Consider the following 953,234-nt stretch of genomic DNA (forward strand, 5'->3'; position numbering starts at 1 on the left):
CTTTGAGCTCCCATGAATTTTAGCAACAGTGAGGGAAATGTAATTCAATCTTTTCAGCCTGGGTAATATGTATTCCCGTCAGTGGCTTTAAGATAAGGAAAAGACTAAGGGATGAAACTTTTGATGAATAACCCAGAATGCAATGAATAATATACAAACATTTCTCTCATCTCGCTCAAAATAATTCTAGGTCTTTTTTCATTTTAATCCTTGTCCTGTTCGAAAACCTTTTATACTTTAAAGAAAAAAAATCATGAGTGTGTCTCTATGTTGAGGGGTGCATATTTTTGACAGAAAGCAGTCTTACATGCAATGCATTCACTCTTTTATAGTTAAAGGCCTATCATAAAACCATTTGGAAGGGATCCCAAAAATTGTCTAGTCCAATCTCCTGCTCATTCAGCAAACCTCTTATGGCAGCATATCTACTGGTATGTCTCTAATAAACTGCAACAGAGGTTTGATGCAGTAAAGCATATCTTATTAGCTATTATGGTGATAGTGATGCTATAGAAAAATCCAATTGTCAACTTATTTATGTAGTGGTATTTTTTCCCCAAATTTCATTCAGATTCATATCAGAATCTGATATAATAAACAGCAAATAATATTTCCTGTTTTGGGGAGATATTTGGATGAATATATTCAGTGCCACTTCTCATCAAGGCCCTTCCTTGTAACTGCTTTTTCTTCTTCCCATCAACTTGCTTTTATCTCTTGGCACACTTTGTATCAAATTGTGGGAGGGAGAGGGGAAATGGTGCAGTGGTTATTGTTATTTTCCCTCTACCTCTCATTGCTTGCTCACTTGCAGAAAACCAAACATTTATAGAAAAAAATAACAACACAAAACAATAGAGCCAATATGGAATTTGATTGGTTTCCTTCTTGATCTACATAGGCTTGAACCATACTGTTAAGTTCGGGCAATGAAGAGGCAGGAGACCAACGAGTGGCAACAGCTCTTTAGTTTATTGTGACCCAGCGAAAAACAAACGGCAAAAACCCCTCTTTAAATACTCTTTTGGCTGAGGCTTCAACCAATCAGCAACGTGCAATTTTCCCGCCCAAAATTCCCTCTCGAAGTTCAAAATACATTACACTCCTTCCCTCCCAGAATGCTTTGTACCTCTATTTACATAATATTTACATGCTATCTCTCTACGTAGTCATGCAGGTAGACAGGGCATCTCCTAACTCTTTCTGACCTGCGCAGTTCATTTTCTGGGAGAGAGTCAAGCTGGTCGGAGGGACTGTTTGTTCCTCCCCGCTCCTCCTCTAGGCCGTCCGGCCCTGGATTATTGGCTGAATCGTTCCTGTTGCCTTCAGGAGGAACCGGTTGGCGTCGCTGGACTTCATCGGAATCAGATAAGTCCTCCGCTCGCCTCGGGTTTGAGTCAGCTGCAGATTCAAACAATTGGTAGTCAGGGCCTGGTTGTTTGGTTTCTAGTTTGTTTGGTATACGTTTTCTTAACTGGTCTATGTGGCGTTTCCATACCCGGCCGTCCTCCATGTCTACTACGTATGATTTGGGTCCGGTTATGCCCAGAATTTCCCCCTTTAACCATGTTGGGCCCTCGCTATAGTTGTGTGCCCATACTAGGTCACCCACTGTCATTTCCCTGGTTTTTCCTTGAATACCCTTGTACCCGTCTGGGGTATAAGTTGGGTTTAGTCGGTCTAGCGGGCACCTGAGTTTCCTGCCCATTAAAAGTTCTGCTGGGCTGCGGCCAGTTGTTACACAAGGGGTCCTATGTTGGACGGCCAGGAAAGTGTCTATTTTCGTTTGCCAGTCGCCTGGACTTATCCTAGATAGCGCTTCCTTGGTGCTCCGAACGAAACGTTCTGCAAGTCCGTTCGTCGCCGGGTGGAAAGGCGCCGAGAGGACATGTCTGATACCCTCTCCCGCTAGATACCCCTTAAACTGATTTGCCGTGAATTGCGGGCTGTTGTCAGAGACTAGGGTGTCGGGCAGGCCGTGTGTTATTAAGCGTTGCTAAGCGTTGCTTTGTAGTCAGTGCAAATTCGTACCGAGCGTACAATTCGTACAAAGCGTTGCTTTGTAGTCAGTGCAAATTCGTACCAAACCGTCCGGTTTGACTAGGGTTACTATGGGTGTCTCCCATTTTGCATGGTCGACGGGGACTAATATTCCCTGGCTTACTAACTTGTCCAATTCTCGGTCAATTTTAGGTTTTAGGGTGAATGGGACCCTCCTAGCCTTTAACCGGATAGGGGCGACTTGGGGGTCGAGGTTGAAAGAAATAGGGGTCCCCACGTACTTGCCCAGGCAATCCCTGAATACGTTCTCAAACTCCTTTAGTAGTTCGTCTCTGAGGATGATGTCGCTCCTGTGGACCCCGGTCACTCCCATACCCAAAGCTCGGAACCAGTCCAACCCTAGCAAACTCGGTAGAGTTCCGTTTACTATGGTGATTGGCAGGGTCTTTGCGAATTGTCCATATTTGACTTGGACGGATGTGGCTCCTCGAACAGGGATCCGATTCCCCTGGTAGTCCTGCACCCTCCGCTTCTGGGTTTGTAGCTGACGTTTAGCGATCGCAGGCAAGTCTCTCACGATGGTGTCCCAGGACATAATTGTGATTGACGACCCAGTGTCTACTTCCATGGGACACGGCACCCCTTCAACGTAGACTTGGGTAAATATCTTCTTCTCTAGTCGTGTCGATGCGTGGCCCACTCTCACAGTGGTCTGGTTTAACTTCGCGCCCTTTTTAAATGGACCAATCCCTGGCCGCTTCGCTGCTCCCGCGCTCTGATTGGTCGGTTTGAATTTTTGGCGGGAAGGTTGGGGGGCTCGGCAGGCCCGAGCTATGTGTCCTTTTTTTTCACACCGCCGACAAACCGCATCCTTGAATCTGCAGTTTTGCCATTGGTGTTGCCCCCCACAACTCACACATTCGTCCCGGTCACCTCTCTCCAGCCTCCCAGTGTGGAACACCTCTTCCTCTTCCTCACCTTCCGATTCGGCCTGGACTTCCTCGCTGTGGACCGGTGTAGTCTTTGTCCCGGCACTCTGCGTGTTTGGCTTTTGCAAGGTCTCCGCCGCCTTGGTGGACATCTCATGAGCCCTGGCTTCGTCCAGGGCTATCGCTAGAGTCAGGTTGCTTTTAGACAGCAGCCGCCTTTGTAGTCTGATGTCTCTGACCCCACAAATGAGCTGTTCGAGTAAGGAGTCCTCCAAATCTCTGTACTCGCAGTGGTTTGCGGCTTTCCTCAATGCGGCCATGTACACACTTATTGATTCGCCTTCTCGCTGTACCCGTTGCCTCAATTCGAAACGTTGGACGAACTTTGAGGGTACCGGTGCGTAGTGCGCTCGAAGTGTTGTTTGTAGTGTCTGCCACAGTACCGATTGTACCGGCGTTGGTTCTGAGAGTGACTCCGCTGTATTGAAGACCTCTGGACCGCAGTGGCTCAGGAAGTATGCTCGCTTCCGAGACTCCCTGTAGTTCGTTCGCTTCGAGGAAACACTCGAAACGAGCCATGTACGACCCCCATTTTTCTTTGGCTGGGTCGAATGGCGCTGGCGGCGTGTAGCTGGACATCGCTATTCTCCGCCTTCGCAAACTGGCTGGGTTAATGAATTCCTGGTTCCTTCAGCTCTTCCTTTTGATCTCACTGCCTCAACATCCCATCCTCGTCGCCAATGTTAAGTTCGGGCAATGAAGAGGCAGGAGACCAACGAGTGGCAACAGCTCTTTAGTTTATTGTGACCCAGCAAAAAACAAACGGCAAAAACCCCTCTTTAAATACTCTTTTGGCTGAGGCTTCAACCAATCAGCAACGTGCAATTTTCCCGCCCAAAATTCCCTCTCGAAGTTCAAAATACATTACACATACAATCACCTTCTCACATGTTTGCTTGAATACATGAGATCTCTAAATAATATGGCTCAGTCTTCTTCAAACTGACATTCTCTAGATATGTATGATTTATATTCCCATAATCGGATTTGCCTTCTGGCTTTTATAAGAGCTGAAATCCAATGCTTCAAGACACTTGGCTGAAAAAATCTCAGACATGGTGCCAGCCTGCAGTTTCCAGTTTCTGTTCTATGAGTATTCAAAGGACTACAAGTAAATCTCTTCAGATCTTGACAACCAATGTGGCAAGGGCTAAACTGAGGCAGTGGACTGCCTGCTCAGGAAGGACATTGATGGCAGCTTTAGTTCAGGCCATATGCTTAACATAACGTCCTTTGGTCTTTGTAACTTTCCTCTTATGATATTGTGGGGGTGGCTGGGGGTATTCTGACTCATACAGAGTAATGGATCTTTTACTATTTCTTTTGCATGATTTACATCTTTCTAAACTGTTTCCTACCTTTAGAAACACACTGAGAACTGTGTAGATGCTAACATTCTTTAGAAACTGTCTTTCACACACACCCTGTGATAAGTTTCATAAAAAGTATGCATTTTGCTAATTAAAAAATGCCAAGTTTGGCCTCTCATTAGGAAGAACTATTCAATTGCTTCAAGCTGCTCATTTTGGATAGTCTGCAAAGACGGCAAACCGTTCGTTATTTATTATTGTTGGGTTTTTTTATTGCTAGAAAAGAGGAAAGACTTGTAAGTGTTGCAGGATCATTAAACACTTTAAAGGACAACATTTTATCTGTATTTTACTCTTTCCTGCTTCTTAAAACCTACAAACATCTCTAATTAGGAATCACTGAGCATTACAAATTCTGTTGTCTCAGGGAATGCAACATAATGAGCCATAGAGCAGATTTGAGTTTCTCTCCCCATATTTGCCAAGGAGATGGATTTGACCATTTGGAAGCTAGGAACTAGTTGTGAAGGGAAATGATATTTTAATTATTCCTCACCTGTTTGCTATGGATGTTTCAGGCACACTAAGAAGACAACCAGTCTCTTTGTGACTGATATCCTTTATGTCACCAGAGTACTCAAAGTAAGTAAGATAAATGCAATTGTTTTTAAGATGGCCTGACCTGAGCTACTTTGTTTCTTGAGGCAAAGATCGGAATGGCACTTCTATTCAAGGTCTTTAGTTCATGGTACTGATTTTTCTTCTAATGTTGTCAAAATAATATAATTATCTGTTTCATCTGAATGCAGCTCTTTAGCTCAATATAAAGCAGACTTTATGCCTATAACCTCCATCACTTCCCAATGTCATCTGAGGCAGGATGTCATCCATTCTTCACCATGCCCTGGGGGTTTGAGCATCATTCTGTGTTAATTTATTTTCTTCCAACTATTGTTTTACACTGGAGCAAAAGAAGGATTTCATGAGAGAAAAAAAATATCAAATGCTTTTCTTTTAGATATTTAGCTCAGACGTGACTCTTTTTTTTACAAAGAGATGGGAGACCAAAAAAAAAAAAATAGACTCCTAATTATTTACAAATGAAAAATTAGCTTGCTAAAAGCCATTCTGTGCTGAAAATGAGCAGTGAGGGATAAACAGTGCCTTATTTATCAGCTGTTACTTCATCCTAACTAATTTGACAGTCTGATCTTTAAAAAATGAGCCAAGCATACAGAGGAAAATTACAGAGATCTCTGTATTTTTTATTTATTTTTTATTTATTTATTTATTGTTGGGTTTTTTTATTGCTAGAAAAGAGGAAAGACTTGTAAGTGTTGCAGGATCATTAAACACTTTAAAGGACAACATTTTATCTGTATTTTACTCTTTCCTGCTTCTTAAAACCTACAAACATCTCTAATTAGGAATCACTGAGCATTACAAATTCTGTTGTCTCAGGGAATGCAACATAATGAGCCATAGAGCAGATTTGAGTTTCTCTCCTCATATTTGCCAAGGAGATGGATTTGACCATTTGGAAGCTAGGAACTAGTTGTGAAGGGAAATGATATTTTAATTATTCCTCACCTGTTTGCTATGGATGTTTCAGGCACACTAAGAAGACAACCAGGCTCTTTGTGACTGATATCCTTTATGTCACCAGAGTACTCAAAGTAAGTAAGATAAATGCAATTGTTTTTAAGATGGCCTGACCTGAGCTACTTTGTTTCTTGAGGCAAAGATCGGAATGGCACTTCTATTCAAGGTCTTTAGTTCATGGTACTGATTTTTCCTCTAATGTTGTCAAAATAATATAATTATCTGTTTCATCTGAATGCAGCTCTTTAGTTCAATATAAAGCAGACTTTATGCCTATAACCTCCATCACTTCCCAATGTCATCTGAGGCAGGATGTCATCCATTCTTCACCATGCCCTGGGGGTTTGAGCATCATTCTGTGTTAATTTATTTTCTTCCAACTATTGTTTTACACTGGAGCAAAAGAAGGATTTCATGAGAGAAAAAAAATATCAAATGCTTTTCTTTTAGATATTTAGCTCAGACGTGACTCTTTTTTTTACAAAGAGATGGGAGACCAAAAAAAAATAGACTCCTAATTATTTACAAATGAAAAATTAGCTTGCTAAAAGCCATTCTGTGCTGAAAATGAGCAGTGAGGGATAAACAGTGCCTTATTTATCAGCTGTTACTTCATCCTAACTAATTTGACAATCTGATCTTTAAAAAATGAACCAAGCATACAGAGGAAAATTACAGAGATCTCTGTATTTTTTATTTATTTTTTATTTATTTATTTATTTTTTCACAACAGTATATATAAGCACAAGCATGAAATAACTATACAATATATAAGCAATTATATAAGCATAAGTATGTAATAACTATATTAATTGGATATAATGGAGAGAAACAATAGGACAGGAATGGTAGGCACACTTGTGCTCTTATGCACACTGTACTATGTAGTTTGCAGCTTAATGATTACTAAAGTTAGACTAGTTTAATTAATTGTGTATATGTGTGAGCTAGAATATTTTCCTTTAGAAGACCTATTGACATGAAAGTGAAGCAATCATATTACTAAAGTTTAAAAATTGCTGTTGTTAAAACAGTTGAAATAGATTTTATTTCTAAATCTATATTGATTCATTAAATTGTGTTTAGTCAATTAAGTTGTTAGGCTAAACAATTGATTCAAGGAGCAATTAAATTGATTCAAGGAGCAATTAAATAATTTCAATTTTTTATTATGTAATTTTTATTGTATTTAATAACAGCAACTGTCCATCAGTGAAAAATACAAGTACAAATTTTAAATTAATAAAATTATATTGCTTTCTTTCTACTAAGGAAATCAGTTGATCAATTGGAACAATATCAGCAAAATTAAATCCAGAGAACAAAAATATGACTGACCACTAGCTGACAACAGATATGGAAATGTGAACTTTTTGCTTCCATTTAATAGGCATTCCGATTTTGTAACCCAGATCTGATCAATTTCCTACAATGCTATAGGAAATACAATAGCTGGGGGTTTGCAGCAAAATTTACTTGAGAATGTTTATTTACAATTGTGCAAATCTACTAGCATAAACTTTTGTTATATTTTGATTGTGCCATTGGTTCTATTCATATAGCTTTCTTCCATATACAATTCCAACATACCAAATAAATTATAACTATAGATCAGTGATAGTGAACCTATGACACATGTGTCAAAGGTGATAGGCCACCATGTTTGGGGACACACCAGTGTTCATGAACTCTTCTCAAAAGCATGTGCTGTTCTTGCATGATTGGGATGGGGGGTAGCAGAGGCCACAAAAGAATGGAATCTGTTCTCATACTGCCTCTAGACTGAAGGTTCACCAGAAGGCCATGATCTCATGCAGCCCCCAGAGTCTTTGAAAATTGTATGAAAACGGGCATGTTTTTGTGTGAATTTTCAGAGTCTACAGAGGCCATATAAGAGCATTCTCCAAAGCCAGTTCAAGAATGGCTTTGGCCAACCCAGAGTTGCCTCAGATAGTTTGCAACGGACTGTCAGCAGAAAGAGAACTTTACCTGAAGATAAGTGACACGCTACAGATCTTGCTGATTACACAAATATTTGTAACATTTGTATACACATGATCAGTAACTAAATGAATATGTAAAGAATTAATACTCTTTTGTTTCAGGACAGGGTAACACTCCAGCAAAGTTTAGTTAACCATTTAAAAAAAAAATTGACATGCTGAGATCAAAAAGTTTGCTATTATTGCTATAGATCAGGGGTAGTCAACCTTTTTATACCTACCGCCCACTTTTGTATCTCTGTTAGTAGTAAAATTTTCTAACCGCCCGCACAGTAATGCGCCATGTATCATTGTCTGCACATGCCTCTCACACATCGTGGATTGGGTTTGGGGGGCGGCGCCGGCTACCAGCTCTGTTTTTCTGTTACAGCTGGGTGGTATGTGGGGAGATGCGTGACCTATTCTGGGACGAGGCTCTTTTGTTTGCAGTCGCACTATAGCACCATTTAGTTTCACTTACGTGATGTGAACTAAACTTATGCGTGGGGATATAAATACTATATTTTCAGAAATTTAAATTGTCACTGAGAATTTTATGAAAACCTATTGAAAATGTTTTTAAATAATAGTATGAAAATTTTTAAAAAAGTCAATTAAATTAAAAAAAAGTAAAGTGCTTTAGTATCGGACAAAACCCCTACCAACCACTATGAAAGCTGGAACGCACACTAGTGGGCGGTAGGGACCAGGTTGACTACCACTGCTATAGATCATAGTCCATAATTTATAGTTAATGCTTAGGGTCCTATAGAAATATAGTGCTTTCTTACTATAATTGCTACTGCCAGCTTACTTTTTCTTTTAATGATGCATTTTTTACATATAGTGAAATGTGATCCTCATTTATAAATAAAAAAAACTATTATCAGTAAAGGGAGAACTAAGAAAGAAGATTGAAATTATTGAAGGAGAAAGATTTCTACTATGAAAAGCAGACAAAGTAATCTAGGAAGTTTAGTTTAGTAATCTAAACTAATGCAGTTTATTTACAATGGTTAAATATATAAACAGTCTAGAATTGCTTATAGAAAATCTCAGCTTTTTTGTAAATAAAATTTACAAAATTTTGTAATTACAGTGAATTTCTGTCACAAGACATAGCAAAATTGAAGACAAAATTACCTTGTTTCAAAACATGTAAAGCTAGCTTGTACTGAATCAGACAACTGGAGATGACAGAGATGTATCTAGGAATATCTGCACGCAATACTGAGTTAAAAATGTCAATTGTGAACAAAATTACTATTTTCAATAGAAACATTAGCTATACAGATATATAAACAGAATAATTTCAGTGAATCAATACTGAATTCAGTGATCCCTTTTTTCTTGCAGAAAGCCAGTGTTTTATTATTTCTCATGCTCACGCTGTTGTCTTGAACTGCTTGCTGTAGGTTAAGGAGCCTTAAAGGCAATAAAACCAATCAGCTGTTCCTGGATAACTCAGACTCTTCCCATTTCTTCTGAATGTCAGCTGTCACTGAAGACTCTGTCTTCTCACTCATCAGTTAATTTTGTTCTTTCTCTCCTCCATGGATGTGACCTTCTTCCTGTGGCTTAGTATGTGAAAAAAAATTTTTTCTCCTCTATGTACTCAGGTTACTCTCCTCCATCTCAGACAAATGTAAGATAGATTCCTTATCTCCTTAGGCTATCTTTCTTTACTTTCTTCTTCTTTTCCTAGCCATATTGACTATTGACATCTAAAACCCTTGCTGATATTTCTCTCTGTGCCATCACCTAATGTATCTTTTCATGTACCCATGGTTCAATTTGTTTTATAGCCTTCAAATTCTTCACTCATTCCTTCCTAAAGTTGATGTCCCTAACTTTATTTCTTTCACTGGCAGCGCTCTCTCCCTTCCTCCTTCCCTCCCTCCCGCCTCTCTCTCTCTGTCTTTCTCTCTCTCTCATACACACAAATACACACACCTTTTTCTCTATCTCTCTGTCTCTCTATCATCTCTCTCTCTACAATACATTCTATCTTTAAAATTCCTATTTCGTACCAAATTATATTTTTTATTTATTTTTTATTTATTTATTTTGTCACAACATTATATATAAACACATATAATGAAAGAAAAACAATAGGACAGGAACGGTAGGCACTTTTGTGCACTAATGCACGCCCCTTATGGTCCTCTTAGGAATGGGATGAGGTCAATGGTAGACAGTTTTTGGGAGTTTGAGAAGAGACCACACAGTCAGGTAGTGTGTTCCAAGCGATAACAATTCTGTTACAAAAGTCATATTTTCTGCAATCAAGATTGAAGCGGTTAACATTAAGTTTGAATCTATTGTTTGCTCTTGTATTATTGTGATTGAAGCTGAAGCTCTTTAATGGGAAGGACATTGCAATAGAGGATTCTGTGTGTTAAACACAGGTCATGTCTGAGTCGGCAGTTTTCTAAATTTTCTAATCCCAGGAATTCAAGTCTGGAGGTATAAGGTATTTTGTTGTTTACAGAGGAGTGGAGGACTCTTCTTGTAAAATATTTCTGGACTCGTTCAATTGTATTAATGTCAGAGATGTGGTATGGGTTCCAGACAGGTGAGCTGTATTCAAGAATGGGCCTTGCAAATGTTTTGTATGTTTTTGGAAAAGAAGCTATGCAAAATTAGGTTTACAACTCTTAGAGCTTTTTTTGCTATGTAGTTGCAATGGGCTTTGGCACTTAGATCATTTGATATGAAAACTTTAAGGTCTTTTACAGGGTGGGGGTCATCAGTAAGGTAATATCCATCAAGCTTGTACTTAGTGTTTGCGTTCTTTTTTCCAATATGTAAGACTGAGCATTTGCTAGTTGAGATTTGGAGTTGCCAAGTTTTAGACCAGTCGGATACAAAGTCAAGGTCTTTTTGAAGGGTAGTAGTATTGTTGGTGGTGTTAAATAGTTTAACATCATCAGCAAAGAGAACACAATAACTTGAGATATGGTCACAGAGATCATTTATGTATAGTATGAAGAGTGTTGGTCCAAGAACGCTGCCTTGAGGAACGCCACTTTTGACAGGAACAGGATTTGATAAAGCATTGCCAATTTTGACCATTTGTTGTCTGTTTGATAGGAAAGCAGTTATCCATTGTGAAGAGGTCCTGAAATGCCGTAGGATTTTAGTTTTAGGAGAAGTTTATCGTGTACTACTGAGTCAAAAGCTTTGCAGAAGTCTATGTAGATTGCATCTATTGTTTTGCCTTGATCAAGATTAGTAGTCCATATATTTTTGCAGTGAAGTTGTAAGTTACATGATAATTTTTTCCTGAAAACAAATTGTTTATTAGAGAGTAGGTTGTTTGTTTCAAGTTGGAGGGTAATGGATTGATTGATGATAGATTCCATTATTTTGCAGGTGACACAGCATAGAGAGATTGGTCTATAGTTTTCAACTAGGCTGGGATCTCCTTTTTACATAACCTACAGAAACCTATACCAGATTGTTCATTCCTTGGGTAAACAAAAACAATGCTAGATATGGACATCTGGAAAAACTGGGCCTCTTTAAGGACTCTTGGTTGAGGAACCATGGCTAGCAGGATTATTGGAAGAAAAGCTGCTTACCTATCACAAATATACAAAGACTGAAAACAAAGCAAGAACAATTTCTTATTACAAATCAAGCCCAATGAGAAGAGAATATTTGTAAAGAATGCATCAGTTCTGGAAAGAACAATATCCAGAATAAAATAATAGAACAGTGTCTAGCAGGACAGTTGTTGATTTATAACATGAAATAAAGTATTCACAGAATAGAGCTGGAAGAACTTCAAAGGTTTACCACGGATCCCCCCAAAAAACCACCCTTTGCAAGATGTAGCTCAGGCAGTTGAGCCAAGCAAGGGAATCAGTAGTACAGGAAGTTCAACAGTGCTATTGAATCATTCTCATTCCCAAACCAGGCACTCTTTTTCTACCTTATCCTTAAAAAGAACAAAACCCCTTAATTGGAAAACAAGAGGAACTGCAACAAATAATAACTGAGCATCTGGAACAAAACCAACAGAATAAAGTTGCCTGCATTGTTGAAGCTAGTTACAGAAAACAACCCAACAAAAATATTAAAAGATGCCAATACTGTAATATCAAGGATAAGTCCTATATCAATACAAGAAACAAACCAGCTGATATACAGCACAGTTGCAGTTATAACTGAAAATATTAGATGAAAAATCAACAAACAAGAAAAAAAGTAGTGAATGAATAACAGCAGTGAAGAAAATTTCACAGACAAATCAGCAGCTGAAATACCAAGTTGTTTAACATCTAGGCAATTCTAGTCATTCCATATATACTTGGAATAACAAATTGAACTAACCAGAACTAAATATCCTGGATAGGAAGACCAGAAAAATAACAACAATGAATCATACCCTTCATCTATTGCAGCATTGTTAACAGACTGTCTTTACCAAGAAGCATAGATAGCCATGAAATGCTGCTAATACAGTAGGCAACTGAAGAAGAAGAAAATACATTGGAAGAATATTTGAAGTACAAAGAAGAGGATGCACTGAAGCTACTATATCATGAATATCAAAGAGACTAACCTAGCTTATAAAAAAGACCAAATGAAGAATAGAGACATGACAAGGCAAACTATTACATGTCCAGTGCATTAATAAGCTGGCAGGCAAAGCAGAAAGCAAGAAGACCCGACAATGGCTAAGAGCAGGAAAGTTAAAAAAAGAGACAGAGGGGCTAATTATGGCTGTATAACATTATGCCTTAGGAACAAATGAATATAATGCTGGAATTGAGAAGACAGCAACACACAGCAAATGCCAACTGCAAAAAATACCATTTGCCTGCAAGCAAGAACTGGTGGGATCACAAAATAGACAAAGTAATATAAAACTAAAGTGCTCTGGGATTTTAGAATTCCAACAGCCAAGAATCTGCCATGCAACACTTTGGACTTAATTGGTAAAAAGAAAGAAAAAAGTGTCTAGATAGTGGACATGGCAGTACCTAGAATCAGCAAAATAGAAAAGAGCAAGTTGGAGAAAATCACAAAATACAAAAATATGCAAATAGAAGTGGAATGATTATTGCAAAAGGAAATAAAGATAGTGCCAATAGCAATAGATATTTTGGCTGCCATTCCAAAACATCTGGAGCAACACATCAAAAGCAGTGGATTTGACAAAATCATCCATCAATTGCAAAAGGCAGTTTTCTTGGAACAGCTTACATCTTGTGACAATATCTTTAATAGTATATTTTTAATAGTATTAAACAACAACACCTGTCTTTCCCAAGTCCTAAATAGGTGTACCAAATGCCAAATCCAGTCTAACTATCTGGCTGATTACATAGGTGACCACAATATATTAAATGTATATTTTTCAAGCAAGTTCAAGCAAGAAAAACTTTCCTTAGTAGCAACCAAGGGAGGTGGGGTTACAAGAGATAGAAAAGTCTGCCTATGGGGCCTTTACCTAAGCACATGCTAAATTTTAATAATAATTCTGGTTTATCTGCTCCATCAGAGTAAACTAATTAGAAATGAATTGTTGGAACTGAAAGTACTTTAAAATGATAGATTTTTAGTAGTTGGGGCTAAAGATCTGTTTGAATAACAGAATTATAGGCTGTTATCCATACCTCTGGAGGTTATAGTGCAGATGAAATTGTACAACACCTACAGGTAATGTACTAGGGCAATTTCTGTAAAAGATCTAAAAGAACTTTTTATGAAGTGGCCAGATTTTAATCTCACTAAAATACCAGAGAAGGAGGAGGTGTAGCTCAAAGAATAACAATATGACAATTGCACCATATTTCTTAAATATGTCCTTAAATTTCTTCATTCTTTCATTTCTTTCCATACTGTTGAATTTCTCAAGGAAGCATTTTCTTAAGTCAGATAAAAATCAACAATATTGCCCTGGCAATGAATAGATGGAGTCTATTCTAAATTATGAGATTTATAGATTATTCTAAACTTTAAGACAATACATAGAGAAAATACTTCTCTATTTAAAAATGAACATTTTTTAGGCTATTAATATGTACCAGATGATAGCTCTGTCATTTAAAATGGAACAAAAATAAATTCTGGAAGGTTATGTATGCAGAATTCCATAGGCTAAAAGTCAATGGGCCCTTAATTTATTCCAAACATCTGGCCATTAAAATGTATAGTCTGACATGTCTCATTTAAAATTCATTGCTAATTGGGAAATCCATTAAAGTATTCTTGTTTTTCATTGTTTTCAAACAAACATCTGGACTCTAAAATGGAGATTAGCTTCCCTTCTTTTTTTCATATCAGTCCTCTGTAACATGACGCCTCCAGAGACACTGGAAATTCCTAGTATATTCCTAGTAAAAGAGAAGTAGCCAGTGATAATGAAAATGAAACATATCAATAAAACTAAATTTTATATAATATAATTGGCTTAGGACTCAATTCTGATAGACTGTCTGAAAAAGCCAGGTCCTTGCAACTTTCAGGAAAGTATTAAGAAGAGGAGTTATCCTTTCCTCAACTCTTTTATAAGTCTTGTACCTCCTGATAGCTGGAGTGTTGAGCATCCTCTGATTATTCTAAGTTTTTCTTAAGGAAACATTATCACTTAGATTCCCATACTCCAAGTCCCTATTTTGGCCAATTTAACTGAATAACATTTTCAGTATTGGATTATCACTTTAGATAAAACAAATATTCATAACCAATACCCTTGTTTGTCTCCTTTCCAAAATATAAATTCTTAGATGAACATTAACTTGTACAAATTATGGAACTACATTTCAATGGGTGATAATATTAATAGAAATGATGCAGAGACAATTTTCATAGTTTTCTGCCAAATGTTAGCTTTGTTCCTGAATTTGTACTGGAGAAAAAGAAATTGTACCTGTGGCAGTTACTAACAGTTCTCGAATTAGCAATCATATTTTTGTGTGATGTTAACTAAGAGATTCCTTTTTTCATCATGACAGTGTATGTTTCCTGCACTCACTCTTTGGGTTTTATAGATTTTTATAGATTTTTTGTGTGTGTACCATCAAAACTGATAAAAATTTAGTTCATCACTGACTTGAAATAATGATTATAGTTTAGCGGGCAATCAAACCCATTCTAAATTTTGAGCTAGTAGTTGGTTGCACTTAGTAAAATATGTTAAAATTGCATCCTTTCAAAAGACATCAATAAAATACCCTTGCATTAAATGTTCTTCCTAGTTTAGAATAGGAAATTCTAAAAGTGTGTTTCTTACACAATGAGTAAGATGTGCAAATGAAATATAAGACCATCGACATAGCACAAGTTATAGCCATTTCTATATCAATTCTTAAAATAAGGTTCAATTTTGGCCCTGCTACACAAAGTTACTTATTGCTAGGGTGACCACCTCTGGAGCCACTGAATACATATTACCATAGTTTGTGTGACTTTTATTATTATTTCTCTGCTTTTCTCTTATATTTTATTTTTAAAAATATTATGTTTTATAATATTGTTTATAAAGCAACATTATAAAATTTTGCACTGAGTATTTCTGTCTTTACATCTTGAATTTTCAACTATCACTCAAGTTATAATGTACCAAAATTAATCAGTAGAGAATCACACTCAGCAGATATATTGTAGTAGTCCAATAGCATTTTCTTAATGCATATTATTGAATGGAGAAAAATATGAAGCAAAAAAGAATGGAGAAAAGGAAATTGCTTCCACAAAGTACATATAAAATCTTGTACTGAATCTGAATTTCACTCTCTGCTGCACATCCTAAGGCTCAGTCTCTTGAGACTAAAAAAACTATAAGCAATAGACTACGGAAAAATGATTATTTTAAAAATATGTTACTGAACCTAAGGAATATTTACATTAATTTTTTTAACCATTTTGGTCCATAGAGATACAAAATTGAAGGACTAATACCATTAATAGAATGTGCAAGTGTTTGGGTTCTCTGTGATATTTATTCAGATTTCAGCCTTTCCCCCTCTATTTCTTGTTCCCATAACAGCAGCTGAAAAAAGAGTGTTCTGGATTATGAATGGTGCATATCAACCGACCAACCAATTAGTCATCGATCAATTAATCAGTCTTTATTTGGTCATAGAGCAGCAGATGCTGCATACCTTTTTGTATGGACTTAATAAAGCATTGTCTAAGTTGTCCTTTAGATTGGATTTAAAAGATTTTTTTCTTCTGTTACATCAGTATTATTTATTTATTTATTTATTTATTCGTATTTCTATACCGCCCTATCTCCCTAAGGACTGATTATGTTCACTTTTTTATGTTCCCTTAAAGATATTAACCATCTAGGTTGCATTCTACTTATGGTACATAGGAAGTGTTCATGCAATCTGAAAAGGTCTGTACATTTTAAGGATCCAATTCCATCCACTTAAGAGGCACAATTTCACTTTTCTGACCCTAGCCCAGCTACTAAGGAAAATGACTCATTTTCTTTTTAATATGAGAACTGTGATTCTTCATTGTCTTTGCTCTTCTAGGTCTCTGCCAGGCTATTGGGGGTAGGGTTAGTGATAGAGTAGAGCACCATGATATGACTAATACTCTCTAAACATTTAGATACTGTCTTCTTCTCAATATTAAAATAAACATTCATCTTATGCTTTTAATTTTGTAAAACTGCAAAATGTGATTTTTATTATATTATTATGAAAAAGTTGTGGAAAATTAGAAAACTTCCACATCTTTTCGTATTAATTTCAATGGTACCAATAGGCTACAATATAGGAATAATTTTGAATAAATTCATGTATCACCATATGCAATAAATTTTGTGAAAGCATCAGTGGAACAATGGAATAAAATATTAAGTTGGTGTAATTTTTTGATGGATATTCCAAATGCTTTTCTCCAAAATGTGCAACACATATGACTTTGACAGCATGACATCCAGAAGAAGTTAGTGATGTCGAAGACTTATTGTAGTAAAAATTGCTACTTTTCTTTAAAGCTGTTCTCCAAAGAGCCCATGTCAAGGAAAAACATAAAAGCAGGGTACATTTTATGTAGCATTTGAACTGCTGCCCAAAGAAGAAAAATACTATACCATGAATTCTTGCTTTATATGACAGCTACTAAAATAATGTAAATCAACAGCTATGATGTACAAAAATACATTTATTCTCAACAATTTCAAAATCACTGCCTTTTTTTTACAGTAGAAATATTCAAATGCAACAATAAAACCAATACAGTATATATTTTTATGTATATGTATATTTATATCTTTCATGCATTTGTCTTATTTATTTTTTACGTATTGCAGTTGTCTGACTCATTTAAACCTTAGAAGGAGAAACACATGAACATCAGTGTGTCTGAGTTGAAATCACTGTAGGTGTCTATGAAAAGATAGTTACTATGTTTATGGCAATCTGATAGTTTTAAAATTGGGCAGACTTGTTTTGTAAGCATTCAATAAAGATGCTTTACTTTACATATGTGAACCACACATAGCATTCAACTATGTGAGCACTTCCAACAGCCTATTCCCAATAATCCCACAGAAATTGTAAACTAGAGGGATGTGCATTGCAGCATCAGCTTCTTGGAGTTTTAGCTTGCCACAGTGGGGTGATTACAAGAGAACTTTAAGAAACTCCTTCTGAGGGCATCTCACTTTTTTATATGCAAGTAGGCTGTTGAAGGGAGTGCTTGATATGGATGGTTGGATAGTTGCAATGTAGAGGTAATAAATGCATCAGGAAAATGGAGGATAATGCACAAAGGTCTGAGAAAAAAGCAAGAACCTAAGAGGCTGTACCTTCACTGTTAAGAGAACAGTGATGGTGACTTCTTGAACGTGAAACCCCTCCTTTTTTATGTCAGATCAGTTACTAGCAAAACCTTTCTTATCCAGAATTTAATCCCCAATGAAAGGATTGTTCTGCTATAAATTACAGAGACCTGGCTACAGAAGAGCAAAGAATTTATCTTTCTGATCTTTGACTACCAGGCTACTATGTGGTATTGCAGAAGGACAGGAGATGGAATGGCTGACCAGATAGTCCACAGAAACAGTGCACCAATGGTGAATGTATGCTATCACATTTCACTGTCTAAACATATAAATCCCTGGCCAATTTTAGTCTTTGCAAGGATGGAGAATTGGTTAAAATAATCTGGCTCATAAATGCCTTATGGAGCCAGTTGGTTCTCCAAATGTCCTTGAGGAATTTCCCACTTCACCCACATGCTTGTGAAATATACTGTGGAATATTGTAGAGTAGCTTAATTGTCCCAAGTTAACTCTTCCCTCATGGAGAGCAATATCTATCCTATTTACTAGGAAGGTGAGATGTACAAAGTAGATGGCTTGCCAGCTGCTATTTAAATGAAATAATTCTTGGACAGATTAGAATATATAGAGAATATATTCTCTATAAGTACATGTAAGAATATATATGGAGTGAGGCTCATCTGAACTGCAACAATGAAATGGTTGCCATCCGAACTGCATGTGAATTGCAACAATGAAATGTTTGTCGTGGATGATTAGGTTTTTGCATCCACTGCCTCCACCCAGAACAAGTCAACATTGCTCTTCTATGATATGTGGCATCTTCATGACCAGGTGGGGAGAGAGCTACAACAGTTGATGGTGTACTATGAAGAAGTTGTATTGTTTTGGAGAAAATTGAAGCCCCTCACACACATCTCCCCCAAAAGAACAGTTTTTCAGACATGGTGCTGTTTTATTCAGAGTTATCACTGGATTAGCAGATGAAGATGTTGTGAAGAGTACCTCCATACATTTATATTTAGTACTCTAACAGCAAGCTTTCCTGGCTAATTTTTATTTTGGTGATAGTTATCTATGTCTTGTTACATCCTGTATTTACTACTCATATCAATCAGGATGGGTTAGTGGTATTAGACTGATGAAGGCAACAGTATGGAATTGCAGCACAAGCCAAATACCTTTTGTGTCTGCTGTGCAACAATCTGATACAGCTTTTGTCATTCTAATGAAAGGTCCTAGTTTCTATGGATGCCATTGCTGCAATGACAATGGAGCTACTTTTGAATAGTGTACAGAAGATGCAATTGGTACATTAGCAAGTAGCATTTATTCCATCCCTTAGCACTTTACCTCACTCTCTGGGTGGTTTACATTACTTGCAGATTGCCCACAACAATCTGGACCCTGATCTTAGTGACTTCAGAAGGATGAAAGACTGAGCCAATCCTGAGTCCCATCAGGAGCAAATTCAAGACTGTGGGCCTACAATGCTGTGCTTTAACCACTGAGCCATTAAGCATTTACAGCAATCATGCTGCTAATTGATGCAAGGACCAGGGAGTATTTTTCCTGTAACAAAAATTGCACTAGTTGCTTATGAAGTATAATCTAGGGCAGGGGTCTGCAAACTTGGCTTTTTTAAGACTTGTAGACTTCAACTCCCAACTGGAAGTTGAAGTCCACAAGTCTTAAAAGAGCCAAGTTTGCAGTCTCCTGATCTAAGGCAATGGTATTAAAGCTCTAAAAGACTTAGACCATAACTATTTAAATACCATTTTTTTCCTGTTACAAATCTTATCACTTGTTAAGATTTATATGGAAGTTCTCATAAAGGCTGTGAACATCTTTCTGGTACATGAAAGAAATTCTTCCAAATTGCTTGTAGTGACCATACTCATACAGGAAATGCATTGGACCCCAACTCTCTCATTGTTTAATAATTTGTAAAGAATCCAGACTTCTTGCAGTCTTTTGTTAGAAATTTTAGAGTATTTTTGTTTGAAACTTTTGAGCAATCTTTGATCCTGGTTTAGTGTACTGTCTGGCTTCTTGCTCATAGAGAAAGAATAATTAAATTTCATAATAAATTGTGATAAACCTGACTTTCTACAGATTTTATGTAATTTGTATAAATACGTTCAAGAATACTCCCACAGCTACTTGCATCCTCTCAATTCTTTATAAAGCTTATAATAAACTGCAAAAAACAAATAATTCTTATAACCCCTATGCTCAGAAAAATAAAAATTCCACTCCCCAAGACACATCACTAGTAATGTCACTTCATCACTGCACATATCTCCTAAAATCTTATATATGTTTTAAAAATGTAGACATTGGCTGAAAATATATTGCCTATCTCTATGGTAGAAGCGAACATTAAGAATATTATTGACAGAGGTAGGATAATTAGATGTAAGACTACTTATGAGAAGTCCTTATTTCCAAGCACCTAAATAGAACTATATTGTTGCCAATTATTGTATTAAATTCAATCTGTACATCATGCCTCTCAAGATCAATCTGTACATCATGCCTCTCAAGATATCCACTCTCTTAAAGTAAATAAATAAAAGAGCAGAAATAATTTAATTACATTTCTCCTGCCATCTCCCACAGGCCATTCAAGTCTCATTAAAATGTTAAGTGGCACAATTTTGGCATCTGGATATCATTTTGCTCTCCTCCATAGAATTCCATTGGCCTAGTACTATCCTATGCTCTTAAATTCTAAGAGATTTCAGCTGAGGTAAAAGTGGGGCTTTACAGACTGCATTTTTAAGACCTGGAAAGAAAGATGTCAAATAACCCACAGTATAAACAAATAAAGCAATTTAGTCTTAAGTATTTCACCAATACTAACAAAAGAACATGATTTACTTTTTTCTTAACATTTTGAGACTGACACTGCAGGCACAGGCTTGCTTGCTGAATTAATTGTTGTTGCTCCCCGCACCCCACCCCACACTTTCCCATTTCTTCCCCTTTATTTTTTTTTAAACACAAATCCCTAGAATAAACATTTTGTATAGATTGGAGTTGTCATTACCTGGACAAACAACATTCAAGATTTGAAATGAAAACTGAATCCAATGATCTGAGAAGAGCTGTGGGGGATGTATGGAATTTATTGGAAGGATGAAGAGAGGGTCAATCATGCTTTATGCAGAGATTAATGATTAATTTTCACTTTTTTTGCATATAGCATGATATACAAACACACTTTTTCTTAATCACCTGTTAACTAGTTTGCTGAGCATAAATTAAAAGAAACTCCGACATTAATCTAACATTGTCTCTCAGCTTAATTTATCTTGGAGGGCTATGAAACAGGACAGGACCACGTATAGCTAGCTTGAATTCCTTAGATGAAGAATTGGAATAAGGGAGGACTGGAATTCTCTGTAATTGTATTTTGTGCTGCTTATGTAATACGTTTATTGATTGGGAACATCACGATTTCCACAGTTCCTGAGGCATAGTAATCACGAAAAAGGAAGATATTCTTTACATTTTGGAGGTTACTGTATAAACATAAACCTAAGAAATCACTAAGGGTTTTTTTAGTGACCAGCACTCCAGCAAAATACATTATTAATAAAAAGTATATTAATACATATTTATCTGAATACAGGAACAGTCTCTATCTGAAATGACACTCTCAGTAGAACAGTTTGCATATAATACCTTGTTCATGTTTTTCATGTTAAACTGTGGATTTGTGATATCTCCAATTTTAATATTTGCTTTGTAGAGAGAGACATTTTAGAATGTTTCACAAGATCTAAAAGGACTGCACCAGCTTTTAAACTGATCCCTCTGAAGTTTTTATTTTACTCAGAGCTATAATCTTTTCCCCCCCTCTTTGACAGATTCTTTTTTCTGGATGTTAAAATAATAAAATCTGTTGATTGACAATAATTAGTTTCAGACTTCTTTTTCCATTGCTGATTTATCAACTAGTGAGCATGAAATTTCTGACACTTTTGCTGATCCTAGTCATCAGGAAAATAAGAGCCAAAAGATATCCACCCATCATTAGGCGACCATAAAATATGGATCTTTTAACTGCACAGATATGATCTCAGAATACTTAACCAATCAAGAATAGTATTGCTAATTAAGATCATTTAACTATGCTTCTCAACAAATAAAATTGTCATATAATTCATTATAAAGCAAAAGTCTATGATTGTATATTAGCCTACTATATTCTCAGTGAAAATAATAATGTTGTAGAAGAGATTTTGCCAATCTGGGGATCTTTGAGAACTTATTTTGGAAGGTTCTTAAAACATGGCTGTGTCAGTAGATTTAGAGAGTCTCACAGAAATGTTGATCTAATGAGATGGCTGCATTGCTTTTAACATCAATCTTCTTTACTGTCTTCCTATAACAAGTTTGTTGAGGGTTTTTTTATTGTACTTGTTTTAATGTTTTTATTTTTCTATTGTTTTTATTGCCATCTTTCTGAGTTATATAAATGTGATTAATATATAAAATAAAATTCTAGAATTTTGAGTCAACATGGCAATAGCTGATTGTAGCACCTAATATTTCTATTTCTATTAAAAGCAGTTTAAAACAGTGGAATCAAAAAACAATCTTAGATAACCTATTTAACTTTACCCACATGATCATATCAGATGAGCTGGAAGCAAAATACAAAGTAAAATTATATGTGCTGAAAAGAGTATAGAGGAAAAAGTGAAAGAGTTGAGATTAAAATGTTAAAATAAAAATAACAAAGTCCCAGATAGTGGCCATCACTACAGGTTAAAAGTCACTTGGACTTATTATTTAGCTTCCTTGTGGTGAAGAATATTTCCCCATGCAGCTAACTAATTCAAATGGGGATATTAGGGATTCATATTTCAGAGTTTTGCAGCTAAGCCTATTAGAGGGTATAATTAGTATCCTTCTTCTCACAATCTTCCTGTAAGGAAGAGAAAACTGACTTAACTTAACTGTGTTCTGAAACATGCCTAAACCAGTACATGTTTTCTTCTTTAGGGGATTCCTTGGCACGGTACTGTTAAAATAAGGCAACAGATTTAAATAGGACAGACAACTGATATACATTTAGATCCCACATGTGACACAGTTGCTCACTGCAGGCTTCCATTTAACAGTTTTGCTTCTGATATCAATGTAAACATGTGTGCTGTGTGTATGTCTGTGTGTGGCTTATTTATTTTAAATTTATCTTTTGCTAAACATTAAATTATTTCTCAAGAAATAAAAATATATTTACATGGTAAGTATCTACATTATACCATCAGTATGAACATGCACCAGTGACAGCCTCTTCAGAAATTTGGTCAATATTGGTTGGGCCATTTTGGATATCCCATCCACCTTCATTGGGATCTAAGAATATTATTCAGAAGGGACATCACAGAAAGAGTTTTCAAGATTTGCCGGATAACACCAGTTATCTGAATCAGAATCTGAAAGCACTGGACACAGACAAGTCTGGTAAGAGCCATTAAATAGCCTTTTGAGATTGCCATTGGCAAAAAAAACCCATCATAATTCTTTCAATTGAAATTTAGGATCTTACACCATGATTTCATTCAGCTATATATCATATTGTGATACGGTTTGCCAAATGCTCACTTTATAAATGTCCCCTGAAAAAGAAAAATGAAAAAAAGTCCACACCATTAATATTAATAATAATAACAAGAATTTCCCTTCATCTAATCATAATATTAATTACAAAATAAAAACTGGGAAATGTTGTTGTCAAAACGGACTCCTGGTGTTAAACACTAGTGCAGTTCGGTATTTCCTTTGTGCTTTCACTGTTGGAGATCGTTGAGATGCTTCCTAAGCAGAAGGAGAAAGGGAGAGAGAGTAAATTTGTTCATTGCATCTTGATTTTCATTCTGAAATTGTTTTAATTTAAGCAAACATTTTTCTTTTTCCTGACAGGTAAATGGTATGTAGAAATTGATGCACAAACAATAAAACTGCTTTTCCATCTATGGTTTGGCTAAGAATCTAAGAAATTTGTCTATGTAAAATAAGGATGCTATACACTAGACATCAGAAAGCATCAAATTATGGAAAAGAGTGATGGATAGCGTGACAGTAGAAGATGGAAGTCAAATGAAAAAGAGTTAAGCAGACATTCAAACACTGAAGTGGAAGTGGTCACTTCATTTTTGTCCAATGAACCATCACTGGGCTGTCTGCTCCAATTTCTCATTCAATCTTCTGTATTGAAACATAATTTATGTGTTCCAATGGTGGCCCTCTAATGCTTTATTATTTTTTCAAGAGTTGAAAAATTTCCAGGAAAAAAACATTGCAATATTATCCAGAAGATAATACATGTATGAATTAATTCTCACAAAACAGGGTAACAGAATCTGTCTACTGCAAATATAAGGAGTGGATGGCTTTCCCACACAAAAGAAGGGGCCAATCAATCAGGTCCATGACAGGAAAAAAAGAGCTGCAGAAGAATTTGAATACTTTGCTTGCTCTTGAAACAGTAGTTACTAGAATTCTATTATTATAAACTACTGATTTTTCTTTAATAAATATTATTTATCTTAATGTCTTGGTGTGAATTTGCCTAAGTTATTACAGTCCTGTCTTTTGGTTATACTTGATAACCTATTTCTTATCTTTTCTATTAATGTATTTTATCTGAGAAATATTTACATTCATCAATGTAGGAAAATGAGAAGCAAAAATTTTTCTATATGTTTAAAGTTGGTACATTATATTGGTGTTTGGCTAACACTTATAAGTGTTTGGCTAACAGTGTTTGAATTCTCAGTCAGGATAAAATAAAATGTTGAGGTTGGGGTGGCACATCAGAAACTAAAACTGATTTAATTTGAATCATATTATTAATATAATATGAATTAATTACACAAAACATTATGATCACTTTTCTCCTCCTTTCACACTGACCATTCAGGTCCTTAGGTTGGGCATATCTGATTAAGGGATGAAGACTATCACTGTCATTGAATGGATGCCCATGCTGTTTACCTATAACCCGTGCATCCAACTCTTTGTCCATGAGTTCTTCAGGGTCTGTGAATTCACTAAGTGTAATTTTGGGTGCATTTTCATTTTGGCTGACAGAACCAATCATCTCCTGTTCTTTGTCATGTTGCACCTGAGCATAAATGTTGATCCATGGAATTTTCCTGCATATAAAAGAAACAGATTCTCAGTTAGGTAACTATTCTAAATAACAAAGATACTGGTCTTCTTAATAGTAATAATGATTTATTATTTAGCTAAGTTGTATCACAAAAATAAGAGAGAAAAAAGAAGGAATATAATTTTCTTTTTTAAAAATAAAAGTGTTAGGACTAATTTCAGTATGAATGTAGGAGAAAGTATTCAATGTGTTAGAAAACATTCACAAGAGAGATCTGGAAGTCAGAAAACTTAAATATTCAGTTTATGAAACCTTACACTCATAGGCATTTAATACAAACCATAGGAAGGAAGGAAGGAAGGAAGGAAGATTCTATATACAGCACAATATTACAAAACAAGCCTTCATGTTTTTTTATTTGGACCCTGACTAGAGAAAAAATTCCACTAGATCACATTTTTGTAGCATTTGCATGCTTCTAACCCAGTAAAATCCTAGTTAATGAAGCAATTGTGGGATGAGATGGCTTCATGGAGCATTGGAATGGAAAAAATGAATTGACTTGTCTAATCTGAACCTAACCAAAATCCTCTGGATATTTTGAGAAGACTCTTGGTGAGATAAGGTATTTTTCCATCCCATAATGAAGACTGGTTCTGGCACATTGAGTGACAAAAAACTAATCAACAGTGCAACAGTCAAGAAAGCCGGTCAAACAGACATGGTAGTAGAACATTAAGAGCATGAGAAGATATTTGAACTTCCTTGTCATTCACTGCAGAAAAGAGGCCTCCAGTTATAATGATTCTCTGTGCTACTGGATTACTGAGAGAATGGCCGCTGCTCCACATAGAACTCCATTGCACAGAAATTTCCGTTAATTCAGCTTCATCAACAGCTCACCTGCAAATCCTCTCGGGTCAAACCTAATTTGTTGAGTCCTGTGGCAAAGGGGAAGTAGTAAAGTGGAGGTGACCCCTGGCAATTATAATCACAAACTGACAGAACCTAGATTGTCAGAATGTAGACATAGCACTGGTGAGCCCTGTGCTATGAAGCTTCCATTATCTTTGAAGATAGGGACCAACAAAAACTGACAAAAAACTATGAACGACATCATACAATAAAACCCACAGTTACAATAGACTTCCAGTGCTCCCATTGTGCTTTACCCCACTGTGCTAGACTCTGCTGGACTGCAGAACCACCTGCATGTAAACAGAGTGTCTTCTTCAAACCCGGATGAGATACATTCTCACTTTTGTCTTTAAATTGGTGTTTTTGGTAGTCACTTCAACCTACAAGCTCTATAACAAACAGGAAATAGTGTAATTTTCTACTGAATATTATATGTCTGTGATGCCAGAGGTGGCATGCAGAGCCCTCTCTGTGGGCACACGTGTTGTTGCCAACTGCTCTTCTGTTTTTTGGCATGCACAGGCATGCCAGCCAGCTGATCTTCGTACATGCTGGAGCCCCAGAAACCAAAATACCAGGTGGCTATGGCTGGTGCGCACATGTGCATAGGCCAACTGGTCTTTGAGTTTACAGGGCTTCGTTTGAGCACTCAGTGCCAAAAAGGTTCACTATCACTGGTATATGTGATATAATGAAGACTTGATATCAACTAATAAATTCAGAGTCAGAGAACCTGATTAAACAATAGTGATAGTAACTGAAACAAACACATCAAGGAAAATGAATCCTGAACAACAAAAATGATATTTTTAAATAAGGAGCTTACTTGTACCAAGAATTATCAAAAAGAGAAAAATGGTAATGTATACCTTGATTGCTTTTCCAGGCAATTACTGCTATCATGACCTTTTTACAAAATAAATATTGTGTGACTCTTCCTTTATTCACCTCCTTTTGACATCCTTTTAAATGACTGCTAAGTGGCTGGGAGGAAAAATAGTCAACACTTCGGCTTAATCTTATTTTCTCTAGGGCAAGGTTATCAGGTACCTTTGATCTTTTCCTATGATTTATCTTTTAAGACGTTTTATGATTGTCCTAACAGCCTTGCAGATTATGAGCCAAGCTCATTTAGCTTTGGTGCATGCTTGCCTGATTTTATATATCTTAATTAGGTCATTAATAACTCATATAAATATGTCATTATTTCTTGGAAAGCTCGCCTGGTTTCTTTTCTACTTCTGACCCTAGTATCTGTACTGACTGTTCTGCCTTTTACACTTAAATGGATTTTATGTTTTCTCTTCTCTGTCATATTACAATAGATAAGGGGGGAATCATATTCTCAACTTAATCCAAATTTTATTACCATGTGACATGAATCACCTAAGTGAAAACATTTTCAAAGCAATGTATGGGAAATTCATATGGAAGTGTTCAGAGCTTAATGAATAGAATGCCTCATGTCAGAAATTTCTTCATTCTTTTGATTAAACTTGGATAGGTATAGAAGGGGATGCAGGATAGGCTCACCCCAGTATGATGCTTTATGCTGAAGAAGCAATGTATTCTATCTTGAATCTTCAATTAGAAGCACAAAGGCAGGGCTGAGCTGTCTTAAACAGCCATTTTACTTTGATAAAAGTGGCTTCCGCACATATGCAGAAGCCATTTTTCTTGCTCACTTTGCTGCTGAGAAATAGGAAGGTCTTCACTTTGTCAAATTCCTTGAAGCTATGCTTCAACAGTACTTTCATCAAGACAAAAAGCACTCCTGTACAGATCTAGATATCATACTAATGAAAGAACTGAATTTCCTGAACTCATTAAATCTCTTCTTCTCTGTACATGGTAGACCAAAAGAAAACTAAAAAGACAGTCTGAATACCGCTAGAATTATAAAACAAATTTGGGTCAGTTAAGGCAGTCCAGACTTCTTGACATTAAATATTCTACTTTTTTCTCCAAATATGCCTGTCTGTTTTAAGCATGATTTTAAGACTATATTAAAATATCATTTTTAAAAAATCCTATGATTCTTTTAGGAGTGGCAGCATGGTCATCTTCAGACAGATCAAAAAGGGAAATTAGGATATGATGAATGAATGTTAGAATCATAAAGTAGACATTGATCCAATGTGCATAAAGTGTTTTATACTGTAGTATTGATCTACTGTTTTCTTAATGGAAATGTTATATGCTTTTTTCTACCCTAATGGGGATTTTCTTTTAAATTCTCCTCAAGTCCAAATATATTCATACAATTTTTATTTTCAATTTTGAAATGTTGTAAGACAGTTCTTGCCTTATGATCACAACTGAGCCCAACATTTCTGCTGCTAAGTGAGACATTTATTGAGCTTTGCCCCATTGATGACTTTTCTTGCCACAGTTTTAGGTGAAACTGCACATATTAAATTACTAACAGGATTGTTAAGTGACTGGCATTCCCATTGACTTTGCTTATCAGAAGGTTGCAAAATGTGATCACATGACTCCAGTAGATTTTAACCATCATAAAAATGAGTCAATTGCCAAGTGGACTGAATTTTGATTACATGACCATGGGGTTGCTGTAATGGTTATAAGTGTGAAAAATGGTCATAAATCACTTTTTTCAGTGTTGTTGTAAATTCAAATGGTCATTAAATAAACTGCTGTAAGTCAAGGAATACCTGTAGTAATTTTGGAGACAAGTAGCAGCTTGCTCATCATTCTAAAATAGTAATGAACTATTGTCATTATGCTAAATCTCTATTGAGATTCAGTCCTAAAAAACAAAGACTAACTACCATCATGCTTTCCATCTTACTTCAGCTTTCCTTTTTTATAGATCTGTTGAGGTCACAAATGTGAGCATTAGGCACCAAGTTAAATTTTCATTGTTGTTATAACAGTGAATGGTTAGAAAATAAGGTAGTCATCACACAGATGAGGTAGTCATCACACAGGATTATCTGTATATGTAACTTTAAGGTGGATCTAGGAAAGGATAATTTTTTTCTGCCCTGTACACACAACAAAGAAGCTGAACCAATTTTTTTACATGCCATGCTGAAGAAATATAGACTCTCCTCAGTCTGTTTTAGATTGTGTGTGCAGAAGCTCCCTAAGGGTATACACACAAACATTAATTTTGAAAGAACATATAACACAATTAATATTTTTCTGATATCATCATTTTGTTCACAGTAAGATACTTTTTATTCCTCCCAGTTTTCTTCCATGTGCCCATATCCAATAGCATCTCTTGCTTTATGCAGGCCTTTAATAAACCTCCCGCATATGTGTCAGCAGAGTGCCAATTGTAGCAATTTATAACATTAAAAATTGATGCAGACACATGTTTCCCCTATCTCGGCTAAATAAAAACCAATATTCTAGCTGGAATTCTATCTCATCACAAAAATGCACATTGCTTTCCTGATGAGATAAAATCCAAATAATCATAACAGACTAGGCTGCAGATTCTTCAGTCCTAAATATGATGTTCTTTGAAACAGTATTATAAAAATTTTAAAGGAGTTTTGCTGGACCAGGCCAACGCCTCATCCAGCAAAGTATATTGCAAAGGAATCAACAGATGTATTTACAAAACTGAAATATATATATATGCTTTCACACCCAGAAGTTAAAAGTTAAGCTACTAAATAGCCATCAATATTATGAGAGATTGAGAGTTCTGTCCCCCATGTCTAGTCCAATTCCCTTTACAAAAAATCCCATCAACATCTAATGGTAGTGAACTCCCTAGTTTAACACTGCTATCAGGCATAATTATCTTTGTTGGAGGCAGCACATATTATTTGTTGGAGGCAGCACATACTACAAAAAAGTAGGTACTTCTACAAGAGGGTAAGTTTATGTCCAATTCCAAGAAAGACTGAGAGATGCAACTTAAGGAGCCATTGGCAAATTCATGTCTCTAATATAAGCCCCCTTGAATTATTTGACTGAACATAAAAAGAGATGCAACTGAATGCATGCGTATGTGTGAAAGAGGGGCCATCAATGCATGCATGCCTACCACTTCACACCTGACTACACTGGGTTTTTTTAAGGGTTCATAATTTTCAAGAAAGTTTTGTTCATGTTCAAATTATCATAACTAGAGTTCCTGCTCAGAATGTTCTGCCCCTGGACTTTAATTTCACATCCAGCAATGAGGAAGATTAACTAGCTGGGTTGTGAGATTTGTATTACTGTTTATGAATTGACTGTTCTCTGCAAATGGTTAAGACTACTTGAATAAAATGTATATTTTTGTTTCAAATTTCAAATTTGTATCCTCAAAATTATCAAGCCTGCCCTATCTCATTCAGCATCCTATCAAGTATTCACTATGATCTATGGTGTTCTGGCATTATTTGTTCCATGTAGGGTTGAGAAAGGTTAGGTGAATATTCTGCTTATGAAGAAACAATCTCTCCCCATTTTATCAGCCATAAAATTAATGAAGTATATCTGGATTCATACTTTAGTATCTCTAATTTAAACTCATGTTTGGCACAGATAAAGTTTTTTTGTTACATTCTCATTTGGAGCTGTGCATTACTAGCAGAATTTATTTATACTCTTCAGCAGCATAAAAAAAAATGGAAACACACAGGTTTAAGTTATATCACTTAAATGCCTGATTCCCCTGTTCCGCCTCATCTTTCTTTCAGAGTAAGTAGGTATTCTATAATCTTCCCTTCTGTCATATTTTCTGCTGGCAGTTGGGTAGAGGTTGCTAAGATTATTGCAGAATCTTGGTAGCCAAATGAAATAATTAAAAAAACAACCCTGAAGTATATTACATCCATCTTTAATGTTCTTGCCCAAAGGTTAGTGTGGTTTCACCTTCCACTCGGAAGGTTGAAAGTTTAATCCTAGATAGTGACAGAAATTTCTTTCTTAGGGTGCAAAGAAAAAAATATCTGCTGAGAACTCCGTGGAGTTCAGGAAGGGCATCCAGTCACTATTCATTGACTAGGCTTAGGGTTAGAGTTTATTTGTAAATTAGCAATACAACTAATCTAATCTAACAATGACGAAGAGTTATGAAACATTTTACCCATTACACATGTACTATGAATGAATAAGCAAAGTATCATTGCATCAGATAATTAAATAGAAACAGTATAGAAAGACTGTGTGAAGCTTTCAGCCCCATTATCTTCACTGTAAAGACTGTTATTGATGGCATGAATCATTATGATAAAAATAAAAAAATATGGTTAGGTTTGTGATGAATAACTTCATTATTTCAAATGTGGCAGATCCTTGTAAAGTTGCAGGAAGATTTGATAACCTTCTGCAAGTGCATTTTTCATAACTAAGATAATAATGTCTGTTCTCAGGCATTTTGGCTTACTGACCTACTGAAGCATTAAGTATATCATTGTTTCATCCTGGAAAACACTTGAAAATAGAATTAAATAGGTATGAAACTCATATTTTCCTAAGAAACTCAGAATGTAGCTATAATTGATTTGCTTCAACGAATAAAATATTGCAATTTACATACTTTCCCCTACATATTGATAAACAATAGTTAGATATAAAATCTGTATGCATGTATACAAATTCTTCTACTATCTTTACTTCAAGCCCTAAGATTTCTTGAAGTTCTAAAACAGTAGTCATTTATGTAGTTATAATTATATAAGTTTCCCAAAATATACCGTCTGAAATATTACTAAAACAACATGGGGATACTCTGTTAATTTTTTGGACAAATGACAAATATTTTGCTTCCTGAAATGGCAATACTGGAGTCAATCCAGTCTATCAGTTAATCCATCATGCTTTCAGCTAGCAAAAATTGTGCTGCTTTTGAGAACAGAGAAAATTCAGTTCCTTATTGATAGATATTTCAATAGAAAAAGCAATCAGCTGCATTGACCTTCTTTCATTTTAGTGGACAGGATATTGCGATGTAGATAATGATAACAAATCAGTAATAACACTGATTTTTAGTCATCTATCAAAATGTATATAAATTCCAAGAGACAATATATATAAAACGTTTTATAACTGTTTTTTAAAAAATAAACAACACTATAAAACCAGGAAAATGTAGATAAAAGCAGTCTTTAAAAAAAGTATGCAATAATGTTATGCAAACTGACTTCTGCTTGTGCAATATAAATATATCTTCCTCATTTGCAGAGCAGGCTGGGAAAAGAGAAGTGTTTGATGTCAATAGAAAATCCAATCCATTAGCTAATGGACATAACTGTATATGACCCAGAGGGGTTAAAAACAAGTTCAACTCTTACCATATCTTTCCAAATTTATAATTATGCTCTGTATAAATGGCTCCGTTACTTACATTTTATGTGCTAGTTCTTAGACTCTGGGTATTTAGCAACCTGTATACCAGTTAAATCTGATGACAGAAACCACTGAATGAAACTTATAGATTTAGAAGTTTATGCATTTAAAATTATTATTGCTAATTTTCATGATGTAGATATGAAAATTAGGGGTACTAATAATGAAATAATAACCAAGGACTAAATGAGCAGCAGCTACTAATCAGAAGCGCAACCAGATTTATTGGTTAGTAATAAACAATATTGTTTATACTGTATCTGAAGAATGCAAGAAAAACTGAAAAATGCTTATCCCCTTGAAGTTACTGTGTTGGCACTCATTATTGTCCTTATTTTGTAAAGAGGCAATTTTGTTCAGCATAACTCTATGAACTGAGGAAAATTGGCTTCACCGATAATGGCTTCACCGATTAATTCAGAATGTGTACATTACTGTTTTCTAAGTTTATAGCGTTAGTTAAGTCGTAACTTCATTATCTCAGTATACAAAACTGATGCCCATACTTGTAATGAATGCCTTGAACTCATCTTTGCTTCCCTTCCTTGAGTAAAATATCTTCAATACTCTTTTCCATATTTTCCTGAATTCTTAAATTGATTCATAGGAAAGCCAGCTGCATTGTTTTGTTTTGTTTTGCTTTGCTTTGTTTTAGCAGATTTTCTGTGAATAGCAGAAAGGAGTACCATCATACCTTTTAAACTTGTAGATCAAAAAAACAGCCAAGCCAACAAAGACCACTGAGAGCAACATCAGCATTGCAGAGCTGCTGTGTCCAGTACCAGAATCAACCAGAGGTGCTGAGGGGTAGAAAAAGATCATATTATACATAAGATGAAGTCATTAAATGTATAGATGGCAGGATGTATCAGTCTCATGCCTTTGCTGCTGCTAGGTTATTATCATTAACAAGGTGTGTGTGTGTGTGTGTATGGATATTTGCATGTGTCTCTCTGTTTCTGTGCTGTAGTCAGAGGTCTGGTGAGGAATCAGTATACTCCCTTGGAACCCTCAAGGTTCCAAGTAGCTCCATAATGAAAAAGAAACAGCAGGTTGCCTAGTAACTAAACCATTTCATTCATACCATATGCTCTTTTTGTATCTGCTCCCTGTTTAGTGTTTTCCATTTGATATATTACAACTATGCTGGAGACAGCTGCTAATCGGGAATAGTGTTTGCAAAAGACTCAAGTCAATCCTTTTTAGACATGACTTTATCATAATGTTGGCTGTAGTTTTTAATGCTATGCAGAAAACAAATCCTTCATTCTTTTCTCATTTTTCATCAATTTGATGAAGGAGAATTGCTTTCAATTATCAAGTATCCTTTTAGTTTTGAAAAGCCAACTTAGCCAAGAACTAATCACTTCCTATTCTCCCCACTTAATTTTAATATGAAGTCACCAGGAGTTGAGATCTACTTGAAGAAAAAATTATAGTTTATATACTATAAAATTATAGTATATAGTTGTCATGATTGCTTCTTAAGGGAGGAAAACTAAATAAAATTCCAGTCTTTTCTGTTCTTCTTGTACTAGGTTAAAAAAATAAAAGTATGGCTAGGACAAAGAACTGAAGAACCAAATCTCTTGTTATATGCCATAGTTATGTTTTTATAAATCTGAATAGATTATTTCATTCCTATTGAACATCAATCAGTACCAGATTAAGCCTTTTCAGAAATAACTCTTCCTCTCTTTGAATTGGGTATCTCAACTGTTCTATCCCCAATTAAACCTGGATTTATGAGTAGGGGTTTCTCAAGCACCTTTCTTTTCATTTTATTTCAACTGAAACATATTTAAATGGATCCTACTTAGATCAGCTTTCACTCACCTAGTGCCATTAAGAGGTATCTGGACAGCTCCCAGAATATCTAACAAGCTTTTCTGAATGTTTGCTAAAAGTGCAGTACCAGTTTATCCAAGAATACTGCCTGGAATCAATATGATAGATTTCTTTAATGTTTATTTTCCTTTGAGAAAATATAAGATAATAATAAGATATTACATTGTGTTCCCTAGATCTTTTCTTCTGTGCCAACTTACCTAATGTTAATTGAGTGACGTAAACTATTATTTCCACACCGGGCTTCAACTCAAATTGAACCAGGTTCTGATTTAGAGCACTGAAGAGGATTTCAACAGCCTGAGGAAGGGTAGAAGAAAACACAATTAAATATTGATAAACAACAGCAATTAATAATAATTCTCGCTGGCATATGTGCATTAACATCAAAGTAATTCACCACAAGTTAGTTCTTTCTAAAAGCTGAATTATTATATCAACCACACATAAAAAGAATCCTTTTGAGTGTCAGACTAATTCCAAAATATGAAGAAGAGGGGGGGCAAAAACTTCTGGAAGTAATGCTGTTGGAATTGAGAGTGAAGTGGCAGAAAAATGCATTTCATAGCAATTACATTGCATTTTTTAATTACTAAGTTATTGCTGTTACATTATTTATCAGTCACAGAAATATATTTTTAAGGTTGCATTTGGAAAAACTAGAGCTGCAGCAGATTTAGTTCCAACTCTCTCTTTCTCTTTTTCTCCACTCATGCACGCTTACTTACATGTGTGTCTATGCGCGTGCACGCACGCACACGCATACACACACACACACACACACACACACACAGAAAAGAATATGGCTTGTTGTGCTTGGTTTTGCTTTCAGAAAAACTTAAGTTCAATGCCTAATTGAATTAAGTTCAATGCCATTTTATAGAGAGCTAAAAAATCTACAGAAAAGTATGAATTTGTCAATAGGGATTTTGGTAAGTTTATAACTTTTGAATTACCCATTAGGTCTGGTGGGTTCACCTAACTAAATGACAGAAATTTAATAGCCTTCTTAGGGGGTCAAGGGCATTTTAACCACTGTAAAGCAGGGGTTAAGGTATAATATGAAGACATAATGTGAAAATGTCCCTAAAGCTACATTTAAATTTTTTAAAATTATAACACAGCATTATTTCTTTGACAACTGGGTGTCAGAGAAATGGCAGGTGTCAGAGAAATGGCAGCTGCCAAAAGGGAACACAGTTTCTTCTGCAATGACCTTGGTAGTAGAATGAAAACATTATGAAACAAAAGCTCCCTCTTCCCAAATCACATCCATTTCACTTTATCATAAGTTTTCATTTGAAATCTTTCAGCTCAACACTTATATGAACAATTGTAGTATATATGCTATGGATTGTTAGACACCCATGCCTATTTAGCAGGCTATCAACAAGGGTAATGAAATTTGCTGTAAGTTCCTGTTAAAAGACTTGCTCCTTGGAAATTTCAAAAATAATATCTCAGATTACTAGAATGGTGAACTAAAACACAGAACAGATTAAAAACTGAGCAGAGAAGATGTTTTTCACTTGAAATCAAAGAGACAATATGACAGATAAAGTACAATAATGTCATAGAAAAGTCCTTTTCCTCAGTAAACTTCCTGAAAGGAAAAAACTCAAAAGTCTGGATTAGAGCATAAAGGCAGTCAGTTAGTTTCTCTTTGTCCCATGTTAGGACAGGTTTAAAGATTAAATCTGTCATGTTGAAGTTGGTTAGAACAAATGAAATTAATCTGGAAAAGCACTAATGTGTAAGGCAAGAAAATCTTTAAAAAATTAAAGTGCCCTATGCATTTAGTTGTTTTCTGGAAGAAAGATTTTGACAGGTATAAACTAAATGCAGCATACAAAGACTGGGAAAACTGCACCTGCTGAAATATTGTATTCTACATAATTATTCCAAATTCAGTGTTTTCCATTAAATTTTGATTATATTAATTACAGTAATTGCCAGAAGAGAATATTGATATAGTTGGCATGTCAGAAATTTGCTGGAAGTGTGAAAATCACTTTGATACCATTATCAAATTTGTCTATAGAAAGGACAGAGACAGTTGTATACTGTGACGGCATTCTATATTTCAAAGAATTCAAAACATGATTAAAATGGAAAGGAGGAAAAAAAGAAAGGGGAAAAATGGAAGGAAGTTAAATACCTGCAATTCCTTTTAAATTGGCTAAGTCAAAGGTCTTCAAAGTTGGCAGCTTTAAGATTTGTGGACTTCAACTCCCAGCTATGCTGGCTGGAGAATTCTGGGAGTTGAAGTCCACAAGTCTTAAAGCTGCCAAGCTTGAAGACCTCTGGGCTAAATAATAGAGAGTTATACCGGCAAAAAATAATTGGGCTTTGGAAAAAAATTATTGAGCAAACAACAAGAGAGCTTTTATTTAATCCAGACTTGGGCTACCTCTTTCATTGTTATTCACTGATCATGATTGATTGATTGATTGATTGACTGATTTTGTCAAACACAACAATATATATAAGCATGAAATAACCACACAAAGGGAACATTAGGACAGGAACGGTAGGCATGCTGTTGCTCTTATGCATGCCCCTTACAGACCTCTTAGGAATGGGGTGAGGTCAATTGATTGTTGGAAATCAATTGAAACACTATCTATTTTGGTAAAGGAAAAAACAAAAACAAGTAAACATGAAATTTTAGTGTTAAGCAAAAAGGAAAACGGATTATAGTCTCTTGCTCATTTGGAAATAAATTTTCTTGAAACGAGATAAGCGTACTTTTCAGGCCATACAAACTTTTAGTGTATGTAGCAAAAAGGAAAACTTTAGCATTCCTATTTTATCATGAGGCCACAACCACTTTGGGGCCACCCCACTGCCAGGGGTGAAATGCTACCGGTCCAGACAGGTTCTCCCGAACTAGTAATAGTAAAGAAAAGCTACTGGTTTGGGCAAATCAGAATTTCCAACAATCAGTTGGGTGACGATCGGGTGTGACGCGTGATTATATTAGCTAGAATCATTGGATTTTCCTGCTTTCTAGCTAATGTAAAACATGTGGGACAACGAATTCCCCCCCTTGCTGTTCTACTTACGTTTGCAGACTCAGAAGGCTTCAAAATGTTCCTTTTTTAGTGCTGCGTGGGTGTGCCTCAGGTGTCATGTGTGCAAAGAACGCATGTGCACACAAAGCACGCTCTCGGTAGCAGATTCACAGAACCGCTAGCAGACTTCAGAGGATTTCACCGCTGGTCCTGCCCTGCCTAGCCTCAGCCTCAGCGTCCTGAAAAAATTAACTCCCAGAAGAAGACTTAGGGGAATTACAGCATTACTATACATACTGCTTTCTACAGCTATTACCATTTGTCTTCTATCCCACTCAGTCCGTTGATACGGTACAAAAAGAACTTGAATGTTTTGTTGCAGCTCAAAAAGCAATCTTGAATTGGTTGCCTATTGCTTTAGGATATGTTTTGCACTGTTATTTAGCTACTGCCTATCTAATCAAGTTCATATTGATTAATAGTGTAACTTTATACACATCTACTGAAAAGTATGCTTATTTGAGTTCAAGAAAATTTCCTTCCAGATGAGCAAGAGATTGTAATCAAAATTCAATGCAGAAAGGACTCATGAAGTTATCAGCTAAACCACATGCAGTTTTTTGATGTGCTTTGTGTTAATAGTTTGTATGTACAAAACTGAAGGATTAAAACCAGAAAAAAATGATCAACAGTTTGGAATCATGTTGAAGTAATTTGCATTTGATGCAAAGTAGGATGGAGCAAACATATGATGCAAAGATCCTTGTCCTCAGATTAATACAAGCCATGTCAAAGGCATACGGCGTAGGATACAACCATCAATACTCTTTAATTCGCCGTGTCATGTTGCCATCATGTGACATTTTGTGTCAGTTTTCTGATTCATGCAGCTGGGGTGGGCATGGCCTACACACTATGCAGCAGGCTTGCAAGCCACCAGGTTGACAACCCTCTATAGTCCCTATCTCCTAGTACTTTCATTTGTGCAAGTAGGGTATTGGATTTCTTTTCCTCAAGCTTCCAATCTCTTTAATAAATCTCTTTAGTAATTTTCTATTTACTTAGTACTATCTTTGCAGAGAGAACCAATTTAGTGCAATGGTTAAGGCATCAGGGTAAAAACTGGGAATCCATGACTTTTAGTCCTGTCTTAGGCACAAAGCCAGCTGAGTGACCTTGTGTGAGTCACCTTCTCTCAAACCGAGGAAGCAGGCAATGGCAAATCATTTCTGAAATCTTACCAAGAAATCTGTAGGACCTAAGAGTCAAAACCAAAACCAAAGGGACCAAAAAAAAAAATATTTACAGAAGTATGCTATCTCATTATGTATTTTAGTTTTTTTGTTGTCATATCAATTTTTATTGCTTCTACTGCATGTTTTTGTGTTATACTATATTTTAAAGTTGACTTAAATTCTTAGATCCAGGTTTTAAAGTACTGTGTTTTAATTTATTACAAATGCATATCTCACATCTCATGACATGTCTATCAAAATGTTTTATAAATTGTTTTAATAAGTCAACCCTCCACAAATAAATATTTCAAAAAGAAAAGAAAAGAAAAGAAAAAGAAATCATATACTCAGAAAATCTACTTGATGATTTCCCTTTTTGGGTGACTGTCAATCACCCAATATCAATATTTATACAGAAAGTTTGACAAGATTAAACATTCTAAAACAGTGTTTCTCAATTTTGGCTACTTGAAGATGTGTGGATTTCAATTCCCATAATGTCCAAGCCAGTGATGCTTCTGAGAATTGAAGCCCACACATCTTCAAATGGCCATGATTGAGAAACACCGCCCTAGATTATAGTACTTTGAAATTATCTTTAGTTCAGATCCTGTTTAACAGTTGGAGGAGTTCATAACCACCTGAACAAAGGAAAACCTCACCTGCTCCAAATCATCTTCACTATCTTTCCTTCTCTCTGATATGTTTTGATGTGGTAAGATGAAGAGCTCTGCAGAGGTAGGCAATCCAGGGAATACTGCTACAAGAATTTGTTCCTTGGGTATACCAGTCACCTAAGCAAAATGAGAGAAGAAAAAGAAACACCAGAGGATTCTTTAATACATGCTATTGCTATCACCATAGTTTGTAAGTTATTTAACTCTCAACAAACTCTAAGCAATGGTATAAAAAAATGAAATTGTGAGCCAAATATACACCTAGTGTATTTATAGTGGGTAAACATTACCTAAAATCAAACCTTCAAATATTTTCATATTTGAAATAATTTCAGAATTCTTGCTTTGTAATGTGTAATGTTATCATAAGTGATGCGAATAATGATGTGATTTTGCTATATGGTGTTCTTGGAAGACTTGTGCATGGTAAGTTAGGAAGATAGAATGACAACTTAATGTTCCTTAACTTAGCAATGTTAAGAGTACCAAAATCACTCCCCTTTTTGAGAAGCAGCGGGAAATGATGTAGAAAAGGTGATAATATTAAATTAAAAAGGGGACATATTTCTACACTGATCGCAAATGCATGTATGCAAATTAACAGTGAAGTGCAAGTACTAAGTCACAAGTTGTTCAATAAGTAAGTCATATTGTATTGCCATACGTCATCTACTTCCCAAACTCATGCTAAGACAATGCTTAGCACTGTTTTATGGAAAGCATATGGCTATGGAGATCTCTGAACAACTTTTTGTCCAAAGTGCATGAGGAAATAAAAATTTGAAAATAATATTTTTTTAATGTGCAGGAATCTGTTTTTTTAAAAAAGTGTTGTCTTTCCCATGTCATTCTCAGTGTATACATTTGTTTTATTAAAAGAGGACTACAGATACTATAAATGGTCTTTCTAACATAACTTAGCACTTGATACAAGAAGGGAATGCATAACAATATATGTTTGTAGATTTTTTTAAAATCCCTTTTTATTGTACTAAGAGAGTTGTTTTCATTTCATTCACAATTTATGAAAGAAAACATTTAATGTAATAGTTCTATATATAAAATACATCTCCAAAACAATAGATTATATTAATGTTAATAAAATACAAACTATTTGACTAAATCTACATGTAAATGTGTATTGAATACTATTCTTTTGTCTTATTTAGAATAAATTGAATCAATAATTTAAACTATATCTGACAGGTGCTATAAAATATTCTGAATTTGTGAATATTTGAGATCCATTTTTAGGCCAAATAACATTACTGAACATGTAATGGGCCCACAGTGGTCCCACTAGTGTACCTCAACAATGTATCCCTTCTTTCCTGCTTTGGATTTGATAAAACTATTTTAGTCACACAAAATACTCTTTTTGAAGCTAAAATTAGGAATTCAAACAATATTAACATTTTGCTCTGATCATGGTAGTTTGCAAACTTCAATTTCCTGAAAATTGCAATTCCCTAAAGCTCAAATTTAGAAAAAGTGGTAGGAGAAAATTAAGAATTTTGGAAAGCCATATTTTATGATTTTGTGATTATCTACCCTGCCAGCCTGCCTGCCTCTCTCTCATATATATCTCTCTCTCATATATAGCCATGCTAATCAGGATTAATCCATACTGGATTGAAAGATATATAAATTCCATTGATACATTTCAACCCCAGATGCCTTGATGTCTGTCTGTCTGTATGACTTTCTCTCTCTCTCTCCCTCTTCCTCCCTCCCTCTCGCTTCCCTTCTCTCTCTCACACACAATAAATTTTATTCTAACAGATAGAATAAACTGAAACTCATTAAATAGAATCCTAATTATTATCCATGCAAAATCCTTCTGCTTTTTAAAAAAAAAAAATACATAAAAATGCATGGCTTCGGCTATATATAACTATTAAAAAGAGAGTACATTTTTCACAAAAATGTTTATTGACTGCAAAAATCAGTATTCTCTTAAAAGAAAATATGATAATAAGCTCTCTTTAATAAATAGAATTCATAATTTCTCTCTTTTTATTTTGTTTATCTAATTCTTAGGAGAACAGGAATTTTCTAGTATAGATTTACATTGTACATGGAAATTATATTTCATTCTGTTTTATATTTTAATATGGCTGTCAATCATTTTGTAATTTGCCTTAAAAAGAAGTATCAAGTAGGTTTGAAGAACACACTGAATAAATCTAGGACACAGTATACTGTTTGAAACAATGCTGAAAACATCTAAAAATCAAGCTTGAGCTGTCTGCTTCACAATAACAGCTTTGATATCAGCCACAGAAGTCAACCAAGAACATATCTGTCCTGCCCCCATCCACAACCAGCTTCTTATGTTTTGAAAGAGTATAAAGAAAGAATAGAGAACAAGATGTTCATAGTAGCCTAAGATAGGATTTCTAAGCAAGCTAGATTTTAGTCACCACAACACACTGGGCTAAGGAGAAGAATTTCTGAACTGGCTATAGAAACAGTAAATCTCAATTTTGATATGAAGACAGAAACTGGAGGGAGCCCAGAAATCAAAGAAGGGTAAAGATAAGTGGTCTTGGTTTAGGAGAATTTCTGGGTATTGATAATTTCCACACAGATCTCTCTTTCCCTGGGACTTATCGTCACACATTATCAGCTGTTTATCCTGCCAAAGGTGAGATGAGAAAAAAAAAATGTTTACTGCCTTATGGAGTGATTATGGCTGAGGTTATGGTTGTGGAAACCTTTGATCAATACACTGGAGGCAGATGTTTCTAAAACAACAGAAACAAGTTTACAAAAAGAAATGCTCTTTCATATTCTTTTGTAATGTAGCAAGAAAAAAAGTAGTTTTCAAAGCTCCTCTATTTTCTGTTGGGAAAAGCCAGAGAATGCTTTTCTTTATCTTCTTTTGCAATACTGAACTTTTTAATCAGGATTTCATTGTAAATCTTTTAAGTAGAACAGCAGAGTAATTTTTTAAAAAGTCATGTGGAAGATTAGGTGCAATATAATATTTATTTGTTTATTAAAAGCTTGTATAATAATTGCAAAAAATAATGAAAAGGATTTTAAAAATCAATGATTTTATCTCTGATGAATTAAAAACAGACACCTTGTACTGCAATATTTCTATAATATTTGCTAAGGTGGAAGACATAGAACGTAATTATGGAAATGAACAGAAATGAACATAAAGATAGCATCATTGTGTTAGTCAATTAAGCTGCACTGATCATGAAGACAGATAATATATCCATCTTGAATAACAGATATACAAGCACAGACTCAGCAATCATGGATTCACTGGAAAAATGGTATATTATAATTAATCCCCTCCTAATATTTTATCTACAAAATGATTATATCTTCTTATCATCAGAAGTTGCACAGATAACACTTCAAGGACTGCAAAACATTCTAGTACTAAGAAAACAATTAAAAAGTAGAACAAAATAAACATACTTTAAAAAAAAAAACAAGTCTGGATTTGTTGGGTGCTGAAAATGCTATACAATATTTATCTAGGTAATTGCATATGTGTATCAGAATGATAAACCTAGCTTTATCAAAGTTGCAGTGTGTAATTGAAAATTATAATCTCCTTTCCTGAATTGTGCTTGTACAGACTGTTCAAACTTTAAGAAAATTATACTTATTATTTGGTAGATTTCCCTAGGTACTCACATGCACCAAAGCTGCTTTGATGACTCGGCCAATGTCTTCTCTCCACTCTGGGATATCAGGATTGTGATAATCCAAATTGGGTGAGAACGATAACAATTGAGACTGAAAATATTCTGCAAAGAAAGAGTGTCACACTAAAATTCCAGTATGAACTATTATGGCTGTTTACATTGGAAAGGTTAAAATGCATTCATTAGAATAGAATAGAACAGAATTTTATTGGCCAAGTGTGATTGGACACACAAGGAATTTGTCTTGGTGCATATGCTCTCAGTGTACATAAAAGAAAAGATACGTTCATCAAGGTACAACATTTACAACACAATTGATGATCAATATATCAATATAAATCATAAGGATTGCCAGCAACAAGTTATAGTCATACAGTCATAAGTGGAAAGAGATTGGTGATGGGAACTATGAAACGATTAATAGTAGTGCAGATTCAGTAAATAGTCTGACAGTGTTGAGGGAATTATTTGTTTAGCAGAGTGATGGCCTTCGGGAAAAAACTGTTCTTGTGTCTAGTTGTTCTGGTGTGCAGTGCTCTATAGCGTCGTTTTGAGGGTAGGAGTTGAAACAGTTTATGTCCAGGATGCGAGGGATCTGCAAATATTTTCACGGCCCTCTTCTTGATTCGTGCAGTATACAGGTCCTCAATGGAAGGCAAGTTGGTAGCAATTATTTTTTCTGCAGTTCTAATTATCCTCTGAAGTCTGAGTTTTTCTTGTTGGGTTGCAGAACCGAACCAGACAGTTATAGAGGTGCAAATGACAGACTCAATAATTCCTCTGTAGAATTGGATCAGCAGCTCCTTGGGCAGTTTGAGCTTACTGAGTTGGCGCAGAAAGAACATTCGTTGTTGTCCTTTTTTAATGATGTTTTTGATGTTAGCTGTCCATTTGAGATCTTATAAAGTCATACGACAAAATTCTACATATAGGAAAAAAAACCCATAGAACCTTATATTCTCAGAAATGCAAAACATATCAAATATCTTGTATGTTTATTTGTATGTACATATATAAACATACATGTATATATGAGTGCTGTGTATGTACTGCGGAATTCTGAAAATCATTCTTGCTTTAGAGAAAATTTCCATTTCTCTCTGATGCTGAAAGTTGTTTCCAGTATGTCAAGCATCCACATAATACATCTAATTTATATTGTATAATTTATACAATATAAATTACTATGTATTTAATAAAAATGTATCTGATCTCCCTTTAAATTTCCAGTGAATTACGTGTCTCTATATGTTCTCCATATATAGAGAAGAAGATTCTATCCAGTATAAAAATCATTTATAGATAAACTCACAATCTTTCAAACAAAAGAATTTTAATCACATTCCATACAAAAAAAGTAGTGACGAATAATATTCATAAATAAATACAGGCATTTTCACATTAGCGTTCTTTGAACTTCACTTGGACTTCACCTGTGGATTTGACTAATCTCACAATGTTGTTTTCTTTGGAGTTGGCTTTCCTTGTTTCCAGCTCTGTTCCTGTTTCATTTCCTTGATGCAATTTTACAATGTGATTGATGATTCATTTTTCTATGGATAGGTTCTCACCAGTGGTGGGTTTCAAATTTTTTTACTACCAGTTCTGTGGGTGTGGCTTGGTAGGCGTGGTAGGGGAAGGATACTGTAAAATCTCCATTCCCTCCCCACTCTGGGGGAAGGTTACTGTAAAATCCCCATTTCCTCCCAATTATCTGGGACTTGGGAGGGAGAGAATAGATGGGGGCAGGGCCAGTCAGAAGTTTTACTACCGATTCTCTGAACTACTCAAAATTTCCACTACCGGTTCTCCAGAACTGGTCAGAACCTGCTGAAACCCACCTCTGGTTTTCACCTCATTTCAGGTCCCAGGTTCTGGGGTGAAGCCATTACTGCTCTTCTCTCCCCTGCTGTTCCTACAACTTATGTCCTCTTGTATGCGTGAGCTAGAATTTATTTCTGATCATCTAATCCAACTGTCACAACTACAGGAAAAAATGCAGAGGCCACTGTTGTGAGAGTACTACTTGTCTAAATTGTCAGCATGCTACCATCTCATTTTCAAAACTCATAGGATTTTTAATCCAATAGAGGAAAGTGGTCAGGAAAACTAGGATAGTAGTAAGTGGTTTAGCTGACATTCCCTTGCATACTTTCCTATAATGCTCAGATGATATTCTTTGCTCTCTCCAAACAATTCCATTGGAATTGTGGTTTTTTCTGCATTTTAATAGCAGCATAAGTGAATATAACTAGGGACGTGGTGGCTTAGTGGCTAAGACGCTGAGTTTGTCGATTGAAAGGTCGGCAGTTCAGCGGTTTGAATCCCTAGTGCCGCGTAATGGGGTGAGCTCTCGTTACTTGTCCCAGCTTCTGCCAACCTAGCAGTTTGAAAGCACATAAAAAATGCAAGTAGAAAAAATAGGGACTACCTTTGGTGGGAAGGTAACAGTGTTCTGTGCACCTTTGGCATTGAGTCATACTGGTCACATGACCACGGAGACGTCTTCGGACATCTCTTTGGCTTTGAAATGGAGATGAGCATTGCCTCCTAGAGTCGGGAACAACTGGCATGTATGTGCAAGGGGAACCTTTGCCTTTTTAAGTGAATGTAATGTAGTATGGTTTCAGGCTGTTTTGTGAGGCACTGGTATGGAAACAAAAGCTTTGGGATACCTTGAACATAGGACTGCACCCTTTATCCCAGGAGGATTCTGAGAGGGAGTCAATTGAAAAAGAGAGAAAAAGGAAAACAAATCTAAAACTTAAATGACAGACATAAATTGACAGGATATTTTTAAAAAAATAATTTCGCTAAGAAACTAAAAGAAAGGTTGAAATAGAATGCAGGAAGTTAATCAGATAATGATATAAATGATATAAATCTTTGTGTGACATGTGTCTCTTGCCTAGCATTCTAAACTGTTTTGGTTTCATCAATATTGTTCCGCAGTTAAACAGGACCAAGAGTAAAATGAGCAGCAGTTCCATAAACTAGTGTTTTCTTCTGTTATATTTGACATACTTTGTGCTCCACTGAGCACATCCTTAGTACTAGTAATCTGTTTTCCAAAAGCAAAGAGATACCTGTTTGTTAGCCTTATGTGCTGCCATGACTACATAATGTAGAACAAATCAGATTAAGGTAGCGACAGACAAATCAGGGTACAGCAATTCATGAGACATGAAGAAATCACTCCCAAATTAAATCCTTGCAGTAGAGCAAGGCTAATTTAAGTGGTAGACAAGTTTTATGTCTCATAAATGGACCACTTCTCTGACAAAAGGTTTCTTTGGCTTTTAGTAAGCTTCTTGCCTTATTTGTTTGCTTTATTCTTCATTTTTGCTGATAGTTCTGCTCTTCCTTATCATCTCCTATTTTTCTCCAATACTTCACTGTCTTTCTTCATTTTTGAAGATGTTTTTATTTGTTTTTATGTTTTCATGTTAACCCTAATTTGGACTTTAGAAGCAGAGATCCTGTGGCCTGACCTGACACTAATGATTTAGTTCAGAGAAGCAAAACTGGGACCTACAAGTACTCCAAACTTTGAGTACAGGCCCCAAAGATTTATCACCAAATTGAATGTTTTAACAGGACAAACAAAGTAAACTATTACATATATAGCTGGTGAATAAATCAGTTGAATTATATTTAAGTAAGTAATTTTAATTATGAGAGAGAAATGAAATTTAATTTCTCTAAAAGATGTGCGTCAAATGTACTTAGCCTGTGAGATAGTGCATACCCCTTAAATTGCTCAGATATGGCATGCTCTATATTTATCAATTCTAAGTGCGGATGGGGTGGGAGCAAAAGGTAATTTAATGCATATAGAAATGAATTGTGTCTCACTGCAGAAAGGAAAATGTTTGATCATATTAGGCTGGTATACATAAACAGAAATACATGCAATATACATGTACTTAGTCATCAGAATATTCTCTGTATAGTGGTATATATCATTTTGAGTCTAATTGTTTACTTGATACCAGTAACATAATGTAAACATCTCCTTTGTGTGTCTGCATGTACATATGCATGCATGATTGGCCCAAGGTCACCAAGTTGGCTTCATGTCTACGGTGAGAGTAGAACTCATGGTCCTCTATTTTCTAGCCTAGTGCTTTAACCATTGTGCCAAACTGGTTCTCAAAGCTTTCCCACTTATACACAATTTCCTAAAAGCATTCTTCCCCAGATTCTTTATAATTTATTTGGGTTGCATCTCTGAGCTTTCTTTATTGTTCAGAAGTGTCAGAAGATGCTGTGTTGGTGATACTACTATTTCCTATAACTCTTTCCATCACTCTGAATCCTTTCTAACTTCTGAATCAAAAAACAACAACAAAAAAACAACCCATGGACTGTCTGCAGAATGTCTTCTTTTGGAATTTAATAAAACTTGAAGATTACAGACAGCTGAAAAAAATGGACAATGAAACACTCATCTCTTTTCATCAGCAACCTTGTGATTAAGGTAAGTACCATAACACTGTCCTTCACTAATGTAAGTCTTATATTTTTTTTCTTTTCAAAGAAACTTTTAAAAGTCTTTCAAGATGATGAAAAAGATGATGAAAATGCAGAGTGAGTATGTATTATCTGTATGTATATGTATATTCATAAATATACTTTATATGTGTGCGTATTTGTACAAATGTGTGTGTTATGTTCATGTATATGAATGTATGATGTGCACTCATACTAAAACTGTTCCAGCTCAGCTTATATATTCCAGCCTTCAAAAGTGAATCTTTTATAAAACAGCACAGCATGAAAATTTGATCCAGAGTTTCTACTGGAATGAAAAATACTTTTACATGCAGTTTTTCCATACTATTAACTCCTTATATATGCCTAACTTGATTTATGCCCTGAACATTATCAAGTAATTTGGGGTTGCCACATTCTAAATGTGGGTGAATTTTCATAATTTTTACTTCCAAAAGCCATCAAAAGCATCAGTGTCCTTTTATGATATACATTGTGATTGCACCTCCATTCAGAAACACACATGTGCTCCAAATAATGTGGCACATACGATAGATTCAGAAATATACGTAGAGAGTGGTGTTAGTGCTCAAATCACAAAAATAGTATCACATTGTGATACAACTCTACCACTTTCTTTCATATTTCTGATATCACAGCATACATATAAAAGGGGAAGACACCAGAAACGTCGCAGCGAGAAGGACGGGGAAAAGCGAGCTCTGCCGAGCTTTGCAAATCCCTGGACCAACTAACCGCTGATTGAGGGGTCTTCAGACCGGAGCTGTCCTGTAGGGATGGTGAAAAAAAAGACGCATCTCGGACGGCCGAGAGGAACTGGCAAGTTCCTCGGAGGTTGGAGGAAATCTCTTTGACTCAGTGGTGAGGGAGATGGCTGCCCTCACTAAGCTGGGGCAACTGGACCAAGTTATTGAGCAGGAGAGTGAATTAGATGAAATATCGAAGCCGGGTGACCGAATACCAACTCACAAAAAAAAACACAACACTCTAAATTTGACATTTGCGAAAAAAAATTGGCAGTGGAATAGCGGCTAAATTAAGAAGGACTGCAAATATTGCAAAACAAAAGAAATGGAAGCAGTACCCAAAGACTCGAGAGAAATTTGACTTTTAAAATTGAAGTAGAGACCCCTCAAATAAAAAAGGAAAAATAAGGGAACCCCTAATCAAAGCTGGAAAATTTGGAAAATTTGGAAACTTAAAATTGGTTACAGACTACAAAAATGAAAAAATGAAAAAATGGAGGATTTAAAACCACAACGTGGTGGAATATCTCTGATTTTCTTTTTCCTCAATGAATTTGAACTAAGTAAATTGGGATATGGATTTTAAACGGGACTAATTGGAAAAATAAAAAGTTAAAGCAAAACAAGGTGCGGCTCTAAGTAAAGGAAACAAAATGGATACCTTTGCTAATTGTGGTTTAGAACTGTGGATTGGAAAGTGACACCCTTAGGCAGAAGAGAAAATTATGTGGACTAACATTTATTGTGGAAAACTTTTCTACGGCAGTGATAAGGCTGGTGAGAACCGAAAGGGGGGACTTTGTCAATAAACTGTTTGACTTTGATAATAAGAACTCCAACTTTAAAAAAATAGCACAGGGAATAATTGAAATGATGAAAAAGATGCATATGACTTTTAAGCAAGAAATAAAAGAAATAATCACAAGACCATATGGAAAACAGGATCCAGAAGAAACAAGAGCTGCTCAGGAAGTGACAGTAAACAAAGAATCCATGAAGCAAGAAAGGACGTTGGTAGAGGAAGAAAAAAATACCGATGATGAACTATTAAGTGATTATATAATTTTAAAACAGTTTAAGGGGAGAGGTGAAAGAATTTCTAGAAAGGGGGAAAATAAAAGAGGAAATAGCACAAAGAAGCTGATGAAAGTAAATGAAAAAATACTGAAAACAAGAAGGCAGGAAAAAGAACAAGGTGGGAAGGAAGGAACAAGGGAAGAAAGACAGGAAGGGAAAAAATACAAAGTCAAAGGACTACATAGGGATTAATAGAGAGAAACAAAAAATTGGTGAAGAGGAAAAAAAGGAGATTGGATAGAAATATAATGCTGTACAATGTAAAATGCTGTACAATCAGGCCAGAAATGCACTAACAAGGGAGATAAGAGCAGCAAAAAGAAGCTACTCTGAAAAGCTAAAGAATCAATTTTCAGCAAATGAACCAGCAAACATGTGGAAAACTCTTAAAAATATCACCGGCTATGGCAAACCTCCTTCCCAGGCTGAAGGTAATCAACAACTGGCAGATGACCTGAATGAGTTTTACTGCAGGTTTGAAAGGAAACTACAGCCACTTATCTCCACAACCCCCATCTCAGACACACCAACAACAGCCAAGCCTCCTACAACTGACCCCATTTCATTGGGTTCACAACCCCTAGTGATCACAGAAAAGGAAGTGCAGGACCTATTTCACAGACAAAAGCCAGGAAAAGCTCCAGGCCCAGACAAGATAACTCCTTCTTGCTTAAAAGTCTGTGCTGACCAATTGGCCCCCATCTTCACCCATATTTTCAATAAATCACTAGAGATGTGCTATGTTCCTTCTTGCTTCAAACGCTCTACCATCATCCCAGTGCCGAAGAAGCCCACCATCAAGGAACTGAATGACTACAGACCAGTTGCTCTAACATCTGTAGTCATGAAAACCTTTGAAAGGCTAGTGCTTTCCTACCTGAAAACCATCACGAATCCGCTCTTAGACCCCTTGCAATTTGCATACCGAGCAAATAGATCAACAGATGATGCTGTTAATATGGCTCTGCACTACATCCTACAACATCTTGAGTCTCCAAAGACCTATGCAAGGGTCCTTTTTGTAGACTTTAGTTCAGCATTCAATACCATCATTCCAGACATTCTTCTAACTAAGCTAAAACCAGCTACAGGTACCGGAACAGACTTGTAAGTGGATCACAAGCTTCCTAACAAACAGGAAGCAGCAGGTGAAGCTAAGCAAGATCACATCGAATACCTGTACAATTAGCACAGGGGCGCCCCAAGGCTGTGTGCTCTCCCCACTTCTCTTCTCTCTGTATACCAATGACTGCATCTCCAATGATCCATTTGTTAAGCTACTGAAGTTCGCAGATGACACAACAGTGATTGGTCTCATTCGAGACAATGACGAATCCGCATATAGACGAGAGGTCGAACGACTAGCCTTGTGGTGCAACCAAAACAATCTGGAACTGAACACACTCAAAACCGTAGAAATGGTGGTAGACTTTAGGAAAAACCCTTCCATACTTCCACCTCTCACAATACTTGACAACACAGTATCAACAGTAGAAACCTTCAAATTTCTGGGTTCTATCATATCGCAAGATCTCAAATGGACAGCTAACATCAAAAAAATCATTAAAAAAGGACAACAAAGAATGTTCTTTCTGCGCCAACTCAGTAAGCTCAAACTGCCCAAGGAGCTGCTGATCCAATTCTACAGAGGAATTATTGAGTCTGTCATTTGCACCTCTATAACTGTCTGGTTCGGTTCTGCAACCCAACAAGAAAAACACAGACTTCAGAGGATAATTAGAACTGCAGAAAAAATAATTGCTACCAACTTGCCTTCCATTGAGGACCTGTATACTGCACGAATCAAGAAGAGGGCCGTGAAAATATTTGCAGATCCCTCGCATCCTGGACATAAACTGTTTCAACTCCTACCCTCAAAACGACGCTATAGAGCACTGCACACCAGAACAACTAGACACAAGAACAGTTTTTTCCCGAAGGCCATCACTCTGCTAAACAAATAATTCCCTCAACACTGTCAGACTATTTACTGAATCTGCACTACTATTAATCGTTTCATAGTTCCCATCACCAATCTCTTTCCACTTATGACTGTATGACTATAACTTGTTGCTGGCAATCCTTATGATTTATATTGATATATTGATCATCAATTGTGTTGTAAATGTTGTACCTTGATGAACGTATCTTTTCTTTTATGTACACTGAGAGCATATGCACCAAGACAAATTCCTTGTGTGTCCAATCACACTTGGCCAATAAAATTCTATTCTACTCTATTCTATATAAGACAAGCAAAGAGAGCAAGAAATTTTAAGAAAAAAAGAGAAGGGAATTGAAATAAATTAAAGGTTGAAATATTAATGAGATGGGAATATATAAATATTAGACTCTTTGAAATGATGGAAATGCCTGCTTGTTTTTTATTTTCTCTATAAGATTATGAATAATAATTTTAAAACTGTTATTGAAATGTAAAGAGATGAATGATGCTGATGCTATGGAGATTGAAAAGAAAGAAATTAGATAGATAGAAGGGATAGATTTGGCTAAAGATTAAAATTGGGGATGGAGGGTTAGATTAGAATTTTTAAGAGAAATGCAAATAGGGAAATAAAAAAGGGGAATGAAAATATATTGATAAAAGCATATAAGAGGTGTTGGAAAAAATGGGTACCTGGCTGATATTTTGTTCAGAAAAGATACATTGTATGTTGTTGTTTGTGTGTAAAAAAAATTCTCAAAAAAATACATATAAAAGGGGTATAACTTGCATACAATGGCTGCTTTGGTCATCTACCTTCCCTTGATCCATTCTGCAAATGGCTCTGATTTACAGAATGTGCTTCAATAACTGAGATACATTAGAATAAATAATTCACATCATAATTGATTCAATTTCAAATTTAAGATTTTATTTCCAACAAAACCAGAAATATAAGATGGCATGATTAACACAAGCATATGTCTTGCACACTGATTCAAATATTCCTAGTACTGTATAACTTAAAAGATGGATTGTTAATATTCAGGAAGCCAAAAGCTAATTTTCAATGTGATTTTTCCCCAATAAAACAGGATAGATGCATGGCTATGACTATGACCTTACTATGATACTATACTATCCAATCATTAAAATAATTTGTTTTGAAGTATTTCTGAAAAATGTAGTGAGTCTGAGTGCTGAGCGCTCAGCTGAGTGCTGAGTTCCTTCTTTCTCATATCTCTTTCCTTAAAAAATTATTATCAAATATGTTTTAATTCTACCTTGAAAGTATAGTTTAGACCTCTTCGTCAGATCTTCCATTTCAAAACTTAGATTTGAGGAAAGCAGGTATACAAACCTCTTCAACTGCCTTTTGTCAACTCACCATGCACAGCAATGTTTCTGGTGTCCTGGATAAGGATGTTGCCAGCTGAGACTTGCACTGTGATAGTATTCAGTCCTTCACTGGTAAAGATATAAGAGATGCTGCTATCCAAGGTGATGAATGGCTGTAAAAGTGACATGCAGTTAGCAACAATTCATTAATTTATTCATAGTCATTTCATTAACTATTGCCCCCAAGATTTCAGAATTGTGAGACAAAAAACACTAGTATAAATGTAGATATACCATTAAATCTGTATTTTTGATGGGTAAGCAGTACAAATGAGACCAGTACCTAAGATAGCTAAAACCAGCTTAGGCAATCTTCTGCATCCCATTGCTTTTATAATAGAACAAATCAGTGGTGATTGAAAGCTGAATCCATTTCTACAGAAATTGGCATCTATATAAGGCTAATCTGGCCGGGATACAATTTTTTAGAATGAACCAGCTAAAGAAATGTTCTATCTTTTTCTTTTCATTCCAAGTAAATCCATTGTCAAGGCAATATGAGATCTTTCCCTTGGAAAAAAAAATACAGCTATTGTTCACTAGCAGTAATGATTGTACAATTGCAGGGTGATTACCAATTACTCTTTGTAGCACAATGTGAAGGATGCTGTGAACTGTGAGATTTCCATAGGAGTATTTGTACAACTGCAATGGTCAGCCATTGCAATCTTTTTACATGTCTTTCCCATCTAATCTTGCTATATTGTAAGTTTTCTACTGCTCTTTGAAGAAGGATTCCTGACAGAGCGATATGCATTTGGGGAATGCCCATGGAAGTTCACTGATCTTTTTCCCCCAAAAAGTGCTCATTATCAACACTTGTCCTTGATATCTTTTTCGTGTGATTATTTAGAAATTATCTCCTCCAGGTAAACTTCTCTCACGCTTCTTTGCTTATATCAGAATTCCTGAGATAGAGCTTGCCTGGCTCTGTGTTTATGTGCTATAATATTATTTTTGATGCTATCAAAAAATCCAGTTTTCTTTTGAAAAATTTACCTTCTTGGTAGTTGTTCCATTATCATGGCTGTTTTCACCTTCATCATAGAAGTTTAACATTCTGTTCGTTCCTTCAATTTAATTCCAGCACTGAGGTCTGGAAACTAGCTCTAAATTAAATCAAGGAGTTTAAGGTTCATTTGTTCAAAACCTATTAGATATCCAGATTCATTTATTAAACTGAGATGATTCTATTCCAAGCAAATTAGCCTTTTGGTATATTGCAAAAATAGTGGACTATCACTTCACTACAACAATCCTATTTAAATAAATGAATGGGTAAATAAAATCATGGTCTGAAATTGTACTGTATAATTACACAGATACTTTTAATATAGGATGGTTCAATGAAGCTAAACAGAGACTAAAATCTCGTTTGCACCAGTCACTTCATGGCTTTAGTTGAATCAGAAACTGACTGAACTAGACTAATCCAAAGAAGGTTGAAAAATACAATGTCTTCAGTTAAGGAAGAATTGGCCCAGGTTTTTTTTCCCTGACTGCTTTTACTACTATTCAGTTTGGAATTTGTTATGTATCATGGGGGTGGGGGGAATCCTTGGTGCTATATGAAGGATCATTCTTAGTTTATCATTGGTTAGCCAGATAGCAAGAAGGGAAGAATACAGATTCATAAGTTTATTTTTTTATTTTATTTGCCAAGAAAGTATTAGGTAATATATATAAGTATAAGCATGGATTATGGGAACATTAGGACAGGGAAGGTAAGCATGCTTGTGGTCTTATGCATGCCCCTTACAGATCTCTTAGGAATGAGGTGAGGTCAGCAGTAGATAGTCTTAGGTTAAAATTTTGGGGGTTTTGAGATGAAACCACAGAGTCAGGTAGTGCATTCCAGGCATTGACCACTCTGTTGCTGAAGTCATATTTTCTGCAATCGAGTTTGGAGTGGTTCACTTTAAGTTTGTAGCTATTGTGTGCTCATGTATTGTGGTTGAAGCTGAAGTAGTCACTGACAGGTTGTTGTAATGGAGAGCCAGATTGGTGTGGTTGTTAAAGCAAAAGACTAGAAACCAGGAGATCGTGAGTTCTAGTACTGCCTTGGACATAAAGCCAGCTGGGTCACCTTGGGCCAGTCAGTGTCTCTTAGCCCTAGAAAGGAGCCAGGACAAATTAGTTCTGAAAAACCTTGCTGAGAAAACAGCAGGAAGCAAAAAATCAGGAAGCTTCTAAGAATCAAACTGATTAAGTGGAAGAGAAAAAGACAGAGAAAGAAAAATCAAGTACACAGCACAACTATTTCTGATATGTGAACTGAGCACTTTCTCAAAGACAGGTAAAAAAAAAATCTTCATATTTTACTCTGATAGTTGTTGCCAGCTATAGGGGGTGGTGCCCATGTCCATTTCATGGCCCTTGAGTCAGTTTGTCCAAAGACATTTCCATGTTCATGTGGCTAGTATGATATCACAGAGCACTGTTACATACGTACCAGAGTGGTACCTATTTATCTACTTGCATATGCATTCTTTGGAACTTGTAGATTGGCAGGACCTGGGGCAAGGACCAGGAGGTCACCCTGTCATATGGCACTCGAGTTCTTGAACCTGGGTTGCTGACTTTCCAGCCAACAAGCCCAGTGTTATAACTGCTGAGCCACTGCACCTCAATAGCAGAACTTGATGAAATGCATTCTATATTCTTTGAAAACAGAAAAGGGGCTGGTAAAATGAGAAATTACTTGTCAGCAACCTTAACATTTGTATGTAAAGCAAAAATACAATATTTTGCCAGTCTGAATGACAAAACAAATTCACTAGAGTGGGACTACTTCCAATGACTTACATTTTTTATCAGCATGATCTTTTTATAGTACAAAGAAACCAAAAAGTTTAAAATTCACAAAGTTGTTTGTACTTGGTTAATTGCATTGCTGGTTTGCAATCTGTCTGCAGACAAAAATCTCCAGCCCTGCAATCAGAATTTCCAATGTGCTCATACAATGTGCAGAAACTATTTTGCATTTCGTTTTTTTTATTTCTTTTTGTCACAACAGTATACACAAACAATTGTCATAGATAAAACAACATATCTTGAAGAATATATATATATATATATGTAAAAAAAATATGCATCAACTATATTAATTTGATATAATGAAAGGAACAATAGGACAGGAACGGTAGGCACTTTTGTGCTCTTATGCACACCCCTTTATAGTTTTAAACAAGGATATTTACATAAAGTGGGTTTCTTCTTTTTACTAATAGTATTTTTCTGCAGATCATTGGAGTTCGTATAAAGAACGCTGAGATCCTTCTCCAAATCTCATGAGCTCCTGGCACTCGAGACAATAGTCCCTAAAGTAATGCTTGTAGAGAGTGCATAAATAGAAGTCAGAGAGTGATAACAACTAGTGGACCCCTGAAGAGTCAACAAAGCACAAAAGCCCAGGGAGCTTTTGAGCCCAACAGCAGTTCTTCTGCAGCTGTTTTAAATCCATGTTGTGAATAAATGGATTTTTATCAGTGGAAAATTATGAAACAGGCTGGCTATATGGCAGTCCTATTTAGTTTTTAATTCTATCATCCTATGATTATCATCACTTTGTAAAACCAAATATTCTTCCAGCTTTAAATTTTGGTGATATTTTGGATTCACAATTTGATGTTTATTGGTGATGCATATATAAAATTTAAAATGCAGATACAAACTTTGTTTCCCAGATACTGATACAATAATGCTAAAGAAATATCCATTTGGAACTAAAAAAAAAACATTATAAACTTATACACCAATTGTCCATACAAATTTATGTTTAAAAGAATCTGAAAACACTCCTATGCCCTTTGAAGAAAGTGATAGATACAGGCAGTGGTGGAATTCAATTTTTTTTTTACTACCGGTTCTGTGGGCGGCAGGGGAAGGATACTGCAAAATCTCCATTTTCACTCCACTCCAGGGGAAGGATGCTGTAAAACTTCCATTCCCTCCCCACTCCAGGGGAATGATACTACAAAATCCCCATTCCCTCCCCATTCCTGGGGGAAAGATATTGCAAAATCTTCATTCCCACTGGACTCTGGGGCCAGCCAGAAGTGGTATTTCCGGTTCTCCGAACTACTCAAAATTTCTGCTACCGGTTCTCCAGAACCTGTCAGAACCTGCTGAATTTCAACCCTGGATATAGGTCTGTCTTTAAGCTAAGGCCAAGATGGCACTGGCTTAAGGGTATCAAATTTTAGGGACCACCAAAACTAACAAGATTCTGAAAACACTATAAAAAAGCAAGTAATAGCGTACTCTGAGTCAGCATTGCCACTTGAAGGTTAAATGTACTTTGTTGCCATATGTAAAAAATATGCATCAACTATATTAATTTGATATAATGAAGGGAACAATAGGACAGGAACGGTAGGCACTTTTGTGCTCTTATGCACACCCCTTTATAGTTTTAGGATATTTACAAGGATATTTACATAAAGTGGGTTTCTTCTTTTTACTAATAGTATTTTTCTGCAAATTATTGGAGTTCGTATAAAGAACGCTGAGAACCTTCTCCAAATCTCATGAGCTCCTGGCACTCGAGACAATAGTCCCTAAAGTAATGCTTATAGAGAGTGCATAAATAGAAGTCAGAGAGTGATAACAACTAGTGGACCCCTGAAGAGTCAACAAAGCACAAAAGCCCAGGGAGCTTTTGAGCCCAACAGCAGTTCTTCTGCAGCTGTTTTAAATCCATGTTGTGAATAAATGGATTTTTATCAGTGGAAAATTATGAAACAGGCTGGCTATATGGCAGCCCTATTTAGTTTTTAGTTCTATCATCCTATGATTATCATCACTTTGTAAAACCAAATATTCTTCCAGCTTTAAATTTTGGTGATATTTTGGATTCACAATTTGATGTTTATTGGTGATGCATATATAAAATTTAAAATGCAGATACAAACTTTGTTTCCCAGATACTGATACAATAATGCTAAAGAAATATCCATTTGGAACTAAAAAAAACCATTAGGTTTGACCTTCTGTTTCCCTTTCCTGATAAACTTATACACCAATTGTCCATACAAATTTATGTTTAAAAGAATCTGAAAACACTCCTATGCCCTTTGAAGAAAGTGATAGATACAGGCAGTGGTGGAATTCAATTTTTTTTTACTACCGGTTCTGTGGGCGGCAGGGGAAGGATACTGCAAAATCTCCATTTTCACTCCACTCCAGGGGAAGGATGCTGCAAAACTTCCATTCCCTCCCCACTCCAGGGGAATGATACTACAAAATCTCCATTCCCTCCCCATTCCTGGGGGAAAGATATTGCAAAATCTTCATTCCCACCCCACTCTGGGGCCAGCCAGAGGTGGTATTTGCCGGTTCTCCGAACTACTCAAAATTTCTGCTACCGGTTCTCCAAAACCTGTCAGAACCTGCTGAATTTCAACCCTGGATACAGGTCTGGCTTTAAGCTAAGGCCAAGATGGCACTGGCTTAAGGGTACCAAATTTTAGGGACCACCAAAACTAAAAAGATTCTGAAAACACTATAAAAAAGCAAGTAATAGCGTACTCTGAGTCAGCATTGCCACTTGAAGGTTAAATGTACTTTGTTGCCATATGTAAAAAATGGGTGCTGATGTAATTAAAATTACTTAATGTGTAAATAGGTGACAATGCCTGAGAAAATAACAGTCATTAAGTGTCTATGGGAAAGGAAGCATATTTGGGACAAACAGAATGCCTATCTATGTCTAGCTGCATGCCATGAGTTTGTGAAAATGGACATGTATGAAGGATGAAATATGTGAAACCCTTCCTAAGATCAAAAATGGCGAATGTTTATTCAACAAGATTTATTTCTCAACCTGAAGACGATGATGGTTTCAAATCAAAGACAGCAAGGTACCAGACATAGTTTTCACAATATAGCATGGCTTATAACAGATAAGCTGGATGAGGCAAAGACACTCTGTTAGAAAAAGTCCCTGGAGATCTGATAAAAATAATAAAATGAGACTGGCCAAATTTTGGTCCTATCTTGCTTCTTCTGGAAGTCCAATCTAGCATTTAAATTGCACAATTATGCATGAATGATTTAAATGTGTAAATGACTGGCCATTATTAATTCAGAAACTGAAAACAGGTGTAAACAGAAAATAAAAAATCCATTTGTTTCTACATTTCTTTCTGAAGCTCCAATAAAACAAGCCAAAGAACTACAAATAGTACTGGAAATATTTTTCAGCCTTCAGGTGCTTGAATTTTTTAAAGAATATTTTAGAATATGACTCTGGCAAAGTGACTCTTTTAAATATTGCAATGGCTATAACTTTTTAAACAATTAGTCTCCTATAGGAAAACCAGGCAATTAGCATTCTTCCAAGTTTTATAGTATAATTTAAAAAGAGGCTTTACTTAATTACACAACATACATTTTGCTGTTAGATTCACAGATCTAATACTAACATCTCCAGATATAGCTGGGAAATTTTTCTCTCATTTCCTAGGAATTGTTGCCAGTTACTGCAGATAATATTGACCTAGAAAAAATAGTAAATTGGCTTGCTGTAAAGAAGATCCAATAGTATTTATCACTAGGTATTACTGTCATGATTCTTTAAATTTTCCAGTTTTATTCTGCCAAGGAAATACTTGCCTTCTTTTCCATCAATTTCCTGAACATGTACTATAGACTCTTTCATATTTTAGTAGATTTCAGGAATTCTTGGACTCAAGTGTATTGTCAGGCAAGGGTCTGAATTTAAAATATATATCACGATGGGAATATCAGTAGGTGGCAAATAATGTTTCATAGGAGCTTGTGTCTAGTATACATTTCAAAACCTATTAGGGTTCCAAAAAACTTCAGTGAGCAGCTTAAAACAACTGTATATTCATGTGCTTAAAACAAGCCAAAATTTTTTTGGATTTGTTGAACAATCTTACTGAAGTATACATTTATCATCTACAAAGAGTATCAGACTCAGCAATCATCAAAACCATTTTTTTCCCCAAATTTAGCTTCAGAAATACACTAGCTAATAATTGTATATGTAACTAGTAACTGTCATTGAGCATTCATGTAGACCTTTGACATGTGTCCAAAGACAGGAACACACAGCATGGGCAGACAAGTGCAGAGTTGTTCAGAGTTGTTTAGCTTGAATTCACAGAGACCAAAAGTGATTTGATTCCCAATGGCTTTAAAATATGAGTCAGATTCTTAAATTCTATGCATAAGCAATCTCTTGTTAGGAACACTGTTTAGTTGATCACCAGCCATTTTTAAATGCTGAGCAGAAACCCAGAATTATCCACTATATACAATGGGGTATAATTTTGAATTCTACTAGTAATAATAGCTTCTAAACATAATGTTCCAATAACAGACAACTGCACATTGCAAAGACTCCTGAAAACAACCGCACGAGATAGGATAAAAGGGGAAAAAAAGAAAAGAAAGAAAAGAAAGTTTGGAAAGCGAAGAAGCTGTTTTGACAGTAATAGAAAATTATACTGCTTTATTGCAGTTCCAGGTGGCATTCTCTTTTCAGAATCAGGATGAATCAATATTTAATCCTGCCAGAGAAAATAAATATATTTCTAATAAATGGAACAAACCTTGCTATTGTTACCAAACCACCAGAAGTAAGTGAGGGTGCCTGACTGATTTGGCCAAACTATAGCCGTGAGATTGACTTCCTTATTTCTGATGGCCACAAAAGGGACACTCAGGTGGACACGTTCCACTGGACCTGTAGAAGGATAATAACACACATCACAGACCTGTTTTTATTCATATCTTAGGGGGGGTTAAAAGAAAAATAAAATTAAGCAAAAGAACAGGTAACAACCCCTTTTTCTTCTTGGCACGTCTATCTGGTTAAATATACAGTGCTAACTATTTAAAAATAACAAAGATGTCACATCTGAAGGAAAGCAAGCTGAGGAAGGCTATTGCAATGACTGCTATTGCATTGTGATTGTACCAAACTGTGATCAATGTAAACAGCTATAAATTAGTTTGAAGTTTGAAACACCCACTAGCAATAACAACTACCTCAAACCAGAATTCCCCCCCAAGCTTTTGGAGAACTGCTGAAATACAAATTAACCCTGGAAAAAGAGGTGAAGTCCCAGATAACTACAGGGCAGCATTCCGTCTGTATCTTCAAAAAGATAGGAGAAAGAAAGAAGATCCAGAAAAGTACAGATGGATCATCCTGATATATTGTAGAACCCTTTATAAACAGAGTTTTTAAGAGTTTTTTAAAAAAACCTGATAGGTAAAGTGGTAAAGTCAGCATGGATTTTTCTGGAATATATCTTATCAGATTTGATCTGTTAATTTCCTTCCACAAACTGCTGGAACATTTTAAATGCCATATTTCATCATTTCAACAAAACTGAAATGAAAATATCCCGATATTTTTCTTAACAAAATAGGTAACAGTGAGTTGGATTGTATGCTTTCTCAATTAAGTGACTACAGAACTAGGACATTTGCATATTGCAAAACTAAATGGACAGAAATATTAATAACTCAGAAAACAGAAATACACTTCAAAACAATGGTAAAAAGCAAGAGAAATATGAAGAAAGTAATAGTGAACTTCATTTAACATGGTAAGTGATGTGGTTATTCAAAAAATAAAAACCAATGCACAGATGTAGGTTGAGGAACACCTGAGTAGGGGTAATGGTACATACATACAGGTATTTATATTGATGTATGTATATAGGTAAATATTTGTATAGATCTATAGCTATATTGTTTATATGGTAACTTTAATCCCAGTAATGGATCATAATTTTTATGCTCTGAATGGGCTTAGTAGACCTGACAGGATTTCTTTCTAAAAGTGTCTTTCAGTACTACCAACCATGGTATCCTTCTGCAGCAAATTTGGGCTGGGGATTGGGGGTACTATGTCGGAGTATCAAAAGTCATTTACATTGTCATAAAATTCTCTTGTTAGAGAAAATAATTCAGATATTGTGATGGAAATGCAGCCCTTCTCTCCTGGGAATCTGGACTAAATTCTACTGCAAGTATTTTTAAAATAAAAATATATTGGCAGAGAAAAATGCATGACTTGTTGGTAAGCAATTTGCTCCGGTGCCCCTAGTGCAATGCAGCAGATGGCTATTTAAGCTTTGATATGAAGAAATTAGTCATTTACTTCGTGACCAATAAGGGGACAAAAAGAGACAGAAAAGGGATAAAAACAGTTGGAAAAGAGTGAAGTTTTAGCTGCAATATAATCTATCTATCCATCTGGTTTTCCTTCTTTAGTTTTTTCATTAACATTCACAGGCTGAAGTTAATTTTTATTTGCCCCTGTTGTACATCAGGCATGTTTGGAATAACGGATAGCTTCTTGCAGTTGTTTGGGTTGTTTGGGTAGATTAAATGCTCTAATTGTGAGCAGGTGAGAACTTGCAATTAGTCATCATAGCTATTGTCCAGGTCAGTTCAAATATAAGGAAGGTTTTGCATTTAGGAGGGATTTTTTGAATTATTCTTTAAAAAAGAAGGGAGGAGAAGGGAGAAGGCACAAAGAAGGAGGAGGAGGAGGAGGAGGAGGAGGAGGTGGTGGTGGTGCTGGAGGAAGAGGTGGAAATCAATAAGGCACACATGGATATGGAAAAGAAAACTATAGTATGAAAGTAAGAAATAATTAGTGGAAAACCAATTATATCTTGCCAGTGTAATAAATAAATATGCACACAAATATGTATTCATATATTTGCATGCACAAGAATTAGAATAACATGATGGAACTTTGACCACTGAATGTGACAAGCAAACAGAGTGTTTTCAAGAGTACCATAGACATCAGAGAATACAAAAAGTTGAAGAAAGGGCAGTCAAACACAATTTAGGGATTGTGAGGGCTACTGTTTCTTAAAAAAAGATAAATGTGTCCTCTTAAAAAAAATAATAGCAGAATCACATATCGTAGCAATAGGTTTCACATTCTAAAAAAGAAAATCACAATAAAAAGAAAAATGAAAATCAGCCCAAGAGTATCACAGTTTATAAATCTCCCTATAAGATATTGCAAAACAAGTTACCCAATAATAGGTATATAATAGGTTGTTTCTTCAGGACAAGAGTTTAATACATCAACAGTTGTAGACAATTAATTGCTGTTTTGGTGAAGAGCTAGAGATTAAACAAATGAGATTAGGTCTGGGTGGAAACAGGCAACTGAAAGAGGGGACTCACATTTTATTATTTGTTGGCTTGTTCTTAACTTCTCTTGATCTTTGTTCTTTCAGAAGTACAATTCTTCCTATTTCTAAGCATGTATGATAAGGATCATGAACTTGATTAGGAACTGACTGGAAGGATTAAAAAATTGTTTTGCTGAGAATCCCTATAAAAATATTGTTATGTATTCTTGTATGTTCCTTTAAATATTTGAGCGGGAAATCAGCACGTTGCTGATTGGACGAAGCCTCCAGTAGAACTGTATAAAAGGAGAGGTTTTTCCCCCAGCCTGTTGCTGGGTTCACCCTATATTAAAGAGCTGTTGTCACTACCCTGGTCTCCAGCCTCGTTACTTCCAGAACCTAACACTGGCGACGAAGGTGGGATTTCGAGGCTAGGAGAACCAGAACCGAGCTGAAGCACGACAGAACCGAACCCAGCAAACACAGGGCAGAAAAGCGGAGATGGCCAGTTACACTCCGCCCGCACCGTTTGACCCGGCTAAAGAGAAATGGGGAACGTATATGACCCGTTTCGAAAGCTTTCTAGAAGCCAACGAACTGCAAGGAGTTCCAGATAACCGAAAAAGGGCTTATTTCTTAAGCCACTGTGGTCCGGAGGTCATCGATATCACGGAAGCCCTGGCAGAGCCAACGCCGATACAATCGGTATCGTGGCCAACTCTGCAAACCCTACTAAAAACCATTTCGCGCGCCGTCCAAATCGTGCGGCGGTTTGAATTCGGAGGCGAAGACAGATGGAGGCGAATCCGCCGGTGACTACATGGCCGCCCTAAGGAAAGCGTCCAAGGACTGCGGATACCGCGACCTGGGCGAGGTGCTCCTCGAGCAACTCATCCGAGGTCGAGACATCCGTTTGCGGCGGCGGCTGCTAGCAAAGAGCAACCTGCGCTGGCCAGCGCTCTGGGCGAAGCCAGAGCACATGAAATGTCCACCAAGCGGCGGAGACACTGCAAAAGCCGGTCCCACCAAAGGCAAGCGAAGGCAACCCCAGTGCACCAGGAGGAGGTTCAGACCGAATCCGGCGGTGAAGATGAGGAAGGGTCTGCAGAACTGAGAAAGCGACAAAGGGGACCGAGACGAATCACGGAAGCTGCGGTGGTCAACACCAGCGCCAACGCTGCAAATTTAAGGACGCGACATGTCGGTGCGGAAGAAGGGCACCTAGCTCAAGTTTGTCGAGCGGCCCAACCTTCCCGCCGAAAATTCAAATCGGCCAATCAGGCGGAATCGGCAAGGCGACCAGCGATTGGCTCAAACAAAAAGCGCGGATTCAAACCAAACGACTGTGGTCATAGGCGGCGCCTCGACCAGTGGAGAAGAAGATCTTCACCAGACCAAAATAGAGAATGCGGTGCCGGCTCGAAGTAGACACGGGATCAGCGATCACCATCATGTCCTGGGACACTTTGGCGAAGTCACTGCCGTCAGTCGCGGCGCCACCTGCAAGCACAACGGCTGCGAGTCCATGACTACCAGGGAATCGCATCCCTGTTCGAGGACCACCTCCGTCCGAGTCGAGCACGGCCACACAAGAAGACCCTGCCCATCACGATCGTCGAAGGACCCTGCCCAGTCTGTTGGGACTAGACTGGTTTCGTGCCCTGGGCATGGGAGTGACTGGCATCTACAGAAGTGACTGTAACCTGAAAGACATTCTCTTTAACGAGTTCGAAGATGTCTTCAAGGACTGCCTGGGCAAGTACAAGGGACCCCTATTTCCTTCAACTTAGACCCCAGGTAGCCCCATTAGGCTTAAGGCGAGGAGAGTCCTTTGCCCTAAAACCAAAATCGATAAGGAGCTAGATAAGCTCATAAATCAGGGATTTTGGTGCCAGTCGATCACGCAAAGTGGGAGGCGTAATCGTCACCCAATAAAACCAGACGGGTCAATTAGAATTTGCGCTGACTACAAGGCGGCAACAAAGCCTTACAGAAAAGCGCTTACCGGTTCCGTGGTGCAACACTTACTGCACTCTTTGGGGCGAGGCAAGTCTTTGCAAAGTTAGACTTGGCCCAAGCCTACCAACAACTGCCCGTGAGCGCCCGCACAGCGAAGCCCAAGCGATTGTAACGCACAGGGGGCCTTCAAGTGCACCGATTGCAATTTGGGGTGAGTGTGGCACCAGGGCTGTTCCAAAACCTAATGGAACGACTTCTGCAGGGCTCCCAGGGTAGTTCCCTACTTGATGATGTCCTAATTTCAGGGAAAACAGAGGAATTGGGGAGCGTTTAAGAAAGGTTTGGGCATTTTCGGACAGCGGTTAAAGTCAAGGTAAACAAATGCCAGATAGGGGTCGAATCCGTCGATTTCTTGGGCTACGGATAGACAAGAAAATTCACCCTACTGAGAGCAAGGTCAAGGCAATTAGAGAGGCTCAGCGCCCAAAAACAAAGCAGAGCTGCAGGCATTCCTGGGGTTAGTGAATTTTTACGGTCTTTTAAAGAACAAAGCGACCGTTGCTGAACCGCTGCATAGGCTCTTAGGAAAAATACTGTTTGGTCTTGGGAAAGTCGGAAAATAGGGCTTTGAGCAGTAAAGAACCTGCTCTCAAGTGATAGCCTGCTCATCCAATATCACAACTCATTGCCCCTAGTGCTGGTTTGCGATGCCTCCCCTTATGGGGTGGGGCTGTACTCAGCCATAGACTTCAAAGCGGCACAGAAGCCCCTATAGCTTTTACTCTAGAGCGATGTCCTCCCCAGAGAGAAACTACAGCCAATTAGATAAAGAAGCACTAGCCATTGTGTCAGGGGTTAAAAATTCCACGAATATGTCTTTGGGCGGATTTTGAAATCGTGACTGACCACAGACCGCTACTAGGGATACTGGCTGGCGACCGCCCAACGCCTGTGGCACTTTCGCCACGCTTGACCCGATGGACTATTTTCTTGGCCGCTTATTCTTACAAGCTGCAGCATCGACCAGGAAAGAAGTGGGGCATGCAGGCGCGTTAAGCAGATGCCCACTGCCAGGGGCCATCGAAGACCCCACTCCGGGGCGCCATCCTGCTTATTGACTCTTTGGACTCTGGCCCAGTCACATCTAAGGAAGTGGCTCGGGCATCATGCGGGACATTATGTTAAGGACTGTACTCGGTTGGGTACAAGAGGGTGGCCGCTGCGCGGCGAGCGTTTTAAGGAATTTGTTAAAAAGCGGATGAGCTCTCGGCTCAAGGGGTGCCTGTTATGGGGTGATCGGGTAATCCCGATAAATTAAGGGAAAGGTACTGGACCTCCTCCACGAGGGCCACCCAGGGATCGTCCGATGAAGGGGCTAGCAAGAAGCTATGTGTGGTGGCCACTCATGGATTCAGAGATTGCTGAGAGGGTAGGGAAATGCCAGGCTTGCCAAGAGTCCAGACCCCTACCTCCAACGGCCCCAGTCAGGGAATGGGAAAAACCCCAAGGGCCCTGGTCAAGAATCCACATTGATTTTGCTGGCCCTTTCCATGGCCAAACTTTTCTAGTGGTTGTCGACGCATTCTCTAAATGGTTGGAGATCATACTAATGAAATCCACTACGGCCGAGGCAGTAATCGCAGCCCTCGCCACCTATTCGCAACCCACGGGTTGCCTGACACTCTGGTGTCCGACAATGAGCCCAATTCACGGCAGCCCAGTTTGAAGAATACCTGGCAGAGGAGGGCATCCGACATGCCCTCTCTGCGCCTTTCCACCCTGCGTCGAATGGCCTTGCAGGCGTTCCGTCCGGGCGCTAAGGAGGCATTGTCAGGCTCAAGCCAGGTGACTGGCAAACAAAGATAGACTTCTTTCTGGCCGTTCAGCACAGAACCCCAAGCACTGCTACAGGCAGAAGCCCAGCCGAACTATTGATGGGGCGGAAACTCCGGTGCCCACTTGACCGTTTGAGTCCCATTACACACCAGAGGGTTACAAGGGAAATAGACAAAACAAGGAATTGGGCATAGGCGACGGTGTGGGCCCGCAACTACGGGACGGCCCGAGTTGGCTCAGGGACAAATAATAAAAGCAACCGGCCCAAAGTCATACTTGGTGAATTACAAGACAACCGAGTATGGGCGCCACATAGATCAGATAAGGAGGCGAATAACTGAACAACCTAAGCCACAAGAAATAAATTATGACCTCCTTATTTGAACCCACAGCTGACAATGACCGGGGAGGCGCAAGACTTAGCTGAGGTCCCGGATGTCCAGCGACGCCATCTGGTTCCAGAGAAACAACAGGAAAATTACAAAAAATAATCCAGGGCGGATGGCCAAGAAAAGAATCTGCCAATAATCCAGGGCCCGATGGCTTAGAGAAAGAGCTGGGAGGAGAAAACAGACCCTCGAACAGCTCAAAACACCACCAGAACTGAACCGCGCAGGTCTGAAAGAACTAGGAGACGCCCAGGTTATTTGCGTGACTACGTCGAAAAATAACATGTAAATAAAATGTAAATAGAGGCAAAGTGTTTTCTGGGAGGGGAGGAGTGTTATGTATTCTTGTATGTTCCTTTAAATATTTGAGCGGGAAATCAGCACGTTGCTGATTGGACGAAGCCTCCAGCAGAAATGTATAAAAGGAGAGGTTTGTTCCCCAGCCTGTTGCTGGGTTCACCCTATATTAAAGAGCTGTTGTCACTACCCTGGTCTCCAGCCTCGTTACTTCCAGAACCTAACAAATATGAATCATGGACCATGAAAATCCATGATTTTACAGGGATTATGAAATTAATTAGATTGATTAAAGTTCAATTTGTTGTTAAACACTGCTTCTATAAGCAGAGAAAATAAACTGCAGATTAAAAAAAATGTTTGGAAGACCATCTGGATGATTCAGTTGGTCTAGAAAGCAATGGCATGGCACTGACAAGCATGCCTCCGTATGCCCTTGTAACATCTTTGCTTTATGAGCTACGCTGGTTGCCGATTTTCTTCTGAGTTCAATTCAAGGCTTGGGTTGTTACTTTACTGTATGTCCTATATTGCATAGTTACCTGAGAGACTGTCTTCTCCCAGAATACCAACCTAGCTAATCTGATCTATAACAGAATAACAGAGTTGGAAAGGACCTTGGAGTTCTTCTAGTCCAATCCTCTGCTGAAGTAGGAAATCCTATAATACTTCAGACAAATGGTTGCACAAGCTCTTCTTTAAAACCTCCAGTGTTGGAGTACCCAACATTCCTCCAGAAGTTGTACTACTGATTAATTGTTCTGTAAGGAAATTTCTCCTTAGTTCTAGGTGGTTCTCTCCTTAATTAGTTTCTGTTAATTGCTTCTTGTCCTGCCTTCAGGTGCATTGGAGAATAGATTGACACAAGCTTCTTTGTGGCAGCTCCTTGGATATTGGAACACTGCTATCATGTCACCCCTAGTCCTGATAGCAGTGTTCCAATAGCTAAGGGTTTGCCACAAAGAAGCAGTAGTCAATCTATTTTCCAATCTAGTAGAACTGATGTATCCCAGGTTCTATTAATTGATCAATGCCATCTGTTTAGACCCTTGAAGCACACCTTCTCTGCTACTTTTATTTCTTTTTTGCTTTACGTTCTTTTCTTGTCTAAAATGTTTTTAACAATTCATAAAGAACTCAGAATTGCTGGCAGTCATGCAGAATATAAATGTAGTATATTATGGTTGGTCACACAGTCATCCTGACATTTAAACTAGATTTGACAATTTTGTCCATCTTTTGTCCTTCCCAAGAAACTGATGTAATGATAATTATCTTAAATTGCAAAATTAAATGCAATCTAACTAAAAAAGGTTAAAACTGGATCCACTGAGAGCAGTTTGTAAAATCTATTAGCTCTCTTTATAAATAAAGCTATCTTGCCTCTTTTTAGCCAATCTCCTCTAAGGTTCTTGATTATACATAAAATACGTTTGCCCTATGCTATACTATGCTATACTATGCTATGCTATGCTATGCTATTCTGTGCTGTGCTGTGCTGTGCTGTGCTGTGCTGTGCTGTGCTGTGCTGTGCTGTGCTGTGCTGTGCTGTGCTGTCCTGTCCTATCCTATCCTATCCTATCCTATCCTATCCTATCCTATCCTATCCTATCCTATCTTTGCTATCTTCTATCCTTTCATCCATTGAGCAACATGCTATTGAATATTATTGCAGTATTTTTTAAGTATGGTTCGCTAACTTCAAATATTCCAATCATATTATAATACTCACCAGTCCCTAAGAAGGGCAAGCTATTGCATGCCTGAAAGACTCACTGAGTTCAATAGACTTATTATACAGGCAGTGTATAATATAGAATAACAGCCTCCATCAACATTGTTTCCAAGGTTAACAGACCAGCATGATTTACTGAAGTACTGCACTTCACATTAACTCTGTATGTTTACAAATCTAAAAAGAACATTATGACATATTCAGGGCACCAAATTCCACAGTTATGCCAAACTAACACCCACTTCTGTATTTATCAGACTAAAAGAATTCTAATCAATGTACAAGTCTATTATAAAAAGTACAAAATGTCACAATGTGCACCTAAAAAGTACACGCAGTACATAAAGTTGCAAGATGACACAATCCAATAGCTGAATTTCCATACAGATATTTTTCATATGACAAAATACTGGTCATTGTTTTTGTACTAAAGAAAGAATTCTTCCATTAAAATATGAATGTTTTCCATCTCAGGTAAATATGGAAATTACTCATGTTTCTTCTAAAAGTACAAAAGAATAGCAATTTTGAGAACACACCATCAAACTTATGTTTCTCTTGAATATGATAAAGATGCCTAAAACAGAGATCCAATTAGATAATTATAACAAGAATATTCTTAAACTATTCTTAGGATATTCTACTATTCTTAGAATAAATAGTAATTTAAATTTAAAAAATTAAATATGATATAAATATTTGCAACTTTCTCCTTTACACTGTATATGTTATTTGAATTTGAACAAAACGTGGAACTAATTGGAAAAACAGTATGAAAATCTATCATGCTTCTGCAATTGTCTTATTGGGAGTAGAATCTATTAACATTTGTACCAGTAGGTCCAAGTAGCACCCTATTAATAGGAAATATTTGAACTTTTCAATGTTTAAAAATATAGAGGTGAATGAGCTAAAATGGTAATCAGATTATAGAAATTGGATTTAAGAGGCAAGTCTTCCAGAGCTATGAGCTCTGCATTCAATCAAACCAAAACACTTTTCAGAGTCCATCTACTTACAAACCACATGCAGGAAAAGTGCTGCCAAATCAGAACCCAAATTATTTTCTGCATAAGCTGTCACATGGAAGATTCCAGTGCTTTTATAAACATGCCGGATTCCATCTTCTATAGGACTGAAATTAGCATAGGATACAGCAGTACCATCCCCAAAATCCAATTGGATATTTGTCCTCTGGAGGTCACCCTGCAAGAAGGAATACTGTTGTTTATTCGTGTAGCTGATAAAGTCCATTTATATTACAGAGGAGAGATTGCCAAATATAGTTTCGGTTTACTTCTGCTGACTGCCGTCTGCCTATAATTTGGCAGTTCGAATCTTACCAGGCTCAAGGTTGACTCAGCCTTCCATCCTTCCAATATCGGTAAAATCAGCAACCAGATTATTGGGGGCAATATGTTGACTCTGTAAACTGCTTAGAGAGGGTTGTAAAGCACTGTGAAATGGTATATAAGTCTAAATGCTGTTGCTATGCTAATGGTATGCATGAATAAATTTCTAGGTAGTACAGTGTATTGTATAATTCCAAGTTATAGGTAAGTTGTGACTCTTTAAAAATAGTATTTCTTAGGCACTAATTAGTAATGTTATAATAGTAGTAATATTACTACTACTAGTAGTAATACTAATAACACTAATACTAATAATATGTCTATGGAGATTCTCAGTCATCCAGGTCATGGTTGTCCCAAAGGTGCTTTTTCAAGAGGCAACTAGATTTTCTGGTTTTTCTTTGAATACGTTTCATTTCTCATACAAGAAGCATCCAAGTTCACATTTTGGGCAGAGAGGACCGCTAGTTTGAAAGAGGGGTTAAAGAGGCCATCTATGTAAAAATTGAACAGCCCTCTCTCAACAGAGGGGAGGGATATGACATCATCCATCTCGTCTACAACACAGTCCTTTCAACAGTTCCAAGAAGGCTCCATATCTATTTGCATTGCTCAGGAAACCCTGACGATGCAGATAAAGCTGGCCTCAACAACTTATTAAAAGAATGCAAATGACCAGCTATCTGCAAGGAGTATAAATCCTTCCATCCCCACCCCTTCTTCAGTCTGAGTTAAAGAAGCTTTTTGGATGAGAAACGAAATGTCTTCAAAGAAAAACCAGAAAGTCCAGTTGCCTCTCAAAAAAGCATCTTTGGAACTAATAGCATTAATAACAACACAACTAGCAAGAGAGAAGGAAATTTCAACTGAGCTGTTGGATTCCAATGTTAAAATAATTTTTTTTTCTTTCCAGGAGATCCTTCTATGAGGAATTTATACTAAGTTATATACCAGTTATACTAAATACTATATATACTATATATAATATATTCTGCAAACTCCAGACCCTCCCAAAATGAAATCTATATTATATCTATGCTTCATTTTCTCATCAATTTCTAGAGTAGAAGTGCAAAGATAAACATACTATTCCCGTTCTATTGCAGAATATATAAGTTCTGGAAATTGAAAGAAGGATTTGCTTCATAAATTTATCAACTACCCTGCTACCCTAATATTTGACATCATGAGTTCTTCATCCCTAAAATAATCTATGTTTTTTTCCCAAATATGTGAGTTACCAAAACAACAACAAAAACTCCAGCCAGAAATATGGATGTAGGTAATAATGAGAAAATAGTGGCTTGGTTGTCAGCCAATCAAAATGAAAAATATGAGGCTAGAGATGACCAGCAGGGCTTGAAGGCAAAGACTAGTTGCAACATCCCAGTTTCATAATTTCAGATCCCAAGGTACTGTATATAAAATAAAGTTGAGAAAAAGAACTGCTAGTTCAAATTTCTTTTTTTTAAATCAAGTTTAGGCAATTACGTTGACTATCATATTTGAATTGCAAAGAATCAACATGACTTCAATATAAAGGAAAAGAGTTAAATTTTGCCATACCTCTGCTGGCATCAGGTAATCATCTTAGTTTTTCTATCAAAGTGTAATCTCTGGCAAGCAGAGGAAAGGCCTTTGGTTTGTCAGTAGTATAGAGACTGGTTTTAAATGATTGAATTTATTGGGTGTAAATATATAACAGGGATGAAAAAAAAGAGAAAGTAACAAGGCAATTTATTCTCTAATGGAAGAGATGTGTTGGAGCACACTGCTTCTCAAATGTTCTAATGGTGTCAGGACTGATTAGCCTAGTGTTCTGCCTTTCTTTAATAAGGGCAATCCTCTACTTGCAGCTGCTCTTTGAAACCTGGCCTAAGCCTGGTTTTAGGATAAAGAACTAGGAGAAAGATAGGACTTTGAAATTATCCAACAATAGCAAGTTGAACACATGCACAAGTCTGTTACTCTTCCCCTTTATGGAGAAGTATATTAAATAATATATGTATGTATGTATGTATGTATGTATGTATGTATGTATGTATGTATGTATATTTGGCTTTTTGGTCTTTTGAGAAAAGCAGTGATACATAAGTGACCATTTGGCCTCTGTATAATAAATCTACTGTCATTTGGTAAATGCAGTAAACTAATATGCATAGCACCAAAGGTGCTGCTCTGTTAAAGGCATTTAGACCTTACATAACTTAGCCTTATTTACCTCATGACTTTTACCCTTGCATTTATTAGGCAGTGGTAGCCTGTAAAAAAGTAAATTGTGCTTCTAAACTTTTTTCCAAGTCCCTAAATTGTCTACATCTTCAGAAGAAGAAATGAAGCTATCAAGAAGACAGAAGTATTATATGCTGGACAGTTGAGAAGACTGGATTTCAAGATTGGAACTGCTGTATCTTAGATTATGTGTTTTCACAGTAGAGGCTAACTGCCAGCCAAAAGAAGAAATGCCAAAAACAGCCTAAGCATCTTTCTCTCTTATCTAATCTAGGAACACTGAATATGGGTGTCCTACAAAGGTTGCTGAAATACAAATTCAACAACCCCAAACCCACATGGGTAGTGATAAGATTTACTGTCACAGTTTGAAGAATTATCAGAGTTCTGGGAAAGCATAAATCTAAGGTATCTTATCATTGCTGTATAATAACAGGCAAAGGTGATTTCCTCATAGCCGTAACAGAAACTAAACACTACTTTTTCAGCCCAGCATGAATGATGGTGTTTCCTTCGATGAAATACAGTCCTCAAAACACAGAAAACTCAGACCAAAAAAACCTGAGAAAGAACAAAGGGTCCTAAAGGAGTTTCCCACTACTCTTTGATTATCTTTTTAAACCAGACGTTTTAAATAAACCACCTAGAAATTAAATGGAATGCCTCTCTTCAATCAAGGATCAGTAAATCAAGAATTATGTTCTTGACAATAGATTATTTTTTTAAGTAATAGTCAGGCAGATCTTTGTGAATGATTATTAATTTAAACTTGAGAATGTTCTAGTCACCATACCATTTTTCTGTGGCATTTTTGTGTTTAAACACAAAAGAATTGTGTCCTTATATCTAAATAGTGACAGAATTTATTTCATCTTTTTACTAGCTTTTTCCGCATTGCAGTGATCTCCTAATCCCTTTTCTTTAACTATGTTTCCAGTATATAAAATAGTAAAATGTGTATCAGTCACCACACATGCTATGTCAGCTGTCTCAGGTTTATGAATATAAATTGCAATGGAAATGAAGTGGAGACATTTCAAATGGATAACTATCACAATTCTCTGGATATATTCAACAGACCCCTATTTTAGATGGTGTAGGTCATATAAAATATCAATTGGGAATGTGATAATGTATGCCAAAAAGTCTGGAAACTGAATATAGTTGAAACCAGATAGCTAGTACATGACAAAGCTGTGTTACTTACAAGGCACAATGAAAAATCAAAAGGGTAGCAGCCCCATGTAATAAATAAGCACCTTTGTGCTTCCTATAAGTGTAACCCCAGTGATGTAGACATTCAATATAGGAGCCAAGCCTTTAATAATTCACAAGCATTTCCTCCATGTACCTGCACAGCTTTAATAAGCAATTCATAAAACATAAAATAATTATTTATCCATATGAATATAAACGCTATTATTTCTATATATTACAGAGAAATGGCTACTTATTATAAAAACTACTTTACAGTAATTTTCCATTTAGACATTTATGAGATTAGTCAATATATACACACATTCAGAGCTAGGCTTCAAGAGTTACAAACTTACAAATCTGGTATAATTTCGTAGGTGTTTTATTTACACACACAATGCTGAAAGGTATTGGAGCTTATTATGTGTGTCTGAATAGTTGATTTGCTTCTCCCCACTTCCATGCTAATATTCAACCTGCACCCATAACTTACACACACACATCAACAGAGACATAATTACATCAGCTAATGTGCCACAACTTTTGACTCATGCTTTTTCTGGGGCTTAATAAAACAAGGTGGCATATCAATTTGTCTGGAGTTTTCAGAATTATTTATAACAGGATGCTTCCTACATAAACCTGAGGTCAATCAACATGCACATGAATGTAATAACAATAATAGTAAAACAAAAACCTGGTGCCTCAACAAATATTCTTCAATATCAATAGACCTCAGTTTAAACCCAATCATTCAACAACCATTCAAACTTATGGAGACACTGAATAAAGGAAATTACGACCGGTGCTCAGAGTTCCAATTGTAGGCACTTCCCTATGAGCACACGATCACCATCAAAGTGCTTAGCACCAAGCTCACATTATTTCCTAGCCTCCTACAGTCACATGACCATGACTTCCATGATGTTCTCTGCTGGCTTCCCACAGTCAATGGGGAAGCCAACTGGAAGTTGAATGTCATGGTTACTTGAGGTGCTTACTTAATACCCATGCTTAACAACAGCAACAGGGAATATCAGAATGACATCAGTAAGTAGAGGAGTCATGTGACATCACGTTTTATTACTGTGCTGCTTAGCAATGGCAATTTTTATTCCAATTGCTGTCATAATTTGAGGACTACCCATACAACCAACAATACAGTCCCCAGATTATATTCCCTGTTTGGGGGAAAAACTCAGCTCTTCATGGCTTTCTGAAAGACTAAAGGGGTGGAGGCTTACAGAGTCCCAGAAACAAAAATGCTCAAAAGGCTGAAGTTACTACAAAAAAGGCACACTTCCTAGGTCCTGCTAGATGATAACATTTGATAGAAAGAACCTGGAACATGTCTCCTTATCTGACTTGATGGAACAGGCAAATACCCAGGCATTCTGGCAAATAATAGCAGGTTTGCTGCTGGAGCAAATAGCAATGAATGTCCAGGAGACAGAAGTAAGAGATGTGTCAATCCAGACTTCCCATAAACCAAATTCCTAATCCCAATTGCCATTTTCTTAGCCTTACAAACCATACAGAAGCACTCTCTTTACTGAGTAGTTTGTTTCTAAAATTAAAGCAGACAGTTGACAAGATCAGTGAGGCAAAAATCAACCTCAATCTTCTAATAGCTGGTTCACTTTTACAAGAAAATAAACACAAACAAACCCCTTTTTAAAATAAAACAAGCAAATGAACAAGTAGCAGAGTGCAATAATCCATGCAGCATACAGGGAAGCAGCCACTGATTTGATAGGAGACACCAAATTTGAGAAAATAAGGCCATTTCCTCCCTGGTGACGTAGCTCTACACATCAGCTATCATTAAGACAAAATAAATTCTATTATTGGGGTTGTAAATTCAGCAAAAAATGACTGTGGAAAATGCTCCAAGTCAGTGATGGCAAACCTTTTCGGTACTGAGTGCCCAAAGCAGAACGTGTGTACATGCATATATGCGTGTGCGCCAAATTGCTGGAAACCTGAAGACCAGGTGGCCAGCATGCATATGCACACCTGCCAGCTGGGCTTTGGGCTTCCAGTGCTCTAGCACGTGCAAAGACCAGCTGGCCGGCACGCATGCACACAGAGAGATCTCTGCATGCCATCTCTGGCACACATGCCATAGGGAAATGGCTAACCAATCTTAAAGCCATTCATGATACACATATTCCAGCAAAGAGCACTGAAAGCAATTGAAGCCATATTCCTGTCTCCTTTACCCTGCAGTTTCCTCAGGCACAATTCATGCTTCAGCTTTCTATCCATCCTTGTTCATCTGTTTTGTTTGCCTCACCTGTTTTTGTGTTTTGTTCATTATATGTGAAAGTCTTTAAAAGACTTAGAAAGCCATTGACTTTCTAATTTGTATATTGCATCGGCTCTTTTCTGAATTCCTAACATAGAAAGTTTTGCACCATAGATGGATATAGAGAAGTAACATTGCATTGATAGAATAGCTGCTGCTGACATTCTCTTAATTTAAATTAGAAGTTATATTTTGAACTTTCAGATCAGCAGTTCTATTGCAAAAGGAATTAAGCAACTTCTGGTTTTATTTTTCTGCTTTCTTTTCTATATACAGTATATCTACCCCCTCTCCACCTCAGTTGTGTTACCAATAAACATCTACACATTTATAAAACACAGAAAAGGGACATCCATTAAAAGTTGTATTCTTATAGTTTGGTTTGATTTTTGTGGCAATTAAAAATGTTTTCAAAAACAGAAGAGTCCTTGCACTAGGGCAATTATTTTACTGGATATGCCATTATTAATATTCGGCATTAGCTTACCTCTTCCATAAGAATTATGAATGTAGTGTTGTAGCCTTGTTCTGTAACCAACTTGCCAGTGGATGTGAGAATATGTAACCCATGGGGAGCTTTTCCTGGACACTGTTCAGGCTTGGCTGCATATTTTTCTTGCAAACCATCCGTGCAGTTATTAGAAACAATCCTCCGATACCTGTTGAATGTTATAACTCATATTTTAAAATTTCACAAATCTCAAGTTTCATAGTTTATGTATTCAGTTGAAGAAATGGAAAGGAAACTTTTATTGTTTGGAAACATCCATATCAAACATCTGAAAAGTAACTTGAAGGTGCTATTCAAGTAGCAAAATTCATTAAGCTGTAGTTCATTGCATGTTTACCTATTTTCATGTCACTTATTCCCTTGTTATGATGTCATCTCACCACATCTTTAGTGAAGTGTTACTTTTATAAATTATGCTGTTTCCCTTACACCAGCGTGTCTCCATTTGAACTAAATGTCAGCAGTCTGTGACATCATGTTGGTCACATGACTGTGGAGATGTCTTTAGAAAGTCCTGGCTCAATGGCTTTGAAATGAAGGTGAGCACCACCCTCTATAGCCAGTGACAACTAGCAGAATAAAATCCATAGGGATTCCTTTACCCTTTTTAAAAACTCCATTTGAACTAAATCTGGGACAAATATGCATCTATTTTATTTTACATCTCCATGTGGTTGCCCTCATCTTGACCCTAATCATGGTAAAACAGATGTAACATATTCTTAGGTTAACTGGTATTAAAAGAGTATTTTCCCTTTTAGCCAACAGCATCCAATGTTATGCTTCACCAGTCATAATGCTAGAAGCAAAATCAAGTGATGAGTGGAATCATAAAGGCATTTATTGGCTATTTGAGATTAATGCAGGTATATGCCTACAGTCTGGTTCCTGATTTTCCTTCTATACCATCTTTCTGCTTATGTCTCCCTAAAAAGCTGAACACAGAATCTCGGTGTGGATGGCTCTGGATTTCTATAAAGCAGACAAATTAGATAGATGGGGGGGTGTTCATAATATGGGGATTCCTTTTGCGTTCCATTGACAGCCCTATTCTAACTATGTGAAACAGGTTCCTGCTACAAGCTCATATCTACTCACTATATGAATAATAGATGTCAACATTTTACATCCTCTGTGGAATGTTGAAAGCCATCAGCAGCCAGAAAATTTAATAAGTGGTCTATCAGTATTGGGCAATAACGCCGGTCTGCTCATTTGCAGTAAAGCATTCAGTAAAGCAGTAAGTGTTTAAGATTTATGGCCCATTGGAAATTTAGCACAAAGCTGAAATAGCATAACAGTGGAGCCACAGTATGAATCTGCTTCTCTATGCCCTCTGAACAGAATACAGAGGAAGTTGGCATATGTCCTTTTTATAAAGAAAGGAATGGTTTTGAAACAATTCTTAAATAAAAGAATTCTACCTCACATATTTATTTTATGTATCTTAAAATAAACAGATATAAAAAAATAGTTTCCAAACAGATCTTTCTTATTTTTGCTTGTATTACCCTGTTGTGTTGTGCTGTTAACTTCCATCTGGAGAGTATTTAATTTAGCTTTACTTTCTCTAGCACCATTTATGTCAAAATCGTGCAATTTCCCTGAAGTTGCATGTAGTCCCTAGGAAATTAAGATGCCGGTACCAGTAGCTCTATAAAAGGTTTCTTGAATTGTAATTTTAATGTGACAGAAGGGAGGAATATTAATTACATGGGATAAATCATGTTAATAATTTAACTTAATTAAAATTAAATTGAAATATAATCTAAAGTAAAACAAATTTAGTCTGTGTCTTGGTCTTGCTCTTTATCTTGCCCTCGTCTTTCTTTTGACCTGCATTCTTCAATATGATACTTAAAGGCAAAATGCAGACCACAACCAGAATCTGAATGCATCTATTTAATCCCCATTCTTCTTTTTTTTTCTTATTTGCAGAATTTTTGCAAAAGATAGACTAAATACCAGCTGTAAGCTCTATCAAAGGAAGTTTCTACTTACCCAGTGCTGTTCAAGTAGCTCTGGCCAAGACTACATTCTTTCATCCGAGAGGATGGGTTGAACCAGAATGCTGGGATGCACTGATTATTACTGTGTCTTTCATAACCATAGTCACTAATAAAATAATTTTAAAAATACATATACATTTATCTCATCTTCCTACCACAGAGAAAAGAGAAATACATAAAGATTGTTGTTCTCACAAGAACTTTGTGAAGTGGGATTAAGAAAAGATTTGCCAAAGGCTATGGCATGAGTTTGTTACTTCAACAGGGATTAGCATCAAGGCTTCTGGGTCCATATCTAATGCGAGAGGAAACACATAATATGTCTAAGCCAGATGTACAGAAATAGTGCACAGGTAAGAAAAGAAGGAATAGGGAATATGCTTCCATCCTATTTTCTGATTTACATTTGTCTATGGGTTTCATTTCACCTTACTAAAAATTCTACTTCTGTTAAGGAAGATAGTTAGAACAGGCAAATATTTTGAGAGGAAAACCATTTCTAACCACTAACTTCTGTCTAGTGTTTCTAACCAGAATCATTCATAATATTGATAACATTTAAACTAAAATCTGATGCTTCGAGAACCACAGCAAAAGTAGGATAGAATGGCATTCCCTTAAAAAAAAAGACACATTATTTGCAATATTTTAATAATAATAACAACAGAGTTGGAAGGGACCTTGGAGGCCTTCTAGTCCAACCCCCTGCCCAGGCAGGAAACCTTACATCATCTCAGACAGATGGTTATCCAACATTTTCTTAAAAATTTCCAGTGTTGGAGCATTCACAACTTCTGCAGCCCCTGAGATATTGGAACACTGCTATCATGTCTCCCCTAGTCCTTCTTTTCATTAAACTAGACATTCCGAGTTCCTGCAACCGTTCTTCATATGTTTTAGCCTCCAGTCCCCTAATCATCTTTGTTGCTCTTCTCTGCACTCTTTCTAGAGTCTCAACATCTTTTTTACATCGTGGTGACCAAAACTGAATGCAGTATTCCAAGTGTGGCCTTTTCTTTAAGATGAAGTAGTGGGTTAACTACACATGGTATATTTTCTACTTTTTCATGACATGTTGAAGACTAAGCAGATCTTCAACACAATTCAAGAAGGACTAAGTGAACAAACAATACACAGGCACTTTCCAAAGCAACTTGAGGCCTCATATATAGCAGCAAACCAACAGCTGGATGCTGTTCACCTAGCTCTTTTGCAGCTTGTTCCTGCACCTGCAGATCTTGGGACATCTGCACAGGTATTGCAGATATCTAGAACCTTAATCCTGATTTTGCAAGTAGTGGAGGACTCTATAGGTTGGCTATGAATGCAAAGCTCTTTGTCACACTGAATCCAAGCTGCCTCACACAAGCCTGATAACATCTTGGTATGTTTACTATTAACACGAAGAAACCATCCTTCCTTTACAGCAGGATAGGGAATAGGAGTTTTTCTATTTTTATCCCAGATTGGATGTTCCTACTCATTCACAGAATTCATAGGATAACTCTGGATATTCCTCCCCCACAAACTCCCTTATTGGGTTGTTTTTCTGGAGAAAGACAATGAGAGAACCCCAAGTAACAATACTAAATTCTCAGAGAAAAAGTTCTCAGAAAAAAGACACTATAAGTGCAGCAATAGTTACGCTAAATGGCTATAACAGCATCATACACTACCCCAAAGAATATCTTATCCTTTCAAAGGAACTTTGAAAGCAATTTTTCTTACATCAAATTTAATGAGAAATGATAACAGAAGTATAATTCTTTTCATCAAAGCACTAATACTAAGAAAATTTGCCTTCTCTCTCTCTTTCTCTCCCTCCCTCCCTCTCTCTCTGTGCACATGTGTGCGTGCATGTGTGTGTGTTTGTGTGAGAGAGAGAGAAGGAGAGAGAGGGCGAAAGACAGAGAAAGAGAGAGGGAGAGAGAGAGAGAGAAGTAATTGGGCCTATGAACTTAGTTGCCTCTTTTCAAGTTCTCATATTCACAGAATCTGCTGTATCTATATAAAAGATCTGTCTGAAATTGATATGAACTATATATTTTTAAATCACCCAAAGAAGTGGTGTTTTTAAATCCACTTTCTGGTTATTTTTGGATTGAAGTTGTAATTTTTTTCTGTTTGTGCTTTTGCTATTTACTGGTGGATGGTATAATGGTGATTATTATGTTGTAATTTTACAACAGTGAACTCTGATACCTAAACAAATGAATACATTTCTATCTAAAAATATTCAGTGAAATAGTCATTGGAGCTATTCTGTAAAGAGGTAATCCACAACTACTTCATGAAGTAGAACAATATTGATGCATTATCTAATTACGCAAAGTATTTGGAGAAGGATTAAATCAGATTAGTTTTTCATAACAGCCCTTCCACTGATGGCAAGAAACTAACAAAGGATCATGGATTATCTCACACAGGTATGTGAACCATGGTAGACATTGTAGTTAAAATAATTGTTAAATTTCTGGAATGCTTTTAATGTTTAGGGGTTTTTGACGTTCAAATTTAATCATTCTCAGTAGGTCACCATTGCACATTTTAAGTATGCCTTGTAGTAACTTAGTAATTAAAATTGTTCATGAGGGGGTCACATGTTGCCTCAAAGAACGGAAGAGCTGCATTAATATTAAATAATATTAACGACAACATAACTGAAGGCCCTGAAGGCTGCAGACTTGTTCATTAACTTCTGGTAAATGTATATTAAAAACTCACATACTGCCCACCTTCGCACTTGAAAGCCCTGGGGTTTGTATGTTAAAAATTACTGAGTCCAGCTGCTGCTCCAACTTATTGGAAAAGGCTTCCCTGACAAGGGTAAATAAAGTACTAAAGGGAAAATGAAAACTTCAAGCAAGAAGTGTAGAAAGATTTCATGATTCATTTTTCTGTGAAGCTTGAAAATGAAATCTGGATTATTTTCTGATGTTATGTAATTGTACGATCATTTAGAAGTTATTTTCTCCTCCAACTCACTCCTCAAGAGAGAAGTGGATATTGAGAAGATATCTTCTGGAGAGGCAGAAGGGAGTAATTAAGATTTCTTTTCGAGTATAAAATGTAACTTATTTTGCCAATTAATGGTAGAATGTATTCAGACTGGGGAAAAGTCTGTGAAAGCATTCCTATGAAAAAGGAAACAAGTAGTAATAGACAACCTTCTGATACAATACACCAAAGAAAACAATTCCCTGACTTATTTTGCAAAGTCCAATTTGAGGGAGAATAAATCACAAAACTCAATTGGAACAGGGTTATTCACACTCTTTGCTGCATAGTATTTTTGTGCTAAGTCAGGCTGTGCAATATTCATTCATTCATTTTCATTCATTTATTTGATTTTTATACCGCCCTTCTCCCGAAGGACTCAGGGCGGTGTACAGGCAAATAAAAAACAAACAAGACACTATATATAAAATGTAAAATTAAAAAACTTATTATAATTTGCCTAAAAATTTAAAAATATATAGAAACTAAAACCCCGTTTAAAATTAATAATAAAAACTATAAAATCCATAAAATTTAAGCCAGCCCCGCGCAAATAAAAAGATGTGTCTTCAGTTCGCGGCGAAAGGTCCAAAGGTCAGGTATTTGGCGTAAACCCGGGGGAAGTTCGTTCCAGAGTGTGGGAGCCCCCACAGAGAAGGACCTTCCCCTGGGGGCCGCCAGCCGACATTGCTTGGCGGACGGCACCCTGAGAAGTCCCTCTCTGTGAGAGCGTACGGGTCGGTGGGAGGCATATGGTAACAGTAGGCGGTCCCGTAAGTACCCAGGCCCTAAGCCATGGAGCGCTTTAAAGGTCATAACCAAAACCTTAAAGTGCACCCGAAAAGCCACAGGTAGCCAGTGCAGTCTGCGCAGGAGGGGTGTTACATGGGAGGTATGCGACACTCCCTCTATCACCCGCGCAGCTGCATTCTGGACTAGCTGAAGCCTTCGAGTGCACCTCAAGGGGAGCCCCATGTAGAGAGCATTACAATAATCCAAGCGAGAGGTAACGAGTGCGTGAGTGACTGTGCACAAGGCATCCCGATCAAGGAAGGGGCGCAACTGCCGAACCAGGCGGACCTGGTTCATATAGGTTTGATAATATAAGTATAAGTGCAGTTTGATGCCAAGCATGTAAAATTTATTTATTTATTTATTTATTTATTTAATTTATATACCGCCCTTCTCCCAAAGGACTCAGGGCGGTTTACAGCCAAGTAAAAAACAGATTCCACAAAAATTAAAAACATTTTAGAAAGCTAATTTGATTCGGCCGAGATAGACTAAAACTATAATAAAACCCATATTAAAACTACATTAAGCCAGCCCTGCACGATAGAACAAAAAGGTCTTTTGCTTGCATCGAAAGGTCCGGAGGTCAGGGAGTTGTCATATCCCTGGAGGCAGCTCATTCCAGAGGCCAGGAGCCCCCACAGAGAAGGCCCTCCCCCTGGGGGTCGCCATTGTTTGACTGACAGCACCCTGAGGAGACCCTCCCTATGGGAGCGCATGGGTCGATGGGAGGCTAATGGTAGCAGCAGACGGTCTCGTAAATAACCTGGTCCTATGCCATGGAGCGCTTTAAAGGTGGTAACCAACACCTTGAATTGCACCCGGAAGACCACCGGAAGCCAGTGCAGCTTGCGCAGGAGAGGGAGCCTCAAGTTACTCCCTCTATTACCCGCGCAGCCACATTCTGGACCAGTTGGAGCCTCCTGGTGCTCTTTAAGGGGAGCCCCATGTAGAGAGCATTACAGTAGTCCAGGCGGGAAGTGACGAGGGCGTGAGTGACCGTGCATAGGGAAACTCGGTCTAGGAAGGGACGCAACTAGCGTATCAGGCAAACCTATAAATAAATAAAAGGATTCTAAGAAAAGTTTATAATATAGCTAGCTAAGGTCACTCATGTCTTAATTACTGTCTAGCCAGACTACTGTAATGTGCTTTATTTGGTGCTGCCCTTAAAGAATATTTGGAAAGTACAATTTATCCCAAATGCAATAGTTCGTATCCTTTGGGACTTCCAGCACTAAAAGCACAATTTTTGCAGATCCTACATTGGATGTGAATTGGTTTCTGGATCTAATTTTTAAGGTGCTGGTGTTGCCCTGTAAATTGTTTATGGCTTGGTGCCCGGGTACCTCCAGGATCATCTACTTAATCAATAATTGGCTCAACTAATTTGATCTCTCATGGAGAAATTGCTTTGATGAGGATCTGAGGTAAGATGGCATGCTTCTCTGCGGCAGAGTGAATATTGCAAAATAGTCCCATTGTGGACATCAGACTGGTTCTATCTTTCTTGGTTCTTTAGATGCTTTTAAAAATTGAATTGTTTCAGAAAGTTTCCTTCTAATATGAATATTACGGTGTTTAGTTTTATTTAACTTATTTACATTTATTGCTACACATTTTAAATAAGTTTGTAATTGTGTTATTCCTACTGTGGATATTTTATTTTTATTTTAGTTTGTCTTCATTCTATTTAAGCTGCTGAGACTCTCTTTGGATTGTGATGGCATACAAATATGTTTAATTGTTAAATCTTACCATTCAAAGTCCCACTCAGCACAGATGCATGGTTCTGAAACCACCGTTCTTGAGTAATCTCTAGATAATGCGCACCATGCCCCTGATTTACGTTTCTTATAGATCTTCCTTTCTCCCATGACACAAGGTTCGCCCTTCAATGCAAAAGAATATTGAGTTGGAATAACATGCACTCTTGTGTACAGGTTCATTATACAAAGTGTACAGATGCTCCATACTAGAGCTTCTATAAAAGTTGAGTCCTCACATTATCATTATTATAGAAATAAGAACCAAGTACAGTTATGTGGGAACTGAAAGTATAATGAAATACAAGGATAATGGGAAAACACACTGTTTATTTTCTGATGAAATTTTCCCTATTGTCAGTCTTCAAAGCAGCCCACAATGAGAAACAGCAAGATTGTTTTGAATTTCTTTATCACAATTCCATTTTTCTCAGTAATATTTCTGGCAAGTCTCCCCTTAATATCTCATTCTTTCCTTCCCAAGATCAGTTGTACATTTGTCTACAATTTGGCTATAAACTGAATGCAGAACCAACTCCTTCAACCAACTTTAAATTTTCCTTTTAAACTAGTTTTAAAAATTGTACTAATTGTTTTTACTTTGGCTGTAAACCGCCCTGAGTCCTTTGGGAGAAGGGCGGTATAGAAATTGAAACAATAAATAAATAAATAAATAAATAAATAAATAAATAAATAAATAAATAAATAATTTTTCTTCTTCCCTGTAGTTCCATTTCATTTATGTGGCAACTTCTGAAACTCTGTCACTCATAACTTTGTTTTTCTGATCATATCAGTCCACTTAGATAACTAAAGCAATTATTTATCTGACATTTTGTGAGTGGCTATAGTTACTTTTATATTATATAGTATACAGCTGTGCATTGTTTCTCATCTTTCAATTTAACTAAATCCTGTAATTTACAATCATTAATCATAACACTTGCAGCTAGGAATAGTAGTTCATCTGGGAGACAGAAACAATAGTAGTTCATGTATTCCTACCTGATTGTGTAAATGCCATGACTGGAAATCATCCTTGGTACATCTTCTGCTAAATATGGATTTATAATCCACTTTTACTAGTTGCCATTCAGAACGGAGATTGAGATGGCCAAAGATTCTGAATATTGGTGAAAGATTAAAGAAAAGTAAAAGAGAGAGAGAGAGAGGAAGAAGAATATATACATAGATTAATGCCAGCTAACAATTTTCCATACACAAAACATGTATTTGAAAATAGTTTTGTAACTTAAAATTATAGAAAGAAAGAAAGAAAGAAAAAGAAAGAAAGAGAAAGAAATAAGGAAGGAAGGAAGGAAGGAAGGAAGGAAGGAAGGAAGGAAGGAAGGAAGGAAGGAAGGAAGGAAGGAAAAAGTCCTAATTTTTTGTATCTTCAAATTTAGAAGAATAACTGAATTATATTTTTCTACTTTATTTATTACTCTATAGACATCCTTTGATCCAGTCCTGAAAATTCATCTTTTTTATAAAAGTGTTGATCTATGACTTTTGGAAATTTCATTCATTATGGCCTATACTTATAGTGCTAAGAAAAATATAGTCTAGATTGTAAAAGAAAGACTAGATTTGTTTAAATCTTGACATATTTTATTCTCCTCACAAAAATATTATGTCCTCAGGCAACTTAAACCATGAGTTTATTTTGATTTTAATGAAGATGAGGAAATTATAGCTGCTTGATAGATATATATTTTTTTGCTAATAAGATTATTAGAAATGATAAAATATCTCAATTCCAGGTAATCCTCCCTAACTATATATGTTTTATTATATTTGGAAACTGAAAACAATTGGATTAAATTTTGCTTTATATCCCTAATTGTGATGGCTAGATAATAAGCATAATTTCCTGATAGATAACCAGGAACTCTTCATTAGGATATTAAATAAACAGTTAACATTAATAGAAAGATAAATTTGGCTGGATGAATTGCAAATGTTCTTTTAGCTATTTGATATTATAAGATTAGAAGCAAAGGGCACTTGTGAAATGTTTATTATTATTAGTTAGATGATATAGTTAGAAAAAACTTGGGGGAAATTCTTTCACTTTGGAATTTGGATTATGTGAGAATAATTCAAAGAACATCATAAATGAAAATAAGTAGTGGATAGTAATAGGAATGCACATCTCAAGAGTATCTCTATTCACTTTCCTCTCCATCTAATAATTACATAAATGCAGATAATTGGAGCTGCATTAAAATGTCTGTGCAATGCTTTTCAAAAGAATAACTGCCCCGGCTATGTGTGAAAGGGGAAAATGGATGTGTTCCCATTTCTCTTACTCTCCCTAGTATGTAGAACATTTTGTTTACAGACAGTGTTGTCATCACATAGCCAAATCTCATTAGCTTCTTGGCAAAATGACTTCATAATCTTAATTAAATAATCTTTGTTGGAACAACATGCCCTTCAACAAATGAGAACAATTGAGGGGGGTGTATCTTCAATGAAAGTCACAGAACAATGAATATGGCAGATATGAAAAACATGCAAAAATATTAAGTTGCTTTCAGATCCCTGAAATAGCAAATTTATGGTGAATGTGAGCACCACTACTTTTTAAAGCAATAAAACAAGTGATAAAACTCTCTAAAGTACAAAATATAAGTTTACACTTTTCTACATTTATCTCAACTTTATTATTTTTATAAATATATCAAGATAGAAAATATACCTAATATTCCTTACTCCTCTAATTTCTACAGAACAACAAGCCTGGGAAGCAGACTGATGGAGAGCACAGTTGGCCCAAATTCACCCAACTGGCTATCATGCCTAAAAAAAGTAATATAATTCATAATTTCCTGGTTTCTATCATGGTGCCTTAACCACAATCCTACACATAAAATCCTATATTGCATCATGATTTGTTGTTTAACCATGGTTCTGCCACCCTAACCCTTCACATGAAGTCAACATGCTTCAGTCCCAACCATTAACAAGTGTCATCTGATGGATTCCCAGAAGTGTGCCTTCTCTGTTTTAGCACTGATCCTCTGAAGTAGTTTCCTTGGTGATTTGAATAATTTCTATTTCATTCTTCTTTCATGTGAGCCTTGAAGATCTGACTTTACTCCTAAGTCTTCTGCTTGGATGAGTGCAGGGTTCCTTTGGATCGTTGTATGTGTATGAAGTCACTTGTGGATTGTTCTGTTTTGAACTATTGTTTTCTCATATTCTTTTTCTATTATTTTTCACCTCACATAGTTACTTGGAGTTGGCAAGCCTTACAAATACAAAAAACTCAGAAAAAAATTACTCACTGGCTATATAGATATATATAAGCTTACTTCACAAATAACTTCCCTGTTACACTGGCTTTTATTCACATTTTACTTTAATAAACATTCAAATCTTTGCAATTATAGATTCAAAACCTATAATATTTTTAAAATTATTATTTCAATTAATTCACAGCCAAAATTTACAAATATATTCTAAAATTTGGTATTGAATAAGAGAAGTAAATTATTTAATAAATGTTATATAATACACCTAAAATCACAACTCACTGATGTGCTATTAAAAATGTAGCTTTAATAGCCATAATTTTAAATCTATGTTTTTAATAACCATAGTTAAAAATCTGGTGTAAAACCTCTGTAATTTTAGGATTGTCATTCTACAAGCAAAATTTTAACAAAGAGATACTCAAAAGATTCTTCTTCTGGTTTTGATTTAAAACAGGCCAAATAAATTCCTGCCAAAAACTCTTATAACATTCACAAAACAATAAACTATGAACCACCATTTCAAGATTGAGATTGTTAAGAGGACAAAATCTTTGATATGTGGGGATTTGAAATCTACCATACAGCTCAGGGATGTCCAAACCATGGCCCTAAACAATTCCCACAAGATGCAGCCCCACAATGCAGCCCCACAAGATTGTAAACTTTCAACATTATTAGAAAATTTTATATTATAAAACTATATTAAATATTTTATATGTGGCCCAAGACAATTTCTTTTCATTCAATGCAGCTCAGGCAAATCAAAAGTTTAGACAACTTTGTTATAGCATATTCAACAGCAACACATTTAATCCAGCTAGTTTGCATTTACTTAAATATAAATTATTCCGATATCTTAGGGAAATGAAAAGTATATCTGTAATTAATTCTAAAAGTTATAGGTAAACACAAAACTGTCATCTGAGCCATCAATTCCTTTCTGAATTAACTCATAATTTTTCTTCAATACAAGAAATTCTAATGTCATACCCCTAGAAAATAAATAATACCAGTAGGAATCAATGCCAATCCAACTAAACTTTGGCTCATCTCTTTAAATCAGATATAACAACAAAATATTCATTTTGAATTTCCTAAAGCAATTATTTCTTGGTTTTAAAAATATATATTTGCAAACAAAAGTTAATAATGGTTAGTCAACCCTTCGTTTTTAAAACAAAGAAAAAGCCCTGGTGGCTCAGTGGTTAGAATGAAGCATTGCGGGCTAATTCTGCTGACTGCCAGCAGTTTGATTTTGGCTCAAGGTTGACACAGCCTTCCATCCTTCCAAGGGAGTAAAATGAGGACTCAGATTGTTGGGGACACTATGCTGACTCTGTAGACGGCTTACAGAGGGCTGTAAAGCACTGTGAAACAGTATATAAGTCTATGTGCTATTACTATTCTCCAGTTTCCAGGAGAATAACAGAATTTGGAACACTTAAAAGAGAACTTTAAAATTTCACCTGCACTTGGGCTACCTTGTTATTTGGAAATATAATCCAAATTGGAGCCTCATATAAAATTTGAAATTCAATTTTTGCATAAAATCATGTATTGCTGAATGAACAAATCCTTCCATTTTTGAATGAACATATTGAAGCAAGCCATCATAGTAGATTTTTGTTTTCAAAAATACTGCCTTTAATGATATTGCCAGGATAGAGCATAATTCAATAAAGCCCCCAAATAATTAAAATTCTCTATTTGTTTTATCACATGAGTATGAATTTTCTGGTGTACTTTTTAAATAATTTTCAAAAACCAACATTTTAAGTTTTATTAAAGCTAATTTAGCTCAGAATTTGGTTCTATTTACATAATAAATAGCTACCTTAAAAACAGCAAATAATTTACCTTCAGGGAAATACAATACTTTCCTGCTAGATAGGCTAATATAAAACACTGGTTGATCGTTGACCTGCCTTTTCTAAAAGCAGCAGTTAATTAAAGCAAAGTGTTTCTCAAGCTAAAAGATTAATTTTTCATTTAAATTATTTCTCATTATTGCATGAAATTTCCTAGGACTGATAGCAAAATATTGGCCTATAACTGACAAAGTCTTCTGTTTCTCCCTCGTTATAATCCTATTCCATTCAAAGGAATTAAATTGGATCTATTGCAGGCCATTAATAAAAAACCCCACCAATTTAGATTTTCTTTAAGGAGTTGGTTATAATGGTTATAATATTCTGGCTGGGAGCCTTATTAGATTTTATTTTTGAAATAAGTTCAACAATATCTCCTCCTGACACTGGTTCCCTTTGTGGAAGGGTCAATAACTTTGACCTGATCTTATTTGCTATATTTACAATAAGCTTTCCCTGCTTCATAATAATTATTTTTATTTATTTATTTATTTATTAAATTTTTATACCGCCCTTCTCCCGAAGAACTCAGGGCGGTGTACAGCCAAAGATAAAAAGTTGATATACATACAATTTAAAACCAAGATTTAAAACTAAGCAAATTACAAAAGGCCAATATTAAAATTTAAAAATTTAAAAAACCCGAAAACAATAAAAACCAATTTAAAATTAATAACACTATTATGCCAGTCCCGCTTGAATAAATAGATGTGTTTTCAGCTCACGGCGAAAGGTCCGAAGATCAGGTACTTGGCGTAAACCAGGAGGAAGTTCATTCCAGAGTGTCGGGGCTCCAACAGAGAAGGCCCTGCTCCTGGGGGCCGCCAGCCGACATTGTTTGGCAGACGGCACCCTGAGAAGACCCTCTCTGTGGGAGCGTATGGGTCGGTGGGAGGCATAAGGTAACAGCAGGCGGTCTCGTAAGTACCCGGGTCCCAAGCCATTAGATTAGAAATATTTTTCCAGATATGTTGCAATCTGGGACTGAGGGAGCAATGAAAGTTCTGGAAGGTAAATTCTGAAAGATTTTAGAGACTTTGTACAAAGAAATATTTATTAATACTGACCAGGAGTTTCCCTCTGCTTTCTATTTCTTCTGGTGTATCAGTGTTAATTTTTCTTCAATTCATACAATCTTAAATGGGGCTGTTTTAAATTAAATTTACCATTTGTTGTTGCTGTTAGTTGCGAAGTTGTGTCTGGTCCATTGTGACCCCGTGGACAACGTTCTTCCAGGCCTTCCTCTCCTCTACCATTCTCTGGAGTCCATTTAAGCTCACGCCTACTGCTTCAGTGACTCCATCCAGCCACCTCATTCTCTGTCGTCCCATTCTTCTTTTTCCTTCAATCTTTCCCAGCATTAGGCTCTTCTCCAGTGAGTCCTTCCTTCTCATTAAGTGGCCAAAGTATTTCAGTTTCATCTTCAGAAGCTGACCTTCTAAGGAGCAGTCAGGGTTGATCTCCTCTATGACTGACTTGTTTGTTCACCTTGCAGTCCATGGGACTCTCAGGAGTCTTCTCCAGCATCATAGTTCAAAGGCCTCAATTCTTTGACGCTCAGCCTTTCTTATAGACCAACTTTCACAGCCATACATTGCAACTGGGAAAACAGTAGCCTTGACTGCACACTCTTTTGTTTTCAGGGTGATGTCTCTGCTTTTTAGTGCGCTGTCTAGATTTGCCCTAGCTTTCCTCCCAGGAGCAAGTGTCTTTTAATTTCTTGGTTGCAGTCCCCATCTGCGGTGATCTTGGAGCCCAGAAAAATAAAATCTGTCACTATCTCCATTTTCCCCCCATCTATTTGCCAGGAATTGAGAGGGATGGATGCCATGATTTTAGTTTTCTTAATGTTGAGTTTCAAGCCAACTTTTGCACTCCCCTTTACCCGCAGCAAGAGGCTCTTTAGTTCCTCTTCACTTTCTGCCATTAGAGTGGTATCATTTACATATCTGAGGTTGTTGATATTTTTCCCAGCAATCTTAATTCCAACTTTTGATTCATCTAGCCCTGCCTTTCTAATGATGTGCTCTGCATATAAGTTAAATAGGCAGGGTGATAGTATACAGCCTTGCTATACTCCTTTCCCAATTTTGAACCAATCAGTGATTCCGTGTCCAGTTCTCATTGCTGCTTCTTGACCTGCATACAGGTTTCTCAAGAGACAAATAAGATGGTCTGGTACTCCCATCTCTTTAAGAACTTGCCACAATTTGTTGTGATCCACACAATCAAAGGCTTTAGCATAGTCAATGAAGCAGAAGTAGATGGTTTTCATGTTTTTCAGGAACTCCCTAGCTTTCTCCATGATCCAGTGTATTTTGGCAATTTGATCTCTAGTTCCTCTGCTTCTTCGAAATCCTGCCTGTATTTCTGGTAGCTCTCGATCCACATACTGGAGCCTTTACCATACTTTATGCTATACTTGACCATACTTTATGCTGAACATAAAACTTAATTTCTTCCAAGCAGTGGAACAATCCATATCAAACCATCTGGAAGTAATACTCAGCTAAGTATTTCTTTGATTTGATGTAAGTGGATGCTTCAGATACTAATTTTTTATTGATTAAAGTTGTTAGAATATTAAAAGATTTTTTTCTGTAAAATCCCATTTTTAATTATACAGTTTGAATAGAGTTTAAAACTGAAGACAAATACTTATTCAAACGTTCTGCCAAAAAATCCTGCAATGTAATTTACTTTCATGATTAATGTCTGTGGAATAAAACTGGTTCAGACTTAGATTTTTAATCATTAGTTCGCAGACTTAAAATCATAGGTTGGTGGTCACCATCTGATCTAAAGATGATATTAAATAATTTGATGAAGGGAAATCTTTGAAATAATACATTCATAACCCATTGCTAAAATCTTTTGATCATTAAAGAATTCCAGTTATTCGGGCAAACATTCTGTTATTTTTTAGATTATAAGTAACTAAAAGTCGCAAATTTATAATTTATAATATTCCATTCTCCACAACAACTTTGAAAAGTGAGGTGGGCTATGAGACACTAACTGCCCCAAAGACATCTAGTCAGCTTTCATTGGAAGTCCAATCTTTTGACTTTCCTGGGCTGCATTGAGCAAAGAAGAATTATCTTGGGCCACATACAATATTTACAATATAGTTAATGTATATAAATAATAATGTTAAAGATTTATGATCTTGTAGGCTGCATTACTAGCTATCCAGGGCCACATGTGGCCCACAGGCCATGGGATGGACATATCTAGAGTGAGGGTATGAAACCAGTGTTCTATTTAGTACATTATTTTAGGCATTGGTATAAAAATTTGGGTTTCAGTGAATCATATACTATTATTTCTAATCAGACCAACTAAGTTACAAAAATAGAGAACTTCACAGTGTGATTTTAATTGTTAGAAAAAATTTTAAAAAGGAATTTTTCCCTTGTGTAATACATCATTTGATCATATAAAAATAGCCCAAGAAATAAAAAGGAAATTGAAATATAAATAAGATATCATTTAATAGCAAAATAATATAACATAAGGCCATCACTGAGCTGTGAATAAGAACGGATGTTAGGATCTTAAAAGAGCGTTAGTTTTACTGTTTGCTCAACCCAATTATTATCTAGTCCTTCATCTTTAGCAGCTGTAGGGTGATGTCTCAAGAACTACCTTAACTAGTCCGATGGTTTAATTATAGTTTTCTTTTATGAAGAGGATCAGTATTTCATTTCTCATTCTTTTTCTTATAGTCTATTCCAAAAAATTATATTCAAGACAAGACATCATTATTTCTTTTGACTACCCCTTTTTCTTTTCTTTTTTCAGTTAATATTCTTTCTCCTTATACAAATATAATGTTCCTTTAGCTTTCATTTTCATTCCAACATTGTATAACATATATACAAATGATCATCCAGTCCCTGACAACGCAATTCTATTCGTCTCTGTGGACGATACAGCAGTGGCTACACAAGGATCAACTCTGGATGAGGTAGCTGGGAAAGTTGTGGTAGCACTTGAAGAATTAGGATGTTATTACACATCAACTATTTAATGCCCAACCCAAATAAGACCCAAGTGTGTGCTTGCATCTCCGAAATTGAAATGCAATGGAAGAATTGTATATTATGTGGCATTGTGGCCATGAAACCAACTACAGTAAGGTGACCAGTTTTCAGCGAATGCAAAGCAGGACACCATTGACCGGGGGGGGGGTTTGCGCATACGCGCTGGTCTCGCCACTTGGCTGAAGGAGGAGGAGCGGCTGCTGCACTACTTCTCGGGTCTTCCAGGCAGGCTCGGGTCTCCTCTCGGCTCTTCCAGGCACCTTCTCGGCTCTTCCAGGCAGCCTCCGGCGGGCGAAGTCAAGCGGCATCTCTCCTCTGCAGCCGATCTCGCGAGAGCGGGCGGAGGAGAGATGCCACTTGACGTCTGTAACACCCACTTCCCCGCCTCCGCCTCGTCCTCCTCCTCTTGGGTTGCCGCCTCCCATTTTCAGAATGGGAGTGAATGGAGTCTACGTCTGAAGGTGGGACTTTTTTAAAAAAATATTTTTTTAAAAAATCGGGACTTTTTTGAAATGTCGCAGGATGCGGGACAAATTATTAAAAAGCGGGACTGTCCCGCCAAAAGCAGGACATCTGGTCACCTTAAACTACAGTACTGTCCAACACTAAAGTAGCTTGGTATGACACTCAACAGGATGCTCTCTTTTAAACAGCATTACCTGGACACTAAGGCTAAGGTCAGCTCATGGAACAATATCATCAGGAAATTGATAAACTACAACTGGGCAGCTCAACCATCTACGTTGCACACATCAGTTTTGGCCTGGAACGTCTCTGCAGCAGAATATGCTGCCCCAGTGTGGGGCACGTTTGCACACATGAAGCAAAGCTGATTGATATCGCTATCAATGAAGCTATCAAAACCTAAACTAGTGTAGGTTTAATGAAACCTGTCAATAATGACAGGTTGTCTTAAACCTACACTAATTGAGAAAATGTATCCTCTTGCTGGCATTGCTCCACTTAAAATCAGGAGAGAAGTAGCAGCAGGTGCTGAGAGAATAAATAAGAGAAAGATCATTCTCTGAATGGATATATGTCCCAAGACCGCCAACTCAGATAGAAGAATCACTTTTTTTCAAGAATCTCTTTCCAGCCAACTCCTTCTAATAGATTGGGCATGCTGCAAATCCCATCAGCTGAAGAGTGTCAACTGGTGGGAACTGGAAGATAGGCTTGTTTTGCTGAAGCTCCTGCCTTAAGGAATGTTCTCCTCTCAAAGAGTAGAATGGTCCCAAACGTTCTGGCCTTTTGCAAGGCTTTAAAAACTTGATGTACCTAGACCTGGACTTGGAAGGTTCTAAGGGCCCCATTTCTTGGTGTTGTTATTTAATTTAATTAATTAATTATTTCAAAAGTTTGTATTTTTAGACGTTTTTATTGTTTTAATTATTTTAATTGTTTTATAATTTTAAAATTTTAAGCCACCCAGAGTCACTTGGTTGAGTTGGGCAGCTATAGAAATTGAATAAATGAATAAATAAAAACATTTAAAATAAAATATTAATGTTGATGACTGAAAGAAAGAGAATAGTCTCATACCATTATCTGGGAATTTGTATATCTAAGTATGAACACTGATGGATCCCCTGCCCAGATAGAGCAACATTTTCAAACAAAATGATAAAATGTAAAATATTTGTCTCAGTGAAAAGGAATATATCATCATAAAACAGAGTTTTAGCTATTCTTTAATGAAATGATTTAAAAGAACTATGTAGCTAATATGTATAATTTAGACAGAAACAATACTTCAGTAAATGTAATTCAAGCAGTACAGATTAAAAAGATTAAAGATGAAAATAATTATTTCTCTAACATACATGAATGACAAAAAATATATGTACAGGAACAGGGATAGTCCCTCCAAGAAAAAGGGTACAATAAAATAAAAGCCACCATTACAAAATAATAACAAAAGTAATTTTAAAAGTGAAAGTAAGCCTGCTAAGAATAAAACATCCAAGCATAACTCAAAGTTGGGGTTCTAAATTCTGCTGTATTTTCTTCTCAGCTTTCTAAAAATTAAGACTAATACCTGTTCTCAAACACAACAGTATGGGGGCTAATATTAGTTGACAAAGTATTCCAAAGAAATGGGATTGCAAGGACGGAAGATATGATTCTTTTGGTCCAACCAAAGGCAATCTATAAAGAAAGGCTCCTAGAATAAATAACACTTTGCTCAATTTATTGATTCATCAGAAGCTGATGGCAGTAGATACCCCATGGATATACAGGATATTACTGGATATTATCCAAAGGAAGGCTTGAAATTGATTTGTAGTGCCTTTTCTACTACCCCTTGCAGTATTATGTAGGGAGTAATCCCAGAAGAGCTTGCATCTTTGAGAAGGAAATTGGTGGATTGGACTGTTGGAAATCAAATCTTGAAGGTAGGAAGTATTCTATATATTCTTCTTGTTTAAGTCCTGCTGGCTTGAGCACACTGTACCTTTTTAGAAAGAAGGTGTTCCACAGATATAAATATATCCAGTGGTGGAATAAAATGCATAAAGATTTCATAAATATATCTTTGGTTTATATGCTCTTAAAACTGAGAATATTAACTGACCACAGGAATTAATGATATTCAATTTATACCGGGGGTGGAAATCCAGCAGGTTCTGACAGGTTCTGGAGAACCAGTAGCGGAAATTTTGAGTAATTCAGAGAACCGGCAAATACCACCTCTGGCTGGTGGGAATAGAGATTTTACAATATCCTTCCCCCATGAGTGGGGAGGGAATGGGGATTTTGCAGTATTCTTCCCCTGGAGTGTGGTGGGAATTGAGATTTTGCAGTATCCTTCCCCTGCCACGCCCACCAAGCCAGGGGTGAAATCTAAAAATTTTCCCTACCAGTTCTGTGGGCATGGCTTAATTGGTGGGCGTGGCTTGGTGGTCAGATGGCTGGGTGGGCGTGGCCAATAACAATAAATAATAAAAATAATAAACAAAGTATAAAAAAACAATAAGAGGTACCAAAACCCAACTTTCACACTTTACAGACACACAACACAACACAACTGACTCACACACAATGTAAAAGCAGCTGCACTTCACATTTCACATAGCCACAAAAAGCTCACAAACCAACTTTCACACTTTACACATACACAACACAACACAACTGACTCTCACACAATGTAAAAGCAGCTGCACTTCACACTTCACATAGCCACAAAAAGCTCAAAAACCAACTTTCACACTTTACACACACACAACACAACGCAACACAACTGACTCACACACAATGTAAAAGCAGCTGCACTTCATACTTCACACAGCCACAAAAAGCTCAAAAACCAACTTTCATACTTTACACACACACACACACACACACACAATATGCCACATACAGCTTTCTGAGATTTTGTGTGTTTGTGTAGTTAGAGTGAAACACTGCAGAAACACACCAAATCTCAGAAAGCTGCACAAATATTTTATTTTTATTTATTTTATTTATTTATTATTTAAATTTTTATACCGCCCTTCTCCCGAAGGACTCAGGGCGGTTCACAGCCAGATAAAAAATACACAATAATACAATATAAATACAATTAAAATACAATTAAAAAACTTATTAAATTGGCCAAGATTAAAAATTTAGGATAAAAACCCATTAAAAACGCATAAATTTAAAACTAACCCAGTCCAGCGCAGATGAATAAGTGAGTTTTAAGCTCGCGACGAAAGGTTCGGAGGTCCGAAAGTTGACGGAGTCCTGGGGGGAGTTCGTTCCAGAGGGCGGGAGCCCCCACAGAGAAGGCCCTTCCCCTGGGCGTCGCCAGACGACACTGTCGCGCCGACGGCACCCTGAGGAGTCCCTCTCTGTGAGAGCACACGGGTCGGTGAGAGGTATTCGGTAGCAGCAGGCGGTCCCGTAAATAGCCCGGCCCTATGCCATTTTATTATTTTATTATTTTATTTTATTTTATTTTATTTTATTTTATTTTATTTTATTTTATTTTATTTTATTTTATTTTATTTTATTTTATTTTATTTTATTTTATTTTATTTTATTTTATTTTATTTTATTATTTTATTTTATTTTATTTTATTTTATTATTTTATTTTATTGTGGACTTCAAATCCCAGAGTTCCTCAGCCAGCAAAACCAGCCAGTTGATCACCGAGGAAATAGATTAGCTGAGTGATTGATTCTGTCTGGCTGAAACTGAAACTGCTTTCAGGCTGTGGCCATGCGTTCATCAGTAATCAGATAAGTGCCTTAGAATCTCTACTCTTATTTGTAGAAAAAATGTTTTCTACAAGTAAGAGTACAAGTAAGGTTCTGCTGATGAGGAACTCAGGTGAGATCGCCAGAGGAGACTTTAATTTTTTTTTTTTTTAAAGTTTAAAGTCTCTGCTGATCTCAACTGAGGGGCGGGATCCTCAAAGGCTTTTTTTTTTTACTTTTAAAGGCCTGTTTCGGCTGAAGCAAAACCGGCTTTTAAAAGTAAAAAAAAAAAACCCTCTGCAGATGATGCGGCTCAGCAGAGGCAGGGGGGTGGGGCCAGGGATTTTTGCTACCAGTCCTCCGAACCAGCAGCCACCATCGCTACCGGATCGCGCGATGCGGTCCGATCCGGGAGCATTTCACCCCTGCACCAAGCCACACCCACAGGACCAGTAGTAAAAAAAAATTGGATTTCACCACTGATTTATACTAATGGTTGAAGGGACACTGTATTAGGCCAGTGATATGATTTTTGATCTTTCTGTCAAGATTTTATTTGCTGGATTGCTAGAACCAGAGAACCAGATTAGTCTTGTCTAAGTCTTGTCAAGTCATATGCATCCAAGACAAAACTCTTAAGAGCTGAAAAAGATGCAGTGAGAATATATGATATTTGTGGAAGGGAATAAATGTTTGATCATGTCCTTTTGGATTAACTGCATAAGAATAATGATATAAGCCTGTATTGAAGGAACTCTCTGACCTGCATGTTAAAACCCCCTTTTTAAGAAGAGATTGGACAACCATTTGTCTAAAATGGTATAGGATTTCTTGCCTGGGCAGGGGTTGGACTAGAAGACCTCTAAGATCCCTTCCAACTCTTCTCTTCTCTTCTCTTCTCTTCTCTTCTCTTCTCTTCTCTTCTCTTCTCTTCTCTTCTCTTCTCTTCTTTATTATGCTTCTTAGTAATAAAGTGATTCAAAAAGCTGCTGTAAAGCTTTAGTGGATATTTTTGAGAAATCCTGGATTTGTGGTTTAATATGAATAACTAAACCGTATAGTTCTTTCGCAATGGGGTGGTAACACCCTGCATTAGTGCATTAGCCTTGTTTGGCATGCATGGAAGGAGATAGTGGACCATTTTACTTTGAAAAGTCTCCTTGAAGATATTAATTTTTGTTTGGAAGAGATGATGTAGAGAAGGCAGAAATAACTGATTGCTAGGAGAGATTGCTCTATAAGAAGCCAAGGTAATATTGAGAAAGGTATGCGGGAACCTTTAACAGATAAAAAAAACCAGTAAACAGCTCAGTCTTGTGAAAGGTGAGTGCATGAGAAAGAGACAGAAAATAACCCTACTTTGATTCTGTATCACATGAGAAGGGACAGAAGGAAATTCTGGCAGGCTTTTAAGATTTTGTTGACAATAAAGTGGGGTTTCTAATTTGGCCTATCTTGAAAGGCTTATAATTGTCTTGTCCTTGTCTTTTGATTGTCACAATGAAATAATTACTGCTTTTTCTAACAAATTCACTATTATTGCTGTACAAATTTGAACTGCCTGTCTCTTGCTCTTATCTGAGAATCAGGCTGAAAATAATAACAATAACAATACCCCTTCACAAATTAGGCACTCTTGAGCTATATATAGACCAACTTCCAGACTTTTGAACCGACTATTCCTAAGAATTATGAAACTAGACATCTACACGTTGGAGGAATAGTTGGTTATCAATCATGGTATAATTTTCTTGAAATTCTAAGGTCAGTATTTATTTTTGCTTCCAATATATCTGAATGTATTAATTCATACCTGTGTTGATTTGATCAAAGCCAGCTTGAGCACATTAAAAAACTTAGTTTGAGAAACGCTATTCTTTATATAATCAATTATATAGTAAGGCTAGAATCCTATTGACAACTTTTAAGAGTTGTTTTGTCATTGGTAGAATAGAGCAGACATGTGTTCACACCAATAGTCTGAAAAGTCAATAACAAAAGTCACTAATTCATTTCTTAGTTGAGCAGGACTGAATTGAAACTACAGAAGAACGGTAAATATGGAAGTCCAGCCAGATTTGGACAGTAATACCTTCCAGAATATGTACTTTTGGAACTGACTGTTATATTACTGTTAAATTCTATCAACATTCAATATAAATTATGAAAATTCATTAGCTGCTTGAGCAGAAAGCACATATGTTCATCCTTTTACAAAAACAAGTCAAGGATGGATGCCACTAATTTATGAGCATTTTTTAAAAAAAAAATTAACCTGGAAAAACATGAATTGTTTGCAGATTTATGAGCAAGTCATTTCAAAAAGGTCAGCAGCTATCCTGCTGTAATTAAATCTTTCATTAATGTTTAAAATACACAATAATTTATAAGTATTATATAAAATATCATCAGATTAGCCTGGTGGAGTAAGAATTTAGCATGTTGTTTTATCTTATGCCATAATCCATATGAATTAGAGAAAAGTGCTAATTCTTCCATTATTTCTCTAGTGAGAAGAATTGATTAATGTGGTAGATTACCAAGTTATTTATGATTTGTACAATAAATTTGCTCACGAAATCACAACCCAGAAATTTTAATGAAAGAAATGTTCAAACAAAAAGGCATTTACCATTTCCTCACTGTTAGCTTCATTCCAATCTGTGAAGGCTCAAGATATAAATCTAGCAGTAAAAAAATAATAATCATTCATTTCAAATTATAACTTCCAGTCACCTTTCATTCAACTTTGAATAAATCAAAGTCTTAGCTCATCATTAGGTTAGGGCTAGGCCGCTTGCCTCATATGATAGATTTCAGTTTATATAAGATTGCAATATTTTGCTATTTAAAACCATTCATTGTAACATGCATACAACAGTTTGGAGTTTATGCTCTAAGTGCAACAGTCTTTTTGAAGCTAAAAATGCTTCCTTTTAGCGAAGCCATTTTTCTTATATGAATGATGCACAGGAATGATCCTTTCTAAGAAAATATGGAATTGGACTACTTTTAATAGTTTTATCCTAGCACCATTTTCATTTGCTCTTGTTTTAATTGCATTCCAACAACTGGCCTCCAAAAGAGAAATCTTCTCTAATACAGAATTAGAGACAAATGTGATCTTCGCACTTCACTCTATTTTTTTTTCCACTCACTTACAATGAAATTTGAAAAATAATGACCATTAAAAATATAAAAAAATGGAACAAGAGTACCAAAAAATAGAGGTAAATACAAGATAATGAGAACCAGATCAAACTATGGGTAGCTAGCATAAATTATATTTACTTATAAACAGTAATTTTTTTCAAACAAGTAAAGTTCCTAAAGTAATTGTAATTAAAGTAAGAATAGCAACACTAAAACAATTGTCACTGCACCTAGCCATCATTGATTGAGTATAAGGGTGATAGAACCTTTAGCCCAAACCAGCAAAAATACATCAAGTTGATAAAGGTTGCAGTGAGTAAAAAAATTAAAGCTCTAAAAAGAATAGTAATGCTCATTTTAACAGAGGTCAACCACATCACATACCACACACTATGTATTTTTCTAATAAATGTATATCCAAATGGTGTAGTAGTTAAGGCATCAGGCTAGGAATCTGGGAATTATAACTTCTAGCCCCACCTTAGATACAAAGCCAGCTAAATAACTTTGGGACAGTCACTCTCTCTCTCACCCCTTAGGAAGGAGGCAATGGCAAACCACTTGTGAAAACTTGCCGAGAAGAAAACTTGCCAAGAAAACTCAGATACTTGTCTCTGGGAGTCAACACTAACTTGAGGGAACAAAAAATAAATAAAGTAAAGTAAAATAAAAATAGGTCCCAATTATTCTTGATTAATTTGGGAAATCTATGAGCCTTTGAAAAGCAGATAGAAGACTGTCAATCCCTCTGACATAGCTCTGGCCAATCAAATGTGGCTTTTATTTATTTTTAAAGTTCCTATTCTAAGCAGGGGGCTATTGATACTGTCAATATTATTTATTTTATTTATTTATTTATTGGATTTATAAACCGCCCTTCTCCCGAAGGACAACTTATGGTTGGTTTATTACAAATTCCAACTGTAATCTGCAACATCCAACTGACTATTCCAGGCTAACTTAAACAATCAAACAAATAAATAAATATTGGGGAGAGTTAGTCTAGGGAAGTAAGGCTTATAGTTTATTTTATTTATTTATTCAATTTTGATAGATGCCCATGTCAAAAAATGACTCTGGGTGACTTACAATTCAAAATTAATTACAATTCAATTAAAAGACTAAAAAGCTGTTGAAACAATAAAAAGCAATAAAAATATCCAAAATAAGCAGCAACCAAGATACTTGTGCAGTAAGTAATAAAGCCAGGAGACGGGGTCCTTAAGACATTCAGTACCCCAGGTTCAAGAGCAGAGCCAGATTTTCAGGGCTTTACAAAAGGCTAATGGTTTATTCCATTCTATTTTCCAAAAAGAGGATAGTCCATTGAGCAGCAGCCACTGCAGCAAAAAATCCATCTTCTATTCCTGAGAGCTAATATTTTTGATGGTCCCAAACCATGTAGGCCTTTACAGATAACAACCAGCACATTGAATTGAAACTAGAAACATACCAGAAACTATCACTTCAGCTTATGCAGAAGTTATGTAACATGTGCCATATATCTGGCACTATTTACTATTTGCACAGCTGCACTCTACACCAGTTGAAGTTTCAAAATGTTCTTCAGGGGCAGGCCCATGTAGGGCATGTTGCAGTAATTAGTTGCATTAGTCCATTAGTTGGCCAGGGCAGGCTGATAGTTATTCTCTTTCTATGTTCAGATCTGTGATTTACAAAAAATCTATCAGCACAGCATATAATGACAAAACATACCACTGAATTCAAAGGCTACAGTGCTGGTGTAAGAATCCATCAGCATGCGTATACTGTCCATTTTCATATAGTTCACATAGTTGCATTTTATATTTGACTATAATTTAATTTAAAATTTCACTGAAGATTACAGAAATACTACACTTTTAAATATAGGATTATTATTGTTTGTATTCATGGATGGCCTACAATATTTCAGGAATAGAATAAGAAAGCTATAATTCTTTATTAGTCTTCTCTTCCCCCATCAAATTGTCAGCCCTAGGAGATAGCAGGCAGCCAACCATTTGAGTATGACATAAGGACAAATCAGCAAGAATAACTGAGTTGAATTATGAAGAGTCAGAACTCTGCACTTGTTGACATTTTTTAGAGCAAAGCAAACTTGACCTATTTGACTCCTCAAGAAGCAAACATATCAACATCCTTAACTAAGCCACTTCCTTAGACAACCTATTTAGTAATAACAGCCAGAGATTGGCCTTCATGAAAAATAACTCTTCAATATTGGATTGATAGTTCTGTGTTATTGTTTCCTACCCTTCTCTTTGACTCTTGAAAATTAGACCTCAACTCGTGAAACTCTCTGGTTCTTAACTCTTGTATGCTCATGCCCCTCACTTGTTCTCTATTGCTGCATTGCTCCATTTTTTGGATCTATGCTATGTTCAATGTTAGCGATGGTCACGTATAGCCAACAGTCAAGATCTTGCTTCCTTCTATTTTTCCAGAAGACATGTATATATGCTTAGTTAGCTCTCTGCCTGCCTTTATATTAGCTTTTAGCACTACACTTTAGTAAACCTCTTGTAACTTACTCCAGCAAGTTTGCTCATCCTGAAAAGAGAGGAATTTTCAGAAGCTTTTAGTATTATCATTAATATTTTGCAGTAATGTTTACTACAAACATTAATTTGCCATCCAGAGTTGATTTGATATATGTACAGCTACATAAGCTTATTAAATTAAAAAAATTTTAAAAATAAAAAAAATAAAATTAGTGTTTGCTGGATGGATCACTTCGTGGGGGCTGGTTCCTATGGATATTGTTTTGCAGTGATTTAAATCCTTTCTCAGAAAGAGAGGAGTACTGTTGATCCTAATGCAAACAATGGTTCCCTCAGTGTCACCTTCTCAATCTATTGTAATATTTAAATTATGTTGAATTCTACTTTTCTTTCCCATTTCCTTCCAGGAAATTGGTGTCCTTGAAAACTTTCTATGTTTGACAATGAGTAGATGAGAATTTCTGCGCTGATCAGACATATCTGATAATTAACTTTTGTTAAAAGCTTATGAAAGAAGGTACTGCTAAAAAAATTCACTTGGTATAAAACATGATAACTAACCTGCTAACTGATGTAAAGGTAATGAAACAGATTCATATCATTTTGGAAAGACCTGTGCTTGAAATAGCTGTGATCAGCTTGCTACATATGATTATTTTTTTCTGGCTGTATTTGCAAGTTAAGCTCAATATTAAAGATCTGCCGGTTATATATTAGAATAACTACTGTAATACAGATAATAAACAATAGAGAAACACACAAACATTCACAGTTTGGGCCAACAAGCTTGCCTTTATGAATGGATAGAAAGGTAGAACATGAATAAAATATGAATTGTAACTGTAACATTGAAGCCAACCTAATGGACTGTACAACCTCATGATTGTTTTCTATTAGGGTATAAATAAAATTAGTGTTCAAGGAAGTCATCAGTTCTATAGAAATTGAATGTAAGACAGTCAGTTCAAGAACCAGGATCTAATTGATGCAGACATAGATCAAGAATTGGAAGAGGAGCCAGAGTTCAGTTAACTAATCACTGACAAGATAATGCACATGGAAGAAAAGATAAAAATAAAAGAGGCATAAAAGATGAAAAAAGACAGCTTAAAGGAAGATCTGCTACCTTAACCCTTTAGTAACAATTATTGTTACTAAACAATAATTGAAGGCGGAGACGACTTCCGGTGTCCAGCGGCAACGGACGTCTGGAAGGCTTCTCCTGCCTCCAGCGCCCGAATCCGGCCGCCGCCGAGGCCCTCAGGGGCCAGGTGTTCCGAAAAGGACACCTGCCGCACGGACGGCTCGCCAGGGGTCTCCCAGCCGACATACAGGACTGTGGGGACCGATGCTGGCGCGTCCTAGGCTTGGCGGGGTTTGGAGGCCACAGGCCGCGGCCATTATCTTGGTCGTCGCCTGGGCGCTGTGCCCGTGACACCGGGCATTGGATTTATAACTGCAGCAGCCTGGTGGTGAACAGGGCGGAGAAGAATTGAGGAGGAGAAGGAAGGGAATATCGGTGGCGTGGTGGAGTGCTCCGGAGTGCGGGGGTTTTCTCCCCTGCGGTTGGAAGGAGCACGAGTTATTCTGGAGAGAGGAGAACTTAAAATAAGAAGATTACGGTTTTGTGGAGCTCTGGAGAAGAGGTGATGGAGAAATTTAGGAGGGAAGGTTTGAGGCCCCCTCCTTCTGGGGAACAGTGGTGGCGTCCAGCTTCCGCCTTCACTATGAGAATTTTGATGACATCACTTCCCTTGACTTCCTGGTTGACTAACTGTACTCTGGACTCGTTGCTCCTGTGAGTGCCCCTGGTGGATCCGGAGGAAATTACAAGGATACTGTGCCTGCCTGAGGATTTTGTATTTTTTTTTCCTTAATGGCAAAGGTCAGAGACCAACTGCTGGAGAGATGGAGAGAATTTTGGAAAAGTTATCTAATATGGACAAGAATTGGATGAAATAAGAGCAGAAATTGTGACTATCCAAAAGGATTTAAAGGATACTCAACAAGTTTCAGCAGAAAACAAGCAGAAAGTGGAAGGTTTGGAGGGTGAGATGCGGGCAGTGCAGAAAAGAGAGGAGGCGACAGGCAATGCTGTGCTTGGACTACAGATGGATAAAATGTCTTATTTCCTTAGGTTTCAAAATTTGGAAGAAGTGGACCAAGAAGACTTGAGAGATGTTGTGACTAAATTGTTGGGAGAATTTCTTGGGAGAGGTGTTGATTTCATGAATTGGGATGTGGATCGAGTTTATAGAGTTAATTCGCAATATGCACGCACGCATGCAGTTCCCAGAGAGGTTCATGTCAAATTTGTGAGAAGAGAGACGAGAGATGAAATTCTTAGAAAACATAGGAGTGGGGCACTGATTTACAGGGGCAGGAGATAGCCATTCTGAGGCAGATTCCCAGACAGGTACGTGAAAAAGAAAGAAATATTATTTTTGTCAAGCAAATTGTACCAGAAGGAGTGGGCTTCAGATGGCTGATGCCAGAGGGATTGATGATTTTCCGGGAGGGCATTACGAAAAAATCAGTACAATTGCGGAGGCTACGGCCTATGTGGAGGAACACAAAGCCCTCCTGGAATCAGATGACCCAGGAATTGAAGAAGGGAGGTTATAGATCATGGGGCTGAGCGGCTGCCGCTGTTGCGGCCCTGGAGTTGGGTCAGGCTGAACCCAGAGTTCTGAGATCCAAAACTAGGAAGTGATAAAGATATTTGGGATTGTGTTGGTTTTCCTTATTCTCTTTGTACGATATTCTGTTTTATTCTTGACCCTTCTTTATTACGTATTTAAAATTTGTAAACTTAGCTACTGTGTCACCTGCTTGCCATATGGCTGTTGTATGTGTTAAAAAATTTGAGTAAAATTCTTATTTTAGATAAGAAAAATGAAAATTTACCATACCTGATATGTATTTGTATAAACCTTTTTTGACTAATAAAAACTTTTTGAATAAAAAAAAAAAAAAAAACAATAATTGAAGGCTTGGAAGGATTTTTTAGAAACTTTCAATCAGTTCATTCATTTAGAGCAGGGGGTGTCAAACTTAAGGTCCTGGGGCTGGATCTGGCCTGTGCGGTGCTTAGATCTGGCCCACAGGGCTACCCTGGAAACGGCAAAGGACTGGCTCCCAGTACCTTTGCCAGGCAAAACGGAGAGATGCATGCGGCTCTCCCAAACTCTGTTTCCACTGGCAGAAGGTTGCAGGTAGTTGTCACGGCCGAAAACAGAGCTCAGGAGTCCGTTTTTTCTGACAGAGCGCTCAGGCCACCACAGATGTGAGTGACATCAAGCTGGCCACCCTGGCCATGCCCTCTAGCCCCCTAAAGTCAAACACAACCCTGATGCAGCCCTCCATGAAATTGAGTTTGACACCCCTGATTTAGAAGTATAGTCCTTAGTGGTTTCCTGTATATTCCAACAATATAAATAAGTAAACAATTATGGGAGACATACAAGGATTCATAAACTGATATATAAAACTAAAAATTAAGCATGCTTCCAACAGTAATACATTCAATCCAGGACAAAGTATAAAAACCAGGAGACTTAAACTGGCCAAAATCAAGCTTCTGTGAAAGAATTTGGAGGTTTATTTTTAAGAAAGGGAATGCTAGTGATCCCCCACACAATCCATTTTACTACTCATTCTTAAAAATTCCCATTTCACTTTCCCATATACCACAGAAGGCCAAAACATACAACTCCTGGGTATCTCAGCACATCAAATAGCAATTAGAGGTTACATATATGAGTTACATCATTATAACAGTTTCCCTAAAAGGCTTGTTAAGCCTTGTATCATTAAAAATCTCTAGCTGAAATCCTCTTGGACCATCTCAGCTTCAAAGGTAGCAGAAAGAACTCCTAAAAGGAAATTACTAAATAAACCCAGGGGAAAATGTTCAATTATACAAAAACCATGGCAACATACAGAGATTTTGTAAAACAAACACTGCCTTCAGTATAATACTCAACATCTCTAAAAATAAATCTTCTGTTTTATTTTATTTTAACACTGGGATTTAGGAACTATGGAACAGAATATATTAGAATATTTAATTGCCTAAATAAAAATATCCTAGATTAGTCCAGATAGTAGAGTCCAGGTTTTTCAATTTTGGCAACATTAAAATGTGTGGATTTCAACTCCCAGATTTTCTCAGCCAGCATGCTGGGAGTGAACACATCTTATAATTGCTAAGGTTGACAATCTCTAGTCTCTAGTACAACTTAAAATTCTTTGTTATTAGGAGCTTAAATCTAACACATCTGGATAATGTAAAAGCTGTCTATTTTTTTCTCTGTAGTTCCAGTATTTTAAGACAACCTGTTTGTCAAAAGAATAATGAACATAGGTATTATCTAAGAAAAATTAAGAAATGTTCAAGCATATGAAATCTATTTAGTCTAAGGATGTACTTATACCACATGCATATTCATAGTCAGGTATAGTTTATTCAATTAACATAATTTTACAGGTTCATATGACATACTGAACATAAACTAATCAAATAAGCTGAATTCATTCCACAGACTATGCTAAAAAGAAGTTTTTATGCCAACTTGGAAATAAACCTAGATGCAATATAAATTAATAACTTCAATTAATTGAGGCTAAACTATGGAAAAATAGGAAGTGGAAAAATTTCAGAGCAGAAGAAAAATGAAAGATAGATAACTAAATCAAATTCATATTTATGAGTGACACTGAAAAGATTTATAATGGGATACTTTATTTTATTTTATTTTAACACTGGGATTTAGGAACTATGGAACAGAATATATTAGAATATTTAATTGCCTAAATAAAAATATCCTAGATTAGTCCAGATAGTAGAGTCCAGGTTTTTCAATTTTGGCAACATTAAAATGTGTGGATTTCAACTCCCAGATTTTCTCAGCCAGCATGCTGGGAGTGAACACATCTTATAATTGCTAAGGTTGACAATCTCTAGTCTCTAGTACAACTTAAAATTCTTTGTTATTAGGAGCTTAAATCTAACACATCTGGATAATGTAAAAGCTGTCTATTTTTTTCTCTGTAGTTCCAGTATTTTAAGACAACCTGTTTGTCAAAAGAATAATGAACATAGGTATTATCTAAGAAAAATTAAGAAATGTTCAAGCATATGAAATCTATTTAGTCTAAGGATGTACTTATACCACATGCATATTCATAGTCAGGTATAGTTTATTCAATTAACATAATTTTACAGGTTCATATGACATACTGAACATAAACTAATCAAATAAGCTGAATTCATTCCACAGACTATGCTAAAAAGAAGTTTTTATGCCAACTTGGAAATAAACCTAGATGCAATATAAATTAATAACTTCAATTAATTGAGGCTAAACTATGGAAAAATAGGAAGTGGAAAAATTTCAGAGCAGAAGAAAAATGAAAGATAGATAACTAAATCAAATTCATATTTATGAGTGACACTGAAAAGATTTATAATGGGATACTTTATTTTTTATTTTTATTTACTCATTTATTTTGTCAAACACATACTAACAATATATATAAGTATAAGCATGAAATAAACACACCAAATGAATACAACCAAAAGGTACATTAGACAGGAATGGTAGGCACGCTGGTGCTCTTATGTACGCCCCTTACAGACCTCTTAGGAATAGGGTGAGGTCAACAGTAGACAGTCTTAGGTTAAAGTTTTGGGGATTTTGGGATGAGACCACAGAGTCAGGTAGTGCATTACAGGAATTAACAACTCTGTTACTGAAGTCATATTTTCTACAGTCAAGATTGGAGCGGCTCACTTTAAGTTTGAATCTATTGTGTGCTCGTGTATTGTTGTGGTTGAAGCTGAAGCAGTCTTCAGCAGGAAGGATATTGTAGCAGATGATTTTATGAGTTATGTTCAGGTCATGCTGAAGGCGGCATAGTTCTAAATTTTCTAAACCCAGAATTTCAAATCTGGTGGCATAAGATATTTTGTTGCAATAAAATATACTATTTTAATCCACTTCATTCACTGATCCTAACTACTAAAGAAGGAGTAAAATAAGAACGAATAGGAAGACTACTGTATATATTTGCAAATAAGCCAAGAATCTTAGGTGTCAAAATGCACCTAAAAGTTGGATTTAACTTATCTGTAGATGGGCTTATCTATGAGTAGATACAGTAGTACTTATTAAAGTACCTTTAAGCTGCTCAGGGTTGCATTTTTCGTGAGAAAGGCAGCATATACAGTAAATTAAAAAAAATAATAAACTCATGGATAAGCCCATTCATGGGTAAACTAATCCTTCAATTTTTAATCAAATGAATTATCCAGATATAAGGGAATTGTGAAAATGTAAAACTGTAAAAAATTTTGAGAGGTCAGCTTATCTGTGGATGGTACATTTTTCATAGTATTTTGGTTAAAAATTCTCAGTTCTTCAGGTGCTTTCTTGCTGAAAATAGTTCTCCACTAGTGGACCTGTTTGGCTTCACATTACTGGTTCCTCTTGGCATTGTCCTATAGACCAGGGGTCTCCAACCTTGGTCCCTTTAAAACTTGTGGACTTCAACTCCCAGAGTCCCTCAGCCAGCTTAGCTGAGGGACTCTGGGAGTTGAAGTCCACAAGTCTTAAAGGGACCAAGGTTGGAGACCCCTGCTATAGACAGGTCTTAGGTGTCAATCTTGGGATTGGATCTTTTGGACTCAATGGCTCCGGCATATGAAAAATATTGTTTCTTTGAGCATTCTCATCCTAAGAATGAGAATAGCCAAAGACATACTAAGACACTTTGCTACAGGCTTCATTAAAGAATTTTATTCTTTATTGAAGCCCAATTTTAATTGCATATATACCAAAGTTCTTCCTAATTTATATCTTCCAGATATCTTTGTGTTATCTGTTAACTGATTTATGATCAAGATAATAAAGAATGGATCAGTTATCACAGCAAACAAGAGGAAAACCTAATACACACTAAATCCACCCGGGGCCTTCTACAATTTTGTAACCAAAAAACTCAAGATCCATCCCACCAACCTCTTCAACACATTCTTTGGTTCACTCTTTGTAAACAGCAATGGCTCATGCACCTCATTTCCCAATCGTACCACTATTCACATCAATCCACAACATGTCGATTTCACAGAAGATGCTGTTGAAAAGGCACTACGCAACCTAAAACTATATCAATTGGCCCTAATGGATTATGCACCTACTTCCTAAAGAAGCTCTCAACCACCATAGCAGACCCACTTAGCATAATTTCCTTACCTAATTTATGATCACTAGCCAAGGTTATCCCTATCTTAAAAAAGGGTGTCCCCAGCCTAATTGATAATTACAGACTAATCTCATTATGTTATGTCACCTGCAAAGTCATGGAATCAATCATTACCCTCTACTTAGAAACTAACAACCTACTCTCTAACAAGCAATTTGGCTTTAGAGAAAAAATGTCCTGCAACTTACAACTATTACACTGCAAAAACATATGGACTTCAAACCTCAACTAGGGTAAATGCAATTTATATAGACATCTATAAAGTCTTTGATTCAGTGGTATATGACAAGTTACTTCTAAAACTAAAATCTTATGGCATTTCTGGATTCCTGCATAAGTGGATAGCTGCGTTCCTATCAAACAGGCAGCAAGTAGTCAAAATAAGGAATGCCTTATCTAACTCTGCATCTGTTAACAGAGGTGTCCCCCCAAGGCAGCGTTTTAGGATCCACACTCTTTATACTTCATTTAAATGACCTTTGCGATCATATTATAAGCAACTGTGCTCTCTTTGTGGATGATGTAAAACTATAAAAATCGAAATAAATAAATAAATAAATAAATAAATATTCAACATCACTGACAATGCTGCTACTCTACAAAAAGACCTTGATTATGTGTCAGAATGGTCAAACAATTGGCAACTCCCAATCTCAACCAACAAATTCTCTGCCTTACACATTGGCAAAAAAAATCAGAACAGAAAATATCAGCTGGATGGATAGACGACCCTCACTCTGTAAAAGACCTTGGAGTACTTACCTCAAATGATCTAAGTGCCAGAACTCACTGTAACAGCATTGCTGAAAAAGCATTAAGAGTTGTTAACCTAATCTTGTGTAGCTTCTTCTCCGGTAATATTGAACTGCAAACCAGGGCATACAAAACTTTTGAATACAAATCATCTGTCTAGAATCTGCACTGCATATCAGACATTAATACAATTGAACTAGTCCAGAGATATTTCACAAGAAGAGTCCTCCACTCCTCTGCTCGCAACAAAATATGTTATGCCACCAAACTCGAAATTTTGGGCTTAGACAACTTAGAACTTCACTGTCTTCGGTCTGACCTAAGCATAGTACATAAAATCATCTGCTACAATGTCCTACCAGCCAATGAATACTTCAGCTTCAACCAAAACAATACAAGAGCACACAATAGAGACAACTCATGGTAAACCGATCATAACTAGACTGCAGAAAATACGACTTGAGCAACAGAGTGGTAAATGCCTGGAATGCACTGCCTGACTCTGTGGTTTCTTCACCAAATCCCCAAAACTTTTACCTTAGACTGTCTACTGTAGACCTCACCCCATTCCTAAGAGGTCTGTAAGGGGCAGACCTTGCATAAGTGCACCAGCGTGCCTACTGTCCTTGTCCTAATGTTTTTTTATTTATACCCTTTACATGTGTTTCTAATTATGTTTACACTTGTATCCATCATAAAATACATGCTTGATGAAAATAAATAAAAAAATAAATAAATTTCATTTGTAATAATAATTACATGGTTGTTGCTGCTCAATCCAGTGCAGGAACATATAGAAATTTTGTGTGTATCCTTATTTTTTTTAAAAAAATGGTAAGGCATATGGATTATTTCACAGTGTTTTGTGTGATTTTTGATTTAGGTTTCTTTCAAAACCAAACTGGAATTTTTAAAACTGGAATTCTGCACTGAAGAGAGAAGGTTATACATTGTCTAGAATCTCAGGAAAGATTTCCCATTTAATTACTAAATATCATAAGAAGTCATGTAGTCACATAATCATTACGGATTGAAGACAGCTCCACAGAAAGCTGTGTAATGAAGAGCTGATGAGTTGACTGGCTGGTTATAATTCCTCTCTATAAAAGGAAAGGATGACACAGAAGTGTTCCACCCAATCTTTTTTCCTGATTGCGGTTCAACTACTTCCAAGGGTTTCAGCCTCTGGAAGATGTGGGAATAGCAATCTTGCTTACACTATGGTCAGCACCATTAAAAGGGCAATAAGTTTCCCTACTTACTTTTCTAATCACTTTTGGATATTGCTTATTAACTGCCTTTCAATTACTAGGAACATTTGGATCAACAAATTACAACTGTAAGTTGCCTTCAATTCTTAGTGAAAGAAGTTTTAAATACAAATTTAAGGACTTTTTTTCTGGAATAAATGAGACAATATAATTAAAAGTTTCATTTTAGAAAATTACAAATGAACCAGCGGTCTTGATAAATTTAAAATAAGATTTTGGAATGAATTATAAAGACTCCTTATCGGAAAATGCTTTTGTTTTGATTTAAACAAGAATAATTTAATTTAACCTAGACAGAACTAGAAAAACTAATAATTAGAATTAAAATAGAAGAACACTCAAACTTGAGTTACAAATACAGAATTAAGAAAAATATTTTAATGTTGGTATTTTGAAAAATATTTTTGAACAATTGCTAGAGAAGTTAAAGTGTGCATGCTTTTATACTGTAGATAGAATGTGGTTCAAAGTATTTTGCTGATACCAAGATTGAAATTATGAGGATTTATAAATTTATAGTAAGAGATGGAAAATGTGAAGGAAAGATCATTTGCTGCTTTTTAAGAGAAAGAGTGATAACTTACTAAATTGTTCATACTTTTAAAAAAGGAAGAAAATGTGTCTTTACATATTTATTTTCTTTTTGTTTTTTACTATAACCTTATCTTTTCTTTCATTTCTATTTCTATTTATCTTTCTACTTTCTTTTTTTCTTGCCGTAATCTTCTATTTCTTTTTCTTTTTATTCTTTTATTTCTTTAGTTTACATTAGTTTTTACAATTGTAAATAGCAATCTTTAATAAGATTATTTTAAAAAAAATAATTCTTAAGCTTAAAATTATTCTTTTTCTTTTGTTCAGACTGGAAGATAAACTCGCCCAGTGAATTTTCAGACTTGCTTTTCCAAAGGTCTCAAATAGCTTTAAAATAATTAATTGCCAATTTATGAATATGATTTAAAAATGAGGCTTGCAAATTAAGCTTCTTTTAAAAACATGGTTGTGAGCAAGATGGCTAATCCTTTTATCTCCCAGCCTTTGGAAAAACTACTATTCTGTAGTCTTCTTGCAAAGATCAGTCACCAAATCTCTCATCCTCTCCTTATTTGGAGAGGTTCCAAGAAGTCAGTGCACTCAACCAGTTCCTTGGTCCTTGCTGCAGTCATCAACTCTGCTTTTGTGAATACATCTTCTGTTCAGCATCCCTCCCCCAAATGCCCAGAATAGCTTTATTTCCAATTAAGGAATTTTTTCCAGCTGTCTCAGTGAAAAGTTTAAAAATGCATGAGGAAAGAATTGGCATCTATTGGTGACCTCTCAAAAAGAACAAGAACGAAATGGACAATAACCATAAACCACTGAATGCTAATTTATTTTAGTGGTTACAATGAGAATCTTAGATTTTTTAGAAAGTAGTCATTCAGCTGCTTAACAATGTAACAGGCACTTTCCTTAAAAGGTTGGCACAAATCTGGAAACACAGCAAATGGTATGCCAAGGAGCAATCTCTGAGCTACTGCATGATGCCAAGTGCAATTAGGGAAGTAAGCTGCTGAACATATAATTACTAGGGGAGGGGGAATTTCTGTTCAGGATGGATTTACAAATTAGTCAGATGGTTATACTTGTGAGGAGAATGTGGAAAAACATGAATGGGATATTAACATATGCATTTGCAAAATTACAAATCAAAGCTTTTTTTAAAAAAACCTGTTAAAGTTTTCCCATTGATTTCATGTGACATTTGCTTCTAAAATATGTAAAATAAAATAGCTCTGAAGAAGTAGAAGGAGGGAAAAGTTGGTCATTAATATTTAATGATAGGTATTTGTTGTTTTGTCTTTGTTTTACCCAAGCATTAATTTCTTTTCTTAACTTATTTTTTGCTAAACAACAACAACAGATGCTCCGGCTTCAGCACATATTTGTTTTTATCGTTATTTTAAACAAAATTAACTACAACACTATCTTAAAAAAAAAACCAGTTTGCCAGCTCTGCTACGTATAATTTCCTACAGTTTTCAGTTCATTCCCAAGGTCAGAGTGATCAAATATGTCAGTGAAATTACACCATATAGATGTAGGTTAGTCTGGAAACAGGTTTCCCAATGAGCTCTATTTTATTGATGCAGGTATCACAACTTAATTTTGAAAGCCTGGCAGAGACTTTCTCTTCTCCTCTATAACCAAGAGACTCAAGGAGGAAGTCTCTTGAGTCTCTTTTTCACTCTCTACCAGTAAATACCACTTCTGGTATTTACCTAATGGCTTCTGAAATTCTTCTATGAGGCTATCTCCATACAGAATACTCAGTTGGTCTGATTTCTTTACCTGGGCATAATATCAGTAAAATCAAAGGAACTTAGTATATAATAAATACACATAGGATTATAGGGATAGCTTCTGAAGTTTATACCAGGCATTAATTGAAAGTGTCTAGTCTTATTTACTTTAAAAAAGAAAAGTGAGCAGTTATCTAGTTTAGTTCTGTCAGAGTATATTCAAAATATCATTATGCAAATGTTTTGGGAACAGAAACTGCTTATAAGATTATTCTTAGAAAATCTGAGACCTGAGCCTTTGGACTAGAGCTAGATATTTCCTTATCCAACTCCAGGATTAGGAAACTGATCATAATTAGGTTTGAAAAGGATGACTGTGAAATTTCATGAGCGATTAAATATGTGATTAGCTGATTAATTATATATGTAAATGTGCATGAGTTTAAAAGGTTGTAAAAATTTGATGTGTTTTTAATATTTTGTATTGCTGCTTTACTGAATGTCACTGTGCATGCCATTTATTAATGTATTTTAATTGTATTAAAAATACAAATTAATTTTGGATGTAGTCTATAAAGCAGGACTATATAATCAGTATCTAGTTATACTGTAGATATTACAAGAAATAATGGACTCATAAAGTAGCTCTTAAAAGTCTTAAAATGGAACCTGGGTGGTTATTGCTAATTATTACTTAATCTGTTTTATTCTTTAATACATATCTTGACCTTTGAAATAGTCAAGTTCTCCTGATCCAGACAAACCTTTGCCCCCTTTGCCCCTCCCACAACCACTTATGATTCTGTACCCAACTGGGATATCAATAAAATCATATATTCTAATTCTGTGGACCCTGCATATGTGCAGCTGTTTTTCTCAGATGGTGGTCACAAAGAATATTTATATAATGTGCCCTTCACCTAATTACAACCACTCACAAATAATTCCTCAAGATTTTGTTGTTGTTGTTGCTTTGTATGGGCAATGCTGATGAAATGCTCATAAGTATTTTAAAATGGACACATGGAAGATATCAAGGTTTGCAATCCTTATCTCATCAGATATTTATACCAAGAGATAATCCACACTCTCTACAATAAAGGAAGTATAAATATTGGCAAATTATAGGCAGTGTAATATCCAGTGTTTCCATCATACCAAACTAGTTATCTGATGAAATCAAATCTAGCCATATTTTTACAACTATATTTCACATGGTCCACCTATATATTTTATATTTTCATGAAAATCTGAATTCTTAGGCACATATTTTCCAAACAGATGCATTTTACTATATACTTTTTTGTAGGTTTGGACAACTATATCGTAAAATTCAAAGACTTGTCTTTTCAAAGATTAATCATTTTGATTGCATACTGTAAATGCAGAATTAGGTACACATATACTGTACAAAAATGGGACATGGTGGCTCAGTGGCTAAGATGCTGAGTTTGTCAATTGAAAGGTCACCAGTTCAGCAGTTCGAATCCCTAGTGCCACGTAGTGGGGTGAGTTCCCATTACTTGTCCCAGTTTCTGCCAAACTAGCAGTTCGAAAGCATGTAAAATGTACAAGTAGAAAAATAAGGACAGCCTTTGGTGGGACGGTAACAGTGCTCCGTGAGCCTTTTGCCTTTTAGTGAGCCTTTTAGTCATGCCGGCCACATGACCACGGAGACCTCTTCAGACAGCGCTGGCTCTTTGACTTTGAAATATTTATTTATTTATTTATTTATTTTATCACATTTATATACCGCCCTATCTCCCAGGGGACTCAGGGCGGTTCACAGGCAAGTAAAAAGCACATATAAATACAGACTAAAATAACAGTTAAAAAACTTATTCTACATGGCCGAATTATTAAAAGCAATATAAATAATAAAACCCATTTAAAACCAGTATAAATTTAAAATCTAATCCAGTCCTGCGCAGATGAATAAATGTGTTTTAAGCTCGCGACGGAAGGTTCGGAGGTCCGGAAGTTGACGAAGTCCTGGGAGGAGTTCGTTCCAGAGGGTGGGAGCCCCCACAGAGAAGGCCCTTCCCCTGGGTGTCGCCAGACGGCACTGCCTAGCCGACGGCACCCTGAGGAGTCCCTCTCTGTGAGAGCGCATGGGTCGGTGAGAGGTATTCGGTAGCAGTAGGCGGTCCCGTAAGTAACCCGGCTCTATGCCATGGAGCGCTTTAAAGATGGTTACCAAAACCTTGAAGCGCACCCGGAAGGCCACAGGTAGCCAGTGCAGTCTGCGCAGGATAGGTGTCACACGGGAGCCATGAGGGGCTCCCTCTATCACCCGTGCAGCCACATTCTGAACTAACTGAAGCCTCCGGATGCCCCTCAAGGGGAGCCCCATGTAGAGACCATTGCAGTAATCCAGACGAGACGTCACGAGGGCATGAGTGACCGTGCATAAGGCATCCCGGTCTAGAAAGGGGCGCAACTGGCGCACCAGGCGAACCTGGTAGAAAGCTCTCCTGGAGACGGCCGTCAAATGATCTTCAAAAGACAGCCGTTCATCCAGGAGAACGCCCAAGTTGCGCACCCTTTCCATCGGGGCCAATGACTCGCCCCCAACAGTCAGCCGTGGACTCAGCTGACTGTACCGGGATGCCGGCATCCACAGCCACTCTGTCTTGGAGGGATTGAGCTTGAGCCTGTTTCTCCCCATCCAGACCCGTACGACTTCCAAACACCGGGACAGCACTTTTATAGCTTCGTTGGGGTGGCCCGGTGTGGAAAAGTACAGCTGGGTGTCATCAGCGTACAGCTGGTACCTCACACCGAAGCCACTGATGATCTCACCCAACGGCTTCATATAGATGTTGAACAGAAGGGGCGAGAGAATCGACCCCTGCGGCACCCCACAAGTGAGGCGCCTCGGGGCCGACCTCTGCCCCCCCGTCAACACCGTCTGCGACCGATCGGACAGATAGGAGGAGAACCACCGATAAACGGTGCCTCCCACTCCCAATCCCTCCAACCGGCGCAGCAGGATACCATGGTCGATGGTATCAAAAGCCGCTGAGAGGTCTAATAGGACCAGGGCAGAGGAACAACCCCTATCCCTGGCCCTCCAGAGATCATCCACCAACGCGACCAAAGCCGTCTCAGTGCTGTAACCGGGCCGGAAACCGGACTGGAATGGGTCTAGATAGACAGTTTCATCCAGGTGTAGGGGAAACTGATATGCCACCATACTCTCTACAACCTTCGCCGCGAAGCGAAGGTTGGAGACCGGACGATAATTACCTAAAACAGCCGGGTCCAGGGAAGGCTTCTTGAGGAGGGGCCTCACCACCGCCTCTTTCAAGGCGGCCGGAAAGACTCCCTCCAACAAAGAAGCGCTTGTAATCGCCTGGAGCCAGCCTCGTGTCACCTCGAGTGGCCAGCACCAACCAGGAGGGGCACGGGTCCAGTAAACACGTGGTGGCATTCAACCTACCCAACAACCTGTCCATGTCCTCGGGAGCCACAGGGTCAAACTCATCCCAAACAATGTCACCAAGACCACCCTCAGACGTCCCACCTGAATCACCGCAATTTTGGTCCAGACCGTCCCGAAGCTGAACGATTTTATCGTATAGATAACCGTTAAACTCCTCAGCACGTCCCTGTAACGGGTCATCCCGCTCCCCCTGGTGAAGGAGGGAACGAGTCACCCGAAACAGGGCGGCTGGGCGGTTATCTGCCGACACAATGAGGGAGGAGGCGTAGCCACTAGGTAGGTCCTATTATAGGACCTCACTACTGTCCGATCAGCCTCTGAACGGCTAGACCTCCAGGAACTCTCTAGGCGTCTTCTCCGGCGTTTCATCCCCCTCAGCTCCTCGGAGAACCAAGGAGCCAGTTGGGACCTGCGCCGGGTCAGAGGCCGCAAGGGCACGACACGGTCTAAGGCCCCCGCCACGGCCCGTTCCCAAGCCGCGACAAGTTCCTCAGCCGTGCCGTGAGCCAGACCCTCAGGAAATGGCCCAAGCTCCGTCTGGAACCTCTCCAGGTCCATCAGGCGCCTGGGACGGAATGAACATATTGGCTCCGTCTCCCTGCAGTGTTGAATGGCGGTCAGAAAGTCCAGGCGAAGGAGAGAGTGATCTGACCATGACAAAGGTTCAGTGACTATTTCCTTCAAGTCCAGATCCTTCAACCACTGACCAGAGATAAAAATCAAGTCCAGTGTGCCACCCCCAATGTGAGTAGGGCCATCAACTACTTGAGTCAGGTCCAAGGTCATCATGGAAGCCGTGAACTCCCGAGCTGCTGTCGATGATGAGCCGGAAGATGGCAAGTTAAAGTCCCCCATGACTAAAAGTCTGGGGGTCTCTACTGCCACCCCAGCAAGCACCTCCAGGAGCTCGGGCAGGGCAGCTGTCACGCAGCAAGGAGCCAGGTACGCGATCAGCAAGCCCATCTGACACCTATGACCCCATCTCACAAAGAGGGATTCACACCCGGCAATCTGAGGTACAGTGGTCTCCCTCAGCTCCAGGCTCTCTCTAATCACAACTGCCACCCCCCCACCCCTACCCTGAGCCCTCGGCTGATGGAGTGCACGGAAACCCGGTGGGCACATTTCAACAAGGGGCACGCCCCCTTCAGTGCCCAACCAGGTTTCCGTAACGCCTATAAGATCCGCGGCGCCCCCCTGAATAGAGATGAGTACTGCCCATTAGAGTCGGGAACAACTAGCACATATGTGTGAGGGGAACCTTTATCTTTATCTTTATACTATACAAAATACAAATTAAAAAAAAATCTATTTAAATTCCATTATGCCCAAATAAAAACTTTGCTTGCATATAACACTTTATATTTACATTATAGAGAAGGACAGAGAGACTAAAAAATCCATATGATTTATACTGTAATTGATTGTTTCCTGATTGCTTAATTGTAGCCTATAACTAACATTAAATGTATCATTAAGTGTTAAATTTGTACTTTATGACTATCATTAAGTGTTGTAAGTGTTGTACCTTGATGAAGGTATCTTATCTTTTATGTACACTGAGATCATATGCACCAAGACAAATCCCTTGTGTGTCCAATCACACTTGGCTAATAAAAAATTATATTCTATTCTCTATAATTCTTTTTAAAAAACTAATAATTGAGCATTTTTTTAAATCTAGCTTTTTATATACCTGATATTATCCAATGGTCAAAACTGAAACGACACTAAGAAATATAAGCAAACACACTTTCTTAAATATGAAAGAGCCAAAGAAATATTCAATGGCTTGTCATATAAAAATAAGCTGCTTGGACCATGTTTGCAGAATGAGACATTCTCTCTCTTTGAAGAGAAACTGGGTTAGACTAGAAATGTATTAAATCCTGTCCCTGATGTATTAGAAGAGAGTTCCTGTAGAGGAAATGAGTCATACTTACACATGCTTAATGGTCTCCTGTTATTTAATATGAATTCTTTTTAGAGTCAGTGTGTATGAGAGCAACAATATATCAGTATAAAGGAAATCACCTGGAAAGCTGTTATAGGTAGTAAGTAACACCTGCAGCAGATATATAGGCAGTCCCTAGGTTAAGTACATCAAATTTAAGGACAAGATTTAAGGACAAATCTTAAATTGTTATGATTGTTACTACTGTTAAAAATGGTGGATAGTGTTCGCCTTCCTTGAGCCAATGAACCACTGAAGACATGCAATGCAGGGGTGAAATTCAGCCGGTTCTATCCGGCTTGGGCAAACCGGTAGCGGCGGCTGTGGGAGGCTCCACCCACCCATGTGAACATCATGATGTCACTTTTTGCAACATTTTAAGCCTCTGTGTATGCGCAGAAGGCTTTGAGCATGTGAAGATATGGCATGCGCAAGCGGAGTGAGCATGTGTGCAATTTGCACACATTTGCAAACCAATAGGGAAGGTAAGTGAATTTCACCCCTGATGAAATGCTTTCAGGAACCACTGAAATCAGAGGGTTTTTTTAAAATATACAGCCTGCTTGTATTAGCTTTCAATGATTCCTAAAGTATTGCATGGCTTCAGCAGTTTGTTGGTTCTAGGAATGAAAGCACAGTCTGCCATTTTCAGTAATAGGAAGACCGTTTGTATGGATGAGTTCCAACTGACGTAGAAATTCAAGTTAAAGGCAGAATTAGGAATGGAACTCACTCTTAACCACTCTTAACTCAGTAACAGGGAAGGCTTTGTACCACTAGTACTTGCTAAGACCAGTAGGCTTAAAGTTCAAAATGTAAACTTTGTCACTTTAAAAAGACAACCCCAACCTCTGGCAACCTCTTCCCCTCACCCCAAAACAAAAATACAAGCCATCTGAGTATCTTCTGTATATAAAAAGGAATTTCTTAGCCACTTGTACTTATCCTGATCCATACTTCAAATATCAGAAACCATAAGCCAGCGGTTATTTCCCAAAACTTTAAAAAAGGAAGAAGTAGTGATAATAAGAAGCAAAGCATCTTCAAACATTAGTTTGATAATTTAATAGGCAGCTAGATATATAAATCAAACAAATGATCAAGATTGTTTTCTCTTTAAAAGGAACATTTGATATCGTTTGGCTTTTTTCTGCCTTAAGATAAGATGAGAAGTGATCTCCTATTTAAAGAGGATAAGTGGCAATGAAACATGAAATGAAAAAAGTACAAGGTTCAAGTCGCACCTGGAGCCTTGTACCGTTGTTTGCAGGCCTTCATTTACTTCGGATACCCAGATACATAATAGTTAGATTTATAGTCCACTTAATTTTCAAGGTGAGTAGTTACAAAAGAAGATTGAGTTTTACTGAAATATTCCTTTAAAGACAGAATTATTAGGGCATTTATGAATGAACTGTGGCGTTGAAAACACTCATATCATCTGAGTCTTGACAAAAAGAAATACTTGTTTTTTTTCTGATTAAAAAGAAACATCTGGAAATACTTTTCATTCCACATATATTTTAATTTGTAAATTTAAATGGTTATCTTATCAATAAGATTAATTGTGAGTATCATACTTTAAGGTATGATACTAATAATCACACTAATAATCACACTTTAGTGACAAAGTATGATAATTATACTTTAGTATTATACTTTAATGTATACCAATTAATATCATACTTTAAACATGGGCATGATAACATAGATTAATTTGGCAAAAAGAAGATATATGTTAGGATTACCAGATTGGGGCTGCAAAAATCTCAACTTCTCCTGTTTTGGAAGCCGTATTCTATGCATTATTTAGATCTTATCTCCTTACAGAGATTTATCTTAATTATCCCAAATGACATAAGTCAGTCTTAGAAAAATGTTAAACCTTGTTAAGCTGCGCCTGGATAACAAGAGTAAAGGCAATCTAAAGAAATGGTCTGCTCTCATTTTACATGAATATATGAAGATGAGAATATCCAGTATGATCAGGTTGCTTAACTGGTATACATAAAACAGAATTCTGAGTCTAACTGCTACTAGCTCAGTAAGTATTAGTTGCTTCTTTTAGTACCACATATATTTAAATTAAAGCTGCAATGGAAATTTACAACAGAAGCATACCATCAAAGCTGCAAGAATAACTAGATAGAGTTGATATACTAGCATAGAATTTCAGACTTTAGAGAGCAACCCTGGAACAAACCTGACATTCTGTTTGATGGATGGCCTAAATGGCTCATCTCTACTGTCTCACAAGGCATCTTGTTTAAGTCTCCAACTTACGTCATTATCTCAGTTTCTATGCCTGGCTCCACTAGGGACCCATCCACGAAGAGCGGTGCTGATGTGAAGCCATATTTATTCCAGGTCCTTCCTTCATCGAAACTCACCCTGAGATTGAAAGAGATAAATATACATGAAAATGTTTCACTGGAGTCATTTCCAAAGTAATTAAATGTCTTTGGCTGATGAGAGAGAGAGAGAGAGAGGCAGAAAGAGAGAGAGAGAGAGAGAATAGTTGGAGTTATAAATAGGCATCAATCTTCACAATCTTCCATATTATTAATACTCTGATTCAACATGCTTTGAAGTGGTAATACAGCACAATTATTAAAGTAAGTAAGAGCTGTGTTTGAGAAAAATGATTGCTCTAATTAGAGGAAAATGGAAGATCATATAAAATAACTGCACAGTGAATTATTGTCTTTCCTTCTGGAGGTAGGTTTCCTCATTCAGGTCTGGTGGTATTTACAAAATTCAACTATACTTCTTTTTAGAGTGACCATGAAAAATTCTTGTGGAAAAAATATGTATTAAATACAAACAAGAACTTTAATGAGTGCAAATGCAGTTGTCCCATAAAATAAACATTTTCACATTTGTAACCCTAAATAAAATATGCATCAAAGTGAGTGATAACGTGTCTGAGGATTTCTACATGTCTGTAGCATCTTTAAATAGCATATGTGGACAACTCTTAATTCTTAATTGTAAGCCACCCAGACTCATTGATTGAGATGGGTAACCAAAGAAAATGTATGCCTTTTGCATGAATGAATGAATGAATGAATGAATGAATGAATGAATTCTTATGTGAGATCTATTCAAATAATGCCAAAATGTCATGAGATTTGCAGCAGGAACAATGCCCACTACCCCCTCCTTTTTTTTTTACATTCCTGGGTATGATCTTAAATATGGAATCTATGATATTTCTCCATGAGATGGAGAAATCTCATAGATTTAATTATACTGGGTTGTTGCTTATATAGTGTTATGATTTCATTGTGAAAGTTTTTACAATGGTGACCAGCAAATAAAAAAAATATGCAGCTTTGATCCAATACACACTTCTTTTAAGAAGTTGGAAAAACATTTCCACTGAATAAAAGATGCTTTTGACACTGTTCTTTATGAAATCTGATTTGCACCTCATGAACTAATCTACACACTGAAACTTAATCATTTACACTTCAAAAATGTCCTGATGCAACTCTTTGTTTAAAATGCATTTCAAAATAAATAACTTGAGGAAAATAGGCATAGTAAATATGTATTTTGAGAGAAAATATTTTTAAATCATATGATTTAAAAGTTCTGTATAGCAGATTTTTCTCTTAAATTGGTCCTTTAATATCCAAATAATCAGAAGTGACTGAGTAAAAAAACAACAACCACCCAAACACCATAGTACTACTTTTAGAACTTTGGGGGTAACAAATTATTGCCTAGTACAATTATTCAAATTAGAGCAGTCTTGACAGATGTTTATCTTGAACTGTCCAACCCACCATTGTATAGATATTTAGTCTCACTATTGCATTGGTCTATAAAGAAAGTGTTTTTCTAATGTTCAATCTGCTTTCCTGTATATTAAATTATTCCATGTTATGGTCTCCAGAACAATGGGGAAACAAGTGTTGAGCTTGTTTGATATGTCTTTTTATTTTTTTTACCTCACAGTGCAGACTAACTCATTCTTGCTTAAAAGTCTGTGCTGACCAATCGGCCCCCATCTTCACCCATATTTTCAATAAATCACTAGAGATGTGCTATGTTCCTTCTTGCTTCAAATGCTCTACCATCATCCCAGTGCCGAAGAAGCCCACCATCAAGGAACTGAATGACTACAGACCAGTTGCTTTAACATCGGTAGTCATGTGCTTTCCTACTTGAAAACCATTACGGATCTGCTATTAGACCCCTTGCAATTTGCATACCAAGCAAATAGATCAACAGATGATGCTGTTAATATGGCTATGCACTACATCCTACAACATCTTGGGTCTCCAAAGACCTATGCAAGGGTCCTCTTTGTGGACTTTAGTTCAGCATTCAATACCATCATTCCAGACACTCTTCTAACTAAGCTAAATCAGCTACAGGTACCGGAACAGACTTGTAAGTGGATCACAAGCTACCTAACAAACAGGAAGCAGCAGGTGAACAAACAGGAAGCAGCAGGTGAAGCTAAGCAAGAACACATCAAATACCTGCACAATTAGCACAGGGGCCCCCCAAGGCGATGTGCTCTCCCCACTTCTCTTCTGTCTGTATACCAATGACTGCATCTCCAACAATCCATCTGTTAAGCTACTGAAGTTTGCAGATGACACAACAGTGATTGGTCTCATTCGAAACAATGACAAATCTGCATATAGACGAGAGGTTGAACGACTAGCCTTATGGTGTGACCGAAACAATCTGGAACTGAACACACTCAAAACCGTAGAAATGGTGGTAGACTTTAGGAGAAACCCTTCCATACTTCCACCTCTCACAATACTAGACAACACAGTATCAACAGTAGAAACCTTTAAATTTCTAGGTTCTATCATATCGCAAGATCTAAAATGGACAGCTAACATCAAAAACATCATCAAAAAAGGACAACAAAGAATGTTCTTTCTGCGCCAACTCAGTAAGCTCAAACTGCACAAGGACTTGCTGATTCAGTTCTACAGAGGAATTATTGAGTCTGTTATTTGCACCTCTATAACTGTCTGGTTTGGTTCTGCAACCCAACAAGAAAGACACAGACTTCAGAGGATAATTAGAACGGCAGAAAAAATAATTGCTACCAACCTGCCTTCTATTGAGAACCTGTATACTGCACGAATCAAGAAGAGGTCCGTGAAAATATTTACAGATCCCTCACATCCTGGACATAAACTGTTTCAACTCCTACCCTCAAAACGACGCTATAGAGCACTGCACACCAGAACAACTAGACACAGGAACAGTTTTTTCCCGAAGGCCATCACTCTGCTAAACAAATATTTCCCTCAACACTGTCAAACTATTTACTAAATCTGCACTACTATTAATCGTCTCATCGTTCCCATCACCAATCTCTTTCCACTTATGTCTGTATGACTATAACTTGTTGCTGGCAATCCTTATGATTTATATTGATGTATTGACCATCATTTGTGTTGTAAATGTTGTACCTTGATGAAGGTATCTTTTATTTTATGTACACTGAGAGCATATGCACCAAGACAAATTCCTTGTATGTCCAATCACACTTGGCCAATAAAAAATTCTATTCTATTCTATTCTATTCTATTCTATTCTATTCTATTCTATTCAATTCAATTTCATCTGTAGCTAACTGTTCACTAGGTTAAATAAAAAGTTCAGTTGTCAGCCACAACCCCATTCATCAATCCAGAAAATGTGAAAAAAGTCTACCACTAGGTAGCAATAATCCAATCCAATTCTATTAGGCCATGGAAAGTTATACAAATAATCCATTTGAAATCCAAAAAGTCTAATGAGGGAGACATATGATAACAAGCCAAACTTAATACAAACTTAACTATTGCTATAACGTCAAGTAAATTTATTAAACAGCTCTGCTAATTTTACATATTGAAATTCCATTTCATCACCATAGCAAAGATAATCCTACTTCATCAGATAAACCAAAGAATGTTTTCTTAATTAGATATATGCCTGAGATGTATTTCTGCTTTATAATTTCTTCTGATGACATATGTTCATTGCATAATCAATTTAGATTCCAGTCCTGGGTCTGAATATTAGCTTCACAAGCTCAATATGACTTATTTATGTTTTGAATTTTTGTTGTTGTTGTTATTGACATTTTAAAAATTGTGCTGGGAATCTTTTAAAGGACAGGCTGTAATTCAAGTAAATAAAAAGTCAAATACACAAGCAGGATTGTAGTTTGAGAGTTGGATAAGAATGTGTTCTTTGTATATTGCTTTAGTTGATTTAACATGCAGGTGGATTTCTATGCTGCTCACTGTTTTCTACATTTCCTTGTTTCAGAAAGGCTGTTCATAAAAACTGTGATATATAATAGAATGAAATAATAAGATAGCCTTAAGCAAATCATCATCATTTGTCCTTCCGCTAGTCTCCCTTTCTTATAATCATATGCTGACATTTAAATAAAATGTCTGTGAGAGTGTGGAAATAAGGGAAGACTTCCTGAGAAAAAACATGACAAACCTGTTGTAGTCATATATATATGTTTATATATACATATTGTATATGTTTTATACATATTATTCTATGTATCATAAAAAGGGCAATTATGAAATCAGATGGGTTGAAAGGTTTCCCCTGTCCAATCATTTCTGACTCTAGGATACAGTACTCTTATCCGTTTCTTAGCCGAGGGAACCAGCATTGTCCAAAGACATTTTCTGTGATCATGTAGCCATTATGACTATACAATGAAGCACATAGAATGCTGTTACCTTCTCACCAAAGTAGTACCTATTTATCTACTTGCATTTGCATGTTATTGAACTGCTAGGCAAATAGGAACTAATGCAATAACAGGAGCTCACCCCATCTTGCAGCACTCAGGTCTCAAACCTGGGCTTTCAGCTTTCCAGCTAACAAATTCAGAGTCTTTAACTGCTGAGCCATCGTACCATCTTACTGCAAAGTAAAGTATTTTGTTATAATGCTGCTTCTTCTCTAAGTCTATTAACACATTCCAGTATAATCTATGACTTTTTTTAAAAAAAATCATGATTGTATATGTACTGCTATGATTCTGATGGGCATTTGAAAATGGGATTGCTTGCTATTCTGCTTTCTGGTATTATATAATTTTTTTCAGGTGTCTTTGTCAGACTTTGAGATAGATCAGGCTAGGATAACAAATATTCTAATATTAATACCATCTTTTTATAGGATTGTAGTAGCGGACATAATCTTGCCATGTGGCTCCCCTGTACCTGTCTTTATCTATAAGGGGGTCAAGGTAATTTGGGAGGATCAAGTCTACAATGTTTTCTCAAATTACATTTCTGCTTTGGACTCAGATTTCATTTAAATGAAAACTGTGGCTCTTCCTCCTGTTCCACAAGGTTACTCTGACAGCCCATGACACTTTTCTAGTTTATTTGCTATTCTAAGTTCTTTGTAAACCTCTGAAAAATGTTCAATAAAAGAAAAAAAGAATCCATTCAAAAGAAACATGGATGCCTGTGAAAAATACACCTGAATTATATTTTTTTAATTATTACTATCAGCAGCAAACAATCATCTAGTGATTACTTTTGGATAAGCCAGCAACAGAATCCTTTATTCAGCAAAAAGTATAGTAGAAGTGAAAAGAAACTCACCACAGATGTCGAATAGGCATTGATGTGTGTTTCATGGCCACAAGTGCTCCACCCCAATCAAGGAACCATACATTGTATTCTTCCTCGAAGATCTACAAATCAGAAAGGCATAGTATGAACTGTGCATTCCTTCCAAGAAATGTGAAATAAATATATTACAGAAAAACTGTTTATTGAGCCTGATGAAAAAATTACCTGTCTCCAGGAATTTCCACCATCTGAAGAAACAAACATGCCAATCTCAGTGTATGACAATTCTGTACCCACATTGCCTGAAATGCAAGAAGATAAATACAAATAAGCTTCTATGTGGCTTAAGAAGAATGACATATTTCACTAGCAGAAAAACAGTTGAAAAATTGTATCTAAAAATTTCTATTGTGTTAATTTGGATAATATTGCAAAACCAGGATGGGATAAATAAAAGGAATGAGTACATATAAATGTAGAGCTACCTAACTGAAAGATTTGTCTCATAGATTTATGTTTGCACTGAGTAATTCCAGGGTTTATTTGCAATGGGGTTACGCTAGTCTTAAAGGGCTTCATTATTTTTTTGGAACAAAGCACACCTTCAAAACTTTGACTTAAATTCTTTGTTAAACAGATCAAGTGTGTCTTTTATTTGGATCTCATTCATTTACATATTCCTGTTCCATCAAAGATAAAATATGGAATATACTCAGATCTAGGTGGTCCTAACACGCACAGAACTTCAATTTAATTGAATAGGAGACAATTTAGCCCTACCCAAACTTCAGTTAGTTCCTATCTGAACCAGATACTACAACAGAATGTCAACAGCCTCTCCTGGTTGGCCTATAGTTAAACCATATAACTGGGTATCATTCGTATATTATTTATACTGAACCCCAAACTGATAAATGATGTCACACAGTTGTTTAATGTAGATGTTGCAAGTTGCAATCTTTCCCTGCACCCATTTCCAAATTTGGCCTCAGAGGAAGAAATAGAACTACCATAAGAAAATGATCTCTATTTTCAACCCCCAAAGTGAACCCTACATGATGCATGGTCAATCGTATCAAAAATAGCTGAGATATCAAAGATCACAAGGGTGAGAAACTAACTCTATCCCAACTCTACCATTGGTCATTTAAAAACATGTTAAAGCTGTATCTATCCTGGACTGAAATTAGTTTAGATAATCTGCTTTCACATTCTCAGAAAATTATTAAAAAAAGAACCAAGGAAACTATCTGCAACTCAATTTAAATAAAGTTTCCTAAATTATATGTCTGATGGGAAAACCAACTTTTGGAAGTTATTACTTCACCATAAGAAAATATGGCTAAATGAAAACTAGCTTCTTCTGTTTTGTTTTATATTAAAAATGAAAGAAAGATAAAGTCAACTCCCAACTTTTATCACTTCAGAGCAGGCAAAACAAATACACACTAATGAAAATGTTAATTGAGCATCTGACATTTAATGTTGGAAAATGAAGAATGAAACCCAGATGCAGCTTGACACATTCCTACTAGTGAGTAAAAGGTACAGCATGCCAACTTGCAAAAATACATAATATTGCACAAAAAAAATAATCTGAAATTTAAGGGTTATGATTGATACAAAAAGTCATATGAAAAGTTCTTGATAGAAACTATTAAACTGCATCATTTCATTATTTTAATGAATAAACTTCAAGAATTGTTACTTGCATAAAAATTTAGCAGGGACTATTAGAGGCTTCTGAATGTACTGCTTTTTTAATAGAATATATTTTTTTATTGGCCAAATATGATTGGACACGCAAGGAATTTGTCTTGGAGCATATGCTCTCAGAGTACATAAAACAAAAGATACCTTCATCAAGGTACAACACTTACAACACTTAATGATAGTTATAGGGTACAAATTTAACCCTCAAGTTGGCCATTATAGGTAGGAAGCTGTAAGCAATTCATTCATTGTGAGTCTGAATCTTTGGTATACCTCTATCAAATATGCTCTTATTTAGAGAGAAAATTTATTCCTAGTAAATAAGAGTTCTGTTCATTATGGATTTCATTACTAATTTAGTGATTGCTTAATAAAAAGTATCACTAACCTTTTCCCTCTGGAATTCTTGAATAAAGAAGACACTCTTATACTTTATAAATTATGCAAAGAGAAGCTTATTTATGGTGCATACCATGTATTTTATTTCAATAACTGTCTAAAACTGTCTGAACTGTCTGTTCAGTTGAGTCTGCTGATAATTTTGAAAGTGTTTTCAAGTGTACAATCCCTTTTGCATCCCTCTAAGAAATACCACATTGCACATAGAATGCAGATAACCAAAGTTTTTTTCTGATACATATGTAGACAAGAAGTTCTTCCTAATGTTAACTTCTGCCTATCTTCATAAGCAAAGGGCAGTTTTCTTGTTTGGAAAGAAGAACATAACAAATGGATGAGTGTAAGGAGAAGTTCTTTTTCGAGGTTTGATTCAGCTGTGATTGTAGATCAAATTACAGATTTTTTTCTGTGTATTTCCATAGTTCAGAGGATTACATTTTAATAAATACACAATTTAAATTGATTCCAATTTCTCACTATATGTCAAATCTAACAAATCTCACTATGTGTCAAATCTATTGTATTGTATTGTACCAACCTGTCTTCCATTGAGGATCTATATACTGAATGAGTCAGAAAGAGTGCTATGAAAATATTTACAGACCCCTCGCATCCTGGACATAAATTGTTTCAACTCCTACCCTCAAAAAATGACACTATAGAGCACTGCAAGCCAGAACAACTAGACCCAAGAAGTTTTTACCTGAATGCCATCACCCTGCTAAATAAATAATTCCCTCAACACTGTCAAACTATTACTAAGTCTGCATTACTATTAATCTTACTATCACTCATCTCCTCCCACTTATGACTGTATGACTAACTTTGTTGCATGCATCCTTATAATTTATATTGATTGTTTCCTAGTATGATTTGATTCCTTATTTGTACCCAATGACTATCATTAAGTGTTGTACTTTAGGATTATTGATGAATGTATATTTTCTTTTTATGTACACTGAAAGCATATGCACCAAAGACAAATTCCTTGTGTGTCCAATCACACTTGGCCAATAAAGAATTGTATTCTATTATATTTTATTGTATAGAGAACTTTGTAGCTTGTAGGTATCTTGTCTTTTTAAATTCAGATTATATTTATAAATTATTAATATTTTTAAATATAGATTACTGGTATAAGGGAAACATGGACAACAGATAATATTATCATCATCATTCTAGCCATTGTCTATCCACTGAAGGCTTCTTCTGCATGTTTCCAACCAATGAGGTCTTGAGCTTACTTTTGCCAGTTGGACATCATATACTTGCTGATGTCATTGCTCCATCTTACATTAGGTCTCTTTTTTGGACATTTTATCAAGTGGAATTCATTCTATGACTGCCTTAGCCCACCTGCCATTAATTAATTGTAGTTGTATAATTATATAACGTAATATAGTACAGTTATATAATGCATCGTCATCCAGAAAATATCATATTAGAAAGCCAATCTGGTAATACTAGTTGGTTTGAGAAATCTATCATCTTATCAATCCATTGCTACTTCTTAGATTGAGCATTATACTACTACCTTGTTGCTGCCCAATCTAGTAAAAAACACTTGTTTACACTTTAAGCCTGAGCATGGAACAGCTATATGCAAATTTATTGTGGGCATTAATGTAATAGGATAATAACTGAGGCTCCTATAAACAGCAATATGCCAGCTGTCTGACATTTCTGGGGAATTGCAGAAGACATGCCAAGGTATAAATATAAGTTATCTATAGTGACAATAATTCAACAATTTTTTATAACCTTGGACATTTCTTGCTGAACTAAACATGCTGGGTACCCTGCATCAAGCTGGTTGATGATGGCCACCCTGATGAGAGAGCCTACTGTGAGCAGGCAAGTGCAGATATACAGGTGCTATGATGGCTATCAGGTTAATTATTAAGGCCTGGGCACTGCGGGCATTTTAACGTTATTACAGAATGTTATTAGAATCATGTGATCAGTTAAAGATAGGCTTTATTGAAAAGCACAGAACATTAAATACATGGCAATGAAGTGTTTCCAAGTTCTTTTTGATAAGGGAAAAAGCAGTCCATCAATTATGAGTAATAACTCTTAAGTTCCAGTCATGTGTACTGTACAACTATTGCTAATTCCCTTGCCATGCAGCTTTATTGTAAGAGAATGTCCCAAAGTATGCACAATAGTTGCCAGTCACGCCATTTCCAAACCATAACAAACCTAGTACAAAGTTTACATAATATTGATTAAGAATAGGAACACATTACACCACAGCAATCCTCCTTAGCACATGGTGGTGCTTCTAAGAAACTATGCTACTGAATAATAGCAATAGCACTTAGACTTATATACTGCTTCACAATGCTTTTACTGCCCTCTCTAAGTAGTTTACAGAGTCAGCATATTGTCCCCAACAACCTGGGTTCTCATTTTACCCACCTCAGAAGTCAATCTTGAGCAGCTGGGACTTGAACTGCCAAACTGCTAGCAATCAGCAGTCAGCAGAAGTAGCCTGCAGTACTGCACTCTAACCATTGCTCCACCACAGCTCTAATAATAGTCTGAGGGGGAGATTTTCTTTCTGTATTCTGTAAATTTACATGATTTCAAAAGAAATAATGATAATATCATAATCCAACATATGTGTATTATAAAAATGTATTGTTTCAAAATAGCCGTTTGCACAAACACCTGGTTATATTTATTGCTTTTTTATTATCCCTGTATATCCCTATATATCACTTTTCCAGGATTTACCTCCAATTTTCAATATGACACTGGTGATTTAGTATGAAGTCAGTGCAGGCCAATAGGCTAAAGTAAGAGTACAAGAGTGTGGAGGAGTGCATATAAAGATCAGTCTGATGCATGGATTGATGCTATTTCACAGATAACAATGGTCTACAAATTTTGGGAAATTATCGACCTCCGAGATAAAATGTATTTTGATTAGATGGATTAGAAAACAGTTGATAAAGGTGCTGGTTGGCTAAAGTTTTCAAAATATTTCTCAATAAAGATTTATACACAGGTGAGTATATTTGCTTACAAGGGAGGGAGGTGTCTAATGATCATGATGCCTTATAACCTTGACAAGGTACGGTAGAACAATAAAAATGGTACCACGCGGAAATTTATAAATTTATCTTAACAGACATATATATACATTTAGTTTAAAATATAATTTAGTATATAACAACAGAGTTGGAAGGGACCTTGGAGGCCTTGGAGGCCTTCTAGTCCAACCCCCTGCCCAGGCAGGAAACCCTACACCCTCTCAGATAGTTATCCAACATTTTCTTAAAAATTTCCAGTGTTGGAGCATTCACAACTTCTGCAGGCAAGTCGTTCCACTTATTAATTGTTCTAACTGTCAGGAAATTTCTCCTTAGTTCTAAGTTGCTTCTTTCCTTGATCAGTTTCCACCCATTGCTTCTTGTTCTACCCTCAGGTGCTTTGGAGAACAGCCCGACTCCCACTTCTCTGTGGCAGCCCCTGAGATATTGGAACACAGCTATCATGTCTCCCCTAGTCCTTCTTTTTTATTAAACTAGACATACCGAGTTCCTGCAACCGTTCTTCATATGTTTTAGCGTCCAGTCCCCTAATCATCTTTGTTGCTCTTCTCTGCACTCTTTCTAGAGTCTCAGCATCTTTTTTACATCGTGGCCACCAAAACTGAATGCAGTATTCCAAGTGTGCCCCTACCAAGGCATTATAAAGTGGCACTAACACTTCACGTGATCTTGATTCTATTCCTCTGTTTATGCAGCCCAGAACTGTGTTGGCTTTTTTAGCAGCTGCTGCACACTGCTGGCTCATATCTAAATGGTTATCCACTAGGACTCCGAGATCCCTCTCACAGGTACTACTATTGAGCAAGGTACCACATATATGGTACCTGTGCATTTTGTTTTTTGTTTTTTGCCTAAATGTAGAACCTTACTTTTTTCACTGTTAAATTTCATTTTGTTAGATAGCGCCCAATGTTCTAGTCTGTCAAGATCCTTCTGTAACTCTAGCCTATCTTCTGGAGTGTTGGCTATTCCTGCCAGCTTGGTGTCATCTACAAATTTGATGAGTTCCCCATCTATCCCCTTGTCCAAGTCATTGATGAAAATGTTGAAGAGTACTGGGCCTAAAACAGAGCCTTGGGGTATACTGCATACTTCCCTCCATGTGGATGTAGTTCCATTGAGGACTACACGTTGAGTGCGGTTGGTCAGCCAGTTACGAATCCATCTGGTGGTGGTGCTGTCTAACCCACATTTTTCTACTTTATCTAGTAGTAGGTTATGGTCTACTTTTATCAAATGCTTTACTGAAGTCCAAGTAAATTATATTGACAGCATTCCTCTGGTCTACTAACTTTGTCACTTTGTCAAAGAATGCAATAAGATTAGTCTGGCATGATCTGTTTTTGACAAACCCACGTTGGCTTTTGGTTATTACTTTGTTTGCTTCTAGGTGTTTGGTGATTCGTTGCTTGGTTATCTTTTCCAGAATCTTCCATGGTATTGAGGTCAGGCTGATAGGTCTGTAGTTTCCTGGATCTGTTTTTTTCCTTTTTTGAAGATGGGAACTACATCAGCTCTTTTCCAGTCCTCTGGCAGTTCCCCTGTGCTCCAGGATCTTTGAAAGATATAGTTCGTCTGCCAGTTCCTTCAGAACCTTGGGGTGTAATCCATCCGGTCCTTGTGATTTGAACTCGTCTAGAATAGACAGATGTTCACTTACCATTTTCTTCCCTATTTTAACTTGTGTTCCTAATCTGTTTTTTGTGATGCTGTTTTTGATAGGTTGGATTGTTTTTTCCTTTTGTGTTTTTTTTGTATTCAAGGAATATGTGTTCCTTGATTAGATTCCAGGAATATGAACAGCAAAAAATGAACAAAACTCTCAAATATAGACTAAAGCCATAGCAAGCAGGTAGAGGTTAAACATACAGCAGTCTAAAAAATTTTCAGATTAAAATACCCAGAATAAATCATCATAACTTGGGACCAAAATACTATGAAACAGGTACCAAGAACATCTCTATAGGCTGGACATTTCATACTTGAGTGACAAAATTGACCAAACCTCAAACTTTATTGCTATATAGTGTATTTATAATACATAAATTCTTTGTAGAAGAGCTTTAGCAGAATTCCAGTTATGGATAGGCTGGGGAAAGACCCTCCTGGTATTCAAAGCAGGAATTTTGGAGGAAATACCAATAGAGAGTGAGTGAGTGAATGTATGTGTGTATGAGTGAATTAAATAGTCTGGAAATGTAGCCATATAAAGATTGGAGATCTCCAATGGAGATGGTGAGTTGTAGTCCTGTTGTAGGAACAAAGCCAACTGGATGACCTTGGGCCAGCCACTCTCTTTCAACCCTAGAAAGAAGGCCCTGGAAAATCGCTTCCAAAATCTTGCAAGAAAACTCCAGAGACTTGTCCAGATCATCACCAAAAGTAAAAAAAAAAGAACAAATCTGACTTGAAGGCACTCAATAATTAAATAAATTAATAAAGAAATAATAAATAAACAAAGCTCTGCCTATAGCTGTTCTTCCCCAGAAATGTTCAAATGCAGCTAACATTATTCTGTCAGCTATACTTGGGAAGCAGGCATATATTTGAAAAGAACAGGAACAACTAAATAAAGCCATTTTATTTACCTGTAGCAACCAGAAGTCCAGGGACTGTCTCTTTGCTTGAAATGCTGCCTGAAGTATAAGGGTTTTCAGGGACTTGCAAATGTAAGTGCAAGGAACAGAAAGGCTGAAAAAATTGAGAAATTGTAATATATTGTTGTTGATAAATCGACCTTGAGAATATAGACTAATCTATCCTCTTGATATCAAAGTTCAAATTTTCTTCATTCAAAAATAGTATTATCCACAACAGCAACAGCAACAGCAACAATTCATTTCCAAAAATAAATTATTATTGCTGCTTATGTGGGTTTACGCATGAAGGTAACATGAAAGGCATTCTGGTTTCTGAATATATTATGGAAATAATTCCAAAAATCTCCTTCTCTACAAACTTGCTAGACATCCAGTATTATTCAAGAGCTTTCTTTTCATGGATTTTTAGTTGCAACGCAGATAGCAGTTCAGATCATATGGTATAATTTGTTTCCGGTTTGACTTTAGAAAAATAAAATTACTAAATCACTTTGCTTTCTATAGTTGGAAACATAGCACTGTATAATTAAAAATTTTTCAGGCCCTCTTTCTGTAGAAAGCAATGAAATTTAAGATAAATTCACAGCCTGTTATTAAATGTCCGTAATGTTTCCTTGAATAATTTTTTTGGGGGGAACAGAGAACCATTAACTGTACAGGGTTGAATTTCAAGGAAATATTCCTTAGACATCAATAAATTTTCTATTTGGGCTTGGGAAATTGACCCAAAAAATTAGAGCTTGGAAATTTTCCATCACTGACCAGCAGACAATGAATGGGATCCCCTGTAAGGTCAGAATCTGGAGCCTGTAGCAAACGCCAGTCTCTTCCTTTGTTATAGGTGATGAATGTTTTTATTTGGTCTTCTACTTTTTTGTTAGCCAGCAATATGCCTTTGATCCCTGCTACCTAGGAAAAATGATAAGAAATGAAAAACCATATTGCATGATTAGGTAAAGACAAGACACAGCTAAGTAGTGCATAAGCATTTATTAAAAGTCTAAAGAATTGCTTAAAGCAAATGGATTCAACACAAGCAACCAAAAACTTTTAAAAAAAAATTTCTGAAAGCTATTTTTCAAAATGAAAATGTCCCTTGGATGCTCTATGTATTGCACAATCAATGGTATCAGAAAAATTCAAAACTTTGGGAGTTAAACAAGCAAAACAAGAGATAAACATATATAATACATCTATTATTCAAAGGGTAGCTTTCCATCCATTGTGGGCATCTAAATGTCAATATAATCATCTGGCAGACAACGGCAAATATCTGTCCTCTAGCAGGAACGCTTTCAGGTCATAAAGAAATCATATGAATTTTTTAAAATAAAATTTGAAAGGAATATCAATTGACTCATTTTTTCTTGGCAATATATTTTACTGGAAAACCATTTCATTCAGGAAACTTGCTAAATAAAATTAAAAGCTTTACATAGTCTGAAGCCAATTAATTCAGAATTACATCTCTACTGCATAACCTCAAACTCCATCTAATCCAGAATTAACTAACGTAGGGACCACAGACTTCCTGAAAATGTTTGCGTGAAAAGCACTGTCCGTGAAACCTCAGATATTCTTGTCCAATTGACGAGCAGTTGATCATAATGATCAAGAGGTAATGCAGCATTGATTTTAAGAAGGAAAAAATATATCATCTATCATGAATCAGATGATTACAGAGTTTACCACCATTAACAATGAAAAACAAGCAACATTAGTCAGATTTAAAAGGATAGAAAATACTTTCCCTTTTGCAATAAATCTGCTGATTTATTTATTTATTTATTTATTTATTTATTTATTTATTTATTTATTTATTTATTTATTTATTTAGTATTTGGCATATCATACATATCATAGCACTATATATTAACATTTCATTTAGATTAGTAAAACACTATTAAACATTAAAAAGATCTATGTTCAAATACCAATATCTAGGTCATCTAAGCATTGAAATGCAGCATTGGTTATGTTAAAAATAATAATCAGATACTGGACTATGCCCTCAGCTTATAGCCAGTCACGACTTTGTTTGAATTTGCAGCAGTCCAACTAGCACACAAGTAAATAATTCAACAGGATTCATGTAAAAAAAGAAAGAAACTTCTTTATATACAGTAATATAAAGCATGATGCATGTATACAATAACCATGCAGCAGAAGCCAGAACCAGAATCCAGAAGCACAGAAGCAATAGAATCACAGAAGCAGTCTTATATATATTGTATACAGATTAACAAACTTAATGACTCGAGATCTATCCCACCACTAAAAGAATCTAACAGCAAAGAAAATAATGATGAAAAAAGTTAAAGCAAACCTCTTTAACACATTCTTTGGTTCAGTCTTTGTTAACAGTAATGGCTCATACCCAACATTCCCCAACCACACCAACAACGACCTAACATATATAGATTTCACTGAAGAAAATGTTGAAAAAGCTCTTCGCAAACTGAAACCATCCCTATCTATAGGACCTGATGGACTATGTGCATACTTCTTAAAAAAGCTTTCCACTAATATAGCAGAACCCCTAAGCATAATCTTTGGAAAAGTCTTCATGACCAGTTCCCTTCCCAAACTTTGGTCACTAGCCACAGTCATCCCTGTCTTCAAAAAAGGAGACCCCAGCTTAGTTGAAAATTACAGACCAATCTCTCTATGCTGTGTTACCTGTAAAGTTAGGGAATCTATCATCAACCAATCCATTATCCTCCACCTACAAACAAACAATCTATTCTCTAATAAACAATTTGGTTTCAGAAAAAAATTATTATGTAACTTACAACTTCTTCACTGCAAAAACATATGGACTACAAATCTTGATCAAGGCAAAACAATAGATGCAATTTACATAGACTTCTGTAAAGCTTTTGACTCAGTGGTACATGACAAACTTCTCCTAAAACTAAAATCCTAGAGCATCTCCGGACCCCTCCACAATTGGATAACAGCGTTCCTGTCAAACAGACAACAAGTGGTCAAAATAGGCAGTGCCCTATCAAATCCTGTTCCTGTCAATAGTGGCGTTTCCCAAGGCAGTGTTCTTGGACCAACACTCTTCATATTATACATTAATGATCTCTGTGACCATATTAAAAGTAATTGTGTTCTCTTCGCTGACGATGTCAAAATATTTAACATTACCAACAATACAGCTACCCTTCAAAAAGACCTTGACTTTGTGGCAGAATGGTCAAAAACTTGGCAAATCCAAATCTCAACCAGCAAATGCTCTGTCTTACACATTGGAAAAAAGAATCAGAACACTAAATACAAGCTTGATGGACATGACCTTGTAGATGACCCTCACTCCATCAAAGACCTTGGAGTTTTCATATCAAATGATCTAAGTGCCAAAGCCCACCGCAACTACATCGCAAAAAAGGCTTTAAGAGTTGTAAGCCTAATCTTACATAGCTTCTTCTCCAGAAACACTACACTACTAACCAGAGCTTATAAAACATTTGCTAGACCACCAATCTGGAACCCATACCGCATCTCTGACATTAATACAATTGAACACGTCCAGAAATATTTTACAAGAAGAGTTCTCCACTCCTCTGAATACAACAAAATACCTTATACTTGAAATCTTGAGTTTAGAAAACTTAGAACTCCGCCGCCTTTGACAGGACCTTTGTTTAACTCGTATAATCATCTATTGCAATGTCTTTCCTATTGAAGACTATTTCAGCTTCAATCACAACAATACAAGAGCAAACAATAGATTTAAACTTAATGTTAACCGGTTCAATCTTGATTGCAGAAAATATGACTTCTGTAACAGAGTTGTTAATGCTTGGAACACACTACCTGACTCTGTGGTCTCTTCCCATAATCCCAAAAGCTTTAACCAAAAACTTTCTACTATTGACCTCACCCCATTCCTAAGAGGGTCTGTAGCCCTCACCACAGGGAGATGGAGCCAGTTCGGTGGTTCAGTCCCAGGCGCCTGATGGAACCGAGTAGGTTCCTGATGGAGCTTGGGCTGATTCCTGAGGAACTGGCCCACGAGTCGGCTGAAGAACTCATTGCCGCCTGGGAAAGGGCGGCGGCAGGGGCTTTGGACCGCATCGTGCCTATGCGGCCTCTGCCCCGGCGCTGCTCTCGACCGGCACCTTGGTTTACTGAAGAGCTGAGAGAGATGAAGCACCGGAAAAGACGCCTTGAGAGCGCTTGGAGAGCCAGCCGTTCCGAATCTGACCGAACACTAGTGCCACATATTCAGGCCTATCTAGTGGCAATAGGGACGGCAAAGCATGAATACTTTTCTGCCCTTATAGCTTCGGCAGATAATCACCCAGTCAACCTGTTTAGGGTGACGCGCTCCCTTCTGTTTCAGGGGGCGCGGGAGGACCCCTTACAGGGCCGAGCTGAGGAATTTGGAAGTTATCTGCAAGATAAAATCACTCAGATTCGGGACGAGTTGGGCACTGATTGGGTGGATCTAGGCGGGATGACGCAGGCACGTCTTGAGAACATTGTTTGAGCTGAGTTTGACTCTGTGACTCCCGATAACATGGACAGGATACTGGGGAGGCTGAATGCCACCACATGTTTATTGGACCCGTGTCCCTCCTGCCTGGTACTGGCCACCCAGGAGGTTACACGAGGCTGGCTCCAGAGAATTACCAGCACTTTTCAGATGGAGGGAGTCTTCCCTGCCACCTTGAAAGAGGCGGTGGTGAGGCCCCTCCTCAAGAAGCCCTCCCTGGACCCAGCTATTTTGGCTAATTATCGTCCTGTCTCCAACCTCCGCTTTCTGGCGAAGGTTGTTGAGAGTGTGGTGGCTTGGCAGCTCCCCTGGTACCTGGAGGAAACTGTTTATCTAGACCCGTGCCAGTCCTGCTTCAGGCCTGGGTACAGCACAGAGACGGCTTTGGTCGTGTTGGTTGATGATCTCTGGAGGGCACGGGATAGAGGTTGTCCTCTGTTCTTGTCCTGTTAGATTTGTCAGCGGCGTTCGATACCATCGACCATGGTATCTTGCTGCAGCGGTTGGGGGGTTTGGGAGTGGGAGGCACTGTTTTACAGTGGTTCTCCTCCTACCTATCCGACCATTCGCAGACGGTGTTGACAGGAGAGCAGAGATCGACCGCTAGGCAACTCACGTGTGGGGTGCCGCAGGGGTCAATTCTCTCACCCCTCCTGTTCAACATTTATATGAAGCCGCTGGGAGAGGTCATTCGTGGTTTTGGGGTGAGTTGTCAGCTGTATGCCGATGACACTCAGCTGTACATCTCCATCCCGAACCACCCCAACGAAGCCGTCGATGTGATGACTCGGTGTCTTGAAGCCATTCGGGTCTGGATGGGGACGAACAGGCTCTGACTCAACCCATCCAAGACGGAGTGGCTGTGGATGCCGGCAGCCCGGCACAGTCAGCTTACCCCATTGCTGACTGTGGGGGGCGAATCGTTGACCCCCAGGGAATCGGTGCACAATTTAGGTATTCTCCTGGACGTACGGCTGTCCTTAGAAGACCATTTGACGGCCGTCGCCAGGGGAGCTTTTTATCAGGGTTGCCTGATTCGCAATTGCGCCCTTTCCTGGACCAGGACTCGTTATGCACAGTCACTCATGCCCTTCGTCACTTCCCACCTGGATTACTGCAATACTCTCTACATGGGGCTCCCCTTGAAGAGCATCCAGAGGCTTCAACTGGTACAGAATGCGGCCGTGCGGGGGATTGAGGGAGCTCCTCGTAGCTCCCATGTAACACCTCTCCTGCGCGGGCTGCATTGGTTGCCGGTGGTCTTCCGGGTGCGCTTCAAGGTGTTGGTTATCACCTTTAAAGCGCTCCATGGCATCGGACCGGGATATTTACGGGACCGCCTGCTGCCGCCAGTTCCCTCGCATTGTCCGGTGCGTCCAGTACGCTCTCACAGGGAGGGCCTCCTTAGAGTGCCGTCAGCCAACCAATGGGAAGAACGTTCTTTGTGGGGGCCCCGGCTCTGTGGAATGAGCTGCTGGTGGGACTCCATCTTCTCCCTGATCTTCAGACATTTAAACGCAAGCTCAAGACTTTCTTTTTTCACCAATAATTGGGGATTTTAGCGGGTTTTTAACAGGGGTTTTATCTTTGTATTTTTATCTAATAGTTTTAAGTATACAGCAGTTTAATTAGATTTTTAATTTTGTTATGGTATTTTAAATGGTTTTTTGTATTATTGTCGTTTTATTTGCTGTACACCGCCCTGAGTCTTCGGAGAAGGGCGGTATAAAAATGTGAATAATAAATAAATAAATAAATAAGGGGCGTGCATAAGAGCACAAACATGCCTACTGTTCCTGTCCTATTGTGTCCTTTCATTATATCCAATTAATATAGTTATTACATACTTATGCTTATATATATGCTTATATATTATATAGTTACTTTCATGCTTATGCTTATATATACTATTGTGACTAAATAAATAAATAAATAAATAAATAAATAAATAAATAAATCAGTCAAGCTAAGCCACACCCAGGCTCCGAGCTACCTCACATGGCTCTCAGTCACCAAACAGTTCCCATTGGCTGACTTGTCGTTATGGCTATCCCAGCTCATAATTACACTGACAGACTTGATCTACTGTTTGACATGGGACCCTGCAGTCATACTGAGTCACATTGCTGGCAGCCAGATTACTCTGTAGATTTTCCTGGCTCTCAAAATACATGGCAATGAATCTGCTGAAAATCACCCATTTTACTGCAGTGAGGAGTCATATAAGCAGAGTTGCTAGGATTGCTAATCTTTGTGTTACTCCAAGAAATAGTATTCAAAATTGCTGAGGGAGAGAGAACTAAGAAGGGGAAGAGATTAATATATATATGAAGGTCTGAAGGGTGCATATGTGCATCAGTGTGTAGGTGCACAGTCGCAAGTCTTTGATCTAGCAGCTAGGGAAGATAGCCATTTATTTAGTGATGGCCACTATCAACTGAGCAGCTAATTTTGTAGCATAAAGGCAGGTCACTGTTTAATTTGACAATAGAATATCAGAATGATTACACATGTTTTCATATACTCTCATGTCATCTTACTGTTCAGAAGAGCAATACAATTGGATAATGCATTCTTTAGGATTCTTTACATAGATATAAATATGAACTGAAAAATGAGAATTCCAGAAATGAAACAATTTTTAACATATTGCAATATAGATTGGAGACACATGTGATATTTATGCAAGGAAAAAATGGAATTGTGAGAACTATACTGAAATATTGGTGTTTCTCCCAATAATGAAATTTTAAAAATCATTTAAATTAAAGGAAACACATAAGTCTTATATAAAGTTATTATCTTTTTAGTTAAGAGCTAACATACTCAATCTTGAAATATCTATGAAACATTCACAAAATTGCAAAAACATGCAAAAATATCCTAATATTTAAGAAAAAAAAATGTTACTGAGACTTGAGATACTACTGATCATCTGCTTGTTGTTGATTGCGGAATGGTTACAACAAGTGTAATTTATTTAGTAGTGGTAATTCTTTCACTTAGTGGCTGGGGTTATAGCAATTGTGTTCAGGGTGTTTCTGATCTTGGAGTTTATATTTTGAGACAACTGGTTGCCATAAAGATGCAAGCAGTGGAAGCAGGATCAGATCAATGACATAGCTGGATGCTGACTTGAGCAGAGCTCATTTTTTGTAGATCATGCACTACAATCAAAACTGCAAACAATATGAATTTTTAGTTATTTTCTTTCCTAACTGACTGTTGGTTTTAAGCTGCACTCATCTAAGCTACTAGATAAATTTATGCCTGTGGAAACTACCATCTGTAATTGAAAGGACTGTGGATTTTGAAATCTGGATTTAGAGAATTTCTATTTATTCTAGTCTTGAATAAGGTAACACTTTCTCAAAAAAATAAATAAATAAATAAAACAAAACAAAAAACAATAAAATCCAGGGAGCCTTTTAGATTCATGACTAGTACTCAAAGATAAGATTAGGGGCCGCGGTGTGGCTCAGGCTGTAAGACAGCCTGTTATTAAACACAGCTGCTTGCAATTACTGCAGGCTCAAGTCCCACCAGGCCCAAGGTTGACTCAGCCTTCCATCCTTTATAAGGTAGGTAAAATGAGGACCCAGATTGTTGGGGGGGGGCAATAAGTTGACTTTGTATATAAATATACAAATAGGATGAGACTATTGCCTTACACAATGTAAGCCGCCCTGAGTCTTCGGAGAAGGGCGGGATATAAATGTAAATAAATAAAAAAAAAAGATTGGGACCACAGCTTGCAGAATCTTTGAGAAATCCATCTTGTCTGCAAATTGCATCATTTCCTAGATCAGGAGGCCCTGATCACTGTCACACATATTTTGGTTGTATGTATCACTTCTTTTCTGTACTACTGCAATGTGGTCTATATGGTGCTGCCATTGAAGACCACCAGAAGCTGTAGCTGGTCAACTATATAGTGGATAACTAGTTATGGACATAGATTGGTGCACCCATACAACATCTCTACTTCATGATCTGTATTGATTACCAATGGGCTTCTGGGTACAATTCAAGGTGCTGGTATCTCCTTTAAAGTCCCTTGTGGCATACGGTCATGTTACTTTTGGGGCTCACCATCTCCTATCAGTTTTTCTCATCCAATAAGATCCAACAGGGTCAGAATACTCTGGCTCATGTCTCTTAAAAATGCCCTCTTCTGGTCATGCCTTCTCTGTTGCTGTGTTTCTACTATGGAATAGCATTCCTTCTTAGATATGGATGGCCCTGGCCCTGACTCTGCTTGCTTTAAAGAGCTGGCTTATTCCCCAAGAATCAGAGTCAAAAATTCATGACAATTGGTGGTGGGTTTTGGTACGTTTTAATTGTATTTTATAGTATCAACAATAATGAGTAATTTGGGGGCCAGGGATATTCTATATAAATCAAATAACCAAATGTTTGTTATTTATGTGACTTTTATAGCTGCAAATAAATAAATATATTTTTCATTTTGCATCTTGCTGAGATAGTTAACTGGCATATGAATTTTGAGGGGGGGAGCTAGGCCATTCTCCCCACCCCTCCACCCAAGCCCGGTGTTCAAAACAAACAAATACAGCTTTTTCAAGTCAAAATGTTCTGTCCAAATCTATAAGGTTAGGAGTAGGGTTAGAATTATAATAATAAGATATGGAATTGTTTGTTTTAATACTACCAAAGAAAAAGTGTGACCTGAACTTCCACATTTGCAATAGTTTCTCAGCACTCTGGTAAATCTCAAATTCTATACACTGTCAGTGTCCTGGAATTTTTGAAATGTTTCAAGGTTGACTAATCCATCCTTTATCAACCTGATGATCTGCAGATATACTGGGTGTTCAGTTTTCAGAAGTCCCAGTCTGCAGAATAACCATTAATATATTACTAGAGGTTCTGGGGGTACTAATACCTATATTTTCAGGACATCTAGTTAGGGAAGACTGGATCAGGGATTGCATTTAATTTTTCAGACATCCAATAAAAGAATATCAAAGATGAATTGTAACTGATGTGTCTACTTTTAGATCCCTCCCTTCCACCAACTTGCCCCAATTTAGCTCATTCTAAGAGAAAAAAATGTAATTTATTCCACAAATCAACCCACTGAATTACCTTTCACACTGGCAGAAAAATGAGAAAACATCTCAGAAAAAGGGCTTTTTTAAAAAAAGAAAAGAAAATGAATGTAATTTTAAGTACAGCAAATGTTTCTCACAAAGGCTTCTATCATTGCCCAACTATAGATAGAGACCTATTTTGGAAATTCACCAGGGAAGTGAGTGCAAAATATCCTATCAAAAAACAAATTGCTTTTTAAGAGCGCATAAGAGAACTTTAATCTCATCTCCAGAGAAATTCCTTCTTGGCAGCAGAACTCCTAAAACCTTTGCTTCCCCCCGCCCCCACAACATAGGAATTTCACAATCCCATTTTATTCTTCTTTATTGTACAGAAATTGCTGTTTCTGCTATAACTCTGATTCTGAATTGTGCTCCTAATAAAAAGGAAGAGATATTTATTACAAAAAAAAATCCAGCTCTTGTAAATCTTGATTAGATCTTAATATCCCCTCCATTCTTGAATGTGCATGTGTACACGTGTGTGCATGTGTGTATAAAGATTTGTTTATTTAAAATATTATATACCATCCTTCAAAATTAGAAAAATATCTGAAACTAAAGCTTAGTTCCATACTTAGGCAGCATGATCCCTTTCCTTTCCTTTCCTTTCCTTTCCTTTCCTTTCCTTTCCTTTCCTTTCCTTTCCTTTCCTTTCCTTCCCTTCCCTTCCCTTCCCTTCCCTTCCCTAGCCTATGTTAGTTCCTAGCCTAGCCTAGCCTATGTTACAATAGGTTATCTCTGTGTGTGTGTGTGTATGTGTGTGCATGCACAATATACAGTATGAGATTGAAGAGGATTTATATAGTATAAGTGTATGTATGCATACACGTATATGGATGTATATATGCGTCTGTGTATATGGTTTTTCTTTTTCTCATTAGACTAGGAAGTGGGGAGAGGAAGGACTGAATCCTCTGCTCCCTTGCCTCTAAGCTATATAACCAAGTAACAATGCAGACATTATTTTAACTTTTGCATTATTTACTTTTAACTGTCAGAAAGACATAATCTGTTGCAAGAGACTTATTTTTTTTACACAGGGGAGTTAGGCGGAATATGCAAGGTGGGACATTCCTGAAAGATAAAATCTACTAAGCTGCTATCCATAAGCATAGGGAAAATTCAGGATTTGATGACTCAGAAAAAAAGGAGTTTTGAGACTGCAGCCCTTTCAGAGTTCAGCTATTCCACTAGGGATATAAGAGGACAAGTTGTCTCATTATGACTTTGGGTGCATACCTCATAAAGGTCAATGATAACATTCCCTTCTAGTCCTCGGTTGCTCTTAACATTCTCCAAGGCTAGTGTGAAGTAGACTCCACGAGCATCAGAAATGTAGAGATTGTATGTGTCATTTTGGTTCCATTCCTGAACTGCAGCAAACACCTGATTCTCATCTGTGCTGATAATATGCATGTCCTGTTAAGGAAGATAAAAGACTTATTATTTCCAATCTTTATATTTCTTTGCCCTTTGGGACACAAAGCAATTATCATGCCTTATGCCACTGCAGGGGAAAGATCATGAGTTATGAGTGATGTTAAACAATTTTCCATTAGACCAAGCCAATAAATTATGACATTCAGGTATTCTTATTTGTATGTTTCTTAATTTTAAATTGGCTGCAGGGTGGTCAGTGGGGAAGAAGAAGACAGATTCCAGAATCTTTAAAGAAGTTCATCCTACTTCATTTTTTATTTATACACTTGCACGTTTTTATTGCTCTTCAAAGATTTGTAGCTTCAGAGCCTAAAGGTTTCCTTTGGCCTACAAGAGACAAAGCACAGCTGTCAAGCTAACAGAGACACTGAGCCTGAGCCTAGTTTTTGGTAACAGTAACAAAGGTGATCAATTTTTAATACATCCAATGCCTAAATTTAGAGCCGCTATCAACGTAACTCTTAGCTGTAGATTTATTTAGTAAAGAGAAGGGCTACCAAAGCCAAATGTCTCCAGTAAAAACGCCACTTCCTGTGGGTATAATATTACTACTCATAGAAAAATTTCAGTAGAAAATCACAAACGCACTGGATCCATTTCCAGTTGCTTTCAAGCACAATCAACCAGTTGTATGCTCGTTGCCAAGATGAAATGAAAAAATAATGTTATTAGCATAACATTAAAGCAGCTTATCAACCATGTAGCCAATAAGCTTTGGTAGACATGCCCATTTTATTGCATAGGGTAAAGAAAGCCCAGATTCTCAAGCATTTGGATGGTGAATCACATATCAGCGGTCTAGCCGTAATTTATTAATCATAGAAATTATAGAAATGTAACAAATCAATTTATAATATGTATAATACTCAGAATCAAATACGTCATTCTTATTTTTGTAGTTGTTGAGATACATTTACCTTTGGTAGTGAATATTTGGGTAATTTTATCTGAGTAAAGGGTTCCCTTTTGTAAGATACATAGTAATTTGCTCTTCCACGAGAAGTTACCTGGATATAGATACAAAGGGATACAATTAATATTCATTTAACATATAACTTATTATTCCATAAGTAAAACTAAAGCATTTTGTAACTGTAAACCAAAATTGCAAACCAACATTATTTTATAAAGACATTTAAGATTCTATAAATATCTGTAGAACACCAAGTTAAATTATTAACTTAAAATTACATGGCTCCAGCGTTTCATTCTTCTAAATTTGACATGATTTTATCTACAGAGGTTCCAAAGAAAGATTTAGCAAAGTTGGGTATGGGGTTAGAAGGCTGTTGCACCAAACCCAACTGACTGTTAAGAAAAATCCTTTTCCCCTGAATTAGTTCTAGAAAGATTGCTTTGTAAATTGTTCTAACAACTATTGAAGCCAGATTAAACTGGGGAACTATTTGTTAGATCAAATTATAAAGCAATCAGTTTCTAATCTTGGAAACTACTTGCTGCCAGCTTGGTTTTCTTAAGAACAAGACATACCAAGTCAGTCTGATCTCTCTTTTTGAGAGCAGCCATTCTAGACATGTCCCTAAGCACATATCAAACCCTGATGTTAAGATAAACCCAAATTACAGACATGGTACCACTTTGTAAATGGTTCCATGTTGACTTAAATCCCAAATTATGTATCCTTTTCACATTTGAAGTTATTTTAGACATCAAGGCATACTCCCAAAACGTGATTTGCCATTTTTGTGCATAAGGAATTTATTTATTAAATTTATATACTGCATGGCTCCCAAGGACACTGAGTGGCTGTGGCTATTTCCAGTGAGAAGCATAAACATTCATTGTAACAGTAATCATATGCAAAAGCTAATGCAATATACTTTGTAGGAATGTAAGATTTATTCATATTCAACAGAAACATGATGGAAGGTTGAAATAAAACTCAACATTTAGAATGTGTATTGTTCTCTTAAAAAAAGCATTGTCCAAAATTGTTGAGTTTAATAGCATTGCCACCCAGATATAGAAGAATGATCCTACTTGATGAACTGAACTCCTTTTTAGTAAGTCAGGATAGGAGGGTACCCATCCTTTATTTCCTTATCAGTTATTCTAAGGAGAAGTATGTAAGTGAGTTTGCTTGTTCGTTCTTTTAAATCTTAGGACTGGATTACGTCATTCTCTTAGGGTGATTTTGTTTTGTCTACATTAGACTAAGTGAATGGGAGTTCATTAGCTAAATCGTATTGGAAGATAATGTAGGAAGAAAGAATAGCAAGTGAACAGTGAGGTGGCCAAGAGATAATTAGACATCTTTTCAGATCTTTGAGGTCAAACTCTTGAGATTGAACCAAATTGTACACTAAAGCAGTGAGGCTTGAAAGTCAGTGATTTGTCGTGCTTTCCCATAGCTTTAAATACATAGCTAGCTGCAGTAGTGGGTTTCAGTTTTGGTCGCTATTGGTCACTCGCAGGCACGGGCACGCTCTCACACACACACACGATGCTTCTGCACATGCGCAGAGATGTCTGGGCAGGTGGGCAGAGCCTCCCTCTGCCGCCACTACCAGTTTGCCTGAACCGGGGCGAACCAGTAGAAACCCACCACTGGCTGGCAGAACTGGCTTTAGTCAGGAGCAAGAGCCATTTATTCAAGTTAGCGAGCTAGGAAAGGACTGCTGGCTTTATTATGTCCCGTATACTTAAGCTTTTTATTATAGCAGATCTTTTTATATTAACAAGGAAATATGCCCTAATTAACATAAATTTCTGCCTTCCTTTTTTCTTATTTCTAGTATCACTGCAAGCAAAGTAGACTCTTATTCTATATTCCTTGGGGAAAAAGTTACTGTACTAAATATAAAAAATGCCTGTTATAAATAGAGAATAATGACTCATATATATCAATAATACACTAAGAATACTAAAAAAAATTTGTTTAGAAAAACATATTAAAATATTTTCATTTTTGTCATATTTGTCAAATGGATAGTGCACTATGTGTCAGTACTCTATAAGAAATACAAAAGGTTTTGTAAAAATAATAAAATTACACTTTATCTTTAATAAAGCTAATCAAACAGCAGTTTTTCTGATTAACTGAATCACAATTTACATTTTACTTTTTTTTTCTGAATCCAAACAAAATACCACAAGATTGGGCCTCTTGCCATATGAAACTTTACCTAAATATATAACAATTGTCAATCTCACATTTCTTCCTTCAAAAAAAATTCCATTGTAATTTAATTAAAATAATATTCAGGAATTCAAAGCAATTTATAACATAAAAATACAACTGAAAATTATAATTATAATAATAGAACCTATAACAGAACCATCAATAATAACAGAACATAACAGCTGCCTCTAAAGACCACTCAGAAATGGCATTTTGTGCAAAATCCACCTAGAAACAAACAACCTACTCTCTAATAAACTATTTGGTTTCAGAAAAAAATTATCCTGTAATTTACAACTTCCTCACTGCAAAAACATATGAACTACAAATCTTGATCAAGGCAAAGCAATAGATGCAATTTACATTGACTTTTGTAAAGCTTTTGACTCAGTGGTACATGACAAACTTCTCCTAAAACTAAAATCCTATGGCATCTCCGGACCCCTCCATAATTGGATAACAGCGTTCCTGTCAAACAGACAACAAGTGGTCAAAATAGGCAGTGCCCTATCAAATCCTGCTCCTGTCGATAGTGGTGTTCCCCAAGGCAGTGTTCTTGGACCAACACTCTTCATATTATACATTAACGACCTCTGTGACCATATTATAAGTAATTGTGTTCTCTTCGCTGATGATGTTAAACTATTTAACACCACCAACAATATGGCTACCCTTCAAAAAGAACTTTTTATCAGAATGGTCAAAAATTTGGCAACTCCAAATCTTAACCAGCAAATGCTCTGTCTTACACATTGGTAAAAAGAATCAGAACACTAAATACAAACTCGATGGACATTACCTTGTAGATGACACTCACCCCGTTAAAGACCTTGGAGTTTTCATATCAAATGATCTAAGTACCAAAGCCCACTGCAACTACATTACCAAAAAGGCTTTAAGAGTTTTAAACTTAATCTTGCGTAGCTTCTTCTCCAGAAAGATAGTACTGGGAAGTGGCTCACCAGGCTAATGCAGCCTGTTATTAACACACAGCTGCCTGCAATTACAATTACTGCAGGCTCGAGTCCCACCAGGCCCAAGGTTGACTCAGCCTTCCATCCTTTATAAGGTAGGTAAAATGAGGACCCAGATTGTTGTGGGGCAATAAGTTGACTTTGTATATAAATATACAAATAGAATGAGACTATTGCCTTACACAATGTAAGTCGCCCTGAGTCTTCGGAGAAGGGCGGGATATAAATTCAAACAAACAAACAAAAAACACTACTAACTAAAGCATACAAAACATTTGCTAGACCAATTCTTGAATACAGCTCTCCTGTCTGGAACCCACACCTTATTTCGGACATTAATACAATTGAGCGTGTCCAGAAATATTTTACAAGAATAGTTCTCCACTCCTCTGATCACAACAAAATACCTTATGCCACCAGACTTGAAATCCTGGGTTTAGAAAATTTAGAACTCCACCGCCTTCGGCACGACCTGAGTTTAACTCATAGAATCAACTGTTACAATGTCCTTCCTGTTGAAGACTACCGCAACCGCAACAATACACGAGCACACTATAGATTTAAACTTAAAGTGAACCGCTCCAATCTTTTTTTTTTGTCTTTCTTTCTTTTTCTTTTTTTTTTCCAAAATTTTTTATTTTCCATAATAATTCCCACAATTTAACCAGTGAATTGGTTAAATTAATACAATCACTTATCCAACAATCAATCCTATACTCAGATTATGCTCAATCAGGCCTTCTTGGCCGCCACTCCCTTCCTTAATCCTTTCTACCCTTCTCATCCTTCTTCTACTTTCTCCACCATCCTTCTCCTCGCTTTCCTACTTCCCCTCCTCTTTCCCACTTATCACTTCCATCCTTTCTAACCCTCTATCTTCCCCTCCTTCTTTTCCTCCTATCCTTTCTTCTCCCTCCCTTCTTTCCTACCTACCTACCTACCTACCTACTTTCTTCTTTCTTTACTCCTCTTTCCTTACCCTTTCCCTTCCGGAGTGGTTACCGAGCAGTCCCAACTTTACACCATTCCAACTTGTTTAATTCTACCATTATTCCTGTACAATGGCAATCAATCAATTTATAATCTTCCCCTTCCCCCCCCCATTTCCCCCCCCCAAGACTTCCCAGAACAGAATTTATTTATTCATTTATTGATTCAAATTTATATACCGCCCTATCTCCCGAAGGACTCAGGGTATAGTAACTAACAAACATAATCTAAAATATAACATAAAACATATTCCATTTCACACCATCACACTATCAATTCCCTTCTTTCTTAAACTCTAATACATAGCAATTCCTAACTTCACTCAAAAACTAATTGGTATTTTTTAATCTGATATTTATTTTGAATATAATCGATCCACTTTCTCCATTCCAAAATATATTTTTCTTGTGTATAGTCTTTCAAGTAGGCAGAAATTTTTGCCATTTCTGCTAAATTTGATACTTTACTAATCCATTCTCCAACTGTAGGTAAGTCTTCTTTCTTCCAATATTTTGCAATCAATAGTCTTGCAGCAGTTATTAAATTCAAAATCAGTTTTGTCTCTATAACAGTGCAATCTGGAATTATTCCTAATAAAAAGAACTGTGGAACAAACTTGATCTTCTTTTTCAAAATGTTCTGCATAATCCACCATATTTTAACTTTTTTGCAAGTCCACCATATATGATAGTAAGTAGCATCCTCACAATCACATCTCCAACACTTTGCTTTCACATTTGGATACATACATGACAGTTTTTTAGGATCTAAATGCCATCTATAAAACATTTTATAAAAATTTTCTCTTAAATTTTGTGCTTGCGTAAATTTAACATTCCTCACCCAAATTTTTCCCCATGTTTCTAACATTATAGGTTGTTGGAAAATTTTGTGCCCATTTTACCATACAATCTTTAACCAACTCCATTTCTGAATCAATTTCAACCAATACATTATATAATCTCTTTATATGCTGTTGACCTTGATCTTTTATTTTTTTTATCAAGTTATCATCACTTTGCCTAATACCAATTTTCTGATCTATTTTCCATCTAGATTGCAATTGTCCATACTGGAACCACGTATAATTCTCCCTTCATCCCTCAATTTCTCCCTAGATTTTCTCCCTGTCTCCCTGTGACTCTCAAGGACGTGGACAGGTTACTGGGGAGGCTGCATACTACGACATGTTTACTGGACCCGTGCCCTTCCTGGCTGGTGCTGGCCTCCCGGGAAGTGACACGAGGCTGGCTCCAGGGGATTACCAACGCTTCTTTGTTGGAGGGCGTTTTCCCTGCTGCCTTGAAGGAGGCAGTGGTGAGACCCCTCGTCAAGCCTTCCTGGACCCAACTATTTTAAACCGTCTCCGGTCTCCAACGTTCGCTTCACTGCGAAGGTTGTAGGGAGTGCTGTGGCGCGACAGCTACCCCAATACCTGGATGAAGCCGTCTATCTAGACCCGTTCCAGTCCGGTTTCCGACCCGGATACAGCACGGAGACAGCTTTGGTCGCGTTGGTGGATGATCTCTGGAGGGCCAGAGACAGGGGTTATTCCTCTGCTCTGGTCCTATTAGACCTCTCAGCGGCTTTCGATACCATCGACCATGGTATCCTGCTGCGCCGGTTGGAGGGATTGGGAGTGGGAGGCACCGTTTATCGGTGGTTCTCCTCCTATCTCTCCGATGCATGAGCGTGTTGACAGGGGGCAGGACCGCGAGACACCTCACTTGTGGGGTGCCGCGGGTCGATTCTCTCACCCTCCTGTTCAACATCTATATGAAGCCGTTAGGTGAGATCATCAGTGGCTTTGGGGTGAGATATCAACTGTGCGCTGATGATACTCAGCTGTACTTTTCACCCGGGCCACCCCAAGCGAAGCTGTCGAAGTGCTGTCCCGGTGTTTGGAAGCCGACGGGTCTGGATGGGAGGAACAGGCTCAAGCTCAATCCCTCCAAGACGGAGTGGCTGTGGATGCGGCACCCGATACAGTCAGCTGCAGCCGCGCAGCTGACTGTTGGGAGCGAGTTATTGGCCCCAAAGGAGGAGTGCGCAGCTTGGGTGTTCTCCTGGATGCACGGCTGTCGTTTGAAGATCATTTGGCGGCCGTCTCCAGGAGAGCCTTTCACCAGGTTCGCCTGGTGCACCAGTTGCGCCCCTTCCTTGATCGGGATGCCCTATGCACAGTCACTCACGCTCTGGTTACCTCCCGCCTGGATTATTGCAATGCTCTCTACATGGGGCTCCCTTGAGATGCACTCGAGGCTTCAGTTGGTCCAGAATGCAGCTGCGCGGGTGATAGAGGAGTCACACGTAGCTCCCATGTGACACCTCTCCTGCGCAGACTGCACTGGCTTCCTGTTGCCTTTGGCCCTGACAGGTTACTGGGGAGGCCGGATTCGGGCTGTTTAGGCAGGAGAAGCCTTCCAGACGTCCGTTGCTGGCCTGGAAGTGACGAGGCTCTCTTGCTAGACCAATTCTTGAATACAGCCTCTGTCTGGAACCCTTAAGGAGGCAGGTGAGATTAATACAATTGAGCGTGTCCTAAATATTTTACAAGAATAGTTCTCCTCTGATCACATACCTTATGCCACCAGACTTGAAATCCTGGGTTTAGAAAATTTAGAACCCACCGCCCTGCACGACCTGGTTTAACTCATAGAATCAACTGTTACAATGTCCTTCCTGTTGAAGACTACCGGCATACAGCAACAATACAGCTTTGGTCGCAATAGATCTTAAACTTAAACTGGCCTCAATCTTTTTTTTTGTCTTTCTTTTCTTTTCTTTTTTCCAAAATTTTTATTTTCCATAATAATTCCAACAATTTGACCAGTGTACAGTACAATCACTTATCCAACAATCGATCCTATACTCAAATTATGTTCAATCAGGCCTTCTTGGCACCTCACTCCTTAATCCTTTCTACCCTTCTCATCCTTCTTCTACTTTCTCCACCATCCTTCTCCCTCGCTTCATCAGTCTTTCCCTATATCAACTCCATCCTTTCTAACCTCTATCTTCCCCTCCTTCCCACCATCCTTCTTCTGTCCCTTTTCCTACCTACCTACCTGCCTACCTACTTTCTTCCTTCTTTACTCTTTCTTACAGTCCTTTCCTTCCGGAGCTGTGTTAGCGAGTTAGTCCCAACTTTACACCATTCCAACTTATTTAATTCTACCATTATTCCTGTACAATGGCAATCAATCAATTTATAATTCGCCTTCCCCCATTTCCCCCAAGACTTCCCAGAACAGAATTTATTTATTCATTAATTGATTCAATTTTATATACCGCCCTATCTCCCGAAGGACTCAGGGTATAGTATCTAACAAACATAATCTAAAATATAACATAAAACATAATCAATTTCACACCATCACACTATCAATTCCCTTCTTTCTTAATCTCTAATACATAGCAAATCCTAACTTCACTCAAAAACTAATTGGTATTTTTTAATCTGATATTTATTTTGAATATAATTGATCCACTTTTTCCATTCCAAAATATATTTTTCTTGTTATAGTCTTTCAAGTAGGCAGAAATTTTTGCCATTTCTGCTAAATTTGATACTTTACTAATCCATTCTCCAATTGTAGGTAAATCTTCTTTCTTCCAATATTGTGCAATCAATAATCTCGCAGCATTTATTAAGTTCAAAATCAATTTTGTCTCTATAACAGTGCAATCTGGAATTATTCCTAATAAAAAGAACTGTGGAACAAACTTGATCTTCTTTTTCAAGATGTTCTGCGTAATCCACCATATTTTAATCCAAAAAGCTTTAACTTTTTTGCAAGTCCACCATATATGATAATAAGTAGCATCCTCACAATCACATCTCCAACATTTTGCTTTCACATTTGGATACATACACGACAGTTTTTTTGGATCTAAATGCCATCTATAAAACATTTTATAAAAATTTTCTCTTTAATTTTGTGCTTGCGTAAATTTAACATTACTCACCCAAATTTTTTCCCATGTTTCTAACATTATAGGTTGTTGAAAATTTTGTGCCCATCTTACCATGCAATCTTTAACCAACTCCGTTTCTGAATCAATTTCTACCACTACATTATATAATCTCTTTATATGCTGTTGACCTTGATCTTTTATTTTTTTTATCAAGTTATCATCACTTTGCCTAATACCAATTTTCTGATCTATTTTCCATCTAGATTGCAATTGTCCATACTGGAACCACGTATAATTCTCCCTTCATCCCTCAATTTCTCCCTAGATTTTCTCCCTGTCTCCCTGTGACTCTCAAGGACGTGGACAGGTTACTGGGGAGGCTGCATACTACGACATGTTTACTGGACCCGTGCCCTTCCTGGCTGGTGCTGGCCTCCCGGGAAGTGACACGAGGCTGGCTCCAGGGGATTACCAACGCTTCTTTGTTGGAGGGCGTTTTCCCTGCTGCCTTGAAGGAGGCAGTGGTGAGACCCCTCCTCAAGAAGCCTTCCCTGGACCCAGCTATTTTAGGTAATTACCGTCCGGTCTCCAACCTTCGCTTCACTGCGAAGGTTGTAGAGAGTGCTGTGGCGCGACAGCTACCCCAATACCTGGATGAAGCCGTCTATCTAGACCCGTTCCAGTCCGGTTTCCGACCCGGATACAGCACGGAGACAGCTTTGGTCGCGTTGGTGGATGATCTCTGGAGGGCCAGAGACAGGGGTTATTCCTCTGCTCTGGTCCTATTAGACCTCTCAGCGGCTTTCGATACCATCGACCATGGTATCCTGCTGCGCCCGGTTGGAGGGATTGGGAGTGGGAGGCTTATCGGTGGTTCTCCTCCTATCTCTCCGACCATGAGCCGGTGTTGACAGGGCAGAGGTGACCGCGAGACACCTCACTTGTGGGGTGCCGCGGGTCGATTCTCTCACCCTCCTGTTCAACATCTATATGAAGCTGGGTGAGATCATCAGTGGCTTTGGGGTGAGATATCAACTGTGCGCTGATGATACTCAGCTGTACTTTCACCCAGGCCACCCCAAAAGCTGTCAGTGCTGTCCCGTGTTTGGAAGTCGACGGTCTGGATGGGGAGGAACAGGCTCAAGCTCAATCCTCCAAGACGGGTGGCTGTGGATGCGGCACCCATACAGTCAGCTGCAGCCGCGGCAGCTGACTGTTGAGCGAGTTATTGGCCCCAAAGGAGGAGTGCGCAGCTTGGGTGTTCTCCTGGATGCACGGCTGTCGTTTGAAGATCATTTGGCGGCCGTCTCAGGAGAACCTTTCACCAGGTTCGCCTGGTGCACCAGTTTCTTCCTTGATCGGGATGCCCTATGCACAGTCACTCACGCTCTGGTTACCTCCCGCCTGGATTATTGCAATGCTCTCTACATGGGGCTCCCTTGAGATGCACTCGAGGCTTCAGTTGGTCCAGAATGCAGCTGCGCGGGTGATAGAGGAGTCACACGTAGCTCACATGTGACACCTCTCCTGCGCAGACTGCACTGGCTTCCTGTTGCCTTGGTGCATTTCAAGGTCTTGGTAACCACCTTTAAAAGCTCCATGGCTTGGGACCTGGGTACGGGACCGCCTTGTTACCTCATGCCTCCCACCGACCCGTGCCTTTCGCACAGAGAGGGCCTTCTCAAGGTGCTCCGCCAGACAATGTCGGCTGGCGGCCCCAGAGGAAGATCCTTCTCTGTGGGGCCCCCTACTCTTTGAACGAACTCCCCTGGTTTACGTCAAATTCTGACCTTCGGACTTTTCGCCGCGAACTGAAAACATATTTGTTTGTTCGTGCGGGGCTTTCTTAAATTGTTTAATTTTAAATTTTAAATTTTTTTCTGGTTTTAATTGGGGTTTTTAGATTCTTAATTCTTAATTATTTCGGCCATACTGTATAATAAGTTTTTTAATTGTATTTTAACTGTATATTGTTCTTTTTATCCTCTGTAAGAAGTCCTTTAGAATTTATCAATAAATAATAATAATAAAATAATAGATTTTAACTGTAATTCCCCTTTTTCCATAATCAAAAGCTCTTTGTAAGTGATAACCTCCATTTTTTGTAATATATTTATATTCTCTATCATATGTCTGGGGATAGTCCATATTGGTATCTTTCCATCTAACTTATATTGATATTTTTTCCAAACCCTCAACAAAGCACTTCTGATCATATTATTCTTAAATATCTTATCAATTTACTTGTCATATAATACATATGCATGCCAACCATATAACAAACCATAACCTTCTATATTCAAAACCCTTCCCTCTGTTAAATTAATCCAATCAGAAATTAAAGCTAAAGCAACTGCATCATAGTACAATTTCAAGTTAGGCATTTTTAAACCTCCTCTTTTCCTAATGTCTTGCATTATTTTTAACTTTATTCTCGGTTTTTTACCCTTCCATACAAAATTACTAATCCCTTTTTGCCATTCCTGTAAATTTGCATCTTTCTTCAATATTGGAATCATTTGAAACAAAAATAAAAATCTAGGCAAAACATTCATTTTTATAGCTGCCACTCTTCCCAAAAATGATAATTGTAACTTCTTCCAATTTTCCATTTCTTTAATTACTTGTCCCCACAATACCTCATAATTATTTTTATATAACTTTACATTCAATGCTGTAATATATACTCCTAGGTATTTGACCTTTTTAACTACTTCATATCCAGTTATTCTTTCTAGTTCTTCTTTCTGATGTATTCATATTTTTAATTATCATTTTTTTTCTTCTGTTGATTCACTTTAAACCCAGATACCTTACTATACTGATCAATTGTCTCCTTAGATATACGGCTGAATGTATTGGTTGAGATAAAGTAACAACCAGATCATCTGCAAACGCTCTTAATTTATAATCTTGATTTTTAATTCTAATTCCTTTTATTCGATCTGAACCACGTATATTACTCAATAATATTTCCAAAGTTAGAATGAATAATAACGGTGACAAGGGACATCCTTGTCTAGTCCCTTTCTCAATTTTGAAGGATTCTGTTAATCCACCATATTTTAATCCAAAAGGCTTTAACTTTTTTGTAAGTCCACCATATATGATATGATAGCATCCTCACAATCACATCTCCAACATTTTGCTTTCACATTTGGATACATACATGACAGTTTTTAGGATCTAAATGCCATCTATAAAACATTTTATAAAAATTTTCTCTTAAATTTTGTGCTTGCGTAAATTTAACATTCCTCACCCAAATTTTTTCCCATGTTTCTAACATTATAGGTTGTTGAAAATGTTGTGCCCATTTTACCATACAATCTTTAACCAACTCCATTTCTGAATCAATTTCAACCAATACATTATATAATCTTTTTATATGCTGTTGACCTTAATCTTTTATTTGTTTTACCAAATTATCATCACTTTGCCTTACACCAATTTTCTGATCTATTTTCCATCTAGATTGCAATTGTCCATACTGGAACCATGTATAATTTCTCCCTTCATCCCTCAATTTCTCCTAGATTTTCTTGTTTTATTCAAATTATAATATATCTAATGTTTATATCTTTGGCTATCTCTAATACAAACCTAAATTCCATTCTTTGTTCTTTTCTCCTTAAACATGGTAATCTCAAAAGTTCTAATATTTATATTATGTCTCAATTGCTTCTCAATTGTAAAATCTTTAAAGCTCAATACCTATAAATCTATCTAGTTAGTCCTTTAAATAAAAAAAATTTTAATTATATATGATTCTACCACATTATTTTTTTTATTATTCTTGATAGACATTATTCTTAAAATTATACATTTATTTTCCTTATTTATTTAATACACAATTAAATATTTATATTCTCTATCTGTTCAACATCTATTAAATATTTAGATCATTCTTTTAATATCACTGTCTGATGACTCAGCTGTATTTACACACATTATCTTCTTTTAAGCCATTCTATAGAACACTCAGCTCAATCCTCCAAAATCTGTATGCATTATACATATTCCATGACTGTTGAATTAAAGGAATACTTTCTCCTATCTTCTTTGAAGATCATTTCTATCCAAATTTACCATCTGGTCCAGTTTCTATATGTATCACAGATCATCAGCTTACATTGATTAATTTCTCCCTTAGATGCACTACTTATTAAATCAGCTCTTATAATCAACTCATTTATCTCCTAATGCACTCTTCTGTTCTTTTGGTTTTCAAAGTCTTGAACCACAAAATCCATGGCTTACCTTATTTAGTTCTGTTATTGCCTCCCACCATTTTACAGATTCTATATCAAGACAATGTCTCAAGATTTTCTGTATCTTAAATTTTTTCTAAATTCTGACCTTACTTTTTAACTGAAAACATATTTGTTTGTTGAATGATTTCAATTTTAATTTTAAATTTTAAATTTTTTTCTGGTTTTAATTGGGGTTTTAGATTCTTAATTTTAATTATTTCCATACTTATAATAAGTTTTTAATTGTATTTTAACTGTATATTGTTCTTTTTTTATCCTCTGTTATCCTTTAAAATTTATCTCAATAAATAATAATAATAAAATAATCCCAAATTGCATTTTTCTATTACTTTAACAAAACTGTAATCAATATCAAAATTTATCCAAAAAGAAATGCTTTGAGATAGCTGTTTCTTAAATATTCAAGTAAATTTATAATTTGTCTCATATTATATCTCATCTGTCTCCCCTTAATAAATCCTGTTTGATCATTATGTATTAATTGAGTCATCAGTGGCATCAATCTATTTGTTAATATCTTACCAAATATCTTATAATCAGTATTTAAAAGTGATATTGGCCTATAATTCTCTGGTTTAACATCATCTCGATCTTCTTTAGGTATTAATGAAATAAAAGCTGTCCTCCATGAGGGAGGAGCTTCTCCTCCCCTTTGTATTCTGTTAAATAACTCCTTAAGTGGTACAATCATCTCATTTTGTAAATTTATAATAAGTAGTTTTCAAACCATCTGTACCTGGTGCTTTATTCACTTTAAGCTGCTTAATTGCAAACACTATTTCCTCTGAAGAAATTAATTGATTCAACTCTTCCCTTTGATCTACTGTAATTTCTAAGATACCGTGATCCTGTAAATATCTATCTATATCTTTATCATTAATCACATCTCTAGAATATAACTTAGTATAATGGGGATTTTAAATATGTGGATGCTTCGAAACGGCGTGGTGGATATGTGGAGAGAGGTCAAAGGAATTGAAAGAGTATATACTTTTTTCTCTAAGATATATAATACATATTCTAGAATTGATTATATTTTTCTTTCTAAAGATTTGTTGAACAATGTGGATAAGGTAGATGTAGAATTTTAAAGATTCTGATCATGCAGAAGTTATGGTGGATTTAGATTTTAATTTTGAGAAAAAAAGCTATTGGAGATATGAGGAGAAACTGTATAAAATGAAAAGGATAAAAATGGATACTTAAAAATTGGAGGAAAGTTGGAGATTAAATGATAATGGGGAGGTTAAATTTGAAATTGTTTGGGATGCGATGAAAGCGGTGTTTAGAGAGAGTATTAAATTATCAAGTAGGAAATATAAAAATTATAAAATTAAAATGGAAAGAGATAAAAACCAGATTAAAGAATTGGAAAATCAATTTTTGCTTACTAAAGAAAAAAAAATCCTTGAGGAGCTTAATATATTAAGAAATAAAATGATAGAAGAGGATACAGAGTTAGTAAAAGAAATTTGAGATATTTAAATTGTTTAATTTTAAATTTTAAATTTTAAATTTTAAATTTTAAATTTTAAATTTTAAATTTTAAATTTTAAATTTTAAATAATTTTAAATTTTAAATTTTAAATTTTAAATTTTAAATTTTTTTCAGAATCTATATTCAAAACCCTTCCCTCTGTTAAATTAATCCAATCAGAAATTAAAGCTAAAGCAACTGCATCATAGTACAATTTCAAGTTAGGCATTTTTAAACCTCCTCTTTTCCTAATGTCTTGCATTATTTTTAACTTTATTCTCGGTTTTTTACCCTTCCATACAAAATTACTAATCCCTTTTTGCCATTCCTGTAAATTTGCATCTTTCTTCAATATTGGAATCATTTGAAACAAAAATAAAAATCTAGGCAAAACATTCATTTTTATAGCTGCCACTCTTCCCAAAAATGATAATTGTAACTTCTTCCAATTTTCCATTTCTTTAATTACTTGTCCCCACAATACCTCATAATTATTTTTATATAACTTTACATTCAATGCTGTAATATATACTCCTAGGTATTTGACCTTTTTAACTACTTCATATCCAGTTATTCTTTCTAGTTCTTCTTTCTGATGTGTATTCATATTTTTAATTATCATTTTTTTTCTTCTGTTGATTCACTTTAAACCCAGATACCTTACTATACTGATCAATTGTCTCCTTAAGATATACGGCTGAATGTATTGGTTGAGATAAAGTAACAACCAGATCATCTGCAAACGCTCTTAATTTATAATCTTGATTTTTAATTCTAATTCCTTTTATTCGATCTGAACCACGTATATTACTCAATAATATTTCCAAAGTTAGAATGAATAATAACGGTGACAAGGGACATCCTTGTCTAGTCCCTTTCTCAATCTTGAAGGATTCTGTTAATCCACCATTTACTATTATTTGAGCTGTTTGCTTTCGATATATAGCCTTAATTGCTTGAATAAAATAATCCCCAAATTGCATTTTTTCTATTACTTTAAACAAAAACTGCCAATCCAATCTATCAAAAGCTTTTTCCGCATCCAAAAAGAAGAGTGCTTCTGAGACCTGGCTGTTTCTTTCCAAATATTCAAGTAAATTTATAATTTGTCTCATATTATATCTCATCTGTCTCCCCTTAATAAATCCTGTTTGATCATTATGTATTAATTGAGTCATCAGTGGCATCAATCTATTCGCTAATATCTTAGCAAATATCTTATAATCAGTATTTAAAAGTGATATTGGCCTATAATTCTCTGGTTTAACATCATCTCGATCTTCTTTAGGTATTAATGAAATAAAAGCTGTCCTCCATGAGGGAGGAGCTTCTCCTCCCCTTTGTATTCTGTTAAATAACTCCTTAAGTGGTACAATCATCTCATTTTGTAAATTTTTATAATAAGTAGTTTTCAAACCATCTGTACCTGGTGCTTTATTCACTTTAAGCTGCTTAATTGCAAACACTATTTCCTCTGAAGAAATTAATTGATTCAACTCTTCCCTTTGATCTACTGTAATTTCTAAGATACCGTGATCCTGTAAATATCTATCTATATCTTTATCATTAATCACATCTCTAGAATATAACTTAGTATAATGGGGATTTTAAATATGTGGATGCTTCGAAACGGCGTGGTGGATATGTGGAGAGAGGTCAAAGGAATTGAAAGAGTATATACTTTTTTCTCTAAGATATATAATACATATTCTAGAATTGATTATATTTTTCTTTCTAAAGATTTGTTGAACAATGTGGATAAGGTAGATGTGGGAATTTTTAAAGATTCTGATCATGCAGAAGTTATGGTGGATTTAGATTTTAATTTTGAGAAAAAAAGAAGTTATTGGAGATATGAGGAGAAACTGTATAAAAATGAAAAGGATAAAAAATGGATACTTAAAAAATTGGAGGAAAGTTGGAGATTAAATGATAATGGGGAGGTTAAATTTGAAATTGGTTGGGATGCGATGAAAGCGGTGTTTAGAGGGGAGAGTATTAAATTATCAAGTAGGAAATATAAAAATTATAAAATTAAAATGGAAAGAGATAAAAACCAGATTAAAGAATTGGAAAATCAATTTTTGCTTACTAAAGAAAAAAAAATTCTTCAGGAGCTTAATATGTTAAGAAATAAAATGATAGAAGAGGATACAGAGTTGGTAAAAAGAAATTTGAGATATTTAAATAGGAATTTTTTTGAATTTAGTAACAGAAATTCTAAGTTATTGGCAAAGATGGCGAAAAATAAGAGAGAAGAGAGAAATTGGAGTTTTGATAGATGACAGAGGTATAAGATGTTATAAAAAATTAGAGAAATGTGAAGTGGTTAGAAATTTTTTTCAGAATCTATATTCAAAGAAACCAGTTAATCGGGGAAAATTGCAAAGCTATTTAGAAAAATATGTGGTGAAAATTGATCAAACATATAAGGAATTGATGGAAGAAGATATAACACAAGATGAGATTAATGGAATTATACAAAAAATAAAATTAGGGAAAGCTCCAGGTGAGGATGGATTACCTGCTGAGTTCTATAAAGAATTTAAAGAATTAATAATACCAAGATTGCAAAAATTATTTAATGGAATATTACATGGTGGAGAAGTACCTTTGTCATGGAATAGAATGGTGATATCCCTAATTCCTAAGCCAGATAAAGATTTAGAAAGGATTGAGTCCTATCGGCCCATTTCTTTAATTAATCAGGATGCAAAGATATTTACTGCTATTATAAGTAATAGATTAAATAGATTTATAGATAGATATATAAGTTACAACCAAGTAGGTTTCGTGAAGGGTAGATACATGAGTGATATTGTTAGAAGAGTATTAAATATTATAGATGTAGCTGAACATAATGGTGATAAAATTGGTATAGTATCATTGGATATTTTTAAAGCTTTTGATTCCGTACAATGGGAAACTATTAAAGTAATTGTGGAGGCTTTAGGCTTTGGTAATAAGTTTATACATGTTATTTCAAAATTGTATCAAAAAAGTAGTGCAAGAGTGAAGGTGAATGGAATATTAACTGAAGAGATAAAATTAGAAGCAGGTACGAGACAAGGATGTCCCTTGTCCCCAACATTATTTTTATTGGCTATGGAAATCTTGACAAAAATGATAGAAAAAGATGAAGAATTAGAAGGATATAAGGGGTATAAGATAAATTTGTATGCGGATGATACTTTAATTATTTTGAAAAATGTAGAGAAAGACCTAAAAAAGATATATAAGCATTTGAAAGAATTTGAAGAAATGACAGGTCTGAAAGTAAATTGGTCAAAGTCAGAATTATTGATGGACAGTAATGGTAATGAGTGTGAGAATATGCAAGAGCAATTTGGGATAAGGATTAAAAATACATTGAAATATTTGGGTATAGTGCTTTCACTCAAGGTTAAAGAATTGAAAAAACTTAATTATGATGTGGTGATTAATGAAATTGAGAAGAAGATAGACAAATATAAAATGTTAAAGTTGTCTTGGTTTGGTAGAATTGCAATGTGTAAGATGATGTTGCTGCCCAAGTTTAACTTTTTATTCGAGATGCTACCGCTAAATTTGACAGAGAAAGATATTGAAGGATATCAGAAAAAATTGGACAAATTTTGTAATGGTGGGAAAAGACCTAGATTAGTGAAGAAAATGTGGTATCAAAATCAAAAGGAAGGTGGATTAGGAATCCCCAAATTATTAATTATTACTGTGCGTATGGTATCCGGATAGTGGTAAAAATATTTAAAGGTGAAGATAACTATTGGAGAAACTTAGAGTTAAGGGATATAGAGAAATTTGGATCAAGGTGGTTTTTAGATAAAGCAAACTCAAAATGTGTAATTAGAAGTTATTGGTTAAAGGGATTAAGTAAAATGTGGAATAAATTTGTTAAAATTTTAATTCCGGATATAATCTTTTTGGGGGAGACAATTGGAAATTGGCCGATTAAAAATAATATAAAACGTAATGAAGTGATTAAAGAGGAAAATATAGAAATTATTAGAGATTGGATAAAAGTTATGGAAAATGAAAGGAGGAATAAAGAAATTATTGAAAAATTAGGGTTAAGTTGGTTTGAAAAAATACAGATAGAAAAATGGACAAAAAAATTAAGGGAAAACTATTCGATAAATAGATGTGAAACTGAATTTGAATATTTAGTATCTCGGATTATAAAAGATGAAATTGGGCTAAAGGGACTCGTTAGTAGGGTTTATAAGATTATAAACTCTGACGAAAAATTACAAAGAGTGATGAGGACAAATTGGGAAAAAGATCTTAATATTGAAATACCAGAGTCAGATTGGAATGTGAATTGGAATAGTAGAATTATGAGAACTTTATCTATAAGGATTAAAGAGCATAATTATAAAGTTGTTTGGAAATGGTATTTGACTCCAGTAAGATTGTCACAAATGGATAAAAAATTAGTAAAAATGTTGGAGATGTGAGATGGAATTGGGGACTTATGAACATATGTGGTATAAATGTGATAAGGTTAAAAGTTTTGGCAACAATTGGAGAAAATGATATTTGAAATGATGGGGAAAGTAATAATATTGAGAGTGGAAACTATATTATTGTTGGTAATTAAGGAAATAGAATTAACAAAATATGAAAAAGAATTGATTAGAATTATGATTATAATAGGTAGAATTATAATAGCTAGATATTGGAAATTAGATGTGATTTTTAGAATAGAAGAGTGGAATTCTGAAATGTGGAAATTAGCCTTAAATGATAAAATGACATGTGATATTAAAATTAGAAGTGGTGTGTATAAAGAAGATATTTTCTGGAAGACTTGGAAACCATTCATGGACTATGCGCTTGGAAAATTGGATGCTTCGGTACCTGTACCTCGAGAACGTGGATTTTGGCAATCATGAGGATATATCCGAAGACCCAAATCTTCCTTTTTTTTGTATAGCACAAGGGTGTAATAATGTATTTTCTTTTTTGTTTGTTGGAAAAAAGTAATAAAAAAATTAAAAAAATATATATAACTTAGTATAATATTCTAAAAAAGCTTTTTTAATCAAGTTTTGTTGATATACTTCCTTACCTCTATATTCTATTTTATCAATTATATGTCGTTTCTGTTTCTTTCTTAATAAATATGCTAACCACCTTCCAGGTTTATTAGTATTATTAAACAAATTATGCTTTGCATATTGTAAATTAGTTGCCACCTGATCTGCCATTAACATATTAAATTGACCTCTTAATATATTTATTGACTCTTTTATTTTACTATCTCCTGGATTACATACCAATAACTGCTCCTTCTTTTAATTTCCTCTTCTAATTCTTTTCGCTTTTTCTGCAATCTATTGTCAGGCCTGGAAACCATACTAGGCCTTAGGGTTCCAGACGCTGCCACATTTTTCCCCTGAGGGGAAGAAGGGGGGTTGAGGGGTATGGTAATGTTCTTCAAGCGGTCAAGGTCGGATGGTGTTCACATCTGCAGGAGGAGTGGCGGGAAGATAGTCGAATGAACTGGGAGAACGTGGGACCATGTGACCAGCAAAGGGGTTAGGGGGGTAGGACTCTTGGGGTTTGTATAACTGGGAAAAGAATCCGGAAGTTCAGTTTTGGAATTTCACTCATCAGTTTCCTTATGCTAGTAAAGAACTCTGAAAGACAGTGGCTTCTGAGGTTTTTTTATGCAGAAGAGGTTTTTCTGGAACCATGACATCTATTTCTATATTTATTATTCATTTCCAATAAAATTCCCCTCATATAAGCCTTGCTGGAGTCCCAAACTATTTCTATAGGTGTCCCCTTATCCATATTCAAAGAAAAAAATTCCTTCATTTGAGTTTTACATTCATTTACATTTTGTTCATATTTAAACAAATTCTCATTCATCCTCCATGACCTCCTGGCCTCCTTTTCCCAATCTAGCTCAATCCAAACCGGGCTATGATCAGACAAAGTTCTAGAACAAATTTTTGTCTTCTTCACTCTGAAAAACAAATCATTAGTTTTCTATTCCACTAATCATTAGTGGAATAGTTCTCCACTCCTCTGATCACAACAAAATACCTTATTCCACCAGACTTGAAATCCTGGGTTTAGAAAATTTAGAACTCCACCGCCTTCGGCACGACCTGAGTTTAACTCACAGAATCAACTGTTACAATGTCCTTCCTGTTGAAGACTACTGCAGCTTCAACCGCAACAATACACGAGCACACAATAGATTTAAACTTAAAGTGAACTGCTCCAATCTTGATTGCAGAAAATATGATTTCAGTAATAGAGTTGTTAATGCCTGGAATGCACTACCTGACTCTGTGGTGTCTTTCCAAAATCCCCAAAGCATTAACCAAAAACTATCTACTATTGACCTCACCCCATTCCTAAGAGGTCTGTAAGGGGCGTGCATAAGAGCACCAGCGTGCCTACTGTTCCTGTCCTAGTGTTACCTTTGATTGTATCAAATTCGTATAGTTATTTCATGCTTATGCTTATATATACTGTTGTGACAAATTAATTAATTAATTAAAAAAATGCAGCAGACCATATATTAGTCGATAGCTACCACTTTGCCTATTGTTTTATGGTAATTATGTATTTTTATTTTGTTTCTTCCATGTTTTATATTTTATAATATGAAATGCAAGAATTCCTTTTTGACCTACTATTATATAAAAACAATAAATAAATAAGCAAGCAAAGAAATACATATTTAAGCAACAAAAAAACAAACAAAGAAATTGAAACTGCAGAACCCTCACTTCAACTACTTTTAAGCTAAATTGTGCAAATTAAATACTGAAGATTACAAAAATCAGTTGACTGTTGTCATCATATTAAAAATCCTAGATTGTTTTTCTTTGTTTTAAACATTTAACTCTCCAAAGAATTAATTTCAAAATAAACTATAGATAGAAGTGATGAAAAAAGTGCTATGTAATAATTGACAAAGTAATATAAAATTTGCATTGAATCAATGTTGATTTTTAGTGACTCCATGAACATACTTGTTACTTGCTAATTATACAGATTTTATTCCCTCTGATAGACAAAAATAAATATTTATGATAACATCAAGCCCAAACCATTTTTATGTTCAATAAATCAGCTAGGGTTTCAGTAGACTTGCCAAAGTTGAAGTGGGATAATCATCTCTCGATTTTATCCTTTTAACTAGTGTTTATTCCTGCAAAAGTATATAGCAGTTGCAAACCTAACAATTACATGTGAGTGAAAACGGAGTTAGAGAGAACTCTTTCATTTTCAGATTGCTGGCTCCAGATAAACAGAATACCAAATTATGTTTGTAAAGATCAGATACCACTTGGGACAGGCCTACAGTCATCATAGCAGAAATTAAATTCTGAATTATCTGATCACAGATATGGAAATCTCCAGGACAAAACAACTAAAATAGTCCATTATCACTTCAGAAATCACTCCAGTAAGAGAAATATCCATTCAAAAGGGTGGTGAGTATGTCATGGTATCTCTATACCATTCCTGCTATCGTATTAGAAAATATTCAAAATTGAGCTGGTCAGCTCTCTATCCCACCTTTTAGCTCTGGCCTGTTGTATCATAGAGCCCAATACGTAGAGGTGGTCCTGATTTTCTCCTTCATTTTCCTTTATTTTATATATTTATTTATTTTGTCAAGTACATATTAGATAATATATATAAATATAAGCATGAATTGAATACATACAATGAATACAATTAAAGGGAACATTGGGACAGGGACAGTAGGCATGCTGGTGCTCAATTGTATTAATGTCCGATATGCAGTGTGGGTTCCAGACAGATGAGCTGTATTGGAAAATTGGTCTAGCAAATGTTTTGTGTGTTCTGGTTAATATTACTGGAGAAGAAGCTACGCAAAATTAGGTTTACAACTCTTAATGTCTTTTTGGCAATGTTGTTACAGTGGGCTTTGGCACTTAGATCATTTGATATGAATACTCCAAGATCCTTTACAGAGTGAGGGGCATCTACAAGGTCATGTCCACTTAGCTGGTATTTTGTGTTCTGATTCTTTTTGCCAATGTGTTAAAACAGAGCATTTGCTGGTTGAGATTTGGAGTTGCCAATTTTTTGACCATACTGACACGAAGTCAAGGTCTTTTTGAAGGGTAGCACCATTGTTGGTAGTGTTAAATAGTTCAACATCATCAGGAAAGAGAACGCACTTACTTAAAATATGATCACAAAGGTCATTTATGTATAGTATGAAGAGTGTTGGTTCTAGAACGCTTCCTTGGGGGACACTGCTATTAACAGGTGCAGGATTTGATAGGGCGCTCCCTATTTTGACCACTTGTTGTCTGTTTGACAGAAACACAGTTATCCAATTATGAAGGGGTCCGGAGATGCTGTAGGATTTTAGTTTTAGAAGTAGTTTGTCATGTACCACTGAATCAAAGGCTTTACAGAAGTCTATGTAAATTGTAAATCATGGATAATATTTTTTTATCAGTAGCTGACCTGGCAATAAGAGTGGCTTTTTAAATTGGGAAGCCCAATACAATTTGCTTGTATTAGATTACAACCAAAAAGAAAGGAAGCCAAATAATAGTCTGTTCTCTTTTTTCTGCAAGGACCAGGTTGCACCCTCCCATTTTATTTTTCTCAGTCACTTGTTACATCAGTACTTATTGTATTCATGTTCTATTCCTCCTAACCCAAGAGACAGCAATTCTACAATGGAAGAGTGGTTATTCTGAAAGTCCTAATAGAAAAATATACCGGGAGACAGCAACATCTTTTATACTTTGCTTTCATTGACTAAAATCAGCCTTCAGTTCCATTCCAAGAGATTGACTTTGATGGAAGCTCGCTGTTACATCTATTGACTGATGTCCACTTTTACTAATCAAGATGCTGCGTGAAAACACAGCCATGCAAGTTGAGTTCAATAAACATGGCTATCTTACTGCTGATACTCCAGTCAGCTGAGAAATGAAACAGAGGTGTGTTTTAGCTTCTCTACTGTATAATATTTATACAAATTAAATGGTTTCCACTCTTACCAAAAGAAGAATTTTATCATACTAAGCTTAAGCAAATATTTGGCAATGCTGTTTTGTTGTTTACTAAGACAAAGGAGAAGTTTGCAAATTTTACAATTGTGTAAAAAGGAAGATCTTACAATTAATTATTCTAGGACACAGAAAAGCCCTATAAACATCATAAACATCAATGGCAAATAAAAACTAGCAAAATAGAACAAGTTCCAACCTTTGAATATTTAAAAGTATTTTTTTAAGACTCTGAAACTTTACAGGAACAGTTTAGAGTTTTCTATGCCAAAGGCAGAAATAATGCCAAGGCAATCTTGGCCTTTTTTCATTTTAAGGAAAGTCGACACATTCCTGCAACCATCAAGCTGTTTAAAGCTAAATCTACATTCCAATAATGTACAGTGTATAGAGATATGTCCCTATAGTGATCTAAAGTTCTTGGATGCTATCAAAACTAACATTTTTTAAGCACTCCTCCAGGTTCTAAACATTCTAATTTTCATGGAAACAAGAATGTTACCTTTCTAAGGAGATTCTCAATCATGCAGGTCATGGTTGTCTCAAAGGTGCTTTTCGAAAAGACAACTGGACTTTCTTGTTCTTTTTTTCCTTGAAAACATTTTGCTTCTCATCCAAGAACTGAAGAAGCTTCCTGGATGAGAAGCAAAATGTTTTCAAGAAAGGAAAAAAGGAAGAAAGTTTAGTTGCCTTTTGGAAAATCATCTTTGGCATAAAAATATTACCTCTGTCATCTGTCTTACCGGCTCAAACTTCTGTTTTCCATTAGACCATTGGCCTTACTAATTCTCCCTAATGACTTCATGTCACTAATTCTCCCTGATGACTTGGGATCAAGATGGAAAATAAAAAATAATAGATGACCTGCATTACTGCAGCCTTTCTATCCACCCTTTGCTAGCACTAAGCCTAGAGAAAGTGGCAGCTAAGAGATTTGCTAAAGGTTGTTCAATATTGCATGTCAGAGAGACTTTAAACATTATAGACCATGATGGCAACCCTTTTTGGCATTGCATGTTGCGCTCCTTTGTGCTGGCATAATGCAATGCACACCACCATTTGTGCATGCATGCACAATACCCCCCACACGCTCCCCCTATGCATGCGCCCCACACTGTGCATGTGCATGCCACCCTCTAGAGCCACTCCAAACCCCACAGCCGTGACCAGGGCAGAAGAAGATAAAAGCCCCTCTTTTCAGTTCCCCATCAGGCTGGCTCCACCAAAGGCTGCCTCCTAGTCTCGCAGCCAGTTCCCTCCTGAAGTTTCAAGGGCCACCATATGATTTGAACTTGAACTGAGTAGAGCTGCGGCACTGGGCAGGGTGAAGGCGGTGGCTCCTGGTTTTCCCGGCCACCAAGCACTCACTTACAGAAGAGCAGCTGGGAAAGCAGGCAAGGCGCGGAGACAGTGGCAGCAGGCAGGTGTCGGGGAAGCGCCTAGGGCAGCACACACATCCAGGATGCCCCTCTTTGGGCTTTCCACTTAGCAGCCAGTCCCCGTCCCCACCTGCTCGGCCTGCAGCTCCCAGTGGAAAGTAGCCGGGCAAGCCAGGCATTTAGAGCTTCTCTGGAGGGGCCAAGAGCAAAGCCATCAGCCAGGGAATGGTGGCTCCCAGTGGGAAGGAGCCCTGGCAAGATGAATGTTTGGAGCTTCCCGGGCGATGCCGAGAGTATGGCCATCAGCCAGGAAATGGCAGTCCCCAGTGAGAAGGAGCCCAGGCAAGCCGCACATTTGGAGCTTCCCCGGCGGTGCCAAGAGCTCAGCCATCAGCCAGGGAATGGCAGTCCCCAGTGCGAAGGAGCCCAGGTAAGCCATACATTCAGAGCTTCCCTAGTGGTGCCAAAAGCACAGCCATCAGCCAGGGAATGGCGGCTCCCAGCTGGGAGAGGACCAAGCCACAGGGTCAACTGCGCAAGCAGCCCACCACCACCCCACCCTCACCGACTGCTGGTCCAGTCTTCCAGGGGCTGTGCAAGAAGCCCATGCGGGCAGGGAGGAAGGGAAGTCTCGACTTACCTTGCTCTGCTCCCTTAGGAGAGACCACCAGGATCCCCTCTCCACGTCTTTTGGCACACATGCCTGTTGCTGGTCTTAGCATGTGCATGCATGCCAGAAATCAGACAAGCTAGCCAGTGTGCATGCATACTCTGGAAGCAGGAAGATCATCTTCCTGGAGTGCGCATGCGCAATGGGCAGCTGCTCTTCCAGTTTCTGGCCTGGCATGAAACCCAGCTGGCTGGTGCACCAGAACCCAGAAGAGCAATGGGCGACGGCTCCGCGAGCCTGGAGAAATGGTTTTATGTGCCATTTCCAGCATGCATGCCGTAAGTTCGCCATCCCGGTTATAGACAATCCACAAGGGTGGGTTAATTTTGGGAAACCTTTAAGATCTGTTAAGAATCTGGTTTGCTCAGCACATTATTTTTGAACTACTTTAATATTCTATCCTCCATAGTAGTGGATGGAAGGTTTCATAAAACCCCATTTAATGAAAGAAATTGCCTCTGTGGCCAGAATGAACCTGGAACCTTGTACACATATTTCTTCCTGGTTCTTTCTTCAAGAACCTACATACTGGTATGTCTATACCAACTCCTAGTAGAAATTAAACCTTCAGCGAAGGACAGGTGGTTTATTTTCTGCTCTCAGATTGGAACTCTGCTATTACAAACAGTGTCTCTAAGCTTATTTGCAGCAATTACTATTGGAAGGCTTAGAATGTCCTCTATTCTGTTTTGCTTTATTATATTTCATTCTCTCTTCTTTACTTCTTCTATGTGTAAAAATGTATTTTGAACCAGCAGAATCCATACGGTAGTTTTATCATTCTTATTTTATTTGAGTTTGCTTTTATGTGTTGTTTTAGGGCTGTAGCTATTTTGTGCCTATTGACTATAAATATTTTTTTCCTTTTCTATTCTTCCAATTGTCAGGTTCCAAACTGATCAAAAATTGAAGGACACACAAAACCAGGTTTGCTGCTGGCACTTTATTCTTGGTACTCACTGACAGTCCTAGAAGGAATTATTGTTAGGGCTGCCTGCCCGGGATTCCCATCACCTTTTATACAATACACCAGTGAACCCAGCCCTCATTATCCAATCCCCAACACCTACCCTGCCCACGTGACCCAGAAGCATGGTTAATGTGTTCTACTCTAACTGTAAGTATGACAGTCAGTCCCTTAAGGGGGAAGTTCTACTCCAGTAACTGTAATTATTAAAGTCAGTTTCTTAAGGGGGAAGTTCTACTCTAGTCACTATAATTATTAAAGCCAATCTTTTAATGGGGAAGTGTTTGTGTGGGTTTTTTTGGAATGTGCTGCTCAATCCTGGCTTTGAGCCTAACAGCCGGCTCTGGGATCGAAAGAGAACAGCAGGGGGAGTCGTGATGAAGTGTTGTCGCTCTCTTCCTGATGGAATGACTCCTTGCCCTCCATCCCGAGTCCTCAGCAGCTGGCAAAGTAGCGTGCTGAGTCCCATCCTCTGTGGCTGTAGTGACGGCCGTTTCCCCCCAAATGGCAGCTCCGGGCCGTTGGGCACGCCGGAGATGACACCAATCTTCCTCATCTCTAGGCCATACCATGAATGAAACTACAAAACTGAAGCACATTCTTCCTTTGGAGCAGAAGTGGGGAATGATGGGGGCTGGGAGTTGCAGTCCACGAATCACAAAAGGACCATTGTTCCCCACTCTTGCTTTAAAGCCTCAATACTTCTTGGAATAATGCAAAACAGTGCAAACTCCACTCCTACAGTCATCTGTAAAGCTTGGCCTATATAAAAAAGGGAAAAGGAAAAGAAAGAAATACAAAGTGACCCTTTTACCCTTTCAGAAACACCTTAGAGTTACCTTTTCACTGGTAACTTTGCTAGGCCAAGCTAGCAATTTTTATGCCAGTCAGCAGTTGATGAAAACTCTGTAGCCTGACTAAGGGGCTCAGTGGCTAAGATACTGAGCTCATTGATCAGAAAGGTCAGCAGTTTGGCGGTTCGAATCCGTAATACAGGTCTCCTGTGTGAACAGGGGCTTGGACTAGATGACCCCCAAGGTCCCTTCCAGCTCTGTAACTGTTACTGTTAAATTCTGCAAGTTGATTTCAATTGCATGCAATTTAACCAGACCTGGTCCTGGAAGAGCAGTTTTTATCTTCCCTGCTTCTTTCATGCAGTTTTCTATTATAATTTCTTCATTTTATAAAATAAACATGCAGGCAAATGAGATATTACCCCAATCTCATCAGCAAATAGAAGAAAAAAAGTTTTCCTACCAAAAATAAATAACCACAAAACGGTTTCAAAAAGTTAGAAAACTTTGAGGACTTGCATCACTATGAAAACTGACAACTATTTTCAGAGTTCGCTTATAGGAATTTTTAAGTGACTGTTTTCAATTATCTAGCTTAAAGACAGTTTAAAAAGCAACAACACCTAATAGAATACAATGATTGGATTTTGCCTGAACAGCCATGAAAAGGCATTGTTTTAAGGGAATGAAGAAAAATCCATAATCTTGAAAATGAATATCAAAATCAGATTTTTTTCATAAATTTGTTTACTTATACTGAAGAACTTTTTAGATATTGGCTACATGAAATTTGGCAGGGGAGATTATTCTAAATATAAAATTCTTATCTTTCTAAATTTTGGTATCTTTGAAATAAGATACAGTAAAATCTAATTATGTGACAAAAATATTTATATATTTCTGAATGCTTTCCTTCCATTTGATTATTTTCATTAAATTGAAAGAAAAAAATCTCAGAAATGAATTACAGCATTTCTGCATTTCTGTTGGTATGTATTAACAACCCTATTTTCACAGGGAAATCATCTCTCTGGTGCGCTGCAGTTTTCCTGGCTTCTCATATTTTAGATTATCAATAAATTAATCCCATGAAGCTTTTTCAAATCAGGAAGAAGGAACAGCCAGAAAAGCTGAAGAAAGATGAATAAACAAGAAACACAAGATCAGCACATTTTCCCGTGTTTAGCAATAAAATAAAGTCAAATTTAATATTCCACCCTATATATAATATTCCTGAAGAAATTAAAATGTTCTGAGAACAAGGTAGAAAAACAGATCTTCTTGAGAAGTAAAAGTAATAATGGGAAATCAGACTTCTACAACCTAATGTCCTCCAGATCAATTGTATTCACAACATAGTACTTGATGAGATCATGCCTCCTAAAAATTCTGAAAATTTTAGTCCTAGCATAACTCAGGGGAACCAGGTTGGGGAAAACCAGAAAAATGAATCCAGGTCTGGTTGCTTAAACTCATCCTTCCCTAACTTGGTTCGAAACAAACAACCACAAACCTTATTGCTGATGGATGGATCCAAAGGTTTGAATTATGACTAGAAATACAGCATTTTATATTTTGTATGTTTCATATGATACCATTTTATTAGATTAGTTTTTTGAATGGACCATGAGAACATTCAACATAAACATTCCAAGCACCAAATTTTTCATTCTGTAGTACTTACTTTAAGAAGTATGCATGGTTTATGAAAGGACAACAAAGCAAAATTCTCTATTATATCAAACCTTTTCTGCCTTTTAAGATTTCCAATAAAGCACAAAGAAAATATCTGTGCAGATAAGGGTTTTTCTCAAAAATTCAGTCTGTTGTACTACTATAGCATCAATAACACACTCAGCCATCGTATTATCTCTAGACAAGTGGCTCATATCTATAGATAAACTATTGTTCAAAGGTGCCACTGAGACTCTCCATAATGCTACCTTTCACAGAAGGAGTGAAAAAAGATTCTCCTTTCAGAGCCAAGTTTTTGGAACTACAAACATTTTATCGTTAAAGCTGCATTGAACCTCATTTTAATAAAGACATGTAGAAGTAAATTGTTTTGTTTTGTCTTGAATTGTTTTGTCTCGAACTAGCAGTAGATACAAGAACAAAATCTGTCTGAAGACTTGAGCACCAATCCTGCATTGCCAGGATAAAAAATAGCCCTATTTTCTTCGGTGACTGCTGTGTTATAAATCAGGGCATTTTTTTCCCAAAGGCAAGAGAGGGAGAAGTATCAAGTCCTACATTGCATCAGAAACCCCCTTCTCTTCAGTTTTCCTGAGCGACTTTTACTCCCTAACCACCACCACCCATTCTGCACCATTCTAATCTTTTACAAAGTGAAAGACCTTGCAAAATAGCACATCTTGGAGAAGATTTAGATTACTACAGGGTAAAGACTTGAGGAGGCTTTATCCACTTACTTCTCCACCCAATTTGCAAATGTGACCTTTTGCTCAATGTTCCCTACAGGGATAAAATTCCTACTGTGGAGAGATAAAACAATCATGTAGACATTATGTTAGAAGATTGTTTAGATTATAAAGCCAATACTAACACTGAACATAAGAAGAAAGGTTGAGTCTGACTGGGATTCCAAGCTCCAGTCAGACGACAATTAAGATAATCCAAGCTGAGAAGTCAATTGTTCTTTTTTTGGAATAATTGCAAAGGGTGATCCTACAGTCCTCTAACGCCTTTAAAGAAACGTGGATTGGGAAGATTCCATATAAATACTATGATTTTTCTGCCAGCCAGCTTAAAAAAAAAAAGAACATTCTCTATGCTGAGATTTTTTTTTTCTCTAGCTAAAGTCACTGAAAAATAATCTGTACCAACTAGATGACTTGCTCTGATCATTTCTTTCCTTGAAAACTTCTGCTTATTCCAGCAATTTGTCTGACATTTTGAAGTTCAAATCTCTTTAATGGAGAAGTCATTATGACCACTTAACAAGCTTAGATCTGTTGGAATTCTTCTTGCAGTTTCAGTCCAGTGGAAGCTGATGGGTCTTCCCAAAATTGAAATTAGCCTCTTTCAGGTTGTTAGAAAAATAACCTTCTTTAGACCCCCAAACTGAAGCTAGTGTATTCAGAAAATGAAGTTACACTTTCCACTGATAAGGGTGCCCCTTTCTCACTCTGCAAATAGTCCTATAACCAATTTTCATGAGTTAGAATGATAAGATGTAAATGTATTCTTGACATCTATTCTCTCCCTCAGTCCCTTGTCAATTATTTATGTGTATATACAAATTGTTTTTCAGCCCCATTTTCCTTTTTGTCATTTCTCTTTTTTATTTATTATTATTCTCATTTGTTATTTAAAGTCCCTCTTTTTCTCTCCTTTCTCCTGCTTCTGTTTCCCTTTCCCCATTTCAGTGTCAAAAAAGGCTTATACTCAGCATATATTGGAACCTTTATTTACCCTAAAAATTGCATTATACATGCTGTTCTATTGTCAGCCTCCAAGGACTGCTCATTGCTATTCCCTCAACACTTCTTAAATGCTACTTCCCTACTGAGTGGCATTTGCCCAATGATTGTTACTTTGCCCTTATTGCCATTTCACTTTAACTGTTAATACATCCCACTGAGACTTCATGAACTTTTTTCATGTTTTCATTGCTATTCCCTCAGTACTGCTTATGTTTGAAACACTATTTTCTCATGGAATACTACTTCTCCAGTGACTAGTATTTTCTCTTTCACTCTCATTTCCCATTGAAATACTTTTTATTGTGTTTTCCCTCAATAAAAACAACTGCATTTTCTAAGTTTTATTTGGTCACCATTTTTGAAGTCCATAATTGGAAGGTAGTTATTAAGTTCTCTTTGGATAAAAGATCTCACTTGTATGCTACTCTCTGTTAGGTGATCCCTATACAAGAGAATAGCAAAGAATATACACAAGTTTGAATCCATTACTAAATAATATTTCATGACCACTTCAGTATATGTGAGGAAATAGCAATCACAAAGATACTATCCTGTTTGCAATATAACCACACAGTAGATGCCCATGCATAAAAGTATTTATTTCTGCCCTTCCTGAAAGCTCTCAAATATTGTTTGGTCAATGAGCTTGGTGATCCCATGATGTTTTACTTTGTTGGCATTCTGCCACTTTTCTTTTTGTCTTGCTTTTGTTTAATTTAAATTATGATTTTAATAGTTTATCTACTTTGTTTTTGTTCTGTATATTGTTTACTTTATTGCCACTATAAAGTGAAATTGCTGTCTATACAAGAATGATAATCAAACAATCAACAAATAAACAAAATAAAATAAAATAAAAGGCGTGAACTTGCATTAGTAATCAACGACAGCAAATCAGGATTATTTCATTTATTTGTTAAATTTATTTGCTACCTATCTCACCTGGGGTTTACTCTAGGTAGCTTACAACAAAGGAAGAAATGAAACGAATGCAAATAGAATAGAAGTAAAATAACAGAGAAATAAAATAACAATGAAATAGAACACAATAATACATCACTATGATAACCATACATCAATATGATTGACAGTAAAAGGCAGAAAAGTGAAAAAGTGATTTTGATGAAATTTTTCAAAAAGCAAAATTAGGTGAAAAAGGTCAAACCAAGAGTCCCTAGCAGTTTGGCTAGAATTAAAAAAAATTAATAACAGATTTGGGATGAAGCAAAAGGTATTCATTTGTTGAGAAGACAATTTAGATTTGATTATTAATGATGAGAGCCAGTTTGGTGTTATGATTAAGCATCAGGCTATAAATTGGGAAACTGAACTATAGTTCTGCCTTAGGACAAAGTCAGCTAGATGACCTTTAACCAGTCACTCTCTCTCAATTCTAGGAAGAAGCTTAGCAAATCATTATTAAACAACTTGTTAAGAAAACTGTAGGGACTGCAGTTGCCAGAAGGCAACATTGATTCAAAGACATGTACACGTGCACACACACAAACACACAAATTAATAATATGTCAAAAACAGATTTATAATTTATGCTAGAGAACATATTGTTCAAGTGAAACTTGTTGAAAAGGATATCACAAATACTGCAATTGAACTGAAAAAAATGGCAACTCTGCAGATATAGACCGATTAACTGGAAAAATGTTAAAATATGGATGTAGTTTATTTATATGGAGTGACTATGAAATTTGTTCAATTTATACCTAGATTGCATTTTTGCCTGATGATCAGAAATATGCCATTATTGTTCCCCATGCAGAAAGAAACATAACAAAAAAAATGTAAAAAACCCAAAAACTTGTAGAAAGGTGTTAAGCAATCCATCATTTAAAGAACTGACAATGAATAAAATAAGGAAGTGTGGTGAGGCATACTTGAGATATTTATTTATTTTTATTTTTATTTATTTATTTATTTTTCACAATGGTATATGTAAGCTTAAGCATGAAATAACTATACGATATATAAGCATATATATATAAGCATAATTATAAAAAAAGAAAAACTATACGAATTGGATACAATCAAAGGGAACATTAGGACAGGAACGGTAGGTATGTTTGTGCTCTTATGCACGCCCCTTACAGACCTCTTGGGAATGGGGTGAGGTCAATAGTAGATAGTTTTTGGTTAAAGTTTTGGGGATTTTGGGAAGAGACCACAGAGTCAGGTAGTGAATTCCAGGCATTAACAACTCTATTACCGAAATCATATTTTCTGCAGTCAAGATTGGAGCGGTTCACATTAAGTTTAAATCTATTGTGTGCTTGTGTAATGTTGCGGTTGAAGCTGAAGTAGTCTGCAACAGGAAGGATATTGTAACAGATTATGCTATGAGTTAAACTCAGGTCATATCAAAGGTGGCGGAGTTCTAAATTTTCTAAACACAGTATTTCTAGTCTGGTGGTATAAGGTATTTTATTGTATTCAGAGGAGTGGAGAACTCTTCTTGTAAAATATTTTTGGACTCGCTCAATTGTATTAATGTCCGAAATGAGGTATGGGTTCCAGACAGGTGAGCTGTATTCAAGAATTGGTCTAGCAAATGTTTTATGTGCTTTGGTTAGTAGTGTAATGTTTTTGGGGTAGTAAACATTAGGGGATAATGGGTCAAATAGGGGGACATGGGTCAAATTTTTGCTCTTTACCAGGTTACTGAAAAATGTATAAATGTGAGAAGGAAACTGTTGCCTTGTTTATTGATGTAGTCCAAGTTTATGATAAATATCCTGATATAGGAATGTTTTGTGTGAGACATAATTGAAGATTAGTTGCTGAATACATGAAAATAAACAGTGATTTGTGGATAAGCTTAGTGAGTTGTTCAAAACCATGCAGAGTCTAAGACAAGGATGTGTATTGTCTTCTCAGTTGCTTAACATATATATTGAAACTGGTATAATGAATTCTTGTAGTGACATTAGAGGAATTTATTGATTGGAGATGTGAATGCATGTGTATTTTTGTACTCAGAAAATGCCATGTTGTTGGCTGAGAAATAAAATAAATTGCACAATAAAAAATAAATTGTAGAACAAAGTAAATTGTTGTAACATTAGAAATTTGTTGATTGAGAAAGTAAATTAATATAAATTTATATGATGTTTGCGTATTGTATTTGAAATGGTGGATTGACATTTTTTCTGTCAAACTCAAGATAGAAAATGGAAGGATTAGGAAGATGATGTGAACAAATGCCCACTAAATATACATGGCAAAAAGCTAGTGAAAATAGATGAAGTTATATGCTTTGTAGAATATTTATTAAAATATATTAAAATATTTATTAAAATATAATACACAGTGAATGCAGGACTTTTTTGACAGCAGACAAAAACAAAGTTAGTGGATAGTATGATCTGTTGGGGAAAAAAAGATATTTGATCAAAAAGCAACAATATTAAAAAATGCTTCTGCTCACTTTGTTTTAAGAAAATTGTAATTGGATATATCAGGACAAATATATAAATTAAATTAAATGAAACTGTGTTAGGTTATTTAAAAAGAGATCATTTCAAGAATGAATGAATTATTAAAGGCATACAGATAGAAGAGAAAAATAAATGAACCATGTGGTTTGGTCATACAAAAATAGAGAATGAGGGGTCAAGTAGCAGAAAAAAAATATCTGAAGGAAGAGGACACTGAAAGGAGGACTGAGCATCATTAGATATAATTGATGAGATACTAAGAATGTGAGAAGTGGGCATTTTAAAGGCAATATGTGTATGTATGGTGTATGATGGAAATGGTTTGGAAATATAGAAAGATGTGAAAAAGTGTAGTGAATATGTAGATTTTGTTATACTTTCTTTTTCTCCACTTCTGCTTTTATTTTGCTTACTATTTCTTCATTTTAGTGTTTCATGCTGTGAAAATGAATAAAGCAATGGGCATGTGTACTGTATATGTTTAATATCCTGCCTTTCAACTAACAACTGAAAGGAGAGGAACTGGAAGTCTTTCCTTATTTAATCCTCACCATAAAAATCCAGCAAAACATGATAGCTTGAGAAATAATGACTGGTCCAGTCTCTTTCACAATAAAGTGATGATTTGAACCTCAGTGTCTCTAGCCAACTTCTTAATCCTCACTCATATTGTCTCTCTGATTCCTTAATCCTCTTTCCTTCTATGCCAAGTTATCCTGTTACAATGACCATAAAGTAGGAAAAAAGCAACTGAAGGCGGGACAAAATGTCTGAAAGCAAAATGTGGGTCTGCAGGTCCTGGTGATCTAAAAATTATCAAGAGCTACAGATTTTTCACATCTGCTTTATAAGAAGTAACATGTGCTCAATTTACAGAGCTGCAATTATTCCAAATTCCCTATTTCCAACCAATGCTACTGGAACATATTGCATCTCATCTTTGTATGTAGCAAAACATATAAATGATTATAAAGCATGCGGATCATTCTTAAGATTCAGGGAGGAAAAAACCTGACCAAATCAACTATGGACTTAGCCAAGAGTTTCATCCAGGGAGTAAAGTAAAGCTTTAGCTGATAGGGCCAATTTGGTGCTTGTCTCAGCAAGGAAATAAAGTAGCCTTTGCATGATTGACCTCCATGGTAATATATATTACAGGAAATTATCAAAAACTTCATTAAAGCTCTCTGGTTAGTAATGGAGTTGGGAAGAATCACTTTTAATTTATTTTAATGAAGTTTTCCTATAAGCAAACTTGCCTACACTGAATTCTGGATATTATTGCAGCTCCCAGCCCCCTACCCTTTATTTCATATTTGATTAATGTCATTTAATTATTTCCCCTGTGCTCATTCATCATGCTTAACCCAAAATTAGCTGGGTTTGTGTTCTCTTTTTCTTTCCCTCTGCTTACTGATGGGCTCATTAATCTGTAAGAATGTATGGGGGGGGGGGAGCGACTGTTGACATTCCATTTAATGAGTTTAATTGGGAATTTGGCCAATTGACACCATTCTTTTTTCAAAGTGTGTTTGTCATCTTTCTTGTTCCCTCCAACACACACACTCCCCATTTCTCTTGTCCATCTCCATATCATGCCATGTTTATGCTGTACTTTATTGTTCATAAAAATGAACCCTTCCTAATCAATAGAAAATCAAACACAAACATCATATATAACTATATAAACTATATAGTTTATAGTTACTTTAACAATATTTATAGAACAGTACAATTTAGACAGAATAAACCGAGAAGAATATCTCAAGGAGAGTCACATTAATCATCAAGGATGTATCCAAAACTGAAGAATACTTCAATAGGGTTGAGTGATTTACATGACAATTATGACATGAGCCAAAACAGGTGAAGTAGTTAGAATATTTATTAGTAGTTAGAAATTTAGTTTTCAAGTGTATTTAGAGTATATAATCCATGTTGATTCTTAATGGAATAACTCACTTTAAACAGTTGGGGAAAAGAAAGAAATGCACAGAAGACTTCTGCTAGAAATCATTTGGCAGCAAAAACCTAAATATGTGCACAACTGTTTTGAGGGTAAAAAGAATCTTCAAAAATTTAGCCATATCCTGCTTGGAATAGACCAAATCTAAATTCTGTTCCATTTCATATTTATTTAAATGAAAATTTATATATATATTAAATTAACAAGTTAATTGCAATTCAAAATCATATTTAGAAGTCAACTTCAGCCATTAGGATGCAGATTTGGCTTTTGCAACCTCAAGTTGTGTACTTCTTCTTTAAAGGGAGTGCTAATTAACATAACATAACATAACATAACATCAGAGTTGGAAGGGACCTTGGAGGCCTTCTAGTCCAACCCCCTGCCCAGGCAGGAAACCCTACACCATCTCAGTCAGATGGTTATCCAACATTTTCTTAAAAATTTCCAGTGTTGGAGCATTCACAACTTCTGAAGGCAAGTCGTTCCACTTATTAATTGTTCTAACTGTCAGGAAATTTCTCCTTAGTTCTAAGTTGCTTCTTTCTTTGATCAGTTTCCACCCATTGCTTCTTGTTCTACCCTCAGGTGCTTTGGAGAACAGCCCGACTCCCTCTTCTTTGTGGCAGCCCCTGAGATATTGGAACACAGCTATCATGTCTCCCCTAGTCCTTCTTTTTGTTAAACTAGACATACCCAGTTCCTGCAACCGTTCTTCATATGTTTTAGCCTCCAGTCCCCTAATCATCTTTGTTGCTCTTCTCTGCACTCTTTCTAGAGTCTCAACATCTTTTTTACATCGTGGCGACCAAAACTGGATGCAATATTCCAAGTGTGGCCTTACCAAGGCATTATAAAGTGGTACTAACACTTCACGTGATCTTGATTCTATCCCTCTGTTTATGCAGCCCAGAACTGTGTTGGCTTTTTTAACAGCTGCTGCACACTGCTGGCTCATATCTAAATGGTTATCCACTAGGACTCCAAGATCCCTCTCACAGGTACTACTATTGAGCAAGGTACCACATATACGGTACTGGTGCATTTTGTTTTTTTGGCCTAAATGTAGAACCTTACTTTTTTCACTGTTGAATTTCATTTTGTTAGATAGCGCCCAATGTTCAAGTCTGTCAAGATCTTTCTGTAACTTGAGCCTATCTTCTGGAGTGTTGGCTATTCCTACCAGCTTGGTGTCATCTGCAAATTTGATGAGTTCCCCATCTATCCCCTCGTCCAAGTCATTGATGAAGATGTTGAAGAGTACTGGGCCTAAAACAGAGCCTTGGGGCACTACACTGCATACTTCCCTCCATTGATCAAAATAGAACTGTATTTTGAGATGGGATTATATAATCAATAAAATGCAATAGTCTTCAAACACACCTGCTCTGCTTAAGAAGTTTCAGGTAGTCCTTGACTTACAATCATTATTCAGTGACCATTTTGAAGGTACAGTGGTTCTGAATGAAGGGACTTACAACCTGGGTCTGAAGTTATGACCATTGCAGAGCCCCTATGGTGATATGATCAAAATTTAGGTGTTTGGCAATCTCCTTGCACTTATGGCCACCTCAGGGCTGCTTCAACTCTCCCACCCAACTATTTCCTGCTCCCATTATTTCCTTTTGGCTCCCTGCCGCCATCTTCTTGTTCCCACTGTAGATGAGGCCTACCCGATCTTACTACAGAGCCAGGCTGAGATTGGTTTTGCACTGCAAAAAGAAAAGAAAAGAAAGAAAAGAAAAGCTGCAGCACTTCAAAAGCCCCTTTGCAAAAAGCTCTTGGTGAATCTAGGCTTCTAGTATATATATATGAATCTAGGCTTCTAGTATATATATATTTTAAAAAGGAGAACAGCAAAGGGCATACCTCACTGTAGAAGCAAAAAGATGGTGAAGATCAGCTGGTGCAGCACAGGGTGGCAGGGGTGTCCAAGGGCAGAGTGTTGAGGATAAATGCACCTGGAACTGGGCTAGACAGCAATTGCCAGAACACGGCAAACAACCCCAGAGCTGCATGGTTTCTCAATAAGATAAGAGGATTCCAATTCTCCCCCAGCCAACTATTTCCTCCCATCTCTGCTTTTTAGGCCACCCTGCCCAAGGTGGAAGGACTTAGAAGCAACTTACCTTACTCAGGATTAAGCCCAAAATGGCATATTGAGGTGGGTATTTATTTAAACAACCTGTGATTCTTAGTTAATATTAACAATGTAGGCAGTGGCATCTCAGTTTATGACCTACTCACCTAGTAATGGAAATTCTGGATTCAATTGTGGTTGTAATTCAAGGAGTACCAGTAATGTTATTTAATAAACAAGCTTCTTATGTGCCCATTGACTAATTAAGCAACATTCTTATCTTTTCTTCCCAATGGTTACTGCTGCCCTAAACAATACTACACAGCCATAGAAAGAAATCAGAAGTGAAACTTTCATTACAGCACCCACACAAAAAAATTACATCTGTTTTTTTACAGCAGAAAGCTGTTTACATTTAATCATTTTTATGAAAAATGTCAGGAAGAGAACAATGTAGGCTTTTGGGGTAGTTTTATATCACTTTACATTGTAAGCCGCCCTGAGTCTTCGGAGAAGGGCGGGGTATAAATGTAAAAAAAAAAACTTTATGCATATATTTTCTCTCTATCAAACAAAATAGAAGAAGGAGAGGAAGATAGTAAAAGGAAGACAGAGTACAAAACAAAAGCAGAAATAAAAGCCCCCAGAAGCAGGAGAACTTAAAGTTAACACATTTTTGCCAGCAGATGTTTTGCTTCAGGACCAAATCCAATAATACTTGGCTTAGTTTAGAACAAACAGTGATAGAGACTGGGGAATTTGCACAAAAGCAAATAAAAGAGTATCTGTTTGAATATTGTTCATATATCTTTAAAGTATCTTTGCTTTAAAAATAAGCTTCTGTTTGCATAATCTCAAGTCTCACTGGAATTTAGAGAAAAGGAGCAATGCATTTCTCTCTTTCCATAATATGTAGATCAACATTGTCAGTCATTATTTGCCAATAAAATAGCTGACATCATGTTCATCCCAGAAATGTATTCATCCTATTACTTTCATTATACGCTTTTAATGATTGGTTCAATAAAAATCTCAGGGAGCTGACCCCTGCAGTGCTGCCAGAGATTCCTTGTCAGCATTGATCACAAAGATAAAAGTCAATTGGCACTAAGGAGGAAGAAGTTAAAAATAAATGAGTGGTTCAATTTATATTAAAACATAATGGCTCTGAGTTAAGCTATATATATGAAGGCACATATAAGCACATGTACTGAGACAATACAAAATTTTATATCCGGTTGAAAATGTTCAACAGTATTAAATAAATTTAAGAAAGTTATACAATATTTATGTATGTTCCACATAATTTCTATTTTGTATCTAAATATATTATAGTTAATACAGTTGAACATCATGGATCTGATCTATAATGCAGATCCAACATATGCACAAGGTTAAGTGAAACAAAGGAGCCTATATTCATTTTTTAAAGCTAAAATGGGGAAGCAGTTGGGTCAGACTTTATTGATTTGATCTTTTCAAGGCTGTCTTTAGAAAACATGACTCATGATAAAGGGTAGATATCTAGATATTGGTGAATAACAAATTCCAGTAGGCTTCATCAGTGGCTAATATCCCTTTCTTTTCTCTTCTTTTCCCAGCAGGCAAGTAAGTGGTTGCTGCTGAGTGGAAGAGAAAACAAGGGATTGCAAGAATGGCTGGGAAACTGTCACAGAATGTTCAAAATGATCAACATGCAGCAATAGCAGCAGCAGCCCAGCAATGCTTAAGCAGCCAGAATTTCCTAAATTTCATTTCTTCAACAGTCATGGCTCTTGAATTTTGGATGCATTATGTAAGCTAGCCCATTTGAGGTACCATGATTCAAAAATTGTTGCCATGTAATGCATTGTTTTAAAAGTTATAGGATTAGAGTTTTAGTAGTATGGAGCTAATGGGAGGTGGGAGAGACAAGAAAGGTAGCGAGACAGACAGCATAAACAATCAAGAAGGCAAAGATTCTTCATTCCACAGCCCTCATTTACCTTTCTTATTATATGTTTCCGGAATCTGAGTAAATGCTTTATATGAGAAAAAAATGAAAACAATGTTTCTAGACCAGATTTCTATATAATAATATTTATTATGCCCACATTACACCAGTTTTTGGCTAATAGTGCCCAATTTAAAGCAGAAATGGAGTGAAGCCACATGCAGAAGCCAATCTCACTTCTATTTAAGGTAAAAGGAATAGCGGATATTTTAAAACATCCATAAGATTTAAACATTAGGCATTTGTGACACTCAGAAGAACTTACAAATTCTCAGATAGATGTCATAATCACAACCTTTAATTGTGAACATCAGTGTTCCTGCAAACCATGTTTTACAGTTGAAAAAATGAATGCATAATGTCACAAATTTTCAAAAAATTGTGTAAATTTTTGATATTTCAGTGTTTAATATCCTCCACGTTATTTAAGCAAAAACAATTTATATCCTTACTTTATTTGGATTGGATAATTCACTTGAATTTGGTCCAACAAGATCAAGATTTTTCATTATTCCCTCACCTTCAAGAACGTTCCCTCATCTATTCCAGGATTTCATTGACTGCTCTGTCCTGAATTCTTCAAAGTAAATATTTGTAACTTTAACTAAGATCTACTTTTGCAAGACTTGATGGAGGTAGGTGGGGTGGAAATAACATTTTGTGGGACAGCTAAAAATTCATTAATTGCACACTTGTGGGATTTCATTTTATATCCTGAGAGAGAAGTATTTCATCTAGGAGAAAATTTTGATTCAACAATATAGTTAAACATTATAAACCAGAAGCATTCATAAATTACCTAAGTATTTTCTACTGAATGTCAATATTATTGTCACCAGTATTGTGGAAAATTACACATATTATCCTAGGAGTAAATCTGATTGACCATGGGTCTTTTTTTCCAGTTAAAAAGGGATTGCATTGTATCTATATATCCAAAATTAACTAAACTGATAGGTCATGCATTTGTAATGTACTCTATGTCTAATATGGTCTTTGGAATTAAATGGCTGATTTATGTTAATGGATGTGATTTGATTCATTGTGAAATATTTCAGTTGAAAATCATCTTGTGTGTTCCAAGACTTACTTTATTTACTGTATAAATATGATTGATTGATCATTTGACAGCTACAGAACTATGGAACTTCAAAGATTTGGAATGCTCTATCACTTTATTTATTTACAAGAAAAGAGTTGAATTTGACTATGGTCAACTATCAGTCTGCTAAGGATTACAAGCAAACTTTTGTATAAGATATCACTTCGAAAAACTTCCAAATTGGATAGAACAAAAAAGTATTGTGACGGAGGAACTGGGTCTTATTAATAAGAGGGTATTAATGAGAAAGAGGATGTACATTAATGTCAAGTTTTACCGTATCACTCAGCTAAGAAATTTTTCTAGTGCCCCAAGAGCCTCTTTATATTTTCGTGGACTTAAAAATTTCATTTAATTCCTAGAGGTAGGTTACGGAAGAAGTTATAAGAATCCTACTTTGATAGGTGGATATTGTTTTAATTAAATTAAGTCATAATAGCACCCTATGTACATTATATATTAAAGTGCCAAACTGATAATTTGTGTGAATGAAGCATTGAATGAAGTTTGTCCATAAAACTGCATCACAAAGCAAATGTGGTCCTCTTGCTTTATAACACTTTATTGCTGGCCCATTTTTGAGATGCCTAATCTGTCTGCACATTCTTTGACAGTGTCAGGACCAGAATCTCTGGTGCATATCACAGCTTTGCAACTTCCTTCAAAGAGTTTCCTTGAAGCATATGCACTGAAAGTCTTCCAGACTGTATAGCTTCAAGGACACTTAGCCTGAACACTCGTGCAGAGCTGAGGAGTGTAGTAACCAGCCAGCCCTAGTGGAAAACTTCCAGATTAGGCAATGTCAGCAAATGCTATTACATGCCTGCAGTTTTCTTATTCTATATATGCTGAAATTCTTCCAGATTAGACAGGTCTACCAAATATCTTCAATATACTCAAACCAATGTGTGTGGCTGTGAGAGGACAAGGATAGAAGTATCTTTCCTCCACAGTGCTATAGCAGAGCCATTGAAGGTTTTCAAAACTGAATGGATTCAAGAAAGACTTCAGCCAATTCCCTAGGTTGCTAAGGAGTATAGTACCCACATAATATTCAGAATGAATGCAAACATTGCAGGGGTTGCCCACAATGTGTTCTGAAGTCACTTACTTTGGATCTCCTTGACCATAACATGTTGGAACACTTGCAGACTGAAGAACTTCATCAAACACTGAGGGCAATTCCAAGAAGATAGCCAATATCAAAGGTGAAGACAAAAACAGGTCTTTCTTTCTTCCTTCCTTCCTTCCTTCCTTCCTTCCTTCCTTCCTTCCTTCCTTCCTTCCTTTCTTCCTTTTATCTCTTTCTTTTCTTTCACATGCTTCCACATCATCTCCAATTTGACTGAAGATATCTGATGCTACCTAAGTGGTTTCACTGAGATGAATTAGGTGGTCTTATTTTGGAGAAGTAAATCAATTCAATTTTGCCTAATAATCATCTCAAAGCTTTGTTTGATCTGATTCCTACCAAAAAAAGGATCAAGCTAGACTGCATATTAGCTTTCTTTTTGTTCAATATTTATGTTAACTTTGTGGCATAATCCTTAACCAATAAAGAACTTTATGCTTGTAAGCTGACCATAAGAAACTTGACCTATAGTCAAGTTTCTGCATACTGATGATATGGCAGTCTTTTTGACAGGTTTGGTAGATTTATAAGAGGGCTTCAAATTTTTCCTTTTATTATGTTGAGGAAAGCCTAACCATAAATTATGGAAAAATAAAGATCATATCTTTTCAAAAAGATGTAGAATAGATGAGAGATTAATGGAAATTACATAGAATAGTCCAAGACCTTTAAATATCTTGGGAGCATCTTCCATGCTTTAGGCACCTGGAGTATGAAAGGAAAATCAGCAGCAGAAAGGGCACAAAAAGAAGTGAAGCTATCTCTTCTCTCTCTGTCTCTGTCTCTATCTATCTATCTATCTATCTATCTATCTATCTATCTATCTATCTATCTATCATCTATCTATCTATCTATCTATCTATCTATCTATCTATCTATCTATCTATCTATCTATCTATCTATCTCCAAGAGGCAGTGATTTCAAATTCAATACACATAAGGTATTCAAAGCTAACTTTTTTTTTACCTTTTAATTGCTCAATCTTTACATAGAACTTAAATCTGTGTCTAAAAGACCACCAACTGCTTTGGATTGTATAGGGAACTTTATTAAGACCTCTCTTTAGGATCAAGAGCTGAGCGGATCAAGAGACCACAAAATCCTTGGTGTTTTTGTACACCTAAATAAAGACATTAACTGAAAATGCCAATTAAGGCCAAATGAAAATGGCAAGACCCCAAATACACCATCATGCTATTAATTAAAGATAAGTTTGATAAAAGTTGATTCATTCATCATTCAAAGGCTTTTGTTTAATTAGGAATTTGCACAAAAAATCTTACCCAAGTACTTGCTACGTCTCTACTGATATTTCCTTTCAGAAAGGGGTGAAAAAAGGCTGCATTCTGGCCTTTCTTGTCCTTAATATTTATGCGAAGTCTGTCATCATATTTACCAAAGCAGAATCCCACACTGCTAAATTCTGAAATTTGGCATGAATAAATTAAAATCTATTTCTGACAGGGTCAGCAAAAATGCCAGGGAAATACTAGGCTTCTTTCATACAAAAAGAAAGCAGGCAAGAATATATCTGGTACTACAAAATTCTGTGACTTCCCAAAATTTAACTTTATTCATTTTATCCTTTTATCTGCTTCCATAAAGACCAGAGGAGTGAGACCAGCTAAATGCCAGGGAGATGACTGTTTCAAAGAGCATATAATGACTGTTTGTTCAGTCCAGATTCATAAAAGTGCTTTTCCAAATATCTTGCTGTATCTGGAATCCAACACTTTATTTAGAGATTGGCATGATCCCACTGGAATCTAGTGTCTGCATATGCTGTCTGATTCAAGGTTTGATAAAACCCTTGACCATCATGATCCTTCTAGTTATTTTTACTTCTTTCTGGAAAACCAACATCCAGAAGGATCATGTCAGTGAGGCTTCTAATGTACAGCTCTAGAGTTGCAATCTGATAGCAGGCATTTGATACCCCCTCTCAGGACAAACTAGGAAATCTATATTGCCAGGATATACACAGGAAACCCTTCAGACCAACTAATTAACTCTTCAATGTTAACTGTCAAAAACTGTTTCTTAGTTTGCTTTAATGTCTTGCCCTATGAATATTGAAGTTATAACAATATTCCTTTTAAAGTGCAAACTTTTCCCCATGAGCTGAAAGAATCTACGATTCTAGCCCACATGCTCCTTTGTTATCCTTTCTACAGCAATGTGCAGCCTACCCTCATAACTTTGCTTGCAATGAGTTTAAACTCTTCCATGGTGAGTTTCTTCAGAAGAGTTGCGTGATTTCCTTCAGCTGCCACAGCTTTACAAAGGAAATATTCTTCTGAATTTAAAATCTTATAAATATGTAAACTATTTTTATGATTTCTATGCTATGTCTTTCTGTTACATCTCACTGGTCAGAACCGCAACAAAGTAAATGCACCCATACACATATTTATTCATTTAGTAGTTTAATAATTGTAATATTTTAGTATTTTATTCGCAAAGTATTTTATTCACAAAGGGGCCTCTGTGACTCAGACTGCTAATGCAGTCTGTTATTAACAGCAGCTGCCTGCAATTACTGGAGGTTCTAGTCCCACCAGGCCCAAGGTTGACTCAGCCTTCCATCCTTTATAAGGTAAGTAAAATGAGGACCCAGATTGTTGGGACCAATAAGTTGACTTTGTATATAAATATACAAATAGAATGAAGACTATTGCTAACATGGTGTAAGCTGCCCTGAGTCTTTGGAGAATAACTCCGAATATAAATGCAAATTTTAAAAAAAGTAGTTTTATAATTTAGTTGTTGTCAATCAAAAGGTCAGCAGTTCAGCGGTTCAAATCCCTAGTGCCACGTAACGGGGTGAGCTCCCATTACTTTTCCCAGCTTCTGCCAACCTAGCAGTTCAAAAGCACATAAAAAATGCAAGCAGAAAAATAGGGACCACCTTTGGTGGGAAGGTAACAGTGTTCCGTGCATCTTTGGCATTTAGTCATGCTCGCCACATGACCACAGAGATGTCACCAGACAGCGCTGACTCTTCAGCTTTGAAATGGAGATGAGCACCACCCCTAGAGTCGGGAACAACTAGCATATATGTGAAAGGGGAACCTTTACCTTTACCTTACTCTACTACTTTGTACTTACAGTGCCTTGCAGTTTGAAGCATTTTATTTCTATTAATATTATTAAATATTCTATTTATAAGTATTATTTAGATATCGCTATATCTAAATTTGAGCTTTGCAAAAATTACAAATATATAAATATATAAAATGCTAGTTAATAAATCCATTACTGCTCCATAATAGTTCTTGAAATGTACTCAACTCCTATACCTTTGTTCTGAATAAAAAAATATAGCAGGGGAAAAAACTGTGAGTGATAGCTTTTCTATAATATCCAACATTTTAAAAATATTGTAGTCTATATCATGCATAGGCAACATTTCTTGTTCTAAGAAGTGTGCCAGTTGTGTAGTTGGATTCAGGAAAGAATACTCACATATATCATGTGCATACCACATCCATTTTTTTTTTACTACCAGTTCTGTGGGCATGGCTTGGTGGGCATGGCAGGGAAAGGGATATTGCAAAATCTCCATTCCCATCCCACTCCTGTGGGAAGGATATTGCAAAATCTCCATTTCCACCCCACTCTGGGGCCAACCAGAGGTGATATTTGCCAGTTCTCTGAACTACTCAAAATTTCTGCTATCAGTTCTCTGAACTGCTCAAAATTTCTGCTACTGGTTCTTCAGAACCTGTCAGAACCTATTGGATTTCACCCCTAGTGCATACTATTCTTTTTGTAGAAAGATTGCTTGGAGATATAAAGAAACCCTGATAATATTATTTATTTATTTATTTATTTATTTATTTATTATTTTATTTTATTTGATTTTTATACCGCCCTTCTCCCGAAGGACTCAGGGCGGTGTACAGGCATAATAAAACCAACAATACAATATACAAATTTAAAATACAATTTAAAAAACTTATTTTAAATTAGCCCAATAATTAAAATTTACCATACTAAAAAAACCCCGTTTAAAATTAATAAATTTAAACAATAATTAAATAGCCCAATAATTAAAATTTACCATACTAAAAAACCCCGTTTAAAATTAATAAATTTAAACAATAAAATCCCATTTTAAGCCAGCCCCGCGCGGATAAAAAGATGAGTCTTGAGTTCGCGACGAAATGTCCGAAGGTCGGGTATTTGGCGTAAACCCGGGGGAAGCTCGTTCCAGAGTGTGGGAGCCCCCACAGAGAAGGCCCTTCCCCTGGGGGCCGCCAGCCGACATTGTTTGGCGGACAGCACCCTGAGAAGTCCCTCTCTATGGGAGCGTACGGGTCGGTGGGAGGCATGTGGTAACAGCAGGCGGTCCCGTAAGTACCCAGGTCCTAAGCCATGGAGCGATTTAAAGGTCATAACCAACACCTTAAAGTGCACCTGAAAGGCCACAGGCAGCCAGTGCAGTCTGCGCAGGAGCGGTGTTACATGGGAGCTACGCGTAGCTCCCTCTATAACCCACGCAGCTGCATTCTGGACTAACTGAAGCCTCCGAGCGCACTTCAAGGGGAGCCCCATGTAGAGAGCATTACAGTAATCCAAGCGAGAGGTAACGAGCGCATGAGTGACTGTGCATAAGGCATCCCGATCAAGGAAGGGGCGCAACTGCCGAACCAGGCGAACCTGGTGGAAGGCCTTCCTGGAGACGGCCGTCAAATGGTCTTCAAACGACAGCCGATCATCCAGGAGGACCCCCAAGTTGCGCACCCTATCCTTTGGGGCCAGTAACTCGCCTCCAACAGCCAGCCGCGGCTGCAGCTGACTGAATCGGGGTGCCGGCATCCACAGCCACTCCGTCTTGGAGGGATTAAGCTTGAGCCTGTTTCTCCCCATCCAGACCCGTACAGCTTCCAAACACCGGGACAGCACTTCGACAACTTCATTGGGGTGGTCTGGGGTGGAAAAGTACAGCTGGGTGTCGTCAGCGTACTGCTGGTATCTCACCCCGAAACCACTGATGATCTCACCCAACGGCTTCATGTAGATGTTGAACAGCAGGGCGAGAGAATCGACCCCTGTGGGACCCCACAAGTGAGGCCCCTCGCGGTCGACCTCTGCCCCCTGTCAACACCGTCTGCGACGGTCAGAGATAGGAGGAGAACCACCGATATACGGTGCCTCCCACTCCCAATCCCCCAACCGCGCAGCAGGATACCATGATCGATGGTATCGAACGCCGCTGAGAGGTCTAATAGGACCAGGGCAGAGGAATATCCCTGTCCCTGGCCCTCCAGAGATCATCCACCAATGCGACCAAAGCTGTCTCCGTGCTGTATCCGGGTCGGAAGCCGGACTGGAACGGGTCTAGATAGACATCTTCATCCAGGTGTTGGGGCAGCTGTCGCGCCACGGCACTCTCTACAACCTTCGCAACAAAGCGAAGGTTGAGACTGGACGATAATTACCCAAAATAGCTGGGTCCAAAGAGGGCTTCTTAAGGAGGGTCTCACCACCGCCTCTTTCAAGGCGGCAGGAAAACCCGTCCAACAAAGCGTTGATAATCCTCTGGAGCCAGCCTCGTGTCACCGCCTGAGTGGCCAGTACCAGCCAGGAAGGACACGGGTCCAGTAAACATGTCGTGCCGTGAAGCCTCCCCAACAACCTGTCCACGTCCTCGGAGCCACAGGGTCAAACTCATCCCAAATGTGCTCAACAAGGCGTGCCTCCTCTCCTCGCTTGGATCATCCCAAATTCGGTCCAGACCGTCCCTCAGCTGAGCGATTTTATCGTATAGATAACCACTAAACTCCTCGGCTCGTCCTGCAAAGGTCATCCCGCACCTCCTGATGTAGGAGAGCGGGTCACCAAACAGGGCGGCCGGGCGGTTATCTGCCGGCGCAATGAGGGTGGGCGTGGGCGCCTCGCTTCCCTCATTGCCACTAGGTAGGTCCTAGAATAGGTCCTAACTAGTGTCCAATCAGCTTCGGAGCGACTGGACCTCCAGGTGCTCTCTAGGCGTCTTCTCCGGCGTTTCATCTCCCTCAGCCCCTCGGAGAACCAAGGGGCCGGGCGAGATCTACGCCGGGTCAGAGGCCGCAAAGGCGCGACACGGTCCAGGGCCCCGGCCGCGGCCCGCTCCCAGGCCACGACCAGTTCCTCAGTCGTGCCGTGGGCCAGATCCTCAGGGAATGGCCCAAGCTCCGTCTGGAACCTCTCAGGGTCCATCAGGCGCCTGGGACGGAACCACCGTATAGGTTCCGTCTCCCTGCGGTGGTGAATGGCGGTTCGGAAGTCTAGGCGAAGGAGAAAATGATCCGACCATGACATTGGTTCTGTTACTAAATCGTCTAATACCATGGAAGAAAGAGGGATCAAGTGGCCAGTGAAAAACTTAGATAAATTTTTACAGGTCTCCAAAAGCTGCATCAAGACATGACTATTTCTTGAAATTTGCATGGTAATTGCAGGCAGTATGACTATATAAAACTGTGAGTTGACAATTTGTGTATTAGAAGCATTGATGCTTTCATGTAATCCATTCTCATCATATGCTACTTAGATTCTTATAGTCTAATACAGAGGGGAAATCTATGACCCTCCATATATTTTTGGATGACACATCCCATAAACTCTGACTTTTAGTTGTGCTGGCTAAATTTGACAGGAATTATGTTCAACAATATCTGCAGGGGTGTGGATTATCTTCCTCTGTCCTTGTAGATGCTTTTGAACACTAAGGAATCTACTTTTTGCAGGTATGTGAACTCTTCTACAGAGCATACACTGACATTCCAAGATTATCTTCAAGTTTTACTCTGATTCAAATAAAACTGAATTTCTGGTTGAATATAATATTTCATACTTTTCTCATGAACCATACAAGCAAGGGGATAACATGCCTTTTTTGGCATAGAAAAGTGAATGAATTGTCTGAGTTTTGTAAATTTTAAAATCTGAACTTTAATGTTCCAAACAACAGATACAAAAATTTTCTATAACAGTAACTGAAAAACAATAGTACAAAACTTCGATGCATTGCTTTTTAAAAAATAGCAGCAATGATTTTGAGCCCCAAGCTTTTTGTTTCTGATGAATGCCAACCAGTGCAAATGAATGATTATCCTGTCAATCTGGTGCAAAGTGTCTGATATTTGTTGATTAACTTCAGAATGAAAAATAGGACCTGTCTTTAGAAGGTTTCACCTATCTTCTAGAAATAATGACTGGGATTACAGTAGTTGAAGGGGATCAACATAATGGAGAATGCTGCTTTAGACAATCTTGTGTTCTAAGTGTGTCAAAAAGTTCTACAATTCTTTGTTGAATTGCTTCTGTCGTATCCTCCATCTATCCTACCTTGCTATTTCCAGAAAGTACTACTAGTCAAATTCATAAGATCACTGCAAATAAACACCTGTACACTCCGTAAACAAATCAAGGGCCAGGATGGCCAATACTGAAAACTCTGAGATCTGTAGTTTAGCAATTGGATGGTCACCAATGTTTTACAGTGAGTTACAAATTGGTGGCGAACGTATATAATCGATTATGATTTTGATAGCATTCAAAAGGCTTATAATTTAAGGACATTGATGCATTAAATATAGCTATTATGTAAAAGAAATAACATTTATATTTTGCCTTTTTTAAAAAAAAAATTATTATTAAATTCATTTGATATCCATCTTGCTACAGGGACTCTTTAACTGTATATGCATGCTGCAACCTTTGAACTAATCTTTATTCTTACCAGTGTACATCACAACATTTATGTTACATCCATTGGTTAGCCTTTTCTCCAGAAATTCATAGCAACTTACATAGGGAGTTTCCATTCATGTTTCCTACCATTAGAAAGCTGTGAAGTTGGATGTATTCAGAAGAGAAGCTAATATCAGTCAGTGAGTTTCCATAAATGAGGATGTATCAGCAAATGAATTCCAGTCTGCCCATGAAAAGAAAGTTTTCACTTTCTTCTGAAAGAGGACCATTTCAAAAATAGTTCAATTGTTTCCTGAAAATAAATCTTTTGGACCAGGAATCAGTTCAAAGTGTTCTGGAGCCAAACTACAATTGGAACCCTGAAAACTATTTTCTGTTCAAAAAAAAAATCTTTTTAGACATTCCTGGAGTCAGTAGATTAGAAATTGTGGTGACACAGTGTTTATAGTGCAGTATTGCAGTCTAACTCTGTTCACAACTAGGAGTTTGATCCTGACTGGCTCAAGGTTTAATCAGCCTTTTCTTCTTCCAAGGTTGGTAAAATAAGAACCCAGATTTGGGAGAAATATGCTGACTTTGTAAACTGCTTAGAGAGTGCTGTAAAGCACTATGAAGTGGCATATAAATCTAAGTGCTATAGGTATTGCTAGATAAGTGCATAATTGAGAAAAAAATGATTTTGAATATCCCTACTTATAGCATATTTTAAAAAACTGGATATATTTTATTTCATTTCCTCAATTTTATTTTTTCTTCACATATGTCATAATTATACTACAGTCTATAATAATGGAACATGTAACCTGTACACACCTGCTCTCCCATATCTAAAGACACTCTGTCAATTGAATAGTCACTGAATGTCCATTTTTCTGAATGTAAAGATGGACATCCTTTATATTTAACATTCTATTAGCTTGATATTTTATATTTAATAATAAATGAACAATACAATTATCATAAATATCTATTTATTTTGTTTGGAGAGTTATCAGGGGAGTATTGTTATAACCTTGAAAAAGGAATGAAACAGCAATTAAATAAACATCAGCTGAACTCTGAATAAGAAAAAGAGGTCAGAAAGATACTCTAGATAACCTCCCTGAATTCATTTTACTCCAAGAAGAAACAGGGGAAATGCTGTCAGGCTTTTCAGATTCTGATAATATATCCTACAACAATGAAACAGAATTCTAGTAGTCTTTTCAGTGTATGTTTTTAACCTAACCTGGCATAATTTAAGAGACTGATCATTACATTACCCACAACTAAAGAAAACATGGATGTAACAGAAAATATTTTTTAAAAATGGGAAAAGGGAAAACCAATAATAGTAGTGTACCACATTCATTTTGCACAGAGAAATAAACAGAGAAATAAAAATATTAGATATATTGAGGTATAGATAATTTAGTTCTCGATATTAAGATAAGCATTTTAAGAATATATTAGACGTTCCTTTATTAAAAACAGGGAAAACAACTCTTTTGTTTTGAAAATATGATCAATATTCGTGATTCTTTAACAAAGAGGATTTCCAAAAAAAAAGGGGTATCATTTTGATAACTGAGAGGCAATTCTCTCATAAAAATATGCCAAGATGTATAGACATACCTGAATAAAGATATATTCATCCTGGACAACAAGTGAGCTTGTATCAATGGAGTGCAAAAAAGGTCCATTCCTGGTGGTCTCTGAACATTCTTGAATCCTACAAGTTATATAATGGGCATCTGTATGGGAAAGATAACTTTGTATGAAAAAAGGTTGACCGACAGTTTGTTATGGATTAAGTAAAGCAAATATTCATCTTTTGCCACGGCCAACTTCATATTCCTTATATTTTCATGTTGACCATGCCATTCTATTGCCTATTTCTGAAATCACTGTTTTCTTTCTTCTGCTTTTAAGCTCCCAATTAGGTGTTGCCTAAGCAATACATCCATATCATTTTTTAAAATTTTCATTTTTAGGTGAAGGTGAAAAGTAAACTCCCAGCTCTTTTGTTAATTAAAAAATCTTACTGAAATTTTGCCGGATAAGGCCTGGGAATAGAATTAGGATTGATTTGCTTTAACTGGTAAATGAGGTGGTGAGAGATTCTTTTTTCCTCTTCACTGAACAGTGACAGATTTTGGCGCACTTAAGCATAAGCATTTATTTAAATATTTTTATCTTGCAAGAACTATAAAGAGTTCCAAAGCAGTCTAAGAAACTCCAGAAGGTAATCCTTTTTCTGATGCCACTTTAAGCAAGCCAAACTACTTTACTATGCCCACTGTATTCATCTGCTAAAGCCTGTTACTTATGATAGGTTAACAGGACTTCATTCTGTCTGATCTTCCCCAAAATCCAATAGGAGCAAAATTCACTCTTTTATTCACATTGCAATTTTGGGTGCATTTCGTTTCAGTTCCTATTCCCAATCATTCAGCATTTTGTTTTGTCCTCAGTTAAGATACAATGCAGTGTTACAATGCAATTACTGCATTTTTCAGAGTATAAAATGTGCCGGACTATAATATGCACCTTAGTTTTTGGGGAGGAAAATAAGAAAAAAGTTGATTGGTAGGTGGATTGGCCTCCTGGAATCCCCCCAAACAGCTGTTCCCAGCCGTGAATTTTAGCAACAAGTTCCTTGGTTGTGAGCTCTGTGCCTTGCTTTTTTTGGCTTTTTTTTTCTGCCCCTGAAAGCTTCTGAAACAGCTTCAGAAAAAAAGCCTCTGAAGCTCTGTTTGGGGCTTCTTTTCTGAAGCTTGATTTCTGATTCTTTTTTCAGCCTCTGAAACCTGAGAAGCTGGGTGGGGCTACATTCCGAATATAAGACACACCCAGATTTTCACCCTCTTTTGGGGGGAAAAAGGTGCATCTTACATTCCGAAAAATATGGTAATGATTTTTCATGTATTTCATTTATGCTGAATATCTAAGCTTCTTATCCACAAAAGCAAAATTTTTGTCTATATAGTTTTCCACTGATTTTAGAGACTTTCCATCTTCCAGGAAACAAAACTTCCTGGATATTTCTAACTCCACCTATACATTGTAGTGCCTATCAAAGATACTATAGCAAGATTTAACACCATCATTCTGACTGACTTATTATTCTAAAATGCTAACGATAAACATATTTTTAAATTGCATTAGTTGTCAGCAATTTGTTGAGTTCAGCTATACAGATTATGATTTTCCTGAGGAATCTAGCTACATAATCATAAAAGTCTGAGCAGCAAACATACACAGTTTAATTATATGATTAAAAATAGTACATTTAAAAATCATTCTTTTGGATATTTTGATGGTCAGACTATAAAGCAAAGTGTCATTACAAATACATAGCAATTGAATTGTATTTCTTTTTGATCTTATAAGAATTAGGCATTACAATAACCAGATTGACCCAGACTGGATCCTATTACAAGAATAACTAATAATTAATTGTTCAATCAATATAATAGAGTCTGAATAAATTTAATATTTATATATCAGTATTAAAAAGGTAATTTCTTGCATCTAGAGTTCATGAAAATATCCACCATATGTTATCCATAGTTCACCAGTTATGATATAAAAAATTGTTTTCTACAATAAGAATTTGTTTAGCATAGATTCATAAAATGTGACTCAAAGGTTTAAGCACTGAACTGATTTTTTATTGGCCTGTGAACCGCCCTGAGTCCTTCGGGAGATAGGGCGGTATACAAATTTGATTAAATAAATAAATAATAAATAAATGATAGAGATTGGACTGAATTTGGATTTGTTATCAATAATATATGGAAATATTCCATACTGCATTGGAAATTTATCATTCTGACATATTTTCACTAATAATCCAATACAAATATACCTCCTTAAGTTTCACAGGGACATGGGACAAATTCTACTTCCTCAGACTTCTTTTCCATCTTTTTTCTTCATTTTAAGCTTTTATCCTTATCTCATCTATTCATTCAGGAATATATACCTGCATTTATTTTGTAAATATAGTATAACGAAACAGTGTGTAAACCAGTGATGGGTTAGACTTGGTTTGGTCCGGTTCTATAGAACCAGTAGTAAAACCAGAGGGAGGCTCCGCCCACCCACCATGATGTCATCATGGGAAATCAGCGCATGCACAGAAGAGCATGTGTGTACATGAGTGAAGCAAGCGCGCACGCATGCTCCTGTTGCAAACCGGTAGTAAAAGTAAGTGGAACCCACCCCTGGTGTAAACATCCTTCAGACATGCAAGCATCCAACTACAATCATAAAAGCAATCTAGCATCCATTTCCTAGTGCAAATGCAATGTTTAGTTCTGCAGGAAACAACAAATGAAAGAATAAAAGTGCTCATGTCTAATAAATAATCAGATTCAATAAGGAAATGAAAGGAGGCACTTCCTGGAGCTCAGAATCCATGAAGCAGATGAGAACCAAACAAAGAGGCAGAAATGAGATCAGCTCTTAACCACCAATGAACCACATTTTTTTCTCTCCGAACATAAAAAGACCATCAGAGCAATGGGAATGGTGTTTTGATCTCTATGATTAAAAACGAAAATCCTACCAAGGGACATATGTCTAAGACAGCTGGTATATTAAACAATTATTGAAATAAAGGATTAAGCTGTTTTATAAGAGAAATATAAGAGTTATTGAGGAAAGCAAAATTAAATACTACATAAAGATTAAACAAAAAAACAGATTCCATTAAGTAAGCAGGATTGCCTGCTTTATGTTTTATAATATTTATATTTAATATTTATCTCATTTATAAATAATATGTATAGTATTTATAGTATTTATATATACAATATTTATATATTTATATTAATTTATAATATAAATTACTTTATATTATGCAGAGTATTTCAATTCTAACATCGAAGCAAATAATGTCAGAGTGAGATGGATGGGTCAATTTTCTGTAGAACAAGTCTGGTATTTCCATTTCAAGCAAATTTTTCATTATGCACAAATTTCAGATTTTCATGGAGCGCTCCCAGCTTACATATGCAATATAAGTCATGAGGTCCAAATTACTTAATGGAATGAAGGAATTCCTTTTGCCCGTGCCCCAGATTTAAACTTCATCTGAGTGCTCTTTAGAATTTGGACTTTTTTCCAGTCTTATTTTACACAGTAATCACATTCTACCTACATTGCAAGACATTGAATTTAGATAGAGGAGACACAATTCAAGATTTGACATTATCAGAAAGTTGCCATCTTTCTGTACAATCCAACTGATCTGAAAGGGATGTTGTTATACGGATAAACTGAAGTTACAGGTCCAGAAGTTTGAGCTACTAAAAAATGGGTAGGATATAAATATAGTGTATTGTAAAGAAGAGCCATATTTGTCTATGGTGACAAAAATCGGAGGCTTCTGGTAGCATCTTTTCCATTTAACAAATTTTATCAAAAGACATAAGTGTTCTGAGATGTTCGTGAGGTGGGCTCGTCTCATAAGATGCAGAGAGTGGTTTGACTGATATAGGACTTAAATTGAGAGGAGGTGGGCTGGGTGAAAGGAAGAATAAGAAAAATTGATTGTGGAGATACAGGTTATATGTGACACAAATTAAAAGTACCTCTTCAGTTAACAATTATAATATGTTAGAAAGCCCCTCTGAGGTTGTCTGATCCTTTTTGATGTGAGTTCAACAATTTCTCTCAATAGACCTGTTAAAACTTAATTTTTCCAAAGTGATTACTTTGAGAGCTTTCAGAGTATCCTGAAAGTTTGAAATGAACTGATATTACTTTGTCCTTGTTCTGAGTCCTGATGTTAAGCTTCTGTCCATTACTTCTTTTGCAAAAAAAATTTCCTATTTGTCCTATGTAGAATTCAAAGAAACATTGCTGGAAGATGATGATAATTTATTCCATTAGATGTAGAAAGGTACCTATAAACTTGTGCATACTTGCTAAAGCCTGTGATTTAGTTGTTGATGTAGAAATGGGATCAAAAGAGACATTTTTGATTTTTCAGGCTCTGGTTCTCATGTTGGCATAAATGTGTATGCTGGTTGTTGTTGCATGTGAGAATCTAATTCAGGTTGGTTGGTTGGTACCCTGGATACAAGTAGAGCTTTGCCTCCTAGTGCCTGAGAAAATGTAAAGTTATTGCCCAATAAGGCAAGGCCTATATTTGTGATCTACAGTTCTGTTTCATTGAAGTAGTTCAAATTAACCGGTCACCTAGTCAGGGATTCATATGTATTCTCTAGGATATGAAATGGGATACTACAGTGACCTTATACATTTTGTGAGAGCTGACAATAGGTGGAATAGAATGGTATTAAATAAGTAATGAGTGTTTTGGTAATCAAATGCTTGGAATAGATTGCAATGTATAGATAGGGTCCTGTAAGGACAGTATGTCTTTCTTCTAGAAGCATTTTGTGATTGATCTCTGTGTAGTTACAGTATTATTGATTTAGAGACATTTTACTTCAGGCAACTGGCAAAAATGTTTTCTAGCAGCCATGTTGGCGCACATGCTTCTGGTTTAATAGTGGACCCTGTCCAGATTATCACCCATTGTTAAGATAGTAGACCTGGCAACTTTATGCCTGAGTTTCTCATACTAAAGCAATAATTCTTGTATTTGGGAGAAATACATTTTGCAATGATTGAAGTATTCAAGGAAGTCCTTATACCTAAAGCTATAGACTCATTTGTTATAGACTGAATGATTTGCATTGTCCTACCCTTTGGATATTTGGCAGTGTCTTCTCTATCTTGATTGACTGTGACCTATAAAATAAGTAGTAAGGGTCCTCTTCAGGGCGGAGGGAGATTTAGAAAAGCCTGACTAATGTTGCAGAGGTTAACAGTGAGGAAGGAGCTTCCTGTTTTCCTTTTACTGAATTTTTGTTGAATTTCTCAGGGAAGAGGAATCAGGAATCCTATCAGTCAGATAGGAAGAGACAGAATAGTTGCTGAATGATAAGGAAGATGAAAAGATGTCCCTGAAAACACATCTTTCAATCTCTAGAGACTTGCAGATTTTTCCCGAGGAGCTGTGAAAAATATGATTTTATTTATTTATTTATTTGTTTATTTATTTTATTGAATTTTTATACCGCCCTTCTCCTGAAGGAATCAGGGCGGTGTACAGCCAGAAATAAAATACAAGATATATACAGTTAAAACGAATTAAAATGTAACAAAATTACAAAACGGCTGATAGTTAAAATTAAATTTAAAAAATTTAAAATATTAATAAAACCCCAATTTAAAATCAAACTATTATGCCAGTCCCGCTTGAATAAATAAATATGTTTTTAGCTCACGACAGAAGGTCCGAAGATCAGGCACTTGACGTAGGCCAGGGGGGAGTTCATTCCAGAGCGTCGATGCTCCCACAGAGAAGGCCCTACTCCTGGGGGCCGCCAACCGACATTGTTTGGCGGACGGCACCCTGAGGAGACCCTCTCTGTGAGAGCATACGGGTCGGTGGGAGGCATAGGGTAACAGCAGGCGGTCTCGTAAGTACCCGGGTCCTAAGCCATGGAGCGCTTTAAAGGTGGTAACCAAAATCTTGAAGCGCACCCGAAAGACCACAGGAAGCCAGTGCAGACTACGGAGCAGAGGTGTTATGTGGGAGCCACGAGCGGCTCCCATTACTACTCGCGCAGCTGCATTCTGGATTAACTGCAGCCTCCGGGTGCACCTCAAGGGCAGCCCCATGTAGAAAGCATTGCAGTAATCCAACCGAGACGTAACCAGAGCGTGAGTGACTGTGCATAAGGCATCCCGGTCAAGGAAGGGACGCAACTGGCGGACCAAGCGAACTTGGTAAAAGGCCCTCCTGGGGACGGCCGCCAGATGTTCATCAAAGGACAGCCGTCCATCCAGGAGGATGCCCAAGTTGCGAACCACCTCCTTTGGGGCCACTAACTCACCCCCAACAGTCAGCTGCGGGTGCAGCTGGCTGTACCAGGGTGCCGGCATCCACAGCCACTCCGTCTTGGAGGGATTGAGCTTGAGTCTGTTTCTCCCCATCCAGACCCGTACAGCTTCCAGACACTGGGACAGCACTTCAACCGCTTCGTTGGGGTGGTCTGGGGTGGAAAAGTACAGCTGAGTATCATCAGCGTACAGATGATAACTCACCCCGAAACCACTGATGACCTCACCCAGCGGCTTCATATAGATGTTGAACAGGGTAGGCGAGAGAATCGACCCCTGAGGCACCCCACAAGTGAGGCGCCTCGAGGACGACCTCTGCCCCCCTGTCAACACCGTCTGCGACCGGTCGGAGAGATAGGAGGAGAAACACCGATAAACAGTGCCTCCCACTCCCAATCCCTCCAACCGGTGCAGCAGGATACCATGGTCGATGGTATCAAAAGCCACTGAGAGATCTAATAGGACCAAGGCAGAGGAACAACCCCTGTCCCTGGCCCTCCAGAGGTCATCCACCAACGCGACCAAAGCCGTCTCCGTGCTGTAACCGGATCGGAAGCCGGACTGGAATGGGTCTAGACAGACAGCTTCCTCCAGGTGCCGGGGGAGCTGCCACGCAACCACACTCTCTACAACCATCACCACAAAGCGAAGGTTGGAGACTGGACGGTAGTTTCCCAAAATAGCTGGGTCCAGGGAAGGCTTCTTCAGGAGAGGTCTCACCACCGCCTCTTTCAAGGCGGCGGGGAAAACCCCTTCAACCAAAGTAGCATTTATAATCCCCTGGAGTCAGCCTCGTGTCACTTCCTGAGCAGCCAGCACTAGCCAGGAAGGACACGGGTCCAGTAAAGATGTAGTTGCGTGCAACCTCCCCAGCAACCTGTCCACGTCCTCGAGAGCCACAGAATTAAACTCATCCCAAATAATCTCAACAAGACGTGTCTCCGCCATCTCGGTTGGATCATCGCAATCTTGGTCCAAGCTATCACGAAGCTGAACGATTTTATCGTATAGATAACCGTTAAACTCCTCAGCTTGTCCCCGCAGGGGGTCATCCCGTCCCTCCTGTTGAAGGAGGGAACGGGTCACCCGAAACAGGGCGGCCGGGCAGTTATCTGCCGATGCAATGAGGGTGGAAACGTAGGAACGTTTCGCCTCCCTCATTGCCACTAGGTAGGTCTTAGTAAAAGACCTCACTAGTGTCCGATCAGCCTCGGAACGGCTGGACCTCCAGATACTCTCTAGGCGTCTTCTCCGGCATTTCATCTCTCTCAGCTCCTCGGAGAACCAGGGAGCCAATTGAGATCTACGCCGGGTCAGAGGTCATTTTATCTAAAGCTTGGTGATTCAGGGACATCTTTTCATCTTCCTTCTCATTCAGCAATTATTCTGTCTCTCCCTATCTGACTGATTCTGCAGACAGTAATCTGAGATGTAAGTACTGAAGCCTTCCTTGGATATCTGGGTCCTTCCACCTCCAACATCTAAGCAGTAGAACCATAGTCATTGCCAGTTGATTACTACCAGCAACTTTTTTGTCATTTCAGGAAAAACCTGCCAAACTGGCAGAAGAAAAAGGAAAAAGAAAAAGGAGGGTGATAGAAAGGAAAAACACTGGAGAAACTTAGAGACTCCTTGGCAGAATTGATAGGCTTATAAACAAGACGACGCCAGAAATAGGATATTGCCTCTCGAAGGAGGCAACATTGGAATGTTTTCTAATCTGTCTCCAGAGCAAATGCATGGTACAATAATCCTACTCTGCTCTTGGAAATACACACATTGCATTAATGAAATTATGAGTCAATAAAAATACTAGAGAAAATACAAGTACCTCTAATGGAAAATAAAAATTACTGAGCAAGATAAAATAACCTTGTCCCTAACGTTTGGATGCCATTCAAATGCCTTTTAAGTTTTTAGTTTATATAATTATCTGTTTCAACTCTTGTGTCTCTTAACATTAGAAAGAAAAACAAGAAGACACAATGATCTATTTATTATTTAAGATATAATAAATAATACATTTATTATTAGAAGGAAATATATTCTGCTGTGAGATAAGAACTTTAATTCTATTTTATTTGAAAAACAGGGAGAAAAAGAACTTTTAATAATCCCATGAGGGCACCGAAGATTTAGGTTAAATCATTTTCATTTGATAATTCTGCCAGTTTGGAAGCAGCTTTGGACATGAACACGGTTGAATAGTTGGGTTTATTTCTTTCTAATAGTGGAAACCTCTATTTTCATACGCTTAATTTTATATTTATTTTTGAATCTGTATCATTTTTTCTGAGCATTCCTTAAATCATGTTGCCCAGACTCAGGTGTATTTTCCCCTTTTTATAAGAAGAGTGAGGACATTTTTGTTGCTTCCAGATATGCCAATGTTGAAGATACAGCAGTAATTTTTATTCTTTTTTTCAGCCTAGTCCAAATAGTCAGTGTAAAACCACAATTCCACATCATACATTTTTAAGAATTTAACCAGTTGGGAGACTTGAATGTTAGCCTCACTGATACATGAAGGTTTTGGTTATTAATAATAATTAACCTAACTAAATTATTTTTTGTATTTCGGGAGATTTTTTTTTCTTTCTATTCAGTTGTGTCCAATTTTTGAAAAAAGTTCTTGCAGGTTTTTTTAGCAAGGTTTTTCAGAAGTGCCTCCTTCTTAGGCTGAAAGCGACGGGCCCGGGTTGCACAGATGGCTTTATACAGGTGGGACTAAAATTCAGGGTCTCATGGTTTCTAGCATGTTGCCTTAACCACTACATTTCTCTGATTAAGAATGTTTCTGCCCATTATGTTATGTGGAGGTGATCTGGGTTATAAAGGCAAATATTAAAGGATCCAATCTGGGTCAGTCACCGGGACCCATTCTCAGGGAGCTTCTCTCTCACCAGAAAACTTGGAAAACTAAACCTCTGCTCCTGATAACAGACGCAGATTCTATCTTGTAACATTATTCTAGGACATGTACATTTGCTGTACTTTGTGACAAATATTAAAGTTAAATGGGCTATTGTGAATATAGGCTGAATATAAAAGTGACTAACCAGAACAAAATAAATATTTCAAAATAATTTGATGACAGAGGCAGAGTGAATGAGGATGCAATTGGAAAACAAATAAGAAAAAAGAATGAATTTTCCAAGGGGAAGATTCTTTCAAAAAAAATCATTGCTATAAACATTGAGGAAATCTCAAAAGAAAGTTCTGAGAAGTTTGTAGAATAAAATTTATACGTCGATAAGTTACAAACAAAAATGGTTTCCAAGTATGGAAATGTATAGGAAATAGTGTTGGCTTAAAGTAGATTTGTTAACATTGTTTATCTTTGCTTGTGTGGTACTAAAAGGAAAAAGCCTGGGTTGACTAACAATGTTAAGCCAAAAAATCCCAAAACAAACTGATACTATAAAACTGCAAATTACATATTTTAAAAAGTTATAGTTATTTTTTTTAAGATAAAAAAACTGGAGACATCCAAATATCATATACCACAAACACCTTCATTCTCAGCCAAATGGAAAAAATGTATTCATCATTTTCCTAAAACCCAAGTGGGACAAAGTTGTGCAGATACATGCTGGGCTAGTTATTAAATTTGCCATATGAATCCATCACAACTCTTGATAACATAAAATATGAAAATATAATAAGTTTTTTTTAATAAATTGGTGGAGTGAACAAACATCATGTCCTAGGTTAACTGCACATGATGTTTACAATAACTAGCATTACTTAATTAGGGATTTCCAGTTGCTGGCAGTACTTAGCTCCAAATGAATCTGGCCATTCAAGATGTTTGAAGACAATGTTGAGATGTATTGCATTTCCATTTAAATTGAAGCTATTATTTCAAGTTTGCATATATACATATAGATTAGCAATTGTGACTTTATGCAAATCTGTATTCTGCTTTGTATTCTGTCTGACTCTCTCGCAATACATAAGAGGCTTAGAAAGCAGAATTAAGGTGCAAAGCCTACTTGTAATTCTATACTACTTTTTGGTAACAAATGTCAGTAAGAACATTCCTCTATATAAAACCATATTCACTCCAATTGTTTTCTCTAAAAATAAATGAAATCTATTTTATATAAATATTCTTTGCATAAAAGTGTGCTATTTTTTTAATGTATTTTATTTTTAAATTTGTTTACCACCCATCTCACTGCAAGGTGAAATTATAAGATAGAAGTGTTATAAAACGACTAACTAAAAATGGGAAACTAGCTCTTAGGAATGGTTTAAAAATCCTAGTTTCTTCTAGCTCTCTTAAAATCTCAGTTTCTTCTAGCTCTTGATCCCTAACATCCAAATTCTAATTGAGGCATTTAAATGACACATAGAACAGAAACTAACTAGCTATCAAATTCTTATTCTAGCAAACAAATGGAAGTGCTCTTATTGGTTTATTGCCCCAGCAAGTACAACAAACTCATTCATATGGCTTCATCTATGGTTTGTTTGTGAACCAGGAGTCCTGGTTTGCTCCTCTTTAAACCAGCTTGAGGTAGAAGCAAAGATTGCCATTTATGGATATGGAGGAGGGGGGAGACAAAGAAAGACTGGGAGATACGTAGTTATTCTGGAATATTATTTTTGTCTTTGTTTATTGTTTGTTTATTTCCCCTTTATTTACTGCCTCTAATAAGTTTGTGTTCCCTTCTCCTTCTTTTTCTTTCCACAGAAATGAAAGTTGTAGAATTGTATTCTCTTGCTACCTAAGATGGGAACGTACAGCAAAGAGAGCTTGGGGACTCACATCTTCTCTATCAATTAAAATGCAAATAAAAAAAAAACCAAGTAAAATGAAATTGAATCTCTTCCTCTCTGGTTTGATAGATCTGGTGCTGAGACACTCACGTCCATCTGGTGTCCGAGCCTCCATATGTACAAGGTCAGGCTCCTTGTCCAAATCCGTGACAGACCTGAGAGAAAAGAAGCAGAAGCAGAAAAGAAATAAATCAATCTGTGCAGCAGAATGCATAATGGCAAGCAAAGGTGAAGTTGGGTTGAAATAAAGAGGGGAGAAAAAACACTGGCTTCTCATTTTAAATGAGAATCTAAAATTGGGATTGATTCAATGCATGCAAAAGAAAGCAACAAACATGGATCTAATAGTAGTTTAGTTTAAAAAGCACATAGAATTAACAGATATTTTTTTTCATTTTTTTTTCATTTGCTTTTAAGAACCTTTATGTACAATTTACATTCAAATATTTGAAAATGTTTGTTAGCAAAGCAGGGAGAAGAACTAGTTGTTGAGTATAACATCTAGGGCTGGAATACATATTGTAAAGATTTTTTGTCTGCTTCACTTATGATCCAGGATGACACAAAGCATGCTAATAAATTGATCTTCACATTTCTCATGATAAGCATACTGCTCAGTGTAAACTTACCTGCCATGGTATTATTGTATGTTTGGGGACAGACAAAGAAAAAGATACAGCAAGGGTTCTAAAAACTGCTATTTTATTATTGTAGTATATAATAATAACAGAATCTTGAAAGCCTGTCCAAATTTGTCTCTGCCCATCTTATACTATATGTTTCTTTCTCATGCTTGCTTCAGTCTTTGGATCATATCATCCATTGTCCAATCCCTTCCTTAACAGTTTGTTCATGCTTTTCCCAAGGTTTGCTTTAAATTATTTTATATCTTGACATCCATTTTTATTTATTTTATTCATTAATTAAATATTATCCCTTTTTTCTCAAAGAGATCAAGGTGACATACATAATATTTATTGCACAACCACAAGTCTAGAAAGTAGGATGGACTGAAAGAGAATGACTTGCTTAAAACAATCCACAGCTGGTAATGCTTTTGACCCTGTGATTCCTTGCTCATAATCCTTCTTTCTAAATGCTACTTGTACTATCTCATATGAGCAATGGTTAAAGCTATATAGCCTATTTCCCAACTCAGATTGAGAATGCTTGTTAATACACAGCCAAAAGTCCCCTGCATATCGCGCCAGCAGGGAGAGACCAATCCCAATGAAAAAGCTATGTCTTAATCATCATTTCTGATGTTTTAATTGAGCAGTTCTCAGAATATAGATGTGTAACAGAGCATGTACAAAAGTGGGCATACTGGTGTTACAAGTTAGTTTGGAAGAAAAACAAAGCTTTCTTGACCATATGTATGTTTTTCCATCCCACCCCTGTATGAATAAAATGATAACTTCAGAAAATTTCCTCAAAATATTTCACCTTGTATATCATTGCTGCCTTGTTTAGAAGCATTCATACACAACAAAGTATGAGTATTCTTTAATAATTCATAAAATTGGTTCAAGAAGACAGATGTTTTGAATTTGTAATCCATAGATATGGAGGTAGCAGTTCATAATCCAGTACTCTGATAATTTCAAGATTAATTAAAGGATTCCAAGATTGAATAAGTAAAAACTTAATGAACTGTTATTATTAAGGAGGACATATGTGTTACAAAATACTATACAGCTTCTTTCAAATCAATTTGATTCCTGATTATTCATTATTACCAGTATGAGATGCTAGTAAAACATTTATGATAGATTTGTTTATCTTTCTGGCATCAGTTAAAAAGCCATGCAAAAACAGAAGGATATACTATATGAGCCAAAGAAGTTAGAATTAAGCCATAAATTTAACTCAATCTTGGTTTTAGAAAAAAATAGCAATATGCAATCAACAGATTTATTGGAAGCAAAAGAGATCTACAGGAGGCTGGATTTTATTAAACAGAAATAATTTGAAAAAAACAGTGTCAGAAAAATTACTGGCCTATCAACTGAATGCTAGATAAAAGTATTATTACTATATTTGGAATGGAACCATATTTCCACAATTAAAGAGATAACGTAGCACTTCATGAGTTACTACTGTAAATAATATAGTAAGCATATAATATATTCATAAAACATGAAGATTATTTGAGTATATATTTTACCAATTTTAGAGATCAACAAAGGGAAGCTTGTAGACATCTTATTACTGAATATGTCAAAAGAGATGATTAAAAACTGAAAAAGAACAAATGTTCCGGACCCAATAATATTTTTGCTATATAATGATGATTGATTATGATATTATCCATTTAGTTATGTCTGACTCTTGGCAATTCTTTGGCCAGGTCTTTCCATCTGATCTTCTGATCTTGCACTATTTCTATTAAGTTATTCTATTTTATTTGGCAGCCTGGTTTCCTTTTACCATTAACTTTTCACATCTTGGTCAAACCATTAACATGGTAATAATTAAATTCAGGAATGCAAATAATTTCTTACATCTTGAAATGACTTCTTTATCTCTTTGATTTATACAGAAGAAAAAAGTTTGAATTGTACAGAACTGTTTTGTTACATAGGTTATAAGTTGTTTTGCAGCAATATTTGAAAACAGAATAAAAAGTTAACTAAATGATACATCCTGATCACAGATTTATTCAAAAAAGATTGTTACTGGCAAGATAAATGTTTAAAGTGGCCAATATTTTTGTTTCTATTTTTATTGTATGCAGAAAAAGCTTTTGATGATTTGGAATGGCACTTCATAGTTGCAACTTTTTTTCTTTTAAAGTAGATTATAGCTCAAATAGTTTAGTGGGATACATAGTACTTATAAAGAAAAAGCCAGGAGAACAGTATTTTCTAAAAATTGTAATAAAGCATTATACTGAACAAGGAAGGTTATATCTTTATTGAGGACTAAGGTTAATATTACATAAAGATATGGAATTCTATATGAGAAAAAATATAGGGGTTAATTTATAACCAACTAGCACTGAATTAGGAAACTAGAATAAGAGATATGTGACTAGGAAGAATTGCAGCCATTGAAATGAATATTTTACTAAACATTTTTCCAAAAGTCAATTTTCCTTTCCAAATAACTAATGCATATGGAAAACTGTCAAGGTTGAACTGCTTTTGAAACCTTTAGGTCTTATCGCTATTCAACGTGTCAAAAAACTGGAAGGAGGGAAAGGGAGAAAATGCAGACATGCCAGAGATGGACTGTGAGAACCAAGAACCCACCAAGGACACTAATGCAGCTGTCTGCCAGAAAAGTGAGCAGTTCTCAAAAAAAAGGATGATTCATAATTGGACAATGTGACCAACTAAGAGTGGGGAGAAACTATTGTTTAACTATATATGAATTACGTGGGAAAACCAGAGTTGGTTTTGATTCTTCAATACTGAAATGGTGTCTCCAATAAAGTTGCAATACCTAGTACAATGGAAGGGATACCCCATGTCAGAGGCAGAGTGGGTGAAAGAGCAGGACATTAACACTGATAGGTTAGTGGGAGGTTTCCACTCAAAACACCCATGAAAACCAGGAGGGGGAGTGAAGGCTCAAGGAACCTGAATAATAATGTTAATCTATGTTTAATATCTTTCCAGGTCTCCCCTTTTTCTTAGGGGATCAGCATGTCAAAGTTGAACCATTAAGTGATTGGCATAAACAAGTCGTAGTCCAGTTTTAACAACCTTACTGTTAGTGACTGTAGCATCAGAAAAGACAAAGAATTCCTTTTTTCTGAAAATTTTCTAATTTCCTTGACAAGATAAGAAAATAGTTGTGGAATTTCTGCTCAGATACTAGGTTTTAATTGATATACAGATTGATTTGAGTAATGAGTGAAAAGACATGTTTACTGTTAAATTGAATATCTTGGGGTTCCCCCTTGAAGGTAATACATGTTTGTCTTTGTGCACTTGGCATTGTCACATAAATGATCAGTCTTTAGAAAAATACATCCTGGTTTTATACAATTCTAAATAATTTATTTCACTATATAGGAAGTTTCCATACTGGCTGTCTTTACTTACTCTATAATCATTTGATTGTACAATTTTCTGAATACAATATATAAACCACCATAACAATTTCCGTTTAGTTATCACTTTTCAGTGATCCCAAGTAGCAGAATGTATCACAAATATAAAGTAAGAAATAGAAATATATCATACTATAAAGCAACGGTCTCCAACCTTGACAACTTTTAAGACTGTTGTGGACTTAAGACAGAGTTGTCAAGTCTTAAAAGTTGTCAAGGTTGGAGACCCCTGCTATAAAGGATTAAATATTTGAAAAAGCATTATTTGCATAGCCCTAAAAAAAAGTTGGAAAGATGGCTTATTTTGAAATGTAATTTGCAATGAAAAGCATGGTTGATTTGGGGAAAAGCAGATAAGGTTGGGGACAGTCCCAAATAAACAAATGAATAAACTTAGGAAGAACTCACTCTAATTGTTCAGACTGTTAAAAGTGGCAGCAGGAAGTTTGTACCTTCAGACATGCAAGAGTCTTTTACTATAGCCCTAAATATAGAACTTAAGAATTTAAATTAACATTAGCTCATTTAGTCTATTATTTCCTGTCTAATTTACCCAGGCTAATGTGAGTTAAAATTACTGGAATAGAGTTATAGAGTAGATATAAAGTAAGTTTTATTTACTATTTGTTTCAGTGATTCACAGTGGTTGAATACTGTGATTTAAAATTATATGGGACCAGCGGTGAAATCTGAACCGGTTTATTACCGGTTCGGTGGCTGTGCATGCGCTCTGCACACCAAACGTGCGCTGTGAGCGTGCATATGCAGTGCATACCATGCACCAAATGTTGCATGCGTGCACACGCATGCACAGTGCACACCAAAAGGAGGCATGGAAAGGAAGGTAAGTAGAACAGCGCACAGGGGGGTGATTAGCTGTGGCGTGCGATTGTCGGAGCCTCTTTTTTTACTTTTTTTAAAGCATTTTTTACTACCTATTTGGATAAATAGGTTGTAAAAAATGCTTTTAAAAGTAAAAAAAAAGGCTTGATGATTGCGCAGTTCAGCTTGATCGTCAGAGCGTGTTTTTTTTACCTTTTAAAAGCATTTTTTACAACCCATTCCTACCATTCGGACAGGAAAGGCGAGTGAGCCAGAAAGAAGTGGCAAACAGGCAAACGGGCAAGTGGGCAAGCAGGCAAGGAGACAACTGGGTGTTTGGGTGAGCATGGGCAGGGATTTTTGCTAACGGTTCTCTGAACCACTCGGCGCCATTGCTACCGGATCAGCCGATCCAGTCCGAACCGGGAGTATTTCACCCCTTAAGAACGCACACACATGAGGTTGCACACACAGTAATTTTAGGAGAAAATTCAGAGCATTGGGAGCTGTTAAGAAGATTGCATTCAGTACCTAGCAGTCAGTCAATCATGACACCTTAATAATAGTTATTAATAACATTCTTTTCCATTAAAACTCAGCCTGGTGCCTATCATACATTAGCAAAGATGCACAATTTAAAGACATACAGAACTATCACTTTATCAGATAGGCAATTATGGTAGGAAAAAGGAAAGATAAGCTAGAACACATGTTCATATATTAATAATATGAAAGAAAACATTGCAAATAAAAGAAATCCCCAAAATTGAAAATATAACCTATGCTCAATGAATATAGACATCAGGAATATATATAAACTTCAAAGACTGGAATTAAAATGGATTTGTATATCACTATTTCATACTTTGTAGACAGTTAGCAAAGCAGGTATACAAAGTGAAGATCCTTTCTGGCCAAAAAAAAAAAAAAAAGGCACAGCATGACCCTTGAACAAAACAAATATTGCTATTGTGAGCATTAAGGGTGGCATGTAAATGAATATTTAGCCTCAGAAATTGTTGGCAAAAACAAAACAAAAATCTATAATTGCCTATGTGATTTATGAAGTAACTTCTCCCAAATTAATCAAAGGCTTAGAATAGAAGCCACTTTTTGTTGGCAGATTTTTCCCACTTAATATGTTGTGAACAAAACTGTAAATAACAGATTATTTTCCAGACAAGTAAATCACTCCTTTCTGTCATATTCCCAGACACTTTTATCACAAGCCTATAGTGCCCTGATCCTTAATGCCTCAACAACCAAAGAGTTCCAAAGGTAAAGAAATAAAATACAGATAGTTTGTGGTACTTTTTTTTAAAAAAAAATTATCCCTCATCAGTTGAGAATTTTGCTAGGAGAGCTCATTTAACTTGTGAAGCTATTTAATTTTCTTTTTGTGCTGAGTGTTCTTTTTTCTTTGAAATTTTTCTTTTTATTTACTTTTAACTGTGTTCTAATTGTTCTGGTATTGTTTCTTGAAATACCCAGGAAAGTCCCCGGATTTGACTCAAGTTTTTTTCAGTTCCACGTGCAGGAATGGTTGAGTTGAATTTAAGGCTTGGATTAGTAATAGTGTAATTCTCAATTTCAAACCTTCTTAAAATAAAAATGATTTTAGATATGCTACTGTGTTTTCAATGAAAATTGGATTGTTTTAATAAAGACTTTATAAAACAACTGTACAATAGATTTTATTGATTAATCATCTGAATATATCAACAAGCATAAGTAAATTGTACTAAAATAAAGCAAAGAACTGTTTCTCAGAAAAATGGGAAATATTTTATGATTACTGAAGCAAATAACCATATTTATCTCTTAGCGAAATATTATTTGGGAGAGACAGAGTAACAAATCTAAGCCAATTTTATATTAACAGTAAGATCTGATAATCTGTGGAGAAGTCCATTTAAAATTGTGCTAAACCAATTTCAAAAATTATTAAGGAAATCAAGAGAAAGACTGAATTCAGGCTCAGGTAAAATCCACTTGGAATATATCTACAATCTGGAGAGAAATGAAAATATACTGTGCATTTTCACATGTATTCCAGATAATTAGGAGGGTTTTAGTGAGTTACATCCTTTGTTGGAAGTAGAAGACAAATGAAATAATTGTGGAATATGTTACTTTGTTGAAAAATAATGGGACTGTCTCATGGACTTTCTGGCACAGGTCATTTCTGCTCCACATATCACAACACACAAATAACAATAGAAGCATTACATAAGTGTTCACTGTTTTCCTACTTTTACCCTTAAAGGTGCCATTTTACTTTGGTTGATATGTAAGTTCAGGCAAAAGTAATATAGCCAAGAAATTTCAAAATAATGCTTGGAATAGAAATTGCCTAAGATAGTTTTCTAAGCAGAAATTGACAAAAATATTTGGAATTTTATTTTTGTTTATACAGTAATTACATATTATATTATACTTACATCTATTCTGTATTATAGTACTGACAAATATAGATCATATATGAAAATCTTTTACCATGAAGCACTTATTAAGAGATGTTATGACTGTTGTTTTTTTTAAATCACTATAATCCCAACACTCCCAGTTGCAGTCATTAAATGATCTTTTAGTTTGTTAAGCAAATGGGATTCCAGGTAAGGAGTGGAAGGAGGCGGGGGCAAAGATCCTTGGAAGCTCTGCTCAAGAGCTGGAAAATCATCCCTGCTAAAATCCAAACACAATTTTCAGCTTCTGAATGGAAAGACATGCATGTATGGTTTGCAGTAAGTCTCCTGGGCCTCCCACACACAGAGATACACATGCTCCTTTCTTTACCCTGCTGTCTCTCTCTGAAAATCCTCCCTGCTGAAATCCAATTCCAAGAGTTAATTGCACATGGGCCTTCACCAATCCTCCCAGGGCCTCCACCACTGACCTAAGGCATCTACCTGTAGCTCTCCTTACCTTACCAAATTGCCTCTTTGTGGTCTGCTTGCATTGGAGCCCTTGTGGCACTGTGGTTTGAATGCAGTTTTGCAGGCTAACTCTGCCCGCAGCCTGGAGTTTGATTCTGATGGACTCAAGTTTGACTCAGCTTTCCATCCTTTTGAGGTCAGTAAAATGAGGTCCCAGATTGTTGGGGCAATATGCTGACACTCTCAGAGAGGGCTATAAAGCACTATGGGATGGTATATAAGTCTAAGCACTATTGCTATTTCTATGACCTCTTCTCATCTCTGAAAGCTGGCTGAAAGATCTGCCTTCTGAAGAAGTTCAGCTCCCCTCTATGTTTGGAAGGGAACTCCTCCAATGGAGAGGCAGTTAAAATCTTCAGGATTTGAGCTCTTTTTCTGCAGTCCTTCACAGCATTCACCTCTCTTCCATGCACAACAGGGAAGTCCTCTGGCAAAGTGCTGGAATGCAACTCAAAACATCAGGAATTTAGCTTTATTTCTGCAATCTGCAAGAGGAGTTTGACTCGCCTTAGAAGGAAATTCTTGCAGCCAATCCCCAGAGATGGATTCCTCTCAATAGGTGGCAGTATCTTGAAATCTTTCCTGCTACTTTCCCATTTGACTTTCTAGAGAAGCTAGTAAAGAAGATTGCACATGGTGATCACATGATCATGGGACACTTGGCAATCTATAAGTGTGTACAGGTTGCCAAGCAAACAGATCATAATCATGTGACTACAGGAGTGGTGGTATAACATTTTGGATAAGTGGAAGTGTTTCACAGGCTATAAAGCACTTTTTATGAGGCCTCTAATTTTGGATTGTTGTTAAACGAATAATTGTAAGTCGAGGGTCACAAATATAGCACTGGGGAAAAAAATTTTGGAATCTTGCGTAGTGCAAACTAATAATTATATTCTTGAGGGATGACATGAATTTTCCTATTTATGTTGGTCAAAAAAAAGGAAGCATTTTGGGGTACTACTTCTAGAAAAGAAATTACAAAACACCAAATGATTTTTTTTTTTTTTTGTGAAAGGGGAATTGTATTTTTAACAGCACATTATACTTGCAAAGCAGGCAAACACACAGTGGGTTTTTCAAAAGGTAAGTGCTAAACTTTCAAGTGGGTTTCTTTCTCTATTATATGCATGTTGTGTTCTCTACTCTGAATAAATGTATTAATGTATATTGGAGAAGTGAGATGTCTAGACGGTTATGAAGTTTCAAATCATGTATTGGTCCATTGTTGTGAAATTCTATTTATGCTGAAGTGCAAGAAGAAGAACAACAGATAAATTGGGCTGAAACAGAATGACTGCTTAATAAAGAGTGACTTGCTTAATAGAGTTAAGCAAGCACAGAAAAGGAAAGTGTCCAATTCCTTCCTTTTCCAGAGTGAAAAGGAAGCTTCCTAGACAATGTTGAGGAAGCTGGGGAAGAAAGAAGAAATGAGATATAGGTATTTCTCATTTAGCAATCCCAATTTAGACCAGCATCATTTGGCTCCAACTAGGCTGACAGTGCAAAGGTCAAACAATGTGTAATTTTTGTCACTGTGTAATTCCAGCTGAAAATATAAAACTTCACTTGTTATAGGAGAAAGGAAGAGATAAATGAATCTGTCTACATCAAAAGGCAATCAAGGACAATGACGATATTTTTTTAGCAAAATTAATGACAAAATTACTGATACTGATGACAAAATTAATCAGCATCTGCTTTACATATGTGACAAAAGTTTGCACACAAATTAAAACTTGTGAAAGCTACTTAATAATAGTAATACTATTAGATTACTAATTGACTGAATCAATAGCAAAATTAATCAAATGTTTTCTTTGACAAATTTAAAATGTTTTATTCAGTGCAATTTGAACCCCTTGAACTTCATATGGCTCTCAAACCACATTTTGTGGTGTCTAAACCTCTTTTAACATATTTATTAAGAATTAATGGTAATTTTTCCTACTATTTGAGATAGGAAAGAATGGAAATTATAGGGTGTGTTTAAAATAGTTGTGATAGTTTTGAAAAAGAAAAAAAAGTACACAATTCTACCTTTCAAAGATCCAGGGGGGGGAAAGAAAACAAATCCCAAATCAGAAAATCTTGCTCCTGATCAAATGAGGAAATTAATTTGAAGTCGGCTTTGATTAAATTGGGATAAAATTAATAGTATAAAATGAGTTTTTGTCAAGAGTAATTTTTGCTAAGCTATATATGTTAGAAAGCGTATTTTAAGAAATTTAATGCTTTGGGGTTTATTAGGAAAAATTTGCCTTAATTTTATGTTAAGGGATTTTATTTTTTCAGTTTCAAATATATATAGGAATATCTTCTTCTCAGGTTAATGAACGGGAAGACACATATCTTGGAAACTTGTCCTAATGGACCATTTTGAAACTGGTATTTTGATATGTCTTCCAGTTGCAGAGTAGTAGAGCTGGAAGGTATTGATTTTCTTTCCTCTTTAGCTATTAAATGGATGTGGTATGCCATAGACTCCAAACCCCACTTTAATCCTGATGATTATGCTAAATGCATCTCATGGACAAATCCAAACTCGAAATGAGCAAGTGCAATCTTTTTCTTTGAATAACCTAGGTAGAAGTCTTACACCAACTTTTTATGAAGTTTTGCTATCTGAGAAGTGGCAACAAAAGTGCAATTTCTAAAAACAAATGGAGAGTGCAGTAGCTGCAGTTAAAACAGTTGTCAATATCTAAATAAAAGCAGCAAACCTAAGTCTTACAGAAAGCTCCCCGCTACCCACAACTTCTAGAGGATTTGACATATTCTTTATAAAATAATATAACAATTACTTGTAAAGCATTGCTGGAGTGTACTAAACAGTTATTATAAAGGATTGATAGAATATAATTAATGCTTCAAGACTATAGAGAAAAATTAAATAAATAATTGAAATGGCCAGTACATGTACATTAATAACAGAATATTTTGAGATCCATCTCATTTCTATGTATTGAAAAATATGACTAATTCAATTTAAAATATTTATTTTATGTCTAGTGGGCATCTTGGAGTCTTTTTTGTGTCAGCACTGATTGGTTTAGATAATTATTGTAAATTAATTAGTCGGATGCAACAGTGGTTCATATTATAAGGTTTTATATAGCCAGATTAATTTTATTCCGAGAGATTCATTGTATTTGTTGGTTCTTGTGTTCTTTTGAATTGTATACAATTCCTTCCACTTGCCTTTATCCCAGCAAGAATAATTGCAATACATATATAGTCAACCTTACTTTCATTTATTCATTACTTAGGGACAAGCTCTGTACAAATGTCCCCAGCTTTACATCAGCAGCTACAGGCAGCACTAAAATGAGTAAAAAGACCCAGCCAGGACATCAAGAACACATATGGTCTTCCCACAGAGTTGCAGATTAAACTGATTGTCTCCTATTTGGAGATAAATATGCCCTCAGTTGCCTCAAGGCTGCAACTAAAGTTTATAAGGCACATAAGAAGAACCATTATAATCTGCACTTCACATAATACATGTGGAACTTTATGCATTCATTTAGACTCTATTTTTCTACGCTGCTGAAGTATGGCTTCTGGTTTACGCTTTGAATAAATGTCTGAAAATTACAGCTCACTAAAGTTATAAGGTTGCTAGATTTGTTTTAGAAATTCACCCACATGTTAATTTGCTGCATATTTTGGGCCAAGGCTCAAGCAGTATCTTCTTTCTCTCTCTGATCTAGTATTCCTATTCCTGGGTAAAGACAAATAGCAACAATTCAAATGTAGCAGAAAGGTTTCAACCAGCTTCTTTTCATTAACATGCTTGAATTCTCTTAGGTAATAGCAATAGCACTTAGACTTATATACTGCTTTACAGTGCTCTACAACCCTCTCCAAACGGTTTACAGAATCAGCATATTGCTCCCAACAATTTGCGTCCTCATTTTACTGACCTTGGAAGGAAGGAAGGATGAGTCAACCTTGAATAAATAATAATATCTTACCAAAACTGTATACCACTGAAATGATTTGCCTGGTCCTTAAAATTGTTTTAATTTTCTTTAGGTCTTATATGCAATTGAGAGAATGGATATGTTTTTATTTATTTTTGCTTTTGAATCAGTATTGACTCCTGGCAACTGCCTACATATATCCCTGTAGTTTTTTGACAAGATTTTCCAGAAATTGTTTGCTGTTACCTTCTTCCTAGGGCTTAGAGATAATGACTGGCCTATGATCACCCAGCTGATTTTGGGCCTCAGGTGGAACTAGAATTCACAGTTTCTCAGTTTTAACATGCTACATCAAAGTGGCTCTCTGGATATAAATCAGCAGTAATTAAGAAACAAGCAGAGTGCATTTCAACTTGTCAATAGTTTATGTGCTTCCTACTGCCTATGATCTAATTGTATTCTTCATTTGTTTTGACCTGATTGACAACTTTATTCATAACAAAAAATGGGGAATGCAAAGAGGATCAAGAGTACCTCCAATTATTCTACTTTTCCTTTAACACTAATTACACAGAGAGAGGAGCATCATATCCTGTATGTCTATGATATTCATACATAATACATATGCATATACATATACACATATATTGTTGTTAGTTGGGAAGTCATGTCCAACCCATCGCGACCTCATTGACAACTTTCCTCCAGGCCTTCCTGTCCTCTACCATCCCCTGGAGACCAATTAAGCTCATGCCGACTGCTTCAGTGACTCCATCCAGCCACCTCATTCTCTGTCAACCCCTTCTTCTTTTGCAATCAATCTTTCCCAGCATTCGGCTCTTCTCCAGTGAGTCCTTCCTTCTCATTAAGTGGCCAAAGTATTTCAGTTTCATCTTCAGGACCTGGCCTTCTAAAGAACAGTAATTAGACATCCAATAGGTATTTCTGCCTACTAGACAAACAACAGGTTTGCTTTATATGCAAACTGGGCAACTTTGAGAAGTGCAACATTTGGACAAACCAAATACTTTTCTTCATCCATTGCTCTTTTATTCCAGTGCTTTCCTTGCCATACACTGAAGATAAATTACCTCCCTGAAGTTGAATGATTCTGAGGAAAGAGACAGTTAAAATCAAGGGAGTTATAACCTTCATTTAATTCCATTTTTCTTCTTTTGTGCCCACCAGGTTTCCGAGCATTCCATCAGCCGAGGGCCCAAGGTAGGGGTGGCGGGGTGGCGGTTATTATTAATGAAAGTCTAGAACTGAGGGAGACCACTGTGCCTCAGATAGCTGGTTGTGAATCCCTCTATGTGAAGTGGGGTCGTAGGACTCAGGTGGGCTTGCTGATCACGTACCTGGCTCCTTGCTGTGTGACAACAGCCCTGCCCGAGCTGTTGGGAGTTGTTGGCTGGGTTGGCAGTTGAAACCCCTAGACTGTTGGTCATGGGGATTTCAACTTGCCATCAACTGGTGTGGCATCCTCGACGGCTCGGGAGTTCATGGCTTCCATGACGGCCATGGACCTGACTCAATTAGTGGACGGCCCTACCCACATTGGGGGAGGCACTCTAGATCTAATTTTTGTCTCTGGCCAGTGGGCAAATGATCTGATTTTAAATGATTTAGTTATTGAGCCTCTGTCATGGTCAGATCATTCTCTTCTTCGTCTGGACTTTCGGACCGCTACTCACCACTGCAGGGAGACGGAACCAATGCGTTGGTTCCGTCCCAGGTGCCTGATGGACCCAGAGAGGTTCCTGACGGAGCTTGGGCCGTTTCCCGAGAACCTGGCCCGTGGCACGACTGAAGAACTAGTCGCGACCTGGGAACAGGCCGCAGCTGGAGCTTTGGACCGTGTCGTGCCTTTGCAGCCTCTGACCCGGCGTCGGTCTCAACCAGCTCCTTGGTTCTCGGAGGAGCTGAGGGAGATGAAACGCCGAAGACGCCTAGAGAGTGTCTGGAGATCCAGCCGTTCTGAGGCTGACCGGACACTAGTTAGGTCCTCTAGTAGGACCTACCTAGTGGCATTGAGGGAAGCGAAGCGTTCTTACGTTTCCTCCCTCATTGCGTCGGCAGATAACCGCCCGGCCGCCCTGTTTTGGGTTACCCGCTCTCTCCTTCAACAGGAGGGGCGGGAGGACCCACTACAAGGGCGTGCCGAGGAGTTTAACGGTTATCTATATGATAAAATTGTTCAGCTTCAGGATGGATTGGATCAAAATTGGGTAGATCCAGGCGAGAGTTGCGAGACTCGTCTTGTTGAGACCATTTGTTTTGATCCTGTGACTCCCGAGGACATGGACAGGTTGCTGGGAAGGTTGAATTCCACCACATGTTTACTGGACCCGTGCCCCTCCTGGTTGGTGCTGGCCACGCAGGAGGTGACACGAGGCTGGCTCCGGGGGATTACAAATGCTTCTTTACGGGAGGGGGTCTTTCCCACTGCCTTGAAAGAGGTGGTGGTGAGATCTCTCCTCAAGAAGCCTTCCCTGGACCCAGCTGTTTTAGGAAATTACCATCCAGTCTCCAACCTTCGTTTTACGGCGAAGGTTGTAGAGAGTGCGGTGGCACGTCAATTACCCCAGTACCTGGATGAAACCGTCTATCTAGACCCATTCCAGTCCGGCTTCCGACCCGGATACAGTACGGAGACAGCCTTGGTCGCGTTGGTGGATGATCTCTGGAGGACCAGGGATAAGGGTTACTCCTCGGCCCTGGTCCTATTAGATCTCTTAGCGGCTTTCGATACCATCGACCATGGTATCCTGCTGCGCCGGTTGGGAGTGGGAGGCACCGTTTATCGGTGGTTCTCCTCCTACATTTCTGACCGGACGCAGACGGTGTTGACAGGGGGGCAGAGATCGACCCCGAGGCGCCTCATGTGTGGGGTGCCGCAGGGATCGATTCTCTCGCCTCTCCTGTTCAACATCTATATGAAGCCGCTGGGCGAGATCATCAGTGGTTTTGGGTGAGATACCAACTGTACGCTGATGATACACAGCTGTACTTTTCCACCCCAGGCCACCCCAATGAAGCTCTTGAAGTACTGTCCCGGTGTCTGGAAGCCGTATGGGTCTGGATGGGGAGGAACAGGCTCAAGCTTAATCCCTCCAAGATGGAGTGGCTGTGGATGCCGGCACCCCGGTACATTCAGCTGCAGCCGCGGCTGACTGTTGGGGGCGAGTCATTGGCCCCAATGGAAAGGTTGTACAACTTGGGCGTTCTCCTGGATGGACGGTTGTCTTTCGAAGATCATTTGACGATCGTCTCCAGGAGAGCTTTTTATCAGGTTCACCTGATTCGCCAGTTGCGCCCCTTCCTGGACCGGGATGCCCTATGCATGGTCACTCATGCTCTCGTGACCTCTCGCTTGGACTATTGCAATGCTCTCTACATGGGGCTCCCCTCGAAGTGCACCTGGAGACTCCAGTTAGTCCAGAATGCAGTTGCGCGGGTGATAGAGGGAGCGGTTCAGAGCTCCCATGTAACACCCATCCTGCGCAGACTGCACTGGCTGCCTGTTGTCTTCTGGGTGCGCTTCAAGGTTTTGGTGACTATCTTTAAAGCGCTCCATGGCTTAGGACCAGTCTACTGCCATCTTCTATCTCCCAGCGACCGGTGCGTTCTCACAGAGAGGGACTCCTTAGGGTGCCGTCAGCCAAACAATGTCGACTGGCGGCCCCCAGGGGGAGGGCCTTCTCTGTTGGGGCTCCTACCCTGTGGAACGAACTTCCCCCTGGACTTCGTCAACTATCCAACCTTCGGACCTTTCGCCGCGAACTTAAAACCTATTTATTCCATCTAGCTGGACTGGCTTGATTTTAAAATTTTTAATTTACTTTTATGGGTTTTAAATTTTTGTAAATTTTTATAGCATGTTATTGTATTTTAAATTTTTGGCCAATTGAATACGTTTTTTTAAGGGGTGTTCTTAATATTATATGTATTGTTTCTCTTTGTATTTTTATTTTGGCTGTGCACCGCCCTGAGTCCTTCGGGAGAAGGGCGGTATACAAATTAAAATATTATTATTATTATTATTATTATTATTATTATTATTATTATTATTATTATTATTATTCTCTGGGCTCTTGAACAAGTGGGGAGATGGGGAGGGTAGCTCTGAGACAGCTGTCTATTGATGGGCATTTGGTTCAGGGCAGGTGTTCTACACATGCTTGTACACGTTTGCTACAAATGTAATCTTTTTTAATATGTTGTGAGCTATTGTACTATGTTAAAATCTTTTCTAATGAGATTCTTTTAGCAAAGGCATTAGCTTATCAGCCCCTAAACTTATTTATCAAATTTACATACCACCCATCTCACTCTCAAAGTGACTAGCTAGATTATATTTAGAATTTTTGAAGCACATAGCCAAATTTCTTTGGTATCTTTCCTGTGTTTCAAATGCACAGAATCTATCTTTAAATAATTTCCTGAAGCATAGTATGTTTTTCTGAATTGTTCTGAAAGACTCTTCTATTATTAATAAAATAGGATAAGATAGCACAAGATATGTTAGAGACAGATTAGCATAGGATGCCATTGACCAAATTAAACTATAAACATTTCTACATTGGGGCTCACAGAAATAATCAATAATAGTCTATCTAATAAGGTGAAAGAGAAAGGAATGTCTTTTTTATATTTTGCATTACTTATCTTTTTAATTTAATTTTTGAATTATGAATTCTTGTCTCAGATTGATGTGAATAGACACTATTTTCCAAATTTAAAACATTCTTATATAAATTTTAGTAATTTGTTATGTATTTTTAATTCACTGTTGTATACTCCTTAGAGTAATGCTATTATGACATGGGAAGCCATATATGAATAAATAAAAAAATAGTATCACCTCCAAATCTGTCACATAGAAATGTTTCAAGTTGAGAACTACCATATATTACACTTTTTCCAAGGATTAAATATCTTCAATCCCATCAGAAAAGAGCATTTACCTGTATTGTAACTATTTTATAAATAGTGCCTCAACCATGTAAGATCAGAAGATCTATCTTGCCTTTGTCCTATATGAAAAAAGAAGATCTATCTTGCCTTTGTCCTATACCTTGTTAGGTCTTTAGAAATTCTCTAATATAAGTAATTGGAGGCATTAACTCTTATTTTGAGAGACAATTGTCTTCCCCAACATAAGTGATTCCTGGAATATCAGAACAATACAATTTTATTTGTCAAACTCAGGGTGTGAATCATGTATTTTGATTAGAGGAATATTGTTCTCCAGATGTGAGTGATTTAAACAAATTAAAAGTATTGTTGCATTCTCTTCTAATTATGAATCTACCAGTTACATTCTTTTATGACTGAGTACACATGATAGCCCAATAACAAGTTAGTCAGCCACATTTTAGCCTTTGTGTAATGTGAACCAATTATAGTTCAATGATATCGCCCTTTTTTATTTTTATTTTGTCAGAAACAGTATATAGAATAGAATAGAATAGAATTTTTTATTGGCCAAGTGTGATTGGACACACAAGGAATTTGTCTTGGTGCATATGCTCTCAGTGTACATAAAAGAAAAGATACGTTCATCAAGGTACAACATTTACAACACAATTGATGGTCAGTATATCAATATAAATCATAAGGATTGCCAGCAACAAAGTTACAGTCATACAGTCATAAGTGGAAAGAGATTGGTGATGGGAACGATGAGAAGATTAATAGTAGTGCAGATTCAGTAAATAGTCTGACAGTGTTGAGGGAATTATTTGTTTAGCAGAGTGATGGCCTTCGGGAAAAAACTGTTCTTGTGTCTAGTTGTTCTGGTGTGCAGTGCTCTATAGCGTCATTTTGAGGGTAGGAGTTGAAACAGTTTATGTCCAGGATGCGAGGGATCTGCAAATATTTTCACGGCTCTCTTCTTGATTCGTGCAGTATACAGGTCCTCAATGGAAGGCAAGTTGGTAGCAATTATTTTTTCTGCAGTTCTAATTATCCTCTGAAGTCTGTGTTTTTCTTGTTCGGTTGCAGAACCGAACCAGACAGTTATAGAGGTGCAAATGACAGACTCAATAATTCCTCTGTAGAATTGGATCAGCAGCTCCTTGGGCAGTTTGAGCTTACTGAGTTGGCGCAGAAAGAACATTCTTTGTTGTCCTTTTTTAATGATGTTTTGATGTTAGCTGTCCATTTGAGATCTTGCGATATGATAGAACCCAGAAATTTGAAGGTTTCTACTGTTGATACTGTGTTGTCAAGTATTGTGAGAGGTGGAAGTATGGAAGCGTGTTTCCTAAAGTCTACCACCATTTCTACGGTTTTGAGTGTGTTCAGTTCCAGATTGTTTTGGTTGCACCACAAGGCTAGTCGTTCGACCTCTCGTCTATATGCGGATTCGTCATTGTCTCAAATGAGACCAATCACTGTTGTGTCATCTGCGAACTTCAGTAGCTTAACAGATGGATCATTGGAGATGCAGTCATTGGTATACAGAGAGAGAAGTGGGAAAGCACACAGCCTTGGGGGGGGCCCTGTGCTAATTGTACAGGTATTTGATGTGATCTTGCTTAGCTTCACCTGCTGCTTCCTGTTTGTTAGGAAGCTTGTGATCCACTTACAAGTCTGTTCCGGTACCTGTAGCTGGTTTAGCTTAGTTAGAAGAATGTCTGGAATGATGGTATTGAATGCTGAACTAAAGTCTACAAAAAGGACCCTTGCATAGGTCTTTGGAGACTCAAGATGTTGTAGGATGTAGTGCAGAGCCATATTAACAGCATCATCTGTTGATCTATTTGCTCGGTATGCAAATTGCAAGGGGTCTAAGAGCGGATTCGTGATGGTTTTCAGGTAGGAAAGCACTAGCCTTTCAAAGGTTTTCATGACTACAGATGTTAGAGCAACTGGTCTGTAGTCATTCAGTTCCTTGATGGTGGGCTTCTTGGCACTGGGATGATGGTAGGCGTTTGAAGCAAGAAGGAACATAGCACATCTCTAGTGATTTATTGAAAATATGGGTGAAGATGGGGGCCAATTGGTCAGCACAGACTTTTAAGCAAGAAGGAGTTATCTTGTCTGGGCCTGGAGCTTTTCCTGGCTTTTGTCTGTGAAATAGGTCCTGCACTTCCTTTTCTGTGATCACTAGGGGTGTGAACCCAATGAAATGGGGTCAGTTGTAGGAGGCTTGGCTGTTGTTGGTGTGTCTGAGATGGGGGTTGTGGAGATAGGTGGCTGTAGTTTCCTTTCAAACCTGCAGTTAAACTCATTCAGGTCATCTGCCAGTTGTTGATTACCTTCAGCCTGGGAAGGAGGTTTGCCATAGCCGGTGATATTTTTAAGAGTTTTCCACATGTTTGCTGGTTCATTTGCTGAAAATTGATTCTTTAGCTTTTCAGAGTAGCTTCTTTTTGCTGCTCTTATCTCCCTTGTTAGTGCATTTCTGGCCTGATTGTACAGCATTTTATCACCTTTTCTGTAGGCTTCCTCTTTGGAATGTCGTAGCTGCTTAAGTTTAGGTGTAAACCAAGGTTTGTTATTACTATGTATTCGCAAGTTCCTTGTAGGTACACATAGGTCTTCACAGAAGCTGACATATGATGTTACAGTATCTGTGAGTTCATCCAGGTCTGCAGAGGTATCTTTAAAAATATTCCAATCAGTGCAGTCAAAACATGCCTGTAGCTTTAATTCTGATTCCTCCATCCAGGTTTTCGCTGATTTAATTATTGGTTTTATGGCTTTAAGTCTTTGCCTGTAAGCAGGTACAAGGTGAATCATGCAATGATCAGAGTGTCCTACAGCTGCACGTGGTAAAGACCGATAGGCATCTTTTAGTGTTGTGTAGCAGTGGTCTAGAGTATTCTTGCCTCTGGTGGGACAATTGACATGCTGAAAGTATTTTGGTAGTTCTTTCCTTAAGTTTGCCTTGTTTAGATCTCCCAAAACAATGGCCAGTGAATCAGGGTGTTTGGCTTCAGCCTCCATGATTTGGTCAGCTAGAGTTCGTAATGCCTTGTTTACACAGGCTTGTGGTGGGACATAAACAGCAATTAGAAGAAATGAGGAAAATTCACGAGGCGAATAGTAAGGTTTGCAGTTGATAATTAGAGTCTCTAAATTGTTGTCACAGAATTTGTAAATTATGTTAAAATCTTGACACCAGGTTGAATTAATATATAGGCATAAGCCTCCTCCTTTCTTTTTACCAGATGTTTCTGGAATCCTGTCTGATCGTTCAATTTGAAATCCTGGAATGTTCAGGCTGCTATTTTCAATTGATTCATTTAACCAGGTTTCAGAGAAGCATAGGACTGCTGAATTGCGAAAATCAGAATAGTATTTGTTTAAGAGGAGTATTTCATCCATCTTATTTGCAAGTGAGCGTATATTTGTTAGGAAAATTGAAGGCAGAGGAGTTTTAGTGCGAGTTCTTAGCTTGATTAAGATCCCAGATCATTTACCTCGTTTCCTTCGTTTCCGTCGTTTGGTTTTTTTAGTAATCCATGGCTCCGTGGGAATTGCCTCCTCCTGTGTTAGAATCTCCTCCGTGTTTGTAAAGACAGGCGGGGGTGAGATTAAAGAAAGCTGCTCCTTAAAGAAATGTTCCTTAATTTTTAGCAGATGGTCTCGTGAGTAGGAAATCCGTAGTGAGTCACAAAGAACAATTAGAAATAAAGAAACAATTAGAGAGCATTTCACTGAGGCAGCCTTTGTCGGCGCCATCTTAGGTACATATATATAAGTATATATATATATATATATATATATATATATATATATGTATGTATGTATGTATGTATGTATGTATGTATGTATGTATATATATATATATATATATAGGTATATATAAGCATAAGCATGAAACAACTATACAACATATAAGCGTATATATAATGGAAGGAAATAGTAGGACAGGAACGGTAGGCACTTTTGTGCTCTTATGCACGCCCTTTGTTTATATGTGCAAATGTGCACATATATACATTTTTATGGGACAATGAAGCACTACATTTTTGTTCTATTCTTCTATTAAAAGGGACTCAAGGCAATGGTCAGTTCTCTTTGTCCTGAATCATTTACATTTTTACCACTGCTCAAATCAAATCAAGCTAGCAGATGATGATGAAGCCAGGAGGAATGGTAAAGGTCATAATTTTGTTGATATGCCCCTTGACTACTGCTAATGCAACCTTCAGAATAGGAAGCCTCCAGCTACATGTGCAACTGGTTCAAGATTATTAGCCAATTAATAACTCTAACAGACTCAAAATCCCATTAGGAAGAAAGAGTCTCTCACATCTTTTAATTCCTTTTTTAAAAATCATGACAGCTCTTGCCCTCTTTACTATCTTGCAATTTCTTTCGATGACTGACTTAAGTGTTCTCAAAGGTTGAAAGGGTGATGGTACTAGAAGGTACATCCCTGTCTGAATGTAAGAAAGAATACTTTGCCTGACTGCATTTATTAGAATAGTCTGTAAATATCTCATCACTGACTCAAAGAAACTGAACAGTGGGAAACAGGAAAAGAATACTTTATTTATGGATGGATTCATTTCTTTCACTGCTTCAATTTATGCAACAATTCTCAAAATAAATAATTTGAACTAGCTTCACTAAGTTAATCGGAAATTGAACTCATGCAGAATGTAATGCTTTAGGGATCATGGCTTTAGTTCACAATTAGGAAGGAATTAATATTCTCCTTTTAAATGTGAGCTCTATTCTGTTCTATATTGGTAGCAAAAAATTTACTGATTGTTTTAGAGATGTTTTGTTTTAATGAAATTGAAATATTAAAGGCCAGTTCTGAAGCTTTTCCAATTCATTTTTCTATCAAAAAGCAGCCTGATCAACCTTCAATTATTCCTACTGGGAAAAGATGCAGGCTTTTTCCCAGAAAGGAAACAAAAGATTAATAATTTCTCTCTCTACCCCAACCATTCTCCCATCAAAGCATATCCTCAGCTGCATTTCAGTATAACATAAATAATCCCTTTTAAAAATGTGAATTTATAAATATATTGTGGGCTTTTGTAACAGGACTATTCTCTTTCAAAAAGGAAAGCGACTCGGACTAAATCAACTAAATGTGTTTCAAGGTTATCAGAACAAAATGGGAATATATTCTTAGTAAAAGGAGGTTTATACAAACATAAGAGCAGCTCTGTTTGCTTGATCAACTTCTTTGCAATTTCATACACATTAAGGTTTCATAGAAAAGCCACCTAATACTAAAATATAATGCATGTTCACATGTAAATCACATTATAAGAAATATATCAGAATAAATGAATAAGAAAACCTTTTATGAATAAAATGGTCTGAACAGCTTTTTGTTACCAGAAAGCTATCTTTCCTAAACTAAAACATTAAATCCAGCTTACGTACTTTGACTATTTCTGATAATTAAAACAGGATTTGAAGTCAGATACAGATATTTAAAAACTACCAGAATCATGTAAATAATGAATGAAAGAACAGGGACAAACAGAATAGTACAATCAAAGGAAGCTTTGTAAAAATTTTATTAGAAGTATTCTTTAATTGGATAGTGTGAAAGAATTACTAAACCCCCCACCCTTTTTTTTTTTTTGGCATTCAAGTAGCCACCTGCTTTGGAGGGTTCTCTTCAAAGGTTCTCTCAATAGAAGGTGAGCAGGCCTAACAATAATAATTTTATCTTCCAGATAAAAGAATTTCTAAATATGCATTCCTATGCACAGACAACTCATAACCCGGGGTGAAATGCTACAGGTTCGGACCAGTTCGCCTGAATCAGTAGTAATAAAAGCTATTGGTTCACATGAACCAGTAGTAAAAAATGACACCGGTTCAGATGAACTGGTATTTTAGATGATCAGCTGTGCCGCACAGTTTATATTACCTAGAAAGTGGGAAATCCTACTTTCTAGCGGGCGCACATTGTACATGCCCACACACAGCACACATTTGGCATGCACCGTGCATGAATGCATACAGTGAACCGGTAGCAGACTTTGGAGCATTTCACTACTGCCATAACCCCTTAAAAGCAGCCATGTAGGGCTTCCGGTTTGGCTCCGCTGTGTTAATGGCGGCGATTTTAGTCCGCCCGTTCTTTGTGATTCTGTGAGAGCTGTTTAGACAGTGCTAATCTTCTGTCAACAGCTCGTAAATCTCTGCCCTCGGGCAAAGAGGGGGAGATGAGCATTTGAACTGAAGTTTGAGCCCCCAAGAAAAGCCCCAGAATGATTTCTGGTGGTTTGATGGGAAACGCTCCTTCGATAGTTCAAAAAAAGCTCCAGAGTCCAGAACGCCTCTGCAAAAGCAGAGCAAAACGCAGCGTCCATCTCCGTGACTGAAGAGGATTACTGATAAATTGTCAACACGGAAAGAATCGAAAGCAGGAGGGCTGGCATTTGTTTGTAAGATGATTTTAACTCCCTGACAGAGAAGTTATTTGAAGAGTGGAGATGAAGAAAGATGGCGTTTTGTGTTTTGAAAGTGAAAGCTAAGGAAATGCTGATTACAATTGCTGGTGTGGAACCTCTAAGAAGAAAATAACAAGATTTTTTTTTCTAAATGGAATTCTTTTTTTAAAAAAAATCTATTTCTTTTTTTATTATCTTTTTTTTACAGTGTTTAAGAAGAAAAATTTATTGGGTTTTTTTTTCTTTTTATTCCCTCCCTCTTTTTTTTTTTCTTCTTCTTCTTCTTGATATTATTTAGTTTAAAAATGGCTTTTAAGCAAAGAGATTTAACCACTTCTAAATTATTGGAAATATCTTCACTTCAGGTACGGAAATTGAAAGAAGATATTAAAGACAGTCTAAGGAATTTTTTACAGGAGCTTATGGTGGCTCATCTTTCAGAAATAGATCAAAAATTTAATGAAATGGAGAGAGAAATACTGGATTTTAAAGATTTGGTGGAAGAGCAGAGTAAGGAGATGAAAAAATTAAAGGAATCAATTACTCCATTATTGTTATCTAGTACACAGATAGAAGAAAGACTGAATGAATTTAACCAAATTAATTTAGATTTGCAAAGGAAAATAGATGAAGTTCAAATTAATTTGAATTTAGAAAATAAAATAGATGATATTCAGGTTAAGGCTGATAAGGCAGAGGAAGAAAGGGTTATATTACAATATAAATTAATGGAATATGCTATAAGGGTAAGGGTTTAAGAGAATTTAAAGAGGAAAATTTGAAAGAGATTTTATTCAGGCCTTTGCCCAGATAGAGGAATGGAACCAGAAGATTTTGAAGTTAATATTGAAATGTTTTATCGTGTTAATTCCTGGTGGGCAAGGCAGAAGTGTTTACCGAGAGATGTGGTTATTTATTTTACAAATAAGAGGATTAGGTATGGAATTTTGCAAGCATTTTATAAAAATAAATTTCAAATATTAGGACAAGATATAATAATGATGAAGGAAATTCCTCCTAAAATGTTAAGAAAGAGAAAAGAATTTGCCTTTCTGGTGGATGAGCTTAAGAAACATCAGATATATTTTAGATGGGAGGTTCCAGCAGGTTTAACACTGAATTATAAAGGAAGAAAGTATTTTCTCAATACAATTTGTAAAGCACGAGATTTTTATACTAATGTATTAAAGATTGGGAATTCTTTGTTAACAGATGTTAAGTTGAATGGTGAATAGATGGTTGAAAATGTGTAAGATAGAAGAAGGGGAGGGAGAATGTTTAATTTTATTAAATATGATTATGGTTAATTTTTGTAAATGACTTATTGTGGATATAAATGTGTAATTTTAGGGGTACTATATGATATATTAAAGGTATAAAGGAATAGGAAGATGGAATATTGTTTAATTTTGGAGGATAGATAGTAAAATTTAGGAACTTGGATTAAATATTATATTTAAGAGATGGATGTAATGTTAATTAGAATGTAATTGTTATAATAGATATATTGTGGATGATATAGGTGTAATTTTAACAATGTTATTTGACATAAGTAAGGTAAAGTGAAGATTTTAATTATTACAATTGACACTTTGGATATTTGTAATATTATTTGTTGTATATATAAATGTTAAAGATGTGAAAAGATGGACTATTGCTTACCCCTGAAGGTTGGACAGAAAAATTAAAGAAACTAAGTTGGAAATATGAACTATTTTTGAGAGATTGCTAAGGGAAGAAAGACATTTTAGAAGAAACCTTGGTGAATATTGGAAGATGGAACGTTGTTTTGATATTGATTGATGAAGGTTGGATATTAAAAACTACGTACTTTATTCAAGAATAAACACTAACTCAATTGGAAACTTTTGAGAATTCTAGGAGTGGAATGGTCTGATATATAATGGAGTGGAAGAAAAGTATCTTCTTTGTCTTTGGAAGGGGAGTGGAGGTTTTAAGGAACGACTATGGATTATGATTTGTGCTAGATTTTAATTTTTGTTGTTAGTTTTATACCCTGTACTCGGTTCTCGGAAGTCCTGGGGGTGGGGAGGAAGGGAAGGGAGGGAGGGGTAGAAAATGGATTGATAGTTAATGTACAAAGATGATTGAAGATGTATAATTAATGTAAGATCGGACCTGCCTGGTTACTACTTTAGAATGAAGGGAAAGAAGGAGTAGAAGAGAAGGAGGAAGAGAAGAGGAGGAGGAGGAAAGGAAGGAAGGAAGAGGGGAAGAGGGAGAAGAAAGGAATAGGGAGGAAAGAGGAGAGGATGTAGATAAGAGAGGGGGAGGATGGTTATGGAAAGTAGAAGAAGGTAAAGAAGGAGAGTAAAAGGAAAAGGAAGGGGGTGGTGACCAGGCAGATCCGATTAATTGTATATGAGGGTACATTAAATATGTTATTGGATATGTTATTGGATAAGAATGTCAAAATAAAACTTTTTAAGACAAGAAAAAAAAGCAGCCATGTAAACCACATGAAGGATATGGAGGCTTTTTTTATGATAACGTGTTTTATGAAGTGAGCTTTTTTGAAACTTTAAATACCCTATGATATTTTCAGAGTTCTCTGAGAAGTTGATAGGGTTCTATGAAAACCTAAGACAAAAAAATAAAAGAATCAGAGTTTCAAGGTCCTTCTTTAGAAAAAAAAAAAAGTTCCACAGCCAGAAAAAACTTTGAAAATCCCTAAGCGATTGGATTCTGCATATTCAGGATTTAAAATTTCTTTTAAAGAGTCATCAAATTTAGTTTTCCTATAGGAATAAAATTATAAAACCAAATAGTGAAAACATGATGCAGGCCTTCAGAGACAACGCTGTTCTATTATTATACTAGCATTTAAATAGTGTTATAAAAAGCAAGAGAATGAAGGAACTTAATTTAATCAGGAATCGAGCTATGCTTGGCCTTTACATGTAGGAAATACATGGGGAACTATAAATAATTTTTTAAAAATAACAATGGCTAAAATCTTCCTACATTATTGAATTCTGAACGTTGGCAATTTCACTCTAAAAATATCACAGAATTTTACCACAGTAAAAGATAAAGAGAGAAAGGAAACAAAAGAGAACTGATAATTAATTCAAAAAAGCTTCTCTACCCCACTGCTCCTTTACAAAGAACAAGAAAATAGGATAGGCAAGCAAATTAACATAAAGATATACACATTTCCTTCTACTCCATGAAATATATTACTACTCTGCATCTAACTCTATTGTTCCTTAGAATTAATATCTATTTCTTAATTCTCCAGCTCTAAATTCCATTGCAATTGGTGCTTTATTTACTTGGACTTTCCCCATCCACTTTTAAAGACAGGAAATTAATTTTTCCCAATTGGTTGTTCAGAGTTAGATTTTCCTAGACGTTAATGATCTCTAGACACTTTCCAGACTGACTTCTGGAACAGAATCATTAGTGCTTGGAATACTTTACCTGACTCTGTGGTCTCGTCCCATAATCCTAAAAGCTTTAACCAAAAACTTTCTACTATTGACCTCACCCCATTCCTAAGAGGACCATAAGGGGCGTGCATAAGTGCACAAACGTGCCTACCGTTCCTGTCCTATTGTTTTTCTTTTCTTCTTCCTATATATATATATGCTTATACCTCCTTATATTTACTCATATATGTGTTTATATACTATATAATCTTTTTGTATGATACCTACATATATTGTTGTGACAAAAATAAATAAATAAATAAAATAAAATAAACAAACATGCTTGATTGACAGATCAGATTTAATTTTTGCTTTCACTCTTTTATGTCTGATTTCTACCTAAGGCATGTCCATAGAAGGAGGTGTTTAATAATCTGGAGAAGACAACCTTTCAAAGATTTTGGTAAATGCTATGGATAAATTACTGTTCACATTGTCTATATTTCTATAGAAGAGCCATGGTTATCTATACGACAAAATCGTTCAGCTCCGGGACGGCTTGGACCGAAATTGGGATGATCCAGGTGGGAGGGCGGAGTCGCGTCTTGTGGAGGTTATTTGGGATGAGTTTGATCCTGTGACTCTCGAGGACGTGGACAGGTTGCTGGGGAGGCTGCATACTACGACATGTTTACTGGACCCGTGCCCTTCCTGGTTGGTGCTGGCCTCCCGGGAAGTGACACGAGGCTGGCTCCAGGGGATTACCAACGCTTCTTTGTTGGAGGGAGTTTTCCCTGCTGCCTTGAAGGAGGCAGTGGTGAGACCCCTCCTCAAGAAGCCCTCCCTGGACCCAGCTATTTTAGGTAATTACCGTCCGGTCTCCAACCTTCGCTTCACTGTGAAGGTTGTAGAGAGTGCTGTGGCACGGCAGCTACCCCAGTACCTGGATGAAGCCATCTATCTAGACCCGTTCCAGTCCGGTTTCCGACCCGGATACAGCACGGAGACAGCTTTGGTCGCGTTGGTGGATGATCTCTGGAGGGCCAGAGACAGGGGTTATTCCTCTGCCCTGGTCCTATTAGACCTCTCAGCGGCTTTCGATACCATCGACCATGGTATCCTGCTGCACCGGTTGGAGGGATTGGGAGTGGGAGGCACCGTTTATCGGTGGTTCTCCTCCTATCTCTCTGACCGGTCGCAGACGGTGTTGACAGGGGGGCAGAGGTCGACCGCGAGTCACCTCACTTGTGGGGTGCCGCAGGGGTCAATTCTCTCACCCCTCCTGTTCAACATCTATATGAAGCCGTTGGGTGAGATCATCAGTGGCTTTGGGGTGAGATATCAACTGTACGCTGATGATACTCAGCTGTACTTTTCCACCCCGGGCCACCCCAACGAAGCTGTCGAAGTGCTGTCCCGGTGTTTGGAAGCCGTACAGGTCTGGATGGGGAGGAACAGGCTCAAGCTCAATCCCTCCAAGACGGAGTGGCTGTGGATGCCGGCACCCCGATACAGTCAGCTGCAGCCGCAGCTGACTGTTGGGGGCGAGTTATTGGCCCCAAAGGAGGGAGTGCGCAACTTGGGTGTTCTCCTGGATGCACGGCTGTCGTTTGAAGATCATTTGGCGGCCGTCTCCAGGAGAGCCTTTCACCAGGTTCGCCTGGTTCGCCAGTTGCACCCCTTCCTTGATCGGGATGCCCTATGCACAGTCACTCACGCTCTTGTTACCTCCCGCCTGGATTATTGCAATGCTCTCTACATGGGGCTCCCCTTGAGATGCACTCGGAGGCTTCAGTTGGTCCAGAATGCAGCTGCGCGGGTGATAGAAGGAGTCACACGTAGCTCCCATGTGACACCTCTCCTGCGCAGACTGCACTGGCTTCCTGTTGCCTTTCGGGTGCATTTCAAGGTTTTGGTAACCACCTTTAAAGCGCTCCATGGCTTGGGACCTGGGTACTTACGGGACCGCCTTCTGTTACCTCATGCCTCCCACCGACCCGTACACTCGCACAGAGATGGCCTTCTCAGGGTGCCGTCCGCCAGACAATGCCGGCTGGCGGCCCCCAGAGGAAGATCCTTCTCTGTGGGGCCCCACTCTTGGAATGAACTCCCCTGGTTTACGCCAAATACCTGACCTTCGACTTTTCGCCGCGAACTGAAAACATATCTGTTTGTTCGCAAGGGCTTTCTTAAATTGTTTAGTTCTGACTTTTAAATTTCTCTTTGGTTTTAATTGGGGTTTTTTAGATTCTTAATTATTTTAAATTCGGCCATATTGTATAATAAGTTTTTTAACTGTATTTTAACTGTATATTGTTTTGCTTTTTATTCTGGCTGTACACCGCCCTGAGTCCTTCGGGAGAAGGGCGGTTTATAAATCTAATAAATAATAATAATAATAAAATAATGGTGACGCAGTGGTTAGAATTAGTATTGCAGGCTAATTCTGCCGACAGCCAGCAGTTTGATCCCAACTGGTTCATGGTTGACTCAGCCTTCCATCCTTCCGAGGTCAATAAAGTGAGGAGTCAGATTGCTGGGGGCAATATGCTGATACTGTAAACTGTTTAAAGGGGGCTGTAAAGCACTAGGAATAAGTCTAAGTGCTATTGTTATTGCTTTGTGCATTTATGTAGCTTTCTAGTTATCATTCTGATAAGGATCTTAGTGTTGATGACTAAAAACCTCATAACACAACTTAATTGGACATAAAATAGAATAGAATAACAGAGTTGGAAAGGACCTTGAAGATCTTCCAACCCCCTGCTCAGGCAGGAAACCCTCTACCATTTCAGACAAATCACTTCTTAAAAACTCTGTCCATTCTCTTAAAAACTTCCAGTGTTGGAGCTTTCCAGTGCTGGAAGCAAGTTGATTAATTGTTCTGTCAGAAAATTTCTTCTTAATTCTAGGTTGCTTCTCTCCTTGATTAGTTTCCATCCATTGCTTCTTGTCCTGCCCTCAGGTGCCTTGGAGAATAGCTTGACTCCCTCTTCTTTGTGGCAACCCCTGCCATATCGGAAGACTGCTCACCCCTAGTCCTTCTTTTTATTAAACTAAACATACCCAATTCCAGCAACTGTTCTTCATATGTTTTAGCCTCCAGTCTCCTAATCATATTTGCTGCTCCTCTTTGCACTCTCTCTAGAGTTTCAACGACTTTTTATATCATGGTGACCAAAACTGGATGCAGTATTACAAGTGTGGCCTTACCAAGGCATTATAAAGTGGTATTAACACTTCATGTGATCTTGATTCTATCCTTCTAGATCTATACTGACTTTTTTGGTAGATGCAGCACACTGCTGGTTCATATTTAAGTGATTGTCCACTAGGACTCCAAGATCCCTCTCAAAGTTACTACTACTAGTATACTACTCATGTGTACTATACCTGTGCATTTGGATTTTCTTGCCTAAATTAATAAATATAATATAATATAAATATTATAACACAAACATCTGCTTTAATATTTATTTTGTGCTCCAGGAATTTATCTATTAACATCAAATTCATTTTATCAGGGATTAAGAATCGTATACTGAAAGTTGAAATGGCACTGAGTTTTGATTACATTTAAAATGTTTGATCAAAGTATTAATTTTAATGTCTATGGAATATACTTGGATCTGGTCCTAATGATTTCTGCATAAGGATGTTATGCTGAATTGTTATATGTAAATAATTTGGACTCCTTTTGATATATTAATTATTAGAGTTTCTACCACACAAGGAGATCACAGCAATTCAATGGAATCAGTAGGACTGGGATGCCCTATGCACGGTCACTCACGCACTCGTGACGTCTCGCCTGGATTACTGCAATGCTCTCTACATGGGGCTCCCCTTGAAGGGCATCTGGAGGCTACAGTTAGTCCAGAATGCGGCTGCGCGGGTGATAGATGGAGCCCCCCGTGGCTCCTGCATAACACCTATCCTGCGCAGACTGCACTGGCTACCTGTGGCCTTCCGGGTGCGCTTCAAGGTTTTGGTGACCACCTTTAAAGCGCTCCATGGCATAGGGCCGGGTTATTTACGGGACCGCCTGCTGCTACCGAATACCTCTCACCGACCCATGCGCTCTCATAGAGAGGGACTCCTCAGGGTGCCGTCAGCGAGGCAATGTCGTCTGGCGATGCCCAGGGGAAGGGCCTTCTCTGTGGGGGCTCCCACCCTCTGGAACGAACTACCCCCCGGACTTCGTCAGCTTCTGGACCTTCGGACCTTCCGCCGCGAGCTTAAAACATACTTATTTAATTGCGCAGGACTGAGTTAGATTTTAATTTATGGGTTTTAAATTGGGTTTTATTTTTATATTTTTAATTATTGGGCTTTTAGAATAAGTTTCTTAATTGTTTTTATATTGTATTTATGTGTTTTTTAAGTGCCTGTAAACCGCCCTGAGTCCTTCGGGAGATAGGGCGGTATATAAATATGATCAAATAAAATAAATAATAAATAAATAATAAATAAATAAAATAGAGAAGTTTGAATTGTGTTGAATGTCGAGTTCTGATTATGACAGGATACTTGAAGTAAAGAACCAGCTGACATCCCAGTGAGCTAAGTAATTCAATTACCAAGGAGGAGTCACATTAGGATGATGTGAGGAAGTCATCATGAGGAAGTCGTGAGTGGGGAAATCATCAAGACAATTAAATTGAACTAAGATTACTGAAAAGGGGACTTAGTGATGAAATCAAGTGTTATTTAGGAAGTTTGAGTTTTTGTTACTATATATAGTTACTCATCTAAAAGGCAGCAGCTAAAATGCTAACACATTGCAATGATTTTTGCAATACATTAATACTGTTGCCCAAATTTATTCTTGCTGTACATACAAATATTACAAATATATCTCTCATAGTTTCAGCTGGAAGTTTCTTTCATCTTTTTTGTACATCAGCTTTCATTTAAAAATATATTTCTTATATTTCTTCCACTCAACATATTTCTTAGCAATTTCCTCTTAAATATTCTATTTTGTTTTTTCATACACATACTCGACACACACACATCTTTTAAGGCATGCTTTGTTTAATCAATAAAACTTGAAAAATGCAATTGCTTTTCATTTTGTGTATAGATTTAGGAAAAAACAAATCAGGTAAGTTATTAAATAGATTTAAATTTTACACATTTCTCCATTATGAATATGTTCTACATTATATTCATATAATATTAATAATATTTTGGGCATGTATGGATAATTTCAATGTATTTTTGAAAAGATATTTTAATAATATATGGGTTACAGGATGGTTTTACATAATCTCTATAAATGAAAGTTGAAATTAAATTGATCATAATTATGATGAGAATAAGATAATTGTTTTTAATCCATCCAATAATTGAAACTTTCTAAGCAGACTAAAAATGCCTTAAAGCAATGCCACTAAATCAATGAAAATAATACAATCTCTATACTCTGATTTGTTATGAAAAGGACAGGAACTAGATTTATAGACAAATGAAATAAAGCAGGGGAAGTGTTGCTATTGTAACATAAACATCATCTCTGACTGCTGCATATTGAAAAATCATAGGAATTAATATTCTGTTTTACGAGTTAGGACTTCCATGCAATAGAATGCTAGTATAATAGTACATTAAAGTAGAGTTCTCCTCCTTTTTTCAGGAAAATAATTATGGTTCTTGTTTAATTTTTAAAAGGAAAAGAAAGTTGAAACAATAATTCAATACTGCACATATATGGACTATCACTCATTCTTTGATGACTGCAGACAAGGCTCCTGTTAGGAAGAGACATATAAAAATGTTCAAATCCATTCCTCAGTGGACCACAGTGCTGCGGGTAGGATAGCTCAGCAACTAATTTAAGTTGCCAGGGAAAAAAATTGAGTAGATTTGGAAATCTTCTCTAGGGCTTTGGGCTAGAGGAAAGGACTTTTTCATGCAGCCTTTTAAACCTGTTTTGCAAACAGATGTTTGCTGTACTGTGCCTTCAACAGAGTAATGCTAGCAATGTTTAACTTTCAGAAAGAGAACCACAGGAGATTCAGGCTTATGCATAACCACCATCTGCAATTTCTTCATAAGGTAAGAGAGATAGGCCACCACTTGCTGAGTAGAACAGAGTAGTTGCAGATTAATACTTTCTCTTCTTTTCTTTTCTTTTCTTTTTTTGTAATTAAGCCTGGGAAATATGGTAATATGCAAACTGTGTTCCACATATTACCTAGCAAGGCTTCAGCAAGCAGGAACTCTTGGAGAATTGTTAAAATCTTAACTTTGTATGCTAGAGAATGAAGTTACAGAAATTTGTCAAGTAATACACAGTATTCAATGTTCTGGACAAAAGATCATCAATGTTAAAAGACAGTACAAATCTACTGAAAGATGTGGTTCTATGTGAAAGATGTGAATATTTTGCCAATACTTCCGATCATTAAAACTGCTATACCTTTCTATAGTTGCATTGGGAATTGGTCTTTAAAGTGACTTTAAGTCCATGTGCATATCCAGCCATTTCCCTTCAAATCAGATGCAGTGTCAATCAGGAGCAGCTCCTGGAGTTACAGTGAAGCTTAGAAGATGCAGATGATCTAACGATTTGCAAAGATCATACAATGCTTTATACAAGTTCTCACTATTTCCAAAGGATTTTGAAAGTTCTGTATGCAATTAAATGGTGAAAGGAGTGGACTATACATACCAGTCAGTACAAGTTGATTTTTTTAACGGAAACAAGTATTTCAAGCCCATTTTTTTTCTTCCGCTATATTGACATGCTATCTGGTACAGCATACTCTATCATTTCACTGTCCTATGTGTGGAAATCAGAGCAAATTTATCAGATGGCCAAATAGACCCTTTCCTAGCTGATTTTGGGGCGGGATAAGAAAACTTCTAAAAGGATGCCATTATTATCTACTGAAAATAGTTCAGATATTAGAACTGAAAAAAGAAATGGAAGGAAAAGTATGACACATTATTTTAAAAAAGCTAAAAGTAGAGTTTTGTCTTCCAAAATCTCCAGAGATGATACAGATAAACCTCTTATTGGTTTTAAGGGGTTTTTTATTATTTATATTGTTTTTTAAATTCGGCAATAGAATAAGTTTTTTAATTTGTTGTTTTTTAATTTGTATTTATATGTATTTTAACTGCCTGTGAACTGCCCTGAGTCCTTAGGGAGATAGGGCGGTATATAAATTTGAAAAATAAATAAAATAAAAATAAATAAATAAAAGCAAGGAATAAAAGAGACAGATAAGAAATGGTAATATAGGATGCAGAATTGCTATTGACCTTCTTCCGGAAATAAAATTCAAAGTAATTCTAAAACTGAGTATTTGAATCTTAGCAAATCTTTATGGGGCAAAAAAGTCAAAGAAAGCTCAAACCCTAAGTAAAGCAATCAGCAGTCCTTCACATGTTGCTGCATTGCAAATTCTCATTTCTTCCCACCGGAAGGCTAGGCTAGAACACATGAGATACAGAGTTCATAACCATCTAGATGGCAGTCAATGCCCATTCTTGAAAATGCTGTTTGGGGGAGTCTAGGGATTATAATCCAAAAATCTTGAAAACAGTTGGTCAAAGAAAGTGTGGTAGCATTCTCCTGTGAAGGAAAGAATATTTAAAAGAACAAATATTTTCTTGAACTGTGAACAACCTTCATTTTTAATTTTGATTTTTAAATACCCGAGTAAAGCTTCATTAGTGCAAATTAGAGTTTGTAAAATAAATGTCATATCATATTGATGTTGCAGTTTCATAGGTTTTCATATCGGAAGCTCCAGGCAAGAAAAATCACTGAAGAATAAGAGTAAAAGCACTCTCACATGCCATCATCTGCTGCAGTTTGCTGATCGGAACCTGATATCTTTGAAACTTTCAGTATTTCAAACATATTTTTTTTTTATCAGGAATATATCAATTTAATAGGCAGAGATATAAATATGCAAAATGTGACCATGCATTTATAGCATCATATGCTATAAAAACAGCAACGAAGCACAGAATGTGCAGACATTTTCTTCAGACAGAAAAAGCTTTGCTTGACTGCATAGTTTGAAATGAAACACTCACATTAGCATGGTTTCACACATTCAATTTTTTGACTCTGAAAAATCCCTGGCGATTTAGGAAGATGATACTCCTATCAACACAGATAACAGTAGAAAATTTAAAACACCCTAGCTTAGGGTGACACAGAGATGTTTGAGTGTTATTAACATCTGCATTCTGATAAGCCAGGTTACTACCATATGATAGCCTTTCATTTTACGAATCTATGACAAATACATTAATTCTGATATTGGGAAGGAACATCCAAAATTTCCCTCAAATTTGGGATCATTTGGAACCAGAATTTATGAAGAATATCTCAGGATCTGGGGTGGAAAACCTGTGACCCTCCAGATTTTACTTAAGCGCAGACCCAGCTGCTTCAGCCGACAAAGCATGGATTTTTCATTTTAAAAAATGGACATAAATCTAGCAGAATGGAAATTAGCCCTACAGCGTGGAAAATAAAAGTGATTGGATTTATAGCAATGTTCGCAGTCCTAAACTGAGCACTTGAATTTTAAAGTAACTCGTCTAGAAATATGCCCTGGAGGATAAGAGAAGTTTGTCATTGCCCTGCCCTGAAAATGATAGAAGTGGGATTTCTTATATAGATGAAGAATTTATTTTACTTAAAGTATAGAAGAATTTGGGTCTGGTTTCCTTTTGCTAATGAAGTATAAGCAGGAGAAGAATTGGCACAGCTTGTCCACAAGGAAGACTACAATAAACAAAATAATAGAACCATAATCTAATGGATGCATTGCTGGTTTTCTCATTCAAATAAGTCAATGTATATGCTGGAGCTTTTAAAGTTTTCAATGAACTTTATTGAATTATAAAATAATTATTAATTATGAAACAGTCCAATAAAGGTAGTCCTAGACTTACAACAGAAATTATCCATTTTGCGCTACCTTATTGCCTCTGACAAAAAGCATACTGAACTTAAAATTAGCTAGGTGTAGAAACAAGATAGAGTATTTCTACACAGCATTCTTACTCTTCTCAAATCATCTTTTGGTCCTTTTTTTTTTTGGAATTGGTTGGAACTTTGTGGTCCCTTTTTTGGAACTGGTTCAACCCTGCTTATCTTTTTTTAGTGATTTTTCTCTTCCAAATGCTCTTCTTTAAGAATTTTGATGTGTTAATACTCTCTGTGTGGAAAGCCCCACAAACTTCATTTAAAAGGCACACAACGAAGCACAGCATTCATCATTTTGATTGAACTTGGGAATACATTATTTCTGATTGCACAATGATGACTGAGTGTCCGTAATAAGAGATAGAGTAATTTCACAGTATAACACATTTCAGGTTAGAATGTAGCTGGAAAACTTTGGGAGCATGATTTAATGAAATATTCTAGGCCAGTCCCAGTGCTAACTTCAGTGACTAGATTTCTAGGACGTTTGCAAAAGAAGGAAATAGGACGGTTAATGTGCAAGATAAGTGAGACGACTTCCGGTATCCAGCGGCAACGGACGTCTGGAAGGCTTCTCCTGCCTCCAGCGCCCGAATCCGGCCGCCGCCGAGGCCCTCAGGGGCCAGGTGTTCCGAAAAGGACACCTGCCGCACGGACGGCTCGCCAGGGGTCTCCCAGCCGACATACAGGACTGTGGGGACCGATGCTGGCGCGTCCTAGGCTTGGCGGGGTTTGGAGGCCACAGGCCGCGGCCATTATTTTGGTCGTCGCCTGGGCCGCTGTGCCCAGTGACACCGGGGCATTGGATTTATAACTGCAGCAGCCTGGTGGTGAACAGGGCACGGAGAAGAATTGAGGAGGAGAAGGGAAGGGAATATCGGTAAATGTGAGTGGAGTGCTCCGGAGTGCGGGGGGGTTTTCTCCCCTGCGGTTGGAAGGACCACGACTTATCCTGAAGAGAGGAGACCTTAAAATAAGAAGATTACCGGTTTTGTGGAGCTCTGGAGAGAAGAGGTGATGGAGAAATTTAGGAGGGAAGGTTTGAGGCCCCCTCCTTCTGGGGAACAGTGGTGGCGTCCAGCTTCCGCCTTCACTATGAGAATTTTGATGACATCACTTCCCTTGACTTCCTGGTTGACTAACTGTACTCTGGACTCGTTGCTCCTGTGAGTGCCCCTGGTGGATCCGGAGGAAATTACAAGGATACTGTGCCTGCCTGAGGATTTTGTATTTTTTTCCTTAATGGCAAAGGTCAGAGACCAACTGCTGGAGAGATGGAAGAATTTTGGAAAAGTTATCTAATATGGACAAGAAATTGGATGAAATAAGAGCAGAAATTGTGACTATCCAAAAGGATTTAAAGGATACTCAACAAGTTTCAGCAGAAAACAAGCAGAAAGTGGAAGGTTTGGAGGGTGAGATGCGGGCAGTGCAGAAAAGAGAGGAGGCGACAGGCAATGCTGTGCTTGGACTACAGATGAATAAAATGTCTTATTTCCTTAGGTTTCAAAATTTGGAAGAAGTGGACCAAGAAGACTTGAGAGATGTTGTGACTAAATTGTTGGGAGAATTTCTTGGGAGAGGTGTTGATTTCATGAATTGGGATGTGGATCGAGTTTATAGAGTTAATTAGCAATATGCACGCATGCAGTTCCCAGAGAGGTTCATGTCAAATTTGTGAGAAGAGGCGAGATGAAATTCTTAGAAAACATAGGAGTGGGGCACTGATTTACAGGGGCAGGAGATAGCCATTCTGAGGCAGATTCCCAGACAGGTACGTGAAAAAGAAAGAAATATTATTTTTGTCAAGCAAATTGTACCAGAAGGAGTGGGCTTCAGATGGCTGATGCCAGAGGATTGATGATTTTCCGGGAGGGCATTACGAAAAAATCAGTACAATTGCGGAGGCTACGGCCTATGTGGAGGAACACAAAGCCTCCTGGAATCAGATGACCCAGGAATTGAAGAAGGGAGGTTATAGATCATGGGAGGAGCGGCTGCCGCTGTTATGCCCTGGAGTTGGGTCAGGCTGAACCCAGAGTTCTGAGATCCAAAACTAGGAAGTGATAAAGATATTTGGGATTGTGTTGGTTTTCCTTATTCTCTTTTATGCGATATTCTGTTTATTCTTGACTCTTCTTTATTACGTATTTAAAATTTGTAAACTTAGCTACTTCGTGTCACCTGCTTGCCATATGGCTGTTGTATGTGTTAAAAAATTTGAGTAAAATTCTTATTTTAGATAAGAAAAATGAAAATTTACCATACCTGAAATGTATTTGTATAAACCTTTTTTGACTAATAAAAACTTTTTGAATACAAAAAAAAAAAAAAAAAAAATGTGCAAGATAAGTCAGAAAGTTGCCTGCTATCTTGTACTCAGCTAATTTCTTCACTTCTCAGCAGAACAACTGAAAGAAAAGAAAAATGTTCTGTTTGCTTAATGCTCCCAAGGAACACATATAACAGGCATGAAAGGGAAAGGAATAGAATGAAGCTGGATTTTACAAGGATAAGAAATGTTATAGATGAACTGCTGCTAAGACTAAAGAAGCAGTTTTCCTCAAACTGACCAGGAATTTTGATCATTCCAACTTCAACATATCAGAAAAGCACTAATTTGGGAAAGCTTAATTCAATAATATAAAAGTTATTATACAACAATCTGATCCCAAAAATATGATGAGATTTGTCATTTCAAACATTCTTCCTGATGTACATTATATATAATAAATAGAAAAAATTAGGCTATATGACAGCTATAAATGCCTAATTTCTGATTTAAAAAAGCATGTGCAATTGATCTTTATGCATCAAGAAGAACTTTTTTATGACAAGTTTGAGTTTCTTTATGATCTTAAGATGAAACTGATCATAGTTGTTATTATGGCTCATCATATGCCAAATAGCCAAATGTTCAGACTGGTTTTGTTATTTTTATCCACCTATCCAGTCCTTCCCAAAGATCTGGAATAGTCAGTTGTTGATGTTTGATGGTGTTAAAGGTATCATTGCAGATGTAAGCTGCTCTGAGTAAAGCTGCCTTTTGCAATTGACCGATGGTGACTTTTTTCAATCTCAGTGGTGGTGTTCCAGTTGTTTTGGGATTGCACTCAAGGCATCTATTGCTATTGGTACTACCTTTGCTTTCTTTTGCCACAGTCGTTCTATACAGGTCTTTGCATTTTGTTATCTTCTCTAGTTCTTTTTGTTCCGTTTGGTTGTCTCCAGGTACTGCCACATCCACTATCCAAACTTTTTTGTCTTTCTGTTAAGTCTGGGTTGTTATGTGGCAAGTGCCTTTCTGAATTCTAAAGTCTCAGAGCACTTTAACTTCTTTATTTCAATTACTTTCCCTATTTTATGTTCCTACCAGTTCTTGCTTCCAGGCAAATAGAATTCTTTGCAAATCTTCCAATGCACCATTATTTATACTTTATTATTATTGTTTATTTATTTGCCACCCATCTTGCTAGAGGTGACTGTCTAATGACTAGTGGACCTATAGGGATGACATATAGTGTTGCTTCTTGAAAGTTAGTTGTTTTCAGGAGAGCCTTGGGCAACTCTACCTGGTGATGGATAAGAAGACTACTTGAAGCAAACAAAATATGCTGTGGGAAACTCTACTTATGCTGAAAGCTAAAACAGAAAGGAGACCATTGAAAAAGACTGACTACTAAATAGAATGCCACCAATTTAACAGTTACTCTAGTTTCAATCAGTTACAGCAGGTAGTAGTGCTTATCAATCTTAGTTGTTCTCAATCAAGCCAAGGACTGGCCCTGATTAGAAACTGAATCCCATAGTTATAGGCTAGATTAGGGTTTTTTTCAAGGCAATAACAAATCACTTCATTAATCTTGCCAACACAACATTACATACATGTCTATGAAATCATCAAGAGTTGAGTTCAACTCAAGAAACATTTTACTTTTTCCCAACTGCTCTATTAATTTTATACATTAATACGCAAATTACCTTTGCCTTTATCTTAAATATAATATTGTATTGGTTCCGAGCAATAATTTGAGAGTAAATGTACTAGTGTGATCCATCAATTTTAATAAATTGCATTGGAAATCTCAGTGGCCTGCAAATGCTCAATTTTCTGCCTCTGTTTCATTCTTTTCATATGCATGAACATTTTTATTGTGAATATGACATACCTGATATGCTATGGTTCAGTGATCTGGCTGGACTGTTAGACAGAGAAATACACTCAGGAATGAAAAAAGGCTTGGCATTAGAACTTCATTTAATAAATTAGTTCAGCACAGGAAGATAAACGAAAAATAAAAAAAAGTTTGAAACCAATCCAGAGAACATGTCAGGACAGTACTTGATACAAATGCCAAGGATAAAACTAATCTTCAGCAAGATCCACACTTTTATCTCTAACTATTCCAAGCAAAGATCACAGCTCTGCAAATAGACATTATATTCTCCAACATGCCAAATTTCATACCTTTTTTTAAAAAAAGTATAACTTTCTTAAGGCATTTACAATGGCCCAATCAAGAACCAAACAGAGACCAAAATTTACTATTATGCAAGTCGAAGAGACCAATAGTTTTTTCCTGTCTATTGATGGGGGGAAAAGAGATTGGGAGCATACAAATGCTGACAAACTCACTTAGAGAATATTTGGAGTTAAAATGACACAGTAAAATACAAATGTAAATATAACATAAATGTGTGCAATATCGTAAAGCTATTTTCAGAATTTTTAGTTTGGTGTTTAATATTGTACAGGAACATGTGGTACTATGGAATGGCATATTAATACGCAAGTGCCCTTCAGAATGAAACTTGATGAGTTTGCTTATGTGTTTTTCATAGTCAATAAACTGAAATTTTAGCTGTTTTTAGAGGGGATTAAGTTTGCAAAATGACTTTGCAGTCTATTTTTTAATGTATTGCAGAGTCTTTTGCTTCCTGGATGATACTATATTTATAGAAATTAAAGGGCATGCTAATTAAAAGACACTAAGATGTAATATAGTGACAATATAATTGAAAAGAGGGTTTTATTAAAAAATAAGTACTAATTATAAATTTATGTAAACTTTTAACATAATTTTTCTTCAAAACTTTTTCTCCAAATTCAAGATAAATGTTTTTCAGCAATAGTTGCCTCTGGAATACCTTACTTCTTTGGTATAGTAGAGTACTTATGTTCCCAGTAAAAAGGAATAATGTTCTTTTGAAAAAATGAAATTTAGTTTTACTATAAAACATTTGCATACACAAAATATAAATAAAATATACTTTTTATTTTAAAAAGCCATACAGGAAGCTTTGAGCGGTATGTGTTGCAATGGCACAGGCAGTTATAACATAACATAACAACAGAGTTGGAAGGGACCTCGGAGTCCTTCTAGTCCAACCCCCTGCCCAGGCAGGAAACCCTACACTATCTCAGTCAGATGGTTATCCAACATTTTCTTAAAAATTTCCAGTGTTGGAGCATTCACAACTTCCAGTGTTGGAACATTCACAACTTATATGTGTTCCTAGATGGATACATGTTACCCCTCTGCTCCATGAACAATGTTGATTGCCAGTTTGCTTTTGGATCCAATTCAGGCTGCTGGTGTTGACCTTTAAAGATCCAGGTTATCCAAGGGACTGCCTCTTTCCTGTTATATCTACCCATCCCATAAGGTCTGCAAAAATGGTATGCGGCAGGTGCCATCTGCAAAAAAGTTCCATCTGACAGAACTTAGGAAGCCAACTTTTTCTGCCATGATATCTACTCTCTGGAAGATCATTCCTTCTCAGGTGAGATTAGCCCCAACTCTAATGGCCTTCCAGAAAGCCCTCAAAAAGTGCATCTACCACTGAAAGCCTGGGGACTCCCTGATAATAGGAAGTGGGAACATTGGTTGTATTATATGTAACATCTTACCTCTCATTGTCTTGTTTTATCTATTGTTATAATTTTAATGAGTTTATACAATGTTTTAATTCCTTGTTTTACTGTACACCATTAAAATTCATCTCAGGTGAGATGGGCAGCCAAATAAATTTGATAAATATTATCTACAATCTAAAATTCTAGCTGAAAGAATTGCTGAAAGATTCCTGGATTAAAACAAAACACATAGCAATATATACCCACCCATCCAGTAGCAAAATACAGGTTAAAAGCTCCATTTATTTCTCCATGCTTTTCTTTCAAGAAATATGATGTTGTTCCACAAAAAAGTAGTAAATCCTGATCTAATCACCAGTAGAAAGAGACCTGCCTTCCAGATAAAACAAGAAGGCATAAAAATACCAGTAGTTTTCTTTCCTTCATAGCACATACATTTAACAAATTAGGGCCAGTGTCAGTTTTAATTTTTATAGACAGACTTGAGAAGAAGTAAACAGCAATTTGAAGCATAATAAAAACCAAAAGTAAAAAAGATTGCAAAAATGCATTTTTTAAGAGTATGAGTACGAAGTTGGGCACAATTCTACAAAAAATAGGAGCAGTGACAGTCATTGCCATCTGAACCTTACTTTAAATAATAGTATTTTCACTCCTTGAACAGAAGTGGTTGTACCTCAACTGAAAGCTAAAATGCTTGGACAACTAAATTTAGCATGGGAAACCAGTTGCTCACATATATGTTGTTAGTAAACCTCAGTCTAACAACTATAAGCAGTATCATGCCATCATAAAATACGAGTAGTGACTGCATAATTCATATATTTTCTTCATATTTTGCTGCCACTTTCCATGTTGTTCTCCTCCCCTGATGAGAGAAAATATCCTATTCAATGTCCACTCCCAGCACCTGGCTTTGCATTATATTTCCATTATATTTCCAGGCCCGCTACATCCAGTTAAACTAGAAATGTCAGGTAGCATTTGAACCAGATAGTATTTATATTTATATTGATTGTTTCCTAATATGATTTGATTGCTTATTCGTACCCCATTATTATCATTAAGTGTTGTACCTTATGATTCTTAACGAACTGATCTTTTCTTTTTATGTACAGTGAGAGCATATCCACCAAAAAAAAATTCCTTGTGTTTCTAATCACATTGGGCCAATAAAGAATTCTAATCTAATCAAATTTAGGTGGATCATGAGGTGGTTCAATTATTTTGCCTATAATTAAAGTGGGGTATTTATAGCTGGGATTCCCCATTATGAGAAATTTGTAATATTATAGGAGGCAAAAAAGTAGATTTCTAATCAGTGTAGAAAAGAAGGGAAATAACTGACTAGAAATTGGAAAATGAAGGTTGAATTAATTTGTGTGCATAACATCATGTCAGATGATATATGATAGCACTGGGTAATGCCCAGAAGATGTTTTGCAAACAGCAGATTCCAGGCCTGAATACAAAACATTTTCAGGTTTAAATGACTGATACATTTTGTTGGAAAGTAGCTAAAAAGGAAACATCCATATTTTGTTCTGTCATAGTATGCTAACAGATTATTTGAGGACAATGTTCATATTCTGCATGTATCATATAGTGTGCAAAATTAAAAGTGAAAGCTTCATTTGAGGGGTTTTTTAAACATATTTACAGCTATTTACCGCCATACTGAAGGTAGGAAATGTCATGTATCAGATATTTTTAATTATCATACAATCCCTGAAAATCTGACAATGGTGGATTCTTATGATACTTGCAAATTAAAACTTCTAAAAGGTATAACGTTACCTGCCCATTAAAACTTATATACATGCTCATTACCATATAGTGTTTTGGGGTAAGCAGCATTATTCAAAGAAAATAAGAAATCATGAGGCAAAATAGTTACGGTACAAGAAATAAGAGGAAAATAAGTTTACACTAAACTATTCACTATACCTCTAAGTGCAACAGTGAGAACTGCACACGGAACCACTGATTGGTTCAAAATTGGGAAAGGAGTCCAGCAAGGCTGTATACTGTCACCGTGCCTATTTAACTTATATGCAGAGCACATCATGAGAAAGGTGGGGCTAGATGAATTAAAAGTTGGAATTAAGATTGCCGGGAGAAATATCAACAACCTCAGATATGCAGATGATACCACTCTAATGGCAGAAAGCGAAGAGGAACTAAAGAGCCTCTTGAAGCCCCTTCAAAAATTGGCTTGAAACTCAAAATTAAGAAAACTAAGATCATGGCATCTGGCCCTGTCAAATCCTGGCAAATAGATGGGGAAGAAATGGAGGTAGTGACAGATTTTATTTTCCTGGGCTCCAAGATCATGGCAGATGGGGATTGCAGCCTAGAAATTAAAAGACACTTGCTCCTCGAGAGGAAAGCTATGGCAAATCTAGACAGCATACAAAAAGACGAGACATCACCCTGCCAACAAAAGTGTGTATAGTCAAGGCTATGGTTTTCCCAGTTACAATGTATGTTTGTGAAAGTTGGACCATAAGTAAGGCTGAGCATCAAAGAATTGAAGCCTTTGAACTATGGTGCTGGAGAAGACTCCTGCGAGTCCCATGGACTGCAAGGAGATCAAAGTCAGTCCTAGAGGAGATCAACCCTGACTGCTCTTTAGAAGTCCAGATCCTGAAGATGAAACTGAAATACTTTGGTCACCTAATGAGAAGGAAGGACTCACTGGAGAAGAACCTAATGCTGGGAAAGATTGAGGGCAAAGAAGGGGACAACAGAGAATGAGGTGGTTGGATCAGTGGTGGGTCGCTCCAGTTCTTTCTGGTTCTATAGAACCGGTAATAAAACTGGTAGGAGGTTCTGCCCACTTGCCACAACGTAATCATGGGTGATCTGCGCATGTGCAGAAGCATGTGCATTTGAAGTCCCATTGCAAACTGGTAGTAAAGGTAAGTAGAACCCACCCCCGGGCTGGATGCAGTCACTGAAGAAGTCAGTGTGAGCTTAAATGGATTCCAGGGGTTGGTAGAGGACAGGAAGGCCTGGAGGAACATTGTGCATGGGGTTGTGATGTGTCGGACAAGACTTTGCAACTAACAACAACAAAATACCTCTCAGTACTTTCTTATCTTTGCATATCTTGCTTCTACACAGTCCATATACTTTTTCACGTACAGCCTTTTGTTTCTTAAATTTTTCTGCTGTCCCTTTTAGAGAATGTCATCAACTCTATCTCACAATGACTTTCATGGTCTTCACCCTTATTTTGTCCCTTTCATTCTTTCTCCATATATTAGTGTTACGATTTGTTCCTCATTCATTATACTTATAGGATGAAAACATTTTAACATGCTTCATTATTAGCTAATTTTTGTATTCAATTTACATTCTAGGAAAGGAAAATATTTGTAGATCAGAGTTGAAATGACAGGTCTTAGGTGCTCTCTGAGCTTTGTTGTTTTCTTGCAGGTATTTCATTACCCAAACTAGGTAACATCATCAGTGCTAGTCTTTTCTTCCTTATATTTGGCGTATCTCTGGGAAGTACTCCTACTGGTAACGGCTAGTCTGCCCATGTGCTCTGGCATGATGGCCTGTGCCAGCTGTTCCTTGAAATTTGGTAAGCAGATCTTTGTTTAATCTGAAGTGTGCGTCTGGAATCATGAGCTTTATCATTTTTGCCTACTTTCTTGAGCTATTTTCCATCCAGCTGTGCAGTTGACTGGAGGTTTATGTCTGACCATGGTAGGGAGGGAATGCTGTCATAGGCATTCATGCAGGAAGAAAAGTTGTTTCTTGGTGAAAGTGTTTCTGCAGGCAAATTTTTCTCATTTGTGTGCTTTCTGAAGCATTTGACACTCATGTGTGTCAAATAAAGCAGAATATTTGTAGCTCAGGGTTGAACTGAGGAATCCTTGGTGCTCTCTGAGCTTGGTTGCTTTCTTACAGATGTTTCATTACTCAAACTATGTAACATCATCAATGCTAGGCCTAGTTTGGGTAATGAAATGTCTGCAACAAAGCAACCAAGGTGAGAAAGCACCAAGGACTCCTCAATTCACATTCATTCAGTACCCATTAATTTTGGATTCCATTTATTTTCATATTACTATAAATATTTCTTAATATCTTAACTCCACTGAACTCAAATTACTTTTATGTTCCTCCTGACATATGCAATATCAGTTCCATCCCAAATGATCCAAGGATTCATTTTTCTCAACATACTACAAATCTTTCTACTAGCATTTGCATGAACTCAAAGTGCATAATTTAATCTATTTTTTCTGCTTCTTCACATTTAACATAATTTGCAATAATATACTCATTTCTATTGCCAAACACAACTACCTCAATTTTTTATACATTAATGGTCCAATCCATATTCCTCATTGCATAATACAGTGTCTATAACATTTTCAGCAATTCATTTGGGTACTCAAACAAAATCACAGCATTGTCTAGAATGCATGCATATTTCTGTTCCAACATACACAGTTCTAATGTCACCATAAACATCTCTTATACTTTTATCCATACAGACATTAAACAATATTTTATTACTCCAAGCTCAGTTATAATTGATACATTAAGCTTTCCATTTCATTTCCATCATATAGTACTCATAGTATATTCAGCAAATTCCCTTCAATTCTATATTATATAAACCAACAATAGACAATAAACTTTCTGAACTTTCTAAATTTTTGTTCATTATCAGCACTGATACTTTCTCAATCAAAATTTTACAAACATCTGCTCAGGCACATTTAACAAACCAATGCCCCTGTGGTTTTGCATTTATTCCTACTATAAATGCATTCAGTGAGCTGTCAGATTCAGTCTTCATACATACATTAAATATGTTGTACAGCCATTCTATAAACAAGCAACATCCATATTTTAACAGTTCCCCGGTTACAGCTGCAGCCTCACCAATTTTCAATTGTCACAGCATTTATGACTTACTTTTAATGAATTTTTTTAAAATATTAACATTTATTCCATTTATTTTGATTCCATTATTTGATATGTGGCTATCAATACCATACAGATTATTAAAATATTTTTTCTATCATTCCCACATTCAAATTTAACCTCAAATCATTTTATCCCATTAATTTTTAATTCTTATTACTTGGTTAGAAGTTCCTTGTTCAGCATTTTCTACCCATTTTCAAAATCTTTTTTTAAAAATCTGTTTTCCTCTTTTAATCTTAAGTCTTCCTTACCTTTTTAACTACCCATTTTTAATTGTTTTTCCTAAACATTGGGCAATATCTTTCTTTAACTACACATGATGTTGGTCTAAATGCTAGTCTATTCCATATTCAGACTTTCTAATTGCCCTTGTATTCTTCACTAATTCAATCTTCCAGTTTAAGGAACTAGAAGTCATGCTTTTTTAATCATTTATTTTTCATGTATTCATGTAAATAGATTTAAACCATGTATCTGAAATTGATTGCCTTATACACTGTAAGCCGCCCTGAGTCTTTGGAGAAGGGCGGGATATAAATGTAAATAAAAATTAAAAAATTTAAAAAAAAATTAATTCATAGAATATGATAGAACTTTTGGTATTTTTCCAAGGAGGAGTTGGAGTTGAATGACCTAGAAATTTCATGAACAATTTACAATAAACAAGCTGGTGACTACAAAGGTTACAATTTTCATGCCCTTTCAAAATCATGTTGAACCTTATCTAGAGCCTCCTAATTAGAGTGGTGAGAGCTTATTTACAAAAATGTCCTCTACCTCCTCCTGTAGTTCATTTTCCTGCAGGGATTCCATATTATCCTTGTACAGTTTTTATTTGTTTCTCAACAGATTGTTGTATTTCAAATTAAATACTGGATATTTTTAAAAAAATAAAATTAAGGGGACCGATTTGAGATGGAAAATTATTATTGGAAAGAACTTTGCCTGGCAGTATGCCAACTTAAAAGAATAAAATGGCATAGAGGACATTTGTTCACAGGCACAATGTGTTGGAGTTAGTTTTGGAGTCACAAGTTCTCAGGGCAAAGATGTCACTTGCAGCAACAATTAATCATTCTGCACCCCAATCCATGAATAAGACATATAATTTTACATGGAGAGATGCAACTGCAACAAGCCTGTTACATTGGATGGAAAAGTATTTGATAGCAACTCAAATAACCTACTTTATTTAAAGAACAATGGTATATCATGGTCTGTGTATCTGAAATTCTTCTGTAACCTCACGTCTCCTCTGCTTAATAACAGCAAAATTAAACTAAGCTTCTTCTAAAGATGAGACTCTGGGGAATCCCAGGAAACAAAAGACCAGGAGTTTCAATTCTCTCTTCTTGCTGAGAATAGATTCTGCCTCATATAGCCGCTGATGTATAGTCATCTTAAAAGAGTTGGTTAATTTCCAATGGGAAAAGGCATAAAAGAAGAATCTCCTTATCTTTAATGGAATGTTACTGAACTATACAAAATGGCTCGCATTCAAAATAAGTAGAGAGTAAAGTCTTGTCTGTTTTGCCATGATAAGAAACCATGTTTAGTATACAGCATGCATTCTACTCAATCTGCTAAATATGAGAACTCTTTAAAGTCAGAGACAGGGAAGCTCCCAGATGTTTTGTAGCACTATTTGCTAAACAATAAAATTAAAAATTAAAAAAAAACCAGAGTCTCTAACTGGATTAAGCAATTGTATTTAATGTTGTCATTCAAACCCAAGAGTTACTTCTACTAAATCTGGGAATGCAAGAAAATTCATGACATTTCAAAGTATTCTACATACTGGTTAAACTTGAAGGTAATGCACAAGCTTTCATTTTTAATGCATTCTTCTTTTGCTTCTTCTAGCCACAAGATCAAAAGCACCCTCTTTTTTTTTTTACTAACCATAGTTTGTCAACATATTCTTTGGTTAATGTTAATAATAGCTTATTAAAATCAGCCAAACTCAAAGTCTGACAATATTAAACCAGCTAATAACATTTATGACACAGTAAAATAAATATTTTAAAATGCAAATTATAAATAGCAATAAAATTTAAATTGCTAACAACTGCATAGCTGAACCACTATGTGAATAATTCACCAAACACATTCAGGAAATGATCCAGATCCATCAGACCATTTTAATCAGTCCTAACATTGTAGAAGTTTATATTGGTCTTCAGTACAAAACCGACAAAAGAGTAACCTTCCCTTAAGACAAGGCTTCTTAAACCCTCCCTACCTGGAAATCAAGCAGGACAAAAAACTTATGGAAATCCAATTGCGTTACCCATGTTTATCCCAGCTAGCTTAGGAAGAGACTATTAGGCAGCAGGGTGAAACACCAGTTCAGTTACTTCTATTTCTAATATATAGTGAAGCATTGCTAGTCATTTCTCTGCATTTATGTTGAAATAACATAACTCCCTTTTAACTACTAGATGGTAGGACAAGAAAAAAGAAACAATAAACTTTTGTAACCTTCCAACTAAACAGCATTGTCAAAGTACAATATGACAAAGTACAATATGGGGCACTCAGATAGACTTCTTTGTCCTTCAATTCTAGACTGTCATCACACAAAATTGGCAGAAATAAATTGCCTTCTTTTCCAGCACCTAGGCTTTGTAATACATGGACTGTCAGGATTTTTATCCAGAATTACATCATATGAAATACATATAAATTTAGTAAATAAATAAACCAACCTGACATTAAAATAGCAATTTCATATTAAAGAGGCCACCATTGTTATTACTTTGTGTTCTTTTGGTTAGACCTCCTTATGAAAGAAAGAGACTTATCTTCATGGACCTGCTCTCTATTTTTTATTTATTTTATTTATTTATTTGTCAAACACAACGGTATATATACGTGTAAGCATGAAATAACCATACAAATTGGATACAATCGAGGGGAACATTTGGACAGGAACGGTAGGCATGCTGGTGCTCTTATGCATACCCCTACAGACCTCTTAGAAATAGGGTGAGGTCAATAGTAGATAGTCTTTGGTTAAAGCTTTGGAGATTATGGGAAGAGACCACAGAGTCAGATAGTGCATTCCAGGCATTAACAACTCTGTTACTGAAGTCATATTTTCTACAATCAAGATTGGAGCAGTTCACATTAAGTTTAAATCTATTGTGTGCTTGTGTATTGTTGCGATTGAAGCTGACTTTGTTGATGCATTTTTAATATTGAAGCTCTTTTCAATATCCTACCCTTCTTGATTTTGCTGATGCATTTCTTAACACAAGGACAAGACAAACTAGCAGTCCAGATTCCATCCCACCCCACCATGAACCTCAAACTAAAGACCTTTGTTTGGGGTTTCAAAAGAATAACATCCTTTTCTTTTGAGTTCTTTCCAGTTCCTTGGCGTCCCAATTCAAGGAGCCTAACACAATCTTGGGCAATTGCAGGGAGGACATAACTAAGGCCTGATCCTATGAGGAAGCAATTTTCTATTGCAAGAAAGAAGGTAGTCATATGTTGCTACCTACTTTCTGGCTCCATTCCTGTCATTCCTAAGATGATCAAAGGCCTGGAAACTAAACCATATGAACAATAGCTGCAGGTTTTGGGTCTGGCTAGTCAAAAGGAGAGAATTAGGGGTGACATGATAGCAGTATTCCAGTATTTGAGGGGCTGCCACAAAGAAGGAGGGGGTCAAATTATTCTCCAAAACACCAGAGGGCAGAACAAGAAATAATAATTGGAAACTAATCAAAGAGAGAAACAACCTAGAATTAAGGAGAAACTTCCTAACAGTGAGGACAATTAACCAGTGGAACAGCTTGCCTTCAGAAATTGTGGGTACTCCATCACTGGGGGTTTTTAAGAAGAGACTGGACAGTCACTTGTCCAAGATGGTATAAGACAGTTCTCCTGCTTGAGCAGGAGGGTGGACTGCAGCATCTACACGGAGGAGGATTTTCCAGTGGTCAAAGGGATCCAAATTACAAGGTTTATCCCTATTTGAATGTCTATGAAGATTTTCTGTCATCCAGGTCATAGTTGTATCAAAAGTAGTTTTTATTTTTTGAAAAGAAAAGAAAATGTATCAGTCCAGTTGCCTTTCAAAAAAGAAAAACCACTTTTGATATATCCCTATTTGATTATTTCTTCATCTGAAGATGAATACAAATGTTTTCTTCCTGGCTGAATACAAATGTTTTCTTCCTGAAAACAACTCAACTCCATTTTTGAAATTCTCTTTATATATCAAATTAGGCTTTTTGTTTTTTTTAAATTCTCTATATTGCACTTGTTCACATTCTTCAACAAAAGCAATCAGACAAAAATCAGCCATAGGATAGGACCTTTTGATTCACCAGTTCAATGATACCTATTTCTAATACATATGGAGTCTTGCAGTTGTTTCCTTATATTTTCTTTGCATTTCTTTTGAGATTACAAAAGCTTACATCTATAACCAAACTTCCTTTAGACAACTAGTTAGGAAACATGAAAAAGAATAAAGGGAATTATGCAGTAAAGAAGAAAACACAAAGACTGTTTTATAATTCTATACCTTTAAATTTTAGATAGCAGAACATCCATTTTCTTCTTTCATCCCAAAATAGAATTTCCTAACAATATTAGGACAATAGTTATGACAGAGTATTTGAAAATGTAAAAGTTTCCTTTCCTAAATAAGATCTAAGGAAAGGACAAATAGCATAAACTATGAGCTAACATCCTTGAGTCATTTTAGAGAGGTCATTTTAGAGAAACAAAGTGCTTTTCAACTCATGCATCATCTTGATAAAAAAGTATAATTTATTCAATATCCCATTCCTCCAAAACCATCCTGAAGCACAGTAAATTCTATACCTCTTGAACCCAAGATGAGATGGAAGATTAATAGGAAACTAAATAGGATACTTCTCCAGTCCTGGACAAAATAAAGTAACAGAATACCGTATATACTCGAGTATAAGCCGAGTTTTTCGGCACGTTTTTTGTGCTGAAAAACGCCCCCTCGGCTTATACTCGAGTCTACCCTTGCAGAGCCGACCCAGGGAGAGGGTTTTTTGCCCTCGGGAACAGCTGGGCCAGCAGGACGAGCCCAAATGCTGCCGGCATGCTTTGCCAGCTCGGCCGGCTCGTTTTGGGGCGGCGGCTGGCCTCCGGCGTTTTCTTCCGCCGCTTTTTGATGGCGGCGGCGGCGGTGGTCGGCGGAGGGGGCGGAGGGGGCGTTCGACATTTTCGCCCCCTCTCACTCGTCCTCCTCTTGCCCGCGGTGGGCGGAGGCGTTGTCACCTCGCCTCCTCTCCAGCCGAAATTGAGTGCGGCGGCAGTGGGGTGGGTGGGGAGGCCGCCGTGAAGTGCCGGCTGGGGAGCCCGAGCCAATCCCGGGCTCCCCAGCCGGCACTTCACGGCGGCCTCCCCACCCCCACCGCCGCCGCACTCAATTTCGGCTTTTCGGAGAGGAGGCGAGGTGACAACGCCAAGCGAAGAACTCTCTTTATTTGTTTGTCACTCTCGCCAGCGGAGGCGGAGGCGTTGTCACCTCGCCTCCTCTCCGAGCCGAAATTGAGTGCGGCGGCAGTGGGGTGGGTGGGTGGGGAGGCCGCCGTGAAGTGCCGGCTGGGGGCCAGGAGCCAATCCCGGCTCCCCAGCTGGCACTTCACGGCGGCCTCCCCACTGCCGCCGCACTCAATTTCGGCTTCGAGAGGAGGCGAGGTGACAACGCCAAGCGAAGAACTCTCTTTGTTGTTTGTCACTCTCGCCAGCGGAGGCGGAGGCGTTGTCACCTCGCCTCCTCTCCAGCCGAAATTGAGTGCGGCGGCAGTGGGGTGGGTGGGTGGGGAGGCCGCCGTGAAGTGCGGCTGGGGGCCAGGAGCCAATCCCGGCTCCCCAGCTGGCACTTCACGGCGGCCTCCCCACCCCCACTGCCGCCGCACTCAATTTCGGCTTTTCGGAGAGGAGGCGAGGTGACAACGCCAAGCGAAGAACTCTCTTTGTTGTTTGTCACTCTCGCCAGCGGAGGCGGAGGCGTTGTCACCTCGCCTCCTCTCCAGCCGAAATTGAGTGCGGCGGCAGTGGGGTGGGTGGGTGGGGAGGCCGCCGTGAAGTGCCGGCTGGGGAGCCCGAGCCAATCCCGGGCTCCCCAGCCGGCACTTCACGGCGGCCTCCCCACTGCCGCCGCACTCAATTTCGGCTTTTCGGAGAGGAGGCGGTGACAACGCCTCCGCGGCGGTGACAACGCCAAGGCGAGAAGAACTCTCTTTGTTGTTTGTCACTCTCGCCTCCTCTCCGAGCCGAAATTGAGTGCGGCGGCAGTGGGGTGGGTGGGGAGGCCGCCGTGAAGTGCCGGCTGGGGGCCGGGATTGGCTCCTGGGCTCCCCAGCCGGCACTTCACGGCGGCCTCCCCACCCCCACCGCCGCACTCAATTTCGGCTTTTCGGAGAGGAGGCGAGGTGACAACGCCAAGCGAAGAACTCTCTTTGTTGTTTGTCACTCTCGCCAGCGGAGGCGGAGGCGTTGTCACCTCGCCTCCTCTCCGTGGCGAAGGTTGGAACAGACGATAATTGCCTAAAACAGCCGGGTCCAAGGCAGGCTTCTTGAGGAGGGGTCTCACCACCGCCTCTTTCAAGGCGGTCGGGAAGACTCCCTCCACCAAGGAAGCACTCGTAATTGCCTGGAGCCAGCCTCGTGTCACCTCCTGGGTGGCCAGCACCAACCAGGAGGGGCACGGGTCCAGTAAACATGTGGTGGCATTCAACCTACCCAACAACCTGTCCATGTCCTCGGGAGCCACAGGGTCAAACTCATCCCATAAAATATCACCAAGACCACCCTCGGACGCCTCCCCTGAGTCACTGCAATTTTGGTCCAGACCAAAGATGATGATCAAAGGCCTGGAGACTAAACCATATGAACAATAGCTGCAGGTTTTGGGTCTGGCTAGTCAAAAGGAGAGAATTAGGGGTGACATGATAGCAGTATTCCAGTATTTGAGGGGCTGCCACAAAGAAGGAGGGGGTCAAATTATTCTCCAAAACACCAGAGGGCAGAACAAGAAATAATAATTGGAAACTAATCAAAGAGAGAAACAACCTAGAATTAAGGAGAAACTTCCTAACAGTGAGGACAATTAACCAGTGGAACAGCTTGCCTTCAGAAATTGTGGGTACTCCATCACTGGGGGTTTTTAAGAAGAGACTGGACAGTCACTTGTCCAAGATGGTATAAGACAGTTCTCCTGCTTGAGCAGGAGGGTGGACTGCAGCATCTACACGGAGGAGGATTTTCCAATGGTCAAAGGGATCCAAATTACAAGGTTTATCCCTATTTGAATGTCTATGAAGATTTTCTGTCATCCAGGTCATAGTTGTATCAAAAGTAGTTTTTATTTTTTGAAAAGAAAAGAAAATGTATCAGTCCAGTTGCCTTTCAAAAAAGAAAAACCACTTTTGATATATCCCTATTTGATTATTTCTTCATCTGAAGATGAATACAAATGTTTTCTTCCTGGCTGAATACAAATGTTTTCTTCCTGAAAACAACTCAACTCCATTTTTTGAAATTCTCTTTATATATCAAATTAGGCTTTTTGTTTTTTTTAAATTCTCTATATTGCACTTGTTCACATTCTTCAACAAAAGCAATCAGACAAAAATCAGCCATAGGATAGGACCTTTTGATTCACCAGTTCAATGATACCTATTTCTAATACATATGGAGTCTTGCAGTTGTTTCCTTATATTTTCTTTGCATTTCTTTTGAGATTACAAAAGCTTACATCTATAACCAAACTTCCTTTAGACAACTAGTTAGGAAAACATGAAAAAGAATAAAGGGAATTATGCAGTAAAGAAGAAAACACAAAGACTGTTTTATAATTCTATACCTTTAAATTTTAGATAGCAGAACATCCATTTTCTTCTTTCATCCCAAAATAGAATTTCCTAACAATATTAGGACAATAGTTATGACAGAGTATTTGAAAATGTAAAAGTTTCCTTTCCTAAATAAGATCTAAGGAAAGGACAAATAGCATAAACTATGAGCTAACATCCTTGAGTCATTTTAGAGAGGTCATTTTAGAGAAACAAAGTGCTTTTCAACTCATGCATCATCTTGATAAAAAAGTATAATTTATTCAATATCCCATTCCTCCAAAACCATCCTGAAGCACAGTAAATTCTATACCTCTTGAACCCAAGATGAGATGGAAGATTAATAGGAAACTAAATAGGATACTTCTCCAGTCCTGGACAAAATAAAGTAACAGAATAATACATTCCAAAAAAATTCTCGTATGCAATACTATACAATCCTAATAAATGAATACGCAGCTTTAATACAAGGCAAGGAACTCACCAATAAAATCGGTTTGGTGTGATCCGTTCATGCATGATCTGCCATCGCCTTCCAAAATCCATAGAACTGTACAGCTGAAATATATTAAGAACCAAATTAATTGAAACTATGGCAGACGTAGTCTTAGTCCTCTGTAACAAAGGCAATGACATATTTTACTCTACTTTAGCTCCTGCTAAATAGCTGCACCTAATGACCTTGGCTGATTTTCAAAAGATTAAGTAATGTTGTAGAATTGAATGGTAGACCAGAAAATTTGTAAAAATCAAGCAAATAAACAAAGAACCAGAATGAAGTCTTATGGTGGTGGCCGTTATGAAATTACTGCGAAACCAACTCCACTGTAAAGAAAATGTATATTTTAAAAGATTACTCAGATCGTGTGTGTGTGTGTGTGTGTGTGTGTGTGTGTGTGTGTGTGTGTGTGTAGAGAGAGAGAATGTATAATGGCTAGATTGTTTTTTCTTCCTAGTGTTTTCCCACAAGTACAGTAGTACTGCTTCTTTCACATCAACTAAGTGTTGGTTGCGAAGAGAATTGACTGGCTGGCTTGTCATCCAGGCCTGACATCATGGACTGAGAGAGAGCAACTGACCTAAAGTCACTCAGTCAGTTTTCATGCCTCAGGCAGGACTAGAATTCCTAGTGTCTTGGTTTTTATCTTGGTGCCTTAACCACTAGATCAAACTGGCAAGAATAAATCTGCCATTTTCTTTCCATTTAATAGCAGGCTGGAAGTTTCACATGGATAATGTTGAAATAAATTTTCCACTGAACTTCTTTTCTTGAAAAAATTCCACTGCAGGGGTCAAACAGTATTTATATATATTTGAAATTTAATAATAAAGGTAGTCAGACATTGTATTTAGAGCTTTCATTATTATAACTGATAGTGTGACAAATTGTTTTAAAAATTTATTACTATGTTCACTGTTGATAATCAACTCCCAATTTCATTAAATAAAATCCTGCTGGCATTCTGAATTCTATGTCCTATTCATCTCATCTGGTGTGAAACCAAACTGATATTAAACTATAAGTACTCAGTTTTTTCAGGCCAAACAAAGAAAGCAGTGTCAGCCATCAGAGAAAATATGAAAGTAAAATTAACTATAAATGTAATCAGAAAAAGAATATTACCAGGGAACAATATAAAATATAACTAGAAAGTTAGAATGACTATCTTACATCTTACCAGAAGTATTGCATTGTAGGGCCCGCTCTACAATTAGGCACAGTAAGAGAAATATTATATCATCAAAGATATTTTCTTTTAATTCCCTGTATAGATACTTCTGGAATTTTCTGTTTGTATATCAGATGTTGATATTAACCACTTTTACTAGATAGTGCAATGCCCTGGACCAGGCTTACAGTCTTGGTTATAATACTCTTCTGAGGAAATCATAATTACTAATCATAATTAGGAATTAAACTGTTGCTTCTATTTCCAGTTCTATAGGAGATTGTTTTGTTGCTCTCAAGCATGGTGAAAGAACTTAGTCAATATGTTTGAATTTATCCTGCATTTATTTTGAATGGGGTTTTAGCTTATTTGTTTAAAATGTTAATACATTTTGGATTTAAACAGTGATATATTGAATATAAGTTTCTTTTGTTGCTGAAGGTATGATACGATTGTGTTTTAATGACTTTTCAAATATGTTTTTAATTCCATTCTTATTACTAGTTGTTGTTAGCTGGAAATGTGATATATAAGCTTTAAAAGTAAAGTAAAATAAGATACCAATTATACTGTATCTGGGAATATGCCAATATTATTCTAACAGATGCTATTTATAATGTGTGAAAGAAGGAACACACAAGTAGAAATGGCAGAAAAACAAAACATAAGTTTATAGCCTCCATGGCAACACTGCTGCTGAAAAATTAAATGCTCTGACAGCGATTAAACATCACAACATATCAGAGAATGCCAGAATGTCTCTATAGTCCCAGCTAACAGCACCCCCCTCCAACCTTCCATCCTTGTTAAAGGCACACATTCAAATTCCATTATGTACTTTCCAAGCATGTTTTATTAAATTAGCAACCAAAGGAAAACAAGTAGGCACAGCCTCCCCCAAAACACTGACAACATTATGGAATTTACACCCAGTTTTTCTGTGATAATGTAGTTGTCATCTAGCCAAGCAAAGCAGTGTTTGAGGAAAAACTAAAAGCCCATCTACATAGTTTCCTTGTCCCAGTGGGCAGACACCACATTCAGCAGATAAATTGCTAAATGAGCGTTCTTGAAAAGATGAAATATCAGAAAGGGATCTAGTTATGTAGGTGTGTATAGGTAAGGCTTACTCCACCTTTTTTCTTCGATTATTTTATAGATTAAAATTAGATTAATAAATCAGAATAAAAATAGTCCTATTACAGTAAAGTAGGTATAATGTAATTAAAATGAAAATGTGGCAAATAAAGTGACTGCAGAAGTCAGGTCCAGTGCCCCTTGAAACCAGCAAATGTGAAATGCAAATCATTCAACCTACTGAAAACACCTACACAAACACACAATACATACCCTATAATTGATAAATGTAGCCCATGACTGAATATAAAGGAATGGTGCCATAACAATTTTCCTGCATTAGTTGGATAAGCCTCCTTCTCTGAGTATCCTAAATGGTCCACAAGGAGTATCATGCCTAACAGCATGTCCAGACTGAAATACCTAAAGCCATCTTCAGGATAACTTATGCTAGAGATAATATCTGGAGGAATGTCTTTGGCAAATGATTGTAGCAAATAGGTTTCCAGAAAGTTGAAAGCAAGAACTCTTCAAGAAATGTACAACCACATTGACTTCTACTTATCTTGGAAAAAAAGTCCATTATATAGAATTAATCTATAGAATTATAAATTATAAAAATTGCAATTTTTTTAAATTTACATTTTAAATCCATAAAGCTAATACCCTTGTTAGCTAAATTTGCTAATAAGATTAAAAATTAAATAGCCCTGCCATCTAACTTTAATAATCACCATTCTGTATATTTATTCATTATGGCTTCCAAGAACTACAACTGCCCAACCTCAATTTTCATTGTTATTAAATAAGGATGGTAATTGTTATTATTTAATAACAATTTAATAACAATTGTTATTAAATAAGGAGCATTTGGGCCAAAATACTCAAAAACTCACCCAAATAAAAAATAATAGTTAAAGTCAAGAAAGAGTGAATGCAAAGGGTAAATGCCATGGTCAAAAATACCTTGCTCAAAAGGAAAAGGATAGTGAATGCTTAAGCTTGTGTGGGAGGGAAAAAATGTAATGGTATTTTGGTTCTAAATAACTTAAACCTTTAAAAATCAAAATTAATGCTTCAGATTTTCCACAAGCAAATTTCTCCAAAAAAGCATGATTAGGTAGTTTGGGGTATTTTAAGTGTAAAGAATATACTTCTATCTATTCAGAGTTCTTCATGTATCACTGGAAAGAAACAACCAATTCTGGTATGTGAATTCCGAGACATAACTGCAATGCTCTCTACATGGGGCTCCCCTTGAAGGGCATCCGGAGGCTGCAGTTAGTCCAGAATGCGGCTGCGCGGGTGATAGAGGGAGCCCCTCGTGGCTCCCGTATGACACCTATCCTGCGCAGACTGCACTGGCTACCTGTGGCCTTCCGGGTGCGCTTCAAGGTCCTGGTAACCACCTTTAAAGCGCTCCATGGCATAGGGCCGGGTTACTTACGGGACCGCCTACTGCTACCGAATACCTCTCACCGACCCGTGCGCTCTCACAGAGAGGGACTCCTCAGGGTGCCGTCAGCGAGGCAGTGTCGTCTGGCGACACCCAGGGGAAGGGCCTTCTCTGTGGGGGCTCCCACCCTCTGGAACGAACTCCCCCCAGGACTTCGTCAACTTCCGGACCTCCGAACCTTCCGTCGCGAGCTTAAAACACACTTATTCATCTGCGCAGGACTGGATTAGATTTTAAATTTATTGGTTTTAAATGGGTTTTATTATTTATACTGTTTTTAATAATTGGCTTTGTAGAATAAGTTTATTGTTATTTTAACTTGTATTTATGTTTTTAATTGCCTGTGAACCGCCCTGAGTCCTTCGGGAGATAGGGCGGTATATAAATGTGATTAATAAATAAATAAATAAATAAACATAAGGGGTCAATATAACATTTGACAATAATGGGTTACACATGTCAAGTCTTCTTTTCTACCAAGGACTAGAGCAAGTGCATTTTATTTGAGTTGAGTTGAGTTTTTGTTCCATTTAAAAAAAAACTTTCCTGTTATGAAGCACTAACCCTTTCATTGGAGTTAACCATATGTCTTACATTTACACTCCTTGTTCAAAAGCATCCTGTCTATCATTGTGAGAACTCAACAATTCTGGTGGTGGTGAAGGAGGAGGATTTTTTTAAATAAATAAATAAATTTTGATTTCAAGATGATTCATAGTAGAAGGGTTTAACTGTACTTGTAGTTTATAGATGGATTCACAGAAATAATTAAGGAGTTTTGTTTGATAGCACTGGGCTTCTTTCTTTCCTTTCTAGCAGTCACCTATGAATTCCTATGGAAATTAGATAATCAAGAAAAGCAGCTGTTATACTCTAGTATTCTTAAGAGGGAGAAGAAGAAGCTCCCTTTAGTCTGCCTTTGATTCAATACAGCCTGCACACTATTAATCATGCATGCAAACAGAAAGGTCAATTACGCATTATTTAAAGTAAACCCATAAACGAAAGGCTTCTTGGAGCATAAAAGTGGCATGCCCTTGCTTGTGGGACCCAGAGGAAATGTCAAATGCAGCCAAGAGAAATAGAGTAATTTGCAATCAGTCGCTATGCAGGGTGAAGGAAAGCAAGCTGGTTTGTTGTGATTTGTGTGTATCATTTTGATATGGAACGAACTGCTTCTGGGGCTACGCCTTCTTCCCGACCTTCGGGCCTTTAAGCGCGAGTTCAAGACTTTTTTGTTTCAACGAGCAGGGTTGGTCTAATAGTAATTTTTAATTGAGTGGTTTTATTACTTGTTATTTTAATATTCGGCCTTATGGTTTCAGATTTTTAAATTTCAAATATTGTGTTTTAATTTTTGTATATGTCTTTTTAACTTGGCTGTAAACCGCCCTGAATCTTCGGAGAAGGGCGGTATAGAAATGTAAATAATAAATAAATAAATAATAAATAAATAAATATGAAGTTTTTCTGGTGTCTTTCAAGATGACATTACAAATAATTTATCATTTCAGGGATTGAATATGCAGATTTTTAACATGTGCATAGACACACTACCACATGGAATAGCATATGCTACTATAGAAGCATTTTCTCATTTTCCTTCTCAGGTCTATATATTGTACTGTCATCTTCCTATGTTCAGTCCTAGGAAGAAATAAGAAACTACTAAAAATAGATTCTAAATTCAAGGAAATGTATTATGCCACCACACTGGGAAATGCTTAAATTAATTCCCATTATAGAAACATTATATTCGTTGCAATTGTATTAAGAAAATATGTAGTTCAGCCTATTCATTGGACTGCATGATTTTATAATAAAAATAGAATGGAACATATTGTAAATATAACATATCCAGAATAAGTAGTACAGTACAATATAATACCGATTAATGGTATTAATACTTGATAAGAGTAATACTTGGAAAATAGAATAATGAGATCATTTTAATCAAGATGATTGATGAAAGTAGAGGTTATATTTTCAGTATTCAGACTCCATTTATTGTAACTATGGTTTGAAAAAGGGGACTTTAAAAAGAATATACAGGTTTTGAACTTACAGTTTCTGGTAATCAGAAAGAAAACTATTCATAAAGACGTTTTTATTTTAAAAAATTGATTAAAGGTTATCATGACAAGTTCTTCAAAATACTTTGTTTTTATTATATATTAAACAAGTTATCATTTTTTGAAGACTAAGGATGCAAATTATGGGACCTCATTGAGTAATTATGAGTTCACAAGATTATTTTAATGCTCATTCTCCAAAATTAAGATTTTCCTGATCTCAAAAAGCCAAATGTAGCATTTGAAACTCCTTTCCAGTTTCTGCAAAAGCTCCAGCATGTGGTTATTTCAAGGACTGTAACTCTGATGTTGAAACAGACACAAGAAAGTATACTGAATTTTATAAAAAAATTACATTAAAAAAAAGATTCTTCTTTCTCATTTCTACTTTCTTGGCAAGAACCAGCAGTTCTGATTTTTTAGAGGTCCTAAAAGTGAACTTTCTGCAATGTCCACTGCAATTTACTCCCTTTTACAGTTATCCTAGAGATAGGTGATATATATTGAAATTGTTTGACAAATTGTAAAATAAAACAATGTACAGATAATGCTGGAACGTCCTAACATTCTAGAGACCAATTGACTGTAATTTGCCTTTCATGTTAGTACTAGCATTTTTAACCTACTAGATAGACAAGGTGAATATGAATAGAAACTATATTATTATCCTATTTCAAGAAATGGCATTATTAACATTCTGAGCAAGCATAAATAACTTGACAGAATGTGTGCATGATCTGATAACAAATATTTAATGTTGTCTTGAAATGAATGGTGAAATGAGCCTAGTGGCAAAGATGCTCACTTCCCATGCGGAAGGTTGAAAGTTCAAATCTAGGTGGTGGCAGATGTTTCTCTACTATGGCACAAAGAAAAAAAATATCTGCTATGAACTGGTGGTGTTGTGATCAAGTAGGTAGTAGGAAACTCAGTCCATGAAACAAACAAACAAACTTTATTCAAACAGCTGAGAATTACTTCATTCCCAGCATAGTTCGACTAAATTAAAACAAATTACTCCCAAAACAAATTCCTCAGTCCTATTGCAAACCTTGGTCCAATTAGGCAAACTGCCAAAGGCCTTTCTTGGCAAACATTCAGAAGTCACAAAAATAAATAAATAGACGAAGCAGAAGACAAAGCTATCGTTGTTTTCTGGCAAAGCCCAAATGCCATTGCTGGTCTGTTTTAAGCCTTATGGGAGGGGCCAATCATCTCTTGGCACTACTCCCGAGTTGTCCTTTTTTCTTGAGCTGCTCTTGCCTTCTGGCAGCTATTTTCATTCATGCATTAGGAACAGGCTCCTTTTCCCGAGGTGGCCCTGGCCTCACCTCAGCCTCATCGCTGTCCGACTCTGTTGCCAGCTCTGCAGGCTGCTGGTAGACCACAACAGGTGGTGTCAGGAAGGACATCCAGCTAGTAAACACTTAGTTCCATCCAATCGGCCCAACTCTACTCCAAATTAAGGAATTATGGGGTCATAAAAAGGGAGTTTAATGTTGTTTTGAAGTGTTAGACTTTTTATCTCTAGATTTCATTGTGTCTGTTTATGATAGATGCTTATTTATATTCTCTGCATTTCTGCTGTCCTAATCAGGTAAGTCCAAGTTAACAGACCTATGCTAATAATGTTCCTTATAAAACTGCAATTGTGTTACAAGAAGATTCAGCTGGGACTAGGATGTCATATCACCTATAATCAGAAGCAGCAAGATACTCATTTTTTAATCAAGTGGATGACAAGAATATGGAATTTGTTCTATATGATTAATCTTATCAGTTCAGAGAAAATGTCATGTAAGTTTTAAAAATGGTATTCAAGTCAATTATTATTTATAATTTTTTTTAATAGCAAGGGTCAAAACAAAAGAAAAATATGTACTGGAAAAAAAATCAGTTTCTGTAGTTAATCATTTTGTTATTATAGTAATTTGTATCTATTATGATAAAGTTATATTGTTCACTGATGACAACTATGTTCAATAGATTTAATTATTTTATTTAATAGTTTGCCACTTTTTGACAATATTCAGATCTGTGTAATTACAGTATATATTTAAAATAAATAGCAGTTTTAAAAAAGATAATTGCCATCAGCTGGTAGGAAGAATGAAGGAATGAAAGCAGGTTATGATGACTACTTGAAATTCTGACATGAAGTTTTATAGTTTCTTTCAATAAGGCATTGCTCAGAATAAGTCATTATCTCAAAAACTGAACATACTGAACTTAAAAATGAGAGATTCGTGCCAGTATTGCTACAGCAGCAACTTGTCACTGACATTGTCATTCCTTCTGTAGCAGATTAGTACTAAGCTTACATAGAGTTGAGTAAATTCTTCAGCCGGCTTGGCTGCAGAGATTTCTTATCCCAGGGATGCAAAATTAATCCTCTAGTGTTTTCCAAATCCTTTGAGGCCTAGAAGTTGTAGTAGGGAATCTAAATTATAAGATTCAAGCAATTATTACTCCTGTACTATTTGAGATAGAGACAATAATAGCACATATCAAACCTGTGCACTTCCAATTCCACGTATGTAGGTCTCTTCTCCAAATGGCATTCAAAACCATTTTCATACATAGTACAACCAACTATGCAATTAAAAATCCAGAATATTATGTAAACCAGCTAGTCCAGACAGCACTGGGCAAGAGAATGGCAGATGAATCCAAACCTGCACCAAACAATTACAAAAGTGTTACTCATCCCCAGTCAACCATGTTATACAAACCCAAACCCAATAAGCCATGGTGCAGGGTCTAAGCTCATACAATTGCTTCTCTAAGGAGATGGGGTAAAAATACCCCATTTTAGGATTAGGATAATTCTTACAAAATTCTATATAAAGAAATGGCAGCTTAGAACATGCTGTTCAAACAGACTAGCTGGAGTTTCAGCAATTATATCTACTGTTTTCTGCCTAAACAAAAAAGACATAATAAAATCTAGCTAGCACTACCATGTAAATAGATATAACCAAACAGTACATGACGAATATATTCTCCCAAATAGTAACCCTTGATTGAGTAAATGTGGCAGTAAGAATGTATGATCTGATTGGTGGCTAGCTGAATTTAGCATGTTATGTGAATCAGGATCTAATCATAAAGTTGTCGTTAAATAGTATGCATGTAAAATTAAAGCTTTCTGCTGTAATTATCTTATTTCGATGATGCAAACAATATTATAGTATTAGTCTCAATGGGAAGCTAATCCCATTGAGACTAATCTATGAATTGGGTGGTTATTTTCTTTTATAATATCTTTGCATCAAATTAATTTTCTAGTTAAAATAGTTAAGAGAACAAGCTGCCAAGTATTATACAGTACACATAAGGACTAGAGGTATAGATGGTGAGGTAGAGAGGTTCATTCTGTAAACTTATATCAACTATGTCCATCATGCATTCCACAAGTTTCAGAAGGAAAGGAGAAACAAGTTTAGAGATTAAACTCAGGAGTCTCCTGCTTTTTTACACTGTAGTGACCAACTGATTGTTGTGTTTGAGGCTTTATTCTTGTCTACAATAAATAGTCTAATAGAGCCCAACTGTGTTTTGGTATATTTTGACAAATGGATTGGAGATGAATTATGTGTTAAGTCTTGAAGATATAGAGTATGATTAACTACCAAGCATATTTGGAAGCCTAAGAGCCCACTCATATTCTCATATCTATAGGAAGAAAACTGTCAGCAAGGATTAAAGTATGACTGCAGCAGTGATGGGTTTCAAATTTTTTTACTACTGGTTCTGTTGGTGTGGCATGGTGGGCGTGGCATGGCTTGGTAGGCATAGCTTGGTGGGCGTGGCAGGGGAAGGATACCGTAAAATATCTATTCCCACCCCACTCCAGGGGAAGGTTACTGTAAAATTCCCATTTCCTCCCGATCACCTGGGACTCGGGAGGCAGAGAATGGATGGGGGTGGGACCAGTCAGAATTTTTACTACCAGTTCTCCGAACTTCTCAAAATTTCCGCTACCGGTTCTCCAGAACTGGTCAAAACCTGCTGAAACCCACCTCTGGACTACAGTCCCTGTAGCAATCCTGCTAGCAGTCTGTCAAGCAACCCACGTGTTGTTTCACTATCAGAACCAAGCAAAGGCCTACAGTATATGACCATTTAAGCTAGATGATTAACAAGTAGCCTAGTATGTGGGCATACTTTAACACAACTGTCAGACTCCGTATCAGTCATGATTTAAGATTCTGTAGCATTGCTAAAGATGCTGCAACCCAATGATGCTGTGAACCCATATTCTTTCCTATTAAACAGGAATCCCAAGAAGATTACCGCCATCCTTGCTCAATGTGAATGCTGCATCTTCCTGGAACCAGATTACCAACCAAGGTGAGTACATCTTGCATGCTTGGAAAATTAAACGTGATGCCATCCTAGACCCCATCCCCCATATTGCAATTTTTGACATAAAAATGGTTTCCACTTTTAATCCAGGAAAGCCAACTCTTTAAACACTTTATAAAGATCTAAAGTGACCAGAATTTGCAGCACTTAAAAGCTTCTCATAAGTTCACACCACACCAGGTCAAGTTGGCTCATTTTAAGGTTCACATTGCATTACATTTCTGTTTGAAGAAGAAGCAGGTTGATTCTTTATCATATAAAGTACAATATTTCTTTCATTTTTCTCTCTTCCACCTTCCATTCTGTCCCTGGAAAACACTGAATACCTTATTCTGTCACTTGGGCTACCCTGTGAAAATTTTTGATTGTGTTTAACAAGAGCTGACAGACTCCAATATGGGAGTATTGTACAATAAGTACAGACTCCAATATGGAATTTGTCTTTTCTCTCCCTCCTTGCAGGAACAAGGAGGAACAACATTACAATAACTGGTTATACATCCCCTTTTTCTTGAGACAGAAATTGCTACATTTCTAATATAAAGCTAGCCAGGATTTTGGAACATTAAAAACTATGAGTCCAAGCTGCTTATGTTTTATATAAGGCAATCTTCAGTGGAGACCCCAAATGACATTCTTTCTAGGGATCTAAAGCCCTTGGATTTTATAATGTCTCATCAAAGGTTGGCTATCACTTTAGTTATAGTTGATCTATTTTAGAAGATAATCCACTTCATTTCCTATCATGGCCGTTCTCTGTCTCTGAGATAATATATCTATTCATTTAACAAGCTTTCTAGAATCTCAATTTGTCCAGTCACCTGATTTCTGACAGAAGCCTACAGTTCATAGCACATGTTTAGAAAGATGCATTTCAGCTATTAGTGGTGAAGCTCCATCTATCGTCTGACAATCATTCAAAGGCAGAAGGAGAACAAAAAGAATAAATATTATTGTAGCTTTATATATTTGTTGTTATATAAAACTGATAGCAGGATGATTGGTCTGTTCTTTTACTTGTTGCTCTAAAGACTGAGAGTGGTAAGGCAAGGAATAATATTAAGGAAACTATCAGTAGGTTTTCCCACATTTGATCCATGTGATATAGGAAAAAAATAAAGCCCAGTTTTACTTTAGACATCTCATACTGTTTTGTGTAATTTAATTTTTATAATCTAGAAACTACTTTATAATTCCTTATATTGTCTGCATGCTATCAACTAGGATAGTGATGGCTAACCTTTTTGCCATCGTGTGCCAGGAAGGGAGGGGTGGTGGTGGGGTCACACGCGTGTGTGCCCACACCCATAATTCTATGTGACCCACCCCCCACGCATGTGCATGCGACTCTTCCCCCCCCAACGACACACAATGGCCTGGTAGGCCCGTTTTTCTCTCTTACCTGTTTCCAGAGCCTCTCTATGAGTCTAGGAGAGTGGAAAATGGCCTTCCCCATTTCCCTGAAGGCCCTCCGGAGGCCAGAAACGGACCATTTACCAACTTCTGGTTGGACAGGAAGTGACATTTTTTGCTGTCCCCAGCCTCTAGACTCCTAGAGAGGCTTGGGGGGGGAGATGGGGACAGCAAAAAACGTCACTTCCTGTCTAACCAGAAGTTGGTAAATGGGCTGTTTCTGGCCTCCGGAGGGCCTGGGGAGGGGTGGGAAAAGCAGTTTTCCATTCCCCCAGACTCCTAGAGAGGCTCTGGAGCCAGGTAAGAGAAAAAAACGGGCCTTCCCCACCACCACCCAAGCCCTCTGGAGGTAGGAAACGCCTGTTTCCCTACTTCTGGTGGGCCCAGAAGGCCCAAAAATCAGCTGGCCAGTGCACACATGTGCACCAGAGCTGAGCTTGTGGGCCCACTGATATGGCTACGTGTGCCACCTATGACACACGTGCCATAGGTTTGCCATCACGGAACTAGGACATATAATCCATGCAATGGACTAACATTCATCAAATGAATTCCTGATTATTACTTTAAAACTTTATATGATTGGATCTGGGATATCTGAGAAAACTCTTTCCGTATACAGTAATCTCACACACACACTCATCAGAAGAATATCTTCTGCCCCTGCTAACTAGCCCTCTTTTTTATGTTTTCTGTATTTTTACATGCCACCCAACTCCTAGCAACTCTGAACAGTTCAATGATAAAAATGTACACATTTAAAGATATTATTTTAATTATTGATCCTAATTTTTGTCTAATTTTTTACTAATTAATTCTCATTAATACTATAAATAAATTATAGTAATTTAGAATTACGATAAGCATATTTTTTAAAAAATCAAATTAAAATATTTTAACAATAGATTCTGTTTAGGAATCTGAAGAATCTTTCATTCCTTTGGCTACACCTGGGTCCGTAACTCTTGCTTCTTGTTGTGTCTGATCAAGGCAACTTACAGTTGCTTTTACACTGACAAAAGGAATAATTTAGTTCCTTTACTGACATTATTTATTCTGTGCTATTTATCCTCCCATTTCACTCCACCATTTTATATCACACTAATTATGCAGCAGCTCACATATTTTAGACAAGATTAACCAACACTGAAGTGATGTGCATTTATCTTTCCATAATCCATCCTAAATTTGGAGCAAAGTTAATTTATAGAGATGATAAATGAGTTGTTACTTCAAATGTCTCTGGCCCAGCTGTTTGTGAATGTTTCAAGCTGATAACTATGCTCTGTGAGGTCTGATTATGTACTCAACTTGCAATGGGTTAGGTAATGTTTTGAGTAAATATTTTCCAGGTATTTTTTCTTTCTTTCCAGATTTCCAGGTACACTATTATATTCATATCTTTTTATTTATTTAAAACTATTCTATACTTATTTGTAAGAGAAAATCATTGTGTGACTCTTTCCAGCCAAAATAGAAACTAGGTTTCTAATTCAGAACTTTTTTTTCCCATTGCATTTGTGCCACTCCCAGATTGGCTGTAGACTCCTTGAACTCTCACTGTTCTCTCCATCAATGAATGAACCAATTTATTTCTGGCTCATCTAGAACAGAAGAATAATTGTTCTGCAGCTAGTCTCCAAACAGAAATGCTGGAGCTTTGCAGGATAAGTGAATTCCTTTGATTAAAATTCTTACCTCTTCTTCATCTTCTTGCAGAGGTAGTTTCACAATTTCTTCTAACCTAAACAAGAGGATAGTTTGGCAATCCAATATCTTTCCCTAAATGCTCAAGGATTTGTTTTGTTGTTTGCTTTTGAGAGTGCTAAACGCCATGCATGAAATCTTTGTGTTTGCATGGATAGGAATGCAGTAAAACTGTATTGTTTGGCTGCTGTGTTTTTCATTCTCTGATTGTTAATCAGTTCATGTAGCATAGTGAACATTTTGAGACCAGCTGCAGTAAGGTTTTCAGTGTCTAATGAATGAAAATAATGCTGCTGTGGAAGTACATGGCAAAGAATTTTCTTTTCTTTTCCCATACAAAGAAGCCTAAAACCATAAATACCACTGTTAAACATGCATATTGAGAGCCTCTCTATGCTGTCTCTTACTAATGCATTGTTCCTACGCATTCAAAAGTCCTTTTTATCCTTTATGCAACCTTCTCCACTCTAACTCCAGCATTTTATGTTCAATTTCTTTTCACCTCACTTGCCAATTTTGGTTTCCTGTTTCAGGGCTTTGCTTCCCCTTATCTTGTTATACCATCCTCAGTGGTTCACTGATTGACTATAGCTGTTATTCTTGTCTCTCCATCTAGCCCTGGCCTCAATAGTGAAAATGGGGTTCCAATCAGCCAGTAGGAAAACGCAGAGTTTTTATCTTATGCAAGGAAGATTTCAGATAACAAAAGCAGAGATTAGCTGAGAGCAAGGCTTTTAACTAAGACAAACTATTTGTTTATTTGATTTTATGTGTCACCCAACTCTCAGCAATTCTCAACAGTTCATAAATAAAAAGAAAAAAAAATACAAAACTGAAGAAAAAGAAAGAAAATGGCAAGAGTAACAAAAATAGACCGGAAGTTGGGAGTAAATAGTTCACATAATTGCAAATAAAGCTAATGTGTCAAGACCAGTTGATAAAGAACAAACATCTCTTATCCTTTCTGACTTGTTTCTCTTTTCCATGCCATGAAAACCACTTCATAGTATAAGGCTCCATCCATTTGTTATGTTTACTATCTAAGTATATTATGAGCAGTAGAGAAGAGAGATTACTGTGTAGGCTAGCTACCTCTGAAATGCTCTTAACTGCCCAAGTTTAAAAAAATGAAATAAAACAAATCACAAATATCACTAAATACTTAGTGCAAAAAGAAAGTGTTTCAATTTTATGATCGGTCTGGAACAGGTACATCTTATATTTCCTATATCAAAATTAAAAGAGGTTACTTTACTTAGATGTTTTTCAGATTTCTTGCACTATTATACTATACAAATTTGATGAGCAATACTTTAGGATTTCATTTTATTTAAAGTTGTGAAGAAGCTGGTTTGATTTTCAGGGAAAATATGTGATTTCTTTTTTAGTTAATACTTATCTATATTCTATATTCTATTCTGCACACGTAAGAAAACAACAGACTTATATATTAATATGTGTGACAGTAATCCAAACCAGAAATAGACTGATCCATCCATCCATATCATAGAACAGCAGATGCTATTCATATAAAACAGGAAGGAATTGTTACCCTCTTGCCCTGGTTGTCAATTCCCTGAAGAAATCTGACTTGCCATCATGGGAATTATCTGTATATTTTTAAGACTTAAACCACTAAAATGCAAATATTTATTAATATTCTATAACAAAAAGCTGGATTTCATGCTATGCAAAACAATCACTGATCATTGACGGGGAGATTGCAGGAATCTCTATCAATGCATGTTTAATTCATAGTCCTTTCTACTTAAGCACTATACCAGAAAAGATTAAAATAATTAAGTCTGTAACTAACATTGTTTCTGCAAGATTCCATGTGTTTTCAACCCTAAACACTATATGACTGTTTCTGCCACAGGGGGCACTGGTGAATTTAATCAGTTCCAACAACTCTTTGATATATTTTGCTAAAGTACATTCCTTCTGTCTAATGCTGGAAAAACCAATATTCCTTCTGGGACACTCAGATAATGTTCTTTGTATATCTTATTCCCAAATGATCATGAAGGATTTCAATATTGCAAAATGTTAGAAATTAAAGGAAATAGAATTCATAACTCTGGAACAATGTCATTTTTGTTTTCCCTATTGTATTTTTTTTTGTTTAATAAACCTAAATACTGATATGGATTTAATTGCTATCACAAAGGATAGCATTACCTTTCCTTTTCTAAGGGCAAAACATACACTATTAATCCATAATCTTGGCAAGTAAGATAGGGCAACTAGAACTAAAACTGAGAGTCAGTCTCAGATTATTATTTCAGAGAATGGAAATAGTTCTGTTTCTTTCATCTCCACCCCAACACACACGGCAACTGTTAGGATATTGTTCCCATGCCTGCCAGAGAAAAGTAAAGTCTTTAGCTGATGTAGTAATTCTATGAAACTGCAGGTCAATGCAAAATAAATGATATTGCATCAGTATTGTGGTTGGATTCTGACCTACGCAAAGCAAGCAAAATCTGGCTCAGCAACATTCAAGTGCTGATGATTGTGTGATCCATTTCAGTCCTGAAAGTCACAAGCAACATGCTTCATTGATACAGCAGGAGAAAATCTGACTGGATGATCTGGCTTACTTTGAGGCAAGTGGCTTCTACATACAAGCAGAGCCTGTGCAGAGGGCAAAAAAAGAAAGGCAAAATGAAGCAAGGTAGCTGCTTCAATCTTGTAGATAAAAAAATGTCATGTTCCTTTGCAGATCTGCTTCCTTCAGCTTCCTTCCTTACTGATGCTGAGTCTAACTGAAAGGTAGATTTTCTCTGATCACTCCAAGCTTTCCAGCATTTGCTGCTTCCACGCATCAGTCAGTTTTCCACTCTTCCTCATGTCAGGTTGTATTTCCCAGTTCATTATATCCCATTCAATTATGGATTATATAATAATAATGTGCTAACAGCCTTGACTCCATTATAGCATACATGAAAGCATACAAACCCTGACTGTCCGTACCTTAGTCAGGAATGCACACAGAAGATATCCACATCATTTGATCTATGCCCCAATATGCTGTACTGCAGTGTCAGTTTTGCTTTAAACTCCTCCTCCTTAGCAACTCCCCCCACCCCAATTTAAGAGACATTTTTATCCACACCATCAAATAAATATCCCTGCTCACCATCAGGAACAGCAAGAGATTAAATCTGCACAATGAGATTAATGTCCAGCTTGTTTCACAAATATGGATTTGAATTGGTGGCTTCTTTCCATCACTTGTTTTCAAACTCTTTCAAGAAATCAAGGCAACAGAGCCATAGCTAAGTGAACTTAATGAAAAGTGTAAATGCCAGATCCATTCAACACTAATAAGATCTGACAAGTGAACTAGCAACTGCTATTGTACTGAAAAACCATTGCCAGGAACATCACAGCCGATAAACTAGCATGTTCCAAGGATTACCCCTGGGTGATCTCAAATCTCCTTATATTGTCCATAGCAATGCATCCAAAAATAACACAATACCATAATGCAATCACATAAAAAGATTGTTATACCATCAGGGGATCAGGCAGAGAAAGAGTTTTTGGCCTTTGATTTCCAGAGTTTCCTTCTAGCATTTATCATCTACAACCAAAATGAAGTCAGCAATTTAATATAGAGTTTGTTGGGAGCTTGGATGATAGAAAAGATCATGGCATTTCAGGTGAATGGTTTCATGTCTGAAGGTTGCCATACCAGCAACTAGAAACCAGTGCATCAGAGAGTGGAACACTATCTTTTTCTTTATGTAGTAGTTGATTTTTTTCTACATCCAGAAAAGTCTGATTTAAACAGGTGATTTTCCATAACAGACATATACTTACTACCTGCCCTAAACTTAGTTTACGAGATGAATGCAAAATTGCTTTTATTTTCATTTAACAAAAACTGAGTTTGCACTTCCCAAAGTAATATGCCAACCAGAATACATTTTCCATGTTATTTTTAACGAGGTTTTCAACTGAAAAAAGAAAGAAATGTCTATAAAAATGCAAATGGGGGGAGGGGGGAGAGAATATGTATATACAGTATATCAGTGGTGGGATTCAGCCAGTTCACACTACTTCGGGAGAACCGGTTGTAAACTTTCTGAGAAGTTTGGTGAACTGGTTGTTGGAAAAAATCATTAGGGCAGAGAACCGGTTGTTAAATTATTTGAATCCCACCACTGATATATATCCTTAAAACTTCGTAATTACCAAACAATAAAAACATCCCAAATCAAGGATTACTGGAAAAAAGATACCTTTCTAACCAGTTAGACCTGTGATGGCGAACCTATGGCACATGTGTGGCACACAGAACCATCTCTGTGGACACATGAGCTGATGGCCAGGTCACCTCCACCGCGCATGCCTGCATGCTTTCCTTCGGCCAGCTGATTTTTGGGTCTCTGCTGAGAGACACATGTGCATACGCAGGGGGTTTGGGTGGGTTGTGCATGCATGCGTGGGAGTGGAGTGGGTGCGGTGCTCCCCCTGCATCCCATTTTTGGTTCCAGGAGGCTTCAGGGAGGCTTGCTAGCAGAAAAACGGGGTGCGGGAGGGTGCAGTGCACCCCTTCACCCCCACCCCTTCCATTTTTTGTTCTAGGAAGCTTCAGGAGGCCTGCTAGCACAAAAATGGGGGAATTGGAGGGGGCGCCCCAAGTTGTACAGGGGACAGGGCCTGGGGTGGGCATTGTCTTATAGGTGTCGGCACATGCACATACGCTGTCGCACACACGCACTCGCTTTCAGCACCTGTGGAAAAAAAAGTTCACCATCACTGAGTTAGATGATTTATCGTGCTACTTAGTATTGTTGTGTGAACTGGGGATCAAACTGTTTCCATTACTCCATGCTTCAGCACAGAGAGATCCTATTCTATGTTGTGTATGGGGACAACAGGCTGCAGATGAACCTGGGATGATGAAGTGCCTGTGAATACAGGGGACCTCAAGATCCAGTTGTTTTTCATCTTTAGTTCTATATGGTCACCCTTTTGGCCTTTAAGAAGGGTATTAAAATTTGGTTTTGCCTGCTGCTGGAGATGATTGACAAGCTAAGAAGACCTTATTTATGTGCTGTCTGTCTCCTTGGTTCTGTTTTGTTTTTGCTTTTTTTGGGGGGGGGTTGCATAGTTTTAAAGTTTTAACATACATAGTTTTAAAACTTCAATTGCTTTTCTATTTATCTTTTAATGTTCTGTAAGCTGCCCCAAATCACCCTATCAGGGAGGTGGGTGTCATATAAATGTAATGAATAATTAATTAAATATTCATTTTTATTTAAAAGCGTTTTGATATTTGAGGATTTGAGAAGAGTTTAGAGAGTAAAACTTTTGAAGATTCCTTTTTCCTATGCATATAAGGTGATTTTTTTAAAAAAAACTGACATACCTAAACATCCAGACTAAACTGGCAATGCACTAAAACAGGCAAAACAAAAATTAAGAAAAATCATGTGAGGCAACCGTGTGCCATGGGACATTATGAAATCACTTTAATAAGTAAGTGTTAGGAAACTAAATGATCTCTCTGATGGAGACAAATTTTTATATCTGGATCCTTGTAATGCAAGATAGATGACAACATGACCCAGGAGATTCCTTCTACCTCAATGCATCTGACAGACTCAAAAGGTCAAACTGACACTTAACTTAACAATCTGAATGAGGTTTTTTTACTCCAGCAGAGGTGACCTTTATTGTTGGAAACTCAATAGATTTTGAGAAATTGTTGCTTCTGCATAAGTGATGGGTGCAGAGTCAGCATTCTGCACTGTATATCTTTCAGCAAGTTTACTATGCAATAAACAACTTTATACCAAAATAACAACATGCTATGTAATTTATTATAATGTTTTCTCAAGCTCCCATTTCAAGAGTGTCTTTTAACCTTATACTGTCTACTGTTGACTTCAACCCATTCCTAAGAGATCTGTAAGGGGCATGCATAAGCGCACCAGTGTGCCTACTGTCCCTGTCCTAATGTTTTCTTTTATTTGTATCCTTTTCATGTATTTATAATTATGTTTACACTTGTATCTGTCATAAAATACATGCTTGATGAAATAAAAATAAATAAATAAATAAAAATAAATAAATATGTATAGAAAAGCTGTAGGTATGGCATATAATTATCTGCATTGAAAATATGGATGGTGTCATATTTTATTGCTTTATTTGTTTTTAACTTCTCTTGCTACTTAGATTATTGAATGAGCAACCATTTGACTGTGGTAGTGTAGGACAAATATTGATGTATGGATAAATTTAGATTGAAATTATGAATTTAGACTGGCATCTGTTCAAAAATTGACGTGGTTTCAGTATTCTTCTATTACAGCCATTCTCAAGGTTATTGAAATTAATGGTGTTAAAGACAAAATCTGCATAGATTTGTATCCATATTAGAATTTGAATAAATAGTCAACAAAAAATCTAGTCCTGTGGCTAGATTAGGTAGATAGATTAGGTAACAAGATCATCATTGGTTAAAAGTCATTTGTAGACAAAGATTGCCATCTTCTGGACATTCACATAACTTCATCCAGCACTAATATCTGGCTCCCTAACTCCACCCTAAAATCAGGTAGTAAAAACCATTACCATAAACATACACACAGCATTCCCCCACCCTCCTGCATCCCACCTAAGGAGAACTACTGTTTGACATTTGAGGCAGCCACTGTATTGATTTACTGGGCATAATGAAAGATACCCTACAAAGGAAATCACCCTAGAGTGTTATGTACAAGTGATGGAACAGCCATATGGAGAAATTGCTTCCCTTCCATACTGCTAGTTAGCTGACTGCACTATTTCTTACATTACAACTCCATTCTGTAATAGCTATATAAATTAGCTATTAGAGAGAAGCTTTGTGCACTAAACTATAAATGCAAAATGTATACTTTTTATGCTTATGTAATCAAACTGGATAAATTCCCAAGATAAAAAGCAAATTTTATATTCAATAAAAGCTTAAATTTTATCATACGAATATTACCATTCCAAATGAGGTTATTCTGGAACTCAGTGTTCCCATAAATTATTTTTGTATGTCATACTGGGCACCTTGTTCTATGATAAATGTATGCCATATATGAAGAAAAGGTTCAAAATAGTGAGAAGCAAAGAGTTTCAGAAGATATAATTCAGAACATTACAAAGTTAGCCATTAAAAATCTGTAGCCTATATGTGTTAGACAGTGAATTATTTTGTTTATTCAAGAATGGAAATTAGACCTCTTTCAATTATTTAGTCATCACGATAATGGACCTGAGGAAAGAGAGACTCAGACTAGCCAATCCGAAGCTTTGATTTTGGAAGTATGAGTTTGTAATATGTAATTTAGTAGTTCTGATTCAGGATGGTATCTGTTCATGTTAATAATCTAGTCATACAGCTTTAGTAGACACCTGATACTCAGAACTGTACACTCCTTTGGAGACTGCTATTTTACCCACGACTGTGCTAAAATCTAGATCATCATTGGGATTGTGTACATTTGTTCATACTTGTTTTGAGTTAGAAAGGTTTCCATCTAGTGCAAACTCATTTTTCACGATCATGGTGTTATACTTATATTTGTTCTGAATTGCCTTCCTTTTTGACTTGTATTACATTACAGACTAAATTTCTAGGAACGATTTTACAATTTGTGACAGATCCATTGATGTATATTTAGCCACTTCCCTTTGGACCTGCCCAACCACTGCATTAGGAGCTCAAATATCTGTTCAGATTATTTATTCTATTCAAAGCAACCTAGGATAATACTCATTTTTATGGAACATCTTTTGTAAAGCTACATGAAAATTACTTAAAGGTTCGTGTTCCTGAATTTCCTTTTGAGGAATTAACTTTGTCCCTTATGCCTATAATCCACTTATGTAGTAAGCAGAAAAGAGAGGCTCATTTAAAACAATGTGAAATTAGGTTCCTACAGTCTTAAAATGAGATTAATACAACAACAAATTGTTTCATGTATAATCAACAACTCAGAGAGTGTTTTAAAAATAAAAGGATTGATTATAACTGTCTTGTTATTAGAGATGTAATTCAGGAGTTGGAACATTAACTCATGTAGTATGGCCTTGTCTTATTATAACATTTATTTATTGCTGCTATAAACCCAGTTTTGGAATCTGAAGAAGTAACAATAACAATAGCATTTAGACTTATGTACCACTTCATAGTACTTTACAGCCCTCTCTCAAGCAGTTTAAAGAATCAGCATATTGTCCCCAATAATCTGGGTCCTCATTTTACTGACCTCGGAAGGATGGAAGACTGAGTCAACCTTGGACTGGTCAGGATCGAACATCTGATTGTGGGGTGAGTTAGCTTGCAATATTACATTATAACCACTGCCTCACCACGTAAAGGTAATTTTATGGCTGGTTCTCAGACTTACGATTATTGCAATATCCCCATGGTTATATGACCAAGATTCAGCCACTTTGCATCATTGAGTATTTACAACAATTGCAGAATCCACATGGTCATTGTTTGTGCGTTTCACAGCCAGCTTCAAACAAGCAGAGTTAGTACAGAAGCCCACAGTAAAGTCATACTCAAGTGTTCCATTTAATGACTGCACTAGGTTGTAAATCCATTCCAGCAATGTTATGTCTCTTCTAATTACTGTGTCACTTAGCAATGGAGTTGCTCGTTCCTATTCTGATTGTTAAGTGAAGAATACCTGTATGTGTTTTAATCAGTAATCTGTTTTTTCAGGATTTATTCCCCTTTTTCTTCCTTTTATTATCATAGTTATTGATTTGAAGTTATATATTGTTATTATGCTTAGATGTATCAATTCATTTTCTTCTGTTAATTAGTTTAGTGTAGTAAAATTAAGTTTAACAAAGAATTATATTTATATCTATTTGACATCTATTTATAATATTTATAATATAATATATAATATAATATAAATATAATATTTATAATATTAGACTGAATCCAATCATTCGACATTATATTTGTATGCGAAACATGGCTGAACTCATCCCTCCCTGACTCCATTATTTCAGACAGAGAGTATCATGTTTTCTGGTCTGATCGCAAAACCCGCAGAGGAGGTAGAGTGGCTATCTTTTACAAAAAGTCACTGAATCTAAAAAATATTCAAGTTGCACATAAACTCGCTCTTCCTGAAACTATTGTAGGCAAACTGTCCCTTAACATCACACTTCGCTTCTTGCTATGCTACAGAGGCCCTGACTATGACATCACACATGCGAACATGTTAACCACACCACTAACATGGGCTCCTCTTGCCCTTATCATCTTCCTGGGTGACTTCAACCTACCTCTTATTAACTGGATAACAAACGTATGTACAACTGAACCAGTGGTGGGATTCAAGTAATTTAACAACCAGTTCTCTGCCCTAATGATTTCTTCCAACAACCAGTTTGCCAAATTGTTCAGAAAGTTAACAACCGATTCTCCCAAAGTGGTGCGAACTGGCTGAATCCCACCACTGAACTGAACCCATCCATACTACCCTGTACAATCCTGTTACAAATCTAGGTCTTAATCAACTAGTAACAAACAATACAAGATTCAAAGCCTTGACCTCATCTTCTGCAACAACGCAAACTCAATTTATGGACTACAAATAAAAGAACCCTTTTTCAACAGTGAACACAGCATGATAGACTTTTGTCTCAATATACAATAATCTCCATAATAATGGTATTCCAAACTACAATTTCAAAATAGCCAACTATGATCTTATAAACACCGACATCTCATCTCTTGACTGGCAAAATCTATTCTCTAACTGTATCACTGCTGAAGACCCCTATAGAGTTTTCCTACTTGAAGTCAATAGAGTCATTAAACTATACGTACCACAAACCACCACCCAAATCAGGAAAAACAAATTACCCATATCAATAAAAAAGCTCCAATCCAAAAAAAATCCCTCTGGCAAAAAAACAAAACTGGCTATGTAGCCAACTTCAGAAACTGCTATAAAAATATATGCAGCCAAATAAACATGGAATGCACCAATTACCACATCAAACAAGAAGAAGACCTTCTGCGCACAAAATCCAATCGGTCTTTCTATAATTTTGTGAACAACAAACTTAAAGACTTGAGATCCATCCCACCCCTAAAAGGATCTAAGGGTAAAGAATGTAATGATGAAACTGTTAAAGCAAACCTCTTTAACACATTCTTCAGCTCAGTCTTTGTTAACAGCAATGGCTCATATCCAACATTCCCCGATCATACCAACAATGATTAGAAACAACCTAACACAAATAGATTTAACAGAAGATAATGTTGAAAAAGTTCTTTGCAAACTGAAACCATCTATCTATTGGACCTGATGGACTATGTGCATACTTCTTTAAAAAGCTTTCCACTAATATAGCAGAACCCCTAAGCATAATCTTTGAAAAAGCTTTCCACTAATATAGCAGAACCCCTAAGCATAATCTTTGAAAAAGCTTTCAGGACCAACTCCCTACCCAAACTATGGTCACTAGCCATGGTCATCCCTGTCTTCAAAAAAGACAACCCAAGACTAGTTGAAAATTACAGACCAATCTCTTTCCACTTATGACTGTATGACTATAACTTGTTGCTGGCAATCCTTATGATTTATATTGATATATTGATCATCAATTGTGTTGTAAATGTTGTACCTTGATGAACGTATCTTTTCTTTTATGTACACTGAGAGCATATGCACCAAGACAAATTCCTTGTGTGTCCAATCACACTTGGCCAATAAAATTCTATTCTATTCATCTATCTATTGGACCTGATGGACTATGTGCATACTTCTTAAAAAAGCTTTCCACTAATATAGCAGAACCCCTAAGCATAATCTTTGAAAAAGCTTTCAGGACCAACTCCCTACCCAAACTATGGTCACTAGCCATGGTCATCCCTGTCTTCAAAAAAGACAACCCAAGACTAGTTGAAAATTACAGACCAATCTCTCTATGCCGTGTCACCTGCAAAGTAATGGAATCCATCATCAACCAATCCATTACCCTCCACCCAGAAACGAACAACCTACTCTCTAATAAACAGTTTGGCTTCAGAAAAAAATTATCATGTAATTTACAACTTCTTCACTGCAAAAACATATGGACTACAAATATTGATCAGGGCAAAGCAATAGATGCAACCAAGAGACTTCTGTAAAGCTTTTGACTCAATAGTACATGATAAACTTCTCCAAAAACTAAAATCCTACGGCATCTCAGGACCCCTCCACAATTGGATAACAACTTTCCTGACAAACAGACAAGTGGTAAAAATTGGCAATGCTATATCAAATCCTGTTCCTGTCAAAAGTGGCGTTCCCCAAGGCAGCGTTCTTGGACCAACGCTCTTCATATTATATATTAATGATCTCTGTGACCAAATAACAAGTAATTGTGTTCTCTTTGCTGACAATGTCAAACTATTTAACACCACCAATAATACAACTACCCTTCAAAAAGACCCTGACTTTGTATCTGAATGGTCTAAAACTTGGCAACTCCAAATCTCTACCAGCAAATATCAGTCTTGCATATTGGAAAAAAGAATCCAAACACTAAGTACAAGCTTGATGGACATTACCTTACAGATGACTCCCACCCTGTTAAAGACCTTGGAGTTTTCATATCAAATGATCTAAGTGCCAAAGCCCACTGCAACTACATCACAAAAAAAGCTTTAATAGTTGTAAACCTAATCTTGCATAGCTTCTTCTCCAAAAACACTACTCTACTAACTAGAGAATATAAAACATTTGCTAGACCAATTCTTGAATACAGCTCGACTATCTGGAACCCATACCACATTTCTGATATCAATAAAATTAAACGTGTCCAGAAATATTTTACAAGAAGAGTTCTCCACTCCTCTGAATACAAAAAAATACGTTATGCCACCAGACTTGAAATCCTGGGTTTAGAAAATTTAGAACTACGCCGTCTTCGAAATGACTTGAGTTTAACTCATAGAATCATCTATTACAACGTCCTTCCTGTCAAAGGCTACTTCAGCTTCAATTGCAACAATACACGAGCACACAATAGATATAAGATTAATGTTAACCACTCCAATCTTGTTTGCAGAAAGTATGACTTCAGTAGCAGAGTTGTTATTGCCTGGAATACACTATCTGACTCTGTGGTCTCTTCCCAAAATCCCAAAATCTTCAACCAAAAACTGTCTACTATCGACCTCACCATTCCTAAGAAGTCTATAAGGGGCGTGCATAAGAGCACAAGAGTGCCTACCGTTCCTGTCATATTGTTTCCTTTCTTTATATTCAATTAATTTAGTTATTACATACTCATACTTATATATATACTTATATATTGTATAGTTCTTTCATGCTTACACTCATATATACTGTGTGACAAAATAAATAAATAAAATGAAATAAAATAAAAAATAAAAATCATCTTGATATGCTAGCTTTTGCTTCCTAAATCCTACCTTTTTCTCTTTCTCTCTAGTTTAGTTTAGTTTAGTTTAGTTTAGTTTGATTTCTATACCGCCCTTCTCTTGAAGGACTCAGGGCGGTTTACAGCCAAGTAAAACACACTTATACATATAACATAAAAGTTTAAAAAACCTGTTAAAAAACTATTTCAATTTGGCCGGGTTAAAACTTAAAAACAATAATAAAACTATAATAAAACCCCTATTAAAATTACTATTAGTTCAAGCCAGCCCTGCGCAGTAAAACAAAAACATCTTCAACTCGCGACGAAAGGTCCGGAAGTCAGGGAGTTGTTGTAACCCTGGAGGCAGCTCATTCCAGAAGGCAGGTGCTCCCACAGAAAAGGCCCTCCCCCTGGGGGTCACCAGTCAACATTATTTGACTGACGGCACCCTGAGGAGGCCCTCCCTATGGGAGCGCACAGGTCGATGGGAGGCTATTGGTGGCAGCAGGCGGTCCCGTAAATAACCTGGTCCTATGCCATGGAGTGCTTTAAAGGTGGTAACCAGCACCTTGAATTGCACCCGGAAGACCACCGGAAGCCAGTGCAGCTTGCGCAGGAGAGGTGTTATATGGGAGCCTCGAGTTGCTCCCTCTATCACCCATGCAGCCGCGTTCTGGACCAACTGGAGCCTCCAGGTGCCCTTCAAGGGGAGCCCCATGTAGAGATCACTGCAGTAGTCCAGGCGGGAAGTGACGAGGGCATGAGTGACCGTGCATAGGGAATCCCAGTCTAGAAAGGGGCGCAACTGGCGTATCAGGCGTACCTGATAAAAAGCTCCCCTGGAGATGGTCGTCATATGCTCTTCAAAGGACAACCGTCCATCCAGGAGGACACCTAAGTTGCGAACCCTCTCCATTGGGGCCAATGACTCGCCCCCAACAGTCAGCGATGGCATCAGCTGGCTGTACCGGGATGCCGGCATCCACAGCCACTCAGTCTTGGAAGGATTGAGTTGAAGCCTGTTCTTCCCCATCCAAACCCGCACGGCCTCCAGACACCGGGACATCACTTCAACAACTTCGTTGGGGTGGTTAGGGGTGGAAATGTACAGCTGAGTATCATCAGCATACAGATGGTATTGCACCCCTCTAGATAAACTGTGACTTGATTTTGGATTAGTTTGGCTTAGATAAATTTATAAATTACTTCTAAATTAGATCTCTGTCTTAACAAAAGTTTGGAATTAGACTGGATTGTGTCACTATGGTTGTTGCTTTATCAGGCCCTAATCTTATCCCATGAAAAAAAATCCCATCAGTTGTTTTAGCACCAAATATACAGCAATAATCTTTTTTATTATTATTATTTTAGGCTTTATATTTCATATTTAATGGGGTGTGGGAAAGGGTAGAGTGGATAGAAATAGGTAATAGATGTACTGAGCATGGGTTAATTTATAAACATGTTAAGTCAGCTCTCATGAATTCAACTCTTATGAGAAAAAGCTGTTTAGTATGTTGAATGGGCCTTAGCGTCTATTTCAGAATTCTTCCCCTATCAACCTCAGCAGTAAAATACTATATGTGAATCTTGTTTTCTACAAGACAATATTCTAGATTTTCTCTTTTTTTTTTTTTTGTTCAAATAGGAGAAAGTAATGTCTCACCTCAGGTTTCTGGTTACAAGAAAATAGAGAAACAGCATTATTATTCTCCAACATTTTCATAGTGCTATAAATCAAAACAACATCAGTCTACAAAGCTTAATTTAAATTAGTAAACAAAAGTGATACTTTTCTTACACATTTCTACAATCATTTGTTATGGAATCCTTTTGATTTAAATATTCAATTGGATTTCCGGTATTGGGAAAGATTGCCACTTCTCATTTTTGAGATAACTAAAATATATGTTGCTGAGAAAAAAGTATTTTATGACCACTTGCTTCTTCAATCTGCTATACATTTTGTTTGCAAACATTATAAACTGAAGAAGGGAGAGGCTAAGACTGCTTATCATCTGTTTGCTTTTGTTCCTTCTCAGGAAAACTTGAGAACCAAATTATTTTACTGCAGAAACCATGTTTATTTATAATTTGTATCCTGATTACTAAGCAAACTTATTGAAAAGGTTTCAATATGCTTAAAATATAACATAGTAGATGATTATTAGGAATACTTTATATATGATGTGCCAAGAAAATCAGGATATCCAAATAGTTTAAATGGTTAGAAAGATTAACAGCTCTCTACAAGAATCTGAACTACTAATGGCCAAAAGAAATTAGCATGAGAGAAGAGTAGAAGAAATTCACAGTGAACTGGACTTAGATCTCTTGAAGATGCAAAGGGACTCATGATTGAAGATGTGTTTGACCTCTCCTTTAGGCTCTTCTACAATATAGCCCTAAAATGAGCCAGAAGCTACTTTCCTTCTGAATCTTTAAGCTGTAGCAAATAGCAGATGTTTATAATAATCAATTATTAGAGAACTGAATTTTCTCTCCTGAGCTGCCACTAATGACATTTCTCATTGTGTTGTTTCCTCATAGCAGATTAAAAGATTTTTAAATATTCTCTAGACATCGAGTCTTTTAAATGAATTGATTGCTAAGATTCCAAAGTAATCAGATGCTGTAATAAATATAAGTACTATTCTGATGGAAATAGAGATGTTATTTTGCATAATGGGGATACTATGCTGGGTAGAGTTGACAACTGTCCCTTTCAATAGGGAAGTGGAGATAGTTAAGCAAAAGAAAGCTTTAATTTTAGTAAGCTTTCATAGTCGGTTTCTTTTGTTCATAATGGGACAACATGCATTCAGAATTCAGTTTATGGCTGGCACAGAATACACAATCTATTCTCAAAATAAGTGGGTAGCTGCTGCATAATTAAATTTTACATCTTCCATAAAGACTACCAGCATTAATAAAGTTACCATGAGAAATGCAGAAGTATATTTCTTCCTGTCAACTTTAATATTTTCTCTGCTTCAAACATAAACAATTGTGACATCTGACTTTCTAAATATTACCTGCTATAGCAACTCCACTTAATTAAAACATTTTAAAAGATGTTTTTGTTAAATTTAATGACTGATATATTGCATTGCAACAGAATGTGCAGCAACACAAACATTTTATGGAGTGAACATTTAAGAGTTATTCCACTTTTAGCAGCTCATAGCTCAAGTCCCTGTTACCTGATTCAGTTCATGTTTGCTCCAGCAGCAAAGCAGTTGGGGAAAAGGGTGTTCCTTTGCTAATGAGTTTGGTAATCAAGGCATCTATTTTCATTTCAAATTGGCTAGATTGGAGAAAATTGCAAGACTAAATGACTAGAGCTAATTAGAATTATAAAAATATTCATCACGTTGAAGAATGAGCATTTGGTCTTGATTTTATGGTATTTTTCATAACGCTGCTCTTTAAGGAAGGGCGGGGAAGCGGTGATGATAAATTGTCTTCTGCTTAATGAATTGAGCAAACACTATTTCTGTTTGAGCCATCCTTTCATTTAAAGGTGCTTTTACATATTCATAATCTGTAAATGAAACTAAGTGATTCTGATTCCTTGCATGATTACCATATTCAAAAACTTGCTTCCCCAGTTACTGTTAAATATTCTTGAACTTGGAGTTAGTTCTTTTGGTAACATGCATTCATTCCCATCTTGTCTGTTATTATGCACTCTGTGATAATCCCTGTCAGATGGCAGATCTGGTGGTATGGTCACTATTATCATTCATAACAATATAACAATAATAATATCTTCATAGTAGAAAATGAAATCAGAATCAAATAGTCAATGATTCTTGGAAGCCGCATCTTTTCTTCAACTGCAGAGTTTGCTCTACCTTAATAGGCTACTGTTTAATTTTAATTCTTTTTTTAATTATCCCAATGGAAATATTATTTGAGAAAAGTTTTTTTTTCACAAAATAGTTCTCTTTATATTTAGATTTATATTTTCTCATATATATATTCTGTGAAATTCAACTTGATTATGTTTATGACATATTTCCATGACCATTTCATATCTGAAACAAGATGGCTTTTCCCCACTTCATTTATGAAAAATCCATAGCAATGACATACATAAATAGATAAATGAATAATAAAATAACAACATGCTCAATTTTTAAGATCGCATAGTACAAAGGTTGAAATAGATGACATCTCTAATTCTCTTTTCTTGTCTGTGTGTGTGTACATGGGTTTGTAAACAAAAGACAATTGGCAGAAACTTCAAGGGTGAAGTTTCAATATAGTTGAAATGACTAGCTATATTGCAACTGATCCAGGATGTAAGCCCAAACTTAAATAAAAATATAGGATCTCAGGACAAATAACCTTTTCTTTACATGGTTTACTATAATATTTTATAGTAATTTTATTAAAGATCACAATAAAAAAGATAAAAGCAAATAAAAACTAAAACAAAGTAAAAAATAGATCCGAAAATAAAAAATTGAAAGAAAAATAAAACAGAACGAAAAAATAAGAATATAGTAAAGAAAAAGAAAATAAATTTATAAATATATGGCTTCACTTTTTATTCCAAGTTATTCTTATAATTTATCAACTGCTGTTCAAATGTAACATATAAACTTTATCTATTTATTTATTTATTAAATTTATATGCTGCCCTGTCCCATCTCTTATCTATAAACCAATACACAAAATCTTATTATTTAAATGATGAAATCAGCAAAAGAGTTACCAGAGATAACAACATATCTATTTTAAACTTGATCAAATAAACCAATATTAAATTCCTTCCTTTTACTTTTCACAATCTTGAGCTTTAGTCCCTTCAAATAATTGAGAGTCCCAGAGTCCCCAAATTTCCGGCTTTATAAACTGGAGGCAGGAGACAGAATGTTCTGCATGAGTGGCTGGCCAGGCAGGTGTGTGTGTGCAGCTCTACTTATGCAAGCAGCACGTACACGTAGCCACTGCTCATGGAGGTGGAGTGTGTGTGCACGTACTAGTCGCTGCTCATGCAAGTGGGGATGCATATGTGCATGCACATACTCATTCATTAGCCTGTCATTTTTAAACTCACCTTCAGATCAGGCTCAAACTTGTTAAGTAAAACTTGTTCCTCTTTTAATATATCTTTGAGATAGCCTATTTATAAAGACAGTCTTAAAATTAATTTCTTGGTCCATTATTAAAAAATGCCCTTTATTTTGTATTAGAATGTCAAGTTCAATTGTTCTTTAATTTCTGGTTCCTTCTAGTATCCAGTCTTCAAAGTCTCATTCCTGTAATGCTACAGACCCAGACAGATTCAGAAATACAATAGCAAGCAACAATAGTCTCTGATGCAATCGCAATTTCAACGAATCTTCCACTGCAGCTTAGCATATTATTCTCATCTAGTCTGTTTATCAACCATTCAAAACTACTGATTTTACTACTGTAAAACTGTTACTATGTTCATAACTATCTCTTAAATGCAGTGGACATTTCTTGTTAACCTGAAACAATCTTCAGAAGTCTCTATATCTTTATTTAGTCTTTTTTTCCAATAGTAATGGGAATGGTCTGATTTCTTGTCCACAATTCAATAAGGCCAGCATGATTTAACCCTTAAATTAGTCAGAGATTGTGACTTCTATAATTATCTCAAATTCTTCAATGAATTATCCCACAGAATATCTCCCTTACAGCTGACCTAACAAATATGTGAACTATGCTGATATTTGTGGGAAAGTGGAAAGCATATACTTTGCTCCTGCCATCAATTTTGTTCCTGAAACTGAGATTTCCAGACTTCCACTAGCCAATATCAAAGATAAGTTGGCCTGCCTAAAAGACTTTATTGAGATATAAAAGCTTTGTCTATCCAAAAGCTTTATAAGTCTGCTCTTCATCTACAAGTGTGCTTAATTTCTTTGTTAAGAAAGATAGTTCCCTTTGTGTAGTCCACAATCACTAACTTCTGAACTTCACAATCATTTGGGATCAATATTCTTATCCCTTCATTTCTGAACTCTTGAAGTGGCTGCAAATTAGATCTCTGAGGAGCCTATAACCTGATTTGCACAGAAGAGAGACATGAATATTTAACTGCTTTAATATCCATTATGGAAAGTTTGAATGTACTGAAATGCTGTTTAGCTTTATATAAATCTTTGAAGGATTTGTGCTTTTCAGGACCTACTGGGCATATTTCTATCTTTTCTTATTTACTCTGCAGATCCCATGTTTTACACAAGGAATGAATAGTTCTTATTCTCTTATAAGGTTTATACTAAACTGAAAAAAAAATGTATCTTTTAACTGCACGTCATGGATTATTTCAGCTATCATATTTCTTCAAAGCAACTTCATATGGATCCAGAAAAGCTGAAACTATTTTATATGGAATCTGCATTGTTAAGAACATATCATATTTTGGGTTTTGACAATTTTTATCTTACATTTGTTGCTATTTTCGCTGCTAATTATCTGCTGATTTATTTTATCCAGAAAGCTGCTTCCTTTAGCTAGGATTCCAAGGTCCCCAAATCCTTTCCAATAAGCAAACAAAACATAATGGTGAGACATTGTGAAGTATTCACTTCTTAATCCTTCATCAGTCATGTAGTTCCTACTGTCATCCCTTCAAAGTAGTCTTTTTCCTCATTTCCCAGGACTAAACATGTTTTTGTAACTCCCAATACATAATTTCTCCGAGATCATCTCTGTCAGTTTCTATACCTAAATGCCCCTTTTTGATTGAGGCTGGTGTGTTTCATTTTTGCCTTGAGTGATGTACTTTTAAAATCTGCTCCAGAGTTTAATAGCAACTTGTTTTCCTGTGCATTTTTCCCCAACAGCTCCAGCCAGCCAAGTAAAATTGTTATGCTCTTTAACAAGAGGCTTTGGTCATAAAAGAGGTTTTTTAGTAGTTGTACCCTGTCATTTGGTGGACATGTAAAACAGCCAAAACATTTTGGATACAAATATATGCTTTAATTTTGAAGATTTTAAAGGTTAAAGTACAACTGAAATCAGATATTTTTCTTTTGAGACAACAGACATGCAACTAGACAAAAAGTCATGGAACTTTGTTTTTTATGTATAACACCTGTAGTGAGACTACTATATACACAAAAGTGGAAAGGTCTGACACTACCTACAACAGAGGAATAATTGCTGAAGATGCTGGAACTTGCAGAGAATTAACCTCTTTGATTAGAGGAGAAAAAATATCTACATTTATGGTAAATTAGAAGCTCCTTACAGGTAATCCTCAATTTATAACCATACTTTAGTCCAGATTTACAGTTGTAAGTAATGCCAGTGGTTAAGCAGGTTACCATGTAACTGTGCCAGGAGTGGAATGCTCCTGGTTCAGACTGGATTGCTTGATCCGGTAGCGATGGCAGCGGGTGGTTTGGAGAACCGGTAGCAAAAATCCCTGCGCCCCCACCTCCACCCCGATGCCCAGTTGAGCCATGCAATCATCAGAGGTTTTGCTTTTTTTTTACTTTTAAAAGCATTTTTTCTTCCACTGAAAAAATGCTTTTAAAAGTAAAAAAAAAAAAGGATCTGATGATCGCATGGCTCAACTGGGATTGTCAGAACCCTTTAGAAGCATTTTTTCTACAGCCTCTTCAGCCAAAGAGGCTGTAAAAAAAAATTGCTTTTAAAGGGATCAGGCAACTCAGCTGGGATCGCCAGAACCCTTTAGAACCATTTTTTCTACAGCCTCTTTGGCCTCTTTGGCATTTTTTATTAAAAAAAATGCTTTTAAAAGTAAAAAAAAAATATTGGCCACACCCACCCAGTCACATTACCCTCCCCCCACCAAGCCACACCCACAGAACCAGTAGTAACAAATTTTATATTTCACCCCTGGACTCTGCCCAATTTTACAACCTTTTTTGCAGGGATCATTAAGTGAAGTTGGCAGTTGTTAAGCAAATGTCTCAGTTGTTAAGGTAGCCCATTATTCAGCTGTTTGGGGGTTTTTGTCCTAAATTAGAAGTAAATACTGGTTCCTAGCAAAAAAAACCATCATAAATCACAGTCATGTGATGCAAATAGTTATAAATGTGGGGCAGTTGCTGAATGCCCAGATAAAATCATATGACGATGTCAGGGCCTGTGTGTCAGTAGTCACTGAAACAGACAAGGTAGTACTTATATATATCAGACTATTTCTTGCCCTATAACCTTCCTTCTATACCTACGCCTGGAAAATACACATCATTTCTTCCTTTCTTTTTTTCTTATGAATGAGAAGAACTGTTGGGCTCCTTTGTGCTCTGAGCTTTGAACTTGGTGGCTTTCTTGCAGATGTTTCATTACCAACTAGGTAACATCATCAGTGTTAATAAACTGCTGGACTACTAGCACTGATGATGTTATCTAGTTTCTGCAAAAACCCACTAAACTCAGAGAGCACCAAGACTCCACAGTTTAGTGCTCAGCTACAAATATTATCTTCTAACAAGGAGAACTACAACACAACAACTTGTTTTATGTCCACTTTCCTTGCTATAGCCAGCAGCTGGAGATTTTAGAGTTCTAAAGATGACCCATCCCACCTCCTTCATAACTTTTCTTTGTCTTATTTTGGACTAGAGTTTATATTTCATCTGCCACATATATCACTATGCCAAGCCTCTTATTAAAATTCCAAATAGATAACCTCTCCCTTCCCCCTAGGCTTTGGGACAAAAGATTATATTGTTTAAATCATGGAAAGTTGATTCTGATTGCAGTTAAGTTATATGTTATGTTAAGTACAATAAAGGAAGTATCAGAACATTCCAGTCTGGGTGCAAACATATTGTTAGCCCTGGAGCCATCTTTAATTAGAGTGTTCAGGGCTGCCACAGCAGTGGATGGGCAAGCTGTGGGAACAGGATAGGGTGTGTAGTCATAACAACATATTTTTCCTTGGGAGTCAAGGACATTCAGCCTGCACTTAGGGAGGCATGACTGGAAGTCAACTAGTGATTTGATTGGACCATGTGATGCACATGTGGATGGAGGAGAAGGAACTTTGACTTTACTTTGGGTGGGGAAAACTTGTGGCTTTCAGATTATGGTTTTCCCAGATGTGCCAATATGACATATCTAATAAATTCAAACTTTAAAGAAAATGCCTGCCTCAGAGTTTTTATTCTGTTGGGGGTGTTACTCAGAACCCTGACACATATACAGAATATAGGATTCCAAGCTTCAGTTAGATGAAAAAATGTCTTAATATTTATATTCTCCTAATTCTCTTCTTGGGTCTGCTTTGGAATGAACAGTCATGAATTTGATTGTGGTACTTCACACAAAATCCTGACAAACAAGACAAATGTCTTGTTTTAGATGACTTATTGAAATTTTACTTGATATGGAAAGCTTTTGTTTTACATTTTAATTTCTTTTTTTGTTTCAAAATTGTTTTCCATGTAATGCATCTCTAGTTTAGAACATTGGTTAGCAGTGCAATTTTTCTGTGGCTGATATAAATGTATTAGAAAAATAATTATGTTTTGTTGTGATATAAAAACATTTGGAGAAAGTGTTATTTCATTTTTAAGTAATGTTCCTTATACTTTGTCACACATATCATCTATTTTGTTGTCATCTTCTAGGTACAAGTAGATATTATACAATCTAAGAAGCCATGATCAAACCATACCCAGAATTATACTTTCAAATTGAGGTGCTCTGATTACTGGAAAGATTTTGCTAGGATGGAGATTGAATGCCATGTGCCATAATGGCACATTGCTGAATTACACACACACACACACACACACACACACACACACACACACACACACACGTGTGTGTGTGTGTGTGTGTACGTGTGTATATCTATCTATCTATCTATCTATCTATCTATCTATCTATCTATCTATCTATCTATCTATCTATTTATCTATCTATCTCAATCTGTAGGTGGGATGTTTTTCTTCCGTTGAAAATGAATAAAGAGTTTTGATGATAAATGCTTAGTAGAATATCACACTTTTGATTACCAGGTTCTTTCATTTTAAAATGTTTTTGATTAGCAATACGATGGCAGATGTTTTTCATGATAAACAATTTTAGAGTCTTTCGGATTGTCTGTTATTGATTATGGTATTCTTATGCTCTTCAGTTAGTTCTTAAACTGTAATACAGAGTCGTTTAATACACACAACTTATTCATTTTCATATTTTAAATCAAACATTACAGATTTTGCAGAATAAAATCTGAACAGAGTTTGTCAATAACAATACTCTACTGTAATAATTTTACCTGTTTTTTAACGTCTATTCCCTTAAAAATATTTCACATCTAGCCATATTTTTCCCGCTGTCTTTTACCCAAGATAAGCAAATGTCAAATCTGGGAAGAATGAAACCTGGCAAGGCCAAGAAAAGGAAGGAAAGTGTTTGGGAAAAGGAGCTTTCCATAGCAAAATAATTGATTTCAACAAAATACGTTGAACATATATGTTGAACATGTAATAACAAAATTCTTCCATTGTAAATAATTCAGAGCACTTTGGCTAATGGGAGCAGAGGCGGGTTTCAGCAGGTTCTGACCAGAGAACCGGTAGCAGAAATTTTGAGTAGTTCGGAGAACCGGTAGTAAAAATTCTGACTGGCTCCTCCCCCATCTATTCTCTGACTCCCAAGTCCCAGCTGATCAGAAGGAAATAGTGATTTTGCAGTAACCTTCCCCTGTACTGGGGTGGGAATGGAGATTTTACAATATCTTTCCTCTGCCGGGACCACCAAGCCATGCCCACAGAACTGGTAGTAAAAAAATTTGAAACCCACCACTGAATGGGAGGTTTAAAAATGTTAATAAATCTTTTTAAGGAAATTGGGCTTCTGCTAAATGCCTACTTTAAAGTATATTTAAAGGCTATAGCAACTGAAACTCTGTTATGAACCTCTATAGATAGATAAATTTGAGCTAGCCTCATATGTGGGTTTCCTATGTTACCATTCTGGACATAGAACAGAATACAAATATGCATCCACATCATGGATTTGGATAGCCACTAGGATAAAACAGAACATTTCTTCAAAAATAAGAGACTTTTTTAAAGTCTCTTTAAAGATATTACTAAACATATTGGTATGCATGGACCCAGCTGATCATTCAACAGTTCCCTTTAAGAAGTAGATGCATTGTGCACAGTGGAAATTGAGATTTAAAACAGATTATATCTATGAGAAAGCAATGCATCTTCAACAAACAGCAAATTGATTTGCTTTAGCAACAGGCTGCATACTGTCCCCTCTGTCTAATATAAGATGGTGTATTCTCCAATTATTCAAGTTGACTGACACTTAAAACAGGTAAATCAGCATATTGACTCTATTTTATTATAACAAATAAGACCAAATTTATTCTTGTCTTTTCTGGAAAGTGGAAGAAACTTCAAAGAAGAGTTGAAGGAACATATCAATCTTCATTTGATCTTTTCACCAAGGACAACCAATGGTCTAAGGTCATATTTTGCCTGTGAGTGATATCCATGGCAACATAGATTTTTAAAATGGATTTAATTGCTGTTTGATCTCACCACTATGATTAGCATAAAAATGATCAAGTCAATTATATGGTGTTTTTTTAAATGTGATAATTTAATTGTTTTGTTCTTGTTCAAGAAAAAGGTACAGGATTACATTTTTTTCTGTTGTTTTATCCAGATATATTTGAATTAGAGTATTAATGTTATTATTTGCATAAGAACATCATTATCTACTGCTTTTGCAATCGCAATGTGTTAAGGAAGTTTTCCCCAACCTAACACTTTCCAAATGGGGCTTAGGGGAGGTAAATCCAATACATTAAAAGCAACCTGGGAGTTGGGAACTGCTATATAGAGAAATAGGGTCATTGTATCTTTGCAGATGTATCTCTTGTTATTAGAGTCTCTTTGTATATTACCATAATACTTAAAACTGTCAATATAGATAATGTAGATATTATGTTTACCAATAGTTAAAATGTCTGACAAGTTTATCTTTTTATATTAAAAAAACCCCAATAGACAAGGTACTATCCTTGTATTAAATATTTTACTGGAAAGAGGTTTGCAAAAATTTTACTGGAAAGAGGTTTGCCAGAGGTGGCATGCGGAAAAAAAGAGCTTGTGGGGTTTTTTAGAGAGGGAACTTTTAAGGGGTGGGAGGGTAAGGGCGGGCAATGGGGGTAACCCGTCGGGTAAGGGGCCAGTCTCTGCACATGCTCGCGGCGGTCTTTCTTTATCAGGTTCGGAGGTTATGGGGGTGGAGGGTGTTCCTATTGATGAGGTGGTTCTATTGACACGGTAAGTGGGAGAGGCAGATATGGCGGGCGAGGGGTCATACCAAGTTTCGGGAGCGCGTGCTCGATGTCTGAAAGCGATCACGCTCCGACCCCTTGGACTTCTCCGTTCCCGGATGGTCAGGATCCTCAGAGCCGGGCCTTGGTTGATGTTGTGCAATGCTCGGTCCGTGGTGAACAAAGCCCCCTTGTTTGTGATCTTATTCAGGGGTTCCGCGGACCTTATAGGCATTACGGAGACCTGGTTGGGCACGGAAGGGGTGTGCCCTCGTGGAGATGTGCCCGCGGGTTTCCGTGCATTCCATCAACCGAGGCCCAGGGTAGGGGTGGTGGGGTGGCGGTTGTGATTAGAGAGTCTAGAGCCGAGGGAGACCACTGTGCCTCAGATTGCGGGTGCGAATCCCTCTTTGTGAGATGGGGTCATAGGTGTCAGATGGGTTTGCTGATCGTACCTGGCTCCTTGCTAGTGACAGCTGCCCTGCCCGAGCTCCTGGAGGTGCTGGGCGGGGTGGCAGTTGAGACCCCCAGACTTTTAGTCATGGGGGACTTTAACTTGGCCTCTTCCGGGCCGTCACCGACAGGGGCTCGGGGGTTCACGGCTTCCATGACCTTGGACCTGACGCAGGTAATTGATGGCCCTACTCACATTGGGGGTGGCACTCTGGACCTGATTTTTCTCTCTGGTCAGTGGTTGAGAGATCTGGACTTAAAGGAAATAGTCACTGAACCTTTGTCATGGTCAGATCACTCTCTTCTTCGCCTGGACTTTCTGACCGCCATTCACCACCGCAGGGAGATGGAGCCGATCGTTGGTTCCGTCCCAGGCGCCTGATGGACCCGGATGGGTTCGGAGGGAGCTTGGGCCATTTCCTGAGGGTCTGGCTCACGGCTCGGCCGAGGAACTTGTTGCAGCCTGGGAACGGGCCGTGGCGGGGGCCTTAGACCAAGTCGTGCCTTTGCGGCCTCTGACCCGGCGCAGGGCCCAACCGGCTCCTTGGTTCTCCCAGGAGCTGAGGGGATGAGCGCGGAGAAGACGCCTAGAGAGTTCCTGGAGGTCCAGCCGTTCAGAGGCTGATCGGACACTAGTGAAGTCCTATACTAGGACTTACCTAGTGGCATTGAGGGAAGCGAGGCGTAGCTACGCCTCCTCCCTCATTGCATCGGCAGATAACCGCCCGGCCGCCCTGTTTGGTGACTCGCTCCCTCCTTCATCAGGGGCGGGATGACCCGTTGCAGGGACGGGCTGAGGAGTTTAACGGTTATCTATCGATAAAATCGTTCAACCGGGATGGTCTGGACCAAGATTGCGGTGATGCGGGTGAGGCGCTCGAGGGTGGTCTTGGCGACATTATTTGGGATGAGTTTGACCCTGTGGCTCCGAGGACATGGACAGGTTGCTGGGTAGGTTGAATGCCACCACGTGTTTACTGGACCCGTGCCCTCCTGGCTGGTGCTGGCCACTCGGGAGGTGACACGAGGCTGGCTCCAGGCGATTCGATCGCTTCTTTGGTGGAGGTGTCTTCCGGCCGCCTTGAAAGAGGCGGTGGTGAGGCCCTCCTTAAGAAGCCTTCCTGGACCCGGCTGTTTTAGGTAATTATCGTCCGGTCTCAACCTTCGCGGCGAAGGTTGTAGAAATATGGTGGCATATCAGCTTCTCTTGCACCTGGATGAAACTGTCTATCTAGACCCGTTCCAGTCCGGTTTCCGACCCGGTTACAGCACGGAGACGGCTTTGGTCGCGTTGGTAGATGATCTCTGGAGGGCCAGGGATAGGGGTTGTTCCTCTGCCCTGGTCCTATTAGACCTCTCAGCGGCTTCGATACCATCGACCATGGTATCCTGCTGCGCCAGTTGGGGATTGGGAGTGGGAGGCACCGTTTATCGGTGGTTCTCCTCCTATCTCTCCGACCGTCGCAGTCGGTGTTGACAGGGGGCAGAGGTCGCCCCGAGGCGCCTCACTTGTGGGGTGCCGCGGGGTCGATTCTCTCGCCTTCTGTTTAACATCTACATGAAACCGCTGGGTGAGATCATCAGTGGTTTCGGTGTGAAGTATCAGCTGTATGCGGATGATACTCAGCTGTACTTTCTACACGAACCACCCCAACGAAGCTATCAAGTGCTGTCCCGGTGTCTGGAGGCCGACGGGTCTGGATGGGGAGAAACAGGCTCAAGCTCAATCCCGCCAAGACAGAGTGGCTGTGGATGCCGGCATCCCTGTACAGTCAGCTAAATCCCCGGCTGACCATCGGTGGTGAGTCATTGGCCCCGATGGAGAGGGTCCGCAACTTAGGCGTCCTCCTGGATGAACGGCTGTCTCTAGAAGAGCATTTGTCGGCCGTCTCCAGGAGAGCGTTCTACCAGGTTCGCCTGGTACGCCAGTTGCGCCCCTTTCTGGACCGGGATGCCCTATCCACGGTTACTCATGCACTCGTGACGTCTCGCCTGGATTACTGCAATGCTCTCTACATGGGGCTCCCCTTGAGGGGCATCCGGAGGCTACAGTTAGTCCAGAATGCAGCTGCGCGGGTGATAGATGGAGCCCCTCGTGGCTCCCATATGACACCTATCCTGCGCAGACTGCACTGGCTTCCTGTGGCCTTCCGGGTGCGCTTCAAGGTTTTGGTGACCACCTTTAAAGCGCTCCATGGCATTGGGCCGGGTTATTTACGGGACCGCCTACTGCGACCGAATACCTCCCACCGTCCCGTGCGCTCTCACAGAGAGGGTCTCCTCAGGGTGCCGTCAGCGAGGCAATGTCGTCTGGCGACGCCCAGGGGAAGGGCCTTCTCTGTGGGGGCTCCCACCCTCTGGAACGATCTACCCCCCGGACTTCGTCAGGCTTCGGACCTTGGACCTTCCGCGGGCTTAAAACATACTTATTTAATTGTGCAGGACTGAGCTAGATTTTAAATTTTGGGTTTTAAATTGGGTTTTATTTCTATTTTTAATTGGACGGGCTTTAGAATAAGTTTTTTAAATGTTTTATATTGTATTTATATTCTATTTATCTGTTTTTAGTGCCTGTAAACCGCCCTGAGTCCCTTGGGAGATAGGGCGGTATATAAATATGATTAAATAAATAAATAAATAAATAAATAAAAATGCAATTGTATTTTCCTCCCACTTCTTCTGACTTAACTATGTGTAATCCAGTGGACTCCTAGTGACCACATGTGTAGGTCTAAAATTTCTCCAATCTGACCCTTTAAGTAATCCAAAAGTGTCCCAAAATCTTATTGTTAGCCATCCGCTTTTACCTTTCTTTCAATTGTTATACTTTATAGAAGAAAAAAGGAGAAAGTAGATCTTCATATAATGTGTCTAAGAGTCAGCCCTTCAAGGTAGTCCAGGTCACAAAGCAGACAAGAACTACAGGAAATCTACTTTATTGTTAAAAGATATGAAAGCCTGATAGATATTTTGTCCATTTACAGGCAGACATATGCACACAGACTCACCTAACACATGTGTTAAAGAAAATCAATGGGAGGCCATTGAATTTCTTTCTCACTCATCCACCTTTCCAGGGCTAAGCTATATTCACTTAACCACTATTGGATTCCTTCTTCAAGATCGTGTCCATATTCCTTTGTATATTTCCTCCCACATTAGTCTCCCCTCCTAGGCACAAAGCAAACACCGGACAAGGTGCCATGGAAATTACAGATTCCCTCTCCCCCCACCCTAACTTGGCAACTCCCCCATGGTTGCTAGATAAGATCAGATGACGCTGGAGAGTCCACTCTTTCTTGACTTGTAGTAGAGTGTCTATTGCAGCAAAAAACTTAGAATCATCTTCATCCTGGATGTACTATCTAGTTATAGTGATTGGGGGATAAAGGATATGTGGGATGAATCTTGTACACAACGTGTGGGTCACAGACATCTGCTGAAGTTTCTAACAGTCTCTCAAACTCAGTGTAACCCTTCTAGGGAAACAGATACCCAAACTGCCCCCTCCTGGATATATCATGCAAAATAGATTCTGCCCTTTAGTTTCCTATCCACTGGAAAAGGAATGGGGGCGAAATCAAGGAGCCTCTTCATACATAAGCAATGAATGATGGGATATTCACTCCTTTGTAATAGACAACTCAAACAAAAGGCCAATGAGTTAATATGTCGAATAATTAACATAAAGTTTTTCAGTGGACAGGTAGAAGAAAACCTTAGTGGAAAGCTATAGCAATCTCCAATTTTGGCCCTGTCTTACCTGAGTATATCTGTTTTTATCTGTGGCATGTTTGTATACAGCCTTTGGTAATGGTAACTCTTCCTTTAATTTGAGGCATAAAGAGAAGCAGAGGTTCTAACGTCAGCCCTTGACAGGCTAGGTTAGGAAACAGACACCACAGGAACTACTGGAATTTTTAAGGGCCGTAATAATAGAAACATGAAAACTTGACAGAGTCTCTCTCCCTCCATCGTCCAATACCAAAAGAAACAAGTTGGGGAAAGTAACAAGATAAGTAAAAGGCAGCATAGCCTTCAAAAGGAATGTGCTTATGACAAACATCTTAGAAGAAATGGTCTCTAATTTCTAAGGCTGTAAATGTGAGGGGTGAGAAATGTACTTTTGTGAGATTCATCAGTGTTACTCTACAATAAAATATGATTAGCTATACTTCCTATTTGGACTATCTTGCAAGGTAGTATCTCCAAATTAACCTGTTCCAATCTGCTGGGATTATATACTCTTGACAATACCTAGTACTAAATGCTACTTCTATTGTTCCTTTGATCTTCAAAGGTTAAATATTGTAAGTCATCTAGAGCCATTTTGGAGACCAGCATCTTCAAAATTTAATAAATAACACAAGCAAGCAAAAAGCAAGGAGTTTTGGTTTCTATGTTATTCATTAAGTTGTCAAACTCTAAATCAATAAGACCACATGTGAAACCTCTTGAGTTTCTTCATCTATCATCATCAAATGAAGGGGGGGGAACCCCTATCTCTTAATATTTTGCTTCTTCAGCAGAATTTTGAGTGAAGTATTTGAGCCATATAAAAGAGTTTTAGCAAGGCATTTCAACCCAGAGTCAACATATCCCAAAGGGAACATCTTGACAGGTGCATCACATATCAAATCCAATTCTTATAGATGCTTTTTATAAGCATAACCACAATTGATTTTTTTGCTTTTTGCTTTCTAGCTTAAAAACAACATCAAACCATTCAGCAACATCAAATGGTACACTAGATCTTTAAAGCTGTACTGCAGGAAAGTTTTGACATTGGCCCTAGCAGGATAAAGCCATCTAACATGGTTATATATCTGAAAATATCATTATTATATGATTATATAATTAGCAATGTATTCTGATGTACCTATGCATTATATAATAGAATGTTTACAAATTAATTCAATCATGTAGGTAATATAAGAAACATTTGTGTGATTGTTGTACAGGGCAGCAGAAAAATCCGTACCTTTTGCTACATGAGTATTAATGGAGTTTATTCACCAAGAGCGAGGGAAAATCATTTCTGGACAAAAATTCAATATAAATTTTGCAGACATAGAGACATTTAAAGAATAACTTTAGAATCTATCATTTATATGTCATATTCTCTATTTCCTGAGCCCTGCTCACAATTTAATAAAGATAAAAGAAGGCAATGAAATTATTAAGATGCCTTGTTATTTCCAACAAATATGTCTAGAAAAAAACATTCATTTGAAAATATTTTTAATCTTTTTCTCTTGTAAATCTATAGACCATTAGTATCAAGAGTTAAAATGGTTCACAGTCCCAGGAATCCTGTCACAGGAATCAAACATTCATAAATAACATATAAAAAAATGGTCTTCTGTCCTCCTTGTGCTCAGTCTTGTAGTTCTATGAGTTACTACTTTCAGAGGTATTTCCTTACCTAAACAGAGAAACACAAAATAATGATGGGTGGGCAAAAAAGCAGTGGGAGTGGGAAAGACCTCCAATGTCTTGTGAACTTCCTCATTGTGTTTCCTAGTAGTGAGCATCAAAAATCAATCCTTCCTTCCTTCTCTCCATCCCTCCTATCCTCCTTTCTTGTCTTCCTTCTCTCTCTCCTTTCTTTTAGTGTTCTCCTTCCTTCCTTCCTTCCTTCCTTCCTTCCTTCCTTCCTTCCTTCCTTCCTTCCTTCCTTCCTTCTTTAGATTCTTCCTTTCATGACCATTTGACAACTTCCCTATTTACTTTGTGGGAAGCTTGCACTGAAAAAGTCAGTAGAGAAGCTAACAGGAAATTGCAAATACAAGATCAGCAGGCAAGTAAGTGGCTGCTGCTAATTGGAGGAGAAACAGAAGAATGTGTAGGGTGTGGGTCAGGAATGGTATGGTGGGGTACACAAAAGTTGTTGTATGGGTTAGGAAGAGTGTTTGGACCAGAGATTACCACACAGGTCAGTGAGGGCATGTAGATGGACATCATAGTTCAGGAAAGTTGCCCAGGTGCTATATAGGTTGAATAGGATATGCAGGAGGGTGGCATAAGTCAAGAAGAATGAATGGGTATTGCAAGGCTGTGTGAAAGGTGCCGTACCAATTGGGGATAGCATTGGCAGCAGCATGGATCAAGAAGGGTGAGCAAAAGGTGCTTCCTGGGTTGGAGAAGGCACATGGAAGGTAACACAAGTTGCAGAAGGAGCATGGGGTGGTTGGCCCAGGCTGAAAAGTGTGAATGAGAATGGCATGAGCCACGAAGGGTACAAGGGAGTTTTTTTCCTCCCTATTTCTTTCTCTCTTTTTCCTCCTTTCCTTTCCATTTGCAACAGGCATGTAAATGGCTGCTGCTGGATAAGGGAGAGAGTGAAAGATTGTGGAACTGGCTGGAAAATTGTCATACAACATGAAGATTTAAAATGAAGATTAGATGACCACAGCAGCAGCCATTAGTACTGAAGCAGCCACAAATTTTCCAAATTTAATTCCCTTGGAAGTTATGGGTCCTGGTTTCTGGACATATTATGTTAGGTTTTTTTATTATTATTTATTTATTTACATTTATATCCCGCCCTTCTCCGAAGACTCAGGGCGGCTTACAGTGTGTAAGGCAATAGTCTCATTCTATTTGTATATTTACAAAGTCAACTTATTGCCCCCCCAACAATCTGGGTCCTCATTTTACCTACCTTATAAAGGATGGAAGGCTGAGTCAACCTTGGACCTGGTGGGACTAGAACCTGCAGTAATTGCAGGCTGCTGTGTTTTAATAACAGGCTATCTTACAGCCTGAGCCACCATGGCCCTATAGTATAGATAGCTCATATGAGGTATCTTGGTTCAAAAATTGTTGTCCTCTGATGCACCATTCATCCAGTTATGATGTCACAAGTTTTAGGACTATATAGATGCACAGAGTCATAAAATGTGGGACTTTGGAAAATTAATATTTCTATTTATTTCCCTGCTAGATGCTTGAGGGGAAAGTCGCCTATAATGTGCTTGGTAATTTTAATGGCTTCTATTAGCTCAGTCATCCAATATGAATGTTTACTGCTTAACTATATTGTTAATGGATTAAAAAGACTATAGAAGGCATTAGATAGAACACCTTATGGAAAATTATCAGATAAATGGCATTAAACTTTTTAATTCTAACTACCTTTTATGACTATTTCTCAGAATGGGCTATCTTAGGCACATCCTGAGTATGTAAGCATAGCGCTTTTTCCAATAAAATCATTAATGTCTTTGTGTCAAAGAGTACTTTGTAGGAGAGGGATACATTGTAAACTGTATTATAGTGTCAATACTTCTGGGGCAACCTAATTCACATCAAAGCAAGTGATTTCCAAAAGCAAAGCAACCAACAAGACTGTAGGTTTCTTCTTCTCCAAACTGCACTGATTAAGAGTGGTATACATTCTAATAGCATACTGTAAATCCAAATTGGGCAATTGTGTAGAGGTGGGATCTTCATAGTTCAAAGGAAGAAATTACCTGTTGCAATTGCAGCAAATGACCAGGTTGCCTTCCTGGGAATATTTAAAACTGGGATCATAACTGTCCAGCCTTTAAAAACAAACTCAATACAAAAAGCTGTGTGTGCCTTGCCCCTTGCATTAAAAGCATTTTTTTCATCCTTACCATAAGCTAAACCGTTGCTGCTACAGTTGTTCCATGCATATATTTTTTTTCTTTCTGTTTGATGTTGTATTGAAAATATACCCAAGAGAATTTGTTACTGTCTTATGAAACCTGACTTGGTTGGGTGCCACAAACTAGCATCCTGGATTTTGACATCAAAATAAACAGCTATAGTCCAATTAGCTTTACTTGTTTTGTGCAAAGGGAGAGAGGAATGAAGCAAGAATAAATGGGCCTCACAGCATCAGCAGGCTACTTGTCCACAGGAAAGAAAAATAAGTCAGGTATACTGATTTATCATGCCTGAATAACAATACCTAGTGAAAAAGTCTGAAAGTCCAAGCCCTCGGGAGAAATATATGGAAATAACATAATAGTATGTTATATGGAAATAACATAATAGTTGTTCCTAACAGTAGGTGTAATGTTAAACTGCTGTTTGGTATTGCATTTGAAATGGAGTTTGGATATGTGTCCAAGGAGAAAGGAGAAGGTCACGTACCTTTTGATCAATGCTGTATGCTAGAATCCAGTCTTCTTGATTAGGATGGAAGAGCAGACTCTGGATGTAGAAGCTGAGTCTATATTTTTGATAGGTGGCTCCTTCATCATTACTGATGAGTATGCTACTTTCAATCTCAGGATCACTTAAGAGCATTATCTATAAAAAATGTAGGAAAAGTTGAAGAAAGTCTAATAATCTAATAACAATTGAAAATACTATCATGCATATATAACACACATTTATGTAAGGTTTTCACACCAGGAATTCTGGCACCAATCCACAATCACACATTAAATGCTAAGCAGGGTTTGGCAGTGCCTCATCTGCAGGTGCCTGATGAGATGCCCCATTCTTCAAATATCACTAAAATCTCATGAGAATTAGTTCAGAGTCTCAAAATGTCAGAAATTCTCATGTGAGAAAGCTGAAATCTCACATCTCTTTAAAAGATCGTGAAGTTTTGATGCTGTTGAGGATGTCTTAGACACTTGCTATAAAGTACAAAAGATTGCCAGGCATAATCATGTATTCACTTCTTTTGAACAGATGAATGTTATTAAAAGAAAGACAGATGGCATCATTAATTTATTTTTCAAATTTGTAGCTACACACACTCAGCAAAGACAGACTACTGACTTGAGAAAACTAAGACCAACACACTCCTTCTTCATTTAGGATACAGGAACCCCTCTAAGCTAAGAGAGAACTAAAATTATTCAAATGTATAGAACTGACCAACATAATTAGATGAATTTTTCTAATTCTGTTTAAAAACAAATCCTTTTGAAGTATAGACATTTTACTCACATCCATAACTCTGTACAGCAAAGAGAATATAAAACACCATAAATGTTTTGCCATTATTCTATAATATTATTCAAATTAAATGAATATAAATTAAACTTTACATACTGAACTGTAGAAGAACTATGGTAAAATGCAATTATAAAAAGAGTGCACAGATATCAGCCACTCCTCCCACCAGGAAATGACCAGTCTCAGTCCATTGGAGTAACCAGGGAAGAAAAAAAATGTAACATATTAACTATCCCATGGATATGCTAAAGAAATTAAGATACATTTGGAGGAGGAAGAGGAGGAGGAGGCCTGTCAATGTAATGAAAGCTGCATCCATTCTTGATGCGTGACCCTTCCTTGACTTTTTTTTAACTATACCCAGCAAATATGCCTGGATTAAGAGTTAGTATTTGACAATATTTGTGTGTGTGTGCGTGTGTGTTTTAGTTATGACTTGTCTAATAGTTTTTAAAAGATAGCTTATTTAAGAACATATTTTTGCCTGCTAGCTTTCAAATTCAAACAGTCTGGATTAATCCTGATAGCAATAATGTTAAGCCAAAATCACACATGAACAGTAACTAAACCTAACATCCACTATGAATGTTTTGTGTCAAACTTGTTTAACTTGGTGGTTTCAAAGCTTACAGTGACGTTTCTTGATTTATATAAAATAAATTCTCCAGAATATCGACATGGTAGATTATATCATCCTGGATTATCCAATAAGAATTTCTAAAATTATTCATATATTTATTTATTTACAATAGTTACACACTATATAATTCATAGTCAAAAGACACTGCATTTAGTGAAAAGTCAGGAAAAAAACATTTGTCAAATTGAAGCTTACTTAGTACCTAAACAAAAAATTGAAAATGTATTAGATCTTGTCATTCTCACATGAATTGTCTTTCAAATGTCCACATAGGAGCTTGAAGCTTTAGAGCATCAAATAGTATGTAAATTGCCAATTTCACAAGATTTGAGCTGCTTTTTTGAGGGGGGTAGGAGAAATTATGCCATAGAAACAGACTGTTGTGGTTTCAATGAATAGTGAAGAAGCAATAATTTTATTTCTGCAATATAGCCCCAGAGTATCACCAAATCAGAAATACAAAATATGGACAGCTCTATATTCTGTGAAAATAGATGCAAAATGGATTTGGTAAGCAAATCAAAATTCATCATACCTATGCAAAACTGAAGAATGTAAAGCTACAGTATATGTTAATCAAACAGATGTTCGTAATACATCTATTACAAACCATTAAAATATAACCTTAAACCTTTATGACTTTCAATGTACAAATCAGAAGTACTCATATGAATAGATACATGTTTTTCAAAGAACACTGAATTAGCAGAGATCATAAAATAATCTATTTTTCCACAATGTATGAAACTATGATTGCAGAAATAACTTTACCAAGAGCAAGCAAATAATATTGAATTGTGGAAAATTCTCAGGTCTCTATTCTTCTTCACTGAAGAAGACATTGAAAAAAGTATCTGGGTATAAATTGGTAATTTTTTTTTAAAAAAAAGGTTGTTTACATAGTCATAGACTTAAAATGGAAAGAATGAAGAGTTAGAGATTCAATGTATTAAACTTTGCTAAACATCATGAATGTTTCAACTTATACATAGGACTATTGAGCTCAACACATAATTATTCCCTGCTTGCTGAAAATATAATTTTATATGATTCTGTTTCAAACAGGAATCAACCAAAAAACCTGATAAGAAGGAACACAAGAAAATTTGGGTAATATCAAGATGTAGAAAACTTTTGCAGCATGAAATATATGCACCTATATGATGCTGTTTTGTTTCAGACACAATTCCAAAACTGTCTTGTTCTAGAGCAGGGGTCAACAACTTGCGGTTCTGGAGCCGCATGTGGCTCTTTCACCACTCTACTGTGGCTCCCTGTCACTCAAAATATGCGTCACAACCACCAATGTGCAACACCCACTGGCACGTGATATATTGAGCTTTTCAACCCCTGGTAGGCCAACTATGGATAAATCCAAGAAAAGAAAAGTTTCAGAAGAAAACAGAACATTTTATTCAACTACATATGCATATGCCAGTTTGTGACTGCTCAAGAAATAGTCAGGCAAAGGAATGGTTTTGTGGCTCCTGATGTTTTCTTTTCTGGGGGAAACTGGTCCAAATGGCTTTTGAGTGGTTAAGGTTGCAGACCCCTGTTCTAGAGGAAGTTGAATACTTTTCTGTTTAAATTGCTAGGATTAGAAGTTGATTTATTTCTTTCAACTGACGTGTTCATTTTTATTTTGTTTTATTTTTTACTGGGACAGCACAGTTGGAGTGATTGGTCATACCCCTATTGCTAATGACTTACACTAGCTGAGGAGTAATGTGTGTAGAATTTGGAATGAAACAGCAGGCACTAAGGAGGCCTCGGGCCCAGTGACAGAACCATTATGGATCTGACTGAGGTTGAAGATTAACTAGAATGTAAACTATAGAGGAAGAAATTGCATCAAGGGACAACTAAAGTCAATTCTGGAGCAGTTCTGACTGGTGGAAAATATCTCTTAATTATATACTGACATGAAAAATCAAAGGTTTCTGTCACATCAATTTCAATTTTTATAAGCAGTTTCTTGGTAGAATGAGCTGTGTTCCTTGCACATAGCATCAGGTTTTGTTGGATGATCTTGGTATGATAAAGCCACAACTGGACTAAAATTGACACGAGTGCTCAGATGAGTAAATTCCACACAATTGTTGGCTATTTCCAGACAGGAAAATGCTAACACCAAGCAAGATCAAATTCCACTTGTTAAGATATATTTATTTGCATCTATCTATCTATCTATCTATCTATCTATCTATCTATCTATCTATCTATCTATCTATCTATCTATCTATCTATGGATACATGGAGAGAGAGAGAAAATCAGAAAAACAAACCATATTCTGCTTTGGTTTTTTTTTCCTTTAACTAATTCTAACAAGCTGATTATTGAGTTGGGTTTTAGTGGTTTATGTGTGTGTAGCTGTGTGCATACATGCACACACACACACACACACACACACAAGTTTGAAGATTATTTTGAGGAAGCTACATCTAATGTAGGTCAATTAACATTTGTAATTTTTAAGAAACGCAACTGTCTAACATAAAAGTAATAACGTATGTGCATACACATGCACTAAAGTACTGAAGTGCACACTGGTTTCACACACAAGTGATGTTGATACAAAAATAGTAGTACATATTGGGGTTTGGTCTGCTGCTTAGATCTATGCATGCATGTGTACTCCAGGATGCAGGTGGGTACAACTGATGTTGAGATTTAGGATGCCTTTATATATGTAGCATGCCAGAAAGACAGATAGATATTCTATGCTTTTGAGGAAGCGGTTGGGCTCCTTTATGCATTGTTGGGCATGGTTGAAGCAGTCCAGAATGCATTTTTTTACTTAAAAGACATTCTGAAACTTCTTGGTTTTAACCTTAACATGTTTGCAGCACTTTTTGTTTAGCACTTCAAATGAAAAGAGTAGAACTGCTTTGTTGAGCAAGAGATATATATGACTCATGACTGATTATTATTTTGTTTCAGATAGTGAGTATTGTTGATGTGTATGTAATTATGTTTAGAATAGAAATGCTGGCAACCAGGAAGGAGAGAATTTTCTATGTTCTCAGAGTGGTACATCTTTCTTAAGTAACAACTTCCTTCCTTCCTTCCTTCCTTCCTTCCTTCCTTCCTTCCTTCCTTCCTTCCTTCCTGCTTTCCTTCCTTCCTCCCTCCCTCCCTCCCTTCTTATAGTAGAGTGAAAAGAGGCAGGCTTCTTTAAGATTAGACAACAGAGGTTATGACTCCAATTACATGCAAGGTAACGCATTTTCAAATTCCTGTTCCAACAGGAACCAAAGATATATCCCAGCATGGATGACAATCACTATCTTTTGACACCTAGGACAGAATTTCTCAGCACTGGTTGTCATTGGTGTCTCATTTGTTTGTATCCTTCTTCCACGGCTTGTTTATCTTTGGGGACTTTCTAGGCCAGTTTTGTTGGGAACCTGGGTGTTTTGTTGGGGAGTCCATGGTCATGGTGAGGCTATATATGCATGCAGCTTAGAGGGAACATTGGTGACCATGCCACTAATACATTAGTAATATATTTGTTTTGTTACTTAGTCTACCTGTGACTATCTGGGACCTACCCTCAGTGGCAACATATAATTGAAAGGACCTAGAGTGTACATACTCTGTTTGAACATACTGAACAGATGAAAACAAGATGGGGCATCATCAGATAAACAGCCCCTGTGCCAGAAAGAGCTTTATGGATAACATTAGCATTGGTGATTCACCTGCTAAATAATGAAGCTTTCAAATCAGCAATGAAAATAGATAAATGCAACTTAGAAATCAAGAAACACAAGGATAGATGTATCATCCCTATCCTGGTTATCAATAAATGTGACCAATTCAGTCTCAGTGCTGTACCCTGGCCTAAAATCCAACTGACACAAATCCAGATAATCCACTTCCTACGAATTCCCGTCCAGTTGCTGTACAATCACTTCTCAAAAACTTTCCTCACAAAGGAAGTTTGGAAACTAGATGAAGAGTGTCTGGGATGAAAAATCCAATGCAAGATTCTGTTGATATAGCTTTACAACAAAGCAGAATTAGCTTATCTGTAATGTTCCCTGTCTGATCGTATGTGGTAAGGCTGATACCAATGTTACAAATCTGAAAATACAATTCTCCCACCATCACCATTACAGCCGAAGAAATTAGGGAGGGTCTTTTCTGAGCCTATTGCTCTGCACATTATTCAGCTCTTGTCTATACTTTTATCAGACCTTCCACAGGCACCCCATCCCCCAAAGTTATTCCCCCACAGCATTACAAAGGTCGAAAAATAGGGATATTTCATCATTTTTTGCCACAATGTAAACCTGCTGTCTCTCTTCTTCCAATAAAGAAGTAGGCAATTCTTTTCAAATTTCATCTCCCAGAGGTCCTTAGAGAACCAAGGCATACCCCCAGATTTGGTGCAAAGAGAAGGGACCTTAGGAGCAATCCAAAAATCTTAGTCTGTAGAGATTCTCAATCTTAGTCTCCTAAATCTCCTCAGTCTCCTAAGGTCTTAGTCACTTCCAGGTTGTACACCAGATCCTCAGGGAAAACTCTAATCTCCCTCTGGACTCGAATCAGGGCTGGGTATCTTCCTGAGTTGGATGGGGAGGGAAGCAAGCCAAAAAGTTATCTATTTATGGCAATGGTAATAACACCCAACAACACTAGATCACATCACAATTTTCCTGAAATAAAAACCAGAACTAGCATGTAACATCTGGCATGTGTTCAATTCAATGCTTATATCACCTTCACTAATCCAGAACATGTAAACACTGATCCTGTACTGTTCAGTTTCTGATCTGCTCCTAGTTATTTTTCTTGTTGTTTTAATGTAGCCATAATCTTCATAAACTATCATGTCTTCATTAGGCCCTAGGTTCAGTCCTAGCTGATCCAACAAAGAAGAAACCTGATTTTGATTGTGAATTAAAGATTGATTGACTCACAATCTGGAAAAAACACTGAAGGGAAAGGGGGTTATTAGGCTCCCCTCTGCTTTTAATATGGACTTTCTACCACAAAATTGAAAAACAAAAGTTTTTCTGTATAAAAAATGGCTTACATTTTTCATAAGCTAAAATTGCCTCAGCACACTATATGTCTTCAGTAAAGGATCCACCCAATACTGATTTAGATTAATCTCTTTTCATTAACAGCTAATAAACAAACACTAGCAAGAATGTGCACTGAGCATTGGTTTAGCACCATCATTTATAATTGCTAGAAGGAACACCAGAGCATTGTCAAATATAATGTATAGGCTTTAAATATCTAATCATTTTCCATAATAATAGGTTAAATGGCAACTCTTTATAAAGAGAAAAATATTATTCATTTTGCTATATTCTAGAACAGTTTCTAATGTATTTTTTCATTGTGCAGAGCTATCTATTATTGTTGGGAAAAATTCTTGCAAAATGCTGTTAAATGAAATTTCTTCTAATGCTTCACTCCTGGCTGCAAGAATTCAACCATAAAAGGTTAATTAAGGCACAATCAAGGCTGGACATGTGAACGTAGTTCCAATAGGGCGAAAAGATCAGCTGAAAAAGGAATGAGTAATACAGCTATGTGGGCTACATTGAAATGATTGAAATGGTTTTATTTTTGTTTGGCTCTTTCTCTTAGAATTCTGAGCATTAAGAAGATTAAAGATATTTCTTTAAAAAGTGTTTTGTTTTGGTTTTTTGAATTTATATCCCGCCCTTCTCCAAAGACTCAGGGCAGCTTACAATGTGTTAAGCAATAGTCTTCATCCATTTGTATATTATATACAAAGTCAACTTTTATTGCCGCCAACAATCTGGGTCCTCATTTTACCTACCTTATAAAGGATGGAAGGCTGAGTCAACCTTGGGCCTGGTGGGACTTGAACTTGCAATAATTGCAAGCAGCTGTGTTAATAACAGACAGACTTAGTCTGCTGAGCCACCAGAGGCCCCAAGGTGTTCTTAGACCTTAATAAGAATACTAAGAAAACATAGTAATTACACTGAAACTTTGATATAGAATAAAGTATGATGCTGCATCTGCCAATGGATATGAATCCCAGTGGAGCATACTGGAGAACACTTACTAAATAATTGATAGATAAAAATGTAGGTATTGTGAGCCATGGTGGCACAGTGGTTAGAGTACAGTACTGAGTAGAGTACAAGCTACTTTTGCTGATTGTTGGCTGCTTCCAATCTGGCAGTTTAAATCTCACCAGGCTCAAGGTTGACTCAGCCTTCCATCCTTCTGAAGTAGGTAAAATGAGGACCCAAATTGTTGCGGAAAATATGCTGACTCTATAAACCGCTTAGACAGGATTGTAAAGCAATGTAAAGTGGAATATAAGTCTAAGTACTATTGCTATTGTCACAGACAAAATACAATGAAACAATTGAATATGGCCCATAATTTATAATTATATTAACCACAATATTAACCAACATTATGAGCAAGGGACTTCAATATCTTGTGTAAATGCAATCATAATGACCTTAGCCACAAGATGTTACCTAGACTTCCAGATAGGGCAGCAAAACCTGAGACCTTTAGAAGATTTTGGTTATAAAGAAGATGCTAAACATGATATTTATTAGTGTGTCATAGTGCTAATCTTAGGCAATATTAAGTTTTTATAGTTATTCTTATAAAAGACACAATGACAGTATGAAGTCATAAGGGGATATTCTGTCACTGTAGTGATGTTCCTGAATCTGTTTTTCAATATGGCTAAATTAAGAATATTCAGTTGGGTGACTAAAAACATTCAACAGTCTTTAGGAGTAGGGAGTCACTCATGATAAACCATTTGCTTGATTATAACCCAGTTCTCTCCACAACAGGGAGGAGAAAAAAACACACTGATGAATTTTTCTTTGAGTTGCCAGGTGGTAGTAAAAGAATCAGCAAATATAAAGACAATTAACCGCCAACGGAAAGAAAGTTATTTTCAGCCATAATTTGAAGCTTTTAATTGGTCTCTACTTGTAGAAATTTTACTTCCATATGAAAAGGCCACACTGGGGACACAGCAGGCACTTTAAATTTTTTTTCTCTGACATTTCTTTCTGAGCTTCTTATTTTTATTTTTTAATAAGTGCAGTTTCACCAATTTTAACTTGAGATTGAAAGACTTTATCCAGATTCAACAGACAAAACAAACTTATGTTAGGTGGAATGTATGCTTATATAGTCATGTGGTAGTATATACCGAATAACTGAAGGGATCTAGGCATAGGCTAGTAGAGAACTGTATACTCGCTGTCTACCATATCCCAAATAAAAACAAAATGTTCTTTCCTTTTTCCTCCCAAAAATTTAGTTTAGGATTTCATATAATGAAATTGAACAAATCTGTTTTTCAATATGGCTAAATTAAGAATATTCAGTTGGGTGACTAAAAACATTCAACAGTCTTTAGGAATAGTGAGTCGCTCATGATAAACCATTTGCTTGATTATAACCCAGTTCTCTCCACAACAGGGAGGAGAAAAAAACACACTGATGAATTTTTCTTTGAGTTGCCGGGTGGTAGTAAAAGAATCAGCAAATATAAAGACAATTAACCGCCAACGGAAAGAAAGTTATTTTCAGCCATAATTTGAAGCTTTTAATTGGTCTCTACTTGTAGAAATTTTACTTCCATATGAAAAGGCCACACTGGGGACACAGCAGGCACTTAAAAAAAATTTTTCTCTGACATTTCTTTCTGAGCTTCTTATTTTTATTTTTTAATAAGTGCAGTTTCACCAATTTTAACTTGAGATTGAAAGATTTTATCCAGATTCAACAGACAAAACAAACTCATGTTAGGTGGAATGTATGCTTATATAGTCATGTGGTAGTATATACCGAATAACCTGAAGGATCTAGGCATAGGCTAGTAGAGAACTGTATACTCACTGTCTACCATATCCCAAATAAAAACAAAATGTTCTTTCCTTTTTCCTCCCAACAATTTAGTTTAGGATTTCATATAATGAAATTGAACAAATCTGTTTTTCAATATGGCTAAATTAAGAATATTCAGTTGGGTGACTAAAACATTCAACAGTCTTTAGGAGTAGGAGTCACTCATGATAAACCATTTGCTTGATTATAACCCAGTTCTCTCCACAACAGGGAGGAGAAAAACACACTGATGAATTTTTCTTTGAGTTGCCGGGTGGTAGTAAAAGAATCAGCAAATATAAAGACAATTAACCGCCAACGGAAAGAAAGTTATTTTCAGCCATAATTTGAAGCTTTTAATTGGTCTCTACTTGTAGAAATTTTACTTCCATATGAAAAGGCCACACTGGGGACACAGCAGGCACTTAAATTTTTTTCTCTGACATTTCTTTCTGAGCTTCTTATTTTTATTTTTTAATAAGTGCAGTTTCACCAATTTTAACTTGAGATTGAAAGATTTTATCCAGATTCAACAGACAAAACAAACTCATGTTAGGTGGAATGTATGCTTATATAGTCATGTGGTAGTATATACCGAATAACCTGAAGGGATCTAGGCATAGGCTAGTAGAGCACTGTATACTCACTGTCTACCATATCCCAAATAAAAACAAAATGTTCTTTCCTTTTTCCTCCCAACAATTTAGTTTAGGATTTCATATAATGAAATTGAACAAATCTGTTTTTCAATATGGCTAAATTAAGAATATTCAGTTGGGTGACTAAAAACATTCAACAGTCTTTAGGAATAGTGAGTCGCTCATGATAAACCATTTGCTTGATTATAACCCAGTTCTCTCCACAACAGGGAGGAGAAAAAAACACACTGATGAATTTTTCTTTGAGTTGCCGGGTGGTAGTAAAAGAATCAGCAAATATAAAGACAATTAACCGCCAACGGAAAGAAAGTTATTTTCAGCCATAATTTGAAGCTTTTAATTGGTCTCTACTTGTAGAAATTTTACTTCCATATGAAAAGGCCACACTGGGGACACAGCAGGCACTTAAAAAAAATTTTTCTCTGACATTTCTTTCTGAGCTTCTTATTTTTATTTTTTAATAAGTGCAGTTTCACCAATTTTAACTTGAGATTGAAAGACTTTATCCAGATTCAACAGACAAAACAAACTTATGTTAGGTGGAATGTATGCTTATATAGTCATGTGGTAGTATATACCGAATAACTGAAGGGATCTAGGCATAGGCTAGTAGAGAACTGTATACTCGCTGTCTACCATATCCCAAATAAAAACAAAATGTTCTTTCCTTTTTCCTCCCAAAAATTTAGTTTAGGATTTCATATAATGAAATTGAACAAATCTGTTTTTTTCTCCTGACTTCCACAGCCAATACAAAAAGTTATTCATTCAAGATAATGCTTAGATTATATAATACAATTAGGATTAAAGCCCTGCATATAGTCTGCCACTATAGCGAAGATATTGCTATAAAATAATAGTACATATTGGGTTTTGGTCTGCTGCTTAGATCTATGCATGCATGTGTACTCCGGGATGCAGGTGGGTCCAACTGATGTTGAGATTCAGGATGCCTTTATATATGTAGCATGCCAGAAAGACAGATAGATATTCTCTGCTTTTGAGGAAGCGGTTGGGCTCCTTTATGCATTGTTGGGCATGGTTGAAGCAGTCCAGAATGCATTTTTTTACTTAAAAGACATTCTGAAACTTCTTGGTTTTAACCTTAACATGTTTGCAGCACTTTTTGTTTAGCACTTCAAATGAAAAGAGTAGAACTGCTTTGTTGAGCAAGAGATATATATGACTCATGACTGATTATTATTTTGTTTCAGATAGTGAGTATTGTTGATGTGTATGTAATTATGTTTAGAATAGAAATGCTGGCAACCAGGAAGGAGAGAATTTTCTATGTTCTCAGAGTGGTACATCTTTCTTAAGTAACAACTTCCTTCCTTCCTTCCTTCCTTCCTTCCTTCCTTCCTGCCTGCCTGCCTGCCTGCCTGCCTGCTTTCCTTCCTTCCTTCCTCCCTCCCTCCCTCCCTTCTTATAGTAGAGTGAAAAGAGGCAGGCTTCTTTAAGATTAGACAACAGAGGTTATGACTCCAATTACATGCAAGGTAACGCATTTTCAAATTCCTGTTCCAACAGGAACCAAAGATATATCCCAGCATGGATGACAATCACTATCTTCTGACACCTAGGACAGAATTTCTCAGCACTGGTTGTCATTGGTGTTTCATTTGTTTGTATCCTTCTTCCACGGCTTGTTTATCTTTGGGGACTTTCTAGGCCAGTTTTGTTGGGAACCTGGGTGTTTTGTTGGGGAGTCCATGGTCATGGTGAGGCTATATATGCATGCAGCTTAGAGGGAACATTGGTGACCATGCCACTAATACATTAGTAATATATTTGTTTTGTTACTTAGTCTACCTGTGATTATCTGGGACCTACCCTCAGTGGCAACATATAATTGAAAGGACCTAGAGTGTACATACTCTGTTTGAACATACTGAACAGATGAAAACAAGATGAAGCATCATCAGATAAACAGCCCCTGTGCCAGAAAGAGCTTTATGGATAACATTAGCATTGGTGATTCACCTGCTAAATAATGAAGCTTTCAAATCAGCAATGAAAATAGATAAATGCAACTTAGAAATCAAGAAACACAAGGATAGATGTATCATCCCTATCCTGGTTATCAATAAATGTGACCAATTCAGTCTCAGTGCTGTACCCTGGCCTAAAATCCAACTGACACAAATCCAGATAATCCACTTCCTACGAATTCCCGTCCAGTTGCTGTACAATCACTTCTCAAAAACTTTCCTCACAAAGGAAGTTTGGAAACTAGATGAAGAGTGTCTGGGATGAAAAATCCAATGCAAGATTCTGTTGATATAGCTTTACAACAAAGCAGAATTAGCTTATCTGTAATGTTCCCTGTCTGATCGTATGTGGTAAGGCTGATACCAATGTTACAAATCTGAAAATACAATTCTCCCACCATCACCATTACAGCCGAAGAAATTAGGGAGGGTCTTTTCTGAGCCTATTGCTCTGCACATTATTCAGCTCTTGTCTATACTTTTATCAGACCTTCCACAGGCACCCCATCCCCAAAGTTATTCATTCAAGATAATGCTTAGATTATATAATACAATTAGGATTAAAGCCCTGCATATAGTCTGCCACTATAGCGAAGATATTGCTATAAAATGACTGATTTACATTGCGTACTCTTAGAATAATGCTCAGATCCAGAACTAAACAGGCTGATTCTGTATAATCTAGTCTTCAAGTCCAATTAAAATCTAATGAGCCATGCTGGTGCAATGGTTAGAGTGCAGTACTGCAAGCTACTTCTGCTGAGTGCTGGCTGCCTGCAATTTGGCAGTTCAAATCTCACCAGGCTCAAGGTTAACTCAGCCTTCCATTCTTTCGAGGTGGGTAAAATGAGGACCCAAGTTGTTGGGGGCAATATGCTGACTCTCTAAACCACTTAGAGAGGGCTGTAAAGTACTGTAAAGTGGTATATAAGTCATCTGCACCTCTATAACTGTCTGGATTGGTTCTGCAACCCAACAAGACAGACACAGACTTCAGAGGATAAAGCTGAAAAAACAATTGCTACCAACCTGCCTTCCAATGAGGACCTATATACTGCACAAATCAAAAAGAGGGCTGAAAATATTTACAGACCCCTCACATCCTGGATATAAACTGTTTCAACTCCTATCCTCAAAACGACACTATAGAGCACTGCACATCAGAACAACTAGACACAAGAACAGTTTTTTTTCCCAAACGCCATCACTCTGCTAAACAAATAATTCCCTCAACGCTCTCAAACTATTTACTAAATCTGCACTACTATTAATCTTCTCATCATTCCCAGCACCCATCTCCTTCCACTTATGACTGTAACTTTGTTGCTTGTATCCTTATGATCTATACTGATATTGTTTCCTGATTGCTTATTTGTAGACTATGACTATCATTAAGTGTTGTAAGTATTGTATCTTAATGAAAGTATATTTTCTTTTATGTACACTGAGAACGTATGCACCAAGACAAATTCCTTGTGTGTCCAATCACACTTGGCCAATAAAAATTCTATTCTATTCTATTCTATTCTATTCTATTCTATTCTATTCTATTCTATTCTATTCTATATGCTATTGCTAACATATCCCCAATATGCCTGTTTTGATTTATTTAAAATGCATATTGCCTTTTCACCAAAAGTACACTTATGACTGTTCACAGGTATTCTTCCTTCCTGCTTCTGCAGGCTTTTTCATTGCTGGTTTGCTTCCTGCTGGGGTAATTTCAGAAAACTACACATTTTGTAATAGCACTATGGTTAAATTAAGACTTCTGCTTTTTTTGAAATTAGTTTAGCCAATCAGGACAATTCCTAAAATATAGAGACGTTGTCAATATCCATTCCACAATCCCACAAGAATTCTGGATGGGCCAAAGCGGAGGGCTTTATATCCTAATCCCTGCGCATCCCAAATCAAGTTCCATATTTACTTGATATTGTAGTATTATGGTTCATGACACTTCTTCAAAAGCTAGATTTAAATTTTGCATGTTCCTGGGTAAATTCTCCAAATGTAGATGCATATTTCTAAGTAGGCTACTAATTTCTCAATCTTTATCAGGCAAATCTGAGATTGTCTCTCACCCAGGGTCAACATGGTTGATCCTATTCTTTCTGTTTCTGGTAAAATTACTTATTACAACTTAGAAATTAACATAACAAATTTAATTAGTAGATATAAATTCAAATTATCACATTTGTGGAACACAATGATGTAACTGTTCAGGATGAAATGCACTGTCCTATTATATATGGGTTTATGGAGCATGTGTTATAAAAATACTTCAACCATACAGGTTTATACCTTGGCAGTTATTTGAAGCCAATCTCATAAAATCCATGTGAATCTTGAAATGCTAAAAGGTGCCTTTGACTATGGTAATGAAATAATACCCAACTGAAACAGCAAGGTTACTGCATTTGCTCCTTATTTTCCATTTTTTAAATAAAATATTTTTAGTTTTCATTTTTAAAGATTATTTTTTTAAAAAAAATTAAACTGGATCTCCTGAAAAAGGAAATACAAATTTGTTTACATTTTTAAAAGTTCAAACAAAAAGTTCGAGCAGAGAGACTATCCAGAAAGTACATAAGGTAAAATTGTAATTTATTTATTTATAGTCATAGGCTTACAGTATATTTCCAGAAATTAAAAGGGTGCTTATAGTCTTTTGTTGGACTTTCCACCTGTTTTTTTTAAAGAAACATATAATATTTAGCTCTTTTATATTCCCCTATCTTGGAAAGGGAAAATAGGTCTTCCCACTTACAGTACTTAAAAACATCACATGAAGGTGTGAAAGTGGATTCCTCTCTCTCTCTCTCTCTCTCTCTCTCTCTCTCTCTCTCTCTCTCTCTCTCTCTCTCTCTCTCTCTCAAATTGGTGCAATGGAACTATTCAGGAGAGCTTTCAATTACTCTTCATAAGATGTTACCAGTCATGGGTTTATACTCTGGATTTGAAATGCTCACCCTGATTGTACACAGAATAACAAATTTTTTAAAAATAAAACCAGAACTAGCATGTAACATCTGGCATGTGTTCAATTCAATGCTTATATCACCTTCACTAATCCAGAACATGTAAACACTGATCCTGTACTGTTCAGTTTCTGATCTGCTCCTAGTTATTTTTCTTGTTGTTTTAATGTAGCCATAATCTTCATAAACTATCATGTCTTCATTAGGCCCTAGGTTCAGTCCTAGCTGATCCAACAAAGAAGAAACCTGATTTTGATTGTGAATTAAAGATTGATTGACTCACAATCTGGAAAAAACACTGAAGGGAAAGGGGGTTATTAGGCTCCCCTCTGCTTTTAATATGGACTTTCTACCACAAAATTGAAAAACAAAAGTTCGAGCAGAGAGACTATCCAGAAAGTACATAAGGTAAAATTGTAATTTATTTATTTATAGTCATAAGCTTACAGTATATTTCCAGAAATTAAAAGGGTGCTTATAGTCTTTTGTTGGACTTTCCACCTGTTTTTTTTAAAGAAACATGTAATATTTAGCTCTTTTATATTCCCCTCTCTTGGAAAGGGAAAATAGGTCTTCCCACTTACAGTACTTAAAAACATCACATGAAGGTGTGAAAGTGGATTCCTCTCTCTCTCTCTCTCTCTCTCTCTCTCTCTCTCTCTCTCTCTCTCTCTCTCTCTCTCTCTCAAATTGGTGCAATGGAACTATTCAGGAGAGCTTTCAATTACTCTTCATAAGATGTTACCAGTCATGGGTTTATACTCTGGATTTGAAATGCTCACCCTGATTGTACACAGAATAACAAATTTTTTAAAAAATAAAACACACATTCAGGATTTCAGTGCTCATATAATTCAGAAAATTATCTTTCTTGGTTTAAAAAACTAAAATAGAGTAAGTTGCATAATACTGAACTACCTCATTGCCTTCCAGCTTTGTGTTGAAGTATATGCCCTAAGGTTGTAAACTAAGAGGTTAGCATAGATTTTGTCTAATCTGTTCTCTTTCTGGGCAACTTGCCCACCACCTCTGCTTCTCTTTTCTCAAACGTGTTTGCAAAAAAAAACACCAAAAAAACTGTTTTGCGAGGCAGGAACTTATCTGTACAATGAAAAATGTGGGAGAAACATAACCCTCCCACAGCTTTCATAGTAATTTCAAAGGCTGTGAAGTACTACAAAATGTATGTGTAACTTGCAAGAATGGCAGTTTATGTTCTGCTTTGTTCCCACTATGTGAGTAGATGAAAGGGCAAATGCGATGTCACAAGAATTAATATCAGAATTTGGGAAGCAAAAGTTTACAATATGAAAGCTGACACTAATGAGAAATACACACATGGGCCTAAATATTATTCATTTTGCTATATTCTAGAACAGTTTCTAATGTATTTTTTCATTGTGCAGAGCTATCTATTATTGTTGGGAAAAATTCTTGCAAAATGCTGTTAAATGAAATTTCTTCTAATGCTTCACTCCTGGCTGCAAGAATTCAACCATAAAAGGTTAATTAAGGCACAATCAAGGCTGGACATGTGAACGTAGTTCCAATAGGGCAAAAGATCAGCTGAAAAGGAAATACACATTTGTTTACATTTTTAAAAGTTCAAACAAAAAGTTCGAGCAGAGAGACTATCCAGAAAGTACATAAGGTAAAATTGTAATTTATTTATTTATAGTCATAGGCTTACAGTATATTTCCAGAAATTAAAAGGGTGCTTATAGTCTTTTGTTGGACTTTCCACCTGTTTTTTTTAAAGAAACATATAATATTTAGCTCTTTTATATTCCCCTATCTTGGAAAGGGAAAATAGGTCTTCCCACTTACAGTACTTAAAAACATCACATGAAGGTGTGAAAGTGGATTCCTCTCTCTCTCTCTCTCTCTCTCTCTCTCTCTCTCTCTCTCTCTCTCTCTCTCTCTCTCTCTCTCTCTCTCTCTCTCTCTCTCAAATTGGTGCAATGGAACTATTCAGGAGAGCTTTCAATTACTCTTCATAAGATGTTACCTAGACTTCCAGATAGGGCAGCAAAACCTGAGACCTTTAGGAGATTTTGGTTATAAAGAAGATGCTAAACATGATATTTATTAGTGTGTCATAGTGCTAATCTTAGGCAATATTAAGTTTTTATAGTTATTCTTATAAAAGACACAATGACAGTATGAAGTCATAAGGGAATATTCTGTCACTGTAGTGATGTTCCTGAATCTGTTTTTCAATATGGCTAAATTAAGAATATTCAGTTGGGTGACTAAAAACATTCAACAGTCTTTAGGAATAGTGAGTCGCTCATGATAAACCATTTGCTTGATTATAACCCAGTTCTCTCCACAACAGGGAGGAGAAAAAAACACACTGATGAATTTTTCTTTGAGTTGCCGGGTGGTAGTAAAAGAATCAGCAAATATAAAGACAATTAACCGCCAACGGAAAGAAAGTTATTTTCAGCCATAATTTGAAGCTTTTAATTGGTCTCTACTTGTAGAAATTTTACTTCCATATGAAAAGGCCACACTGGGGACACAGCAGGCACTTTAAATTTTTTTTCTCTGACATTTCTTTCTGAGCTTCTTATTTTTATTTTTTAATAAGTGCAGTTTCACCAATTTTAACTTGAGATTGAAAGATTTTATCCAGATTCAACAGACAAAACAAACTCATGTTAGGTGGAATGTATGCTTATATAGTCATGTGGTAGTATATACCGAATAACCTGAAGGGATCTAGGCATAGGCTAGTAGAGCACTGTATACTCACTGTCTACCATATCCCAAATAAAAACAAAATGTTCTTTCCTTTTTCCTCCCAACAATTTAGTTTAGGATTTCATATAATGAAATTGAACAAATCTGTTTTTTTCTCCTGACTTCCACAGCCAATACACAAAGTTATTCATTCAAGATAATGCTTAGATTATATAATACAATTAGGATTAAAGCCCTGCATATAGTCTGCCACTATAGCGAAGATATTGCTATAAAATGACTGATTTACATTGCGTACTCTTAGAATAATGCTCAGATCCAGAACTAAACAGGCTGATTCTGTATAATCTAGTCTTCAAGTCCAATTAAAATCTAATGAGCCATGCTGGTGCAATGGTTAGAGTGCAGTACTGCAGGCTACTTCTGCTGAGTGCTGGCTGCCTGCAATTTGGCAGTTCAAATCTCACCAGGCTCAAGGTTAACTCAGCCTTCCATTCTTTCGAGGTGGGTAAAATGAGGACCCAAGTTGTTGGGGGCAATATGCTGACTCTCTAAACCACTTAGAGAGGGCTGTAAAGTACTGTAAAGTGGTATATAAGTCATCTGCACTTCTATAACTGTCTGGATTGGTTCTGCAACCCAACAAGACAGACACAGACTTCAGAGGATCATTAGAACTGCAGAAAAAAATAATTGCTACCAACCTGCCTTCCACTGAGGACCTGTATACTGCATGAGTCAAAAAGAGGGCTGTGAAAATATTTACAGACCCCTCACATCCTGGATATAAACTGTTTCAACTTCTACCCTCAAAACGACGCTATAGAGCGCTGCACACCAGAACAACTAGACACAAGAACAGTTTTTCCCCGAACACCATCACTCTGCTAAACAAATAATTCCCTCAACGCTGTCAAACTATTTACTAAATCTGCACTACTATTAATCGTTTCATAGTTCCCATCACCAATCTCTTTCCACTTATGACTGTATGACTATAACTTGTTGCTGGCAATCCTTATGATCTATATTGATTGTTTCCTGATTGCTTAATTGTAGCCTATGGCTATCATTAAGTGTTGTAAATGTTATACCTTGATGAACGTATCTTTTCTTTTATGTACACTGAGAGCATATGCACCAAGACAAATTCCTTGTGTGTCCAATCACACTTGGCCAATAAAAATTCTATTCTATTCTATTCTATTAAGTTAGTGACATGATTGTTAACTGAATCTGGCTTCCCCATTGACTTTGCTTGAAGGTCACAAAAGAGGATCACATGACTCCTGGACACTGCAATGGTCATAAATATGAACCAGTTTCCAAGCATCCAAATTTTAATCATGTGACTGTGGGGATGTTGCAATGGTTGTAAGTGTGAAAAAATGGTCATAAATTACTTTTTCAGTGCCTTTGTAACCTTGAATGGTCACTAAACAAACTATTGTAAATTGAGGGCCACTTTTACACCCATTTTATTGCTAGTGTCATGGAACCAATTTAAAAGCCTGTCTTCAAGTAAATGCACTATGGGGGAGAAAAAGATTCGGCCATTGGTCCTAACATATAGAATCTCATCATTCCTTTGTCAATGATTTCAAGGGCAAACAGTTAGCTGACTGTTAATCCAAAAGCTCATATTTTTGATAAATACAGGTAGTCCTTGTTTGACCTGTAGGACAGATATCCTACAAAAACCACTTAGGTTGTTGCAGGAATTTAGTTGTTAAGCAAAGTAGTCACTAAATGAAACAGATTTACGAAGGTCACAAATGCAAGAATTGGAACACAAAATTACTTTTTCATCACTATCACAACTTTGAACAATTACTATATGTGGCAGTCATTAAATAAGGACTACATGTATGACTAATTCTTAAAAAAAAACTTATAATTTATTAGTCATCAGCACATCTATGACAAGCCACAGCACAATTATGACAAGCCACAGTTTCTTTAGACATGCCCTAATCACTAAGCCACAGTGATTTAGGTTTACTCACCATACTATGCTACATCACATGGTTTATAAATCAGAGTGGCTAGACTCATCAGTAACAGGTTACAAATAAATAAACATCACTGTAGTTTGGACCACATGGACCAAGCCAAACTGTAAATGCCGATCTTTTGTTTGTTCTGAATCTATCTCTATTGCACTCAGCATCATTACTATGAATATTTCCCCTGTTCCCTCCCAAAAAATCATATTCATTTGTGTACTTTAAAAAAAAAAACTGAATACAATATTTTTAAAAAAACCAGAAGTAAGGTTATTTAAATTTTGCATGTTCCTGGGTAAATTCTCCAAATGTAGATGCATATTTCTAAGTAGGCTACTAATTTCTCAATCTTTATCAGGCAAATCTGAGATTGTCTCTCACCCAGGGTCAACATGGTTGATCCTATTCTTTCTGTTTCTGGTAAAATTACTTATTACAACTTAGAAATTAACATAACAAATTTTAATTAGTAGATATAAATTCAAATTATCACATTTGTGGAACACAATGATGTAACTGTTCAGGATGAAATGCACTGTCCTATTATATATGGGTTTATGGAGCATGTGTTATAAAATACTTCAACCATACAGGTTTATACCTTGGCAGTTATTTGAAGCCAATCTCATAAAATCCATGTGAATCTTGAAATGCTAAAAGGTGCCTTTGACTATGGTAATGAAATAATACCCAACTGAAACAGCAAGGTTACTGCATTTGCTCCTTATTTTCCATTTTTAAATAAAATATTTTTACTTTTTCATTTTAAAGATTATTTTTAAAAAAACCAGAAGTAAGGTTATTTAAATTTTAAAAGTATCATTCCATAAGGGCAATGCAGATAGTCCATATCAGTAAGTGAACTGAATACCCAAATGATTTTATTCATGATAATGTAAGAAAATTGTTAAACGGTCTTTAAAAAAAAAGGATTAAAAAATGAATTTAAAAAGGTTCTCTCCGTGGCTATTGTAGAGCCAATGGCTAACTAATTGCATTGTTGGTTTTTACAGTAATTTTACCAAAAGTTACAATTAAAAAGGTAAAAAGTAATGCACTGAATAATAAAAGAATAAAGAGGAAAAAAATGGAAAGTGCAGAAAATAAAAAATAGGAACGAAAATAGAAATGAAATATAAAAAGCTTTCTCAATATATAAAGGCCTTAAGGAATATCAGTTCACTTTGATGAGATCCTAATCAAATGTCAATGTGCAGATTTTAAAAAATTAAGATGGTAAAGGATATAAGGAGCATATTTAGTTTTGTTAGTTCAAAATGAGCATGATAGGACATAATAACCATTTTATTTGCATATCTAATTTAACAACTATTAGTACAATTTATTTGGTTGTATTGGCAATTGCAAAGTCAAGAATTCAATCTAAGTAAGTATTATTATGGAATTTCCTATTTGTTGTTCTGTTGAATCCATGCATACATAAGGGACAATCTACCTTTATTTTGCTGCGACTATTTCTGCTTAAAAGTCAGCATTATTTTAACAAGCTAAATTGTTTTTGAAGCCCATGGAGACAACCAAAAATGTACTTTAGTCTGAACTCTTGTTACAGATCTATGTAAATAATAAATACTGCCTGTTTTCCTACCTACAATGTTTTAGAGTAACTGCCCTAATACATGTAGGAAAAGCCAGATTTACAGATGAAAATAGAAAAGAGAGGTGGTTAATGAATTCTGTGAACTGCCTTAATCCATTACTGAAACTAATGTGTGAATAAGAATAGACTTAACTATCAGGTTTTGAACTTATTAGTATAATTCTTGGCTCAGAGAAAATATATTTGGAAAATGTGTTTATGACAGTATAACGTAAGACAGAATGAGGCAATGAGAGAAGGCAGCAGTTGTCGGGAGCAGCAGTACCAATGTCTTGTAGAATAGAATAAAATAGCATATGGTCTACCTAAATGTCTAAACTAATCAGTCACTTTAGATAAAGTATGATATGAAAATATCATTCAGAAAAGATTCAAATATGATGGATTCCATCAACATTATTGGAGAAAGGTCTAGTCTAGCTTTCGTACATGAGCAACCACCAAATGTGATTAACATTTTGGGAATAATTAATAATTAATAGAATTAATTATGCAAAAAGACCTGTGCTGAGAAGGAAGCTATTGCAACTGTACAAAAAAATCAAAAGAAATACAATTGGGACAGAACAAACTGGGGAAATGAAACTGCAAGTGTTGGGACAAAATAAATATATTAGAGGAAGAAATAGTAAGGGGTGTTGGAAGAAATATCCATCTGGGTTCAGTTCCAAGTGGGGACAAAGACACTGGAAACATGGAGGCTGCTTGGAAAGATGGTTTAATGGTGGTCAGGATCACATGGCTTGAGATCCTGAACAGAAAAGGGCTGAGATCCTGTGTGCTCCCTGGCTTTATGCTTTTTCTGAGCTTTGAACTTTCTGGGGCACAGGAAGAGTATCCTGATTGGCTGTCAGACTCCCAGGGGGTGGGGGTCTTAGCTAGTCTTGCTGGCTGATGTAATCTGCCTTTTAAATATTTTCTAAAATATTTCATTCTTCTAGGAGGGGGGTGGGTGTTAAATTCCTACAATCCCTACTTTTTTTTTTTTTTTCAAAACGTGACTTTTGAAACATGCTCTTGGCAAAAAATTTAAATTGATCAAATCAGGGAGTCTTGATGGGTGCTTTTAATTTTTCTGATGCAAAGGAAGCCATTGATAGAGACAACAGAAAAAAGATTCCTTCAGTGGCTCCCAAAAGCTTTCAACCATGAAGGTCTAGCAGCCAGGGGAAAAGTTCTGGTAAGAATTTTACAGTATCCAATTTTCTATGCCAATTAATTTCAGCTGTTAGATATCACTTTCTGTGAGCTTCCAGTCAGGTTTCAAGCGAGCACACATCCCAAAATTTTCACAGCCATGGTTTTCCTTTAAATTACAGGCTGCCCATTTCCAAGGGTTGGTTACTGAACCTGCCCTAGCTCTTACTTTAGTCTATCCAGATTTTTTTAGTCCAAATTGAGGTTAATCAGTGTGCAATCCAGGCTTTTCCTTTCTTTTTTTTAAATTACACACAATGAGCCCTGGGACTTCTACTCATGAGACCACCAGTGCAACATATCTTGCTTTACTGGGCAACTGGGCAGCATCATTTGTGAGTCATAGTCAGGGCTTGGGTTTTGGATATCACTTTTTCTGCTATCTCTTCAAGAGAGGAATTGCCTGAGGGGGATGCCCCTCCCCCATGGAATTAGCAGGGAGATCTGACTCCTTGGGCTTTTAGTGCCACAGAGCAAAAATCAACCTAGAAGTCTTGTGTGGAGGTAAGTGAAGGGAATAGTTTCAGTCTAATTCTGAATGGTGTGTCTCTCTGTGTGTGCCTGTGTATGCAGCTACTTTTACAATTCAGGCAATACAAACAATACAAACATGCTGGACAAATTTCCCTACCATTAGACAGAAATCTCAGGTGTTCAGAACTTACTGTGGCAGCTACTTTCAAATACAATCCTTACATGAATACTTTTGACTGATTACAATGTAAATGAGACAAGACAGAAAACCTTACAATGAATTTCCCACCTCCCCCATAGTCTTTCCAGTTGTCTTCTGGGAATTGAAAAGAGTCTTTTAGTCTTTACTTGTACATCTCAGGGTCCTTTCTTTCATGTCTGCTGGGTAGCATGCTTGGTAATAAGGCTGGTTAGTCAGGCTTGGAAGGTCTGCTCCAATCTGGTTGCTGTGATGACTTTCAGTGGGGGCTGGATTCAAACTCAATTCCTGGCTCCAACAAATGGAAGGTCTCCTCTGGGGGCAGCATCTGGAACCATGTGCTCTGCTTCCACAGTTGCAGAGTCATCTTTTCAGGGCTGAAAGACATTAGAACAGAATCTCCTCCCCACTTTTGTGGGTAATCTCAGGAAAGGCATTGTAACAGGATTAAAAAAAGGGGGGGGTAGATATCTTGCAGGCAGAGTTTGAAAAGAAACAACACATCAGTATTACAGTTACTAAAAGATAATGCAGTTTCAACAAAATGGAGACACAACTGATGAGAAAGAAAAAACTGGATTCACATGCTTCAGGAAGAGGATGAACAGGTAAAATCATTTAAACACACAGTAAATGCAAGACTGAATTTTTTTTTCTCTTGTAAGTGAACTTAAAACGTTTCCTCATAAACTTGAGTTGTTACTTTAAGATAAAGAGAGGGAAGGAGAAAAAAAAACAGAAATAGGATGAAAAGTCCTCTTTACTGTTTTGTTGGCCGGACAAAGACAGGAAAAAGGCTCTTTCCTTTTTTTCTCTCTCTTCCCCATTTTCATTGCTTCAACCTTTTCTTTTTCTCTAACAATTTAAAATTCTTGTCTCTAGAGATCAGATACATTTTACAGTTACAATTACCTCAAGGGCCCACAAAGACAGACATACACACATAAAAAAACAACAACAAGGAGGACAAAGAGGAAAACAAAACTCTGAGATTTACACACACACTGATCATTCCCGCCATAAATCTCAGTTAAATTAGGGAAGACACAAATCTTAACAGACAGACCACGTGGTTCCATAGAAGACAGAGAAAGAGACAAACAAGCAAACAAAACAAAAACCCAAACATTCCTATTTATATATTTCCCTTTTCTTTTAAGTACCTTTATTTAGCCAAATTTGTTTCCTATTCTCATCTCTTAGCAAAGCCCATTTTTCACATAGTTTCCTCAACTACTTTTTCCGCATACCAGGCAAAACTGGCAGCCGCCGGGCATCCCAGGCCGGGCATCCCAGGCCCCAAGCAGGTCTCCTAGGGGATTTCCCGCCACCCTCGAGCTACTGCTTCCCATGTTTCCCTCTCCGATGTGAGGTTTTATTTTTCACTTTGGCTTAGCCGGGTGGACCCTCCTACAGTTTTCAGAAAAAAAAGTTCTGGGAAGGACTTCGACTCCCTTCTGTCGAAGTATGGGCCCCTTCCTGTTAAGGGAGCTTCGTTTTGGATCAAAAAGGTGATCCCAGAGGACCTACTGCCCCTCCAGCAGGTACGAGCACCTCCTCAACACTGCTTCCTGCTTTGCTTTCTCTAAAATACACTAGTTCCTATATATTTCTTTTTTCCCTTCACACTTCTTTTCCTTCACACTCACTTTCCTTTTCCTGATAAACACAAAGTTCCACGTTTGGCTTCCCCCCCTTGCTTTCTCTAGCCTACCGGTCACGGCTTGGTGGAGCTAGCAGTAGGCAGAGGTGCGGCTAGAGGTTGCTCAAAGAGGTGGAATCAGATTGTTTCCTCAGGTGGAATCCCACACACACTTCCTCCTTCCCTAACAGAAGGTCCTGTGCTCTGGCAACCCCCATGCTCTCCAGACTTTTGGTCTTTCTGCGGTTAGGAAATGCACAGAGGAAGCAAGATCCAGCTGTGATTGGGAGAAGGGCTCTCTCATTCACACACATGCAGGCATACACATATTTCCCATGCTTGTCCATGCTTAAAATTAAAATTTAGAGGTACTCACCTTCTTTCCAAGCAGCCTTTGAGCTCAACACTCAAAACCCTTTAAAACCTAGTTCCAAATGGCCAAGGTCCAGGAAAACTTACCCACAGACTCAATGGGTCTGCTAGCAAGGGAGGCTTACCTGGGCCAGGTCCATTGGTTAGGTTAGCTTGGAGTCCCATCTGGGGTGCCAATTGTTGGAAGAAATATCCATCTGGGTTCAGTTCCAAGTGGGGACAAAGACACTGGAAACATGGAGGCTGCTTGGAAAGATGGTTTAATGGTGGTCAGGATCACATGGCTTGAGTTCCTGAACAGAAAAAGGCTGAGATCCTGTGTGCTCCCTGGCTTTATGCTTTTTCTGAGCTTTGAACTTTCTGGGGCACAGGAAGAGTATCCTGATTTGCTGTCAGACTCCCAGGGGGTGGGGGTCTTAGCTAGCCTTGCTGGCTGATGTAATCTTCCCAGGTGCCATGTGGTGAGTTTCAGTTCTAGATGGGTTCTATTATGATGCAGATGATGGTTGACAAAGGTGGGGCGAAATGAGTGAGCTTAGCTGAGGTTTTAATGGCCCATTGACAAAGGGGGGGGGGAGTCAGGAAGCTGCTTTGTCTTTAAAACATGTTTCTCCATTTCTCATCCAGAGAAATATATTCTGCCTTTTAAATATTTTCTAAAATATTTCATTCTTCTAGGAGGGGGGTGGGTGCTAAATTCCTACAGGGGGAAAAGGGGGAAAATTTAGGAAGAGGTTAAGGAAAGCAATTGGGCTAAAGAAAAAGGGAGGTCTTTCTCTCCATGCAATAGAAGAAAATAAGAAATTATTCCTTGTCAACAAAAAAATATAAGAGAGAAAATGGTGGGAGTATTCCTCTGAGTAGAACTATCTACTAGGAATTTTCTTTGCTGCACCCAAAAAGAGAGCAAACTAAGTGGATAATAGAGCTGAATGAGGGATAACACAGAAAGAATCTGGAAGAATCAGGGTAGAGGGAGTCATAATGAAATGGACCGGAACAGATGGCCAAACTGGAAAAGAGGAAGCAAAAGGAGCTGTCCAAAGAGATCCAGGCCAGGTGGAAGAAACAGAGTGGGAAAATAAATGCACTGGTATGCATCAAAACAAAAGATCTCACTAGAACGTATTTAAACAATCTTGTTAGGCAACACTGGAATCCCCATTCTAAACAATCTTCTCCAGATATAGCCAAAAATATACATATTCTGTGTGCATGTATTTACTTTTGCAAGTGTAGATTTTTTGCAACACATTTAAATAAGTCTTTTTTGTTTATTGACATCAAATCTAGGTCAGGTGATAAAGCATATATTAGATAATCAATAGACCCACACCAATTTGACAACCAAATAATAGAATATTTAATAAAGTGATTTAATATTTTTATTATACAATCATTTCCAGTCAATGTAGCGATAGAACTTTCATCAGGAAAACCTGAAATCCAGTTAATCTGTTGCAAAGCATTCTTTCAAAAGAACAATGTATTTTTCAAAAATGCCTTTTGTAGTTTTTCAACAAAATCAATCTCATCACTTTATACAATGCCATTCTTATCCCTAAAAGATAAAGAGTTTGCATTTGAAATAGAATACTTTGAAATAGAATAGGATAGTAATAATACTTGTGCAAATAGTTCAAGATATTGCATTATCAACTTGGTCATTCAAATTATACAGTATGTAACCCTGAAATCAAATTAATCTACGCTTCCTGGTTAATTCCAGCCAAAATGGTAGCAAAAAGGTATTGGTATTTGTGAGCAAAAAGTGAAATTTTCCTGAAATGAAAATATGTCCTAAATTTGAGTTACATACATTTTAAAATAGGACATTTTAATAGAACAATTGAATAGAGATCCAATCTTCACATTTGTTTACTTATCATTATTTTGTGACACATAAAACACCAGCCATTGTGGAAGTTGTGCTGATAATTTGCCAACAGTCATAGATTACTGAGAATTGATTAGGAAGGTTATTCCTGGAATAAAATAAAGTAGAATTTTTTTAAAAAAGGTCTTCTGCAGTCATGATATAGCCCTAAAACTGAAAATGTGGCTTGCCAGATGTTACATCTTTTTTATCCTGCTCTACGGAATAGAGAGTTGGTCTCTGACAGAAAGTCACTTGAAGAGATTAGAAGCATTTGACATGTGGATTTACAGATGGCTGCTACATGTAAGGTGGGTTGACAAAATCAGAAATGAGGAAATCAGAAGTGATAAGCCACCTGGGAAGCCAAGGGAAATCATCAAAACCATTAAAAAGCAAAAGTTAGAATATTTCGGACATGTGATGGGACACCTGGAAAAATGCGGCATACTTCACTTAATCCTCCAAGGAAAGATTGAAGACAAACGAGGTTCAGGCAGAAGAAGAACACCATGGCTTCAAAATCTAAGGAACTGGTTTGGACAAAACTCAGCAGCACTGTTTCTTGCGGCTGCTGATAAAAATAGGATCGCCAACATGATCGCCAATGTTTGATGACGGATATGGCACAAGAAGAAGAAGAATAAAACCTATTCTAGGATTTAAAAAAAAATAAAAATACCACCATGCCACCAGCATGGAAAACCATGCAGAAAAGATACTCCAGAAAAGGATTTGACATATATCTTCCAAATTGCTGGGAACAAGCAAAGAGAAACATTATCTGGGCCATTCTGAAATTATATTCAGTCTTTCGGATTCTGCAAGAGATACAGGACTTATAAAGCCATGTAGAAAAGAATATAAGCATGGCTTTTCCAAAATTTCTGCTGGTGACTTTATAATGTCTATATTGGGATTTATAATATAAAGGAGTATATAAGCAGAAGGCAATGTAAAGAAAAGAGAGTTTTAAAAACCTCATTATTTTAAATATAAATGAACTTTTAGTCTAATCCCCAATAATTTGTGACAGAACACCTATGCTGTGTTCACACTACCTTAAAGCTAAAACAGCTTAAAAATTCCAGACTATGTCATTTTGCGAAGAGTTTTCAAGGTATATGGTCTGTATATGTATAGGTAAAGGTAAAGATTCCCCTCGCACATACGTGCTAGTTGTTGCTGACTCTAGGGGGCGTTGTTCATCTCCGTTTCAAAGCCGAAGAGCCAGCGCTGTCCAAAGATGTGTCCATGGTCATGTGGCTGGCATGACTCAAGGCCAAAGGCTCACGGAACACTGTTACCTTCCCACCGAAGGTGGTTTCTATTTTTTCTACTTGCATTTTTACGTGCTTTCAAAACTGCTAGGTTGGCAGAAGCTGGGACAAGTAACGGGAGCTCACCCCATTACACGGCAGCACTAGGGATTCGAACCGCCGGACTGCCAACCTTTCGATCGACAAGCTCAGCTGTCTTAGCCCCTGAGCCACCACATCCTATCCTGTATATGTATATATATCTGTATATACTGTGTGTATGTGTGTGTACATATATACACAGATGTATACATATACTGTGTGTATGTATGTATGTACACAACATACAATATGTATGTGTGTGTGTGTGTGTGTGTGTGTGTGTGTGTGTGTATATATATATATATATATATATATATATATAGGTCTTTGGTTGTTCGGGTTTTCTCCCGTGTAAAATTGGAAGTGTCTTGGCGACGTTTCGACGAAGTCTCATTCGTCATCTTCAGGCTTCAGCTTCGTGCTTCTGGGAGCAATGTGTGATCGCAGCTGTTTCTTCCTTTTAACTGCTAGTGGGGGTTTGAACTGATTGGGTGGGAGCTTGGCTGTGCTCTGATTGGATGGGGGTTTTTCTGTGCTCTGATTGGCTGGGGGTGTGTCCTGTGTTGGTGGGGGCTTGGTTGTGCTCAGTCTAGTCTGTGCTGCAGGGGGATTTGAGCTGGTGAGCTGCATAGCTGTTGTTTGGCTTTGTGGTCGTGCTACATCTTCATAGTGGGTGTCAGTCTGCTGCATGAATGGATTAGAGGGGTTTGAAATGGCTAATGTTGCTGCTGCGGTCTGGCTTCTGGTCCTTGGTCGTGCTTTATGATCAGTGTGGGTTTGGGTCTGCTTTCTGGGTGGATGTGCGGTGGTGACATCCTGTGTGGACCTTGTGAGTGTGGGTCTGGTGTCATTCCTCGTGTTAGGGACTCGTTTGTCAATAAGGGCGGGTTTCCAAATGGCTGGTAGGCGGGAGGTGTCATCTCGTTTGTTCATGCTGTGTGGGCGTTTTTCTATCTCAATGGCTTCTCTGATTATTCTGTTGTTAAAGTGTTCAGTTTTGGCGATAGTTCTGGTCTTTTTAAAGTCAATATCATGTCCTGTGACTTTAAATTTTACACGGGAGAAAACCCGAACAACCAAAGACCTATATACAAACACCCGTGAAAACCTCAGAAAACAAATATTGCACCTCTACGGGGAGGAAATCCACCATCTGACCAGGACCTATGAAAAACTAGAAGTCCAAAGAGCTTCCATTTTATGTGACCTCGCATTCTAACGAAACTGCCGCGATCAAAATTTAATCCCCAAATGCCCAATTGAAATTCCACTCAACTCTGCAGCCACCAAACGCATCCTAAAAAAGAACAGAATTGGCCTTAATCAGAAATGAACTTCACACAAAAGATTCCTCCTAGATCAAATCAACAAAGATCTCCTCACACTTCACCTCAAACTCAGCAACAAGATGCACCCTGCACTTTGGGACAACTAAACAACTTGCCGCCTGGAGAGCCAAACACAGACCACCCTCAAGACAGACACGCACACCAACAAACTCCAAGACTACAAGAACGCCAGAAACAAACCTCCACCCTCACAGCAACACATGAAACAAACAGTGCATAACATCTCAGATAGGATCCTCACCAAAGCTGAAACCGATGTCCTTTCCAAAGGATTCAACTTTGCAGTCACTCCCAAATACATCCCCACTGAGACCATTATATGCGGAGTTGAAACCAGCCTGACCAAAATCAACCCCGATGACGCTAACAAAATCAGACTCGAGATCACCAACATCCTCTGCACCAGCAAGCCACCCAAAAGCAACTTACCCAAAGAGGAACAGACAGCACTACTTAACCTGAAAAAAGATACCAGCATAATAATCCTACCAGCAGACAAGGGCAACGCCACGGTGGTTATGAACACATCTGACTACCAAACCAAATTAACCACCCTACTCCAAGACCCTGCATACAAGCCCTAAACACAGACCCCACCACCTACCTAGAAAAACCACTAGATCCAAAATAAAAGCCTCCCCATCAGCGAAGAAATCCAACAAAGAATCATTCCCAGAGAAATCATCCAGATGCCCTAAGCTCTATGGCCTCCCAAGATACACAAAGAAGGAACCCCCACTCAGACCCATAGTCAGCTCCATAGGCTCACCTCTACAAAACCTAGCCAAATTTCTGTAAACAACTACAGCCCTATGCAGAATCCATCACCTCACACGTAAAAAACTCATTCCAGTTCATAGAGATCATAAAGAAACAAAACTTACAGCCCAGCGACCTACTCGTGAGCTTTGATGTCATATCCCTCTTCACCCAAGTGCCAATCAAAGAAGCCTTGACAGCTATCCAAAACAAATATAACCCCCCCAAGCACATCCTAGATCTGACCAACCACTGCCTATCCAACACATACTTCATCTATAATGGACAAAAATACAAACAAATAGAAGGAGCACCCATGGGATCACCCCTCTCACCTGTCATTGCCAACCTCTACATGGAACACTTTGAAACCCAAGCACTAGAAAAATCTGATCACAAACCCAAACTCTGGCTCAGGTATGTAGACACCTTCATAATCTGGCCACACGGGAAAGAAAAACTTGACAACTTCCTCACACACCTCAATAGCCTACACCCCAAAATACAGTTCACCATGGAAACAGAAGTTAATAACCAACTTCCTTCCTAGATGTCTTAGTCTACAGAAACCCAATGGCTCCCTAGGACACACCATCTACCAGAAGAAAACACACACAAACCGCTATCTGCATGCACTCTCACACCACCACCCAGCACAGATCAACTCCGTAGCCAAGACACTCATCTCCAGAACAAAATGCTTAGCTGATGAACAACACCTAAAACCCGAACTAGACACTCTCACTAACGTACTAACATCCAATGGATTCCAAAGAAATAAGATTACCAAGCTAATCCAAAAAGAACCCCCCACTAAAATCCAAGACAGAGAACAAGAAAACGGCACAGCCCTCCTCCCATATATAAAGGCACCACAGACAGAATCAGCAAGATCCTCCACAAACACAACATCAAGACAGCATTCTGCACAAACAGAAAAATATCCACCATCCTAAGAAACCCCAAAGACAAAATTGAGTTAGAAAATCAAGGAGTATATGAAATCCCATGCACCGCCTGCCCCACCACATACATTGGACAAACCAACAGAAGAATAAGTGCACGCATTGAAGAACACAAGAACTCATTCAAAAAAGAGGAACCAACTTCTTCCCTGGTCCAACACTTTAAAGTCACAGGACATGATATTGACTTTAAAAAGACCAGAACTATCGCCAAAACTGAACACTTTAACAACAGAATAATCAGAGAAGCCATTGAGATAGAAAAACGCCCACACAGCATGAACAAACGAGATGACACCTCCCGCCTACCAGCCATTTGGAAACCCGCCCTTATTGACAAACGAGTCCCTAACACGAGGAATGACACCAGACCCACACTCACGAGGTCCACACAGGATGTCACCACCGCACATCCACCCAGAAAGCAGACCCAAACCCACACTGATCAGGAAGCACGACCAAGGACCAGAAGCCAGACCGCAGCTGCAACATTAGCCATTTCAAACCCCTCCAATCCATTCATGCAGCAGACTGACACCCACTATGAAGATGTAGCACGACCACAAAGCCAAACAACAGCTATGCAGCTCACCAGCTCAAATCCCCCTGCAGCACAGACTAGACTGAGCACAACCAAGCCCCCACCAACACAGGACACACCCCCAGCCAATCAGAGCACAGAAAAACCCCCATCCAATCAGAGCACAGCCAAGCTCCCACCCAATCAGTTCAAACCCCCACTAGCAGTTAAAAGGAAGAAACAGCTGCGATCACACATTGCTCCCAGAAGCACGAAGCTGAAGCCTGAAGATGACGAATGAGACTTGTCGAAGCGTCATCAAGACACTTCCAATTTTACGCGGGAGAAAATCCGAATAACCAAAGACCTATATACAAACACCCATGAAAACCTCAGAAAACATATATATATATATATATATAGGTCTTTGGTTGTTCGGGTTTTCTCCCATGTAAAATTGGAAGTGTCTTTTACACGGGAGAAAACCCGAACAACCAAAGACCTACATACAAACACCCGTGAAAACCTTAGAAAATATAGATAGATAGATAGATAGATAGATAGATAGATAGATAGATAGATAGATAGATAGATATTTGTTTTCTGATATATACTGTATATATACAGTATATATACTGTATGTTGTGTTCCGCCAGCAGTTTGCAGAGCTGGCAACAGAGTCAGACAGTGATGAGGCTGAGGTAGAACATGGGCCAGTCCTGGAGGCTAGGGAAGGCCTGGATGAGGGCTCTGCAGAGGCAGAGGTGGGACCAAGGCCATACCGGTAGCAATGGCGGCGGGTGGTTCAGAGAACCGGTAGTAAAAACCACTGCCCCCACCCCATGCCTAGTTGAGCCGTGTGATCATCAGAGGTTTTTTTTACTTTTAAAAGCATTTTTTCTTCAGCCAAAAAAAATGCTTTTAAAAGTAAAAAAAAAGCTTCTGATCAGCCAGTTACGGAACTGGGTATGTCTAGTTTAACAAAAAGAAGGACCAGGGGAGACATGATAGCAGTGTTCCAATATCTCAGGGGCTGCCACAGAGAAGTGGGAGTCGGGCTGTTCTCCAGAGCACCTGAGGGTAGAACAAGAAGCAATGGGTGGAAACTGATCAAGGAAAGAAGCAACTTAGAACTAAGGAGAAATTTCCTGACAGTTAGAACAATTAATAAGTGGAACAACTTGCCTTCAGAAGTTGTGAATGCTCCAACACTGGAAATTTTTAAGAAAATGTTGGATAACCATCTGACTGAGATGGTGTAGGGTTTCCTGCCTGGGCAGGGGGTTGGACTAGAAGGCCTCCAAGGTCCCTTCCAACTCTGATGTTATGTTATGTTATGATTGTGCAGCTCAGCTGGGATCATCAGAGGCTTTTAAAAGCATTTTTTACAACCTCTTCAGCTGATCCAGGGGGATCCTCTGGTGATCCCAGCTGAGTTGCCTGATCAGCAGCGGCTTTTAAAAGCATTTTTTACAACCTCTTCAGCCGAAGGGATTGTAGAAAAAATGCTTTTAAAAGTAAAAAAAAAAAAGTTGGCCATGCCCACCCAGTCACATTACCCCCCCACCAAGCCACGCCCACAGAACCCGTAGTAACAAATTTTACATTTCACCCCTGCTCCAGAGACTGACAGTAGTGATGCAGAGGAACAGGAGGAGCCTGTTCCTAATGCACGCATGAGAAGAGATGCAAAAGGCAAGAGAAACTAAAGCAAAGAGGGTGACTCGGGAGTAGGGCCAAGCGATGATTGGCCCCTCCCATAAGGTTTAAAAGACCAGCAACGGTGTTTGGACTCTTTGCCGGAAAACAATGTTGATAGCTTTGTCTTGTTGCATTTGTTTCGTATCGGCGTCTTCTGAACTTTTGCCAAGAAAAGCCTTTGGCAGTTTGCCTAATTAGACTAAGGTTGGTGATAAGACTGAGGAACTGAGTTGGGAGGAATTTGCTTTGATTTAGTTTGGACTACGCTGAGAATGAGTTAATTCTCAGCTGTTCTAATAAAGTTTGTTTGTTTTTAAACTAACTGAGTTTCCTACTACCTGGGTCACAACACTGAATATCGTATACATATATACATATACATGTAGTCCTGGACCTACAACAGTTCATTTCCAATTACCTTCTGAGCATGTCCAAGATGGCGGCGCCCTGCTGATCGGGGGAGCGGCGACGGGCCTTTTCAGGCTCTGTCCGGGTCTGGGGGGGGCCTTAATAACATCTTAGGCCCCCGCCCTGATGGATGAAGATCTAGTCACCCGAAAAAAGGGTGACTTGGCGCTGTGTGACTCCGAGGGGCGTTGGGAGGAGCCCCGGAGTTGCGGCGCTTTGATGGTGATCCTGGTGGCCTGCCGAGGCCTGCTGAGCCGCCGCCAGCCTTTTTGGCGTTTTGGCGGCGGCGGCGGTGGCAGTGGGGGGGGCGTTGATATCGCGGACCCCCTGGACTCCTGCCTTGAAGACTCAGCCATTTAGAAGATGGGTGATTTGGAGCTGGGCGTCTCCGGGGGCAAATGGAGATCTGGAGGGCCGCCCGGGCTCCGTCGGCCTCTTTGAACTCTCGGTGGTGGCAGCGGCGGCCTGGTTTTCTCCGTTGGGCGTTGGCGCCGGTGGAACCCCGGGACTGCTGGCGGGATTTGGCGACTGGTGTCCCTTCCCGGATGATGGGGATTTCGGTGGCCTGCTTGCGGCGGCAATGGGGCTTTTCCGGCGGCGATGGCCGGGCGGGGGCGGTAGGCGGCGGCGGCCTGCCCCGGTGCTTTGAGGCGGCGGATAGCCCGGTAGGCCCAACGTGGGTGTGGCCTTGCCCTAGTGGCGTGGATATCTGGTGGTGCCTTGAGGAAGGCCCACGGGCCCAGCGGATACCCCTCCATTATTTAACATCTTTAAATAACATCTTTATCATCATTCCTCCCCCCCCTTCTTCCATAGTCCACCCCTGGTTGCTTGTATGGGGTGGTGAATTGACTGAGTTAGCGGTTTGGCCATCTACCGCACAAGGATTACCACTAACTGTTTCCCATCAGGATAGACTGGTCATGGTCATTTTACCATCTGCTTTGTCATCTGCTATCATCTTGACCAGCCCAGGATGGGCCTTTTGCCGGACCTTCTCTGTGATGCGAACATTTACTGCGGCTGACCTACTTGCCCTGCGAGATGCCCCTCTCTCGCGGGTTTGGCCCTCCAGATTATCGAGGGCCCACCTTGAGGACGGGCTTTGGAGCCCCGAGAGGTGGCATGCGAAAAATAGGAGGCTTAGGGGTTTTTTAATTAGTTGTTTTAACAGACTTTTTAAGGGGAGTTTTAGAGGGGATTTTAAGGGTTGGGAGGGGGGGAGGGACTTGACGGGTAGGGGAGAGAACCCGTCGGGGAAGGATCCAGCCCCTGTGCTTGTTCACGACGTTATTACATCTGGTCTGAAGGCAGGGGGGGAGGGTTCTGTTCCAGGACTAGAGGGCTGTTCAATCTGTACGGTAAGTGGGAGAGGCAGATATGGCGGGGGGGGCATATCGAGTGTTGGGAGCACGTGCTCGATGTTTGAAGGTGATCACGTGCTCCGGCCCCTCAGTCCCTACCCATTCCTCAGGCGGCCATGATCCTCAGAGCCTGGATCTTCGGTTGATGTTATGTAATGCCCGGTCCGTGGCTAATAAAGCCCCCCTGATTTGCGATCTTATTCAGGGGGAGTCCGCGGACCTTATGGGCATTACGGAGACCTGGTTGGGTCCGGAGGGGGGGTTCCCCTCGTTGAGCTGTGCCCTCCAGGTTTCCGAGCATTTCATCAGCCGAGGGCCCAAGGTAGGGGTGGGGGGGTGGCGGTTGTCATTAAGGAAGATCTAGAGCCGAGGGAGGCCACTGTTCCTCAGATTGCCGGTTGTGAATCCCTCTATGTGAGGTGGGGCCATAGGAATCAGTTGGGCTTGTTGATCGCGTACCTGGCTCCTTGCTGCGTGACCACAGCCCTGCCCGAGCTGTTGGAGGTACTTGCCTCTGTGGCGGTTGAGACCCCCAGACTTATAGTCATGGGGGATTTCAACTTGCCATCGGCTGGCTTGCTATCGACTGCAGCTCGGGAGTTCCAGGCTTCCATGACGGCCTTGGACCTGATTCGGGTAAATGATGGCCCCACGCACATGGGGGGAGGCACACTGGACCTGATTTATATCTCTGGACAGTGGTTAAATGATCTGGAACTAGATGATTTAGTAACAGAACCGATGTCATGGTCCGATCATTTTCTCCTTCGACTAGACTTCCGAACCGCCATCCACCATCGCAGGGAGACGGAACCTATACGGTGGTTCCGTCCCAGGCGCCTGATGGACCCTGAGAGGTTCCTGACGGAGCTTGGGCCATTCCCTGAGGATCTGGCCCACGGCACGACTGGGGCCTTGGACCGTGTCGTGCCTTTGTGACCTCTGACCCGGCGCATATCTCGTCTGGCCCCTTGGTTCTCCGAGGGGCTGAGGGAGATGAAACGCCGGAGAAGACGTCTAGAGAGCACCTGGAGGTCCAGCCGTTCCGAAGCTGATCGGACACTAGGACCTACCTAGTGGCAATGAGGGAGGCGAGGCGCTCATACGCCTCCACCCTCATTGCGTCGGCAGATAACCGCCCGGCCGCCCTGTTTCGGGTGACCCGCTCCCTCCTTCATCAGGAGGTGCAGGATGACCCGTTGCAGGGACGTGCCGAGGAGTTTAGTGGTTATCTATACGATAAAATCGCTCAGCTCCGGGATGGTCTGGACCGAAATTGGGATGATCCAAGCGAGGGAGAGGAGACACGTCTTGTTGAGTCCATTTGGGATGAGTTTGACCCTGTGGCTCCCGAGGCGTGGACAGGTTGCTGAGGAGGCTTCATGCCACTACATGTTTACTGGACCCGTGTCCTTCCTGGTTGGTACTGGCCACTCAGGAGGTGACACGAGGCTGGCTCCAGGGGATTATCAACGCTTCTTTGTTGGAAGGGGTTTTCCCTGCCGCCTTGAAAGAGGCGGTGGTGAGACCCCTCCTCAAGAAGCCCTCCCTGGACCCAGCTATTTTGGGTAATTATCGTCCAGTCTCCAACCTTCGCTTTGTTGCGAAGGTTGTAGAGAGTGCTGTGGCGCAACAGCTACCCCAATACCTGGATGAAGCCGTCTATCTAGACCCGTTCCAGTCCGGCTTCCGACCCGGGTACAGCACGGAGACAGCTTTGGTCGCATTGGTGGATGATCTCTGGAGGGCCAGGGACAGGGGTTATTCCTCTGCCCTGGTCCTATTAGACCTCTCAGCGGCTTTTGATACCATCGACCATGGTATCCTGCTGCGCCGGTTGGGGGGATTGGGAGTGGGAGGCACCGTGTATCAGTGGTTCTCCTCCTATCTCTCTGACCGGTCGCAGACGGTGTTGACAGGGGGGCAGAGGTCGACCGCGAGGGACCTCACTTGTGGGGTGCCGCAGGGGTCGATTCTCTCGCCCCTTCTGTTCAACATCTATATGAAGCCGTTGGGTGAGATCATCAGTGGCTTTGGGGTGAGATACCAGCTGTACGCGGATGACACCCAGCTGTACTTTTCCACCCCAGGCCACCCCAATGAAGCTGTTGAAGTGCTGTCCCGGTGCGTGGAAGCCGTATGGGTCTGGATGGGGAGAAACAGGCTCAAGCTTAATCCCTCCAAGACGGAGTGGCTGTGGATGCCGGCACCCCGATTCAGTCAGCTGCAGCCGCGGCTGACTGTTGGAGGCAAGTTATTGGCCCCAAAGGATAGGGTGCGCAACTTAGGTGTCCTCCTGGATGAACGGCTGTCGTTTGAAGATCATTTGACGGCCGTCTCCAGGGGGGCCTTCCACCAGGTTTGCCTGGTTCAGCAGTTGCGCCCCTTCCTTGATCGGGATGCCTTGTGCACGGTCACTCATACGCTCGTTACCTCTCGCTTGGATTACTGTAATGCTCTCTATATGGGGCTCCCCTTGAAGTGCACTCGGAGGCTTCAGTTAGTCCAGAATGCAGCTGCGTGGGTGATAGCTCCCATATAACACCGCTCCTGCGCAGACTGCACTGGCTACCTGTGGCCTTTCGAGTGCACTTTAAGGTTTTGGTTACTACCTTTAAAGCGCTCCATGGCTTAGGGCCTGGGTACTTACGGGACCGCCTGCTGTTACCACATGCCTCCCACCGACCCGTACGCTCTCACAGAGAGGGACTTCTCAGGGTGCCGTCCGCCAAGCAATGTCAGCTGGCGGCCCCCAGGGGAAGGTCCTTCTCTGTGGGGGCTCCCACACTCTGGAACGAGCTTCCCCCGGGTTTACGCCAAGTACCTGACCTTCGGACATTCCGTCGCGAACTGAAGACATATCTTTTTATTCGCGCGGGGCTGGTCTAAATTGAATTTTATTAAATTTTAAATTCTTATTAACTAATTTTAAATGGGGTTTTTAGTTCATTGTATACTTTTCAGGCCAATTTTAAAATAAGTTTTTTAATTGCATTTTAAATTGTATATTGTACTATCTGTTGTTATTTTGCCTGTACACCGCCCTGAGTCCTTCGGGAGAAGGGCGGTATAAAAATCAAATAAATAAATAAAATAAATAAATAAATTTAGTGACAGTTTGAAGTTACAATGGTGACTTATGACCATTTTCACACTTACAACCACTGCAACATCTCCATGATGTGATTCAACTTCAGACGCTTGGCAACTGACACATACTTATAACAGTTGCAGTGTCTCAGGATCATGTGATCATTTTTTGCCAGTTTCTAATAACCAAACTCAATAGAGAAGTTACACTTACTTAACAACCATGATACTAATTGAACAACTGCAGAGATCCACTTAACAACTATGGCAAGAAAGGTCATAAGGTGAGATAAAACTCACTTAACTGTCTTACTTAGCAACAGAAATTTTGGGCTCAATTGTGGTCATAAGTCAAGGCTATCTGTACATATGCATATACACATACACATAAGTGTATATGCACATACACTTTAATATTATTTCTTATGAAAATATATCTATATAAATAACATTATGTAGAGAAGTTAAAAATATTAATATGTGCATCCACACAGGAATGTACATCTAAAATAAAAATCTTGCTTGCCACCCTTTTGTACTTTAATAATGTCTAATTCTCCCCTGTATAATCAGTGCTAAAATACAACAGGGGCTGGCTTTAATTTCAGCAAACGGGGAAAAAATTTTTCCCTTCCTTAGCTAGCTGAAGCCATTTTTTAAAACAAAGAATAAGTATACTATTTAAAATACATATCCTCTGAACCCAGCTTTTTTGGAGCTGAGAAGAAGCTTTTTCCCATCTGCCCTATTAATTCTTATTTATTAATTGCACTGAGTTCTTCATTTGGATTTAGGGAAGATTGTTCCCAAACATTGGCTCATCCTTACTTATTAATCAGGATTCAGCCTACTCAGACTAACCGACAGTGCAAACCAAGAACCAAAAAGCAAGGGACCAATCAGAGACTCACCAAGCAACCTGCATCAATCAGAAACCAAATCAACCTAAAGCAAATAAGAAGTTATGATTCTTGGCTAAAAAGGCAGCAACCCAGTCAGTCTCTGGTCAGTTGCCTGTGGTCTTATCTCTGAAGATGACAACCACAGGTTGCCAGTGGAACATCAGGAAATCTATCCCCTAGACTACAATCTCTAAATCCTGAAGCCTCACAGATACTAGGTGTTAAAAGACCATACCAGTATATTGACTAGAGATTATTGATAATACCTGAATGTATGTTGATAAGACTATGGAAGCATTCTGTTGTTTTCTAAGCCATACATCTAGGTTGCAAAATAAAATTTTAGGCTAACACAATCAGGCTATTGAGAACTTGACTTCTTCATAAAACCTTTCCTAATTCTCTCCCATGATGTTCTTGAGAAAGTTTCTTAAGACTATGAGTAAAATATTGACTGCACAAAGTATTTTGTCATAGACATGTGCAGGGATTATTAATGAGTAGTGCAAATGGAAAAAAAGAGCGAGAATAGCACCAAAAAATTCATCAGTTTGGAGAATTTTGTCCAGAATTAAATTGCTTTCAGCAGAGAAAACAGATATCTAAATTGAAGCCCTTTTCTCTGGGTTTCAGGGTCCCTTAATTTAAGCAGATTTACTTTGAATAGTAAATTGATCTTATCTTCTAACATTTTGAGGGAGAATACTTAGCTCAAAGCCTTCCCAGAAGGAAAAAAAAGAGCTTATTTGCAACACTGGAACGACATTTCATACAGGCTGATTTTAGTCTTAAGTCAGTACAAGGAGGTTTTCTCTTAGCACTATTTGCCATTATCATAATACTTTTAAGAAACATAAAATCCCATTAATTGGTAGCAGGTAGAGCTATGTACTGTTTTTTTTTTAAAAAAAAAGATTTTACAACAGGCTATGTTCTTTTTTACAGGGTCACATATGCAGTTCCTGGATGCCTTCCATCCCCCACTGGCATCTGAAATTTAACAAGCAAATGCTTCTTATCCTGGCTGTGCCTTCTAATTAAAAGTGAAAAGTATAAGTGTCATCTACTGAGGAAGAGAGATGGAGAAGGTAGCAAGGAATAGGATTACAAGTCTCTTCACAGTCCTTTAGCATCGACAAATGTAACTGCTTTTCCTATATAGTCTTTAAATTACATGTGCTGTGCTACGTTGGACATCAAGGGCTAGAAAAGGTGAAAAGTCCATCTGAATTCTGTTCTCGGCTTTAATACTAACTGTGTGATGATTTCTAAAGGAGTGGAACTTCTGTTTATTACTACTGAATTGTCTTCTATAGAACACAGAGCACACAGTACCTAAGCAGCTTTGGTTTTGAATACTCAGAAGAGAGCTAGCCATTGTATTCTAGGTATCTCACAGTGAAATCAATGGTTCAGGCATGGTTTCTGCATAACACTACAGTTAAAGATCAAAGAAGGAATTGCACTTCTCAGAATGTTTAGAAGAGAGATTCAATAATATATCTGTTACACAATGCATACAAAGCATATGTCCACCTGGTACAAATAATGAAAATGCAACATGTGATTCTGCACAGTATGCTATATAAATTTGTTCCACTGTAGATAACTCACATCAAAGAAATTTGGTAGACCAAAGAAGACATTTATGAGAATGAGGAAGAATTAGTATGGTAGCAAATTATGTATTATGGTCATAACATGTAAGCTTTTCAGAGTAAAGCTGCCATTTTGCAATTGACTGATGGTGATTTTTGTCCTTGCTGCTCAAGTGTGTATTATTAATTATAATACAAATAATTTATTTATATCCCACTATATTATTTTTATAAATACCTCAAGGTGATAAACATATCCAACAAACCTTTTTCCTTCTATTTCCCCTACAACAACCCTGTGACATGATTTGAAATGAAAGATAATGACTGGCCCAAGGTCACCCAAATGGCTTTCATGATTAATGCAAAACTCACAATTTCTTGCTTTCTCACCTGGAGCCTTAATCAATAAACCAAATTGGCTCTTACATCAAACTAGATGCCATAACTTCAATGATATATCCAAGATGACTTGGCAAGGGAAGGATCCACTCACCATTTATCATATGTTCAGTTCTACATACAGAAACATTATACACCTAGCTCTTCTCATCATGTGTTGACAAGGGAGATTTTCAACATATGATGAGAAGAACTATGGTCATACTTCATTTTTTGTATCCATTTGACTTCTACCTGCATTCAGGCAAATGCTCAAATTGGACTAACCAATGCATATCTAAAAATATGCTATCAAATAGCCATTTTATTTCATTATGAATAATTTTTTAAATCTTCTTTTGTCTCTTTATAGCTCATAGCTCATATAGTTCATTTCTTATCTCACTGGAATGTCTTATATGTAGATATGCTGGCATTCATATCCACAGATTTAACCCCAAGAACTTCTTCTTTTTTCTGCTTCTGAATATCTAAAAGAAATCAAATACTTCAGTAAAAGCCCAGATCTTCCTGGTGCAGTGATTCTAGGAAATGAAGTGCAGAAGGCATAGCAGTTGCTCAGATACAAAGCATACAATTGGCTTCATAAGTGAATTCTATCATTTGCAATAAGAAAAAATGCAAAATGACATAACTATTTAAGAGATTTAAGGTTTTGAAAAATAAAAAAATCCAACTATTTCATGTCCAAGGGAACAAAATTCAAGCAGAACAAAGATGGATGCAATTCACCATTAATAATTTCTTTCCATCCTGAATAATTTCCAAAGAATATAATATTCAATATTTTCTGTATAGTAAAGGAGAGGACAAAACTCATTCTTCAAATGTGCCTATATTTACACATATTTAGGGCTTGAAACATGAAAAAGACAGATTTGCTTCTTTTTATATTAATTGTAGCCTTCAGGGCAATATCAAATAATAGAAGCACTTTTCCCCCTCTGGAATAACTCTCTACCCATTCTATTATTTTTCCTCCATAAAAAAAATCAGAATCTGCTGACTCATTATTATTGATTGAATAGTCTACTGACTGCAAAGCACTATTCCCTTCCTCATTAATGCAAAACTATATCATTTTTCATACTTCACAAATTAATATATTTCTCTTGCTGAAACAGAAGAAGAAGAAAAAGTAAATGTCTGAAAAAAGATATAGAATGAACTACTGCCTATTTCTGGAGTGGAAAAGAGGAAGGAAGGAAGAAAGAGAGGGAGGGAGGGAGGGGAAAGGAGAGAGGGAAAGGGAGAGGAAGTGGGGGAGATTGCCCTATCTTTCTGGGGGGGAAACCAAGATTTGTGTGTTCTACTGCCTACATGAAACTTACATTATGCAACTTCCTTATTCTTTTACAAATGTCATATCCAACTGTCTTCAGTATATAGAACAGGGATGTCAAACTCGTGTTGTCATGGCATTGTCACATGACGCATCAAGACTTTTTTCCCCCTTTGCTAAACTGGGTGGTGGCAGGACCAGCACGTGACACATCTGGCCCGCAGGCAGCAAATTTGACACACTGCCTGATACAGAATATTATAATCAAATAAGGAAGCCATTCCAGGCATGCAGCCTCAATAACATGCTGAATACTCATTTGTAAACAAGCAGCTATTAATGAAGATAATTATTTATGGCTGTAGCTGTCACATTGTCAGCTCTTCCTAGTAACAATTAGGACTAGTGAAGAACATCAAAGAAAAACTTTCTTTGAGCTCAAATTAATTTTCGGAATATTAGGAATACTTTTTTCAGGGATAATATCTTTACTTTCAAATGTGGAACCTCTGTATAGTTACTTCAAAACTCTTACATCCTGAATTTCTGCCTTTGAATTTGGTTTGCATAATTGTTACTAATATTATCAATAAGAATCCTCTCTTATATATTGGCAGTATTTGCATAATATTTTCATCATATTTGCAGGATCATTTTTGTCCTATTATCTCAGCCAGTCCAAGTTTCTCTACTACATCTTATCAAACAAAATCAAGGAAGTTTTTTTTTTTATTTCTTGGGCTTTTTTCGTTCTTGGAATTCGGTAGTATTCTCTACTCCCTTGATAGTTCATTGTTTCCTTCTCAATGCTACGTCTACAATCTTCTGCATTCTTTCATACTAATGTAATTCAAGTCATTCATCTGCACTTGAATTAATCATTTGGGGAATCTATACCGCTTTCCACAGGCTCATAGCTTCAGAAGATTAGAATCTCCTCCAGTTGAAGTGGAGATTCTTGATTGTGCTACCGGTAGTTGAGAATAATAATAAATGGGATCTAACACATCTGGAAAGCAGCAGATTAGATTACTCTTTAGCAATTTTTTGTCTGAAGCGCTAACAGGTTCATCTCAAAAGTATCAGAGCAATTGTCTTCCTAGCAACCTTCTCTTTTTCCCATACAGATGACTCTCAATGAATGTAAAGATCATTATTGACAGTAATCTGAATAGTTTTTTCAGAGTGTTTGTGAAATTCAAACTCAGTTTAAATTAGATAGAGTATATCACATAATCTTCAGGCCACACATTTCTTTAAGCCTTGTTCACACTGAAGAAATAAGACAAAAACATTTATAAATATGTCACAACTACATTGGATATATAAAGCAAATTGATCTTTGATGTTCATCATAATTAAAAAATGATATTCTTATTCACTAGCTCACATTTAGAAATCCAGTTACAACTATGAATGCAGAAAGAGGGTACTGCCAGATTAATTACTTCTGATAAAAATCCAGAACTGGCAGTCAGATAATATCAGGCAGGATGACACAACTCTCCAAATCAGACAATTTGGTCAAAAACTGACTGGGAATTTTAGAATTATAGTCTATATGGCCTTGGAGGCCACCATGTTGGGAATCCTTAGTACATGCCTGGATATGGTAGAGAAATAAATTAACCTAGTGTAAAGAAGTTTTTGTAATATATAAATAAAGCCAGAACTATATTGATATGGCATATCTTTCATGTGACATGAATCCCTGTTTCTTCAATCCATTTTCATCTTGTGCAGTGCTTGTTCTTTTCTGTCGAACAGTATTCATTGCAATATCCTGATGTCTACCATCTCTCACTTTTCCATGTATATCTAGAGAAACCTGGAGCTCAGGTTATATTGTATGTGATTTCAAACCATATGGAGAAACCTGATAAGAAACCTGGCTGACAAAAAAAGAATTATGTTATGAGACCCAGTCAGACAAAATATAGTCTTGAATTTAAGAGTAGGGCTTGTCCTCCAAACATCACAAGTCAATTCAATGAAATAACATTTTGCAAGTTGATCCAATTTGAGGGCAGATAATAAAATTATCTCCATTGATGCAATAAGCACATGGATTGCCCTTAAATGCTTCAGTCACCAAAATCAAAAACAAAACTATTCCTTTCCCTACTAATATCAAATATTAGTGAAATGAATTTTATATTCATAGATATGTACATATGAACATTCCTACAATAATGGTAGTTTGTTGTGGTAGAGAAATTTATTCCAGTGGGAACTTAAATATGAACACACACACACACACACACAGAGGGAGAGAGAGAGCTAGGAGAAATGTATGTCAGTGTGTAGCACATGCCAGTCAAAATAATGTCAATGTAATAAGGATGGAAAGGTTTTAGAGAAAATTTTGGTAATTAATTTTGTTTGATTTTAACTTTTTTCAATTCTGTCCAGTTGTAGAGAAATTACTCAATTCCAACTCCTCACGTATTTAATTTCCTTGCGAATAAATTTGAATCTTCAGAGAATTCACAACCGTACTAAATACAATATACCAAAACCTTAAAAATTGTCTCATTACTTGCTTATTAATTACTGAATAATAATTAATAATAATTGATTAATAGACATTTGTCCTTACTGTTTATATACACATTTTTCTGATCCCCTTCACAATTTTTAGCCATAAGTATGAAAAAAAAGATTTTTTTAAAAAAATAAGTTCTTTTTTTTTTTTAAGAAAAAAAAGACCAAAGAATAATTATGGAAATTTGAAAATTACATGCTGAAATATAGATGCTTTAGATGTACAATAAACAAACATAGAAATAACCTTACAAAGAATAAGGAGCTTTAATAACAATTGCCCCAATTATTCAGCAATCACACACATGGTTATCATATCTGAGATGAGAGACTGAGATGGTGTAGGGTTTCCTGCCTGGGCAGGGGGTTGGACTAGAAGGCCTCCAAGGTCCCTTCCAACTCTGATGTTATGTTATGTTATATCACTGATACTATGGAGACAAGAATGCAGAGATCTACAAATAAAGCCTCTGAAGAAACATAAAATAGCTTGGTGATACCAATCCTAAGCACCAAAGCCTAACTGCTGGCAAAATCATCTTCCGTGCTTTAATCCTTCAGTTCTTTTTTAAATCTTCAGCACTAGGATAGAGTTATTGTATTTCAACTAGACACATTCAGACAACCCCTAATTGGTAGCAGAGAAATACATAGAATGCTATCATGGAGTGATTGTCCATATTTTTTCAGATTAAATATAGTAGCCCTAATCCAGGACCAAATTGATGAGAGTACAACCACCTCAATGTTGAACAGAGAGAGTGAAGTATCAATAAATAAAAAGCTTCTTGAAAGCACTATCTGTTTGAAGATAAAGTGTTCCTCTAGAGCAGACTGCTGCTTTCAATATACTATAATCCAGTGTAAGTAGTAAAGCTATGCTTGCATGGAGACCAAAAGCTTCTGAAATAAAAGTATTTGTCTGTACTTAGTCAAATGTGGAACAATGTTAAACCAGCTTGTGTGATTAATAAGTTAGGCCTATAGCAAAATGTTGATTATACTTACTATTCAATTCTCTGAAATAGATACTAGGTTTTTGCTTTGGACTGGACTTTAATCATACTGTTGCCAATTTACTCTGCTTAAATGCTTCATGTCTAACTATGCTTCTTGTACTGGTGCAAGAAAAGAACAGATACATAAAAACGTTCATGAATTCATATACTTCCAATAAATTTACACTGATACATAATAGGGCTACATCCCAAATTAGTATGCTCAATATGGCAATGATTTTTTAAATCAAGAGAATTGTCCCTTGAATGTTCCCATTTATTGGATTTTTACTGTTATTAAAACTACAAAGCAGTCCAGTGGAAAGTAGTTTCAGTGACCTTGAGTAGAGGAGCAGCATAAAATTAATTAGGAACTACTACAAGTTGCCAAAATGCAAATTATGTTTTTCATGCCAGCCAGTGAGAGTTTATATGTGAAAGAATGTCCTTCTACCATGTCAACATAATGCAGACAACCAGGTAGCTAAAGGAAGTTTCATTATTATTATTATTATTATTATTATTATTATTATTTATTTGATTTTTATACCGCCCTTCTCCCGAAGGACTCAGGGCGGTGTACAGGCAAAATAAAACAGGTAATACAATGTACAATTTAAAATATGATTAAGAAACTTATTTTATAGTTAGCCTAAGAAGTTAAAATATATAATAGACTAAAACCCCATTTAACATTATTAATAAAAAAATTTAAAATTGATAAAATTCAAGCCAGCCCCACGCGAATGAACAGATGTGTCTTCAGTTCGCGATGAAAGATCCGAAGGTCAGGAATTTGGCGTAAACCCGGGGGAAGCTTGTTCCAGAGTGTGGGAGCCCCCACCGAGAAGGACCTTCCCCTGGGGGCCGCCAGCCGACATTGTTTGGCGGACGGCACCCTGAGAAGTCCCTCTCTGTGAGAGCGTACGGGTCGGTGGGAGGCATGTGGTAACAGCAGGCGGTCCCGTAAGTACCCAGGCCCTAAGCCATGGAGCGCTTTAAAGGTCGTAACCAAAACCTTAAAGTGCACTCGAAAGGCCACAGGTAGCCAGTGCAGCCTGCGCAGGAGCGGTGTTACATGGGAGCTACGCCTAGCTCCCTCAATCACCCGCGCAGCTGCATTCTGGACTAACTGAAGCCTCCGAGTGCACCTCAAGGGGAGCCCCATGTAGAGAGCATTACAATAATCCAAGCGAGAGGTAACGAGCGCATGAGTGACTGTGCACAAGGCATCCCGATCAAGGAAGGGGCGCAACTGCCGAACCAGGCGAACCTGGTGGAAGGCCCTCCTGGAGACGGCCGTCAAATGATCTTCAAACGACAGCCGTTCATCCAGGAGGACACCTAAGTTGCGCACCCTATCCTTTGGGGCCAGTAACTCGCCTCCAACAGTCAGCTGCGGCTGCAGCTGACTGAATCGGGATGCCGGCATCCACAGCCACTCCGTCTTGGAGGGATTAAGCTTGAGCCTGTTTCTCCCCATCCAGACCCGTACGGCTTCCAAACACCGGGACAGCACTTCAACAGCTTCATTGGGGTGGCCCGGGGTGGAAAAGTACAGCTGGGTGTCATCAGCGTACTGCTGGTATCTCACCCCGAAGCCACTGATGATCTCACCCAACGGCTTCATGTAGATGTTGAACAGAAGGGGCGAGAGAATCGACCCCTGCGGCACCCCACAAGTGAGGCACCTCGCGGTCGACCTCTGCCCCCCTGTCAACACCGTCTGCGACCGGTCGGAGAGATAGGAGGAGAACCACTGATACACGGTGCCTCCCACTCCCAATCCCCCCAACCGGCGCAGCAAGATACCATGGTCGATGGTATCAAAAGCCGCTGAGAGGTCTAATAGGACCAGGGCAGAGGAATAACCCCTATCCCTGGCCCTCCAGAGATCATCCACCAATGCGACCAAAGCTGTCTCCGTGCTGTATCCGGGTCGGAAGCCGGACTGGAACGGTCTAGATAGACAGCTTCATCCAGGTATTGGGGTAGCTGTCGCGCCACAGCACTCTCTACAACCTTCGCAACAAAGCGAAGGTTGGAGACTGGACGATAATTGCCCAAAATAGCTGGGTCCAGGGAGGGCTTCTTGAGGAGGGGTCTCACCACCGCCTCTTTCAAGGCGGCAGGGAAAACCCCTTCCAACAAAGAAGCGTTGATAATCCTCTGGAGCCAGCCTCGTGTCACCTCCTGAGTGGCCAGTACCAGCCAGGAAGGACACGGGTCCAGTAAACATGTCATGGCGTGAAGCCTCCCCAGCAACCTGTCCACGTCCTCAGGAGCCACAGGGTCAAACTCATCCCAAATAGACTCGACAAGACGTGCCTCCTCTCCCTCGCTTGGATCATCCCAATTTCGGTCCAGACCATCCCGGAGCTGAGCGATTTTATCGTATAGATAAAATCATGTTTATGACAATGTTCTTGTCAAACTGGTCATGGTTTGGTAGTTGAAAACTTGCTTTTTCCATAAACCTAATAACTGAAAACTAACAAAAGTCTCTAATAATGTTAATAACAACATTATTAATAATAATAAATAATAATGATAATAATAACAATAATGTTAATAATAATTTATTTATTTATTTATTTATATTTATTTATAATTACATTTCTATACCGCACCATCTCCCGAAGGACTCAGGGTGGTGTACAGCCAATATTAAAATACATATACCACTATAACATAAATATAATAAATAAACACTATTTAAAAACAATTAAAAGCAAATATTTAGTGGCCGAATCACTAAAACGGTAAAAGACCGATTAAAACCCATTAAAATTTTGCTAAAATACGTTCTTAGGCTAGTCCCGCTCGGTGAAATAATAAAGTCTTCAGTTCATGTTTGAAGGCCCGGAGGTCGGGGAGTTGGTGTAACCCCGGAGGTAGCTCATTCCATAGGGCTGGTGCCGCCACAGAGAAGGCCCTCCCCCTGGAGGCCGCCAACCTACATTGTTTGGTCGACAGCACCCTGAGAAGGCCCGCTCTGTGGGAGCGCACAGGTCGTTGGGAGGCAATCGATGGCAGAAGGCGGTCTTGCAAATACCCCGGTCCTAAGCCATGGAGCGCTTTAAAGGTGGTAACCAGCACCTTGAATTGCACCCAGAAGGCTACCGGCAGCCAGTGCAGGCTGCGCAGGATGGGTGTTATATGGGAGCAACGCGGTGCCCCCTCTATCACCTGCATGGCTGCATTCTGGACTAGCTGGAGCCTCCTGGTGCTCTTCAAGGGGAGCCCCATGTAGAGAGCATTGCAATAGTTCAGGCGGGAAATGACGAGGGCATGAGTGACCGTGCATAACGAGTCCCGATCCAGGAAGGGGCGCAACTGGCGAATCAGGTGAACCTGATAAAATGCTCCCCTGGCAACGGCCGTCAAGTGTTCTTCTAAGGACAGCCGATCGTCCAGGAGAACGCCTAAGTTGCGCACCCTTCCCCTGGGGGTCAGTATTTCCGCCCCCCCACAGTCAGCGATGGCGTAAGCTGACTGTACCGGGACGCCGGAACCCACAGCCACTCAGTCTTGGAAGGGTTGAGCTGGAGCCTGTTCCTCTCCATCCAGACCCGCACGGCCTCAAGACACCGGCCCATCACCTCGATAATAATAATATAATGTTAATAATGTTGTAATAATATTAATAATAATAGTAATGTTCACCTCACCCCATTCCTAAGAGATCTATAACGGACGCGCATAAGAGCACCAGTTTGCCTACTGTCCCTGTCCTAATGTTCCCTTTATTGTATTCATTTTATGTATTCAATTCATGCTTATACTTATAAATATTATCTAATATGTACTCGACAAATAAATAAATAAAAAATAAATAAAAGTTTCACATGACTGTACATTTTATCTTTCTTGAATGAAAATCTTTTACCTTTTTTGTTGAGAAAATGCTCATTACTTCAGTTCTCTATGTTGCATTTTTTCTGAAGAAACTTATTTCTTAATCTTCTTTAACAAATTAATACATTTTAGTTCTTTGCTGTTGTTTCATCAGATTGTGAAGTTTACAGCAGAAGTAAGATATCCTAGTTAGGTACCCTTTGCCTCTAGCAAGAGAAATGGCCCTGTGAGACTAATGGGCATTGCATAAGATTGAAGAGGCTTCAATTGAACTGGAAGCTCAGGTAATATAGCTTTCCATTAGTCTGAGCTGAATAGTTAGCAGTTCCACAGTAAATGTATTTTGTTGAGCCTTAGGAAAAAGATTAGAAATAAAAGACAGGAGAAAAACAGTTTTATTATACCTTCCCTTTGGCTCTAATACAGACTGCAATGGGGTGATTGTCTGTTCCCTCTATTATTACAAACACATTTTCTTCCAGCTTGGAAAAATGTATGTAAGTGTGTAGCACATGCCAGTCAAAATAATGGCAATGTAATAAGGATGGAAAGATTTTACCTAAACCTTTCACCTGTTCAAGATTTCTAGGCTAGGCTACACTAGATTTCTTCTTCTGTTGCACCAAGTTTGAGATGTAGTTAACAGATAACTTAAGAAATGATAAATGACAAACAAGTAGTCATTTAGTGCTAGTAAGCGGGCCCAGAAAATTGCAACTTCATCATACAATTGCTTAACTGGATTGCATAAAGAAGAAAACTCAGCAGCGATATTTTAAGGATATTTCATCACAAAGGAAAGGCAGAATAGTCCAGATTCAAGCAGAAACAGAAGAGAATTTAATAGAAATGAAATTTTCATCTGTGACATTTCTGTTATTTTTGCATAGTTCCATATAGACTGTAGAATGTTATATGTTCCAGTTCCATTCCAAGATGTGTAGCAGTGTGTAGCTTCATATGCTCTTTGTTAATTTCAAACATGAGAGGAGAAACAAATATAAGACCTAGTTATTTGATGGTAAATGTATCTCCAGTTGTTTTTACCTGTCCAATGAGATTGGGCTTTGATGTCACTTCAATTAATGTAATTTATCAGGACTTAGGAAGTATATCTTCTCTATGTAGCACATCCTTTAGAGCAACACCTCCCAAAAGATTCATACAGCTTCTGCCTTGAGGGTGTTCAGAAAGTCATTGAAAACTTGGCTACTCTCCCAGAGCCTGGGACAGAGTGATGGTTGAATCCCAACAGAAAGTTTTGTTTATTAGAGAGAATTTGCCTTCTCAAAGAATATAATCTGTTTCTTTATATTTTTATTGTTCCTGCCATTTTAAGTTAAGTACCCAAGGCCATTTGGATTAATTGTAATAAATAGATAGATAGATAGATAGATAGATAGATAGATAGATAGATAGATAGATAGATAGATAGATAGATAGATAGATAATATTTATATTCAAGTTTCAGACAGCTTCTTTATTACACAGTATCATTTTATGCTACTGATATGGTCCACCCATTAACTTTTAATTAGCTTTCCAACCTTCTGTCCCCTTATATTTCTTTTATACCAATTTTAATGCCTATTTTTCTGCTCAGAGCAAGAGAAGAATCCTGTGGTCCTTATCAAGGTGTTACTCTCAAACGCACACATTAAATTTTGTGTGAATTTGATGTGAATTTGCACAAATCTAAACAGACTTATCATTTTAACTACTGGTCAAAAATCTTTCAATTCCTTATCTTAATAAACAAAAATGGTATTTGGGAAAATTTTTGCAAAGTCATGCTTTGTTTCCCACAACAGAGAAAATAAGAGGCACAATCTCTTCTTAGTTGCTTGGAGGAACTGAAGAGTTATATTTATTTCCCAACAAAGAAACATATAGCAGTCAGGATAGCTATTACCAGAATGGTTATTCATAGTCTAGAGAAAGCCAGTTTATTATGGATGCCTTTCCTTCCAAAATTTGTTGCAGATCCCTAAATCTCAATCCACCCTCTAGTTTAGACCAAACTACAATAATTCATACAGAGTAAAATTAAGCCAGATGCTGCTTTGCTTGGCTTCTCAAGTAAATCAGCAGTTAGCAGTATGCTTGCAAAATGAAAAACATGCCTCAGAATATACTTTCCTGATTAGAGTCCCATAGCAGAAAATCTCAGATTTACAGACTCTCCAGCTTCCTGTTATAAATGGAAATTATAATTCTGCAAGAAACTGCTGATCATGTAGCAGTCTGAACACATTAAAAAGCATCAGGTTATTTAGAACTCTGCTGGCCTGGCAATAATCAAGCATACGCTTTCTGGCATTACAAAACAGCCATAGCAAATATAAAGGGAAAAGTGAAATTTAAAATATAAACTTTCAATTCTAAGTGGGATTTCCTTTGATGCACCTTTTTGCCACATGGTTAAGACAACAATGCACCAAAGAGGTCCATAGTAAATAGGCTGAAAAGCATCTGTTGAAACAATAGCCTGTTTCAAATTTCCCATCACTCTCTTCTTGTGGATTTATTATGTATTTATTTCCAATATTTTTTACATTATTAGATTACCAAAAAGACTCCTGGTGATAAGTGTTTCCCTGCCAAATACTCATTTTAGATTAGTGGCTCCTCGCTTAGATGGGATAATACTGGATCAGAAACTTCAGCTATTATTTTGGGGAGAATTCATCACAAAGAAACATAATGTGTTTTAGATTTGTCTGCCAATATAGTTTGTAGGAATTTAATTCACGCAATATGATAATATGTCAACCATATTAATTTAGCATCCATATTAGGTTAACTTAGATAATTGTTAGTAGGCAAGACTAATTAATGATTAAGCTCCCTTTCCTAGATGGAACTTCGGTATAAGTTGCTATGATCCAGTAAAGAGATAAATGAAAGAATGTGTGGTCTACAAACATGAATGAAGAAACATCCAAAATCACTGTTCAGTTTTTCTGCTTTTATGGAAAGCTCAGTATTTCCCATTCTCTTCCATAATTAAGAAACTGGATTAGCAAAACCAGTCATTCATCTAATCTAGTTTTGAACTCTTTTATAGATGTCACATAGAATTTAAGCAGTGAATCAAAACAGCTTCTTAGGAAAAAAGGCTTGAAAGGAATAAATAAATGAAATCTTGATTTTTAAAGAATAGTAAGAGCAAATAAGTTTCGTTGGTTTAAAAGGAAAGAAAGGAGCTGAACTTCTCATACTGAACTTCTTATACTTTTTGTTATAACTGAGCTGTAGAAGTATTGCTTTTGACCCAGGTACATGGAATTTATCAAACTGGCATTCCAATACTTTCATAATTCTTATTTAACAGCTGAACAGAGGCATTGGGGAACTCAGAGAGCCTGATAGGCAATTCCCACTGTAGTTCTGCAGGATGCCTAAGACATAATAATCCTTCTGTCTAATAAATCAATTAGGAAAGAACATGTGTAATATTTTTGTTTTTACTAACTACTACTTCCCTACTTCTCCATTGAGAATCTGACTGAGCAACCTTTCCTCAGAGACAGAAACCAGGATTAAGATGTGATAACAAACTAATGTCCTGCATTAAGAAATTAATATAATCAGACCAGTCAACAGGTTCATGTTGCGTGGGAAGCCTCTATCTCAGAAGGTTTTACACATGCACCAAACATACAGTCCAGTACTATCAGTGCTGAATATCCTTCAGATGAACCACAGGAGGAGGAAGAGAGACTTAGATTTAGTTCTCAAATTCTATGCAGGAAAGTGGTTTGAACACTATTGCACTTGACTACATAATCCATACATGCTAAACACATAATTGTAGTTCATTCTAGGTTTCACACACACATCTAGATAGGGAAAGAACATGATTTCATTGTTCAGATGTCTCCCTTGTTCCCAATACTTGTTTTTATCAAGTTAATTGATGTATTTATTTCATGAGTTTGAATGCTATTGAGCTTGCATACATTATTGTCATAAATATAAAGCAGCATACTGCAAAACACAGTTTAGCACCAGAAACTACATTTCCATAAACTCTCAAATGTTCACAACTCTTTGCCCATAGACCTTTTTCAGGTCTGCTGAAAAAGTCAGCTTTTCATTACCTGTCTTACAATGCAGCACATTAGCCCATCTCACAAAAAGCAACTCTGGGCAGTGTGCAACAATCTAATAAAACAACAAATATAAAACAACAGACATAAAAATATAGAAATCCATATGAAAAGATAATTATCATAAAACAAATCTACAAATCCTAGGCAAAGAAAAATAAGATGGACTTATGCATTTCAAAATTTTTACTAATGGTTGTGTGAGTGTGGCTTGGTGGGCGTGGTGGGCATGACAGGGGAAGGATACTACAAAATCCCCATTCCCTCCCCACTCTAGGGGAAGGTTACTTCAAAATCCTCATTCCCTCCCCACCCCACTAACCTGCTCTGGGAAGGAATCAAACTGCCCCCTCTTCATTTCCCCAAATAAAATATTACTCATAAGAAAAGGCTCCCAGAAAAGCAAGGAAAAAACAAGCTGCTAACAAGGAACCTGCCTCATACTCATTCCACATTCCTGCCAGCTGCATAAAGGAAACTGTTATGTATTAACAGTTGTGCCTTTAAATATTTGAGCGGGAAATCAGCACGTTGCTGATTGGACGAAGCCTCCAGCAGAACTGTATAAAAGGAGAGGTTTTTGCCCCAGCCTGTTGCTGGGTTCACCCTATATTAAAGAGCTGTTGTTACTACCCTGGTCTCCAGCCTCGTTACTTCCCGAACGTAACATTGGCGACGAAGGTGGGATCTCGAGGCTAAGGAGAACCAGAACCGAGCTGAAGCACGCTAGTCCCGAACCCAGCAAACTCAGGGCAGAAACGCGGAAATGGCAAACACGCCACCCGCACCGTACAACCCGGGCAAGGAGAAATGGGGAACATATATGACCCGTTTCGAAAGCTTTCTAGAAGCCAACGAACTACAGGGGATCCCTGATAACCGCAAACGGGCTTACTTCCTAAGCCATTGCGGGCCGGAGGTAATCGAGATTGCGGAAGCCCTGGCAGAGCCAACGCCGATACAATCGGTATCGTGGCCGACTCTGCAGACTTTGCTGAAGAACCATTTCGCACCGACGCCGTCCAAATACGTGCAGCGGTTTGAATTCGGAGAACGTAGACAGATGGAGGCGAGTCCATCGGTGACTACATGGCCGCTTTAAGAAGGCGTCCAAGGACTGCGGATACCGAGACTTAGGCAGTGCTACTCGAGCAACTCATCCGAGGGGTCAAGGACATCCGCCTCGGCGGCGACTGCTAGCCAGGAGCAACCTGACACTAGCCACCGCTCTGGGCGAGGCCAGAGCACACGAAATGTCTACTAAAGCAGCAGAGACTCTGCAAAAGCCTCTTCAATCCAAGGCGGCGCAAAGCCAACGCCAGTACACCAGGAGGAGATTCAGTCCGAATCCGAAGGTGAGGCGAGGATGAGGAAGGGTCTGCCGGACCGAGAAGCGCGACACTGAGGACCGTGGCGAGTGCGGAAGCTGCGGAGGGCAGCATCAGCGCCAACGCTGCAGGTTTAAAGACGCAACATGCGGCGGTGTGGGAAGAAAGGACACTTAGCTCAGGTTTGCAGAGCGGCCCAACCTTCCCGCCGAAAATTCAAATCGGCCAATCAAAGCGGAACCGGAAAGGCGGCCCGCGATTGGTTCAAACAAGAAAGGCGAAGTCTAACCAAACGACTGTCATTATAGGCGCGCCTCAACCAAAGTGGAAAGAAGATTTTCACAAAGCCCAAGATCGAGGGAGTACGGTGCAGGCTTGAAGTAGACACGGGATCAGCGATCACCATCATGTCCTGGGTCACCCTGCGAAGTCGCTGCCGTCCGTCGAAAAGCGCCATCAGAAAGCACAGCGGCTACGTGTGCACGACTACCAGGGGAATCGCATCCCTGTTCGAGGACCACCTCCGTCCGAGTCGAGTACGGCCCTCACAAAAGACCCTGCCCATCACGATCGTCGAAGGAACTCTGCCCAGTCTGTTGGGACTAGACTGGTTTCGTGCCCTGGGCATGGGAGTGACTGGCATCTACAGAAGTGACTGCAATTTGAAAGACATTCTCTTTAACGAGTTCGAAGATGTCTTCAAGGACTGCCTGGGCAAGTACAAGGGACCCCTATTTCCTTCAACTTAGACCCCAGGTAGCCCCATTAGGCTTAAGGCGAGGAGAGTCCCTTTTGCCCTAAAACCAAAATTGATAAGGAGCTGGACAAGCCCATAAATCAGGGGATTTTGGTGCCAGTCGACCACGCAAAGTGGGAGACGCCAATCGTCACCCCCATCAAATCGGACGGGTCAATTAGAATTTGCGCTGACTACAAGGCGACGCTTAACAAAGCCTTACAGAAAAGCGCTGCCGGTTCCGTGGTGCAACATTTATTGCACTCCTTGGGGCAAGGGCAAGTCTTTGCAAAGTTAGACTTGGCCCAAGCCTACCAACAACTGCCAGTAGACGCCCGCACAGCCAAGCCCAAACGATTGTGACGCACAGGGGGCATTCAAGTGCACCCGATTGCAATTTGGGGTTAGTGTGGCACCAGGGCTGTTCCAAAACCTGATGGAACGACTACTGCAAGGGCTCCCAGGGTAGTTCCTACTTGATGATGTCCTAATTTCAGGGAAAACATGGAGGAATTGGGGAGCGGTTAAGAAAGGTCTTGAGCATTTTCCGGACAGCGGATTAAAAGTCAAGACAAATAAATGTCAGATAGGGGTCGAATCGGTCGATTTCTTGGGCTACGGATAGACAAGAAAGGAATTCACCCTACTGAGAGCAAAGTTAAGGCAATTAGGAAGGCTCCAGCGCCCAAAAACAAAGCAGAGCTGCAGGCATTCCTGGGATTGGTTAATTTTACGCGGTCTTTTGAAGAACAAAGCAACCGTTCTTGGAACCGCTGCATAGGCTCTTAGGGAAAAATACTGTTTGGTCTTGGGGAAAGTCAGAAAATAGGGCTTTTGAAGCAGTAAAGAACCTGCTCTCAAGTGATAGCCTGCTCATCCAATATCACGACTCATTACCCCTAGTGCTGGTTTGCGATGCCTCCCCTTATGGGGTGGGGGCTGTACTCAGCCATAGACTTCCAAACGGCACAGAAGCCCCTATAGCGTTCTACTCTAGAACGATGTCCTCCCCAGAGAGGAACTACAGCCAATTAGACAAAGAAGCATTAGCCATTGTATCAGGGGTCAAAAAAATTCCATGAGTATGTCTTTGGGCGGAATTTTGAAATCGTGACTGACCACAGACCGTTACTGGGATTACTGGCTGGCGACCGGCCAACGCCTGTGGCACTTTCGCCACGTTTGACTCGATGGACTATATTTTTAGCCGCTTACTCATACAAGCTGCAGCATCGACCGGGGAAAGAAGTGGGGCATGCAGACGCATTGAGCCGATGCCCACTGCCAGGGGCGACCGAAGACCCCACTCCGGGGACACCCATCCTCCTTATTGACTCGTTGGACTCTGGCCCAGTCACATCAAAGGAAGTGGCTCGGGCATCATACCGGGACATTGTGTTAAGGACTGTACTCGGTTGGGTACAGAGAGGGTGGCCGCTGCGCGGGCGAACGGTTCAAAGAATTTGTTAAAGCGTGATGAGCTCTCGGCTCAAGGGGTGCCTGTTATGGGGTGATCGTGTATTAATTCCTGTTAAGTTAAGCGCCAAGGTATTGGACCTCCTCCACGAGGTCACCCAGGCATCGTAAGGATGAAGGGTTAGCTAGAAGCTATGTATGGTGGCCACTCATGGACGCAGAGATTGCTGAGAGGGTAGGGAAATGCCAAGCTTGCCAAGAGTCCAGACCGCTACCCCCAACAGCCCCAGTCAGAGAATGGGAAAAGCCCCAAGGGCCTTGGTCAAGAATCCACATTGACTTTGCTGGCCCCTTTCACGGCCAAACGTTCCTAGTGGTGGTGGACGCATTTTCCAAATGGTTAGAGATCATACTTATGAAGTCCACCACAGCGAAGCAGTAATCGCAACCCTCCGCCACCTATTCGCAACTCACGGGTTGCCGGACACTCTGGTGTCCGACAATGGACCCCAATTCACGGCAGCTCAGTTTGAAGAGTACCTGGCAGAGGAAGGCATCCGACATGCCCTCTCTGCACCTTTCCACCCTGCGTCGAATGGCCTCGCAGTGCGATCCGTCCGGTGCGCTAAGGGGGGATTGTCCAGGCTCAAGCCAGGTGACTGGCAAACAAAATAGACTTTTCCTAGCCGTCCAGCACAGAACCCCAAGCACAGCCACTGGAAAAAGCCCAGCCGAATTGCTAATGGGACGAAAACTCCGGTGCCCACTTGACCGTTTGACCCCCATTACACACCCGAGGGTTACAAGGGGGAGCTAGAAAAAACAAGGGAAATGAGCATAGGCGACGGGTGTGGGCCCGAAACTATGGGGACGGCCCGAGTTGGGTCGCCGGACAAGTAACAAAAGTAACAGGGCCAAAATCGTACGTGGTAGAGCTACCAGACAACCGAATGTGGCGGCGCCACATAGATCAGTTAAGGAAACGAATAACTGACCAAACCAAACCAACAGAGACAGGTAATGACCAATACCACTTTGAATCCACAGCCGACAATGACCCGGGGGAGGCGCAAGACTTAGCTGAGGTCCCAGAGTTCCAGCGACGCCATCAGGTCCCCGAGGGAAACAGCAAGGAAAATTCCAAAATTAATCCAAGGCCGGATGGCCAAGAAAAAGAGTCGGCCAATAATCCAGAGCCCGATGGCCTAGAGAAAGAGCTGGGAGGAGAAAACAGCCCCTCCGACCAGCTCAAAACACCACCCAGAACTGAACCGCGCAGGTCAGAAAGAACTAGGAGACGCCCAGGTTATTTGCGTGACTACGTCGAAAAATAACATGTGAATAAATATGTAAATAAGACCAAGTGTTTTCTGGGAGGGGAGGAGTGTTATGTATTAACAGTTGTGCCTTTAAATATTTGAGCGGGAAATCAGCACGTTGCTGATTGGACGAAGCCTCCAGCAGAACTGTATAAAAGGAGAGGTTTTTGCCCCAGCCTGTTGCTGGGTTCACCCTATATTAAAGAGCTGTTGTCACTACCCTGGTCTCCAGCCTCGTTACTTCCCGAACTTAACAGAAACTTTGTAAAAAGAAAACAGCTACCGGAGCTTAGAGATAATAGAAAGTGGAAGCCGAAAAGCAGGCAGAAAACTCATTCAAGATAGGATATTTCACAATGGAAATCGCCCAAACCTTTTTAGAAATGCAAAGCCCATGTTGCACAAACCCCAACATAGAACCATATAAAATTCCCTCCTCTTATCCAGTTTGTTGTTCAGCTGACCCAGAAATGAACTGCTGAATGTCACTTCACTTCTGCAAGTAAAAACTTCCTTCCAGCAGCTTCTTCTTGGCTTGTCAATTTAAAGCGATGGCACCTTTTTTGTTTCCCTTCTTCTTTGCCAAGTGATCTCCTGGCTGAGAAGCGAGTCCTGATTTTTTTCATTCTGGCTGATCAGTTGGGAGTCTTCTTGGCTTCTCAATTTAAAGCGATGGTGTCTTGGTTTTTTTTATTTTCTCTTCTTTGTCAAATGAGCACTGATTTTTTCCTTCTAGCCGATCAGCTGGGAGTCAGGAGGCAGCAAATAGATTGGGGGCCAGGCAAAGGTGATATTTACCGGTTTTCCAAACTACTCAAAATTTCCACTACCAGTTCGCAAGAACTGGGGAGAATCAATAGCCGCCACCACTGAGTCCAATCTACTTTGCAGTCAGATCCTCAGCAAAGAAACTAACCCCACCATCCTTGAGCAAACTACAGCAATACCCTCTAATTATTTAACATAAGCAATCATAAATACTTACAACACTGCCACATGTAACTTTGGTTTTTAATCAAAATAGGATAAAATGTACAAATTACATATCCCAAGTTTCAAAAATCTGGGTGCTGGGATGTCATGTTATGTTCTTTAATAACCTTAATGTAAAGGATATAGAAAGCAGATCAATTGTATTGTAAATATTGTTGTTGAAATATATTCATTCTCAAAGAAAGAACACCAAAGATTTTCAATTTATACTCTTTTGATCATAGCAATTGCTTGCTAAAATCATTCCTGCAAGTGCTTCAAGGGAGTTTAATTAGTAAATTAATCAGTTAATATTATGATTGATACTTTATATGGAACATTACAAAATTAAACTCATGAAGGCAGCTCAAAGAGAAAATGAATCTGAAAAATAGTTGCTGACTTTAATCCTTGGAATACTTACTTTTTAAATCCTTGTTTTTTATAAAGACAATTATGAATAACTAATATTGTGAATCAAATTTAAAAGATAAAACTCAACCATTCATGTAAGCAAATCCAATTATCTGAAAATATAAAGGGACAAAATTGAGACTCTCAATTCTTATTTCTCTTCATTTTTCTCTACTTATTCAGCTTCAGTTCAATGAAGACAAATATATATTTTCACATATATTCCCAAACTTTACTTGACTTGTTTTGTTATTTCGAGATAGACATGCTTCTCTAGCTTCACCTTCACCATGATTCACCTGGCACTGAAACAGGCAGATCCAATTGGCTATCATCCCAATATAATTTCAATCCAGATAGGGAAGGCTTTCAAAACTGTGATTTGTTCAACCACCTTTTAATGATCAGCATAGAAGAAAAATTTTTTTGGGACAATTATACTCTTATCTCCAAAGCTAGAATGCATAATCATTCACGTGATATAGAAAAATTCAAGTATTCCTATACGAGTTATTAAAAGAAAAGAAACAGCAATTTTAAAAAGTTCCATGTTTTGCTAAGGGGCTCTTAAATTTAAACTTTTTAAATGTTAGAAAACAACACAAACTGAGTTTTTTAGCAAATAAATATAAAACTTTTTTCCCCTTCATTTTCTGTACCACTATGTATAAGGTATCTTCAGTGCATTGATGGATTGATAATTACATTGTAGACGTCTAGAACTCCAGGTGATCTGAAACATGTAAACATCAAATTTTCAAATGCATAAGAGCAATCTGGATGAGAACAATACTGTACTTTATGGAATACAACTTTTAGCTCTTTTGTTTATAATTAAATGGATATTTTTCACTTCTATGCTTTTCTTCATGAAATTAGGCCATTTTTTAATCAGATGTAAACCTCCTTTCTTTTTTCCTTATTCTCTTGAATACATACGACATTTATTTTTCTTCAATTAATTTCATAAAGTAATTTAATCTGTTTACATTTACTTCTGCTGTAACTCAAGTTGTAATCTTCTGTATGCCATAATTCATCAACAGACAGGCATCTAGATATTGACTTCTCTGCCATTTGTAGCTTTGGCACAACAGTTTTAGAGAAGTCTATTTTACCAATATGAGTAGAACCTATGTCAATATTTCTTTTTTTTAAATTTCTTTTTGTCACAACAGTATACACAAACAATTGTCATAGATAAAACAACATATCTTGAAGAATATATATATATATATAAGTAAAAAAATATGCATCAACTATATTAATTAGATATGATGAAGGGAACAATAGGACAGGAACGGTAGGCACTTTTGTGCTCTTATGCATGCCCTCTTAGGAATGGGGTGAGGTCAATAGTAGACAGTTTTTGGTTGAAGATTTTGGGATTTTGAGTAGAGACTATGGAGTCAGGTAATGAGTTCCAAGCATTAACAACTCTGTTACAGAAGTCATATTTTCTGCAATCAAGTTTGAAGCGGTTGACATTTAGCTTGAATCTATTTTTTGCTCTTGTAATATTGCGATTGAAGCTGAAGTAGTCTTTTATAGGAAGGATATTGCAATAGATGATTTTGTGTGTTAAACACAGGTCATGTCGAAGTCGACAGAGTTGTAAGTTTTCTAATCCCAGGATTTCAAGTCTGTTGGTATAAGGTATTTTGTTGTTTTCGGAGGAGTGAAGAACTCTTCTAGTGAAATATTTCTGGACTCATTCTATTGTATTTATGTCAGAGATGTGGTATGGGTTCCAGACGGATGAGCTGTATTCAAGAATAGGTCTGGCAAATGTTTTGTATGCTCTAGTTAGTAGTGTAGAGTTTTTAGAAAAGAAGCTGCGTAAAATTAGGTTTACAACTCTTAGGGCCTTTTTTGCTATGTAGTTGCAGTGTGCTTTGGCATTAAGGTCATTTGATATGAGAACTCCAAGATCTTTGACAGGGTGGGGATCGTCAGTTAGGTAATGTCCATTAAGTTTGTACTTGATGTTAGGGTTCTTTTTTCCAATATGTAAGACTGAGCATTTGCTGGTTGAGATTTGGAGTTGCCAAGTTTTAGACCAATATCCTGCATTCTATTCTAAGAGGGACAATACTAGTTCAAACCTATATGCCTCTAGGTACAATAAATACTGAGTTTTACCCAAGCATGCTGACCCTTTTCTATTCAAGTTAAGGACTCAAAATGAGAGAATATTTTGCAACATAGCAATAGCACTTAGACTTATATACCACTTCATAGTGCTTTATAGCACTCTCTGAGTGGTTTACAGAGTCAGCATATTGCCCCCAACAATCTGGGTCCTCAGTTTACTGAACTCAGAAGGATGGAAGGCTGAGTCAACCTTGAGCCAGTCAGGATCAAAGGAATCAAACTCTTAGTAATGTGAACAGAGTTAGCCTGCAATACTCCATTCTAACCATTGTGCCACCACGACTTAACATAGTGTTTTCTATATCCCACTAACCAGGAAATGTAATGAAATGACAACTACATAGTATTATATTAATATACATACAACTGGTATAAGCTACTAGCAGGAGTAAAGCTTGTCATAATTCAGAGAAAGATTATCATACATTATTTTTCCTACTTGGTCATCTCACTGAAAATTCTTTTAGTTAAAATGAGTATTGTTGATTTCGAGGGAAGAAATGGCAGACATAAATGGCTCCACGAAAAACAGAACCAACAACTAACTGTGGTGGAATGAAGATCCAGCACAAGAACTGGCTCTTCTGGACAAGAAGATGACTTTATTTATTGTATTTTAAGAAAAGGTGAAAAGTTACTAAAATTGTTTATACTTATGCAATTAATATATAAATATTCTTTATATATTTCTTTCAATTTTCTTCACTGAATTTTTATTTTTTCTTTATTTTCTATTTCTCATTCTATTTTTTCTTTTCTACATCTACTGTTTCTACTTTTTTAATTTTTCCAATTTGCATTAGTTTTTACTGTTCTAATTATAATTCTTAATAAACTTACTATTAAAAAGACAGGCATTATTAAAACATATATAACTACATTAACATCTAATTATATGCTCATAAGGTTATTTTGAATTAGAAGTGCAGAATTAATTGCTAAACTAACTCCATAGCCTAAAACTAAGCAGCATATTGGCATAATGAAGCTAATTTTAGGAATTCTATAGAGCATTTAAAATAAATGAACTATGCTGAAAAGTTGCATGAAGAATAAAGTTTTTAGGGTTGAGAAAGGATAATTTAGAAATGGAAGACCTGCCATAATTAAAACAACAAGAAGCACAAAATCTTCTAAAAGAAAGATAACAGTGAGGGAGGGAGAAAGAAAATGTGGGGATCATATTGCCAGAACTGTGAAGACAAATAACAAAAGATTCTTCAAACATATTAGAAAAAGGAAACTAGTATTGGAAGCCATTGGTCCCTTGAATGAAGATACAATCCGTTTTCTAGATTTGTATACAATTTTACATCAATTCTGTGTGTGTTTACATGAAGAAAATTCTATGGAGATCTGGGGGGGGCTCATTCCCAGATATAAGAACTGAAATTTAGAGATTAAGTGGTATATTACCTATAGAAAATAGCATGCTAACAATAGAAAATTATATGTTTTTTTAAAAATATTCAACTTACTTTATGCTCTTGATTTAGATTTAGAATTGTCAAATAATTGAATCAAGCTTTTTTTTATTTTTCACTTTGTTACTTATTGAGAAATAGTTTCCTTACCTTTTTCTTATTAGTAGGGCTGACGTAAAGATAACTCAGCACAGTCTTTAGTCCCACCTTATCATTTAGCTTTTCATATGTTGTACCATAATCAGTGGACCTGAAATAAAAAGAATACATTTAGTGATTTCAGAAAAGAAGTAAAGCGTAAAGAAAAGAGATGAATAAAATAGAGTAGAGAGAGAAAAGAAAGAGAAAAAACAGTAAACAGTAAAAAGAAGTAGCTTCCAAACTCTTTAAGGGAACACAAATGATAAATTTATTTGTAATTCCCATAAAGAAGGTTGGAAGCTACTCATTCTAATCATTAAACCCATAAAACACCAATTCCTTTATTCTAGTTTCAGCAAAAAATCAAAACCAGTTTTATTTCAAATATTCCTTAAATCAGTCTCTTATTCCATGCAACTGAACAAATGACAAATGGTCAACAATTGATTCATTATGTGTGGCATCTAGTTGAATTTAGCTTCTGAAGCAATAGATTAAATTAGATAAATTAGATAATTCATGAGCACATTTATGCTTACTGGGCTCCCTTACAGGAAGAAAGCATGATTTTTACTAATTCCCACTTCACTTAGCAGCCTTTATCAAAAACTATTTTAGGGATGGGAAAGCAACAGAAACTACAATTTAAAAAGGTAAAAAATGGACAATATCCTTCCATTTCATCCCTTCTATAAATGAGTGAATTCATATACACAAGAACAGGTCAGAATGCAACCTGTAACAATAGAATACCCAATCAGATAACTAGAAAACAAGGTTAAAACAAGGTTGTTTTTCTTTCTCTAAACTGAGGTTCTCCAAAGAACAAACTTTCTATACAAAGAGTTAACTTGTAGGCTTTTTCCTGTCAGAGAAATGAAGGACAGACCATCTAAATCAGATCAGAGCATATTCAGGCTGCTGTGTTTCCATTCCATATATGTTTATAGGATTGTGATAAATACATTAAAATTATTAACTAGGCTTAAAATTCTGGGGCTTATATCAGATGGAGAAATGTTCCCAAACATCTCTGGGAACCAATTATTGCTACCTTGCCTTTGTCTATTGTATCAAATTATCTGATCAAATTATCAAATTATCTGATGTATCTATTGTATCAAATTATCTGATGTTATGTTATGTTATGTTAAATTCTGTCAAATGTCGCTTATTTTATGGTTCCTGATTTTTTTAAGTAGTAAATATCTATGATATTCCATATCCATGAAAATTATTATACATATATAAAGAGCTCCACACAAATTTTAAATTCAAAGGCTCCATGCCAGGGGGCTTTTTCTACCTGAGAAGAAAAGCAATATAGGTAGTCCTTATTTAATGATTGTTCACAGTTACAACAGTGATCAGAAAGTAACTTTGCAACCAATTCTGGCATTTATGACCTTCACAGGTCTGTAAAGCACATAAAAGTTGAAGTAATATTGTCCACCCAATTAAGTTTCACTCAGCAACTGTCTCAATGACCAAGTTGCTGATCCCAATTGTGTCACTAAATGAGGACTGTCTGTAATTTCCCCCCTTGAAAAATGTGAGGATGTAACAGGTGATCTAGAAAACAAAGTTGCTTCTTTGAGCAGCTGAAAATTCATGGTCCTTTCTCCTCTATGCCTCCTCTTTTTTCTTACTATTGATCTTGTTTTGTGATTTTGAGGAAAAGATAGCTTTACTTTATCTTCTAAAAGAAAACTGGCAACTTTTATCATTATCCACAGAATATGGAAACAGAATCTTCCTCAATGTTTTCTCATTCAATATGGCAAAAGTCACTGCAAAAAAAATTAGTTCCCCCGAATTTCAATCCCTAAACATACATATTGCAGACACAAGTATTGCAAGGATGAAAAAAGCCTGATTACCACATTACATGGTAATTTATGACTGTGTTAGTTGACCTCATGCGGTTCATTTATTCTGAAATTAATATAAACATTCATGTGCTATGTTTTTAATTTTTATAAAAGCATCAAGGAAAATAGAAAAACTTCAGAAGAATATTTCTTCCTATACAAATCTACATTCATGTCATACTACAAAATTACAATCCAATATTTATTTCTATTTAAATGTAGTAAAAATAGAAAATTATACAACTACATTGGTATTTGACATCTAATTTTCTAAATAGTACTGCAATAAGGGTTCTTATAGAAAAATATTTATTTTAATATAGAGAGGTAAGTCCTTTGTACTACTGAATGACTGGCACAAATTAGATTTCTTTCCAACCTTGTAGTTTTTTTTAATTTTAATTATAGAAGCAGAAAATATCCATTTTCATTGTCTTGCTCTAAGTTTCAAACTGTATAATTGAAAAGAACATGAGCATCTAAAATAACCACTGACCTTCCAGAGCACAATCAATATGCAAAATAATTTCTGTCTCAAAAGGAGCCACTAAAACACAGGAAAGTAACACCCGAACAGTGGTACATTTTCATCACCACATGTACAATAACAGCATGAACTCCTCAGTTCCTACTGAAAGATATGCTTTGTTGTCCGGTGGATTAAAAATACGAATTTGAATTAATTATATATTTTAAATTATGGAAATGTGACCTATAGCTGCAAAAATCATTCCTGTCTTGTATGTAATTGATACCTCAGTTCCTTATTCCATGTGTCTCTATACCTTTGAACATTTAATTTAGCTTACTCTAACATCAATTTATTAAGTATTCTATATGGATTTTTATTGTATTAAAAACTGTTAAATGAGCCAGTCTAGTCTACAGTTAAGGAACCAGGCTAGAAAATGGGAGACTGTGAGCAATTCTTTCTTTCTTCTCTGGTGCATAAGGGAAGAAATACTATATGCTTATAGCACATCCGTACCAGTGGTGAAATGTAAAATTTGTTACTACCGGTTCTGTGGGCATGGCTTGGTGGTGGGGAATAATGTGATTGGGTGGGTGTGGCCAAAGAGGTTGTAAAAAATGCTTTTAAAAGGCTCTGACGATCCCAGCTGAGTTGCCTGATCGTCAGAGGCTTTTCTTTTAAAAGCATTTTTTTGCCTTTAAGAGGAAAAAAAGCCTCTGACGATCAGGCAACTCAGCTGGGATCGTCAGAGGAGCCTTTTAAAAGCATTTTTTCTACAACCTTTTCAGCCGAAAAAGTTATAGAAAAAATGCTTTTAAAAGGCTCTGACGATCCCAGCTGAGCCGCGCAATAATCAGAGGCTTTTTTTTTACTTTTAAAAGCATTTTTTCAGCTGAAGAAAAATGCTTTAAAAAAAAAAAAAAAAACCTCTGATGATCGCACGGCTCAGCTGAGCATGGGGGGGAGGGCAAGGATTTTTGCTACCGGTTCTCTGAACTACCCACTGCCATTGCTACTGGATTGGGTGATCAGGTCTGAACCGGGAGCATTTCACCCCTGATCTGTACATACATATCATGACCAGGGTTAAGCATGGTTATTTTACACAACCAACCCCATAATCATTCCTCAGGACCCACTTTATGGATAGTGCCGTCCTCAGAGTCAATTATAAGTGGCCTCACCAAAAATACTGAGCACACATAGCTAAAGCAATGGAAACAAGGCAAGCCTAAGTCTCTTCTGCACCTAAGGCATATTATTATTATTATTATTTATTTGATTTTTATACCGCCCTTCTCCCGAAGGACTCAGGGCGGTGTACAGGCAACAATAAAATACAAACAATATACAATTTAAAATACGAATTAAAAAACTTATTATAATTAGCCTAGAACCTTAAAATTTATAAAACCAAACCCCATTTAAAATTAGTAGAAAATTTAAAATCGATAAAATTTATGTAGTTTAAAATTTAAAATATAAAATTTAAAATTTAAGCCAGCCCCGCACGAATAAAAAGGTATGTCTTCAGTTCGCGGCGGAAAGTCCGAAGGTCAGGTATTTGACGTAAGCCTGGGGGAAGCTCGTTCCAAAGTGTGGGAGCCCCCACAGAGAAGGCCCTTCCTCTGGGGGCCGCCAGCCGACATTGTTTGGCGGACGGCACCCTGAGAAGTCCCTCTCTGTGAGAGCATACGGGTCGGTGGGAGGCATATGGTAACAGCAGGCGGTCCCGTAAGTACCCAGGCCCTAAGCCATGGAGTGCTTTAAAGGTCGTAACCAACACCTTAAATATGGGCCGGGGGCAGCACCAGCAACGTGAACTAATGAATTCTGAGCAGCGTACAGCAACCACTGAAAGCAACCATGACTCTCCAGACTCCAGACATGAAATCAACTTGGTTTCAAGGCAAAGTGAAAGCAACTTTACTTCAATGGATGCAAGGCATGATGATAGCAACTTGACTTCAATTTGTGCAAGGCACAACAACAGCAACACAGTCTCAATGAGTTCAAGGCAATGAGTCATGAGTATTCATGGATGGATATATTACAAGCCAGTCTCCAGGTTCAAGGTAAACACGTGCCGACTGGTATGCCTCATTAGGAGAGGCAAGGCTGCCTCCTTGTAAGTAATGTCACCGACCTCCATTGCACCTCCTTCTGTACAACCTGGAATCAGGCAGGGGTGGCAACTTCACTTTTGCACTGCGCAGCTGCTTCCAGTTTCCAGCTGCTCCTTCTTGGATCCCTCAAAGCTCCTGGCACAACTTCACCTTGACCATTCTGATTCTGCCACAGAGTCTTTTCCCCAAGTCCCTGGAGCCAGCAATTTCCTCATCAGCCAAGCCAGCACCAGACGGAGCCATTACAACATCTCCAAAGGGGATCCTATTTCTACTTATTGCTTTTTGGGAGGTAGAACTCTGATAATGTAGGATCTCATGGCATTTTTCACATGTAAACAAAGGCTGGAAGTTATAGACAATCATGGGTGAATGTACCTATTGACTTAAATCTTCAATGCAACTGGAATAGTGAAGAGACCCATCCCTCTTTGTATGTCGGACAGGGCACACAAAATTATTAACTGAACATGAAATAATGCCTAAAGAAAGTGGGGTATATTATTATACCACAGTTCTGTTATTTATAAGTACAGTATAGAATTTGGATTCTTTCTTGTAGTCTCTGGTTATTCCATATTCCCTTCAATTTCTTGCTGTAGTACCATGTTTTCCCAAAAATAAGACCCTGTCTTATATTTTTTTGAACCCTGAAATAAATGCTTGGCCTTAATGCCATACGCATAAAAGCCCAATTGGGCTTATTATCAGGGGATGTCTTATTTTGGGGAAAACAGGGTACATCAGAGAACAGAGAACAGGAATTCAGCGGCTTTTGATACCATCGACCATGGTATCCTGCTGCGCCGGTTGGAGGGATTGGGAGTGGGAGGCACCGTTTATTGGTGGTTCTCCTCCTATCTCTCCGATCGGTCGCAGACGGTGTTGACAGGGGGGCAGAGGTCGGCCCCGAGGCGCCTCACTTGTGGGGTGCCGCAGGGGTCGATTCTCTCGCCCCTTCTGTTCAACATCTATATGAAGCCATTGGGTGAGATCATCAGTGGCTTCGGTGTGAGGTACCAGCTGTACGCTGATGACACCCAGCTGTACTTTTCCACACCGGGCCACCCCAACGAAGCTATCGAAGTGCTGTCCCGGTGTTTGGTCTGGATGGGGAGAAACAGGCTCAAGCTCAATCCCTCCAAGACAGAGTGGCTGTGGATGCCGGCATCCCGGTACAGTCAGCTGAGTCCACGGCTGACTGTCGGGGGCGAGTCATTGGCCCCGATGGAGAGGGTGCGCAACTTGGGCGTCCTCCTGGATGAACGGCTGTCTTTTGAAGATCATTTGACGGCCGTCTCCAGGAGAGCTTTCTACCAGGTTCGCCCGGGGCGCCCGTTCGCCTTTCTGAACCGGGATGCCTTATCCACGGTAACTCACGCCCTCGTGACGTCTCGTCTGGATTACTGCAATGCTCTCTACATGGGGCTCCCCTTGAGGGGCATCCGGAGGCTTCAGTTAGTTCAGAATGCGGCTGCGCGGGTGATAGAGGGAGCCCCTCGTGGCTCCCGTGTGACACCTATCCTGCGCAGACTGCACTGGCTACCTGTGGCCTTCCGGGTGCGCTTCAAGGTTTTGGTAACCATCTTTAAAGCGCTCCATGGCATAGGGCCGGGTTACTTACGGGACCGCCTACTGCTACCGAATACCTCTCACCGACCCGTGCGCTCTCACAGAGAGGGACTCCTCAGGGTGCCGTCGGCTAGACAGTGCCGTCTGGCGACACCCAGGGGAAGGGCCTTCTCTGTGGGGGCTCCCACCCTCTGGAACGAACTCCCCCCAGGACTTCGTCAACTTCCGGACCTCCGAACCTTCCGTCGCGAGCTTAAAACATATTTATTCATCTGCGCAGGACTGGATTAGATTTTAAATTTATACTGGTTTTAAATGGGTTTTATTATTTATATTGCTTTTAATAATTCGGCCATGTAGAATAAGTTTTTTAACTGTTATTTTAGTCTGTATTTATATGTGCTTTTTACTTGCCTGTGAACCGCCCTGAGTCCCCTGGGAGATAGGGCGGTATATAAATGTGATAAAATAAATAAATAATAAATAAATAACATTCACTGCATAAGAAAACAAAAATGAGACATGTAACAGTAATACATACTATTTGGAATTGTATTACAAGAGCAATTGTGAGATCAATAGGACACTACTGCTACTTCCTATAATATTATATCTTAAGCCAATTGTGACAACTGGCTTTTAATTTTTAAAAGGGCCAAGTCAAGCTGAAAAACCGCAGATTAACAGCATTGGCCAGAATCCAAATTCTATACTGTACTTATCTATCTTGGTACCAGGAGCAGGTTTATTGCTGAAAAGTAATATCCTTTTTAAAAAACAGCTTGGAATTAGAGTTTCCTAATGTATAAAGTTGAATACTGGTAATGTGGGACTAATTAAACAAATACCAGTGAAAAATCCAATAGCTAAAGATTCATAGGGTCATCCAGTTCTAAGTGGATAAATTATATAAAGGTTTTGCAATGGCATGAGCACTAATACTATTCTTCAAGCTAACCTACCAGTAAGAGTTTAAGCATGGAAGCAATCAGATTCATACCATTAAAATAAGTGACTTTAGAAATTCATTTGACAGATTTGTTGGATAGATATAACATACAGCTAGTCCTCAAATTATGACACAACTGAATCCATAATTTCTGTTGCTAAGTGCCCCATTTTATGATCTTTCTTGCCACAGTTGTTAAGTGAATCACTGAAGTTGTTAAGGTAGTACCACAACTGTTAAGTGTAACTGGCTTCCTCATTGACTTTGCTTGTAAGAAGATAACATGACCCTGGGACTTTGCAACATTCATAAATATGAGTTAGTTGCCAAGCATCTGAATTGTGATCACCTGACCATGGTGTCCGAGTTTGCTGCAGCACACACAATCAGACAATTCAGCAGGATTCAAAACGTCTTTATATATATAATAACATATATAATACCCTGGTTTTTCCAATATGGTAGAGAGAAGAGATTGTAAGTAGGTACAAACACAGGCTGGGGACAGCAGAGAAAGGACTTCTCCTGTATACAGAACTGAGCCACGCCCAGGCTCCTAACTGTCTGAACCACCAAACAGCCCCCATTGGCTGACCTTGTTGCTATGCCTGTTCCAAATCATGAACTCTTATACACTGACACATGGGGATGCTGCAATAGTCACAAGTGTGTAAAATGGTCATAGATCACTTAATTCAGTGCCACTGTAACTTTGAACGGTCACTAAACAAACTGTTGCAAGTCAAGGATTAAATGTAATGATTTAAATTGATGATCAGTTTGTTTTGCCTTGCCTATAGGTTGACAGTAAATTGAATAATGGAAAATTATTCCTCATACTGATTTAATTCCCTAGAAAAATTATAGGTTCTGAACTTTTTAAGGTGTTCCTTTTACAGCTTTCAATATAAAAAATTGAGAGCCGTTTGGTCTAGGGCAGTGATGACTAACCTTTTCCTTTCATGTGTGCCCAAACCCCAAAATGTGTGCACGGCCCCCATGCATGCGCCCCACCCCTGTGCATGCACATGCGGCTCTCCTGCATATGCCATGACCCAAACATGCGTGCAAGATCCCTTTCACGTGCCCTATCCCCCATGCATGCACACGAGGGCCCCCTGCATGTCCCCCTGCCTTGTGCATGCACATATGGCCCCCTCACATGTGCCCCGCTCCCCACACATGAGTGGCAGAGACCTGAAGACCAGCTGGCTGACGGAAAGCACATACACATGTGCATCAGAGCTAAACTGATGGCTCGCATGCCATCAGAGAGGAAACTGCATGCCACCTCTGCATGCCATAGGTTCACCATCATGGGTCTAGTGGGTAAGCACCAGGCTAAAACCCAGGAGATCATGACTTCTAGTCTTGCCTTAGACATGAAAACTGATTGTTGACTTTGGGCCAGTCACTCTCTCTCATCCCAACCACTTTACAGGGTTGTTGTAGTGGGAAAAATAGGAAAGGGAGGAAATATTAGGTATGTTTACTGCCTTGAGTTATTTTTAAAAATAATAAAGGCAAGGTAAAAAAATAAATAAATAAAATAAGTACAATGATATCCTTTTTACCTTTCCCCCCCCCTTTCTTTTGAAATCAGTAAATGAGAATATGTAGAAAGCTGACTATTTTTTTCTGACTTAAATGAAAGTACAGATCATTTCAAATGAGAAAACAAACTTTTGGTGAATTCTTTTTCCTAATTTTTTATTTGAATTTGGTTTGTTTTTGTTGTCTATTTCATTGCTTTTTCTGATCATTGTTTAACAAAGAGGAGTTACATTTTACAATGAACAAATATACATGCATAAATTGGAAAGGTTGAAGTAAGAATCAGCAGTTTCCTGATTAGAGAAGCTATTATAGATTCAGAGATTACTTGGCTTCAGAGTTATTAGACATTGTGTTTATCCATTCATTCAAAAAGATGGGTGGAAGAAGCCACATGTTTAAACTTCTGAAGGTAAAAAAAAAAACTTAGCTCTTGCAACATCAATTGACTTTTGTCTATGGCTTCACTTTTTGTCTGCAGTAAAAGTTTGTTTGTTTGTAAAATAAACAATAAAATATAAATAATAAGTAGCTATTTATATAGCCGCTCATCTTCCCAGAAGTAACTTTGGGTGGCACACAACAAGCAAGATTGTAATTTAGTTAAGCTATGTCTATGGGTCTTCTGACACATCAAACTAAAGAGCTAAACTAAACCATTTATTTTCAAAGAATTTACTGCCAAGTCTAGGTTAGAAAAGCCTGTCAGTCTCCCGTTTTATTTGCTTTTTGCCCTCATGAGGACAGCAATGTTAAGTGTCAATGGCCAGTCATATGATGTCTGCCCCAGAATCATAAAGTATATATCAGAGATTATTAATTGTAGAGTCAGGAGATTATAAATTTCTTACTGTATTATAAACATCCATGCTTTCTGATTTTCTACTATATTTTTTTTAATGAAAGCCTTGAATCTATGTGTTATTTTACTTTTTTCTTGTATATTTTAGAATGGTCAGATCATACTCTGGAGTTTTAAATCAACAACAACAAAGGCAATCCCTATTTTTTTTAAATGTCTCAATAACAGACATTTTTCCACTTCTTTATCTGCTGTAAAGCAAATCCAAACCCACCAAGAGTCTGCAGGGATAGTGGGGAGGGAGGGAGGAAGGAAGGGAGGGAGGGAGGAAGGGTTGAAAAGATGGAAGGCATTGTTGCTCTGTTATCTGCTGCAAAAAAATAATTTAAAGAGATAGCATGTAACTCTTGGCAACTCACAAAAATGTATTATTTTCTAGATGTACTATTTTATTACATTCATTATTAGTTATCCATTTTTAATACTTGTCATTTTTAACTCTCAATGTTAGAGAGAGCTCCTGTGCAGCCACACTGACTTCCTGACAGGAATATTTTGTAATGATGCTCTCATTATTTCAGCTTTCAGAATTTCTCTTTTGAACATTTTTCCACTTCTTTATCTGCTGTAAAGCAAATCCAAACCCACCAAGAGTCTGCAGGGATAGTGGGGAGGGAGGGAAGAAGGAAGGGAGGGAGGGAGGGAGGGTTGAAAAGATGGAAGGCATTGTTGCTCTGTTATCTGCTGCAAAAAAATAATTTAAAGAGATAGCATGTAACTCTTGGCAACTCACAAAAATGTATTATTTTCTAGATGTACTATTTTATTACATTCATTATTAGTTATCCATTTTTAATACTTGTCATTTTTAACTCTCAATGTTAGAGAGAGCTCCTGTGCAGCCACACTGACTTCCTGACAGGAATATTTTGTAATGATGCTCTCATTATTTCAGCTTTCAGAATTTCTCTTTTGAACATTTTTTTCCAAAGATTTTTAGCCACAAAACCCTATATCTGAGCTCTTTCTGGAAGGTTAGGAAGTAAGTGTGATGATATTCTATCTCCCTCTTCTTACAGATTCAAGATCACGTAGCCATTTTCCCTCAAAATTCCTACAATCTCACTTTCACCAGTTCATCCCGGATAATCAGATCCCCCTGTTCCTATCTGTACTTCTAAAAGATGAAGATAACAGTGAGGAAACTTAGGCAATCCATTTTTACCAGAATTAGAGTTCCAGCAGATTGACATTTGAAATCCTCCATCCCTATTATGGGTTCATCAAGTTTTAATCTTTTTCCAGAAAGCTTTGCACTTTCAAATACTGTCTTCTTGAGTGGCTGATTTATAAGGTATTACTTTAGATTCTTTCTTGAATCCTTACAGATTTATCCAACAAGGCTTTCATTGTTTTATGAATTTTACCCAGTGTATATTTCTTTGTATAGAATCTGTTTCTCTATGACTTTCCAACTTACAGCAACTCTTTCTTTGTATATACCAAGTGTAAACAATATGCAGGTACTCCTTGACTTAGGACCACAATGGAGTCCAAAATTTCGGTTGCTAAGCAAGACATTGTTAAGTGAATTTTGCCCCATTGTAAAACCTTTCTTGTTAAGTAATTACTGCACTGGTTAAGTTAGTGACACAGTTGTTAAGTGAATTTGGCTTCTCCATTGACTTAGCCTGTAGAAGGTCACAAAAGATTATCACATGATCCCGGGACACTGCAATTACCATATCAATTAGTTGTCAAACATCTGAATTTTGATCATGTGACATTGGGGATGCTGCAACTGTCATGTGAAAAATGGTCTTAAATCACTTTTTTCAATGCCATTGTAACTTTGAAAGATCACTAAACAAAGTGTAATTTGCAAAGTTGTAAGCTGAGGACTGCCTGTATTGTCAAGTCTTGATATCTCTCATGTTGTACTTCCTTTCCCTTCATAGGGTTCAAAAGTTTGTTGTTTTCCTTATTTGCATATTTTATTACAGAGTCTTTAAAGACTGAAGTTTGTAGAACAATATAGGCCACAGTGCTAAAATATATGGACAGTGTCTTTCACATGCAGTTTCTAATCTAATTTTTAATCCTTTGATCTGTATGGCTATAGCATGTAAGAGCAGAAGCTGTTAGAAACAAACAGATTCATGCAACATATCAAGTAGAGGTCAAGGATTTATGTACCATATAAGTTCCAGTATATAAAGAGTTACCACTGGATTCTAGTGACTGCAGAATAGAATAGAATAGAATAGAATAGAATAGAATAGAATAGAATAGAATAGAATAGAATAGAATAGAATAGAATAGAATAGAATAGAATAGAATAGAATAGAATAGAATTCTTTATTGGCCAGGTGTGATTAGACAGACAAGGAATTTTTCTTGATGCATAGGCTCTTGGTGTAAAAGAAAAGACACATTCATCAAGAATCATAAGGTACAACACTTAATGATCGTCATAGGGAACACATAAGCAATCAAATCATATTAGGAAACAATCAATATAAATCATACAAGCAACAAAGTTACAGTCATACAGTCATAAGTGGGAGGAGATGGGTGATAGGAATGATGAGAAGATTATTAGTAGTGCAGACTTAGTAAATATTTTGACAGTGTTAATGTGCCTATTGTTTCAAATTGAAGATCTCAGGAGATATCAGCCTGCAAAGATTTTGTTCTTCTCATCAAACATGTCTCTCATCAATAATACTTTCCCTGTCATGTTTATCAAGTCTATTCAGAGCTTCATCAAATTCAAAAGAACTTAGTGGGAAACAATAAACTTGTTAGACTGGAATCTGACTGAAACTGATAAATAACCCAAACCTGTAGCCAATTTCAGGCCTGCCATTGTAGTGCAGAGATTGCAACTTTAAAAGAATGACACAAAATGCCTATTTTATGGCTGGAAAGATGGAGGGAAGGGCAATAATCCACACATATTAAGGGAAAAATACTCTTTGTGCCTGGTTTCTAATTGCCTAATGTCTCATGACTAGTTGTAGACAGATACTTCTACCTAGGTCTCTTCCCAAATTGTTTTTGGTGAAAATTGTCCAACCATTAATACAATACAGAATATCTGGTATAACCTGTTTCAGGGGAAATTGTTACACAATGAGTGAGCCTGCTCTGATTATTTATACATCTGTGGCAATTGGGCAAAGAGGGTGTGCTCTATCACTACTGATCAAACAGTGTTACCTTGTGAGATTCAGGAAGTACACCTTCTCTGTTGTGGTTCCTTTTACTCCCCACCACAAAGATCAGAATGGCTCCCATTCTGATGATTTTCAGAATGTTACTGAATATCTGGTATTCTCCTGAACTTTAGGATAAGAGTGAGGGTTGAGCCCCTGCTGCACTCCTCCTTTAAGCTTCAAGGAATTGTAAATTCCTAATTCACTTGAGACTCCTTATTGAACTTCTTCTTCCTAAAATTCAGCCTCCAAAATCTGGATGACGCCCATTGGAAATATTCAAGTATTAGTGATGTGGTGCTTTTACTACAGAACTCTCATTTCAAATTTGTATCAGCAGTTCAATATCACCACTAATGAAATGTATATATGACTTGGGGGGAAAAGAAGATGCTGCCTAGGAAATCAGGCAAGAGCCCCCAGGCAAGAGTCCCCAGTTGCTTAAAGTTCAGAGACAGAAACTTAGGAAAATCCATCCCAAGAGATCAAATTTTTAAAAGTGGAGGCAGGAAGTTTGTGTCTTCAGGCTTGCAAGACTGATGTCAGCCACTAAACCAGGCAGGAAACACAAGATGAATTAATTCTACTTTATTGTAAGGCTCATTAGCATAATGCTACAAATCTTAACTAGGGTGTGCCTTTCCTAAGTTTCTTTCTCATACCATTAAGACATAGTGGGCTCCTGCCTCCATTGTCTGATTGTTTCCTAGACATCATCATCTTCTTCCTTTCCCCAAGGTCATTTATACATTCCATTACATATAAATGGTCCTCATTTAGCAACAAAGTCAATCTGTATTGATTTCTTGTCATAACTCTTTACATGGGCACTTGTGGCATAATTTGGTTCAGCTCAGTGGTGGGATTCAAAAATTTTTACTACCAGTTCTGTGGCCATGGCTTGGTGGGTGTGGCATGGCATAGCATGGCGTGCTGGCCATGGCAGGGGAAGGATACTGTAAAATCTCCATCCCCTCCCCACTCCAGGGGAAAGGTTACTGCAAAATCCCCATTTTCTTCCAATCAGCTGGGACTTGGGAGGCAGAGAATAGATGGGGGCGGGGCCAGTCAGAGATGGTATTTACCAGTTCTCCGAACGACTCAAAATTTCCGCTACCAGTTCTCCAGAACTGGTCAGAACCTGCTGAATACCACCTCTGGTTCAGCTTCATTTAACAGGATAGTAGTATTGTTTTAGTGTTTTGCTTTTGTTTTTATATGTAATTCTTCTATTTTTAATGAACAATATATGTAATAATTAAGATTATGAATATACAACAAACATTATGATCACGTGAAATGTTTTGCCATCTGAAATAAAACTTGAGCTAGTTAGTAATTGTTTCTTTCAAGCTGTCTTCCACTCAGCTCTACATTTTCTCTTTCCACTCATCTACAGTCAATAATATTTCCTGTTGCTCTATGATTTGAAAATACAATAGAAGAAAATGTCCCATCTCTCCCCAACCTTGCATTCACTGCTATCTTACTTGGTTCATCTAAGTTGTCTCAGAAGTTGGATAATGGTTAAGTTTTCCCAATAACATTTGACAGCTAGTTAAAACAAAGTGGATTCACTCAAGGGCAACAAAATTGTATCTCCCTATATTTTAGGGAGAAAAAAACTACTAGGTAGTTATTTTCAATATGCAAGTGCATATAGTTGTAAATTTAAGGTTTTAAAGCTGCTTCCTATGATTTTTAGCATCACTAAATAAGTTTCAGGTTATCATTGGAACTTATGACTGTTGGATGATCTTCAAGAAATTCCTTTTATTGAGAAGGATATAATAGTAGCACAATTTTACAATTCTTGTCTCAGCCATATTAACTCATCTATCTGCAGTTTGGTTTTGCTATCAGTTTGGTTTTGATATTAAATGTATCATTTTTCTGGGTACTTACTTACTCAAAGTAAAAAGCTCCTATAACCACTTGGCACGAGTATTAGTATTCAGTCAATCAATATGATATTCACTAAAAACGATTTGGAAGACTGAAAAAAATGTGTAAAAGTTAGGAGACATCTAAACTTTCCAATGGGATAAAAATAAGTAGAGCCATTGTGTTAAGACACAACATATGTAAAGAACAACATTACGCACAATGTCCCACCACAATCTCTAATATGATAAATATAATATACTATATCTTAATTACATTATATCATATCATCTTATATTATTATTATATATTTCTTTTTCTTCTAGTCTAATTTATTTAAGCTCTTTCAATCACCAGAGAAGTGTGTATGGGAGCAGATTTCTCTTCCTTTTATTCACCACCATAGAAGGCGGTTTTTTCCTTTATCATTTCATAGAGCCATATGCAAGCTACCAGCTCAGTGGATAAAAATATCATAAATACAATTTTAATGAGAAAAAGTTTCATCCGTGGCAGAAGTTATTTACCACCTGATATTAGCCAAGTATGATTTAAATGAAATGAATCATCTGTTTCAATTTTACTGGGCAGATAGCCACATTTTATCAACAGGCAGTTCACACAGTAACATGTAAAAGTGAAATCTAGTTCAAAATATTTTGCAGGAAACAGCCTCCAAGTCATGGCTAAGCAAAACAAACAAAACCATATCAAACTAAACACATGCAACATACAGTATATGCAAACTAACTAAAGACTGGGAATATTTTAACAGATAACAGTTTCATATAGTTTGCAAACATTCATTTTATTTTTTCACTTAAATTTATTAATCAACCCACTGGTGAATTAGAATGAACTATCAATCAACCATGTAATATACAGAGATAATGTTATTCTTTTATGACACAAGCAACTTTTCTCACATTCTGGCATGCAAGAACCACATGTATTGGCTTGTGCAATTGTGAAATGTTCTGGGATTTTTTGAGCTGTTTGAAAGAAATGAACCTAGTGTTTATCAGTTGTTTTGAAGCTTATGATGTAGTGTGGGGGCCTCAAAACAGTTAGCAGAGCTGACTTTCATACATTTAACACACCACTGTGTATAGATCTTTGGTTGAAGATTCATTCATCTCAGAAAAACATACCTATGACAGAAAAATATGGCATGCAACTAAAGCCCAGATTGACATACTTCAATACTATGAGATAAATTATAACATAAGAAGTGCCTTTTATATTTCTAGTACTTATATGCATTGTAACTAGTTCTTGACTTACAGCTGCTTAGCAACTATTTGAAATTATGACCTTCATAGAACAAGGGGGTTAGGACCTGGTTCTCAAGCTGTGTCAGTGCCTCTTCCCTCACCACATGAACATACTTCATGCATTGGCCACACAGCTGCATTTATAGCTGTTTAAAGTATCCTACAGTCACCTGACTGCATTTTACAATGATACTTTTCAAAAAATTACTTCCAGTTTTCATCAAAACTGCCAGGCTCTACAATAGGTTTGTTTAATGACCATTGTTCCAATTTACAACCATCATGATATACCATATAGCAGGTACCATTCCAGTCGTATGTCAAGGACTACCTGAACTTAAAAATATAGAGTAGTGGAATGACTCCGGTAATACTAAGATCCTGAGGAATAACAGATATAACAGAACATACATAAATAACAGAATAACATACAAATACAAAATACAAATACAAAAATAACAAAATAACATATAAATGATGTGCCGTAAATTGTATTTACTCAAAATTATATGCAGGTAGAGAAAACTACAGTAGTGGTCAAAATTGTGGAAACCTATTGGAGAAAGTATTTTTAAGTTTGATGACTAATAACACCACTTTTATTTTGAGTTTCAAGATAATCATATTCCACTGATGGAATGGCCTGGGAATAGCCCACACCTTAACCCAATTGAAAATCTATGGAGCTGACCAAAGAAACTTGTTAGTCAGAAGGGACCCATAATACAACCCAGTTAATAGAAGCAATCATTCAATCTTGGTTTCACATTATAACAGCTGCAGAACTAAAAGACTTGGTTAACTCCATGGGAAGACATTGTAAGGCTGTAATTCATGCTAAAGGTTACCCAACTAAATATTAACTGACATGATAATTTTTGTATATCTCATTTGTTCTACGTATTTCACTTTTCTTCTTTATATTGAAACTGCTATTCTAATAGCAAATCCTTCATAAAAGTTATTGAATAGAATAGAATAGAATAGAATAGAATAGAATAGAATAGAATAGAATAGAATAGAATAGAATAGAATAGAATAGAATACAATAGAATACAATAGAATAGAATAGAATAGACTACAATAGAATACAATACAATAGGATAGAACAGAATAGAATAGAATAGAATAGAATACAATAGAATAGAATAGAATAGAATAGAATAGAATAGAATAGAATAGAATAGAATAGAATAGAATAGAATAGAATAGAATAGAATAGAATAGAAGAATAGAATAGAATAGAATAGAATAGAATAGAATAGAATAGAATAGAATAGAATAGAATAGAATAGAATAGAATAGAATAGAATAGAATAGAATAGAATAGAATAGAATAGAATAGAATAGAATAAAATAGAATAGAATAGAATAGAATAGAATAGAATAGAATAGAATAGAATAGAATAGAATAGAATAGAATAGAATAGAATAGAATAGAATAGAATAGAATAGAATAGAATAGAATAGAATAGAATAGAATAGAATAGAATAGAATAGAATAGAATAGAATAGAATAGAATAGAATAGAATAGAATAGAATAGAATAGAATAGAATAGAATAGAATAGAATAGAATAGAATAGAATAGAATAGAATAGAATAGAATAGAATAGAATAGAATAGAATAGAATAGAATAGAATAGAATAGAATAGAATAGAATAGAATAGAATAGAATAGAATAGAATAGAATAGAATAGAATAGAATAGAATAGAATAGAATAGAATAGAATAGAATAGAATAGAATAGAATAGAATAGAATAGAATAGAATAGAATAGAATAGAATAGAATAGAATAGAATAGAATAGAATAGAATAGAATAGAATAGAATAGAATAGAATAGAATAGAATAGAATAGAATAGAATAGAATAGAATAGAATAGAATAGAATAGAATAGAATAGAATAGAATAGAATAGAATAGAATAGAATAGAATAGAATAGAATAGAATAGAATAGAATAGAATAGAATAGAATAGAATAGAATAGAATAGAATAGAATAGAATAGAATAGAATAGAATAGAATAGAATAGAATAGAATAGAATAGAATAGAATAGAATAGAATAGAATAGAATAGAATAGAATAGAATAGAATAGAATAGAATAGAATAGAATAGAATAGAATAGAATAGAATAGAATAGAATAGAATAGAATAGAATAGAATAGAATAGAATTCAGAAGAGAAGAGAATAGAATAGAATAGAATAGAATAGAATAGAATAGAATAGAATAGAATAGAATAGAATAGAATAGAATAGAATAGAATAGAATAGAATAGAATAGAATGGAATAGAATAGAATAGAATAGAATAGAATAGAATAGAATAGAATAGAATAGAAAAGATTAGAATAGTATAGAATAGAATAGAACAGAACAGAATTGAATAGAATAGAATAGAATAGAATAGAATAGAATAGAATAGAATAGAATAGAATAGAATAGAATAGAATAGAATAGAATAGAATAGAATAGAATAGAATAGAATAGAATAGAATAGAATAGAATAGAATAGAATAGAATAGAATAGAATAGAATAGAATAGAATAGAATAGAATAGAATAGAATAGAATAGAATAGAATAGAATAGAATAGAATAGAATAGAATAGAATAGAATAGAATAGAATAGAATAGAATAGAATAGAATAGAATAGAATAGAATAGAATAGAATAGAATAGAATAGAATAGAATAGAATAGAATAGAATAGAATAGAATAGAATAGAATAGAATAGAATAGAATAGAATAGAATAGAATAGAATAGAATAGAATAGAATAGAATAGAACCGTTAAACTCCTCAGCACGTCCCTGTAACGGGTCATCCCGCTCCCCTGGTGAAGGAGGGCAGGTCACCCGAAACAGGGCGGCTGGGCGGTTATCTGCCGACGCAATGAGGGAGGAGGCGTAGCAACGCCTCGCTTCCCTCAATGCCACTAGGTAAGTCCTATTATAGGACTTCACTAGTGTCCGATCAGCCTCTGAACGGCTAGACCTCTAGGAACTCTCTAGGCGTCTTCTCCGGCACTTCATCCCTCTCAGCTCCTCGGAGAACCAAGGAGCTGGTTGGGACCTGCGCCGGGTCAGAGGCCGCAAAGGCACAACACAGTCTAAGGCCCCCGCCGCGGCCCGTTCCCAGGCCGCAACAAGTTCCTCAACCGTGCCGTGAGCCAGACCCTCAGTAAGTGGCCCAAGCTCCGGCCGGAACCTCTCCGGGTCCCTCAGGTGCCTGGGACGGAACCAACGTATTGGCTCCGTCTCCCTGCGGTGTTGAATGGCGGTCAGAAAGTCCAGGCGAAGGAGAGAGTGATCTGACCATGACAAAGGTTCAATGACTATTTCCTTCAAGTCCAGATCTCTCAACCACTGACCAGAGATAAAAATCAAATCCAGTGTGCCACCCCCAGTGTGAGTAGGTCCATCAACTACTTGAGTCAGGTCTAAGGCCGTCATGGAAGCCGTGAACTCCCGAGCTGCTGTCGATGACGAGCCGGAAGATAAATTATAACATAAGAAGTGCCTTTTATATTTCTGGTACTTATGTGCATTGTAACTAGTTCTTGACTTACAGCTGCTTAGCAACTATTTGAAATTATGACCTTCATAGAACAAGGGGGTTATGACCTGGTTCCCAAGCTGTGTCAGTGCCTCTTCCCTCACCACATGAACATACTTCATGCATTGGCCACACAGCTGCATTTATAGCTGTTTAAAGTATCCTACAGTCACCTGACTGCATTTTACAATGATACTTTTCAAAAAATTACTTCCAGTTTTCATCAAAACTGCCAGGCTCTACAATAGGTTTGTTTAATGACCATTGTTCCAATTTACAACCATCATGATATACCATATAGCAGGTACCATTCCAGTCGTATGTCAAGGACTACCTGAATTTAAAAATATAGAGTAGTGGAATGATTCCGGTAATACTAAGATCCTGAGGAATAACAGATATAACAGAATAACATACATAAATAACAGAATAACATACAAATACAAAATACAAATACATACAAATACAAAATACAAATACAAAAATAACAAAATAACATATAAATGATGTGCCGTAAATTGTATTTACTCAAAATTATATGCAGGTAGAGAAAACTACAGTAGTGGTCAAAATTGTGGAAACCTATTGGAGAAAGTATTTTTAAGTTTGATGACTAATAACACCACTTTTATTTTGAGTTTCAAGATAATCATATTCCACTGATGGAATGGCCTGGGAATAGCCCAGACCTTAACCCAATTGAAAATCTATGGAGCTGACCAAAGAAACTTGTTAGTCAGAAGGGACCCAGTAATACAACCCAGTTAATAGAAGCAATCATTCAATCTTGGTTTCACATTATAACAGCTGCAGAACTAAAAGACTTGGTTAACTCCATGGGAAGACATTGTAAGGCTGTAATTCATGCTAAAGGTTACCCAACTAAGTATTAACTGACATGATAATTTTTGTATATCTCATTTGTTCTACGTATTTCACTTTTCTTCTTTATATTGAAACTGCTATTCTAATAGCAAATCCTTCATAAAAGTTATTGCATTACATTCTTGATTAAATTATCTTTCCATTGATATATAATTTTATGGTACTACTCCCCCAAAAAAAGTGCTGTTATTAGCTAGTTTTAGAAAATACACTTTTCCCAAAAGGTTTCCACAATTTTGGCCACTACTGTATGTAGCTTGTTATAATGAGCAACTCTTAGTAAGATGCATCAGCAGCACAGTCCTCTCCTGAGCTCTTTGGAATATAAAGGATGTCTTATATAATTTATAAGTTGATTTATTAGGTGCATTTCAAGGTGTCTAATCTTATCTCAGTGCATGGAGTTGTGGTCTGCTTTAAGCTGGGTACCACTTAATGATAACCAACACATTTGTAATTTTGACAGCTACAATTTAACTGCAGTTCAAAAAGAACAGAAGATTAAGTAAGGCAAACAATATTATTGCTTACATAAACGATTACATTTACAGATACAGAGCATCAAACAATACATTTGCAATAATCAGGGTAGCCTAGTGAAGCAATGACTGACTGCCTTTATCAAAATCAGTGGTGATGTGTTCTTTTTATAATGTTCTCATAATTACATTTAGTAGTCTCTTTGCTGCAGGAAAGGGAAAAGGATGAAAGGAGGAAAGGAGGAAAGGAAAATGGGACCTAGATCTTAATGAAACCATCAATAATTGTCTCCTAAGCTAATATGTACGTTGCCATCTAACAAGAACCCATGGAGTCCAGTATCTCTGCAAGAATATGCCTTCCACTGTCTTGCATTTCTTTAAATGCTATCTCAGGGATGGAAAGTAAATTAGGAAATGCCATCTCCCTTCACAGTTGCTGCAAGCAGCTAATTTAGCAGCCCTTCTTACAGGAAGCAATGAGTGAGATGATTATGTCATTTGAATTCTCCTGAGCAGATATTATTGGACTGATACAATACTAATACAATTGCAATTATTAAAATTAATGTATTCCTCAAAATAAATTATCTGTTACAAATAGCACCAATTCCAGTTCTAGGAGAAAACTTTACACAAATGGCAAGAAACAATAAAATCTGTTTATTGTCTCTGTTTATGTGGGGGGGAAAAACTTAAAATTTTACAAGATTCAAAATTTAGAGACCTTGCTCTTTCAAGTTTGTGTTGGTCATAGTTAACTATTGTGGAAGGAAATCCCAATTCCCAGAGGGAAAGGAGTGCAAACTAAAGAAGCAAAAGACAGTGAAGTTTAGATAATTAGTTTGTGACTAAAATCTTTTTGTTCTCTGGAATGTCTATCATGTCTTTTTTTTCTCAATTCTTGATGTTGTTAATATCTGTGAAGAAAAAAAACCCCCAAACTTGTCCTCTTGAGAGCTGTAGATTTGCTTGGAGCTCTTCTTTCAGATGCACTCAGACCATATCTTTAAACCATATCATAATAAAGATTGGTGTCAGCTTTGTATTCCAAAGCTGCAGTTGTCCTTTGCAGTGTCAGATATTTGTGAAAGGCATGGTGTCATGTGACCATGCTGATTTATAATGGCAATTCTGGCAGATGTCATCACTAAATGAATCCCATGCAGTGGCAGCTTCCCACAGTCATGTTGCTATCGTTTGGAACCTCCTGTCAGCCTCCCCATTGGCTTTGCTTGTTGGAAACCAGTACAATGAAGGTTGCAAATTGTGATTACATGACCATGAGATGCTGTAATGTCACAATTGCAAGACAGTTGCCAAATTGAGATACATGACTATGGGGAAACTGTGAAGCCACAGCTACAAGAAACCCATTGTAAGTACGCCTTATTCAATGCTGTCATAACTTTGAATGATTGCTGTATAGGTGAATATTACACAAAGCTATACTTGCATACACAACCTTGATAGGTTGTGTATACATAGTTCATAGTTCAAAGATACAGCAAGAATTACTCAGCAAAAGCTGGAACATACCATGGCTGACACATTTACAAATTACTGGAAATAATACAGTAAATGACCTAAAAAATGAGATAAAAACATTAAACAAAGTGACAGAATTTGAAATACATCTAGGGAATCAAGACTACCAATTAGGAAAGAGAGAGAGGGAGGGAGGGAGGGAGGGAGGGAGGGAGGGAGGGAGATCACTCTCTCTCTCTCTCTCACACACACACACACACACATTCCTACTTAGGTACGATATAGGGAACAAATAAAAATATATATGATAAATTGAATGCCAAAATTTAAAGATAAAGCCTCAATAAAGCAATGGGAATAACTATGGAACAAATCTCTAAAATTCACTCCTAGACAAATTTTGAGACTGAACTGGCATAAAATGTTCTGCAGAGAATACACAGCTCATCAATAGTTGCCAAAGTAGACAAATCATAGAGTACTAAATGTTCTTTCCAAGAAACAGAAGGAACGGTCTGTCACATGCGGTGAACATGTAAAAAGTATTGCAAAAATATATAGCACCAACTATATGAGACTAAACTGAAATTTGAAGAATATGCAGCAATGGCAGAACCAACGGTGTAAGTGTACATATAAAAAAGATGTTTAACTGTTTTCAAGTACAAAAACAATGTTACATGTTATACAGTAAGATAAAAACATGCAGACTATAGTTTCACAGATACTACAATTCATAGTACAAAGAAAGAGGAAGTCAGAAATAAAATATTTATTTTATTTTAGAGGGAGATCCTTTTTTTCTTTTTTAATGTTTGTAAACATTCACTAGTGGAGCATTAAACTCAGGGACATATTTATTTTATATCATAAACTTAATATACTCTGCTTAGAACCTTTATTATACGTACGTTCTACGTACGCTCACACAGAGAGGGTGCCGTCAGCCAAACAATGTCGGCTGGCGGCCCCCAGGGTAGGGCCTTCTCTGTTGGAGCTCCTACTCTCTGGAACGAACTTCCCTCTGGTTTACGCCAATTGCCTGATCTTCGGACCTTTCGCTGAAAACGCATTTATTTATTCAAGCGGGACTGGCTTAAAAGTTTTATTAAATTTTAATTGGGATTTTTATGCATTTTAGGGTTTTAAATTTTTAAATTTCGGCCATTTATGTAATATGCTTGGTTTTAAGTTTGTTTTAATGTGTATATTGTGGGGTTTTTATTATTTGGCTGTACACCGCCCTGGGTCCTTCAGGAGAAGGGTGGTATAAAAATCTAATAAAATAAAATAAATAAAAATAAAATAAATATTAACATTATACTGAGCAATAATTGCATAGCTGCTGTAATTACTGTTAATTCATAGGTACAGTAACATCTTTTTTAGAAATGCATATTTCTTTTAGATAAAATAAAATGATTATAATAAGACTAATATAATAATAAAGCATCACAGAGCTTTGTTGATGTACTTCTTAAAAGAAAGAAGTGTGCATGTTTGTTTGTTTGTGTGTATGTGTTCGTGCACTCATGAGTGTGTATGTATGTTTGTGTATCTGAATATGCTGTATTATTATTGAAGTTTTGTAACTGGAAAAATTGAGAGTAGGAAACCAAATCTGAAATAAAACATCTGATGTAATGATGGAGCTTTCATTATAGCAATTCTTGGCTTCAGGAGTTAATTGGCCTTGATGAAATTGCTACAGTGTGTTGCTAACAGTTATTCATCATAGGGCAATACACACTGATTTCTATCACAAGATGATTGCAAAACATCTGTCATTTCTTTTTGAAATCACTGTCAACTCCAGCATTTCTGGTAATACATTTAACCCTATAAAGCAGAAATTATCAGACTTTTCTAGTCCTTAGGTATCATTCTATAATTTCATGCGATGATCTTAGGCAAATGAAATGAAATAAAATGTCAACATCTTCCATCTTCCAGAGATATCATATAAAAGTACCAACATCTTATAAGAATTCAGATTTCAAGGTTTGGTTCTCCTGTAAGATTTGGGCAATTTTTAAAATTTTCTTTCGGAAGTAAAGAAAATCTCTCTCTGTGGCCCTAAAAGTGTCAGAACGCCAACCCTTCATTTCTAGCATGAACTTTGTGACATGGGTGAAGTTCACATGGAAATCCTCGAGAGAATCCTGATAAACTGATTACAGTTATAGTTCTACACCTGAAAAAGTATTCTGGACTTGGAGGTCTTGTTTATTTTTGAAGTACATCATGCCTGAGAAAGAATAGACAAATGAGTCTATAGACACCACCTCCTCCCAATACAGTTAATGAATTCAAAAACCTTCAATGATTTAGTTTAAATGAAGGTATCTATTGCAACACTAGTCTGGACATTCAAAATGGAAGAATTTCATATTTAATTGTTTAATCTCAAGCATATTGGAGTAGATTTATCAGTATGTTTAGAAATATATGTTTCATGTTTGGTAGCCCAACAGGTTGCTAATGTTATAAAATCTATTTATTTCACTTTTCAACTGTCATTGGTAAGAATTAAAGAGAATACATGGCAAAAGCTCTGAAATAACAAGTTATTGTGAGATTCATTGTACATAGAATTTGTATTGTTTTACAGGCCAACAAATCAGTATATTTATATTTTTAAAATTCAGGTCTGTATTTTATTTCACTAATTGACTGAGCTTTGATTCATTCAGAAAAAGAATAAATTGAGAGTAGAATATCTGATTCTCTAATCAACATGATCAAATCACATCCATAGAAATAGTGTTGCCTTTCTTTTAGTGAAGCAAGGAAAGTATGAATTTCTGGTGAAAATCAAATGTCAAGCACTATTACAATATTTCCGGAATAACTTGCTTAATATCAGAAGTGACACAGAAGTGGTCAATATGCACCAATATGCAGCTATGGGGGATGTTGGTTGAGAAATCCTGCTTTTCTTTATGCAACCAGCTAGCTTTTTTTTTTTTAAAGTTACATTAAATAGAAAATAGAATATCAGCCAAAAAAATATTAGGAAACCTAAAGCTAGGGTAGTTATTTTATATTGTACAATGAAAGATTAAATCCATTCTGCTAAGGAAATTAAGGAATGTCACAATAATAGCAAAAAGAAAATAAAACTACTTGTGTTTGAATGTTGCTGGCATAACTACTACTAACAGCATTGTATAGTGTTCAGTCATCAAAATCAAGTTTCAACTTATTTAAAAAGGAAGGTGGTTTGTTTGTTTTTTCTTCATTTTTTGGAACAGCTTAAGCCATTTTGGAATTCTATCTTTACTGAAAAAGATGCTAGATGCTACAGCTAATGATCCATGCAGAATTCATGATAGGAGACAATAAATATATGTTTTCCTATAAAAATAGTATGATCCAAAGTCATTCATTCATTTATTTTTCATTCATTTATTTGATTTTTATACCGCCCTTCTCCCGAAGGACTCAGGGCGGTGTACAGGCAAATAAAAAACAGACAAGACAATATTCTATAAAATGCAAGATTTGCATTTGCCTAAAAATTTAAAATATATAGAAACTAAAACCCCGTTTAAAATTAATAATAAAAACTATAAAATCCATAAAATTTAAGCCAGCCCCGCGCAAATAAAAAGATGTGTCTTCAGTTCGCGGCGAAAGGTCCGAAGGTCAGGTATTTGGCGTAAACCCGGGGGAAGTTCGTTCCAGAGTGTGGGAGCCCCCACAGAGAAGGACCTTCCCCTGGGGGCCGCCAGCCGATAACTCCGCACTGAAGTAAATCCAGTTTCAGCAGCAGCCAGTTAAAAGAATATTTAAATTTCTGTCTGACTCAGCAGTGAAACCAAAGAACAAAGTATGGTATTAGCGTATTGTATGCTATAGTTTCACCTAATAGTGATCTAAATAAAGAGAAAAGCCATAAAAGCATTGATATGTGTCAAAGATAATGGAAAGTAGCCAACCCATTTCCAGATTGAGTAAAATCTTGCCAATTCTCACAACAATGAAATGCTCACAAGCTGGCTGACAGTGCCAGTTCTTAGATAATATTCCAAGAGACATCTCCAGACAAAAACTATATCGCAAACATGGTTTCAAGTTCATACCAAATACAAAACAAAAGCCAAGATGAATGAATATGAAACATTCCCCCCCCCCTTAAATGAAGATGATATCTGCTGCTTTTTACTAGGCAGACTGTATCCATCTGTATTGTAATGTCCCAGGTTTTCAGGCCTCTGATATAGTCCTTCCATCTTTAGAGGAACATCATTTCAAGTACCATAGTTGTTCAGGAAATTATTCAGCCCATATAGATACTATTTGCCAAAAGTATACTACAAACAGGTACATTGTTTTTAGGTGCATAGGGAATAAATTAAAATACTGGAAACTGCTTTCAGGGAAGGCATTTATTTGCTGCATCTAGTTCTGTATTGTCTACATACTGATTGTAAGAGCTCCTCACTGTTTCAGAGATGGTCCTATTAAAATTGAATTGCATATTTGAATGTGCTACTCATTAAAATTGGAATTGTTATCATGCCAGATTTTCATGCATTATTCTGTTTGTGAATAAAAAAAGAGGAAAAACTATTTTTGTTCGTCATTTGCAAATGTTTATAATATATGTAAGTATAACTTTTTCTACTATGTACCTTAAAAATGTATTTACTCCTGATATAGTGGTGGAATATAGTTCAGAATTGCAGGATTAATGTTAGGCACACGGAACCAAGAATGACACACACAAAGAGTTACTTCAGAGTACAGTAATTTCTTCATTATGGAGCACAGTGGCACAGTGGTTAGAATGCAGTATTGCAGGCTGACTCTATCCATAGCCAAGGGTTCAATTCTGACTGGCTCAAGATTGACTCAGCCTTCCCTCCTTCCGAGGTCAGTAAGATAAAGATCCAGATTGTTGGGGGCAAAGAGCCCCTCCCTGCTGCAACTCCCAGACTACATTTCATCACAGATACTACTTTTAAGATTATGCCTGTTGTATATACTTAAGCCTAAATTAAAACAGTACTTTGGTCAAAATTATCATGATTATTCATGGAATATTAATTAGCCTACTAATGAATTGGCAGTTGATTCGATATTATGTAAATGGGTGACTCTTCTAATTTACAGAAATAAGTCTTATTGTATTCTACATTGCCAAGACCATATAAAAAATTTCAATTAGTCCAGCTATCATACAGCAAAGTTGCCTCTTCATTATAAAAATGGACAAATGCATTAATATAAATTCCATCTGTGTCACCACTTTTTATCTATTAATTCCATATATTTTAATGGATTCTAAAATACATGTTGGAGACTCTGCATCCATTTAATGTTCACAACTTTCCCAATTATGATCAATGTTATCTATGCAGTACATGCAAATGTAGGAGATATTTTTAAAATATAATTCCTAGGGAACTCAGTATGCTTTAAGGGCATGAACTGAAGCTGTAAAGGTAAACCAGTCTATTTGAGATTAGTCCAATTTGTCTCAGTCACTTCATATGCTATTCAGAGTCACCTCAAATCATGAGATGGGTGGCATATAAAGCTAATAAACATTTAAAATGCATACATACATACTAGTTCACCTACATAGGTGCCCTCTAGCAGTTCAGACTTCAATCCCAGCATTCTTAAGGATTATGCTAAATAGAGGATATTCACATTGAGGAAAATTGCTTCATAATATGAGAAGAAGGGAACTTCATTATACAGCATGGCAAAAGCACCAATAGTATAACATCTTTGGTTTTTCAGCAGAATGGAATAAATTTACAAGCAAAATAAAGGAAAATCAAAGAAAGGTTGAGAGCTAAGATTTTATTAAAATATTATCTTAAAAAACACAGTTGTTACAACAAACTATGTAATTTAGATTGTTTTTAAACTGACTGATATATATTTGTAGAAATAATAAACCCTTGATATCTACTCTTTCCCCAACATTTAAACATGGCATGAGACGAATTATGCAAAAGAATAGGATAATCATAAAGTAATGCTTCCTTTGGAATGCGGATCAGTGATTTCTGGGTTTTATCCAAAGTATAAGGTTAGCATAACTGGTATTTTCGACAAAGTAAACAAATTGCCATTCAACAATATTAACTAACAAATTCATTTCAGAAATATGCAGGACAAGATATTAGACATCCATAGAATTATTCTGAATACCAGATATACAACTAAGTATCCCTAAGTATTCCCTTTCTGCCTCCACTCAGTTTCATCACCTGTCCAAGAAGCTGCAATTAAGAAGAAGGTGGTCCTATATTGACTTGATTGCAAATAATACTTGTACAATAATACTTGTATTCCTTGTACAATGGGCTAGTTTTGGCTTGGGTATAATTATGCACCATATTCTGTAACAGAAGTAGTAGTCTTGCTTTGAAGGTTATATGAAATAGAGAGATTAAAAGTACAACACAGTCTCCACACTTTCCAGGATTGAAGCATAAGAGCTGCCAAATGATTCAGAATCATCCTAATATATTTTTCTGCATGCTTATTCATTCCTTTCCTATTAAGAGACGCTTCAGTAATACCTCGTTGTCTAGAACTGGTCAGAAGTTACACAAGTAATGAATAATGCAGCAATGTTTGATTTTTGTCTTTTCTCACATCTCTTCCCTTCTAACACTCCTCTGCAACCTGCAAAGAAAGTAACCTCAATCTTTTTATTTCTAGTGTGTCTGTATTATTCCTTCAATATATAAACATTGATGGAAAGGATTAGATTAGAAGATTTCTAAAATAAAATAGATTCAAAGCCAATTACCCGAACATAATCTTGCTCAGATGGGTATGCTAAGAATAATTACCACTGCAAGATGAGTCCCTATTCTAGACATATTACAGAAAACTATGTAATTAAATATAGCAACCAGCTTTCATTTATCTGGCAAGCCATTCATGTTTAAAGGTTCACCTTTCCAAACTAGCATTCATGACACAGCTATACATATGTAAGTGTTGACTGTATCCCACCTCAGGTATTGTGCCAAGTTTAAGACAACTGAAGCAGGTGCAGGTAAGACAACAAAGGTGATCAGAGGACTGAAAAATTAAGTCCTGTGAGACAAGATTAAAGGAACATGTATGTTTAGCCTTGAGAAGCCTGAAGGAGGATGTCTCATTTTCTATAAACTCTCTAACAGCAGGAGCCCTTTAACAATACTGCCAATTTCCAAAAAGAAATGGGTTTTTTTAATTAGAAATTCTCAAGTAAAAGCTGGACAGATGCTTAATTTGGATTCCTGCACTGAGCAATTGTTTAGCATTGGTTCAGGGCAGCTGCTGTACGTGTTAGCATACATTCCACTAAACTGCATTGTTATATATTCACCAACACAACCAGTTATTGTACAAGTTGTTATCTCAAGGTTGGGATGGTGCTCAGAGTGCAATACAAATATGAAACATAGCTTTCTCAAATGAAATTAGACAAAGCTATTCCACAGTTTATATTTCTTGCCATTTAATTTAAATTTTACCATGAAGTCCACATCATTAAGGGACGCGGTGGGTCAGGGGCTAGGACGTTGAGCTTGTTGATCGAAAGGTCGGCAGCTCAGCGGTTCGAATCCCTAGTGCTGCCGTGTAACGGGATGAGCCCCCGTTACTTGTCCCAGCTTCTGCCAACCTAGCAGTTTCAAAAGCACGTAAAAATGCAAGTAAAAAAAATAGGGACCACCTTTGGTGGGAAGGTAACAGCGTTCCATGCACCTTTGGCGTTGAGTCATGCTGGCCACATGACTATGGAGACGTCTTCGGACAGCGCTGGCTCTTCGGCTTTGAAACAGAGATGAGCACCACCCCCTAGGGTCGGCAACGACTAGCACCTATGTGCGAGGGGAACCTTTACATTTACCTTTTACCACATCATTACTTTAGGGTTTCTCAATTAAGCATATTCCAACAGGCTTATTTTAAAAAAATAGAAATAAAATCAAAATCACATTCAGGTTAACAGTCTTCAAAATATATTCACATCAGTTTTAATAGTAGCAGAATCATCAATAGGTTACAGCAGGGGTGTCAAGGCCTGGGGACTGGATCTAGCCCAGGTAGTACTTATATCTGGTTCATGGGGCCACCCTGGAAACAGAAATGACCTGGCCCATGGTTTCTCTGCCAGTGAAAATGGAACTCACGAGGGCCCCGTGCAGCCCCCCAAGTTCCATTTTTGCTGGCAGAAGGTTGCAAGATGCCATTGTAGCTGAAAACAGAGCTCGGGAGCCTGTTTTCACTGGCAGAGCACTCAGGCCACCACAGGCACCTCCGACATGAGTGATGTCAAGCTGGCCACACCCACCCCGGCCCCCTGAAGTCAAACACAACCCTTACGCAGCCCTCAATGAAATTGAGTTTGACACTACTGGGTTACCGCATTTAAAATATTGTAATATTCTTCCTCAGTTCTTGATTAATAAAATGACATTATAATCTTGCAAGTCTACTCAAAAGTAATCACAAATGACGTCAATGGTATTGGTTAAGAATGTTGATATGGACTTTCAGACATGTAAATTTTCATGAGGACAACACACATGCTAGGCACAAGTAATGCTGCAAACTAATATTTTTCATTAATACTTTCTAGATACTAGAATCGCAAAGCACTTTGAATTCATTGGGGGGAAATGCCTCTGACTTTTGCAATGCCTCCGACTTTTGCAGTGCCTAATAGCAAATTCTTAAGTTATTAGGTACTTGTTCCTAATATCACACTATAGTTTGAAAAAAGGCAGCTGTGCAGTCCTGTGAATAGCGGCAGGTGCTTTAAGAAGTTACCAACTAGTGCCACTCATATGCTCTAAAATATGGTTCAACCTTCAAATGGCATAAAATTGTACTAGATATTAAGCATAGTTCAGAAACCTTTCCAGAAGTTATTTACAACAGTTATTTTTTCCAAACATGGATTATGTAATTATTGTTAAAATTACAATATTTTTGTTTTTTAATGTTGCTAAAATATTCAGCTAAATGAAATTGGGTTATTAAACATCCCCCCTCCAAAGGAGTTAATGCAATAAATATCTGCATCCAGGATTTGTTCAAGGTGACCTGATCTGTCAAAATGTAGTTCTGTCAAGCTGTAGCATTTTATAGAAATAAGGATGGAAATAAGTGTTTGATTGTTCATTTGCAAATATAAGACATACATTATTTATCAATAGCAACCTTACATCTGAAAAAGTACCAGTGAAGAAAAAGCTACTTGAAGATTATTGAACGTTCCAAAATATTTTAGGTATTTCAAGTACTTCATAACATATAGCTTAAAGGATAAGACAATTCAAGACTATTTTTATTTGATTGCATAGTAGCCATTTTAAGTCAAGATAATAAAAAGCAGAAATCACTAAGAAAATATGTATATGGAAAAATATGTATATGGAAAATATGTATATAGATAGCTAGATAGATATATGGAAACCGCAAAGTTTTCTACAATGTATCAACTTTACTAAAAGCTTATTCAAGAATTATTTGTTCACCCTTCAGAGATATGCACAACGATTGCCATTCTTTTGTTCACTCATTTGAGGTGAATATTTCACTACTTCTAAGCAAGAAAAGAGCTCTCAGGTGAAACAGAACAAAATTGCCCTGATGATGGATGTGTCGGCATGGTCTAGAAACTAAGGTAAGATATTCATTTCTTATGTTGCTCATCCATCATAAATTTCAGGTCATCCTTCAGCTTTTAATGCTCCAAATTCCAACTTAGCATTATGCCAAAGATAATGTAAATTAGGAGGCCATCACTATTTCATAAATTTGTCTTTTAAGCAACAACTCTATAAATTAATTATTTAAACATGACCATTTAGGGCCATAGCTGTATTAAATTAATAGCTTGAAGCACGTGTCTTTGTATTTTAGACACCTGCTTTCCCTTCAGACTCTATTCAGTTTCTTTGAGATATGAGATATTCACATGGGAAGAACATTTGTACATAAAACCTAAAGAAGTCATCACAGTTAGACATGCAGATCCTCACTATTATCAGCAGCATCTAGATTGAGATACTATCCATTCCATAAGCCATCAAAGAACAATTATATCCTTAAATATTCAAATATTTCAATCTGTATCACTCAAAATCCACTTTCAGGATTCTCTATCCTTAAGAATGGATACTGGTAAAGTTTGGGAATTACAAAAGATGGAAGAGAAAATATTTCACTGGACAATTTTGGATACAATTCAGAATGCTTCTTATAACAGACAAGCACCATATAAATTCAGATATGAAGTGTGGAGTTCCTTCTTCTAATGTCTTAGGAAGAACAAACATTGATGAGAACAAACACACTGTATTCATCAGAATAAATGAAAAATGAAGTATATTTTATTTAGAAGCAATAGCATTTAGGCTAATGTACTGCTTTATAGTGCTTTACATCACTCTCTAAGCTGTTTACAGTGTCAGCATATTGCCCCAAATAATCTGGCTTCACATTTTACTGACCTCGGAAGGATGGAAGGCTGAGTCAACCTTGAGCCAGTGAGACTCGAACGGCCGAATTGCTGGCAGCCGGAAGTCAGCAGAAGAAGCCTGTAGTACTGCATTCTAACCACTAGGCCACCAGAGCTCATATAATAAACATATAATGCAGAAGGCATGGACAAGTTCCTTTTGTTAGGAAGCTTGGCTTGGTGGGCCCCAGGAGGTTCTGCTATGGACCCACCTTCAGGAAATTCTCTTCAAAATAACTTGGGAAATGTACAAGGACAGAGCCTGTTTCTGTATAGCAAACTTTTCTCAGCAGAAAAGAAATAAAAACTCAAGACTTTTTTCTCGTTCGTATTAAAAGGAACCATACCATTTGTGATCAAAGTAACCTACTAAATGGGGGTAGTAAAAATACATAACTTTGAAATCAAATCAGTACATTGCCAATTGACCTTAAAACGGAGCTGATCAAGGCAGCAAAAGGATCACTTTAGCATTTTGTCATATAAGCTAACTCCATGAAGTCAATGATCTGCAAAATTATGGAGAAAATTGCAGGATTAGGAAATGATTATTTGATTGAAACTCACTTAAGAAAAGGGTTACTCCCCAGGAAGAGAAACACATCTGAAAATGTGAGAAGTCCTCGACATAAACTATTTATTGGAGAAAATCACATTTTTAGTAAGTATAGAAAAAACTGTAAAAGCAAAACGGAGACTCACCTGAGAGGAGAAATCTATACTTCTGAATGTTTATCAGTGTTTGATTTTCCAGACTCCTATTGTCTCCTAGATTTAGGTCAGCAAGTTGTACCTTAATCCATTCAATTTCTGGACATTTGAAATAGAATTTCCCCCATTCACTATAAGATACCACCCTTCTGGTGATTAGATAAGATTCTGTAACCCTCTGAATATACAACACAATATACTGAGCTTTTGGCTGCAAACACCTTGACTACTCTTGATTCATCCGGTTATGCTGTTTTGTCATTTTATCAGTTGCTCTGTGAAGTTAATGAGGTGGAGATAGAATATAGAAACTTTTTCAAAGGCAGAACAAGTATTTGTACCTGTGTATTTTTGTTTCAAGGCCAACAGTAGCCTTCAGTGGTTTTACTGAATTTCACTGAAAGAGCTGCTTAATCTGCAGCAATCATGGTATAGAACCATGATGGTGAACCTATGGCACATGTGCCAAAGCTGGCACACAGAGCCCTCTCTGCGGGCACATAAGCTGCCACCAATTCAGCTCCACCGTGCATGTGCGCCTCCCGCCAGCCAAATGATTTTCGGGATGGGGTAGCAGGGCGCATGTGGGAGATATGTATGCATGCAGAGATGCGCACATGTATGCGCAGGGGCCTGCATGCATGGGGGGCCTGCAGATGCATGCATGGGGATGGTGCGACACCCCCCACCCTGCAACCCATTTTTGGTCCTAGTTGTTTAATCAAAATTCAGTTAAAACTATATACTTTGAGAATATAAATACATATATACAACAGGAACAGAAAGTGCCTCACAGGAGCAAATAGAGGTAAATTCTAGAGATGCAGGAAATGCATCACAAAACAATGGAGATGAATGCTAATGTGGAATAAAGCTGCATACAAGGCGGACATAACACCTGTAACAGTAGGGAGGCCTACTAAACCCAAAATGGGGCAAAAGGGTTGCGCGTGCATGCGTGGGGCATGGTGGAGCAGGGGGTCATGTGCACACGTGTGGGGAGCGTGTGGGGGTTGTGTGTGCATGCACAAGGGGGGCGCATTGTATTATGGGTGCTGGCATGTGCTGAAAGCACACAACAACAAAAAGATTATCCACCACTGGTATAGAAACTAATTGTGCCAATATTCAACTCTTTGAATAGAAGATCTACATGATAAGCTGTCTGTTCACTCATTAACATATTTGTTTATTGAGAGGGGGTTAATATAGTGAAAAAGATAGGAATGCAAGAAAGAGATAAATCAACAATCTTATTACTTATAATTGCTTATGGTTTAGAATTATGCAATTCTAAATACTGGATCATTTTTATTGAAAATGGTGAATGATCCTTACAGATCAAATCTAATGCACTCTACTGCTCAGAAAAATCCAAACAAGCCTTTCTTTTCCTTTGAGATAAAGCACAGCAAAGCCACCCAATAGATTTATTTCCTTGACTACTTTTACTTGACTTGATAGCCATTTATGGCAAACCTCCCTCCCAGGCTGAAGGAAATCAACAACTGGTAGATGACCTGAATATGTTGTAGTGCAGGTTTGAAAGGAAACTACAGCCACCTATCTCCATAACCCCCATCTCAGACACACCAACAACAGCCAAGCCTCCTACAACTGACCCCATCCCATTGGGTTCACAACCTCTAGTGATCACAGAAAAGGCAGTGCAAGACCTATTTCACGACAAAAGCCAGGAAAAGCTCCAGGCCCAGACAAGATAACTCCTTGCTTAAAAATCTGTGCTGACCAATTGGCCCCCGTCTTCATCCATATCTTCAATAAATCACTAGAGATGTGCTATGTTCCTTCTTGCTTCAAACGCTCTACCATTATCCCAGTGCCGGAGAAGCCCACCATCAAGGAACTGAATGACTACAGACCAGTTGCTTTAACATCTGTAGTCATGAAAGCCTTTGAAAGGCTAGTGCTTTCTTACTTTCTTACTTACCATCATGGATCCGCTGTTAGACCCCTTGCAATTTGCATAACAAGCAAATAGATCAACAGATGATGCTGTTAATATGGCTCTGCACTACATCTTACAACATCTTGAATCTCCAAACTCCTATGTAAGGGTCCTCTTTGTAGACTTTAGTTCAGCATTCAATACCATCATTCCAGACACTCTTTTAACCAAACTAAACCAGCTACAGGTACCTGAACAGACTTGTAAGTGGATCACAAGCTTCCTAACAAATAGGAAGCAGCAGGTAAAGCTAAGCAGGATCACTTCAGATACCTGTACAATTAGCACAGAGGCCCCCCAAGGCTTTGTGCTCTCCCTACTTCTCTTCTCTCTGTATACCAATGACTGCATCTCCAATGATCCATCTGTTAAACTACTGAAGTTCGCAGATGACACAACAGTGATTGGTCTCATTCGAGACAATGATGAATCCGCATATAGACGTAAGGTCGAACGACTAGCCTTGTGGTGCAACCGTAACAATCTGGAACTGAACACACTCAAAACTATAGAAATGGTGGTAGACTTTAGGAGAAACCCTTCCATACTTCCACCTCTCACAATACTTGATAACACAGTATCAACGTAGAAACCTTCAAATTTCTAGGTTCTATCATATCGTAAGATCTAAAATGGACAGCTAACATCAAAAACATTATCAAAAAAGGACAACAAAGAATGTTCTTTCTGCGCCAACTCAGAAAGCTCAAACTGCCCAAGGAGCTGCTGATCCAGTTCTACAGAGGAATTACTGACTCTGTCATTTGCACCTCTATAACTGTCTGGTTTGGTTCTGTAACCCAACAAGACAGACACAGACTTCAGAGGATAATTAGAACTGCAGAAAAAATAATTGCTACCAACCTGCCTTCCATTGAGGACCTTTATACTGCACGAATCAAGAAGAAGGCCATGAAAATATTTACAGATCCCTCATATCCTGGACATAAACTGTTTCAACTCCTACCCTCAAAATGACGCTATAGAGCACTGCACACCAGAACAACTAGACACAAGAACAGTTTTTTTCCGAAGGCCATCACTCTGCTAAACAAATAATTCCCTCAACACTGTCAAACTATTTAGTAAATCTACACTACTATTAATCTTTTCATCGTTTCCATCACCAATCTCTTTCCACTTATGACTGTATGACTGTAACTTTTTGTTGCTATCATTAAGGGTTAAATTGCAACCTATGACCATCATTTGTGTTGTAAATGTTGTACCTTTGATGAAGGTTTTTTTTTATGTACACTGAGAGCATATGCACCAAAACAAATTCCTTGTGTGTCCAATCACATTTGGCCAATAAAATTCTATTCTATTCTATTTTAAAAAAAACCTTAAACACAGTTACTCATTTATGTTTCATAAAATGCTTATAAAAGTGAATTGCCCCTAAAAATTCCTAACAATGTGACCAACTGGATGTATTTTTTTCCCCACTGGAATTCTTATCTAATAGAATTTGTGAAACAATTTACCTTTTGAGAAATAACTCCAGAGTTCACTTTATTTTCTCCTATGATTCCAGAAGACATAAGAAATCAGCAATATGTAAAATCTATGCAATGTATAATGTAGGTAAACAGTACATGGCTGGTTGATAATATACTATTCCCCTTAGTACAAGTCTTGGCAGAGAAAATTTAGCAGCAAATTATCAGACAGAAATGACACAATTTCCTGTGGTTGGTTTTTTTTGTGGTGGTTGTTGTCAAAAATTAAAGTAAAATAAAATAAAACAAAACAATTGAATTTAATCATCAGTAAGATTAACCCACTTAATTTTTTTCAAAAACCTCAAAGCTTTTTTTAAAAAAAAAGCTTTTGAAAACAGCTAAATAATCCACAAATGATCAAAAGTACTAAGAAGCTTTCAGAGTCTTCATATTAAGACATTTTAATGAAGACATTTTAAATGTTTATTTCTTTTTGATTGACCATTCACTATGGGCATCTCACCATTTTCCCACTTTTTTCTCTCTCTAAAGCTGCTTGTTCCCAGCGTCATCCTAGCTGATGATGGATCATTTTTGTGAATCAAACATTCCACAAGGCCAAAATAAGCTGTGACAGGTTTGTCATGTATGCCCTTACTTGCCATCTTGCAAAACAACAACAATAGATGTAGTTCATCATTATGCTTACAATCAAAAGTATATATTTTCTATGCACAGTATGGGAATAACCTGATACTTATTTCAATTAAAAACACTTCTAGTTAATGAAAAGTTGTTATAGAAGTCTACATGCTTTTGCCAATATGAGAAAGAAAAGAAAAACTAGATTTTTTGGTTTTTCTTTTAAATAATCATACCATTAGTGTCAAGCAAAGCAACAAAAAAAAAACAGTAATCAGAATCTGCAGGAAGGGATTTTGTAAGAGGAAGCAATGTTATGTATACAGATTGAACTATAGTCAGGAGAAATCAAGCACTCTAAGTACACTAAGTATATAAAGTTGATGTGATCACAATCTGGGAGCTTGGCAACCAGCTCCCAATTACATTGCAGGGTGTTGCAGATGCATAATTGCCAATTGCAACCTTCACTGATGGCTTCCAACAAGCAAAGTCAATGGGAAAAATGGCAGGAGGTTGCAAATGGCAATCATGTGACTATAGGGTGCTGCAACTGTATGGGATTCAACTGAGAAGAGCAAATGGAACTGTTGAAACCGCTGTCATAAGTTGGCCCAGTCATGTGACATCACACCTCATTATCACATTGGTTACCTAGGGCGTTCCCAGTCCTAATTACTATTAAGGAAAGACTACTGGTACGGTTTGCTGATGAGCTTGAAGTGATATCTGAGGTGCCCTAAAAAAGCAAGCATTTACTTTCAGGCTGACCTTGATTTCACTCAATGCACACAATTATTGTATTCTGGTGGATTCTAAATTCTATTTGTGTGATGTATTTGTACTATTTTATCAAAACAACCCAGCCACAATGGTATGAATAGAACACTGAGAGCAAGAATTAGTCTCTATTCCTCAAAAAGAGCTTTCTTTTTAAATTATTATTCTTTAGATTTACCTTCCAAGCAAATTACTATTGTCTTTTAATAACAAGATCTAAAAGAAAATTCTGGATATTTTTCTCATCATGCTTGAAATATTAGTTTTATAAATCAATTTTTATATTATATTATATTAACATTATATATACATACAATGGATAGGTAAGGAATTTGATATATATTCATTTCATAGCTGAGTGTATGCTGTATTTTCCCCCTTTTTCTAGTGTTCCCTGAGCAGTATTTTGTTCTTCATGGGTTTAGTTTCTTCTTATTACATTTTTTTCTTTTACTATGTATGGTTGCTTGTGGAATCCGGTGCCTATGCCTGAGGTCATCCATATATAACAGGTGAATATCTGAATTGCATGCCTTACCTTTAGAAGTCACACAATGAAGCTACCACTCAGTTCACAGAGCTGCAACTTCTGTTCAAAGCTCCCATCTGTTCCCAACTTCTATACTTTTTGCCCTGCTTATGAGAACATGAAAATGAAATTTCCATATCTTGTTTTAGAATAGGACACTTGGAATTATCTCCATCCTTTTACATTCATTGCAAATCAGTTTTGTTATTATATACCTCAACTAGCTTCCATAAGCTAGTGCCAGATTTTAACATTGTCAAAAGCTTATAGTTAAATGAATTAGTTATTCACCTGAGAGAAGTTACATATTTCAAAAGTGCATGCTAGCTAAAGTATTTTAACAGTTGTTTCTTATTTATATCCATTTATTATCACAAGTACTTCAAAACACATACACCTTGACTGCCCAGCTAATTGTAAATAGTCAAATGTATCCTTGCAAAGGTGCCTTGTAATTTGCTTTAGGGAAAACACTTTCTACTATCAGTGATAATTGACTGATTAAGTATGCCTAATGCCATTAGAATGTGAAATGATTGTGTAATGGTGCTAATTAATAACTGCCAAACCGTATTCCAATTATTCACCTTTATGAAAGTCATGTGTAATAATAACAACCCTTGTCACAGGGTACTCTAGCATTTATAATGGCTTCTGATTGGCTGGTCTGAAGCTAAAAAAAAAGTTTCTAATGTAAGTCTAAATCTATCAAAATGTGGCTTTACTACGGGCATTAATGCCTAGGAGAAAAATTATACCAGTTAAGTCTAAACAAAGAGAATATCCACTCTTCAGTACAAACATGCACAGGTAATTCTAGCATTTTATGTTTAAACTTTTTAAAAACTGATATTTGTATCGTCTGGACATTCACAACCATTTTCAGTATTACAGGGGAAAATGCATAGTATTTATTTTATTTATTTATTTTATTCAATTTTTATACCGCCCTTCTCCCGAAGGACTCAGGGCGGTGTACAGCCAAGTAAAAAATCACAGTATAAATGTTAAAAGAAATTAAAACAAACATATTATAAAGTGGCCGAATTTAAAACATTTAAAATATTAAGATATAAATAACCCCAATAAAATTTTAGGCCAGTCCCGCTTGAATAAATAGGTGCGTTTTCAGCTCACGGCGAAAGGTCCGAAGATCAGGCACTTGACGTAAACCAGGGGGAAGCTCATTCCAGAGCGTGGGAGCTCCCACAGAGAAAGCCCTACCCCTGGGGGCCGCCAGCCGACATTGTTTGGCGGACGGCACCCAGAGAAGGCCCTCTCTGTGAGAGCGTACGAGTCGGTGGGAAGCGAAAGGTAACAGCAGGCAGTCCCGTAAGTACCCGAGTCCTAAGCCATGGAGCGCTTTAAAGGTGGTAACCAATACCTTGAAGCGCACCCAGAAAACAACAGGTAGCCAGTGCAGACTGTGTCAACCAATTCTACAACTAGAAAATAAACTAAAGTATACCAGCCTTGAAATGTACCAGCAACCAAAAGAAGCTGCTAAAGCAGGGCTAGCAAACTTGCAGGCCCCCCCACACCAGATCTGTCACGTGCTGGCCACACACATCCCCAGTTTAGCAAAGGGGGGAAAGTTGCAATAGGTCAAGTGATGATGAAGTGATGATGTTTGACACTCCTGTGCTAAAGCATTATTAAAGCCACTTGCATAGGAGCAGAAAAAGAAGGGGGAGGGCGTTCCTATGGGGGAACCTATATATATTGTTGTGATAAATAAATAAATAAATAAATAAATAAATAAATAAATAAATAAATAAATAAATAAATAAAATAAAAACAAAACTGAGTCCTGTTTTACTGATTTGCTAGTGCCTAAATTAGTAAATCTTATAAGTAGAAATGAATCTTACAATTTTGGAGTAAATATGTGACCATCAAGTCTGTTCGATTTGTTTTTCAAGCAAACTAGTGATCACCACAATGTTCTTTCTTGCAGTTTTTTATTTTTCATGATAGATTGCTTTCAGTGACACATAATTACCCTATTAATTTTTTTTCTGAAGCTTAATGTGGTGCACTACAACTTTTTATATACTGGCAACTGATACATGGCCAGTATCTCATGGCCAGTAGCAGGATGGTACTTGTTAAACAATGCTACTATAAACCATATTTTACCATATCAAAAAAAAAAAAAGCTACATTGAAAGCAGTAGAAAATTTATATTTGCTACAAAAAAATATTCCATTAGATTTGTGTCAAAAGTACTTATCCTGAAATAAATAGAATAAATACACTATTAGGAAAATAATGGAATTTATATTGCAGATAAGCTCCATACAGCATTACCTACAAGGGAAAGACTGTTTTGCCTAGCTACAAAATGTAAGGGTAAATGGAGAGAGTGTGAGAATGTGAGAGAGATCTCAGATAGTAACAAGCAAACAGCCCAAACAGATCAGTCTGTTAGCAATTCAAGAGAATCAGGTGGAAACTTTTTCCCCTACCCAAAAAAGTTAAACTTCTAGCATTATCATACCATATGGGGGTAGAAGAATAAAGTGGTACCAGAATTTAATTTAACTATAAATAGGTTTTGTATTTTGATATACAGCAGTAGCTGGAACTCTTTTGTAGTAGCTTCTTTAACTTTTCCACAATAAATCTATTTATCAGAAGTTATAATATCCCTGAGTGCCAGCTTATCTGTTTCTAGTTCAGCTTGCTGGGAGAAGTGACAGTTACTGATAATCTCAGATAATTGAGATATATAGACATATGCAATGTGATAATATATGGTATGGTATTGTTTGTGATAATATGGCAATGAATATTTTGTTGCATTCTGATTTTTTTATCCTCGCTCACAGATTTAGAGACTAACCTAAGAAATGCACTGCACGTATTTCTTACTTTCTTGAATGCCTTAATTGAGCAACAAGATCATAGTAACCACATTTTATTAGGGACCTATAAAATACATAGAAGCATCATCTCCAGATGATTATACCTGAGGGCCACTTGTTCAGAGGATAGGTCTGGCTTTTGAATAGCAATGAAATATTCAAATACATAGTACTTAATACAATAGAACAATCTTCTCCATTTTCTCTCTCTTATCCTAATGTATCTTTTATACATATATTTTTAATATATCATATGTATATCACTATAATATATTATATTATTTTAATTATTTTATTTACATATATACTTAGATATACACGATACATTAGATACATTAGGATAAGAGAGAGAAAATGTATAAGTATTGATCACCGACGCGAAACTGTTGGAAAGAAGAAAGTGTCAATATTTCTTTTTTGTTTTTGTTTTTATCTTTTTTTAAAAAATATGTTTAATAAAAATTATTTTTTTAAAAAAGAACAATCTTCTCCAATCTTTTCCCTCCCAGACCACTGGCTACAGTTTTTACCACTTAATAAGTTAGTAAGTATGGCCACTGGTCATATTAGCTGCAAATGAGTCATGGCTTGATGCAATTGGAAGGTCCAAAAAAGTTGCTCACCCAGCTGAAAAAAACATACATTTACACACCTGTTGGAATCTAGGAACTACCAACCAAAATTAAAGTCAAGTCAATAATACCATAAACTGCAGCTTCTTCTTTTTTCAATCTAAAGAAGTGGGGAAACTGCTGTTTGAAACATTTCAGAACTGTCGAAATAAATCTTTATTTTCAGGTGCCAATTGAAACAATATTCTGGCATTTTAAAATAGGCCCTGATTATTATTATTATTGTTGTTGTTGTTGTTATTTTGCTAAAAGTAAGCTTCAAAACTAAAAGTGTATTGTTTCAAGTCACACAGCAATGCTGAGATTTATTTCAAGACCACGGATCCTATTGCAACAATTCATTGGAAAATGTATGGCCTGTCATCCTGTCCCAGTTTGCAATCATTATCCTTTTCTGAACAATGTGTCATGGAGAGATGATGAACTTTGAAAAGAAAGAAAGGGCATAGAAGCACCATAAACAACTGGCCAAAGGCTACTATCTACCTTCACTATTTCATATTATTTCTCCCATTTCTCACCTATGTCAAACCTGTCCCTGTTTATGAAGGCCATTCCCTGTTTTGGGATACTTGTCCTTTCTAAAACAATTGCTAGTGTGCCTAATTGCTTTTTACCTGTTTCTGAATATGAGATGAATGACAGCTGTTAGATAACAACTTCGATAGTATTCACAATAGATAGCAGTATTCCAGTATTTGAGAGGTTGCCACAAAGAGAAACAGGTCAACTTATTTTCCAAAGCACCAGAGGGCAGGATAAGAAACAATGGATAGAAACTAATCAAGGAGAAAATCAACCTGGAATTAAGGAGAAACTTCCTAAGGGAGAGAACAATTAACCAGAGGAACATGTTGCCGTCAGACATTGTGGGTGTTTCATCACTGGAGGTTTTTAAGAAAAGACTGCACAGTCACTTTTCTGAAATGGTATAGTTGCTTGAGCAGGGAGCTGGACTAGAAGACCTCTAAGGTCCCTCCCAGCTCTATTCTGATTTACTGAACTGCTAAAAATGTATTTTTATGCATTTAAATTAAACTATTACAATCTTTACAAGGTTTATCAGATTGCTAGTGGTTGGATGGTTCAAAGTAACACAAGCAGCATGGAAGGCCTTTCAGAAATGAGTATGGTATGTCAAAACAATTATCCTTGCTTGAAAATGCAAGTAGTATGTATGCACAAGAATATTTTATCTGCAAAACCTGAAATGAATAGTTCTGGAAACCTGCCAGAAAACTTCTTACATGCAACAATAACTTGAAAGGAAGGCAAAAGCAATTGGAAAATTACATATGATTGTATAAAATGTATCTATATATAAAATCAGATGTTAGAGGGTATTGCATTACTGTCAGAATATATATCTGGCTATATTCTAATTATATACATTTCTAACACAACTAGGTCTGTTTGAAGCAACAAGTTATATATTCAAGGTTTAACAGATAACACAGGAAAAAAGACAGCCCATCCTAAAAAAGCACATTAAGGTCAATAAATTACAACCATTTTCCATGATTTGTTGATAAAATAACTTTGTCATCCATGTATTTAGAAATGTAAAATGGATTGCTATATACATCCTGATGTAATAGAAATCAAAATGCCCTATTTGGCATCAGATAGCACATTGAGTACCTTTGAGCGGGGCAAATTCTGATCCCTAAATGAAGCAGCAAATATGGTATCTGTCCCCCAAATGTTTATTTCACAAATGTTTTATAGCCTCCTTGCTTTGTTCAAAATACTATGTTCATGAAATCACCAGCACAAATATTTTCCTCACTAAAAATGTTATTTAGAAGATCACAGTCAATTTTAAGACATGTATTAGAGCAGAACATTCTCAGCCTTCAACTTTGATCCCATAAGCCTTTTTTACAGCCCTAATAATGATCTTCTAAAGTGGTCAGTTTACCATCTTCCTAATCACAAATCCTTGAATAAGGTAGGTCATAGGTAAATAAACAAATTTTTGTTGAATTGGTTGTCATGGATATAGTCTGCAACATATAACAATAACAATAACCCAACATACACCACTCATTAGAAAAGAGCATATTTTGACAAACTGTAAAGTAATTATTCATGTCCTATTCCTCTAATGTGTCCTAAGTCAAAAACTTCAATTTTATATCATTAATTTATCAAGGACTCCAAGATATAATTAGTTTTGTTTAGCTACAACAAGCCTCTGAAAATGCCAAATTTCATCATTAAAAGTTGTATTGCATTATCTATAATGTATCAAGACTGTGTATGTGTATATTATATGTTTATATTATACACACTCATACATACATATATATACAATAAATTTAACATTTCAAGAGTTTATACTTTTGATTCTTAACTCATAAAACAAGCTGCTACATCTATATCTTAAACAACAGGAATCAAATTCTGGGAAAGGAAAAAAAGTAAGTTTTATTAATGTTGTTTAGGAAGCCTATCCATTGGTCACGATTTTCAACTGCTTTAACCAAGAATTTAATGACTATAACCCAGCATTACCTACCATCCTACAAAGAATATTAAACAGTTTTCGGAGTGAACTGTGTTTCTGAAGAATAACTGCAGAGTTGCTTGAATTATTATAACTACTTAATTAGTTAATTAGAATTTAATATAACTTGCTGCCTGTTGTGCCCTGTCTATCCCACACTATGCAAAATAGCCTTCATTTGCTTGGTGCCCTCAAACTGGAATGAGATTCGGAACTTCAGATTCTGAGAGGCCAACTCCAGACTTGATGAGACTTTTAATGTCAGCTATTAAGCCAGTTAACACATGTCCCAAAGGTGCTTTTTCAAGAGGAATTCCCCACCATTCAGTCAAAGCTGAAGAACCTTCTTGGATAAGAAGAGAAATGTCTTCAAAGAAAAACAAGAAAGTCCATATGCCTCTTGAAAAAGCACCCCTGGGACAACTATGATCTGGATGACTAAGAATTTCCATAGACATCAAGCCAGTTACATCTAAGACAGAAGCCATGTATACTAAGAGGATATACGTAGAAGTTAGTATTAGAAGTTGATCTTATAAATTCCAGATACAGTTTTCCACACTATTACCATGACCATCCTCTCAGCCAGTTAGTGCTTATCAGAGTGCTGATAAGGATCAGCACTTTATCAGAGGATAAAGGACAATAGCATCAGTAGGTATATAGCTGTGCTGTAGCAGCTATGTAAAGATGCTATCTGCTAATAATAATAACCTAATTATTTGCTGAGCTGCTTCTTTGCTACTATTATATTGGCAATAGAAATCACATACCTAATGTCCTGCAATTGCTGCCCTAAACATTCTGAATCATTTGTCTAAGATTCTCTACTAGAGCATTAAGATCAACATATGAGCTTCTGCTCTCTGGGATGCAAATTAGATTCAACAATATTGAAAATTAGATTTTTTTTTAATATTTAAAAAATGACAACCTATTTCTACAGTGGTTCCATTGTTCTGGATCTTCTTTTCCCAGTGAATTATATGTGACTCTATTAAATTTATTTATAAATTTAAATACATTTTATTTGATGTTTGATTAATAACCTATACTTGCTGATTAAGCATGAGAAAATAATTCCTTGGCAGACTTTCAGTATCTCATGATAGAATTTGGCTCCAAGTGTTTGCCACTCCAAGTCCAACTTTCTTGAACTATATTAGATGGGTTCCTTGAAAGGATCATGTAGCAGTACAAAAAAAATGGTTAGATGAATGCTGTGTAGAACAATGCATGTGACTATTAAAAAACAGTCAGAAAGGGAACTCTTACTTCATTAAGATTTCAGAGTCAAACAATATGATAGTTGTACATTGAGCTAGGAAGATCAAAATGGGAATTCTCAGGGTTTGAAAACAATGTTTGAAATGTAACAAATATCATATTGGCTGAAAACCAATCAACTGACTAAATAGCTACATTTGTAGAATGGCTTCTGCAGTGCTGGAAGTTAGGAAAGAATAGAACTTCTATATGTTTTAAAAAGAGGCATCTTTTAATGTGCAAAAGTATGAGCGTGCACTTGCATGAAAAGCTACTGCTGAAGCATGGTCTTGTAGCCACAATTGGAAAACATACAAAAATATGGAGGGAAGAAAACAAAGTCAAAGTGAATCTACTTTTACATTCGGCAGTTTACATAAAGCTAACTTTGTTTTAGGCCTTTTGTAAGGCTTTGAAGACCTAGTTCTGTGCCTGAGTCTGGGATGCTGGGTGTGGGACAAAGCTTGCTTCTTGGCTACATTGAGGACTTTATATGATTTCCCAACTGCTCTGTGTTTTTTTTCTTCTTTTAACATCTTCATTTGTTTTAATTGTTTTGAATATTTTGAATGATCCAGAGTCATGGATTTATGATGTGCATCTGTATAAAAACCGAATACAAACAAAACATTCTTATTACACAAGGCTGCAAAGTCAAATGAAGCAACTAAGGATGCAAATATTGATGGCAGAAATGGAATTCACTTTGTAAATGACAGTGAAAAGGGTTGTGCACTTTTCAGAAACGGTTGGAAGGGGTGCTTCAGATCATGCATGAACATGACCATAGCATCTCTCTGCTATTCATTAAAGTAATTGGATTTCTTTCTTTCTTTCTTTTTTCAGGGTTCTATGCATTCCTGATAAAAAGACAATGCCGATTTAAGGCATCCTTTCATTAGTATTACAATAATACAATTTTTAAAACCATAACAGGTTTTTATAGGGCCTGAGAAAGGAATTTTTTTGTTACATTCTTACCTCACCCTTTTTTACATACAAATGCAAGAACTAATACTTTCCTCTTTCCTCCTCCTCTTTTTCCCACAACAGCTCTATGAGGTGAACAGGGCTGAGAGAAAATGACTCATCCAAAGTCACTTAGTTTTTCATTCCTAAAGTGGGACTAGAACTCACAGTCTTCTAGTTTCTAGGTCAGCATATACCAAGTTGTTTCTCTGTCTTCCTCTCAATGAGGTTGAGCAATGTGATTCTGCATTCATGTGGCATTTGAAAACCTTCTCTGACTGATTTCAAAACCTGCACAATCCTTAGAGTGGACAGATAAACGGATTGGTCCTGCAAATGAACAGGAATAATACTCAAAGGGTCTACAATAGAATATTATTGTTTTCAATTAATTTAATTTAATTAATTAAATTTTCAATTAAAGAATTCCATTTTGCTATTTTTTCATAACAAAAGATGTCATTTTAGTAGCATTCTTCTTCATTTTAATCCTTAATACACATATCTCAAACTAGGCATGCCTTATAAAGACTACAAAATTCTAGATGACTGCTAAATGACAGGCAATGATTTCTGTATCTCTTTCTTACAGATTATTACAACCTAGATATGACAGGTGAAACAAAAACACATATACTTATATTTAAAATATTGCATGGTAAAATGCTGCCTTGTTAAGAAAAAAACCAAACCTAGAAGAATGGATATTGAAAGTAACTAATTTGGCTGAGATGGCTAAAATCTCAGCTTTTTTGAAAGACAATACGCAGGAAAGATATTTAATTGAATGGAAAAAATGGATTGATTATTTACAAAACAGATATCAGATTAAGAAATATCAGATTGCCTTTGAATAATTAGGAAGTATTATTTTATGTAATGGGGGGGGTTGGGAGATGAAAAGATTTGGATGAGGTTAATTGGATTAGAAGGGAAAATTTTACTCTATTTTTGGTTTATGTATAACAATACCTTGTGATTGACCGGGGGAAGGAAGGGGAAGGGGGCTTTGTGGGGGGGAGGGGGGAAAAAGGGGGGAAATGTTTTTGTTTCTTAAAACTTTTTCAATAAAAAAAAGAAAAAAAAGGAAAAAAACCAAACCTATGTTCTCACCTTCATTTTTACCCTCTACAGTAAAAAAGAGTCCATGAGGCGTTTGTATCAGGATCTGTATGCTGGCTGGGAATTCCAGAAGTTAACGTCCATAGGTCTTAAAATTGCCAAGTTTGAAAAACACTGTTGTAAATAAATCAGTTTCTGTATATACTCCACCAGGTTTTCAATAGAAAACTCATCAATAATTCTAGATTTATTCCCCATCTTAAGAAAATATTACCCATAGCCACCACCTATGGCTCTGCCATAGTTATATATGTGTGTGTGTGTGTGTGTGTGTGTGTGTGTGTGTGTGTAGGTCTTTGGTTATTCGGGTTTTCTCCCGCGTAAAATTGGAAGTGTCTTGGCGACGTTTCGACGAAGTCTCATTCGTCATCTTCAGGCTTCAGCTTCGTGCTTCTGAAGCCTGAAGATGACGAATGAGACTTCGAAACGTCGCCAAGACACTTCCAATTTTACGGAGAAAACCCGAATAACCAAAGACCTACATACAAACACCATGAAAACCTCAGAATATATATATATATATATATATATATATATATATATATATATATAGGTCTTTGGTTGTTCGGGTTTTCTCCGTGTAAAATTGGAAGTGTCTTGGCGGCGTTTGACGAAGTCTCATTCGTCATCTTCAGGCTTCAGCTTCGTGCTTCTTGCTCCCAGAAGCACGGCTGAAGCCTGAAGATGACGAATGAGACTTCGTCAAACGCCGCCAAGACACTTCCAATTTTACGGAGAAAACCCGAATAACCAAAGACCTACATACAAACACCATGAAAACCTCAGAAAACAAATATATATATATATATATATATATATATATATATATATATATATATATATATATATATATATATATATATATATATATATATATATATATATATATATATATATATATATATATTTGTTTTCTGAGGTTTTCACGGGTGTTTGTATATAGGTCTTTGGTTGTTCGGGTTTTCTCCCGTGTAAAAAACACACACAAACCGCTATCTGCACGCACTCTCACACCACCACCCAGCACAGATCAACTCCGTAGCCAAGACACTCATCTCCAGAACAAAATGCTTAGCTGATGAACAACACCTAAAACCCGAACTAGACACTCTCACTAACGTACTAACATCCAATGGATTCCAAAGAAATAAGATTACCAAGCTAATCCAAAAAGAACCCCCCACTAAAATCCAAGACAGAGAACAAGAAAACGGCACAGCCCTCCTCCCATATATAAAAGGCACCACAGACAGAATCAGCAAGATCCTCCACAAACACAACATCAAGACAGCATTCTGCACAAACAGAAAAATATCCACCATCCTAAGAAACCCCAAAGACAAAATTGAGTTAGAAAATCAAGGAGTATATGAAATCCCATGCACCGCCTGCCCCACCACATACATTGGACAAACCAACAGAAGAATAAGTGCACGATTGAAGAACACAAGAACTCATTCAAAAAAGAGGAACCAACTTCTTCCCTGGTCCAACACTTTAAAGTCACAGGACATGATATTGACTTTAAAAAGACCAGAACTATCGCCAAAACTGAACACTTTAACAACAGAATAATCAGAGAAGCCATTGAGATAGAAAAGCGCCCACACAGCATGAACAAACGAGATGACACCTCCGCCTACCAGCCATTTGGAAACCCGCCTTATTGACAAACGAGTCCCTAACACGAGGAATGACACCAGACCCACACTCACAAGGTCCACACAGGATGTCACCACCACATCCACCCAGAAAGCAGACCCAAACCCACACTGATCATGAAGCACGACCAAGGACCAGAAGCCAGACCGCAGCTGCAACATTAGCCATTTCAAACCCTCCAATCCATTCATGCAGCAGACTGACACCCACTATGAAGATGTAGCACGACCACAAAGCCAAACAACAGCTATGCAGCTCACCAGCTCAAATCCCCTTGCAGCACAGACTAGACTGAGCACAACCAAAACACCAACAACACAGGACACACCCCAGCCAATCAGAGCACAGAAAACCCCATCCAATCAGAGCACAGCCAAGCTCCCACCCAATCAGTTCAAACCCCCACTAGCAGTTAAAAGGAAGAAACAGCTGCGATCACACATTGCTCCCAGAAGCACGAAGCTGAAGCCTGAAGATGACGAATGAGACTTCGTCGAAACGTCGCCAAGACACTTTCAATTTTACACGGGAGAAAACCCGAACAACCAAAGACCTATATATATATATATATATATATATATATATATATATATATATATATATATATATATATATATTTCCATCTTTTTGAACAAAACCAACTGTGGGCTTCAGATGACATTCCGCTGTCATTTTATGAAATGCATTCCCACTTGTATTGCATCTCTCTAGGTGATTCCTATAGATTATTAAGGTCATCTATGTTGGAGGAATGAAGAATCTCCATCATTTTTCCTCTGTAAATCACAATATGTAAGCTACCTGGTTATTATATTCTTCCCTGTGTGAGTAATTTTTTTCCACTGTGAAGTATGCACATCTCTGGCTTTAGGAAGTCCATAAAGATATTGAAACAAAGATAAATAAGATAAGGTACTAATCAAGATGTTTTGCTGTGAGGCAGCATACAAGTTTAATTTGTTATTATGTGTCTATAGTTATATTCACACTCTAAGTCTGGTGGAACAAGTCAAGCAAACTGTCAAAGAAGACAAGCATACATAAAAGTCAGGCACAAGCATTGATGCAAGCTAAAAATTGGATCATACTGAATGTGCAGGAAACCCATATTCAGCTTTTGCAAGAAGATGTCACAAACTGATTATAAACAATAACACAGTCACCAGAAGGATTTACTGGAGTGTCAAAATTATTGTGTACCAGTAATGAAAAATTAGTGAGAATATAGAGTTGAAAAAAAGTAGTTGAAAATTAGCAGGTTAAAATATAGTGGGATTTCCAAAAACAAACTGATAAAGTCTTGGCTCATAACATTCCAAATTTAACTGTGGTTGAAAAAAGGTATGGTTAACTGATATGGCCATATTAGGAGGTAGACTAGAAGATAAAAAAGAACTGGAGAAGTTCACAAAATATCAAGTTATGAAAACCAAAACTGAAAGATTATTGCATTAAACCTGACATATTGGCTCTCATGATTATGGGAACACTGGATACCAAACCAAAAAATCTTGAATGTGACTTAGAAAATATGCATACAGAAATTTTGTCTGAAAATCACAAAAGGCTTCATTGCTTGGACCTATGTATATACACTAATATATTGTGACATCCTAGGTTCTTTGGAAGAAATTGATGTATATAAAGGCCAATGCCACTAAAGAACCAACAACTGTGATTTCCTATTTTGTTGCACATAATAACATCTGGCTGACTGTGCGACCAACCATGTAAACAATTGTTAATGGTATTATTATTTGTGGTCAATTTTGCAGCTTCAAGCTGAGCTTGATTGATAAAAGCTAAAATCCTACAGTTGTAGATTACAATAGAAAGTTCAGAAGGCTTAGTGGATGCCTATTGCAATGCCTGTCCCATATTGTTGCCAAGAAAACTACATGGTCATGTCTATGAACTCCATGTTCAACACGAAGGAGGCTTTAATTTTTTTTCTTTTTTCTGACTTAAGGAAAAAAGTCTAAGGTATTAGATAAAAGATCTAAGCAACAAAAAGTATTTAAAAAAGAAAAAAAATAAGACAACCAAAGGAATGATATGATTTAACAAGAATTTTACTTGTCTTCCTCCAAGGAGAAAAGGAGTTACAGCATCCAATGAAAAATGGCCCTGGGAAGGATGGCACTGCATACAGAATATGAATCAATACTTACTTTTATGACAGAACTTTGAAAAGTTCTTCTTAACCAGGCACCATGATGAAAACCAACTACCAGAGCATTGTAATAAGAGATGTGACTGACCACAGACTGTCTGGCAATGAAGAATACAATAATTGTACATTTAGTTTGGTCTTGCTTCACAGATTTTGACATTACTTTTAACATATTGCTTTCTCTTGTAAATGACCAAATTGTGCAATTATAGAACACTCTGTTTCTGATTGTTAATCTAATTATGATTATGTAAGAAAGGCCAGCACATTTAAAGTCACTACCATGATGTTAACCATGATGTTTCAAATATTTCTGTTTTTGAGTACATTTCTGGTCCTTGAACAACATCCAAATTCTGTAAATATCTGATCTATATTAGAACTGTTTCCACTACATACAAATGACCTTCAGACCTTATAAAGATCTTGACATTTTGAGGAAATGTCATGATCATACAAATTGTGAAAAATCTAAGAGAGATCCAAACTGCTGGTTATTCATAGTTATTTCACCTCAAATGCATATAGAAAAGGAAAAGATCACCTAAGTTTTAGAAATAGCCTTCCATCCTTCTGAAGTCAGTAAAATGAGGACCCAGATTGTTGGAGGCAATAGGCTGACTCTGTAAACCTCTTAGAGAGAGTTGTAAAGCATTATGAAGCACTATATAAGTCTAAGTGCTATTGCTATTCTGTATAAACATGGGTGTACCTATGAAGTGATTTCCTGTTATTTGATGGTTTAATTTATCAGAAAAGGTCAGTGGAAGATCAGTGGAAGAGAGATAGTATTCATTTTTATTTGAATAATGCAATGGTATCCAATCTGCAGAACTTTCTGGTGGGACCCTTTCTGGTGGGACCCTGATGAAAGAAATTAAAGAACCCCCACACTAAAAGCTGTTTTTATAGGGATATCATTTGTGTTCAGGGCAGACTCCCATCTGATATATTATTGAAGGTGAAACAGAACAAATACTGATTTTCACTATATTTAATTGGCCTTGCTATAGATCTTGTTGTAGAAAGTAATATAATAAAACTGCTATATTATGCCACCCACTACTTATGTATCACCTCTTTCTTCCACGTTGAAAATGCAGTGACAGATTCAATGTATAATTGGAACATTATCAAGAGTCATATATTAGGTGTCCTTCATGAAACTATGATACAGAGCATTAGAACATTTCTGTCTATCGCTGATGGTCCCAGAGCTTTAAGACTAATATGCATAATATGGATGGTACTAAAATATATTGACATCCCAAAGAGATTCAATATGAAAAAACAGAAAATCCAAGTGCTAGAAATGTCTCATGTAGAAGCAGTTATTTGAAGAACGATATTACATCAAATCAAGAGAACTTGTCAATGCCATATTTCATACTATATTCTTCCAAAAATGGGTAATAAGGTCAAAAAGCTGATTTATCCAGACTTTCTCAAATGGTTTCCAATTATATAAAAGTCAAACACATACACACACATATCCAAAAAGGAAAGAACAGTCAAATTCCAGTTGAAGTAACAAAGCAAACAACCTGATGCTAAAATATTTTAGTACTTTTGAAAAGAATAATAATCTAAATAGATTCCCAGGTTCAAAATTTACTTACTGAATGGAACAGGACATTTACATCACTTAGACTAAAAAAAATGTTCCATTTTCTATTATGAAGTGAAGAGCAAGGAAATTATCCATTATTTCTACTCCTAGACTTTCAAAACCTTCCTGCAGCCATGTATAACTGGATAAGCAGATGCAACATCACAAACCCAATAACAGTAACAATTCATACAAATTGGTCATGTAGAAATAGCTACACTCTCAGTGCTATATTTAGGCAGGAAGGTGAGCAGGAAGATTCACAAAACACAATAATCAGTTTAAGTTCCCAAAAAAAGAACCTGTTCTGCGAATTTAGGCTTGCCTAGACTTTAAAGACTCCCATAGCGAAATCAGTTAGAAAGAAAAAAGAAAGAAAGAAAAAAGAGGCAAACGAAAACAACTGAATTGTGGCAAAGTGCTTTTAATTAACAGCAAGCTAAAACACTTTTATAATATGCAGTTTTGTTTTTATTAATTCACTCAGATTCAGCAGGAATTCCACCAAGGAATAAAGACAAGCAGATGCAAGAGGAGTACATTAATAAATCATGAGTGTCATTAAAATTTGTAAACTAATATTTTCTGGAAAGTCTCAGCAATTAGTCCTAGAGCTTTCTCGGCAAAATAATAATAATAGTTAATAAAACTGAAAAAAACCAGGATTTCAGAAATTTGCTGGCCCATGGAAAGGTCATTGATACAGCAATTAGAGGACAAAAAAAATGGATCACCTGGGACTAAGTTTTGTGAAACCATAAGACTTTCCCTTAGGCCAACTAATGAGAAGGAAGGACTCACTGGAGAAGAGCCTAATGCTGGGAAAGATTGAGGGCAAAAGAAGAAGGGGACGACAGAGAATGAGGTGGCTGGATGGAGTCACTGAAGCAGTAGGCATGAGTTTAAATGGACTCCAGAGGATGGTAGAGGATAGGAAGGCCTGGAGGAACGTTGTCCATAGGGTCGCGATGGTCGGACATGACTTCGCAACTAACAACAACAAGAAGACTTTCCCGGGATTCCACAGGCATTTTAATAAAGAGCAGGGATCCACAGTGAAATTCAACTCCATAAACCTTCATAAAATGGAAACAGATTTTTTTTTTAATTGCCTTGTTTCTAACAACTTGACTGCAGCCAAAAACCTGGTTAACCTGCCTTAATCTGGTATGTTTCAGAAAACTGACTCTGTATTACCACTGTGGCTGACTTCTTGAAAACAAAACTTTAGTCACCTTTCCTAAAGCATTGCTCCTGACAACCTGCTTTTGGTTTCTCTGGTTTTTATCATATCTAAACTTTCCTAATGTAAATATGCACTTTGTTGCTGGCCACACACAGTTTATAATGAAACCCAAATATTTATCACAACCTTCTTCAGGGAGAACAGTGTTTCAAAACTTGAAGAATCCAAACTATTGGGAAGTTACTAGATTGACGAAGACTGGAATATATTTACAAAGGGAATATATTTGTAAATACCTCATAAACCACAACTGAAAGAAAGCATAGCTGACATTGATCAATAGAAACTAAGGAGCGATGTACTTTCATTGCACTTAATTAACAAAGGGATTTATTTAAATAATAATAATAATATTTTAATTTGTATACCGCCCTTCTCCCGAAGGACTCAGGGCAGTTTACAGCCAAAATAAAATACAGCAACACATACAATACTAAAAACAGACATTAAAAAACTTATTAAATTTGGCCCAATTTTAAAATACAAGTAAACCCTAAAAATTAATAAAAAATTAAAACCCATAAAATCAGCTAAGAAATTAAAATTCAAGCAAGTTAGCAAGACGCCTAAAGATCGTCTTTAACTTGATTTCCTTTTGATTTGAAACAATTATGAAAGCTCTTTCCACTCCTTTACCAGTCATAACTTTTTTTATATTTTGGATCGACAATAGCCATAATATGTATAATCTCTGCAATAGCTGGTACAGTTGACTTATTTTCTGAAAAGAAAGGGTAGCTCAAGTTTTGTTAGCTGTCCGCCTTTAGATCTGAATGAGTATTGCACAAATCAGACATTATTTCTTTCATTTCCATTTTGTTTAAATTAAATATAATTAAAGTGACTTCTCACCAGTAGTAATGCACTTAGACATATATTCTGTCCCACAGTACTTTACAGGACCCTCTGGGTAGTTTATAATGTCAGCATAATGCGCTCAACAATCTGAGTCCTCATTTTACTGACCTTGGATGGATGGAAGGCTGAGTCAACCCTGAGTCCATCAGGATCAATCTATGGGCAGTGTTAGCTGCAATATTGCATTCTAACTACTGTGCCGCCAGGGCCAAACATATTTTCTGCTGGCCAGTCTCACGTTCTTTCCTCTCTCTATATTCTTGTACCAAATTCATAGACCTGAATGGAGATATGAGGAAAGCATGGCAGGGCTGCTTACTTCCTCCAGCCGCTTTCATTAAAATAGGCCTTCCTGCCCTCATTGAAAAAGGATCAGGAATCTCACTATAAAGGGATGATGAAATCCTGAATATATTTAGATAGTTAAAAATTCTGAATCAATGGAGTTAAGGAGTAGAAGGAAAACATGAGCGAAGCAACCAATGCTAAGCCTAATTTTTTTTAAAAAAATAATTCAGATGAGGGGGGAAAGGCTAGAGGATAAAATATCAATAGACAGAATCTAGATCACATTTTGGCTTTTCATGTAAGCAGACCTACTCTAGAAGACTAATACTGTCTCCTGATCTGTGCTAGCCGATGAAAATTAAAGTTGTGGTTTCCACATTTGTTTATTTATCCTGAAGTACTTTGTAGCTTAAACCCTTGTCTGGCAAATTCTAAATTTCAGAATCCAATCCACATTTCTTTTTTTTAATTCAAGAGAATTTGGACACATTATAAAAACTATGGAGTCCTTGGTACTGTCTGAGCTTGATTGTTTCCTTGCAGACATTCATTACCCAACTAGCTAATATCAGTGCATGTGAGCAGGAAGCTTGCTCTCTGTTTATATACCATAGCTTGTCTGCTGCTTTTGATGGTAGTGGGGTTTTCTCTTTGGCAGTTTCTTAATTGGGGTATAGTTTTCTACTTGATTGTTTGCCTGGTGTTAATCCCTGCTTATCTGAATGTTATCTGCTTGGAAAATTCCTAGGTAAATGGATGTTACCATGACAGCAAAATACTGAATGAAATCAATCTTTGGTGTAATGCAACAGAATCCTGCTGTTCTTAACTTCTTATGCTTTCATAAGAAAATATCTATCTTCAGGACTAATTAGCATTTCTAATCCTGTCACATCCACTTTCAGGTTTTAAAAAAGAACTCACATATATACAATAATAGCAGCGGCCAACTTAATTTAGAGGAAGGATAGTGATAGAAATAGGATAGACTACTATGTTATAGTATAGTATTTGCCGTACAGCTTTCAGTCATATCTGGTCTACAGAGGCTTTTGGGGCTCATCTAATTAATATTTCAATATGATATTAACATTTGTTGAGCATTTATTGCAGATCAGATTATTCTCAGACTTCAGTGTTACCCTCATATGGTGATGATTTACAGATTCCAGTTACAGAAAAACAAAATGTACACATCTTGTTCCGAAAATCTGTTTGACTACAAGTTCAAAATATATTTGAACTTGTGGTCAAATATATGGTAACTGTCACAACAGGGTTTTTAAACAACAAAAACTCTCCTGCTCATCAGGGCATCAGAAGTAATATGTGTTCAGTTCCTTACAACTTTTCCATTGTCTTGTTTCATTATTACTCAGGAAAAGATACCATGTAATATGCTTACCTCCAAAGTGAGCTTTCAGTAACACTTCCCAAATTGAAGTCATGCAGCTTTGTAAGAATGAGAATCACCTAAGAGAAGAAGAGAAAGGGAACCGATGAAAGGCATCTTCCATTAGCTTTCTGAAACAACCATTTGAAATTATCCAAAGGAGAGCTTAATATTTATCCATGCAATTTGGGGTATTATAGGATCAAGAAATGAATAGGAAGAAAGCTAAAGTTCTCAATATTGTAACTTAATGCATCTTCATAGATAGTAATAGCTTATTATATTGCAGATACAAAATATAGTTAAAGATATTGCTGGAAACATGCTGCCTTTCATATAGATACATCTGGACATATTTCATTAACAATGCAAGCCTATGCCTTTGTTTAGTTGATGGAAGCACTACAGTGTTCAGTTAAGTACTTCTCAAGGAATTACGCACTGACTTAAAGTCATCTTACAGAAAGAACAATGAAAATTATTCTGGAACTTCACTGCATGTTCCTCTTCTTTGAAAATCTAAATCAGAGGGCCACAGCCCCCGGACCACAGCCTATTCCAAACTGGGCCAGACAAGTGATGAGCATGGTTCCACTTGTTTGAGTGGGAAGCACTTATGCACAAAGCTTATTTAAGTGAGTATTGTGCAAATGAAGCTGCATGTGTGTACTCAACCCACTGCTCATGTGAAACTATCCCCTCTTTCCCCGCCCACCACTACCACAAAGCCAGAAAGGTTGGGGGCCTGTGGTCTAAACCATCCTGCCATTTTCTTTCATTTGGGGTATAAATATTAATGCATTTGTTGCCACAATGCATTTGTTAGCAACCCATGCTGATATCAAAATGACCAAACATGCATATGGTCTTACAATGCAAACTTCTATTTCTTCACAGCAACATCATCCAAGAGGATACAAACATTGAATATCCATTAAGATATCATTATAAATGTTTTATCTTTTGCTTTTGCTTCCCTGGCAGATATCTATGATTGCTACTTATTTTTCTAAAAAAAGAAATCTTACAAAAGTCAGCCTTGAAGTCATTACTTTTAAGTGGATAGCCAATGAAGCAGTCTTTTTTCCCAACTTAATGAATCTTTTCATCTACACTTGGAGTACTCAGCTTTGGTATAATGGTTTACCAAATCTGCCTTGCAATTTCTAAGAGGAAAAATTGTAAGGAAGGCTTTTGCCTTTCTTTGCTTTATTTTCAAAGTACCAAAGCATTTATTTTAAATTTCTCTTTTTTTCTGCTACTGCTACTGTGGATATGGTTTTTATTACTGATTTTTCCAACATTTTTCCAACATGTATCCAACAGCTGCTGATACAGTTCTACAGAGGAATTATTGAATCTGTTGTCTGCACCTCTATAACTGTCTGGTTTGGTTCTGAAACCCAACAAGACAGACACAGACTTCAGAGGATAATTAGAACTGCAGAAAAAACAATTGCTACCAACCTGCCTTTTCATTGAGGACCTGTATACTGCATGAATCAAAAAGAGAGCTGTGAAAATATTTACAGACCCCTCACATCCTGAACCTCAACTGTTTCAACTCCTACCCTCAAAACGACACTATAGAGCACTACACACCAGAACAACGACACAAGAATAGTTTTTTCTCCGAACATCACTCTGCTAAACAAATAACTCCCTCAACACTGTCAAACTATTTACTAAGACTGCACTACTATTATAATTTTCTCATCATTCCCATCACTCATCTCCTTCCACTTATGACTGTATGACTGTAACTTTGTTGCTTGTATCCTTACGATTTATATTGATATTGATTGTTTCCTGATTGCATATTTGTAGCCTAGACTAGCCTAAACTATCATTAAGTGTTGTATCATTAAGTGTTGTATCATTAAGTGTTAAATTTGTACCCTATGACTATCATTAAGTGTTGTAAGTGTTCTACTTGATGAAGGTATCTTTTCTTTTACGGTATGTACATTGAAAGCATATGCACCAAGACAAATTCCTTGTGTGTCCAATCACACTTGGCCAATAAAAAAATATATTCTATTCTATTCTATTCATTCTGAAACTTTCCAGGTTGTTAATGTTTCCCAATAGGATGTAATATCTTCCCTTGGGATTTTCCTGATATGCAAGAAAAAAGGGAGACTACCAGATGCTAGACATGAAAGATTATATATTTGTTTTCTTAACCATCTTGAATTAAATATAATATTAATTTAATATTTTTATTAAAAATTCTATTTGCCTTTATTAAATAACTTTTCTTTCACCAAACTGAAAGATAAAGAGCACAGGAGAATTGTACTCTAGAGCATTAATTCAAAGCCTGATCAGTTTGTAAAACTAATAGTTAACTCTTGCCAGGCAGAATAAAGTCAAGAGATTCATTGGGAACCTCCTCTATATTTCACAATCAAATTTGCCTAGTTTCTGATTTCTGTTTTAGGTGGGCTTCTTCCCAAAACTATGAGAGTTATCCTGCTTATGTGTTTAAATATATATATATAGCAAGCAAAATTCCTTACAGATTCTAATATATCAATAGTCTATTTTGTCTTAAGTATGGCAGCTGTTGAAAAAATGAAGTCAGCACAGAATAAGTTACAGGCATGCCATATAATATATAGGTGAATGAATGGCTTTGTAATTGACGATCATAGATTCTGTACAAAAACCATCCAGCAAGTAGTAGATGACTCACTCAGCTAGCTGAAACCTACACCTGTTTTTGCTGATTAGCACTTCACCATTCATCAATAGCTGTTATTGCAATCCATTTAATAGCACTGTATCATGTCCTTTAACAGACACAAATTGCTTAATTTAAGAATCCTGAGGCTAAACTGGATATGAGATGAATGAATGAATGCTCACATTATTAAATAATACATGAAAGTTATCCTCGGGTTAAGAACAAGTTCTGTTCCCTAACTCTGTCTTTAACCCAATTTTGTGTTAAAGTTAGAACCTGTACTTACAAACAGACTGCCTACTACTGAAAATGATGCATGGAATTGTCTTTCCTTGAGTCAACAAAGCATTAAAGCTATATAAAGCTTTCAGGAACTGCTAAAAACTTCTATATTGTAAAAATGCCCAGCTTCAGCAGTTCCTGAAAGCAATGTGTGGCTTCAGTGCTTCATCAGTGCAAGGAATAACAAAGTCATCAGCTCTTTTTACTAATAGGTAGCCCATTTATAACTAGGGGTTGCCTTTAAGTCAGACATCTTAAACTAGGAACTGTCGAAATGTCTGAAAATCAGTTCACCTACTGGGCTTAATTCCATTGTAAACAAATCCTTTGTTTCCAGTTAGTTATTATGCACTGTGGCAGGATTACCCTCTGACAGAAGAGAAATGGTAGAATTGGAATTATTTTGTTTATTTGACCAGTCCAGGAGGAATAAAAAAAATAGGGGAATCCACCAACCAGATGCTTTGATAAATGTGATCCAGATAGACCATCAGGCCATCACAACAATTGAAAGAGAAAAAGGAGTTGAAGTGCAGAACTAAAATGTTTTAAGTCAGTTTCATGTTTAGCTGATCACAATATGGAAAAACCCAAAGCCAAATTTTCATTGTTGAAATTTGCATTTCAAGAGAAGTGTCAATTGATTTTAATGGGAATTTTTCTCTTGAGATGCAACAATTTGGAGAAACCATTTTTATTCGGTTATAATAGGGAGGAAAGAGTTAGACCCTTTTTCTGTTCCTCATACTGCAGACCTTTGGCTGCACTGGCTTCTCTTTGGATACTAGTAAAATAAAATATAAAATTGAACTGTATTCATACAATTATAGCACAATTAACTTTGGCCTATTTTTCTATAGATTAAGGCTTTTTCCAAAGAGTTAACTAGTGCATGTACTAGACACCTCTGCTGAATATGCCTAATTTCTTCTTTTCAAATATCAGAATATGACACTCAAGGAATTTCACCATTTCACAGTTGCAGATAATGACAACACTTCCAACTCTGACTTAAAGTAAGTGAGTCAGGAGGTAGAATTTGACATGAAAAAGAGCCAGTACCCATTGAGGTGAAACTTCAGTATCCAAATTAGAGAGAAACTAAGAGCTTTTTGGCAATAAATCAAAATACTCAAATGGAACAGAGGAGTAATGCAGAAATGCTAAGGTACAGATTCTTTTACAAGAAATTGTTCCATTTGTTAAACTGTTGTGCTTCTATTGCTATCTTGCCTTGTCTTTGATATCTGGTTCCACTGTTGCCAGTTCCTTTCCTGATTTATATGCCTGGCTCAATTTATGAAAGCTCCTAGGTAGACCTCTGACAGTTTATAGAATACTATATGCTGATTCCACTACCTAATTGCAACATCTGGCAGTGACATTTATCCTTAGGCAGGTCAGAGTTGCAGGCAGAGTTTTGCCTCAGTGGAATTCATTTAGATCATTTTCTTACTGCCTATCAGATTGATATATCATTGGCAGTCTAACATTAATTTTCTGTCCTAATAATTTGTACCCATGAGCAACTTTACAGGAGAGAAATGTAGCTGGTCATCCAAACTATAGTGTATGTAATCAAAACCTAACAAGACCAATGGGAACTTTGTTTTTAATAGAGATATATTACATCCAGAGATACAATTTCTAGAAATGGGAAGGCAGAGAAATTTGAAAATTATAAATAGAAAATCTATAGATTGTAACGGTCCTGGCTTTCCTCCGTGTGGGTATAAAATGTGAACTTGAACTTCTTTTATCTAACCCAATATTCTAGATGATGCACTATATTAGTTCTCACACATTGAGACATATGAATTAGTATACAACCTTTTAAAAATGCCACCACTGCCATCCACATTGCAGTATTCCATTAGAACATTTTGGAAAACCTTTTCAAGTTAACACACACATTATTTCTCTCTCTCTCTCTCTCTCTCTCTCCCTCCCTCCCTCCCTCCCTCCCTCCCTTGGTCCCCTATTCTGCCTTTCAAAAAGCAGACTTCAGAGAACGTGAAATTGTTTTTACTAATTATTTCTAAGAACTAGGGATGCAGGTTAGGAATCCCAGGTTTGAGGTCTATTTTTCACATAATAAATGATACACTGAAACTCTCATCACCCAAAGTTGACAAATCGCAGGGCCCATTCAATTTATGACATTAATTGTTCAAGATAAAATTATGTAAATTGTTGACTTATCACAATTCATTTAATGAACGCTCAACGTTAAAAAGCACTGCAAAAAGACATGACTTTTTTTCACAGGTACAACCGTTACAGTATCCTCATGGTTACATGATCAAAATTCAAATGCTTGGTGATTGACTCTTATTTATGTCGGTTGCAATGTCCCAGGGTCATGTCATCACCTTTTATGACCTTCTGACAAGCAAAATCAATGGGGAAACCAGATTCATTTAACAACCATCTTACTAATTTAAGAACTACAATGATTCACTTAACAACTGTGGAAAGAAAGGTCGTAAAATGAGGCTAAATTCACTTAACTGTGTCACTTAGCAATAGAAATGTTGGACTCAATTGTAGTCATTAATCCAGAACTCTCTGTACTCTAAGACGAAAGTCATCTGCCTCAAAACATTTAAAATCATTTAAAGTAAGCAAAAATACAGAAGATACTGAGGGTACTTTTCTCCCCTTGTTCTTTGCCAGTTTCAGCTTCTTCCAAGCTTTAGCTTTTCCAATATCCTATTTATGGTTCCAGCCCAGGCTATCTGCATTAGTCTTATTTTTTTTAGCATCCAATTATATATGCTTTGATAATATGTGCTTCATCAATATGCACAGCTTTTAATTTGTATTTTGCCAAAATAGACCCTATTTGGAAGTAATAAAACTTTTCACATTGACAACCCATATAATTTCTTTCTTTAAGAAAAAGAATCCATACCAAATTTCTTCTGATGTTATCATCCTATTTTACCTATCTTAATTTGTGAATGATTACACATAAAGAAAATTAGGACAGAGACGGAAACAATTCATCTGTCGCCACTTTCCTTTTTCCCCCTCTCCTGCTATGTTTTCTGCTTCTTCTAGAGATTTTTGAATCAAAAGTTATTACTATTGCAAATGAGTTCATCTCTTGTGGTAGTATTTGTTATTTATTATAGTTTTAATAAAATATAATTACAAAGAAATAAAAAATTTCCAAAGCTTTGGGGATGATATCTTAGCAAAGGGAATGACTGGAAGATATGGCACAGTGTAAGTTAGTGAATCAATAAAAATAAATTATCTTGACTTTTTTCCTCCCTGTTGCATACTATAATGCATAATAGAAGATTCTTAAATCATATTTCTGCCAAATGGTGAAGATAATAACTGTCTATAGGCATGAGTGTGTGTGCCCGTGTGTATACACACACGCACACGCACACACACAGATGCTTATATAGAAATAAAGTTCAATCTACCTTTTTTTAGGCAAGTGAGATCTCTTTCCAAGTGGGAATGCTTTTTATTTGCAACAGACCTATCTAGCAATGCTGGCAAAAATACTATGGGGAACACTTGGAGCTTGGCAGAAGGAGTGTTTAAATAACATTATAGGTCTTTTTCAGAATCTAATGTCTGTGTTTTTGGTTACTTACAAGCTGTTTCCTTTCTTGCTCTGTTTATTCATAATGCCTTGGGATTTTACCCCAATGTGTCCCTTCTGTTGCTGCGAGGGTTGACTAATATTCCTTGTGCACCATCAAATATGACCTGACATGACTTAAGACTTTTTTTAAAAAAAAAAAAATTACCAAGCTTTTCTATTGCCTCTTCCATAGGAAAATGTAAAATATTTAAGATATAAATCCCCAAACGTCTCTGCCAAGAAATAATAACGGCTGTTCTTGAGTGAGGATCAAGATCAACAGCTATCTTGAGTGAGGATAGCAACATATACTTTTGTTAGCGCTGGAAAAGTTGTTCGTTGAGTAATCAGCCAAAAAGCTAATGAAGCCAGTTCAAGAATACCTGAAGCTATTGTGCAGTTCTTTTTAACTTCAGGCAGCTATTCTCATTTTAAAAGGTGGAAAAGTAAAACAAACATGCTGTTTTCCTTTCCCAACAGCCTGTAGGAAGGCAGCAGGTAGAGGCGACGTGGATAATAATAATAATAATAATAATAATAATAATAATAATAATAATAACAACAACAACAACAACAACAACAACAACAACAACAACAACAGAGTTGGAAGGGACCTTGGAGGCCTTCTAGTCCAACCCCCTGCCCAGGCAGAAAACCCTACATCATCTCAGACAGATGGTTATCCAACATTTTCTTAAAAATTTCCAATGTTGGAGCATTCACAACTTCTGCAGGCAAGTCGTTCCACTTATAAATTGTTCTAACTGTCAGGAAATTTCTCCTTAGTTCTAAGTTGCTTCTTTCCTTGATCAGTTTCCACCCATTGTTTCTTGTTCTACCCTCAGGTGCTTTGGAGAACAGCCCAACTCCCACTTCTCTGTGGCAGCCCCTGAGATATTGGAACACTGCTATCATGTCTCCCCTAGTCCTTCTTTTCATGAACTAGACATACCCAGTTCCTGCAATCGTTCTTCATATGTTTTAGCCTCCAGTCCCCTAATCATCTTTGTTGCTCTTCTCTGCACTCTTTCTAGAGTCTCAGCAACTTTTTTACATCGTGGCGACCAAAACTGAATGCAGTATTCCAAGTGTGGCCTTACCAAAGCATTATAAAGTCCCATCGTCCGGTACGTTCCCACAGAGAGGGACTCCTCAGGGTGCCGTCAGCCAAACAGTGTCGACTGGCGGCCCCCAGGGGAAGGGCCTTCTCTGTGGGGACTCCGACCCTGTGGAACGAACTTCCCCTCGGACTTCGACAATTACCTGACCTTAGGACCTTTCGCTGTGAACTTAAAACTTATTTATTTCGTATGGCTGGACTAGCCTGATTTTTATCTCTAAATTTTAATTGAATTTATGGATTTTTAAAGTTTTATAATTTTATGCGGGAGTATGTTATTTTAACATTTGGGCAAATTTAAATTAGTTTTTTAAGGATGTTTTTAACTATTGTGTGTATCTGTATTTTATCTGCCTGTTCACGGCCCTGAGTCCTTCGGGAGAGGGGCGGTATACAAATTAAAATATTCATTCATTCATTCATATTCAAGTGGCACTAACACTTCACGTGATCTTGATTCTATCCCTCTGTTTATGCAGCCCAGAACTGTGTTGGCTTTTTTAGCAGCAGCTGCACACTGCTGGCTCATATCTAAATGGTTGTCCACTAGGACTCCAAGATCCCTCTCACAGGTACTATTATTGAGCAAGGTACCACATATACGGTACCTGTGCATTTTGTGTTTTTTTGCCTAAATGTAGAACCTTACTTTTTTCACTGTTGAATTTCATTTTGTTAGATAGCGCCCAATGTTCAAGTCTGTCAAGATCTTTCTGTAATTTGAGCCTATCTTCTGGAGTGTTGGCTATTCCTGCCAGCTTGGTGTCATCTGCAAATTTGATGAGTTCCCCATCTATCCCCTCGTCCAAGTCATTGATGAAGATTTTGAAGAGTACTGGGCCTAAAACAGAGCCTTGGGGTACTCCACTGCATACTTCCCTCCATGTGGATGTAGTTCCGTTGAGGACTACACGTTGAGTGCAGTTGGTCAGCCAGTTACGGATCCATCTGGTGCTGTCTAACCCACATTTTTTTACTTTATCTAGTAGTAGGTTATGATCTACTTTATCAAATGCTTTACTGAAGTCCAAGTAAATTATATTGACAGCATTCGTCTGGTCTACTAATTTTGTCACTTTGTCAAAGAATGCAATAAGATTAGTCTGGCATGATCTGTTTTTGACAAACCCATGTTGGCTTTTGGTCATGACTTTGTTTGCTTCTAGGTGTTCGGTGATTCGTTGCTTGATTATCTTTTCCAGAATCTTCTCCGGTATTGAGGTCAGGCTGATAGGTCTGTAGTTTCCTGGATCTGTTTTTTTCCCTTTTTTGAAGATGGGAACTACATCAGCTCTTTTCCAGTCCTCTGGCAGCTCCCCTGTGCTCCAGGATCTTTGAAAGATATAGTTCAGTGGTTCTGAGATTTTGTTTGCCAATTCCTTCGGAACCCTGGGGTGTAATCCATCCGGTCCTGGTGATTTGAACTCGTCTAGTGTAGACAAGTGTTTACTTACCATTTTCTTCCCTATTTTAACTTGTGTTTCTAATCTGTTTTTTGTGGTGCTGTTTTTGATAGGTTGGATTGTTTTTTCCTTTTGTGTAAAGACAGATGCAAAAAATGAGTTAAGTAGATCTGCTTTCTCCCTGTTGCTTGTCATCTTGCCACTTTCTCCCAGCAATGGGCCAATTGTTTCCTTGACTTTTTTCTTGTTTTTAACATGCTGGAAGAAGCTTTTTTTGTTATTTTTTACTTTTGTTGCTAGCCTTTGTTCATTGTGAGCCTTAGCTTTCCTCACTTCATCTTTACAGGCTTGGGCTATTTGCTGATATTCTGCCTTAGTTATTTGCCCCTCTTTCCACTTTTTATATTTGTCCTATTTTTCAGATAGTTCTTTATGCGTCCATGCTGGTTTCTTTTGAGATCTATTATTTTTCTTCTTCATTGGTATTGTGCTAGACTGGGCTTTTATAATCTCACTTTTCAAAATTTCCCAAGCTTCTTGAGTTGTTTTCCCCCTGAGGATTCTTATCCATGGAATCCTTCTCAAGCTCTCTCTAAGTTTATTGAAATTAGCTCTCTTAAAGTCCAAGACTCTAGTTTGACTTTGTTCTACTACTTGTGTTTGCTTAATGTTGAATTCCAATATTGCGTGGATGTAATGAATTATCTTCTGATACAAATGTTTTTAGATGATGGTCTTTTTTTTCTATTTCAAAAGGTTCAATATACAAAAGCACTGATGAAGTATATATGACAACAAGCTTTCAAACTCTGAGGCAGGTTAGAATCTTTTTGGAGCTGCAGATCCCATCCATGTTTCTGTGTCTGATGCCTGAAATTCTCACCTTCATGTAAAATGTCACCCAAAATCTCAAGAGATAGAACTTAGAAGATTCATAAAGTTACATAAATCTTGCAATATTCATTAATTCATTCTGATATGTATACTATTAATTGGGGAGATACTATTTTGGAGGTGATATGCACTTGCTAAGAGTCGGGAAGCATATAATATCGTAAAATTGAAGGATAAAAGGACTAACTAACTGGGGGAAGAGAATGTATAAACATTTTGACAATTTAGGATTGGTGAGAACTTTAGGGAACTTTTAGAATTTTGTTTTTTCAACAAAAAAAAATCCTTCTTTCAAAAATGTCAGGGGCGCAAAAAAAAATATATCTTCACAGCTATCAAATTCATTCATTTCTACACCATCTGGATCTGATATGAGTTTGAGATGTCTGGAACTTTTATTCTACAACAGGAGTATCAAACTGGATTTCATAGAGGGCTGGATCAGCATTGTAGTTCTCTTCCACAAGCTGGCGGAGGGGGGGAGACAGGACAAACACGTCCTGCAGCACCTTGCTGGCCAAAAACAGGCCACGCGAAGGCCTCCTGAGGTCCCTGTGTGGCCCATTTTTGGCCTTCCTGGCCTCCAACAGCACACTGCTTACCAAAAATGGACTGTGCGGACGCCTCCCACACAGCCTGTTTTTGGCCAGCAGAATGTGGCAGGAGGCCAAAAATGGGCCATGAGGGGGCCACACATGGCCCCTTTTGGCCAGCAGAGGCACCGCAGGCCAGTTCTTTGATATTACCAGGTCAGCCCCACGGGCTGAATTTAAGTATCACACAGGCCAGATCCGGCCCACGGGCTGTGAGTTTGACACCCCTGTTCTAACACATAAGATCTCCTCAACTTTTTTTTTTAAAGAACAAAGTAAAAATCATAACAAACACACTGAATTTTTTCTAAAATGACACAATAAATCTATCTGGAAACTGATGAGTACCAAATACATGGAAGTGTGTGTGAGAGAAAGAAAAGATTCTGTGGTCCATCAAAAAGGAGTCACCGTAGCAAAGATGCTTGTCTGCTGATATTCATCTGTCCCCACTTAAAATATTCTCATGCCACTGCATTACTTTGTTGAAAAAATATTCCAAGACAAGTGTTTAAAACAAGTGTTATCTTATAATAGGAAAGAATATGAAATGAAACAGGAGAGAAACTTGATTTCATTGAGGGTGACATCAGGGTTGTGTTTGACCCCACGGGGTCTGGATGGGTGGGGTCAGGGTGGGCATGGCCAGCTCAACGTCACTAATGTTGGGAGCACCTCTGAAGGTCCAAGGACTCTGCCAGCAAAAACAGGTTCCCAAGCTCTGTTTTTGGCTCTGACAACCTCCTGCACCCCTCTGCCAGCAAAAATGGAGCTCGAGAGGGACACCTTTTGCTGGCAGAGGCATCACAGGCCGATCCTTTGTTGTTTCCAGGATGGCCCTGTGGGCCAGATCTAAGTGCCCCACGGGCTGGATCCAGTCCCTGGGCCTTGAGTTTGACACCCCCTGCTCTATTGTTATGAGAAAAAGTCCCTGGTCTTGGCAAATACCTGCTGATGTGTCCTTGGCTCTCACAGTTCCTTTTCTTGAAGTCTGGAGCCTGCATTCCACCTCCCCCTTCCTTCCCCCTTGGTTCTTTGGCAAGTTGAGAAGTGGTAATGATTAAAACAGCATAAGCACACTTCAAGCTTGACACCACTGCTTCCAGGTCAAGATAGAATATATTCTTGTTGATCACGAAAAGTAGAATTTCAGGCACAAGTCTTGATTGTGGTGTTTTTGGAAACTAGATTTCTCACCTTATCCAGAAAAAAGAGATTTGTTCACTGTCCATTCTGTACCAGAAAGAATCCACACTAGGAACAGGAAGAGAAAGGAAAAAGGGAGAAGAAAACAACAGCAGAAAAAAGGAGGGAAAGAAGCATTCCAACTTGCCCCCGTAGATTTGCCAAACATTAAAAAGGATATGTTACACTAATAGTTTCTTGGTGACTTTATACTGCTATGCTAGCCTTTTATATCAAATTATAAAAACAGATAATAAACTCTTGGGCGAAATTAAATATAAAAGCTCAGAGTCTAGGAAAATCTATAAATGTAAATTATTATGGGGAGGAGAGGGAATATTTTTAAAATAAACCTATAGAACAAATCAACAGATCAAAATACTATCCTACCAATGCAAACAAATAAAACGGGTTAGATTTTTAATAATATGCTGCAACAGGCAGCTAGTCTTTAAGATTCATTAATTCTCTTTGATTCATACAAGTAGAAATAAAAATGCTCTTGATAACAGACTGCTAATATATCCAATCTCATTTTTCTCTTATAAATTTTATCTGCCACAAATACTTCTCTGTATCACCTGAAGGACCACAAGGGTGCTTATTTCTTGTTTCATGATTTCCTTAATAGTGCCATTTGCAATTTTAAAAAGATGAAGCTTTGCAAGATGTGAGCATTAGGGGAAAAAACTAGTAATCCTTGAGAAAAAAAATAGCACTTCTGATGTAAATGGAAGCACACTTTTATTATGTTAGAAAAGAAACTGAAGTACCAAATCCCATTGTAATTATAAGAATTTCTGCCTTGAATTTTGATTAAAAGAATAGAGTGACTTATGATATGAATAAAACTTCAAGTTGAATCAAGAACCAGATATTATAAATAAGATTTTAAAATGTGGGTCAGACGGCTTCACCACCAGATGGATTCATAACTGGCTGACCAACTGACCTGAGCATATAGTTCTCAATGGAACTGCATCTACATGGAGGGAAGTATGCAGTGTGGTAACTCAAGGCTGTTTTTGGCCCAGTATTCTTCATCCTGTTCATCAATTATTTGATGACGGGATAGATGGCGAACTCATCCAATTTGCAGATGACACTAAGCTGGCAGGAATAGCCAACACTCCACAAGATAAGCTTAAGATACAGAAGGATCTTGACAGACTTGAACTTTGGGTGGTATCTAACAAAATGAAATTCAATGATGAAAACACTAAGGTTCCACATTTAGTCAAGAAAAACCAAATGCACAGGTATAGTATAGGTGGTACCTGGTTCAAAATTAGTAACTATGAGAAGAATCCTAAAAGACAATAACTTAAATATGAGCCAGCAGTGTGCTGCAGCTACCAAAAAAGCCAGCACAGATCTAGAGGGATAGAATCAAGATCACATGAAGTGAGGCTTCTGGGTGGTGCCACCTTTCTCGCTGGGTGCTAATTTATGGCACTCCGCATTGAATATGGTAAAAGCCGGTGATAACAGCTGATCCCGGCTTAATTTCCCTCTCTGGTTGAAAGAGAGAGAAAGAGCAAGGGGGGGGATTGTGGTAGATTCCCCTAGGGGCTTTGTTTTTGTAATGCAAAGTCCTGAAAGGTCGAATCCCCCTGAACCCTCCCCCAACCTCCAGTATTCACTGCGCTCCTGAAAAAGCAGGAAAAGAGGAAGGTGTCCACTTCTGCTAACAACTGATTTCTTTTTGTGGTTACTAAAAGCAGACGGAAGAAGTGTGAGTGAACAATTATTGGTTTGCAAGTATTTTTGATTTTCTGACTTCTACCTTTTTTTTTTTTAAAAAGAGAAATTTGCCCCCCCCCCTCAGTTTCGTTTTAGAGAAACTGAAAGTAGAGCGATACATCAAAGGGAGCCTTGCTGTTGAATCGAAACTGAATGGAGATTTTATCTTATTGTGTTTGACTGTGGACTGTTGGATTATATTACGTTGTTTAAGTACTTTACAAGGGGATTCTCAGCAGGAACTTTGTCATGGAGGTTCTTTCAGAAGAATGGATTCGTGACTTTATACAGGACTACACAGAAAATATGTATTTAATTATTCAAAAATACGAATTGATAAAAAATGGGGACGTTTTAGATGAGAGCTTGGAGCAAATTAACCAGTGCAATCATTCGGAAAATGGAATGGAGGAGATACAAATAAAAGTGGATAAATATGAAGATTTGATCGTGAAGAAACAAGTTGATGTAAAGAAGTTTTCTTTAAATAGTTTGGATGAAATGCCTGAATTTGTGCTACAGGAGATTGTCTCTCGAACGGAAAAGACTCACAAGCTTAATGTTTCCCAAGAGTTCTCTTTTTGGACTGATGGAATATACGGCAGTAATTTTTGGATTCTTGGACATAAGGAATTACTAGGAAATATTGTGATTGACTTTTTAAAAGGAGTAATGAAGGAAAGACAGAGATTAATGCATCAAAAAAAATGGCAAGAGACAAAAGTATTATCCTTGAAATAAGTTTTTTTTTAAATATTAACAGACAAAAATATTAGTGTCCCGGAAAGACAATTTGTGAGGAAGATCTGGAAGAAATGGGTTGATTATATGTTTTATATCTATCATAAAAGACTAGATATTTGGATCTATACTGGATTTTGATGAGGAAGGACTAAAGTTGAATAGATATTGTAATTTTCTGTATTGAAATTTTATAAGGTGTTGCACTAAATTTTAAATAGAATATTATCAAAAGATCTTATGTAAGAAAGACATGGGGGGGAAATTATATGGTTATAGAAGTTATAAGGGACATATTTTTTGAATTGGATTGGATTTTTATGCTTTAGCTGGTTTTAAATACTTTAGGATTAATTTGTTCTATTGATTTATATATTTTACTATTGTTAATTCTTAATTTTTATTTTTATTTTTTATTTTTTTGAAGGATTTTGGTTATGTTAGGAGGAAGTCAGAGCTAGAGAGGGAAAATTGGTATAATAGTTTTGGGAGAAAATTTTCTTAGCATATGTTTGTTTTATTTTTAACTATACCTTGTGCTTCTTCCGGGAAGCCAGGGGGGAGGGGGGAGGGTATTAGTGAAGGGAGGGGGGTTGGGGGAAAGGGGGAAAAATTTTGTAAAACTTTTTGAATAAAAAAAAAAGATCACATGAAGTGTCAATATCACATTATAATGCCTTGGTAAAACCACACTTGGAATACTGCATCCAGTTTTTGTCTCCATGATGTAAAGATGTTGAGACTCTAGAAAAAGTGCAAAGAAGAGCAACAAAGATGATTAGGGGACTGGAGGCGAAAACATATAAAGAATGGTTGCTGTCTAGTTTATTGAAAAGAAGGATTAGGGTTGACATGATAGCAGTGTTTCAATATCTCAGAGGTTTCCACAAAGAAGAAAGAGTCAAGGTATTCTCCAGAGTATCTGAAGTGAGGACAAGAAGCAATGGGTGGAAACTAATCAATGAGAGATGCAACCTAGAACTAAGGAGAAATTTCCTGACAGTAAGAACAATTAATCAGTGGAACAACTTACCTCCAGAAGTTGTGAATGCTCCATCACTGAAAGTTTTTAAGAAGAATTTGTCTGAAGTGATATAGGGTTTCCTGCCTAAGCAGGGGGTTGGACTAGAAGATCTCCAAGGTCCCGTCCAACTCTGTTATTCTATTATTCTGTTATTCTAAATCATTCTTGAGGAGAATTCCAGGCTGCATTGTTTAAGAACAGATTACATCTGACCAGATAATTTCATCCCCAGGTTAAGCAAAAAATACTCAGGTGTAGTAAGTTAAATTGAGACAATGGAAATGCTTGGGATGTACCTCTTCTGTTAAACTGGAATCAAACCTTATTATCAAAATTTCTGATATGTTCAATGCAATTAGAGAGGCTACAGAGTTTATTGCAGATTGTCAGGTTATATTATATTTGCATGCCATGAAACTTAATGAGTGATTCTTGGTGCTCTCTGGGCTTGGTTGTTTTCTTGCAGATATTTCATTGTATAGGTAGTCCTCGACTTACGACCATAATTGAGCCCAAAATTTATGTTGCTAAGCAAGACAATTGTTAAAAGAATTTGCCCCATTTTCCAACTTTTCTTGCCACAGTGAATCATTGTAGTTGTTAAGTTAGTAATCCAGTTGTTAAATGAATCTGGCTTGCCCATTATCGTTGCTTGTCAGAAGGTCGCAAAAGATCATCACATAACACCAGGACATTGTAACCATCATAAATATGAACCAGTTGCCAAGTATCTGAATTTTGAGCACATGACCATGGGGATGCTACAACTACTGTAAGTGTGAAAAAGAGTCATAAGTCACTTTTTTCAGTGCCACTGTAACTTTGAACAGTCACTAAATGAACTGTTGTAAGTGAAGACTGCCTTACTGATGATGTTACCTAGTTTGGAAATTAAACATCTGCAAGAAAATAACCAACCTCAGAGAGCACCAAGGACCCCTCATTTCCACCCTGAGCTACAAAAATTCTCCATTATTATGAAACTTCAGATTGATCATGTTCCACCTAGTATTTTTGATCTTTGCCTCTTGGTTTCAATGAGTTTGTTAAGTGAATGCTCACCATATTGCCAAACAAATAAAAAAAAATCATTGCTATAATTTTGCATCTTTCTAACAGAAACTTAAACTGTGGACAGTTACCCTGTCTTCCCCTGACAATTGTCAGGAATTTCTGCTTATAAATCAGTAAAATGACTTATATGACTTTGACAAAGTCCTTCAGACTTTCAGGAACTTCCAATAAAGTGAAATGTAGAGAATTTTAAACGCATATAAGCCAAAACATTAAATGTATGAACTAAACACTTAATGATCTTTCAAATGTATCCATTACATGCAAAAGTATATTTATGGGTTTCTTGATGATGATGTCTCCATGCCATATATAAACTATGCCTCTTTCACTCTTGCAGACTGCACTGGTATACCAGTATAGGTGTTTAATACCAGTACAGGTATTTAGATCTGCATAATACGCAAACTAAACTGAAATGGTAGTCCCATTATTTGTCTTTCAGCAGCTATTGTCTCAGCATATTGTATGAAACAAACTCTCACTTTAAGCCATGTTTTCTTTGAGCATAGCATGACATATAAGCATTGTGTTAACCCTAGCGTATCAGAGTTAATATGCTGATAAACCAGCCATAAAAATAATAGCCATTAGACTGCACAAACCTGCATATTGGCTGAGCCATTTGTTTCCAAAAGTCAAAATGATAAGTTTACACCGAGTTTAATATACATTATTTTCTTGACATTGTAGAAGGACATCATTTCTGCCTTAAGTACTAATAACTATTTTTTATAATCCATAGAAAATACCTTTATGCAATAATTCCCAATTTTGTTCTCACAATTCAGTTGAATATAGCTCTCTTGTTCCTCTAATAAGCACGTTTTGTCAGTTCCTCAGATGATAAGAAAGGCATACAAAAAGAAGTACACAGACTCCTGGCAGCTGTACAGGAATTAGGAACTTCTGCCAGATTCAGCTAAGTCATTTTACAAAAGTACCTGTCTTTTTAATCTAACATAAGGCAAAAAGGAGGGGGGTGTAAGATTGTCAGTAGCTACTTTGAATTTAACCTTATAAAAGGTCATGTTGAAGGATTTCTCTTTGAAAAGAAAAAAAAATATGCTTTTTTTTTATAGGAAGAAATGGGAATATCTAGAAGCTGTTAAGAGAAAATTATAGATATTGTTCCGTCCCGAGAACGAATAAGAGGTCCGAGGCTATGATAATTAACAGGCTTTATTGTTAGCCAATATTAACAACAACACTCAGAGCCAACATGCTCAAAGAACAGCAACAACGTTCCCTCACTTGACAGCTGCTTAAATAGTTAGCTGTCAAGTCTGAAGAACGAATCAGGAGGCAGCTGGGTTCCCGCTTGTTAGCTAGCCATATGCCATATATAAACTATGCCTCTTTCACTCTTGCAGACTGCACTGGTATACCAGTATAGGTGTTTGACCAATCAGCGGTGGCTAGCAACAGGTAAAGGCTCCTCGGGTCGTAACTCCGAGGACATAACACCCCTCACCCCCAGACAGCGCAAGCGTAGTTGGCTAGATACGCCGGACGACGTCAGCTCTGCCCTGATTTTCTTAGTACGCAGGCTGGCGTTGCAGGAGTAGGAGGAGCGAGGCTGTCATCCCTGTGCGCAGCTGAAGACTGCGCCTGTAGGCTGGAATCCGGCCAGAACATCGCTGGAGTGTCTAGGATCACAGGTAAGGCAGCCGTCGAGATCGCAACGGGAATAGAAGCCTCTGCGGGTTCCGACAGAACGCCCGAGAGCCCTGGTGTGGCTCCCATTGTAGTAGTGGGAGTGTTTTGGTTCGGGCCGGCGCCGTTTATTGTAGATGGGTTTCCACGGTCAGGGGGTGTCTCGGCGGCATTTGTTGTAGACGGGTTGTTTTGGTCAAGGGGTGGCTTCCCCTCCCCAGGGACTCTGTGACGTAATTGGTTCACATGGCGGCACCACTGACGTCCATCTCCCAGTAGGACCCTATAAGAATAGGGCCCAGTTAGTTGGACAATTTGGCCTGAGAGCCATTGGCTGCCAACCCCGTAATTTTCCACGTATACCAGGTCCCCTACCTGGAACAATCTGTATGGATGACTGGATGTGTTGGGCGTGTCAGAAGCAAAACTCGGGTGTAGGCGATCTAAAGTGGTCTGTAAGCGCCGAACCATTAACATTTCAGCCGGGCTGAGGTTAGTAGCTGGGCAAGGGGTGGTGTGTTGTGCTAATAGATATTGGCATATCTTTTGGTGCCAATTTGAGAAACTCAGGCGGCCCAAAGCCTCTTTGGTGGATCGTACAGCCCTTTCAGCCCGGCTGTTTCCGGCCGGGTGAAACGGGGCCGTGGGTGCGTGGTGAATGCCAAGCTTTGCCAAGAACTGCCGGAAAGGTGTCAAGGAGAACTGGGCTCTGTTATCGGTGACGATAACATCGGGTAGCCCATGTGTAGCGAATAGGCCATTTAAAATTCGGATGACTGCCCCTGCCATGCGGGAGGGTGTGAGACTGATTTCCACCCAGTTAGAGTAGGCATTGACTAAAATCAGAAAAGTCTGGCCTAGGAAGGGTCCCGCGAAGTCCACATGGGGTCCTGGGGAGTTCCCAGGTCCTGACTGGTGCGGCTGCCGGGGCAGGTCTGGAAGCCTGGCATTGGGGGCATGTTGTCACCCAGGCTTCGATTTCCTGATCCATGCCCGGCCACTAGATGTAACTACAATCTAGGGCCTTCATCCGCACTATGCCAGGATGGGCATCATGTAGACAAGCCAAAATGCGTCGTCTAAGGTCAGGGGGAACTACCACCCGATTCCCCCACAATAGGCACCCCTTAAGGACAGACAGCTCATGCTGCCGCCGAATAAATGGCTGGAAGCTGGGGGCCACCGGCCCCCGTGGCCACCCCCGGCGCACCCAGTCTAAAATTGTAGAGAGGATAGGATCCCTGGTAGACAGGTCCCGTATAGTGGCAGCTGAGATGGGGATGTCCCAGTCCTCAACAAGGACAGGGGACGTTGGGGCTGGGTCCGAATCAGTCATAGGGAGGGGACAACGACTTAACGCATCTGCGTGCCCAATAAACTTTCCTGGCTTATATAACAGCTGATAGGAGTAGGCAGCCAGGAACTCCACCCAGCGGGACATGCGCGGGGATAGGATTTGGGGTGTTTGCCGGTTCCCTGCCAACAACCCCAATAAGGGCTTATGGTTGGTAATAAGGGAGAAGAACCGACCATAAAGGTAGTCGTGGAATCTTTTGATTCCAGCTACCGCGGCTAGGGCTTCACGATCTAGCTGGCTATAATTATGCTCGGCAGCTGATAAGGTGCGCGAGTAGAATGCGATAGGGGCCTCCGAGCCATCAGGGAGGAGATGGCTCAAAACAGCACCCACCCCATAGGGGGAGGCATCGCATGTCAGGGACAGAGGTAGACAGGGGTCGTATTGAACCAGGACAGCTGCCAACGCGAGGATGTCCTTGACAGCCTGGAACGCGTTAGCAGCGGCCTGGTTCCATCGCCAAGGGGCCTTGGATGTCAAGAGCCTGTGAAGGGGCTCGGCTACAGAAGCTTTATGGGGCACAAATACAGAGTAGAAGTTGAGGAGCCCTAGGAACGCTTGCAGTTCTGCCTTATTGGTAGGCGTTGGGGCATTCCTAATTGCCTCAACCTTAGAAGGTGCGGGATGGATTCCCTTGGAATCCACCAGAAAACCTAGAAACTCTACCCGTGACACCCCTATGTGGCATTTATCCTTCTTCAACTTCAACCCCGCAGTCCGGAAACGGCCAAGGACGGCACGCAGTCGTTCGACAAGTTCTGATCTGTCAATAGCTGAGATCAGAACGTCGTCGAAGTATGGCACAACCCCGGGGAGCCCTTGGAGCAACCGCTCCATCAGGTCCTGGAACAATCCGGGAGCTATGCTGACCCCGAACTGCAGGCGGTTGCACCGGAAAGCGCCCCAGTGGGTGACAATCACCTGGGCCATGGCGGTCGAGTCATCCACCGGAAGCTGCTGATACGCCTGGGCAAGGTCCAGTTTTGTGAACACCTGCCCATGGCCTAACAAGTGAAGTAATTGCTGTACCACTGGAAGAGGGTACTGATTCGCCTGCAGGGCCCTATTAATAGTGCATTTGTAATCGGCACAGATCCTTATGGATCCGTCTGGTTTTAGGGGGATCACAATAGGGGTCTCCCAATGTGAATATTCAATAGGTTCTAGGACTCCCTGGGCAGTGAGTTTGTCAAGCTCCTTGTCAACTTTAGGACGGAGCGCTAACGGCACCCTCCGCAGCTTTAGGCGAATTGGGGCGACCTGAGGATCCAGATTAAAAGAAATCGGGCGACCGGTATATTTGCCTAAATGGCCCTCAAATACATCGGCAAATTCGGAGAAGAGTTGGGCCGGGGTGTCTAAATCGGTGGCGTGGACCCCCGACACGTCAAGGTGCAGGGCAGCAAACCAATCCAAGCCCAGGAGGCTTGGAAGATCGTCTCTAACTACTATGAGGGGCAAACGACCCTCAAAGGACCCAAAGGAGACGTGAAGAGACGTGCAACCCTCAGTAGGAATTGGGTTCCCCTGATAGTCCCTTAAAATAATTTGACAGGGTTGGAGGCACCGTTTTGTGAACTTAGGCAGTAGGCACCGCAATGTATGCCAGGCGATGAGAGATCTCGAAGAGCCGGTGTCAACCTCCATCTTAAGAGGGACACCCTCTAAATTTACCCTAAGGTAAATTTTGTTGGAGGGAACGGCGGCGGAGGCGTGGTTAACAGTGGCATCAGCGACCATCACCTCACGGTCAACTGCATGGCACTCGTCACGGCGGTGCGGCAATCTCTTGGCGCCTTGCTTGGGCTTGACTTGGGGGTTGGGTCCCTGGTATGCCGGGAGGGATGCTCAGCAGACCCTCGAGAGATGATCCTTTCTGCCGCAGCGGCAGCAAATCGCTGTTTTGAATCGGCATTCCGAACGGTGGTGATTGCCACCGCATCCGAGGCAACCCCCTTGAGGGCCCTTCCAGTCAGTGTTCCACTCTTTTTTCTGAGTCGCTTTGAGGTGGCTTACTCCGTCGTCTTCGTCAGACGGTACATCGTCATCTACGTCCTCATGGTGGACTGTTTGTTGCTTGCCTTCGGCAGTGGTTCCAGCGTGAAATCTCTGGATTTCCACAGCCGATCGTACTGACATCTCAGAGGCTCGCGCCTCATCCAAAGCCACTTGAAGAGTCATGTCAGTGCGGGCAAGTAGTCGGCGCTGCAATCTCAGGTCCCGAACTCCGGTGACTAGTTGGTCCAACATTTCATCCAATTCCCGAAACTCACATTGTAGTGCGGCGACACGCAGGAAAGCTATGTAATCGTTGATGGATTCCCCCTCCTTCTGGAACCGCTGTCTGAAAGCGTGTCGCCTTGCGATGCGGGAAGGAGCCAGAGAGTAATGGGCCCATAATTTATCTAATAGAGTCTCCCAAGGAACGGAGGAAACAGGTTGAGGGGCGGTTAAAGCCCTAGCTATGGCAAAGATCTCACGGCCACATGAGCTCAAAAAGTACCCACACTTCCTGGCACTTGACAAATCTGACAGGTCGTTAGCCTAAAGGAAGCATTCAAATCGCTCTAGATATGCTTCCCAAGCCTCGTTAGCTGGCTCGAACTGCGAGAATGTGGGCAGCGTGGTTGTCATAGCGGCGGCGGTGGTTGTTCGGCCCCCAGTCCTCATCGCCAGTGTTCCGTCCCGAGAACGAATAAGAGGTCTGAGGCTATGATAATTAACAGGCTTTATTGTTAGCCAATATTAACAACAACACTCAGCGCCAACATGCTCAAAGAACAGCAACAACGTCCCCTCACTTGACAGCTGCTTAAATAGTTAGCTGTCAAGTCTGAAGAACCAATCAGGAGGCAGCTGGGTTCCCGCTTGTTAGCTAGCCGCGTCTTGACCAATCAGCAGTGGCTAGCAACAGGCAAAGGCTCCTCGGGTCGTAACTCCGAGGACATAACAGATATTTATGCTGTTTTTGTTCCAACCATTTTCTTTTTATTACTTTTAAGCTAAGCTAGTAAATTAAATATGGTTTTCTCCACTTAAAACCTTTTTTTACCTATTAATACTGTCAAGGACAATTTTTTTCTTGCTTTTGTAAGTGCTTTATTATTTTTTTAAACAGAACAATGAGAGAAAGAAGACTCAAATTAACAGTAATGCAACATTATGCTGAATATTTCAATGCTGAACAAGGTGAAAGAGACAGATTTGTGTATTCCTGTTCCACAGATGTTTACTTAAACCCACACGCAAGGAAGATAAAAGAAAAAAGCACGATGGCTCATTGTGAATCTGCGAAAATAGGCTTAAAGTCTTATAGGCTAATGTAAGATATAGAGTCTTACAAGGACTATAATAGGTAGCAGATGAATTTGAATTGTAAGGAGTCTTCCAGCACTGCAAGAGGTTGCTAGGGTAAAAAACATTTTGGTACAGAGGTACATTTGAATAATCTTGAGGTCTTCTCTTTATGACAAGGGATAATATGTTTGGGGACTGAAATATTCAGTTGGCTCTAAGTGAATTCTGGGGCTACACTTCAAAAGGAGGAAAGCAAGAAAAGAAGTAGCTGCGGTCAGTGCAATTACTAATTCATTTCAGCTATATCTAAATTAAATTAAACATAGTTAATATTACTCTTGTATATTTAGTAATTTTATTTCTTGCCCTATGAAAATCATAATTCAGCAGCAATAGGAACTCTGGGAATCCCATTCAAAGGCGTTCAGGGGATAAAAACTGGAACCTGAGATTGTGCACTTCTATCGCTATTGCTTCTTTCTTAATGCCTATCATATTTCTTCTCCTGCTCCAGTGAATGGATGAGCATGCTAAACCATGACAAAAGAATTACTCATCCTCACAGTGAAATTATTAAAAACTGTGAGCTTTTTATGGAACACTATGAGGTGTTAAAAGAATATTGGGTCATAAAAAATACTAATGGTTGGTTGCTTCCACACAAGCAGATTTATTATGCTGAAAGAATGTAAATTCATTATTTGCTGCCCTGTCACTGATTCTAGGCATTTCACTAAAAAAAGTACAGCAAGTTCTACCTGCCTATTTCCTTGCATTACTTATTTCTTAAGTGCCCATGCAATTCATTTGTCAAATCTGTTATCAGATGAGTTATGGGCAGTTTTCTAAATTAAACATCTGCATAGATTAAAATTTTAGGTTGATTTGGGAATTTTTAGCAAGAGAAAAGTGGCATAATGCATGAAGAAAGTCTAGAGAATATGAGAGATAGAGAAGATAACAACACTGACAGACAGAATCTGACAAAGGAGCCAGTTAACCTTGGAGAAACCTTGAAGGTCTTCTAATCCAATCCCCTGTTCAAGCAGGAGACCCAATCAGTGGTGGGTTGCCCCCGGTTCACTCCGGTTCTATAGAGCCGGTAGTAAAAATCTGCTGGTGTTCAGAAAACTGGTAGTAATGGCTGGCTGGCCACGCCCCTGAACAGGTTCCCCATTCATCAGAGGTTTGTTGTTGTTTTTTTTACTTTTAAAAGCATCTTTTCTTCACCCAAAAAAAGGCTTTTAAAAGTAAAAAAAAAACCTCTCTGATGATTGCGTGGCTGAGCGTGGCTCTTCAGAACCCTGAAGAGGTTGTTAAAACAAAAGGTTTTAAAAGGTTCCTCTAGCGATCCTAGCTGAGTTAAGAGCTTCTGGGCTATTAGGCAACTTCAGCTGGATCGTCAGGGGAGCCTTTTAAAAAAAAAATTTCCTCTGGCCCACGCAATCCCCCCTCCTCACTTACCTCATTACAGCTTCTTTCAGACTGGCAAAGCCATGCTTTACATCAGTTGCATCACTAGCAACTGAAGCTCCCTGCCTGGAATCCATCTGCTCAGTCAGCAACTGCTTTGCTGGCTGAGGAACTCTGGGAATTGAAGTCCACAAACCTTAAAGTTACTAAGGTTGGAGAGCCCTGATCTAAAACATATAAATAAAATAAAATAATAAAATAAAATATTTGTGCAGCTTTCTGAGATTTGGTGTGTTTCTGTAGTGTTTCACTCTAACTACACAAACACACAGAATCTCACAAAGCTGTATGTGGCATTTTGTGTGTGTGTGTGTGTGTGTGTGTGTGTGTGAGTGAGTGAGTGAGTGAGTCAGTTGTGTTGTGTTATGTGTGTGTAAAGTGTGAAAGTTGGTTTTTGAGCTTTTTGTGGCTGTGTGAGCTTCCTGCTTGTTGCAGGGGCCATTTTGGGTGAACTGCAGCTGCTTTTACATTGTGTGTGAGTCAGTTGTGTTGTGTTGTGTGTGTATGTGTGTCCCTTCGCAAGGACTTGGAGGCAGTTCCTCTGAGGAAAAGAGGAGGCGGCAAAGCTCTGGCTGTCCCCTGGGAGAAATCGCCCTGTGTCTGCAGCATTGGTCATGTGACTGAGTGGGCGTGACCAACTTGATGTCATTCACAGCAAGGTGCCACACCACCTTGCCCTAAGTGACTTCAAGTTGGCCATGCCCACTGAGTCACATGGCCACCAAGCCACACCCACCAAATGAGCCATGCCCACAGAACCGGTAGTAAAAAAAATTGGAACCCATCCCTGGACCCAATACTATTTTAGACAAATGGTTGTACAGTCTCTTTTTGTAAACCTCCAGTGATGGAGTATCCACAACTTCTGAAGGCAAGCCATTGGTTGATAGCTCTCACCATTAGGAAATTTCTCCTTAGTTCTAGGTTGCTTCTCTTCTTGGTTAGTTTCCATCCATTGTTTGTTGTCTTGCTTTTTGGTGCTTTGGAAAATAGTTTTCTTTATAGGATCCCCTCAGATATTGGAATTCTAAAGTCTTCCAGTTGTACCAGTTGAGAATGAAGTTGGAGAAAAGTTATTAGGTCAACTTTACATGAAGTATAGAAGTACAAAATCATAGGAGCTACAAAAGATTAACACAAGCTTTCATTCCAATGGTGATGAGTTTCTGAACTAGTTTGCATCATGCCATACAGAAAAAGAACCTGGTCTAGTTTTCCAGTTTAACTTAATTCTTAAAGATGCCTCCCAAAATATTTTAAGTTCAGCAGGAAGAAACTGCAATACAGACTTACCTATGAAAGTCAAAGATATGAACCATAGCAATTCTTAAATAGCAATGCCACTTACAAAATAAGGATTGGCCCTCCCATAAGATATAGTAAATCAGCTCTTAACTGAGCGATCCATGGTGAAGGTACCAGGTAGAAACTGGGAAAATGTGAATTCTAGTTCCACCTTAGGCATAAAGCCTGTTGGGTGATGTTGAGTCGGTCAGTCTCAGTCCTAGGAAGAAGGTGGCAATGCCAAACTACTTCTCAATACTTGCTAAAAATAACTGCAGAGCTAGTCCAGGCATTTGTCAAGAATCAATATTTTCAAAGACACAGATCTACACACACTTTGATGATCTGGGAGGGATACTGAATTATGGATAAACCCAATCTACCATACTACTGGTCTAATGCTGACTCATAAAGCCATTTCATTGCATCTGAAGGGCACACCTTTCCAGGGCAGTTCTGTGCTCCAGCCTGTCTTTTTATATGTGCTGCTCTAAGAGTTCCTCAGAGTGATACATTAAGACATGGCTATAACAGCTGTCTGCACAAGCAGCCACCGTGGGGACCTGAAAATGTGTCCCTGTGAAAACCTGGCACAGAACTAATGCTGTAGAACAGCTGTTTGGGTGTCCAGCTAGAGATGAATAGCAACCTTGCAGGGTTACGGAAGAACAAATAGAAGTAAATGCTGAAGGAAGCAACAAACTTTTTACTGATTTAAATCTTCCTGTCTTAGTCAGCAAAACCTTATAGGCTTCTCTGGAAGGCACTCACTGATAGGTAAATTGACTCTGACTCAAACCAATACTTTTCTTTTATCCCTGTTCTTATACGCTGCCAACCAATACTGCAATTGTTTTCAAGAAACAATTGGATGATGCATAATAGGGAATCACAAATAGCATTGCAACGTATCTGGGAGCATATGCAGGGAAAACATCTCATGTGGACAAAGCAACAGTTTCCAATCCAAATGGGAGGAAGATAGAAAAATAAAAAAATAATCCAACTAAAATGTTAATACTTCACATCAGATGCATTTCTTAAAGACAATAGCTACTGTAGGAAATTGCAGACAAAGACAAGGCAGGGTATATAAAAAGAAACAAGAGGCTTTTTTTCCCCTTTTTGTTCAGTTTAGATTCCCAATTTTAAAAATACAGATTAATTTTTTAAAAATAGAAACATCTGTATTAATTTACATTATGGAGAAGTAAGCAATGACCCTAAGCAACTAGTTTTTCATAAATATTAAGAAATTACTTCTTTCCTTCAGTATTGGATATAGCTATAAACATTTTCCCCATAAACACTATTATGTGTATGTATCGGGGTGAAATATTCCCGGTTCAGACTGGCTCGCCCGATCCGGTAGCAATGGTGGCTGTGGTTCAGAGAACCGGTAGCAAAAATCCTGGCCCCACCCCCTGCCCCTGCTGAGCCGCGCCATCATCAGAGGGTTTTTTTTTTTTACTTTTAAAAGCAGTTTTTCTTCAGCCAAAAACATACCTTTAAAAGTAAAAAAAAGCCTTTGATGATCCCACGGCTCAGCTGGGATCATCAGAACCCTTTAAACTCTTTTTTAAGAGGTTGTAAAAAAATGGTTTTAAAAGGCTCCTCTGGCGATCCCAGCTGAGTTCCTCATCACCAGAACCTTAAAAAACATGTTTACTACAAGCTCTTTGGCTGAAGGGCTTGTAGAAAAAATCCTTTTAAGAGATTCTGGGCTGTGCAGGCAACTCCAGTTGGGATCATCAGAGGAGCCTTTTAAAACCATTTTTTCCTCTGGCAATCCCAAATGAGTTTCCTGATCATCACAGGCTTTTAAAAACATTTTTAACAACCTCTTACAAGAGCCCCCACCCATGCCCACCCAATTCTCCTTCCCACTTACCTTTTTGCTGCTCCTTTTGGACTGGCAAAGCCATGCTTAACATCAGTTGCACCAGCTAGCAACTGAATCTGCCTGCCTGCAATCCATCTCCTCAGTGAGCAACTCAATCTGCCTGCTTTGCTGGCTGAGGAACTCTGGGAGTGGAAGTCCACAAACCTTAAAGTTACTAAGGTTGGAGACACCTGATCTAAAAAATATAAATAAAATAAAATAATAAAATATTTGTGCAGCTTTCTGAGATTTGGTGTGTTTCTGTAGTGTTTCACTCTAACTACACAAAAACATAAAATCTCACAAAGCTGTAGGTGGCATTTTGTGTGTGTGTGAGAGTTGTTGGTTTTTTTTTTTTTGTTTACATTTATATCCCGCCCTTCTCCGAAGACTCAGGGCGGCTTACAGTGTATAAGGCAATAGTCTCATTCTATTTGTATATTTTTACAAAGTCAACTTATTGCCCCCGCAACAATCTGGGTCCTCATTTTACCTACCTTATAAAGGATGGAAGGCTGAGTCAACCTTGGGCCGGGCTTGAACCTGCAGTAATTGCAGGCTGCTGTGTTCTAATAACAGGCTTCTTACAGCCTGAGCTGAGTCAGTTGTGTTGTGTGTGTGTAAAGTGTAAGGTTCCTGCTTATTGCAGGGGTCATTTTGGATGAATTGTAGCTGCTTTTACATTGTGTGTGAGTCAATTATGTTGTGTTGTGTTGTGTTGTGTTGTGTTGTGTTGTGTTGTGTGTGTGTAAAGTGGGAAAGTTGGTTTTTGAGCTGTTTGTGGCTGTGTGAGGTTCCTGCTTGTTGCAGGGGCCATTTTGGATTAAAGTGCATCTGCTTTTACACTGTGTGTAAGTCTGTTCTGTTGTGTGTGTATAAAGTGTGAGAGTTGGTTTTTGGTACCGCTTATTGTTTTGTATACTTTATTATTTTTATTATTTATTATTATTGGCCACGCCCACCCAGTCATCTGACCACCAAGCCATGCCCACCAATTAAGCTACACCCACAGAACCGGTAGGGAAAAATTTTAGATTTCACCCCTGGTATGTATGTGTGTGTTTATAAATGTATATAAGTGTATATGCATGTGTAGATCATTGATCATCAATTTAGGTACCATCCAGGGCTGTACATATACAGTATGTATGTGTGTGCATGTATGTATGTATGTGTGCATATAGATAAGTGAATATATGTGTGTTTATTTATATATCATTGTGTGTTTATTTATATATCATTGACCATCAATTTAGATACCATCCAGGGTTGGCTCCACATTTGCAAGTTATTCTCGTATTTGTGAAATATATGTTTGTGAAATATATCTTCTAGCTATTCGGATGAATCACTTGTAAAAAAATGCTTTTAAAAGTTAAAAAAAGGCTCTGATGATCAGGCAGCTCAGCTACGATCCCATCTAAGCCTTTTTTTACCTTTTAAAAGCATTTTTACAAGCTATTCAATGGAACAGGTTGTAAAAAATTCTTTTAAAAGTAAAAAAAGGCTCTGAAAATCACACAGCTCAGCTGTGATTGTCAGAGCCATTTTTTACCTTTTAAATGTATTTTTTAAAAGCAGCGGCAAGTGGGGAAGCAGGCGACTAGGCAATTGGTGGGCATGGGGGCAGGGATTTTTGCTACCGGTTCTCTGAACCACCCACCGCCATCACTACCGGATCAGCCGATCCAGTCCGAACCGGGAGCATTTCACCTCTGATACAATGCTAATTTAAGATATTTTGAAGAAATAAGTGATCTAGTGAGATTTAATATAGTCTGTGACTTGTTTGAATTCTGACTTGTAGTTCATTATAAATTGTGTTTAATAAATATTCAGTATTAAGGTGCTATGCTACTTAGTTGAAAATACCAAAACCAACTGAATATAGAAGAGCACTGTGTAGTAAAAGGTTCAAAATACCTTATGTTTGTCCTGTTAGCAATAAGATCTTGCAGTTTTAATAAGTTGTTAAAAAGCAAATTTTAAGTAATTGTTCTTAAATAGTTTTTATTGCTGTTGTCAAAAAAAATCTTTAATATCTTACCTTCTTATCAGAAATATTGAAACCTATGACTTGATACACAAATGGTTTTCTATCCTTTATCAAATTCCATGTCAACTTTTGAGTTTTCTGTTAATCTGAATCTGTAGCCTGACACCAAAACAATGCTATTAAGAAATTCTATGCTGAGCAATCATAAGTACAATATCATCAGCAAATAATTTCAATTCCTGGTCTTGTGTAGTTGATTTGACTGCAAAGTTTCTGCTGTTTTAGCTTATTTGAGTTGCCAGCGGTTCTAAGAATATTTCTATAGAGAGGCTTATGTTGCCATGGTCTGAAGGATACAGATATTCTGCATTTATGTAGCTTCATTTTTGCCTGTGATAAAGCAACTGATCTATTTATGTCACATCTGTGAGCTTCTATTGCCAGCTGACTATGGAGTGAAATGTCTAGAGAGTTCAGATTTATTTTGGTGCCTGTCACGAAACCTCAGTTAATTCTATCAAAACATAGAACTTTAGAAGCAGCAATAAGGCCAACATATCCATGTGACAAATTCTTAAATGGAGTAAAGCAAAAGTAGTTCTTTGATGAAAATCAGTGCTAAATTCTACAACCCTTTAAAATCCTTCGGGAGAAGGGCGGTATAAAAATCTAAATAAATAAATAAATAATAAAATGACCTCATTAGAATTAAACTGGTTAAAGTAACAATAAAGCCAAGTTAACCTTTAAAAAAATGATTTATCAGTTATGTTTTTTTTATTGGAAAAGGATCAAAATTATATCTGCAGCCCAATATTTCCCGTATTTTTCTTTTGACATATTTCAACAGTTATTGTTAGCTGACTTCAGCCTCATATGCTGCTAAAATATCAGACTAAAAATTCAAGAATAAACAAAAAATGTCATTTAAAAGTTTGATTGCAGAACATGTTCTTCTCTTTTCCGAGGAATTTCAAAGGCCACTGAAATCTTATACAAAAGGCGGCAATTTAGTAATCTGCCAATGAAACAATTAATTCATAATATATTCTGAATATGCTACTGTTTTCATTCAGTAAAAACTCAAGACTGCTGAGTTTATAACAAATTCAATTTGGCCGAGCTAAATTTTTAATTTCTGTAGAAATGTACATAATTTGTTTTCAATATTTGAGACACATAGAACAAAATGCTGGAGAATGGATGGAAGTTTGCCTGATTCATATTAATGTTTGAACAACTCTCTTGTTATCCTCAGAACAGGTAATCATCAGCTTAGGAACAACAGTGATATAGCCAGAAATCATCAAACACATCCAGGAAAATGGTTACATGACCGCTTTCGAGGATGACTGCAAAAACCAAATGTTCAAATCAAATTATCAGATAACGTGGCATATGCTGCAGTCGAGTGCTCTTAATTAAATAAGTGATCCAAATGCATATAATAAACCTATAATTTTATTGGCTGTGAGATATAGAACAATTTAGAATACATGAATTGCTGTGTTAAGCAACTATAGTCTGTATTAACACTCAGGAATTATAGGACCTGGCAAAAAGCTGACCAATTGTCAAGCACAGCCTTTTATCATTACAGCAATAACAAATTCATTCTAATAAAAAATCAACATCTTAATCAAAACATCCATTTCAAAAAGGAAAGTTAACAGATCATGGAATAATTTAGTTTATAATTTAGAATACCCAAATCAAAGTATTCTCACCATCTGAGAATATTGAACCTCATATAGTCAAAAGGAAAATGTAGCAGATATTTTTTTTTCCTATTTAGGGCAGTCCCTATGTACTATATTAGAATTTCTCATCACTAGATATGCCATTTGGTATTATGGGATTTGTAATGCAACACAGTTGGATATTGTTGGGCTGGGAAGTCTGTCATAGAATGGAAAATATAAAATAGGGTGCACATATTTAGATTTTAATTAATAGAGATAGCAGTTGGCAGCAATCATGTACCATCAATATTCCTTTCGATCTATATTTAAGAACATAGGAGGAACCTTGCTAAAGATAACCAAATGCTTACCAAGCCTATCACAAGACTGGGAAGAAATAACAACAGTGATTGGTCTCATTTGAGACAATGACGAATCCGCATATAGACGAGAGGTCGAACGACTAGCCTTGTGGTGCAACCAAAACAATCTGGAACTGAACACACGCAAAACCGTAGAAATGGCGGTAGACTTTAGGAGAAACCCTTCCATACTTCCACCTCTCACAATACTTGATAACACAGTATCAACAGTAGGAACCTTCAAATTTCTAGATTCTATCATATCACAAGATCTAAAATGGACAGCTAACATCAAAAACATCATTAAAAAAGGACAACAAAGAATGTTCTTTCTGCGCCAACTCAGTAAGCTCAAACTGCCCAAGGAGCTGCTGATTCAGTTCTACAGAGGAATTATTGAGTCTGTCATTTGCACCTCTATAACTGTCTGGTTCGGTTCTGCAACCCAACAAGAAAAACACAGACTTCAGAGGATAATTAGAACTGCAGAAAAAATAATTGCTACCAACCTGCCTTCCATTGAGGACCTGTATACTGCACGAATCAAGAAGAGGGCCGTGAAAATATTTACAGACCCCTCGCATCCTGGACATAAACTGTTTCAACTCCTACCCTCAAAACGACGCTATAGAGCACTGCACACCAGAACAACTAGACACAAGAACAGTTTTTTCCCAAAGGCCATCACTCTGCTAAACAAATAATTCCATCAACACTGTCAAACTATTTACTGAATCTGCACTACTATTAATCTTCTCATAGTTCCCATCACCAATCTCTTTCCACTTATGACTGTATGACTATAACTTGTTGCTGGCAATCCTTATGATTTATATTGATATATTGACCATCAATTGTGTTGTAAATGTTGTACCTTGATGAACGTATCTTTTCTTTTATGTACACTGAGAGCATATGCACCAAGACAAATTCCTTGTGTGTCCAATCACACTTGGCCAATAAAATTCTATTCTATTCTATTCTATTCTATTCTATTCTATTCTATTCTATTCTATTCTATTCTAACTAAATGTAAATATTTCTTGAAATCATACATAAGCTGGGATACAGTTATATCTTGATATTCAAATTATTCCAAATTTTGTGAGTTAATTATCAGTCAAAAACTAGATACAAAAAGGCATGAATGAGAAAACTATCACACACAAATGTATACACTATGAATAGCATGTACAAACAAGTTCAAGAAGACTTCTGAGCACATTGGCATCTACTTTTAAAAAGTAACAAGACAACTTGATACAGAAGCAGGACAGAATTATTTTTAAAAAGGAAAATTAAAAAAGTATGTGAAATGGAACATGATTTATTTAAATGGTCATTGAAACCAATCAAGGATATGATAGCTCACTATCAAGAGATCAAATCAATAGCCCTGCCTTGCAAATCCTGAATAACAGTGTTCAGGGAATATAATGTCACCCATCATGGCTGTAGCCTTCATGACTACTGGCTATGAATGTGTAAACCCTTTCCCTTCCAAGTCATCTAAATGATTATATGGCACTGCCATTTTCGGTATTGAAACTCTAAAAGTTTGGGCGGATTCACTTATTACATTAAATATAGTTCGTATAAACACAGTTTACTGACTATCACACAATTGGCTAGATGTCAACAAAAATCAAGTGTGATGTGTGAATTCAGTAAGTCTAAATTTCTACTTTGACAGTGGAATGAGTCTTTGGGGTATCTTCTTCTGCTGCTGCCAAAACATGTAAATAGGGCATCTCATACAGATTTATGTTTGTTTTCTCTATCCCCATCACACACATAAACAAATTTCTCTCTGACCAATGTATCCAAAATGATTAACAACATATATGGCATTATACAGGACTTATCTGTTAGATTGTAGTACTTGATCTTTATAAATGGCCTAGGTGAGAGAATCAAAGGGGAATTATCAAATTTGCAGACCACATCAAGCTGGGGAGGGGGGAGAATAGCCCAACACTTTAGAAGATAGGCTCAAGATTCAGAAGGATCCTGACAGACTAGAACATTGGGCTTTAACCAACAAAATGTAATTCGGTGGTGACAAAAAGTATAATACTATACATAGGCAAGAAAAACCAAATGCACCTGAACAGAATAGATCCATGATGGCCAACCTATGGCACGCATGCCAGAGGTGGCACACAGCATCCTCACTGATGGCATGCAAGCCGTCACCCCAGTTCAGATCTGCTGTGCATGCATGCACACCCTCCACCTGCCATCTGGTCTTCAGGTCTCTGCTGTTCATGCATAGGGGGCAGGATGCATGCGGTGTGGGTTCATGCATATGCAGGGGCAGGGCGCATGAGGGGTGTTTGTGCACATGTGCAGGGGGTGCATGCACGGGACTATGCACGTGGCCATGCATGCATTGCATTCGCTCATGCGCACATGCGCTTTGGGCATTCGGTCCGGAAAGATTACCCTTCACTGGAATAGATGGTATCCGGTATCCATTTATAGAAAAGATGGTATCCTGTGAGAAGGATATAGGTGTCCCAGTAGACCACCATTTAAGAATCAGCCAACAGTGTGCTGCAGCTGCTAAAAAAATGAATACAGTCCTAGGTTGCATCAATAGAGGGATAGAAATAGATTATAGTACCACTTTATACTGCACTGGTGAAACCACACTTGGAATAATATGTCCAGTTCTGGTCACCATCATACAAAATAGATGTTGAGACCATAGACAGAATGCAGGGAAAAGCAACATGGATTATAAAGTCCGGAAGTTAAACCATATGTTGAATGATTGAGGAAAGTAGGTATATCTAGTCTCATGAAGAAAAAAAGCTAGGGGTTATATAATAGCAGTCTTCTAGTACTTGACGTGTTGTCACAGAAAAGAAAGGGTCAACCTATTCTCCAAAGCACATGGGGGAAGGACAAGAAGCAATGGTGGAAGATCATTAAAGAGAATCAATCTAGAAATAAGAAGAAATTTCCTGACAGTGAGAGCAATAAACCAGAAATTGTGGGTGCTTTCATCACTGGAAGTTTTCAAGAGACTGAACAGCCATTTCTCTGAAATGATATTAGTTCTTTTTCTCGAGCAGGAGATTTCCAAGGTCCCTTCCAAACCTATTATCCTATGTTCTGTGTTCTAAATATTCATAAGAAAATAATGTTTGAGAATATCCTTGTCCATTGATTTTATTACTGGGATTCATTTATGGATTTATTCATGTAGGGTTATTTTGAATGATACATTATATATTAATAATAATCGAAAACATTTATTTTGGCAGAACTGGTTTCTTTTTGGTGGAAAATCAACCACCTGAAATAAAGAACACCAGTCTCTGGCAACAGAAAAAGATTTCAGAATTAGCAGCCACACCATGTCAGCAACAAAATACTGGAGGGAGAGAAAAGAAATGGCCAGATAATTAAATTATAGAACACTGAAAATGTCAAAGAATGGCAGCAGATGGACATCATTCGTGGATTATGTGAGGTATTAGCATGCTGATATACATTCAGTTGCAAAGATGGCAACAGAAAACTGCAAATAGACCAAAATGAATCCAAGGCTGGGACCAAATGCCTAACAAAACCAGACAAACTGGCAGAAAAGGAATCTGATTCTCTCCATGTGGTCCTGAAGCAATAAAATGCAGGCCTTTTTCTGAGTTGAAATAGTTGCCCTGCTTCTATTCTAAAATTCCTCATTTTTCCAATGATATCCTATAGTTAATGTGCTTCAATTGTAAAAAGAAATCATGCACTGCCAAATACTCGAAGCTGAGCCATCATCCTGTTATCTGATCAACACTAAGCAAGGAGACTATGCTTTCTATTTCTATTCCCGCTAGAAATATTCAGAAATAACTGACCTAACAGTAATGCCTCATAAGGTGGAGCAAGAGGCTTGACAATACTCAAGTAAGTTTTATGATTTCATGCATATGAATTACATCCAGATCATCAGTACATATGAAACCACCAAATCCCTCTGGTGTTAAATTAAAAGAAGGGCAGCAAATTCATCAGCTCTTTGAATGAGCTGCGGAACATGGAGATTCCATTGAATGTATTACATAATGATTATGTCATTCATTGTAAGGGTTGTCAACTGATAGATAAATTCCCCACTAATTTGAATACTTATGTACAAGATTGTGTAAAGTAATAGCTGCATTTATACATTCTTTTGTCATCTTCACCCTGTATTCTTCTGACAGGTGTTCAGTAGTTATAAGGGTTATAGTCTAATATCAGGAGAAAGATAGAAAGGCTTATATTCTAAACTCTCTGGAGACAGCTGACAATGGAACACCAATTCATAGCAATGCTGTGAATAGCTAGGCTTCCTGCCAGTCTAAATGGCAAATGGCATCCGAGTTTGAATAAATAGGTTTTTCTCAGGCACCATCTCTAGCATGTATGCTCAGGAGATTCCTTCAAAGGCTCCCCCCTTAGATGGGGAAAAAATGAACAAGATGAAGCAAGAGTTTTCTGTGCTTGAACTGGAAATATATGTAGAGTTTATCTCTGCTGAAGCTCCGATAAATGAATGTAATTACCCCAGGAATCCAGGGCAGTTTCAAAGACAAAGAAACAGAGAACTTTATTTTGAGAGTCAGGGTTATCTCTAAGAAATTGATTACTGGTCTAGTTAGATGTTGTGTTACATTTTATCTATATGTGTTAGAAGCTTTATTTCTGTGCATAAATGGAGCATTTTGTGTTTCAGAGTCAGTTCAATATTTTCTCTTTATTAATTTCCCAAGATCTGATATCCTGGGATGTTGAGAGCCACCTCTCTTTAAAGATCATCACTGATAGAAAAGAAGCACTAACTGGTGCTCTACTGATAGCATTGCACAATGAAGTTAGGCTTCATTTATAATCTTAAGTAAAATGCTTTTTCCTTAATAAAGTTTAATTTTAAAACCCTTGTGAAATTTAGTCTATCCACTCTCTGCCTCATTCCATCCCTACAAAAATAAGGATTTTCTAGTCATGTTGCTTCGCCAGGAAATGGAACTATCCAATTTTATTTCGTTTTATCTCTTATTTTCATAGATGTCTGCACAGGTTGTAAAAGTCTTATCTTGCAGACTAGGATTAGAGGAACAATGCTAGATAAGATGACTCCTGAAGGAAAGATGGTTGAAGCAATAACTACCAGGTAGCCACACCATAGCAGAAAGTGAGATTAGTATGGATACAGCTGATAGACTTCTGAGGGAGGCAGTTGGAAACCTCAAGCCTTTCATCCTAACAAATTCAGCTATGCTGATGCAAGCAATAAATAGCCTTCATTAAATGTTTATTTTAGTAAGAAGGATCATTGTATAAAAGAGGGTTAGATTAGGGTTACCAGCTAGAACACAGTCTTGTTTATATTCAATATATTATTTAAAGCATTAGTCTTATTTGCTTCTTGAATGTATCTTCAGAATCTTAGGAACATTCCATCATTAGCTTCATGCAGGCAATTATGTTTTTAGCTACAGCTGTGAAGCCTTTCCTACATATGCTTAAGGTAAGGATATTGGTAAACATGATGTTACACATCATGTTATATCATGTAGACTATGTTATCTGAAATATAAAGTATCTTTTCCTGCTTGAGGAGAAAAGGTTCCTCTTATATTTCTAATTAAGTTGAAATGCTTGCTAATTAGCCTTCTGTCATGACTGCAAATGATGTTATTGGTAGAGGACAGAGGTTTCCAAATTTCTTTGGTTCACAATGTGTTTAGTATTTCAGTATTTTTTTTCACAGCGCTCATAGACCTAAACTGTGAATTCCCGCTAGCCAGTAGTCTCCAGGGTTTCCAACAAATATTGAATTATCACTGTGTTTTCCATAAAAAAATACTCTGCACCATTCTGTGAGTTTGCTGGGGCACCCTGGGGCACCACAGGATGCAGTTTGGGAATTATAGAAATAAATATTAATCTGATGTACCACTTTGTGTTATGTTCATTTAAGTTTTGATAACTTACAGAGCCAATAAGATTTGATATACAAATGTTTTATACTTAAAATATTTTTAAAACAACATTTCACACCTTATTCTTCATTCTGTATTTTAAGTTAAAAATGTAAAAGTAATTATGGCCCTAAGAATAAAACACTATAAAATTACCTTCTCAATAAAGTGAAGTAAAAAACATTTCTTTCAGTCATGCTTCATTAAAGATTCCCATTGTTAAGAAGTTTTGAATTTTCAAGGAAGCAAGTAAAAAAAAAAATCACACCAACCACACATGAAAAACTCTTGAAGGTGCCTAAAGTTATTTTGAACAAAATTATGAAATAGATATCAGTTCTTCTCCAATAAAATTATAAACAGCATATCATTTTAAAGTTTAACATTTCTTTGTGCAGGAAATAATCTCCATGTGTTATTTTATGAAACCAATGACTGAAGAAATCACAAGTTTTTTAAAAATTATATCCATTTGATTGTCTCAGACTAATAGACACAAAAGATACAGAAACCTGGAGAAGTGGTTTCTTTCTATCTCCTTATAAGGGTTGAAGAGATGTTTTATTTTGGAAAAACACACATATGAAAGAGATATGTGAGTGCCGGGCTTCTATACCTCTTTTTTTCTCTTTTGGAGCATTCACCTCTTCTGAGTACACCTTGGCTCCTGTAGTTTCCTGGTGGCTGCAAAGTTCCAAAACCCACATCTTCTCTCATCTCCTATGTCAAAATTGCAACTTTACTGGCACCTTGGCCAAGCCGACACTGCAGGGAAAGGCTCTAACAGAGGGAGGAAGAAGACAGCACAGGTGCCTGCAATTTTGTTTAAGCAGCCTGCTCTTTCACATTAAGTAGCCAGGCATTATGCCCCTTTTTGTGATTGACAATTGCTATTGTCAGTTGGGAGTTACACCTGAATTTTGCCTTTGGCATTCCTAACAGGCTACAGTTGATTAGGATATTTGCCTAGGATAGCTTTTCCTATAATCTAGTGCAGGGATCTCCAATCTTAGTCCCTTTAAGACTTGTGGACTTTAACTCCCAGAGTTCCTCAGCCAGCAAAGTGGATTCTGGGAGTTGCAGTCCACAAGTCTTAAAGGGACCAAGGTTGGAGACCCCTGATCTAGTGCCTTTCAGAATCACTTGGACTTACTGAAAATATTGAGTAATGTGGTCCCAGTAAAGAAGAGTATGTCAGGTTGGGAGAAGCAGATCTATAGGACTATTTATTTGAAACCATAACGTACTACGCTACTGTTCCATTCTCAAAGGAAGAAAACAAGGGAAAGATAATGAGAAGGGGAGGAAAGTGGGACATTTTGATGAATGCAGTAGTATGGGGTAAAATCCATGTTTTTGAATTTGTAGAGAGGCTTGGGAAAAGTGTAATTAACATTACCCATTTTTCTAATAAACTTTAATCAACATTAAAAAAAGAATGGAATTTACAAAGATCACTTTTATTAGGTTTCTCAACAAAAAAAATGTATAGTAAATATTTATATTGGCTGATCTAAATGATTTCTCTTCTGTCTCTTGACCAGTAGCCTTATAGCACTTAGCAATGGCACTTATATATCACTTCATAGAGCTATATATCACTGCATGGGGCTTTATAGCCTTCTCTAAGCAGTTCACAGAGTTAGCATATTGCCCCCAACAATCTAGGTCACGGGTGTCAAAAATGCCATATCACATAGCCATCACGTGAAGTTTTGCTATGTTTTCCCCCTTCACAGAGCTGGGGTGGACGTGTGACACATATGGCTGGCAAGTTACCAGTTTGACACCCCTGATCTAGGTCCTCATTTTACCAACTTCAGAAGGATGGAAGGTTGAGTCAACCTTGTGCTGTTGAGACTTGAATTGCCCAACTGCTGGCAGTCTGCAGTCAGCAGAATTAGCCTACAATACTGCATTCTAACCACTGCCCCACCATGGTTCTTATAGTTGCTTTTGAATATTTAAAATTATTTAAATCATTAGGAGGTATCTATATCAGTATTTTTCAAACATAGCAACTTTAAGAGATATGGACTTCAACTCCCAGTCCTCAGGCAGCATGCTGGGAAATTTCCTGGATAGGGAATTCTGGGAGTTAAAGTCCACATTTCTTAAAATTGCCAAGTTTGAGAACACCAATATATACACTGAACTAAGAAGTACTCTCATTCTTATCAATGCAAGAAATGTAATTTTGCTAATGTCAACCTATCCCAACCTTGTGTAATTTTTGCACAACATAGGAAAGGCTGAAAACCCCGGCAAAGTCAGCTGAATCCATTTCCCTTAAGGAAAATCCTCAGCTGCTGCATTAAGTGCAAATCAAGAATTCCTTATTGTAAACAGTTTGATTATAACTAATAGAGAATATTACCAGTTGGATTTATTTCTTAACCCTTTGGGTACTTTCTAAATTAAAGGCAGAAATAAGAGTTTTAAAAGGATGGAATCTGGTCAAAGTCAAACCAGGTTAGAGTAACAGGAACGGATAATGTTACAACATAACCCACCAGTAACTTAATGATGTTAAATGAAATAGACATTATAGCAAAAACACATTTTAAAATGCTGGCCCACTTCTTGTTCATTTTGGTTCAGAAATTTAGATGTGAAAATGTAGTATATAATCAAAGCAAAATGAACTTGAGAATAAATGGAATGCTTAGTGAATAGTTCTGTATTGCGCAGGAGTAAAAATATATGGAATGTCCTATTGGTTTTTAAATATTAATGGACAAATGCTTATGAAACCATCATTAGGATAATGTTATAGGTGAGTTTTCTGTAAGATCTTTTTGTATATAGATACTACCATACTTGCACAGATGTAATATGATTTTAAAGTGCAGTGAAGAGAAAGAATCTAAAAAGCAATGAATAGAAGTCCAAATTAGTTGCTTTTGACAAACAAAATGAACTGAATGGGTACAAGTTATACATAAGTAATGGAAAACAATAACAAATGGATAAATGTATGCCCCCTCTTCAGATGAGAAAATGATGGAGAAATTTTAATATATGCAAGTGATGGGGGAAAAGGATAAGCATATTGTCTCTTACAAGGAAGATTTACCTACTGAAAGACTATACAGTATATGGCTCAGGTAAAAGTTTGCTTCTGCTCACTTTGTTACATGGAAGTAAGAGTAAGAATGTACATGTGTGCCTTCAAGTCAATATTGATTCCAGGCAATCACCTGGACTAGTCCCTGGAGTTTTCTTAGCAAGATTTTGGAAATGATTTGCTACTGCCACCTCCCTAGAGCTGAGAAACAGTGACTGGCCCATGGTCACCCAGCTGACTTTGTGCCTAAGGTGGAAGTAGAAATCAAAGTCTCCTAGTTTCTAGCCTGATGCCTTAATCACTACACCAAACTGACTCAAGAGTTGAGTATATTGGGAGAAATATAAAAACTAAGCTGAAAATAACAGCAATGGGTTTCTTAAGAAATGTGGAAAATAAAATGAAGTAGCATCAAGAATGAATGATAGCTGGATGAATGTGGATTAAAATACAAAAGAGAGTGGCTGGTGCAAAAGAAGTACATATTGACCTTACTGAGAAAATAAATGATTAAATCAGAAAACAAATATATGGAAGAGTGAATGGGTTGAGACAAATGGGAATAGTGAGAAAATTGTAGCTGGATAGATCTGACAAGATCCTCAAAGAGAGAAGTGAGATGTTTAAAGAACAAAAGGCAATAGATAAAGTGATTTGTGGCCAAATAGAATGGTAGAAAGATATATTTCATTTTTGTTATGAAATTTATAGGCTACCCAATTCTATCACAACTCTGCAATATAGAAATGTATTTTATACAGTATTGATTTAAACTACTGTAGATATAGTTAAGGTTCTGTTATATTTCCATGCCTTTAGTTCCCTCTGCTATTTTGTACTATTTTTCATAGGGGATTGTATAATGTTGGTTATTTTTCAAAGGAATAATGTGATATATTATGTATATATTGTGTATGTATGGAAAATGTATGGAAAACATTACAGCTCCCAAAAAGGTGAGAAAGGTCATCTAAAAGGTTCACAATCACATTCTTTAAAAAATGGATTTACTAGAAGTATCAAGTATCCAAGATACTTCTGCAAGATTTTCATCTTTCACTTTTTATTTATAAAAGCTTTTATATTGTATGATTACCAGGTTGCTACCAAGTACAAAATTGAACAAAAACATCTGAATAGAAATTAATTTAACTGCATACATTCATGTCAGATTATGTTGTATGTTTATGTTTGATAGGTTGTCCAACCTATCAAAAACAGCACCACAAAAAACAGATTAGGAGCACAAGTTAAAACAGGAAAGAAAATGGTAAGTGAGCACCTGTCTACCCTAGATGAGTTCTGTTGTGACTCCACCCCCCGAGCCTGTCCTCATGGAGGAGAGTGACTCGGAAAGTGAGGGAGAGGAGCCAGCAAGGCTTCCCTCACCAGGACCCTCCTCGCTGGCACCACCCCAAGTTCCAGATGCAGGCCAGGAAGAGGAGCTGACAGAGGAGAAGCCTCCCTGTCCTGCACCCACCTCCTCCCTGGCAATGCCTCAAGTCCCAGCTGCTGATGATCAATCCTGGATTGATCCGAGGCAGCGACGAAAAGATAAGTGTGCGCAGCAGAGGAAAAGATGTGGCAGGCTCAGAGATTGCTGAGTCACTGAGCTACACCCCACAGGTTATAAAAGTGGGTGGAGCTGCCATGTGGCCCTTGTGACGGACAAAAAAGCTACCAAAGGTGTACTGCAGCTCAGTTGTTGGAGTTTGTCAGTGAGTTTTTGCAGTGGATCTTGGACACGAGATAACGGACTCAGAACTTGGCAGGCCTTTGCACGGTCACTGCCAAGTATTTCCTTAACTGAAGAAAATCAGGTCTGTAGCAAATAAAAAGACTGGAAGACACGCATCTTTGTGTTTGCTCTGTGAAGTACGGAGGGGGAACAGAACAAGTTCAAATCACCAGGACCACATACATTACACCCCAAGGTTCTGAAGAAACTGGCAGATGAGATCTCAGAATCACTTTGAAAGATCCATCTTTCAAAGATCCTGCAGCACCGGGATGCTCTGTCCCCCTCCCCACTTCACAGAGAAGATGCAGAGACGCGTGTCCCACAGTCCTTTATATTTGCAACAGATCTGATTTTCGGTAGTGAATGAAAGCCTTGGCAGCTACAGTGCAAAGGCCTGCCATGTTCCGAGTTCTTTATCTCTTATGGAGACAGAAGCCCACGTGTCCAAGGTCCGTTGCCAAGAGCTCACAGAAAAAAAGCCTTTGCACAGTCCAGGCCTTTAACTCCCAAACGACCGATCTGCAATTTGCACTTGGTAGCTTTTGTCCGTCACAAGGATGTGGCTCAGTGACTCAGCAATCTCTGATCGAGCCACACCTCTTCCTTTGCTGCGCGCGCTTATCTTTTTGTCGCTGCCTCGGTCAATCCAAGATTGATCCTCAGCAGCTGGAGCCTGAGGCGTTGCCAGGGAGGAGGAGGGTCCAGGAGAGGGAGGCTTTGTCAGCTCCTCCTCCTGGCCTGCAGCTGGAACCTGGGCCAGTGCCAGAGAGGAGGGTATTGGAGAGGGAGGCCTTGTAGGCTTCTCCCCATCACTCTCAGAGTCATTCTCCTCCATGAGGACAGGCTCAGGGGCCGGAGTCACAACATGGGATCTTTGAATTTTTGAATTGATCTTTGAACAATTACTTATAATATGGTCACAGAGGTCCTTAATGTATAACACTCTTCATATTATGCATTAACAACCTCTGTGACCATATTATAAGTAATTGTGTTCTCTTCACCAATGATGTTAAACTATTTAACACTACCAACAATGTGGCTACCCTTCAAAAAGACCTTGACTTTGTGTCGGAATGGTCAAAAATTTGGCAATTCCAAATTTCAACCAGCAAATGCTCTGTCTTATACATTGGAAAAAAGAATCAGAACATTAAATACAAGCTGGATGGACATTACCTTGTAGATGACCCTCATCCTGTCAAAGACCTTGGAGTTTTCATATCAAACAATCTAAGTGCAAAGCCCACTGCAACTACATCACCAAAAAAGCTTTAAGAGTTGTAAACTTAATCTTGCGTAGCTTCTTCTCCAGAAAGATTACACTATTAACCAGAGCATACAAAACATTTGCTAGACCAATTCTCAAATACAGCTCGCCTGTCTGGAACCCACACCTCATTTCGGACATTAATACAATTGAGTGTGTCCAGAAATATTTTACAAGAAGAGTTCTCCACTCCTCTGAGCGCAACAAAATACCTTATGCCACCAGACTTGAAATCCTGGGTTTAGAAAATTTAGAACTCTGCCACCTTCGGCATGACCTGAGTATAACTCATAAAATCATCAGCTACAATGTCCTTCCTGTTGAAGACTACTTCAGTTTCAATTGCAACAATACACGAGCACACAATAGATTTAAACAATGTGAACCGCTCCAATCTTGAATGTAGAAAATATGACTTCAGTAACAGAGTTGTTAATTCCTGGAATGCACTACCTGACTCTGTGGTCTCTTCCCAAAATCCCCAAAACTTTAACCAAAGACTATCTACTATTGACCTTGAGGTTTGTAAGGGGCGTGCATAAGAGCACCAGCATGCCTACCATTCTTGTCCTAATGTTCCCCTTGATTGTATCCAATTTGTATGGTTATTTCATGCTTATACTTATATATACTGTTGTGTTTGACAAAAAAAAAAACACCTGCCAGAGGACTGGAAAAGAGCTGATGTAGTTCCCATCTTCAAAAAAGGGAAAAAAACAGATCCAGGAAACTACAGACCTATCACTCTAATCTCAATACCAAGGAAGATTCTGGAAAATATAATTAAGCACTGAATCAGCGAACACCTAGAAACAAACAAAGTATAACCAAAAGCCAACATGGGTTTGTCAAAAACAGATCATGCTAGACTAATCTTAATGCATTCTTTGACAAAGTGACAAAATTAGTGGACCAGAGGAATGCTGTCAATATAATTTACTTGGACTTCAGTAAGGCATTTGATAAAGTAGAATAACCTACTACTGGATAAAATAGAAAAATGTGGGTTATACAGCATCACCACCAGATGGATTCCTAACTGGCTGACCAACCACACTCAACATGTAGTCTTCAATGGAATTGCATCTACATGGAGGAAAGTATGCAGTGGGGTACCCCAAGGTTCTGTTTTAGGCCAGAACTCTTCAACATTTTCATTAATGATTTGGACATGGGGTTAGATGGGGAACTCATCAAATTTGCAAATGACACCAAGCTAGTAGGAATAGCCAACACTCTGGAAGATAGGTTTAAGATACAGAAGGATCTTGACAGACTTGAATATTGAGTGCTATCTAATAAAATGAAATTCAATGGTGAAAAAAGTAAGGTTCTACATTTAGACCAAAAAAACAAAATGCACAGGTATAGCATCTGTGTTACCATGTTCAATAGTAACTGTGAGAGGGATCTTGGAGTCCTAGTGGACAATCATTTAAATATGAGCCAACAGTGTGCAGCAGCTGCCAAAACAGCCAACACAGTTCTAGGCTGCAAAAACAGATGGATAGAATCAAGATCACGTGAAGTGTTAATACCATTTTATAATGCCTTGGTAAGGCCACACTTGGAATACTGCATCCAGTTTTGGTCACCACAATGTAAAAAAGAAGTGGAGAATCTAGAAAGAGTGCAGAGAAGAGCTACAAAGATGATTAGGGGACTGGAAGCTAAAACATATGAAGAACTATTGCTGGAACTGGGTATATCTAGTTTAATGAAAAGAAGGACTAGGAATTACATGATAGCAGTGTCCAGTGAACTGGGAGTCAAGCTATTCTCCAAAGCACCTGAGGGCAGGACAAGAAACAATTAGTTGGAAACTAATCAAGGAGAGAAGCAACCTAGAACTAAGGAGAAATTTCCTGACAGAACAATTAATCAGTGGAACAACTTGCCTGCAGAAGTTGTAAATGCTCCAACACTGGAAATTTTTAAGAAATTGTTGGATAACCATCTGACTGAGATGGTGTAGGGTTTCCTGCCTAAGCAGGGGGCTAGATTAGAAGACCTCCAAGGTCCCTTCCAACTCTATTATTCTGTTCTGTTTTTCTGTATTTAATGGATTACTAGTTATACATTGGCTGACTACCAAAGTAGACTGTAGATAGATACAATAGCCCTATCAGCAGACAAGATGGTATCATATATTGCATTATAAATAGCTTTATTTTTGTTTGTTTTTAGGGGATATTTCTATTATATTTTTTTAAAAAGCAAAGTTTTTTTCAAACGTTACTTTGACAACGGAACAGATATGATAAATAATCATAGATGAACCTGGATTATTTTTAAGGCTTCAAAATACTATAATTCCCTTCAGGGCACATTTAGAAGATTCTCTGGCTTTGAGAGAGTTGAAAAATATATTTCCCAATGGTCCTCTTTTTAATGCATGAGTCAACTAACTACATTTCCTAAGATCCCTACCGGCAGTGGCCTCCTTCAAACAGACTTAGAAAAATCCCATTGGCTGTGATTTATGAGAAGATATGTATCTTGAATATTTGCTGTATTTTGAACTACAGTCAGAATTCCTGTGAATCCTTGGTACTCTTGGTTGTTTGCTAGCAGACATTTTAACAATCAATTATAACATCCATAGAATGTATGAGGTTTGTCCCTGCTTATATAATGTATCTTGCCCTGCAACTGTTGGTTGAGGTATGGTTTTCTCCTTGCTAATTCCTTGATTAAAGTATTATTTTCTTCTTGTTTCATTGTTTGCCCAGTGGTAATCCCTGTCACCTGGGTGTTGGCTGCTGGAAAGGATGTGTAATATCAAAGATAAGCACCAGCTCACTGCAAGAGACATATCAATTGATATAGCACTACTACAGTTACAATTGAATAACACAGGCAAAATCAAAAGGCAGGAAAAATGTCAAACTGTGAACCCTCACAAAATGGAAACTCAGCCTGCTAAAATTAGATGCAAGCAAGCTAAAACAGAAGAAGTGGGGGGGAGGGTGCAAAGCTAAGGAATAAGAAGACCCAAGAGTACCTGATCAAGAAGTATTACTTAGAAACAAAGAAGATCAATGAAGCATTAGAAATAATAAAGCAGCAAATAATATAGCCAAGAAGATAAACAGATGCAAAACTCAAATTGCACCCTATAGGCAGAATCTCCAATTTCAATGGAATCAAAAACATTTCAATCAATCCATCTAATGGAGAGACTGCAGTGAACCAGTAAAACCTGACAAAGAAAAAACAGTGAAGATCTGGGCACAGCTATGGGATTTCCCTGGATAGAAAGGTCAAAAAATAACATAATGACAATGAATCATGCCTTTCATCCATGCAGCATGACAGACTCTACTAAACAAGGAAAAAAATGGGTGTGGAATATTTCAAGAACAGGTTAAGGAAGAAAAGGGGCATTGCAAGAATATCTGAAGTACACTGAAGAAGATGCAATGCTAGGATACCATGAAGGCTTACCAAGTACTGGAGAAGTAAAACTCCCCTACAAGATAGATCAAATGATGAATAGAAAAGAGTCCTGGCAAGGCAAAGTATTATATGGGTAGTACATAAAAAACTAACAAGCCAAGCAGGAACAAGAAGACCTGGTAATGGCTAAGAACAGGATATCTGAAGAGATAGAGAGGCTAATTTTGTCTGACCAATCCTTAAAAACAAAAACAGAGATAGAATTGAGATGACAGCAAATGCCACTTCTGCAAAGAAGCTGAAGAAACAGTGGACCACTTGGTTAGCTGCTGCAAGAAGATTGCACAGGCTGACAGCAATCACCAGCATGATAAAATGGCAGCAATGGTGTATTGGAATATATATAAGAAATACCATTTGCCTGCAAGCAAGAACAGATGGGACCACAAAATAGACAAAAGTAATAGAAAATGAAGAAGCTAAAGTGCTGTGGGTCTTTAGAATTCAAACAGAAAGCACCTGCCACATAACATCTGAGATTGTTGATAATAAAGACACAAAAAGACTGGTTAATAGTAAATATTGCAATACCTGAAAACAGCAAAAGAAATGAAGGAGAAAATCATAAAATATAAAGATATCCATTCAGAGGTACAGTGAGAATGGTAAAAAAAAGCAAAGATAGTAGCAATAGTGATAGGTGACTTCGATGCAGTCCCAGAACAACTGGAATACGACTGGAACACCATTGGCCCTGACAAAACCACTATCAATTAATTGCAAAATGCATTTTTATTTAGAACAGCTTACATTCAGCAATAATAATGTCAAGGTTCCAGAAAAACCTCTTCTGCATAAAGAAAACTCAGAAGCCATTGTCTTTAAGAGTTCTTTACTAGCATGAGGAAACTGGCACACGATGAGTGAAATTCCAAAACTGAACTTCCGGATTCTTTTCCCAGTTATACAACCCTCAAGACTCCCACCCCCCTGACCCCTTTGACGGTCACATGGTCCCACGTTCTCCCAGTTCATTCGAATATCCTCTCGCCACTCTTCCTGCAGATGTGAACACCATCCGACCTTGACCGTCTGAAGAATGTTACCATATCCCTCAGCCCCCCTTCTTCCCCTCAGGGGAAAAATGTGGCAGCGTCTGGAAACCTAAAGTCTAGTATGGTTTCCAGGCCTGACAAATACCTTTAATGTATTGAACAACAGCATCTGTCTATCCAAGATCCTTGGAAGGACTCAATAAGTGGACCAAAATGCCAAATCTAGTCTAAACAGCTGGCTGATTGTGCAACCAACCATAATAAACACTGTTCAGAATCCTTTTCCTTCTATGGCCTTCTTTTATTTATTTATTGGAAAGATGAAAAGATTAAACCATAATAAAAATGAATAATTCAAGACTTGCAGCTCCTTAAAAAAACCTCATGGCTTTACAACAAGAGAGGAAGTTAGATATGTTGGTTGATGTGGGTTGTCAAAGAGGAACAGGCGGAAACATGATGCAGGCTATATCTCAAAAATATAAAAAGCCACCTGGGTTTATAGAAAAATAAAATTAATTATTTTTTCACATGAAGAATTCTATTCTACTCCAAGATTCACTGTTATATAATGATGTACATCACACTTTGTCAAAACAATGATTTCTGGTTAATAACCCATAGTTAGTGGCACTAACAATGCTTAGGGCATTGCCTAAATCTACGTAATTGTTACTTAGGTATAAAAATTTTAAATCATGATTTAAAAAAAAACATGCTTTATGTGATGTCTAAAACAGCTTAATAAGAGGTATTAAGGCTTAGAATTTAAGATACAGATCTAATTGTTCAACTGGAACTAGCACTGACTATGGAGTGTCTCAGGTTCTGAAGCAGAGTTTTTACCATTCCCAGTTAATATGACCTATTTAAAGCTGGGGATGCCCTAAGCCAATGATGGCTAATCTTTTTGCCATCGCTTGCCAAAAGCTTGCCAAAAAGCGGAGTGTGGGGAATTGTGCATGCATGTGCCCACATCCATAATCCAATGTGCCCCACCCCCCACTCATGGGCACATGACTCTCCCGTGCTCCCCTCACTTTTGGCATACGATAGCACAGTGGGCCCAGTAGGCCCATTTCTCAACTTCCAGAGGCTTTCTAGGAGCCTGGGGAGGACAAAAACAACCTCCCCCCCCCGGAGGCCCATCATAGGCTGGAAACAGCCCATTTCCCAACTTCCAGTGGGCCTGGAAGGCCCGAAATCAGCTAGCCAGCGTGCGTATGCATGCTGGAGGTGAGCTAGGACAACACTTGCATGTCCACGGATATGTCTCCGCGGACCACAGTTTGCCATCACAGCCCTAGGCTGAAATTGTATATTTGTTTTGCTTTAGAATAGCAGACATTCTTTTTGGTTTCTCTTATTGTCTGTTCAAGTTGCTTCAACTTACTAATATACTAAAGTCTATACTTACTAATATACTAATATACTAAAGTCTAAACTAAAGTCTACAAAAAGGTCCTTTTTGTAGACTTTAGTTCAGCATTCAATACCATCATTCCAGACATTCTTCTAACTAAGCTAAACCAGCTATAGGTACCGGAACAGACTTGTAAGTGGATCACAAGTTTCCTAACAAACAGGAAGCAGCAGGTGAAGCTAAGCAAGATCACATCAAATACCTGTACAATTAGCACAGGGGCCCCCAAGGCTGTGTGCTCTCCCCACTTCTCTTCTCTCTGTATACCAATGACTGCATCTCCAATGATCCATCTGTTAAGCTACTGAAGTTTGCAGATGACACAACAGTGATTGGTCTCATTCGAGGCAATGACGAATCCGCATATAGACGAGAGGTCGAACGACTAGCCTTGTGGTGCAACCGTAACAATCTGGAACTGAACACACTCAAAACCGTAGAAATGGCGGTAGACTTTAGGAGAAACCCTTCCATACTTCCACCTCTCACAATACTTGATAACACAGTATCAACAGTAGAAACCTTCAAGTTTCTAGATTCTATCATATCGCAAGATCTAAAATGGACAGCTAACATCAAAAACATCATTAAAAAAGGACAATAAAGAATGTTCTTTCTGCGCCAACGCAGTAAGCTCAAACTGCCCAAGGAGCTGCTGATTCAGTTCTACAGAGGAATTATTGAGTCTGTCATTTGCACCTCTATAACTGTCTGGTTCGGTTCTGCAACCCAACAAGAAAAACATAGACTTCAGAGGATAATTAGAACTGCAGAAAAAATAATTGCTACCAACCTGCCTTCCATTGAGGACCTGTATACTGCACAAATCAAGAAGAGGGCCGTGAAAATATTTACAGACCCCTCGCATCCTGGACATAAACTGTTTCAACTCCTACCCTCAAAACGACGCTATAGAGCACTGCACAACAGAACAACTAGCCACAAGAACAGTTTTTTCCCGAAGGCCATGCTAAACAAATAATTCCATCAACACTGTCAGACTATTTACTGAATCTGCACTACTATTAATCATTTCATAATTCCCATCACCAATCTCTTTCCACTTATGACTGTATGACTGTAACTTTGTTGCTGGTAATCCTTAGAATAGAATAGAATAGAATAGAATAGAATAGAATAGAATAGAATAGAATAGAATAGAATAGAATAGAATTTTATTGGCCAAGTGTGATTGGACACACAAGGAATTTGTCTTGGTGCATATGCTCTCAGTGTACATAAAAGAAAAGAAAAGATACGTTCATCAAGGTACAACATTTACAACACAATTGATGGTCAATATATCAATATAAATCATAAGGATTGTCAGCAACAAGTTATAGACTTATGATTTATATTGATATATTGACCATCAATTGTGTTGTAAATGTTGTACTTTGATGAACGTATCTTTTCTTTTATGTACACTGAGAGCATATGCACCAAGACAAATTCCTTGTGTGTCCAATCACACTTGGCCAATAAAATTCTATTCTATTCTGTTCTATTCTATTCTATTCTATTCTATTCTACTGTACAGTAGTGGCCAAAATAGTGGAAACCTTTTGGGAAAAATATATTTTTGAGGTTTGATGGCTAATAACAACACTTTTTATGGAGTAATGCCATAAAATTATATATCAATGGAAAGATACTTTAATCAAAAATATAATGCAACAAAGTTTGTTCAGTTACCTGTATTCTATTAAAAGTTATAGCCAAATAACCAGAAAAAGGAAGCACAACTTGCTTAGGTTGATATCAGATAGCTTTTCTTCATCTGATTGTAGCCAATGAGCATGAGTGGTTAGAGAGCCAATCAGGTGTCGTTTTGGCAATGAGCCAATCAGATCACAGCTTAACTTTTATTTATTAAACAGCAGCAAATATCAAAACACTTGATTGGCAAAACAAAGTTAAAGGTCAGGAAAATTCAGAGACTCAAACAGGCAAGAATTTCTATTATCTCTATCTAGTTATTATATTAAAAAATACAGAAATTTCCAGAGCCACTGGAAACAGTATTATGTGTATTTAGCATCAGTAAACTCACCTGCCTTTATTTATTACAGTCTTAGCTCTTAATGTACAGAAGAATCAAAATAGAAAGTAAAACACCAAGTGACCCCTCCAATAAACTATCTGGATTCAGTTATTGATGTCATGAACCTTTAGGGATAGTCATATTATGGGTTACCAGGATGATTATGTGTTAGGCTTTAACTTTTTATTTTAAATCTGCTGTAAAATGTTTATAGATTATGATAATTTAGCATCAAAAAAACCAAAATAATGAAACAAATAATATTGTAACTATTTTCATATACTGAAGATATATCTCCTTATAAAGATGATACAACTTCTTTTCCCTACACTTCCAAAATATAATATAAAACTGTCCACTGAATTCACCATTTAAAAACCCAACTGTGAATAGGTTGCAGCAATTTCTAGGGAGAAAACCTGGAATGAAAACATTTGAGTCAAATATATTAAGATCAAAAAATTTTTTAGACATCTGTATGCTGACATTACAATTAAAGACTAACTTCAATTTAGTTTTTTATAGAAACTTCACTGCCTCTGTCATCAGGAAATAGTGTTCTCCCTAATCTCATCTAATGCTGATACAAATTCAAGATTTGACAACAGATTTGGAGTTAATCTATTCTACTGCTATTTTTAATTAAATCATTAATAGGTGAACTAAAAAAGTATGAGCAAAACAGACCCGAGTTTGAGCTAGCAAAAAATATCCCTGTCATTCAAATAATGCAGTGATGGAAATATTGTCTAAAAGTAGTATGGTTTAGAAAGTTAGGTTATTTTTAATTACATTTTTAAAAAATGATCAACACATAACTGGCATCATATTAGTAAACCTCAAAATTTCATTTAATATTATCTATCTGCTCCTAAATTCCCGAGTCATCTGGCCCTCCACAGCTAGCCAGCGTGTGCATGCGCGAGCTGAGTTAGGTCAATGCTCGCGTGCTGACAGATATGGCTCTGCAGGCCACCTATGGCAGGCATGCCATAGGTTCGCCATCACGGCCCTGTGCTGAAATTGTAATATTTGTTTTACTTTATTAATATAACATGAAACAGGTCATTTTCTGCAATATGCCTTATAATGTCAAATGACTGAAAGATTAGTATATAGCTATACTGGTACAGTATATATAGTATATATCCAAAGGAAAGTGTAGTTGTTTAAACTGTTCCATTCCTTAAATATTTGAATAATTTCAGTAGAATTTTGGTTTATTGACAAAATTGTAATGAATTAGCACTAAAATACCAGAAGTGCTTTTCTATTGCAAATAAAATGCATGCTTACCACAAAAGGAACAAACAGCATACTCTGTAGGATAGCTTTGAAAAAAAAATCCTTACTATTATAAAATTACTGTGGGTAATTTCCAATTTAGTTTGCATCCAGAACATCCCCGGTCCCCATATCCACACCAGAAATTGCAAACACACCACTGAATTCAGCTAAGGAAAAAAAGTTTAACTTTTATTTATTAAACAGCAGCAAATATCGAAACACTTGATTGGCAAAACAAAGATAAAGGTCAGGAAAATTCAGAGACTCAAACAGGCAAGAATTTCTTTTATCTCTATCTAGTTATTATATTAAAAAAATACAGAAATTTCCAGAGCCACTGGAAACAATATTGTGTGTATATGGCATCAGTAAACTCACCTGACTTTATTTATTACAGTCTTAGCTCTTAATGTACATAATGACAGAAGAATCAAAATAGAAAGTAAAACACCAAGTGACCTCTCTTTTGTTCTGCACCAATGAAAATGATGTATCCAATACTTATCGCCTAAGAAAGCTCCCCTGGATGCTACTGTCACCTGTTCATACATTCAGCTGATTACACAAATGGCTTAAATCAGGTAGAAAATTAGAAACACAGGCTCACCTCACCTTTTACTCTCCCCAATCTCCACATATTCACCTGGATATCTGAAGAAAAGTTATACTTAGATGTGTGTAAATTTGAGGAAGTGTCCTCTGAGTGATCTACTTTCAGGCTTTTAGATTCCAGAGAGAGTTTTACTCAGAGTTAAACAAATATGAGTACAGTTGATTTCAGATCTCTGTTTGACATGTGGATATCTGGAGGTGTAGATGGGAGGTTTTGTGTAGGCACATCATTTACTCAATCTGAGAGTTTACTTAATGAAGGTTGGTGGTATAAATTTATTCCATTACCAGTTCCATTAGGATGAAATCAGTAGTGGGTTTCTACCTGTGCGCCCCAGTAGTGAAGGTAAGAGGAACCCACTATTGGATGAAATGCATACTTCCTTTCTAACCTTACATCAGAAAGGTGAGAATGCTGATATGCAAAAGAAATATGCAGGTGTCAGCATTTTCCAAGATAACAACATAAACAATATGGTTAAGTTATTAACAAAAATAATACTTATAGAAATAAATTTATAGAAATGTATAGAAAAGAATTGTCAAAAATAGCCATTTTGTTGGACTTGTAATAAGGATAATGCTTCTTTAAAACATGTTTCTACAATGTTCAATATGGGTTTTGGGAGAAAGTAATGGTTTATAGAACTATGATTGTGTGGAAAAAGCTAAAAAATTCAAAGGATAATATTCCTTTGATCTATATACCTAGTACTTACAATATGACACTCAGACTATATAAATGGCTTCTCTAAGCCCTTCCTATAACCAAAAGACTGATATTGCTGCATTGGAAATATAAATATATGGTTCCTTTTACTGATTGTATTGCCACCTATCAGTGGATTGCCTATAGCAGATAGCCTGTAGAATAAATATAATGAAATGTTAGCTTGATTTATTCAAAGCACAGCAGGTTAAAATTATATAAATGTATTAGAAATATAAGGGAGGCGGTGGCTCAGGGGCTAGGACATTGAGCTTGTCGATCAAAAAGTCGGCAGCTCAGTGGTTCAAATCCCTAGTGCTGCTGTGTAACGGGGTGAGCTCCCGTTACTTGTCCCAGCTTCTGCCAATAGTAGTTTCGAAAGCACATAAAAATGCAAGTAGAAAAAATAGGGACCACTTTTGGTGGGAAGGTAACAGCGTTCCGTGCGCCTTTGGCATTGAGTCATGCCGGCCACATGACCACGGAGACGTCTTCGGACAGCGCAGGCTCTTAGGCTTTGAAACGGAGATGAGCACCGCCCCTAGAGTTGGCAACGACTAGCACGTATGTGCGAGGGGAACCTTTACCTTATTAGAAATATATACGAATAATTGCATTAAACTATATATAGAATTGTAACTATTTACTTCTAAAATGATATACTTTTTTTCTTTTTTCTTTGTTATATTGTTATATTCTCCACTGTGGGTTTTTGTTTGTTTGTTTGTTTGTTTGCTAATGTATGCATTTTTATCTTGAGTTTTTTTCCTTGCTTCTTTTTTTGTCAGTATTTTAAAAGCAGTAAAAGAATAAATGACCAAAAAAAAAAAATACTTTAGCGAATGGAAGAATTGCACTGTTTTAAATATGAGGCCAAAGAGATATTTTCAAACTTCCTTTTTTAATTTTAAAATATACTCTTGTTTCCTATGCTTTTATAGGGCTATGGGATTCTTCAGCATTAAAATCATTATGAAGATATTTCCAAACGAACTGCAAAAAGAGGCTCTTGGGGAATCCAATGTTAGTGCATTGTGAATTGGACTTGGAAACATGGCTCTTTCCTCCTAACACAATCTCCTTCTTCAGAAGTACTTCAAGGACTGGTCATGGAACTATGAGATGTGTGATCATAGAGGAATTTTAAGAAAAGTTACTAAAATTTCATTAAAAGGAAACCAATATCACCATAATCATACAGAATACATTTTAAAATAACAAGGCTGAAGATGCTCAGCCACCTCAACGACTTCCTAAAGTATGCTTTCTAAACAATTGATTTTTACTCAATTTCTGCAAGTAATGTTGCTTTTCAAAAAGTAGACAAAAAGATTTGCTAAATTTCAGTCAGCTATGATCTAAGGATTATGCTGCATTCACATTTCTGAAATAGGCAGAAAGATGAGAAGGAGGACGGGGGGTGAGGGATGGAGAGAGAGGGTGGGGGGAGAGAGGGAGAGAGAGAGAGAAATAATATGTGTGTTAACTTGAAAAGACGCTTACTGAATAACAGTCTCTAATTCTTATTTATACTATGGTTTTTGTCTTGTAAGAAAATCAAGGTAAAGAGTATCAAGATTTTATTATTCAGAATCTTTTAAAATCACATTTAATTTTAACCGGACTTTGTAATAGAGTCCCATGCTGAATTATGCTCTTTTTAATCACTGGAAAACTGACACTGTAAACAGGTCTAGCACAGACAGAGGAAATAATCTTCAAACTCCCAGCAATTAAAAGTGTCAATTTGCATTCAGCATATTTTTTTTCTCCTTCCCTTCTCTTTTTCTCTTTCCTCTTTCCTCTTCCTCTTTTCCTAAAGCAGAACTTGTGCATTGGAATGGCAGGCATCAAATACTTCCCAACATCTGCCTAGGACACCCCCCCACCCCAACAACCTTTCTTTAATTTCTAAACATAGAATAGCTATCTTTCCAGCACAGGAACATTTCAGCAATTCCAAGAGAGTTTGACACCTGATGTCTTGGGTCAGTAGTTTGAAATCTGCCCTGAATAAAAAGAGATTTTGTTGGACTGATGGAATCTTAGAGCTTATGCTTCTTTTTTAATTTCTTGCTTGCAACAGGCTGCTGTAGATTTTCTTTTTTCAATTTTGAATTCATCTCTCCAGCTTTTTACTTTCTCTTTTGATACTCAGAATGTCTACCAGCTCAATAATGTTTCTAGAAGTCAAAATAACCTGTCAGAGTCAATGGGAAAGCTGTAGGCTTAACTGTCATTCCTTCCATAGAGTTGGATTTACTGGCTGGCAGAAGCGAGATACCATCAAGGTGACCTCTCACACATAGGCCCTGCTCAAATAATCTATTGCCAGGAAGAAAGAAATATATATGTGTGCCAAGATAGTCTGATCTTCCCAATGGAACCATTTAAATTATTTATAAGAAAATGAAACATTAATTGAATATTAAAATTAATATTGCAGTCAGAACAACTGGTCTTGAAATGCCACTTATTTTTCAATGGCAGTATTGAGAATACTGATATATGCCATTTGAGAGCACCAATATCAATCTTTACTAAGAAGCTGAAATAATCGCTGCTGCTTAAAGAAAAAGTCATAAAGAATGTAACAAGAACAGTGGTTCAATTAAGCCAAACTATTCAGGTTGTCTTGGTCATAATATATTCTGTGGTTCTTGGAACAACCATACCATATAACTAATTTCTCTTTCCTCTACTCAGTTTCAAAATGGAGGAGATGGGAGCATGTCAAAAGAAACTCAAATGTTTAGCCTCTCTTGTCCTTACTAATGCTATTCTTACGGATTTGTTTTCTTTGTTTATGCTGCTGAACTGACGTACCCAAGGTCATTCAGTGGGAAGGCTGGTCTCCACATAAATATCTGAAGAGGCTCTAGTTTTGTCAATTCAGAGCAACCAATATTGAAAAGAAATGCATGCAGTACACGACAGCAGAAGCCACGCTTCAGGGTCTAATATTGTAATGCTTGAAGTCAATTTCAATTTACTATCCCGTAAAGAAGAATCCATAAAAATGGATTTTATGGATTCTATAGAATGCCACAATCTGAAGTCAATTATTGAAACTGGTATGTCAATGATAGTTGCAGCATAATGATCAAGAAAGATAACCACAGTTGATGAAATGGTTGCTGGGAATGGCATTGTCTCCTTCTTAATTGACCTGCCTCTTCTGCTTGCTGTGGCCTGGGTCAAGCACCTTCCCTTCTTCTCTCTATTTCCAACAGGAATAGTAGGAAATAAAATAAACAGGAGAATGATGGAGTACTGGAAGGATAAAGCTGCTTTTGGAGGGGAATGAAAAGGTAGAAGAAAACCAGCTGCAAATCCAAAGAACGGAAGTGTCTATCAATTTAAGTCTTTTTGTACAAGTCTTTTTGTATAAGTTCTTCACTTATGATCATAATTGGGACCAGAATTTTCATTGTGAAGTAAGGCAGTTATTAAGTAAGTCATGCTCATTGTTGTTGTTGTTTTTGTTGTTGTTTTTTGCCATGGTTAAGCAAAGCACTGCAGTTGTTAAGTGAATCAAGTAGTTGTTAAGCAAGTTTGATTTCCCTCATTGACTTTGTTTGTTGGAGTTGCAAATGGTGGGAAGGTTGCAAATTGTGATCACATGACCCCAGGATACTGCAACTGTTATAAATACATGCCAATTGGCAAGTATGCAATTTTAATCATTTGATTGTGGGGATGCTGTGACAGTTATAAGCTGTGGTGAAATCTTCTGCAGGTTGCCACTGCGCACTCTGCGCCAAATGCATGCTGCCCAAGTGCATGCACGCTGTGTGCCAAATGCACGCTGCCCGTGCACATGTGCAGTGTGTGCCAAATGCATGCTGTGTGCGTGCACATGCATAGTGCACACCAAATGCTTTGCGCGGTAAAAGGAGCCATTTGAAGGTAAGTAGAACAGCTGTGCCATGCAGGATTTCCTGCTTTCTAGTGAATATAAATCGCACGGCACACCTGATCATTGTAAATACCAGTTTGGATGAACCGGTAGCTTTTTTTTACTACCAATTCATCCAAACCGGTGAGAACCAGTAGCATTTCACCCCTGGTTATAAGTGTGAGGGTCAGTTGTAAGTCGTTTTTTTCAGTGTCATTGTGACTTCAAATAGACCCTAAAGAAATGCTTGTACATTGAAGTCTACCTATATCTCCTAAGCAACAACGATGAGCCCTACAAAAACCTGGCAACAGCAAATCCAACTCCAAAGGCATTCCTCAGTGAAAGATGATTGTCCAGTGTAAATTCATCTTTATATATGCTGCCTCTCTGAACTTATAAACCATTGGCCACTATAGGCAATAAGTGTAGATATGTTGGTAGAGGGACCCCGTAATTCTATCTCTCGTTCTTTTCTTATCTTATTTTGCAGTTTCTATGTAATATGAATCCTGTTGATTAGATTGATATTTTCTGGGCTCTTATATCTCTCCTTCCTTTCTCAGTTCAATTCTTTTTCCCTTTTGTCAAGAACCTGCACAGTTCAGCTTCTTATTGATTTGCTTCATAATGGAGGAAAGCGCACCATCGCTTTTAATTGCAGAGAGACATACTAACTCAGGCTTTCCTATCACTATGTTATTTCCTAACTAATGTTCATCTATATTTTCTTTCATGCAAGCACTAGAGTTAAGAATACTTTTTTTTCAAAAGTTGTACTTCTAAAAGGAGTGCTACTGTCTCCAGCTTGCTTTCTGCTATGCAAAGCTGCATGCTGTCCAATATCATTCCTCCACCACGTCCCCATTTACAAGTTATTATTTGACAACCTATCTCAAAAGATGGAATATTTTCTTGCTTTAAAGCAGAGTCATTCACCCATTCATACATCTACTGTAAATAATACAGTTCAAGCCATTCTGACTGCCTGACGCATAAATCAAAAACACCATCAGAGAGATATAAAAAAGGTTAACAGATAAACCAACCAAGTCATACACCTTATTAATGAGGAAGTCCCATCAATGCTCCAGTCTAAATTATAAAGCAGGCAAAATCAACAAGATCAAAACAAAAAAGTGTGAACTGGACAATCATTAAAGAAGCACTGTGGTCTAGTAATTCAATTATGAAAGGGTAACTTCATAATTAAAAGGCATTCATTGCTGACTAGGCCTGGGATTTTCTGCCTCTAATATATTCTGCTCCCAGTATATTCAATAGTCCTTTTGAATAAACTGAAGTGGACAGACTTGACAAGAACTACTTGAAGAGAAAATTAGTATGCCTGCTTCTTCCCTTGACTTTTCTATATAAATTCATTTGGAGGTTATCCGCTATTTTTATCACAATGTCCCTTCTCTACTATCGGTAAGTAAGGACTATAATAACATAATTTACTTTATAAAGGCATTTTTCAAATATATCTGATTTGTCTAACACTTTCACACCACCTTTCACTTTGAAGCACCTATTCTATGAGGGTAAAGAACAGAGGTTAAAATTAGTGAGAGTGCTGGAATGTTCTATGACAGCATCTCTATATTTATTGCAGTCATAAACAGTGCATTAAAATTTCAGTCAGTTTGCATATGGAGAAAAAGAAGAGGGTTAAAGATGGCTGTCACAGCAGGAGCAAAAAAAAACCTTGATTTACTGTCCTCTCCTTCTGCTACTTTTCCACCTCCTTCTGTTCAGCTCAGGACAACATAAAATTCAAACCATTTCAAGAACACTTAAAAAGTGAAATAAAATTCAGTCTGTGATCCTTAGCATACTTCCCAATAAGTATGCTTCATTGAATACACACACAGTTCCGGTGCAAAAGAAATTATGTTACATAGGTGCTGCCACAAAACTTCCAAAGTTTCACAAATCACTTTCCAAAGAGACTTTACAGCTGGGGAGATTTCATCCTCTTCCACTCCTCAATCATATTCTACCAATAGTTATATACCACTTAAAGTGCTTGGTTAAAAAAGGCATTCATTTATTTATTCAAAGAAACAAAAAAACTCCAGATTCTGCTAGCTTTTGTGTTTTCAGAAAGCGCATGGGATTGCAACTTTTGCATTTTTTGTTTCCTTTAGGCAAAATACTTATTACTGTATTTTCCCCAAAATAAGACCTAATTGGAAAATAAGCCCTAGCATGATTTTTCAGGATGCTCATAACATAAGCCCTATTCCAGAAATAAGCCCCAGTTAAGATTATCAGTCAGACAGAAGCATTTAGTACCATATTTCCCAGAAAATAAGACCTAACCAGAAAATAAGGCCTAATGCGTATTTTGGGGGCAAAAATTAATATAAGATCCAGTCATATTTTCAGAGAAATACAGTAGGAACTAATGCAGCTTCTGATTAACTTCAAATTGCATATGTTCTTGTGGTTACATTTTGTATATGCCTTTGAGTCAGTTGACTGCCCTGTGGTTTTCTTGGCAAGGTTTATTGGAAATAGTTTAGCATTGCCTCTTTCCTAAGGTTGAAAGAGGTGACTGGCTGAAGATCACCTAGGCAGCTTCATGCCTAAAGTGGGACTTGAACTCTCCTGATTCCTAGCCTTACGCCTTAACCATTATACCAAACTGGCTCTGTTCATGGTCGCATACACAGACTAATTCTAAATGTTTTTGCTTTAATCTCATGTTCATTCTGATCTTTATTTCACATTGTCTGATGAAGAGTTCCAAAGAACTCAAAACCTTGCACAGATTTTTATGTCATTTAGACAATGTTATTGCCGGCTTTTGTCTCTTGGACTGTTTTTTTTATTATTATTTTCCTTTCTATACTTCATTCATTCACAGAGCATTTGTTTCTTGTTTTCCCAACTCTTTTTTCCCTGAGCTAAATCAAAGCTATACCCCATTCTCCTACTCCATTTTCATGAGCACACAGCATGTTGCAGAAGGTTAATATAGCTTTCAAACTCTGCTATGGTGAATGACATGTTAATGGTGTGCATGTCATCTTAAATAATTCATAATGCTAACAATGTGACTCAGCACTTAATTTGTCTCCTTTTGTCAATGGGGAGAGAAGTTAGCATTCTTAAGGATGCTTCTGTCTAGGTCAGTAACAGCCACATTCCTTTCCAGCTGAGACAAAAAAAATATGGAAAAGAGAAGAGACATTTAAAAAGAAATATTAAATATCTAGTGTGGTTTGCCTCATTTGACTCTACATCCAAAAATGGGGAACATATCAGTCATACGTATTATGAAAAACTCTGCATTCATGCTCCTAATGTATATCACAAATTCCCAGTCAGTTTGCTAAAAAATGAATCGTATCCAATTTTCACTAGCAGTGCCATAAAAAAAATCTGAAAATAACAACTGGTTCTTCCGCTACAGATTATGATTCTAATAATAGGCAACCTTTTGTAGAGCCATAGGCATATTGGCTGATATTCAAAATGTTTAGCTTCAGATTCATGCACATTTGGGATGCACTCCATGCAATTTGCAGAGTACATCCACTGCCTCAGGCAATGCACATGTAGTCCACATTTTCATCAGAGAGACCCATTGGTACTTTTTTCCTGGGTAGATGATTTTTATTTTAAAAAAACTGTAAGGATTTAATATTTGTTATTGTGAATAAAGAAATTTTCATTCACAATTTATGGTTTTCTGCTTAATAACTGAAATAATAACATATCATTGTTTCAGTCTAAATATATTAAAAGGGTAATTGTGAATTCAGTTGGCTGAAACTCCTGAGATACTACAGAAATACTTTTTGGGAGAAGTTATGAAATATCGCATAATATGGAAGAAACCACTGAATTTTGAATGCTTCCACAACCATAAGAAAGTACCATTCTATGAAAGTCCCATAGAAAATATGGGAAGCAGATTTGTTGGAGCCCCAGATATTCCACCAAGGTTCCTGACTGTTAGTTGAAACTCTTGTTTTGGAAGATTTGTTTAAGTGGAAAGAAAACGTGCACCTGAACTCAGAAATAGAGGAAGAAATGATCACAGCTAACAAAGCCACAAATTCCAAAAATATCTCCCTATTTTTTCAAAGTGTTCACATAACATTACACAGCTCCATTATAATATCCCATCATCCATTTTCATGTACTTTATTGTGATTCATGTGCTAACACCTATACGATGGATATACTATTAGCCTCACTTCCACTGTGCCCCCCAGTTGCATGCAAAGAAGTCAAAATTATCATTAACCAATTTAAGTGTGGTAAAAACCATGGAGTGACTATATCCCCATCCTCACCCTGAGCTAATTAAATCCCATTCAAACTGGTGGACGCTTTTATATTGGCTCTTTGTTTTCATACATCAACCAGACAGCCAACATTCCAGAGGGGGGAAGAGTCATAATTGTCCCCTTATATAAAAAGGGCAAACAGAATGATCTGGATAATTATAGCCAATTAGTCTATTGAACATTATTTATTTATTTATTTATTTATTTATTTATTTATTTATTTATTTATTTATTTATTTATTTTGTCACAACAATATATATAAGCATCACACAAAAAGATTATATAGTATATAAACATATATATGAGGAAATATTAGGAGGTATAAGCATATATATATATATATATATATAAGAAGAAGAAGAAAAAAGAAAAACAATAGGACAGGAACGGTAGGCACGTTTGTGCTCTTATGCACGCCCCTTATGGTCCTCTTAGGAATGGGGTGAGGTCAATAGTAGAAAGTTTTTGGTTAAAGCTTTTGGGATTATGGGAAGAGACCACAGAGTCAGGTAAAGTGTTCCAAGCACTGATGATTCTGTTACAGAAGTCATATTTTCTGCAATCTAGATTAAAGCGGTTAACATTAAGTTTAAATCTATTGGTTGCTCTTGTATTATTGCAATTAAAGCTGAAGTAATCTTTAACAGGAAGGACATTACAATAGATGATTCTATGAGTTAAACTTAATTGGCAAACTATATAAGGGGCCACGGTGGCTCATGTGGGAAGACGCTGAGCCTGCACTCCGCTGAAGTCGGCAGGTTGACCTCTTGATTCCTGTGAGCGAATAAACCATGTGGGGACAGGAAAAGAGCCTTCCCTGATTGCCTACTGGCCTTCAGGCACCTCACAGGTAATGTAACACTGCCCGAAAAAATTCCTTTCACAGCTGGCGATCCCCGGCTAACACATGTATATGCTAAAATGAAAAAGCAAACTATATGCCAGGTACCAAACCTGTGTAATAGAAGAGGGAATAATTAACCAGAGCAAGCAGGGTTTCTACTGGAACATTCTACTATAGACCATTGCATAGCACTTCAATATATGGCAGACAAACATCTGACTTGAATCTCCAGTTTTTATTGATTTCAAGGAACCCTTTCATAATTTCTCAGGATAAAACTTTGGGACTTTCTGAGCAGATCCTCTAGCAACAGGATTCTTAATCCTTATTCATAAACTATATTATAACATTGGCTTTAAAGATGGAACTGAGGGAAGGGGGGAACCTTTCTGACTTTATTCAGATTACTAAGGGGATGAAACAATGCTATATTATAGCACTATTGCTCTTTAACATATATATCAATTCTCCGATTAAAACTCTCCTGGAAGTTGATATCCATGCATCTAAATTAGTAGAAAGGCATCTCCAATTTTACTCAGTTTTACTGATGCAGTTCTTCTCTCTTTGCCTTCTGTAAGCATGAAGCGAACACTGAGATCCCTGGCATCCTACTGTAATGAGAAACAATAATCAATTTGCCAGTGTGGTCTAGTGGTTAAGGAACCAGGCTAGAAAGCAAGAGACAGTTATTTCAAGGCCCACCGTAGTCATGAAATTGAGGTGGATGACTTTGGGCCAATCACTCTCTCTTAGTCCAAAATTGGAAGAGGAAGTTGTGTTAGATATGTTCACCACTTTGAGTTATTTTTTTAAAATTTTGTGTGTGGAGCGGTGTTTGAATAAATATATAAATAAACAAACTATATGATAAATAAACTATGATAAATCTGAAATTTTAGATTTTTCTAACCAAAGATATAAGCACAATTGGACAATTAATGAAGTGGAGCAACTGAAATGTTTTAAATACTTGAGCATATAGTATTCAGGTCACCACAGTCCTGGTAAATTATGCCACTTCTGCTGCCCAAGAGAGCACACAAGCAATAATTAAATTTTATAGGCAACAGGCAGCAAATTACATTCCAGCAGCAGGGAAACTATTTATGACTAAAACAAGTACCTAAGTATTCTATGGGATATGACTGGGCCCAAACATAAGCCCATTCAATCACCAAATGTTAGATACCTGCAAGTCCTGTACTGCAAAGTATTATACAGTCTAACCCTAAGTAAATATAGATGGGCCTTTTCCAGAGCCCGCTTTAATGTCCTTCCAACAGTTCTACTGGTAAGAAGATATCATGGGACTCTTATCTGCATAGACTTTGCCCTTGTGGATCCAGGGCAGTGGTGGGTTGCTACCAGTTTTCCCCGGTTCTTGCGAACTGGTAGTGGAAATTTTGAATAGTTCTGAGACTGGTAAATACCACCTCTGCCTGGCCCCGCCCCCAATCTATTCATTGTCTCCCAACTCCCAGCTGATTGGCTAGAAGGAAAAAAATCAGGGCTCACTTGACAAAGAAGGGGGGGAAAAGCAAGACACTGTCGCTTTAAATTGAGAAGCCGAGAAGCCTGCCAACTGATCGGCTAGAATGAAAAAATCAGGACTCGCCAGGAGACCACTTGGCAAAGAAAAAGAAGGGGGGGAAAGTTGCCGTCGCTTTAAATTGACAAGCCAAGAAGCAGCTTCTGGAAGGAGGATTTTACTTGCAGAAGTGAAGTCACATTCAGCAGTTCATTTCCAGGTCAGCTGAACAACAAACTGGATAAGAGGAGAGCTTTATATATGGTTCTATGTTTTTGAAGTTTTGGGGTTTGTGCAACATGGGCTTTGCGTTTCTAAAAAGGTTTGGGTGATTTCCATTGTGAAATACCCTATCTTGAATGAGTTTTCTGCCTACTTGTAAATGGAGCAGAACTTCCGGCTTCCACTTTCTATTATCTCTAAGCACAGGTAGCTGTTTTCTTCTTTAAAAGTTTCCTTTATGCAGCTGGCAGGAATGTGGAATGAGTATGAGGCAGGTTCCTTGTTAGCAGCTTGATATTTCCTAGCTATTCTGGGAGCCTTATGAGTAATATTTTATTTGGGAAAATGAAGAAAAGGGAGTTTGATTCCTTCCCAGACCAGGTTAGTGCGGTGGGGAGGGAATGGGGATTTTGAAGTAACCTTCCCCTGGAGTGGGGAGGGAATGGGGAGTTTGAAGTATCCTCCCCCTGTCACGTCACGCCCACCAAGCCACACCCACAGAACCAGTAATAAACATTTGAAACCCACCACTGCATAAGTCCATCTTAATATGCTATTCCTGATATGTGATGTTTTGTATACATACAGAGAAAGAAGCACTCTTGAAACCTTTGACTTTTAGGCTTGCTGTCAAACATCAGTCATAATACTAATGACTGTTTTGAACAATATGCAGGTTGTATTACACAAATGGCTATTTTATATGTGAAATTATGACTAAAATATTTCTGCACCTATATTGGTTCACACTGTCAGGAAGTTTCTCCTTAGTTTTAGGTTGCTTCTCTCTTTGTTCAGTTTCCATCCATTGCTTCTTGTTTTACCTTCTGGTGCTTTGGAAAATACATTGCCTCCCCTTCTTTCTGGCAGCCCCTTAAAAGTCTGTTGCTTATCACACTCTTGGGCAAAGCATGTGAGCCATTTCCTCCTTTCAGTGGTCCATGAAAATGCAACTATAGTATGTGGATAATAAAGTTGAAAAAGATGGATAACATTTTTACAGAACTATAGATATGTTGAGGTTGGGTATGACAAGGAATGGCTGGGAAGGGAAGGGCCAGATGAGGCACCCCTTGACCTGAGTGACATTGAGTTGGCCATGCCTACCCAGTCACATGACCATCAAGCTACACCCACTGTCACATGACCATCAAGCCATGGCCACAAAATAAGCCATGCCCACAAAGCTGGTAGTAAAAAAAAATTAGAACCCACCCCTGATCCAGGGAGTTGGAAATTCCTCTCATGCCATGTGGTATCCTTTTTATGATGTCCCAATAATTCTGATCTCCCCAATAATTTCAAAATTATGAGGACTGCTCTGGTAAATTTTATGTTTATTACTTTTTAAGGAATTCTATATTCACACTCAGGTGGCCAAATACTTTACCAAGTTATACAACTGTCCAAAACTTTTAATTAGATATCATTTTTCCCATTTCCCAATAATGAATTGTTGTGTCAAACTATTTGTCTTTTTTACTGTAAAAGCTGGCCAAAAACTGTAATAAAGATATTTGAATTTGAATTTGAATACCCCTGTTAATAAAGAATCATCAAAATATCAGGAAAGAGGAGGAATTATGAGAATAAACCCAAGCCTTTACTGAATTAACAACTTTCCTATTATTATTTGTGTTGGTCTTTTCCTTTGGTTTATAGATAGCTCCCCTATCATTGCATAATTCCATTTCTCAGCCAGACTAAGCATTAGCTGATGGAGTTTCAACAATTAAATCACCGGCAACAGGTTTGTTGTTTGAACACAAGAACTGAGCAGATGGCTTGAAGTAATTCTAACCAACTACCAAAAGATCAGCTCTATCACTAGTGATTCAACTGGAACTGAAGTTTTGATGGTATGGAAATTATCCAGGAAGTATCTCATCCAACAGAGTTAGGAATAGATTTAAGATATGAGGAATAGAGCATGTTTGTTTCATACTTTTCAAAAGTACAAATAGTAATTTGTATCATCAGCATGTAGATGGAAGAAAGCAGGCTGTGGTTCATATCTAGACTTTTCCAAAAGCAGTAAAACACAAATGGCAACTTTGTTTGAGAATTCATTTCCACCAGCAAGAAAAATTGGTCATATCCTAATTCCAATAACAACTAATTAATGCCTTATTTATGATTCCAGATTGCTTTTTGAAATATTTCTTCCCAGAATAGTCATCCCGCTCAGGATTTACAGAATGTGTGCCAAGAATGTAGAAAATATTAATTATGTCATAATTATATTGAAATAATCTTATTTCCAATTGCTTGTGTGAATACACAAGCAACTTTTTGTTTCTGTGCCCAATAGGAAAAAATACCTTAATTTGAAATCCATCACAGCATATAAGATCTAAGAAGCAAAGTCTTAAATTAAAAGGGACAAATGAAACATTAAGATCTTCTGAAACCCTCATCACTTTGTTACAATGACAAACCAAAGGGCATAAAAACTTTCAGGCTCCAAAAGCAATTTATTACTGTGGTCTACACACTTGGGAAGGGAGAAGGGGAAAATTCAAAACCACATACCCATCCTACATTATAATACTTTGCCATTACATTTATGATAAAAATAATTAAGTAGACAGCGTATGAGACTCTAAGATGCCTACAGTACAGAAAGGATCAGGATGAGAAGAGTAAATGTAAATGTTCAGAGAACAATAGTGCTGATTGAATATAGAAGACTAGGCAGGTCAATAGAGCAAGAAAAGCTATTATGGCTGATAATATGCCCTACAATAAGATTTGTCACTGAAATAGCTGTGATAGAGAAAGATAGCTTTCACCAGTATAAAACATTCTGTCACTTCTCTTCTCATTTTCACAATAAGAAACCTGATATCACTATTTCTTGAGGGATTTCTTGGTTGCTCAGTAACAATATAAAAACTTAAAAAAAAAAATACAAACAGCAGATGAATTCCTATTGTTAGCTTAATTTAAATTCCAAAGGTCATATTAACCTGGATACAGTGCTCATTGATTATGTGAATACATTCAAGAACTATGTAGTCAAGGTGAAGTCTACTAATTGTTTCCTAGCTAGGTGAAACTTCATACTTTATCACTACTGAATGGCTTTGAATTATGCACTCTTCTGCCTGGCGAAACAGCTACGTAAACTGATGAGCAATCCAGACATGTAAATTGATTTTCTTATTCTGAGTTCTGATTCCTGGTGACTAATTCTTCTCTTATCTTTGGGATATTGTAAATGTGACTACTAGATTTAGGGACTTAAGACTTCCTAAGTAGATGAAGCCAGCTCAGGGTCAGAATCTAAAAAAACCTTGCTAATTGAGAAGTGAAGTTTACACCCTTGTTTGCCCTCTTTCAATCTAGATGTTATGGACATATACAGTATGTAGTGTTTACAGCAAAGTAAATCCATGTTCCTCTTTCCCTTTCTGTATCCCCTCCTCCCCTTCTCTCTCTCTCCCCCATCTTGGAATCCTACTCACCATACAACTGAGAGACACAAGGTTAAAGAAATATTTTTAAAGGCATTGTTTTTTTTTTCTGTTGTCAGACAGACTTAAAGATATAAAGATTTCAAAGTAGAAACTCTCAGTAAAATATTTTTCTCAAAATACTATTTAAAATTATTGGCGTATTCATCCAGAAATATCATGTGGGAATAAGGTGATACAGGCTTGTAAAGTGATATTCTCAATTATGACATTAGTAGTCAAATTTGAATATCTTTTTTAAATGTTATACCATGATACATGGGTATATACAGTATACGTACTTTCTCAATATAGCAGCGAAACGTTTCCATTTTAGTCATAAAATTACATATTACACAATACCCAGAGAACAGTGACCAGACAATGAATTTGGGTGGGAAGATGGCGTCATATAAATTTAATAAATTAAATAAAATAATGTAACAAAATAAAATAATTTTAGATCCCCAGAAAAAGGAGAGATGTGAGATCACCCACTTGCACTCCAAGTAACTGCTCCCATGAAGAAGGAAATGAGACCTTTGTGGTTGGCTTGTGAGTTGAATGGCTGGGAGTTGAGCAATTAAGCTCACAACTGTAATGAGGCCTATATGGCCAGGTCAATAATTTAAGATGTAACTAATTTATAGCTAAAAAGAGCTTTTCTAAGTAACAGGATGAAAATTCCACCTGGTGAGTCAACTTGAAAAAACTTGAAAAGTTTTTAATTGTAATATCATAAAGATAGCCACCAGAAAAGTGGCAAAAGCAGGGTCAATGTTAGTGGTATTCTTATTTACAGTTAATAGAAAGATTTAAAATATACAAGAGTTTATTATTTTGAACACTGTAAAACTGAGTTTGAAATATAATTGTGTACAGTTGATGAACATGTAGTTGCTAAAATGTATAGACTTTTATTGAAATTTGAAACAGAAAAACAAATAAAAGAATGTTTTAATAAATAAACTAAAATAAATAAAAGAATGTAAACAAAAATAATTTTGATTACGATATAAAGCTGGAATAATTGGGAAAAAATGCTCAAAAGGTCTGAGATTTACAGCATGTTATAATCTTAAAGAGTATTTCTATAAAGTGATAAATCTTTAGTATATAACACCAAATAATTTGTCTGGAATGTACAAAGGCATTTCAAATTTATGTTGGAAATGTGAAAAAGAGGACACATGTTTGTTAGCATATTTGGTGGATACGTAAAAGAGCTAGAAAAAATTGAATTCAAATGTGTGTGCATGTATAAATGATATATTTTGAATATCCTCTGAATTAGTGTGTGTATTTGAATCCAACATATATAGACAGTTGACACCAGAAATTTTTCTTTCAGGATTGATGAACTAATAGTTGGAACAGACTCATGGAACTTTATTTTTGTACATAAGTGCAGTAAAATTACTGTATTACCCAGATGGAATTATTTGACACTACCCACAATGGATGAATGATTGGTCAAGATGATGGAACTTGCTGAGATGCCTAAATTGATTTACTTAATCAGAGAAAATATCTAAGTTTATTCCTGAGTGGAAACCAATTATGGGTATTTTGCACAAAACAGAAAAAAATGAACTATGGTTATTGATTGGACAGAATAGATCAGTGTTGGCGAACCTTTTTGGCACCAAGCGCCAAAACAGAAGCATGTGCGCCAGGGGTGGGTTCTAAATTTTTTTGCTACCGGTTCTGTGGGCGTGGCTTATTTTGTGGACGTGGCTTGATGGTCATGTGACAGTGAGTGTGGCTTGATGGTCATAGGCGTGGCCAACTCAATGTCTCTCATGTCAAGGGGTACCTCGCCTGGCCCCTCCTCTCTTAGCCATTCCTTGTCACACCCAGCCTCAATGTATTTATAGTTCTGCAAAAATGTTGTTCACCTTTTTTCAACTTTATTATCTACATACTATAGATCAGGGGTCTCCAAACTTGGCCACTTTAAGACTTACGGACTTCAACTCCCAGAATTCCTCAGCCAGCTTTGCTGTCTTAAAGTCTTAAAGTGGCCAAGGTTAGAGACCCCTGCTATAGATGCACTTTCATGGACCACTGAAAGGAGGAAATGGCTCACATGCTTTGCCCAAGAGTGTGAAAGGAACAGTCTTTTAAGGGACTGCTAGAAAGGAGGGGGGGAGTATTTTCCAAAGCACCAGAAGGCAAAACAAGAAGCAATGGATGGAAACTCAACAAAGAGAGAAGCAACCTAAAACTAAGGATAAACTTCCTGACAGTGTGAACCTATATAGGTTTCAGTCATAATTTCACATATAAAATAGCCATTCATGTAATACAACCTGCATATTGTCCAAAACAATCATTAGTATTATGGCTGATGTTTGACAGCAAGCCTAAAATCCCCATTCCCTCCCCACTCCAGGGGAAGGTTACTTCAAAATCCCATTTCTTCCCCACCCCACTAATCTGTTCTGGGAAGGAATCAAACTCCCCCCTCTTCATTTCCCAAATAAAATATCCCAAATATTTAAGGAATAATCAAGCTGCTAGCAAGGAACCTGCCTGGAATTCCACATTCCTGCCAGCTGCATAAAGGAAACTTTGTAAGCAGAAAACAGCTACCGGAAGTTCGGCTCCATTTACAAGCAGGCAGAAAACTCATCAAAGACAGGATACTTCACAATGGAAATCACCGAAACCTTTTTAGAAACACAAAGCCCATGTTGCACAAACCCCAAAACTTCAAAAACATTGAACCATATAAAAATTCCTCCTCTTATCCAATTTGTTGCTCAGCTGACTCAGAATGGAGTTCTAGCCGCTCTGTCAATTTAAAACGACAGTGTTTTCCACCCCACCCCCCCTTCTTCTTTGCCAAGCAATCTCCTGGCTGAGAAGCAGCCGATCAATTTAAAGGGACAGTGTCTTGTTTTTTTCCCCTCTTCTTTGACAAGTGAGTCTTGATTTTTTCCTTCTAGCCGATCAGCTGAGAGTCGGGAGGCAGCAACAGATTGGGGGCGGGGCCAGGCAGAATTTTTACTACCGGTTCTCCGAACTACTCAAAATGTTTACTACCGATTCTTGCAAACTGGGGAGAACCGGTAGCAACCCACTACTGATGTGCGCACACACGGGGGAGTGCCAGAAACCAGAAGAGCAGTTCCATGGGATGCACACACAGGAGCACCGGAAACTGGAAGAGCAGTTCCCTGGCATGCATGCAGGTGCCGGGAAGCTGAACTTCTGGGTTCCAGCATACACATGAGCCCCGGTCACCTGGTCTTCCAGTTTCTGGCATGCATACACATATGACCAGCTGGCCAGTTGCACATGTGCACACCGGAACCAGGAAGAGCAACGGGCAATGGCTGGCATGCCCAGAGATATGGCTGTGCATGCCACTTCTGGCACGCATGCCATAGGTTTGTCATCACTGGAATAGATCATAGAAAGAAGACAGTTACATTGTAACCATAGAGTAAAAGACAAATTTATAATTCTATATATAACTGCTATAAAAAAGATCGGAATTTACTATGTATTTTTTTTCTTTCCTATTTTTTTCTACTTTTTCATTTCTTGCACTTTTTTCTTTCTTTTTGATTTTTTTTCTTTTTTCTTTCTTTTTCTTACTTTACATTAGTTTGTACTGTCCTTTTTAAAATATATATTTAATAAAATAATTATATAAAGAAAGAAAATAATTGAAATACAGATTACTTTAATTATATCTCAAGAAAGATTACTTTTCTCATGCATACTCTATGATTTAGCCTATGGGATAACTTAGAGGAACCAGATCAATAGTTCAACAAATGAACAGAAATGTTAACATGTGTTCCTCTATGTAACAGGACACAAAGGATACAACATTCCCAAGAATATGGGAGGAGGGATTTGTGATCTTAAGAACATAAGCACTCCTGGCAGGAAGGCAAGCTGTTCAACCATCTGCTCTGTACAATTATTATTGTCCCAAATGCAACCTGGCTTGCTTTGAAGCAACCCAGACTACTCAAATCCAATCTAAATCTTCATCTTGAGTCTCCAGGTCACAGCACAGTGAAGAGCTACAGGTGCACAAAACTCTGAAATATGTATTCCCGCATTAGGAACATCGAGAATTGAATGACTTCTCTAATCTGCTATGGACAAGATGAACATACTTCAACCTCCTGGTATAAATGGCTTTTAAAAGGTCAGGCTAAATAGTGAAGTGATAACAATTACTTCATTAAAAATTAAATATGATAATTACACTTTTAGAAATAGCACCACTGTCACTGAAAACATACGGGGTGGTATGGCTCATTCTGTAGAGTATTTCATTACATGTAATCCAAAAAACCCTTTAGATGACTCTTGACAAATATATGGTGATTATCCCATAGACAGTATTTATAAAGTACAAAAAGCACTTTATATTATATAGCATAGCTTGATTAAAAGGTTTCTTGACAATATAAACAAAATAGTTTAATCTGTGAAGAAAATGACCAATTTAATAAACATCACAATTCAATTTAACTGTAGATAAATTCCATCTGAATATTTTGAAAAGCTCTTTTTGAAATGCTGTCTACATGCAGTCTATGAGTTTATTTTGAAAAATACCTTGAAGATCTTTCTTCCAAGAAGGCAACTTATAAATGTGCATGAGTTGATCATTCTTCATCATAAAATAGCTCTACAATACTACTGCAATAGTGTAATATTTATTTTAATCCAATGGTTGATTAAATACCAGCCTTCCATTACTTGGAAACCTCTGCACTTTTAAATTAGATAAATTTAAATAAGTATGACACAGTATCCTGTATTAATCTTGAAAAATGCTTTATTATTCCAACTGCTTTATAATGAAGAACAACACACTGAAAATCAAAGCTATGCAATCTCTTTCAAGGGCTACATTTGGTCTTTGACCAATATATATTTTTATTTGTTTAAAAGATTTACTGCATTTTTCAGTATATGGTCCGGAGCTTTCTATAAGAAGCTCTGGACCATAATACGCACCTAGCTTTTGGGGAGGAAAACAAGAAAAAAAATCTGCCGCTGCCTCCCAGAATCCATAGGTATTCATCTGGCTAGCATCCTTGCAGCAAACAGCTTGGTTAGCTTCAGCACGTTATCACAGCTGATTTAGCATGAGCATAACATAACATAACATCAGAGTTGGAAGGGACCTTGGAGGCCTTCTAGTCCAACCCCCTGCCCAGGCAGGAAACCCTACACCATCTCAGTCAGATGGTTATCCAACATTTTCTTAAAAATTTCCAGTGTTGGAGCATTCACAACTTCTGAAGGCAAGTTGTTCCACTTATTAATTGTTCTAACTGTCAGGAAATTTCTCCTTAGTTCTAAGTTGCTTCTTTCCTTGATCAGTTTCCACCCATTGCTTCTTGTTCTACCCTCAGGTGCTCTGGAGAACAGCCCGACTCCCACTTCTCTGTGGCAGCCCCTGAGATATTGGAACACTGCTATCATGTCTCCCTAGTCCTTCTTTTGTTAAACTAGACATACCCAGTTCCTGCATCCGTTCTTCATATGTTTTATCCTCCAGTCCCCTAATCATCTTTGTTGCTCTTCTCTGCACTCTTTCTAGAGTCTCAACATCTTTTTTACATCGTGGCGACCAAAACTGGATGCAATATTCCAAGTGTGGCCTTACCAAGGCATTATAAAGTGGTACTAGCACTTCACGTGATCTTGATTCTATCCCTCTGTTTATGCAGCCCAGAACTGTGTTGGCTTTTTTAACAGCTGCTGCACTGCTGGCTCATATCTAGATGGTTATCCACTAGGACTCCAAGATCCCTCTCACAGGTACTACTATTGAGCAAGGTACCACATATACGGTACTGGTGCATTTTGTTTTTGGCCTAAATGTAGAACCTTACTTTTTCACTGTTGAATTTCATTTTGTTAGATAGCGCCCAATGTTCAAGTCTGTCAAGATCTTTCTGTAACTTGAGCCTATCTTCTGGAGTGTTAGCTATTCCTGCCAGCTTGGTGTCATCTGCAAATTTGATGAGTTCCCCATCTATCCCTCGTCCAAGTCATTGATGAAGATGTTGAAGAGTACTGGGCCTAAAACAGAGCCTTGGGGTACTCACTGCATACTTCCCTCCATGTGGATGTAGTTCCGTTGAGGACTACACGTTGAGTGCGGTTGGTCAGCCAGTTACGAATCCATCTGGTGGTGGTGCTGTCTAACCCACATTTTCTACTTTATCTAGTAGTAGGTTATGGTCTACTTTATCAAATGCTTTACTGAAGTCCAAGTAAATTATATCAACAGCATTCCTCTGGTCTACTAATTTTGTCATTTTGTCAAAGAATGCGATAAGATTAGTCTGGCATGATCTGTTTTGACAAACCCATGTTGGCTTTTGGTTATTACTTTGTTTGCTTCTAGGTGTTCGGTGATTCGTTGCTTGATTATCTTTTCCAGAATCTTCCCCGGTATTGAGGTCAGACTGATAGGTCTGTAGTTTCCTGGATCTGTTTTTTCCTTTTTGAAGATGGGAACTACATCAGCTCTTTTCCAGTCCTCTGGCAGCTCCCCTGTGCTCCAGGATCTTTGAAAGATATAGTTCAGTGGTTCTGAGATCACGTCTGCCAGTTCCTTCAGAACCTTGGGGTGTAATCCATCCGGTCCTGGTGATTTGGACTCGTCTAGGGTAGACAGGTGTTCACTTACCATTTTCTTCCCTATTTTAACTTGTGTGTCTAATCTGTGTTTTGTAGTGCTGTTTTTGATAGGTTGGATTGTTTTTTCCTTTTGTGTAAAGACAGATGCAAAATATGAGTTAAGTAGATCTGCTTTCTCCCTGTTGCTTGTCATCTTCTTGCCACTTTCTCCCAGCAATGGACCAATTGTTTCCTTGACTTTTTTCTTGTTTTTAACATGTTGGAAGAAGCTTTTTTTATTATTTTTTACTTTTGTCGCTAGCCTTTGTTCATTGTGAGCCTTAGCTTTCCTCACTTCATCTTTACAGGCTCGGGCTGTTGCTGATATTCTGCCTTAGTTATTTGCCCCTCTTTCCACTTTTTATATTTGTCCTTTTGTCTTTCAATTTGTCAGATAGTTCTTTATGCATCCATGCTGGTTTCTTTTGTGATCTACTATTTTCTTCTTCATTGGTATTGTGTTAGACTGTGCTTTTATAATCTCACTTTTCAAAATTTCCCAAGCTTCTTGTGTTGTTTTCCCCCTGAGGATTCTCATCCATTGAATCCTTCTCAAGATCTCTCTAAGTTTATTGAAATTAGCTCTCTTAAAGTCCAAGACTCTAGTTTGACTTTGTTCTACTACTTGTATTTGCTTAATGTTGAATTCCAATATTGCGTGGTCACTTGCCCCAAGGTTCCTGTAGCTTCAACACCTTCTATCATTTCATCTCTGTTAGTGAGAATTAAGTCCAATATGGCTGACTTCTCTAATCTGCTATGGACAAGATGAACATACTTCAACCTCCTGGTATAAATGGCTTTTAAAAGGTCAGGCTAAATAGTGAAGTGATAACAATTACTTCATTAAAAATTAAATATGATAATTACACTTTTAGAAATAGCACCACTGTCACTGAAAACATACGGGGTGGTATGGCTCATTCTGTAGAGTATTTCATTACATGTAATCCAAAAAACCCTTTAGATGACTCTTGACAAATATATGGTGATTATCCCATAGACAGTATTTATAAAGTACAAAAAGCACTTTATATTATATAGCATAGCTTGATTAAAAGGTTTCTTGACAATATAAACAAAATAGTTTAATCTGTGAAGAAAATGACCAATTTAATAAACATCACAATTCAATTTAACTGTAGATAAATTCCATCTGAATATTTTGAAAAGCTCTTTTTGAAATGCTGTCTACATGCAGTCTATGAGTTTATTTTGAAAAATACCTTGAAGATCTTTCTTCCAAGAAGGCAACTTATAAATGTGCATGAGTTGATCATTCTTCATCATAAAATAGCTCTACAATACTACTGCAATAGTGTAATATTTATTTTAATCCAATGGTTGATTAAATACCAGCCTTCCATTACTTGGAAACCTCTGCACTTTTAAATTAGATAAATTTAAATAAGTATGACACAGTATCCTGTATTAATCTTGAAAAATGCTTTATTATTCCAACTGCTTTATAATGAAGAACAACACACTGAAAATCAAAGCTATGCAATCTCTTTCAAGGGCTACATTTGGTCTTTGACCAATATATATTTTTATTTGTTTAAAAGATTTACTGCATTTTTCAGTATATGGTCCGGAGCTTTCTATAAGAAGCTCTGGACCATAATACGCACCTAGCTTTTGGGGAGGAAAACAAGAAAAAAAATCTGCCGCTGCCTCCCAGAATCCATAGGTATTCATCTGGCTAGCATCCTTGCAGCAAACAGCTTGGTTAGCTTCAGCACGTTATCACAGCTGATTTAACATGAGCAGCTGATTGGCGGTTGGATCCACCTCTTGGAATACCACCGATCAGCTGTTCCAGGCAGCGGGATCTTCGCCACACATTGCTGCTGTTGTAGTCTATCACTACCTCCGCATGCCCCATTTTCAGCCCACGTGCATCCCATTTTTGGCCTCCATGCATCCCATTTTCAGCCTCTGCACACCCATTTTCAGCCTCTGCACTTCCTATTTTTGGCCCATTCCAGGCAGCGGGGATCACTGCTGCTGCCTATCACCACTTATCACCCCCACCACCTATCACTGCTTATTGCCGCCATCGGCTATCGCTGCCAATTGCTGCCGCCTATTGCCAGTGGCGATCAGTGGTGATAGGCAGTAGCAGCAGCAATCCCCACTGCCTGGAACAGCCCAAAAATGGGTCACATGGAGGCTGAAAACAGGGTACACAGAGGCCAAAAATAGGTTGTGCGGAGACCAAAAATGGTGTGTGCAGAGGTCAAAAATGGGGAACATGGATGCTGAAAAGGGCTGAAGGGTGGGGGCCGGTGGGTGGGCAGGGCTTTGGCAACATTCACTCTATAAGACACACAAATATTTCCACTCACTTTTGGGGGGAAAGTGTGTCTTATAGACCCAAAAATATGGCCGCACATCTTAAGCAACTCTGGATGGCTCACAATAATAATAAACCAATGAATAAAAAACTCATAATAAAAACAGTAAAAGAATAAAGCAAAATCTTGTACTATACTTACCCACAAGGATTCCAAAAGATCAGTGGGGGACAGGGACTTTTGAATCACCAATGTCACACAAGTTAGCAGCAGCTTTGGAAAAGTCATGCTTCTGAGGTCCCAATAGATGACAAGATTTCAGGAAGGGGACTAGAGTATTCCCACCCTATCTTATCTAGTAGGACAAGCCTATTATTCTTACTGGCAGGTCGTTCCACAAATAATCAGGTCCCACATCATATAGGTCTTTAAAGGTAATAACCAACACTTTGAATTAATCTTGGAAGAAAACTGGAACCTAGTGCAGCTCATGCAATAAGTGTTAAATGGCCAAACCTATAGGCACCCAATGCTGTATGTGCACTGCATTCTGACCCAGTTGTGACAACAACCAAAAAGGAAGGAAGGAAGGAAGGAAGGAAGGAAGGAAGGAAGGAAGGAAGGAAGGAAGGAAGGAAGGATTTCTTATAATGCTTGCCAACTTTCCACAAGCAAAATCAAAAGGGAAGTCAACAGGAAGTCAGAAGTCACTCCCATTCTCAGTGCATTATACCGCAACAATTTTTGATTCAAAGTACCTCAAATTGGCTAATGTATGTATGAAAATGTATGAAATGAGAATGTATGAAAAATCTGATTACTGCTATGAAACTGGAATTTCTAGGTGACCCAATGAGGCATAGGTTGTCTAGTTCTCCTTATCATCTTAAATAATATATCAGGTTGAAAAATAAAGAGCTTTTAGTATAACAACATCGGTTCCTTTTCATTCTAATATTAGCCATGCAAAATATAATTCTTGTTTCCTTTAAACCAGTGGTAGTCAACTGGTCCCTACTGCCCACTAGTGGGCGTTTCAGCTTTCATGGTGGGCAATAGGGTTTTTTCCGATACTGAAGCATTTCCCTTTTTTTTTAATTTAATTGACTTTTAAAAAAAATTCCATAGCATTATTTAAAAACATTTTCATTAGGTTTTCATAAAATTTCCTGTGACAATTTAAATTTCTGAAAATATACTATTTATATCGCCCGTGCATAAGTTTAGTTCGCATTGCGTAAGTGAAACTAAATGGCGCTATAGTGCGACCGCAAATAAAAGAGCCTCATCCCAGAATAGCTCGCGCATCTCCCCCAACACCACCCAGCTGTAACAGACAAGCAGAGCTGGTAGCTGGCGCCCCCCCCAAAACCCAGTCCACAATGTGCGAGAGGCATGCACAGATGATGATACATGGTACATTAATGTGGAACCAGTGGGTGGTTAGAAAATTTTACTACTAACAGAGATACAAAAAGGTATAAAAAGGTTGACTACCCCTGCTTTAAACAATAAGGATATTTTGATTTTTTAAAGTGCCCTTTCTTCCTATTATCATAATTCTGTGTTCTACAGCATTATGACTCTAGGAGATATCCTATAGGCCAGAGAGCCCTGACCTTTTTGGGCACCATGGACCAGTTCCATGGAGAGAGGTTTTTCCATGGACCAGAGGGAATATGGTTTTGTATGCTGCCTATATCAAGTGGATGGGACTTTGCTTCTTTGTGCAGCCCAGTTTCTGGCATCCTGCCAGTCCATAGGCCATATGTTGAGGACCCCTGCTATAGGCCATTTTTTCTTTTGTTTTTCTCCTCAAAATGTCTAGGTGTATAAACATGGAAAATTAATATTCCAAAACAGTCTCATGATCTTCAAGAAAACTTTCAGCACCAATCCTTCTTGACTATAAATTCTTTTCTCAAAAAAGGACAAACGAGGCGTGTCAAAACATAATCAGAGTCACTCCAAGAGTGAAATGGGCAATATGTTAAATTGATAGATAAATAAATAAATAATGTTGGAAGGTACTAAAGGATTTCTGCATGAATAGAAAATCAACATAGCTTTCCAAGCTAGCATTAAATGTTTGTCAGCCATGAATGGCAGCGTGCCAGGAAGAATTATAAGGCTGAGGGGAAAAAAGTGTAGGGAGGATCCTTTTTTTAATCTTCATTGTCAGCTCAATTGTCTAATAAACAAACATTTTTCCGACAATGCTTTATCAAAAAATAAGAAACTACTGTAGAAGTCCAATTCAGCTGTGATTCATCCCCCATACGCCAAAAAAAATCTGTATTCTTGAGTTATAAAAAGATTGAGGCAATCTCCTGGAGATTCTGACATGGCTTGGAAAATGACTCAGCCCTCCACTGCTTATACAAAACCAGAAAGAACTTTGGGGAGACAATTTTTAATGTGATGTTTCTATTTTAAGTCATTTCAGTGTGACTTATTCGCTAAGCACATTTAGAAAGAGTAATTAGACTTTCCATGTGGATTCATTGGAAAATTGTAAGAAATATAAATATGTGGCTTTGTCAATGATGCTATGCTAAATGCTCACGTGTAAGGCCCCCTTACATCCGCTCCAATAGGTACAATCAAAATATAGGCAGTTATGCTAATTTGTTAATAAATAAGTCTACAATCTTGTGCTCCCAAAGTTTGTTATGGATGGCCATTCAACTTTACAGTTATTCACTTTACAGAAGAATAAAGTGACATACAGAGCAGTCATTATTAACTGAAACAAATGAATTTTAATTGAACTTGCAAATACATGAAATCGATTTGATTTGATTTGATTTGGATCTGCCCATGAGTTGCACACATTATTCAAAAGCCAATTGGAGTAATGCACTAAAAAAAGATTGCATAGCCCTGAATTCTATGAAAGGAAAGGTTACTTGACAGATATAAAATGAACACAAGGAAAACTGAGAATCCTTCTTAATATGAGGGGGAAATGAGATATAACATAGCAGGAGAACAATACTTCTGAAATAGACACGAACTGAAAAAGCACAAAGAAGATAGGAAGAAGAAGGAGAATTGTGTCTTGCTTATTCCTACACACAGAGAGACAGAGAAAAAGAAGGAGAGAGAGAAAGAGAGAGAGAGAAACAGACAGAGAGACAGAGAGACAGACAGAGAGAGACAGAGAGAGCTCTACTTTTGTGATTTCTGCTAAATGCCCATCCAGCTGGGGCAAATGGAGCAGCTGGAATAAACCATGCTAGCCTTTATCTCTCTCTCAATATCACTTTCTCAAGCCATCTGCCTGGAAAGTATCACTCGTAATACAGAAAGCAGAAAATCCTCCTGGAGCAGGGCTGTCAAACTTGCGGCCTATGATACATCAAGTGCTGGCCATGCCCATGCTTGGTTTAGCAAAGGGGGGAGTCCCGATGCATCACATGACACTGCTGTGATGACAAAAGTTTGACGCCCCTGTCCTGGAGGCTTCGGATCCAGCAATAACATCACTTGAGCTCCAAAGGAAGCACACTGTGTTGTTATGTACCATTACTTGACTGGGAATAAGAAAAGTAGCAAAATGTTCACCTGTATGTTTCAAATATAAAATAGTTCCTTGCAGCTCTGTACTAACATATTTAACATGGTATCAGTTATCATTTCTTTCATATATCTAAATATCAGATATTGATTTTATTTCTTTACAACAAATGTTCTGTTCAACGAGTCACATTTCATATTTCAATTATATCTAATGTATGAATTTCCAAGATGTTATCACTTCAATTGTATATGCAATATAAAAACCAGTGTTTAAACTATACTCTTTTTGCCTAGTTATTGAGTTTTTAATTGTGATTACGCAGCTCTCTCTCTCTCTGTGAGTCATATTGATTGAAGGGTCTAATTATGATCCCATGAGACATATTCTATTCTTTCTGAACTAGCCAGTTGATCAGCACAAATTATCCTGCTTTAAAAAGCACTTCGGAATTTGTCTATTAAAACAGCATGATCACGATAGTAAGAGGTCAGAGTTTCACCCTATGAGAAAGGGCTGAAAGAATTGCTCCAAAAGGCAGATAAAAAAAATATTCTATCAAAATAATAAAAAGTCATTCAAGTGAAGCTCAGTTCCTTGTGACCAAAAGTTTTCTTAGCATCAGTCTGTAACAGCTTGCCAGCACTTTCTTCTAGAATGTTCCTTTCAGTTTCTCAATCCATTTTATAGTCCTGGGATGACCTGGAAATTGATCCAACTCTGCTTTTCTCAGCTAAGTGTTGCCCTTTGCTAGGAAAGGCTCTCTTATAACATACTTGTAAAGCTAGTGTCTCCTTCAAGTTGTCAACTTCAGTTGAGTGTCCACCGGGAAAATTGAAAAAGAGAGATGAAAGCTATGATGTATGATCAAAGACCCTGATTTACATTTATCACATGGTCATGGTTTGCCATTAGGGCCTCTGGGATACTTTTAATTTTCTAGTCTGCCTACAATCCCAACATTATCTAAAGGAACCTCATTCACATACAAGGTCTGACATAGGTAAGTATCCCTTACCTAAGTTAGAAAATAAGAAAATATATTATAAAATTAGCAACTATTGAATCAAAAACTGAATTTAGCATCTATGTTGTTGATTTTGGAGCATAAGCAGACATGCAATACAAACTCCAATGAAAATCAGAAACAGAGCACACAACATGTGATAGGTCCCAGAACCATTGTTTAGCAGACACAGGAAACAGAAGCATCTTAATCTAGAAGCCCCAGTTGAGAAACCACTTAGCAAAAGGTGGTGTATATAGCACATTTTCACTTTCTGATTATATATCTAATATCTGGGCTGCAATATTTATATGGCCACTAAATGGCAGCAAAGAGATACAGAAAACACAACAGGGATGGGATTTAAACAGTCAAGAAAATATTGCTTGAGAATACAACTTGAAATTGTTGTCCTCGTTATAGTCTTAAAATGTTTCGCTTTCATTGAAGTCAATAAGCAAATATGGTCCTAAATATCTGACATATAGTTCCAAGGGAATCTCAGTTTGATTCTTTTAAACCAGATTAGGACTTTTTCTTTAAGGCCCAGTTGTAAATAATAATAAATATTTCAACAGATTTCTCACCTGTTATTCTATGTTAGAGACAGAGCAGTGGTGGGCTTGTTCCGGTTCAGACCGGTTCGGGAAAACTGGTAGTTGCAACTAGCAGCCGGGCCCACCCAATTGCCATGGCGCTATCATGTCCTATACAATCACCGGTTTTTCAATGCCGTACCCATGCTTGCACTCGCTCACATTTTTGGTTCCGGGCGAACAGGTTGTTACAGTATGTGACACCCACCTCGGGGACAGAGCATAGGTTATCCTGCTCCAGCCTGTCAACTGGTTGCAAGTTGCTTCTATATGGAATGAGACAGAATGTCATTTTGTACTTTTGATCCACCCATCAAATCGTCCCATTTCCTCTGCTAGAACAATCTCTCTGTTAAATAATTCTATGTATGTGCTACATCAAGATTTTAAACTCAGTGTCACCCATCACACTTTGCCACTGTGGATTTATATTTTGGTGCCCATACATTCCAACCTCTTCCATACTGCAGTACATTTCAGAATTCAAGATAGTTTCATGTTTCTCGGTCTTCAGCACCAGTTTTAATTGAGATCCATAAACAATCCCCTCGGACAAATTAACAGGGAGAAAATGCTGGCAGTGTTGGCAGTTCAATTCAATCTGCACAATTTCTGCTGAGGATCAGTAGATCTGGAAAAGTAGCTGCAAGGAGTTCACAGAAACTTTAATTTTCTTTCAATTCCCTTTAGGATATTAAATCTAAAGAGTCTCTAGAACCTTAGTGCTTTTTATTATTCTCTTTTTTTCCCCTTTTGTCTCCCTTTATAAACTCAAGATGGAGTAAACCCTGTGTTGCACTTCTGTGGAATATTAGGAATATGTACCAATGTAGCTTTATTAGTTCTCATAATGCCATCAGTGTTTTGTTTTGTTTTGTTTTGTTTTGTTACATTTATATAATTTACATTTACATTTATACATTTAGTGTTAAATCTTTTTTTTTCTTGGAGATTAAAAAAACAGTGCAATAGATTTATTTCTAGTGATATGTAATGTGAATTCCATTAACAGTCTAGAGGCTTAAAAAAAACATGGTCTCATAGTGTTGCTACAGGAAAATATAATAAGACAAAAGATGAAGCTAAGATAACAGAAAGTTTTATATATGTTTATTCAGTAGTAAGTATTATTCAGATCAATGGAATATATACTTAAATAGGTGAGAATTAAAATATAGTCTAAGATTAGAATTCTGAACATACGTAGTTTGAAGAAATACCACCTCCATAAACACAATTTATTTCTCAATAGACATATGTCTATTGACTGCAATATTAAAACATTAGATGTGGAACTGTATTTTCTAGCATTTTTTCCTCAAAATTTAGAAAGGATTTTCATTCAAATCTATATATCCTGACAAAATTAGAAATTATATTTATTCCTATGAAATGAAATTTACAAAATACATAAAAGTTCATCCATATAGCACCAATCTCACATCACAGAATGGAATCTGGAATTCTTAAGCTTAACAGAGAAACAGCAATCTGTGATATTAAAAACAAAACATGACATCATTGGGCAACATTAAATAAGATGGCTTGAAACCAAATTGATCTAGAAGAAAAAAATCCCTAACAATACAAGGGATTCAAATCATTCAAAAACTGTTACTATTGTCTTTAAAATAACACAACCATATCATATTGATGGATATATGGACACAACCATATCCATATTGATGGATATACTCAAGAGATTTTCTGAAAACACTGTCAATGAAGTAATAATTTTAATGGACTAATTGGACTAGTTAAAAAGGCAACAGCACTATGGAAATACAAAGTGCATTGGTTCTTAGAGAATGGTTGATTTACTATGATTGGAAGTTTAAAAAAAAAATAACAGGAAGCTTCCTCAGAAACACCATAGCCTGCTGTTGATGAAAACACATGTCACAACAAATGAGTTTAAAGACTACAGTTCTGTATTTTCCATTTATCTGAGAAAATCTTTATTGAGTTCCCTAGGCCCTTGAAGTAAACATTTCAATTCACACCATGCAGTTTTGTGAAGACATTTTTTCTCCTTTTCAGATATTCTGAATTTATATATGTCTTTGCCACATAATGTTATCATTTTCTTATTTATGTTTCAAAGGAAATTTGAAATAAAAAAAAGAAAACACATTGTGATGTTCATTCCATAAACAATAATTTTTAACAGAACTATAAATACACAGGAGGTTTCCATATCACTCGCTATTTATGTCATTACTTACCAACTGTTATGTAAGTAAAGCTCAAACAGTATATAAACTGCTATTCATCAGACAAGTAAGGAAAGATCTCATCAAAGGAATATGATTTTTTTGTAGAATGTCCATTAAATTGTTTTAAATTTGAAATATTTGGAGGTTGACCACATTGAGAAAAACTAAATTAGCTTGGAATCCATTTGAGGAATATGTGAATATGAATAATGAAATCTCAGCATGTTCACAAAGGAAGTTTAGTGGAAAACCTTCCTCTTCCTTCTATCTCATAAATCAATTCCTTTCTGCTTATTGTTATTTTGATAATTATTTCTAATTGCACAGTATCTCTGCTAAACATGACAATTTCTATAATTTGGATTGATAAAGTATGGACTTCCTGTCAAAGAGAGAGGTATAGCATAGTCATTGACCATCAAAAAATGGGATAGTACAATCATGTCCCTTCACTACACCAATAAATAAACACTAAGGCTGTTGGTAAAGTTAATGCATATTTAAAATAAAATTGAAGCACATTTAGTCCATTCTATTGTTGCTGTATAGTCACAAAGTCATGCTCTTCATGACCCCATGATATACAGCACACGAGGCCTCCACTCTCTTCCAGAGTTTGCCCAAACCCATGCCCACTGCACTGATGACACTATCCAACCATCTCATCCTCTGCTGTCCTCTTTGCCTTTTACCTCCAATCTTTCCCAACATCAGGCATTTTCAAATGAATCCTCTATTCTCATTTGGTGGTAAATATATTTGAGCTTCAGCTTCATTATCTGTCCTTCCAAAAAACAATCAAGGTCAGTTTCCTTTAGGATTGACTGATTTGATTTCCTGCAGTCCAAGACACTTTTAAGAGCCTTCACCAACATCACAATTCGAAAGCATCAGTTCTTCAATGCTCAGCCTTCCTTATGGTGCAACTCTCACAGCCAAACTTTATTACTGGGGAAACTATAACTTTGACTATATGGACCTTTGTCGGCAAGATAATTTTTTTAAATATGCTGTCTAGGTTTACTATAGCCTTCCTTCCAATTGATTCCAGCACAGTAGTTTGCTATACTCAAATCATTACACACACACACACACACACAGCATGATTCAGTTGCTTTATCTGCATTGGATTTATTATTTGGCTTTTGGAAATCAGTAGACTTCTCACTAGCTCCATTTCTAATCCACTGTGATAATAGTAAAGAATGCATAAAAGTCAATTTATCCGACAGTATAGGTGTAATGAGAATCATTCATGAAGTTCATTGAATTAAGGAGCCACTTATAACATAATTTCCAACAATGTAAAATTAGCTGGCTTAGAGATGATGCAGTACGACAACATACAATACTTTTCACTTTACAATTCATTATTTTATCCTTTGATGAAAAAAGGGGGGTACTGGCTTATTTCAAAAGCTTGTGAAACGGTTTGATCTTTGTCTCCATAAATCACTGTTGCTGTTTGTGCTGGATACGTGGCTAGCCGAGCATTTAATATATTGTTTTGTCTTTATTTATATGAAACACTGCATAATATTGGCATGTCTGCAGCAGCTTTCAACCCTAGCCAATGGACAAGAACAAATCCAATAGCAACTGTGCTGTCAGAGACATGATAGATTCCTGTTGCTGGGGAAAGTTGCCCTTTCCTTGCTTCAGTTGTCTTCATTCTGCCCTTTTGCTTCATCATTTTGTCTTTGTCCCTCTTGCCTCTATCAACCATCCCTTGCCTTTGCCATCTTCTTTCCTGTTACTTTTTCCCCAGTCTCATTACCTTCAACTGTATTCTCTGCCAATCTTTTCAGTGCCTTTGAGTACTTGTGCTCATAATCCACAAAATATCACTCTTTCTTCATTGATGTTAAGATTAGTATTCATTGACAGGGCCCTTGTATATATTAGTGGGCTGCTTGGTAGGGATAGGCGTTCTTTTCAGATTTGCACAGATGATGAAGTCTATTTACATATTATTTCATCACATTTCCAGTTCAATCAATTGACCATGGGGATAAATTGATTGATCATATATTCTCATTATTATGCTCCTGACAAAAATCTAGATTTACCAGTGACCCAAAAGGTGTCCTAGCATTTCTTCATGGTTGAGTAGTGACTGCAAATTTGGAATCATATAACATCTTTAAACCTGATTAACTTGATTAACATTGGTTAGGAAAACATGCACATTTCTCAAATACTTTTAGATCTACTATATTATATTATGTTTGTATCTCATAGTAATTTCCCACTCCTAGCCTTTCTAAAACTCAGTAGACTTTGGTAAAAGAAAAGACCCACAATGATAATCCAGTTTATTTTTTCTGTATTAAGCTTTAAAGGATTGATAGGAAATCTGTCATCCTCAGATGTCGTTCGATTCCAGGTCTCATTGCAGCTGTCACTACTGACAGTGGTCAGGGATGGCAGTCTAAAAATATTCAGAGGTTAAAAGATCCTCAGCTGAACTAAACCTTGCTTATGAGGCTTAGAAAAGAAAAGTGCCTGTTCTGGATTAAACTTGATAAAATCATTGGGAGGAAAGTTTAAAGCAATAGTAAACTATCACACACTGTCAAAACATAGTGCAGATCTCACATTAAACATGATAGTCTGGGTAAATGACTGCCTTGTTGTGATTTTCTGACCATTCTGTGAAAAAAAAGATGGAAGCCTTTTGGAGAAATGTGGAAATAACTGCAAAGTCATGCAGATGTCATCAAGGGAAGAGTGGCATAACTTAGTCTGAGAAAAGAGAAGTGTGAGAAAGAAACTCAAACCACCCTATTGTTGTGTCCTCCTCGCCTCCGTCCGAACGATGGCTTAATTAGCCGGCTCTTATCAACTCTGGCAGCAAAAGAGCCAGCGTCTGCCAAGAGCCCTCATTAGCTGCCAAGACGCTGGTGAGTCACAACCTTCAGCTCGAGTCAATCCGCGGATTTGCCTGATACAAAGAGACATACCAGCTCTTGCTGCCTTTTATATCCTGTGCGGTGTGGCTCCATGACTCAGCACTTCCTAGGCCTGCCCCTCCCCTGCTTCTGTTGTTCTCTTCTCTCCTGCCTACAAAACCTGGGATTGAGCCAAGCCTGACTGCTGTCAGCTGGGTCTGCAGGCATGGCCTGGGGGTGGAAAGAGTCAGGAGAAGGAGGCCTCGTTATCTCTTTCACTTGGCCTGCTTCTGGCTCCTGGAGCTGAGCCAGGGAGGCTGGTGCTTCCGAGGTAAGTCCTGATGGCCCTTCCCCCTCACTGTCCAAATCACTTTCTGGCTGCAGGCCCGGCTCCGAGTCACTTTCTGGCAGCAGGCCCGGCTCCAAGGCACTTTCCGGCATGGGGCCAGGTTCGGGGGCGGGAGCCACAACACCTATCTTGAGTTTGTTTTGTATAAAAGGGACCAGTAGAAAACTTGGGCAGACTTTCAAGATTCTGTTCTTTTACCATACAAGTAAAGTAAAATAACATTCCTGTAATCTTTGGGCAGACTGTTACTTTTTTTATTTATTTTATGTCAAGAATGCATTAGGTAATAAGTATAAACATAGATTTGATACATAAAATAGATACAAATAGAGAAAACATTAGGACAGGGACGGTAGGCACGCTGGTGCTCTTATGCATACACAGATCTCTTAGGAATGGGGGTAAGGTCAACAGTAGACAGTCTTAAGTTAAAATTTTGGGGGTTTTGGAATGAAACCACAGAGTCAGGTAGTGCATTCCAGGCATTGATCACTCTGTTGCTGAAGTCATATTTTCTGCAATCGAGTTTGGAGTGGTTCACTTTAAGTTTGTATCTATTGTGTGCTCGTGTATTGTTGTGGTTGAAGCTGAAATAGTCATTGAAAGATAGGACATTGGAACAAATGAGCTACGCTTAGGTCATTCAGAAGGCAGCATAGTTCTAAGTTTTCTAAGCCCAGAATTTCAAGTCTGGTGGCATAAAGTATTTTGTTGTCAGCAGAGAAGTGGAGGACTCTTCTTGTAAAATATTTCTGGACACGTCCAGTTGTATTAATCTCCAATATGTAATGCAGGTTCCAGACAGATGAGCTGTATTTGAAAACTGGTCTAGCAAATGTTTTGTATGCTCTGGTTAATATTACCGGAGAAGAAGCTACGCAAAATTAGGTTTACAGCTGTTAATGCCTTTTTGGCAATGTTGTTATAGTGAGCTCTGGCACTTAGATCATTAGATATGAGTACTCCAAGGTCCTTGACCTAGTGAGGGTCATCTACAAGGTCATGTCCACTCAGCTTGTATTTTGTGTTCTGGTTCTTTTTACCAGGCCTGATCTACCTCCAAGATTGCTGGCATCAATCTTTAAAGTCTCATTCTGCTCTCATCAGAGATACAGCGAATCTTGCTTTTGATCTTGGAAATGGTTGGATATTTGAGGGATCCTACCAGAACATGTTACCAAGGTACTGTCATGACAGAAACAGCATGTGGATCTCCAACTAACAAAACCTGCACAATACCATGATACAACTAACATAGCTAACATTGAGACAAAGCTAACTTACAAAGCTTGCCTCAGCAGACCGATTATTATTACTTTATTCCCATGGAAGCTTACCTGAAAAAATTTGGAGAGGAACATAACTTCAAATTTCTAGCTTTTATGATCCAGCAAGGATTATTTATGGCAAGTTGACTAGTTAAATTTCCTACAGATCACTCCAGGATTGTCTTTGTCCTTGATCTGTTGAAAGAACTAGCTGCCAAAAGGGCTGTGCCCCTCATTAAAGGCAATGTTCCATTATTGGATAATTACCAGATCTTCATTCAAAGATTTAGAGCTGTTTACACTGGAGCAATTAGGAGATTCAAAAATTGGAGCAGGAAAATGGCAGAGGCCACGAGCATATATCAGAGTTCCAATTATATGCCAAAAATATGGAGTGGAATGATCTTGATCAGTCTGACCAGTTGAAAGATGTGTTAATTTATGGGCAATTAGAGAAGTTGAGGCACAGAGAAAATTATAGAGAAGGAAGATTTTATAGTCTTTCTTCATTCCTATCCACTCTCTTAGTGATCTATTTGGACTCCAGCTGGAGACAACCTGTATAAATGAAGCAATGAAGACATCTGTGACCTCAACATAGAAACAAAAAAGGAGGGACCTTAGTTTATGTTTCTACTGTGGAGTCCATGGCACTTTGCCCCAACTTGCACTGCTAAAGTACAGATTTCTGAAGCAATTGCAAAGCACTGCACTCAATCATTAAGTGTCTCAATAAGCTACTAAACTATTCTTCACGAAACCTGTCAAACTTTCCTTCCAAGAGTTTGGCTGGAAAGCTCTCAGACAAGGAAGGCAAGCTTAGACAGATGATAACATGAAAGCATTTTTATTATATCTATTGAATATCCTGAAGCTTATAAATACACCTCTTTGCTTTGTCAGACTCAGGTACAATAGCCAATTTCATGAAATGGGACCACAATCTAGCGATTTAAATTGTCCACACAGTTATTAGAAAAACCTATCTTTCTGGAAACAATTTATGGGTAAGCACTTTGAGCTGATCCTAGTTTGCAATGTACAATACCTTTTGAACTGAAAATAAATGATCATATAGAATTATTGCCACTCTGTCCCACAAACTCCTGACATATGAGCACAGAATGGGTGCAAACCCATAATCCAGACATCCACTGGAAACAAGGGATGACTTTCAACTCAGAAGGCTTCCCATTTTTAACTTCTTCCAGAGAGAGAATCACTGTCTTGTTACATTATCCAATGTCAGCCAAGCTTTAGCTGTCAGACAGATGGTCTCACATCTGACTTCTAGAATACTTTGGTATACAGAAGAGTTCATGGTCAACTCAGTGACTGCAAGTTGCCTAGGTCCTGTGACTGCAAAACAAGCCCTAACTATCACACGTCCAGCACTGTGCTTGACAGTTGCTATGAGATGTTTGTGCTGATAGGCTGTGTTTGGTTTTCACTAAATATGGCACTGTGCATTATGGCCAAACAACTCTACTTCGATCTCATCTGTCCAAAGGACAGTGTTCCAAACGCCTTGTGATTTGCTCAAATGCAACTTTGAAAACCTAAGCTTTGCTGCCATGTTGTTTTTAGAGAGAAGAGGCTTTCTCCTGGCTACCCTTCCAAGCAAATCATACTTGAGAGTTTTTTTCTAATTGTATTGTCATAAACTTCAACATTTAATTGTAGGACTGTAGAGTCTGAGATGTAGCTCTTGGATTTCTTGCTATGTCTATGAAAGATTTGGTAGCAGTTCTGAGTGAGCACTTAAAGACTATCAAGGTTTTTATAGGGAAAACAGGCTCAACTCAACATTGGCTGTTAATTCATAAATCTATTGATTCCAAAGCCATATCTATTTTGATTCCAATAGAAATAGCAGACTTGCATTCTAGAAGTCCCCTTGGACTCACTTTCACAATTCTTGACCCAGCATTGGCTGAAGAGTTTGGAGTATGGAGTATGGAGAGTTTATATTAGTATATCTTCTATTATTTTACATTTTATTACACATTACATTCTTTTTACTATAGCTTGGGGCCCCTGCATTTTGCTTTAATTTATTCATGGCTATTTTGGATTTAGAAATGGACAAACCTCTTTCTTCCTTCTCCTCTACTTCTGAATGTCCCTTCCTACTTTTTCACTATTATTCTGATGTATTTATTTGATTGATTGATTGATTGATTGATTGATTGATTTTGTCACAACAGTATATATATAAGCATAAGCATGAAAATAACTATATAATATATAAGCATATAAATAAGCATAAGTATGTAATAACTATATTAATTGGATATAATGAAAGGAAACAATAGGACAGGAACGGTAGGCAAATTTGTGCTCTTATGCACACCCCTTACAGACCTCTTAGGAATGAGGTGAGGTCAATAGTAGACAGTTTTTGGTTAAAGCTTTGGGGATTTTGAGAAGAGACCACAGAGTCAGGTAGTGTGTTCCAAATATTAATAACTCTGTTACAGAAGTCATATTTTCTGCAATCAAGATTGAAGCGGTTAACGTTAAGTTTAAATCTATTGTTTGCTCTTGTATTGTTGTGATTGAAGCTGAAGTAGTCTTCAACAGGAAAGACATTGCAGTAGATGATTCTATGAGTTAAACACAGGTCCTGTCGAAGGCGGCGGAGTTCTAAGTTTTCTAAACCCAAGATTTCAAGTCTGGTGCAATAAGGTATTTTGTTGTATTCAGAGGAGTGGAGAACTCTGCAAGTTTACTTCTTTCTCTTCCTCCTTCACTAAAGAAATGAAGTCTCTTGGAGATTAAACTAAAATTTACCTCACCACAGCACACATTGTTTGAAATTCTTCCTATTTATACTTCTCAAGGTTTATAGGTGCCTACAGCTCAATAAGTACTGTGAATCATTCTGTTTAGTTCTGCTGTTAAGTGCTGTTAATGGCCCAACCTCTTGAACGCTAAAGCCCATTAAGGTGTTCCCTTTGCCAATGTTCTGTAATTTTCTTTGTTTGCATTGTTCTATTGATTTTAATTATGTACAAGAAATATATTCAAATTTGGACTAAAATGCTGTTACATGTTAAGACTCTAACAAGGTGAAGACAGAGATGCTTCTGCTATGCTTCTGCTATGCTTCTTTCTATTTTGGAATTAAAAATAAAATATTATTATTTTTCATCTGCTACTATGCTTGGATGTGCTACTAATTTGTCTATAAACTAGATTAGATAGAACCTGTTTGGGCTGAGTTGTAGACAACTGCATAAATAATACTAATCCTTAAAGTAACATAACAAAAAAGAAAGCTGAGATCTGTGTTTCTTGTTTGTGGTTAAATTTATTAACAATCTATAATTCACTTTCTAAGATGATTTACAGCTTGCAGATTGTGCAACTGTATAGATTAGCATTAATAATTATGTTGGAGAACTATGATGATCGTCTTTGTGATCTAAGCTATAGTAACAAAAGAGCAAAGCTGTTGATCCAAGAGGAATGATCAGTATCCAACTGTGGTTCCCGAGGACATGGACAGGATACTGGGGAGGCTAAATGCGACCACATGTTTACTGGACCCGTGTCCCTCCTGGTTGGTACTGGCCACACAGGAGGTTACACGAGGCTGGCTCCTAGGAATTATCAACGCTTCTTTGAAGGAGGGTGTCTTTCCTACCGCCTTGAAAGAGGCAGTGGTGCGGCCCCTCCTCAAGAAGCCTTTCCTGGACTCAGCTGTTCTGGAGAACTATCGTCCTGTCTCCAACCTTCGTTTTGTGGCAAAGGTTGTTGAGAGTGTGGTCACACGACAGCTCCCCCAGTACCTGATGAAACTGTCTATCTAGACCCATTCCAGTCCAGCTTCAGGCACGGAGACGACTTTGGTCGCATTGGTAAATGATCTCTGGAGGTCTCAGGACAGTGGTTGTTCCTCTGTCCTAGTCCTATTAGATCTCTCAGTGGCTTTTGATACCATCGACCATGGTATCCTGATGTGGTGGTTGGGGGGTTTAGGAGTGGGGGGGAACTGTTTTTTGGTGGTTCTCCTCCTATCTCTCTGACCGATTGCAGACGGTGTTGGCAGGGAGGCAGAGTTCGACCTCAAGGCACCTCATGTGTGGGGTGCCACAGTGGTCGATTCTCTCGCCTCTCCTGTTCAACATCTATATGAAGCCGCTGGGTGAGATCATCCGCAGTTTTGGGGTGCAATGCCATCTGTACTCTGATGACACTCAGCTGTACATTTCCACCCCTAACCACCCCAACGAAGCCGTTGAAGTGATGTCCCGGTGCCTGGAGGCCGTGCAGGTCCGGATGGGGAAGAACAGGCTTTGACTCAACCCTTCCAAGACTGAGTGGCTGTGGATGCCGGCATCCCGGTACAGTCAGCTGATTCCTTCACTGACTGTTGGGGGCGAATCATTGGCCCCCAACTTCGCAACTTAGGCGTTCTCCTGGATGATCGGCTGTCTTTAGAAGAACATATGACGGCCATCGCCAGGGGAGCTTTTTATCAGGTGCACCTGATACGCCAGTTGCGTCCCTTCCTAGACTGAGATTCCCTATGCACAGTCACTCATGCCCTTGTCACTTCCCGCCTGGACTACTGCAATGCTCTCTACATGGGGTTCCTCTTGAAGAGCACCAGGAGGCTCCAGCTGGTTCAGAATGCGGCTGCGCAGGTAATAGAGGGAGCACCATGATGCTCCCATGTAATACCTCTCCTGCGCAAGCTGCACTGGCTGCCAGTGGTCTTCCGGGTGCAATTCAAGGTGTTGGTTATCACCTTTAAAGCGCTACATGGCATAGGACCGGGTTACTTACGGGACCACCTATTGCCACCAATAGCCTCCCATCGACCTGTGCGCTCCCATAGGAAGGGCCTCCTCAGGCTGCCATAAGTCAAGCAATGCCGATGGGCGACCCCCAGGGGGAGGGCCTTCTCTGTGGGGGCTCCTGCCCTTTAGAATGAGTTGCCTACTGGATTACGTCAACTCCCCGACCTCCGGACCTTCAAAAGCGAGCTTAAGACCTTTTTGTTCCACCATGCAGGGCTGGCCTAAAGAAAATTTTTAATTGGGGTTTTTATGTGGGTTTTTACAATAGTTTTAACTTATTATGGCCAATTTTAGAATCAGTTTTTTAAAATGTTTTTAATTTTTGTTTATGTCTTTGTTGTTTTACTCTGGCTGTAAACCGCCCTGAGTCCTTCAGGAGAAGGGCGGTATAGAAATCAAATAAATAAATAAATAAATATAAGAAACCAATCTATTTTCTTCTTAGCAAATTTATACAGAGATGGGCTAGCATGCAGAAATTAGATAGCAGAGTCCAATATAAAAATGTACGGTAAGGAATGTTGTACAGAAATGCTGGATTCTTTCAATGACTGAAACAGAAGTTTAAATCCAGAGCAAATAATCTATAATGTTTTTTAATTAAAGCTGAAAAATAGAAAAGTAAAAAACTAATGCAACACAAAAACAAATAAAAATGAAAGGGGGAGAAAAATCAGAAAAAGAGAAAACAGTATTCATAGAAATAATTCCTCCTTAATCCATGTTTCAATAAATTGTCTAACATTTCAGCAAAAGAAATCTCATTTCCCATCTCATCTCTTATCTATAAACAAATTATAGAAATGATAAATTCTTAAATGTTAATCAGCACAAGCCCATTGAGAGTTACAAAAACTAGCAAGAGATATACTGTATATTAACCTTAATCAAATAAACCAGTTTCCTATTGCTTTACTTTTAACACAGTAACTTATTTTTCTTAAAAAGTCAAAATATTTTCCCATGTCTTATCTCTTATCTATAAACAAATCTTTAAAACTTCATCATATAAACTTAATAAAAAAAACTATTAAGAGTTACCAGAAACAGCAATATATTAAAAATCTTTATCTTCAGCTTTTTCAAATAATATCAGCTTAGTTTCTTATCATTTTTTGTCTTTTCTCAGAAATTCCTTTGCAATTTAACACAAACCAAAAATAACAACATATTTTAACAAATACTTTCTTTTCCCATATTTTATCTATAAACAAATATTTAAAGCCGCAAAATTCAGCCCTGATCTAAAAAACCATATGCATTCATACACACATAGCTTTTATACATAAATTTGAACCTGATCAAATAAGCCATCTTTATATTCCTTCTTTTTGCTTTTAAAAAAATGTGATGTTTATCTCCTTTAAATAATGTCCCAAAATTTTATTTTCTCTTTGTCTTTTCTTAGGAACTCTTATGAGTATAATACATCTCTTTTCTTAGGAACTCTTATGAGTATAATACATCTCTTTTGTAAGTACAAGATAGTTGGTTAAGCCAATGTTTTGATTTATTATTTGTGTATCCCTTTAGTTATTACAAATCATCTGGTATTTGTAAATCTCATGTGACATATTTTTCCATATCATTCTTGTATTTTGCATTTCTAAATCCAATGTACATTGGATGCATATCTAAAACAGCTTGGTTCTCAATTGTATCCTGTTTCCTGTTTTATGCCCAGTTTTATGGTAACAGACAAATTTAAAGAGAAATTTCTGAACGCATTGTTCCCAAATATCCTTGCATTCTTCCAAAGTTAAAATACTTTTCTCCATTCTACATTAACAGATCTTTTCTTCTTTAATTATAATCTTTAGCTTTGTCTGGGTGCCTCTAGTGTCCACTCTTCAAAGTTTCCTCATCATATTTTTCTCTAATCCACAATATTTTCCCACAGGAAAATTTCTTATGCTTAGATTCAAAATCTTCATATATTTTAATAGGATTTTAAACACCCCACAGGAAGGATTCTTATAGTTAGTTTCAAAATCCTATGTCTAATCTATCTGACTCTTTAGTCCATTTAAAAGTTTCCAAAATTACCATTCTAATTATTCTTCTGCTATTTGTCTTAGAACAAAGAATTTTTTAAAAGTTTTTAAACTTATGTGAAACCTCTTTCACTAAGGATGGAAAGAGAATCACCCAGTATGATGAAACTTGTCATTCTGAATTCTCTAAATTTCCAAAAAGCAATTATCAAGCAATTTCCTAAAGTAACACAGGAAGTGGTTGAATCCAGTATCTGTTTCAGGGCTCCAAACTATAGTTTGGCAAAGCAAACTCTCCCAGCTCCCAAACCCACTGAACCCACAGTTTTACAGTAGGTAATCTTAGTTCCTTCCCTTTATCTGGAGAGGAATTTTGAGATGCTGATCCATTTGGTGGTTCATCATTCTGCCACAGTCATTGGCAAATATAAAGTCCACCAACTTCTCTTCCCAAATGATTTCTAAGATTCTGCAAAATGCCATCTATGTAATTATCTTAGAATAAGAACAAGAGGGTCAGGATGAGACAGAGACAGTACTATAGAGTAGGCACATGGACAGAATCAATCACAATGGCAGAGAATTATGAAAGTGGTAACTCTGCATAGTGCCAAAAATGCTTAGACAGTGTCTATTCATGGAATATTTGCAAACTCTTGCAACTCCAGAAAGAAAATATTATTTGTGGCAATCATGCATTAGATGTTATTGAGCAGAACATAGATAGCCTTTGCCTGGATTCCAAGTAGGTAACTGACTTCAAAAACTATACAGTCCTTTCTTTCTTTCTTTCTTTCTTTCTTTCTTTCTTTCTTTCTTTCTTTCTTTCTTTCTTTCTTTCACATTATTTTATCATCGAATATAACATCCTATGATATTTTTCATAGGTAGGAATATAACATAATAACATAGAATCCACTGGGAGCAAATTTAACTGCTGAACTCCTACCAGCTGCAGAAACATAAATGCTAGCTCCAAATGAAGTCTCCTATCATTAATCTTTCCTAATCAAAAACTGCTACAAAAACTGAAAAGAAAATATGCTACTGAGAATAAGTACTGGCATATAAAAGGCAGTCATTATCTCTTAAAAACACATCAACTGGGGAAAATGTATATAAAAACCTGATTTCAAGAAATCCAAAACAGTCTCATCACTTTACTGATCTCTTCTATCTTTCTTATCCATTTTCTCTTTATTACATGAATGAAGTAATGAAACTGCAGAAGCAAATATTATTTAATGTTGTCTGATAAATATATTCTATTGGCCTTTTATCATCTTCAGAATTTTTGAATGTATATTGCACAATTCCAACACCTAAGCCTTCCATAAATTCACCTCCCATTTTAACCCCTCTTCCAGCATTTGCAACTAAAACATAAAGGACTAGAACTCATGGTCTCCTGGCCTTTAGACCAGCACTTTAACCACTACATTTCTTGTGTTTCCACTGCTGGGCATGCCAAAAGAGACAAGCAAAGCAAAGTAGACTGGAAGAAGGTGGAAAGTTCAGAACACTTCAGAAGTGAGACACTTTTTTGCTTCACCAAATTGCTTTGAAGAAATGCTTCACTTAAACATTGTGAAAGCAAAGCACCCCTCAAAGCTTTGCACAGCCCTATTAAGGTGAAAATTATAAATTGTATGGTAAATAGAAATGGCTCACAAGTGTTCACATCAGTGGTGGGATTCAGCCAATTCACACAGGTTCAGCAGAACTGGTAGCTAATTTTTTGTTAAGTTTGGGCACAAGGGACTCGCACACACCCAAATGAGAGTGTTGCCCATTTGCTTCCTCAATCCTCCTGCCCCACCCAGGCCAGACCCCCATCCCCAAGCTCAGTGGAGGAACTGGGACAGTTATTGTCCTTGCATGGTTGAGCCTGGCTCAGCCACCCACCCGCTCTGGTGCCAGGCGAGGTGAAGTGGGGGGGCCATGCAACGCAACCTTCCCAAGCATGGTGGTGGAACAGTGGGCACAACCCACCTTGATGAGAGCCGCTCTGGAATGTCTCTCCCCTGCCATGCCCGTGGCATCCTTCCAGATGGGATGACCCTAGCTAGCTGTGGAGGATGGGAGCTGAGGGCTGCACCACTCAGCTGCCTGCACCAGCGCGGCGAGCGGTGGTGGACATCAGCCGGAAAGTCTAGATGAGGCCAAGTGAGGGCCTGGGCATGCTAGGTGAGTGGGGTGCTTGGGGGGAGTCCATGGAGGGTCTCTCAGGACCCCCATGAGAGTCTGCCACTGTTCATCTTCTCTTCATCTTCTCCAGGAACTCTTTCCAAGCTCCTGGATTTGCAATACATGTTGTGCAGGGTGCAGGAACACACACAGCTACAAAATGGCCAGTTATTAAATTAATTAATAAATAATTAATTTGAATTCCACCACTTATTCACATCCCTTTCTTCAAAGGACATGGGAATGAAACGTTAGGTAGATAGGCAAACACCTTCCTGATTTTAAAGTTCCAGTTTCCAACAGAATTTGAAGAGGAGTTTAAAGAGACAGAAGGCTCAAGAACTGAATTGAATCAAGCATTCCATGAAGATTTTGTAGAAATAACAAACAACCAGCTCAAAATTTTGGAAACAGGCCTGAAAGTATTTAAACTTTGGGAAATTAATACAATCATTATTATTTATTTATTTATCTATTTATTTATTATTTATAATAATAAATTAATTATTAATACATTAATACAATCGAACGCATCCAGAAATATTTTACAAGAAGAGTTCTTTGATCCTCTGAAAACAACAAAATACCTTATACCACCAGACTTGAAATCCTGGGATTAGAAAACTTAGAACTCCGCCGACTCCGACATGACCTGTGTTTGCAATGTCCTTCCTGTAAAAGACTACTTCAGCTTCAATCGCAATAAAACAATAGATTCAAACTTAATGTCAACCGCTTCAAACTTGATTGCAGAAAATATGACTTCTGTAACAGAGTTGTTAACGCTTGGAACTCACTACCTGACTCTATAGTCTCTACTCAAAATCCCAAAAACTTCAACCAATAATTATCTACTATTGATCTCACCCCATTCCTAAGAGGTCTGTAAGGGGCGTGCATAAGAGCACAAATGTGCCTACCATTCCTGTCCTATTGTTCCCTTTCATTATATCAAATTAATATAGTTATTGCATACTTTTACTTATATATATGTTTTTTCTTTTATGATATGTTGTTGTTTTATGTTGATGTTTACATATACTGTTGTGACAAAATTTAAAAAAAAAAAGATTGACCTGGAAAAGACAAGAGTAGCTTCTATCTAATGTATACATGATTCATTCTTCTTGGCATTTCATTTTGGGATTGTTCTTAATGTTGTGGGAAGACACTTTAATGGATTCTTCCTTCTTTTGGCAATAAGTAATATGTTTGAGCAGTGAACAAATCTTTTACAATTTCTTCTACAGGCATCCCATTGCAACTCCAGTTCTTTATACATATGAAGTCTAATTATGCACAAGGATAGAAGCTGCAAATACGTTCTGTTTTCATCTACAGTGTAGACACATTGCCATTTCTCTAATATATCATGCTTACCTGAAAGATTGTGAAGCAATTAAAAGAATTAATCTCCTAAAACAGATAAATGTTATAGCAAATATAGAATGTTCAAGCATTTTATTCAATAAGGTTTCCTTCTTTGAAAAAGAAAGGTGTAAAAAACTGGTGTAAAGAATTTTAAATGCCTCAAACTAAGAAAAAAAATTCATATTTTCTTGTTTGAAGAGAAAAAAAAAGCAAACATACTTCCTGCAATGTTTGTAAGGGAGAAATGCTTTGCATTCAGCTTCACTCTGAGTTTCTACATTAAAAGGGGGGGAAACACTATGTTCTAAGGTAAGGTTTAGATCTACACAGGCATAAGCTGCCAAACAGGATAAAATGCAAACCATAAATACAAGATGATAACCAGAAACCACGTTTAAAGGATTAAAGAACTGAAGAAATAGCTTGTTTATTCCCACTGAAGAAAAGGTCAAAGACAGACCCTCAGGCCCAGCTGCAGGTATTATTTCCATATGCATCAAGTTGCCTAAACTCTAAATTTGGATGCTTTCAACTTTTTGTAGGAAAGAAGATGAACAATGAATATTTCATGCAGCACCATCATTCACTTGTGAATACCTTGGAAACTATTAAAGTGCAAGCATAATAATATTGTCATCAGAGACAGGAAGAAGATGAAAAGCCAGAAAATCATGGCTATATTTCCTTTCCAGAAATAAAAAGGCTGGTCTTTGAAAAAAATATATTTGAAAATGGATTTTTGAATAAGACTACATCTTCAGAATTAAAGAAGGACTAAAAGCCTGCTTGTTCATTTCCTCAAGAAGGAAGTACTATCGCCATAGTCTGCTTTTCCCATTTTTAGTTCGATATTATTCAAAAATGAAGTTCAACTAATCCAAGGGTTTTAATAGCTTAGTGCTGCAATTTAGATTTCTGTTCGGAGTAAACAGGCATTCTTGCTTCTGTCTAGATTTTCCATGCTGCCTGGGACAAGGTTTAAAACAATTCCTTTTTTTATATAATCTAATGTTTTATTGAGTTATAAAGTAAAATAAAATACGAAATACTATGTAAGAAAGAAAGGAAAAGAAGTATTGACTTCCAACTTTATCTGTTACATCAAATCACAACTTTTTGCTTTTTCCTAATAATATAAACAAGCCATTTCTATAAAGATCTATCAATCTAATCAGTAAATCCCAAAGTCAAAGTTTCATTCTTCTCCACATCAAGCACGAATTTCAGAAGCGGTCTCCATGTGGAAACAAAAGTACTTATAGTCTTTTTTTTTAATCAAAGTGGTCAGTTTTGCCACTTTTCAGCCAACTCCATCAGTTTCTGCAACCATTTGTCCATAGTAGGAATTGAAGTATCATTCCATTTTTGTGCATACAATAGTCTTGCTGCTGTCAACATACTGTATATAAGTAATTCCAGATTCTTAATTGGAGAATGTCTTGCACTATAGTGAAAAGAGAGAGAGAGAGAGGGAGAGAGAGAGAGGGAGAGGGAGAGAGAGGGAGGGAGGGAGAGAGAGAGAGAGAGTATGTGTGCAAAGATGCTGCATTAGGAAGACTGCCCGGAATATGGGGAAAGCCTCTGAATCATAGACACAAGCCAGAAAACTCAGTGGCAGTCCCAAGATAATACAAAGAAGCCGAAAACCTTGGAAAAGCTTGCCAAGCAGACAAGACATGCTTAAGCAGAGCCAAAAGGCAGGAGGAAGAGTTCGACCAGCATCTGCAAAGAAGCATCCAAAACAAACCAGCTTCATGGAACAGCCCAGGTGGAGTTTTACGAACCAATTTCAGGAAGAAAGAGAAGCTGTGCGTGCTGGAGGGATGAATAGCTCATATACTGCAAATCCTTAGAGAAGTTATGAAAAGCTTTCCAAATATAATTGGATTGTGTTTGGCTACAAGAGCTAAAGACATGGAAAAATGAGAAAAACCCATTAACCTAGTAAAACAGTGGAAATAGAAAGGAAATTGCAGTGATAGGACAATATAGAACCAAGACATAGAACTATTGAGGTAGCAATTTATAGATGAAATAATAGTTTTAGGAAACATAGATAAATGTAAAGTGATAAGAGAATCCTACATTAAGATAGGCAATAAGAAAATAGGAAGCAGGGATATAGAGTCAACATAAAAAAAATAGAATATTTACAAATATTTTATATTTATATAATATAACAACTCCTAGTGGGAAAAAATAAACCTAAGTCTTTGTGTCTGTAGTCTGTACAAGAGCAAGAAAATTCTAACAATTTAGTTCATAAATACACAAGGGAACAATTGACAGTGATGCAAGGTGACAGAAAGCATAAGCCTCATGCTTTCTGACTGACATTCTCTGTTGCATCAGAAAATGAAAAATTAAAAACAACAGCAGCAACAAAATCCAAATTGGTAGAGAAGTGATAGAGAAGTTGGGACATAGAAAGGGCTTTCTTAGCAAGCAGAGAGATGAGTTCTGCTTTGCTTCAGAATTACATTTAATAATATAATGCTTTTTTGCTTTTTAGCTGCACAAATCAACCATTTACATATCAAAAGATACAAATAATCCTTTTTTTTTTTTGGACTGCCTAATAAATTTTCATCTATACCTGAGTTAGGAATACATGTCTAGGAACCTGTTGTCATCTTTAGCTTTTTAGAAAGGTGTCTCAAGCACCATCACAAAAGGGCTATAGGGAGTATGGCAAATAACAAAACCTTGGAATGATTTCTGCGTTATCTGTGTGTAAACATTTAATACTAACTTGTGTCCCCCACAATCACAACATAGGAGACTCAGGCTTTTACATGGCAATTATAAACCATGATGCATAACTGGCTGGGTTCAACTACGCACTAAGTCAAAACCAGTCAAATTAGTGTGTTATGAAAATAAAATTGTGTCGAAATTTTGAAATATCTCGTTATTAGAAATAGGAACAAAGTAATCTGATAGTTACACTAATATGATCCAGGACTAGAATCCTGCAATCAGCCTAAAATACTGGGGAGAGACAAGGAGAAAGAAAAAGCTTTTTTCTTCCTATTTCTTAATGACATGAAAAATGGCTGGCAGTCAGTCCACTTCTTACCACATCTGGTTGTTGTTTTTTTAGCTTTCTGACACTTGCTGCAAAATTAGGGGGAATCTGATGTCAGAGTGGCTGTTGAGGAAAACCCTAGAATTTCTCTAAAATAGTCTTAGCTATAAGGGAAGTTTAGGAAAGGAAGACTTTCCTATTGCTATCATCACTATGCTTTGAATAGATGGAACAAATGGCAGAAATCTGTTATTAGTAAAAATTTGAAATGCCTGGGCTGTAAAACATGCTAAGATATATTTTTAAAATACAGCACAAAAATCCATGGTTCCCAACACCAGCACCCGAGTGAAAAATTCACAAAAATCTAAGCTTATAGCCAATTGTCCCAGGCAGTTCATGTTCACAACATCTATCATTTAAATTGTAAAGAATAAATTTTAGTGATTGTAATAAACAACATGTCATATCTTGTCAGTCAAGTTACTGTTGTCATTTTGACATTTAAAAATAAGATATATTACTTTGGGAATACTATGAAAACCCCCTAGTGCTCAGTTCATTTATTGCTTAGCATGCTGAAAAATAATAAGCAGCTGCAAAATCTCTATCCTGAATATCCATCTAGTGGCATTTATATTTACACAATATTTTATTTTATTTTTAAATTATACTTCCTGTTGCAATCAAAAACAAGTACTTGAGCAGAGAGAATATTAATACATGCTTTTGTTATATCCAAAGGATCTTTGATAAGCACAATAAACAAATGGATGGCAGTGAATTGTATGGGGCAATACTGAAATTATTTTTTCAGTTAATAAATCAATAGTTATTAATTGAGTTTTAATAGAATAAGGATAAAAAGCTGTGTGTAGAGTTCTGTTATCATGAAGGGCAACGTTCTGTTGAGATGCAGAAATCTCCCTATATGTCTATGAAGAGAAGAAAAGTATTTCTGAATAGAGAGAACTTTATATCAGGACTACTAGAATTGCTGGCTTATTATATTTACTACAGATAATATGATAAAAATATGCACTTGATTTATGTCACTCAAATTTTGAGTTCGTGAAATTAAAACAATAATGGAATGATCCATTATTGGATTTCTCTTAAACATAGAACAAAGTCATGTTTAAAGCTACTTATGCTATGTAAAACTGATTTATGCTAATGCAGTATTACCATTGCTTCAGAGGTATCATAAATGGGCAAAAAACAAGAATCATAACAGACGAGAAGAAGCTGAAATACTATATATTTAAGGAGAAACTTACTAACAGTGAGGACAGTTTTCCTTCAGAAATTGTGGGAGCTCCATCACTGGAGGATTTTAAGAAGATGCTAGACAGTTGCTTATCTGAAACTTCTACGGCTTCTCCTGCTTGAGCTGGGGGCTGGACTAAAAGACCTCCAAGATCCCTTCCAGCTCATTCTATTCTATTCTATAATATCAACAAAGAGAGGTCATAAGAATAATTTCCCTTTGAGATAATGGCATACCTAAAATTATTTTTATCAATGTTCCTCTGGCTATGCCCTTTCTAACCATGACACAATCATTCCATTATAATGTTTAGTTTCCCTCTTGTCTCCATGATGTTGCCTTCATCTTATGCCCAACATGAGTGAGACAGCCTTAAATAGTCAGTACATGTACTGGTAATATAATAGTATTTTGCCCATTTATTCCAGCATCATCCAATAATACCTTCAATGTGAGTAAAATGTTACGTTCTTTGTCAATTATTTTCATGCAAGGAAGTCACGTGAAGAGAAAGCAAAAGGAAAAGCAAAAGTCATGGTGGTTTTTGTTTTTCCTCAAGAATGGGTGAAAAAACCACTACTGGATTAAGACCATTTGGCACATTTAGTTATATATGCATACATACTGTACATATATGCTGTACACACATGGTGGCTGAAACTATGGTGAGGTATGGTTCAGAAACAACTGAGTACCACAGATAACCTTCTTAATATACTGAATTATGTGATCTGTTCTCAAATTACATACTAAAGTGAAATTTTATGAAATTTTTTAAAGTAGTTGTGTTTTTTTAAAATTTGTTAGGTGGCATAACAAAAAAAGAATAAGTTTAAGAATCTTGTGCAATACAGTTTCTTCTACAGTTTTCTACTCTGTTAAGATTTTTGTTATAAAATGGTATTTTATAATAAAACAAAGGAGGTTTAGAAAACTTCCTTTGAGAGAATGTGTTTCTGATGACTGACCAAAATGATTGCCAAATGAAAACACAAGATGTGTCCAGGTTCTGAATCTAATTAAGATCAGCATGTCAATATAATAGCCGTCAGAGTCAGGTACCAGCATCTAATTACTGTGAAGAGATTAATGAACTTTGGAAAGACCAAAGCCTTTCTTCTCATTAATTAGGAGTCGATTAGATGCTTGTTCACATTATCAGTTAGGAGAACCACCAATAAAACTATTTATTTATTTATTTTATTTTTTATTTTATTAAATTTTTATACCGCCCTTCTCCCGAAGGACTCAGGGTGGTGTACAGCCAAGGTAAAACACGAAACATATACAATTAAAACATTTAAAACCTAGCAAATTACAAAAAGGCTGATAATTAAAATTTAGTTTTAAAATTTTAGAAATATTAATAAAACCTCGAATTAAAATTTAACACTATTATGCCAGTCCCGCTTGAATAAATAGGTGTGTTTTTAGCTCACGACGGAAGTCCGAAGATCAGGCACTTGACGTAAGCCAGGGGGAAGTTCATTCCAGAGCGTCGGTGCCCCCACAGAGAAGGCCCTACTCCTGGGGGCCACCAGCCGACACTGTTTGGCGGACGGCACCCTGAGGAGACCCTCTCTGTGAGAGCGTACGGGTCGGTGGGAGGCATAAGGTAACAGCAGGCGGTCTCGTAAGTACCCGGGTCCTAAGCCATTTGGGAGTAGGGAGATTTTAACATGTAAAGCTACAACATTATGACCCAAAGAAGCAAAACAACTGTTTTATGCTTACAATCAGCACTATAATTAGCAAATAGGCTTTTATAAATAAATGAATACAGGTAGTCCTTGACTTACAACAGTTCATTTAGTGACCATTCAAATTACAATCGCCCTGAAAAAATTGACTTATGACAGTTTTTCACACTTACGACTTTTATAGCAACCCCATGATCATGTGATCAAAATTGAGGTTCATATTTATGACCACTGCTGTGTCCCAAGATCATGTGATCACCTTTTGCAACCTTTTGATAAGCAAAATCAATGGCGAAGTCAGATTCACTTAACAACTATAGTAACTTATCAACTGCAGTGATTCACTTAACAACTGTGGTAAAAAAAATGTTGTAAAGTGGGCCAAAACTTACTTAACAAAAGTCTCTAACAATAGAAATTTTGGGTTCAATTGTGGTCATAAATTGAGGACTACCTTACATGAAGGTAAATTTAGGGCAAATGACAAAAACAAATTGTCAGAGTCTCTAAGCCATTACTGGTTGACACAAAAATATAGATGCTGGAATTCTGTCAGGTTGAATAAATCAGGAACTATCAGAGGTCAGAGTTCAAAAGAACTACAAACTTATTTATTACATGCTACCTATACACAAGAATCTGAATTACCAACAGTCAAGGAAAGTTGGCACCAAGAATAAAAAGTCAATGAACTTCAATGGGGTGGAACATAGATCTCTAATAGGAGGGTGGGTTTAGAGACTCCATACTGATGATGCATTTGACCTCACGCTCAACCTGGTCATCTTCTACAATTCAAACCTATAACCAGCTCACCTCTTCCTATACTGGAGATTTGTATTACGAATATGAGATTCTACATTTTCATTGAGTAAGAAATACCTTTTATATGTGGTTGTGCAAATAATCAAATGCATACGTTGTACACTCCTGTCTAATTTAGGCAACAGATGAATGGATACATCAGGGCCACTGTATCTGTGATGAACCTGCAGATACAATTGGCAAAAGTGGACAATTGTTAAATAGCTGTGTCAACATGTTAAGATTAGAGACAATTCCAAGAAGGTGATTAGTTAAAATTACATGAGCATAAAAGTAGGTAGCTATTTAAGACTAAAACAGGCTGAAGACAAAGGCTAAAATAGGCTGACGACATTGCTAGTAGCTGTTGAACATGACCTTGGAATTTTAATCTAAAGAATCTGGCTAGTGAGGCTAAAATATATTACTCCGTTTTTTGAACCGTTAAAGTTAATATTACACCCAACTGTTGTATTGTTTGATTTCCTCTGACACTAACCCTTTTAACATTTTCACCAAGTAATTGCTAAGTGGGTAAAATCAAGTACTCAAGATTGAGACCTGGAAGGGCATTGAGCAATCTAAAATATCACTATAAAGTTCATTCAGGCTGTGCTAGAAGATAGAAAGAAGAAAACTTTACCTGGCAGATGATAATCAGCTGGATTCAGGCCAATTCTTAATCTATTTCAGTGGCAAACTTTAATTCTTTTTAAAATCTAAATCGTTCTTGTTCTACAATTCAAACCTATAACCAGCTCACCTCTTCCTATACTGGAGATTTGTATTACGAATATGAGATTCTACATTTTCATTGAGTAAGAACTACCTTTTATATGTGGTTGTGCAAATAATCAAATGCATACGTTGTACACTCCTGTCTAATTTAGGCAACAGATGAATGGATACATCAGGGCCACTGTATCTGTGATGAACCTGTAGATACAATTGGCAAAAGTGGACAATTGTTAAATAGCTGTGTCAACATGTTAAGATTAGAGACAATTCCAAGAAGGTGATTAGTTAAAATTACATGAGCATAAAAGTAGGTAGCTATTTAAGACTAAAACAGGCTGAAGACAAAGGCTAAAATAGGCTGACGACATTGCTAGTAGCTGTTGAACATGACCTTGGAATTTTAATCTAAAGAATCTGGCTAGTGAGGCTAAAATATATTACTCCGTTTTTTGAACCGTTAAAGTTAATATTACACCCAACTGTTGTATTGTTTGATTTCCTCTGACACTAACCCTTTTAACATTTTCACCAAGTAATTGCTAAGTGGGGTAAAATCAAGTACTCAAGATTGAGACCTGGAAGGGCATTGAGCAATCTAAAATATCACTATAAAGTTCATTCAGGCTGTGCTAGAAGATAGAAAGAAGAAAACTTTACCTGGCAGATGATAATCAGCTGGATTCAGGCCAATTCTTAATCTATTTCAGTGGCAAACTTTAATTCTTTTTTAAAATCTAAATCGTTCTTGTTCTACAATTCAGCAACACGGGGGGATACATATATGCCAGGTATACCCATGCATTAATCTCATGTCATAACTTGCTAAGTTTATTTAGAGTTGTTCTGAGGTTGAAAGCTAAAGAATACCTATAGGTAAAAATGTTCACTTGGTACATTTGTATCAGGTTGTACCTCACTATCAGGCTACTTTGACAAGAATGCAGAACAATTAGTCAAGCCAGGAAGTGAAATTGCTTGAGTATTCTGATAAACCAGGCCTGAAATTTCTTCTTATTGTCTTTTAAGGGAATTTTTAAAAAGGAGAAACTGGAAAGCAATATGGCCTTTGAAACATGTCCCTCAAATTTGTGTATGAATCCCTCTCATTGTACCCTTAAATAAAATGATAAAGTGAGAAGGGGGGGAGTTTATATTTCTAATTAAGCTATTATTTGCATTATAGAATTCAGGATAAACTTTAGATATATAAACCAATAAAAGATAAAGTCTCTTTCCAGATGAGGTTAGCTTCCAATGATTCCATCGATTCATACTCACTTCTTGACAGCAATATAGAGATTATTTGAATTGCCTTCTTCCAGGAAATGGTTCCCTGAATGTGTGCCTGTGAACATGTACACACACAAACACAAACACAAACACACACATGGAATTCTTCAAAGAAATCCCTTTTAAGTGAACCTGACTGTGCTCCTAAGATCATACAAGATCAGCTGAGAGCTGCTCCTTACTAATAAAGCACTAGCATTTTTATTTTGAAAAGCAGGTGCCCATAACTCTGCAACTCTAAAAATCTGTAATTTTAATTGTTGAAAACTTTACTACAAGGATCTCTCCCTTGGATATTTTAATAAATGCACCTCTGTTTGGTCAATTATTTCTAATGAATATTTTTATTATTTTTAGAATGTTAAAAAGCATTGCAAAAATAGTTTCTCCATTAAACAGTCCAATAATAAGCCCTTTAAATTCTCTATTCATCCCTCTAGGGTACTTTAGTTAAGATATTGGCAAGATAAAATATCTTTTATGCAGGTTATCATGAAAGGCTAGGCTAAATATACAGAATAGTTTATTTTAGTCCAAGCAGCTTCCTTGGCGCAAAAGATTGCATCAGGAACCAGGGCTGCTGTTAATGGACTTGTATTTTTTTTTAGATAATGAGCACAATTTGAATTCAGTTTGCATTCACAGAGTAAATGATGCCAAGGCACAGCTGCTGGACCTATTCCATTGCTTATGTGATGGCATTTTGTACAAATCTTCCGGTTTGAAATTTAAAATAGTACCTTATCTGTTGAAGTACTTTAAAGATAACCATCATTTAGCTGAAATCAATACTTATGATATCGTGGTAAATATATTTGTTTGAAAACATTTGTGCTACTGAAATAGCAAAACCAATTTATTTAGGAAAGGAGGGAGGGAGAGCAGGCACCGGGCTAGAAAGCAGGACACCATGAGTTCAAGTCCCAACTTAGCCATGAAAGCTGGTTTGGTGACTTTGGACCAGTCACACTCTCTCAGCCCAGTTCACCATCCACCACGCAGCCCAAAAATCCATTATTGTTGTGGAAAAAAAGGCTGAGAAACATGTGTTCATGTCCTGGGTTGGTTGTAAAAATAATAAAAGTGGGACACAAATAAATACATAAATATGGAAGGGAGGGAGGGAGGGAGGCCACAGGATATATGCCAGTTATTTTTGACATTTTTTTCTCTATCACAAAAAAGAGATTAAGAATGTACCCAAATATTGTGTGGTTTGGGGTTTTTTTTTAATCAAACTAAGCCTTTCAACATTTTCATCAAGTTGTCATGTAGTTCTTTGCTATTCTGTCACCATCTTTTCTACTGATTATAACTTTTTTAAAAAAAATATTCTATTCGACAAACAAATTAATTGCATTTACACTGCTATCAAAAATATTCCCCTTCCTTTCATATTTTCTGACATTTTTCTTCTCTCTTATTGAATGATATCAGAAATTAATGTGGATCCTACTGATGCATAAAAAGAGTCTTAATGATTAAGTAACATCAATGTTTGCTCCATGTTTCATTTATCTCATAAACCAATGTACTGAATATATGATGTGCCAGTTTGAAAAAATAATCTTGTCCTTTTGATTGAATCAATGTAATTAAAAGAATAACTGGAGTTGGTTGCATGAGTATTCAACATCAGGCCTAATTATAAACCTCATAAAATATAAATCTCATAAAAATGTTAGTGCCCTTGATTATAATGAACTTCTCGCCACGTAGATTCTAGAATAAAGTCTCATGCCCTACTTGATCTCTGTAACAAAGTTATTGAAATCTATCACTGTGGAAAAGTGTATGGGTTCATTTCTAATGTCCTGGGGTACTTTCAGGGTGGGCCTGGAGACATAGAAAAGACATCCGACACTAGTGAATCTTCCAAAGAGGTTCTTCCTATCAAAATTATTCCACAAATACATTATAATTCAGGAAGTCACAAAGAATTTTAGAATGCCGTGAAGAAATCTGCAAGCTTCCCTCACTTTGGCTAAAGCCTTGATTCTATCATCAGAAAAACATGAGATGGGTGATAAATCATAATAAATCAACAAGGTAGATGTCAATGGGTGATAAATCATAATAAATCAACAAGGTCACAAAGAGCAACGATGTTCATCTTAAATTTGCCAAAATATGCCAGAATGATTATCTAGGCTTATGAGGAAAGTGTTATGGATAGAGGAGTCAAAAATACAATTTTTTAGGTAACATGGATGCCATTATATCTGGAATAAATCAAACACTACATTTCATAACAATAACATCATACCATCCATCAGACATTGAGGTAAGTGTATTATGGTTTGGGCACTACTTAAGGATCTGGACAATTTGCAGTTGTTGAAGAAGTATGAATTCTTCATTAAGTCAGAGAATTCTAATGAGAATATAGGAGCACTTATCAGCTGTAGCCCAAGAAAGTGATTGCAAGCAAATATTTGTTATGCCTATGTCATATGGGTCTGAGTTTACTTTAAAATTATTATCAACTCAATTAGATGTTATTTCAATTTACAAATAAATTGTGTTTGTCTTGTAAATATGTTATTTTATAGATTAAACAAATAGGGTTAAGATATGCTTATTTAAGCATATTCAATGTGTCTCTGTAGGAAACAACAGGAATTATATACAATACAGTTTCAAATCTATAACTATTGCTATTGCCAGGTTGTTTTATATTACCTTCACAGGGTACAAATACATAAAGAGGATTTATTATCAAAAGAACTCTGCTCACAATGTACCTTTGTCTCACTTAGTACTAGAATTTTAAATACTTGCAGCATTTAAAACACTGCATCTTTTGCTGGCTCAGAGCTCACCAAGCTGATGGCACTAAATGACAGCACCAAATCCCTGAAGTACAGCAACAAAATATTACCAATTCCATAACAGAAAAAAAACCCCAAAAGATAACCCAGAACAAAGAGGATTGACCACCATCCTAACCAAAGGCCTGGGAGAACAAGGGTCCAGCAAGATGTTACTGGTTAATAACAGGACTTTGAGCCTGCCCACTTTAGCTGACTTCACTGGATGGTGAAGAAACATTTGGAGACAAGCAGTCCTCAAGTAACCAGACTCTATGCAAGTTTTGTTCCTAGTTTAAGTTTCTGTTAGTATCTAGAACTTCTCTAATTTCCCATGAGAAAACTTTTGAAAAGTGTATCACATTATCATACACCTTCCTCTCAATTTGATGCCACATATTTAGGTATGGGTACCTTCTTGTATCCCAAAGTGAGCAATAAAAGTTGTTTAATATAAAAAAAAAACACTCCAGAAATTTAAGTGCAAAAAAACAACCTTTGGAAAACATGATTAAAAACACTTTTATTTCCACAGATGTATTATAAAAAGCAAAGCAAAATTAAAAACAATAAATAAGTTATTGATAAAACTCATACATATCTTAACAATTAGATTGTGTACATTCAGCTTTGGCAGCTGGTTTACTTATTGCTGGCTCCTTACAAAATAATCAGCTTTACTGAAAAGCAATGAGGCTTTTCAACCAGCTCTGTGCAGAAGTGCATTAGCCATTCATTACTCTGGCTCAGAATGACCACGGACTTTTTTGTGCAAGAACATTTTACTGTTTTAATTAGCCCAGAGACTGTTCTGGACTTTATGGGTCACTCATGATAGGAATGCCAGTTTAGATATTCATAGATTTGACTTTTAAACAACATAAAGAGATGACAATTATTTTCAAGGTAAAGAAAAACTGAAGCCAGAAGCAAATTTTCTAAACGCACTGTCACTGAACCTAGCAATTGGTAATAAGTCTTCATTTTTGGAGCTGATATTTTGTGTGACATAGAACAAGATCATGCTCATTTTTTGTTTCAATATTCCATTATATTATTCATTCCATTATGTCTATGAAACACTTAGCCTGAATTAGTTCAAATACATCAAGTATTCTAAAACACATACAGGTAGTTCTAATTTAGTGACTTTCTTGTTCAGCCACCATTTGCAGTTACAAGTAAAAAAGTAACTATGAGCAATTATTGCATTTATGACTTTCTCATCCCTCTAAATGGATGGATTGATTGTTTGACCAATCGATTGATCAAATTTATAGATCATCCATCTCAGTATATAAGTGACTCTGAGCAGCCACAAATGAAAAGAATTTCAACCTCACCTAAGCATGATCTGACCATGACAGAGAGGACAAAGCTAACTTCCCCATTATATCTCACTGCTAGGGTACTATGTCCAGTGTTGACCACTGTTGCAAATCAGGCTATGAATGACCTTCAATAGGCCCTTGAAACATTGTTAGAGATCTCACACACCCACTTCACTGTCTGTTTCTGTTGCTCACCTCTGGGAGGAGGTTTCAAAATATTTCTAGCAGGACTACCAGATTCTGTAACTGTTCCCCATACCATCCATCTAGTAAACTCAAAAGATTCATTTTTCTCACCATATGTATGGTGTATGCATCCAGAACAGAACAGAACAGAACAGAACAGAACAGAACAGAACAGAATAATAGAGTTGGAAGTGACCTTGGAGCTCTTCTAGCCCAACTCCTTGCTTAGGCAGGAAACCCTACACCACTTCAGACAATGGTTATCCAATATCTTCTTAAAAACTTCCAGGGTTGGAGCATTCACAACATATGGAGGCAAGTTGTTCCACTGATTAACTGTTCTGTCAGGAAATTTCTCCTTAGGTTGCTTCTCTCCTTGATTAGTTTCCACCGATTGCTTCTTGTCCTTCCCTCAGGTGCTTTGGAGAATAGCTTGACTCAATCTTCTTTTTGACAGTCCCTGAGATTTTGGAACACTGCTATCATGTCTCCCCTAGTCCTTCTTTTCATTAAACGACTTGCCCAGTTCCTGCAACCGTTCTTCATATGTTTTAGCCTCCAGTCTCCTAATCATCTTTGTTGCTCTTCTCTGTACTCTTTCTAGATTCTCCACTTCTTTTTTACATCGTGGCAACCAAAACTGGATGCAGTATTCCTAGTGTAACCTTACCAAGGCATTATAAAGTGGTATTAACACTTCACATGAACTTGATTATATCCCTCTTTTTATACAGCCTAGAACTGTGTTGGCTTTTTGGGCAGCTGCTGCACACTGTTGGCTCATATTTAAATAGGACTCCAAGATCCCTCTCACAATTACTACCATTTAGAGAGGTACCACATATACTGTACCTGTTCCTATCCAAACTAGATTGTGTTGTTTCTCTGGGTCATATATGTGTGTGCGTGTGGGTATATGTATAATTTTTTATCATGTTTATATAGTGTATATTGGGTGGTTACCCTTTGAGAGCTGTATGCAACAAATCTCACTTTAATGTATGCTGATTAGTGTACATTTAAAGTGACAATAAAGTTATTCTGTTCTATTCTATTCTACGCTGTTCTATTCCTTAAGACACCCTGGTGGTCATAAAGTCCTGAAGTGCTTCTGAAGCCAGTCAAAGGAAAGACAGTTTGAAGTCCCAAAAACCATATGTGGGGAGGACTTCACAGACTTCATAGACAACTCCACAGAGATGGCCTCCAACAGCTCAGGCAGCAGGAAGGCTAGTACAGTAGCAGCAATTGGATCCACACGACCTCAAAACTGGCAGCTGGGGAAGTAGCACTCCTGAAAGCCAACAGAGACTCCTGGTTAATATCTGCTGTACCCCCTCCCCCGACCTGGGATCTCAGCTGGTAGCCAGCCCATTTCAGAAGCTAAAGTAATATCTTAAACAAATTTGTAGTTTCACTTAGTGACAGCTTTTCTTAACAGCAAAATTGATGGTACCAATTGTGGTCACTAAAGCAGAATTATTTGTATTGACTGTTTCATATCTTTATCTCAGTGTAGTCAGAAGTTAGTATATTCTATCAAAATTTTGCATCAATCAGTGAATAGAAAACTAAACAAAACATATACAATTTTACCTGACAAACAGATTTGGTACACATCTTTTCCCTAACAGCGAATAAATTTATTTTCATATGCAGTTACTTTATCAAGAAATAATATGTGATAGGTAGAGTTGGTCTACGAAATGCATGCCTGTTAATAATGTAATAATTCTGTTTTCTCAAATTACATTTTTCGTGAAAAAGAAATATCTGACTAACCTTTAAAATGACTTTGTTTGATGCATTTATTTTTGAAAATAAATAATTTAACTGGATTGTTGATAATAGATTTCATTAAGTAAAATATTTTTAATATATAAATGAAATGGTTACTATATCAAAACTTTAATCATCATTTAGAAAATATTTAAACACACATAATTTCAGTAGTTAACTCTATAGCAAAATCCCACTTCTTCCCAAAATGCTGCAGTTTATTTTGCGAACATTAGAGAGCAAGATACACAGTGACAGAAGGCAAAAAGTCAGATGGAAAGCTAAAGAAGAAAAGTGATGCAGGTAAAAATATAAAATGAATTGACAGGACTATAGTGGAGAAATGGAGGCAGTGCCAATTTAAGGGTATATGGTGCCCCAGATTGATTGATGATGACCCATCAGTCAATCCAGTGGTGAAATCTGAACCGGTTTACCACCAGTTCGCAGGCTGCACATGCACGTTGTGTGTACACATGTACAGCGCGCACCACACACCAAATGCAAGGTGCACACATGCGCAGTGCAAGCCAAAAGGAGGCATGGGGTAAGTAGAACAGCACACGTGGGGGAGTTGTGATCAGCTGTGGCACACACTCTTTTTTTTTACATTTAAAAGCATTTTTTTACAACCTATTTGGCCAATAGGTTGTAAAAAAATGCTTTTAAAATTAAAAAAAGGCTCTGACAATCACACAGCTCAATTGTGATCATCAGAGCCTCTTTTTTTAACCTTTTAAAAGCATTTTTAAAAGAAGCGGCAAGCGGGGAAGCAGGCTACTAGGCATTGGGGGGGGCAGGGGTTAGGGATTTTTGCTACTGGTTCTCCGAACCACTCACCACCATTGCTACTAGATCAGCCAATCTGGTCCGAATTGGAGCATTTCACCCCTGAGTCAATTTGATGGATGAAGTGAAGATTTGCATTTTTAGGATGATTAATTTAACATTTAAGTACTTGCAAAATCCTGTATTAACAAAATGGTATTTCTCTAAAGATAGATTAAATGTAAACCTATTTTCTAGGTACTTTGTTTTCAGAAGGAGGGGATGCATTGGTGATCTTTAAACTTTGCCACCCTACACTAGTGCCTACTCAGCCTAAGCTTAAAGCCAGCCCTGATGTAGGATGGGATAGTATGGTGTACACTTCCCTTATTTCCCACACATACAACCAAAGGTCACATTTCTTGCACTCCTAGGATCAATCCATCCTCACTCATAAGAAGATAAAAACTATTTTAAGGATTCTATGGACTTTTGTGTTTGGTCTGCTTCTCAGTACTGTTTGAAAATACATTTTCATCTAGAAAACAGTTTTTTAAAAAAGCACATTCTTAAAGAGATGAGAAATATTCCACCAATCTCTTCTAATGCCAAAAGCTCCAATGCACAGTGAATTGGCATGAATTAATGAAGTGCTCTAAGCCTGCTGACTGCTTGCTCAACTTCATTACAAGAACGTCTGGCCACTGTACAGCATCTCTTAATTAAAGGGGCATTTGGAATTGGCACAATATGCAGAACTATAAAAGCAAGGGATTAAATTAAGTCCCTGTCCTGAATAGTGTAGGATTTCAAGGCACCGTGGCTGGCAGATTACTTAATTTCATCTTCTGTTTTATACAAGCAAAACATCAGAAGCCATATCCTATATAAATAATACAGGATTGTCTCTATTTCTTTAAAACAGCTGTGAATTGCTTTGGCAGCCAAACATCCAATTTCCTTTATCCATATTTATGTTCTTGCGATGTCAAGAGCATAGATTTGTTCTCAGTCTATGCAGAGAACATATTAATGAAATGGGCCAGCATGTAAAAAAACATAGATATTTAATATATCCAGCACTTTTTTCCAATGGGACCCAAACTGAATACAGCAGGAAAGATGAAGAAGGAGGAACCTAGTCCTGCTCATTTCCATTGCCTCTCTGCTCCAAATCCAAATCCTCCCAGTCTTCCTTTTCATGGAACTAGTCAAACTTAATATACTGCTAGCAGATATAAAGAACGAAAACAGATAACAAAATAAAAAGAAGGTGTAAACATAGATAATTTAGACAAAGGAGAGGACAAACCAGTTGCTTGAGCATGAGCCGAGCCAAGCCAAGCAAGTGAAGCTTCCTGAGTTAGCCATGACCTTTCTCTCATTTTGCAATTCCAAAACACAGAGAGTGAAATTTAGTCAGAAAGCAATGGCAAAAAATTACCAATGAAGTATAGAGGCAGGGGTTTTTTTTATTTGTTTTGTTTGTTTAGTACTGACTGAACCTTGCTCGACAACAATCTGATCAACTGAAAAGTCTTCGCTCACTTTCTTCATAATAACAAAAGTGGCATTGTGATGTTGCATCCAGAACTCTATCCTCTATCACATATACAAAAAGGGCGAAGATTGTCAAATAACAGCACAATCCTGCTTCTGTCAGTCTGTCCCTGTGGAGGGCACTGCACAAAAAATTAAAATGCTGAGAACCTTTTAATTTTACCTGATATCCCTTTGAAGCTGAAACTACCTCAGCTGCTCTGGCCCTCTTCACAATCTGATGAGATTGTCAGAATCAGAAATATAAGGCAACTTTAGTGATAAAAGTTTGGAATTCAAAATGTTTTAGCTTAAAAGTACCATTTTAAAATTTAGAACAGTTGTTCTAAGATCACTGGAAGTGTTCTGATGCAGGCTTGTCCATTCTAGAAGTATTTCACAGTTGATATATTAGATCTGGGCTCAAAGACTCTGGACATTGAATTTGAATCTGGTCAGTTCAAGATTGATACATTTCAGAATGAAAGTACTGTGCATAGTTTTAACAGCAACAAACAACTCAGAATAAAAAAGCACCGCAGAGATATAAACAAATTAGGATTACACTGAATATTCAATGATTTCAGTAATCTGATAAATTAGCATATATGTTCTAGCATGTTATATCTTGTCTATCTTGTATGCTTCATTTTTCCCATTTATTTGGCCTTTACTAATATACAACTCAACAGGTAATTGGGTATAGTGGTTAAGGTACCAGGCTAGAAAACAGGAGATATGAGTTCAAGTCCTACCCTGGACACAAAACCAGCTCTTCACTCTTTGTTTTTTAGTCTTAATAAGAATGCAATTGCAAATCACCTGTCAAGAAAACTGACTTGTCCAAGCAGTCACCAGGAGTCCTGGCTAACTCAAAGACATATTCCCTGCCAAAAAAAATTATGCATCTTCTCCATCAGCCTTTTTTGCTTTCAATGCATTTAATAGATTACCTGAAGTCAATGGCATCAGAATACCATACTGATGTGACAATTACATGGACATCCTGTAACAAATTTATTGCATCTTCACAGTCAGATTAAGTAGGATCAAGTGGACCCCAAAATATTGAGGGGTCGGAAGAAAAATAAATAATAGATTATTTATTGGTTAGCAATAAGTGTGTTAAGAAAAATTTGAGAGACTCATATAAGGAATGTTCAATGATTGCTAAACAATGGAAACATTTTTAACTTTTATTAAAACAAATTATATAATTAAGTAAGCTGTTATAGCTCAGGATGAAAATAAATAAAACATTACAATTGTAATTGACTGTTATAAGTAAAAGGCAGTCATTGTACTTGTCCCAAAGTAGAGATAATATTCTGAAATAAAGTAAATGTGCAGATGGATTCAGATATTGTGTTTTCTGTGTACAATATACAAAAACAATAGTATAAGATCTTAAAGCAGCCACACAAGTTTTGTAAGGACACCATTGATTTAATGTTTTGATGTGTGATGTTTCATGTTTCATGTACATCAATATGCATTGCAAGGCCCTTCTTAATGCTTTTCAAAGATTTATCACATGTATCCCACATAGGAATTGACAGTCTTTGTTTTCTCAAGGGCAAGAACAGTTTTGAAATGACATGGAAAGAACCATAGTCAAAAAATGGATAGGGACAGGGTTCATTAATGTATCAATGGGTGCCTTAAACCAATGCTCCAAAAATAAAAATAAATACTTAAAAGCTTATTTTTACACACTTTGTGGGTTTATGGTGTGCCACAAAGGCCTTCCAGGTCATATTTTGTCTACCTTTGACCTAATAAAATTGGCCCAGCAAATTTCTGTTTGGTGTCTAATTACTGAAACAAGCAATCATGTTTCGACTCTCAATACTTAGGATTAAATGGAATATCTAAAAACATTCCACTTTCACTCCAAATCTGTTTTGTATACTCTAACTCCTTGGTTTTATCTACTTTTCATGATCTCACAGCCCAGATATATATATATTTCATTTCTGATATATTTCTCAACTTTCACTTAAAACTGGGAGGTTGAGAATCATAATGCAGCAACTCCATTGAGTCATGCCTATCAATAACAAGTTTCATTTCAGAAAGTCACACTGGGTCTTTTTCCTTTGTGATGTGGTACTATGCTTTTGTTTTTAATGGTAATAGTAAAATAAGCTTTTAATAGTGCATGAGATTAAGAAAGTGGAAGCAACTGTTTAGGGAAGGCATGAACTCTGTATAACTGGATGCATTCAAGCAGACATCGACATCGATCTATCAGCAATGCTTTTAAGTAGTTGCTTGGATTATGGCTTTGTGCTGGAAAAGCCTATTAGTGTTCGGTGAAATGGGAACAAAGTCACAACGCTAAGATAAAAATTGCAAAATTGCATTTAACTCATTATTTTCTAATTAAATAACTATTTACAGATGTGTGAGAAGAGATGGAGAGGAATAAATAATAAAACTGGAGCCCAAACCCAATGAAAGGGACAATTGCGTAAGAGATTTTTCATAAATAAATGTTGATTAGGATTCTTAGTACTTTCTACTTTATATTCTCTGTTTGGGGGGGGCAGGAAGACCACTCAATTATTCCCCACTTTCTCTATAGCAGTCATTGAGATAGTTGAAAATTATCATAAGAGAATTATTTATTAGAATTTGGGTGTTTTTCTTCTCATTTGTCATCACCAGTGTTCTTTTCCAGATTCCATGCAATTTGTACATATTGTACAAATATTTGTACAATATTTGTACATATTTGTTCATATTGTACAAATTCTTTCTGTATGGGTATGGATTTGCTTTCAGAGAAGATAGTTCTACTGTGTTCTAAATACTAGTGCAGTGTTTCTCAATCGTGGCAACTTCAACATACGAAAATTTTCAACTCCCCAAATTCCCCAGCCAGCATTCTTATCATCCTGCTCTAAAAGCATCTTTTGTTTATGAAACTAGAACATTCATGGATATGGCTCGGAAAGCATATTTACTCATTTGATTTAGAAAGCTCATTAAGGCAAAAACTGGAAACTTGACTCTATCTTTTATTCATTTCTGATAATATTGGGAAGTACAGTAGAAGAAGAAAGCTAAGGATTTCAGTCAAATAGTTTTTTATGCCAATCACTGACCAGTCCAAGTAGTGGAGCAGTGGGATTTTGGTCTCACAAGGACAGAAATGGAGATGGGGGACAGAGAAAGAGAAATACAGTGTAATACCCCAGTGACTGGTCCCATTTCCTTTGAAAGACTATGGGGAAATTCAGTGAAAAACTTAATGCGATATGAAACAACAGAATTCCTTGGCAGTGAAATGGATTTTTAAAAAAATAGCATTGGGGGGAGAGAACGGTTTAAAATTAGACTTTAAATACTGACTCATTAATGTGAGATGGAATTTATTTATTTATTTATTATTTAAGAAATTTATATTGCCTATTCTATTTATATAAATGGAAATTATATTTATTAAAATGTCATTCACTGATCATTCTTTATAGCTGATCATCAATATTTTTCTTGTAAACCTTTTAGATTCATGCTAGTTGAAGCTGCATAAAAACACCTTAAATAAAGGAAATAACTTACTGGGATTTAATTAGATGGTATACAAAAAATTGTCTCTGGGAACCCAGGACACTGGGGCCTTCAATCTTGTTAAATGAAATTGTCAGAAAGCCAAAAACAAAACAAAAAAGGCTGAAATTGCTGCAGATGTTTTTAGAGTCACATCTATTTATCAATCTCAGTTATCTAGTCTGTTTAGGAAAGTTTTCTTAAACATCTTGTCAATATCCTCAGAGATTCATTTCTGCATCAGGAAGTGCACAGGATAGGGTCAAAACAAAATCGAGAAGGGGACCATGGCAATGCAACCAAAAGTCCACACACAAAAAATAACATACGAAAAACAGGATGAATTTTGCCGGCATTGTGCCTTTGCAGGATACAAAAGGGTCAGTATTCCAAATAGCAATGTTGCATATAAATATGCATTTCAGAATAAATATAGATTAGTTTTCAGTGGAATTCAGCTAGTTTCCCCTCACGACTTGAATCTGTGTACTTCTTATTTTGGCTAATAGCCTTTGACAAGAAGTCCTAAAAGGATTAGAACAAGAATTTGTCAGCTCCATGTTCAGTTTTTCTAACCAAAATTCTGGGACTGAAGTATTTTCGTGAATAATAAAGTATCATCAAATTCTCTTACTGGTATTGCTGACATGGGCTATCACTGTGCAATCCTGTACTGCAAAGATTACATTTCAAGGCAGAAATCAGGGGGGAAATCTGTTCTGCTTGAACTGCTGGGGTATATCAGCCTGTGAATGCTTTCACTATTTAAATAGACAACGATGGGACAAAGAATGAGGCATCTGCCTATGTTTATTTGTTTATTTTATCACATTTAGAAACCACCCGTCTCCCTCACAGAGAAACTCTAGGTAATATAAAAATAAAATGTTTAGAACATAAAAACTAAATATGAAATTTAAAATAGATACAAAGATAGTTAAAATTTGGCATTAAAAGTTAATTAAAAGGCAGAGGAAGGTTTTCTGGGCACCACTGCATACTCCACTGTGACCCCCAAACGAGATGATAGAGCCAGGTCTTTAGATATTTTTGAAAGGCCAGGAGACTTATGTTCTTATGGTTTCCTGTTTGTATTATATATTATTAGCATAAGACACATTGCTATTTCTTGGCTAACGGATCTTAGTTTGCAATTTTCCACTCCGTTCCCTAGTACCAGTGTTCCCCTTCTTCTATTCTTTTTCTACAGTTTACTCTTCCAACATTTACTAATTATAATAGGTAGCTGTTGGATATATACTGCAAAATTAAATACATTTAATTAATTCCTACCATTACAATACAGTGCACATTAGAATACAAAGCTTTTTAGATACAAGCAGCTAGATTATTAGTTTAAAATACCATTAAAATGGCAGTCATATTTTAAATTCCCTAGATCTGTCCTTCTTTTAATCCATGAATTTTGTCAATATTGAACTTTTTTCACTGTACTACATATCAGTGAATGAAGATTCATTCTATTTATAGAAAGTTGGTTGTTGAATTTCTCTCATAAATAACTTCATTCAACTTATGAGGTATAATGAGGAGAAAATGTATTCTGGATGTTGGAGTTTACACAGATGAGATGAAACATGTTCTCTAAATTCAAGGAGGTGAGAAACCATGTAAAAATTAATTCGAATATTCACTGCTTTTTCACAGCTTAACATGGTCATTTAAGCTTAAAGCCCTTGTGCATTTAACAAGCTATTAGTAATCAATGCCTAGATGTTTAGCCATTATGTGAAAATACTTTCCATAATTAGAAGAGCCATTATCTTCTGTGAGCCTATAATGTTCCTCAATAAAGTAGATTGTCTACCACAGGCTATAAGCAAAAAAGTATTTCTAGTTTATAGCTTACGATAGCAGGTGATTCCTGCTGTTTGTAGTAAGTGGGGCCTAAAATGGCTCAAGATGCAGAAATTACCAGTTCTTCTTAAAGATAACTCAATTGTTTCATTTTTATAATTTTATCAGAAGATATTCATCCTGAAAGTCTGCTTTGGATAGGAATGCCACATTTATAATATCGGTTGGCCATTCTGAAATGGCAAGTGGTTTCCTTATGGACAGGCACATGGATGGGCACCAATCTAAGATATCCTTCAGTATTTCAAATTGCCAAATTATAGTTGTACAAGACAAATAGAATTGATAAGCTGAAATACTAAAAAAATCAAATAAGTATTTCAATAGTTTGACTTCATCCACATATTCTTGTTTGTTGTGTTATTAACTTCAGTGCCAACCCCCAAAACTGAGGAAAATAAATTTCTGGTATATGGTACAGTGAGGGGAGAAAAAAGTGTATATTTGGGGCTGAAATGAACTTTTAGACTAAGAACCCCTCAGAGTTTTCAAAAGGCCCTGCTATCAATACTTTGCTAATATGGAAAATCGTTTAAAATTAGCTACACATACTTCTTAATATGCTTAGCATATTCACTCCAGAAATTGTTCTAAATAACAGAGACATTTATATGTGCTAATTTTAAATATGAACTTTACACACATACCCCAAACAAACTGTAACCAATCGTAACCGAGGTTAATCGCTTGCTGATTCCTCTGGCATTCATTGTAACGATGATAATTACAATAAACATATTTAAAATTAATGTGCATGTCATATGCATATATCAATTCCGTTCTAATTTACCATTGATTAATGTCCATACACTGAACGTGCTCGCCATAATAAAATGGCCTCATGAGGAAGAATAAAATGTTGAATTACGTGGGGGAGGGAAAGAAAGGGGGAAAAGAACCAGATAATTATTTTGAAACTGATTGCACAAATGCTTTTGAATAAAGATAGAGTGATTCATCTTAATCCCCAAAAAAGTATTTGCACCAAGTAGTTTTTCTTGCCACATTGCCAGAGGATGATAGCCAAATCCTGAAATTACGTTACACAAAACATTCATGCATGAGGTAAAGATAGAAAAGATTTGCTGCCTTTGGTTTTGGATTTCCTAAGAAAAAGAGAAAACGCATGGGTTTACAAGGTGTATCTAAACTGCTATAAGACTTAAAGCAGATCAAATGGGAATTCACAATTTCCAAGCCAGAGCTGAATGTTACATAAATATTTAAAAACTGTTCCATTGCAAGGCTACTAAGCATTGTAACCAAATATCCATTCATTTGGAAAGATGGAAGAACAAGCCTTACATTTAAATCCCTACAACTACAAATCCTTAGCAACTATAAAGAGGGGGCACAGTAATAAGTTAATGTAAGGAAACATAAGATGTAATGCTGTATAAGGTCAAGTGACAATACAAGGATCAGCCAAAAAAAGAAAGAAATAAGGAAAACAGTATTGGAAGATAAATACCCAGTATCTTTGATATCAAAATGTGAAAAAAATTCATGACCCAGTGAATCCAAAAATCAGGATCAAGACCAGGGGTGTCAAACTCATGTCATCACAGCAACATATCAGGACTTTTTTTCCCCTTCGCTAAAGCGGGCGTGGGTGTAGCCAGCTCATGACACATCTGGACCACGGGTCGGGAGTTTGACAGCCCTGATCAAGAGGCACCTTCAGGACAGTTGGACTAGCTCCAAATATTTTTCCAACAACAATCTGCTACAAGCTGAGTATCTTTATACTATATAAGGAACTAACACAAACAATTATTAAGAAACAAGGGTATTCTTGTAAAAGAAATCTCCACAGAGACAAAACATTTACACCTGCCAGTTTTATCACCTCTAGTTTTAATAGATTAGTATTCTTGGAGGATAAGATGAAATTAACTACGATAGTCAAAATCAAATGCCAGCTCCTAGCACTCCAGCTTGGCTAACCTTATTGTTATTTTGCAGGTGGGCCTGGTGCTATAAAAGAGGTTTGAGATTAGTGTGAAGAGTGTAATGTCTTTTTCTTCACCTTTTATTTTCCAGTTGGTCTTTTATCTCAAACTGTTCCTATTTTCCTCATCCCATCTGTCTGTAATTCTGAATAAAAGAACATTAAGAACTGAAGTAATATTGCAACATTTATTGCAGAGCTTCACTTGCGATTATTTGCTGTTCTTTAGATTTATGGATTGTCTTTCTACAAGGAACAAGTCAATGCCCAAAAGAATTGATATAAATATTGAAGATGATGACACCAAAAACTCTTTTTTAGTGGGAAAGAAACAAACAAACAAAATAATAATAAAGCAAGTACTCCTTCCTAAAAAAGCTTAATCAGAACAGCATACTCAGTGGCCACATAATAACTGTTGCAAAGGGAACAGTGAGAGTTCTCTGGAACCTTGAAAAGAATCGATCTATATTGCAGCATTTTATTGCAGGTCACTTTTGGGACAATACTCTTTGTAACTGCTCCAATTAACTGTCCAATTGATGTGAGAAATGCAATATATGAGGTGAAGCTTGGTTAGAGAGGTTTCTGAGATTTTCCAGAATACCAAAATGCTATTTCTGACATAGTGGAATTCAAGAGCTCATATATCATCTTGAATTGCTCATGATGGAATTCATATATAAGTGAGAAAGTAGATGGTTTTTGTTAGTTTATTTCTTCATTTACTGATGCTTCTTTGTATTATAGTTTATGTATTTCATACACACTTTCTTCAAACTTAAGAGTAGTGTACATAACCAGAATCTCTTATTGCTATAACAATCTTGGCTGAAAGAAATTAGTCCACCTCATTGCCTTCATGACTGAAAAGAAATGAATTTGGGATTTTCTATCTTTAGTGAAACTTTTCTTTAAATAGCGGTAAAGGTGGCAAGACAGGAGAAAAAAGTATCTCAGCTATACTTGAGTGCAATTGAGAATACAAATAATGAGCTCCAAGCATAGAATTTAGTATGGGTCTTCTATTTTATGTATATAGTGGCCTGAAACACTTGTTATTCCCAACAACACAAAACAAGATACTGCTCTAATAAAAGAATGCTGCATAAATGTCATACTTTTCAAAAGACTATCTGAAAGACTCCAATAGGAGTCTCCAAACTCTATGTGTCCAGCAACAAATTTAAAAATGTTTATGGACCAATTTTCACAAATAACAATATATTTGGCTAAGTACTTGTTAGAAAAAGCAATCTGTCTTTTGCCCCAAACCCTTCACCAGAGCCACTGACCCTTCTTCTACAACTGTATAAATAAATTAAAAATGTCTGCTTCTTGTTACTGCTTAGGTTTCCTGAGGAACAACCATTTTAAATTTGTCTCTTGATGACTCAGAGAACAGTTGAAAGATTGCTGTGTTCCTTCTGAATAGGCATTTTAAAAGGTTTCTGGGGCTCTTCTCTGTAGGAGCAGCCATGAGTCATAATCTGCCAAGAGCTAACTATAAACAATAACAAATCACATCAGATTGTCAGTATGCAGGGAATGGGGGAAATAACCATTGCTAGCTAACAGCTATCAATATCTCCATAAGAAATACATCATACCTGAATGTATAAATCATATTTATTTATGTATTTAAATAAAGGTTGGACACATGTTCATCTGGTTTAACCTGTAGATCCAGAACAAAACGTAGGCGAGATAAAGCTATGAGAATTCAGTTTACACCAGCACATTCCTTCTTCATTGTCCCTCCTTCTCCTTCCTTGTCTGATGTAGATCCCATTCTTCCATCAGTCTATTCCTTCCACTGTCTCCTCCTCCTTTCTCTTCCTCCTTTTCTTTCCAGAGGTCAAACAGTAGAATTGCATTGTAGATATTTACGTATGCTTTTAGAAAGAAAGGTTTCAGAGGGATGAAAGAAAGCAGATCTAATTATAATTAGACCAGTGCTGCAGCCACAGAGATAGAGAAATCAGATGGGCAGTTTTGCTTTGAAAGGATTTAATCCCACAACTAGATGACGGGAGAAAGTACATTGCACAGTGCTTTTGCATCTTCCTTTTACTTTCTTCTCGGATACCACAAAGAGGTGTTGTTGTTTTTTGTGGGACGAGAGGCAAACAAAAATCATTTTTAAAGTGAGTTTTTGTCCATTTCTGTAGGTTTCAGGCTTGAAATAAAGATGCACAAGAAAATGCCCAAGAAGATTATTGGATAGTAAAATTGATGCAGTTCAAAGGGAGAATTGGTAGGCTAAAAAGAAAGTCACAAGACAAGTAGTTCTTCATCATTGGTTTAAAATGTTTCCGGACTAAATCTCATCCAGTAACTTTCAGTAAACAAACATAAAAAGTAAAAATATTTGATGTATGAGTCTCTATAAAATCTGTGACGAAAATGTATCTCTAACAATAAAATAAAACACTTGAAGAGACATCTCAAATACATATTTGTTTCTTTTCTCCCACATCCTTCACACCCACCGTCAACATTTGATGGCTTTAAAATACAACTGGGCACTGAGATTCTGAAAGGATATTTAGTGGCTTCTTGTTTCTTCTTCTCCTTCACAAAGTAGTAGTAACAAGATTTTTTATTTTATTATTCTTGGTAGCTGTTTGTCCAACAGGAATAGTTAAGCCTATTCGGACAGAAATTTCACCCGTTTCAATGAATATACTCAATAATATATCATTGGATTGGCAGTCTTTGGTTCTTGCTGGGAACTGACCCCCTGAAGCGTGTTTTATCATGCCTCCTCCTTCAAATGGAACTGATGAAAACTGTCACTATGACATGTGTGACAGAGTTGCATCCCACTGAGTCCCACTGCTTTTCATCAGCTGTTGAGGAATTGCTTACCACAAGCTGATACAATCCCTTTCTTCATCATGCACAATCAAACTAACAGGAACATGAAACAAGATCTGTTCATTTTCCTATAACAGCTGTAAGGTTATCCCTTCACTTACTAGGAGGCCAACATTATATAAAACATGTAAGACACTGCACACATTTAATAAAAGGAATAAGGTCCCAGGCTAGTCTTTGGGATTGCCATTCCAGGTCATCGAAGAGCCTGTGTAATTAAGATTTTTTTTTGCAATAATTTCTTATAATGTTTTTTCCAGATACCAAAGAGAGTTGCTTGCATGATTACCTTCTCAAATGCCACTCTCTGGATGTACACCCTATTTTTAAAATAATCTTCAATCTATTTATGAAAGAAAAGTATTATATTTCTTAGCTTATGAAGGAAAAAACAAGTTTGTTTAGATGAAATGTACCACTAAAGTTTATCTATTATCTGGTCCAGTGTAAATTCTGTGAGTTGAAATCTTACCTCCAGATGATGCCAATGTTAGAGAAGAATGATTTAGTAAACAGGATTATGGAAAAATAAATTCAGATATATTGACACCTGTTAGCCTAAATTCATACTATCATATATGAACTGACATTACATTGCATAAGATGTAATTTATCTATGATTTACAAGGTCCATATAAAATGATGTAGCATGCATCTTTTCCAAATGAATATTTAGTTCTGATTTCTCATTCCCAAGAATGTAATTAGCTATGGAAATGAAGATCTTGGAATATCGAAGGACTAACCATTTGTATCCTCAGTTAGCTACCATGTAATGATATGGGGGGAGGGTGAACACTACAAGCAACCATAGGGAATTTTTATATAATCCAATAGGAAACTTCAGCAACTATGCCAATTGAATAATCAGCCATAAAGAACATTCAAATTCCAGAACAGAGACAAAATAGTGAAGGAAGTGCTGCCTACAGCAAGAATATGTGCTGGTATGGAATGAAAGATCAAACTATTTCTGTCTTTTATATGCCCTCCACTCTATGTCTCTATGTGATTAAAAAAAACTGCATGAAAATGAATTTGAACATATTTTACATTAACATAAGGGTAGGTAACAATATTGCCTAGTCTGTTTGAATTACAACTTCCACTAATCCTTGCCAGTGGGTCATTGTGATTGGGAATGAAAACAGCTTGGACAACTGGACAACTGGAGAGTAGAGGATTCTCTGTCCTAAAATATTTTTTTTCCCATAAAATTTTTAAAAAGGATTCTTGTACTGATTTTACCTATATATATCCATATATAACAGTGTTCTGTGCAGTGGTGGGATTCAGGTAATTTAACAACCGGTTCTCTGCCCCAATGATTTCTTCCAACAACCAGTTCACCAAACTGCTCAGAAAGTTAACAACCAGTTCTCCCGAAGTGGCGTGAACTGGCTGAATCCCATCACTGGTTCTGTGTACCTTTGGTATTTAGTCATGCCAGCCACATGACCATGGAGACGTCTTCGGACAGCGCTGGCTCTTTGACTTTGAAACAGAGATGAGCACCGCCCCCTAGAGTCAGGAACGACTAGCACATATGTGTGAAGGGAATCTTTATCTTTACCTTTATCCCTTTCACACAGTTGGAGCAGTTTTAGTTTTAATAGTTGGTTATACTTTCAAATAGGAAATATATTTTTATGTTTACACGTTATTTACTTTTTATATGGGGTATAATATCTAAAGATTATTTACTTTTTGTGCCAAAAATGTTTTGGGAGATTCCTAATGTAATGTTCACATACTTCTTCTTTAAGTCCACTTTTCAAACTGGAAATATTTCTTGATAACTTAGAGCTATACATTTGACTTAATAAACTACATTTTTCTTCTCCACTCCCCTCTTTTTTCTAGATAACAACTGTCTAATTAAAACATTGTTGGAAATTTAAATTTTAGATTTATTTTGCAATCATTTTTGATCTGATATACAGTATATATATTTTCTTAGTATAGAATTTGGATATTTTTTTTCCTCATGGCCATTACTGTGAATATTTTTTATAATCCATTTCAGTTCCTTTTGAAAGGGTGAGTTGGTTTCAATCATTTAAAATATGAAATACATCCTAGAGCCTAGGGGCAATTTATGGAACTCACAAACCAATATTCCTTAAAGCATCCCTTTTCCAAAATTAATGTTGTATCCTATTTTTTCAACCTAACAGAAATAATATGCAATACTTTCTGAAGGAGTAGAAAGCTGGCATGAGTATATTTTCCATAATATTTAAGTGTGGGAAACTCCTTGACTTCCAGTTGTTTTTTCCAATAGCTTCAGCAATTATATGACCAATGCTGAGTTATTTATAGGTTAACAATCTGGAATGCCCTAAATCATTAGTCCTTTCATAGCAAGTTTTTCTTATTACTCAAATTGACATGAAATCCATCTTTCTAATTCCAGTTATGTAGGTCCAGCTGTAATTACTGTGCAATAAGAATAAGGAACTCTGTGCATGTTCAGATACTCTCTTTATCGATATACATACGGTTTATCCATTTCCATAAGGGATAAACCAAGTCCTGAGCTTCATTTTTCTGACATAAATCCAACCCAGTCCAAGCAGTACTTCTCCAATGTTCTAAATTAAGACATTTTACTACTGTTTTATTTACTTTTAATACATTCTTGGCTATAGAATTGAGACCTACCGTTCCTGTCCTATTGTTTTTCTTTCATTATATGTGCTTGTATATAATGTTGTGACAAAAATAAAAAATAAATAAAATAAAAAATCACATCCAGCTTTGCTTTTTGGAATAAAATCATGCAAACTGAAAATTATTCAGCACAGTAGATTTGGAAAATTCAATTGCTTGATTGGAGATGGGAACCAGAAGTTGGCTCTGTGGAACCTCAGGCAATCTATACGGTTCACATAAAATCAAGTTTCTCATTATGTTGTAACAAATTGCTAATTCCAGTGACCGATTAGGTTAACAAGGCTCCTGTCAATAATGGCAGTTCAGCAAACAGGAACTCAATATACTGAGCAAATCTACTTTAATCAGCATTTTAAATGATAGGGGAAAAACTGGGTTTAGTAGAAAAAGTCCTTCCCTTCCTTTTTCAAGTCTTTGTTATTTAGATAATATTCAAAATGCAATGTAATATTCAGAGATAACTAATCTTCAGATTAGGATGATAGTTTGTAATCTGATAGAAATGCAAACTAGAAACCTGAAACAGGCATCAAAAGCAAGTTCTTTAGACACTTGTAAACACTTGCACTTTCGCTTATCTCAGCTATCTTAAATGCTTTCTGAAGATGTTTATTCAAAGCAAAAGAGTATATATCAAATCATTAAGTTAGTATCTTACTAGTTGTATGAAAACCCTTTCTGTAGAGAGCCACACATAATACTCAAAAAACTACACAACAGAAATTAGGTAAAAAAAATGATTGAAATATAGGACAAGAAGAAAACATTAGACATCCAGATGTAGCCTGAAATTAGGTAGATGTAGTCTGTCATGTTGGAAAACATCCCTACCGAGCTCGGTGGGACACATTCCTGGTATGTCTGAATGAATTTAGGGCTTCATTGATAATATTTAGTGCTGCAACCTTATTTTTGAAGAACAATTTATTGGCTTTGACATCAAGATATTTCAACTTTGGATGGAACTTTCAGAAAATTGGAATTTCTATAATTTTAAAACAATGTTTAGGTTTTCCAGAGATATTTTTGAGCTTGACCTATACACTAATTTGCCCTATATGTGTGTGTGTGTGTGTGTGTGTGTGTGTGTGTGTGTGTGTGTGTGTGTGTGTGTGTATTTGTTTTCTGAGGTTTTTGCGGGTGTTTGTATGTAGGTCTTTGGTTATTCAGGTTTTCTCCCGCATAAAATTGGAAGTGTCTTGGCGATGTTTCGACGAAGTCTCATTCGTCATCTTCAGGCTTCAGCTTTGTGCTTCTGGGAGCAAGACACCTCCAATTTTACGCGGAAGAAAACCCGAATAACCAAAGACCTACATACAAACACCCACGAAAATCTCAGAAAACACACACACACACAGACACACACACACATATATATATATATATATATATATATATATATATATATATATATATATATATATATATATATTCTGGTTTTTATTTCAAGACTCCAAATTACTTGCATTTCTAGGTGAAAGTAATTTTCTTCTTTAGTACATTTAATTGTGAATTTATTTAGTGAAATAGCATCTGGAACCTGAAGTTTCAAGATGAAGCTTTATCAGACAAACTTTAGCGGGGAGGATATATTTTGTGGAACTAAGAGGGAGAGATGCTTCCTTCACATCTATTGCTAAAAAATTAACAGCATTATTTAACAATAACATGTTTATGTCTTCTAAATGGGTTGACATGTTACAAAGACTCCCTTGTTGAGCATTGTGGTTGGGAGTACCAAGTCTGTAGGTTGAGGAAGAACATACATGCTGATTTCACTATTATCTCTGTGCACAAATTCAGCGGGTCTTTGAAGTTTCACTTTAATCTTTTCTTTAGAACCTGTTCCCACAGCTGGAAGGCTAAGATAAAAATGTAATATTAATTCATACAGTCTACATACGGTGTGGATAGACCACCTGCTGTATCCCTAATTTTGACTTTTCAAGTCAGAAGGCATTATCTGTAACTCATGTAGAAACATTGTGGCAATGTTCTCATATAATTGCTAAACCTAAATCCAAGTTGGCGAAATACCATTCCTGCTTTAACATATTGTGCCAGGCCAAACAAATCAATCAGAGTGTGGTTAAGATGATGGCCTGGTTACCCATCTAAGGCACTGGCTGGATAATTCCAATTTATTTTAGCATCTGCATTTATTAACCTTATTAAATATCATCCATGTGCATAGTGTGAGGATATAGGACAAAAATGCTCTTTTCAATTTAACTCAAATGATACTTTTAATACAGTTTTGGGGAAATACTGCCTTAATTTAACTTTTTTCTCCACTTTCACATCAAAGAGCTCCATTTTTATTTATTTATTTATTTATTTATTTGCATTTGCCAGCAAAAATGATAATGATGCAGTGGTAGAAGAGGAGGAGGAGGATTATACAGATAGTCCTTGACTTATAACACTTCATTTAGTAACCATTCAAACTTACAACAGCAATAAAAAGTGACTTATGACTATTTTTCATACGACCTTTCTAGCATTCTTATGATCAGATGAACAAAATTCAGACGCTTGGCAACTGACTCATATTTATTTATTTATTTATTCATTTATTTATTTATTTATTTATTTAGATTTTTATACCGCCCTTCTCCGAAGGACTCAGGGCAGTTTACAGCCAGAGACAGGGTCTCCTCAGGGTGCCGTCTGCCAAACAGTGTTGGCTGGTGGCCCCCAGGAGTAGGGCCTTCTCTGTGGGGGCAGTGACGCTCTGGAACGAACTTCCCCCTGGCCTACGTCAAGTGCCTGATCTTCGGACCTTCCGTTGTGAGCTTAAAACACACTTATTCATTCAAGCGGGACTGGCATAATAGTGTTGAATTTTAATTTTGGGGTTTTGTTAATATTTTAAAATTTTAAATCTAAATTTTAATTATCAGCCTTTTATAATCTGCTATGTTTTAAATGTTGTTTTTAATTGTATATATCTTGTGTTTTATTTTTGGCTGTACACTGCCCTGAGTCCTTCGGGGGAAGGGCGGTATAAAAATTTAATAAATAATAATAATAATAAATAATAAAACAAACAACAAGATAAATACAAGATAAAATACTATTTAAAAAACTTATTCAATTTGGCCCTAATTAAGATAAATTTAAAACAATAAAACCCATTAAAATTAAAACTATATAAAATCTAAAATCCTATGCCAGTCCTGCACGAATGAACTAATATGTTTTCAGCTCGCGGCAAAAGGTTCAAAGGTCAGGAAGTTGGCGAAGTCCTGTGGGAAATTCATTCCAGAGGGTAGGAGCCCCCACAGAGAAGGCCCTTCCCCTGGGGGCCGCCAGCCGACATTGCTTGGCGGACGGCACCCTGAGGAGTCCCTCTCTGTGAGAGCGCACGGGTCGGTGGGAGGCAATCGGTAACAGTAGGCAGTCCCGCAGATAACCCGGCCCTAAGCCATGGAGCGCTTTAAACGTAGTAACCAGCACCTTGAAGTGCACCCGAAAGACCACAGGTAGCCAGTGCAGCCTGCGCAGGAGTGGTGTCACATGGGACCGCGCAGCTGCATTCTGAACCAACTGGAGCCTCCGGGTGCTCTTCAAGGGGAGCCCCATGTAGAGAGCATTGCAGAAGTCCAGGCGAGAGGTAACAAGAGCATGCGTGACCGTGTATAGGGCATCCTGGTCCAGGAAGGGCCGCAACTGGCGAATCAGGCGAACCTGATAAAAAGGTCTCCTGGAGATGGTTGTCAAGTGTTCTTCAAAAGACAACCGTCCATCCAGGAGAACGCCCAAGTTGCGCACCCTTTCCATCGGGGCTAATGACTCGCCCCCAACAGTCAGCCACGGCTGCAGCTGACTGTACCGGGGTGCCGGCATCCACAGCCACTCCGTCTTGGAGGGATTAAGCTTGAGCCTGTTTCTCCCCATCCAGACCCGTACGGCTTCCAGACACCTGGACAGGACTTCGACGGCTTCGTTGGGATGGCCTGGGGTGGAAAAGTACAGCTGCGTATCATCAGCGTACAGTTGGTACCTCACCCCAAAGCCACCCGGCGGCTTCATATAGATGTTGAACAGGAGAGGCGAGAGAGAGGCGCCTCGGGGTCGATCTCTGCCCTCCTGCCAACACCATCTGCGTCCGGCCAGAGAGATAGGAGGAGAACCACCGATAAATGGTGCCTCCCACTCCCAAACTCCCTAGCCGGCGCAGCAAGATACCATGGTAGATGGTATCAAAAGCCGCTGAGAGGTCTAATAGGACCAGGGCAGATGAGTAACCCTTATCCCTGGCCCTCCAGAGATCATCCACCAACGCGACCAAAGCTGTCTCCGTACTGTAACCGGGTCGAAAGCCAGACTGGAACGGGTCTAGATAGACAGTTTCATCCAGGTACTGGGGTAATTGACGTGCCACCCTGTGGTGTTGAGTGGCGGTCCGAAAGTCCAGATGAAGGAGAGAATGATCTGACCTTGACAAAGGCTCGTTAACTAGATCTCGCAAATCCAGATCATTCAACCACTGTCCAGAGATAAAAATCAAATCCAGTGTGCCTCCCCCAATGTGAGTAGGGCCATCAACTACTTGCGTCAGGTCCAAGGCTGTTATGGAAGCCATGAACTCCCAAGCTGTTGTCGATGACACGCCGGTTGATGGCAAGTTAAAGTCCCCCATGACCATAAGTCTGGGGGTCTCAACCGCCACCCCGGCAAGCACCTCCAACAGCTCGGGCAGGGCTGTTGTCATGCAGCAAGGAGCCAGGTATGCGACTAACAAGCCCATCTGACCCCTATGGCCCCACTTTACAAAGAGGGATTCACAACCGGCAATCTGAGGAACAGTGGTCTCCCTTGGTTCCAGACTCTCCTTAATAACAACCGCCACCCCCCCACTCCTACCTTGGGCCCTTGGCTGATGGAATGCTCGGAAATCCGGTGGGCACATTTCAACAAGGGGCACCCCCCCATCCGTGCCCAGCCAGGTTTCCGTAATGCCCATGAGGTCCGCGGACCCCCCCTGTATAAGATCACATATTAGGGGGGCTTTGTTAACCACAGAACGTGCATTGCACAACATCAGCCAAAGGTCCAGGCCCTGGGGATACTGGCAGCTCGGGGAGCGGGAAAAGTCTGAGGGGCCGGAGCGCGCAATCACTCTTAAACAGCGAGTGTGCGCCCCCTGAACATGATACGGCCCCTCACTTCCGCCATATCTGCCCCTCCCATATTTATGACAGTTGCGGTGTCCCAGGGTCATGTGATCATTTTTTGTGACCTTCTGACAATCAAAGTCAATGGGGAAGCCAGATTCACTTAAAAACTGCATTACTAACTTAACAATTGTAGTAATTCATTTAACAATTATGGCAAGAAGAGTTGTAAAATGGGGCAAAACTTACTTAACAACTGTCTCACTTAGCAATGGAAATTTTGGGCTCAATTGTGGTTGTAAGTTGAGTGCTACCTGTATGCCCTTTTTGATCAATCTGAATTACTAGTTAGGCAGACCAGAATTGTCATGTAACTCTTTTGCCAGTTCCCCACTCATCTGCATGGAATTCTTAACACCAAACCGGGCCAAACCAGAATTAAATAGCAAAGCAAGAGACCATGTTTCAAAAAGAGGGGGCAATTGGCCAAATAACTGAATGTGTCTAAGCAAAAACTTTTTAAAATACATTTGATTTAAATGTTATTATAATTACTATAATTATTATAATAATTTCCTTCTTTTGCTCCATTAAAAATACAGATTAGGTAAATACAAAAAAGAGGGTTTTTTGCGGCACTCAAGTCTTGTAGAGTTAATATATAATCCTGGGCTTTAGGCTAGGCACTTCTAACCTTGCTTTTCAATATTAAGTCAAAATAATATACTGAAGGTTGGTTACATATAATATTCACAAAAGGAATATGTAGAAATTCATATTCTCTCCCTTTCCCTCTCCCTCCCTCCCTCTCTTTTCTTCTTTCTCTCTCCTCTGTCTCTGTCTTTGTCTCTCTCACTCTCTCACTCCATCTAATCTCTGTAAATACGTGGGAAATACTGCTTGTATAGACTTGGAGTTTATGGAGCTTTATGTGTTAGAAACCCTCCTACTTAGGAGCTCATTAGCCACACTGAAGCTTATTTTTGTACTAATAAGCATGACACTTCACTCATTATAGGACTCATTATAATGAGCTAAATGGAACACTGATGTTATAAAGTCTGATCAGCTTTTCTAGTTTCAAATTTCTAGGTTCTACCATATCTCATGACCTAAAATGGACACCCAACATCAAAAATGTCATCAAAAAAGCATAACAAAGAATGTTCTTTTTGTGCCAACTCAGAAAGCTCAAACTGCCCAAGGATCTGCTGATACAATTCTATGGAGGAATTATTGAGTCTGTGATCTGCACCTCTATAACTGTCTGGTTTGGTTCTGCAAAACCAAACTGCACACCAGAACAACTAGACACAAGAACAGTTTTTTTCCCAAATGTCATCACTCTGTTTAACAACTAATTCCTACAACACTGACAAATAATTTAATAAGACTATATTACTATTATTCTTCTCTTCCTTACTAGTATCTATTTCTTCCCACTTATGACTGTATGACTGTGACCTTGTTGCTGGTATCCTTAAGATTTATATTGACTGTTTCCCTATGACTATCATTAAGTGTTGTACCTTATGATTCTTGACGAATGTATCTTTTCTTTTATGTACTCTGAGAGCATATACACCAAGAAAAATTCCTTATGTGTTCCAATCACACTTGGCCAATAAAGAATTCTATTCTATTCTATTCTATTCTATTCTATTCTATTCTATTCTATTCTATTCTTTCTGCTGTTTCCCTTGGCTAGCCTATTTATACTGTCATATAAAAATTCATGCATGTAACAGGTTGTTGAATGGAAGGTCATCCAGAAGTCAAGCCAATACAAATTAGCTTGCTTGGGACTGATCTTTGTGCCATATTAATCATTTGGCTTGGACCCTGTTTTTCCAGAGAACAGATTCAGCAGCATTTCATCTTTCCATTAAAACAAACATTAAAGAGTTGTGACAAAATTAATTTGCCTATCACAAGGGAAATTAAGATGTCTGTTGAACTAAATCATACCTGCAGTTATGCTCTAGATGGGACACATAACAGATGTTAGCAGGAAGAGGGTAGGCCAATGGGTACCATTTAGAAATAGTAGACTTGTACAATTTATCTTTTTTTTTCTTAGAGGAAAAGATTTTTAGTTATGAATTAAAAGGGCAATGTATTCCAATCTGGGTCCCGGAATATTAAAATATTAGTTTTTTATTCGTAAGCATTGAGACATTTGAAAATAAAATTGTGCAAAATCAACTTTCTGAAAATAGATGCTTTTCATATACGTTAATTTCAAGTCCAGAAGCCCATAGCATTGTCATTACTGAACTAAAGACCCATGCTGCTGCTGGGCATCAAAGTTCGGGACACTGCACCAATAAACATTGATCAATGTTCTTATGTAGTTGTTAATAACTATGTGAAAAACTAAAGATTCTCAGAACAGTGTAGTTGTTCCAAGGTGGTTTTCCAGAAATTAATCATCTAAGCCAGAATTGAAAAACCCACAAGAAGAAGGCCCTACCTTACTCAAAAAGTTCAAATAGAAGCTCTTCTCTTTTTACAAAATGTTAGAGAGTTGAAGAAAATAAATGTCTCTGGAGGAGAAAGAAAAATTGCATCATTGATGTTTGGCCATTTTGACACCAAATAATTGCAATGGAATTTTGAGGTGCTAGGGAGGTCTACAAGCAGCCCAGTGTTTGGTGTACTGATTTAAGAAAATCCTTTATGTTGGCAAATGTAACTCTACGTAATACCTTAAGACTTGAAACTATAACCAGCATACTCTTAAGTTTGCAAAGGAATACTGGCACCAAGCACAATTTAGGCCAAAATTAAACATGAGATTTGGAGGATTCCCTACTTCATTCAAGTCTGTTCAACTCTATGGTTATTTACTTTTCTTAATAGCGATAGCAATAGCACTTAGATATATATACCACTTCATAGTGCTTTTACAGCTCTCTCTAAGCAGTTTACAGACTCAGCATATTGCCCCCAACAATCTGGGTGCTCATTTTACCGACTTCAGAAGTTATAATTATAGTTATAATTTCATACCAGCAAAGAACTAACGTGTCACTTTCTACTAACATATTAATAGTATTAACAGAAGTTTCTTTAAGGAGCTGCATTTTTAATATTTTTATAGTCAAAAATAGACCTGTAAGATCAGCCTCTCAATGGAATGCTATATACAAGGTAGTCCTTGAGTTATGATCACAACTGAACCTAACATTTGTGTTGCTAAGTGAAACATTTAAGTGAGTTCGCCCCATTTTACGACCTTCCTTGCCATAGTTGTTAAGTGAATCATTGCATTTGTTAAGTCAGTAACATGGTTGTTAACTGAATCTGGATTTCCCATTGATTTTGTTTGTCAGAAGGTCGTAAAATGACCTTAGGTAGCTGCAATTGACCTTAGGTAGCTGCAATTGTCATAAATATGAACCAGTTGCCAAGCATCTGAATTTTGATCATGTGACCATGGGGATGTGAAAAATGGTCGTAAGTCACTTTTTCAGTGCTGTTGTAACTTTAAATGGTCACTAAATGAACTGTTATAAGTCAATGACTAACGGTACTAACTAATTTAATACCAGTTGGTTTGGGTTTTTTTAGATGATAGAGGAATGAATTTAAACAGTTAGAGTAAAAGTCAGTTTTAAGTAAACAGATTAAAATAATAAAAACATGTTTTGGAGGGTATTTGTGTTCAGTATATAAATACACACACACACACACACACACACACACATAAAGGATCAACATGGCTTCTACAAAATAAATGCCACCTCTGTGACTGTTTAAAGTTATTTGAATGTATCAGCAAAAATATGGCAGATTTAATTAATTGGCATTGTTCATTTTCAAAGGTTTCTGACACATCCCTTACCAAAGATTCCTGAGCAAATTATCCCTATTGGCATAAAGAAAACAGGTGGCTAAGTTTGCTGACAATACCAAATAGCATAGTTAAAACAAAAAAGGATTGTAAAGAGCTCCAGAAGGATTTCTCCAAAGTGATTAAATGGGCATTAAAGTAGCAAATGCCTTCAATGGAAGCAAGAGTAAAATGTTGCATACTATAGCAAAAAAAAAAAAGTGACTTCACATATTCAGAAAGAAGATCCAAACCAGGAAAAGATTGGAATTGCTCTATGAGAATATCTGGTTGACATGGGACAAAAAAAGCAAATTCTGTATTTGGGATGATGAAGAATTCAAATTAAAAGTGCATGTAGTTTCAGGAATGTGATCTGTGGATTCTGAATAAGATTTGATCCTCAAATACTTATTGGTACTGTTTAAAGACAAAAAAATCTGCTTCAATCACTTCTACAACTGCAGGTGTACCTTATATAGGAAAGGTGCCTATCAAAATTGGTCACTTGACATCCTTCATTCCCTAACCAATCCCGAAGAACAGAACATGTTTTGCATTGTGTTTCACTGGTGATGATAATTGGACTTATTGCAATGGACCACAAGATTATATAGAAAAGATAGTTTTGTAGACCATAACTCCCAAATGCAAGGAAGCACCCACGTACAAGTAAGTAGTCTCTGCCTTGCTCCCTAACTCTTGAAAGTAACAAACTCTGTTTATGTTCAAATAAGATGTACTGGGAACTATAATTTCACAACAATTACAGCTTTGAGCATCTTTGTTCATCTCAATCCTGGACTGGTGCTTCTTTTGCAGGCCAAAATACATCAGAAAACTGAAGCAAGGCTGTGTTCTAAAGCAAGATGGAATTATTAAGGAAAAATATTCTTCCTATATGAAGCACTGAAGCGGGTTCCAAGTTATTTTTCCATATTCATATCCAGAATATTTACATGTTTTCATATGATTAAACATACAGAGCCACAAAGCTATGTTCAATAAACCAAGAAAGTTGTGTTCAAAACCTCACCACTGAGGGTGCTCTAGAAACTGTTATCAGATCTAGCATTAGGGTTCAGAATGATTAGGGAACTGAAAAATAATCAGAAGTGCCCATTGTTGACAAACGTGAACTTCTTTGTGACTATATTTTTGAATGGGGATTGCAGAAATTTGTTCAGTCTTTGAACAAACTTCTTAACAAAGAGGAATTAATGTTAATCAGGATTTCTGAATAAGTTGGGGCTGCATTTGATCCATTGTTTTATTTTTTCTCAATTCATCATTTCACATTAGGTATTATATGTGGGGTTATCTAACCTGCACAAGAAGGATGAATCATCAGTTCAGTTCCTATTTACATGTTAAGCTGAAGAACTTTAGATGTTGGTCCAGATTTTTGTTTAGCTAATAAAGCTGCTGATCCAGTTCTACAGAGGAATTATTGAGTCTATCATCTGCACCTCCATAACTGTCTGGTTTGGCTCTGCAACCAAACAAGATAGACATAGACTTCAAAAGATAATTAGAACTGCAGAAAAAACAATTACTACCAATCTGCCTTCCATTGAGGACCTGTATACTGCACGAATCAAAAAGAGGGCCGTGAAAATATTTACAGATCCCTCACATCCTGGACGTAAATTATTCAACTTCTACCCTCAAAACGATGCTATAGGGCACTGCACACCAGGTCAACTAGACACAAGAACATTTTTTCCCCGAATGCCATCACTCTGCTTAACAACTAATTCCCACAGCACTGTCAAATAATTTACTAAGACTGTATTACTATTATTCTTCTCTTCCTTACTAGTATCTATCTCTTCCCACTTATTAACCATGTTGCTTGCATCTTTCAATTTATATTGTTTTTATTTGTTTCCTAATTTGATAGTTTATTAGTAACCTTGACTATCACTAAGTGTTGTATCTTTTTATTCTTGATGAATGTATTTTATTCTCCTTATGTACACTGAGAGCATATACACCAAAGACAAATTCCTTGTGTGTCCAATCACACTTGGCCAATAAAGAATTTTATTCTAAACCAAATGGAGGCTTGCAAATTTTGCAAGTTGACATTGATATTTTAGGAAATATATGGAAATATGTTACAAAGCTATATCCAAGGGTTAGGAATGGAAGGAAGGAACCATAAAGAATAAAACACAAATGAAACAAAGAATGGCCAGTGACAAGGAAAGACCTCATGTTTAATTCTGTTTCTTCAGCAGGGAAAATTAACATCTCAAAAAATATTTCAATAAGTTATATTCACAGACTTTTAAACATTTCGTGTGATATTCTTTTTACAGATAAAATATTATGGTATATTTTTATTTTTTCTTAGGGGAAAAGTAAAAGTGGAAAGTGAGAGCTACCCATAAAAAAAAAGAATTAATCTGTATTAAGCAGTATGTCTAAAGTCTGCCACAGTTTTTCTAAATAAGAATGCGCTAATAACATGGTGAAGAGCAGAGAATTTTTTTAAAAAAAAAAGTCCCACTTATTCATAAACTACATACAGTATAAATCTTACATTTCTTTGTTAAAATTCCAGTTTGCCTGCCAAGTATATGTGCTTCTAACCTTTTTAATTATAGTATAGTTATTTTACAGGGAAGAGATAAAGATAAAACAAGGGGGAATTTGTCATATATCTGTCATACAGTGAAAAATAAATTATTTCACTATACTGTACAAAATTTGGGGAGCACTGCCCTTTAAAAAAACTAAGATGTGGATTGTTCTTTTACACATACAGTATATACAACGCACAGAGAGACAGCTATACTATCAGGCTATGACTCTTACAAGTTTGGCTATTTCTAGGATCAAATTATTCAGAAAAGATGATTTGGCAAGTGGCTTCTGAAGACATGAAATTTGCTCGAACCTGTAGTTTAATCAGCCATGTTTTCTGTCAGCATCCATTTAATATGAGGTTCAGTGGCTTCCAAAAGATAAAAAAGTGACAGACATAAAAATAGATGCTGAGTCCCAAATAAACAGAGTGACCAGGTGCATTCAATGTTCAAAATTCCACAAGCATGGATGAACAATCCTTTATGGCATAACAGAAATGGAAAGTGTTCTTGGCGTCAAATGACACAGTTGTTCAGCAAACTACAGCATTAGTATGAGGAAGTTGATACATTTGCTAATATAAGACTGGAAGTAACACAAAACATAATTTGCTCAAAGTTAATATACGTTCTTGAGAGTGTCTTATAAAGAGTCGATGTATGCTTTAAGAAATATATTCTGTAGTTAATTCTGTGGTGTGATTTCAAGAGAAGTGCCTACATGGTGAAAATGTGCTTCAACTATACACAGATTAGCTTTTTCAAATCCCTTGGCTCTGTTGGAACTACATGTCCCATTATTCCCAGTCAATATAGCCAAAGAGAGGTCAAAAATACTAATCCAGTAGGGTTTTATGAGTACGGTACACATTTAAGAACTCTTAGCCCACCTGCCAGGGTATACTGGGCTAGTCAATATATTTATTATCTGTACTGCCTATCACTGACAGAAGATGCTACAGTTCCATAGCCAGAATATTTATATTTTTATCAGCAAATGGAGCACTTACAAAAATGAAATGTTTTTAGTACAGGAAACTAATATGCAATTTAAACCAACAGTTTAAACCAACACAGTAAGATCAAAAGTTACTGATTCACAGGCTACACCAAGATACTCTGGCCAGGACACTCTGCAGATCTACTGTATAGCTTTCAATTTCCAAAATGTGCATCAATGACCATGCTGGCTGAAGAACTTCAGTCAAAATCCACTTTTCTGCAAATTGTCTAGCTCAGGGAAGGCTGCTATAGTAGCATAATGAAGCTCAGAATATGCTAATGTTAATATGCCCATACATTTTAAAAAATCAGCTTGGATCAATTTTCATCAGCCACTTTGAATGCTTGTGGGAAAGGTGGGAAAAGCTTCAAATGAAAATAAATTATATTAACTATTTATGTAGCTAGATGTTCAGCATGAGCAAAATAGGCTCCACTGAATTCAGTGGAGCTTACTTTTGAATAAATATGTATCACATTGAACTTTTTTTTTAAAAAAAATCACTTTTTAAATATATAATTCCAAGGAGATATTTCTACCAAAGCAGAGCAACTATCAGAAATGAATAAGTTATTTACTGAATCTCTCAAGCCTCACAGATGTTTTAAAGCACTCTTCAGAGACAGGTAAAAATAACAGTGTAGGAAGAAAATTTCTTGGAAATCTCATCATAAAAGGAAACAGAAGGGAAATATCTTTACTGGTAGTGCACACAAATATAAGGCTTATGGTTAGGCAACACAGAGAGAAATAGTTAGGCAACACCTAGAGAAATAGGTGCAACTTTTAAAGATTTAAGATTGGTAATGCTGTTATAAATAGTAATATCACTGCCTGTCTGCTTTCATGGAGTAATTCTATAGCTTTATGGTTTTAAACATTGCTTCCATACCAGAGACTTCTGAAGATTCCAGCCATTTATAAAATTGGATAAAACCTGGCATCTCAGATCTATTCCTCACTTTTCATCCATTAAAACCATGACCGTGGTGGTGGCACAGTGGTTAGAATGCAGTATTGCAGGCTACTTCAGCTGACTACCACCTGACTGCAGTTCGGCAGTTCGATTCTCACTAGCTCAAAGATGACTCAGCCTTTCATCCTTCCAAGGTTGGTAAAATGAGACTTAGATTGTTGGGGGGCAGTATAACTGTCCCCCAACTGTAAACTGCTTAGAGAGGGCTGTGAAGCGGTATACAAGTCTAAGTGCTATTGCTATTTTAAAAAATCCCTCTGGATGTCTGAAAATGAAGGCATATTTGCATAGCTGGAAATAAAATGTTCCACAACATGGGGATATAGCAGTGTATTCTTGCAACCCGTTCTCTGGGCTTACTCAATAATCCCATCATGATTATTTTACCCATAATATTTCAAGATTTAGAATTTTCTTAGAAAAGCAGGTGTCTATAGTTTTGTTTTTTGTTTTATATTATCTGGCAGATTGGAGTGCATAGCTGCATCAATTAAAATTATTCCTATTCCAGGACATTAATTTCCAAAGTTAGAAGTGAGGGCCTTAACTACAGTGATACTGTAGAAGAAAAGATGGAGAAATTGTGCCCGATTAAAAACCAGATCTTTTTACTTATTTTACCATCTAGTATCATGGATGAAATCTAATTTTTTTTTTGCCACCAGTTCTGTGGGCATGGCTTAGTGGGCATGGCTTGGTGGTGGAGCAAACATGACGTCACTCACATTACTCTTTCTTTCTTCTCTTTCTCTCTCCCTTCTTTTATTTCTCTTTCTTTCTTCTCTCTCTCGTCAGCCCCACTGCGCCTGGGCTGTCATTTTGGTGGGGATGGCAGCCGATGGAGCAGCCACCCCACATTCCAGCCGCCCGGGAAGCCTCATCCTGCCTCCACTTGCTAGCCCTGTATCCTGTCACTTGCTGGTTGCTTCTCTGCCCACTCTTAACACCGCCGACACCAATGCCGCTGCTGCTGGGAAACTGGCTGGACACGGCCAAATGAGGCTTGCTGTCCTGCCACAAGTAATAGAAAGTGCCTAGGGTCCAGGCTACGGTCAGACAAGAAAAGAGAGCAAGAGAGCAAGAGAGCGATGGGGAAACAGCACACCTGATTCTTAGGCAAGCATGGCAGGGGAAGGGATTAAGCTGCTAGCTCCTTCCCCACAGCCCTTGATATCTCGGTCTTCCTCAGTCTCTCTCACTCTCTTTTTGCTCTGCGGGACTAAGCCAGGAGACAAGAGCACCAACAAACAGCTGTGACTGCTTGAGCCAGCCAAAGAAGAGAAGGAGGGAGAAGAATCAGGTGTGGCCGTTTCCCCATCACTCTCTCACTCTCTTTTCTCATCTCTCCAAGAACTGAAGCTTTTTTCAGCTGACTTGGAGCTCGCAGGCAGCCCGGAGGTCTCGCAATGAGGCGGATCCGGCCTAATGCCATTGTGATCCTGACCATAGCCTGGATCCTAGGCACTGGATCCTGCACAATTGTGGCAGGACAGCAAGCCTCATTCAGCTGCGTCCAGCTGGTCTCCCAGCAGCAGTGGTGTCGGCATTGGCGGCGTTAAGAGTGGGCAGAAAAGCTCCGGCAAAGTCAAGCTCCATAAAGAATAGGGGACCACCACCCCTTCTCATAAGTGCAGCTTTCCCCCCCCCCGGACTATCAGAGCCTGGTGCCTGCCGATGGGTTGGCAATTCCTAGGTCTGCCTTACTGCTGAACCAGATGCTGAGCGGGTGTGGGGAGGTCATGGAGGGGAAAGGAAAGGAAGTGCGCAGAGGTGTGGAAGTGTCAGCCAAGTTTGTGGGGAGATTGGTTGGTGAGGAGGAAGAGATGGAGTGGCAAAGCGGTGGGGGTGGGCGGGTCAGCGTGGCTTGTGCCACAGGAATTGAATTATTTATTCCAGCATTTTTCTAGCAGCTTACTCCCTTCCCTGAAGCCCTGCCATGCTTGCCTGCCTTCCATGTGGGCTTCAGCTTTCCTTCCTTCACAAGCTGGTCACTGGGACACCGGGAAGGTAGCGTGGAAGGCAGACAAGCATGGCAGGACTGCGAGCCATGGATCGGTTCGGGGGCGTGGCCAGCCAACCATTGCTCCCGGTTCGGCAAATCAGCCCCAGTCTTCACTACTTACTCGCCTGATCCGGTCCGATCCAGTAGCATTTCACCCCTGTTTCGTATGCTTTTAAAGCTTGGCCACTAATTAAAGGATTCCATTAATTGTTCGCAAACTTTATATATGTATGTATGTATGTATGTATGTATGTATATATATATCTCAAATTAGTTTTACTTTGGAATATACAGTAGATGAGTCAGATGAGAAATACTATTTCTTTTTCTGAGTATGAAAATTATCTCCACCTGGCATATATTAGGGTTAAAATGGAAATCCAGAAACAATACTTATATTTTCAATAGCAACCTACAGATGAACTAATGTATCGATGAAAACAACCCATATTTCATTAAAAGTCACATTTGATGCTTATAAATAAATACAAACATACTTATCATGGCCAGTCATAAAAGGCACAAATGCATCATGAAACATAAGAAGATGAGACTGTCAATAGAAAATGATTAAAAGTAATCTTGGAAAATCTATGTATTTCCAGTTGGAAAGTTCTATTAATAGAATGAAGATTTGTTTTAAATATATGTGTGTGTGTGCATGTTTGTGTGTTTTTGTGTGCGCATGTGTTTAAAGGCTTCCCTATCTGGTTGTGTCTGACTCTAGGGTGCAATGCTCATCTCTGTTTCTTGGCTGAGGAAACCAGCATTTTTCGAAGACAATTTTCTGCAGTCATGTGGCCAGCATGGCTATATGCTGTTACCTTCCCACTGAAGTGGTAACTATTAATCTACTCACATTTGCATGATTTTGAACTGCTAGGTGGGCAGGAGCTGGGAAGGAACAGGAGCTCAACCCTTTGTGCAGGTTGAGCTCCCATTCAACTTTCTAACTGACAAGTTCAGCATTTTTTTCTTTAATAAACTTCCTCAAATATTTATTGTGCTGTAGAATATCTTTGTTATTATTAATAGTACTGATAAAAGAATACCATGGGGAAAATCTTTATCAAAAATCAGAATTTTAAAAAATATTATCAGAAATCTTAAATGAAAAATATTATCACAACATATTTAAAAGGTTAAAGTCACAAGCCTCAAATACAGGCTTAGGTATGAGCATAAATCTACACACCTTGTCATTTTTATTAAAACATTTATAAAAAATATACATATACAAATTAAAACACTAAAATATATTTAAATTTCATAGAATACAAGTCAATTAATTTCCCCTTCAAATCATGCTTTTTTCAATTAGTTAGCCTCCATCTCCTATATTTAAAAACAAATACAATTAATTTGTAATGAATGTGAAAAGAGTCAAAATTCAAAAACATAGTGGGTGCAGATTTTTTTAAAATTATTCTTTCACTCTATTATTTATAACAGGGATGAATGATGGAAATTTTACATAAGAATACGTTCTAAAAAAGGGAAATTCAAGCAGAAATCAGAGCTTTTGCCTTAATTTTGCAGTTCTCATCCAGATCTTGCTCCAGCAAAGTGATTACCTTTCAATTTGTTCATCAATAAATCAATAAAATAATAAAGTGCTGCAATAATTTTTTAAGCTGATCTAGAGGAGATATAAAGATATCCCACCCGCTGGGAATTCATTTCCTGCATGGCAATTAATTTTAAGGAAAAGGATTAATGTTTCTGAAATATACTTAAAAGTCAGTTAGGGGTAAAGTTACATGAGACTGAAAATGAAGGATGAACATTTCTATCCCAACTGTAATCTCTTGCTAAAACTGCTTCCACACAAGGCACCTAAAATTAAGGTAAAACCTCTTCCACTTGGGGCTGAAACTCAGGTTTAACAATGCCGTCATAATTTTTGTTCTAAAAATAATCCAGCATCTTCACACACAGTAACATTTACATATTATCGGAAAAACTTTAATATGAAAACAATATACACAGAATCAAATGTATGAATAATTTGAGGCTGACATTTTGAAGATTTTTTTTTAGCCAGGACATGCTGGTTTGGGAAGAAAAAAAACCCTTGCTGTCTTGACATTTTGATTTATTAAATGTCATTGTATATTAGTTTCAGTACAAATGTACTCTTTTATTTCTGTTTAGAAGTAGAAATTATCAATATTAGTCACAAGTCATTAGATGCCTATGCTATAACATATTGAGAGGTATATTTTATTGCCTAGCATGAACTCCATAGATCCTATACTATTTCCATCTTATGGAACTCCCTACAAGGATACATCTAAGCTTTATCTGGATGCTTCTTTATATAAGTTATTTGTGGAAAGCCTTACATATACGTATTGTTGATAGTCCTGTTTGTATTGTTTTATCAATATTTAGTTTTAGCTATTTCTACGGGTTTACTTGTTTTTCATTGTGATTTTTTTTGCTGGTATTCTAGGTTGATTTTACAGTGCAAACTGATCAAAGATTTTTTTAAAAACCAAAATTTGGTTAGGACCATGGACAGCTCTCTATAGTAGCTGATCACTGGCCAACTCCCGAACAGTTTTTGGTGTATCTTATAGATTTTTGGCTGCTAATCATGAAAATAATCATGAAAATCGTGAAAGCTAATCATGAAAATCGTTTGTTTTTACACAATGGCCATGTACACCCTTCAGTACCTGTTAGATAAGTACTGTTAGATATGCAGCATGCATGAAAGAAACATCCAAAAACATGGGACTGTTCTTGAAGCACTTCCAATACAGCAAGTACAACCGGAAACTCAGACTGATGAAAAATTTCATAATGATAAATAAGGAAAGTGAAGGCTTTTGTTATTTGAGATACGTAAACATTTCCAAGGATAACTGATGCCAAGATTAAGGAAGGAATTTCTGTTGGTCCACAGGTCAAATATATCATCAACGACAAGCAATTCAAAGATGTGTTAGTTGGGCCAGAGAAAATTGTGTGGGAAACACTCAAGAATGTTGCTGACAATATTCTTGACAACTGTAGAATATCTAACTACATTCAGTTGGTTGGCAATCTTCTTACAGCATATAAGTTCGACATGTTATTGGAGAATTCATTTCTGCATTCAAACTTGGACTTCTTTTCCAAAAATCTAGGTAGATTTTTTTTCTAGGCAGTAGATTAAATACATTATAGTTACTAAAAGTTAATTTAGTATTTCTTGAACTTCCTATATTTATTTTGAAATTATATATGTCTTCAAATCTATCATAGTCATAAAAAGAAGCAAAACCTTTCAAAAAAAAAGTGTTGTCCAGTGTTACCAGTCTGAATATAATGCTAGACAAGGGAAAGAAACTAATGTCTTTTTCTTCAAACAATCAGAAACTAAACTGCAGAAGCAATACCCAAGCTCTAAACAAACATTAAAAGGAACAATCACACAGAATATGCTGTCATTTTCTTCTGTAAAACACATAAATAAGAGGACTTGCAGGCAGATTAGTATTCAAGTATCACAGAATCCGAAATCAAAAGCATTTCACCTATTTTGGATGCACATCATCCAAAAGATGTAAAAATGTCTGCTACCCCAACTGTACTGAAATGAGTCTTCTGAGATGTAAAGATACTATGCCTCAAACAGACATAAAATACACAAGTATAATTATCTTTATGCTTGTCTTCTCTAGAATATTTTGTAATAGCCATGACAGCAGACAAGAAATTAAAAGCAGTCTACCAGTGAGTCAGATGGGTTTCTTTACGACCTCCAGTTTCTTTTTACAGATCAGCAACCAACTTCTTTACCGCCAACCATTGCTTCTCTTTGCTTTGTCCTCTTAACTCCTCTGTACATTTTTTTACACATTCCATGCTTTATTTAAGGTATGGAACTCAGTGAAAATGTAGAGGAAGTGAATTTCTCTATGTATATCAACATAACATACCAACAAAACATGTTCATATCCAATTAGTTTAACCTGCCCTCCCCTCTACTTTTTATATACCTTTTTATTTAATCCTATCTTCTTTCCCAGTAATACCCTGACATGCTGTTTAGAGACAAAGTCTTCTATCCCTAAAACGTTGTTCACCATTGTCCTAAACTCACTAGTCTCCATCCTAAATATTGATATTGGAGGATCTGAGTGGTTAGTATATCACTCATATGGTATACAGTATACAGTCCTTTCATTTTTCTGCACAAATGTGATAATATACTGTTAGATTTCTTTTTTAGATTTCATTAAAAATGAACAAATTCAGTTCTACATAATTGTTCATATTAGTTTTTTAACAGGTAGTTATAGGCAGATAATTTCATATAATCTCCTGAATTAAAAAACATGTGTCAAATATCTTTATCGATGTATCTTTCCTGAGATAAATTTACAAACATAAAATAATATTCCCCTTAAAATATAGAATATCTGTGCAGTTCCTTCTTTACTCCTCTTTCAAAATCTGCCTATCTAAGAAAGAATTTATCATTCAAACAAAGTTCATTTTGTAGTCTTTTCTTCTTCTGGTATCGTGCTACTGGATATCAGAATCAAAGTACCATATATAGATTACATTAGCTTTTTCTTCCTGGGATACTTTCCATTGTATTGGCATGTACCCAAATACTTTGTCTTACAGAATATCTCTGTTTTACTCACTGATACTTACATCAAACTGTGCAATTGCTGTTGATTCTATCACACTATCCATGCAAAATCAGAACTTTCCACAACTGACCCATAAATTTATCATACATCTTTTTACCTATCATAGTAATCGATCACCAGTAACTCCAGTGAAGACCACAAAAGTGAGAACTAATCGCATCTTGACACTTTCTTTTGGTCTCAAGGGGAGTGCTTAAAGGGGGTTCTATAAAAATAATTATGCAGATGAAGGACATAGAAATGTAACTAAAAGGCTTTCCACTTTCAAGATGATCACACAACAGCAATTTGCAGTTCAAGCATGCCTCTTTTTCCATACAGTCACCTGCCTTTGAGCAACATGCTGAAAGGGAACAGTTAATTACTCCTCAGTGGCCTGCTCATTAAATAATCCAAGGAGAAGAAAAGAGGGAAGTTCAAAGAGGCCAATAATGTACATTATAGAAGCATGCAAAAAGGAACTTTCCTAATCCATTATGCAATTAGGACTGAAGATCTATTTACTCAAACCTTTTATTAATCAGCAAGCAGCCAGAACTTAAGGGGGAAAATACACATCCCCACTACCTCTTTGCTTGTCAATTCTAAATTATATTTTTTTTAAAATGGTGATTATGGCATGTCACAGAATTACAAAGAAAAAATGATCAGTTTTCAAAATCTAAAATGGAGATATCTTTGTTATTAATTTTAGCTATACACTTCTACATATTTATTAGCATATATTTGTAATTATTCTCTATTTTAACAGCTAAATCTATTTCCTTATATTCAGTTGAATTTAGTTTTCTTGGTTATTTTATGCGAAATACAGTATCTTGAAAACTTAATACAAAATCCCTGCCATTTATTGGAGAAATGTATAAGCAGTTTTAAAACCTCAGTGGAATTTTTAAGATCCAAATTAATGAGTTTCCATTAGGAAAATAAACGAATAATGTGCTAGGAGAGCAAATTAACTTCATATTTAGGACACATTTGAATGTGTCCTAATGTAAAAATTCTGAAAACTATAAGAAATCCATAGTGCTTTGTCAGCATCGGGCATTTTGCCCAAATGCACCAAACCTTTCCTTTAGATTTAAAAAAAAATGTTTTGGTATGATAGCTTGCTGCCGAGATTCAAAAGAAGTCTTTCAAGAGAGTTAAATAGTCCAGATACACACATATTTTGTATGAACATGTAGAACATGCAGCTGCATTGGTATAAGTTTTTAAAAAGGAAAATTTTACACTTCACTTTCAAAATAGAAACCACCCCCAAATAAGTGATTATACTTCAGCCTTTTCCCACTATTTATCTTTTAAATCTTTATTATTACATACTGGAAAGGCTAGGCTAGGTAGGGCAAGCAGGGACAGCTGGGTACAACAACAAAATGGTTTCTAAAACAACTGACATGTCTTCTAAAGTTCACCCATCATGTATATACAATTGTTTACCCTTCTGTACTTCCTAAACAGCAAAACAATTCTCAAAACTGACACCCTGAGGTTAAATGTAAGATTGGATCCCTGGAATTTTCTCAGAGCAAATGCTGAATAAATTGTCTATTTTTCTCTGCCTCTTTTCCCCATTTGACTTGGCTTTTGTTCTTCCAAACTTCATTCCAGCAGTTGGTGAAGATTACTAGAACTAAGAAAATCAAGGTCCTTGTAAGGATAAAGCTAATTCATTGATAGCTTCTTGTCCTCATGATTTCATTATTGGATTCAAACAAATACCAGCTGAAAATCTGAGATAACTCTGTTGCTATCTCATTATTCCAAAATCTGTAGTATTGTAGTTTACAATACTGTCTGACTCAAAGCCCCACACGTATTAAAAAGCACAGAAGGAATTTCTCATCTATAGATGGAAAATCTATAGGAATCAGCCTGACAATAAAAGCTTTATTGAAAGCTCTCCATGCAACAATAGTTTGCTTGCTTTGTTATAAACAAGTAATGCTTGTTTCCATTTTTTTTCTGCAACAGAAATCTCAGGAGGTACCTCTGAATAATAGGAAAAACAAATGTTCTCTAACTACACATGACCCACCAAGTCCAGGCTTCATTTGGCAAAAATTACATCAAGCAATTCTCTTTCCACAACTTTTTCCCATTACAAACCAGCCAAGAAGTCAGCATCAATTCAATAAAAATGCAATCCTTGGTCAGTAGGAATAGGTCATTTCTTCTTCTGAAAAATCATGCAGATCATAAACTTGTTATATTATCTTAAAAAATGTAGCAAGCAACCGTAGGAAATAGCACTAGCAGCTAGATAAAGCCACATATCTTGGTATATTACAAACAGTTTATACTATCAAAAAAGATGAACAGAATTTGGCATTGAAAAATTCATTATTTTGTTCATGATACACTTTTATCTTGGAGTAGATCTGTTGATATATAAGAGCTCCTTCATGAACAATGTTCCTTGAGGATAAATACCTTGAAAACTCTCACATTAACATATAAGGGCCATCCAGCAAATTGTAGCATTTCATTCTAGTCCATCTGTATTGTAGTTGCTATTGTTTACCCCACCTTCTACCTAAATCTTTTAAATCTCTCATTCCCAATTCTCTCTCTCTCTCTCTCTCTCTCTCTCTCTCTCAAAAATAGTCCTCGGAAATTCCTCTTGAGAGAGATTTAAAGAAAACATTAAAAAGGGCTTTCTTTCCTTTCACTGCCAATTTTAAATAAAGCTGGAAAGACATGGGGCCAAAAAGATAAATAGCTGGTTTATCAAATGTATACTTGCATGTATTCTATTTCAGTTGCCTGGCAACACAAGAAAGTATTTTGGAAACCAAGAGGTATATAATTTGATAAGTGAATTAATTGGCTGCTTTCCTGGTTGAAACTTTAGGTGGCTAATATGGAAACTATAGAGCCGGTTAACTCATCCAGTGTCAAAGTCTATGATTAAACATTTGGGAGGAATATTTTATTTTATAAAGAAGGTTGGTTGTTGTTGTTTTTTAAACCTTCTTTCTTGGATTTTACAAATTCTGTTCACTGAAAGTAAGGACCAAATAGATAGGTCAAGTAAGTCTTTTGAGTGAGAGACCGTTCGTAAAATAATATTTTTGCTTATAAACTTAAGCCAGTCTTTTTTCAAACTTTTCTCCCAATATTCTCTATAACTCCAGTGCTATTATTTATTTTCACCCACAATGTGATAGTAGAGATCCGCTAAGGATTTTAATGGCAGGAAATGATTAATCCATTAATACAGATTAAATCCAATGAAGCTGAATAGCATTAAAATAGAATTCTTTAGGGCCAGTCATTTTTTTTTATTCAAAATTTGGACAAAACACTTGAGAAAAGCGAATCTGAGATAAGACACTTTAAAAAGATGAATAGTGGTTTTAAAACTCAAGGTATTTTTTAAGTTAAATGCAAAAGTTGTAAAAGACAACAGTTTTTTTCCCTGTGAATTGAAAATACACAGAAAAATACAGGGTTCACTGTTAAAAACATTCATTGCTGACACTGATCCCTATATCTGGTTATTTTCCCCACTTCTAGACCTAAATACAGCCCTATTAATTATGCCAAATGTAAACTAGCATAGTGTCCTATACTGTAAACACCTAAAAGGACTATTTTTTCTCAGGGTCTGCAACTCATGCTCCATTGAGCTCTTCTTCTAGTTTAAGATGCATCTTTTCTCATTATAAAGACTTGCTACCACTCTGCCATGTCCCAATCACATCTGATTCATCGCAAAAAACACTCCCTTGCCTTTTTGGAATCAGCAGCTGATCATACAAAATATAAAATATTCCAGTTGCACCCCTTCCTAGACCGGGACTCCTTACGCACGGTCACTCACGCCCTCGTTATTTCCGCCTGGACTATTGCAATGCTCTCTACATGGGGCTCCCCTTGAAAAGCACCAGGAGGCTCCAGCTAGTCCAGAATGCGGCTGCATGGTGATAGAGGGAGAACCTCGTTGCTCCCACATAACACCTATCCTGCGCGGCCTGCACTGGCTGCCAGTAGCCTTCTGGGTGCAATTCAAGGTGCTGGTTATCACCTTCAAAGCGCTCCATGGCTTAGGAACGGGATATTTACGAGACCGCCTTCTGCCACCGATAGCCTCCCAACGACCTGTGCGCTCCCACAGGGTGGGCCTTCTCAGGGTGCCGTCGACCAAACAATGTCGGTTGGCGGCCCCCAGGGGGAGAGCCTTCTCTGTGGCAGCACCAGCCCTTTGGAATGAGCTGCCTCCGGGGTTGCGCCAACTCCCCGACCTCCGGACCTTCAAACGTGAACTTAAGACTTTATTATTCCATCGTGCAGGACTGGCCTAAGCGTAATTTTAAATTGTAATTTTAAATGGGTTTTTACGTCAGTCTACGACCATTTTAGTTTAATTCGGCCTATTAAATATTTGTTTTTAATTCTGTTTTTAAACTTGCTGTTTGTATTTGCATTTTTAAATATGGCTGTAAACTGCTCTGAGTCCTTCGGGAGAAGGGCGGTATAGAAATTAAATTATAAATAAATAATTATAAAATAAATAAGTGCAAAATGAGAGATAATCAGGATGCAAGTGAGTCTGGGCACAATAGGTCAGCAAGATGAATCAAAGACAACAAAGCATTAACAGGTTGGTATCTCCCAACAGGTAGAGTTCAACCCCAAAAATTCCTTGTTAATAAGTCTACTAACATGTTAGTCACCAATGCATCTACAGTTTCATCAGGGCCCTCGGGCCATGACTGGTACCGGCATTAGGAATCCAGCCACACAAGCGAGCGAACCTTCATGTATGCATATGTGGGGTCTAGATAGAGTGTGCATGACTTATAAAAAGCAGAATTGGGTTGATATATATAAGCCACAAGTTAGCCTTCAAAACATTTCAGAGTGTTGACTTCAGTGAACATGGTAACCAAAACTACATTAAGGCTTAACATTATATAAACAAATCACAGCTTGTGGCCAAAGACAATATATCTTTAAAATTAAACCTGCTACTCTATGACTGAAATAAAGATTGTAGTTATTAAAATTTTCCTTTGCCAAATGTTTAGCAATTTTTGACTATTTTTCTAAGGACTACTAATTTGTGTTTAGTATTCTTGACTCTGTAGTGTGTGGTTTCAGGTTTGCTCTTGCAGAGAAAATAAGCTGAAAGCCATTATTAGTAAGGTTAACTTCATTAGTGAATCCTTTTGTTTCATTTATCTTGATTTCTAATCTAACCCCACAGCAGGGACTTGGGATAAGTAGCTCAGCCTAAAGACCATATACATATTATAATAACATCTGGATTATTTTATTTCAAAGAAAAAAGAAAAGGAGAAAGATAGAAGCAGTAGGGAAAATATTACCAGCAGCAATACCCTTTTGCAAAATGGAGCAGTTTCAAAATCTATTTTGCCTAGATACTCTCATAGGCCCAGTATTTATTAATAATTCATTAAAATATTAGAGTAATTACCATATTTTGCAATATCACAACAACATACTTCAGCAAACCCTTCTACAAATCTTGAGAGTGCCATTAATAAATAAAATGCAATTCACCATATTAAATTTGTTGTTTAAAGACTAAATATTTCATCATAGCTAATTCGTTTTAAATAATCAGCCAGGTCTCCCCCTGGATTCCCTGCCCAGTGTTTCTCCTACATTTGAAATAAAATTATGTGTCAAAGAAATGGATTCAGATTAGCACAGAGACTTTTACACCAAAGTATTCTAAGGATTGTCCAGAAATACATTTAGCTATTTGGAGCCTTTAAATATGTGGTTATTTACTTGTGGGCAATGTTCTTTTGAAATCGAGATATATATACATACTATATGAAAATATGGTTTGGTTTGGGATAATTATGATTTATCCAGTTAGACTCTCTGACTTCTTTTAATGACAATATGGACAACATGCATTTGCAAGCCAATTCCACTTCAGTACTCTTCATTACTACTTTAAATATTCTATATTTGTTTCTATTTTGAAGGCTATTTTGGTGTAGATAACCTTATTTTTATAACATGTCAAAGATAAAACAAATAGTGGGCTGTAACATAAAATAAATATTTATTGCCTGTGAAATAATCTGTACTTCGATTTGTTTTAAATCTTTAAATCCCACTTTAGGACTAGGTACCTTTCATTCTGAAACCTGTTTTGATATTTGATATTGAAGTATTTAATATGATTTACCTTCTTCCCAAGAGATCCTCTCAAACATATTTTGAGAATATAATTGACCCAAGCTCATTGATGAAATCCTGAGTAAGAACTTGAGCCCAAATCCCCTTGGTCTTGCATTAACAGTCTATCTACTTTATTCCAATTGCTTCCAAATTATAATCTGTAAATTACAGAGAAAAAACCTCTACCAATCCATCTTTATCAATAGATGATATTTCTCAAAACAGGGTTCTCAATCATAACAATATAAATATTTATATTGCTATCAATTGGGCAAGCTGTTAATCATAATTCAAGTCCCAGTTTTACTATAGTATTTGCCAGGGCACATAGTAGAAACATTTGTTCATTGAATAGATATTTTGCATATAAAATTGCAAAACACATAATGGACAAAAGAAATATTTTTCATTGTCCTGTGAGAAGAAATTTAATCTCATCCCATCATTGCTTAGTATGGATGAAAGGCAGACAGATTTAGGAACAAAATTGGTTTCCTATGTGTTTTACATAACTTAACAGAAAATTAATGCTAACTGTGTTTTGCTGAATCTAACTTTAGAAATCTATTCTGTTAGATTTGGAATCCAACAAAAATCTAATGGAATAGATTTTCCTCAGAAACAATTTTGTGTTTATTTTTTATTTATTTATTTTGTCAAACACAACAGTATATATAAGTATAAGCATGAAATAACCATACGAATTGGATACAATCAAAGGGAACATTAGGACAGGAACGGTAGGCACATTGGTGCTCTTATGCACGCCCCTTATAGACCGCTTAGGAATGGGATGAGGTCAATAGTAGATAGTCTTTGATTAAAGCTTTGGGGATTTTGGGAAGAGACCATAGAGTCAGGTAGTACATTCCAGGCATTAACAACTCTGTTACTGAAGTCATATTTTCTACAATCAAGATTGGAGCGGTTCACATTAAGTTTAAATCTGTTGTGTGCTTGTCTATTATTGCAATTGAAGCTGAAGTAGTCTTCGACAGGAAGGACATTGTAGCAGATGATTTTATGAGTTATACTCAGGTCATGCTGAAGGCAGCGGAGTTCCAAATTTTCTAAACCCTGGATTTCAAGTCTGGTGGCATAAGGTATTTTGTTATGATCAGAGGAGTGGAAAACTCTTCTTGTAAAATATTTCTGGACATGCTCAATTGTATCAATGTCCGAAATGAGGTGTGGGTTCCAGACAGGTGAGCTGTATTCGAGAATTGGTCTAGCAAATGTTTTGTATGCTCTGGTTAGTAGTGTAATCTTTCTGGAGAAGAAGCTATGCAAGATTAAGTTTACAACTCTTAAAGCCTTTTTGGCGATGTAGTTGCAGTGGGTTTTGGCACTTAGATCATTTGATATGAAAACTCCAAGGTCTTTGACGGGGTGAGGGTCATCTACAAGGTGCTGACTGGAGAATTCTGGGAGTTGAAGTCCACCAAGCTTAAAGTTGACAAGGTTGGAGACCCCTGTTCTATAGAATCACTACTGATTTTCTTTCCAGTCAATCAGATGACAAAGATGTTGTGGTAGAATGGATGTGATAAATTATTTGACTGTTTTTCATTCACACAAAAATGTATAACATGTATATATTACAGTAATATGGACTAGTTTAATTTAACGTCCACATGATCAAAGTGTTTTAATAACAAATTTATTCCTATGCTGTATTTTTGTTTGCATGTTTGGGGGAGGATTCTATATGTCAATATTATATTCACATTTTCATTCTTCCTGGTACTATCTGATATTATGCAAAAAACAACAAATGCTTCATGCATATTAGTTAATGACTCCTGCACAAGGCCAAAGCAATAAATATTCTTGAAAGTATTGTGATACATCTTTTAATTTTAAAAAATAGGACTTCAGATATACAGGTAGTCCTCGACTTACAACAGTTTGTTCAAAGTTACAACAGCACTGAAAAATGTGATTTATGACCATTTTTCACAGTTATGACCTCTGCAGCATCGCCATGTGATGTCACGTGATCAAAATTCAGATGCTTAACCGTTGCTGTGTCCCAAGGTCATGTGATCACCTTTGCTGACAAGCAAAGTCAATGGGGAAGTCAGATTCATTTAACAACTAGCTTACTAACTTATCAACTGCAGTGATTCACATATCTTAACAAATGTCTCGCTTAACAACAAAAATGTTGGGCTTAATTGTGGTCATAAGTAGAGGACTACCTGTAATGTTCTGATTTTGCACTAGGCATTTTAGACGCACAGAAGGAACACACTTAGTCTAATTGCCTAGCAAGCCTTGAACTACTCCATGCAAGAAGAACAATTCTGTCAATTTCTATACAGAGTTATATCAGGCAGTAGCATTTAGGTAGCTGGAAGCAAAACTATATATTTGCTTTAGACAAAAAATGCAATCAGGTAGCGGCAGAAGAATCTGTGGAAAAAAAAGGATAACATGACTTAATAGCTGAGTAATTATAATAGAATGCATGGCCCTTCCCTCACTGTGAGGGGACTTTGATTAATACATAATGCACTTCCTGGCTTCCTTTTTATTTGAAGCAAAATAAGACGAGCAAAGTGAAACTAGGATATGAATCCATCAATGTGTATAAGTAACATTCAACTAATATTTAAGACTCTGCCTTCTGAATTAAAAGCAACAAATTTATCTTCCAAAAATGGTCCACTCATTGAGTCAAATATCTGTTTTTAAGATGCAAAATATATCAATGTATGTTAATAATATGCTTTTTTCTCATTTCTACTTTGGTTTTAATTCTAATTTTGTAACTAGTGTCATAAAATTCCTTGGAAGAGCCAGTTTGAGGTAGCGGTTACGGCATCAAACTAGAAACTGAGAGACCCTGAATTTTAGTCCTGCCTTAGGTACAAAGCCACTCTTTGTACTTAATACCTTGGGCCAGTCACTTTCTCTCAGCACTAGAAAGAAGGCTATGGGAAGCCATTTCTGAGATCTTACCAATAAAACTTCTCCTGGAAGTTGAGAGGAGTCAACATTGACTTAAAGATACACACAAAAAAGAGTCTCTTGGGATAGTGGCAGATTATAAAAACTGTGAAATATATATTTAAAAAATCCATTATGAAGACTTCAGTTTGGATTAAATACCAAATAAAGTGAATTTAAGATACTGTCATTTTTTGGCAGTGATAAATATATCATACAATATTAACTAGTGCATATAATTTACTATTGATTAATTAAAAATTTAGATCAGACTGTTTTCAGATTCAAAGGCAGAAAATCTCATTCTTTCCAAAAGTTATAGTTATGGAAAGATTTTCATTGCTAAAATGTAATAAAAGTCTCATTGCTAAAAATTTCATAAAAGGCTCCTTTCTCCCTAATACAAAGCTTAAAAATTAAATGCTATAGTAAAACATGTCTTTTCAGATATAAATCCCAATTAAATCAATGTAACTCATATGTAAGTAAGCATAGGAGTGCAGCTTTAAATATATTGGTCAAGTAAAAATGTAAGATGGATAAATTGCTATAAGATTATAGTTTGGAACTGATTCAGCCTTTACTGAGGTAATGAACCAGGGCAACCAATTAGATAAGATAATCTTTATTGTCGCTTTTTCTGTAAACACACTGACACTCATTAAAAAATAAAAATTCTGATGCCTGCTCTCAAAAGAATATATATATCCAGGCACATATATATTAATTTAGAATACGTAGCAGAAAAAAAAAGGCTTGAGAGTTAACAAAGTTGATACTATATGATATAAAGCTATTACAGAATCTAGTTGTTCTGCTTTGGATACTGTAAAGCCTCCTCCCAGAAGGTTACAAAGAAAACTGGTCATGGAGAGGATGTGTAGTGTCTCAGGCAATACTGCAGATGTTGGTTGAGCATTGCTTATATGCTATGTCCCGGAAGGGAGGAAATGAACTTCCAATAATATTTTCTGTCATTGTTGTGCCTCGTCCTCCCTCCTCTCCTCAGCCGGGCCCCTTCCGTCTCCTCCCGGGCCTGCTATCAGACTCCGAGTCTGATAATGAAGATGAACGGCCTGTCATGCCTCCAACCCCCGGCCCTGACCCCATGCCCAGACAGGATGTCAGGAATGAACAAACAAACCTCACTCATACGGCGTGTGTTCCTTTGGCTCAGACATCAGAGGAAGTCAGCCACGGATTGGAATTACTCAGGCCTACTCCTTCTGACCCCTCCCTTTCTCAAACAGCAGAAGACAATTCAAAGTGGGAGGATCCTCACTTCTGGAGATCTGAGAGGCGACACCAGCAGAAGGAAGGGAGGGGCAGGCCTGGATAAATGCTGAGTCATGGAGCCACACCCCACAGCCTATATAAAGGACCTGCTTTTGGCATTCCAACCTTGAGTCAAGCAAAGTCTCATCTAGTTTGCTGAAGTCACAACTTGGACTCCTGCCTGCTCTGAGAAACCTGGAAGGAATTTGGCAAAGCTGCAGAGGCTTCGTTGCCACGCTTGATACGGACTTCCTAGACCCGGTCGTCGGAGGGGGAGGGGGACACAACAGTCATCTTCACTACTCTCTGCACATCCTTCCTATCCAAAACAGTAATACTTTGAAACCACACAGTAATACAATCCGATAGGACACTTTCAATCGTCCCTCTATAGAAAGTGGTAGGGATAGGGGAAGAAAGATGCGCTCTTCTTGTACGATGCAGAAAATGGAGGTGCTGCTGTGCCCATTTCACCAGTGTCTCATTTTTGAGTGACCAAGATAACCTGCTTGCCAGCTGCATACCCAAAAACGTATACTACTAACCATCTCTGCAGTTGAATTGTTAATACACAGAAGTGTATGTCTGTGCTGCCTTTTCTGAAATCGACAATGATCCCTTTTGTTTTATCTACATTTAAAGCCAGTCATTTTAATTATACCAGTTTATCAAACCTTCTACTTCCTCTCAGTAATTGCCTTCATTATCATCCTGAATAAGGTCCACCACCATTGTATCGTCTGCATACTTCACAATATGATTGGTAGCAAACCTTGCACAACAGTCATGGGGTAGCAAGGTGAACTATAGAGGACTTACGACATAGCACAGGGGAGAATCTGTGCTCAAGAACATGGAGTTTGAAATATTAGTCCCATCAGTGAGAAAAGCAAGAACCCAGTGGCACAAAAGAGTACTGAAGCTTATGAGGCCCAGTTTGTCTACTAAATGCAAATGGGACTTCTACTTAGTGCTCAACAGGGAAGACTAAGTCACTTTTGTTGTTATTTGTTGTTTATCAGAGGAATGTGGAAGAATGTGGAACTATTTTCCTGGTCTTCAAGGGTTATGCCATGTTTATTCTTCTCTCCGTAGACAGCCAAAAATGTATTTACTACAAATGCCAACTGATTTTTATCCTAGAAAAGAAGGTCATAGAGTGTAAACCCCACTAGATGGCAAAAGAAGCTGAAAATTGCTTTTATTGAGATGTGGCAAATGCAACAAAATCTTGTAAATGTGATTGGGTTCCTCCTCCTCCTCCTCCTCCTGTGAATTAGGAAACCACCTGTGAATGTTATTTCATTGTTCTGGACTTCAACATTATTCAGCTCATGGTCCCTGGACAATTTATTTTATTTTTTATTTATTTATTTAATTTTGTCATAACAATATACACAAGCATAAAACAAAAAGATTTTATAATATATAAACATATATATGAGGAATAACAAGGAAGTGTAAGCATATATATATATAGGGAAAGAAACAATAGGACAGGAACGGTAGGCACGTTTGTGCTCTTATGCACACCCCTTAAAGTCCTCTTAGGAATGGGGTGAGGTCAACAGTGGATAGATTTTGGTTAAAGCTTTTGGGGTTATGGGAAGAGACCACAGAGTCAGGTAATGCATTCCAAGCAAAGATAATTCTGTTACAGAAATCATATTTTCTGCAGTCCAAACTGGAGCGGTTGACATTAAGTTTAAATCTATTGGTAGCTCTTGTGTTATTGTAGTTGAAACAATTGCTCCCGCATATCTCTGTCAAGGTTATATTCTTTGCTCTCTGTGTGGGGCTGAAGGCAAAATTGTCCTTCACCACTACATTTATCAGGGAAGATAGAATGTGCTTGAATTGGGCACATGTAAAAGGAACATAGGATCAAGAAGCCCCCCCTAAAATTAAAGAAATTCAAATTGAATTAATGGAGAGAAAAAGAGAAAGAGGAACATCTATTACATTAAATTTGGTAGTTGATACTTCCAAATTTACAGTTTGTTGCTCATAAATTTACTTTTATAAAATGGATTGCCTTCAAATTAAAAACAAACTGTTTTTCTTTTTAGGCAAAGTCTAAATAATAATAACATTTATGTGAATAGAAAAACAATACGTTTTTTCCTACTTCTGTTGATATATTAATATATCCAGAAGGATTAGCCAAAATCTTTATTTGGTCTTCAAGCAATAACAAAAGAACTCATCAATATAACAAAAACAGTGGGATTAAAAATAAACAGTAGTGCTGTTTTTAAACCTGCTTGGAGAAGAATTATGGCATTCGTTCAGTAAGATTTTTTTTTCAAATACAAGCCAATGAAGTTTTTTATTTATGTCTAAGGAATCATATTCCTTCAGTGATATTTAGAAGGCTGCTATTGAAGAAGTGTGAACATATACAGCATGCCTTATTTAAAGGTCACTCATGAGAACCTAAAAAGCAGTCTTTCAAGTGAAGCTTGGCTCTACAGCAGATAGATAACTGTACATTCTGTTAAGGACATGGAAATTATATTTTATTGTTGCTTTCTTGATTTTTTTTTAACTTCCAGTCTAGATAGTCTTTCCTGCTGATCTCTGGCTTATCCTCACTGTGAATGGGCCTAATTTGCTCTAAATAACAGTATCACATAACCTGATTCCTTCATTACTCCTTCGGTGGTGGCAGCTTTCAAAATTTAATGCCAAAGCAAAAGAACGAAAAAGGAAGATTCTCAGTTTTCAGTGCTATAGTACACAATGTGTATGCAAGGTATAATGAGTAACCACAGTGGAGGTAGAACTTAGACTTACATATACCCCTCCATAGTGCTTTAGAGCACCCTCTGAGTGGTTTACAAAGTCAGCATATTGCCCCCAACAATTTGGGTACTCATTTTAGCAAATTCGGAAGAATGGAAGACTGAGTGTCAGTGCTGCCATCCTGTTCCACCTTATCTGCACTTCGCTGATGCCAGACTGGAGGGAGAAAAACCAGAAACCAAAACTACATTGAATGCCTGACAGAGAAATTGGCCGGCTGACCCCAAGATCACAAGTATGGAATGAGATGCGGAGCATCACCAAGCCTGCCAAGAATCAGAACTGTTAACCTAAACAATTTATTTGACTCTCATTGGACACTAAACAGATAACAGAGGAGGGAGTCTGGAAAAGGTAAAAGTAACTGGAAGAAATTGCATGCAAACCTCAGAACTGGTTTTTACTTATCTTGCAACCACTTGTCTTTAATAAAGTTATACCTTCCACTATGAATGCAGTCAAAGCCTCTTCTTTTCTAAATGACTGAGTTGGAACAGAACTGAGACAACTTTGAACTCCCTCAGGAACAAACTCCAGAATGTGAGCAGAGTTAGCCTGCAATATTGCATTCTAGCAGTATTCTAATTTTGCCAATGACAACCATTGTCTAGGCTATGGAACTTTCTATCTGTCCAAATAGATTTTGCATCCCCAATATTATTACTGATTAAATTGTTCAAAGGATACCACTCACATTGTTCAGCTACATAGTGAAGTTTTGCTACTAATTTCTACTAATGTTTATGTCAGCCCCAACACACAGCCACATGTCAGGGTTGCCATTCCGGTAGGTGCAGAGGTTCTGGCGACACAGTTGCTCCCATGGCACCCTGGCTGCTCAGCTTACCTCCTGGCCACCAAGCAACATGAAGATCTCTCTCCCTGCTCACTGAGCAGCTGTTGAAGGTGGCTGAGAAACTGAGAGTTACAGAGAGTTTGAAATATGTCTATAATGAGGACTAATCTAGAGAGGCTTGGAAATGGCTGGAATGCTGGCCAATCTGGAGGAGCGGCCAGTAGGCTGGGAGAATGCGGGGATAATGCCTAATTGCAGTATCTAATGGAACAATGATTAATGAATAGGGAAGAGCCGGGTTAAGGATCACCTGGGTGATAAAGCTTTATAAGGTGGTGGGGAGCACAAAGCATTAGCTCCAAAAAAATCTTCCTAGTTTACTTTATGGATGTTAGTTCGTGCTGGTAAAGGATTCAAACCATCATTTGTGTGTGTGGCGTTTTCTTTATACACTGGAACTTGACAGTTTATAGAATTTTTTAAAATTCCCTTACTCTAATTTTGTAAAACTTGACACTTTTATATTATTAATAATTATTATTTGATTGTCAGTGTGTGGGAGTTTAATTTGTAATTTTATAAGGCAGATTCATGCCAATTTAGCCTACATATTTTTATGCTCGCTCTACAGCAGCAAATGGATCCTCCACAACCCAACTGTTGTGAAATTTATTAGGATATACTTTCTATTCTGCACTAGAAATTGATTTGGTCAAACACATTGCTATTCCTGATCTAGACTTTGTTCAGACAGCAAAACTGAATCTGAATACAAAGGAAAGAATGTCAATAAAAAATTTATGTATCCCAAATTCAGGCTTCTAAGCTTCCATCAGTTTGACATTATTCCTTTAACTATAGCACAGCTGCTTTGCCAAGCCATTTCTCTTCTACCTTCAGTCTGTGACAGGATAAATGACTTCAGCAATACTTGAAAGTGCTAGTACTTCTGATAAGAATTTATGAGTTCTGGCAGCTGGGGATGACCTGTTCAACTCTATTGACCTAAATAAGGAAAGTGGAAAGTGAAAGTCCCAACAATTGCTGATTCTCAGGTCCCCTTCCCAGAATTTTAAGCATGTCTCAAATTCAGCTACATTCCAGTACGCAGTACTATTCAATAACACAGAACTAATTTTTCTCCCACCTCCTTATGTGTCTTTTGGTAGTAGGTGCTAAAGGTGTTAAAACCAGGATGCTATCAGAGGAAGGGGGGAGGAATTCATCAGGAGAAAAATCTGAGCCTCGTCAGTGTGGATATTATTTTTTGAATGTTGTGAGAATTAGAGCAATTGGATGTTCAAGAAAAACAAGTTTGTGAAGGCTTTCATACTGGAACCTAGTACAATTTGAATAACAAATCCAGAGCAAATTCTAGCCTCCTAATGGCTGCTACTTTTTAGGCCAGATTTGTCCCTTTGTAAAATGGACCATGTCTTTTGATTAGCTTGCTTCCACCAGATTTACATCAAAATATAGCAGAGGGAAATAATGCAAGGAAGTTGGGAAAAGTATTTTCAAATGTACTGAATCCTGCATGATTGATTGATTGATTGATTGATTGATTGATTGATTGATTGATTGATTGATTTTGTCACACAGTATATATATAAGCATAAGTATGAAATAACTATACAATATATAAGCATATATATGAGTATGAGTATGAAATAACTATATTAATTGGATATAACAAAAGAAAACAATAGGACAGGAACATTTGTGCTCTTATGCACGCCCCTTACAGACCTCTTAGGAATGGGGTGAGGATGATCTACTAAACCAAAGCCCTCAACATGAGGCAGAAGTTTTATTTCCATTCATACTGTATTATTGTAAAAAAATCTTTGCAGGCAGCCAAGGGCTGAAATGGGAGACATGGCAAGATTCTTCCCCCACCCCACCCCATCCCACACACAAAAGGCTAGGCTATGACTTCTAAGTCGACAGTTTCTCAGTGCTCAGAAAGAAATGCAGTATTTAAATGCATTAAGCATAACTCTAAGTTAAAAGCCTGTTGATTATTTTCTACCCAAAATGCTGACTGTTTCTTGGTGATTTTCACTGCTATTTAGTAGCATAACTGCAGGGGTATTAAAATGAGATTGCCCACGCGCCCCTACTCAACACAACCAAAAATGAAGCTTTCTTCATGAATACACTAATCCTATGAATAACTGCAACATGGTTTACTGAGTAAACCAATTTGCTCAGGGTCAGACCAGACACTGAATCCCAAAACAGCCACCTGCATTTTAGTCCAGCATATTGTGACATAAGCTTTCGTTAGCATCCCATAGATAGTAACAAAAGGAGGTTACAGACGTTGATCCCCCTAGGACCCTCAAGTGGGGTCTCTAAGTGCTGCCCTATAATCTCTACTCTTAAAACTTCCCAAAATTTGTGGGAAAGAGGATCAGTCTGTAGGCTACCACCATCACTCGGGAACATATTTTCTCATTGTGCTTTATTCTGTAGGGAAAAAAACAGACAATCCTCTGTTTCATGGACATTTTGCTAAAAGAAGAAATGAGTTATACAGTATGATGATTTATGGGTTTGAAGATTTAAAAAGATGGAATTAAGTGAGGGACTGAAGGGACTTGTATAATATCTAAAAGGGAGGAAGAATTACAGAATTTTAATTATCTATTGAAGAGAAGGAAGTCATTATATTTCATAACTTTAATATCTTTCTTTTTCTCTTTTCTTGCACTTTTTTTCTTTCTCTTTGACTTTTCTTTAACTAAAATTCTTAAGAATTATACATATAAAAAAGAGAAAATCCCTCTGCTTTCATTCTTTCTTTCTTTTTATAGCATCAGAATTACAAGGGTTGTTAAGCTACTTTCCTGGCAGAATGATATAACAGCATAATAAGATATAGTTGCTTATTATGTATATTAAGAGTTAAGCAACCAGTTTAGCCTGAAAAGGAAATGTGAGAAAGAAAAAATGAAGTCAGGATTCCTAAAAACAGCAAGAATCCCACAGATACATACAGGAATAATAAAATAGGAACAAGAATACTCAAAATAACTGTACTGAATCATCATCATTGTCATGATCTAGTTCCACATTTTCCAACATGGTTCTTTCTTCTGATTCACCAATGCTAATCCAGGCTAGGGGTGAATGATCTATAGCTAATTAAAGCCAACCAAAAAAGCTTCCCTTCTCCCATGATGGAAGTTAATAAAGAAAAAGACCAAATATGACTGGATACCTCCCCCTTTACAAACTCACCTAATACAAATGGAAAAATTTCTTGCAGCTTCAAGTTTTACTTTTGGGGGCTTTGCTGAATTCTGCCTCCTGTTCTGGATTGATTGATTAATAGTCTAACATCTGAACCTCTGGAAATGTTTTTCACCCTTTACTGCAGATGCTAAGGACAAGAAGGTGCTGAGACAAAGAGGGGAAGGGACAGAGGAATATGGTCTGATTTTGTAAGGATTTGCTTGAATTTAAGTAGGGAACTGGCAGGGAAAGGAAGCAAACTATAATGGAAAAACAGTGTTGGACATGGGCTGGAGGGGGTTCATAGAAATGACAGGGAAGGAAGACACTGGGGTTGTCTGTTTAGACAGTTTTATCTGTCTAAAAACTGTCCGGCAAATCTGGAATAGGTTTCAGGGTTGGGTTGGGTTGGATTTGATCTGATTCACCCAGACTACAACCCATCCAAAGCCACACAATATTGATTCCATCCAAGAAACAAAGTACACTGTTTATCTTGTGCACATCTTTAGCTATTCTGCATGATACTTTACATCATCAGATGCATGAAATACCATCATGCACCACTAATTTGATAAAGAAGGGAAGTGCAATTAAAAAGAAACGAGAGTAATTTCGCTAAGTGAACATTCCATCTAAGGATGAACTATACATTGATATAACAATAAAGTATTGGAACATTATGGTCTGCTCATCAGTTTTAGTCTCTATAGTTCCAATCTATAAAAAGCTTTTCTGTGTGACCTGATTAAGGGAAATCTGACCAAAATCTTAAAAATAATCACAAGTTATGAAAAAAAAATGCTGTAGTAATTCATAACTTACAGTGCTTGCCTGAGTTGTCAGGCACATTTCAAGCAGCCATTACACTGAAGACTAAGGCACATACTATTCAAGACCTACAGCCAAAAGAAGTTCAATGTTCCTATCCCAATTCTGCACAATTTTGTAATCAAATTATCTATTCTGAAGTCTTAGATAACCTGCTATCTGTGATCTTCTCAACTGGAGTATGTAGGTTTGCATGTAAAATAAGTAATGATATTCATCCTAAAATAACTGATTCTGAATCCTTCCCCCACAGCCCACATAGAGGATGAATGTGGGGATAACATCAAAATCCCTTGTTCAAAAATACAAAGCTGAAAATTTCTTGATTTATGGTTAAATGAACCTGAGTTTCAGTAGCCTATAGCAATCAGGGCCATCAAACAGAATGAAACCTTTGTAGAACCAGAGGAAAACATATCACTGTTAAACAAGTAGGCACATACTTTCCTCTCCCAAGGCCATAATGTTTGGGTAAGCCAGATTTTTTTCAGCAAATAGAATAAACATGTGAACATTATCTTAAGGGGAGGGGATGGACCTATTTGATTCAAAAATCTCCTTGAGCCTAGCTACCAATAGGTGACTTGGAGAAAAGAAGAATATTCCTTCACCACAACTATTTTCTTCAAACATTTAGGCCAGTAGTGAAATCCAATTTTTTTTACTACCAGTTCTGTGGGGGTAGCTTGGTGGGCATGGTTTGGCTTGGTGGGCGTGGCTTGGTGGGCATTTCAGGGGAAGGATACTGCAAAATCTCCATTCCCACACCACTCTGGGGCCAGCCAGAAGTGGTATTTGCCGGTTTTCCAAACTACTCAAAAATTTCCACTACCGGTTCTCCAGAACCTGTTAGAACCTGCTGGATTTCACCCCTGATTTAAGCCATATCTTTTGTCATATTTTACCAGGATATTTTTAAAGCATTTGTTCAGACTTTTATGTTCACAACTGGATTGTGTAAAATCATAAAAGGCAACATTTAGCTTGTGGAATGAAACTATGATTCAGGAAAAAAGAATTTACTGGTACGTTTAACAGACATTGCTTTTACATTTTGATTTGGTCTTTATTCTCCCTCCCCACCTCCAAACAATGTAATATTTTAACTTTTGGCTTCTCCTCCTCCCTCCCCCCCCCACATCTTCGGAAAGGAAGAATGAAGGCCAATGTTTGCAGAAATGTACAGAGCAATGTCACCTGAAATGCTTGTTAGCTAGTTTCCAAACATACACGAGAAGCACAAATGAAAAGGTAACTCTTAAACTAATTAGAATGCCTGGCTATAAATCTGGCTTCCAGAACAAAGGGACTCTAGCGACACCTGGATAAATTACATGACAAGGCAGCTAAAGTTATCCTCTGATTTAGAAAAAGAACTATATTTTTTAAAGCAACATACTCAACATAACACATCTGGAGAAAGTTTGTTGTGGAATAAGCTCTGCAATGCTATCCTCTGAAGAGTTTGATTTTATTTTAATTGCTTGAACTGCCCTATATTCCCATTGTACAACTACTTGAAACAAACATCTGCTGGTATGTTTTTATGAGACGTCCCATGATTCTTATCAGAACAATGAGCATTTTATCCTCATTTCTCACACAAATAACAAAGCAAATTTTTAGTATTCATATTCCCAGAGATAAGTCCAGAAACAAATCCGGTGAGACAGGTTAGAGCAACATTCTTCCTCTGTTCTCTTTTATTTTTATCTCAGAGGCAAGGATATTTTTTCCAATTAAGCAACATTTTTCAGCGAGGATAATCTATTAGGGATCATCTGTCAATGGAGGGCAACTAAGACAATTACCCTGATCCATTTCACTTTCTATTGTTCTGTTTTCTCTGCTGTGGCTAGATCCTTTCTTCCCCATGTCCCACTGGCTCCATCTGGCTGCCAGAAAAGAAAAAAATTTAGAGAGGTCCATACCATTGCTTTGCAGAGCTTATAAAATTACATGAAATTGGGCATACAAAATTGGGCGAAGGGCCATGTGCAGCCTTAGACATGTGTATTACCATCACAACCATCCCAGCGAAGCCGTTGAGGTGATGTCCCATTGTCTGGAGGCCGTGCGGGTCTGGATGGGGAAAAACAGGCTCTGACTCAAATCCGCCAAGACTGAGTGGCTGTGGATGCCAGCGTCCTGGTATAATCAGCTGAGGCCATCGCTGTCTGTGGGGGACGAGTAATCGGCCCCCACAGAGAAGGTCTGCAATCTGGGTGTCCTTCTGGATGCACGACTGTCATTGGAAGAGCATTTGACGGCCGTCGCCAGGGGAGCTTTTTACCAGGTCCGCCTGATACGCCAGTTGCATCCCTTCTTGCACCGGGATTCCTTGTGCACAGTCACTCACGCCCTCGTCACTTCCCGTCTGGACTATTGCAATGCTCTCTACATGGGGCTTCCCTTGAAGAGCACCCAAAGATTCCAATTAGTTCAGAATGCGGCCGCGCGGGTGATAGAGGGAGTGACTCGTTGCTCCCATATAACACCTCTCCTGTGCAGGCTGCACTGGCTTCCGGTGGTCTTTCGGGTGCAATTCAAGGTATTAGTTACCACCTTAAAAGCGCTCCATAGCATAGGACTGGGTTACTTACGAGACCGCCTGCTGCTACCGGTGACCTCTCATCGACCAGTGCGCTCCCATAGGGAGGTTCTCCTCAGGGTGCCGTCGGCCAGTCAATGTCGGCTGGTGGTGCCCAGGGGGAGGGCCTTCTCTGTGGAGCACCAAACCTCTGGAACAAGCTACCACCAGGTATCCGTCAACTCCCTGATCTTCGGACCTTTCGACATTTTTGTTTCACCGTGCAGGACTGGCCTAGGGGTTTTATTGGTTTTAAGTTCTTCAACCAACTCTAAATTTTTCTTTTAAACTGGTTTTAAAAATTGTACTAATTGTTTTTACTTTGGCTGTAAACCGCCCTGAGTCCTTTGGGAGAAGGGCGGTATAGAAATTGAAACAATAAATAAATAAATAAATAAATAAATAAGTATAAATGTAAATTTAAAATAATTATCTTATACATGGTATGACCTTGTCACAGTGAAATGTTTATGGCAGGGCAGTAGGTAGAATTCCACCTTCTTCCAAACATAGTAAAAGACCACTAGAGTGAAAGCAGATTGATGCTGGACCAATCCAATTTTCAAGCACAAATGAGTTAGAAGGAAGAGTGGAAATGAATTTTTCCACTGCAAAGTAAACCCCATCCATGGACACTATGAGCTTTCATGAATAAACTGAGATATAGGCCAGTAGCCTTTTCCATGTAAAAGGCTGCCAGGTTCTTGAAACAACTTCAAGTCAAGGAAGAAGGAAGCTTGAGTTACTTACCAAAAAACCTGCAGATTTAGCAAATAGGTTTATATCTCTATACTGAGTTCTTAGGCAGTCACTGAATTGTAATTATGCCATAGCCTAATCTACTTATGGGTCTATTGATTGCATGCCCAAATCAAACACTGAATTAACTATCGCTCGGGTTTCTGTGTATTTAAGAATATGTATCTACAGTAAGTTGACAGGACAAATTGCTTGATCAAAAAGAAAGATGTTTCACAACTACTGCATTCAGACAACACATTTCTATTTTTCAATTCTTCTTTGGAGAATGGGTTGAAGCCCATTGTTTGGGTTGAGGATTTTGGAAACTGACAGATCAATCTGGTCAACTAAAACAAAAGCTCAGAGTCTGAAACTTGCTTTCAGTTTACACAAAACCAGATGATCAACAAAGCTGTCCTTAGATTTTATATTAGTGATTATCATTCTTCACCACAATCTCAAAATACCATTGGAGCTGTGGGGATCAGCTTCCACATTCCATTAGTTAAAAAGAGGGAAACTGTATGAACATCAAATAATGTTAAAACAGAGTTTTATTTGACAATGATTTTTCTTACTTAATGTTTTTTACATGTTTCACACATATTTTGGCTCTTAAAAATTACTTCATTCACTATAGGATGGAGAAAGTACAAGGTACTTTATGGATTTAGGTGTAACTCCTAAATTGCTTTCTATTACTGAGCTGATTGGAAGAACTATCAATCATACTTCATCACTAAGTCTTGATTTGTTTAACTAAATTATGCAGAATACCCCACAATGTGCTAAACCAAAATGAAGCATTTGCATTGTACTTTAGCACAAAATTTAAAGCAAATCAATATATTCTTCTGTGGTTTTGGTTTCTAATAAATGAAACATCTGTGTGGAAAGGGACAAATGTAGCATATCCAGTCTGAATTATCTCAACAATCTTCTTTCAACAGTAGTTATGAGTGCATTTATCTCCAGTACAATTAAAATTAATAAGATTTCTTTGCAGTCCAGTAGCATCTATTAGCAAATAATACTGTTGGACTGCAAAGATGTCTTATTAATTTTCATTGTACTGGAGATAAGTGCATTCATAGCTACTGTTGAGGGTATTTATCTCCAGTATAATGAAAGATAATAAGACTTCTTTGCAGCCCAATAACATCCACTAGCAGATAAAATCAAGGGACAATTGATAAAGGAAGGATATACTTGTCAGTGGTTTCTCTATATGCAGTTATTAGAAAAGTTTAAAGTGGATAAAAGATGTTATGCTTTTGAACAATGTAAGACTGCATTTGAAAGACAATTCTGTACAAATGATGGACAAGATATTGCTAAAATGTATCACATTTGTTGAAGTTTGAGACAGAGGAAGAAAAGTGTATGATAAAATGAGCTAAAAACTTTGGTTATAATATACAAATGGATCAATGAGTAAATATGTGATTGAAAGGATTAAAATTTACATTATGCCCCAGTCATAAATAAAAATGTTATTAAATAATATACTGATAATATTTGTCACGAGAAAAAATGTGCAAAATGTATAAATGCACCTCAAATTTATGCTGAAAATATGAATAACATAAAGGGATATTTTATCATGACTGAACCAAGTTCCATTCTATGATTATAAAAATTTTCTGGGGATAAACCAGTAAGCAACTGAGATTGGGAAAAAAAGAGGTAATATTAGACTAAAGAAATCTCCTTTTTTAATTATTTATGATTCTTGGAACAGGTCCAAGTTCTTGATTTTAAGCTCAGGCTATTATATAACCACTTTTCTCCCCAGGAAGAAAGCCTTTAAATAAGACGATTCAGTGAACTGCCTGCAAGAGAATTTCCAATATTAATATTTCAGCAATATCTATATTTCATAATGTACTTTAAGGCTCTGAATTTCATTTCCCACAGACATTTTTATATTTCATTAAATGTACATACTCCCTCTAGTGTTAGCTCTTTGATTCCTGAATCCCTTCTGGGAACTAGTAGAGATTTCTTATTTTCCAGTCCTTTTGCCAAAAGCTACAAATACCAAAGGGAAGGTGGCAGGAGATCATCAGCAGAGCTAATGAAGTGTTAATTTATTTTAAAACAAAGGATGTTTCTTTTAAGATGGGTGCTTCCTATGAAGTTGTGAATTGGATAGTGCAACTATCATTTGTGTTGAGGACAAAACAATTTTGAGTGGAAACAAGTGCTTCCTATTGAAATATAGCAACTGCTATTAAAAGATGTAGCATTAGAATTATATATTTGTTTCTTCTCTTTATGCATATTCAGAAGGTGACCATAAAAAGGCTTAGCATTTGGCAGAACTGAACATTAAAAATGTCCTCCAATATCATTGGTACAGAAACAAATACTTTGATTTTCTTTTAAAGAAATGTAAGTATAACATTCCAAGCTAAAACTGTTTAACTGTTATATAAAAGTTATGGATTTTCCTGAGTAGTAGACTATCCAAGTTCATGCATAGGTAAAATACTTATACAGTATAAACATCAGTGTATTTATGTCATAAAATTATGTTGTTATCAAGCTAAACTATAGTATTTACTATACACATTTGAAGAACAAACTAAAGAAACTTCCTAAAATAAGCATGCACAGCTTTCCGATAAAAAATGCCAACTTTCAGATTAAAATTGGAGACACCATTTGCTTAAACATTTTAAATATTGTATCCCCTCTTTACCATGTTTATTTTTCTGTGCTCAGGAAATCCATGTAACATTCTGTTATAGATGTTAGCTGATTCCAATAAAATATAATTATTTCTATTTTTTTTTTAAACAAACTAGTGTAATTTCACATTTTTGACAGCACAAGAAATTTTTCAAGCTGCCATGTTAGTTAGGCATACACAGTTCATTGATATCTATCTGGCAACCATTGCACGCAAAGGAGATGGAAAGAAGGAAAACAAAGTAATTCTATTAGTTCAGTTGAGCCCTTACCCACTTTGGCTCTGTCTATCACTCAGACTAACTGATTGGAACAGCCTACAAGCCCTGCAAATGAGTGAAATAAAGAGATAAATTGGCCATTCCTGAATCCAGGAATAAAGGACAATGGTGATTGTGTGTACTTAGAAAAGTATTTGTTTGCTTTAAACAGAAATATATTGATAGATACACATGGGAGTGGGATTAATATAAATCTAAAAGCATTATTGCTTTTATTGTTTTTGATGAAAGATTGTAATAATTAGTGATGGATACAAGCTGATCAGAGATGCTGAATATGGTAGCCTCCAAAGTGGATCTTCGGGGGAAAACAAACATTTAAAAAAGAAAGAAGTGGAAGAAATTAGAGTGAAAACAAAATGTCTGCAGGAAGACGATAAATTAATCAGAGTCCTGCATGACAAATTTGTTAGAAGACAAATTAATCTCCCAACAGAATGAAAAGACAATAGACATAAGTTTTATGGAGAAAGATATGGAATTGGGCTGGAATACAATGAGAAGAATTATGTTACAGAGTACCAAAGGAGGGGGTGAAATTACACTAATGGAAAGCACAAAAAGTTTCCTTTGTGGAATGGTGAAATGAGAAAGGGATGAGCAGGAAATGTCATAATATATAGTATATTACAGATATTCCTTGATTTATGACCATTATTTTAATAATAATCCAAAATTACGAGGGTTGCTTTAGGACTTGTAAACCATTTCTGTTGATTGCAAAATGTTGCACCATTGCCACCATTTCCTATGGTCATGTAATCACAAACTGGAAACTTCACTGCTAATTACAGTGTTTGGCAATCTATTTGCATTTATGGCCAGTTGCCAAGTACTCTCCAATCATGTGATCACAATTTGGAAACTTCACTGCTGATTACCCCAGAAAGTCAGTGGGGAAGCTGGCAGGGAATCTTGTAAGCATCTACTGCCTGCTGAAAGGACTCCTTCTCATCTCTGGAGATTGGCTGAAAGAGCTGCCTGCTGAACCATTTCAGCTCCTCATAAATCTGAAACCCTCTAGTCTAGCAGGCAACCCTTTTGCTCTTTTTTTCAGAGTGAAAGGCTGCCTGTCAGAGGATGTCACCTCTTCTTTGTCAGGCAGCTCTTTTGTTCAATTCACTTAATGACCCAGTAGATTGCTTAGTGACTGCAGTTGAGACTGCTGGGATTGTTGTCATTGAGCGAAGCAATCTTGTGACATAGAAACATAGCTAAATAGAAAACTGATAGCCAAAAAACACCCAGTGGTCCATAGACCATAGTGTCCACTTTGAATTTATCTGGTATTTTGTTCTGTTTTAAATGTATTTATTTATTATTTTTAATTATTATTTCTATATTTTATTAATTTTTATTTTTGTCACAGATGATAGACATGTGTTTATCCCAAGCAAATTAAACATTTCAGTTAACAACAAATAAAATGTTTAATCTATTATACCAGACTTGTCAAATGTATGGCCCACAGACCAGTTTCAGCCCGTGATAGGCCCAGAGATGGGGAGGGACCAGCTCATGCCGCCCTGGCCCTCCCTGGCCACACCTACTCATTCAGGCATGATGACCAGGCCATGCCCACCCCAGCCCCCCAAGGGCAAACAAAATCCTGATACAGCCTACAATGGGATCAATTTTGACACCCCTGTATTCAATGGTGGGTTTCAAAAACTTTTGCTACCGGTTCTGTAGGCATGGCTAGGTGGGGGAGCCATGTGACTGAGTGGGCATGGTGAACTTGACATCGCTCATGCCCACTCAGTCACATGACCTCCCACCTAGCCATGTCCACAGGAAAAGGTAGGAATTTTTTTGGAATTTCTACCTATCTATTCCTGCCCTCCCTTTGCCAGTTGCCCCGTTTCCCCTCCTTTAGCGGCCCCAGCCCTAGTTCCGCTTCTCCTCTCCCCACCTCTTTGTTCAGGCTGCATACATTCCGTAGCAGCTGTCCAGAGTCTGGAAGGCAAGCTGACCAGAGTTTTTAGCAGCCCCCAGCCAGGGGCTGCTGCTGGAAAGCGGCTGGCAAAGAAGCCTCTTTGAGAGCCACTTTATGGCTGTGGCAACTGGTCACAGGCTGCTGAAAAGTACCAAAGGTCATGGGAAAATCTGCTGCCATCACTGCCATGTTCTTTGTGCATGCACATCCTATTGGACTTGCAAGGCAATGGGATGCACATGCATGAAGAACATGGTGGCAATGAACATGGCAGGCAGGGCGAGCAAGCAGTGATTGGAAAACTGGTTTGGGGGCATGGCCAGCTGGCCATCGCTACCAGTTCGACGACCTCTGCCAAATTTCCACCAACGATTCACATGAACCGGTGCGAACCAGCTGAATACCACTTCTGCCTGTATTATACCATTGTATACTACATACCATTTTACCAATACAACACGTATTACACCATTATATAATACCCATAAGAAAAAAAAGTGTTACAAAAATGTAGGCAACAAGATCAAGCAACAATTAAAATTAAAAGAAGCAGTAAAAGGCAGAGTGATTTTGATGGAAGCAAAAGTTGTTTGGGAAATGGATGAAAAGCTAAACCAGCCTCCAGCAGAGTGAATAAAAGTGATAAAATGATTTTGAAGGCAAGATGAAGTGATTAACTGCTACAAGAGGTATTTTAAAGATCTGAATGAAAATGAGAATGGATAAATCAAAGAATGGAACAAAAATGAATGATATAAATGCTACTGTCAAAAAATGACAAAAAAACAGTCACAAGTTTGATGAAAAATTGTAAGGCTGCAATGAGATTTATTTGTTTGTTTGTTTATTAAGAAAATTGATATGGCTGTCTAACTCATTTCTAGTGATTCTGGGCAATAAAACTCCAAATATAAAACCCAATAAACCTTCAAACCCTCTGGCAACAACAATCAAAACTTGATGGGCTCGGTATCACCCTGGAGCCTCCAGATGGTATAACTAAGAGATATTGCTGTGGTTTGCTTATGCCCATTTGCCCCTGATGATTGAAAGAATGTACTGGCTTCGTTTCCTGATTCAAAGAATTACAAGTGAATGCAAAAACTACAAGAGAGACTTTTTTAAACTTGCTAGGCAGAATTCTATTTGAAAGGAGACAAGAAGCAAAGGAGCAATATGAGGAGAAGGAAACCATATTAGGTAATTTTGAAGAGGGAAATGTATTAAATATACACCCATAACTGATCCAAAGTTGCTCCTTTATGTATTTTTTTGTTTTTCTTTTATTTTCTATTTTTCACCCCTTTTTTTCTTTTTATTTCTAATTTTTCTTCTATGTTTTTTGTGTTTATCTTTTAACTTTGCAAAAAAGTCTTTAATAAAAATTATATATAAAAGACAAAGGAGGAAATGATCACAATCTGGGATGTGCACTATACCATACAGATCAGATTTTTATCCTTTAGCAAGTCGCTAAGAATATGAATGTGACAAAGAAAATGTGTTGATTCAGAGAAAGCACATGATAAAGTAAATGTGGAAGATTTGGTATGCATGTGATTGCCGAACATATAAATACTATATGATGGAAGTAAAGCTATGTGATAGAAAGATAAATACAATACTTAGTGAATAGTTAAATATTAAGCAGAAAGTAAAAGAAGGACTTGTGATGCCTTGATTATCAAATATAAGTAGATACATTTATATATAATTCTTTTGATGGCGCTTGGTTGCAACTTTTAATATTAATGCACTTTTGTATGCAGATGATCCCAGCTAGGTAGCTGAAAATTGAAATGACTTATATCAAATGCTAGACAGTATGATGTAATAAAGAGTAGGGATAAAATTAATCTATGAAGGACCAAGATAATAATGCCTGCATAGAAAATTAAGTAAAGATAGAATGCTATACATAAATGCCAAAAAACTAGAGCAAGTAGATGAATGTGTGTGCATACGTGGTTGTTTACTAAAGACAGGAGCATGGGAAAAGAGAGATTAAAATACACAGTGGATAGTATGTGGTCTGAGATAAGGAATATAATTTCTCAAACAAGCAAAGATGGCTGTGTTTAATACCATGTTTCACATTTTTATAGAGAAGTGAGAGTTGGGCATGTTAGAGGAATATACAAATAAGTTGGATTTCAATGAGCATCTCTTACTTTTTACTAGCTCTTTCTACAAAGTGACTATGACCCAGTTTCCACTCTTCCAGATATGAAAGAAGAATTACAGTCCCTACAGAACTAAACAATGAAATTCTCCTGATTTTTTTTTTCCTATCAGTTCTCATTCGGTTTGATAAAATGAAATTTAGTATTGGAAATTCTTTCAAAGTAGAGAAGAATTTCAGTGAAATTCCCAAGAGTAAAGTTTGGCACTCATAAATGTGTATGAGATAACCAAGAGATGCACATGTGAATGTCCTTTCTTTCTTTCTTTGTACAGCCATTAGTCTTCAACTTTCCCCATTGTAGCTGACTCCCAAAGGAACTCATCATTCCTTCCATTTGTTTGTTTGTTGCTGCTTTGTTTCCAATAGCAATGCTACTGCCCCTGTTAAGTGAGCACACTTATGTGGCACATTGGAGATTTTTTTTAATGTTGGCTTCAAAAAAGGCTTGAACCAGTTCACAGAAGTTATGAGATTCCTCTGAATACCATCTACTGGAACATTGCATTGTGCACTTGCAGTAGTTGGCCTCTGTGAGAAAAGAACATTGGATTAGATGGGTCCTGGGTCCAAGCCAGCAAAGCACCATTACATTCTTATGTTTTAAAGACCACAAATTTGATGGAAAATGTCAAAAAGCCAATGATGTCTATTTTTATAATAATAAAATAGCAGACCTGGCAAGTGTTTTTAGAATTGGATATAGAAGGCAAAATGGTTCTAACAGGAATGTGCTTGTCAGATCTCGCAAATCTTGGTGATAAGTTGGAAGTTATGGCCAAGGTGAGAGAGTTGGGAGATGCTTTGAAGTTTGAAGGGAAGACTATTCAAGTCTTCCCGGATATATCAAGAGAAGAAAGGGCATGGAGATTTTTTTTAAAACCAATCACAAAAGTTTTGAGAGATAATGGAATTAAATACAATTGGAGGCCACCACAACAATTGAAATTTTTTTATAAAGGAAGGATGCGTACAATCACCCCAGATATAGATGCATTATTATATTTACGGGAGCTTGGACTGATTGAGATGGAGGATTTAATGGAGATAAAAGATCAAATGCTTAAGATGGGTGGAACATACGCGGAAACATCAATCCTAGAAGAAGAAAAAGGGGCTATTGGAGGGCAAGACTCTAAAGGGTTAAAGAGGAAAGAAATATCACCTGTGTTGGTTGAACAGAAGAAGAGTCGTGAGGATACAGTAGAGAAGAATTTCAGTGAAATTCAAGAGTAAAGTTTGGCACTCATAAATGTGTATGAGATAACCAAGAGATGCACATGTGAATGTCCTTTCTTTCTTTCTTTGTACAGCCATTAGTCTTCAACTTTCCCCATTGTAGCTGACTCCCAAAGGAACTCATCATTCCTTCCATTTGTTTGTTTGTTGCTGCTTTGTTTCCAATAGCAATGCTACTGCCCCTGTTAAGTGAGCACACTTATGTGGCACATTGGAGATTTTTTTTAATGTTGGCTTCAAAAAAGGCTTGAACCAGTTCACAGAAGTTATGAGATTCCTCTGAATACCATCTACTGGAACATTGCATTGTGCACTTGCAGTAGTTGGCCTCTGTGAGAAAAGAACATTGGATTAGATGGGTCCTGGGTCCAAGCCAGCAAAGCACCATTACATTCTTATGTTTTAAAGACCACAAATTTGATGGAAAATGTCAAAAAGCCAATGATGTCTATTTTTATAATAATAAAATAGCAGACCTGGCAAGTGTTTTTAGAATTGGATATAGAAGGCAAAATGGTTCTAACAGGAATGTGCTTGTCAGGTTCGCAAATCTTGGTGATAAGTTGGAAGTTATGGCCAAGGTGAGAGTTGGGAGATGCTTTGAAGTTTGAAGGAAGACTATTCAAGTCTTCCCGGATATATCAAGAGAAGAAAGGGCATGGAGATTTTTTAAAACCAATTACAAAAGTTTTGAGAGATAATGGAATTAAATACAATTGGAGGCCACCACAACAATTGAAATTTTTTATAAAGGAAGGATGCGTACAATCACCCCAGATATAGATGCATTATTATATTTACGGAGCTTGGACTGATTGAGATGGAGGATTTAATGGAGATAAAAGATCAAATGCTTAAGATGGGTGGAACATACGGAAACATCAATCCTAGAAGAAGAAAAAGGGGCTATTGGAGGCAAGACTCTAAAGGGTTAAAGAGGAAAGAAATATCACCTGTGTTGGTTGAACAGAAGAAGAGTCGTGAGGATACAGTAGGAGAAGAAGCAGATAAGAGTCTTGGAAAATCTGAAGCTGAATGCGGAGAGAATCATCGCTATCTTTTTTTGAGTGATGAATTTAAATAGACAGCCCGAAAGAAGTGGCCGGGCATTGGCACGTCCCTCTCCCCATTCTCTTTATAGAGGCGAAACCGATGAGGATGTGGGGAAGAAGATTGTTTGTACTTTATTGTTTGTTTTGTTTTTGTTTTTTCTGTTTTCTTATTGTTGTTTATATGTTAAATATAGGTTATATGGTAGTTTAATGTCGGGTGGTGGGCACAGAAAGGAAGATGCGGGATAGGATTAAAAATTTATATTTTAAATGGGAGTTATAAAAATAATGTCATGGAATGTGAAGGGTACAGGAATCAGATTAAAAGAAGAAGATTGGAATTTAAGATTAAAAGGGATTTACCAGACATTTTATTTTTACAAGAAACCCATCAGAAATCTGAAGATTCAAATAGAATGTATATAAAAGGTATGCAAATATATGAAAAGCATTTGGAACTTCAAAAGCTAGAGGAGTTGCAACACTGATATCAGATAGGGTGTACTTTGAAAACATAAGGTAATTTTGGATGAAGATGGAAGATATGTAATAATTGTTGGAAATCTTAATGAGGAAAAAGTGACACTTGTTAATTTATATTTACCGAATGAAAACAAAGAGAATTTCTTGAAAAATAACAAAATTTTGGAGAATGAAAGTGTAGGGAAAGTAATTGTGGCTGGGGATTTTAATTTAATCAGAGATAAAATAGACAGTACTAATCCCACCCGCTGTGGAGGAGCAAATAAAATGGGGATTTTAAATATGTGGATGCTTCGAAACGGTGTGGTCGATGTGTGGAGAGAGGTTAAAGGAATTGAGAGAGTATACACTTTTTTCTCTAAGATATATAATACATATTCTAGAATTGATTATATTTTTCTTTCTAAAGATTTGTTGAATAATGTGGATAAGGTAGATGTGGGAATTTTTAAAGATTCTGATCATGCAGAAGTTATGGTGGACTTAGATTTTAATTTTGAGAAAAAAAGAAGCTATTGGAGATATGACGAGAAATTGTATAAAATGAAAAGGATAAAAATGGATACTTAAAAATTGGAGGAAAGTTGGAGATTAAATGATAAGGGGAGGTTAAATTTGAAATTATTTGGGATGCGATGAAAGCGGTGTTTAGAGGGGAGAGTATTAAATTATCAAGTAGGAAATATAAAAATTATAAAATTAAAATGGAAAGAGATAAAAATCAGATTAAAGAATTGGAAAATCAATTTTTGCTTACTAAAGAAAAAAATTCTTCAGGAGCTTAATATGTTAAGAAATAAAATGATAGAAGAAGATACAGAGTTAGTAAAAAGAAATTTGAGATTTTAAATAGGAATTTTTGAATTTAGTAATAGAAATTCTAAATTATTGGCAAAGATGGCGAAAGATAAAAGAGAGAAGAGAGAAATTGGAGTTTTGATAGATGATAGAGGTATAAGATGTTATAAAAATTAGAGAAATGTGAAGTGGTTAGAAATTTTTTCAGAATCTATATTCAAAGAAACCAATTAATCGGGAAAATTGCAAAGCTATTTAGAAAAGTATGTGGTGAAAATTGATCAAACATATAAGGAATTGATGGAAGAAGATATAACACAAGATGAGATTAATGGAATAATACAAAATTAAAATTAGGAAAGCTCCAGGTGAGGATGGATTACCTGTTGAGTTTTATAAAGAATTTAAAGAATTAATAATACCAAGATTGCAAAAATTATTCAATGGAATATTACATGGTGGGGAAGTACCTTCGTCATGGAATAGAACGGTGATATCCCTAATTCCTAAACCAGATAAAGATTTAGAAAGGATTGAGTCCTATTGGCCCATTTCTTTAATTAATCAGGATGCAAAGATATTTACTGCTATTATAAGTAATAGATTAAATAGATTTATAGATAGATATATAAGTTATAATCAAGTAGGTTTTGTGAAGGGTAGATACATGAGTGATATTGTTAGAAGAGTATTAAATATTATAGATGTAGCTGAATATAATGGTGATAAAATTGGTATAGTATCATTGGATATTTTAAAGCTTTTGATTCTGTACAATGGGAAACTATTAAAGTAATTGTGGAGGCTTTAGGCTTTGGTAATAAGTTTATACATGTTATTTCAAAATTGTACCAAAAGAGCAGTGCAAGAGTGAAGGTGAATGGAATATTAACTGAAGAGATAAAATTAGAAGCTGGTACGAGACAAGGATGTCCCCTGTCTCCAACATTATTTTTATTGGCTATGGAAATATTGACAAAAATGATAGAAAAAGATGAAGAATTAGAAGGATATAAGGGTATAAGATAAATTTTGTATGGATGATACTTTAATTATTTTGAAAAATGTAGAGAAAGATCTGAAAAAGATATATAAGCATTTGATAGAATTTGAGGAAATGACAGGATTGAAAGTAAATTGGTCAAAGTCAGAATTATTGATGGATAGTAATGGTAATGAGTCTGAGAATATGCAAGAGCAATTTGGGATAAGGATTAAAAACACATTGAAATATTTGGGTATAGTGCTTTCACTTAAGGTTAAAGAATTGAAAAAACTTAATTATGATGTGGTGATTAACGAAATTGAGAAGAAGATAGATAAATATAAAATTTTAAAGTTGTCTTGGTTTGGTAGAATTGCAATGTGTAAGATGATGTTGCTGTCCAAGTTCAACTTTTTATTCGAGATGCTACCACTAAATTTGACAGAGAAAGATATTGAAGGATATCAGAAAAAACTGGATAAATTTTGTAATGGTGGCAAAAGACCTAGATTAGTGAAGAAAATGTGGTATCAAAATCAAAAGGAAGGTGGATTAGGAATCCCCAAATTATTTAATTATTACTGTGCGTATGGTATCCGGATAGTGGTAAAAATATTTAAAGGTGAAGATAACTATTGGAGAGACTTAGAGTTAAGGGATATAGATATTTGGATCAAGGTGGTTTTTAGATAAAGCAAATTTAAAATGTGTAAGTAGAAGTTATTGGTTAAAGGGATTAAGTAAAATGTGGAATAAATTTGTTAAAATTTTAATTCCGGATATAATCTTTTTGGGGGAGACAATTGGAATTTGGCGATTAAAATAATATAAAACGTAATGAAGTGATTAAAGAGGAAAATATAGAAATTATTAGAGATTGGATAAAAGTTATGGAAATGAAAGGAGGAATAAAGAAATTATTGAAAAATTAGGGTTAAGTTGGTTTGAAAAATACAGATAGAAAATGGACAAAAAACTAAGGAAAATTATTCGATAAATAGATGTGAAACTGAATTTGAATATTTAGTATCTCGGATTATGAAAGATGAAATTGGGCTAAAGGGACTCGTTAGTAGGGTTTATAAGATTATAAATTCTGATGAAAAATTACAAAGAGTGATGAGGACAAATTGGGAAAAAGATCTTAATATTGAAATACCAGAGTCAGATTGGAATGTGAATTGGAAGAGTAGAATTATGAGAACTTTATCTATAAGGATTAAAAGCACAATTATAAAGTTGTTTGGAAATGGTATTTGACTCCAGTAAGATTGTCACAAATGGATAAAAAATTAGTAAAAATGTTGGAGATGTGAGATGGAATTGGGGACTTATGAACATATGTGGTATAATTGTGATAAGGTTAAAAGTTTTGGCAACAATTGGAGAAAATGATATTTGAAATGATGGGGAAAGTAATAACATTGAGAGTGGAAACTATATTATTGTTGGTAATTAAGGAAATAGAATTAACAAAATATGAAAAAGAATTGATTAGAATTATGATTATAATAGGTAGAATTATAATAGCTAGATATTGGAAACTAGATGTGATTTTTAGAATAGAAGAGTGGAATTCTGAAATGTGGAAATTAGCTTTAAATGATAAAATGACATGTGATATTAAAATTAGTAGTGGTGTGTATAAAGAAGATATTTTCTGGAAGACTTGGAAACCATTTGTGGACTTTGCGCTTGGAACATTGGACGCTTCAGTACCTGTACCTCGAGAACGTGGATTTTGGCAATCATGAGGATATATCCGAAGACCCAAATCTTCCTTTTATGTATAGCACAAGGGTGTAATAATGTATTTTCTTTTTGTTTGTTTGTTGCAAAAAAAGTAATAAAAAAAAAAATAAGACTCAGATTGTTAGAGGTTGATTATCTTTCTCAGATGAAGTTTATGCAATACTAGGCAGAAGTCCTAACTAACTTTAGAATTAATTGGACCCCCATCCTACATGTAACAGTGGGACTAGCAATGGGAGCAATCATTGCGACTCTCTATAAAAATAAGCTTCCTGTCTAAAGTATTAGATTGTACAATGCACACACAAAAATATATGGGATCTAGGACAAGATTAATCCTATAGACAAGTCTTCTTATATCTGCTGCCTTTCAGGTGTCTTAAAGCTATCAGAACACCCAGCCTGTTAACCAGGAATGAAAATAATCATAGGACAGTCACATTCATATGTTTTGTTAAATCAAAATCAGCAAACCACATTACAGTATATTATTTTGGACAAATCCAATGAGTGTGGTATCACTATATTCACATGTTGTGTAATGCAAATCTGGTCACTTTAGTTTAATAAACAAATGTTGTTAATTAAATAGATAAGCATGCAATGTGAGCAGAATCCATGTAATGATAGCACACAGGATCCAGTGTTCTATGCAACAGTACTTGCATAATCCCTGTATCTAATTCCAGCTGCCAAGCTATTAATCCTGATGAATATTTTTCTAATTAACATCATAGAAGAAAATCCTCAACAAAGACCTTTGGCCCACAATTCTTTACTTACTTTCCTAATTGTAAGCTCCATGGAAGTAGGGTTTACTTTCATATATATATATGCATAAAACTGTTTTCCTGCAGTACAACCCCCCGCCCCAACCATGAATGGTGGAAACATAAAGGTCTCCCCATTCCATCCTGGCTAAAAAGAGCTTTTCTCAGCAGATCTATGTATTAAAAATAATTATAAATATTTTCCCCTGCCACATCCTGCATTGTTAAGGGACTTAATTAAAAAAACACCTGTCATACATTATTGCCCATAAGACACCTAACCTGCAATTTGCTGAAGTGAGCAGTAAATAACAGCATCTGATTGACAATTTATACTTTAGCAATTAGCAATCTCATCCGAACATGGCCCTCCGCATTTCTAATAATTATTGCAAGGGGAAAAACCAAAAAAAAGGAGTAAGCTTCTTCCTCATTTTATTCAGTAAAAGCCTTCTATTCTCCTCTGTTTAATCAAGATATGCTTCTGTTCTCTGAGCAAAAAGTATCAAACAAACATGAACAATGAACAATTAATTACTGTTTGGGTTTCTCACAAGGCCTCCAGATGCATGTATATAATTAATTACTTATTTTCCTAGATAATTGTATATATATAATACTTACAGTATGCAATTAACACAAAGAATAGAAAAACAATCTTAACCACAGAGAAGTAAAGCCATGAGGACTCAACTTTTTACACAACACACAAAAATAGTAGTTACTGCATTTTTGGGAACCCAGCAAAGAAAGGATCTTTTGTAAGCAGCCCTAATTTGTCTTATTCTGGAGATTTTTAATGAGTCTTTCCTGTAACTAAGTACATGTAGACTTTCAATAAGAAGCCAAGATGTTGTGGGACCTTAACAGTTTATAGGATAGGTTGGGTCACATATAATGGTAAATTATAATGTACCGTAGTTTATTTCACTTAGTGCTTATTTTATCCACAAAAGAACTCAGTTATGTGATTTGCTCTAAACTCATCTGATAAGTATCCTACTAAGCAAACATTATACCATTAAAAATAATGTGTGTGTATACATGTGAAACCTCCCTGGAGGACATATCTGAGGTCCCCCTAACCAACTTGCTCAGAATGAAGAAACTACTTGGATAAGCAGCAAAACATTTCAAATTTTAAAAAAGTCCAATTGCCATGACTCAACTTTCAGATAACTCTACCTGGATGACTGAGAATCTTCACTGAGATGAAATATGGCAAACAATAGCCAGTGCTAACATACTGTCAGAGATCAATTTAAATAAATCCCTGGAAAATGATGTCATATGGAAAATATTAAGTAAAAGACTGCCTACATTAAGGTTTGATAAATTTCATTTGGTAGAACATTCCGTAAAATGACGGCAACAAAAATGATCCTAAATATACTTTATATCAGGATTTAATTAACACATTGTAACTGGTTTGATGAGATTTTTATTTTTGTTTGTTGTTAAAAAATAAATAAATTATATATATATATATATCGAGAAGCACGAAGCCGAAGACACCAGCCTGAAGATGATGAGTGAGACCTCATCGAAATGTCGCCAAGATACTCTCAACCTTACACGGGAAAAGACCCGAAAATGCCAAGACCTACCTATATAGAGAGAGATATATAGATATAGATATAGATATAAGGATTTCCTTAGAAGCTTTTAGTGGATTAGGGTCCAATTCCTATAGCTCTCACCCTGTACTCTTGACAGACTAACAAAATAACAAAAAAACAGAGTTGGAAGGGACTGTCAGGGTTTTCTGGTCCAACCTCCTGTTCAATCAGGAAGCCCTATACCATTTCAGGCAAATGGTTGTCCAATGTCTTCCTAAAACCTCCACTGTTGGAGCAGCCACAACTTCTGGAGGCAAGTCCTTCCATTGATAATTGTTCTAGCTGTCAGGAAATTTCTTCTTAGTTCTAGGTTGCTTGTCTCCTTAATTAGTTTCCATCCATTGCTTCATGTCCTGCCTTCAAGTGCTTTGGAGAATAGTTTGACTCCCTCTTCTTTGACATACTCTTATTCTACAACAAGCATATCTTCCTTTGTGGAACATGTAAATAATGGCATACATAGCTACATAGTTCTCAGTTGCTTCCAATGACTTGTCATTTAATTCTTAGATGAAGAAGAACAGGAAATATTTTTAATATGACCACATTCCACAATGAAAGGTAGATCAGTTAGTGACTCTTCCAATGAAAAGATGACAAAGAAAACAACTGTGCCTGCTAGAACTTCAGCCTCCCTTCCCTGTTCATGCATATTTTGGCAGCAGGGGTGGTATTCACTTACCTTCACTGTCGGTTCATAAATGGGAGTGCACACCCTACCTCTGCGCATGGGCAGGACCTTCTGCACATGCACAGAACATCAAAAATGATGTGATGATGTCTGGGCAGATGGGCAGAGCCTCTCGCAGCCGCCGCTACCAGTTCATCCAAACTGGATAGAACCGTCTGAATAGCACCAGATGCTATTCATATCTGTAAAAGACCTGTTTCAAAGTACGGGAATTCAGGATCCTTTTAAAAATATATTTTCCTCTACTGTTCCTGCCTACAAAGTCCGGAAATATATATCATTGCTTTCCCACTTACAGCTTTGCAACATATAAAATTTGAGAGTGCATAAAGGTCCCAATCCCAATTCTACTCGATGGCTTCAGTTCCTCTATTCCATTCACATTTGCTTTTTGAAACTAAGTTTCAACTTATAGAAATAAATATATGAAATATATGTGTAGCATAAACAGGTAGAACATGGTATTAAAATCCTAATGCAAAATTATTTCATTTATTCATGTATATCACAGAAAACAATTTTATCTCCTCTCCTTATTGGACAGAAAATTGTCATGGTAATAAATGCATTGATAAACAAAGGATTGAATTGGAGTAATATATTCTACATACGGTATATCTGATGTTATCATTAAAAAGAATGAAGTCATGGTGTCATACATACATTATGCTCGTTCTGTGGGACCCAAAGTAAGTACTTATTTTTCCATTAGGTAGCATATAATTTTAAGAAATTAGTATTAATTTCTTAGTATTAGTATTTGATTAATGTACAAAATTTTAAACCACTCAGGATCAGGTTACTGCTGCCTCCTTTACAGGACCACTAGATCTATCTACTGCTAACCCAGGCTATTGTGGAGCAGAAATTAGTATTTTTTATTATTGCTCCTTTCTATGTGAGGCGTGAATCTTTGTACTTTGTAGCATACTTTGTGTGTGGACCAGGTGTTTAAATTGTATTTCTTTCTTCACACTTCCCATGATGTTTAATGATTTTATACATTTTATTGCCTTGCTTAATTTACAAGGTATTTTATAATACTTCCAGATTTGAGGATGCTCTTTTGAAATGAGACATGGTGCTTTGTCAACCAACAAATTAAATATATATCCAGTATCTTTCAGATGGAAGCATCAATATTGCCAGAATGTAGACACAGATATGTTCCATTTAAAACTTCCATTTGGGCTCATTTTATTGCTAGTTTTGCTTTCATTTGATCTTCTTTTTGCATGATTTCCTTCTTCACTTCCGTTTTTATGCGAGTGTAATTTCAGGGCTACTACAAAAGTTGCCACAATTATTTTATAAATGGGAGAAAATCATATTAGATGCACTGACATAATGTTTTTAATGTTGACTCAAATATTAATGCTGAATATTTGTATATTAATTCAAAGCAAACATTTTAATGGTCTCAGCCACTTTGGCCCAAAGAAGATTTGTACAACCCAACTTAATCTCTAAAGCAAATAATGAACTCCTAACACCACCTTGAAAAGGACTTTCCATTTGCCTCTTTAATTTAATTTATACTTTGAATGTCTTACCATACTGATTTTAATTGCATCTAGCTTTCTCAGCTTTTATATTAATAACAGAATAATAACAGATAACTTAGAACCGTGATGGTGAACCTATGGCACACATGCACAAAGTGGCACGCAGAGCCTTGTCTCCTGGCAAGTGTTTCTGGGATGCATGCATGTCCTTTGTGCGTGTGGCAGTGCCGGAAACTGGAAGAGCTGGTCTTCCATTTTCTGGCATGAGCATGTGCACCAACCAGCTGGTTGGCATGCATGGCAGTAACCTGAAGACTTGCTGGCTGGCGCGCATGCACACACTGGAAACTGGAAATATTTTATCCGGCACGCACATGCCCTTTGGGCAGGTCCTCTTCCTGATGCTGGTTCTGTGGGACCCAAAGTAAGTACTTATTTTTCCATTAGGTAGCATATAATTGATGAGCCCGAAGTGCTCCCTTTTTGGCACTCAGTGCTGAAAAGGCTTCTAATCACTGACCTAGAAGGTCTTCTAGTCCAATCCCCTGATCAAGCAGGAGACCCTATACCATTTCAGACAAGTTGCTGTCCTTTTTTTAAAAGCCTCTAGTGATGGAGCAGCCACAACTACTGAAGTCAAGCTGTTCCATTGGTTAATTGTTCTCACTGTCAGGAAATTCCTCCTTAGTTCTAAGTTACTTCTCTCCTTGATTAGTTTCCATCCATTGCTTCTTAACCTGCCTTCCGATGCCATGCAGCTTCTAACAAAATATTGTTTTCCTCTTTGCTCAGACTTCTAACCTAGTCAAAGGCCATATTTCATCAGGAGAATTCATGGGGTTGCACAATGTGATAATCTAAATAAACAAAGTGTAGGGACTGCTCTGTGAGATGAGAGACATATAAATTTTATAAATTAATAAATAAACCAAAAATGGATGAGCATATCCAAAGCCTTCTTTCTCGTTCTTTAGTCAGTAAAGTATAGACAGATATCTGATTTCAAAACCATAGAAAAGCTAAGGCACAGGTTACACAACACATTGAAATTAATTATCCCAATATTTATTCAATTCAATGTTCTGGGTTCACATGACAGGATCTTATTTTTCTCTTTCCTAATTTAAAATTAAGAACCTCTTTCCATAACATTCTTTTGTCCTGCTTCAAGCAAATCACATTATGCTGATTTTGTATTGACTAGCATTCCACTTTTTTTAAATAATGTCAAACCAGAGATTTGTAAGAATCATAAACTAGTAAGGAAGCAGATGATAACACCTGTTCTGTCTCAAAGGAAGGATCCAGGAACAGGATAGATACATGTAATGGAAACAGGAGACTAGACTACCTTCAACTGGGGGTTGGCAATTTAAAGTCTGTGGTCACAAGAAACCACATAAAACCCACCTATAGATTATTAGATAGGATCTGAACACTAGGATAACTTGGATCTGAACACTAGGACTGGTTAGAAAGTCAGCTTCTCTATCAGGATCAGAAAAAAACTCTATCCTTGAAAGACAGAGTTTTCCCTGCCAGCCTGAAAGCAATATGCTTGATTATCCCAGTCACTTCATCCCTATGGCATTCAATTAAAGATCCTTAGTAAGAGGGTGTGTGTGTGTGTGTGTGTGTGTGTAAACATACACACACCAGTAACACACTGAACCATGAACATATGATACTAAATGTGATAACTGAATATTATTCTTCCACACCAATTATACAGGTCAGGAAGCCAATATGGATATGAGACACATATCCATATGTGGTACAATAGATAGCTAGAAGAGACTCGACTTGTTGTCGAGTTAGCACCAGTATGATAAAAGAATAGAAGAATGCCACTGAAATGAGATGAAAAGGCTTTACAATGAGAACAAATTCTTAAGGATGAAACTGAAAGTTGATGAACAAGAGAGGCTAGTCCAAAAGAAGAAGAAAGCAAAAAGCAAACTTGAAAGAAGGAGAAGGATACAAAAATAGTAAATAAAAATCCCTTTATACTAATGTTCCACTTAAATAGAAAAAATAGCAATATATTAGTGATATTAATGCATAAGGTAGCATGTAGCATGTCAGAAGGTAGCATGTATATACACCCACAAATATATACCACCTACAGACAGACCCACTCTACTTTTTTTATAGCTTTCCAGATATGATGGACCAACTTCTATAATTCCCATTTGATCGAAGACTGGCTGGGAATCATGGGAGTTAAAAATCCAACCCAATACAGGAAAATCAATCTGTACATTCTTCTGTCCAGAAGTGCACATCATTTAGATTGGATGCATGGATACATTCTACACAAGAAATTTTTGTGGATTGCATATTCATATTGTTAAAATTTCATAGATGAGAAATGGAAGGAAGTCAGATTTTAATGCCATTGTCCCCTGCTGGTGCGGATAAATGTCTATACAAAGAAAGTAGGATGCCAGTGAACTAATTGATTTAACTAGAGCTATCTTACCGATACATACTGTATAATATATCTATATATTCATATGTAAACAGTATCATTTGTCCACAACCCCAGGTTAATATGTACAGTAAATGCCTTCTAATTTGCTTTCAAAATAAATTGTCTAATAAAGAAAACTATTTTTCATTGTCTTTTATCTGCTTTTTAAAATCTCACCATCAATTTGTTGACCCTACTTTTTAAATTCAATACAGATTTTTTTATTAACATTTGTAAGAGAGAGAGAGAAAAACACAGTATCTTTATTCCAGAGAGGAGACTGCCAAAAGCCAAGCACTAATGAGTCAAACTTTTAGAAAGAAGATGTGGGTACATGTTACTGCTCATAGTGTGTGTCACATCAGTATATACAGCAGTGAAAATTGGACTGCTCCAAACAGCATGACATAGCCAGTAGTGTGAAGAGACATATCTTTGTATTCCATCCTACTGATGTTTTGCATCTTCAAAGAGTTCAGGAAATACGTTCCCAACTGCAGAGGGTAATAAAGTCTTGTGGTAAAGTATACAATGGTTTTGAGATCTAATCTGAGCTAAATCACCACTTTGCTATGCTGATTTAAACCAATTGGCTGACCTCCTCCCACTTATCAAACAGGGGAGAGGAAAGGCTGCAGTAGACAAGAAAAAGGAGCCAGGCTTTCATCAGGGAGTATGGTTTTGTTTTGTTTTCTTTCTTTCTCCTCTTGGTAACTTTGCCTTTTTTCACTCAAACTGAGCATTTGACTTCTACAGGGAAATGCAGCCCAGCTTTTCAAAAAATATAGTCAATTATTCCTAAACATGATGTTATGCTTTCTCCCAGGAGTAAGGGGAGAAAAAAACCCAAATTCTCAGCCTTTTCTTATTGAAATCATAGATGGATATAATTTATTTATTAATGGCTCACTTGTTTTCCCCTTCATGCAAACACCAAAATAACCCATTTCATCTATGAAATGCGGCTTCTTTGCTAGCAGATATTTGTACTTGAAATATCAAAAAGATCAGAATGCTACTGCAATGTACTATTTCTACATTGCTTCATTTTGATTTCCTATACCATGCAATCTAACTACAACTACTGAGAAGCACTTAATTTTATACTGAGAATTATACTATTTCATAGGTGTTTTAAGATATATCCGTGGGGGGGGGGGAGTCTCCTTTCCAAAAGCATTGGAAGTATTCTGAAGTCTTTATAATAGGAATTCAAAATTCACACAAAATATCCATATCACTGATCAACTATTTTGACGGACACAAACCACCACACCCTTAAAGCATGAAAAAGAAAGGACTGAAGGTTTTATTATATATATTACTCCAACATACTGCCAAATGTAGACATGACACCCTTTCAAGAGATAATATTGCTTTTATATTTAGTAAAAGTGGCATCTACAACAGGGCCCTACATAAGAACATGTATCTAACTCTGCATCGCTAAAGAAATCTTGAGCAAAGATAGCATTTCTGAAAATAAGTAGACAAAGTAGAAAATAAGTAGAAAAAGTGTTGTTTCTGATCACATAGAAATACAGACTAAAACTGGGGACCATAAATGACCAATTAGCGATCTGGCAATAGGTAATTTGAATCTATAGGTGGATATTGAATTTTCAAACTCAGATATGTTCTACAGCTGACTACAGTACATGCAAAATCAAAAAGGAAGAAAATAATGAGCACATTGTCTACAACAGGTTGTGTCCAAGCCTGCAAATAAAATCCTATCTCCTGCCAAGATTTTATAGGAGAACTGCCCATAACATTTCTACATAAATTTTAAGAGAAAATTGAGCATTCTTCCTATGATTGTCCTACAAGGATTATAAACCCAGACTCTAGCTAGTTGTGTTTCTAACTTAACAATGTTCCTTTCATTGCTCTCTCCAGCAATTGCATGGCATGTAATATTGCTCCATCCGCCAGCACAGCTACTCAAATCAGATTTCAAGGGCGCCACCTTTTGATAAAACTGAGTTCATGAGAAGAGAAAGATTCTTAATGCACAATCTATAGGAAGTTTTAGAGAGATTCTACTCAATATACAATATATGTATGTGTGATTGTACCTATGAATAATTACTAGAATGATCTGTGGCATTTATATACGGTTATGCATTTAGAAATGTAGAAATGTGTTATTTCTGCAGGTAAGGGAAAGTTGATTTCCATCCATTAGTTTGAAAGCAACCTTCTATAGTGTTTGCTTCCTTCCTTATATGGAGAGGAGGAAGGGGGTGTATCACTTCTTAATAAATCAAATGCCAGTTTCTGAACAACAACGAAGGCCACCGTCCTTCTCTCTGGCTCCCACTCCTCATTACTCATTTTTCAGCGCATTGCCACTGAAGCATCTTCTACCCCCAGCCACCCTCCACCCCCAATTACAAACGGGGGAAATAAGACGGAGAAATCTACGGTGTGACTGCATTGTAAATCAAGCAACAAGCCCAATTCTCTTCCGAATGCAACAGTAGTTTAAAACAAAAAATCAAAGAAGAGGCGAGGGGGTGGGGAGAACCACTGCTGAAACACACCGCTTGATCTAACTTTCTTCCAGCGGCCCACAGTCATCCTTATAACCACGGATAAAAAAAAGAGCCCCGACTTCCCTCTCCGTGGTGCTGATAAAGCTAGTGTTCCGTGGCCCCTTTGCCAATAAGCCTGAGGCACTCGCGCGAGTTTCTGTCGCCAACTAGCCCGGCGTCCGACGCAGCCAGAAACTTTTGCACCGGGGAGAAGACCGAGAAGCCACTGGTGAAGGTCTGCCGGGTTTTGCAGAGGGAGACCACCCCCACCCCCGCTCCCCACCTTTCGCCCCTCCCGCTCCCCTGGCCGGCTCGTTGACTTACGCTGCTGTTGTAGCCGGACCAGTGCACCATCGCCTGGTTGTGAGCCGAGTCACCGTTCAGGGCAAAGGTCGTGCTGGACAGTTTCAACTCTTCGCCTCCGCCCCCGCGCAGTTTGCTCAGCCGCCCTTCCTCTTTGGAGCCCCTGCCGGGAGTTCGGGCTCTTTGGCCGTCCTGAGAAGAGGCGTCCCAACCCCCTCCTTCTGTCCCGCGCCGGTCCGGCCCGAAGGGTTGCCAATCCTCGCTGCTCCTCCGTGCTCTGGGGCTGCCGCCCGGCGATTCCCCAACAGACACTCCTCCGGGCATCTGTTGCATCTCTGCCCAGACGGAAGGCAAGGAGCTTCCACTGCCCTTCGCCCTATTCCCTAGTTGGTGGGAGCCGCCGAGATCGGGGCTCCGGCGCTCCCTCTCGGTTTCCTTCTGGGGTCCGCCGGTGGCTGTCTCGGGCGTCGCGGGTGCGGTGCCTTGCGCCCTCGCCGGATCGGGATTCTTTCGGGGCGCTCCCATCGCTTCGCCTTCCTCCTCCACGGCCTCTCCCGCTGCACCCCATCCTCCACGGGGATTCTCCTGCAGGGTTTCCCCATCTTCGTCGCCGCTTGGCCCGAGTTTCACTCCCCGAGGAACCTCCAGCGGCGACGGCAACTGCAGCAGCTTAACCCGAAAAGATGTGGGCGATAAAGACGACTGGAAACAAGATCTGCAAGTTATCTCAGCCCCGACAAAAGACCCGGCGCCAAATAAAAGCCATGCCGAGGCGATCCAAGCGACGCAGCAGCCAGAGGACCAGCCAGCCCCTCTCTCCATGCCTTGCAGAGAGTTGGGTATGTATGGTGGGAGGGGTGGGGGGTCCTTTCTAAGCGGGAGGGAGTGAGGAACACAGCGGCCAGCAGATTATTATTATTTTGCAGCCAAAGCTTTCTTCTTCCACCTTTTTTTTTTCCACCTCTGAGATTGAGATGCAGGGATTTCGTTTTGGGGGGTTGGGTTTTTTTTTCCCCCTTTAAAAAAAAATAACAACAAAAACAAAAAGTCCTGTAGTTGGATTCTGTTCTTTCACTGTTGCTGGATTTTTCTCTTTCCCTTTTCTTTCTTTTCTTTTCTTTTTTTTTAAAAAAAACGTGCTTTTCAGTGAAACTGTTCACGTTCGAGGATTTGATCAAGTAAGAGGATAGCACCACCAAGGGGAGGAGCTGCTGCTCCCGAGCCAAACGCCACGGATGAAATACACCAGCAATTCACCAACCACGCTGCACTTCCAGCGGAATCCGGCGGTGTGTGCGCGCCCGAATGGCTGCCTCGGTGCTTAACAGGGCGAGTGTAAGGAAACTACACTGGCGCGCGTGGGCAGCAAAACAACAACAGCCGACGAGAGAAGCCTAGAGGAGGACCACCGCCGGGGATTTTCTCCTCGCTTTTCTGGCGGTGAGAATAGGAAGCGAGCGGCCAATGCCGCTGCCGAGCGAAAGGTCTTTCCCCCCTCCCTGTTCCTCTCGGGGATTTTCCAACCGCTAGAAAAAGGGTCGCCTGTGCTTCCTCCGCACCGCTGACAAATCTCAGCAGAAGCCATTGAAGTAACAGGCGTGTGCAAGGGTGAGCCCTAACAGCGGGGAGGAGGGAGAGAGGGCAACAGCGCGACTGGAACTAATCTATTCCACTTGGATCGGAAGTCACTTCCGACGGATCAATAGTAGCAGGCGCAGGATCTCCGTTCCAAATTTGGGAACTTGTAAAGGCAGCCGTAGAAAGAACGGTTTATTCCTGTGGACCATCTCTTCTCAAGCTGGGCGGGCAGGCAGGTAGGCAGTGCCATGCGTTTACTTGGAAGCAAGCCATCTTGAGAACTAGGGGCTTTAGCCTCCCATTTGTATGAGGGTGTAGCCTTCCTTGGGGAGAGTTGCTGCCTACTAGTCCTAATTCCTTACCTCCAGCGGTTGCCTTTGGACCACTCAGGAAACATCAGAAAGCCACGGCTTGAGATAGTAGGCATCCCAACCTGGAATGGCAAGGAAATCAAAGGAGCTGGGAAATTGCCCATCACTTCGATAGAGAGATCTAGGAATAGATATAGATAGAGGTATATTACTAAGAAATCTTACTTTTAAAAATGAGTGCTAAGCAACAGTAGAAGTACAGGTAGTTTCACGGAAATTATCTCAGCCCAAAATTTGAAAATATTGCAAGTGGGTTTTCCAAGTTGTTGCGCAGAGAAGTTATGGGTGGGGCCAAATGAGACAAGATCATTATTACTTTAGCTGTGTAATACTTTATCACCTGAATATTCAGGATCATAGTCCTACAGAGAGGTACCAGTAAGATGCACCAGTATCTCAAAAAGGAACATGTTCGTTTCAAAAGAGGAAACCAGAAGAATTGAGCCTGGACAGGCTTGTAGGAAAAGAAACAAAGTCAACCCACAAATTTCTGTTGGAGCCTCCTGTAGCCGTTGGGAAGCCAGGATTATTTGGATGCTATTGACAGGCTAATAAGATTTTCATTATGAGGATTTCTTATTGTCATGCTGCTTATTTTGCTTTCCAGCAAGCTACAAATTTAATGTTATGCCAATTCATTATCCCTTCCTGTAGCAGGATTGATTCTGCATTTGTCTCTTACTTCTCACCCCACCCTTTCATGGATTGATTTATATTTTCAGCCAGACCCATCGGGGATTTTAACTAGGAAACATTCCTAAACACTGAACAGATGTAAACTAACAAGTGAGAACAAATTATTTAAAACAACTTCTTGGAAGTAAATCTGGAGTGGAGTGAAATCCTTGCCATCTGCAAGAGAAAGTGATGACAAGCCATTTCCACTATACTTTGTGGTGACAATAAAGAAGCAAGCACCAGAGGTGGATGAAATATTCTACAGTCTTTATTTAACATAAAATGAGCCTAAATAAGGGACTGAAATCAGAAAGGGCCAGATTCCAATCTGTATTTACTTTCCCAAGGAACATTCCTTATATTCCAGGGATCTTACTAGAAGGCAGGAATGTGTAAAGAAAAACAATGAATAAATAAAAACATGGTTTACAAACTGTATACATAACCAACTGAATAATATATTTATTGAGTATAATAAAATCTAACCTTGGCTGTCTTATAATCAGTGTGTAAATACATGCTTGGGGAAGGTGTAATAGAAAGATAATCACTCTTAAGACTTCTTGGCAGAGGAGAAACTGGTTTATGTAGGCTGAGACTTATCTTTAACCTTCTTTCCACACCTTAACAGAGCCTGTTTTTGTGCATATAGCACTCCTTGGTTTTCAAAAGATTAGCCTCCATAAAATATAAGCATTCTGCCTGTACCTAGAGATTATCCCAACTTTCTGCACTTTTTCACATATATTGCCACAGTTGGAAAGGAGGATAGTCACATGAACTTTGCTATCCCTGCTCCAACTTTGCTCATATCATGAAAGTTCTTCTACCATTAATAAATAATATGGAATTCTCATATCAAAGGCAAAAGACCTCTTGAAACCAGTTGCTAAAGAAGCAGGTGCTTTATTTATCACTGTGCTTCTAAGCCTTCTACAATGTATTGGTGTTGTTAGAAGCAGATTATTGGCCCAAATTAAAATAAATGACCCACCTTAGATAGCAAACTGAAGATAAAAGGAACTAAGGACTAAGTTCCAAATATCCTGTTTATCCATAATCAATCCAACCTGTACATAATGATTATATTACTTTCTCCCAATCAAAATTTTAGGAATACATTTTGCCTTGCTTAAATCTTCTAAGTGGTTTTGGTGGCAGTCCTACAGAACATGTTTGAATTCTCTAATCAAGAGGCAATTGACGTGACTAGTATATAGCCCTATTGGCTTCCACCAGTACAAATATACAGTAATTTATGCAGTATATCAGGTCCAGCAGCATTCCAATTTTTTTAAGATTCTCATCCTCTAATATAGTGACAGAAAACATCCTCTAAGACAGTGCTTCCCAAACCTAGCCAAATTATCCAAAACTGGGTAAAAATGGCTTTTAGTTAGATAATGACACACAAATCCATTACCAAATTACAATAGGGACATTTACATTGATTCGTGTTTTGCCTATATTGGGTAAAAAGGATTTTCTGATAAGTAATTTTGGGGAATGAATGAAAAAGTTCATTTATTTTAGTTCTCCCCACCCACAGTGTTCTTTTTCTTTCTGTAAACTTGCCCCAGTTCCTACTGAGTTCCTACTGAGAGGGAGAAAAAGATAGAATGTGCATGCAAAAAAGTGAAAGAAAGAGGATGCAAGATGGAAGACAAGACCTGTTGAAGTAGACATAACTGTGGCACTTCAAACTTTATGGATCATGTGCTGTCTGGGTTTGCATCCATATTGTATGGTAATTTTTATATATATAAAATCATCTTCCAAAGGGATGTACCACAGAAACAACAAACAAATAGCAAATAGCTTTATACAGCTTTAAGGATGCAAGAAGAGAGAAACACCAAAGTTAAGAGTATAATTTATAAGAAAATATTTTTAAGGAAGATGTTTGTGGGAAATAAAAGCTTTATTTAGTAAATAATATAGTGACAGAAAACTTTAGTTATTTAATTATATGTACAATTAACAGTCTGTCGATCAGTTCTAAGGAGATCATTTCTGGGGAGGGTAGAATAACAAAGTGACATGATGGCCACAACCACACAATAGACTTTCTCCTTTTCATTGCAACACCCATAAAATAGAGTAGGGTTAATTGTGCTTGCAGCCACAATTTTCACTTTTTCAACCTACCCACAGCCTTTCCAAGAGATGCCCCATTTTGGAGAACAAGTAAGTAAATATCTGTATTGCACAGATCAGAGCCAGAAAGGAGAGAAGACTGAATTGACAGATACCGTGGGGGAGGGGGAATGATGAAAGCTCTAAGAATAACATCTGTTACATAAAACATGCAAAATGAGTCTTTTAGATAATGTCTAGACCTCCTTTGTTAACTGTCTCCAAATCTACAGCCATTAGTGTTCAGTTGGTTGATAGGTGCAGAGAATCAGTACACTCAAAAGTGAATTCAAACAGTATATGGATATAAAGCAGAGGGAAAAGACAACAAAAATAGTAGCAGCATTAGTATAAAGTGAATGGTATTTTATGAGATTATAAGAATCAATTTAATAAAGTGGTAGTTCATTCTTGTAAAAATTTGTCTCCTCTTAAATTTCCCTTCGAATGTGCTCTTCTAGTATTTTTTCTAACTATCTGTTGCTTCTCAAGAGTAGTTGTAGTCCCAATATTTTTGGAAATTACAACTTTGCTGAGATTTTTTAAAATGAAAACTAATGTATATTCCAGTGCAATTCCATTTTACTATGGATAGCAAGTGGCACTAGATATACAGCACATGTCACACCACTACTGCATGAGCTGCATCTGATATGTTTCTAGGTGCAATTCAGGGTATTAGAGCCGTAGTGGCACAGTGGTTAGAATGCAGTTCTGCAGGCTACTTCTGCTGACTGCCAGTTTGAATCTCACCAGGTTCAAGGTTAACTCAGCCTTCCAGCCTTCCAAGGTGGATAAAATGAGGACCCAGATTGTTGGGGCCAATATGCTGACTCTGTAAACTGCTTAAAGTGGGCTATAAAGCACTGTGAAGCCTAAAAATGTTATTTTATTTTATTTATTTATTTATTTATTTATCATATTTGTATACCGCCCTATCTCCCTAGGGACTCAGGGCGGTTCACAGGCAAATAAAAAAGGTACATATAAATACAAAATAAAATAACAGTTAAAAAGCTTATTCTACATGGCCCAATTTTTTAAAAAACAATATAAATAATAAAACCCATTAAAACCAATATAAAATTTAAAATCTAATCCAGTCCCGCACAGATGAATAAGTGTGTTTTAAGCTCGCGACGAAAGGTTCGGAGGTCCGGAAGTTGACGAAGTCCTGGGGGGAGTTCGTTCCAGAGGGTGGGAGCCCCCACAGAGAAGGCCCTTCCCCTGGGTGTCGCCAGACGGCACTGCCTAGCTGATGACACCCTGAGGAGTCCCTCTCTGTGAGAGCGCACGGGTTATTGCTATTAGTTGTCACCTTTAAAGCCTTACATGACTTGGGACTGGGTTATGTAAGAGATGGACCTTTTCCAAGAGTCTCTATCTATCTAATTCAATCTAGCAGATTGGGCGGGCTGATCCCATCAGCCAGAGAGTCAGCTGGTGAAGACCAGAAGGCAGGCAGGCAGGCAGACCTTTTCTGCAGTAGCTCCTACTAACCCAAAGATGCTTTTTCAAGAGGCAACTGGACTTTCTGGTTTTTCGTTGAAGATGTTTCACTTCTCATCCAAGAAGCTTCTTCAGCTCTGAATTGATGGTGGAGAATGGAAGGATTTATATTCTTTGCAGACCACATTCTGTCTGCAAGGAATATTAATCTTTCCATTCCCCACCATCCAGTCAAGCTGAAGAAGCTTCATGGATGAGAAGTGAAACATCTTCAACGAAAAACCAGAAAGTCCAGTTGCCTCTTGAAAAAGCACCTTTGGGACCATGACCAGAATGACTGAGAATCTCCATAGACATTTAGCTTTTGCTATGTGGAATATTCTCCCCTTGCAGATTAAAATGGCCTCAATCCTGCTTGGCTTTTGTAAGGCTTTAAAAACTTGGCTGTGCACCTGAGCCTGGAACTCTGAAAGTGTTGAAATCACCATTTCTTGACTTTGTTGTTAACTGGTTAGTTCTCTCAGATGCTATATATCTTTATTTTGGATGTTTTACTGTTATTATTTTGTTGTTATTGTTATTGTTTAGAACTGTAAGTCACCCAGAGATACTGATTGAGATGGGTGGCTATAGAAGTTGAATAAATAAATAAATGAAAACTGGGATCAAAGTAAGCATGCCCAAATTTATCAGGAATGGTAACTTTTTTCCTACATTACTGCAGAAAGCAGGACATTGTGCAGAAGCAGGATCCAGGAATCCTCTACCCTTTTCAGAAGACACAATAAGGACACAAAAGAAAGGCCTTTCTGGATGATTCTATGCCCCACATGGTCAGCCAAAAGCAATCAGGAAGCATTTATTATTTCCATTGCTTAGTACTTGCCTGTTATTGAAGAGATTCTTTACTGCCATTAAGGTAGCCATCAATAGCCTGATATTTTGATATTGGGGATATTAAGAAAGAAACTTAGGAACGGAACCTAGAAAAACCAAAAGTGCACTTTTGCCTCCCCTGAAAGGCATTTAAAGGTATGGAAAGTCATCACTCAGTAACTGTAACGACAAATAATGATTTACATATGTGGAACAGATGCCTGAGATCAAACATAATAGAAAAAGCATCCAGGTGACCTTCTTGAATTAACTTTAATCTCCAGAACAGGAAAGTCATGTATTGAGTCACTGAAACTATTTTCCTCTGATACTTGTAGGAATATTATTATTCCCATGGTTACATCTATATTAGTCACAGCAATGTATGAATTTCTTCCTACATTGTGAAGATAGATTGACTGTTTGCAAGTTATTTTTAAGGCGCCCAGAGGTGCCTGGATGTTCTGTAATTTTATTGAACTTTTCTGTTTCAAGGTTTGTTATCAGGTGTACAAATCTAATAAATAAATTATCTTTTAGATAACAACTATCTGTTAGGGTTTTATTATTGTCCCCTCCCACAAGTTGCAATATCTGATCATGTAAATGAACTCTTATATCTATATAAATTTCCAGAATGGCAATGTATGAAAACCTGCATTTTAAATTGCCATGCATAATGATGCAATATATGTAATATGTTTGTAGCAGGTATAAAATAAATGTAATCGCAAGACATATAATTCTTTAAACATGGGTTGGTCATATTTTACATAGTCATATTATTTGAACACAATTCAGCTTCCAACCTGAAGGCAAAGGCTAGACCAAATTTATGCTCCTAACATAAATCATAGCTAGGATGACCCAGAGCAAACCCATGGTTGTCATAGCAACAATGAATTCCTGAGCAAGCCTGAATCCATTCCCAAGGCATGAAGGTTATAATTCCCCCACACCAATAAACAAGGGCAATCTGTCTCCAGCTCAGCAATGTGTTCAAACAGCTCAGATAAGGACACTGCCCAACAATAGGACTGACAGTACTTGTATCTTCAGGTTGCCCCTAAAACCCAACTTCACATACAGAATTTCATATCCACTTGGAGATATAGCCAATATTAACTTCTCTAGGAAGATGACTGCCACCATCACCCCATTTCTCTAGAGTCATGGCTTCTGTAGCATCCAAAGTCTAAGAAAGCAAATATCAGCAGCCTCACACTTTCACTCTTGCTTCTGTCACAGTTATACCAGCCAAGTCTATTCTGTCCTCCATTATCTCATCATGGAGGAGTAGGGTCTTAGAGAAGCTGCAGCAGCCTAAAGGCAAGACTCACAATAACTCAGCATTTAGTTCCCTGTGTTGAGTCAGAATGGCAGGAAAATAACTGGTGTAAATTTTCTGCTTTTCTTCCCCTCCAATAGTGTATCCAGTGCCATTTTATTTCGGATTGTTATTTCTATACCAATCCTTCCTAAATGGTCTTCTTCCCCCTCCTCCCAGTATTGCCCCCCTCACCAACTGATCTCCTTGGATTTCCTTCTAATATATTGTACACAAGATCCTCTGAACCTCTCTTCCATGCCAATCCCTATGATCATCCTGCTACTGAGCTTTAGGCCATTCCGTTGAACGTATAATAACCACTTCACTAAAACCTCTTCCTATACCATTCCACTTGAATCTTTAAATCCCAGCATATCTTTCAGGTCTTTCATTCCTTGTGTGATGAGTGTATCATATAGAAATGTCAGGCACAAGCAACCAGAAACACTTGTGAATAGTTTCGATCAGAAGCTTTATTGTTGGCCATCTATGTTACAAGAATCTCACAAGATTGACTGCATTCTCTTGGGGATGGTTAGAAAAAGCTTCAGGGATTCTAGAAGTGGTCAGGCTTGTGCTGTTTTGCACAACAGGGGACTCACCTCCCTCCAGTCTAGCGGATGATTCTACCATGAGAAAGCACTTTAAGAAGCTTTAAAGCATAAGACTGTATAAGAAATACATTATGGAGTCACTTTAAATAGTAATTCATAATATGACTAATATATGCAACATAATATAAGCAATAAAGTAGTCTTTTGTAATAGAAGTGGCTTCTCATCCAGTTAAATGACTTGCCTGGTTTACAACCATTCTAAAGAATCCCTATCATTTTCCTCGCCCCATTATTAGTATCATGAAAGGAAGGTGAACTTACTACTCCATATTTTGTACAAAGCATTTAATATTTCTTCATAAACAACCAAGTCCACAAATATCCATCCTATATTCTGTTGTGATATGGGACATTTCTAAGGCTCCTACAATCCTGTTTAACAAAATGGCAAAATGCTAATATGACTCAAGAATTATTAGGTACTCATTATGTACCCAACCTGATATTGTCCAAATATATACTGTAGGACCTCAACTTCCATGATTCTCAGGCAGCCCACATATCAGAAGGATCTCAGCTCAGAAATGTTTAACCAATATACTAGACAGTTTAATGAAGATAAACCTGATCATGGCTTGGTGAAACTGCAAAATATAAACTGAATAATACATTTCTCTGACAAGGTAGTATTGGGAACTCTTGATTACTGAAATAGCCAGTTTATATTAATTGGGGAAATCCTTCAGATTAGTAAAAAAAGTCAAGAACGTTGATATCCAGATTAATACATTTTTCAAGTTCTACTGAGAGTAATTATTATATACATTGCAAAGTGGACAAGCACAGGGGACAGGAGGGATTTAATATGGATTTTCATTTAGAGCTAAATGTTCTGTGCTCCCTATAATGCTTATGCTGTATATATCACTTTATGGATAATTTAATGCAAGGAAGGGAACATAGATGAGATCTATTTATCAATAAAGTCCACTCATGACCTTAGCAAAAATAGTTTAAGTAAAACAATCAAATTGTTAAATAACCTGATTAAAATTGTAAATTGTTGATGAAATGATTCTGAATCTAATTTTCATTCATACAGCTGAAATTCTTTGTACACATATGTAGATGTAATCTCTACTGAATTCAGAAGGACTTAAATTCTTAGTTTGAATTAGAATACATTCTGTTCCAGCTGATACCCCCAGTATCTGTCCTGTGACATAATGCTGTGCAGGATATGGAGAGTTAATACTGAGTTGTACCTTGTGAAGATTTTTTTCTATTTCTTCAGTAGAAATATTCCTGGCTATCACATGATGATATGCTTTACCAACTGCAGTCTTTTCACTCCAGGAAAACAGTCTTATTTGTTGTTGTTTAGAGAGGATAGTGTGTAGGTCAGGAAGTAAGGGCAATAAAGAAGGCAGATAGTACATAAAATACTCAATTCGGTTTTGTTGTAATGCCTGCTAATTGTAGTTCTTTCTCCTTTTTCAGAGTTGTAAGAATCTTAGCTTTCATGGCAATATGCTTAATGCAAATTAAAATATGATTACAATAGGAACAGCATGAGACCAATTGGTCATAAAGTGAATAGATTTGAGGTTAGGACAGCATTGGCACGAGGAATAATTATCAACCTGTTTCCATAAAGGACTAGAAATCCTTACAGACACTTGTCTCTTATTCAGGACCTGGCTTTATGACCGAAGGGTCACAGGGTGCAGTGAAACCATATACAAAACAAGATGTGTGTACTGCATTTCATAGCACAGCTTATATATCTCATCTAAGGTTGAATTCTAGGGTTCTTTTCCAAGGCGATGGATATTTTCCTGCTCTATTCAAGGCTGGAAGGCTACTATGTGTGATGATATAACTGAAAATTGGAAAGGGTCCTGTCTCATTAGCATTACTCCTAACATCGTAGGTGATATCACAGTCATATCACCTAAAATTGTATATGAACAATGATTTCACATGATTCAATTCTGACATTAGGATTAGCAAGCTTGTATCCAAAAGAGGTACCCAAAATGAGGTTACAGGGAAACTAGATAAAAGGAAAGTAGACAATCCTGTGACACAATGGGATGTGACCAGAATGAACATTAAATTTTAGGCTGACAATATTTTTTTTATCCCAAAGCTGGGAAGTCATGTGATCATCAAACAAGAGTATATATCATAAATCGAAAAATAATTATAGTAGCAAATAAACTTCAGTTATAAGTCAATATCTCATTACCTAAATGGATAAATAAAATGATCACGGATGGACAAAAAATTAGTGGGAGCAGGAGAAACTTCCATGTTTCAGGTGGCTTCTCCATTCACTTTGCTTGCAGGAAATTGACAGGGAGCATTAAATATCATGATCATGTAATCATGGGGATGCTGCAAAGCCCACCACTCTGTGAATAAAACTGGTTGGTTAGTTAGTTAATTAGTTAGTTTACTTTATTTTCATTGCACCTCTTACAACAAAATTAAATGCCATCTTCAGTGTACATTATAATTATAAAAATAAAACACAAACATACATCCTTCATATTCTATGCAATTGAATGAAAACCCGATATTGCATTGATATTACACTGTACAGTAGAATTCAATATAGTTACTGCCTGGGATAGAAGCTGTTTTTCTGCCTATTTGTCCTTGTTTTTATTGTTCTGTACCGTCTGCCAGATAGTAATAGTTCCAAAAAAGGGTGCCCAGGATGAGATGGATCTTTAAGAATGTTTTGAACTTTCTTAAGGCAGCAGGAGCTATAAAGCTCCTCCAAAGAGGGGAGAGGGCAACAAATGATCCTCTGGGCAATGACGTTAACCCTCTGGAGCGCTGTCCTATCTGTCACTGTGCAATTGGTGAACCATACACAATTGGTGAACCAATTGGTGGTGAAAAGTAAAATTTGTTACTACTGGTTCTGTGGGCGTGGCTTGGTGGTGGTGGGGTAATGTGACTGGGTGGGCATGGCCAACTTTTTTTTTTTACTTTTAAAAGCATTTTTTCTACAACCTCTTCGGCCGAAGAGATTATTAAAAAATGCTTTTAAAAGGCTCTGACGATCCAGCTGAGTCATGTGATCATCAGAGGCTTTTTTTTTACTTTTAAAAGCATTTTTTTGGCCGAAGAAAAAATGCTTTTAAAAGTTAAAAAAAAAAACCCTCCAATGATTGTGCAGCTCAATTGGGCATTGGAGGGATGGGGTTTTTGCTACCGGTTCTCTGAACCACCTGCCACCATTGCTACTGGATCAGGCAATCCGGTCCGAAACAGGAGCATTTCACCCCTGATACACAGGTGTAGTAAGTTAAAATACTTTCTATGGTGCAGCGGTAGAAGGTCACCATCAGTTTTTCATTCAGTTGTTGTTTCCTGAGAAGCCTCAGGTAATATAATCTCTGCTGGGTCCTTTTGACCAGTGCTGCAAAGTGAGTGCCCCAGGTCAGGCACTCTTTTATGATAACACCCAGAAATTTAAAATGGCCACTTGCTCCACTTTGTCTCCATTGATAAGCAAGGGCTGGATGTCTGATCTATTCCTTCTATAATCCACTATAAGCTCATTGGTCTTATTGGTGTTAAGGACCAAGTTATTATCTCCACACCACAAAATCAGCTGGTCCATCTCATCTCTATTGGCAGATTCATCCCCTCCAGAGATGAGTCCCACCACTGTTATATCATCTGCAAATTTAGTAATAGTATTATTAGCGTGAGTGGGAATGCAGTCATGCACATAAAGAGTACAGAGAAAGGGACTCAACATGCAACCCTGTGGTATACCAGTGTTAAGAATAAGGGCTGAAGAGATATGATTACCTAATCTGACTCTCTGAGAGCGACCAGACAGGAAATCCATAATCCAAAGGCAGATTAAATAAGAAAGTCCAAGATCCATAAATTTAGACACTCGTCTATGTGGAAGTATTGTGTTAAATGCAGAGCTAAAATCTACAAAAGGTATCTCACTTAGTCCCCATCCCCCGCATGCTGTTCCAAATGAATCAGAACAGTGTGAAGAGTTGTCCATTCCTCTGTAAACAACAAAATACTTTATCCCACTAGACTTGAAATCCTGGGCTTGGAAAACTTGGAACTCCGTCGCCTTCGTCAAGACCTAAGTTTAACTCATAGAATCATCTATTGTAATGTCCTTCCTGTCAAAGACTACTTCAGCTTTAATTGCAATAATACAAGAGCAACCAATAGATTTAAATTTAATGTTAACCGCTTTAATCTAGATTGCAGAAAATATGACTTCTGTAACAGAATCATCAGTGCTTGGAATACTTTACCTGACTCTGTGGTCTCTTCTCATAACCTAAAAGCTTTAACCAAAAATTTTCTACTATTGACCTCACCCCATTCCTAAGAGGACCATAAGGGGTGTGCATAAGCGCACAAACGTGCCTACCGTTCCTGTCCTATTGTTTTTCTTTTCTTCTTCCTATATATATATATATATGCTTATACCTTTATATACTATATAACCTTTCTGTATGATACTTACATATATTGTTGTGACAAAAATAAATAAATAAAAATAAATAAATAAAAAGTTATGGCTATAGCATCCTCTGTACATCTGTTTGTACTGTATGCAAACTGGTGTTTATCAAACATATGCGGAAGATCAGAAATGTTGTGCCATTAGACCAATTTCTCAAAGCACTTCATGATGATAGGACTGAGTGTCACTGGTCTGTAACTCGTTGAGGTTATTGATAGGGAACTTCTCTGGCAGCAGAACAAAGGTGGAAGCCTTCAAACAAGCTGGAATAGTGGACTGGGATAAAGACCAATCGAAGATACTGGTAAAGACTCCAGCCAACTGATCAGCATAGTCATTAAGCACTCGGCCAGAGATATCAGGCCTGCCAGCTTTTTGAGGGTCCACAACCTTCAGAATGCTCCTCACCTCCTGTTCCTCCACAATGAGGAGGGGCTACAATGGGCTGGTGGCTGTATTTTAGCTGTCTCTGATGTAAAAGAAAATGCAGCCAATGTTTTATTTTCTTCTTCAAGAACCAAAATCATTGGAGTATATCAATCTCAAGATATCCCACTCAACCCAAGATTTCTTATAAATCAGTATAGTTTTAATAAAGTGACCTCTAACTTTAGTTGTATTTGTATGCATTCTGCTAAGTAATTGAGCAAAGATAGGCAGTATTCAAACCTATTTTTTAAACTGAGATGTTTGACCAAAAGGACTGCTGATGGAAAGGTAGTTAAAAAGAACTGTTTAAAAGAATTCTTGCAATACAAGATGGAGATTGACTGAAAAAACATTTTTCTCAAAATAGGATCAAAATCTTCAGTCTGAATCCCAAAAACAATACTTATTACCTGGTCTGCAATAAGAAAAGAGAATTTAAAAAAAAATATTGCAGAAAAGAAACTCCCACAGGTTCATTCTTTATTGTCTACCTTACAACCCACTTTCTGAATAGACATTTGGATCTAAACAGGTGAAAGTATGATGAAGTATCATAGTACAATCTATTTTAATACTGATCCATATTTTACATTAATCATCCTATATTGTTTCCACATTTTAAAAAATCTTCTGTAAAACATGCAAGATATATTTGGAAAGTTTGGAGCAGTCTTGTTCCATATTCTTTGGCAAAGCTAAATTCAAAGGAACAGTTTCCTTGTGAAGAGAATATTTCTTAGTGAGCTAGAAAGCATCATGTGTAACTGAGCTCCCTCAAGCTTTGATGACAAAGTTTGCCAGGAGGCATTTCAACCTTATGCCACTCTGTTGTTTTGTCTTATATGATAAACACAACCTTTTAAAGTTGTTCCTTTCTTTCACAGTTACAAAAGGCCTCCTAGGAAAGACAGACATGGCAACTACTGTGGAGAGGAGGGGAGGGTGCTCAAAACTGCTCATCTCGGAGTAAGAAAAGTTGTTCTGCAGAGGGGCTAATTTAAAAAAGAGCAACCAGCCCAATGCTTTTAATGGGTAGAATGAAGGAGTTACTCTACTTCAGGGGTGTCAAACCAAGGCTTGACTCCACAGGGTACTTAGATCTGGCCCATGGGGCCACCCTGGAAACAGCAAAGGACTGGTCCATGGTGCTTCTGCCAGTGAAAATGGGCTCCCGAGCTCCGTTTTCAGCTGCCACGGTCCCCTATAACCCTCAGGAGCCCGTTTTTGCTGGCAGAAGCACCATGGACTAGGCACCCCCAACAGAAATGATGTTGAACTGGCCAATCCAACCCTGGCCCCTCCCCTCCCCCGCCATCATCAGGTCAAACACAACCCTGATGCATCCCTCAATAAAATCAAGTTTGACAATTGAGATAAAAAAAAGGCTCTAACGATCCCAGCTGAGTTGCCTAATGGTCAGAGGCTTTTTTTTTTTACTTTTAAAAGCAGTTTTTCTACAACCTCATTGGTCGAAGAGGTTTAAAAAAGGCTTTTAAAAGGTAAAAAAGGCTCTAATGATCATAGCTGAGCTGCGCAATCATCAAAGCCTTTTTTTTTACTTTTAAACGCATATTTTTACAACCTCTGATTGTAAAAAAAATGCTTTTAAAAGTAAAAAAAAAAGATTGTGGCCACAGCTGATCACACACACACACACACCCCGTGCGATTTTCTACTTACCCCATGCCTCCTTTTGGCGTGCACTGCGTGCGCGCACCTGTCATTTGCTGCATGGTGCATACAACCAGTAGTAAACCAGTTCAGATTTCACCACTGCCCTGCCCCAAATAATTGTGGTCCTGTTAAGCCAAAGATCACCACAAGATGTTGCTGGGACATCTTGGGGAAAACTAAGTGCTTATTTATCTGTTTTCTGTATCTGTTTATATTTGTAAAAACATGCTACCCTCCTCCCCTTCTGGTTGTGGTTTGTTTTTCTGGTTATTTCTTTTGACAGTTTTTCTTTTGTTGCTTTTGGCACATTGCTTCAGTGTTGATTTTTCTATTGTTCTTTTTCTGTGTACCACTTTGAGTTCATCTGGGTTGTAAAGCAGTACAAAACTAAAAGAAATGATAACAGTGATAATGACCTGTATTCCTCTATATTTCCCCATTTTCAGTTAGCGAGCAGGATCTCTAATTAGTTTCAACATTCAGAATATATAATTAGAGAGCATTATATAAAATAACCAAACTCTGCTTATTCCAAATCATGACAAATGCCACTTGCTTGTTATTAAACTAGGCATAGACTCCTTGCCATATTCATCATCACAAACCCCAGAGCAGAGTTAACAAAAAATGTGAGAAAATCTAGGATATTCAGAGAAATTAAAGTTTTCAACAATGTCTCACCACTGTTCTCTTGTACATTCTCACAGTTATGGTAGTATTATAGCCTAATACTGTTTACATTGATTTACTGCAAGGGGCACAAACTACCTTAGCTTGCTAATGGAATTTTTGAGATCATTCCTGGATAGACTGCAATTGCTTAATTATCCCCAGGAACTAATGCAAAGATTTAATAGCATGTTGAGAGAAAACAATTTGGGGCAGAGTTGACCTCCATTTCTTCAGTTTAGAACAAGTAAATTGTTACACAGTACACTGAATCTGGGCAGTGTAGTTAATTATCTTTGGCTAAATGCCCCACAGTTCAGAGGTGTTGCTGTTGTACCAGCAACCCCACTAAGCTTGTTGCTAATAAGGGATTATCCTGATGATCCATCAAAGCCTGTCCCATCTGCAATTTACCATTTGTGTAGGATTCCCTCAACTCTTAATGAGATATTCAGCCCACACATTATTTGGAGTAGGAGAAAGCCTCATTACAGAGAGTATCTTACTATTGGGAGACAGCCAGTATGCTGATTAAAGTCCTCTGTTCTTGCTACAGGCAGCTCATCTTACATATTAAGGAACTGTTTGTTTATTCTTTAGATCAAGTCAAGGAAAGAGTTGCAACATACAGTTCACACCTCTGAGCAGTGGACATATGCCACAGTGTTAAAGCTATAAAACAGAGGTATATCCATCCAATAAAATAGGCAATGCAAAACCAGCAAATATCTACAGAATGACACAGTAGGAAAGGATGTTACTTTCCTAGTTATATTTATGCCACAAGCACTGTTTTTAGATTCCGTCTTTCTGACAGCAATCGGACAAGTGATTATTATCAGGATAGCATGATGTTTAATCAGCAATCTCATATTATCCTATAGTAATGGTAAATTGGAGTCATTGGACACCAGGTTGAGAGGACCATATGGCTAACAAACTCAAGGTCAAAGCAAGTGACTCAAACTTCAGACCAATTTTTAAACTTGTCTTAAATTATTTCTCGTGCACACCAAATCCAGCTGAAAATGTTTAAAACTCATATAAGATTAATTCCAGTTTTAAATTAAATTAACATTGTATTTTAAATTTGTTTTAATCATATTTGTTATCCGATTTAAATGCATTTTAAGTGCTCTGAGTTGAAAACATGTAATAAAGGGGCCAATTCAACATGGTACAAAAGCTCTAGCTTGGCACCTAAAGTAGGGCATTGTTTTTGTGAAGTGGCATCAAAGAGGTGTTTCATCAAAGCAAAGTGCACATTCTGACCTATTTCTTAGATACAAGGTACATATATTCATATGAAAGAATATCCCTCATTTGGCCAAACGAATTCAGATTAGCCCTTTGTAATGTCTTTTGTATCTGGGTGGAGGAAGTTACAAAATCCACTGAATATTTACTTGCAATACAATGTTGGTAGCTGGTTCACAGACTTACATTTATCATTCAAAAATTCAGTTTGAATTTGCCAAATAGCTACAAATGCAATATAGACTTCCGAGAAATGCAGGTAGGCCTCGACTTAAGACCACAATTGAGACCAAAATGTATGTTGCTAAGTAAGACAGTTATTAAGTTAATCTCATTTTACAACCTTTCTTGCCACAGTTTTCAAACAAGTAACTGCAGTCATTAAGTTAGTAACATAGTCATTAAAAAAATATGGCTTCCCTATTGACTTTGTTTGCCAGAAGGTTGCAAAAAGTGATCACATGGCCCCAGACACTGAAAGCATCATAAATATGAGTCAGTTGCCAAGCATCTGAATTTTGATCATGTGACCATGGGGATGCTGCATCAGTTGTAAGTGTGAAAAACAGTCATAAAGCACTTTTTTCAGTGCCGTTTTAACTCTGAATGGTCACTAGATGAACTGCTTTAAATCAAGAACTATCTGTAGTTAAATAGTGGATTGTGTTTTTAGTCAGGCAATAAAAAGGCTTAGGAAAGGCTTCCCACCAAAGGAAGGATAGAATGAACAGCTGGGATCACAGATTGATCCGAGAAGGTAATATTTAGCTCAATAAGTTTCCACCACTTTTGAGCTTAGATCACAACCCTGATAAAATGACCTGCCATCAAAAGGAGCTGTGAATTAAGAATCAAGAAACACAAAAATTGTACAGGGAGAAACAGCTCCTTCTTTATTTATTTATTTATTTATTTATTTATTTATTTATTTATTTATTTATTTATTTATTTATTTATTTATTTAATCAAATTTTTATACCGCCCTATTTCCCAAAGGACTCAGGGTGGTTTACAGCCTGATAAAAACACAAGAATAAATACAAGATAAAAACAATATTTAAAAAACTTATTGAATTAGGCCAGATTTAAAATTATAATTAAAATAGTAAAAAACCCCATTTAAAAGCTAAATTTAAAAATTAAAACTCTAGGCCAGTCCTGGCAGATAAATAGATGTGTCTTAAGCTCACGGCGAAAGGTTCGAAGGTCAGGAAGTTGGCGAAGTCCTGGGGGAAGTTCAGATAAGAGAAGTTGGCGGAGTCCTGGGGGAAGTTCAGGTAAGAGATATTTAAGCAAAAAATAAGAAACCATCTCATCATGGGATTAAATAAGATTATTTCCACTAAAATTCCAGCTCTAAAATATGTACGATAGATGAGGTTGGACAACCTGCATTTAAAATTGTAGTGATGTTAATGTGGGAAGAGTCTGGGAATATTGTGAGCTGATGTACATCTGGTTAGGATATTTCATATTGTTCTTATTTCCAACAATAACTTGAGCTACTAAGATTTTGAGTAACCATCTTCCTCTTCATCTGCCTGGTATCACCTGTCATCTTCTTTATGAAAAGGAAATGATCCGTTCCTAGGCTTCCCCTCAATTAAGAGCACATGGAGACTGATATTGGTAAATGTGTTAAGCAGAGCAAGTTTACAAAAGTCCACACTTCACTGTGTGACACTTCAAAATGATTATTAGGTATTTTATATCATGGGAAGTTACTGTCTTTGGAGCAAGGGAATGTCAAAGCATCATCAGCCTTTGTACCACTTGTCTAGCCCAAATCACCTTCTAAAAGTGAAAAAAAGGTTCCTCTTTTCTGATTTTAAAAGGGCCTTTGGGGTCATATTGCATACATCTGAATATAATTGGCTTTGACAGTACCCCTTCAGTTTACAAGGTTGGAACTTAAAATGGCTTTGTGATTGTCCCCATCTGCTCTTTTGACTGATACTATACCTGCATATGTGGGACCAAGGGATACTCAGTGCCAAATGAACAGATGTGATCCCTAAATAAAGCTCTGTGCAGTGGTTCCCCGGGGTTTAACATCAGCTATTAATTATGAAAAACTCTATTACAATTGAAGAGTGCAAGCTAGTACATAGCATTACTATAATGTTACGTCTCTCTAGGCAATTTGTACAGTGTTACTACAGCACTCCTATGTATGCTCTTATTATATTTATTCAGCTTGAAACTTTTCTGAACAAAATCAAGACAAAGCCAATTGTCAATGAAGGTTTATAGCAAATGTATGTGAATGTGTTTCAATAATATAATTCTGTATTAAACCAAGATTCATTAAACAAATTTCAGGCTGAAACTGAAATTGACTTTAAAATAAAATTAATTCTTGGTTATAGAGCTGGAGTATAGTGTAATTTTTGACACAAACTAATATCCATATATTGTGTGTATACATACATACACACAGACACACACAGACATACATACTACATATGTGTGTGTCTATATATACTTATTTATTTTATTTATTTTATTTATTTATTTTGTCACAACAGTATATATAAGCATAAGCATGAAAGTAACTATATAATATATAAGCATATATATATAAACATAAGCATGCAATAACTATATTAATTGGATATAATGAAAGAAAACAATAGGACAGGAACGGTAGGCCGTTTGTGCTCTTATGCACACCCCTTACGGTCCTCTTAGGAATGGGGTGAGGTCAATAGTAGACAGTTTTTGGTTAAATCTTTGGGGATTTTGAGAAGAGACCACAGAGTCAGGTAGTGTGTTCCAAGCATTAACAACTCTGTTACAGAAGTCATATTTTCTGCAATCAAGATTGAAGCGGTTAACATTAAGTTTAAATCTATTGTTTGCTCAATCTATTGTATTGTTGTGATTGAAGCTGAAGTAGTCTTTAACAGGAAGGATATTGCAATAGATGATTCTATGAGTTAAACACAGGTCCTGTCGAAGGCGGCGGAGTTCTAAGTTTTCTAAACCCAAGATTTCAAGTCTGGTGGCATAAAGTATTTTGTTATATTCAGAGGAGTGGAGAACTCTTCTTGTAAAATATTTCTGGACACGTTCAATTGTATTGATGTCTGAAATGTGGTATGGGTTCCAGACAGGCGAGCTGTATTCAAGAATTGGTCTAGCAAATGCTTTATAAGCTCTGGTAAGTAGTGTAGTGTTTCTGGAGAAGAAGCTACGTAAGATTAGGTTTACAACTCTTAAAGCCTTTTTTGCGATGTAGTTGCAGTGGGCTTTGGCACTTAGATCATTGGATATGAAAACTCCAAGGTCTTTGACAGGGTGGGGATCATCTGTAAGGTAATGTCCATCGAGTTTGTATTTAGTGTTTGGATTCTTTTTTCCAATGTGTAAGACAGAGCATTTGCTGGTTGAGATTTGGAGTTGCCAAGTTTTTGACCATTCTGACACAAAGTCAAGGTCTTTTTGAAGGGTAGCTGTATTGTTGGTAGTGTTAAATAATTTGACATCATCAGCGAAAAGAACACAATTACTTTTAATATACTGTGCGCATATATGTGTATGTGTGTGTGTGTGTGTGTATTCTATCTATCTATCTATCTATCTATCTATCTACAGTATCTATCTATCTAAAGGTCTAAGTCGCGTGGTGATCTAACAGTGAAAATGCTGGCCTCCCACTTTTTGTATCTAGGATTGAGAGTTCAATCCTAGATACAGCAGATGTATCTCTCCTAGATCACAAAGAAAAAATACCTGCTTCAAATTCCATGTGGGTGTCAAGAAGGGCATCCCGCCAGTAAATGCTCAGGTCCATCCAGTCTCCCCTGGCTCTACCCCGAATTAAGGGATTTAGGAGGTTATGAAAAAGGAGTTTATATATAAATAAGATATAATTGTTATATCTTTATAAGATAAAAATTAAATCAATCAGCATATATGCTTCTACACATACATACCTTTGAAACATATATGGTGATTATTTTTATCTTATAAAGTAAGATGTAACAATTATATAATAAACAATCCATTAGGTTTAGCATAGTATGTGAATCCATGATGACATTTATTTCTTAGACATTTGTAAAGTGGCACTGCACCAATTTTCAGATTGCTAAATCATACTCCTTTGTTTTGCTTTGACTGTTGAAACTTCTGGATGAAGTTGGTACTAGTAAAATTTAAATACAGGAATTAAATCCAAGAAAGTGAAGGATCTTTAGTTACTGCCAGAAATGTTAATGCTGCTCTGTGAGACATTACTTCCAATACATGCTGTTGGGTTATCCAGATTCTTTCCTGATTTACAAAGTTAAACAGGTAATTGAGCTTCTGTCTCCACTCCAGTCTTGTAGCTTAATGAGCTACTCATCTTTAATTTTTCAGCAGGTTTCCAAAATATCTTGTGTGTTAACTATAATATAAAAGCATCTATTTGGTATATACCTCACTAATACAGCTTAATGCATCCAATTTGCTAAATGGCAACATATGTTGGTCTACAAATGGGAATTACAGTTCAACATATCTGAGGGAAGGCAACAGCTTGGAGAAAATTGTCAAGGAGCGTTAACTCCTTTTTCATCGCCTAATCTACTACCCTGACTGCCTTTGCTTTATTCTAATTCATCTACTATTTAAGACAGTTTTCTTAACTTGGGATGTTCACCAGGATACTTTAGTACAAAATACTGAAAATATTACTTATTTTTTATTTTATTTATTCAATTTCTATAGCTATCCAGGTCAAATCCACAACTGAGGGAAGCACACAATCATAAATGTCTGTGGAAATTCTCAGTCATCCAGGTCATGGTTGTCCCAAAGGTGTTTTTTCAAGAGGCAACTGGACATTCTGGGTTGTTGTTTTTTTAATGTTTCGCTTCTCATCTCTGAAGATGTTTCCATTCCCCACCATCCAGTCAGAAATCGGACACACAATTATTAAAACATATAACCAGTTAAACACACTATAAAAAGAAAAATACAAAAAGTAGCCAAAAGATAATTTAATTTATGGGAATCAACCAGGAAATATGGTCTCAAACACACTTGGGACCCCAAGTCCAGGCTCATTTGGAGGTAAAGTTTTCCATATGTTGCATTCCATGAGCCAGCCTTCCTTAACACTGATGTTTTGGAGGTAACAATTGTCCCATTCTAGAATACTACTACTCTACATATGCTGCCAGACTTGGTGACTTGCAAACACATTCACTAATAGATTTCAAAGAGGGTGTTAGGCAAAACATGATTCCATAACTGCAATTGGGCAGTTATAAAAGAAAGGGTGTTAATTTTATAAAGGTGCTAAGAATGCAAATGAACCAAGACCTCATAATATTGTACAGTTAAAGTGAAAAAGTACAGTTAAAGCCAACACAGTTCTGGGCTGCATAAACAGAGGGATAGAATCAAGATCACGTGAAGTGTTAGTACCACTTTATAATGCCTTGGTAAGGCCACACTTGGAATATTGCATCCAGTTTTGGTCGCCACGATGTAAAAAAGATGTTGAGACTCTAGAAAGAGTGCAGAGAAGAGCAACAAAGCAACAAAGATGATTAGGGGACTGGAGGATAAAACATATGAAGAATGGTTGCAGGAACTGGGTATGTCTAGTTTAACAAAAAGAAGGACTAGGGGAGACATGATAGCTGTGTTCTAATATCTCAGGGGCTGCCACAAAGAAGAGGGAGTCGGGCTGTTCTCCAAAGCACCTGAGGGTAGAACAAGAAGCAATGGGTGGAAACTGATCAAAGAAAGAAGCAACTTAGAACTAAGGAGAAATTTCCTGACAGTTAGAACAATTAATAAGTGGAACGACTTGCCTTCAGAAGTTGTGAATGCTCCAACACTGGAAATTTTTAAGAAAATGTTGGATAACCATCTGACTGAGATGGTGTAGGGTTTCCTGCCTGGGCAGGGGGTTGGACTAGAAGGCCTCCAAGGTCCCTTCCAACTCTGATGTTATGTTATGTTATGTTATGATGTATGCAGCAAATACTTAAATGTGTTGATATAATATATTTCTCCTTTGTTTCTGGCTTAAGACAGGCTTGCTAGCTTCTGAGGAGTGGATAAACTTTGTCTTTCTGATTGTTATAGCCTGTAATTATTCCAGAAACTTTGTTTTGTGTCTGCATGTTATGATTGATTGATTCTCAATATTCCACTGCTCATGATATTTTCCAAGTAAACAATTCCTCTTGTCCACAGGGAAATAATATCCTACTTTAATCAAATTGGTGAATGGCCAAGTCAGTATCACGTAAGCTAGGCCTTCCTCAAATAAATCTTAAACTGTTTATAATAGATTAGTATTTTAAGCTTCTAAATGTGAAAATAACAAAGAATTTAAGTTATAGGAATTAAGCCTGTTAATTCCATTAAAATATGTTTAAGATTGAGTTCTTTAAATGATTTCTGGATTCTAACTGATCAAAACAAATTATATATGAAATGAAATTGCTTATTGCAATGTGATGAAGAGGACTTCCATCTGCTTTCTCTCTTTCTCATATAACAATGAGTTATTATGGTTGATCACACAATCAGCCAGATGTTTACACTGGATTTGACATCTTTTATCTACTTGTTGAGTCCTTACTTATTATTTTTATTATTTGTACAAAAATGTGAAATCACAGCTCCCAGTTCTTTTGCTGGTATTGGTCTGCATACTCATCATGTCCTCCTAAGGAACCTAAGAATGTCATAATGTATCAGCACAGAATATGTGCAGAGCAGTGGTGAAATTCAAAAATTTTCCCTACCGGTTCACACAAAATGGCCCCTGCAACAAGCAGGAACCTCACAGAGTCACTGAGAGTTCAAAAACACTTTACAAAAAGTACCCGTTTGGGCAATAGGTAGTTTAAAAATGCTTTAAAAAGTAAAAAAAAAAAAAAAAGGTTCCAAGCATTGCGCAGCACAGCTGATTGTCACAGTTGATCGTTGGAACCTTTTTTTTTTACTTTTTTAAGCATTTTTTACTACCTATTCTCCTGAACTGGTAGGAAAAAAATGCTTTAAAAAAGTTTTTTAAAAGTTCCGAGGATCAGCTGTGCTGTGTGATTGTCAGAATATTTTTTTTTAAAGCATTTTTTTACTAGCGATTCAGGAGAACCGCCCCAAACAGATAGCATTTTACCCCGGTGCAGATCCAGGTAACGTGTTTTTTAATTGACAGATGGAAATTTTGTCAACACACATATTTTCTAAGTGCTGTCTAAGATTTTTTTGGTACAGCACCGAGAGCAGTAATAACTACTGGATGACTACCAGTGATGGGCTGCTCCCGGTTCGCTCCAGTTCTGGAGAGCTGGTAGTAAAAATCTGCTGGCATTTGGAGAACCAGTAATAATGGCTGGCTGGCCACACCCCCAAACCGGTTCCCCGATCAACAGAGGTTTGGGTTTTTTTTATTTTTAAAAGCATCTTTTCTTCAGCCAAAATAAAGGCTTTTAAAAGTTTTTTAAAAACCCTCTGATGATCGCACGGCTGAGCAGGGATCATCAGAACCCTTTAAAAGTTTTTTTTTAACAACCTCTTCGGCCAAAGAGGTTGTTAAAACAAAAGGTTTTAAAAGGCTCCTCTGGTGATCCCAGCTGAGTTAAGAGATTCTGGGCTGCTATTAGGCAACTTCAGCTGGGATCGTCAGAGGAGCCTTTTAAAATCTTTTTTTCCTTTGGCCCACCCAATCCCCCCTCCTCACTTACTTAATTGCTGCTCCTTTTGGGCTTGCTTTCCTTTGGCTTCTGCAATCAGTTGCATCAGCTAGCAGCTGAATCTGCCTGCCTAAAATCCATGTCCTCAGTGAGCAACTGAATCTGCCTTTGCTGGCTGAGGAACTCCGGGAGTTGAAGTCCACAAACCTTAAAGTTACTAAGGTTGGAGACCCCTGATCTAAAAAATATAAATAAAACAAAATAATAAAATATTTGTGCAGCTTTCTGAGATTTAGTGTGTTTCTGTAGTGTTTCACTCTAACTACACAAACACACAGAATCCCACAAAGCTGTATGTGGCATTTTGTGTGTGTGTGAGAGAGAGAGAGAGTCAGTTGTGTTGTGCTGTGTGTGTGTAAAGTGTGAAAGTTGGTTTTTGAGCTTTTTGGGGCTATGTGAAGTTCCTGCCTGTTGCAGGGGCCATTTTGGGTGAAGTGCAGCTGCTTTTACATTGTGTGTGAGTCTGTTGTGTGTGTGTGTGTGTGTGTGTGTGTGTGTGTGTGTGTGTGTGTATGTGTTGTGTGTGTCTCTTTGCAAGGACTTGGAGGAAGCTCCTCTGAGGAAAAGAGGAGGCGGCCAAGCTCTGGCTGTCCCCCGGGAGAAATAGTCCTGTCTCTGCAGTATTGGTCATGTGACTGAGTGGGCAAGGCCAACTTGATGTCATTCATAGCAAGGTGCCACCCCACCTTTCCCTGAGTGTCTTCAAGTTGGCCACGCCCACTCAGTCACATGACCACTAAGCCAGGCCCATCAAATAAGCCATGCCCACAGAACCGGTAGTAACGCCCACCCCTGATGACTACAGCTGATTTACACCATAATTTTTCAACCGATTTTTAGATTGTTGTTGTTGTTATCTCTTTATTCATTAAACATGAAACTCAGTCAACTGAACATTTAAAAATGTGTCACAAATACGATTGACTGTTGCTAATGGTTGATACAGGTTGCTCCTAGCGTCCTAGGTATCAACCAAGTGTCTTCTTAAAAAATATGGTGTTCTGAGTAGCACAATTTGTTGGTGTTATTGCAGGAAGCTGCAATTTCTTGATACGTTTTGTAAAATTCTTGGACACGGTACCAAGTGCCCCGATGACAATGGGTATCATTGTTACATGTTTCATCCATAGCTGTATAGTTTAATGGCCAGATCGCGATATTTTGTGATTTTTTTCCAGTTCTTTTTCTTCAATTCTGGCATCTCCTGGTACAGTGATATCAATAAACTCTGTGCATCAGCCTCAACAATTATGATATCTGGTGTGCTATGTTCCAAGTGATGATCCGTCTCTATTCGAAAGTCCCACGAGATCATCACCTTCTTATTTTCTACAACTTTTTCCACTTTATGTTACCATGACATTTTGGTTTCTTCTTCTTCTTCTTCTTCTTCTTCTTCTTCTTCTTCTTCTTATTATTATTATTATTATTATTATTATTATTATTATTATCATCATCATCATCATCATCATCATCATTATTATCATTATTATTATTCTTCCATAATGATTATGATGTAATCTTAGTTGGATCTAAATGTTTACTCCTCTCCAAATTAAATGGCTGACCTTTGCCCAGCTAGTCTAGCTTGCAGCTCAAATTAACTCACAAGCTGGTTGCTGTGGCAATAAAATAAGTGGATTCTGCCTAAAGGTCTCAAAAATTATATTTAAATAAATGGTATAAAAATAAATAATAAAGTACATTTATGCCTTATGGGTCAAGTGGCTCAGCAAATTATTCTCTGACTCTGGTTGGCTAAGGAAAAATGTTTAGTACATATATTTTTAGGTAATGAATGAAGAAGATATATAGCTTTCTTTATAGGGGATGTTTGATTGTGACACGTTTTCATCTTTATGTGCATTTGTGACCACTATCCTGTGAATTCAGCACAGTCACATGATGGTGAACTGTTTTAAACAATTACCCAAAATAAAGGCTTGATTCAGAAGTCCTGCAAAATAAAGACATCTGATGGCCTGTTGAATCACGCACTCCAATGCATGTGCTAAGCATAAACTGATAGGGGCAGGGAACCATCCACAGCACAAGAAAAGGATTAAGCAATCTGCTAATAAGTAGTTCCTGCTTTTGAACTATATGGGTCATAAATGAAAAACTATTGGAGAAGAGTTTCTAACCTCTGCCAAATAGTGTGCCCACAGTAATTATTTAATATTTAGATTTGTAAAATGTTATTCTTCTCACAATAACATCACTAGAAAAAATCAATGTCTTCATTCTATGGCAAACTTCATGTATTAACTTTCAAGGTGCTGAAAGAGGAACATTTGATTTAATTAAATATAAATGATTCTTCTTCCTACATATTGCAAAATTTATGTTCCAGTTTCATCTGGCTATGGGGATGCAGTGGCTCACTGACTAAGACGCTGAGCTTATCGATCGAAAGGTCGGCAGTTCAGCGGTTTGAATCCCTAGTGCCGTGTAATGGGGTGAGCTCCCATTATTTGTCTCAGCTTCTGCCAACCTAGCAGTTCAAAAGCACGTAAAAAATGCAAGTAGAAAAATAGGGACCACTTTGGTGGGAAGGTAACAGTGTTCCGTGCGCCTTTGGCATTTAGTCATGCCGGCCACATAACCATGGAGATGTCTTCAGACAGTGCTGGCTCTTTGGCTTTGAAACGGAGATGAGCACCACCCCCTAGAGTCGGGAATGACTAGCACATATGTGCAGGGGAACCTTTACCTTTCATCTGGCTAACCAAGACAGGGATAATATGTATGTTAATATGTAACAGAAAATAATCTATATAGATATTTGTTTGTTTGTTCATTCATTCTTAACTTTCTCTTTTACCACTTTGGGTGTCATGGGATATTTATTTATTTATTTATCAAATTTATAGACCATCACTTCAATTTATGGGTGTTTTAAGATAAAAACCATAAAATCCATGCAAAAATAAACTGCAATAAAGTGCAAAGACAGGGAGAGTTCTCCCAAGCCACCAGTCACCAGCAGGGTTTCTCTTGGATCCATACTCTAGTTGACTGACCAAGGTCTTAACACTCTTTCAGAAAGTCAGAAAAGTGGGGGCCAGCTTCACCTGGGCAGGGAGCAACATAGCATGGGGATGAGAAGAGCAGAGAAGGCTCTTATCCTAGATCCCACCAATTGAAATTCTTTTGCAGACAGGGTTAACACATGCTCCTTCCACCTGATCTGGTAGGATTTGTCAATGCAGTTGGGAAAAGACAGTTCCTCAGTTAACCTGAACCCATTCCCCCATGGGCTTAAGGGTCATAAACAACATTTTGAATTGGACCTGGAAGCAAACTGACACTCAGCAGCTTCATATAGATATTTAAAAGGAGCAGAATGATCAGTGAGGTCTGTGGTAATCCCAAAAAGCAGAGGCTGCAGGCTCTTGTCCCCTATCAACAATGATTGGGACTGACCTCAGAAGAAGGAAGTGAACCAGCACAAAAATGTCCCCCCCCCACTTCAACTCCCACAGGACCCAAAAGGATGCCAGATTGATGATATCAAAAGCTACCAAAAGTTCAAGGAGAACCAGAATAGATCCACTACCCCAATCCAACTCTCAGGGGCCCAGACAATCAATTTCCTCCAGAATTCTCTGACACTGCAGTGTCAACACCTTCTCAACCAAGTTTTCTAAGAAGGGTAGGTGAGAGTCTGGAGGAAATTGTCCAGGATAGTAGGGTACAGTGAAGGCTTCTTGAAGACAAAGTACTCCAGTGCCTCTTTACATAGTGTCAGGAATACCCACCCAGCATGATGAATTAATCATAATTAATTCATATACAGAAAGAGAATAACATTTATTCCTAATGCATTTAGAGTTAACTTTTTAAAATAGCATCTTAGCTTCATTCAGTCAACACTTTTGGTATTGTTATTAATAATTATTTTCTGACTGATACAATACCATTCATCCAAACGTGAAACCTTAGGACATAAAATTTAACATAAATTGTAAATTTAACTTCACAGGAAAGAACGCATAAGAACAAATCTTACATATATAAGCATACACATTTCATCAAAAATGATTGTATCCATTTTAGAAGGTATATGGAACAAACGTATTAATTGTCTACAAAAACGAGAAACACTGTTCATGATCTTTCACAGTTACAGTGTCACGCTATAGTCCAATTACCAGCTTGAGCTGCACTAATTTGCTGACAGACTGGAATGGCAAATTGTTCACTTCAGACATCTAATAGACATAGCATAATGAAAGTTATAAATTATAGCAGTATAGTTTTAAAATGTATTTACACAATGAAAATAGATTATTTCACAACAAACCAATGGCCACTTTGAAATTTAGCATTCCTTATCTGGAGATAAAACTCAAGTAAGAATAAGTCTGATAACTATAAGACTCAATGTTATTCATATATTACACGTACTGTAGATATGGAGAGCTGCCTAAACTAGAGAAAAACCAATACTTATTTATTAAGAAAACAATGACTTATGTTACTTTTTAAAAAATCATTCTTACCAACAGATCAAAGTTGCCCAAATAGATTTTCTCAATACATGGTCACAATTAAATGACATTTTAAAGTTTGAACAATTCCCTTTCCAGCGTGTGTAACAGAAAGCACAAGTCCCAAGCAGAAGTAGAGAATTAGAATCCTAGTGAAAGATTACTTCATTTTTTATTTGAAAAGAACACCACAAAAATCCAGGAAATGAAAAAATGAGAGCTTTTGTGCTGTCGTCTACAATTTTATTTCTATTATCCTTTATCTTAGAGCTTGTTAATAGCTGCCAATTTATGGTTCTTTGCAAATGGCTTTTCTTAGAGTAACAATTGTTAATCAAATATCAATCATGACTTCTTTTAGATGTCTTTTAACCTTTCTCTTTGCTGACATCTTCTTATGGGGATGTAATACATGAAATTAGAATGGTCTCTTTCCTCCCCCTCATCTATATTTACATGTATATTTTAAAAATGTGATTGTATTTTAATTTCTCCTCTTGATTTTGACACAATTTGTATATTCCTTCAGGTTTTAAATATGGTACCAATAGTATTTTGGGTGCAATTTCAAAATATCTGGCCACCATTTGAATACAATCAGCATTGACAAAATCACTATCAGTCAATTGCAAAAGGCAGCTTTGCTTGGAACAAGTTACATACTGTGATAATATCTTTAACACCATCAAACCCATCTGCCAATCCCAGGTCCTCTGGAAGGTCCTTGGGAATAGGTAGATAAAAATGCCAAATTCACTGTGCAACCAACATCCATAATAATGGTTTCACATGAATTTCTCTTTATTAAACGAAGCTCATGATTCTAGTTACCAGATTTTTTAAAAGGCAAAGGTTCCAGTTTGTAAAAGCCAAGCATAGCTGAAAGCATTTTTTAAAAGTCTGGATTAGGCAACTAGTTCAGACAAATTCAGATAATTAGTAGAAGCATACCAGGGTTGTATTATTACAACCTTTACAGAATATTGTAATTTATGAGAAGCAACATAATAAAACTATTACTGACACAGTTTAAATATGCATTTATGGAACCTTTTACTGACTTACAAATGAGTTTATGAATCAGATAAGAAATATTTTGAGGTTATTATGTAATCAAGCATTATTGGGGATCTGTCTTAATATTACCCAGCAAAAAGCAGTAAGCAGTCAGTTTTATGTTTCTGTCACATGAACTGAGACTAATTCTAATAACACAGGCTTCTTTGTCAAACTCTATATGCTGCTCCATATATAAGTACATTCATTCATATGATGCACTATCTGAAAAATAACTTAGAGAATCTTTTTTCTAAAATTCCACATATCTATATTTTCAAGAGAATTTCCAATGTCAGGATTGTTCTATGATGGAAGAAATCACATTGTGTATATACAGTGCTTTCATTAAACCCAATTCCAGACACAGCCTAAAGCACAGTCATAAATCGGCAATAAATGCATCATAAAAACAAGGTTTTAATAGAAATGGAGAGCAGAGGCAAAGGGGTGTGGCACCTTTGATCTTGACCGTGTGAAACATGTTACTGAACAATATACTTGATAAACAGTAAAGACTATGGGACACTGGTAGAATCTGTGTATCATCTGAATATAGCAAGGAATTTACAATGAGAGAGCAAATCATAAGCTGGCAAATATAATTATATCCCATTGTAATTGGCAATAGTGGATGGTTGAGAGTAAAATCATTTTTTTAAAAAAAAATCAGCCCAATGAAGAGTATCATTTGTATAGTGCTGCATTAGTGGAATGATTGGAGGAGAATATAGAAGCTGCATAAGTAAATGTCCTAAAATAAAATGTGCTCTTTTAATTGCCTAATAACTTAGCTTAGCTACTTATCAAAAAATACATGTTTAGAGGCTTGTTGTAGGTTGTTAAGGTCCAAGGTAGCAAGCTGATTTGCTTCTGAAAAGGAATGACATTCCAGAGCTCTATATTCCAATGTGAAATTCAGTACACACTCACATGAGAAAGCCTTTAATGGACAGTATCAACTGAATCTTCCCATATATAGACATTGCAGTAATTCAGCTTGGGAGCGACTAGAACATAAATGATTGTAAACAGGGCCTGCTGATCCAAGAATAGGCACAATGAGTGCACAAGATGGAGCTGTGCAAGGACTCACTTAGCCACAACTGTCACCTGCTCCTCAAACAGGAGCCATGATCTAGGAGGACATCTTGATTGCACACAGGGTCTAGTGCAATCTAGTGTGGTGCAACTTTATCCAACACCAAAGCAAAGTACTGGAACTATTAGGCCCCAAACTGCAGAGCCACTCAGTCTTGCCAGTGTTCAGCTGAAGTTCATGGTTTCCCATCCAGACCATCACAGTCTTGAGACAGGATAAGATGTTCATGGCATCATTTAATTTGCCAGGGGTGAACATATGTAATTGGATATCATTGGCATACTGATGATACTTCACCCCATCACAACAGAGGAGTTCAACCAGCAAGCTTCAAATAGATGTTAAAAAGCAGAGGAGAGAGCACCCAACCCTGTGATACCTCATATAGTGAAAGCCAAAGACTGGACCTGTCTTCCCCAGTCACTGGCATTGAAGGAGGTGAGCCAGCCTGGCCCTGTTTACCCATCCCCAATTCTCTCAGCTGATCCAGAAGGATACCATGGTCATTGTCATCAAAAGCCACCAAGAGATCAAGAAGATGCACTCCCCCCCATTCCGCCTACTAAATAAGTCATCCAAAAGTGCAATAATGCAAATTTCATTCCATACCTGAATCCTGTCTGAAAAAGATCCAGATAATCCACTTCCTACAAGGCCGTCTGTAACTGTTGCACAACCACTTTGCCAAGATGAGATAATGGATGGAAATTGTCCCGTTTGGTGGGATTCAGCGATAGCTTCTTGAGGAGGAAGTAATCTAAGGCTTCTTTAAGAGGTAAAAGGAACAGAAGAATCCCACAAAAGAATTAACCATCTCCACAACCCATTCGCATGAAAACCCCCAGGATGGAATAAGGATGGAGAAGTATTGGTGCTTTGCCATCCTTACCACCATAAGGTAGGCCTTATTAGCACTCTCATCTATATAGTAAAAATAGTTTTAATAGTCATAACTCTGGTTTCTTAGTCTGGTATATCTTAAAGGGCTTACATCTTCTTTTCAGAAACACCAATGACAGTGAAATAACCAAGAATTAATTTCCCATGCTATGGGAAGATTCAGATCCTTTGTCTCAATTACCCTGCTGCAAACAAGGAGTAATTAGAATGAACTATAGGTATATCTGTGGCCATAATTATTCTTTTGTTGCTTGCTGCTTTCAGATTGAAGATGTATAAAAGGAAGATCAAAAAGGAATGACATTCAGCTAGGCAACAGTGACAAAGTTTTTTTCCTATAAAGTTCATTACAAGAAGTGTGATAACATATTAGCATTTCCTTGAAATGTATTTGTAATAATTGTATTAGTTCAGGTTCATAAGGAATATAATCCAGATTCTAAAACCTTTGAGAAACCTTTAGGAATGCCAGACATTGTCCAGTGGTTTATAGCCCAAGCTCACAAAAGATCAAGGCCTAAGGATTCAAGTCAATCACCACTAATACCTAGTATCTCTCCCACAAATTTATCTTTTCATCTTTTGCTTGTTTGTCTTTTATCAATATATTGCTACCTTAGTCTGCTACTAAAACTTTTTTGCCTGGGTGAATGACATCAACAAACCAATCTAGCCCTCATTCAGCAGGTTGACCTTTAGATATCTTTATAAACATAAGAAGGCCAAATCTGTTTTGGGGGAGTTTTTTCCCCCTTAATTTCCTAACTGCAGCAAAGATGACTACAAGGTTGTCACTTTCTTTTTTTCTTTCTTTCTTTTCCTCTCTAAGGTGGGGAATGGGGAACATCTGCAGGGGTGTAATTGGGGTTGGGATCATTGTGGATAAACTCAGCTACCCAACACCAGCTCATTTGCTTTCTTTTTTTTTTAATTTTGTCATATCAGTATATATAGGCATTAACATGAAATGAAATAGCTATATAATATATAAGCATATATATGAGCATAAGTATGTAATAACTATATTAATTGGATATAATGAAAAGAAACAATAGGACAGGAACAGTAGGCACTTTTGTGCTCTTATGCACGCCCCTTACAGTCCTCTTAGGAATGGGGAAAGGTCAATAATAGATAGTTTTTGGTTAAAGATTTTGGGATTTTGAGAAGAGACCACAGAGTCAGGTAGTGTGTTCCAAGTGTTAATGACTCTGTTACAGAAATCATATTTTCTGCAATCAAGTTTGAAGCGGTTAACATTAAGTTTAAATCCATTGTTTGCTCTTGTATTGTTGAGATTGAAGCTGAAGTAGTTTTCAACAGGAAGGACATTGCAATAGATGATTCTATGAGTTAAGCACAGGTCCTGTTGGAGCCGGTGGAGTTCTAAGTTTTCTAAACCTAGGATTTCAAGTCTAGTGGCATAAGGTATTTTGTAGTTTTCAGAGGATTGGAGAACTCTTCTTGTAAAATATTTCTGGACACGTTCAATTGTGTTGATGTCAGAAATGTGGTATGGGTTCCAGACAGGCGAGCTGTATTCAAGAATTGGTCTAGCAAATGTTTTATATGCTCTGGTTATTAATTTTAATTAATTAATTAATTTTATTAATGTTTTATATGGTCCCTCCTTGAAGTGTGGCCACTGTAAGGTTGTGAGAACTATAGAGGAGAAACAGATAGGCGTTTCTAACCTGTCAAACTGGCAGGCCACATGCCGGCCATGCCCACCCCAGCTTCACAACAGCAAAAAATGTCACATACGTCACGTGACACAATTGAGTTTGACACCCATGTTCTAAAGAAGTTCTATTTTCCCAGTCTCCCTGCAATTTTCTCAGTTTCAGAGTTAAAGAAACTCAACTAACTTCCCAATATGCAACTTGCACATATTTGGAACTTAATTTAAACTCAAACTGTTTAGGCTAAATATAACATTTCTGGATTAACAAAGTATAAATTTCTCTTTGCTGCCAGCTAGAAGTCCTCCAGATTTTTAAACCTCAGATATGATAATTAGGTAGCTTGCTATGTAAACTAAAGCACTGACACAAGTAATTCTACACCACCACCCCCAAATTAGGCTTGTTATTGTTATTGTTGTTTATTTGTCAAACATATGAACATAAACATAAACATATTGTCTATAATGTATACTATATCCTTCCTATTCTACAGTACAAGCAAATGAAAACAAATTTCTTAAAGAAATCAAATATCAAGATAACTCGAATGAAAGGAAAGCCAAATCATAAATTTTGTTTTGTGTATAAAATCCAAAGGATTTTACCTTTAGCCAGCCTTTAAATTGCCACCAGCAAAGTCAGTCCCCACCCCAAGATGGTTTATCCAGGCAGAGTTCTCCATCTGTCTAGCATTTGTTCAGCTGTATAGTATGACAAATGGAGCCAGATGTGAAATCCTCCACAGGCAAGTCACCCTTGGCGGGTGATACACGCAAACAGACAGACACACTGGCAGATGATAACTGTGTGCAGTTTGATGAAACCAAATTACCCATCTTGGCAACATCTGCTTTTTCCTTCCAGGTGTTTGAATATGATTCTCTTCAGTTAAGCTACTTGGGCACTTAGAAAATTACAGCTAGTTAATTTTTTAATTTGCTGGGGGGGAGAAAAAAAGAGTATAAACAGGTTCTGTTTGTCATTTTTGCAAACCTTGCCTGCAGAAAACAGACGTGTAAGCAGATAGTTCTGCAGTCATTTGGCTCTGAAGAGTCTTCTGCTTAGCAATATATTGATTGTTAAGTCTCCTGGCTGAATGTTTCTTAGGATACTTACTCCATCAATAAATGCTAATGGTTAGGAGATAACATCCTGATAGCTACAGAACCTCCATGAAGCTGTGTTCACACACCATCCTTAACCAGATTAAATGAAGTCCTAACCAACATGTTCAAACAATGTGATAAGCTTGATTATTAATTTTAGTTAAGCATTTAAACAGCCAGTTTGTTGTAATTAAGGCACTGGGCTAGAAGAAATATCATGAAATTTTGTTCCACTTGAGGCACAAAGCAAGGTGCCTTGGGACAGTCATTTGCTTTCAGCCTAAGAAAGCAGACCACTTCTGAAATCCTGCTAAGAAACCTGCAGGACTTCTCTAGCCAATCATCCAGAGTCAACAATGACTTGAAGACACACAGAGAGAGAGAAAAACCTTCTTGTGGCATAATGTGCTGTGTAAACCCAACCCAACCTTTGTGGTTAAGTCATGGTTTAATATATTGAATGAATCCAGAAAATCGGTTGATCCAATAATCAAGTTAGGCACCTTGTTTGAAAGCAGCTTGTCTTTTTCTGTGAGATATCTATTAGAATTTAAAACCCTTCAGATAAGGGAAGGGACAGGATGTGTACATTTAAGATGAAAGAAAGAATTTGGGGGGGGAGTTTTAATAGAAGCTGATTAAAAGTAGGGCATCATTTTGAAAAATTCCAAGTGTGGAGTTGATTCCATTGAAGCTTGAAAAGGAAAATGCTGAAAAGCTTTTCTTGCTTGCAATTGTTCATCACTCAGATGGTTAATGATAGTAAACTGTGGTTAATGTATTGTCAACCTGCCATATCAGAAACTATTGTGAACGGTTTAGTGCAGGAGTCTCCAACCTTGGTCCCTCTAAGTCCACAAGTCTTAAAGGGACCAAGGTTGGAGACCCCTGGTCTAGTGCAAGTATAAGCAGTATGGGATTTCCCAGATGTTGTGTACTATAACTGCCAGTATCCCCATCCAAAATGTCAAATGATAAGGAACACTGGAAAGCCAGAGATTAGCTACCCTATGTAGTGCGTAGGGAAGTTAGAAGAGAGCATGAAGACCAGAAGACCAGCAGTCCTGAAAAGGCTGAACAAAAATTAGTAAACAGGAAACCTTTATCCTTGCTCATCATGCTTTTTTAGATGCATGCATTCACACATTGCTGTGTGATTGTTGTAATTGAAATAGCGGCAAATTATTGGAGGTGAAAAACAACTGCTTTCCTTCTGATGGTGCATTATGGAAGAAGAAAATAAAGGTATTTACAAACTCTGGCTCTTTCATTCCTAGATAATTAATTAATTAATTGTTAATTAATTAATGTAATCTCAGCTGGGCCTGTTTAATTCACTTTCAAGTAATAACTTTAATTTGCTTCTGTTTTTGGAAGGAGTAACGATTATAATACAGTTACACATACCACTCACAATATTAGCATGATTCACCTACGTGATTTACACACTCCCTCTGACAGTTATTGAGCTTCTGTTTATGCTGTTTCACTTTGTTTATCTCAAAGTTTATTCTTGATATACTAAAGAAGGGGTCTCCAATCCTTTAAGACTTGTGGACTTCAATTCCCAGAGTCCCTCAGAGTCCCTCAGCAAAGCTGGCTGAGGAACTCTGGGAGTTGAAGTCCACAAGTCTTAAAGGGACCAAGGTTGGAGACCCCTGTACTAAAGAATGTAAGTCTTGGTCCCTCAGAGAATTCCTTTTTTCCTTTTACTGATTCCAATGTTTGGATGACAGAATTTTCAGACAGAGAAGATTCACCCATAGATTGCACAGCTCTATATTAGCCAATGGGTAAATCAGACCAACAGTATTTTTAAGGAGGCTGTCCTACTACAGCATTAGGTAATGCTGTTTCCTATTTTACATTTGGTAGATCAGTCCAACCAGATTTTGGGATAGACAAATCCAACCAAAGGCTAGCAGCTCTATGATCAATTGAACAAATCAGCAAGGTTCATTACCTCTCGTTACCTCTCGCCTGGACTACTGCAATGCTCTCTACATGGGGCTCCCCTTGAAGAGCACCCGGAGACTCTGCGGCTGCGCGGGTTATCGAGGGAGCGTCTCGGAGCTCCCACATAACACCTATCCTGCGCAGACTGCACTGGCTACCTGTTGTTTTCCGGGTGCGCTTCAAGGTATTGGTTACCACCTTTAAAGCGCTCCATGGCTTAGGACCGGGCTATCTACGGGACCGCCTACTGCCGGCTTCTATCTCCCATCGTCCGGTACGCTCCCACAGAGAGGGACTCCTCAGGGTGCCGTCAGCCAAACAGTGTCGACTGGCGGGCCCCCGGGGGGGGGGCTTCTCTGTGGGAGCTCCGACCCTGTGGAACGAACTTCCCCTCGGACTTCGACAATTACCTGACCTTAGGACCTTTCGCCGCGAACTTAAAACTTATTTATTTCGTATGGCTGGACTAGCCTGATTTTTATTTTTATTGGATGGGTTTTTAAAATTTTGTTATTTTACGGGGGAGTACGTTTTTTAACATTTTTGGGCATTTGAATTAGTTTTTTAAGGGATGTTTTTAATTACTGTGTGTATTTATATTTTATCTGCCTGTTCACCGCCCTGAGTCCTTCGGGAGAAGGGCGGTATACAAATTAAAATATTATTATTATTATTATTATTATTATTATTATTATTATTATTATTATTATTATTATTATTATTATTATTATTATTATTATTATACAAAGAAGAATTTTACTGCATAGTTACTCTATATCCATTACGATACTTCTGAATAAAATTTTCTAATACAAAAGGTGCCAAGATATTCTGTCAGTCATTGGTGAGGCTGTCATGAGCATCATCCAACTATGTTTCCAGAAACACTGGGAACAGACAACTAGAGAACACCAAGCTGGTTTCTGCCTGAACCGAGGACATTATGATGAGATTTTCATCACCACACAACTCATGGCAGAAAAAAAATCAATGTGGCAGATGGATAGCTATTATTTTTCTTGATATCCAAGCAGCCTTTGACAGTATATACTGGCCCGTGGAAAGCACTGAAAAGTAAACAAATTCCCATAAAAATTGTATGACAATGGCAAGAACCTTATAGCAATTCCAGCAGCGGTGTGCACATCCAAAATGAGCTTCCAGAGGAATTCCTCATTTGAACCGGTGCTAGGCAAGGTTGCATGATCTTACCTCTGCTATTACCTGTATGCTTGAAAGAACAATGTTTTGATGGCAGGCAAGGTATAATGTGCAATGAAACTTGCTTTATAATTGACCTCCTGTTCCTAGATTACAATGCCATATTTACAGACAGTGGTGCAGAGATACAGATACCTTGTAAGTCATCACAAATAGTGCCAATTCATATGGCCTGAAAATCAATGCCAACAAACAGAAATAACAATCTGTGTTTATCTCAATGGAGTCCAAATAGAGCAGGTTATCCAGTTCCAATGCCTTGAGTCATGAGCAGAAGAACAGAAAAACAGCATAAAACCAGATGCATACAGCAGCTTTTGCCAGACCACTGCTTTCTATGGATCATTAAAGTGATGTCTATGGAGGAGATGACGCATTTCAATGAAAACAAAGATATGGATCTTTTGGGAAATAGTCCTGCAAGTCTTGCTATAGAAATCTAAAATATAGACCCTATTAAAGGCAGAGCTAAATAAACTGAATGTTTTTCCTAACTGATGCCTATTGAACTTACATTGGGAATCTCTCTGCATGATCATCTCTAGATGGATGCTATCAGTCCGGTTGTTGTGGTCCGCTAGCAGCCTGTGGAGCTGGCAGCGGAGTCGGACAGTGAGGAGGTTCGGGATGACAATAGGCCAGTCCTGGAGTCAGGGGAAGGCCCAGATGAGGGCTCTGTGTCGGAGGCAGAGATGAGGCCTGGGCCATCTGGGAGTGATGCGCGGACTCCAGAGCCTCCAGAGGTGGGCAGCAAAGAGGCAGAGGAACAGGAGGAGCCTGTTCCTAGTGCACGCATGTAAAGAGCTACCAGAAGGCAAGAACAGCTAAAGCAAAAAGGACAACTTGGGAGTAAGGCCAGGAGATGATTGGCCTCTCCCATAAGGCTTGAAAGAGAAGCAACTGCTCTTGGGTTCTTTGTAGGAAAGAATTGTACATTGTACGTTGTACGTTGCTACAATTGTTTCTTGTCTCCTGTTTCTGAACTTCATGGGGTTCTTGCCAAGAAAAGCCTTTGCCAGTGGGCCAAAGAAGACAAAGTTTTGTGATAAGGCTGAAGGACTTTTATGAGGGACTTTGTTTTAGACTTAATTTGGACTAAAATGAAGTAATTCTCAGCTGTTCTAATAAAATATGTTTGTTTAGGACTGATTGTGTCTGGTAATAACTACTTGGGCCTGAGTTACAACACGGTGTGCAGTGAACAACTTACAATTGAGGATGAAATATAAAAGTGCAGATTAAGATGGTTTGGGCTTGTATACAGAATTGATTTTTTTTTTACAAGAGTACAGTAGAGAAAGAGGTTTTACCATAGAACAGGAGTGTCAAACTCAAGGTCCACAGGCCAGATCCAGCCCATGGAGTGCTCAAATTTGGCCCATGGGGCCAGCCTGGAAATAGCAAAGGACTTGGTCCGTGGTCCCTCAGGCTATGTGTAACCCACACACACACCCCATTTTGCCAGCAGGGTGCTGCAGGATGCCATCCAGGCCAAAAATGGGTTGCAGGGGCAGCATGCATGGATCCCCCCATGACCCATTTTGGCCGGAAGGTACTGCAGGAGATGTCCATCCCATCTCTCCCCCACCCCAGCCAGCCTGTTGATGAGAACTACAATACTAATCCAGTCCTCAAAAAAATCCAGTTTGACACCCCTGCCATAGAAGGCACCAATAAACAGTGCCTAAGAATAGAAGAGCAAAGCAAAGGGAAGATGATTTGAAGCACCTAAGGCTCCGTTTGAAGGATGTGAAATAAATTACACCCAATTAGAAAACATGAAAAGCTCTTATTAGATATGTCTGTAGAGCAACAGCATTCACAGTCATATACTGGGCCCAAGGTCAGCCCTTGTCAGATAGTCACTAAAGGAGCAAAGAAGTTTAGAAACTTTGGATGTTATATTTTAAACACAGGTAGTGCTCGATTTACAACTGTAATGGAGCCTGCTAATTATAGACATAAGTTACAAGTGTCATAAAACTTCATCACATGACCAACCTGATTTTACAACTGTTTTTTGGGGGAGTGTTGTTAAGTGAACCCATTGTTCACTTTGAGGTATTTTTGCCAAAAACTGGAAGTAAATTATTATTATTATTATTATTTGCATTTATATCCCGCCCTTCTCCGAAGACTCAGGGCGGCTTACATTATGTCAAGCAATAGTCTTCATCCATTTGTATATTATATACAAAGTCAACTTATTGCCCCCAACAATCTGGGTCCTCATTTTACCTACCTTATAAAGGACGGAAGGCTGAGTCAACCTTGGGCCTGGTGGGGCTTGAACCTGCAGTAATTGCAAGCAGCTGCTGTTAATAACAGACTGTCTTACCAGTCTGAGCCACAGAGGCCCTTTTAGGTCCTTTTAAATCAAATGCTGATTTTCAGCAAAAAACATTGTAAATTGCAGTAATGTGACCACAGGATACTGCAAACAGCCATAAATGCAAGCCAATTGCTGAGCACAAAAAATGTGATCATGTGACTGTGGGAGGAGCAGCCATTGGAACTTCAAAACTGAGTTACAATTATCTTGGGGGAAGGAGGAATCCATCATAATTTCAGTCTTAAGTGACTCGTCATATCGAAGACTACCAGTATGTAGTATATTAATATTTCATTTTGCAATCATCCATCTCTATTCCTGTATAGCTAGCATTAATTTAACTGGATTATTCACGAACCTATATTAGTAACTCTATGACTGATGGGTCTGTATCAGCATATTTTGATTTACATTTAATGACCTTTCTCAACTATTGTTTCCCTTGTTAGTTGTTGTAGAAATAGAACATGTTGTTTAACCTTCCATCTCTGTGTCTCTATGCTAGTAAAACTTTCGTTCTCATGACCTTTAACTGGGCAAATGCTGCATCATAATACAACAATTTTTGAACCAAAGTACCTTAAATGGACTAGCCTACAGAATGTGTCAAAACTCCAGAACCCATAATTCCTGAGGAAATGAAATTTGGGAAATTTGTTGCTGCTTCAGTGCTACCAGCTGCTGCTGCACAGCTGCTGCCATAATGTAATCTTTACTTTCAACATTTCATAGCACTTTTCCAGCCAGTCTCTCCATCCCTTTATCTCACTCCCACCTAGCAACAGCCATTTACTTGCCGGCAGGGAAGGGCAGGGGAGGGCAGGGCAGGGCAGGGCAGGGCAGGGCAGGGAAGGGAAGGGAAGGGAAGGGAAGGGAAGGGAAGGGAAGGGAAGGGAAGGGAAGGACAGTCAGACGTCACTGTTTTTTTGCCCTTCTGTTTGATAGGAAGCACTTTTGAAACAATGACTCAACTGGTTGTCTATCAATGTGTAGCAATGACTCGACTGGTTGTCTAGCAATGTGTTTGTGTTACTTTTGAAACAACCTACCAAAAATGCTTGCTGCAAAGTGCTAGTTCTTTGTAGGACCCACCACTGTAGAAAGAAGCAGACCCCTTATCTAGAGCAATTTAAATTATGTTTTAAAAAGGTTTATTTTTTGAACATAGAAAATGGGTTTCATATATGTATAGCCTATGGTAAAGTTGCTTTCATGAACTCTTTGGAATTATGGCAAATTCAATTTGGAAAATTTGGAAATTCTAAAAGTAGCAACTTTTTAAAAGTATCAGGTTTGAGGAAAATGGTAGAAAAGAGCTGCTTGGGAGCCCGAATACCATGAAACATTCAAATGTATAGGAGCTATGCAACCTTGACAATACATCTGAACTCACCATGAGCATTTTTTAAAAAGTATTCCTTTGCTTCTCCCCTTCCACCTCACCAGACCATTTTATATTTCTCTCATTTCCCCCCAGCTGTCCTCTTCCCCCATTTCCTGCTGCTTTATTCTAAAGAAATGTCATTATTTAAAATGACACATCCAAGCACAAAGTAAAGACTGAGTCATGTTGTTGCCATGAGTGAGATGATGACTTAGAAGAGACTGATCTTTATTTGGAGCCATGGCATGTGCAGTTCTCTTCTATAGAAAGAAACAGGTGGGTGGGGAGGGTCATGCTAAAGAGGTATTCATACAAAGTGATGCCAGGTTTAAAAAGGGCTTATAAGTCTAACTGCATCAGCAGCTTGAAAACAAGCACATCACACAGAGTGAATGTAAAGCTGTCAATGGTGCTGGTGGTAGTGACACAAAGTTCTCAATCTCATTTACATTAAACTTGGGCTCATACTGAGTGTCATGCCTGGAAGTCATCTTTTGCATTGGGCCTTCAGGCCTGCCACATTTCCTGAAAATGGGAGGTGGGATTGTATGGCGCATGAGTTAAACTATAGTCATAATAACATTCTTTTCTCAGAGAGTCAAGGACATCTTGCCCTACATGTAGAGGGGTGGAACTGGGAGGTCTCTCCAGTTGAGATGGTGTTTTGATAGGGTCATATGATGGACTTGGACTTGGGGGTGCTGGGCGGGAACTTCGACTTTCTGTTGGGTGGGGAAAACCTGGAAACTTTCAGATTCAGATTTTTCCAGATATGCCAATATGACATCTCTAATAAAATGGAACTTTGAGTTACTTCAAGCATCAGAGTCTTCTTTCATTAGGAGTGTTACTTGGAATCATGACCCTGGGATGGAAATGGTGGAGCCGATTTAATTGTATAGTTTCTGGTGCATTTAAACTTGATTCTATGCTCATTACTTTATTTGCATGAGTTAATGGAATTTTAATTGTATTTGTAATTGTATCTTTATTACATGGATTTTTATAAATTTTCACTTCTGTTTTATCCTTGCCACAAGTCTTCTTTCATGTCATTTTCAGTGAAAAAAACAGGTATAAATAACCAGATGATACATACTTGATCTGGAATTTCAGTGGCAAATTTCTGCAACACTGGAGGTGACAAATTAGACTGGGTCATAATTGAATAAGAAAAACTACAAGAAAATTATTAAGATATTGATGGAATATATTTTAAACTGGAATGCAAGAAATCCTGCCCTTCATATGTATATGCTAATTCAGTCCACGTTGCCTAATAGAATGGAAAGAATATGGACTTTGGTTATTGTCATAAAGTTCTGTTATAGTCTATCTTGATGTCCAATATAGTGTCAGCCTCCTACACTCCAGGTGATATATAGGAGTTGAAAATTTTAACATTAATTTATCTATCTAACTCAACATTTCAAATCCCACCTCTTAACTATAATAAAATCCAATCTAAAGTCATGAACTGGTCCCAATATCCTAATAGAAACAAAATTGGTCTGACAGCAGCTATTTTGCTGTAATCATTATTGGTTCCCATACAATCCAATAATGGTAGATTTGGCAATTGTGAACCTCTAGCTTAAAATAAGCAGTGAAAAAAAAGAAAAGACCTACTGTTGATGATATCCTCTACTGACCACACAACCAAGAACATTTCAGAAAACTGAAAGAGATACAGATGTTATAGACTTAAAACTGACTTCAGCATGCCTTCCTGAAGCTCAGGCTTGTACTGTTTTACCACAGCATAAAACTGACTAAATTGGTTTTCTCTAAGAAGTTTGAAGAAGATTTGGGAATGTATTTATCATACATAACTCAAAAACAACTTCAGTTGGTCTTTTTGGGAAAGATAGATCAACTTTGAATTTCCTGAATCTTGACCAGTTCAAAGTTGACTCAGCCTTCCATCCTTCCAAGATCAGTAAAATGAGGACCCAGATTGTTGGGGGCAATATGCTGACTCTGTAAACCACTTAGAGGGGGCTGTAAAGCACTGTGAAACAGTATATAAGTCTAAGTGCTATTGCTATATTTAACCAGAAAAGAGGAAGTGCTAAAATCAAGGGAGTGTGACAAATCTACAGTATAGACAACAAACACAGATTTCACCAAAATGACAGGATAGGGATCTTGATATCACAATATTCACGTCCTGTCTGTTTCTCCATAGCCATCCATACAGTGTATTATGTATTTTCAATTACAAGAAGTCACTTTCAATTAAAGATGCAAAACATCATGTTATTTTATCATTATTGACTTCCTTGGTGATTTTGGTTTGTTTTTAATGTGAGATTCTAAACACATTTCTGAAAGACTACAGAAAGCAATGTGACTGTCCAAAAATCTCCAAGAAAATCTAAAACTTAAACATATTCAAAGATGTTAGATTTTTTGAGATGCCAGGAAAAATAAATTGCAAAATAAAAAAACAAAGACAACCCCTTCAACTATGTACAAAAGATGGTGGGAAACAGAATACAAAATGATCTGTGAAAATAGTAAAAGGTAAATCAAATAAAAAAAGAAGAATTTGATAACTTCTGTTGAAGGTTTCATATTATTGTTTCAATTCAGTGGAGGTTAAATTGAAGCACTGCCTTAAAATGGCTTGACAAAGCAATCCCCTTCTCTTCACCATTTCTAAATACAAAGTAAAACAGCTTTATTGCTTTACTTCACCTCATTTCTGATTCCTCTTCTGCCTATTGGAAATGCCAATCAAAACTTTAAAGCACTATGAAGCACCTGGTCAAGGAGAACTGCAATGCAATTTTGTCTTCATGAGGAAAATTGTGTCAGCATTGTAGCATGAAGCATTCTGTGGAAGGGAATTCCAAACACCAATCAGAAGTTTACAGTTCAATTTCCATTGTGACTTATTCTTCTCTGAGAAGACAATAGGCATTCTACTGGGCAACTATATATACTTCAAAATATGATTCTGTAGAGATTCTCAATCTTCCAGGTCATGGTTGTCCAAAAGGTGCTTTTTCAGCAGGCAACTGGACTTCCTTGTTTTTTGTTTGAAGATATTCCAAATCAAGAAAAAGGAGGATCCAGATAACAAAAAATGAGTTAATTTGGCATTGATACCTGAGAATATACTAGAATAGATTATAAAGATTGAGTTGAAAGTGATGCAGTAATCACTTTATTATAAAAAAGAAGATGAAATACTTGTGTATTACGATGTCAAATATGAACTGTATGCTATTTCAAAATAATGGAATGAAGTTAGAAAAGATACATTAAGATAGGGACAATACAGTTGTTATTGTTGGAGAGAGTTTTTCAGATAGAGATGAATGTTTTGCTCAGTATGTTATTTTTGTTTCAGACGATACCTGTTTTAACAATTGATTTGACAACCATTTAAATCATGAAAGAAAGATATAATGTACCTACAGTAAATTTGTGTGGCAAGGAAAGAAATCATAGTTAATATAACACATTGCAAGATGTAAAAGAAACAGGAGGATTTTTTTCTACTTGAAATTATATTTTGCAGCTTGTTGTTTAGTTAAGAGTAGACATTGCTGAAAAATAGAAGGCTTTTGGAATTAGAAGAACATGACTTGGGATTTGGGGAGCCTGGATACTTATGATACAATAAAACTAAGGTTAATGCATTTTTTAAAAAAACATTTTGTTATGTTTTCTATCTTGAGAATATGGTATAGATCCAAATCCATTTTGTTCCCAAAAAACACTTTTGTGGTTCTCAGTACAAGAAACTTTTTATAGAACAGAAATGAATGTAAGCACAAATGTATAACATTGTGTCATATTAGAATTTTGTCAAAAACAATGTAAAATAAAATCAAGACGATCTGGTGGTAAACAATGTACACTTGTCAATGGTTCCCTTGTGTACAATTATTAGAAAGTTTTAAAGTAGAAAAAGATGTTTTGGTTTTGAACAGTGTAAGACTGAGTTTGAAGCAGAACTGTATATGAACATGTTTCTGCTAAAATGTATAAATTTTTCTAAGTAAGATATATGCACTTCCACTGAGCTCTTGTCTCCCCATTCCAAGAAATCTCAGAACATGTTCCAAATGTTTTTTTTTCCCCCAGGATGACTAATTCTACTTCACTTCCAGAAAATTCAGTCATAATTCACAAGTTGAATAGAGAAATACTTGGTGATTAATAATCGCCTACTAAACACTGATGCTTCTCTGATGTATGTTTATGACTCAACATATGTTCTTCAGCCCATGTTAGACTAAATAGCATCCTTTTTGATGACAATATAACTGTTCTTTCTTATAGGAGGATTTTCAAGGAATTTGAATCCTATTTTTATATATGAATTCTAGGAAGTTCAGCAACAAAGGCAATTAAATTTAACAGCTATTACATTAATTCTTTTATATAAGATTTGTAGCAATAAAAGGAGGTGATAGTTACTGGGTTGCATAAAAGGAGAAATTTAAATGTTTTCTGTCTGTCAGGAAATTCTTTCTTCTCCATAAGAGGAAATCATCTATTGATATGAATGAAAAAATCCTTCAAGAAAACCAGCATCTTCACAGAACAGACGTTTATGTACCGTAACTTAGCAGGGGAAAGGATTAAATATTCAGTTCATGTTTGCTGCAAACCAAAGCAAATAGCATGGATATTTAACAGATTCTCATTATTAGACACAAAAATATGCTGTTTCTATTTTTAAAAATAGCATACTATATTTAAATGTTTCTTCTTATCTTGGCCCCTAACCCAACTAACTTTAGGAAGATGTTTTATGAAGATTTAAAAAATGATTCTTTCTAAGAGGTTAGGAAGGCAATGCAAACCTGTACAAAGTCCCATTCAGCAAATCTTGAATGTTTTTTTTTTTAAGTACAAAGCAAATCTGGAATCAAGTTACTGTCTCAGAAGAGGAAAAAATAATGAATTTGGTTCTTATAATCCACCAGCTTCTCTTCAAATACCCAATGTGAATTGCTTGATAAGCAAGACATTTTACCCCTTGTTGGTTGTTAGCAGCATATATTGTAAATTTCTATTTAAAAAAAGATCTATGGGATAGTCTCTGGTACTCCCTTGTGTTCATGTCTAATTAATAAGGACCGCAACAGAAGATTGAAAGCACACTTAGATCAAATGAGGACTCTATAGGGAAGGCTCTTGGTAGTTTAAATCTTTGAAAATGTTGAACATTCAAGGATGTTTCATATCTTAAAATGCAGTGATTATTGGCAGTAAATATTATATAATTACTAACAATGCTTTTGAGGAACATTGTGAAGGACTACTCATACATGTATTATCTGGTGTTAGGATCAAAAAAGATTTCAGAACAGACATAGTTCAGCAGTTCAAGTCTCAGCAGCTCAAGGTTGAGTCAGCCTTTTGTCCTTCTGATGTCAGTAATATGAGGACCCAGATTGTTGGGGGCAACATATATTCATATACTGACTCTGTAAACTGCTTAGAGGGGGCTATAAAGCACTGTGAAGCAGTATATAAATCTAAGTGCTATTGCTATTTATTGATAATTATATGATAGTTATCTTGAGCTGACCACACAACATTGCATATTATAATTAGCAAAAATAAGGAAGGAAACTATAAACACCAAAGCAGCATACATAGTATACCCATAAAGTAGTAGGACATTCCAAGGATGATACTGAAGCTTCTTCAGCTCTGACTAGATGGTAGGGAATGGAAGGATTTATATTACCTGAAGAAGCTTCTTGGGTGACAAGTGAAATGTCTTCAAAGAAAAACATGTAAGTCCAGTTGCCTCTTGAAAAAGCACTTTTGGGACAACCATGACCTGGATAATTGAGAATTTCCATAGACATTTAGTTATGCACTTTGGGATGAATACCCCTCGAATGGTGCGGGAGTATGAATAGATTTCCAGAAAAATTGTAGACTACGGGAACTTCAGTTTGAGCTGCAGACAACACAGACTGATCCCCAACAGCCTGCGCCTGTGTTCAACGGTGAAGGAATACAAGGCAGAAAACATCCTGCAGAAAGGACAGTTCCACAACACAGTCCTTTCAGCAGTTCCAAGAAGACTCCCCACCCATTTACACTATTCAGGTAACTCTGAGGACTCAGACAAACTTCCAAGTGACCTTAGCAACCCTCTAAATGAATGCAAATGACCAGCTGTCTGCAAGGAATATAAATTCTTTCATTTCCTACCACCTAATCTGAGCTGAAGAAGCTTCTTGGATGAGAAGTGAAACGTCTTCAAAGAAAACCAAGGAAGTTCAGTTACCTCTTGAAAAAGCACCTTTGAGAAAAAGTTAAAGTACAGTACTTAACCGTTTCAAAAATGTTCCACTTCCATTTTGTCTCTTTAGCAATTGCAACACATTCATCTAAACATATTACTAGCAAGATCAATGTGATTTTTTTTTTCATCTTGGCTCTCTTTACACTTTTTACAACCTCAAAAGCCAACTGTGAACTTCATCCAAAAAATATTGAGCACTGCAATCTAAGAGATTGGAGGCCTATGGTTCCATTAGTCTCTTCAGTATTCTAACTCTTTGTTCATAATACAATCAGCAATTAAAGCCTACCTTGAGACAAGCTCACTTTCTGTTTATTATGTACATATGCCCATCTTTTTTTCCTTCTAAGATTTACATAAGTAGGTTACTATTGCCTTCCTCTAAGACATATTTCTAGTTTCCCAATCTAGTCTGCCTCCCTTAAGTTATGCTGGTTGTCTGTCATCCAAGTTAAACAAAACTTGAGGATTTTTAGCCTGTTTTTAATCAGCCAAGGTCAACTAAGTCTTTTAAAACTGGGAAAGCATATTGAACTTGGGCATGCTGACAAAAGCATAGCTCCATATTTCACCTCCAAATATTGATCTTTACATCTATTTTTAGATATGGAAAATACAGAAAACATTACATAGAATGCCTATGCAATAGAAGCTAAAATTATAGGAAAATACGTATATGTTTCAGATGATATTTTTCTTTCATGTTTGCATCCTAATTTAACTCTATTTTCAAGTGGACCTGGAAATGAAATGAATATTGTGTATTGTTCAGATAATGCTCAGATTAGAGTTTTAACAACCAACATTGGTGAAGGAACTAGGGGGAAGGAAGGATGCAAATTATATTTGAATGAAATTTATTAAATGAAAAAACCCAAACACTGTATCTAGTGGTATATATAAGAAGCAAAAGCAATATATTAAAGCATATCCCATTAAATCTGATGTATATTGCCAATTTTTAAAATTAATATTACCAACTCATTCAAACATGAAATCTGAATTGGTTTTAAATGCTAATTTAAAACAAAAATTAATTAGATACACATATATAAAGATATAAAAATATTTTATCATAGGCATTTTAACCCTCAAAAAAACCTTAGATATTGTATCACTTTATTCAATAGAAAATAATATTCAGAAGGTAGCATAGATTTGTCAACTTTGTCAACAACTGTGTTCTTAGCTACAAAGATTTGCACCAAAGTTCTTGAAATTACACAGCAAAAACTTTACAATTTGAGCTATAAAATCAGACAGACAGACCAGGACTAAAAGCCTGAAAAATATATTTACTCCAAAGGAAGATAACCCTGAGTTTAAGAAGATAACCTGCTTAAAAGGAAGATTAGACAGGATGAAAAAAGATTATAAATAGGCAAACAAAAACATGTACACTTTCCAATTTTCTTGCTTTGCTAATTCCTACTGAAACCAATCCAGAATATATTTTTCCTGATATATATCTATGTGTGATACATTTTTATGTGTCTGCACTCCAAATTATAGAAGGGCTAGGGCACAACAACAACCCTTTAATACTAACCGAATTAATGACTACTAATTGAAATTAATCGTCTGTAAAACAAGGCAGCCAGTTTGTAAAATTAATTGATCTACCATTTACATATACACACAATTTCCCCACACATAAATTATTCTTTCACACACTGCAAAACTGTGGGCTCAATAAGCCTGACTCTCTGCATGCTTATGCTGCATGTAAACTGGAGTGGAAAGAAGTGAGGAGGTATTTTTCATATTGAGCAGTATTTCCTTTTATTTATAAAAAAAGAAAGAAGAATGATCATATACGCCTTGTGCTGAGCTACAAGTACAAGGAACATTATGCCTGTGTGAATGAATACATGCCATCAATTCAGTTTAGCAACTATACAAATTTTCTCCAAGATATCTGTCCTCAACCTGATTTTTTAACTCTCTTAATGATGGATAGTTGCTTTTGCAATCAAGCTATCCACATTGCTACTGGTTGTCCTCTTCTTGTCTTTCCTTCTACTTTTTCAGTATCATGGATCTCTCAAGGACTACTTTTTGAATAATGTGCTCATAATATAGTAGCCTCAAGTTGGCCATTTGTTCCTCACACTGGATTCATTTATTCTATAATTCATCGGTTTGTTTTCTTGGCTATGGACATCCTAGGAGTGTTTTCCAATACCAAACTTCAAACATGAGTACTCGCCTTCTTTTGAAGCTCAACTTTTACATCCATAAAGTGTCACAGGGAAAACCAGTGTTAATACAATTCTAATCTTTGCTGACATAATCACACTGTGACTTCTGAATATTTTTTCCAAGGTTTTCATTGATATCCACCACAGTGATAGTCTGTGGCAAAATAACAGAATTGGAAGGGACCTTGAAGGTCTTCTAGTCCTGCTCAGCTCTATTCTGGCTGATCTCTTCTTGAAAACTTCCAGTGTTGGAGCATCCACAATTTCTGGAGGCAAGTCATTCCACTGGTTAATTATTCTAATTGTCAGGAAATTTCTCCTTAGTTCTAGGTTGCTTCTCTCCTTAATTAATTTCCATCCATTCTTTCTTGTCTTGCCCTCAGGTGCTTTGGAGAACAGGCTGACTCCCTCTTCTTTGTGGCAGCCTCTGAGATATCACTACTATCATATCACTTCTAGTCTTTCTTTTCACTAAACTAGACATACCCAATTCCAGCACCGTTCTTTATATGTTTTAGCCTCCAGTCGTCTAATCATCTTTGTTGCTCTTTACTCTTTCTAGGGTTTCAGTATCTGTTTTTACACAGTGGGGACCAAAATTGGATGCAGTATTCCAGGTATGTCCTTACTAAGGCATTATACTATGATATTAACACTTCACATGCTCTTGATTCTATCTGTCTGTTAATGCAACCTAAAACTGTGTTGGCTTTTTTGGGATTGCAACATACTGCCGGCTCAAATTTAAGTGATTATACACTAGGACTCCACGATCCCTGTCACAATACTACTATAGAGCCAGGTACCACCTATACTATATCTGTGCATTTGATTTTTCTTGCCTAAGTGCAGAACCTTATGGTACTTTTTTATCATTGAATTTCATTTTGTTAGTTAGTTATTTTTCAAATCTGTCAAGCTCCGTCTGTATCTTAAGTCTATCTTCTGGAATGTTGGCTGTCCCTGCCAACATGGTGTCGTCTTCAAATTTGATGAGTTCCCCATCTATTCTCTCATCTATGGCATATTTCCTGACTGTTGGCTTTTATGGTTGAACCTTGATTCTAAAAGGCAAAGCTATCCCACTCTTCATTGTCAGTTCTAAGGTTGGTTGCTATATCTGTTGTAATTATTTTGGTCTTTATATTTAATTATAGTTCCTTTTTTTTTCACTGTGCTCCTTAACTTTCAATACTAGAGATTGCAAAATATTTGCATTTTCAGCTATAAGAGTAACAGCATCAGCCTTGTGCAATTGTTTATTTAATTATTAAACAGATATATATGGCCAGCCAATCTAGGCATGAGTCAGGTTGATTACAATCAATAAAATATGCATCATAATCAAAACAACATTTTGCACATAGTGCAAACAGCTACCTTATCAAAATAAGGTCACCCAGTACCCAGGCTAATGCTTGTGGAAAGAAGCAGAATCTTTAGTAGCTTATGAAAGGCTAGCAAAGGCTTCAGTAGCATAGAAAGCCCAGGGGCCATGACATAGAAGTCACACTTCCAGGTCACATTTCCAGGCCCAAATAGATGGCTTTGCTCTCCACTCCTGAATAAACAGATGTAATTGGATACAAGTAGTTCTCCAATAACCCAATCTTATGCCATAAGGGCATTACAGGCAATGAGCACCTTGAACTGCATCCAGATGATCATTGGAACTTCTGGGTCACTATGGTTTACAGGGAAACATTCTGTGGCGAAACCAAGCCGCACTGAATTCTATTGCATTCTGCATTGGCTGAAACTTTCAAGCAGTCTTCTGGAACAGACCTACATAGAGCACATTGCAATGCTCCAAATGGGAAATACAGATAGTCCTTAACTTCAACAGTTCATTTACTGACTGTGAAGTTACAACAGCACTGAAAAAAGTGACTTATGATCATTTTCCACATTTTCGAACATTTCAGCATCTCCATGGTCATGTGATCAAAATTCAGATGCTTGGCAACTGACTCATATTTATGACTGTTGCAGTGTCCCAGTGTCCTGCGGTCGTATTATTATCTTTTGCAACCTTCTGACAAGCAAAATCAAGGGGAAGCCAGATTCACTTAAGAACCATGTGATTAACTTAACAACTGCAGTGATTCATTTAACAACCATGTCAAGAAAGGACATAAAATGGGGTAAAATTTGGGCTCAATTGTGGTCATAAGTCAAGGACTACTTGTAATCAAAGCAAGAAAGTAAGCAAGACTTTGTAGCCCAGGGACAAATAGAACTAATGCACAAGATGGAGCTGAGCAAAGGCCCAACAGACCTAGTTACTGTTACTGTTCTATAGATGTGTGTTCAGAGGTGGTATTCAACAGGTTCTGACCAGTTCTGGAGAACCAGTAGCAGAAATTTTGAGAAGTTTGGAGAACCAGTATATGCCATCTCTGACTGGCCCCGCCCCCATCTATTCTCTGCCTCCCAAGTACCAGTTGATCAGGAGGAAATGGGGATTTTGCAGTAACCTTCCCCTGCTACGCCCACCAAGCCACACCCCGCAGAACCGGTAGTAAAAAATTTTGAATCCCACTACTGTGTGTGTTGATAGATCTGTCACCACTAGACAAATCTTTTTTTTTCTGCTACTTCTGCTACAAGAGATTTTACATGGCTGAACTTTGTATTATCTTTATTTGTTGGGGAAGGGGCATTTACTCACTTCCTATACTATTTGGGATAGTCCATGGCTATTTCTGATTTCTGTCTATAATAACTTCAGAATTAACTTCTTCACTTGTTCCACTATTTACATTCTCTTGCAGCACTAATCAAGATCAGATTTTGTTTGTTATAATTATCTTCCACTTTATCCCAAAACCTTTCACAAACCTTTCAAAACCTTTTGCATACCTTGATATTAATTTTAGTTCTTTTTTTAAGAAGAGTAGTAAACCAAGTTCAGAAATTATTTGACTGCTGAGTATAGAGGAGAATTTGCACTTATCAGGAGCATTTTCTTTGATTTCTCCCAATGCACCTTTCCAGACCAGGAACTTGTTAGTCAAACCAACTGACAAGTGGCTAAATCCTGTATCCATCAATACCAAGTACCTAATTATACTTACCCAACCCTGCCTTCGCCTATATTAAGGAGATTGGTGAATGTTGGTGGATCCACCTATACTTTTCTTTAATTTGGCTTTCAATAGGAATATAACAGTGCCTACTGACAGCCTCATTACCAATCATTTATTCTGTCATACTTTTCTGTTGGTTCAAGGAATAGAAGGTAACATTTAATTTAGCCATTAGAAACAGAAAAAAAATCTGTTTATTGTATCCAGCTTTAAAAAATCAATGGCATGGCTATCTCTTATACGTCTTTCTAGCTGTTCATTTCTAACCTTGGATGTGTATGTTTTCATTCTCAGGTTGATGTTTTTTTCAAAAAGACTTTTCAGATTGTTTTTTGCATAATTTTCAGACAACAACCTATCCAATGTTTTTGCTCTAAACTATTTGCAGAGTTCATAGAAGATTGGACAACCATATGACTGAAATGGTTTGGGTTTCCTGCCTGAGCAGAGGGTTGGACTAGAAGACTTCCAAGGTCCCTTCCAAGTCTGTTATTTTGTTCTGTTATTCTGTTATTTCTTCATAATAAATGGGTTTTGCTTCACCTAGTATTCATCTGTAACCATATTCTTGAACAGGCATATCTGTATTATAGTAATTCAAAAATTTCACAGTATGCCTTTTCTCATCTCCAAAATCTCTCCCTTGACTGTACTTCTGAGTCCCATTGGGGCATCTCTTATCACCCAACATAATTTTGAATATGATATGTCTTATGAAGTTCCATAAAACAAGAAAGAATAACTGATGGATCTATTTCTAGTTCCAAGTCATAGAAAAACAACACTTATACATCTGTGTGTTTGAACTATGTATTATTCTTGGACTTCATGCCTCCTTCTTCTCCTCCTCCTTATGATAATTGCAAAGAGAAAACACTTCAGTCATCCACCCTCAACTATCACCTCCACATCAGATGTGAAACATCTTTAAGTACAGAATGGGTTTTTTTATATTGTTTCTAACTAATTTATTCTATGGGCAAAAAATTAGCAAATGAAGTGTAGCAATGCAAATTTTCTGAATGTGATGTCCCAGACATGTTAAATTTTAGCTCTCCTCTTTCTCAGCTAGCTTTTTGCCATGCTAACTAATTATGATTTAATATAGGAGATCCTATGATGAAGTATCATTTTCATTTCTATTCAGATGACCAATTTATATTCTGTGGTAATCCTAATTTGAAAATTGCAAATAAATCTTGTTTTCTTAAAGTCATCATCAAGTAAAGGTATTGATACAGATTATCCAATCCAATATTATCTTAGATAATATTATTGCTGATCATGTTTTAAAATAAGTTATCACAATATGAATTTGCATTGCCCACTGTTGCAAAAAAATTGAAACATTTATTAGTTTTACAGTCTGGGTCCAGCTATATTACCAGCAGAAAAATATTGTTTATCTTCAATACACTTGAAATCAAAAGCTATCATTTTAAAGAACAGTTTCCTATTGTATTATGTGATATTTATTCAACAAAAGAGTTCATGTTAAGCTTATTGGACACTTTAGAAGGTGATTTTTAAGTTTGGCTTGCCAACTTCATTATGCTGGAAGTGTAGAATGACTTTTATTAAATAGGTCTCTCCCACTGTTTCCCACTATGGCTCACTTTGAGTTAATATGAAATATGGTGTCCTGAAATTCAGTAAGATTAGAAGATGTGAATATACCAAAGGTTTAGAAATTACTGCAATATGAAGAACTATGTAGTTGGCAAGCAAATAAAGATAATTCTGTTTTTAGAAAGTCAGTATGACTATAGAATTTCAGTCTTCTTGTGATGTGTGCATTTTCCATTTATGAACTGGAAGATTCTACTAGGACAGAATTTTTACATCTTTCTCCAGGAACTGCAAAGTGGGTGAACAAGTTTCAGAGAATATGTATCCACTGACAATTTTATTTTCTATGATTTTGTTTGATTTGTGTATTTAAAACGTAAACATTCCATATTATGATATTGAATTCCACTGTTTAATTATACATTGTTATCTATTTTTACTGTCTTTCTATTGTGTTTCATTAGAGAACCAAGTTTCTAATGTTATCCAAGAGGGGGAAAATGTTTTTAAAATTATCTTCTATTCTTTTAAAAAAAGCAATTTGTAAATTTTCTTATGGATTGAGTTCTAGAAAACACATAGATTTTCTCCAAAACAATGGAGAAAATCCTTAACCTGTGGTTTTAAGTCTCCCAATAATGCACTCATTACCACTGTAACTGGGTCATACTTTCCTTCCACCTTTCCCAACAGTGTAGCCTGTTCCAGAGAGCTGAGTGTTTGCATAAGCCTTTAGGAGTCCAAAAACTTTCTTCTGGGAAATTGCATTTAATTCCTAATCTTTTGGAAGCCCGCCTTTTGCACTTTTGCAGCACTACATTATTATTTGGAGATGCTGATATCTCCAAAAATGTATGTGATCACATTAGCAATGTGTAAGAAGTTACTACAATATTGGATGGAAAGAGATTTGAAATCTCTTTCTTAATTATTCCTAACATATTTGCTCTGAAAGTTCTGAATTATCTATCAGTATTTTTACTGAACTCTACAACCTAATCCCAAGGTTTTCGTACTCCCACTCAGTTATCACTAACTCAGAATTCTTCACAGTACATGTGAAAGGAGGACTTTTTGGCTCGAGGCATTTATCAATATTGAATGGCTATTCTAATTCTTATGTATTTAATTTGAAAATGAGATATATTTGCCTTCCATTTTTATTATTTCTTCAGTGATTAGCATCATCTGAACAGTTGGCAAAAGAGTACTCACGACTCTCATTTCGAAGAGAATGTAGATTTGAAATTTGGAATCTCGCTATTCAGATAACATGAACTCATATCATTCCATGGTATTTTTATAGTCCAAAATAAATTTATTGCTTGCATCAAGTTGTCAAAATATTTTCGGTGTGTAGATATATTGGGAATACAGATGAAAGTCTGGACACTGGTAGCAGAAATTAATTGAGACAGAGAAGTTGGTAGATTACAAGAAAGACTACAGAATGAAAAGGTTAAAAACAAGTTTGTGGTTCAGCTTTCACAGACGTTGTTGATCCTGATGATTACAGGTTTGTGATCAATAATGGAAGATCCTCAGGGAATAAATATAAATCCTTACCCCAATCCTTGTTGACCTATTTTTTATCTGCTCCATTGCAAGAACTGCCTATTTCCTCCACTTCATGCTGTTTAACTGATTATTGATTGATAAATTACAATATCTTTTTATACAGCTTCTAAGTTGACTCAAGTCCTTCTGATGAACAAGCCTTCCACTTTAGCTTAGTTCTATGTCCAGACTTGCAATTATTTCTTTTCTAAATTCTGCCAGAGTAATTTACTTGAAGTCTAGTGTACAAGCAAATGTACCTGAAAATAAATACTTTTAAGTTCAATAGGCTTTACTTTCTAGCAAGAGCATTTAAGTTCAGTGTTCTCAAAAGGCCAATTACTCCTGTTTAATAAATTATGGTTAGTGCTACAATATAGTATTGAGCTTTACCTTAATTTATTTTTCATTAAGGAATGGTGCCAACAACTAAGGAAGGAAGTGAACAATAGCTACAGGCAAGATCCAAAGCTGCGGTTTAAAGTATATGATGAAAAACAGATCTGAGTTAATGAAAATTTTTAACTATAAGACATGATGACAGATTGATTGTGCTTCTCAGTAGTGTTATAAATAAAAAAATCAAGCATTTTCTTTAAACATTTTTTTAAAAATAGGTGAATTCAGTATTGTTTTTATATAAAATATTTTTGATATTGAGTGTCCCATCTTTAGAGAGGAGAATGGTTCTGACTATTCCCTGAATAGCTTCTATATCTCCCTGATAACCAGTGGCTTTCTAAATAATAATTTCATAGGACCAATCCCAACAGCTCTGGGGATATGCACTATCTGGATTTCAGAATGAAAAGATAAAATGTTAATACCAGAAAAAAATAATTTTTGGAATGTTCCAATGACAATACAATTCTCCATAAATATTTTTGTAAAAATCCATATTATTGAAAATTATAAAGAATGATGAAGATAAAACTGATGTTGGAATAATTTTGTTTTGTTTACCCATTTTCTGGGAGATTCACTATAATTAGAAAATAACAGTTGTAAGGCACAATATACTTCATTTCAGAATTGTAGGATCAAATGAGAAGGTTCATTTCAAAACTGCATGTAGATATTCAATCACAGCCACAAAAAAATTGTTGTTACCGTAAAAATGTGCAACATTTGCCCTGGAAAGCCATTTGAGATTAAAGGATTCAATTAATGTGCACATTTTTCTTAGAAAATAAAAAGCTGGTGAGAATCTTTACTTGCCTTGAGAGCATGGGATCTTGATAAGGGAAATTAACCATAGTCTAAATAACCCCCTCTATTTAAAAAAATCCTTTTCATACTTGCTACTTTAGCTCCTTGCTCCAAACAAAACCAACGAGGAAGGATGCTAGAGACTGTAGGGCTCAATGATTCTGTCTTGGGTTAGATGTGTAAAGGAAGGCTATGATTTTCGTCAGCTCTGAACAGCTAGAAAATAGATACTTGCTGAATGTTTCTGAGGAAAATTTTGTTTACTTAATTGCAGATATTTAAATTGGACAATAGGTTTCAAAAGAAGACCTCTGAGGAACAAAAGACATATCATGCTAATGCGTATGAAGTTACTGGTTTTTAAAAAACCTCCAAGTAAGCATGAAAAGTGCAGAGATTTAAATGTCCATCAAATCATTTTATTTCCAAAATTTCTCCTTCCATCACACAGCATACCTCCTCAAGGACAGGTTAATGGGAATCCTTTCAGACTTTGAGCCAAGAGAAAAAAGAATGGTATAATTTGCATTGCACTGATGGCTAAATTCTAATCTGCCTCAGTAATGTGCCTTGATACTACTGCTTTTTCAGCATTATGGCAGGGCAAATTAAGGGCAGTAACTTTTGATTCCCCTGGGTCTGTTTCTTCTCCCACCCAGAATCAGCTGGACCAGTTGTAATCCAAGTACCCAGTTCGCAACTTTTCTGAAATCACTTAGATGCCTAGTCATTGGTATACGGTTCATTTGTCTTTACTCCTGAATTCAAGTAAATATCTTTTTCTTCTTTAGTTTTTCCTTACATGTAGATTATAAAATGCACTAATGAAAAATAATGGTATAGGCAGACATTTCATACAGAATAATGAGAGAGCAAAATGCATACTAATTAACATTATTAAAATGCAATAGTTAAGAAGCATTGAGTAGGCATGACTAAGGTATTAAGAAAAGGGATATCTCATACAGAGAGGTTTTGGTGCATGGTATTAACAGTTTCACTTCATGGTATTGTTTCAACCTTAGCTCTTGAGGTAAGAGCAGCAGGGTTGTTTTTAAGCCCCAAACATGTTGACAGGAAGAAGGAATTGGATATATTTCAAGAAGATTAACCGAGAGAAAAACTTATTCTGAAAGAGAAACTATGTCCCATTCTTTCACAGAGATGTTTAAGTGTGTGTGTGTATACATTTATTAAAAGCTATATATTATTTTAAAAAACAATAAACAGATTGGCAAATGACTCTCTTAAAAAAAACAATTACAGATCATTAGTATGTCAATTAAAGTGCAAAATACTTTACAATATGCTGAATCATTGCAACACTGCTGATATAATACAACGTTTTTATGAAGTTTTGTTAGAATTGTTATTTAGTCACTAATTTGTGTCTGACTCTTTATAACCCCATAGACCATGGCACACCAGGCTTCCCTGCCTCCACTGTCTCCCAGAGCTTGCCTAAATTCATGTTTATTGAACCGATGACAATATCTAAGTGTCTCATCCTCTGCCATCCCCTCTTCTTTTGTCTTCAATCTTTCCCAATGTTGGTTTTTTTCCAATGAGTCGTCTCTTCTCATTAGGTGGCCAAAATATTTGTCCTAAATGAAGCTGTCCATTCAGCTTCAGTATTTGTCCTTCCAAAAGAACAGTCATGGTTGATTCCCCCTTAATCTAGTTTATAATCCTCATAGCATTTCATTATTATCTGTGATAATTTAAAACTGTATTAAAAGCCTGAGCCATTCATTTGGCTAGAGCCTTACAGAATACAAATAATTGAATTTTTAATTAAAAGAAATGTGAAATATTAACATTTATTCCAACCTTTATCTATAAATCTATGCAGATTAATATTACACCTTTAGTACAGGGAGAATAAATCTGGACTCTAATCATGACAATACCACATATTTATCTCAACAGACAACATCCAGCTCCAGAATCTATAAGATTTTTTTCAAAATCATACTTGAATTCATAACATGATCGTTTACATTTAAATAATGAATGCTCAATTTTAATTTTAAAAAATGAAAAAAAAATCTTCCTTTTTTAATATGCTAATTTTTAATTTTCTTTATTAGTTCTGTCCACCTGGTTGTACTTCTACCTTTCACAAGCCCAGAATTTTAGATGAATTTGAGATAGAAACACATGACTTTATCTTAAATTCATAATTAGAATAACGCATACAGTATACAGATTTTATTTTGATCACCCAAAAGAGTACAGTATAAGGCTTAGGTCATTTCAGATGGTAAAGACCTGGCTAAATACAGTAGCAGAGGGACCTCAAGGCAAATGTAACATTTCACAGTCAGCCAATCTGCCAATGATAGAATTCAACAGGCTTAGGTTTTTTTTATGAAATATAGGTATGTACTTTTAATTGCTAGGAGGAAAAAAGCATTAGCTGAGCAGATGTGTTATCTCAGACCGAATGTTGGTAGGACTACAAAATAAGGGAGAAAAGATGTTTACCTCAAACATTTTCCAGAGATTTATGTCCTCCTTGCCAGGAGCTGTATTAATTTTGAGAATGTGAATGCTAATTCTTTACCTTACTCAAGATGCAAGAGTCTTATTCAAGTTCTGCCTTGGCAGCTGTATTTTTAAAAACACTGTCATCTTTTAAGTTTTTATCAGGATCCTCCCACCTTGCACCTCCATATGTTGGAAAAACTGCAACATGTGATTTAAGAAGAAAGCAATATCATTAAACTATGACAGCAGAGAATAAGGCAGGAGGATGTAGAGCAGGAAGCTAGGAGACTCCTTGGTGATTTTAGTTAACTCCCATATAAAACAGGTTTTTAGTATGGTTAGTCATACAGTCAACCAAATGTTTAGATTGAATTTGGCATTTTTATCTTCCTTGTGAGTCCTTTCCAAGGATCTAGGATAGGCAGATGTGGATGTTTGATGGAGTTAAAGATTTTGTCATAGGATGTAAGATGTACCAAGCAAAACTGCCTTTTGCAATTGACTGATGGCCATTTTGTCAGTGCTAATGGTGTTCAAGGGATGCTCCAGTTGTTCGGGGATTGAACCCAAGGAGCCTATCACTGTTGATACTACTTTTCCTTTCTTTTAACACAATTGTTCCACTTCTATTTGCTTTTGTATTTTTTATTTTAATAAAATCGATGAAATCACACCAAACATGTTTGAAAACACTTTTGCCCTCTGATATAAAGGGTATTTTTAAATAGGAGTAGCCACTTTCAATCCATAAATATTGGCACCTCAGTCAAATAACCTATTCCACTGGAACTGGATGTCTTATAAATTCAAATAAATAAATAAAACCCCTCAATGGCTGTCCGAGATGTTGATATCTAATCATGAGAAAGGCACTCACCATCTAGGAAAAATGCTGAAACTACTCATTTTCAAAATAATATATATATATAATCAATCATGCAGGTGTCTATATCCATTATAAAACTGAAATAAAATGTTCCAAAACAGAGGATACTTTCACACAGATCTTTGGCATTCCTCCCACATTGGAGCCATATTCCTCTGTTATCATATTCCTCCCTGGACATCCAAAACAATTTATTTTGGGTGAGATGTAGTGCAGCACAAATTGCAGAATTTCTATTTTGTAATTTATAAGACCAGAGCTGCAGGTTATGGGGATAGGTTATCACCTCTTTTATGGGAATTTTTCTCCACATGTAGCCTGAACTTAAAACTCTCTAGCAGATTTGTCAGTCACCTTTCCACCAGAACCCATCTCAGTCCTTTCAATTGTTTATAGTGTCAAGGTTCCAGAAAAACCTCTTCTGCATAAAAAAAACTCAGAAGCCATTGTCTTTGAGAGTTCTTTACTAGCATAAGGAAACTGGCACACGATGAGTGAAATTCCAAAACTGAACTTCCGGATTCTTTTCCCAGTTGTACAAACCCCAAGAGTCCCACCCCCCTAACCCCTTTGCTGGTCACATGGTCCCACGTTCTCCCAGTTCATTCGAATATCTTCCCGCCACTCCTCCTGCAGATGTGAACACCATCTGACCTTGACCGCTTGAGGAATGTTACCATACCCCTCAACCCCCCTTCTTCCCCTCAGGGGAAAAATGTGGCAGAGTCTGGAACCCTAAGGCCTAGTATGGTTTCCAGGCCTGACATCTAGTCAATTTATAATTCTTGTTGGGGGGAAAAATAATCACTCATTGTTTTCTTGCACGGCATCTGAACTTAAACAAGCCATTGGCCTTAACTACCCAACCCCAGAAGCTCATTTTTTGCAAAATAACTAGACAAGTACACAAAACATTGAGGGAAGAAAGCTTCTAGTTTTGAGAATGGGTATCCTGCATTGAGAAAGAAAAAGGGGTTGTTGTTGTTTTGTTTCTTTAACCTCTGTGATAGCTCAGGGGGCAGAGACCAAATTATTAATTTTGAAGTCTTATTATCAGTGGAAAGAGTATTGATTGGTTAAGGGTGTTCACTGCCTACCATCAACACTTCAAGTTTGTGAAAAATAAAAATGTGCAATTTCAAAAATTCTGGAGATGCCCAGTGATTTCGCAGACATTTTGTTATTTTTCACGGGATACCTGCTGATTAGGAAGTATCAGCTGATGCAAGCTCTATTCATAAACCTTTTCTGATCTTACACATTCTTGTACAAGTGTTTCTACTTTTTCATGCAGCTTCTTGTTGAATGGCCCATTGAATGTTTGCCTGGAGTTTTACATTGTGTAAGATGCTACTTCTCACTCAGCAGGTAGTGTTTCATATCAGGTACTTTACTTATAACAAGTGGGTTCATTAAAAGTAGGAACAAACTTTTCACTTGAGATGTATATGTTCTTGTTTTTATGATGCTAACATTTCATAGATACGAAAGCATATCATAACTATATTTATATGTTTATAACTATGTTTATTATGTGTATGTGTATATATATATATGGGTATAGAAATGTCTGGGCTTAACTTCCACTGGAAGGTGGTCAAGTAAGGCTGATAATGTTTTGCAATGTTCGAGCTTTTTATGAAAATACAGGTAGATCATAAGTGGAAGCATGGGTTATATGGTCCAACATATCATCACAGCCCACAAGGTCAGTAGTGTCATTTTGGATGCATAGACGGTAAGATTTAGGATCCCTTCAACAGAATAAGAAAGATTTGAAAACACGATAGAAATTGATTTCTGCATTGTCAAGAAAATATATTTTGCCTTTAAAAATGAGGATTCCCAAAGTTCTATTAAATCCAAAGTCTAACATCTCCTACTGTATTTTCACTAGACAGTGCAACTGGCACCCCAAAGTTTTATATTGTTTACTTTAGGGTCCAGATCTTTGGGTTTGTTTTTTAATTTAAAGTTTCTGCTCTTCCTTTTCACATGCACACACATGTCAATTGTACACACCAACCAGGGCTGCTTTTTGTGAAATGGGCAGCCATGCAAATGTGAGAAATGAATAAACAAACAAACAAAATCAAGATTTCCTATATTAATCTTAACTGGGCAGGGGAATATGTATGCTTTCCTTCAGATGATTTCCAAGTATCCAGCCCAGCCTCTTCCAATCTGATGCCTTTCAAATGTCACTGAACTTTCAGTAGTACCTACTGACTACAGAAGAATGGAGACATGGCTCTCTTTATCACATAGCCAGTAATTTCCTTGACGCTTGGAAATTATTAAGGTTGCTGCCATCTCCTCTTAAAACAGCCAAACTTGCAAGAATATATAAACACTTTGACTTGTTTAATAGGCTCTTTGGGCTCTCTGTTGTTTATAAATCAACTTCTAATTTTCCAGTTATTTAATGCCATCTCTAGAATAAATGTGGCAGTCACTCATAGCTGTGGGAGGTACAGACAGGCTTCTTCTTTACCTAATATATTCTAATATATCAGTCTAAGGCAGTGGTTCTCAACCTGTGGGTTGTGACCCCGTTGGGGGTCGAATGATGATTTGCCAGGGGGTCGCCTAAGACCACCGGAAATATGGGAAGTATGCTTGCGAGTCGAAGAATCGTGCTTCAATAGTTGACTCTACAAGCCAGCTGCAGGCTCTTCAAATCGCTAGCCGAATTTGGCTTCAGGACGATGAATTAAAAAAGAGAGAAATCTTTGCTCTGATGTCTCCCTCTCAAGCCAGCTGCAATCATTCCCAATCGCTAGCCTAATCTGGCTTCAAGCGCGATAAACTTAATAGGGGAGGAGTCTCCGCTTTAATGCCTCCGTCCTCAAGGCAATCGCAAGCAGTTCAGATTGCTAGCCAATATGGCTTCAGGCGTGATAAATTCAAAAAAACAGTTTGCTGCTTTTTTCCCCTTTCTGCGGCTCCTGAGGCGCGCTGAGATCGCTGCCTAAAAAAAATAATTTTACGGTTGGGTCGCCACATCATGGGGAATTGTATTAAAGGGGTCGCAGCACTATAAAGGTTGAGAACCACTAGTCTAAGGCCTTTCCCACCACTGGGCTGAAATGCAGATCCACACAGGCTTGAGCTGGCAGACAACAATACAATATTCATCTTGCTACCCTTATTGCTAACTAAGGGGGGGGGAAACCCAGTACGGATAATTTAACCCTGGCTCATGGAAGACAACATCATGCAGCATGGAATAAAAACACTTTTTCAGACTAATTCTGAGCCATGGTTAGATACAAACTGTCAAAGAATCTTATCTGAACAGTATTTCAATATTCTGCACATTTGTTAGGAGTTTCTGGGAGTAATAGTTCTGTAAGATCTGAAGAATATTAAGGAAGGAACTCTGTAATTGAGGCAAGAGGATTACCAATTCAATATTGTTTGAGTCCTGTGAACTTTATGTATAGAAAATTGAGCTTACAAAATACCAGCCTAAGGCCCACAGAGTTCTTAAGAGTTTAAAACAGCACCATTTTCCCCTTCTTTATAAATAATGTTACAATTTCTTTATCAGATATGTTTATATCCTGCTTTTCATCTGAGAAATTCAAGGTCATGATCAAGTTTCCCACCCTTTTATCTTCACAATAGTTTTGTGCTGTTGATGGATTAAGGTCCATTGATGGATTAAGGTTGATGGATTAGTAGGCTTTGTGGCTCAGCAAAGATTGTGATCCAGGTCTTGCTAATTTTAATTCATCTCTGTAATAAATCTAGAAGATTGTTGAAAAAAATGCTCTATTTCTTGTGTGACTATCAGAGCCAATAATTTCACTAGTTTTTTGTACATGTGTTTGAATGAATAGAGACATTATATGTCTGTCTCTTTAAAATGCATCAGTTGAATTAAGATTACAATACTTGACTTTGTTTAAACTTTACTAAGTAGACCGTCCACCCTAAGATGTAGGAATCATTATTTTCTCTCTGTAACCTTCATTATTTTGCAGCTTTCCTGTTGAAACTAATCACCCAACAAGAGAAAACTGAAAGGAAAGCAAGTGTTGTGTGAGAACACTGAAATACAATTCACCTCCAATATATATTGTAATTTCTACCTACTTTTCACAGAGTGGTTATTTTAAGAAATATTTGTTAAAAGAATCTGCCTATCAGAAATTTTCCTAAAGATCTTAGTCCACTTAGCACGTTACACCCCCAGAATCTTGACTTTGACACATTTCCTACTGAAAGGTAAATCACAATAGCTTTTGTTCAAAATAATCTCAGCAGAAGTTTTCCATCTCAGCTTTAAAACATTTTGCTGATGTGACAGAGGTTCTTTTTTCCAGAGATCAAATTCACCCTTCTTTGAATATTGAATTTTAAATGTGTCTGAAGATTCTTAATCATCCAGGTCATTGTTGTCCCAATGCCTTTTGTTCCAAAAGACAACTGGACTTTCTTGGGCTTTTTCTTTGAAAATGGTTTGCTTCTCATCCAAGAAGCTTCTTCGGTTCTAACCGTCTAGTGAGGAAATGAAATTTAAATCTTTGTTTATCACTTGCCATGTAGCCTACCCAGTGTACAGATAAATAAAAAACATACTAACACAAACATACTAAAACACACAAGATACTAAACATACAACATACTAAAGCTCTTCAACATTTCAGACTGTGATAGAAAAGGCTGGCTCAACGCATATAGAGACATTCACATAAACCCTTTGCCAATTTCTTAAATCAGTTCTAACTTTTTCCAGGATCATGAGATTTTGGAGTCTGAAAGAAGAAAGAAAATTAATTAAGATGATCTGTGGTATGGAAATAAGATCTTATGAAAAAAAAATTCAGGAACCTGAGTACAGCTGGCCTTGAGAAAGAGAGTTGATGAAAATATAGCAATAATTTACAGATGTCCAAAGAGGGGGGCTGAAAGAAGTAAGACCCCCTAAATTCAGAGTCTTTAGTTATAGAAAGACAAATTTCAAATGAACATGATGGCGGAAAATCTTTCTAATGAGAGGAGCTCTTCAGCAGAAGAAAAAAATGCCCTCATAACATGGTTGACTCCCTTTGTAGAACCACTTCAGAAGATTAGGGTTTAATAATTCTCTGACACTCTGTAAACTAGTAATCCTTTCAAATACTGATTACTCTCTTAAATTAAGGCTTCCTAGCATTCAGTGTTTAAGTTATGATCCTTTCACTCAGCTATAGATGCCAAATTGTTTTGATGTATGGTGCTGCACAGTAAATACGCAGTGGTGAGAAACTTGCTCTGGAAAGTGATACAGAAAGGTCTTTCTTCACAGAAGTACTGTCTCTGAGAATTTCTCCAAAAAGTTACAAAAGCAATCTGAACACTGCCAATATCTGGAGAAAGGATATGTTAAACAGTGATGTTTATCACTCAAATCATAACCAAATTCAGGAACTGGAAAACTAAACTAAAACTAAAATCAAATTAACTATAATTAGAAGAAATGCATACAGGTATTCCTTGACTTACAAGCATTTGTTTAGTGACCGTTTGAAGTTATAACAGCACTGAAAAAAGTGACTTATGACCATTTTTCACACTTATGATTGTTGCAGTGTCCCCATGACCATGTGATCAAAATTGAGAAACTGGCTCATATTTATGATGGCTGTGCAGTGTTCTGGGATCATGTGATCAATTTTTGCTACCTTCTGACAAGCAAAGTTATTTGAGAACCCATATTCACTTAACAACTGTGTTACTAACTTAAGTGCAGTGATTAACTTTATAACTGTGGAAGAAAGGTCATAAAATGAGACAAAACTCACTTAACTGTTGTTTTTCTCAGCAATGGAAATTTGGGGTTCAGGTATGGTTTTAAGATTGGGACTACCTGTAATGTAATTAAGACTGATATAGCAGAATTAGGAAGAAGAGCAAATTACCAGATAATCACAAGAGTTCTAAAGGACATTCTGCTCCAAGAGTGTGAGGCCTCTGTGAAAATAACTACCCATATTTTTCGGAGTATAAGACACATCTTTTTCCCACTAAAGGGGGTGAAAATTTGGGTGTGTCTTATACACCAAATGTACCCCACCCACCACTGATCCCCACCCTTTGGCCTCTGCCTCCCAGCAATTTACCTCCTTGCAGCAAGCAGCAAGAAGAAACAGCCCATTTCAGCTTCAGCACAGCCTAATTAGCACAAGTTTATTGTCTATTGGATCAGCCTCCAGACTCTCAGCTGTTTCGGGCTGCAAGGATTGCCATTGCCTAGTGCTGTGTGGGGCTCTGCTGCTTGCTGCAAGGAGGTAAATTGCTGGGAGGTTTCCTCAAAGATAGATGCATCTTGTAGTCTGGAGCATCTTATACTCCAAAGAATACGGTACCTCTTTATCGATATATGAAGCAAAAAATAAATAAAAATAATCTCAGTCGCAGAACAAATTTTTTCTACTCAGTTTAGCATTCAGCAAATCTTACTGCACTGCATATAGGCCTCTTCAAATAATAATTTCCATACTGGAAGAATGATCCAGATTTGAATGAATGAGCAGATCTGTAATAGGCAATCCTCAAAGTGTATTTTGAGAATTTTGCTGAAAAGGTCTCACAAGTGTAACATCTTGAAGAGTTCTTTAATACTTGCCCTATCATAGACTATTGCCTATCGAATAATCTGGCAATTATTTTAGGAAGAAGTATAGAGAAAAAGTACTAGATTAAAAATGATACTTTTAAAAGAAAAAATCCAATTCTAAGCAGTGTGACTCATCATGTCAAATTTGATAAAGATGTTATAAATTTAGAGTTACAGTTAGAGCATTGACATCATCATTAATAACATTCCTAGATAATGTGTGGCCTAATTAGAACCTTTACCTCATGACTATGACACCATGGACTAATCTTTAAAAAATCTTGATATGAGACAAACCACAGTTCTTGGCTTTCCATATTCACACCTTCCTTGGCCCAGCCCCAAGACAATCTGCAATTGTTTGAAGGTCCCATCCGGTTCATGTTGGAGGCACCATTTCAGGCACTTCTGGGTTGAAAGGGTTAGCTGGTGACATCACCATTGACCAAGGAGATACACATGGGAGCTCCATTCATCTCATAAAGGAACTGGAGAAATGATGGTAACTTGTCACACAACAGCACTCAAGTCTCAAACGTGGGCTTGCTAACCTTCAACCCAGTGCATTCCTTGTTTGAAGGTGTATCTTAATGAAATCATTTTTTTCAAAGCCAGTCTGTTGAGGCTAAGGCTCAATATTCTATTAGAAAATGGGAGCAGTCCTCTTATTTTGCAAAAAAGTGTCCTGTGGATAGGGGCGGAGGTGGAGGCAGGAAGAGAGCCCTTGGGAGTTTGGAACTCCCAGACCTCCAATTGGCTTATTTCAGGACTGCCTTCTCCGATCCAGCCACGATGCACTATACTTCCATGACGATTTTTGCTCTAGCTGCTGAAGAAATTCCTGGTAACTAACACTTTTGTTTTCTCAAGAGAAATTATATTTGAGCAAAGTAAAAACAACCCAAAACATGCACCTTATCCTACCTCTGATTCTTTTGCCTGCTTTCTTCTCACCTTCTCTCCTTGAACAATGTTGCTGCTGCTGTTGCTTTTCTAAGCAGCTGTTCCACTCTACAAAGACAGCACTATCAATAGCTATTCAGGAGCTACTCCTCTCCCAGGGGGCAGAAAAGGGGGCTACTGAGGGCCAAGGAAAGCATATTGCCAGGGATATGGCTGGAGCCTTTTGCAAAATGTCTCACCTTTTTTGTCACAGTGCTGCTTAACCATCCTGGGAACTAAGCACACTTATTTTTTTTCTCTTTTCTTACCAAGTTTCTAAGAGAGCTGCTTGAAGTAGCATCATACTCGATGAACTGAAGATAGAAGTTCTGTGTTGTTTGAAGTGATGCTCATGCATTGTGTAAAGGGTAAAAAAGAAGAAGAAGAAAATCTTTCCTTTGATTGATCATCTTAATCAATGATCGCTTCAAAAGCTCTTAAAACAATTTTTTCCAGCAATCTTCAAGACCCTTAGGGTGTCTGCGAGAATGTGAGATGGTTATATGATGTTAGGTGATTGTTATTCCATAATCTTGGCTTTTTATGTTTTTATTTTTATTCATGTTTCTGCGTTTTAAGATTGGTTACATTGTTTTGATTGTTGCTGTGCTTGTATGTCACTCAGAATTACCTTGTGTGAGATAGACAGCTATAAATAAATTTGCTAAATAAATACAATGATTCCTACCTCACCTTAACCTTCCTTCTAAAACACTCCCTCTTAACAAGATGTGAATGACCCCCTTGAAAACAGAAAGGTCGTTTTGTTCTCAGTTTTAATTTATTTTATTTCAAACCTATATATCCATTGCTTTCTGGAAGGGAAAAGAAGCACCATACAGCCGTTAATTGGAATCAGTCAATCAGCTTGGATCATCAGTTGTTAATCATAATAAACTATGCTTTTAAAAAGAAGCACATAGAAAGGGGTTGAGCAATTTTATATGAAGTGTATGATTCCTGTAAATAAAAAGTTTGAAATTGTTGTGCTTCAACTAGTGTCAAGAAGAAACCACACAAATTGCTAAGCTCATCTGGCTTGACAGCTGCCTTATTTTGAAAGCACCATTTTTTTTAAAAGTGTGCCTCAATTCTTTACAAACAATTGAAGTTGAAAATCCAGTGGCATCTGTCACCAAGAAGTCACCTGGACAGCAAACTCCTGCTTGTGCTCATGTATTATTCTTCTTTGGCATAACTACAAGCTGAAACTTTTGCCCCAATTAGGGGCTTAGAGACTAGGGCAGATGTCTGCAGGATATATTCCCTAGATACTTTTGACCTCAGAATTTCTCAAGTGTGTTACTTTAGATGATTTTCATTAGTTGAGATTGTACTTGAGAAATCCTCCCTATTATTTGGCCCTTTACCTGAGGTTACTAATGTTGTGAGATTGAATACAATTATTATCATGGCTTGTATAACAAAGATCATTCTCTTTTTGCTACTCTCAAGTCTAGCCTACAAGTAGAACTTATGTTTCTGCCCTGTGATCTCAGGTTCTAAGCCCTTATTCTATTTCAGCCTTCTGAGCTGAAGAAGCTTCTTGGATGAAAAGAAAAACCAGAAAGTCCAGTTGCCTCTTGAAAAAGCACCTTGGGACAACTATGATCTGAATGACTGAGAATCTCCATAGACACTGAGTCCTAATGTTAATGGGCAAACAAAAATATAAATCAATAACAGTAGTAGAATAAATTGTGATAAATTAATGCCTTCTGGAAGAATTTTGTTTTTGTCATCTTTCAGGATGCTATCAACCAAGGGGAAGCCAGATTGCTGAGGTAACACTATTCAAAAAACAGGTCCATAACTCCAGAACAGTGCCTCCTGATTTCAGCTCTCTTTGTTTAATGGAAGAGGTGACAAAAGGCAATCATAAAGTACAGACCAATTCTGGTTGGAGGAAGACAGTCTTGGGAGTTCCTAGAAACCAAAACATATGGGCCATTGCATTTTACCTTAATTATAGCTTTTGAGGTTGTTTTCGAAGACTACACTGCAGTAGTTCAGGCGATGACGGTATAAGTCCCATATTAATCAGCTCCTTCAGAATTTGTATTTATATTTGTATATTTTGTTTTATAAAGGAGAACAATTAATCTACATGTTAATCTACAATATCCAGCTGGCATCTCATAAGCATACCCTACAGATTTAGTCTAAGACTTTCCCTCTATTCCGCAAGATTATTCATTGCAAAAGCCTTGTTGTTATTGATTGTCTATTTACAAAGGGAAACTGGTGGTTAACAAAAAGACTAGTGATAGGAAATCACTATGCATAATGAGAAAGGAAATAGAATCCTATTTAATTCATTCCTGAAGTGGAGAAACACCTAGTCCTCTATGACAGTGTGTTAGATTTCCTCGACATAGCTATTGTAGAACTAACTTATCCTAACCAAAGAAAATTATCATCCAACAGCAGTTTAAGGTAAGATTTTAAAATGAGACAGAATGTCACACATAGAACACTCTTGCAACACCAACATTTCTTGAAAGATTCCATATAGGATGAGTGATTCCATTTCAAAATCCTCTCCTGGTATTTGTTGTTAGCCAGTAATTGATTTTTGAGCCATCAACTTAACTCTTAGCAGGCAGGCAGGCAGACAGGTAGGCAGATGATAGGATATGCTGGATTCAGGGGATTGGTCTCTACAATAGGCAGATATATCTAACCAAGATAAAATAGCCAATTATAGTTACAGATAGTCTTTGACTTACAACTGGTCACTTAGCGACCATTTGTGAACAATCAAGATGGCGCCGACAAAGGCTGCCTCGGTGAAATGCTCTCTAATTGTTTCTTTATTTCTAATTGTTCTCTGTGACTCACTACGGATTTCCTACTCACGAGACCATCTGCTAAAAATTAAGGAACATTTCTTTAAGGAGCAGCTTTCTTTAATCTCACCCCCGCCTGTCTTTACAAACACGGAGGAGATTCTAACACAGGAGGAGGCAATTCCCACGGAGCCATGGATTACTAAAAAAACCAAACGACGGAAACAAAGGAAGAGGGGTAAGTGATCTGGGATCTTAATCAAGCTAAGAACTCGCATTAAAACTCCTCTGCCTTCAATTTTCCTAACAAATATATGCTCACTTGCAAATAAGATGGATGAAATACTCCTCTTAAACAAATACTATTCTGATTTTCGCAATTCAGCAGTTCTATGCTTCTCTGAAACCTGGTTAAATGAATCAATTGAAAATAGCAGCCTGAACATTCCAGGATTTCAGATTGAACGATCAGACAGGATTCCAGAAACATCTGGTAAAAAGAAAGGAGGAGGCTTATGCCTATATATTAATTCATCCTGGTGTCAAGATTTTAATATAATTTACAAATTCTGTGACAACAATTTAGAGACTCTAATTATCAACTGCAAACCTTACTATTCGCCTCGTGAATTTTCCTCATTTCTTCTAATTGCTGTTTATGTCCCACCACAAGCCTGTGTAAACAAGGCATTACGAACTCTAGCTGACCAAATCATGGAGGCTGAAGCCAAACACCCTGATTCACTGGCCATTGTTTTGGGAGATCTAAACAAGGCAAACTTAAGGAAAGAGCTACCAAAATACTTTCAGCATGTCAATTGTCCCACCAGAGGCAAGAATACTCTAGACCATTGCTACACAACACTAAAAGATGCCTATTGGTCTTTACCACGTGCAGCTGTAGGACACTCTGATCATTGCATGATTCACCTTGTACCTGCTTACAGGCAAAGACTTAAAGCCACAAAACCAATAATTAAATCAGTGAAAACCTGGACGGAGGAATCAAAATTAAAGCTACAGGCATGTTTTGACTGCACTGATTGGAATATTTTTAAAGATACCTCTGCAGACCTGGATGAACTCACAGATACTGTAACATCATATGTCAGCTTCTGTGAAGACCTATGTGTACCTACAAGGAACTTGCGAATACACAGTAACAACAAACCTTGGTTTACACCTAAACTTAAGCAGCTACGACATTCCAAAGAGGAAGCCTACAGAAAAGGTGATAAAATGCTGTACAATCAGGCCAGAAATGCACTAACAAGGGAGATCAGAGCAGCAAAAAGAAGCTACTCTGAAAAGCTAAAGAATCAGTTTTCAGCAAATGAACCAGCAAACATGTGGAAAACTCTTAAAAATATCACCGCTATGGCAAACCTCCTTCCTAGGCTGAAGGTAATCAACAACTGGCAGATGACCTGAATGAGTTTTACTGCAGGTTTGAAAGGAAACTACAGCCACCTATCTCCACAACCCCCATCTCAGACACACCAACAACAGCCAAGCCTCCTACAACTGACCCCATTTCATTGGGTTCACAACCCCTAGTGATCACAGAAAAGGAAGTGCAGGACCTATTTCACAGACAAAAGCCAGGAAAAGCTCCAGGCCCAGACAAGATAACTCCTTCTTGCTTAAAAGTCTGTGCTGACCAATTGGCCCCATCTTCACCCATATTTTCAATAAATCACTAGAGATGTGCTATGTTCCTTCTTGCTTCAAACGCCTACCATCATCCCAGTGCCAAGAAGCCCACCATCAAGGAACTGAATGACTACAGACCAGTTGCTTTAACATCTGTAGTCATGAAAACCTTTGAAAGGCTAGTGCTTTCCTACCTGAAAACCATCACGGATCCGCTGTTAGACCCCTTGCAATTTGCATACCGAGCAAATAGATCAACAGATGATGCTGTTAATATGGCTCTGCACTACATCCTACAACATCTTGAGTCTCCAAAGACCTATGCAAGGGTCCTTTTGTAGACTTAAGTTCAGCATTCAATACCATCATTCCAGACATTCTTCTAACTAAGCTAAACCAGCTACAGGTACCGGAACAGACTTGTAAGTGGATCACAAGCTTCCTAACAAACAGGAAGCAGCAGGTGAAGCTAAGCAAGATCACATCAAATACCTGTACAATTAGCACAGGGCCCCCCCAAGGCTGTGTGCTCTCCCCACTTCTCTTCTCTCTGTATACCAATGACTGCATCTCCAATGATCCATCTGTTAAGCTACTGAAGTTCGCAGATGACACAACAGTGATTGGTCTCATTCGAGACAATGACAATCCGCATATAGACGAGAGGTCGACGACTAGCCTTGTGGTGCAACCAAAACAATCTGGAACTGAACACACTCAAAACCGTAGAAATGGTGGTAGACTTTAGGAGAAACCCTTCCATACTTCCACCTCTCACAATACTTGACAACACAGTATCAACAGTAGAAACCTTCAAATTTCTAGGTTCTATCATATCGCAAGATCTCAAATGGACAGCTAATATCAAAAACATCATTAAAAAAGGACAACAAAGAATGTTCTTTCTGCGCCAACTCAGTAAGCTCAAACTGCCCAAGGAGCTGCTGATCCAATTCTACAGAGGAATTATTGAGTCTGTCATTTGCACCTCTATAACTGTCTGGTTCGGTTCTGCAACCCAACAAGAAAAACACAGACTTCAGAGGATAATTAGAACTGCAGAAAAAATAATTGCTACCAACCTGCCTTCCATTGAGGACCTGTATACTGCACGAATCAAGAAGAGGGCCGTGAAAATATTTACAGATCCCTCACATCCTGGACATAAACTGTTTCAACCCCTACCCTCAAAACAACGCTATAGAGCATTGTACACCAGAACAACTAGACACAAGAACAGTTTTTTCCCAAAGGCCATCACTCTGCTAAACAAATAATTCCATCAACACTGTCAGACTATTTACTGAATCTGCACTACTATTAATCGTTTCATAGTTCCCATCACCAATCTCTTCCACTTATGACTGTATGACTATAACTTGTTGCTGGCAATCCTTATGATTTATATTGATATATTGATCATCAATTGTGTTGTAAATGTTGTACCTTGATGAACGTATCTTTTCTTTATGTACACTGAGAGCATATGCACCAAGACAAATTCCTTTTGTGTCCAATCACACTTGGCCAATAAAATTCTATTCTATTTGAAGTTATGATGGACTCCGTCCCCACAAGGTATGTACAATTTGGTTTCAACAGCTGGGGCCCCTTCCTGCAGTTACATGACCACATTTTTGGCATTCAGCAACCGGGCTGCATTTATGGCCATTTGCAATGTTCCGCAGTCACATAACTGTGATTGATGTAATTTTTACTGAAAACTAGCATTTACTTTCAGTTTTCTGCAGAAACATTCCATAGTGAACAATGGTTCACCTAACGATTGATGCATAAAAGCTCATAAAATCAGGTCTGGCCATGTGATGATCCGCTTTACAACCATCACAACTTACAATTGTAATAAGTTCGTAATTTGAGAACTACCACTAAAAGCAGAACATTATTCCCATGGAAACTGCCTTTCTTTGGTGTCAGGAAAAAAATGGAACAATTAAAGTAGATATTTAATCCAGTGTGATAGGATAATAATTGTTGAAAATCTGATGGAAATATATACAAACTGCCACCTATAACAAAGACATAGTAGTAAGAGGCATATAACCCATTCTTTGCCATTCAGGTATGTCAGGGTAGGGATGTCAAAAATACCCACCACCTTGATTTTCTTGACTCCTGAGAATGCCCCCTTCCACGCTTTTTCTCAGATAATGTCTCTGGAATGCCACAAGATAAAAACTTTGAATTATGTATGTCAGGGGAAAATCTATGCGAAGGGGACAAAGATTTGTATATTCTTCACTTGTTACTTGCCTACACAGAATCATTCATATCCAGGTCAACCAATAGTATCATTACCATAATTTGTGTGTGATACAGTATTCTTCTCTCTGTATACCAATGACTGCATCTCCAATGATCCATCTGTTAAGCTACTGAAGTTCGCAGATGACACAACAGTGATTGGTCTCATTCGAGACAATGACAAATCCGCATATAGCCAAGGGGTCGTACGACTAGCCTTGTGGTGCAACCAAAACAATCTGGAACTGAACACACTCAAAACCGTATAAATGGTGGTAGACTTTAGGAGAAACCCTTCCATACTTCCACCTCTCACAATACTTGACAACACAGTATCAACAGTAGAAACCTTCAAATTTCTGGGTTCTATCATATCGCAAGATCTCAAATGGACAGCTAACATCAAAACATCATTAAAAAGGACAACAAAGAATGTTCTTTCTGCGCCAACTCAGTAAGCTCAAACTGCCCAAGGAGCTGCTGATCCAATTCTACAGAGGAATTATTGAGTCTGTCATTTGCACCTCTATAACTGTCTGGTTCGGTTCTGCAACCCAACAAGAAAAACACAGACTTCAGAGGATAATTAGAACTGCAGAAAAAATAATTGCTACCAACCTGCCTTCCATTGAGGACCTGTATACTGCACGAATCAAGAAGAGGGCCGTGAAAATATTTACAGATCCCTCACATCCTGGACATAAACTGTTTCAACTCCTACCCTCAAAACGACGCTATAGAGCACTGCACACCAGAACAACTAGACACAAGAACAGTTTTTCCCCAAAGGCCATCACTCTGCTAAACAAATAATTCCCTCAACACTGTCAGACTATTTACTGAATCTGCACTACTATTAATCGTTTCATAGTTCCCATCACCAATCTCTTTCCACTTATGACTGTATGACTATAACTTGTTGCTGGCAATCCTTATGATTTATATTGATATATTGATCATCAATTGTGTTGTAAATGTTGTACCTTGATGAACGTATCTTTTCTTTATGTACACTGAGAGCATATGCACCAAGACAAATTCCTTGTGTGTCCAATCACACTTGGCCAATAAAATTCTATTCTATTTGAAGTTATGATGGACTCCGTCCCCACAAGGTATGTACAATTTGGTTTCAACAGCTGGGGCCCCTTCCTGCAGTTACATGACCACATTTTTGGCATTCAGCAACCGGGCTGCATTTATGGCCATTTGCAATGTTCCGCAGTCACATAACTGTGATTGATGTAATTTTTACTGAAAACTAGCATTTACTTTCAGTTTTCTGCAGAAACATTCCATAGTGAACAATGGTTCACCTAACGATTGATGCATAAAAGCTCATAAAATCAGGTCTGGCCATGTGATGATCCGCTTTACAACCATCACAACTTACAATCGTAATAAGTTCGTAATTTGAGAACTACCACTAAAAGCAGAACATTATTCCCATGGAAACTGCCTTTCTTTGGTGTCAGGAAAAAAATGGAACAATTAAAGTAGATATTTAATCCAGTGTGATAGGATAATAATTGTTGAAAATCTGATGGAAATATATACAAACTGCCACCTATAACAAAGACATAGTAGTAAGAGGCATATAACCCATTCTTTGCCATTCAGGTATGTCAGGGTAGGGATGTCAAAAATACCCACCACCTTGATTTTCTTGACTCCTGAGAATGCCCCCTTCCACGCTTTTTCTCAAATAATGTCTCTGGAATGCCACAAGATAAAAACTTTGAATTATGTATGTCAGGGGAAAATCTATGCGAAGGGGACAAAGATTTGTATATTCTTCACTTGTTACTTGCCTACACAGAATCATTCATATCCAGGTCAACCAATAGTATCATTACCATAATTTGTGTGTGATACAGTATTCTTCTCTCTCCCAGTATTCCCCATTTCAGTCTCCCCTTTTCGGTAAGAAATTTGGGAAACCAAAGCTGAACATTTTTAGTATGATTTTACTACATTTGCTTGTATTTATGTTCCTATGTTGGCTAGGAATTCCTATTAAAATCCCAGCACATCTGAATGGCATCCAATTGAGGTACATTGGTATATGATATTAAGCTTCATTCTAAGAGAGAAGTATTTGAAACAGAGTTGGAGGCATCATTACAATTGTTAGAGGATTTTTAAAAACATGTGGCCTCCAAGTGGATTTATGATCTATTTTGTGATGAGTATGTCTGTGTTCTTTTGCTTGCCTTGGCTTTAGCTCACCCTTATGAATCACTATTTACCAAATATTCGGCTGACCCTGTTACAGGTCAAGTTGATAGAGTTATGAGACACTGTATCTGATTCCTGATGCCTGCCATCTCTCCTAGATGCCTTAGCTCTTTTGTATAATATAGTAAATGTTGCAGCTTTTTGTTCTTTCTTCATTTATTCTATGTTCTCTGTTCCTTTTGGTGTGTTTTGGTAATAGTTTTCTTCTGCTTTGTATTTTTTGGTTGGCGACTCACAAGCTTGACAATATTCAGAACTTGTGATCAATGCACATAGACTTTTGGACTGAGGACTCACAACACAGATCATGTTCTGAATCAGCTTAATTGCTAACTTCGAAATTCCTTCCTTCCAAACTACTTTCATGTATCTGTTGGACTCGAGACTTTCGTTTTATTTGGATTGTATAAAAATATGCAAGATACAGGATGTTGTTTTTACTCTGATATTTTTTTGTATTTTATTCATTCTCTTTTTCTTCTTTATTCATCCTTGCTATTAAATATACCCATGCTCTTGTGTGTATCTTTTCTGGGAAATGTTGACAGTTAAACCTTCTAGGGAGCATTTAGATAACAGGCTATGTTCATCAGAAAGAGCAATAATTTTTTGTGGATGTTCAGTGCTAATTATAACTATTACTATTCTTACACAGATCATCATCATTACCACACAATAATCATATGAAACAAAGTGATGGAGGATGCAATTAAAAATACCTTTCCAGTACACGTTATAGGAGTCTGTAGTCTCAGAGAATATATTTTGGATGGACTGTTATGGAGTTTATACTGTAAGCACCCCTTGGAGGCTCAATTTGATTTTAAATTTTCTATTCCTGGGATTTTGGTGTCTTGCTACTCATTCATAGCTCACTAAAGACAACATGCCTTCCTATTATATGGCTGTGTCTTGTTAGACACATCAAGTTTCTGGCCAAGTTTTCAGCTGATAGGCAGTTTGGAAAAAATGTTTAAATTAATTCCAGCAGGATATATGATGCCCTTGTGGCAACTATTACTGTTCCCAAGTTGCCCATGAATTGCCTGAAGGGCAATGCCATCTTAACATTTCTGCAGGGAAAGCTGAGCAAGGAAAGTTTCGGTATGTTTCTTAAAATAATGAGAACAAAATTGGGAGGGGGGATAAAATACATTTGAAAAACTCACCTGGTTTCTGGTTCATTGTGTATGCTTCAAATGTCAACAAAAATACATTGTGTGCTTACAGGAAAGGCACTTCCACCCCCATCCCCACGCCTTATTAATTGACTAAATCAATACGAGAACTGTATATGGAGAAATTCAATATGTGTCAACTCCTGGCATGAATCCACACCAAAGAAAGACTTGACTAGTCTCTCTGTTCCTTCCGAAGCCCAATCAAGCACCTGCAACAAAAGGTTTTGCCATCCTTTTTCTTAATCTCTATCTGTCCCTGTGAAAGCAGAAAATACACAAGCCTTAAGCTGGGTCGGCAAGAAACAAATTGACTGTGGAGAAGACTAACAGGCAAAACCAAAAATTCTCCTGCAACAATACATAAACTACAATCCTATGCCCATTTCCTTGGGAGTAAGGCTTTTTGAACAGCATAGGACTTGCTTTTGACATAGGAATAAAACTCTTCTCTTTTACAGCTAGTCCAGATATTTCTTTTCTATATTTTTTCCAATACTTCCAATGGAAATATATAGGAGGATAAAGAGAGCCATATTTGATTTCAGCATTACACTTTCTGATGAAAGTGCCTCCTTTTCAATCTAAGGAACTACTATTTGCAACTGAGACATAGGTGGCTCTCAGTATTTACAGAGATTACATTCTTGTATAGTATTGTTGATAAGAAAAATTCAGATAATGAGATCTTGAGTTTGTGGAAATTGAGGGGTTAGGGTCCCTCCAACTAACTCACGGTATTTGTACTTGGGGGTGGGGATGCAATTTGTGAGAACTGTGCTTGGAAGCTTCAGAGGAAAGAGTAGACTTAGTGGCTGGCTTCATCCCAAGATGAAGGAGGCAGGGTGAAGAAAGAGTTCCTGCCAATAGGAAGATAAAAGTTTGCAGAGCTGCAGCAATTCAAACCGGGATCAATTTCTGCACTTAATGCCATAAGACATATGTATGCTCCAAGATATATATCACAAAGGGAGCATTGCAGATACTATAATGTGGGTCCTTTTACCCAACTAATATTATTGAATAACAGTTTAGTCCACTAAAGCACTTATTTGGATTATTACCTCTGATGCCACTGCTGTTTTTGAAGCTCCACCAGGGTTGAAGATTTTGGAAGAATTAGTTAAGGCAGAACTTCTTTTTTTTTTTTTACAGGAGGTCGTGAAACCAATATTAATAATTTATGTGACTTTGAGAATAATGCGCTTGAATGTCTCTTCTGGTAAACCAGTGATAACGTTTTTAAAGAATGGGCGATTAGCTTCTTTTGATCTTAAAATAAGATCAGCACAACACAAAATGTTCTATGCATATTGGCTACCTCCAAGAATGATTAATAAGTAGCTGTGATTTTCCCCTAGCTGTTGAAAATGGAATGCAGGGTTGAAACATATGGATTTGTCTTTTCATTACGATCCTTCATGCTGAAAACAGTAAGTTGGGTAACGTGAGTTTAAACTGATTTTTGTGTGTTAAAGTGTTTATGTTCTTCTTGGCTATTTCATTAAAACTTGGAATGGCATTCTCATTGTTATATTTTTAAGTCTTGCTGGAAAACCTTTTTATTATTATTTCTACCCAGAATATTAACTGTGCAGTTAACAGTAACTGAATAAAGAAGTTGTCCTATATAGCTTGATTGGATCTGCCTGAAAAATTACGGGAGATTTGATAATAAAAGTTTACATATTAAACTCTCCTCCTATATCAATGATTGCCTCCAACCTGGTTCTTTCTATATGGTGTCCATGAAGACAGAACTTTGATAGACAATTTGACTCACTTTTTTCCCCCTATTCTTCCTCATTTTAAAAAAAATAGAGGCCCCAGAGGAGGGGGAAATATCTTAAGGATAAAAGCTAGCTGTGAACAATATGTTATTTTACATACAAAAGCGTACCAGGTGAGGTGAGGGAAAGAGATTGCATTTTATTTCAGTCTTTTTCTTGGAGCTTTAAATTTGCCTACCAAGGAACAGATATTGCTCACAGCTATGCCTGATCTAGCTCTGAACTGATCCCTTTGTGCAGCTGCTAAGGAGAATCAGAAAACTTCACAAAACTCAGGGCTGCTGATAATTTGGGAAGAAGGTTTTTTCTTCTGAATTAAAATTCAATTATTTTTATTGGCGGGCACTATATTCCTGGAAGGGTAGATTTAAAAGCAATGCATCATTTCCTTGTTCTTTATTTGGCATCCTGAAAGATTACTTAACTGATCTTTTCATAACACTTGAATCTTACAACAGCTCTGCTGCCACAATCCCCCGTTTAAAAGCCAGTGAATTCACTTTAAGAAAAATGGCATTTTCTTAGTTACTTGGTGTTTAAGAGACACCTAGTATTTAAGGTACCCAGCATTTAAAATCTGGCTTCTGTAGCGATTATGCTAGCAAAGGCAAAGGCAAAATGTCACTAGGTACAAATGACTTCACTACATATCTTCATTAAATTAAATTTGGGGACAAAAGAATTAAGTGAATAATTTCTCCAAATTTTTCCAGGAAAAGGAGAAAATATCCAAGAATTGCTTGAGGACAAGGTTCTTTCTGAAGGACACAGGCATAGCAATGGTACAGAAAAAGAGAGGTTGCAAGAGGGAGAGAACCAGAGAGGTAATTACTCCAAACAGTTTCAGGTAGGGAAACACAATTCCCTTGGGGAACTTGGATTGGGAACGTAGTTTATCATCTTTTTATTCCCTGCTATGTTCGTTATGCACTGTTGTAAAATAGCTTCCTCAATAAACTTTTTCAAATAGCCATCACAGAAACATCCAATATCTGAGACTTTCACATAAATTCATGTAGATAACCTTCCCACCATCATTGCAATATTTTCAGAGGAAACCATTCCCACAATTTAGCTAAGAGACCATGGCACCATGGAGAGATATGCAAATATATGTTGGTGGCTGCTGAGTAACAGCCCAATATTTTCGCCTGAAGTACTCTGCTAACTAGAGTATAATTGGTTCGTGGCAAATTTATAAAAACTGAAATGGCACTTATTGTATTTATAAAATAATACATATTTGCACTTATGAAATAATATATACCACTATGGCACGGTTCCCAAACCAATAACAGCAAGATAGAGAAAGCATGTGGAGCACAGCATCTGGAATTGTTTCTGTCCCTTAATAATAGCTTCACTCTGGATCAAATAAATAGGACAAAGAAGGGGATTTCAGAGGGAATTTCCCCTGAATTACTTTGCTCTGTGGCATGAGACTGTAGCTCATTTTGGAGCTCTTTCTTTTGCTAACTTCTCTCACTACATCAAATTTGGTACTATTCAGTTAAGATTCTGGAGAGTTATCCTCCTAACAGATTGAAATTATCCCAAAATGCTGTATATAATTTATTTCCAGTATTTCAATGGATTGGAACAAGTAACGTAGGGAATTGTGCAGAGTGTGCCAAATTGCATATCCCATAGGAATGCATTAGGGGAATTATTTTCCTGGAAAGTTTTTATCCATAGCCCACAGCCTGATACAATCTATTTTTAATTCATTGTTTTGTTGGCTTTCATTACTATCCTAAATTTGTTTCTACTATGTTCAATTTTCATAGAGTTATCCTGCTGATAGACAGATGGTCAGAGTCTCAAGCCCCTCTACATAATATCTTTCCAACATTTCATTTGACTGGAAAAATAAAGAGAACTTACATGAGATCCCTGACGGTTTTTATAGCTCACTGATGACAAACGTTGCTCTTGAACATTGTGATGGTGACTCCAAAGAAGGTTTCCATCAGGATGGAAAACTTTCCCAAAGAGGTCTTTCTGTTTAGAGCAGTGGTAGTCAACCTGGTCCCTACCGCTCACTAGTGGGCATTCCAGCTTTCATGGTGGGCGGTAGGGGTTTTGTCCATACTGAAGCACTTTCCTTTTTTTAAATTTAATTGACTTTTTAAAAAAAAATTCATAGCATTATTTAAAAACATTTTCATTAGGTTTTCATAAAATTCCCTGTGACAGTTTAAATTTCTGAAATATACTATTTGTATTGCCTGCGTATAAGTTTAATTCACATTACGTAAGTGAAACTAAATGGCACTATAGTGCGACCGCAAACAAAAGAGCCTCGTCCCAGAATAGCTCACGCATCTCCCTCCACACCACCCAGCTGTAACAGACAAGCAGAGCTGGTAGCCGGCACCCCCCCAAACCCAATCCATGATGCACAAGAGGCATGTGCAGACAACAATACACTTTATAAATCACCATTACTGTGGAACCGGTGGGCAGTTAGAAAATTTTACTACTAACAGAGATACAAAAGTGGGCGGTAGATATAAAAAGGTTGACTACCCCTGGTTTAGAGAAATAGGAAAGATCCATCCCCGAGGAAACAAATCTTCCAAGTGAAGACCAAAGAATGCTTGTTTACTGTTTATTTGAACGTATGCCATTTGAACACAATCATAATAGAACAATGTATTTTGATAGACACCACCTAACCAAATTGCTGATATGAAAAGAACTGCTTTTTTTACCCAGATCCAGAATATTATCCTCCAGATACCCTAGGCCTAACAATAAGAGTCACTGGTTCAATGAAAGTATCCTTCAGAATGAAAAGAAAAATGCACTTTAAAAACTAGCAAAGGGACACTTTCTTGTGACCTATCTCCGCCCTTTCAATCATTCCTTTACTGTTGGAAATTATTCATGTGTATTATGTCAACAATTATGCAAGAGCTTCAACTATTGAGGAAATAGCCTGTTCTTTATTTAGTCACTGGTAAATTACATAAGTGTGTCTTGATCCACCTATTGGAATGCAAGACTTTCTCTTTCTTTTCGAACAAACAAGACATCAACCGAAGAGGTTAATGATTTTGAATTATGAATTATTATCTTATTGAACACAAAAGACACAGTATTTTGCAGCCAGTTTGGACAGAAATATACAGGCTGTTTAGGGATTTAATAAGGCAAGAATAAGGCTAACAAAAGGAATTGTTACCTATAGAGAATATTACATGAGCACATTTGTAATATCTCTTTCAACTTGTATAATCCACCTTTCTGTTGTGACACAGTTTCCTGTGACGTAAAAATGAAATGAAGAACATTTTATTTATGTTTTAGAATTTTTTAAAAAACTGGTTTTTAGCTCCTAACATATTAGAAAAATCAGCTATCACTTCTACTGATTTAATTTATTTTATTTCCAGTTTCAGTGGATATAGAGCAAAACAAAATATAATCAAAATTGCAACTGATAATGTAATAACAATGTTGTTGGTTCTGCACTCATAGCTCTAGAACAGGCAGAAATAAACAACAAAAAGCTGATTAAAACCTTGATTTTAGAAAGTTATAAATCAATTAAAGGTCCAGATAAATTTAAAGTAAGACTTTGGAATTAATTATAAAAAATAATTTCAGTGGGTAGCTGAGATCTTTGAACCTGGGATAGCCAGGGAAATGATTGAAGTCTGGGAAATGGGATCCTTGTCAGTCAACAGGAGTGCTGATTTACCACCAGTTTAATAGGTACTTAGGAGCAGAGGGCTTGGCAGCACAAGTTAGCAACAGCCAACATGTCTATTGGCATCCTTCAGTCTCAAAAGACTATGGTATCGTGCTCTGGAAACAGCATCTAGTGTGGCTAAAAAGGCCAATTTGAGAGTGGCAATCCCTTCCACACTGAAGGCACATACATTCTGTCCCCTGCCCAGCCCCAGATTTCTCTGGTTCCGGGACTGCCTCTTTGCCTCAGCCTGCCGAACAAATGTCTCTTCGAATTGGAGAAGGCCATGCTGCGTCTTTAGCCTCCAAGCTGAATGTTCAGAAGTCAAGGTTTCCCAGTTGTTAATGTCCATTCCCAGGGCCTTTAGGTCCCTCTTGCAGATATCCTTATATCGCAGCTGTGGTCTCCCTCTGAGGTGCTTTCCCTGCACTAATTCTCCATACAGGTGATCTTTCGGAATCCGACCATCAGCCATTCTCATAACATGCCCAAGCCAGCATTTCAGGAGTGTATACATGCTAGAAATGCCAGCATATTCCAAGACTTCACTATTTGGAACTTTGTCCTGGCAGTTGATGCCAAAAATACGTTGGAGACAGCACATATGAAAGGTGTTCAACTTTCTCTCCTGTTGTGTGTAAAGAGTCCAAGACCCACTGCAGTACAAGAGTGTGCTCAGGATGCAGGCTCTATAGACCTGGATCTTTATATGTTCTGTCAGCTTCTTATTAAGCCATACTCTCTTTGTAAGTCTGGAAAATGTGGTGGCCGCTTTACCAATACGTTTATTCAGCTCAGTATCTAAAGGATCCTTGAGTGGCTCAGACTGCTAAGACAGTCTGTTATTAACAACAGCTGCTTGCAATTACTGCAGGTTCAAGCCCCACCAGGCCCAAGGTTGACTCAGCCTTCCATCCTTTATAAGGTAGGTAAAATGAGGACCCAGATTGTTGGGGGCAATAAGTTGACTGGCAATAATATACAAATGGATGAAGACTATTACTTGACATAGTGTAAGCTGCCCTGATTCTTCAGAGAAGGGCGGGATATAAATGCAAATAAAAAAAAAGAGAGAGAGAGTGTGTGTCAGAGATAGTTGAGCCAAGGTACATAAAGTCATGGATGACTTCCAGTTCTTGTACAGAGATTGTAATATGGGGAGGTGAATCCACATCATGACCCATGACTTGTGGTTTTTTTCAGGCTGATTGTTAGTCCAAAGTCTTAGCAGGCCTTGCTAAAACTGTCCATAAGTTGTTGAAGGTGTTCAGCAGAGTGAACAGTGACGGCAGCATCGTCAGCGAAGAGGAAATCCTGTAAGCATTTCAGCTGAACTTTAGGCTTTGCTCTCAATCTAGAGACATTAAAGAGTTTTCCATCTGATCTGGTCTGGAGTTAAATATCCTCTGTTGCAGTTCCAAAAGCATGTTTCAGCATGACGGCAATATTGATCCTGAATAAAGTTGGCATGAGGACACAACCCTGCTTCACTCCACTTCGAATATCAAAGGAATCTGATGTTAAGCCATCAAAAACTACAGTGCCCTTCATTTCCTCATGAAAGGACCTGATGATGTTGAGGAGCTGAGGTAGACAACCAACCTTGGGGAGAATTTTATAAAGGCCGTCCCTGCTAACTAAGTCGAAAGCCTTTGTAAGATCTATGAAGGCTAGGAAAAGTGGTTGTCTTTGTTCCCTGCATTTCTCTTGCAATTGTCTAGGGGAAAATACCATGTCAGTAGTGGACCTGTTGGCTCGAAAGCCACACTGTTATTCTGGATAGAGTTTCTCTGCAAGCACCTGGAGCCTCTTTAGTATAACACGGGCAAACAGCTTCCCTACAACACTAAGAAGAGAGATGCCACGGTAGTTGTTACAATCACCCCTGTCACCTTTGTTCTTGTAAAGTGTGACGATATTTGCATACTTCATGTCTTGTGGTACTCCACCTTCCCTCCAACAAAGACGGAAGATTTCATGCAGTTCAGTGGGATGTTCTCTTTGCAGCACTTCAGAACTTCGGAAGGGATGTTATCTTTCCTGGGTGTCTTGCCAGATGCAAGGGAGTCCAGGGCCGCATTTAGTTCTTCTAAAGTTGGTTCACTGTCAAGCTCCTCCAAGACAAGCAAGCATTCAATGTTATTTAATGCATCTTCAGTTACCACACTTTCTCTGAAATATAACTCAGAGTAGTGCTGCACCCAGTGCGCCATCTGCTGTGCTCGGTTCTGGATAACCTCATCTGTAGCAGACTTCAGAGGGGCAGATTTCTTCTGTGTTGGACCTAAGGCCTGCTTGATGCCATCATACATCCCCTTAATGTTGCCTGTGTCAGCTGCTATCTGGATCCGAGAGCAAAGCTGCAGTCAATAATCATTAGCATGTTTCCTGGTGGTCTGTTGGACTTTGCTACGAGCAGCTCGCAGAACCTGTAGGTTGTGCTCACTGGAACAGGCTTTATATGCAATTAGAGCTCTCCTTTTTTCCTCGATGGCTGGCATCAAGTCCTCCAAATGGGCTTCAAACCAATCTGCTGTCTTTCTGGTCTCCTTACCAAATACTGACAAGGCATTGTTATAAACAGCATTCTTGAAATATTCCCATCATTCCGATGCATTTACTTCATCCGAGCCTGGGAGAGTTTCCTTGAGAGCTTGTGCAAATTCCTCCACTTTTCCCTGATTGCGGGTCTTGTTGATGTCAATTTGTGGTCTTCCTTCCTTCTTTGAGTGATGCAATCTTTTTGTTTGCAGTTTAATTTTTTATTTTTTTTATTTTTTATTTTATTTATTTTGTCACAACATCATACAAAAAGATTATATAGTATATACACATATAAACATATATAGGAAGAAGAAAAGAAAAACAATAGGACAGGAACGGTAGGCACGTTTGTGCGCTTATGCACGCCCCTTATGGTCCTCTTAGGAATGGGGTGAGGTCAATAGTAGAAAGTTTTTGGTTAAAGCTATTAGGATTATGGGAAGAGACCACAGAGTCAGGTAAAGTATTCCAAGCACTGATGATTCTGTTGCAGAAGTCATATTTTCTGCAATCTAGATTAAAGCGGTTTACATTAAGTTTAAATCTATTGGTTGCCCTTGTATTATTGCAATTAAAGCTGAAGTAGTCTTTGACAGGAAGGACATTACAATAGATGATTCTGTGAGTTAAACTTAGGTCTTGTCGAAGGCGGAGTTCCAAGTTTTCTAAGCCTAGGATTTCAAGTCTGGTGGGATAAGGTATTTTGTTGTTTTCAGAGGAATGGAGAACTCTTCTTGTAAAATATTTCTGGACACGTTCAATTGTATTGATGTCAGAGATGTGGTGAGGGTTCCAAACAGGTGAGCTGTATTCTAGAATTGGTCTAGCAAATGTTTTATATGCTCTGGTTAGTAGTGTGGTGTTTTGGAAAAGAAGCTACATAAAATTAGGTTTACAACTCTTAGAGCTTTTTTGCTATGTAGTTGCAGTGGGCTTTGGCACTTAGATCATTTGACATGAAAACTCCAAGGTCTTTAACGGGATGGGGTCGTCTGTAAGGTAATGTCCATCTAGTATGTACTTAGTTTTAGAGTTCTTTTTCCTATATGTAAGACTGAGCATTTGCTGGTTGAAATTTGGAGCTGCCAATTTTAGACCAAGCGGTTAGATGGTCAAGGTCGTTTTGAATGATAGAAGTGTTGTCTGTGGTGTTAAATAGTTTGACATCGTCAGCAAAGAGAACACAATTACTTGAGATATGGTCACAAAGATCATTAATGTATAGAATAAAGAGTGTTGGTCCAAGGGCGCTGCCTTGAGGAACGCCACTCTTGACAGGAACAGGATTTGATAAAGCATTGCCAATTTTGACCACTTGTTGTCTGTTAGACAGAAAAGGAGATATCCATTTGTGGAGGGGTCCTGAGATGCCATAGGATGTTAGTTTAAGGAGAAGTTTATCGTGTACTACTGAGTCAAAAGCTTTGCAGAAGTCTATGTAGATTGCATCTATTGGTTTGACTTGATCTAGATTTGAAGTCCATATGTTTTTGCAGTGGAGAAGTTGTAAGTTACATGATAACTTTTCCTGAAACCAAATTGTTTGTTGGAGAGTAGGTTGTTAGTTTCTAAGTGTGAGGTAATGGATTGATTGATGATAGATTCCATGACTTTGCAGGTGGCCAGCAAAGGGAGATCGGTCTGTAGTTTTCGACTAAGCTGGGGTCTCCTTTTGGAGGATGGGGATGACTGTGGCTAGTGACCAAAGTTTGGGAAGAGAACTGGTAGTGAAAGCTTTATCAAAGATAATACTTAGGGGTTCAGCTATATTAATGGAAAGTTTTTTTAAGAAATATGCACATAGACCATCAGGTCCAATAGAAAGCGATGGTTTTAAGTTGTGAAGAGCTTTACCAACGTTGTCTTCTGTGAAATCTATATGAGTTAAATCATCATAGTCATTGCTGGTTCGTTTGTGGAATGTTGGATATGTGTTATCGGAGTTAACAAAAACTGAGCCAAAGAAAATGTTGAAGAGGTTTGCTTTGACTGTTTCGTCATTGCATTCTTTGTTGTTAGAATCTTTTAGTGGTGGGATGGATCTTGAATCTTTAAGTTTACTGTTGACAAAATTATAAAAGGCACGATTGGAATTTGTGCGTAGAAGGTTTTCTTCTTGCTTGGTGTGGTAATTTGTGCATTCAGTTTTATTTGGTTGCATATGTTTCTGTAACGGTTTCTGAAGTTTGTAACATAGCCTTTTTGTTTCTTTTCCAGAGGATTTTTTTGATTGAAGCTTTTAATTGATATGGGTAGTTTGTTTTTCTTGGACATGGTAGTCATTCGTGGTACATATAATTTAATGACTCTATTGATTTCAAGTAGGAAGATTCTATAGAGGTCATCAGCGGTTATGCAGGTTGCAAACAGATTTTGCCAGTTCAGAAGTGAAAGATCGTTGTTTATAAGGTCGTAATTGGCTTTCTTGAAGTTGTAGTTGGGAGTTCTGGTGTTATGGCGATTTAAGTATGGATAAATTCTGCTGAACACCAAGGAGTGGTCTGTAGGACAATTAGCACCCTGATAGCTGCGTGTGATTGTAATATTGGGGAGGTTGGAGCGCCTTGTAAAAATCAAGTCGAGCTGGTGACAATGCTTTGATCTTGGATGTCTCCAAGAGACTCTGTGTTGAGGCTTTGTTTTAAAGTATGTATTGCTAATGCAAAAATCATAGTAGCAGCAAAACTCCAGCAGGCATTGGCCATTTTCATTCATCTTTCCAATGCCGAACTAATCTAAACAAGTGGGCCAAGAATTATAATCAGCTCCGACTCTGGCATTAAAATCACTAAGGATAAACAGTGGTTCTTTTTCAGACATTTTCTTGATAGTAGCAGCCAGATCATCGTAGAATTTGTCTTTGGATTCTACTGAAGATGATAATGTCGGTGCATATGTGCTAATAAGCGTAACCAATCCTGCTGATGAGTGGAGCTGCAAGAACAGAATTCTTTCACTTCCTGCAGCAGGTGGAGTAATGGATCCTAGTAGAGTGTTTCTGACCATGAACCCAACCTCATATTCCCTAGACTCGTTTGATGGTTTTCCCTGCCAGAAGAACAAGAAGTTTCTCTCCTTAACAGCTTCATAGCTAACCATCAACACCCCAATCATCAACTAAAAAGCCATATGCAACCAGGCACCACATAAATACTATGCATAGATAGAATAGCCCAAAGAACACATTCTGGTAGAGAGAAGTTCCTTGAGGATGGGCTCCGGCATGAGTCTGAAAGCTTGGAAAATTAAACCTCTAGTTCCGCTGACTGACCAAGATTGGATCCTGCAACATTATCCTAGGACATATATATGCCTTCATTCATGAAAGACATACTTCTTGATCTCTTAGATTAAGATCTTTCATATTTTTAATCTGGCAAGTAGAAGACTGAAAACAGATACCTTAATATTAGTTTTGACCTGCTCAATGATTCTTCCATTGATTTTCCAATTAATTGTAGATTTACAGCACTCTCTTGAGAATGCTCAACTACCTGTCTTTTCAAATAATTAATTTCAAAGTATTCAATAAAATAGCATAACTTTAAGGTATTTACGCATGTCCACTCAAGAGTTACAAAGAGTTCTATTCTCTATGCTATTATTTAGTTATTTAGTTATTAGAAGATAACTTTGACAGACAGTTCAGGGGATTCAGGTGGGCTTGCTGATTACGTACCTGGCTCCTTGCTGCATGACAGCGGCCCTGCCCAAGCTGCTGGATGTGATAGCCAGGATGGCGGTTGATACCCCCAGACTTATGGTTATGGGGGATTTCAACCTGCCGTCAGTCGGTGAAGCATCTGCGGCGGCTCGGGAGTTCATGGCTTCCATGATGGCCTTGGACCTGACCCAGTTAGTTAATGGTCCCATTCACATCAGGGGAAACACTTTGGACTTGATTTTTGTCTCTGGACAGTGGTTGAATGATCTACAATTAGGGGATCTAGTTATTAAACCCCTGTCATGGTCTGATCATTTGCTCCTTCGACTTGACTTCCGAACCACCAACCCACACCGCAGGGAGATGGAGCCGATTTGTTGGTTCCGTCCCAGGCGCCTAATGGACCCGGAGAGGTTTCTGACGGAGCTTGGGCCATTTCCTGAGGATCTAGCTCATGGCTTGGCTGAAGAACTAGTTGCCGCCTGGGAAAGGGCGGCAGCTGGGGCTTTGGACCGGTCGTGCCTTTGCGGCCTCTGACCCGGCGCCAATCTCGATTAGCTCCTTGGTACTCTGAGAAGCCGAGAGAGTTGAAGTGCCGGAAAAGATGCCTAGAGAGTGGTTGGAGGGCCAGCCATTCTGAATCCGACTGAACACTAGTAAGGTCTCATATTCAGACCTACCTAGTGGCGATAAGAGCAGCAAAATGGGAGTATTTTTCCATTCTTATTGCATCGGCAGATAACCGCCCAGCCGCACTGTTTAGGGTGACCCGCTCCCTCCTGCATCAGGGAGCTCGGGAGGACCTCTTGCAAGGGTGGGCTGAGGATTTCGGACAATATCTGCATGATAAAGTCGCTCAGATCCGGGATGGGCTGACTCAGATTGGGTAGGTTCGGGAGGGGTGACGGAGGTAGTTCTTGAAGAAGCCATCTGGGAAGAGTTCGATACTGTTGCTCCCGAGGACATGGACAGGATATTGAGGAAGCTGAATGCGACCACATGCTAATTGGACCCATGTCCCTCCTGGTTGAAACTGGTTACACGAGGCTGACTTCAGGGAATTATCAACGCTTCTTTGACAGAGGTTGTCTTCCCTACCATCTTGAAAGAGGCAGTGGTAAGGCCCCTCCTCAAGAAGCCCTTCCTGGATCCAGCTGATTTAGTGAACTACCGTCCTGTCTCCAACCTTCGTTTTGTGGCAAAGGTTGTGGAGAGTGTGGTAGCGCATCAGTTCCCTCTTTACCTGGATGAAACTGTCTATCTTGACCCGTTCCAGTCCAGTTTCTAGCCTGGGTATAGCACGGAGACGGCATTGGTCACGTTGGTGGATGATCTTTGGAGGGCTCAGGACAGGGGTTTTTCCTCTGCCCTGGTCCTATTAGATCTCTCAGCGGCTTTTGATACCATCGACCATGGTATCTTGCTGCGACGGCTGGGGGGTTTAGGAGTGGGGGGCACTGTTTATCGGTGGTTCTCCTCCTATCTCTCTGACCGGTCACAGACGGTGTTGGCAGGAGGGCAGAGATCGGCCGCGAGGCGCCTCATGTGCGGGGTGCCGCAGGGGTCAGTTCTCTCGCTGCTTCTGTTCAACATCTATATGAAGCCGCTGGGTGAGATCATCCATGGTTTCAGGGGTGCAATGCCATCTTTACGCTGATGACACTCAGCTGTACATTTCCACCCTGACCCACCCCAATGATGCCGTTGAAGTGATGTCTGGAGGCCGTGCAGGTCTGGATGGGGAGGAACAGACTTTGACTCAACCCTGCCAAGACTGAATGGCTGTGGATGCCGGAATCCCGGTACAGCCAGTTGATTCCATCGCTGACTGTTGGAGGCGAGTCATTGGCCCCTATGGAGAAGGTTCGCAACCTAGGCGTCCTCCTGGATGTACGGCTGTCTTTAGAAGATCATATAATGGCCGTTGCCAGGGGAGCTTTTCATCAGGTTCGCCTGATTCGCTAGTTGCGTCCCTTCCTAGACCAGGATTCTCTATGCACGATCACTCACGCCCTCGTCACTTCCCGCCTGGACTACTGTAACGCTCTCTACATGGGGCTCCCCTTGAAGAGCACCCGGAGGCTCCAACTGGTCCAGAATGCGGCTGCGCAGGTAATTGAGGGAGGGACTCGAAGCTCCCATGTAACACCTCTCCTGCGCAAGCTGCACTGGCTCCCAGTGGTCTTCCGGGTGCAATTCAAGGTGTTGGTTACCACCTTTAAAGCGCTCCATGGCATAGGACCGGGTTATCTACAGGATCTCCTGCTGCCACCAATAGCCTCCCAATGACCTGTGCGCTTCCATAGGGAGGGCCTTCTCAGGGTACCGTCAGTCAAACAATGTCGACTGGCGACGCCCAGGGGGAGGGCCTTTTCTGTGGGGGCTCCTGCCCTCTGGAATGAGCTCCCTCCAGGGATACGTCAACTCCCCGACCTCCAGACCTTTTGATGCGAGCTGAAAACTTTCTTGTTTTATCGTGCAGGGCTGGCCTAATGTATTTTAAAGCTGGGTTTTTATTATGGTTTTACTACTTTTTATTTATTTCGGCCTTTAATTGAATATAGATTTTTAAACATTTCTTAATTTTTGTAACTCTGCTTTTTATCTGGCTGTAAACCGCCCTGAGTCCTCCGGGAGAAGGGCGGTATAGAAATTGAATTAATTAATTAATTAAATAAATAAATAAATAAATAAATAAATAAATAAATAAATAAATAGTTCCAGATAACATTGCCAAAACTATAATGGCTGAAATTATTTTTAAATCATTTAGATAATCTTTGGAAGTTACTCAGATAGACTGAGACTGAGATTGAGACTTGTCTGAACTATTAAAAGGAGGATAAGGTACAGGAATATCAGATTTGCAAGATGTTGTTACATTCGTGTCAGCCCCACTAGGTAGGCCTGACATGGAATCGGCTCCACATTATTGTCTACAACTTCTTTTACTGAAATTGACTATAATAATCGTAAAATAATATCAAAAAGAATCCATTGTGGTACTCTGCCAGCTCCATTTAAATGCCTATAATTCATTTCTTTCAAATAAAAATGAGATCTGGAAGCCCCTGCAGCTCAAGGACAAACTCATTCATGGCTCACTGCCTCAACAACCTGCAGGAATCTACCACAAACTGGCATATGATTAAATGCAGCTAACAACCCCAAAGCAATCCTAAAATTTCTGAAACTCTAATGAGCCACAAAAGCATAGGTCATGTAACCTCTGTTCCAGTAAGAACAGGACTACTGACATTATCATTGGCCCAGTGTCACATCGCCATTCCTAGAATGCTTATATAAATATACAATCATCAGGATCAGGAATATTGTCAAAGTGTGAACTGCAGTTGATACTGTACGACAAAATGTTGGAAGAGAATGCTACCATATAGCAAGCTAGTCCTGCAGCTGCTCCTTTGGATTTTCATGATGCTTTGCATATAACCATTCCCAACAAAAATATAAATGTTCAATTAAAAAAAGCTAAAAGTGCAAGTAACCAATAGTTGACAGCAGATAGTCAAACAAGAAGACTAACAGGAAGCAGGAAATCACTTACAGTTTGTCAAGCTCAAGCCAAAATCCAGACCTCAATCTATGGCTTGAAATCTGGAAGTTTCTTGCTGTGCTGATTATTTTTTTAAAAAAAACACCTTTTTGACATTTTTTGCCAGGTATATCACTAGTTTTGGTGCTCCTAGTTTTGGTGCTGATAGCAATCTAGTGGATTTAGATAGTAAACTAGTGATTAGATAGATACCTAGATAGCAATCTAGTAATCTAATGAATATGGACCTGCCCAATAAATCCTTAACAATGTTTGGATGGGGATTAGAAAAACCAAAACCAAAGACTAACTTCAAGAAGACTGTATGGCTTTCTCTCTTTCATACTTCTGTACAAAGTGACCCTCACAGCAGCACTTTCTGGGAAAAGAAAATTATAGCCTGGCCTCTTTGTTTTTTTCATTGCTAGAATTAGATTGCTCATCTTATTATACCTTATAAAACAGCTCTTCAAGAAGGGAATTGATTTTCAATACCATCTCTTTTTTAATAGCCACTGAGATGCATGCTCTCAACTCCAAACAGTACTGTAATCCCCATGCCTTAGTACACAAGTATTTATTTATTTATTTATTTATTTATTTTATTAAATTTTTATACCGCCCTTCTCCCGAAGGACTCAGGGCGGTGTACAGCCAAAGTAAAAACAAAGATATATACAGTTTAAAACAACAATTAAAAGAGCAAATTTTAAAGGCCGATTATTAAAATTTAAATTAGAAGTTAAAGAATATTAAAAACCCAATTAAAATACATCACTAATTATGCCAGTCCCGCTTTAATGAATAAATATGTTTTGAGCTCACGACGGAAGGTCCGAAGATCAGGCACCTGACGAGACCGGGGAAGTTCATTCCAGGCGTCACTGCCCCCACAGAGAAGGCCCTACTCCTGGGGCCGCCAGCCGACACTGTTTGGCGGACGGCACCTGAGGAGACCTCTCTGTGCGAGCGACGGTCGGTGGGAGGCAAAAGGTAACAGCAGGCGGTCTCGTAAGTACCCGGGTCCTAAGCCATGGAGCGCTTTAAAGATAGTTACCAAAATCTTGAAGCGCACCCGAAAGACCACAGGAAGCCAGTGCAAGCTACGGAGCAGCGATGTCACGTGGGAGCCACGAGCGGCTCCCGTTACTACTCGCGCAGCCGCATTCTGGACTAACTGCAGCCTCCGGGTGCACCTCAAGGGCAGCCCCATGTAGAGAGCATTGCAATAATCCAGCCTAGACGTAACCAGAGCGTGAGTGACCGTGCATAAGGCATCCCGATCAAGGAAGGGACGCAACTGGCGAACCAGGCGAACCTGGTAAAAGGCCCTCCTGGCGACGGCCGCCAGGTGTTCATCAAAAGACAGCCGCCCGCCCAGGAGGCCCCCCAAGTTGCGACCCCCCTCCTTTGGGGCCACTACCCCCCCCCCAACAGTCAGCTGCGGATGCAGCTGACTGTACCGGGATGCCGGCATCCACAGCCACTCCGTCTTGGAGGGATTGAGCTTGAGTCTGTTTCTCCCCATCCAGACCCGTACAGCTTCCAGGCACCGGGACAGCACTTCGACCGCTTCGTTGGGGTGGTCCGGGTGGAAAGTACAGCTGAGTATCATCAGCGTACAGATGATAACTCACCCGAAACCACTGATGACCTCACCCAGCGGCTTCATATAGATGTTGAACAGGGTGGGCGAGAGAATCGACCCTGAGGCACCCACAAGTGAGGCGCCTCGAGGACGACCTCTGCCCCCCTGTCAACACCGTCTGCGACCGGTCAGAGAGATAGGAGGAGAACCACCGATAAACGGTGCCCCCCACTCCCAATCCCTCCAACCGGCGCAGCAGGATACCATGGTCGATGGTATCGAAAGCCGCTGAGAGATCTAATAGGACCAAGGCAGAGGAGCAACCCCTGTCCCTGGCCCTCCAGAGGTCATCCACCAACGCGACCAAAGCCGTCTCCGTGCTATAACCGGGTCGGAAGCCGGACTGGAACGGGTCCAGATAGACAGTTTCCTCCAGGTGCCGGGGGAGCTGCCATGCAACCACACTCTCACCACCCTCCGCCACAAAGGGAAGGTTGGAGACTGGACGATAATTACTCAAAATAGCTGGGTCCAGGGAAGGCTTCTTGAGGAGAGGTCTCACCACCGCCTCCTTCAAGGCGGCGGGGAAAACCCCTTCCATCAAAGAAGCATTTATAATCCCCTGGAGCCAGCCTCGTGTCACTTCCTGAGCAGCCAGCACTAACCAGGAAGGGCACGGGTCCAGTAAACATGTAGTTGCATGTAACCTCCCCAGCAACCTGTCCATGTCCTCGGGAGCCACAGAATCAAACTCATCCCAAATAACCTCAACAAGACGTGTCTCTGTCGTCCCGGCTGGATCATCGCAATCTTGGTCCAAACTATCCCGAAGCTGAACGATTTTATCGTATAGATAACCGTTAAACTCCTCAGCTCGTCCCTGTAAGGGGTCATCCCGTCCCTCTTGATGGAGGAGGGAACGGGTCACCCGAAACAGGGCGGCCGGGCGGTTATCTGCCGATGCAATGAGGGTGGAACGAGAACGCCGCTTCCTCATTGCCACTAGGTAGGTCCTAGTAAAGGACCTCACTAGTGTCCGATCAGCCTCGGAACGGCTAGACCTCCAAACACTCTCCAGGCGTCTTCTCCGGCGTTTCATCTCTCTCAGCTCCTCGGAAAACCAGGGAGCCAATTGAGATCTACGCCGGGTCAGAGGCCGCAAAGGCGCGACACGGTCCAAAGCCCCAGCCGCGGCCCGTTCCCAGGCCGCAACCAGTTCTTCAGTCGTGCCGTGGGTAAGATCCTCAGGAAGCGGCCCAAGCTCCGTCAGGAACCTCTCCGGGTCCATCAGGCGCCTGGGACGGAACCAACGCATTGGCTCCGTCTCCCTGCGGTGGTGAGCGGCGGTCTGAAAGTCTAGGCGAAGAAGAAAATGATCTGACCATGACACCGGTTCTTTCACTAAATCTCCTAAATCCAGATCATTTACCCACTGACCAGAGATAAAAATCAAGTCTAGCGCCTCCCCCAATGTGTGTAGGGCCATCAGTTACTTGAATCAGGTCCAAGGCCGTCATGGGGGCGTGGAACTCCTGAACCACCGTCGTCGACAAGCCGCCAGATGGCAGGTTGAAATCCCCCAAGACCAGTAGTCTGGGGATCTCCACCGCCACGCCAGCAAGCACCTCTAGCAGTTCAGGTAGGGCTGTAGTCACGCAGCAAGGAGCCAGGTACGTGATCAACAGCCCCATCTGATTCCGGTGGCCCCACTTCACAAGGAGGATTCACAGCCAGCTATCTGAGGAACAGTGGACTCCTCGGCTCCAGACTTTCTTTAATCACAACCGCCACCCCCACCCCTACCTTGGGTCCTCGGCTGATGGAATGCACGAAACCCGGAGGGCACAGTTCGACCAGGGTACACCCCTTCTGTGCCCAACCAGGTCTCCGTAATGCCCATAAGGTCCGCGGACTCCCTCTGAATAAGATCACAAATCAGGGAGCCTTGTTAACCACGGACCGGGCATTGCAAAGCATCAGCCTAAGACCCAAGCTCTGAGGGTCTTGACCATCCTGGGAACGAGTGAGGACTGGGGGGCCGGAGCACGTGATCGCTTTTAAACATCGAACACGTGCTCCCAAAGAGCGATACGGCCCCCTGCCTCCGCCATATCTGCCCCTCCCACTCACCGTACAGATGGGATAATGTTCTCCGCTCTGTACAATCCCCTCCCTCCCTGTCTTCGGACCAAGGGCAATAGTGTCGTGGGCCGCGTTGGGACTGGACATACCCTCCCCGACGGGTCACTCCCCCTACCCGTCAATCCCCTCCCCCCCTTTAAAAGCCCCTTATTAAAAAACCTATTAAAAAACCCCCAGAGATTCTTCTTCGAGGCATGCCACCTCTCTGGGTCCCAAGACCCTTCATTAAGGTAGGCCCTCGATAGAGCAGAGGGCCACTCCTGCGAGGCGGGGGAACCTCGCAGCCGTAAGAGCTCAAGCGCCGAGTAACTCATAATAGGATCAGGTAACAACGGAAAAAAAGGGTATCCCGAGCCAGCAGTTCCCTACAAGTGTAGTAAAACCGACCCCCTGTCCATATAAGATGTAAACGGGATCAAACTGTCCAAGTCCGCTGATGGAATTAGCGGACGGTACCCCTCTGCCAGGCGAACACCATGAGGAACGACCATGTTTAAAGTTAACTACGTCAGACAGTTGACAGTCATGTCTGCAATGCCGCTGATGACAGAAATAGCGGCCATTATCATTAGCTTAAAATCAGCCATAAAACTAGGCCTTTAAAGCCTAAGATGGTAAAACCGTCAAAGTCGTTCACAGTCAGATGATAGTCCCGCTGATGTCCTTCGCGTGAGGTGAACGCCGAGAGCTAAAACCGCCCAAGCCGCCAAGCCCTGCCGATGTCGGGGCCAATGTCTAAGGCCGGTGTCCAGGCTCAAGACAGAGCCGATGTCCAGGCTCATGACCAGGTCGATGGTATTAGGACTTAAATCTAGCGGAAAAATTCCAGCCGCCGATGGTACTTGCGGCATAACGACAATCTGGCAATCCGGCAATCCGGGAGGCCGATAAGTATTAGATGGTCAGCAGACTGGGAGACCTGTTAAGAGTTAAGAGCCAGTGAATTTATCAAAAATTCTTAGCTGAAATGTAAAAGAATTTTACTATTAAACAAATTTCTTACCTACATTTCAAAGTGATAACGTATTGATTTCAGGATTATACATATCTTGGAAAATACAATAACTAGCATTTTCAAATCCTAAGAAAAACCAGACAGACTGCAGGTTTGTGGAATCAACATATAGATTGCTTTAACCAAATGTCAACATTAAAATAGAAATTGTTCCCAAATAAAAATTCCATGAAGTTCATTTTGCAGGATGCATATTGAGTGTGTCACCGTGGAAAACCAGCTAAAGCTAAAAAGGGAGGAATGATCCCCTAATGCAGAAAAAAATCAGAAATTTGTGTAACATTGGCATAGTAAAGAGGAAAATAATATTTCTGAGGCAAGAAGTTCCTATAAAAAGTTCAAGGTTTTATATGTAGCATTCATGGAATGGAAAAGGTCTCTTCTTTCTTGAAGGCATTTGCCTATTGTTCAGAAATAGTTCACAGAAGCATATCAGTACTGCTAACTATTGGGTAACCCATTCAGATATGCATAGTCCCCCCTACCCAGGCAAATCCTTGGTCACTGCAATGCTGCTTATCTCTTTCATCTTGGACTTTTTGCTTCAGAGTACCATTGCCTTCATTATCTCTTCAGCTATCCTCTGAACTCCTTCCAATTTGTCGATAAGTTCTGTGACTCTGCTTTACATGAAAGGAAAACACTGATTTGGGGGCACTGATCTACCAAAAGCAAAGGAATAAAAGTGACACGGCAGACTAGTGAATGATACAAATTACTCTGACATTTTCCTTCTGGGATGAATTCAGTCTTGCCCTTTCTAAGGCAGCTTTCATGAAATTTCTTTTTACACCAGATGAGTCCTTCTGCAAATACAATTTTATTGAATAAGCGGCAAGATGAAGGCTGGAGCAATCCTAGATAAAGAGAAAGGAGGAAAGTGACTTTATACTACTGATTGGTGTTCTCTGGAGCAAAGAAGATCGATATAAATCTTCTCCGAAGCAAAGAATTTTGTTTCCTTTGGAGAATGTTGTGTTCTTAATAATATTCAAAATGTTCCAATCAGCCAATCAGTCTTGAAATTCTTCAATACTCAGCAATAATCAGTACATTTACTTTATGTACTGTTAAATACTTTTATGTACATTGGGATATGTTACAGCTAGTTTGCAAAATTACAAGAAGTTTACAAGAATTACAAGAAGAGAGCCAGTTTGGTCTAGTGGTTAAGGCACCAGGATAGAAAGCCAGAAACTGTGAGTTCTAGCCTTAGCCATGAAAGCCAGTTGGATGACTTTGGGCCAGTCACATTCTCTTGGCCCAACGCACCTCATCTTGTTCCAAATTCCCATACCAATAGAAGAGAATATTTGTTGCTCAGAGTTAAACTGTGGGATCCTAGGTTATGATGTTACCTAGTTTAATGATCAAATGTCGCAACAAAACCACCAAGCTCAGAGACTACCAAGGACTTCACAACTCCCATACCATTCTAATAGATGCTCGTAACAGTAAACATAGTTTTTACTTCAGTAATCTTCTACAAGCAGCATTATCAGTTCTACTAAAAGTTTAAGATCAGATGTACAGGCAGTAACTGAATCCAGAAGGTCTCTCTATAGCATCTCTGTATCTAAAAAATAAAGAAATTTCATTAAAACTTCTTTTACACCTTGCAACTTTATATCTTATTTTTATTTTCAACACCTTTTGACAAAAGTTTGAGAAATCAAGCATTTGCCAACATGTGTGATAACAACAAATTTTACAATAATTATTTATATGCAAGTTGTTAGTCTAATGAACCAAAACTGAAGCTACAATTCTTTTCAGTTTAATCTTTACTTTCCTTGTCAAAATGCATTTGTTCTTTTCCATTCACTGGCCAATCCCTGGCCCTAGTCTTCCCTGTACTCATACATACTCTGTACAAAAACATTGTCACAGATTCCAATCCATGGTAATAAGTTATTCAGATAACTTATTACAGGAGAAAAAGTAATTTATTACATTTCTCCGTGATCTCATGCCCTTGAAAAATCTATAAAGTAGCATACAATACATACACACAAAAATCAATGAAACTAGGTCAGGTTTTATTTTAAAGGCATGTTTAGAAAAATATACTGAATGAAATACATCTCAGAAATACAGTACTAGAATTGTCTTCCAATTTCCAAAACGTTTTCTTCTATTATAAAAAAAAAGACTCTTTCTTCTGCCTCATTCCTAAGGTGCCCTTAAATGCCTTCAGATGGATTAAGGATGATAGAGATAGAGACAGATAAAAATCTTAAGCTTATTTTTTGTTGTTATGGGTAATTGTAGGTTCTGATCTTATCATTTTCTGTAACATCTCTCTTAGTCAGCCTCCCGCTTTTCCTCATCTGAAAAAGCTCCCTAGGAAATCATTATTATTTTTAAATTGAGGTTTAATTGAAATGAAGAAAATGAAAGCCTGTTTCTTTTTTTAAACCACAAGAGATTTTAAAAACTCATTGGCACAGCATTATAGAATAACAATGTAGTAGAAATGGAATCAAATAAGTTCTTTATATCAACTTCATTGGTCCTCTCATTAATTTTGATGCACAACAAAAAAAATGGCCTTCCAATTGCAGAGAAGAGCTATTTATTTACATATTTAGAGAGAGAGAGAAAGAGAGAATCTAGTTAGAAGACTGGAATCAGAAAAAAAAATCCTCCACCACAACATGATTTCATTTACATGCTTCAGTCAAATATCAAAAGGCCCATTTCCACACCTCCATTATTAGAAATACAGCTCAACCTCAATATTGCGTATAATGTGCAATACACAATAAACTCTGTAAAGGGCAGCACTAGAATCATGTGTGACAAAATTTAAAAGACAGCTACACAAGAGCTGGAGTGAAAGAAAGCTTAAGAAGCCATTATCTGGTAGTGAGATGGTTGACACCCCAAAATCCTGGGAACAGCAACACAAATTCCAGGGATTAGAAAAATAAATCCTGGATGAGGTAGGATAATGAATGAGGATCCCAAGGGAAAAGGTAAGCATTTAAAGTGACAGTTTATAAGCCAGGGTTGTATAAAGCAATTTAGTCAAGCAACTGCCCAGGCTATGAAAGACCAGAAACAAATGTTCCAATAAAGATTTTCTACATAGTTACAGACTCCTCATGTTCTTGAGACAGAACTTTGGCACATTGTATATATTCAGTAAGTCTATGTTCAATATCACCTGTGAAGCCCCCAAACATGAGTTAATTTCCAAGTGTGTTATATGAAATGCTTTTTAAAATTATCTTGCCCTTTTAGCCTCCTACTATTCTTAAATTGGTTTTTTGCACATGTTTCATTTTGAAACATTAGAGTTGTAAATGACTCTTTAAAAAGTAGTCCAGTTTTTAGATTGGGATTAGCTGAGAGTGTAAACTGTTGTCTTTAGAGAATTACATGGAAAGCTTGTCCGTGTTGAGCAGCAACATGATTTAATCAAAGAAAGTTTACCTACACAAGCTGTTTGAAAGAGATACACTGAGACAGGCATGAAGAAATAACGGAGATGGTTAAGCCAAGCCAAAAAGGCTCTAATGAAGAGAGAGACATAAGCATCCATGCATCATTTGAATGGATTAAATGGGTTTTTACAATATTTTTTCCCTTCATTCCCTTAGTCTTAAATTTGCAAAAATTTGCACCTGCTGTCCTTGGCAAAAACAGGAGCTGAAGCAGGTTGTCATCCTTTGAACACCTGTGCTCATTTCTTTCACTTCTTTTCTTTGTCATAACAATGATTTGATTTTACAACCTTTAGGATGTGGCAAGCAGCCAATAGTTCCCCCTCTTTATAATGGGAACACAGATGCTCTGCTGCCAGGCAGAGGCTAAACCCACATGCCCACATAAGCCAAAAAAAAATATGGTATCCAACTCTGTTCACTTGGCAGAAGCCTATATTTCTGTCTCCTTGCATAAAAGTATGGGATTTGCTTTCCATCCTTATGGTATGAAAACATTTTTCTAACGTAATTTTTTGCTTTTAGCTTAGCTCAAAATATAGCTATATTGGGAGATTGTGTAGTCTCACAGACATTAAAGGAATAAGAGACAGATACAAAATTTTGATGCCTGCATCTTTCAGCAAAGCATCTAGTCAAAGTATTTGAGCAAGGGATGAGGCAATTGCAGATTTACTCCAGGGGAAAAAAATCAGGGAGAAGAGGCAGGTACAGGAAGAGAAGCCAGTACCAGGATGATCTGATAGGAAATAAGAGAGGGAAAAGCCAGTCTACAAAACAGCAATAGATAGGAATAAGATGGACCAGATACAGTAGATCAGCTTTCTACAATCATAATTTTCCACTTGCGTTGGATTTCAAATCTCTTTATCCTACAAAGTGGCAAACGTGCAAAAGAACTTTGTTTAATATGCAAAGTCACAACTGATGCTGGCTGATAGCAGTTGTCATGCTCCATCAGGGGGCTTGAAGCTAAGGCTGGAAAACTAGGAAGCTTATTTTAAATGCCGAATAAGTTCCATATTAGGAAAAAAATGAATTGTACCTTAAATGCTTGTGGCAATTGTAGTGATAAGCCAGTTTCCTGGGATGAATATCTAGTGGCATGATATTTGACACAAGCAATAACTTATCATTATGTGATATATTATATCCTTACTCTTCAGAACCAATCTAATCATCTTTATATTTCAAATGGTATCATTTCAAGACCAAGAGTGATATTTTTAAAGTTATAAATAGCTCCCTGTGGGGATACGTATGTGTGAATTTAACCAATATTTGACATGTTTTATTCATTATGTGCATCAACTTGATGTTGATTCTTACCAATCACATAGATATACTCCATGATTATTCGTCACTAACCTGGCCCTTTAGATTTTCCTGTGGTGCACCCATTGTCTTCTTGCAGGTCATCCAACAGTACATTCTTTTCTTGTCTTTCCTTCCACTTTTCCCAATATTACAGACTTCTCCATAGAGCTTCACATATTGTATCCAGTTTGATCACTTTAATGTGGATGTTTATGCACTGAGTAAGAACAAGGGGTTGATTTGTTTGAAGATTCATTTCTTTGCTTTCTTGACTGCCCTTTGTATTTTCTGGAGTCTTCTCAAGTACCCTTTCTTTCTTTCCAAGTTTCACTTCCATGGAATGTCACAGGAAATACTGTTGTCTGCTTTATTCTGATATTTGTAATATTAAATTATTTTTTATTAAATACTTTTTCGAAGGCTTCATGCCTACTATGTCAAGTGCTAATCTGTAGTGCATTCTTTGACTGATTGTTATTTTCCATTTGTTGCTTTACAAGGATGATCTTAAAAAACAGAAGCTATCTACCTCTTCAGTATTTTCCTTGTCAGTTCTAAGGCTTCTTGTTGTACCTATTGTTATTGTTAGTTCAGTCTTCTTCATATTTCATTTTAATGCTTTTTCACTCTGTTCTTTGACTCTTATTATTGGAGCTTGCAGATCCGTTGCCTTTTCAGCTATCAGAATATGTATGTTTATTCTTTTCATATTAAGCTTTTTATAAGATTAATCAGGCTTGGGAGAGCAAATTGGTTACAATAATCTTACAGGGCATGACCAAGGAATGATAGGTATCATATTCTCAATGAGCCTATGACCCTTAGGGCAGAGCAAATAACAGAACAGCTATGGCACTTTTTGGAGAGAGTGCAAGATAATCTCTTCATTGAAATAAAAGATAGTTGATTATGGAATGTTATTGTTATTGTCTGCTTGATATTTAGATTGGGTGCTGCAAAAACTTTCTACAAATTTGTGGAAGATGAGGGTGCTACCTTACAACACTGAGAAACTTTTGCCCAGGTTATCTAGTTGTTACCATTGCATCTCTGGGTCATTAATTATTCATGTCATATTGAAACACCTTCAAATTTCCTCTTTTTCCCCCCCACATAATAATTCTTTCTTTGAATGCCTAGATCTGCCAATTTCTTTTTTGCTGGGAGGCAGTAATCACTGTATTTTCTTTCATGTCAATAAAGTACATTTATTGCATAAATCTCAAAAAGCTTGATTTTTCTTAAATGGGATTTTTTTTCTCATAACAATCCTAAATATGGGCCCACAAAATATAGATATATAATATTATTGTTTTTTATAACATTTTTAATATTTGTTAATTGATAATTATTTTAGATATGTATCATTTTAGTTTTATTGTACACCACTCAGAGTCACTTATTTGTGAGATGGGGGACTATATAAATTAGATGAATAAAATACTATGTCTTTCTATGGATTCCCTTGGATATAGACTTGGAAGTTCTATTAGAGGCATGTAGTAAATTATAACATCAAACAAAGTCTGCAAACGTTCATCTTCAAACACATGAAAGTGGCTAAAACTAAGGTGAGTAAGCAATAGATAAGAAGGGTAAGAAACAGCTTACAATAAGAGGGAAAAAATCACATCTGGAATTTCTATAAACCAGAATACTCCTTACTAGTATGTCTATATACTAGTAACTATATAATAGACTATATTTTATAAATCTGCACATCCTTAGAAACCATATGAGAACTTCAAAATCTCACATTTCAGGCCCTTAAATGCTTGAGAAGTACACTTCTAAATACTGTTAATGTGTAGAAGCACTCACAAGCATTCTAAAACAGAAGTATACTCATTTCTGCTAGAAGAAATCTATGGCTGAATTTAGTAGTAGTATTAGTATGCCTTGCAAACTGACTTAAAATAGCTAGTTACAAAGCTTTGCATGCAAAACCTATTCTATTTTTACTCTGAAAATGAGTAATCCAGTTACTTATCCATCCCTAGTTTAAATGAACACTTGATATTTTTTTTCTAATGTTGAAAAATTTAAGACTGGTGTATGAGAGACTTTTTTGTGAAGCAGCTAAAGATGACTCTATATAGCTACTATTTCAAACAATTGCTTCACAACTTCACTTTTTCAGCACAACTAACTACTCTAAACCAACATTGCAATAGTATAAAACCTGAGGGCAAAATCAATATTCTGAGACCTTATGTCCCATTTACTCTACAGCTAAAAACTGTAAATCTGGACAAGAAATGTCAATTGACCCATCACCCCTGCATTTGAAAAACCTACCTAATGTGGAGGTTAAATTATAGGTGCAATAGTTTCAAAATTGCTCTGGATCTTGCCTACCATTCAGAGAAATCCCTGTTGGGAGGTTGCTGAGCCTTTATCAATTCAGGACCAAATTCTACTTATTCACATAATAAGACAACAATATTGGATTATCATGTAAACCCCAGAAACATATAACTCCAGGATATCCACCTTGAATCAAATGTCCCCAGCTAAATTTACAGGGATGGAGTTATTCTATTCCACTTAGTTTTTTGAATGAAGTTGTACTAATTTTCTGAATTACCTCAAATAAATGTACTTGATTTCAGAATGCATAAAAAGCAGAGCAACTTTCTGCTTAATTACATTTACAAATTTCAAGATGGAATAGAGCCTCAATAGTCATTCATCCCAAGAAATTCAGTGAATTATATAATGCCCACTAACCGACAACCTAATCTAAACTTATAAAAATGCAGAATTTATGCAAAGTAAAGTCAGTGTTAACTCTAGCAACGGGAAGCTGTAAAAGATGGGATCATGCAATCAGGATACAATCTTCAATTCTGCCTAGCAAGTCATTGCCAAAATGTAATTGACAAAATTAGCAGAAAGTTACAAAGGAAGTCAAAACTAATATTATTGCCAGGTATCTTTTTATATTTATCTGTTTCCCAGTGCATTGTGAGTGAGTTTTGACCTTACAACTTCTCAAAAAAGAATGTACTACATTTCTTTTGTCTACATTGGCTTTTAGGTCTTCCTAGTTAGTATGATAGCATTTCAATGGTACTTGGAGCAACAAGGTGAATTGATGTATCGTTTATATCTGCTCCTACTCCTGTTCTCTTATCCTACAGTTTGGTTTGTTCTCTAAATCTGAAAGGTTATTCTCATTTAATAGATAGCAGAGCAATGCAATTCTTACATTTGTATGAAGATTTATTTATTTTATTTTTTTATTTTGTCACAACAATATATATAAGCATCACACAAAAAGATTATAGAGTATATACACATATATATGAGGAAATATTAGGAGGTATAAGCATATATATATGTATATAAGAAGAAGAAGAAAAGAAAAAACAATAGGACAGGAACAGTAGGCACGTTTGTGCTCTTATGCACGCCCCTTATGGTCCTCTTAGGAATGGGGTGAGGTCAATAGATGGAAAAATCCCTTCCTGGTCATGTTTGAAGTTGCCCAGTTCTATTATTGCCTTGTATTGTAATCATATGGTTCATTTGCAAGAATTGGCCCTGATTGTCAAACTAACCAATGACTACTCTAATATGCATAAGGATGCTTAACATTTATCAGCCCATCACCCAAGTACACAATGTAGTTAGTTACTACATTCTGTTGAATACAGTACAAGTACTACATTAAAAGCCCCTAAATAAAAAGCACAATGTCCATAGTTATTGTGTTTAGAGCCAGTTTAGCTCTTGGATTAAGAAAGCATTTACCTTTATTATTAAAGTTTACTTTGCATCCCAGTCTTTTATAACAACTCTGCAACTAAGAACAGTAAATATTACATCATATAATCAATTTTTATATTGTACATTATTGATGTGGCACTCCAATTACTATGTGAGAAACCTGTCATGTTTTTCTTTTCCTTCATATAATCTGTTAGATGGTAAGAAAGGACTATTTTTCTATTTACTGAATTTAAGAAATAGATATCTGAAGATTATCTCTTCTTTACCTTTAGTTCATGTGTTTTGAACTGTTTGGATAACAGTCAGGCCTTAGGATAAACCAATCTGGAGGTCCTACAGAGGATTTTCATCTACTGGATTCCCATCTTTTTACATGATTACTAAAATAAAGGTCAATGAGGTGGTATAGGTCTTCCCTCAAATTATGGGATGGACTTATGTTTATCTGACTCACTGTCACCTGAAAAAATTCTGTGTGTGGCAAATACCACAGGATAAAATTGGTGCAAATCCAAAGGTGATTAAAAACATGTAAAATCACATTTTAACTTTGCCTTGGATATTATTTTCATAACTAATACTATTCACTTGAGGAAAACATTTGCTCATAGATGTCTATCCAAAGGTTCTGCAGATGTTCCCTTTCCCAAATGGCCTTCCGCATGCCCCAACAGTAGAAGTTTTGTTCTAGGGTCATTTCTCCACTGAGTGAAACTTCCCTTTTTCTGAGTAGCAATTGATTGATTGATTAGAGAACAGGTAATTCTGGAAGATGTTTTGTCATTTTTAATAGAAGTGCTGAGCAGCTGGGCCTAAATTACAGCTAACAGTCTCCAAAGTATATATAGATACATTAATTTGTTCCTCTATAGAGAGAGATAGAAAATTAAGAGTTTTCTTAGCAACATCTGTGTTTGTATCACCAACCAAAAGCACTTTCTTAGACTACCTAAGTAGCTTTATTTACTGAAAAGACAACTTTTCAGTACCTGATATAACATTAACAGAAAACAGTGATACAGAGATTTAATCCTTACAGACAAAAGGTTTCCCTGTAGTTAAAAACCATCTTAAATATACAACAGTGCTAATGCCTGTCCATAATTATTCTGAAGCGATGCATCTTTTAAAAGAATATAGTTTATTCACAGTCATAAATAGTATTTTTGTTACCATTGCTCAGGAATAAAGCTAAAGGGAAAGGTCTAGTCCAGGGGTCAGCAATCTGTGGCTCTTTCATCCCTCTGCTGTGGCTGCCTGTTGCTGGTCCGTTCCAAAATTGATAGGGCTTTTGGTTAGGACAGGTAGAGGAAAAAGGACGCCGTGCTAGGAGGGGACTATGATGGGGGAACTGGACTTCTGGTCAGCTCCAGAATTGAATGGGGGCTTCCGGTTAGGACCTTTGTGGCTCTTTGAGTGTTTAAGTTTGCCAACCCCTGGTCTAGTCAAATGCTGAATGCTCAGAGACATCAGTTAGGAAAGAATGTTTAGATTAGTCAGAATTGTGCATTATATCTATTAACTAAAATGTTTGGTTCAGAGTAGGGTAATTACACTTGTGATTTGGATGAAATTTGAATGTAACAAATAAATTTTGCTATTTGATTCATCTAGAGATAATCCGCTGTGATTTGGGGAAAGCTCCCTTGCCCTTATTTCCTTTTGCACTTCAGATCAATTATATTGTAAACAGACTTTAAAATTAGAGATGTTATTCTTTAAATGTAAAAATACACTAGTACAATAATATGGATGGGAATTTTATTTTAAAAACATTTTAATGTTAATGTTACAATAAAAGGGAAATATAGTGAAGCACTGACAAAAATGAACTATTTGAGAATTCCCTGTGAAAATTGTAGATGAGTCATTTGCAATTCAAAATGAGGATAGTTCACCAATCGCCCATTGCCATATGCAGGTTTTGATGCAGCAGAATAGTTTCTCTCTTTCTGTACCTATCAAGATTCCCTTTTCTAAGTGTTATTTTAATGCAGTTTTTAAAACACGTAGGAATTCAATCTTTATTTCACCCGATCAGCATCATTTCAACAGTGCCATAATTTATTCATATAATTTCCCTCACACACATATGAAATTGCTGAAAATATGCTTATTTTGAAATGTATATTTTAAAAAAAATAACAAAAACATCCTGCTTCTGTTTTAAATATGTCCTTTTTTAGGGCAAAGACGTAATATGCAGTTTACTATAATATTTTTCTTCATGTTTCAGTTCTACTTCATTAGACCAATAAGATGTTCTATCTCCAGAGTGTACTTCTTGGCTATTAAAACCACAAGGCTTCGACCTTGTGTCTTATCAACACCACCCAAGACACACGATAAGCACCAAGAAATACACTGCCTGTCATCCCTTATTACTGAACAAACTTGCCAGCGGGCCAACTGCAACAAAATTATGAAGCCAGATTATTGCACTAGTCTCAATAAATCTAGACGTAAACTCGCTTAAGGGAAGCAGTTGAGAAATCTAATTTAAGAAACAACGGTTGCGATGAAGGGATCCTATCAGTTTAGCTACAGTCTGTAAACTTAGAAATGGCTACTTAGCACATGCAGAAAAGTGAGAATCTAGTGTAAAGAATCTATTATACAAATTAAGTATCTATTATATTGAATATAATATGACCGTATGGATGGATACACAAATGGAACCACAAATAAATTAGCAGGATTATGTTTTAACTGTTTAAGTTTAGATACAAGAGAATTCTATCTTTATGGGTTGAATATTTTCTAAGGATTCTATATAGTGATATAGTGAATCCAGTGGTGAAATGTAAAATTTGTTACTACCGGTTTTGTGTACTTGGCTTGGTGGGGGGCAGGTAATGTGACTGGGTGGGCGTGGCCAACTTTTTTTTTTACTTTTAAAAGCATTTTAAAGAGGTTGTAAAAAATGCTTTTAAAAACCTATGACAATCAGGCAACTCAGCTGGGATTGTCAGAGCCTTTTAAAAGCATTTTTTACAACTTCTTTGGCCAAAAAGGTTGTAGAAACAATGCTTTTAAAAGGCTCTGACGATCACAGCTGAGCTGCGCAATCATCAGAGGCTTTTTTTTTACTTTTAAAAGCATTTTTTTGGCCAAAGAAAAAATGCTTTTAAAAGTAAAAAAAACCCTCTAATAATAATAATATTTTAATAATAATATTTTAATTTTTATACCGCCCTTCTCCCGAAGAACTCAGGGCGGTTAACAGCCAGATAAAATAACAATCACATACAACACAATAAAACCAGAATTAAAAAACTTATTCAATTTAGCCTATAATTTAAGTATAAAATACAAACATCGTAAAACCCCAATTAAAATCCTATTAAAACCCATTTTATGCCAGTCTGTTGATCTCATGGCTCAGCTGGGCATGGGTGGGAAGGAGGGATTTTTGCTACCGGTTCTCCAAACCACCCTCTCCCATTGCTAACGGATGGGCAATACAGTCCGAACTGGGAGCATTTCACCCCTCAGTGAATCATAGACAATCTTATGCCTATTTACATAAGAGCCATTCTCATGAAATTCAGTTGAAATACAGGTAATTGGATAGCTCAGTTATTTCCAGAGATGGCAAGACTAGGTCTAAAATTAATTTTTCTCCTAATTTCTAGGAAGTCCTACTCTATCATCTTACTATGTAGTTGCCTGAATTCACTTAGCTATTCTAATTGCCATTGTGCCACTTTAAAATGACTTTTCCTCAGGTCTGAAAAGCCAGAAATATCACACGAGAAGGAGAAAAGATTCTATATCTTCAGCACCAAACACAGGGTTAACAAAGAAACAAATAGAAAGAAAAGGCTGGATAAATGCATAAATCCTGGTCTACTCAGAAGTGCAAGAAGTTTATGAGCACATTAACACTGTGCTGCTTGAATTGTTCAGTCATGGTCATTTGTTTAAAAACAAAATGCACAGGTACAGTATATGTGGTACCTTGCTCAATAGTAGTACCTGTGAGAGGGATCTTGGAGTCCTAGTGGATAACCATTTATATATGAGCCAGCAGTGTGCAGCTGCTGCAAAAAAAGCCAACACAGTTCTGGGCTGCATAAACAGAGGGATAGAATCAAGATCACGTGAAGTGTTAATGCCACTTTATAAAGCCTTGGTAAGGCCACACTTGGAATACTGCATTCAGTTTTGGTCGCCATGATGTAAAAAAGATGCTGAGACTCTAGAAAGAGTGCAGAGAAGAGCAACAAAGATGATTAGGGGACTGGAGGCTAAAACATATGAAGAACGATTGCAGGAACTGGATATGTCTAGTTTAATGAAAAGAAGGACTAGGGGAGACATGATAGCAGTGTTCCAATATCTCAGGGGTTGCCACAAAGAAGAGGGAGTCGGGCTGTTCTCCAAAGCACCTGAGGGTAGAACAAGAAGCAATGGGTGGAAACTGATCAAGGAAAGAAGCAACTTAGAACTAAGGAGAAATTTCCTGACAGTTAGAACAATTAATAAGTGGAACGACTTGCCTGCAGAAGTTGTGAATGCTCCAACGTTGGAAATTTTTAAGAAAATGTTGGATAACCATCTGTCTGAGATGATGTAGGGTTTCCTGCCTGGGCAGGGGGTTGGACTAGAAGGCCTCCAAGGTCCCTTCCAACTCTGTTGTTGTTGTTGTTGTTGTTGTTGTTGTTGTTGTTGTTGTTATTATTATTATTATTATTATTATTATTATTATTATTATTATTATTATTATTATTATTATTATTATTATTACATTCCATGCACTGGACTCTATTGTAGCTATATCTTTCTTATACCTATTTGCTGTGAATAAAGAATTAGGATAAAGGAATCTCTTACACAGCCTCATGTTAGAGCAGTTCTAGATTCCAGGAGCTTGTTAGGGTAGACAGGTTAGCAGTGGGATAATGGAGTCATCCAGTCAAAAGTCATCTTCTGTACATACTTGATCAGACTAGCATTTGCAACTGTCACTTCCATAGCTAATAGAACAGATCATTACTGACTCTGTTCTGTGATTGTAATCTCAAATGACAGGGCTTTCCAAAACTAGCTACATGACAATTAACAAGCAAGCAATGCCAAAACTTGACATAACACAAAGCGTTGAAGCTTCCTGTTGTATATAGCAACATAAATGCTGCCCTGAAGTGAGCATTTGTTAATATTGCTATGGTTACTTTTCACTTGTTTTATCGATACAGGTGTTTCTATACTACACTACTTCCAAAAATCAAAATTAAGAATTTTCTAATACAAAAACTGTTAGAAAAATAAATAACACAAAAAAATCAATATTAGAAATGTTACTGTGACCAGATCCAACATCCATATAGAAGGTTTGTCAGGATAAGATGCTTTTAATAGAATAGAATAGAATAGAATAGAATAGAATAGAATAGAATAGAATAGAATAGAATAGAATAGAATTGAATTGAATTGAATTGAATTGAATTGAATTGAATTGAATTATTTTATTTGCCAAGTATGATTGGACATACAAGGAATTTGTCTTGGTGCCTACACTCTCAGTGTACATAAAAGAAAAGATACATTTGTCAAGAATCATAAGGTACAACACTTAATGATAGTCATAGGGAACAAATAAGCAATCAAATCATATTAGAAAACAGTCAATATAAATCATAAGGATACCAGCAACAAGGTTACATTCATACACTCATAAGAGGGAGGAGATGGGTGATAAGAACAATGAGAAGATTAATAGTAATTGTTATGTATTAACAGTTGTGCCTTTAAATATTTGAGCGGGAAATCAGCACGTTGCTGATTGGACGAAGCCTCCAGCAGAACTGTATAAAAGGAGAGGTTTTTCCCCCAGCCTGTTGCTGGGTTCACCCTATATTAAAGAGCTGTTGTCACTACCCTGGTCTCCAGCCTCGTTACTTCCCGAACTTAACATTGGCGGCGAGGTGGGATCTCGAGGCTAAGGAGAACCAGAACCGAGCTGAAGCACGCTAGTTCGAACCCAGCAAACTCAGGGCAGAAGCGGAAATGGCAAACACGCCACCCGCACCGCATAACCCGGCAAGGAGAAATGGGGAACATATATGACCCGTTTGAAAGCTTTCTAGAAGCCAACGAACTACAGGATCCTGATAACCGCAAACGGGCTTACTTCCTAAGCCATTGCGGGCCGGAGGTAATCGAGATTGCGGAAGCCCTGGCAGCGCCAACGCCGATACAATCGGTATCGTGGCCGACTCTGCAGGCTTTGCTGAAGAACCATTTCGCACCGGCGCCGTCCAAATACGTGCAGCGGTTTGAATTCGGAGAACGAGACAGATGGAGGCGAGTCCATCGGTGACTACATGGCCGCTTTAAGAAGGCGTCCAAGGACTGCGGATACCGAGACTTAGACGAGGTGCTACTCGAGCAACTCATCCGAGGGGTCAAGGACATCCGCCTACGACGAGGACTGCTAGCCAGGAGCAACCTGACTCTAGCCACCGCTCTGGACGAAGCCAGAGCACACGAAATGTCTACTAAAGCAGCAGAGACCCTGCAAAAGCCTCTTCAATCCAAGGCGAGCGCAAAGCCAACGCCAGTACACCAGGAGGAGATTCAGTCCGAATCCGAAGGTGAGGGCGAGGATGAGGAAGGGGTCTGCCGGACCGAGAAACGCGACACTGAGGACCGTGACGAGTGCGGAAGCTGCGGAGGGCAGCATCAGCGCCAACGCTGCAGGTTTAAAGATGCAACATGCCGGCGGTGTGGGAAGAAAGGACACTTAGCTCAGGTTTGCAGAGCGGCCCAACCTTCCCGCCGAAAATTCAAATCGGCCAATCAAAACGCGGAACCGGAAAGGCGGCCCGCGATTGGTTCAAACAAGAAAGGCGCGAAGTCTAACCAAACGACTGTCATTATAGGCCGCGCCTCAACCAAAGTGGAAAAGAAGATTTTCACAAAGCCCAAGATCGAGGGAGTACGGTGCAGGCTTGAAGTAGACACGGGATCAGCGATCACCATCATGTCCTGGGACACTCTGGCGAAGTCGCTGCCGGCCGTCGCGAAGCGCCATCTGCAAGCACAGCGACTACGAGTGCCACGACTACCAGGGAATCGCATCCCTGTTCGAGGGACCACCTCCGTCCGAGTCGAGTACGGCCCTCACAAAAAGACCCTGCCCATCACGATCGTCGAAGGAACTCTGCCCAGTCTGTTGGGACTAGACTGGTTTCGTGCCCTGGGCATGGGAGTGACTGGCATCTACAGAAGTGACTGCAATTTGAAAGACATTCTCTTTAACGAGTTCGAAGATGTCTTCAAGGACTGCCTGGGCAAGTACAAGGGGACCCCTATTTCCTTCAACTTAGACCCCCAGGTAGCCCCCATTAGGCTTAAGGCGAGGAGAGTCCTTTGCCCTAAAACCAAAATTGATAAGGAGCTGGACAAGCTCATAAATCAGGGGATTTTGGTGCCAGTCGATCACGCAAAGTGGGAGACGCCAATCGTCACCCCCATTAAACCGGACGGGTCAATTAGAATTTGCGCTGACTACAAGGCGACGCTTAACAAGGCCTTACAGAAAAGCGCGTACCCGGTTCCCGTAGTGCAACACTTATTGCACTCTTTGGGGCAAGGGCAAGTCTTTGCAAAGTTAGACTTGGCCCAAGCCTACCAACAACTGCCAGTAGACGCCCGCACAGCCAAGCCCAAACGACAGACGCACAGGGGGCATTCAAGTGCACCGATTGCAATTTGGGGTTAGTGTGGCACCAGGGCTGTTCCAAAACCTGATGGAACGACTACTGCAAGGGCTCCCAGGGTAGTTCCTACTTGATGATGTCCTAATTTCAGGGAAAACATGGAGGAATTGGGGAGGCGGTTAAGAAAGGTCTTGAGCATTTTCCGGACAGCGGATTAAAAGTCAAGACAAATAAATGTCAGATAGGGGTCGAATCGGTCGATTTCTTGGGCTACGGATAGACAAGAAAGGAATTCACCCTACTGAGAGCAAGGTTAAGGCAATTAGGAAGGCTCCAGCGCCCAAAAACAAAGCAGAGCTGCAGGCATTCCTGGGATTGGTTAATTTTACGCGGTCTTTTAAAGAACAAAGCAACCGTTCTTGGAACCGCTGCATAGGCTCTTAGGGAAAAATACTGTTTGGTCTTGGGAAAGTCAGAAAATAGGGCTTTTGAAGCAGTAAAGAACCTGCTCTCAAGTGATAGCCTGCTCATCCAATATCACGACTCACTACCCTAGTGCTGGTTTGCGATCGTCACCTTATGGGGTGGGGGCTGTACTCAGCCATAGACTTCCAAACGGCACAGAAGCCCCTATAGCGTTCTACTCTAGAACGATGTCATCCCCAGAGAGGAACTACAGCCAATTAGACAAAGAAGCATTAGCCATTGTATCAGGGGTCAAAAAATTCCATGAGTATGTCTTTGGGCGGAATTTTGAAATTGTGACTGACCACAGACCGTTATTGGGACTACTGGCTGGCGACCGGCCAACACCTGTGGCACTGTCGCCACGTTTGACTCGATGGACTATATTTTTAGCCGCTTACTCATACAAGCTGCAGCATCGACCGGGAAAAGAAGTGGGGCATGCAGACGCTTTGAGCCGATGCCCACTGCCGGGGGCGACCGAAGATCCCACTCCGGGGACACCCATCCTCCTTATTGACTCGTTGGACTCTGGCCCAGTCACATCAAAGGAAGTGGCTCGGGCATCATACCGACATTGTGTTAAGGACTGTACTCGGTTGGGTACAGAGAGGGTGGCCCGCTGCGCCGGGCGAACGGTTCAAAGAATTTGTTAAGAAACGTGATGAGCTCTCGGCTCAAGGGGGGTGCCTGTTATGGGGTGATCGTGTAATAATTCCTGTTAAGTTAAGGGGCAAGGTATTGGACCTCCTCCACGAGGGTCACCCAGGCATCGTGAGGATGAAGGGGTTAGCTAGGAGCTATGTATGGTGGCCACTCATGGACGCAGAGATTGCTGAGAGGGTAGGGAAATGCCAAGCTTGCCAAGAGTCCAGACCGCTACCTCCAACAGCCCCAGTCAGAGAATGGGAAAAGCCCCAAGGGCCTTGGTCAAGAATCCACATTGACTTTGCTGGCCCCTTTCACGGCCAAACGTTCCTAGTGGTGGTGGACGCATTTTCCAAATGGTTAGAGATCATACTTATGAAGTCCACCACAGCGAAACAGTAATCGCAACCCTCGCCACCTATTCGCAACTCACGGGTTGCGGACACTCTGGTGTCCGACAATGGGCCCCAATTCACGGCAGCCCAGTTTGAAGAGTACCTGGCAGAGGAAGGCATCCGACATGCCCTCTCTGCACCTTTCCACCCTGCGTCGAATGGCCTTGCAGAGCGTTCCGTCCGGGGCGCTAAGGAGGCATTGTCCAGGCTCAAGCCAGGTGACTGGCAAACAAAAATAGACTTTTTCCTAGCCGTCCAGCATAGAACCCCAAGCACAGCCACTGGGAAAAGCCCAGCCGAATTGCTAATGGGACGAAAACTCCGGTGCCCACTTGACCGTTTGAACCCCCATTACACACCGAGGGTTACAAGGGGAGATAGAAAAACAAGGGGAAATGAGCATAGGCGACGGGGTGTGGGCCCGAAACTATGGGGACGGCCCTAGTTGGCTCGCAGGACAAGTAACAAGAGTAACAGGGCCAAAATCGTATGTGGTAGAGCTACCAGACAACCGAATGTGGCGGCGCCACATAGATCAGTTAAGGAAACGAATAACTGACCAAACCGAACCAACAGAGACAGGTAATGACCAATACCACTTTGAATCCACAGCTGACAATGACCCGGGGGAGGCGCAAGACTTAGCTGAGGTCCCAGAGTTCCAGCGACGCCATCAGGTCCCCGAGGGAAACAGCAAGGAAAATCCCAAAATTAATCCAAGGCCGGATGGCCAAGAAAAAGAGTCGGCCAATAATCCAGAGCCCGTTGGCCTAGAGAAAGAGCTGGGAGGAGAAAACAGCCCCTCCGACCAGCTCAAAACACCACCCAGCACTGAACCGCGCAGGTCAGAAAGAACTAGGAGACGCCCAGGTTATTTGCGTGACTACGTCGAAAAATAACATGTAAATAAATATGTAAATAAGACCAAGTGTTTTCTGGGAGGGGAGGAGTGTTATGTATTAACAGTTGTGCCTTTAAATATTTGAGCGGGAAATCAGCACGTTGCTGATTGGACGAAGCCTCCAGCAGAACTGTATAAAAGGAGAGGTTTTTCCCCCAGCCTGTTGCTGGGTTCACCCTATATTAAAGAGCTGTTGTCACTACCCTGGTCTCCAGCCTCGTTACTTCCCGAACTTAACAGTAATGCAGACTTAATAACTAGTTTGACAGTGTTGAAGGAATTATTTGTTTAGCAGAGTGATGGCGTTTGGGGAAAAACTGTTCTTATGTCTAGTTGTTCTATGCAGTGCTCTATAGTGGCATTTTGAGGGTAGGAGTTGAAACAGTTTATGTCCAGAATGCGAGGGGTCTGTAAATATTTTCACAGCCCTCTTTTTGATTCGTGCAGTATACAGGTCCTCAGTGGAAGGCAGGTTGGTAGTAATTGTTTTTTCTGCAGTTCTCATTATCCTATGAAGTCTTTATCTGTCTTGTTGTTTTGCAGAGCCAGACCAGACATTATAGAGGTGCAGATGACAGACTCAATAATTCCTCTGTAGAACTGGATCAGCAACTCCTTGGGCAGTTTGAGCTTTATTAATTGGCGCAGAAAGAACATTCTTTGTTGTGCTTTTTTGATGATGTTTTTGATGTTAGGCACTCATTTTAGGTCTTGAGATATGATAGAACCTAGAAATTTGAAGGTGTCTACTGTTGATACTGTGTTGTCTATATTGTAGGAGGTGGTAGTATGGGAGGGTTTCTCCTAAAGTCCACCACCATTTTTACAGTTTTGATGTGTTCAGTTCCAGATTGTTCCAGTCGCACCACTAGGCTAGTTGTTCAACCTCCAGTCCTTATGCGGATTCATCATTATTGAATGAGACCAATCACTGTTGTGTCATCTGCAAATTTCAATAGTTTATCAGATGGATAGTTTGAGATGCAGTCATTAGAATATAGAGAGAAGAGAAGTGAAAAAAGCACACAGCCTTGTGGGGCCCCTGAGCTAATTGTACAGGTATCTGAAATGATTCTGCTTAGCTTTACCTGCTGCTTCCTGTCTGTTAGGAAGCTTATGATCCACTTACAAGATCATATCATCTTACAAAAAAATTTTAAGATGCAGATCCCAATATCTCAGGGCTAAATGTTCTATAATATTCAAACTGCTGTCAAGAAGGGCAAAAATAAATGAGAGCCTAATATAAAAGCTGATGGGGCAAGGAAAAAAAACTCCAAGAAATGCTTGAGCATGGCTGACTCAGGAATTCTGGGAGTTTAAGTCCACAGGTCATAAATGAGCCATAGTTGCTCATCCCTGATCTACACGAAAGTCTGCTTGGCCACTGCTGAAAACTACGTTTTAAGCACAACTGTGAGTCCAACTGCCTCTTTCACCAAGATTCTACACTAATTTCTAATTGGAAAGTGCTGCAACACCAACCTAGATGAAAGATGGAAGGTTTCTAAAGCTAGGGCCCCAAAAACACACACACCGTCTCTTTTTACAATAGATCCACACAGCTCCCAGACATTGGGCTAAGCCATCAGCACTATCCTTTATATAGCCTGTCTCAATATAAACATCACCATGTTGATGAAGACGGACTTCAAACATAGGGATGAACTTCAAATTTTGTGGCCAAATTTTGTTTCATTGTTTGTAAAACTTACTGTGTTTATTTATATTGATTATTTCAATTTATATTCTGTTTATATGGACTATTTCATTATTGCTGTTTATTTCTGTCCTTTTGTTTCATATTTTCCTGTTTCTGGAAAGGCCAGTACAGGAAAGGACAGATTATCCAACAATGTATAGGAAGTCATGATAGTAAATAAATTAACATGTGAATGTAATACACTATAATGAAAATGTAGGTAGGAAAACTAGTTGGATTAGGGCTGCACTAATCATTAAAAAGTAATTCATTATCTTAGCTACACTTAAAAACAAAACATAGAAAGCTAAAGTACTTAAGAAACTGCAAAGGAGTATAAGAGAACATAATATCTTCAAGACAGAGGAATAGTTATTAAAAATTGAATAAATATGATATGTATCCCCTACTACATGTTTCAAACGCACCCTGAAGTCTCAAAAAAAAAGTTGTCCTGGAATATTTGACTGAAATTTATTAGATAATAACAGAGTGAAGAATAAAGAGCTTAATTTTACATTGCTTAATTTTATTTTACGTGTGTGTGTGTGTGTGTGTGTGTGTGTGTGTGTGTGTGTGTGTGTGTAAAATAAAATTAATTAAATTATTAATTATTATATTATTAAAATATAACAAAATTATATATTAGATTTATAGGGTCTAGCTCATATATTGTTTTTATTGCAAAAGTGCGTACTTGGTTGGTATTCCACTATTCCCTTAGAGAGCTGTCTAGGTTTGTAAAAGCTGTCTTTGCTTTTTTATTTTTCTAATTTAATTGATATTCCTTTATTTTATAGTTATAAATGATAAATATAATCTATTAATCACTGTTAATCCAAAATTCACATGAGGTTCACAGGGTTTTTTGTTTTGTTTTGTTTTGTTTTTTGCCAATTCAATATTTTTTACAAAACACATAATTATGTATTTCTAATCTTTCTAATAAACTTGGAGAAAGTGTCTATGGCAAAACTTACCATTGAGGATCAGATGATAATAGAGTAAAGATAATAAAGAGTAAGCATTAACACTCCTAAGGGAGCTGAGTTTATTATTAATGTTATTGAGTTATTAGTCTCTGCAGAAAAAGATTAGAATGAATATTCTGAAAACTTTCTTTGGAGGAATCAATGGTCATTTCCAACTAGATAAAATATATCTAATAGAATAAATGATTGTCAAGAACTTTAGTTGTTTTAAATCCTCATGGATTGAAATTATACAGACTGAAGTAAAAGAATAAATGACGGAATAATAGCTATTATTTCAGTGAATAGATATCAAAGATTGTCAGGTATTTTATTCAAAGCCCTATTAAAAAGCTATCACTCTTCTCAATAACAGTGGGTGTCCCTATCTAAAAAGAGATATTCGAAAATACTATTTTCCCTCTTCTTATGATACTATAAAATTTAAATATTATGCAGGCAGATTTTAAAATACAAAATCCAATATCCTGTGTATATTCAGATATTAGGATAAATTATAATCTATAATAAATCCTTTTAATCTGTGCAATGTTATTATCCATACAGTGCTATCCATAGAATTGATGCCAACTATTTTTAAATAATATTTAAGAGTCATTTTTGTTAATAATAATAAACACAATTCCATAGAAAATAATTCTCTGAAACTGGAATTGTCTTCAGCTGAAAGGATATTATCACATTTTGAAGCAATCAAAATAATATATTCCATTTTTAAAAAAGCAAAGATGACACTAAAATGAAAACTTTCAAAAATCTCTACAGCACTGTAGGGAGAATTAAATGATGGTATCTGGCAAATATTTCTAGCATTAAAGGCACCAAGCTGCAGTCATACAGCAGTGAAGGAAATATTCCATCTTCTGCAATAACTTTAAAGAATTCTTAGAGCAATTCAGCAGTACAGCCTTAATTGTGTGTTTCCGGTGCTGCTCCTGCCTGTTTCTTAAACCTATTTTGATGTTTCCCCTCCTTTATGTTATCAATAATTGTTCTGATGCTACAATAATCAAAGTAATAAGGAATGGGTTGTTCATTCATTTCTACACTCCTCTGTAAGTCCAGGAAAATGTTATAGCAAGGAAGAATTTCATGCCGCTTCAGAGATATAATGTGGTATAGTAATGTACTTATGTTGCAGCTCACAGATATACTCAAAAAAGAAGGGAAAAATGTCAGAGGTTAGAAAAAAAATAGAGGGACCATGCCTCACCCAGACTGGACAAAAATCAAAGCAGTCCAAGTGGGAGATGTAAGGCTGAATAGAATTTAAGTTTCTAGAGTTGAACATTCTTTAATTATTTATTTAGCATATGGCAATTCTTTAGTGATTTAAGGAGACACATTGGATCATACGCAAGATTATTTTTTTAAAAAAAAATCAGCAATAGCCTTTCAATAGAGAAAATAGCTACCCAAAGTGAAATGGTTGTCCAAGGTAACAACTACCAGCTGGAGAGGGGAAAGTATGATAGACAGGCTAGCAAAATAGAGCTGGGGATATTAGAATAGAATGAAGCACTGGGGAACCATCTAATGAAGAACTTAACATAGTTTTGATCAGAAAGCAGCAGGTTTGATTTGCATCTATATCTGGAAAAAGCAGGGTTGATATACAATGGAAGGAGAATGGTATTATCTGCTCCTGCATAGGAAGCTGTTGAATGCCCAGAACTAATGATGGTCCAAGCAAAAAAAGGCTTGTAACAAGATTTTCAGAAAACTTGTTTTCCTTCCCTAAAACAAACCTGAGACAGAAGTACAACAATTTCTCCACATCTTGAGAAGTTATAGTCTTCTACAAAAGCCACCATCTGTTTTGCTCACTTACGTTTATAAAGCTATCAGAAAAGGCAATGTGATAAGCTCACAAAATGTAGTTAAATGGATTTATTTTTATTGCTTTCATATCTTACAATATAGACCTTGTTCTTTCCAATTTCCCCTCAATCACATATTGAACTGGTCCATCATTTTCCTATTACATTCTTTCTGACACTTCCTAAAATAACTACATACTGTAAAGAAAATTAGAGAAAGGTAGCCAGGAGTAACTTGCAAAGCGTACACAAGAAAGCAATACAGTTGCTTGATATTAATATGCAAGTTATGTAAGCATTTTGAGAAAAGGCAGATTCCTGCCTACACTTTAGCCTGTTGGTTGCTAAAAGCGATGGAAATTTGAAGAAATCATTTTCATCTAAATGGAAGTTGCCCATTGCTAGATATTTATATTGATAATTGATAATTTGGTCTTGGTACCATTGCGGCCTCTGACCCGGCGTAGATCCCAACCGGCTCCTTGGTTCTCCGAGGAGCTGAGGGGGATGAAACGCCGGAGAAGACGCCTAGAGAGTTCCTGGAGGTCCAGCCGTTCAGAGGCTGATCGGACACTAGTTAGATCCTATACTAGGACCTACCTAGTGGCACTGAGGGAAGCGAGGCGTTGCTACGCCTCCTCCCTCATTGCGTCGGCAGATAACCGCCCAGCTGCCCTGTTTCGGGTGACCCGCTCCCTCCTTCACCAGGGGGAGCGGGATGACCCGTTGCAGGGACGTGCTGAGGAGTTTAACGGTTATCTATACGATAAAATCGTTCAGTTGAAGGACGGTCTGGACCAAGATTGCAGCGATTCGGACGGGACGTCTGAGGGCGGTCTTGGTGATGTTGTGTGGGATGAGTTTGACCCTGTGACTCCCGAGGACATGGACAGGTTGCTGGGTAGATTGAATGCCACCACATGTTTACTGGACCCGTGCCCCTCCTGGCTGGTGCTGGCCACTCAGGAGGTGACACGAGGCTGGCTCCAGGGGATTACGAGTGCTTCTTTGTTGGAGGGAGTCTTTCCGGCCGCCTTGAAAGAGGCGGTGGTGAGGCCCCTCCTTAAGAAGCCTTCCTTGGACCCGGCTGTTTTAGGTAATTATCGTCCAGTCTCCAACCGCGCGCGGCGAAGGTTGTAGAAATATGGTGGCATATCAGTTTCCCCTTCACCTGGAGGAAACTGTCTATCTGGACCCGTTCCAGTCCGGCTTCGGCCCGGTTACAGCACTGAGGCGGCTTTGGTCGCGTTGGTGGATGATCTCTGGAGGGCCAGGGATAGGGGTTATTCCTCTGCCCTGGTCCTATTAGACCTCTCAGCGGCTTTCGATACCATCGACCATGGTATCCTGCTGCGCGGTTGGGGGATTGGGAGTGGGAGGCACCGTTTATCGGTGGTTCTCCTCTTATCTCGACCGGTCGCAGACAGTGTTGATGGGGGCAGAGGTCGACCCGCGCCTCACTTGTGGGGTGCCGCGGGGTCGATTCTCTCGCCCCTTCTGTTCAACATCTATATGAAGCCGCTGGGTGAGATCATCAGTGGGTTTGGTGTGAGGTACCAGGTGTACGCTGATGACACCCAGCTGTACCCCAATGAAGCCGTCGAAGTGCTGTCCCGGTGGCTGGAAGCCGTCACGGGTCTGGATGGGGAGGAACAGGCTCAAGCTCAATCCTCCAAGACGGAGTGGCTGTGGATGCCGGCATCCCGGTACAGTCAGCTGAGTCCGCGGCTGACTGTCGGGAGCGAGTCATTGGCCCCGATGGAGAGGTGCGCAATTTGGGCGTTCCCCTGGATGACGCGCTGTCTTTTGAAGACCATTTGACGGCCGCCTCCAGGAGAGCTTTCCACCAGGTTCGCCTGGTGCGCCAATTGCGCCCCTTTCTAGACCGGGATGCCTTGTGCACAGTCACTCACGCCCTTGTGACGTCTCGTCTGGACTACTGCAATGCTCTCTACATGGGGCTCCCTTGAGGGGCATCCGGAGGCTACAGTTAGTCAGAATGCAGCTGCGGGTGATTGAGGGAGCCCTCGTGGCTCCCAAGTGACACCTATCCTGCGCCGGCTGCACTGGCTACCTGTGGCCTTCGGGTGCGCTTCAAGGTGTTGGTGAATGTCTTTAAAGCGCTCCATGGCATAGGGCGGGATACTTACGGGACCGCCTGCTGCTACCGAATACCTCTCACCGACCGTGCGCTCTCACAGAGAGGGCTCCTCAGGGTGCCGTCGGCGCGACAGTGTCGTCTGGCGGCGCCCAGGAAGGGCCTTCTCTGTGGGGCTCCGCCCTCTGGGCGAACTCCCCAGGACTTCGTCAACTTCCGGACCTCCGAACCTTCATGAGCTTAAAACCTACTTATTCATCTGCGCTGGACTGGGTTAGTGTTTTAATGGGTTTTAATGGGTTTTTAGCTCTAAATTTTAATCCTGGCCAATTTTAATAAGTTTTTTAATTGTGTTTTAATTTGTATTTATTGTATTGTATTTTTACCTGGCTGTGAACCGCCCTGAGTCCTTCGGGAGAAGGGCGGTATACAAATTTAAATAATAAATAAATAAATAAATAAATAAATAAATAAATATTTCCTCCATTTGTGTTTTTCCCACAACTGAATTCCAGAAATTTAAACAGGAGTGGGAAGAAAACAGACAACAGGAAGAACGGAAGAATATGGACAATCATTTCTTCCTCAAGAATTCAAAAAGTACTATATTGTCTGGAAATTTGTATCTAATGGGTCTTCTTTACTGCATTTCTGAATTTCTGTTCATTCAAATACATTCAGGAAATTTCTCCTTAGTTATAGGTTGCTTCTCTGCTTGATTAGTTTCCACCCATTACTTCTTGTCCTGCTGTCAGGTGCTTTGGGCTTGATTCCCTCTTCTTTGTGGCAGCCCCTGAGATATTAGAACACTGCTATCATGTCACCCCTAGTCCTTCTTTTCATCAAACTAGAAATACCCAGTTCCTGCAGCCATTCTTCATATGTTTTAGCCTCCGGTTCCCTAATCATCTTTGTTGCTCTTCTCTGCACTCTTTCTAGAGTCTCCACATCTTTTTTACATCATGGTGACGAAAACTGGATGCAGTATTCCAAGTGTGGCCTTACCAAAGCATTATAAAGTGGTATTAACACTTCACGTGATCTTGATTCTATCCCTCTGTTTATGCAGCCCAGAACTGTGTTGGCTTTTTTGCCAGCTGCTGCACACAGCTGGCTCATATTTAAATGGTTGTCCACTAGGACTCCAAGATCCCTCTCACAGATACTACTATTGAGCAAGAAACCACATATACTGTACCTGTGCATTTCGTTTTTCTTGCCTAAATGTAGAACCTTACTTTTTTCACCACTGAATTTCATTTTGTTAGATAGTGCCCAATGTTGAAGGCTGTCAAGATCCTTCTGTATCTTAAGCCTATCTTCTGGAGTGTTGTCTATTCCTGACAGCTTGGTGCCATCTGCAAATTCGATGAGTTCCCCATCTATCCCCTTGTCCAAATCATTGATGAAGATGTTGAAGAGTACTGGGCCTAAAACAGAGCCTTTGGGTACCCCGCTGCAATAGTTCCCTCCATGTAAATATAGTTCCATTGAGGACTACACGTTGAGTGTGGTTGGTCAGCCAGTTATGAATCCATCTGGTGGTGATGCTGTGTAACCCTCATTTTTCTATTTTATCTAGTAGTAGGTTATGGTCCACTTTATCAAATGCCTTACTGAAGTCCAAGTAAATTATATCAACAGCATTCCTCTGGCCAACTAATTTTGTCACTTTGTCAAAGAATGCAATAAGATTAGTCTGGCATGATCTGTTTTTAACAAACCTATGTTGGCTTTGGGTTATTACTTTGTTTGCTTCTAGGTGTTCACTGATTCGGTGCTTAATTATCTTTTCCAGAATCTTCCCTGGTATTGAGGTTAGGCTGATAGGTCTATAGTTTCCTGGATCTGTTTTTTTTTCCTTTTTTGAAGATGGGAACTACATCATCTCTTTTCCAGTCCTCTGTCCTCCAGGATATTTGAAGGATATAGTTCAGTGGTTCTGAGATCTTTTCTTCCAGTTCCTTCAGAACTTGGGGTATAATCCATCCGGTCCTGGTGATTTGAACTCATCTAAGATAAATAGGTACTCACTTACCATTTTCTTCCCTATTTCTCCATTCTCCATTCTGTTTTTATGACTGAGCGCTAATAATAAAAGAAAATCCACACAATTTAATTTAAGAGTGTGAAAAATTCAGTAGCAGTTCACCATTGTCAGCCGGATGGCCATTTATGGATCACCTAGAAAAGGGGAAACCATCTGCCTGTGATTTCTTTGGACTTCAATCAACACAAAGATAATAATTTACATAGGAATATAATTCATTTTGTTGGATGGTGACCAAATGATTGTGTGTCCAGCCACTTGGCTGCCCAGATATAAACTAATAATGTCGAGGATCCTAGAGTTGTATTTTTTTATAAGCTCTTGCTCTGAATAGCCCTGAAGTCTCTTTTCTGACAATCTATCAAATAGAGTATAATTATCCAGAAAAAGATCTATTTTTTGTAGGCATGGGAGACAATAAGACTGACAGCACCACATGACAGCACCACATGATCTATTAACCACTACCACAAACCACAAGCAGTAGGGTTTAGATAGAAGGTTAAGGATTAACTTCCTCTTTTTCTATTACTCTAACTGTTCTTATCTAAGAAAGGCTAACCTCAGTTCACTTTCTTCCCAGCCTCATTACTCATGTCTTGCATTTGATATAGCTAGCTAGGTACTAATTTTTTCCTATCAATAAAATATATTTTCTATAAATAAATCTTCCTTAAATGAATATTCAAATTGGATTCCTGCTTTCAGGAACATTCACTCAAAGTATTGTTCATCACCCAAGATGTCTTTTTTCCTTGCTAAAGAAGGGGTGGGAGAAAAACAATCTAACAAGTGAATTTTGTGAACTTGAGAAACTCATATCACAGGTAAAGCAATAGAGTCAAAATGATCTGAAGTTAAAATACTAAAGCAGTATAATAAATCCATAGCCTTAAGAGCAGAAAATAATAAAAATCAGGCTGTAGTAAAATTCTGATTTTAGAAAACCTAAAAGAGTTGTAGCTTAGCTGTGGTTCTGTTGAATTCTTCTGCCTGCAAGTCCATGATTAGATCTGGGATCTCAGACAAGAGGTTCATCTAGCCTTTCTTCTCTCTCTTCCTTACATGGGGATTTACTCAAATGGATTGTGATATTTCACTATCTTTGTAATAGCATTCAGAAACAGATGGAGGGTGTTGTCTTCCTTTTGGCTTGCTTCAAAGCCTTTGAAGCACATCTTTGTATTCTTTAAGCACTGTAAACATGAGGTAAAAGCATCTCTTTTTGTGTAGACCATCTAAGAACTCATTACAGAGTCAGATGCAATATTGTTCCCGAATGTTACTGATCTGTCTTTGCCGAGTGGTGTTTCTTTAAAATATATATATATTTGAAAAGTTGTAAGGTGTCTTTACACAATACCTAAGGCAGTGGTCCCCAACCCCCTGTCCGTGGAGTGGCCAGCAACCAGATTGCGCAAACAAGCAAAGTCCCATCCATGGGATGCAGGCAGCATACAAAACCACACCCTCTCTGGTCTGCAGAAAAACCACTCTCCATGGAACCAGTCCCTGATGCCCAAAAGATTGGGGCCACCTACCTAATGACTCTTTTTGGAGTTGGGTGGCCTCAAAATGCAATACATAAATACAAAAATAATACAAATAGCTTTGCTTAGCTGCTCAATTTCTTAAGATTTTCATGGACAATACCCCCATTTTAAACGGATACTATATTCTTTAACAATTCAATTCAAACCATTGATAAGAATATCTAGCCTTGTTTCATTGCTTTATCTTCAGCCTAATACAAGCATCTTTACTGCATAGTCTATTGCAAATACTTCATCTATAGCAACATTTGGAAACTCATTGCAGTCCTGGGCTTTGGAAACTGAGTTGCAGAAAAGAAAACTATGATCAGCCCTAACTATGTAGCTTGCCTATATAAACATTCAGTCATAAATTCCCATAGTGAGCAGTTCTCTCACGCTTCGGGAAACATCTAAAGGGTATCAGACTAACATAAGAATGTGATGCCTTGCTTATGCTGATATTATTATGGCTCTAAAGGTCAGTTCCTTATTTCAGATTTCACACTGAGCCTCTCTTCTCCATTCCTTTAAATAATTTCTGAAAGATAAATTGTGTCCTATATTTGTGTGTATCTATTTGTATTATATATAATTATGTAATTGAAATCATTAAATGAAAATATAAAAATGCAAACTAATATAAAGCTAGAGAAAAAGAAAGAAATCAAAAAGCAGAAAAATGCTTAAAAAAAGAAAAAAAGTTGAAGAAAATAGAAAAGAAAAAAATGAAGAAATAAAGGCTTCCAATATTCTTCACAACATATTGTGAAATTTGTCTGGAACCCATACCACATTTCAGACATCCATACAATTGAACGTGTCCAGAAATATTTTACAAGAAGAGTTCTCCGCTCCTCTGAAAACAACAAAATACCTTATACCACCAGACTTGAAATCCTGGGCTTAAAAAACTTAGAACTCCGCCGACTCCGACAAGACCTGTGTTTAACCCATAGAATCATCTATTGCAATGTCTTTCCTGTTGAAGACTACTTCAGCTTCAATCGCAATAATACAAGAGCAAACAATAGATTTAAACTTAATGTTAACCACTTCAATCTTGATTGCAGAAAATATGACTTCTGTAACAGAATTATTAACGCTTGGAACACACTACCTGACTCTGTAGTCTCTTCTCAAAATCCCAAAAGCTTTAACCAAAAACTGTCTACTATTGACCTCACTCCATTCCTAAGAGGACTATAAGGGCTGTGCATAAGAGCACAAAAGTGCCTACCATTCCTGTCCTATTGTTTCCTTTCATTATATCACATCAATATAGTTATTGCATACTTTTGCTCATATATATGCTTATATGATATGGAGTTATTTTATGTTGATGCTTGAGTATACTGTTGTGACAAAATAAAATTAAAAAAAATTACTCTGTGTGTGTGTGTGTGTGTGTGTGTATGACATCATACTACTCTTCTTTCTAAAATCTATCCCTTCTAATTGTCAAATCCATAAATCACGAGTTCCTATTCCCCCATGCTTACGCAAGGCTTAAGAGGCTTCCAGTCACCAATAAATGTAGACAATGTTTTTTCATTAATTAAAGAAGTCACTTTATCTATTTCAGCAAGATCTGTCAATTTCATCAACCATTCCTTCATAGTATGCTGTATGGTATTTTTCCATCTCTGTGCATATAATAATCTTGCCACAGTAATCTTATTACTGTGAAATAATTGAATATTTTGGAATAATTTATATAATATTCCATGACTTTTTCCTCTTTACCTATTAGTTCTAAAAAGGAAAAGTTCTGGTTTTGATTGAATATTGATCTTTTGAATCCTTTGTATCAATTCTGTATTTGAATCCAAATTTCTTTCAGCTTTTTTTAATATGTCCACCAAGCATGATAAAATGTCCCCTCATGTTGTTCACATTTCCAATCTATATTATTTTTATAACTTTCCATAGATGTTTAACTAAAGGAATAACAAAACAAACAAATCCTCCTTCTCTGACCACTATTTTACATCTCATTCTCAGCTCAGCCTTTCAATCAACGTTAATCTTGATTTCTGATTCTCAAAAGCAATACCTACTTTTTCCTATAGTTGGAGTATTCGATAAAATTCAGTGCTTACTGGAGTCACTGGAGATCAGTCTCATTCAGCCAAGAGCATAGAAGAGGAGAAGTGAAGGAAAAATGAGATGGGCAAAACTCCAAAATTTCTCACATTTCTCAAGCACCTCTTCAGAGATAAGTGGTAACATGAGAGGGAAAATTGCCTTTCAAACAGCAGGGCGGAAAAACAAAACTTGATCAGCAAAAGGAAGACAGTTTGAGATTTCCACATTTTTCTCCTTTTTAAAAATCTGGTAATTTTAAATCGTAAGCTCTCATCAAGTATTATTTAATTTAAGAAGACCATCTACCCTGGGCCATCTGCAAATATAGTTATTTTTTGCAGAAATGGTAGGCCTGCAGATGTCTGTGGCCTTGGCCTACCTCTTATATAAGAATCTTCTTCCCTCCTTATCTCTCTCTCTTGCTTCCTTTGCTTTAAAAAGGTAAAGGTTCCCCTCGCACATATGTGCTAGTCGTTCCTAACTCGAGGGGATGGTGTTCATCTCTGTTTCAAAGCCGAAGAGCCAGCACTGTTCGAAGATGTTTCTATGGTTATGTGGCTGGCATGACTAAACGCCAAAGGAACGCTCTTACCTTCCCACTAAAGGTGGTCCCTATTTTTCTACTTGCATTTTTTATGTGCTTTCGAACTGCTAGGTTAGCAGAAGCTGGTACAAGTAACGGGAGCTCACCCTGTTACATGGCACTAGGGATTCGAACCACTGAACTGCCGACCTTTTGATTAACACGCTCAGAGTTTTAGCCACTGAGCCACAGGCATGTGCACAGCTCAGAGAAAGTATTGCCCTCTTCCAATAAGGTTCCATGTACAGAGAGCCTAGACAATTTCTTTGTATATAAAATACATGTGACTTTCCCTCAGATTGCTCTTTCTCTCTTTCTTTGTGTATTCCTTGTTCCTTCCCTGTGTTATTCCTTTTTTGACCAGCCCAGGAGTTTATCAAATTTCATTAAACATTTTCATTCATTAGTTATGTTGGAAAAAAATATTCCTTTGATCTTACTGTCTCTTCTCCTTCCTTTTCAAAAAACAACTCCTGGGACAGTTGTTTATTTATTTATTAAATTGGTTTGCCATCCATCTTGCCACAAGGCGACTCTTTCTCTCTCTCAAATAAACCTATCTTCTTATCTTAATCTTTGTGATATTTTTCAAACGGAAGTTTGATTGGTCATTTCACTGATGAAGCACTTGCTCAAATATTAATATTCTTAACCATCAGATGATTTTGTCTTGGCAGGCTTCTGGGTGAGGCTCTATAGCACATCAGTGCCCAATCTTTTTGGCACCAGGGATCGGTTCCATGGAAGACAATTTTTCCATGCATTGGAGAATGGGATGTTTCGGTTTCACTCATTCCCTCTGCCACTCACCTCCAGCTGTGCGGCCCAGTTCCTCTTGGTCCATGGCCCAGAGGCTGAGTCCTCACTATAGTAGACTAGATGCCTTTGAAGGAGCGGAGACATCACAACAGTGAACAACACAATACTGAACAACAGCCAGTGGTGATTTCTGGCCAGCAAAGTCTTTCTGGATAAAAGAGAGACTGAGAGATCCACCTACAAATCTGGACTGATACTCCTCATGTATCAGTCCAGATTTATGGAAATATTTTGGTTTTCTCATGAGTTGAGCACTAGGGTTCAAAGACAAAATAGCTTGATTGCACACACAAGTACATCATTTTAAAGGACAAACTAACCAAACCCTCACTTTTTAAATCACTTTTATATATAATCAATTTAGAATTGGGACAAGGAAAACAGCCTGTGGATGAATAAATATGAATTTTAAATTCCTAACATGGAATATAAATGGAGCAAACACTCCTCAAAAAGGAAGAAAAATATTTCACTATTTTAAAAAATATTGAAACAAATGTAGTTTTTTTACAAGAAATGTATATTAGAAAAAAAGATACAAAATATTTGATCCACAAAAATTTGGGTGAAGAATTTCTTTCAGTGGGGATTCCCACTGATTTTGAATTCCCAACAACGAAAGTAGTTTTGTACACAAACCCCCAATTACAACCAAAATTGATGTTGACTGATAAGTATGGCAGGTAAGTGGGGATTGAAGCTTCTTTGCATGGGACCAAAGTTTTAATAATGGGAAATTGAGCTCCAAATAAGAATCAAGTTAACATTTAACTAAGACCTTATGGATAAATTAATGGAGTTACCATATGAAAATGAGCATTTAATGTAAGACTGAAATCAAGTAATTGTCCACCAAAAGTTTTTTTTTTCCATTTGAGAGACAAGTTAGAGCAGGGATGTCAAACTCCAGGTCCCTGGGCTGCATCCGGCCTGCAGGGTGCTTAGATCTGGGTCTCAGGGCCACCCTAGAAACAACAAAGGACCAACCCGCAGTGCCTCTGCCAGCGAAAATGGAGCTCAGGAGGGCTGCTCCGTTTTCATTAGCAGAATTCTCGGGCCACCCTAGGCACCCCTGACATGAGTGACATCAAGCTGGCCATACTCACCCTGGCCATGCCCCCCACCTCCCTGAGGTCAAACACAACTCTGATGCAGCCCTCAATGAAATCAAGTTTTACACCCCTGTTTTAGAGCTTGTACATGCATGGAGATATAAAAATTGTGGTGCAAAAAGAATACATTTCTTTTTCTGAAAGACATTGATCTTTCTCAAGAATTGATCTACTTTGGATATCCAAGAATTAAAGTGTTCATAAAGTGAAGATACTGCCAAAGACCTTTTCAAATCAGTGATTCAGCATTGAAACCCAGTGATTCAGCATTTAAAAGAAAATCAATTCCTTTAGATGGAAGTTAAATGAAACATTGTTACTAGAAGAAACAGTAATTGAAGATTACAGAAATAAATTGAAAGATTTTTTGACAACTCTGATAAAGTTACAAACATAAGTATTGTTTGGAATGCAAGTAAAGCTTTTACAAGGGGACATTTTACATAACATAATATGAAGCTCAAAAAAGAAGGACATCAGAAAATACAAATTATGTTAAAGTATGGAATGAAATTATGAAGGATATCTTAAAATGGGAGAAATTACAATTGTCATTGTATACAATTGTCAATGTATTGTCTAGAATTATGTCTTTGTTTCAAACAATGCCTAGGTTTATGCAATGGCAGAAAAATATGTGTAGATTTGTATGGCAAGGGAAAAGGTTAAATATAATGCCCTGCAAGATGCAAAGAACATAGAAGACTGGGATTGCCTGATTTAAAATTGTAGTATGTAGTCGCTGCTTATTTGGGATGAATGAATGTATTTTACAACTAGAGCACAATCTGAGGTTTGGTGGCATGATTTTCTGTGGGGCAGTAAGGCTAATGTAGATTTCATAAACTATTATGTAAGAAGTGCCATACTTAGAATATTTATTTATTTATTATTTGCTACCTTTATTGTTTTTATAAATAACTTCAGGGAACAAGCATACCTAAAACTAATATTAGTATTTTATCTAATAAATACAACTTTATATATAATATAGTTATAATAGGTAATACTAGTAGTAATATCAGTAGATATAAGACCAGACTGTGCCCAAAAATGCTTTTATGGTCTCAGCGTAAAAGCATTTTATAGGAAAGAAATAGCAGGCAAAGACATGTGTTTAACCTATTGAGAATTATTATAAGAACATAGAGAATATAAGAGAACAATTGTCTGCAGAGGGATATAGTTTTCAATTTTTTTGCATACTCACAGTTAAGAGTAAAATTAAAGATAGATAACCAGACATTTGGAACTGAGTAACAAAAAGAGAATTTGGAGTTGTGTTTATGTTCTTGCTATGCTAAACAGGGTTTAAAATAATCCAGGTTGTTTTCAATTTTCTCCTTTTTCTCTCATGTGTCTATTCCTACATAGCCCTGCACTTGTTCCCAGTTATAGCCAGGTAGCACCACAGAAACTTAATTTGAACCTTTAGGGCACTGAAATATGCTACTCATCCACTATCACAGGGGTGTCAAACTGGTAGACTGCAGGCCAGATGTGTCACGTGCAGGCCACATCCACCCCAACTCTGCAAAGTCAAAAAAATGTCATGATACGTCATGTGACAACGAGTTTGACACCCGTTCACTACTGTATTGTGGAGGAAGTACATTTTATAACAGCTATTTCATGAGCCTCCTTTCATATTTTGGCTCTTGCCACACTTGGATAGCAAATGTACGCATTTGCCTCTGTAAATATGAATACTTTTATTATATAAATATTCTTCATTTCCATTCCATACATAGTTTTTAGTATGATATAAATTACTGGTGGTGGTGATAGTAGTCCTCTGTGGTACCTTCAGTATGGCAATTTGCAAACTGTACGTTGGAAGGCAGGGGATTAATTGGCAACCTTTATCTTCAGTCACAGAGCAGATGTGAATAGGCAAGTGCTTTCTTCCCAATGCAGAAGCTCACGGGAAGAAAATAACTGCATTTCAAGGGACTGCAAAACAGCTGGAGAATTTGGCTGCCTGTAGCGAGCAGGTGGTTATGTGAGAGTAACAGGGTACTTTATAGTTCAGAACAACAAATCAAACAAAATGCAAAGGGATTCTTCGGTGATTTTGTCTATTGCAAATAATTGCATAATAAAATATGAAAACAGGAATCAATCTTAATTGGAGATTAGTAAATAAAGGAAGGAATATTTTAACAGAAGGAATATTTTAACAGAAGGAATATTTTGCTGCACTAAGGTTTTGTGGAGAATATGTTTCCAAATGCAGGGATGCGTTCAATATTTTCTTGGGAGGTGGAAGTGCATTTGCATGAGTGCTCTTTCAGCTCCAAACACAATGGGGAATTCTTCCTAATAATTATCAGAAACCAGCTTTACAATGCTGTATATCAAGAAGCCTCTCCATTCAAAATGGTTAAAAACTGTTGTGCTACAAAAAGGCATAATACCACTTAATGCCAACTCAGTAAGCTCAAACTGCCCAAGGAGCTGCTGATTTAGTTCTACAGAGGAATTATTGAGTCTGTCATTTGCACCTCTATAACTGTCTGGTTCGGTTCTGCAACCCAACAAGAAAGACACAGACTTCAGAGGATAATTAGAACTGCAGAAAAAATAATTGCTACCCACCTGCCTTCCACTGAGGACCTGTATACTGCAAGAATCAAGAAGAGGGCCATGAAAATATTTACAGATCTCTCACATCCAGGACATAAACTGTTTCAACTCCTACCCTCAAAACAACGCTATAGACCACTGCACACAGAACAACTAGACACAAGAACAGTTTTTTCCCGAAGGCCATCACTCTGCTAAACAATTAATTCCCTCAACACTGTCAAAACTATTTACTAAATCTGCACTACTATTAATCTTCTCATCATTCCCATCACCAATCTCTTTCCACTGTATGACTGTAACTTTGTTGCTGACAATCCTTATGATTTATATTGATATATTGACCATCATTTGTGTTGTAAATGTCGTACCTTGATGAAGGTATCTTTTCTTTTATGTACACTGAGAGCATATGCACCAAGACAAATTCCTTGTGTGTCCAATCACACTTGGCCAATAAAAATTCTATTCTATTCTATTCTATTCTATTCTATTCTATTCTATTCTATTCTATTCTATTCTATTCTACCTTATGATTCTTGATGAGTGTATCTTTTGTTTTATGTACACCGAGAGCGTATGCACCAAGACAAATTCCTTGTGTGTCCAATCACACTTGGCCAATAAAAATTCTATTCTATTCTATTCTATTCTATTCTATTCTATTCTATTCTATTCTATTAAAACAAAGACAATTCACCAACCCATGCTCAGTTCCAAGATGGAAACACACACACACACACACACATGCAAGGAGTAACCCAACTCATTTTGCAGGTTTGCACATTCCCTATAGACTTCACATCTGGTTCCCTCCATCCTGACCATTAAAATAGTGTTCAGTCCAGGGAGTATTAAGTAAGTAAATCATCCCTATATGTGTCAATCTCCTCAAGTCAAGAATCAGCAGTACATCTCAATCTCTTGACCTCACTCAGTTCAATGAGACTGAAATCTCTGAGACACATTATATGGTAATATAGTAAGAACACTACTGAGTAAGAACACTACTGAAAACTGGAATAGAAGTACACTAAAAAGCTTGATTGTTTTCTGTCCATCTGGGCTGCCCCACTCACTTACTCACACACATAAGTGGGGTTTAGAGAGTTTATTAATGTTTCCCAGCAGTTCCCTTCACCCAGCCTCAGAACTGTCCCAAATAAATCCAGCCACAAGCAGTCCAAGATTAGCCCACGAGGCAAGGTCCAATAGTCCATAAAACAATGGAAAGCCATTCCAACAAATAAGTCCACCAAACAAACTTAAATCCACCAGGCAAAACTGAAATATACCCCGAGCTCCCTCTGTAAGAGAAGTTCAGAGTCTCCAAGGCACAAAGTCAAGCAGGAAGCATGAGGAACAAACACACATCCAGAAGCCCAACACATTGTTCCCAGCAATGCCTCCCTCTGCCTGCTGTGACGAATAGCTTTCCGGTGCAGCCCATCAACACGGGTGGAGTCTCCTCCCAAATAATCTGGCAGATCTCCATTGCCCTTGTCTTTTCTCTGCCCTGCATGCTCTTGGATCCACTACAGAAGGCAGCTCCTCCTCCTCCTCGTCACTGACCGTTCATCCCTGCAAGCTACCCAAGCTGAAGCTTCCTGTAAATCTCTTTTGACCAACCATCATCAATTAACCCAGTTCCTGATATTCCAGGAATGAGCTCATCCTCCCTTCAGCTGTCCTCCAAGGAAGAATCTGGGGAGTTGTCCAAGGGAGACATCACATCATCTGAGAGTGCAACTTCCTCTATATCTATAGTAGTTTAAACTTGTTGCTTTCCTTATCCCCCTCCACCTTTCCATGTTTCAAAGATCTCTGCTTTGCACTTCTAATCAGAAGCTGAGCAACTGATTGTTGACATAGCTGACATCTCTGCCCTTACAACTGCTGCCTTTCAGCTTCTCTCTTACAATAGGAAAGCATTTTAAAGCCTCCATTGTGTGTGCCTTCATAGGAAACTACCTTAGAGTAATTTACGTTGGAGTATGCAGTTTTCAAGGTTTTAGACAAGAAGTTTTTTCCCCATACCTTTCTAAGAAATTTATGTATGTATATTACAACACATCACCTAGTTATCATACTTCTTGCATATGCATTTTGACTTTATATATTGGCTATATTGTAAGAAACTAGCATTCAGACTCCATGGTTTATATTTTTTTAAAAAATCACTGTGCCCTACAGTGTGAGAGCAGTCAGAATGTTATAGTAATTATATAAATTCATTACAAATTTATCATGGCCTCAGGCACATTTACATGAACTTTAATTTGCTATTCATCCTCCCCCAGGTCTAAGAAAATGGATACAAGATGTTTTGTTTTTAGAACCGCACTTTTAAGACAAATAATTGTAACAAAATGTATTAAATGCCAAAGATGCCTAAGGCATTTTACAAAATAGTACCATACTAGTGGAACCTAGTTCAGAAATGTAGTTTCTTTCATAAGAAGTGATGGTAACTTTGCAGGCAAAAGCCTTATTTTTAAAAAGAAAACCCTAAAAAACAGTCGTATTATACAATTATATAAAATATGCATTGGATGCCCACATACTAAAAGACTGTGAGACCTTATTTGCATTTCTTTCAAACATTTATCCTCAGAATTTCTAGGTGTTCTTTTTCTATCTTAATTTAACTTAATTTCCTCTAATTAGACTTCAGTTTAACCTTAATGCTCTCTCTGAACTTGTCAACGTTTTTTCTCAGCTCAATCACTGAGTTCTTCATTTAACCTCTCCTGTTCTCACTCTTTTATTACTTTACACTTTTAACCTTTTCTTTACTGTTCGACTGCTTCACAGCTTAAATATTAGACTTCTATTACTGTATTATCTTTTCTCTCTCTTCCTCCCCCTGCCTTTTTCCTCAGAAACACTGTTTCGCTTCTCTTGGCTTCTGAGAGCAATTGCTGTCAATAGGAGAATAGTTGTTCCTCTCTTCTTATTAATGGGACATCATTCTCCTCTTTCATTCTTCCCTGTGTGAATGAGAGAACCTCTTTGACCATCCCCTTCTTACTATCCTAGGCCTGTGACTTTCCTTCACCATCACTGTGTTAAGACTGAACAGCCCTCTCTCAACAGAGAGAGAGGGATATGACCCCATCTATCTCCTGTTTACAACAAAGCCCTTTCAGCAGTTTCAAGAAGGTTGTATACCCATTTGCACTATTCAGATGTCTCCAAGGGCACACATAAACGTTCAGGTCACATTAATAACTCTCAGAAAGAGTGCTAATGGCCAGATGACTGCAAGGAATAAAAATCCTTCCATTCTCCACCAGTCAGAACAGAAGAAGCTTCTTGGATGAGAGGTGGAACATCAAGGAAAACAAAGGAAGTCAATTGTCTTTTTAAAAAGCACCTTTCGAACAACCATGACCTGGGTGACTAAGAATTTTCAAATCTTTCTTTTCAGAATTTCTTCTATGCCCTGAGATACTTTGTAACTTCTCCTTTTTCTCTTTTATTTTGTTATTCTTTTCTTATCTGTCTCCAGCCACCAGCAACAACAATTTAACACTCTCATAAACAAGAGTCTCTTCTGTACCTCCCAGTTGTTTATATTTAAAACTACCAGTTCCATCTCAGAAAGGTATAAGTCTATTTGTTGTGAGATCTAACTTCTGGCACTAGCAGGTGGCTAATAACCAGGATGAGATGGAGGCAGAAATGCAATCACATAGCAGGAATTTATAATATGGTTAAATGGTACTGAAGAAAAATATATGAAATTAATAATATGACCTACAGAAGGCATGCCCCTGAATCTTTTTCTTTCTTTATTCTAAAGATTTAACTGTCCAAATCCAATATCTTTGTTATTTGGGCTTGCAGTAGGGCCATGTCAATTTAACACCCCAGATTAAACAAGATCTCACAATCCTTTTTTAGCATTAACCTGCTTTACTCTGATTCCTAGTTGTCATTTTCATGGATGGAGATGTCCTTTTCTTCCTTGTATTCTCTTATAATATTGTTTGCTCCCAAAAATATGCTTACCTGTACACCTCAAAAACACAACCCAAAAATACAACTCTCAGAAATACAACCCAACAAACAAGCAAACCAAAATTACCTCTGATAGAATGTCTACTGAGTCCAAAGCCTGATTCTATGCAGAGTCCTTATAGGGATTTCTCATTAAGTTCCCAGAATGGTCTGTTGTCAGTTCAATAATAGTAGAGATGACAAATGTAAGCCATTAGGTTGCTTTACTATTATTGCCAAACTACAAGACCAGCAACTTCAGTTACTTAGTCCACCTGGAAGGATGGTGGAAGTTGCAAGGTAGCAATATTTAGAGGGGGGCGGTGGGGAACAACACAAATTATCCAGATCTGCCTTAGATGTCAATTATTTTTATTATTTTTAATTGTCTTTCCCTTTCATGATATCAGAATTACTAGGGTCAATGAGAACCCCTGTTTTACAACTTTCCATTTAACAAAAAAAAAAAAGGTTTTGGCTCCAGATGGTTCAATAGTAGCCAAACCTCAGTTCAGTCCAATTTAGTGTTCTCTTATCACAAATGCCAAAAATCCAGCCAACTTTCAAATATTTCACTTTTTGGTCTTGTTATACAGTTCCTGGGCTCAAACACTAAGCCAAAACATCATTTGCTTCTTTGTGCATGTTGTATTATGTGTGTGAATCAAGGTTAAAGTGCCAAACCATCTTGGTGGTTTCTCTAAAACAACATTATAATGCTCTATTTTTCTCTCCATATTTCACTAACATTTGAATTTTCTCCTGGCAGATCATTTCCAAACTTTCTTTGCACATATTATATTTCTATATTATATTTGATCAGTCCTATCATACTATCTTCCACTATTCTGAACTATTAAAAGTAATATACTATCCCATGAGTTGGTGGTACGTTAAACTTTTGTAAGACTTATTTATTGAAAATAAAACTTTTACCCTTTAATTATGGATTCTTCTGGAAATAATTCTGGAAAACAAATCCCCTGATTATTGCACCCATTTTGATGTTTGTGTGTGTGTGTGTGTGTGTGTGTGTGTGTGTGTGTGTGTGCATGTGTGTAAAATGAAGTAGAGATGAAGGGTTTCCACTTCAGAAAAGGGGCTTGGAAACACCAAGAAGAAAAAAATCACCTCATTTTGATTCGTAAAATAGCTACATCAGTTGCAAGCTCAATACAAGCCAAGAGACATCTTCCAAAGCACCCGAGCTTATAAATAATAAAGCTGCTTTTGAATTGTTTGTATAGCTTAACATCAAATACTAGACTGTTTCTCAACCTTAGGAAGGCTGCTAAGACTGAAAAACATGGCTGCGTAATATTGTAAAATCCAAAGTTTCTGCCTTTATAAGGAAAGTGGGAACAGTGGGCTAGATCCTAATTTCCTCCTGCTCTTCTCTGCTTTTGAATATTATTACTGTAACTTTTCCCTCCATTTTAACATCTAACTTAGGCATCAAACGTAACTAATCTTCCTGCCTCCTATTTTCCCCTAACAAAATCTGCATTGGGGGGTTGGGTTGAGAGGGAGTGATTGGCTCAGTCACCTAGCAGCTTTCATGGCCAAGACAGGGCTAAAATTTACCATCTCCTGGTTTCTAAACCAGCACCATAGCCACTGCACCAAATTAGCTCTCATATTCAAATTTAGATGATATACAAAAATTCCACACATTTGAATCCTCTGAGGCACTTAACTTCAGAGGGTTCATTATATAATGAAAAAAAAAGTTTCTATTTCATTGTTGTGGAAAGCACTATTTGTATCTTAAAATGTCTGCACCTTTGTCTTTTTACTTGTAGGGTGACAGTTTTCTTTCAGGGATTACACTCTGCTGGCAACCATAATGCTCATGTTCTACTGCAGTTTCCAGAGAATGACTTCACTGAGGAAACAGACAAAAAGAGCAACCAGGACTTTGCTTTAAGGAAAGGGAATAGACCAGAAGTCCTCAAACTTGGCAGCTTTAAGACTTGTAGACTTCAACTCCCAGAATTCTCCAGCCAGCACAACTGGCTGGAGAATTCTGAGAGTTGAAGTCCACAAGTCTTCAAGCTGCCAAGTTTGAAGACCTCTGGAATAGACCAAGAGTCAGCAACCTGGGGCTCCAGAGCCACAAGTGGCTCTTTGGGCCCTCTGCCATGGCTCCCTGTCCCATCACTGGTTGGCCCAGCCCCTCATTTCTTTTTTGGATTCCAGCCTGAATCAGCAGGAAGCGAAGGCTGCCTTACACACAAATGTGGCATGAAGGCAGGTACAAGGCAGCTTTGCTCTTGCACTTTCCTCCTCTCCTCCTCTCATAACCCCCTGGCCGACTGTGGCTGAGCCAGGAGTGTGCGCACGCACAGGGAGACCCTCCTCAAGCGAACACCAAAGCTCAGGAAAGGGGTGCAGGGGGCGGGCGGCGGCTCACTTAAGGAGAGTTTCCCCATGCGTGCACATGCTCCTGGCTCAGCCACAGCCAGCCTGGGTATCCTGAGAGGAAGATGGGGAAAACGGTTGCTGGAGAGTGCAGGAGCAAAGCTGCCCTGTACCTGCCTTTGTGCCACATTTGCACATAAGGCAGCCTTCGCTTCCTGCTGCTTCGGGCTGGAGTCCAAAAAAGAAATAAGGGGGCATGGCCAACAGGTGATGGGACAGGAATGGAAACTTCTCACTTTGAATGGCAATAGAAATCCCCAAGGTAATTACTATTTATGTTGTATAAGAGAGAAACATATTGCTTTGCCAGTTCACATGACTTCCTAATATGCAACTTTTGTTGTTGTTGTTGTTTTACATTTATACCCCGCCCTTCTCCGAAGACTCAGGGCGGCTTACAATGTATAAGGCACTATTATACTATTATACATCCACATTAACCTTTCAATTGCCTCAACAGAGTTACAGTTACTCCCTCAGGAAAGACACATGTGTGCTCTCTCTCTTTCCCTCCGCGCTCGGCCAAAGAGCTGCCAGGGGTGGGCGATGACACGGCAAGGCAATGGCCGGAACATTAGTGTAAGAGAGAAGCCATGTCCTGTTAAGACCCTCCTTAAGTGACCAGCCGCCCACCCTGCCTTTACTACGCTTTGCTCCTGGCCAGGGAGTTATGAGAGGAGGGGAGAGGAGAAAGACTGAAGGGAGGGGGAGACACACACATATACAGAGAGAGAGAAAAACATAGAGACACACAGAGTGATACACAAAGAGGGGGGGAGAGAGAGACATAGAGAGACACATACAGAGTGATACACAGAGAGATATAGACACATACAGAGTGATACATAGAGAGGAGATGAGAGAGGGAGAGAGACACGGGGGGAGGGAAAGATAGGGAGAGGGACAAACAGAGATACAGAGAGAGGGGGAGAGGGGGGAGAGGGGGAGAGAGACATAGAGAATGGTTTTTTGGCTGGGTAGGCGTGGCTAGGGGGTCATGTGACTGGGTGGGAGTGAGTGACATTGAGTTGGCCATGCCCACCCAGGTTTTGTGGCTCCCAGTGTGGTTTTTTTTTCTGTAGGAAAAGGTTCCAAGTGGCTCTTTGAGTGTTTAAGGTTGCCCACCCCTGAAATAGACAATGGAGAGAGGAAGAGCCAAGAAAAAGGAGAATTGGCTGATTGCCCAATGCATGTAATAAGAACCCTGCTTCCTACTCAGCTGGTTTTCAAGCCTGCAATGAGCATTGCAAGTCAAGTTGGAGATACCTAAGACCCCAAAAAAAATCCTTCTCTTATTTTCTCTGGGAGAACCACCAGCTGGGATAGGTGATCAGGTGTTTTGTGTGGGTGTTTTACTAAGAAGGGGACTCTTAAGTTTTTGTCCCCCACCCCATCCTTCTTCTCATTCCGATGAACGTGGATATATTCTTGTGATCTGTAAAAAAAGTGTCATCTTTTTTTTTTCCTGTAAAGATGACAAATACTGCACATATTGTGAGGTCAGGCTAATTGCCACCCTGAAGAGAAGGTGAAGAGACTAACTGTGAATCTGTTCACTTTCCAGCTTAACTAGGAAAAAGAATTACAGTGAAACAGATTTTGATGGCTATCAGGAATAATTTCTTAGAGTAAGAACTGTTTAACAATAGAACAAGACACCTCAAGAAACCATGGACTTTCTTTCAACAAAGTAGTTAAAGTGTTTAAAAAGAAGCTGTATAGCCATCTGTTCTGAATGCTGTGATAGTGAATTTCTGCACTGGAACTAGATACTCTGCAGTCCTTATCTATATATATAAAAGCGAAAACCACTCACGCATTAATCACAAAATCTCCAGAACCGTAAAGCCTATAAACTTGAAATTTGCCACGTATGTTCCTTTTGGCTTCTATGTGCTCACTAAGAAAGGATTTTTCGAAATGACCATCAGAGCATTAGTATTTCCTATATTATTATTAACACGCTCTGATGGTAAGGAGTTCTACTGCCCCTCCCTATCTCAAAAAAAATCTGTTCCAAACGCAAGCAGAGGAGTTTCACTTTCAGTTTTACTTTCACAGCAGCAAGCAGTTTTACTACAGAACAGTTGAGCTAAGCCATGCCCATCCTCCTTCCTGTCTCCTTCTTGCTCACGCAGCAAATACTGTTTGAGTTTCCAAACACCCTTCAACTCTCTCACACACTGACAGGATGCTAGCCAGATGAATGCCGATGGATGCTGCCGGCTGGGACATTCTGCTCCCACTCCCCTTCTATTCCAACTTCCAGTTGCATTATGTTAACACACTCTGATGATACAGAGTTACACATTCTACATTAAGTTTCAGGCTGCAAGTATCAATTTATCAAGCCCGAGCACATAGTTTCTTAGTGAAGCATGGGCGTCCAGCTAGTATTCTATAATTGTATGTGAAATTCTTTCCCATGGTGCTACTAGGAGCATAAACTGATATGACAATCATATAGGTTGGTCCAAACTATGGAAAGAGGTCTTTGGTATTATCACATTTTAGTTTCATATAGAAATTCTTGGCCCTGAAGAATTAATGGATTAAGGTTTTTTTGCAAGCACTACAATATTTAATCTTTTCTCTCTCTTGTGTATTAAAAGGCTCATTGTGGCTCTAAGCTTGCAAGTTGTTAGTGCTTCTCTTGGGAATAGCTAAGTCATTTGCAGCAATTTTCCTTTTATAAAGAAATCTTTAAAATTTTCATTACAGAATGTAGGCCAAGGGAAATGAGAGAATTTAAAAGTCAAGTTCAAAGCCACCACAAGACAGAAATTAAAGGAAAAGAGTAGATATATAATTGAATCGAAGACTGTATCTCACCAATTGTTGGAAATCTATTGAACTCCAGGATCTTTTGAATTCCAACTGATTTGTTTGCAATTCAGCATAATCTTATAAACCTTTCAATGTGATTAGAGTAGAGTGAGATGAGGTGATTTACGATATCTTTAAAATTATATCAATCTTTTTCAGTAGCAATAATTGAGTCTATTTAAAATGAAACCTTCTCTTCTCTCTCTCTCTCTCTCTCTCTCTCTCTCTCTCTCTCTCACTCACTCACACACACACACACACACACACACACACACAGACACACGAACGAACAGACATAGGCATATATCTAGCTTTGATCCCGGTACAAATCACTGAAATAGTCTTTTTTCCTCAATTTTTTTTTGTGCAGCTCCCATTGATTTATATCACCCTTCAAAGTGTTTCCAGAACATATTTATTCCTTATAAGAAGTTGATACTTCTCAATGCTGAGAAGTGCTGAGAAGTATCAACTTTTTATATTCAAGTATACTGAATGCTGGCTCCAGAAAAGGTTGATCATGGGAACAAATTTCATTGAATGCTCTGAGATTTCCTTCAGAGCAAACCTACTTAGGATTTTCTGTGAATTGTTTGGAAATTTTGTGTGATGCTACGCTTATTACTTGTATCAATCTCCAGTTCTTTTAGTGTGTCTTCTTTTGACTTGGATTGGTATAACTATGCAACTGAAGACAGATGTAATACCCTGATGAATAAAAAGATGACCATTTGTTGCAACAGTCTTTCCCTCTCTAGATATATTGAGGCTGTAACCCTTAAAATTACTAGCCAACATGACTTCATTTGGAGGACTCCAATTAGGAAAGTCTATGTTAAAATAATTCATAAATTTCCAGCCTTGTGACAATTTCCTTGATTGCTGCCTTCTCTGATGTCCAATAAAACTGGCAAGATATGAAGAAATATTGTGAGGCTAAATGAATATACATCCAGTGGGAGTACAGTTTGTACATTCCTGGATTAAGAGAAGACATAGGAAGCAGAACAGGACAGTTCAGACTGAAAGTCAAAAAGGTACTTCAGTTTACACAACAGTGCATTAAACCATTTATATATTTTTCCCAGTATCGCACAATCCCCAGAAAAGGTACACTGCTCTAAATTCTAAAGAATTATGAACAAATGCTACATCCATGCCTCCAGATGTACTGAAACAAATTTTTTATCTGTGAATCCCAGGTCCTGTTTAGCCCAGTAATAAGCAAGGTGTGACACAAATTAAAATAAGCAACTGTCCTGTAAAATTACACTAAAGTCCAAAAAAAATTAAAGGTGTCTCAACAGTTCATGTTCAACTGTTTCATGATTACTTTTGCTTGGCGTATCATGCATTTTCCTAAAAAATTGAAACATATTCTCTTTAGTCATCTTGCATAATCAGTCTAAATCATAATGTTTTTGGACCACTAAACTGCCATCTTCAATCTGCTACCATTTAGACTTAAATTCAGAGGCAGGAAGAAAAGACTGTAGGGAGTTTAACTAAGGGAATTATGATAAACCCCAGCCTCTGGTATGGCACAAGAGTGCCATCTAAAGCATTTGATAAATTGATCCATACTGATAGACCTATATGGATGGAATTCAGCTTTTATTTCCACAGATTGGGGCTCTCTGTTCTATTGTCACTTTTTTTCAAAATCATAGTGCTTGGAAACCAAACTATACTTTGCAGTTCCACCAAGGCTCATAAGGAACATCAGTTAACATCAAGAGCCGTAGTGGTGCAGTGGTTAGAATGCAGTACTGCAGACTAATTCTGCTGACTGCCAGCTGACTGCAATTTGGAAATTCAAATCGCACCAGGCTCAGCCTTCCATCTTTCTGAGGTTGGTAAAATGAGGACCCAGATTGTTGAGGGCAATATGCTGACTGTAAACCACTTAGAGAGGGCTGTAAAGCACTGTGAAGCAGTATATAAGTCTAAGTGCTATTGCCATCAATTAGTCTCTAGACAATTTTTGATTTGCTGTCTGGATCAAGATATCATAGATGAGACATTGTTCTTGGTTTAGCAAAGCAATTATTAGGTTAAAGTGGTTAACATTTACTTCTCCCATATTCTATAAAACAAGACAAGAAGAAAAGGGTGAAATGACCTGGAAGAGCTGCCAATGAATGTTCAAGCAGAAGGTTCTGAGACCCTCCAACCATCTCCTCTGCAATTAACATGTTAAAACTCTAAAACTTTTAACTATATGTAATTATACTCTGTGAAATTACTTTTTTTTTCTTATACTGTATTTCTCTTTAATAAAATCCTATTTGTAGGTAGAAATTTAGTATCGTTTGTTTTAAAAAGGCTTTTCTCATTAAAACCTTCCCCAAAACTTCACAATTGCAAAGCAATTCCTTGCATATTAAGATTGGCACAAGATTTGTTAAATTCTGCACTTGCTGACTTTAGGTAAAAATAGCAAAGTATTTTTCATTCTATTTTCTAGAGCTGGACTGGAGGGAGAAACTCTGGATGGAAAGACTAGGAACTCTGTAACCAGGCAGACAGATATTGTAATGTATCTTTAAGAGTTTTGGAGGGAAAATAGAGCGGGAAATAGCACGTTGCTGATTGGCTGAAGCTTCCGACTAAACTGTATATAAAGAGGGGTTTTTCCGTTGTTGGTTACTGGGTTCACTATAAACTAAAGAGCTGTTGTTACTCATCTGATCTCCTGCCTCGTTATTGCCCGAATCTAACACTGGCGACGAAGGTGGGATCTCGAGGCAAAAGAGCGCCAGGAAAGAGCTGAGCTAACCAGGAATACACGAACCCAGCAAAATAAGGTGGATAGCAGCGATGTCCAGCTACACACCGCCAGCGCCATTCGACCCAGCTAAAGAAAAATGGGGGTCATACATGGCTCGTTTCAAGTGCTTCCTCGAAGCGAACGAACTCCAGGGAGTCTCCGACAACAGGAAGAGAGCGTACTTCCTAAGCCACTGCGGTTCGGAAGTTTTTGACACCGCAGAGTCGCTTTCGGAGCCAACGCCGGTACAGTCGGTACCGTGGCAAACCCTGCAGACCGCCCTTCGGGCTCACTACGCACCGACGCCCTCAAAATTCGTTCAAAGGTTTGAATTACGGCAACGGATGCAACGAGAGGGCGAATCGATTCGTGTGTACATGGCAGCGCTGAGAAAAGCCGCTAACCATTGCGAATATCGAGACTTGGAAGACGCATTACTCGACCAACTCATTTGCGGGGTCAGAGACATCCGATTGCGATGGCGGCTGCTGTCCAGAAGCAACCTAACACTGGCAGTCGCCTTGGACGAGGCCAGGGCTCATGAGATGTCCACCCAAGCGGCAGAAACCCTGCAAACACCGATCGCGCCAGGGACTGGGGTGAAAACAACCCCGGTCCACAATGAGGAAGTCCAGGCCGACGAGGAAGAGGAAGAAGTCTTCCACACCGGAAGGCCAGAGAAAGAAGACCGGGGCGACTGCGCGAGTTGCGGGGGACAACACCAACGACAATACTGCAAGTTTAAGGATGCGACTTGGCGGTGCGAAAGGAAGGGGCACATAGCGCAGGCCTGTCGAGCGCCCAACCTTCCGCCAAAATTCAAACCGACCAATCAGAGCGCGGAACGCGAAGCGGCCCGTGATTGGTCGATTCAAAAAAGGCGCGAAGCTTAATCAGACTGCCGTGAGAGTGGGTCAAGCAGCCACGCGCCTTGAAAAAAAGATTTTTACTAAAACACACATTGAAGGGGTGCCGTGCAGAATGGAAGTGGACACCGGTTCATCGATCACGATCATGTCCTGGGACACTCTCGTGAAAGACTTGCCCGCCATCGCGAAGCGCAAGCTGCAACCACAGAAACTAAGGGTACAAGATTACCAAGGAAATCGCATCCCCATCCGAGGGTAACGTCTGTCCAAGTCAAGTATGGACAGCACAAGAAGACCCTGCCCATCACCGTGGTCGACGGAACCTTGCCGAGCTTGTTGGGACTGGACTGGTTCCGGGCATTGGGCATGGGAGTGACCGAGTCTTCCAAACGACGTCGACCTAAAGGCGAACTAATGAAGAGTTCGGGGCGTCTTCAAAGACTGTTTGGGCAAGTACGAGGGGACCCGATCTCCTTTAACCTTGGCACAAGATTTGTTAAATTCTGCACTTGCTGACTTTAGGTAAAAATAGCAAAGTATTTTTCATTCTATTTTCTAGAGCTGGACTGGAGGGAGAAACTCTGGATGGAAAGACTAGGAACTCTGTAACCAGGCAGACAGATATTGTAATGTATCTTTAAGAGTTTTGGAAGGAAAATAGAGCGGGAAATAGCACGTTGCTGATTGGCTGATGCCTCCGACTAAACTGTATATAAAGAGGGGTTTTTCCGTTGTTGGTTACTGGGTTCACTATAAACTAAAGAGCTGTTGTTACTCATCTGGTCTCCTGCCTCGTTATTGCCCGAATCTAACACTGGCGACGAAGGTGGGATCTCGAGGCAAAAGAGCGCCAGGAAAGAGCTGAGCTAACCAGGAATACACGAACCCAGCAAAATAAGGTGGATAGCAGCGATGTCCAGCTACACACCGCCAGCGCCATTCGACCCAGCTAAAGAAAAATGGGGGTCATACATGGCTCGTTTCAAGTGCTTCCTCGAAGCGAACGAACTCCAGGGAGTCTCCGACAACAGGAAGAGAGCGTACTTCCTAAGCCACTGCGGTTCGGAAGTTTTTGACACCGCAGAGTCGCTTTCGGAGCCAACACCGGTACAGTCGGTACCGTGGCAAACCCTGCAGACCGCCCTTCGGGCTCACTACGCACCGACGCCCTCAAAATTCATTCAAAGGTTTGAATTACGGCAACGGATGCAACGAGAGGGCGAATCGATTCGTGTGTACATGGCAGCGCTGAGAAAAGCCGCTAACCATTGCGAATATCGAGACTTGGAAGACGCATTACTCGACCAACTCATTTGCGGGGTCAGAGACATCCGACTGCGATGGCGGCTGCTGTCCAGAAGCAACCTAACACTGGCAGTCGCCTTGGACGAGGCCAGGGCTCATGAGATGGCCACCCAAGCAGCAGAAACCCTGCAAACACCGATCGCGCCAGGGACTGGGGTGAAAACAACCCCGGTCCACAATGAGGAAGTCCAGGCCGACGAGGAAGAGGAAGAAGTCTTCCACACCGGGAGGCCAGAGAAAGAAGACCGGGGCGACTGCGCGAGTTGCGGGGGACAACACCAACGACAATACTGCAAGTTTAAGGATGCGACTTGTCGGCGGTGCGAAAGGAAGGGGCACATAGCGCAGGCCTGTCGAGCGCCCCAACCTTCCCGCCAAAAATTCAAACCGACCAATCAGAGCGCGGGAACGGTGAAGCGGCCCGTGATTGGTCGATTCAAAAAAGGCGCGAAGCTTAATCAGACTGCCGTGAGAGTGGGTCAAGCAGCCACGCGCCTTGAAAAAAAGATTTTTACTAAAACACACATTGAAGGGGTGCCGTGCCGAATGGAAGTGGACACCGGTTCATCGATCACGATCATGTCCTGGGACACTCTCGTGAAAGACTTGCCCGCCCTCGCGAAGCGCAAGCTGCAACCACAGAAACTAAGGGTACAAGATTACCAAGGAAATCGCATCCCCGTCCGAGGGGTAACGTCTGTCCAAGTCAAGTATGGACAGCACAAGAAGACCCTGCCCATCACCGTGGTCGACGGAACCTTGCCGAGCTTGTTGGGACTGGACTGGTTCCGGGCATTGGGCATGGGAGTGACCGGAGTCTTCCGAAACGACGTCGACCTAAAAGACGAACTAATGAAGGAGTTCGGGGACGTCTTCAAAGACTGTTTGGGCAAGTACGAGGGGACCCCGATCTCCTTTAACCTTGACCCACAGGTTGCCCCTATCCGGTTAAAGGCTAGGAGGGTTCCGTTCGCCCTAAAGCCCAAAATTGACCGGGAGCTGGACAAACTAGTAAGCCAGGGAATACTAGTGCCAGTTGACCATGCGAAGTGGGAGACACCCATAGTCACCCCAATCAAACCGGACGGGTCGGTCCGGATTTGTGCTGACTACAAGGCAACGCTTAATAAAGCGTTGCAGAAGAGTGCCTACCCCGTCCCAGTAGTACAACACTTACTGCACTCTTTGGGGCAAGGCCAGGTCTTCGCCAAGCTAGACTTGGCCCAAGCCTATCAGCAGTTACCCGTAGATAGCAGCACGGCCGAAGCACAAACAATCGTAACGCACAGGGGTGCTTTTAAATGCACCCGGTTACAGTTTGGGGTTAGTGTGGCTCCAGGGTTATTTCAGAACCTAATGGAGCGGCTATTGCAGGGACTCCCCGGGGTGGTACCGTACTTTGATGACGTACTGGTATCCGCCGACAATCTAGAAGACTTAGGGGTACGGCTGAGAAAAGTTTTGGGCATTTTCCGGTCCGCGGTCTCAAAGTCAAACTGAATAAATGCCAGATCGGGTAGGATCCGTGGAATTCCTGGGCTACGGATAGACAGGGAAGGAATCCACCCCACTGAGAGCAAGGTTAGGGCAATCAGAAAGGCCCCAGCTCCCCAAAACAAAACGGAGTTACAGGCATTCTTAGGTCTGGTCAACTTTTACGCGGTATTTTTGAAAAATAAGGCGACCATAGCCGAACCGCTACACAAATTACTAACAAAGACAGCTGTGTGGTCTTGGGGAAAGGCGGAAGCTAGGGCATTCGAAGCAGTAAAAAACCTTCTGTCTAGCGATAGCCTACTGATTCAATACAATGGCACGCTGCCATTGGTGTTAGTTTGTGACGCATCTCCCTACGGGGTGGGGGCTGTGCTCAGCCACAGGTTACCAAATGGCACAGAAGCCCCTGTAGCATTTTACTCCCGAACAATGTCATCAGCTGAAAGAAACTATAGCCAGCTAGATAGAGAAGCCTTGGCCATAGTCTCCGGGGTAAAGAAGTTCCATGAATATGTATTTGGTCGTGACTTCGAAATCGTCACAGACCATAGACCCCTACTAGGTCTGCTGGCAGGCGACCGCCCAACGCCCATGGCACTTTCGCCTAGACTGACCCGATGGACTATCTTTCTGGCTGCGTATTCTTACAAATTACTGCATCGGCCAGGAAAGGAGTTAGGGCATGCGGACGCTTTGAGCAGATGCCCATTACCAGAGACTATCGAAGGCCCAAATTGGGTAAAGGGGACAATCCTTGAAATAACCGGGCCCAAATCGTATCTGGTAGAGATAGAGGATGGCCGGGTTTGGAAGCGCCACATAGACCAATTAAGGAAAAGAACAACCAAAAATCCAGAAACAGACGAAACAGGCCCTGACTATCCAATGTTTGAATCCACCGCTAACTCAAACCCGGGGCAAACGCGGGACTTATCTGAGTTCGATGAGGTCCAGCGACACCAACCGGTCCCTCCTGAAGAAAGCAGGGACGACTCTGCAAATAATCCAGGGCCGGATGGCCTAGAGGAGGAGCTGAGAGGAACAAACAGTCCCTCCGGCCAGCTCGACTCACTCCCAGAGAATGAATTGCGCAGGTCCGAAAGAGTTAGGAGACGCCCAGTCTACTTGCGTGACTACGTAGAGAAATAAGATGCTAATTTCATGTAAATAGGGGTAAAATGTTTTCTGGGAGGGAAGGAGTGTAATGTATCTTTAAGAGTTTTGGAGGGAAAATAGAGCGGGAAATAGCACGTTGCTGATTGGCTGAAGCCTCCGACTGAACTGTATATAAAGAGGGGTTTTTCCGTTGTTGGTTGCTGGGTTCACTATAAACTAAAGAGCTGTTGTTACTCATCTGGTCTCCTGCCTCGTTATTGCCCGAATCTAACAGATATCAGAAGGTTCAGTCTGGCTGGTAGCAGCCTATCATAATAATCTTTTATTTGGAAGAAGAGGTTTGGCAGGGAGGTTTTTAAATTATTCCCTTCCCAATTTATAACAGAGATACACAAAAAATAATGGTCACTACACCTTTGCCAAATGAATGTATTGTTTATATTTCAAGCTTAGTTATGTTCTGGTAGAACATTTACTGTATAATAATATGGCTGCCTGAGGCACCTTCTGTAATTAAGCTGAACTGCCAAACTCACTTGTTATCCATAGTACCGAACCGGCTTATTTGCATTTAGAACTACAAAGTTATTTACAGATCTTTTTACTCAGCCATGTATGAATAAACATGGCTCTTATTTTCTATTTCAGCTGTCCTCTAATTGAGCTCTCATGCATTTTTCCAAACTTTTAAGGTGTTTTTTTAGATAACTTTATTAGATCTAATAATTAAGATAGGAGAAAGAAAACAGTAAAGAGAACTAAAAGTGCAGAAAGGCAGAAAAAGAAATATAAAGAAATGACTTCTTTTCTAAAAATGATAAATTTAAATTTAAATTGGTATCTTACTCTAAGACATGGGTGTCCAAACTTTTGCTTGCCTGGTCTGGATTGAATGATGAGGAATTGTCTTGGACCACATAAAAATATATAATGTAGTTTTAGAATATAAAATCACGTAATGTTAAAAGTTTATGATCTTGTGGGGCCCACAATACTACCTGTCCAAAGTCTCATGCAACCTGTTCTAAGGTTGTTCTAAGGTTACATTACTTTTTTTCTATTATCTATTATTTTTCTAGTAATCAAACCCATGTATCAGAACTGAATCTTTTTCTGTCTCAGGTCCAAAGTCCAAATGTAGTTTCCAATCAGCATTAAAATTAATCAATATATTTTCTCTAATCAAAACTGTCAAGTTCACCTTCTGAGCAAGTTCCATTATCTTCAGTATCCACTCTCTAAGTTGTAAGGGAGAAAGGATCTGAGGCAAGAGAAATCTCAGGAAGCGTAACTTCATCTTGTATGTCTTCTCTAGTCAGGCAAATTTGCAAGTATTGAAATACTGTATAAACTTGCAAAACCTCTGATAATATCAGGATATTTACCATACAGACAGCGGTGACACTTTGGTTCCATCTTCATATCTTTAAAACCCATATATATATATGTATGTATGTATGTATGTATGTATGTATGTATGTATGTATGTATGTATGTTTTCTTAGGTTTCACGGGTATAGGTATGTAGGTCTTGGCATATTCAGGTCTTTTCCCATGTAAGGTTGAGAGTATCTTGGTGATGTTTCAACGAGGTCTCACTCATCATCTTCAGGCTGGTGCTTTCAGCTTCGTGCTTGTGTGAGCAAAGCGTGGTCGGAGCTTCCATCTCTCTATAAATATTGGTGGGGAGTTGGGGAGTGTTGCTGTAAGCGGGTTGGTTGACTGTGTGGTTGCATCTTGATTGGTAGATAGACTGGGTATTTGCAGATTACTCAGCTGTTTTGTAGCATCCTGTGTAGGTGTGGGCCTAGTTATGTGCCCATTAGTCTTTTGTATTGTAACAACCTGGTTAATGAGCTTTCTGAAAACATCCTGAGTTCTGGGAATGTGACCTCCTGTAGTGGTAATGGGCTTCCTGGAAATGTCCTGAGTTCTGACAATGTGACCTCCTGAGTCTTGTGCTGTAACATCTTGGGTGATAGGTTGTGTTGTAACATCCTGAGTTTTGGTGTTGTGGCCTCTGGAGTTCTGTGATGTGATGTCCTGAGCATATGGCTGTGATGCAGCATCCCGGGTTTGGGTTTGGCTCCGAGTCTGAGGTCTTATCACGTGTTCCTGGTGTGTCAGCTTGCCTTGTGTGGGGATAGGAGGGGGGCGCAACAGCTGGTGGTGCCAGCATGGTCTGGCTTCTGGATGGTGGTTGTGTTTCATCTGTGGGATGGGTTTGGGTTTGAATATGGTGAGGATGATTGGTGGTGGTGTCATGTGTTATCCTGGGTCCAGTGTCAATTTTTGTGGCTGGGACTCGTTTGTTGACTAAGGCTAGTTTCCAGATGTCTGGTAGGCGGGAGGTGTCATCATGTTTGTTCATATTGTGGGGGTGTTTCTCTATTTCGATGGCTTCCATAATTATTCTCTTGCTATAGTGTTCAGTTTTGGAGATTAATTTGGTTTCTTCAAAATCAATTTCATGTCCTGTGGTTTTAAGGTGCTGGAAGAGGGAGGAGGTTTTTTCTTCTTTTCTGACTGCGTTCTTGTGTTCTGCAATGCATGCATTTATTCTCCTATTAGTTTGTCCAATATATGTGGCTGGGTAGATTTTGCATGGTATTTCATAGACTCCTTGGTTTTCTAGCTGGATCTTGTCTTTGGGATTTCTTAAGATGTTGGCTATTTTTTGGTCTGGGCAGAAGGCTGTCTTGATGTTGTGTTTGTGGAGAATTTGGCTGATTTTATATGTGGTGCCTTTGATGTACAGGAGGAGGGCGATGGCGTTGTCTTGTTCTGAGTCTTGGTTCTTGGGCGGTGTCTCTCTTTGGATTAAGTTGGTAATTGTGTTTCTTTGGAATCCGTTGGAGATTAATACATTTGTGAGAGTGTGTAATTCAGTTTCCAGGTGGTTGTTGTCGGCTAGGCGTTTGGTTCTGGAGATGAGAGTCTTGGCTACGGAGTTGATCTGTGCAGGGTGGTGTTGTGATTGTGCATTTAAGTAGCAGTTGGTGCGTGTTTTTTTCTGGTAGATGGTGTGTCCTAGGGAGCTGTTGAGTTTTTTGTAGATTAGGATGTCCAGAAAGGGGAGTTGGTTGTTAGCTTCTAATTCCATAGTGAATTGTATTTTGGGGTATAGGCTGTTGAGATGTGTGAGGAAGTTTTCCAGTTTCTCCTTTCCATGTGGCCAAATTACGAAAGTGTCATCTAGGTATCTAAGCCAGAGTTTGGGATTGAGTTCAGATTTATCTAAAGTTTTGGTTTCAAAGTATTCCATGTATAGGTTTGTGATTACGGGTGAGAGGGGATATCCTATGTCAGGCAGTGGTTGGTCAGATCTAAGATGTGTTTGGGGGGGGTTGTATTTGTTTTGGATAGCTGTCAAGGCTTCTTTAATAGGCACTTTGGTGAAGAAGGATATGACGTCAAAGCTCACGAGTAGGTCGCTGGGTTGTAGGTTTTGTTTCTTTATTGTTTCTATGAAGTGGAATGAGTTTTGTACATGTGAGGTGATGGAATCTGCGTAGGGCTGAAGTTGTTTGGCAAGGAATTTGGTGAGATTTTGTAGAGGTGAAACTATAGAGGCTCACCTCCATCTCCATCTATCAATCAAGATGCAACCACACAGCCAACCAACCCACTTACAACAACACTCCCTACCTCCCCACCAATATTTATAGAGAGATGGCAATTCCGACCACACTTTGTTCGCACAAGCACAAAGCTGAAAGCACCAGCCTGAAAACATTGCCAAGATACTCTCAACCTTACAAGGGAAAAGACCCAAATATGCCAAGATCTACACACACACACACACACACACACACATATACACACATACATACATATACACACACACACAAACATAGATATAGATATTTATAGATAGATATAGATATAGATATAGATATAGATATAGATATAGATATAGATATAGATATAGATATAGATATAGATATAGATATAGATATAGATATAGATATAGATATAGCTAGCTAGAAAACCAGGATGTAGTACTGGAATATGGATGGAAATTCTGATGCATTTTGAGTGGTATTCTCTTAGAGTCATCTGTCTTATGAGACAGCCCAAGAGCTGAAATCTTTCATTTTGTCACACTTGAAATAATAATCTTCAGCCAATTAGATCTCTATAAACACACATGTGAATTTTCTGGTGTTCAAAACAGGAAGAGAGTTTTGTTTTGTTTTGTAACGTAAGAAATGCTGTAAGTTTGTCAAAGTTCCAGAGATTATGCCTATTGATTTCCACTTTTTAAAAGTGTTTTGGTTTTTATTTTATTTTTTAACTGTTTCAAAACAGTTCTTTCAAGCAAGGTTTGCAGCTGAACAATTCTGATGCAGAAGGAGTATTTTGTAGGATATTTGGTCAATTGATGGCATTTATGTCATGCTGTGTCCTCTTTTCCCTTGTTAAAATGAGTAGAGAAGAAATGACATAGCCAAATGCTCAGTCCAAGATGTAATTGTAAAATTCACTAGTGACAAACTTAAGATAAATCCTTTTCATTTTATAAGTAAAGAAAAATAGAAGAGGGCAGGGGGAAAAAAGAGACAGATAAAAGGCTAATAGTCTGATACAGTGATGTACAACCTTTTTCAAGGGCATGATTGCACCTATCCTTGAGAAATTGTGGGGTGGCTGGGAAAGCAGAAGCAAGTCAATTGACAGATACATGATAAATGGCAATTACACCTAGATGGGGAGACAGCTGGGGAACAGCTTCTCCTAGACAACAGCCTTGAAGCTTATTCTTCTACAACAGAGACCATTGGCTTCATGTCTGGGATTTAGGCCATGGCCATTGACACACAAGGAAGTCCATTGACAACAGAACAACTAGCTATACCAGTAGCATTTAGACAAATCAGTAATCTTAAATAACGCACAGGTCATGAAACTATCCTTGCAATTTCATTGGGAATAGTACTGATCCACTCCTTGGAAGGCTTAATAGTTGTGTGTGGGTGTGTGAAAGGAATGTAATCAAAAAAAGAAGAAACATTTTGATCTAGAGGTTAAAACACCAGTCTAGAAACCAGAACGCTGTGAGTTCTAGTCCTGTGTTAGGCATGAAAGCTGACTAGGTGCCTTTTAGACAGTCATTTTTTCTCAGTCCAATACTCAGTCATGGGTGAAAGGTCACATGGTCAATTCCTGTTGCAACAAATGGATCAACACTCAGTTGCAGGGAAAACATTAGGAAGAAAAAGAAATACATCTAAATATATTCTGAAGCTATAATAACAATTATAATATATTTTCAATTTGCCACCAGATGTTATGAAGCAATACTTATTTAAATAAGGAATTAAATGTGTTTGATATAGATGTAACAAAGTATATTTTATCAGCATGCACAATTATTTTGTCTCTAAGCCAAAATAATGCGAGAGAGCTCTGGCTAAAGCCAGATTACAGTTATGGTACCTTAAAAATGTTACACAGGAATGATAAAGCAACGTAAATGATACAGTGACTTTTACAACAAAAATATAACATCTGATAACACTATAGGATGATTTTGCTATGGCTTGTCCAAGTACTTCTACATTGCAGTCTGGTAACAGGATTCTATTCCCTCCTTTGCCACTACTTATAGTACCATAAATCATAAAATGACTTTTTATAATGCCCATATACTGGCTCCCTTCATATAGATTGCTTTATTGTAGAGAAGACATTGAACCTATAGATGATGAAGATGATGAAATCTAAAGCAGTGTTTCTCAACTTTAGCAACTTTCAGATGAGTGGACTTTAACTCGCAGAAGCTGCCTAGGGAATTCTGGGAGTTGAAGCCACACATCTTCTCATGTTGAGAAAGACTGATCTACAGAGTGTTATTTATCCTTCTAAATCCTAGGGAAATTAGGCAAATACAAGCCAAAAAAGAAATCAAAATTTATCACAAATTAATCAGCAGGATCTTCATCAGGTCATATATTCAGTTTAAGCCAGGGGTCCCTAAACTTGGCAGCTTTAAGACTTGTGGACTTCAGCTCCCAGAATTCTCCAGCCAGGCTAAATGTAATATTTTCTAAAAGCATCATAATTTATCTGTTGAGACCCTGGTAGGGATGGGACTCTGAGATAGATAGAATATTGAAAGTCCAAGTTTCTATGGTTTCCATTCCAGCTGGGGATGACAGAAAGACATACCTATTTCCTTTTTGAGGAAAAAAATCATGCAGTTGCTAATTACACAAATAAATTCATACCTAGTTTGTCCCAAGGAATGCAGTACAACAGGGTTACAAAAATCATTTTACATTAAAAAAAAATTAAGAAAATTAGAGGTATTTAAATGGGAAATATGTTAGCATGGGACCCCATTCCCCCCAACAGGAAAAAAAACCGTCTAAAAGCAATTATCTTGCACTAATTTGTTTCTGTTGTCAGAAGGGAAAACAACTTTTTAGATGTACAGAAGATTTTAGAACAAAGTAAAAAGAAAAAATAGTACTCAACCACATGTGGTGCACAGTTATAAGCCAAAGAGGAGAGCTGAAGTCTTAATGTAACTATATTTTTCCAATAAAAATGTAGTTGCGTTTTATTGTGTACAGCTATACACTATCATAGAATAAAACACAGAGCCATAATAAAAAAGTAAGAACTTAAACAATCTGCATAAAATCACTATGTGATTTCTTAACAGCCAACAGAATGTGTTGCAAAATAAGAAGCATACGGAGGTTTATCACATAATAGAAATATGGTCTTGCAAAGTTTAATTAGTGCAGGATTTATCCAGAAATACGCATACTCACTCCAATACTGGTGTTCCCAGTTATCTCCTCCCTTATATTCTGAAGAATCATCTAGAGGAATCTTTAACATAGTTCTATCAGGGTGGTTAGAATTCATTGGGCCAATTATTGATGAGTCTTAGACTTTTGTAATCTGTGGGTAAATTAGTCTCTGTTAGAGTAGAAGGACTAGAATAAAGTAGATTGGGGTAGAGTAGAGTAGAGTAGAGTAGAGTAGAGTAGAGTAGAGTAGAGTAGAGTAGAGTAGAGTAGAGTAGAGTGGAGTGGAGTGGAGTGGAGTAGAATTATCTTTCACCAATAACTTTAGTCTATTAAAGGAAAAATGTGTAACATCAAGAAAAGCATATAGTCCACAGTATCCTGATCAAATGCCAATTTGTTTTAATAAAAGAAATATTACCTTCTGTTAGATTAGGCAACTTGGTGGTGCCAGAACTATGCAATCATGAGCCAAGTTAAGTTTCCATAACGAGAGGGCATCCGTTTAGTTCAATAAGAAGATTGACCCTGGTTCCTCATAAATCTTTTTTAATCTCAACCCTCCAAATTTCTGTCCTCAGTAATATTTAAGCAAGCATCTTTAGGTCAAAGATTTTTAAGAATTCAAATTCTTATCTTGCTTTTAAACAAATTAATAAGGAAGGAAGGAAGCAAAAGACTTGAGAAGCTTTCAAATGGGCTTCTCTCTGTTTTCCAGGCTTGTATGAAAATATTCCAAATGTTTAAAAGACAGGTGAAACCTAGACATCCAGAAGCAGGCAGATTGGAAACGAAATGGGACAACTTGCCACTGTCAACTCGCTGCGGCCAGCTCACAGCCAACTCACCATGGTCAACTCACCACAGCCAACTCACCATAGCCAGCTCGCTGCAGGAGAACTTGGCGCAGCCAATTTGCTGTGGGACAACTCACTGTGGGACAATTTAACAATTGTATTTAAGTATTTAAAATAAATATAAATTTATTTTAATTTTTGCCATTCACATTTCATTCTGTCCCTCCTATTGCATCCTTTTTTAAATGATTCTATTCCACCATTCTTTGATTTTAGGGTAACTCTTGTCCTGTAGCAAGTTATCCTGCAGCGTGTTAGGACCAGTTGTAAATGTTCATTTTTTCCCCCTAAGCCAGCCTCTATCTGGCAGGTGCTACATACTATCACTACAATAAGCAAAAGCTCACTATCCAAAGTCAATTTAGATTGACAGTCACTGTTTATCCTAAAATATTTAGGATAAGTAATTGTTTATGCTCCATTAATCATTACAGAATCCTAGACTAAGCTTGTATTCCCCGTCACAAATGCAGCCTAATAATCTGTTGTGTCATTCCTTCCCATTTAAATTTAAACATTGTTAACTGAGATACTTAAGTCATCAGTGCAATTTATATAATAAAGCAATTTATTTATTGCTTTATTTCAAGCAATCAAGATTGAAAAGGCTCCATAGGACTGCAATTTTAGAACTGATAGATATAGAAAAAACTTTCTAAAATGGGTCACAAATAATCATTTATACTAAATTGTATTACTGCAAAGTATATTAAGGGATCTAAACAGTTTGTATCCCTGGAAATCCATCTCCAATAAGAACAGAATGGAGATTTTGAATTCCAAAAATAATAGTTGTGCATTTCTACCAATTACAGTATATCAGATCCTTAAAAAAATAGTATTATAACGTAGTCTGAGCACTTCCATTTTGGAGACAAAAATGTAAATATTAAAAAAAGAAAAACAGCAACAGAATATTTCTGCTTTTGTAGAGTCAGCATGAGTTCAATCCTATCAAACTATATAAAACAATAATACTTGGCAATGTAGATAGGATTATCCATTTGGGTACATACCCAAATACAGACAATCACTATGGGATAGCAAAGAGATACAGACATCGCTAACCCTTTGCTGCCATCTAATGGCCATCTGGCATTTTGCAGCCCAGTTATAGCTTTAATAGAGGAAAAAAATCATACAACAGGTTCTGCTGCCTGCCTGATATTCCAAAGTAAAAACATATGCATTAAATTCAGTAAATGAATTGTGTAATAATTTTGATTCAGTTCAATAAGAGAGCCCAATTAAATGGATGAGAACTTTTTTAAAAAACCTAATATCTACCTAATATCATTGATTATGAAGGATATAGTTTTCCCTTTTTACCAAATCTTTTCTTACTCTCCTCTCCTTCCACTCTTGTGTTGCTCTAGGTAATCTTATCCATTGGGCCTCTCAACTGTCTGGAGTAATTTAAGGTAGGTGCACAGGAATAAAGCAAATTACGTTGGCCAGCAATGTCTATTTTCTTGCTTTAGAATGGATCAAGTCAAATACCAAGTGCCATCTTTGAAAGGATATTTTCTAATATTGCAGTGCACCACAAATAAAGGGAGGTGCATATTTTCTATAATGGCAAATATCTAGGTAACAAGAGTAGATAGTTTTATACTGCTCAGCTAATAAATGCTTAACTTTGCTGAATGTTACAAAAGGAGTAAACCATGCATATAATTTATGCAGCTGAACTGCAGCTTTAGGATTGAAAGCATGGAGAATTATAGAATTGAACACTTTGCCTGATATGTTTTTAAACTGTTCTTATTGTTATGGTCAGCTCAACCATTAAGTAGAATAAGACCATTAGGCAGTTACCCCAGAAAGATAATAATCGGATATTATGGAATGAAGATTAGGAGATTGCTGGCTATTTGACTTCTTATTTTATACATTTCCAGAAGAAAAGGAGTTTATGGAATGTTCTGGTACTAGTATAGCAGACTATCCCTATTCATTCTGAAAAAAAGGGAGACATTACAAAGCTATCATTAAGTATACTCAACCCTGCTGTCTTAAAGGTAGGAATCATCATAGCAGGGTATATGTCAATAACTTTATACATTAATTCCACACTGCATTGTAAATCTAGGGATTATACTGGATTTTGGAGTAGTCTTAATCCCTGCCCAATTAGGTTCTGAAGTATGAGGGTAACAGTGAACTATGCCCATACAATCATACTCTCTACTACTTCACTTTGATGAACGTATCTTTTCTTTTATGTACACTGAGAGCATATGCACCAAAATTCCTTGTGTGTCCAATCACACTTGGCCAATAAAAAATTATATTCTATTCTATTCTATTCTATTCACATATCATTTGCAATGTGGGGATAGTAAAACTAGATAATTACAGTATGTTGTTTTCTTCCCATGCAAGAAACATTTGAAATTAAAACAAATGAAGGAACTGGCAGACGTGATCTCAGAACCACTGAACTATATCTTTCAAAGATCCTGGAGCACAGGGGAGCTGCCAGAGGACTGGAAAAGAGCTGATGTAGTTCCCATCTTCAAAAAAGGAAAAAAAACAGATCCAGGAAACTACAGACCTATCAGTCTGACCTCAATACCGGGGAAGATTCTGGAAAAGATAATCAAGCAACGAATCACCGAACACCTAGAAGCAAACAAAGTAATAACCAAAAGCCAACATGGGTTTGTCAAAAACAGATCATGCCAGACTAATCTTATCGCATTCTTTGACAAAATGACAAAATTAGTAGACCAGAGGAATGCTGTTGATATAATTTACTTGGACTTCAGTAAAGCATTTGATAAAGTAGACCATAACCTACTACTAGATAAAGTAGAAAAATGTGGGTTAGACAGCACCACCACCAGATGGATTCGTAACTGGCTGACCAACCGCACTCAACGTGTAGTCCTCAACGGAACTACATCCACATGGAGGAGGTATGCAGTGGAGTACCCCAAGGCTCTGTTTTAGGCCCAGTACTCTTCAACATCTTCATCAATGACTTGGACGAGGGGATAGATGGGGAACTCATCAAATTTGCAGATGACACCAAGCTGGCAGGAATAGCCAACACTCCAGAAGATAGGCTCAAGTTACAGAAAGATCTTGACAGACTTGAACATTGGGCGCTATCTAACAAAATGAAATTCAACAGTGAAAAAGTAAGGTTCTACATTTAGGCCAAAAAACAAAATGCACCAGTACCGTATATGTGGTACCTTGCTCAATAGTAGTACCTGTGAGAGGGATCTTGGAGTCCTAGTGGATAACCATCTAGATATGAGCCAGCAGTGTGCAGCAGCTGTTAAAAAAGCCAACACAGTTCTGGGCTGCATAAACAGAGGATAGAATCAAGATCACGTGAAGTGCTAGTACCACTTTATAATGCCTTGGTAAGGCCACACTTGGAATATTGCATCCAGTTTTGGTCGCCACGATGTAAAAAAGATGTTGAGACTCTAGAAAGAGTGCAGAGAAGAGCAACAAAGATGATTAGGGGACTGGAGGATAAAACATATGAAGAACGGTTGCAGGAACTGGGTATGTCTAGTTTAACAAAAAGAAGGACCAGGGGAGACATGATAGCAGTGTTCCAATATCTCAGGGGCTGCCACAGAGAAGTGGGAGTCGGGCTGTTCTCCAGAGCACCTGAGGGTAGAACAAGAAGCAATGGGTGGAAACTGATCAAGGAAAGAAGCAACTTAGAACTAAGGAGAAATTTCCTGACAGTTAGAACAATTAATAAGTGGAACAACTTGCCTTCAGAAGTTGTGAATGCTCCAACACTGGAAATTTTTAAGAAAATGTTGGATAACCATCTGACTGAGATGGTGTAGGGTTTCCTGCCTGGGCAGGGGGTTGGACTAGAAGGCCTCCAAGGTCCCTTCCAACTCTGATGTTATGTTATGTTATGTTATGTTAAATCTTCTTAAAGTAATTTAACATTTTACTACACAGTAAAAATTATTTTGAATCTTTCAGCATGAATGAACTTAATTGATGATATAAAATGCTACCAAATAGTGCAACAATAATTTCCTAGATTTCTACAGTTTTTCCTCTAAATATCTATAAATTTGCCACTTCTAAAAAAGCATATCATCAAAGTAAAAAAGAGACCCAATGGGTAGATATATATAAAGCCTGGTTAGTAGTTTCTTACAGTCCAAATTGAAACATATAGAACTTCATACAGTATGAACAAATATCAGGTAATATCAGAAAAGACATTTCCTCCAACCAATCCTATATAAGCATTAACATTTCCTTGACATCTGCTTCATTGTCCAAAGAAATGCTCTAAATCCCTCTGAAGTTATCTATGTTATTAAACCAGATAGAAATTTGGTTTCTATGAGCTGGATTGAGCTGTGTGCTAATGACTGTTCAAAGTAAACATGAAAGATAATACAGTGGAAATCTCAATTACAAGAAGACATCAGTTATGGCAGTGGGAAGCAATCATATTACTTTTCTTAAAAATAATTTTCTTAAAACCCAGAACAAATGTGTGTTCTATGAATATGAACTCTATGTTCCGGTTTAATAGAGTGATAGTTAAATGTGCAGTGTGACATTTCAGTTGTCTATTTGGCAACAAAGACTATTGTTTATTAATATGTAAATTAAATCTATTTCAATTCTTATGATTAAATAACATAGATTGCTTGAATCCAAATGCAATTCTAGCTAGCGAAAGGGAGCAGACCTGGTTGACGTGATTTCTAGAAATTCTCAACAAAAAGAAAATGACAGAAATGAGGCTGTTTTGAATAACCTAACTGAATTAAAATGCCATCTATTCTGGAGGTGAAGACAAAAGCAGGTAAAGATGTTAGAAGTGCTCCTCTCTCTAATAAGTGTCTCTCTGAGAAATGGGGATCTTTGACTTACTATCACAGTTCCCAGCAGCCCCAGCCAGTATGTCCAACAATGAGAGATAATGGAAATAGTTTTTATGCAATACATGAAGCAGTGTGTATTCTCTATATATTTATCTGTACTTTCTTTCCTTTTTTCTTTTTGAGGAACAGTTGTCACACTGTAAGGATCCATTAAGATTTAAGACTCAATAACCTTTATAAAATGCCACAAAGCTCTAATTTTTTTTTACATTGTTCCTCTGCAATGAACAGCAACCATATCCTGCTTCATGAGGTCAGCAGAATGCCCATCCACAAACAGATTCATTCCAGCAACAGTCCCATTTTTAATTGTGCTTCAAAGATGCCATCTATCATCTTTTGCCTTCTCTTTCTTTCAAATAAAGATTCATTCATTCTTCTAAAAACTGTGAAAGGTTTGTTCTGTTTTGCCTTTGTCTGAGAGGAAGCAGATGTGATGGGCGGTGTATACATTAATAAATAAAAACACTATTTTTGTGCAATCCTTTATTCCTCTGGAATTCAAAACCAGCCCTGCAAGGTAGGGATATCAAAAGTTGCAAACCATACAGGTCAACAGTTGGACATACTTGACTTTTCTAATAATCCTCCATCTATTCTAGAAGCATGCTGCTCACCGCTGATCAGGAAATGGCTGACCTACAACTAAAGCTTTGTTTGTCAATGCAATAAGATAATCTTCTCACACAATATAAATTAAGCAATTACACTGTGCTACAACCTATTCACTTTTATGTGCATATCTAAACGATTATTGCTTTTCTCTGCATAATGGTTTTTGCTACATGGGATGCCTCATTTATTTATTTTCTTGGCGAGCATTCTTGTCTGTGGAGAAATAGGGAAAGTCGGGGGGAACCTTTAGGCAGTTATTATTGTCACCAATGCAATTTTCACAAAGGAAAGTTTATGAAGCTTTAAAAAAAACAGGCTTACATGAATGCAAAACTAAAATAGTGAAGAATTCCCCCACCCTCTTATTCATTTTTCGGGGAAGGGGGGAAGGAGGGGAAAATGAGAAAAGAATATGCCAGTGAAATATAATTTTAAATAGCAGATAATATCAAACAAAAGAAATCCATGCTAGCATGGGACAGCAAAAAACATCATACGGTCTCTGGCAAGGAAATTAAATGAGACAATTTAATGAAGCATAAAATATTGTTGGAGAAAGTGGATCTTTTCTTTTCATAAATAAAAATTACATTTTTCAATATTAAAAAGGAGAGAATAGATTAAATTTTGTGATGCTGAAATTGTTCAATACATTTCATCACCTCAGCAGAGAACCAAACTGTTCGTAAATTTATTTACTTGTATAAATTATGTGTGTTTCTAAATTGTAACTTAGCAATAATGAATGGGAAATAGGCAATTATGAAGAGACAAATTAAATCTGGCCACCAAGGAGCCTTCTAAAATAACCTCACTATTACAAATAGAGAAAATTATTTTTTATTTACATAGTCGTGTTTACACAGGGTAACTTAAAAAACGGTTAGATCACATGCAAAGAAAAGCTTCATGAAGATACAGTTTTATGAAACTGCTTTACAAATGTCATGGGACTCAGTTTTCTCACTGCCACCTTCTACAAATAACAGATACAGGTAGACCCACCACAAAAACTGCTGTAGGCACAGCTAGTTTTGTTAACTTACCCAGAATTAGATCATGGTCAATAGTATCAATACACAGAACAAGGCACCAAAGCAATTTCAGTGCTTAAACCAGATCTAAACTGTGTTTGAAATGGAATTGGAACATTCCTTTTATCTAAGAACATTTGAAGCTGATTAGTCACTTGCTCGTGCACTTTACTTGGGAAGAGAATGATAGGCAGAAGAATACAAATGTTTATATTTTCTGGATTAAGTTATTTTCTTTTCCAAAAGTAGATTCACTGTTGGCTTCTTTATTGAGACTGAAAATCATGCCTGTAGATAACTGAAGTAGTGACTGATCAATTGCATTTTTATATTGCTGTAATGTATGCCAGCTTCTGCTGAACTAAGAACTAAGGAGAAATTTCCTAACAATGAGAACAATTAACTAGTGAAATGGCTTGCCTTCAGAAGTTGTGGGTACTCCAACACAGGAGATTTTTAAGAAGAGACTGGACAGCTACTTGTCTGGAACAGTATGGAGCCATGATGGCAAACCTATGGTACGTGTGCCGGAAGTGGCAAGCAGAGCCATCTCTCCAGGCATACAAGCCATCGCTTGTTGCTCTTCCGGGTTCTGGCATGCCAGACAGCTGGTCTTCATGCACGTGGGAATGCTGGTCTTCCCATTTCTGGCGCGCATGAACATGCCAGAAACCAGAAGACCATCTTCCCGGTGGGTGCATGCTCACCGGACAGCTACTCTTCCGGTTTATGGCACTCGCACACTCCCATTACTGCAAACGGTGCCGAAAAGGTTCTGAGTGGTATAGAGTCTCCTGCTTATGCCGGAAGCTGGACTAGAACCCTTCCAAGGTCCCTTCCAATTCTGTTATTCTGTTATCTCCATCTTTATGGATATAGACCATATGGAACAAAAACTGAGTTATCTCAATTGAGCTATCTTAAAACATGATTCTTGTCCACATCTTCAGAACTTAAGAATTGAAAAGTTATCTAAAAGTTTCTCACAAATAATGCCCTGCACATTTTTGCAGGTCGAACTCCCCAAATCCGGAGTCTAAAAGCCTATCTGCATGCCACCCTTAAGTAGTTTCTATCCTTTGCCCCTCTCAACTTCAACCACAGCTGGCAAATTATTTGATATAAACTGCAGGCAATCATGTCCTTCCCTTGGACAGCTCCACAGCTGTCTTCCTTCCCAACTTTCTCCTCAGAAAAATGAATTGTCACTGCTTTCCTTTCTACAGGAAGTTCCTACAGGACATATACAATTTGTGTCTTGTATATGTGCGTGTGTGCATACTTACACAGAAACACAGAAACAAACACATAAAATAAAATTAACTTTATCTCTGAACATTTAGAAAAACAAAATGTACATATATGCAGTCACACAGTCAGTTTTTTCAAAAAAATTAAATATGTTTTGCTGTCCTGTTAGATTTTAGCATTTTAAAGCTCCTTTTCAGTGCAGTAAGAACTACTGTCATTTAAAAATAAATTAATTAATTGACTGTGCATCATTTCTGCAGTTATTAGGGTATTAACTCAAGGCTGAAGAAATGTTTAAATGATCTGTGAATCAAATTAAAAAGAAAAGAAAAAAAGAAAAGAAAAGAAAAGAAAAGAAAAGAAAAGAAAAGAAAAGAAAAGAAAAAGCCCAGTAAGTAGTGTAAAGAAATAGTCATTTTAAAAACTAGTAGGTTTCAAACTAGCAACATTCTATACACAAAACAAGTGCTATACTATTGTGTTATTACAGAACTATATTTAGGATCAGCTTTTGAACACATCAGATAGTATGGCACCCATTAAATCTGTCAAGTGGGCATTCCTGTCTCTTTGAAGTAGTCAATCAATTACAGCCACCTATCTCCACAACCCCCATCTCAGACACACCAACAACAGCCAAGCCTCCTACAACTGACCCCATTTCATTGGGTTCACAACCCCTAGTGATCACAGAAAAGGAAGTGCAGGACCTATTTCACAGACAAAAGCCAGGAAAAGCTCCAGGCCCAGACAAGATAACTCCTTCTTGTTTAAAAGTCTGTGCTGACCAATTGGCCCCCATCTTCACCCATATTTTCAATAAATCACTAGAGATGTGTTATGTTCCTTCTTGCTTCAAACGCTCTACCATCATCCCAGTGCCAAAGAAGCCCACCATCAAGGAACTGAATGACTACAGACCAGTTGCTTTAACATCTGTAGTCATGAAAACCTTTGAAAGGCTAGTGCTTTCCTACCTGAAAACCATCACGGATCCGCTGTTAGACCCCTTGCAATTTGCATACCGAGCAAATAGATCAACAGATGATGCTGTTAATATGGCTCTGCACTACATCCTACAACATCTTGAGTCTCCAAAGACCTATGCAAGGGTCCTTTTTGTAGACTTTAGTTCAGCATTCAATACCATCATTCCAGACATTCTTCTAACTAAGCTAAACCAGCTACAGGTACCGGAACAGACTTGTAAGTGGATCACAAGCTTCCTAACAAACAGGAAGCAGCAGGTGAAGCTAAGCAAGATCACATCAAATACCTGTACAATTAGCACAGGGGGCCCCCAAGGCTGTGTGCTCTCCCCACTTCTCTTCTCTCTGTATACCAATGACTGCATCTCCAATGATCCATCTGTTAAGCTACTGAAGTTCGCAGATGACACAACAGTGATTGGTCTCATTCGAGACAATGACGAATCTGCATATAGACAAGAGGTCGAACGACTAGCCTTATGGTGCAACCAAAACAATCTGGAACTGAACACACTCAAAACCGTAGAAATGGTGGTAGACCTTAGGAGAAACCCTTCCATACTTCCACAATACTTGACAATACAGTATCAACAGTAGAAACCTTTAGGAGAAACCCTTCCATACTTCTCACAATACTTGACAATACAGTATCAACAGTAGAAACCTTCAAATTTCTGGGTTCTATCATATTGCAAGATCTCAAATGGACAGCTAACTTCAAAAACATCATTAAAAAAGGACAACAAAGAATGTTCTTTCTGCGCCAAGTCAGTAAGCTCAAACTGCCCAAGGAGCTGCTGATCCAATTCTACAGAGGAATTATTGAGTCTGTCATTTGCACCTCTATAACTGTCTGGTTCGGTTCTGCAACCCAACAAGAAAAACACAGACTTTAGAGGATAATTAGAACTGCAGAAAAAATAATTGCTACCAACCTTCCATTGAGGACCTGTATACTGCACGAATCAAGAAGAGGGCCGTGAAAATATTTGCAGATCCCTCGCATCCTGGACATAAACTGTTTCAACTCCTACCCTCAAAACGACGCTATAGAGCACTGCACACCAGAACAACTAGACACAAGAACAGCTTTTTCCCGAAGGCCATCATTCTGCTAAACAAATAATTCCCTCAACACTGTCAGACTATTTACTGAATCTGCACTACTATTAATCATTTCATAGTTCCCATCACCAATCTCTTTCCACTTATGACTGTATGACTATAACTTGTTGCTGGCAATCCTTATGATTTATATTGATATATTGACCATCAATTGTGTTGTAAATGTTGTACCTTGATGAATGTATCTTTTCTAACTCATTGCCCCTAGTGCTGGTTTGCGATGCCTCCCCTTATGGGGTGGGGGCTGTACTCAGCCATAGACTTCCAAACGGCACAGAAGCCCCTATAGCTTTTTACTCTAGAACAATGTCCTCCCCAGAGAGGAACTACAGCCAATTAGATAAAGAAGCATTAGCCATTGTGTCAGGGGTAAAAAAATTCCACGAATATGTTTTTGGGCGGGATTTTGAAATCGTGACTGACCACAGACCGCTACTAGGGATACTGGCTGGCGATCACCAACGCCTGTGGCCCTTTCGCCACGTTTGACCCGATGGACTATTTTCTTAGCCGCTTATTCGTACAAGCTGCATCATCGACCAGGGAAAGAAGTGGGGCATGCAGACGCGTTAAGCAGATGCCCACTACCAGGGGCCATCGAAGACCCCACGCCGGGGACGCCCATCCTGCTTATTGACTCTTTGGACTCTGGCCCAGTCACATCTAAGGAAGTGGCTCGGGCATCATACCGGGACATTATGTTAAGGACTGTACTCGGTTGGGTACAAGAGGGTGGAGCCGCGCCGGGCGAACGCTTTAAGGAATTTGTTAAAAAACGGGATGAGCTCTCGGCTCAAGGGGGGTGCCTGTTATGGGGTGATCGTGTGGTAATCCCCGATAAATTAAGGGGAAAGGTACTGGACCTCCTCCACGAGGGCCACCCAGGATCGTAAGGATGAAGGGGCTAGAAGAAGCTGTGTGGTGGCCACTCATGGACTCAGAGATTGCTGAGAGGGTGGGAAATGCCAGGCTTGCCAAGAGTCAGACCCCTACCCCAACGGCCCCAGTCAGGGAATGGGAAAAACCCCAAGGGCCCTGGTCAAGAATCCACATTGATTTTGCTGGCCCGTTCCATGGCCAAACTTTCCTAGTGGTTGTCGAGCATTCTCTAAATGGTTGGAGATCATACTCATGAAATCCACTACGGCCGAGGCAGTAATCGCAGCCCTCGCCACCTATTCGCAACTCACGGGTTGCCTGACACTCTGGTGTCCGACAATGGGCCGCACCACGGCAGCCCAGTTTGAAGAATACTTGGCAGAGGAGGGCATCCGACATGCCCTCTCTGCGCCTTTCCACCCTGCGTCGAATGGCCTTGCAGGCGTTCCGTCCGGGCGCTAAGGAGGCATTGTCCAGGCTCAAGCCAGGTGACTGGCAAACAAAGATAGACTTCTTTCTGGCGTTCAGCACAGAACCCCAAGCACTGCTACAGGCAGAAGCCCAGCGAATTATTGATGGGACGGAAACTCCGGTGCCCACTTGACTGCTTGAGTCCCCATTACACACCAGAGGGTTACAAGGGAAATAGACAAAACAAGGGAATTGGGCATAGGCGACCGGTGTGGGCCCGCAACTATGGGGACGGCCCAAGTTGGCTCGCAGGGCAAATAATAAAGCAACCGCCCAAAGTCATACTTGGTGAATTACAGACAACCGAGTATGGGCGCCACATAGATCAGATAAGGAGACGAATAACTGAACAAACTAAGCCACAGGAAACAAATTATGACCCTCCTTATTTGAACCCACAGCTGACCATGACCGGGAGGCGCAAGACTTAGCTGAGGTCCCGGAGGTCCAGCGACGCCATCAGGTTCCCGAGGGAAACGACAGGAAAATTACAAAAAGTAATCCAGGGCGGATGGCCAAGAAAAAGAATCTGCAAATAATCCAGGGCCCGATGGCCTAGAGAAAGAGCTGGGAGGAGAAAACAGACCCTCCGAACAGCTCAAAACACCACCCAGGACTGAACCGCGCAGGTCTGAAAGAACTAGGAGACGCCCAGGTTATTTGCGTGACTACGTCGAAAAATAACATGTAAATAAAATGCAAATAGAGGCAAAGTGTTTTCTGGGAGGGGAGGAGTGTTATGTATTCTTGTATGTTCCTTTAAATATTTGGGCGGGAAATCAGCACGTTGCTGATTGGACGAAGCCGCCAGTAGAACTGTATAAAAGGAGAGGTTTTTCCCCCAGCCTGTTGCTGGGTTCACCCTATATTAAAGAGCTGTTGTCACTACCCTGGTCTCCAGCCTCGTTACTTCCAGAACTTAACAATGCCTGTAGATAACTGAAGGAGTGACTGATCAATTGCATTTTTATATTGCTGTAATGTATGCCAGCTTCTGCTGAACTAAGAACTAAGGAGAAATTTCCTAACAATGAGAACAATTAACTAGTGAAATGGCTTGCCTTCAGAAGTTGTGGGTACTCCAACACAGGAGATTTTTAAGAAGAGACTGGACAGCTACTTGTCTGGAACAGTTTGGAGCCATGATGGCAAACCTATGGTACGTGTGCCGGAAGTGGCAAGCAGAGCCATCTCTCCAAGCATACAAGCCATCGCTTGTTGCTCTTCCGGGTTCTGGCATGCCAGACAGCTGGTCTTCATGCACGTGGGAATGCTGGTCTTCCCATTTCTAGCGCGCATGAACATGCCAGAAACCAGAAGACCATCTTCCCGGTGGGTGCATGCTCATCGGACAGCTACTCTTCCGGTTTATGGCACTCGCACACTCCCATTACTGCAAACGGTGCCGAAAAGGTTCTGAGTGGTATAGAGTCTCCTGCTTGTGCAGGAGGCTGGACTAGAACCCCTCCAAGGTCCCTTCCAATTCTGTTATTCTGTTATCTCCATCTTTATGGATATAGACCATATGGAACAAAAACTGAGTTATCTCAATTGAGCTATCTTAAAACATGATTCTTGTCCACATCTTCAGAACTTAAGAATTAAAAAGTTATCTAAAAGTTTCTCACAAATAATGCCTTGCACATTTTTGCAGGTCGAACTCCCCAAATCCGGAGTCTAAAAGACTATCTGCATGCCACCCTTAAGTAGTTTCTATCCTTTGCCCCTGTCAACTTCAACCACAGCTGGCAAATTATTTGACATAAACTGCAGGCTATCATGTCCTCCCCTTGGACAGCTCCACAGCTGTCTTCCTTCCCAACTTTCTTCTCAGAAAAATCAATTGTCACTGCTTTCCTTTCTACAGGAAGTTCCTACAGGACATATACAATTTGTGTCTTGTATATGTGCGTGTGTGCATACCTACACAGAAACACAGAAACAAACACATAAAATAAAATTAACTTTATCTCTGAACATTTAGAAAAACAAAATGTACATATATGCAGTCACACAGTCAGTTTTTTCAAAAAAATTAAATATGTTTTGCTGTCCTGTTAGATTTTAGCATTTTAAAGCTCCTTTTCAGTGCAGTAAGAACTACTGTCATTTAAAAATAAATTAATTAATTGACTGTGCATCATTTCTGCAGTTATTAGGGTATTAACTCAAGGCTGAAGAAATGTTTAAATGATCTGTGAATCAAATTAAAAAGAAAAGAAAAAAAGAAAAGAAAAGAAAAGAAAAGAAAAAGCCCAGTAAGTAGTGTAAAGAAATAGTCATTTTAAAAACTAGTAGGTTTCAAACTAGCAACATTCTATACACAAAACAAGTGCTATACTATTGTGTTATTACAGAACTATATTTAAGATCAGCTTTTGAACACATCAGATAGTATGCCACTCATTAAATCTGTCAAGTGGGCATTCCTGTCTCTTTGAAGTAATCAATGTGCAGAGATTAGCCCAGAAAAATGCCATGTGCTGCAGGCAGAACAGTCAGTATTGCTAGAGGCAACCAAAGCAGAGAAAGGGTACTTCAAAATTACAGCAAGAAAACACCCCTTATTTATTTATTTATTTTATTTGTCAAACACAACAATATATATAAGTATAAGCATGAAATAACCAAACAAATTTGATACAATTAAAGGGAACGTTAGGACACGAACGGTAGGCACGTTGGTGCTCTTATGCACGCCCCTTACAGATCTCTTAGGGATGGGGTGAGGTCAATAGTAGATAGTCTTTGGTTAAAGCTTTGGAATTTTGGGAAGAGACCATAGAGTCAAGTAGTGCATTTCAGGCATTAACAACTCTGTTACTGAAGTCATTTTTTCTACAATCAAGATCGGAGGGGTTCACTTTAAGTTTAAATCTATTGTGTGCTCGTGTATTGTTGTGGTTGAAGCTGGAGTAGTCTTTGACAGGAAGAGCATTGTAGCAGATGATTTTATGAGTTATACTCAGGTCATGCTGAAGGCGGTGGAGTTCTAAATTTTCAAAACCCAGGATTTCAAGTCTGGTGGCATAAGGTATTTTGTTGTGATCAGAGGAGTGGAGAAATCTTCTTGTAAAATATTTCTGAACACACTCAATTGTATTAATGTCCGAAATGAGGTTGTTTTTGCAGTGGATGAGTAGCGAGTTCAGGGCAATGTCATCCATTCCTGCCAACCAGAAAAGATCGTCAGTCCAAACCAACAATGCGACAAGCTGGCTAGGTGGACGAACCCTCAATCATAAGAAATACATCCTGGGTTCTGTAGATTTGACTTGACTTCCTTGGCTTTATAAAGAAAATTCATGTTCAAGACTGCATGTTACCAAGTTACCCCTTGTCTTTCAAAACCGGCACAAAATTATTGGTCTGTATTTCTAGGCTTTAAGTGAGAAGATCCAAAACATTTCCTTTTTGTTTTGTTCAAGCTGGGCTGAAGGCAGAAATTCTGAGTAAAATTGCTAAGGGCTACAATTCAACATACTAGGAGAGGTCAGGAGTTCAAGCTGACTGGTGACAAGCTATTATAATTATCTTTTGATGTTAGGCCATTGGCGGAATGTCTGCCAGAAAGAATTTTAAATTATCCCCCTCCTAGTTTGTAATACAGTATTTCTAACATGACAAACCAGGCTACTAGCATTCTCTGGCTATCAACCCTGCTTTTGTTTTAGACTTGCTTTATTTCCTACACTGTGGTTCTTCTGCGGGAGTAGAGATAAGCAACTGAAATAAGACAGAACATGAGAAGATATAATAGTGAAGGAGAAAAAGCGTTCCTTATTTCTATCACCACCTTAAAATAGGATTTATAATGAGCTTTTACTGGTATCTGATCAAACTTGAGATGAATTTTCCTTAATCTGCATTCTAGCTATCTCCTAATTTATTTCACTGACCTTCGATGAGAAGTATATCAATGGTATCAATGAGCTTTATACAGTGGGAGAGGACTATCAAATTGCAACAAAGGAGCAAGAAGGACATTGACAGAAGTATCCATCTTACTAGCTGGAAATTACTTCAGCAGACTCCATTATGTTCTGGAACAAATCAACATATTGGGAGACAAAATAAGTATTCCAAGTCTAAGCCTCAGTAAGTGGTATGTCCGTAATAAAATCTTCCAATTTCAGGACATTATTGTTCTGCCCAGTTCAACAAAGAAACATATACTCACTCACCCTCTCTTTCTCTCTCTCTCTCTCTCTCTCACACACACACACACACACACACAAAACTAGATCCAGAATATTGTGGCAGAACACATACAGAGGTGGGTTTCAGTAGATTCTGACCAGTTCTGGAGAACTGGTAGTGAAAATTTTGAGTAGTTTGGAGAACTGGTAGTAAACATTCTGACTGGCCCCATCCCAGGGGTGAAATGCTCTGTTTCGGACCGGATTGACCAATGGCAGCTGGTGGTTTGGAAAACCAGTAGCAAAAATCCCTGCTCCTTCCCTATGCCCAGCTGAGCCGCGCAATCATCAGAGGCTTTTTTTTTAACTTTTAAAAGCATTTTTTCAGCGGAAGAAAAAATGCTTTTAAAAGTAAAAAAAAAAGTCTCTGATGATCGCGCTGCTCAGCTGGGATCATCAGAACCCTTTAAAAGCATTTTTTCTACAACCTCTAAAAATGCTTTTAAAAGTTCTGGCGATCAGGCAACTCAGCTGGGATCATCAGAACCCTTTAAAAGCATTTTTTCTACAAACTTTTCAGCTGAAGAGGTTGTAAAAAAATGCTTTTAAAACAAAAAAAAATTGGCCACCCAATCACATTACACCCCCCACCAAGTCACGCCCACAGAACCAGTAGTAACAAATTTTACATTTCACCCCTGCCCCATCCCCATCTATTCTCTGCCTTCCAAGTTCCAGCTGATCAGGAGGAAACGGGGATTTTGCAGTATTTTTCCCCTAGAGTGGAGTGGGAATGGAGATTTTACAGTAACCTTCCCCTGCCATGCCCACCAAGCCATGCCATGCACCAAGCCACGCCCACGGAACCAGTAGTAAAAAAATTTGAAGCCCACCATTGGACACATAGTCGTGATGATGTTAAGCTGTTCTTAAATAGATACTGAAATCCATCTGGAGGATCTTAGCACAAGATCTATCAGAGAAGGAAAAGACACTTCTTAGCAATAGAAAGGATGGCACACGAACAGAATATTCAGGTGGTCCAAATATCCAACATCAGATACAAATATCCTCAGTTGGCTCTAGATTGGGCAGGAATCTTGTAGAAGAAAGAACATGCCTAGAGATCATAGTCACTTTCTCTTCCTGGTTGTTGTTTTTTTATTATTATTTGATCTGGTACTGCTCTGAATCTCCAATAGAGCTCAGCTGAGTGAAATTTCCAGCTCTCCAACTGTAAGCTATAAATTATGCCAGTCCTCTCACCCATAATCAAAATCCCCCCCTCCAAAAAAAATCCCTTTATTGATTTATTGAAATTTAACTAGGAAGAGGCCACAAGTTAGTACACAATGTAGTACAGTTAGATGGAGAAAATTCTCAAGCACGTGAACTGAAATGAGAACAAAGAAGCCTCACCCTCACCCCAGCTCCTGCCAATATAAATTAAATACTACTAGTAGTGTATATGTTCAATAAATAAAATAAATAAAATGTGTAACATCTCCTTCAGGATTTATGCCCATAAAAGTTGTGCTGCCACTTCTTTCAAGCCTTTCATAAGTTTAAACCTATCCTTTTGCAGACTTCTAGGGCCAAGTAGATACAGTGACATGGTGGCTCAAGGGACTAGGACGCTGAGCTTGTTGATCGAAAGGTTGGCAGTTCAGCGGTTCGAATCCCTGGTGCTGCTGTGTAACAGGGTGAGCTCCTGTTACTTGTCCCAGCTTCTGCTAACCTAGCAGTTCAAAAGCACGTAAAAAATGCAAGTAGAAAAAATAGGGACCACCTTTGGTGGGAGGGTAACAGTGATCCGTGTACCTTTGGCATTGAGTCATGCCGGCCACATGACCACGGAGATGTTTTCGGGCAGCGCTGGCTCTTCGGCTTTGAAACGGAGATGAGCACCACCCCCTAGAGTCAGGAACCACTAGCACATATGTGCGAGGGGAACATTTACCTTTACCTTTATGGCCAAGTAATACCAATATCCAGGTGGAAAACATACATGGAAATTGCTCTCCTGCAGATTTTTGGCAATTTTTGACCTAGATCCTGAGCCAGCGGGACTATTGAAAATAAAAGAAGGAATATCAGATCCTACATCCTTTCTCATTTCCATTTCAAATCCAACAAGGATGATGGAAGTTGCAAACCCAGTTCAGTCTACAGCTGTAAAGTACATTTATCTGTTGTTTCAGTCCTGATTGTAAACATTTACTCAAGGGATTGTTGCTTTGTAACTGCCTTGGCTGAATGATTGTGACATCTACATGAAATTTTCCATGGCATGCAGATATGCAAAGCAAATAAACAAGCAACAAATACATTTAGGATGCACATGAGGCATATCTACTAATTTTATAATACAAAAGTAACATAATGGTAAGTGGCTGTGCTGAGTGTTATCTTCAAGCACATTTCATGGCAGTTTTCCAGAATGTCCATTTTTCCTGTCCCACTCTATCGCCAAGGTCTGGGAAGTTAATTGTATAACTTCTGCATGACTCAGGAGGAAATACTGCAGTCTTGAGAAAGGTTGTCAGAGATAAGAAGCAAGCAAACAAGATGTCAATCAAAGTCTTCAGCTACTTCATCAAAAAGCAACAAACTTCATCTAATCCTCCTTGCTTCTTTTGTGAGAAGTTTCTGGAGTTATAAAGTAGGACAGGGTTGAAAGATCAAAAAAGAAGGGTGGAGTAGCTCATTATATTATTTCTTAAAGACAGTTCTGGCTAAGACTATGTAGAGATTAAAGCTTTGAAATCCCAGACAAACTGTTCCATATCACTGCCTCAGCTTTGAAATTACCATTGAAGGAAGAGTTTTCCTGAAATGTCCAGCAAAATAATGTTACTTTGAGAGGGATTAAAGAATTAATATTATAGTTCTTTTGGGAAGTTATGTACACAGAAAAACACAAAATTTTAAAAGCCTCAAACTTGCTTATATTTACCTAATTGGTAGAAATCAATTTGTTTGTATTGATGAAATTATATCAGAATGGATTTCAGAGTTTTTATTTTTCTTTCTTTGCCTGGATAATACTGGAAATCTATCAAGTGCACATTTCCTCTATATTGAATATTTACAATTGAAAAAATGTTCATCTTCCTTAACAGTAGATCAAAGTCCAACAGTTCCAAAAGAAAAACCAATTCATCAAATCAAATTCATTAAACCTGATGCAAACACCAGGTGGTTTTTGCTTTCTTGACTCTGTGCAAAGGATCCTATTTGATTTCAGATTCTGGAGATAGAATCAGGAACAGATGATTACTGAAAAACTTTCTGATGCTGGAATTTTTTTTTTTATCTATTTCTTGGTAATTGTTAAATATGTAGAAGTACTGCTATAGAACACTTGCACTCTAGATCAGGAGTATCAAACTCATAGCATCACATCTCATGACATATTGGGACTTTTTTCCCCTTCGCTAACTGGGTGTGGAAGTGGCCAGCGTGTGATGCATCTGGTTCACTGGCCGGCAGTTTGACAGCCTTGCTCTAGATCGTGATGATTCTATGAACAAAACTGAATTATTTTTATTTTTCTCTTAATTCCATAAGTGAATTGTATTTGTGCATGCAACGAAAATATGAAATATTGACTCTATGACATAGAGATATATAAGCTCTATGACTAAGAGCTTTGGGGAATTTAATATCTTTCCAAAACTAATAGTAGACCAGTAATATTTCAAGGTTTCAATTTCTGTGCTCGGTAGCATAATTACATGGCACACCCATTAAGGGTATGTAGAGTTAAGTGAATGCACTTTGTGCATTGTACACTTTTTTGTATACCTGCCTGAAACCCTTAAATCTTCTGACAAACATTGCTAGCAATAAGCTAAATTAACTCACTATTCTGACTCAGTGTTCAGCAACTTCCTATGTTCTAAAAGTTCTTTACCTTTGCTTTGTTTATTTTATTTTTTTATTATTATTTATTATTATTTACATTTATATCCCACCCTTCTCCGAAGACTCAGGGCGGCTTACAGTGTATAAGGCAATAGTCTCATTCTATTTGTATATTTACAAAGTCAACTTATTGCCCCCCCAACAATCTGGGTCCTCATTTTACCTACCTTATAAAGGATGGAAGGCTGAGTCAACCTCGGGCCGGGCTTGAACCTGCAGTAATTGCAGGCTGCTGTGTTCTAATAACAGGCTTCTAACAGCCTGAGCTATCCCGGTTTATAGAGGGGATGCATTTTTTTTACTGCTTTAAACAACTATGAAACAAAAGGTAGGAATACAAATAAAGACAAGGGTTTAAGAAACAAATAAAACAAATACATTAAATATAATTATTAGGGAAACTATATAAAAACTTCAGTTTTTAACAAAAACTATTCAAACAAATTTAAATGTTGACCATATGGAATTATATTGTTCAGTGCTTTCTTAACAGCAAAGAATCAGTTCAACGGCTGAAATATGACATAGTTCATCAAGCCAGCTTTTGACAGCTGCTAAATGAGTGTCTTTACAGGAACACAGGACAATCATTTTAGCAAAAATGCAAGCACAGACTAGATACAAAGTTCTTCATAGATAATACATCCAAAATTTTAAATTCCACATTGATACCTTTTAAGAATCTGGTTCATCACAATAAGCAAATTCAACCCCATTCAAGCAAAAATAAAGCAACCTCAGAACATAACCAAGGCAGATACTATATCTTCAAATGTACTATATCTCCAACTTAGAAGATAAATGGTCAACCTTACTGAGAGATGCATGTGGGATGCTTATAGGGAACTTCCACTTGAAAAAAGAAGTAGATGAGATCCATGGAAAACTCTTCAACTTTATTTAATCACAAGTTATTAATTAAAATGAAAATTTAATTCTGGAAATTGTTCCATATGACAGGGTCCAGAGTGAGGGCCTAATATTTGAGTTTTCTAAAATATTTTATTTCTTAATTTCTGACTTTTGCACATTCCCATTATTCCCTGTGTAATTTTTCCCACTCCCATCATGTTAAAAGTATAAGAAAGTGATAGTACTTGAAGAGGTTCTGGGATTTCAGGAGTTTTGGTTGTATACTCTGATACATCATATCTTGAAGTGTGTTTATGGCTTCAGAAATCTGAAAAGTGGATTGTTGTTGTTTTAAGTCATTCTTGTCTACTTTCCAATTAGCTGCAATGTTATGTTTGAGGATAGCAACCATTCCTCTTCTTTGTCATGTGATATACAATATTGTTAGCTTGGATACAATGATGAGCATTGTACTTTCTGGATTTTGGTGTATTTGTTGTAAATTCATTATATTCAGCTTGGTCATCCAAAAAACCATCCACCCAGTGTAGATAAACCAGTTGAATAGGCCATTGTATGCAAAGGTATACATTGCCCTAAACACGATTTAATTTAAAATATAGTAAAAATTGTGTTCATGAAGATTATGCTCAGGAGCAATTAGGAAGAAGAAGATTATGACTGCATTCACAGATATGGCAGTGATAATAACTGGAGTCCTACAAAAGATGGAATGAAAATTGAGCTGAAAGCCAAGGCTTCTCAAGCCAGCTTGGCGGTTCCAAGTAACATGAAGCTAAATCAGCAACATTTTCAAGGCCAACCAAGCACCACACAAAGGGCTTTTCTGTTTGGAACCTTTAGTTGCTCAACTCCCGACATAAACTAATTGGAAATAAAGCCAGTTTAAAAAATCCATCTCCATATTTCAACATCTTTTACTGCTTTGGCTATGGTGATGGCCTGATGTTCTGCCCATGCTGTGTTTTTTGAGGCCCTTGTTGCCTATTTCTTTACCCGTCATGGGTCAGTTAAAAAAAGTTACTGTTTTATCCAAAACAGAAGGGGAAACTGGCAGAACTTGTATCACTTTCACACGTTGCTGTTTTTTAAGGACAAGTCCATCATTTCACTAATTCATGAGTTGACTTCTTAAACAATTCACTCTAGAGATAAAGAGCCAAGGACAGAAGGGAAGGGGTGCTCCTACTACAGCGCAGTCAGCTGGAGTGGACAAAGTAGGAAGTGAAGGATTTCTTCCCAGTCAGCTGTGGGTGGGGAGCAAAAGAGATGGAGGGTATTTTATTTATTTATTTTATTTATTTATTTTATTTCGTCAAGCATAATCAAGGAATTATCTTGCTTTCTTCCCCTTGAGAAATGGTTGATGGTGATTATCTTCTCACTTGGTCAAGCTGGTTATTGTGGAAAAAATAATGACATGTTTGAACCACTATGGGTATAATAGATATTGGCACTGAGAACTCAGCAGTATGGCTTCTTTCTGGTCCTAGATAACAATTTGTATCTGGCCAAACAATATTTCTGAGATTTCTACTAAGACCTGATCATTTTAACTGCCTACTAACAGTCATATGGCAATGTAAAGAGAAACATGGTTTTATGCCAATGCCTTGCTCCAAAGTTAAAACCAAGTGGCTACCCAAAGGGCCATCTAGCCCAAATGATGAACCTTGTAGCTCTCAACAGGTTAGAGAAAATTAACTCCAACAGGAAATACCAGGCTGACTCTGCTGCTCCTTCAATACTGTCTATGCCAGTTATATAATAGGAATCCAAGTATATTTACTGTCCCCCTCAATCAATATGAACTTTATACCTCTCTGGGACCAAATATTTCTCATTAATCAGCCCCCCATAGGATTTGTAATGAGCTTAATATATGAAAGCTCTCTAAAGCGTAGAATTTAAGCCAGGCCAGATAAAGAGACTTACCTTAATTTTGTGACATGTCTGATAGGCATCAGACAAACAAATGACTGGCTGGTTCATCAGCTTTGATAAAGGTCACACTTTTGTGTGGTATGTCAGAGTTTAGATTGCTAGCTAAGGACATGGGCTGGGGAAAAAAAAGCTTAATTGGCTAGTTCAAAGAGGGACTATCAGATGAAAATGGAGATGAACTAATACATTGAACATTATGTATTGAACATACAAAGTGGGACTATGATTGCCTTAAGACAGATCAGCTTGGCAAAAAAAATTGAAAATTCAAAAAATTGGAGAGGCTACAGATGAAAAGGAAAGACACCATGTTTTCTTGCCATCCTTTCCATTCTCCTGCACATATGAGACTTTAAAAGTTTAACTCTTCAGCAAGTTCTATTGACCTGAGAACAATTATGCTATTGCATATAAGGCCAACCAGGAGGGAGAGGAAAACTTACACTTCCAGATAAGGTAGAATAAAGGAGATGGGGTAATAATGTGAGAAATGAGGTGAGACACAGCTATTTTCAGGACACTTAGGGAAACATTCAGTTTTAAGGCCACTACATGCCATGAAAAAAATCCATTAATACAGGGGAGGGGAGGGGCATAAATTATGGTCTAAAACTACCCACTATCAGAAGCATTTACCCTTACCCTGCAGACAATCAACGATATGTATTTCTATATACAATAAAGATTCTTTTTTAGCTAAACTGTATCAGAGAGATTTCTAATTTAGGAATTAGATATAGTCAAGTAACAATCAAGACATCTGTGATTTATTGTCAAGTCCTAGTTGCAAAATCTGACAAAAATAGAGTTTGCAGCTGCGACTATACCTATAGAAAGCTATCTAATTCTTTCCAGTTCTACATAATTAGCTTAGATTATTTATGTATTTTATTTGCACATAATATATTTTCATCCTGTGAACATACCTATGCTTCTATCAGAAGTGCTATAAAAAAATCCAAACTGCAAATGTGAAATGAGAAAAGATTCAATATCTCTTACCAACCCATCTGCATCATCAACCATGGTAGATGTTCAACATATTTCTAAATAAAGTATTCTAATGTAAGACTCAGCAGATGGCAACACCTGGACAGCTTTTTCTGATCTCAGATGTTAAGCAGGGTTGGCTCTGGGTAAAACTTGAATGGGACCACAAGAGAATTCCTGGGCTGCTAAATCAGACTAGAAGATGAAAACACATTCCAGAAGAGGGTAATGGCAAACCATGTTGGCAGAATTACCAATAAAACCGCATGGAATCAAACACTACTCAAGGGTATCTTTCTCTCTCCTCCCCACTTCTAAAAAATGCAATATATTTCACTCCTTAAGAAAGGATATGGAAATTAAGTACTATAATGAAAAAGTCTTAATGCTATTCAAGGTTATTTTTAACCTGACATTTCTCTGATGCTGATGTTCCTTAATTGATGATGTTGCCTGGAAATATTATGTCTGCCTCCAGTATTTATAGCTTCCTAATTATCTGGGCACTACTAACAAGCTGTTAACAGATGAGGAGAGACTTTCAAGATCCAGATTTTTATCCACTATGAATCAACACAGTGCTATTAAGCCATTCACGTTTGCTAATGGACCTCAGCTACACCTTTCCTCTCCCCACCCCCATCAAATAATGTATCCTTCTGCCCAAATTCAATTGCCCTTGGAGGAGACACTGAAAGAATTAAGAAAAATAATGATTTTTTTTTCTTGAATAGAGATGCAGCCAAGTTTCTGTCCCTTTTGACAATGTCCTTTCTTTTTCTCAACATTGTTTTGCAAAGAAAATTCAAATAGTATGCAAGGGAGATTTTAGACTCTCCCCCACCCCAGCATGGTCAGGAATAACTGCTATTAGAATAGCAAGTTGTCTAGGGAAGAATGCCACTGAAGTGAGATAATTAGTTTTAAACTGGCAGAAATATAACAGTTTTCTGGGTTCTTTTTCCTCTGCTGAGAAAATAGAAGTTAGCTGAAATAAACATTCCCAAAAGAGAGATGGGCAAGTTTTCAGGTTTCCCATGGCTTCATTTCTGCCGCCTCTCTCAAGTATCCCAAGAAACGCTCCTTAAATTTGGAAATGTTTTCAATAGGGAGCAAAGCTTCATGGAACAGTTTTGTATTAAGAGAATCCAAATCTTGAATTTGGTTTTGGTTTTACAATACCTAATTTTGAGAAAATCAAATAAAGCATTTTAGATCCATTCCCTCTAGTGATGACTCTTTTCTTACCTTCTGGCCTTTAGAAGCTAGAAAAATTTAAATGGCAATGTAATACTGTTCTTTTTCTTCATACTTTTCTTCATACTTTCCTTCATACTTAAAGGTGTCACATTTATAAATCTATTTAGCCCTTGTTAAGAACTAATATCACTCCCCTGAGCATCCTGAATAATTACATCAGCTATTGTTATGTCTGATCTTCTAAGAAGCTGTGTAAGGCCAATTGTTCCGTCCTGAAATCAAAATGCTAAATCATTCTTGCCCTTCTATCTTAGAAAGTTCACAGAACAAGTAGAATGGACCTAAGGAACAGGGTTAATGAATAAGGAAAACCAAGCTTCCCTTTTCAGAGTTTGCATCTACTTCTCATAAAATTTTCATTAACTCCTTTTGAGGATATGACATGCTCCATAAATCATGAGAAATCCTGTATCGAGTAGCAAGGCGTTTCTTTTTAAAGGTTCATCATCACTTCATGGTAGACAGAGTATTCCTTGCAGCGAAAGGACCTTTTTTTTTTCCACCGATGATAACACCCTACATATTTATGCCTGTGTTTGTGTAAATATGAGAAATAAAAATGAATCACGGTAAGTACTTAAACTTTTCTTGGTCGGTAATGTTAACAAATTAGAAAGTGCAGAATGCCAAACCCCAAATTACTCATTAAGTAGCAAAACGCCACTAGGTTCCTTTTGTAACTGGAGCACAATTGTTCACATTAAAAAAAGAAACAATCATTCAGAATTACTGCTTGTCAGAGAGCTGTGCATTGCCTTTGGTGGCACTTGCAAACAAGCCTTCTTTCCTTCAGTGTTGGCTGAAACCTGTAAGTAACTAGAATCAAAAGAAAACTTCTTTTCTCCCTTCCTGAGTGAACCAGTGTTGCCTTGCGTAGCAACAACCTGAAATATATAGACACCGCTCTGCAGTCTCTGACATACTCTGCTGTTTTAAGTTTAATCTCTTGAGGAAAATTTAAACAGTCTAGCCTTAAATGTGTTCTCACAGAATGGGAAGCAGACACTTGAAAGACATATAAATGTAAGTGTTCGATGGTCAGCTGCCTTTACTGGACAGCACAATCAGCACAATGCACACTGTCACTAAACCCCCCACAGGAGATGAATCAGTGATGAAATCTGAGCTGGTTTACTACCAGTTTGCTGGCTGCGCATGCGTTCTGCATGCCAAACACACACTGCGTGTGTGCATGCACAGTGCGCACTATGCACCAAATGATCACATGGCTCAGCTATGATCATCAGAGCCTTTTTTTACCTTTTAAAAGGATTTTTTACTATCTATTCCTACCATTCGGGTGGGAAAAACGAGCGAGCTGGAAAGAAGCAGCAAGCGGGCAAGCGGGCAAGTGGGCAACAGGGCAATTGGATGGGCATGGCTGGGGGGCAGGGATTTTTGCTACCAGTTCTCCAAACCACCATCGCCATCGCTACTGGATCGGCTGATCCAGTCCGAACTGGGAGGATTCCACCCCTGAGATGAATTGTATGATGGTGTAATTAATAAATTCAAGAACAGGACTGAGCAGAACAGAATTTTATGACCTCTCTCCCGAACACAACACTCCATTAACAATAATTTGAAGGAGGTCATTGAAATATAATGCAAACAATGAAAGGATTTGTACATTTTTATGGAGTAATGTCATACTGCACAGGAATTTTGGGAGTTGTAATATTAACACAGCTGTATGAAATCAAGTTGGAGAAGGCTGTTTCAAAAGAATTAAAATTTAATATGTAATCATGCATAACAATACAAATAAAGAGGGTTTTCAATGTGCATCACTACAGCAGTGCATTTATATAACCGAATGCTATATAGCTATTTCAATGAGTTCAACAACATCTGTTTCCAGCTAAGAATGTATAGCTTTCTTTCTTTCTTTTTCTTCAACACAGAAAAAGAAAAAATTTAGTGATGGGTATTAGTACACAGATCTCTTCACAAAAGTACTAGAAGAACTAGTACAGCCACCTTTCTGCACATTTATTAATTGTATTTATTTATTGAATTTTAAATCTGCTATCAAGTCAAGCATACATCATTCTGTACAAGGGCATTTTATTAATTTCTTCTATATGAGGACTTTGCGTTGCCTCTATTAAATTTCACTCTATTATTTTCAGGACACTGCTCTTAACTTATCACAACCATTTTGAAACATGTTTCTGACTTCTACTACATTAACTTTCTTGTCCATCTTCAGAGGGACAGAATAGCTTGATATAAATGTGCTTGCTTGGCAAGCATTCACAATATTGCTGGATGCGAGTCAGAAGTGTTCCTGATTATGTATGTAAAGGCAGATATCTCGCCCCCCCCCTTCTGAAATTGAACAATGAGTCCATTTCAAAGGCAGAACTCCAGAAGTGGTTGAACTGAGATTAAAAAGAACAGAGTTGATTCTATCACTGCAGTAGCATCAGACACCCTGAAAAATTGAAGCAGATTGCTAGATTCTTCAAATAGCAGAAATAAAAATATTTAGCCATTATTTTGCACTAAATTCTTATTTATTTTTCTGTGTTGTGTATGTTTAATATTTTCATTCTTCTGTAAAAATTGAAAGTGAGATTGGCTTTTATCCAACCATCAGGCTATGAGTGGAGATAATATTTTTATAGAATGTCTTAATAATGCATAATAATGATTTGAAAATCATAACCAGTCCCATTTTTACAAGACTTTGAACCAAAGAAAAAAACAATTTGTGTCATTGTATTTTATCGTGTATGTTTTTCTTTGAAATAGCATTTTTTAAAAGCATGAACTGGACAGATCTGGAATTTATATTATTATAATGCATATGATTAATAAGAGATTCTATGTTTATGTTTCCTTTTTAAAAATGTTTCTTTATCTCTGGTCAAAGTAGTTTATCTCCTATAGGAATCCAGTATTAGAAGTCATAATTGAAAACATCTTAGATCACATTTAAAACAGGCTAGAACCCATTTAAGCTTTGCAGACGGAAAGCTGCTATTACAAGTTGCAGCTAAGGCACATAAACAAGAAGAGAATAGAAACTGCATGTTTTTAAAGAAATAGTGTGTGACAGGTATGTCTATTTAAGGACAACAGATAGTTACTATTTCACAGCTACTGCTTGCTCCAATAAGGTATACATACAGGTATGTGGGAAATGTGGAAAACATGAAGGGTCGCTTTATCACATGTGGTGGATTTGTAAGAAAGTTAGAAAATTCTGAGTCTAAACACATACAGGGATACAAAGAATTTTAAATATCACTATACAGTTGAAACCAATTTTTCTTCTTTGGAATTGATGGGTAATCATGTAGAAAAATACTCAGAGAAGGTTGTTTTTGCTTATGGTAACTGCAGTGAGAGTATTATATGCATGAAGAGGAACGTTTGGTGAAATGACAGAATTTATAGAGATAGCAAAATTGATTTGTTTGATTAGGGAGAAGACAGAAGGTATATTTATTAGTGACTAGAAATCCTTTTTGCTGAAAATGGAAGAAAATGAACTGGTGATTAATGGGTTTGATAGCTAGAAAAGGGAAAATATGGAAAAGGGAAATATGATGTAACCTTAAAGAGGGAGTACAGATGATAAACTGCTATAAAGACGATTGGGAGCTGCTTCTTTATACTATTTTCTTTTTTTCTAACTTTTTCCTTTTCTTAAATTTACACAAATTATTGTATACATTTCTTCAATAAAAACATTTTTAAAAACAAATAAGGATACAGGAAGATAATGCAGATGATATCTGAAACTAACTTGATCAAAGAGCTTGCTTTTGCACATGGCAAAAATTCTACTTTTTAGGAATACTTTTAAACAACTCTCTGCTGAATGTGAACACCCTTTGACTCCCAAGACTCCAATAAAAAGCTTCTGGAATTATTTTCAACTGTTTGTGTGCAATTGTTAGTGACTAGCAAAAATTCTACATTCCCAATGAAGACAGGAAGAGTTGAACCATCTAGTCCAGAGATGTCAAACTCACGTTGTCGTGTTATCATCACGTGATCTATCATGACTTTTTCCCCTTTGCTAAAATGGGAGTGGGAGTGACCAGCGTGTGATGCATCTGGCCCACGGGTCACAAGTTTGACACCCCCGATCTAGTCAAATGCCTCTACAACACCTGACCAGCAGGTTGTATTCTTGCAATTATTTTACTCATTGTATTTGTGTAAAGTAACAGTGAGTTCTCAGAACAAGCCCAATTCTTTCTTATTCTTCTCAGGAATTATAATAACAGATAAGGTAGCAGTTCAAGGTAACAGGTACTGGCCTATAAACTTCCAGAAAAATTTTCAAAAGACAAGTTATTTTAAAGAATTTTTTAGTAACTTTTTTACTTTCACTTGCTGAGTTTATTTCCAAAGTACCCTTCAGGGGTGCAGAAAAAAAAATTCCCACACAGGAAATGCTGATAACAATGTGCATAATAAATTTGTGTCCCAATTTTCTTTAGTAGTAAAACACCACTAAATTGCCATTTCTGAAATTAAAAAAAAGATGAACAAAATGGCACTCACACATGACAATTATTAATTCTTTACATTAAAGCTTCTACAATCTACTAGAAACTATTGAAACATAAAAGCACACTAATAGCCACTAGTTTAAATAAAACAAGACATAAAAATTGATTGTAGAAAAGGAATAGTGAAACTACATGTATGGAGGTTGAACGTCCTAATGTAATTTTTGCAGGCAAATTGGACTCAAAGTTATATTACCCTAATTTCAACTGCGCACAGCACTTTAGCTGTGTAATCTTGTTTTTATTCCATCTATTTCTTATATGGGAAATAGCTATGATGATGACATTATTATTTTTGCTATGTAGCAATTTTCTCATCCTAAAGGATTTTTTTTATTAAAAAAAACCAATTTCCTTTATAATTGAAAATAAAATTAAATACTGGGTAATCATTAATTAGCAAATCTGCTACTGAAACTAGAAGAGGGAAATCATTAGACAGAAGGCATGGATGAGTTTAAGATGAAACCATCTAAAACAGCAGAGAAAAAGAAATGCTCCTATTGATATGTTTTTGAGAGTAACAATGGGCAAATAGCAGTGCTGGCGCTGTGGTTAGAATGTAGTATTGCAAGCTAATTCACTGCTGACTGTGATTCTGACTGGCTCAAGGTTGACTCAACCTTTCATCCTTCCGAGGTTGGTAAAATGAGGACCCAGAGTGATGGCGGAGGCAATATGCTGACATTGTAAACCACTTAGAGAGGGCTGTAAAGCACTGTGAAGCAGTATATAACTCTAAGTGTTATTACTATAGCTAAACATTGGACTTCTGGATTCCACTCTTCTTCAATGAAATCCTGAAATCAGAAGAATCCCAACTGGACCAGGTGTAAGAAGGTGAATATAACAACAGGAAAAGAAAAAGTATATCCACCACCAATAATATAGAATTCAGTGATACCATTTCTTAGATGTGAATGTGTAGAAATGTAATCCATGTTTTTCCCAAGATATTTTTTTTCACCCGAAAAATTGAAACTGGCTAAGGAATTATTTCCTACTCAAGTCTATATTAATCCCATCCCCTCATTTTCTTAATTCTAGTGGTCCATTACTCTATTGGGAAACAGAATGTTTTTGTTGTTCTCTAAATTATCTGGAGATCTCATAAAAAATATTAAAATAGCCCTGCTGGATTAAGCCAAAGGCTGATCTCAAAGGCGTTCTAAAAGTGCTTGAGCATGGACACTACTGCCTTAAGTCTTTTGAAATATGTACCATTTGTTTGTCAGCCAGAATTTACATTTAATACCTTGACTGCTTCCATTGCATATTAAAAGCTAATATGTTGATAACATACTATGAGACATGTCATATGGTCCCTTTTTGCTATTTGATTTACCATTTTTAATTCAATGTAAGTACATCCACTGTAAGTACTTCTTTTAAAAAATCAGAAGATCATAGTCTCCTAATGTTCTCTAAACTTAAGGTTTCAGTTAATAGATTAGAGTTATGAGCCAATGTGACCCAAAAAAAACTTCTTTAAAAAATCACAGCTTTCTGATTATAAATGTTGACTTAGTCTTTTGTGTTAAAAAGTGAGATCATAAAGCCTTGGAATACTTTGATAATCTGAATTGAATACTGCCAACTAAATGAGGCTCCAAACTGATGTTTACATCATCATATCTGGAGAGAGATGTACAGGAATCCAATCACTATATACTAGATTTAATATTTCTCCTGACCTGCCCAAAATGATACGTATACATTGTGTCCTAACTTAAGATGAGCCCTGCGATTTTTAAATTATGTCATGTTCAAATATTAAAGAGGATAATTTTAAATAAGGGGAAAGAAAGGTTCACCTGATTTTAAGAAATAAATAAATAAAGCCTGTTATCTGTTTTTGAAAAGTCGCTGTGTTCTGAAAATAAGATGACCCAGTAAGTTGGTATATGATCTAGACAATAAAGGAAAGAATGGAATTAAATTCATGTAATTGTTTAGATTTGTTATAGGAATATTTTTCTTACTAGTTTTTTTAAATTTTGCTATATTTTTTAATCACTATAATATAGTTAACATTTTTGTTCTCTTAATAATCACTATTTGTTTGTTTATTTGTCAATTTTAAGTCCATGTTTAAGTCAATTCCATCTTTATCCAGGAAAATGTGTTTCTCTTCCATATTATCATCTAGTCCAGTGATGGTTAACCTTTTCAGCACCGAGTGCCGAAACTGGAACATGCGTGCATGCACGCACGTGCGCACTGGACCTGGAAGAGAGCAGCTGGCCAGTGCACATGCACGCAGCAGCCAGCTGCTCTTCTGGGTTCCGTCGTGCATATGTGCACCATCCAGCTGCTCTCTTCTGGGTTCCAGTGTGCACAGACCAGCTGGCTGGCACGCATGCACGTGACGGAACCCAGAAGAGCAGCTGGCGACAGTGCATGTGCCCACAGAGAGGGTGCTGCATGCCAACTCTGGCATGCGTGCCATAGGTTTGCCATCACGGATCTAGTCTTTCAATAATGGCAGAAATCTTTAAGGGTATCTTCTGAATCATTTTTATACATAATCAGTGCATACCAGTAGTGGGTTGCTACCGGTTCGACCCAGTTTGGATGAACCAGTAGCAGCAGCAGCCAGAGGCTCCACCCACCTGCTCAGATATCATCAAATACAATCTGCAGAAGTGGCATGAGGGAGAGTAAAGCTAGTGAGCGAACACGTGCACATGAACGGTAGCGAAGGTAAGTGAAACCCATAACGTGCATATGTTTTTATTTTATTTTTTTTATTGAAAGAGTTTTTTTAAAAAAAACAAAACATTTTTCCCCCTTTTTCCCCCTCCCTCCCAAAAAAACAAAAAAACAAAACGCCCCCCTCCCTCCCCCACCCCCCGGCTTCCCGGGTCAATCACAAGGTAAAGTTATACATAAACCAAACATAGAATAAAATTTTCCCTTCCAATCCAAATAACCACATCCAAAGCTTTTCGTCTCCCAACCCCCTCCCCATTACATAAAATAACTTTCTAATTATTCAAAGGCAATCTGATATTTCTTAATCTGATATCTGTTTTGTAGATAATCAATCCATTTTTTCCATTCAATTAAATATCTTTCCTGCGTATTGTCTTTTAAAAACGCTGAGATTTTAGCCATCTCAGCCAAATTAATAACTTTCAATATCCATTCTTCTATTGTAGGTATTTCTTCTTTCTTCCAGTATTGTCCAATCAATAGTCTTGCTGCTGTTATTAAGTTCAGAATCAATTTAGTCTCAATCCCTGTACAATCCGTTATAATTCCCAAAAGGAAAAATTGTGGCAGGAACTTTATCTTCTTCTTCAGTACATTTTGAATAATCCACCAAATTCTTATCCAAAAGACCTTAATTTTCTTGCAAGTCCACCAAATATGAAAATATGTAGCATCATCACAATCACACCTCCAACATTTCGCTTGGATATTAGGATACATACATGATAATTTTTTGGGATCTAAGTGCCATCTATAAAACATCTTATAAAAATTTTCCCTTAAATTCTGTGCTTGTGTAAACTTAACATTTCTAACCCAGATTTTCTCCCATGTTTCCAACATTATTGGTTCCTGAATATTCTGTGCCCATTTTATCATACAATCCTTTACCAAATCCTTTTCCGAATCTATTTCAAGCAACACATTATACAATCTCTTTATATGCTCCTGGGTCTGATTTCTAATTTGCTTTATTAAATTTTCCTCCCTTTGCATTATACCAATTTTTTGATCTTCTTTCCATCTAGCACTTATTTGCCCATATTGAAACCAAGTATAATTCCTCCCTTCTTCATTTATCGATCAAAGGCTTTCTCTGCATCCAAAAAAATAAGTGCCGCTGAAGTATTCTTCTTTTCCAAATATTCCAATATATTAATAATCTGTCTAACATTATTCCTCATCTGCCTCCCTTTTATAAAACCAGATTGATCAGTATGAATTCTTTGTTGTAAAACTAACATTAATCTATTTGCTATTATTTTTACAAAAATCTTATAATCATTATTTAAAAGTGAAATCGGCCTGTAGTTACCAGGTTTAGAGCAGTCTTGCTCCTCTTTCGGTATTAGTGAAATAAAAGATGTTTTCCATGACGGGGGTATTCCCACTCCTAATTGTATCTGATTAAATAATTCTTTAAGTGGGCCTAATATTTCATCCTGTGTTTTTTTATAATAAGTTGCTGTAAGACCATCTGTACCAGGGGTTTTCCCCATTTTTAATTGTTTAATTGCCTCCACTATTTCTCCAGTAGCTATCGGCCGATTCAGCTCCTCCCTCTGTTCTAATGTTAGAATATTAACCTTATAATCTTTCAAATAATCATAAATGTCCCTATCCAATATTTTGTCTTTTGCATATAGTGCAGTATAAAATTCTGAGAATGCCTTTTTAATTTTATCCTGTTGGTATATCTCTTTACCTTTATATTCTATTTTTTGTATGACACGTGCTTTCTGTTTCTTCCTTAAATTATATGCCAACCATCTCCCAGGTTTATTTGCATTACAAAAGGTATTATGTTTAGCATATTGTATATTCGTTGCCACCTGGTCTGCCATTAACATATTAAATTGACTCTGTAATATTTTTATAGCCTCTTTAAGTTTATGATCTTGTGGGTTTTGAATTAATAACTGTTGCTTCCTTTGAATTTCTTCTTCCAAATATCTACGCTGCCTTTGTTTATTATTCCTTTGCCTGTTGTCCAAGTAAATCAATATCCCTCTAATAAACGCTTTGCTCGCTTCCCACACAGTTCCTATAGGTGTCCCTTTATACATATTAAAATCAAAAAATTCTTTTAACTGTTTCTTACAATAAGTTACATTATCCTCATATCTAAACAGATTTTCATTCAACCTCCATGTTCTACCACCTTTTTTCCCTTGTAATAATTCCATCCATACTGGGCTATGGTCAGTTAAACACCTCGGAAATATCTTCGTTTTCTTCACCCTAGAAAGCAAGTCATTAGAAATTAAAATAAAATCAATGCGTGAAAAAGATTGATGCCTATCAGAAAAAAGTAAAATCTCTCTCATCTGGATTCCGTAACCTCCATATATCTCTAAACTCAAAGTCTTCCATCATTTCAAAAAGGATTTTGGAAATTTTGCATGTATGGGTATCTTCTTGGAGGAGGTTCTCTTATACCTTCTTGTATCAATTACTCCATTTCAGTCTCCTAAGAAAATAAACGAACTATAATCCCTGAGGGTCAACCTCTCATCTAACATCTAGTAAAACTTTTCTTGTTGCTGATTAGGTGCATAAATACCTATCAACAAAGAATTTTTTGCATCTATCACCAGTTCAATAGCAATAAATCTTCCTTGAATATCTGCCACAATTAGCTTATCTGGTAAAGCCTTCCTGATATATACAACAATTCCATGCTTCCTTTCCAAAGCTGATGCAACAAAATGGTTATCCAATTTTCAATTAGTTAAATATTTTTGGTCTGATAATTTTATATGTGTCTCTTGCAAACAAATCACATCATTTTTAATTGTTTCAAGTAGTGAAATATTTTCCTTCTTTTCTGAGCTGAATTCAAGCCATTAACATTCCATGACAAGATTCTATTTGCCATTACTGGCCTCCTGAAGCTTTGAAGCAGACAACGGAAGCTCCTCCTCCGGTATCTTCCGTCTAGCTCCTCCCACAGCTTCCATAATGGGATCCTGACTTTTACTTTGAGACTGTTGCTCTTCTTACGCTTAAGGGCTCCTCTTGTCACCCTTTGCTCTTGTGGTTCCTCTAATACTGGCAGCAATAAAGGCTCTTGGATCACCACGCCTTCTTGAGTCTCTTGAAGTTTTTCTATCACTTCTATTTCGACTTTCAAAACTGTAGAAAGAAAATCCTTTGCCTTTAAAACAGTGTCAATTCTATATCTCCTTCCTTGATAGAATAGTGTCAGTCCAACTGGCACCTCCCATCTGAATTGAATCTGATGTTTTTTAAGTTCTTGTGTAAAAAAAGCAAATTCCTTCCTGTCTCTTAACATCTTTGAAGGAATCTCTTTCAACACCTTCAACTCCTGTTCTCCAATTTTTAAAGTTGTCTGATATGAAACTTGCAGAATTTGATTTCTCATAGTCCTTTTCACAAAATAAACCACAATGTCCCGAGGAAGCTTCCTCTGTCTTGCAATCCAAGAATTAACTCTATATATTTTATCAATTTGGTAAGCTACCTCTTGGGGGTCCACTTCAATAAATTCAGCCAATGCTTCTGATATAATTTTTCTTAAGTCTTCTCCACGTTCTTCTTGCATACCACGAATTCTAAGAGCTCCTTCCATAAGTTTATATTGTAATATCACAACCTGATCTTCATTTTGATCCACTTTTTTCTGAACACCTTTCATTTCGTCTTCTAAATGCTTATTTGACTGAGAGATCTGTTGCATTTCCACTTCCAATCCTTCAATTTTTTTACTCAGTCCTTGAACTGCCATAAGAATATCTTCTCTTATTTTTGCATTAAAATTCTCCATCATCTCTTTTTGCCTATCTTCAGAAAGTTTTAATTGTTCTTTCAATATTTTCCTCAAGACTTGGTTCAGATCCCTTCTTCCAGAAGGCTTTAAAGGTTTAGCTGCCATTCTGTCTTCAAAAGAATCAGGAATTCAAACTTAATAACTCTCCTTCCCTCCTTTCAGTATAAAAAAACTCCGTTTGTAACAATCCACAAGTAACGCTGCTTCATCGTACTAAAAAATTTTTACTTTCACTTTTAGACGCCATTTTAAAAGTCAATTAATCAAAGACAAAGAAAGGTTTCAAGTTTCAAAAAGGGAGTCGGTACTTGCCGTGCTGATTCTGCATCAAAGATCGAACGCTTGTGAAATTCCCGTCTGCTTGGAATATCAATCAATTTAATAAGTCCTCTAGAGCAGAAGCGACATTCCTCTCTTTTTCCTGATAAAAACAGGAGCGTGCTGAAGTTGGAGGGAGTGGAATTCGGTGGGGTCATAAATCCAGGAAAATTCGCTCTTGAGAGCAAACCCCCTGTCAGACCTGCCACTCTTCCACAACTCTTGATAACCTCTTTCACCCAGAGATTATGCTAAGCTCAGTGAACAGTGATTTATTTTCTGTTTCACTGACTTTTACAATCTTCTAACACGGAGTGCTCTGTTAGAGCACCCAGCAGGAGGGTGACGTCACTGGAGCCCTAACGTGCATATGTTATTTTATTTGTTTCTGATGCCCTCTAGTGTCCAACCTTCAACAACCTAACTTATCATATTTTTTCCTTAAAGAATTCACGCAGTCATAGTTTCCCATGGTTAGGATTCTATAATTAATTTCAAACTTCTATTCCAAGTCTTTCTGGACCCTTAATCCATTTTTAACTTTACAAAACCAGAACTCTAAACACTTTTTTTGCTGTATTGCCAAAAGAAATATTCTTCCAAATCCTTAAAATTGTATTTAAAACTTCTTTCTAAGTTTTCTAAGAAGAAAAGTCACCCAATGAAAACAGTAGAAACTTGCAATCTAAAAGATCTTAATATTTTCAAAACAATAAAAAGATAACTCAAAAAGTAATTATGAAATGAGGCTCGGTCAAGCTTTCTGTCCTTAAAAGACTATGTTATGACTGTGAGCTTAGATGGTATCCATGAGCTATGCAACTTATAAACAGACCATAAAATTGTGTTTCCTGCAATCTACTAACAAGAAGCATCTGTCCAGAGTCCATTTGGTTATGTCATGATTTCACCTTTCTTTGGAAATCAAATATAAGCAGCAAAAATGAGACATTTTCACCAAGAAAAGTGCAAAATGCCTCCTTCCTATATTTGATTCAGTGGAAAGGGAACAGGGACAAGTGTGGATTTTTTCATAAATTAAATATTGCTATTGTGCTGTATATTTGAGCTTTCAATGCTTGTTGTATATGATTCTCAAGGACATTTTACTCTGAAATCACACAAGACTGTATGTCTGATATGTTTGCAATTTACAATTTTGAAATGATGAGGCTTTTCTTCCTTTTGTTTCTGCCTGATTTGTGCTATGCCAAAATTCAGTGACAATTCCTCCTTTTGCATTATCAGGTTTCTCATATCAGATAACTCTCAGGGGAATTGTTTGTAAGGTCTGGTTTCTAACATGCCTCCTTTCAACTTCAAACTCCATTATTATTTGTCAGTGAGAAATCTCTTTTAATACATTCATTTCTATGTCTTTTTCTGACTGCATGACTAATAAACTGGAGTCTAAATCTGGACAATACTGTACATCTTTAACATGCAAAGTAATTCTCTTCATACACTTCAGTACTTACTTTATAACAGCCTTTCCAATCCCCTGAGAGCTTATTTACTTTTCAGTTGCACTATGCTATGCCCTTTGCAGCATGCAGCTTTGTTTTTATTCAACATTGGAGCAATTGCTCTTCCAGCCATGTTGATCTTGAATTCAGATTGTCACCACCTTTCTTGGCTCCTGAAGTAAGGCTTCTTTGAGGTTTCTCCTTCAAATAATGCATCTTTTCCCATCCTTTGAGCTTAGCTCCAGCCTTCTCTTGATTTATCTATTTCTTCCTTCCTTCCTTTCCAACCTTCCTTTTGGCCAGTTCTCCCTTCATTTGCATTTTTAATGTGCAGGGTAGGTTCTTTATCTCTGTGGAGAAAATGCCATTAGCTATTATATGCTTTTGCATATAAAACAGATTTTTTTTTCCTGGCTTCAAATACAGATGCTTCTGTTTACTTATAGGGCCTTATTTCTAGGCATGTACTTTGAAAATACAAAGGGTATGAATCATGCTGCCGTGTGCAGTCTGCATCTTCATTCCTTGATGTTACCTCCCAAAGAGAAAAAAGAAAGAAAATCCATTAAAATTTTGCCTATTTACATTTCTGCCAAACCTGGGCTGGCAATCCTTATGATTTATATTGATATATTGACCATCATTTGTGTTGTAAATGTTGTACCTTGATGAATGTATCTTTTCTTTTATGTACACTGAGAGCATATGCACCAAGACAAATTCCTTGTGTGTCCAATTACACTTGGCCAATAAAAAATTCTATTCTATTCTATTCTATTCTATTCTGTATTTGACTTTTATAACCCTTTATTCCTATTATCCAATAGCAAGATGTTAAGGTGACCAATCGTCCTCCTTTAGGGAGGACAGTCCTTCTTTTGTAAGTTCTGTCCTCTCTTGAAAAGTGTCCTCCTACATGTCCTCCTTTTCGATATTTGAAGACTAATCTGTAAATCTCCATATTCGATTGATGCCAATCTGATCCATTGCATGTGATGTGACATATTTGTATTTGACATTTCGTCAAGGCTTGGTACAGTGCAGCAAGACACGATTATGAGATGCATGCGCTCCACACAGGAGAATTGTTTTGAGAGAGTGCACCATGCACAAGAGTGCACCACGTGCAAGTGACTTTGTTAACTTCTTACTGAAACACGGCACATCATACATTAGACTCACTTCTTTCTCAGTGAATACTCGATCACAGGTGAGCACAATAATTCACATTTTATTAATTCATTATCTATTTAATAATTTCCAAATATGTATAATTTTATTTACAAGTTTATTCGCTTATGTTATTGTTTCAGTTTTAATAATTTTATTTATTCAATTGCTAATAATTTTTGGAAAAGTGAGAAATCGAGATTGAATGTTGATACTTTAGCAGCAGCACTTGCCATAAAATTCAATATGAAGGATATTTCTTGTTCAGATATTTCCAATATATTGTTAGAAGATGATACATTGACAAAAAATATTCATTCAATGGAAAAGTACTCATTTAAATAATAATTAATAGGCATGTAAGCATAATTACAACATAAAATGTTATTGTTACAAATGTTTTTATTATGCATTTATCATATTATAGTGTATTCTGTATTATTGCTGCAATGAATAAAATGTTTCTTTTATTTACAATTTTTTTTCCTTCAATTTATTTGTGCCCTCCTTCTCATTGTAAAAAAGTTGGTCACCTTAAAGATGTTCCACGGGTAGGTACTGTGACTTTGAAGACCTGTTCCCTGGGTCTCATTAAGTAATGCTGTAGTCAGGATTGGAGCTGGTACATACATATATACATACACGCACACACAATCACACACCAACCCAGTAGTTAAACAAATGGAAGATTTTATTCTGGACATTGTGTCTACCAGTGAAGTACTGTGATCTAATAATATACAGAGGTGAAAATATTATTTACAAAACCAGCATGTGCTTCTTTGTATGTACAAAATAATATAAGACAGCACTCTCTAATCTTTGCGAACCAGTGGGTGGGGGAGAGAGGATGGTTCCGTGTGAGCAGCAGGCAAGTACAAACCCAGCTCCATTTTGCACAAGCGGCAGGCACACACACATGCTGCTCACACAAATGGAGGTGCATATGCATGCTTACCCCCCACTTCTGCAGCCCAGTTCTGAACGGAACAGGGCCCACTAGTGGGCTGTGGCCTGGGAATTGGGAAACCCTGATATAAGAATCATACGAAATCAAATCTTTTCAAGTTCTTTTTCCCTTACTTTTATTAGTAAGTTTATTAGTTTATTATTTTCTCCATCTTTATCTCAGTTACTGATACTGGAATATCTATGAGTTTTCTTCTAGCTGCCTTGCCATTAAAAAAAAGCCTTTGTTTCACAAAGACTCTACACTCTGTATCTTCTTACAAAACACAGTTCATCCTTCTGGTCTTTCCTCACAAGTCTCTCCAGACTTTTCCTCCTGGTCTACCTTCTTATCCCAAAGCTGAAATCTCTGGCCTGCTAGATTGTTCTTTCACTCCCTCCAAGTTAATGAGGTGGTATCCTCCACAGCAGCATATACTACAGCATCTGCAATTTAACTCCACCCCCTTTCTCTTTCTCTTTTTTATGTTACATCTAACGCATGTATGTGCCTCCCACTTTACAAGTGCATTCTAACATTTTCCCACTTTTTGCCTACCTGCTTTGGGTCTTGTACTGCTGAGTAATCTGACTTCTCAAAAAAAATAAAAATCCATGATATTGGCAGAGACTCAGCCATGTTCTCCTAGCAAGGCCCTTCACCTTGCAACAGTAAACTAGTCAATGATGATGACTCATTACTTCTAAACAATTTGGCTTATAAAACCACACTGTATTTTAATAAGCCAAATTGCTTAGAAATAATGAGGTCAATAATATCTTTCTCTAATATCAAACAACAGTGTTTTTTCCAGTTGAGCTTCATCAATCAGTAAACCTAAGAAATGAGTATTTAGTTAAGAATCCTGTTTAAAAATCTTAGAATATCTCAGTGCACATTGACGTTTGTTTGTTTGCTTGTTTGTTTGTTTGTTTGTGTGACTTTGAATCATTGCTGGCTCCTGGTGAGATGTCCTGAAGCTTTTGTGCAAGAATTTCAAAAGCGGTTTGTCATTGCCTGCTTCCTAGAGCTGAGAGAAAGTGATTATCCCTGTCATCAAACTGCTTCAGACCTAAGGCGGGACTAGAACTCACATATACACGGTATATTTCATTTTCCAAAAATTAGTGAATATTAATGACAAATTTAATATGCTTTGTTGTTTTTTAAACTGCTTTTTAATATATCCAGAATGATGAGGTGGTTAGAATATTAACCAGGAAGAAGTCTAAGACACAGACAGCTGCAGAAATTGGCATTGGGCCAGCAATGAAAGCAGAATGTTATATGCCAGTGACTCATCAGCTGGACTAACCATATATGTATGCTTTTCATTCATCTCAAATGACATGTTATGTTAGAAATGATAACTTCAACAATGACAAATGGGCCTCCCACAAAGAACAATCTCTTTTCTGCACCTGCTTCTGCACACTCAGATATCTAAATAGATGCAGAAAACATTCCACCTCAATTGTTAATAACCAGTATAGTTTTCTGGGTAACCATTTTTCTAGCTTGTTTTAATCATTCAGAACAGCTAGCAAACATTCCTAAGGAATGGAACTATGCAATCATTATTCCATTTCACTAAAAGAGGAGGAAAGCAGATCTAGCAAATAGACCAGGAGTGTCAAACTTGTGGTGACATGTCATCACATGACGTGTCACAATTTTTTTTCCCCTTTGCTAAATTGGGGGTGGGCATGGCCAGCAAATGACATATCCAGCCAATGGGCCACAAGTTTGACATCCCTGAAATAGACTATTCTGCTAGCTGTAATTAGTAAGCTCAATATCTCTATTGGAAATTACTTGATTTACCAGAGTGAGGTAACTTTTTTCGAAAAGGCAACTATAAATGTCTCTTTTTAATAAAACAAATATTATTCTTCCACCATTATCCCATAATATTCTAGATTTTAAATCTGTTTTAACACGATCATGCAGGAAATCTAAAATACTTTTTTCAAAAGATAATTGTTTCTTGTTCATCAACTCCATAAAAATGCTTCCTTATGAATCAGATATAACTATTTGGGTTATGGGTCAGATGTAATTCAATGAAGAATAGAGTGAATCAGGGATACATTTTCACCTTTAATTTTTATTTTTATTTTACATTGGTAAAACTCATTGGTTAAATATCTCATTGTTCCAACTCGCCCAATAGAGTTTTACATCTGTTATTGTACCCAAGTCATGCACCTATCCTTTCCATTTCATTGGAAATAAGAATAGTGCCTAGCCACATTGGAAGGCTAAATTTTATGTTTGATTGTGATTTTGTGATATGTGCGTGTGTGCATGCACATGCAATGAATCTAATCAAAAAAGTAAACTAGGAGAGCCAGTTTGGTTTAGAGGTTAAGGTACCAGGCTAGAAACCAGGAGACCATGACTTCTAGCCCCTCCTTAAGCATGAAAACTGGCTGATTTTGGACCAGTTGCTCTCTCTCAGCCCATCGTTCAGGCTTGCCAGTTGATTAATTCCTGTAACAACCAAATGGATCAATACTTGGCTGATCTGAAAAGAATAGACCCTGAATTTGTATATAAAGCACTAGGAAGGGGGAAAAAACCCAAATAAACATGAATTACCACAAATATTTGAGATGTTCTTCCATGCGTCAGTGAGGAGTGGGTACATTCCAAATATACTGTATTTCTGAGAAATTTCAGTGAGGCTGCCATTAAAAAGTTATCAAAGAATGTTATTATATACCCCCTCCCTTAAAGTCAGCATTATTGCCACAGATATCAAGTTTTAAAGACTATGGAATGTGACACTAAAGATATATCTTGGCATTCTTACTATTGCAGTTCCCAGATATGTGCTAAATGTGTTACTATACTTGGAGACAGAATTAAAGGAAGTAGGAATGTGATTCTTGGTTTTCATCTTTGACTAAAATATGCTTTCACATCATTTAGATTACCAATTTAATTGTACAAATTGTTTAATTGTTGTACAAATTGTACAAAAGGATTCTATGTTTATATAGAAAAGAATCTACTGGTAAATGGGAACAACTCCGTTTTATGATTTCTTTCCTGAACTTGTTTCGAAGCATCACAAAACAATTAAAATATCTGAGATTACAATTTGCAAAGGCCTAGTGCCTATGAATATTGGAAACTCCTTGATATAGGGATTTTTTTCATCTTTGGACCAGGTTGTAATCTGGGCACATAGCCTGGATTTAACAGCTTTTGTCAGAAGAACAAAGAGCCATCTATTGCAATAGTTGTGTCCATTCCTGGATTCAGACATTTTTCAGAGATTCAATTATGCACTAGTAGCCTCATGATTGTTACTGCAATGTACTCTACGAGGGACCCTTGAAGCTTGTCCAGAAGATGACAGTGTAGGCAGTGCTCTCATCCCATGCATCATTGCCATTTTGTGAGCTGCTCTGGTTCCCAGTTGCCTTTTGGGTACAATTCAAAGTGCTAAAAAGCCAGGTTTAGAGCCAGGTCATTTGCAAGATTGTTCTCTCCAACAAAAAGTGTGTGTGCTCCAGATGACCTAAATTAAACAATGTCATTTCTCAGGACCAAGGAAGTATGCCATGTATCACGTTTGTTGCACCACTTGGCCTCTAGAACATTTGCCCAAAGAGTCACACAGTTCCCACCCTGATGATGTTTTGTGAATCTTTGAAACCTTGATTTTGTCTCAGGTCGAGGGATATGGTCGCTGATGAGGCGGTGGGTTTCCTTGGGGTGCTATGAATGTTCCAAATGTTCATGATCTTTTTCTTCTGATTTTATTGTTCTTCACTTTTAAGTCACCCAGAATCAGTGGTGGGTTACCCCCGGTTCAGACCGGTTCTTGTGAACTGGTAGGTAAACCGGGGGGGGGGGCTCCGCCCACCAATCCTGATGTCATCAGGAAGCTCTGCGCATGTCCACAAGCAAGCAAGCAAGCACTACGAACTGGTAGTAAAGGTAAGTAGAACCCACCCCTGCCCAGAATTATCTAGTGTTGGGTGGCCTCTAATCTTCATTAAGTACATGAATTAATACTGGAAACACTGAAAACAATATAGGGTTAGGTTTTTTTCCTGTATGAAGTCTAAAAGACATGAGGGCTAATTGCATATTGAAGTATGGTTGATTAGGAATTACATTTTATTCTGAACCACCCATCTCCCTCAAAATGAATGTGATGGGAACAGATTAAAAGAAACTTAGACAGAAATAGAAAAGGCTGCCCATATTCTTCAAGAGAAAAAGTTGGAAAATAACACAAAAATGCTGACAATGTCTTTTTGGTTGTTATGTGCATCAATAGGATGAAAGTCCCATTATTGTCTAAAAGCTGTTCAGCTTTTGCTATTAGGTAGAAAAAAAATAAAATGGTAGTTATTGCGGGCCAGCATCATTGTCACTGATATCTGTTTGGTTTATAACTAATCAATGCCCTGATGACGCATCAAGTTCTGGAATTTCGCTCTGCCCCATTTAATAAAGTTGCTGTGTCAGGAGACTGAATTGTGTTGCCCATTTCTACTGTGCCTTTATATTGTCTTGAAGAAGCATTTTCCCATTCAAGTTCTCCTCTGAATAGCAAATTCCATTCAGTCAAAAAGTAATTATGACCATTCTAACAAACAGTAGGAGAAAAGATGAGTAAGCAATTACTGTGCAGAACTATCATTCCATAATCAGAAATATTACTGGGAAACAGAGCACGGAAGATGCTTACTGAAACAAGTCAAGATCAGTAGATTTCATTATCGTACCTAAAAAAACTAAAATCAATACTCTTAATTTTTAAAAAAAATTGACATATCTATTTTTCTACAAAATTCAATATAAGCCATTACTACTTTAGCCTCCTTTCCATTAAGTACAATCCATCCTTGCTTTGATAGTTCATCACCATCACCAATGCAATTTTGTATTCCAAGTATTTACACAATCTGCTACAGTCACTAGAAAACAAAAAGCCTGCAGCATGAATATCTTATTATTTGTGATAAAATATTTTTTAATTCTAAGCATATTAAGTATATAAAATAAGAAATGAATGTCATAGAAATGATTATATGATGTTTAAAATATTTTTAAAAAAGAGCTGTTCGAGAAAATATAAAAGCCAAATGAATATTTTGAAATTATAGGTATTACATATTACATGTATCTTTGTTATACAGTGCAGCTTTTTTTATCAAGAAACAAAAGTGACAACCACTAACCAGTATGATTTGTAGCATTTTCAGTGGTTTCGTTTCTGTTAAAAGTAAATGCTATCAGTTAGATCCAACTCTATTCTATTTAACATGTCAGTAAAATGCATATGATTTTAAAAATATTCAGAGCATTTTTGATAAGTTCGGAATATTACTTGTCTTTGCCAAATAAAAAAGATGTAATCTATGAAATACAGATAGTCCTCAATTTATGACCATAATTGAGCTCAGAATTTATGTTGCTAAGTGAAAAATTTGTTGAGTTTTGCCCCATTTTATGACTTTCTTGCCACATTTGTTAAGTGAATCACTGCAGTTATTAAATTAGTAACATGGTTGTTAGATGAATCTGACTTTGCCTGTCAGAAGGTCGCAAAAGGTGATCCAATGACTCCAGGATACTGCGACTGTCATAAATATGAACCAGTTGTCAAGCATCCAAATGTAAATCACATGACCATGGGGATGCTGCAACAGTCGTATGTGTGAAAAATGTTCCTAAGTCACTTTTTTCAGTGTAACTTCTGGGCCGCGGTGTGGCTCAGACTGTAAGAAGCCTGTTATTAAAACACAGCTGCCTGCAATTACTGCAGGTTCTAGTCCCGCCAGGTCCAAGGTTGACTCAGCCTTCCATCCTTTATAAGGTAGGTAAAATGAGGACCCAGATTGTTGGGGCGGCAATAAGTTGACTTTGTAAATATACAAATAGAATGAGACTATTGCCTTATACACTGTAAGCCGCCCTGAGTCTTCGGAGAAGGGCGGGATATAAATGTAAATTAAAAAAAAAAATAGTTGGTAAATGAACTGTTGTAAGTTGAGGACTACCTGTATTTTATTCATCGGATCAGTAAAACGTGTCAAGTCACAGGAATTAAGTGACTATATCAGAAGTGAGCCCCACAAAACACTGTGGAATTCCTTTTCTTATCAAATTATGCTTATCTCTAAGATATTTACATGTGCTTCCACTCCTCATTCTGTTACAGTCTCTTTATTTTTATAACTTTCCCCAGTTTTGGCTTTCATCCCTTCATTCTTATATCTTGATATATCCTCAGCTCTATTCCACCACATTCATATTCTCTCAACTTCAATCTCATTCCCCCAACAGATAGTACAATACATTATTTTTCTTTCAAGTCCTTTCTCAAAAATTACCTTTTTTATAAAAATCCTTGGCAGACTCCTGTAGTTTTCATGTCAAATTGAAATAATGGTCAAAAGACTGAAACAACTGCACATTCTTTTCCCATTTACATTGGCAATCATTTCATATTTTACATGAGGCAAATATATTATGAACACCTCAGGGAAGGGATTTGTCCTCTGACATTTTATGAAATGTTACATTTCTCATGATACTGTATTATGCATATCTATGACTAGAACTTCCCACATAGAACCTGATATAATTGAGGCATTGTTGTCAAATAAGATTTTATTCTTACTTCACTCTTTTCAGCATCATTCCTCATTCCATTATCGGACCCAACTTGTTCTTCCCTGATAACATGCAAGGAAGAAACCAGCAATTTCTAAATAAACATTTGATTGTCCAATTGATGTACAAGTATTAATCTTTAATAGAAGTCATAGCTTAGATTTCAAGGACAGGCATCATTTGGGCTTCAGACAGGAACCTCAAAATTATTCCTTTAGCCATCCATTCCAACAATTAAAAAACAAACTGATATGATCAATTAATCACTTATATATCACTGGTTTGTATCATAATTGTGTTAAATATTTTCTGGTGTGGAGATATTATAATCAGCATGTGTATGTATGAATGTGTTTATGTGTGTCTATGTTATAGTGACCAGACATCCCGCTTTTGGCAGGACAGTCCCGCTTTTTAATAATTTGTCCTGCGTCCCGCAGCAATTCCAAAAAGTCCCAATTTTTTTTTGTTTTACTCCCATTCTGAAAATGGGAGGCGGCAATGCAAGAGGAGGAGGTGGAGAAGGGGGAGTGGTGGAGAAGGGGGCGCAAGAGGGAGGAGAGACGCTGCATGACTTCACCTGAGAGGAAAAGAAGAGCGGAAAGGAGAGCCGAGGAGAGCCAAGCCTGCCTGGAAGAGTTGAGAGGAGAGCTGAGCCTGCCTGGAAGAGCGGAGAAGCAGCAACCGCTCCTCCTCCTTCAGGCAGGTGGCAAGACTCAGCGCGCAAGCACAGCCCCCCTCCCCCCCACCCCCCCACCCCCGTCAATGGTGTCCCGCTTTGCCATCGCTGAAATCTGGTCACTTTAGTCTATGTATGTGTATATATATTTGTGTGCATGTGTGTGTATCTGTGTAAGTGCAGAGATAAGCATAGAAGAAAATCCTTATGTATGAAATTATTGCATTATAGGTTTAAGTCATAAATAAAATGTATGAAATTAGCTTTATATTTTGAATATCCAAGGTATTCAAAGCAGAGCAAGTAAAAAAGATATCAAAGATATGTTTGTTTGAAACACTATTTAGTTCAAGGTTAAAAATCCTGCACTACATTAAGATTCTAGTCAGATAAGAATATTAGATATTTGCTTAATAGGTTCAGGAACCTAGAAAACACAACAAAAGGTTTCTCCCCACTGAAAAATAGCTCTAAGATGCATAAAGATGAAAGAATTATCTTCCTTCTACTTTGCTCTTCAAATTTGTAATAAAAATGTTTTAAAAACATTAACCCATAATGTTCAAAACTTCAGCAACAATAAATGAGTATATATTAATAAAATACTTTTTCAGCATCAAAACAGTTTACAGTTTTGTAATGCAGTAAATGTGCTGTTTGATTAAATATACATTCAAACTTTAAAATGTAGTATCTTGATTCATAAATATAAATCTAATGCTAGGTCTGAACTCTGATAGTCATATATCATTTTTATAGAACAGTGTGTGCATTAATAATTCACCGTATATTAAAAAGAGTTCAGAGAAATCCTTGTCCATGCAAGGTTTTTATTTCTCTACTGAGAAATTAGTGAGATAATCTTTGCAGGTCAAGCATATGTTGTTTTAAGTCTTATATTTTATTTCTCCGGCTATAACAATGATGACTTTTGATATACTACTTATCATTAAATTATAACCTCAACATTTTGAAAGTTGTCTGATTTAATTACATTCCAGCAAACAACACATGTAAAGTTATAAGGACTCACAGAATGACATCTTTCTTATTCACTTTCCTCCCCCCAAAAAAATAAATTTAAGTCATATACACTTCATTATTTTTCTAGCCATCTGAGCTGGGAAAATCATAACCTCAGCCTCTACTTCATGTGGGCAGAAGAATAGTAAAATAGTGCACCAATGGATGTTAAAAATAAAAAAATAAAAAACCCAGAGAAAATAGGAATTGTTTTTTATATGTTTCTGCCAGTTTTGCAACCAAGCAACCTTCTTAATTTATCCAATTGATTTAATTCATCCAAGATGGCGCCACCGAAGGCTGCCTCAGTGAAATGTTCTCTAATGGTTTCTTTATTTTTAACAACTCAGAAACCTCAAACTGCCCAAGGAGCTGCTGATCCAGTTCTACAGAGGAATTATTGAGTCTGTCATCTGCACGTCTATAACTGTCTGTTTTAGTTCTGCAACCCAACAAGACAGACCCAGACTTTAGAGTATAATTAGAACTGCAGAAAAAACATCCTTCCATTGAGGACCTGTATGCTGCACGAATCAAAAAGAGGGCTGTGGAAATATTTACAGATCCCTCACATCCTGGACATAAACTGTTTCAACTCCTATCCTCAAAACAACGCTTTAGAGCACTGCACACCAGAACAACTAGACACAAGAACAGTTTTTTCCCCGAATGCCATCACTCCGCTAAACAAATAATTCCCTCAACACTGTCAAACTATTTACTAAATCTGCACTATTATTAATCTTCTCATCGTTACCATCACCCATTTCCTTCCACTTATGACTATAACTTTGTTGCTTGTATCCTTACAATTTATACTGATATTGTTTCCTGATTGCTTATTTGTAGGCTATGACTATCATTAAGTGTTGTATAATTAAGTGTTAAACTTGTACCCTTTGACTATCATTAAGTGTTGTAAGTGTTGTACCTTGATGAAGGTATCTTTTCTTTTATGTACACTGTGAGCATATACACCAAGACAAATTCCTTGTGTGGCAATTACACTTGGCTAATAAAAAATTCTATTCTATTCTATTCTATTCTATTCTATTCTATTCTATTCTATTCTATTCTATTCTATTCTAAAGAAGTGGGTCTCATCCTGTGGTCTTCAGATCCCTGGGGGGCCTTGATGTCATCACAGAGGCTTTGTGAAGGCTTGAAGAAATCTTATTAATTTAAATATTGCTTTAAGTCTTGGGGGTCTATGGCCATAGTCCATGGCCACAAAAGGTTAAAAGGTGAAGAAAAGGTTTTAAAGTATTGTGCTATAGACATTTAAAGAGCATTACTAAATCTAGTATCATTTGTGTGTGTATGTGTAAACTTTAGAATAAAGAGGATAAGAAAAGTTAAACATCTTAAAGAACATGTTGGTTAAATATTTTAGAAAATGTTTAGAAAAGTTGGCTATCTTTGTTATGCTGAAAGTTTAAAATCATACAGAATAGCTTGTCTTATTCTGTTTTCATTCAATAGTTATACATTTGTTAATATGATCTGATAAGAAGAATGGACTAAATATGTTAATTAATTTTATACCAAGAGTTTGGAATTTATTAGTAGATCAGAACATTGACTCTAAGATACAACTAGGAATATTATTGTGAAAATTAACAGATCAAGATAGTTATATTTGACAAAGAAAACAAAATAAATGGGTTTAATACCTATATAGCAAAAGACTAGACCAAGTAATTCTCTATTTTGATGAAATGTTTATTAACAGTGGGAACAATTTGTCAACTGTTGTGACAAAAATAGCTAAAATTACGAGATCTATTGTGAAGAATAAATAAAAAACATTGAAAATAATTGCATATAACAGTATACTTCTGCCCATTTGTTATATAAAAGAGAAAGTTGGTTATGTCATGAAAATCATAGAAGTTGAATTCAGTAGGCACAGAATATTATTGACTTGTGTAGTAAATAAAAAGTTATAGGGAGGTATAGTAAACAGCATCACACAAACTAACTGGAGATGTAGGTATAATTGCTCTTTTTCCCCTTTATCCCACGCCTTTAATTTCTTTGGCTTCTTATTCCTTGCTTGTTTTCTTCTCTTTGCATAACATAGTTTACCTTGAAAAAATGGCAAACTAAGAAGGCATGTATTTGTATTTATCAAGAGCAGTAGTATAAATATCCTTACGAGTACATCCTCTTCTCATGAGATCAATTATTTGAATTTTTCAAATTCAATTATTTTGAGCTATTACCATCCATTTACCAACCTTCCATGTGTTTTACAAAAGATGATGGGCACACAATTACAGGTAGTCCTCAACATACATCCGTATGTTGTCAAACTATTTACTGAATCTGCACTACTATTAATCGTCTCATAGTTCCCATCACCAATCTCTTTCCACTTATGACTGTATGACTATAACTTGTTGCTGGCAATCCTTATGATTTATATTGATATATTGACCATCAATTGTGTTGTAAATGTTGTACCTTGATGAACATATCTTTTCTTTTATGTACACTGAGAGCATATGCACCAAGACAAATTCCTTGTGTGTCCAATCACACTTGGCCAATAAAAATTCTATTCTATTCTATTCTATTCTATTCTATTCTATTCTATTCTATTCTATTCTATTCTATTCTATTCTATTCTAATGGAATTTGCCCATTATGATTGTATGTTGTGATGGTTGTAAATTGGGTTGGTCACATGACCAACCCAATTTTATGATATATTTTTGGCAGTCATTAAGCAAATGTTGCTGTCATTAAGTGAACTTATTGATATGTGGCTGGTCATAAGTTGAGGACTACCTGTATAAGGATATCTGAGAAGGAGATATCTGGACTGTTATCAGTCAAAATTCAGGCCAGGGTATGGGAGTATGGGACACGCACTGAGTTAGTCATGCTGAGCATAACTCATAAAATCATCTGCTACAATGTCCTTCCTGTCGAAGACTACTTCAGCTTCAATTGCAACAATACACGAGCACACAATAGATTTAAACTTAATGTGAACTGCTCCAATCTTCAGTAACAGAGTTGTTAATGCCTGGAATGCACTACCTGACTCTGTGGTCTCTTCCCAAAATCCTCAAAGCTTTAACCAAAGACTATCTACTATTGACCTCACCCCATTCCTAAGAGGTCTGTAAGGGGCATGCATAAGAGCACCAGCGTGCCTATCGTTCCTGTCCTAATGTTCCCTTTGATTGTATCCAACTCATATGGTTATTTCATGCTTATACTTATATATACTGTTGTGTTTGACAAATAAATAAATAATTAAATAAAATGACTGGAACGAGCTGAGTGAAACCCTCTGGATCTTGAATGTAAGCTTCTTGATTTATCAATAGCATTTAACACCATTAACATTAACATTAACATTAACACCATTATTAACTTGCTGGACCAGCTATAAGGCTTGAGAATGGGATCCATACATATGCCTATTTAACATTTTTAATGAAACTATGTTGCATAAACAAAAGGCTAACATTTAGTGCTGCTTATATAATTTTTATTAAAACATTTTAAATAAGAATTATTAAAATCTAAATTAGAAGAGGAAAAAATGAAAAAGAAAGAAAAACTAAAAGATAAAACTAAAAGTGAAGAAATTAGAAAAAATATATAAAGACATAAAGAAGTAACTTCCAATATTTTTCACAGAAGTTATTAGTAAACTAGTAATAAAATACTGCTGCAAAACTGGTCATCTTCTGGACAAAGTACACAACATCTTTTGGAATACCTGTATTTCTTAATTTTGCAAAGCATGTATCAATTCTTATAAATCACTGTCTTAGTGTCTTCTTCTCCCAGTCCAAGTAATTGATAGAGACTTAACAACTTTTTGTCTAGCATCTTCTCCATGTTATCTTCTCCAAGAATTACTTTAAATCTTAAACAAAATTCTTTTTCTCTCAATTACATTAATGCCAAGTTGTCCAAGTCTTTATCTATTTATAACTTCTGTCTTATTTTCCAAAATTTCCACTTCATCAGTAATTTGTTTTAGGTTTCTAGTCAGTTGCTCTACAGATTCTTCAATCTTCTTAATTTCTACTTTAATATCTTTTATATTACTGAAAATCCTTCTTTCATTTCTTTTTTAAAAACATCCAAACTATTGGCAACTATTTTCAGTCATTCTTTTACCAAATTCCTTGAACATTTTCTGCAATAAATCTGGTGAAATGCCCTTATCTATAAATTGACCTAGTGAAACTTCCCATCCTTCTCCTAATTTGAGAGTTTTTATTGTGGTTGCTGTTAAGTTCGGGCAATGACGAGGCAGGAGACCAGTGAGTGACAACAGCTCTTTAGTTTATTGTGACCCCAGCAAACACAACCGGCAAAAACCCCTCTTTAAATACTCTTTTGGTTGAGGCTTCAACCAATCAGCAACGTGCAATTTTCCCGCCCAAAATTACCTCTCAAAGTTCAAAATACATTACACTCCTTCCCTCCCAGAACGCTTTGTACCTCTATTTACATAATATTTACATGCTATTTCTCTACGTAGTCACGCAGGTAGACAGGGCGTCTCCTAACTCTTTCTCACCTGCACAGTTCATTCTCTGGGAGAGAGTCGAGCTGGTCGGAGGGACTGTTTGTTCCTCCCAGCTCCTCCTCTAGGCCGTCCGGCCCTGGATTATTGGCTGAGTCGTTCCTGTTGCTGTTGTGTCTTGCCCGCCCTCAGAGCAGCCGGGGCCTTCTTACCTGCTCCCGCACACTGAGGAATGTATGCCTCCCGGTCCCAGTCCTGGCTCCATGCCCACACAAACTGCAGAAGGAGAATCTCCCTGCCCCAGCCCTGACTCCATGCCCAGGCAAACGGAGCAGCTAGACCCCTCCCCCTCCTCCACAGCAGGTGAGCCTGAGGAGGGTTTACTCCCAAGAACAGCTGATTGGTGTGACCCTCGCATCAGAAGATTGGAGAGGCGGAGGCTGCAGAGGGAAGGGAGGGGCAGGCCTTAATGAGTGCTGAGTCATGGAGCCACACCCCATGGCCTATATAAAGGAGCTACTTTCTGGCAGTCTCTGAGTCAGGCAAAAAGTCAAACTTATCTTGCTGAAGTCACTTACTGGTCTCCTGCCTGCTCTGAGGACTTTGCTAGGACTTTGGGCAGAGCTGCAGAGGCAAGCCTGATTCGGATTTCCTGGACCCAGCCGTCAGCGGAGGAGTGGGACACGACAGTTGCCTTCAGGAGGAACCGGTTGGCGTCGCTGGACTTCATCGGAATCAGATAAGTCCTCCGCTCGCCTCGGGTTTGAGTCAGCTGCAGATTCAAACAATTGGTAGTCAGGGCCTGGTTGTTTGGTTTCTAGTTTGTTTGGTATACGTTTTCTTAACTGGTCTATGTGATGTTTCCATACCCGGCCGTCCTCCATGTCTACTACGTATGATTTGGGTCCGGTTATGCCCAGAATTTCCCCCTTTAACCATGTTGGGCCCTCGCTATAGTTGTGTGCCCATACTGGGTCACCCACTGTCATTTCCCTGGTTTTTCCTTGAATACCCTTGTACCCGTCTGGGGTATAAGTTGGGTTTAGTCGGTCTAGCGGGCACCTGAGTTTCTTGCCCATTAAGAGTTCTGCTGGGCTGCGGCCAGTTGTTACACAAGGGGTCCTATGTTGGACGGCCAGGAAAGTGTCTATTTTCGTTTGCCAGTCGCCTGGACTTATCCTAGATAGCGCTTCCTTGGTGCTCCGAACGAAACGTTCTGCAAGTCCGTTCGTCGCCGGGTGGAAAGGTGCCGAGAGGACATGTCTGATGCCCTCTCCCGCTAAATACCCCTCAAACTGGTTTGCCGTGAATTGTGGGCCGTTGTCAGAGACTAGGGTGTCGGGCAGGCCGTGTGTTACGAATAGATGCCTTAGGACTGTGATTACTGCTTCGGCCGTTGTGCTTTTCATGAGGATTATTTCTAACCATTTTGAGTAGGCATCTACTACAATTAAAAAGGTCTGCCCATGGAACGGCCCCACAAAATCTATGTGAATCCTGGACCAAGGCCCCTGGAGTTTCTCCCACTCTCTAACTGGGGCTGTAGGGGGTAGCGACCTCGACTCTTGGCAGGATTGGCATTTCCCTACCCTGTCGCTGATGTCCTTATCCATTAAGGGCCACCATACATAACTCCTCGCTAAACTCTTCATCCGCACAATCCCTGGGTGGCCCACATGCAACAGTTCCAACACATTTTCGCGTAATTTTTCTGGGATAACTACCCTATCCCCCCATAACAGACACCCCCCTTGAACAGACAGTTCTGATTGTTTTTTCGCAAAGTCTTTGAAACGCTCGCCCGGCGCAGCGGGCCAACCCCTTTGCACCCAACCGATTACCGTCCGAATTGTAATGTCTCTATAAGATGCCCTAGCCACCTGCTTGGATGTGACTGGGCCAAAGTCCAAAGAGTCAATTAGTAAGACGGGTGTCCCCGGGGTGGGGTCCTCAATTGTCTCTGGTAAAGGGCATCTGCTCAGAGCGTCCGCATGCCCTAAGTCTTTTCCTGGGCGGTGGAGCAATTTGTAGGAGTATGCCGCTAGGAAAATAGTCCATCGGGTCAGCCTGGGAGAAAGTGCCACGGGTGTTGGGCGGTCACCCGCTAAAAGCCCAAGAAGGGGTCTGTGGTCCGTGACTATCTCAAAATCTCGCCCGAACAAGTATTCGTGGAATTTCTTAACCCTGGAGACTATGGCCAACGCTTCCCTATCTACTTCCCAACTACTGGCTGTAGTTCCTTTCCGCAGAGGACATAGTCTGGGAATAATACGCTATAGGGGCTTCTGTTCCATTCGGTAACCTATGGCTGAGCACCGTCCCCACCCCATATGGTGAAGCATCGCAAACTAGCACTAGTGGCAACGTGCCATTGTACTGGATGAGGAGGCTATCGCTGGACAAAAGGTTTTTTACCCCCTCAAATGCCCTAGCCTCTTCTCTGCCCCAGGACCACACAGCTTTCTTTGCTAGCAACTTATGTAGCGGCTCGGCTACTGTTGCTTTATTCTTCAAGAATACCGCATAAAAATTAACAAGCCCCAAGAATGCCTGTAATTCTGTTTTATTTTTGGGGGCTGGGGCCTTTCTAATGGCCCGTACCTTGCTCTCCGTGGGGTGGATCCCTTCCCTGTCTATTCGGTATCCTAGGAATTCTACAGATTTCACCCCAATGTGGCATTTGTTGAGCTTAACTTTAAGCCCCGCAGACCTAAAAATGCCCAACACCTTCCTTAGTTTTACCCTGAGTTCCTCTAAGTTTTCAGCTGATACCAATACATCGTCGAAGTATGGTACCACTCCTGGCAGGCCCTGTAATAATCGCTCCATTAGGTTCTGGAAGAGCCCTGGGGCCACGCTAACTCCAAACTGGAGTTGCGTACATTTGAAAGCCCCACGGTGCGTGACAATTGTCTGCGCCTCAGCTGTGCTGCTATCTACAGGTAGCTGCTGGTAGGCTTGGGCCAAATCGAGTTTGGCAAAGACCTGCCCTTGCCCTAATGAGTGTAGCAAATGTTGCACCACTGGAACGGGGTATGCACTTTTCTGCAATGCTTTGTTAAGCGTTGCTTTGTAGTCAGCGCAAATTCGGACCGAACCGTCCGGTTTGACTGGGGTTACTATGGGTGTCTCCCATTTTGCATGGTCGACGGGGACTAATATTCCCTGGCTTACTAGCTTGTCCAATTCTCGGTCAATTTTAGGCTTTAGGGCGAATGGAACCCTCCTAGCCTTTAACCGGATGGGGGCGACTTGGGGGTCAAGGTTGAAAGAAATAGGGGTCCCCACGTACTTGCCCAGGCAATCCTTGAATACGTCCTCGAACTCCTTCAGTAGTTCGTCTCTGAGGATGACGTCACTCCTGTGGACCCCGGTCACTCCCATGCCCAAAGCTCGGAACCAGTCCAACCCTAGCAAACTCGGTAGAGTTCCGTTTACTATGGTGATCGGCAGGGTCTTTGTGAATTGTCCAGATTTGACTTGGACGGATGTGGCTCCTCGAACAGGGATCCGATTCCCCTGGTAGTCCTGCACTCTCAGTATCTGGGTTTGTAGCTGATGTTTAGCGATCGCTGGCAAGTCTCTCACGATGGTGTCCCAGGACATAATTGTGATTGATGACCCAGTGTCTACTTCCATGGGGCACTGCACCCCTTCAATGTAGACTTGGGTAAATATTTTCTTCTCTAGTCGTGTCGATGCATGGCCCACTCTCACAGTGGTCTGGTTTAACTTCGCACCCTTTTTAAATGGACCAATCCCGGGCCGCTTCGTTGCTCCCGCGCTCTGATTGGTCGGTTTGAATTTTTGGCGGGAAGGTTGGGGGGCTCGGCAGGCCCGAGCTATGTGTCCTTTTTTTTCACACCGCCGACAAACCACGTCCTTGAATCTGCAGTTTTGCCGTTGGTGTTGCCCCCCACAACTCACACATTCGTCCCGGTCACCTCTCTCCAGCCTCCCGGTGTGGAACACCTCTTCCTCTTCCTCACCTTCCGATTCGGCCTGGACTTCCTCACTGTGGATCGGTGTAGTCTTTGTCCCGGCACCCTGCGCGTTTGGCTTTTGCAAGGTCTCCGCCGCCTTGGTGGACATCTCATGAGCTCTGGCTTCGTCCAGGGCTATCGCTAGAGTCAGGTTGCTTTTAGACAGCAGCCGCCTTTGTAGTCTGATGTCCCTGACCCCACAAATGAGTTATTCGAGTAAGGAATCCTCCAAATCTCTGTACTCGCAGTGGTTTGCGGCTTTCCTCAATGTACACACTTATTGATTCGCCTTCTCGCTGTACCCCTTGCCTCAATTCGAAACGTTGGACGAACTTTGAGGGTACCGGTGCGTAGTGCGCTCGAAGTGTTGTTTGTAGTGTCTGCCACGGTACCGATTGTACCGGCGTTGGCTCTGAGAGTGACTCCGCCGTATCGAAGACCTCTGGACCGCAGTGGCTCAGGAAGTATGCTCGCTTCCGATTGTCCGAGACTCCCTGTAGTTCGTTTGCTTCGAGGAAACACTTGAAGCGAGCCATGTACAACCCCCATTTCTCCTTGGCTGGGTCAAATGGCGCTGGCGGCGTGTAGCTGGACATCGCTATTTTCCGCCTTCGAGAACTGGCTGGGCTTTTTGAATTCCTGGTTCCTTCAGCTCTTTCTTTCAATCTCACTGCCTCAACATCCCACCTTCGTCGCCAATGTTAAGTTCGGGCAATGACGAGGCAGGAGACCAGTGAGTGACAACAGCTCTTTAGTTTATTGTGACCCCAGCAAACACAACTGGCAAAAACCCCTCTTTAAATACTCTTTTGGTTGAGGCTTCAACCAATCAGCAACGTGCAATTTTCCCGCCCAAAATTCCCTCTCAAAGTTCAAAATACATTACAGTTGCCATTATGAGAAAGTGAAATATATTCAGTTACTGTTGTAAAGGTAAAAGGCAGATTTCCCCTTTTTCTTTTTTGTTTTTCCCTATTTTTAACACTTTAATCCCAATTAGCTCTCCCAAATTACAATCAAATAGTTTAGCTCATATTATCCTTCTCTTCTTATTTTGTAAAGTTCACCAATTATCTATGGTCTTTAATAGTAAACCATCAGTATTCCCATAGAAGTCTAGTTTGTCTAATTTATTTTACTATTTTCAAAGGCATTTTCATCTTTAAAAATTCTTTTATTTTCTAAAATAAAATTGTCCTTTTATCTGTTTAAAACTTCCTTGAGTCACAATAGTAAATTTTTTGCTTTTAAATTAAAATCCTTTAAGATAGGAATGTTTCCTGTTCTTAATTCAAAGAAGAACGCAAACAACCAAGAGTCTTTCATCTTCCCTGATATTCAGAATCTCTCTCTTGGTTTGTAAATTAATTAAATCTAAAGGCATTTAAGAAAGTCTCTTTTTGCTGGTCTTATATTACAAAGGCTGCAAAGCACTTAAGAGTATATAATAATCCCCAAGCTATGAAGCCACTCAACTGGTGATTGACCACAAGAAACTTAATTCCTGTCATCTCATCTCCTCTCTATAAATGGTAGATCCTCCAATTTCTCTTTTTCTCTAGGGAGATTTTCATTAGCCAGAACTTGGTTCTGGACATCAAATTTCACCATAGAATTGTCCTCATTCATGAAACTGCTTGCAACCAACCATACATCTTTATCTGGAAGCCATATATAATGTTATAAACAATGGATGGTTCGCATTAAAATATTTCAATTTCTTTAATGACTCAGTATAGTTATTTAATATCCTAAATGATCTCTTTCTCTTGTTTTCTAAGAGTAAAAGGTTTTTTTGCTTTCTTTTAAGATTATAACTACAAGTTACAGCAACAGATGAGCTACTCTTAACAACTGACAATTCCTCATAACTTAAATGTCTAGACCTTTATTGTGAGAATGAAATATTACTGTTCTTACACACTTTTGGTGAAAGTATGTGCACAGAGTGAGCAAAAATATTGGTCCTAATTAAACAATAATTTAAAGATAGAAAGGTATAAAACCTACCATTGCCTCAACAAGATAAGCAGCCCCAAACTCTGTATAAAATGTTTGACATTTTATAAAACTGTTATTTTTCTACCCTTTTGAACTATTTCCCCTTCCTCCATTTTCAGTGACATCCCTGCACTACAAAACCTTTAAGCCAGTACTATTTCACTCAAGCAGAATGACCACAATCAACTGTGTACAGCCTCTGTTTGTACAGGGTCATATTAACTGCAAAATTTATATGCTGCACTGTTCTGCCATCCTGCTATTTTCATTTGCCAACATTCACTTGTTCTTTTTCAGTTTATAGACAGGTCAATCTCTACAAACACATTTTTTACTAATCTTCCCTCTCAATCTGATTATTAGGATGGCACCATAGACCTGTTTTGCCATCAGTAAAATTACTCCTTATCCAATTTGAAAGTCATAGAACTCTAGACATAATAAGTTTTAATTCTCTATCTCTTTCTTCTTTATCTGCATTTTAATTATCTCAAATATAAGATAGGCTGGAGAAAAACAACAATCTGAAAAGTAGTTTTTTCAATAATTGTGCAAAGAGTGCAGAATGCTTGCCAATGACATTCATCATCAGTAACTGGAATCAGCCACTTGTTTCTGTCTATATTGTGACTTCATCCTTATGCTCAGTGTAATTTTTTTCACCTAATGCACGGGGTGCATACGAAAGGCAACAATACTGTGTATTAAAAATCTAAAACAGACTTCTAGATATACTACGCATTTGTACACAATAATTGCCATTTATATTGTATTTAAAATTGGCTCCACTTCATTGGATATTCAAACAAAGCACTCATGAGAGTCAGCTTCCTTTTGTACATCAACACTACTTTATTTTTTAGATTTGCTAAGAACTATGATTGATACAATTGATATGAGCTACTTTGGTGGGCATACACCAATGAGTCAGCAACAAGGACTGCTAGCATAAAATGTTCCAGACATTTTACAGTCATTTATATCTGAACTAGTGAATCCTTTCTCTAAAATTATCAACATTCTAATGAAATTCTATTGCAAAAAATTAGGAATAGTACAACTACTGAATTTAAAAGAATTTATATATTTTTAAAGAATTCTGGAAATTGTATACAGAATACTTCAAAAAAAGTATTCTTTCTTTTGTTCCCTTTGTTAGTCCCCCATTGATGTCCTATTTGAGGGATCACCTCTCCCAAGGTTACCTAATTATTTAAGTCCTTTGGAAGATGCCCCTATTGTCAGATACTTGGCTACCTGATATACAGGAAAGGACTTTCTCCAGGGTGGTTCCAAAACTATGAAAAGGAGTGCAGTTTCAAAATGCTTTGAATTTTTTCCAGTTGGAAAAGCCATGTTCAGCCAGAATTATTGTAAATTCAGTGAAGTTTAGTTCACTGTGATTGTGGCTGAGGATTTAACATAATATTTTCATCTCTAAATAATCTTCAAAGCATATTTTAACAAATTTATAAGCAACAGAATGCTATATAACTCCAAAGCATGCGGATCCATCTGCAAGTGTATCAATCCTTGTAAATACTCCAAAGATATGTTTACAACATAACCACTTTGTGTATAGGCTTCTGTGTGCAATCTTTGCACTTTACAGCTCACTGACATTCTACACCTGGAAATTGTGTCTTTTTTTTTCAAAGCCTATGTAATTGGTTTTGTGAGGTTTATCTTCTTCAAGCCTGAAAATTTCCTGAACTATAAATTGCTCTTTTAAAAAAACCAGCACATTATTGCTCTCACATCATTCACATTCTGAATTGAGGTTCCTAACATATCATTTAAAAAATGATACGAGGAAAATTACAGAAGAGTTATAATCCATCTTCTGTGGAAACAGTCTTTGTGTTTTGTATCACTTGTCAGTGACACTCTATCTCGCTTATATTATTTTGTCTGTCTAGATCAATGAAAAGAGAGCAGCAATGTGTTTATGTAAGCAACAAGTTAAATACCACTCTATATTGCACTACTAAGGCCACACTTGGAATACTGTGTCCAGTTCCCCGTGAAGAGAAGGCCTAAGGGTGATAGCCATCTTCCAATATTTCAAGGGCTGTCACAGGAAAGAGATGGGTTGATTTATTCTCTAACACACACCAGAGGGCAGAACAAGAAGCAATGGATGGAAAATCTAACCAAGGAGAAACTTCCTAACAGTGAGAACAATTAGTCAATGGAACAGCTTGCATCCTGGAATTGTGGGTGCATCGTTACTGAGGTTTTCAAGAAAACATTGGGACAACCATTTGTCTGAGGTGGAATAATGATTCCTGTCTTGGGCAGAGGGTTGGACTAGAAGACCTCCAAGGTCTCTTCCAGCCCTATACTTCTATAAATCCCATAAACCTATACATGTCAGCCTGCCCCAGATCAGTGTTTGAGAAAATAAAAACCCAACTTCATCATGTTGAAGAATTTGGTAATTTATATCATACAAGTCTGGATGCGGTGGAAGCAAAGCTGCAACTGGAAGTAAATCAAAACCCCAGAGTCATATTCTCTCCTGAACCCTCCCCCTACTAGAGGTCATACGGTAATAGTCCAATGTCTTCTTTCTCCTCAGCCATGTGTAGTTTCACTTCCGATATTCTCCCTCTGTCAATCTTCTGAATGGAATGTGGAATCAGCAGCTGCTGTTACATTCATGCGCCAACACAATTCAAACCTCTGGTTATGAAAATGGCATTTCCCCTCTCCCCCCCATACAATGTCAGCCGACGCTGGGAACAGTGAAAACCTCCCCCCCCTTCTCCATAAAACATGTAAGACAATCAGTAGAGCAAACTTTTAACAAGGTAATAAAATAGTCAGATAATCTAGTAGGAGAAATACACTAAATTAAAGCGGAGGCTGACATTCGGCCCTCCTTCGAAAGAAGGACGTTAGTCCTGGAAAAGAAAAAGAAAAGTTAGGGTTTATCCGGATATTTGTTATAAAATAGTGCCAGTTTTTTGGGGGCCCGAATATCTTCTTTGTTAACCCATTCAGCTTGTGATAGAGGGAAGTGTTTCCATGCTACTAGATATTGGATTTTATTTCTATGTTTTCTAGAGTCTAGAATTTCTTTAATTTCAAAATGTTCTTCCCCGTTGATGAGGATAGGTACAGGGGCCTTAGTAGGATTTGGTCTAAAGGGGGATGTGTGCTCAGGTTTGAGCAAACTAACGTGGAAAACTGGGTGAATTCTTTTGAGAGATTTAGGTAGTTCCAGTTGGACCGTTACCGGATTTATGATTTTCACGATGGGGAATGGGCCCACATATTTTGGTCCAAGTTTTTTAGATTTTTGAGTTGTTTGTAAATATTTAGTAGATAAGAAAACTTTATCTCCTACTTGGAACTTTTTCTCAGGAGCTCTCTTTTTATCTGCTTGTTTTTTGTGTGAGTGATGAGCATCATCAATTGCTTTTCGTGTAATCTTCCATGTACTTTGCAATTGTTCTATCCATTCAGCCAGGGACGGAATCAATGGTTTTTGTTCAGGGAGTTCGGGAATGGGGACAAATTCTTGACCAGAGGCAATTTTAAATGGGGTGAATCCAGTGCTGCTATGAACAGAATTATTGTAAGCTACTTCCGCAAATGGTAATAAGTCTGCCCAATTATCTTGTTGATAGTTAATGTAACATCGTAAGTATTGTTCCAGTACTGAGTTCGAATGTTCACAGCCGCCATTAGTCTGAGGATGATGGGAGGAGCTTAAACCTTGGGTGGAGCCTATCAACCGCAAAAATTCTCTCCAAAACTTAGAAGTGAATTGCACCCCTCTGTCTGAGATTATTCGTTTAGGAACCCCATGGAGTCTGTAGATGTGTTGGACAAACAGTTTTGCCAACGTTTTTGAAGAAGGAATTTTGGAACATGGGATAACGTGTACTTGTTTGGAGAACAGGTCAGTAACCACCCAGATTACTGTATTTCCTCCACTTTCAGGTAATTCCACTATGAAATCCATGGAAATTTCTTTCCATGGGGCTTCTGGATGGGCTACTGTTTGCAGCAACCCAGAAGGCTTCCCTGGTGGTCTTTTAGCTGATGCACAAACAGGACAGCTTGCTATATAGGATTCAATGTCTTTTTTAAGACCTGGCCACCAAAACTGTCTTTTCAGGAGGTGTAAGGTTTTGACGAATCCAAAATGGCCAGCCATTTTAGCATCATGACAACGTAGAAGTATGACCTCTCTCAGAGATGCAGGCACGTACAACTTTGCTCCCACCCAAGCTAGTCCATCGCGAAGAGTGCACTCGTGCGAATGGGCTAAGAACCAGTCATCCTTGTTTAAGGCTTCCTTGAGCGAATTGGTGAGGTCGTCTGGTAACATTGGATTGGTATGAGCTCGGGTACGAGTAATCGACGGGGCTGCTAACTGTTGCACTGGGAGTATAGGTCGTGCTATTTCCTTGCGAGTACTGTTGTACTGAGGTAAATGGGAAAGGGCGTCCGCGAGGAAGTTCTTTCCCCCAGGAATGTAGCGCAAGGCAAAATTAAAGCAGTTAAAGTATTGGGTCCATCGAGCTTGTTTTGGTGATAGCTTTCTGGGAGTTTTCAGGGCTTCTAAGTTTTTATGATCAGTCCATACTTCAAAAGGGTGTTTGGCCCCCTCTAAGAATTGTCTCCATGTTTGGAGAGCCCAGTGCACTGCAAAAGCCTCCTTTTCCCAGATGGCCCATCTCTGTTCTGTTTCAGTGAGTTTACGAGATGTGTAAGCACATGGTTGTAGCTCACCTTTAGCATTGGTTTGGAGTAAAACTGCTCCGACTGCTACGTCACTAGCATCAGCTTGAACCACGAATGGGAATTCCATTTCAGGGTGCTTGAGGACAGGCTCGGCGGCGAACAATCGCTTCAACTTCTCAAAAGCGGCCTGACACTCCATTGACCACTTCAGTGGTAAGGATGGTTTGGGTTTAGTATTTCCTCTTGTTTTGAGGAGATTGGTGATTGGCAGGGCAATGTCAGCAAAAGAGGGAATGAATTGACGATAAAAATTAGCAAATCCCAGAAAGCTCTGTAATTGTTTGCGGGTGCGAGGAGGTGCCCACTCTAGTACTGCTCGGACTTTGGCAGGGTCCATCTCCAAGCCATCAGAGGAAATACGGTATCCCAGATAGTCGATTTTTGATTGGTGGAATTCACATTTCGACAATTTTGCATAAAGTTCAGCGGCCAGCAATTTTTTAAGTACTGCTCTTACTAGCTTCACATGCTCCTCCATGGTTTCAGTGTAGATAAGTATGTCATCAAGATAAACAAGAACCCCTTTAAACAAGTGTTCATGGAGAACCTCATTTATTAGTTGCATGAAAACTGCTGGGGCCCCTTGCAACCCAAATGGTAAGACTCGGAATTGAAAGCAACCAAGGGGACAATTGAACGCTGTTTTCCATTCATCCCCTTCCTTTATGCGTACTCTGTAATACGCTTCTCACAAGTCCAGTTTAGTAAAGAACTTTCCGTTGGCCAAATGGGCGAGCATGTCTTTCATAAGAGGCATGGGGTATACATTTTCCACGCACACACAGTTCAGATTTCTATAGTCAACTATCAAGCGAAAGGTGCCATCTTTCTTTTCCTGGAACATGACTGGGGCTGCAACCCGAGGCCTAGCCGGTTGAATGAATCCTCGTTCTAAATTTTTATCTATGAAGTTCCGTAATTCCCCTAATTCTTTTTGGGTCATGGGGTAAGATTTCGGTTTCGGGAGTTTCACTCCTGGTAGAATGTCTATTGCACAGTCTGTGGGCCTATGGGGAGGCAGTACGTCAGAGGCCTTTTCACTAAAAACCTCTCGTAGGTCCCAGTACTCTTTAGGAATTTTTTCCTCCCCCTCTAGGCGCTCAACCATCGCCCCTAGTTTCTCAGGGCAATCAGGATCAGGGGTTTTTGAAATTATGTTCTTCTTCTTTTGTGCCTTTGTGCGGAGTCGCACCACCCCTGTTCTCCAGTTTATTTTAGGGTTCCATTTTCGGAGCCACAAGAGACCCAGCACGAGAGGTTGGTCCATCCCTGGAGCAACTATGAAGTTTATGATTTCTTTATGGTCATCTATGGTCATCTCTATGGGCTCTGTCACAAAGTGGGCTGGGCCTCCCCCCGCTATCGATCCATTTAGTTGGCAGAAGGCTATGGGCCTGCTCAATGTTTTTAGTCTTAGTTCCATTCTCTCCACCACCTCGGGGCTTAAGATACATCGGGTACACCCAGTGTCTAAGAGGGCTAGCATTTCCCCTTGCATTCCTGAGGATGGGATATGCAGTTGTACAGGAACGGTAAGGGGGCCCCCTTTCCAACTCACCAAGAGGTCCTCATCCGATTCCGAAGATGGCTCGGTGTCATCTGACCCGGTCGGAGTCCCAAATTCCTTCTCGATGGGAGGAGCGTTCTTTGCGTCATCTGTTCCCCTCTTTGCGACCTCTCGTGATTTTGGTTCCACCTGCGCCGTTGGTTTTTTGCCACTAGGGGTCGCCTTTGGCGGCAGCTTCACCCGACAATCAGCGGCTCGGTGGCCTTCTTTTCCACATCTGAAACAGCCCGTGGGTTTCTTCTTCCCACTTCCCACTGCAACAGAATCTCTGGTCGGAACTGAGTTGGGGTTTGCCTCCAACTACGATCGCTTCGCAGGCGGTCCTTGGCTAGGTCTATCTCCATTTCTACTGCCAGGGTGTCCCAGCCATGCAGGGTAGTTGGGGATGCTCGGGCTCTACACAATTTATATAGATCTCCGTTTAGGCCGTCTTTGTATAAATCCAAAAGAGCCACTTCCGACCACCCTCTCATGAGAGGTGCCAGATCGCTGAACTCTTGGTTGTAGTCAGTCACTGGTCTCCTCCCTTGTCTGATGGACATCATGCAAATCTTGGCCTTTTGCTCTGCCAAGGGGTCCTCAAATCTCATTCTCAGGGCTGCCATAAAATGGTGGTAGTTCCTCAGGAGAGGGGAATCCTCTTGGTACAAGGTCACGTACCAGGAAGCTGCCCTCCCACTGAAGACTTGAGTCACACTTCTCACTTTAGAGGCTTCTGACAAATAATCCTCGCCCCATTGTTGCATGTGGCTGTCCACTATAGCCTGGAATAAGCCTACTTCTTTAGGGTCTCCATCAAACTTTCTGGGAATTTGGGGATTTTTAGGGTTTTTTTTTCTGCGAGGTAACGTTTGTGCAGTGGGGGTCCCCTGACCCCTATCCAGATCTGTGGCCCCTGGAGAACGCAGCACAGGCTTTCGTTCTTCCTGAATATTTCTGCTGTATGGTGTTTCCCTGGTGGCCATCAAAATTTCTGTTTCCACATCCTCCCTCTCCCCCCAGGGGTTTTGGGTGGGGTCTTCATACCTTTCACGCTCTCTCTGTCGCTCTTTTGCCTCACGATACAGTCTGACGGCTTCTGCAATTTGTAATTTATCCTTAATTTGCTCCTCCTGTTGCCAAGCAGAGAGTTTCTTATGTAGTTTTTTCAGTGTCCCCAGCCACTCTGTAGAAATTTCTGAGTATTTGGGAGGGTCCGTTGTGGCTGCCAAGGCTGCTCCTGTCTCCTCCAGCTCATCTTCTGAGGTTGGCTTTCTCCCCAGAAAAGATTCGTTATCAACTCTTCTATGATAGTCCTGGGATGAGATGTCTGCCAGCTGCTCCTCATTAGGTTCGCATTCGTGCTCCGACATCGTTAAGGGGGGAAAAAAAGTTTTCAGTCCCCTCGGTTGTGATCCGGGATGACTGATTTTGGGTGAGTTCCAGCTTAATGTCAGCCTGCCCCAGATCAGTGTTTGAGAAAATAAAAACCCAACTTCATCATGTTGAAGAATTTGGTAATTTATGGAGACGACTTCCGGTGTCCAGTGGCAACGGTCGTCTGGAGGCTTCTCCTGCCTCCAGTGCCCGAATCCGGCCGCCGCCGAGGCCCCCAGGGGCCAGGTGTTCCGAAAAGGACACCTGCCGCACGGACGGCTCGCCAGGGGTCTCCCAGCCGACATACAGGACTGGGGGGACCGATGCTGGCGCGTCCTAGGCTCGGCGGGGTTCGGAGGCCACAGGCCACGGCCATTACTTTGGTCGTCGCCTGGGCCGCTGTGCCCGGTGACACCGGGGCTTTGGATTTATAACTGCAGCAGCCTGGTGGTGAACAGGGAACGGAGAAGAATTGAGGAATGGAGAAGGAAGGGATATCGGTAACGCGAGTGGAGTGCTCCGGAGTGCGGGGGTTTTCTCCCTGCGGCTGGAAGGAGCACGAGTCATTCTGGAGAGGAGAACTTAAAATAAGAAGATTACCGGTTTTGTGGAGCTCTGGAGAGAAGAGGTGATGGAGAAATTTAGGAGGGAGGTTTGAGGCCCCTCCTCTGGGGAACAATGGTGGCGTCCAGCTTCCGCCTTCACTATGAGAATCTTGATGACATCACTTCCCTTCGGCTTCCTGGTTGACTAACTGTACTCTGGACTCGTTGCTCCTGTGAGTGCCCCCTGGTGGATCCGGAGGAAATTACAAGGATACTGTGCTTGCCTGAGGATTTTGAAATTTTTTTTTAAATGGCAAAAGGTCAGAGACCAACTGCTGGAGAGATGGAGAGAATTCTGGAAAAGTTATCCAATATGGACAAGAAACTGGATGATTTGCAAAGAGGCCAAACGGAAATAAGAGCAGAAATTGTGACTATCCAAAAGGATTTAAAGGATACTCAACAAGTCTCAGCAGAAAATAAGCAGAAAGTGGAAGGTCTGGAGGGTGAGATGCGGGCAGTGCAGAAAAGAGAGGAGACGACAGGCAATGCTGTGCTTGGACTACAGATGGATAAAATGTCTTATTTCCTTAGGTTTCAAAATTTGGAAGAAGTGGACCAAGAAGATTTGAGAGATGTTGTGACTAAATTGTTGGGAGAATTTCTTGGGAGAGGTGTTGACTTTATGAATTGGGATGTGGATCGAGTTTATAGAGTTAATTCACAATATGCACGCACGCATGCAGTTCCCAGAGAGGTTCATGTCAAATTTGTGAGAAGAGAGACGAGATGAAATTCTTAGAAAACATAGGAGTGGGGCACTGACTTATAGGGGCAGGGAGATAGCCATTCTGAGGCAGATTCCCAGACAGGTACGTGAAATGAGAAAGAAATATTATTTTTGTCAAGCAAATTGTACCAGAAGGAGTAGGCTCCAGATGGCTGATGCCAGAGGGATTGATGATTTTCCGGGAGGGCATTACGAAAAAAATTAGTACAATTGCGGAGGCTACGGCCTACGTGGAGGAACACAAAGCCCTCCTGGAATTAGATGACCCAGGAATTGAAGAAGGGGAGGTTATAGACCATGGGGCGGAGGCGGCAGCCGCTGTTGCGGCCCTGGAGTTGGGTCAGGCTGAACCCAGAGTTCTGAGATCCAAAACTAGGAAGTGACAAAGATATTTGGTATTGTGTTGGTTTTCCTTATTCTCTTTTGTATGATATTCTGTTTATTCTTGACCCTTCTTTATTGCGTATGTAAGATTTGTAAACTTAGCTACTTCGTGTTACCTGCTTGCCATATGGCTGTTGTATGTGTTTAAAATTTGAGCAAAATTCTTATCTTGCATAAGAAAAATGAAAATTTACCATACCTATATGTATTTGTATAAACCTTTTTTGACCAATAAAAACTTTTTGAACAACAAAAAAAAAAGAATTTGGTAATTTATATCATACAAGTCTGGATGCGGTGGAAGCAAAGCTGCAACTGGAAGTAAATCAAAACCCCAGAGTCATATTCTCTCCTGAACCCTCCCCCTACTAGAGGTCATACAGTAATAGTCCAATGTCTTCTTTCTCCTCAGCCACGTGTAGTTTCACTTCCGATATTCTCCCTCTGTCAATCTTCTGAATGGAATGTGGAATCAGCAGCTGCTGTTACATTCATGCGCCAACACAATTCAAACCTCTGGTTATGAAAATGGCATTTCCCCTCTCCCCCCCATACAATGTCAGCCGACGCTGGGAACAGTGAAAACCTCCCCCCCTTCTCCATAAAGCATGTAAGACAATCAGTAGAGCAAACTTTTAACAAGGTAATAAAATAGTCAGATAATCTAGTAGGAGAAATACACTAAATTAAAGCGGAGGCTGACAATACCATGTGGAATCTGCTGGACACTGAATTTCATTATTAACATACAATGCATTACAAAAGTATTATAATGGCAAAATTTTAATATGCTACAATCCAACTTGGCTTGCTAAAAATATGATTGACAGTTATGTAAGTCTTTGGGTGGTGCATACTGCATTGTCTTTTATCTACTTTGAGTGGGTATATCATTTTACTGATTCCATTATCCATTCATAGTCAAATCAGGATGTAAGACACACTGTTTTGTTGCTGAGGCTTAAATTCTGCCACTTTCTAACTCACTCGTCTTTACCTAATTATCACTCTGGTTCCATTTTAGAACTTTCTTATTCTTAGTTTTTGAGTGCAATCTCTTCCCGTTTCAGTTGATTAAAAACAGCTTATAGTTGCACACAATCTGCTGTATACATGCAATATAAAAGCCTTTTATAAATAGATACTCAATAGAATGGAGAAAATTTTATGCCGCTCAGACATTGCAGATTGAGGCAGAAGAGATCCAGACATTGATATCACTTTTCATTTGGTTTTAAACCACACAAGAACACATAATGTGCTAGTGGAATTCCTTCAACTTTACCTTGCCTACTTAAGCTTGATCTCTCCTTTTATTTAGCATATAAAAGCACTAATTTCACCTTAGAAACCCTGGAATTAATCTAGTATATTTCTGATATGTATGTGTTTCTCATATCTGCTTCATCTTATCTCTGCATCAATTTTAATTATTATTTCAAAACAATATAAAGTGCATGGGGATGAGCAGGAGAATGAACACTAGAGGTTCAAAAAGGTTAAAGTCCAGAAGTTGAATTGTTGAAGTTGAATTGTTGAAGTTGAATTCTAGAAGTTGAATTCAGAACATTGGAGGCAGAATAAGATCTTTTTGTTCTTACTGTGGATTCCTAAAACAGCAAATTAGGGTACTCTCTTTTGCATCTTACTTGGCAGGGAAGGGTGAAAAATAACAGGACAGTTGCAGAAACCATTATGATATATAGCATTTTAGTTCTTTTTTCTTCACTTTATTTTTATATATGTAAAATAAATTAGGTATCTATTTCTAAACTGTAGTGTTTTAATATAAAATAGTAATATACAGTCATGTGAAAAAGTATGGAGCCCCTCACTGAAATATCTGACATTTTCAAAATATTACAACATATAGATGCTTGATTTTCATTTCAACAATACTGATAGCTAAAGAGGATAGAATATATATAAACCTACGAAAACACACACACACACACACACACACACACACACTATAACTATATATATCCCCTGTACCATTTACATTTGTAGTCCATTATGTAATTTAAATAACGAGTGCAGATTTAATGTGCAGAAAAACTAAGTATTTGTACATCCATATACAGTATCTTAAATACCTAAAATTAGAATCAACTACACCCCTATTAGATGCAAATGATTAGAATATTAAGAGAGGAAGGAAATTGCATATCTGTTAATTTTTTGTTGAATAAATGATTGCAGAGTCACATTATCATAGATTTTTTTTTAGTTACATTACCTTTATCTTTATATATGGCTCTGCACTACATCCTACAACATCTTGAGTCTCCAAAGACCTATGCAAGGGTCCTTTTTGTAGACTTTAGTTCAGCATTCAATACCATCATTCCAGACATTCTCCTAACTAAGCTAAACCAGCTACAGGTACCGAAACAGGCTTGTAAGTGGATCACAAGCTTCCTAACAAACAGGAAGCAGCAGGTGAAGCTAAGCAAGATCACATCAAATACCTGTACAATTAGCACAGGGGCCCCCCAAGGCTGTGTGCTCTCCCCACTTCTCTTCTCTCTGTATACCAATGACTGCATCTCCAATGATCCATCAGTTAAGCTACTGAAGTTCACAGATGACACAACAGTGATTGGTCTCATTCGAGACAATGACAAATCCGCATATAGACGAGAGGTCAAACGACTAGCCTTGTGGTGCAACCAAAACAATCTGGAACTGAACATACTCAAAACCGTAGAAATGGTGGTAGACTTTAGGAAAAACCCTTCCATACTTCCACCTCTCACAATACTTGACAACACAGTATCAACAGTAGAAACCTTCAAATTTCTGGGTTCTATCATATCGCAAGATCTCAAATGGACAGCTAACATCAAAAACATCATTAAAAAAGGACAACAAAGAATGTTCTTTCTGCGCCAACTCAGTAAGCTCAAACTGCCCAAGGAGCTGCTGATCCAATTCTACAGAGGAATTATTGAGTCTGTCATTTGCACCTCTATAACTGTCTGGTTCGGTTCTGCAACCCAACAAGAAAAACACAGACTTCAGAGGATAATTAGAACTGCAGAAAAAATAATTGCTACCAACCTGCCTTCCATTGAGGACCTGTATACTGCACGAATCAAGAAGAGGCCCGTGAAAATATTTGCAGATCCCTCGCATCCTGGACATAAACTGTTTCAACTCCTACCCTCAAAACGACGCTATAGAGCACTGCACACCAGAACAACTAGACACAAGAACAGTTTTTTCCCGAAGGCCATCACTCTGCTAAACAAATAATTCCCTCAACACTGTCAGACTATTTACTGAATCTGCACTACTATTAATCGTTTCATAGTTCCCATCGCCAATCTCTTTCCACTTATGACTGTATGACTATAACTTGTTGCTGGCAATCCTTATGATTTATATTGATATATTGATCATCAATTGTGTTGTAAATGTTGTACCTTGATGAACGTATCTTTTCTTTTATGTACACTGAGAGCATATGCACCAAGACAAATTCCTTGTGTGTCCAATCACACTTGGCCAATAAAAAATTCTATTCTATTCTATTCTATTCTATTCTATTCTATAAACTGTTTGAAGATAAACTATTTATACATCCAGACATTTAAAAAATAAAAATCCACTCTGTTAAATACTAATTACTGCTTGCTTTATTTTTGTTGCTGTTGTTTTAAAACATCAGCGCTTTAAGATAAAAGGTGTTGGCCTCAGTCTCTAAAATCAGCCTAAAATCAGAATGCCAGTTAAGAGTAAAATGCACTTTACTAACTGAAAAACTTGACTTGTAAAAGCTTTGGAGATTGGAGCCATTGAAGGAAATTTATTTTTTTTAAGCATTTGGAAAAAAAGTCAATGTTTCCTGGTTGGCTTTTTTCTTTCCTTTTGTTTGTAGAATCAGGAAGCAGTTCATTTCTTTATCAGGTTTATGAGCATACATATACACCCACCAAGTTATTCCAATTTTAAAATGAATAACATTATGCAAGTCACATAAAAACAGTATAAAGTATGAGAAAATCAAGATCAGGAGAGAAAAGAAAAGGAACTTTAAATAAAACAAATATGCACCAACATCATTCACTTTAGCTTTGCACATCTTTCTAAACTTGCAAATCATCTGTGCTTGTATCACATTCATACACCAATTGATACATTGCTTTTTATTTTTTTAAACCAACCTCCCTCTGTTTGAGGATCATATCAGCTCCAGCCAACCATTCTAACTATTTTTGTTCCTTCATATATTTGCTTCAGTCTTTATTAAGACCTCATCTGCATATCTGCTAACCAAAGCAGGAAGTATACTATAAGGACAACCAACACCCACCTTCACTCCAACCATACTTTTGCTATTCAATGCAAGCTTGGATCTCTAAACTAAGCACTACCTTGCAGATAATGTACTCTCAAAAACTAGAATGTGAATACAAAGTTAAAGACAATTAAAGAGAATGCTTCGAAATAAATAAAAGGGCACAAAAAAGGTTAAGAATTTCAAAACAAAAATATGTATTTAAAAAAGTAGTTTGGAGCAAAACCTAAGAGGAAAAGGACTAAGTTTTTTGTAATGGATTCCACTACTAATAGGATTATATACAGAAATGTAGGTCATATGAATTAATCCATTGTTGGATGTTTTAAACCTACTTTATTTTTAAAATAAAAACATGTCAATCTATGGAACAACACATGTTTTTTTTTCAACTCTGTTGCTACAGTTTGAGCTTCAGATACCAATATCTTCTAATCAGATTATTGTTCCACAAATTTCAGGCTTCTTGGCAGTAATTCCATGGCAGGCATTTCAACTTTGCGATTTCTGTCTTCTTTAAAATTAGTATTTCTAAAAGCCAGATTAATTTAAATGAAATGGACTCATAAGGGACTCACAGTTAAGAGTTTGTGGCATATTTCTAAAAGGAAAAAAAAAGCTCAAATCTAACATTTCATTTTAAAGATCTATTAATCAAATTAAATGGTATCCTACAAATAAGACCTCAGCTGCTGAAGGAAAACAGGTGAACAAAATTCTTCAAGTGATGAGCAATGGATATATATCACTATCTTGAATTTACCTCATTTAAAGTATATAAACCAACTTCAAAGCAAACATGGCAGGGACAAAATGATGCAGTTAAATAAATATCAAATTGCCATCTAAAGAAACTGTTATAGCAAACCTTCTAGTGAAATCTTCCAGAGTGTTTTGAAACCTACTTTCAAAAGGAAATTAGGCAATAATTTGCATACTATAATTTAAATCTGCATACACATTTTAATTAACTACATTAGGGAAATAACCCATTCAACAAGAAAAAGTAGATTTATAAACTGCTTTCAAATGGATTAGGCGACAATAAAACTGTAATATTCAAGTCAAAATGCTAAGCAAACATATTTTTTTAAAAGTGTGCTTCCAATCCTTATGGGGTAAGATCAAATATGGAGGGTTTAGTACCCTTTCCATAACTAGATAATAGAACCAAGTACCATTTCTATCTAAATATCCCACCCCCTTTCCTAAATGTCAAAACTTAAAATAATAAAATTTATATAAGCTAAGTTGAGGGATAAATGCCAGAGTGTTTCTATTAATATATTGGAGCAAGCAATAAAGAATCTTGTGAACTTTAAAAATATATTACTATGACATGAGATGTTATCTTGCCTACACAAACTTATGCCAAGTTAAATTATTAGTCATTATTAGAGTTTACATTATTTTGTCATCACGTAATCATAAACCTTAGTATATTCTTCCATATTAGAACACATTTTACAAATTTGCTAATATCATTAAAGTAAGTCAAATATGTTAAAATATGAAGAAAAATGATAGTTCTGAGTTTATAAGATGATGACTTTAAAAAGTGAAGGTTCTCACAATAGTTCTGTTTGTTAACAGAGTATAAAGAGATGAAAAAGAACTAAAACGCACAACCGCTTAATCATCAAGGCAAAAAGAAAGAATGGACATGTCAACATACACTGACTGGGCTATTTCATTTATATTATTATTGTTGTCCTCCAACTGCTTAGACAATGTGAATGGCTATCCATTTTAGCACTGTTTATAAAATTTATTGCATTTTTATAGTTTTTCATTCTTGATCAAACTCAAAAAATTGCTGATGAATAGTGTACTTCCTTTATTACCTTGCCCCCACCACCAGTAATCCAGACAAGGAAAAATATTAATTTACATTCTTCCAGAAATACCTACAAGCAAAATTTTGGATGTAATATTGGGCAAATTCATTCCATAGCTATACAATTTAGACACTTCAAAAGTGAAAGCTGAATCCAAATAATTTCAATTCATGTTAATGGGACTAAATCTAAAAGTTATAAAGTATGCATTGAAAATATTTTCTTCTGAATCTATTAATCCCTAGAAACAGGGTACAAGAATTATATGGTTCATCTTTTGCTTATACAGTAGTAAATATACTGAGTAGATTGTTACAATTATATTTATCAAAACCTTATATACCCAAGGCTAACTAATACTCTTCAGGAAGTAAAATACATAATTTTGAGGGTTTAATAGTTATTGTTTTAGAACTAATCTAATGCCTAATATTAAAGTAATTTGTTTCTCTGAATAAAGCACGTTAATATTCTCCACAATAGTTTTAACATTTAACTCTGTATACTTCCAAAGCACTGACCTTTCCAAAAGATTGGCTTTTTAAAAAAAAATATTTATCATAATTTCTCTTTGGATTTAATTTTCATCCTTAAGGCAGAAAGAAACATTTCACCACAAAGCCACATTCAAAGCAGTTTATTTTAATGCACATTGCAGCACCTCATACAGTGATTCCATCATATGATTTGCTACTGAATGATAAAATCTCATAAGTAAAGAAGTTTAGGTATAGAAAGTCATACACAGTTTCATGCCTAAGCAATTTTTAAATGTTTCTTCAAGCTTTCTCACATGTTCCAATCTTCCTAATAAATTTTGTTATTGCATATTACGCGACTACATTGTTATAACTTAATGCTGTTGTATGAAGTTTATAAAATTTATTTTTTATATTTTCTTATGATATTAATAATGTAAATATTTTTCCTGGGATTTTAGGATGTAAATTCAAGAAGAGGTAGTTGGAAACAGTGAAGTTTTAAAACAACTGTATGTATTACATCCAATCCTCAATGTATTTTTTGCAATCCATTGACTTCAAGAGAACTAACTTCCAAATCAAGCATTTTTAAAAATGCAATATAAGATGTTGCTGTTATTTTTGTTTTTTAAAAAAACATACTCCACTGATATCAATACAGTAAGATGTAGAATTCTTATGGGTAGACTCCAATTCACATGAACTTGCCTGTGCCAGAGTTGTATAAAAAGAACACAGAGATCATTGGAAGCAAATAATATGTGAAAAGGCAATATACTGTAGAGGGATGCCACAACATATGACATTATGTCTTGATGCTACAGTTATGCCACAATTTTGGGAGGTGGATTACTAAGCGGGAAACCACCTCCAGTGAAGCGTGGAACTCTGGCTCTTTGTCCTGCGAAGTCATGTTCTATGTTACTCAAGGCTTTTTCCTTTTCCCTTGGAGATGAAGAAAAACAAAAGAGAAAGGAAATGAATAAATAAAATGTATATTCATAATGGCAAATATTCTATCAAAAGATCATTTAAAATATGTTGATGAAATACATCAATATTTTAAGCACCCACAATTAGACATCTGTTTGAATCTAATTAAGTAACTGCTGATTGAAATGTATTAATAACTGAAAATGAATCACTCTCCTACTGTTAACCCCTTGAAATCGTTTCTCATTAGAAGCTGAATAATTGTAAATTAATTGCAAACTCTGTAATTCAGAAATTTTAATCTTAATACCGCTTTCCAAAATAACTATTTTTTTCAAGTAATTATCAAAGGTAAAATGGGATATGTGTGTGTGTGTTGTATTAAATTCATGTGTTCATTCAGACAAAACCAAAACTATGTATATAACTCTAAAGTGTTATGTTCTCCAGAATATGTACCATAGGATGAATAAACACTGCTTAAAATTTACCAGGCTAAAGAGAAAAAAACAATTTGAATGTTTATTCAGCCATTTAATGAGTACTAAGTAGAGCAATGTAAGGAACCAATTTTTGTGCACAAAGATGCATGACTGCACAAATGCTACAGAATGTTCCATGAAATTCATTAAACCAATGAAAAATTATATGACCTTAATATAAAAGCTGTGCAACTAAAACTAAATTCAACACGCAACTAGCGAAGTTAAAAAATACCAGTATTGTTTTCTGCAATTGGTAATGTTCCAATAATAAGATCTCTTCCTAAGAGCCAAAATGTCTATCATGATTTTAATTAAACTTGCATAATATAGAAAAATTAGAGACTACTCATGTGTAATATATACATGCATGTCCAAGCCAAATCTTTATAGGTGGTCAATTAAATTGTATACGGCAGTTGTTGCATTAGTGATTTACAATGGAGACATCGCTATTACTTTGTCTTGCTATTTCTATCTGAAAACTGGTGCAATTAGAATATTTGAAAAAAACCTACTGTAAACTCATGAAATTATAGCAATAGCAATAGCACTTAGACTGCTATATACTGCTTCATAGTACTTTTTACAGCCCTCTCTAAATGGTTTACCAAGTCAGCATATTTCCCCCAACAATCTGGGTCCTTGTTTTACCCACCTCAGAAGGATGGAAGGCTGGGTCAACCTTGAGCCAGTGAGATTTGAACTGCCGAAGTGCAGCTAGTAGTCAACTGAAGTAACCTGCAGTACTGCACTCTAACCACTGCACCACCTCAGCTCTTTCTTATTATGCAGTAAAATTAATCCTCAGCAATGGAAGAAAAGGCAAATCTTTGATCACCCGCCAGCCAACATTCTTTGCCCCTCTTTAATTTTCATGAAGATACAAATCAGGTCCGATTCACACATTTTGAAACCACCTGTTCTGTTTCTCACAACAGTTGCATGGTGCATCAGCAAAGTTCTATGGTTTCGACCACATTGTAATATTTCTCTTATACTCTTAGTTTGAACTAAATTGGTAAAGCAGAAAACAGAAATATTCTCAGCAGAGAACATTTTAGAACTTTTTGTAATACTTTCATTTGGTGAAAACTCAGTATCTGCAAAACTATATAAAAGATTAAAAAGTTTCTTAGTCTTATGCCACAAGTGAATTCTGTAGATGCATAAAAACACCAAATGTAAGTACATTCTCATCAAAATAGATACTATATATAATGGTATATATAGTATACCATTATAGTTTGGAGCATGACAAAACAAATAAATAGATTAGAAACAGAGAGAGAAAGAGAGGTAGGGGATTTCACTTAAAATACAATAAAATTCGAGTTGTGGCCAATCTCAATTATCTAATCCTGGGAATATGTGTCACCTATTCCACATAGGTAACTTGAAAAGTGCTATCACTATCAGAGTTCAACTAGTCATTTTTCATTAAATGCTATTCTTGCAATTGTTCTTATTACAATTACTAATAGTTCTTACCTGTTTTCCTGCTCCTTGCGTTTTTGAGTGAGGTATTTCTTCTTTATATTCAGAAGTTCATTTGCAAGTCTTTCAATCTCATATTTGTATTCTTGACTCTGTGATTCATACATATTCAGCTCAGAAGATAAAACCTTAAAAAGTCAAAAGAAAACATATTATAATGCACCAAATCAGTGATTTGCCTTTATGTTATTTCAAGTTTTTTAAAAATGTGACACAAATCCATCCTTGGAACAAGGAGAACCTTGATTGACTTAGCAGAAACCTTATGCAGGGAACGCTGCCTACACCAATAGATTGGGAGAAATGAAAAAGGGAAAAGAGAAAATGACTGTTATTTCTACACTTACCCCAGTCTATAAAATTACTCCCTTAGAGATGCTCACACACTCCTAACTTTGGCCATCCTGTTTAGAAAAGCCTTAAAATATGAGATAATTTCTTAATAAACTCATTACTATTCATTGTCAACATCTGCTTTTTTACAATATTTTACTATGGTTCTTTATTATTTTACATTGAATCATAGAAAGTAGAGTTTGGATGGGACGTCTAATCACTGTCTGTCCTTCAGATGGTTTCTGCGAACTAGTTATGAACAGAAGAAAAATAGTTTGACTCAGGGGTGAACTGCTCCTGGTTCAGACCGGATCGCCTGATCCGGTAGCGATAGCAATGGGTGGTTCGGAGAACCAGTAGCAAAAATCCCTGCCCACCCACTCATCCAGCCACACCCACGGCACCAGTAGTAACAAATTTTACACTTCACACCTGGTTTGACTAGTTTACTAGGAAATTAAAATGAAAAGAAAATTGAAGGGCATCTATAAAATTCTAGCATTGTCTCCAATTGCCTTAGAATGATCTACATTTACAGCAATGATTTATTAAATTAGTTTTTCATATCTTAATTTGATAAACATTTCACAAAATTGTACTCTTGACACAATTATTAAATTTCCATACAAGCTTTTTGTTAATTTAGTTAATGCTGTCTTTTGCTCCTGTGTGTAAGATGAAAACTGCAACAAAACCTAATGTAAATCTTTATCAATGTTTATTTAAAATTATCCTTAATGTGATTCGCTAATATTATTCAAAACCTTCTTACATTTATGGATTTTTGTTAAACTGATGAAATTAGGACTGCAAGAGATATTTGGATCAGACCGAAGATGAATCTAGAAGTATTCAGCTTTCAACTATTTATATCTAGACATTTCCTAAAATCCTACAATCAAGACATAAAGGTACATCACCATCTTGATTGTCATCAGAATCTGTTATTTTTAGTATCAGGCTTCTCCCAGGCAAGGCTGGGCTAAAACCCCTTAACCAAGCATTCAAGAATCCAGGAACATCTGACAAGGAAGTTATAGGAAAACTAAGAAACCGTTACAAATACTGCTGTGTAATAAAAGTAAATCCTATTTATATTGAAAACAAAGTTCATTATGTTATACATCTTTCTTCAAGCTGTGCAACAGCCTGAAACAGCCTCTTTTTTGAGTTGGAGATCTGGTTAACAAAAGTGTTCTGAACTAAAATTATTTTATTTTGAGCTTGAAATTTCTGGTTTGAACTCAAATACCTTTACTAAGATCAAAACAGTGTCACAGTATTTCTTATGAAACTGTAACAAAAAAAGTAGAAAAATAGCAATATCCTTCTAGCATACACTATGAATTAAGATGGTTAGTCCAACCTCTGAATGTTTTTGTAAATTACAAACATCTATGCTTCATTACTTATTAATTAAAAAGCTAGGAGAAATCACCTATGTTTTATTTACAATGAGTTTGCAAAAACAAACCCAAGCTTCTTACTTTAAGCTGTTTTGTCTTCTCCCTCAGTGTGTGTCGATATAGCTGTAATTGTTCTGCTGCTTCTGGCCCAGGCTGACGAGCTAAAATATGTTTCAGTTCCACATACAATTTCTCCTTCTCCTAGAAAAAATCATTCAATATAATTCCAAAATATTACACCTATTCTATTTTAGAAAATAAGGGAGCAAATGTGACAGCATCAGAAAAGAAAAAAAAGAATCAAAAAGTAAAGAAATTAGTAAGCAAACTTTTTGGACAATTCAAGCTTATCACTGTTATATTAATGAAATGGATTAATGATATCGCCAGCGGATGAGGCTTCACCTCTTACTCCTGGGAATGTAGGAATTTACAAGTAAATTTATAAGTAATTTCAATTTCTTAGGTTGTAAAAAAAATGTAGACTCTGTCAAAGAGAGTTATATGTCTTATGACATACATAGGACAGTAGTTTGTGCCTTGTCTGGCCTATGCTTATTTATAGTTCAGTATCAGTTATTGTCCTATAATGATCAAAATGAGGAAATGGATATTTGGAGCCATTTGGCTATTATATTATTGGAAGTGTCAGGCTTGTTACAAACCAAACTGCAACAAGTTAGAAAAGTTGTAACTAATTCATCCATCTATTCATTCATAGGCGCCATAGGGGAGCAATGGTTAGAATACAATATTGCAGGCTAACTTTGTTAATAGCTAGGAGTTTGATCCTGACCAGCTCAAGGTTGACTCAGTATTCCATCCTTCCAAGATCGGTAAAATGAGGAACCAGATATGCTGGGCAATATGCTGAAGTTGTAAACCTCTCAGAAAGGGCTGTAAAGCACAATGGAGTGGTATATAAGTCTAAGTGCTACTGATATTGATATTGCTAGACAATATATCTGCCTCTCCTCCTCTGAGTGCAGAAAGAACAATTATGTTAATACTTTTCCCACTCAGCAACCAGAAACTATCTGAAGTTTCAGCAGTTAGCTCATTAGCTGAAGAAACTATGTAGCCTGTAATTATTCGTATATGCTTTTATCTACAAAGCTAGCTTGCTACCAGATTTGTTTCTAGTATGTATAGTTATAACTTAATCATGGAAACATACTTAGAGGGGAAAATGTTCAAGCCTTTCATTGAAAAGAATTAATTAATTCACTATTAATATTGTTGTCTACTGAACATTAAAAGGTAGCTAGGAAAAAAGTACTGAGGTTTAAAGACAATGCCTAATGAATTGTCATTGAAACTGGGAGAATGGATTGTACAATATATGAAGGAAAAAAGGGAGAATAAAAAAAAAGACTTGGATAAGTCTGTTATTGAACACTACAGAGCAGATCCATTCGATTTATTTAGAATGCAAAACATTTCAGAAAAATATAATCTTGATTTACTAAAAGGAACAAAAGAGGCAAAAATAAATCCTATTCCTTTTATCTTCTTTGTGTTACCATTGTTATGCCCCATCCTTCATTTAGGGCACAGAAAGTAGCAGAAAGCAAAGTGTAGTGTCAATGCTAGAACACACACTTCCTAATACCACTTCAAAAGGGACGTGCATAAGAGCAGAAACGTGCCTACCGTTCCTGTCCTATTGTTTTTCTTTTTCTCCTTCATTATATATATATATATATATATATATATATATATATATATATATATATATATATATATATATATATATATATATATATGCTTATTCCTCCTAATATTTACTCTTATATATGTTTATACACTATATAATCTTTTCTGTATGATACTTATATATATTGTTGTAACAAAATAAATAAATAAATAAATAAATAAATAAATAAATAAATAAATAAATAAAACTGTGAGGCGCATCATTCCTATTCATTACACTATGCAAATACATTCATTTTGGAAAATTAGCCACAATTAATTCCCTGTGACAAAATAGAAATCCCTCCTGCCAAGTCTTACAAATATACCATAAATGATTGGTGTCAACAACTATGGACACACATATGACATTTTTGTGGATTACTAATATTTTTAATAAAAGGTATATTTATTAAGTGCAATGTGTTGAAATATTAGTGCATGATCTGTTTCAAAATTTTGATATTTATTTTGTTGTACTTCTATTTTCACCCAAACAAATTGCAATCTCTTCAGTCTTACAAGCTTTAGTTTTACAAGAACAGTGGACAGACTGGATCTGACAGATGGTAGAATAAACATTCAAAATCATCTAAATAAATTCAGAAGGACAAACATATAATGTGTCACCCAAACAGCAAACGTATAACAATAAGAATCAGGAAATAATATTGGCAAGGATAATTTAAATCTTAAAGTAAATCAACAGCATGATTAAATGGCATAAAAGTTCAATACTACTTAAAATTGGAAGTTTTAACAGAAGTTTCCATTTAAGATTTGGGTATAAAAATAGGCCTCGTTTGGAGCTTGCTCCCTTGCTTCATTTTGCAACACAGTGTCTCAAGAACAATATTAACAAAGTAAGAAAAGATCTAATTATATCTACGAATCTCAGATTCTGAAAGTCTATTTTGATCCAATAAAAACATAAATTTCTTCTTAGAGACAGATTACAAATGTGTGCATATGTGTGTCAATAGATAGATGATAGATAGATAGATAGATAGAGCATGAATGGAAGGATGGATACACATACATACACACATATATATAGGATTAATTCTAATAAAAATAAAGTAACATTTTAAATTTATTTAGCATCAAAGCAAATATATACATGACATCTAATACCAATTTGTTGGTGTTACCAATTATGGATATTTGAAACGTGTTTGGCATAAACAACTTCTACTGCCAGTGTCCCAATCTGTAATGGGATCTGTAATTGCAAGTCTGTACACTTACAAACTCTTAAAGTAACATTTTTAACAAGCACATAGGCTTTGTCTTCTATAAAAATATTTTTTAAAAGAATTTAACAGAAATATCTGCAAGCATTAGTCAGAATTACCTTTCTCCCAAAACTTGCAATGGGTCAAGCAGGTCATCAAAATTGTCAGAACGTTTGTGCTAGTGTGCTTATCTGTAAACGTTTCTCAATGCATGATGTCCCAGGTAGTGACAAATGTGTTGTGTATTATGTGTTTCATCTCTTTTTGTGCCAGAAAAGCACCAACAGAGTAGGGAATACCTCTAAACCTTTTGTGATAGGGTTAACAGTAAATCTCTGCATCCCAGAGGAAGGTCATTAGCAAGCAGATGTCTTCTGCCTATCAATTCCACATCATACTCAAAGAGCAACAAAACTCTAATCTATTGTTTTCCTGATATATGACATATATGACGCCAGACTGGATATGTAGCCAATCATCTACTGGGCCTGGAAAGATGCAGCATAACAACACTTGGGTAGGCACCTATATATTAACCACTAATTAATATATATACATTTGTCATATTAAACATCCCTAAACATGAAGACTATTGCTTGACATAGTGTAAGCCGCCCTGAGTCTTCGGAGAAGGGCAGGATATAAATGCAAATAATGAGATTCACTTGGAGGTTTAATTTCAAGTAAATCCTGCAATATGAGCAGAATACTTTAAACTAGTTCTAATTCATAGAATTTGTTTCAGTGGTGGGTTTCAAAAATTTTTACTACTGGTTCTGTGGTTGTGGCTTGGTAGGCATGGCATAGCTTGGTGGGCGTGGCTTGGTGGGCAAGGCAGGGGAAGGATACTGTTAAATCTCCATACCCAACACACTCCAAGGGAAGGTTACTGCAAAATCCCCATTTCCTCCCAATCAGCTGGGACTCAGGAGGCAGAGAATAGATGGGGGCTGGGTCAGTCAGATTTTTACAACCAGTTCTCCGAACTACTCAAAATTTCCACTACCGGTTTTCCAGAACTTGTCAGAACCTGCTGAAACCCACCTCTGATTTGCTTCCAGAAACAGTCAAACCAACAGTCTCTAAAATACCATGCTCCAGAAGGGGATCAGGATGTTCCAAAGTTCCAAAGTAAAGAGCTTCATTATCAAATGGGTCAGTTTTACATGATCCCTCAGTGAAAGCTGTTGTTGAACTGATTATGTAGTAAATAGGTATTTGATATGCTTGCTAGAACTCTTAGTACTAAGTTATATACAAGTAATCATCAACTTATAACCAGTCATTTAATGACTGAAGTTTCGACAGCCTCGAAAAGGATTCTTTACAATCTCTAAAATACTTTCAGCCATCATAAAATGTCATGCTTCTACCCACTCCTTACAGTTATGTAACTGCATTTCAGGGGCTTGGCAACCAGCTTCTATTTATGACCAGTTGCAGCATCCCACAGTCATATGACCAATTTATGACCTTTTTGACAGTTTCTGGCTTTTTTTTTTTAGCCAGTTTGCAACAAAAAACACCTATTCAGGAGAATGAATTCAGAATTATGACCATGTAGAATAAAATTGCAATTGTGTTTGTAAAGAGATGATTATCTGTAGTTTTTAATTAACTAATTTTCACAAAGACACTATAAACCCTAGAAAAGCATTCTTAAATGTTTTAGCATATAGGGAAGGAGAAACATTATATAATTTTCATATATTGAGGCCTGAAAATGTTTAGACAAACTAAACAGAAAAAATGTTCTCAATAAAAAGAATGTATATTTTAGTGCATACTGCATAAACAGAGATTAAAAAAAGAAATGTACAAAAGGAATTTGCAAAATGGGTTGAGAAGTTTGTAACTAGTTTACATCCTGAACAAGGAGGAATAAAAAATATTAGAATATATTGAATGACAGATGCAGAAATATATTCTCATGATCTAACACAGAAGCAGATCCACAGAATATTTCAAGCAGCCTGAGGAAAAACAAGATCAGTCTGCTGGGATTTTTCTAAAAAAGAATCCTGAATATTATTTATGTAAATTATATGGGCAGGCACTAGCCGAAATTCTTAAACTCCTCTAAACCTCATTTAAGTAATAGTTATGTTAAGAAAAAGGCTGGAGGCTAGATAAGAACCAAGAACATCTTTGTAGTAAACTATTACATTTCTACAGTTTTCCACTAATGCTCCATTCTTATTTTAAACAGATTTTTTCTTCTTGAATTGTACACTTTTATTATATTTCTTCTCTATACTCTTTCATTCATTTGTTCACTGGCATATACCCCACAAAGATACAGAACTCATACATACATGAATGTATAAACATACATATACGTGCATATGTATGCTTCTGTATCTGTATCTACATCTACATCTATATATCTGTCAACTGCTATAATGTATTTAATAGAAGTTAAATTAAAAGGCATTATTAGCTTTATTCTATATGGATATCATTCTCATCAGTTAACGTTGCACTCTTCTAAATTTTAGTTGTGACTGATCAGTTTCATGCTAGACACATTCTTCTTCACTTAAATCTGAACTAGAACTTGTCTCTGGAATGAACACAAAAATTTTCTTTTCTTTTTTTTATAATATTTTTATTTTTTTAACAAAAAAGAACAACAATACATAACATACATTGACATAAAGCATATATGCCTTCTTTACATCAGCTTTGTTTCCTTATTCTTCTCACATTTACACCCTTATTCCCCCTCTCGTTTCTTTTAATTGTATTTTTCTTTTTTGTCCCATTCTCTCTTGTTTCTTTTTGTCTTCTATCCTGCCTATCCTTCTAACTATTCATTTTCTTTCATACATATATGTATATATATAAGCTTTTCACCTTTTTTCATCATCTAGTATTTCTAGTCTCTAGCCAATTATACAATTTGTTCCATAGTATGTAGTATTCCGACTCTTTTTCTTTTAACTCCTTTGTTAGTTTGTCCATCTCAGCACATTCCAAGATTTTGTTTATCACCTCCTCCACCGTCAGTATATTCTTGTTTTTCCATTTCTGTGCGTAAGCTATTCTGGCTGCTGTTATTATATGTAGAATTAGGTATCCTATTTCCTTACTATATTTCGTGTTGAATATTCCCAACAGGAAGATCTCTGGTCTCCAGTCTATATGTTGATTAGTTATTTCTTCCAGCCACTTTTTAATTTTAACCCAGAATTTTTTCACTGTTGGGCATGTCCACCATGTATGGTAATACATTCCATATATCTTTTTACACTTCCAACATATTGTGGAGCTATCCGGGTACATCTTAGCAAGCCTTGCAGGTGGAAGGTGCCATCCCTAAAACATTTTCAACTGATTTTCCTTGAGTGCCGCTGACATTGTCATTTTTATATTTGTTTTCCACATTTTTTCCCATTTCTCCAATTCTATATTGTATCCAAAGTTTTTTGCCCATTTCATCATTGTTTCTTTAACCACCTCATCTTCCATTTTATATCGCAGTAGGTATTCATATATTTTACTGATTAATTTTAGCTCTGTTCCATGTACAATTTTATCCAGTTCTTGCTGCTCTCTTTGTATTTCATATGATTTTTTATCCTCTGTGTATCTTGATTGTATTTGTGCGTATGTCCACCAATCTACCTCCCTGCCTATCGCTTTTTCCAATTTGTGTTTTTTTCTCAAATTTCCCTGTACATTTACTAATTTCTCGTATCTAATTATCTTGTCTACATCTAATAAATTTGGGTGTTTCATTATTTCTGCTGGAGATAGCCATATTGGGATTCTTGTATAATGTTTTGGTTTTATTTTTTTCCAAATCTGTATCAGAGCATTCCTAATTATGTGTGTTTGAAAATATTTATGTGTTTTGTATTTGTCATCCCAAAGGAATGCAAATCATGACCTTCTATTGCTAGAATTCTTTTATTTTCCAATTCCATCCAATCTTTTAGCCATGTGATAATTGATTCTTCGTAGTATAATTTCCAGTCTGGTAAAGCCAACCTCCCTTTTAATTTTAATTTAATCCTAGCTTTTTTCCCTTGCCATATAAATTTAGTAATCAATTTATTCAACTCTTGAAAGAATGTTTTCCCTACTTTTATTGGAATGACTTGGAACAGAAATAAAATTTTCAGCTAAATATTCATTTTAATCGAAGTGGTTCTGCCCAATAATGAAATTTGTAGATTTTTCCAATTATCCAAATCTTTTTTTATATTATTTAGTATTTTATCATAATTGTCCTCCTTAATTGACGAGCATCTCGCTGTAACTGTAGGTTAAGCAGCAGTAAATGTTGTAGGTTAAGCAGCAGTAAATATTTTGAGCTACAAAATGGCACATATCAAAAAAACAATTCTCAAGCAAAGACAACTTTAACTATAATTTAAGAATATTTACCGCAATACTATAGATAAATCTAGGGACCTGATGGCTCAGTGGCTAAGATGCTGAGCTTGTTGATCAGAAGGTCGGCAGTTCAGCGGTTCAAATCCCTAGCGCCGCGTAACGGAGTGAGCTGCCCTTACTTGTCCCAGCTTCTGCCAACCTAGCAGTTCGAAAGCACGTAAAAAATGCAGGTAGAAAAATAGGGACCACTTTGGTGGGAAGATAACAGCACTCCGTGCGCCTTCAGCATTTAGTCATGCTGGCCACATGACCATGGAGATGTCTTCAGACAATGCTGGCTCTTCAGCTTAGAAACAGAGATGTGCATTGCCCCTAGAGCCAGAAACGACTAGCATGCATGTGCGGGGGAATCTTTACCTTTACCTACAGATGAATCTATTTCAACTCAGAAAGCAATATACCAGCACTCTTGTGAAAGACTGTTTTAAAACCAGAGTCCTGCTTTTCTAGTGCACTCTTACATTTACAATGAAATACAAGAATGAAGTGATGTAAAAGATCACTTTGTTTAATAGATAAGGATATTAGGTATAACATAATATAGGTGGCTTTGATGCTATTAAATTATATATATCATATATACTGGACAAGTCTGCTGAGTTAGATGCACTTAATTAATATATTATTGTACATTTATAATAATCAATATATAATATAAAAACTCTCTTTTCATGATCCCTGTAATCTTTTAATTAAATATCAAATTTATGGCAACATGTTTTGTTTTAGCTAAGGCATTGATGCAACATGCTTAGAAAATCTACACAAAAACTGATTTTACAACTTAATATAGCAATACATTGTATGGTTGTTGTTGCTGTTGCTGTTATTGTTATTGTATTCAGACATACATGAGTGTATTGAGTGTTGAGCAAATTGAGTGTATCCATCTTGAATCTTTACATAACTTTACCTAAGTACAAAATTGTCTGAGACCTATTGGGTCTGATCATGTTAGCTAAATTTGAGAATTGGTTTAGTTTTTTCATGCTTTCACTGGTTTATTTTAAACCAGAGCAAACCTGAGTTTCTCTTTCTTAATGCTACATATTGTATCTGTTTTTTTAGTTCCACTGGCATTAAATCCTAATTCTTTCTCTCAGTCCCTGAGCTTATGCAAGTCATTCTGTTTCAAGGTACCTAGTTGTTAAAAAAAAAAAAAACTTCAATAGCCAGACATTTTACAAGGGACAATTCTTATAATTTCACTCCATGCTCATTTTGGATGTAAGATCATGAATCAAAACAGTCTGGGTCAAACATGGCTGCATTTTAAGATAACATTGCTAGAGATTATCTACATCACTTAGGATTTATTTATTTCTATTCCACTCCAACAGATATGGTAGCATCCAGCCATAATCAGAAATATAGGGGGAAATATCTGATTGCAAAACTACTACTATGATATCATTACATCTTCAGATGTTTTTATATAGTATGCATTATAATGATGGCGAATAGACAGTTTAGAGGTTTTTTTGTTTGTTGTGGGGGGGGGGTGATTGTGTTTTGTTTTACAAACCATAGTCCCTCAGATAGCATCATATTATTACAACAAGGTCAGTTCTTTTCCCTTTTTATATGAAATCGAGAACAACAATTTTACTTTCTTCATGACACACACACACAGAGCTGCTCGTGGATTTCTTGATTACTTCTATTAGGCAGCAGACAAATTTGTTTGTTTTTCCATTATATACGAACACCAAAACAGAATCAATATAATTAATATGTACATATGTATGTATGTATGTATGTATGTATGTATGTATGTATGTATGTATGTATGTATGTATGTATATATATATATATATATATATATATATATATATATTTGAGCCAATGGGTCATCATTTATTAAAACTCTGACATGCAGATCTATTCTGTATTTTCCTTTGTATTTGCCAAACCTTTACTTATTTGTTAGGATAACAAATGCTTAAGGACTAGAATCCTTATGCATTTTCTCATCTTTCCAAACAGATTTTAATGCTCCCCTTGTCTTGTTTTAGTTGAAAGAATGGCTTGGGAAGAAAACAAGCAAATAAATAAAAGCCATTCCATACAATAGTGCAGAAAACAGTTCTGAACTTGTTGCTGCTGTCTTATAATGACTTGCCACTTTCTGAGGAAAAATCATTCTAAACCAAGTGGTTAATTAGGTTTGCTGGGAAAACACAATGCAGCTTTAATGTTGCCCATTATACTGGCTGAGGCAGAACAACTGGCGTTAATAATAGAGTCAAAGCTCCAAATCGTTTTGTGGGGATATTTACAGGGAAGACTGAAGTGGTAGATGATGTTATCCATTTATGTCTTCCTGAAATTGTTAACAAGACTTGACTATCACAATTAGTAACCTTTCTTTTAAACTTTAAATGTTAAACTTTCTTTGAGCTGAACTGGCTATAGTTGCTTACATGTATAATGAACAAGCAATAAAGTTAGGTCATCTTGAACCTTTCAGTCTATGTTCCTATTGTAAGTGAAATCTGGAGATCCTTTATGCAATATTTCCAAGACTTGTATTAAAATAATACACTAAAAAAATTACAGCATCTTAAACTCTATCCAAGCATTTTACTAAATATGCCAAAAGAGGAAAGGCTCATGCAAAATCCTGCTCCAAAAGTCTTCACGTATGACAGCTCAACTTCAGATCTTTAAAAATTCGGGAACGTACCAAAAGACTCTGGGGCCTCTAATTGTGTTCATTTTCAAATGTACTTAGAATCCTTCTTTACATCTTAGTGCTAAATATGCAAAGATGGAAATGGAGATAGCATGCTCAAAAATTTCATTGATTCCTCCTCCTCCAGTTTTTGTCTTCATGAATTCAGCAGGTCAGTTAAATGAGACTCTTAACTGGCACATGATATGAAAAATATCCTTGTCATATTCACCAATTCAAAATACAAGCTGTTTTTATGTTAAGGGACTGGAAGAAACACATCTTACGATATGCAGCTTATGTATAGCACTAGGTCAAAATACTGTGAGTCTTTCTGTAAATAGTAGCCTTTAACAAATGAATATTCCTTGCTCATTCTTATTCTGTTCTGTCAATTTTCACAGTCACCTTTCTGTACTATGATTATTCTATGTTCTATTTAAACCTTGAGAATAGGTAACTTGAATGACTAGGAAATGGTGGAGCCCTTGGTGTTCCATGAGTTTGGTTGTTAGCTTGCAGACATTTCACTACTCAGCTAGGTAACATCATCAGTGTTGGCCCAGATAATGTTACCTACTTGATTAATTAAACATCTGCATTACTTAAAGAGAATCCGCATTCAACCTGAGCTACATATATTTTCTTCTTTTGAAACTAGGAAATGGGTAAGATGTTACTCAGTCAAACATTTGACTGAATGAGTGTTGCTCACTCAGTCAAACTCTTTTTCTTGAATAACTACCTGTATTTCTTCCTAAAATAAATCTCTATTTTTTTATATCCGTGCGTAAAGAAAACTGTTCAAGAATTAGAGCTGTTGTTGCCTTTTATTATTTTTACAATTACTACACAGCCCTCATAGATAAGAGGGTGTTTACAATTAATTTGTTAACTAATGTGTTTATTAGATATTATCTTTGATTAATAAAGTATTTATACACAATTTCTTTCCATATGTTTCCTAACTGCAAAACCATTAATAATAGAATAGAATAGAATAGAATTTATTGGCCAAGTATGATTGGACACACAAGGAATTTGTTTTAATAAAATAGAAAACAGCTAAGTTTTTGAACAAAGACAAAGCTATATAATTCAATTTACTGGGACACTTTCCTAACTATCCTTACAAAATTACTTTGTTAGTTACTGTTCATTAATGTAGTTTAATAACAGTATACAAATAAATACATGTTCCAAACAAGCAAGTGAAGTGCCTCTAGTTCTAACCATGCACTCTTGGTGGCAAAAACAAACAAACACAAAACCCTGATACTGGGAAATTCAAGAAATTAGAAACATAAGCAAAGTTGCCTCAGAGCTTTGAGACACCACTGTAGTTATGCTTTCCAAACTCAATTATTGCTTGATGAGTACACAGTAATGAATTAGGCACCGTATCTGCTATATCTGTAATATGATCAAGTGTCTCGCTCTAGTGCATAATCTTGCTTTTGTGTAACAAAGGGTGGTCATTTCTAATGCATTTGTTTTTATAATGTCAGCACAATTTACTTTACAGTCAGCACTGTAAAGCTACGCACTTTGAAAAAAGTAGGGTAGCATATTCCATTTTAGATTTATTTTTATTAACCTGGTAAATACACATGCAACTACACAGCTATGCATTTTTAATGCAGGCTTACAAATAAATATTGTATAGATTTTTGCAATTCTGTAGGTGTACAATGAAAAACAGCTTACATTAAAAATGTGGTGGTGGTGGTAGATTACAGGGATTTCCTTCCTCTCTGCCCAAAGTCAGAGAAAATTGTGCAGGAAAGTTCCACTAAGCAAAATTCTATATTTTCCAACTATTTCTACCAATAAATGTTATAGGGCTTGTAAGTACATAGTAAACATGCTGGATGAAGTTAGCCATTCTGGTTGGTAAACTACAATCCATTTCTTAAATTGCTTATCAGGATGTGCGGATTCAGTTAAAACTTTAGTAGGTACATAACAGAACAGTACATAAAATAATAGAAGATATTTTGTCAAAAATAGAATATTGAGCAGTGGGCCAATCCACATTGCAGTAGTCCATGCAGGAGATGACTAAAATAAGATATCCTGATCCTGGAATGGGCACACTTGGCATATAACCTGAAGTTGTGGAAAGGCCTTCAACAATTACTGCATTTTTTTATCAAGCAGGATTTTTGAATCCAGAAGAACTCTCAAACTGCACATTGGGTTGTCTGGTGCAGCTCCACCCCATCAAGAGTTAAATAAAGTAAATCCCAAGATCCAGGTGACCCCAAAACCTAAAGTCACTCAGTTTGCCAGAGTTGAGCTAACGTCTGTTGTTCCTCTTTCAAGCCCCCACAGCCTCCAGACACAAGATATGATGTCAGCACCAATGCTTCATCTGAGATTTTCAGTTGCTGATTTTGGCACATGTTCACCTCTAGCCATGTCCACTATGCAGATGGAAGCACTGCTGCTAAAAAACCAACTGCTGTTGGATAAAGTGTCACAGTTAACAACAGCTTTGCAGGTCTTTTGACCCATCTGAAGCAGGGTATTTCTCATACAACATCCGTGTGACTTCCTTGTTGGCAAAAATCACCAGTACCATATCCTAAAAAGGGGAGGTGGAAGGCCAGCACATTTGCAGTATTTCTGATTCAAGTATCTTATAAATTCAGGCCGAGGTAGAGAATTTTGTGGATGATAGAACCCAGGTGGGATTTATTATCAGTCTGATGACAGTGGCAGCTGCTAAATGAGCTATACAGTTCCTGCTATAACAAAGCCCTTACTTAATGATTTTCCAGGATTTATAGCTGAAATTATGTTTAGGGACTATAAAGAGCCATGTCAGCAAAAGTGCTCAATAGTATAATGCACTGTAATTTCTGGGTTATCATACATTTAACCTGAATCATGGTGGCACTGATGCACCTGAGAGCCTTGGGAAAGAGACTTTGAATGAATTGGCAAAGATGAAGCAATCTACTATACTAAAGTTAATCCAGCTGAGTAGATGGCTGGTTTGAATCTATAGATACTACATATATATTTTATAGCACAGGCAATAAATAACATTCAGAACTGATTAAAGTGATAGAGGAAGAACTCATGCAGTTGAAAGGAACCAGACCATGTCTTTCTGAAGAAGCACACCATGTAAACATGGTGGGATGGCAGGGTATTTTTACAACAAGGGCCAAGAAGAGATGAGGGAAACATACTCCAGGTGGGAAGCAAATGTTCTGAGGTTCAGAAGGGGCTGCTAGTATGAGACAATGAAATGCTTCTTTGGTTTACATTATTCCTTTACATATTGGCTGTAAGAACCAAAGCCAGTTCTCTGTCTTAACTAAGCTGGATTCTGGGGTTTCAGGTAACCTCGTGGACTAAGATTTTACTTGTTCCTATCATATAGCATTAAAACATTTGTTGCTAGTTGCGAAGTTGTGTCCGACCCATCGCGACCCCATGGACAACATTCCTCCAGTCTTTCCTGTCTTCTACCATCCTCTGGAGTTCATTTAAGCTCACACCTACTGCTTCAGTGACTCCATCCAGCCACCTCATTCTCTGTCACCCCCTTCTTCTTTTGCCCTCAATCTTTCCCAGCATTAGGCTCTTCTCCAGTGAGTCCTTCCTTCTCATTAGGTGGCCAAAGTATTTCAGTTTCATCTTCAGGATCTGGCCTTCTAAAGAGCAGTCAGGGTTGATCTCCTCTAGGACTGACCAGTTTAATCGCCTTGCAGTCCATGGGACTCGCAGGAGTCTTCTCCAGCACCAGAGTTCAAAGGCCTCAATTCTTTGGTGCTCAGCCTTTCTTATGGTCCAACTTTCACAGCCATACATTGCAAATGGGAAAACCATAGCCTTGACTATACGCACTTTTGTTGGCAGAGTGATGTGTCTGCTTTTTAGTATGCTGTCTAGATTTGCCATAGCTTTCCTACCCAGGAACAAGCATCTTTTAATTTCTTGGCTGCAGTCCCCATCTGCAGTGATCTTGGAGCCAGGAAAATAGAATCTGTCACTACCTCCATTTCTTCCCCATCTATCTGCCAGGAATTGAGAGGGCCAGATGCCATGATCTTAGTTTTCTTAATGTTGAGTTTCAAGCCAACTTTTACACTCTCCTCCTTCACCCACATTGAGAGGCTCTTTACTTCCTCTTTGCTTTCTGCCATTAGAGTGGTTTTGTTTTGTTTTTTTTGTTTACATTTATACCCCGCCTTCTCCGAAGACTCAGGGCGGCTTACAGTGTATAAGGCAATAGTCTCATTCTATTTGTATATTTTTTACAACAAGGGCCAAGAAGAGATGAGGGAAACATACTCCAGGTGGGAAGCAAATGTTCTGAGGTTCAGAAGGGGCTGCTAGTATGAGACAATGAAATGCTTCTTTGGTTTACATTATTCCTTTACATATTGGCTGTAAGAACCAAAGCCAGTTCTCTGTCTTAACTAAGCTGGATTCTGGGGTTTCAGGTAACCTCGTGGACTAAGATTTTACTTGTTCCTATCATATAGCATTAAAACATTTGTTGCTAGTTGCGAAGTTGTGTCCGACCCATCGCGACCCCATGGACAACATTCCTCCAGTCTTTCCTGTCTTCTACCATCCTCTGGAGTTCATTTAAGCTCACCTACTGCTTCAGTGACTCCATCCAGCCACCTCATTCTCTGTCACCCCCTTCTTCTTTTGCCCTCAATCTTTCCCAGCATTAGGCTCTTCTCCAGTGAGTCCTTCCTTCTCATTAGGTGGCCAAAGTATTTCAGTTTCATCTTCAGGATCTGGCCTTCTAAAGAGCAGTCAGGGTTGATCTCCTCTAGGACTGACCAGTTTAATCGCCTTGCAGTCCATGGGACTCGCAGGAGTCTTCTCCAGCACCAGAGTTCAAAGGCCTCAATTCTTTGGTGCTCAGCCTTTCTTATGGTCCAACTTTCACAGCCATACATTGCAAATGGGAAAACCATAGCCTTGACTATACGCACTTTTGTTGGCAGAGTGATGTGTCTGCTTTTTAGTATGCTGTCTAGATTTGCCATAGCTTTCCTACCCAGGAACAAGCATCTTTTAATTTCTTGGCTGCAGTCCCCATCTGCAGTGATCTTGGAGCCAGGAAAATAGAATCTGTCACTACCTCCATTTCTTCCCCATCTATCTGCCAGGAATTGAGAGGGCCAGATGCCATGATCTTAGTTTTCTTAATGTTGAGTTTCAAGCCAACTTTTACACTCTCCTCCTTCACCCACATTGAGAGGCTCTTTACTTCCTCTTTGCTTTCTGCCATTAGAGTGGTTTTGTTTTGTTTTTTTTGTTTTTTTGTTTACATTTATACCCCGCCCTTCTCCGAAGACTCAGGGCGGCTTACAGTGTATAAGGCAATAGTCTCATTCTATTTGTATATTTTTTTTACAAAGTCAACTTATTGCCCCCCCAACAATCTGGGTCCTCATTTTACCTACCTTATAAAGGGTGGAAGGCTGAGTCAACCTTGGGCCGGGCTCGAACCTGCAGTAATTGCAGGCTCTGTGTTTTTAATAACAGGCTTCTCTATTGCCTGAGCTATCCCGGCCCGGTATCATCCCGGTATCATCTGCATATCTGAGGTTGTTGATATTTCTCCCAGCAATCTTAATCCCTACTTTTGATTCATCTAGCCCCACCTTTCTCATGATGTGCTCTGCATATAAAGAGGCAGGGCGATAGTATACAGTCTTGCCTGACTCCTTTCCCAATTTTGAACCAATCAGTGGTCCCGTGTCCAGTTCTCACTGTTACTTCTTGACCCGCATACAGGTTTCTCAAGAGACAAATAAGATGGTCTGGTACGCCCATCTCTTTAAGAATTTTCCACAATTTGTTGTGATCCACACAATCAAAGGTTTTAGCATAGTCAATGAAGCAGAAGTAGATATTTTTCTGGAACTCCCTAGCTTTCTCCATGATCCAGCGTATGTTGGCAATTTGATCTCTAGTTCCTCTGCCTCTATGAAATCCTGCCTGTACTTCTGGTAGTTCTCGATCCACATACTGCTGGAGCCTAGCTTGTAGGATTTTAAGCATAGCCTTATTAGCATGTGAAATGAATGCAATGGTGTGATAGTTTGAACATTCTTTGGCATTGCCTTTTTTTGGAATTGGAATGTAAACTGACCTTTTCCAGTCCCGTGGCCATTGTTGAGTTTTTCAAATTTGCTGGCAAACTGAGTGTAGCACTTTTACTGCATCATCTTTTAAGATTTTCAATAGCTCAGCTGGAACACTGTCTCTTCCACTAGTTTTGTTGTTGCTCAGATTTCCTAAGGCCCATTTGACTTCACATTCTAGGATGTCTGGCTCAAGGTCAGTGATCACCCCATCGTGGTTATCAGGGATATTAAGCTTGTTCTTGTATAGTTCTCCTGTGTAATTTTGCCACTACTTCTTAATCTCTTCTGCCTCTGTTAAAAACATTACTTTCATTTAAATGGAAACCACTGATAGACAACCATTGTTAAAAGCAACCATTACCCAAAGAGCCTCCCTTTTGCCCTTCCAGGTAAGGTGAAAAGGAAAAAAGCCAATTTCTACATAGCAAAAGCCATATCTTTCTTTGTAACCTTAGGGATGGAGTTCACAGTGCCATTATCTTATCATCAATTTGTCTCAAGGAATAAGTACTATTCAAGTGAATGCATGGAGTCCTACTGCTCTCTAGTGGCAAAGTTTATTTTGACAAGGGAAGGAAATGAGCAAAAAAGAAAATAAGCATTGCTATTTTCCAGTGTCAAGATTTGCTGTTAAACTGGAGTGGAATGCGAGAGGGGGGGGGGGACGGTGGATGGGAGAACAAACTATTTATTTAAACAACGTTGTCCTTATCTCTGTATTGAGATCTGGGCAGGATGTAATTTGAGGGAAGGATGCTATGAAGTGTTTTTCCTCAAGCAGGAATAAACACCTAAAACATCAGCCATGTAACTCCAGCATTGATCAGATCCCAGGGGCTGCAATTACAGCAGGGTACCTGTATCAGCGTCCGAATTGGAAACAGATTTACAGCAGGGAGTCATTTGATGTTTAATGTCTCTGGCAGCATCTCCTATTACATTTGTCAATACAGTTTGCAGAACCAAGATTTTATTTCTTTATTACTACAACCTCAGTAGAATTACAATGCTTGTTTTGAAGCATACATTTATTGGGATGCCCAATAATGCCATAAAACTATAATGTCATAGTATGTGGCAAGTTGGGTTCTTTATTGATATAAAGACTAGAAATAAGGAATAACATTGCAAACACCCACCCCAGTCCAGATGTTTTAAATATACTGTGAGGCCATTCAGTAGTAACTGGAATAGAATGGAAAAGATAATCAAAGGAAGCTTACTCATACTGCACTCAACTTTACTAAAGGCTTGAGAGAAGGCCCAGGTTTTCAAGCCTCTTCAGGTCACCAGCGGGCACCATCCAGATCTCAGGGAGAACCTCATTCCAGAATACAGGAGCTGTTACAGAGAAGATGCACTTCCAGGGTACTGGTATAATATATATATTTAATTGTGCCAACTCTGCCATTTCAAAATATCTGTAAAGATAAGTGGTCCCTCAACTAACAGGCTTTATGCTACGTATAGGTAGTAATCGGCATCTTGAATCACATCTGGAAGTTAACTGGCAACCAGGTGTCAGCCCTCCCAGATAAACCAGATAGAAAAAATGGCCTGATGAGCTCATTTTACAATACTATAAGGCTACATTAAGGGAATCTTGCAAGTCTGAAGGTACAAATTTCCTGCCATCACTTTTAACAGCCTGATAAATTAGGACAGGCTGACTGTTTAGCAACTTTGGGCTCTTCTCTCTCTTGTCTGATTGTTCCCTAGGCAACATCTCTTCCCCACACCCCAGGTCAATCCCGCATACCAGTACAGCTCATAAAAAGATGTAGTACATAGGCATACCAAGTATGGACTAGCTGAAGATTTAGTGGTCTTCAAGGGCAGCCTCAGTAGTCTCATTGCAGTAGTGAAGCTATGAGACTATCACGGTATGATTGACTGCCTGAAGGTCCCCAAATCTAGGAAAGTCCTCAGCTGTGCAAAGGCATCCCTGACCATAACTGCCCTTGCTCATTCAGTAGGAGCTATGCATTTAAGGAGACCCCAAAATTTTGCATCATTCTTGAATGGGAATTGCAATTCTATCCAAGATTAGATATGGAATACTCCAGATCTGTAGAAAGCAAAGAAGATCTCAGTGGCCCAAACACCCACAACCTACTTGGTCTTGGTAAGATTGAGACTGAGACAATTCTTCCTGATCTAAACTTATACCATCTCCTGGTACAGGGGCAGAAACTTGACAGTCTCACTTGGCTAGCCTGGATCCAAAAGATAAATGGGTATGAACAGCATGCTTATGATACTGAATTATAAACTGGCAGATGACCTCACCCAGTAGTTTCATGTAAATGTTAAATACAAGGAGACAATGAGTAGAACTCTGGGGCACTGCCCAAAGGAGAGGTCATGAGAATGATCTCTCCTCCCCAATTAGCATTGACTGGAACCAGCTCCAGAAAAAGCGTCCCCAGTCCCCAGCTCAGGAATCAGCTCAGAAAGATACTGTGGTTGACAGCATCCAAAGTGGCTAAGAGATCAAGCAGCACAAGGATGGATGCATACCTCCATCCTGGCTCTATCACAGGTCAACTACAAGCACAACCAAAACTCTCTCAAAATGTAACTTGTAACTGCTTTTACATGTTTATATGTATTATAATAGGACAATAGATTTCCTGTGCTTAGTTCTCATAAGGTAATATTTACATGCCATCATTAGCCACCACTATTTTTTTGCAAATTATATATACCCTTTACATGTCTTTCCTGCTACAATGCCATCCTCTTCTATATCAATAGTTGACAAGTTGATAAAAAGAGTTACCCCTAGCCTGTAAAATACTAAACAAACAAGTATCATAAAGACAACAAAATGTAGACAGAAGATGGCAGAAAAGCCCCGCATTGGCAATCAGAACTAAGGTTTGGCTGCCTATAAAGAACCCCAGTAAAACACCAGACTTGAAAATAGACCTCATGTTTTAATGCCCTCTTCCCTACAGAGATTCAAATCATCTTTATCCTCTATAGTTATCAACATGTCTTCATATATATCCTTGTTTTCACCGAACCTTATAGATCAAACCAAATTCTTCATTACAGGTCAGTCAGACTAAATAAAACTTACTAAAAAAAAATTGCAAAATAGAGCTACAAAATACAGCATCAAAAAGAAAGTGTACAAGATAAAAACACACTCATGCTCACATTATTTTGCTGTTCAGCCATAGGTGAGTTTTATAAGCTCAAAAGCAAACTTGGCAATGCCGGGAGTTACCTTGGGGTCCTTATCTGCTAGTAGAAATGTTATATAAAATTCTTCAATGCATCTCAGAAATGGAATTGGAAGAGATAGTAGGAGGTACCTTTGTATATATCTCAACAGAAATTACAATATAACAGAATATGAATTTGTGTTTCAATATTACCATCTCTACAAGAGCAAAACCATTTGTATATGAGATTCTAAGAAAATTTCCCTTCCGGTGTGCTGATGGTATATATTGAATTGTACTAATGTATATAAACTTGTCAAAATTAATTGTTGTGAGCTGGTATTTTACTCTAGCCAAGAGTTTACTATACTTTGACTCAGGGGTGAAATCTAAAAAATTTCCTTAACGGTTCTGTGGGTGTGGCTTAATTGGTGGGCGTGGCTTGGTGGTCAGATGACTGGGTGGGCGTGGCCAATAACAATAAATAATAAAAATAATAAATAAGGTATACAAAACAATAAGAGGTACCAAAAACCAACTTTCACACTTTACACACACACAACACAACTGACACACACACACACACACACACAATGCCACATACAGCTTTGTGAGATTTTGTGTGTTTGTGTAGTTAGAGTGAAACACTACAGAAACACACCAAATCTCAGAAAGCTGCACAAATATTTTATTTTATTATTTTATTTTATTTTATTTTATTGTGGACTTCAACTCCCAGAGTTCCTCAGCCAGCAAAGCAGGAAGTCAAAGCAAGCTTTTTTTTTCTTCAGTAGCTGAAGAAAGCATGGTGTTGCCAACCCGAAAGAGCAGTAATTATAGGTAAGTGAGGAGGGGGAATTGGCTGGGCATGGGTGGGGGCTCTTGTAAGTGGGGGCTGTTAAAAAGTGAGTTTAAAAGCATGTGAGGATCAGGAAACTCCTCTGGGATCGCCAGAGGAGGTTTTTAAAACCTCATTTTTTTACTGGTTTTTTTTTCCCCTTCGGCGGAAAAAGAGGGTTTTTAAAAAAAAACTTTTAAAGGGTTTTGATGATCTCTGCTCAGCCCCACAATCATCAAAGGTTTTTTTTTTAACTTTTAAAGGCATGTTTTGGCTGAAGAAAAACTTTTAAAAGTAAAAAAAAAAAACCTCTGCTGATGGTGCGGCTCAGCAGAGGCAGGGGGCGGGGCCAGGGATTTTTGCTACTGGTCCTCCGAACCAGCAGCTGCCATCGCTACCTAATCAGGCGAGCCGGTGCGAACTGGGAGCATTTCACCCCTGCTTTGACTCTAATACTATATATTAGTTGATATTTTCTTTCTTTGCATCCAGCCTACATGGAACATGCACCTCCGTATGAGCAGCACCTACTTAATAAAGCTAGGAGTTATGGGATGGCAAATGTGAAAAAAAGTAACGTCATTGGAATAAATGGACAGTTTTCTGAATGGAGGAAGGGACCTTAGATCCTTGAGAATTAGTCAATCAAAAAAAGGACAAAAATTGTAAATTAATCACAAAATGCCAATACAACAATAAAACAAAGAGAACATCACAAATAGGGGAGTTCCATCCATCTTACCCAGGGTCTGGATAAATTGCCAGGTGTTCAAGGCTTTCAGAACATCATCAGGAATATTTTACTAGGTAAAGGGTAACTTAGATAAACATAATAAACTTAGTGAAAAGACTAGAGTAAAATCAAACATACATATTGGCATACAGGAAGCCTGTGGTTACAAGGAAGTAGAAGAAAACGCTTCCTAGCCTCCCAGTGCCTGTATGTATATTTCTAGTATACCATTTCCTAGAGCCCTTAGTACCTTATAGACTATTTTATTGTAACTGTTGCATTTTCCATCAATATTTGCAACTTCCAAAATTCAAAGTGTTCAAAATAAATGGTTTTTTTCCACACAAAAGAGAAAGTGTGGTTTACTAATAAAAGTGTTAGATTACCATTAGGGAGACTCGGTTACAGTCTATTTTCAATCATGGAAGCTTATTTGTTGACTTAGGATACTCACTCATTCTCAGCTCCATCTATCCAACTTTCTTGTCGTGGGGAAAAAAATCAGAGGAGTTAGCGATATGAATGGTATTTCGTGCCCTAGAGGATAGGTGCACATAAACCAAACTAAATAAATTAAAACTAAGTAATCCTTATTATGCACCATAGCACTCTAATGCACTGCAGTCAATTAAATACAATATATAAAACGGTTACTTTTTTTAGTCTCTTTTGTGTGCAAGCTTTATAAATACATATGTTTGCTATTAAGGAAGATGAATAAGTTATCATAGGATTATACAGAAGGAAACAGACAGGTTCTAATTTATTTTTCAACTCTCCCTGAACCTATTAAATTAAACTATATTAATTGCTGAAATGCTGAAAATAAAAAACAAAGGTAGCTCTTCTATCCTTCTGTTCTTCGTAGTAATCATTAAAGAAGCAAGCTGCAAATTCCTTCCTCAACCTTTTGTCCTGTGCTAAAAGCATTTTCCTGAGGGACAAACAGTTCTTCCTGGAGATTCATGCTTGTAGCAATTACTCAAAGTAAACAGAACTATAGCACATAGGTATGAAATATGCTAACCAGAAATTCAGAAGTGACTTGAATGAATAAAGATTAAAGCTACGTTTTATTATTTATATTTAATTTAAATATTGTCCTTTAAACATCTCATTGTTGTACACAAGTAGACTGACAATTAGCTACTACTGTAATTTTTCTTATGAATAATATCAAATCTACTCAGCATTATATCTAAACATATACTCCAAGTGCTAAAGCATGAGATCTATATTTATTCTTTATTCACTGAATTTTCCAGTGCTCAGAAAGCTACCGCAGATATTTGAACAAACTCTAAGTTATAGCAGTGATGAAATATCGTAAGGAGATGAATTCCCAGAAGTGAAGGCAGGGGTGAAATGTTCCCGGTTCGGACTGGATCAGCCGATCCAGTAGCAATGGCGGCAGGTGGCTTGGAGAACCCGTAGCAAAAATCCCTACCTGCCCCCCCCCCCAATGCCCAGCTGAGCCACATGATCGTCAGAGCCTTTTTTTTTACTTTTAAAAGCATTTTTAACAACCTCTTCGGCCGAAGAGGTTGTTAAAAAATGCTTTTAAAGGGTTAAAACAAGGCTCTGACGATCCCAGCTGAGGTGCCTGATTGTCAGAGGCTTTTTCTTTTACTTTTAAAAGCATTTTTTAAAAGGTAAAAAACCTGAAGCCTGCTAGGCAAAAAATGGGGGGTGTAGGCAAAAAATGGGGGGTGAGGGTTCATTTGAGAGAGAGAGGGGGGGGGGGAGGAAGGAAGGAAGGAAGGAAGGAAGGAAGGAAGGAAGGAAGGAAGGAAGGAAGGAAGGAAGGAAGGAAGGAAGGAAGGAAGGACGAGGGAGGGAGAGAGGGAGGGAGGAAGGAAAAAGGAGAGGAAGGAAGGACTACAAACCTGGCACTAGATGTAGCTTCAGAGGATAATCCAGGGTTTGAAGGGACCTGGAGGTCATCTAGTCCAACCCTGCTCCAGCAAGAAATTGTTAGTGAGTTTCTGTCTTTTGATCCCCCAGTCATGCGCACCCAGTCACATGATCCCCTCTCCCACTAAGCCATGTCCACCAAGCCACCCCCATAGAACCAGTAGGAAAAAAATTTAGATTTCACCACTGAGTGAGGGGTACATTCCAAAGGAGTAAGAAGCAGTTCAGTCCAGATGTTAGGTGTGAGAGGAAAAGGATATAGATGCAGGTAGTAAAGTGCACAGTCTGGCAAAAAAATTTCTATAGGTGTGAAACAATAAAGAATTCAGCTTAGAAGAATCTCCATGTATCATTCTTGGTTTGGGGCCTGACAGTCTCTGTTTTAAAGTATTCTGAAAAAATAAAGGTGCCATGCTGGTAAAATAATTTCACTTTTACCCAGGTACCCTTGGTTTTGTAAGTTTAACTGACCCAGCCACAATGAAAGAAGTATTAAAATGTATATTTTTGAGGCAATGGCAGATTTTCTTATAGCAAATCAATAGCATTTACAACTTAAGTATATACGGAAGCATTTATTTTCATATAACACCTTTACCCATAGCAGAAAATCTTAGGGAATAACAGAAATTATCAAAAAGGGATAATTTTACCTATAATCACAGTACAATTCCTGAGAGAGAAAGTCAAGTTAGAATCAATAGTAATATATTGTCTATCTATAGGCACAAGGGCTTTAATCAAATTATTCATAAAATACGGCAGAAATGTTGTTGGTTTGAGCCCTGAGCTTGGTGATTTGGTTGCAAATGTTTCGTCCCCATTCAAGGAGACATCTTCAGTGCGCTTTGGATTGTGCTTCTCTGAGGAAGCTCTGGCCTTTAAAACCTTTCTGAGTCCTGGTCTGATTTCAGGCTCTATGATTGGCTGGCTGTAGTTGCTGAGACATAGTCCTTGGTTTTAAGTACCATCTCTGTGATGTAAATTAGTGCTGGTGGTGTTATTGCCAAGCTCGGAGCTCAAACCAACAACATAACTACCAATTCGAACTACTAATATTCAAAGATATTTCAATATGGCAAAAATTCTACAGAGGAATTATTGAGTCTGTCATTTGCACCTCTATAACTGTCTGGTTCGGTTCTGCAACCCAACAAGAAAAACACAGACTTCAGAGGATAACTAGAACTGCAGGAAAAATAATTGCTACCAACTTGCCTTCCATTGAGGACCTGTATACTGCACGAATCAAGAAGAGGGCCGTGAAAATATTTGCAGATCCCTCGCATCCTGGACATAAACTGTTTCAACTCCTACCCTCAAAACGACGCTATAGAGCACTGCACACCAGAACAACTAGACACAAGAACAGTTTTTTCCCGAAGGCCATCACTCTGCTAAACAAATAATTCCCTCAACACTGTCAGACTATTTACTGAATCTGCACTACTATTAATCGTTTCATAGTTCCCATCACCAATCTCTTTCCACTTATGACTGTATGACTATAACTTGTTGCTGGCAATCCTTATGATTATATTGATATATTGATCATCAATTGTGTTGTAAATGTTGTACCTTGATGAACGTATCTTTTCTTTTATGTACACTGAGAGCATATGCACCAAGACAAATTCCTTGTGTGTCCAATCACACTTGGCCAATAAAAATTCTATTCTATTCTATTCTATGGCTGGGGTACAATGTGTTCCTATGTACTATTTTAACAGCAACTACTGCCACAAGAATATTTTATTTATTATTTATGGGATAATATCCTAATGGACTCAACAATATCATCTACAATACTCAGTAATCAAATTTCCAAATGTTTAACATCAGTGTAAGCAATAGTATCCTTTATTTAAATTTGATGTTTGAGGAGATTGTCATTCATGAAAAACTCATAAGCAATGTAATGGCATCATGAGTCTCTAGACTGTAAGATTTTAGTGACATTTTTAGTTTCATAACTGTAGAAAAAAAATGATTATATTTCAGAACCTGCAAATCACAAATCCCAGTTTGAATGTTAAGAATTACCAGAATCAGGATGCTTTAATTACTCTGTTGGGTGTTTTATTATTCTGTTGTTTTACTGTAATTACTCTGCAGATTAGAGAGAGTTAGTTTATTTTTAATTATATCAAAAACTCCTTCCAAATATCAGGAACATTTGGGGAAATTGCCTGTCCCACAGCGGAGAAGATGCAGATGTTGATTTTGAAAAGCAAATATAGACATTATTCTATTAACAAACTTTCAAATTGAAAACTTTTGCCAATATGAACAAACCTTTCCACACCCAGAAGTTGGGAGAAGGCAGGAAAGGGCCAGCCTCCCTTGCACCTCACATGCTGTAAAAGAAACCCCTCCTGACCCCTCCTGACCCTGAGATCCTTTAGACTGGAGTAGCAAACAGCTACATCACACTGACAGCCTCACAGCAAAATCTTGCTTGCTTGTTGAACTTGCAAACAAAATAGACTTGCGAATGCTTTCTCAGTTTATATATATAAATAGGGGACTACCAGTAGAAGATCTTTTCTGAGAGCCAGTTGGGTATAGTGCTTAAGGCATCAAACCAGAAACTGGCAGAAAATAAGTTCTAGTCCTACTTTAGGCATGAAGCCAGTTAGGTGATCTGCCAGTGATCTCTTAGCCCTAGGAAGGAGGAAATGGAAAATCACTTCTGAAAAACCTTGCCAAGAAAACTGCAGGGGCTAGTCTAGGCAATTGACAGTAGTCAAAAACCGACTCAAAAACATAATCAAAGAAAGTCTTTTTTACAATAATCTTGTTTAGTATTCATTAATTGCATTTAATGATGCATTATGGATGCATCAATATGGATCTATGGATGCATTAATAATGTTCATGTTGTTTCCTATACTGCATTATTATGAATGTCTCAGAATTATATCTCAGTGAGTTCAGTGGGGCTTTCTAGTAAAAAAAAATGTATATAAAATGGCAGTTTAATGGCACCCCACTCATTCATTGGGGTGCCATTAAACTCAATGGGCTTGTTAGGATATATGTATAAGACAGTCCTATTAAAGTCCAAAAACTGAAAGATTCACCAAGTATAAAGAAAAGACAAATGGAAAATTTGAACTGGAGTGACAATTTCTCAGCATTCTATATGTACTCAGATTTGAAATCCTGAGAGAATTCTTCATTATTTTTTTGAATCTTAATAAGTTCCCCTATATACCTTTAAAATGTTACACTCGGTTCTATTTTGCAGGGCATATCTGCATTTGCTATTCTGTTACACATTTCTGAAAATCATAAAAATTTAATAAATAAATAAAATAAATAATAAGAATCCCTGTATAGGGCAGAGATCTCCGGTTTTCTTGTTCCTAAAATCAAACCTCTTTTTAATCATTGGAAGTGATCCACATTTTTAATGGTTTTGCACTAGTTAACATACATTGCAAATGCCTCTCTGTTCATTTATAGTTCTATAATGCATGTAAATCAGTGGTGAAATCTAAATTTATTTCCTACCGGTTCTGTAGGCGTGGCTTGGTGGGTGTGGCTTGGTGGGGGGTCATGTGATTGGGGGATCAAAAGACATAAAATCACTAACAATGTCCTACTGGACCAGGGTTGGACTAGATGACCTCCAGGTCCTTCCTTCCTTCCTTCCTTCCTTCCTTCCTTCCTTCCTTCCTTTCTCTCTCTCTCTCTCACACACACACACAAATGAAACCCCCACCCCCATTTTTTGCCTAGCAGCCTTCAGCTTTTTTACCTTTTAAAAAATGCTTTTAAAAATAATTTTTTAAAAAAGGCTCTGACGATCAGGCACCTCAGCTGGGATCGTCAGAGCCTTGTTTTAACCCTTTAAAAGCATTTTTTAACAACCTCTTCGGCTGAAAGAAATAAAAAAATGCTTTTAAAAGTTAAAAAAAAGGCTCTGACAATCGCGTGGCTCAGCTGGGCATTGCGGGGGGACAGGGATTTTTGCTACCGGTTCTCCAACCACCCGCTGCCATTTCTACCAGTCAGCCGATCCAATCCGAACCGGGAGCATTTCACCCCTGATTTAAATACATTCAGGTTTATTTACTGGTTATAATTACGGGGGGGGGCTTGGATTACTCTCCCTTACCAGCCTAAGTCCTTGTCTAATGAAACAAACAAAAAAATCTAGTTAGGCAGTCACTGAAATGTTTCACCAACAATATAGCCTGTTAACACATATATTCAGGTAGTTTTTTAATTTGAGAAGGGATATATGGGACAAAACTATATTCCATCAATACTGGCTTCCTGGTGAAAGAAACAAATTTCATTTTATTGATTAAAGTAAAAAGATGCACTAAACAGCTGTAATAATGAGTCATCATAGAGATATAGCAAGAAATAGGTTAATTTTTCATCTCTTACTCAAAGAGCCTGAATAAACTAGCAACAGAACTATTCAAAACTCCAAAGTAAATCTCCCAGTCTACAACATGATGATGATAAAAGCAGCAAGAAACAGATCATACCAAGGTAAAATCAATAATCCACTTAACTCTTTTGATACTGTACTGGCTGCTTTTGTTTGTTTGTTTGAGAAACAAACAAACACTTAGCAATAGCATTTAGACTTATATACCGCTTCTTTACAGCACTCTCTAAGTGGTTTACAGAGGCATGAACTTTTACTATTTGAAAAAAGGATTAGGGGAAATTTCGTAAATGAAAATGGAGATATAAAATACTAACTGGTTATTTTTATAACCCTTGCTGGACTTTTGATCATTATTAAGATACGCTGAAGATTTAGAGATGGACTTATAGAAAATTGGGTAAGGTCTGAAATGAAGAAATATTTGGTTGACTTTTAAGAGATAGTGATAGGTTATTGATGTTGACTACACTTGCTGGAGATGAACACTTTATTATATTAGTTTTACTTGTTTAATATAATCCTCAATAAAATTATTGAAAGGCTATTAGTTATAGTGTGTGGATACAGTTAATATATAATACAAACATATACAAAACATCAGTACATTTACTGAAGAAAATTGCCTTCTATAATATAGAATAGAATCACAAGCAATACCAAAGGGCATATTGGATGCATTCGATGTCAAATGTACCTGGAGAAGTAATTCTTTTTCAACAACTTCTTCGGTCTTGCTGATAAGTCGTTTCTGAAGTGCATGTATCTTCTGTATCAACTCATAAGTACTTGGGTCACTGGCCTATACAAGAGGAATATTTTCCCTGGTTAGTTGTAACTTCTATGTCTTCCTGTATAATAGTATTGGTGTAGATACTTTCCATACCAATATAATAAAACTTGTTAAAGAATAAATAATGAAACTTTAATTGTGTTAAATCACAAACGACTTGTCATAAGAAAGATTGGGCAGAAAAGACAAGTTTGTATAGATAGTTGGTGACAGCTCACATGAAATTTCTACTTCTTAGGTTACTAACTTGGACTATCAGGTCAAAATTGCTTCCAGAAAAGGCAATTGTGAAGTCTTCATATGGAATATTTATTTTATTAGTTTGTCAAATATGTACAAGATAGCAGATATAAATATGAACATGGACATGAACAAAGAAAATGAATACAAATAAATGGGGACAGTAGGACAGGGACGGAAGGCACGCTGGTGGTCTTACGAACACGTCCTTTATGGACCTCTTAGGAATGGGGTGAGGTCCACGGTAGACAGTTTGAGGTTGAAGCTGTGAGGGTTTGAGGATGTAACAACAGAGTTGGTAGAGCATTCCCGGCATATATTTAGAGCTTGAACAGCAAAAATACCCAAGCTGAGAACACCATTTTTAAAATGTCTTATTTTCTCCTTTTCTATTCTTTAACCAATTATCAATTCAAGGGAATTTTGGATTTAATTATACCTCTAATTTTCTCCATCTGTGAACATTCATTGGATTTTCCAGCTCTTCTTCCAAGGCTCTACAGCGTGTTCGTTCCTTCAATAACTCCTTCTGCATATGATAAACTTCCTGCCTTCAAAACAGATTCAATGTAAGTATCATGAACTTGGTTAATGAGCTCCTATTTAAAAGCTTGTTTAGCTCTCTCGTCTGCTAAAGATATTTATACAATCATCATTAACTCTCATGCTTTCTGACGTATTTTTATTCATCCTAATATGTTGTGTTTGATATATTTTGTAGAAGTTTCAATTACTGAAATAAAATAATTTTACCAATTATTATATATGAGTTTACGGTATATGAGTTTTATTATACTACTAGCTGATGATGATTACCCGGCGTTGCCCAGGTATTTATTTATCCCAATCTTGTATTAGACAGGAAAAGAAATGAATTATATCTTTAGTGTCAAATCAAAGCAATTTTATTCACAGGGTTTTAAAAGTATAAGCACAATATACAAATTATAAAGTAAAATATTATTCAAATTAAGAATAATATTAATTTAAGACAAAACTTGATTATAAACAATATCTTTAGTCTCACCTCCAGGTGCAAGAAAAAATAAATTCTGTGGTGAATCCACGCTTGAGCAAACAAAATAAACTTATCTGTGGGAGAAACATGGTGATCTCAGATCCACTCCACAGTATTTAATAGACTGACCCTGTGACTTATTCATCGTGATTAAGAATGCAAGTCTCAATTTTTTTTCCAGAGGGTAAGCCTTCTATGTACCAAGTTTGGTTGAAATTGCTTGAGCTGTTCCAGAATTATGCTGGAACACACACACACACACACACACACACACACAAACACACATACATCAGGGGTGTCTTACCCCCAGAGTATTTGTCTCCAGAGAGTAAGTCATCTGTGTACCAAATTTGGTTGAAATTGCTTGAGCTGTTCCAGAGTTATGCTGGATCATATATATACATACATACATACATACATACATACATACATACATACATACATACATCCTTTTTTATATAGATAGATAGAAGAAGATGGAAGAAGAAGGAAGAAGGAAGAAGAAGAAGAAGAAGAAGAAGAAGAAGAAGAAGAAGAAGAAGAAGGAGAAGGAGAAGGAGAAGGAGAAGGAGAAGGAGAAGGAGAAGGAGAAGGAGAAGGAGAAGGAGAAGGAGAAGGAGAAGGAGAAGGAAAGAAAGAAAGATTTCCAGATTCCCTATTTGCTTCTTGCCAAATATTATAGTAAATGTCATTATATAAATAAAATTCATCTTCTCTCAAGAGAAAAGTACAGAATCTGAAAATAGTATAATAAAACTCATTTATAATAATTGATAAAATTATTTTATTTCAGTAACTGAAACTTCTACATATCAGGATCAGTAAAAATATGTCAGAAATCCAACTCTGTAATTCTGTAATTCTGTAATTCTGTTATACCCTGTTTCCCCCAAAATAAGACATCCCTGATAATAAGCCCAATCGGGCTTTTGAGCGCATGGCAATAAGGCCAAGTGGATATTTCAGGGTTCAAAAAATATAAGACAGGGTCTTATTTTTGTTTTCTAAATTAAGCAATGGGATACTGGCACTCTAATTTCGAAAACAAATGAAATACAAATGGTAAAAGAAAACATGTTGAAATCAGCAGATATTATTTAGGATTTTGTAGTAAAATAGCTATGCTCATAGAGTAGATCTCAAACTTTCTTTCCTGATGTACCCTTACCCCACTTTCTACTTTGCGCAGTGGCTTGGTTGTTTTTGCTACTACCAATTATCTTCCAGAGACCACTTTACATGCTATTCTCCCCCTAACCCTGGCTTTTGTGAGTGCAATTGGAGATATATACGCACTGGCCCACCACTTCCACAGCCCAGTTCTGAATGGTTCAAGGCCTGGAAAAGGCCCAAGGCCTGAGAGTTGAGGACCCCAGATCTGAGTAATTCACTGAATTGTAATACTTTCCTGTTGCTGTTTATCAAGTTTATTTGCCAGACATATAAACAAAAGATAATATTTGAAATTAGTGTAGTTTTCTATCAGAAATTTTATGTTAAATCATTATTGCTTTTTCATGACTAGTTGTCAAACCTTCTAGGTAGACCAGACCATAAAAATAGCTCTAGTGGAAGATTAAAACTACTTTTATTGAATCAGCTATAATAACAGAATCTTGCAACTCTGATTTACTGTACCTCCTCATATTTCTTATACTTCAATGAATTAGTGAGGCGTCTGCATGAGCTGCTTCCAAATGTTATCTGGATGTTCTGGCCTTAAAAAATATTTAAGCCCTTTGCCTAAGCAAAAGATTCTTCGTATCTCCACTAAGTTCATCTTCCATACTCTGTACATGCCTGACTGATTTGTTTTAATTTAAATCTATATTATATGAAGTCACCCAAGCAAATCCTTTTCTAACATACTGTAGCTGAAATGACAATACAAATCTTTGTGATATGTCAAAAGAAACAATCCCTAGCATTATGCTAGGTAAGTACACACACTGTTTCTACCTTAGTTCTTCCACATTAGCCACACTCTTGCCAAGTATCGCCTTTTCCCGCCGAAGTTTTTTTATCTCCAACTTAAGTAATCGGATGTCTTCTAGTCTTTGTCGATACTGCATTTCTCCCTTGTTGAGAATTGATTGCTGAATTTTTATCTTTTCATACAGAAGAGCCAATTCATCATTACGACGAACTAACTGGCTCCCCAGAATGTCCCTTTCGCTAATAACCTGCAAATAATACCAACAAGACATAATTTTACTATTCATAATAAAATATCTTTACTGGCAAAAACATACAGCTTCAAAATATTACATATCATCAATAAACTATTGGGAATGTATTGCTAATTGTTTGTTCAGAGGGCTAGACTTTCAATTGAACTTAGTTTGTTATTTCTACTTCCCATAGATTTCATTCAGTGGGATGAAATCTCCACCTAAGTTACATTGAACATTTAAAAAATGTTGTTGTTGTAACCTACTTGATCTAATTCTTTCTTTTGTCTTAATCTTTCTGCATCAGCTTCGGAAATAATTTTCAAGAGCTTTCTTTCTTCTTCCTCTTGTTTTTCAATAAAATGCTTTGTCTCCAGAGCCTGTTGTCTCATTTTGAGCAGTTCACCCTGACAGAAACAAAAGAAAGAGGAAAATAAATTGTGTTTATAACATCTTTCCACTTCATAAATCTGCAAATTTAAGACTGTTAAAGACACAATCTCATATGTTTATTTGACTTCTCCTGCTTTATTTGATTCAATTAGCTGATTCTCAAGAACAAATGAGATTTACTACACAAATGTAGAATGAACAAATGTTGCATGGCATGTCTTACTGAAAAGAAACATATGTGATTTATGGTCAATATGTAATAAATACAAAGAAAAAGTTAATCATAAAGACTCAATGATTCATTGTATGCAGAAATAATCCACCAATACCTTTACAATTCAAACCTAGTCAGAATTGTTGCCAATGAAAATATAATAAAATAGTGACTGGTGTTATTTGTAAAATCATAACCATTTAACATTTATTTTAAATTAACAATAAACAGAAAGCTAATTATAATAAAACATTATTTGATCTCTAAATAATATATTCAGAAGGATGTCAGTACTTTTAGAAAAAGCTGACAATTATGGCAGCAGTCAGGGTCATTTTTCAAGTTCATACACTATGTTGAATAGAAAGCAACAGACAATATATATTTATAAATACATAATATAAATATATATTGTGCACTCACTCAAATGACCAGTACAATTTAACTACATCTGCTTCAATGAGTTGCATGTAGAGCTTCTATTATGAACAGTTTATTGTTCTATAGTTGGACTACAACAACTGAAGGTATGCAGTATACAGATGAAGGATGAGGTCTTATAACTACTGTTTGTAGACAAGGAGAAGGAGACAGAGATTACCTCCTTTAACCAGGGAGCTAGTCTCATTTTAAAATATTTAACAATGTAGAAGGGACAAAGGTGGTATTAAACATAGCACACATTTCTCCAGTCATTATGCCACATCCACATGACAATTATGTGAACATTAATTCAATTTATATCCTATCTTAGACCTATCTTAGACTCCAATTTACAGTTTGATATCTGCAAGGAAAGAAGGTAATCCAAAATATAATCAGTTTCTGAGATTACATCTCTGTCACTTGCCCCAGTACTTGAGGCTGTCTTAACGTAAATTTCACTGAGCAAATTGTGTATAGCAACCCACCAACTATTTTAGCTCTCCTCTAAAACATATTGATGAAAGAAATGCCATACAGTATGGAAAAATAACACCACTTTGTTATGTGTATATGAAATTACAGCTATATTTTTATATAATTTTTTTATTTCTCATAAACATATTTAAATGTACATTCTCTTATCCATCATTGATCATTCATTTTATCCTTTAACTTTTATTTTTATTTGTTCAGGGCTGCTCTTTTACCATTTCCTCATCTTTATTATACCACAACCTTTCCTCTTCTTCTTCCCTTCTCTTCCTTCTTCTGTCCCTTTCTACTTTCTTCGTTCTTCTTCTCCTCCCTTTTTCTACTTCCCCCTCCCCTTCCCCCACTCCTCCCTTCTTCCTTAAGAGCAATATTTTTGCTGTCTCCGGTGTTGTAGAGCCTGTGTTTAAGTAAGCTTCAATTTGTGCTCAATCTAATATTTCCAGAGAGGTCCTGCACTAGCATGCCAATGTTGTCCTATCCCCTTCATTACTCTCAGATCCCTAGCAAATCAAAAGGCTCTGTACTGACATCCTCTGAAACTGTCATATTTAATCTAAAAAGGGAGAAAAATAATAAAAGTAAACGGGAAACAATTAATTTTAACAATGGTTTCATAACTGCCCAGTTGGTAGCCATTTCTAAACAATAAATAAGAACAAGAATATGTTATTTAAAAAGCAGAGATTATGTTTTTATTTTCTTTATGAAGCCAAATATGGAAATTCTTATTGAATACTCATCGGCTTATAACCATTTGTTTAGCAACACTTCAAAGTTACAACGGCACTGAAAAAAGTGACTTATAGTTCAGAGGTCTCCAACCTTGGCAACTTTAAGCCTGGCGGACTTCAACTCCCAGAATACCCCAGCCAGCTTTGCTGGCTGGGGGATTCTGGGAGTTGAAGTCCGCCAGGCTTAAAGTTGCCAAGGTTGGAGACCTCTGTTATAGTTGGTTCCAATACTTACAATTAGAATTTGTAATTTAACTTTTTGAATTAAAAAAGTCATGTAGTCAAAATTCAGGCACTTGACAACAGGCATGCATTTAGGACAGTTGCAGGGTCCCAGGTTCATGTACCGCCTTTTGCGACCACAGCTGGCTTCCAACAAGCAAAGTCAATGGGGGAAGATGGATTCACTCAATGACCATGTGATTCACTTAACAACCACAGCGATTTACTTAACAGTGGCAAAAAGTCATAAAACTGGATGATTCATTTAACAACCGTCTTGCTTAGTAATGCAAGTTCTGGTCCCAAATTTGGTCATAAATCAAGGATTAGCTGCATTTAGAAATATAAAGGAATAAGAAATATAGGCTTGTTTCTTACATTCAGCAAATCTTCCCTTAGTGAATGTTGCAAGGTAATATTATAATTTTCTTACTGGAAAGCATGTCATCTACTATTAGAGGCAAAGAAGTATTCTTCCTAGATCTTTGAAAGGGAAGATAAAGCCATAAAGCCTTTTTTTTTTATTTACATTTATATCCCACCCTCCAAATACATAACATGCAAAGTTTAGGATTAAAAAAAAAAACATCCTTATGTCTTTCAAAAATTTTAAACTGACTGTGCAAAAAATTAAAATCTTAAATCCTTATCAATAAAATTTTGCCACAGTAAACAGCTATTCTTAAACTTCCAAGAACCCTGCAATCAATGCAGACCTAAACATACTAATTTGACAATGCAGTGTTTTAGGTATTCAACAGAAATTCCATTCATATCAAACTATATACCTTCAAGCCAGTCACTAAATGACAGCAGACCACAGACAGTTTTATTACTGATAAAGCAATAAAAGAGAAGAGCAATCAACCTGCTGTCAAATTGCTGGCAGATGACTCCATAATGATAATGCAGCCTTGCTGTCTAGTTAAAACAGGTTTTGTGCAATCTGAAGCTCCGAATGCCTTCTCCATCATTGATATAACAACTCTCAGACAGATAGAGAATTTACCTTTTTACAAAGTTTTATTGATATCCTGTTATAACAGTAAAGGTGCTGATAATGACAGAAAAACCCCATAACAGTAAATGAACAAAAAGAGAGTAAACCCCAAAAATGGCAAAACAGAAATTTTCCCTTTTTACTGAAAATCAAAATCAAAATGTACTCTAAATTATTTCTTTTAATCTTTAAAGGAGAAAATTGCACTGAATTCATGGGTTAGAATCATGCAGTCAGACTATGCTAAATTCTGTGTCTTTCACTAAAAGAAATCATTTTCTACTTTTTTTATTTATTTATTTGTTATTTCTACAAATAACTCAAGGTGGTGAATATATCCTACACACTTTGCTCCTCATTTCCCCACAAGAACAACCCTGTGAGGTGGGTTCATCTGAGAGGGAGTGACTGGCCCAAAATCACCCAGCTGGTTTCATGGCTAAGGCATGATTAAATTTACGGTCTCCCGCTTTCTAATTCAAATGTGTAATTTTCCACTGCTTTCAATCACAAATTTCTTCCTGAGCAACAGAAATACCTTTCACAAAGATTCATTCACATGGAATTAGTAATTAAAATATATTTTATTTCTAATATATTAATTGTGTTAATATGATAAAACTAGTAGTGTCATATAGTTTTTCAAAGGACAAATGTAAATAGTTATCAACACTAAACATAAATCACCTCAAAGTCAAGTGAATCCACATAATCAATTTTCCAAAATCCACAATTTGAACTTTTTTTTTATTTCCCGGTTTGCCTTCTCTTTTATCAGCATTCTTATTTCCTTGATCTCCTTTTCCACTAAATATGTTCCAAGATCAGCCTATTATTATTCAGACTATTTTATTCTCATATTAATCTCATTGGATAACAATTAAATGATTTCCTCAAGCTATTTTAAAAGCATTAGATACAAAAAATTGTGTGAATATTGTTGCATAATAATAATAATAATAATAATAATAATAATAATAATAATAATAATAATAATAATAATAATAATAATAATAATATTTTAATTTTTATACCGCCCTTCTCCCGAAGGACTCAGGGCAGTGAACAGCCAAATAAAAACAATACAATATATTACAATAAAATCACTATTTAAAAAACGTATTCAATATGGCCTAAAATTAAATATAAAATACATAATATAAAATAAAACCCCATTTAAAATCCAATTAAAAAACCCATGTTAAGCCAGTCCTGCTCGAAAGAATAAATATGTCTTCAGCTCGCGGCGAAAGGTCCGGAGGTCAGGAAGTTGTCGAAGTCCTGGGGGAAGCTCATTCCAGAGGGTAGGTGCCCCCACCGAGAAGGCTCTCCCCCTGGGGGTCGCCAGCCGACATTGTTTGGCTGACGGCACCCTGAGGAGTCCCTCTCTATGGGAGCGTACCGGTCGGTGGGAGGCATGTGGTAACAGAAGGCGGTCCCGAAAATATCACGGTCCTATGCCATGGAGCGCTTTAAAGGTGGTAACCAGCACCTTGAAGTGCACCCGGAAGACCACAGGCAGCCAGTGCAGCCTGCGCAGGATTGGTGTTATGTGAGAGCCACAAGTGGCTCCCTCTATTACCCACGCAGCTGCATTCTGGACCAACTGGAGCCTCCGGGTGCTCCTCAAGGGGAGCCCCATGTAGAGAGCATTGCAGTAGTCCAGGCGAGAAGTGACGAGGGCATGAGTGACCGTGCATAAGGCATCCCGGTCTAGAAAGGGGCGCAACTGGCGGACCAGGTGAACCTGGTAAAAAGCTCTCCTGGAGACAGTCGCCAAATGATCTTCAAAAGACAACCGTCCATCCAGGAGAACACCCAGATTGCGCACCCTCTCCATTGGGGCCAATGATTCACCCCCAACAGTCAGCCGCGGTTGCAGCTGGCTGTACCGGTATGCTGGCATCCACAGCCACTCAGTCTTGGAGGGGTTGAGCTTGAGCCTGTTTCTCCCCATCCAGACCCGCACGGCCTCCAAACACCGAGGAAACACTTCGACAGCTTCATTGGGGTGGTCAGGGGTGGAAATGTACAGCTGGGTGTCATCCGCATACAGTTGATAACTCACCCCAAAACCACTGATGATCTCACCCAGCAGCTTCATGTAGATGTTGAACAGGAGAGGCGAGAGAACCGACCCCTGTGGCACCCCACAAAGGAGGCGCCTTGCGGTCAATCTCTGCCCCCCTGCCAACACCGTCTGCAATCGGTCAGAGAGATAGGACAAGAACCACCAAAACACGGTGCCTCCCACTCCTAAACCCCCCAACCGCCGCAGCAGGATACCATGGTCGATGGTATCGAAAGCCACTGAGAGGTCTAGGAGGACCAGGGCAGAGGAATAACCCCTGTCCCGAGCCCTCCAGAGGTCATCCACCAACGCGACCAAAGCTGTCTCCGTGCTGTACCCGGGTCGGAAACCAGACTGGAATGGGTCTAGATAGACAGATTCATCCAGGTACTGGGGTAACTGATGTGCCACCACACTCTCAACAACCTTCGCCACAAAGCGAAGGTTGGAGACTGGATGGTAGTTACCCAAAACAGCTAGGTCCAGGGAGGGCTTCTTGAGGAGGGGCCTCACCACTGCCTCTTTCAAGGTGGTGGGAACAACACCCTCCCCCAAGGAAGCGTTGACAATTCCCTGGAGCCAGCCTCGTGTAACCTCCCGGGTGGCCAGCACCAACCAGGAGGGACACGGGTCCAATAAACATGTGGTGGCATTCAGCCGCCCCAGCAAACTGTCCATGTCCTTAGGAGCCACAGGATCAAACTCCTCCCAGATGGTCTCAACAAGACTAGCCTCCATCACCTCGCCCGAAACTACCCAATTTTGATCCAAACCGTCCCGAAGCTGAGCGATTTTGTCAAACAGATACCTGCTGAAATCCTCAGCACAACCCTGTAAGGGATCATCGCACCCCTCCTGGTGAAGGAGGGAGCAAGTTACCCTAAACAGGGAGGCTGGGCGGTTCTCTGCCGACGCAATGAGGGTAGAGACATAGGCCCGCTTGGCCTCCCTCAATGCCACTAGATAGGTCTGAGTAAAAGACCTAACTAGTGTACGGTCAGCTTCAGAACGGCTGGACCTCCAAGCGCTCTCTAGGCGTCTTCTCCGGCGCTTCATCTCCCTCAGCTCCTCGGAAAACCAGGGAGCTGGTTGAGACCTACGCCGGGTCAGAAGCCGCAAAGGCACGACATGGTCCAAAGCGCCCACCATGGCCTGTTCCCAGGCCGCAACAAGCTCCTCGGCCGAGCCGTGGGCCAGATCACCAGGGAACGGCCCAAGCTCCATCAGGAACCTCTCCGGGTCCATCAGTCACCTGGGACGGAACCAATGCAATGGCCCCGTCTCCCTGCGGTGTTGAGCGGTGGTCCGAAAGTCCAGACGAAGGAGAGAGTGGTCTGACCATGACAAAGGTTCAATGACTAATTCTCGTACTTGCAGATCACTCAACCACTGTCCAGAGACAAAAATCAGATCCAGTGTGCTTCCCCCCACGTGGGTGGGGCCGTCAATTAGTTGGGTCAGGTCCATGGCCGTCATGGAGGCCATGAACTCCCGAGCTGCCGTTGACGACACACCGGCCGATGGCAAGTTGAAATCCCCCATGACCATAAGCCTAGGGGTATCAACCGCCATCCTGGCTATCATCTCCAGCAACTCGGGCAGGGCTGTTGCCACGCAGCAAGGAGCCAGGTACGTGATCAACAAGCCCACATGCATCCTACGCCCCCACTTCATGTAAAGGGATTCACAACCGGCTATCTGAGGTACAGTGGCCTCCATCGGCTCTAGACTCTCTTTAATAACCACTGCCACCCCTCCACCTCTACCTTCGGCCCTCGGCTGATGAAATGCCCGGAAACCCGGTGGGCACATCTCCACCAGGGGCACCCCCCCTTCAATGCCCAACCAAGTCTCCGAAATGCCCATAAGGTCCGCAGTCCGCCCCCCCGTATAAGATCATAAATCAGGGGGGCTTTATTTACTACGGACCTAGCATTGCATAACATCAGCCAAAGGTCCAAGCCCTGGGGATACTGGTCACTCGGGGAACGGGAAAAGTCTGAGGGGCCGGAGTGCGCAATCGCTCTTAGACAGCGAGTGCGCACTCCCTGAACATGATACGGCCCCCCACTTCCACCATATCTGCCTCTCCCACTTACCGTACTGATGGAACGGCCCTCTGGAATTGGAACAGGAGGCTTCCCCTTGACCTCCGAACCTGATGAAGTATCGACGCGAGCAATCGCGAGGACTGGCTCCCTCCCCAACGGGTTTCCCCCGATACCCGTTTTTTCCCTCCCACCCCTTAAAAATTGTTTATCTAAAAAATCCCATAGGTTCTTTTTTAACGCATGCCATCTCTCTGGGTCCCAAAACCCGTCATTGAGATAGGCCCTTGATAATGTGGAGGGCCATTTCTGCGAAGTGGAGGACCTTCGCAGATGATGGAGTTCAGCCGAAGAATAAATCATATCTCGAATCAGGCATAAATGGCGCATAGATGAATGTGTCCCTCATCTGCAGAAGATAGTAAAGCAGTCATATTTGGGGTCGATGACATAAGTCCCACAGATGGTAAAAAACGATGGACATTCTCACATGGAATCCTCTTTCCAGATGTTAAAAATAGTCGCTGCCAGCATCCTCCCCCTATAAACACCACACACCCAAAAAAGGGTATGCGGGGGGGGGGAGGAACCCAGGATAGGGCTGATCTTAACCTGGATTAGCCTAAAAAAGCTAACCCGAAGCCCACGCATGATCTTATAACAATCCTAATAGGTAGCCCCAGCTACCCCCATCAACGTTCCAGAATTCAAAACGGGGGGGGGACTAGCTCCAGAATCTAAACTCCCCATTCAGAATCCTGAGTCTAGGGGGCAGAAGGAAGGAAAATCCACGAAGAAATAAATAGCCCATCGCATAGTCAAAGCAGAAACGACCAGGCCTGAGGCAGTCCATCCAGTCCAGAAAATGTCCAGGGAAAGGGGAACGAAGAGGAAAAGAGCCTACTGCCGTTACCACCACCAGAAAGGCTCCGACGCCGCCAGAATCCACAACGGGCATCCTCGCCATCACCGTCCCAGTCACAGCCATGTCCCCCCCCACAATGATCCCCATTCCATGAAGGACCTCACTGGGGCTCTTATATTCTTATAAAGGGGCTCTTATATTCTTATAAAGAATTGTGTATAAATTATCAGCAAAACTGACACTAGATGACAGCAAGATAGTAATTATTAATTGAACTGATTATAGGCAAATCAATTGATAAAACATAACAAGTTGCTGTTTAGGAAATAAGGTATCAATTGGCTTGCCTGCTATAATAGCTTTATGTCCATTGTTCATTGTCCATTGTTCTTGTTCATTCTTTTCTTTGAATACAACTGCAATATATTGTTTCACCAATCTTGTAACTAGCCATTTTTCTTGATCGGGAATTCCCTTAACTTATATATATGTTTATATTACCTTGTTTCTCCTCATATATATGTTTATATATTATATAATCCTTTATGTAATGCTTGTATATATTGTTACGACAAATAAATAAATAAATAAAAATAAAAACTTGCTGGTAAATTTAGGAACTGGGATTACACTGGCAGAAATGTAGCCATATGAATTTAGATTACAGAGAGTCAGATTTTTCACCCAAAATTTGTATCTAGCATTAGAGATCAGAAATTGAAGTCCTAAAAATCCCTTACTAAAGTTCAGAAAGAAAAAAAATAACAAATCATTATGCTCCTTTCCATTTCCTAATCAACATTCATTCATATTTACCTTTCTCATAATTCTTATAATATGAATGCAACTTTATCCCTCCAAAAGGAGAAGATCCTAAGACATTCTATAACATACTATGTGAAGGTACAGAATGGTGGTAGGGCAGGTGATCCAAGAAACATACAAGGAAGCCACATCATCTAAAATGATTTTTTATTTCTAGGGAGCTTAGGTGTACTTTTTCTGTTGAAAGTACCTTACCTTTAAGGCCTCTTTTTCTTTTTCTATCCGCTGGTGATCCAGATGCACTTTCACAAGGGCTGCCTCCTTGACAGAAATCTCTTCTTTCAGCTGATCAACCTGGTGTGTCATAATCTTTAACTTCTTTCTCATTTCATTGATTTCATCCTAATTGCAGAAAGTCAGTGCTCATTACTGGTAACCTTTGTATAAATACAAGTAGATCTGAATGTTACAATTTCTAATACTAGACACATCTCTGTCTATTTATGAAGATGTCAATGAGAGAAGAGGAGGTGTTCTTGGTATACTTAGTTCGTGTAGTACCTGATAAAAGCTTAAATATTGTCTATCGGTTTCCCCCTCAGTAAATATAGACTGCAGCTTGAAATTTTTCCTTTCCCATAACCTTTGAAAAAAAAAATGCTCAAAAAGAGGCTAAGGCTGAAGCAAATTAATACCAGGGCTTTTTTTTTAAGTTTTATTTCCATTTTCCAACAACATATTCAATATACAGTCTCTTATTCAACATTAGTCTTCCCATTCAACATGGGACTTCCGGTGGCAATGCAGGCTTCGTGGACATCCCTTTGGGATCATCTGCCCTGAGGTTTCGTCAAACCGTTTCTGACAGCGCAAATCGGCTGTCAGACGGCTTGAAAATTCTTCCCCTGGGAGAAAGGGGAGAGAAGAGTGGTCAGGTTTGGGTAGAGCTCCCCAGGAGCCCCTGGAATCAAACCAGGGGCCCAAAGGTTGAGAACCCCCCTCCAGCCTGATGAAGCTCCGAACCCAGGGTGCTTCTGTTTACACAGAACGAGAAGCGACAACCATCTCTGTGCCAAAGATTATTTTTAAAGAGGACTCAACGCAGACAGAACGAAGCAGGAGGACTAGCAAGAGAATTTGCAAGTAATAAACCTTAACTTCTGTTTTCAAATAGCTTTCCTTTGAACTAACTTTCAACTTGAGCGGATCTAAAATGGCGCTCGCAATACATAAAGAAAAGTGAAAGTTAAAGAGCTGCTTGTTAAGGCCATCAGTGTTTTTAGCGATGTTTAAAACCACTGTTTTTATTTGATAATTGACAGTTGGAACTAATTGGAAGAACTATAACTAGTTAATATTTTTGCCAGAGATAGTTGGAGATTTTTAAGTATAACTACAAAAGGATAAAGGAAGAGATTTTAAGACTGTGGTTGCAGAAAATTTAAAAAGACTTTTTACTAATTTTAACTTTAAGAAATAAAGCTTAAAAGAAGAGGGCTTTTATTTTCATTTGTTATCACTTACAAAGAAACATCTCTTTAAAATAAATAGCAACAAGTCAATTATTCAGCCTCGTAAAATGAGATTAGTATTACTCAAAAGACATTTTAAGTAAAAATAAAACATTTTTAAAATAACTACTGCATAAGAATGACAAATGATAACCAATCTTCTGAAATGCTGTATGTATTTTGCAATGAGTAGACTCTTAACTCGATCATCTATAAAATCTGTATCTGTGAAATTCCATACAGTACCCATGGCTTTAATTTAGAGAAAATATGGCAGATGCAAGTTCCCACAATAGGAATCAGGAAGTATGTCATGAGGGTAGAGCTGTCAAGGTCAAAGGCAAACAGCTTTGGCACCAGACCAATTCATTACCACAAGAAAGTACAGGTGAGCATTACTTCTACTGTCCCCAATGGCTGCTGACAACTCATTGCATCACACAGGTAGGAGACATATAAAAATTGAAACTTGCTTCTAATTTAAATAGGGATTATATGTTATACTTGGCAGTTGCTGACTTTCTTTCTAAATGATTTTCTTACTCCTTGCAATATCTGCATACAAATAACTGCCTCCATGGCTTCTATTGTAATATCAACCAAGAGAAGCATGACTGCTAGAAAAATACAGAATCTGAGGAAAAAATGTACTTTTTTGCTTGATGATAATGATGAAGAAGATTTTCAGCTAGCTGAATTGCCTAAGATTTCATCTTTATTTTTCTATGATGTCTAATTCAGTTCAGAAATCTATCATTTTCAGACCATTGCATTCAGCAAAAATAGATAATGGTAGGTAAAACCAGTAATCAGTTTCATCTTATCAGGAAGGCCCTCATTCCTTATTGAGAAAGAAAATAACTCACCAAGTAATATAGGAAAATCAGAAATGGATGTAGTTTGACTTTTGAATAGAATGGTAAGAAATTTTCCAGCACTGATTAAGAGAGCTAATTTTTAGTTAAAAGTTAGAAAAATAAAAATGTGGAAAATATCACATTAGATTGAACTTCATTCAAGAATATTATCTCAAACCAAAATTAGGAGAAAGAAGCCAACAAAAGTGCTTTTTGGTACCTGAGCTTCAATTAAGTTTTTACTATAGAGGTTTCTATCTGATCTCACAGCTTCATAGAGATTTTGTTGCTGTTTTAATTTTGTTTCAGACTCTGCTATCTTCTTTTTGTAGTCAAAAATCTGCATTTCCCGTAGTTTGATATCTTCCATGTGATGAAGGACCTGTTACAGAAATCATAAAATTAACACCACCTGTATATAGAATATGCTATGGATAGATAAAGTTGATTTTAGGAAGGGCTTCCCATCATATTATAAATACAGCAATATTGGGTAGGTTGGACTGTGAATGAGTGGCCCATTCCCAGTAAACCCTTAGGAAATTGAACCCAGTGTCAACATTTCAAATTCAGTATCTTAGCACTTTTGTGTCCAATAAGGAAGATTTGGCTTCAGGATGAATTCTTTTTACAAATTTATTTTACAGAACAAAGCCACTGAATCTACAATTTAAACAGGGAAACAAATACTATGGATGCTTGCCTTATCATTTTCAAACTTAAAATCCATTAATTTGTAAAGAAAGAAAATAAAATATATTTTTTTAAAAAAATAAAAGAACAAAAACCTAAAATAAGCAGTTCTTCCTGTAACATAACTATCTCTATTTTCAAAATTTAGCCTGTATTTTTGTTGTTGTTGCTGCTGATGTTGTTCCTTCTGTTGGTTTTTAAGGAAAACAAGCATCTTTATTTAATGGAGAAAATATAGTGACACATAAGCTACTTTATTGCTTTAAGGGGTTGTTATATTACAAAGCTGGAAAATCTCTTGGCCACCATTTTTGTATAAACACAGAACTACAGAATTTTAATCTAATGCCTCAAGAGTTGCTTGTTGACTTGATGAAAATATGTATTTCCTTAACAATATTCAACTCTTCTTTTTTTTGAACACAAAAGCAGCTACCTTCACTGCATGTGAGATATTGGAAAGATTGGAAGACATTTTCTCACTTTGCTTCAGTAAAGTGATTTCTCCTTCATGGTAAGGTTTTGTTACAAGTTATATTTGCAGTGGGATAATATTTTATTCCATAACATTCATAGAACTGTTTCAAAATAAGGGAAGATAGAAACAAATAGTTCTCCCTTCAAAAATAGCACCTTTAGCTGCAAGTAGAATTAAACCAAAAAGTCTCTTATTAACCAATATTTCCTAAATTGTCACAATAAAGACACTATTGTTATCAAGCAAACAAATTGATTTCATTGATAAACTTGATTTCTAAAACACATAGTTAACCAAAGAATGGTTATCTATGTGTTTAAGCAAGAAGTAAAAGGGTTGCATATTTGAGCAAAAATTCATTAATATCTCAATTACTTTGAATCTATATATAATTATATAAGTATAGCATATGACATGAGTTACTACTTTTCAAATGAATTTGCCATGGCCCAAACTCAATTTGTTTCTATTCCAGAATTAAATTTGTACTATCTAAATGTATGTTAATAACTGAAAGTATATTGTAATAAGCACTTCTAAGGTAATACTTGTTATTCACATCTGAAAAGTTGTCATATGGTCCCATCTAGATAATAAGGAATTGTGTCTTCTTTTCCATACATTATAATAATTATATATTAAATATCTTTTATTTTGAAGACTAATCTTATGCAGTGGACAAACTCTCATTTTGGTTAAAAACAGCTATCATCATATTACCAACCCACTGTGTCTGAAAAGGAAAAATAAGCATAGTCATAGTTATTTCTTTCATAATAATTCTTGGGAATCATTTTGCACATTATATAATATTCACAAATCACAGTATTAAAATAATCCCCTCTCAAAGGGAATTTAAATGACTAGTTTCTTTGAAACTGAAGTCAGCAGGAAAAGATGATTTCTTTTTGGCTACCTCAAAAGGAATTATATATTTAAGTGGTCACTATCTCTCTCTCAAATAATCTTTTATTAGTAAAATTACATTAAGTCTGTAGTTATGTATTCTGAACAAGTTATCATCCACTATAGTGTTTCTCTTATCCCCATACCTGATCTACATTAGTTTCGCTTCTAATTTCTAGGGAATCCTATATTTCAAACTATATTTGACAGCAATTAGTGTGCTGATGGGAAAAGTACTAAAAAAGAAAACAAAGAGAAACAAATACAACAAATTGCTGTTGTATTCATTGGACATTCTCTGATTCAGAAAGTCTTTGATATTATGTCCTTTTAATCTCTTTTTCATTCTGAATCTGTTCAAAAATCATTAAATACTAAGTCTGCTAATTTATATGTATGTATGTATTTATGTATGTATGTATGTATGCCTAATGCAAATGTGATTTGAGAAATATAAAATTAAATACTGGTTCTTTCCAGCAAAAATGGTTCAGTCAAAACTTCCACTGATATACTTGCTTTAAATCATGTATCTTTTGATCATACAATACAGATATATTTGGAGGATGATTGCCTGGATAATTGTTATGATTGTGAGCTTGGTGTCACTATATTTTGGACAGAACACACATATAGATCATTTTTTAATCCAAAACTGACCAACCAATGAAATCATATGCCACCTTTCTACCCTTCTCTCATCCCACCGTTTGGCTATTGTTCCCCTCTTCCTCAGTCCATTCTCTCTACCTATCAGAGAAGTAGTTCTAAAGGGAAGCTATTCAGCTAAGCAATGAGGAGGAGATAGAATATCAGCACCCTAACTATTCCTCCCCATAAAGAAAAAATAGTATTTTCAATTTTCCTTTCAATTTCTCTTCTGTCACACAACAACCTCTTAAGGAGTTGGCCAGAAATATCATTATATACAATGCAATCAGTAATCCATACTTGGTTAGTAGAGAAAAAAAGGGTGGAGGATGAAGCAAAATCAGTCGAATGAGCGATTGCAGAGGTTTTGAAACAGGCTGGGTGTCTTGCAGCTGATATTTGAAAGGGCATGGCTAGCCCTTTAGTGAATTAATTTCATGGTGGCTGGAAATGAAATGGCAAAAGCTATAAAGAAACAGTTTAGGAGCTATAAAGAAAGAGTTGGAGAGCCATCTTTTCCACAAGCAGAGACCAACTTATTCTTACAACTTATTTGTCCTAACAGCATAGAGGAGCACTATCTAGAAAGCAAGAAATGTTCAGAATATTCTCATTTTTGAATCGTACTAGGGTACCTTTTGATGGATTATGCTTCTGATTGTGCATAAAAAGGGGGAGAAAATAGCTTCCTAATGAACTACAAAAATATGCTTGGCATTAATAGGATGACTAACGAAGTTTTTGTTAATAGGTATTTTGGTGGCCCTATAATCCATTCATGCAGAAAGCTAGTTTACCCTGTTAAATACTTGTGTGTTGAAGAGAATAGACTTCATGATACTTCCTAGTAATTCTGGAACCTCTTATTTTAATTTTTCATTCCTATATGTCTGCTAATTAACAAAATCCTGTGCAGTCGTCTCATAATATCTGTTCCTTAAAAATACTCAAATATTCAGTCTAGTCTTCCAGTAGTTTTCTACCTCAAGACACAAAGTATAATTTTCTTTTATTAATTTTAATTTACTCTCGTTCAGCACAGCCCTGTGGTTTGGCACCATACTTGGAGGACATCAAGTTAGGAAAGACTACTTTAGGTGTGATTCCCCCCCCCCTTTTTTTTCAGATTATTATCTACAGATATCAAAGTAAGAAGTTATATGAATGACACAGAGGAATTTTATTAAAGCCTTTTGTTCTATAGACCATTGAAATGAATGAAATAAAATTCACATTCACAATCATGGAATTAAGTGTATCTTTCAAAAAACTTTCTCGTACCTTCTGTGTGAGATCACTAGCTTCGTTAATGTAACGATCTCTCTCTTTCTCCAGCTGAAATATAATCTTCCTCTGTTTCTGAGCTTCATCTTTATAATTCTGAATTTCTTCTTCTAGGTTTTTCTTGGACTGTTCATGGAGCTTAACAAGGTTCATCTGTTTTTGAGTGACGCCAGCAGCCTTCAGTAAGTTCTATAGAAAAAAAATCATGCAGCGAAATCTAATAATGCCAGATACTCAGAATCAAACTAAGCATTGTATACAGTGGTAGGTTTCAAACTTTTTTACTACTGGCTTTGTGGGCGTGGCTTTGTGGGTGTGGCATGGCATGGCATGGCTTGGTGGGTGTGGCTTGGTGGGCATAGCAGGGGAAGGATACTGTAAAATCTCCATTCCCACCCACTCCAAGGGAAAGTTACTACAAAATCCTCATTTCCTCCCAATCAACTGGGACTTGGGAGGTAGAGAATAAATGGGGGCGGGGCCAGCCAGAATTTTTACTACCAGTTCTCCGAACTACTCAAAATTTCCACTACCGGTTCTCCAGAAATGGTCAGAACCTGCTGAAACCCACCTCTGATTGTATAGTTTCTAGACCAATACCTTTAACTGCTTTAACTATAGCAAACCTGTTCTCATACTATTCTTCCTAAATACACGTATATCTGAAACAGCCTGATGTAGAGTCAGTAAATGTGATAAATGTGTAGAAATGAAACTTTAAAATTGAAAAAGAAAATGGAAGGAGATAACCAAATAAGACAGAAAAAAATTATTATTCCATGTGGAAACCTTAGTGCTCTTTGATCATGGTTGATTGCTTGCAGATCTTTCAATATCCAACTAAATAACTTAATCAGTTACCTAGGTTACATTAGTTATGTAAGTAAAATCACCAAATGTCTCCACAGTGGAACCTTGAGCTATACCGTATTTTTCGCACTATAAGATGCTCCAGACCATAAGATGCGCCTAGCTTTTAGGAAGGAAAAAAATTTTTTGCCTCTGCCTCCCTGTAATTTGCTTCCTTGCAGCAAACAGCCTGGTGGCTTCAGCACAGTCTGATTTAGCATGAGCAGCTGATTGGCAGTTGGATCAGCCTCCCAAATACCACCGATCAGCTGTTCCAGGCTGCGGAGATCACCACGGCCCATCGCCGCCATCACCAACTATCGCTGCCTCCACATGCCCCATTTTCGGCCTCTGTGCATCCGTTTTTGGCCCATTCCAGGAGGCGGGCATTGCCGCCACCTATTGCTGCCAAACAGCAGCGGCGGTGATCAGCGGTGATAGGCAGCAGTGATCCCCACTACCTGGAATGGGCCGAAAATGGGATACCTGGAGACCAAAAACAGGGCACAAAGAGGTCAAAAACAGAATGTGCGGAGGCCAGAAATGGGGCACACGGAGGCCAAAAGTGGGACTCACTGTGGTGGTGATAGGCAGTGATGGGCAGTGACAGTTGTGATTGGCGATGGCAATCCCTGCAGCCTGGATCAGTTGATTGGTATTATTCCGGGAGGCCAGTCCAACTGCCAATCAGCTGCTTGTGCTAAATCAGGCTGTGCTGAAGCTGACCAGACTGCTGTTTGCTGCAAGTAAATTGCTGGGAGGCAGAGGCCAAAAGGTGGGGGCTGGAGGGTGGGTGGGGCTTTGGCAACATTCGCTCTATAAGACGCACAGACATTTTTACCCACTTTTGGGGGGGGAAGTGCATCTTATAGACCAAAAAATGCGGTATAAATTCCTTTCTATTGGAAGGAGAATTTCATTTACCTGTGTCAAAAAATAAAGATTGTGGAATAAAGGGGGATATCTTTGGATAAGAAATAAAAATCATATTTATAGATGGACCTTCATTATTAAGGGAGGGGGAGATTTCTTCTGCTACTCATAAAAAGATAAATTAACCAATGTAAAGAGGGGTGGAAGTATAAGAAGAAAAGGAGGGGAAAGGGTGAAGTGGAACAGATATCCTGTCTTGGATCAAGGCCAGAAAAAAATGAAAGTAAGCAGTTTGCACTAAGAAAGTTATTATTTACATGTTCCTGAAACCTGGAACAGGTAAAAGCACCAACATATCATCTTATGCCAACCAAAGTATCATCTAATGCTACATTAAAATATATTATCCCTTAACTATAAAACCATTCCTAGGTTCCGGATATCTTCCACAATGTCATCATTTCAGCAAATAAATATCAGTGTCCTGTGATATTTGAAACACTATGAATTCCATATCTATATGAAACACTATCATAAATGCTTTCAAAATCATAGCAATTTATGCAACATATGCAGTTTTATTCTGTGTATGTATATGTGAGTGCTTAATATTTGTGTGACAGCACAACAGCTAAAAATGAGATGAAGAAGATAAAGATCAGATAAAGACTTGGGTAAACTGCAGAATCAGATGTATGTATATACCTTGTTCAGGATGTCCCTTTCTCTCACCAGTTCATCTATAGCCTTCTTATCAACCTCTGCTTGCTTTTTTGCAGCTTCCAGTTCTACAGTACAAGAAAAAATGATGTATGTACTTAAATTGTATGAGAAATGAAATCTAACAGAATTATTTCATTTTTCCAAAAAACTCCATTTGTTTCAATGTTCCCAAACACCACCACCCCTTTACAAACATAACAAAATGTTGCACTGTAGAGTGCCCTTGTTCAAGGCTGAGGCATCTTGCCCTCTTCTGAGATATTTCTTTCAACTCATCATTCACCACCAGTTTTTCATTTCTTTTTTTTTTTCAGTAAGTGATCATTTCTTTGCCACAAGGAATCTTCAGTCTGAAGAGTTGGAATGTTCACCAAGAATACCAGACAGCAAGGCCCTAACCTGTAAAAATGGGGAATTGTCCCTACTTAATATGGTGGGAGATGCACACAGGAGAGGGTGTGCCTTCAGATAACATCTAGAGCCATGTATGGTCATGGCAGTTAATACCTTGAATTGCATTCAGAAGCCAATTAGTAATCAGTGCAGCAGTGCCACCTGAGTTTATCAAAACATGCCCATCTAGACCCGTTCCAGTCCGGCTTCCGGCCCGGTTACAGCACTGAGACGGCTTTGGTCGCGTTGGTGGATGATCTCTGGAGGGCCAGGAATAGGGGTTGTTCCTCTGCCCTGGTCCTATTAGACCTCTCAGCGGCTTTTGATACCATCGACCATGGTATCCTGCTGCGCCGGTGAGAGTGAGAGGCACCGTTTATCGGTGGTTCTCCTCCTATCTCTCCGACCGGTCGCAGACGGTGTTGACGGGGGGGCAGAGGTCGACTCCGCGGCGCCTCACTTGTGGGGTGCCGCAGGGGTCGATTCTCTCGCCCCTTCTATTCAACATCTATATGAAGCCGCTGGGTGAGATCATCAGTGGCTTCGGTGTGAGGTACCAGCTGTACGCTGATGACACCCAGCTGTACTTCTCCACACCGGGCCACCCCAATGAAGCTATCGAAGTGCTGTCCCGGTGTTTGGAAGCCGTACGGGTCTGGATGGGGAGAAACAGGCTCAAGCTCAATCCCTCCAAGACGGAGTGGCTGTGGATGCCGGCATCCCGGTACAGTCAGCTGAGTCCACGGCTGACTGTTGGGAGCGAGTCATTGGCCCCGATGGAGAGGGTGCGCAACTTGGGCGTTCTCCTGGATGAACGGCTGTCTTTTGAAGACCACCTGACGGCCGTCTCCAGGAGAGCTTTCCACCAGGTTCGCCTGGTGCGCCAGTTGCGCCCCTTTCTAGACCGGGATGCCTTATGCACAGTCACTCACGCCCTCGTGACGTCTCGTCTGGATTACTGCAATGCTCTCTACATGGGGCTCCCCTTGAGGGGCATCCGGAGGCTTCAGTTAGTCCAGAACGCGGCTGCGCGGGTGATAGAGGGAGCCCCTCGTGGCTCCCGCGTGACACCTATCCTGCGCAGACTGCACTGGCTACCTGTGGCCTTCCGGGTGCGCTTCAAGGTTCTGGTGAACGTCTTCAAAGCGCTCCATGGCATAGGGCCGGGCTATTTACGGGACCGCCTACTGCTACCGAATACCTCCCACCGACCCGTGCGCTCTCACAGAGAGGGACTCCTCAGGGTGCCGTCGGCACGACAGTGTCGTCTGGCGGCGCCAGGAAGGGCCTTCTCTGTGGGGGCCCCCGCCCTCTGGAACGAACTCCCCCCGGGACTCCGTCAACTTCCGGACCTCCGAACCTTTCGTCGCGAGCTTAAAACGCATTTATTCATCTGCGCAGGACTGGGTTAGTTTTTTAAATTTATGGGTTTTAATTGGGGGTTTTAAATGGGGTTTTAAATTGTATCTAAATTTTTAGGCCGTTATTGAATCAGTTTTTTATATAGTTTTTAATTTGTATTCTATGTATTGTGTTTTTTATTGGCTGTGAACCGCCCTGAGTCCTTCGGGAGAAGGGTGGTATACAAATATAATAAATAAATAAATAAATAAATCCCTGGGTGCAAACCCCCCCCCCCGACTATCATATTCTATGCTGGCTGTGGTTTCCAGGTTGTTGTTTTTAAGGACAGCCCCATGTAGAGTTCATAACATTAGCCCAAATAGGAATGAGTGACTGTGAGTAGGGCTTTCCAATCTAAGAAAGGTTGCTGTTGAAAACAAAATATAATGGGGCAAAAGGCTTCCTAGCCACAGCTGTTCCTGTTACGTACACTGAGAGCGTATGCACCAAGACAAATTCCTTGTGTGTCCAATCACACTTATTACCAATAAAGAATTCTATTCTATTCTATTCTATTCTATTCTATTGCCTGCCCTCACACAGAAGCTGTGAGTCTAGAACTCCCAAACTAGACAACCTCTGAGTAGGGAGTGTAACTTCCCTAGAGTTATTAAGCCCACAAAGCCACTTCATGTAGGCCAAATTCAGTCAAAGCCTATTCTGAAGGTTTTCAAAAAAAAAAAAAAAAAGCAACAGTATATAAAAAGTGATTTAAAACAAGCAAATATTAAGAAACTGGAGGGGAGGATTGATTTTATCTGAATACAAGTAATCCAGATCAGACCATCATATATTCACATTTCAATAAGTAAACAGAGAAACTGAAGCAAAATCACACAAAAAACATTGTTCCTTACCTTTTTCCAGTCCAGCTATCTGATTTTTAAGGGTGTCCCTTTCAAATTCTGCCTGTGTTTTGTTCTCCTCTACAACACGTAATTTTCGCTGCATTACTTCTCTCATTTTAGTTAGCTTTCCAATCTCCTGACGCATCTGAGACACTTCGTCTTCTCTTGTCTAGGAAAGACAAGTGAATAAGAATAGAAAGATAACAATTAATATGAATTCTATCATATCTATTTGCTACTCTCTAGAATTGGGAAAATGAAAAAATGATAATATTAAATCACAATAGTATAATAAACTTACAAAAATATCTACGGCATAACTTGCATCCATCATACTTTCTTTCCACAGTTTTTTTTCTTATTTAAACAAAGAAACAAAACCCTGAACTCACTGACCACAGGAAACTTTTGTCACTACATCTAGCAATACTTATCTAAGGACAACTGGAAATAACTGCTAGTCATTATTTTTTCTGTTTAGCTTTCTCTAGCATCTTGTCTGCTACTGTATGTTAAATGACTACACTATACAACGCTATTACAAACCTAGGTCTTGAACAACTTGTAACTAACAATACAAGACTCAACAATTGCCTTGACCTCATCTTCTGCAACAACCCAAACTCAATTTATGGACTAAAAATTAAAGAACCTTTTTCCAACAGTGACCACTATATGATTGACTTTCGTCTCAATATACGTCCTTACTTAAATTGTCATAACAATAGTATTCCTAACTACAACTTCAAAAGAGCCAACTATGACCTTATAAACAACGATCTCTCATTTCTGGACTGGCAAAATCTGTTCGCAACCTGTATAACTGCTGAAGACCACTATAGAGTTTTCCTACTTGAAATCAATAGAGTCATTAAACTATACACACCACAAACGACCACCAAGATCAGGAAAAGCAAACCACCCACATCAATAAAAAAGCTTCAATCAAAAAAAAATCCCTCTGGAGAAGAAACAAAAAAGGCTATATAGCAAACTTCAAAAACCACTACAGAAATATATGCAACCAAATAAAAACTGAATGCATAAATTACCACACCAAGCAAGAAGAGGACCTTCTGCACACAAATTACAATCGTGCCTTTTATAATTTTGTCAACAATAAACTTAAAAACTCAAGATCCATCCCACCACTAAAAGATTCTAACAGCAAAGAATGCAATGACGAAACAGTTAAAGCAAACCTCTTCAACATATTCTTTGGCTCAGTTTTTGTTAACAGCGATGACTCATATCCGACATTCCCAAAACATACCAGCAATGAGTATGACAACTTAACACATATAGATTTCACAGAAGGTAATGTTGGAAAAGCTCTTCATAACTTGAAACCATCGCTATCTATTGGACCCGATGGACTATGTGCATACTTCTTTAAAAAACTTTCCACTAATATAGCAGAACCCCTAAGCATAATCTTTGATAAAGCTTTCACTACCAGTTCCCTTCCTAAACTTTGGTCACTAGCCACAGTCATCCCAATCTTCAAAAAAGGAGACCCCAGCTTAGTCGAAAATTACAGACCAATCTCTCTGTGCTGCATCACCTGCAAAGTCATGGAATCAATCATCAACCAATCCATCACCTCACACTTAGAAACAAACAACCTACCCTCTAATAAACAATTTAGTTTCAGGAAAAAATTATCATGCAACTTACAACTTCTCCACTGTAAAAACATATGGACTACAAATCTTGATCAAGGCAAAACAATAGATGCAATCTACAGAGACTTCTGCAAAGCTTTTGACTCAGTAGTACACAATAAACTTCTCCTAAAACTAAACTCCTACGGCATTTCGGGACCTCTTCACAAACGGATATCTGCTCTTCTGTCTAACAGACAACAAGTGGTCAAAATTGGCAATGCTCTATCAAATCCTGTTCCTGTCAAGAGTGGCGTTCCTCAAGGCAGTGTTCTTGGACCAACACTCTTCATACTATACATAAATGATCTTGTGACCTTATCTCAAGTAATTGTATTCTCTTTGCTGATGATGTCAAACTATTTAACACCACTGACAATACATCTACCTTTCAAAAAGACCTTGATCATCTAACCGCTTAGTCTAAAACTTGGCAACTCCAAATCTCAACCAGCAAATGCTCAGTCTTACATATTGGAAAAAAGAACCCAAACACTAAGTACATACTTGATGGACATTACCTTGCAGATGACCCCCACCCTGTTAAAGACCTTGGAGTTTTCATATCAAATGATCTAAGTGCCAAAGCCCACTGCAACTACATAGCAAAAAAGGCTCTAAGAGTTGTAAACCTAATCTTGCATAGCTTCTTTTCCAAAAACACTACACTACTAACCAGAGCATATAAAACATTTGCTAGACCAATTCTAGAATACAGCTCGCCTGTCTGGAACCCTCACCACATTTCTGACATCAATACAATTGAACGTGTCCAAAAATATTTTACAAGAAGAGTTCTTCATTCCTCTGAAAACAACAAAATATCTTATCCCACCAGACTTGAAATCCTAGGCTTAGAAAACTTGGAACTCCGTCGCCTTCGAGAAGACTTAAGTTTAACTTATAGAATCATCTATTGTAATGTCCTTCCTGATAAAGACTACTTCAGCTTTAATTGCAATAATACAAGAGCAACCAATAGATTTAAACTTAATGTTAACTGCTTTAATCTAGATTGCAGAAAATATGACTTCTGTAACAGAATCATTAGTGCTTGAAATACTTTACCTGACTCTGTGGTCTCTTCCCATAATTCCAAAAGCTTTAACCAAAAACTTTCTAATATTGACCTCACCCCATTCCTAAGAGGACCATAAGGGGCATGCATAAGAGCACGAACGTGCCTATCGTTCCTGTCCTATTGTTTTTCTTTTTCTTCTTCATATATATATATATATATATATATATATATATATATATATATATATATATATATATATATATATATATATATATATATATATATATATACTTATTCCTCCTAATATTTACTCATATATATGTTTATATACTATATAATCTTTTTTTTTTTTTTGGTATGATACTTATATATATTGTTGTGACAAAAATAAATAAATAAATAAATAAAAATAAAAAATAAAAATAAATGAAAGAAAGGCTGGGACAAATCAGGATGCAGTCCTAAATATCTACCTTGCAACAGATTTTATTTAATCTAGGGCCTGTTTCTGAGGGAGGCATTCATAAAATCATGCTACCAACCACTAAAAAATTCAAATGACATGTTTTTTGTGTGCATGAGTTTAGAATGTGCCAAATTAAATATCTACATTTTCCCCATCCTATTGACCCCTAAACATTTGCCTGGATTTAAATCCAAAGCTCATGCTACAACTTTCAGCACCTTCTTAAAATATATTTCAGTGAAGGGACATTGGCAAGGTGCTTTGGGCAGGCCTGGGCATGATGTCAGTACCTTAACTTGAACATATTTTCCTGGATTAAATATTGAGTATCCTAGATGATGAAATACCAATCAACACATTCCGTACCTGATCACAAATTGAACATGTTTCCTCATGGCTATATTAATGTTCTCTCCATCACTAAGGCCACAGAAAGTATGTCATGAGACTTTGTATTGTCTCGGTAGCCAATCTTTAATATGCCTCAGCAATGAAAATGAAGAATAGTGCTGTCCTTATAAATTTATTATGGGATAGTTTCCTTAGCTTCCCTTTCCTTCTCACCAAGCATATCTACCAGCAGGAAACTAAACATGAATCATCCTCCATAATTTATAGTGAAGAAAGATTGGGGACTTCTGGAGTCTCTCTTCAATTTAATCCATTCCCACCTTACTCTCACCAACCAATCATTCAAGCAAAAGAGGTTAATTCCCCCCCCCCACACACACACACACATACATATACAAATACTATCTGCTAGAAAGGCACTGATATGTAGAAGTTTTGGTTAGATTAGATAAAATAGTACTGATAAACTGTGATATTATGAGCTTCATTTTGGAAAAAGATTGTCCAATGTTTTCAGACATGAACATTTTGGATCCAAAAAAAAAAAAAGAATAGTACTAAATAAAAACAAGAAAACTGTTAGAGACCAACATGGAACAGAAAAGACACAGTAATTTAAAGAGCAAATTACAACAAATAGTATGCGTTGTTATGCAAACTATTCTTATACATGCTTATATTGAAGATCAAATTAGACATATTAATTTTGTGAATTCATATTTCTGTTGTGTAAACAGCAGCTTACAGGGGAAAGAAAGAAGAAATGCTTTCCTTCACACTCGTTTTTCTAAACCTATTCTATGAATTTCAACAAAAATCTTAGTGCCAAATATCAAATATTGAAATATATGAACTGCAAATACTAATAATCTATAATGGATTTTAATTTCAGAATTGGCATTATTCTAGATATGGCCTTGAACTTACTCTCAGTTCAGCCGTTTTCTGCTGATTCTCCTGCATTAGTTGTTCAATGGCTAAACTGTGTTGCTCATTCTCTAGCTGAAGCTTGGTATTTCTTGCTGTAGATTGTTCCAGTTCTTTTGTGGCTCTTTCATTCAGAATCTGTAAGATTATGGCATAAAGAAGTTAAATTCTTTGTAATCAGATTTTGTGATATACTCAGTTTGCTTCTGGTTACTACATGCTACTTATCACCATAAAAATAACCTAATAGATGAGATATGTGATAATTGCTTGACAGCTGTAGTAGGAATGGAGCTTCTAACAAGTAACACTGTAGGTATAATTCTTTTTCTAGAATCAGTTGAAGGATAAATATTATAATGACAGTTTGCCATCTGGGAGACAAAGTGTACATTTTCGGTAATTATTTTAAATGAACAGGATAGCCAAATGGCTTTAATCAGCAGGATTTAATAGGAGATATGAATTTTAGCTACTCCTACATTAATGAAAAATATTTATTGCTCAGTAGTAGAGGACCTTCTTTATCATTGCAAATAGATCCCAGGTCCAATTGCATCAGACCCATTTAGGATGAAGGTAATCAGAAATTTTAGCACATGAACCTAGAAAAAATATTAGCAATAGGGCCATGGTATGTTACTAGTCAGAATGGCTTAACACCAAAGGTGGTATTCAGCAAGTTCTGACCAGTTCTGAGAACTGGTAGTGGAAATTTTGAATAGTTCAGAGAACCGATAAATATCATCTCTGACTGGCCGTGCCCCCATCTATTCTCTGTCTCCTGAGTTCCAGCTGATCGGGAAGAAATGGGGATTTTGCAGTAACCTTCCCCTGGAGTGGGGAGGGAATAGAGATTTTGCAATATCCTTCCCCTGGAGTGGGGAGGGAATGGAGATTTACAGTATCCTTCCCCTGCCATGCCCAAGCCACGCCCATCAAGCCATACCACACCCATCAAGTATGCCCACAGAACCAGTAGTAAAAAAATTTGAATCCCACCACTGCTTAACACTATCTGTTGAATCAAACCTTGGTTCCTGAAGTGGAAAAAAAAAAACATTTTCACACAGCTAACAGTAAAGGTAAAGGTTCCCCTCACACATATGTGCTAGTCGTTCCCGACTCTAGGGGGGCAGTTCTCATCTCCGTTTCAAAGTCGAAGAGCCAGCGCTGTCCGAAGACGTCTCCGTGGTCATGTGGCCAGCATGACTCAACGCCAAAGGTGCACAGAACGCTCTTACTTTCCCACCGAAGGTGATTCCTATTTTTCTACTTGCATTTTTTATGTGCTTTCGAACTGCTAGGTTGGCAGAAGCTGGGACAAGTAACAGGAACTCACCCCGTTACGCAGCACTAGGGATTCAATCTGCTGAACTGCCGACCTTTCAATCAACAAGCTCAGCATCTTAGCCACTAAGCCCTATTCATACAGTTACTGCCCTCGTATTTTATTGTGGGATTTTTATAGACGATTTGTTAAGCAATAGGGAAAAACAGGATGGTAGAGTTAAATGGACATTGACTCAGCAGAATTACTTTTTTATTTTATGGTACTCACATTCCTAATTTTTCCTCCCATCATTAATCCAACTTTACTGAAAATAGTCTTTTTTTGCCCTGAAACTTTATTGATTATAAATATAATTGGATATGCATATTCTCTAGGCTTGCATATCAACAAAGTATAATATTAAAATACAAAATAACAGTAAATCTTTAAAAAGTGTAACATACAATTTTCCCTTCTGCTAGTCAAATATGAAAATTCCTAATTCAAATGATCAAAGTTCTTTAAAAAAACCCAGTACAGCCTGCTTAAAAAAATATAAAATATTTTGTGAAATAAAAAAAGATACATTCACCTAGTATCTGGCATTGTCTTCTGCTTTGCATATCTTTAATTAAGAATTTACATTTTTGTGAGGGAAGAATTTGGATGATCAAGCATTACTATTTTAAACTGAAAATGACCGTGCACAGTACATGGGAACATGGCAAATCATAAACATGTAACTACAGAATGTTGTACAGTTGCCTAAATCATGACTAAATTATGATCATATGACCATGGGGGCCATAATTCTGAGGGAAGTTTATAAGTCTCTTTTTCCAGCATCATCACAACTCCTAAATATCATTAAATGAATGGTTGTAAGTTGGGGAATAACTGCATTATCATTTGATGCCTGAAAACAAAACTGAATCAAAACTGACTTACTGATATCACCCAGAATTTTTAAATAGATCCTTGCTTTAATTTTATAAGGCACAACATTCTCCAATGAGTCAGATTCCCTTTCTTGAAAATAAACTGTTTGGTTTCACTGAAACAATTCTACTGAATTAATAATTTTTTGTCACCTGCATGACTATGAAATTTTCAAAAAAAGTTCCTTCAAAAAGAAATATGTTACAATTACCAAAGTTCTTTTTCTGCTAACTAAAAATGCTCCTATAAAGTTTTTGTAGCATCAGGGGAAATGGCCTGAAAAAAAATCAACAAATTTCAAATAATACTTTTAAATCTGGGACAGAAAAATACTATGAAATTATATTTTATTTTTTTAAAAAAACATCTTGAGGTCTTACAATATTACCTGCTTACAAGGGGGGCAGCATTTCAACTGATTTTTTTCATCACTTTAGGATATAAGTCAGCCTGGGTGAACACACATAGAAATACTGAAATTTCTGGAATGTTTCTATCCATGATTCAATTTATTATTTTCTGAAGTTAGAAACTCCTATTACGTTTTAAATGTGGTCTTGGTCTAGGAACTTAAAATGTGTGTTAATGAGAATCTTTTAAAAATACCTTTTGTTCCTTCAGCTGCTGTTCACATTTCAGGAGTTCCTCCTTGCTTTTATTTAAACCCTGCTGCATTGTCTTTATATCAGCCACTTTGAACTCTAATTCATTCTGAAGTTGTTTCAGTTCTCTTTCCATTTTTTCTTTCTTTCGTGTCTCCCTTGAAGCCTCATTTTGACGCATCTGGATTTCCTGATGGAGCTATAACAGCACCAAGCACAAAAATTCTAAGAAAAAAATCATGCTACATTAACCTGTTAAAATATCTTAACTAGATTCATTATTTTCTTTTTAAAATATGTTTGCAATTTTATAATATAACTAGACAAATTGTGACTCACTGGTAAAATTCCTTTCAGAAATATTTCCTTACAAGAATTTTCAATATCTTCAACAATAATGTTTTATCACACTTTGTATTATGTTATAAACTGTTTTCTGATAATTTTATGTCATAAAATGTTTTATAAAATTTGCCAATTTTCAGTCCCATGATAGTTATGGGTCACAGATATTAGACACATTCTGTAAATTAATCTCTTTGAGATACCTTGATTCAAAAATTATTGTACTGTGATGCACTTGTGTCACCCAGTTGAAGGTTACAGAAATTAGAGTTTTAGTACCGTATGAAGGTAGATTAGAAATGGACAAGGTAACAGCAGATATTGTAAAGCAATATTTGCAAAACAGGGTTAAAGAAATAAAGTTAAGGTTAACACAAAAAATGATGGCAAAGATTAAATACCAGATGAAAAAGCAAGGAATACATGACTAGAATATGTCAAGAATAATTTAGTCAAATTAATTTTACTTGACAGAAATTTAAAGGAAAAAAGTGAAATAATTAAAATAGAGTAAGATTCTGGGATTATGAAAGCAGAAGCAAACATTTATCTTTTTTAAATATTAATGTTATTAAAAGATACAACTACAATGATAAAAAAAACTAATAGAAATTAAAAATAAAATAATAAGAAAATCATAGAAGATACAGAAAAGAAAATGAAAATAGAAAAATAAGAATAAAGAAAAAGAAAAGAAATATAAATGACTTCTTTCTTAATCACAAATATAAACAATTTTAGTACATATCACCTTCTCTTATAATACAACAAATGATCTCTTCTTCTCATATCCCATCTCTTATCTATAAATAAATTCTTAAAATTTCAAAATGAACAGTAAACTGAGAAATCCTATACATCTATACTAAATATACTAGCATATCTATATATCTATACATATATACTACAATATGTATTTATACATATATATCACATATCACAGATGTCAAATTCACAGCATCACGTTGCCATCATGTGATGTTTCACAACATTTTTCCATCCACGGAGCTTGGGTGGGCATGGCCTGTGCATGACGTATCCAGTTTGCAGGCCGGCAGTTTGACACCCCTGCTATATATGTATGTATGTATATATAATAGTATCATATAGTGAGATGGGTGGCAATAAGTAAATCAATCATCTATCTAGAATAGGGAATTATTTCATCTGTTTGGGTAAAAATTATTTACATGGATTATGTAAATTATCTAAATTATAATAATAATTGTCTCAAACAGGAGAGGTCCATGTAGTGTCTCTACAGAAATCCACTACCTGCTACTTCTTTCCTTTGATATGTTCACACACAAACTTCCTTCAGGAAAGGCTTACTGTTCTTAAGAACCATGGTGCAACCAATGAATCCAAATGAATTCAGGACACAAAACAGGGCTGGTAAAATATTTACAAACCCCTCACATTCTGGACATGAACTGTTTCAACGCCTACTCTTAAAACGACGCTATAGAGCACTGTACATCAGAACAACTAGACACAAGAACAGTTTTTTCCCGAACACCATCACTCTGCTAAACAAATAATTTCCTCAACACTGTCAAACTATTTACTAAATCTGCACTACTATTAATCTTCTAATCGTTTCTTCACCCATCTCCTTCCATTTATGACTGTAACTTTGTTGCTTTTATCCTTACGATTTATATTGATAGTGATTGTTTCCTGATTGCTTATTTGTATCCTATGACTATCATTAAGTATTATACCTTATGATTCTTGATGAAGGTATCTTTTCTTTTATGTACACTGAGAGCATATGCACCAAGACAAATTCCTTGTGTGTCCAATCACACTTGGCCAATAAAAAATTCTATTCTATTGTATTCTATTAAATCATTTTTCTCCTTTAAAAAGTCTGATAACAGAAGGAAAGAGGTTCACCACTGGAAAAGTATATATATAATAGCTGATGCACATCTGAGCAACTTCATGACGAAGTTTAAAAAATCCATGATATTGACTAAAGAAAAATTGAGAAGTATGAGAAATATGAGAAAAATTGTTTGCATTACGAAAACACAACTCAAATTACCCTATACCTCAGCCAGAAATCTCTGGTTGGAGAATAATAATTAGAAGGAAAACAAAACAAATTATTATAAAGATCATAGTTGTAGAATGGAAATCTAAAGAATTGGAGCTACTTCCACCTTAAATAATTTCATATTTAGATTTCCATAATAGTTACAGTAGCAGTAATACTGTTCAACATTCCATACTAGAAAATTTTGTACCTTTTTTTAAATTTGAAATATGAGATTTGAAATACAAGATTTGAAATATAAGATTAGAAATATAATTTTAAAAAATTCACAGATTACTGCAAATCTACCCCCCCCCCAAAAAAAAAAAGACAAAGTGCCTTACAGAAAACAATTGTTCACAGAAACAGGGAATTGCCCTGTTCTTAACCTCCTCTAACAGAACTGCCAGAAAAAGTAAGGGAAATGAAACAACAGTTATGAGCTAATAAAGTAAAATGCAAAGACAGAATAGCAATCTAGTCAAAGCAACAATGACTATAACACAATTACACAGACCTGAGCAATAGTAGATTCTGCTTCAAGTTTTGTCTTTTCTGCATCTTGCTGTTGATCTGACATATTCGCTACACTATCACGTAACTTTACAACTTCTGCCAAAAGCTGGTCTCTCTCTTTTGTTACTTCTTCTTTAAATTTTAACAACTCCCGTAAGCTGAAAGAAAACAAATCTCTATTCTGAATTGAAGTTTCTTAGAAAATAATTAGGTAGCAAAATCTGTTAGCATATTACTCCACTCTGATTACCCCCACCCCAATTGTTAATTAAATTACATATGTGATACAGTCAGTGGTGGGTTTCAAAAAATTTTACTACCGGTTCTGTGGGTATGGCTTGGAGGGCATGGCATGGCTTGGTGGGCGTGGCAGGGGAAGGATACTGTAAAATCTCCATTCCCTCCTCAATCCAGGTGAAGGTTACTGCAAAATCCCTATTTCCCCCAATCAGCTGGGATTTAGGAGGCAGAGAATAGATGGAGGCAGGGCCAGTTAGAATTTTTACTACCAGTTCTCCGAACTACTCAAAATTTCTGCTACCAGTTGTCCAGAACTGGTCAGAACCTGCTGAAACCCACGTCTGGATACAGTTACTAAAAACATCCATATTGTACAAGGAGTAACTTAAATGGTTTCTTCAACGCATCTGGAAATTTTCCTATATCCTCTTTTGGCACTACTGTTGAAAACTTGGCCTGTTTATGGAACATGTTAATAATTAGATCAGTTTACTTTCTTTCTTTACACAGTGTAATGTTGATCCCCTCGGTTTCTTGGGGAAGTAAGGCCAATGAAGCAAGAGAAGTGCTCATTTGAGCAGAAATGGAGAAAATCTCAGAATGAATCTGACTGACCATAAAAAAGGAGGCAGTGAAGAATTTATCCACAGTCAGAACAGATTTGTGTTGTTTCTTCTGCACTGTGTTGTGGCAGCAACAATACCAAAGGGTTAGGAAACAAGAATAGTTAGTGTCTTGCTGTGAGCAGCTTCATTTTATGTACATAGGAGGTTTATCGCAATTGCTATGATTTAAATTCTACTGTCAGGGTAGGGTATAGTCTCAATAATGCACTACTTCTATTTGTAGAGGAAAAAGTTGATTATTGTCTGTTTAATTATGTCACTCCCTATTTATGGTCTCAAATAGCATAGTTTACAAACAGGTTTAACTTGCAAGCCATTATCCATTCTAAGAGTATAAAATACAAAGTTCTGAATACATAAATCTAAAACAAGAGCAGTATAGCCTCTATACATATTAATACATATAGCCTCTATAAGAAGACGACATCACGGTTAACAATCTTTTCTAATCTCTCACAGGCCCAACTTACTTGTGCTCTTGACCCAATGACAATCCAGATCCTTGTTCTACTAATTTAGTTAAGTTCATAATTTCCTCCTTAAGAGACATGATGGTTTCTTTTGCTTTCTGTTCTTTCTCATATGCTGCATCCACCATTTTCCAAGCCTTTTCGATCTCCTATAGTTAGAGAAAAACAGTTACACATCATACAGTATTTAACTTGAAAATCACAATTCTTTAACTTCTACTTTAAATAATTTCATATTTAGATTTCCATAACAGCTATAGTAGCAGTAATACTATTCAACTTTCCATATTAGGAAATTTTGTAACTTTTTTATTTTTAATTTATTTCTGTCAGACTATGAGTTTTACCTAAAATTCATTGGAACAGAGCTTTTAGGGTATGTAATAGCCAAACATATAAAAACTCTGAATTACACTAGGAAAAATTTTAATACATCTCAGCAATTACGTACAGGGTTGACTAACAAAGGATGCAAGCAACAACACAGAAGCAATATACCACTAAATATACCACTGAGTTGCTTCGTCTTCAACTCAGTACAACCAGGAATGGATTTTTATTATTTTTGTTTTTTTATTCAGTTGTTTTTTGGTCTGTTTAAGAGACAGATGAAAACAAAGTTATCCTGTATTTATGGCCTTATGCTACATTGCCTGCTATGCCTCACAGCTCTATTTCACTATCCACCTTGAGGGAAAGCAGCTTGAGAATAACATTATAAAGAAAAAAGAGAGACTTGATGACCAGATAAAAGAGTAAAGCAGCTCACAACATCTGTTTTAATAATTCTATGGTGAAATAAAGTGTAATTTTTTCAAAGGTTTATTCATTGAATATCCTCAGGATAAGAGGTAATGAATGACTGATTATGGTTGAATGTATAAATGTTTTTAATAATCAGTTGATGTCTAATTTGGACAGATGAAAAACAGATCAAAGGAACTCCATGTCAGGGTTCCAAGGAACACCCCCAATGAAATAAAACTTCAAGGCTTGAGGTTCCTCAAAGTTCCAATTTATTAGAGATGTCATGTTGGCACATCTGGGAAAACCCGAATCTAAAAGCTTCCAGGTTTCCCCCACCCAGCTAAGAGTTCTGCCCCATACCCACAAGTTCATTGCATAGTCCAATCAACTCTTCACATTCAGCTGGATACAATCTCCAGACAAGTTCCATCAGATGCAGGCAAAAGTGTCCTTGAATACAGAATGTTGTTATGACTAACTTTCTAATGCTCTAACAAAAAAACCCTCCCAATTCCCCAGGCTAAAATATGTGGCAGTTAGGAAGCAAAAAGGAAAACCGTCTTCCAAAATTGACACTCCTGACAATTCAATGCCACACCAAACTTACTTGGAATCTACAAATACTGAGAATGAAAGGTTTGGGGCGGGACCTACTGTGTTTACATTATCTTCAGGATGCCTCACAAATGAAATAAACAGTGAACTAGCAGAACTCCATAAATCTTCACATTGGTGTTTTTTAATGCAAAATCCTTATTTGAAGTATCCCATTTTTGATCATCCTTAACTCAGTATCATAGTGGATTCTGTAAATTGATATGTATTTTACTTATATTTTTATTTACTTATCAAATTTTTAAAACCACCCATGTCCCCCATACGTGGTTTACAAGTAAAAAAATCAAAAAATAAACCTGAATATGAAATTTATAATTTAAAAAGGAAAATATGGATTAAAAATTAATATTAAAAGTTAATTAAAAGGGAGTGGGCTTTTACAATGCTAACCAGCCCCATGGCTATATGCTCTTCTTTGAGCACCAAGTAAGGCCATGACCAGGACCGGCTGATGTAATGGGAGGAAGATGGTTCTGTGAACAACCTGGCCCATTCCATGTAAGGCTTTGAAGATCATAATCAACAACTTGAATTAGTTCCAGAAGCAAGCTGGCACCCAATGCAGCTCATGCAGTAAAGGTATTACATGTGCCATTCTTTAGATGCCCAAGATTGCCCATGCAGCCATATTCTGTACCAGCTGAAGCTTCTGTATACTTTTCAAGAGTAGCCTTATGTGGAACACACTGCTATAATCCAAACACCAAAGCATGAGCTTATTCTCATGAACAGTTTTGTATTTCTTGCTTCTGAACATTGCTGGTTGGTTGTTTAGTCAATGAGGTTAGGTTACGATTACAACTCTGGTCAACTAACATAGGATTCAGTTCAAAAACATAGATCAAAAGAATGACACATGATATATAAAAAGTATAGTATGACTAAGGCCAACTCACAATCAATCAATTTTAAACTGTTAAAAGCAGGTTCATCCAGTACCCAGGCCAAATGTTTGGAAGAATTATCACGGCATTACTGATAGCCCTGGTTAATGATGGTATCTGGGACCAACAATTCCATCACTAATTGTGACATTCCCTGTTGCCTTTATCAGGCAAATCCCATATCATTGCAACATCCCATAACCATATCATTGCCCTTTGTGACCTCCTGCTTTTTTTCCCCCCGTTGACTTTTTTTGTCGGAAGCCAGCAGAGAAAGTCACAAAGGGCAAATACATGACCATGAAAAGCTGAGATGGCCAGAATTATTACTGAACATCAATCTCTCTTGTACAGCACCATAATAACTTTGTTTGTTTAGTAGATTAATAAATAAGCTTTTGAATGTTGTAAACAAGTGGTCATTCAACAAAGACATCTATAATCACACAGGCATCAGATAATTTACTGAGAGGATCACCTTTGATTCTGACTTAAAGCCAAATTCAGGAAATGATATTTACAACTAAGTTCTTTCAAGGCAATTCCCCCCCCCCAATCAGATTGGACTAATAGATCTATGAAGATCAAAGCCAAAGCTAGCAGGGAATGATAAATTTGAGGAAATATATTCAAATTACAGCTAATGTGGAGAATGTTTTCTGGTTTTATTTTTTCCTGGAGTTTCATCCATTTCAGACATCTAAAAGCAATGATCCATCACACTGCTTCAGAATCACACTTGGACAACAGAACCAAAAAATATTTTTAATAGCACTTTGGAATAAATAGTAGAGCACTGCAAAGTATTGCTCTGACTTTAATATCTTCATTCTCTTATATTAAATATTAAATATTCAGTTAACATGCATAAGCTGAGATCAGTAAGGTGGGTCTCAGTTCTAAAATAAACTATTAGATAACATCATTTTAGGAGAACCAAAAATCATATACATACATTTTACAAATTTGTTCTCACCATTGAGAACAATATTGTTTGATACATTGATATATTTGTTAATCAAGATCACGTTTTACTTTACCCTTTTCAATGATGTTATTGTTGTCTGATCATCCTGAGAGAGCTTTAGAGCAGTAGCCACTTTAGCCGAATTCACCACAATCTCTGCATTCAGTTCCCTGCATTTTGCCATGAGACGTTTTTCATTCTCATAGGACTTTTTTAGCACTGCATGGAGCTTCTCGTATTCCACACGAAATTTCTCCAGGCTTTGGTCTCCTGTAAGTTCACTGATGACTTCTTGGAAGTCTTTTTCCAGAGCTTCAAAGACATTTTCTTCTATTACAGGCTTATCATACTTTTCCTGTATGAGAGGAAAGCAAACTATTATATCCTAACCAAAAATATCTTGATCTGAATGGTGACATATTAGGGATTATGTATCCTCTATGATTATGGAAATTCTGCTCTAATCCCATTTTAAAATTTTTGTTTTAAACTTTTGCCTTTAAATAAATACTTGGAATATCATATAAGCATATGTAATAAAGTTCTACAATTAAGCAAACCATCCCATATATTCCCAGTAAGTATACATCTTTTTAATCTAATTTTATATCTATTCATCTTGGTATATAAAATCATACACTTCATGAAGCTCCTATTTTTACTAAGTAATTATTTCTTCAACAGTTAATGAGAGGTAAATGCACAGTGATATATACTTGCCCTAGATGTAAATAATATTCTGGCTCTGATGACACTATTTTTTTTTTTAATTTACATTTATATCCCGCCCTTCTCCGAAGACTCAGGGCGGCTTACAGTGTATAAGGCAATACAATTTATAGTTCTACTAAATTTGTTCATTCTAAATAAGACCAAATTGATCCTAATGATTACATCATTCTCCCCTATGTCTTGAATGAATTCTTCATTCTTCCCTCTTATTTTATTCTTATAATTTTAGATATGAGCAAAATTGTTCATGTTGTATCCTTGTATCTGTACTGAACTTATAGCCCACAATAAAACTATTTTTATTCTTAAAGCTTGAAGTTTAATGGTATTTGGTTTATGATATACTACTTGGTGACAGAGTAATATGAAGGAAATCAAGCTGAAGTAAAGTTTTTTGTGGGCTAAGCAAAGCAGTATGATTGTTTCTGTTTTATTTTTCCAGACTGAGTTCATGCCAAGCCCAGTTATTCAGATCATAAAACATGCTTTATAGTCCCCAGGTTAGCCCAGAGTATCAAAAAGCACAGACAGAAGCTAAATGAGTGGCAGAAGGAAAGTTCATAACATAGAACAGTTGCTACAAAAAGCAAAAGAAAATGGGTTCAGCTAAAGAAATCCCTGTAGAAAGAGCACAAACTCAGACGAAAGAAGTGAGGAAAATAGGAAGTGGGAGGAAAAGAATGGAGAAATAAAGGAAAAAATACACTGGATTAAAAACAATATTCAGGAATGACTTTTGAGGCAGAGAGATAGGAGACAGGGCTGTAGGAAGAAAAAGAAACAGTAATAATAAAGAACAAAAAGAGAGAAGCTATGAGTAATTAACTGAATGAGGAAGATCTAGTATACCAAATACAGAGAAAGAAAGAAAGAAAGAAAGAAAGAAAGAAAGAAAGAAAGAAAGAAAGAAAGAAAGAAGGAGGAGGAGGAGGAGGAGGAGGAGGAGGAGGAGGAGGAGGAGGAGGAGGAGGAGGAGGAGGAGGAGGAGGAGGAGGAGGAGGAGGAAAGAAAGTCATAAATAGGTGCATTTCTAAACCAGTGATGTCCACAGAGGGTATCAAAAAAGAAAATACGTGGTGCCTTAAGCATAATCAAAGCTCTGCCCATTTTGTGTATGCAATACACATATACTGCTGCAGCCATCATCTTGACTATTTGCTCGCCCATGCACATGCCACTGCTCTAAACTAGTTTTAAATTTTCATTGTGGAAGGATAATATGAAAGAATGTAGCATGGTTAAAGAAAGAGTCACAAATATATACAGCAAAAGCATTACGGTTGTAATTAAGGAAAGCCTAGAGCCGAGGGAGTCCACTGTGTTTCAGATAGCTGGTTGTGAATCCCTCCTTGTGAAGTGGGGCCATAGGAATCAGATGGGTTTGTTGATCACATACCTGGCTCCTTGCTGCGTGACTACAGCCCTACCTGAGCTGCTGGAGGTGCTTGCCGGGGTGGCAGTTGAGATTCCCAGACTTTTGGTCATGGGGGATTTCAACTTGCCATCGGCCGGCTTGTCGTCAACGGTAGCTCAGGAGTTCCTGGCTTCCATGACGGCCATGGAACTGATTCAAGTAACTGATAGCCCTACACACATGGGGGGAGGCACACTAGACTTGATTTTTATCTCTGGACAGTGGATTAATGATCTGGAATTAGGAGATTTAGTGACAGAACCGGTGTCATGGTCAGATCATTTTCTCCTTCGCCTAGACTTTTGGACCACCGCTCACCACCGCAGGGAGACGGAGCCAATGCGTTGGTTCCGTCCCAGGCGCCTGATGGACCCTGAGAGGTTCCAGACGGAGTTTGGGCCGTTCCCTGAGGATCTTGCCCACGGCACGACTGAAGAACTAGTTGCGGCCTGGGAACGGGCCACGGCTGGGGCTTTGGACCATGTCATGCCTTTGCGGCCTCTGACCCGGCGTAGATCTCAATTGGCTCCTTGGTTCTCTGAGGAGCTGAGGAGATGAAATGCCGGAGAAGACGCCTAGAGAGCACCTGGAGGTCTAGCCATTCCAAGGCTGATCGGACACTATTGAGGTCCTTTACTAAGACCTACCTAGTGGCAATGAGGGAGGTGAAACGTTCTTACGTTTCCACCCTCATTGCATCGGCAGATAACCACCCAGCCGCCCTGTTTTGGGTGACTCGCTCCCTCCTTCACCAGGAGGGGCGGGATGACCCCCTACAGGGACGTGCTGAGGAGTTTAATGGTTATCTATACGATAAAATCGTTCAGCTTCGGGATAGTTTAGACCAAAATTGCGATGATCCAAGTGGGATGGCGGAGGCATGTCTTGTTGAGGTTGTTTGGGATGAGTTTGAGACTGTGACTCTCGAGGACGTGGACAGGTTGCTGGGGAGGTTACATGCAACCACATGTTTACTGGACCCGTGTCCTTCCTGGCTGGTGCTGGCTACTCAGGAAGTGACACGAGGCTGGCTCCAGGGAATTATAAATGCTTCATTGTCGGATGGGGTTTTCCCCGCCGCCTTGAAAGAGGCGGTGGTGAGACCCCTCCTCAAGAAGCCTTCCCTGGACCCAGCTATTTTGGGTAATTATCGTCCAGTCTTCAACCTTCGCTTTGTGGCGAAGGTTGTAGAGAGTGTGGTTGCATGGCAGCTTCCCCAGTACCTGGATGAAGCTGTCTATCTAGACCCGTTCCAGTCCGGCTTCCGGTCCGGTCACAGTACGGAGACAGCTTTGGTCGCGTTGGTGGATGACCTCTGGAGGGACAGGGACAGGGGCTGTTCCTCTGCCCTGGTCCTATTAGATCTCTCAGCGGCTTTCGATACCATCGACCATGGTATCCTGCTGCACCGGTTGGAGGGTCTGGGAGTGGGAGGCACCGTTTATCGGTGGTTCTCCTCCTATCTCTCCGACCGGTCACAGACGGTGTTGACAGGGGGCAGAGGTCGACCGCGAAGCGCCTTACTTGTGGGGTGCCTCAGGGGTCGATTCTCTCGCCCCTCCTGTTCAACATCTACATGAAGCCGCTGGGCGAGGTCATCAGTGGTTTCGGGGTGAGTTATCATCTGTACGCTGATGATACGCAGCTGTACTTTTCCACCCCGGACCACCCCAACGAAGCTGTCGAAGTGCTGTCCCGGTGTCTGGAAGCCGTACGGGTCTGGATGGGGAGAAACAGACTCAAGCTCAATCCCTCCAAGATGGAGTGGCTGTGGATGCCGGCACCCCGGTTCAGTCAGCTGCAGCCGCAGCTGGCTGTGGGGGGCGAGTTATTGGCCCCAACGGATAGGGTGCGCAACTTGGGTGTCCTCTTGGATGGGCGGCTGTCATTCGACAATCATCTGGCGGCCGTCTCCAAGAGGGCCTTCCACCAAGTACGCTTGGTGCGCCAGTTGCGCCCCTTCCTTGACCGGGATGCCTTATGCACAGTCACTCATGCCCTTGTCACTTCCCGCTTGGATTATTGCAATGATCTCTACATGGGGCTGCCCTTGAAGTGCACCCGGAGACTGCAGCTAGTCCAGAATGCAGCTGTGCGGGTAATAGTGGGAGCAACTCGTTGCTCCCATGTAACACCACTCCTGCGCAGTTTGCACTGGCTTCCTGTGGTCTTCCGGGTGCGCTTTAAGATTTTGGTTACCACTTTTAAAGCGCTCCATTGCTTAGGACCCGGGTACTTACGGGACCGCCTGCTGTTACCTTTTGCCTCCCACCGACCCATACGCTCTCACAGAGAGGGCCTTCTCAGGGTGCCGTCCGCCAAACAATGTCGGCTGGCGCCCCCAGGGGTAGGGCCTTCTCTGTGGGAGCTCCCACGCTCTGGAACGAGCTTCCCCCTGGTTTACGTCAAGTGCCTGATCTTCGGACCTTTCGCCGTGAGCTGAAAACGCACCTATTTATTCAAGCGGGACTGGCCTAAAATTTTATTGGGGTTATTTATATCTTAATATTTTAAATTGTTTTAAATTCGGCCACTTTATAATATGTTTGTTTTAATTTCTTTTAATATTTATACTGTGCTTTTTTACTTGGCTGTACACCGCCCTGAGTCCTTCGGGAGAAGGGCGGTATAAAAATCGAATAAAATAAATAAATAAATAAATACTATGGGAGAAAAGAGAAATTTGGAAATAACAAAAGGCCATAAAACGAGCAAACAGTCTGGAGCACTCTAAATATTTTGGATCATAGACCATTCTGGTCCAGGCTGATGGAACTTGACATCTGAAGGACTAAAAATATAACAAGTTATAAAATACAAAAAGACTGGAAAGCAATGATTAAGAGGCATTCAGAAAAGAATGAAGCACAAAATCTATAAGGATAAGTAATGCTTCTACTTTATCCCAACAAAATCATTTCCTGATTATATCCTATTTTCTTCCTTTGGCCCCTGGACATTGACTTCATCTCCTCCGCAGACCATGACCAAAATAGTCTTAAGGTCTTATTAGTTGTATTCAAGTAAAAATAATGTTTTTCTTTAATTTTATCTCATCATAACTTAAGGTTCCTAAAATTTAGAATGCTTTGTCATTCATTATCTTGAAATTAGGTTAGTTGACCTGTGACAGTTTTGGTCAGCAATACACATGATCTAGGCTGCAACATAAACAGAGGTATGCTTTGCACATGAATGGGAAGTGTGTACATGACTCCTATTCTATTACCAATTTTCTTTATTTGTCCGTTTCCATCACTGTTTCAGGAAATGAGATGTTGCCCACCAGCTAGTCAATTTCAGCATATTCTAATATAGTAACATCCTTGTTCTACAGTGTGGCAAGGTCTGTTTCCTACTTCTCTGTAACTATTTTTTTCTCGAAGCTTTTCCAAATGTTCATTTCATATCATTTTCATTTGGGAGATGGTAAAATAAGGTATAGGTAGGAGGAGGGACAGACAAAATAACTAATGTAGAGAAATCAGAAAGCCAACTAATATTTGTTGCAGTTCTCAGATTGGTGAAATCTGGTGATGACAAATTGGAAAAAAGTAACAAAACTAGAGAGGAAAACAAGATACCTTGCCAGATGATACCACTTTGAATGACTCAGAAGAGACATAAAAGTGGCAAGATACAGACCAATGAGGCAGTAGGTTTAATGTTGTGTTCTTTTTGTACAGTTTGTAGGATTCAGTAGTAGAAAGGAGCCTTACAAAAAAAATTCTCAAGGAATCTTATTTCCACTTCTCGGTGGAAATTATACTTTAGGTATCAGATTGAATCAACTTTTATTGAAAAAATTTATCAATAGGGTTTCTAGCATATGACAAGAGAAAATAACATGAAGTACTGGGTGGGTGGGGACCCAATAATGCACAGATAAAAAATAATAACAATATACCTACTCTGGGAAAATAACAGAAAATAAAATACTATCTGTAATATGAGAAATATTGAAAGCATTCAATACCATCATTCCAGACATTCTTCTAACTAAGCTAAACCAGCTACAGGTACCGGAACAGACTTGTAAGTGGATCACAAGCTTCCTAACAAACAGGAAGCAGCAGGTGAAGCTAAGCAAGATCACATCAAATACCTGTACAATTAGCACAGGGGCCCCCCAAGGCTGTGTGCTCTCCCCACTTCTCTTCTCTCTGTATACCAATGACTGCATCTCCAATGATCCATTTGTTAAGCTACTGAAGTTCGCAGATGACACAACAGTGATTGGTCTCATTCGAGACAATGACGAATCCGCATATAGACGAGAGGTCGAACGACTAGCCTTGTGGTGCAACCAAAACAATCTGGAACTGAACACACTCAAAACCGTAGAAATGGTGGTAGACTTTAGGAAAAACCCTTCCATACTTCCACCTCTCACAATACTTGACAACACAGTATCAACAGTAGAAACCTTCAAATTTCTGGGTTCTATCATATCGCAAGATCTCAAATGGACAGCTAACATCAAAACATCATTAAAAAGGACAACAAAGAATGTTCTTTCTGCGCCAACTCAGTAAGCTCAAACTGCCCAAGGAGCTGCTGATCCAATTCTACAGAGGAATTATTGAGTCTGTCATTTGCACCTCTATAACTGTCTGGTTCGGTTCTGCAACCCAACAAGAAAAACACAGACTTCAGAGGATAATTAGAACTGCAGAAAAAATAATTGCTACCAACTTGCCTTCCATTGAGGACCTGTATACTGCACGAATCAAGAAGAGGGCCGTGAAAATATTTGCAGATCCCTCGCATCCTGGACATAAACTGTTTCAACTCCTACCCTCAAAACCACGCTATAGAGCACTGCACACCAGAACAACTAGACACAAGAACAGTTTTTTCCCGAAGGCCATCACTCTGCTAAACAAATAATTCCCTCAACACTGTCAGACTATTTACTGAATCTGCAGTAATTAATTTAATTTAATTAATTTAATTAATCATTTCATAGTTCCCATCACCAATCTCTTTCCACTTATGACTGTATGACTATAACTTGTTGCTGGCAATCCTTATGATTTATATTGATATATTATCATCAATTGTGTTGTAAATGTTGTACCTTGATGAACGTATCTTTTCTTTTATGTACACTGAGAGCATATGCACCAAGACAAATTCCTTGTGTGTCCAATCACACTTGGCCAATAAAATTCTATTCTATTCTATTCTAAATATCCTCATTCTAAATTATTCATTTTGTGATTTACATGAACAATATTGTGGAGTCTTTGACTTGTCTGCCCCTGAATTCTGAGAAGATTGTAAGATCCAAGGAAATAGATCATAACTTTGCAAATTAAAATAAATGGGATTTTATTTATTCCATTTCTGTAGCTACCCATCATAATCCAATTGACTCCAATTAATCATGACTATCTTTTCCATAGGTCTATTGAAAGCTTGACCCAATCCAAGATTATTAGTGGCTTGAGAGAGGGGGGAGGAATCTAGGTAGTCCTTGACTTTACAACAATTGAGCCCCAAAATTCTGTTGTTAAGTGAGACATGGGTTAAGTGAGTTTTACCCTATTTTACAACCTTTCTTGCCTCAGTTGTTAAGTGAATCACTGCGGTTGATAAGTTAGTAACCCGGTTGTTAAGTGAATCTGGCATCCCCATTGGCTTTGCATGTCAGAAGGTGGCAAAAGGGGATTGCGTGACCTTGGGACACTAGGAACGGTCATAAAATATGAATAGGTTTGCCAAGCATCTGAATTTTGATCACCCAATCATGTGGATGCTGTAAAGGTCCTAACTGTGAAACATGGTCATAAGTCACTTTTTTCAGTGCCTTTGTAACTTTGAACGGTCACTAAACGAACTGTTGTTGTAACTCGAGGACAACCCGTACATTTTTCAAATGTAAGTGAGCCAACACTGTGATGTAAAAGATGATGCAATTTACAAGGGAAAACGATCATCCTTCCATGGGGTGAGCAGCACAAGGCAACCTCCGGGGTATCAAAGGATACACAAGGCTTCATTTCCTTCCATGGGTCCCCTATTAAAGAGGGCGGGATCTGGGGGAGGCGAGGTCGAGCGATCTAAAAAGCGTCAGCGTGGGGAAAGGGGAGTCTCACTCTGCTGATAGGAAAGATATGGGAAAATAAACGGAAGGGGGTTGCATTGCTTGGACGGGAGGCTCACCTCAGCCATGTCTGCAGGGAGGGGGCGATAGGCAGCCCCGGCGCCCGAGAGGGAGAAGAAAAAGAGCGGAGTCCTCCCCACTGGCTGAGCCGGGCGGAAAGCCTGAGTCTCCCGGCTGAGTCTCCGCAGCTGTGTACGCGGCCGCACTCTCGTCTCTTAGCAACCACCCTTCCCTTTCTCCTTTCCTTCCAGCGCCCCCTGGTGGGACACGACAGGGATAGTTTACGCTCGGCTTGTGGAAGGAAGGGAGGCGCTGGGCCGCTTTTCTCCAGCAGGGATGGAGCTGCTGGTTGTTATTCGCGTGCACCCCACTTCCTTTAGGCTTTCCTCTTTTTCTTTGTTTCTTGCTTCAGGCCTAGAACCGGCGTTGGCTTTTCTAGTGTGGTCTGCTGCCCCTAGGATTGGGGAAGGGAGGCGTTTAAGAAAACGCTCGAATAAAACACATCCTATTAGGCAAAAGGCGCCGCGGGATCAAAAGAATTGTTGCTTTATTTCCACGGTTTCTAGGTAGAGAGGGCTCCGAAACCTGCAAGTTCCTCCCTCATAAATGTGGGGGGATGCAACCGCATGTCCGTGCAAAATTAAAGAAAGTATCTGGTTCGCATCGATTCGGCATCAAACAACACGGAAACTTTACGCGAGGTAGATCCCTTGTATGGAATCTATCTGGGAAGATGAGAAGGGCTCCCGCGTTCGGGATCGCAAGCGATCGACAGCATGCATTTGGCAGCTCACCAGCCTGGTTGGGCTGGAGAGTTTACATACGTTTTCCATTCTCTTTCCGGCATCCAGGTTTTAAGGCTACCTACGATTCCGAAGGTGGTTAAGGACCTTCATTATTAGCAGCCGTTGATATTCTGATTCTCTGCGAACCCGTTTATTTACCATTTTAATTGTATTTCCAAATTGACCGTTATCACAATGGTTTACAATAAATGCTACCGTTTAATTACATTCTATGTCATAAAGCATTTCTTTTTGTCAGTCTTGATCCTCCTAGCACTTAGTTTCAAGAGATGCTCATGAGTTCTAACACTAAAGAAGGGGGGGGTATCAGTTTCATTTATTGCCCACCTGATTTTACATACTTCTGTCATGTCTTCTTTGTACCTTCTTTCATTCCAAGTTAAAGAATTTAGTTGCTATATTTTTTACTTGTAGGAAGATTCTTCATTCCACTAATCAATGTGGTTGTTCTTTTTTGCATCGTTTCTAGCTCTTTATCCTCTTTAAAATGTAATGACCAGATGTCAAATCATTAAATGGGGAGAAATAGCAAATTATATTCACATAGGTTAAGAGTCTTTTTCTTCCAATCATATTTTATTAAGATAAACCCCTGAAGCCTTAGAGCAAATTAAGTTTCAGAATAAGATAAGGGACAAGCAAGGAATCCTAAGTAGTAGATAGATTTCTTAGGTCTAGTGAGGAATTTCCCTTGAAGGAGGACAAATTGTGAGGAAGGAAGAAAACATTTTGGAGTGAATGGGGTGTGCAGGAAATATGAGCCAGGAAATTAGGATAAAACATAGGACCCAACAACACCCTTAGTCTTTGAAAAAAAATTAATTCAATTTTAATGGGCTTATATTTAACTGGTTTCTGGAACAGGTTCTAATTAACATTTGTGAACTATTGCATACCTTATAAATGTTATAACCACCAGAATCTTCATTTATTTCATATATTTTTTTGTTTTTAAAAGAACATTTTTAAACTATTCTTCCCTCTTTTTTACTTTATAAATTTAAATCCAATGGCAGTAATTTTACTGAAATCCAAAGGATTTAAGAGCTTATTCAGTGAAAACAAACGTTTTTTATTTATATTTATTTATATAATTTATAGGCAGATTCCCAACTACTTGCTTGATCTTTTCTTCTTTCAGTGATTACTTCTGTGCAGAGGTTTCTTGCAATATTTATTATCTTGTATACTTATGAATCTGCTGGCTTAAATAACGAATATATAAAAAACCCAAGTCTATAGTCATAAATTTGTGCCGGCTTCTGCTGATTTTATGTAGGTGACATAAGTTCTGTACTGAAATCAACATCTTACCCTGCTTCATCTGAAAAGAAAATATAGGTAAATCATGGAAGCACTGTTATTACCTTACAACACGGTTGTCAAACTTGCAGTGTCACGTGATATATCGCGACTTCCCCCCCCCTTCACTAAACCGGGCATGGGTGTGGCCAGTGTGTGACGTATCCAGCCTGTAGGCTGCGAGTTTAACAGCCCTGCCTTACAATGTCATCACTAAATTAGTATCAATCTGGGGCAGGCTTCTCAATTCTCAACATCCCACTAGAGGTTACAACTATCATTTCCCCAAATTAGCAGCCAACATGGCCAGGTTGCCTGAGAATTCTGGAAGTTATACCATATAAATGTGAGAGCTGTCCAGTTAGATAAAGATGGTGTGGAAAAAATAATTTTTGCTTCAGATTAAAACAAGAATATATGCACATAAAAGAGATAGTACAATCATCGCTTATAATGAGATTCATTTTTCTGCAGTTTTGCACTATTCAAGCCTAGAATACATCTTTTTGAGAAGATTGAACTCTCTAGGAATGTGAAGATGAAGTAAACCTTTATGTCCAGCATAAAATGAAACATGTAGACACATTGTGCATGCTGTGAAGCCTCAATAAATAAACTCCTATATGGTTAGTGTATTATAAATAATATCTCAAATATTAATACATTATAGCACCAACATGGCCAATAAAATTCAGATGATACATCTATAAGCTTTAAGCTAAACATATAATATCTAATTTATGTGGCAATATTGAAATAACCATCAGGTAAGAGGCTTCATGGCCATTTCCCAGATATAAACAATGAAATACATAAAACTTCACCCTAATTTCATCTGCATATAAATCATTTGCAGGAGGAAATTATTCCCTTGTTAGCCATATTATAATAAAGGCATGCACTAGGTGGCACTGTGTAACCATTAAATGATAGCAATTATATTTAACTTTTATCTTTTTTTCCTCACTCTTTCTCACTAAAATAATCCCAGATGCATATGATTTTCTTTATTTAAATGTTCTCCATCTTATTATTTTTGTGCTTGTTTAATCTGTACACCTTCATATACACAATGCTGCAAACTGATGGCAAGATGTGGGTCTGTATTATAACGTAACACCATGATTGTGGGTGCTTTCAGGGGAAGAGTTCCCAGTTTTGCCTGCTGAAGATGTTCTTCTATTTATAATTTGTATATGTGTAGTGGGACCAGAAACAGAAAAAAGTAATTAAAATGGGCAATAAGTTGAAGTCATCATCAGGAACCTTAGTATAGGCGTGATGTCTATTTGCATCTTTACAAATATCTTCAAATATTTAGAAATTTAGAATAATTTCATTGTAATTAATCAGCATGTATTAAAATGAAATTTTGTTGCAAACAGCTCTCAAAGAGTCACTACTTCCAATATATACCACATAAACATGACAGAATAAATAAATAAATAAATAAATAAATAAATAAATAAATAAATAAATAAATAAATAAATAAATGATGCATATACCCATATATATTATATTACTTAGAGAAACAATGTGGCAAATATATCACTTTATTTTTAATAGAATTGTTTCACTGAAGTGAAACAGAAAGGCTCCCAACAGTGGAATCAAATAAATATAATGCATTTTGGAAAAGCATGAGATAAAGCTTTTGAAGGGAAAAAATATGAACATAAATAAATGCTATCTTGTAGTAAAGAAAAAAAGTCAGTCTCAGGAGAGCCTTCAACAACATCACAGCCAATTTATTTCCATTGAGATGCTTATTCAAAAAGAAAACTACAAAGAGGATTTGCAAAATATTGTAACATTTCCTCTGAATCTGCAGGATGGACAATTTCACTCTGAGTTTGCCATTGTTCCTCCATTCTCTCCAGTGGATCTGGATAGGTTCTGAAAGCCTAGCACAGTGGTCCTTGTACTCTGTGAAGCACAAACACAGGAAGGCAACTAGGGAGAGGTGGTCACTGACAGGACCACGACTTTTTGCACATCTTCATTGGCTCATTGGAAGGAACACTGGTCAACTTTTCAGCAACCTCAGAGAGGATCAGGCAGCAAAAATGCTGGCTTTGTAAAAGCACTCAAGGTTCTTTCTAGGACAACAGCTAGTGAAAAGAGGTGGAAAGCTGGGGCTTTAGTGAACAAATAAACGTTCATGCAATTTACTATATATGAAATTCTCAAAAAGTGTAATTAACTGTACATATCTGGCTGTGTTCCTAGGCTTGGAGCTGAAGTGTCAATTGGAGCCTGAAAATTAGTTGTATTAAAATATTTGGAGTGTATTCATACTAATAGTTGGTTTGTTGTTGTTTTCTTCTCAGCTGTCAGTTGCTTATTTTGGTTTTTGTTGTTGTTTTTGCTGGGTATTTTATTATTATTGTTAGTTGCCCACAGTCACTTGTTTGAGATAGATAACTTTAGGAATTGAATACATACATAAATATTGCTGAACTCAAGCTGAACTGTTACTGTAAATGAACACACTGGAATAGTTGAGATCTTCTTCCAAAGGCCAGCCACTACAAGGAACATTTTCATGCTGCAACTAGTTATCATCCACATCTTCTCCATCTTCTTCTGACTAATATTCTTCAGTAGCCAAGAAGAGAATATGAAAAAACACATGTATCTATTATTCTATTGCTCCCTTCCTTGTTCCATCTTCACTGCCTTTTCTCTTTCTCGTGTGGAAAAATAAGTTAGGCAATCAATATTGACTGGGAAGGGTGATATTGCCATCCTTGGAACAGCTGAGAAGGATTGGGGCTGGGGTGGGGGGAAGCAGTAAGTCTCTGTGCCTCCTGGCTATAGAAAGGCAGAAATCTACAATCTGAATGAGGTAGGACTTCCCATCCATGAGAAATCATTCCACAAATCCAAAGGAAGCCCTGAAAAGTTTTCTTTGCAACATTTCCCTCCAATGTAATAGTAACTAATTTAGCTCTCCAAACAGCATCATACAGTTTTGTGGAGAGTGACACAGCTCTCACATATAGATGAGGCCAGTAAAAATAAATAAATAAATAAAGCCATCAAAATCAAGAGTCCTCCAGAAGATAGTTAGATCCTAGAGTAATTAGCCCTTAATAATATGATACAAAGATATGTTTGTACTGTAATTTTCTCTTCTTTTAGAATAATCTGAGATTATTTTTGCCCATGGTGCAAAAGTATGTCACTATTCCAGGGAGCCAATTAGCCACCCATTGCAAAGTTAATTGAGCCAGCTGCATGCAAACCCACTCAAATCTATGGCCTTAGGCACATGTAACAATGTAATTGCATAATTGTGTAATGCATTTGTGTATTTTTTTTCTTCTGGTCAATCATGTCGGTTTTTCATGGACTTTTGTCAGTCAGAACCATTCCACCGAGAGCTGTCCCTATTCACAGAACTGCTCACAGGAACATCTAGTCTACCATCAGTCCTTACCTTGAAGTCTTGATCTGAAATTATTTTTAAAAGGGTTCTTTATGGCTTGGTATAAAGTTTTCCCATCTGAAAATATACAAAGTAAATTAAAAAATTTCCCTGGACAAGAGAACATGCTCATGTTCTGAGAGGATTAAAACAAATAATATTTTATTATACTTTCTTTTCCACAAGACTTGATAAAAATATATTAATCCTCTACCCAGACAAAAAATGAATTTTCCACCATTCTGCTACTTTCAGATGTAAAATATCACAAAGATTTCAGGATAGCTAGCTTCAGAGTACCTGCTATAAAAACACAAGATCATTGAACCTGAATATAACAAGCTCTTGTTGGACTTTACAATGTTTGGAAATTAGTGTTTGATCTTTGATTGTAAATAAAAGTTTATGTATGGGGTGTACAACTTCAAACCAGAGTTCTTATGTTATCGCCAAATCCCTTGAATATAGCCATAGTAACCTCTCCAAAAAAATGGCAGCTAAACTGTAATTGTGTAATGTGCAGAAGAAAAATATTAGATAACAATCAGTGTCCTGTTTGAAAGAATTGCTTATAATTATACTTATCGTAAATTAAATATCATTCTTGTTGGGTTTCATTTTCCTAACACGCCATTCAAAAATAAATCATAAACCTTAGCTAAAATGTAATGTGCAAAGGGAGGACAAACAGTAAGTCTTGGCCCAAAAATAATTGTAAATTCTAAATAGTTAAGTACTTCATTCTTTAAATTGTAGAAACTGGGTTATATGTAAATATGCTACCACCCCTCACACTACGGTCCAGGATGGGAGAGTAGTGCATTGTTACCTACCTGTTGCTTTGAAAGAAAACACATAAAGCAATCCTTCTATATATTCTGTTGTTAGTTCTGCAAATAAGAAGTGTTCTGATTTATATTTATATTCCATGATACTTCTCAGACTACAGGTCAGGATGATCTACTAAAATGGCCTACGTGATTTGTTTCAATCAGGGTGACTCAGGTTCACAGAAACTCACTGGATGACTTTGGACCAGTCAAATAGGAGGAAAGAATTTATAAGCACTACATTCCCTGAGTTCTTGTACACTAGATGGAATATTTTAATTAAAGGCTTTGCACACCTATTCACTCATACAATATATTGCACTCAACCCAAACGTTTTAGTTTCCTATCCTTTTGTTACAGAAATAGTCACTCTTTTGAACTTGGATGTCTCAGTAAATCAAAAAGCTTTGCCAACTGTAGCATATAATGGTAAATCAATAGTTGGCATGCACACACACATTTACTAAGCTTTTGAAGTTACTATGTTAAGTGCAACCTTTTCTGCAATACCAGTACAAATATACATTCAGAAACGAGACATTTCACTGATTCCATATGTAGATGTGTTGCCCTCTCAACAGAGAACAGCTTTGAAAAATTGATTTATAAAGCATGATTAAGAGAATAGACCTCTGTCTTTGATGTTTTATGTTTTTTATCCTGGTCATATACGATATTCAGATAACATCCATCTATATACAGATATACTATACACACAGTTATACGTTGGGAAGACACAGGAATGTTTTATAATAGATTTTGATTGCTTGTTTTCCCCATTGCAAAACTCTGAACAGGGATTCTTATGTAAGCAAAACATTGCCAACCAAATGGAAGGCCCAACAGCCTCTTTTCAGGTCACCAATTTCTTATTAGAGATAATTGTAGGACAATCTATTATGGTGAAGATATTCTAGACATTTGGTAAAGTTGTTCAGATTCATTCAAACTTGGCAAAAGCATAACCTTGGTTGGTTGGCTAATAGCATGATCCTGTTAGTCCCAAGGAAGTACACAAGATCTTCAGAACTGCTAACCCAGCCCTATTGACTGGTGAAGGCTGCCCAACAGGTTTGTTTTGCTTTATCTGGTAGTATCTGCTTCCTTGAGAGTTCAATGGGGGTGAGGCTCTGTTGGCCTTGATGGAGATGGCGGTGTGTCCCTTTTTCAAAAGACTATCACTGGACCTAACCATTCTAGATCATTTTCATCCAGTCTCCAACCTCCCGTTTTTGAAGAAAGTTGATAAGAAGGTGATCAATTACAAGTCCTGGAAGTAATGGATTACCCAGACTTTTCAGGGTAATTCACATTTTCATTTGGAATTCACATCAGCATACAGTATTGAAACACTTTGCTCATGCTTATCAATGATTTATGCCACGGCCAGGATGGGAGTAATACAACCTTCCTGACTCTCCTTAATCTCTCAATGGTTTTTTTCATATTGTTTATTATAGTATTTTTCTGGACTGGCTGCTGGGAATGATTTATGGTGTTGCAGTACCTCTCCTTTTTCTATAGCCAGCTCCAGTTGGTGTTGGTAGAGGGTAAGAGATCAGATTCAAAGCCTTATGTCTGTGGACCATCAGAAAAAAGATAGATAGATAGATAGATAGATAGATAGATAGATAGATAGATAGATAGATAGATAGATAGATAGATAGATAGATGATAGAAAGAAAAATAAAGAATTGTAGTTGTAATGTATTTGAACTTTGAGAGGGAATTTTGGGCGGGAAAATTGCACATTGCTGATTGGTTGAAGCCTCAACCAAAAGAGTATTTAAAGGGGTTTTTTTGCCGTTTGTGCTTGCTGGGGTCACAATAAACTAAAGAGCTGTTGTCACTCACTGGTCTCCTGCCTCTTCATTGCCCGAACTTAACATTGGCGACGAAGGTGGGATCCTGAGGCAGTGAGATCGTGAAAGAGCTGACGGAACCAGGAATTCGCGAACCCAGCCAGTTCTCAAAGGCGGAAAATAGCGATGTCAAGCTACACGCCGCCAGCGCCATTTGACCCAGCAAAGGAGAAATGGGGGTCGTACATGGCTCGTTTCGAGTGTTTCCTCGAAGCAAACGAACTACAGGGAGTCTCAGATAATCGGAAGCGAGCATATTTCCTGAGCAACTGCGGTCCAGAGGTCTTCGATATGGCGGAGTCACTCTCAGAGCCAACGCCGGTACAATCGGTACCGTGGCAGACACTACAAACAACATTTCGAGCGCACTACGCACCGGTACCCTCAAAGTTCGTCCAACGGTTCGAGTTGAGGCAACGGGTACAGTGAGAGGGCGAATCAATAAGTGTGTACATGGCCGCGTTGAGGAAAGCCGCAAACCACTGTGAGTACAGAGATTTGGAGGATTCCCTACTCGAACAACTCATTTGTGGGGTCAGGGACATCAGACTACAAAGGCGGCTGCTGTCTAAAAGCAACCTGACTTTAGCGATAGCCCTGGACGAAGCCAGAGCTCATGAGATGTCTACCAAGGCGGCGGAGACCTTGCAAAAGCCAAACGCGCAGGGTGCCGGGACAAAGACTACACCGGTCCACAGCGAGGAAGTCCAGGCCGAATCGGAAGGTGAGGAAGAGGAAGAGGTGTTCCACACCGGGAGGCTGGAGAGAGGTGACCAGGACGAATGTGTGAGTTGTGGGGGGCAACACCAACGGCAAAACTGCAGATTCAAGGACACGGTTTGTCGGCGGTGTGAAAAAAAAGACACATAGCTCGGGCCTGCCGAGCCCCCCAACCTTCCCGCCAAAAATTCAAACCAACCAATCAGAACGCGGGAGCAGCGAAGCAGCCCGGGATTGGTCCATTTAAAAAGGGCGCGAAGTTAAACCAGACCACTGTGAGAGTGGGCCACGCATCGACACGACTAGAGAAGAAAATATTTACCCAAGTCTACATTGAAGGGGTGCAGTGCCCAATGGAAGTAGACACTGGGTCGTCAATCACAATTATGTCCTGGGACACCATCGTGAGAGACTTGCCAGCCATCGCAAAACGTCAGCTACAAACCCAGAAGCTGAGAGTGCAGGACTACCAAGGGAATCGGATCCCTGTTTGAGGAGTCACATCCGTCCAAGTCAAATATGGACAATTCAAAAAGACCCTGCCAATCACCATAGTAAACGGAACTCTACCGAGTTTGCTAGGGCTGGACTGGTTCCAAGCTTTGGGCATGGGAGTGACCGGGGTCCACAGGAGCGACGTCATCCTCAGACTACTGAAGGAGTTCGAGGATGTTTTCAAGGATTGCCTGGGCAAGTACGTGGGGACCCCTATTTCTTTCAACCTTGACCCCCAAGTCGCCCCCATCCGGTTAAAGGCTAGGAGGGTTCCATTCGCCCTAAAGCCCAAAATTGACCGAGAATTAGACAAGCTAGTAAGCCAGGGAATACTAGTCCCCATCGATCATGCAAAATGGGAGACACCCATAGTAACCCCAGTCAAACCGGACGGATCGGTCCGGATTTGCGCTGACTACAAAGCAATGCTTAACAAAGCATTGCAGAAAAGTGCATACCCCGTTCCAGTGGTACAACATTTGCTGCACTCATTAGGGCAAGGGCAGGTCTTCGCCAAACTCGATTTGGCCCAAGCCTACCAGCAGCTACCTGTAGATAGCAGCACAGCTGAGGCGCAGACAATTGTCACGCACCGCGGGGCTTTCAAATGTACGCGACTCCAGTTCGGAGTTAGCGTGGCCCCAGGGCTCTTCCAGAACCTAATGGAGCGATTATTACAGGGCCTACCAGGAGTGGTACCATACTTCGATGATGTATTGGTATCAGCTGAAAACTTAGAGGAACTCGGGGTAAAGCTAAGGAAGGTGTTGGGCATTTTTAGGTCTGCTCGGCTTAAAGTTAAGCTCAACAAATGCCACATTGGGGTGAAATCTGTAGAATTCCTAGGATACCGAATAGTCAGGGAAGGGATCCACCCCACGGAGAGCAAGGTACGGGCCATTAGAAAGGACCCAGCACCCAAAAATAAAACAGAATTACAGGCATTCTTGGGGCTTGTTAATTTCTATGCGGTATTCTTGAAGAATAAAGCAACAGTAGCCGAACCGCTACATAAGTTGCTAGCAAAGAAAGCTGTGTGGTCCTGGGGGAGAGAAGAGGCTAGGGCATTTGAGGGGGTAAAAAACCTTTTGTCCAGCGATAGCCTCCTCATCCAGTACAATGGTACGTTGCCACTAGTGCTAGTTTGCGATGCTTCACCATATGGGGTGGGGGCGGTGCTCAGCCATAGGTTACCGAATGGAACAGAACCCCCTATAGCGTATTATTCCCGGACAATGTCCTCTGCGGAAAGGAACTACAGCCAGCTAGATAGGGAAGCGTTGGCCATAGTCTCCGGGGTTAAGAAATTCCACGAATATTTGTTCGGGTGAGATTTCGAGATAGTCACGGACCACAGACCCCTTCTAGGACTCTTAGCGGGTGACCGCCCAACACCCGTGGCACTTTCTCCCAGGCTGACCCGATGGACTATTTTCCTAGCGGCATACTCCTACAAATTGCTCCACCGCCCAGGAAAAGACTTAGGGCATGCGGACGCTCTGAGCAGATGCCGTTTACCAGAGACAATTGAAGACCCCACCCCGGGGACACCCGTCTTGCTAATTGACTCTTTCGACTGTGGCCCAGTCACATCCAAGCAGGTGGCTAGGGCATCTTACAGGGACATTACAATACGAACGGTAATCGGTTGGGTGCAAAGGGGTTGGCCCGCTGCGGCGTTCAAAGACTTTGCGAAAAAATGATCAGAACTGTCGGTTCAAGGGGGGTGTCTGTTATGGGGGGATAGGGTAGTTATCCCAGAAAAATTACGCGAAAATGTGTTGGAACTGTTGCATGTGGGCCACCCAGGGATTGTGAGGATGAAGAGTTTAGCGAGGAGTTATGTATGGTGGCCCTTAATGGATAAGGACATCAGCGACAGGGTAGGGAAATGCCAATCCTGCCAAGAGTCGAGGTCGCTACCCCCTACAGCCCCAGTTAGAGAGTGGGAGAAACCCCAGGGGCCATGGTCCAGGATTCACATAGATTTTGCGGGGCTGTTCCATGGGCAGATTTTTTTAATTGTAGTAGATGCCTACTCAAAATGGTTAGAAATCATCCTCATGAAAAGCACAACGGCCGAAGCAGTAATCACAGTCCTAAGGCATCTATTCGTGACACACGGCCTGCCCGACACCCTAGTCTCTGACAACGGCCCGCAATTCACGGCAAACCAGTTTGAGGGGTATTTAGCGGGAGAGGGCATCAGACATGTCCTCTCGGCGCCTTTCCACCCGGCGACGAACGGACTTGCAGAACGTTTCGTTCGGAGCACCAAGGAAGCGCTATCTAGGATAAGTCCAGGCGACTGGCAAACGAAAATAGACACTTTCCTGGCCATCCAACATAGGACCCCTTGTGTAACAACTGGCCGCAGCCCAGCGGAACTCTTGATGGGCAGGAAACTCAGGTGCCCACTAGACCAACTAAACCCAACTTATACCCCAGACGGGTACAAGGGTATTCAAGGAAAAACCAGGGAAATGACAGTGGGTGACCCAGTATGGGCACACAACTATAGCGAGGGCCCAACATGGTTAAAGGGGGAAATTCTGGGCATAACCAGACCCAAATCATACGTAGTAGACATGGAGGACGGCCGGGTATGGAAACGCCACATAGACCAGTTAAGAAAACGTATACCAAACAAACTAGAAACCAAACAACCAGGCCCTGACTACCAATTGTTTGAATCTGCAGCTGACTCAAACCCGAGGCGAGCGGAGGACTTATCTGATTCCGATGAAGTCCAGCGACGCCAACCGGTTCCTCCTGAAGGCAACAGGAACGACTCAGCCAATAATCCAGGGCCGGACAGCCTAGAGGAGGAGCTGGGAGGAACAAACAGTCCCTCTGACCAGCTCGACTCTCTCCCAGAGAATGAACTGCGCAGGTCAGAAAGAGTTAGGAGACGCCCTGTCTACCTGCGTGACTACGTAGAGAAATAGCATGCAAATATTATGTAAATAGAGGTACAAAGCATTCTGGGAGGGAAGGAGTGTAATGTATTTGAACTTTGAGAGGGAATTTTGGGCGGGAAAATTGCACGTTGCTGATTGGTTGAAGCCTCAACCAAAAGAGTATTTAAAGAGGGGTTTTTGCCGTTTGTGCTTGCTGGGGTCACAATAAACTAAAGAGCTGTTGTCACTCACTGGTCTCCTGCCTCTTCATTGCCCGAACTTAACAGTAGTAGTATGGTAATATAGTAAAATATTAGATGGTAGTGTTGTAGCAAGGCTTTATATACCTTATCAGCCTAATGCCTGATACCTGTCTGTTTGATTCTCATATTCCTTTACCAACCCACCTTAGTAGTATAGTATAGTACTGTTTCTTAGCAGTAGTTAAACTGCACAGCCACTCTGGGCAACCTAGAAATCCAATGAATAAATAAATAAGACATAAAACTTGGTGAGTTCATAGGAATTCCTGGTTTGTGAACCACTCTGGTTCTTTAAGGAGAATTACTTTAACAGTGGGTACTTAAATCAACCCATAATCACTTGGTTGCACATACTCCCATGGGTGCAGAATGCCGTGGGACTTCAGGGGAGGCAGGAAACAGGAGAAATAGAACTGAATTTTTCTGGAGAGCCTTGGTTGGCTGCCAACTTGCAGAGCTTTTAAAGCAGCTAAATAAAGCCATGGAGGATCAAGCCATAAATGAGCATTGGTCATTCTTCCTCAATATTATCATTACAACGTGCTGCTGAAGAAGGTCTTGACCCCAATATATTTGATTAGTTATCATGGGAACAAAAGGTTGGGGCTGATCCCCAGGGCTCTTTATCGTTTCCTCGACTTCCCCCTCCCCCAAGG

The 953,234-nt window shown here is 37.7% G+C and overlaps 2 protein-coding genes across 2 annotated transcripts; both read right to left on the minus strand.

Moving 5' to 3' along the window:
* Positions 1-23,411: 23,411 nt before the first annotated feature.
* Positions 23,412-626,595, minus strand: SORCS3 (sortilin related VPS10 domain containing receptor 3). The gene is made up of 27 exons (XM_058189116.1): positions 626,284-626,595; positions 431,862-431,929; positions 374,568-374,667; positions 310,398-310,556; positions 263,866-263,939; positions 209,312-209,376; positions 198,146-198,264; positions 146,971-147,060; positions 145,853-146,032; positions 135,755-135,901; positions 134,981-135,083; positions 127,447-127,523; positions 127,252-127,343; positions 121,925-122,032; positions 84,660-84,777; positions 83,647-83,780; positions 78,092-78,205; positions 76,067-76,238; positions 69,510-69,696; positions 59,716-59,849; positions 52,125-52,248; positions 42,444-42,556; positions 38,769-38,900; positions 34,058-34,157; positions 32,704-32,809; positions 24,656-24,816; positions 23,412-23,476 (listed from the first exon to the last, which is right to left on the minus strand). Exons 1-27 carry the CDS (start codon positions 626,593-626,595, stop codon positions 23,412-23,414), a joined length of 3,354 nt encoding a protein of 1,117 aa, XP_058045099.1.
* Positions 626,596-860,403: 233,808 nt separating this feature from the next.
* On the minus strand, positions 860,404-940,099 carry CFAP58 (cilia and flagella associated protein 58). Its single transcript, XM_058188196.1, has 18 exons — positions 940,028-940,099; positions 931,787-932,068; positions 928,498-928,646; positions 927,163-927,319; positions 924,264-924,458; positions 921,446-921,583; positions 917,026-917,185; positions 914,354-914,436; positions 911,924-912,115; positions 908,135-908,296; positions 905,802-905,948; positions 896,586-896,726; positions 896,108-896,331; positions 893,570-893,681; positions 892,795-892,899; positions 864,980-865,099; positions 863,151-863,284; positions 860,404-861,189 (listed from the first exon to the last, which is right to left on the minus strand). The coding sequence occupies exons 1-18, from the start codon at positions 940,034-940,036 to the stop codon at positions 861,069-861,071; spliced, it is 2,631 nt and encodes an 876-aa protein (XP_058044179.1). The 5' UTR covers positions 940,037-940,099; the 3' UTR covers positions 860,404-861,068.
* Between the last annotated feature and the right edge of the window lie 13,135 nt (positions 940,100-953,234).

The sequence above is a fragment of the Ahaetulla prasina genome, chromosome 6, assembly GCF_028640845.1.
Source record: "Ahaetulla prasina isolate Xishuangbanna chromosome 6, ASM2864084v1, whole genome shotgun sequence".
NCBI lineage: Eukaryota > Metazoa > Chordata > Lepidosauria > Squamata > Colubridae > Ahaetulla > Ahaetulla prasina.

Bases quoted from the DNA above. Each gene is read 5' to 3' on its own strand.
- SORCS3 (XM_058189116.1), bottom strand. From the start codon at position 626,595: ATGCAACAGATGCCCGGAGGAGTGTCTGTTGGGGAATCGCCGGGCGGC. The intron at 310,557-374,567 runs GTAAGGAAACTA...CATTTTTTATAG, and splicing joins GCCCTACTAATAAGAAAAAG to ATAATGCTCTTAAGTGATCC. The intron at 78,206-83,646 runs GTAAGATTTAAC...TTATTTTATTAG, and splicing joins GCTGAGTGGGACTTTGAATG to TGACTATGGTTATGAAAGAC.
- CFAP58 (XM_058188196.1), bottom strand. The intron at 924,459-927,162 runs GTCTGTGTAATT...GTGCTGTTATAG, and splicing joins CAGAATCTACTATTGCTCAG to CTCCATCAGGAAATCCAGAT. The intron at 912,116-914,353 runs GTATATACATAC...TTTTTTCTATAG, and splicing joins AAAGGGACATCCTGAACAAG to AACTTACTGAAGGCTGCTGG.